Source organism: Eschrichtius robustus, chromosome 2 (assembly GCF_028021215.1).
Source record: "Eschrichtius robustus isolate mEscRob2 chromosome 2, mEscRob2.pri, whole genome shotgun sequence".
NCBI lineage: Eukaryota > Metazoa > Chordata > Mammalia > Artiodactyla > Eschrichtiidae > Eschrichtius > Eschrichtius robustus.
In genome coordinates, this window is record NC_090825.1 from 115970998 (window position 1) to 116941052 (window position 970055).

General features: G+C 44.2%; 15 protein-coding genes, 2 non-coding genes and 1 pseudogene across 41 annotated transcripts; 7 read left to right on the forward strand and 11 right to left on the reverse strand.

Moving 5' to 3' along the window:
* The first annotated feature begins 94595 nt into the window (after nucleotides 1-94595).
* Nucleotides 94596-280669, forward strand: CTNNA1 (catenin alpha 1). Its single transcript, XM_068535961.1, has 18 exons — nucleotides 94596-94712; nucleotides 122630-122736; nucleotides 124108-124303; nucleotides 156979-157145; nucleotides 157684-157803; nucleotides 166091-166360; nucleotides 168866-169069; nucleotides 231791-231871; nucleotides 233050-233202; nucleotides 246080-246172; nucleotides 260538-260694; nucleotides 268826-269026; nucleotides 269587-269738; nucleotides 274541-274651; nucleotides 276252-276433; nucleotides 276591-276696; nucleotides 278294-278428; nucleotides 279460-280669. The coding sequence occupies exons 2-18, from the start codon at nucleotides 122632-122634 to the stop codon at nucleotides 279745-279747; spliced, it is 2721 nt and encodes a 906-aa protein (XP_068392062.1). The 5' UTR covers nucleotides 94596-94712; nucleotides 122630-122631; the 3' UTR covers nucleotides 279748-280669.
* Nucleotides 108711-108772, reverse strand: LOC137760341 (U7 small nuclear RNA). The gene has a single exon (XR_011073296.1). It is a non-coding gene; the product is annotated as a U7 small nuclear RNA (small nuclear RNA).
* LRRTM2 (leucine rich repeat transmembrane neuronal 2) lies at nucleotides 217340-219758 on the reverse strand. The gene is made up of 2 exons (XM_068534488.1): nucleotides 219418-219758; nucleotides 217340-219056 (listed from the first exon to the last, which is right to left on the reverse strand). The coding sequence occupies exons 1-2, from the start codon at nucleotides 219419-219421 to the stop codon at nucleotides 217510-217512; spliced, it is 1551 nt and encodes a 516-aa protein (XP_068390589.1). The 5' UTR covers nucleotides 219422-219758; the 3' UTR covers nucleotides 217340-217509.
* Nucleotides 248419-250068, reverse strand: LOC137758479 (importin subunit alpha-1 pseudogene; annotated as a pseudogene).
* A 13783-nt stretch (nucleotides 280670-294452) lies between the features above and the next one.
* On the reverse strand, nucleotides 294453-602086 carry SIL1 (SIL1 nucleotide exchange factor). Of its 5 annotated transcripts, XM_068535964.1 has the most exons (11): nucleotides 602051-602086; nucleotides 601086-601264; nucleotides 485319-485433; nucleotides 479057-479192; nucleotides 388086-388206; nucleotides 380739-380838; nucleotides 372244-372435; nucleotides 365924-366045; nucleotides 299560-299656; nucleotides 298951-299115; nucleotides 294453-294974 (listed from the first exon to the last, which is right to left on the reverse strand). In XM_068535964.1, the coding sequence occupies exons 3-11, from the start codon at nucleotides 485421-485423 to the stop codon at nucleotides 294618-294620; spliced, it is 1395 nt and encodes a 464-aa protein (XP_068392065.1). In that variant the 5' UTR covers nucleotides 485424-485433; nucleotides 601086-601264; nucleotides 602051-602086; the 3' UTR covers nucleotides 294453-294617. The 5 variants fall into 5 exon arrangements, with proteins under 5 accessions (XP_068392065.1, XP_068392068.1, XP_068392064.1 ...); XM_068535967.1 differs by lacking the exon at nucleotides 601086-601264 and having other exon boundaries at nucleotides 602051-602071; XM_068535963.1 differs by lacking the exons at nucleotides 601086-601264; nucleotides 602051-602086 and adding an exon at nucleotides 550554-550763.
* A 106-nt stretch (nucleotides 602087-602192) lies between these two features.
* Nucleotides 602193-652149, forward strand: MATR3 (matrin 3). 6 transcript variants are annotated; one of them, XM_068535968.1, is made up of 18 exons: nucleotides 602193-602272; nucleotides 603495-603532; nucleotides 605095-605175; nucleotides 605955-606035; nucleotides 631706-632793; nucleotides 637772-637833; nucleotides 638924-638965; nucleotides 639302-639414; nucleotides 639668-639720; nucleotides 640152-640277; nucleotides 640799-640924; nucleotides 641114-641281; nucleotides 645153-645284; nucleotides 645728-645771; nucleotides 645891-646266; nucleotides 647670-648036; nucleotides 648532-648653; nucleotides 649713-652149. In XM_068535968.1, exons 5-18 carry the CDS (start codon nucleotides 631882-631884, stop codon nucleotides 649761-649763), a joined length of 2694 nt encoding a protein of 897 aa, XP_068392069.1. In that variant the 5' UTR covers nucleotides 602193-602272; nucleotides 603495-603532; nucleotides 605095-605175; nucleotides 605955-606035; nucleotides 631706-631881; the 3' UTR covers nucleotides 649764-652149. The 6 variants fall into 6 exon arrangements, with proteins under 6 accessions (XP_068392069.1, XP_068392072.1, XP_068392070.1 ...); XM_068535971.1 differs by having other exon boundaries at nucleotides 647814-648036; XM_068535969.1 differs by lacking the exons at nucleotides 602193-602272; nucleotides 603495-603532; nucleotides 605095-605175; nucleotides 605955-606035 and adding an exon at nucleotides 620810-620931.
* Nucleotides 605688-605887, forward strand: LOC137760344 (small nucleolar RNA SNORA74). The gene has a single exon (XR_011073298.1). It is a non-coding gene; the product is annotated as a small nucleolar RNA SNORA74 (small nucleolar RNA).
* A 3886-nt stretch (nucleotides 652150-656035) lies between the features above and the next one.
* On the forward strand, nucleotides 656036-676998 carry PAIP2 (poly(A) binding protein interacting protein 2). The gene is made up of 4 exons (XM_068535978.1): nucleotides 656036-656178; nucleotides 671886-672049; nucleotides 673436-673615; nucleotides 675990-676998. Exons 2-4 carry the CDS (start codon nucleotides 671912-671914, stop codon nucleotides 676044-676046), a joined length of 375 nt encoding a protein of 124 aa, XP_068392079.1. The 5' UTR covers nucleotides 656036-656178; nucleotides 671886-671911; the 3' UTR covers nucleotides 676047-676998.
* SLC23A1 (solute carrier family 23 member 1) lies at nucleotides 674961-688265 on the reverse strand. 3 transcript variants are annotated; one of them, XM_068535976.1, is made up of 15 exons: nucleotides 688145-688265; nucleotides 687389-687523; nucleotides 686792-686949; nucleotides 685966-686054; nucleotides 685726-685793; nucleotides 685376-685557; nucleotides 685124-685244; nucleotides 684707-684863; nucleotides 684238-684385; nucleotides 683362-683467; nucleotides 682979-683108; nucleotides 682742-682885; nucleotides 682139-682234; nucleotides 679017-679283; nucleotides 674961-675382 (listed from the first exon to the last, which is right to left on the reverse strand). In XM_068535976.1, exons 1-14 carry the CDS (start codon nucleotides 688178-688180, stop codon nucleotides 679036-679038), a joined length of 1818 nt encoding a protein of 605 aa, XP_068392077.1. In that variant the 5' UTR covers nucleotides 688181-688265; the 3' UTR covers nucleotides 674961-675382; nucleotides 679017-679035. The 3 variants fall into 3 exon arrangements, with proteins under 3 accessions (XP_068392077.1, XP_068392076.1, XP_068392078.1); XM_068535975.1 differs by having other exon boundaries at nucleotides 682979-683132; XM_068535977.1 differs by lacking the exon at nucleotides 682139-682234 and having other exon boundaries at nucleotides 682979-683132.
* Nucleotides 688266-690027: 1762 nt separating this feature from the next.
* MZB1 (marginal zone B and B1 cell specific protein) lies at nucleotides 690028-694465 on the reverse strand. Its single transcript, XM_068535980.1, has 5 exons — nucleotides 694413-694465; nucleotides 692644-692840; nucleotides 691635-691759; nucleotides 691171-691281; nucleotides 690028-691080 (listed from the first exon to the last, which is right to left on the reverse strand). The coding sequence occupies exons 2-5, from the start codon at nucleotides 692809-692811 to the stop codon at nucleotides 690924-690926; spliced, it is 561 nt and encodes a 186-aa protein (XP_068392081.1). The 5' UTR covers nucleotides 692812-692840; nucleotides 694413-694465; the 3' UTR covers nucleotides 690028-690923.
* Nucleotides 694466-695432: 967 nt separating this feature from the next.
* Nucleotides 695433-698604, reverse strand: PROB1 (proline rich basic protein 1). Its single transcript, XM_068535979.1, has one exon. The coding sequence runs from the start codon at nucleotides 698538-698540 to the stop codon at nucleotides 695439-695441; it is 3102 nt and encodes a 1033-aa protein (XP_068392080.1). The 5' UTR covers nucleotides 698541-698604; the 3' UTR covers nucleotides 695433-695438.
* Nucleotides 698605-700036: 1432 nt separating this feature from the next.
* On the reverse strand, nucleotides 700037-705833 carry SPATA24 (spermatogenesis associated 24). 6 transcript variants are annotated; one of them, XM_068535986.1, is made up of 6 exons: nucleotides 705691-705833; nucleotides 704389-704454; nucleotides 704028-704158; nucleotides 703872-703942; nucleotides 700670-700772; nucleotides 700037-700561 (listed from the first exon to the last, which is right to left on the reverse strand). In XM_068535986.1, the coding sequence occupies exons 1-6, from the start codon at nucleotides 705805-705807 to the stop codon at nucleotides 700432-700434; spliced, it is 618 nt and encodes a 205-aa protein (XP_068392087.1). In that variant the 5' UTR covers nucleotides 705808-705833; the 3' UTR covers nucleotides 700037-700431. The 6 variants fall into 6 exon arrangements, with proteins under 6 accessions (XP_068392087.1, XP_068392085.1, XP_068392084.1 ...); XM_068535984.1 differs by having other exon boundaries at nucleotides 700037-700576; XM_068535983.1 differs by having other exon boundaries at nucleotides 700670-700826.
* A 5166-nt stretch (nucleotides 705834-710999) lies between these two features.
* Nucleotides 711000-734621, reverse strand: DNAJC18 (DnaJ heat shock protein family (Hsp40) member C18). Its single transcript, XM_068535988.1, has 8 exons — nucleotides 734514-734621; nucleotides 732649-732835; nucleotides 726795-726940; nucleotides 723874-724059; nucleotides 722902-723011; nucleotides 721777-721886; nucleotides 718737-718909; nucleotides 711000-714352 (listed from the first exon to the last, which is right to left on the reverse strand). The coding sequence occupies exons 1-8, from the start codon at nucleotides 734551-734553 to the stop codon at nucleotides 714228-714230; spliced, it is 1077 nt and encodes a 358-aa protein (XP_068392089.1). The 5' UTR covers nucleotides 734554-734621; the 3' UTR covers nucleotides 711000-714227.
* Nucleotides 734622-739378: 4757 nt separating this feature from the next.
* Nucleotides 739379-747055, reverse strand: ECSCR (endothelial cell surface expressed chemotaxis and apoptosis regulator). Of its 4 annotated transcripts, XM_068534489.1 has the most exons (10): nucleotides 746953-747055; nucleotides 743631-743666; nucleotides 743340-743390; nucleotides 743119-743178; nucleotides 742090-742137; nucleotides 741347-741460; nucleotides 740857-740955; nucleotides 740611-740647; nucleotides 739883-739979; nucleotides 739379-739712 (listed from the first exon to the last, which is right to left on the reverse strand). In XM_068534489.1, the coding sequence occupies exons 1-10, from the start codon at nucleotides 747011-747013 to the stop codon at nucleotides 739704-739706; spliced, it is 612 nt and encodes a 203-aa protein (XP_068390590.1). In that variant the 5' UTR covers nucleotides 747014-747055; the 3' UTR covers nucleotides 739379-739703. The 4 variants fall into 4 exon arrangements, with proteins under 4 accessions (XP_068390590.1, XP_068390592.1, XP_068390591.1 ...); XM_068534491.1 differs by lacking the exon at nucleotides 742090-742137; XM_068534490.1 differs by lacking the exon at nucleotides 743631-743666 and having other exon boundaries at nucleotides 746953-747054.
* A 1616-nt stretch (nucleotides 747056-748671) lies between these two features.
* Nucleotides 748672-750555, forward strand: SMIM33 (small integral membrane protein 33). Of its 2 annotated transcripts, none has more exons than XM_068534493.1 (2): nucleotides 748672-748751; nucleotides 750076-750555. In XM_068534493.1, exons 1-2 carry the CDS (start codon nucleotides 748743-748745, stop codon nucleotides 750553-750555), a joined length of 489 nt encoding a protein of 162 aa, XP_068390594.1. In that variant the 5' UTR covers nucleotides 748672-748742. The 2 variants fall into 2 exon arrangements, with proteins under 2 accessions (XP_068390594.1, XP_068390596.1); XM_068534495.1 differs by having other exon boundaries at nucleotides 748743-748751; nucleotides 750166-750555.
* A 2864-nt stretch (nucleotides 750556-753419) lies between these two features.
* Nucleotides 753420-758544, reverse strand: STING1 (stimulator of interferon response cGAMP interactor 1). 4 transcript variants are annotated; one of them, XM_068534496.1, is made up of 8 exons: nucleotides 758455-758544; nucleotides 757978-758078; nucleotides 757222-757448; nucleotides 756908-757091; nucleotides 756553-756661; nucleotides 755433-755671; nucleotides 754514-754700; nucleotides 753420-753921 (listed from the first exon to the last, which is right to left on the reverse strand). In XM_068534496.1, exons 3-8 carry the CDS (start codon nucleotides 757446-757448, stop codon nucleotides 753731-753733), a joined length of 1137 nt encoding a protein of 378 aa, XP_068390597.1. In that variant the 5' UTR covers nucleotides 757978-758078; nucleotides 758455-758544; the 3' UTR covers nucleotides 753420-753730. The 4 variants fall into 4 exon arrangements, with proteins under 4 accessions (XP_068390597.1, XP_068390598.1, XP_068390600.1 ...); XM_068534497.1 differs by lacking the exon at nucleotides 758455-758544 and adding an exon at nucleotides 758419-758450; XM_068534499.1 differs by lacking the exon at nucleotides 757222-757448.
* A 27483-nt stretch (nucleotides 758545-786027) lies between these two features.
* UBE2D2 (ubiquitin conjugating enzyme E2 D2) lies at nucleotides 786028-845232 on the forward strand. The gene is made up of 8 exons (XM_068535989.1): nucleotides 786028-786493; nucleotides 794940-795041; nucleotides 827247-827310; nucleotides 833490-833521; nucleotides 833601-833678; nucleotides 833763-833868; nucleotides 842046-842139; nucleotides 843561-845232. The coding sequence occupies exons 1-8, from the start codon at nucleotides 786470-786472 to the stop codon at nucleotides 843604-843606; spliced, it is 546 nt and encodes a 181-aa protein (XP_068392090.1). The 5' UTR covers nucleotides 786028-786469; the 3' UTR covers nucleotides 843607-845232.
* Nucleotides 845233-865170: 19938 nt separating this feature from the next.
* Nucleotides 865171-899189, forward strand: CXXC5 (CXXC finger protein 5). 2 transcript variants are annotated; one of them, XM_068535990.1, is made up of 3 exons: nucleotides 865171-865721; nucleotides 895539-896617; nucleotides 898142-899189. In XM_068535990.1, the coding sequence occupies exons 2-3, from the start codon at nucleotides 895700-895702 to the stop codon at nucleotides 898184-898186; spliced, it is 963 nt and encodes a 320-aa protein (XP_068392091.1). In that variant the 5' UTR covers nucleotides 865171-865721; nucleotides 895539-895699; the 3' UTR covers nucleotides 898187-899189. The 2 variants fall into 2 exon arrangements, with proteins under 2 accessions (XP_068392091.1, XP_068392092.1); XM_068535991.1 differs by lacking the exon at nucleotides 865171-865721 and adding an exon at nucleotides 865818-865886.
* Nucleotides 899190-970055: the final 70866 nt, after the last annotated feature.

Consider the following 970055-nt stretch of genomic DNA (forward strand, 5'->3'; position numbering starts at 1 on the left):
CCTGGGTTGGGGGAAGACCTATTTTTATTTTTACTGTCTCATAGCATTTATTTCAAAGAAAAATGCTGCCTTGTGCGAGGCTTTCCATCAAAGCATCCTCCTAAGCGTGGGGACACATCAATCTTCCTTTTGACATAGAAGCCCTCTTTGCTCCCTATCACTCATGCTGCCAATGGCTCTTGGAGAGAGTTAGCTAGCAATTCTGGCCCTTCAGGAATGTAAAGGAGGACACATCTCTCTCTCCCACTAGGTGCTTGGCTAGGAGGCTCATTTCAGCAGAAGAGAATAAAGTATGTCAAGTGGAGGTGCCAAGAGGGAAACAAAAAGAGGATGAGTCATAATGTTTGTCCTCAGGGAGACTTCAATCTGCTGTAGAAAACAGAACCCCATCTTGGGTTTTTTTGTTTTCTTTATTTTTGTTTTTTTTAGCTGAGGTCGATATAGAACTGGAAGTGGTCCTTCCTACAGGAGGGAAGGGAAACAGTGTTTATTAAGCACCTGCTGTGTTGTTAAGCAACGACCAGGCACTTTGACTGTTGTTCTCTCATTTAGTCTTTACAACAACCCTATGAAGTAGGAATTATTTTCCCGCTTGTTTAGATGAGAAAACAACTGAGGCCCAGAGAGGTAGTGTAAGCAACACAGTCAGAATGGTATATTAGGTCTGTTTATCCACCCACTCCACATTCCCCTTGTGACTCTGTACTGGTCAAAACTTGGCTGCAGGCAATGTCATATACCACATGACACCCCTCACCCCAATGTCTTAAACTACCACTTACCCACTTCCATCCCCCTCCGCCCTTAGGTGATTGAACCAGAGGGAGGTTCTGACCCAAGGTCAGTCAGTTCATGGGCTAGGCAGTCACCTCTAATTTATGGTCCAGTGGAAAAAAGATAAGTTGAGCCAATCTGATTCCCTCTATTAGAAACCTCAACCTAAAGCAAAGAGTTCCCCAGCAGCAACCAGAGCCTGCAAGAGAAGCAAACTTGCCTGGTGCAGCTGAATCACATTAACAGTGAGTAGAGCCTGACAAGGAAGAGCCATGACCTCCAGTTGCTGAGGAGCCTTGAATCTAGACTCCTCCCCAGCTCCAGTGCCTGCCCCTGGAGGCCCTATGTGGCTCCTCATGATCTGACACTAACCTTATATGCTTGAGCTAACTTGAGGGGGGGGTCCTCTTTTCCCATAAGAGTTGGACTCACAGGGTTATACAGTGACAGAGTCAGAATCTGAACCCAAGCTCATCTGACTGCATAGCCTGTACTCGTCTCATTTTTCCACACTGCAGAGGGGGAGTCCCTGAGCAGTTCAAGGGCCCAACACCATGGGAATGAACATAGTCAACTTTGGAGAGAGGTACCAAGTTAAAAAAGGAAGTGTGAGGGACTTCCCTGGCGGTCCGTCCGGTGGTTATGATTCTGCCCTTCCACTGCTGGGGGTGCAGGTTCGATCCCTGGTGGGGGAACTAAGATTCCGCATGCCGTGCAGCACGGCCAAAAAAAGGATGTGTGAGGAACACTTTCCTGCTGGGTGCTGTGAGGTGGTCAAAAGATTGATTAATAGCGGCTGGCCTTGCTTTGGGATTCCTTCCTGAGAAGTACGCACCATGCTAGCTAGAGGCCCTTGCGCTGCCAGTTACAGTTCGGTGTGCAACATCATGTGTGAAGAGACTAGTCATCAGTGACATCACTCAGTGATGCCGCTCCCATAAAGGCCCTAGACTTTGGGCAGGTCAGAGTGAGGAACTACAGAGAGCACAGGCTTTGGAACTGGGCAGATTGGGATTCAAATCCTCTTCCTGCCTGTCTGTCCTTGGGAAGGGCAGCACTACTTTCCCAGTCTGTTCTTGTATCCTCATTGGCAGAAATGGAGAAAAGTCCTACCTCGCAATAAGGATTATGAGATAAACATGCAAGACCCTACACTGGGGGAGTTAGTGTTTGATAGGTACAGTGTTTGAGTTGGGTAAGATGAAAATGCTCTGGAGAGGGATGGTAGTGATGGTTGCACAACAATGTGAATGTACTTAATGCCACAGAACTGTACATTTAAAAATGGTTAAAATGGGGGCTCCCCTGGTGGCGCAGTGGTTGAGAGTCTGCCTGCCAGTGCAGGGGACACGGGTTCGAGCCCTGGTCTGGGAAGATCCCACATGCCGCGGAGCAACTGGGCCCGTGAGCCACAACTACTGAGCCTGCGCGTCTGGAGCCTGTGCTCCGCAACAAGAGAGGCCGCGACAGTGAGAGGCCCGTGCACCGTGATGAAGAGTGGCCCCCGCTCGCCGCAACTGGAGAAAGCCCTCGCACAGAGGCGAAGACCCAACACAGCCAAAATAAATAAATAAACAAATAGCGTTCCCTTTAAAAAAAAAAAAAAGGTTAAAATGGTAAATTTTATGTCATGTATACTTTACATTAAAAAAAAAAAGGCTTTAAATTGGTCTCCCATTAGCAAGTGCTTTGTAGATGCTGGTTTCCATTTTCATCCCCTGTGGCAGAAGCCAAGGTCCAGTAACTCCTGGTGCCCTTAACCCAAGGCAACCCTCTGGCCTCTCCTCCAAGACCATGAGGCATGGGGCCCACCACAGCCCCTGCCCTAGAGAGCTGGAGGCCCATCAGGGCAATGAATTAAAGTCCCCAGACTTGGGAAGTCAGGACACAGCTATGCACTTTCTAGGGCAAGAGGCCAAGACTTGAAGCTGCTGAGGCAGAGGAGGACTGGGTTTGAGACTTGACCAGGCCCAGCCTCAAGATGCTTGCCTCGGGGCAGTGTCCAGTGCTCTGACTGCTGAGGCTCTCTGCCCTGGAGAGGAGCACCAGAGAGAATGCTCATCAGGGAAGAGTGGGTGGTCTGCATCTCTGTTGGAAATTCCAGAGCTTTCTGGGAGGGCTCCTTTCTCTGTAGCCATCAGTTTTCTGATCACACCACTTGCGATGCTCATCGTGTGCTGTGTGGAGCTGGGCTGGTGCCCCCACCCCTTCCTCACAGTAACCTCCCTGCCTCCCCCAAAGTTGCACGTGTGTTAATATGATAATGCTGTGATAATGACCAGGAGATGACTTCAGGTAACTGATTAGGCCTTCTGGAATGGCATCTGAGGCACCTCTTTAATTTTCCCTGGTGAGGAGGCAGCCAGGGCCCAGGGCTGGAGCACAGGCGCTGGCTGGGAAATTGCATCCGGGAAAGCACTGAGGGGGAAAATTGGAAGTATCAGAATTTCCCAGGTTGCTGTTCCACAGGGGCCAAACATTGTTAGCAGCAGCACTAATTATGATCCAGGAGTGTCAGGCCTGGCTGCCTAGCCTGCCCAGGCAGTCCTTGAAAGCGGCCTTGGGAGCCAGCAGGGCAGAGGTATAGCTGCAGGGAGGCCTGGGAAGCTGGGAGAGGAGAGACTGCAGGGTCATTCAGACATGTGGGGAAGGGGAGCTGGTTAAGTTTCAATGGCTGGGTGCCCTCCTGTCCTTCAGAATGCTTGGGACTGTGATAGGAAGGGTGGAAGTCAGATTGCCGGAATGATTTCTACCTGATGGGAATTGAGAGTTGTCTCCACTTCCTCTCTTTTCATTCTCTCTTGTCCTCAATGCTCCCCTGAAAATTCTCTTGTCAATGTCACTGGTGGCTTCTCATTTCAGCGGGATCTCTTAGTCCTCCTCTTACTCATCCTAGCAGCAACATCTGACACGGATGGTTGCTCGTTTCTTCTTCTTCTTTTTTTTTTTAAAAGATTTATTTATTTACTTATTTTGGCTGCATTGGGTCTTTTTATTTATTTATTTATTTGTTTGTTTATTTATTTATTTATGGCTGTGTTGGGTCTTCGTTGCTGCGCGGGCTTTCTCTAGTTGTGTTGAGCGGGGGCTACTCTTCGTTGTGGTGCGTGGGCTACTCAACGCAGTGGCTTCTCTTGTTGCAGAGCACAGGCTCTAGGTGTGCGGGCTTCAGTAGTTGTGGCTCGCGGGCTTTAGAGCACAGGCTCAGTAGTTGTGGTGCGTGGCCTTAGTTGCTCCGCAGCATGTGAGATCTTCCCAGACCAGGGCTCGAACCCATGTCCCCTGCATTGGCGGCGGATTCTTAACCACTGAGCCACCAGGGAAGCCCCTGTGTTGGGTCTTTGTTGCTGCACATGGGCTTTCTCTAGTTGTGGCGAGCCGGGGCTACTCTGTTGCTGTGCGCGGGCTTCTCATTGTGGTGGCTTCTTTTGTTGCAGAGCACAGGCTCTAGGCGTGCGGGCTTCAGTAGTTGCAGCACACAGGCTCAGTAGTTGTGGCTCGTGGGCTCTAGACTGCAGGCTCAGTAGTTGTGGTGCAAGGGCTTAGTTGCTCTGTGGCATGTGGCTCTTCCCGGACCAGGGATCAAACCTGTGTTCCCTGCATTGGCAGGTGGATTCTTAACCACTGCTCCACCAAGGAAGTCCCGCTCGTTTCTTCTTAAAACATCCTCTTCCTTTGGCTTCCCAGACACTCCTCTCTCATTTCTCCTCCACCTCCTCAGTTTCCTGTGCTGGCTCCTCATTTCCCCCATCTCTGATGCCCTAGGACTGTCATCACACCTTTGTTGTTTCTCCACTCTCCCTAGGTAATCCCATCTATCTTAGGACATTAAAGTCAGCTACATGTTAATGACTCCCAAATGGATATCTTCAGCCCCTACATCTCCGCTGAACGGTAGACTCATATCCAGCTGCTGCTCGACATCTCCCTGTGAGTGTTGCTCATAGCCCACTCAGACTCACTGTCCCCCAGTCTTCTCCACGGCAATAAATGCAACTCTACCAGATACCAAACTTTGGTGTCATTCCTGGATCCTCTCTCTCTTTCACGCCTCCTTATCTAATTCCTCAGAAAATGTTGTCAGTTCTACCCTTTAGGTTATCTCCAGAATCTGGTCACTTATCTCCAGTTACACCATTCCCACCCTCATCAGAGCCACCATCATTACTTGCCTAGGCAGTTGCAGTCACCTCTGAATTGGTTACAATTTAGATTAGGCAGCTACATCAGAGTCTCCAAAATATAGTGTTTTATACAAGATAGATTACTTCTTTCTCAAGTATGAACCTGTGCATAAGTGGTCTGGGCTTGATACAGTCACTCCATAATGTCAGGGATCTTAGCTTCTCGTGGCTTGCTGCTCTGTCATCTTCAACATATAACTTCCATTTTGTGGCCTAAGATAGCTGCTCCAGCTGCCACTTTCATGTCCATGAGATTCCAGTCCATGGATAGGGGAAAAGGAAGAAGTGGATGGCAGGCCCCTTCCTATAAGAACATGACCTGAAAGTTGCAGATATCCCTCTGCTCACATCCCATCTGTCAGCATTTTGTCACATGGCCACACTTAGCTGCAAGGGGGCTTGGGAAATCTAGTCCTTTTTCTGAGCAGCATTGTGCCAAGCTAAAATGTGGAAGGAGAGACTGAATTTTGGGGGAAAATAAGTGGGCTCTGCCATAGCTCCTAAGTGGTTTTCCTGCTTCTGCTCTACTCCCTACAGGTTGTTCTCAACACAGAAGCCAGAGTAGTCCTGTAAAATCAGAACATGTCACTCCTCTGTGCAGAACTTTCTAATCACTTCTCTCTCACTAGGAATGAATTCTAAAATCCTTACCATAGTCTACAAGGTCCTATGTAATTTGAGCACCATTCTATCTCTGATCTTATCTCCTACGATCTCCCCATTGTTTACTTCACTCCAGGAATGCTGGACTCCTTGCAAAATGCCTCCACTGCAGGGCTTTTGCATTGCTATTCCCTCTGCCTGGGACGCTGTCCCCTCAGATAGCTGCAAGTCTAGCTCCTTCACTTCCTTCAGGTATCTGCTCAAATGCTACCTCCTCAGAATAGCTTTTCTTAACCCCTATTCCCACCATCCCTAGCCCCCTTACCTATTTTGGTTTTTTTCCAAGACAATTAACACCACCTGAAATATATGTTTCTCCCCACTAGGCCATAAGATCTATGGTCCACATATAGCAGGTGTGCTATAAATTCTTGTTGAATGATTGAATGAATGGATGAAGATGGCAGAGCCTGGGGTCAAAGGTGGCAGGATGGGGCTTCTTTCCTAATCCTTTCAGGGAGGACCCATTTCTTGATCTCTGTGGTGGTTCCATTTTGGAAACAGAGACTAGTTAGTTTCTTGCTTCTGGGCACTCCCTTCAGTTCAGTTTATCAAATATTCATTAGGCAGCTAGTGCGTTAGGTATTTACTATGGTGGATATAAAAGGAGAATAAGTACTATAGATTAGTACTGGCCCTCAGGAAACTTACAGGTTAGTTAAGAGCCTAAATTTTGTCCTTTTTTTTTTTTTTTTGTGCAAGTCTGGCCATTCAGGTGCAGTATAAAAGATCAGGAAAAGAGTGATTCCTCTCTTTCTTTATGGCAGCACTGTGAACTGGTGTGGCCTAGGTAGGGGGAGAGGGGTGGGTAGGAAGAAAGGCTGCCTTAGTATAGATTATAGTTTTAGGTTATGATGGGCTTCTGTCTCTTACTCTTTATGGAGTAGGGCCTTACTCGCTGCTGGTCTGCTTAAGAAATAGTTTGAAATAGTTCTCATTCAATGGATGAGGGGAAAAGACATAAGACACAGCAGGTAGCCAAAGGGCTAGGGAGATGGAGTGGAGGGATGGGAGTTTTAGGGGGGCCCAGCTGAAGGGAAAGGTAGCTCAGAAAAGCTGAGCAGGAGATAAATTACTATTATCCTTTCCTGCTCTGGGCAAAATGCAAAAGGTCAGGGTTGGTTATTTTCCCCAGACTCCTCTGTGCAGGGCCACTTAGACACTGTTCTGACATTTATAGTCCAAGAAGATCAGAGGACTCCTCTGAGGCCTAGCTTTGGATTTCCACACTGGGAAAGTTCCTTTTTTTTTCCCCTCTTTGGATGAGGCTGCTTGTTGCATCCCCCCCTAATTCTCCCTTCTCTTGACATTTCCCTTCCATCTGAGAGGTAGAGCCAAGAGCAGTGGCTCTTAAACTTAAACAAGCATTGGAACTACCTGGAGGGCTTGTTAAAATAACATTGCAGGTTGTCACAGCCAGAATTTACTAATTCAGTAGGTCTGGGGTAGGGCCTGAGAATTTACGTTCATAGCAAGTTCCCAGCTGCTGGTCCCAACCACACTGGGAAAACTGCTGGCTTAGAGCAACTAATTTGGATCTAAAGGTGTCCCATCCCTGACCTTCCACTCCAGTCCTTTCCCCTAATTCCTCAGCTACCAGGAAGTGGGCCTTGAGTTATCACAAGATTAAATTAGATGTCAAGGATTTCCTGATTATCAGGGTTATTGGCCAAGGCAGTCCCAGTCCCAGGAATCACCCTCCCTGTGAATCCTTGACAATCTCCTCTACTCCCATATGTCTGGGTGCATGCAGATCTGGTTCCCCCCCACCTCCACCCCCTGCCATGCATGGAGGTGGGGGGAGGCCCTCCTCAGGCAGGGAATCCCTGGATCTCAGAGTTGCAGAAACTGTTGCAGGTGGAGGATTGGAGAACAATAGATGCAGAGTAAGCAGAGGGAACCCCCTCCCCCCCTAGATTTCTGTTTCTTTGAGATTAAAATATTTGTTTCTTCCTGGGCTTTGCTCATGCCCATGACTGGGAAACCATTTATGCTTAATGTCCCCAACCCATTAGCAGCCCAGCATGGGGCTCGGCTAATCAGGCTCCTTAATGGCTGCGCTGTGAAGAGTAAGGTCGTGAGTGTCTGCACCAGCTTCCCAGCCTCAGCTAGAGAGAATCATCTAGACAAAGATCAGGGCCTAGATAGGCTCAGAGGTGTCCTGAGAATGATTCACGCCAGTGTAGCAGGCCCATCCAGTTCATGGTAACCTGTCTTCCTACCTCCATTTTGGTAGAGATGCCAGATTAGGCCCCTTGGTCACCTTGGCTGAAATAAGAAGACACCCGCCCCCCCCCCCCCCGCCCCCACTCCAGCCTTCTCTCTCCTGCATTAGAATACAGTGAGCTTCTCTGGAAGCATATTCCTGTACCAGTGACCCTCATCCAAAATTTGTTGAGCGCCTCTGTGCATGAAAGTCTCTCTCCTGCATCACCTGCTTCCGCCTTCAAAATCCAAAAGCCTATTTGTTCTGTCACCAGATAGGTGATGAGGGCCTTTGGCCTGGAATCTGGGGAATCCCTGAGGACCATTTAACTCTAAAAGACCCTGCAGTTCTGTGCTGGCTACTATTTCTGCAGCTGCTCTTTTTTTTTCTTTTTTAAATATTTATTTGGCTGTGCCGGGTCTGAGTTGTAGCACGTGGGATCTTCTTTGCGGCATGAGGGATCTTTAGTTGTGGCATGTGATCTCTTAGTTGCAGCATGTGGGATCCAGTTCCCTGACCAGGGATCGACCTGGGTCCCCTGCATTGGGAGCGTGGGGTCTTAGCCACTGGACCACCAGGGAAGTCCCTCTGCAGCTGCTCTTAAAGAATTTGTGTTCTGTGGCTTTGATCTACAGAGTGTATATTTGTAGTGCCCTCATTTAAGGGTAACCAGATAATCGCAGAGAGGAGGCCATGCCTTGAAGCCCATCTCAAAGTATTTGTCTCTTGCTCTCTTGACATCTCATGATGCATTTGATCCGACTAGATAACTCAAACTACTGGCAGTTCCATAAGGCCCTGAGACGGAAAGATATTCTCTCTCCCACCCCAACTACCCCCTTCAATGAAATACTTGAGAGAAGAGATGAGTTTCTACTATTAAGAGGCATGGAGGGAGCCAGCAAGTGCCAGTGACTGGTTCCTGCTTGCCCTCCCCTCATTTCTGGGAACTCCAGGGCCTGGGAGAGGTTGAGCACCTCTAAGGGGGACCCCAACACTGAGCCTCAACAGCCATCAGAATCACAGGGCTGGATAATGCTGACTTTTCTCCCTCCAGGCAGGGAGAGCCCATATGGGCACCTGTATTTTAAGCCACCAATAAGCAGGCTGGTTGGCCAAGAGCTTGCAGGCCTCCTCTTTCCCGCTTTTTCAGCCTCAGGTCTAAGCCATGGGGAACCCTCTCCAATCTGCTGGAACAGACCATCACAAGCTGCTCCTGTTGTGGTCTGGGCTGCCAGCTCCCCAGCCTGCTGCTGCTGGAAGAAGGCTGCAATGTCAGTAATCAGTCCACAACATCCCTCCACATGCCAGCCCTTTGTGGGGGAGGGGAGCCCGTTTGGAAAGAATCACATCTGAAGCAGGCAGTTTGGAGAGGCTTGGGGAGAATGGAGGAAGGGAGAAACGCTCAGGTCGCCAATTGGGCAAAGCCATGTTTTAGCCAGGCCACGTTGTGTCCATACTTATCCCGTAGCCCAGCCTTCCCACATGGCCTGTTCAGGTCCATCTGCCCAGTTCTCATACCCTCTACTGCTCCTGGGCCCTGGAGAAATGTCAGCATTTCCCTTCTTTGTCCCTTCTGCCTCCTGGGCCCCACCTGGCCCATCCCCAAGATGTACAAACATCCAGCTGGAGACTGGCTTGGAGGCAGGCAGTGTAAGCAGGGCAGGGGCTAGAACTGTAGTTTTGAGCTGATGATGCTGTGTTCCAGAGCCAAGGGTAGGTGGACATACTTAGCAACTGAAATGTTACCTGTTTCCTGGCCTCCTACCCTACCAGGACATGATCTTCCTGAAGCAGACTTTATTTTATTTTATTTTTTTTGGCCGCACTGCGTGGCACGTGAGATCTTAGTTCCCCAACCAGGGATCGAACCTGCACCCCCTGCAGTGGAAGCACAGAGTCTTAACCGCTGGACCGCCAGGGAAGTCCCCTGAAGCAGACTCTAGAGGTAGAAGACCAGTGCTTGATTCAGATCTGTCCCTTTTCTAGCTGGTAGCTTTGGGCACGTCAACTCCTATGAGTCTTTACTTCCTCAACTGTAAAATGAGGGCATTAAGTAGGGTAATTTGAGAAGGAATGAGTAAACTGGGAACTGCAGTACAGATCTTAGTTATCATTCTCATGCCCTGCCCTTTTGGGTGCCCCTGGATGCTGATCACACAGGGGACGCTCTCTTGTCTGCCTGAGGGGTCAGGATGCTCTGAGGAGCGGCCCCACCCTGTCCGGGAGCAGCCAGAGCCCTGAAACCTCCAGGAAGGGGTGCTTAAACCCATATCTGTGTTGTTTTTCCAAGGACCCAAGGGAGTGGGCTGGCTTGAAGATAACTGAGGTCACAGGAGGCGCTGTGGGGTGCCGTGGTGGGGGTGGGTCTCATTTCCTTCACTTTGCCCCAGAAGTCCCCAGAGTATGTGTGTGCAGAGTTTTTCTCCTGCCTGGCCCTGGCCAGGTTTGGAGGAGGAATCCCCACTGAAGATTGATGTCACAGACTTGCCTTCCCCTCCCCCAGCCTCACCTTTGGTGATTTAAAGAAATTATTTGGACACAGTAGTTAACGGAAGTAGGTTGCTAGTGTGTGGGCGAATTCATCACTGTCTCCCTGCATTCCAAGAGCAGATCTGTCTTTCAGGGTGAGATATCCCTGCGTGACTTTCTAAGGTCTGAGAAATACAGGCTACCTTTGGAAGGCAGAGTTGGGGGCAGGCTGGACAGGGATTTGGGGACGGTGGGGTGACTGCAAAGTGGTTGTAAGGGTTGGCTGGGAGGTCTTTCCCTTTTGTTTCTTTAATTATGGGAGAAGGGAGGCAGAGGGCACTGCTGTGTAGGCACTGCTGGGAATGTTGCTGCCCCAGACCCACCCCCACCCCGAGCTGGGAGGTAGGCATATCCTCTGCAGTCCACTCCTCAGGGTGAGGAGGGCTGTTTTCACAGCTGTCAGGTGGCAGTGATGAAAGAGGTAGAGGGGAGGGGAGGTAAAGGGAGGTTGTCTGATGGGGTCATGCTCTGGAGGGAAGAGGACTGGCTCTCCTCCCTTCCATCCCCCCATTCGACCAGCTCAGCACTTCCTGGAGGTAGCACTCAGACAGGGAGCTGTTTTGAAAGCACAGAGACCTAGTGCTAGAAGGCTTGGAGGCTGGGAGGGGGGCTGTGAAAAGGGGAAGATAATTATGCAGGTAGGGCAGAAGTCTCTGACCAGGAAAGGACTGCTGCCCTGCTACAGCCCCACAGCCAGCCAGGCCTTCCCCACAATCTAAGCACACATGTGTGTACGTGTGCATGCACACTCACGCCTACATTTAGTGGGAGCGCAGAGATGCCGCTATGAAATGCTTACAGGGAAAATGACTAGAGACAGTGCTGAGGCTCGTTCCCTACCTCTCTAGCCAGTCAGATGGCTTCTCAGATATTTACTTGGGTCTTAGCTGGTCATCTCTCTACCCCTTATTTTACTCCTTTCTCTTCTCTAGGTTTCTCGGTGTTCTGTCTCTTTTCCCCCCTCCCTCACTGTCTCTGATGTTGAAAACGGGAAGTGTTGGAAGAAGACCCTCCCTTCTAGCTGCCACTATTTAGGATGCAGCAAGATGGATTTAAATCAGGTTAAAGAAAGAACTAGGAGTGGGGAGTAGTGGGTGGTCAGGACAGAAGGCAGCCACTAGGGGTGGAGGTGGGGGGCTGTGGAACCCTATAGACTCATAGAATGGTGGAGCTAAAGAGACCTGAAGAATCTTCTAGTCTCTCCTGAGCTTACAGATGTGGAGCTGAAGGTGCTTTTGGAAACAGCTATTATTATCTGTATTATCAATGGTAAATTTGGTCATGTCTCCCTGGCACCTAAGGGAGTTGCTGGGGAGAAGCGGGGTCTCTCCTGTGCTCCCCGAGGTTGGCAGATCTTCCACCACTCACTCACTGAGGTGATTCACTGAATGTGGCACAACCTCTTCTCTCCGAGGCTCAGAGGAGGCGGCTGATTTTGCTATGTGATATGTGACTTTCCTCCTAAAGCCAGGGACATCTACAGACTGGACAGCCCTCCTCTGAGCTCTGGGCATGTGCCCAGAGGCCAGGCTACAGGGTCCCGGTGTGTTGTCCTTCTCCCAGGTCGACTGCTCTCTGGACGTTCCCCTCCTCAGTGACCCCTGGGGAAATCCAGCTCTGATTCACGCTCTGGCAGTGAGTAAAGGGGGCAGCATAAAGCGTGGCCCCTTCTGTTGGAGCAACTAGAATTGGCTTTCACTCCTTCCTTCCTCCACTCCCGACTGGCTTCAGACAAGCCAGACAGCAGGGGGCACTCCTGGGTCATCCTAGGAGAGGATTCTGTGGGGCCACCTTCAGCCTGGACTCTGAGAACATTAGAAATTTTGTCTGTCCACCTGTCATTCTGAGGGTGAGCAGGGGAGACCCTTTGAGAGTTGGAAGCAATCTTTTTCTAGCAGGCAGAGACAGAGACTTGAGAGAAAAATCGCTTTTCTTAACTGTGCCTGAGACTCCTTGGGCTGAAAGAAACCTGACTTCTGCCTCTGGGAGATCAGTTAGTAGGGTAGGTCTCTATCTGGGAGCCACGGCCAAGACCAGGTGGGCCCAGTTTGGAGACAGTGTAACTCCTGGCCCCTTGCTATTCCCTAACAGCTAACGCTGGTTTAGCTGTCTTTGGGGAGCTAAATTTTCTTCAGAATGCCTTCCAGATTAATCTGTGTTGCCCTGTGTTACCCATGCCCTGCCCACTAGGTTCTTCATCATGGCAGGGGGTAGGGAGAGGCTTTTTCTCTTTTTCCCAGACCTAACACAGTCCTCTGTGACTATTCCTGGACCTGTCTGGGAGTCTGATGGGGATGGGGTGCAGCAGGGAGTGCTGAGCAGGTCGGTGGGTTGTGGCTCATTCCTGACCTGTAGCTGACCCAGCTGGGGCTTTCTGGGCAGCAGCTGCCCTGAGGGAAAGCCCCTAAGAGAAGACTTCCCAAGGCCCCCCACTCCTGCTTTCTCTCCAGTTGTCTCCCTCAGACTTCCTCATCCCCTACCCAGTCATCCCAAAGCCACCAACCCTCAGGAATCCCTCCTCTCCAGTAACAGAGCCTGTGTGAGTATTGACTTATGGGCACAGGGATGGTAAAACGCCTGTATCAGGAGTTCTCTCTGTCCAAAGAATCGGGAGGAGGCCAGTGTATAGTGACTGGTGCGCAGGACGGGATCTCTGAGCTGGAGACAAAGGTATTGTTGCTAGCAGAGCTGAGGGCACAGGTTCAAATCTGTGAACTTATTCTGGTGGAGTACATGTTCGAGTCATCCTCAGAACTGATCTCTCACTTCAGAACCCAAAATTATTGGTTCTCCCTAGAGTCTGGCTCTGCAGAAACCACCTCATCCCACAGGGCCTCAGGTTTGCTGTAAACATTAAGGCAGCAGTCCTCCAAGCTATGGAGGAGAGAAGGGTTAGCGGAATGGAAAGAAACCCAGGGTTGGAGGTCTTGGCTCCAATGTCTTGAGCTTCCTGACAGCCCTAGCCCCACCTGCCCCCCACTGAGGTATCAACTCTCAAGCTCTCTAGGGCAGTAGAGGTTAGGGACTGGGCCTTCTCCAGCTGAAAATCTGCAGAGGTGAATTCCATAGCTGACCTGTAGCCTTTTCCCTGTGTCTCCCAGCTCCTTTAACCAAGACATTTTTCTGAGGTTTCACCTAAGTTCTTCCAGCTGCAGTTGTAGCCTAGGTTTTAGCTTGTGGCATACCCTGGAGACCCTGGGACACCCTCCCATGTAGTTCGTGTGCGATTGGACCAGTGAGGTACAGATGTGTGGAAAGGGCTGAGTATGAGGAAGACTGCATCACAAACCAGCCTATTCATGGATCTCAAAGGTCAGAAGTGTGACTAGGCCCTGGAGGAGTGTTGGTGTTTCCAGAGAGGAAGATGGTGAGGGATGGGGAGCAGTCTGCAGTTGCTTGCCATATCTGAGATCTCCTTATGGAAATGAGGCCTCAGATGGACCAAAAAAAGACAGGAACGAGAGGCACTTTAGCTCCACCCATGTGGTCTCTCATCCATTCTCTTGTGTCCCCTCCTCCAGCTTGGCACCTGACCCTCTGTGTAGGGACAAAACATTTTTCCATTCTAAATGACCATTTACCCCTTTCCTCCAGGATGCTGATCTAGCTGGACATCAACCTAAGGCTCCTGAGACGGAAGTGAGGGAGTACAGAAGTCAAAGGCTTATTTTTGGTCCAGAAGTGAGTTAGAAGTTCACCACAATTCCAGAAGCCTCATTTTCACAGCCAATACTATTTAGGGAACTAGGAGTTTCAGCCAGCTCAGGGATAGCTTCCAGGTACATAATCTGAAGGCCCGGGGTCGGGGGAAGGGGAAAGGAGATGTAGAAATCCTAATAAGAACAGCTCCAATTCATTAGGCATTTTCTATGGGGAAGATATTGTTCTAAGCATTTCACATGCTTTATCTTGTTTAATCTTCAACCCACTGAATCATGATTCCTATTTTACAGATGAGTATATGAAGGCACACATTTATAATAAAAATTAAAATACTAATAATAAGGATAAAATTTTAACAGCTAAAATTTTTTTAAAAACTGACCCAGTACCAGTCCTTGCACAAGCACATTATATGTATGATATTATTAAGTCCTGGGAATTTATCATGTTCTCCCCATTTTCAGCCAAGGAAACTGAGACTGAGAGAGAAATGACTTGCCCAAGGTCACAGAGTCTTAGAAAGTGACCAAGCCAAGAGTCAACCCACGACTGTCTGATTCCAAAGCAGCCCATGCTCATGATCCCTTAACAGCACTGCCTCCCTCATGCAGAGAGCAGGTGGTTATGAAAGAGAGTCCCGCTGGATTTTTTTTTTTTATTTTAATTTTTTATTTATTATTTATTTATTATTTTTATTTTTGGCTGTGTTGGGTCTTCGTTTCTGTGTGAGGGCTTTCTCCAGTTGCGGCGAGTGGGGGCCACTCTTCAACGCGGTGCGCGGGCCTCTCACTATCGCGGCCTCTCGTTGCGGAGCAGAGGCTCCAGACGCGCCGGCTCAGTAGTTGTGGCTCACGGGCCCAGTTGCTCCGCTGCATGTGGGATCTTCCCAGACCAGGGCTCGAACCCGTGTCCCCTGCATTGGCAGGCAGACTCTCAACCACTGCGCCACCAGGGAAGCCCCCGCTGGATCTTAAAAGCAGAGACTGGGGCCAGGAGCCGCAACATCTGCCATTTTGGGAAGCTGTGGAGGAGCCGCCGCCGCCCCCCGCCCCAACAGTGAGGGAAGCTTTGATCCTGTCTTCTCACCCACCTGGGACTGGGCTGTGTAAACCCACAAACTGCAGGAAAACAAGTCCTGGAACAGACTGGACAGGGAGGCAGGGGATGCTTCTCTGGCCTGAAGCCTCTGCCTCTTTGCTCACTCTGAGATGTGTGCTCCCACCCTGGCAACCTGTTGTGGGGCTGCTGTCAGTCTCTGCTCTCTCTCTCTCTCTTCATCATCACTGTGAATCTTGCTGGGCTGTTGTTGCCTTGGTAACTTGATGGGAAGCTCTTGAGGTTTTCTGGAACCAGAGAGGGCTATGGAAGGAGGAACCAGGCTCCGTTAGGCTGCTGGTCACAAAAGGAAGAAACCATTCCAGTGCTCGTGGCCCCTGCCAGCCAGTCAGCCAGTTTTTCTTTGGGTCTGACCTCAGCCTCTTCTGTTGCATCTGCAGGAGCTTAACAGCCTTTAGGGCTGGGGCTGGGGCTGAGAGGAGGGAGCTGTCAGGTACTGCTCTGCCCTTGGAGTTGGCCCACACAGTCGCCAGTGCTGCCTGGACTCCTGCTTGCTCCTGTTCCCTGGCCCTGAAGTCTTAATTGGTTTTATGAAGTTCAATGCCTATTTTTTATGAGACAGATAATTACGGTGAGGGGAGGTCAGGCCCTCCTCTGCTAGGCTTGGCGAGGCATCCAGAATTGCTGACTCACCAATCATCACCAGGCAGATTGATGGGAGCAGGGTGGGCAGGGGCAGACCTGGGGGGAACAGGGGATACTCACTGCAGGAGGAGGCGCTGAGTCTCCAGGCTTGCAGTCCCTGTGATGTGATCAGGGAGGAGAATGCACACCACCTGCCTCTTGAAGGAGCCCACACATCTGAGGTGGGCACCTGTGGATGCTGTACTTCCCGGTTGTTGGTGGGTGGGAGGTGTGGCTCTTCTTCCAGGGATTCCTGGCAGCTCTGTCAGGCCTCCTGGGAGGATTTCTACATGGGGCTGTCTCTGGCTGTGCCAAGAAACCCTCAATCTCGACACAGTTACTACCTGAGGAGCTGTTTCTTCCTCCCTCTCTCTTTCCAGTCTTCTTCCTTTTCCTCTCCCGCAGCCTCAGTCTGAAATATGGCCTATGTCTTTCTTAGGTCAGTCTCTATAACAGGTCTCTGTTTCTGTCTTGGTCTTTCCCCTAGTTCTAGTCCATGATAATTTCTTTCTCTCTCTCTCTCCCCCCCACCACCCCAATCTCTCATTCTTTCTCTCCTCCCCAGGTGGGAATTGACTTGTTGCCCATTGGAGGACAGTTGCACTCTGTGATTCACTGCTGGCACAGGCAGGGTATGAGGATAGTGGGGAGTAGGTGGGGGGCAGTGGAACAAGAAATTCTGCTAATGCTAGGATGGCTCCCCTCCAACACTCACGGCCAGGTGGGGCAGAGGTTTATGTGCGTCTCTTCAGGCTAGGAGCTACTGTCCAGGTTTGTGACTCCCAGGTAGGCTGAGAGGTCGGCCCTGTCCCTAGACCAGGAACAGGAACCCCTAGCTTTCTGGGAAGGACCTTTGACAACCTGCTCTGGCTCTAGTTACTGTCTGTGTGTCCTCATGTCCTCCTCCAAAGGGAGAGAAGGTGATTGACCCATTCATGGCAGACACATAATTGCACTTTTAGATTGAGCCAGTTGCTAGATATGGCTGGCAGTGGTACACAATGACCTCAGGAAGACCCTTACCTACTCAACATATTGTTAAACTCCCTCCTCCCTTTGCTTTCTGGCTCAGTCGCCAACTCCCCAGAAGTCGCTTCTTCTTTAAAGTGAGTCCAATCTTGCAGAAAAAGAAGAAAGGAAGAATAGGACTGGAGTTGCCCAGGTCAGGTGGGCCGGAGTCCCTGACTGCAGAGGCCAGGCCCTCTTCCGTCTCATCCTCCTCCATTTAATTAGCTAATGTCTGTAAAGGCCTGGGCAGCAGAAAAGCCCTGTACAAATGTTGAGCACAATTTTATTTCCAAGATTCGCCAAGAGTATATTTGCAGACTTGAGGGAAAGGTCACTGGGCCTTCCTGGGACAGAAGGAGGACTCCCTGCAGGGCCCAGAGAGAGGACACTCCTGGGAAGCCAGGATTGGGCAAGGAGAGGCCACAGTGGAGGCCAGGGCCCCTGCCTCTTTGGTGCTCCAGCTGAGCATCTTGGCACCATGCCTGCTTCACACTGCTCCCTGCCCCTCCTGACTCCCAGGGTCCTAAAGGCTCAGCCCTCTCTGCAGAGACCACCATCAGAGACTTTCCTCCAGGAGATTATGCTAATATTCACACCAACTAGTATTTATTGAACACTTACTATGTTCCGGGCTTTGCTAAGGGGGCTGGAGCTCTTCAGCTTGGGGAAAAGTGGCTGCCTCTTGGTAAAGTGGGGTGGGGAGCTTTCCAGTGAAGCAAGCCCCTGTGTGCTGTAACCAGGTCTGTTTGAAGTCTCTCTGAAACCTTTAGGAGGGGGGTATCACTTATCTTCTCTGACCAATGAGAGAAGTTCCTGTTCTGTAATCCAGGTCCCTCTAGTGTGGATGTTCTGCAAGCTTCTGGACTCTCCTGTCCTTTCCCCAATGACAAGTCACCTGGTCCTAAATCCATTATGAAATGGATTGGCCCTACCATCATTGAGGCCAATTAGCCTTGATAGGCTGTGTGTCCAAGGAGCAGCTTTCCAGTTTTTGCTCCAAGGCCTGATTTTGTGTCCCTGCCTCTCTCAGAATTCTATGTTATCCCATACCTAGGAGCAGTCCCCTCATTCCGTCTCTGGGCAGGACTTGGTTTTGGTTGAGGGCCAGAGGGCAGAGGCTGGGAGAATAGAATAGCCAGCCTTACCCCTCACAGCTCACAACTGTGGTCAAGGTGAGCACTTTGGGAGGGCAAGAGAGACAGCAAAGCAGGGATTGGAGGCTCCCAGAAAAGGCAGGCAGGCCAGGCCAGGAATATTGATAACGTATTTCCAAAATCCTCTGGGCTTCCTTTGTCCATCCACTTACCCTCTAAAATCTGAACAGAGCTAGTATGGGCTGAGAGACAAGGTCCTTGAGCCCCCAAGTCCCACCAGCCTCCATTCTGTTCCCAGTTGTTCTCTGGCTTCTTTCCAGAGCCTGGGAGCTTCCATGTGTCATCAGTTCATTGTCATTCTGATAAAAGTCATTAGTCCTTGAAAAAGCATGACTCCTCAGCTGAGGCCAGGCCCCCACAACCTGAGAAGGAGTACGAATGGATGGAGACGTAGGGGGAGGGTGCAGACACAAACACAGGCGCACAGGCACACAGTGGCGCCTGTTCCCAGGGGTGTGTGTAAATGGGCACAAACCCTCCAGCGGACACAGTTCACATACCTTTACACACAGGCACAGGAATGTTTCACGTGCCCAGGTGTAGAGCTGTATCAGAGAGCCCCCAGCGCCATATCACCACAGCCACACTCGGTTGCTTACAGCCCCTGAGATTCAGTCAACACCTAGATCCGCTGTGCAGCATACAGCAGCCTCAGCCTCCCGCAAACCCAGCAGGCAATCTCCCTAGGCTGGGGTGGGGGAGGAGAGTGGAATGTGGAAGCCGAGGTTAGAGATCTGCCAGTTCCATTAGCCTCAAGAAGCATGTCTGGAATCTAAAAGCGCAGGGACAAGGGCGCTGCGGAGCAATTCCTGACAGCGGGTTTATATTTCCCACCCCCTCCCCCACCAGGAAGCTCCGTGTGGTCAATAAAGCCATTTACGGATTAGAGCAGCTCCCTCAATAAAAGCTGCTTATTCAAAAGGTGCTTTCAGTTAATTTGCATTTACTTCATGGATATTATAATGTGTGGAAGAGCTGCCTCCTCGGTCTCCCTTCCTGTTCCCATTTTGAGTCCCTGGCCCACACCCCCCCTTTTCCTTCCACGCTCCTGTCCTCTGCCCCAAGCAGTGGGCACAGGTATCAGTTTGGGATGGGCCATGATTTGCAACAACCCAGGGACCTTGAGGGGGAGTAGGAGGTGGTGAACACTGGCCACTGACCCATGGTAGGGGGGCAGCTCCAAGGACAGCCAGAAAGGGCCAGAGCTAAGAGAGTTTTCCCAAAAGAGAGGGAGGAGGGTCGAGGCCCTGGGGGAGCCCCTGCTGGTTCCCCCAGGTTGGGTACAAGCCTGATCTCCTAGGGAAGGGGGAATCTGTTTGCTGTTTGAAAATGGGGATGCGATGGGTATTGGTAGAGTCAGCTTCAATTTCCAGGACTTCCTCTGGCAGCCACCTCCCGTGCATTCAGTTCATTCAGAGAATATTTAATTAATACCTACTGTGTGCTAGGCTTTATGCTAAGCATCTGGAATAGAGTGGTGAACAATACAGTATGGCCCCTGCCCTTACAGAGATTCCAGTATCATGGGGGAAACCCACAAAAAAAAAAAAAAAAAAAAAAAAAGAGGAAGCCAGCTGAGGAATACAGAATTACAAATTACATAATATATAATAAGTACTATAAAGTGAACAAACAGGGTGCTGACATAGAAAGGGGGACCTAGTTCAGATGAAGTAATCAGCGAAGGATGGTGACATAGGAAGAGACCTAGAAGAGGAGGAGCCAGAGGAAGAATATTTCAGGTTTCAGTAACTGCTGGTGCAAAGGCCCTGTGGCAGGAGTGTTGGAGAAATGGAAAGCAGTGTGGCTAGAGTGAGGCAATAAAAGGAGGAGTGGTACCCGATGAGGTTGGTATGGTTAAGATGGGCAAGGTCAGGTCTTGTGAGCCATGGGAAGGAATTTGATGTTATCCTAAGGGAAGAAGGAGGCTCACAAAGAGGTTTAATCAGGGAAGCAAGAGGCATGATCTCACCTCCATTCAGCAGGAAGATGTGTTAGGAGGGTACTAGTGGATGCAGGTAGAGGGGTGAGGAGGCCATTGCAGTCATCCTTGCAAAGAGAAGCATGAAGGTGAAAAGGAAAGCATCTACCTTTTTTTAAAAGTAGGAGAATCAAAGTCCTCAAAGAATCAAGAAGTCCTCTCTTTTTAAAAAATTTTATTTATTTATTTATTTTTGGCTGAGTTGCATCTTTGTTGCTGGGCGCTGTGCGGAGAGCGGGGGCTGCTCTTCATTGTGGTGTGTGGGCTTCTCATTGCAGTGGCTTCTCTTGTTGCGGAGCATGGGCTCTAGGCGCATGGGCTTCAGTAGTTGTGGCACGCGGGCTCAGTAGTTGTGGCACACGGGCTCTAGAGTGCAGGCTCAGTAGTTGTGGCACATGGGCTTAGTTGCTCCGCAACATGTGGGATCTTCCTGGACCAGGGCTCGAACCCGTGTCCCCTGCATTGGCAGGCAGATTGTTAACCACTGCGCCACCAGGGAAGCCCAAGAAGTCCTCTCTTGATTTGTCCTTTTATCACCCTCAAGGTACACCATGGGGTTTCCCATCCCAGCTCAGGGCAGAGCCATGGTTTGTGCCTCCTCATCCCTACGTCAGTACATAAGGAGGGTGCTATCTTCTGGAGACTCTCCAGGGAAGTCCCCCACCTGCTTCCTTCTGGCACATCCTGCAGGACTGGGAGGAGAGTGCCTTTCTGCGAGGAGGGGTTAGTTTCATTGCCTTCTTGCCCAAGTGATCCGGAGCATGCACACTGGGCAGCGTCCAGCTCAGACCTGGCCAACTCAGGTAGACACAGAGCCACCCACCCCCACTCCCCAAGCCAGGGTCCCAGAGACCCTAGAACCAATTCCAGCTCCCCCGCTGCCCCTCCTACCATCAATCAGGGGACAGGAAGGATGTCAGAATCAGGACTAGGGGAAGGGGGGGCCACTCAGAGCCTGAACCACCCCCCAGGGATGTGGGAATATGAGGCGAGGATCCTGAGCTTGAACATTTACTGGTAGCACTCAGGATTGAAAACTGATTTATAGTCTGAACACAGGCAGAAGGGAGCAGGAGGAAGGTGGGGAGCTTTGTGTACAGTGCAGCCTTGTTGGGCAGCGGTAATTATATATTACATTGAACTGTCCTTGCAGCACAGTGAAGGGCAGTGGGAATGAGACTCTAAATCACGCTTTCCTGATGCTCCCCATAGCTCACCTCCCTGTGATGTGGCCCTAGAGCCCAGGGCTGACACTTCTGTGGGCGCGCACACACATACACACAGCACGTGGGGGGGAACCAACCTGACTGGGGACCCAGAGAGCAGGAAGATAGAATGTTATCACCTCTGGCAGCTTCTAGGGGCTGCTCATCCTGCAGGCCTCATTGTTTATTGCCCCTACACATCCCCCATTCTCTATCCCTCTTCTTCCACCAGTGCCTGAATGTAGGCTGTATCATTGGAAGACATCCCTGTTCACCCTTCATTTGTTCACTCCTGCAGCATCTTTCTTCTCCACATCACAGTCACTAGCTTCATTTAGGACCTCATCACTTCTCTCCTGGATTTTTGTAACCATTTCCTAACTCACCCTCACCCCTAATCCACCATCCTTTATTTTTTGCCATGGTGATCTTCCTAAACACACCTCTGACCATAATCTTGATCTCATTTATCAGGGAATTATAGGAGTGGGGAGAAATGGTCAAAGATTTGGGGGTCTTGAGGGCCCAGGAGGGAGGACGCCTCCTCAGGCTTATCTCAGGTTGGTGATTGTTGGCTCACTGTCCGCCCTGAGCAATCAGCACAGGAGGAAACCTGGTACTCATCCTTCCGTCCCTGGCAAGACCCTGAACCTTAGACCAATCACCTTGTGCCTCCCTCTGGGCCCCTGGCCACAAGTGGCTGGCACTTCCTAGTTCATTAGGGAGGTTGTCATGCTTAGTAGAGATGAAAAAGGGCTCTGGGGTCAGAAAGATCTGGATTTAGATTGTGGCCCATGAACACACACAAGTTGTTTTGGTAGTGAACTGATTAAAATCAAGAACTCTGCAGCCAGACTCCCTGAGTTTGCATCTTCGCTCTGCTACTCTTTAGTCTAGCTAGGGCAAATTCCTTAACCTCTCTGTGCAGTTTCTCCATTTCTAAAAATAAGGGTAATAATGGTACCTACTTCATAGAGTTGTCGTGCAGATTAAAAGAACACAATAATAATACATGTAATCATCCCTGCTGTTACAACAAGGTTGTGAGTGTGAGCTGTTATTATTTTAATATCACCTCTCTTAGCCTCAGTTTCCTTGTCTATAACAAATCTCCATAATATATCTCCTCCCTACCTCAAGGTTGTTGTGAAGATCAAATGACGCGTTCCCTTTGGAAACTCTCAAAGGCTTTACAAATGTAAGATATAATTATTATTCAATATCAGGTACTTGCTCCCTGAAGTTCAGAGTTTGGGCAGGAGGGCCACATTCCCTTTAACAACAAAGCAGTTACCTTCATCCTCCTCCAACACCAGCCTCAAGGCAGGAAACTGTGGAGTCCTGGAGCCAGGAGCAGCCTTGGAGCTCATCTGGGTCTTCGACCCAGAGGTAGGGGCTTATAAGGCCATGTAGACAGACGGGCATCTCTGAGAGACAGATGATCTCAAAGGAGGCTGCTAATTAAATAGAGAGTTTATTCTCTTCACTGCAGACATCGACCCAGGTTTTGTGGGTCCCAAAGATCATACAATTTGGGGAAGTTCTCTTTAAGAAAAAGAATACAAAATTATAGACATAAAAATTAAAGGCAGCCTTTGGAAGGGGCCTGTGGAAATGTGTAGCCCCAAAGCTTAAGCTTCATTAGCTTTACGGAAAATCCACCTCTGCCACCATGTCAAATGGGCAATGAACAAGTACTTGTGAGTTTGTTGCTTATGGCCAAAACAAACCATTTCCACCACAGGCCAGAGTCTCCAGAGGACTGCAGTGGGCTCATCCTCCACCCAGACTCTGGAAGTTACCCCATTTCTTGGGCTGTGGGTTCTCCACTGCCTTCACCCCAGGCTAATTGTTTTTTTTTCCCAAGACCCGCTAGCTATTTATTTTTGCTTTCAATGTATTTGCATGTGATTTACATAGCATTAATATTCCCATTCATATTTGGAACCCTTCCTCTGCCCCAGCTTAAGCTGGATTCCTGGGACTTAGTTAACAAGGGAGATCCAACTCTCTCTCCTCCCAGGATGCAGAGGGAAAGATATAGTCAATTTGGGGGTGGGTAGGAGAGGGGGATATTATGAAATTTGTCTTGGAGTCAGTTTCTAAAGTCTCTGGCTCTACTCAAATTGTCCTCTTCCACATACCCCCATCCCCTGCCAACAATATCCCTTCCCAATTTCCCCGTGATTATGAATTTGGAAATGAACATATTTAAGGACACGCACCTATTCAAATGCTGGGCTTACTTTGGCTCAAGTGTGCGGCCCCTGAAGTTAAGAGGCACAAGGCATCAAGGTACCAGTAGATGAGCACACAGGAGCTCTTCCTCAGATCACTCCCAGGGAGAATCGCCCCCTAGAGTCCCCTAGCATTGTTTGATGCCCAGTTTATTCCCCTCACTGATGGGAACAGATGGCAGGTGGGAGTATATTTGAGTGTGTGTTGTGTGTGGTGTGTGTGTGTGCATGCACACGCTCTTGCAGGTAAGCTGTACACACATGTCAAAAGTGTGCACACATGTGTGAGACAGTGAATGCCCATGTGCACATTAGTACATCTAATAAGACAGGCAGATGAATTGGAGGTGAGGATGTGGGAAGGAAGGTCTCAGTCTAAGAAAACCACATTGTGGTTCTAAATGACACCAAAGGTGAGGTCTGCTTCCCCAGCCTTGCCCTGTAATGGGGAGGCAAAAAGAAGCTAGAAAGGGAAGAAAACGTCTCAGGGCAGGAATGAGGTGCAGCTGGCAGTGTCACCATCAACTCCAGCAATGACATCACCCTCCTAGATCCCTCCTCTGAGGTGGTGAGTCACCCAGAGCCCAATCAATACTGCATTCCATTTGTCTATGCCTTCCTTACGCTCTCATGAGCCAATTCATGCTTTCCTCTTCCACACAGCCCAGCGCCAGCCCCCCCCACCCACGTGCCCCTGAGGAGTCTGAGGCTCAATCCTGGGGCTTAGCTCTCCCATGCCTCTATCAGAGAACGCGGGAATTCCTGCTTCTGGGTGAGGCAATCGGAGAGAAGAGAGGGAACAAGAGAAACAAAAAGAGAGACACTGCTGCATGTTTAGGGGGTCTAGGAACAGAAGTTGAAAACTTGCAAAGCCAGCTTGTGGATAAGGAGAAGAGAAAGAGGAAGAGGCAGAGAGAAGAGAATGGAAAGGAGAGAGTCAAAAGAGAAAGAAGAAACAAAGACCCGGGATTGGGGAAGAGAGATGGGGTGAGGTGATGCTGACTTCTGTGGACTCTCCCTTCTCAGGATCTTAGGATTGCTACCCCATTTTCCTGGATCTTCAATCATATTAGGGTCTCCGGAGCTAGTGATGTAGGGGGAAGCCCAGTGCTCTAAACTCCCTCCCCGGGAGAGGAGCCCCAATTTTTACCCTGCAAGGTCTCACCTTGGTCCCACTCTCCTTGTCAGAAATGGGGTTGGGTGGGGCTAGAAACAGGGCAGTGAGGAGGAGCAAAGAGTGAGAGGCATAAAGAGAAGGCAGTGCCCACTGGGGCAGCTCTGGTTTCTCTCTTGGGACCTCAGTTTTTTTTCAAGGCCTTGGCACCTGCCCAACCATTGTTCCAGCTGGCCAGGCCCTTGTGCTCAGTGGCAGCCTGAGCAACATCCCTCACCACCGATGGGAATCAGAACAGGAGCCCCTTTATCTGACGTTGAGAGGAACTTGACTGCCCAGTCTCTGTGACTCTAATTTCCCAAGGTGCTGTTTTTTCCTGGTGTAAAGTTAGCTGCCGCAAGGAAAGAGAATAGGCTTTTTGGGTCTATGTCTGGGTCAACAAGACAGCACTGGAGAGGTGAGGCTGGGCTTTCACAAGATCACACAGAACTTCTGGTGGAGACCCTTTGTCTGGAGATTTCCTCCCCCCCTAACTCACTGTGGCCGAGTGTCCTGCAAACAAGAAAGTCTGTCTCCAATCCCCACTTCCTAAATCTCCATCATAATACTGATACTGATACTAATACTTAATAATAGCAACCATTTACTGACTGCCTAATATATGCTGGAGGCCTTGGTAAGTGTCTTATGTACATTATTTCATTCAATCCTGCAACAACAATATGGAATAATCACCATTGTGGAAAGTGAAGGAGGAAACAGGTTTCCAGAGGTTGTCTAAGATTTCACAGCTTGAGGTAGAACTGAAATTTGATCCCAGATCTGTCTGATTTTTTCTGCCTCAACAATCCAAAGGTTTTTTTGTTTGTTTGTTTTGTTTTTTTAAATTTATTTATTTATTTTTGGCTGAGTTGGGTCTTCGTTGCTGTGCGCAGGCTTTCTCTAGTTGTGGTGAGCGGGGGCTACTCTTTGTTATGGTGTACCGGCTTCTCACTGCGGTGGCTTCTCTTGTTGCAGAGCGCAGGCTCTAGGGTGTGTGGGCTTCAGTAGCTGTGGCACACGGGCTTAGTAGTTGTGGCTCGCAGGTTCTAGAGTGCAGGCTCAATAGTTGTGGCGCACGGGCTTAGTTGCTCCACGGCATGTGGGATCTTCCCGGAGCAGGGCTTGAACCTGTGTGGCCTGCATTGGCAGGTGGATTCTTAACCACTGCGCCACCAGGGAAGCCCAATCCAAAGGCTTTGAGTTGCTATTCAAAGACTTCATCTCCAGAAAGTTCTCATTCCCTCCTCTCTCCCTCAGCTCTCCCTCCTGCACCAGCCCCAGGAAGCCCCTGGTTGCCCAGACTGTCCCTCTTGCTGGCTCAGGTTAGGTTTGGAGTTCCCTCTGTGGTCCTGGGGTTGAGGTGGTGATGAAGAGAGCAGTCTGCCCTAAGCTCCCACTCCCCAGGGAGGAAGAGAGGCAGGTGAGAGTGGCTGTCATTTCACACCAGGAGCAAAAACATGAGGTTGTTGAAGAGGTTTAGGGTCACATGGTACCTGGGGCTCTTGGTTCTCTGGAGTTCCACAGAAGGGAATAGAAGACTGTGGAAACTACCAGGTCCTTGAGGGAGCTGCGAATGGGGCAAAGGAGGAACAAGAAACTTCTTTTCCCACCAGAGCATGTGCCCCTAGAAGGCTGGTGCTGCCATTTGCCGACGGGGCAGTCACAACTCCTAAGGCTGCTTGAGATGTAGTCCAGCCTGCATTCCTAGACCCTGTGTTCCCCAGTGAAAGGAACCTCTTCCAGACCTTGGAAGACCCCAGACACCTCCCAATATGCTCAGTAAAAACAGTGTGCTGCTAGGGCTTTGAGGCAATCATGGAGCCACCTCCCACCAGACTTTCTCCAGGCCCGTCTCAGAGGGAATGTTCTGGGGCTCTAATGGGAGACACATGTGGATCAAATATCCCTCTGAGAGTCTGTGGGCAAATCATTGAGAGATCTGCAGAGAGAACAGAGCAAGGCAAAGACAGCTGAGTGTTCTCACATAGGAAGGAGCAGTCACCACCCAAGGACTGAGATGGAGCAAAGCAGCAGAGAACAACTGTCCTTTTCCCTGGAGTCTGGGCACACGCGCTGCAAGGTGGCTCTAGGCATAATTTAGGGCAAACTCTTTTTTAAATATAAGGAAGTTGAAGGTCAGGGAGGAGCCAGGAACTGCCCTAGGTCACATGGCTCCTGAGTGGGTTTCCCCTTCAGTGTTCTGGGGGCAATGAGAAGAGGCAGCGCTGCCCCAGCTGTCTTTTCAGAAACAAGGGGACCTGAAGGTAAAGGGTCACAACTTCAACTACCCCCACCCTGTTGCCCCCTTCCCAAGGATTTCAGAGGCTTGTCTTTCAAATGCCCTGGACCCTCAGTTCCCTCATTAATAAAAACAAGGACAAGAACACCTGCTTTCCTTGCAGGGCTGTTGTGAGAATCAGCTGGAAAGAATGCATGGGGAAGAGCTTTACAAGCCAGGGTGTTATTAAGTTTGTGATTAGGCCAGGTCAGTGAGGGCTACAGGAAAAATGAGAGGATTAATGCCAATGCTGTGGGAAGGAGGGAGGCTAAAGTCTGCCCTGTCCTCTTCTCTCTGTCACCTGCCCTGAGAGAAAACAGTCGGTGTTTCCAAATTGACTTAAATAAGAAATGTGCGGGGGCAACAGCCATCCCTCACTCAGCCTTCACTTGCCCAAGGCAGAGAGATTTTAATTTTCCAGCCGTAATGAGAAAAAGAAACTCAGAATTAAAGAATATTCCAGTGAAGCAGTCAAAATAGCTGCCCAGACTCTGAATCAAGGGGAGAAATGTAAATTAAAAATTCCCTCTCCCTCCCTAGCACCAACTGGACTTGAAGAAGCAGGTCTGGGCTAGGACACAGCTGGGCAAAGTCCCCACGACCTTGGCCCTGAGGTCAGATGGGCAGGCAGGCCCCGCCCCCACCCCAGGGTACTGACAGGACAACAGGAACAGAGACCTTCCACCCACTCACTTCTGGACACATGCACTGCAGGGTGGCTCTAGGCGTAATCAGGGCAACCTCTCTTTTAAATATAAGGAAGTTGAAGGTCAGGGAGTAGATAGGAGCTGCCCTGGGTCGCATGGCTCCTGACTGGCTCTCTCCTACAGTGTTTTGGGGGCAATGAGAAGAGGCAGTCCTCTCCCCACCAAAGGAAGATTCACCTCCATCAAGGTTGAATACGACCCTGCTGAGTGAGATCAGGCCTTGAATGTTGAGTTCAGAGGTGGCAGAGAGTGGGTGGTATGCGGGGGTGACTCCCTAGTCCCCACATTCTAGTCTTCTGAGGCACAGAGATGCTGCAGCCTGCTTTTATTTCCTCTTCTTGCAAATGCTAGCTCACTCATGTACCACACACCTCTCTCTGTCCCCTACAACTCAGGCCAGTGGTCCTGGACATGGGAAGGGGCTGCCTAGGAAGGAGGGAGTACCTGAGTCCTCCGCTCGCCTTCTTCTGAGCTTCAGTTTGTTCCCAAAGGGGACACCCTTTCAAACACAGTTGGAAGTTGGGTTGGTGGGAATGGCACAGGCCCCAGAAAAGGTGCGCAAACCTTAAGGCCAAGACACAGCCCTCTCCCTGGCCCTCTTCTGGCCTCATCTGTCCTTGACCTTCTCCTTTCTTCCTCTCCTTTTCTCATCTACTTATCCAAGAAACATTAACTGGGGAAGCTACTTTATGCCAAGATCTGTGCAGGGATCGGGGGCTGCATAACTAAACCAGACCCAGGCCCTGGTGTCAGGCGGACTGAGGATTGTGATATAGTGTAGAGCATGCCCAGCAGTCAAGTATGGAGTTGTTCAAAAACCCTGGAGTCAGGCTGACCTGGTTCAAAAACTGCCTCCATCCCTCACTCCTGACAGTGTGGCCTCAGGCAAATTGTCTAACCTCGATAAGTTTCACTTTACTCACCTGTGAAATGGGGATGACAACACTTATCTTATAGGATTGTTGCGAAGATTAAGTGAGATGATCCTGCTAAATTGCTTGGAACAGTGCCTGGCACATGGTAAACACTCACTAAAGGTTAGTATTAGTTTAAGTATGCTAATGATAATGCTGATATTTATTACCCTTTATTGGGTGCTCACTCTGAGCCAGCCAGGGTGCTATGGGTACAGCCATGACTCAACTGTGGCTCTGTCCTTAAGGAGTCCACAATCTATTAGGGGTGACATGTGTAAACAGACCACTGAAAAAGTGTGATCACTGCCATCATCACTCCAAGAACTGTCATTTTCTGAGCCCTGACCATGCGCCAGGCACAATTCTAAGTTCTGAGAATACAGTATCTCTGATTCCCCCCTAACCCTGCAAAGGCTACATTACCCTCATTTTATAGAGGTTCCATAATAATTAGTTACTTGCTCAAGATCAGTCTGTTGGCGGAGTGAACTATTGAGTCAAAAGAGAGTGATGGGCTCTGCCTGAAAAGGGATCAGGGAAGGCTTCAGAGAAAAGGTGATCTTTGATCAGGATTTTGAAGAATGAGTAGGAGTTTTCCAGGAGCCAAGATGGGGAAGGAATGAAATGGCATAGCACTTCTGTGGGCCTCCTGGAGGACTGAAGCCACAAGCAGCATCAGGACCCCCAGGCCTGGAAGTCCTTGTGTTTCACATCAGGAAATGCTCAACAGGGCCCTGGTTCCCTGCACCCACCCTGACAGCTATTCCGTATGTCACTCAAGATCATATCATAACCTAGATGAAGCGTGATTATTTTAGAGAAAAAATAGTCAACAAGCCTATAACTCCAGAGGATTTCAGCTGAGGCACAGAGCTGAAATAATTGCATGGAAGTGGAGCCCCTCCGCCAATTGTTCATTGACCTAGCCATGGGCCCGGCAAGTCAGGGGTGTGGGATGGGATCCCTGGGGAGGCTGGGAGGCACTGACTAGGTTGGAGTCGGGGAGATAGTCTCAATGACCTTGAGAGGACCCCACCAGATTTGGGGCAGATAAATGAAACCTCTTCCTTCGTTATGGTCATTTCCCCTCCACTCTCTCTCTGCCAGTTCACTCCCCTCATACCCAGCAACAGCTGCAGAGGAGGCAGCCATCTTGGTACAATCACAGATCTGGTGGACTGAGGCAGGATGTGACATTAGGATCCATTGGCTGGTTCCGCACCCAGGAAAATCTGGACTCATCATCATTAACATTCTGTTTCCCTACTCAGAGCAAGGAGAAGCAGGCATCTTGAGCTAAGGACAGCAGCAAGGGGGAGGCTCTTACAGCAAAGCAGTCTTCAGAGCTCAGACCAAGTCTCAGGGCCACCACCCTCAGCAGCACAGCGAGGGGCTTCCAAGGCACTGTGGGAGTTGGGGCAGACCTTGGGGGAAATTGTCTGACCACAAGGTGTTGAGGCTTTGGTGCATGTGACAGGATTGCAGGTGTTCTCCAGACTCCAGCTCGAATTACGAATTACGTGGCCTTGGAGGAAGGGAGAGGATAGACAAGGTACAGCCCTGAGGCCGACCTACCCTCCACCCTCACCTTGAAGCAGCCCACAGGCCTAATTCATTCCTTACATTAAGAAGCGTCCCTGGGAGGGAATGGTCCCCACAAGAAGCAGGAAGCACGTGCACATTCCAATAAAACACTCAAAGAGGCAATTATTTCTGGGCTGCCTATCCCAGCCCAGAGTACTAGCAGCCAGATTTCCAGAGCTGCTCTCATTGCCTCTGGCTGTTGGCAAAATTAAACTTCTTGAGAAATGAGAATGAGCTGGCCCCCAGCCTAAGGGGGTTGGAATCATTTGCCTGCCTGGGGCCTTCATTGTGAGGCTGGGGGAAGCAGGAGGTAGGTGTGGGGACAGAGGGAGATTATGGAGGAAGCAGAGTAGCATCGTAGGCCCCCACCAGGCAGCACACACCTGTACCACATACACATTGAAATGTGCATGGAGCATGTACCAAGTCTGCATATCCCCCACTGGGACGTGAGCTCGGTGAGGGCAGGGGCCTTGGCACTCTTGATCACCTCTGCATCCCCTGTGCCTGGGACAGTGTCTGGCACATAGGAGATGCTCAGTACACAGATAGTGATTCCTGAATGAATGTGCATACGTAGACACCAGACCACAGTCTTGTGATAAACACTGTGGGAATCCTTCCCAGTCTTTCAACCAACACAGGTCACATGTGGGTACCTTGAGGAGCACATAAATGCCCTGCCTTTTCACCCTTTCCATGGGAGGATGCTGCAATATACTTAATAAATTCCCCAAAAGTGAGAAATGGCCTCCTCAGCACACAAAGGGCAGACAGTGTCCTGGTTAGGCAGCCTACAAAGAGGAGGTCCTCTCTGGGGCCTCAGACCACCATGGTTCACCCTTCCACCCGTGTCAGGCGCATTTGCCTGCCCAGAGCAACCTCCAGCCCCCTCTTCTGACATGCATAGCTCATCCCTCATATCTTCAGCCTCCCCCATCAGCCTCACATTGTGTCTCTCTTACTCTATTGGGACACCTCTTGTGCCCCACTTCAAATTCTCTCAGCCTCACCTTTTATTCCAGCCATTGCTGTGACAAACAGCTTTACCCTGGCTTCAACCAGTTCATGGGTGTAACCTGACAGCACCTTCCCCTCAGGCCCCTGACCTTTCCCTCTGGCTTTCTGCTCTAGGGCTTCTTTGTGGCCAGGGAACTGTTTGGCTTTCCTGAAAGCCAAGGGCAGGGTAGATAATACCATGAAGGCAACTCTTGACAAGGAGGGTGAGAAGCACTGGATAAATGTTTCCCTCTTACTTGCCCCAGGTTATGTTTCTGAGACCCTTCCATAAGTCTTTTCAGAATGCTGCCCGATTGCCTGAAGCTGTGACCAACTCAATACATACAATTCTCATATGGGCTCTCCTTGGTCTCCCTCCTCTGATCCTCATCCCTGCTCCCTGGATTACAGCCTTCGGGTTGGCTTTCAGGGGAACTCAGACTAAACCATTTCCCCTTTCCCTTTGCCCTCTCTGCCCCAGCTACACTGGTTTTCTTTCAGCTCTTCAAATCTTTCCCATCTTAGGATTGTCAAACAAGCTTTCTCTGCTACCTGGAGTGCTTTTCTCTCTGCTAGGAAAGTCCCTTGGCTGAGACCTGAATGACTGGAAGGAGGCAGTCATGGAAAGGAAGATCTTTTTTAAAAATTTTATTTATTTTTTTATCAAATTTTTAAAAATGAAAGTATAGTGGATTTACAATGTTGTGTTAATTTCTGCTGTACAGCAAAGTGATTGTCATACATACATATATATATATATATATATATATATATATATATATATATATATATATGTATATTCTTTTCCATTATGGTTTACATAGGATATTGAATATAGTTCTCTGTGCTATACAGTAGGACCTTGCTTATCCATTCTATACATAATAGCTTACATCTGCTAACCCCAACCTCCCACTCAATCCCTCCCCCAACCTCCTCCCTCTTGGCAACCACCAGTCTGTCCTCTATGTCCATGATTCTGTTTCTGTTTCATAGATAGGTTCATTTGTGTCATATTTTAGATTCCACAAATAAGTGATATCATATAGTATTTGTCTTTCACTTTCTGACTTACTGCATTTAGTATGATAATCTCTAGTTGCAACCATGTTGCTGCAAATGGCATTATTTTGTTCTTTTTTATGGCTGAGTAGTATTCCATTGTATATATGTACCACATCTTCTTTATCCATTCATCTGTTGATGGACACTTAGGTTGTTTCCACATCATGGCTATTGTGAATAGTGCTGCTATGAACAGAGGGGTGCATGTATCTTTTTGAATTATAGTTTTGTCTGGATATATGCCCAGGAGTGGGATTGCTGGATCATATGGTAATTCTATTTTTAGTTTTCTGAGGACCCTCCATACTGTTTTCCACAGTGGCTGCACCAACTTACATTCCCGCCAACAGTGTAGGAAGGTTTCCTTTTCTCCACACATCCTCTCCAGGATTTGTTATTTGTAGACTTTTTGATGCTGGACATTCTGACTGGTGTGAAGTGGTACCTCATTGTACTTTTGATTTGCATTTCTCTAATAATTAGCGATGTTAAGCATCTTTTCATGTGCCTATTTGGCCATCTGTATGTCTTCTTTGGAGAAATGTCTAGTTAGGTCAAATGCCCATTTTTTGATTGAGTTGTTTGGTTTTATGTTGTTGAGTTGTATGAGCTGTTTGTATATTTTGGAAATTAAGCCCTTGCTGGTCGCATTGTTTACAAATATTTTCTCCCATTCTGTAGCTTGTTCATTTTGTTTATGTTTTCCTTTGCTGTGCTTGTAAGTTTGATTAGGTCCCATTTGTTTATTTTTGTTTTTATTGGAAAGGAAGATCTGGGAGAAGAATGTTCCAGGCAGAAGGAACAGCCAATGCAAGAACTCTGAGGCAGGAATGTACTTGGCATGCTCAGGCTACAGCATGAGGGCCTTTGTGGCTGGAGAGAGTGAGACAGGGAAGAGGGGCATAAAATGCAGTTGGAGAGGAGGATAGAGACCAGACCAAGTGCAGCCTTGTGGACCACAGTAGGGTGTTTGCATTTTATTTTTATTTATTTTTAATTAATTAATTTATTTTTGACTGCATTAGGTCTTTGTTGCTGTGCGGGGGCTGTCCCTAGTTGTGGCGAGCGGGGCTACTCTTTGTTGCGGTGCGTGGGCTTCTCTCGTTGTGGCGCACGAGCTCTACGCACGCGGGCTTCATAGTTGTGGCTCACGGGCTCTAGAGCGCAGGCTCAGTAGTTGTGGCACACGGGCTTAGTTGCTCTGTGGCATGTGGGATCTTCCCGGACCAGGGCTCGAACCTGTGTCCCCTGCGTTGGCAAGTGGATTCTTAACCAGTGCGCCACCAGGGAAGTCTGGGAGTTTGCATTTTAAATGCATCAGGAAGCAAGCTCCAGATGTTTATCTGGTTCACTGCTGGCCCCCAGTGTGAAGTAGGCACTCAATAAATGTTTGTGAAATAAATGAATAAACATCCCTGTCTGTATCCATGTTCCAACAACCCCTCACCCCTCACAAGGTGACAGAGTAGTCCTCTTTCCTAAGATGACAGCTCCCAGGAGGGAGAGGTCAGGCTGGTTTTGTTTTATCCTGAGAATCCTCTAGAATCTGCTTGTTCTGTGCACTGACTCTCCTACCCTCTCTTTTTTCTCCCACAGTCAATTCTTATGTCGTTGCTCACTTCTCTGCTCATGTTGGGCTCCGCTCCTGACACCATTAGTCACCTCCCTCGGTTCTCAGCTTCCCTAATGAGCAGCTGTCTTGTCTTCAGTCTGAGACAGGCCTCCCCCTGCCTGCTGCTTCCTGGGGAAACCAAGGTCTGGGGTGGGAGTGTAAGGCTCAGAGAAGGGTCCCAATCTTCCTCCGTGCTCCCCACGTGCTGTGAAGGGCATGGGGGGACAGAAAAAAGGATTATCTCTAGGCAAAGGAGGAGGCAAGTGGAAAACAGCTGATGTTTAAGGGTAGATTATAAAGGCGGGACCCGGTTTCCCTGCTGGAAAGAGTCCATGGAAGGGTCAAGGAACAGGATGAGATAGTGGCAGGAGGATCTGAGTCAGGCCTGAAGAGGAGAGAACCCATTCTTGTGGGCAACTGAGGCCAGAGGACCTCTGCTTGCTTGACGGCCTTTCCTGGGCTGGCCAGTCTCTGCCTTGTTACTGATCTCCATGTGTGGAGGCAGGGAGGTGACAGAATAATCTCTTAAGGGTCCTGCCAAATATCAGAGAACACTTGATTGAGATTCCTTGATTTTTGTGGGTTGGTCTGGGGCAGCCCCAGGCAGGGATGCCCATCAAGGGGCCAAGGTGACTGGAGGTTTCCACGCTGCTGTGACACAGTGAGAGGCTGTACTTAGCAGGGGCCCTACAGAAAAGAGATGGCACACTCAGAGAGTAAGTTGAAGAGGGGCAATGAAGGGAATATTTCCTGGGTGGGGTTATAGTAAACAACATAGGACCTAGAGGCACCCAAGGCCTAACCACAGAAGAAAGTTGTTACCAATTCTAGTCTGGAAGGAGAAGGGGTAAAGGAGGGAGTGGTGTTGCCAGAGCCTGGTGAGAGCTGTATGTGGGAAAGCCCTTGCCCCAGGAGCAGTAGCCTTCTGTAAAGGACACAGCTGCTGCCAACACCAAAGCCCAGCAGTGGGGCTGAGGGTGGAGAATAAATACCCCTACCTCTCTCTCCTCCCATTGGCTTGTCTCCTGTCAGTGCCTCCCATCGGCCAAACCCAACAAGGAGCTGAGAGCAAGGAGCCAGGGTGATACTATCCATAGAGGCCAGCTTCCTGGGCCACTGAGCAGAGCAGAGAAGAATGGAGAGTGAATCGAGACCCTTCTTATCTCTTCATCCTGATGTCACCCACCTGTAAGCCTACCTCGTCCCTACCTAGTTCCTGAAAAGCTTATAAGTCCCTGTGCCACCTATGCTCAGAACTCATTCCGTCTCTCAGGCTGAGGTGGACCAGGTCGGGGCCAGGCTCAGGGGAGGCTCCAACCATGTGGGTTAGATTTCAGTTGCCCTGAGACTGCCTCCTCCCTGGCTATTCAACATCAGGATTCTCAGATGGCCTCATTCTCCTTGCATCAGGCTTTAGGAACAGGGAGGCTGGGTAATCATACTTTCCTATCAAACCTTTGCCTCCATTTGACTCTCTTTCAACTAGATGAAGCAGGAAGTTTCTCCCTGCCTTCCCCTGCGTGGGTACTGACCACTGCCCTTTATCCTCCAAAATTCCATTTTGATTTGGGGAAGCTGGGAGAGCACCATGACCCTCTTAGCATCTCAGAGACTGAGAAAGGGCCTGCTCCTGCTTGGCTTATCCTGGAAATGACAAGTCCCTCTCTCCTCCCCCTTAGAACTATTAAATTATTAAATTCCATGGGTTCATTTCTCAATACTGACCTGGGTTATCACCTTGAACCTTAATTAGTCCCTTCTTCCCACTAGCTCATTTCTCACCCTGGTCACTCTGAAGGCCCCTAAGAGAGGAACTTGAGGTGGACTCTAAGCTCTGAAGCCTAGGGGTCCAGTCATAAATATACACTGCATTATTCAGGGTTCTTCAGAGAAACAGAACCAATAGGAGCTATAGATACAGGTATAGATGTAGATATAAAATGGGAAGTGAGACTTATTATAGGGAATTGGCTCACACAGTTATGGAGGCTGAAAAGTCCCATGATCTGCCATCTGTAAACCAGAGACCCAGGGAAGTCCGTGGTCTACTTTGAAGGTCTGAGAGCTTGAGAGCTGATGGTGTAGATTTTTGTCTGGTTCTGAAGGCCTGAGAACTAGGAGTGCTGAGGAGAGGAGAAGACTGATGTCCAAGCTCATGCAGTCAGGCAGAGAGAGGATTCAACCTTCCTCCACCTTTTTGTTCTATTTGGGCCTTTAGCAGGCTGGTTAATTTTATGTGTCATCTTGACTGGGATATAGGATGCCCAGATTTCTGGTTAAGCATTATTACCTGCCCACACTGGGGAGGGCATTCTGCTCACTCAGTCTTCCAATTCAAGTGCTAATCTCCTCCGGAAACACCCTCACAGACATACCCGGGAATAATGTTTAACCAAATATCTGGACTCCTGTGTCCCAGTCAAGTTGACGCAAAATATTAACCATTACATGTACCTACCAGTTTAGGTAACTGCGCCATCCTTCCTCTCTCCACAACCTCCAAGACCAACTGGGCCCTAGGTTTTCCCAGTGCACACGTCTTGTAGTAGAAAACTACTGTTTTGGCCTATCCAGTATCCATTTCCCCTGGCACCAGCTTTGGGGATTTGACTTGGGGCACTGCTATAGCAGTTATAATCTTGTGTACTGTTTAATGAAGATTCCCTCCTTCGCTTGGACAAGGAGTTGGCATATGACCCTAGCTAGGCCAATCAGATGGTTTTTCTCCCTTCAGTCTTTTTTTTTTTGAGCCGCGCCACGCGGCATGTGGGATCTTAGGTCCCCGACCAGGGATTGAACCCACGCCCCCTGCATTGGAAGCATGGAGTCTTAACCACTGGACCTCTAGGGAAGTCCCCCTCCCTTCAGTCTTGAGTGGAAAGACATGAAAATGGAATTCATTTATCGCCAAGACAGCAACATGAAGAGATTATTACTTAGTCCCATCTCCCTTGATTTCAGTGTTCTGGTTCTTCATCTTCCTGGGATAGCCTCTTCAGTATTTTCTTTGATTATATAAGCCACCCCCATTTCTTTCTAATATCATCATTGTTTGCTTAAGTTACCTAGAGTTTTCCTGTTGCTTGCAACCAGACATTTTCACCAATACAAATTCCTCTTTCTCAGAGGAGCTGTGGGCTCTGCCCCTCTAGTGGGCTCATATTTGCAATCTCTGGCTTGAATTCAGATCTCATTTAGTCCTGGAATGAGAGGGAAGAGAGCTCCTGCTGCTAATGGATGCTTGTCACACCTCATCTCAGGAACAGGTTCTTTGTTGCCTGACTCATCAGGACCCACTCCCAACCTGACTTGCATGTCTACACACTCAGGTCACAGCCTGAAATAGCCAAGCTTATTTCCCATGACTCGCTGTCACAAGTCCTACAGCCAGGTCAGCCTGGTCTCCTTGTTAATTTCCACTCATTCCTGTGCTGTGTCTTTGCTCGTGATGTTCTTGGACATCTGACAAGCTGGTGGCCCTCTGCTGACTGCCTGAACCCCTCTCAGACCTTCAAACCATGGGCCACATCCTACCTCTTCCTTCCCTAAGCCTCCTGTGCACTATCAAGCCCACAGCAGCTTCCAAACCAAGCACCTCTGTGGGCTCTCTTTGATGTGGAACAGAGAAAATGATTTGTTTGGTTGAGCTTTGTTTCCTTTGTAGACTTAAATCTTTGAGGACTTGAGTTGAGGCTCAAGTACTTTCACCTTATGGGCCTCAGCGTTGGACATGAGGCTGAGCACACAGTGGGTGCTGATGTTTATTTCTCCATCCCTAGTTTGGAAATTTTCTTGGTCCTATAACACATATTCTTCATTCATTCATTTACCCAACATTTATCAAGCACCTACTAAGTGTGGGTTCTGTGCTAAGCTCTGGAGGTACACAGTAAATAAAACATAGACAAGGAAATCACAGTCTAGAACTGAAGATTTATTGAGAATTAGATGTAGCAGAATGACCCATTAGGAAAATAACCCTGTTTAGTTTTTCTCAGCTGCAGGCTCACCTCAAAGGAATGAAAAGCATTTCACCCATTCTGGGAGGAGAGCCAACCTTTGTGTCTTTGAGGTTTGGACTTTTTTGACCCCCATGAAGATTTGTGTGTTTCTGGGTAGAAAGGAGAAGCTGCAAGAATCAGGCTACATGGAAGACAACTTCCATAAAGCCTTTCCTAACAGAGCTTAGGACTGGAGGCTTAATGCTTCCCACATTGAAGAGGGCTGGTCCCAATTCAGGAGGGTTGGATGGAATGAAGGGGATGAAGGTATTGGTTCCATCAGAGCAGAAACTTGAGCTCATGTGAATGCAAGTCCTCTGAGATAGGAGGACCTAGGAAGAAGATTATTTAGGTGAACAAATACATGATAACAGTAACAGCTGGCATTTATTGCACACTTAATGTATGCCAGGCACTCTGTTAAGCACTTTATATGCATTCACTTATTTCTCACAAGACCTCTATGAAGTAAGCAATATTATGGTTTCCATTTTACAGATGAGGTAAAGAAAGATTAAATGAATTGCTCAAAGTTATGGATCTGAGAATCAAACCCAGGCAGTCACTGAGGGCCATGAATGCCTATGAGGTCTGAGCACAAAGGGCCACAGTTTGGGGAGCCTTGGCAAGGTTGCTGTGGCTGAACTTGTCACAGAGGGCATGGAGCTGCCTGAGAACTCTCACTTTCAGATGTACTTCACAGCCCAGGCAGGGGGTACAGCAACTGGCATGATCTGAGGACCTGGTAGTCTTGGTAAGAAGGGGCTTATATCAGTCAACTATGACCACAGTAATGCTGTATAACAACCACCAAATTTCAGCGCACACAACAGTAAGCATTTATTTAACTTGTGTTTGGAGATCAGCTGTGGGCTGGTTTTGGCTAGGGTGGTTTGGCTCTGCTCCATTTGTCTCTCATCCTCCTTCCAGGACCAGCAGGCTAGTCAGGGAATGTTCATCTCATGGAGACAAAGGAATACAAGAGTAACAGCCCCAATGCATAGCCCATTTTAAGCCTCTGCTTGTGTCAAGTCTCATAAAATGCCACTGGTCAAAACAAGTCATATGAATCATATGGCCAAGCCCAGAGTCAAGGGATGGAGAAATACACTCCACCCACAGGACGAATCTGCAAAGTTACCTGGCAAAGAATGTGGATTTATAATCCTATTACCTAGGAGGAAGCAAAGAGATGTTATCTAGTGTTCCACAGAATTTAAACTGAATTTAATTTGAATTTAGAGAGAGAATGAAATCTTAACAATGTATCATGGAACAGTTCATGCCTATTACAGAGGTAAAAATCTATCTTCAGAGACTACAATGTTTGCTATGTGAATATTTAAATTTTTAGTTTTTATTTTAGTGAAAATTTTAAAAATACCTTTTAACAAGAACATACTCTGGATGGTCTAGATGACTATGATAGCTGCCTTACAATTTTCAAAGCCCCAGTGATCACCTAGAGTGCCAATATTTAACTTTATATGCAGGCTTCTCAAATTAGAGTCTGTATTCTTAGGAAGACGTGTTTTCAAGGTAGGAAAACATTAGTGAGAGTGGTATACAGCAGACAATGTATGGGAGAGGCCCAGATACAGTGCAGTGGGCATCAAAGGGTGCTGGAGGCAGGGACAGCTATGGGGCTTAGGGCAGGGCTTATGGTGCCTTGCAGGACAGCAGTGGTAGCATTTGAATAGATCTTGAAAGATGGTGGGGTGCTGTCCTGGGAATAATCCTCAGGTTCCTTCTCCGTGTGGGCATAACTAGATTCTTGTTTCTAGGGCTTCCCCGTAAAGAAAGAGCTTTACATTCCATCTCTGTAAATCTAGAATCTCTTTCACATTTTTGCATCAGGGCTTTGTCTTCATGTTCACATATATATGCTGTTAGTTATAGCATTTGAAGAGTAGGCTGGGGAGTTTAATGGCTAAACTTCCTGGCTTTGGAGCCAGGCCAACCAGGGTTCAAATCTTGGCTTTGACATTTACTAGCTCTGGCCTTTAAGCAAGTTGCTTGAACTCTCGGAATTCCAGTTTCCTTATCTGAAGAAGGGAATACTAATTCTTCCATGGGGTATTTAAAGAATTAGAACTTGCCAGTGAAGTGTAGGTTTTCTTTATGGGAAGATTTTTAACTTCTGATTCAATTTCTTTAATGGTTATAGGATTTTTCAGATTTCCTATTTCAAGTTGAGTTGGTATTAGTAAGTTATATATTTTGAGAAATTTGTCTGTTTCACATATATCCTCAGTTTTTAAATAATTAATTAATTAATTTTTGGCTGCACTGGGTCTTCGTTGCTGTGCGCAGGCTTTCTCTAGTTGTGGAGAGAGGGGGCTACTCTTCGTTGCCGTGCGAGGGCTTCTCATTGTGGTGGCTTCTCTTGTTGCAGAGCACGGGCTCTAGACGCGCGGGCTTCAGTAGTTGTGGCACGTGGGCTCAGTAGTTGTGGCTCGCAGGCTCTAGAGCGCAGGCTCAGTAGTTGTGGCGCACGGGCTTAGTTGCTCTGCAGCATGTGGGATCTTCCCGGACCAGGGCTTGAACCTGTGTCCCCTGCATTAGCAGGCGGATTCTTAACCACTGTGCCACCAGGAAAGTCCCTATCTTCAGTTTTATTGGTACAAAATTATTCATAATATCCTTTCATTTTCTTTTTAATGCCTGAAGCATCTATAGCAATATCCCTCTTTTCATTCCTGACATTGTTTATTTTTGTCTTCTTTCAACTTTTCCTTGATCAGTATCATCAGAGATTTTTCAGTTTTCACAGAATTGGCTTTTGGCTTGGCTTATACTCTCTGCTGCATATTTGGTTTCTATTTCTTCAATTTCTATTCCTCATCTTGTTATTTCCTTCTTTTGACATTCTTTGAGTTTATTTTGCTCTGTTTTTTATAACTTATTAAGAAAGATCCTTAGCTCATTGATTTTCAATCTTTTTTCTTTTCTAAGATGCACATTTAAGGCTCTATATTTCCTTTTGGAGGCTTAAATAAAAAAGACATACGTAAGTGCCTGGTCCTAAATAGGCACTCATTAAATATCTTATCGTCACTATCATCATCATTATCCAGTCTCAGATGAGATGCCCTAGCATAGTTTCCAACTCTCTTGCTCTCTAATATGACCTGTGTCCCCTGAGTTTTACCAGTGGACTCTCTGAGGACTTCTGAGGAATTGTTTTGGGCCACATCACCTCCTTTTGGGGGTTTTGGGAGGCTTCCTCTGAAGATTAAGGCAGGGCACAGACAACGGGCATGTGCCTTTGACCCCATCTTCCTCAGGAGCTCAGACCTTATTTTCCTAGAATGGCTGACAATGTCCCAGGCCCATGGGAAGTGTGAGTTCTAACCTGCAGGCCTGTGGCAGATTATATTTTCAAAAAATGGCCACAGTAATATTTCCCATCCCATAAGCTCTTCTAGAACTTGTCATTCCCCCATCAAGAGGTAGAATATAGTTCCCCTCCCCTTGAGTCCGGGGTTTATATTCCTTACAGATTATAGACCAATAGGTTGCAGCAGAAGTGGTGCTGAAAAATTTCTGAGGCTTGGTCATAAAGGAAATGCAGCTTCCACCTTATTAGCTGAAAAACTCATGATTCAGAGCCCAAAGTCACCATATAGGAAGTCTGACTAGCCTGCAGGCACCATGTTATAAGGAAGCCATACCACCTAGAAAGGCCATATACAGACACTCTGGCCTCCAGTTAAGGCACCAGACATGACGGAATGACCATTTGGTGATTCCAGACCCCAGCTGTTGAGGGACCTACGTCCTTCTAATCATACCAGCTGAGGCTCCAGACATTGTGGAACAGAGACAATCTATCCCCCACTGTAGCCATCCAAATTCTTGATCTACAGGCTCATGAGCATAAAAAAATGATTGTTTTTAGCTCTTAGGCTTTCAAGTATTTTGCTACACAGCAGTAGATAACTGGAACAATACTTATTATCCTTTCTGGTAGCCAACTCCTCCATCAGACTCCTTATACTCTGTATTTCCCACTGAGGCCCAAGTAGAGACTGCAGAAGCAGAGCACAGCAAAGGTCTTTTGTGTGAGCCCTGTAGGAGCAAACTGGAAATGGAGATTCTCTGATCCTATCAATCTGTCTAGACTGAGCTCTCCTAAGACCGTTGGTTCCCAACCTTCCCAAGTACTAAAAGAGACCTTTATCTCATCTAAAAGGCTGAGTGTCTCCCAAGTGATATGGTTGTACTTTCACTATAGCTTCATGCATAGCTAACATTCATTGAGACCTTACTAAGTGCCAGGCACTGTGCGAAGTATTTTATATACATTATATCCCTGAATCCTCATAACAAACCCAAGACTATTGTCATTCCCATTTTACAGATGTGAAGTGAGGTGATCAAATTGCCCATGCAGCCTGTTCTGCATATCAGATGCAGAGCTCATGAAGGAGGGCCTATAGAATAATATCCATACCCTTACCCTGGTGTGATGGTGAGTGTCGTTGTCTAGCTCCACATTTGCCCTCTATGCTGTCCCCCAAGACCTAGGAGCCTGCAACCCACATTTCCTATACTCCTTTGACAGCTGGCTTCCTGTTTTGTTCTTCCAGTTGAAATCACTGGCTGGTGACTAGAAGGCAGGAGTAAGGGAGAAGCCATGTTCTTTTCTGCATCTTGATGGCACCTCTAGCAATGGCCACATTGCTTGCTCTTGTGTTGCTTCTCAGGCAGTTGTGGCACATGGGCTTAGTTGCTGTGCGGCATGTGGGATCTTCCCAGGCCAGGGCTCGAACCCGTGTCCCCTGCATCGGCAGGCAGATTCTCAACCACTGCGCCACCACGGAAGCCCCTGCGTTGGGTCTTTGTTGCTGCACATGGGCTTTCTCTAGTTGTGGCGAGCGGGGACTACTCTGTTGCTGTGCGCGGGCTTCTCATTGTGGTGGCTTCTTTTGTTGCAGAGCACAGGCTCTAGGCGTGCGGGCTTCAGTAGTTGCAGCACACAGGCTCAGTAGTTGTGGCTCGTGGGCTCTAGACTGCAGGCTCAGTAGTTGTGGTGCAAGGGCTTAGTTGCTCTGTGGCATGTGGATCTTCCCAGACCAGGGATCGAACCTGTGTCCCCTGCATTGGCAGGCAGATTCTTAACCAGTGCACCACCAGGGAAGTCCCCTAGAGTGATTTCTGATTTCTCCTGATTGTCTACTGACTAACACACTTATCTTTACAAAACTTCGTGTAACCTGACCTTTATTTAACTCTCCAACATCAACTCCAATCATTCTCCCTCTTGCTCACTATGCTTCCGTCACACTTGTCTCCTTTCTGTTCCTCAAATAATTGCAGTCTTTTCCTGCCTTGGGACCTTTGCTCCTGTTGTCCTCAATGCTTAGAATGCTTTCTGCCAGCAAGTTGCAAAGCAGGTTCCTTCCCATGCCTCTGGTCTCAGCAGATACGTCAGCTTTGCAGAGCAGCCTTCCCCAGCTAGAAGTCTAGAGTAAACCTACCCCATACCCAAGCACTCTTATCACCTCGCCCTTTTATTGTCTTCACAGAACTTATTACTAACTAACCTTATCTTACTGATCTATTCCTTAACTTGTTTATTGTCTGCTTCCCTCTCTAAAATGAAATCCTGAAAATGCAGAGAGCTTGTCTCTTTTGTTTATTATTGTATCCCGTGCTTGGCACAGAGTTGGTGCTTAATACATATTTTTTAGTGAATGAATGATGGAATGAGTGGTATGCAAGCCTCTCCTTAGGCCTGAAATGTGCTCTGGCACCTACTGAGATGTTTGACATTGGAGGCTACCCAAGGGAGAAATCTCCCTGCCTCTCTTGAGGCAGGACCACCAAGGTTTGTACCTAGTAATAGGGCCCTGAGCTCCACTTACGTCTCCAGGCAGGCCCCTCCTGGGCTGTGGGAGGCCTCCCTGTGGCCCTGCCTCTGTCTAATGGCATGTTCTAGTCAGTCTGTTTCTTTCCATGCTTCTAGCAGGCTTCAGGGCATTAATGATTAAAAGTGCAAACTTGTCCAGGGCCAGTATCAGTTAGACCACACGCCCACCATGTGGGCAGCTCATTAATTCTAATAAGCCAGGACCCACTCTCACAAAGCTTTTCCATCTGTGTACTGCATTTGATAACTACAAAGAAAACAAACAAGATTGTTATAAAATTAATTTTACTGAGCATCACGTTCTTATCACACAATAAGAAGCAGAAAGTTTCGTTATATAACATTTAACCCAAATCATTGCTGTAATAATAAGCTGAATCCAAAAACAATGAAATTCATACTGTAATGCATGCAATTATAAAGAGCCATTATACTTTTCTTTTATGACATTATGAACAAAATAAATTATGGGATCTTATTCTAAACAAAACAAAACAAAACAAAACAAAACCCATTTTACTGCTGCAATAGAAAAGAGAAGCCAGCAGGATGAAGCCTGAGGCTTTCTTTGCCAGGTTGGGTGCTCCACCAGGTCATCTTTTCCATCTTACTGCTTCTGGAGAGACCTCTTTTTAATGTCTCCCAGTTTGGGAGTATCCTCTGGATAGCAGGCTGGCTGACACAGGCAGAGGAAGCCAACAGAAAACCCAGAGAAATGTTTATAAGAACATTAGGAATCCAATTTCTAACAAAACTTTGAAAGAGATTGTTGAGGGCTTCCCTGGTGGCGCAGTGGTTGAGAATCTGCCTGCTAATGCAGGGGACACGGGTTCGAGCCCTGGTCTGGGAAGATCCCACATGCCGCGGAGCGACTAGGCCCGTGAGCCACAATTGCTGAGCCTGCGCGTCTGGAGCCTGTGCTCCGCATCAAGAGAGGCCACGATAGTGAGAGGCCCGCGCACCGCGATGAAGAGTGGCCCCCGCTTGCCGCAACTAGAGAAAGCCCTCGCACAGAAACGAAGACCCAACACAGCCAAAAATAAATAAATAAATAAATAAATTAATTAATTAAAAAAAAAAAAAAAGAAAGAGATTGTTGAGAGAGGGAGAAGCTGACTCTGGGCTAGGACCTGGACTAGCCAACAAGGGCAGAAGAGTCTAGTCAAAGGCCCATCTACTCTGGACTCATTTACCAGCAACTGCAGGCACTCTCCTGGTCCAGGAACCCTTGGCTGGGCAGTTGGATGGGGTGGGGATGAGACCCTATGTATGCTCTTGGAGGCCTGCAGACATACTCATTTTGCTATCTTTCCATTATTTCCTCCCAATTTCTCTGCTTTAGGCTAACTAAACCATTCACTATTCCCTGTCTAAGTATCTTACTTTCTATTTTCTATAGCTTTCTCATGCTGTTCTTCCTCTACTGGAATGCCCTGCCTTCTTCTATACCCACCTAGATCCTCTGGTATTGTTCAAAACCCAGCCCAAAAGCCATTTCCTTCAAGAATTCTTCTCTGGTCTCCCCAGCTGGAGAGTATTGCTCTTCATTTTGAGTTCCTAATGCCCTGGATCATAGGGCTCTGATCATTTTCTATTGTATAATGAGTATTCATGTACTTCTATCCCTTTATGATGATTATATTATTTTTCCCAATTATTCACTTCTCCTCTCTGTAAAAGTAATATAAATTGCCAGATATCGGCATGTGACTTTCAGTACCTCCCTGTAGAGTGAGGATATTTCCTTACCCCATTGTCATAGGTTTGGTCATGAGACTTGCTTTGGCCAATCAATTGAGAATAGAAGTGATCAGAGCCATCACAGTATCCTCTGCCCTCTGCCACAAGAATGACATGTACTAGACTCTTGAAGCAGAGCCAAAGCTAACCTGAAGCTGATGAGCAAGAAATAAACCTTTGCTGTTATAAACCACAAAGTTTGGGGGGTTGTTTGTTATCACATCATAACCTGGAAGAAGCTGACTAATACATCTTTACTAAAGTACAAGCATATTTATGGGGAGGATCATATCTGATTCATGATTTGTTTCTTCTCATTCATAAACCTAGCACAAAGCCTTTTTTAGAGGCTCAGTAACTGTTCACTGAGTGAACAAGTTAAAAAATCTATCATTTACTAAGTGCTACTCTAATAATCCCTCACCTTGTGTAGTGCTATGCAACCCACAATGCAGTTTCACAGACACTGTCTCACTGGACCTCAAGACAACCCTGTGAGAGCAGTAAGGGAGAGTGGACATCTGTTGCTTTCTGTCTGTCTAACATCTCTGATTTCTTTGCAGAATCACCCCTCTCCCACTGTATGTGGTTCTGGTGGGGCTGCCAGTCATAACACCAGCCCCACTAGTCACAAGGCTAAGTATGTGACCCAGGTCTGCTTGATTACAGTATCTCATCCTCTGGGCACAGTGACTGGACCAGAGATAAGCATAAGACCTAAATAGGGCCAATGGAGGTATAGACCCAGAAGAAAGATGTCTAGAAAGAGTCCCAACTCTGAATGGGAACTCTAAAGAGGCCACTTAACTGTTCTGTAATCCTCCTATACTCCTCTAATATATTCACTTTCTCACTCTTTAAAACTTCTGCTTCATAACTTCTCCTGTCTTTGAACATTTTTCAATCTCTTCACCACTCACTTTCAGCTGATGACCTCACCTCATGACTCATGGAGAAAATAGAAGCAATTAGAGAAGTGCTCCCTCATTTTCCTAGCAGCAATTCTACTTACCTACCTGTATGTGTCCTCACATGATCTACCTTCCCTCTTCATACAGTGGCTTGAGTGTCCCTGCTTCCATCAACGGCCAACTGCTATACAAGAACATTTTCAGTATCACATATTCTCTAATGTATTCCAGATTTAAAACATAAATAAACAACCCTCCCATTACCCCATGTTCTCCTGTATCACCACCCAATTTTTCTACTGTGCTTCATGGCAAAACCTCTGGAAAGAGTTGTATATAGTTCCTATCTCCACTTTCTCCCTCACATTCTCTCTTCAGCCCCTCCAGGTGGGCTTCCATCCCCACCATTCCACTGAAATTAAAATGTTAGGGTTATCAATGGTCAGCATGCTGCCAGGTCTGAGAGCTACTTCTCAAAGTGGTTGAGAGCTTGCTTTGGCCAATCAATTGAGAATAGAAGTGATCAGAGCCATCACAGTATCCTCTGCCCTCTGCCACAAGAGAGCTACTTCTCAATGAGTCAGCATTCTCAGGTCTGAGAGCTACTTCTCAACGTGGTTGACTTCACTTCCAACTTGAAACATGATCTCCCACATATGTACACTACTATATATAAAATAGATAACTACAGAGAACCTACAGGGAACTCTACTCAATGCTCTGTGGTGACCTATATGGGAAGGAAATCTAAAAAAGAGTGGATATATGCATATGTATAACTGATTCACTTTGCTGCACAGCAGAAATTAACAACATTGTAAAGCAACTATACTCCAATAAAAATTAATTAAAAATAAAAAATAAAATAAATAAAAAATGAAAAAACCCCCACTAAGGTTAAAAAAATAAATAAAGAAAGAAGCATGATATCCCCTTCACTTCTAGGACACCATACTCTCCTGGTTTTCTACCTCACTGACGTCTTCTCAGTCTCCTATGCTGGCTCATTCTCTTCCACAAACCACTAAGTATTAGACAGTCCCAGAGCTCAGCCTAACACCTCTTCTGTTCTCTATCTACATCTAGTCCCATGGCTGTTTTTTTATGACTGGCAAACTAGTATCTCCAAAATAGACCTCACCTTTGAATTTCAGCCTACTATACCTATCAGCCTGCTTGATGTCTGCTATGGATTGAATTGTGTCTCCCAGAAAGATATGTTGAGGGACTTCCCTGGTGGTCCAGTGGTTAAGACTCTGCTCCCAATGCAGGGGGCCTGGGTTCGATCCCTAGTCAGGGAACTAGATCCCACATGCATGCTACAACAAAGATCCCACGTGCTGCAACTAAGCCCTGGCACAGCCAAATAAATAAATAAATAAATAAATAAATAAATATTTTTTAAAAACATAAAATAAGAACATAAGTTAGATTAACTGCCTCTGTTGTTTAAAACCCTCCAAAGTCTTCCCACAATCCTTTTAATGCAATAAAAATTCCATATCTTGACCTACAAGATCCTTCATGCTCTGGCCCCTGCCTCCTTCTTTGTTGTCATTTCTTAAGTTCTCTTCCTGCTCACTGCTCTCCACTCACACTGGCTTCCTTCTGTTCCTTGCACAAACTTATTCCTGACTTTGGGCTTTTATACCAGCTATAATACTACTTCTACCTGGAGCTGCCCTATCCACAGATCTGTCCATAATCCACCTTTCCTGACCTCCCAATAAAGAGTGGGCCCAGACTCTACCACACCACCAGGTTTGATTTTCTTCATGGGAGAGCACGTCCTTTCATGCCAAGTCCCTGGTTCCAGTCCCTTGGTCCCGGATTTCCTTCGATCCTTTGATTAGAATCCTCCTCAAGTCTGGGAGTCAAAGCACTCAATTTTTACTTAAGAATTTGAGGGAGGTTTCTGACACTTCCAGTAGAAAGAGTCCTGCCTAATCAAAGGCTAATAAGCCCTGTCTCTACAAAGGACCACACCCCAAGGAAGACTGATCAAAAGTCCATGCTCTTCCAGTGCAAGAAGCCTGCTGGCTTTCGATTAGCATCCTCAAACTTTCCGTCCTGTGATGAGAAAAGGTCATATCCAGCTTCCACCAAGGGTAGAGGGAGGCAGAGGTCACAGTTTATCTCTCAAATGCCATCATGCCACCAACCAGCTATCATAGTTTCCCTGACTCTGGCCTCCTCACAGACTGAGGGGGAAGCAGAGCAAGACAGAAGAATTCAAGGAGAGAGGGACTTCAGGGAGATGTCTGTGTGATCTGTAGTTTGCCATCATCCCCCCAAAACTGAAAGGAGGTCTGTAACTCTGCGTGTCCTCTGGTGATGCCAGGCACTGTGCTAGGACTTTAATAATAATAAAGCAGCAATTGCTGCCATTTGGGGAGTGTAATCTGGACCAGGCACAGGGCTAGGCACTCTAGAACCATTATAGCATCTAGTTCTCACAACAGTTCTCTGAGGTAGGTATTATCATCCCCACCTAACAGATGAAGAAACAGACTCAGTGAGCAGAAGGAACTTGCCAGATGGTTTCTACTGCAAAGCTGTGGTCTTCCTTCTGTGTGGCATTGCCTCTTTGCTAAACCTTCTGGCACCTGATTCCCAGCATGAGACGAACCTGTGACTAAATGTAGGTACTGGGACCTGCAACCCTTGATTCCAGCCAATGAGTCACCAGAGTGGGGATCTGCCACCTCAGGAACTTAACCCTCAAGGAAGCTGCCCCCAGCCCTTCTACAGCTGTGCTTCAAAGAGAGATACCAAGGCCTGAGTCACTTCCCTGGAAACTCCCTTTCGTAGAGACTGTCCTTGAAATAAGATAATGCAAAAATCTGAGCTGGACTGCCCAGGGGGCCAACTCCCACCAGCCTCCACTGATGAGTTGCCTCTGCCTGTTCAGGGCGCCGCAGCAAGGGTGAGCTTAAAGCAACATTCCAGCAGGAGCTTCTTCAGATATGGAGAGGCCAAGCAAATAGAAGCTGCTGCGGTGGGACAAATAGCATGCACAGAAGGTTCCTGGGGATGGAGGTCTGGGAAAGGGATGGAGTGAGCATCTCTCATCAAGAGAATGATTCCTAAGGCCTCCTCCTTGCCGGAATTGCAACCTGAGATTCTGTCAGTCAGGGATGAGGCTATGTTAGTGAAACGTCTATAGCCTGAGCCCCTGTAGGAGACAGTGAGGCCATTGGTGTGAGCATCTGCCATGGCAGAGACTCAGCAGAGATTTGGTGGGCAAGAGTCAGGAGTCTCAGTTTAGACGTTGACACAGGCCTGAGGGTCCTCGGAGTGTCATACATGGCATGTTGTGATGGAAGCCTTTAGGGATGTGGATTCCAACCTCCTTGTTGCACAGATGGAGAATCCAAGGCCAGGTAGGGGAAGTTACCTGCTCAAGGTCCCCAGCCATGAGTGAAAGAGCTGGCACCTCTCATACTTCCGTACCTTCAGGTGAGAAACCCCCATCTCATCCCTACTCTAACAATAGAAAATAAAACATTGAAAATTCAAAAAGAGAACATTGAAACCAGGACGGGAGCCATGTTTAACCTGGCTGCTTTGGGAGGGCCCATGTGTCTAAGCCCATGTCATGCCCCCTGAGTATCCCTGGAAAGCCAAGTTGACATCCTGCATTGTGTGGATGGGATTCACGCTTGTGCCAATCACGCACCAGCCCACCTCCAAACGCAGAATGGTGTTTGCGTTTGGGCCCGGCATCTTCGCCTGTGATTTTCCTCTGATGATATCTTGTTTTGCCAACTAAATTAAGACTATGACAGAGAACAGAGACTACCTCTAGCAGTTTAGTTCAATTAAGATTTCACATCAACAAATTAAAATGCATCCTCACCGTCTGCAAAGTAAATCTGCCTGCATTTAGGAGGAGGCTCTGACATTTGCTGTTCAGACACCTAGCCGTTATGAGCCGAGTATCAATGAGGACCCACCCTTTCTGGGACTGGCTCTGGGGGTTCAGGGCCAGGGTTTGTCTCCAGGGACTTACAGCTTCTGGGCCAGGGCTTCCCAAGCATGAGTGTGAGGACCAGGCTGAGCCTTTGATGAAGTTTTCACTGGTCCTCTGTAAAATCACAAAAATGAGAAGTAGGAAGTCATGTTTTCCATAAAACTAAGTCAATTCAAACTAGAGGACTGTTAACAAACAGTTTTAAATTTGTCAGCCACTCTTCAAGGGACTGAGGATTCACCAATGAACAAAACAGACAAAAATCCCTGTTCTCTAGGAGCTTTTATTCTATGTGGAAGAGACAGACAATAAATAAGACAAATGAGTGAAATATGCAATAAGTTAGAGAGTGATAAGAGCTGTGGAGAAAAATAAAGCCGAGAAAGAGGATAGGAAGTGTGGAGGGCAGAGGGATTTGTGATTTTTAAATAGGGCAGCTTGGAAGGCCTCCATGAGAAGGTGACAACTGAGTCAAGACCTGAAAAGGTGAGGGACTGAGCCATGAGGATATGGGAAGTGCGGGGTAGGGGGGGCACTCGGGCAGAGGAGTGCCGAATGCAAAGGCTGATATGTGGTTGTAGGTGGTGTGCAGCTGGAACAGAGTGAGCAGGAGGAAGAAGAGGAGGAGAGGGGGTCAGAAGAGAGGGATCATAGGCCATAATAGGGACTTCAGATCATCCTCTGAGCGAACAGGAAGTAAGAACAGGGATGGAGCAGAGAAGAGACAAGGTCTCCCTTAGATTTTAGTAGGATGGTTGTGGCTGCTGTGTGGAGCATAGGCAGAAAGAGGGCAAGGTTGGGAGCAGGGAGACAAGAGACTTATTGTGGTTACTAAGTGAGATATGGTGGTGGCCAGAGTGATGGCTGAAGAGCAGGTGATGTGGGAAATTGGCTCAAAAAGTTTAAAGTCAGTAATATCTTAGAAAGTTCAGCATGTAAGGTCAGCACCTCCTTGACATCTTTGACAAAAGGCAATTCCATTGGTGGTCCTGGGACAGGGACCTCAAATCCTTAATGGCAGCACAAGGACCACCCACAGTGTGGTGCTCCAAGAAATGGACCTTTTCCTCTGTAAAATGAGATGAATAATCTTTTCTTTCTAGAGAAGGCAAGTAAAGCTATTTCCTCCATTGAAAATTAGAGAACTGAGAGAGTGCAAGCCCCATGAGGGCAGGTGCTATGTCCACATCCTGTTTTCAGATGTTCCCCAGCATCTACTTCTACATCCAGGACATGCGTACTCCAAAAATAGTTGTTGAAAAAATGAATGCATGAGTACCCTTCCCCCATACTTTAGATAGGGATTTAAACAGTGTCTTAATAACAAACTTTGAAATTGTATATATATATATGTGTGTGTGTGTGTGTGTGTGTGTGTGTGTGTATATACATATATATATATATGTATATATATATACTTTTTTTTTTTTTTTTAAACCAGAGGGCTGTTTGTGTCTGGTGATGGTGGTGACTTTGTTTTCTGTTGGTTTGTTTGTTTTCTGTGAACATAAAAAATTATGGATTATTATATAGATTAGGTTCTTGCTGCTGGAGGATTTGGGTAGCTTCAGAGTTATTTCTCATTCTCTCTTTTCCCCTTATTTGCTTCATTTCCTTTCTCCTTCCTCTGTAATCTTAGTTGGCCATCATGTAAAACTGGACAGAGTTTTATGCTTCCTATTTCTACTCTTTAAAGTAGATATGTGAAATGTTTTTTATTTTTATCTTTTAGAAAAACCCAACAACTAAATTAAGTTCTTTTTTACTTGTGTAACTCTCAGTTGATTTTTCTCTCACTGTATGTCAGCATCCCCACTTTCTGCATCTAAGGAGTTGATACTACTTCCTGGTGCGAAGGAAAACACACCCAACATGGGACTCTGGACTTCACCACTTCAAACTTCTCTGCTATTTAACTTGCATGGTAATTTGCATAGATCTACATATGTTATGCAATCAGCCTGCTCTCCTTTTACATTTAAGCCTAAAATAATTTTGCTTTTATGATGTTCTTCTCTGCTGCCTTCTTTATTTCTTACTGGTCCTGCGATTTAGATTTTTGTAAAAGGAATTGATGAAAGGCCAAAGGTATAGACACATTACCCAAACAGCTATTGGGGAGAGGGAGACGGGGAAGCAGCATGGTGAGATTGTCTTTGGGATTCATTTATTCATTCAGCAAATGTTTATTGAGCACCTACTATGTGTTAGGCTCTGTGCAGGTGCTAGGAATACAGTGGTGAGGAAGCCAGGCACAGTTCTTACTCACATAGAGCTTATACTCTCCTGAGGAAAATAGACAATAAACAAGTAAACACATAAATACAAGCATGATTTCTGATACTAATAAGTGCTAAAATGAAAATATAGTTATTGGAAAACTGGTTTAGATTGGGTAGTTCATAGAAAGTCTCTCTGGAAAAGTGAAATTTGAGCTGAGGCCTGAATGATTGGAAGGAGACAACCAGGTGAACATCTGGTGGAAAAGTGTCCCAGACAGCGGGAACAGCCCTGAAATGAGAAGGAGCTTGAAAGGTTCGAGGAACAGAAAGGAGGTGTAGCATTTTGAATGCTTTCGGTGGAAAGAAGAAGTTGCCTCAATTCAAAGTAGTGCAAAAAAAAAAAAAAGGAAAGGAATTGTACTACCTCATATAAAGAAGCCTGAGGGCAGAGGGGGTAGGGTTGTAAGGCTGGTCAACATCATCCAGGGCCAGACTATTCCCTTCTTTCTGCACAGTCACCCTTTTGTGCTGAGGTCCTTCTGGATGCCAAGATGGCTGCCAAAGCTCCAACTTCATACAACTCCCTTGTAGTGGTACAATGTCCAGGAAGAGAGGAAAAGGGCAAACCCTTCCCTTTTCATAACAAGGAAACCCTTCCCTGGACACTGTGCAGATTTCCCTTCATATCTCAGAACATAACAAAAATTTCATCACATATGCATTCCTAAACTGGTCATTAGAAAGGAGAATGAATGACTCAGATTGGTGTAGAGCTGGGCAGAGGAGCAGTCTAGCTTCTACTGAACTTCATGGAAGAACCAGTGCTACCAATTTCTGACAAAAACCAGGCTTCTGAGAGTAAAATTAGGCTTCTGTGAGCAAGGAAGAAGTGGGGAATGGCTGACTGTAATTTGGTGCTCAAGAATATTGCCGCAGCGGACTTCCCTGGTGGCCCAGGGGTTGGGATTCCGCCTGCCAATGCAGGGGACACGGGTTTGAGCCCTAGTCCGGGAAGATCCCACATGCCGCAGAGCAGCTAAGCCCGTGTGCCACAACTACTGAGCTTGTGCTCTAGAGCCCGTGAGCCACAACTACTGAGGCTGCGTGCCACAACTACTGAAGCCTACGCACCTAGAGCCTGTGCTCTGCCACAAGAGAAGCCACCGCAATGAGAAGCCCGTGTACCACAACGAAGACCCAACACAGCCAAAAATAAGTAAATAAAATAAATTAAAAAAAAAAACAAAAAAAAGAATATTGCCGCAGGAGGACAGTGTGGCTGGAGTACTGGTATAAGAGAAGGTTATGGAGATGGAATGAGGGAATGCAGAGCTTGTTTTAGGTTCTTCAAGTGTAATCTTTCAGATCCATGTAAGTCCCTAAGGCCTTACCCCATTTTGCACTAGTTACTCTCTCCAGTGCTGTCCCTCTTCCTGTCACTCCCCCAAGGAGCCACCTCACCTCTGGGTGTGGAGTTCTAGAAAGGCTGCCCAACTCAAGTATTAGACACTGAGTCTAACACTAGCTGATGACACTGGGTAAGTCCCTTCCCTTCCTTAAGCCTTAGTTTCATTATCTACAGCAATGACACAATAACATTTGTCCAACTAGCTCTTCAGCAAAGTTGTAAGGATCAAATCAAAGAGTTTCTGCATGTCCTTTGAATACTATAAAGTGCCATAGTTATTATTATTGCTGTTACTGTCATTTATCTTCAATGAGAGACAAAGGTTTTTTTTAAAAATTTATTTTATTGAAATGTAGTTGATTTACAATGTTGTGTAAATTTCTACTGTACAGCAAAGTGATTCAGTTATACATATATAAACATTCTTTTTCATATTCTTTTCCATTATGGTTTATCACAGGATATTGAATATAGTTCCCTGTGCCATACAGTAGGACCTTGTTGTTTATCCATTCTACGTATAATAGTTTGCCATCTGCTAACCCCAAACTCCCAATCCATCCCTTCCCCATCACCCTTCCCCTTGGCAACCACAAGTCTGTTCTCTAGAGACAAAGCAGTTTTAAATTTTGAGTAGTCACCTCCTCCAGCTCCTTGGGAAGGGACAGCTGTCATTTTGGAAAGTGCTCTGAGGGGGTAAGGAGGGTGGCCTTGGGCTCCCTTTTGCCCTTCATTCCCCCAGACCTTTCCTCAATGTCCCCCATTCCCCCCTCCCCCAACAGTCTTCTGTGCTTCGCCTCAGAGATGTCCTTAGAAACAAGCTGGGCTGATGTTCAATAAAATGTGAGCTAAAGCTGGCTGAGTTATTATCCTTTTTTCTTGATAAAAAGAGTGGATGTATTTTCATTACTGGCAGAGTGCTTTTAGCTGGTGCGGACAATTAAGCCCTGGAAATGCAGCAATCCATTTCACACTGAGAGAAGATTTGAGGGATGACTCAACCAAACACCCAGGCCCTGGAGGAGCCAAAAACATGGCAACTGTACCCAATAATAAAAACCATAGCATTTTTGTGGTAATAAGGTAAAGCAGCCCCTAGATGACTCCAAGTAATTTGCCCCACAGTGGAATGCTGCTGCTGCTGCTGCTGGCATGAGAGCTGTGAGCCTGACACTTCTCCACATACCTCAAGACCCTTCTTAGCCATCCTCTTCCTTATTCTTATCATCTCTTGGGAAGGCAGGCTGGGAGGAGCTCCATGTTATGGGTAGCAGCTTCTGCCAAATGTTACCTTTTAGGTTCAGACACTCTTCTTGGTTTTGCTTCATAATCTTTTGATCACCTCCCTCACCCCTCAAGCCAGACCCTATGTCCAAAGAATCAGATCTCTGAGACCAACAGAGTTGTCCATTCCAAAGCTACAAGATCAGTGGAAAAACCCTCCTCTATGAGATCAGTGACAACCCTCCTCTCTCTTCTCTCCTTCCCTCCCGTCTTTTTTTTCTCTTTTTCAAAGATGAATTAGCAGTTCTAATTTCCAGCCCCCAGAGGCAAAGGTGAGATGACCACTCCCCACCTTCCCTGCCCCACCAACCCAAGCTGAGAGGAAGAGTCTTAAGCTGCAGATTCTTGGAAGCAAGAAATTTGCTGGTATTGTGGCTTATTTGGCTACACATCTACCTCCCGCCTTAAGAACAACGAGGGGCAGGGACGGTGTTGCCACCTCCTTCACCTCTGCATCTCCTGCAGCCCGCACAGTGCCTGGAATAGTCAGCTCTTAGATGTTTGATGAATGAATGAATGAACAAACAAAGCCACCTCTGTGTTGGTTTATTTCTCATGGCTTTGTCTTTTTGTTCTGTTCAACACACAGCTGCCCCATCATAACTTAGAAAGTGGAAATTACTTCAGAGATGCAGGGACTGAGTATCAGCGGAGTGAAAGCGATCTGGTACATTATTACAATTTTTTCTTAAATCACTTAAGCTCTAGTTTCCCTCCTGTTTACTATTAGAAGGGATCCCAAATCAGTCGTGAACTTTCGTCTGCCTTGAGGGAGTAAGAGGAGAGGGCTGGGGTGGTTGTCCAAGCTTATTATCCTCTCCATTACTCAGGCGTGTTCCCCTGAGCTTTCGCATGATTTTTTTTAATGCTGTTATTTGTATTAGGCGAGTCTCCAGCTCAGCCAGGCCAAAAAGGGAGGTGGGGGAACCAGAGAGGAGCTGATGGAAAAATAAATATCCTGTAGGTTCATGATGATCTGACCATGGCTTTAATATGAATCATATTTGCTCTAACCTGCTTTCCCACAGTCAGCATTTGTGCTAGAAATAATTTATAATTATCAAACTCCAGTTAAGCTAGAAGATTCCTTGCAAAGGACTTTGATATGATTAGAGAAAGGCTTGGAAATGTAATTTGCATGGTCCTTGTCCTCTCTGCCAATGACATTCCTGGAGAAGGCATCTTGTCCTTCCTGGCAGGAGAAATTCCAAGGGCAGATAGGAGCTGGGGACCAGACTTCAGGGTCACTGGGGCTGCTGCTCCAAGGCTGGCCCAAGAAGAAGATGCTTTCCTGGAATAATGAGCCTGAAAGATTTCCCATCTCAGCATTTCAAGAACTGAGAGTCAGTGAGTGGCCCAGGGTGGGACAGTGCCAAGTGCATGCTGACCAACAGCTGTGCCCAACACTTCAGTGTGAAGGCCCTTTGGTAACTGCCCAACACCCAGCGTGGGTCATCCCAAGAGAGTGCTGGTCTTGCTCCTGGCTGAGAACTAGTGACAATCCCCTCTACCTCCTCCCTCATCTTAACCCTTCAACTCTGCAGCAGCTGAGCCAGAGAAGGACAAAAGTTAAGCAAAGGTACGCTGAAAAATACAAATATTATTGAAAGAAATTAAAGAAAACCTAAATAAATGAAAATACATCCCATGTTTGTTACCAAACCAGGTTCATTTGCCTGACACACAGCAAGCAAAACGCTGAGACACTGAGGTCTGCAGCAGAGAAAGGGTTTATTTACAAGGCAGACAAGCGAGAGATATGAGGACAAGTCTCAAATCCACCTTCCTGAAGGTGAGGGGCTTGGGATATTTATGGGATAAAGAAGCAGGGTGGTCTGAGATGTGGGGAAAGATAATTGGAGGCAAGAAAAAGGTAAAGTAATTGGTGTTCTGCATAGGCATATCTGAGTTACAGGCTCCTTCATGGGATACATGTTCAGAAAATGGCTGCATTAGCATGAGGGTGGAGTTTTTGGCTCGCTGATATCCAATGTTGTCCTTCAGACACTCAAGCAGACCTAGTTGAATGGTTGGTGGTCTTGACTGGTTTTAACTGGGCAAGGCTAGCTCCATGTTTCTGAAAAACAATTTAAACAACAGTTGCTATAGCAGAATGTACATCAGAGGTGTTATCTGTAGAGGGGTGGTTAAAGGAGTCTTGTGATATGTTGTCTAAGCTATGTGAAGCTTAGAGGGTATGCAATTTGCAAAAACAATTAAAGCAAGTTTAGTTAGTAAAGGCAGGTTACAGGATATTATTTATTAAGCAAGTTATAGTTTAAGGGATCTAACTGATGACTGCCCTCAGTTTCATGTTCATGGAAGACTCAATATTGTTAAGGTGGCATTACTCCCTAAATTAATTTACACATTCAATTCAATTCCTATTAAAATCCCAGCTGCCTTACAACAAGGAAAAAGCTAAACAAACTGAAAAGCAACAACTTTTCTTAGATTCATCAGAAACTGAGGTCACAGGACAAGTGACCACCCTAAAAACTAGAGAGATAGGTGAATGCGGAGAATGCAGACCACTTTACCTAAAGAAGAAGCTGCTGGAGCCAGGAACCAATAGCACTGAAATACTGATACATGCTACAGTATAGATGAACCTTGAAAATATTATGCTAAGTGAAAGAAGCCAGTCACGAAAAACCATACATTATATGATTCCCTTGATATGAGTATCCAGAATAGGCAAATCCACAGAGACAGAAAGTAAATTTGTGGTGGCCAGGTTGGGGTGAGTTGGAAATGAGGAGTGACTGCTAATGGACACAGGGTTTCTTTCTGGGATGATGAAAATATTCAGATTGTGGTGATGGTTGCACAACTTTGTGAATATATTAAAAACCACTGAGTTGTATGTTTTAAAATAGTGAGTATTAAGCTCTGTGAATCATATCTCAATTAAAAAATAAAAGTTAACCAACGATGATTTGGGATGAGAAATCCAAATTTCCCTTTAGATTCGGTCTGCAGACCGTTTTTGGGAACCAGAGCCTCTGTAGATCATTTTCCTACTGACTGACCAACCCAGCCTTTGACCATTCCAAGAGGAATTCTGGGATATGGAAGGAAAGAGAGTGAAGAAGGGACTTGAAGGAAGGGGGCTAGGGCTGGGAAATGCTTGAAATGAGACTCCAGAGCCTTGTGATTGTAGCTACTGTTCTGCAGGAGGCTACCTCCTTCATTAAGTCTCCCTGGTTTCTTCTTTCCCTAAAGCATTTCATCCAAAATACATCATTTTGACCCAAAGACCTCTCACTGGATCCTTGTTAGCTTGTAGGCTCTCTGTTTATTCCACAGTAAGCTATTTTACTTGTCCCAGATATGTGGCCCCTCCACAATGACACCACAACCTCTTCCAGGGCAGGACCCCTGTCTTGGTCTCACAGATCCTTAATGTAGGAAAGAACTTTGGGCATCACTTGGCCCTCCCTTCCTAATTTAAATGTAATCCAACTATCAGCTTCTTGGGTTTATCCAAGTCTCCCAGCCTCCTGGGGTCATGTTTCCCCTCATGTTCAGCTAGGAGGAATCACCTTATGCTGCTCCCCACCCTCAACTACAATAGGAAACCCCATGTCCTGAACTCTTTGTCTTTGGGAATTCTTGTGCGGTGTTTGAGAGAATGGCTTTGGAGCCTGGGTTCACATCCTATCTCTGCCACTTATTGATGGTATGACCTTGGAAAAGTTATTTAACTTCTCTGTGCCTCAGTTTCCTTGTATATAAAATGGGAATAGTCAAAGCTCCTCCTTCATAGCATTAAATGAGTTACCAGTAATATATGAATACACAGTATGTAGAACTGTATCTACCACTCCATAAGGGCTATAAAAATATTTGCTCTTGGGGCTTCCCTGATGGCACAGTGGCTAAGAGTCTGCCTGCCAATGCAGAGGACACGGGTTCGAGCCCCGGTCCGGGAAGATCCCTCATGCCGCGGAGCAACTAAGCCCGTGTGCCACAACTACTGAGGTTGCACTCTAGAGCCTGCGTGCCACAACTACTGAACCTTGCGTGCCTAGAGTCCGTGCTCCATAACAAGAGAAGCCACCGCAATGAGAAGCCCGCGCACCACAACGAAGAGTAGCCCTCGCTCGCTGCGACTAGAGAAAAGCCAGCGTGCAGCAACAAAGACCCAACGCAGCCAAAAGTAAATAAATAAAATAAAACAAAAAAAATTTGCTCTTATTACCTGTTTCAGCTGAATTCTTGACCTACTGTGCCCCTCATCCCTTTCTCCTCTCATGCTGCCAAAACTCTTCACTCTCCAAAGCATCCCTAATTCAAAGCGATGTGTGGCAGACTTTTGCTAAAAGCTTGAGGGAAACATGCCACACAGCTCAGCCAACAACTTAAAATTGTATCTTGAGCATCGTTGTTCTTCAAAGTCCCCTGATCATTCTTGCCACCAGGCATCTCTCAGTTACCATCCAACTTTTCTTCTCTAACGCCAGCTTGCTGCCTTGCTCTGTACACCCAGTTTCCATCAACACTTTCTCACATCTCCTCTCGCCTTTCCCCGGCCTCTCATCCTGGAAACTCAAAATTCACGGTGGAATTCTCTTCTCGTTAAGCCTCACAGTAGCCATCTAAGCCGTGCATGAGGGGGGCAGGGGAGCATGGGGAGAGGCAGGGAGAATAGCTTTTGCATCCAGAGAGGCCTTGAAACTGGTTTCCTATTAAAGAGAGCTCTCACTACCAGGACTCAAGGAGGCCCAGCAGGGGCCAGGGACACCCCCAAAGTTCCCTGGATGGAGAGAAGTTACCATCTTCCCAAGGAATGCATTGCACACCCAGCAAAAGCTACATAAAGCACCCACTGCACAAAGGACTAGCCAGAGAGCAGCAGAGTAAAACTAGCTTCTTTGTGCCATTTGCCTTACATAATTTGTTACTAGGCCCAGATGATCAGGGAGTTATTGTTTCTGAGGGAGGGCTGGAGGTGATATTTTAGCCCATTAAAGCCTCCGCTTCCCCAGGCCTGATTTTCCTCTGGCACCGAGTTGAACTTTTTCTCTAGCTGCCAAGGAAGGCAGGATTTCAGGCTAAGGTAATTTATGTTAATTTTTTTCCCTTTCTGGTCCATTAACTTTTGTGATGTTAATATATCTTACAGGATCTCCTCACCGCACGAGTTGCTGCATCTGCTGGGTGCTGCAGGGCCTGCTCAGGGGGCTGCCTGCTGGCATGACCTCCCGGGCCCCGTGTGTACTCTTTCTCCACTGCCTGGGGATGTTGGTAGGGGGTGGGTTGGCTTCCGCCTGCTCAGATGAAAGTTAATGATTCCCTGAAGTGGGATTCCCGGAAGCTCTGGGAGGGAAATGTTGCCAACAAAGACCTTCCCTGGGCAGTTTCTTTGGAGTTCCTTCTGGCCACGCCCATTCCAAGGCCAATTTGAAAGGAGGCTAGGGTGGAATAAACTGAGCAATGCACATTTCCTTACATTACAGTGTGCTGTCTTGCAGGGAGGGGGAGCTTCGGGGATTAGAAAAGGAATAAAAATCTCTTCGTGCCCTTCAGGTGCTTTCTGTATAGTTGGGGGTGGGTTGGGGTGGGAGGGTAGATGTAACCTAATAGGGTCAGTTCTGTTAGAAGGTGATGTTGAGGAGGGGGAAATGTCCCCCTCTACTTCTCTGGAGTTCTTGTGGCTGGATAAATATGACATAAAACAGACTAACAGGAGAAAAAGAAAAAATTTTTAATTCATGCGCATGGAGGTCTTATAGAAATGGGACCTAAGAAGTGGCCAAAGCAGGCAGCTTTTATACTTTTTAGACAAAGAAACAATAAATTTGTGAGGAATTGACAGGACAAAGAAACTTAGGTTTGGGGCGCCCAATTAGTGAAGAATCTAAACAGCGTTTTAAAGAAGTAACATGGTTTATATACACTTCTTGGCCTGAATTCCCTATCTTGGGCGATAAAGGGTGTCCTTTTACTTCCAGATGCAGGGAGAGCATCTGTCACGTGAGAGACTGATTTCCTGCTTTCAGGAGACAGAAAGGAGAGTCACAGTGTCCCTCTTGTGTTGGCCATTTTTTAAGTAACTTTAATTCAAAATAAGCAATATGCCACTGAGGCACATTTTGGAATGGCCTAACCTGGGCCCCAACAGTGACATATATGCTCCTAAATATCACCGAGCTTTGCAAAATCCCTCAGGGCTTATAAGAAAACATGGGATTTCACAACAGTGAAAACTTCACCAGTGACACATTTAAAAAAGACAGAAACCTGATAAAAATGGTAGCATAGCTTTACAAATGTTAAATGGTTAAGCAAAACATAAATACTATAGTAAATATAGTACTCTGATTTGGAAAAAACCTGCAGTTTGCTTGTGGAAGTGGGTGTCGGCAAAGTCACAGCTCATGAGCTATTGTGAAGTGGAGGAAGGAGGGTTATCTGAAATTTTGTTTGAATAAATTTATTTATTTATTTATTTACTTATTTATTTTTGGCTGCGTTGGGTCTTTGTTGCTGCGCACGAGCTTTTCTCTAGTTGCTGCGACCGGGGGCTACTCTTCGTTGCGGTGCGCAGGCTTCTCATTGCAGTGGCTTCTCTTTTTGCAGAGCACGGGCTCTAGGCGCGTGGGCTTCAGCAGTTGTGGCTCGCGGGCTCTAGAGCACAGGCTCAGTAGTGGTGGCACACGGGCTTAGTTGCTCCGCCGCATGTGGGATCTTCCCAGACCAGGGCTTGAACCCACGTCTCCTGCATTGGCAGGCGGATTCTTAACCACTGCGCCACCAGGGAAGCCCGGGTTATCTGAAATTTGATGGAAAGTTGTAACACCAGATGTGGATGGGTATGGATCATAACACATGTGTGGTGTTTGTGTGTGTTGTGTTTTGTGTATTTCTACATGGGTTGATTCAGGTGGGTGTATTTTTCTGCACTCACCTAGTGTTTCTTGTGGATGAAGTTGTACAGAAGCAAATGTGAAATTTTCATTTTTGTCCAAATTGTTTCCTAATATATCAATCAGTTTGGAACAAATTGATGTTTTCAAAACAAGCCTTATAGAAACATAAGACTCTCTATACATACACCAAATTCCATAATATCGGTTTGTAACCAGATAACTTATTAAGAAACTAATTCATTTGTTTTCTCTACATTTTTTTTCCTCTTCTCCATTCCAAGAAGGTGGCCAAGTTCTTTGTAATTCTTTGCCTCTGTGACATTTGCAGAACAGAAAACATGCAGTCATTCAATCAATAAATAAACATTCATGAGTCTCTCCTATGCACCAGGCAGGGTTCTACACACAAGGGGATAGAGCAGTGAACAACCCACACAGTCTTTGTTTTCATGGAGTAAGGGTTCTAGTGGGAGAGGCAGACAAAAAACAAATAAATATATAATAGAGTGTCAGGAAGTGAGAAGTGCTGTAAAGAAATATAGAGCAGAATAAGTGGTTAGGGAGTGACTAGGGGTGGAGGGAGAGGACATGACTCCTTTAAAATCGATGAAATAGTGGTGGGAAAGGGGAGATTTGAGCAGAGATCTAAATGAAGTGAGGGAGTGGGCCATATGATTATTTAAGGGAAAAGTGTTCAAGACAGAGGGAACAGCAAGTGCAAAGGCTCTGAGGAAGAATCATGCTTGGTACATTCGAGGGATATCAAAGAGGCTGAGGGCCGGAAGGATTGAGAGATGGAGAGAGCAATAGGAAACTAGATGAGAGGCATAGCAGGAACCTGGTCACATAATGTCTGTAGGTCATGGTCAGGTCTATGGATTTTTTTTTTTTTTTGGTAAGTGTGATAGGAAGTCATTGGAGTGTTTTGAGCAGATGAGAGACATCTGACTGAAGTGTTAAAAGACCACTGTAGATCAGTGCTGTCCAAAAGAACTTCAATGATGAAAATGTTCTGTCTACTCTGCCCAGTGTGGTAGCCATTGGCCATATGTGGCTATTGAGCATTTGAAATGTGGTAAGTATGATTGAGGAAGTAAAATTTTAATTTATTTAATTCGAATTAATTTGAATTTATATTTGAATAGCCACATGTGGCTAGTGGCTAGTATATTAGTGCAGTTCTAGATGTTGAGCATAAAATAGACTAAAAGGGAGTGAGAATTGAAGCAGGAGGACTGATAGGAGTGCAATAGTCCAAATAAGAGGTGATGGTCACTTGGACTGAGGTGGTAGCATTGGAGGTGATAAAGAAGTGGTTATATTTTTATTCTGGATATATTTTGAAGGTAGAGGCAACAGGCTGATGGATTAAATATTATAGAGTATAAGAGAAAGAAAGGAATTGAAAATGATTCTTAAGTTTTTGGCTTGCAACTGAATGAACAGTGGTTTCATTTCCTGCCATGGGAAATAATTGGGAATGAACAGAAGGTTTCCATTTTGTGTCGTTTTGTTTTTTCCCCCAAACCTAAGCTCACTGATGAGGTTGTTCCAGGGTCCTAGAGTGCGTGGAAGAGAGGAAGGTGCCCTGGAATGCAGCCAGGTTGGGAAGAAATCTAAAGTCAGGAATATTTCAAATTGTGTAAACCTAAACCCTACTCCTTGCAGAACCTCTGAGCGAGTGCACTAGAGAAGCCGGCCCCCAAGGAACACTCTGTCCCAAGTCTGGGCCCAAAGCAGCAGAGCTTCCTGATCCGAAGGGACCAGTGGGCTGGGATGATGGATGTGTCAGTGGTGGCCTGGATGGCTGACATGTGGAAGAATCTCCCCGACCCTGCCTGAGACACTGAGCTTCACGAAGGTGGGCAAAATGGCTGGATATCAGTGTTCTGCCAGTCTCAAGAGATGGGTATTTGGAGTCATCTTTACATGCATTTAAAGTAGAGAAAGAAGTGTAGGTACATGAGAAGCATTGTGGATGGGCTGAGGCATTGTGGATGGCTGTGAGGGAGATTGGGAGTATTAGGAGGTGGAGTTAGGAATGGTGGGTGCTTCTACCCCATAGACTCTAGATTCTAAGTCCAACAGTCAACTTTCAGTGCCTTCTGTAAACTTCTCAAGGGGTGTAAAAGATCCTTTCATTCAAGTCATTCTATAAACATGTTAGGAATAACCTTTAATCTTTCCATATTACATTTTGAGGAGGGTGGGAGTCACACGCTGGGATATCTGTGCCAAGGCAAGGATACACCTCTCACACGCAGTAGGTAAAATAAAGAATGCAGAGTAAACAAATCTGGGTTTGAATCCCAGGTCCCTCCCACACTAGCTGTGTGATTTGGGGCAATTAACCTCAGTTAATTAATTACTTTTTTCTGAGCCTCAGTTTACTCATTCATAAAACAGGACCACCCAGGTCTGAAATGAGGAATAAATAATGTATGTACAATATCTTGCATGGCACCTGACAAATAGTAAGAGTTCAGTAAATGCTAATTTCCCCTTCCTATAGAATTGCCCGGAGTTGCTCATTGTAGCTTCAGCCCCAGAACCTTCTTGTGGTGTGCTGCCCAGCGTCTCCTGTTTGACCTGGGTTCTCCATGGCTTGCTCAGATCACATCACAGCTTTTTCTCCCCTGCATTAATGCTAAGCACTTCTTATTTTAAAAAAAAATTCTCTGTTTGCCTCATACCTTGTGATCTGAAAAAGCAGCTGTAAATAGAAGGTGTGCTCCCTATGATGCAGCACTATTGGGATTTTGCTCTTTAAAGGTTAATGGCCGGGGCTCTACCTTTGGAAAACTCAGCCTACAGCACTCACCAGAAATTGCTATGAAGGAAAGTGAGCTTGAGAGGATGTGGGGAGGGTGTTGAGGAAGGTCTGTGGAGTGGGTTGGTGAACCTGTACAGGGAGAGTGGTACATTCTAGGAAAAAAAGATAGGCCATGGGAGCCCCCAGTCATGAGAGGTAGCAGGACTATGGCTTCCATCTGGCCCCCTTTCTGGACCAGACTGAGGTCTTATTGCCTATCCTTTGCTAGAGAATTCCTGAGAGGACTTGCAGTGATAATTCGGTGCTCAATCATGCTTCAGTTGCAATTTATTTAAAGTCGACAATAGGGTTCCTGCCTTTTACAACCAGATTCCTAGTACTTGAATCTCTGAGGCTGGATTTTTTTTATCTTGATAAAAAAGCTATATTTCACACTTATTACAACGCCTGGCACCTGACACCCTCCAGAGACTTTATAAAACGAATGAAATGAAACCCCCAGCACCATTGTAAACAGGAAAGAGAGTTGAAAAACTAGATTCCATACCCCCTCACCGTAGCAGACAAAGGACCAAACCTGCCTCACCTCCACCTTACCGGTAGATCCAGATTTTTTTAGGCCAGCCTTCAAAGAGCTTTTGATTGGTCCTCAAAGAGGTCCTAGCTCACAACATCTCCTGGAGGTCAGGATATACCTGAAAAATCGGTCAGTCAGGCGCCAGCATACAGCTCTGACCTGTATGCAGATGAGTCCTCCAGACCGAGGAACCCCGCTCCAGCTTTTCATGCTCAGCATCAGACAATAGCCAGTCAGAGAAGCTGGATTCATCTTTGCCAAATGTCCCCAGGGGTTGAAGTATGTGGGCATGTCTGCCCTGAGATGGAAAGGTAAATGCAGGATTTGGGGTGTGGTTCAATTGAGGAAAAGTACAATCATATGATTCTCCCTGACCCTACAACCCAGCTGTCCTGATATCTCATCCCTGATTGGGTCCCTACTGGAAAAACAGTGGGGCTTATAGTCAGAGACCTGAGTTCAAATCATCCTTCTGCCACTTAACTAGACTTAAAACTTAATTTCTCCAAGTCTCAGTTTTCACATCTGTACAGCAGGAATAATAATACCATCATGGTTATCTATTATGGTGTAACAAACAACCCCAAACTTAGTGGCATTAAAAAACAACCAATCTGTCATGCTCACAGATTCTGTAAGTTAGTAATTTGGACAAGGCAGAGTGGAGATGGGTTGTTTCTGCTTCATGATGTCTGGGGCTTCAGCTGGGATGATTTGAAACTGGGCTCAGTTGGGACCGTTGACCATGGCCTCTCCACATGGCTTGGGCTTCCTCATAGCATGGTGGCCTCTGGGACTTCTTACATGATGATTCCATGTTCCAAGAATGAGTGTCCCAGCCAACAAGGCAGGAAATTCATGGCCTTTTATGATCTAGCCATGGGATTCACATAGCATCATTTGTACCATACTGCACAGTCATAGAAGTCACCAGCCTGCCCAGATTCAAGGGGAGAGAACATAGAATAGATATCACCTCTTGCTGAGAGGAGGATTAAGAATTTGAAGTCTTGCTTTCAAACTGCCATCAGTTCCTCCCTCACTCGGTTCCTGTGAGGAATGAAATAACAATCTTGTGCATAGTAGGGGCTCAATAAATAGTATTCTGTATTCTCTTTATCTCCTTTAGGCCTTTCAGAACAATTTGCACTCACTCCAGAGGAGAAGAACACAACGAAAATTGCCAAAATAACCAAAACTGCTTCTCTTTTTTTCTGGTTTATGTCCATCTCTGGAATATCACAAAACCTAGAGAAATGGTCCCTCAATGCTGACTCTTAGGGTGGTGACCTGGGGCAGGTAGGTGATTTAATGTCCCTTGGGAATTTTCAGAGCTACTTCTCAGGATAGAAAATTAAAACCAAAAAAAACCAAAAAACAACCAAAAGGAGATGGACTTCCCTAGTGGTGCAGTGGTTAAGAATCCGCCTGCCAATGCAGGGGACGTGGGTTCGAGCCCTTGTCCAGGAAGATCCCACGTGCCGCGGAGCAACTAAGCCCGTGTGCCACAACTACTGACCCCGCGTGCCTAGAGCCCATGCTCTGCAACAAGAGAAGCCACCACAATGAGAAGCCCGCGTACTGCAACGAAGAGTAGCCCCCTCTCGCAGCAACTAGAGGAAAGCCCGTGTGCGGCAACAAAGACCCAACGCAGCCAAAAATAAAAAAATAAAAAAATAAATTTGGGGGGGGGAAAAAAAGAACAATTATAAAACCAAAAGGGGAAAACCAAGTTCAGAGCTTGACTCCTCTGCTGATAGGAAATCCAGCCCTGCAATTCAATTCTAAGCATGTCCAAATTCTGCACTATAGCTTTAAGATAAGTCTGTATTTGACTGTGTATTTCCTCCATGCTCTGTGAGGAAATCACCCTGGGAGTGTTTGCATATCTCTGACTGAAAGACCTGTCCAATGAGGCAGAGGGACTGAATCAGAGGAGGGCAAGGAAACTGCCAGGTTTGGAGTCCACTCAGAGAACACAAATTCCAGATTCAAAATCCAACTCCAACGTTTTGAGGTCCAAGTTTTGTTTACTCTTGGCAAGCTCACTTCTTTTGTTCACAGAAAGAGTAGAAGTTTTAAGGCGCTCAAAGAGAGACCTCTCTCACACCAAAAGCCCATTCATAAGGCCATGGGGATGAAGTGAGTATAAATGAATCAGGAACTTATGGCTTCTTTTTTCCCTTGAATTGTATATAAGGGAACATAAATTAAGAGAAAAAAACTGGTAAGGGAAAGAAAAGTGTGTAGGGTTTTAGCCAACTTTGAAGCTTTGAAAGCACCTTGGGAATCATGTTGGGATGCCTTCCACCAGGCCCACCAAGAGATGCTGGTGAGCAGGTGGACAATGAGAACCATATGGGACAAGCAGAAAGGCCCTGGATATCAAGGGGAAGGTGGTATATTAAGGCAGTATATTATTCTATTGCTGTGTAACAAATTACCCCTCAAATGTAGCAGCTTTTTTTTTTAAATTTTTATTTATTTATTTATTTATGGCCATGTTGGGTCTTCGTTTCTGTGCGAGGGCTTTCTCTAGTTGCGGCAAGTGGGGGCCACTCTTCATCACGGTGCGCGGGCCTCTCATTACCGCGGCCTCTATTGTTGCGGAGCACAGGCTCCAGACGCGCAGGCGCAGTAATTGTGGCTCACGGGCCTAGTTGCTCCGCGGCATGTAGGATCTTCCCAGACCAGGGCTCGAACCCGTGTCCCCTGCATTGGCAGGCAGATTCTCAACCACTGTGCCACCAGGGAAGCCCTGTAGCAGCTTTAAACATTTATTATCTCCCATAGTTTCTGAGGGATGGAAATCAGGGAACAGCTTAGCAAGGTGGTTCTGGCTCAGGGTCTCTCAGGAGGTTTCATCGCCTAGGACTGGAGTCACCTGAAGGCTTGACTGAGGCTGGAGGATCTATTTCTAAGATGTCACTGATATGGCTGTTTTCTGGAAGTCTCATTTTCTCCACAGAGATGCTTATGATATGGCAGCGGAATCTCAAAGCAAATGATGTGAGAGAGAGAGGAAAAAAATGAGCCCAAGATAAAAGCTGCAGTGTCTTTTATAACCTAATCTCATTAGTGATATACAATTACTTCTGCCATATTCTTTTTTTTTTTTTTTTGCTGCATTGGGTCTTCATTGCTGCGCACAGGGATACTCTTCATTGCGATTTGCAGGTTTCTCATTGCAGTGGCTTCTCTTGTTGCAGAGCATGGGCTCTAGGCATGTGGGCTTCAGTAGTTGCGGTGCATGGGCTCAGTAGTTGTGGCTCGTGGGCTCAGTAGTTGTGGTGCAAGGGGCTTAGTTGCTCCGCAGCATGTGGGATCTTCCTGGACCATGGCTCGAACCCGTGTCCCTTGCATTGGCAGGTGGATTCTTAACCACTGCACCACCAGGGAAGTCCCTGCCATATTCTGTTGGTCACATAGACTGACTCTGGCACAGTGTGGGAAGAGCCACACCAGGTGTGAATACCAGAAAACAGGAATAATTGGAGGCTGGATACAGATGGGAGAGGCACAGAGACAAGGAAGGCAGTTGGATCTGGGCTCCTTTCAGAATGCTTTTTTTTTAAAAAAATACATCATTTTTGGAGTATAATTGCTTCACAATGCTGTGGTAGTTTCTATTGTGCAACAAAGTGAATCAGCCATATGCATACATATATCCCCAAATCCCCTCCCTCTTGAGCCTCCCTCCCCCGCTCCATATCCCACCCCCCTAGGTTGTCGCAAAGCACCGAGCTGATCTCCCTGTGCTATCCCACTAGCTATCTATTTTAATTTGGTAGTGTATATGTGTCAATGCTACTCTCACTTCACCCCAGCTTCCCCCTCCCTGGCTCCATGTCCTCAAGTCCATTCTCCATGTCTGTGTCTTTATTCCTGCCCTGCCACTAGGTTCATCAGTACCAATTTTTTTAGATTCCATATATATGCGTTAGCATATGGTATTTGTTTTTCTCTTCCTGACTTATTACTTCACTCTGTGTGACAGTCTCTAGGTCCATCCACCTCACTACAAATAACTCAATTTCATTTCTTTTTATGGCTGAGTAATATTCCATTGTATATATGTGCCACATCTTCTTTATCCATTCATCTGTCGATGGACATTTAGGTTGCTTCCATGTCCTGGCTATTGTAAATAGTGCTGCAGTGAACATTGTGGTGCATGTCTCTTTTTGAATTATGGTTTTCTCAGGGTATATGCCCAGTAGTGGGATTGCTGGGTCGTATGGTAGTTCTATTTTTAGTTTTTGAAGGAACCTCCATACTGTTCTCCATAGTGGTTGTATCAATTTACATTCCCACGAACAGTGCAGGAGGGTTCCCTTTTCACCACACCCTCTCCAGCATTTACTGTTTCTAGATTTTTTACTAATGGCCATTCTGACCAGTGTGAGGTGATACCTCATTGTAGTTTTGATTTGCATTTCTCTAATAATTAGTGATTTTCAGCATCTTTTCATGTGCCTATTGGCCATCTGTATGTCTTCCTTGGTGAAATGTCTGTTTAGGTTTTCCACCCATTTTTTAATTGGGTTGTTTGTTTTTTTGATATAGAGCTCCATGAGCTATTTGTGTATTTTGGAGATTAATCCTTTGTCCGTTGCTTCATTTGCAAATATTTTCTCTGATTCTGAGTGTTGTCTTTTCATCTTGTTTATGGTTTCCTTTGCTGTGCAAAAGCTTTTAAGTTTCATTAGGTCCCATTTGTTTATTTTTGTTTTTATTTTCATTACTCTAGGAGGTGGGTCAAAAAACATCTTGTTGTGGTTTATGTCAAAGAGTGTTTTTTCTATGTTTTCCTCTAAGAGTTTTATAGTGTCTGGTCTTACATTTAGGTCTTTAGTCCATTTGGAGTTTATTTTTGTGTATGGTGTTAGGTGGTGTTCTAATTTCATTCTTCTACATGTAGCTGTCCAGTTTTCTTAGCACCACTTATTGAAGAGGCTGTCTTTTCTCCCTTGTATGTTCTTGCCTCCTTTGTCATAAATTAGGTGACCATATGTGTGTTGCTTTATCTCTGGGCTTTCTATCCTGTACCATTGATCTATATTTCTGTTTTTGTGCCAGTACCATACTGTCTTGAGTACTGTAGCTTTGTAGTGTAGTTTGAAGTCAGGGAGCCTGATTCCTCTAGCTCCGTTTTTCTTTTTCAAGATTGCTTTGGCTATTCAGGGTCTTTTGTGTTTCCATACAAATTGTAAAATTTTTTGTTCTAGTTCTGTGAAAAATGCCATTGGTAGTTTGATAGGGACTGCATTGAATCTGTAGATTGCTTTGGGTAGTATAGTCATTTTCACAATATTGATTCTTCCAGTTCAAGAACATGGTATATTTCTCTATCTGTTTATGTTATCTTTGATTTCTTTCATCAGTGTTTTATAGTTTTCTGAGCACAGGTCTTTCGCCTCCTTAGGTAGGTTTATTCCGAGATATTTTATTCTTTTTATTGTGATGGTAAATGGGATTATGTCCTTAATTTCTCTTTCTGATTTTTTGTTGTTAGTGTACAGGAATGCCAGAGATTTCTGTGCATTAATTCTGTATCCTGAAACCTTACTAAATTCATTGATTAGTTCTAGTAGTTTTCTGGTGGCATCTTTAGGATTTTCTATGTAGAGTAGAAAATCATGTCATGTCATCTGCAAACAGTGACAGTTTTACTTCTTCTTTTCCAATTTCTATTCCTTTTATTTCTTTTTCTTCTCTGATTTCCGTGGCTAGGACTTCCAAAACTATGTTGAATAATAGTGGTGAGAATGGACATCCTTGTCTTGCTCCTGATCTTAGTGGAAATGCTTTCAGTTTTTCACCATTGAGTATGATGTTTGCTGTGGGTTTGTCATATATGGCCTTTATTATGTTGAGGTAGCTTCCCTCTATGGCCGTTTCCTGGAGAGTTTTTATCATAAATGGTGTTGAATGTTGTCAAAAGCTTTTTCTGCCTCTATTGATATGATCACATGGTTTTTATTCCTTAATTTGTTAATATGGTGTATCACATTGATTGATTTGAGTATATTGAAGAATCCTTGCATTCCTGGGATAATCACACTTGATCATGGTGTATGATCCTTTTAATGTGTTGTTGGATTCTGTTTGCTAGTATTTTGTTCAGGATTTTTGCATCTATGTTCATCAGTGATCCTGGTCTGTAATTTTCTTTTTTTGTGATATCTTTGTCTGGTTTTGATATCAGGGTGATGGTGGCTTCATAGAACGAATTGGGGAGTGTTCCTCCCTCTGCAATTTTTTGGAAGAGTCTGAGAAAGGTTGGAGTTAGCGCATCTCTAAATGTTTGATAGAATTCACCTGTGAAGGCATCTGGTCCTGGACTTTTGTTTGTTGGAAGATTTTAAATCACAGTTTCAATTTCATTACTTGTGATTGGTCTGTTCATATATTCTGTTTCTTCCTGGTTCAGTCTTGGGAGGTTATACCTTTCTAAGAATTTGTCCATTTCTTCCAGGTTGTCCATTTTATTGGCATAGAGTTGCTTGTAGTAGTCTCTTAGGATGCTTTGTATTTCTGTGGTGTCTGTTGTAACTTCTCCTTTTTCATTTCTAATTTTATTGATTTGAGTCCTCTCCCTCTTTTTCTTGATGAGTCTGGCTAATGGCTTATCAATTTTGTTTATCTTCTCAAAGGACCAACTTTTAGTTTTATTGACCTATGCTATTGTTTTCTTCATTTCTATTTCGTTTATTTCTGCTCTGATCTTTATGATTTCTTTCCTTCTACTGACTTTGGGTTTTCTTTGTTCTTCTTTCTCTAGTTGCTTTAGGTGTAGGGTTAGATTGTTTATTTGAGATCTTTCTTGTTTCTTGAGGTAAGATTGAATTGCTATAAACTTCCCTCTTAGAACTGTTTTTGCTGTGTCCCATAGGTTTTGGGTCATCATGTTTTCATTGTCATTTGTTTCTATGTATATTTTTATTTCTTTTTTGATTTCTTCAGTGACCTCTTGGTTATTTAGTAGCACACTGTTTAGCCTCCATGTATTTGTGTTTTTTAGTTTTTTTCCTGTAATTGACTTCCAATCTCATAGCGTTGTGGTCAGAAAAGATGCTTGATATGATTGCAATTTTCTTAAATTTTCTGAGGCTTGATTTGTGACCCAAGTTGTGATCTATCCTGGAGGATGTTCCATGTGCACTTGAGAAGAAAGTGAATGCTTTTTGGATCAAAGAAGGGCAATCTTCCTATGATATCCACTCCATCTTTTTCTTCTGCACCCCTAATGGGCTGTAAACTCTATGAGGACCGAGACTGTGTAACTGTGTCTGTCTTATTCACTGCTCTTCCCTGGTGCCTGGCCCATGCTTGTTACATAGTAAAACCCTTGATGTTTGTTGAATAATGAGATGCATAGGAAAAGACAGAAGTAGGTTAGGTAAAGAATGGTAAATTGGATTAAAGCATTGAATTCCAGGCTCAGGAATTTTGTATCCTGGGTGATGTGAAGCCACTGGGAGGGCACCCTTAGACCTAGTTTATGAGCAGTCTCTTATGGCTTCTGCTGCCTGGAATACTCTCTCTTCAGGATTCCTGCTCCTCAGTCAAGGGGCGCAACTGATAACAGAACAAAGTCTTGAAAGAAGCAAGAGGGGTGTGTGTGTGCATGTGTGTGTCTGTGTGTCAGTATGCACACGTGCATGGGCACATATGTGCATGCATACAGAAACTCAGGTGGAAGGAAAATATTAAAGCCCAAAGCAAAGGAAAAAACATGGGTGGAGATTCAAAGACATTTTGAGGTGGATAAGAGGGATCTTTTAAGTCCACAGGGACAAGAGAAAGGAGGGAGAGTGAGGAAGCTCCCAAATAAACTATGTGCACCTGAATCCCTCTTTCAGCGTTTGTTTTGTGGGAACCCAAAACAAGATGTCTCACAAAATTCAAGCATAGATATTTAGGTCTTGCTTGGAGGAGATGCAAGACAAGGGCTGCTTTTCCAAAGCCCAGAGTCAGGGTGAAGTGTCTACAAGATGCTTTTCCCTCTTATGGTATAGCTCTGGTAGTTATTATGCTAACAATAATATCTCTTTTCTCCAACAATGTCTCTTTCTCCATCTTTTCGAAACCTGCCTTCTAACTCCCTAGTTTGGTGTATGCCACAGTCCCTGTTCTGTCACATATGCCACTGAGCTCATCATGTCTGAAAGAGCTTCATAAACTGTACTGTTAAGCAAATGGAACAAGTGAGGAAGAGGGGGAGAAGGAGAAGGAGGGGGAAGGAGAAGACAAACAGAGGAAGGAAGATGGAAGGTCTATAACGTAGAACAAGTAATGCAGAGTCAGGCACAAAAGGCAACGGCAGGGTGATGGGAGGCATGTTACAGAAAGTAGCCAGAAGTTGGGCACTGAACTTTTGTAGGAAGCCAGTGTTGAAACAGCCTGTGAATAGCAGACACAGGCCTTCGCTTGAAGCTGGTTCTTCAACTCTTCTTGACTTCATTTTAAGTAACCCTTCCACCAGGCGGGCATGTGGCAGACTGGAGCTGCAGTGAAGATGCTGGGTTGCTCACAGCTGTGCTGTGTGATGCTGTGCGGCATTTCTTCAGTTTCCTCTTTTGCTTTTGTATCTGCTGGCAACTAGCAGGGGTGGCTCAGAGGACCTGCAGAGCTGAGGAATATGCTCTTCTGGGGTGTGGCCCTCAGAACCCTCCCTGGAGCTGACTGCAGATCCCTAGACACACAGTATTGGCTTTCTTCAAGGCTAATATTCTGGGGGTGGAGCAGAGGCAAGAGTGGGGCTAGGGCAGTGGGGCGGGCCAGGGTGGGGGGGAATTTAGGTCAAATGTCAAGAAGGCCAACCTAGCCCTCTGGGTTTTCTGGGGAGAGAATGCAAGGACTGCAAAACTGACAAAGAATGCAGGGTGGCTGGGGATGAAAGCTCCCTTTGCCCTTTCCCCAAGAGGAGACTTTGTGCTTCAAGCCTTCCTGGAATTCTGCTGGCAGGGGCCTGGACCCAAGTAAAAAGGCTGGGTTTGTTGTTTCTCGAGGTTGAGAGGCAGAGAATCATCAAGACACAGAGGAAACAACCCTGGGGAGGGAGAGGTAAAGGGCTTAAGCCACGGAATGACACCGTTTTGGGGTGGGGAAAGAGTCTTTGTTGTGTTCATTCATTCATTCTTGCATGCTTCCATTCATACATTCATCTACTTGCAGGCATTTATTACCAGAGGTGCTGAGCTCAGACGCGGCCCAGATACACAAAACTTCCTGACTTACGTGTCACGTTGCTACCCTTAAGGATAGCTCTCCTGCTGTGGTGAAACCAATCTTTTCTGTTCTCTGAGGAGCAAATTATAATAGTTCAGGCACAGGGGGTAGATGTGAATTCCAGACTGCTGCCTGTAGAGAGGATGAACTTTCAGAGGGAGGAGGCCTGGCAGGATCAGTGTGCCTCACTTTCCCGCCTGTCCCTCACATTCCCCTGAACCCCAAGAGAGGGCACACTCATGCCTGTTGAAGCCTGTCCCTTTTACTTGGGCAATCTGCCTTCTTGCTTCCTCATTCTTCACTCCAGCACCACTTTAGTCCACGGAATGGGACGGACTTGCAGGATATATTCTTCCTTCCTTCCATGCTTTCTCTTTCTTTTCCTTCTTCTAGTATTTACTGAACATCTACCAAGCACCAGGCACTCTACTAGGTGGCTTCCTTAAAGCTGTTGAAGTGAAATGGTGCTTTCCGAACAAGAAGTATTCTGTTGTCATTCCTCTTTCTTTGGCCACGTGGAGCTAGGCAGAGATGTTTTTTCTCCCTCTCTCTTTTCTCTGCCTCAGCTGGTTCTCTGAAGTGACAAAAGCTGGCCTTTGGCTCCCTCCTTGAGGACAGCCCATTGCAGCCCTCCCTTCCTTTCCCCACTTTCTCTGGCACCTACAGACCAGATGAGACTGGGGCACCGTGAGTCCTGCCGCCTATGCCTGTGTCCATTCCATTAGCACTTTGGTCACTTTAGGGCCTCTGGGAGCCAGGACGCTTTCATAACCCCCAGAGAAGACCAAAGCCACCCCAGCCTTCTGGATGCCAAAAGTTCCCTCCTATGTGGCTTCTGCATCAATAACCTACCCCTGATTTTGTGTGTGTGTGTGTGTGTGTGGTGGTTTTTTTGGTTTGTTTCTGCCTCAGGCACATTTTCTCTGTAATTTTTGGAACCCAAATATAAGGGAAATCTCATTTGCTCCGTTCTGACTCATTTACAATTAAATACACTTGTTCCCATCTGTGTCTGTATACATCTGCATACATTTGCTATAGCATTGCCCTTAATTTTGGAAAATGATGCGGCTGGTGTTATTTTTACCCTGACTGACAAATTGTCTGAGACCAGTGGGTGTTCACCCACCCAGTGACAGCCCCCACCCAGTCCTGTCCCTGAGGGAGGTGGTGACATTTCTCGCGTGGGAAAGACATCAGACCCCTGGTCAGTACTGGTCTTTGTGGTTGCCTGTTTAGGGGGTCCAGCTGCCAGGACTGGGTGTGTTCCTGTCCATCTCAGTGCCAAGGCCTCACTGACCACAGAGATGGGCCTTGACTCCCTAGGCTACCTGCTGGCAGCTGCTTTGCTAAGCATCAAATTGGGAGGTGGAGTCGGGGGGGCTTGCTGACACTCAAGGAAGGTGACACTGAGGAAGCACTGCCAGGTCACCTCAGCCCATCCCCTCCCAGCCCAAGAGAACTGAAGAGCTGTCTTTACTGTTCAGAGGGATATGGTGGCATGTGTGGGCGCCTGCCTCACCTACGTACCTAAAAATACCACACCATGGTTGTCTACCACTTTTTTCTTCAAAAACCCAAGTTATATTCACATTTAATGAGATGATGGTGCCTGTCAGTACACTTCAAGACCTTTTTATATTATCTCATTGAATAATTTTATTTATACCCATATGCTAAAATAGAACTTGGCCAACAATAATATAGGATGCTGCCTATCAAAAAAAAGTTTATATCAAAACAATTCTTGAAACAATATTCACGTTCTGCTGATCTGTAACCTCTCTTGGAAATTCTGTGATGGGTAGTGTTGCTACTGCTGTTGATAAATAATTCAGATCTTCTCAGAGAAAGGCTAGGCTTTAGTATTTTTTCTGCATTACTTCCAAGACCCTGGACTCCATACTTCATGTCGATGCCAGAATTGCCCAGAGTGTCATTCTGTAGCCTGAGACCTCTTTAGGCTGAGAAACAACGATCCATGGGCACCAGTTACAACCAAGGATACTCTTTGTACTCTTTGTACTTGACTTTGTCTTGGGCCTAAAGACTCCACAGAGGTGGAGTAGCTGCCATCCCTGGCCTTGGAGAGCTTAGTGATTGGCCAATATTTCCAATCTAAGGTTGGGGATCAGTTAGCTACTCTCCTCCAGTGGGTTCCTGGGTCTCTGCCATCTCCACTGAGAACCTCTGCCCAAGATTCCTTGACTGGTTAAGGCCTTATCCCTTGCTCAGTCTGAGTGGCTGCTAAGCACACACACACACACACACACACACACACACACACACACACACAGAGTCAGTTGTGGGCAGAGTCAGCTGCTCCTTAAGCAACCAAATCTACTATACATAACCCCCTTTGCCTCGGTTCTAGACCTACAATGCCTCTTAAAATTTCCTCTCTTTTGGCGCTTAACTCCTTGCCATCCCTCAGGTCTTGACTGAGACACCACCTTCTCCAAGAAACCAGGTTGGGCTGGGTGTCCCTGCTCTGTGTCTATATAGCAGTATATTGTAATTGCCTGGAGATGTGTCTTTGGTTTCACTAGACTGTATGCTTTCTGCAGACAAAAGCTGTGTCTGTCTTACATCCCTTGTGCCTAGAGCAGGGCCTGATATTTTGTAGCTGTTCAATAAATATGTATTAAATGAGTGAGTGCATGAGTGAATAAATGAATGCATTCCTAAACTGAGTCATTTTATAGAATCCAAGCTCCATGGTCATTTCACTCAATTCATCCTGTGGAAGAAACCAGTTTTCTTAAAAAGAAACTGATATTGCATATGTTGAGATAAACATTCAGAGAGATCTACCCCAAAATGAAACAGTAATGACAGTAATAGTTGAAAACAATATGGGATAGTACAATAATAGGTGAATTGAATTTTCTTTTTACTTGTGTGTGTTTTCTAACTTTTCTACAATGAGATATATATACCAAAAGAAGTTACCATGCACAATTATGCTATATAACTGTCCTAAATTCCTTTTATAAATTTGCTTTAAATGCATCTTCCCCTTCCCAAGAAATAATGATAATGATAAATAATGTTTATTAAGAAGCTGTTGTGTCAGTATGGTCCTCTGAGAAATAGACACCAGGATGAGATCAGGCATGCAAGAGATTAATGGGGGAGCATCTGTGAAGGATAAAGGGAGAGGGAGCTGGGGAAGATGGTGAGAGTCTTTTGACTACAATGCAGATTTGACAATCTGGAAAAGGAGATGGGCAATGAGGGAGGACTGGGTAGGAAGAGCTTCAGACTGAAGTGCAGTTCTGAAAAAGTCTCAGCCAGGCTCGCTGAGAGTCCTGAGCAAATGTTGGCCATCAGATCAAAGAATAAACAAAATGTCATATATACAAAACACGGAATATTATTCAATCTTCTTTTTTTTTTAATTTATTTTTGTCTGCATTTGGTCTTCGTTGCTGCTTTCTCTAGTCGCGGTGAGTGGGGGCTACTCTTCGTTGTGGTGCACGGCCTTCTCATTGTGGTTGCTTCTCTTGTTGTGGAGCATGGGCTCTAGGTGCGCAAGCTTCAGTAGTTGCAGCATGTGGGCTCAGTAGTTGTGGCATGTGGGCTCAGTAGTTGCGGCGTGCGGGCTCTAGGGCACCCAGGGTTCAGTAGTTGTGGCACACGGGCTCAGCTGCTCTGCGCCATGTGGGATCTTCCCGGACCAGGGATTGAACCCATGTCCCCTGCATTGGCAGGCAGATTCTTAAACACTGCACCACCGGGGAAGTCTGTTATTCAATCTTAAAGGAAAGGAATTCTGACACATGATAACATGCGTGAACCCTGAGGCATTATGCTAAGCAAAATAAGCTAGTCACAAAAGGACAAACAGTGTAGGATTCCACTTATATGAGGTACCTAGAGTAGTCAAATTCATACAGATAGAAAGTAGAATGGTGGTTGCCAGGAGCTTCAGTTGGGGGGCACGGGAGTGGGGAGTTAATGTTTAATCAGTATGGAATTTCAGTCTGGGAAGATGAAAAAGTTCTGAAGATGAATGGTGGTAATGGTTGCACAATAATGTGAATGAACTTAGTGCCACTGAACTGTATACTTAAAAATGGTTAAAATGATGAACTTTATGTTATGTATATTTTACCACACACACAAAAAAGTTGTCCATCAGAGCAGTCCCATGTTGGGCAGGAAAGGCCCAACTCTAGTACCCCTGCTAGGTTCAGTCTCATAGGCTGAGAGCGGCCCAGAGGGTGCATGGCCCTGATGTGGATGCTGTGATAGATCTTGAGGTCAGTCAACTCTACTCACTACAGCAGTTTTCTCAAAGGGAAATCTGAGCAGCACATCACCATGGCCACCATAGTCACCATAGCTGTGTAATGCCTCTGGACTTTGACTGCCTGTGTTCAACACCCAGCTCTGGCATTTTCTGGCTCTGTGACTGTGGGGAAATTATTCAACTTCCCTATGTGTGCCTTAATTTACTTATCTATAAAAAAGGGGTAATGATGTTAGTTCCTACCTTATAGGGTATTACATAAATGAGCTAATATAGGTAAAGTGCTTAGAACATTGCCAGTCGTAAAGTATGCTGTTTGTAAGAATTTGCTAATATCATCATGAAGCATTTACTGTGATATAGGCTCCGTGATAATGAGCTTATTTGATTACTTCAAAAGAGCCTCCCAACAACTTAAGAGGTATAATCTCTCCATTTAGAGATGGGGAAACTGAGGCTTGGTGAGGCTACACAGCCAATTAGAAGTGAAGCCCTGAGGAGGTCACTGGTGGCCCAGCTCAAGAGTCCAGACAATTACTAGGTAATGCTGTATCCTGATCAGCCCTTTGCCTGTGACACTGGCTCTTGCTCCATTCCAAGATAAGGGTTCCATCTTGGCCCTTGTCCTCAAGTATAGCATCTTCATCATCATCAGTATCAAAATTGCCATCATCTTCAGCAGCAGCAGCAGCAGCAGCATCCAAAAGGCCTTTATTAAAAGCATCTAATTACACATTCTTCTGTTGTTCTGTATTTTAGACAATAATTATACAGACTTCTAGGAGCTTAGCAACTAATGCTTTGATGAGCATGTTAAGGGCTCCCAAATAGCAGGATAAAGGCACAGCTATAGAGTAACTTACTCCTGGTGATGTCTCCTTGGGCAGGCTGTGAACTTCTTTGAGCCTTTTTGATAGGATAAAATGTACTTTCCTTCCCCCCAGACCTTAGTGAGATAAGGTTTGAGGACATGCTTGGAGGAGTGGGAGGCTCTGTGCAAACTGAACTAGCACTTCTCCCGGGCCTCTTTGATTGATCCTGCCAGAGTTGATAGTGAGAATGCTCCTGTACTTCTCACCTGTGAATTCACTGCTCTTGCCCACTTGGGAGTACATGGATGATGAGAAGTAAGATCTTTGTGGCCACACCCTCTGCCTTTTGCTCTTAGTTATCAGAATTTAATATGGTGTTATTTTCCTAGTTTGGCCCATGGGAAGGGGCTGCCTCTCTGCTTTAGGTCTAGATTTACGACAACCCCTCCTACTACTGCCATAAAAATGACCATTTCCTAATCCATATTTCTCTGAACCACATTTTTCTATCTAGCCAGTCAACACACATTAGTGAAGTACCTATTGTGTGCTGGTTATTGTGTTGTGTGCTAGGGGTAAGGAGGTGAATGGATGCCTTCCTTGAGCAGCTCACTGATATGGGCTAGTGGGGTAGATGACAGGTAAATGTGTCATTGCAATACAGTGAGATAAGCCTTGACAGATGTGTGTACCAGGCTTGAATATCTGGGAGGATTTCAGAATCTGGAAGAAAAGAGAGAATAACTGTGGGGGTAGGAAGGTGGGTGGTGAGGAGAGGAGGAAAGTTGTTCCAAGCTGAAGGAATTAGAGGTTTTGATTAGTGAAGCAGGTCTAAAGACATTCATAAACCCCCATCCTTCCAAAGCTCAGGGAATGAATACAGGAATTGAGTGGGATGAGGTTGGAAAGATAGACCAGCACCATTCATCCATTCAGCACCTACTATGTGCCAGACATTGTTCTAGGTACTGGGAATAAAATAGTGAACAAGACAGACAAGGTCCAAGATGTCAGGCTACATCCTAGAGGGAGAAGACCAATAATAAGTAAGTAGACAAACAAATGAATAATTTTGGATGGTGACATGTGCTATGAAGAAAATACAATGGGATGATGGGATAGAGAGTGACTATCCAGCTACCTTAGAGTGGGTGATCAGGGAGGCTGAACTGAGGCGGTGACATTTGAGTTGAGACCTGAACAATAAGAAGGCACTGCCATAGGGAGATTTGGGAGAAGAACCCACCTGGCAGGGGGACAGCTTGTAGAAAGGAGCAGATCCCCAAAGGCCCTGTAGGCAGGCTAAATTGTTTAGGTTTTGTCCTGTAACAATGGTAAGCCACCTGAGGCAGGCAGCACCTGCCTAGGCCACATTTTGGAAATCTCACCCTAGTCTCCTGGGCCTCAGCCTCAGTGAAGACACAGGACACCTTCTCCCTACCCCCTAAACCTGAATACCCTTTGATGGGCAGGGCAGTCAGAAGACATTGCTCACCACCAGGTAAAAAGGGCTTTGGTCCAGAGAACCAGATGTTTGGCTGAAAGCGCAAGGTGAGAGCAAAATGCTGAGGGCAAATGATAGCAGTCAGGGGGTCACAACCTCACCTTAAGCAAATTAATGAAAGGAATAAGGCATTGCGATCTAAGGGGACCTTGCTCTGTGCACTGCATTACGGCCCAGGAGGCAGAGGAAACTGGTGTGCCCAGTATTGGAGGCACCGATGTGTTGTTGCTCAGCACAACAGGCGGATGTCTTCCGAATTCATGACTCTTGCTGGTCCTGGGCTGGGCTGTGGAGTGTTGGAAAAGCAGTAATGGGGTAGCCAATTTCATTTGCTAAACTGGACCTCGCTCAGCCCAGAAAACCCCAAGAAGGGTTTCACTGAGGGCATAATGCCCACTTTCAGTAGGAACTGCTGCTCTAGATAAAGTGCGGCATGTTGTGTGGGGCTCAGCCCAGTCTCCTTTCTGTGTCCAGAGACGTTTCTAATACTCCATCTGGCATGGTCATTCCCCTGCTTAAAATCCTTTACCAGTCAAAAGAATTTATTAGCATGGCATGATTCTAACCTGCTCGCTTCTCTATTCTCTCTGACCTTGCTGTGCCCAGTCATTTAAAAAAAAATTTATTTATTTATGTATTTTTGGCTGTGTCGGGTCTTTGTTGCAGCACTTGGACCTCTCTCTAGTTGTGGCACATGGGCTCCAGAGCGCATGGGCTCTGTAGTTGCGGCACGCGGGCTTAGTTGCCCTGTGGCATGTGGGATCTTAATTCCCCGACCAGAGATCGAACCCACGTCCCCTGCATTGGAAGGTGGATTCTTAACCACTGGACCACCAGGGAAGTCCCCCAGCCCAGTCATATCGAACATCTTGCTTTCCCTCAGAATCCATTATATTCTGTTGCCTCTGTGCCTTTGCACAGGCTGTTCCCTTGCTCTTGCTCTTGAATGCCTTCCCTTCACCTCCAACAACGCTTCACCGGGCTAACTCCCACTTATCTTTCAGGACTCAGTTTAGATGTCAGAAAGTCTTTCCTGCCCTGCAGAGCTGGGGTTAGAGTTCAGTGGGCCACAGCACTCTTCCCCTCCTTTTTTTTTTTTCTTCCCAGTTTTATTGAGACATAATTGACAATCTTCCTTTCCTTTTTTACCTACCTAACTCTTTACTTGCAGCTCATCCTTCTGGCCTCCTGAGTCCTCCCAGACTGATCCAAGCTTCCCTCTTATACATTCTCACATTATTTTTCTTTCATAGTTCGTATCACAACGGGTAATGACATGTCCGTGAGAGTGTTTAATTAATGTCTGCCTCCTCTGCTAATCTGTAAACACCATGGGGGTATGTATGTTGTCTGTTTAGTTCATCACTGTATTCCAAGAGCTTGGCACGTAAATACTTACTAAATGAATGAATGAATGGTACCCTTAACAAATGGAGATTACTCCCAGCACAGGACTTAGCTCATTATAAGAGCCTATGTACTTCTCTGTCCCTCCAGCTATCCTGTAAACTCCTTGAGGGGAGGAATGATGTTTGGCTCACCATGATTTCCCAGTGCTTGGCATACTGTCTGGCAATTAGCCACTCAAAAAGTATTTTTGAATAGGTGAATAAATTAATGTATGATGACAAGCATTCACTCACGTTCTCTCACCCTTCATTCATTTTTTTTTTTTTTTTTGGGCCGCACCACACAGCATGGCACGCAGGATCTTAGTTCCCCCACCAGAGTCCTAATCACTGGACCGCCAGGGAAGTCCCGCACTTCATTCTTTTTGTTTTGTTTTGGTTTTTCTTCATAATGTTACTTTTTTTTTATTATTAATTTTTATTGGAGTATAGTTGCTTTACAATGTTGTGTTAGTTTCTGCTGTACTACAAAGTGAATCAGTTATACGTATACGTATATCCACTCCTTTTTTAAAATAAAATTTATTTATTTAGGCTGCGTTGGGTCTTCGTTGCTGTGCGTGGGCTTTCTCTAGTTGCGGCGAGCAGGGGCTACTCTTCGTCGTGGTGCAAGGGCTTCTCTTTGTTGTGGAGCATGGGCTCTAGGCGCACGGGCTTCAGTAGTTGTGGCTCACGGGCTATAGAGTGCAGGCTCAGTAATTGTGGCACATGGGCTTAGTTGCACCATGGCATGTGGGATCTTCCCGGACCAGGGCTCAAACCCGTGTCCCCTGCACTGGCAGGCAAATTCTTAACCACTGTGTCACCAGGGAAGCCCTATCCACTCTTTTTTTTTAGATTTCCTTCCCATTTAGGTCACCACAGATTAATGAGTAGGGTTCCCTGTGCTAAACAGTAGGTTCTCATTAGTTATCTATTTTATACATAGTAGTGTATATATGTCAATCCCAATCTCCCAGCTCGTCCCACCCTCCCCTTCCCCCCTTGGTAACCATAGCTTGTTCTCTACACCTGTGACTCTATTTCTGCTTTGCCAATAAGTTAATCTGTACCATTTTTCTAGATTCCACATATAAGCGATATTACATGATATTTGTTTTTCTCTTTCTGACTTCATTCTGTATGACAATTGCTAGGTCCATCCATGTCTCTGCAAATGGCACTATTTCATGCCTTTTTATGGCTGAGTAATATTCCATTGTATATATGTACCACATCTTCTTTATCCATTCCTCTGTCGATGGACATTTTGGTTGCTTCCATGTCCTGGCTATTGTAAATAGCGCTGCAGTGAACATCGTGGTGCATGCATCCTTCTGAATTATGGTTTTCTCCAGATATATGCCTAGGAGTGGGATTGCTGGGTCATATGGTAGCTTTATTTTTAGTTTTTTAAGGAACCTCCATACTGTTCTCCTTAGTGGCTGTACCAATATACATTCCCACCAACAGTGTAGGAGGGTTCCCTTTTCTCCACACCTTCTCCAGCATTTACTGTTTGTAGATTTTTTGATGGTGGCCATTCTGACCCATGTGAGGTGATACCTCACTGTAGTTTTGATTTGCATTTCTCTAATAATTAGTGATGCTGAGCATCTTTTCATGTGTTTGTTGTCCATCTCTATGTCTTCTTTGGAGAAATGTCTACTTGGGCCTTCTGCCCATTTTTTCATTGGGTTATTTGGTTTTTGTGATATTGAGCTGCATGAGCTGTTGGTATATTTAGGAGATTAATCCCTTGTCAGTTGCTTCGTTTGCAAATATTTTCTCCATTCTGAGGGTTGTCTTTTTGTTTTGCTTATGGTTTCCTTTGCTGTGCAACCACACTAATATAGAAGTCAAGTGACCTTTTAAAAATGCAAATCAGATCACGGTCACTTCATTTCTTAATATTACTAGGGGTTTTGCATTGCTCTTAAAGGACAACCCAAAGTCCTTACCATCACCTACAAGGTCCTACATGATTTGGCCCCTGCCTACTCCTCTGACCTTAGTTAGTACTATCTTTTCCTCATTTACTACCCCTCACACACTTGTCTTTCTTGTGTTCCTTGAATATGCCAGGCTTATTCCCACCCTCAGGCCTTTACACTTGCTATTTCCTCCTGTGGGATATTGTGCCCATCACAGGGCTCATTTTGGTCATTCAGGTCTCAGCTCAAAGCTCACCTTTTCAGTGAGGCCTCTCCTGACCTTTCTATCCAAATAAGCACGCCTCCTCCCAGTCACTCTTAGCACTTACCCCTACATGAAATCACATTGTTCATTTAACTGTTACCTACTTATTGTCTTTCTCCCTCTCTAGAATGTAAATTTCATGAGGGCTGCCGACTACGGTATCTCCAGGGTCTAGTACAATGCATGTCACATAGTAGGTGCTCCAAAATATTTGTTGATTGAGCAAAAAAATGGATGAATGAATGAATATGGTAATAGCCTTCTGTGATGGAGGGGCAGGACCTGCCAAACTTACAGGCAGGTAGAAGAGTGAGTTACTGTGACTAAAGAAATAAAGAAGCTGGACTAGTAAGAACTGATGGAGGGAGACAGACAGGATGGAATGTAGGTTTGCCAGACTCCACTGTGAACTCATAGAGTCTGGGAATCCCAAGGCCTACTAGACTGCCTGACTCTAGTCAACTCAGAATCAAATTCACTCTGGGCAAACCAGAGACAAAGGCTGCCCCGGGTTCCACTTTAAGTTTTCCTGTATTCAGAATGCCCATATGGGGATACACGGGGGCACGTAAAGATTCTTGGCAGATGTATCTCTCTGCTCTGTTCAAACAGGTTTTTTTTTCTCAAAGTTTCTTGGAATTTAGAAAAATTGTTAAGCAACGAAAGCAATGAATGGAGACAAATGACTCATTCACTATTACATCTGAAATCTAAAGTGTATTAATTTAATTGAGCTTACCTTACAATGCAACAGTTCTTATTTTGATAGCACTTTTCATACTTTTATAAAAATCTAAAAATGCCAGACATAAAAAGAATTTTTAGAATGGTGAATACAAAGAACCTGGTTTCCATAACAAAGCCTACTGATACTTTAAAGAGAAAAATAAAGCACAAACCACCCTCTTCTATCTCCCTCCCTTTTTTTCTTTCTTTTTTAAAAAAAATATTTATTTAGGCTGCGTTGGGTCTCTGTTGCTGAGCGCAGGCTTTCCCTAGTTGCAGTGAGCGGGGGCTACCCTTTGTTGCGGTGCGCGGGCTTCTCATTGCGGTGGCTTCTCTTGTTGCAGAGCACGGGCTCTAGGTGCGTGGGCTTCAGTAGTTGTGGCATGTGGGCTCAGTAACTGTGGCTCACAGGCTCTAGAGCACAGGCTCAGTAGTTGTGGTGCACGGGGCCTAGTTGCTCCGTGGCATATGGGATCCTCCTGGACCAGGGCTCGAACCCATGTTCCCTGCATTGGCAGGCAGATTCTTAACCACTGCGCCACTAGGGAAGTCCCTCCCTCCCTTTTTAAGGGACTTCTTTTTAGATATGATTGTGCTTGGTTGTCACAGTCTTTAATTTTTTTCTTTTCAGGTTCTCTTTCTCCATTGTGATCAACAAAAATACGAGCATGAAAGGGGGGGAGTGTTTTTGTGTACTCATCTTTGATCATATCAGAAAGAATCGTGAACACCCACTGCTGACTGATTTTAAAAACTAAATCTTGATTTCAGTTTCTGCAGGGAAGATGAATAACATGAATAAAGAGAACCTTACACAGGTTTCTTAGGCGTCAAGGGCCTAAGTTTGGTTCTTTTATTTAAAACTTAACTTACCAAATAAAGCCAACAGCATCCTATATTAGAAGAGGCCTGGAAGGGATACGAGTGAGCCCCTGTCCTGGTACCCCCCACCCCCCAAAAAAGCTCCCAACTAGCCTCACTTATCACACTGTTAGAAGCTGTGTGAAAAGACAAAATGTAACAGTATAACAACCAGGGATTTAAATTACCTCCATCATAAGCCGTAAAATGAAAACTATTCTGACTGTGGCTTGTCAACAAAGAATTTTTAAAAGCCATTGACATGGGACTTCCCTGGTGGCGCAGTGGTTAAGAATCCACTTGCCAATGCAGGAGACACGGGTTCAAGCCCTAGGTCCGGGAAGATCCCACATGGCGTGGAGCAACTAAGCCTGTGAGCCACAACTACTGAGCCTGTGCTCTAGAGGCCGCAGGCCACAACTACTGAGCCTGTGCTCCTTAGCCCATGCTCCGCAACGTACAACAAAGAGTAGCCCTCACTCGCCACAACCAGAGAAGGCCCGCACGCAGCAACGAAGACCCAATGCAGCCAAGATAAATAAATAAATAAATAAATATATCAAAAAAAAAGTTAAAAAGAAAAAAAAGCCATTGACATTTCAGAGGCTAAGTGGGGCAAGGTTAAGAGCCTGGTTCTGGATTCTGGTAGATCTGGGTCCCAGCACTGCCATATTCCCAGTGTGACCCAAGCTTCTGTTTCTCATTTATAGAATGAGGAATACAATAGTAACTTCCTTAGGATTATGGAGAGGTTTGGATGATATGTGAAGCTCTTACCATGGAAATTGGCATGTACTACAGACTTAGTAAATACAAGCTATTATTATCTTCGGTCACTGAGTATTATTGTGTGAACAAATGAACTAATGAATGAGTTTTAAGTATACTTGACTTCACTTTGTTTTCTGTCCAGCCTTAGACAAGTTATCAGTGATTCTCAACTCTGGCTGCACAGTAGAATCACCCAGGGAGATTTTTTAAAATGCTTAGTCCCTGACTAAGAACAACTGAATCTGAGCCCCCGGGGTGGTGCCTGGGTATCATATTTTTAAAAAGCTCTTCAGGTGATTCTAAGGTGCAGACAGAGTTGTGAATTACTGTGCTACATAGAAATAAGGAAAATACCCTGGTGTTAGTTAAGCTGACAGACAAAACTGCCAGGATGGCAGGGCTTTATTGCTTTCCCCCAGCCATCTGAAAGGGAACGGAAAGGCAAACCAGTGCCACTAGGCATCCAATTGCCTTTGACCGTGATGTGGTCCCACACTTAGGGTTTTATTTATTTATTTTTGGCTGCATTGGGTCTTCGTTGCTGTGCACGGGCTTTCTCTAGTCGTGGCGAGTGGGGGCTACTCTTTGTTGCGGTGCGTGGGCTTCTCTTCCTTGCTCTAGGCGCGCAGGCTTCAGTAGTTGCAGCACGTGTGCTCAGTAGTTGTGGCTCATGGGCTCTAGAGCGCAGGCTCAGTAGTTGTGGCGCACGGGCTTAGTTGCTCCGCGGCATGTGGGATCTTCCCCAACCCGTGTCCCCTGCATTGGCAGGCGGATTCTTAACTCACTGCACCACCAGGGAAGCCCGCCACACCTAGGTTTTACCTTTAGTTTTTTCTGACTCCTGTCCCAATCTGATCCCCTTTGTTGGCTTTCCCAAGCTAATCCAAGAGTCCCTTTGGTCTCTTCTATGGGTCTTATTGGGGGAGGGTGGCTCATCATTTCATGGCAACAAGAGGTAAAGGTTTTCCGAACTTTCATTTCAAAGCTGCCAAGTCTGTTCTCATCTTCATTATTTTCGGATCTTTACTCATTTTGGTTCTTCCTTCCTCAAATGAGATAATATACAGGAACGTGCTTTGTAAACTGTAAAGCTATTTACCAGCACATGAAGATAAATAATAATGAAGTCCTCATAATGTAGAGAATCTCTAAAATGATCTCTGATGGTTCATCTTTATTGACATTTTGACATTATTTTATGTTACTTTTCAGAATACTCCGGGAAGTCTTGCTGATTGAATTTTTGGACTGTTTTTTCCTTAACATTCTTGATGCACCTTAATCCTCATGATTATGTACACTATGTTCAGCAACCTGAAGTTGAAACCTGAAGTTTCAATCCAAATATCATCAATTGACATTAGTGACCAAGTCCTTGGCTTCAGTGACACTTAGATTTCCTCCTATATCTATGACCACTCATTCTTTCTCCAAATATTTTTAAGTGCTTTTTTTTTTTTTTTTTTTTTTTTTGCCGAGCCATGCGTCATTTGGGATCTTAGTTCCCCGACCACGGATCGAACCTGTACCCCCTGCATTGGGAGCATGGAGTCTTAACCACTGGACCATCAGGGAAGTCCCTTAAAGTGCATTTTATCTTCCAGGCACTGTGCTAAATTTTTTTTTTCTTTATTTTTGGCTGTGTTGGGTTTTCGTTGCTGCACGCGGGCTTTCTCTAGTTGCGGCGAGTAGGGGCTACTCTTGGTTGCGGTGCGTGGGCTTCTCATTGCAATGGCTTCTCTTGTTGCGGAGCACGGGCTCTAGGCACGTGGGCTTCAGTAGTTGTGGCACGCAGGCTCAGTAGTTGTGGCTCGTGGGCTCTAGAACGCAGGCTCAGTAGTTGTGGCGCACGGGCTTAGTTGCTCTGCAGCATGTGGGATCTTCCCAGGCTAGGGCTCGAACCCATGTCTCCTGCTTTGGCAGGCAGATTCTTAACCACTGCGCCACCAGGGAAGTTCAGCACTGTGCTACATTATCGGAGCAGAGAAGTAAAAAAGTCAGACACAATTCCTGTCCTCATGGAGTATATAGTCTAATAGAGGAGACAGAAAATAAACCATTAGACAAGACAATTCTAGAGAGGCATGAGTGCTATAAAGAAGAGAAATGCAGTAACGTGGGTGGAGAGTGACTGGGGTGTGGGAGATGTGGTCAGGAAGGGTCCCTCTGACCAGGTGATGATGAAACACCAAATGTGTTAGGTGGTGACAAGTGCTAAGAAGTACAGCAGGGTAAAGAAATAAAATGGAGAGGGGCGGGAAGGGAAGTGGGTGCTAGTGTTATTTTACAAAGGGTAATTAGGGAAAGACTCTTGGATAAGGTGATATTTGAGCAGAGGTCTGAACGAAGCCATGGAGTGAGCTAAGGAGTATGGGGAAGAAGACCATTCCAAGTAGAGGAAACTGGAAACGCAAAGGCTCTGAGGAAGGAAAGTGCTTCCTTGTGTTATGGGAATGTCTAGGACTCCAGTGTGAGTTGGAGTGTAAGGATGGAGGGGAAAAGCCAAAGATGGGTCTGAGGTTACTGGGCAAGACTACCACTCTTTTATTTAGAGTAAGATGGGAAGAACTGGAGGGTTTTGAACAGATAATAGGTTTTAAATGGCTCAGATGCTATGAGAAAAGAGCTTTAAAACGAATATGTATTCATTGTTAAAACATAAATGGGATATTATATGCATTGCTTTACAATCTGCTTTTTTCCAAAGTGAATTTTATTTATTTTTTAATTTTTTAAAAGTCTTTATTGAATTTGTTACAATATTGCTTCTGTTTTATGTTTTAGTTTTTTGGCCCCGAGACATGTGGGATATTAGCTCCCCAACCAGGGATCGAACCCGCACCCCCTGAATTGGAAGGCGAAGTCTTAACCACTGGACTGCCAGGGAAGTCCCCCAAAGTGAATTTAAAAAACCCCGAAATAGTATCATCTTTATCTCTTTATGTCTGAAATCCTTTGTGGTGCCCATTCCCTCACAGTCAAATCTGAAGCCTTACAAAGCCTTCTCCAGTCTGGCCTCTCCCTACTTTACAGCTCTTAAATCACGGGACTTCTTTTCCTGTAGTGGGACTTGGGGCTTTCAAACTTGCTTGTCCCCTTGTCTAGAAATACTCTTTCCTTCCCTCCCTATCCACCTTGTCAATGGCTTTTCTATAGATTCCATGTATTCTTTCTTTCATTCATTTAACAAATATTTATTGAGGGATCTATGTCCCTCAGGTCCTCTTCTAGAAATATATTCTAGGTACCAAGGACATAGCACTGAAAAAAACAGACAAAAATTCTAGCCCTCATGGGGCTTAAATTCTAGTGAGAGGAAGACAGGAGAAAACAATAATTTAAAAAATATATGTGTAGATATATACTGTATGACTTTATATGTCAGATGGCGATCCACCCTAAGGAGAAAAATAAAGCAAAGAAGGAGGGATGGGATGCTGAGGGAAGGGAATGCAATTTTAGATAGGGTGGCCAAGAGGAAGCCTCACCAAGCAAGTGACAGCTGAGCAGGAGACCTGGGGGAGGTGAGGGAGTGAGTCAGGCAGCTACTTGGAGGAGAACATTCCAGGCAGAAAGCAAAGGCCCTAAGCCGAGAGCCTGTCTCTAAGTGTTTCAGAAATTGTAGAGGCCAGTGTGTCAGGTTTGTTGTGGGGCAGGTGAGCTCTGGAGGCTCTTATATGGACCTTGCCTTTTACTCTGAGTGAGATAGGAGCCACTGGAGGGTTTTGGGCAAAGTAGGAGTGACATGTTTGGACTTATTAAAAATTTTAACAGGATCACTCCAGCTGCTGAATTGAGACTAGACTGAGGGAGGCAAGGGCAGAAGTAGGAAGACCAGTTAGGAGGCTCCTGTTAAATTCAAGCTAAGTGATGATAATAGCTTGACATAGGATGGTAACAATGGACATGGTAAAAAGTTAGTGGATTCTGAATATACATTGAAGAGAGAGGCACAGGATTTGCCGAGGAATCAAGTATGAAATGTGTGAGAGAAATAAAATAGTCAAGGATGACTCCAAAGTTTGGCCTAAACAACTACAAGAATGGAATTGCCATTTACGAAATGAAGAAAACTGTGGGATCAATAGGTTTGGCCAAAGTATCAGGAAATCAATTTTGGACATATAGACATAAAGTGTGAGATGCCTAGATGCCTACTGGATATCCATACCGAGGTATCAAGTAGGGAGCTGAAAGTGGGAGTTTAGAATTCAGAGGGAAAGGTTCAGGCTGAGATATAAACCTACAGCTGACAGCATAGTTAAAGGCAAAAGACTGGATGAGATCACCGATGAGTTGTTGGTAGACAGAAAAAGAGGTCCAAGGGTGGAGTCCTGGGACACTCTAACAGTAGTTCTTAAACTTTTTAATCTCAAGATCCTTTTACACTATTAAAATTTTTTGAGGATCTTGAAGAGCTTTTGTTTAGGTGAATTTTATCTACCAATATTGACTGTACTATTACATTATCATAAATAGCTTTTTTTTAAAAACATAGAAAGTCAAAGTTTATTTTGGTAGACTTGCTTTTATAGGCGTTGGTTTAAAGTATAAAATAGCATTTTTTAAAAGAAAAATAACAATGTTTTCTGAAACAAAAGAAAATTCAGGGGGAGAAGTGTCCTTGTTTTGCATTTTTGCAAATTTCTTTAATGTCTGGCTTAATACAAGGTAGCTGTATTCTTGTATCTGCTTCTGCATTCTGTGTGATGCCATATTATATATCATGTAACCTGTAAAACACTCTATTGTACACCACGAGAGATTGGGAGTGAAAAAGGCAAATGATATTTTAGTATTATTATGAAAATAGTCTTTATCTTACAATCCCTTGGAAAGGTCTCAGGAGTCCTCAGATTGCACTTTGAGAACTTTGAGAACTATTTAGAGGTTGGGAAGATTTAGAAGGAATCATTAAAGAAGACTAAGAAGTTGCATCCAGGGAGGCTGAAGGAAAATCGGAAGAGCCTGGTGCCCTGGAGATCCAATGAAGACAGTATTTTAAGGGGGAGAGTGATCAAACACTGCTGATGGTACAAGTCAACTGTGGGCAGAGACTGATCACTGGATTTGGCATCATGGAGGTCATTAGGGACCTTGATAAAAGCAGTTTTGGTGGAGAGGTGAGTGTGAAACTCTGGCAGGAGTGGGTCACAGCATAAAGGTGACTTACTTAGGTCACTGAACCCCAGACTAGGTTAACTTCCCCCTAAATCTACTTGTATCTCTTCCCTATCTTCACATTTGACCTTCTTTTTTTATAGTTTACCTGTTTTAATACCTGTCTCTTCCATTACATTTTAAATTTTGTGAGAACAGGGATCTCAGTTTTATTATCTCAGTTTTAAAGTCAGTTTTATTCACTACTGCTTCTCCAGCACATAGCAAGTACTTAGGACATAGTGAATGCTCAAGTTGCCCCTAGTAAGTTTTTCATGCTTTCTCAGGGGTCAGGAACTGACTCCCCATAACTTACAGGGCACACTGCAAATCTCTCATCATATTCTTTTTCTGTCACCTGATCCTTCTTTTCCTCAAACAAATCCACTCTTTCATCTTTAGGGCCTCAGTCTGTTCGGGCTGCTATAACAAAATACCACAGAATGAGTAGCTTATAAATGTCAGAAATTTATTTCTCACAGTTCTAGAGGCTGGAAAGTCCAAGATCAAGGCACCAGCATCATCATGTTCTAGTGAGAGCTCTCTTCCTGGTTCATAGAGCCTTCTTGCTCTGTCCTCACATGGCAGAGGGGCAAGGGATACCTCTGGGGCCTCCTCTTTAAGGGCACAAATCCCATTCATGGGGGCTCTGCCCTCATGACCTAATCACCTCCCAAAGGCCCCATCTCCTAATACCATCACCTAGGGCATTAGGTTTTCAACATATAAATTTGGGGGGACACAAACATTCAGTCTATAGCAGGGCCCCATGCTTAGAAAGGTCCCATGCTCGGTTTAATGCTCCAATGTTGCTGTCTTGAAATTGTTAGTAATTTTTGAACACGGGGCCTTGCAAACTAAGTAAATGGTACTTGAGTGAAGTGATGAATATACTAAGTTATGGAGCATAATCCTTTAACTCTGTCTCTTGTTAGTTCAAATATTTATTGACTGAATATTATGTTCTAAGGTAGCTAAGTGTAGTGGGGGGAAGCCATAGCCACTACAGGCAGGGGAGACCATAGGAGCAAAGACTCTGAAGCTAGAAACAGAATGGGGTGTGGCTGGAAGAGAATGGCCTCATTAAGGTATGTCTCTTGAAGGTTGTTCTCTCCCTTCATGGTCCTATTTCCTTTTGTCAGCAACTCTTAACTAGGACAAATCCATAGTGCTCTGAATTACAGTGGGCACATTCACCCACAGACATTAACTGGGCACTGCCTAGGGGATGAGCCTTGTGCTGGGTGCTGTAGGGGATATAGCTCCTGTCTTGCAGGAGTTTGCATTTCCTGGGAAAGGGAGATATAAGTAGTAAAGGGTAAACATGTTGAAGGCAAGTCTCCCTAGCACCCTGTTCAGTGCTCAGCACCAAACAAGCAGTGGATACTGTCTTGCATTGTTTTGGATTTATAGACCAATACTGAAATCAACCTCGTTCATCATCCCATGATGAAGATAAAACATCATTAGGGTTTTCTATACCAGGATGATAGTGAGTATGTATTTGGTTTGTTTTTTGTTTTGTAGTTTTTTTGGGGAACACTCACCAGAAGAGTGGGAATAAAATTCCGTAAATGGCCAGAAGGATAGGAGTAGACGCCAGGTCCTTCAAATTTGTGTGTATGTATGTGTGTGTGTGTGTGTGTGTGTGTGTGTGTGTGTGTGTGTGTGTGTGTGTGTGGCGGGGTGGGGGGGCAATCTCAGGAGGGGACACTGATGTGAGAAGCCTCTTGTCCTCCATCAGGAGAGCTCTCGGTTTCCCCATCTGTCAAGTGACAGATGAGTTAGGTGACTTCTAGAAGGGCTTCCATCGCACATTATGAGGTCCCTAGAGTCGGATTCTACTTCCACTTCGCCTCAAGCTGTGAGGCCTCAGTTTCTCCTTCTGTAAAACCAGTGGGTGGACCTAGAGCACTTTTCCGGAAGCCTGTTACTCTGAACACCTGTGGCACTCCTCAGAGGAGAGCGCCCAGGACTCTGCGTCGCCTCACCCGGTCCCTGGGGCACCAGCGGGGGGTGGGGCTTGAGCAGGCCGCGCCTGGAGACTCACCTGTGCGCGGAGCAGTGACTCACCTGCCCTCCCCCGCTCAAGGGCTGTTCCAGGAGTCAGCGCTCCTCCTTCCTCTCGGGGAGGGGGGGGGGTCACTCCCATCCCTAGATCACTAGGGGCCTGGGATTAAGTAACTCAGGGGTGAGGGGCGGAGAGCAAGAGGTCCTGTTGGGGGGTCCAGGCCTGGCACCGCCAGGCTCTTTGGTCGAGGGCTCTCCCCAAATCGAGTACCGGGAAAGCTGGGCTGCAGCGGGAGGCGCCGGGAAGAGCGCGCCGGAGGGAGGTGCTGGGAAGGGCGGGCGGAGCCGGGGCCGCGGGGCGGCCGCGGGCAGGGGGCGGGGGCGCCGGGCGGCCCATTTCCTCCTCGGAGCCGGACAGGCGGAGACAAAGCGGCAGCAGTCGGCTTCGGGCTTCGGGAATCTTCCTGCACTTGCCGAGCTCGCCGCAGGTAATTGTCTTCGTGCGGGTGCGGGCTCCCCAGCCGGGCCGAGGGGCTCCTCGGGTGGGCGGGCCGGGCGCGGTCACCCCCACGACCCCGCCCGGAATCGGGCTCCGGGCGGGCGCTGGTGCGGCCTCCGGCCCGCTTCCCCGGCGGCGCCCCGGGCCTGGGCCCTGGCCGGGCGGGGCCGGCGTTTCCTGACGCTCGGGAAGTTGAGGGGCCGCGGCGGCTGGAGCAGAGCGAGCCGCCGGCCCCGCGCCGCCGCGGCGCTTCCTCGCTTGAAAGTTTCTCCCGGTTTCTAAACTTTGTTCAAGTGGGCTTGGTGCGCGCGCCAGGCCCGCGCTGGGCCCCCTCGGCTGCCTTCCTTGTGGGGAAGAGTCGGCGCGTTGTTCCAGGTGCAGGCGGGTCCGGGAGTTGAGTTTTCCATTGAAGTACGTGTGGTTTGTGGTTTCTGTGGTCGCACCCCCGCCACCGAAACTTCCTGGTCAGGTGGACAGGACGTTTGCTGGGCCCGCAGCCCCGCATTCCCGGCCCGAGCGTTTGTGAAAGTTTGAGTGGCCCTTTTCTCTGACACAGTCTGGCTGGGAAGGGCAGCCACGCCCGTGTGGACTTCTGGCGTGCACCGTGTTAACCTTTGTTGTGAAATTACTCAGACTTCTTGTGCTGGTTAATTGGACGCACTTAACACTGATTAGTACTAGTTTTCACGAATGTCCTTGGAACCTTTTTGTTGTTGTTGACTTTTAAAGGAGTGTGCGTGTGCGAAGCACTTGTTGGAAAAAATGTTGACTGAATGCCTAACCTTGGCTTGGCAGGAATGGCTTCCCAATAATGCAGGCGGCAGTTGGCTCAGATCCAGGACTGACAACCTCTCATGTACTCCCGCGTCTTTGTAACATTTTTTTGGTGTGTTTGTTTTGTACAAAACTTAGAATAATTTACAAAAGAGTAAGATATGTTAAGTCTCCAACTAAATTACGGGCATTTCATGTTTATGATGAAGGAAATGATTACATCACTGTATTGTTGCAACAGGATAGGCATTTCGATGAGAAAATATTTTGTTTAGTAGTGATTCTTAAAGACTGTACAGGTGTATGTTACTTTGGGAAAGTATGAATTTATAAATCAAATTAAGATGTGTTATTTTATTTTACAAGAGGGAGGGGTTGAGAAATAATCCATAGCCTCTGCGCAATTATTTACCCTTTTTGACTTTTACCAAGTTAAAAAATAATTTGTTATCCACTTTCTTAAGGGACCACAGTTGATTAAGAAATGGTCTCTGCCCCCAAGAGCTCACAGTTGTAATAAGGAGGAGACACACACACCCCAGGTGTAGTACAAGGCTGATGGCGTTTAGTACCATAACACTACTGTTGAGAAACTTGTGCATGGATCAGTCTTACATAGTAATAGTGATAAAAACTGATGGAGATGTGGAGTGGGGGCTAATGCTTCCAGGAGGGGACGGCATTTGAACTGGATGAAACAGGAGTAGGGTTTGGTTGGGAGGAAGCGTAAAAGGGCGAAGGAGCTTGTGGAATTGTGATGTACACTCATACCCAGGATTCTGTCCAGCATATCTCAGTCTTTCACACCGTTAATGTGGTATCACCCTCCTTCCATCAGTAACATCTCATTCCTGTGGTGAGTTAAGAGATCAGGGGTGCCCTCTCCCTCCAAGTTGAGAATCAGTTCTCTGTGCAGTCTCCCTGCCATCAAACTTATGCTAAAGTCCGATACTTGTGCTAAAGTGGAAGCTTCTGTTTTGAGTGCAGATGTTTCACCTCATCCACATGGTCACCTGTGCACTGGAGAGCTGCTTGGGTGTCCCCAGAGGCGTCTCAAACTCAAGAGGACCGGGCTTCCCTGGTGGGGCAGTGGTTAAGAATCCACCTGCCAGTGCAGGGGACACGGGTTTCGAGCCCTGGTCCGGGAAGATCCCACATACTGTGGAGCTGCTAAGCCCGTGCGCCACAAATACTGAGCCCACGTGCCACAACTACTGAAGCCTGTGCGCCTAGAGCCCGTGCTCCGCAACAAGAGAAGCCACCGCAATGAGAAGCCGGCACACCGCAATGAGCCGCAACTAGAGAAAGCCCACACGCAGCAAGGAAGACCCAATGCAGACAAAAAGAAAACAAAAACAAAACCAAAAAAACTCAAGAGGACCAAAATGAGACACCTTTTTCTTCTTTAGACCTAAACCAGATGTAGAGATAGGCAGTAACTGGCAGAGTCCTGGGATTTCTTTGAGAAAGTAGCAGTAGTGTGAGACGTGACAGACAGACCTGGTTGTTGGGGGTAGTGGTTTGTGTGCTGATGAAGATCTAGACAGAGGGAACAGGATATTCTGCTTGTGTAAATAAGGGTCCTGAGACGGGAGAGAACTCCATGTGTTTAGAGACCTAAGAGAGGACTTGTGTAGCTTGAATACTTTTAGGATGGGGAGAAGGCCTTAACATGAGATGGCCAGGAAACTCCAGGTCACATGTTTGGATTTTCTTCTAAGAGCTGTAAGAAGCCATTGTAGGAAGTTTCATGATCTGATTTCCTTTTTAAGAAGATTGCTCCTGCTAGTGCTTGCAAGGCTTGTATATGTGTACAAGTGGCAGTAGGGAGTTGAGCTAGGAAGATGGTGGGAGTGAAGGTGGTGGGATAAAGGGAGCTGTATTTTGGAGAAATGAGATAAGCCTTACATATAAATTGGATGTAGGGGCCTAGGATTATCTGTTACTGTTGTTTTGTTGTTTGCTCAGTGACGCACCTTGTTCTCCCCCACTCCCCCAACTTGTATTCCATCACTTTTATAATGAGCTCTTAGTCCTATCACAAGACTCAAGCTAGCACTTTCCTTTCTGGTAGCAAACTTCTTCCCACTAGCTGGTATACTCCACTGTACTGTACCTTGTTATTGATATCCCTGTTTGCCTTTCCCGCTAGAAAGTGAGCCTTAGCCTTCGGCATGGTACCTGGCCTGGAGATTAAAGAAAAAATTAGATGCACGTTGAATGAAGGAGGAAGGAGTCTTTTCTGTCTGGAGTCTGGCTTGTGGTTGGAACTATGACAGATGAGGCAACAGTCAGGTTATGGAGGGCCTTGATGACCAAGTTGCTGTTATGGACAAATTGAGAACCATCCTCATTCCATTCTTATTCCTTTCCACCCAGATCTAATCAGATGAAATCCTTTACATCTGGTCTTCCTCTTACATAAATTCCTGTTTTCCCTTCTCTCTACTTCCACTCTAGTTTAGATTATCTTCTTATCTTTGAACTATCAAAACTACTTGTAGTTCTCTGGATAAATTGTTCTATTGTTTGCTTTGGTGCCTTTTTCATATTTTTTCCTTTGCCTGGAGCATTGTTTTTCTCATCCATCTGACAAACTTGTTTATTCTTTAAAACTCACCTTAGACGTTAGTGCCTCTGGGTTTTCTCTTGGATCTCAGTGCTTCTTGGGTACCTTGTACATACTCTGTGGTTGCATCTTTCATGTCATTTGGTAAATATTTTTATGGATTACTTCCTCTCAGCTGGGGGTTTCTTAGAAGTTGGGTCTTAGCCTTTATTTATTTTTTAAAATTTATTTATTTATTTGTTTGTTTTTGGCTGCGTTGGGTCTTTGTTGCTGCTCGCGGGCTTTCTCTAGTTGCGGCGCGTGGGTTTCTCATTGCGGTGGCTTCTCTTGTTGCGGAGCATGGGCTCTAGGTGCGCGGGCTTCAGTAGCTGTGGCTCCTGGGCTCTAGAGCGCAGGCTCAGTAGTTGTGGCACACGGGCTTAGTTGCTCCGCGGCATGTGGGATCTTCCAGGACCAGGGCTCGAACCCATGTCTCCTGCATTGGCAGGCGGATTCTTAACCACTGTGCCACCAGGGAAGCCCCTAGCCTTTATTTTTAATAAAACTTTAAAAAATTAAAGTATAACATACATGTAGAAAAGTATTCAAATTATAGCAGTACCTGTCTAATGAATTATTTGAGTGAACACCACCCATAGACACCATCCAGATCAAGAAACAGAAAATTACCAGTACTCTAGAAATCTCTTTGCAGTCACTACCCACCCCTCCTCTCCCTTCAGTTTTTATAATCTGAGAATTTGGAACACTGTTGTTGCTCTGTAAGTGTTTGCTGAAGTTAGTTGAATTTCTTACTATCTTCCCCTCCACCATTCAGTCTTTTACACATAAGCAGTACTCATTCTTCTTTTGGGAAATGTACTGCTATCTTGCTGTTGCACTAGCCAGAATCTTAGATAGGTATTCAGCACCTTCTAAGTCCTGGCCCTAACTTATTTTTCAGCCTTATTTTCTATTGTGAATTGTTGCTACATGTCTCTGCATCTGCCAGGCATTTGTTCTGGCATACTCCATCCTTCTCTGACACAAATGCTGTCCATCCGAAGGCTGATTGATATGCTTTTTCTATTGAGACATTGATCATCGTTGCTGAAAGTGATCTTTAACTTATCTGAAATTCTAATATTTGCACCTGATTATGACATTCTCACTAGTTTTTAAAATAAAATATACATAACAAAACTTACCATTTAAATTATCTTTATGTGTACACTTCAGTGGCATTAAGTACATTCACATTGTTGTGTAACCACTACCGTGCTATCCATATCCAGAAAAATTTTTCATTGTCCTAAACTGAAACTCCGTATCCATTAAACAATAACTCTCCATTTCCTCTCCCCCCAGCCCGAGGGCAACCACCATTGTACTTTCTGTCACTTTGAATTTCACTATGTTAAGTACCTGGCTTATTTTACTTAGCATAATGCCTTCAGGGTTCAGCCATGTTGTAGCATGTGTCAGAATTTCCTTCCTTTTTAAGGTTGAGTAACATTCCATTATCCATTCATCTATTGATGAACACTTGGGTTGCCTCCATATTTTGGCCATTGTGGATAATGCTGCTGTGAACATCGGTGTGCAACTATGTGTTTGTGTTGCTGCTTTCAGCTCTTTTGGGTATGTACCCAGAAGTGGAATTTCTAGGTCATTTGGTATGGTAATTCTATGCTTAAATTTTTGAGGAACTGCCATACTGTTTTCCACAGTAGCTATGTTACTTTACATTCCTAACAGCAATGTGTAAGTGTTCCATGTTCTTCACATTTTCACCAACTCTTGTTATTTTCTGTTTTTTTATTTTAAAAAAAAATTATTTACTTTTTAATAATAGTCATTCTAATGGATGTGAGTTGATGTTTCATTGTGGTTTTGATTTGCATTTCTCTAATGTTTAGTGTTGTTGAGCATTTTTCATGTGATTATTGGCCATTTGTATATTTTCTTTGAAGAAATCTTTAATTCACGTCCTTTGGCCATTTTAATTGTTTGGGGTTTTTTGTTGTTGAGTTATAGGAGTTCTTTGTATATTCTGGCTGTTAATCACTTATTAGATAGAGGACTTGCAATATTTTCTCTCAGTTTTACCCTGTTGATATGTCCTTTGATGTTAAAAAACTTTAAATTTTGATCAAGTCCCGTTTATTTGTTTTTTCTTTTGTTGCTCATGCTTTTGGTATCTTCTAAGAAGTCATTGCCAAATCCAGTGTCATAGAGCTTTTCCCTATGTGTCTCTCCCCATCCCCCCCCCCCAGCTGAGCTATGTCTACTTTGAGGGCAGGAACTAAAGTTTTTATTGTAGCCAACTTTTTTTTTTTTAAAAATAAATTTATTTATTTTTGGGTGTGTTGGGTCTTTGTTGCTGCACGCGGGCTTTCTCTAGTTGAGGCGAGCTGGGGCTGCTCTTCGTTGCGGTGCACGGGCTTCTCATTGTGGTGGCTTCTCTTATTGCAGAGCACGGGCTGTAGGCGTGTGGGCTTCAGTAGTTGTGGCTCGCGGGCTCTAGAGCGCAGGCTCAGTAGTTGTGGCGCACGGGCTTAGTTGCTCCGCAGCATGTGGGATCTTCCCGGACCAGGGATCGAACCCATGTCCCCTGCATTGGCAGGCAGATTCTTAACCACTGCCCCACCAGGGAAGCCCTGTAGCCAACTTCTGGAAAGAATTTTTTTAAATGTAGTTTTTAAAATGTCATAGCAAAACAATAATTGTATGGTAGGGGGTTTCCTGCTATTGCTAATTTGTCATTGATTATGTGTCATTATCTGTTGATTTATGTTAACCTGCTTTTAGGGGTTTTTAATCTTATGAGTCTCAGTTGGAGAGTTTGAACTGTCATCTATGTAATGACTAAGGTGACTTATAAAGGATATTAATTTTAATGTCTAACATGATAGAATGCTAATTTATTCTTTTAGTTATGGACTGCTGGATAGGACATGTTTTGGTTCATATTAAGTTGTCTTATCAGTAAAACCAGTGCACTAGTTCAGTTATTTACATAGCACTGAGTTGCTGATTTACCTTCGTAAAGATTCTTGTGGACCATAAATTCTTTTGTTACATGCTGAGCTCCTTCAAGGCAATTACATTCTTTTGTATATTTTAGTCTTTTGTGATACCTGACTCATATCTAATATGAGTAGATATACTTATGCTATATATAGGATTGTGCCTGATTGATATGGGGGTGGAGGCAGCATGGCTTTACATCTAGTTTATTTAATTTTTTTTTTTTTTTGATTTATTTATGGCTATGTTGCGTCTTCGTTTCTGTGCGAGGGCGTTCTTTAGTTGTGGCAAGTGGGGGCCACTCTATCGCGGTGCGCGGGCCTCTTACTATCACGGCCTCTCTTGTTGCGGAGCACAGGCTCCAGATGCGCAGGCTCAGTAATTGTGGCTTACGGGCCTAGTAGCTCCGCGGCATGTGCGATCTTCCGAGACCAGGGCTCGAACCCGTGTCCCCTGCATTGGCAGGCAGATTCTCAACCACTGCGCCACCAGGGAAGCCCTGCCTGTCCTTACTTCTTAAGGGAAACTTCTTAGAAGTGGAATTCCTGGGGGAAAAGATTTGCTACTCTTAAAATAATGTTTTTAAATTGGGGTTAAATATACATAACATAAAATTTACCATTTTCACTATTTTTAAGCATTAAGTGCATTTACAATGTTGTGCAACCATCATCACCATCCATTTTAGAACTTTTCCATCATTCTAAACAGGAACTCTACTCATTTAACAGTAACTCCCCATCCTGCCGTCTCCCCAGCCCCTGGTAACCTCTTATCTACTTTCTTTCTTTATGAATTTGCCTATTCTAGGTACCTCATATAAGTGGAATCATATATTTGTCCTATTGTGTCTGGCTTATTTCACTTAACCTTTGAGGTTCATCTATGTTGTAGCATGTGTCAGAATTTTCTTCCCTTCCTTTTTTTTTTTTAATTAAAAAATTGTAAAATACACATAAAATTTACCAACATAACCATTTTTAAATGTATAGTTCAGTGGTATTAAGTACATTCATATTGTGCAGTCATCACCACCATTTATCTCCAGAAGTCTTTTAATGTTGTAAAATTAAAACTATACCTATTAAACTTCAAGTCCCCATTACCCCCTTACCCCAGCTCCTGGCAACCACCTTTCTTTCTGTCTCTTTGACTACTCTAGGTAACTCATATAAGTGGAATCTTAATCTTTTTGTGACTAGCTTATGTTACTTAGCATAATGTTCTCAGGGTCCATCCTTGTTGTAGCATATATCAGAATTTCCTTCCCTTTTTAAGGCTGAATAATATTTTATATATATCCCAGTTTGCTTATCCTTTCATTTGCTAATAAGCATTTGGATAGTTCTGCTGTGAATAGTACTGCTATGAACATGGGTATACAAATATCTCTTCGAGACACTGTTTTCAGTTCTTTTGGATATATACCCAGAAGTGGAATTGCTGGATTATATGGTAAGTTTATTTTTAACTTTTTGAGAAACTGCCATACTGTTTTGCACAGTGGCTGTACCATTTTGCATTCCAACCAGCAGGGCACAAGGGTTCCTGATTTCTCCACATCCTTACCAACACTTGTTATTTTCTTTTTCTTTTTCTTTTTTTTTTTTTTTAAGGCAGGACCTTTTATGACTGACCCTCAGAGGTCAGAGTATCATTTCCGCCCTTACTGTAGAGTCACAAGTCCACCCTTAATCAAGGTGGCCATAGGGGACACAGACCCTGCCCTTTTTTTTTTTTTTTTTAATTTTATTTATTTATTTATTTATTTTTGGCTGTGTTGGGTCTTCGTTTCTGTGCGAGGGCCTTCTCTAGTTGTGGCAAGCGGGGGCCACTCTTCATCGCGATGCGCGGGCCTCCCATTATCGCGGCCTCTCCTGCTGCGGAGCACAGGCTCCAGACGCGCAGGCTCAGTAATTGTGGCTCACGGGCCCAGTTGCTCCATGGCATGTGGGATCCCCCCAGACCAAGGCTCGAACCCTTGTGCCCTGCATTGGCAGACAGATTCTCAACCGCTGCGCCACCAGGGAAGCCCTCTTTTTCTTTTTGATAGTAGCCATCTTAATGAATGTGAGATGGTATCTCATTATAGTTTTGATGTGCATTCCCCAGATGATTAGTGATATTGAGTATCTTTTCGTGGGTTTATTGGCCATTTGTATATCTCTGGAGAAATGTCTATTCAAGTGTTTTGCACATCATTGAGTTGTTTGTTTTTTTTTTTGGTTGTTGAGTTTTAGTTTTCTATATATTCTGGATACTAATCTCTTTTCACATATATGTTTTGCAGTTATTTTCTTCTGTTGTCTGGATTGCCTTTTCACTCTGTTCATAATGTCCTTTGGTACACACAGGTTTTTATTTTGGTGAAGTTTATCTATTTTTTTCTTTTGTTACCTGTGCCTTTGGTGTCATATCCAAGAAGTCATTACTAAGTCCAATGTCATGAAACTTTTGCCCTGTGATTTTTTTAAAATTTATTTATTTATTTGGCGGCGTTGGGTCTTCGTTGCTGCACGTGGGCTTTCTCTAGTTGTGGCGAGTGGGGACTACTCTTCGTTGTGGTGCATGGGCTTCGCATTGCGGTGGCTTCTCTTGTCACGGAGCACCGGCTCTAGGCGCGTGGGCTTAAGTAGTTGTGACACGCGGGCTCAGTAGTTGTGGCTTGCGGGCTCTAGAGCGCAGGCTCAGTAGTTGTGGCACATGGATTTAGTTGCTCCACAGCATGTGGGATCTCCCTGGACCAGGGATCAAACCCTGTCCCCTGCATTAGCAGGTGGATTCTTAACCACTGTGCCACCAGGGAAGTCCCCCTGTGATTTGTTTTTTCTAAGAGTTTTATAGTTTTAGCTCTTACATTTAGATGTTTGATCCATTTTGAGTTAATTACTATATATGATATTAGGTAAGAGTCCATGTTCATTGTTTTACATGTGGCTATCTAGTTTTCTCAGCCCCACTTATTGAAAAGACTGTCCTTTCCTCATGAATAGTTTTGACACCTTGTCGAAAATCATTTGACTATGAGAGGGTTTGTTTCTGGGTTCTCTATTTTGTTCTATTGATCTCTGTGTCTGTCTTTATGCCAGTTCCACAGTTTTTTGATTATTGTAGCTTTGCAGTAATTTGATGCCAAATTTGCTCTTGAAGTGAATAATCTTTTGTACAATTAGGGTCTATGGTTTAGTTGTATGTGTGTGCTGTTGTGAAAATAAAATAAATTCTTTAAACTGTTCTATCTCTTTATTATGGAGGTGATTATACAACTGAGTTTGTCAAAAGTCGTAGAATAGTATACTAGAGTGAATTTTACTGCATATAAAAAGTGAAAAAATAAACAGGTAAAAATAAATTCATTCAAAAAATATGTATTTTGCAAGTTTGACCTTCTATATAGAGATAAACAAATAGTGAAAAACATGAAATCAATTATCCTTTCTGCTTTCCCAGCCCAAATCATTTTTTCCTCTTGAGTGACTGTGAAGCCACACACTTAGAAGTCTTAAAGGAATTTTGGTTATACCTTATGTGTTGGATGATTTGTCTTACTAGTACCTTCTGTTTTCTCTTAAGAAAAAAGTTAAACACATCAGGCATTGCGGAGAGTCTCACAGAGCAACAGTTCCTAAAATTTGCCTAGGTGCCACTGTGCTTGCTTCCAGACATTGAGGGTGGTATTTGTTGCTTGTGCAGTGTAGTGGTTGGCTCAGCCCCCCATGTTGTGGGCCTGGGCTGAATGAGCCGAACCGTCTAGGGAGGTGAACAGTCTGGCTTCACTTGCCCTGTCTCGTGCTGTTTTGTTCACTTGCAAGAGCACTATACTAGATTTATCCATTATTGGAAGTTCAGAGTGTGCAGAAATAACCGTGCTTCAAAATAAAGCTTCAGCATTGCCCTTTCTCTGTTGGAGCCTCTAAATGTTCATTATTTTCCCCTTTAGTTTTTTTTTTTAGTTTTTATCAAACAAGCCTTACACTTATTCTTTGATGTTTATTAATATGCTCCCTTTTTAAAAAAATTTTTAAAATTTATTTATTTATTTTTATTTATGGCTGTGTTGGGTCTTCGTCTCTGTGCGAGGGCTCCCCCCAGTTGCGGCGAGCGGGGGCCACTCCTCATCGCGGTGCGCGGGCCTCTCACCATCGCGGCCTCTCCCGCCGCGGGGCACAGGGTCCAGACGCGCAGGCTCAGCAATTGTGGCTCACGGGCCTAGCTGTTCCGCGGCATGTGGGATCTTCCCAGACCAGGGCTCAAACCCGTGTCCCCTGCATTGGCAGGCAGACCCTCAACCACTGCGCCACCAGGGAAGCCCTAGTTTTTTTTTTTATAACTATCAAACTTACTCTGTGTGCAAGCATATCGCCAACTCCATTTCTAATGGAGCTTGAAATTACCATGCATTTCTATTTACTTGTTGATGGGCTGTCATCTATCAAACCCCCTTTTGATTGGGATTTAATTTGTGCTTTTTCACTGGCTGCAAGTTTGGAGCAATGCATATAAGGTAAATACAGTTTGAAAGGCAACTTTGAGTGTTATTCTAAATATTTGTAACAAAGATTTGATCATTTGGAACAAGTATTGTATGAGTAGTGTGATTAGATTTTAAAAATTTCTTGTCATCTGTTCAATGGTCCCATTGTAGTAAAAGAAGAGAGGGAATTTTATTGTGGTAGTTGTAATTTTCATCTGTAAGAATTTTTTTTTGCATTTTTTTAATATTGTTTTCCAATATGGTTTATCACAGGATATTGAATGTATTTCCCTGTGCTATACCTTAGGACCTTGTTGTTTATCCATTCTAAATGTAATAGTTTGCATCTACGAACCCCAAACTCCCAGTCCATCCCTCTCCCTCCTCACCTTCCCCTGGGCAACCACAAGTTTGTTCTCTATGTCTGTGATTCTGTTTCTCTTTTGTAGGTAGGTTCATTTGTGCCATATTTTAGATCCCCATATAAGTGATATCATATGGTATTTGTCTTTCTCTTTCTGACTTACTTCACTTAGAATGATAATCTCTGGTTGCATCCATGTTGCTGCAAATGGCATTATTTCATTCTTTTTTATGGCTGAGTAGTATGCCATTGTATATGTGTACCACATTTTTTTTTGGGGGGACAAAACTGCGAAACTTAACTGAGAATTTTAACAGTCACATTTCCAACACAAGAACGGCCTGCATGGTTACAGTTTGTCTTCATTTAAACCTGTGGTTGCCCTTCACCTGTAAGATAACATAACATTTGGGAATATTAGTTAGAACTTTATTTAGATGACGCTAAAGGAATACAGTCTTAGGAAAGGAAAGGAAAACTACAGTCTTAGTTTTATAAGATGGACTAAAACCAGAACCCTAAGGGTGACCCTTGGCTTATATACAGTTAAACCTCTGTAGAGACTTTGAAGGTAGACTTTCAGGCACATTAACAATATTTGCTAAACACACCACTCTTTCTAGTGGTACAGAGAAACAAAGAGATTGTTCAAGTTCAGAACTGATTAAACCCAATGCTTCCATTCAGAGGTAGTTTTTTTTAACATTGTCATTGGAGTATAATTGCTTTACAGTGGTGTGTTAGTTTCTGCTTTATAACAAAGTGAATCAGTTATACATATACATATATCCCCATATCCCCTCCCTCTTGCGTCTCCCTCCCTTCCACCCTCCCTATCCTACCCCTCTAGGTGGTCACAAAGCACCGAGCTGATCTCCCTGTGCTATGCGAGCTGATCTCCCTGTGCTATGCGGTTGCTTCCCCCTAGCTATCTATTTTACATTTGGTAGTGTATATATGTCGATGCCACTCTCTCACCCTGTCACATCTCACCCCTCCCCCTCCCCATGTCCTCAAGTCCATTCTCTAGTAGGTCTGTGTCTTTATTCCCATCTTGCCCCTAGGTTCTTCATGAACTTTTTTTTTTTTTTATTAGATTCCATATGTATGTGTTAGCATATGGTGTTTGTTTTTCTCTTTCTGACTTACTTCACTCTGTATGACAGACTCTAGGTCCATCCATCTCACTACAGATAACTCAATTTCGTTTCTTTTTATGGCTGAGTATGTACCACATCTTTATCCATTCATCTGTTGATGGACATTTAGGTTGTTGCCATGTTTTGGCTATTGTAAACAGTGCTGCTATGAATATAGGGATGCATGTATCTTTTTTTTTTTTTTTTTTAATTTTTTAAAATCTTTTTGGCCACTCCACGTGGCATGTGGGAATCTTAGTTCCTGGACCAGGGATGGAACCTGCACCACCTGCATTGGCAGCGCGGAGTCTTAACTACTGAACCGCCAGGGAAGTCCCTATCTTTATGAATTATAGTTTTATCTGGGTATATTCCCAGGAGTGGGATTGCTGGATCATATGGTAATTTTATTTTTAGTTTTCTGAGGAACCTCCATACTGTTTTCCATAGTGGCTGTACCAACTTACATTCCCACCATCATCTGTAAGAATTTTTTAAAAAAAAGACTTTGAGGGCTTTACAGAAGAAAAAATTTATCATTTGCATTTAATTTTTGTGATGAAGTAATTTAATTCAATTTAATCTTAGTGTTAGATAACTGATGTAATTCCTTAATTGCTAATTTAAAGGGTAGTTCTTTTCTGGATTACTTCATTTTGGCTATTCCATTTCATTATATTGAGCTGTGGATTTCCTTCTTTTTCTTGTTCTGAGATTTCATTATTAAATACTGTCATAAGTAAGTGGCTCATCAGTTGTATTTTGAAAATGTTTTATTGCTATGTTTTATTTTATTTTGTTAGTATTAGACATTATGATTTGAAGAGTGTGTTGAAAGCCTGGTTAATTATCAGATTACATGTACTGGTTTATTAGGTTAGACTGCAGACTGTTCTTGAAATGGAAAGTGCTATCATAACTCAGGAAACGCATTCACTGTGGCCCATTTCAAGTTACATGAAGGGTAGGAGCCTTTGCTAATAGTCCATTTGCCCTGTGCAAATCCGATACATGCTTTGTTTCCAAGCAAAGAAACATTGTTACTGTTCTCTCATGGTGTGCTGAATATTTCATTATGTTAAATATTTCAGTATTAATCTAGAGTCTTAATCATGGTTTGTGAAAAATGATAGTGCACTGAATAAAGCAGAGCTGAAAGGGTAGGTTATTATTACTGACGAGTCAGTGTTCTTGGGTGTTTTCTGTTCCTGGGGATCTCTAAATTGGCAAAGGTTTCTTATAATCATCTGTTATCATTTTCTTGCTTCCTTGGACCTGGGGTCATCATGTTCTCAGAAAAGCTCTGGACTGACTTTGAAGTGTATCTTTAGAAACCTGTCATTTTGCACAGAAGTGGATAAGTGAAATGTGAGCTTGATCCCTTGGGAGGAGGGGAAAAAAACTCAAGGAAATGGAAGATGGCAACCCTTGAGAGAAATTTAAGCTTCTTTGGTGTCATTAAGACCTGTGAAAGAGGTAATGTTTTCTAGGTATCTTTACTGAGTTAGGGTCTAAGGTAGTGTTTAGTTTGCTGTATCTCAGTTGCAGGGGGAAGGGTTCAGTTAAATACAATGCATTTATTAAGCCTGCCTGTTTTTTTTTTTTGCTAATCTATAACGGGAGAGAGATTTCTTTTTTTTTTTTTTTTTTTGTATGGTGGGGGTTTTCCGGTGAAAACCAGAAAACCTACTAGACAAATTCTAAAAGAGCTGTAACACTCGGGAGAGAGATTTCTTAGTCCTTTGCACACACATCGGTGTTGCTAGATGAAATCTAAAAACAGTCGAGCCAGTTCAGTTAATCATTTATAGAATGTTGTTAGATGAAAGTTACCATGCTCAAAAAAGGCATGATCTCTCTTCTCAAAGGAGCTCTCAGCTTTATGGGAGATGGACACACTGATATCATGCTATGTGGCAAGTGCTGAAATAGAGATGCTTGTAAAGTGATGGGGGAACCCAGAAAAGAGGGAACAGCTCTTTCTATGAAAGCAGAGGACATTTGTGTGAGCCTTGAAGGAAGATGGAAGAGTCTGGAGGGGTGCTCTGGGCAGCGGATAGGGGTTATATAAAGGTCTGGAGACATATACTATCTGGAGAAGAGTTTGGAGTGGAGGCAGGTGATGAGGTTGGCAGGCCATTGTGAGTAAGGTTTGTTTGTAGGAGTTTCCACTTCATCCTGCCTGTGGTGGGGAAGCAATGCCAAGTTCTTTTCAGAGGAGAGTTGATTCCATGACAGTAATAACTGGGGCTGTCTGGAGGGTAATTGGAAATGAGAAGACTCCTGAGAATGGGAAGGGTTAGAGTGAGATATTTACTAAGGTGCAGAGGAGGGGAGGGAAGAGGAGGAAAGGGGCCTAGAGTCTCCTTCTAGGGGACCTGGTTTGGTGGAGCTTTGGTAGGTGGAGATGAGGAAGGCCAAGGGGGAATAGATGGGGAGGAAAATGCTTGGCTCGGGCCTTGTGGGGTTTAAGGAACTGAGCTCTGCGGTCATGTGCGTGAAGTCCTTTAGATCCGGAAAGTGCTGCTCTGGCCAGGAAGGCGCTTGCTGTTGGCTTTTGGTCTTTACTATGGTTACTGTAAGAGGTGGGGTTTTCTCCTTTGTCTTTGAGGGTTTTTTCTGGGGCGGGGGGTGCATTTCAGGATTTCTCAAGTATTATAGAATGATATTTTCAAGTTAAGAAAGATAACCTCCAGTGCCTTCTTAATTTCTTTGCTTATCTTTTAGCCTTATCTTCTGCCATTTCACTGTCTTATATTTTTCATTCACACTTGTGGTTCTTGGAAGGTGCCAAAGTTCTCTGGTCCCTTTGCACAAACTGAAACAACCACCCTCCCTCCCTCCCAGTACATCAGATCCTCAGTGAGGACTCTCTGGCCATTGGGGATTCCCTCCTGGGTGCTCCTCTTTGCACTGGTGGTTCACTGTACAACTCTATACTTTCTGTTTTATTGTAACTATTTTCTGTTCTAGACTGTGAGCATTTCCCCCAACTGTTTTTGAAATTCTTCAAACGTACAGAAAAGTTGAAAGCGTAATACAACGAGCACTTGATTCTTCAGTTCACCTAGTTTCATAAATTGTTAACGTTTTTCAGATTTGCTCCATTACTCTACATAAACTTTTTTTCTGAGTAATTTGAAAGTAGACTGCAGACACCAAGTATTTCACCCTTAGGTTTTTTGGCATGTAACTCCTAAGAGTAAGGACATTGCCTTACTTAACTACACTATATAAGAAATTTTACATTGATATAGTAACATGATTTCTTTTAAAGAGTGGTCCAAGAACCAGTGTCTGCTCTCCCTAGGAACTTGTGAGAAATTCAGACTCTTACGTACTACCCTAGACCTACTGATTCAGAATTTGCCTTTTAACAAGATTCCCAGAAGTACTGATCTCATGTACAGTCCATATTCATATTAAATTCCACCAGTTGTCTCAGTGATGTCCTTCATAGTTTTTTTTTTAATCCAGGAATCGGTAAAAGATCCCATACCTCCTTTAGTTGTTGCATTTCTTGATTTTTTTTTTTCAAATTATATTCTTTTTTAAAATATATTTATTTATTTGGCTGCGCAGGGTCTTAGTTGCGGCATGCGGGATCTTTGCTGCAGCACGCAGGGTCTTTTTAGTTGTGGCATACGGGATCTAGTTCCCTGACCAGGGATCGAACCCGGGCCCCCTGCATTGGGAGCGTGAAGTCTTAACCATTGGGCCACCAGGGAAGCCCCCTGTATCTCTTTAGTTTTGATTTTCAGTCTTTTTTTCCCCCATGACATTGACACTTTTGAAGAGTTTAAGCCAGTTTTATAGAATGTCCACAGTTTGGATTTGTCTTATTGTTGCCACTTTTGGCAGGAACAGTACATGTGTGATGATGTACCTTTCTCAGGGCATTGAAATGATTGTCAGATTGTTCTACTGGTGGTGATGCTAAGTTTAAACACTTGTGATTAAGTGGCATCTGCCAGATTGTTCCATTTAAAGGCAGCTTTTTCCTTTTGTACTTAATAATTAATTGCTGTGATGATCTGGTAGGGATTTCTAATTACTCTTTGTTCCTGGCACCTAGCAGGATCCCCAGGATGTGGTAATTGGTCAGTCATTGACAAGTGAATGACAAACTAGGTAATCAAAGGTATATACTACAAGTTTTAGAGACAGTTCGTTCTTGCTTTCTCACTCAGTCTGGGTAACTTCCTAGACTCTAGTTAAGTTCGGGCATCTTTTCTCCTGGCTCTCCAAGGAAAGTACAGTTGTCTTCTTCCTGCGTACTTCTCAGCTGTGTGAGAAGTTTCTCTGCCTTTTAGTCCCATTTTTGTAAAACAAAACCCTCTTTTCCCCTTTGTCTCTTTTCTCTTGTGCTTCCAGTCCATATGCTGGTTTCATCTTTGTTTTTCAGACCAGAGTCATCCAGTTTCTTATGGAAACAGGGACTTCCTGTGTATCCATAATCAGTTGCCTGTTGGAGGGCTTAGTGCAATTTTCTCTTAAACACTTCCTTTGTTGATGGTCTCAACCATGTGGAGTGGAAGCTAAGTAAACGAACATAGATATCCAGACCACACTGCAGTTACTTCAGCAGCTCTGGAGCTTGTTTTTGTTTTTTCCTTCACTTGATCTCTCTCACCTCTTCTTGCTCTGTGCTCCAGCCACATTGGCCACCTCTTTCTCTAAGCCCTGGGAAATGCTGCCTTGTCTCTGTTACCTCTGCCTGCAGCGCTCTTCCCCCAAATAATTCACTTGATTGGCTCTTCCTTGACTTTCAGATTTCAGCTCAAGTGTTACCCAGACAGAAAGGCCCTGGAAGGACCCTACCTAATTTCATTACCATTACCCTGCTTAATTTTCTTTCTAGCACAGATATTGTCTTATTTGTTTACTTATTTATACTGTTACTACAGCGTAGTTTCATGAAGGCAGAATTTTTGGTCGCAAATAGTGTCTATACAGAGAAGGCACTAAAATATTTGCTGATTGAATGGCTAAATGGTGGACTGAACATTGTTTTTTTAGGTTTACCTTTTGTCCCTTGCTTAGTGCTCTTGGTAATCATTGTGTCTCCTAATGCTTGTGGCATGGAAGTTTTTTAATTCAGTTGTTCCCTGTGTTTCCCCATTGCCTTTTTTTTTTTTTTTAAATATTTATTTGGCTGCGTCGGGTCTTAGTTGCAGCTTGTGGGATCTTTTTTGGGGCGCGCGGGCTTCTCTCTAGTTGTGGCACACGGGCTCTGGAGCTCGCCGGCTTAGTTGCCCCGCGGTATGTGGGATCTTAGTTCCCCGACCAGGGATGGAACCCGAGTCCCCTGCATTGGAAGGCAGATTCTTAACCACTGGACTGCCAGGGAAGTCCCTCCACATTGCCTTTGGTACTCTAGAAAAGGTAAGAAACAAAATGAGAGTGATGGTATGTTTTATTATGATTAAAAATAATTATAATTAAAAAAAAATTCTAATAATAAAAGTAATCATAATAATTATAATCTTAAAAAAATAATAAAGATCTAGCCGAGTGTCTTTTTCCTTATAGATCTGTATATACCTGGAAGAGGAGTGACAGCTTGTACTATGTGCCATATAAGTGCCTGATATAAAATGTATTTGTATATGAGTTGATCACTGGTTTATGTAATCCAGTATTCTGCCGTATATGGAAACTTTTTACTCTGATTATGTTTTGGCTCTCAGGTTTGACCAAGGCTAAGCATTTTGTTTTTGGACAGTGATATTGTACTTGTGATTAGAAAGAGACTGCTTTTTTTTGTGGTGGAGGGAGGGGAACAGGTTTTCTTTTTGTTTACATGAACCTGTGCTTTTTTTACTATATAAATTTATTTATTTTATTTTTGGCTGCATTGGGTCTTCATTGCTGTGCATGGGCTTTCTCTAGTTGTGGTGAGCGGGGGCTACTCTTCGTTGCGGTGCGCAGGCTTCTCATTGCAGTGGCTTCTCTTATTGCAGAGCACGGGCTCTAGGCACGTGGGCTTGTGTAGTTGTGGCACGTGGGCTCAGTAGTTGTGGCTCGCGGGCTTAGTTGCTCTGCGGCATATGGGATCTTCCCGCACCAGGGCTCGAACCCGTGTCCCCTGCATTGGCAGGCGGATTCTTAACCACTGCGCCACCAGGGAAGTCTGAACCTGTGCTTTTATACTTCTTATTTTCTTATCTCTCCTTGGCCCTCTTCCCCCAATTCCCAACTCGTTTACATTTTAGGAGAAAGTGACAGGCTTGGGGGTGGATTTCGTAAAATAGGTGTTGGAGTGAGTCTATTATTATTTTAACTTTTTGGCTGCATTGGGTCTTTGTTGCTGTGCACAGGCTGTCTCTAGTTGCAGCGAGTGGGGGCTACTCTTCCTTGCGGTGTGCAGGCTTCTCATTGCGGTGGCTTCTCTTATTGCGGAACACCGGCTCTAGGCGCGAGGGCTTCAGTAATTGCAGCACGCGGGCTCAGTTGTGGCTTGTGGGCTCTAGAGTGCAGGCTCGGTAGTTGTGGTGCATGGGCTTAGTTGCTCTGCAGTATGTGGGATCTTCCTGGACCAGGGCTCAAACCCATGTCCCCTGCATTGGCAGGCAGATTCTTAACCACTGTGCTACCAGGGAAGTCCCTGGAGTGAATCTTAATTATAAAGGTTACCTTTTTTTTTGACAGTAACCGGGAGATTTGAGAGTTGAGATTCCAACAGCTGTGTTAACTCTGTTTAATGCAGATGCAACCTGGCATCCCTACGACTGCCCTGAGTAATCCACAGCCCTATATCTTGTGCACTGTGACAGTTAACGTTACTGTGGGTACTTTAATTTCTAAATTTCCTGATTTGCATTTAAATGAACCATTCTAACATTGCATTAACTTAACCTTGTTGTTTAAAAAAAAAATTGGCATTTAGTAGCTAGGTGCGGATATTCTAAAGCTTTGGAGCAGACACATTTTAAGAATAATGTGCCCATTCTGTTGTAAATGAACATTTAATATTTCTGGAGAAGGTATATAGCTCTTTGCACGAATGAGGCAGTTTGCCAACAATCAGCCTCCTTGGTTCTGATGGAACTATGCTTTTATTTTCTGCTTGTTGCTTCTCCATTTCTCTTTCTGTCATGAAGATTGCTAGTCAAATGCCTACCATCTCTGCCCCTTTCTGAATTTATAGTGAACTTTTGCGTTATAGCCAGGATTGCTATTTATAAGGTAATGAAGACTGAGTAACTACAGTTTTTTTTATTTCGTTCCACTAAGCATGATCCCTTCTGGAAAAACCTAAGGTTGCTGTAATTCATTAAGGTTGGCTAGCTCTAGTAGGTTTTGTAATAGATCTTGTGAAGGAGTGCTCTGTAAGTTAATTGGAAAACTAGAAATTGCCAAGATTTTAAAAGTTATTTGTTTAGTTACTCTAAACAATGCCATTAATTGTAGAGAAGCAGAAGCTATGACTAAGATTGAGGCAGGAGCTTTGTCTTGGTAGGCTTGTAAATATTTTAAAATCAGATTGCATAAATTTAATTCAGCTAATACTGTGTCTGCTCTGCATAAAGCATCTTTGCATAAAGTACCTTGCCAGCAACTTAAAGAAGCATAAGCATAGTTATCACGTTAAAACTTAAAATACAGGTAGGAATACCACAGGCTAAACCTGGAAAAATCAATTACGTTTAATGAAACAGTTTAGAGACTACTGAGAGACCATTTAAATGAAAGGAATACTAGAATTTCAGAGCTGGAAGGACATGGAGCTTAGAATTCAACCCCTTTCATTTTATAGATGAGAAAACTGAGGATCCAGAAAGGTGAGGTCACTTGTCCAAGGTCAGAGAATAAGTAAGTGACAAAGCTGGTTCCAGGAGCCATGTTCTTTCCAGAGAATGTATTTTCATTAGATTTTATTTTTTATTTTTATTTTTTTTTAAACTTTGAAAAGGTCAGTATTCTTTTTTTTTAAATTTATTTATTTAATTTATTTATTTTTGGCTGCGTTGGGTCTTCGTTGCTGCACGTGGGCTTTCTCTGGTTGTGGTTAACCGGGGCTACTCTTCGTTGCGGTGCGCAGGCTTCTCATTGCAGTGGCTTCTCTTGTTGCAGATCATGGGCTCCAGGCACATGGGCTTCAGCATTTGTGGCTCGTGGGCTCTAGAGCACAGGCTCAGTAGTTGTGGTGCACGGGCTTAGTTGCTCCACAGCCATGTGGGATCTTCCCGGACCAGGGCTCGAACCCGTGTCCCCTGCATTGGCAGGCGGATTCTTAACCACTGCGCCACGAGGGAAGCCCTTCATTAGATTTTTAAATGTTCTACCTCTGCTTTTTGAAATCCTTTTAGGGTTGGGGTCACCAAAAGCATAACTTGATTCTGTAGTATAGTTTAATAACATTTGGTGTCACTCTTGGAGGGGCCTTTGATTAAAGATGCCTCCTCACAAGGCAGTCTGCTTCCATCATGGTTATTGAAAGACTTGAAAACACACTGAATGGGTTCTCAGTTTTCAAGTGTCAGTATATTTCAAGTTTCTCAATGGAAGTGAGTGATTGAGTCCTTTGCCTTAACACCTACCTCCTCAGAGACAGTACTTAAGAGGATGTGGAGTTCTGGGATGTGGAATCAGAAAGGACTTCAGGGGAGAATCTTGTTTAGTGATTGCAAAGTGTTGACCAACAGGGCAAACATAGTACTCAGATATGAGTGTTTGTCCCATACAGTGGTAAAATCTTTTGGAACAAGTTTCTAACATTAAAGTTGGGAGATTTAATGTAAAAATCTGCAAGTTTGGATGTCTTAAAAAATTGAATGATCTGCTAACTAAAGGTGTGCATGATAAAGATTACCTGGAGCTCACGGGAAGCTGGGCACACGCTTTTCCCATTTACCACTCCCTAGCGGGTCTCCCCAGAACCAGAGAGGTCAGGGTCGTTTGCAGTTCATTATTGTGCTTACACTCTGCCTTTTTTTCCAGTTAATAAGAAAGTGAAATTATTTTGTAATTGGGAAAACAAAAGACCAAAAAGACTTTTTTTGAGAATTTAGAAATTTTTATTATCAACATGTGTACAGATCATCAGGGGACTCTTGGTCTTTCTCTAAGGCAGTCCTAATTTTTCTCCAAGTGTCTGAAGCCTTTTTCCCCGTTACTGGACTGATGCAGTCTTCCCAGGCTCACCTTGGGCAGCTTGCTCCCTCTTTGAGTTACCTCCAAACAGCTTTCCTTCTCCTTGGCAGCTTCCCTGTGGCCTGAGACCTTGTCTCTCTCTCAGCTCAGGACTCTCATCCTGGTCTCCAGTTTTGCTCATTGGGCCCGAGCAATGGATTCTAAAACCGTAAGAATGCATGTGTATGGTGTTTGGACCTTGATTTGCTGGTTTTCAAAAGTAATCAAGTCCTCAGGCCAGGTACCTTTCCTCAGGCAGGGGTTAGGCTAAGTGCTTTTCCCTGGGCTCCTTTCAAGAAGGCTTTTTATTTCAAGAAAAAAATGAAAGGGTGTATTTCTTTGGGAAAGTGAATTGTTGTATGTTGTACTTGTTTAATAATTAAAATCCAAATGTGACTACATGTCTTCTTGCAGCTAGCTTCGCTTAAGTTGTCTTTTGACTCCTTCCCTCTGCAACCTTTGAAAGATTTTCTGTTTTGTGTTGATACAGTGGCTGGAATGCTAGGATACAGAAATGTGGGATCCATGGGGAAAAATCATTCCAAATGTCTTATCTTTGACATTTGATGACATTTGCTTGAGCTGTTGTCAGTCCTGTAGCAATCTAAAGGACTCCCATCTCCTAGGGTTTACTGACTTGGGCTGATGTTTAGTGGGCAAATAACCTTTAAAAACCAAAGTATAGGCTTGACATAATATGAGTGTAGAGAGCAAATTTGCCCACTTGAAATGAAACAAATTCCCTGGAAATGGGCATTCTGTGTTACCAGATTAAGCAAATCCACATTCCTTTTGGCATTCCATCTTCAGCGATTCTAGAATTTTTAGATGATGCCTCCAGTAATATTTTCAGCTATATCTAAAGGAGTCTACCTATTTGTGCCTCAAGCATGCATTTATGGGAGAGGATACAAACAGATATTTTTTATACTAAAGTTGTTAGGAGTGTACTGGTCACAGACACGCGCAGTTCTACCTTGTCCTGGTCATTATTCAGATATAGGATTTAGATGTCTGATGTTGCTTTCTGTAGAGGGTTTAGAACTGTGCTGTCCGATAAGGTAGTCACTGGTGGCTATTTAACATTAAAATGAAATAAAATAAAGATAGTCAATTCTCAGCTACACTAGCCACATTTCAAGACGTCTCTCTCCCTCTCCTCTCCTCTCCCCTCCCCCCTCCCCCCTCCTTGTTCTCTCCCTGTCCTCTCCCTCTCCTCCTACCTTCTCCTTCCCCTCTGCTCCTCCTCCCTTCTCTTCTCTCCTGCTACCCCTCCCTCTCTCCATCCTATCTCTCATTTTTCCCTTCAATTTCCCTCTGTTTCTTATCTTTCTCCTCTCTCCCTCCTTTTCTTCTCCTTCCCACTCTCCCTCCTATTTTCCATTCTTCTGTGTATATATGCATATATTTAATACATTAGTTTTTTTCTAAACCATATGAGAGTAAGTTGCAGACATCATTCCCATTACATGTCACAAGGACATAGCTACAATATAATGATGGGAATTTGAAAATTTAACATTGATACATTACTATTTATTATCTATTTCAGAGTCCCTGATCAAATTTTATCAGTTGTCTCAATTTTTTTTTCCTCCTAATACAATTTTCAGTCCAGAATGACTGCATTTAGTTTTCATGTCTTTTTTAGCCTCTTTTAATTTGGAAGAATTTCTCAGCCTATCTTTGTTTTTTCCTACCTTGACATTTTTGAAGACTGTATAGCTAGTTATTCTGTAGAATATCCATCACTTTGAGTTTGTCTGATGTTTCCTCATGACAAGATTGAGGTTATGTAATATTGGTAGGAAATACCACAGAAGGTGATGCTGTATCCTTCTCAGTGCATTGTACCAGGGGGTACATGATGTCCATTTGTCCCATTATTAGGGATGTTAATTTTTGTCACTTGGCTAAGGTGGTGTTTGCCAGGTTTCTGCACTGCAGTGTTATATTTCCCCTCTTGGTAATCAGTAATCTGTTGGGAGTTACTATGAGACTATGTAAGTACTCAGTTTCTTAGTAGACTTTTCATCTGTTTGCTTTAGCATTCTTTGATAATTCTTGCCTGAATATTATTGTGATATTTCCTAAATGGTGATTTTTGTAAATATGTTATTCCTTCTCTATTCGTTAATTTCCTATTACGGAGGAACTTCTCTTTTGTTCATATTATCGTGGACTCATTCAGTGGATCACAGTCTGTTTTATTTAATTTAATGTTCACAAAAGCCATCTAAAGATAATGATAGTCTTTTTTTTTTCTTTATTATTACTATTATTTTTCTTTTCTTTATTTTTTTGGCTGCATCGGGTATTATTATTATTTTTCTTTATTTTTTTGGCTGCGTCGGGTCTTAGTTGCAGCACACTGGATCTTTGTTGAGGCATGCGGGATCTTTCGTTGTGGCTTGCAGGCTTCTCTCTAGCTGTGGTGCACGGGCTCCAGAGGGTGTGGGCTCTGTAGTTTGTGGCATTCAGGCTCTCTAGTTGAGACGCGAGAGCTCAGTAGTTGTGGCGCGCAGGCTTAGTTGCCCCGTGGCATGTGGGATCTTAGTTCCCCGACAGGGGTCGAACCTGTGTGCCCTGCATACAGGTAAAGAAGGTGGATTCTTTACCACTGGACCACCAGGGAAGTCTCTGATAGTCTTTTTCTAAAAAGTAAATGATAGTTTTATTTTATAAATGAGGAAACAAGTTCAAAGTGATTAAGTGATGATCAAGCCTGCCTTTTGATTATATTGTCCTTACAATTTGTACAATAAAGATTCTGCTTTTTTTCATTACAAAAACAACTTTCTAAATACCTGTAATTTTATAAAATGAGAAAATACAATTATAAAAAAGAATGTTAAAACCACTCATAATCCCCAAATCTTAGAGGTAACATCATTGTTAATATTTTGGTTTATATATCCCCCTGCAGTTATACTTCATATTGTTTTCAAAATCCCCTTTCCGTCTTCAGTAGTATGTATTTTGAACATTTTCTCATAAACCTCTACATTTTCCCCATTTTTAAAATGAGAAATTTCAGGTATACACACCCAGCCACACATACATGTCTTCCATCTAATTTAACATTTATGAATATTTTTTCATAATTCCTTGGTCTCTCTGTGTATGTATTTTTACTTTCGCTGAATTTGAAAGTTGCAGTCATCTTGACATTTCACCCCTAGATATTTCAACATGCATCTCCTAAAAATAGTACTTTTTCTATATAGCCACAATTCATTATCACATCTATGAAATTGAGCATTAATGCCATAACATAATCTAACATTTAATATTAAAAATTTACCAATTTTCCTGCAAATGTCTTCTTAATAGCTTTTTGTTTCAAACTGGGATCCAAACAATATACATGTATTGCATTAGATTATGTCTCCTGAGCCTTTTAGTCTAAAATACTCCCCACACCCCCCATATTGACTTTTTGACGAGTTAAGGTCCTGTTGTCTTGTAGGATGCCTTACATTCTGGATTTGTCTGTTACCTCATGGTGTTGTTTAACATGCATCTGTATCCCCTATAAATTTCTATACTTCATACAAACTTGCAATACAGTCTAGGTTAGGGTTTCTTAACCTGCACTGAATTTGAATTGGAAAAATTTTGTCTTTGTTGTTATTATTAATAGGAATTTAGCATTTCCTTCTATTATTAACAATAGAAAACCAACTCCAGTTTTCAGCTGAACCTCTAACTTTGTCCCACTAGTAGGAATCTCAGTGCTTTTCATATATGCAGCAATTGTAATGTATTTTGAAAAAGTGCGTGTTCATTATTACTTTGAAGTAAGTTATCAGACTTCTTGACATTTTTTTAAAAAAATTATTTATTTTTTTGGCTGCGTTGGGTCTTCCTTGGTGTGCGCGGGCTTTCTCTAGTTGCGGCGAGCGGGGGCTACTCTTTGTTGCAGTGTACGGGCTTCTCATTGCGGTGGCTTCTCTTGTTGCGGAGCAGGGGCTCTAGGCGCGCAGGCTTCAGTAGTTGTGGCACACGGGCTCAGTAGTTGTGGCTTGCAGGTTCTAGAGTGCGGGCTCAGTAGTTGTGGTGCACGGGCTTAGTTGCTCCATGGCATGTGGGATCTTCCTGGACCAGGGCTCGAACCCGTGTCCCCTGCATTGGCAGGCAGATTCTTAACCACTGCACCGCCAGGGAAGTCCCTTGACATCTTATTTAATATGTTAATTAAGAGCATATATATTACTGCATCACACATTTGTGAAGTATTTTTATAGCTAAATTTCAGTATATGTGTTTCCTTGGTAATCCTTTGAATTGTATTTCATGCATTTAAAAAAAGTTCTGAGAAAGGGTCTATAGCTACCCTGTGCAGTACTGAAGCCACTAGCCACATATGGCTATTGAGCCCTTGAAGTGTGGCTTGTCTGAATTTAAATGTGCCTTAAGTGTAAAACACATCCCAGATTTCCAACACTTAGTGCTTATGTAAACATCTCTAATTAAAAAAAACTGATTACATAACTAAACGATAATATTTTAGATATACTGTTTTAAATAAAATATATTATTGAAATTAATTTCATCAGTTTCTTTTTACTTTATTAACACGGCTACTAGAAAAATTTAAATTACATAGGTGACTTGTATCATATTTCTATTGGACAACATTAGTCTATAGGCTTTACTAGACTGCTAAAGGGATCCATACATTGAAAAAAGTTTAGAATCCCTGTGCAGAGGCTTCATTAGACTCAGGTTAAACATTTAGTTTTAATTTTGCTGTTGCACAGCTAACTTTGCTCAGTTTATAGTAATACAGAGGCTCTTGAAAAACATTTAAAACTTATTTTTCATTAAGAATACTTTTTAGGAAACGTAGGGCACTTCATATTTCATTATGTTAGGCATATACTATCAGAGTTGCATTATTAGCAATACTAAGTTTAGTTATTTAAGGGGATGATTATTAGATCTCAACATTGTAAAGGTATATCTTGCCCCCTTTGTAATTAGTAAGTAACCTGTTCAGGTGATGCTTTGGCACCTTACAAATACCCTATTCCCCAATAGCCTATCACCTAATGGTGTTAACATTCATTGATAATCCGTGTTTGAATCAGTTATCACACTGGGGTTTACAAAATGGTCATTTTCTAATTCTATTCTACATTTATGGTACAGAAATTCTCTTCCCACCCTCTTTCTTTTGAGGATCCCTGTGGTCATAGGATAGCTATCTAATAGGCAGTTACAGTCATCATTTATTCTTCTTGATACTCAACTTGTGAATTTAGCCAATGGAGCCCTTGGTTCTTGTATCTTTTTGATATGATCTTGTTAGTCTTTGTGTCTTTCCTTGCTTTCTGCACAATAGGATATATCAGACCTGTAATAAGCCTTTTTTTTTTTTTTTTTTTTTTAAAGGAAATAGTATTTAATAGAAATAAAGACCTGGGCAGTGAGAACACTAATTTTTGTTTTTTCTAAATTTTGTCAGTATAGTTTTTTAAGAGTAACACAGTATCCCCTTGTGTGGTTGGTTGTGTGATTTATTCAGTGATCTGTTGTTTGAAATTTAGGTAGCTTCCAGTTTTTAATGATTGTATACAGTGCTGATGTGAACATCATTGTATCCAAGTTTTTACATGTACCTTAATTTTTCCTTTAGAATAAAAATTGAGAGGTAGAATTTCTTGTTCACAAAAATACAGCCTTTTAAGGTTTTATATTTCTATGAACAGTTTGTTGTCTGGAAAGTTTTAGTGTTTACCTCAACTACATGTCTCACCTGGTTTTCTGGTTTTTCTTTAATCTTTGAGGCACTACTTTTAGAAACAAACACCAACTGCTTGGTATTTTGGCTGAAGTCTTTTCCCTTAGTCTTAAAGCCTCTGTCTAATGGAGGTTTACCTTGACACTGATACAGTGATATTTGACTAAGTGTGACTTGAAATTTCTTCTGGCTACAAGTGATAATAGCTGTAGGTGCAGAGGGCAGTAGGCTTAAGCATTATGTTTTAATACAGTAAGACAAGATATTCTCTAAGAATCCATCAAACATTGAAGTGAGGTTTACCTTTTAGATAATAGTGTATTATAAATATTTTGGAATAAGAAAAACCAGAATCTTCTGTATTAGTCTTCTGTCACTTTAGCTTTTCATCCTAATTCTAAGTCAGTGTGGAAAAACTGGAGGTAGAAGTGTTTTGGTGCCAGAGAAGCCGAAAGGGAAAAGCTCTGTGTGTTTGGGAATGCCCTCTTACAGTAGCCCTAATGTTTGTAAACTCGAAATCTTAAGTGTAAGAGGTTGTAAGAATTATGGGCCCTCACGTGCAGGCTGGTAAGATTTTTTTTCATCTTGTGGTGATTGTAGCTTTCCTGGTATAAAAGTCCTTAAGTAGGAGAAGATTTGTTGTATGTTTCATGTTTGTGTTTGATACTTGCCTGACTTTGTCTTTTTCTCTTTCAGAAATGACTGCTGTCCACGCAGGCAACATAAACTTCAAATGGGACCCCAAAAGTCTAGAGATCAGGACTCTGGCAGTTGAAAGACTGTTGGAGCCTCTTGTTACCCAGGTAAGAATCTGCAAACAAATACATAGTTGTTGTAACATGGTTCCATAGCAGTAGGCCCGGGTAATAAACACAAGGCAAGGTTATTTAGTTCAAAGCCTTAATTTCAGTGGTTGAGTTTAGACTGATAGTAATGAGACAGTTTGGCTCCACTAATAGTTAAATATTGATGTGTGGCTTCATTTAGCCCTTTAGAAACACATTTGCTGCCATTTTTTCAGTCTTATTGGCAGTAATAGGGGCTAGTGGTATGTAGTGTGACTAATACTTAAAAGTATTTCCAAAAAAGATAGGATTCGGATCCTTGACTGTTAAGCCTCTTCACCCTGCTTAACACACCTTTTGTTGTCTAGGATTGATTAACAGGTCATTTAACTTGAGGGTGTAGGTTTGGTATGTTTTGTTACAAGTACGGATATCACAGTGTGATGACATTTCATTAACTGTTAGCAACTAGCTATGCACTTTTAGTGTTTTGGCACATTTTACTCCTGGGTGTGTGTGTGTGAGAGAGAGAGAGAGAGACAGACAGACAGATACCGTGCGAGCACGAAAATGAGATGTAATGGCATGTGCTGTCTTTTTAAAAAACTCCATTCTAGCTCATAAATATAAACTAGTATTATAAATAAGTAAGTAAGTAAGTAGAGTGTGTGGTAATACTTGAGAATATTTACCTTCTTGGAGCCCGTCTACTGCAGCTCTCAGTTAGGTCTTCTGTGGACCGCGTTACACTAATTAATGTTTAGTCATCTTCAACCTATACAGATCGTCATTATTATATGTGTTAATGATGGTTAATGTCTGGGACTTAAAACACCATCACAGTAGGCAGCTTTGGGCAATTGTTCCTATCTTTATTAAGGGCCTTTCCTAATTAATTGCGATTTATGTGAATAAACTGAAAAGATTTCAGAAGCAAGTTATCTTAAAACATTTTGCACAGGTTGAAAACATGGAAAAATGTGACCTCCAGGCAGATCTAATAAATTCATTGTTAACCTCTTTCTCACCTTCTTGATGACGTGCAGTAGAGACATGTAACTTGTTTGTTACCAGTTTTTAATTTGTAAAATGAAGCTTAAAAACCTAATGATCATGTTTGAGGAATTAAAATATTCATTATATTTCTTAGCTTACACATTGAGATAGCTAAATTATTTTGGAAACTAAATAGAGTATCATTCCTGAATATCTTAAATATGGAGAGAGTTGTATGTTATTTGTTAATGCTTAATGGAATCTCATAAGTGTGATGTTTCATTTTATTATGAATAATTTATTCTTGCTACCTTTAAAGATGTTAGTCTTTCTGTTTTCTTTTTTTAAAATTTTAATTGACTACAATTTAATTTTCAAAAATGAAACTTTTAGGTTACAACCCTGGTAAACACCAATAGCAAGGGGCCCTCTAATAAGAAGAGAGGTCGTTCTAAGAAGGCCCATGTTTTGGCTGCATCTGTTGAACAGGCAACTGAGAATTTCTTGGAGAAGGGGGATAAAATTGCAAAGGAGAGTCAGTTTCTCAAGGAGGAGCTTGTGGCTGCTGTAGAAGATGTTCGAAAACAAGGTAGGTCAATATTGCTTTTTATATAGAGAGGGGCAGGCCTTTCTAGAAAAATAATCCTTGAAGGTGACTTTTTGTGGTCAGTATTTTCATTCTTATATGCTTGCCAGTTGCTCAAGTAACTATGAATGTTCACTTAGTGGAGATGTATTAAATTGTACTGGCTTAAGCTTTAATCAGGAGAGATTAACAAAGGAACGTCTTTTTTGGAGAATCTGAATCCAGTTCCCTTGGGTGTTCCAAATAATAGTTGAGTCTTAGAAATGTTATAGCACAATTTGATAGGAAATAAATGGGGCAGAAGTTTATCTTTTATCCCATGTAATAGCTCTTAGTTTGTGCTGAAGATGTAAGGGTGATAAAATGGAAAAATGTCCAGCCATTCTGAAAATACACTAGAAACTGCTTCATTCTGTCAGACTGGTATGTTAAATCAGCCATGCATATTTGCACTGGCTTGAGTTTAAAATAATTTAAATGTGAGCTTAAGGGAAACATTTTTTTGGGAAACTCAGAAGTAGTAAAAAGTGAAATTGTAACCCACAGCTTATCAGTAGTTACTATTAGAAAAACTGTCACCACTATGATGTAATAAGCACGATATAAGAGGACTTTATTTAAAAAATTTTTTTATTTTATATTGGAATATAGTTGATTAACAATGTTGTATTAGTTTCAGGTGTACAGTAAAGTGATTCAGTTATACATATACATGTATTGGTTATCTAGATAAGAGGACTTTAAATCTGGACGATTAACTTCTTGAAACCTGCAGTTTTGTGTTAAACTTCTGGTCCAGCAGGAGGACTTCAACAAAGACATAGGTTTTTTTTATGGCTGTTGGATATCATCTAAGGTGAACTGACCTCCTGCTCTGTGCATGTGCTTTACTGGCTTTTGGGAGAACCTCAGTGGCTCTCTGATGGCTGACAGCAATGTACATAGTCCCTTGGAATCTTAAGTCAAATTCATCCCTGTGACAGTACCCAAAAAGGGCAGTGCATTAAATGGAGATGCTATCTCCCATTGTTCTGAGTTTGCGAATAAATATTTCTAATACTGCAAATGATGAGATTACTTAAGTTCCATAATACTAGCTATGGATGTGGATAGTGTTAGTTTTCTCTGGCTGCCATAATAAATTACTACAAACTTGGTAGCTTAGAACAACAGAAATTTTTTTTTGAAGTTCTGGAGGCCCGATATCTGAAATCAAGGCGTCAGCAGGGTTGATTTTTTCTTGGGGCCTCAGATGAAGAATCTGTTCCATGTTCTTTCCTGGCTTCTGTTTGTTGCTGGCAGTCCTTGGCATTCCTTGGCTTATAGACGCATCACTCCAATATCTGGCTCTTTTTGTCATATGGTATTTATTCTCCCATGTATCTCTGTGTTGCAAAGTTACCTCTTATAAGGACATTAGTGACTGATTTAGGATCCACCCAGTATGACCTCATCTTAATTTGGTTATATCTGCAAAGACCCTATATCTAAATAAGGCCACATTCACAGGTTCTGGGTGGACTTGAATTTTGGCGGGACACTATCAACTTGGTAGAGTGGGTTTTTAATGAATTTATTTTAAAGTGGTTTAATTTTCCAATTCCGGACAATTTTTGAGCTTCCTGTTGAGGAAATCAGGATGCTGTTGCTTCATAGACCTCAGAAAGTTTTGTTTCCTAGGCCTTCTTGCCTCCTCTAATGAAACTCACAGTCTTAACAGGTGAATTTGGTCAAGTGTTCATTGTCTAGTGACTAAGACATTTATTTTCAAAATAAAGCTTAATTATTGCAAGAAACTTTTTTTTCCACTGTATATGTTCTTTGTTTCAGAAGTTACTCTGATACAAATCTGTAGCAATCATGGTATAATACACTCTCCCCAAGCACCCCCCCATTATGAATGCATATCTAAATTTCTGTTTCTTTGTTTTTTTTGTTTATATCTGAGAAAATCTCTTATGTGGCTCTGAATCATAAATACTTGTTCGTCCCAGTCCAGCTTTGCAATTATTTTTGATCTATTCATGATTTAGTCACCATAATTTTCCTTCTCCTTGCAGGAAGACAAAACAAAACAAAAGTAAAACTAAAGCAAATATATAACTGCCTGTCATGATCGTTACTGTATCAGATGTGAAAAGCTGAAGTGCCTTGCCTTTTTTCTGTTGGCTTACTTTTTTCTCTGGTGATTGTTAACAAATGGTGATGCAGCCTCTCTCCTATCATAAGTAGAAAATACGTGGTATGAAAATGGTTAAGCACAGATTCTTTAGTCAACCAAACCTTGTTGGTTATGTTGTTGAAGCTGTTTACTCATCATTTGAAACACTGAAGTGATGTTAATATATCTGCAGATTCTTTGACACCTCTCTGTTTAGAAAGTGGTGTCTAACTTTGATTCTCTTGAATGTGTGTTGTACTTAGAGACTCTTGGTTCTATAAAGAATAGAATGTGATGAGGAAGTTACACTATTTACTTTCGAAGCAAAGTCATAAAAAGAGTGTTGTATCCTCTTATCTCTTTCTCATGGGTTATTCACTCTGGGGGAAGCTGGCTGCTATGTTACACAGGGACACTCAGGAGGTCTTGTGGAGAGGAACTGATGTCTCCTGTACCAATTTGCCAAGCATGTAAGTAAGCTGCCTTGGAAGCACATCCCCCAGCTACAGTCAAGTTTCAGGTGATGGCAGCCCCAACCAACCCTGAATTCCTGACCCACAGAAAACTTGGGGAGATAATAAATATTTATTTCAAGCAACCAAATTTTGGGGTAATTTATTGGGTAGGGAAAGATAATTAATGCAAAAACCTTTCCCAGGCCCGCTTTCAGTGGTCCTGAGCACTTAGGCAAAACTCTGACCTAACTGCTCTGAATTTTACTGGCATATAAAATGTAGAGTAATTATGATTTATCTAGCACTCCATAGCAGATTGACTAATGAAGCAGAGTTAGAATCCTTTGCATTTCAAGTCTGTTGCTTACCCACTGAAACACTTATAAAGGATGTATATTTATTTATTTTTATTTATTTATTTTTGGCTGCGTTGGGTCTTTGTTGCTGGGCATGGGCTTTCTCTAGTTGCAGCGAGCAGGGCTACTCTTTTTTTTTTTTTTTATATCTACTGTACATGATCTGAAAATTAAGGGAAATGATAAGAACCTATCTTTACCATGTAGGGCTACTCTTCATTGCGGCGAGCAGGGCTACTCTTCATTGTGGCGCTCGGGCTTCTCATTGCAGTGACTTCTCTTGTTGCAGAGTGTGGGCTCTAGGTGCGTGCACTTCATTAGTTGTGGCACGCGGGCTCAGTAGTTGTGGCTCATGGTCTCTAGAGCGCAGACTCAGTAGTTGTGGCGCACAGGCTTAGTTGATCTGCGGCATGTGGGATCCTCCTGGACCAGGGCTCGAACCCGTGTCCCCTGCACTGGCAGGCGGATTCCTAACTACTGCACCACCAGGGAAGTCCCTAAAGGATGTATAAAAAGATTATTTTGTTCCAAATTAATGTGGGCTACTTTTGCCTAGTACAAGTTGGCTTTTTTTTTTTTTTTTTTGGGTAAAGTTCAAGTAGTTAGTATTTTAGACCTTATTGGCGATAAGGTCTTTCTTGACACTATTGAGTTCTGCAGTTGTGTTGGGAAAGCAGCTATTCAGTACATAAACAAATGGGCATGGCTGTATTCCAAGGAAAACTTGTTTATAAAAACAGGGAGTTGGCCAGATTTGACCCACAGGCTGTAGTTAGCTGACCTCTGATCTAGGGTTAAAGATATGAGCTTACTGTTTTCAAATAAATAATTGATTTAGGTACTTATAATGCTTTTGAGCCAAAAATTGGACCTTCTATATCTTTGAGTTTGTACAAGCCCTGTGCTTTCTGTGCAGTCATAATTAATAACCAGAGACTTGAATGCATGCAGTTTTTCAGCATAACTTAATTTTCTTTTTGTATTTGCCCCTGATTACATGAATAATAAACACAAACATTTGTGAGTACACTAAAACGTTATCATAACACTGTCAGTTGGTAAAACATTCACATACATAAATGCAGGGTCACTTTACCTCAAGACCAGGTGAGTCTCCTGTCGTGGATGGGAGCCAATTATCAATTGCATGGCCTCCAAACCCCTGTGATCTAGGGATTTCATTGTACTGCTAGTCAGCCCAAACTAGTTGTTAACTACCTTATATGGGCTGAGGCATACATGTGCCTCATAGAGATGTGGTTTTTTGGGACCCTGCCCACCCCCCATGTTCCCCTCCCTGATTAGGTCATTCTTACTTTATACTTTTTCTTCCTAGCTCTTAGCATAATGATAATTAAATAATTGGTTTTCTTCCCCTCTCTAGGCTCCAGCAGGGTAGGTTCTGTGCTGGTCTGGTGACTGTTCTCTGGGCAGCTATCATGGTGCCTGTTCTATGATAGGCACTTAAATGTTTGAGGAAGGTAATTGACTATGTTCTCCAAGAATTATGTGAGCAATGGCTCTTTCCAAAAATTAAGGTGAGTTTCCTCCCCACTGCCAAGTGTAAATGCAGGGACACTGGTGGAGAATCTTACCTTAAAAAAAAAGAAATTGAGATATAATTCACTTAACATAAAATTCACCCTTTTAAAATGTATATGATTCAGTGGTTTTTAGTATATTCACAGAATTGTGCAGCTGTCACCATTATTTAATTCCAGAACATTTTCATTGCCCCCAAAAGAAATCTCATACCCATTAGCATTCATTCCTTATACATATATTGATTTTTTAAAAAAATTTATTTAATTTATTTATTTTTGGTCACGTTGGGTCTTCGTTGCTGCATGCGGCTTTCTCTAGTTGTGGTGAGCGGGGGCTACTCTTCGTTGCGGTGTGTGTGCTTCTCATTTCAGTAGCTTCTGTTGTCGCGGAGCATGGGCTCTAGGCGCGCGGGTTCCAGTAGTTGTGGTACGTGGGCTCAGTAGTTGTGGCTCGCGGGCTTAGTTGCTCTGCAGCATGTGGGATCTTCCTGGACCAGGGCTCGAACCCACGTCCCCTGCATTGGCAGGCGGATTCTTAACCACTACGCCACCAGGGAAGCCCATATATTGATGTATTTTAATGATACCTGGAAAAGAGTATTCATGAGTCCTTGAATAGGGCTCTGATGAGCAAAAGAGGGCCCTTAACTGATTAGGAGACATCCAAGGGACAGAGATGGGAAAGCCTAAATGAAACTTGTTTGAAAAGGGGGAGACATTAAAAAAGGAGGACCAGTGATGGTAAATTGGAAGTTGACTGATGAGGAATAGTTTCTACTAGAACAGGGTGTTTTAATCCATTAGTTACAATTCACAGTTAGATCTCAAAGGCCAAGAACAGAGACTTGCTGCTGCATCAGTGACTTCTTCCCTACAGCTCTTGGGCATTTCTGGGTGGAGGAGGGAGGAGAAGGCCCCAGAATCTGAGGTGCACCTTTATGTATTCCCGCACGGCTTCTAATGATACTCTGTTTGGTAAAGGGGCCAATGATTGGTGTACTGCGCAACAGTGGATTTCCTGGGAAGAAGCTTGTGTTTAGAGAGACCAGAGTGGGGAAGGGGCTGGGTGACCATGTGTGGTCTCTGATGCAGAGATACTGTCCTCAGGAATTCCCTGGCAGTCCAGTGGTTAGGACTCAGTGCTTCCACTGCAGCGGTCCCCAACCTTTTTGGCACCAGGGGCCCATTTTGTGGAGGACAGTTTTTCCACAGATGGGGGCGGGGATGGTTCAGGTGGTAATGCGAGCGATGGAGAGCAGGCAGATGAAGCTTCGCTCCCTTGCCCGCACCTCCTTTGCACCTCCTGCTGTGCAGCCCGGTTCCTAACAGTCCGCCGCACCGGTCCGTGGCCTGGGGTTTGGGGACCGCTGCTGTAGGGGGCCTAGTTTCAATCCCTGGTCAGGGAACTAAGATCCTGCATGCAGAGCGGCGTGGCCAAAAAAAAAAGGCAGACAGACAGGAGGCTTTTTTTCCTGTTTCATCTTGGAGCTTATAATCAGGACATATGGAAATGTAAATTAATAATAGCATGAGTGTCATGCAAAGAATGGAGTGGACTAGGAGGTAAGCATGGGATTAGAAAAGCTTCCTGAAGGTGCAGTAGTGGATCTTGAAAGGTGAAAGAAGGGAGGGGAAAAAGTCATTCAGGTAAGAAAACCAGCAGACAGAGCAAGATGTGGGTGAGGAACAGTGAGGGTTCTGACTGGAGAGGAGTGCTGGGAGGAGAGGTTGGATAAGAAAGCTTGGAAGCTAGATTTTAGAGGGTGGCTTGGAATGCCAGGTGAAGAAGGGAGCACTGTCCGGGAAATGATACAGGATTAGAGGGTTCTGTGGCTGGAACAGGTCTCCCAGGTTCAGGTTCCCATATATTTAAATATATGTAGTGACTCAGGACTTGCTACCTCTGGAAGCAGCTTTTTCCAGCCTTGTGTTTATTTTTAAAGCTTTTTTCTTCTTAAATTAAACTGAAATATGTCTCCTTAACTTTGTTCCTGTTTTAAGAATTTCTGCCATCTGGGCAACACAGAATAGGAAAAAAAGTGGTGTTTGGGGGAGATTAGTTTCTCAGGTGTGTGCAGGAAGCTTTAAAGTGGTTGGGGGAGAGCCTGGAGGCCAGACCAACAGTCAGGAAACCATCAAGGTGGTGGGAGGTGAGATGGTGCTATTAAGGACAGGACTGCTGCAAGAGACCGTGGAAAGAGAGAGTTGGCCAGTTGTCAAGCAGGTTTACTGCCAGCTTGGCCTCTGGTAAATGGCTAATTTTCTTTATAGATAAAACTAAGGGACCTGGTATGTGAAAAATTACAATATTTTCCTCAGACTTGAATCACTTAGGGTATATATTGAGGCAGTGTGTGCTACTAAAAACTCCAGGTGAATTACCTAAAATTAGCATACTCTCCTCAGTTTAGAGCCATTCTAAGATTCTGGTGTGCAGTTTTCCATCAAGTTAAAAAAAATTCCATTACATTATTTGCTTCAGTGTTTATTTACACTACTAAAAAGTCAACTAACAGATTATTTTTTTTTTACTTTTTATTTTGATTCACAGGGATTTGCAAAGATAGTACAGAGCAGTGCAGTATACCTTTACCCAGTTTCCCCCAATGGTTACATTTTATGGAACTATAGTACAGTATCAACTCCAGGAAACTGACATTGGCACAGTAATTCTCTGGTTTTATCACCTGTGAAGATTTGTGTAACCATCTCTGCAATCAAGATACAGAACTATTCCATCACCACAAAGCTCTCCCTCATGCTACCCCTTATAGTCATACCCATGTTGCTTATATTCCCCACCATCCCTAGCCCTTGGCAACTAATCTGTCTCCATCTCTAATTCTGTCATTCCCAGAATATTGTATAAGTGGAATCATACAGTATAATATACTGTATATGAGTATATGACCTTTTGAAATTGGCTTTTTTTTTTTTTTTTCCCACTCAACATGTTGCCCTTGAGAGCCATCCAAGTAGGTGTGTCTATCAGTAGTTTGTCTGTGAGTACTCCATGGTGTGGATGTAGCTTGTCTTTTCATCCTCTTAACAGGTCTTTTGCATAGTAAGTTTTTAATTGTGATGAAGTCCAATTTATTGATATCCCCCCCCATTTATGGATTGTGCTTTTTTTTTTTAATTTATTTTTGGCTGCGTTGGGTCTTTGTTGCTGCACGTGGGCTTTCTGTAGTTGTGGTGGGCGGGGGCTACTCTTTGTTGCAGTGCTTGGGCTTCACCTTGCGGTGGCTTCTCTTGTTGTGGAGCACAGGCTCTAGGCGCGTGGGCTTCAGTACTTGTGGCACGTGGGCTCAGTAGTTGTGGCGCACAGGCTTAGTTGCTCCACGGCATGTGGGATCTTCCTGGGCCAGGGCTCGAACCCGTGTCCCCTGCATTGGCAGGCGGATTCTTTACCACTGCGCCACCAGGGAAGCCCTTGGATCGTGCTTTTGGTGTCCTGTCTAAGAATTCTTTAACAAGCTTTATGTTAGCTCATGAAGTTGTATGTTTTACGTTTAACTCTCAGACTCATTTTGGGTTAGTTTTTGTATAAAATGTGAGGTTTAGGTTGAGTTCTTTTTTCCCTTGTGAACATCCAGTTGTTCCTGTATCGTTTGTTGAAAAGACTGTCTTTCCTTCATTGAATTGCTTTTGCACCCTGTTAAAAATCAGTCACCTGTACTTGTGTGGGATTATTTCTGGGTTCTCTGTTCTGTTGTATTATCTATGTGTCTGTCCCTCTACCAATGTTCACACAGTCTTTATTGCTGTAGCTATGAGTCTTAGAATTGGGTAGAGTGATTCCTCCCCCTTTATTCTTTTTCTAAATTGTTTTAGCTATTCTAGTTTTTATTGCTTTTCCATATAAATTTTAGATAATCTTGTCTATGTCTACAAAAAAGCTGCGATTTTGGTAGGAATTACATTAAACTTGTAATCAATTTGGGGAGAGTTGATATTTTTACTATATTGAGTCTTCTATGAACAAAATATGTTTCCATCAATTTAGATCTTTTTTTTCTTTCATTAGTGCTTAGCACCATGTGTATATATATATATAATATATATATCCTCTATATGTTTTATTAGTTTACATTATTTTATTTTTTGAATTATTATAAATAGTATTTTATATTTATTTACTTTTGTGTTTCTTTTCAAGTCCTTGGCTACACACATATGCATTTTACCCTAGTTTTATTCCTAGCTTTGATATCATTTTACTATTTTCTTTAAAAAAATTTAACACTAATTACAGGCATTTTTTTATGATTTAGTATAACCTTGGAATTTATTATCTTTAAAACTACGTACTTTCTGGGACTTCCTGGTGGCGCAGTGGTTAAGAATCTGCCTGCCAATGAAGGGGACATGGGTTTGATCCCTGGCCCAGGAAGATCCCCCATGCTGTGGAGCAGCTAAGCCCGTGAGCCACTACTGCTGAGCCCGCATGCCATAACTACTGAAGCCCGCGCACCTAGAGCCCATGCTCCGCAACAAGAGAAGCCACCGTAATGAGAAGCCTGTGCACTGCAACGAAGAGTAGCCCCTGCTCACCACAACTAGAGAAAGCCCGGGCGCAGCAACAAAGACCCAATGCAGCCAAAAATAAATAAATAAATAAATTTAAGAAAAACTAAACTATGTATTTTCTATTGCATCATTTCCCTATTATTAGACTTAGAGGTTATTTTTACGTTTTTGATATAAATAATGCTGTAGTGAGTGAATACCATGTATATATAATGTTTTCCCTTTTAAAAAAATTATATCTTTAAGATGTAGTTCCTGGAGTAGGAATATAGGGGCACAGATCTTTTTTTAAAAAATTAGAGTATAATTTATATTATATACCGCAAAGTACACAAATTGGTGTACAGATTGAAGAAGTTTTACATATATGTATACTCATGTAACTACCATTCAGAAAGTTTCCTCAGGGACATAGATTTTAGGACTTCAAAAATGTAGTCCTAAATAGTTCTCCAGTAGGGTTATATCTATCTATCTATCTATCTATCTATCTATCTATCTATCTATCTATCTGTCTGTCTGTCTGTCTATCTAGTTTGCTTAGTGTTCATATAACCTCACCTATTACAAGTTACAAAAATTCAACTCAAACTTGTTTAAGCAAAAAGGGAGTTAATCGGTCTTAGTAATTGGGAATTCCAGGAGTAGATCCTGAGTTCAGGCATGGCCAGTGTGACTTGACTGAAAGGATGTGAAGCTTCCTTCATCACTTGCCTCCATGTATTTGTTTACCTCTGTTTTCATATATACATATTGGACAAGATGCCCACCTCTAGTTTGAGGTGGTCATCCTAGTTTTGTCATCCCAGCAGATAAAACTTTTCTTTCTTAGTGTTTATATCTTAGTCATGGAGGGGACTGATTAGCTTTGCTTTGGTCACGCTCGGCTCTAAACCAGTTTCTATCTCCAGAGGAGATTGATTAGCCAGTGTGGATCACATATTCACCCCAGGACACAAAGAATGGTGGAGAGTTCTCCTAGGGAACAAGGGATATAATAATATGATGTTTAATGGAAGGAAATTATCCTTCTTGACAAGTAATGGGATAGTCCATTAAAATTTTTTACTATCTTTAGAGGTGTAAAATGCTTTCTTTTTTAAAAATTTGCATTATTTGGAGTAATTGATGTTGACCATTTTTTCGTGTTTGTTTATGACTGTATCTGAAACATGTTGGTGCTTGTGAGAGCCCCTAGGGCAGTGATAAGTATCTATAAACATTAGTGCTCCTTTGTTGATTTGTTGAATCCCTTTTATTTTTCTTATTGATTGGAATTATGTCAGGTTTTCAAAAATTGTGACCTGGCTTATTGGACCAGAGGTGCTAATCTTTTAGGTTTCTCATCACTAATCTGTTGGTATGCAGAGGTAGTATTAACTTGGAGTTGGAGAATCAAGACATGATTGTGTGTGTCTGTAATGATTTTAATGGTGGGACCTGATTTATGGTAGTCCTGGAAAAGGTGGTTGAGTTCAGTTGAAAAGAGCAAAGATTGCAGCTAAATCCAGTGACTTTTACTGCCTCCCAGACCATGTGGTTTGATTTTTGTTCCATGACTGCCATACTACTAACCACACCCAGTCATCTCTCATGTATGTGCTGTTATTCACATGGTGGACAACATGAAAACATCTGGATAATTCACTGCGGCCTCCTCTCCAATATTGGAAAAACAGTTAATAGTAATACCTACATACCCCATCTCCCCAAATGGATAGAAGGTAAAAATAGAGTAAATCCTTCTACTAAGTATCCTTGACAAGTAAATAGAAAGCAGGCATTTTAATGTTTGGCTTATAGTTTCCCACCTTTCATGTCTGTTTATGTCAGGCAGTATTTGTCTTAAGATTTCTTTGGAGGCTTTTCTTTTCAAGTTCTGGCTTTGGGATCATTACAGTATTCCATTTCAGGTAAACTTTGATTATAATGCAAGCCCATTGTTCTTGAGTAGAAGTAGGACTTCAGCTTATTGAGAGCAATCAATGTTGTTCAGTACTAAGTTTCAGTTGTTATAAGAACCATCTTTTCTGTAGAAAGTGTCTTGTAACTTTTAGAGCAAGAAAGCAGTATATATTGGTGTTCTAAAACAATAGAGTTAAAACTATTGAGTTTGCTGAGATCTGTCTGATCTTAGCAGTTACAGTTCGTTGGTGAGCATACTCATTAATGGACTTGTTGCACAAATATCTTAGCTTTTTTTAAATCTTGAAAGTACAGAATTACATAGTCAGATAAAACTGATGGTCTTTTAAGGACATTGTTATAAAGAAGGAATAGGCAGTGAGGGTTTTAAATTGCTATTAAGAGACAGTCTTTTATTTATCTCAGTAATTGTGCAGTGAAATTGAGGACGTAGAGGCCTTCTTCCTTGTTATAGTTTGAATGATTTGTATACAGGGAGAAAATAGTATATACATATGGAGAGATGTGTGTGCATGCATATATATGTGTGTGTGTGTACATGTTTTTGTGGTGTGTATATATGTGTGTATGTATGTGTGTGTGTATATATATATATATATATATATTTTTTTTTTTTTTTCCATTGTAAATCTTGGCAAGGCAGTTTTAAGGAAAATAATGATGTATTTTATCCCTGACAAAAGAATATTGAGCACAAGCTATCAGGCTCTTGAGGCATAATTTTCTCCGTGCAACTAACTAGAGTCAGATTGAAGGAGGTGAAAATTGGTCTCCTGTCCAGTGCAGATGTTGACAGCTTCAGACTGGTATACCCACATCTAATATAGTGAGCCTGCAAGATAGATGTTAGAAGACAGATGTGATCAGGACAAAGCAGCTGTCAGTGAGTGTTTCGAGTAGGATTTGAGAGGTAGACAGGAGACAGCGAAATCTGGGTTTGCTAAGTTCATGATGTGAAGACTTGAAACATAGCTTTGAGGAGCTTTGTGTGGGTGTGTGAGACTGCATTTTAATTTGTCTGGTCTTGTTAGTGTGGTTTTATTCATGTTGGAATCATGAGCTTGATCTTATATATGGGCTCTTTAATTTTTCACAGGAAAAAAAATGACAAGTATTCCTACCCTGGAATATTGAGTATGGGTTTCAAAAAGTGTTAATTATGCTATGGAAGAGCAATAGCAGAGAAACATTTAACGTTTTGAAAACGATTAAGTTTAAGTTAATTAGGTTTTCAGATTAGTGTAATCACTTTCTTCATTAAATCTAACAAGAAATCAGCTGATTTTTCTCATACTCTTGCTTTAAGTTCTGGCTTCTCATTTGTTATCCTGCCTTTTCCCCTTGCTATTTTGGTAGATTTTTCCTCCTGTTTTCGCTGCTTATTTTTGTGGATGTCTCTTTTCGTGTGATCCCGTGATGGCTGTATCTGTTGTTAGAAGTGCTCCCACTCCAATTCCTACCCTTCATATGTTCCTGAGGACTGTGATTAATTTAAAACTTGTTCATTATTGACTCCTCTTCCTCCACTCTCACTATTTAATCCGTTTTCTGTTGTTCTTCATTTAACTTGAGCAGGAAAAGCAAAATATAAATTCCAAAAAGTCATTAACTGGCTGTCATCTGGGTGTTTTATGTCTTAAAGTTGTCTGTCTGACTTAAACTGTAAGTCTCTAGGCTGGAGGCTACATTTTCTTTGACTTGGGATGTGTCAGGGGTGCTGTCTGCTTCTGGATCACTACCCTTGTGTGAGCATATGCTACTTTGCAAATACTTGGGTTCTGGTGTAGCCAGCTTGGAAGTGAGGAAAGGAGAATGAAGTTATTAAATTCTAATGTTTCCTGTCATTTTGAAATTGCTTCCTTTTTTTTTTAAAGTCTATCTTGTTAAACTCATAAAAATAATATCACTGACCAGGATAATACTACTTTTAAGATACAGTGGGTAATATTGCTGCCTTAATATATTTGTACAGTGTAGCTAAGGAAGTTATCTTAGGTATTGAATTTTTGACTTTGGCATGACTTCAACCATGATGTAGAAACGTGGTTGCTACTAGTTAATTTCTTAAGAAAGTGATTCCAAGTTGAAATGCATGTTATGCATTTATTTGAATGTGTAATCAGGAAGTAAGTGCCTCTCTTTGGAGTGTTTTTGAATAGCAGCAGGGCACACTTGAATTAGTAAGGAAGATGAGAACATGAATATGTGTGGTACTCTATTTTAATTTTTTAAAAAGATCCATTCTGTCTACTAGAAAAAGTAGAAATTTCAAAACTCCTTTTCTTACCCAGAGTGGATGGGGAAGGGTGTAGATTGAGAGTTTTTCTAGGTGCTCCCTGAACTGATTCAGATGGGCTGACAGTATTTAAATAACCTATTAAATGTTTTTTTTTTGGGTTGATTTTCAAAAAATAAACAGTTTTGTGGATTAAAAATGGCACCCCAGGAAAGTTCTCTTAAAGCATCTGTCAGGAATTCTTTGAATCATTGTCAGTTTTTCTACAGTTATGGAGGTGTCATCTAGGGGTCTGTGGTTTTTGCCAAATATCACCCATTGATGAATGGAAAGGTGAAGGTGGAGAGCATTAAGTGTTTTGTTCATGTTCATCTGTATGTCACAGGGTGGGTGAGTTATACCAGATATATTCCACCATTTGGTTCCTTCCCATAAGGACTATGCTATAAAATCTGTTATTCTTTGCAGCTATATTGCCAGTTTGTCTTCATCGACAAGTGTGGAAGATGTCTTATTTTGTTACTAGATCATGGAAAATGAATTAAAAATTTTTGGGTGTTGGAGGGAAGGGATTGGGACAGGTTGGGAAATGCATGTTAATCCTTGATTATCTTGAAGTTGGCAAATAATTTTGTGAAGACTTGGTCCTGTCAATATATTATTTTGTAAAAAGAAAGTTGGTGGAATGATAACAAAGAAGTAAGAACAGGTATATCACTTTTTGGTGAGATCTTTTAATCAGGTATGTTTAAGAGAATTTGGTATAAAGTAGGTTTATCAGTGGAGCTAAAGCAATAAAAAAGTAACTTTCAAGAATTAGGAATCCTGTATTCAAATTCAGGGCTGGATTTTTTTTTTTTTTTGGCTTTCTACTGTGTAAAAAGATGCCCAGCTGTTAAGTACAGGGAGGTTTATAACAGACTTACCTGTGATGTTGGTTGCTTGCTCTTTTTTTTTTTTTTCCTCTTCTTCGTCTGGCTACTCTGGGTAGAACTGAAAACATTCCTTTAACAAAAGTTAATTTTCTGCAGTGAACATGTTTTTGATAGTAAGAGCAAAAGAGAACTAAAAATCAGCTATAATTTTGTTACCCAGAGATGAAATCAATGGTTAACATTTTGGTCTTGACCCCTCCAGTTGGTTTTTTATGAATATACTCACATGGGTAGAATTATGTTTTGCTCATTTATTTTTTTCACTTAATAGGTTCTGAACATCTTTCAGTATCATTAAGTACTTTCCTACAACATAATTTTTAATGGCTGAATAATATCCTCTGTAGAGTAATATGATTTAAGAAGGTTATTTTGAACCAGAAAACTAAAGACTTCTCTTTAATATATTTATGACCAGAGTTTTATTCACTTTTCAAAAACTTAAAAGGAGTGTGGTAAATAGGACAGTTTTTATTTTAAAGACTGAAGCCTGCCATTGTTAACAAGGATAGTATGAGATGTCTGAGAGAATGAAAAATTTTAGACAGTTAAAGTCATTTTGAGATAAAGAGATCAAAGCGACTTGACCAAGGTCATCCAGGAAATTAGTGGGAGAGGGGGAATCAGAATTACACATATGGCCATGAAATTGATCATGAAATGAATAAATAATTGGAACATGTTTAAGATGATGAATGGCTTTTAACTCTTCTCCTGGAAGCTTGTGTCATTTTAACACAGGGCTGTGTTTGCTGGTCCTCAAAAGCATATTCAGGTGGATGTCTTAAAATATCTTTTCTTTTGCATCTGGCAGTTGATAACAAACAATATGGTCTTATAAAATGTTCTATTTAAGAAATGTCTAGTTAAGGTCTGTGTAATAGTTGAGCTTCTGCTGCAGCAACTAAACAAAAAAATAATGACAATAAGATTGGGTCTGCAGATGGGCCCCTTATTTTACCAGCTGGCTTTCCCATATTTTGGATAAGCTTCTCAAGATAGCTGATTTTACAAAGCTTTTATTTCATAATGTATGCTAATTTTCCTTTTTCCTTTTTGCAGTGACACTAGTAGCCATGGGATTTTTTATACCTTTGAAAAAAGAAAATTTGCATATAGACTTTTTTGGAGTGCTTTAAGTTATTCGTTTCTAGGAAAACCTCAGTTTTATGTATCACAGACATGAATTAAGGATATTTTACATTTTAAAATTATTTGAAGACTTTTTTCTTTAAAAAGATATTCATTATAGAAAGTTAAAAAAGAAAACCCACACAAAGAGCAGAAAATAATCACCCATCGGGCTATACAACCTTATGCTATACCACCTCTGTTAATATTTTCGTGTATGTTGGTGTAGTCTCCCCCATGACATAAATACTTTGTGATTTCCATTCTCATTGTGCAGTACAGATTATTGTATATCTGCTATTTAAGGTGGAAATTAAAAAAAAGGTTTTTATTTCATTAGTAAAGACACCTGGAGCTGGTAGATTATATAACTTACAGAAGATAAACCATGTTCCTCTGCTGTGCTGGCAGAGTTCTTGTCTTTTTCTGGACCTAGAGATAGAAAAAGTTCTGGCCAAGGAGCATATTAGAAGTATCCTTAGTATTGTTTTTAGGGAAAATAGAACTTTGCTCTATATTTTGAGTCTCCTTGGAGGACTTTTGAAGGTTTATAGAGATGTTTCCATAGCTGAATTTCTGAGGACTTGGCGCCCTCTGCTATGGCATTGTGATTAGGAGCCATTTTTATAGTATGGCATGGGCTTTTTGGGATGGGAAGTTGTAAATAGGATATACGAGGGAGATGACCAGTTTTTAAAAACTTGAAGGAACCTCAGATTGGCTTAATTTCTGTCTCTCTCTCTTTTAATTTTAAAAACCAACTGGAAAAACTAAAGCCCAGCAAGGGGAACTAAGTCAAGCTTTGTTTGTAGCTATTATCACAAAAGGACTGGTTTTTACCACTTACTGCACTATGGAGATGGGAGTGAAGGAGGTGCCTCCTTTACTACTTCATCACTACAAATTAAAAGCCAATTTTTCCTTCATCCTTTGAGAAACTTGCTAGCATGACCTTATTTCTGAAAATATAAGAAATGATTGGTGTGTGAGCAATGACAATGTTCTGAATAGGTTTAAGAATTGGAGAAAGTAGATGAGAAAGTGGAAGGGGCACAGAAGTATTTGTGAGCTTTGTATTTATTACCTCATTTAATTTTCAAAACAGCCCAGTGGGGTGGGAGATGGTATTCTCATTTTACAGAAGAGAAAACAGACTTAGAGCTGAAGCATCCCAAAGTCACGCAGCCACCAAATAGCAAAATTGGGATTCAGACCCAGTTCTAATACCTTGTTTGATCTACTCCAGACATTGTTCTGGGAGAAGAGTATATATTCATTAATATTACTTAGCAACATCCTTTGTTTTAAAGGAGTGGCATAATAGAATATCTCATGTTTCCTAGGCTCAAGTTAAAAAAGAAAAAACAATCCTCTCTCTTTTTTTTACTTTGTGTGTGTGTGTCTCTCATACATACACACCCACACACACTTTTCAAACCTGTCCTTTACCCATAACTTTATAAAAAGTTGGATTGCTTTGAAGGGAATTTACTCAAGGTATTTGATGCTTCAGAAAGGCCTTTATCTTGTCCTGTTCTAATGTAGAACGGTGTTTTTTTGGTTTACTTTACTTACAGTTGCCGTTTGTCCTTGTTTTGAACTCCAGAGGAGCTTAACTTTTATCCCCAGCTTAGTTAGGGGAAAATGCCAGGGGATGGGCATGTTGACAGATCTGATTTCATGGGTGATGGAACAGTAGTAGTGGGTTCTCTTAGGTTCCATCTCCATTATATCTTGGTTAATATGAGATGTCATGTAGTAGACTCTAGACAATTGGGACAAGGCCAGAAGACCCAGTTATATTCTCAACCTTTACTGCTGATCATGTGACCTTGGACAGACTGCCTGTCTGCCTCAGTTTTCCTAGTTTGCCTTTTTTGTGTACAGAAAGAGTACTTTTGATAACTCTTATAAGTATGCACTGTAAACTAATTGACAGTTACATTTATCGTTTTTAAAGGTTGATTGATTATCTTATTAAACATCTCAAGTCAATCTTATAATATCATGTTCCTTTTATAGAGATGACCATTTAGCAGAAATTTGAGGTCCACCCCCCCTTTTATTTTAAAGTTAATGGATTGGGGCTTCCCTGGTGGTGCAATGGTTAAGAATCCGCCTGCCAGTGCAGGAGACACGGGTTTGAGCCCTGGTCCGGGAAGATCGCACATGCCGTGGAGCAGCTAAGCCCGTGCGCCACAACTACTGAGCCTGCACTCTAGAGCCCGCAAGCCACAACTACTGAGCCCGTGTGCCACAACTACTGAAGCCCGCGCGCCTAGAGCCTGTGCTCCCAACAAGAGAAGCCACCACAATGAGAAGCCTGCGCACCACAACGAAGAGTAGCCCCCGCTCGCTGCAGCCCGAGAAAAGCCCGTGTGCAGCAACGAAGACCCAACGCAGCCAAAAATAAAATAAATAAAATAAAATAAATAAATTTATTTTTAAAAAAGCTAATGGCTTATTTACTATTCATAGTTGAGTGCAAAAAATTGTATGTTTTACTCCATCACACAGTATGTTTTCTGATGTATTTTTCATTACTAATACTTTATGTTAGCCATGAAGTTAAGGGTTTGCCATTATGGTTGTGAGCTAAAAGAGATGAGGGTGGATGTAAATATATTTAATTTACTGTGCTTCTTCCTTCCAGTTCCACTTATCGTTTGACCTGATACTAATTTGGAATGATATCATGCTAGCTGTAGAGGCATGAAACTGTTTAAGAGGAACTTGGGAGGGAGTGAGAATTTGGAAGGAGGGGGTTATGGTATAAAGAGAGATTAGAGTTGGGGATAAATTGGGGGATTATTACAGTGAGGTTAAGTAATTAAATTTAAAATTATAAGACTTTATGCTTGTCCATTTGAATGTAAGCTAATTATTGAAGAGTTTTGATTCATTTAGATGGGCTATAGCTTTAAGAATGTACTGTAAGTTCATCCTGTTTGGCTTACTCTGGGCCTTTAGTTCTTCCCACAGTTCTTTCATTTACCTCAGGTTAATTCACTTTTCCACTTCCTGTAGCAGCTGCTTCAGAGTTTCTTGCACCCTCAAACCTTCATTTCCATTACCATCCTGTTCAGTTTTTAGGAGAGCTTCATTTACTGCCTCTGAGAAAATAGATTCTCTAGCTATGCTAAACTTCATACTGCCTGGAAGCCTCTTGCTACCTCTGCTTTCACTTCTCATCTGAGGGTACAAGAACTCCATGGCTCTCACTTCCTCCTGTGGTCCTGATTATGTGTGTTCTTGTCTGTGATCTAGAATCTTCATTTTAGTTATGTGTCTTTGGTGTCTTTTTGCCTCCTTTACCCCCTCAATCTGTCTGTAACTAATTCCCATAGTGATAAAAGATAGTATGGGAGTGCAGGCACTATTCTAACCTCTCTCCTAAACATTGGGTTTCATATCCACAGTAAGCCTGGGAGGTACATAGAGGCAGTCCTCACTTTGCACTGTTCCAGTATGCACAAATTTGTTACCACAGTTTCATAATACCAGTTCCCCAACAACATGGTTCAAATTTTAGTATATTAACTGAGTGATTGTATACAGTACAGACTTTGCTGCTAGCTCTGAAGTGTACAAATCACTACATAAATAACAGGTCTGCATCACGATCACTGACCAATCATGGCTCTTCTTTCAAGGTCTGTTAGTGATTGATTGGTCACTGCAACTATTCAGTTCATGCAAAGTGTGTAGTTGTGTTGCCTCCTTGTCTCTCAGTGATAAACCCACGTGAGCCATTTTATAAGGAGATCATTGAAAGAGGGAATTTGCTAACAAAGATGAAAGTACAGCAAAGAAAGAGAAAGTGGTAAATCCAAGTTACAGAAGAATTAGCTGACTGGAAATGTTGACACTGCTGCTGTTTAAGAGACTTTAGATATGCAATCAGAGGAACTTAGTGGAGGCAAACTTATTGACATAAATGAGAAAAGTAGTTGTGATGGAAAGGAAAATGATGTCCAAGAGAAAGTGATGTCATCAAAACCTTCACATTAAAGGAACTCTTGGAGATAGTTCATAACATTGAAAGTGCAAAAGGAAATGTTGGAAACTGATCCAAACTTAGAAAGAAATAGGATAATTGTGAAGGGATAAAAAAGGTACTTACTCTGTATCATGTTGAAAGAGGTAAGCATTGTTCAGAAACTACTTTTGAGTAGTTTTCTTAAAAGGAAATAAAACATTTTCATTCTCAGTGTTATCATAATGTTTTAAGTTATGTATTAAATATTAGTTGTACTATTTTTATTTAATTTCCCTGTATATTTATAATCAATAGTAAGGAGCTTTTAACCTATTCACAAAAAATTTTAAAGGTCACAAGACAATTGTAATTTTTCCCATTGATGATTAAGATCACATTGCATTGTTTCAGTTTGTGTGATCATTTTTACAGACCAGCACTACTGTGCAAAGTAAGGATTACCTGTATTATTTGTTGTACAGCTGTGGAAACTGACCTGTGTAGTGGTGAAGCTACAGTTTCTGTCTGATTGTAAGTTCATGATCATACTCTCTTCCATTATACTGCTAATCCTACAAAAAATAAAAACAAAAAACAAAAGAAGAAAAGACTTTTCTTCCTGGTAGCAGACCAAATTCTTGAAAGAGCATTTTTATTTCTAACTTGTTCTGTTATCCTTGAAATCCGGCTTTTGCACCTACCACAGACTCGCTCTTCCTCATTACCTCCATGCCAGCCACACTGGCTTTCTTGGTCTTCCAAGATCATTTTAGTGTGCATCTGCCCTAGGGTCTTTGACTTGGTGTTCCCTCTGCTTGGAATGTTGCCTTGAGTTAGCCACATTGCTCCTGTGCTGCCTTTTTCAAGACTTTCCTCAAGTGGTACCTTTTCAATGAGGCCTGCCTTGATCCCCCTATTTTAAATTGTATCTTATATCCCCACTCTCCCTGTCCTTCTTTCTGTCACTACCCCTCCATAATTGATTTATTTATTATGTTTATTATCTTTCCCTCTCATTAAAATATAAGCTCCCTGGAGCCAGGAATTTTTGTCTGGTTAATTTCTATCCCAAGTGTTTAGAATAGCGCCTGGCTCATTGCAGGCACTCAGTAAACACTTGCTGAAAGAAGGCATGGATGCCCTTGAGGGTCATTGGTGAACAAATTTGAATACTCAGGAAACGCAATGAAGATCTTTTCTCTGTCTTCTCATCTTGTTTTACCTGATAGTAATAATTTCTACCAACCCCGTATTGTCTCCTAATGCAAGGTAATAAAGTAGGCCTTTTATATGTCTTATTAGTTGACCCTCACAGCAAGTTATTCTCTACATATTACAGAAGAGGAAACAGGCTATGGAGTCCAGTCACATAGTTAGTAAGTGGCAAAGTCAAAACTCAAGCTTACCTCCAACTCCAAGGTGTGTGCATTTTCGGGTCACTGCATTTGATACTCTTGTTTATCTTTTTATTTTCTGAGTCATAATAATTCACATACCATAATATTTACCCTTTTAAGGCATACAATTCAGTGGTTTTTAGTAGATTTACAAGGTTGTACAGCCATCACCACTGTGTAATTCCAGAACATTTTCATTACCCTAGAAAGAAACCTCATACCTATTAGCAGTTAGTAGTCCTCACTCTTCCCTTCTGCCCCAGCCCCTGGCAACTGCTGATCTAGTTTCTATCTCTGGATTTACCTATTGTGAACATTTCATATAAGTGGAGTAATACAGTATATGGCTTTTTGTGGCTGGCTGCTTTCACTTAGCATAATGCTTTGAGGGTTCATCCATGTTGTAGATGTACTTTATTCCTTTTTATGGCTAAATATTTCATTGTATGGATATACCACATTTTATTTATCCATTCATTAATTGATGGATGTTTGGATTGTTTCCATATTTCAACTATTATGAATAGTGCTTCCGTGAACATTCATGTATACGTTTTTGTGTAGACACTTCTTTTCAGTTCTCTTGGGTATACACCTAGGAGTAGAATTGATGGGTCATATGGTAACTCTACATTTAATCTTTTGAGGAACTGCTAGGCTGTTTTCCAAAGTGGCTGTGCCATTTGATAATCCCACCAATTGGCTATGAGAGTTCCAGTTTCCCCATATCCTCACCAACATTTGTTATTATTTGTCTTTTTTATTATAACTATCCTAGTATAAGGATAGTTTTATTATAACATATCCTAGGTATGAAGTAATATTTAGTGATTTTCTTTTTATTGCCTTCATTTTTTTTTATTCTTATTAGTCATCCATTTTATACACATCAGTGTATACATGTCAATCCCAATCTCCCAAATCATCACACCACCACCCACACCCCCCACCACTTTCCCCTCTTGGTGTCCATACGTTTGTTCTCTACGTCTGTGTCTCAATTTCTGCCCTGCAAACTGGTTCATCTGTACCATTTTTCTAGGTTCCACATATATGCATTAATAAACGATATTTGTTTTTCTCTTTCTGACTTAACTTCACTCTGTATGACAGTCTCTAGATCCATCTGCATCTCTACAAATGACCCAGTTTTGTTCCTTTTTATGGCTGAGTAATATTCCATTGTATATGTACCACATCTTCTTTATCCATTCATCTATTGATGGGCATTTAGGGTGCTCCCATGATCTGGCTATTGTAAGTAGTGCTGCAGTGAACATTGGGGTGCATGTGACTTTTTGAATTATGGTTTTCTCTGGGTATATGCCCAGTAGTGGGATTGCTGGGTCATATGGTAATTCTATTTTTAGTTTTTTAAGGAACCTCCATACTGTTCTCCATAGTGGCTGTATCAATATACATTCCCACCAACGGTGCAAGAGGGTTCCCTTTTCTCCGCACCCTCTCCAGCATTTGTTGTTTGTAGATTTTCTGATAATGCCCATTCTAACTGGTGTGAGGTGATACCTCATTGTAGTTTTGATTTTCATTCTCTAATAATTAGTGATGTTGAGCAGCTTTTCATGTGCTTCTTGGCCATCTGTATGTCTTCTTTAGAGAAATGTCTATTTAGGTCTTCTGCCCATTTTTTGATTGGGTTGTTTGTTTTTTTAATATTGAGCTGCATGAGCTGTTTATATATTTTGGAGATTAATCCTTTGTTGATTTGTTTGCAAATATTTTTCCCATTCTGAGGGGTGTCTTTTCGTCTTGTTTATGGTTTCCTTTGCTGTGCAGAAGCTTTGAAGTTTCATTAGGTCCCATTTGTTTATTTTTGTTTTTATTTCCATTACTCTAGGAGGTGGATCAAAAAAGATCTTGCTGTGATTTATGTCAAAGAGTGTTCTTCCTGTGTTTTCCTCTAAGAGTTTTATAGTGTCTGGTCTTACATTTAGGTCTCTAATCCATTTTGAGTTTATTTTTGTGTATGGTGTTAGGGAGCATTCTAATTTCATCCTTTTACATGTAGCTGTCCAGTTTTCCCAGCACCACTTATTGAAGAGACTGTCTTTTCTCCATTGTATAACCTTGCCTCCTTTGTCATAGATTAGTTGGCCATAGGTGCGTGGGTTTATCTCTGGGCTTTCTATCTTGTTCCATTGATCTATGTTTCTGTTTTTGTGCCAGTGCCATATTGTCTTGATTACTGTAGCTTTGTAGTATAGTCTGAAGTCAGGGAGTCTGATTCCTCCAGCTCTGCTTTTTTCCCTCAAGACTGCTTTGGGTGTTCGGGGTCTTTTGTGTCTACATACAAATTTTAAGATTTTTTGTTCTAGTTCCCATAAAAAATGCCATTGGTAATTTGATAGGGATTGCATTGAATCTGTAGATTGCTTTGGGTAGTATAGTCATTTTCACAATATTGATTCTTCCAATCCAAGAACATGGTATATGTCTCCATCTGTTTGTATCATCTTCAATTTCTTTCATCAGTGTCTTATAGTTTTCTGCATACAGGTCTTTTGTCTCCCTAGGTAGGTTTATTCCTAGGTATTTTATTCTTTTTGTTGCAGTGGTAGATGGGAGTGTTTCCTTAATTTCTCTTTCAGATTTTTCATCATTAGTATATAAGAATGCAAGAGATTTCTGTGCATTAATTTTGTACCCTGCAACTTCACCAAATTCATTGATTAGCTCTAGTAGCTTTCTGGTGGCATCTTTAGGATTCTCTATGTATAGTATCATGTCATCTGCAAACAGTGACAGTTTTACTTCTTCTTTTCCAATTTGTGTTCCTTTTATTTCTTTTTCTTCTCTGATTGCCATGGCTAGGACTTCCAAAACTATATTGAATAATAGTCGCGAGAGTGGGCATCCTTGTCTTGTTCCTGATCTTAGAGGAAACGCTTTCAGTTTTTCACCATTGAGAATGATGTTTGCTGTGGGTTTGTCATATATGGCCTTTATTATGTTGAAGTAGGTTCCCTCTTATGCCCACTCTCTGGAGAGTTTTTATCATAAATGGGTGTTGAATTTTGTCAAAAGCGTTTTCTGCAGCTATTGAGAAGATCATATGATTTTTATTCTTCAGTTTGTTAATATGGTGTATCTCATTGATTGATTTGCATATATTGAAGAAGCCTTGCATCCCTGGGATAAATCCCACTTGATCATGGTGTATGATCCTTTTAATATATTGTTGGATTCTGTTTGCTAGTATTTTGTTGAGGATTTTTGCGTCTATATTCATCAGTGATACTGGTCTGTAATTTTCTTTTTTTGTAGTATCTTTGCCTGGTTTTGGTATCAGGGTGATGGTGGCCTCATAGAATGAGTTTGGGAGTGTTCCTTCCTCTACAATTTTTTTGAGGAGTTTGAGAAGGATGGGTGTTAGCTCTTCTCTAAATGTTTGATAGAATTCACCTGTGAAGCCATCTGGTCCTGGACTTTTGTTTGTTGGAAGATTTTTAATCACAGTTTCAATTTCATTACATGTGATTGGTCTGTTCATATTTTCTGTTTCTTCCTGGTTCAGTCTTGGAAGGTTATACCTTTCTAAGAATTTGTCCATTTCTTCCAGGTTGTCCATTTTATTGGCATATAGTTGCTTGTAGTAGTCTCTTAGGATGCTTTGTATTTCTGTGGTGTCTGTTGTAACTTCTCCTTTTTCATTTCTAATTTTACTGATTTGAGTCCTCTCCCTCTTTTTCTTGATGAGTCTGGCTAATGGTTTATCAATTTTGTTTATCTTCTCAAAGAACCAGCTTTTGGTTTTATTGATCTTTGCTATTGTTTTCTTTGTTTCTATTTCATTTATTTCTGCTCTGATCTTTATGATTTCTTTCTTTCTAATAACCTTGGGTTTTGTTTGTTCTTCTTTCTCTAGTTCCTTTAGGTGTAGGGTTAGATTGTTTATTTGAGATGTTTGATGTTTCTTTAGGTAGGCTTGTATAGCTATAAACTTCCCTCTTAGAACTGCTTTTGCTGCATCCCATAAGTTTTGGATCATCGTGTGTTTGTTGTAATTTGTCTCTAGGTAATTTTTTATTTCCTCTTTGATTTCTTCAGTGATCTCTTGGCTATTTAGTAACGTATTGTTTAGCCTCCATGTGTTTGTGTTTTTAACGTTTTTTTCCCTATAATTGATTTCTAACATGACAGCGTTGTGGTCAGAAAAGATGCTTGATATGATTTCAGTTTTCTTAAATTTACTGAGGCTTGATTTGTGACCCAAGATGTGATCTATCCTGGAGAATGTTCTGTGTGCACTTGAGAAGAAAGTGTAATCTGCTGTTTTTGGATGGAATGTCCTATAAATATCAGTTAAATCTATCTGGTCTATTGTGTCATTTAAAGCTTGTGCTTCCTTATTAATTTTCTGTTTGGATGATCTGTCCACTGGTGTAAGTGAGGTGTTAAAGTCCCCCACTATTATTGTGTTACTGTCGATTTCCTCTTGTATAGCTGTTAGCAGTTGCCTTATGTATTGAGGTGCTCCTGTGTTGGGTGCATATGTTTATAATTGTTATATCTTCTTCTTGGATTGGTCCCTTGATCGTTATGTAGTGTCCTTCCTTGTCTCTTGTACCATTCTTTATTTTAAAGTCTATTTTATCTGATACGAGTATTGTTACTCCAGCTTTCTTTTGATTTCCATTTGCATGGAATATCTTTTTCCATCCCCTCACTTTCATTCTGTATATGTCCCTAGGTCTGAAGTGGGTCTCTTGTAGACGGCATATATATGGGTCTTGTTTTTGTATCTATTCAGCCAGTCTATGTCTTTTGGTTGGAGCACTTAATCCATTCACGTTTAAGGTAATTATAGATATGTATATTCCTATGACCATTTTCTTAATTGTTTTGGGTTTTTTTTTTTAAAGAAATTCACTTTCTTTCTTCCTTTCTTTCTTTCTTTCTTTCTTTCTTTCTTTCTTTCTTTCTTTCTTTCTTTCTTTCTTTCTTTCTTTCTTTCTTTCTTTCTTTCTCTTTCTTTCTTTCTTTCTTTCTTTCTTTCTTACTGTGTTGAGTCTTCATTTCTGTGCGAGGGCTTTCCCCAGTTGCGGCAAGTGGGGAGCACTCTTCATGGCAGTGCGCGGGCCTCTCACCATCACGGCCTCTCTTGTTGCGGAGCACAGGCTCCAGACGCGCAGGCTCAGTAATTGTGGCTCACGGGCCCAGTTGCTCCGTGGCATGTGGGATCTTCCCAGACCAGGCCTCGAACCCGTGTCCCCTGCATTGGCAGGCAGATTCTCAACCACTGCGCCACCAGGGAAGCCCTTGGGTTTGTTTTTGTAGGTCCTTTTCCTCTCTTGTGTTTCCCACTTAGAGAAGTTCCTTTAGCATTTGTTGTAGAGCTGGTTGGTGGTGCTGAGTTCTCTTAGCTTTTGCTTGTCTGTAAAGCTTTTGATTTCTCCATCGAATCTGAATGAGATCCTTGCCGGGTAGAGTAATCTTTGTTGTAGGTTCTTCCCTTTCATCACTTTAAGTATATTGTGCCACTCCCTTCTGGCTTGTAGAGTTTCTGCTGTTAACCTTATGGGAGTTCCCTTGTAAGTTATTTGTCGTTTTTCCCTTGCTGCTTTCTATAATTTTTCTTTGTCTTTAATTTTTGCCAATTTGATTACTGTGTGTCTCGGCATGTTTCTCCTTGGGTTTATCCTGTATGGGACTCTCTGCGGTTCCTGGACTTTGGTGGCTATTTCCTTTCCCGTATTAGGGAATTTTTCAACTATAATCTCTTCAAATATTTTCTCAGGTCCTTTCTCTCTCTCTTCTCCTTCTGGGACCCTTATCATGTGAATGTTGTTGTGTTTAATGTTGTCCCAGAGGTCTCTTAGGCTGTCTTCATTTCTTTTCATTCTTCTTTCTTCTGTTCTGCAGCAGTGAATTCCACCATTCTGTCTTCCAGGTCACTTATCCATACTTCTGCCTCAGTTATTCTACTATTGATTCCTTCTAGTGTAGTTTTCATTTCAGTTATTGTATTGTTCATCTCTGTTTGTTCTTTAATTCTTGTAGGTCTTTGTTAAACATTTCTTGCATCTTCTCGATCTTTGCCTCCATTCTTTTTCCAAGGTCCTGGATCATCTTCCCTATCATTATTCTGAATTCTTTTTCTGCAAGGTTGCCTATCTCCACTTCATTTAGTTGTTTTTTGGGGGTTTTATCTTGTTCCTTCATCTGGTACATAGCCCTCTGCCTTTTCATCTTGTCTGTCTTTCTGTGAATGTGGTTTTTGTTCCACATGCTGCAAGATTGTAGTTCTTCTTGCTTCTGCTCTCTGACCTCTGGTGGATGAGGCTGTCTAAGAGGTGTGCAAGTTTCCTGATGGGAGGGACTGGTGGTGGGTAGAGCTGGGTGTTGCTCTGCTGGGCAGAGCTCAGTAAAACTTTAATCCACTTGACTGCTGATGGGTGAGGCTGGGTTCCCTCTCTGTTGGTTGTTTGGCTTGAGGCAACCCAACACTGGAGCCTACCTGGGCTCTTTCTTGGGGCTAATGGCGGACTCTGGGAGGGATCATGCCAAGGAGTAGTCCACAGAAGTTCTGCTGCCAGTGTCCTTGTCCTCACGGTGAGATGTAGCCACCCCCCCACCTCTGCAGGAGAACGTCCCACACTAGCAGGTAGGTCTGGTTCAGTCTCCCCTGGGGTCACTGCTCCTTCCCCTGGGTCCTGATGCGCACATTACTTTGTGTGTGCCCTCCAAGAGTGGAGTCTCTGTTTTCCGCAGTCCTGTCGAAGTCCTGCATTAAATCCTGGTAGCCTTCAAAGTCTGATTCTCTAGGAATTCCTCCTCCCGTGGCCGGACTCCCAGGTTGGGAAGCCTGACATGGGGCTCAGAACCTTCACTCCAGTGGATGGACTTCTGTGGTATAAGTGTTCTCCAGTGTGTGAGTTACCCACCCAGCAGTTATGGGATTTGATTTTATTGTGATTGTGCCCCTCCTACTGTCTCATTGTGGCTTCTCCTTTGTCTTTGAATGTGGGGTATCTTTTTTAGTGAGTTCCAGTGTCTTCCTGTCAATGATTGTTCAGCAGTTAGTTGTGATTCTGGTGTTCTCACAAGAGGGAGTGAGTGCACGTCCTTCTATTCCGCCATCTTGAACCAATCTCCTTGCCTTCATTCTTGAATGATTATATTTAGTGATTTTGATATGCATTGCCCTTACAGCAAAGGAGGTTGAGCATCTTTTCATGTGCTTATTAGCCATTTATATATCTTCTTTGGAGAGGTGTGGTATAATTCCTTTGCCTATTTTAAATTGGATTATTTGTCTTTTTGTTGGTTTTAAGACTTCTTTATATAATGTGGATAGTCGATCCTTATCAGATGTATGGTTTTCAAAAATTTTCTCCCATTCTGTGGGTCTTTTCATTTTCTTGATAGTGTCCTTAGAAGCACAAAAATTTAAAAATTTGATGATGTCCAGTTTTTATCTCTTTTTCTTTATATATGACACTTTAGGTGTCATAGCTAAGAAACCATTGCCTAATCAGAGTTCTTGAAGACTTTATCAATGTTTTCTTCTAAGTGTTTTATAATTGTAGCTCTTACATTTGGTTTTGATCTATTTTGAAAGTATATGGCATGAGGTAGTGGTCCAACTTCATTGTTTTTCGTGTGGATATTCAGTTGTCCCAGCACTATTTGTTAAAAACACTGTTTTCCCCCTATTGAATGGTCTTGGCAGCCTTTTTGAAAATTAATTCACTGTATTTCTGGATTCTCAATTCTATTCCAGTGATTTATATGTATATATTTGATTTTGTTGACCACTTTCCTTTGCAAATGCTTATCTTTTTGTTTTAGACAGTTTGTCAACTTGGGTCTCTTTGTTTCTCTTGTCACAGAGTCTTCTTTCCCTTACTCCTAAAGCCACAGTCTCAAGGGCTGCAGCTTTTTTTTTTTTTTTTTTTTGAAATCTTCCCCAGTTCATGTGCACACATATAGTATGCTCTGGCCCTCCTCTCCATCTCAGGACAGCTGTACCTTGAATCCTTTAAGTAATCTTCCACCATGCTTTCTTTTCCCTTATTATTATTATTTTTTTAGCCGTGCCACCCAGCTTATGGGATCTTAGTTCCCCAACCAGGGATTGAACCCGGGCCCTTGGCAGTGAAAGCGTGGAGTCCTTAACCACTGGACTGCCAGGGAATTCCCTCCCTCCCTCTTAATAATCAAAGGTTATCATATCATTTGACCCCTGCATTTATAATTTACTACTGTTCTTTCCTGGGCTCTTACTGTGGCTTTCTGACCCATATCATTGGCCTGGTTTATTATATATGTTTTTGTTAGGTTGACCTTGATTTCCCTCTTTGGCTCAGGGATTCTTCTTTGTACTCTGTTTGTCCATGGCCTTTCTACCCATCATCATATCCACCCCCCCATCATCTGATGCTTCTACATCCTTTACTTCCAAGTTAGACTAGAGAACTCAGCCCTCAAACACGCCTTTTTATTGTATACCCAGCTTGTTAAGTGGTTCTAAGAACATAGGCATTAAGCATTACAAACCCACGGGCTTCCCTGGTGGCGCAGTGGTTGAGAATCTGCCTGCCAATGCAGGGGACACGGGTTCGAGCCCTGGTCTGGGAGGATCCCACATGCCGCGGAGCAATTAGGCCCGTGAGCCACAATTACTGAGCCTGCGCGTCTGGAGCCTGTGCTCCGCAACAAGAGAGGCCGCGATGGTGACAGGCCCGCACACTGCGATGAGGAGTGACCCCCGCTTGCCACAGCTGGAGAGAGCCCTCACACAGAAACGAAGACCCAACACAGCCAAAAATAAATAAATAAATAAATAAACTACATTCCTTTAAAAAAAAAAAAAGTAGGCAAACTGTTTAAAAAAAAAAGCATTACAAATCCTGTCTCTCTCATTTACTATTAGGTGAAATAGTAACTAACTTAATCAAGTTAAGTTAGTTACTGTTAAGTTAGTTAACTTGTCTAAGCTTTAGTTATCTCTTTTGTAAAGAAGGGCTAATACCACCTACTTTCTAGTTGGTTCATAGGATTAAATAAAATATGCGTAGTGCCATGGAGTGGGCATTTAATAAATGTTAGATATTACTATGTTGCTGTTCCTTTTGCTTGAGGTGCCAGCTCCCTTAACTCTACCGCCCCAAGTTCTTCCTATCCTTTGAGGGTAGAGTCCATTTCAGAGCACCATGCCTTCAATAAAACTGTTGCTGGCATTTCACTTATACCCCTAACTGGTCGTTAGCGCTTCCTTTTTTGACCCTATGCTACTTTGTGCCTTTCTTAAAGCTCGTATGTTAAAAATGCCACATAATTTCTGTATGATCACTTTCTTCTTTTCTGGTTTATAAACCATTTGAAAGCAGAGGTAGGTCTTGCTCAGCTTCATATCCCTGGCACTGGATTTATTTGTTTTAGTGTGTAATAAGCTCTCAGTGAATAGGTGGAATTCTTTTTATTGTATGAGGCCAATATTTCTTATTTAATATCCCTTGCGTAAAATTAATATTAAGCAAATATCTTTTTTTGCAAGGCTTTAGAGACAACTTCTTACATGAGCAAATAACTTTTCCTGATATATTCCCATAGCACCTTGTCCACAGTGCTATTGTAATTTTGACTGCATTGTAATATTCCCTAATTTGTGGGCCCTTTGAGTACAGGCGCCTTGTCTTAATCAGCTTTTAATTGTTTGCTTGTCTGTCTTCCCACCTCCATAGAGCTCCATGAGGACCTGGGCTGTTTCTTGAGCACTATATCGCTGGCCTTTAATGTATAGTGGGTGCTCAAATATTTGTTGAATAAATAAATGAATGGCTGAGCTCTGTCTTTTTAAGTACCATAAAATAACATTTTTGTTAAGTATCCACATAATTGTCATATGTCTGTATCTTAGATCCAGGAAAACTTTTAACTATGAAATTCTTCATTGTGAGTTACTTCTGACCTGACAAATACGCAGAGCTTGTCTTTGCTCTTAATACTATATTGTGCTTCTTAGCCTAATTAATATATGAATCTGAGGGTGAATTTAACTTTTTCCCCCTGATCTCACATTCTGCAACTAAATTTGATAGCTAGGAGAAATTTGGTAGGTCTCTTCAGGAGTAGCTAGGCTTCTGGGACTTCCCTGGTGGCACAGTGGTTAAGAATCTGCCTGCCAATGCAGGGGACACGGGTTCGATCCCTGGTCCGGGAAGATCCCACATGCCGTGGAGCAACTAAGCCTGTGCACCACAACTACTGAGGCTGCACTCTAGAGCCCGCGAACCACAACTACTGAAGCCTGTGTGCCTAGAACCAGTGCTTTGCAACAAGAGAAGCCACTGCAGTGAGAAGCCCGCGCACCGCAACGAAGAGTAGCCCCCTGCTTACCACAACTAAAGAAAGCCTGCACACAGCAACGAAGATCCAACATAGCCCAAAATAAACAAATTAAAAAAAGAAAGAAGTAGCTAGGCTTCTTGATAGTGCACTTTTTTTACATTTGTGGAAGAGATGAGAGAGTGAATAGCCTTTAGGCTTTAATATGAAGTGGACATGTTCAGCCAAGGGAGGGAATAATTTTCCAGGAATCCAAAGATAGTCACCATAGAGGCACTGTCAGTATAACTGGTGGAACAGACATAGCCCTGGCCCAACAGTTGCTTTCAGCTATAAGAAAAGAGAAACGATAGGCACCTTAAATGATTATTATTAGAAACACATAACAAAAAAGTATAAGTTATTTTACAAGTTTCTAGGAAATGTTATAAGTAACTTCTTAGCATTGTTGAAGCTGGGATTGTATAAATTGGATATTCCTAATAACTATAGTAAAATGTATGTTTTTAGCCTAATTTTAAAAATTATGGATATAATACCTGTTATAGAAAATGTTTTCATAAGTACAGAATAATGTAAAGAGTCAGATTGTAACCTAGTATAACTATTATTTGTCTTTTTAAAAAAAAATTATTTATTTTATTTATTTATTTTTTTTTTTTTTTGGCTGCATCGGGTCTTAGTTGCTGCACGCTGGTTCTTCGTTGAGGCATGCGGATCTTTCGTTGTGGCCCATGGGCTTCTCTCAAGTTGTGGTGTGCGGGTTTTCTCTCTCTAGTTGTGGCGTGTGGGCTCCAGGGCACTTGGGCTCTGTGGTTTGTGGCACTTGGGCTCTCTTGTTGAGGCGCTTGAACTCAATAGTTGTGGCGCATGGGCTCAGTTGCCCCACGGCATGTGGGATCTCAGTTCCCCGACCAGGGATCAAACCCACGTCCCCTGCATTGGAAGGCAGATTCTTTACCCCTGGACCACCAGGGAAGTCCCGATTTGTCTTTTGACTCCAGTCTTTTCTGTGTTTTTTTAAACACAGATTACATACATTTATCATTTCATCTTTTTTTTTCTGCTTAAGGTTTCATCATAAGCTTTAACATTTTTTTCCATATATGTGTTAATATTTGCATAATAGTCAATTGTAGGCTTTACCATAATTTACTTAACTAGATGCTTGGTTGAGCATTTGAGCTGTTGGAAGTGTTTTGCTATGAGGAAAATGAGTGAGTCAGTGACTGAACATACCAGTGAGTTTCTGTTTGAGCTGTATGCATTAGGTAGTTGTGATGGTTAATGAAGTATGATGGTCCTACATAATGGTTGCTGTGTTTCTGTATCATTCTGTGGATGTGAGGGTAGATTGCATTAGATCCACTTTTTTCTTCCATTCAAATCTTGAATTTTTTTTTTTCCATTAGGATACATATAATGGTCCTTCTTGGAAAGGAGTATTATTAGATCAATGGAAAGAAGTATTTTTAAGGCTCTTGATACATAGTGCTAAATCACTTTCTAGATATTGTGCTTTTACCAGGAATGTATGAAGGTGCTTTTCTTAGGGACAGCTAGAAAACAAAAAAAAGAAAAAACAACAAAAATAAAAATCCTTAAACTAAATTCTGCACATGAAATATACAAAGTTTGAATTATTTTCATTTTTTTAAAATGTAGACCAGTTATTTGGTTCATTCTGCTGAGTTTGTTTTTCTATTCTGTAAAACAGGTGATTTGATGAAGAGTGCTGCTGGAGAGTTTGCGGATGATCCCTGCTCTTCTGTGAAGCGTGGCAACATGGTTCGGGCAGCTCGAGCTTTGCTCTCTGCTGTTACCCGGCTGCTTATTTTGGCTGACATGGCAGATGTCTACAAATTACTTGTTCAGCTGAAAGTTGTAAGTATAGGCCTACGTCTGTAATTTGTTCTGTCACAGCGAGGCTGCTGCTGGCCATACTTAGTTCAACATTTCTTAGGGTTTGGTTTGGTTTTGAACTTGGTTTACCTAAATGGACCAGGAATGTTTTTAATTTCCACTCACTCCTCTGTTCCAAGTGAACATCATACTGGCTCTGCTGTGAACCTGTGTTGTCTTTGTTCTAATAAAGAATTTGCAGAAAAGGTTTTGTTTTGACTCCTTCCCTTTTTGTGGTAGTGATTAAACATTTCCTTGTACCGGTAGAGTTCCAGAGTTGAGAAATCAAGATATGTTAAATTGTATCCTTTTAGATGGAAGTCACAATAATGCTGTCCTTCCCCACCTCCCATAAAACTCCCATGTAGTAGCTGCTTAAATGTTTGAGGGCCACATAAATTGAAGAGGAAGTTTGGATTGCTATGTGAGTAGCTGTCGAAAGGAATAAAAAATTCTAGATCTTCTTTATGTACAGACTTGTATTGTTGAGAATTTTTCTTTTGGGGGGTGTGTTTTATAGGTAGAAGACGGTATCTTGAAACTGAGGAATGCTGGCACTGAGCAGGACTTGGGAATACAATATAAGGCCCTGAAACCTGAAGTGGATAAGCTGAACATTATGGCAGCCAAAAGACAACAGGTACAACCATGATTTGGGGATACATTTAAGTTGTTTGTATTATTACCTAGTGGGAAAAATAGATTTTACTTAAGTTTTCAAAAGGTACCATTATCTTCCTCTGCTAATATAGTTCCATTAAAATATTAAGTTTATGATGTGTCCTTTCAGTATTGTTAATAAAGTTAGAATTAAGTTGTATTCATGTTTTGCTCCTATTTTGATTCCTGTGAAAATTTTCCTTTAGGTAGGTTAGCAGTTTGTGATAGTGTCTGGAGAAGTGATAGGCTTTTGTTCTGTGTGTTTAAGGATGAACTTGAGTTGGTGGTGGAGTTGAATTCAAACTTTTAAAAACCTTAAACCAGTCAAAACATATTGGAATTACTTCTATACCAGAAAGTACCTCCCCCTCCATATTTTGTAACTTTTAAAGTGTTTCTTACCATTCATTATTAGTAGTTTTCATAGTGTTAGGAATTTGTGTTGTGTGGTATGTGGATCAGTGTTCTTATTTTTACAGCCTTTGCTAGCCCTTTGACATTTTGCTGTTGGGGTGCTTGAAGTCTTCCCTGTGCCGTTCCTGGATGCTGTGTGTTAGATGTGTGTTCCTTAGGGGGGATGCATGTGTCACCATCCAGCTCTTATAATTTCCATAGTCCTGGTCAAGCTTGTGCTATTCTTATTTTTAAAGAGCGCTGAGAAGATGAATTTTTTTTTTTTAAATTAATTAATTAATTTTTGGCTGCGTTGGGTCTTCGTTGCTGTGCGTGGGCTTTCTCTAGTTGCGGCGAGCAGGGGCTACCCTCCGTTGTGGTGCACGGGCTTCTTTTGTTGCGGAGCACGGGCTCTAGGCACACGGGCTTCGGTAGTTGTGCCGCGCAGGCTCAGTAGTTGTGGCTCACGGGCTTAGTTGCTCCGCAGCATGTAGGATCTTCCTGGACCAGGGCTCGAACCCATGTCCCCTGCATTGGCAGGAGGATTCTTAACCACTGCGCCACCAGGGAAGTCCCGAATTCTTATTATTGTTAGCCAATACCTGTATTGGTTAAAATATTTTATGCTGCAGTTTACAGAAAACCCAGCTCCAAAACTGCTTGAACATTGAGGGGTTTATATTCTCACTAATTAGAAGCCCCAAGTTAGGTTAAGTGACTTCAGGGTTGTTAAATTTAAAGGCTTTGCAGTATCATCAAGGATTCAGTTTCTTGACATTTTCCAGCACTGCCATCTTCAGTGTGCCTGGCACTGGATGGCTGTAGAAGCTCTAGGTATGACATTTGCACGCATCAATATGTCCAGTGAGGGAAAAAAAGGACTGTTTCTTCCATATGTCTCTTGTTATAAGCAAATGATCTAGAAGCCTCTAACAGATTTGCCCTGAATATGGATTGTATGACATACCCATTCCTTACTAATCATTGGTAAGGGGAAAGCAGTTAACTCTATCTGACTCAGAGTAATGAAGATCTGCCTTCTTGTCTGTGACAGGGGTAGCCTTCCTGAGAATAGGAACATGCAGCAAGAACTCTGACAGGCATGAGGAACATGGGGTCAATACTGTAAATGTCCAATATATGACGGCCTCAGCTTTGGAGACTTCAGCTTTCATTTGGTTACATTTACATTAGTATAAAATTCTACCCCACAGGGTTGAGAGAATTAAATTAAAGAATGTGTGTGAAGTATTTAATATAGTGCCAGACACTCAATAGGCCCTCAGCAGTGGGCAGTTGGTGAATAGTAGTTGTTGCTCATATTTTAAGCTGTAAGATGTGATCAGACTGAATCTGTACATATGAGATCCTGGTTTTACATTTCCAGTACTTAATATTACACATGATAATATAGCTAGATTTGTTGTATTGCCTGAGTAATTTAGTTAGTGTAGGCTCAGTGTGCTTTTATCATTTGTCCTTGTGTTGGCTTATGTTCCATCACATAAATCACAAGTAGTTTTTTCTTTTTGAATTTTTGAATTTTATTTATTTTTTTATACAGCAGGTTCTTATTAGGTATCCATTTTATACATATTAGTGTATATATGTCAATCCCAATCTCCCAATTCATCACACCCCCCCCCCCCCCCCCCGCCACTTCTCCCCCTTGGTGTCCACACGTTTGATCTCTACATCTGTGTCTCTATTTCTGCCCTGCAAACTGGTTCATCTGTACCATTTTTCTAGGTTCCACATACATGTGTTAATATATGATATTTGTTTTTCTCTTTCTGACTTACTTCACTCTGTATGACAGTCTCTAGATCCACCCACGTATCTACAAATGACCCAATTTCATTCCTTTTTACGGCTGAGTAATAGTCCATTGTATATATGTACCACATCTTCTTTATTCATTCGTTTGTCGATGGGCATTTAGGTTGCTTCCATGACCTGGCTATTGTAAATAGTGCTGCAATGAACATTGTGGTGCATGTCTCTTTTTGAATTATGGTTTTCTCTGGGTATATGCCCAGTAGTGGGATTGCTGGGTCATATGGTAATTCCGTTTTTAGTTTTTTAAGGAACATCCATACTGTTCTCCATAGTGGCTGTATCAATTTACATTCCCACCAATAGTGCAAGAGAGTTTTTTTCTTTTTGCTGGGGCTGATTGATCCTAAGAAGAACTTGTTGTATGATAGTATGGTAATTTTATAAATATGGCAAGCTGGCCAAATTATGTTCACAATTTATTTTACTTAACATTCTTGATATAAGTTCTCTTTTGGATATGTGAAATGAATGTTAGTTATATTTAAAAAATAAAGTTTGGTGAATAGTCTTACTGTCTTAAAACCTAGTCTGATTTTGACTTATGAAGACTTACTATTATTTGAGGAAAGTGAGAACATTTAGACTGACACTATTGCATATCTTTGCAAAATGGTGGAATAAGTAAATTGATGATGTTCTTGAGATAAACACAATAATAGTCCAGAATTTTGTATGCTACTGGAGAAACTTACTGGAAAGTAATGCTGCCTCAGTTTTAATTCTGTGTGCCATGAATCCATGAAGAGTTCCTTCATAATCCCTGATGTATTTAAAAAAAAAAAAAAAAAGTAGTGAATTTCAAACATTTCTCCAAAATAAGATGTCATAAAAATCTTGAAATTATTAGTTAACATGTCAGATGATCTTCTGTAGCACCTCCATGTCTGTTTTCTGCCCTTGGTCACCCTGCTCTCTGCCCCAGGGACCTGACCTGTCTGGACTGCACCCAGGGGCTTCTTTGCCCTCTGGCTTCTGGTTGGGTTGGCCACTGGGAGCGCCATTAGGAGATCAGAGGACAGTGAGGATAGGGTTTTACCCCTCCCTGCTGGTTGCCCTGGGTTGCTAAAAGTCATAGCCTCTCTTGGGTGGTATTCTCCCCACACCTCACTTCCTGGGTTCTGGTAACTGCTGCCTCGTTTTGTCTCTTTGGGCCTAAGTGCCCTAATAGCCTGTGGTTTTCTTGTACTTTGCCCATACCTTTTGTAGCATAGTCCCTAAACCATCTTTGAATTGCCCAGTTTGTTTGATTTTACCATCTGTTTTCTGCTGGTATCTTTTTTTTTTTTTTTAATTTATTTATTTATTTATTTGTTTGTTTGCCTGTGTTGGGTCTTCGTTGCGGCACTCAGGCTCTCTAGTTGTGGTGCATAGGCTTAGTTGCCCCGCGACATGTGGGATCTTCGTTCCCAGACCAGGGATTGAACCCGCGTCCCCTGCATTGGAAGGTGGATTCTTAACCATTGGACCACCAGGGAAGTCCCTCTGCTATCTTGAATGATACATTTTAAAGTTTGTTTTGGGTTTGTAGTGTGTCATGGTCATTTATAGTTTTCCTTGGACCTAATTCTTTAACCTTCAGCCTTTAGCCTTAGCCTCCTACAGTAGAATTTGTTGAATAGGCTGGCTGTGGGTGCCTGTGTGCCTTCTGATTGTAAAATGACTTTTTATAGGGCCTGGACCTTGGTGTATATTTCTATAAACTAGTGGTTTTTTTGGGAATTAAACTCAACTCATTTTATCCTAAAGTACCAGCCTGGTGGAAACTTCATTCTCCCTTTTAGATACTGCCCATTGGCCTCCTTCAGTTACTGGTCACAATTTTCCACATGTGTTTTCTGGCAGAATTCCTCTACTGCTGTATGCTTAGTACCCTGGACTGTTTTCACCTTTGACCTTTCCTTCTCTTTCCAGGTGTGGTATGTAATAATTTACCTCCTCATCAAGCCTTTTATATTTGCAGGCAGCCCTAGTCCAGAAAAAGGGTGTTTCCTCAAGAGCAGTATTTGAATGTGATGTGTGTACTTGGATGCTTTAGCCTCCCTTGTACCATTTAAGCAGCAGCCACCCAGTGAGGAAATGTTGAACCTTATGAGATCTACAGGCACTCTGGGATTTACCTATTTGTCTCTAAGGTTTTTCTGGAACGTGGCGTGGGGGTGAGGATGTTGCTGAAAATAATAATGAATAACTTTAAAAAGGTGTTTACTATGTGCTAAACACTGTTACAGTTCCTTGATAAATACGAATTTGTTTAATTTTTACAAAAACAGTATAAGGTAGATCCTATAATTGATCAGATATTAGTTTTTGTAGGTGAAGGAACTGTATGTAGCATAGAGAGGTAAGTAATTTGGCATGGACATTCATCTAGTAAGTGGTGGAGCCAGGTTTTGAACCTAGGCTTGTCTGGCTCCAGAGGACAGGGATTTTGTTTAAACTGCTACTATAATCCCTAATGCCTAGAACATGGCCTAGATACAGTAGTGTTCAATAAATATTTGTTTAACTAAAGAGAGAATAACCCATTTTGCTGTACTGCAGATCCATCCTGGAATGGGATTCTGTGTGTGGCCATAATCTCTTACTTTCTTGGGCTAGAATATTATTTGCTGACTAGAAGTTTTGAATTTCTATTAGGCTGCAGGCTCTTATTTGACTGTAAGGGTGAAATAGATGGCAGAGGTAAGGATCTGCCAGCATCCACCCTGGTTCCTGTGAAGAGGACTACCTCTGCCTTACATTGTCAACTCTGCCTCCCTAATATGCTAAAGATGGAATACTTTGATGTTTACATTCTACCCACCCAGGTACATGAGCTTGTTGAAATAGGTTTGGTAAAAATGTCGTGCTTCTTTCCTCGTCTGTGAAGTCTTTCATGATTATTTTTCTGAAAGCCTGAACAGACAAATTGGTAATGGATAGTACTGCCACTGTTTTATGTGTAAATCACCTATACTGGATGGGTTTGACCATGGACCATTTCTTTAAGTATAGTCATTTGAATCCAAGAGAAGACATCTGATCAAAAGTATCTGTGGGGGCTTCCCTAGCAGTCCAGTGGTTAAGACTCTGGGGGGGTCACGGAGTTCGATCCCTGGTTGGGGAACTAAGATTCTGTATCCTGTGCGGTGTGGCCAAAAAAAAAAGTATCTATGGCTACAGTTTTATATTGTTAAGAGGGACATGAGAGGAAACTTTCACTTGAATTTCCAGGTCTTGGTTAGAAAGTGTTATGGATTGCTTAGAATTTAGCTTCTGTTTCTTGGTCACTGCATGTGATAGTTGGTTCAAATTATGTTGAAAGGGGTCATTTCCACTTTATGTTTTCTGTTTGTTCCTGAGTCTGTTTGAAATATAACTGGATTGGTCAAATTGGTGTATCATGAAGGCTAAAGTAGACCAAGGAACTCTATAATTTTCTAAGTAATCTATTACACTGCTTAATAGCTCACTTTTTTTCACTAATCTGGGTTACTTATCAGGACTATATATCTTGAAAAGAATTCTTATGATTGATCATTATTATAGTAAGTTGTGCTGCCTTGTGATAGTGTCTATTTTCCTATTTTAACAAAACCTAGTTTCTTTGTCCTATGGCAAAAGCAATTCTAAAGAGAGAAAATAGAACACCTTAGCAGTTAGGACAAACGATGGTGGCCGTCATTCTCATCATAGATTAAAATATATCCCCCATACTTGTAAAAAGAAGTCTATCAAAGATACATTGTGATGAGGGCAAGACATTTAGAAAATGCCACACAGAACATGTACACTAGCTGCTTACGCATAATGGTGAGCCCTAGACCTTTGTCATAGTTTGAGTCTTGAAATGATCATCGACTCTCTAAATCCATGGGGTCCTATTTCTGAGTATTGAACCTGATGTAGTCTTTGGAAAAGTAGGAGTTTATCATACCAGGCCAGGCAGTGGCTTTAGGAAACTCAGATGTTGAATAGTAATTTTGACACCTATTATAACTTTAGGTGACCACAAGTGTCTTTGCTAACCTTTACAAGAGGTTGTACTGATATCTAGGTTATAGATACTTAGGAAGAATGCCAAAGTTGATTGCAAAACATTTTATAAAACAAAGGACAGGGCTTCCCTGGTGGCGCAGTGGTTGAGAATCTGCCTGCTAATGCAGGGGACACGGTTCGAGCCCTGGTCTGGGAAGATCCCACATGCCGCGGAGCAACTAGGCCCGTGAGCCACAACTACTAAGCCTGCGCGTCTGGAGCCTGTGCTCTGCAACAAGAGAGGCCACGATAGTGAGAGGCCTGCGCACCGCGATGAAGAGTGGCCCCCGCTTGCCGCAACTAGAGAAAGCCCTCGCACAGAAACGAAGACCCAACACAGCCATAAATAATAAATAAGTAAATAAAATTTTTAAAAAAACCCCAAAAAAACAAAGGACATTATTAAGTGCTTAAAGGCAAATGCCTCCTTAGAAAACTTAAAAGTCCCTGAGGTTGTGGTGAGGGCAAGACATTTAGAAAATGCCATACAGAACACGTGCACCAGCTGTTTAAGCATAATGGTGAGCCTCAACCCCCTGTCATAGCTTGAGTCTTGAAATGATCACTGATTTTCAAAATCCACAGGGTCCTGTTTATGAATATTTAGCCTAATGTACGGTGCTACAGGGCATTTGGAGTGCTGTGCGCTATTGCTTGCAAATTCAGATTCCAAATGAGAAAAGAATTCTAGGAGGGAAAGTAAGCTGTCATATTATACAAGGTTTGAATAAAGATGCAAACCTAAAACATACAGTGAGATGAAGTTTCAGGAAAAGGGAGGAGGTTTGGTGTTCTAATGCTTAATTAGGAACTCATTTAGAAAGATGAGCCATTAAACAGCTGTCAGACTTTAAGTTGAGTAATTGACTTTGGCCTTTCTAAGTCAGTTTTCTCTTACTGTTTGCACATGTAATACTCATTTTAAAAACATTTAAATTTGTACTCTAGGATTCAGTTGGTGACATTAACATTGAAATTCTAGGATCACACGTAAAGTAGAGTTGGAACAGTTGGTGGTCAGTTATGGTTATCACTTATATTTCTCTTCTGTGGTGGCAATCCACATTTACCGAAGACTTAGTTTTCTCTGAGTAATTGCAGTAACATAGGGGAACCAGAAATACCCCCTTTCCATCTTGCTTATTATTGGTATCACTTAATTGTCACTTAGCATATTCACCCAGTTTAGCAAGTAGATGCTGGTAGTTGAAACCATGTTAGGAACCTCAAATCCTTTTAACTCTGAATTATAATTATGGGGTAGAGGAAATTGAAAAAGGACAGTTTCACCTAAGACTACATGTCTATAGAGTATTACAGTGAAATACAAACCTTTTGGATTAAAGTCATGGAGTCCATGAGCCTCAGCTTTATGCCTTAATAATCCAGGTCCTAAGGTGGTCTTTGGGATGGTGGAGGGGAGATGTTCTGTACTTGGGAGAACAGCCTGCCACATCCTCACCTGACTGGTTTGCGTAGTTTGTGTACACTTGTGGTATCCCATCCCAAATTTCACAAAAATCTTTCAGTGAACTTTTATAAGTTAATAAAAAAGAAATCCTCTTAATAAGTTTTAGTGTGTTTAAATGTGTCTCTGATTTTTCTATTTTGGTTGGAATAGGTACATCCATCTTTATAAAGTTGTAATCAAGATGCTAGTCAGTTTTATGTTTTGTTTTTTATATAGTGCTGTTCTAGATGCTTTACATGCATTGTTCCATTTAATCCTCAATTGTAAGAGAGGTAATATTATTGCTCCTATTTTACAGAAGGTGAAACTGAGCGTGGAGAGTTTAAATAGGATCATAATAGTAAAAATTAGAGCTGGAGATTCAAATTCATGTCTGTGTTTTGGAAAAGTTTGAACTCTTACCTACTAAGCCATACTGCTTCCTTTGTGATGAACTTTCAAGCCAGACTGTTAATGAAAATATTGTCTAATTAGTAGAAATTCTAACTTTTCAGAATTCACTGACAAATTTTTGAGTAGAACCCATATTCTTGTTTTACTCTTGTAGGAACTGAAAGATATGGGCCATCGTGATCAGATGGCTGCAGCCAGAGGAATCCTGCAGAAAAACATTCCAATCCTCTATACTGCATCCCAGGCATGCCTACAGCACCCTGATGTCGCAGCCTATAAGGCCAACAGAGACCTGATATATAAGCAGCTGCAGCAGGCGGTCACAGGCATTTCTAATGCAGCCCAGGCTACTGCATCAGATGATGCCTCGCAGCACCAGGGTGGAGGAGGAGGAGAGCTGGCATACGCCCTCAATAACTTTGATGTAAGTTATACTTGGGAGGAGACTACAGGCTCTTGACCATCCCTCAAAGTTAACAGATTTCTGGGGAAATGTGATCAAGGTTTCTCATGAAAGCTCAATTTCTACTTAGATTTGTAGTCTAAGTTGAAAGAAATTTTATAAACCATCAGTCTACTTGATCTTGACTTGGCCTAAAACATTTATCTTTTCTTCCCTCTCCCCTTCCCTCTCCCCTTCCTCTTCCTCTTCCCCTTCCCCTTCCCTTCTCTTTTCTTTTTTAGTTTTAAGCTTCTGAATTCTTTTATGCAACTTGTGTTTCCTATGAGGTCATTCTTTAGTGAAGCTATGAATTTGGTTCATTTCAATCAAGACTTTAACCTTCTGGTAGATATGAAGCTATGGGAGATACAGAGGCAAAGTGTGCTTAGGTTCTGCCCTCCAGGGGCTCACAGTCAGTGAGAGATACAGACACATCATAAGTGACTACAGCAGAAGTGCTGTCATCTTAATCTGACTTGTCTGACTAGATAACACTTCTCTTCTCAATGACTAAATAATAGACAAAATTTAATCAAGTGGAAGCAAATTTAGGATTAAAATACTTCCTTAGCATAATGCCATATAATTACCTTTTATAGATGATGCCCCAGACCTGTTCTGTGTATATATTCTGTGTACACACTATCCTATGTATCAACTTTAATCTTAATTTTTTGGGGTGTGTTTTATGGTTTTAAATTCCTACCCACAATGCCTCATGGCTTCCAGTAGATGGCAGCAGTTTAAGATTTTTTTAAGTGGTTTTTTTTTTTGTTGTTGTTGTTGTTTTAAACCAATTGTTATGTTATTTTTTTTTTTTTAATTAACATAAGGGAAAATTGCCTTCCAGGTGACCAGCATCCTTTCATTAGCAGGAGCGCTTTGAGGTATAGAATCAATATAATGGAGTGCATTTTAACAGTTTTTTCTGGTCTTTACTTTTCCTTCCTTTGTCTCACCCCTTTACTTTGTCTTGGGTAAAGACAGTGTTAAGCCTAAAGACCATGATGTTAGAACTGAATTTTTACCCTGGAGCCTTAAACATTAAATGACTTTATGGCAAACTCTTAAGATATATCTTACAATTAACTGGCACTATTGTTTTTCCCCTTCAAATTTGGCGGTATTAGGTACTGGCCTCATTCAAGGCAGTACAGATTACATTTTGCCCTAAGTTGAGTAATATCTATCAGAGGTCCCTTAACCTGTTAAGGCTACAGTGAAACTTCATTCATAAAATGACAGGGTTGGACTAAATGCTTACAGGTCTGTTGAAGTTCTGTGACTCTGTGTTAAAATTCTATGACCATTCATTCTTCATACCTGTTGGTCATTGTGAAGAAGATGTTGTGTATTCAGTTTTGACCAGAGAAATACTGCAGTAACTTAATCTGGTAAAAAAAATAATCAGCTAAAATGTAGGTTAATAATAAACTGAAGGAATTGTATGTTTAGTTTTGAAACTGACAGTTCTTTGGAAGGGAAAGAAGACGTGTACTTATTGGAAAAGGGCAAGCTTTTTTTAGAGAAAAAACTTGGCATTTAAACTGAGATCAATAAGAACATAGTTCGTATAAAGAAAAATTAAAGGCAAAATATTTGTACAGACATTTATTGGTGTAAGGATAAATTGTATCAAGTGGAGAAGTTTGAGGAAGGCCAGTAGATCTTGTCCTGAGGGTGTTGATGTTTGACCTAGAACCTGTAGCTTACTTGTGACCTGACCTCACTCATCAGTGGTAAAGCTGGATTTAAGTGGAGTCAGGGGAGTGAAGGGAAGACAGAGGAAGGATTTATTCTTTTGCGGGCAGTCGTATCTCAGAGAGTGGCTTTGTTGGGACAGATTGCTGTCATCTCTTACAGAATACCTGGAGGTCTTTCAGCAAAGAAAGTCTCTAGTTTGGAATTAACAGGATAAATTTGAGACTGAATTTTTATAAGCTTTAATGAAATGTATAAGATGAAGAAAATTGAAATTGATTATAAACTCATTCCTTTCTGAAACTTTGAAGACAGAAGTCAATGTTTTGTTTTTATTTATTTTTTGTGGTCAAACAGTTCTGCTAATGTCGTGTAGCAGTTTTATTCTCTGTACATAGAAAAGAACAAGAGTGCTAATGTTTATTTTCCTTGTAATTCTCATTTGGTAACTTACTATTACTGCATAGGCTGGCCTTTAGATGTTCAGATTAAGTAATGTGAACATGATTTTTATGCCAACATATTTCTGTTTGCATTTGTGGTTATCATACCTTATTCAGGCCCCATTCCGCTGGATAGTATTGCTTCCAGTGTCTTCTTTGAGAAGTAATCCACCATAAACCAACTTGTGTGGGATGCCCCTCAACTGCCAAGAAGTATAACTTTGTTTCAGGCATTGAAATTTTTATGTTATATATTGGTGTTCCTAATCACCACTTTCCTCACCTTCTTGACTATTGGAGGGAATAGAGATTACACTAGCATTCAATAATGCTTCCTTTGCAGAAACAAATCATTGTGGACCCCTTGAGCTTCAGCGAGGAGCGCTTTAGGCCTTCCCTGGAGGAGCGCCTGGAAAGCATCATTAGTGGGGCTGCCCTGATGGCTGATTCATCGTGCACACGTGATGACCGGCGTGAGAGAATCGTGGCAGAGTGTAATGCTGTCCGCCAGGCCTTGCAGGACCTGCTCTCGGAGTACATGGGCAACGTGAGTAAGAGGAATTTTCTATAGCAGATGTTGGATCTGAGGTGTTTTTCAGAACTTTTCTTTGAAGTAACAGGAGTTTTCCATAATTGTTGCGTCTTAACTATACATGTTAAGAGGTGTTTTAACTATACATGTTTTAACTATACATGTCAAATATGTTTTAACTACATATATCAAGTATGTTTTTAGCTTCTTGACTCTTGGGTGGAGTAAAATTTTTCAAGGAATGGATAAATGGCTTTCTGTAGTGCCCCCTTTCTGCCCAACTTGTTGGTGTGAAAAATTTTAAACTTATAGAAATTATATAATGAACACCCATCTACCCTTTATCTAGATTCACCAATTAACATGTAAATACATGTGCATGTTTGTGTGTATAAATATATGCGTGTATATGTATATATACACATATACAACCTTTTTTATTTTTATGAAACATTTGAAACTAAGTTGCAGACATTGTATTGCTTCGCCTCTAAATATTTCAGCATGTGTCTACTAGGGATAGTAACCTTCAATACCCCTAAAATTCCATTATCACATGTAGGTGGCCATCTAATTTTGGGTAAAAGGGAATGCTGAAAATATTCATAGTTGATGAAGTTATTTGAATGAGCCATGTGCAGTGCTATATGAGTAAGTAATTGCCAAGTAGAGCTGTATTAGGTGAACTGAGTAGAGTTTTTGAATTTTTAAGGTTTATGTTTAAAAACCAGTGCTGTGAAATTGGATACCTGACAATTTTTTTGCCGTAGAAAATACTGTATCTGTTGATTTATTTTCTGTATTGTTAATGTCTTCTTTTTTCCTTCCCTAATACTTCTTTCATTCCAGTTATTTAATGCTGCTTTAGGGTTAGTGTAGTTTAGACCTTATACCCAGTATTTTACTGTGGCAAAGAAGGAATAAATTAAATAAAAATTATATAAAATCATTTTAAAGGGAAGAAGGACAGTGCAAATTAGTCCTCACTAGTGATTTTTCCCTATTTAATAGTTTTCACGAAAAGATCTTTGGTACTTTCTCATTTGTTCATTTGCCATACATCTTGTTTGTTCACTTGTATTCTCATATAAGTGAACATATAATGGTGAGTCATGATGGAATTCCTAGGGTGAAGATGAATGCTTTCCTGTGTTTATCTTGTTTCTACCATATTGTGAAATTAGTGAAGCATATTGAATTTTTTTAAGCCATTGCCATGTTTTGATCGTATGCAGTCTACCTCAGAAAAATGAGATTAGAGGCTTAGTTAAATCAAATGGAAAAAGCGGTTGATAAGTCACAGTGAAAATGTGGGACACATTTAAAAACCCATATATAAGCCTGAAAATCAGAAAATATAAAAAAATGAATAATTTGAAGACTGGCTCAGGGAAACAAAGACTCATGGCATGTATGTGAATCAGTTATCTACTATCGTGTGCTGAAGTGGTACGAAAGTGTCCAATGCAGTTATGATTGGGAAACCACTTTAAAAACAGCCTTTGTGGGGAAGAGTATGTGATAAATCTGTTCTCATTCCTCCATACTAGAGTTTCCTAACCAGTCTAAAAGATATTCCTTGAGTCTTGGGGTTGGTCAGATCTTGGACTAGTCATCTCTGATCATGAGGTACCTCCTGGATTCTCCCCAGAATGCCAGACAAATAGTACTTTCTATTTTGTGCCATGGATGTAAGTAATGGTGGGAGATACTCATTTATACGGAAGATATGGAGACCATAACAGCACTCTTACATAACATTTTCTTATGTAAGTGAAAACAAGAACAGTGATTGATGTCAGGCTGAAATTTAAGGATTATGGTAGGGGTTTTGAAAGAAATTCTCTCGATATTCAGAAATATATTTTAGAAGATGATTTCTGAACACATTTCTCCTAAAGATAAAAATATTTAGTTTCCTTGAATTGACTCACATAACAGTGATCAGGCTGTGTCCTGTCACAAAGTGATGGAGTGAGGATAAAGGAGGAGGGCAGTGAAGCACATGTGAAGAAAACTTAGAATGGTAAAAGGGTCTGCAAGAAGCAGAATCAATTAGGGATAGATTTTGCTTATTTATGAAGCATTCAAGAACATTTAGAACCTCCAGTGACAGTCAGAACTTAACCGGCAGTATCTTCCTGTCCCTCAGTTCATATTGAGTATGGGTCATCTGCAGAGTAGTGTGCTGGGCACTGTGTAAGAGGAGGAATGAAGCACTGATCCCTCCCTTCTGAAACATACAGCATCTCTACAGAACATTTATTGGGAGTGCCATCATAGGTACTATGAAAATACCATGGGGATTGCCAGGAGGATGAGATTATTTCTAGCTGGAGAACCTGAGGCGATTTGTGGAGTATTTATTTTATAATCTTTGCATTGAGCTTTACCTTGATTTTAGAAAAATGATTCAGTTTAAGTTTTGATTATTTCTTTTGAAAAATATTAGATAAATAATTATGGTATGTGGAGAATTGAGACAGTCTGGATTAATTAAAACCGGTTCAGTACTTAGAACTTTGTCGACAGAGTGGTAAAATCCAGAAAGGTTCACGTATTTTTACTTTTTTTCATTTCCTGGATTCTCTCAGTCATGTCATGATTTTTATAGATACATACTTAAAAAAAAATCTTGTTGTAATTTCTTGAGCCTTCCTTCTTCATCCTGTGTTGCCACTTATCAAGTTACATTGGTGTTTCCTCTAAGGCAATGATTCTTTTTTTTTTTAATTTAATAAAGTTTTATTTTCCAGAATGTACAGTTGGTGGGATAAGGCAATGATTCTTGCTTAACTTTGGATGCACGTTAGAATCCCTGGGGGGGCTTCCCTGGTGGCACAGTGGTTAAGAATCCGCCTGCCAATGCAGGGCACGTGGGTTCAAGCCCTGGTCCGGGAAGATCCCACATGCCGCGGAGCAACTAAGCCCGTGCGCCCCAACTACTGAGCCTGTGCTCTAGAGCCCACGTGCTGCAGCTACCAAAGCCCGCGCGCCTAGAGTCAGTGCTCCGCAACAAGAGAAGCCACTGCAATGAGAAGCCCGCACACTGCAATGAAAAGCCTGCTCACCACAACTAGAGAAAGCCCACGTGCAGCAACGAAGACCCAACGCAGCCAAAAAAAAAAGCTTTTTCTGAAAAAGAAACTTTTAGAAATCCTGATGTCTAGGTTGTACCGAAATTAAGTCAGAATTACCAAATTGAGTTCCAGGCATCAGTATTTTTAAAAGTTCCACAGGAGATTCCAATGTGCAGTTAAGGTGGAGAAAGTGCTATGATGGTTTATTGCTTTTGTCCTTTTCTGTCTCCACTGCTGTTGTCTTATTCCAGGCCGTATTCACTTTCTCCACTTCCAGTTTGTTCTACCTGCTCAGGCCAGTCTGAGCTCATGCCTTCAGTAGGACATTGTTCATTGTGTTATTGAAATTCCCTTCCTACTTGTTTAAACCTAACCTGCCCTTCCTTCAAGGCCCACATTTCCCCCCCATCTCTTTGCTGAAGGCCATTTCAGACTACACCATTCTACATTATTTCTTTGTAGCTTGAAGTTTTGCACTCAATTGTTTACTTCCTTGAATTGTTGGTCAATTGTATTTCCTATATCCATGTAATTTCTGCAACTAGGTTTTAAGCTTTTGAAAGATGGGAACTATTTAAAAAATATTCTTTCAGGGTCTAGTATAATTGTAGTAGAGATACTCAATAGGTGCTTGCTTAATGAACTCACGCTGACTTGGGAGAATGGATAAAGTGAACAGTTTGGGATATTCATGGTACTAGGGATATATTAGTGGAAAAAACAAAGATCCTTGCCCTTATTGACCTTACATTCTAGAGGGTTATGGGGGAGGAGGCCATGGGTGATTTACCCTTACTTCCTGTAGCTCTTTTGGTATACAGATGACATTTTTTGAAAAAATTAATACTCTGAAATAAGCAATGAGTGGAAGTGATATGTTAGATCATAGGATGAGGGCCAAACTCCCTTTTAAAGGCTCCAAGGGCCAGGAGGCCAGCAGCCTTAATGCTTCTACTTGCATTGTAGTTTGAAGAGTTAGAGATAGATAGTCTTAGATCTATCACTAACTTACCTGTATGATGCTGTAAGAGATACTGATGTTAAGGGTAATGCATTTGACCCCTACTTACTTAAACATTATGGAAATGCTTCAGATGCCTGACAGCAGAGGGTTTTTGACCGTTCAGTGGATCTTTGTTTCACAAATGACTTCCAGGTTTCCTTGAAATGAAATGTAGTTATTGTGGTTATGTTTAATTTGTTCTTGCTCTATCAGCCTGAGGTTACTCTGCCTATGAGGATTCTAGAGAAAGAAAAATATCTTGGATGGGTTTAAAAACGAATGGATTGGACTTCCCTGGTGGTCCAGTGGTTAAGACCCCACGCTTCTACTTCAGGGGGTGCAGGTTCAATCCCTGGTTGGGGAAGTTCTGCATGTTGCGGGGTGCGGCCAAAAAAAAAAAAAAGTGAATGGATTGAAATTAAAGTGAAATGTAATTGAATTTGAAAAAAGTTATTGCCACTTTGTTTATTTTCTTGTAGTTGAAAATCATACATGTGCATTAAATTATTGACCCACCATTACTATTAACATTTAGGTATATGTATTTCCAGTTTGTCCCCGTTCTTGTATGCAGAGTGTTTTTAAATTTTAAAATAGTTTTAACCCTCTTAATGTTCTCCACATAGACACAAAATATTCGTATAACATTCAAACTATTAGGTTAATGGTGCAACAACATGGGTGGACCTGGAGGACATTATGCTGAGTGAAATAAGCCAGACACAGAGGACAAATCCTGTATGATCCACTTTCATGAGGTTCCTAGAGTTGTCAAATTCATAGAGACAGAAAGGAGAATGGGGGTGCCAGGCACTGGGGGAGATGGGAATGTGGAGTTACTGTTTAATGGGGACAGAATTTCAGTTTGAGAAAATGAAAAGTTCTGGAGACGGATGTGCTGATGGTTGCACAATAATGTGAATGTTCTTGAGACCTATGAGCTATATGCTTAATATTGGTTAAGATGGTAAATGTTATGTTATACGATAAACATAGTAAAAAAAAAAATAACAAACAAAATTTAAAAACAAACAATTAGGTTTAATGGGTTCAACTTTCTGTTTCTTAAATGTGTAGTTGACTTTGGAGCCCAGTTCTGTGTTATAATGTTTTTTAAAGATAGTATTTCAATGCCAGTGAAAAGTCTCCTTCTGAAGAGGCCTGTACTTGGTACAGCCGAATTCTTTATTTCACACTCTTCATTCTGCTAAGGGATATGCTGATCCTTAATGTGGTCCTTTCTCCCTTTGTTAGGGCATGTGCTTTGAGTTTTTCCCAGTACTGCAGTAGAATTTATTGGGACCAAACTTATTTGTCTCTTTTATCACACTCACATTCCCCTCAAAAAACAAATGAACAAAACTCTCCACTCTAACCCCCCTCCCCCTGACCCCAATCTGAAAACTCTTAACACAGTGTCTGAAACATAAATGACCCTCAGTCTTTGAAATGAATTCCATTTGGTTTTGACCTGAGCAATCTTGTCCAGCAGTTCATGGTCATATGCTGACTGACTAGAATTAGAATTTATAATTGGTGAGAAGAAATACATGCCTTGGGCTTGAGTAGCTTTAGCTCTGTTCCATCCAGTGTGGTAGCCAGTAGGCATATGTGGCTATTGAGCACTTAATAGGTGACAGGTCCAATTTGAGATGTGCTGTGAGTGTAAACTATATACCAGATTTCCAAGACTTACTGCACTGAAAAAGCTGTAAATATCTCAGTAATATCTCATTGATAATATTTTGGATATATTGGGTTAAATAAAATCTGTTCTTAATTTTTACGTGTTTCTTTTTACTTATGGCTACTAGAAAATTTTAAATTATATATGTAGTTTTTGTTTCTTGCTTGTATTATATTTCTCTTGGATAATTCTGACTACTGGGTAACCAACCAGCTAAGGTGAGTAGATAAGAGTTAAGCATCAACTTTTTCCTTTTTTTAAAAAAATTAATTAATTAATTTATTGAGCTAGCTGTGCTGGGTCTTAGTTGTGGCACGCAGGATCTCCATTGCCGCATGTGGGATCTTTAGTTGCGGTATGTGGGATGTAGTTCCCTGACCAGGGATCGAACCCCGGCCCCCTGCATTGGGAGCACGGAGTCTTAGCCACTGGACCACCAGGAAGTCCCAGCTTCTTCCTTCAGTGTCCAGAATGGTAACGTACATAGTAGCTATTGTAGCTTGTTATTTTTTATACCTTAAACTAGTTTTAGGCAGAAGAAAATTGGTACAGCTTAGGACCAGGTGAGGATGATGTTGCTTAAGGTTAAATTTTATCTTTGTTCTTGCCCAGAAACGGTGGAGGTTGTAGGATCCTAAAAGAGTAATGAAGTAAGTGGACATTTTTTGTATTGGACTGGGCCTATATTTGAGGGGTTTGATTATGTTAGCATATCAGGTATAAAATTTTTATCTGATTTGGATAATAGTTAGATATGGAATATATGAGTAAGGTGCGGTTAATGTTCACTCTCAAAGATATATTGTTATTGCAGTGAGGGGAAGCACTTAATCTAGATGCTAATCTCTTCTCAGTTTTGCAAATGCTTTCCTGGAACCACTTTAGCGGAGCCAAAGCTTCCAAGCCTTTGAAGGACTCCTTCGAAGAGCTTGTTACTGCATTATTTTGTGGCTGCATTTTCTTATTTTCAAAATTAGAATAGGTTAATTTTTTTCTGATTATAAAGTTCTCTGTTCATTATATATCACCATTTTCGGTATATAGCATTCCAGAGTTCATTCTGTCTATGTGTGTATGTACACATTTATCTGTTCTTTTCTTACTGTTTCTTCTTTTTTTGACAACAGAAATAAGGATTGTCTTTACAGTTATACTGCTTACCATATACTAGCCATTGTGCTGAGAGACATACATTATTACCTGTTTGACTTCCATAATAATCCTATTGAATTGTTACTCGCTCAAAAATACTCAGTCATATAGCTGAGATTTGAACTCAGATCCCTGTGACCTGAAAATCTGAATGCTTACTACTTTTATCATAGTGTATCTTTGTAAGTCAGCAAATACGATTTTATATCATCATCTTTAATAATCATGGGTTTTTTTCACTATGTAGCTTTATAAATGAAATTTATTACTGAAGTTTATTAATGAAGTTAAATATTTCACACTAAATAAGGTAAACCCAGGTCTGGTATAGCTGCTTGAAGTGAGCTGAAGAAGAAAAGAAAGCTTTTTTAGAGTATTCTCCCAAGCTAGACTCTCTGGAGTTACTTGAGTGTCATAGATGTTTCAGTTGGCTCTGTGATGTGCAGCTACAGGGCCTGAGTTTTGTTATATGATATGCTATGATTTTCATCTTTGTGTGAACCCTTGGGTTTCCTGCAGTAGACTCTTGCCTGTATTGCTAGTCCATAGTTTTGTACTATATGATTTTATTGATTTGTTAGTGTAAGCTTTTCGGTGAGCTGCCTAGCATATTTGGAGAATTTAGGTATAAATAGATGTTTCATTGAATGCAGAATTCGAGCATGTGTAGGACTTAGTCCTCTTGACATTAGTATTTATTTAATTTGGAAAGCTTCTTTGTCAAAAATTGTGTGATTTTCTTGTGGTGTGAGATGAGAGGTTTAAGAGAACTTCTTTAGTCTGAAGAGGACATCTCACCCTAGTTATATTTTATGTTGCTTTTTAGAGGCCTGAGGTACTTCCTATATATGCCACTCTGGCATTATGGATTGCAGTATTTAACAGGCAAGTTCCTAACCTTTTATATGCAGAAAGATGCATGTTTGTATATTAGATAAAATGGCTCTGGCTTAATGGAACAATAGTAGAGCAGTCTCTTGAAATCAGGATGATGGGGCAGACCCGGAAGCCTGCCCAGTGTCCGGCTGCAGATGCATCAGGTTTTAGCCTACAGGAGACTGCTGTTAGACTGTCCTTGGTATTAATTTATGCTTTTTAGATGTCAGGCGGGCTTGAAGAGCTTTTATATCTAAAAAATGTGTCTAAATTAAACGGTAGTAATAACCTCTAAATATATCAGAATATTAGCAATTATCACTGAGTGGTGGGATAATAGGCAATATAAATTTTCTTCTGTAGTTCCTCCCACGTTTTTGACAGTGTTTCTTATGGTCATTATGACACAAAGTTTAGAAATAAACTTAGACCCTTAGTTTTATGTGTCATGGATTTTTAGGTTTTGTTCATAATCATATACTGTGCTTATTTCCAAAGTACTATTAATATGGGAACACTGAAGATTTTTCACGTTAATAAGGTGATTCGTCTTTTTGAGGTAATGATTCATTCAGGACTAGTTTGAAGTAGTGAGTTGTCTGGGAGGGCTTTTTGTTTACTACAGTATGTACTTCTAGAAAGTCTTGTTCAAAACAGAGTCAGTTATCTCTGTGTGATAGTATTTGCATTATCCTTTTCTTGAAATATTTGTCAGTGATTTTTGACCATGGAAATATAGAATTATAAATTTTAGAATTTGGAAGTGACATTAGTTATCATAGTGTAGGGTTGACAAATTAAACTTCTCCGGTAAAGTCTTGCCTGCCATCTATTTTTGTAAATTTAATTGGAACATAGCCATGCCCATTTGTTTACTTAACAATCTATGACTGCTTTTCCACTGCAGTCGTGTAGTTGAGTAGTTGTGACAGAGATGGAATGGCCCCCAAAGCCCCAAATATTTGATATCTGGCCCTTTACAGAAGTTTGCCAAGCCTTAATCTAGTCCAGCCAACTAATTTTTTTTTTTCAACTAATTTTTTGAAGGTTTTAAAATACAAACTCAATTTCTCTTAACAGATGTGAGATTATTTAGGTTATATATTTCTTCTTAGATAAATTTTGGAAGTTTGTGGCTTTTAAGGAATTGGTCCATTTTATCCAGTTAGTCAAGTTTCATATGCAAAAGTTGTTTGTAGCATTCTCTTATTATCCTTTTAGTGTTTGTGGGGAGTCTGTAGCCATATTGTCTAATTCATTTCTGGTGTTGGTAATTTGTATCTGACCCCTTTATTTTCTTTGCCAGTCTGGCTATAGGTTTATCAATTCTGTTGATCCTTTGAAAGAGCCAGGTTTTTTTGGTTTCATTGATTTTTCTGTTATTTTCAATTTCACTGATTTCTGTTCTTCATTGTTTCTTCTGTTTCCTTTAGGTTTATTTTGTTCTTCTTTTTCTAGTTTCTTGAGGTGGGAAATTAGGTTATTGGCTTGAGATCTTTCCTCTTTTTAAATGTAAAGATTTAGGGCAGATTTCCATATAAGCCCTGCTTTGTCTCCATCCCATAAATTTCAATATTTTGTATTTTCATTTTTGTTTAGTTCAAAATATTTAAAAATTTTCCTTGAGTCTTCCTCTTTGACCAGTGGATTATTTGGAAGTACAGTATGTTGTTTAATTTCCAAGTATTATGGAGATTTTCTTGTTAAATTTCTGTTATTGATTTCTAGTTTAATTCAAATTCAATATGGTCAGAGAACATACTTTGCATGATTTCAGTTTTTTAAATTGTTTATTGAGATTTGTTTTATGACCCAGTGGTGCTATCTTTGTGATGTTCTGTCTGCACTTGGCTATGTTTTTTGGCTGTTGTTGGATGGAGTGTTCTATAAATGTCAATTAGATCCAGATGGTTGATGGCATTGGTTGATTGAATTGGTTCAGTACTTCTATACCTTGATTGCTTATTTATTTGTTTGTTTATTTAGGGTCTGCTTGTTCTAATAGTTACTGAGACAGTTATAACCCTGTCTGCCAACTATAATTGTGGATTTGGCTCTTTTTCATTTCAGTTCTCAGATTGCTACTTTATGTATTCTCTCCAGAGTTTTTAGTTGCATTCAGTGGCATAGACAGGGTGGAAAATGTTTACCCCATCTTAACCAGACCTAAAACCAACCACCTATTTTCAAAACAGCCTGAAACTAGAGGTAACTTGGCTATGATCATACCCAGGTAAGAACAGTTAAGATTAGAATTAAGCCTTCTGATTATCAGTCCAGAGCTACTTCTGATGGTCCTCATCACATGTGATGCCATGGATGGTGGACAGTAATGCTTAACATCGAATAGGCATCGTTAAAGCTTGATCAAGTAGCCTCCCCCTGAGCTGCTTTCTCAGCTGTGAAACAAGGTCATTAATAGCTGCCCTTCTACCTGACTTTGTTAGAGGGCACAGAGAACCACTCAAGACCAAGCAAAATGAAGAAAATGGGATAATGGGTGGTGGTAATGCAAAAAATGCCTTGAGACAAAAGAGCATTAAATGATGTGTAGCCAAGAACAAGGTGAACAGGGATCTGGATAGGCAGTGACCGAGGCTGCTCTCCTGTCTCTTGTAGCAGATTCTTCTCAGTTCTGTGTGATAGCTCCATTCCTTGCTCTGTCTATAGCAAAGAGCCAAAGCAGCAGTCTCCACCCACAAGTCTGCATGATCTTGTAGTTCAAGCATCTCATCACAGCTGACAGAGGATCTCCCCCGCCACCCCTCATTTGAGTGTGGAAAGGGAAGGGGATACCATGTTTGACTTGAACATAAAACTAGAAAATGCTATAAATACATGCAAATTGGTATTGTTTTAGGAAATTAATAATATACTTCTTTCTTTCTCATTTATTTTTACTTTTGGCAAAGTTGTCATATGTTGATAATAAATTGATTCTTTTAAAATAGTGTCATTGTTTAAATGTAGCAAAGTAGGCATTTTATTGTTTATAAAATAAACCTGTTTATCTAGAATGCCCATATGTGACAAACATGTAAAATTAGAAGCTTATCAATCATAACTTTCTACCCTAATATTTTCTGTCCATTGATCTTAAAAAAATTTTTTTTTTTTAAATTGGGTGTTCTAGAGGACTTAAGATAGTTAATAAAACTCCTTGAGTTTCCAAACTATCCTTGCCAGAGATAGGTATAGCCCTGGCTGCCAGGAAATTTTCTGTTCTGTGATTTCAGGCCTGCTCTCTTGAAAATTACTATGGTTTTCATATTTCTTAGTCATAAAATTAGAAGGGTTAAAGTCTGTGGAATGCGATATTTTTCTTCTCTGAGCGAATGCCCTTATTTTTTCTGTTTATTTTGTGTTCAGTCTGTGTTCACATCTGATGACTGCTAAATAAGTACTTGACAGTCACTCAATAACTTATTTATTTTAAAGTGGAATATTCAATATTTAGAACCAAAGACTGCTGAGAACTGATTTTGTTTGGTCATTCTCTGAAAATGGCATAGGACCTTTTCATAATGGTATGATTTGGAGATACACTATAAGGAAGACATTTCATTTGAGTTGCTTTATGCTAAAATAATATCTAGTCAATAAATTGTCTTATAAGGATTATTTTCAGATGTGTTGGAATGATTGGCCTCCTGGTTTTACTCCAGTTACAGATATTCTAACTTTGGGTTTTGTAATTTGCAGTTTGTAATAGTCTACTGTATAGAATGCAGTGTGGCATCTGATTTCAAGGCTTCCCTGCTAATTGTCCTTTAAATTTAACTCCGGAGCGTACTTGTCCTGAATTAATTCTCCCTGCTTTGAGGGAGAATTATTGGTTTTGCAGACTCAAATAAGAAACTCATCTTCTAGGAATAAAAAGATTTATGTTTTGACTTGGCCTTGTTCTTGTGTCTATATGAACATTGCTTATTATTCCCTGGTGTAAAATAACCTGAAATATTTTATAAGAAAAATTGTAAGTATTTGACCAGTGATACCCAACTGTAATCTTTAAAGCTCATAACAATAAATTCACTTGTTGCTGGGAAGTAGACCTATTTGTTTATGTTGCTTTTTTTTTTTTGGCTGCATTGGGTCTTCGTTGCTGCACGTGGGCTTTCTCTAGTTGCAGCAAGTGGGGACTACTCTTTGTTGCAGTGCGTGGGCTTCTCATTGAAGTGGCTTCTCTTGTTGCAGAGCACGGGCTCTAGGTGCTCGGGCTCAGTAGTTGTGACACACAGGCTTCAGTAGTTGTGGCGTGCAGGCTCAGTAGTTGTGGTGCACGGGCTTAGTTGCTCCGTGGCATGTGGGATCCTCCTGGACCAGGGATCGATCCCGTGTTCCTGCATTGGCAGGGGATTCTTAACCACTGCACCACCAGGGAAGTCCCTATGTTGTTTTTAAGATTCTGTGTTGGTGAAAAAAAGATAAAGCCATTATATACTGGAAAATTGTTTGGTTTTTAAAAGTTGGTTGTTTATATATACCCTTATTTAGTGATTTCTTTTGTGATAAAGGAACCCCCTGTCCCCTTGACCTTTTCAAAGCTGGTTTTTCTTAGGCTATCAAAATTTCTTGACTCAGGAAATGGACTTCAAAACATTAGGAAGATGTTTGTTGGATTTTTTTTTCAAAGCAATATCAAACTTTGTAGCATTCAGGAAAAAATTCCATTTAAAAAGTGGAATTCTAATCACAGTGTTTGTTAAAACTGACTCCATTGACTAGCTCTTACTTGTTGTTTACAGATCTGTCATTTTGGCAAGCTCTAGAGCTAGAATCAAACTATTTTTTTTGAGTGGGTTTTCCCAGCTAGTGCAAAATTAGCTATTTTCTTAAAACCATTCCGAATCAAGAATTACATTAGTTTGGGAATTCTCTGTTGGCTGAGTGGTTAGGACTCCACCCTTCCATTGCTGGGGCCCAGGTTCGATCCCTGGTCAGGGAGCTAAGATCCTGCAAGCCAAGCAGTGCGGCAAAAAAAAAAAAAAAAAAAAAAGTCACATAAGTTTTAGGGTTATGATGATAAACATCAGTAACTATGTTTGCAATTTGAGGTTTTGGACAAGTGATAGTTCTTTTAACCCTCAACATTTGACAAGATTTGAACATCCAGAGATGAACATAGGTTCAAAGGGAATCCCTTGTGAAATGACATGATGTTGTAGATTTGTTTTAAAATACTCCACCCAAAAACTAACAGAAGTGTTATAAATGACACAAGGAAGCAGAAAGTTGATAGCTGTGAAAACTTGGTGATGTTGCATAAGGAAGTTCATTTTAGTATTCTTAATCCTTTTGAATGTTTGGAAAATCCCATAATAAAAAGTTTAAAAAAGACATCTCTTATCATTATGGTTATTTGAGTAGATGTCAGCATATTAGATGTTTAAGGGCATAGTCTTTGCAATGTTTACAGCCCTTTTGAAGGCATTTGTGTGTCTTGCAACCTCTCGAACAGCTTGCTTTATTCTGTCCAGCCCCCTTCTCAGTCCCCAGTTCTTAGGCAAATTAGATTCTCTTGGGAATTTGTATGGGAAAATAATGAGAAAACGATGCAGTTAGTAAATGGAAACTGAAGTAGGAAATTATGCCATTAAGTAGAGTCAGGGTCGTGAGGGGTCATGGCAAAGTGAATTTGTCGGTGGGCGGCAGCTATGAATTAGTTAGGCAGCATAGAGGGTAACATTGGATCAGGTATTTGAGGTTGGAGAAGGGTGCAAGCAGCTAAGAGGAGGATCCTATTCTTCCTGTATGGCCTTCCTGAGGCCAGTTGCCCAGCTGTGCTTGGGTTTTTGTGCGTGTGTCCTTGAAGTAAACGCTTTGACACTGTATTTGATTTGAGTTCCTTGATTCTCCAAAAAGGAGTGTACCTAGTATAGTCATTGGACGATGCAGAGTTTTCTTGGTTAAATTGTTAGTAAGCACTTTTTTAGAAGGTCAGAATTGGTCATTGCCTAATCATCTAGGCATTCCATAGTCTACTACCTGAAGCATTATCAGAGCTATTGCCCTCCCCTGAATCATATTTTTAAAGCTCCATCATGTATAGTAAGAAGTTTTCTGTTTCTTACCTGCTTGACTGTTGTATAATTTAGTAGTGATGTTTCCTTGTTGTTCACTAAACTTTGATTGAATGGAATTTAATAAATGGCAGTAATTAGGGCTTTCTTTTTTTCAGGAGGGTGGTGGTACGACTTCTGTAGATTTCATATTAATTAAGAAGTTGCCTCAGCACAATTTTAGGTGGCTTAAACAGTATTTTCTTGGCCAGGATGATTTCAGATTCCTTGCTTCTGCTGTTGATTATGAAAATACATTGTCTCTAGCTAGAGAAAACCTTATTTGAATATAAACATTCTATGTACTGTTTCTATTATTTTTCCTTTTTTAGTGCTCTTTTTGTCAGCAGAAATCAGAATGCGGAGTTCTGGTTTATACGAGATAATGCTGGTGCAATGAAGTTTTTTAAAGAAAAGCACAAATAAAATTATTTATTATTATAGAGCACTGGAGCAAGTATAAAACTTATATTAAATAGGATATACAAAGACAGACAAGGTTGGCATTGATTGGCATTGAAGAGTGGGCGAAGGGAGAAACAATAATAGATTTAGAATCAGGAATTAGTTAGTGTGCAGGGAATGGCAAACCTCTTGGCTTGGTGGGAACGAAGAGCCTTTTTTTTTTTTTGCTGCACCGAGCATGGCACGAGGCACTTCCCTGACCAGGGATTGAACCTATGCCGCCTACAGTGGAAGCATGGAGTCTTAACCACTGGACCACCGGAGAAGTCCTGAAGAGCCATTAAGGAACCATTTTACAAGCAAGACTAGCTAGAAGCAGTCCTCTTTTTCCCTGTTAGTGGGTAGCTCACTGACAGTCAGAGGTGTTGGGAAGTGTTTGCTTTTTCCCCTTTAATTTGCTCCTATGGAGAAAGGTATTGTTTAGATTCTAGTGATAAGGGGCTTGTGGAGAGAGGAGTTTTAATCATTATTATTTTTATATTGCAACATCTTCAATTGACAGCATTCTTGTAGGGTGGTTTTAGCCTTTGATACATTTCCTCAGGCCCAAGAAAGTGATCTGCTCAAGCAGAAAGGAATGAAACTATTCCATTTAGCCTCTAGACAGCTACACATTAAGGACTAATGACTGCCAAAAGGAAATGTCAAACACTAAGCTAGTCTACTTTTTTTGGCAGCCGAAAATCCGGTGAATCAACAGTTTTTGGGGGTGTATATTTAACGTGGGTGGAAGAAAAGAGTGTCTAACATTCTTTAAGGCCCTGTTAAGTTTGGCACGGTTGGACTTGGAGCCCACTTCTACTTTTCTAAACCCAAGAAAGGCATGTGCCACAGAATAAGGATAATTACTTGTTATGTAGGTAGTATTGGATAGACACATTTTAAAATGTGTTTGTGGGCTTTGTTTTTATGTATTTTTGTTTGTTATAGGTGCTAAAAAGTGGTGCATTCATGTGTGTGAGGGAATGTACTTAAGAGTTGATTGCCTTGGTACCCTTTTTCACAAACAGGAATTATCTGAAGAGTCTTTTGGAAAAGAATGGATAAATTTGTGATTCTGGAGGTTTAAGGAGCAAATTTAGACTGAATACTAAAAATTACTTTTAAGAAAAGGACAACAAATTTAGAGCTTTAAAACTTAAAGCCAAGTATGGTCACCATGTCCCAGATATTTAAAATTTAGTACTTAAATATTCACATCCAAGGATTGGAGGAGTGATAGCTAAAGGGTATACAGAGCTGCTTTTTAGGTGATGAAAATGTTCTAATGGTAGTGGTTGCATATATCTGTGAATATACTTAAAAAATATTAAATTGTATAATTTACCTGGGTGAATTGTGTATGCATTATGTCTTAATATACATCATAATAAATATACATATCTTAATAAAGCTGTTTAAAAATATTCACATGCTTTTTCATGTATGTATCCTAATGATGTGATGATCATTTTAAATTGTATTTTATATAGATTCATGCAATTTGTTTATCTTATATGAAGTAAAGAATGTTTTCCCCATTTTGAAACAGGGCCTGTGTCAGTTTTTGCCATCAGAATGACATTGGCCAAATTAAAAAGCCTACATAAAAGTGCATAAAAGTTGGCCTCTTTTATCTCCTGGCTTTGTATTAAATAGACTAATGGCCTGCAATTTTCTGTGGCTGTTTCATTTAAATTATGACTATGTCAAGTTAAGGGTTGTTGAATCAAAAATAATTAAAAAACCCAGAAATCAGATTGAACATGTATCATTTCAAAGCGACTATTTTTTATTTTTGTCTTTGTGAAAAAGTGGCGGATCTGTACAATATGCATGTCGTTAGCCCTTAAATTATCACATTTTAAATACTTTGGACTTTTTATTCGAAGATTCTGCATATAATCACTAGAAATTTGATTCTTAGAACTCTAAGAACTATAAAAAGGAATCAGCTTTTATATTAATTACATAGTCTTTTTTTTTTTTTTTTAAATTGGGGTATGGTTGCTTTACAATGTTGTGTTAGTTCCTGCTGTACATCGAAGTGAATCAGCTGTATGTATACATAAATCCCCTCTTTTTTGGATTTCCTTCCCATTTAGGTCACCACAGAGCATTGAGTAGAGTTCCCTGTGCTATACAGCAGGTTCTCATTAGTTATCTATTTTATACATAGTAGTGTATATATGTCAGTCCCAATCTCCCAATTCATCCCAGCCCCTCTTTACCCCCTTGGTGTCCATACGTTTGTTCTGTACGTCTATGTCTCTATTTCTGTTTTGCAAATAGGTTCATCTGTACCATTTTTCTAGATTCTGTAGTCTTTTTAGATTAAAAACTTCTTTTTGTCAGAGGAATATCATGGCTTCCAAAGAGGGATTTTGATAGAAATAATGGTGCTCATAAATATATACTAGTATCTCATAGCTATATTCTAGGCCCACTTGAACTTGAAGAAATTGCAAAAAAGATGTAGCAGAGGTTGTAGGTGAAGTGGCTTGTTTAAAGCAACATTAATTACTTTGTTAGCCTGTAATAGATTTTTGCTTTTTTTTTGTCTCTCTGAGTTATTATTTGTAGCTCAACAGCATGGCTCTTCAGTTTGTGTTATGCTGGCCGTTTCTGGTCTTTGTGGTGCACCTACCAGAATAGAATGGCTGATCCTGTAGGGTTTGCTGCTGCCCTGCAGAGCTAAACTGCAAATCTGTCAACTTTGGTGGACCCAAGGGCCTGGCCTTACCTACTGTGAAGTGTAGGCAAAAGTTGGCAACCTCCTTCCAGCTTTCAGTGATCCTAAGGCTTTATCACAGAAGTATGTTCAATTACATCATAGAAACCAGCAACAAATATACAATCATAAAATAAGTCTCACTCCACTCTGTGTATATAATATAAAACTACAATTACTAACAAAGGTTCAGATTAACCATAATGACCTCATTTCAGGGTTTTCCATTTATGTTAACCTGCTAGGTAGTTAGTACCTTTTATCTACTGATGTTTGCTACCAGACCAAACTGTAACAGGCTCCAAAAACATTCATATGAGAGAAGGGATTTTTAAAAATACTTAAGCTTTTTCTGAAATTAGGAGGAAAACTGTGAACATTCATTTTTAGCTGTCATAATTCCTTAGTTAAAATGTCAGTTGAAATAGTCAAATATAATCTCTTTCCCCCACTTTTCATTGTTGCTTTGTTTGGGGATATTTGCACCCGCACCCCCCCCCCCTTTTTTTTTTTTTTATCTTAAAGAAGATTCTCAAAGAGGAGGCTGATGGTGGAATTTCAGGCACAGTGATAGGAAGTAAGAAAGATGTGTTTTGGTAGAGACAGTCACCCTCAGATCAGTGTGGGCAGGTGCTTGTGAAGCCTATTTTGGGGAGGGAATCTCTCTCTAAATTGATGTCCTGGGAGACAGAGCATATTTTTGCTGCCCCAAGTAAATTTTCAGTGAATTACAGAAAGGAACTGTTGGGGCAGCTCTCAGTTCTGTTGCTGCTTGGTGGAGCTTGGTACTAATGAAGTTGGTATTTCTTTATCTGGGACTGAAAGTAGAAGCTGAAGATGACAAACATTGTATAAACTAGTGTATCTCTCATTAGTTGTGAAGTTGTCAGGGATGCTTAATGTTACCTATGTTTCTGGAGAGAAATCAGGTGGCTCCTCTGTATCTTTAAAATTCTCTTTTCTTAGTTGGGATTTAGTGGCCTTCTTCTGGGGTGGTGAAATCTACCTAATTTGAAGCTTTGTTTTCCCTCCAGAGATGTTTGAACTCTGTGTTTACTAATATGTATAGGTTGTTGGCATTAAGATAAATTTCTTATTGAAGGGATTTTCAGTGGAGTGCTGTTGCTCTATTTCTTGACAGCTGTACTGAACAGGAAGAGTCACCCAGAATCCCCCAGTCTCAGTCGCCTCAACACTGAGTTGGGGATGATGATTGTACCTACACACATAGCATGGTTGAGAGCATGTAAAACAGCCCCTGCTGTTCATACTACTGCTACTATTACCACTACTATTACTAATAAAGTTTAGAGGTTTGAATGGTTTAAAATTTTAACTCCTCTGTTTTTTATTTTTACCCGTCCTGCTTTCCAGTGATTTCTTAGAGTAGTTGCATTTCTCCTTCTGCTGAGTGAAAGAGTTTAATTCCTACCCTCCCTCTTCTTCCCTCCTCTCTTTTAGCAATGGTCAAATACATTTGGAGAATTTTCCCTTTTTTATATGCATTCTGGTAATAATGTCTAAAGATTGTATTAATTTTTAGCAAGTGTGTCCCTGCTGACTGTCACAGAGGTTATTTTATTGCTTTCTGTTTGTTTTAACTGTCTTGCCTGAAGTTGGTGGCCTTATTCCCAGATTCCTAATATGTTCTGTTTACTATTAAAACGTACATTTTGCTTGGGTCTGGCATACTTCTTTATAGTTAATTCTGAGTTATCTGACATGGGGAAGCGAGGCTCTGATTGTCAGTGTTCATTCTCTGAATTGAGTTTTGTATAGGCATCTCTGTTTAAAATCTCTCCATTATTCTTTCCCAACCATTTTGCATTTATTTGATGATTGCATTTGAAATCGATTTTTTAAAATTTCAATACTATATCCATAAACTTTCTTTTCTCGTTCATTTTCTACAAGTCATGTTTATTTGTCCTCTTTGGCTTATTAAAACATCTTTCTAGCACCAGAGGAAAATAGTGTTATGAATAAAACTTTTTCTGATCTTATTAATAAGATCTTTTCTGATCTCAATTCACTGTTTAAGAGAATTTACACACCCTAGAGCTGGTTAAATAATTAACCCAAAACAATAAGTTTAGGCATTGCATAGGTAGTATTTATTTTTATTTATTTATTTATTTATGGCTGTGTTGGGCCTTTGTTTCCGTGCAAGGGCTTTTTCTAGTTGCGGCGAGCGGGGGCCACTCTTCATCGCGGTGCGCGGGCCTCTCACTGTCGCGGCCTCTCTTCTTGCGGAGCACAAGCTCCAGACGCGCAGGCTCAGTAGTTGTGGCTCACGGGCCTAGTTGCTCCGCGGCATGTGGGATCTTCCCAGACCAGGGCTCGAACCCGTGTCCCCTGCCTTGGCAGGCAGATTCTCAGCCACTGCGCCACCAGGGAAGCCCCCATGGGTAGTATTTAAAAGACACTGGAACAGGTAGTGTGAGGTCTAGAAGGTTTCTTTTCCCTTTGATGTTTATAATCTTTATTTCTTTTTAGAGCTCTAAAATGGCTGAAGAGAAAAATCTTATTAGGAAAAATCTTTGTAGTTAAGCTGGGCTGACTTAGAAGTGAGGCACGTGGGCTGGCTGGAATCATCAGTCTTCACTTAGGAGATATGAACAGTTGCCTTCAGAGGTTACCTGTGAACTTGATCATTGGATTAATGGTTAGTTGCTTCAGAAGTGATAGTAAAGCTAAGAGTAATGGGGAGCGCTTCATTTGCTGCCTCTCATAGGCTTGTTTTGAAAAAGGTAGGTCTCTCTTGTTGAGCTGAGATCCTATGACTGCATTATTGCTTTATACCTAATAAAAAGTTGTTTTTTTAATTCTCTTTTTTTAAAATTAATTAATTTTTTGACTGCTTTGCGTCTTCGTTGCTGCGTGTGGGCTTTCTCTGGTTGCGGTGAGTGGGGACTACTCTTTTTTTTTTTATCATTTAAGAAATATTTTATTTCACTTACTATGTAGGTGCTATGGAAGCTATATCTAAGTGAGATATAAATGTGAACTAGGTGAACTTTTTTTTTTTTCCACACACACACACACACACACACACTGTATTTTATTTTTACAAGAGATAAATAGACTGACACCAAGCATTGTACATGGATGACCACAACAGAAGCAACAATGATTGCAATTATCAAACATGAAACACACTCATACTGTGAAGTGGGGGCTACCCTTCGTTGCGGTGCGTGGGCTTCTCACTGCGGTGGCTTCTCTTGTTGTGGAGCACGGGCTCTAGGCTCGCGGGTTTCAGTAGTTGCAGCACGTGGGCTCAGTAGTTGTGGCGCATGGGCTTAGTTGCTCCACGGCATGTGGGATCTTCCCAGACCAGGGCTTGAACCCGTGTCCCCTGCATTGGCAGGCGGATTCTTAACCACTGCGCCACCACGGAAGTCCCTGTTTTTTTAATTCTTAAAATAGGTAATATATTTACATGGTTCAAAATTAAAAGGGTGTAAAAGAGTATATAGTGAGTATATACTTTCATTCCCTTTCATTCCTGAGTCCCCTTTCATTCCTGTTCTCTAGCCATCCATTTTCTTTCCTTACATTTTGTTATATTTCCTTCCAGAAATGTTTTATGTAGATACAGTAAAGTACACACACATGTAATTAAAGGTGTCTGTATTGAGAGTTATATTACTTAACTGTAAAAGAGACTTTACTCTGATAATTTCTTGATTTCTGCTTATTTTTTTCCTTTTAAAAGTGTTATGCTAAGTATTACGTACTTTGCTCTTATGGCCACCAAACTGCATTCCACAGCTCCCTTTTTTGGCCAAAACTTTCTGCGGTCTCTTTTTTCACTAAGCTGTTTCCAGTTTGTCTTTGCTTTCCTGCCTCTTTCTTAGATATTTAATCTCAGAGGACTCTGTTCTGTTCTTTCTACTGTGGCATCAGCTTATAGTCCCTTATTGTAATGAAGTCTATAAACCTCACATGTCTGGAATGCAATCATTGTGTTGTATTTCCTGTCTGAATTGCTTTTCAGCTAAGTCAGATTGAGTAGCCCTAGGCTAAGTTTTCTATTATTGACTGTTCTCTATAATATTGAGGTTACTTGTCTTTAACAAATAATTACTATTAATGACAGCACATCTTAGTGTATTATCTGTATAGCCAATAGGCATTTACTGTCCTCTTTGAAATGTTTATTTCAGAGTGTCAGATCTCTTTACACTTCATAATTTATTACCTTCTCTCATCACAGATGGTTTATAGTAGTCTTCATTCACTATAATAACTTTCAAAGTTTTATCATTTCACTATAGTCTCTTTCAGTTTTGCATATCTGACAATTCCGTAAGTCCAATTTTAACTCTTGACCCTGGCTCTTGTCCTGGAAAACATTGATGCTTTCTGGTTTTAGAGCCCAAAAGATGATACCTCTATAACTTTTTTGCCTATTACCATTGTACTGAGGTGGGGGGGAAACCCTGTATAATAAGTCTTTTTTTGTGTGATTGATAGTAGTTTCTCCTTTCTAATATTGGACCTTTAACTTCAACCAAGCACAAGGAGTTTTTACATTCAGTTTAGGGGATATTGTGCATTACCTATAGCCATGGTAAACACTGCCGTGCTGTGCTCTAGGAAGAAAGACTAACTGTTAATAAATAAACAAACAAAAAGTACTCTTTGCCTTGTGCCATTAGGAAACATGCAATGCAATGTAACCAGTGATATATGCCTGGGAAGTTCAGTTTTAGGATAATTCCAGAAAATATTCTGTGTAGAGCGTATCACGGGTAATCAAGAGAGGGGAAACCCATGTTGCCTTTAATGGGCTCCTATCTCACTGAGCCTCTCTTCTTATCCTGCTGGGCACTGTTGTGCTTGATCTCTGACCCCAGGGCTTCTGGGGCCCTAAGCTTCACATCCTCAGGGGATTTTCCAGTTGATTAAGGCAACTGGTCATCTTGGGAAGTGAGGCTACATTGCCTGTGGGTAAAGGTGGACTATGATGGGGATGGATGGTTTCTGCCTCTAAGTAAGGGAGATATTCATTATAGGTACAACTGGTTAATGTGAGTGCTACCCAATCAGTATTGCTCTTGTGCTGGAGCAGGATTCTAGAAGCCTCCATCAGGCCTGGCATTAACCTTTTAAGTAATAGGATGTGTGTGTGTGTAAGTGTAATATTTCAATACCTTTAACAATGCCTCAGTGTATTCCCACGAATATGGGCCTTGTCTATGAAGCTGTGGGCCAATAGCCGCCACCCCCCCCCTCCGCCCCCATCAACATTTCCTACTTCCAGGCTCAGTTCAAGGAGCTACTTTCACCTCTTTCTTGGCAGTGTTCCAGGACAGTGATTCCAGCCTCTTCTCCACTGTACATTCTCTTTTCACTGCCTTCCTTCTCTTCTTCCGTTTTCTGCTTTTTTTTTTTTTTTTTTACATGGTTGTCATTTCCTTTCCAGGATCCAGTGAATCTGATGACTAGTATAGTTTAATTATAGTTGCTTCGTAGACTCTATATTGACTTTTAAAATATTATAATTATAAGAAATTAGGCATCACTTTTAACAAGTGCAACTAACAATACAAAAATTATAAAGGCAAAGATAATTCATCCTCTTTTAAAATTTATACTTACTCGCTCACACATACACATACACATGCACATAGCTTTTCCATAAATGAGATCTATATATCCATACTCTTATTTTTCACTTTCCCCTCCTTCCACTCAGATCTCTCCTCATCCCACATCTTCCTCGGCCAAAGAAACAGTGTTAGCAGTCTGGTATGAATATCTCCATATTTTTCTCTGCTTATATCTCTACTCTCCACACCCCCAACCCCCATATCGATTTTTTGGCATAGGTGTTTCCGTGATCTGTTTCCGTAATCAAAGTAGGATCATTGTTTACAAACCTGCGTCTTATTGTTCAACAGTGGAAATCCTTTCAAGTCTCCTGATTTACCTCTAATTCATTCTTTTAATTGCCGAGTAAGATTTCTTAGTGTGGATATACCATAAATTATTTGACAATTCCCTTCTTATGAGCATTTGCTTTAAAAATTTTTTTAAGCATCATGAACAATGTTGCATTACCTTGCATTTGATACTTTATTTCTATGAGATAGATTCTATATTTTATTTTTATGGAATTGCTGGGTTGAATAGTACATACACATTTTTATTTGAATGGCTGTTGGCAGATTATTTTCTAAAAAAGGCTAAACTAGTTGCAGTTCTACCACCAATGTAAGAAAATAGCCTTTTCTTCACTTCCTCTGTATAGTAGGTGTTATTTAATTTTTCTAATCTGATGGGTAGGAAGTAATAACTCATTATTACTTTAATTTGCATTTTCTGACCACTTTTGAATTCAAATAATCTTTTTATATATTTGTAGGTCACTGGATTTGCTCTTCTGTGAATTGCCTATTTATATCCTGTGTCCATCTTTCTAATGGCTTGTGTGTCTTTTTCTTTGCTGGAGCTCTTTGTATAGTATAGCTATTAACCTATTATCTGCCATCTGCATTGCGTATATTTTTTTCTAAATCTGTCATTTATCTTTTGACATTGCATATGGCTTTTTTTCCTCACCATATCAGATTTTCTTTTTATTTTCATGTATGTATGTTTATCTTTTGTTTTTTGGCTAGGGGATTTCCTGTTTTAGATTACTTACATACACAAACGCACACACCCCTTTGTGTCACTAAGGTTTTAATCACAGAAGCAGAGCAACTATGAAAGATGTATAAGGGATTTATTATAGGGATTTGACTTTATGTATTGGGTTGGCCAAAAAATGCCTTCGGTTTTAAAGTAAAAATAAAAGACACATTTTTCATTTTCACCAAGAACTTTATTGAACAACGTATTCACCCTTTTGTTCCACAACCTTCTGCCATTTTTCAGGCAACTTCATAATTCCATCTTCCCAAAACTTTTTATCTTTTTGAGCAAAGAACTGTTCCAGGTGCCTTTTACAGTCTTCCAGGGAATTGAAATTTTTTCCGTTAGGAGAATTTTGTAAAGATCGAAATAAATGGAAATCCGAAGGTACGATGTCTGGTGAATACAACGGATGAACCATAACTTCCCAGCCAAGCTGTAACAGTTTTTGCCTGATCATCAAAGGAACATGCAGTCTTGCGTTATCCTGATGGAAGATTATGTGTTTTCTGTTGACTCATTCCGGACACTTTTTGTCGAGTGCTGCTTTCAGTTGGTCTAGTTGGGAGTAGTACTTGTTGGAATTCATCGTTTGGTTTTCTTGAAGGAGCTCATAATAGAGGACTCCCTTCCAATCCCACCATATACACAACATCACCTTCTTTGGATGAAGACCAGCCTTTGGTGTGGTTGGTGGTGGTTCATTTTGCTTGTCCCACGATCTCTTCTGTTCCACATTATTGTACAGTATCCACTTTTCATCACCCATCACAATTTGTTTTAAAAATGGAACGTTTTCATTACGTTTAAGTAGAGAATCGCATGTGGAAAAGCAGTCAAGAAGTGTTTTTTTTGCTTAACTTATCTGGAACCCAAACATCAAAGCAATTAACATGACCAAGTTGGTGCAAATGTTTTTCAATGCTTGATTTGGGTATTTTGAGTATGTCATCTATCTCCCACATGTTATAACGTTGCTTGTTCTCAATTAATGTCTCGATTTGATTGCTATCAACTTCACCTGGTCTACCCGACCGTGGAGCATTGTCCAGCAAGAAATCTCCAGCATGAAACTTCTCAAACCACTTTTGACACGTTCGATCAGACACAGCACCTTCTGCATACACTGCACAAATCTTTTTTTGAGTTTCGGTTGCGTTTTTACCTTTCTTGAAATAATAAAGCATAATATGCCGAAAATATTGCTTTTTTTCTTCCATCTTCAATATTAAAATAGCTACACAAAAATTCACCAATTTTGATAAGTCTTTTTTTAAACGCACGCTGATATGACAGCTGTCACATACAGTCTAACAAAATTGTTTTGAATGAAGTTAAAGAGAGCTGAATGCTACTAGAGACATCTTACGGAAAAAAACGAACAAATCTTTTGGTCAACCCAATAATTATGGGAGCAGATTAAACAGTTCATATGAGGCTGTTGCTTTTGTTTCTGGTGCTGGAGCTAGAAATTAGCAGGGCATGCAGTCAGTAAGAGAACATGGTACATATGAAGGAAGATCATTCTGGAATATGAGTTGGACCGCATGAGGACAGCCTGCAACTCATGTTAGCCTCTCACTACATCCAGACCTCCAACTCTGATGATAGAGGTTTCTTGAAGGAGAAGATGAGTACCTTTATCACAGATTTAAATATGCACCTGGCCCAGAAGCCAGAAAAGCTGAAGGAGAAAATCCTGTAGGAGTTGTGGTCATGGTTGTTGCCCCATGCTAAGCAAAAGAGCCAGCAGAAAAGCAACAATGTGTGTGACCTGCAGTAGCACCTTGTACCTGCACTGACCTTCCCAGTATAAAAAGGTGGTGCTGCTTCATTTCCACCTTTCAAATCTCATGCCAGGATGTCTCTTGTGGTCCAGGCTAACCTGGAACTACGCAGGGAAGAGAATTCTGGGAAGTGTAGTTCTGGATTGGCTAAATCGACACAATACAAATTCATCACAATCTTTCATTTGCCTGGTGTGAGGTAAATGCTCCAACTTAATGTTTCTTCTAGTTGGATAGTGACTTACGTTTATACTATTCATTAAATAAGCTATGGCTGTGAGTGTGCATGGAACACATGCAGAAGTAGTACCCAACAAAGAGAAAAGACTGTTTAACTCTGGTTCTAGGAAAGAATTTTCAAATGAGAGTGTCATATAAATAGATATATTCCAATTACAAATTCCTTTGCAAAAATTTCATGGTTGAATACAAGGTAGTAATTAATTGCCTAACTTTGAGCTTTTCGGTTTCATAAATTTATAAATTTTTTTTTTTTTTTTTCCACACAGGCTGTTTCAGTTGTTTAGGATCAGAAGTCATTTGACCTGGCTGGATAGGGGAAGTAGCCCAGTCATAGATCTGATTTAGTGGAGGTTTTCAGAGCCTTCTATGGTAAACTTTCTTTTCACAATTCTCATTGACATCGCATCTGCAGGATTTCTATACTCATAAATAGTTTTAAGAATATTTGTTTTTATTTGTACCTACGTCTGCAGAATTTGTGTGGATTTCTGCAGTTTATTTATGGATGTACAAGTTCTTGAATGCAAGCATTTAATGTAACTACACATATTCAAGTGAGAGGTTCTTTAATCAAGTAAAAATGACTGGTACAAGACTTGAAATCAGAGGGAGGTGCCAAAGTTTAAAAAAAAAAGAAATCTTCGACAGGAAATGAGCTAAATAATGGCTTTCTCATTGAGACAAATAGAAGCTATTTTATTTTGTCTTGATCCCAGGTCTTTTTGCTTCCATTTTCCCTCAGCTGAACACAGGTACTTGTGCCTATTGAAATAGTCTCTTACATAGACTTAAGTGAAAAGTATAAATGCTTGAAAGCTCTCAAGTAAGGAAAGACAGAACGAAAGGCTGAATGAGTAGGCTGCCAAGCATCACTGGAGAGAAACTTAAGTGAGAGAAGAGGCGAAGAAAGAACAGTTCGACAAACTTCTCTGGCTGCAGTAGTGTAAAATATAGACATTTTGTGGTACAGTGAAAATAGAGTAAGGGATTTTAAGGGCAGAATTCATTAGACCTACTACGTCCCTCTACAGTAAGTCCCCTACATACGAACGAGTTCTGTTCTAAGAGCACGTTCGTAAGTCCAATTTGTTCGTAAGTCCAACAAAGTTAGCCTAGGTACGCAACTAACACAATTGGCTGTACAGTACTGTAATAAGTTTATAATACTTTCCACACAAATAATATGTAAAAAACAAACGAACACAAAAAATAAACATTTTAAATCTTACAGTAAAGTACCTTGAAAAGTACAGTAGTACAGTACAACAGCTGGCATACAGGGGCTGGCATCGAGTGAACAGGCAAGAAGAGTTACTGACTGGAGGAGGGAGAGGAGGTGGGAGACGGTAGAGCTGAAGGATTGTCAGCAATAGGAGACGGAGGGCAAGCTGCAATTTCACTCATGCCTTATGTCGATGGCACAGGTTCTGGTTCTTTGCTGGATTCAATTCTATCTACCCTCTTGAAAAAATGATCCAGTGTTATCTGGGTAGTAGCTCTTTTTTTCTCGTCATAGATGACATGGTAGCACTGGATTGCATACTGAACGGCTACTGCAACTTTTTTGTGTGCCGTTCTACCTTCGGGTCCTGTGCCTCAAAAACTAGCAGTGCCTCCTCAGATAAAGAAAATCCCCTTGCCATTTCCTGCATCGTGAATCTCTTTGATTTTTCAGTTACTTCCTCCTCTTGTCTCTTTGTCCTTTCTCTGGGCCTCCAATTCCGTCAGGTCCTCATTAGTAAGCTCCTTGTGTTGCACAACAACAGAACTGTACAGTAAAGAACACAAAAGCACAACCACTTGTAGAGGATGCACACACGTGACAATGTACGCCAGACACATGAACTAACTTACGTGACTGGATATACAAATGCACTTTCGCATCTTTGAAAGTTGGCAACTTGAAGGTTCGTATGTAGGGGACTTACTGTATTAGAAAAGAATTCCCTCTAAGCCTTTCTGGAGACATTTTTCCCAGTTCCCTTTTTTTGGGGGGACTAATTTATTATGATATCATCTTATTCTTCCTTATCCTATGAGGATACTATTCATTAAAAGGGATAATGATGGCTTATATAATATGTCATCTTGTATGTAGAGGTATTTCTTATTTCGTGGGACGTACACTCTTGAGTGATTTCTCCCTAGCACTGGCAAAACATTTTCACTGATCTCCTCACAGTTTTGAGTACCAGTTATAACCATTGACAGATACTTTCAGTTTCACAGACAAAATTATTGGAGTTTAGAATGTGAAGAGCAAAACCGATCTCTTCAAGAGACCAAACCCATGACTGGCCTTTTAACCAAGCAAGCTGACCAGCCAGTTCTATATATCAATGTTATTGTGGATGCAGGAAATTGTAGATTTACCATTAGAAACCCTTTAATATCAATACAGAAAATGTAATACATACTGGGTACATTTTTCCCTACCTGCCTCCTGAAAATGTGCACCTTGTTGAATTTTAATATTCTTTTTAAAAGCTTAGAACACTGTATTTTACCGGTGGTTCTGGTTGCAGACCCTAGCCTGGAGGTGTTCTGGGAGCTTCTAGTGTTTGGTGGGTGAGACAGAGTCTCCATTTTGTCCCTCTCTTAGCACAGGGGAAAGCATGTCCCTTTTTTTTTTTGTCAGAAGAGCTGCAAAAAGCAGCAAGAGTTGACACCTGGTTGGGTCTTGCCATTTAATTTTCCCCTACTCTGGTTAAATTAAAAAATATTTTATTTATATACATATTTTTGGCCATGAGGCATGTGGGATCTTAGTTCCCCGACTGGGGATCAAACCCGTGTTCCCTGCAGTGGGAGTGCGGAGTCTTAACCACTGGATTGCCAGGGAAGTCCCTTAAATCAAAAATTAATGTAGAATTCTTAACTCTGTGGAAAAATCTAGATATCTGATAATTCTCATGGTTTGCCTAAGTAGAGAAATTTATCAGCTAGTCTTTTTTGGGGGGGGGGAGTAAAATTGCTTTACAATGTTGTGTTAGTTTCTGCTGTACAGTGAAGTGAATCAGCTATATCTGTACCTATATTCCCTCCCTCCTGGACCTTCCTCCCACCTCCCCCATCCCACCCATCTAGGTCATCACAGAGCACTGAGCTGAGCTCCCTGTGTTATATAGCAGGTTCCCACTAGCTATCTATTTTATACGTGGTAGTGTATTTATGTCGAGCCTAATCTCCCAATTCGTTCCACCCTTCCCTTCCCCCCCCCCCCCCACCGTGTCCACATATCCGTTCTCTACGTCTACGTCTCTATTCCTGCCCTACAAATAGGTTCATCTGTACCATTTTCCTAGATTCCACATACATGCGTTAATATACGGTGTCTGTTTTTCTCTTTCTGACTTACTTCACTCAGTATGACAGACTCCAGGTCCATCCACCTCACTACAGATAATTCAGTTTCGTTTCTTCTTATGGCTGAGTAATATTCCATTGGCTATATGTGCCACATCTTCTTTATCCATTCGTCTGTTGATGGACATTTAGGTTGGTTCCATGTCCTGGCTATTGTAAATAGTCCTGCAATGAACATTGGGGTACATGTCTCTTTTTAAATTATGGTTTTCTCAGGGTATATGCCCAGTAGTGGGATTGCTGGGTCATATAGTAGTTCTATTTTTAGTTTTTTAAGGACCCTCCATACTGTTCTCCATAGTGGTTGTATCAGTTTACATTCCCACCAACAGTGCAGGAGGGTTCCCTTTTCACCACACCCTTTCCAGCATTTATTGTTTCTAGATTTTTTTTTTTTTTAAATACCAGCATGCTTAGGTTTTTTTTTTTTTTTAATTTTATTTATTTATTTATTTATGGCTGTGTTGGGTCTTCGTCTCTGTGCGAGGGCTCTCTCCAGCTGCGGCAAGTGGGGGCCGCTCTTCATCGCGGTGCGCGGGCCTCTCACTCTCGCGGGCTCTCTTTGTTGCAGAGCACAGGCTTCAGACGCACAGGCTCAGTAATTGTGGCTCACGGGCCCAGCCGCTCCGCGGCATGTGGGATCTTCCCAGACCAGGGCTCGAACCCGTGTCCCCTGCATTGGCAGGCAGACTCTCAACCACTGCGCCACCAGGGAAGCCCCTAGGTTTTTTTTTTTAACATCTTTATTGGGGTATAACTGCTTTTACAGTGTTGTGTTAGTTTCTACTGTATAACAAAGTGAATCAGCTGTATGCATACGTATATCCCCATATCCCCTCCCTCTTGCATCTCCCTCCCACCCTCCTTTTCCCACCCCTCTAGGTGGTCGCAAAGCACTGAGCTGACCTCCCTGTGCCATGCAGCTGCTTCCCACTAGCTATCTATCTTACATTTGGTAGTGTATATATGTCAATGCTACTCTCTCACTTCGTCCCAGCTTACCCTTCCCCCTCCCTGTGTCCTCAAGTCCATTCTCTACGTCTGTGTCTTTATTCCTGTCCTGCCCCTAGGTGCTTCACAACCATTTTTTTTTTAGATTCCACATATATGTGTGTTAGCATACAGTATTTGTTTTTCTCTTTCTGACTTACTTCACTCTGTATGACAGACTCTGGGTCCATCCACCTCACTACAAATAACTCAGTTTCGTTTCTTTTTATGGCTAAGTAATATTCCATTGTATATATGTGCCACATCTTCTTTATCCATTCATCTGTCAATGGACATTTAGGTTGCTTCCATCTCCTGGCTATTGTAAATAGTGCGGCAATGAACATTGTGGTACATGACTCTTTTTGAATTATGGTTTTCTCAGGGTATGCCCAGTAGTGGGATTGCTGGGTCTTATGGTAGTTCTATTTTTAGTTTTTAAGGACCCTCCATACTGTTCTCCATAGTGGCTGTATCAATTTACATTCCCACCAACAGTGCAAGAAGGTTCCCTTTTCTCCACACCCTCTCCAGCATTTATTGTTTGTATATTGTTTGATGATGACCATTTTGACCGGTGTGAGGTGATACCTCATTGTAGTTTTGATTTGCATTTCTCTGATAATTAGTGATGTTGAGCATCTTTTCATGTGCCTCTTGGACATCTGCATGTCTTCTTTGGTGAAATGTCTATTTAGGACTTCCACCTGTTTTTTAATTGGGTTGTTTGTTTTTTTGGTATTGAGCTCCGTGGGCTGTTTGTATATTTTTGAGATTAATCCTTTGTCCGTTGCTTCATTTGCAAATATTTTCTCCCATTCTGAGGGCTGTCTTTTCATCTTGTTTATGGTTTCCTTTGCTGTGCAAAAGCTTTTAAGTTTCATTAGGTCCCATTGTTTGTTTTTGTTTTTATTTTCATTACTCTAGGAGGTGGGTCAAAAAAGATCTTGCTGTGGTTTATGTCAAAGAGTGTTTCTCCTATGTTTTCTTTTTTCTCTTTTTTTTTTTTTTTCACACACACACACACACTGTATTTTATTTTTACAAGAGATAAATAGACTGACACCAAGCATTGTACATGGATGACCACAACAAAAGCAACAATGATTGCAATTACCAAACATGAAACACACTCATACTATGTCATAATATTGACATTCAGTCCAGTAATCCTCCACTGTAACAGCTCCTTTACTTTGCAGTGAAAATTGATTTGTATATTCTTTGCCTCTGAGTCCTTGTGGGATTTTTTTTTTTTTTTTAATTCAGACAGAAAGTCACAAAAATTATACTCATCCTCATCAGTTCTCTCCTATGTTTTCCTCTAAGAGTTTTATAGTGTCCAGTCTTACATTTAGGTCTTTAATCTATTTGAAGTTTATTTTTGTGTATGGTGTTAGGTACCATTCTAATTTCATTCTTTTACATGTAGCTGTTCAGTTTTCCCAGAACCCCTTATTGAAGAGGCTGTCTTTTCTCCATTGTATGTTCTTGCCTTCTTTGTCATAAATTAGGTGACCATATGTGCTTGAGTTTATCTCTGGGCTTTCTATCCTGTACCGTTGATCTATATTTCTGTTTTTGTGCCAGTACCATACTGTCTTGAGTACTGTAGCTTTGTAGTATAGTTTGAAGTCAGGGAGCCTGATTCCTCCAGCTCCGTTTTTCTTTCTCATGATTGCTTTGGCTATTTGAGGTCTTTTGTGTTTCCATACAAATTGTAAAAGTTTTTGTTCTAATTCTGTGAAGAATGCCATTGGTAGTTCGATAGGGATTGCATTGAATGTGTAGATTGCTTTGGGTAGTATAGTCATTTTCACAATATTGTTTCTTCCAATCCAAGAACATGGTGTGTTTCTCCATCTGTTTATGTAATCTTTGATTTCTTTCATCACTGTTTCATAGTTTTCTGAATACAGGTCTTTCGCCGCCTTAGGTAGGTTTATTCCTAGGTATTTTATTCTTTTTGTTGCGATGGTAAATGGTATTGTTTCCTTAATTTCTCTTTCTGATTTTTTGCTGTTAATGCCAGAGATTTCTGTGCATTAATTTTGTATCCTGCAACCTTACCACATTCATTGATAAGTTCTAGTAGTTTTCTGGTGGCATCTTTAGGATTCTCTATGTATAGTATCATGTTATCTGCAAACAGTGACAGTTTTATTTCTTCTTTTCCAATTTGTACTCCTTTTACTTCCTTTTCTTCTCTGATTGCCGTGGCTAGGACTTCCAAAACTATGTTGAATAATAGTGGCGAGAGTGGACATCCTTGTCTTGTTCCTAATCTTAGTGGAAATGCTTTCAGTTTTTCACCATTGGGCGTGATGTTTGGTGTGGGTTTGTCATATATGTCATATTATGTTGAGGTAGGTTCCCTCTGTGCCCATTTCCTGGAGAGTTTTTATACTAATGGGTGTTGAATTTTGTCAAAAGCTGTTTCTGCATCTGTTGAGATGATCATATGGTTTTTATTCCTCAATTTGTTAATATGATATATCACATTGATTGATTTGCATATATTGAAGAATCCTTGCATTCCTGGGATAAATCCCACTTGATCATAGCGTATGATCCTTTTAATGTGTTGTTGGATTCTGTTTGCTAGTATTTTGTTCAGGATTTTTGCTTCTATGTTCATCAGTGATATTGGTCTGTAATTTTTTTGTGTGTATGATATCTTTGTCTAGTTTTGGTATCAGGGTGATGGTGGCATCATAGAACGAATTTGGGAGTAGTCCTCCCTCTGCAATTTTTTGGAAGAGTTTGAGAAGGATCGGTGTTAGCTCTTCTCTAAATGTTTGGTAGAATTCGCCTGTGAAGCCATCTGGTCCTGGACTTTTGTTTGTTGGAAGATTTTTTTTTTTAATTTATTTTATTTTTATTTATTTTTGCCTGCGTTGGGTCTTTGTTGCTGCACGCGGGCTCTCTCCAGTTGCAGCGAGCGGGCTCTAGGCGCGTGGGCTTCAGTAGTTGTGGCTCACAGGCTCTAGAGTGCAGGCTCAGTAGTTGTGGCGCACGGGCTTAGTTGCTCCATGGCATGTGGGATCTTCCCAGACCAGGGCTCGAACCCGTGTCCCCTGCGTTGGCAGGCGGATTCTGAACCTCTGCGCTACCAGGGAAGCCCTGTTGGAAGATTTTTAATTACAGTTTTCACTTTCATTACTTGTGATAGGACTGTTTGTATTTTCTAATTCTTTCTGGCTCTGTCTTGGCAAATTGTACCTTTCCAAGAATTTGTCCATTTCTTCGTGGTTGTCCATTTTATTGGCATATAGTTGTTTGTAGTAGTCTCTTATAATCCTTTGTATTTCTGTGGTGTCAGCTGTGATTTCTCCTTTTTCATTTCTAATTTTATTGATTTGCATCCTCTCCCTTTTTTTCTTGATGAGTCTGGCTAAGGGTTTATCAATTTTGTTTATCTTCTCAAATAACCAACTTTTAGTTTTATTGATCTTTGCTATTGTTTTCTTCATTTCTGTTTCATTTATTTCTGCTCTGATATTTATGATTTTTTTCCTTCTACTGACTTTGGGTTTTCTTTGTTCATCTTTCTCTAGTTGCTTTAGGTGTAAGGTTAGATTGTTTATTTGAGATTTTTCTTGTTTTCTTGAGGTGAGGTCGAATTGCTATAAACTTCCCTATTAGAACTGGTTTTGCTGCGTCCATAGGTTTTGGGTCATCGTGTTTTTGTTGTCGTTTGTTTCTAAGTATTTTTTTATTTGATTTCTTCAGTGATCTCTTGGTTATTTAGTAGCGCACTGTTTAGCCTCCATGTATTTGTTTTTTTTACAGTTTTTTTCCTGTAATTGATTTCCAGTCTCGTAGTGTTGTGGTCCGAAGAGATGCTTGTTATGATTTCAATTTTCTTAAATTTTCTGAGGCTTGATTTGTGACCCAAGATGTGATCTATCCTGGAGAATGTTCCATGTGCACTTGAGAAGAAAGTGTATTCTGCCAGTTTCAGGTGGAATGTCCTATAAAAACCAATTAATTCCATCTGGTCTTTGTGTCATTTAAAGCTTGTGTTTCCTTATCTATTTTCTGTTTGAATGATCTGTCCATTGGTGTAAGCAGGGGTGCTCCTATGTTGGGTGCATAAATATTTATAATTGTTAATTGTTTAAGGAGGGAAAACCTAACTTATTCTTTTTTCTACTTTCTTCCATGCACCCTAAAAAATACATAGCTTTCTTACTCAGTTTTCCCATTTCTTTCGTACAGGTATTTAAAAGATTGCTCAAATTACCCTATATGTTTTAAATTTTCCCTTTTTTTCTTTTCTTTTTTCTTTTTTTTCAGCTAGTCTTGATTGTAATGAAAATCTGAAAAAGAAAAGAAATGTGTTTTCTTATTTGACACACTGAAGAACTCTTATAAGTATGATGGTTTCTGAGTCTTTCTCAAGAAAGAAAAAGTATTTGATTACAGACAGGAAACCAAAAACATGATAGTGTTAAATTCGAGTAGGGAATGAAAGGATTCTGAAATTTTGAAACTTGTTGCTGTTATGAAATGTAACCCTTAAGATGTCATTTTTCACCTTCAATTTCTGTTATTAAGATAGGACTTAGGTAACGTTTGGGGCTTTTATTAAAATTGTATTGGCAGCCATGCCACATAGTTTTTAACAAAAACAGTAGTTACACTGAGGTTTCTAACAGTGAAGCCATTAGTCAGCCTCTTATATATGAAAGTAACACATTAAACCTTGTAATAAGATTCTTTTGTAGTATGTGAGAGACTTAAATTAGCAGGTTGTCACTACACTGTGCTCCTGCATTTCTGTTTAATTTGGCACCATATAAGGGAATCAGAAATTATTGTTCTAAAAGTTTAAAACTTTAGCTTCCAGAAAATTTAAGAGTACATGAATAAGATGGGGGAAAAGGGTAGATTTCACTAGAGTGAATGGGACCCAAGCCAGAGCTTTGCCCCATACTTTAAAAAGTAGAAACTGGTTCTGCCTTTTCCATGTCTAATTCATGAGAGCAAGTCCTTATTGATACTTGATAAAAAAGTTGTAAATATGGAAGCATGGAGAAACTATGTATCTTCTCAGAAAACAGTTTCAGATTGGAGGTTAATAGTGAAAACTTGAAATTTAACATGAGAACTTGGAGGCTCTGTTTAGTACATCCTAGTGAATGAATGATTTCTTACATCTCTGCCCCTCACACTACCCATTTCTCTTGAGCAAAGCTCTCAGAAAGAGTCATTTGTTTTTTTTTTCAACTGACCATTGGTTCTTACCCTTTGTCTGTCCTTCAATAAATTTTTCTTTTATCCATCTTCCTTAGCAGCCCTTTTCTGTTAGTTAAAATTATAGGTTTTGTGTTTCTCAGCAAAACAAAAATTGCTAAAATACATTTTTCTAAATCACCACTTTGACCATCATATCCCAGCCATCTCCACAAATCCGGAGTGGCTGTTCTTGCTGACCATGTTAAATCTGAGCACCTTTCCTGGTTCCAGAGGCCCCTTGGCATTTGGCCCTGCCTTCGCTGCACTTACTGGTATATCTGTCAGATTAGTGGCTCCGACCACTCCTGCACCCAGCCATATTGAAATCCTGATGGCGCTTTTGTACCTAGCTTTAGTCTGTTTTCTCCACTGCATTCTTCAGTGCCCTCCCTGTTTTCTAAATATCAGCAATCTAGGTGGTAACATCCAATTCACCTCTTTTGGGCTTATCTTCTTTTATTAGTTATTTATTGAATATTTTAAGTTTTACCTCTGACTAAACTATAAACTCCTGAGGGCAAGGGCCTATATCACCTTAGCACCTTGTATAGTGGAAATTGAAGTACTTGTTGAATTACATATTTTAAAATATTGTGAAGAAGAAGAAGAAGTAGTAGTAGTAGTAGTAGTAGTAATACAGGTCACACTTCAGCGCTGTGTGCCAGGAATTGTTCTAAGTACTTCACACACATTCCCATTTAATCTTCAGAGCACAAGTTTGATACTGTTAAGACATAGAGATTAAATGACTTGTTTAAGATCTCATGGGTAGTAAGTGGAGGTACTACACTTTGAACCTAGGCTGGCTCCAGAGTTCAAGCTCTTAACCACCATGCAATGCTGTAGGTCTAGTTGAGAGGAATACTATGTTAGATTGCCAATACCGTAAATTATAATTGTAATTATATTTTTTTCCTTTCCTCCCAACATTTTATTATGAGAATTTTCATACATACACAGAAGCTGAAAGACTGTTCAGTGAACACCATATATACACGCACCTATTTCCTAGATTCTGTGATTGACTTTTTGATATATTTGCTTTATCACATATTTATCCATTCCTGTATCCATCTTATTATTGTTTTGATGCATTTCAAAGTCAGTTGCAGGTACTTGTGTATTTCACCTCTAAACATTGCAGTATGCATGTCATTTAACTAGAGTTCAGTTTTATTATCGTAAATTTTATATAGTGAAATGTACAAATTTTAAGTGTATTATGTGATAGGTGTTTTTTTTTTTAAACTTTGGGTTTTTATTTATTTATTTATTTATTTTTGGCTGCGTTGGGTCTTCGTTTCTGTGCTAGGGCTTTCTCCAGCTGTGGCAAGCGGGGGCCACTCCTCATCGCGGTGCGCGGGCCTCTCACTATCGTGGCCTCTCTCGTTGCGGAGCACAGGCTCCAGACGCGCCGGCTCAGTAGTTGTGGCTCACGGGCCTAGCTGCTCTGCGGCATGTGGGATCCTCCCAAACCAGGGCTCGAACCTGTGTCCCCTGCAGTGGCAGGCAGACTCTCAACCACTGCGCCACCAGGGAAGCCCTGTGATAGGTTTTGATGAATGCACACACTTTGTACCCCAATCCTTTATCAAGATAGAGAACATTATATGGTTATCATTTTATTAAATATTTGGCTACCTTGTAGTTCAAGTACATGAGCTGTACATTTCCCCCCACATTAAAACCTGCTTTTCTGGGACTTCCCTGGCAGTCCAGTGGTTAAGACTCCGTGCTCCCAATGCAGGGGGCATGGGTTTGATCCCTGGTCAGGGAACTAAGATCCTGCATGCTGCATGGTGCGGCCAAAAAAAAAAAGAAAGAAAGAAAAAACAACAGACCTGCTTTTTTGATTGCCCCATGTTCTCTTATTGGATCTTTAGTTTATTACACTGACCTCATTGAGGGCAGGGCCATCTCCATCACCTAGTCGGCATGGAGAACATACTTAGAGGTGTGGTGAATGGGGGACTTACTGTGGTAGTAATCATTCTCAATTCCTAAAGCAGTGCATATGCAGATCCTTAACTAGTAACGATTCCTTTGATATGTAATGTTTCAGATCATTTTCATGAATTAAGTTGACCTTATTCCCATTAGTTTTCCGATAGAATGTGATTTGCTCAAGTGGCTTTGATGTTGAGGGAGTGCTGCCCTTGATAGCCATCCTTTTTTTTTTTTTTAATATCCATCACCTCTATATAGTTACCATTTCCTTTTTTTTTTTTAACATCTTTATTGGAGTATAATTGCTTTACAACGGTGTGTTAGTTTCTGCTGTATAACAGAGTGAATCAGCTATACATATACGTATATCCCCATTTCTCCTCCCTCTTGCGTCTCCCTCCCACCCTCCCTATCCCACCTCTCTAGGTGGACACAAAGCACCGAGCTGATCTTCCTGTGCTATGCAGCTGCTTCCCACTAGCCATCTATTTTACATTTGGTAGTGTATATATGTCCATGGCAGTCTCTCACTTCGTCCCAGCTTACCCTTCCCCCTCCCCGTGTCCTCAAGTCCATTCTCTACATCTGCATCTTTATTCCTGTCCTGCCCTTAGGTGCTTCACAACCATTTTTTTTTAGGTTCCATATATATGTGTTAGCATACGGTATTTTTCTCTTTCTGACTTACTTCACTCTGTATGACAGACTCTGAGTCCATCCACCTCACTACAAATAACTCAATTTCATTTCTTTTTATGGCTGAGTAATATTCCATTGTATATGTGTGCCACATCTTCTTTATCCATTCATCTGTCGATGGACACTTAAGTTGCTTCCATGTCCTGGCTATTGTAAATAGAGCTGCAATGAACATTGTGGTACATGACTCTTTTTGAATTATGGTTTTCTGAGGGTATATGCCTAGTAGTGGGATTGCTGGGTACCCATCCTGTTTTGGTTGACTGCCATTTGATAGATATTGTTTATAGATTCCTCAGGTTGGTGTAGGAGAAAAGTGTGGTTTTATGATTCTCTTCTTCATCTCTCAATCCCTTGGTGAAATCATTCAGTTTTATGACTTTAAATTACCTCTATTCACTGATGATGACTTCAAAATTTATATTTCCAGCCTAGATCTTTACCCTGGATTTGTCATCTCTACTTAAATTTCAGCTTTAACATGTGCAAAGCTGAATCTTAATCTTTCTTACTCCTCCCCTTCCCAATCTATGCCATCCATAGTGTTCTGAATCCCAGTTGATATTAGGTCTTGGAATTCACTTAGTTTAAATGCTAATTAATAAATCAGAATAAAGAACATAGCCTTTCATAGGTTTTATCTAATCCCTGAATGCCCCACCTCCCGTCCCGTCCTGTCCCCTCTTCAGTTTAAACTGAGGACTGTGTGTGTGTGTTTGAAAATTGACATAAAATATTTAGAAGGCACGATCTTCAAAATACTGATTATTATTTTGGAGAGCCAGAAGATTTGTGTTTTTAACAGAATTATATTTGTTTAATAATTTTTGTAATAATTTATGGTGATGTATCTTGGGGGAAGGTCAAGCAGACTTCAGATAAACTCTTTTACAGTTTGGCCGTTTCTTCACATTCTGTCTGTAATTCATCTCACGTGTAATTCTGAGAGAGCACAAATTGGGTGTCTAGATGATGATATCGCTTATGCACTATAATGTCTTTTGACACTTTAGGAATGCTGCATCAAAAAGAAGAAAATTCTTGACCACCTGCTATTAGGTTTTCATGTAGAGTAGTAGATAAATCTTAGCCTGGCAGTTTTACCACAATAATAAAATGGGCTCTAGTTGTTGGAAGTTGATGGCAAGTGTCAGAGAGCAGTTTTGCACCCACTGGCCTGAAGGGATTGTCAGGAGATGAGGGAGATGCAGTGACCTGGCACTGTCCCAAGACGCCTACAGGAGTGTGCTGAGGGTAGTAGATTCTTTTCTCTTCTTTCTCACTGCCATTATTTTCCCTTGTGAATTTCAAGGGAGAGTTAGGGAGGTTGATCAGAGAGAAGGTAGCATTGTCAGGGTCACTTCTGAACCCAGTTCCTAGTGTGTGCCATGGGCGACAGTCGTAGCATGGGGTGCCTGATGCTCTCGTCTTTTTCTCTATTTGGAGCAAAAACTATGGCAGAACGTACTTTCAAGTGAAAGGTCAGTGTTTTTGTGGCCAGTTCATTGGAATCCTGACAAAACTGGTATGAAATTTTAGAGCACAGATGAGGGAAGTAAGGATTACTACCTATTATCTCGAGAATTCTGTATTTCTGAAACTTTTACAACCATGGCCTGTGTACCTGTGTCCTTTATGATGCAAGGCATTTTCCCCACCCTCCACATGAAACCAGCAAAATAGCTATTAATATTAAAGATGTGAAGAGTGTTAGGGATTTTATTTAGTCAGAGAGCTGGAGTTAGTGCTAATTATTAAGAGCAAAAAGGGCACTATCCTTCAATGACTGGTATTTCTTGTCTTTTGAAAGTAAAAGCAAAGTGAATAAACATTATTTGTTACTTGAATCTATACAAAGGGAAGGGTATACTGAGAAGACAACTCAGATGCGTAATTGTGTTTCTAACAGTATTTCCCAAGTTGTATGGATTAGTTTGCAGCTGACAGACACTTGGTTTTGTGGAGTTGAGGAGTATTTTTGAAATTATGGCTATTTCTTAAAAAGGGGCTGCTTAGCACTGGATATACTACAACTGAACAGTTTCCCCCCAATGAGGCTGTTTATCCTTGGAGTTTTGGAAACCATGAAGAGAAGGAGAAATGTGAAAAGCTTGTTTATGTGGTGGTAAAAGAGGAAGGAGAACAAGCCTAGGGTCAAGAGATGGGGAAAGTGCAGAAAAGTTGCGGGTGAAGGAGCAGATAAAGTAATTTGCCTTGTTGGATAAACTGGATCATGATCTTGGGGAAGACAATGTCAAGAAAGAAGTTCTTGAGTTGAAAAATCTGGGCCATAAGATCTGTAGGTTCTGATATGACCAAATGTGTGTCTTCATTCAGACAGGTTAATTCTGCACAAGCTTTATATTTAATAGAGATTTTGGTAATATGGAGGATCACTGTACAACAATCATGAAACATATCCTCCTGGATTGACGGGTTATCTTTGTCTTTTAAAATTCTCATACTTCCCTTGCTCAGACCCCTCAATAATTCTGACAAATCTGCCTAGGAACCAAATCTGCGACAGTTGGATGGGCTGCTTCCTAAATTAGATGTGGTAGGCTTGAAGTACATTTTTTCCTAAGCAAAAAAATCCAAACATAATAGTGATCCTTAATTCTCAGTTATGTATTTTGTCCTAAAATAAAATTGTCAGAGGCCGAGATATCAATGAGATTATTTTATATTTATTTTGAAAAACAGAATCTGTTTGTGATAATGGATAGTATGTGTTGTCCTATATAATTTTATTGAACAAGGAAAGACATTACTTGATTTTTAAGTGACTGTGTTACCCAGAAGGAATTTTGGAATTATGGATTCTAAATCTTTTGAAGTTTAGCCTTGATTCATAAAGCCAAACCAAAGTAATGTCATGACTAATATAATAGTACATTTATATAAAGCAGATTACTTGACTATGAGATAATATGGTCAGTTCTATATCAATATTAGATACAAAAAGTGTATCCAGGCTATTGGCTTATTAAAAGCTCTCACTAATTGTCAATCTTCATTTTAGATACTATACATTAACTTAGTGAGAGAAGTAATACTAGAAAGTAGAGAGTTTCAGGGAGCAACTCAGGGGCCTAACATGTCTTTAATGTGGTTATATTCTCTACTTGATGGATCTCTCTCATCTAGTTCTCCACATATTGTTATTAAAAATAGCAAACATTTGTTAAATATTTACTGTGTTCAGGACTTTACATGTATTAAATTCCCTTTTGGTTGTTACTGCTATTAATTCCAACTTAAGGGTGAGAGACCCAAGGCACAGTGAGGCTGATGGACTTGTCCAGGGTGACAGGCCCAAGTGTGGGGCAGGTCTCTGAACACAGGTCTCTATTTGCTCCTGTTGAAACCTAGGAGGTTTTGCTAACGGCATACAGAATGGGTTTTAAATTTTAAAGGGACTGTTAAATTTCTGACAGCTATTCAGACCATTGAACGCTTTATCTTTTTAAATGTGTTCTTTCTTTGGAAATTAGTTATCATCTTATAGATTCTTACCCAAGGAGAACATTTATGATTATCATCAGCATAACTAGAGATGATGCATGAAATGTGCTTCTCTTCATTCGTAATGTAGTGGAAGAGTTTTAAATTTTAAATTGTACTCCTAGCCTAGAAGATTTATAATGTAATGGATTAGGAATTTACTGGGTGTCCCTTATGTGATGGAACACTCTAGTTTGGGTCCCAGGGATGTGATAAGGAGGAAACATGAACTGTTCTTCCAAGTAGGTGCATATTCATTCTTGCTGACTTTATAGGCTCTTGCCTTGGGTCACAACAAAGGTTAGATCATACCACAAAGCATGCATCATGCTTGTGTAGCCTCCTTTCCCATTGTTTTTTCAAGGGTTGACATGAAAAACATGTCTGCCTGTTCTCTAAAAGCTCCTTGGGGATATTGTCTGACATGTTTCCTTATTGTTCCTAAAGCTGGCTCTATTTTAAAGATAATTCACAGACTTTTGCATTTGTGTCATTCCCCCCAAATAAACCAATGTGCTTCCTTTATCAGACGAAAGCTGTTGATTTTCTTCTTTGCCTTGGCCAGGAAGATCAAGGCCCAATTAGTGTATACTAGTGTATGCTAGAATTGTTTCATTGCTCTGTTAGGGCTTTTTTGTGAGTTAACCAAAATGGTTTAGGATCTGGTGAAATTGCTAGACTCAACACAGTATTTGCAATATAATTTCAAGAGATTCTTGCATCCTATGAAACATATCCTGGACCCTTAGAATTAAGAATCCCTGCTTTTGATCTTTTTACATCCTTATTTCAATCATTCCGTACATCTGAATGTATTTTGCTAAGTTTCCTTGACTTTTAGGCTATATGTAAATGATAAATACATTGTTTTCAGAGATCTTTAGGTGCTGAGCACTTACCCTCTATGTATTTGGCAGTGAGGCCATAGGAAATGTTTTTGTTTATCACAGGAGGAACTTTTTTGGTTCTCATGATAATGAAGCAGATAAATGGCTGTAGAGTTTTTATCTTACGATTTTCCAGAAAAAGCAACCTGGAGATTGTGTGTGTGTGTGTGTGTGCGTATGTGTGCGTGTGTGTGCGTGCGCACTTGGTAGAAATACCAGGGCCTAAAGATGGAGGTTTTGTGCACTGAGCACAATTGTGAATGGATATTCAGTAAAGTTATGACATTTTTACATCTCTTCGCAGTGGTTCTTGGTGAAGTCTCTTCATGGAAGTTGTGAAAAGGCTTTGGGAATTGTCTCTGGGGCTGCAGTTTTAAAATCTGGTTCCCAAATGAGGGAAGAGCCTTCTCTCTTTGGGTGGTGGTAGAGCCATTGGCCCCTGCCTTCAGGATTGTTGTTCACAGGTGCTCCTTCATGTTGGAGGTCCTAAGATGGAGGATGGGCTAGCTTTGCTCTTGGCCTCCGTGTTTAAAGGGAGGGTATATTCACTTGGTGGGCTTTGCAGGAAAGCCTGTTTCATTGTACTTGCCTTTGGAGATGTCTTGCTCTTTAACGTCTCCTTCAGATTGAGTTTCAGGGAGGCTCAGCATCTGTCCCTTAGAAGTGTTCCCAAAACATTGGCTAGTGAGGAGGAACTCATGCTAAGGGGAGATGTGGGAATAGCTGTGATTTTCACCTCTTTTTCCCTTCTTTCTTTGTGAAAGACAATTTGTAGTACATTTTGTCTCTCTAAGGGAGACTCGAGTACCCAGCTGGTTAGATATATTTAAAGAAAGAAAAAAAAAATCTCTTCACACAGACCTTGAAGAATTCTATTATAAATCTGAGTGGGAACCTGAGAATGCTGTGGCATACAGGCAAAACTAATTAAAATAACTGATAAAGAAATCAGATGTAGCTTTACACGGGATTTTCAAGATTAAAATGTACGAGAATTATGTTAATGAGCTCTGCTTTTAACTCTGTAAAGGATAGGAACTCATTCCTTTGTGCAACTTGAAACTACTGTCACCTGTGCCCTCTAGTGCATACTGGATGAGTTAGTTTGACAGTAAAATTCTGTATTGTGCTTCCTGCCTCTGCCCTAATTCTGCTGAGGTTCCTGGTATAAGAATTCCCTTAGCCTCTCTGATCCTCTCATCCCTAGGTGTTTATTCCTACCTGTCTGGTCCTGTTGTACTGCTCCTGGCCTGGAAAAGTAGTAGGGTCATCCTGGCAAGTACAGCGACCTGTGGCAGTCAATTCTCAAGGCCAGGGCAGTTTCTGCCCCCAGTGCTGCCGAGGCAAAGCATCCTGTCCTGAGGATGTTTATGCCAAACAAGGGAGACTAGTTAAAAATCTTCCCTCCCTTTCCCCTATCCATACTTACTGAGCTGGTGTCTGGGATAGAGTGGGTCATGTAGGGATCCTAGAGACCCCAGCATGGTCAGCACCTGTGGACCTCCGTCCCAGGAGTGGTGTGCAAGGTACTGCTAGGATCTACCCCAATAGATCCCTGAGGTAGAGGCCAAGTTACTGTTTGCTGGATATAGGCAATTGAGTACCTTTTTGAAGTTCCCCAGGCTGTGGTGGAACACAGGGGAGGGTGGGGGATGGCGGCCAGCCTTAGGCCCTGTGAGCCCCACAGACAGCTGTTTGTCCACTTGCTAAGGCTTGTGACAGAGCAGCTTCTTACTGCATGACTGCTGTTTACTGGCGTGGTGGCTTTTTAGGCAGCCCTCCTCTCCCCGCCTTACTTCCTAGCCTAGTTTTGCCTGTCTCCGAATGAAGACAGGTGATGATTAGCTGCCCTTTTTCCAACTGGCACATTTGGCATTATAGAGAACATGGTACAAAACAACTGTTCATTTAAGGTTTCTATATCTGTCATAAATGAGTTTTCAAGTTTCACATGTCAAAATTGATAGGTTACCAAGGAAAAGCTTTGGAAAAAAAAGAAAGACATTGGCTGTTTACAGTATACACAATTTTAATAACAAAACTTCCCTGTACACTGCACTTGGTTACCGCCCCCCCCCCCCCCCCCCCCCCGCCCCAGTATAATCGTATTTTCTTCCCACCCTCCCAACCCACTTGACCACCTCCCACCCCCACCCCACCCACCCAGATGGCTTAGGGTGATTGAACACAATAGGTTTGGACTGTACTTTCAGTTTCCAGTTTCAGTGTTGATAGGAATGTTCATCAAACATTCCATAGATCAGGCTTTTTAAAAATTACCAAGGAAGAATAGATTAATTGAAGGAGTAGCAGACATTTCCAAATGTCTGCAATAGCAGTATGAAAGCTTAAACAGTCATTTACTATTCGTTTTTTGCCTTAAATTATTTAAGTACTACGAGTTTGCTCTAGGTTAGGAACAGAAATATTTAATTATCTGTGGATGGCCTTATCACTTTTATCTTCTGTCTTATTCTGGTTGAAGCAGTTTAACCAATAAGATATGAAAAGCATGTCCCAAAACAGATTTTTGAGACCAGTCTGTCACTGTATTGCTTTATTAGGAAAATGATCATATAAGTCATCTTCTAAAAATAATATTTCAAAATTTCATACTGATATCCACACTTTGGAGAGAACAGGACATTTATAGCTCCCCCCTCATAGTTGCGTAGGAAGTATGCCTTAAGAAAATATGCCTGTTTTGAATTTTAGGATTAAGACCTAGTGCTACATAGGGTTCATTTTTATTGGAAAGAGTCTAGCTCTTGGTGACTAGCATTAGAATAAGCAGATGGATTTTAATAATTAGTGGAGTGGGAAAGTTCAATCAATTCCATTCAATGAATTGGTACAGAAATTAACTTAGGCACATTAAGAAATTACATATGTTAGTGCAGATTTTTGGCTTAAAAAATTAGTATCTTTGCTATTTGATGTTGGCAGTGGGTATTCTCTGAGTTGTGTATGGATTTGCAAATTTATCCGCTCACTCGCATTTCAGAAAGGTGATTGAAATCCCTGGCAAGCTACAGAAATGAATATAAATGATTCCAAACTAGCTCTTGGTTACTAGGTGGGTACAGTATCATAGCCTTTGTTAGCTTGCTTTTTCCAGAGAGATTTAATTATTTTTCTGTTTTTTAAGTGGTTATTTTCCTCTAATCTTGAAAGTGAAGAAAGGGAGAGGGGGCGTTGAAGAGGATAAAACGACAGCAAAAAACAAAAGGCCTAAGATGATATTACCAGGGTCTGCAGTGTAGCTGTGATGCTCTTCTACCCGAGCCGGTTGGTAAAGAGAGCACATGTGACTAACAGCCTCATCTTCAAACCTGTGCTGATACCAAAACACAAATAGACCAAAATTAAAAGAAATTCTGCCTTCTATAGGCAATTGAAAAGGGACGTTTGCGCTTTAAATGGAAAAGGAAAATGCTGTTTGGCACTGTTATTTACTTTTCTCAGAGAGCATTGCCCAAAAAATGAAGGGCCAAAAAAAATCTGTTAATTTTCAACTGAAAAGTATGCCTTGGTGGCCTTGGCTATGCTGTTCCCCTGAATTACTAAATGGCTTGCTTTTCCAATTTTCTTTCCTACATACATTAAGGATTTTGCCAATTGACGGTCCATTTCACTAACTGTAATCTTTAGGATTAATGTGGGGACTCCCAGCCGCTATTTCTCACCCTTCTGCTCACAGTTTCAATGAATTTTGGGTTGTGGTTGAAATGATGGAAACTACTTGTCTGCTATCCTCCAGGGCTAGTGGAATCTTGTGTGTCTAGGACACAGTTGTATTGTGATAAAGTTGTTCTCTGACAAATGGCCATGGTTACCCTGATAAATGGGTTGGTAAATTTTAGCTTGTGGAGCTCTCATTTGTAATGGGCCTTCTGATCCAGCCCTTCTGTAAGGAAGCTGTGAGACGTGCTCTATGCCGTAAAATCAGCTTCTGTCCTTGCCCAGGCAGGCCTAGTGTGTGGTTTAACAAGAGGTGAAATGCTCACTGCTCAGGATCAGCTGAGATGGGCTGAGACTTTGCCAAACTAATCTACCCACCTTAAAAATTGTAGAGAGCACATTCTTACCATAATTTGTGATCTTGTCTGCTTTTTACTGAGACACATTTTCTTTGAAACGTAGGTAGACATCCCTCTCTTAGTATTAAATGTCACGGATTAAACTGTAATCTTAACATGTTTCAATTCAATCCTGGGAAGAAATATGCCTTGAATGAAGGATATCATTTTAAGTAAAAGATAACTTTTTTTATGGTAGTGGTTTTCTCTAAGGATTTATGCCTTTTTTCTCATCAGCAAATGTCAGTTGTAAAAATGCGCATTCTTCTAAAATCAAGTCAGTAGTCTAATTTCATGGTTTTTGCTACTACATACATGGAACCTCATTTATGGAAAAATTCTGTGTCAATTGGTAACTTGCATCTAAATCCTAAATATGTCATAGTTTCTCCATAGAAATCATAATGGAAGAAACAAAGTACTTGTGGCTCTTTTCTACACGAAAAGTGTGTCATCGTTATCATTTTTTAATTACTGAACATTTATATTAATACCAGAGAACCTCCCCCCCTCCCCTTTCCAGCTGCAGGTCCCCGGGCCTTGCCCTGTTTGATGCAGATCAGGTATAGTTGCCCATTTGCTTGGCTGCCTTTTAACTTTGCTAACCTGTTTCAGCAAGAGTCATATTTCAAAATGCTGCCTTTCTCTTTCATCCCCTCACCTCCTTCGAGTTACCACTGTGTGGCTGCATAGGCATACATTGTGTTCTGCCATGAGAAGGTTTGCCTCAGATATGTGTTGTTCCCTTCACTTAGAAGGACCTGCTCTTACAGTAAGAATAGGTATCCATTAAAAGGTCAAAATTTAGCATATAATATTTATAAAGTGATTTTTTTCAAGGTTCCTTTAAAATATGTGCTAACAAGAATCAGTATTATGCCTGTTGCTAACCAGTTATTTTAAATTTGGCTCTTTGAGGCTTGAAGATCAGGAAAAGGCAGAAGAAAGAGGTTTAAACCCCTTTGTCAAGGCATCTTTGATCATGGCAGTTGAGGGAGAGATGGAGGTGGGGGGTGGAGGACAGGGGGAGAAAGAGAGAGACTGGGAGAGAGAGTGTATTTGTGTATGTGCTTTCAAACTAGAGTGAGCAGCTGGTCATAGGATTGCTAAATTGACTCAGTTTATCTCTTTTCTCTCCAAAATAATTTCTAAATCTTTTTTCACATATAAATGTATATATAGGATTTAGTAAACTAATTAGTAAAGTGATAATTTAACACTAGTTTAAAGTAAGTATCTAAATGCCACAAAAATCAACGTGTCTATTATAAGTCAAACTAGAGATATGAAACGAAGTCAGTGTAATTATTTAGTATTGATTTCATTGTAATGAGACCTTTTCACAATCACTTGGATTCATTGTTTAAATATATTAAAGAGTCCCTCAGCTTATTAGAATTACATAAAGGGTTCTGATTTCATGATATGGACTTTGATAATATCTATTAACCCAGGCAAAAACTCTAGAAGAAGAGTGTTTAATATTGACCAGTCTTCAGCATATGTGAAATTCTACTCCCCACGCTGGCAGTAAATAGTAGGTTTGAGTAAATGCCAAATTATCATACAAGAGAACTTTGCTAAGTCTCCTTTTAAGCAGCAAGCCAGTTGTGGTACTTGGGGTAGAGAGCAATGAGCAAACAAGTATTGATCCATATCTCTTTCTGCTCAGTAGCTTCTTTCCAAACTGTTTTCAGTAGAAAAAAATAGCATATGGAGACCTTAGTGTAAATGTTTACCCACGATAGTGTATAATTACATACATGAGATGTCTTATTTTGAAGTAAGCATTTTTAGACTTTCCAACAAGAGTGCACATTAATGTGAGCATCGCTTCATTTAACACTTAAAATATGGTTTCATTAAAAAAAAAATTAAAAATACTTCAACACGTCAGAAACCTAAGTCTCCACTTGGTTTGGAAAAATTAGCCTTAATGTCACCCACCATTGGTAAAAATTAGATATGTATTTAGCCCCTACTATGTAAAATAGGTTACTTATCTGATGTGATTTTTGATGATGGGTAGATATTATACTTCACATTCTTTGTATGGCAGCTGCTGACACTTGCACTGTCCATAACCATTAATGATGATGAAGGGTCCTTCATGGGTGGGTTCATATTCATTATATGGTCCTTGGTCTGACATGTTTGACATATGGAGTCGTGTTTGGGATCGGAGCTGCCTGTGGTTCTGAATCATTGAGCACTGCCTAATTCTTCTTAAAGTGGGAGGGCAGCACTTCCTGGAGATGAACACTATAAAAATAATAAAAAAGAAAGAAAACAATAAAGCCATTGTTCCTGTAATTACCCGCTGAGTGAAGATGGCATTGTCTGGTTCGGGAAAGTGTTCCTCAGTAGTAACTGCTATGCCCGCAGTAGTTGGGATTTCTTTGTCTCCCACATGGTAACTTGATGAGCTTATTCTTTTTGTATATTCAGTGGTTGGATCTTTATAAGTTGTAGCCATGGCGGTGACAGTGGTTGATAAATTCCAGCAGAGCTGAAATCCGTGGACTGCATCAAGTATATCCTCTCCTTGGGTGTGGTCGGGGCTGTGGCATAGGATGGAATGCTCCCACCGACCTTGGAAACTGCCCAGCCAGGAGGCCAAAGCACATATTCGAGGGCTGCATTCCCACAGATTGCCAGAGAGGCCAACGGTTGTGAGGGATCTCAGGGAGTTTAAGATCTTGGAATCAAGGCTGTTTAACTTGTTGTTATCCATGAGGAGTATTTTAAGATTAGGCATCGTTTCAAACACTGTCAGGTCGATGGCTTTTATTTCATTTCCAGTCAGGTCTAGCTTTTCTAAAGTGCCCCAGGTCCACTCCATCCCACATGTCAAGTTGCTAATTTTGTTCCATTGTAAGAAGAGCGTGTGCAGACTGCTTAGCCGTAGGAAATGAGCAAAATTGATCTTCGTCAGCTGGTTGTGCTCTAGGTGAAGCTCTCTCAGTTTGATTAATCCTGCAAATCCATTGCGAGCCAAACTTCGCAAACGGTTTGTGCTCAAATCCAGAAACTCCAGACTACGACAGTCCCAGAACAGGCGTACTGGGATAGTCCGCAGGGAGTTGGACCGTAAATGCAAGGTCTGTAGCTTCCGGAGGCCATAGAAGAGCTCTGGGTGCAGAGATGACAGCTGATTAAAAGACAGGTCCAAATTTTGCAGGTTAATCAGTTGGGTAAAAGTTGTGTTTGGTAAATAAAATATTTTGTTGGAACTTAAGATTAATTCCTTAAGTTTATATAGTCCTTGAAAAGCATCTTCTTTTACTGTTGATATTTGATTATGGTCTAAGTGGAGCCAGGTAAGTTGACTGAAGCTGGCAAATTGATCCCTTTCGAGCTCTGTGATGTGATTGTGCCTCAGGGACAGGCCCAGAGAGCCCTTGTCTGTGGTGTTTGGCACTGAGTGGAAGCCCTGAGAGTCACAGTAGAAGAGCAGCTTCTCACAGCGGCATTTGGGTGGACATGCCATACCCAGGGCAGGCAGCATTTTTAAAACCATACTCATTGCATATATTGCTGCCAGCATAGGGGCCCCTAATGGCCACTTGAAATGTAAGCCTGCAGAATATAATTTAAGGAAGACAAGAAGATAGGATATTTTTCAGCAGAGCGTATGGGCTGTTAAAACAACAACAACAACAACAACATAACATTATGGCAAAAGATTTCACTACATATAGCTTATTTTTCATTTGCTGCAGAAACACTAACCTTGTTAGTATGACTAGAACAAAACTTAAACCATTAAGAAAGAAGATAAAACACATCCTGTCATCAGCAATATATGTTTTTACCTAAACCTCAAAATCCAAAAATGTGACAGTGATCTCCCTCATAAAAATGTGAATTCAGTGGCTTATTATTTTAAAAGCGTTGATTCCTTGCTGACTGTACAAGGCACATAAATACATGGACTTACCCATTCTTCTGAGCACATTGGAGGCTGCATTCAGTCTTGGTTGTCAGACTCAACGCAGTGAGTCTGTAAAAGGCTCTAACATGCGGGAGCCTTTGACCAGTTTCCTGTTTTCTGTGTCCCAGGCTTTCCGAGTAAAATTGAATCCACCAGGGTGAGTTGTTTTTTCCTTAGGATATTCCTCTCGAAAGCATTGGTTTCATTTTCTGTAACCACTCTGATCCCCTAAATCAGTTTTGAATATAAGTTATTAATTTCGTCCTCCTCTAACTGCTCAGCTGGTTAATCAAAGCTTCAGCCTCTCCTTTTTGCAGCCATTAGTTCTCTCGGTCTTAACTTGTTGATGGCAGATGGGCGGCTTGTTGCAGAGAAGAGCTCCTGGAGCAGCATGAGTGCATTTACTGAAAAGCTTTTCCGAGAAACGGCACAAGAATGGATTTGCTTATGTGCTGCGACCACACAGAACTGTATATAGGCTGACGTCACCGGGTGACGTGTCTTTTGTTTGGGTTTTCCAGAAGCTTTACTGTTATAAAGCAGTGTGCTTTGTAACAGTATCGGGGTCGTTGTAAGACCCCTGATTATAATGAAGCGAGAAAGAAGAACTCCTGACTTAAAAACATGGTATTGCTTCAGTGTAGGAAGCAGCAGTGAGGCTGTAATAAAGGCTGCATTCAAGAAGACCCGTCTGAACAGTGAGTTGGGTTAGCAGAGTGATGATTTTTTAATGCTTGGGAGAGCCAGTGTTAGACTGCCGATTCTGCACAGAGAGATCATCTAAATGGGCAGGAGCCTGCACGATTTATGAAGTGCTGATTTAACAGCAGCCTCTGCCAGTGCCTGCTGCTCTGGTAGTTTGGAAAGCTACTCAATCACCTTGCTGTCATGATTGGTTAAAATAGAAGTATGACTATGATTTGCTTCAAATGTGTTGGTAAACTAGCTAAGTGGGCTTTGCTTCTTTGTCATTAAGAGTTTAACATCATAAACCAAGAATAAAGGGCAAAAAAAAAAGGTTGGAAAACAAAGCATTTGGTTATTTTGCTCTTTGAGAATTTCAGGAGAAAGCTAATTAAAAAGATTCTCCTCTGTCTTATTTTATATAATAGTGTTTTATCACAGTGCTAATTGAAAAATAATGCTGAGTTGATCTTTGGATGTCTTAGTAGGAGAAAAGGGTAGGTTGATACAGTCATTTAATATTGCATGCCCTAAGTGTTAACAGTGGAATAGAAATGATTTAGGACAAGTGGTATAGCATGGCTGGATTCTGACATGGTCCCTTGTATTTACCTCAGAATTTCACCTACTTCTTCGGCTAAAAGCCTCTACTGATCTGGGATTGGGGCTTTGTGACCCTCAAACAATAGAGCATTTGCACACTCAATAGTGCCTACTGGCACACTTAAGAACTGACTTTGAGTCTCATACTAACTGTTGTTGAAATCTCTCTAGGGAATACAAAAGGTCACTCATACCCTGGAATAGGATTTTTGCTTTGGCTGTTTTTACTTGACCTAACACCATCTTCTCCCTGTCGAATAGTATCACTTTTCAGAATTTGGTTATGACTGTACAGCTCCATGTTTACTACTGTATAAATGTAAAAGATATTTCTACTGTGAATCAGGGTCATATTTTCAGGCCTGACAAAGGTAAGGCCTTTTATACATCTGACATTATTGATTTGGCCTTCCAGGCCATTTCTCCCATATCATTGGCACTTATCCTTAGTAGGTCTTGTCTCAGACCTGAAGGCAGAAATCTGAAAACTACCCATTGTGTCTGTGAAACCAGAACATCATCAGTCTGTTGGCTTCCAGGGGCTTTATCACACTGGGCATGTGTAAGAAGTTATTGTCTCAAGGGGTATAGTTTCTGTGTTGGAGTGTGGTGCTAGAGTGAGGACTGGAAGACTCCAGGGTGCCTTCCTCAGGGCTCTGTGGAGACAGCAGCAGCTGCAGGTGTGTAGTTTGGCTCCTCCTAGAAGCAGACCCCAAGGTAGGATTAGAAGTATAAGAATTTTATTGAGGAAAATGCCTGGGATGTGTAAAGGGAGAGAGAAGACAGCAGGAATACACTTAGGTCTGGTAGAGTCTTAACAACCATGGGGCATGTCTGATACCTCTGAAAGGAGAAGACTGAAGGAAAGACTCTGTGGGCAGTGCAGTTCTAAGATAGCGTGCCCAAGCCAAAGTTAGCCATGAGTGGAATCCCTTTTTCTCAGGAACTAGTACTCCTACTGTATTCCTGCTTGCTGGTTAAGGAAGGGAAGGAGAGGTCCTGTTTTAGACTAAAAGGATGCCACTCCCCCAACTGACCTTGATCCTTTCCATAGTCTTTCTCTCTTATAGGCTAGAAGTTCTTAACCTGGGTCCATAGTTGGCTTATAGAATTTTGTTGCTTGTGCATTTTTCTGTGGATAAGGTTTAATCAAATTCTTACAGGGTCTGTGACCATAGGTTTCAGAGTGACCGTTCTGTAGGAACTTGCTCCCAAAACTTCCAACGAGGGGAGTCTGACAAGGGTGTTAATTTTTTTTTTTTTTTTTTTAAGGAAAAGAAGCCCTTGGGATACTGTAAATGCTCTTATTGAAGTCAGCCACTCTCTGATTAAAAAGAAACCTTTGCAAGGCAGGAGGAGCTGGATTAAATTCTCCCCTGAAGTAACAACTTTAGTTCCATGTGGAGAAAAGCATTATAACCAATTGGATTAGAGCAACCATGATTAGGAATGAGTTGTATGTGAAAATTTAGAGGGAAGAGCATTTCCTTCCCCTTAAACTCTTGGTTCCTTTCTGCTCTGTAGTCTGCTTAGCCTACTTCTTATATACCAACAAATGGAAAACCCTTAAATTACACTATCCCAATACTGCTGTAACAGATTTGTGGGCAAGGAAAATTGCGCAGAAAAGCACCAGTGCAATCAAGAGTAATTATTTTTTGATGCATCTGGAGAAGTGGGCAGTAATGCCTGCCGTATCACAGTACCCAGAGAGCACAATCCGTCTAGGTCACCAGCCGTCTTGACCACTTGCCCTGTCTTTGGGTTCAAAAGGTTTAGACTGTGGAATCAGAGAAGATGTGGTGTTTGTCTTAAAATTGGTTGAAGTACCATAGTTCCTATTGATGGAATTTTTTTTATCATTTTTTGATCTTTATCTTTCTTTAGCTAAAAGGACTAAAAAGAAACCCATGTTCTTTCTGAATTAAACTTTTTCTTGGTTTCATTTCACAACAGCTTTATTCTGCGTACATATGCCTTTGACTTAAAGTGGCAGTACAAACTCTGGAAGGTACTCTCCATATCATCTGTTTCAATGTTCACTGTTTTAGTTGTTCGTGACAAGGCAAAGGACAAGTAAAATCTAGCCCGCCTGTCCTCTCTGTAAATGGTTTTAAGCAAATTAAATGAGTCATGTGGCAGGGCTTAGGTGTTGTAGTTACCTGCATTACTCTACTTGATAGTTTGCTTTGAATATATATTGCTAATTAGGGACAAATATTTCCCCAGTTGGAGAAGCAGATGTATGGGTATATACATGAAATCTTCTAATTTGTGGTAGAGAGGGAGCTGGATTTTGCTTTATGCTAAAGAGTCAAATGTTTCTTAACTAATCATGCCCGACTCCAAAAATTTTAATACCCCAGCACCCAGAGGTGTGGTGGGGAAGCACAGAGGTGCTCTGGAGAAGTATGTTAAAATAAACCTTTTTGCTTCCAGTCTTCGTCATCGTTCCTTGGAGATCTCCTTATGATCATCAAAAAGCGATAGACATTTTTGGGGTGGAGACCCAAGATTTGTGGGTCTGAATATATCCCCTCCTAAGAACCTTTTAGGGTTCTTAGTTGGCAGCCACATACTTGGGCCTGTATTGTATCAATACCTGTATTAGAGTGAGTGGGTTTTACTAGCCTGTTTTTGGAGGCGGGAAAGAAAGAGGATGGGAGAAGATTCTGATAACTCCTAGAGTTGTTCACTGCTTTCAAACGTGTGTATTTGGAGACAAAGATTGACTGTTCTTTTAAACTATTTATTTATTTATTTGCTGTGTTGTGTCTTCATTGCTGTGTGCGGGCTTTCTCTAGTTGTGGCGAGCGGGAGCTACTCTTCGTTGCAGTGCGCGGGCTTCTCCTTGCGGTGGCTTCTCTTGTTGCGGAGCACAGGCTCTAGGCGCGTGGGCTTCAGTAGTTGTGGCGTGTGGACTCAGTAGTTGTGGCACACGGGCTTAGTTGCTCTGCGGCATGTGGGATCTTCCCGGACCAGAGCTTGAACCTGTGTCCCCTGCATTGGCAGGCGGATTCTTAACCACTGCGCCTCCAGGGAAGTCTGACTATTCTTTTAAATTTTTGATTTGCTCTTTAAAAACTACTGGGGTTTGGCACTAAACCGTTTGTTATCTTCCCAAGAACCAGAACTTATCTGACAGAGGCAGATAGAATATGTAAGGATTGATGGACTTACCAATCTGTCATGTTAGAGATGGGCTAAAGAGTAGTTGATTATCCCAGGTAGAGCCAGAGGATCTGAGAACATTTAAAATTCTAGGCTGTTAGAGTTTTGGAGAAATCACAGGGGACCACTGTTGAGTGTAAATAAGTATCTCTGTTGCTGGGATCTTTCCTTTCAAAAACCCTTTAAGAAGTAGACTGTCCACGTTAAGCCTACAGAATCCCTATTTTTGACCTCGTCCTTGCCCTCCATTAATTGTGATTTTTAAGTTCTTTTGTTATCTTTATTAAACATGACCGAGAAAGCAGTAGGAAGGAGTGATGGTTACACCAATGATGATGAGCTGTGTCCCTTTTGATGCTGTTACTTACAAAGTTTGGTTTTGGAGGCATGTGCTTTTTGGCAGTTGGTGGTATTGGTGGGGTGGCAGAACTAGGATCATGTGACAGCCTAATTCTGTTGTGCTAGCATTGTGTTCTGTGCCCAGGGCTAGAAAATTCAGCAGTAAATCTTGGGGTGATGCACCTTAGGTAAGGGAAGATTTTCCATAGAAGTTTGGGCAGAGGTACATTTAGACCACAAAGATCTTTTATTTCACCTATTGTAGATATGAAACCAACCCAAACCAAACAGAACTATCCTGAGGTCTTGATAAATGCGTAGACTGAAATTTATATTGCCAAGCCCTTTTCTTATTCTTGCTTGCCAGTGGCTTCATCGTGTTCATGTTTCCCCCATCCTCTGTGCATGGCAGGCTTCGTTTTTTATTCTGAAGTAGAGCCGAGTTTGCTTTTTTTCGTTTTGTTTTTAAAGATTTAAGTTTTTAAAATTTATTTTTGACTGTGTTGGGTCTTCGTTGCTGTGCACAGGCTTTCTCTAATCGTGGCGAGCAGGGGCTACTCTTCGTTGTGGTGCGTGGGCTTCTCCTTGCAGTGGCTTCTCTTGTTGCAGAGCACAGGTTCTAGGTGCGTGGGCTTCAGTAGTTGTGGTGTGCAGGCTCAGTAGTTGTAGCATGCAGGCTCAGTAGTTGTGGCTCACGGGCTTAGTTGCTCTGTGGCATGTGGGATCTTCCCGGACCAGGGCTTGAACCCATGTCCCCAGCACTGGCAGGCAGATTCTTAACCACTGCGCCACCAGGGAAGTCCCTACAGCCAAGTTTTGATTTGTTCTTCCTGTTTCTCCCTTTCTACATTTGAGTAACTCTCTATTTAGAGAGAGTTTCTATGTTTCCTCCTGCCTACATATATGGCCACAGGCTATAGAAAGCCATTTGCATAGGATAGGATTAAGAGTTAAGATACCCAATTATATTTACTTGAAGAATCTCTTAATTTTAGTGGTCTCTTTGACCCAATTGGCTAGATTTAAAAGGATGAATTTGCATGTATATTGGCTAGATGCTAGTAATCTTGGTTGCTGAAGCTTGGAAATGTCATTACTTTAGAACCCTCTTAGTGTGCTCTGGGATAGAGGGATGGCAACATGTGCTTAAGGCAAGCAAAATATTTGAACATGTGATATCATCAATGCAGAGAAAATCAATAACAAAAATTCAGCCCAAAGAGAACAAGATCACTTCTTATTAGGAATGGCTTATAGCAGCCTATCAGTATTAGAGCTACTGTTGAGGTATTGATCCCGTGTTCCTGGAAAGGGGCTTGCCAAGGCTTGAGCTCCCATGGGAGCTGATTCTGTTCCACTGTTTTTTGCATGTGGGTGGGTAGGGGGGTGGGGGTCTGTCTGTTCAATGGCTTCATAGTTTTTTTCCTGTGTGTGTTTGTGAGTGTGCATATGTACCTAATGGCTTCACAGCTTTACCCTTGCATGGCTATGCTGTAATTTATGGACATGTAGTTTCTTTTGAGGCTTTTGGCTTTTGCAGACAGTGTAAAATGAATATTCTTTTAATATCTTTGCATCCTTATGCAAGTTTATATAAAAGGTAAGTTCCTAACAGTAAATTGCTGGGTTATAGGAGTTGTTTTATTTAAAATTGATAGACATTGCCACATTGCCTTCCAAAGAATTTTAAACCATTTTATACTTCCCCCAGTAGTCAGTAAGTATGCACTAACCTCCTCCCCCCACCTTAACACCATATTAGAAGCTAGCAAACTTTAAAAATATCTGTGAATCTGATGGGTGAAAAATGTTCTCTTTGATGTGTTGTGAGTGAGATTTAGCATCATTTTGGATGTAGGTATATTTGCTCATTCCCACTTCCCACTCCTAAAATTGGTCATTTCCAATTACAAATCTTTCCTAAGGATTTGTAAGGCTTTTTTGCTTATTAAAGAAATTAATTTTGTTTGTGAAGTATTTTACAAAGATTTCTTCCAATTAGTCATTTGTTTTTTAAAGGTTTTATGGTCTTTGCTATATATACTTAATTTTAATGAATGGCAAAACTGATGAGAATCTTTCTTAGTATTAAAACACACACTTGCCATATTATGCTAAAGATCCAGTACCATTTGGTGAACATGAAATTTGTAGTATCTTTAGTAAACAGAGATTCCCTGTTAACCCGTTATCTTTAGCAGGGAAAAGAGGATCAGAGCCTTCAGAAAGTTATTATTATTATTTTTAAATCAGTGCAAAACCCAAAAACATTTCCTTGTTTATCACAAATCTTAGCCGGATTTTACCAGTTAACTGAGCATTTAAAAATCCTTCTTGGCGGGGGGCGGGTGGGGGAAATCCTTTGGGGACTTCCCTGGTGGCGCAGTGATGAAGAATCCGCCTGCCAGTGCAGGGGACACAGGTTCGAGCCCTGGTCCGGGAAGATCCCATGTGCCACGGAGCAGCTAAGCCCGTGCGCCACAACTACTGAGCCTGCGGTCTAGAGCCCACAAGTCACAACTACTGAGCCCATGTGCCGCAACTACTGAAGCCTGTGTGCCACAACTACTGGAGCCCGCTGCCTAGAGCCCGTGCTCCGCAACAAGAGAAGCCACCGCAATGAGAAGCCCGCGCACCGCAGTGAAGAGTAGCCCCTCTCGTCGCAACTAGAGAAAGCCCACGTGCAACAATGAAGACCCAATGCAGCCAAAAAATAAATTAAAAAAAATAAATTTATTTTTAAAAATCAACAGATTTTTAAAAATAAATAAATAAATAAATAGTCCTTAAATTGGATTTTACCCTCCTCTGCTACTCTCTCCAGCCTTACTCTAGATTACAAATAAAGTATTTGATAGACAGTATTTGAGATTATTTGAAAAGCCTTATATTTTCACTAATAAGAAAGCAGGAGACTGATAACTTGCCACGTAGATGACACACTGAGTCCTATGACTTTTAAACACGTCTCTAATTAGTCACTGGTTTCTCATTTTGTTCATGTCAACAGGTATCCCAGGGTGTGATTTGAGAATGGCTGTGAGAGGAAGCATGAGGTGCTGTGGAAGCAGCCCAGAGGGACACCTAACTGGAACTTAGGGTTGAGGGTGGCCACAGGAAACTTCTACAAGGAAGTGTGATATCTCATCCAAAGGGTGGGTAGGAGTTAGAAGAAGGGCAGGTAGAGTATTCCAGGTAGGTGAGAGAGAGCTTGGCATGTCTGAAGAATTTAAATGTGTGTGGATGGATCATAGCATGGAAGATAGCAGAGTGACCATGGTCAGTGAAGTAATGGCAATGGCTGGGCTCTAGCAGGGAGAGTGTGCAAAATTAGAAGAGAAGGAAGCCTCTGGCAGAAGAGTCCTGAAGAGACCATGTAGAACCTTCAAATTAGAGCACTTTTTCCCCTGGAAGTATTGTGGAAGTTTTCACTTTGTGTTTTTCCCTGGAAGCATTGTGTTTATTTTGTGCTGTTACTTTTTCAGGTTGAGTAGTCTTTTGTAGGAACCTTTGTCACATCATGTCTAGGGACTAAAATGTGCCTTGAGATGCCACCAGCAATGTGAGAGACATATTTCATCCCTTCCCAGCTGGGAAGAGTTGGAATGGAGTTAGAGAATGGAGAGGTGGTAGGGTATGGGCAAGGAATTGGTGGACGTATGTACCAACCACAGAACTGAGACCTAGTGTCATCTGTGGCAAAGGTATCGGTGGTTGAGAGCTGTGGATTTGTTTTAGGAGAATGCTTACTCTTTCTGAGGCAGGAGATAGTTCGTTGGAAGGAAAAAAAAAGTTTGTTCTTCCAGAGGTCACCACCAAAATGGGTAAAATCCTCCAGGAAATTCTAGTTCTTAATACTTAAAAAAAAAAATCTATTACAAACTTAAATGTAATTTCCTGTATGACTTTTACTTAACTGCTCTGACCCACTGTTATGTCATTCCGAACTCCTGTCAAGCCTGGCACAATACAGGGTCTTGCTGAATTAGGGGTTGCTCTGAATTATTTTATCTCAGATTAGAAACCCTCTGAGAGAAGGATTATGGCTAATCCTGCCTACTCCAGTGGATGCAGAGTGCTCAGTAAAGATTGTCTAAATAGATAGAAGTCTGTCCACACAGGAGGAAGGTGGAATGGCTTCTTCATGCTTCTCTTAAAGATTGGTTTTAAAAGCCCTTTCATTGTCTCAGCCAAAACTGTGTTGCTTAGAGGCAGTCCCAGCTAATAACCTTTGCCTCTCCTCAATTCAGCTGATATTTACTAGTTGAGGAGAAGCTTTATGTTGAAACCCCAAACATGCCATATCTTTTTCTTAGAAAGCCCTTTTGTCGCTGTGTAGCAGGGGCATACATATCAACATTGAGTGAGTCTGGGTGGTCTCTCTGCGTAGTGGAATAGAGTCTCTCAATTAGGTGGGAACCGAGAGTCACTTATTTTAAAGATTCATTGGGCAAATTTACTTTGGCCTAGCCAAAACTAGAAATACAAAATCATAACAGCCTTAATATCAAAGAGAAGTAAGATCTTGTTTTATAGATCAGCAAGCCTTCTACTTTCATCAAGCTCATTATTACGTTTGTAAGTGTGTGTACTCACCCCTATTATATTTTAAATTATTGAACCGTAAACTTGCTATTTGGACTGGTTTGTTTTTTTTTTTTTCTGTTTTTTTAAGGGATGCTTTGATTTAGAAGGTGGTCTGTCTAGTATAACCTGAAAACTTCAGTAAGTAACTGCTTCTGAACTGCTCCCTACTGATTAATGAGGCATAAGCCTCTATTTCCTACAGTAACAAGAAAGACAAATTGATTTTTAAGGTAGTTTGACAAAGAATTAACAGATTCATGTTGTGTGAATTTTGCTGTGTGAATGTAATTCCCTCAAAAGTCAAGTTTAAGGATTTGCTTTTATATAACTTTCTAAGTATTATAAATCCTTCTACCCAAATTGAGGACATTGCAGGGAATTAGGCTCTCATGAGGTTATTGAGCCCAACCTTTGGATTTCAGATAACAGATGTTTTCTGGAGTAAATGATCTATTAGAAACACCCCCAAAAATGTAGCTAGGTACAATGACAAATTTTACTAGGTTTACTTCAAAGTGAGTGCTTGAGTATCTAAGAAATGTACTGAGACCTTCCTGATTTAAGCATTAATTATGAGGTCAGTTTGATTTTTTTTTTAAATTCAGTTTTAGCCACCTTTACCTTAGATCCTGGTATTTTGATCTTTGAGATTGTCAGTAACTAATTATACTTGTCAAGTTCTCTTATGACTGATGGCCATGAATAAATCACAGTTTATTCCTACAGGTAGAAATGCTCATATTTTCTCAGTTTTTGTTGAGATTCTTTTTTTTTCCCCCTTAAACCCATTAATATTAGTGGATTACTTAACTTTATTGACAGTACAGTTGGAAGAAAAGGTAAGGGGTGTGACCCTGACCAGATTTGATAGGGACCATATCAATGTGTCAGTTATATTTCAACTTTTAATTTTAAGTCCTTTTTTGTCTCCTTTCTGTCTTCTGCTAAATAACCTGTATCCATCAATATTCCTTCTCTTTTCTTCTAATAGCCCAGAGTTGGAGGCAGAGGGACAAGTGTCATTGTCTCCATTTAACAGATGGGGGATAAGAGAGAGATTGAGTAACAAATGTACATTAAAAGGCACTCAGAAAGCATGTAACCACATCTCCCCATCCCCGGCTATTTATCTACTATGCTGACTTATGTACTGATGGCATATCCATACCAGAATGTCTTGAGGGCGACCATGGGTAGAGGAACAGTGGGTAAATTCCTTTGCCCATTTGTATCTCTTCTGTAATTACTATATGTTTTACAGAAAGAGCCACATTTGTTGACTGGGCATTTTGTAAGGAAAAACTTTTAATATATTTCGTAGTTTAACCTAGCTGATGTCTTACTAGGTATTTCTAAGCACATGGCTAGCTATCTCTACCTGGGATAACTACCTTTGTCCCTTTTCTTTCAAATACCATCCATTTTGATTCTGCTTAGAATGTTCCCCAATGCAAATGTCCACTCAGCCCCCTGACCTCTGAACAAATGCTGATTTACATACCTCTCTCAGAGTGGCTGATAGGTTCTTTTCTGTGCAATACAATTGCGTTAAGCTTAGCCTAGAATTTTAAGTAATCTTACAAAGCATACTTATTTGGCCTGTATAATATAATATATACTGTATATATATACTGTTAACAGTATATATTATAATATATACTGTTAACTGAAGTAATCTGACAAAGCATTCTTATTTGAGCTGTATAAAAATACGTTATTAACTCCTATCCATCATGGTACATCTTAGTTCTAAAACTTGTTGTTTCACATTGTTTCAGTGCCAGGTACCATCTTTCACATTTTGACATTCTTCATATCTCAGAGTTCTTCAAAATCAGGTATAACCTGTTCTTGCTTGCAGTTCTTGGAGAGCTGGTTCATTAATGAAATTGTTGTATGCTGAACCTTTTTTTTTTTTTAACATCTTTATTGGAGTATTATAATTGCTTTACAATGGTGTGTTAGTTTCTGCTTTATAACAAAGTGAGTCAGCTATACATACACATATATCCCTGTATCTCCTCCCTCTTGCGTCTCCCTCCCACCCTCCCTATCCCACCCCTCTAGGTGGTCACAAAGCCACCAAGCTGGTCTTCCTGTGCTATGCAGCTGCTTCCCACTAGCTATCTATTTTACATTTGGTAGTATATAATTAGTCCATGCCACTCTCTCACTTCGTCCCAGCTTACCCTTCCCCCCACGCTGTGTCCTCAAGTCCATTCTCTACATCTGCTTCTTTATTCCTGTACTGCCCATAGGTTCTTCATAACCATTTTTTTTTCCTTTAGATTCCATGTGTATGTGTTAGCATACGGTATTTGTTTTTCTCTTTCTGACTTACTTCACTCTGTAGGACAGACTCTAGGTCCATCCACCTCACTACAAATAACTCAATTTCGTTTCTTTTTATGGCTGAGTAATATTCCATTGTATATATGTGCCACATCGTCTTTATCTGTTCATCTGTCGATGGACACTTAGGTTGCTTCCATGTCCTGGCTATTGTAAATAGAGCTGCAATGAACATTGTGGTACATGACTCTTTTTGAATTATGGTTTTCTCAGGGTATATACCCAGTAGTGGGGTTGCTGGGTCATATGGTAGTTCTATTTGTAGTTTTTTAAGGAACCTCCATACTGTTCTCCATAGTGGCTGTATCAGTTTACATTCCCACCAACAGTTGTATGCTGAACCTTGAATTAAAGTATAAATTTAATTTTTCAAGCAGAACTTTAAGCAAAAGTCTCACCTCTTGGCTTCTCTTATTTTGGCAGAACTCCCTCAATTTCCATCATGAAATAATATGGAACCCCTAAGAGTTGTAAAATTAGGTTTTTATGAACAAAGCCACATGGTGCTCTCCCCAACCACCTGTATGTCCCAACTTGGGGCTAAAAAAATTGATTTTTCCATGTTGATCTGAGCTTAGTTATTGACTATCATTACATTTCCTTGTAAATTACTGCAATGTGCATCTCTTTCCTTGTTTTCCAGGCTGGACGTAAAGAAAGAAGTGATGCACTCAATTCTGCAATAGATAAAATGACCAAGAAGACCAGGGACTTGCGTAGGCAGGTAAGCTGGAAGAAGTGTTGATTGCTTTCCCAAGTTCTCAATTTTGTTGTTTTGGTTAAAATCCCAACAAATACTGGGCACATATTCTTTCTTGAGTTAACGGATGAATTTTCATAGAAAACTGACTTTGTTTTTTGCTAATAAGCTTCTAAATGGCTAATAAAATCTCTTGGGGACCTGGAATAATACAGTCCCACTGGAATGGACTGAATAAATTAGCTCTAGTGTGAAAAGGATGTTTAGGTAAGAAAATCAATTTAAAATGACTTGGGGATCTGTGAAAATACCCTGAAGGATCTTGTGATGTTAACTTACAAACAATAGAGACAGAAATTGAAGTTATTTATTTGACTTGCCCCATTCTGATTTTGATCCTTGATGGAAATGTGTTTCTAGTACAAATATGGTGGATATAGAGGTATTTGGGGCCGTCAGTTTTCTGAGTTAGTAAGTACAGAGGGTCTTTCTCTTCATTTAATGTTAAATAATCCTATTAACATTTTAGAATTAAATTGAGATTTAGTCTTTAAGAAAAAGTTGGATTGAATTTGTAAAACAGTGTATTAAGACTTAAAAAGAAGTTGTAGTAGTAATACAAACAATCTCCTGACTTAGTGGAGAAACATTTTATTGTTCATGTCTGATATAAAGCAGAATTAAAGATGGACTGTATCTATACATCTTCCTTTTGGTAAAGTAGTATCACAAATGGTTATAAAGATAACCTTTCAATTTTAAGGTTCATAGTGTGCTCACCCTGTTCAGATAAACCAGAAAGTGCTTTTTTTCTCCCTTCTCAGTTTTATTTAGCCAATCAGGCTGATTATATATATATTTCAAGGCTATGTGCCAATTCAATCTAGAGCTGTTTTCTGTTCAGTTTTTTATTATTCCTTTAAGATACAAGCTTTAGTTTTGTAATTCCCAAGAAAAAAAGGATTTTATTTTGAAAACTGAGATTCTGTTGCTGAAATGCTATAACTGTAGTATAAGCTGTTATCTCCACAATTGTGTTTCCTGTGTTGCAGATTATATAACTGCATGGCTTACATGAGGGGTCCTCATATAAGTGCAGCCAAACTGTCATGAGCTTCCATTAGATTTAAAAGTGCCAGAGAAAAAAAGCAATCTAGCTTCTTGGTAGAAATAAAATCAAATTTTTACAATTTAATTATTAGCTCCGCAAAGCTGTCATGGACCATGTTTCAGATTCATTTCTGGAAACCAACGTTCCACTTTTAGTATTGATTGAAGCTGCAAAGAATGGAAATGAGAAAGAAGTTAAAGAATATGCCCAAGTTTTCCGTGAACATGCCAACAAATTAATTGAGGTAAGTGTATTAGCAGTTTTATTAATTATGTGTAACTTGGTGGACTGTGGTGATTTTTAACCACAGTATTTAATCAGCAGAAAAATTTAGGGGCTCATCTAATGTACAATATGTGTAAGATGAAAGTCTTTCATTATTAACGTCTATCCAAAACTACCATTTTGGTCAGTTTACATTAATTACATACATAATTAAATATAGGTAGTCTTTATCCTGGAAACTTAACATCTCCACTTAGTGTTAATGCAAATAAAGATAGATCATGACATGCTTAAACTCAGAAGACCCTGTAGAAAGTAGTGGCTAGAAGCTGGAGCTTAGGAGTCATACTGCCTGGGCTTGCATCCTGGCAAATTACTGAACCCCTCTGAATTCCCATTTCTTACTGTAAAATGAAGATACTAATCATGCCTATCTAGGGATTATTTTGAGATCTCAAAGAGATGATGTATGTCAAGTGCTTAACCCTTTGCCTGAGACACAGACTTAGCTCCATCATCTTGTTTTAAAATTGTAGAAATTGGGAATTCCCAGGTGGTCCAGTGGTTAAGACTCTGCCCTTTCACTGCCGAGGGCGCAGGTTCAATCCCTGGTTGGGGAACTAAGGTCCCACAAGCCAGGTCACATGGCACAGCCAAAAAAAAAAAATTGAAGAAACTGAGCCCTAATGTGCTGCTAATTAGATATGTTTGAACAGTAGACATCTGTATGTTAGTGGTTGGTTTTTTTGGCGACAAGAAGAAAGAGTGAGTTGCTATTTAATTTCCAGATAAGTTAGGCTTGCCTCCTACCTTTTGATTACTGAAATTATGTTACTGTTTAATTGATTTCATTATTACTTTATTTCAAAAATTTGACACACTGTAAGCATATACCCAACTTATTTAATTTTGTAACCCTAATGTAAAACATCTAATATTTGGAAGAGATATTCCGTAGACCATTTGGTAAGTTGGTCATTATGTAAGAACAGAAAATGGGCCTTTTATGTATAATGTGTTTCTTGTACATTTGGATTTATAGTGACATTAGGCCAGGTTAGTACCATAAAAATATTCTAAGGAAAACATCAGATATCACATTAAATGTGTTACTAATTTTAAATCTAATTTTCTTTGAACATTAATCGTTACTGTCATCTCAATTAATTATGTGCAAAATACGTAGGTCAGTCTGCTATTCAAGTCACTGATTCTGGCATTTGGTTAGAAGACTTGCATTTTGTGTCTCCGTTAAGCATAATCTTTTCACAGTAGTCATATGACTGCATGAGGTGTAACCTCCAAATGTACAAAGATTGTCTTCACAAAGATTGTCTTCAGGAAGCCAACCTCCTGTAGGTAACCTACATCTTAGAAAGCGTGCCTGTGAGGCAGGAAGCAAGAACACTGCCAGCCCATGGCCTTGGGTAACAGGTAGCAGTAATGGCATGGGAAAGGGCATCTGAAAGAGTATGGCAGGCTGAACCTCACAGGGCAGCCCTTTTCTGTTCTACAGCTGGAGGGCTCTTTATAAGGACCTGCCGTACAGTCCTCAGCCTCTCCATCCAACAGAACTGACACTTGTTGAGCACCTGCTGTGTACCATGTATATGCAAATACAATGTACTTTCCACATTCTCAGGTAAGGAAACAGGCTTAGAGAGGTTAAGTAACTTGCATTCCTCCCACAATGAGGGCTGTGCCACTCAAGCCTACTGGCGTGGTGGACAGCCTTATGCCCAGTAAGAAGCACTAGATGGACCTGGTGGGTTTGGAGACCTTGCTCCAGGAACTTTGTCCATGCTTATACTTTTTATTTCATTCTGAGCTAACCAAGGGCCCCTTAATGTTTAGATTTTGATAGTCCCTGTCACAACTCACTTCTGACTCCTTTCTCACCTCTCTCCCCTCTCCATGCCCTCCACCCCCATCATCCCACACACATAATATATGTGTATTAAATAACACATGGCTTTTCATTGCTTGAGGCATAACCAAAGGCCTTGTAGTATCATTCTGCAAACATTTAAATTACATTTATGGTAATAGAGATCCTAGGGTATATAATTGCATGTGTGCATGGAAAGGAAATGAATTTTTAAAGTGTTTGTTATAGAAGCCTCAAATTCCTGATTCAAGGCAGAACTTCATTCTTCAATGACAAGCCTTCTCCTCCCCACACTAGTACTTTTGTATTATAATGAAACACTGAATTAGTGAGAGACTTGTTTTAAGCAAAGGTAAAATACTTTATTGTGATTATTTTGTTAATCTCCTGACATCTTCCTTTCTTTTTATTAGTTCCCCCTCTTAAGTGGAGTAAATTTCTGCAGGCCAACTTCGGTTTTAGGGGCCATTTGCCATTTTTCCTGGGGTTTAGGGGGAGTAAGGGTGCTATGTGAAAGATGGGAAGGGCTGGTGGTGATAGGCCTCTGGCAGGAAAGGAAGGGCTCAGATTCTGCAGCCACTGAGAATTCTGCCAGATATGTTTGTCCTCCTAAAATATTGAAATACAATTCTATCACTAACCACCTGGAATTAGCACAGACTCCACAGGTAAAGGGCATAATTTCCAGTAAGATTGCCCTCACTATAGATGCCAACTGCAAGTTAGGGGAGTCCCCAGCCCACCTGTACTTCTGACCCAACTGTCTACAAATTCAAGGGTTCCCATGACCTCTCATCCCTTCTTCACAAGACTGCCCTCATTTCAAATGCCAGCTGCAAGTTTGAGGGTCCCCGGTCCACCTGCTCTTCTGATCAACTAGCTACAAATTTGGAGGGTTTCCATGGCCCACTTCAGGTTCAGTAATTTGACAGGACAACTCATAGAATTCAGGAGAGTGCTATCCTTATGACTGCATTTTATTGTAAAGGATACAAATCAGGTCCATCCAAATGAAGAGACACATAGGGTAAAGTGTGGGAAGGTCTCAAAGACAGAGTTTCCTGTCCTCTCCCCATGGATGAGGGTATGTCACTCTCCTGGCACATTGATGGTTCAGCCAGGAAGCTCCACTGAGTTTCAGCATCCAGAGTTTTTACTGAGATTTCATTACGTAGGTATGACTGATAGAATCCCTTCCTTCCGTGGACCTTGGTTTTTCCTGAAAGCCCCCATCCTCTAATCACATGGTTGGCATGGTGGCCTCCCCATCCTCAGTCATCTCATTAGTCTAACATATATAGGGGCTCACCTGGAGTTACCTCGTTAGCATAAATGATGAATAAGAAAGACACTCCTGTCACTCCTGAAATCTCTCAAGGATTTAGAAGTTTCCTCCCAGGAATCCAGTGCAAAGACCAGACATTTTTTTATTATACAACACCTCCCCATCTTGCAGGAATGTGGAGGGCATGGTTTTCGGGTAGCTTGCTACCCAGCCATGAACACCACATGGAAGAGGTAAGACAGGGCAGGTTTGTTTCCTACAGCTTTATGTAGATCCTGTTTGTGGCCATTTACCCAGTGATTTACCACTTGTTTTATCTGGTGTTCCTTGCATTGTTTGGTTTTACTTTTCCCTGGAGGTTCACCCGTTAGGAGCCCAGTTTTCTGATTGAGTCCATCTCTTCTCTCCGAAGTGAATGGTTCTTTCTCATAGAATCATTGGTTCTCCCTCTGGTGTATAAACCCGCTTCTGTTTAATATCCGTGTATTGACACTTACCTTTCTTAGACTCATTCTGTAGTGGGAAACTCCCTCCTTCCAGAGGCAGCACCTTCCACTGGTGGATTCTCTGGTTGTTAGGAAAGGGGAGCCACAGTCTCCTTCTCTGGAACACTCCCTGTCCATCTTTTTACTGCTGCACACAAATGAATTGAGAGGAGCTATAGGTGAAAATAGACACCTGATTTCAAAGATGTGGCATGGAAAAAGAATGTAAAAGATTTCATTATCTTTTTTATTGATTACATGTTGAAATATATTATCTTGAGATTAAATATTATTTTTTCTAATCTCACCTCTTAATGTGGCTCACATTGTATTCCTGTTGGACAGCACTAGTCTAGCTGATTTCCTCAGGCCTTTGAGAGGCTCTCTTCATTTTGCCTCTTCTCTGAATGCTCGCCACTTAAGTGCCAGTCCTTATTGAACACCTGCTGCAAGAACGGGCGGATGGAGATAGAGCAGCCAAAGCTTCCATTGGCTTTTGGGCAGTGACCTCACAGTCAGTCAGCTCCAGGATTTTGCTTCCAGAGGTGCTGCTGCTCAATTCCATCTTCTCCATCCTGGTCTGTGTGGGTGCAGTTGGTTGTTTGGCTCTCTCTGTTTTGACACTCATCCAGTATAAACTTCTTAGAGTCAGTCTAGTGTTCTGTCCTGTCAGGACTATTGCTGGCATTGCTCTTCATATTATTGACAGCCCCTTCCAAACTTGTATCATTTCTTTCTTTTTTAAAAAATAAGCATGTCTTTTCTCCTTTTATCTAATATGTTTATAAAATACTGTCTAAGACAACCCATAGGATAGAACCTTTCTTTCAGCTTGCCACTAGAAATCATTGTGTTGATTGTACAGTTCTTTGTATATAGTTAGCCGTTCAGCCAGTTACAAATTCCTTAATTTTTGTCTTGATCTCTGTCCCTGCCCACCCCGGCCAAATAAAATAGTGTAAAAAGGTTATGCTCTAATTTGGGTTGTCATGTAAAGTTGCTTCAAATGTATTAATAGTTTCTGAGTAGTATTAGGGATAGCATCCGCAGAGAAATGGGAATCTTATGGTACCTTCTCTGTATACCACATTATGGAAATACAAGATTAGCTTGAAGAATAAAAACCACATACTGACTCGTGAGGTTTTATGAGCAGAAGTGAATTTCTCCAGCCCCTCTGTGTTGGCATAGTGCTTGGAAGGCTGTGTGGTGCCTGCTGCCTGTTGGATCCTTATTAAATGACTGTGATTTTACTTGGGAAAGCAAATAACAGAGTGTTTGCTGTGTGGCTGCTCTTATTTTCTCAGGGTCTGACTAGGACCTCTGACTGCCTCACACTACAGTTGTCAGTGGGATCTATTACCTCCCCACATGGTATTGAATCCCCTTTTCTTATGTGAAGGGTACATAGAGGTTGTGCGTCTCAAGGCCAGTGAGTAGGGGAGCAGGAGCTGAGGGTCAGTATTGATGAGCTGGTGGCCCTTCTGTTCACCATTTTCTTCTGTTCTGGAATATAGCACTGAGGGCTTTTCTTTCATGTTTATGAAAGGGCATGGCCATGCTTCAAGGTAACGATAACACCTTTTATACTTGACTGTTTCTCCCATATCAAGTTAATGATTTCTTTATGTTGCTTGTCAGTTTAGTGTATTGAGGTGAAAAATTTATTTTCTGTCAGAAATATTAACCTTTTTGTCAATAATGCAACACCCATGTGTCCTTTTTAATTGCTTCATTCTTTGCCTACCTCCTTTGCTGTGAGTAGCTTAATAGCTAAAGAGCAATCAGTTTTCCCTTTTTAATTTTGCTGTCTTCTGGTTCCTTTTTCAATTTCATGAATTGAAAGTGAAATAGGAAAAATACAATTCATGAAATCTTGCCTGTAAAAACTGTCTATCATTTAGTATCCCTTTCCCCTCAGCCCGAGACACTGTACAATAAGATAGTATTTTGTTCATTGCCTTGTGAATTAAGAACCAAAAAGTAAATGTAACTGGTATGATTTTGAGCTGGATTATCATTACTTGCTATGCCCCCACCACCACCACCCCAGGACCAAGTATTTCCCATTATCCAGGACTTCATAGGGTGTGGCTTTATTGGCTTGAAATGCGTATTTTAACTGCAAATTGAATGATCTGCATTATAACTTTTATTCTGTGTTGTGCTTATAATATGCAGTAAAGTGACCTTGAAGAAACCTCTGTAAGGGGCATTTGAATTAAACACTGACCTTATACGATCTGCCTGTGACATCTTGGATATTTTCTCAGTACCTCTGTACAATACTATAGGTTGAAGTTCTTGCAAATGGCACATCAAATGAAGCTTCAGTTTTCCAGGACTGTAGGATGTTTGCATGAAAGCAGTTGGGTATTCTTAGGGAAGAATGCTGACCTTGGAATCAAGAAGAATTTCCTGAGCATATTGAGCTTGGTTTTCTCACATTTTCAAGGGTGTGTAATTTCCCATGCATGGGGTTGTGTAAGACCAAAGTGTCTTCCCTGTACTATTTTAACATCTTAACACCAAGCTTTTTTGGCTGAACTTAACCACCTAGTCAAATTTTGGGATGGTCAGGTGAAGGCGATGGATGTATCTTGTTCTCAAGGAGCATTGAGATTCTTTTCTCTTGGAGTGTTGGCAGGAACAATTAAGGAAGCACTCTGCCCAACTCTGGCCCTGCTTCAGAAAAGAGTGTAGGCCCTCCTATTGCCTCACCAGTAGAGCTAATGGACTAGTGTTTAGACAGGCACCCTTCCTAGCTTTATTGACAGATTATTCAGGAGACTAGACAGAAATAGGGAACTTTTTAAGTGATCAGTATAATATGTAAATGGAAGTGATGACAATATCACCTGGGTGGTTATCTACACATGAAAGCCTTTTTAAAAATATCAAATAGCCAAGCTGTTTAAAATAGTTTATGATGTTTTAGTAAATTCACAATTTCTAATCCTGTTACTAGAGATACTTATATCCTGCCTCTTCCTAAAATTAGATTTGGCATGGCTTATTTTGAACAAAAACATGTAAGATAAAATAAGGTAGATGTAGAAAATCAGGATGTAGGAGAGAAATAATACACAATTACGAGCTATAATTGCCATGCTTGAGTTTGGTTGTGGCACTGCACTTCCTGGTAGCATGGAGGAAAGGAAGACACACAATCAGTTGTGTATTGTCTTTAGAATGGAAGAAGTATGCCCATTTTTTCATGGGAAATAAGCCTATCGTAAAATGTTAAAAAAATTCCTTACTTGGGACTTTTACATAAGGGGCAGTGAATGATTTAATACATAGGGTCCTCAACATTTTAATAATAAATGTAGTGACAGAGTCCACATGATTTTTTTTTTCTTGTAAATTCCCTCTAAAATGGCAAGGTCATTAACATTCAGTTGACGCTGAGTTGAGTTCCAAAGAGCTGTGATGAGGAGCTAACCCAGCATGTGGCCTTCAGCCTCCCAGTAACAATATTAGGAGAACTGAGGGCTGTGAGTCTGTGAGTCCAGTGCTTCCTCCTGATCATCCCAGTGTAGCTTTCTTTCTTTTTTAAAATAATGTTCAACCTTCCTGTTTCTTTGTGTTTTAAATGTATCCTGTAAAGAGCATATGTTTAGTTATTGTTATTCAGGTTAGCAGGGGTTTTTTTCCTGTTAATTAGGGAGTTTTGTACACACACATTTATTATCATTATAACATGTGGATTCATTCTTACCATTGCATTTTTGTTCTCTCTTTCCCCTTCTTAACCCACTGCTTCCATTCCTCCTCCTCTATTTCTAACTCTCCTTCCCTCTTTTGGATTGATTGAGTCCTCCCACTTCCTTCTATTCCCCACCCCCCGCTTCTCATTTGGAAATCATACACTCCATTTTATTTGTAGCAACTCTGGATATTTTAAGCATGCATGTTTAATTCAGAGGTTGAGGTTAAGTAGTATCTTTTCCTCCTTCTGAAACAATATGAGACTCTTAGAATGCCTTGACTTTAGTTATTCTCTAACTTAGATATTATTGTTGTACAGTATTTTGGTTCTCTTAATTTTTAGCCCCATGAGTTAGACACTGTTGGTATTGCTTTATTCACTTATTTCAACTTTTACATAAAATTTACCTGATACCATATTTTCATTGCTTCCATTTCTTCTTGCATATTAAACCTTCCTTCTGGGATTGCTTCCTTTTTTCCTGAAGCATCTTTATTAAACACCTTTAGTTGAGGCAGGAAAGATCTGTCTGGAGTAAATGCTCTGAGATTGGTTTTGGCTTTGTTTTGTCTTAGTGTCTTTATTTTGGCTTAATTCTTGAAAAAATAATTTTATTGGATGTGTAGTCCTAGGATGATTTCCCCCCCCCCACTCCTCTCTTCAGGGATTTGAAAATATTGTTACCCTATCTCTGGCTTCCATTGTTGCTGCTGAGAAATCAGCAGTCAGTCTCACTGAGCTTTCTTTGTAGATAATTTGTATTTACTTTCTGGCTGTTTTTAAAATCACCTTTGTTCTAAAGCTTCACTTCAGTGTTTCAGGGTGTAGATTTCCTTTTATTTACTCTGCTTAGAATTTATCTTCCCAGATCTGAAAGTTGTTTCATCCATGCTGAAAATTTTCAGCTGTTACCTCTTTCAGTATTGCCTCTTTTGCATTCTCCCTGTCTTCCCTTCTGAAATCCTCATAGTTGAATAATAGACCTCAATTTATCTTTCATGTCTCTTAATTCATTTTATGGTTTCCATGTCATGAAAATGTCTTGGTTTTCCTGAATAATTTCTTCAGTTTGACTTTCCAGGTTAGTAATTCTCTTTTCAGCAGTGTCTAGTCGATATTATTTTAAATTTCTAGAAATGGTAGACATTATTACTTTTCTCTTAAAGTTCTATTTTGATCCTTCTCAAATCTGCCTAGTTATTTTTGAGTGTGTTTTTCCTTTTCTATACTTTGTATACTTTCTGTTATCTCTGTTAATGTAAAAAATATTTCTTAATACTCCACTTTTGATCATTTAAGTATCTGCAAGTCATGGATCTGATTACACAGTTCTTTTGCTTCCTTTTGCTCAAGATGCCTTATTTCCTTATGTACTTCCTGTATTTTTTATTGTGGGTTCACATTCCTGGTATTTCGTATTTGGGAATTCTTTGAGGCCTGGGTTTAGATTACCTTCCATCAGAGAAAATTTCCATTTATATTTACTTCTGCCAGTTGCTTACGGAGACTACTAATACATGACCTCCTAAACCTAAAAGTTTTGGGGGCCAGATAAATAATATAATTTCTATACCTAAACCCCTGAGGAGGGCCAGCCTTTGGTTAGAATTTACAGGAGAGACCTTTTTTTTTTCTCCTCCTTGAGGGAGTGATTAGGGCTTACACTGGCAAGTATCCTACTGTTTTGCTCTTCATGTTGACTTTTCTCTTAATTCACTCTTTCACTTAGGATGTTGCCTTTTGGCTGTCCCAGCTCTGTGCAGATTCTCTCATCTAAGGCATCTACCTTATGAGACACATTAAAAACCCAAGTTCTGACCACAGAATGGCACACATACTCCCCTTCATAAACAGTTTTCAGTGCTTGCTTACCTCTCTGAATTTCTGCTTTCTCATTTCTAGCCTCTGCTAATTTCCCTTAATTACTCACCTGCTTACCCTACATTTTTTTTTTTAACGGCATGATTGAGGTATAATTTATATACCATAAAACTCACCCATTTTAAGTGTACAATTCAATGGTTTTTACTAAGTTTACAGAACTATGCAGTCATCATCACAGTCCAGTTTGGAAGTTTTCTATCACCCATGTGTGCTTCACTTTTTGGTTAGCTATCTTGTTCCTCCTAATAAGATAGCCAACACCTGTCCCTGGAAATTGGAAGTTGGAAGCTTGACCTCTGTTCCATCATCATTTCTTCTGTGGGTTTGGAAGTAATTGTTAGAAATTTCTTGAGTGGTTCTGAAATTTATATGATGTGCATTTGGGACTTCTCTCTTCATATATGACAAGTTTGGAAAAGTTGATTTATTATTTGGATTTTTTGAGAGTACAGAGAGCTTAACCATTGTAAAGAAGAAAACTCAGGTGGTAGCTTGACCCAAGATCACATGGCAAGTGATGTAGATTTTGAGCTTCAACTTTACAGCATGCTACTCAGGTCGTGGTGTCACTACTTAGACTTAAAAGCTCCCTGTTCCACAATTCTTGTCACTTGTTTCACCTCCACAACAGGTATAGGCTACTATGAGAGTAGGTCATTAATTTATTACCAAGAAGAAAAACAAATCTCTTCTTGTCTTCCTGCAAAGGTTCCAGGGTAAGGGGCAGTGGGAAACAACTTAAAGTGTTTGACTTAAACAAATTTTAAATTTATTTAAAGTCATCAGCACATGTATAACAGAGGAAAATTTGTCATAATGGTATATTTTTCCCCCTTATAACCTTGTTTCATACATTTTATTTAAGTAAAGAAATTCTAGAGCTTTCCTAAATGTCTGAAAAGTTGTCTTTCCTGTCATGTACAGATGTCATATTTGTTGATTTGACACAGCCTGGCTGTGACAATTTTTTCCTGCACAGCACAGATTATTACTGGGCTACTCCTAAAACCAGCTAAAGCCCAGTGCTGTTTTTTGGTTTTTTTAAATCAGGGAGTTGAAAGTTTTCTGAAATGTTGTGTTCTTCTACAGGATCCAAACTTAAATGGGATAGGCAGAAGTAGTGCAAAAGAGGGCTCATGATTCCAAAGCTGGTAGTCGTAGTGTCAATCTTAGCCCACCTCTTAGATTAGCGGGAATCTAAGATGTTTAAATTGTTAATACACAAATTACTGTGGTAGCAAAGATATAAAAATTTATTCCCAGAGCAAATTAGAGATGTTGCTCATCACTCTTCAAAGTCTCAGCTCTGCTAGGTTCTCTGGAAGTTAGCTGCTCTGAGTATTTTTGATTCAAACTTCAGAAACTTCTTCAGTCTACTTAGCTGCTATCTCAGATTTCTCGAGCCCCACAAAGAGGTATTTAGGAAGCCCCTTCCCTCATTCCCAGCTTTCACGGCAGTCAAGCCTGGCACTAGTATATGAGGTTAGCTTCTCAGAGAGCTGTGGTCGAGATGTTGCATTTGCACATTTGTCATTGTTAGAAGTGAGTGGCGCTTTCCCTGGAGGGTGAATTGAAGCTCATTCATCTGGAGAAGACTGTCAGTGACAGGCGCCCGCTTCCTCCTCCCAGGGCAGGCGGGGTGGCCTCCTGAAACAGGCAGTGTACTCTTATAGAACATTAAAGTAATGTTTTTAAAATAAAGAAGAAGTCTTCCTAAGTCTTGTTAGGATTTGTATCAGGAAACAGGAAAGATGGTGTACAGAAGTCAGCCATTTCAGCCTTTCGCCACACACCATCTCGTGTGTCTGATCTGTAGTAGATAATACTTATTGTAATCCTTTGCTTCTTAATTTAATTATTTTTTTCTGAGTTTTACAGATTCATAAAATTGGGAGAATATAAAATTGTACTAGTAGTGGCTAGAGAGTGGAAGGCAGAAACAGTGACAGACCTTCCTGAATCTAACATTTGACTGGCCTCCGAAAATGGTGGGCATAGGGTGGGACTAGGGATCTTTGTTAGTCCCAAGTTGCTAATTCAGTCATCAACCTCAAATTTTATATTTGGTTTCAAAATGCCTTGTTAAAAGACAGTGAAGCAATAGAAGCTGTGGCTTCATAAACACATCTAATTTAAGCTTACTTCTTCAGTAGAGCACCATAAAATGTACATTTGAGGGATAATGTTTGTAAAAGTTTTATGTTCTACAGAATTTAGCTTAGGTCATATTTTGTAGCACTTTTAAAGGAAACAAATAGAAATCAACAATCATCTCTATAGACTGTCATCATGAATAGAAGTGCCTCTTTGCTCAGGTCCAGTTGACACTGGAAAGTGGAATTGTAACGTTCAGAGAGTATAAATCTTACTTCTTTTATGTGATTTTGAAGGCCCCTACCCATTAAAGATCTGACTTAATTTTCTTTTTCCGTACATTTTTATGTTTAAGTTGCATGTTAGTTCTTTTGTTTCTCCTTGTGATTAGGCATTGCAGGATTGTGATAGTTCGCAGTCTTACAGAAAGCTGATAATCCCTAACTGTAACACTGCGAACAACAGTAATGGTATATAATTTTTCTTGTGCCTTTATGTGCTTAACTTGGGTGGAGGAGTGAAAATCAAAGGTTATTGCCATTGCCCTTGTTTACTCTGGCATTTTAAATTCTCAGAAAGTGCCTCTGATATTCAACTGCCTATGCCTCTATCATTCATAACTCAGTTTGCACCTGTGGTAAGATATGTCTCAGCACTGTGTATTCAGTTGGTCCTTGGTGTTGCTAACGGAATTGGCAAGCCTGTTTATTTAGAAACATTGGTAAGTGATCACAGCCCTAGCAGCCGCTACAGAACAACATTCTCAGCACAGCCAGAGCTTCAGCAGAAGTATGATACAACTTGGAAGGACTGTTTCTGGCTACATGAGTAGTGTCATTGAGGCAGTTGGATGGCAAGGTAAAGATTTTAGTTCAAATGAAATAGCGTCATTCAGGAAACAGTCCAGCTGTCAGTGCTTTTGAGAAACCAGTTAAAAGACAGTTTTGCTCTTAACTATGGGATATCATCTCTGTTTCTTCTTCCATTTCTGATGAGGATGGCCTTGGGTCCATCTTGATGTGTTAATGCTGTTTTTTAAATTTGAAAAATAGCCTTGCGTTCAAATAAAACTCATCTTGGCTTAAAGTAAGCGTCCATTCACCTGTCAAATGAGAACAGCAGCTTAGAATTTCGATTTCCTTCCTTCAAGAACAGCTGCAAAGTACATTTTTATTTGAGGGTACCAATGATTCTTTGGTGCCCTTGGTTCCTTAGTTTTTCTCACGTCTCACACCAGGAGACCCTCTTTCTAAAGTTACTGTTCAGGCAGGTTAGAGCCCATGTAAAGCCGGTGAGTTACAAGCCCTAGGTTCTTTCAGGGTTCTGCCACCAGCTTACAGTGTGACCTGTGTTATGAGTTTAATTTCCTTAGCACAGAGCTAAAAAATTTGTCCTCATAAGCAGGTAATCAATCTGTGAGAAGTAAAACACCTTTGGTGCTTTTGTCATTTGTTCTGTAAAGGTCAGGGATGGGGTAGGTGTACATTTGTTTTTCTTTGCAGTTAAAAGAGAAAAATCTTCAAAGGTCTTTTTTATCTTTTCTTCTAGGTTGCCAACTTGGCCTGTTCCATCTCAAACAATGAAGAAGGTGTAAAGCTTGTTCGAATGTCTGCAAGCCAGCTAGAAGCCCTCTGTCCTCAGGTAAAGTACAACCAGCAATGTTTAAGGTTTCACCAAATTGGATTTGGGTTATTAGAGTGGGGATGAGGTTTATTTTGTTAGTTTCGTTTTTAGGATTTTAGATAGAAGTCTTGAGGACAGAATGCTGATCCACAGTCCATATAGCTTGAGAAATTTATGTTTGACTTTAAGTGATATTTCCTTAAGGCATCATGTGTTACTGTCTCCTTGCCCTTCATTAAAAATGTATAGTGTCGGGACTTCCCTGGTGGCACAGTGGTTAAGAATCTGCCTGCCAATGCAGGGGGCACGGGTTCGATCCCTGGTCCAGGAAGATCCCACGTGCCGCGGAGCTACTGAGCCTGTACTCTAGAGCCCGCGAGCCACAACTGAGCCTGCGTGCCACAACTACTGAAGTCCGTGCGCCTAGAGCCTGTGCTCCACAACAAGAGAAGCCACCACAATGAGAAGCCCGTGCACCGCAACGAAGAGTAGCCCCTGCTCACCGCAACTAGAGAAAAGCCCACACGCAGCAGTGAAGACCCAGTGAAGCCAAAAAAAAAAGGTACAGTGTCCTCCACTGCTGGCAAATGGAGGGTAGGCAGTGGCCATTCTACACCCTCCCTAAGGGAGGGCCATCTGCAACATGTGGTAGTCCTGGAATCAGATGGTTACCCACAAGCGTGAAAGAATAACTGCTACCCACCCACACTCCATTGTGATGCCCAGTATTTGGATCTTGTTAGAGGGAACGAGATTCAAGAGCTAGAAGCCTTACTCAGCTATGTCCTGAAGTAGCCTTATGATACAGATATTAATAATGTAACTCAGCCAGCTACTGAAGTAAAAGCTTAAGAACTTTTCTCCATTTATAATGGCATATTGGAAGACTGGTGATCAGGCTAGGTTAAGCATCTGGGGCTCTAGAAAGACTCTGAAGCACACAGAAAAATGGTTGCTTTGTTAAATGTTAGATGAGTTGCCTGCCTCCTGTGAGGGGAACTGATCCTGTTTGTGTGCCTGACACTCCTTGCCCCTCACAGGGATTTCTAAGCAGTGTCAGTGCTGTTTTGGTGGAAGAGGTTGCCTCTCCAGTTTCCCAGGTAGAGAATGGTCATGGGCATACTCTGAAGATTTACATTAAACTCTTTCTAAATGTCCTGTCAGATGGCATTGACCACAAATAAAGGGGAATAAAGCAAGGGAACTGGAGTAATAGAATAGAGGTCGCAGGAATGAAATTTCTATGTTATGTCTGCAACCAACTTTAAAATATACCATGACTAATACTTTGGTTCTTTCATATGTATAATTCCTGACACTCAAGGTAGGTGACCAAAATAAGTAAAGCCTGGTTATTAACCTGGGATCCTAACTGGTACACAGGTTAGCTAGGGCATTTATTCTCATTCTCAACCATGTGGGTTAGTTTGCCCGTGAGAGCTGCTTCATCTGAGTACGAGTGTGATGAGCCAGTGTGGATCCACATTATCTAATCAGCATTTCCCCAGCATTAATCCAGTCATGACGTCTGCTACTGGTCAGTAGCTGTACAGATAATAAGCACAATGAATTTAATCACCTACAGAAAGTTCATGGATGACCAAGTTGTATGAAATAAATTTAGAGTAGATTTTAAAGATTTGGCATTCTTTTCTCAAGCTTGCCATTTTACCCTATCAGCACTTTTTTTTTTTTTTATTTTTTAAAGAAAAGGGTGGAATTTAATCTTTATTTACAGGACACTGCAAGATACGAAATTGCACATAGAAATAAGAAACCCATTGACAGGAGAAGCTTCATACAGTATGTACAGTTTGGAACTGTTCAAGAATAGTTTCTTGGGCTTCCCTGGTGGCGCAGTGGTTGAGAATCTGCCTGCCAATGCTGGGGACACGGGTTCGAGCCCTGGTCTGGGAAGATCCCACATGCCGTGGAGCAACTGGGCCCGTGAACCACAATTGCTGAGCCTGCGCTCCGCAACAAGAGAGGCGGCGATAATGAGAGGCCCGCGCACCGCGATGAAGAGTGGCCCCCACTTGCCGCAACTAGAGAAAGCCCTCGCACAGAAACGAAGACCAACACAGCCATAAATAAATAAATACATAATAAATTTTAAAAAAATTTAAAAAAAAAGAATAGTTTCTTTGTAAAAAGTGCTACAATAACAAACCACGTGTAAAAAGAGTTCTTAGTAGAGAAACAGTAAGACAAACTTCTACCAAACATAGTACACAACAAACAACTTTATGCCTCAGGTGTACAATCTAAAAGTTGAAGGTCCCAGCAGTGCCATCCTGAACTTGGAATGTAAACCCTTCAGAGGTAGTTTCTGGCACAACATTTTGATCTTCCTCTTCCTCCACAGAGAAATACGTCTCAATCAAGTTTAATGAAGCTTTGCACACAGGCTCATTTTCATAGTTTTGTAGAGCTTCAATTTTGTCCAAACCTCCACATTCTTCAATCATTATACTAAGTTTCTCAGTTTCACCTAGTTTCTCAGCAGCGTGAAAGATATTTGAAATGGCATCCAGAATAACTAGAGTAATTTTGGTGTCTTTCGCAGTTCATCAACGGTTCTGTTACGCCACAATGAACAAGGTATACCATCTGCTCAACTGTTCTGCCACGTGTATAGTTGGTCACAGCCCATATAGCTTCCTTTTGTGTCTTAAAGTCTGCCTTAGAGAGAACGCCAACAAGGAATGGGACTAATCCATGATTTACAGCTTGTTGTATCTGGTCCTGGCGGCCAGCCCTGATGTTTGACATTGTCCACGTAGCTTCCTTCTGAATATTGGTTTTGGAGTTCGTTAGCAGGCTGGGAAAGATGGCAAGTGCTCCTGCATCTATTACAACCTGAGTCTGTTCATCTGTCCCAGTGACAATATGCCCTATGGCTCTTTGCGCAGGAATCACGATTGGCAATTCAGTAGCTCCTAAAAGCTTCACAAGTTGGGGTACAACCCCAGTTTTCACAACCATTTCAATCCGTTCATTTGGACCATTGGTAAGGTAGGAAATAGCCCAGCAGGTATCAGCTAAAACTTCTGGATCATCGTGATGCAGGAGATGAACTAAAGTAGGAAGAATTTGCTCAACAGAGTCTAAGCGGGGTGCACGATTCTTGTTGCGACAAAGATTTGAAAGTGTCCAGGTAAGATTATATAAGTAACCACATGCTAAAGATGACACATCAGGAACCGCCAAAAGTGCCAACAGCGGGTCAACTGCACCATACTTGATAACCAAGTCTCGGAAAACCGAGCTATCACCTGCAATGTTTCCTAGAGCCCATACAGCTTGTTCACTGATGTGAGCGTGGGGAGATGCCAACAGAGAAATGAATGCTGGGATAGCACCTCCGTCTACCACAGCCTTGGTCTGTTCTGATGTCCCGGAAGCAATGTTAGTGAGGGCCCAAGCAGATTCAGACTGAATGGGACTACAATCCATTCTGCTCAAGAAGGACACAAATTTTGGAATCAAACCAGCCCGTATTATGCTGTCTATGGGGGGCTATTTTTCCCTAGAAAGCAGTTTCCTAGCAGCTTGAGTAGCTTGGAGCTGGCTTTCCAAGTTGTTGCTATTTATGCCTTTGACAGTATCATCAACAGACCGATTTACAGTGCCCTGGTTGTTGCGGTTTTCCTGCAGTGGAGAAGCAGTAGCATCTGGAAAAGAGCTGACATTTCTCCTTTTCAGCGTCTGGTCATCCTTCTTAGCTTTCCTGAGCTCCACATTAACTTCTGTTCGGCGCCGCCTCATTTCTGTACTGTCTTTCCCCTTGTTCTTGAATCTGTTAAGGCGGGCAGCTGGTGAATTAGCATTCTCATTGGTGGACATGGTTATGAGACAAAGGAAGAAAGCTACACAGCCGGCTCAAGCTTCCACAGGAGGTGGTGCGGGGCGCACAGGCTGTGGATCGGCTGCCCTCAAAACGTCCACCACGGTCAGCCCGAGGATGGTGTGCCAGCGCTTTATTTTTAATGCCTTTGGTTCTCCATTTGATTTTGAAATGCTTGAAAAGCGACAATGCTTTCACATATTGGCTGAAACAGATGGTTAACATACGCTGATCACACCTACTAAGAGTATTTATATAAATGATCTTAAAGCCTAGAAAAAAAAATCACATGGAGAGTCTGGTAGATCCTAATGAGAGTGATGGTGTGCATAAGTCATGTTTGGCTGGGACATGTTGCCCAGGTTTTAGGTTGCCCTCAGAAAGCACCTTTTTTCCCTCTCCTTTGTAGTTTCATTTCTCCTGCTAGAACAGACCTCAAGACAGTGTCCAGACCATGCTTGGAATTGGGTATATGTCCTAGATAAAAAGGTGTTTTCTCTAGGTGTGATTATTCACGCAGATTCTCTCCTAGGCCCCTTCCTACCCTTGCTCACAAACAAGGCTGGGCAGGTTCAGTGATGGCAAATACAGTAGACATTTGCAGGCATGGTAATGACAAACTATGTAGCATGTGCCATTTCTAAATGAGGTAACTGTGACTCCACTCCAACCCATTATTGCTAGATTCTTTCATTATTTTTAAAGAGAAGTCAGCAATTCAGATTTTTTTGACAACTCTCAATTTTAAAGGATTGGGAACAAATTTAAAGTTTTGAAATTCTTTGAGGAGCGTAAACCAGATTTCTGGGAGCTGCATCTCACCTACCCTGGCCATGTGTTTCATGCTCAAAGGACCTCTCCTTTAAGGTAGCTGATGGCTGTCCCTCTCAGGAGGAGTGGAGCCCTCTCCTTATTCTTCAGCCTGATGTGGGCAGTGATGTCAGGCACCGGGGGTCCTAGTCCTGAGGTGTTTCCTTCCAGGGTCACTGGCTTGTTTGATAAATAAACCCTAGGCACGTTAATCAACTTGACTAGGCTAGTTAGTTAATTCACCAGTTTAAGATGGTGTTTAATATGCTGTAGCATGTAGACAAAAAGTTATTATATTAAAGTGTATGTTTCTTCATTTGAGGCTACTGTCAGCATCCGTCCACAGTATGGAATATGTATTGGGTTTTTCCGGTTTGTTTTTCAGGTCTCACACTCACACTGCTGCATTCTGGCAGCCCTGGCCCCTCTGCTGGGGGCTGCTTTTCTGTGGCTCCACCTACAGTCTGGAGTTGGTTCCTAGACCTTATTGTTCCTCTCTGGAGAGGAGAGGTGACAGATGGAACCTGTAGAGGAGTTTTCTTCTCCATCTTTCAGTTCACCCAATAGCAAATTAATTTTTGGAAATGGGAAATTCTGTTCTAAAGTACTGACTTTTTAGCAGTTAAGTGACTTTAACTCCGATATTTGCAGTGTTAAAGTTGAGTTCAGGCAAAGTAACCTGAGAGTGGATTTATTTTGTTGCTTGGGGGAGAAAAAAGCATCCACATTTTTTGGTGATTTACTGTTATCATGAGTAGGAAAGAAAGTAGGTCAGCTCTTTCCCTGCATTGCCTTCTGTTTTGTGTCTGCAGTATCGCACTGTTCATCAGAAAGGGGACCTCTCTCCATCTGAGGAGAGAGTCCAGCCTCACATGCTTTTATCAGGAAAAAAATCTAACTGTTTTGGGAAAGAACCTGATTCTCTACCCCCATGTCCCCCACATCATCTTGCTCATGGATGTGCTCAAGTCTTAGTCCATGGTAGCTGCTTAAAAGACTAGTTTTTCAACTCATCTGATGCTGGTCAAAAGGAAATAGAAAAACCCTGCCAACAGCAGGTTTCTGACAGTTGATAATTCATATGGCCTGGTATAATGCGTGGCCTTTCTTGGAAATTTAAGCAAGGGTGAATTAAGTATTTGAAGCTGCTGCTTATCTACATTTCTTTGTCTTTTTTTTTTGGTATTTCTCACTAACTAAATTGAGAAAGAACTTATAAAATTCTTGGTTCTTCTGCCTCCTTAGATTTATCTTCCATATTGCTGTTTCTCCCATTGTTCTATGGGAATGCTGATCATTTTGGGGCTAACAGGCTTGACAAGCATCAAATAAGCATAAACCCAGACAGGCCTGGTCTATATAGGTCGTGAGAAAATATATAGCTCTTAAATGAGCATCCAAGGCATACGGGCCAGGGAAGCCTGTGGCCTCAAGTTCTCATTCATGTATTATTTCACAATCATAGGACCATCTACCTTTGAATCACCTCACTTTTCCACTTCTGATATTCTCTAATCTTCTTACACAGCAATTGCACAGAAGAGCTGAAAGGAGATGCTTCTGACTAAAAGTTTCTCTCAGCATTTTCTGTACCTCTTTCCTCCCTTACCCCCTCCCATGGAGGTCTGCGGGTAACAGGCCTCCAGAGACCCTCCGGTTTCCTTGTAAGCCTTGCATATTGATGTTGGTCTGTTGTTTTGTTTTCTTGTAAAGTCTGATTTCCATATCATAAAAGTTGGAAAGTGTTTCCCTCTCTTCCATTTTCTTGAGAAGTCTATATAACTAGTATTCTTCTTTAAATGTTTGGGGGGAATTTATCAATGAAACCATCTGGCCTGGACTTTTCTTTTTTTCTTTTTTTAAATAAATTTATTTATTTATTTTTGGCTGCATTGGGTCTTCGTTGCTGCGTGTGAGCTTTCTCTAGTTGCAATGCGCAGGCTTCTCATTGCGGTGGCCTCTCTTGTTGCGGAGCACGGGCTCTAGGTGTGTGGGCTTCAGTAGTTGTGGCTCATGGGCTCTAGAGCACAGGCTCAGTAGTTGTGGTGCACAGGCCTAGTTGCTCCACGGCATGTGGGATCTTCCCGGACCAGGGCTTGAACCTGTGTCCCCTGCATTGGCAGGCGGATTCTTAACCACTGCGCCACCATGGAAGTCCCTGGAGTTTTCTTTGTGTGAAGATTTTCAACAATTAATTTAGTTTCTTTATTAGGTATAATGATATTCAGATCATTTATTTAAACATTTAGCTGTTTATTCTTGAGTGAGCTTTGGTAATTTGTATTTTATTAATTGCTACTCTATTATTTTTTTCCTTCTCCTTGCTTTGGGTTTAATTTGCCCTTCTTTTTCTAGTTTCTGAAGTTAGAAGCTTTTAAATCATTGATTCGAGACCTTCTCTTCTAATGTAACATGTAATGTTGGTGTGTGTGTTAAATAGCGTGGTTGGGATGGTCAAGAAAGACCTCACTGAGAAAGTGATGTAGAAGCAAAGACCAGAAAGGAGATGACAGAACAAGCCAGAGAGGGTGTCTGAGGGGAGAGCACTCCAGGAAGAGGGAACAGCAAATATAGAGGCTTTGAAGAAGGAGGGTCAAGTATCTAACAGGAGTGTGAATGGTATAGAGCCTTTTAGGGGCATGGTAAAGCATTTGGCTTTTTACTCTGAGTCACATGGGAAGCCATTGATGGGTTTTGAGTAGAGGATTGACATGATCTAACTTTGGTTTTAACAGGGTCTCTCTGACTTCTCTGAGGAAGGATAGAAGCAGAGGGACCCCTTAGGAAGCTGTGGTTAGCAGAATAATGTGCTGCCTCCACCCCCAATTTTCTAATTCCTGAAACCTGTGAATATGTTACCTTATATATAGCAGAAGGGACTTGGTAGAGGTAAATAAACTAAGGATCTTTAAATGGTTAAATTATCCTAGATTATCCGGGTGGGTCCCCAATATAATCACAAGGGTCCTTATATGAGGGAAACAGTGGTGTTGGCATCAGAGAAGGAGATGTGATCATGGAAGCCGGAGTTGGAGTGATGTGGCCACATGCCAAGGCATGTGGGCAGCCTCTAGAGGTTGGAAAAGACAAGGACTGGATTCTCCCCTAGAGCCTCTGGAATGAACAGTTCTGCTGACACTTTGATTTTAGCTCTCTAAGACCCATTTTAGACTTCTGACCTCCAGAACTGTAAGATAACACATATGTGTTGTTTTAAGCACAGCTAGTTTTGTGGTTATATATTACAGCAGCATAGGAGACCAAAACAGAGGCAAGAGTACAGTGGAAGTGGTGAGCACTGGTTATAGAGTCTGGATATATTTTGAAGGTAGAATTTACTGAAGGATTAGTTGTGAAGTGGAGGGGAAAGAGAAGAGTCAGGAAGAATTCCAGGTTTTGATCCTAAGTAGCTAGAAGGATGCAGCTGTCATTTATGTTAATTTTATGGTGCCTGTTAGACATGCAAGAAGCAAAGTCAAGTTCAGGAAAGAGGTCTGGACGAAATGTATAAATGTGAGATTCATACATGGTGCTTAAAGTCATGAGACTTAATAAGCTCACCAATGGAATGTGTAAACCAGGAGTAAAAAGGTCTGGGAAATAAAACTGGGGTTCCCTAACATTTAGAGTTTGAGGAGATGAGCAGTATCCAGCAAAGGAGATTGAGGAAGTGTTATTGACCAGAAGAGCACCAGAAGCTGGCTCTATCTTGGAAGACAAGTGGGATAAGTGTTTCTAGGAAGAGTGATTATTCATGTAAAATGGTTGTAGAATGTGACCTGAGAACTGCTCCTTGGATTGAGCAACATATAGAGATCACAAGGGATCTTGGACAAAGAAGTTTAGGTAGAAATTTAGGAGAGATAAGCTTGACTGGAGTGGGTTCAAGAGAGAAGAGACAAATTGAGTACAGCAAGTTGACAGCTCTTTCTAATTAAATGTAAGGATTATGGAGACATGGGGTGATAGCATGAGGTAGATATGGGGTTGAGAATGTTTTTTGCTTTTGATCTTTAGTCGGGAGCATTTTTCTATGTTTAGCTGATGGAAATAATCCAGTAGAGGGGAAAAACTGGTAATAAAGAATAGAGCAGAGAGAATTGCTAGGACATTGTCCTGGAGTAGAGGAGAAGAAATGAGATCCAGTGGACAAGTGGCAAGGTTGGTAGGAGCATAGATAGGAACATTCATAAGTAAAAAGAGGTAAGATAGAGCATGTGGCATGGATGCAGGTAAATGGATAGCTGCGGTGATAAGATTCTATAGACATTCTCTCTCTTTTTTTTTTTTAAATAAATTTATTTATTTATTTGTTGGTTTGCTTTTGGCTGCATTGGGTCTATGTTGCTGCACGCGGGCTTTCTCTAGTGGCGAGCGAGGGCTACTCTTCATTGCGGTGCGTGGGCTTCTCATTGCGGTGGCTTCTCTTGTGGAGCACGGGCTCTAGGCACGTGGGCTTCAGTAGTTGTGGCACGTGGGCTCAGTAGTTGTGGCTCACGGGCTCAGTAGTTGTGGCTCACGGGCTCTAGAGCGCAGGCTCAGTAATTGTGGCACACGGGCTGAGTTGCTCCGCAGCATGTGGGATCTTCCTGGACCAGGGCTCGAACCCGTGTCCCCTGCACTGGCAGGTGGATACTTAACCGCTGCGCCACCAGGGAAGTCCCGACATTCTCTTTTGATTGCATTCATCTTCTTATTTAAATAGGAAGCAGAACTATAAGCTGAGAGTGATGATGCTGGCAGAAGTGTTACAGGTTTGAAGAGAAGGTATGGAACAATTACTCTTTTAGAGTTTAGACTTGAGGAAGAGACTGATCGGACTAAGGAAATGTAGTTCTCTTGCTATCCCCAACACTATGAGTCCACTTGAAGTTGATCAAGATTTTAAAGGAGATCCATTCAACATAGTTGGGAGCAGGAAATCATGAGTTTTATTTTAGACATGTTTATTTTGAAATGTCTGAGACATCTGAGTAGAGCTGTTGGGTATGTAGCTAGGAAATGACTTAGGGGCTAAAACGAATGGTCTGGGTTGGAGATGTGGGAGTAGTTGGCAGACGGGTGGTATGTAAAATCATATGATGAAATTGCTCACAGGTGGGAGAAGTGTAGAATGAGGAGAGAAGGCAGCATAGGATCAAGCCTTGAAGAACTTCAGCATTAGTGGAAGAAGACAAGACAGCAAAAGAGACACAGAAGAAGTAGCCAGAATGGTGGAAATGAAACAGAAAAAGTATTTGACAGAATCTAACATCCAGACCTGATAAAAACACTTTGTAAACTAGGAATAGAAGAAAATTTCCTCAGCCTGATAACATCGTACTTAATGATGAAAGGCTGAATACTTCCTCCTAGGATCAGAAACCAGACAAGAATGTCCTGTTCAATGTTGTACTGGAGGTCTTAGCCAACAGTAGCATTTAAAAAGTTGCCATGGGGCTTCCCTGGTGGCGCAGTGGTTGAGAATCTGCCTGCCAATGCAGGGGGCACGGGTTCGAGCCCTGGTCCGGGAAGATCCCACATGCCGCGGAGCAACTAGGCCCGTGAGCCACAACTACTGAGCCTGTGCATCTGGAGCCTGTGCTCCGCAACAAAAGAGGCCACGATAGTGAGAGGCCCGCGCACTGTGATGAAGAGTGGCCCCCGCTTGCCACAACTAGAGAAAGCCCTCGCACAGAAATGAAGACCCAACACAGCCATAAATAAATAAATTTAAAAAAATAAAAAAATAAAAAGTTGCCATGGTATATATGGTGGTAGTGCATAGTTTGGGGCTCTTTGCAAATTTAATGAGCAAGAATAGTGACTCATTAATTTATAAGTGAGAGTAAACTTTTCCCTCTAGTTGTTTCCTAGCCATTTTTAGGTCACCTTAGGTAGGCTGTTGATGTCTTACCCCATTTTCTACTGGTATTTTAGTGTTCTCCTTACTGATTTACCTAAGACTATATGTACTTCATCTGTCATGTATACTTAAATACAGATGTAAATAGAGAATTTTCTAAGACATGAGGAATGTTTGTTCAGTAAATGCATAAATAAACGCGTTCTTTTAGGCTTATCATTTTTAATTTAACTCATTATCTATCTGGAAATGATCTTATTTAGCACATAAATATAAGTATGAAGTGAAGCTATAACTTTATTTTCTCCAAATAGCCCATATCAAATGTAGAAATATGCTATTCCTCACTGATTTGTGATGTCACTTTTATCATACACTGAATTCTGCTCTATGATAGGGTCTGTTTTTAGACTATTCTTTTCAGTTACTTTAGCTTTGTATTACATTTTAACTCTTTTCATTAACTCTTTTTTAAAAAAATATTTACTTATTTATTTGGCTGCGCTGGGTTTTTGTTGCGGCACACTGGATCTTCATTGCCGCGTGCAGTATCTCTTTTGGTTGCGGCATGTGAGACCTTTAGTTGCAGCATGCGGGCTCTGAGTTGCGGCATGTGAGATCTAGTTCTCTGACCAGGGATCGAACCTAGGCTGCCTGCGTTGGGAGTACGGAGTCTTAACCACTGGACCACCAGGGAAGTCCCTCTTCATTACTCTTGCTCTCTATCCCTAATATCTTTTTGCTGTTCTCAGCTATTTACTGTTCCAGATTAATTTGTGAATAAATAAGTCAGTCTTCCTACTCCTAAACATGGACTGTGTTTCTGTGTATTCACATTTCTTTAATGTACCTCAGAAAAATTTAGTCATTTTTGTTACTTCAGTCCTCTGGGTTTCTTTACAGATTTAATCCCACATATTTTCTATTAATTGCTTTCATGAAGAGCTAATACTCCCCTCATTTTATGTCCTGTTTTCTGGTATATAGAAACGTTACTCATTTTTGTATATTTATATTGTCTCTAGCTACCTTAATGAACTCTTATTAATGCTAAGAGTTTTTTCAGTTAACTCACTTCAGTTTCCTAGATAAAGATGATCTACATTGAAAAGTAATTTTGTCTCCTTTCTAACAGCTTTTTCTTATTATTTCCATTTCCCACTTTATTTCATTAGCTAGAAAGACCATTATTATTTAACTAATGGTGACAGTAGGTATTCTGATCAATAACATCTTAATTTTTAAGGTAAATGATTCTAGAGTTTCACCACTCAGTATCATGTTGGATGATTATTTAAAGTAGTATGTTAAGTATCTTTCTATTCCTAATTCATCAGAAATTAGTATGTAATTTATCATGTCCTTTGTAAACAGTTTTGTAATCAGAATGAGAAAATTCACCTTAGACGAGGTGCTTTTCCTGCATTATATATAAGGTATTACAGAACAAAGAGAGCAATTTTCTCTTTGTAAGGGAAAATTATCTTAATATTTAAGACATAATTAATTCCCTGACCTGTGTTTACTTGGCTCTCTTAAGAAACATTTTCTTCACCCAGATTTTCTTACAAAGTCTAGCTCCACACTGATTCACTGATACATTAGTGAATTAATGAGTTAATTAATGAAGAGTAGTCCACAATGTTGAATCACCCAGTGGGAAACGAAGGGAAGAGGGAAAAGAGTCAAAGAACAAGCCTGGAAATGATGAAAATAGGAGAGACCACAGTATAACACATGGGAAAGATAGGATACCTCTTCTTCCAAATAATTTATTGTCCAAACCCATTCACTTTTGAAAGTAGTGGGCTATTAATAATAACTGGGATAGCCTAGTCCCCAAAGTCTATGAATCTATAATTGATAGTCTTGATATCATCTATCCCTTCCAGTTATCTAGGAGGGAAGAGGAATAGTTGCACCAGTCTAATGGGTCTGATTCTTCTGTAGTTTGTTGATTACAGTCTTTGGGGGGTTGGGGGGGCTAAGTTGATAACCTCACTCTTGAATACCTCTCCAGTATATTAGGAATTATACATATGACCTGAAGGCATGTGGTTTCTGTAGCACCGAGAAAACATCATCCCAAACTCCAGCCCTCAGGTAACATGCCCAGATGACTCTGTGATAGCTGTTGTCCTGCCTCTTCCAGATGTCCACTCCATCACCACCAGTTTCCTCTTGTCTTTGCTTACCTTCAGAGTTGCATTATTATGAACACATTTATTTCCAATAACCCATAAGCACCTTGTACATAGAAATCTTACTAATTATTCTCTCAGCTCCTTTTCATACTTACTTTCATTATTCACTCATTCACTGAATACATCAAAGGATCTGAAAGGCATTTCTCCAAAGAATATACACTAGTGGTCAACAAGTACATTAAAAGATAAGCAACATCATGAGCCATCAGGGAAATGGAAATCAAAACCTCAGTGAGATATCACTTCACATCCACTAGGATGGCTAAAATTTTTTAAAAAAAGGAAAAAAGAAAAGCAGGTGTTGAAGATGTGGGGAAATGGGAACCCTCATACATGCTGGTAGGAATGAAAAATGGTTCAACTGCTTTGGAAGACAGTAAGGCAGTTCCTCAGAAAGTTAACCATATGATCCAGCAATTCCATTCCTAGTTATATATTCAAGAATAATGATAACAAACAAAACACATATCTGAATGTTCATAGTAGCATTATTCATAATGACCAAAAAGTAGAAAGAATTCAGATGTTTGTCAGCTGATGAATGAAGAAAATGTGGTAAATTCGTATAATGACATATTATTTGTCAATAAAAAGGATGAAGTACTGATACATTCTATAGCATGTATGAACCTTGGAAACATGTTAAGTGAAAGGAGCTAGTTCCAAAAATGCACATATTAATATGATTCCATTTTAAGGAAAAGTCCAGAATAGGTAAATCCATAAAGACAGAAGTTAAGTTAGTGGTTGCCAGGAGACAGGGTTCAGGGAGATAGGGAGTGACTGCTAGTGGGTGTGGGGTTTCTTTTTGGAGTGATGGACATGTTCTAAAATGATTGTGGTGATGGTTACAAAACTGAATATACCAAAAATTTTTGAATCTTACAATTTAAATGGGTGACTTGTTTGGTATATAAAATTATATTTCAGTAAAGCTGTTTTTTTTTTTTCTAAAGAAGTTACTTTTTATTATTCTAGAAGAAATTACTTTCTAAACTTAATAAACGTTACACTTTCTGTGAAGTTATTATATGTCAAATACAGTATATCTCAGAAAAAAATATTTTTCACATATGTACTTTGAGAATGTACCAAGAACCTAAAATGCCAAATGTTCATCACAAGACTAAGAATGGTGGGTGACTGGAACAAACCTAGGTATCATATAATTAGAATAGTGATGTGCATCTGTAAGATGGAATAATGAACAGTTAATGTTTTTTAACATACATTTAATGATATGGAGAAGTATTTAAAAGAAGAAACAGGAATAGTCAGTTTTATGTAGCATATAATTCTAATTATGTATTTTTTGATTTGGCACACATAACGTGTGTATGTGAGGAGAAAAAAAGCCTGCAATATAATGTCAAAAACTGTGAAGAGTTGTTATCACAGGGTGGAGAGATTAGAGATACTTTTGTTTGTTATCATCCATAGTTCCAGTGTATTACTGTATTTCAGATGTATTACTTCTCCATTCACATATAAAGCCTGTTGTTTAATACTTCTCTACTTCATTTTTGTAACTGTTACAGTGGAGCACGTGGTATCATGCATCCTCATGAAATGCACAGGAGACAAAGCCATAGCCACTCTGCTGACCAAATTGTCTCACTTGTTTTGTTTTCATGACTCTGAAAGAGTAAACAATGAACTTTAATGTCTTTGCAGGTTATCAATGCTGCATTGGCTTTAGCAGCAAAACCACAGAGTAAACTGGCCCAAGAGAACATGGATCTTTTTAAAGAACAGTGGGAAAAACAAGTCCGAGTTCTCACAGATGCTGTCGATGACATTACTTCCATTGATGACTTCTTGGCTGTCTCAGGTAATGAGCTGATTCCCCAGAGAAGTATGTGAGGATGTGCATAATTACTTTCACCTAAGTTACAATAATGGGCAATCAAAAGGCCCCCAAGTATGGGCAGGTAAATTATTCTAGCAATAATATAGTGCTGGTTTTCATTTTAATTAAAAACAACAACAACAACAAAAAAAGCTACCACTGACTCCTGAACAGTGGGACGTGGGGTTGGAGTTATTTCCCTTGTTATGGGGCTGGTCTCGATCTTAGAAGTGTGAATTAGTAATCTGCCTGGCAGAGGTTTTTCTGTTTATATAGTGTAAGATCTTGCAGCTGTGACCTGTACAACGCCATAGCCATCCACCCCTCTTGCTGCTGGTGTGTTTAGAAAAAACATTGACCTGTGTCCTGGCTGTGGTTATTTGTTATGAGCCTGTGAGACTTAGGAGGAGGGATTCCCAACATCATTAGCTTTAGTTTCTTTTGTAAAAATTGTTCCCCTTGGAAAGCTTCTCTTTCTCTCTCCCTCAGAAAAGATCGTAGTTTAACTGCCTACTTTTCGAAAGACGCTGTCTGCATGATGCACAGATAGAAAACAGAGAGGAAATATTTAAGTACCATTTAATTATGAACTTGCAAAAAATAAATCTGGGTAATCCACCTCACAAAAACAGTTGATTTCATTATATAAACATAAACTGGTAATGACATAGTAAATTGCATTCATATAGAAAATGTCTGTCAACTGCAATTCCCTGTTTATCACACACAGATAAATTTCAATCCATCTTCTTAGAGTTGAGCAAGTATAAATGCATTCTCCATTTAACAGGCCTCTGCTGCCCTCGACTGCACTGCTTGCTCTCTGGAGGTGCCAGGCTTCCTGAGGCCAGTGGCTGTGGGCAGAGTCAACGGCTGGTACTTGTAGGGCTGAAACTACCTGTCACCCCAGGGAACCACAGTTTGGAATGTGGGAGATGTGAGTGGCCATGGGGCTTGAAACAGAAACGGGGCTTAAGGACATGCACAGCACAGTCCTCCAGCAGTGACTTATATAAGGTGACAGTGTGTTCTGCATACCAATGTTCCCCTGTGTCTGCTCGCTCTCCTTGGGATTGGAGCTTTGGCTCTACTTGAGATAGTGGGGAGCAGGCAATCCATAAACTGCAAAACAAGGGGGTAAACCATGCTGCTGCAGGACTGCCAAATTGCAGGTGCTGGTAGTTTAAAACAGAAAACCCATTTGTAAGCACATCTTTGCAGGTGCCAAAAATGCAGGAATTGCTTTTTTGGGAAATCTTGGCCTTCTGTTGTTTTTCCCAGTGAAGTACTGAATTATTCTTTTTCATAGGTTTAGAGAAAAACATTCCACCTTTACAGCACACTTTGAAGCAAACAACAAATTCTGAAATCTAAATGCAAAGCCCCCCTCCAGAGATAGATACTACATTCTTAAACTTACTTAGCAAGTAAGGCTTGGTCTCAAGGGGTTTTCGGTCCTTCTTATAGCAAAATAAAATGTAATAGAATCAAATGTCCCTCATGCAACATTCTTCAAATCAGAGAACAAAAGGGATTTTGCAGTAGCATTTAGTGGGATCCAGGCAGTATCTTTAGGGTATATGACGTAAAACAGAAGAACGGTAAAGAGAAATCCGATTCTTTAACAGATACACTTTCATCTGGTGAGTATGTTCAACTTTTATGCACATGTGGGAAAGTAGAAGGGTTGACTTGATGGAAAGGAATTTAGACAGTTTCTATTTAGCAAATAAAAACACAGAACAGTCCTCTCAGTCAGAAAGTGGTGGTGCTTTCAGAGCATCTGAATTTTAAAGATCCACCTTAGTGTGTTTCTCTAATGTTTTGTCACAGACTTGCTTAGCAGTGTCAAGTAATTAAATAATTAACAGGACAAGACTGTTATTCACAATTCCTTTGATTTTTATGGTGTGCTTTTTCGGGGCATGGGATGAAGGGAAGAGACAAGCAGATGCCTGTGCAGAGTTCTACTGGATTGACCAGTTAATTTTTAGCATTCAGACTCCTTTATACCCTTATGCACTTACCTCACCCATGGCAGCTTTAGCACTTTTTATGTGGCAGACTAGAGATGTCTCTCCATCTCACCTGATAACACTGGCTCTCGTTGAGAGGAATCCCATTTTCAACCGGGCAGGCCCCCACTGGTCCCCAGTCCTTGGCCCTTGTACAACTCACAGCCTCTCTAGAGGTGCCCCGCGGATTGGAGAGCAGGCGTCATCTGCAACCACTGTGTGCAGTCTTTATTACCAGAACTGAGATCTGCCCACTCCTATTACCCAGAGGCTCAGTAGTCTGTCAGCAAGGTGGGCATGTTTCTGAGTAGGGGGCTGCTAGACAAGTGCCCAGCACAGGGTCTGGCTTAACGTTGGTGGACTTCATAAAATTTTACCTAATGAAAAGTAAGAATGCTGCTTGACTTCTTGGAGTGGTGGTGTTTTACTGTGTCCTGGGATATTGTGGCCCTATGGCAGTGTGATAGGTTTTGAGGAATATTTCTAGTAATGATTTTTCACCATCAATCCCCCTTGGAATCCCTGGGGCCTGTGTGTTTGCTGTAGCCCTGCCCACTCATGAGAATCCATCCAAGGGGAAGTTACTTAGGGAATAGGAGTGAAAGGACCCTCTGCTGCTTTATCTCCATTGTTCCTGGATATTCTGTCCCATTGGTTCCAGAAGTTCCCTCGTGCTTATTACAAGTTATATCCTAAATTTGTGGCTCAAAAATTAATGGTCATCTTGTGTATAACCTGGTAAAGCCACTAAGACCCTGATGCCAGTGTTTCATGAGGCTGCAGGGCAGGGGGAACTTGAGTCACTGTGTATCAAATATGCCAGTGGCACTTGAAAATAGAGAGGGACATGCAAGCCACCTCCGGGGGAGAGGGAGCGGGACCCCTGTTCCCCAAGCTGTTCTATTTAGAAGGTTGCCTTGTAAATATTGGAGGTGGTTTAGGATGCTACAGAGCGTTCAGCAAACCGTGAATATATTTATATGGACCGATCCCTTAAGGACAGTGGTTTGAAATTTATCAAAGCGATAAAGACTGTTTGAATTTCATTTGAATTGTATTTGATAAACATTTTCCATGGAAATGAAATTTACTTTCTCATTCGTTTACTCTGCTTTCATGTGGAAGTTCTGATCCTCCCCACACACACACACCTTTTTTTTAAAGTTGCAAGTGGTTGGTTAGAGTGGTTCTAGTTGGGTTTATTACTTTTCTTTACCAAGTGCTCTTGGAAACAAATAACATAATGCATTAGATACTTTGGGGCAACACATAAGAGTAGTAATTTGTACTCTTTCTTCTTCAGTGTCAGTGTGCCCAAATTATTTGGTCTGATTGGTCTAAATAAAAGGGTTTTTGTACCTAATTTTTGTTTTTGTGTTTAATCGCAAAAATCCAAAACTGAAAGTAAGGTAAGGAAGTGGTGAAGTTAGTTTGATTTCTGACTCCCATGCCCCCTAGCTTGAGCAAGTCACTCAATACTTCTGTGCCTGGTTTCCACATTAATTAATAGTGATTTTTTAAAAATGGTTACTGTAGAGTGAGTTGAATGTCAAGCACTCAGAATCTTTCCATAATATTAGAGTAGGTTCTCTATATAACGTATTAATATTATCATCTCCTGTGTATGCATAAGGCTACACTGATAAAGATATCCAGAGCAAGGGGAGGGCAGAACGGGCCCTGTTAGACATTGTGGACTGAAGTATAAGTTCATGCAGGCTTTCTGGAGAATGCCAGTTGGCTTGGTTCCGGTGGGCAGTTAGGCATCATACATCTACTTTATACGTATATGCCTTTTGACTTAGTATTCCCATTGCTAGAAATTTTCCCCAGGGATGTGTACATAGATGTTTGCCAAAATACCTGTACAAGGATGTTCACTTCAGCCAAAATGCCTAAGAGAAGACTGGATAAGTGAATGATGGCCCCTCCATCTATTCAGTAGGGTACGGTACAGCCATTAACATGGATGAGGAAGATCTGTGGAGGCAGTTCTAGAAAGATTTTCAAATGAAAATCAGATATGTTAACGTCCATAATGTGACCCCTTGGAGATAGACTGTTGTATGTGTGTGTGTAGGTTTTTTTTCCTTTTAGAAGCATCTACAGATAAAGACTGTATTAAACGATCAGTTTTTAATGGGGTACAGATTGGTGTGTCTGCTCAAAATGGAGCCATGCTGAGTTTACTTGGAAATTCAATTAAGGTAACTTATGGTTTAAGTTAGTGTGGGTACCTCCAACCCTCCCATATTTGCACATGTCCAGTGGGAACTCACTTCTCCCTTAGGGCTCAAGTGTAGAGAGCAGGTTGTTGTGTCCTGGGTATATAGTGGCCTCAGCTGGCTGGGGCTTTCCCAATGAAGGTGGAAAATGTTACCTTAGTCAGCTTCCTGAAATAGAAGCCTTCCTTGGTGGCTAAAGAATGGCAAGCTCTTCCCTGGTTTGGGTTCAGCTGGAAGAAAACCTGTATAAATTCAAGAAAATCTAAATTGATTTTTAAAAACACACTTGCCTAGATGAAGGTTAACAAATCCTTGGTGGAAGTTTGGGCTACTTTGTTTAATGAATGACAAAGAATGCTATACTTCATTGATTCTAAGATGTGCTTTCCCTCCCCTGGTATTAACAATCCTGATACCAGGATGAGTCTTAAAAATCAGTGATATGAGAAAACATTGGTTCATAGTTTCATTAGTAACATCTTTTCTTTCCTTTTTATTCCTTTCCTTCCCCTTCCCCAAATGTTAGATTCAGTAAAAGCAGCAGTTTTTAACCTAAGGCCTAGTATGGTAGGCAGGCTCAGTACCAGTCTGCTTAGTTTAATATGTAGAGAGTTTGTATATAAAAGATGTTTCTGATCTAAACATGGGCTCTAAATCCATTTATTCTTATAATTGGTTCACATATTCCTCCTAAAATTGGTTTATGTGAAAAGTTTAATACGTTATCTCTTTCAGTAGTGCAATGGTGTAAATTCTAGCAAGTCTCCTAATTTTTGAATTAGCACATGCTAAATTATGGTCTTCTTAGCTATCTTGTGGTAATTCACTTTTCCCTTCTGCAGTAGAAATTTTTACTATATTTTGGCTTTCCCTGGAAAGATATTTATTTTAATTGATGAATTTTTATTTTTTAAAAAGACTTTTAGAGCAGTTTTAGGTTCACAGCCAAATTAAGAGGAGGGTACAGAGACTTTCCATCTACTTCTGGCCGCCACACACGCACAGCCTCTCCCATTATCAACATCTCCCACGACAGTAGCACATTTGTTACAATTGATGAACCTACGTTGACACCTCATTATCACCCAAAGTCCATAATATACATTCCTGTTCACTCTTGGTGGTATATACTTCATAGGTTTGGACAAATGTATCCATCATTGAGTGTTTTCACTGCCTTAAAAATCCTCTGTGCTCCACCTATTCATTCCTCCCTGCTCCAACCCCTGGCAACCCCCAAGGTTCCTGCATGTCTCTTCGTAGCTTAATAGCACTTTTTTTTTTAAGTGCTGAATAATATTCCACTGTCTGGATGTACCACAGTTTTTCAGTTCACCTACTGAAGCATGCCTCGGTTGCTTCCCAGTTTTGGCAATTATGAATAAAGCTGCTATAAACATCTGTGTGCAGGTTTTTATGAGGACTTAAGTTTTTAGCTCCACTGCATAAATACCAAGGGGTGCAATTGCTGGGTCATAGGTAAGAGTATGTTTAGTTTTGTGGGTGCAAGTCCCTGCCTGCAGTCTCTAGGGAACTACAAAATGAAGGGCCTTGTTCCCAGAGCCTACAGGGGATCTTGAAGCCCAAAGGCAGGGCATTGTGGTGGCTCTATTCTTTGCTGAATCCACTAAGTATCACTTGCCTCTGGCTCCCCTTGAGATAAGAGGAAATAGCATCGTGACCACTAGACATTGTCATATATAACTTGACTGAGTATGTTAGCAGAGGCTGTGAGGGAAGGGTAATGACTTTTGGAAGGGAATTAAATCGGGAACCAGTCTACATAATGACAGGTCAAAGCATAAGGTAACCAGGGATGGCAAAGAAATGACCAGGTGTCTGTCTGTCTCTCTCTTTCTTTCTTTCTTTCTTTCTTTCTTTCTTTCTTTCTTTCTCTCTCTCTCTTTCTTTCTTTTTCTTTCTTTCTTTCTTTCTTTTCTTTCTTTCTTTCTTTCTTTCTTTCTTTCTTTCTTTCTTTCTTTCTTTCTTTCTTTCTTTCTTTCTTTCTTTCTTTCTTTCCTTTCTTTCTTTCTTTCTTTCTTTCTTTCTTTCTTTCTTTCTTTCTTTCTTTCTTTCTTTTTCTTCCTTCCTTCCTTCCTTCCTTCCTTCCTTCCTTCCTTCCTTCCTTCCTTCCTTCCTTCCTTTCTTGCTGAGTTGGATCTTCGTTGCTGCATGTGGGCTTTCTCTAGTTGCGGCAAGCGGGGGCTACTCTTTGTTGCGGTGCACGGGCTTCTCACTGCAGTGGCTTCTCTTGTTGCAGAGCACGGACTCTAGGCTTGCGGGCTTCAGTAGTTGTGGCCCGTGGGGTCAGTAGTTGTGGCTCGTGGGCTCTAGAGCGCAGGCTCAGTAGTTGTGGTGCACGGGCTTAGTTGCTCTGCAGCATGTGGGATCTTCCCGGACCAGGGATGGAACCCGTGTCCCCTGCATTGGCAGGCGGATTCTTAACCACGGCGCCACCAGGGAAGCCCCAGATGTGTTTCTTAAACAGATTATTATAGTAAACAGTGTTACTGTTTTATACAATAATATATTTCCTGTGGATTCAAATTATATGAAGAGTGTAAAATCATGTGTTAGAATGAGGTGTGAAAGCCACATGCGCTGCCTTCCCAGAGCAGGAGTTGCTGATGGAATCACGGAGGGTACATGGAGGCTTCAGTTGTGTTTTATTTCTTTTAAGAAGTTGATGTAGATGGGTCAGCATGTTGATTTAATGGGATAAGTGGTGGGTTCTTTTTAAACTGTTTGCCCTAATTGTCCTGTCTCTTCCTGAAAAACCAGAACCATTAGTCTTTCACCTATTGTGCCAGGTACTTTCTTGGTTTAAGGAAGTGAGCATGTCTTTAACAGACACTGCTTCTAAGAGTTCTTACGTGTCTTGAAAGCTCCTTTCCAAGCTGGAAGGAAATGGCCAGGCAATGACCTGGAGGCTTTGTGTTGCTCACCCACCCACCCCCCCCCGTGGACTGTGGGCGTCCCTGTCACTTGGGCTGTCTGCTGGTGGACTCTGCAGTTCCTGGTGGTGAGAACATTCCCTTTCCCATTCTGGGTCGATCCCTACATATCAACCTCATCCATTTTAATGGCTGCACAGTGCCCATGATCTATTACCCACTCTGCTCTTGGACACTTGGCTATTATAGATGAGGTTGAAGCGGACTCCTCACTCTGTTTTTTCCAATACCCACTGCCAAGCTTTTTGCTTTGAGGAAAAAAATAGTTTTGGTGGGTCCTCCAAATCCAGCTCTATGACTAGACAGCTTAACAGGAGTCAAGGGTTTCCTCAAATATCACAGCAGGCCCACCTGCATCCCATGAGTGGTTTACTGAATGTTTGGCTTCAGGGGCGGTCCCTCAGTGCCCTCCAGATGGGGCTTTAACCTGCCTTCCAGGACCTTTTCCTGTTCCAGAGCTGTCCTGGCATCTTGGTAGCTTGTCTGAATACCATCAGCATCTACTGGAGGGAGGGGCAAGGAACTGGGAGAATAAGACCTTATAGTGACCCTTTTCTTCTAATTTAGACTTTGTTTGAGATGTAAAACCAGTGAAATTATTCAAGGGAAGGAGAAGTTATTAAGGATTCTGTGATCTTGAATTTTCTGCCTGGCTTAAAACAACTGTGCCTTAAAGATGGGCATCTCTGTCTCTCTCTTTTAAACCTGGAATAAAGATTGTTATTTTTGGAGGTGATTGCAGGTTGAGTTTCTGTGGGACAGTTAATCCGGTCTCTTGAGTGAAATGATACGTGTAAAGCTTTTGGCACCGTAGCTGGCACAGAGTGAGCTGTCGATGAATGATAGATGCCAACTTACAGTTGTCCCCTTCTAGTGGAAGGCCTCCTCCCTCATTCAGCTTTTTTTGTTTGTTCCTCAGAGAATCACATTTTGGAAGACGTGAACAAATGTGTCATTGCTCTCCAAGAGAAAGATGTGGATGGGCTGGACCGCACAGCTGGTGCAATTCGAGGCCGAGCTGCTCGGGTCATTCACGTGGTCACCTCAGAGATGGACAACTATGAGCCAGGGGTCTACACAGAGAAGGTGCTGGAAGCCACCAAGCTCCTCTCCAACACAGGTGCGGGGGCTGCCTCCCTTCCCTGTGCTCCCCACACACAGATGGCCTGGTGGCCAGGCCATCCAGTTAGTGCAGGCCCTGTGGTTAGGAAGTAGGACGCTGGGACTCAGTTTGGTCTTAGGACAAGAATTCTGGAAGGTATGTCAGATTTGTGAGAAGTTGGTCAGCCACATTAAGGCCTCACAAACACATTTCCTTCATGTGTGTCCCACGATTACTAATGGGAGTTATTTTAAGATGAACATCTGAGTTATATCTCCTGTCAGTGAACACAGTAAATTAAGGAGGGTCCCATTCTAGCAAGGCCTCAAGTTAATCCCAGTTCTCAACCATGTAAATCCTATGTTGCAGAATCTGCCCAGAGACAAAGAAGATGATTTGAGGCTGTAAAATACAGCATTTGATTTATTTCAACCATAAATACTTCTCACATAGGTAGAAGCAGAGGCTCTTCATCATGCACCCTGCCTCTTTGTGTCTAACTGAGGGATTTAGGGAGGGCTGGTAGAGCAATGATGTTTGCAGGGCCAGCAGGATCTGCCATGCTCTCTTCTCCGCAGTCATGCCACGTTTTACCGAGCAAGTGGAAGCGGCCGTGGAAGCCCTCAGCTCGGACCCCGCCCAGCCCATGGATGAGAACGAGTTTATCGATGCCTCACGCCTGGTGTACGATGGCATCCGGGACATCAGGAAAGCGGTGTTGATGATAAGGGTGAGTAACTGCATTTCAGATGTTTTAACAGCTTCTTTCTTATCATTTGCTAAACTTGAGCAATGCATCATTTTGGAACTCAGCAGATGAGTGGCAGTATATTAAAACCATGAATCTAAAAGCTGTTAGAATGAGATATATTTAATTACGTTGTCTAAAATGACTTAGTTGCAAGTTAGAGCCCAAACTTGGGCTGAGAAGGGGAGCTAGTATGAGTTGGCCTTGACGATTTACTTTAAGTTAAACAATTGCCACAAATATGAGGCTTCCGTTTGAGTTAGAGGGAAACTACAGAAAATAAAGGCTCATCAGTTAATTTCAGAGAAGGGAGTATTTCCTGAATGCAGGTTGAAGCTCTTCTTTACATGGAGCACCCCTCGCCTCAAAGGTGGCAGGCAGGCAGGATGCTAGAACCCCAGGGTTTTGAGGGTGAGAATGAGGGGCTGTGGCAACTCCGGGCTTGGGGCCAAGCTTTGAGCCCTCTCACCGTAGCTGAATGGAAGTGCCACCTGCTCTGGGCCCCATGTGACCCATCCTCTCTGAGGCAGCAGCAGTTCTCACCATCTGAGACAATGTCTAGGGCCCCCTGTGGATTAGCATGCACAGAGGGGTTTTGAGAAACTACTGACTCCTCTGTGATCATCCCCAGTGTGCTGCGCTGGGACTCACAGCTGCCCTTTCCATAGCAGTTGATCCCTCACATGCTGTTCTGAGCATGAACAGCTCTGGAAGCTGGGAGCAGAGCCTGTGTCAAGCTCCCCCAGCCTCACCTGGACCACCCCCAGGCTCGGGCCATCCCTGCCGGCAGTTGGAATGCTGCTGAGTAGACAGCTGCTTTCCGATGCTGACGATCTAGTCGGGTCAGGGGAGTTTCAGTTACACCTTCATGGGTTGCTAGTCAAACCTCCCAAGGTAGGCAGGGGTTCTGTCCCACTTTTTACCCCCTCAGCTGGAAACAGAGGCCATTTCTGAGGCAGGTGCATTAGGCTGGACCCATTCTGTATGCAGTGTAGAAATGCTTGGGCAAGACTGCGTTTCTCTCTGGGGTGAGGAGGAAAGAGAACTATTCAAGGGTGGCCTGGTTGGCTGATGGCTGTCCCTGCAGGCCCAGGTCACCTGGACATGCTGGGGTGTGGCGGGGAGAGCTGGGGGAACCTTTTTGCTTTCTTCACGCCTGCTGCTGTACTAGAGAGCAACCCATGCTCAGCAGGGCCTGGCCCAGTTGAATGCAAGGTTAAACCCAGCAGCCAGATCTCAGTGGTGTGAAGGGATCCCTGGGTCAGGTGTACCGGTGGTGGTAAAACACAGCCCTATTTTTCCAAAGTTCTTTGCATACTGACAGACACTTAGAGAATAGAAGAAACGTTAATGATAACGAGGAGTTGCTGGGTGTTTGAGGTTAATGCCTTTACGTGAGCTGGTACTGCGCACACTCCAGGATGCCTGCACATTCCAGGGCCTGTTCTGTGGAAGCAGATCGGGTTGTGGGAAACCACACCCTGGGAACAGGCAGGCAGCTTGGATTCCTCTTCACGTCTGTGACTCTAAGCAAGTTTCCTCATCTTTCTGAGACTCAAATGATGGTGTTGAAGGTTTTAATGGGATGAAATGGAGGTAACGTGTTCAGCTCAGGGCCTGGCATGTAATAGCTGTTTCTTGCGCACTTACTGCTGTGTTGGAGCGTAAGTATGACAGAGGCCCTGGCAGGCTCGGTGAGATAGAACCCGGGGTGTGGTCAGCTGGGAGGGCCCAGAGCAAGGGCAAAGTAGGTCTTCGGCAGCAGTGGTTTAACTCCTCCTGTATTGTCTTGATTTTAATTCAGGAATCATCCTTCCAACCCCCGGGCCTCTCAGTTTCTTGATGTCTTATCCTCCCCCAACCTCAACCTCACTTGCCTAGTCTTACCCAGTCCTTGTCATTACCAGTATCTACATCATCCCAGTGTCAAGTTTCCCCCTTCCGTCCGCTCACTGTCTCTGGTGCTGTGACTCCCAACAGTCCTTTGAGTCCATCAGGATCTTCAGCCCGTTGGCCCTCCCCACTTGCAACCCTCACTCAGCCCTTCAGGTCCTTGCCTCACTCCTTTTCTAGCTTTGAGTCTGGTCCATCAGTATAATCTCCTTTGCCCCCTTTTATGTCCTCTTATTTGCCTTGCAAAATACAATCCTAGTGAAATTCCTTCTCCTGCTGAGCATGGTGTAGAAAAGTGCAGCCACCCTGACTGGGGTCACCGAACCCAGGACCGTCAGGGGGCCCTTGATGCCATGCAGCCTCGCCCACACAGCCGTAGAGTCTGGGAGCATTTCATACCTTCCTGCTTGCCTCCCCATCTGTGCCCCATCCTGCGTGTCTGGCCTCAGTGTCCGTTGCACTGAGGATCCTGAAGCAGTTAGAACATCTTCTCCTGGCTGAGCCCGTCCCCTGCACTGGGTCCCATTCTCTCTTCCTCCAGCACCTTCCCCCCAGCATACAAACATGCCATTATTTCTCCTGTTATAAGAAAATCTCCTGGCCCCCCTCCTCCTCAGTCTCCTTTGCTGGTTTATCCTCATCCCTCATCTTCTCAGCCCCTTAACCACTGGTACACCTTGTAACACAGTTTTTCACCTCTCTCTTTTCTGACTGTACTCATTCCCCTGGTGCATAAAGACGTGAGAAAACCAGCAAGAGGTTGACTCTCTTGCGGTCCACACTCATCTAGCCACCTTGCCTACTGCCTCTCACTTGTCTAATAGGCACCTCAAGCTTATTATTCCCCAAAGTGAGCTCCTCATCTCTCTCCACCCTGTTTTCTCATATCAGTTGATGGCAAATCTGTCTTCCACTTGCTCAGGCCCGAACCTTGGATTCACCTTTGATTCCACTTTTTGCCTCAAACCCTGAATCTGATTTATCAGCAAATCCTGTTGGATCTACCTTCACAATAAATAGAAACTCAGAACACTGTTCCTACCCTGGTCCAGGCCACCAGCATCTCTCACCTGGATTCATGCAATTGCTTGCTTCTCAGCCACTCTCCCTATTTGCATCCCTGCCTGCAGTCTCATCCACAGAGCACCCAGGGTGATCCTTTTAAGCTTCAATTAGATCACGTTATCTACTGCTTAGTACTCTCCAAAGGCTGCCATGTCACTCAGTCCTTACACTGGCCCACAAGGCCTTCGAGGAGCCGAACCTGTCACCTCTCTGACCTCATCTCCTACTGCTCCCCCGCCTTTGCTCCCAGGGCTTCAGCTGACACTGTGCCGTAAGGGCAGTGAGCTGAGCCCCTACTGTGGCCTTGCTATTCATCCAGTTCCCCAGGCCTTTCTGTTGGTGACTCCGTCCTGCCGGAACACTCCTCCCCCAGGTACCTCCTGTGCTCCCACCTTCATTGCCTTTCAGGTCTGTGCTCCAATCTCACCTTCTCATGAGACCTTTCCTGACCACCGATATAAAATTACAATCCTCCTCTACTGCTTCCTTATAGCACTTATAGCACTGATCACTTTCTAATAGGTCATGTGATTCACTTTTGTCATTTTTCCCATCAGAATATATGTGAGAGCAGGGATTTTTGTCTGTGTCATTTTGTACCTTCAGGGCCTAGAACAGTGCTTGGCACACACATATTCAGTGAATGAATGAACGAATAGGAGATATTTGGTTTTCTTGGCAAGAACAGTTCTTGGGTCTGTGATGGGCTATCGAGGAAGGTGGGGAAGTGGAGATCCTGTTAGGAGGGCACCCCTTTGACAAAGCTCCTCCACAGACTGAGGCTCAAGTGTCTGTGACCTCAGGATTAAAATGGCGAATGGCAGCAAGACTCCAGGATCTTGCATTGCCGTGTGACTCACTGGTTCCTCGAGTGACCCTGGCTGTCTTCACCTCCTCATGGAGGGGCAGGCCTGGCCTTTTCACCTGTACAAACCCAACATACTCTAGGCAGTTTTGGATGCTTCCTCACAGGAAGCCCTTGGGCTGGGCTTGGATTAGGTCCTGGTGCAGATGAGGGACTCGCCTCACTGCCCTCCTGTCACAGGCCAGCCGGCTGGGCTAAGAGCCAACCCCAGCTGTTCTGCCTGCTGCCCTGTTGCTGATAACTTCCAGAAGATGACATTATGTTTCAAGTCAGCAGCTAATCATGAGAGGCTGGAGAGTGTACAAAATAAGAATTTTATTTTATAATTAAAGCAAAGAGGTAGGACCAGTAATCGGTCCCTTCGGTATTTATTCAGACCTTATCTGCCATATTCTCTCTTTAATAAAAGTAAGTACATAAAAATACATTGCCTATTTTTACCTCTCAAATCAGCCTTTGGTACCCTAAGAGAAGTCCCAGTATTAGTTAATTCATTTAATTTTCTTTTTGTCATAAAATAGGAAAGTTATAAGAATCTGCTTAATGTTGTATGAAACTGCTGTTTTTAATACAGTACCTTTTCCACCCAGGACAACTCTCACCTTTGTCTTAAGATGCAGGTGTTGGAGAAGTACGTTAAGAAGTGAAAACCTTTGTCAAGCAAAGAGTGTCGACTCATTGGTAGAAACTGAAACCCTTATACCCATAAAGGACCTGTGTCCTTTGGGAAGTGCTGGTGTGGTGCCTTTGCTTGCTGTTTGTTGAACGGGCTGCCTGGCACATGCATGAGCTAAAGCAGGGTCTCAGACAAATATTGAGCGATTTTAACTTTATTCCTCACGACTGTTTGAAATACTGCAGAAAATTCTGGATGTCTATACATCAGGCTGTGGGCCCAGAGGCCTGGGGCAGCTGGAGGCCTAGGGTTGTGTTTGACTTGTGACTTCTGTCTCGGTGGCAGACCCCTGAGGAGCTGGATGACTCGGACTTCGAGACGGAAGACTTCGATGTCAGAAGCAGGACAAGCGTCCAGACAGAAGACGATCAGCTGATAGCTGGCCAGAGTGCCCGGGTAAGGACCAAGTTTAACTTGTCCTGCAGACCCTCCCTGTCCCTCTGTGTTCTTGGCTTTTTCTTTTCCAGGAAAACACTCTCATTATTAAGAACACCATTTTTCCTCTTGTTTTCTCTGGCAGTAGGACCTAAGTTGTGGCACCTGCTAGTCAATTGTAGGTTCATCCAAAACGTCTTCTCAGCTGTGCCCTGAAGCTTTGGTTTGTGAAGAGCCCTGAGTCAGGAAAGCCCTAGGATCTAGTCAATGCAATGTTTGTTAATAGGACAGTGAAATTCAAAAAAGATTGCTGTCTTTGCCTATCTCAATGATACCATAGGCATGAACTATTTAATTATTCATGGGTTAAAAAAAATAACAGTGGTACATTCAAGAAAATCAGAGCCATTGCATTCATTTAAGTCATTAAATCTTCAATCAACTACATTTATGTTTTTGGGAGGATGCCAGGAAATATTACTAAGGAGTCTTTTTTCACCCCTTAGAAGAAATTTTGAACAGTGGGTACATCCCTGCTTTAAGCCCCACTCGGTCCTAAGCATTTTGGGAAGCTGAGTGGAGAGGAGCCCAAGGCCCTGAGTCTGTGACTTGAGGTGGGCAACAGGCCTCCAGGTGCTGCGGTGATAAGGTTTAAAATGCCGTCTCAAGTACCTAAAAAGTATACTCTGCAGCAGGTTCTCTTCTGCCTGCCTGCCTGCCTTCTTTAAAACACACATTCTAAAACTACTTCTGGGTCACCTTGAAAAGTTGGAGACGTATTACAGCCACCGGGCCTGCCACGGACTCTGTGTATTAGCCCCTTCCTCATCTCCTCTCCCCATGGCAGGAGGCAGAGGATGAAACTTTTTTTTTTTTTTAAGGTTCAAATGAAGTTTATTTTTTTTTAATATTTTAATTTTATTGGAGTATAGTTGATTTACAATGTTCTGTTAGTTTCAGGTATCAGCAAAGTGATTCAGTTATACATTCTTTTTTAGATTCTTTTCTCATATAGGTTATCACAGAATATTGAGTTCCCTGTGCTATACAGTAGTTCCTTGTTGGTTATCTCTCATAAGAGATATATATGTGGTAGTGTGTGTATGTTCATCCCAAGCTCCTGATTTATCCCCCTGCCCCCCACACGTTTCCCCTTTGGTAACCATAAGTTTGTTTTCGATATCTGTAAGTCTGTTTCTCTTTTGTAAATAAGTTCATTTGTATCTTTTCTTTTAAATTATCAATAGATTCCACATATGAGTGATAGCGTATGATATTTGTCTTTCTCTGCCTGACTTAATTCTTTAAAAGTTTCATCCTCCGAAATGAAGTAAGTTAAGCAGATTCTGTCCCTGTGCAGGCGTGATCGTGAAGCTTCTGTACTGGCCTTCAACCCGTCGTACCCTGTTTTTCTCCACACTAAAACTTGTTCTTGAAAGTGGGTCGGGAATTCAGGCTGCTGTAAACTTCGGTGCAAAATGGCTCTTCAGGCAAAATGAAACCTATTAAAGCATTAGCCTACCTGTGTCAATAGATTGCTTGGTGGAAATATTCTTGGCTAATGCACTGTGAGAATTTCATATTCTCTTTATGTAAGAGCTTCCTGGGCTTCTGATTTTAGGCGATCATGGCTCAGCTTCCCCAGGAGCAAAAAGCAAAGATTGCGGAACAGGTGGCCAGCTTCCAGGAAGAAAAGAGCAAGCTGGATGCCGAAGTGTCCAAGTGGGACGACAGTGGTAATGACATCATCGTGCTGGCCAAGCAGATGTGCATGATCATGATGGAGATGACGGACTTTACCCGGTGAGCAGTGCCCGGTCCCAACCTGCTACACGGAGGGCTGCCCCCCTCCCTGCAGGTCACCTCACACAGGCAGGACGTGCTGCTCTGTACACACTTTTCTGTTCATCTCCACCTACGAGGGCTTCAGTTACGATCATTCTTGTTCCCTTTTTTTCAGAGGTAAAGGACCGCTCAAAAACACATCAGATGTGATCAGTGCCGCCAAGAAAATTGCTGAGGCGGGATCCCGGATGGATAAGCTTGGCCGTACCATCGCAGACCATGTAAGTGACAGACTTGCCACATGGGCCTCGAAGTTCATCCTGGGACTCTGGCAGCCCAGCGGTGATAACTGTTTTTCATGAGACACAGCACTTTTCCCATCTCAAAAATTCTTAACTCGTCAACCCGCTTGACTAGTATCAGCATAGAGTTTTAAGGATTTCTGTATTCCTGTTTCTTCTTTGACAAGTTTTATAAGGCAGGCCCAGTTTGCATTACAGCACATCTCTGGAGCAGGTGTGTATGTCCTGAAATCTTCCCTTGGTTGACAGCTAAAACCAGCCTTTACTGTTGTTTATTATCTCCCAGATCTCTTCAGGATGTCAGCTCTGGGCAGGAGCTAATTCTGCAAGCCCTAATAATACACTGAAACTAGGTGTATAAGAGCCTCTTCTTGTGGAAGTACTGCAGTATTTCATGTGAGAATCAGGAGCCTTTTTGGCTAGTGCTTTGGAAGGCTGACGTGCCCAACTGGGGACAGACATCTATGTCCTCAATCACCCAGCCTTCATCCCTTCATTCTCTGTATTGATATGTCCAAAAAAATGTGGTTCCTACCTCCTGGAAAGTTTACAATATATTCCCCTTGATGCTCCAAGATATTATCAGCTGTAGTTACAAACCCTTCCCACTCCTTTCCCTTAAGTATCCACACGCTCAGCCTGCATTGGGGTTGCGGGACAAGTGACAGTGGTTTCTCATTGCTCAAGCCAAAGATTGGGAAGTCATCCTCAACTCCCCTCTTTCATGTAATAACCGATACTCGGCCCTCGTGCTTCTACTGGCCACATGAATCTCAACACCATCTATCTGGTCCTTCCCTCTTAGCAGCTCCCAGCTGAGTCCTGACATGCATGGCCCACGCCTGCACGACTGTGGTCTCTCCTCACTGATTTCCTGCTCTCTCCTCTGCACTCCAGCCTCCACACAGTTGCCAACACAGTCGTCTTCTATGATCATCTTAAAATGCAAATGAGGTATGGCTCTGCCATGCTTCAGTAGCTTCTTAGAATAAAATTCTAAATCTCCAGCATGGTCTGCACCCCAGCCTCACAGGAGGGAGGTTTTTGCATAAACAAACACTTGAGAGAGGTGCTCTGTCCCTTCTTTGGGTGAAGTCTCCGAAGCTGGCCCTGAGCTTTGACAGCAAGACAGGCATTTCCCTGTGACTGGTCGTGACCCCACGGTTCCCACGTGCTCTTCTTGCTTTGGTTGACTCACCCGTTCTCCGTCTGCCTAAAACGACTCTCCTTTCATCAGGTGTTTACAGAATGCATCATAACTGAGCAGATAAAGTCCCTCTGAGCACAAGAGCTATTTGGATGGTTATCACCTAGCTCACAGCACTCTCACTTTTCTCCAGAACCAGACTCTCGCTTGCTGAAGCTTTTTTTTCACCTTTAGGGGCAGGGGCTGCAGCAGAGAGTAGCCTAGGGCTATGATGGCCCCAGGTAATTGGGTAACTCCTCTCTCTTGCCCTTTGCTCCAGCAAGGAGTAAAGAAGCTGGTGGCACACTGAGCCTTTCAGAAATATCTGTGGGGGTGGGTGTGTTTGGGCCGGGCTCAGAGTGCTTGGTGCTAATTCTGCTCTCCTGTCAGTGCCCAGACTCAGCCTGCAAGCAGGACCTGCTGGCCTACCTGCAGCGCATCGCCCTCTACTGCCACCAGCTCAACATCTGCAGCAAAGTCAAGGCTGAGGTGCAGAACCTCGGTGGGGAGCTGGTCGTCTCCGGGGTAAGTTCCATCTGTGAAGAGAGCTGGTCAGTGGGAACGTGCTAGGAAGTGTGCTGTGGGAAAACTGGAAGTCTCCTCTTGGTCCTCAGAGGCCAAGGGCTGCACATTGGCTACTTCCTGCAGAACTGCAGCTCTGCTTAGCATGCTTGGTGACAGCTAGGAGCTCTTACAGTGCTTGCCTCTTCCCCTTTGCTGACCACTCCACAGGTAAAAGTATTTTTATCTTCATCGCTTTTCTTCCCCCAGAGAGAACTGAGCCTGTTCAGAAATTGCAGAGATGACATATAGGCTTTCTCAAACCCCCTCCATGCTCAGAGTTCCCAAGTAGTATCTCTTCCCTTGTCACCTTGGGCAGGGGAAAGAGGACATCTCGCTCCACTGAAGCCCTGTGGCTTCTGCTAAACCCCACAGAATATCCTTTCAAAGAAGACTTGGTATGTTGGACATACTCATACCATTTGCTTACCTGCTACAACATAAATGCCCCTGTCTCTGGGGAGCAATTATCTATATTCTCTAAATGAGAGAGGAGACTCCCTGGGTCATTACTGAAAGCACTGGGGGGCGGGGGGTCTCTGTCTAGGAGGCTAACTTATTGCCACCTCCCCCTGCACCATGGCCGTCCGTGGCTGTTCTCGGTGCTTATGGTTATAGCTCTGCCATCACGCAAAAGATTTCGGCAGATCCTCCCCCAACTTGAGTGAGTGAATGAAAACTTGTTGAGGGGTGGGGGCAGGTAAGGTAATGGTACCTTAGGTTTTTATCACTCCTCCCTTCTTCAAAAGACCTGAAACACAGGCATTTTCAGGGTATTTGGATAAGAGCACCCAGTCATTGGGAGAGCCAGTCAGGAGCAGGGCTGCTGCCCCACCCTGTCCTGGTCCAGGAGGAGAGGGGACTCCGCTGCCAGGGACTGACAGCCTCCAGCTGGACTGGAGAGTTCAGGCCCTCCGGTACCTAGATGCAGGCCCCTGGGTACATGTGGGGTTGGAGGTCAGGCCTGTGCTCACCTCCCTGTCTGTGCCTCTTAGGTGGACAGCGCCATGTCCCTGATCCAAGCTGCCAAGAACTTGATGAACGCTGTGGTGCAGACAGTGAAGGCGTCCTATGTGGCCTCCACCAAATACCAGAAGTCTCAGGGGATGGCTTCCCTTAACCTCCCTGCTGTGTCGTGGAAGATGAAGGCGCCTGAGAAAAAGCCCTTGGTGAAGAGAGAGAAACAGGATGAGACACAGACCAAGATTAAGAGGGCATCTCAGAAGAAGCATGTGAACCCTGTGCAGGCCCTCAGCGAGTTCAAAGCCATGGACAGCATCTAAGGCTGCCCCCAGCCCTCAGGGCTCCTAAAGATCTGTCAGTCACTGTTCTTCACTCGTGTATTTGCTAAATAGAACACTGATGTTAGATTCCATAGGAAAATAGATTTCAGACCTGGCCAAGCTGGTGAATTTTGCAAAGACATACTTGTGTTTAAGTCAGTCAAAAGTACTTTTAGAATTCAGGAGCATATATCTAGCTATATTTTTTTATAAGCGTAAAAATTCCATAACCAAAGAGAATCCCACATTAACTTCTTAGTAACACTGTTGACCAAGTTGAGATGCCTGTCCTCCTAGTGGTGGCAGGCAGCTGTAGGGTTTGAGAGAAGGGGGTCTGACTCCACCCTGGTTCAGGGAGAGGGCTTCCACTGGTTCTGGCAGTTTGACTGGTATTAAATGACCAGATGACCCAGAGTAAGCAACCTGGGCATCTTAGGAGGCCCTGGAAAAAGGAACATTCCCAGAAAGGTCTTCAGAGGGACAAACCACACGAAACTGAGTCAAACATAAATGTATCATGAGGAAAACTGATTACTCTCTTTATGACATCAGAATTTTAATGCATGGTTACAATAACTAATGTACTCTGCTGCAGGACATTAATAAATAAAGTTGCTTTTTTCAGGCTAGAATGTTGTGATGCTGTAATCAGAACATGCTTTTTTCCCTTTCTTCAGCTTCAAATGCAAATTCATCATTGGGCTCACTTCTAATAATTGCAGTGTTTCCTGCCTTGGGCTTATGAGAGAAGCCTGACAAAATAAATAGTGTTTGCTTAGGCAGTAATTTAGACTTACCTTATTTGTGATTACTATAGCGATTACTATAGCTACAAGGTATAATTTTACTTTCTTATTTAAATTTTATGAATTTGAATGTTTTTTACACTAACTTTTCCCAATAAAGTCCAAAATGAAACCAAGTCTAAGGAGCCAAAGTCCTTTTCTTTGCCTTCCAGTAGAGTCGAGTTTTACATTAAACATCTCCTGGATTTGCCTGCAGCATCTGCAGTGCTCTGGGCCCTCCCGCTGTCCCTCGTTCCCTGGATGGTACTGCCCAGTGAGGAGCTCAGCCCCTGGGCCTCTTCTCTTCTCTGGTTCTGCTCACTCCTGATCTTAGCCAGACCCCTGACTTTAAATACCATCCAAATGCCAACTTCTCCCAGAACTAGACTTTTATAACTGCGTGCTTCCTAAACTCTCCACTTGGCTGTCTTCGTAAGTATCTCAAACTGGACCATCCAGATTCTTCCCTTTGAAATATATGCTGGGTCCAACTATTTCTCACCAGTTCCGCTTGCCATCACCTGGTCTAAGCCCTCATCACTGCATTAATTTCTATTCGTGTGTAACAAACTGCCCTAAAACTTAGCAGCTAAGACAACAAATATCACCTCACAGTTGCTGAAGGTCAGGAATCCAGGGGCAGCTTAGTGGGAGGTTCTGACTCAGGGTCTCTTATGAGGCTGCAGTCTCTGTTGGCTTGTGAGCTGGAGGGTCCACTTCCAGGCTCTTTCACGGGGCAGGTGAGCAGAAGGCTTCGGTTCATGCCAGGTGGGCCTTCCCATGGCAGTTGCCTCCCCCCAGAGTGAATGATCTGAGAGAACGGCAACCAGATGGAAGCTACAGTGTTTTTATAAAAACCTGATCTCAAAAGCAATACGTCATCCCTTCAGTATTCTATTGGTGACACAGACCACCCCTGGTCCACGGTTGGAGGGCACATGCCAGGAGGTGGCTCCCACGTCTGTATGGGGACCATTGCAGTAGCCTACCCTCCACCAGGCTTCCCTGATGGTCCCGCTCCCACGGCAGTCACGGTAACCCCTATATACAAGTCAGAGCATGTCATTCTCTTAGCTCAAACCTTTCAGTGGCTTCCACATTCTAAAAGAGTCCTAAATGACGGGTTTGGCCTCTTGTTGTCTCTGGCCTTTCCTCTCACCAATCTTTGTCATTTGCCCTTTACACTTGTGGTCCCACTTTCCCCAGAGACCACTATTTCTTCTCAGGATCGCCTTCAGGTGTCTTGTCAAAAGTCCCCTTATCAGAAAGACCTCCTCTGATAAATCCTTACCCTGCCCTCCTTGTTCATAGCTTTGAACTATTTACGCATCCATTTGTTTCTATTGTAAGCTTCATAGGGACAGGAATCCTTATTTTGTTATCACTGACTCTCCAAGGCTCAGGACACAGTAAATGGCCACCCTGGGGATCCCTCGCGGGGCCAGGCCCACAGGCACTGGCCTCCCTTTACTCAGCCGTTCCTCCTGGCTGACTCAGAATCCATGCTGACGCTTGGAACATTTGCATGGCTTTTGTTGCCATCAGTTTCTCACATTCCGAAACTGTCTTCCGGGCTTCAGATACACGTCTGTCCCCAGCTGCTTCACCCCATCCGCTGATGTCCTACAGCCCTGCACCCCAGTGCCAGGTTACCATCCAGTCTACCTCCCCACTCAGCCCATCTACTTCTCAGAGGCCGAGCCCCAGCCCTCGTCTGGACAGCCACCTCCCTCAGCCCCCAGCATCCATTATCCATTCTCCACCTGGTGGCAAAGGAAGCTTCCAAAAACTTCTCAAGAGTCGAGCCTCTGCATACAACCCTCTGGGGCCCCCCATGCCTGCCTCAAGAATGCCTGGCACTGTGACCCTGCCCTCTGCACCCACACTGCCCCCTGGAAGTGATTCCTGGGACACACCCGTGCTCTCCCTGTGAGCCCATCACTTGCATGTCCCAGTCATCACCTTTGCCATCCCAACCTTAATACCATTATTTACCTAAAAAGACTGACTTTTGTTGAGCTTCGCCTCCTCCTAAGCAATATCTATGAAATCATGTTTGATGTGCTACATTTTTTTCTAATACGTTAAAATAATTTTAGTAACTGCTCATTCATGCATCACCTAAAATCATCCCTTGTATCAATATCACAATGGGAAACAGTGGCCCAAAACCATTCCCTGCTCATCAGGCCTTGGCTTGGCCCTCTCGGCCATGGCACGTGGTGTCATGGCGCCAGCCCTCACAGGACTGTCCTGCATTCCTTGGGGAAACGGCATTGGTCTTGGTCACCCCACTGCCCAGCAGAGGGCCTGGCATGTGCTTGACAAATAGCTGTTGAACCATTCGAGTGATTCATTGCTTTAAACCAATCTATCAGAAGATACTAGAAGGCAGAAAGCAGGTCACTGAGGAGGCACCAGAGGCCTTGCCCAGAAATCCTGAGATCTTCCTCTGCCCTCCTCAGAGACCATGATCAGAAGCGGCGTGGCCTGGGCTGAGCTCAGGAGAGACTCACCTCACCATGTCCTTGGGGGGATTTGCTCCTGCCCCTTGGCTACCGCCAAGAGAACTGTCTCCCCTCAGCATCCTGAGGCTTCTTGCTTCTCAGCCAGGGCAGCGGTGACCCTCAGTGTCACCTCCCTCCGTGACACCTCCTCCAGTGAGGCCTGGCCAGCTCCCTGCCGGATGGCGCCTCGCCAGCCTGGCATTCTGGGCCTGGCCGCCCCACACACCCGCTCTGGCCACGACCTGTGCACAGGGTGGGCAGAGCCCAGCTGCCCTCCCCCCTGCCCTGCAGCGCCTCCCACAGCGCCTAGGCGGACACTTCAAAGGCCCCACCTCCCCTCTGCAGGCTTAATCCTCACAGCTTCCGCTCTCCACCCAGGCCAGGGACGCCACTCCACTGAAAGAAGAAAGGAGGCGCGGCCACATGCTGGGGACGCCCAGGGCCCCCGTCAGGCCTTTACCCACATCCCCACATTGCTTGTTTACAGCCTGGGAGGTGTTGCTGCTATTATTGCCCCCTCAAACTTCACAGGTGTGGGAACTGACTCAGGCACGGAGCCCTCACCCAAGTTACACAGCTCACAAGCCGCCCAGCCCCTCCTCCCAGCCGCAAGATCCAGTCCCTCTAAAGCCCAGGTTCTGACCATCCCTCTGGAGCCCTAGATGGCAGCAAAGGGGCTGGCGCCCCCAGTCTTCCTCCCAGGAGGCTGACTCGAGGAGGCCGGCAGCTGGGAACGCCCTCACGCTCCCACCACACCTGCCCCATCCCTGCACGGGTCCTCAGGACTCTGCCTGTCAGGAAGCAGGAATTCTCCAGGCTCCTGGGTAAAGCCACCCCCTGACTAGTCACTGGATCCCGGCCCACTCAAGGATTTTACCCCTCAATTCTCCCCTCCATTTCCTGCCTCGCCAAGTTTTCCTTCCCCCTGGATCGTTCTCATCAGCACACAAAACATGTTCTGATAGCTCCCAGAGTTTTAAGAAAAAAAGACAAAAAGCTTTTCTGAGTCCATGTCTCCCCTCCCCTTATACAGAGCTCCTCAGGTGAGTGTTCAGACCCCATCTCCACTGCCCGCCACCATTATCCCCACACGGTCCAGCCTCCTCTCAGCAGCACGTGCAGCCTGCAGCCACTCCCTCCTTCCCTGTCACACTTTCGCTAGATTTCCACCTCCACACCCTTCACTTACCCTGCTCCTGATATCCTTTACCAGCTCCTTCTCTTGATCTCTAATGTTGAGCTGGTCCAGCCCTCTGACCTTGATCCTCTTCTCTTCCTTGTTTCCGGTGATTCCTAAGCAGTGGTTTGCTGGATAATGTGCAACAACCAGCTTTTCAGGGTGGGGTTGGGAGAGACTGCATATATAACCATACATTTTGTTATACATTTTACTCCTATAAAGGAATTACAGCACACAATTCATAAATAACAAAATATGCAATATTCTTTACTCTAAATTCCACTGAGGCTTTCTTTGATTTTTGCTGAACTCTTGCATCCATAGCCAACCTATGGGTGCAACCAACAGAGTCTAGTTCTGACATGAATATTGGTTGATATTTTTGTTTACCTTAAGGAGTAAGGAAGTAAAACAACAAAAATATATGTGTGAGAATTTTACTTGTCAGTGAGTGACCTCTTTGCTGAATCAGAGAATAGTTGTCAAATACTGTAAGACAATTTCCTCAATTTTTTGTCCTATGTATAGATGACACACTTTAAGTTTAATTGGCATTAACGTTTTCGTCATCACTTTCTCAAGTCTAGACAATCAACAAAACAATAAATTAAGCCTTGGTCTGTAGCATTTCCCAACTTCTATGGTGTAAATACTCTCACCACATCAGATTTCCAGCCACCCACGCGGTGTCCTGATAGTGGAACTGGGAAGAGAAGCACAGAAGCGCAGGAAGAGAAGCGTTTCCACCACTAGATGCAATAGACGGAAGTAATCTCAGGAGCAGAGATAACAGTCAAATGTTAGGAAAGGGTATGTTCTGAGTATTTATGACCTTAAAATTTTTTAGCTATAAATTTACACGGATTAAGATTCACTCTTTTTGGTTCACAATTCTGAGTTTTGACACATGCGTAGAGTTGTGTAACCACCACAACCAAGATACAGAACAGTTCCAACGCCCTCCCCAAGATTCCCCCGTGCTACCCCAAGGTCGTGGAAATGTCCCCTAAGTCCTGACAAAATGCTTTCCCTATAGTTCTGCATTTTCCAGAATGTCACATAAATAAAGCAAAAGGTTTGCAGCCTTTTGAGTCTGGCTTCTTTCAACCAGCAGCATGCACCTGAGACACATGCGTTTGCTGTGGCATCAGCAGTCCACTCCTTCCCACTGTGGAGCAGAAGCAGTGCGTGGATAACCACATTGGTCCATCCAGCCCCAGATGAGGAACATTTTAATTGTTTCTCGTTTTGTTTTGTTACAAATAAAGTTGATATAAATATTCATGTACAAGTTTTTGTATAAACAAAGATTTTTATTTATCTTGGGTAAATACCTAGGAGTGAGACTGGGATGCTGTATGATAAGAACATGTTGAACTTTATAAGAAACTACCAAACTGTTTTCCATAGTGGCCGGCATTCTTGCTTTGTTCCCAATCTTAGAAAAAAAAAGCAGTCAGTCTTTGACTATTGAGTTTGAGGTTTGCTGTAGGTTTTTATGTGGTTTCCCTTCATCAGGTTAAGGAAGTTCCCTTCTGTTCTTAATTTGCTGAGAGTTTTTATTAGGAATGGATATTGAATTTTGTCAAATATTCTTTCTGCATCTACTGGGATGATCATGTGGCTTTTTCTTCTTTAGAAACACATCATCTGTGTTCCCACCATAACATATGAGCATTCCAGTTGCTCTGCATTCTCACCAGCATGTGGTATTGTCAGGTTGTGTTTGTTCAGGTTTTTTTTTTTTTAAGCCACTTTAATAGGTGTCTATTCATGTCTCGTTGTGGTTTTAATGTGCATTTCCCTAACAACTAATGACACTGAGCATCTTTTCATTTGCTTATCTGTCATTTGTGTATCTACTTTGGTGAAATGTCTTCTCAAATCTTTATTTTTTAAAACTGGGTTGACTATTTTCTTGTTTTGAGGATTCTTTATATATTCTGGATACAAGACCTTTGTCAGATATATAATTTGCAAGTACTTTCTCCCTGTTTTTGGCTTGTCTTTTTATTTTCTTAATTCCACAGATCTAGTTTCTAATTTTGATGTTGTTCAATTTATCAATTTTTAACTTTATGAATTGTGCTTCTGGTGTTGTAGCTAAGAACTCTGCCTACCACAAGGTCACAAAGATTTATTTCCTGTTTTCTTCTAAAAGTTTTATAATTTTTCATTTAGGTCTACGTTTGGTTTTGAGTTAAATTTTGTATAAGATGACAGGTATAGGTCAAGGTTCATTTTCTAAAACATGGCTGTCCAGTTGTTGCTACACCATTTATTGAAGACGAATCTTTCTCCACTGAAGTGTCTCTGCACTTCTGTCAACTCAATTAACTATATTTGTGTGGGTCTATTTCTGAACTCTGTTGTGATTCATTGATTTATGTGTCTATTCTTTGACCAATGCCACACTGTCTTGATTACTATAGCTTTGTAGTTAAGTCCTAAGACCAGCTAGTATGAGTGAGTCCTCCGAATGTATTCCTCTTTTTTTTTTAAAAGATTGAATTTAAAATTTTATTTTTGGCTGCATTGGGTCTTCACTGCTGTGCACAGGCTTTCTCTAGTCATGGTGAGTGGGGGCTATTCTCTGTTGCGGTGTGTAGGCTTCTCCTTGCAGTGGCTTCTCTTGTTGTGGAGCACAGGCTCTAGGCATGCGGGCTTCAGTAGTTGTGGCACGTCGGCGCAGTAGTTGTGGCTTGCAGGCTCTAGAGCGCAGGCTCAGTAGTTGTGGCACATGGGCTTAGCTGCTCCGCGGCATGTGGGATCTTCCCAGACCAGGGCTTGAACCCACGTCCCCTGCATTGGCAGGCATATTCTTATCCACTCTGCCAACAGGGAAGTCCTGTATTCCTCTTTTTCAAGGTTGTTTTAGCGATTCCAATCCTTTGCATTTCCATATATTCAAATCAGACTCTTGATATCTAAGAAATTCCTACTTGGGACTGCAATGAATCTATAGGTCAATTTAGGGGGCAGACTTAACAATATTGAGTCTTCCAACCCATGAACACAGTGTGTCTCTCTATTTAGATTTTTTAACTTTCTTTCATCAGTGTTTTGTAGTTTTCAGCATAAAAACCCTGCATATTACTTTGCTAGGTTTATACATATTTCATTTGTTTCATTGCTATTGTAAATGTTTGTTTTTTAAATTTAATTCCCAGTTGTATATAGAATACAGTTGATTTTTATATGTTGGCCTCATGAGCATGTTAAACGTACTGCTATTTCTAGGAGATTTTTTTGTACATTCCATGGGATTTTTTTACATTGACAATTGTGTCACCTATGAATAGAGACAGTTTTATTTCTTCTTTTTCATTCAGTATGCCTTTATTTCATTTTCTTGCCTTACCGCACTGCCCAGGATTTCCTGTACAATATTGAAAAGGAGAGGTGAGAGCCGGCATTCTTGCTTTGTTCCCAATCTTAGAAAAAAAGAAGTCAGTCTTTGACTATTAAGTTTGAGGTTTGCTGTAGGTTTTTATGTGGTTTCCCTTCATCAGGTTAAGGAAGTTCCCTTCTGTTCCTGATTTGCTGAGAGTTTTTATTAGGAATGGATATTGAATTTTGTCAAATGTTCTTTCTGCATCTACTGGGATGATCATGTGGCTTTTTCTTCTTTAGTCTATTTATGTGGTGATTTGAGTCGAACTAGTCTTGCATTCCCAGGATAAACGCCACTTGGTGATGATGTATCTTTTTATACACTGCTACATTCAATTTGCTAATATTCTGTCGAGGAGCTCGCATTGAGGATTTTACTAGGGACTGCGGAAAAATCTGAAGTACTTACCACAGCCTCCAAGATCTCCCCTCCCCAAGCCACCCAACCTCATCATTTATGAGGGATGCTGATCTGTAATTCTTTATTTTTTTTTTGTCTTTGCAATTTATTTAACACAGATTCACTGTGGGAATTATAATAATTTCACTAGCCAAGAGAACACAGGATGTCTCTTAATAAACCAATAAAGAAATTAAACATACTCAAAACAAATGATAAATTACCCTATTGTACCAGGCAAGGTGAGATAAAAGGAATAAAGTCCAAGTACACCTTAGTTAAGGTGTACCTTTTCTATGAGTTTTAGTTTCTCTGGAGAGAAGGCTTTGCCAACCAAGATCTGACTTCCATCTGCCAGCATAAAAGTCCATCGCAGCTAGAGCACGTTGCTAGGGAACAGTGGTGCAGGTGCCCACGGGCAGGCTGATCTCCTCTGGCTGCTGTTCCAACCACCGCCTAATAAAGGTGTCGCCTTTACCAAGGCAAGAGGTATTAGCAAAGGGTAGCTTTTACCCGGACTGATAGTTGCTTCTCCTCATGTTCTTACCAATAAGCCCCCAGAAAGCCCCCTCAGCGGCTGGGCTAATAAGTGCTTTTCTTTTTTCTTCTCTTTTACTTTTTACTTTATATTGGAGTATAGTTGATTAACAATGTTGTTAGTGTCAGGTGTACAGCAAAGTGATTCAGTTACACATATACATGTATCTATTCTTTTTCAAATTCTTTTCCCATTTAAGTTGTTAAATAATATTGAGCAGAGTAGCCTGTGCTATACAGTAGGTCCTTGTTGGTTATCCATTTTAAATATAGCAGTGTGTACAAGTCAATCCCAAACTCCCCAACTATCCCTCCCCACCCAACCCTTCCCCCCCGTAACCATAAGTTCATTCTCTAAGTCTGTTAGTCTGTTTGGGTTTTGTAAATAAGTCCATTTGCATCATTTTTTTTTAGATTCTGCATATAAGCGATATCATACAATATTCTTTGTCTGTCTGACTTACGTCACTCAGTAGGACAATCTCTAGGTCCATCGGTCCATCCATGTTGCTGCAAATGGCATTATTTCGTTCTTTTTTTAATGGCTGAGTAATATTCCATTGTATATATGTACCACATCTTCTTTATCCATTCCTCTGTCAATGGACATTTAGGTTGCTTCCATGTCTTGGCTACTGTAAACAGTGCTGCAATGAACACTGGAGTGCATGTATCCTTCTGGACCATGTTTTTCTCCAGATATACACCCAGGAGTGGGATTGCTGGATCATATGGTAGTTCTATGTTTAGTTTCTTAAGGAACCTCCATACTATTCTCCACAGTGGTTGTATCAATTTACATTCCCACCAACAGTGTAGGAGGGTTCCCTTTCACCACACCCTCTCCAGCAAAATCCAGTTTGTGGATTTTCAAAAAATATATATTTATTTATTTGGCTGTGCCGGGTCTTAGTTGTGGCATGCGGGATCTTCATTGCAGCATGCAGGCTCTTAGTTGCGGCATGTGGGATCTAGTTCCCTTACCGGGGATCGAACCCGGGCCCCCTGCATTGGGAGTGCGGAGTCTTAACCACTGGACCACCAGGAAAGTCCCTGTTTGTGGGTTTTTTGATGATAGACATTCAGACAGGTGTGAGGTGATATCTCATTGTAGTTTTGATTTATATTTCTCTAATAATTAGCAACGCTGAACATCTTTTCATGTGCCTCTTGGCCATCTGTATGTCTTCTTTGGAGAAATGTCTATTTAGGTCCTCTGCCCATTTTTTGATTGGATTCTTTTTCAAAGAACCATCTTTTCATTTCACTGATTTTCTTTAGTTTTTCTGTCTTCAATTTTATTGGTTTCTGCTTTTATCTTTATTATTTTCTTCTGCTTTCTTTGGGTTTAATTTGCTCTTTTACTCGTTTTTAAAAATTACCTTTGTTCTTTTAATATTCAATTTTAAGTATATACAATTTGATTTTTTTTTTAAAGATTTTTTTGATGTGGACCATTTTTAAAGTCTTTATTGAATTTGTTACAGTATTGCCTCTGTTTTATGTTTTGGTTTTTTGGCCGCGAGGCATGTGGGATTTTAGCTCCCCAACCAGGGATCGAACCCACACCCCCTGCACTGGAAGGCAAAGTCTCAACCACTGGACTGCCAGGGAAGTCCCCAATTTGATTTTTAATAATGGCTGTATTCCACAACCAGCTCACAATGTTTCTGATATCCACACGCCTCACACACTGCTATGAGCTGGCTCCATCACACACTGCTTCCGAGTTTCTCTCTTCACAGGTGGCCTCTTCACTCAGCTCCAGACTCTCTCCAGCTGCCTAGTCAGCAACCCCACTGGAATGTCCAATCGACATCTCAATACAAACATGTCAAAACAACATCCACCACAAGGCCCCAATCTTTTTTCCCCTACTCTTCTATCCTCCCACTTTGTAAACAGCATCTCCACACACCAGTTTGCTCAAGTCCCCGGGTAGGGCTTCATCCTTGACTCTTTTTTCCTCACACACCACATGTAGTCAGTCAGCAAGTCCTCTCAGCTTGACCTTTAAAACACATCTGGAGTCTGACCACTTCACACCACCTTCTCCATCATCACCCTGGTCACACCATATCAGCTCTCACCTAGATTCTGCATCTGACCCCGTACGGGCCCCCTGCTTGGTCCTTGCCCATGTCATCTATTCTCACCACAGCAACATGAGTGATCCTGTTAAAATGTCAGTCACGTTGGGACTCTCCTCTGCTCACAACTTTCCAATGGCTCCCATCGCAAAGAAGAAGCTCAAGTCCTTACCAGAGCGGCCAGGATCTGCCCTCCCCATTTTGCTTCCTATTCTCCCTTCCACCGACTCTTGCTTTTCTTCCAACACCCAGCCATGTTCCTGCCTCTGCTATTCCCTTGGTCTACAAAGCACTTCCCCAGATCCCCACAGGGCTCACTGCCCCGCTTCCTTCTGTTCACACAGCACCTCCTCAGAGAGGCCTTCCCTGACACTCTTTAACCCCATTTCAGGCTTTATTTTTCTTCACAGCTTTTAGCACTCACTGCCAGACATCATATTACATACTTATTTGTCAGGGTCTACCCCCACACACACCTCCACTGTTCCACTTACCACTTCATGCCCTAGAACAGCACCTGGGTCCTAGTAGTACTAAATCAGATTTGTTTGCGAATGAAGGACTGAATAAATGAATGGGTGAGCAGCAGCCAGGAGAATGCTTAAAACCCACCCCTTGCTCCCTGCTGTATCGGGACGAGGGCGTGCTCCCTGGCAAGGCTGGTAGGGTGCTGGAGAATGTGGTCCCCTTGACTCCTGTAGCTCCACCTTGGCCACCTGGCCCTTCACCCCTGGCACTTCCTCCACCTATGGTGAACTGGGTTCCTCAAATGGACCACTCTCTCTCAACCTCAGGCCTTCTTCTATCTTCAGGCTGGAAACCCTTTCCCCACTCCACTTGGCTTGTTCTTCAAATGTCCTTCAGGCTACAGCTTGGCTACCACCGGCTCTGGGAGGCCTTCCTTGACCTCCTCAACTAGGTGAGGGGTCTCCTCAGCTCCAACTGACCAAGGCTTCCCCCACCACAGTACATGTCATGCTCAACTGCTTCCCCACCAGACTGTGAGCTCCCTGGTGGCAGGGCCTGTGATTTACTAATCTCAGGCCAGGGGGGCCCAACACAGAGTAAGTGCTCAACAAATACAATTTGAATGAAAGAATGAATGAACAAGTGGATTAATAAAGACCAAGCCTGCTAAGGGATGGGGAGAGGACTTAGGGCCCCCACCCTACTCCCCACCCCTGTCAGCCTCCCACACAGAGGGCCTGGTTCAGCCCAGCTGAGGAGCAGGGAACCAGCAATCATCCAGGGACTACAGGGTGTCAGCCAGTCACAGCTCTCAGTCCAGTCCTTGCCAGAAGGCCAAGAGCCTTGGGGCCCCACCACATGACAGGGGGTGGAGAACAAATAAACGGCCTCCAGGCCCTGGCAGGAAGAAGCTGAATCACCCCAAGTCTGGTCACTATGCCCCCCCAACCATTACCACTTTCTGCCTAATTTCAAGCCCAGGTCACACTCCCTGGGCACAGTCCCCAGGATGGCACCCAAAGGGAAGGCAGAAAAGGGCTCCTCCTAGACCTGCAGACAACAATCACTGATGAACTGGGTGGCAGAACCAGAATCCACACCCATGCAGCCTGAGCCTGAGCCCTGGGTCACACTGCTGCCTGTGTCCCCTGGAGGGTCTGCTTCAGGGCCCAGGACCAAGAAGTCAGAGGCCCATGATGAACCCAGATGAGGCCACTGAGAAGACAGACTGCAGACCAAGCTGCACCCTCCCTGATGCCTTGTCTGTGTGTATGTGAAGTGGAGAAGAAGGGAGAAACAGTCCCATCACCCGGCTGTGGCAGCCTGGCACTGGTCTGGCTCCCCTCTCTCACCTCCCATATGCTCTTTTCTCGGCCCCAGGGTCCCCTCTCCCCAAGAGTTCGTGGCCCAAAATCTCCTTTCCACTTTACAGGTATGCTATTTTATGCAGCATACCTGAGGGCAGAAGAGATACTGGGGTCCTCAATTAGGCCTCTACTAGTGTCACTCCTTCTGTGGGAACCCCTTCCCATATCCCAGATCAGACCCTGGTGGTTACAGAAGCTTCAGTGGCTCTGGGGATCCTCAGTCCTAGCCTGATACTACCACAGGGGCCTGACAAGCCCTCCTTCCACAGCTCCCCACATTTCTGTCAGCCCTCGTCCAAATAGTGCACCTGCTCCTACAGCCTCAGTGCTCACCTCTGCCAGGACCGAGACTCAGACCAGACTTGTTCCCAAGTCCAAGCTCCCCTCTCTCCATGTGCCAGGGCAGCCCCATTTCCCTATGTCTCACCTTCCCCCTTTCTCAAACCCACCTGAGAGTCTCCTGACACCCTCTTTAAAGTGACTCTTGACCTTGGCCTTAGCCAGGTCCCAGCACCTCCTTTCTGCACTCTGCCCTGCTCTGCCATCTCTCCTGGCCCTCCCACCACTGCCTGTCAAATTAAAATGATCCTTTTCTGAGCCAAACATTCAAGCTTTCCACAGCATGGTCAGCCCAGCAAACTCCAGCTCTGTCACTCACAACCTGTGTGACCTCAGGCAGATCATTTAGCCTCTCTGGCCATGATTTCCTCATATGTAAAATGTACTTCGAAGGCTACTGAGAGGTTTTAAAGGCAGTGAGTCAGTAGGTATCCAACACTTGATAGACTTTGGGTCTGATCCCCACAACGGCCGAGCCCTGAGGCATCCTACCCTGGCTCAACAGACTCCTGCTTTCCTCCTGCCCTCCTGGGAGAGCTCTCTGCAGCCAGCAGCACTCCCAGGCTTCCTGTGTGTTGTGGCATGAGGTGGGCAGGGGAGGGTCTGAGGCCGAGCAAAGGGACTGCAGGGAAGGAAGCCACCAACTTGCCCCAGGTTTCTCTGGGCCTCAGTTTCCCCTCAGCTCAGTGAAGCTGAGATTTCTACACGCAAGGCCAGGATGGGGAGATTTCTACATGGAGGCTGGGAGGGGCTGCCTGAGCAGCAGGAGTGAGCCTCTGGTGCATTGGGAAAGGCAGAAAAACAAACGCACCAGAATCCAAATCAGGAAAGCCCAGAGCAGGGGTTGCCGTGGCAACCTGCGGCAGGCTCCCAGCTTCTCTGGGGTGGGAGCCGCGACTTGTCAGGCTCGGCTGCCCCTGCCTCCAAGGCCGCCTCCTCCAGCTCAGCGCAGATCACCACAGACACAGGAGAGGGGCAAGGGCACAGAGAAGCACCTCTGCCCCGTCAGGTGGGCCCAGCAGGCCTGGGCTCCCACTACCAGCTTTATCGAGATTACTCCTCTCCCAGAGTTAGGCCTACACCCAAAGGCCTCCCGAGTGCACGAAGCCACCGCAGTCCCACCACCCAGACCCCAGTGCCAAAAGCTCCAGCCTCGCCCATCAGCTGCCTGGGCTGACACAGCATCCCTGCGTGTGGAGATGCCCTCAGGCTTCTGCCAGTGCCAGTGGCCTCGAAACTAATATGTAGGCACAGGATGAAGGGGGCAGTGAGATGATTACCCAGATCTCCCTGCATAGCTGGGTGAGGAGGGGACAAGCACAAGTGCCAGGCACTGGTGTAGTGCTTTATGTATGTTTTCTCTCATTTAATAGCATTCCCCTTTTACAGATGAGGAAACAGCCTCAGGGAAGTTAAATGACTTCCCAAAGTCACAGAGCCACTGGCTGGTAAACAGCTGGGTCCCAACTGGGGTTTTCCAACTGCTGGGCCCAGACCCTCCCCACGGGGCCTGTTACTGGATGCCCTGGACTGACCACCCAGCACGTCACCAGGGGACCTCAGGGCCCTATCACCCAAAGACCACCAAAGCACTGTGCCCAGTCTGCACAGACACATAGTAAACAGACAGACAATGGCCTTCATGCTACCATTTAATGGCCAGGCCAGCACTGCCCAGATGATGCCCAGGCCCCAGTGGGGAAGTCCTCCCTCCTAGCTGGTATCCCCTGAAGAGCCCACCCCAGCTGGTGCCCCTCAGCCTCACGAGCAGCGTCCCAGTCCAGTCCCAGTGTCAGGGGCAGCCTCATCTTAGCTCCTTCAGCAAGCTGTTGATAGAGCCCAGGAGTTCCCAGAAGTAGCCCTCATCCTCGCCATCCTGGAGCTCCAGGGCAGCCAGTGCCTGGTACTCAGCCTGGAGGGTGACCAGCGTCCTGTTGAGCTGTGGGTCCTGACGGTAGCGGTCCCGACAGGTGGCCAGGAGGGCACCCAGCGTCTGTAGGACCTTTTCGCGGGCATCGTGCTCTGGCAGTGCCAGGAGGTGGGCAGTGATCTCGCACCAGCCCTGTTCCTGAAGGCCTGGCAGGAGGTGCACCTGGCGGTACTGCTGCAGCTTCTCTGGGGACGTCTCCCGCATCAGCTCGGCCTCCTCCTCAGCAAACATCTGCCATCCGCATGGCCAGGGGCCGGGGTGTGGGAAGGGGAGAGAACACACAGAGAGCAGTTAGCCCTGCCTTTCAGACTCGAAGGCACATGGCTAACCCATGAGTCTGCACCCTCTTCCTCCTTCCCCTTGGGCCTCAAAGGCCCTTCATGGGAGAAGGCCAACTGGACTCATAGCTTCACACATGCTCTCCAGCCCATCCATATGTCCACCCATCTCTCCATCCATCCACTCATCAAAAACAACTGTGTAATGTGCCAGGTGCTGGAGAAACCAAGATGGAGACATGGTCCCTGCCCTCAAGGAGCTCAGGATCTAGCAGGAGATTAAACATTAACTGAATAAGTCCTAAATACCATGATACATTTCATCCAGCAGGGTGGTGTGAAGGCAGACAGTCTGGATTCAAATTCCTGCTCCACCACTGACAGCTGAATGACGGAATGACCTTGGGCTAGCATTTGCCTCCCTAAGACCCAATGCCATCATCTCTCATGTGGAGGAGAGGACGTAACCCCTTCAGGACTGTTGGGAGGACTCAGTGGGACAGTGACCATGCAGCCAGTGCCCAGCACACAGTGCACACCCACAACGTGAGCTTCGCCATCAACAAACGTTAGCTGTACCAGCAGCAGCATCACATCGCCATCACCACAACTACAGATCCACTCCCTCAGAGGAGTTAGGGCATGGGCGACAGAGGAGGCTGGCATTTCCCTGAGTCTTGAGGGGCTTGTGGGAGTTGCCCAAGGGGACAAGGGTGGAGGGTCCACACACACAGGAGGGTTGTGACAATAGGCCTGGGCCCACCTCATGTTTGAAGACCAGCAGGCTGTTATGGTCGATGGGGCACGAGGGCCAGGCTGGGGCCCAGAATGCTCAGAGCCCTGGGCGTCCCTGGCCATTATGCTGAGGGCCTGGGAAGTTGAGGAAAGTTTGGGCAGGAAGTCACATGCATGGCCTGTGTCTGGTAAGTGCAGAAACCCAGCCCCATCAGAATATGGTGGGAACCGATCCCGCCAGGCTGCCAGAGGCAGGAAAGGAAACACCTGAAACCTGACAAGTTACCAACTTATTTCACAATGCAGAGTACTAACCACTATACCATCACAGCAAGCCACCAGGAGTCTACCAACTTACTTCAAATGTCAGAGGAAGGCTATGCAGAGATGGAGGGTCGGCAGTGGGTAGAGATGTCCCGTACTGGTTGTACTAAATGTGTTTGCAAGGAGAAAGAAGAAATCACTGCCCTAACTCCAGGGGAGGATGAGGCATGCAGATGACAGGGAAGGCAAGAGGGAAGCCCAGAAAAAGATCAGGGGCCCCAGTGGACCACCTGATGACTTTGGCGATTGTTGGAGCTGGCAGAGGAAGCAGGGGAGGAGGGGGGGTCAGCATCCTGGGACAGAAAAAGCTGAGAGGGATGTAGTAGTCCTTTCCTAACCTACTCCCAAGTCCTGCCAGCTCCACCTCCAAACACATCCCAGTCCTCCCAGCTCTCTGCCCCATGGGCCCTGCTCCTCACTGCACTTTTGCAGTCCCCTGCCTCCCGCTCCCAGCCTGCATCCTCCAGTCCTCTGACAGCAGACAATGTGGCACAGCCCCAAACCCTTCACAACTTGGCATTTCTGATGATAAAGACTGACTCCCTTCCCTGGGACTTGGAGGCTCTTCAGGATCTGCCCCTGCCTGCACGTGGGCGCCTCCCCACACATGCCCTCACTCTGGCACCTGTCACACTAACTCTCCCCCAGGACCTATGTATGTGCAGCTCCCACTTCCAGGCACCCTCTCACCCAACACTGACTCCACAGTCAACTTGACTCACCCCTCATTTCTCACTCAGCACCTCCTTTGACTCCTCAGAAGAGGTTAGGGCCCTGATCATAAGCCTCCAGGGCCTACATGCTCTAGGAGATTCTCTGATAAATGTCTGCCTGAAAGCACCAGGAGGGCAGGGACCATGGGGCTGGCACAGCACTGGCAGGGCAGACGACCAGTCAACACTTGTGGAAGGAACCAGCGGGCAGGTCACCTCTGCGGCCCTTTGGCTCCAAGAAGGCACGAGAGGACGTGGGCTCATGGCCACAGGAGGGCATCCCAGCTCTGCAGGAGCCCAGACGTCAGGGCACAGTTTCTTAGTGGAGGGCCCACCAAGAGCCAAGGGACAGAAGAAGAAATGCCTGGGGTCTGGCAGACCACAGAAGGGGTAAGCCGGTGAGCCAAGGACCCTAACAATCTGAGAGGTGGTCCCACACTCTCATGGGAATTCTGCCTTCAGCTGCTACCTCCCAACATCAATGATGCCCTCAAGGTGCATGGCACCCCCCGGTTGGCAACCTGTCACACCTCTACCTTCAGGCAGCTCTGGACCCATCCCCAGATGGGTTTGGCTAGTTTGACTAGTTCTTTATTCTCTCTGAGAAACCAAAAGAACAAGAAGCCCTGACTGCCTCAAGTGTAAAGTATGGCTGTCATCTGTTCTAACACTCTCTGGCTGAAACTCCTCCACGGTCCTCCTCCTGCAGGAGGATGGCTGTCTCCATACTGTTTGCAGAGAGACGCCACTCCCTCCCTGATCTTCACAGCACCCCAAAGCCTCAAAGGCCGGCTCCAGGGCCAGCTGACTCAGGGGCCTGCCTCTCACCAGGGCAGCCTTGGTGAGACTGCCAGTGGTAGCTCTCCGGGGATGAGGCAAAGTCACAGGGCCCGCTACGCCAGGGCTGAGGGCAGCAAAGAGACACCCAAGTCACGAGGGGAAAGTGATAGGTTCCTCCTGGGAAATGCCAAGCCTATGTACATGTCCTTCCCCTGGCTTGCTGGCCCACTCCCAGGATGTCAGCTGTGCCCCGGCCTTATTAATTGGACGTGAGGACCACATGGCTGCCTGCTGTTCTGAGAAACTGGGTTTCTGCAGCTTAGAGGGGTGGAGGAAGAGAAAGGGGGAGAGAGGGAGAGAGAGAGGGAGAGACTGAGAGACAAGACAGGACAAGAGAGACAGACAGAGTGAGTGAGTGCACACACACAAAAGCCAACAGGTGGAGAGAAAAGCAGCAACAGACAACCCTGATCCTTGGCCTGAGGCCTGGGGGGAGGGGTGCACAGGGGAGGGGCAGGGAGGAAGGGCTGGGCCCCTCTGCCTCCAGCATTCAGAAGTGGTTTCCAGCGGCTGCCCAGCCCTGCTCCACTAATCCGCAGTTGGCTGTAGGGAGAGTGTGGCCCCAGAGAGGCAGCTGAGAAAACCCTGCCAATGCTCTCTGCAGCAGCTGAATTAAGAATCAGCCCTGGCTGGTTTTACCCTCTCCTTAATTAAGACACTTCTCAGGCTCACAAACACCAAAGTGGTCTGGGCACCAAGTCTCCTCCCAGATGGCAAGCACGTGGGTCCCTGGGTCCCTCAGTGGCAGCCAGTCTGAGTCCCTGCCCAGAGCCAAAGCTCCCAGAGAAGGCACCTCCAGGTTTCTAGAATCTTAAGATTCAGCATCATTCCAGCCCCTGGCTCCTCAGTCTCCTGGCTGCTGTGATGGCTCCCAGACACAGCTGCTCCATCCCACCTGCTCCTGGTCACCCGCACCCTATGTTTCAGCCAAATGACCTTTTATTCCATGAAGGGCTGATCCTGGCTGTTTCTGGCTTCTGGTCACACTGACCCTTCATCATGCTGACCCCTGTGCTTGCACACTTGGCCCTGACCACTGCCAGCGCCCCCTCCTCCCCTCCCACTCCTCACCAGCCCTCAGGTTTTAGCTCAGCAGTCACTTCCCACAGGACATCCGCCCTGACATCTCAGAAATCCTGGGCTCCACAGCATCCCTGTCTGCCCAGCTCAGGGCTGGCATGTTTGCTCAGGATACTCACCTATGAGGATGGAGGGAATGGATGGAAGATATGGGGAGGGGGGAGGGGGGAGGGTCAAATGGCCAGAAACAAACACAAAGCAAAGTGCACGGGAGGCAGGACAGGCCTGGGCACTCACCTTCTCAGTGACCAGGTCGTAGAGCAGAGTGACCACGCGCACGGCCAGCACCTCCATGCCCTTCTCCTGGACCAGACTCCTCAGCACCTGCAGCCCCCCCAGCTTCAGGAACTGCTGCTGGGCATAGGGGAAGTGTCGCAATAAGGAGCACAGGGCAAATAGAACCTGGGGAGGCACAGATCCAGATGGGTGAGGAGCCACAGAAACTAGGCCTTGGGGCAGGCACCCAGAGGTGCCCCAGCTACCCCAGCCCAGCTCCCATTCTTCCTGGCCCCACCCACCACCCTTGGGTACAGCTCACCCCAGCACCCAGGGCTGTGAGGGCCAGGAGAGACATCAGACACCTTCAACACCACCCAGTGGACAAACGGAGGCCCAGGGCAGGAAGCCACGGTGTTGAACCTGAGACTGCACCATGGGAGCAGGCCTCCAGACGCCTCACATGCTGCTGTGCTGCTTTAGGTGAAGGGGACCTCTCCCCCTACGCCACCCAGCGGATGGCCACTCAGGCCCCCAAGAGTGATGTGTACAACCTGGAAAGGGACCCTCGCCTTTTAGGCTCCACAGGTGTGCTGGGGTCTGGGCGGGAAAAAGGCAGCAGAAACATACCTTCTTCTTTGCAGTGAGAGACTGCTCCGTGGCCAGAACGACCAGCAACTTCTGCAAGGCTCCTCCCTCAATGGCTTCCACCTGGACCTTTGGGTTGCTGGAGGGGGAAGCACAGGAAAGCAGGACTTTGCACCTACTCACCAACTTGGGGGTACGCCCCTGGGCCCAACCCAGGTAAGAGGGCTACCACCACAGCAGCCATCCCTGGGGAGGAACAAGGTGCACAGGGGGTGTTCCCACTCCGGACAACCTAGAACTTATCTGGGGAAACAGAAACAAACTGGTGTAGGTCCACCTGGGTACAATGGCCTATGGCACAGACAACAGGGCCAAGGGCCCCAGGCCAGTGTCCACTCCCTATCAGCCAATGGGCTGGGGTGATCTGGGAATGGAAATCACCTCTACCATTTTAAGATCCCTCTGATGCTAAAGGTGCTACTTCAGTGTCCCTCCTATGGAAAGCCTTCCTCCACGCTCCTCAAGCCAGCCTTACGTGCTTCCCCCTTCCATGATCCCAGGTGCATCTCACTCCGGGGAATCACTAACGATCTGTTCCCTTCAGGGTGTGGAGCTCCAGGGCCAGGGACCCCTTCCTCTCTCTCCCCTCCTGGGTGGAGCACACAGACAGTATGGAGTAAACACTTATGGGAGGGAGGCAGGCAGAAAGAACAATATCCAGGGAGCCTTTGCATCCCTGAGTAGATCCCCAAATAGGACCAACCCAGCTGCCTCCCTGCTGGACTCTCCACTATGTGACAGCGGCTACTATGATTGTCCCTGTATCTCAGCACTCAGCACAGGGTCTGCCATGGCGTAGGGCCCTGGACAGTAAGGAGTGAATGAAGCAACATATGTGTACAACCATGACTGCATCAGCCAACAAACGGGCAACACTGAAACACAAAGAACCCAGAGCTGCCTCTGGAACTCCAGTCCCCATTCTGGGCTAGAGAAAGAGTGATGAGCTTCAAACAAATATTTCAGGCAAAGCGCTCATGGATGAAAGGATGGGGGTCCTGGAGGGTGAGACCTCCTCTAGGGCAGGGTGCCAGACAGGGACATGGCTGGGAACCCCTTACTTTCTAAGATCAAACTGATGATGAATTAAGGAGCAAGTGCCAAGTGCAGGGATCTGTGTAGTTAGGCCTTCGAGGAAGGTCAAGACTCCCTCATCAGCAGCTTATGAGGCCTCAGAAAAGAAAGGTGGCAGGCATGTAAAAAGCCTGAGACCAGCAGCAAGGGGAGAGGCTGGACCAGAGGTGAGACAGTGGCTGTCACCCTCACCCAGACAGCAAGCACACAGAGGGCACCCAGTCTCTTCTGGGCTCTGGCTGCCTTATCTTAGCATGGCCACCACAAAGTACCCTGGAGACCCAAAAAGCACCTGTTTCTCCTAACCCCCAATCTTAGCAGGGGGCCCTCAGAACATCTTGGAGAGTAAGGCAGAGTACAGACAAATCAGAGAGTCGATTCCTGGTCCAAAACCCAGAGAAAAGGGGAGGCAGGTAACAAGAGAGAGAGCACACTGCTTGCTGCTCACAGGAGACGGCCTGGCACACAGCAGGCACCCCATACAAGCGGGCCGGATGGTACGGTAATGGGGCCCAAGTGAGTCCTTGATGGTCCACCCACTACTCCTACCAGGCACCAGCTTCAAGGTTCGAAGCAGACTTAGCACATGGAGCCAGTTTTCCTGCTGTATAATGGGAGGCGCCTGCATCCCTCTGCATCTTCTCTGCAAAAGGATGCGCAGGGTGGGTGCTGGCCTTTCCCACTGCAACTTCACTTGTGTCTGAGGAGCAGCCTGGAGATGCACTGGGGTCCCTGGGGAAGAAGGCTGACAGCTCCTCTCCAGACAGGCAGGTGGGCGCCAATGCACAGAGTATGGAGCTGAGCCTCTCCCCTGCCCCCTGCTCCCCCAACTTGAGAAAGTCAGCTGCTTCATCAAAGCGTGAGTTAATTAGGGCTGTCTCTGCCGTCATGCGTCTGAGGAACGCTCACCCACAACAGGCAGGGTCTGGGAAAAGAAGTCGACCACGCTGAGAAATTCACACAAATGTCAAACGCAGCCTCCCAAGGAAGGGGGGCTGTGAGGCCCAACATCTCATCAGCCTCAGGGAATAGCACCTAGGAGCCCCATCCCCAGTGGGCCTGCAGAGCGGCACAGACAAGGCCCTCCAAAGACGTCATGTGAAGCTTCATCCTTGTCTACAGATCTGCTGAGAACAAGACCCAGAAACAATCACCTGGCTAACCCCGAAAGACAAACTCAGAGCTCAGGAGCAGAGGGGCCTCCAAGGAGACCCAGCCTAAGCAGCTCCCAGAGTAGCAGCCCTGTCACCAACTGGGGCAGTACTGGGAGAGGGGAGAGACATGAAGAATACTGGGACTCTGCCCACCCAGGTTTCACCTGGTAGAAGGGGAGAGAAGACTCAAACCCCAAAGGGAACCACAGCACAAACAATAAAACAAACTACCAGGGGCAAAAGGGGAGGGCACATACTGTGTAGGCAAGTTCCTAGGATCCTCCAGAGAAAGAATAAGCCAATGGGAGTAAACAAAAGATGCCAAAAGCCAAGAAGAGATATGGCTTCCCCAGCATTTTTGTCCATCAGAGCCCAGATGTGAGTTAGAAAGGGCCAGAAAGCACTGTCCTAGGAAAGATCTAGAGGCAAGGCACTGGCCAGGCAGTTGCTCAGAGAAGCCCCATGTGCAGAACAGATCCTTGGGGACACTCAGCCTGTTCTCTGCCACTCAACACTCAACAAGCCAGGCTCCACACATAGGAGAGACACCACACCACCATATCCTACTTACAGGTTTCAGAGTGAGTAAATGAACGGCTATGTAACTTTAGGCCGTACCAGGTGGCTCTGAACCTAAGGTCTGTGGGGGTTCAGAGAAAGAATAAGAAAGTCTGGTCTGGAAGAGCCAGGAGGGCTGCCTGGAAGAAGAGAGACTGCAGAAGACTGGAGTACAAGTGAGGAAGACAGCCTGTGCACCAGACGACAGGCATGTGCTCAGGGAACAGCATGAGCATGTACAGAGAGGCAAGAAGACCATTCAGTGGAAGGCTGCCCTGAAGAATCATAGAAAACGGGGCTGAGGAGTGCAGCTGACTCCTGACACAAGGGCAGGTCAGGCTGCGACTGAGGATGGGGAGACACAGGACCCATATCCTGCCCAGCAAGTGGAACCTGCTCCTGCTTCTCCTTCCTCAACACACGCAAGGCAAAACGGGGAATTGGAAATAAGCACTTCTAGGGCATACAGACACAAGAGAGGGCCCAGGAGAAGGGCCTGCCTCAGGACAGTGACCCCGGGGTGGGAGATGAGCTGGAGGGACACTCTGAGCCAGGCATAGCCCACCATTCCCAGGTCAGGCCGACTCTTGTTACACGGTGTGTGTCGGTTTCTGCCCAGCATCCTTTCTTCCTCACCAGGCACTGACACCCCTTTCTTCCCTTCCACTGATGGCTGCCTCTTCCACTCCTTGTGGTCCTGAGGGGGCAGGTCCCAACCCAAACCATCCCCATGGAGGGAAGCCATTTAGAGTAGGAAAGAATAGAACTCAAACACAGGAGAAGTAAACCAGAGAGAAAAAGGGAAAGCCTGGTGCCTTTTGCCACTTGCAAAAATCACTTTCATAAGGCAATGAATCTACTTTTTCACCTGCAGCAGAGTCCTGAAAACTTGGGTAAGTAGAGCAGGACCATGGGCCAAATGTGGGCCTGTGGCTGAGTGTGGCCAAGTGCGGCCTTAGCAGCCCTGGGCCCACACCCTGACTAGCTTAAATGAGGGAACCCACGTAACTCTGAGCTCTACCCCAGGCTTCAGGGCTTCAGTGGCTCCACAGACACATCAGGGGTTCCATATAATACCCTTCCGAAAAAAGCCTTTCAGTGCCACCCAGTCAAAGAGGCTGAGGAAACACAGCAGGAGGGTAGGAAAAACCAGGCTAGCATTTCCAGATGGCACTCAGTCCATCCAGGCAGGGACAGCAGAGAAGGGCTTTTCTTGAGCAATCTGCCCTAGAGGGGCAGACACCAACATGCTCTCAGAACCCCTCTCTCTCCAGTCAGCTCAGCCTTGGGCTCTCAATGCTCACTGCTATGTTTTGGGGGAAGAAATGCCCAAAATAGCTCAGAGTGAGGTCTACAGAATGTGCCAGGGCAAAAGCCTGGAGAACTCTTGGTGAGAATCCTGTAAACAATGGCTGATGACCTTGGGCAAGTCCCTTCACTTCAGTTTCTTCACCTGTGAGGCAGAGCTAAAACTACCTTGAGTTAAAGATAGAATAGCTAACGAGTGCCAAAATGCTAGACAATACATTGTGACCGGAAGATTATAATTATAGTGGGGTTGCTACACAAAGAGGCCAGACCATATCCTTGAGAACACTGCTTTTATTCAGCCCAGATACCCCAGGCACATGTATGCTGGCCTCATCCCCCTCCTAGCCTACAGACTCAGGACCTGAGATGTGGCCCATGCCTGAGGGTGGGGGTGGGGGTGGGGATGTCTTGCTGGCTGGAAGATGGGTGTCCTGACAGCTGGGGATCTGAGTGAGTTGGAAGGGCAGGGGCCTGGCACGCCTCTCAGCAACATCAGTGGCGCTGGTGTGCTCAAAGTCAACAGAAGGATATTAAGGACGTAGCTCGTCTCCAATGAGATAAATGAGAATAAACCTTGTTCAGGGCTGAGCTGGCTGGACTGAATAAATACCATTAGCACTTGGATTACTGGGATGTTCACAATCAGCAGGCGAGTCAGCTGTCTGTGTGCAGAGGGATGGCAGCAGCTGCTACTCTGTTAATCTTGGAGGCGGGGGGCGGGCGGGGTGCACGCAGAAATGGAAGTGATTGCATTCGCAGAAACCAAACGCTCTGGGTCAGGGTGACTGATGTGGGCAATATGCCAAGGGTCAGAGGTCATATTTCAGCTAACAAAGCTGAGCAAGTGTCTAGGGGTCATTGAGGAGGTGGTGGAGCTGATCTCAGGGTGGCCAGGGGGCTCATGAGAATGTTGCCCACTTCAGATTCAGAAGCTGCCCTCCTCCTTCCCTGTCACTCAGGACTCACTACATAACGTTCATGAAAATGTGAACATTTAGTTGTTCTAAAACTATTAGGAATTTCAAGATGGTGAGGGCAGAGCATTAAATCAAACACAGGCCCTTTTCAGTGTGGGGTCCTCTGCGATGCACAGGGCCATGAAGCAGGCACTGCTGGCACCAGGATGTGTGCACAGAAACAGGAAATGCACAGAAATCCTGCGCACAGGTGAATCAGAACAACAAGGGCTAAAAAGGGAGTTTGAATCAGTGGAAAAGGAGAAAAACAAAAAGGCAGAGCTTCAGGACGGGAAATAAGGATTAGGTTGACTGGTTCGATGGGGGCTGAGGAAATACTAAGGTGAAACCCTTGGCGCAGAGCCTGTGTCATCCGGAGTTTCAGTCCAAACCTAGATATCAGGCTTGTCCATGGCACACTGGGGACATGGGACACATGGGGTATGTGCCCTCTCATGAATCCTTGCAATATTTCTAAGTAGCACAATTATTATTTCTTCTGTCTTAATAACAGAAGAAAAAGCTGCCATTGTTCTGAAATGCTCTCTGCGAAGATGCTGTGCAGTAGGGAAAGGGGGCACGCCGCAGGCTTAATCATTTGTGATCCTGACTGATGACACTGTGCATGCTCATCTTCTTGCCCAGAGAGAAAGATTCCTTCTCCGATGGCCTCACCTTGTTTGTGCCCTAGCGTGTGGCCTTGATCACCTGTGAAACACAAGGACTTGCAGGATGTGTACTCCTGAAATAGGTTCATTAGGGATCTATAGTAGCCTGCCATCTAGGGATTAATAGGGTTAAGCATCTGTTAATCAAGATGTGGACAGTTACCAACTTAAATAAAAACAGAATAGGTTCACCAAAAAAATAAATGCCACGTACAACTCTTCCACATGGAAGTGAAGCCCCCAGGAGAAACAAAACATCCAGCCTGTTACGAGCTTCATACCACCTGACTATGGTGGGAACCACATTAGGCCCCTCAGAAGTTCTATCTGGACACCGGAGAAAAGAAGGAGAATCACTGGACCCATTCAAATACAGTCCCCAACCAGATGCCAGTCATGTAAGCAAATGTGGGACACCCACAGTTCACCACAATGATAAAGCTCACAACAGTATCTCTAGAACCTCTTTCCAGACACAAACACACAGAATGATAATCTTCCTACCTCTGGAGAGACAAAGGGGCCTCAGAGGAAGGGGCACTGAAGAATCTTCTTGACATCTGGTAGCTCTCAAACATAGCTCTGCATCACAATCACCTTGGGCATTTTCCCCCTCCCTTAAATCATTTCAGACTGGGCACTTAAAAACTACTACAGAAAATTATACAGAAAAATAACCTACAGAAAAGTTGCAAAATAAAAAAGACTTCTATCAAGAGTCACCTGTTAACATTTTACTACATTTGCTTTCTCATTTTCTCTATGTTTATACATTTTTTCTGAAACATTTGCAAGTAAGTTGCAGATTTGATGTAACTTTACCTGTAAATGTATCAAGTGTGTATTTCCTAAGAACATAACCACAGTACAGTTATCAAAATCAGGAAATTAACATTGACACATGATCTACAGATATTCAGATTTTGCCGACTGTCCCAATAACATCCTTTTTAGAAAAATAATTTTGGTCCAAGGTCCAATCCAGGACTTACATGATGAATTGAGAAGCATGTCTTTGAATCTCCTTTAACCTTGACACACCCTTCCTTAGCCTGTCTTTGTCTTTCACTACATTGACAGTTTTTTTTGTTTTTTGTTTTTTTTTTACATTGACAGTTTTGAAGAGTACAGGCCAGTTGTAGAATGTCCCTCAGCCTGAACTTGATGTTTTTTCCTGATTAGATTGAGGTAGTGTCGGTTGGCAAGAATGCCACAAAAGCAATGTCTTGTCTTTCTCGGTGCATCATATCAGGAGGCACATGATGTCATTCAGGCTCACAAGTGGCTGTGTTCACTTTGATTACTTGATCATGGTGGTGTCTGCCAGATTTCTCCACTATAAAGATACTATTTGTCCCTTTGGAATTGATAAATATTTTGTGAGGAGACTCTTTAAGATATGAAGACAGCCTGTTCCTCATCAAACTTTCACCCATTAGTTCTGGCATTCACCAGTAATTCTTTTTTTTTTTTTTTTTTTAAATTATGTTTTAGCTCCACAGAGTTTGTTTGGGTTTTTTAATTAATTAATTTATTCATTTATTTTTGGCTGCGTTGGGTCTTCGTTGCTGCATGCAGGCTTTCTCTAGTTGTGGCAAGCGGGGGCTACTCTTCGTTGCGGTGCGCGGGCTTCTCATTGCAGTGGCTTCTCTTGTTGCGGAGCACGGGCTCTAGGCCCATGCTTCAGTAGTTGTGGAGCGCGGGCTCAGTAGCTCCGCGGCATGTGGGATCTTGCCGGACCAGGGCTTGAACCCGTGTCCCCTGCATTGGCAGGCGGATTCTCAACCACTGCGCCACCAGGGAAGTCCCCAGTAATTCTTATTTAAAATAATTAATACCATGATGTTTGTCAAAGGATGATATTCAAACTCCATCATTGCTTCTATCTGTATTTGTTGGCACTCTACCTAAAAGAAGTTTTCCTTCTTCCTCACTTATTCATTCATTTATATCAGTATGGATTCTTATTTAATCTATGGGTTATAATCCAGTTCTACGATTATGTAAAATATACCTGAATAAATCTGAAAAAAAGAAATAGAGCCTTTTCATGTTGGTTTCGGTGTCTTTTTGACACATTTCCATCATTCTTTGAGCACCTCCATACTTTCTGGCACAAGATGTTCTTGTACAAGATATAGTACTTTTCCTACACCTGCTGTGGAATAAGCCATTTCTCCAAGGAGCACTTTGGGCACTTTCTGAAAATTCTAACAGATTCTAACCCTTACCCTACACATACTGAATCACAGTCTCAGAAGATAGGGCTTAAACACCTGATTTTTCACAAATGCTTCACATAAGCCTTACCAGGAGGCCTGGCACTGATCTGAGGACCAGCATTTGGGATAACTAGATCCAATGCCCAACCTTTTATCCAGTAAAGCATGTCTGATAACTGGCTGCCAGGTTGAAGATTACAGCAGTAGGGAGGGCTCACCTTTACGTTAGCTTTAAACTCTTCCAATTGCTAGAAAAATGTCTTCTGTTCCCGAGCTAAAATCTGCTTTCATGAAGCTTATATCCACTGGTCCCAATCTGCCCTCTCAAAGTAGAGAGAGTCACCTGAACCTGCCCTGACAGGTCAGCCCTTCTGAACCTCAGAAGCCAAATTCCCAGAGAAAGATCCCCTCTCACAAATCTAGCCTCATGGGATCCAGCAGTCATTCTTCGTGTGACTCCTGAAATCCTTTGCCTTCTTGACAATGCTCTATGGGACACTGCCCCATGTACTGACGAATCCCTGCAGAGGTGGTATTCACATCTACCCACAGGGCTCCCCCTGGGCCAACCCCTCCAGAGTTCAGTGGTCCCAGCCACTCTGCCCCAAGGTCATCTGTCCCTAATACCTGAGGCACATCTAGGTTTTTGGCAGTAGTGTCACAAAACTGACTCAACACTGGGCCTGCCTAGGTCAAATCCCTGCAGGCTGTTCATATCACCCTCTGATGAGTCAAGTGTTCTCCAACATGGCCCTGAATACAAGTAGAGAAGGTAAAAAACAAGTTACAGATGATTCGGTGGACTGACACCATACTTTTGTTCCTGTGTGGGAAGACTTTAAAAAAAAACAAAAGAACAAATATGGGTTATTTATAAAATTAAAAATTGAATAATAAAATTTTAAATGTTGCTTTGCTACCTGGGCCCTTCATCCTAGCCTGTCACTATTCTTCTGGATCTTCATTCTGTCTAACATGTTGGTTATCCCTTCCGAATCTGTGTCATCTGCCCCCATGCCCTCACATGGGAACCTGAATGCAGGTTGGACAGGCAGAGTCTGACATGAGCTCTTTGGCACATCACTACAGTGAAGGCTCTGTTGACACTTAACCACCTATAAACAAACCTTTATTAGGTCTGATTGTTAAAGACATGCGGATTTGTAGCTACTTGATCATCAATTTCTCTATCTGACCTATTAGATTATCATGAGATTCTGACAAATTCTTCTGAAATGCAGATTCCCTCTTTGTCTATAACATTGGTCTAATCTTCTAGGTTGGCAAATCTTCCTGAAAAAAGAAATTAGAATTAGGAGGGAGCACGAGAGTCTTCTGGGGTGCTGATAAAACCCTATTTCTTGACTCGGGTGGTAGTTACATGGGTATGTTCACTTCAAAAAAGTCATCAGTGGTATGCGTAAGATGGATGTACTATTCTGGAAGGAAGGGCAGGAGGAAGGAAGGGATATTAAGCTTTAAATCAGTCTGTTTTCATGGAACACACATTAGCTCCAAGAGATCACCTCTCTTTAGAAATGCCCATAAATGAAGTCTCAAAAACTTGCCTTGTTATTTTGAAAAGCAAAACAGTTACCATCCTGTCTCCTTACTCCTCTCTCAATGATGCTTAAACATTCACACATGCACAGGTCTCATGATGATATCATTAAGTTTTCATTTGATGTTTCAGACCCTAACTAATTTTAAGAAGCAAGTGGCTCTTCTCCTTCCTCACACTTTTGGGCTGAAGTTCTTCTTAGCCATGTTTGTTTTACTCTTTCTGGAGGGAAGGCCATTCTTCTTAAAAGAGAAGTTAGAGGCAAAATAGAAGAGAGGATGGTGATGCCCTGTCATCTGCTACACTGAATCACCTGACTGAAGCAGCTGGCCCAACGCCTTCCCTGCCATTCCTCTCACTCTGAACAGTAACTGCTCAGGCAGGTCCTTTACTCTAAGCATCCCAGGTTCCACCCACCTAGTATTCCTGACAGTGTTCTCAGAGATCTACACCTTTGTCCTCAGTTATAGGTCCCTTTATCATCTCTCAGACAAAAGCTCAACTCTAAGAGCTCCCCATGCAGCCTTGTTGGCCTGTTTTGGTGTCTCCTCTCTGTTCCTTGCAGTAATCACTTGTGACTATATTAAGCACATTTCATTGTTCAGACTATGAGTCATCCTTCCCTTCAAAGTTCTAGCCCAAACAACATATCTACTTTTTCCTGGACCTTCTAAAATCTGCTTTCCCCAAAACTCAGAGTTCTGCATTTCCCTTGGCTTCTCCAAACACAGCCGCTTTCTGCTAAAGTTTCCAACACCTTCACTTCACCAAACAAATCCTTCGTGATGCTCAGAATACAATTTCAGTGAAGCCCTTTTCCTTAATGTTCTGAGAGCTAAAACTGTTAGAAAAGTGAGTTAAGAATTAAAGCAATTCAAGAATTGATGAGAGTCTTGTTTTCTGCAGAAGGTTTCCCGCAAGACCTATAGCGCCACACCAACTTGCTTCTGCACCAAGTTTTATAATCTCAATTCAAAAAGCCTCTTCTGACTGTCATACAGAGTGAAGTAAGTCAGAAAGAGAAAAACAAATACCGTATGCTAACACATATATATGGAATCTTAAAAAAAAAAAATGGTTCTGAAGAACCTAGGGGCAGGACAGGAATAAAGACGCAGACGTAGAGAATGGACTTGAGGACACGGGGAGGGGGAAGGGTAAGCTGGGACAAAGTGAGAGAGTGGCATGGACATATATACACTACCAAATGTAAAATAGATAGCTAGTGGGAAGCAGCTGCATCACACGGGGAGATCAGCTCAGTGCTTTGTGACCACCTAGAGGGGTGGGATAGGGAGGGTGGGAGGGAGACACAAGAGGGAGGATATATGGGGATATATGTTTATGTATAGCTGATTCACTTTGTTATACACCAGAAACTAACACAACATTGTAAAGCAATTATACTCCAATAAAGATATTAAAAAAAAAAAAGCCTATTCTACACTGAGGGTAAATAGCTGACATCTTATCCCAGGGTGTGTCTGTTTTTTGGTGGGCTAAGAGCCAGTGATCCGGACTTTTGTTTTACCGCAAAGCCCGAACTCAGTAAGCAAACTACTGAATAAGAGCTGCTCTGGAGTCAGAGAGACCTGAGTTCAAGTCCTGGTTCCAGCATTTTCAAGCTGTATGACTGCAATATGTTACTCAACCTCTTTGGACCTCAGTTTCTTCATCTATAAAATAGGGATTAATAATATTTATCTCATGAGATTGTTGTGGGGATGAAGTGTGATAATATATAGAGATTAGCACACTTCCTGACAAACACCAAGCATTCAAATAATAGTTGTTTTTATCATAACATATTATAGTCTTTAATGAAAATTACTATTTTTACCTTTCTGCTAAGAAAGGCAGAGTGCCTGGGTTTTCAGGCTTCTCAGAAGTGGGAGGGGTTACCTGTGGTAGGGGACAAAGAAGAATGTACCACCTCCCACTGAGTGGCCCTACATTCTCATTCTCAGCTCCTCTGGCTAGATAGGCAAAGCCAGTACAGGAAGAATTCATGGGGGAGAAATGTAATTAACAAGCTAGAGGGAGAGACAGGGAGGAAGGATCAAAGAAGCTAATTAGAACTGGCTAAAGGGAGGCCACAGAGTGGGGAACATGGAAGACAGAGAGCTAAAGAGAAATTATCTGTGGCCTATAATTATTCAACAAACATCTCCCAGTAATTGTCTCAGACAGTTTGAGGGAAGCAAGGTGGGGTCAACAAGGTTAAGCAGAAGAAAATTCAGGCTAAAACATATGGGAGATTTTTCACAGTGAGATTTATCAAATTTATTAGAGAACACAGAGAGGGTGTTAGTTTGGGTCCTCTATACTAGCTGGAGGTAAAACTATCCCCCTAGGTGCGAAAGGCTGAGGGAGAGCAGAGCAGGCTGGTCCAGCAGGGTATGAGGGCCCCAGGGAAATCACCTGGCCAATCCTTGTTCCAAGCTGCAGGCAATACACCTTCTCAATAGGCCTTTAGTGGCTCAGGAAGGAACTTCCTTACTCACTCAAATCTTGCTCTCAGGAGTTCTGAGACGTGTGCTGGGAAATCACTCAGTTTTCCTTCCAACCTCCTCATCTCCTCAATCAGAGCCAATGGAATCAAGCAAGGCCTATTTTGCTTTTGCCACACAACTGTAGAAATGTTTACGAATGAGCCATCTCTCAAGAGCAAAAGGAAAGGCAACGACCGTGGGATGGTCTATAGCAGAAAATGACAACATTGAAATGCTTCATTTCCAGGATTTGGAAGTAGTATAGACTACAAGTCTCTCTGCTGTGCAACATACATAACAAGTCCCCAAAATATCCTTTGTTTGCTAAGGTTCTGCTTAGATATTTAAGGTTTCTGACAGTTTAAATATGGTGAACAATATGGTGAACCATCCAAATACTTTGCATCATTTGTATTTGGAAAGATCTTTGCGAACAATTAGTTCTAGTTCTGAGAGACAAGAACAGCACCCAGGCTCCTGGTTTTCCATGGGGGTGGATCAACATGGCCTCCTTGGCCAGCGCCATTTCATGTGGCCGATCTCATGGCTTGACTGAGCATGGGTTTCCTGCTCCTAGCCACTTCTGGTCACATTGTAACAGAGGAGAAAATCGAACAGAGTGGGTCTGCTGACTCCCCAGCCAGGCTCAGGGCTCACCAGGTCTCCTCCAGGTTAAGAAGGATACAGAGCTTCCCCAATGCAGAAACAAACCTGGGAGGCCTGGTCTTGCCCAAAGCCTTTACACCTGACTCATCAGACACTGGAATGGGGGCCTAAAAGGAAAGTGAAGACTTCCCATTCTGTGGCGATCTTCAAACACTGGAGAAAACCCCCAATTACTCACAGCTTCTGGAGACAGAATGATGGATGGTTTCGTTTGTGAGCATGCTATTTGTCTGAGGCTCTTTGTCCAGTCAGCTGGTCGACAAATGCTGACTGGGCCCAGAGTGCACAGGGTCCTCAGCTAAGCATCTTAAGGCCAGAGCAAAGAATGAAAATAGTTCCTGTCCCTATTAGACAAAATTAACAGCTGACAGAAACATGCAGAGAGGCACTCTATTAGACAAGTAACTGTGCAAGAGGGTGGCTTCAATATTAGGTGTAATCTGAAAAATGGAGGGCTTGACCAGGAGGGTGTCCAGGAAGAATGACCTCAACAAGATCAAAAGTCACTCAGCTAGGAGGAGAAAGGCTAAAAGTCTGCATGTATTACCCAAGTGAATTCAGATAAAAATCTACTTTTTTTTTCTTCAAAGAAAATGTTAAGAATCACCTTCCACAGACCCTTTTAACTCTTTTACTAATAAGTCATTAAAAGGCCTTCTGTTGCGATCATTCTAATGCCAACGAAAAAGTTACACCCATAAAATAGTTAATGTCAAAATGTAAGTGGTTTGTTTAAGAATCAGCAATTGTTGCTGAATCAAACACAAAATCTCTATGGCTTGAATAGCAAGGGAAACAAAAGGCTTGACGATTTAGTGCTCATTAAAGCCTGTCTGGCTGAATTTTAGATTGCAACTTAAAAGAAAAAAACATTAAACCAGTTCAAGTGTGAACTGACATATGCACAGCAGTTTTCAGCTGCCTGCAAATGGGGCAAAGGCACAGTCTGGAATGTGACTTGCACATACCAAGGCTGTGGTTGGGCATGGCCCCATGTCCAGGGTATAGGGGTAGAGCCAGAGATGAGCAGAACCCGAGACAAAAAAGCACTGGGACACAGAGCCCAGGCTCCCACCAGGGCTTGAGTTCAGCACAGTGGAATAGACCAACCCCAGTTAGCTCTTTCCTGCAGGAAGGCTAAGGGGTTTGTGGACAGCCAAATGCTAGGCTGGGGCTGTTTTGTCTGGGAGAAGTGGGAAAGTGTAAGCTTTTTGCACTTCCTCCCCTTTTCTGGCCTGGCTTGTCAGACACTTCTATGAAGCCACAGTGGGACTCTTGTCTTGACAGATCTGATTGGCTTTGTGACCCTCACAGACCTCAAGTCTGGTCTTAGAAATAGTCCTTTGTGGTAGGTTTGTGGGGTGCTGAGCAGAAACTCTGTCTAAATCCTCGTGCCCATTGGGCTATAAAAGTGCTTAAAATTTTACCACCTGGGGTTTGTTTCTTTGAGTCTTAAATATAATTCTGTCTTTCAGGGTCCCCTATTAAAATGCCACTGTCCCTGGGTTGGGAGAACCAGTCATGTGTAAGTAGGGTGACCACATAATTTACTGTCCAAACTGGGACACTTTTAAGAGTGAAAAAAAGCACTATTAATTACTGCACTGGGACAAGAGGCACAAACAGAACATATGGTCACCCTCTGTATAAGATTTTGTGTTAAGTTCTATGAAGATACAAAGGTGAATAAAAAACTTGCACAGTCCTGGACCCTGGACACTAAGCTAAGGAGCAAAGGATACTGGGAACAGGCCAAGGTTAGGCACCCATGGGAGGGGAAAAATGACACCCCAGAGGGAAACATCACGGTAGAATACAAGGAGGCAGCTTCACAAAGGTAAAGACCACGGGCTCTGGAGCCAGACAGACCTGAGTTTGAATCTTGGACCTCCTTTCTGCATAACCGTAATTAAACTATCTTTGCCCAAACTTCTTCATCTGTAAAATGAGAATTATTTCATTGGGAGGATTAAATAAGGTATCCAATGTAACTGTGCCTGGCACATAATGTTCAATAGGTTGCATACTATTAGCATTATCAGGACCAGCCCTCTACTTAAAACCCCAGCTAGTTCTATACACGCCCCTGTCAGAAGGTGGAGGAGAGACAGGAAGACAGAAAAATACTGAAAGGGCAGACTGAGCTTCTCCTCCTTGCAAACTAACCCCTGAAGGGCCACTCCAGGGCTGAGTTCTCAAGGGCCTCAACTGCAGCAGCTCCTGAGGAGTGACCTGATGACCTGGCTGCCTTGCCCTCCTGGTCTTAGACTTCACACACTGACCCAGCCCAGCAGCTACAGCTCTACCTTGAACTCCTAGATGCACAGGCCATCCACAGTTCCCTCAGTGAAGACCATAGAGAGAAGGACCTTTCCAAAGTGAGTGAGCCCTGTCCTGATGGTCCAAGATAATGCTGTCTGTTGAGTAGTGGTACATTCTCCTGGGTCTCCTGTGACAATAGAAATGCAAAACTAAGGGCAGCCCCTCACAGTCATTAGGAGAATGGATTCTGGGGTTCCACCATTTAATAGTTCTTAAGTGCTTTCCAAATGTTAAGTCACATAATCCTTACAACAACTCTATGGGGCAAATACTATTATTACCCCCATTTTACAAACCAATAAACTGAGTCATGGAGAGTTAAGTAGTTTTTTCCCAAGGTCACATAGCTAGTAAGTGGCAGAGGCCTGAAAGCTCAATAGGAGCTAAGAGACCTGGATTCTACTGGGGCTATACCACAAACTACCAGCTGAATGGCTATGAAAGAGTCCTTAACTTATTTGAACTTTACTTCTATTATCTGTCAAGAAGCTGTCCTACTTAACCAAGGGAAATGCTTGGAGTATCAAATGATACAGGGCAAGTGAAAGCACTGTAAAAGTGTTTAAATATTATGATGCCACTGCCAACATCTGCCATCATTTAGTTTTGGAGAGCTGGACCCAGTATGAAGAAGAAGGAACCTGGTCCCGCACTATTCTCCCGTCCCTAGGACCCTGGACACTGGCTCAAGGTAAAGAAGGAATTATGCTAATACAGTGGTTTTCAAAGTGTGGTCTCTGGACCAGCAGTACCAGCATCACCTGGGAACTAGTGTGAAGTAAAAATTCTTAGGCCTCAACCCAGACTTAGTGAATCAGAAACTTGAGGGAAGGGTCCTGGCAACCTGTATTTTAAGAAGCCTTCCAGGTGCTCTGACGCGTGCTTAAATTTGAGAACTACTGGGCTAGAGTGTCCATGGACAGATGACAGGCTGGGCTCTCTCTAGCCCTGGCCAGGAAAGGCCTGCTTCAGGGGCCTAAGGCAGAGCCCAGCTTTTGCAAGAAGACCCAGGCCCCGAGGGCCACTGCCAAGAAGACGAAAAGCTCCCAATAACACCCAGACCTACATGGCCACACTGATCAAAATACAATAAAGAAGAAAGTGAGAAATCTGACAAAAGAAAAACGCAGCTTCAGTGGGGACAAAATACAACAATCTTCTGTAGGAGATGAGAAGCATAAGAGGGATGTTAGATGTTCAAAGAACCAAATGTCGAAACGACAAAAAATACAAGAATAAAGACAAAGTGTGGCTATCAATGCCACATGGGCCTCCATCTAATGATGGCAGTAGCAGGAAACATCAGTCCCCCCAAGCCTAAGCCTGCTCTCCCCCACCCCCAACATGACAGTCTATATAGATAGTCTTGAGGAAAAAAATACCAGCAATTAGTCACTGAATCCTGCTTGTTGGAATGAGGAAAAGCTTGTGAAAAGTCACCAGAGGCTCTGGTGAGAAAAGCTTGGCTAAGGAGGCCATGCAGACTGAGGGCGGGAGCAAGATCATTAAGGCAGAAGGCCTGTGGGGTGTTCCTAGCAGTCTTTGATGCCTGCCAGGTCTTACCTGGAAGGAAAAATGGAGGGCCCAGCCATGAGGCCATAATGAGCTCCAACCTGGGCCCATATCCAAGTCAGAAGGCCATTTATGTGGGCTTGGGCCAGAGGCGGGTGGGTGGGCGGGGGAAGGAGTCCTCAACCCAGTGTAGCAGACCCAGCCCTGGGCTGTGGTACCTTGGAGGATGAGGCAGTAGAACACAGAGCCTCTGACCAAAGTGCCTCCACACAGAAGCCTATCTAGCTACATACAGGTCGTCCCCCAGGCACCGAGGAATCAGTAAAGTAGCCTCAGTGCTTCCATTCAGGAATCTGCTAAAAATGACCCCATGTTAGGACCAAAAAATGGACCTCCTCCTGCAACGAATTTCTCAACTCAAACGTTCAATGCTCACTACTGCCTCTTGCCTGGAGTGTCCTCCCCCCACCACTCCCCATCCCTGGCCCCAACTTCATCAGGCTAGTTCCTATTCCTCCAGGTCTCTCTCCAACCATCTCCTCAGAGAAAACTTCACTGACCACCTGACCCACACAGGGCCCCGGCTATGCATTTCTGGGACCCCTTTCTCCTTCATAACACTCAACAGACTTGATCAAAGTCTGTTTCCCTTACTAAACCGTCACCACCCTCAAGGACATGGACTATGCCTTGCTGCCTGTTCACCTGTAACCTCACCCTCTAGAAGGTCTAGCCCAGTGCCCAGTACTCAATTAGTAGGAGCTGCCTAAAAGGATGAGGCTGGCTTGGTGTCACTTCACTGCTGGGACACCGAGGCCTAGATGGTCCAGCCCCATAACCAGGTGTGTGGATGGGTTGGACACATGACCTCCCTCCCTTTCTGAGCAGCTTACCCACTCCAAGAGCTCACACAGGGAAGAGCCCAGTTAATGTTCTAAATTTTGCCTTCTTTTCCCTTTCTCCTCTAGTTCGACTCCTTAACCAACTCCCTGTGTGTCCCCATCGCCACGCATTCCCAACTGCTTGAGAAAAAGGATACAGTAGAGGTGTTCGATGACCCCTGGGGTATCCCTTCTGGGAGTATCTGTATTTGCTCACAAAGAGAGGTAAGAGATGTATTTAAAAACCAAGAAATTAATTCCCAACAGTATTAACAGAATTTTAGGCAGCAGGAGAAAAAAAAAAAAAAAAAGATTTGGGGGCCAGGATCCTCCACATGCTTCCTGAAATCAATCTCCAATAGGTAACTTCCATTTGTGCTGTGTCTGAGATCAGCCCTGACTCAATCCTAATGTTAGGCACTGCTTGCCAGCCATGGCAGGGCAGTCACAGACATGTCTGCAGGTGGCCACTGTCATCTCCTTTCAGCCCAACCTCACTTGGCTGACCTTGAAAACAGCCCTCTGGCTAAAGACCAGAAACCTAGGCTACAACTTCTGCTTTCATTTCTGGAACCCTAATAACAATCCAACTTTCCAAACCGATGTCAGGTCAGCATGGCATCAGAGGTGGCTCCTTGGCCACTCTCCTCCTTCTGCAATACTCCAAGCTCCACCAACCTCTGCTCCACCTAAGAGCTACCCACAGTCAGCTCTGCCAGGGGCCCTAATAGACTGACATGCTAGGGATCCATTGAGAAGGTGGCATAGAGCCACACAGAGGAGCACGAACACTGTAAGAGGGCAAGGTCAAGTTAACAAATAACATACAATAAGAAAGAATTGCATGAACTGCAGTGGCACAATGTAGCATAACAGATGGATAATTTGATTTATTCTAAGATCTGTAAAAGTAAGTAATTAAAAATATGGAACAACGTATCTGCCACAGAGAGACACCTAACAGCCTCACAAGGGCCCTGCAGCTGGCACAAGCAGCCTGGGAAAGAAGCAGTGGGCAAGGAACCTCTAACACTGCCCTGATGTTTTAGGGACAATAAATTCAGCACCAGCTCGAGCTGGGCACCAGGGGACAGCCTGATTTCAGAGGGAAATAGACTCACAGCCGCAAACAGCATTGTGCCACAGGAGTATGGTTCCCTGTCTACATATGGAAGATGGGAGCTTAAGGTAGACTGATAAACTCCCCATCACTGACATGTTTGGCAAGTCCCCTGCAAAGCGAGACTGACAGATTGTATTTATCTCTGCAGAAGCAGAGGAAGGAGATGAAAAATGCATGCACGGATGACAAGATTAACTGACACCAAGAGGCAGGCTGGGAGACCCAGGCTCAGGTCTCTACCCTCCTCCCATAGGTTGGCAGTAGATGGTGAGGGTGCCGTTACCCACATAAGAAACATGAAGTGAGCACCCAGTGTGTGTGAAGCACAGTGTTCCACACAGGGTCCCAGCCATGAAGCATCTTCCCTGGACATGATGTTAGCTATTTGGAAGCAAAGAGTTAGATCAGTTGGAAGCTGTTTTCTATTAGTCAGGACTCTTTTTTTTTTGAGGGACCAAAACTGAATTCAGACTCATCTAAGGAAAAAACTAAGTTTGTTGGGCCCCATCATGAAAAATGATGACAAAAATAAAAGGACAACTGAGTCCAGAGGCTCAAGCAACATGCCAGACCCTCTCTCAGGCTGCAGCTCTAGGCTCTGCTTTCCTCTCTAGATGAAGATGCATTCTCCAGGGAAGGATAAGTCTGATGGCCACTGGTAGCCCCTAAACACATCAACCCCAGCATAAAGAATTCTTCCTCTCAAATGGTATGGAATTCCAGGGCAGGACTTTGATCGGTCCTCCCTGTGTCACATGCCAATCCCCGGAACAGTCACTGTGCAGACAGAGGAGGCACTATGAATAGCTAGTCCAGGTCATATGACCAGCCCTAATTGGGAAGGGAAGAGGTGGGTCACAAAGATTAACAGCCTTACCTGACCACATGGTTCTGATAAAGAGATTCCCAAAGGAAAGAAGATGTTTTCCAAAGGAGGAAGATAGAAGAATCTTTCGAGAAACCAAAAACAACATAAATCAAGAGCCTTCACAGCTCACCACACTGTTTCATACCAGCTCAAGCCATAATACTAGATAATAATTGGCTGTTTGGGGCTAGATTGGGAGTCAGCCCAGGTATGTAACAGTCTGGCTGGGGCCCTCCTTGCAGAGATCCAGTTTGACCCTACCAACTTTGAATGCTCCAAAGGGCCTGCTGCTTGTCCCTTTAACAGCAGCCCGTCCTTGCAGATGTGTCCCCATGGCCCAGGCACAAGACTGTGTGGACACCAAGCAGCTTCATACTTAGGAAACTCACACAGTACTAAAGCATAAAGCCTCCAGGCAGCCAACTCCTTGGATGTTTTCTTTACCCACTAACTTGAATCTCCTTCCCACAGCACCAACCACGTAGAATAACGCCCACCCCCCTGCCCCCCGCAACCTGGAAACCTCAGCTCAGCATCTTTGATAAGGAGCCAAGAATAGGGATGAGGCTCGCTTCAAAATCCCTACATATTCAGGAGGCCCCTTTGTTCTAAGGCCAGCTGGGGACACGAGATCACAGGGACCTCTGGGAGCCAGATCCAGCAGAGGCATCTTTAGGCCATCAGCTCCCAAGTTCTGCACATTCTTGAGTCATCCCAACAACTTCATCACTGACCTGAGGCCTGCCTAAGCAGTGATGCTGGCCAACACGGAGCTACGAAGTTCTTTCTGCCACTGAGGCCTTCTCCAGAAATGCAGGAAAATGAAGCTTGGCTCCCACATGGAGCAGCTAAATGCTCTGGCTATGTGTGGTACTTCGGAGCCACGTTTGAAGGTCTGGCCCAATGCAGCTATGCTGGGCTCAGATGTAAAAACCTCCAGCCGGGCTGAAAAGCAGCTTGCCCACAGATGGGCCCTCTGGCCCAGAGCTCTTTGAGCTGGCTCTGCTCCTGCTCCACACACACCACAGTTTATTGCTGCTGTTAAGAGACCCAGAGACAAAAAAGTTCCTGCCTCCACTTTGTCCCTGCCCCTCCTAAGCACACGCTGGAACCAATCACCAATGAAGACCTGGAGTGAACCTCAGTAACTATGAACCCCAAACTGAGCTCAAACAACTTTCCTTGAGCCACAATCTAAATGAAAGTTGTTTGTTTTTTTTAACTCAGAGAAACAGTTCAAACACCAACTAACCTTTCTCACCCCCTTCGAAATTACTGATCTTGGACAAACCACATACATCAAAATAGTATCTGGATCAAGAGTTTAATCCTCTCCCCCAGAAGCAAAGAGGGGTCTAGGTGGGTAACTTCAGGGTAACCCTGGGTCTAGCAGATGCAGGGGAAATGGTTCCTGGGTCCTCAGGGAAGGAAAAGAGAGAGGGGTAATAATAAGAGCAGGAGGGAGGACAGTAATCACGGGGCTAAGGCACTGGTGACTGGGGATAGATCTGTTCTTGTTTAGCTCCAATAAGGAGAACAAGATTCTAAGAGAGCCTGGGCCGTGGTATTCACGAATAATGTCTCGCTGGCCACGTGGCTGAAGGGATCTGAACAAATGGTTGAGTCCACCCCAAAACTCAAGCCAGTTAAAGGTTACATACCATAACGATTCAAAGGGCCGATTCCAGCAACTTCTCTTACATGTTTTAAGTTCACTGTATCTTTTAATTAGAAAATGATATAAGCTCATGGTAAAAAAAATTCATACAGTATAAAAGGTATAAAACAGAAAAGTTCCTCTATCTCATAACCTCATTCCTCATACCCTCAGAGATAAAAGCTGATTTTTATATTATGTATTTATATGCACTATAAATTTATAAATCAATCTTCACTCATTTACTTTTTATATGAATGGATCATTACTGTACATGCTATTTTCAATGTTGAGACCCTACTTTACAGAAAGGAGAGGCTCCTCGAGTCTCCTAATAGAGTCCCCTGATGCCAAACAGAGCAGCAAATAGAAGGAAAGAGGGTGGTCAATCATATTTTAAAAGACTCCAGGAAGATCTAACATTTCAGAGTTGGGAATTCCCTGGTGGTTCAGAGGTTAGGACTCCACGCTTTTACTGCAGGGGGCCTGGGTTCGATCCCTGGTAGGGGAACTAAGATCCTGCAAGCCACATGGCGCGGCCAAAAACAAAAACAAACAAAAAACACTCCAGAGTTAAATTTAAATCCAAAGAGTTCCTCAGGGAAGCATGACCCTTGACTCCAATAGGGCCTCTCCCTCTGGCCCAGGTGAGAGAAAAGGTGCCTTGTAAACCATTCCTCCCTGGCTCTCCCGCTCTGCCGTTAGCAGCTTTGCCTCCCCCAACGTGTCAATCCAGGGCTCTCATCCTTCACCCTGAATCCTGTCACCACCTTTGTCCTCTCCCCTTGGGCTCGCTCTACAGCCTCCATGCTCCTCTGAAACATCACCACTGGCAGGGCTGAGCTAACTGAGAACAATAGGAGATGACCTCATGGCCTTCACATTCTAATGCCAGCTCTCAATTACTTGTACTGTTGAATAACTGAAAGAGGAGAATAATCCACTCAGCTGATTTGAGAAGCTAGCCAGGCACACAGATTACCTCAGAGTGAATTATTCACACTAGATAATTGGGAGTTGCCCAAACTTCTATTCGTGGTTCAGGCATCACATGGAAGAACATTCAAGCTGGAAAGTATGAATGCTGGAGGAGGGATGGAGACCTCCCTCCTAGGCCCAGAGTCCCTCTGTGTTGCTGGGTAAGTCACTGCCTCTCTCTTGGTCTAACTTAGGTTAATGATGATGATGATGATGAGATTGATGTTAATAATATTATTAGTGACATGTCTTACTGTATTTGTTTACCGGGCCCTGGATGCTTCGGATCCCCCAGTGCCTTTTTAGGAAAGCGTTCTTGGTGCTCTAGGTGTGGTAGCCAGTCTCCGAAACGGCCACCAACAATCCTTGCCGTCTGGTATTTATACCTTTGTATAGTTTCCTCTCCCACTGAATCACGGCTGATCTGTGTGACCAAAAGAATACAGAGGAGGTGGTGGTGATGACTTCTGAGGCTACATCATAAAAGGCACTGACACTTCTGCTTTGCTCTCTTATGTTGTTCACTCTGAAAGGAGCCATGGGGATATATGAACAGCCCTATGAAGAGGCTCACATGGAGAGGAACTGAGGCCTCTAACCAACAGCCAGCATCAACTTGTCAGGCATAAGAGTTGGAAGTAGATCATGCAGCCCCAGTCCCAGCCAACATCTTGACTACACTTCAAAATTTGTGACCCACAGAAACTGTGAGAAATAATAAATGAATACTGTTGCTTGCTTTAACTCACTACGTTTGGAAGTAATTTGTTATACAGCAATAAAAAAAAAAGCTAACAATCAACAAGAAGGAAAGGAGAGAGACATTTCACAGCGTTCTGTTTCCTGCAAGTGACACATCGTTGGAAGAACTCGGTCCGGTGTCAGGGCCACAGGCCAGCAAAAGCCCTAAGCCCGTAACGTCCAGAACACTATACAAGAGAGGACAATCACCTTTATGGCCCATATATCCCAGCTCTCCAGCTAAAAAAAAGCTTGCAGAAAATACAATGCCCATACCTCTGCCTCCAGTCAGGATAACAGTAACAACAATAATAAAGCTACCATTACTGAGGGCTTACTGGCTGCCTAGCATGTGCTAGGCACTCTTTTTACATTATCTCCCTTACTCTTCATAATAACTCTTCATTATCTCCCTTACTCTTTTCTATTATGTCCTTTTGATGTCATTTCAACTTTCTATATCATATATTACTTTAATGTTTGGAAAGCTTATAATGAGCATGCATTTCTTTGAGTCACACAAAACAATACATATGAAATTTAAAAAAAATATTTGCAGAGCAAGCAAAGCGCTAATGACTATGTGCCATCCACTGCCTTCCCCAGAGAAGTGTCCTGAGCTGACTCTCTGAGTTAATGTTTGGGTGAACAAAGAAAATATAATAGCAGTTAACACTCTGATCACTACCTGCCAGGCATTCTTCTAAATGCTTTACAAGTATTACCCCATTTAATTCTCTGTAATAACCAACCTTAGGTAGGTTGGTTATCCCCATTTTACAGATAAGGAAACTGCTTGAGAGATTACATAACTTGCCCAACGTTTTTCAGCTAACAGATAGCGGAGTCCAGATTCAAATCCAGGCCATATTGCTCCTGTCTTATGTTCTAACTCACCACATCACTGGCCTCTCAAGAGATAACCTGGAACTGTAAAAAGTTCATTCCAACCCTGCCCACTGCATCGTGGGACTTCAACACGGCACTCTATGTTGCTTACCATCCAGCCTGTCCTCAACCGCAGGGGAAGAAAGTAGGTATGCTGCTAGCTGGTAGAGGCAGAAGGATCGCCCTACTCATCTTGGGGCCAAGGAACTAGGGCCAGAGCCAGCCCCAGCACTGGAAAACCAAGGAGACACCATGGTCCTGAATATGGAAAGTGACAACCACATGATGAAAGTAGCCACATCCACGGAGAAACATAGAAACTTTCTTATTCCATTTTCTAATCTGGAGAGCAATAATCTTCCAGGTTATGAAGGGCTATCATGGCCATGAGATCTACCACCCAGAATCCTGATAAGAAGGGATGACTTGAACAAGACACCAAGAAGAACCTCCTACCATGAGAGGTGTAAGATTACAAGACAGGAGGCTCTACATTCTGAAAACATGAAGAATTCCTTCCCACAAGGCAATCAGAAGGATCACTCAAAAAATGTAAATCAGATCTTGTTACTCCCCTGATTAAAAGCTACCAGAGGCTTCCTATTACCCTTAGAATAAAACCCAAATATATCTTACCTTGGTCTCTAATGCACTGTTAACTTCCCCAACCTCAATTCTTAGTCTCCCACTCCACTCAGGCAACAATGGCCTTCCGGCTGCTTCACCAACTGGCCAAGCTTGTTCCTGCTTCAGGGTCCTTGCACTGGCTATTTCTCTGCCCACAAAACTCTCAGCCTAATGTGTGTATGGCTGACTCCATCTCGACATTTGAGTTGAGGCCAGAAGGACATCTCCTGAGAAAGGCCTCCCTAACTAACCCTTCTAAAAAAACATAATCCTATTTTATTTTCTTCATAACACTTACCACTGACTTTTTATTTTTCTTCTTTTTGGCCGTGCCTCGCAGCATGCGAGATTTTAGTTCCTCAACCATGGATTGAACCCATGCCCCCTGTAGTGGAAGCGAGGAGTCTTAACCACTGGACCGCCAGGGAAGTCCCATCACTGACTTTTTAAAATAGCTTAATTGAGATATAATTCATATACCATACAATTTACCCATTGAAAGTATACAATCCAATAGCTTTCAATATATTCACAGAGTTGTGGAACCATCACTACAATCAATTTTAAAACATTTTCATCAGCCACCCTCCCCCCAAAACCCATATCTATTAGCAGTCACTTATCATTTTTCCCAAACCCCCACCCTCCCAGGATCAGGCAGCCTCTAAATTCGTTTCTGGCTCTATAATTTGCCTAGTCTGGGCATTTCATATAAAGGGACTCATACAGTATATGGTCCTCTGTGACTGGCTTCTTTTATTTAGCATGTTTCAAAGTTTCATCCATGTGTTTCATGTAGCAGCACTTCATTTCCTTTTATTCTCAAATAATATTCCACTGTATGGATAAACCACATTGTATTAATCCATTAACAGTCAATGAACATTTGAACTGTTTCCACTTTTTGGCTACTATAAATAATGCTGTTGTGAACATTTATGTATCAGTTTTTGTGTGGACATATATTTTCAGTTGTCTTGGGTATACATCCCTAGGAGTGGACTTGCTAGGTCATATGGTAACTTCATGTTTAACTATTTGAAAAACTGATAGACCATTTTCAAAGTGGCTGGATCATTTTACACCCCCACTACCAGTATGTAAGGGTACCAATTTCTCCACATTCTCACCACGACTTCTGATCATCTGTTTTTTTGATAACCATTCTAGTGAGTGTAAAGTGTTATCTCATTAAGGTTTTGATTTGCATTTCCCTGGTGGCTAATGATGTTGAACAGCTTTTCATGTGCTTATTGGCCATTGTATATCTTCTGTGGACAGCTGTCTATTCAGATCCTTTGCCTATTTTTCAATTGGATTATTTATCCTTTTTATTACTGAATTGTAAGAGTTCTTTACGTATTCTAGATATAAGTCCCTTATCAGATACATGATTTGCAAAATTTTTCTCCCATTCTGTGGGTTGTCTTTTCACTTTCTTGATGGTATCCTTTGAGGCACAGAAGTTTTTAGTTGTGATGATGTACCGTTGACCCTTGAACAACTAGGGGGTTAGGGGCGCTGCCCTCTGTGTAGTCGAAAATCCATACGTAACTTTACAGTCAGCCCTACTTATCCATGGTTCTACATCCGCAGGCTCAACCAGCCTTGGATTCAACCAACCTTGGATCATGTGGTACTGCAGTGCATATTTATTGAAAAAAATCTGCACATAAGTGGACCTGAGCAGTTCAAACCCATGTTGTATTAACTGATTTTTTAAAAATTAATTTCTGACTAAAAGGTAAGCTATTTAAGAAGCGAGACCTATCTGTCTTGTTCACCACTGTACACCCCCAGTACAGCAGCCTAGCACATGGTAAATATTCAATACAAATATTTTTAATGAATGAATGAATTTTAAGACCAGAAGAGGTTAAGTATGAAATGGGCTATGAGAAATGGCTTCCTTGCTAGGAGACAGGGGTGAAAAGATGACATCTGAAATCATTTCTGGTCTAGAGAAGATATTAAGATGGAGAGCACACAGACTTCCATTGGAGCACAGGGAAAGAGCATTGAGGGGTGCTAGATGCAACATACCTGAGAAGTGTACATCACCAATAATAAACTCCCTCATTTAACTGCTCAGGCAGTCATCCTTTCTTTTCAGCCACTCTGGAGAGCCAAAAGACAGAACAATGGCTCAGGAATGGGGCCATCCCAGGCAGAGAGGCCCAGCCACAGGGGGAGGTTCTCTCCAGAGTCCTCAGCTCAGCACAAAATCCCAGAGGCAGGCTCCAGGCTCCTCTGCTGTTCAGAACTGCTAGGGCTTGTATGTCACTGTGACTGACAAGCAGAGGTTTTACTAAGGAAAAAAAGGAGGTGAAAGCTGGTTCCCTAGACCCTTCATCTAGCCTTTGCCAAGAACAACATCAACAAATCTGAAGAGCCTAAGGTCCAAGCCAGGGTACCTCATCAAAGCATCTTGGGGATCCTGGATTTCACTGCCGAGGGGGAGCACTTCACCAGCCAGGCAAAGAGGGTAGAGGTATGGTATGGGAGCTCAAGGTTGCCCGAGTTGTGGAAAAGGTCTGGACAACCAGGGCAGGGGAGAGATAACTTCGCAGACAAGCAGGAATGTGAAACACAGGTGTGGGAACTCATCAGCATCAAAGAAAGGGATTCAAAAACAAGAGCCCCTGCCTTCCACTATGTCATTTTCATGATAGGAGAGGAAAGGGGCAGAATGAGTTTGTGAGGCGCATGCACGCATGCGTGTGCACATGCGCACACACACACATAGACACTCACACATATGGAGTTGCCCCTGGGAGGGTAAATATTCATGAACAGTTCAGTGTGTGAAAAGCAAGGACAGAGGATGACAAATGGTGCCAATTAGAAGGAAAGGGTGGTATCTATTTTTAAAGTGGCTGAATAAACAATAAAGGCTTGCTTGCTAAAAATACTGTGCTTGACCCTCTCCCCAATGACAGGGTACCTCTCCTGTGCTTGGTGACAACAGGCAAATTCTCTTCCCAGTGTTGTGGGTCCAACACTGCCATGACAGCCTCATATTTGCATTAGAGGTTCACCCTGGGTGCCTGTCTCCAGCAATAAGAAGATGATTTCTTCTGAGAAGCATTCTGAGCTCAGGACCACAAGCTGAGATGGGCACTCACACTCTCAAAGATTCCAAAAGGAGCCCTTGGTGAGGAGGGGGCAAGTGAATGAAGGACTCCAATGAAGAATTCAACTACAGAGGCAACATAACCCAATGTATCCAAAAGGAGGGAGGAAACCCCAAACTACCTTCCCTAGGGAGCAGAGTGCCCTATGACAGGAGTGTTTGACAAGGGTCATTTCATGGGAATGGTGAGTTACCAAAATCAAGTTTCTTATCTACTGCCCACTCCTGATACACATCTTGATTTTCCTCCTAGGGTTGGATCTGACCTATGGCACAAGGAAATAAAGGCAAAGAATAAGGCTGATTATCACTCACAGGCAGAGAAAACAATAGAAACCCAGATATCTAGCTGGCCCTCTCTCAACCTCTTTCTCATCCCCCTCATCTTCTCGTCCATCTCCCCTCCACTCTTTCCCTTCCCCCCGTCTTTTTCTCTGTCTCTCTCTGTCCCTTAATGTATCTGTCTTTCTCAGTGTCTCTGTCTCTGTCTCTCCTTCAGTATTTGTCATCACTCCGGCATCGCACAGTGGTGAAAAACTTGGCTTTTGGGTTACACTACCTGGGTTCATGTCTTAGCTCTAACACAGTCTAGCTATGTGATCCTAGGGAAATATTTGCCCTCCCTAGGTCTCATTTCCTCATGTGTAAAAATGTACATGATAGTTGTATTCATTCATAATAATACTTACTTGGATATATTCAATGAACAAATGTACGAAAGCCTCTTAGCTCAGTGTCTGGAATACTCTAGGTACACTGGTTATTTCTAAACATTCTTCATGCCTTGATCTAGACTCTAAACATTGAGGGCAGTAAACATGCCAAATCTATCTATCTCTTTGGAAAGCAACAAGAATTGAAATTCAGTAAACATCTGTCAGATAAGTTGGCCTCTCTTAGCCTGTTTGCCCTGGGCAGTAAGCATGGCTGCCAAGTACTTTTGCCCAGTTCACAGTTCTGCTGTGCTTATTACCTCGCGGTTAATCCTCCCAACCATCAGTGAGGTGCACAGGGCGGGCAGCATCTGCCCTTCCCTTCATTAGGAAAAGGTGAGAATAAACTGGAAAACTCTTCCAGGCAAGAGCACAGAGGCCAAGGGCTTTGGCTAAGGTCCCTGTGCAAGTCAGTGGGACCTTGGTGTTCCTGGCTTGTGGGTTCCTCTGCATCCCTGGATGGCATCTCTGCTTCCTGTAGGACTTCCCCAGCATGCTTCTTCTGGGACATTTAGCAAATAAAGTCACCTCTTAACAACTCACCCATGGTGGGAGGTGGCATCTGGCACTATTCCAAAAAACATCTCTCTTGGTGGGAAGCCCTTAGCCATGACTGCTACCTGGCTTAGCCCTCCCCTTCCAGCTTGTCATCAAGAATCACATTTGTACAGCAGTCCAGAGGCTGGGGTGCCACACAGAGAGGGGAGCAGGGCAAGGACAGGGCCCTCATACTGCATGAGACATACAGGAGATATGTGTTCAAGTAGATGTCTGTCCTACCACCACCTATCCCACACTAATGGGTCTCCCACGTTCCAGCCCTCCACAATAGAGCTTGTCCACCTACCCAGTCATAATAGAGAACACTGCTCCCAAGAGAAGAGGGACAGTGAGGCCTGGCACAAACTGTGAATGTGTGTGACACTGATGTCCAAGCAGAAAGAGACAGTCTCTGTGAGACACAAGCCTAGGAAGCATCTCTCCTCCTAGAGCAGATCCTAACCACTGCCAGACAAAGGCTTCCTCTGCTGGGAATAGCTCTTTCAGCCATCTCTCTGACACATACTCTGCCCACAGCACTGGGCATTGGACAGATAGGTGGTCATGATAACCGCAAGTAGTGTGTGTTATCCTAGAGACTAAAGTAAGAGCTTCTTGTCACAGTGGGCTTCTTGGGGGATTAGCAAAGGTGGCTAGAACTGCCCCTTGCCCCAGAGGACAGGTTCCAACCAAAGTCTGGAGAATTAAAGACTAAAGAATGCACTGCTAAGTTCCTCTTCCACCTTTTATAACAAGTAGGGTTAAGTGTCTAGCCTATCCTCTTGTCACTGAATAGAGCAGCTGCATCTCCAGGACTCCAGGAAAAGTGGATGAGAGGTAATATCCAGGCTCAAGCACAAGAAGAGGAATGAGTACTGACACCCTGGATGCCAAGGATTACTCAGTCCCAGGCAAGACTGGCATTGTCCTGCTAATTCCTCCCTTTCCCATACATGCTTGAGTCCTTTCAGGTCCAGGAAACCAGGCAAGGTCCCCTAAGCATTGCCATCCCCTTCCTATCCCCACATACCCACACAAAAGCAAGGAGCAAAGTCTGCTGAGCACTGCTGGCTCTTGGGGTCCAGGCTAGTAAGAGGCAAAAGGTCCAGCTGAGGCTGAGCTGGAAAGGGAGATGTCTCTGACAGGAACAAAGGCTGTATCGGACACAGGGGATTAGATACTTCTCAGCTCAGGGGATTAGACAGCACTCTTCACAAAGGGGACTCCAACGAAATAGGCAAATTAAACTCCTTTGTGCCTGACACAATGGTAGCAGTGGAAAGTACAGCCAGAGCAGCTAGCAGGGCCAAGGTAACACCAGGGCATGGCAGTGGGAAAATGGGGAGAAGAGAAGCAGGGCTCAGTTCTTAGCTCTACAGCAGCCTGAGCGTGTGGTATGGACTTTGGTTTCACCTTCTCTGATGTGGCACCAAGAAACCTCACCTTGCTCCCTTGAGGATAGTGCTCTCTAGGCTTGTTCAATTTAGAGAATGCCCGAGAAATGTCATCAAGGAAGATTTTTTTTCACCCCCTTCTGAGGTGCTTTGCTGTACTCCTTTCCATCTAGGGATGAGTGAGATCCCTTGTGATTCCCTCTGACCTGCCTGGTTAGCAATTCTCCCACGGCAAAATGAAAGTAGACTTCAAGCCGCTTTCCTTCTGGCTGTCTCCCATGTAAATGAGTTGCCTGCAGCCTGACTCACAAGAGCTCAAAACGGTAAAATGAAAAAAACAAAAAACAAAAAAAACCCAACAACAAAAACTCAGTTCGAAGGTAAGGGTAAGGCTAGCCTATCAGATGAGGCTTCTATGGGCCTAAACCCAGCACAACGCCAGGAACCTGACATGAGCACCAGCGCCCGGAAGACAACTCACGAAAGGGATGATGGCACACTTCTCTGGCTGGAAAGAACCTCAGATATCTATTCCTCTTGTTTTTATAAGTAAAATGATTACTCAAATGTCAGTTAGCTGGCTATAGACCTGAGACTATGACCCACGTGAGTACAGGACTAGATCAGAGTCACCCTCAGGATCAGGATCCCCTGCCTCACATCCCACCCCATGCCCATAGCTAGAGTTAGTGGTGGCAGAGGGTGATGAGGGAACTTGGGCTTCCTCCCTTAGCCCCTGGTCCAGGAAGTGTAGCCCATCCATGAAAGCAAACCCAAGCTCTCTAGTTCCACAGATGATGTACTGTACTAACAGGTCCCCTGGCAAGGTGCCAGGATACCCAATTATCCTAATGGACTCAGTGATTAATGTGACTGCAGTCCCCCATAGCACCAGGCCTTCTCCCTCTCGCTCCCTGTATGACAGGGTCTCCACAGGCAGAAGCTGCCCTAGGTGACTGTTTGGTCCAAACATCAAAAAAGAACACATCCATTTATTCGCTGTGGAAAGGAGGCAGTCATTTCAAACCTATACATCATGCATCTCTGCTGCAAGAAAAAAGAGCAAATTAAATTAAAATTCTCTCTGGAAGACTTCTGCCCCAAAAGACAGAAAAGCACTCTACAGTTGTACCTAGTTCCCACCCCCAAGCAGCTTTCTGCTCCCCTCCTCCCTCTTTCCCTTCTGGCTGGCCAGCTCCAGATGTGTCGCTGAGTTTCAATGATTCACTCTAATGGTAACACACCCTCAGAACAAATCATGGACTCTGACTGATTTAGGAGGCAACTTGCACAAATACCTGTAATCTAGTCCTAATCTTGTTTGTTTCCATCCCAATTATCCTGCATCAATGGTTTAAAAATGGGAACCGTCTGGTGCATACATCCAACCCATTTTAATGGAGGATAAATCTGGGTTATTGTGACCCTTTCCTCTCTCAGGCTCAGGACAGCACCAGCCGTCTCAAGGCGCTGATTGGGCCGAATCAGCTCTAACTCTATTCAACTCTTTGAGGATTCAATTAATCATAAAGCCAATTCCATTCTGGGCTCCATCTGTCTTGCCTCCTTCAGGGACTAATAATCACTCACTGCGTGTTTTTACACACTAGTTGAACTAAAATTAAGACTGATTTCATCATGGAGCACTCAAGAAGAAACAGCATTTCTTGGAGGATAATTTCAGAGCTACTCTAATATTCAGTCTCGGTAAAGATAATATTAAACAAAAGAACATTTATTAAAAGCTTCAAAATTCTTGACATTGTAAAATAATTCTTGCCATCCAAATCCTGGGAAGAAGGCAGCTCCTCAGGAGAACTAGAAACTCTCAATGTTAGATCATGCAACAGAGAGACTCAATTTGTCCTTGGGCATCAGCAAAGCATGGGTACCCAAAAAATGTGAGGGAAAAAATGAAGTCAATTTGATATTTGATACATTTTTGTAAAAAATCTAACTAGTCATCCTTCCTGGGGGTGGTAGACTTAATTTAAAATTTGGAATTCTTTTTGAGTTACCTATCTGTGGGGAGAAGGAGATTGGGGGGTGAGGGCAATGGGCACCATATTCTTTTCAGTGTTCAGGACCTCTGGATGTCTTAAGCTGGACCTGCAGATTCTAAGCCCGTGCACTCCTCTAAAGGGCAAAAAATGTGGCTTTTGTGTTCTGTAAATAGCCTGGCTCCCCCAGAAGCATTAAGGTTGCTGCCCTGGCAAACACTCAAGATGGAGCCGTCCTACTCACCCCAGAAAGATTCCCTGATCTTTCTGGGATCATCTCTTTACCAAGAACATGACCACAAAAGGGTCAGAGTCCAACCAGTCAGCCACCTGGGTCTGGAAGTATTCCCAACTTGTCAGCAGGGAAAATGCAAATAGCTAAGCTTTTTATTTTTACTTTTCACAGTTGCACAGAAAGTATCTGGGCATCTCCAGAGTCCCAAGTGCCTAGTGGCCATGGTATACCTAGTGCAGCCCCCTACATCTGACTGTTACAAAATGGTCCCAACACAGCATAGGGAAGGCACTGCAGCCAAGGAGACCCAGCATGTGGCTGCTTTACTCCCTTAACAGGTTTTAAACTAAAATTCTGAATTGCACAAACTCCCAATCATAACTAATGACACAGTCATTCTAAACTTATCATCAAAGATGCTTTGTGAGTCATACTGGCTCTAAAAAGCACCAGTAATCACTCCTTAGATAAAACAATCAAATACATCCTTAATTTAAACCATAAACTGCGCCTAGTAATAAATCTAATTAATTGGAGCACTGTCATTTTTAAACATGGGTCAACACACACACTTTCCCAAAGGTTTCCACCTGAGTCATTCTACATTTATTTAAAACAAAAGCCACCTCCTAAGAAGCTGTTTATGTACTGATAAAGAATGATATCTAAGATATATTGTTAAGTGGAAACAAGTAAATTGTATAATCATGTACACATAGTAAACTACCTTTTGTGTAAAAATGGGAAAAAACACTATATGGGTGTATTTGCTTGAATATACATAAATGTCTCTAGAAGAAACTGGCAACACTGGTTGCTCTGAGGAAGGGAAGCTGGATGGCACAGGAATGGGGTGTAGGAAGTATTTTCACCATTGCCTTTAGTGCCCTTTGAATTTTGAACCATGTGAATAGATTACCAAATCAGAGTTGAAGACATAAAATTTAAATTTAAGTAAGTCACCTCATAGACACTAATCTGGACATTTGCCAAAACTCTACAGAGAAGTCTAACCACATTTCATGGAGAAAACAAGAGTCTTACACATCTCTCAGCTATGCAGTTTTCGTAAGGCTTTGGGTGCAGACTTCAAGAACACAGGACCAAAATTAGCTATAGCTAGAAAGATGTAGGGACCCAAGTGGTCACTATGAACATCTGAAGACAAAGCTGTAGCAACAAAGGAGGGAGGGGAAAGGAAAGCAGGGAGAAGGAGGTCAGGCTAGACACTTTGTGTAAGACACCCACTGCCCCATAAGGTACCATCTAGCTTGATAAGCCCCCAGTAGGGCTTTGTGAAACGGGAAACTGCAGCTCATCTAAGACACAGTTCCTTATGAGTTACAGGGCTGGAGAGAGGGGCTTTATCTGAATATTGCAGGAAGACGTTGTTCCGGATCCCAGGAGTTTCTGTGCAGGAAATGCTACCTGAAGGCCGTATCTTAGCCTGAAAAATCAGAGCTTCTGACTCATCTTCTCATTTTGGCTGCCAGCTGGCTCTGTGGTCTTGAACAAATCATTTCAACAGAGACACTGAGGGGGATTTGAGGCTCCTCCATTCAGCCATTCTCCACAGCTCTTTGGCAAGAACATCTGTGCAACAGGGATTTCATGTTAAATGGCAAAGGTATGTACCAGGGCTTGCTGATTCCTGTCCTCTCTTCCTGCCTGAAAACAACTCAGCAAGCTTACTCCTGGGCCCACTTTCTTTTTAAAAAAAATTTATTTAGTTTATTTATTTTTGCCTGCATTGGGTCTTCGTTGCTGTGCGTGGGCTTTCTCTAGTTGTGGCGAGCGGGGGCTACTCTTCGTTGCGGTGTGCGAGCTTCTCATTGCGGTGGCTTCTCGCTGCGGAGCACGGGCTCTAGGCACGTGGGCTTCAGTAGTTGTGGCCCGCGGGCTCAGCAGTTGTGGCTTGCGGGCTCTAGAGCACAGGCTCAGTAGTTGTGGCACACGGGCTTAGTTGCTCCGTGGCATGTGGGATCTTCCCGGACCAGGGCTCGAACCTGTGTTTCCTGCATTGGCAGGCGGATTCTTAACCACTGCGCCACCAGGGACGTCCCTGGGCCCACTTTCTGCTTAGCCTTTGCTTCTCTTTGAATCTTAATGCCCACCCCAATGTGGACATACTTATCCAAAAGAGTTTTCCACCAAGACAATGAGGATTGTGAAAAGACACCGCCTCAGAGCGAAGGTACCAGAGTGACCATCATGAAGGAAAATCCCTCAGGATGCCCCCAGAACTCCCACCCAACCAGAAACCCTACTGGGACAGCCTTTACCCTCAAGTCCTTGCTGTGAGAATCTAAATGGCCCAACCACAGAACATAACATGGGGAGTACTCCTGGGAATTGGGCAGGTAGACTGCATTTTATTTTTCATGCACTTTCTAGCTGGTTTTTAAGAAGAGCCTTCAGCTCCCCCTTTATCCTTCTCATATTCTGGATGTTTTGCAAAAGGAAGGCTCCATGACAGCTTAAACTACCCTGCACTTGCCAGTCAAAGAGCGAAGGAAGCCTCTGAGACATTCTGTATTCTGGCATGTTGACCAGATGCTCTAGATGAGGCCGGGACATGAGGGCCCAGCTATAATCCTTTCCCGGCAAGCCTCACTGAAGTGGCTGTGAGACTAAAGCAACTGATTAAACGCAGTATAAAAGCTGAGAGAAAATGAGGTAGAAATAAATTAGCTTTAAACCTCAAGGCTGTGTACGCAAATGAAGCGCAGTATGGCTTCGGAGGGAGCCTGGGAAGTCAGTCTTAGAGATTTCCCTGAAACAAAGGGATTATGGATTGTCCAATATGAGAAAATCCTTCTGTTCCACAGCCACATGACAGCCTTTTACCCGGTGCTGTTCATTAAACACTTCGCACACATTCTGAGATAATGGGATGCAGCCAACTTCCTGAAAAAGCCCTGAGACTCCTCCCTTCCCAAGTCTTCTACTCAGGCAGCGCAAGCTGCAAGGCATGGCTGTCATCAGCGGGGACAGGGTCGAAATTTCCTGCCATCTTTCAATTATTGCCCTCCCCCTTCTCTTTATGGATTCTCCTCTCTAAGTGATGGACTACTGTTACCCGCAGATGAAAGGGTGGGAGAGAAAACTTCTAACTGATCAGAATTCAATACATAACTCAGAAATGCTTGAATGGAGGCAGAGAAGAAAGGAATTATGACAAGAGAAGGTTCCTCATCTCTGACCTTGTGACTTAAATCCCATAGAGAAACCACGCAGAAGGGGCTCGACCGTTCTGAAAAATGAACCAGAGCAGCAAAATTCGAAACATGCTTGCCCAGTCTGAGCAGCCCCACTTCTGGAAAGGCTGGTCAGAGCTGTTTTCAGGGTTCATTTGCAATGGGCAAAAAGCCTGTGGCCATGAAATTCCTAATGAGGCTCAATCTAGTCAGTGTCCATTGGACCCTCATACTAATGTATAAGCAGATCATGGAAAGAAAGGAAGGTACAGAACACTTATCAAGTCACATCCTGTGTTGGCTATAGCTGCTAGCCTTAATAGAGACCTTTCCATAAGCCCCACCTGTTACTTCCCCATCTCATTCCCTGCAACCTCAAAATATCAAAGTCAAGAGCTTGCATGACTGATGAATAAAAAGACTAGGGTCTCACTCAAGACCCTTAGAGGCATAGCCCTTTCTGTGGGAGTCTTAACTCTTCAAACTAAAGAAAGAACACGGGCTTTGACATCAAAGACCTGGTTTTAAAGGGTTGCCCTCCCATAAGTCATCTGAGAGCCCTTGGGCAAGTACCCTCTTCTGTAAAGCCAGAATACTATTACCCACAGCAAGAGTTGTTGCAAGGACTAAATGAAACAAAATATGTAAAGCCCCTGTCCCTAGCAGGCTCCTTTTCCACAACCAGCCTTCCTCATATCCACATTGTACCTGGTCCAGGTTAGTTCAGTTCTCTCTGGCATACTGTGCTCTTCAAGTCCTCCCCATTCTACAGAAAAGAAACTGAGTCTTTGGTAATTTCTCAAATCTCCAAAAAAAGAAAAAAGATAATTTTATGCTTAACTATCCCAGAGCAAAGAGTTTTTTAGTTTTTTGTTTGTTTATTTGTTTAGCTTACAGCTAGTTGTGGTAGAAATTGCTAGTTGTTCCTCATGATCTGTTCTCCCATTCTTCCACCGCAGCCAAATTTTTGCTGGGCAAATGAAGTATAAGTAAAAAGTCTACATTTTGGCCAACAGGGTATAAACAGAAGCATCATTTGCCAGCTTTTAAGATCCTCCTTAAAAGACTTAAGTGTCATTGGCTTCCTCTTCTATGTCCCTTCTTCTGCTCTGCAACCTGGAATGCAGATCGGATCATTTAAAATGATGAAGAAAGGGTTACTCCTTAGGGATGGCATCAAAGTGTGACTAGAAGGAACTCAAGACCCCTGTGTCTACCTGGAGGGGGGCTGCCACACCAGCTCTGCAGACCTGACGATCATCTTTAGGTGAAAGAGAAATAAATGTCTATCTTATATATACCATTTCCTGTTACTTGCAGATAATTTTTAATGTCTAGACCAAAACCAGAAACATCTCCTTAAGTAAGAGATATGACTTACTTCTAACTAACACAATACAGAAAAGGTGACAGGATGTATGTGAATATGTGTAGGTCACTAACACTACCTGACACTGTAATGTCTGTTTTGCTGAGAACTCTCTCTCTCTTGCTGGCTTTGAAGAAGCAAGCTGCTGTGTTGTGAGCTATTTATGGAGATGGCCATTGGCAAGAAACTGAGGGCAGGCTCCAGCCAGCAAGAAACTGAGGCCCCTAATCTGACAACCTGCAAAAAAACTGAATTCTGCCAACAACCACATGAGTTTAGAAAGATATCCTTCCCCAGTCAAGCCTCAGATTAGACCTCAGCTATTGCAGTGATACAGAGGACACACTAAGTTATGCCTAGACTCCTGAACCACAGAAACTGATATAAAAAAAGTGCATTGCTATAAGCAGCTAAGTTTATGGTAACTTGTCACATAGGAATAGATAACTAATACAAAGACCAAGAAAATAATTACAGATATGTAAAAATGATTCACTATTGGGTAATATATAAATAAAATTCACCAAACAAGTGGTCACAGTAGAAGGATTATCATATAATCATCTTGGTAGACGGCAAAAGTCATACAATTCACCATAAATTCCTCATAGAAGCCTTTGGTGGAAATGAAATTTATGTATACATACTTAACACTACTGTAACATACTTAACATAAACATATGTAACAAACAAATACATATAAAAATAGATACAACACACATAAACACATACACATCAAATGCCAGCATCATGTATAATCCTGAAATACCAAAAGGATTCCTGTCAAAAACAAATAAAGTACCTACTATCACCACTAAAAAAGAAAATGTGTATCTTTCTTTGCAGGTATTTTGACTGTAAAAACTAAAGAATAAACTTAAAAGCTTTTATAAACAATAAAATGGTTTAGTAAGGTACCCTGCAATATTTTTTTAAAAAATCAGTGGCCAGGATGTCCCTGGTGGTCCAGTGGTTAAGAGTCTGCCTTCCTAAGCAGAGGACATGGGTTCGATCCCTGGTCGGGGAACTGGGATCCCACATGCTGCAGGGCAGCTGGACCCATGCACCACGACTAAAGAGCCTGCATGCCACAACTAGAGAGCCTGCGCACCACAACTGCTGAGCCCATGCGCTCTGGAGCCCGCGCACCGCAACTAGAGAAGCCTGCATGCCGCCAACTAGAGAAGACTGCACACCGCAATGAAAGAGCCCACATGCCGCAACTGAGACCCAACACAGCCAAATAAATAAATATTAAAAAAAAAAAGTCCACAAATTCTTTAAAAAAAAAATCAATGGCCAACTCTCATCTCCAATAATGGTGAATTAGATTATTCAGATCAAACCACTCTTTGAAAACAAAAAAACTGAATATAAAAAAATATCTCCCTAAAAGCCATCAAAAAAGCAACAAAATGTTTAGGAACTACAAAACCAAAAGCTAAGGAACAGATGAAATCCAGAAAAGTAACCAGACTATTGAAGCCACTCAGGCCTGCAGCATTCACTGATTCAGTCAAACTTGGGTTTTGGTTTTGGCAGCCTTGTGGGGAAAGGAGAACATAGTCAAGGTCTAGAGCCACCCAAAGTAGAAACCCTCCCCACATTTTCCTGAGAGTTTAGTCTTTTGAAGTTCTAGCTTAAAGGTGAATCAAAAAGACTGCCCTGGGAATAAGCAGTACAAAGGCAGGGCAGGGTCGGGGGGTGGAGAGGAAGGAAAAAGGAAAAAGAAAAAACTGACCCCAAAAAACTGAAGCCACGATCTGCCTTCATATGGTTTACAATCTAGGTTCACATCTCTTGGGCAGACTAGAAAACCTCAAGTTGTGAACTTGATTTGAGATGATTCCAGATCATTGATTATTCCAGGCACCCTGGCAGAAGAAAACCCAAATCTTCTCTGGCCCCAAAACATTTTTAACAATCAATGAGTAGTACAGTAAAAATAACCAAGCATATAAGGAAACAAGGCACCAATGATGCAAACTAGAAGAAAAAGACCTGGAATTGTAAAAATATATATTATAAAATATCTATACCATGTTTAAATAAATAAAAGACATCCTTTAAAATACCTGCAGTGAATAGGAAACTTTAAAAAGGTATAAATCAGACTTTGACAAAGATGCAAATAAAACTTCTAAAAATTAGAACTATAAATCCATAATTGAGTACTTAATGGACAGATTCAATAGTAGGTTAGACATGGTAGAAGGGAAAATAAGTAAACCAGAAGATAGCTCATACAAAATTATCAGGATTTCAGCAGAAATGTGGCATACAGATGAGGAATACAGAAAACAGGGAAAGCAACATAAAAGACTATTGATTAAGACGGTCTAACATATGTTTATTTGGAACCTCGAAAAGATAGGAAACAGAAAGAGGCAGAGATAATATTTGAAGCTATAATGGCTAAAAATATTCTAGAACAGATGAAAGACACAAATCCAGATTGAATAAATTCAACAAACTCCAAGAGGAAATTAAAAAAAAAAAAATCCACACGTAAACACATCATCATGAAAAAGTACAAAAAATAATAGAAAATCTTAAAAGTAGACAGTGGGAGGGTGGGGTAGAGATTATTTTCAAAAGAGTGATCAATTGATAGCAAGCTTCTCAACAGCAACACTAGAAGGCAGAATGGAATGATATATTTAATTTACTGGGATAAAACAAATGTCATCATAGAATTCTATATCCAGAGGAAAGAGATGGGTAGAAGGGAGGAGGAAAGGGAAAGGCAGACAGGCTATCTCATGATCAAAGTGTAGAATACACATCCTTTTCAGGCACATGTGAACATTTATAAAAACTGATCATATACTAATGGAAGGTCTCAACTATTTTAAAATGACTGAAATAATAAAAGTATTTATCTGACCACAAGCTAGACGTTACTAACAAAAACATAAGTAGAAACTTCCCATTACATTTCGAAATTAAGGAATACACTTAAATATAAATCATGAATCAAGTCATAATTAAAATTTTAAAATATTTTGAATGAACAATACTTAAAATAATACAAATCAAAACTTTTGGATGTCACTGAAGCAATAATTAGAAGGACACCCCTAGAAATGAAAAACATAGCCATTTAAATTGCAACTTTATGGACGTAATAAACACATCAGACACTACTGAAGAAAAAATCAGTTAATTTGAAAATAAAGTAGAAGAAGTCATCCAGAAAGAAGCAGAAGAGATAGAGATGAAAAATATGCAATAACAGTTAAGAGATGTTAGAAAACACATGGTCCAATATTATCCTGATAAAAGTTTAGGGAGACGAGAATAGTGAATATGGGGGAGAGCCAATGAACCAGGTAATGGCAATGAATCAGGAAACTTCCACAACTGAAATCTAAAGATTGAAGTAGCACACTGAGAGCCAAACAGGATAAATGAAAATAAATTTCTTGGACATATAATGGTAAAACTTGCTGATAATTAAATACAACTGAAAAACCTTAAAACAACTGGGAAAACTGATTGCCTACAGAAGGAAAAACTATTAGATTGGCAATAGATTTTCCATGAATAACAACAGATACCAGAAGGATAACTAGATACAGTATTATTCAAGGAGGGCAAAATGATGACAGTTTCAGGAAAATCTAAGAAAGATTACCAGCCCAACATTTGATGAAAGAATAACTAGAGAAAATTGAACTCCAGAAGGAAAAAGTAGGCAAAGAAATCAATAAACATATAGGTAAATATGAACAAGTATGAACTGTAAAATGTTAGCACTGATTATGGTAATAATGACTACTTTATAAAGTTGGTTAAAAACAAGGTGGAAATAAAATATCAGCCAGCAAAATCACGGAGAATGGAGAAATTGGAGTTAAAGCATCCTTACAGTTCTTGTACTGAGAGGAGGTAAAAAAAACTTTACGCTTCAGCAGCCCAATCAAGCATGTTAAAAACTTAAAGGTAATCACCAAAACAAATAGCAGAAATTAATCCAACTATGTCAATCAATCATAATAAAAGGGACTGTATTAAATTCACCCACTAAAAAGCAAATATACTTAATTGGATTAATAAAACAAAATCTAGCTATAAGCTAAATGAAGAAAAGATATATCCAAAATACTATGGGAGAAATATTGAAAGAAAAGGGATGGAAAAAGCTATACCAAGAAAATACTAGCAGAAAGAAAGCTGGTAGATATATTGAGCAATTACAGGAAGAAAGAAAAATATGTAATCATAGAAAGATTTCACTACTAATTTATCAGAAAAGAAAGCAAGGCTGGCCACATATTAGTAAGAAAACAGGAAACACAAACACCTTATATACAAAGTTAAATTCACATACGCAAGTATATAAAGCAAAAAAATATTATATATGTCCATGTATCCAACAAATAAAACTCATTCTTCAGAAGCACTGACAGGACATTCACAAAAACTAACTACTTGGCAAGCAAAAAGGAAGTCTCAGCAAATACTGAAGAATCATTATCATACAGACCATACTCTTTGCTCACAAGGCAAACCACATACATACACACATATATACATAAATACAGAGAAGGAAACGCTGTACAGCTGGCCCTCGAACAACGCCAGGGTTAGGGATGCTGACCCTCTGTGCAGTGGAAAATCCACGTATAACTTACAGTCGGCCCACTGCATATGTGGTTCCTCCATATACATGGTTCCCCCACATCTGTGGTCAACATCTGCAGATTCAGCCAACCCCGGATCTTGCAGTACTATGTTATTTACTACTGAAAAAAATCTGTGTATAAGTGGACCCGCGCAGCTCAAACCTGTGTTGTTCAAGGGTCAACTGCATTTGGGAAACCAAAACCACATTACTAAATAATTCATGGATTCAAAACCAACCAACCAACAAACGAAACAACCATAATATAAATTATAAACTATTTAACTAAAATGGTATTACAGGGAAAACTAAAGCCTTGTATTATTTTCAAATTGAAAAGTTACAAAAAGAACAAAAGAATGAACCCAAAGAAAGTATATAAACAAAAATAATAGTTAATTGCAGAAATAAATTAAATAAAAAATGAAGGCCAAAAAAAAAAAGGATTAACAAAGCCAAAAGACTATCAGAAGATATACTTCTAGAAAGATTGGCCTAACTAAAAAGGAGATAAGCACAGGTAAATAATATTAGGAATGAAAAGGGAGACCTAACTATAGATGCAGTACAGATGAAAATAAAAAATCCTAAGGTAATACTTTAAACAACTTTATGTCAAAAATTAAATGTAATATAAAGGAAAAATGACCAAAGTTGACTCAAGAAGAGAGAGAAAATCTAAAGAGATTTAAATACTAATGAAATTGAATATGAAATTTAAAAAAAACTACCTACACAAAAAAGTGCCAAGCCTAGGTGGTTCTACAGGTAAGTTTCATCAAGCCTTTATGGAACTGACAGCCCCATCTTGTACAAAATGTTCCAGACATTAGAAAGGGAAGGAAACCATTCCAAACCCTTTTATGACATCACTATAACCTTTATACAAAACCATGTAAGAACAGTATGACAAACATTAAATCTGAGCTTAGCTGGCCTGTTACTTATGTCTAGTTAAATTTTATAGTAAGTTCTGATAACTCTTTTCAATTTCATAGCTTTCTCTGGATTTATATTTGCACAACATATCTGAGTTCATATAAATCTGATCGGTTTTGATGGTATTCTCCCATGAGAATGAGATACTTAGGGGAAAAAAAGCATTTTTTTAGAGCTCTTTGTCTGTGGAGTCCTTATATCTATCTCAATAAAAATAATTAGGGACTTCCCTGGCGGTCCAGTGGTTAAGACTCTGGGCCTCCACTGCAAGGGGCACGGTCCGATCCCTAGTCGGGCACGCCGTGCAGCGCGGCCAATAAAATAAAATAAAATAGTAATAGTGAAGTTTGTATTTTGTAATCCACAAAAGCATAAATGAAGTCCTTAAAATGTTAAGGTCACGTTAAGATTATTATTAAGCATTAAGGGTTCTATAAGAATGAACTAAATGCTTTCTCATTAAAAAAAAAGACTAGTATAACCAAAAAAAAATCACATGACCAACATCATTTATAATCACAGATTTAAAAATTCTTAATTAAGGATTAGCAAACTAAATCAAACAAAATATTAAAGATAACACATCACAGCCAAGTAGAACAGTAGAAAAACCTCCTAATGCAATTCATCACTTCAGCAAATTAACAGAAACAAAATCATATAATCACTTCTATAGATATAAGAAATTATCAATAAAATCTAATACAAATTCATGATTTAAAAAAACAGCAAACTGGGCTTCCCTGGTGGTGCAGTGGTTAAGAATCTGCCTGCCAATTCAGGGGACACGGGTTCAAGCCCTGGTCCGGGAAGATCCCACATGCCGTGAAGCAACTAAGCCCGTGCGCCACAACTACTGAGCCTGTGCTCTAGAGCCCGTGAGCCACAACTACTGAGCCCACGTGCCACAACAACTGAAGCCCACGCACCTAGAGCCTGTGCTCTGCAACAAGAGAAGCCAGCACAATGAGAAGCCCGCACACCACAGTGAAGAGTAGCCCCCGCTCGCCGCAACTAGAGAAAACCTGTACACAGCAACGAAGACTCAACACAGCCAAAAATAAAAAAATAAATAATAAAAATAAATTAATCATAAAAAAAATTTTTTTAAATCATACATCAGCAACAACAAATTAGAAAATGAAAACTTGAAAACAATCCTATTTACAGTAACAAATCCTGTAAGGTTATATCCTTTGGGATAACAAAAGATATTTAATGCCTAAGTAGAAAAATTATTAAAAGATTATTATTAAAAGCTTTAAAAACATCTAAGTGGAAAGATAAGCCATGTTCATAGATGGGAACACAACTGTGTAAATATGCTGATTCTCACGAAATAATCTGTAAATTTACTTTAACTCTAATGGAAATATCCAGAGTTTTTGTTGACCCTGACAGAGTGTGCCCAAAATCCATATGGAAGAGTAAAGGGGCAAAAATATTCAAGGCAATTTTAAAGAAGAATAAGAAAAAAGGATTTGTTTCACCTGATATAGAAACATATAAAGCTACAGTAATGGAAATAATATGAGATTGGTACAAGGATAGGAAAAGAGACCAACGGATCAGAATACAAACCCATACAAACAGGGGAACTTGGTATACAGTAGAGGAACCATTATAATTCGCTGGAGAAAAGACAGATTACTCATTACATGGTGCCAGGACAACTAGTTGACCACATGGTAAGAACTAAAATAAATCTATGTATCACAGCACAGAGCAAATAAGTTTTAGAATAAAAATCTAAGGGTCAAAACTTTACACTCAGGACCTCCCTGGTGGCGCAGTGGTTAAGAATCCGCCTGCCAATGCAGGGGACACAGGTTCGAGCCCTGGTCCGGGAAGATCCCACATGTCACAGAGCAACTAAGCCCGTGCACCACAACTACTGAGCCTTCACTCTAGAGCCCATGAGCCACAACTACTGAGCCTGAGTGCCACAACCACTGGAACCCACGCACCTAGGGCCTGTGCTCCACAACAAAGAGAAGCCACCGCAGTAAGAAGCCCGCACACTGCAACGAAAAGTAGCCCCTGCTCGCTGCAACTAGAGAAAGCCCGTGCACAGCAATGAAGACCCAAAGCAGCCAAAAATAAATAGATAAATTTATAAAAAACAAACTTTATACTCTTAGAAGGTAACATAAGAGAATATCTTTATACATTCAAGGCAATAAAGAGTTTCTTAAAATATAAAGAAAAGAAACTATAAACAAAAAGTGGTAATTTTGACTTTCTAAAAATACATTAGAATGTCTATAACAAAAGGCAACATAAACAATGCTAAAAGGCTTCCCTGGTGGCACAGTGGTTGAGAATCTGCCTGCTAATGCAGAGGACACGGGTTCGAGCCCTGGTCTGGGAAGATCCCACATGCTGCGGAGCAACTAGACCCGTGAGCCACAACTACTGAGCCTGCGCATCTGGAGCCTGTGCTCCGCAACAAGAGAGGTCGCGACAGTGAGAGGCCCGCGCACCGTGATGAAGAGTGGCCCCCGCTTGCCACAACTAGAGAAAGCCCTCGCACAGAAACGAAGACCCAACACAGCCAAAAATAAATAAATAAATAAATAAATTAATTAATTTTAAAAAAAAGCAAAAAACAATGCTAAACAACAAGTCATATACTAGAAGACATTTGCTATGCATATAACTGACAAAATATTAGTATACAGATTATATATAATAGACATGAAGATATACACACTATATGTAAGTATACAGATTGTATATATTTTAAAAACACTAAGCAATAAACAGAAGACTCAATGGAAGATCAGGCAAAAGATGTGAAGAAGTAATTCAAAAAAGTGCAGCCCTGATGGCACAAACAAAAAATTTACTCATCAAAAAAAGGAAGCGGACCTCCCTGGTGGCGCAGTGGTTAAGAATCCGTCTGCCAATGCAGGGGACATGGGTTCAAGCCCTGGTCCGGGAAGATCCCACATGCCGCGGAGCAACAAAGCCCGTGTGCCACAACTACTGAGCCTGCGCTCTAGAGCCCACGAGCCACAACTACTGAGCCTGCGTGCCACAACTACTGAGCCCATGCGCCTAGAGCCCGTGCTCCGCAACAAGAGAAGCCACCACAGTGAGAAGCCCGTGCACCACAATGAAGAGCAGCCCCCACTCGCCGCAACTAGAGAAAGCCAATGCACAGCAACAAAGACCCAATGCAGGCAAAAATAAAATAAATAAAAAAATAAACAAATTTAAAAAACAAACAAAAAAACCCCCAATCAATATAATTCACCATTTAAAAAAAAAAAAGGAAGGGAGGGAGGGAGGAAGGAAATTTCTGAACAGTATATACAGTATGATTCCAATTATGGGGGGGAAAATGTACTCAATCTCTATAGAAGTCAGGGAAGAATGAAATAAAAAGAAGGATGGGATACAATTTCACATCCATCAGATTGGCAAAAACTTAAATACAAACATACATCCATACAGACACACACAGATATGAAAACAGATATATATGATAAACTATAAAAAACAGATATGATACACACAAAATTGAGAAAATTGGTTACCTTGGGAAGAAGAAAGGGAAATAGAAAGGATTACGAAAGGGTCTTCAACTATATCTAATATTTTATGCCTTTAAGAAATCTTAACCAAATATAGCAAACTTTAGTTTATTAAATCTGGGTAGTGAGTATAAGATTTTCTAAACTCTTTATGTTTGAAATATCTCATATTTTTAAAATAATATGAAGAAAAAATATTTATATACTCCTGGTGTATAAACAGCTTTATATGTGCCATAAGAAACAGAAACTATATAGATTAACAATTTTGTCAAAATAAACATTTTTAACTTCCATATAGAAAAGTACAATGGTGGGGAGGGATGGACTGGGAATTTGGGGTTAGTAGATGCAAACTATCACATTTAGAATGGATAAACAACAAGGTCCTGCTGTATAGCACAGGGAACTATAGCCAATCTCCTGGGATAAAACATAAAGGAGAAGAATGTAAAAAAGAATGTATATATGAGTATAACTGAGTCATTATGCTGTACAGCATAAATTAACACAACATTGTAAATCAATACAATTTATACTTCAATAAAATTTTTGTACAAGTACCATAAGTAAGGTTGAAAGAGAAGTGACAAACTTGGAAAAAATATTTGTAACACAAAAGGTTAATCCCTAAAATATAAAGAGCTCTATTGTTTCAACAATGTCTGGGGCACAAATTGTTCAACAAACTAATCCTATCAATGTATGACTCCTTTGAAGGAATAGTTTCTGAGGTCCCTGTTTGATGTTTGTTCTCACCCTGGAGGGTTCCTCCCAACTATCTTACTCCCTGGTTCCTTCCTGCAAAGTAGCTGGTGTACAATCTAGCTGGTGCCTCTTTGTAAAATCCATCAATCTCCTCCCAGCTGCCTTTTAACACAACCTCCACTGTTCTTTTTTTTTTTTTTTTTATCTTTATTGGAGTATTTACAATAAATACTTTGCTTTACAATGTTGCATTAGTTCTTGCTGTACAATGAAGTGAATCAGCTATACGTATACATATATCCCCATATCCCCTCCCTATCCCATCCCTCTAGGTCGTCACAAAGCATCGAGCTGATCTCCCTGTGCTATGCAGCACCTTCCCACTAGCCATTCATTTTACATTTGGTAGTGTATACATGTCAATGCTACTCTCTCACTGCGTCCCAGCTTCCCCTTCCCCCCGTGTCCTCAAGTCCATTCTCTAAGTCTGTGTCTTTATTCCTGCCCTGACGCTAGGTTTATCAGTACCGTTTTTTTAGGTTCCATATATATGTGTTAGCATATGGTATTCGTTTTTCTCTTTCTGACTTACTTCACTCTGTATGACAGACTCAAGGTCCATCCACCTCATTACAAATAACTCAATTTCGTTCCTTTTTATGGCTGAGTATTATTCCATTGCATATATGTGCCACATCTTCTTTATCCATTCATCTGTCGATGGACATTTAGGTTGTTTCCATGTCTTGGCTATTGTAAATAGTGCTGCAGTATCCTTAGGTTTGAACTTCTGCACACTCTGTTGCAAATGAAGTCAGTTCCATTGGGAGGAGATGAGGAGAGATCTGTTTTATGGCCTCACTTCCCCCCAGGCAAAATTTGAGCCAGGGCTCTGGAGCTGGAAGTCAGAACAATGACAAGCTTCTGAGTGACACTCCTAATCCAGGAGTTGAGTGCTCAGTGCATTGGAGTACAGAAGCCAGCAGTGGAGGTTCTGTCAACTTGCCTCTCCCAGCATAGAACAACCACCTCATGAGCCAGGGAAAAGATGAATGGGGTCCCAGGATTCTCAGTGCTCCACACCAAAGGCAGCGCCTTCATTGCACAAGTGCAGATTGGACAGAAAAAGGGAACACCCACTCTGGAATGTGCTCAATCACAACTTAGCTTTAGCTACAGGTAGCTCAGGGGAGGATGAGAAATGATACATTTCTGCTCTTCCCAGGAAAGAAGCCCTCCAACTGGGAGCTGGGGGTAGAGGAAGTCCCACATTCCTGGCTGCAGCAGTTTGGAGTAGAGTCTCTACCTCACTGAGCTGGAAGTGGGGAGGGAAAAAGCTGTCTTCGTTCAAATGACAAAGACTCTTGCCTTTCTTACCAAAATTTTGTAGATTTCAGTGAGTAGAGGTTTCTTTATTTGCTGTTTACCCTTAGGACCATTTCCAGAGGTTTTATTTTTTATTATTTTTAAAAATAATTTTCACCAGTCTCACTGGTGGGAGTGGGTCAGCAAAGCTCCTACTGTCGAGCCGAAATCAGTCTCTCCTATACCTTTTAAATGTTTCATGACAATCAAGTATATGCTCTATAAAACCAGTAACACTTAAAAAGATAAAAACAGAGAAAGAGAAACTGAGGTTGGTAGGAGTTAGGAAGAAAGTAGGAATGCGATATTTAGAAAAGCCCAAGCTGACTGCCTCCTCATCAGACTCTGTAGTTCCACTCTTCTTTTTCCTCAAAGAGAGAAATTACTTTCTTTCCAGTAACCTCGGGCCATGAACAGGCACTTAATGAGAAATCTGGCAGACTTGAAATACCTTCAACTTTAGGGAGCATGGCGGATTCTTCCTTAAATCCAGATGTCTAATGGGACCAAGAAAGAAATGTCACAGACAATGGAACTGTGATGGCAATTACTGTCTAGAATTGATGAAAATGGCATCAGAGCATAGTTCTCAGGCCAAGCAACTAGGCTAAGAGTACTCAGGGCACAACTGTTTTCCCTCTTTTTGCCAAGCACCACTCCTACTACTTTGTAGCTCATCTGTCATTTCTCTAGCTGTTTTCATAACTCCAGTTTTCTATAGTTTTGCTATGTTGTTAGAAATGTATATTTTCTTAATCATTCTGCTTGGGATGCAGTCAGATATTCCTGAATCAGAATACATGCCCTTCATCAATTTCGGAAAAGTATTAGCCAAACCTCTTAAGATATAGCTTCTCCGACATTCTGTTTATCCTTCTGGAACTAACATTAGGCCTTTTCATTCTATTCCCCATGTCTCTTTACCACTTTTTAATTTTTAATTTTTTCATTTCTGTCTCTTCATGCTGCACTTTGGGTAATTCAAGTCTATACTCCAGTTCACTTAATTACTCTTCAGCTGTGTCTGACTAGTTATTTACCTTATCTACTGAATTCCTAACTGCAATTATCTTTTTTTTCCTTTTGTCTCCCTCCCTCTTCCGCTTTCAAACACTCTTGAGCTTACATTGAGCCCACCTGAATAATCCAAGATAACCTCCCTATTTTTTAATTTATTTTTTATACAGCAAGTTCTTATTAGTTATCTATTTTATACATATTAGTGTATATATGTCAATCCCAATCTCCCAATTCATCCCACCACCATCACCCCCCACCACTTTCCCCCTTTGGTGTCCATACAGTTGTTCTCTACATCTGTGTCTCTATTTCTGCCTTGTAAACTGGTTCGTCTGTACCATTTTTCTGGTTCCACATATATGCGTTAATATCCAATATTTGTTTTTCTCTTTCTGACTTACTTCTCTCTGTATGACAGTCTCTAGGTCCATCCACATCTCTACAAATGACCCAATTTCATTCCTTTTTATGGCTGAGTAATATTCCATTGTATATATGTACCACATCTTCTTTATCCGTTCATGTGTCAATGGGCATTTAGGTTGCTTCCATGACCTGGCTATTGTAAATAGTGCTGCAATAAATATTGGGATGCATGTGTCTTTTTGAATTATGGTTTTCTCTGGGTATACGCCCAGTAGTGGGATTGCTGGGTCATATATTAATCCTATTTTTAGTTTTTTAAGGAACCTCCATATTGTTCTCCACAGTGGCTGTATCAATTTACATTCCCACCAACAGTGCAAGAGGGTTCCCTTTTCTCCACATCCTCTCCAGCATTTGTTGTTTGTAGATTTTCTGATGATGCCCATTCTAACTGGTGTGAGGTGATAGATACCTCATTGTAGTTTTGATTTGCATTTCTCTAATTATTAGTGAGGTTGAGCATCTTTTCATGTGCTTCTTGGCCATCTGTATGTCTTCTTTGGAGAAATGTCTATTTAGGTCTTCTGCCCATTTTTTAATTGGGTTGTTTGTTTTTTTTAATATTGAGCTGTATGAGCTGTTTATATATTTTGGAGATTAATCCTTTGTCTGTTGATTCATTTGCAAATATTTCTCCCATTCCGAGGGTTGTCTTTTCACCTTGTTTATAGTTCCCTTTGCTGTGCAAAAGCTTTTAACTTTCATTAGGTCTCATTTGTTTACTTTTCTTTAATTTCCATTACGCTAAGAGGTGGGTCAAAAAAGCTCTTGCTGTGATTTATGTCAAAGAGTGTTCTTCCTACGTTTTCCTCTAAGAGTTTTATAGTGTCTTACATTTAGGTCTTTAATCCATTTAGAGTTTATTTTTGTGTATGGTGTTAGGGAGTGTTCTAATTTCATTCTTTTACATGTAGCTGTCCAGCTTTCCTAGCACCACTTATTGAAGAGACTGTCTTTTCTCCATTGTATAACCTTGCCTCCTTTGTCATAGATTAGTTGACCATAGATGCGTGGGCTTATCTCTGGCTTTCTATCCTGTTTCGTTGATCTATATTTCTGTTTTTTGTGCCAGTACCATATTGTCTTGATTACTGTAGCTTTGTAGTATAGTCTGAAGTCAGGGAGTCTGATTCCTCCAGCTCCGTATTTTTCCCTCAAGATTGCTTTGGCTATTCGGGGTCTTTTGTGTCTCCATACAAATTTTAAGACTTTTTGTTCTAGTTCTGTAAAAAATGCCATCAGTAATTTGATAGGGATTGCACTGAATCTGTAGATTGCTTTGGGTAGTATAGTCATTTTCACAATATTGATTCTTCCAATCCAAGAACATGGTATATCTCTCCATCTGTTTGTGTCATCTTTGATTTCCTTCATCAGTGTCTTATAGTTTTCTGAGTACAGGTCTTTTACCTCCTTAGGTAGGTTCATTTCTAGGTATTTTATTCTTTTTGTTGCAATGGTGAATGGGATTGTTTTCTTAATTTCTCTTTCTGATCTTTTGTTGTTAGTGTATAGGAATGCCAGAGATTTCTGTGCATTAATTTTGTATACTGCAACCTTACCAAATTCATTGATTAGTTCTGGTAGTTTTTTGGTGGAATCTTTAAGATTTTCTATGTAGAGTAGAAAATCATATATCCTGCAACTTTACCAAACTCACTGATTAGCTCTAGTAGTTTTCTGGGGGCATCTTTAGGATTCTCTATGTATAGTATCATGTCATCTGCAAACAGTGACAGTTTTACTTCTTCTTTTCCAATCTGGATTCCTTTTATTTTTCTTCTTTGATTGCCAATGGCTAGGACTTCCAAAACTATGTTGAACAATAGTGGCGAGTGGGGACATCTTTGTCCTGTTCCTGATCTTAGAGGAAATGCTTTCAGTTTTTCACCATTGAGAATGATGTTTGCTGTGGGTTTGTCATATATGGCCTTTATTATGTTGAGGTAATTTCCCTCTGTGCCCACTTTCTGGAGAGTTTTTATCATAAATGGGTGTTGAATTTTGTCAAAAGCTTTTTCTGCATCTATTGAGATGATCATATGGTTTTTATTCTTCAATTTGTTAACATGGTGTATCATGTTGATTGATTTGCATATACTGAAGAATCCTTGCATCCCTGGGATAAATCCCACTTGATCATGGTGTATGATCCTTTTAATGTGTTGTTGGATTCTGTTTGCTAGTATTTTGTTGAGGATTTTTGCATCTATATTCATCAGTTATATTGGTCTGTAATTTTCTTTTTTTGTAGTATCTTTGTCTGGTTTTGGTATCAGGGTGATGGTGGCCTCATAGAATGAGTTTGGGAGTGTTCCTTCCTCTGCAATTTTTTGGAAGAGTTTGAGAAGGATGGGTGTTAGCTCTTCTCTAAATGTCTGATAGAATTCACCTGTGAAGCCATCTGGTCCTGGACTTTTGTTTGTTGGAAGATTTTTAATCACAGTTTCAATCTCAGTGCTTGTGATTGGTCTGTTCATATTTTCTATTTCTTCCTGGTTCAGTCTTGGAAGGATATACCTTTCTAAGAATTTGTCCATTTTATTGGCACAGAGTTGCTTGTAGTAGTCTCTTAAGATGCTCTGTATTTCTGCGGTGTCTGTTGTAACTTCTCCTTTTTCATTTCTAATTTTATTGATTTGAGTCCTCTCCCTCTTTTTCTTGATGAGTCTGGCTAGTGGTTTATCAATTTTGTTTATCTTCTCAAAGAACCAGCTTTTAAAAAAAAAAAAAAAAGAACCAGCTTTTAGTTTTATCGATCTTTGCTATTGTTTTCTTTGTTTCTATTTCATTTATTTCTGCTCTGATCTTTATGATTTCTTTCCTTCTACTAAATTTGGGTTTTGTTTGTCCTTCTTTCTCTAGTTCCTTTAGGTGTAAAGTTAGATTGTTTATTTGAGATTTTTCTTGTTTCTTGAGGTAGGATTGTATTGTTATAAACTTCCCTCATAGAACTGCTTTTGCTGCATCGAATAGGTTTTGGATCATCGTGTTTTTGTTGTAATTTGTCTCTAGGTATTTTTTGATTTCCTCTTTGATTTCTTCAGTGATCTCTTGGTTATTTAGTAACGTATTGCTTGGCCTCCATGTGTTTGTGTTTTTTATGTTTTTTTCCCTGTAATTTATTTCTAACCTTCTAGCATTGTGGTCCAAAAAGATGCTTGATATGATTTCAGTTTTCTTAAATTTACCAAGGCTTGATTTGTGACCCCAGATGTGATCTCTCCCTGGAGAATGTTCCGTATGCACTTGAGAAGAAAGTGTAATCTGCTGTTTTTGGATGGAATGTCCTATAAATATCAATTAAATCTACGTGATCTACTGTGTCATTTAAAGCTTGTGTTTCCTTATTAATTTTCTGTCTGGATGACATGTCCATTGGTGTAAGTGAGGTGTTAAAGTCCCCCACTATTACTGTGTTACTGCTGATTTCCTCTTTTACAGCTGTTAGCAGTTGCCTTATGTATTGAGGTGCTCCTATGTTGGGTGCATATATATTTATAATTGTTATATCTTCTTCTTGGATTGATCCCTTGATCATTATGTAGTGTCCTTCTTTGTCTCTTGTAACATTCTTTATTTTAAAGTCTATTTTATCTGATATGAGTATTGCTACTCCAGCTTTCTTTTGATTTCCATTTGCATGGAATATCTTTTTCCATCCCCTACTTTCAGTCTGTATGTGTCCCTAGGTCTGAAGTGGGTCTCTTGTAGACAGCATATATATGGGTCTTGTTTTTGTATACATTCAGCCTGTCTGTGTCTTTTGGTGGGAGCATTTAACCCATTTACATTTAAGGTAATTATCGATATGTATGTTCCTATTCCCATTTTCTTAAATATTTTGGGTTTGTTTTTGTAGGTGGTTTCCTTCTCTTGTGTTTCTTGCCTAGAGAAGTTCCTTTAGCATTTGTTGTAAAGCTGGTTTGGTGGTGCTGAACTCTCTCAGCTTTTGCTTGTCTGTAAAGGTTTTAATTTCACCATCAAATCTGAATGAGATCCTTGCTGGGTAGAGTAATCTTGGTTGTAGGTTTTTCTCCTTCATCACTTTAAGTATATCCTGCCACTCCCTTCTGGCTTGTAGAGTTTCTGCTGAGAAATCAGCTGTTAACCTTATGGGAGTTCCCTTGTATGTTATCTGTTGTTTTTCCCTTGTTGCTTTTAATGACTTTTCTTTAATTTTTGTCCATTTGATTACTACGTGTCTCGGTGTGTTTCTCCTTGGATTTATCCTGCCTGGGACTCTCTGTGCTTCCTGGACTTGGGTGGCTATTTCCTTTCCCATGTTAGGGAAGTTTTTGACTATAATCTCTTCAAATATTTTCTCAGGTCCTTTCTCTCTCTCTTCTCCTTCTGGGACCCCTATAATGCGAATGTTGGTGCATTTAATGTTGTCCCAGAGGTCTCTTAGTCTGTCTTCTTTTCTTTTTATTCTTTTTTCTTTATTCTGTTCTGCGGTAGTGAATTCTACCCTTCTGTCTTCCAGGTCACTTATCCGTTCTTCTGCCCTAGTTATTCTGCTATTGATTCCTTCTGGTGTATTTTTCATTTCAGTTATTGTATTGTTCATCTCTATTTGTTTGTTCTTTAATTCTTCTAGTGTTTGTTCTTTAATTCTTCTAGGTCTTTGTTAAACATTTCTTGCATCTTCTCAATCTTTGCCTCCATTCTTTTTCTGAGGTCCTGGATCATCTTCACTATCATTATTCTGAATTCTTTTTCTGGAAGGTTGCCTATCTCCACTTCATTTACTTGTTTTTCTGGGGTTTTATCTTGTTCCTTCATCTGTTACATAGTCCTCTGCCTTTTCATTTTGTCTATCTTTCTGTGAATGTGGTTTTCGTTCCACAGGCTGCATGATTGTAGTTCTTGCTTCTGCTGTCTGCCCTCTGGTGGATGAGGCTATCTAAGAGGCTTGTGCAAGCTTCCTGATGGGAGGGAGGGACTGGTGGTGGGTAGAGCTGGCTTTTGCTCTGGCAGGCAGAGCTCAGTAAAACTTTAATCTGCTTGTCTGCTGATGGGTGGGTGCCTCCAAAAAGGGTTTATATTTGTTTCTACCAGTAACCTGGAAATTCTGCCAATTTGGAACTACCTTAAAAAAAAAAAAAACAACTTTTTCTTACAGAAATTTTCATCTCTAGACTAAAGTACAGAGAATGGTATAATAATCCTTCATGGATCTGTCACTCAGCTTTAAAAATTATGAAGTCATGACCAGTCTTGTTTCATCTATATCCCCACCCACCCACTTCCCCACTTCCTCCAGATAAGCATAAAGCAAAACTCAAACATACTATCATCTTACCCATAAATGATTATGTTTCTCTAAAATGACTCTCTTTTTAAAAAACACAACCACAATACCATTTCACATTAGAAATGTCTAACAGAAACTCCTTAATATTATCAAATACCAAGTAATTATTTAAATGGCCCCAATTATCTCACAATTTTTTTTAACATCGTTGATTTGGTCAGGCTCTAAATACAGTGTAACTGGTTGATATTTATCTTAGGTATCTTTTAATTTACTGGTTTCATTCCCTCCATCTTTTTCTTATAATTTATTGTTGAAAAATCCAGTAGTTCTACAGTTTCCAACATTCTGAACTTTGCTGATTACATATCCATTATATCATTTAACATATCTGCTGTCCCCAGAATTTCCTTTAAATTGGAAGTTGGATCTCAATCAGATTCAGATTTGATTTCCTATCAAGACAACTTCATGGGCAGTGGTGTCTACTTCTATCAGGAGGCATGTCAGAGTCAGGTTCCCTAATAAACCAACTCATAAGATTTGTGGGCAAGAGGTTTACTAGGGACTATTCTTGGGTACAATACCTCTGAGGGATGAGGGAGGCAGGATTAGGCCATGGGAGAAGCTGAGCTGTGATGGCAATTGCAACAGAAAGCTCAACTGATCCCACAGGGAGCTCTGGAGCTAGGATGGTCTTTCAGAGTTGTTTCCTTTGAGGTAAGGGTGGAAGCACTTTGAACCCCTACTCTGTGTCATTTGGAAGCAGGCTACCCCCAGGAAGGGGACATAACCTTGAGCAAGGCAGCTCCCTTCTGGATTAATTCTTGGAGGAACTGAATCATGAGCCTTGAGTAGCCAACACTCCCAGACCTGGGGGAATAAATGCTTTGGTCCTTAAGGGATAACTGGATATACACCACATCACATCATCCACAACAATGCAGATAATGTTTGATTGCCTTTCTTTTGCAGCCATTGATGATCATTGATCATTGCCAAGGTCCATTAATTCATTAAAGGTTACAGAAAGGTAATATTCTAACTGCATCACTCTTCCTTTTTTAGCTAGAGTTTCTCTATAAAGATAAACTTGCCCTCAACTAGTTGAGTACACGGAGATTCAGTTCATATTGGAAAGGCAAGATAAACAGAAAATGCTTTATTGTTTCTATTTATTTGCTATTTTTGAGTATGAATTGGTTGCTACCCAGCACTCTTCAAAAACGACCAATGAAGTTTAATTTGTTCTTTTAAGTATCATGATGGGGACATAAACTTGGGGATTTAAACATATTTGATTTGCTTCAATTCACTGCAGTTATTATCCTTCTTGAAACTCCAAGAGCCCCATCTATGGTCAATGGGAACCTTTTCACATTGAACCCTGAGTCCTTTACACAAGACCCAAGTAGTCTTTGAGAATGTCCTTGCTTTTGATTATGACAAGATATCCAGGGTCATTTTGCAAATGTTTTACTCCAGATTTGAAATGAGCTATTTCTTTAAGAAATCACAGTTCCTTTTAGAGGAAAATGCTATTTTAGAGGGAAATGTTATTTAGAAAATACAATCTAGGAGTCACAGTTGATCACTGTTATCAGGTTCATCTTTTTCTCTAGATCCTTTCAGTGGACAGAGCTAAAAAAATACATTTTTTAAGAAAAAAATTCATCATGAAATCATACTAATACTTTCAAGCCAAAATCAGGACTAAGAGGGATTTTACCCAATATTCAATTTTACATCAGTATCTCCCTTCCGTCACATTGAAAATCCTGGTTCTCAGAGAAACCAGCATAATTATTCATCTGCTTTATCCCACAATACACATAATAGTCTGAGAATAACAACACCAACATTTCCATCAACAATAAGATTTCTGAAAAGTTTTACAGATTTTTTGTCTTTAAAATACATCCAAATTGGGATGTATAGTCAAATTACTGGATTGTAAAATCACATAAAAGAGTTCCTCCCTGTGTGATTATCCCACCAATTCTATAGACAGCTAGATTCAATTGTTTCATCTTGTTCTCAATTTTTATGAAAAATATTTTTTGTAATTATTTTGAGTTTTTAAATTACATAAAATATCTGCATGATCACAAAGTCTATATCCCTATAGCATTTATCCTTCATTTTTTAAAAATATAAGCACATGCACATGCTTAATAGCAGTTTTTCATAATTTTCTCTACCTTTTTTTTTTCCGTTTAACAAAATAACCTGGAAAATCACAAGAGAAATATTCTGTATTATACAAAAACATTCTTAAATCTTTTCTATAACTCTATAGCACTCCATGGAATAAATTATGTAATTTATTCAATCAATTCCCTGCTGATGGACGTTTGGGCTGATTCCCATCTTTGCTATTACAAATAGTGCGATAATGAATAACCTTGAGCTTACATATGTTTTTTCATATCTTTACCAGTGTATTATAGAGGTAGAATTCTAGAAGTAGGAATAATATTTCAAATGGTAAATATATGTGGGCAATTTTGTTAGATATTGCCAAATTTCCTTCTGTAAGGGTTGTACCATTTTAAAGTTCTCCCACCAGTGTATAAGAGCCTATTTCCCCACAGCTTCATAAACAGAATATGCTATCGACTTTTGGACTTCTACTATCCTGATAGGTGAAAGACAGTATCTCAGTGTAGTTTTAATTGGTCTTTCTCTTCTTATGAGTGAGGTTGAGCATTTTTTCATATGGTTAAGCCATCTACATTTCTTTTATTCCGCAAACTGTGTGTGTCTATCCCATTTTTTCTATAGGGTTATTAATGTGCTTACTCTCTATTTTTAGGTGCTCTTTATATATATCGGAATATTAATGTTATATCTGTAATATAAGTTGCAAACATTTTTTCCAGTTTATTATTTACGGAGACTATTTCAGACTAAATTCTCAGCTTAGAGATTTTTAGGCCACAAAAAGAGTATGATTTCCAGCCCAAATGCACTCAAGGGTGAAGAATTTTCTTGGAAATTTTTCTACCTTCCGTTCAAAGCCAAAATGCCTTAATACCTCCTTTCGAGTAGAAGATTTTCATTTTTCTAATTCTCCCTTTCATGGGCTGAAATTTTCGTCTTCTGTCCCCCAGCTTAACGCCTGTTGGTATCAAGAGATTTTGGCCACTAGGGAACGACAAGTGTCCTGAGAACAGATATAACTTTCAGCATTCTGTATCTCTAAGAATTTGTGCTTTCCATTATATTTGTCTTTGGAACTTCTCTCAATTTCTTGCAGGACTACCACATAAAGAATACGTTGAGACTTCCCTGGTGGGGCAGTGATTAAGAATCCACCTGCCAATGCAGGGGACACGGGTTAGTGCCCTGGTCTGGGAAGATCCCACATGCCGCAGAGCAACTAAGCCCATGCACCACAACTACTGAAGCCCGCATGCCTAGAGCCTGTGCTCCGCAACAAGAGAAGCCACTGCAATAAGAAGCCCGCGCACTGCAACAAAGAGTAGCCTCAGCTCACCGCAACTAGAGAAAGCCCGCACGCAGGAATGAAGACCCAATGCAGCCAAAAATAAATAAATAAATTTATTTATTTAAAAAAAAAAAGAATATGTTATTTATTTCCCCTTTAGTTATGCAAAGCAGTGGCCCTACAGTTTCTTATCAGCTGAACTGAGCATTTAAGGAAATGTTTATATGTTACAGATCCAGCATCTTCAGGTATTCTGAACCAAAAATGCTTTTTGGGAAATGTAAACCACCATTTGCTAGATACAGAAGTCTTCCAATTCTGTTTTGCTTTGTTACCTATTGTTTAAATTTTAATTACAAATGTAATACACACTCACTGGAGGACAAATAAAACAAAACAAAAAATTAAGAGCTTCCCTGCTCTTCCTGGCTTCATTCCTCCCACTGATTTTTGGTGATTTCAGCTTTTGTGCTGGACCATTTAGTTTGTACCATGAAATGCTCTAAGCAGCTACATGAAACTTACCCTCTATAATGTGTTCTGGGTACCACAGACCCGGGTACTAGCTTCCACTCTCAAGCAACTATTTTATTGGGAAAACAGAGGAAAGAACTGGCATACATAGAGAATTAGATATATAAAAGAGATAGTTTAGGAGTCCAGACAACAAATGCTAATAAAGTTGAAAGGAAAGAACTTTGTGGGCTGGAGTTATGCAGGGAAGAAATTAAAGAGGAGGTAGTAAATAATGAAAAAATCTGAAAGCAGCCACACAGAGGATCTGGAGGAGGCAGGGGAACATTACAGAGATAGATTCAAAAGAAATGCAGAAGGGACAAGTTCATTAAGTAAAGTGGTGCTTCCCTCCTCAGAATGAAGCCTTGGTTTCTTCAATACTCAGGGTAGCTGGTCAGGCTTAGATCTCATTTTCCATTTGTCATTAATTGCCATTTGAAAAAAGAAACCAGACTTTGAATGCAGCTTTAAAAGCTATAAGGCTATCCAACTGCCCAGGCCAACCTGGTTAATATGCTAATTAATTTATGAGATACAAAATGGTTTGAGCACCTCCCTGTCACTGGAGGAGTGTGAAAAATTAGGTCATGGAGTCAAGAGGTCAGAACTAGTCCTAGGAGTCGCACATGATCTTTTATTCAAATTCTGGCATTTAAAACATCTGACCTCATCCCAATCTCTAACCTTCTATTTTCTGGGCCTTCAGCTGTGGGGCAGGGTGGGGGGTAGGAGTGGGGAGCGCTGCTTCCATGGCCTTAGATTTTTAAAGGGTCAAGATAAGGTATCTGAACCATCCACTATTACATCATTAATAAAGACAGCATTCTCCACTCAGCCCTCATATGCTATCTGAAAAACATTTCATTTCCTAGGTATCACTTTATTCTTTCGTTGTTTCATTATCATTTCCTAGCACTCAATGCTAGGTCCTGTGCTATACACTGGGGAGACAGCAAGATTAAGATAGAAAATGAATCCTATCCTCCTTGTACTGTCTAACAGGGGTTATCAACAGGTAACAGGTAATCAAACAAATATTTAATTGCAAATTGAGATAAGTGCTATGAAGAAGCAAGGGTATTTAGGTGTGTGTGTTTTTTTTTAACATCTTTATTGGAGTATAATTGCTTTACAATGGTGTGTTAGTTTCTGCTTTATAACAAAGTGAATCAGCTATACATATACATATATCCCCATATCTCCTCCCTCTTGTGTCTCCCTCCCATCCTCCTTAGAAGCAAGGGTATTTAAAAGGAATTTTAAAGATGTGAGAGAAATTTTTGAAATTTATTAATATGAATATGTTCAGAAACAAGTAATAGAATAATGACTAACATTGTTTTGTTTTCTGTTTTTTTAAAAAAGACTATCTCTCACAACAAAAGTTTGGAAGTAGATGGTTCCAAAACCGGTATAGTAGCTAAACTATTCATAAAGGAGCTAGTCTCCTGTCCTTCCCCTCTTTTATCCTCCTCAACATGTTGCCTTGTGCATCTCATCTCACTGGTCTAAGCCAGCTGTAGCTCCAACAACTGTAATCAAGGCAGAAAGAAGTGGACAAGGTCTCTTTACTATCTTTCTTTTTATAAGAGAACAAAATCTTTCCCAGAAGCTTTCCCAGCAAACATCTCTTCGTGTCTCATTGGTCAGAACTGAGTCACATCCTAATCTCTAAATCAATCTACATCCACAGAAAATGGGATTACCATGCTTGGTTTAGACTATTCAGGGCTCATTTCTTAGCATTGGGAGAGGGAGTCCCCTCCCTAAATATGTTGCTGCCCTCACAATATCAAGGTTCCTTAAAATGGATTTATAAAAGGGAAATCTTTGTTTAGTAGACAACAATCATGAAAATAAAAATCCATAGGACTCGGTGACCAAGTAAACAACTAAATAGAGAGAAAGAAGACTCAAATATCACTCCAAAGTTTCAAGTTTTGGTAACAAAGACAATCATATGGCCAAGAATAGATAAAAAGAGAAAGTGGAAGAAAAACCTAGTTTATGAGACAGGCAAAATGGATCCCACTTTCTTCCTCTTGAGTTTGAGGTGCAATGACACAGTCTGGTAGAAATGGAGGAAAGAACCTGAGGAGAAAGACTGGACTTAGACATTGGAGTCATCCACAATGAGGTAGAATTTGAAACCATGGGAATAGGTAGGACCACTGGTGAAGAAAATGAGGAGACAATAAGGACAAGGCCATAATAATCTTGGTGAATTAGGAGACAGAAGATGATGATTAGGAGATAGAAGATGATGTTGTCATAAAAAGAAAAGGAGAGGGAGCAACTAATTACAGACATCCAAGACCAAGGGACTACAATCACATGGCAGCCAAGAAGTAAAGTTTCCAAAGGAAAGCAGTGGTCGACATTGTTAAACGTTATGGAGATGTCAGTAATGCAAAAATACTATTGAAAAATTTCAGGGATGGTATCTCATGTGCACTTATTTGGATCCCTTTTTGTCTACTCTTCCAAGAAGTTTGGAAAGGAAGGCTGGCAGGGGTCAGTGGATAAGTAAATGAGAACATCTGTGGGCTAAGAGGAAGGAGCCTAGAGGGCGGCAAGAGAGTGAGGAACACTGACGGCGAAGGGAAGAACAGGAGGGTGTGCAGAGGTTGGAGATCACGACAAGGATAAAAACCACATTTAAAAGGAGAGATGAAAATGTGAAGACATGATGGAGGTGGGCAGAGAACATGAAATGTTGGGGAAAAAAAGGAAACAAGTTTCGAGATATCTAGTGGATGACAGCAGTAAAGGTAAAGGTCAATGGAATTAAGAATGCTCCCCAGCAAACTCACAAAAGCCATCAGGAAAGACAGAGAAGATACAGATGAGCCCTGAAATTCACTGGGATGGCAGGAAAGAAATCTGGAAATTGGAGGCCAACCGATGGAAACAGGACACAATGATTTGACACTGGCCAAATGGTTAAAATTAATTAGTAAAATATCAGTGGGAAGAGTACAACGGAGAAAACGAGAGAACCAACGAAGCATGGGGTGACAGGGTGAAGGTCAGCAGTGGGGTAAACATTCATTTTATAAAGAGATGTATGTAACTCAATATTTCCTAAGGAGGTTCCAATGAAGATGTCGAAGACAGCGTAGAACGTAATCCTGTTCCAGGGATCCATCATAAGAGGTCATAATCACACTATGACTGACAGCACATGTACCTCCCTTTCCGTACTAGGCATAGGTTCATGACACACTGCAAACTACAGACAGTTCAAACAAAAGGACTGCATACAGTGAGAATTTACAAGCCTATGGAATTGCATAATAATTCATACATATGCATGTAAGAATGTGAGTTACTAAAGATGGATAGAGAACACCAAAAGTGACTGAGGGAGGGTCATGAGAACAGCAAAAGCCAGTGATCCCTGGGATAAGTATACCAGTTTCTTGATAATTTAACTCCTGACAGTTAAAAGGTAAAGGCTACAGATAGGGAGATAGAGGAAAACAAAAGGAAGCAGCCAGTTAGCTGAGAAGTGAAACCAAAACCAGTTTACAGAAGGCTGCATGACTTCTGAAATTCACAAGGCCTTTCTGAGTCTTCCCAAACACAGAAACACAAATAACTTGCCCGGGATTCCAGAGACTTCTCATAGGCCAGACTGTAGACAGACACACACAGGTGCCATCATGAGATGAAATCAGGTCACAGAAAGATCACTGAAAATATCTGACTTGAAGAAAGGAGAAAGGGAAGGAGGGAAGGAGGGAAGGAGGGAAGGAGGGAGGGAGAGGGAAGGAGGGAGGGACAGGGAAGGAGGGAGGGAGAGAGAAGGAGGGAGAGAGAAGGAGGGAGGGAGAGGGAAGGAGGGAGGGAGAGGGAAGGAGAGAGGGAGAGGGAAGGAGGGAGGGACAGGGAAGGAGAAAGGAAAGATGAAGATGCCAAAGGCATCAGACTCCTCCCTATCTTTACATATCTTCTTATGCAAGAGCCTGACCTGCCTTGCACATGGGCAACAAAAACATGGGCAGCAGAAAATGAATGTGTGTGTGACCCATAATGAGTGTGAATAATATTTAAAAAAGGGAACAAACTATTTCAGTGGCCATGTAACACTGAGTGGCCACGTCAATTACATTTATGTCAACTCTTTCTTCTTGATCTTGGATTAATTGCTTCACATTTAACACCACGGAAGAGATCTCTCCGTCCACAGAATGTATGTGGAGGCCTGATGAAGCAATTAACCCAGGTAGGCAAATAAATACCCTCATGAAGCAGCAAAGTTAACACCAAGAGATATATGTGGTAGAATGCAAGCTCCTAATAGAAGAGAAAATGAGGAAGACAAAGGTCTGCACTGTAAAAACAAAAGAAAAAGAACTGCCTTACAGTGAAAACTCAGAGTAAAAAGGACACACGATGAACATGATGATATACCCCACATCACTGACAGGTACTTTATAAGCATTTTCACAGGACTTATTGTATATTATGTTCTTTCATATTCATTCAGTCTTATGAAATGCAGAGGAAACCTATTATTGCTTCTAGCTAACAAATGAAAAAGGTGAGGCTTAGAAAGGTGAAATCCCTTGCCCATAGGCAAACAACCAGGAAATGACAGAGACTGGACTTGAACCTAGATTTTCTGACTCTAGGTACAGTGGTCTACCTAGTCCTCCCAAACAAACATCTGGACTGACTGAGCAATATTCTTCCTCATCAGCAGAAAACTGGAAGGAATGATTTCTAAACAAGATCCCCAAACCATGAGACTCCATGATTCCAATGTGCTCACTACCCCTTGAATGCCTTCTTGACAAAGAACAAACTCACACAATCACTTTGTATGTGCACATATGCATACATGCATGCCATGTGTATGCACACCTGCATGCTGAGGGCAGGTAGGGAGCTGCGGAACAAATACTTAGGACATCAAGAATAAATAATGAATAGCAGACTAGACCACTGAAACCTGCCTCTCTGCATAGAAATACTTTTACCTTGCATCAAGTTCCTCTTTGCATAAAACACTGACATTTTCATGATGTTCAGGAGCCTGCTGTTGGCTTCCAAAAGCTCTGGCACTATAACATGCTGTCACTGTAACTGCCCTCCAGTGAGCCATCAAAATCCTGACTAGAACATTTTTGAATACAGCAGTTTTCTTGCCACCAAAACACTAAATTGCAATATTTTATATTTATCTCTATTTAAATTTTAGTGATGCCACATAAATGTTAACACGGTCTTACACTAATACAATCATGAAAAAGTCTTAATAACACTACATATTGGCACAGACCCCAGATGAGTTATGGCTTGCTAAGCAGGCCCAAAGCATGCTTCTCAAGTCACTTAGCCCCCCTTAACTAAGATGTGACATCAAGATGTTCCCCCATGAAATGTGTTTCCGGAAGCAATGGCAAAGTATACATAGAATAATTTGTTCACATTCAAAGTAGAAAGAAAGTACTTGGGATTACAGAAAAGCTTACCCAAAAGGGTCTGGGGGAAAGAGGTTAATAACGTTTGAATCAATTATTTTATGGCGTGAGAAACAAAAAGTGAGCCTCAGTAAGTTCTCAAGCCTCTAAAGCCTTATGAGGATAAGGACCTTAACTTTTCCAGGGCTGAAATCACAGCTACCAATGACAAATTCACAGATTCTTCACCTTTCCAGTAGGCGCACAGGCAGTGATATCCCTGCCTGGCTCTGGTAAATCAGAGCAAGGGAGATATACCCTGGAGTCCACAGGACAGCCAGGGGTTGAAGATGAGGCAGGTAAGCAATAAGGGAAACAAAGGCTTGCAGTGCCCTCAACCTCTCCCCACAGAACAATTCTTCCAGCCTTCCTAGCTTTGCCCCTCAATTTACTAAGAAAAGATGCTTAAGTCTTGAGAGGGCATCAGACCGATACTCTGATTAAATAAAGATAAGCAGAGATGAAAGGCAAAGGAAATCTTTTCAAAACAAAGATTCCTGTCCATCAACAGAGGAATGGATAAAGTAGATGTGGTACATATATACAATGGAATATTACTCAGCCATAAAAAGGAACAAAATTGGGTCATCTGCAGATGTGGATGGACCTAGAGACTGTCATACAGAGTGAAGTAAGTCAGAAAGAGAAAAACAAATATTGTATATTAACGTATATATGTGGAATCTAGAAAAATGGTACAGATGATCTTATTTGCAAAGCAGAAACAGAGACACAGTCGTAGAGAACAAATATATGGATAACAAAGGGGAAGGGGGTGGTGAGAGGAATTGGGAGATTGAGATTGACATATATACACTACTGATACTATGTATAAAATAGATAACTAATGAGAACCTACTGTATAGCACAGGGAACTCTACTCAATGCTCTGTGGTGACCTAAATAGGAAGGAAATCCAAAAAAGAGGGGATATATATATGTATAGCTGATTCATGTTGCTGTACAGTAGAAACTAATACATTGTAAAGTAACTATATTCCAATAAAAATTAATTTAAAAAAAAAGATTCTAATGGTAAAAATGTTCAGAATAGCCTTTTTCCTACATCACCACAATCCCTGCATGCAAGTGAGGCAACACTTAATAGGAACCACACGTGCCCTTAAAGCAAGAATCAGAATACTGGTTCCTGCTGTAGAGGAACAAATGGTCCTAGGAACAGATTTTCAAAAACAGAAGGAACTATAGCTCCAATGGACCAACTACAGCTTGAAGACATCTTGACTTTTTTAGGATGAGTATAATGATGAGGTACTCAAATCTCTTTCTGCATCCACTCTTTAGAGATGCTCATTTCTCTTGCCTGATCAGTCTTCTAGCATAAGCCAGGCTAACTGAAATTTAAACAACTCCCAATCCAGAGAGTGTGATAATCTGACTGCATGTTGATTGGTTCCAGGCAACTAGGGGAAGACACATTTCCCCACAAAAGGCCCTCCTTGGTCAGGTTCATCATTTATTCATCACCAGAGTAGCTTTACTGCCAAAAGGATCAGCTCTTGGAGTTCATTCCCCTTCCTCTCAACTACCTATGGTTGGTCTAACTTCTAACTAGCTTTGAATAAAACAGAGAATGTGACCTAAAATATGTTATTAAATGTCCATACAGGGCTTCCCTGGTGGCGCAGGGGTTGAGAATCCACCTGCCAATGCAGGGGACACGGGTTCGATCCCTGGTTCGGGAAGATCCCACATGCCACGGAGCAACTAAGCCTGTGCGCCGCAGCTACTGAGCCTGCGCTCTAGAGCCCGTGAGCCACAACTACTGAGCTTGCATGCCGCAACTACTGAAGCCCACGCACCTAGAGCCTGTGCTCCACAACCAGAGAAGCCACCACAATGAGAAGCCCGCGCACTGCAACGAAGACCCAACACAGCCAAAAATAAATAAATAAATAAATAAATTTTAGAAGTCCATACATATAGGATGAGGGGGAACCAAGAGTCACAGATGGTGACAACATGGGTGAAAATTCTTATCTACTTGGAATAAGGGCAGAATCAAATTCTTACTCTAGTTTCAATGGGATTACACTAAACTGTGGATAGAGATGTGCATGAGTTCAAATGTAACCTTCTTCCAGGCCAGTCAGGCCAAGAGTAAAGCTAGACTTCACCTGAAGGGTCCAAAGGATCCTGGCCAGTGGGATGTCCATCCATGCTGCTCACCTGGAAAAGGCAGCCCCCAGCACAAACGCAGCATACTCCTTCAGCAGGGGTTCTGTGCTGTTCAGCCCGTTGATCACCACTTGAAGGCCACCGAAGGAAAGCAGGTCCTGTGCATTATCCATCTGCAACAGAGGCACTGCTTAGTACAGTACAGACATCAAGGAAAGAAGAGCCTTTCTTTTGGTGACTACTGAAGAACAAACCAAAAAATCAAGTAAAAAGTGTCGGTGGCCTTTCTAACTAGGAAAGGGTTTGTAAAAACAAACTAAATTTTTAAATAATCTTAAATTTGAGAATTCCTAATTCACCTAACGTGATTTATGAGCACGTGCATGGGAACTGGCAGAAATGGTACCTAGCAATTGCTTATGCCAAACATGTCCTGGAAAATTCTAATACCGTAATGAGTCACAAGCTTACTCGTAATGTACAAGCTGTTAACACAAAGATCTGGCGTCATCAGCACTAGTAAATGGCACTATGCTTCCTGTTGGTGTCCAGCCTCAACGGGGGCAGTGGAAGCAGCAGACACTTTTTAAAAAGCTGATTTTTAATTAGAAATCAGGGACTGTAATAGGAGCTCTGTTGTAGGGAAAGGGCTGGAAAAGTGCTAGGAGAAGAATAACAATAGTACGCTTCTCTTCCCTCTTCCTCACTTTATAGTCTAAGGTTGACTGAATCTGAGGACACTTGTGATAAATCTGCACAAAAGTCTCTCTCTCAAAAGCTTTAGCCTAGGTCTGTGCTACTCACTAGTGGCTATTATTGGACAGTGTAAAACATTTCTACCATCCCATAAAGTTCCTTTGGACAACACTGGTCTAGGCTATATTTAAGGTCCAAAGCCCCAAATCCAGACTCTGTCTCTTTTATTCTACAGGGAATCTCATTCCCCAAGCTTCATTGGTATCCTGGAACAAGAAAACTCAACTTCCTCAGAAAGGTCACTGGATCCTGTTTTCCCCATGCAGTAGCTACAGTCTCCCTTGAAAATATCTCTTTTGCTATAAAAGCTGTCTCTTGTCTACATGCTGATCCCACTCTACAAATCATCAGGAGAACTCAGGAAACTAGAGCCCAACAACAATGTGACTACTACCCACTTTTTTCCTCCAGATGCCACTGAGCCCTTTCCTACCTGACTGTATCCTTCCAAACTGGAAGATGGCTCTAACGGAGAAATCCAGTTTGAAGGGCTGTATTTGACTCTGCCTATGTTTTTGGAGAGGCCTAGCCTGTTTTTACCACTTAGAAGATCATTCTTAAACTCAACCACAAGAGCAGGGGTTTTTGTCTTTCTGTCCACTGGTATAGGTCCAGTGATTACAACAGTGTGAGCATATAGTTAAGTGTTCAATAAATCATCATTAAACCAATGAATAAATTTGATCAGAAAAAGATGTTACTGAAATAAACTCCACTGTGAGTAAAAAAGGCAATCTGGTATATGTATGTCAACAAAATGAGTGGGTCGCTTGTACCACAAACCTAAAGAGATGGCCAATCCATGGCCATGAAGTAAGCATGGAGTCTGCTCTGTCATAAGGTCCCCAAGCCAGGGTTGGCATTTGTCTGCTCTAATATGTCCTTATGAAGAGGAATGATTTACTGGGCCATAGCGCGGCTAACTAGGAAGACTCAGAGCTGGGTGCTTTGCTGACATAAGCACAAATAATATGGGACTTCCCTGGTGGTCCAGTGGTTAAGAATCCGCCTTCCAATGCAGGGGACACAGGTTTGATTCCTGGTTGGGGAACTAAGATCCCACACGCCACGGGGCAACTAAGCCCGCGTGCACCGCAACTACTGAGCCCATGCACCACAACTAGAGAGAAGCCCACGCACCGCAACAAAAGATCCCGCATGCTGCAACTAAGACCCTACGCAGCCAAAAAAATAAATAATAAATAAATAATACTTACTGAGTCTTCCTTCCTCACATACTCTGATTTTAAAATCTAAGAATTCACTACCTCTCCTTTGATCTTCCTTCCTCCAAATTTTCTAGATATAAAACTCTGGCTCAGAGTCCTATAATTCCATGCCTGAGATGGCTACTTATCAAGGCTGGTATGAGTCCCAGCAGAGCAAAGCAACACAGCCCAGAGTCACAGAGGTTCTATTCTAGATTCAGTTTATATTCATTACTACAAAGATAATCCAGGGTATTATAAATGCTGACATTTATATAAGCACTTCAGCCTTTTCAAGATGTTTTCTCATTTGTTATTTCACTGGAGATGAGGAAGAAAAGAGTCACTCTGCCTACTGCACACCCAAGCTCCAAAATCTGGACCCTGCCCAGTATCACACAGGAGAAGGCATGACCAGAGCCTGGGTCTGGGGCCAGAACTTTTCCCAGGCTTCCCTCAGGATTGGGTGGGACAGGTGGAAAGGAGCTCAAGGTAGAAGCAGGGAGCACATAAGGAAGGAGACAGTAGGGAACTGTGCCAACACTCAGGAGGGAAAAAGGGAACCAGAAAACTGACAAGACAATGAGAGAACCAGGAGAATAAAGAAAGGGAGAAACGATGGTAAATAACTGAGGAGTCACATGAGGGAAGGCAAATACACCACCCCAGGGTGGATGGGGCAGACAGTGGCTGTTCCTCATAAATAACTCACACACTGTTTCCACACACATGGTTTTGCTTTTCACAAATCTTGTTTAATAATTCAAACATGGCTGTGAGGAATCCCTGGCAGATCCACTTTGGGTCCTTGAAGCCCATGGCTCCTCAAAACCGCCAATCAGTAAGTCTAGAATAGAAGTGGACTAAGTAAGTTCCTGGCAAGAAGAGTCCTATCTTCCTCAAAGCTAGTACTACATCACCCTAATTCCCCATCGCAATTGGAACTTGAGGCCGAGCTATGTCTTCTTTAATCCCCTGGTGAAATCACAACTTAACACTATTGCAGGAAGCCCGACATACCAGCCCAGACCACCTTATCCGTATTTCTACTCAAAAGACCAATCACCCAAAACACTTATGACTCTTCTGCCAACAGATCAAGTTTGGTCTCCACGCGGGGACTGGTTCCTGGACTGACCACAGGCTAAATTTGGTTATGTCCAAGAAACTGTTAATCCCACCCAGTGACCCATGAAAGCAGAATGGGTCATCAACCTAGAGATGACACTGCAGGGTGACCAAAGAACCTGCAAGGGAAATAAAATTTGTTAGGGCCCTGCTAGCCTCCTGTGTACTCACTCCCCCTAGGTAAGATAAGCTCTCATAAAAGGTCATTTTGGCCTTTTATGCTGAAACTAAAGAGCCTGAAGCCTGATACCTAAGGATCCATCCAAGTGTTAAGAAGAGAAAAAATAAAAGCTGTCAACATCAGAGCAGGACTGAGTTGGCCAATAACCCCTAGGATCCTTAATCCTTTAAATATCTATAACAGAAAAGCTGTTGGAATTTTTGTTTTTTACCCTGGAGAGAAAGACTGGAAAGAGGAAAGAGAACCCAGGTCCATTTTCTTCTCTAAAAGGATCACAGACCTGCTATTTGAGGCCTGAGAAAGAGTTATGAGCAGAGAGAGATGAAGAGGCCACCCCATAATTCCTGCAGATACAGTACACACTCATCCTCTCTCAACACAAAGGCTGGCAAAATCCTAAAGAATGTCTTTTAGCCTAGTTCATAGAGAACAAGGACGCTGTCGTGCGTGGGAGGACGCTGAAGATCTATGTCTTGATGAAGATCTCAAACAAGCCTTTGATTATGATTACACAGCCTTCCCAGGCCACCATCGCCCCTAGTCTGGATTACTGCAATAGCCTCCTATCTGGTTTTCCTGCTTCTACCCATGCCCTCGGCCTACAGACTAATTCTCAACACACAGCCAGAGGGATCCTTTAAAAGTAAGTCAGATCAAATGCTTCTTCTGCTCAACATCCTCCAAACAGTGTCTGTCTAATTTCATTCTTTTCCACAGTCTACAAGGTGCTCCATGATCTCCCTTCCCTTATCTCTCCAAGTTTTACCTACTTCCCTCCCCATTCTCTCAGCTCCCGCCACATTATTGTTTCCCAAACACACTAGACATGCTCCCACCTTAAGGATTCCATACTTGCTGTTGCTCCTGTCTGAAATCTTCCTTCCCAACACTGCCAATCCTTATCCTGCTCTACTTTTTATTTTTCAATAGTATCTATCACCTTCAAACATATTATATATAATTTACTTGTTAGTTATGTTTGTTGTCTATCTGCCTCTTCTAGAAGGTAAGCTCCAATTTTGTTCACAAATGTATCTTAAGTGACTGGAACAGTGCCTGGAACTTAACAGGCCTGCAATAAATTAACTTATTCAATAAGTGCATGACCTCTCTTGGCTCCTTCCACTTAGATCCACCTATTCTCTTCTGAGCTTCATTCAGATGGCACCAGTATCCTGTGAGTAGCCAAAAGGTTTAGAGCACAGAGTTTAGGGTCAGACAGATCTTGTTGCAAATCCCAGCTCTACACTAACTGGCTGACCTTGGGCAATCACAAATGTGACCTGTGCTTTATTTGCCTCAGTTATAAAATGGGATTAACAGTAGTACTCCAAAGGCAGGTATGGAAGTCAATGAATTAATGTGTACAAGGCACTTGAATATGTGCCTAGTATATGATAATGCTCAATAAACATTAACTATTACAATTATGGCACAAGTCTGATCAGTCATTTCCCTGATTCAAACTCCCCAATGGTTCTTAGGATCAAGGATAAAATCATGAAGAGCATGATTTTCCAAACCTCACCTCTCTGACTCCCTAACCTTTCCACTTTATCTATGCCACCCCACCCACTTGTCTCTGTGCTCCAGTCACTCCAGTCTTTTCCAGGTCCTCAATCTCACCAAGTTCTTCTCTGGCTCAGAATTTTTGCACATGCTGTTTCCTCTGCCTCTAATGCTCTAATACAATGGGGCAAACTTTTCCTGAAGGGCCTGATAGTAAACATTTTTGGTTTTGTGAGCCATGTGGTTTCTGTCACAACCACTTGACTCTGCCACTGTAGCATTAAAACAGTCAAAAGCAATAAAACATCACATAAACAAATAGATGTGACTGTGTTCCAATAAAACTTTGTTCACAAAAGTGGGCCATAGTTTGCCACCCCCAGCTCCAATCTCCCCTCTTTGCCTAGTCAACCCCTAATCATCCTTTAATGCTCAGCCTAAATGTCACAACTTCAGAGAAGCCTTCCCCAGTGTCCCTGACTAGGCTAAGTTCCCCTGTTATATATTCACACATTACCCTTGGAGCCCTTATTGCAATCTTAAATTATCTCATTATTAAATTGTTAATTTTTTTATTGTTCAATTGTTCATTATTTAATCATTCCCACTTCCAGACTATAAGCTACATGGAACAAGTACCACATCTATTTTACCTCTAGTGTATCCTCAGTGTTGAAAAATTAAATGAAGTAACACTCCAAATGAAAAAGAGCTTGGCTCTGGTCTGTAAGAAGATATCTTACTACAACAGATATTGGCCTAGATTAAAAATGCTATATACTGGGCTTCCCTGGTGGCGCAGTGGTTAAGAATCTGCCTGCTGGGCTTCCCTGGTGGCGCAGTGGTTGGGAATCTGCCTGCTAATGCGGGGGACACGGGTTCGCGCCCTGGTCTGGGAAGATCCCGCGTGCTGCGGAGCGGCTAGGCCCGTGAGCCACAACTGCTGAGCCTGCGCGCCTGGAGCCTGTGCTCCGCAACGGGAGAGGCCGCGATGGTGAGAGGCCCGCGCACTGCGATGAAGAGTGGCCCGCACTCGCCGCAACTAGAGAAAGCCCTTGCACAGAAACGAAGACCCAACATAGCAATCAATCAATCAATCAATCAATCAATCAATAAATCTTTAAAAAAAAAAAAAAAAAAAAGAATCTGCCTGCTAATGCAGGGAACATGGGTTTGAGCCCTGGTCCAAGAAGATCCCACATGCTGCAGAGTAACTAGGCCCGGGCACCACAACTACTGAGCCTGCGCTCTAGAGCCCGCGCTCTAGAGCCCGCAAGCCACAACTGCTGAAGCCTGTGCACCTAGAGCCCGTGCTCCGCAACAAGAGAAGCCACTGCAATGAGAAGCCCGCACACTGTAACGAAGAGTAGCCTCCGCTTGCCACAACTAGACAAAGCCCACGCACAGCAACGAAGACCCCACGCAGCCAAAAATAAATAAATAAATAAATTTATTTTAAAAAAAAAATGCTGTACACCTTGACAGAGAAGTAAAGATGGTGACAATATTTTCGTAGGGCCTTGGGCAGGGGGTGTTATTTTTGGAGCTGTTAGTTAAAAGTCAGACTGACAGACAATGAAATATAATACCTGATGGACATAATATTCAAGATCAAAGAGTGCCGCAATCTTCTCTTCCAGGCTGGAGTTGGAACTATTGAACTTGTTGATCAGTCGTACCATGATCTGCATGTCAGTCTCAATGACAACGTTCAGCTCCTCAAAGTCCTTCTTCAGCTCCTCAATGGAACGGAAGAGCCGTTTAACTTTGGCCTGCCTTGCCTAAGGAGAGTAGCAAAGAGATGGTTAATCCTCGATTGAAGACATCTCCCCAAGACTCCTGTGGTCTACCATGGATGCCCATCCTCAAAGAACTGCTGCTCTAGGAGGCAATCTTCTTTAATCTGTACTATCAAAAGTCCTGATACTTTCCAAGATGCCCAGAGAAGAGAGAGCCCTCAGAGTCTACCCATGTAGCCCTCTGCCCCAAGAACACACTCAAGATTTTCCAAGGTTCACCTATCTCAGTCTGCCTTCCAATGTTTGGAAGAATGTCAAGTCTTCTTGTTGTAATCACTGAGGTCAGGGGAAGCAATGCAAGCTCACCCTCCAACCCCTAACCTCACACGGGAAAGCTGAGGTCTAAGGTGGAATAATCCACACCTCGGTTCTCTTTCTTCTACAATCATAGAATATCTTTGCTTTGTCCCTGCCCAATCCAGCAACATTTTAGGGAAACCCGGATGGAGGAAACTGTGGGTAAAGAGCTGTCAGAGTGGGAGCAATTTGCTGATGAAAATTAAATCTCTGTCATTACTGTCAATCTAACTACAGGTGTACAATTTGTTCAACTTTTGAAGTAGCCAAATTACTGTATGTACTATACTCAAGTCTCAAACAATTTTCGCTCAGTCCCTCCCCACCCCACACACATATAAAGATTTTAAAAATGAAGTTATGTTGGAGGTGAATAAGAGGCTTTAATTAGATATTTTATACATGTGACACTTTCTGTTTTCTTCCCAATTTTAGAGGATAGTGCTTATAAAGAGAGTCTGAAAGGTCACAGTGGCTTACATCTCTATCTTCCAAGAATAATTAAAAGGCCCGAATATTTATAAAAAGCAGGATGATGAGCAGCTGTCAGCTCCAAATTGCTCACCTATTACCTATGGGTTTTCTCTCCAGTTACAAGGACTCCACAGAAACACCAACCAAAGAAATGAATCAGCCTCTCTTAAAAAAAACCAAGTTCCTAGCAGAGCAATCATATCTATGCGATGCCATATTCTTCTCCTTTAGGCTACACAGTGAAATGCTCTCCTTACACCCAGCTAGAGGACTCTGGGTGGCTGCCAAAGGCCAAGCAAAGAGGTCTAGGAAAGCTGAGTCACTGCCTAGAGCTGTGGGATGACAGACAAGTGAGCAGGATAAGAAACTAGTCACCTCTGCCTCACAAAAATGATGCATGCCTGGCCCTCGGGAAGGCCTTTAACAAAACAAAACTTTTAATTTTGCAGTAATTATGAACTCAAAGGAAATTACAAAAATAATACACAGAGTACTATATAACCTTCATTCAGCTTCCTCCGATGGTAACACCTTATGCAATAACAGCACAATGTCAAAACCAAGAAAGTGACATAGGTACAATACTATTAACTAGACCACAAGCCTTATTCAGATTTCACCAGCTTTTACATGTACACATTTGCATGTATGTGTGTGCATCATTCTCTACAATTTTATCTAATATACAGATTCATAACAGAACAATCAAGTTACAGAACTGTTCCATCACCATCAAACAACTCCACCGTAGTCCTCTATAGTTGCACCTCATCCTCTCATCCCTTGCCTCCTGTCCCTATGCCCTGGCAACCACTAATTTGTTCTCCATATCTATAATTCTAGCATTTGGAGAAGGCTATACAGACAGTTACACAGTCTAATTTTTTGAGATTGGCCCTTTTATTAAACTTAATGCACTTGAGATCTATCCAAGTTACTGTAAATATCAATGGTTTGTTTCTTTTTAATGCTGAGTAGTATTCCATTGTATAGATGTACAGTTTGTTTAACCATTCACCTGTTGAAGAATGTTTGTTTCCAGGTTTGGATTATTATGAATAAGACCACATGAACATTTGTATAAAGGTTTTTTAAAATATAAACTTGGGCTTCCCTGGTGGCACAGTGGTTAAGAATCTGCCTGCCAATGCAGGGGACATGGGTTCGATCCCTGGCCCAGGAAGACCCTACATGCCGCAGAGCAACTAAGCCCGTGCACCACAACTACTGAGCCCGCGTGCCACAACTACTGAATCCCGCGCGCCTAGAGCCCGTGCTCTGCAACGAGAAGCCACGACAGAGAAGCCCGCGCACCGCAACGAAGAGTAGCCCCCGCTCACCGCAACTAGAGAAAGCCCTCACGCAGCAATGAAGATCCAACACAGCCAAAAATAAAATAAAATTTAAAAAATAAACTTAAGTTCTTATTACTCTGGGATAAGTGCCCAAGAGTGCAATTGCTGGGTCATAATGATAAGCATATGTTTGGTTTTATAAGAAAGATCCCAACTATTTTCCAGAGTAGCTGAACCATTTTATATTCCCACCAACAATGTATGAAAGATCCAGTTTCTCCACATCCTCACTAGTATTTACTATTATCATTTAATAGTAATAGATACTGCTATCTATTACTATCTAATAGATAGTATTATCATTAAATAGCAATAGATGTATAGTGATATCTCATGGTGAATTTAATTTGCATATCTCTAACATCTAATGACATTAAACATTTTTTCATGTGCTTATTTGCCATCTATATATCCTCTTTGGTGAAATGTTTGTTCATGTCCTCTTCCCATTTTCAAATTGTTTGTTGGTTTTTACTGTTGAGTTTTGAGGGTTCTTTATATGTTCTAGATAGATACAAGTCTTTTATCAGATAGACAGTCCTTGCTTTGTACAGATCTGATATGCACCAATTTCAACCACAGTTTAAATAATACTAGTCTCCCAACATGACTCAAACTTCAGTTGCCATCATATATTTAACTTTAATTGCATTAAGTACCAACTTTGCTGCTAGCTCTTCAGTCCATAAATCACTATGTAAATAACATAAATGCCAATCATGAACAGTGGCTGATCACATTATTTATTTCAAAATCTGACAGTGGCAGCTTACCTGGTGGCGCAGTGGTTAAGAATCTGCCTGCCAATGCAGGGGACGTGGGTTCGAGCCCTGGTCCGGGAAGATCCCACATGCCGTGGAGCAACTAAGCCCATGCACCACAACTACTGAGCCCGCATGTGGCAACTACTGAAGCCCACGCACCTGGAGCCCATGCTCCACAACAAGAGAAGCCACCACAATGAGAAGCCGGCGCACCGCAACGAAGAGTAGCCCCCGCTCACCGCAACTAGAGAAAGTCCATGCACAGCAACAAAGACCCAACACAGCCAAAAACAAAAACAAAAAAACAAATAAATAAATTTATTTAAAAAAAAAAAAATCTGACAGTGAACTGTCACTGTGCATCCATTATGCAGTTCACACACAGATGTCAAGTGTGTGGTTATATGGCTTCCTCATCCCCCAAGGATAAACCCATGTAACATTTCATAAAAATGGATAATCAAAAGAGACAACTGATCAACAAAGTTGAAAGCGCAGCAAAGAAACAAAAAGTGGTAACTCTGGCAGTTGAACATATATTATTAAACATACATGGAATTACAGATGATGTCATAATTTTTGCTACAACTATCAAACATAATTTTAAAACTTCAGGAGAAGGATAATCTATTATAGTTTCCCTTACTTTTATTCATTTCACTGTTCTTTCTTCCCAATGGTCCATGTTTTCTTCTGTTATTATTTCCTTTCTCTTTGAAAAATATTCTTTAGTCATTCTTTTAGGTAGGTCTGCTGGTGATAAATTCTTTTAATTTTCTTTTGTGTGAGAGGGTCTTGATTTTCTCCCTGACACTCCTGAAGGAGATTTTCATTGGCTATAGAATTCTGAATGAACAATTTGGTTTTTTCAGCACTTGAAAAATATGCCACATATTTTTGGCCTCTGTGATCTCAGATGAAAAAGATGCTGTCATTCAATCATTATTCCCTATTGATAGTATGTGGTTTCTGTCTTGCTGCTTTCCAGATTTTTTTTCTGTCTTTAGTTTTCAGAAGGTTGACTGTGATGTGTCATGGTATTGATTTCTTTGAATTTATAAACTATTTAGAATTCACTCAGCTTCATGAATCTGTGGGTTTATGTCTTTCACCAAATGGGGGAGTTTTCCATCTTTATTTCTTTGATTATTTTCTCAGCCCCATATTCTTTCTCCTCTCCTTCTGAGATGACTCTGTGACACAAATCTTAGATTTTCCGTTATAGTCCTATAGGTCCTTAAGTCTCTGTTCATTTTTTTTTTCAATCTATTTTCTGTTACTTAGATGACTTTTTATCGGTCTTTAAGTTCACTGATTATTTTCTTTCTCATCTCTATTCTACTATTAAGCCTATCCAGTGATTATTTTTCTAATTTTCAGTTGTATTTTTCAGTTCTAAAATTCTATGCTGTTCTTTCTTATGTCTTCTATTTCTCTGCTGAGGTTATCATTTGTCTCAAGAGTGTACATAATTGCTTGAAGCATTTTTATGATAACTGCTTTAAAATTCTTGTTTGATAATACCAACTCCTGGGTCATCTCACTGTTGGCATTGGTTAATTGTCTTTCCTAATTCCAGTTTTGATTTTCCTGGTTCTTGGTATGATGAGTGATTTTTGGTATACTAGGCATTTTGAGTATTATAAGACTCTGAATTCTACTGAATCTTCCTTTTCAGTAGGCAGTCACACTGTTTAGGTTTAATATGTTGGTTCTGGTCTTCTGGTACAGTTGTGACCCCAAAACAATTTAGTTTTCACAGAATTTGCAGTGTTATTTTGGTCTGCTTCCTGTGTGTGCTACCTAGAGCTAATCTAAAAACCTGGGCAGTATTCTACACCGTAGTTCCATTCTCAAATCTGCTGTGTTAATTCTGGTCGGTTTCTCTTGTGGGTTACTAGGGAGCATTCCCAGAACTTCATATGCAAAATTCCTTTCTCCATCTCCCTTCCCTCCAAAATCCTACCACCACCTCTAGTTAGGAGAAGGAAGAGCATCACCTGCCACCACTGGACACTCAGCATTGGGAATGGAAGTCCTTCCTTGGCCTCTACTGACATCACCCTGGCAGGGTAACTGAGGCACTGCCTCATCACTGCTGATCTGAGGGTAGAAGTTCGGGCTCCTCACTTATCCCCATTAACACTGCCCTGGAGCAGAAAGCAGAATGCTGACTTACGCTGCCTTGTTCCCACCAGATGGAGGGTAGAAGTATAGACTCTCCATTCACCAACCCTCTGGCATCGCTGAAGCTAAGAGAAGTGAAAAACTACCTTGGTGCTGCCAGGGAGGGGACAGACATTCAGGTTCCCTTCTTGGCCTCTGCTGACACCACCCCAACTGAAAAAGCAGCCTGTTACACGCATGTGAAGGGCGAAAACCAGGCTCCACACTTGGTCTCTGCTGGTACCATAGCAGTGGGAGAAGCAGAGAATAGTCTTCTACCACTGGGCAGAGAGTAGAAATTCAGGCTCTCTGCTCAACTCTCCACCTTGATTGAGGTAGAAGAGCACTGCCTCACACCATCTATTGCTACCAGAGGGGGTGCAAGTTCAGGCTCCCCACTCAGCTTCTGCTGACGCCACTCTGGTGGAGGAAAGAGAGTACAGCTTTGCTATACTACACCAAATGGGAGGTGGAAATACAAGTTCCCCATTCAACTCCCACTGGCACTAAGGGAGGTCTTTGGCTAAAGCAGAATAAGTATTGTCAAAAAGTTTTTTGTTCTATTAGGCTGCCCTTTTCCTAGTGCTATCTTATGAAGAGCAGGCCTTTCTTAGGGCCTTTTCTCTATCTGTACCTGTTGATATTTCCATGATATGGGCTTCTCCAGTGCCCACTCTGGGATATATAGAGGGCAAAAAGAAAGCCAAGGAACTCACTGCCATGTCATCCCTCAAATTCCGAGGTCCCTATCTAATCCACCTTCTTCTTCTCACCTTTAGTCTTCTTATATTTGCTTTTAGTATTATGTCCAGGATTTTTAGTTGTCCTGAGCAGGAAGAATAGGGAGAAATGAGTCTCTTTTATCTTGTCCAGAATCAAAAGTTTAAGAAGGCCATATTTGGGGGACTTCCTGGTGTTCCAGTGGTAAAGAATCTGCCTTCCAATGCAGGGGATGCGGGTTCGATCCCTGGTCGGGGAACTAAGATCCAACATGCCGTGGGGCAACTAAGCCCACGCGCCTCAACTAGAGAGAGAAAACCCGCACGCCACAACTAGAAAGAGAGAAACCCGCGTACCACAACGAAGAGCCCGTGCGCCACAACGAAAGATCCCACATGCCACAGTGAAGATCCCGCGTGCCACAACTAAGACCCAACGCAGCCAAAAATAAATTAAATAAATAAATAAATATTTTTTAAAAAGAAGACCATATTTTTAAATGGAGTAATTTATAGGATATGGGTAAACAACAGCTGACATGATAAAACATAAAGCATCAAGCAATTTGTATGATAATAGGGGGATAAAGAGATCAGGTTCAACAACAATGGCCCAAATGTGCTGGGTAAGACAGAGATTTTCCACAAAGCAAGGGACTCTGGGAAGGACTGATTCACTTAAATCTAATAAGTTACCAATGGATATAATGGAATTGATGCCCTTCCCCAAAAAAAATCAGGTAAAAAAAATTCACTCAATTGGTTAAGATATGACACAATATCTCACAGTATTGTCTTTATAAATAGTAAAAGCACATCCTGTACTTGCAAGTCACCATGCAAAGATTTTGTTTAAAGATTGATAAACAAAAAGTATTATGGTATCTGCAGCCAGGAGCTTGAGACATATAAGAAACTCCCCAGTCCACTTCAAGTGAATTTATTTGCCAGTCCCAATGCACTGGCAGGGAGCTGAGTCAGTCCAGGAAGGATACAAATGAAAATGAGAAAAAGACCCTAGGACCCAGCACCTCAGCGAAGGAGCTAACAACCTAAGTGCCACAGAAGTAAAGAAACAGTGTGGCAGCCATAGGTCAGAAGTGGCAGCTGACTCAAATCAGCTGGTACAGGGGTGTCATATTTGGCTACCATTATTGGGATCTCCCCTTGCATAGGGAAAGAATTACTTTTAATTGCAAAAAAACAGCAACTTAAAACTTAAATAATCTCTTGCTTTTACATTTAAAAAATATTTTCATAATATTCATACTTTTCTACACTAATTGAATTAGGGGATAAGAATGCCATTAAAGAGAGCAAAGAGAAGAGACAGAGGTGCAGTGGGTCTTCCATCCACAGAGAAAACATGGAACAGGGGCTAACTTTTATGTTCCCGTCTGCTCCATGTGGAGCTCATGGTGAGAGAATGAGTGGGAATGAGCCCAACCCCTGGTCACAGGAATACCAATCTCTGCTCCAGGCACCTAGGCATGCACTGCTCTCCTCTGCTGGCCTCACCTTCAGCAGGTAGGGGATTTGCTTTTCCTCACACCCCTCCACCCCCACAGTTAATACACCTGCAATGTGATATAATATTACGCATCACCTTCCTTTACCACAATTGCTGCCATCCTGCTACTCACCTTCTCATACCACATACACTCTCCATGTTGGGAGATGAGACTTTGGTAAGATGAGTAAAGACATGGAGACTTGGCCTGCATATTAACACCTCCTCCTGAGGTCCTCTCCAATACACACATGCACGCACACACACACACACAAGTCCATCTGTCTCAGAAATACTTGGCTCTGAAGGATTTGAGGGACCTAAAGCTTCCTCCACTAACACACAGGCTGTCAAGAACCTGGTGTTGCCTTTCCAAGATACTGCCAGAATTCTGGGGTGAGGGCAGAGAAATATAATACAAAGCAAAGGGGATTGTGAAGAGGAGAAGCGGGAGGGAGAACTCAGAAAGGTCTGCAAGGCAGCCATTGGAGGAGGTTCTTTCAAGGACAGGACTCAAGTGGAAATGTAAAAACTGATTTGCAACACTGTCTGGTTATCACATGAGCTCATGATCCATCTAAGAATAAGACTTCGTTCTGATAGGTCGGGATCCACGAGCCATCCCAGACATTAGAGGCATAACCAAGGGGCTGCAATTCTGCCTCTTTCTCCTTCTCATTCCCTTAGCTTATAAACATCCTCACTGATGTCTGTGGTAATGCAGAGTATAGCTCTCTCTGCTTTGTGCTTCAGTTTTCCCAAATATGTAATGGGAAGTTGGATCCTAACGTAAACGATGACAGAAAAGCTCCCAGCATTTTTTTTTAAGAGTCTGTAAAGGGTTACTTATTTGGCATTAACTTACTTGGCTCTTTAAATTATTTTATAATATTATTGTTATTATTATCCCATGTTCACTGCTAAAGCTTCAGGAGACAGTGATTCCCTTCAAGGCCATTCTGCAGGATGGTATGAACTCACTATAAACAACATCACAAACCTTGTCTTCCTTTGAACTCTCCATATCTGCCCCCTCCTTGAATTTTGCCAGTGCGCTCTTGAGGTCCTGAGATGTATAGGTATTGGTGTTGATGTCCAGCCTGTCCAAAGAGAAGTTGAGAGTCACAAGGGGGACACCATCTTTCCCAAGAAAGAAAACCCCTCTGGGTGGCTGGCACTCCAAGGCCAGCTAATCCAGGCCAGCTCTAACTCAGAGCACACTATCCTAACTTTGCCGTGGGTCAGCCAGAAGTCTAACAGGGTGATCTCACCTTGAAGCTAGAGGAGGAAAGAGCTGAAGATGGAGTCACTTCATGGAAGAGGAGAAAATGGCATGAGGCAGACAGAAGCCCACCATGGACAGAGAGCTCTCAGCCAGCTACTCGGGCAGAACAAGTCTAGAATGTCTGTGCAATGCTGCTCCCTCAGTACGTGCCAGAGTAAGACCTCCTGGAGGACAGTGGGCACAGACAGAGGAAATAACGTATACCCTATTTATATTCTTCTAGGAAAGAGACCAACAGGGACCTGAGCCCCGCAAGTGTGTGCCTGACCTGATTTGACAACTCAGTCTATCTTTACAAAAACAGGTTGGATAAATTCATACCCTTAAGACCAACCCCTGAGCACAGAGTACATGCAGGAGGTATGAGTCAACCTGACAAAGGAATGAGTTTGAGATACTGAGAACTAAAATCGAGGCCAGCCACCTTCCATAGCCAGCCTCCAAGGACAGGGGAGAAAGGAACCAATGTGGACATAATGTCAGGAACCTGGCAGAGACTAGAGTGGTATCCTCACAAAGAGCCCTGGAGCTGATCCAAGCCACAACAATTCATCTTGACTGGAGAGAAGGTATTCATGGGGTGAGGGGGTGGAAGGCAGGTTTTGCCACCAGCACTCACTTCAGTTCAGTGAACAGAGGTAAGAAAAAGAATGGTACATACAGACTAAGGGAAGTATAGAAAGTGGGCTGTGCATGACAAGACTGTCCAGCTGGCAGGGGAGGGGGTGGGAGGGGGAGGGAGGAATCCAGATATCCCTGGAGATATATCAGAGGCTGGGGAGGAAGGGGCTACTGGACCACTCTCTGTTCCAGGCGAGATGAGTGCATCAGTCTCATGGTCCAACATCCTAGCCAGCCTCAGGTCTCATGAGAGGTACTCACTCAGTCCTTGATTCATCCTAGAGACCCCTTAGGGCCCTCAGAAAAACACTTGACTTCTTTAAACCCCAGTCCTCCTAAACTAAATAGCTAATCACTCCCATTTACAGACCACTTAGCCATGTGTCAGGCACTGTGTTAACCCTTTAGAAGTAATATTTCATTCAAATCATTACCACAACCCTACAAGGTAGGAAAGAGAACCACTTTCCTGCCAGAGAATCACCCACTTCCAGCTGCATGAGGATGCCACTGCCCTGACCATTACCCCTAAGAGGGAGTTACGTATTTAGGGCTATAACTTGAGCAGATTATCTCCTCCTTCCTCCAATTCTTGGTCAGGATTAATCCCGTCATGTCTGTATATCTGTTTACTGCCTAAAGTCCCAGTCTCCAGGCTATCCATCATCACCCACTCTCAGCCCCAACTGCACACACACAAGTGTGCACATGTGTGGGTGCACACGTGTGTGTGCACATGCACAGGCACACATACAACTATCCTCAGCTGGTATTCTCACTTTATTCTTCACTGAGAAAAACAGATGTTATCAAGAACTCCCTCACCTTTCCATCATCCACTCTATACACCAACCTGCACCTAAATCTGTATTTTCTGCTTTCCCTACTATTGGAATGGATGACAGTGTCCCTGCCCCTGCTGAACTTAGGCTAGAGATCCCACTTGCCTTTTCAAAAGCTTTAACTCCCATAATCATACCACTCCCACCTGCCTGCATCATCAATTTTTCCTTTGACTGGATTATTCCCATCAGCATACCAACACTCCTTTGACTCCACAGTCTCTAATTATCATGCCATTTCCCTGCTCCTGTTCAGATTAAGTAACACTTTATGAACACATTGTCTTCATTCACCATCCACACCTCCTTGAATGCTATTTACATTGCCATATGCATTAACCTGGATTTTATTCCCACAACCCCACTAAAACTGCTCATCAAAATTCCCAGTAACTGATGGCCAAATCCAATGGACTCTTCACTAGTGCCATGTTCCTCAACCACTCAGCAGCATTTACACAGTTCACCCCTCCCTCCTTGAAACACTCTCCCTTCCTGGCTTCTTGTTTCCACGCTCTCCGGGTTCTTCCTCTTCCTTACTCCTTCTCTGTCTCTTCTTGCTGGTTCCTTATCGCCTACCTAAATCCTATGTGCTGGAACACCTCAGAGTTCAATCCTGGACAATCTTTTCTTCTCTATCTCTACCCTCTCACCTAGATATTTTAAAATATCTATCAGGCAGTGATGCCCAAATTTACATCTTTGACCCAAACCTCTTCTCTGAGTACCAGCCAGACTCCTGTACAACTACTGATATATCTTGGATCTCGGATGTTTAATGGCCACCCCAGACTTATTACATCTAAAACATAGGTCTTGATAGTTCTCCCCATAAAACTGTCCCTCTCTCAATCTTTTCTATTTCAATAAATAGTACCTTCAAGTACCTAGTTGTGCAAATCCCAAATGAGGCTTTACCCTGAGCCCCTAACCCCATCCTTTTTCCAACCCCTACGTCTAAATCGTAAGCAAGTCCTATTGCTGCTACCTCCAAATTAAATCTCCAATTCATCCACTCTCCTTCACACACTATAGACTAAGCCACCATTATGTTTTGCCTGATCCACTTAAATGACATTCTAATTGTCTCTGTGCATCTTTTTTTGTCCACCTTCAATCTATCCTCCATATACATAGCAACTAGAATGATCTTGCTAAACTACATTACATTAAATGACTCTCCCACCCCAAATCCTCCAATGGTTTTCCATTACAATTCTACTCAAATGAAGAACATTCAACATGCTCCTCAAAATTCCACATGATCTGGCCCCTCATACCTTCCCAATCTCATCTCATATTAGTCTTCTTCCTTCTCCTACCCTCTAGTCAACCTGATCATTTTCCTGTTTCTTGAACTTGACAAAGCCCTTTCCTTAACAAAGCCAGAAACTCTTCTTGTTTCTTCTGCCTGAAATGCTCTAACCATAAACCTATAAAACCAACCCCCTGCATGACTAAATGCCCCTCATTCTTCAGGTCTCAGTTCGAACATCTCTTTGAGAAGGCCTTCTCAAACCATCCTATCTACAGTTACCTCCCTCAGGGACTTATCACCTTATTTCTTCCCTAGTATTTATTATAATCTGTAATTACCTTACTTGCATACTTATTTCTCTCTTTTCCTATCTGCTAGCCTCAATAAAGCTAGCATCTTGTCTGTTTTGTTTACTACTGTATCTCCAGTGCCTGGCACATAGGCACTCAATAGGTCTTTTGTGAAATGAATGAATGGAGTAAGTAAATGGTCCTGTCCTTGGCCCACTCCCTTAACTACCATACCATATTATACCGTGGTAAATGCTCAACCCAAAATGAAACAACTTGGATGAAGTTTGTCCCTTATCCCTCTAAACATAAGAGGACGACTCAAATATCTGGTTGTTCCAAGGCAAAAAGAGAGATGTACTATGGAGAGATTGACAGGGATGCAGACTAAAACCAGTGGAGATGGCAATACCTAACACACAAAGAGGAAGAGGAAAACCTGCTGAGAGCCAACTATACACTGAACTCAGGTAGTGCCAAGAGAATCCTCTGGGACAAGTCAGAGTCAGGAGACCTCTCCCAGGCTTTAGAGCCCACAAGAACTGTAGCTCTAGGTAGCAGTGTGGCCAGTCACACAGCCAGCAGCTCTAATGGAGAAGCTGCCATGGATTAGGCTGAATGGACTATCCCCATCTCTCTCTAGCCAGTGGTTCCTTTCTTTTTTTTTAAATTTATTTCTTTTTATTTTTGGCTGCCTTAGGTCTTTGTTGCTGCGCGCGGGCTTTCTCTAGTTGCGGCAAGCGGGGGCTACTCTTCGTTGCGGCTCGCGGGCTTCTCATTGGATGGCTTCTCTTGTTGCGGAGCACGGGCTTTAGGCGGGTGGGCTTCAGTAGTTGTGGCACACGGGCTCAGTAGTTGTGGCTTGCGGGCTCTAGAGCACAGGCTCCAGAGTTGTGGCGCATGGGCTTAGTTGCTCCACGGCATGTGGGATCTTCCCAGACCAGGGTTCGAATCTGTGTCCCCTGCACTGGCAGGCAGATTCTTTTTTTTTTTTTTTTTTAATTTATTTATTTATTTATTTATTTATGGCTGTGTTGGGTCTTCGTTTCTGTGCGAGGGCTTTCTCTAGTTGCGGCAAGTGGGGGCCACTCTTCATCGCAGTGCGTGGGCCCCTCACTATTGCGGCCTCTCTTGTTGTGGAGCACAGGTTCCAGACGCGCAGGCTGAGTAATTGTGGCTCACGGGCCTAGTTGCTCCGTGGCATGTGGGATCTTCCCAGACCAGGGCTCGAACCCGTGTCCCCTGCATTGGCAGGCAGACTCTCGACCACTGAGCCACCAGGGAAGCCCTGGCAGGTGGATTCTTAACCACTGCGCCACCAGGGAAGTCCTAGCCAGTGGTTCTTAACTTTGTGGGATCACCAACTTCTTTGACAATCTGATGGAAAGCTGTGGATCTTGTTCCCCAAAACAGAATGAAGTCAATAAGCAAAATATTATAACAATTTTGAAAATTAGCCCTGCCCTTTGGCCTCTGTTCCCATTCCAGAACTAGAGAGGCAGGAAGACACTGTGAAGTGGAATTAAAGGAGCACAGGATGAGGTCCACTCCTTGAGAAGGAAGTCACCACCAAAGGCAACCAGAGACTCACTGAGCTCACAGCACTGAACACCCACACCACTTTGTCAACGTCTTTGGGCTTCTGTTCAGACAGGTTTGCTGCTGGCTATAAATGCTGAGAAGGAAGAAGACATGTCCAGCATATCCTGGAGGCCATTCCAGGGCAGAGCCCTCAGAAACATTCCAAAGGAGAAAAGCAAAGAGGCAGGAGTGGGGACGAATATTCTTCTCTTACGGTGTCTCTACTACAGACCACATGGATGGCTCTGCTTTCTAGTATAAAAAGACAGGAGCAACAGACAAAGCAATAAGTGCTCCTGCTAATGATCTATGGTCAGGTATTGGAGAAATCACTTCCCATAGTATTAAAACCAACAAATAAAAAGCTCCAAATTCATCAAGTTCCTAACTCAATATTCTTAAACCAGGAAAAAAATAGTCTTCTTATTCAGAAAATAAGACTTGGCTTAGATGTGAGAAAAGACTTCCTAAGTACTTTGAGACACTGAAAAATGTATGTATATGCATGCTAGGGATGGAGGGAGGTTGACAGGGGTTACGACAATGAGATTTGATTCTTTCTTCGACGGTTCTGAGAAAATAATCATCATATAACCTGGGTTAATCCAGGTTCAGGCCTATCTGGAGAATGGGGGAAAGTAAAGATCCTTCCCAGTTTGGGGTGACTATAAGGACGACAAATAGCTCCTTATCTATCATAATATAAAGTTGAATTTTCCAACAGTGAAAAATGCCCAAATCTGAATAAGCTACTTTGTGGGCTTGTGAGTGCCACATGGACAGGATGGATGACCTTTTGCCAGGTATATAAAAGAAAAGACTCAGGTAAAAATGGGGCTTCTAAGGTAACTTTCTGCCTCATATCTAACTGCAAAATATTGTTAAAATAATAAAAATCCAAGGACTGAGTAACACTAACACCACTCAATAATCCATGATTGATTCCCAATACTTACGTGAATAGGCATATCTCAGAGATATTGAGGTCACTGTTCCAGACCATCGCAATAAAGTGAATATTGCAATAAAGCAAGTCACATGAATTTTTTGGCTTCCCAGTGCACATAAGTTATGTTTACACTATACTGTAGTCTATTAAGTGTGCGCATTACGTCTAAAAAAAAAGTAGGTACCTTAATTAAAAGATACATGACAAAAAAACAATACAAACCAAAAAACCAATTACAATAGTAACTTCAAAGATCTATTCATCAAAGAACTAATCGCAGGATCACCATAACAAATATTAATGAAAAAGTTTGAAATATTGTGAAAATTACCAAAATGTGACACAGAGACATGAAGTGAGCAAATGCTGTTGGAAAAATGGTAGCAATAGACTTGCTCGACACAGGGTTACCACAAATCTTCAATTTGTAAAAAACGCAGTATCTGCAAACCGCAACAAAGTGAAGCACAATAAAACAAGATATGCTCGTATTAGAACAGGGACAGCAAACTATTTGTAATAATCAGATAATATTTTAGGCTTTGTAGGCCTTATGGGGTCATTTTCCCAACTACTCAACTCTGTCAGTGTAGCAAGAAATCAGCCATAGACAATACCTAAATGAGTGAGCATGGCTATGTTCCAATAAAACTTTATTTATGGACACCGGAATCTGAATTTCAAATAATTTTCAGTCATGAAATATTCTTCTTCTTCATTTTTTTTCAACCATTAAAAAATGTTAACAACAACCTAGCTTCTGGGTCATACAAAAAAAGGCAGTAGTCCCAATATTTTGCTGCAGGCCATAATTTGCTGGTCCTTGTGTTAGATACTTCATGGCTGGTATTTATACTGACCTATCAAGCTGCACAAGTCCAGCAGCCCCTGCAACCCCATGCCTCAACCTCCTTCTCCCTTACACAGGAAACAGCAAGCAAAAAAACTTGGTAATTCAAGGCAAAAAACAGAAAAATAGAGACTACGAATTGCCCAAAAGCAAATAATCTAAACTGATTATTAAAAAATAAGGCAACTCTTACCATTGGAGAACTTTTGAAAGCCTGTTTTAATATAGACTAACAAGAGGAAAAGTTGGTCTGAATTAAAGACTTCAAAATGCAATTTTATTGCTCACCAAGGAAGTATTACTGCAAAGCAGAAGGCTTAACAGGCTGTTTTAATGAATAGATGACTCATCTGTAATCAGTGCATTAACTGTTGGGATTCAAATGGGTACTCTTAAAGTACTGGGAAAAATGGCTTCATTTTTAAAGCAGGTTAAGCATTCCCCTACAGCCTTTTTTAAAGTATCAATTTGCTTTGCAAACTATTTCTTTCCAAAGACCGTAGAAGTAAACATCCATAAAACCCTGACAGATTTATCACAAATTCTAAGCTATTAAATTTCAAAAAATTTAAAGCCATGTGTATTTGGGTAAGAAACAACACATTGTCATTACTCTCAGTATTACAGGGTCAACGCTGTCAGTCTCCCAGTCCCTAGGGTTGACACTATACCTTTTGCCTTTTTTCAACACTTTCAAATTATTTCGAAGCTTGTCCTCATCTTGGAGTTTCACTTCTCTTGCCCCAGTCTGGAGATTCAGCCGCACATGGGATCCTGCAGGAACAGCATGACCTAAGAGCCAAGAAAAGAGGAGGCTTATGACATATACAGTACCTGGAGGGACACTGCATGTGAAAAATTCCTTCAAGCGAAGTGCATAGCACAAGTTATCTTGGAAAGATGAGGTAAACCCCGAGCATAAAAGAGTAATGATGTAGCAAGAATTCAAGTTTTCTCAATTCTGGCAGGATCATAGCAAACTCCAAGTTACACCAACCACTGTGCCTCCATCAGAGAACCAAGGAGCCGGGGAAACACCACTCCAAGACAAGCTGTTCTGTTCCTGCCATCCCACTTCAGCAGGGAGTTTCTATATCTTTGCCTAAGAATTCAAAGGGAACTTGAGTACCTGAGTGTATGTGTATAATGATCCACTTCTAACCTCAAACCCATCCAAAATGCCTCAAGGATTTTTAAAAAAGGTTATGTTCAGAGTAGAATGGGGAAACTTATCTCTGGGGAGGCTCCCTGAATTGGGGGTTAAATGATGCAAAAAGTGAGACCCAGACTGGGAATAAAGGGAATCCCAAATAGATGGTGCCCTTCGTGCAAAGACTCAGACACAGAAACTGACAGGCCGCATTCAGGAGGCAGGGAGCAGAAGACCTTGGGAAAAGTGGAAGGGCTGTGGAGGCTGCTGTCTTGATGTGCCACTGGAACCCCAGTTTGGGTAGGAGAATAAAGGTAATGGCTGAGGAAGTTGGTTCTGGGAAGAGATGAGGCCAAATACTGGCAAGAACAACAAGAAACTGGTAACTTCTATCCTATTCCTATGATCATGGGGCAAGAGGTAACTTCTTTTAGCATTAATTCCATCTCTAAGGGAGTTCCCTGGTGGTCCAGTGGTTAGGATTTGGTGATTTCCCTGCCGTGGCCCAGGTTCAATCCCCAGTCTGGGAACTGAGATTCCACAAGCCGCGTGGCAGAGCCAAGGGAAAAAAAAAAAAAATCCCATCTCCAAATGTATGAAAGGGAGAGATTATCTCACCTGGAGAGATCCAAAACCAACATAACAACAAGAGTATCTTCCCGGCTGAAGGCTAAGCAGGTCATCCTTGATTTTCCCTCTACTTTACACCCCATATACCCAATCTCCCAAATCTGGTGTTTCTCCTTCCATATGTCTTCTTTCTTCTTGAATGCATATCTTTCTCTCTGCCCTCCCCACCACTGCCCTTCTCTGAACCATAACCATCTCTCTTCTGGATACTGCCAAAGCCTTCTAACTGGCCTCTACTATCTCCTCTTACCTCCTAATCAAACTGTTCTTTACAATGAGTGATTTTTTTTTTTTTTTCAAAACACAAATCTGACTATGTTATTCCCCTGCCTTGAACCTTTTGATGGCTTCCTACTGTTCTTAAAGATGAAAATCTTCATGCTGGTCAATGAGGCCCTTTTTAGTATCTAGCTCCTTGCCTGCCTCTTCAAACTTGTCCACTCCTCATTCCCCATGTTCTAGGCCACACTGGCCTTCTTCCATTCCATGAAAGGAACCATGCTCCCTCCTACAACAGGGTCATTCCACCTGCTGTTCCCTTCGCCCAGAATGCTCCTTCCAACCCCAGCCTCCATCTCTTCATCCTTCCAATCCCAGCTAAGAGTCGCTTCCTCTCTGAGAGGCATCCTCTATTTCCCCAGACCAGATCTGGCTTCCCCCTAAAGGCTTTCACAAAACACCATGACCCTTTTTCTTTCTCTTTCTTTCTTTCTTTTTTTTTTTTTTGACCACCCCATGCAGCTTGCAGGATCTTAGTTCCCCAACCAGGGATTGAACCCGGGTCCACGGCAGTGAAAGCACCTAGTCCTAACCACTGGACCGCCAGGGAACTCCCTGCCATGACCCTTTTTCTTAATAATACTTACCACAATCAATAGTTATATGTTAGTTTTTTATTTATCTGGCTAATATAAATGCTCAGGGTCTATCACATATCTTCAGGGTCTATCACATATGCAAGCATATAGTAAACCCTCAATAATTATATATTAAGTGAAAAATCAAAAATGGAAGAGAGAAAATCCTGGCTTATCTAGAGGTGTGTGGAAATGCCAACAAGGATTTTCACTAGGACAAGTAGATTCATAATAATTCATAATAATTAGTAGTCATAGTTATTTTTAGTAGTAATTGTACTAATAACAGTAATAATAATAATAATAATATCTTGAATTTTCAGACTTTTGAAATTAGAAATAAAAAAGAGAAAAAGTACATGACTTTAAAAGTTTCAGAACACAACAGGTTAGACTGTGCTAAGCTGGCCAAGGAAAAGACTAGGATCTTATGTGAATCCATTTATTTTATTTGGGGAAAATTCCAAAATTACTCCCTTCACATAAACCACCACAGGGGGCAAGAGCAACCACAATAACATTAACTTAAAATACAGGTTACGCTCATTTAAAATACATGAAACCAGCCACGGCAGCAGTGGCAGAGGCAACAGAAAACACAGTATTTCAAATATTTCCACTCCACTGGGAAAAAGGCCAAGTTAGAGAGTGTGATCTGACCTGCTTCCTTCTAGGGCCTCTCTGAAGGGACCAGAACACTGGAGAAGAACAGAACAGAGGCAAAAAGTCACCAGATACATGCAGGGATTGGGAGGTAGAGGGGAAGGGGACAAGCAGAAAATAAGACAGGAATCCAGAAAGGCAAATAGGCCTGCAAAGCCTGCAGTGTCTATCTCCCTAACCCTGGCTCCCTGAGGCGGAAAAAAATAGGTGGTAGACTGCATCATTGTCACCAGTTCTGTTCCATCCACCCCCTTTACCATGTGACCTCACAGTCCCTCCTACTAGTAGTAGAGTGTACTTTCCCAACCTTTGACTTTGGACTTGGCCTGTGACGTGCTTTAGCCAGCAAGATGTTAGCAAATGTGCCACAGAGGTTTGAAATGTGCTTGTGTGTTTGGCTTGTCTCTTGGAATTGTGTATCACTGTGAGAAGAACATGCTCTACTAGCATTCTGATCCAAGAAGGATGAGAGACCCATGGAGCAGATCTGGACCCAAAGTGCAGATTGGAGATGAACCCAGCTGAGCCCAACCACGGTCAGCCAAGTCTAGCCTATCTGCAGACATGTGAACAAGAATAAATGACTGGATACCTTTTTTAACTTTTTACTTTGAACTACCTTTAAACGTACACTTGCAAAAATAGTATAGAGAGTTTCCATATATCACTTACACAGCTTTTCCCAATGTTAATATCTTATATAGCCATAGACAGTTACTGGGAAATTAATACCAGTAACCAAACTAAAGATCCTTTTCAAACCTTACCAGTGTTTCCACTAAGGTCGTTTTTTGTTCCAGGATCCCATATGGCCTTCGGTTGTTATTTCTCCCTAGTTTCCTGCACTCTACAACCGTTCCTCAGTCTTCCCTTGTCTTTCATGACCCTGATACCCTCAAGAAATAAATACATATCAGTTATTCAGGAATGTCTGGTTCTTGTCATGATTAAACTCAAATCATGCCACCTTGACAGAATAACAACAGAAATTATGTCATGCTCTTCTCAGTGCATCATATCAAAAGGTTCGTGATGTCAACATGTCTTATACTGGTGATATTGGTCTTGATCAACTAACAAAAGTAATCTATACTGAGCTTTTCCACTGTGGTAAACAAAAATCATGGCAAACTACCAAACTGTAGAAAACAGTCTGGCAGTTTCTCAAAATGTTAAGACAAAGAGCTACCATATGAACCCAGCAATTCTTCACCTAGGTGTATTCACGAGAGAACTAAAAACATATGTTCACACAAAAACTTGTACATGAATGTTCACTGTAGCATTATTTATAATAGCCAAAATGTGGCAACAACCCAAATGTCCATCAACTCTGAGAAATGAACAAACAAAATGTGGTCTATCCATTCAGCAGAATACTATTCAGCCACTAAAAGGAATGAAATACTTCAAATCATTAAACTGTATCTCAATAAAACTGGAATAAATAAATAAATAAAATACACAGTAACTTAAAAAAAAGGAATGAAACACTGATATATACTATAACACGGACGAACTTTGAATGCATTAAACTAACTGAAAGAAGACAGATACAAAAAGTCACATATTATATGATTCCTTTCATATGAAATGTCCTGAATAGGCAAATCAACAGACATAGTAAATTAATGGTTGTCAGGGGCTAGGGGAAGGGAGGAATGGGGAATGACCACTAATAAGCATTGTTTCTTTTTGGGGTGATGAAAATATGGTGATGGTTACACAATACTGTGTGTATACTAAAAATCCCTGAATTGTTTAAAAAAAAAATCATGGGGGAAATATTCTGAGATTATACAAATCCTCTTTTTCCTCAAACCTTTGCACACCATTAGAGGGATCCGTTTGCGACAATTACCACTGTGGAGATGGTCTAATAGCAATTTTCTACTCCCCTCCTTCCTTACACATTTATTAATTGAAATTTCACTACAAGGAAAAACTGTTGCTCCTCCATCTACTTATTTACTTTTCTTATCTCATTTTTTTAATCAGTCATCAATTTTATACACATCAGTGTATACATGTCAATCCCAATCGCCCAATTCAGCAAATTATTTACTTTATCAATATGTTCTCATGGATATTTTATTCTATGAGTTATAATCCAATATTATCATTATTTTGTTGCTCAAATTATTTCAGCTTTGGCAACTAGGAGCTCCTTCAGGTTAGCTCTTGTGTTCCTTTGGTGAGTCCCTTTCCCCCATCATTTTCTTTTTTCAAGTACTTCCTTACTTTCTGGATCCATAAGATGCTCCAAGTTTATCTTGCATTTTCCTTTTCCCAGCCCTGGAATCAACCATTTTTCAAGGAGTCCTAGTTTTTTATTGAAGAACAGTGTTTAGAAACCATGATCTGCATGATAGGTGTGCTCATTACTACTAGGTTGTCATTGCTTCTGGGCTCTCTCTGGGTCAGAGATAAGAAATTTATATGTGTGTATACATATACATATATACATCTGTATTTCTACATCTATTTGTCTGTGGACATCTTAAAAACTACAAGTTTATACTGATACCTCAGATTCCAATCAGCCCCACAGGGTTCATCTCCCCCATTTCCTTATATGCAACTTCTTTCTCCAATAGTGAGAAAACTGGTTCTTTTTACCTGCAATATTATATTTATTGTTCAATACTAGTACACATAAAAAGTAGTTTCAAAATTGCTAACCCATACCCCTGTGAGAAACACATTTGACAAACTACATTACAACATTTATATACAGCTCCTTTGTCTTTAATTTTACAGTATCTAGTCAAAGTATCATTTCACAAGGTCACTTAGGTTAGTTCCATTCTTCCCTACCCCCATCAGTATGATTATGTTATCAATTTGGTTCATTTGTTAGCGTCTGTGTTCCACTTTGTTGTTTCCATTCCTCCACATCCTGGTTGGTTCAATTTTTTATTTGGGGGCATCTGAAGGGTACGTGAACTATTGCTACGGTTCTAAGAGTCAAAGCTATACAAAGAGAAATTACTGTTGTTTTAAAGCTGAGTTTTGAGTGGTTTGTTTATTGTGGCAATTCATTCCAGTGGTCCCGGAACAAGGAATTTAAAAGTGTCCAATATAAAAAAGAGTTCTTTTTTTCTGAAATTACATCATTTCTATCTTTTTAGTGTTAAAATGTCCTTTTATAAAATGAGATAATGATGATGGTGGATGACAGTGGGTTGTTTCTATGTTAAGGCCCTTAACTCAGCAAAGTAAAGAAATTGGCCTTTGGTTCCCCGAACTTTCTTTTAAAGTTTTCTGGTCCATGAAACACCATAGTCTAGAAACCACCCATCTATTCTACCAACTTCCCTAGGACGTTTGAGAATTATTCCCATGGTACACTTTAAATGACTGAATTTTATGGTATATAAATTTTATCTCAATAAAGTTGTTTTAAAAATTCATTTCTTTGGATAAAGCAGTACTTCTCCTTTTGAATCCTGGGACAGCAATTAGGCTATCAGATATAGTACAAGGTGACAGCAAGTATTCCTAGGGGCCAAGAAAAACCTAAGTTCAGAGCCTAAACACAAACCCAGAAGGACAGTTCTGGGTAGGGTAGAAAGAAGAAAATGAGCCTAGAAAGCCTGAGGCCATCAAACACCTAGGCAAGAGGAATACTGGTAGAAGGGCAGGTAAGAAATATTGATCCAAGATGCAGAAGCCAATTCAAATGCCCATGGGAGGCAGGCAAATAAGAGAGATGAGGAAGGCCATCTGTAAGACAACAGGGAGTGGTGAGGGCTGAGAAAAAAATGCCCCCTCTGAAAGCATTCAAATTTTAAAATACAAAAGCTAAACAAAACATATCTATATATGGAATTCAGCCCACAGCCAATTTGTGACTACTGGAAAAGATGTTTCACCTACTGACAAATCTTGCCTGACCCAGTATTTGTCCCAACTCACCCAAGTGCCCAGTGATTAGAAACTTAACCCTCCTGGGCTCAGAGTGGCAGCGTCCTCCTTGGGTAGTGCCCACAATGAGCCTGCTGTGCAGTCTGACTGCCCTGCTTCAGTGGAGACAGGGCCAATTGAGATGGATGCCACAGTGCCCTGGTTTCTGCGTTGGCATCAGATGCCTCGGGAGTTATATGTCTTTGGGAGGTGTCTCTGTAGGCTTCTGCCTGGAAACCTCCCCCTCCAGGGACTTCTAGGCTCTTTCAAGTCAAACCTGGACACAATGGCAGAAAATCAAGGGCTGCCGCGGCACAGCCTGCTCAGATGAGAGCTGGCCATGCGATCATGAGCACTGGAACTCTGCTACCCACTCAGCTCTTTCTTTGAGGGCCAGGTAAATTCCTTTTTATTTTTTAATCTTCATGCCCTTATGTGTCCAACGACAAGAATCTATCGTGTCTGCTTTCACTAATGTGTTAGATTGTCGTGAAGAATAAATGAGAAAACGCTGTGTCAGTGCTCAGAAGAAGTTCAAAGTGCTTCAGGAAACACAGCCCCAAAAAGGTTAAATGTCAACCAGAATGAAACAAAGACATTTTATTTATCAAGTCCTGTAGGTATGTGTTAACAAGAGTAAAAATTCCCAATTATGCCGAGTTTCTAAAGGGCAGGGGCCAATTACTTGTGCCCACAGCTCAGGCTCAACTCCAGGCACACAGTAGGCCACCAGAAAGGTCAGCTTGAATGCCAGCCCCCTGGCCCCCACTTCCAAGACCAGAAAGAATAGGAGGAATATGGGACAGGAAGCAATGCCACTCACCTCCAAGCTCCTAACCAGGGCTGGTCAGAGCTGAGACTTTAGTCTCAGCCAAGCGCAGTTGCCATGGCTACCACAGCCCTATCCTCCTGCTTTTTTATTCAAAAACCCCAAACAAGTCCTGGCAAGATCCCTGCCTCACACAAATGAGCATCTATCTTGTCTCCAAGGCAGGACTTGAACTGAACCAGTAACAAAAAAATGTGCACAAACCTCTCTAGGGTGCTGAACCCTGAACCAATGTTTAATGTTTTTTGAAGGGAAACACAAATGGAGATCTTTTTTGTAAGCAGCAAAACACAGATTGAACCAGTCTGTATTGTCATTATATTTATGCATTTTCTAAAAGGACTAAACAATGGCAAAATGAGAAAAAATAAAAATATTCTCCAAACTGATTTTTTACTCTGCTGCATAATCTACAGTCTGGGCAGGGCCTTAGAAGAGTTCTCTGGCATGGCTTCTAAGCAAGGGTAGAAATCCATCACCTGCATTAAAGCCCTTCAGATCAAGAGACTCCACAGTCTTCCTCTGGGAACAGCTATCCTGATAGCTCCCACCACATTCCAGAACTACCCTCCAAAATTTTATCTGCTGTGACCTAACCAATGTCTCCTTTCCAGTTCTCAAGGAGGACAGACGACAGCTGGGCACCAACCTCTGTACACAGAATTCACAACAGCAGTGCTCTTCAAGTGCAAGGACTAGCAATGCTACTTGGAAGATTTCCTCTGTTACAGTTGGAGAGGTACTCTGAACAGCCATCAGGACAAAGGCTCAAAGTAACCATATCCAGGACACGGTGAGCCTCTTTCCACAACTGGCTAGTCAACAAGCATTTACTGAGGATTAGGTAAGAGCCTGCCTGCTGTATTCTAGGCATTCCTTCTACCACACCTTACTGTGTACCCACTGAAGAAAGCCACCTGCTGTGTTGGGCACTGGGAAAGATACCACATTAACAAAACCAATAGCTGTCACTGAGGAATATGAAGTAAACGAGGAAGAGGGGTAACAACATTTAGAGTCCCAAGTCCAGAGAACAGCTTTCAGGCAAGCAAAGAAGTGGGCATAATCAGGGGACAATGAGTAACTCCATTTGAAACTCAGCATATAACAGAAAGAGAAGGAGCAAAGAGGCTAGTTAGAAAGCTATTATACTTGACCTAATCAGATATAATCAAGCCTGAATGAGGGGAATGGGTAGGGAATGGGAAGAGTGAGACGGAGTAAGGGACGACAGTATTTTGACCAGAAAAACTTAGGAATTCTATCTGACAGGGGTCAGTCCTCCTTCCCTCAAAAGCACCAGACCTTTAAGCATGTGCAGTGACTCCTCGCACCAGCCCAGGAGACCTGTCAGAGCCCCACAATTTAGTGAATCCACGGGTAAAGGAGAACAGGGGAGAAGGGACAGAGGGGGTACTTTCACCCAGAGACTCAGGATGGGTATCCCACACCTGTTTCCTAGCCCACTGATTGCCTCTGTTCCCCTTTTATCTCTACCCTCAATGTGTTCCATGTTCCTCTTTAGCTCAGAAGAAGACCCAGTGAGACTAACAGATATAGCACAGCCCCTTAATCAGAGCACTTGAGCTTTTACATCCATGCTGGGAACTGGTTTTCAATAACCCTATTGATTGCTATAGGCTACTAGTTCCTGCCATTTCTTTTTTTAGAGATATAGTCCCCACCCACACCCTACTCTCTCAACCCTACAAAATGTTGACTATATTCAGATTTCAATCCATTTTCAATTGTGCATACATGTATCTGCTGGGGATGAGGAGACGGGGGAAAGACGTGAGAAAACTAGAGGGATTTCCCTGGTGGTCCAGTAGTTAAGAATCCATCTTCCAATGCAGGGGACGTGGGTTCGATCCCTGCTCAGGGAACTAAGATCCCACATGTCACGGGGCAACTAAGCCCGTGCGCCACAACGAGAGATCCTGTGTGCCGCAACCACAGAGCCCACACGCCACAACTACAGAACCCACACGCTCTGGAGCCTGCGTGCCACAACTAGAGAGAAGCCCGTGCACCACAACTACTGAGCCCGTGCACCGCAACAAAGAGCCTGCGTGCCACAACAAAGACCTGACGCAGCCATAAGTAAATAAACGAATGAATGAATGAATGAAAAGAAAATTAGAAGAGGAAAGGAATCATTAAGAGACCAAAGGCCAGGCAGTTCTTCCAGCTCTCTAATCCCACTTAGGAATTATTGAGTCAAATAAAACCACATTTTGAAAAGTCTCACTACAATTGAAGTTAACCATAAGATACTGGCAATGAGTTTCACTTAATAATGAGGAGGGGAAAAACAGCAATTGGGAGTGAAGGAGTTAAATGTGCCCCTTTCCCAGGGGTCAGGGACCTTAGTTCCACTACAGCTCATTTTCTGGAGAAGACTCGGGGATTCCAGAGTGCCTGCATTTCCCACCCAGGCACAATTTCATTAGCAGCTCATTAGCAAGAGTGGCAACCATTTCTGACTCTTGTTTTTCATAATATTTATTGGTTAATTGACACTTTGAACACAAGTTGACTGAGAACCAAATGAAAGTGCTAAAACCATTCATTAGTCAAATTTAAAACACAAAGATTGTATTCTAAACAAACCCTTTGTTCTCATTTATTTTCCTCAAACAGAAGTCATAATTTAATAAGAGGGCTAAGAAAGCAAAGTGCCAAGATATTGTGCCGTAATTTTTTAATAAATTTATTTATTTTATTATTTTTTTTTATTTTTGGCTGTGTTGGGTCTTCGTTTCTGTGCGAGGGCTTTCTCTAGTTGCGGCGAGCGGGGGCCACTCTTCATTGTGGTGTGCGGGCCTCTCACTGTCGTGGCCTCTCTTGTTGCAGAGCACAGGCTCCAGACGCGCAGGCTAAGTAGCTGTGGCTCACAGGCCCAGTTGCTCCGCGGCATGTGGGATCTTCCCAGACCAGGGCTCGAACCCGTGTCCCCTGCATTGGCAGGCAGATTCTCAACCACTGCACCACCAGGGAAGCCCGTGCCGTAATTTTTAATCCTTTTTTTCCTACCACATCAGTCCCCAGGGTTCCTGACATCATAATTGGCTGTTTGTTCTCTTTTACAGCACCTGTTACCTCCACAGCCAAACGTAGTTCTGTGAATTATTTCAAAACAGTACCAGCTACTCCTGACCTCTGCAATTTCCCCAGTACCTGATTCAAAAGCCCCTCAGTTTGGATGCTCCCTGCAGTGGAAAGAGAGGAAATCCATAAGTATGAGGGGAGCAAAATTCCTAGGGCCAAATTTCTCTCTAGATAAGTTCTAAAGGATGGGACTCAACTCCCTTCCTTTTTGAGGGAGAGGGGCAGAATACAAACCAGAAGGGGAAAAGATGCAAATGGAGCAATAGATACAGTGTAGAGAAGGCAGTCAAGGAAACAACTGGTCCCAAGTCCTTGCCCCTGCATTGTGAGAGGGCCTCCCTTAAATGTAGGCAACATGGACAACAAAATGAGGTTAGTTACCTGAGCCTTCTTTCAGCTATCAAAATGTAATGACAATCCCAACTTGTTGTCTCTTAAAGTTTTGGATCATGAGTATTAAGAGACCTACTAAGCAGTGCTGTGCTTTGCTTTCTTCACCTGCACTGCTAGTCTCACCAGAAGGAGCTACAGCCTCTAGCACTTGGGTGACCTGGGCAGTTATCCAGTCCAGTGGTAGAGGGCACAGGCTAAGGAAGACCCAGGTTCCAGGTCCAGTTCTACCACTTAATAGCTTTGAGACCTTGGGAAAATAAGCTCTGTGGCCCATGTACAGAACGGGGCTTAGAGTACTCACTTCATAGAGTTCACAGAGTTCCCCGTGAGGAATAAGAGATAATGCAAGTGGGATGCTTAGGGTTCATCCAGAGTACTCTCAACAATGGTGTTTGCTGGACTCTTGTCTCTCTCTGACTTGTTCAGTCTTCCCAGCTATGGGACGGGGACCATTACAGATGGTTAGACTGAGTGTTAACAAGCTCTCAGTACGTACTTAATTGAGTTCTGTAGAGGATAAGTGAGTACATGATTTTTGTAGAATTTTCATGTCAGACTGCCTCATTAAGGCTGCATGAAGTTCAATACAATGAAGCCTACAGGGCATCCAAATTGAGAGGGCAGCCAGTTAAACCAGGCTTCTACCACACTGAAAAGATGCACTACAGCCTTCCTTGGCTGGGGCCAGCAGTAGGCCAACCAAACCCATTTAAGATGGAGCGGTCCTACCTATCCTATTCCCCAAGTCAGAACAGAAATCAGAGGCCATAACCAGCAGCATGACTTAAGCAAACGTGGGGAGGATTTAAATGAGAACAACTGCCAAGCCAGCAACAAGGGAAAAGTTTCAGGTTTCCCGATAAACTTAATTCAAACACAGGCTCAAGCCAATTTTGTAACAATGCACCATAAGGCTTATAAAAGCAGATGCCCTGCTCTGGCTTCATGTTCCTAGGGGGACAGTGCTTGCAGGTGCCCACCCAAGCATGGGTGAGAGCCCTGGATGTTCCAGGCCACTGGGCACAAGGTTGGCGCTTCAGCAAACCTGCTACTATGTACACTTCTGACAAGCAGCCTGCTTCATACTTCCAACCCGTCGTCACAACAGCTGATGCTGCCCCCAGCTGTGCCTCCCCACAATGCTCCCAATCCTAAGCACTTAATGTTAACTCTGCAACTGTCACTTGATTATATACACTCTACCTGCTATACACTCTGAAGTCCCCTACAAGTACACAGGCAGTGCCTGCAAGTTCTGGCCTTGGTGCTTACTACCATTCATGAGTGGATTCACTCCCTACTGAGTGCTTCTGGTCTGGATCCCTTTTGATAGAAATCACCTCACAAAAAGCCATTGCCAAGACACCCTCTTTCCACCTGCCATTTCAAATTTATGAGAGAAGGCAAACCCTTCAGAATTCCATGGACACCAGCATCGTGAGCTAGAAGGAACCTTAGGAGATCGTGAGACCTAATCTCCACTGGAAAGATACATGATCCCTCCTTGTGCCATGCCTCCTGCCATTGCAGCCTGGCGAAGCATCCCCAAGGACAATTCTGTTGGCACTCTCCTTAAAACCTTCAGTGGTTTCTTTGCTACCCTCCCAAGTACCAATACTCCTGCTGGTGTTCAGATCCACCTAATACAGCAAAGTCCCTGCCTAATAGTCTCTGCCTTATCTCCCCTCATTCACAAATACCCCATCCTCTGGCCAAACTCACCCACACTTTCTTTGGTCCTTGATACTGCCTCTTTACTTGCTTTTACTCTGTCAAATTAAAATCCATTTTTTAACGGCCTAACTCAAACAATTCTATGCAGCTTTATACATTGTCTTCCCTTCCTTTCAACCTTGAGTGTCTTGCTTATTCCTCTCAAATGGCACTTCCTCTATTCATTTTTTCTTACTCAATTGGGTTCTTTGATACTCATTCAACAGATATTTACTAATCACCTACAGTATGCCAGGTTTTAGGGAAATCAAGGATGAGACATGGCCTCTCTACACTTAAGGAAATCTCTGGTCTGGTGAGGGAAGCAAATCCATAGAAATATGATACTTGTCAAATTTTCCCCAGTAGGTTAAATTCTCCTTGAAGTCAGGACATCTTTATATTCCTACAGTGCTAAACAGAGTGTCTGGTAGTAAATGTCCACTGTGTGTATGTTCCAAAACAAAGGTAAGTTAGCTTTATGGGAAGAAAAGCAAATAATTTCCTCTTTCTGAAATGTGGGGCAAAGGGATGTATTGCTGCAAAGACAGTCTTTAACATGGGATCATGGGAAAATAAAACCTAATTTAATAAATACAATACATATTTTAAAATGTGTTTTAATTCCACAGTATCATTCCTCAACCCACAAGTTAAACGAGATAGAGGTACAAAAACTAAGAATTGCACAAAGAGGGACTTCCCTGGCATTCCAGTGGTTAAGACTCCACGCTTCCACTGCAGGGGCACAGGTTCCATCCCTGGTCGGGGAACCAAGATCCCGCATGCCGCGCAGTGCGGCCAAAAAAAAAAAAAGAATTACAGAAACAGAGAGCAAGAGATCAAAACAGAATGAGAGACCTACACTGTTGGTGGGACTATAAGCTGGTACAGCCACTATGTAAAACAGTATGGAGGTTCCTCAAAAAACTAAAAATATAGTTGCCATATGATCCAGCAGTCCCACTCCTGGGCATATACCCAGACAAAACTATAATTCAAAAAGATACATGCACCCTTATGTTCATAGCAGCACTATTCACAGCAGCCAAGATATGGAAGCAACCTATATGTCCATCAACAGATGAATGGATAAAGAAGATTTGGTATACACACACACACACACACACACACACACACACACACACACACTGGAATACTACTCAGCCATAAAAAAGAATGAAATAATGCCATGTGCAACAACATGGATGAAACTAGAGATCATCATACTAAGTGAAGTAAGTCAAAAAGAGAATGACAAATACCATATGATATCACTTATATGTGGAATCTAAAATATGATACAAATGAACTTATGTACAAAACAGAAACAGACTCACAGACATAGAGAACAGACTTGTAGTTGCCAAGGGAGAGGGAGTTTGGGGTTAGCAGATGCAAACTATTGTATATAAAATGAATAAACAGCAAGATCCTACTGTATGGCACAGGGAACTATATTCAATATCCTGTGATAAACCATAATGGAAAAGAATATGAAAAAGAATGTACACATATGTATAACTGAATCACTTTGCTGTACAGCAGAAATTAACACAACATTGTAAAGCAACTATACTTCAATTAAAAAAATTTTTTAAAGAAAAAAAATGAATGAGTAACCAACAACAATTAAAAAAAAACAGAATGAGAGAGAAGCATGGTTGAGCTCTTAACGGTTAGTAAACCACACACATCAGACTTCACTGTGGACTTCAGAGTATTATCACCTCTGATTACAGGCTTTGGTGGACGAACTATTGGTCGTAGCTCTACAACTGCTCTTTATCCTTAAACTTTCAAGTATTCCCAAGTCCACCAAACAGAAGCAAAAGAGATCTGGTGGCTAGGAAGGCAACAAGAACTGTGTCACCTGAGGACAGTTGGTGAAGACTCTAAAATTGTATGTGAAATATTTAAGTATACAATTACATTTTTCTGAGAAGGTTTATAGCTTTTACCAGTTTCTTAAAGAGGTCTGTAAATCACTCTCCCAACACACATATAAACATGCATACCTTGGAGAGCCTGTAGGCCAATACTGGGAAGGCTACACAGCAACAGGCATTCTAATACACTGTAGGTAAAGATACAAATCAGTGCAATGTTTTTGGTCATCTGGTAATACCTATTAAAACTGTAAATGTTCATTTCATTTGACCCAGCAGATTCCACTTGTAGGAATGTATCCAATAGAGACATTCACCTAAGTACACAACTGATATATTGATAGAACGTTCATAACAGCATTTTAATAATTGCAAATGAGAAACAATACAAAATGTCCATCAGTAAGGGATTTACTACACAATGCACTTTATGCCTTCAATGGAACACAATAGTCTCCAATAAGGAGGAGGGAGAATTATACTGACATAAAAAGATGACTAAAACTAAACAAAAAGAACAAGCTACAAATACATGATTTCATCTTTCTTTTTAAAGAACATATATGTTAATGTGGCAGCAATACAGTTTTTAATCTATCCAAATCCTCACATTAAAACAGTGACTAGATAGCAAAACCAACCCTATAAGCAACATTTGTATCAAAACAAAGTGAAAAGACGCCTACAAATCCCCAAACAGAAGCGAAGCAGGTGAAGACAAATCACCAAATCTGCATGGTATCAGTCTCTGTATGGGAGGACACAGGAAGCAATGGCGTGTCTGACAAACTTGAAAAAGGAAAACCCCAAAGCAGTCAATAGGTATTCACACACACACACACACACGCACACACACACACACAAAATAGGCCAGTGGGAGAAGAGCAGTTGAACCTAGGAGGGATTTTTCCCAGTCTAATAGTAGGCAAGTACAAGAAACCTGGTGGTAAATTCTCAAGGGGCTAGAGCAATCAAGCCCCACTGAACTCTCAAATTTAATCAACCAGTGCTCCCTATTAGGACAGGGAGACACTGAGAAGACACTTCTAGAAGAGAAATCAAAAGCAGAACTGGAACAATAGCAATACAGGAAAGAGAAGATCCAGATAAAAGTGCTGGAAGAAAACAGAGCCAGGAATCCTCATAGAGCAAGCTGCCATGTTGAAAACAACAGAAAGGGGAGCACTGCGAATTTTTTTTTAAAAGATAATTAAAGCCATGCTTCTTTTCTAATTTTCTAAGAAATCTAATTTCACATAAAAATGACCTGAAAAAAGTAATGAGCTCAAATCCTATACAATAACATTATTATAAGAAAGAAAAACAGAATAAGGAGAGGAATAACATCCCTATGGATAATGAAAGCAAGCCAGAAAAACATGCCATGAACAGATCAGAACTGCAACTTCCTATTTCAAAATGAGCTAAACACATGTTTTTGATGATACAAGATATTCAAGAATAAAAATAAGATGAGGTACCAGAACTCAATGAAAGTTAGAAATAAAAGAATAATCACAACAAAAAATGCCTTAAAATAAGTAGAAGGTGAAAGGAGAAAAATTTGAAAAACCAAAATTGAAGGAAAAAAAGTAAAATTTATCAGAAACCGACAAATAAAGACAGACAAAAAAGATCCAACATTAAAGAAGAAAACCAAAAAAAGGAAAGAGAATACCAAAAACTGTAATTCAAGAAAAATTTCCCCTAGGGCATTCCCTGGTGGTCCACCAGTTACGACTCCACGCTCCCAGTGCAGGGGACCCAGTTTGAGCCCTGGTCAGGGACCTAGATCCTACATGCTGCAACTAAGAGCCCGCATGCCACAACTAAAAGAAAAAAAAGATACCACATGCCGCAACTAAAAAGATTCCGTATGCCACAACTGAAGATCCCACATGCCGCAACAAAGATTCTGCACATGGCAACTAAGACCCGGCACAGCCAAATAAATAAATAAGTAAATAAATACTTTCTATAAAAATACCCCTAAAATAAAAAAAGCAGTTTTAAAAAATTATGTATTGGGACTTCCCTGGTGGTGCAGTGGTTAAGAATCCACCTGCCAACACAGGCGACACGGGTTCAGGCCCTGGTCCGGGAAGATCCCACATGCCGTGAAGCAACTAAGCCCATGCGCCACAACTACTGAGCCTGCACTCTAGAGCCCTCGAGCCACAACTACTGAGCCCGTGTGCCACAACTACTGAAGCCCGCACACCTAGAGCCCATGCTCTGCAACAAGAGAAGCCACTGCAATGGGAAGCCTGTGCATTGCAACAAAGAGTAGCCCCCACTCACCACAACTAGAGAAAGCCCGCATGCAACAACGAAGACCCAATGCAGCCAAAAAACAAAACAAAAAATTATGTATTGAAAGAACACACTGTGTACCTCAGAGAATATTGACCAGGAACGTCTAACAGAAAGATATATTTTAGCAAAATTATTGGATTTTAAAAGGGAAAAAAAAGATCATTTGGGCATCTAAGCCCAAATTAAGAAAATTAGAGTCTTATCAGTGTTTCTGACAGCAAAGCCTATTGCCAAAATAAGATAAATTAACATATTTAAGATACTCAGAGAAAAAAAACGTGAACCAAGAAGTTTATATCTACCAAAGTGACATTTGGGTATAAAGACCACAAACTTATCAACACCCAAGAACTCAGAGAATATTGTTTCAATGAACCCTGCCTGAAGAATCTACTAGAAAGCCCATTTCAGACAACCAAAATAACTATAAAGAGACACTGTCATTAAGACTGATGTTAAGTATCAAATATATATAATTATTCGGAGAAATAAGACTAAATGAGTGTTAAAATGAAGAAGTATATAATGGCTATATGCTCTGACAATACAGACACAGTACAGCTGTTTACAAATAATGAGCAAACACACGCAAAAGAATGTTTTTAACTTTTTTCAGAAATCATATCAGGGTAGTAGTATTGCCATTCTGAAACTGTTATATGTATAATATGACACAGGACAAATGAGTAATTATTAGATATTCTAACTGTACACTCTACTATATCCCAGAACCAGAATTCTTAGTGTGAAAGAAAAGAGATATAGATGTAATATCAAAGAGGCTAAATAAAAATCCTGTACTCCTGAATATGAATATCTGCTTGAATACATGAAGTATATTATCATATATATTAGCTCTTGTCAACTGAAAGACCTAGAAACAATGACCAACGCAGTAGCAATGAGCTACCCTAATGGCCAGATTACAGTCTTAAAACATCATTTCCAATTAAAAGAAACCAGAGCTTCTTAGAGCAATGGCTGATTCCAGTCCTAAGCAGGAAATAAACAACATTAGCCTAGACTATCCTGTCACACCAGATCGCAAAAATGCTACCAATAACTACAATGGTAACATCAAAAGCGCTTTGGTTCAAATGACCAAAGACAAGACGATTTCAGTTTCGGTAAAAATAGTAATTGCAATGGGTTGAAACTTACTAAACGTTCTTAAAGGAAAAAAACTTAACACCCTTCAGAGGAAGCCTGGGAAACAACTCATTATCTTGAAAACTGAGAAACCAGGAAAAAAATCAAGCATTTATCCTGTCTTTCCTTTATGAACTATACCATTGGATAACCAAATCGTGTATGAGGGGAAGTGTCTCTTTGTAAAAGTTTTACGGCTAAAAGTAAAAAGGAAATGATAGGTTTGAATATCGCCATCTTGTAACCCCACAAAAGGAGAGGCACTCCCCAATACAAGAACTCAAACCTATTTATAGTATTGTGAAAAGGATGGACCTGAGTCTGATTGAGCCTCTGGATCCAGCTGACAATTTGTAAGAAATATTGAGGTCTGAGGATCATGATGAACTGCATTATGAGTATGAAAGCAGCAAAATTCAATCCGGGAAACAGCCTGAGTTCTTCAACAGACAAATTGTAAAGATAAGGAATGGAAAAAGGAATAACCTGTGGATTCAAGGAAACTTAAAGGATATAACAATTTTTTTAATGGGAAACACTTTAGAGTCTAGGGTGTACACCTGGGTAATATATTATTTTAAAATGCAAAGAAGCAATTACTGTAAAAGCCAGGATAACAGCTACATTTGTTGGGAAGGAGATGTTGCAGCTGGGATAGGACACAGGAGGGGCTTCTGAGGTGCTTGGTAAAGTTCTATTTCTTGACTTGGGTAGGATTTCACGAGTGTTCCCCTTGTAATTCATTAAGCTTTACATTTTTATTTAATTTTCTGTATCTAATTTTATAATACAAATTGTTTAAAAAGAATATATTATGTTTTCTCTGATGAAAAAATTGGACTTAGAAGGACTTCTACTTCCTATGATATACTACATCTTATGACTTTCTAATGGTGAGCATGTATTACTTTTAGTACTAGAAAATTAAATAAAGATTTATTTTAAAAAGAAAAAAGGAAGGGAACTGGAAAAAAACAAACCAACCATTTGACATCTCTTACTATAGGTTGGCTTCATTTGGGCTCCCTTGAAATACACCGTTATAACTGGGATCTATCTATAAATTACATACCAGCAACACACACACACATTCTAAATTGAGAAATAATGACTCAAGAGTACCATATAATGGCCCTGAACCAAGATGGCGGAGTAGAAGGATGTGCTCTCACTCCCTCTTGCGAGACACCAGAATCACAACTAGCTGCTGGGCAATCATCAACAGGAAGACACTGGAACTCACCAAAAAGGATACCCCACATCCAAAGACAAAGGAGAAGCCACAATGAGATGGTAGGAGGGGCGCAATCACAGTAATACCAAATCCCATAACTGCTGGGTGGGTGACTCACACACTGGAGAACACTTATACCACAGAAGTCCACCGACTGGAGTGAAGGTGCTGAGCCCCACATCAGGCTTCCCAACCTGGGGGTCCAGCAATGGGAGGAGGAATTCCTAGCGAATCAGACTTTGAAGCATAGTGGGATTTGATTGCAGGAATTCGACAGGACTGGGGGAAACAGAGACTCCACTCTTGGAGGGCACACACAAAGTAGTGTGCGCATTGGGACCCAGGGGAAGGAGCAGTGACCCCAAGGGAGACTGAACCAGACCTACCTGCTAGTGTTGGAGGGTCTCCTGAAGAGAGGCAGGGGTGGCTACGGCTCACCGTGGGGACAAGGACACTGGCAGTAGAAGTTCTGGGGAGTACTCCTTGGCATGAGTCCTCCCAGAGTCTGCCATTAGCCCCACCAAAGAGCCCAGGTAGACTCCAGTGTTGGGTTGCCTCCGGCCAAACAACCAACAGAGAGGGAACCCAGCCCCACCCAGCAGCAGTCAAGTGCATTAAAGTTTTACTGAGCTCGGCCCACCAGAGAAACAGCCAGCTCTACCCACCACCAGTCCCTCCCACCAGGAAACTTGCACAAGCCTCTTAGATAGCCTCATCCACCAGAGGGCAGACAGCAGAAGCAAGAAGAACTACAATCCTGTTCCTGTGGAACAAAAACCACATTCACAGAAAGATAGACAAGATGAAAAGGCAGAGGGCTATATACCAGATGAAGGAACAAGATAAAACCCCAGAAAAACAACTAAATGAAGTGGAGACAGGCAACCTTCCAGAAAAAAAATTCAGAATAATGATAGTGAAGATGATCCAGGACTTCGGGAAAAGAATGGAGGCAAAGATCGAGAAGATGCAAGAAATGTTTAACAAACACCTAGAAGAATTAAAGAACAAACAAACAGAGATGAATAATAAAATAACTGAAATGAAAACTGCACTAGAAGGAATCAATAGCAGAATAACTGAGGCAGAAGAACGGAGAAGTGACCTGGAAGACAGAATGGTGGAATTCACTGCTGCAGGACAGAATAAAGAAAAAAGAATGAAAAGAAATGAAGACAGCCTGAGACCTCTGGGACAACATTAAACGCAACAACATTCGCATTATAGGGGTCCCAGAAGGAGAAGAGAGAGAGAAAGGACCAGAGGAAATATCTGAAGAGATTATCATCGAAAACTTCCCTAACATGGGAAGGGAAATAGCCACCCAAGTCCAGGAAGCGCAGAGAGTCCCATACAGGATAAAACCAAGGAGAAACACGTCAAGACACACAGTAATCAAACTGGCAAAAATTAAAGACAAAGAAAAATTATTGAAAGCAGCAAGGGAAAAATGACAAATAACATACAAGGGAACTCCCATAAGGTTAACAGCTGATTTCTCAGCAGAAACTCTACAAGCCAGAAGGGAGTGGCATGATATACTTAAAGTGATGAAAGGGAAGAACCTACAACCAAGAATACTCTACCTGGCAAGGATCTCATTCACATTCGATGGAGAAATCAAAAGCTTTACAGACAAGCAAAAGCTAAGAGAATTCAGCACCACCAAACCAGCTCTACAACAAATGCCAAAGGAACTTCTCTAAGTGGGAAACACAAGAGAAGAAAAGGACCTACAAAAACAAACCCAAAACAATTAAGAAAATGGTCATAGGAACATACATATCGATAACTACCTTAAACGTGAATGGATTAAATGCTCCAACCAAAAGACACAGACAGGCTGAATGGATACAAAAACAAGACCCATATATATGCTGTCTACAAGAGACCCACTTCAGACCTAAGGACACATACAGACTGAAAGTGAGGGGATGGAAAAAGATATTCCATGCAAATGGAAATCAAAAGAAAGCTGGAGTAGCAATACTCATATCAGATAAAATAGACTTTAAAATAAAGAATGTTACAAGAGACAAGGAAGGACACTACATAATGACCAAGGGATCAATCCAAGAAGAAGATATAACAATTATAAATATATATGCACCCAACATAGGAGCACCTCAATACATAAGGCAACTGCTCACAGCGATAACACGGGAAATCAACAGTAACGCAATAATAGTGAGGGACTTTAACACCTCACTTACACCAATGGACAGATCATCCGAAATGAAAATAAATAAGGAAACAGAAGCTTTAAATGACACAATAGACCAGAGAGATTTAATTGATATTTATAGGACATTCCATCCAAAAACAGCAGATTACACTTTCTTCTCAAGTGCACACGGAACATTCTCCAGGATAGATCACATCTTGGGTCACAAATTAAGCCTCAGTAAATTTAAGAAAATTGAAATCATATCAAGCATCTTTTCTGACCACAACGCTATGAGATTAGAAATGAATTACGGGAAAAAAACGTAAAAAACCCCAGAAACACATGGAGGCTAAACAATACGTTACTAAATAACCAAGAGATCACTGAAGAAATCAAAGAGGAAATCAAAAAATACCTAGAGACAAATGACAATGAAAACACAACAATCCAAAACCTATGGGATGCAGCAAAAGCAGTTCTAAGAGGGAAGTTTATAGCTATACAAGCCTACCTCAAGAAACAAGAAAAATCTCAAATAAACAATCTAACCTTACACCTAAAGGAACTAGAGAAAGAAGAACAAACAAAACCCAAAGTTAGCAGAAGGAAAGAAATCATAAAGATCAGAGAAGAAATAAATGAAATAGAAACAAAGCAAGAGCAAAGAGCAATAAAACTAAAAGCTGGTTCTTTGAGAAGATAAACAAAATTGATAAACCATTAGCCAGGCTCATCAAGAGGGAGAGGACTTAAATCAATAAAATTAGAAATGAAAAAGGAGAAGTTACAACAGACACCGCAGAAATACAAACCATCCTAAGAGACTGCTAAGACTACTACAAGCAACTCTATGCCAATAAAATGGACAACCTGGAAGAAATGGACAAACTCTTAGAAAGGTATAACCTTCCAAGACTGAACTAGGAAGAAATAGAAAATATGAACAGACCAATCACAAGTAATGAAATTGAAACTGTGATTAAAAATCTTCCAAGAGAGGAGCTTCAAGACGGAGGAAGAGTAAGACACGGAGATCACCTTCCTCCCCACAAATACATCAGAAATACATCTACATGTGGAACATCTCCTAAAGAACACCTGCTGAACGCTGGCAGAAGACCTCAGACCTGCAAAAGGCAAGAAACTCCCAGGTACCTGGGTAGGGCAAAAGAGAAAAGAAAAAACAGAGACAAAAGAATAGGGACGGGACCTGCACCAATGGGAGGGAGCTGTGAAGGACGAAAGGTTTCCACACACTATCCAGGCTCTTCCTGGATGGACACTGCGGGTGGCGGAGGGGGGAATATTCAGAGCCACGGAGGAGAGCACAGCAAGGGGTGCACCGGGCAAAGCAGAGAGATTCCTGCACAGAGGATCGGTGCCGACCAGCACTCACCAGCCCGAGAGGCTTGTCTGCTCATCCACCGGGACAGGTGGGAGCTGGTAGCTGAGGCTCGGGCTTCGGAGGTCGGATCCCAGGGAGTGGACTGGGGTTGGCTGAGTGAACATAGCCTGAAGGGGACTAGTGCGCCGCAGCTAGCCAGGAGGGAGTCCGGGAAAAACTCAGGACCTGCCTAAGAGACAAGAGAGTTCTTCTTGCCTCTTCGTTTCCTGGTGCGCGAAGAGAGGGGAAAAGAGCGCCGCTTAAAGGAGCTCCAGAGACCGGCGTGAACTGTGGCTATCAGCGCATAACCAGAGACAGGCATGAGACGCTAAGGCTGCTGCTGCAGCCACCAAGAAGCCTGTGTTCAAGCACAGGTCACTATCCACACCTCCCTTCCCGGGAGCCTGTGCAGCCCGCCACCACCAGGGTCCCGTGATCCAGGGACAACTTCCCTGGGAGAATGCATGGCGCACCTCAGGCTGGTACAACTTCACGCAGGCCTCTGCCACTGCAGGCTCACCCCGCATTCCTTACCCCGCCCTCCCCCACGGCCTGAGTGAGCCAGAGCCCCCGAACCAGCTGCTCCTTTAACCCCCTCCTGTCTGAGCAAAGAACAGATGCCCTCAGGTGACCTACACGCAGAGGCAGGTCCAAATCCAAAGCTGAACCCCGGGAGCTGTGCAAACAGAGAAGAGAAAGGGAAATCTCTCCCAGCAGCCTCAGGAGCAGCGGATTAAATCTCCACAATCAACTTGATGTACCCTGCATCTGTGGAGTATCTGAATAGACAACGAATCAACCCAAATTGAGGAGCTGGACTTTGGGAGCCACGATATATATATATTTTTTCCCTTTTTCTCTTTTTGTGAGTGTGTATGTGTATGCTTCTGTGTGTGACTTTGTCTGTATAGCTTTGCTTTTACCACTTGTCCTAGGGTGCTGTCTCTCTGGGTTTTTTTTTAACTTAAAAATTTTTTTTCTTAATAATTATTTGTTATTTTAATTATTTTATTTTACTTTATTTTATTTTATTTTATCTTCTTCTTTCTTTTTTTTCTCCCTTTTATTCTGAGCCATGTGGAGGACAGGGTCTTGGTACCCCAGCCAGGTGTCAGGGCTGTGCCACTGAGGTGGGAGAGCCAAGTTCAGGACACTGGTCCACAAGAGACCTCCGAGCTCCACGTAATCTCAAACGGCGAAAATCTCCCAGAGATCTCCATCTTAACACCAAGACACAGCTCCACTCAATGACCAGCAAGCTACAGTGCTGGACACCCTATGCCAAACAACAAGCAAGACAGGAACACAGCCCCATCCATTAGCAGAGAGGCTGCCTAAAATCATAATAAGGCCACAGACACCCCGAAAAACACCACCAGACGTGGACCTGCCCACCAGAAAGACAAGATCCAGCATCATCCACCAGAACACAGGCACTAGTCCCCTCCACCAGGAAGCCTACACAACCCACTGAACCAACCTTAGCCACTGGAGACAGACACCAAAAACAACAGAAACCACGAACCTGCAGCCTGCGAAAAGGAGACCCCAAACACAGTAAGTTAAGCAAAATGAGAAGACAGAGAAACACACAGCAGATGAAGGAGCAAGGCAAAAACCCACCAGACCTAACAAATGAAGAGGAAATAGGCAGTCTACCTGAAAAAGAATTCAGAATAATGATAGTAAAGATGATCCAAAATCTTGGAAATAGAATGCAGAAAATACAAGAAACGTTTAACAAGGACGTAAAGGAACTAAAGAGCAAACAAACAGTGGTGAACAACACAATAAATGAAATTTAAAATTCTCTAGAAGGGATCAATAACAGAATAACTGACGCAGAAGAACAGATAAGTGACCTGGAAGATACAAGAGTGGCAATAACTACTGCAGAGCAGAATAAAGAAAAAAAAATGAAAAGAATTGAGGACAGTCTCAGAGACCTCTGGGACAACATTAAACGCACCAACATTCAAATTAAAGGGGTCCCAGAAGAAGAAGAGAAAAAGAAAGGGACTGAGAAAATATTTGAGGAGATTATAGTTGAAAACTTCCCTAATATGGGAAAGGAAATAGTTAATGAAGTCCAGGAAGCACAGAGTCCCATACAGGATAAATCCAAGGAGACACACGCCAAGGCACATATTAATCAAACTATCAAAAATTAAATACAATGAAAAAATATTAAAAGAAGGAAAAAACAACAAATAACACATAAGGGAATCCCCATATGGTTAACAGCTGATCTTTCAACAAAAACTCTGCAAGCCAGAAGGGAGTGGCAGGACATATTAAGAGTGATGAAGGAGAAAAACCTACAACCAAGATTACACTACCCAGCAAGGAACTCATTCAGATTTGACGGAGAAATTAAAACCTTTACAGACAAGCAAAAGCTAAGAGAATTCAGCACCACCAAACCAGCTTTACAACAAATGCCAAAGGAACGTCTCTAGGCAGGAAACACAAGAGAAGGAAAAGACCTACAAAAATAAAACCAAAAACAATTAAGAAAATGGTAATAGGAACATACATATCAATAATTACCTTAAATGTAAATGGATTAAGTGCTCCAACCAAAAGACATAGATTGGCTGAATGGATACAAAACTAAGACCTGTATATATGCTGTCTACAGTAGACCCACTTCAGACCTAGGGACACATACAGACTGAAAGTGAGGGGATAGAAAAAGATATCCCATGCAAATGGAAATCAAAAGAAAGCTGGAGTAGCAATTCTCATATTAGACAAAATAGACTTTAAAACAAAGACTATTACAAGAGACAAAGAAGGACACTACATAATGATCAAGGGATCAATCCAAGAAGAAGATATAACAATTGTAAATATTTATGCACCCAACATAGGAGCACCTCAATACATAAGGCAAATACTAAGAGCCATAAAAGGGGAAGTCGACAGTAACACAATCATAGTACGGGATTTTAACACCCCACTTTCACCAATGGACAGATCATCCAAAATGAAAATGAATAAGGAAACACAAGCTTTAAATGATACATTAAACAAGATGGACTTAATTGATATTTATAGGACATTCCATCCAAAAACAACAGAATGCACTTTCTTCTCAAGTGCTCATGGAACATTCTCCAGGATAGATCATATCTTGGGTCACAAATCAAGCCTTGGTAAATTTAAGAAAATTGAAATCGTATCAAGTATCTTTTCTGACCAAAACGCTATGAGCCTAGATATCGATTACAGGAAAAAATCTGTAAGAAATACAAACACATGGAGGCTAAGCAACACACTACTTAATAACCAAGACATCACTGAAGAAATCAAAGAGGAAATCAAAAAATACCTAGAAACAAATGACAATGAAAACAAAAGGACCCAAAACCTATGGGATGCAGCAAAAGCAGTTCTAAGAGGGAAGTTTATAGCAATAGAATCCGACCTTAAGAAACAAGACACATCTCAAATAAACAACCTAACCTTACACCTAAAGCCATTAGAGAAAGAAGAACAAAAAAACCCGAAAGTTAGCGAAGGAAAGAAATCATGAAGATCAGACCAGAAATAAATGAAAAAGAAATGAAGGAAACGATAGCAAAGATCAATAAAACTAAAAGCTGGTTGTTTGAGAAGATAAACAAAATGGATAAACCATTAGCCACACTTATCAAGAAAAAGGGAGAAGACTCAAATCAATAGAATTAGAAATGAAAAAGGAGAAGTAACAACTGACACTACAGAAATACAAAGGATCATGAGAGATTACTACAAGCAACTATATGCCAATAAAATGGACAACCTGGAAGAAATGGACAAATTCTTAGAAATGCACAACCTTCCAAGACTGAACAGGGAAGAAACAGAAAATATGAACAGACCAATCACAAGCACTGAAATTGAAACTGTGATTAAAAATCTTCCAACAAACAAAAGCCCAGGACCAGATGGCTTCACAGGCGAATTCTATCAAACATTTAGAGAAGAGCTAACACCTATCCTCCTCAAACTCTTCCAAAATATAGCAAAGGGAGGAACATTCCCAAACTCATTATACAAGGCCACCATCACTCTGATACCAAAACCAGACAAAGATGTCACAAAGAAAAAAAACTACAGGCCAATATCACTGATGAACATTGATGCAAAAATCCTCAACAAAATACTAGCAAACAGAAACCAACAGCACATTAAAAGGATCATACACTATGATCAAGTGGGGTTTATCCCAGGAATGCGAGGATTCTTCAATACACACAAATCAATCAACGTGATACACCATATTAACAAATTTAAGGAGAAAAACCATATGATCATCTCAATAGGTGCAGAAAAAGCTTTCGACAAAATCAACACCCAGTTATGACAAAACCCCTCCAGAAAGTAGGCATAGAGGGAACTTTCCTCAACATAATAAAGGCCATATACGACAAACCCACAGCAAACATCATTTTCAACGGTGAAAATCTGAAAGCATTTCCTCTAAGATCAGGAACAAGACAATGTTGTCCACTCTCACCACTATTGTTCAACTTAGTTTCGGAAGTCCTAGCCACGGCAATCAGAGAAGGAAAAGAAATAAAAGGAATACAAATTGGAAAAGAAGAAGTAAAACTGTCACTGTTTGCAGATGACACGATACTATACATAGAGAATCCTAAAGATGCCACCAAAAAACTACTAGAGCTAATCAATGAATCTGGTAAAGTTGCAGGGTACAAAATTAATGCACAGAAATCTCTTGCATTCCTATACACTAATGATGAAAAATCTGAAAGAGAAATTAAGGAAACACTCCCATTTACCACTGCAACAAAACGAATAAAATACCTAGGAATAAACCTACCTAGGGAGACAAAAGACCTGTATGCAGAAAACTGTAAGACACTGATGAAAGAAATTAAAGATGATACCAACAGATGGAGAGATATACCATGTTCTTGGACTGGAAGAATCAATATTGTGAAAATGACTATACTACCCAAAGCAATCTACAGATTCAATGCAATCCCTATCAAATTACCAATGGCATTTTTTACGGAACTAGAACAAATAATCTTAAAATCTGTATGGAGACACAAAAGACCCCGAATAGCCAAAGCAGCCTTGAGGGGAAAAAACGGAGCTGGAGGAATCAGACTCCCTGACTTCAGACTATACTACAAAGCTACAGTAATCAAGACAATATGGTACTGGCACAAAAACAGAAACACAGATCAATGGAACAAGATAGAAAGCCCAGGGATAAATCCATGCACCTATGGTCAACTAATCTATGACAAAGGAGGCAAGGATATACAATGGAGAAAAGACAGTCTCTTCAATAAGTGGTGCTGGGAAGACTGGACAGTTACATGTAAAAGAATGAAATTAAAACACTCCCTAACACCATACACAAAAATAAACTCAAAATGGATTAAAGACCTAAATGTAAGACCGGACACTATAAAACTCTTAGAGGAAACCATAGGAAGAACACTCTTTGACATAAATCACAGCAAGATCTTTTTTGATCCACTTCCTAGAGTAATGGAAATAAAAACAAAAATAAACAAATGGGACCTAATGAAACTTCAAAGCTTTTGCACAGCAAAGGAAACCATAAACAAGACGAAAAGACAACCCTCAGAATGGGAGAAAATATTTACAAACGAATCAACGGACAAAGGATTAATCTCCAAAATATATAAACAGCTCATTCAGCTCAATATTAAAAAAACAAACAACCCAATCCAAAAATGGGCAGAAGACCTAAATAGACATTTCTCCAAAGAAGACATACAGAGGGCCAAGAAGCACATGAAAAGCTGCTCAATATCACTAATTATTAGAGAAAGGAAAATCAAAACTACAATGAGGTATCACCTGACACCAATTAGAATGGGCATCATCAGAAAATCTACAAACAACAAATGCTGGAGAGGATGTGGAGAAAAGGGAACCCTCTTGCACTGTTGGTGGGAATGTAAATTGATAACAGCCACTATGGAGAACAGTATGGAGGTTCCTTAAAAAACTAAAAATAGAATTACCATATGATCCAGCAATGCCACTACTGGGCATACACCCAGAGAAAACCATAATTCAAAAAAAGACATATGCACCCCAATGTTCACTGCAGCACTATTTACAATAGCCAGGTCATGGAAGCAGCCTAAATGCCCATCGACAGACGATTGGATAAAGAAGATGTGGTACATATATACAATGGAATATTACTCAGCCATAAAAAGGAACGAAATTGGGCCATTTGTTGAGACGTGGATGGATCTAGAGACTGTCATACAGAGTGAAGTAAGTCAGAAAGAGAAAAACAAATGTCGTATATTAACGCATATTGTGGAACCTAGAAAAATGGTACAGATGAACCGGTTTGCAGGGCAGAAATTGAGACACAGATGTAGAGAACAAACGTACAGACAGCAAGGGGGGAAAGTGGTGGGGGGGGGGGGCGGTGTGATGAATTGGGCAATTGGGATTGACATGTATACACTGATGTGTTTAAAATTGATGACTAATAAGAACCTGCTGTATAAAAAAATAAATAAAATAAAATTCAAAAATTAAAAAAAAAAAAAAAGAAATAGAGAAGACAAGAATGACTCTAATGTCTTGGCCGTAGCAACTGAAAGAATGGTGTTGTTGCTCAGACTGAGAAAATGGGAGGAATAACTCTTTGGGGAGGGAAAATTACGAGTCCAGTTTTACACCTGCTAAATTAGAGATGTTTATTAGGCATCCAAGCTGAGATGTTAAGTAGTCAATTGGTTAAAGAGTTCAGGAGGGAAAGCTGGGCAGGATTCTTAAATGTAGCAATAAGTAGCATTACATGTGGCATGTAAAGTCATAGAAGTAGATGAGATTACTTAGGGGGTGAAGGGGAGATAACCAAAAAAAAAGAGTACCATATAGTCATAATCAACATGTACTACTCAGACACATTCTAACACATCCTGCTAAGCAGACAGGAGTCCAACAGATCAAATGTAAATTGCATATTTGCAATAAAGTACCTGACAGGTATTTCGCTAGGGTATGGCTTTACAAAAAGGTGGTCCAGAAGGCTGAGAACACAGGCCTTGCTCAAACACAAACCAACAAGATGCTGGGTTCAAACTTAGTGCCTTTATTCCCAAATGGCCTTGAACAGAGCCCTCACCCAACTAGCCAATCTGCCCCTCAAGGCTTAAGCAGGGAAGCCAAAGAGTGGAAGAGAATGGGCACTTCAGGAGAATTGGTACCGACACTGGTAGTGGTGGGCGAGGTGGGAGTGGAGAGGATTAAAGAGCTTTTTTAATGGGATTCGTGTCCCTTCAACGCCTCTTGCCTCCAGAGCTAAGCATCTGAGTTATGTTTAATGCTTGCTATGGACTGAATGTGTCCCCCACAAAATTCATATGTTGAAAACTAATCCCCAATATGATGATATTTGGAGGTGGGGCCTTTGGGAGGTGATTAGGTCATGAGGGTGGAGCGTCATGAATGGGGTTTGTGCCCTCATATAAGAGACCTCAGAGAGCTCCCTTGCCCCTTCCACTAAGTGAGGCCAGAGTGAGAAGACAGCCATCTATGAACTGGAAGTGAGCTCTCGCCAGACACTGAGTCTATTGGTGCCCTGATCTTGGACTTCCCAACCTCCAGAACTGAGATATAAATTTCTGTTGTTTATATACCACCCAAGACATGATATTTTGTTACAAAATTCCAAACTAAGATGATGTTTTGGTTACCAAAGGGAAAACAGGGTAGAGGGATAAATTAGGAGTTTGGAATTAGTAGATACAAAATGCTATATATAAAATAGGTAAACAAAAAGGTCCTACTGCATAGCACAGGGAACTATATTCGATATCTTATAATAAACTATAATGGAAAAGAATATGAAAAAAATATATATGTATGCATAACTGAATCACTTTGCTGTACACCAGAAGCACAACACTGCAAATTAACTATATCTCAATTTAAAAAAAAGGATGATGCCAAATGCCCATAATGACGGAAATGCACAAATCAGCAACCAGAGTTTGATAGCATTATCCACAGAAACCGCTGAAAGAGGGGTGTGCAGACCAACCTAGACAGGATTCTGCCTTGAGGCAGATGGATGGAAGCACTACTTCCTAAAAATTTCCATCGCTTGGAACTTTATTTTTCCTCCGCAGCACGAGCTATCTCAAAACAAGGACATCAGTCCAAACTGCTCTATGGAGTAAAAGCTATACTCCAAGGACTTTTCTGAGTTTGTGGCAGCCACTGAGAGGTAGGAAACGATAATGTGTGCTTAAGTTTATGTCCAGTCCTACTAACTCTACAAAATGGAAACGAGTCCCTAAAAACCAAGTACTCCTAGATGCCCTAAGCAGTCCCCACCACTTCCCTGGCTCTGCAGACATCAATAACAGAGCTCGTCACAGGGAATAAAACATGATTATAAGATAATGCTACATAAACGCTGGTGCATTTATGGGGAATAAATGTCAAGGTAAAGCAGGAATATTTATTTTCCATGAGGGAGATGGTGATCTCGTGTGTCAATGCCTATTATGCTGAATTGATTTCAGTTTTTACAGTTCAGTAAAATATTTCACATCATTTTGCATGGTTATGGCAGTCATAGTGACAGAACCTACAATGACCTTCCACAAGGTCTAGCTTTCAGACATCTGGACTTCACAACCTCCTCTATTCTAAGGTTCCATTTTCCCAGGACAGACATAGTGAGGCATGCAGAACTGGCAAGTTTTGATTCCCAGTAGGACTTGCCACAAGCAGGCCCATCCATTCTCTTGGCATTCCAGAGGAGCTGGACCCCAGGTCTTTCCAAGGACCCTAATGTCCTGTTATTTAGTCCCTTCTGAAAGTTGCTTCAAAGTAACAAAAAGGAAGCAGCTAATTTACAGCCCTATTCTTTTAATCTTGGTCAGCCAGATTTTCACAGACATCAGTTTATTTTGCTTTATAATAATATTAGACAAAACAACAGTACCAGAGTCAGCCCCAAGGCAGCAACTCACTCTCAGGGGTTCTGCTGACATTATAAACTGATCCTATTTCTCTCTTGTGTTTTATGTTATCAGCTAAACCTGTCAACTTAAATTATTGCCTTGTAACCAAATCAGAGTTACCTATTACTCCGGTATGTGTACATTTCTGAAGCTGTGTACCTATATCAAGTTTTGCAAGGGTAGAAAACAAGACTATAAATAAACAAATGGATAACAGAATATGTTACCATTACTTTAGCAACGGATGCTAAAAGTCAAATTCATCACATGGAAAGCCACTAAAATGGCTGAATATACAGACATTGGAAACAGCAAAAGCTTGATACTGATACAGTCATTTGCATGTTGCTCCATCCTGCAATCAATCTCTGGGCTCTGGTAGCTCAGAGCATCTCCATTTAGAAGAGTCAATAAGTATCCCTAGGGCCTGTGACAGGTGGGTGGACATTTGAAAAACTGAGGGCATGATGTCAAAAAGGTCAGATTTATAGCCACTCCATTATTTCACCAGCATAGTAACAAAGAAACCAATTTTCCTTCAACTGGTATGGCTAATGGTCACTCTTATTCAAAGACCACTGTGACCCAAATTGAGCAATAAAAGAGCCTCCAATAAGACATTAAAAATCTATTCCCTTCTCAGGACTAATTCTGGTTCTTTAACCATACCCTCCTCCACAATCTAAAAACAAATCTTCCCCCAATCTTTCTGGGATTTCATGGTGCTAAATATATGATACCTTTATGAACAAAATGCATAATTCCTTCTTCATTTCCAAAATAAATAACTTCAAAACTACAAAAAGTATAAAACTTGACATACATTTCAATTTCCCCCAAATTTCTATTATCCAATACCCAAGACTTCCTCATTTCACATTTTTTATACTTTACACATCTTGTCATAAGCATCAGTTAAATGTTCTCCATGACTTTCAATGAAAAGCTCACAGTGTCCAGGGACAGTATTTTAACTTGAATTTCTGTATAGTTCACAGCATGGCAGCATATCCTTAGAAAGGACAGCAGCTGACTGCAGGCTCAGTGGAATGGAGGAGGCATTCTATGATCTACAGCAGGGGTCCCCAACCCCCAGGCCACGGACCGGTACCAGTCCACGGCCTGTTAGTAACCGGGCCGCACAGCAGGAGGTGAGTGGCAGGCAAGCAAAGCTTCATCTGCTGCTCCCGATCGCTGGCATTACCGCCTAAACCATCTCCCCCACCCACCCCCACCAACCACCATCTGTGGAAAAACTGTCTTCCATGAAACCAGTCCCTGGTGCCAAAAAGGTTGGGGACCGCTGATCTACAGAGAGGTCCTGAGGCTCAGAAGACAAATGACCACCTGAGAGACCACCCATTAAGTGGAGCGGTGTTTCACTGAGTTCTCATCAGTTTTCATAATGAAATTCTAACAGGCCCAAATCCAGGAAAAGGAGGCCAGAGTCGCACCCTACAACAAAACTCCATCTCCCCAAACTCTCCTTGTCTAGAATATAATTCCAATCTAACAATCATTTTCATTCTCTCTGGGAATTTATTGTTTAATCTCCCTTAGCTTTTCCTAACAGCAACCACCATACCTCCTGAGCCTAGAAACTGAGGCCTTGCCACACATCATGGGTAAGTTTCCCCAAAGTCAACTCTCTGAATAAACCTGAAAGGGTAGAGCAGGGGGCACAGTTCTATGCAGAGGCACCAAAACAGTCACTGATGAGCTGGGATTTGAGGGCTATCAGAAAGACACTAAAATCCCAATACTCCCCAAAATCCTACTAATTAAATCCCATTGTTAGAGAGTCTTCTTTTGGATCAAATCTTTAGCTCATCCTAGGACAAATCATACAATTAAGTGCACGTTAGGAGGAGGGCATGGCAGGGTAGGAGTGGTGTATATGAGTGTGCCTTCCACTGTCCTCATTCCCTCTAACGCTGCCCAGACAAACTAAAGCACAGATCAAGGACGCACATATCTAGATACGAGATTTGGAAAGATTTTGTATGAGCCCAGGGCAGCAAAGATGTCCCTCCAGGGTCACTTACGCAATGTGGCTATATTTTTCCATGAAAAAATCTCACATTCACCTTTCTAGGTACACAACAAACAATATTTGGCTACTATACACTCCTGTGTCTCTAATATTTGCCTAACCTCACCTTGCCTGAAAAAAATTACTAAGAATTATAGTAGACAAAATTGTAATTGACAAAAATGCTTCCCAATCTCTCATTTAGGCATCTGGGAAATTAAAAAAAAAAATTCCTCATTTCTGGAATCATCTTAACTCTTGTGGAACCCTTTGGACTTGATTTTCACTCTATAGGTCCTGAAAGCCAAGCATCTTCCCACCTGAGCCTCCCAATTTCACTAGACCTACTTTCTTCATGCCTCCCTGCTGGGGAGAGTCAGAGCAGCAGGAGAAGGCAGGTCCCAACATGCAGAAGCCACCCACATGATCAGGTACAGCTTCTCTGCTGAGAAGCTCGGCCTCACAACCTGCATGTCAACTCCTCACCATTCCCAGTGGATGGAGAACCACCACCACATGGCACACATATAAAATGCCAGGCAACAAGAGGCAGAGAACACAGCGTTGCTGCCAATGGCTTTAGCTAGTACTATCTAGCACTTTCCACTTGAGAATTTTAAAATAATAAAGCAGCAAAATAACAACAACCGTGAAGCAGCTATATAAGAGATAATACAGAAAAGGAGGTTATGTTTCCACATCAGCAGTCAATTAAGGCAGACTAGCATCAGCCATTTACTTTCTAAACTAGCACTGTTCAATAGAACTTCCTGTGATGATAGAAATGTTCTAAATCCATGCTGCCCATTGCAGCAGCCCCTGGTCACACATGGCTATTGAGCAATTGAAATGTCAGTAATGAAACCAAGGAACTGAACTTTAAATTTTATTTAATTCTGATTAATTTAAATTTAAATAGTCACAAATGGTTAGCAACTACCATATTAAACAGCACAAAAGTAGATCCACATTTCACAAATGACACAGCCCTGAAGTACTGTGAGGGCCCAGTCAAACATCGGATGGAAAAGGGCTTTGAGAGGCATGATGGCCCAAACATAAGCTGAAATCCTGGGGCCTTACAGCAGAGGCCCCTCTAGGGGATTCAAATCTGGTTTACAATACTGAGTATCTCTTGCCAGTTCCACTTCAGGGGATCCTAAGCCAAGGAGTAAACAAAAGCAGTGGCTCTCCAGAGTCAGAGAGGAAGGAGGCCAGGGATCCATTAGTACTACATCTCTTCTGAGGACAAGAATTATGGGTAATTCCCCTCTCTCCAAGCTAACTGTTATAACAGATACCTATTCCCTGAAATAAAAATGCTCAAGGTCATCTCCACAATTGAAAGGAAGGCTGAGTATAATTGAATGCAAACGTAAATAATAGATGAAAGCAGGTACAGAATACCCTGCCCTCCCAAACAATTCAGATAACCCTTTCAGAGATGAAGGGAGATGAGATGGAAAATAACTTACTAAGGAGGGGCAAAGGGATAATGAACTGCACTGGATTTCTTTAGTTCAGATGGTGGCAAAAAAGAACTAAATGGAAAATTAAACTCTACTGAATAGCATCTTATGTTAACTGAAACCAAAAGGTTCAACGAAGTAAGAAAATAACTTCATAATCACTTTATTCATATACAGCCTGTGGTTTTCCTCCATTTCTGAGGTCTGACCCATTAGCAAATGTGCACTGGCTATACCAACATTTTCCAATTTCCACTTGTTTCTTCTCCATGCCAACTTCAAAGTCCCAAGAAGAGAAAAACCAAAGGGAACAGATAGGAAAACCTGGGATTTCTACTTTCTCTCATAGAGCCACAACTAACATCTTTCGGCAAATCTCCTAGGCCCATATTTACTTCTGATCTTAAACAGAAGAATTTCTTATGTAACTGAAGGCTACCATCTTCAGTGGGGGTAGGGGGTTGGGGGGTGGATGCATGTTATTGCACTTGGCAATAGATTGTGAGTTGATGTTCTTTTCTCCAAATAAAGCTATACATAAACACAAAACTTGCTGGATACAGATTTTACCACCCATTGGACACCCTAATGAAAACAGTTAAACAATTCATTAGGATTTTTATTAAAAAGTCAACATGTGTCCAATCATTTTTACATTGCCACAATGCACAAAGTATGAACACAAATGGATCATTCCAGATAAAGCACTGTCTTGAAAGATGAAACACTGACCAGTTAGATTGTACCAAGTCCTGGCCAAAGTTTTCAGTCTTAATCTGACCACTATTCAAGTCCCTGCCAAAAACCAACCTGACAGAGCAGATATCTGAGGAAGGCAACCTAAAGTACAGGCTCTCTCCATTCTGCTAAGGGGACTCTATATTGTATCCCAGTTAAAACAGAAGAATGCTCACTGGATTTGCCCCTACAAAACAAATTCACTGAAACCTGCTTTCTTGTATGCTGTCAGGTTTTGTTCAGGTTCTACATAAGGAACAGATAGAAAAAAAAAAATTCTGCATTTTCTGAAAAAATCTTGCTAAAGACATTGTCCAGTACATGATTTAATGTCTATTATAAAAATGCTTTTAGATCAGTTCTTACTAGTACCAGGAAAAAGCTCTCAGCAGACAACCTATTTTATAATTTTTGACTATTTTATTAGATGATAATTATGTGATTCATCATATTTCCCTTTTTCTCTTGCCTGCCAGGACATTCAGAATTACATTTAATGTTTAGATCCTGTAACCAACGTAGCCAAGGTAGTTATTATATTTGTTTTCCCCAATCCCACACCCACAAAGAGTTTAAATTAATTCTAATTTATATTTAAGCAATCATACATCTTTTACTAAAAGTTACTAAAAGTCCTTTTCATTAGCAGGCAGCCTCATAAAAGAGTTGTACTACCACACTATGAGCACAGCATTAATCCCTGTTATCACAATGTGATGTCAATGGTAATTCACTTGATAAATTCCTATCCTAAGACAGACATTCAAGAGAAGTAAAGTGAGTACAGTCAAGGCACCAGGTAGGGAGGCATGAAACAGGATACAGCATCCTTCAGGAACAATGGGGGTAGGGGAATTCCCTCTCAGGAAATAGATTTGAACTGCAATATAAATTCTCGATAGGGCAAATATTACTTTTTTGCAGATAAGAAAACAGATGGGGCTTCCCTGGTGGCGCAGTGGTTGAGAATCTGCCTGCCAATGCAGGGGACACGGGTTCGAGCCCTGGTCTGGGAAGATCCCACATGCCACGGAGCAACTAGGCCCGTGAGCCACAACTACTGAGCCTGCGCGTCTGGAGCCTGTGCTCCGCAACAAGAGAAGCCGCGATAGTGAGAGGCCCGCGCACCGCGATGAAGAGCGGCCCCCGCTTGCCACAACTAGAGAAAGCCCTCGCACAGAAACGAAGACCCAACACAGCCAAAAATAAATAAAGTCAGAAAACATCTTAAAAAAAACCCAAAAAACTAGCTTTAAAAAAAAAAAGAAAACAGATGACGAGGAGCTCAAGTATCTTGCCCTAGTCCTTGGCTCTCTCCACTACACCATACTGCTGTGCCATGAGCCACTGATGTGAATAAAGCCTTCACAGACCATGTGGATGGCTACAAGGACCACAGAAGACAACCCAGATGGGGAGAAAGGCCATACCTGCTAAAAATGAGATATGCTCAAGCCATTCTCACTGTAGCCTATTAAGTGTGTACATAGTAAGTCATAAGATTTCTAACCTTTAAGGGTATAAGAGGGAAGGGGGGCAGAAAAGAGGAAATTAGCAGTTACCAATTAGTTACCAATTACCTCTTGATGCTAGGCATTAGAATAGCTTCTATACATATCTTATTTCATTTTCACAACAATTCTATGGGGTAGGTATTCCCATTTTAGAGACAAGAATACTTTGGTTATACAACTAGCCCAACTCAACAAATATTTACCAAACATCAAATTACCAGGCATTTTGATTCTGCAAACCACAGTGGTTCCTGTCTACAGTAGGCTTCAGGCTGGTGGTAGAACCAGGTCTCCAACCCAGATCTGTCTGAAGAAGGACTTCAAAAGCACTTCTTCTGGGCTTCCCTGGTGGCACAGTGGTTGAGAATCTGCCTGCTAATGCAGGAGACACGGGTTCGAGCCCTGGTCTGGGAAGATCCCACATGCCGCGGAGCAACTAGGCCCGTGAGCCACAACTACTGAGCCTGCGCATCTGGAGCCTGTGCTCCGCAACGAGAGGCCACGACAGTGAAAGGCCCGCGCACCGTGATGAAGAGTGGCCCCCACTTGCCACAACTAGAGAAAGCCCTCGCACAGAAATGAAGACCCAATACAGCCATAAATAAATAAATTTTAAAATAAAAAATAAAAAAATAAAGGCAGGAAAAAAAAATTTAAAAAAAAAAAAAGCACTTCTTCCACCACCGACACTGCCTCCCTCTGTCTCTGAGCCAGGCTGAGGACACATTGAGCCTGATAGTATTTCAGGAACAACCAAATCCTAACTGTCAACAACCTCTGCTGCCTACCCCCAAGAAAGCTAACTGAGGCCAAACAGAAAAGTCTCTCACTATGTGGTATAAGTCCGTTGATGCAAAGACCAGAATCTATGCTGATCTGGGGCCTGGCTCGCCTGCAAAGCAGATATCATTAAAGCTCAAGAGAGAGACTGGTGAGCTGGTAGAATAATAGATTCCCTAGAGGCTGGACAGCTCAGCCCCTTTAACCTAAAATTCTTCCATCGTTTCCTCCTGCCATTCGTGGCAGGCACTAATCCACACTTCAATTACTTTGTGTCTTGATGGATTGCTGAGTTGAATTTATCTAATGCTAGGTTAGAGTCTAGGTTGCTACGTGGAAATGGATTCCTCTAGGGATCAGTAAGAACACAGATGAAATTTCCAATCACATCCTTATCAATCATAATCATTGGGATTCTAGTCAGGAAGCTGGTAATAAATTAACGGCCAATCGATCAGCCCCATCAGGCATATAGCTCCTGCTGTTGAAAAAGCAGGGCCTTTAGTCCCTCCCAAGGCATAGGAGCACTAAAGCCCCAGGATACCCAGATATGTGTGGGGCATGGCAGTCCAGCTCAACAAAGATGGAGCAGCCACTGAGCATGAGCACCCAGCCAGACCCTACAGGTGTTCAAGGATTCAAATGATACCAACTCCTGATTCAGGAGCAATAAGTGGGGAGTAAGGCAAATCCAAAAATTACTATAATATGAGGCTCGATGTGAGTTTCATGGGAGAGGTTGTGGGGTGGGGTGGGGGTGGGAGTTGGAGCAGTGGAAAGTATAAGCACCTGCCACTGGGAAAAACTAGGGAGGAGAAAATCTGGATGAACCCTGAAGGCTGGGGACAACTTGTTTCTCATTTTTTGCTTGCTTTATGTTTTCTGATTACTATAGAAAAATACAACCATTTTATTTTAAAAATCAAATATTACATGAATATATAATCATCCTACAATCCCTATAATCATTACTTTTCTTCAAGAATTATCATTAAGAGGGCATAGTTTTCCAATTTTTTCTCTATACATTCATATACATTTACTATCAACAATTTTTTTAAGAATGGAATCATAAATATATATTGTTATACAACATGCTTTTTAATCATCTAGCAGTATACCTTCCATATCATTCCATGTCAGCACATATACACCTACTTCATTTCTCAACAGTGTCACAGTATTCCATTGTAATATATATAAATCAACATGATTTTAACAGATAGAAATTATGTAGGCTGGGGGACAAGGGAGTGGAGAAATTGGGAAGTGGAAAAGCAGCTTCAGGACGAAAAGTAACATGAACAAAGAAGGAAAGTCCAGGACACACTCAGGGAAACAGAAGCAGTTCCATGGCTAGAAAATGAGGTATGTATAGGATCGTAATAGGAGGTAAGGAAGAAAGAGAGAGGTTATGGGGCCTCACAACCCAGGCTGAGAAGTCGGACCTTAACTCTGTAGGCAGTGGGGAAGCATTTCAGTTTCTTCAGGGAAAATTGATGTTACAATGGCTTAGACAGAAGAACAGTGGCTTACACAGACTGAAGCAGTAGGATATACCTGGAGGCAGATGCACCTAGAGTTGGGGAAACTGGGCAAGGAGCCACAGCTCAGTAAGAAGTCATGGGGTGGGAACAAGAGGGAGCAGTGGGAAGGGAAACAAGTGATGGGACACAGCAAAGCGAAGTGACTGATGAGAATGGGCTGGGGGGAAGGGAAGAAGAGAGATGCCAAAGTTTCAAGGTAAGGTAACTGGGAGAATAATGATGCCATAATTAAATAGGAAGAAGAATGGGTTTTGGAGGAAATTATGAGCTTGGTTTTAAAGAATGTGTAGCACCAATGGGACAGGTGGATATACATCAGGCAGCTGAAAATATGGGATGGGGGTTCAGGAGGTAAGGCTGAGGCTGGAAATACAGGCTTGGGAGTCATCGGCATGGCAATGAGAGCTGAAGCCAGAAATCCCTGAGGCAGAAAGTGAAGAGACAAGAAATAATACTTTTCTTTCGACAGCCTTGATAAAAGGCTACATCTGAAAAGTAGGAAGGAGAAAAGGAGTCAGAAAACAGGTAAGAATGGACCCCAGTGCAGTAATAGATGTAAAAGCAATTTGCCAAATTTAACTTCAATATAAATGAGAGTTATTAAAATAATAATAAACTACATTTATAGGCTATCTTCCTTCCCCCCTCTTCCAGCTCCAACTCCACTCCTAGAGCTAGCAATTAGACATCAATTCCAGCCCAGACCCCAGGACTCTAACTTCCACCCTATAGCAATTCTTCATTCTTAATCCAACATCCTGCAATGGTCCCACCTTTTCCCCTATATGAAAACAAGGTGAGGGAATCAAGGGGGCTGACAACAAATATTAGTGTCTTGGAAATGAGAGGTGCCATGAGGTCCATGTTACATCAAGAAGAGAGAGGCCACAAGGACACTGAGAGACTCTAAGAACCAAGATGGGGCTGATGGGTCACAGGCCTGGCTCCCTGAGGTAAAACAACAGCTTATGGGAACTGGGGCAATCAATGACCAGAGTGGGGGTCAGTCATATTGTTATAAGTTCTGGAGGGAGGAGGTGATAGACTGGGTGGGGCTATGAGGCTATGGGAGGGAGCTACTAGAAGCAGAAGAAAGCCACGTAATTCTCAAACAATGGGGAGTGGGTAAAGCCTCCTCAGAGAAAAGATAACAAGACCACTCCCTTCATTTCCCAAATGACTACGTGTGGCAAGTATCCAGCCACCTGTCCACTTCCAGGTACACACCCTCTCTTCCTACAAGCCAGCTGAGGCAGTTCGCCTCTGTCTACCATCACCTGGGAATCTCCCTACCCCTCCCTGAACCACTGTGCCTCTGTTCCAAACTCTATCCCTCACCCTCTCTTTCCATGTTGAGCTATTACTAAGCCTGTCAAGCTGCTACCTCTGGAGCACAGATTCCTCTAAAAAGATGACACAGAATTCTGACCCCCTGCTTCCTGCCGCTGCTCGGCCCACAATGGTTCTTTCATTCACTCGTTTAGCAAACATTTGCTGACTGCTGACTAGGTGCCCTTTCCATTTTGTGATTTTTCTGACAAAGAATAGTGAAGTCAAAAACATCATGAAACATTTTCAAAATCCAAACCACTCCTGGTTCGTTGATTGGCTGAGAATAAAGTCCTTCTAATAAGCGAGATTTTGCTCCCCATGGGAACTTGTGCCCAAGTCCTCAAATGGCACGGCTCAACTCATTCTACCTGCTTCTCTACACTCTGAGAAGCAGAGTGTAATTTCTGGTGCCAACTCTACCTGCCCACCCAGCTCCTGTCCATCAACTTAGTTTCTAAGAACACTTCCTGGGGCAATGATGGGAAGAGTCGTCCTAAAGAAGTCTGCTTCCCATATGCCTCAACTCCAAGCTGTTCCAGCATGGTTCCCAGCTATACTGTGGCAGATATGCTCAGGTCCCCCTTTCAAGGAAAGACTTGCATAGGTCAGCAGGCAACCTATAGTGTCAGCTCTTCAGGGTTTGCCTCACCTGCAGAGAGCTACTTTGGTCAAGGTCATGATGTTCAGGGGCAGCCTATAATTGGGGACTGAGCCAGGAATGGGTATAAAAACCTAACCATTGTGGCCTAATGTAAGGCAGTCTGAAAAACAATACTCACTCCAGAACGCCTTGCTGGGATAGCCATGGCTTCATTGAGTTTGCATCACAGTTTGACTTCATTCTCTGTCCAATCCTACCTTCCTTCCCCTTCCTTTCACAGATGTTGGTCCCTTATAAATAGACTGCAGCCCATCATCAATCTCAGTGTCTGCTTCAGGACAACCCAACCAAAAACTTTTTATACTAGTGAAGCTGTAAAACCTTGTGGGTCCTATTTATGGCAGGACCCCAAGCTCTGGTATGGCTATAGCACTGTCTTGGAAGAAAGAAGCAGAAACAAGTAAACAGTCGCTCTGTGATGATGCAACATTTGGGGAACTTCCCCAAAAGACCTTTTGTGAACTGAAATAAATAGTGGACAAAGTGTCTAGTACCACCCACCAATCATAACCACGTTTCTCTAGTTAGCACACTATACCCCTCTACTCAATCATTTATTCAGATCATCTACCCTCCCTGCAACCTCTGACTCCCCATTCTTAGTGGAGGCCTGGCCTTCTACATCATGGAGCATACAGAAGTTATCAGATGGGGTCTCCCCAACTTCCCCCTTACAAATGGATGGAGTATATCTTTCCAAGAACCTTCCTCTTATCCACCCTCTCTCCTGAATCTTCCGCCTGTCCCTGTGTACTACAGTCTTTCCATCAGCATGTATACAGTCTCCAATTTCTCCAACACTGATGAACTTTGAAAACATCATGCTAAGTGAAAGAAGCCAGACACAAAAAGTCACATATTGTATGATTCCATTTATATAAAATATCCAGAATGGGTTAATCCATAAAAACAGAAAGGAATTTGGTGGTTGCCAAAGGCTGGGGGGTGGGGTGTGGGTAATGGGGAGCAACTCCTTTCCCTTTGGAGTGATGAAAACGTTTTGGAACTGGATAGAGGTGGTGACTGTGAATGTATTAAAGGCCACTGAATTGCTCAGCTTAAAATGGTTAACTTTAAGCAAAGGAAACCATAAACAAGACGAAAAGACAACCCTCAGAATGGGAGAGAATATTTGCAAACGAATCAACGGACAAAGGATTAATCTCCAAAATATATAAACAGCTCATGCAGCTCAATATTAAAGAAACAAACAACCCAATCCAAAGATGGGCAGAAGACCTAAATAGACATTTCTCCAAAGAAGACATACAGATGGCCAAGAAGCACATGAAAAGATGCTCAACATCACTAATTATTAGAGAAATGCAAATCAAAACTACAGTGAGGTATCACCTCACACCAGTTAGAATGGGCGTCATCAGAAAATCTACAAACAACAAATCCTGGAGAGGGTGTGGAGAAAAGGGAACCCTCTTGCACTGTTGGTGGGAATGTAAATTGATACAGCCACTATGGAGAACAATATGGAGGTTCCTTAAAAAATTAAAAATAGAATTACCATATGACCCAGCAATCCCACTACTGGGCATATACCCAGAGAAAACCATAATTCAAAAAGACACATGCACCCCAATGTTCACTGCAGCACTATTTACAATAGCCAGGTCATGGAAGGAACCTAAATGCCCATAGACAGACGAATGGATAAAGAAGATGTGGTACATATATACAATGGAATATTACTCAGCCATAAAAAGGAACGAAATTGAGTCATTTGTTGAGACGTGTATGGATCTAGAGACTGTCATACAGAGTGAAGTAAGTCAGAAAGAGAAAAACAAATATCGTATATTAACGCATATTGTGGAACCTAGAAAAATGGTACAGATGAACCGGTTTGCAGGGCAGAAGTTGAGACACAGATGTAGAGAACAAACGTATGGACACCAAGAGGGGAAAACCGCGGTGGGGTGGGGATGGTGGTGTGCTGAATTGGGCGATTGGGATTGACATGTATACAATGATATGTATAAAATTGATGACTGATTAAAAAAAAACAACAACAAAAAAAATGGTTAACTTTAAATTATGTGAATTTCACCTCAATTTGTTAAAAAGACAAAAGAAAAATTTCCGTGTACCCGTTTGGGGTACGACCTTTTCTCATTTCCTTTCCTTTCTCTTATACTGAGAAACTTTTCAAGGGTTGTCTACACTTAAGTGTATCTCCTAATCCTCCGGTTCACTCCATAGCTCACTCACTCTACTCCCACCCAGTGACAACCACCAATGCTTCTTACTCCTCATCTTATGAGATTTTGTGGCAGCACCTGACACAAGAGATCAGTATCTCAGTCCTAAAGTACTCGCCCTGACTTCCTTGAGACTGCACATCTCTGGTTACCTCCTCCTCTAGAGCCTCTCCTTCCCCAGATTCCTTTGCCAGCTTACCCTCTTCTATCTACGTTTAGGAGTTGAAATTTCTCAGAAGTCAGTGTTTGGCTCTCTTCTGGGGTTCATCACACACACACACACACACACACACAAAGGAAAGCACAGAAATAAAACTAGAATGATCTATTAGATAACAAAATAAAATATACTGTGAAGTCTATATAATTAAAATGGTTTGGTAACTGGCACACGAATAGCCAAAATTAGCTATGGAACAGGAAAGAAAATTCAAAGATAGACCCAACTGCATACGGATATTTAGTACACAATAAGGTAGCATCTCAAATCTGTGGGGAAAGAAAAGACTTTTTAATCAGTGTTGTTGGGATAACTTGACATATGGAAAAAAATAAAATTAATTCCATTCCTTATGCCTATATATCAGGACACATTTCAAACAAATCATATTTAAACATTAAAAATGAAACCATACAAGCATCAGGAGAAAACATAAGTGAATTCCTGTATAACCTGGGAGCAGTGAATAACTTTCCTAAATATGATTAAAAAATCCAGATGCAATAACAAAAATACTAATAAATCTGATTATGCAAAAATAAAAATAAGTTTATAAAGTTTTAAATGCATGGAAAATAGCATAAGCAAAGTAGAAAGACAAATGACAAACTGGGAAAAAATCTGCAACTTAATATAGTCAGCTCTCTGTAACCATGGGTTCCACAACCAACCATGGATTGAAAATATTCAGGAAAAAAAATTCCAAAAAGTTCTCAAAAGCAAACTTTAATTTGCCACACACCAGCAACTATTTACGTAGCATTTACAATGTATTTACAGCTATTTACATAGCACCTATATTGTATTAGGTGTTTTAAGTAATCTACAAATGACAAAACATAAAGGAGGTTGTGTGTAGGGTATATGAAAATACTACGCCATTTTCTACAAGGGACTTCTGCATCATAGATTTTGGTATCTACTTGCATACACTGCTGATGGAAATGTAAAATGGTACAATCTCTATGGAAGGGAATTCAATAACATCTAATAAAATTACAACAGAATTTAACTGTTGACCCAGAAATCTGACTTCTAGGAACTGATTCTGAAGACATATTATCAACAACCTGAATGATCTTGGAAGCAGATTCTTCCCCAGGGCCTCCAGAAAAAATACAACTGGCTGACACCCTGATTTCAGCCTGAGACCCTCAGCAAATCCAGTTAACCAGTACCTGGACTTCTGATCTACATACACTGTGAGATAAGCCACTATGCCACTCAGTTTGTGGTCATTTATTACAAGGCTATAATCTGTAATACAGACCTGCAGATGGGAGAAAGGGTTTACACCAAGACCAAGAGATGGGACTAAGTCAGCTTTGTGAGACCTTAGGCCATCTAGTTCAGCTGGATGGCAGGTAGGCAGAGCTAGGGACTTAGAATAGCTAAGGTTCTTGAGGCCCACTTTCCTTGCCTGACCATCCTCTGAGGGTGGGGGAGTAGAAGGTGAGGAAGAAGGTCGAGGATGGGAAGCCCCTGGCAGGCTGCACTGCTGGTAAAGAGCGTATGATCACTCACACTTTGATTCACATTCAAGAATCTTTAAGTACTTTGGTGTCTTTTTATTCTTTCCTTCTTTTCTTTTTTTTTTTTTTTTTTTCTCTCTCTCCTGGACACTCAGACTTTAAACCAGATAGCCTTGAAAAAAAATTTTTTTTAACAAAAACGTAGCCTGTTATTTGGTACAAATTTCCCCTTTGTAAGCTTTCCCTTTATATGAGTCTATTTCTGCAGATAATTGAACCCAACTGTGATATTTTAATAGTTTTAAGAAAGTACATTCTGCTCTACTTGCAAAGGGAGGGGACCGCTTGGCCTCTTCCTTAAGACAGGCAAAATGGAAGGGGATGCAAGATGCCCTGTTTATTTGTTTCCAAGACGAATCTACTCCAGGCCCAGGCCCAATCCATGTACCCAGCAGCGAGTAGGCCTTTGTTCAGAGAGCATCACATGTGTGACGGGCACAGCACCAAAAACATAAAGCAAAATTGCTGCATATTCGGGCTCAAGACAAGGGAAACATGAAAACAACAAGAGATGGAGAATGCAAAGCACAAAGGAAATATCTTTTATCTTACAGTTTGGTTGTTCCTGATGACTTTTGTCCAGACCTGAAATCAGTGTGACTCCATTCTTTGGGAAGTATGTGCTATGGAGGCTTTAAAACATATTATGAAGGGAGACCTTCAAGATGGCAGAAGAGTAAGACGTGGAGATCACCTTTCTCCTGACAAATACATCAGAAATACATCTACCTGTGGAACAACCCCTACAGAACACCAACTGAACATTGGCAGAAGACCTCAGACTTCCCAAAAGGCAAGAAGCTCCCCACGTACCTGGGTAGGGCAAAAGAAAAAAGAAAAAACAGAGACAAAAGAATAGGGACGGGACCTGCACCAGTGGGAGGGAGCTGTGAAGGAGGAAAAGTTTCCACACACTAGGAACCCCCTTCACAGGCAGAGACTGCGGGTGGCGGAGGGCGGAAGCTTCGGAGCCACGGAGGAGAGCGCAGCGCAAAGTGGAGAGATTCCCGCACGGAGGATCGGTGCTGACTAGCACTCACCAGGCCGAGAGGCTTGTGTGCTCACCCGCCGGGGTGGGCGGGGGCTGGGAGCTCAGGCTCTGGCTTTGGAGGTCAGATCCCAGGGAGAGGACTGGGGTTGGCTGCGTGAACACAGAATGAAGGGGGCTAGTGCGACACAGCTAGCCAGGAGCGAGTCCGGGAAAAACTCTGGACCTGCCTAAGAGGCAAGAGACCATTGTTTCGGGGTGCGCGAGGAGAGGGGATTAAGAGCGCCGCCTAAACGAGCTCCAGAGACGGGCGAAGCCGCGGCTATCAGCACGGACTCCAGAGACGGGCATGAGACGCTATGGCTGCTGCTGCAGCCACCAAGAAGCCTGTGTGCAAGAAGAGGTCACTATCCACATCTCCCCTCCCGGGAGCCTGTGCAGCCCGCCACTGCCAGAGTCCTGTGATCCAGGGACAGCTTCCCCGGGAGAACACATGGCGCGCCTCAGGCAGTTGCAACGTCACGCTAGCCTCTGCCGCCGCAGGCTTGCCCCGCATTCCGTGCCCCTCCCTCAACACCGCCTCCCCCCAGCCTGAGTGAGCCAGACCCCCTAATCAGCTGCTCCTTTAACCCCATCCTGTCTGAGCGAAGAAAAGACGCCAGAGGGCGACCTACATGCAGAGGCGGGGCCAAATCCAAAGCTGAACCCCAGGAGCTGTGCAAACAAAGAAGAGAAAGGGAAATTTCACCCAGCAGCCTCAGGAGCAGCGGATTAAATCTCCACAATCAACGTGATGTACCCCGCATCTCTGGAATACCTGAATAGACAACAAATGATCCCAAAATTGAGGCAGTGGACTTTGGGAACAAAGATATATATATTTTTCCCCTTTCTCTCTTTTTCCAGGTGTCTGAAAGAGTCTTGCTTCTCCAGCCGAGTGTCAGGCCTGAGCCTCTGAGGTGGGAGAGCCAAGTTCAAGACACTGGTCCACGAGAGATCTCCCGGCCCCACGTAATATCAAATGGCGAAAGGTCTTACAGAGATCTCCATCTTAACGCTAAGACCCAGCTCCACTCAATGACGAGCAAGCTACAGTGCTGGACACCCTATGCCAAACAACTAGCAAGACAGGAACACAACCCCACCCATTAGCAGAGAGGCTGCTTAAAATCATAATAAGGTCACAGACACCCCCAAAACACACCACTGGACACGGTCCTGCCCACCAGAAAGACAAGATGCAGCCTCATCAACCAGAACACAGGCACCAGTACCCTCTACCAGGAAGCCTACACAACCCACTGAACCAACCTTAGCCACCGGGGGCAGACACAAAAAACAACAGGAACTACGAACCTGCAGCCTGCAAAAAGGGGACCCCAAACACAGTAAGTTAAGCAAAAGGAGAAGACAGAGAAACGCACAGATGAAAGAGCAAGGTAACAACCCACCAGAACAAACAAATGAAAAGGAAATAGGCAGTCTAACTGAAAAAGAATTCAGAGTATTTATAGTAAAGATGATCCAAAATCTTGGAAATAGAATGGAGAAAATACAAGAAACATTTAACATGGACCTAGAAGAACTAAAGAGCAAACAAACAATGATGAACAACACAATAAATGAAATTTAAAATTCTCTAGAAGGGATCAATAGCAGAATAACTGAGGCAGAAGAACGGATAAGTGACCTGGAAGATAAAATAGTGGCAATAACTACTGCAGAGCAGAATAAAGAAAAAAGAATGAAAAGAATTGAGGACAGTCTCAGAGACCTCTGGGACATTAAACGCACCAACATTCGAATTATAAGGGTCCCAGAAGAAGAAGAGAAAAAGAAGGGGACTCAGAAAATATTTGAAGAGATTATAGTTGAAAACTTCCCTAATATGGGAAAGGAAATAGTTAATGAAGTCCAGGAAGCACAGAGAGTCCCATACAGGATAAATCCAAGGAGAAACATGCCAAGACACATAATTAATCAAACTATCAAAAATTAAATACAATGAAAAAATATGAAAAGCAGCAAGGGGAAAACAACAAATAACATACAAGGGAATCCCCATAAGGTTAAGAGCTGATCTTTCAGCAGAAACTCTGCAAGCCAGAAGGGAGTGGCAGGACATATTTAAAGTGATGAAAGGGAAAAACCTACAACCAAGATTACTCTACCCAGCAAGGATCTCATTCAGATTCAACAGAGAAATTAAAACCTTTACAGATAAGCAAGAGCTAAGAGAATTCAGCACCACCAAACCAGCTCTACAACAAATATTAAAGGAACTTCTCGAGGCAGGAAACACAAGAGTAGGGAAATATCTACAATAACAAACCCAAAACAATTAAGAAAACGGTAATAGGAACACAGATATTGATAATTACCTTAAATGTAAATAGAGTAAATGCTCCCACCAAAAGACACAGACTGGCTGAACGGATACAAAACTAAGACCTGTATATATGCTGTCTACAGTAGACCCACTTCAGACCTAGGGACACATACAGACTGAAAGTGAGGGGATAGAAAAAGATATTCCATGCAAATGGAAATCAAAAGAAAGCTGGAGTAGCAATTCTCATATCAAAAAAAATAGACTTTAAAATAAAGACTATTACAAGAGACAAAGAAGGACACTCCATAATGATGAAGGGATCAATCCAAGGAGAAGATATAACAATTGTAAATATTTATGCACCCAACATAGGAGCACCTCAGTACATAAGGCAAATGCTAACAGCCATAAAAGGGGAAATGGACAGTAACACAATCATAGTAGGGGACTTTAACACCCCACTTTCACCAATGAACAGATCATCCAAAATGAAAATAAATAAGGAAACACAAGCTTTAAATGACACATTAAACAGGATGGACTTAATTGATATTTATAGGACATTCCATCAAAAACAACAGAATACACTATCTTCTCAAGTGCTCATGGAACATTCTCCAGGATAGATCATATCTTGGGTCATAAATCACAGCTTGGTAAATTTAAGAAAATTGAACTCGTACCAAGTATCTTTTCCGACCACAATGCTATGAGACTGGATATCAATCACAGGAAAAAATCTGTAAAAAAAAAAAAAAAAAAAAACACATGGAGGCTAAACAATACACTACTTAATAACCAAGACATCACTGAAGAAATCAAAGAGGAAATCAAAAAATACCTGGAAACAAATGACAATGAAAACATGACGACCCAAAATCTATGGGATGCAGCAAAAGCAGTTCTAAGAGGGAAGTTTATAGCAATACAATCCTACCTCAAGAAACAAGAAACATCTCAAATAAACAACTTAACCTTACACCTAAAGCAATTAGAGAAAGAAGAACAAAAAAACCCCAAAGTTAGCAGAAGGAAAGAAATCATAAAGATGAGATCAGAAATAAATGAAAAAGAAATGAAGGAAATGATAGCAAAGATCAATAAAACTAAAAGCCAGTTCTTTCAGAAGATAAACAAAATGGATAAATCATTAGCCAGACTCATTAAGAAAAAAAGGGAGAAGACTTAAATCAACAGAATTAGAAATGAAAAAGGAGAAGTAACAACTGACACTGCAGAAATACAAAGGATCATGAGAGATTACTACAAGCAACTCTATGCCAATAAAATGGACAACCTGGAAGAAATGGACAAATTCTTGGAAAGGTACAACCTTCCGAGACTGAATCGGGAAGAAATAGAAAATATAAACAGACCAATCACAAGCACTGAAATTGAAACTGTGATTTAAAATCTTCCAACAAACAAAAGTCCAGGACCAGATGGCTTTACAGGCGAATTCTATCAAACATTTAGAGAAGAGCTAACACCTATCCTTCTCAAACTCTTCCAAAATATAGCAGAGGGAGGAACACTCCCAAACTCATTCGACAAGGTCACCATCACCCTGATACCAAAACCAGACAAAGATGTCACAAAAAAAGAAAACAACAAGCCAATATCACTGATGAACATAGATGCAAAAATCCTCAACAAAAACTAGCAGACAGAATCCAACAGCAGATTAAAAGGATCACACAACATGATAAAGTGGGGTTTATCCCAGGAATGCAAGGATTCTTCAATACACACAAATCAATCAGTGTGATACACCGTATTAACAAATTGAAAAATAAAAACCATATGATCAACTCAATAGATGCAGAAAAAGCTTTCAACAAAATTCAGCACCCATTTATGATAAAAACCCTCCAGAAAGTAGGCATAAAGGGAACTTACCTCAACATAGTAAAGGCCATATATGACAAACCCACATTGTTCTCAATGGTGAAAAACTGAAACCATTTCCTCTAAGATCAGGAACAAGACAATGTTGTCCACTCTCGCCAGTATTATTCAACTTAGTTTTGCAACTTTTAGCCACAGCAATCAGAGAAGAAAAAGAAATAAAAAGAATCCACATCAAAAAAGAAGAAAAGCTGTCACTGTTTGCAGGTGACATGATACTATACATAGAGAATCCTAAACATGCTACCAGAAAACTACTAGAGCTAATCAATGAATCTGGTAAAGTAGCAGGACACAAAATTAATGCACAGAAATCTCTTGCATTCCTATACACTAATGATGAAAAATCTGAAAGAGAAATTAAGGAAACACTCCCATTTACCACTGCAACAAAACGAATAAAATACCTAGGAATAAACCTACCTAGGGAGACAAAAGACCTGTATGCAGAAAACTATAAGACACTGATGAAAGAAATTAAAGATGATACCAACAGATGGAGAGATATACCATGTTCTTGGACTAGAAGAATCAATATTGTGAAAATGACTATACTACCCAAAGCAATCTACAGATTCAAAGCAATCCCTATCAAATTACCAATGGCATTTTTTACGGAACTAGAACAAATAATCTTAAAATCTGTATGGAGACACAAAAGACCCCGAATAGCCAAAGCAGCCTTGAGGGGAAAAAACGGAGCTGGAGCAATCAGACTCCCTGACTTCAGACCATACTACAAAGCTACAGTAATCAAGACAATATGGTACTGGCACAAAAACAGAAACACAGATCAATGGAACAAGATAGAAAGCCCAGGGATAAATCCACGCACCTATGGACTTTATTTTTGATAAAGGAGGCAAGAATATACAATGGAAAAAAGACAGCCTCTTGAATAAGTGGTGCTGGGAAAACTGGACAGCTATGTGTAAAAGAATGAAATTAGAACACTCCCTAACACCATACCCAAAAATAAACTCAAAATGGATTAAAGACCTAAATGTAAGGCCAGACACTATAAAACTCTTAGAGGAAAACAGGCAGAACACTCTATGACATAAATCACAGCAAGATCCTTTTTGACCCACCTCCTAGAGGAATGGAAATAAAAACAAAAATAAACAAATGGGACCTAATGAAACTTCAAAGCTTTTGCACAGCAAAGGAAACCATAAACAGGACGAAAAGACAACCCTCAGAATGGGAGAAAATATTTGCAAACGAATCAACGGACAAAGGATTAATCTCCAAAATATATAAACAGCTCATGCAGCTCAGTATTAAAGAAACAAACAACCCAATCCAAAAATGGGCAGAAGACCTAAATAGACATTTCTCCAAAGAAGACATACAGACAGCCAAGAAGCACATGAAAAGATGCTCAACATCACTAATTATTAGAGAAATGCAAATCAAAACTACAATGAGGGGGCTTCCTTGGTGGCGCAGTGGTTGAGAATCTGCCTGCCAATGCAGGGGATGCGGGTTCGAGCCCTGGTCTGGGAGGATCCCACATGCCACGGAGCAACTCGGCCCGTGAGCCACAATTACTGAGCCTGCGCGTCTGGAGCCTGTGCTTGGCAAAGAGAGGCCGCGATAGTGAGAGGCCCGCGCACCGCGATGAAGAGTGGCCCCCGCTTGCCGCAACTAGAGAAAGCCCTCGCACAGAAACGAAGACCCAACACAGCCATACATACATACATACATACATACATAAAAAAAAAAAAGAATGTAAGCAGACAAGAATAGCATTAAAAAAAAAAAAAAAAACTACAATGAGGTATCACCTCACACCAGTTAGAATGGGCATCATCAGAAAATCTACAAACAACAAATGCTGGAGAGGGTGTGGAGAAAAGGGAACCCTCTTGCACTGTTGGTGGGAATGTAAATTGATACAGCCACTATGGAGAACAATATGGAGGTTCCTTAAAAAATTAAAAATAGAATTACCATATGACCCAGCAATCCCACTACTGGGCATATACCCAGAGAAAACCATAATTCAAAAAGACACATGCACCCCAATGTTCACTGCAGCACTATTTACAATAGCCAGGTCATGGAAGCAACCTAAATGCCCATCGACAGACAAATGGATAAAAAATGTGGTACATATATACAATGGAATATTACTCAGCCATAAAAAGGAACAAAATTGAGTCATTTGTTGAGATGTGGATGGATCTAGAGACTGTCATACAGAGTGAAGTAAGTCAGAAAGAGAAAAACAAATATCGTATATTAACGCATGTATGTGGAACCTAGAAAAATCGTACAGATGAACCAGGTTGCAGGGCAGAAGTTGAGACACAGATGTAGAGAACAAACATATGGACACCAAGGGGGGAAAACTGCGGTGGGGTGGGGATGGTGATGTGCTGAACTGGGTGATTGGGATTGACATGCATACAGTGATGTGTATAAAATTGATGACTGATTAAAAAAAAAACCTACAAACAATAAATGCTGGAGAGGGTGTGGAGAAAAGGGAACCCTCTTGCACTGTTGGTGGGAATGTAAATTGATACAGCCACTATGGAGAACAGTATGGAGGTTCATTAAAAAACTAAAAATAGAACTACCATACAACCCAGCAATCCCACTACTGGGCATATACCCTGAGAAAACCATAATTCAAAAAGAGTCAGGTACCACAATGTTCATTGCAGCTCTATTCACAATAGCCAGGACATGGAAGCAACCTAAGTGTCCATCATCGGATGAATGGATAAAGAAGATGTGGCACATATATACAGCGGAATGTTACTCAGCCATAAAAAGAAACGAAATTGAGTTATTTGTAGTGAGGTGGATGGACCTAGAGTCTGTCATACAGAGTGAAGTAAGTCAGAAAGAGAAAAACAAATACTGTATGCTAACCCATATATATGGAATCTAAGAAAAAAAGAAAGAAAAAAGGTTATGAAAAACCTAGGGGCAGAACAGGAATAAAGACGCAGACGTAGAGAATGGACTTGAGGACATGGGGATGGGGAAGGGTAAGCTGGGACGAAGTGAGAGAGTGGCATGGACTTATATACACTACCAAATGTAAAACAGATAGCTAGTGGGAAGCAGCCGCATAGCACAGGGAGATCAGCTCGGTGCTTTGTGACCACCTAGAGGGGTGGGATAGGGAGGGTGGGAGGGAGGAGATATGGGGATATACGTATATGTATAGCTGATTCACTTCGTTATAAAGCAGAAACTAACACACCATTGTAAAGCAATTATACTCCAATAAAGATGTTAAAAAAGAAAAAACAAAAACATATTATGACATATATCAAGTTCCAACACAGGAAAAACTTGCCATTGAACAAGCACTGCCTGAAATCCTCCAGAGCTCAGTCAGGTCCATCTGTCAACCAACAGTTCCCCACTTCTTGCACCTGAAAAGGTGCCGACAGTACAATTCTCCACCCAACACCACCTCCATTAAAGCATCAGAGGAATGCAGAGGACCTCCTGGCATGGGCACCGAGTATGGAAGAGACTGGTCCTTCTCCACTCTGTTCAGTGGAGGTCCTCAAAACTCTCTTTCCATCCCTTGCCCATTACACTTCTATCATCCACATATTTTTCTTAGACAGTGTGAATCTATACTTTTAACCATGCATTTACTATACATTGTGTGAGGCAGGTTTGCTTTAGTTCATCCTAAATTTAGTCCCCTTGAGGTCAAGTAGTGTTGTCAGGTTCTACTGACCAGGATTTGCTAAACCAGTCCACATTTCCGCCATCTTTATCCTCCAAGTTTTCAGTGCTTGTCACAGAGAAGTTCCATACATATTCGTGATTAAATGAATTTTCTTTCACTGGCTTTACTTTCCTAGATCAGAAAGTCCTATGCTTCCCTCACTGTCCTCACTATCTATACACATTCCACGTCTGTCATGCCAAACCAGCCAGTCCTGGAACACAGGTTTAACCATGGGGGGAGGTGGGTGTAGGGAAGAGGGTGTCTCTCATAAACCAATCCTCACCTTCAAGAGGAACAATTTCTGCCAGGAAAGTAGTAAATTGCATCATTTACTTGTTCTTCCTGCTGATGGGTGAATGCATTGGAAGCACACAACCCACTTCTGCCATGATTCTCATTTCCATGTGAACTCAAGTAGAATAGAAACAACAGATGTCATTTCCTCCATTAAAATGGGACACCATTAGAAATCTCAAAAGAGAAAAGAAAACTCAAACACAAAATCCTCATGTTGTTTAAGGACGAAAGGGTGATACAGAGGAATTCATTCTTTCATTCATTAACAAATATTTCTTAAACACCTGCTATGAGCTAAGCACAGTTCTGAGCCTTGAAGATCCAGATATGAGCAAGACAGGCCAAAATCCCTATTCTCTCAGAATTTTGTAGTGTGGAAATAGATGATGAACAACATTAGTAAAATATATAGTATTAGATAGCTAAGTACTAAGGAGCAAAATAATGTAGGGAAAGGATATGAAATGACAAGGAAGGAAGAAACTTGTTTCAGATGGTGGCCAGGGAAGGCCTTGTTTGAGATGGTTACTTTTTTATTTTGGGGATAATTTTAGATTTATGGAAAACTTAAAATGATAATACAAAGATTTCAAAATATTCCTGTACATCTCTCACTCAGTTTCAGTGCCTCTAATGTTACGATCTTCATTACTGTAATACATTTGTTAACATTAAGAAATCAACACTGGGGTGTGGTCAACACAGAAGAGCAGGAAGACCTTGACTGAGCCCACCTCCTCCCATTAGCCCACGAAAACTTTAACTATTTACAGAACAACTATCAATGAGAATGACCTGAAGACTAGCAAAAAGATTTTCAGGGACTTCCCTGGTGGCATGGTGGTTAAGAATCCACCTGCCAATGCAGGGGACACAGGTTCGATCCCTGGTCTGGGAAGACCCCACATGCCGTGGAGCAACTAAACCCATGCACCACAACTACTGAGCCTGTGCTCTAGAGCCCACGAGCCACAACTACTGAGCCTGTGCACCACAACTACTGAAGCCTGCGTGCTCTAGGACCCGCATGCCACAACTACGAGGCTACGTGCTGCAACTACTGAAGCCCGCGCACCTAGAGCACGTGCTCCACAACAAGAGAAGCCACCACAATGAGAAGCCTGCTCACCACAACAAAGAGCAGACCCCGCTCATCGCAAGTAGAGAAAGCCCGTGTGCAGCAACAGAGACCCAATGCAGCCAAAAAAAAAAAAAGATTTTCAATGACTTAAAGATATAAAGAAGGAACCACAACAAGACTCGTAGGAGGGGCAGTGACATGGGAGTCAAGACATACATCCTTGGGTAGGTAACCCACAAATGGGAGGATAATCACAATTGCAGAGGTTCTACCCAAGGAGTTAGGGATCCAAGCGCCACACCAGACTCCCCAGCCTGGGGGTCCTACACTGGGAAGACAAGTCCCCAGAATGCCTGCTTTAAAGGCCAGTGGGCTTGCATATGGCAGACATGGAGGGCTGTAGGAAACAGAGACTCCACTCTTAAAGGGCACACAAAAATATCTCACACGCTCCAAGACCCAGTGCAGAGGCAGTAATTTGAAAGCAGCCTGGGTCAGACCCACTTGCTAATCTTGGAGAGCTTCCCACAGAGGCAGGAGGATGCCCCCTAGGGACAATGACACTTGTGGCAGCCATTGTGGGGCGCTCATTCTACCACAAGGACACTGGTGCTGGTAAGCACCATTTTGGAGTCTTCTCTCTAGCCTACTAGCACCAAGGGCTTATCTGCCCACCAGCAGGTGAATACCAATCCTGGGACACCCTGGGCCCTGTTGCCAGTGACACTGGAACCTGGCCCTGCCCAGCACCAAGCTAGTGACAGCCCCAAGATCCCCTGGATTGCAAGCCAGCCATTCCATGACCCAGCCCCACCCACCCGTGGCCAGCAGCCTCCATATGAGGTAGGGCCTAGTAGCCAACTAGGCTGGGGGCTAGTCCCACCCACCAACACATCCACAGTAATTGGTGCTACCACAAGAGAAGGGCTTATGCAGCTCACATAGGGGGCACCCCTAGAGCATACAGCTCTGACGATGAGGGTAGAGTGTGCTGCTGGGCCCCATAGGATGTCTCCTACATAATGCCACTTCTCCAAGATCAGTAAACATAAATGATCTCCTAATACACAGAAACAAGATAAAATCTCAGAAGAAGAACTAAGCAAAGTGGAGATAAGTGATCTACCCAATAAAGAGTAAAAGGTAATGATCATAATGATGTTCAACGAACTCAGGAGAAGAATGGGTGAACACAGTGTGAAGTTTAACAAAGAGTCACAAAGTATAAAGAGGAACCAGAGATGAAGAACACAGTAACTGAAATTAAAAATATATTGGAAGGAATCAACAGTAGATTAGATGATACAAAGGAACAGATCAGTGAACTGGAAGAAAGAGTAGTGGAAATCACCCACGTGAATAGAAAAAAGTATTTTTTCAAATGAGGTCTCTTAAATAGTTTAAGAGACCTCTGTGACAACAGCAAGCACACTAAAACTTGCATGATAGGGGTCTCAGAAGAAGAAGAAGAGAGATAAAGGGGCAGAGAACTTATCTGAAGAAATAATAGCTGAAAATGTCCCTAACCTGAGAAAGGAAACAGATATTCAGGTCCAGGAATCACAAGAAGTCCAAACAAGATGAACTCAAAGAGATCCACACCAAGGCACATTGTAATTAAAATGGCAAAAAGAGAGAGAGAGAGAAAGAGAAAATCTTAAAGCAGCAAGAGAAAATCAACTAGTTACATGCAAGGAAACTCCCATAAGACTGTTGGCTGACTTTTCAACAGAAATTTTGTAGGCCAGAAAGGAGTGTCACCATATATTTAAAGTGATGAAAGCAAAAAACCCACGACCAAGAATATTCTACCTGGTGTGACTATTAGTCAGATTTGAAGGAGAGATAAAGAGTTTCAGAGACAAGCACAAGCTAAAAGAGTTCAGCACCACTAAACCGACTTCACAAGAAATGTTAATGGGACTTCTCTAAGCAGAAAAGTAAAAACAACTAGAAATATGAAAATTACAAAAGGAGAAATCTCATTGATAAAGGCAAATATACAGTAAAGGTATCAGAAAAACACTTATAAAGTTAGTAGGACGGTTAAAAGACAAAAGTAGCAAAATCATCTATATCCACAATAAGTAGTTAAGGGATACACAAAACAAAAAGATGTAAAATATGATGCCAAAAACATTCAATATGGGGAGGAATTAAAATCCAGGGTTGTTAGAATGTGTTCAAACTTAAAAGTTCCCCAACTTTAAATAGTCGTGTGTGTGTGTGTGTGTGTGTGTGTGTGTGTGTGTGTGAGTATCTGTATATAAACCTCATGGTAACCACAAGCCAAAAATCTGTAACAGATACATACACAAAAAAGAGAAAGGAATCCAAACATAACATTAAAGATAGTCATCAAATCACAAGGAAAGAGTGGGGGGGAAAGAATAAAGGAACAAAAAAGAACTACAAAAGCAACCAGAGAACAATTAACAAAACAGCAGTAAGTACATACCTAACAATAATTACTTTAAATGTAATTGGATTATATGTTCTAATCAAAAGACAGAGTGGCTGAATAAAAAAAAAGAGACCCCTATATATGCTGACTACAAGAGACTCACTTCAGATCTAAAGATACACACAGACTGAAAGTGAAGGAATCGAAAAAGGTATTCCATGCAAATGGAAATCAAAGGAAAGCTGGGGTAGCAATATCAGACAAAATAGACTTAAATGTATATGAATAACTAAATCACTTTGCTGTACACTTGAAACTAACACAACATTGTAAATCAACTATACTCCAATATAAAATAAAAGTTAAAAAAAATAAACTTTAAAACTGTAAAACTTTAAACTAAAAAGACTGTAACAAGGGATGCAGACGGGCATTACATATAATGATAAAGGGATCAATCCAACAAGATGATATAACACTTATAAATATATGTGCAGCCAACATAGGAGCACCTAAATACATAAAGCAAATATTAACAAACATAAAGGGAGAAATTGACAGTAACACAGTAATAGTAGGGGACCTTAGCACCCCACTTACATCCATGGACAGATCATTCAGATGGAAAATCAATAAAGAAACACAGGAATGACATGTTAGATCAGATGGACTTAATACATATACACAGAACATTCCATCCAAAAGCAGAATACACATTCTTTTCAAGTGCACATGGAACATTATCCAGGTTAGGCCACACACTAGACCACAAAACAAGTCTCAATAAATTTTAAAAGACTGAAATCATATCAAGTATCTTTTCTGATGACAACAGTATGAGACTAGAAATTTTTACAAGGTAAAAAACTGCAAAAAACACAAATACTTGGAGTCTAAACAATATGCTACTAAACAACCAATTTTCAGTAATTTCTTCACTGAAGAAACCAAAGATGAAAACAAAAAATACCTGGAGACAAATGAAAATGGAAACAATGACCCAAAATCTATGGGACACAGCAAAAGCAGTTCTAAAAGGGAAGTTTATAGTGATATAAACCTACTTCAGGAAACAAGAAAATCTAATAAATAACCGAACCTTACATCTAAAGGAAAAGAAAAAGAAGAACAAGAAAAACCAAAAAGTAGTAGAAGGAAAGAAATCATAAAAATCACAGCAGAAAGAAATGAAATAGAAAGTACAAAACATTAGAAAAGATCAATGAAACTACGAGCTGGTTCTTGAAAAGATAAGCAAAATTGATAAACCTTTAGCCAGACTCATCAAGAAGAGAGAGAGAGGGCCCAAATCAATAAATTCAGAAATGAAAATGGAGAAATTACAACAAACACCACAGAAATGCAAAGAATAGTAAGAGATTACTACAAACAGTTATACACAAATAAAATGACAGTTTAGAAGAAATTGATAAATTCCTAGGAACATACAATCTCTCAAGACTGAATCAAAAAGAAATAGAACAGACCAATTACTAGTAATGAAACTGAATTCAGTAATTTTTTTTTTTAACTCCCAACAAACAAAAGGCCAGGGCTAGATGGCTTCACAGGTGAATTCTACCAGACACTAAAAGAAGAGTTAACACCTATTCTTCTCAAATTATTCCAAAAAAATTGAAGAGGAAGGAATGCTTCCAAACTCATTCTACAAAACCAGCATCATCCTCATACCAAAACCAGACAAAAACACCACAGAGAAAATTACAGGCCAATATCACTGATGAACATAGAAGCAAAAAAGCTCAACAAAATATCAGCAAACCAAATTAAACAACACATTAAAAGGACCATGCACCATGATCAAGTGGGATTTATCACAGGGATGCAAGGATGGTATGATGTCCACAAATCAATGTAATATACCACACTAACAAACTGAAGAATAAAAATCATATGATCATCTCAATAGAAAGAGAAAAGGTTTTTCACAAAATTCAACATCCATTTATGATAAAAACTCTGCACAAAGTGGAGAACATACACCAAGAGGGAACATACCTCAACATAATAAGGGCCATATATGACAAGCCCACGGCCAATATCACACTCAACAGTGAAAAGCTGAAAGCATTTCCTCTAAGATCAGGAACAAAACAAGGATGCCAACTATCACCACTTTTATTCAACATAGTATTAGAAATCCTAGCCACAACAATCAGACAAGACAAAGAAACAAAAGGTATACAAATTGGAAAAGAAGAAGTTAAACTGTCACTATTTGCAGATGACATGATACTATATATAGAAAATCCTAAAGACACCACCAAAAAACTGTTAGAATAAAAGAATACATTAAAGTTGCAGGATATAAAATTAATATACAGAAATCTGTTGCATTTCTATACACTAACAAACTATAAGAAAAAGAAACTAAAAAAACAATCCCATTTACAATTGCATCAAAAAGATTAAAATACCTAGCAATAAATCTAACTAAGGAGGTGAAAAAACTGTACTCGGAAACCTGTAAGATATTGATGGAAGGCACTGAAGATGACACAAACAAATGAAAAGATATACGGTGCTCATGTATTGGTAGAATTAATACTGTTAAAATGACCATACTCTCCAAGGCAATAACAGATTCAATGCAATCCCTATCAAAACACCAATGACGGGCTTCCCTGGTGGCGCAGTGGTTGAGAGTCTGCCTGCCAATGCAGGGGACACGGGTTCGAGCCCTGGTCTGGGAGGATCCTGCATGCCGCGGAGCGACTAGGCCCGTGAGCCACAACTGCTGAGCCTGCGCATCTGGAGCCTGTGCTCCGCAACGAGAGGGGCCGCAACAGTGAGAGGCCCGCACACCGCGATGAGGAGTGGCCCCCGCTTGCCGCAACTGGAGGGGGCCCTCGCACGGAAACAAAGACCCAACACAGCCAAAAATAAATAAATAAATAAAGGAGTTCCTCTAAAAAAAAAAAAAACCAATGACATTTTTCACAGAATTAGAATAATTCTAAAATTTATATGGAAATTAGGAGATTGGGATTAACATATTCACACTACTATATATAAAATAGATAACTAATAAGGACCCATTGTATAGCACAGGGAACTCTACTCAATATTCTGTAATAACCTAAATGGAAAAAGAATCTGAAAAAGAATGGAGATATATGTTATGTGTATAACTGATTCACTTTGCTGTACGCCTGAAACTAAGACAACATTGTTAAGTCAACTATACGCTAATAAAATTTTTTAATTAATTAATTATTTATTTATTTATTTTGTCTGCACTGGGTCTTAGTTGCAGCATGCAGGCTTCTTAGCTGCGGCATGCATGCCGGATCTAGTTCCCCGACCAGGGATCAAACCCAGGCCCCCTGCGTTGGGAGCATGGAGTCTGACTCACTAGACCACCAAGGAAATCCCCCAATAGAAAAAAATTTTTAATTATATTGAAGCATGTAAAGTAAAACAGGAATAAACACTGAAAAAAATAAAACTTCTAAGGAAACATGAAAGATCCCAAATAGCCAAAATAATCTTAAGCAAGAAGAACAAAGTTGGAGGTATCATGCTCCCTGATTTCAAGCTATACTACAAAGCTACTATAATCAAAACAATATGGTACTGGCACAAAAATAAACACATAGATCAATGGAACAGAACAGAGAGCCCAGGAACAAACCCATACTTATATGGTCAATTAATCTATGACAAAGGAGGTAGGAATATACAATGAGGAAAAGACAGCCTCTTCAACAAATGATGTGGGGAAAACTGGTTACATGCAAAAGAATCAAACTGGACTACTTTCTAACACCATATACAAAAATAAACTCAAAATGGATTAAAGACTTAAATGTAAGACCTGAAACCATAAAACTCCTAAAAGAAAACATAGGCAGTACACTCTTTGACATTGGTCTTAGCAGTATTTTTTGGCGGGTTTTTTTTTTTTTTGGTTTTGTTTTGTTTTCTATTTTTTGTCCTTGCCACACAGCATGCAGGTTCTTAGTTCCCTAACCAGGGATCAAATCCACACCCCCTGCAGTGGAAGCACAGCATCTTAACCACTGGACCACCAGGGAAGTCCCTCAGCAGTATTTTTTTGGATCTGTCTCCTCAGGCAAGGGAAACAAAATAAAAAATAAACAAATGGAACTACATCAAACTAAAAAGCTTATACACAGCACAGGAAACCATCAACAACAACAACAAAAAAAGGCAGCCTACTGAATGGGAGAAGCTATTTGCAAATGATATATCTGATAAGGGGTTAATATCCAAAATATACAAGGAACTCATAAAACTCAACATCAAAAATAAACAACCTGATTTAAAAATGGGCAGAGGACTTTTTCCAAAGAAGACATACAAACGGCCAATACACACATGAAAAGATGCTCACTAATCATCAGGGAAATGCAATCAAAACCACAATGAGACATCACCCCACACCTATCAGAATGGCTATTATCAGAAAGACAACAAATAACAAATAACAAGTGTTAGCAAAAATGTGGAGAAAAGGGAATCCTTGTGCACTGTTGGTGGGAATGTAAATTGGTACAGCCACTATAAAAAACAGTATGGAGGTTCCTTAAAAAATTAAAAATAGAACCACTTACCATACAATCCAGCAATTCCACTTCTATTTCCAAAGAAAACAAAAACACTAATTTAAAAAGATATATGCACACCTATGTTACTGCAGCATTACTTACAAAGCCAAGATATGGAAGCAACCTAAATGTCAATAGATGAATGGATAAAGAAGATGTGGTATGTGTGTGTGTATATATATATACATATATATATATATACATATATATGTATATATATATATATACACACACACAATGGAATATTAGCGATAGAAAAGAATGAAATCTTGCCATTTTCAACAACACGGATGGATCTAGAGTATATTATGCTAAGCAAAATAAGTCAGAAAGAAAAAGACAAATACCATACGATTTCACTCATATGTGGAATCTAAAAAACAAAACAAATGAACAAACAACAAAACAGATTCAGAGAACAAACAGGTGGTTGGAGGGGAGAGGTGTAGGAGGATGAGTGAAATAGGTGAGGGAGATTAAGAAGTACAAACTTCCAGTTACAAAATAAATTAGTTAAAGGGATGAAGTGTACAGCATGGGAAATATAGTCAATAAAATTGTAGTAACTTTGTATGGTGACAGATGGTAACTAGACTTACCATGGTGATCATTTTGTAATGTATAGAAATATTAAATCACTATGTTGTATACCTGGAACAACAGTGCTGTAAGTCAATTATACTTGAATTAAAAAAAATAAATAAAGAAACCAACATTGTTACATTACTAGTAACTAAACTCCAGACTCTTTGTGTTTCACCAGTTTGTCCATTAATGTCTTTTTTCTGTTCCAGCATACCATTCAGAATACCACGTTGCATTTAGATGTCATGTCTTCTCTGGTCTATGAGAGTTTCTTGGTCGTTCCTTGTTTATCACAACCATAACAGTATGAGGAGTACTGGTCAGGTATTTTGTAGAATGTCCCTTAGTTTGAATTTGTCTGATTTTTTTCTCATGATTAGAATGGAGTTATTGGTTTTGAGGAAAAATACCATAGAGGTGAAGAGCTCTTGTTTTCACATCGCATCAGGAGACTTATCCATATAACAGCACTGGTGATGTTACCCTGAATCGCAGGTAATGCTTACCAGGTTTCTCCACTGTAAGGGTACTGTTTTTCCCTTTCCATAAACTACTCTTTAGAACTGAGTCACTAAGTCCAGATCACACTTTAAGTTCTACCTCCTGGAAGGAGGAAGTATCTATGTATATTACTGGAATTCTTCTGTAAGAGATTTATCTTCTCTCTCCCATTTATTTAGTTATCTGTTCATTCATTCATTCAATCATTTGTTTATATTAAAGTTTATATTCATTCAATCATTTGTTTATATAAGTTCAGACTCATGTATATTTATTTTATACTTTGGGTTATAATCGAATACATTACTTATTTTGCTGCTTAAATCATCGCAGCTTTGGCCATTCAAAGAGAAGGTCACTTCTGAGTAAAGATCTAAGAGAAGTGAGGGAGCAAGCCACAAACTTATCTAGGAGAGGAGCATTCTAGGTCCCAAGGTGTGATGGGCCTGGTGCATTCAGGAAACATGAGGGAGGCCAAGGTGTCTAAAGGAGAGGGAATGTGAGGGAGAGTAGTACAAGATGAAATGACGGAGATAAGGGTAATAATACACATCACAGAGCTGTGTAGACCATGGAAGGGACTTTGACTCTTTATAAGAGAAGGAAAGCCAAAGGATATTTTTGAGCACAGGAAGACATAACAAAAGGATCATTCTGGCTGCTGTGTTGAGAACTGACTGGAAGCGTTAAGGGCAGAAGGAGGAAAGCCAGTTAGCAGCCTATTACAATAACCCAGGGGAGAGATAATGGTGGTTATAGGGGTAATGAGAAGTGGTCAGATTCTGGATATATGTGAAGATAGAGCTGTTAGGACTTGCTGTCGGATAGAATGTGGGTGTGAGAGAAAGAAAGGAGTCAAGAATGGCTCTGAGGATTTTGGCCTGAGTAACTGAAAGGACAGAGTTGCCACTAACTGAGATTGGGGAAGGTTACAGGAGCTCAGTTTCAGACATGTTAAGTTTGAGATGCCTATTAAACATCCACGTAGAGGCAGCAGATGGACAGATGGGTCTGGAGTTCAGAAAAGTACAGGCTGGAGATTAAAAAAATCTGGGCGTCTTCAGCATACAAATAAAAAGTAAAGCCATTAGGCTAGAGGAGATCACCAAAGGCATAAAAGTAGATGAGAAGAGTAGAGGTCCAAAGACTGAGCCTCGGACACTCTGGTACTGAGAGAAAGCAAGGCCTTCTTACCTGCCCTTCAATTAGAAACAAATTTAGCAAAAATTTTCCCATCCATTGTGTACATAGTACTGTTCTGGAGCCCATAACTCTCAGGTCTCTCAGTATGCAACCTCAGCTCTCACATTTCTGCAATTCCCTACTCCCAATCTGCTCCTTTGCTGCTGTGCAACTGGTCTCCATCATGAGACAATCATTACTGCCACCATCCCTTTGCAAGCTGTTCCTCCCACCTGGAAAACCCTTCCCACTCCACCTCATCAAACTCCAACTCTTTATCAAGCCCTAGGTGTCCCATCTTCTCTCTGAGCTTTATCTAACTATTCTGGCTTATAATAAATGACATTCCACCCCAAAGCAGCCCATCTCTGAATCTCTGTAACACCTGCTATCGGTACAATTAGATATTTATCACTTATTGACTTATATGGCTAGTTAACTTTACCTATAAATAGCTCTTATTTATATGTACTGCAGCTTCCTTTAAGGAGAAGGGTATCTCAGCCTTTCCTACTCTCCCAACAGTAGCCTGCCAAATACCTACTACATAGCAAGTGCTCGATAAACGTGTATGGATTATTTCATGTCAATTCTGTTATCCAGTCCAGTTCAGTAAGCTTCTTGAAAGTAGGGGCCTATTTTATATCCCTCCTTCATCTGGCATTGGGCTGGACACAGGTGGGCAAGCCCTCAATATCTGTTTACCATCAAAGAGACTGATGACAATGTCCCTGTCCTGGGGATCCTACAGTCTTGGTACAAAACAATGAGAACGTGTGTTCTGTGCTTGCTGCCCTGTCTTTCCTGAAGCTAGCTACTTCCTAGTCAAGGGAGAAGTACCTAGAGATCACAGAGAGAAGAAATCCCAGGGCATCTGATGTGTGATGCACAACAGGAATGAGAGATACTCAAAACATGGTGTTATCTTAACAGCCCAGACAAGGTTACCCCCAGCTGAGATGCTGGGCAAAAGAATCAGAAAAGATGAGCACTTCTACTTTAGTGAATCTCTTCTAAGAACATAGAGAGCACATAAAAATATATGCAAGAATGTTTACTGTAGAATTACTTATAATAATGAAAAACTGGAAGCCACCTAAATGTGTAACAATAATAATCAATTAAGCATAATTTGGTATATTCATACAAAGACTAGCATCTGGAAAAAGTTCACTGTGTGCCTAATTATGTGCTGGAGGCTCTAGCTTTTAAAACTCCACAACATTTAGCTCCCAATTTCTAAATGGAAAATATTAGCCTCTAAGTATTATATACAGAATGAAAGCACTTTTGTAAAAACAACTGGAAGAACATAAACCATGTTATCTTTATATCTGGATAGTGGAGTAGGGATGGTTTTGTTGTTGTTTCCCTTTGTGTTTTTCTGTGTTTTCCAAGTTTTCTGCTTTGAAAACATAAATATTACTTTGTCAGCAGGCAAAAAAAAAAAAAGCATTTTAAAAACAAACACATAAAAGCTAAATTCTCAAACATCTAAGCATCAACTGCTAGAATGTTCCTACTTCTGATGTAAAATGCAAGAATCATAAGCTTGAGCCCTCCCCTGATCCCCCCTCCCCGCTCAAAACAGAGAAAAACCCATGAAACTATGAGACTAAGAGCTTCTTGAAGGTAAGATACTGTTTTGCTGATCTTTGGTTTCCCGCCCCAGAGTTTTCAGCACCCCATAAGGCACATATTTACGTGCTCAGTAAACACAAAAGGGAAGGAGGAAGTGTGGTGAACTTATAAGGCACAGATGTCACTAACACAATGACATTACCCTACCTCCATCCACCCCATCCCAGGTCTGATCCCTTCCTCTCCTATCTCTAGGCATTGCACAAGCTGGCCAAGTAGCTCTTAGAACAGACAAACTGCTGACTTTTTGCACCACAGCATTCATCTTTTGCTTTTTTTCCCCTTTCCTTTCTCCCTCTTCTTAAAAGGTGATCTTGCCTTTCAGCTAGTATAATGCACCGCACTGAACCAGCATGCCAGTCAGTCTGCCGAGAATCATTGAGAGAATGAATCTAAATAATAAAAGCCAGAACAAGGAGATACCTTGGAGAGAGACTTGGTGTAGTACCTTCAATTTAGAACCTCATTTCAGTGGCTAATGCAATCGTTGGAGACATTAGCCTCATTTTTGCCAGGAGAGTCCAGCAACACAGCAGTACTAAACATGGGCACAGAGGACCCTGCTCATCTCAGAGACAGAGTGCAGAGAATGAAATTAGCAGCACTGCACTTCTGGTGGAGAGGAAATTAAATCCCCACACCCTTCCACCAATTCATCACCAACCATGTTTAAAATAAAAACACACAAGAATGAGTATGGGAGTCAGCAGGAGAATGAAGTTCGAGAGAGGCCGAGACCCCTGAAGAGGTCCCCACGGGGCACTTACAGACTACATGAAAGTTAATTTCAAAGGACATCCAATAAAGGCAGCCCTACAATAGATTTTGTCATTGCTAAGCCCCATATTCTGGAATGGCTCCAAAACTTGCCAGCAGATCAGTTTGCTGAAGCCAGAAATAGGGAGGCAAGCCCCAAAAGGTCAGACTGGAAGGGAAAGGCTTAGCTCCAGACATATCTACACAGACTTAGGGGATAGGGAGGTTGTTCCTAAGACAAGAGCTTCCCATTGGCTAGGCTAAAAGAAGTCGCATCTGGTCTGGTCCAGACTTGTCCTAGGTCTCTCTCTCAAGTGGTCAGTCTCCTTGCTGCAAGAGCCAAGCAGCTCAGGACCATGCGCTTTCCTGTGGCTACATGAAGAGGGAAGCAGGAGCCTCAGAGGCAGCAACAATATCCCTAGGGAGCAGTCTCTGAGGGGTTCCCCACTCCCTCGTAGTCTGGGCCCACAGTGGGTCTCCCTGAATGGCCAGGTAGAGGAAGGCACTCCTTTCTCTTGCTCTAACAGGTTGTTGGGCCAGTAGCTCTCTCTGACCTTAGAGATTTCTCATTGTCTCTGGTCCCCCAAAGTTCCATTCTGCCCTCCATTCTGTTATTTGAGGTTCTTTTGACTTATCTAGGGGTGGGTGAGAAGAAAAAAAGTTTAACCAAGTCTTCATAGCGAACGATTTTCTAGAACACAATGTTCCTTTTTCCTCTCCCCTCCCCCACCATAAGGCAAAGGAGAGCCCAAAGTCACCAACAACTCATTCCTTTTTTTCAATTGAAGTATAGCTGATGCATAATATTCTATAAATTACAGGTATACAATATAGTGATTCACATTTATAAAGGTATATTCCATTTATGGTTATAACAAAATATTGTCTATATTCCTTGTGTTGTACAATATATCATTGTAGCTTATTTTATACCTAATAGATTGTACCTCTTAATCTCCTACCCCTACATTGCCCCTCCCCCTTCCCTATCCCCACTGGTAACTACTAGTTTGTTCTCTGTATCTGTGACTCTGCTTCTTTTTGTTATGTTCACCAGTTCGTTTTATTTTTCAGATTCCACATATAAATGATATCATACAGTATATGTCTTTCCCTGTCCGACTTATTTCACTTAGCATTATGCCATCCAAGTCCATTCTTGTTGCTGCAAAGGGCAAAATTTCATTCTTTTTTATGGCTTAGTAGTATTCCTATATACACACACACACACACACACACACACACACACACATCACATCTCCTTTATCCATTCATCTGTTGATTGACACTCAGGTTGCTTTCATATCCTGGCAACTGTAAATAATGCTGCTATGAACACTGGGGTGCATGTATCTTTTCCAATTAGGGTTTTTGCATATATATTTTAATATATACACAAGAGTGGAATTGCTGGACCAGTAACTCATTCTTAACAGCCTCATGGTCTTACCAGCACTAACCTGGACACCTTAATGACTTTAAGAGGTCAACACTGTAATGACAGACACAAAGACACCTATACATCAAGACCTATGAGTGGAGGGGTGGGACCGCCAACGTTCTTGATCGAATGGATTCCCTGTGATGCTTAAAGCCAAGATACTCTGCTATGCTCCCACTGTACTTAACACAATGGTAGGCACATAGTAAGTACTCAAACACCTCAGGACCTGAACTCTTCCCATAGCTCTCTCCATAAAGTTCTGGGTATATGAAAAACTGTGCCCTCTACCTCACAGATACTAAAAGACAGCCCTACAGGAGACACAGGGGTTGCTTGGGAGGAAAAGCAACAGAGATGAAAAGCTAGACACCCCAGACTCCACCCAGGAGGCATACGCAATGAGAGGAGCAGTACAGGCATAGGGAGACAAGAATTACTCTCCACATACACTGCCTGCCTGCCAAAATTTACTGGATGGCAGGAATCCTAGATCTGTGGGCTAGGAGTGAGTCATGTTATGAATCCCTTTTTTCTAAGCAGCATGTGCAAAAACTCCTCCATCTCAAGAAGGGAAGACGGTGGTCTACAACTGAAAGCACTGATTTCATTCTAATGCTGGAGCAGCCTCCTCAAATTACAGAGTCCATTCTGGAAGAAGCCAGGTGAGCTAGACTGTGGCTTTGGATAGAGTCAAAAATACCACTGCCATGAAACTGTATCATCACAGTGTTGATAATTTCCCTTTAAGAAGCAAATCTTCCTTTAACTGTAAATCAATCCCTCAATGCAGTTTTAGAAATCTATCAAAAAAAAAAATCAGCTATTACCAGAAATTCTAAATGCTAGACACTAGAAGCTGAGCTCCAGTATAATTAGGGGAGATTCTGAATGTTGCCCTGAGGCAGACTATACAAGACCAGGGTAGGAAGGAATTATATACACTTAGAAAGCTCATTTAGGGACTAGGCTGTGCATAATGCATGTAGGCCTGGGAGTGCAGACATTCAAAGGCAGGCTTCGAGCCGTGACACTGGCAGATGGTTGCCTCGGTGGCAATTGTGCATGCTTCAATGGCCGCCTCCTCCCGTCCACCCTTAAGCACAGGCTTATGCTCCCATGAGGCATGGGGAGCACCGGCAAACATTACCCCCAAAGAATGGTGCCTTTCCCTAGGGATGGTAAACATTTCCATCAGAAGGCAGAAGCTGACACAAGGCAATATCTCTCTGTGCAGGGAAAAGAAGCCACAAATATAAAGTTGCTCATTCAAAAGAGACAGATGACCGCTGCAAGCCAAGCAGTGCCAAACCATTTGTAAAGGGTTTGCACACATCCATCAGCACAAGTAGCTGCATGGGGGAGGGGGAGCAGGAGCGTGGAAGGCCACTCAGGGTACAAGACTCTCTGGCCTCAGGCCACTTGTTATCTGGCTGAAGAGAAGCCCCAGGAGAAAGGAAGCTGGTCATCTTTCCACTGGGGCTCTAGCCTGAGCAAAGGGGCAGCAAAGGTTTGATTTGTAGCCTTGTCTCACTCCTCTAGCCCAGGTGCTCCCAATCCTCTCAATCCACACCCAAGGTCTGTGCACTTCAAGCCTCTGCATTCACAAGCCTTCAGGGGTAGTATACTGTTCAATCTTGAACTGGACACTTCTCCCTCCCACCACCATCTCCCATCTTTTTTTTTAGTCACATGTGTCACATACTAGTCTTATGCCTAAAATATCCTACAGAGAAATGTGGTTTATGAACTCTCCCATAATACAATACATAATTCAGAGACCAGCCATTTGTCACACTATTGAGTAATCCACACGCATCCCCAGGGTGTGACAATAAAATTTGTAAATCAACAGCAAAAAGCAGTACACCTTAGCCACTGAGTTAAAATACAAAGAACATTTTTTAGCACTGATTTTTTTTAACTTAGAAAATATATGGGCTTTTGGAAGGTAAATACTGGCGAGGGAGCTGTGGGCTAGAATGGAAGACTTTACACTTTCCAGACCCCGCCCCCCACAGTTTACTTCAATGCAAAAATAAAAACTCCAAGACTCATATTCTCCCAATGATAATAATGGCTTTCTTCTACAAAGCCTGTTATTAGCATGACAGAGATGGCCACATCAGTCATAAGAAAAGCACATGTACCTTCTGCACCCAAGAAGAGCAAGCAAAGTACCTGCTTTATGTGAGAGAAAGGCACTTAAAACAGGAAAGAAAATAATAAATTATTGCAAAGCTTGGTTTGAACTTATTTTTCTTTCTTCTGGATGATCAAACAGTGAGCGTGAGCGTAGGAGTAGGCATTGAGATCTGCAAACATATTGCCATAGTGATTGGTGCTTAGATAATAGGATAAAATAGGCAGTATTTCATTTATATTCCAAGGAACAGAGACAAATGCCCTGATCACTCAGCCTAATGCCAAATGAGTGGCCTCCACCCTAGTCGCTATGGCACCATTACAGAATCAGAACTGGGGCGTGTGTCTGACTTGTCACCCAACGAATTATCCGCCTAACCTCTGCTCAGGATGCAGCAGGTGTTCAGGAGCTAAAGGCCAAGCATTGGGGCCCCTTAGTAAGAGCCCTTCCTGTGACATAGGAGGTGAGACTGAGTCAAGTATGACCTGCTATGCATGGCTCCACCTGGTCAGTTTCTCTTTTTGCCTAAGAGGTCACTTGGACTTCATTTATTTTAACTTTTTAATTCGAAATAATTTTAGACTTGGAGAAAAGTTGCAAAAACAGTACAAAGTCCCCATACCCTTCACTCAGTTTCCCCTAATATTAACATCTTACATAACCACAGAACAATTATCAAAACTAAGAAATCAACATTGGTACAATAGTAGTTAACTAAACTACAGAATATTTGCATTTCACCTGTTTTTTCCTCTAATATCCTTTTTTTCTGTTCCAGAATCTCATCTAGGATATGACACCGCATTTAGTTGTCATGTCTCCTTAGTCTCCTCCAACCTGTGACAGTTCCTTGGTCTTTGTCTTTCTCGATCTAGACGTACTTGAATACTGGTCAGTTAATTTTTAGATCATACCTCAGTCTGGGTTTGTCTGGTGTCCACTCATTTTTACTACAACAGAAACAATAGTAGCTAATATTTATTAAGCTATTCCTATATACCTGGCACTATAGTAAACACTTCTATGCCTACCTTATTTACCCCACTTAAAATTATCCTCTGAAGCAGGTATTATTACTATCCCTATTTTACAAATGATATTTCATTACAGGATATTTCATTAAGCCTTAGTGGAATTAAATAACTTGCCCAAGGCTACCCAGCTGTAAAAGGCAGAGCTGAACCTGGGTAGATTGATTCCGCAACACTCTACTGTCTGCTATATTCAAGGCACTGCGACAACAACCAGATGCCAAAATACAGGCTAGACTCTGCCCTCTGGCAACTCCTTCCCCAAAGGACATGTCTCTTTGAAGAGAGGGCATTCTAGGCTTTTGTCTTTTTTACAAGGGAGACAAACTATCCACTTTAATTTCTAAGTTATGCCCATACAACCAGAAATTTCTTTCTCTTGACAAGAAGCACCTTCCTGGCCTGAGGACAAAGAAGAGGGCAGTGTTCTCCTGAGCCCTCACCCTCAACCAGTACCAGGAAAAGGGGAAACATACAAGCATGTAGGTGTGCTCAACTCAAGAGCACTCTCTTCCAAAGGCTTCTGCAAGTGTATGAAGACGTTACGGTCAAAGGATAAAAAAGAAATCTTCTGGGATTGTTTCTTTTCCATGTCATGCCCAGAGATGTCCAGTGATGGGCAACACAAGCTGACACCTTCTCTTTAGCATTAGGTATTTGGGAAAGTTGAGGCACAACCCATTCATGTAGCACAGGGCAGAGTGTCAAGGGACACGGCTGTGGGAGTCAGGCTGGGAAGAACTCTGGCTACACTCCAGGACTTGCTGTTAATGACTTTAGATCACTCAGTTCCACAGACTTGATTTTTCCCAAATCCCCTCTCTGGCAACGCTAAAGTGTTTTTTTCTCTTGTTCTGATTAATCAGTGAAATACATGGCTGAAAGGACTGGCTTGGAAGTCATTTCTTGATGCTGGTAGAATTGAGAAAATACTCCCCTAACTACACACTCCACATCTATCCACCCCTGCCACCTGACACTCAGCAGCAGGTAGAGGCCATTACAGCAAGGGAGAAAAGAATGCAAAGAGGGCAGGCAGTGAGGGAGGAAGAGAGAAGGGCTGAGAGCATAAAAAGGGAGGAAAAAAACAGAGAAAAAGTATTTTGTTCAAATTCAGTCACTATAGAACCAAGACTTTCACTGACATGCATAAGTAGGGTTAAATGATGTCAGCAAATAGGTGAAAAGACTCAGGCTTCCCTTGATTTGTCCTTCTCTTAACTTCTCCCCACTTTCCTTCATTCCCTGAAAGGGCACCTCCCAACCCCATCATTTAGATAGGCTCCTGTAAATCAAACATTTCACTTGGCTGCCAGCTTTGGGCAAGAAAGAGCCCCCCTCCTTTGAAATCTACCATTTTGTATCTAACTCCAAGGTATCCTCAGCTAGCTATTTTGATCAAATACTGGAGGTTGAAAAGCTAATGGTCTTTAGGGAACAATTCCTCCAGCCTCTCCATCTGCAATCTAACCCAGTGGGAATCTAAAGCCAGCTAATAGCCCTCCAATCACACTGCACACAGGGCTACTTAATCCACTGTGTTTAAGGAACATCTGGATCTACCCCTAAGATCTAACCTAGGAAACAAAGATGGGGCAGCTTGAATAATTCTTCATCCTCTTAAATAATTTCCCCTCTCAATGTCAACAGCCTCCAAAATTCACATTATTTTGTTCCCACAGAAACCTGAAATAGCACTACTTTCAAGCAATGATCCTACACTTTCTATCTTCAGAAGAAAGAAGAAAATCCTGGGAAGAGCAATGGGAACTGAGGCCCCCTCACTGGCCAAATACAGGCTCCAAAAGAGACCAAGAGAAGAGATAAACACTTCTTTACAGGGCAACTTCAAGCCTCCCTTAAATAATGTACATAAAGCACTAAGGACAAGGGGGGTTCCCCCAAAATGTTAGTTTTCTTCCCTTCCCCAACAGCTAGACTAGAGTTCCTGGGTCCTATTCCACCTCAGTCATTCTTGGCAATGAGATACTAGACAACCTCCTCACCCTCTGTCCAAAAGCCTGACTTGGCAAAACCAGGATTACAGAATGGAGATTAACAAATGATGTTTATGCAACATGTAGAGGACTGCCTGGGGTGGGGGTAGTTTCCTTTAGGCTAGGCAAAAAAAAAACTTGACGAAAGTACCACATTACTACTCCATAAAAACTCACCTCGGAGAGGAGCTTCAAGATGGCGGAAGAGTAAGACGTGAAGAGCACCTTCCTCCCCACAAATACATCAGAAATACATCTACCTGTGGAACAATCCCTACAGAACACCTACTGAATGCTGGCAGAAGACCTCAGACCTCCCAAAAGGTAAGAAGCTCCCCATGTCCATGGGTAGGGCAAAAGAAAAAAGAAAAAAACAAGAGACAAAAGAATAGGGACGGGATCTGCACCAGTGGGAGGGAGCTGTGAAGGAGGAAAGGTTTCCACACACTAGGAAACCCTTTGTGGGTGGAGACTGCGGGTGGTGGAGGGGGGAAGCTTTGGAGCCACGGAGGAGAGCGCGGCAACAGGGGTGCGGAGGGCAAAGCGGAGAGATTCCCGCACGGAGGATCGGTGCCGACCAGCACTCACCAGCCCGAGAGGTTTGTGTGCTCACCTGTCGGGGCGGGCGGGGGCTGGGAGCTGAGGCTCTGGCTTTGGAGGTCAGATCCCAGGGAGAGGACTGGGGTTGGCGGCGTGAACACAGAATGAAGGGGGCTAGTGCGCCACAGCTAGCCGGGAGGGAGTCCGGGAAAAGGTCTGGAGCTGCCAAAGAGACAAGAGACTTTTTCTTGCCTCTTTGTTTCACGTTGCGTGAGGAGAGGGGATTAAGAGCGCGGCCTAAACGAGCTCCAGAGATGGGCGCGAGCCGTGGCTATCAGCGCCGACACCAGAGAAGGGCATGAGACGCTAAGGCTGCTGCTACAGCCACCAAGAAGCCTGTGTGCAAGCACAGGTCACTATCCACACCTCCCCTCCCGGGAGCCTGTGCAGCCTGCCACTGCCAGGGTCCCGTGATCCAGGGACAACTTCCCCGGGAGAACGCACGGCATGCCTCACGCTGGTGCAACATCACACCGGCCTCTGCCGCTGCAAGCTCGCCCCGCATTCTGTACCCCTCCCTCCCCCCGGCCTGAGTGAGCCAGAGCCCCCGAATCAGCTGCTCCTTTAACCCCGTACTGTCTGAGCAGGGAACAGACACCCTCAGTCAACCTACACGCAGAGGCGAGGCCAAACCCAAAGCTGAACCCCAGAAGGTGTGTGAATAAAGAAGAGAAAGGGAAATCTCTCCCAGCAGCCTCAGGAGCAGCGGATTAAATCTCCACAATCAACTTGATGTACCCTGCAACTGTGGAATACCTGAATAGACAAAGAATCATCCCAAATTGAGGCGGTGGACTTTGGGAGCAACGATATATATATTTTTTTCCCTTTTCCTCTTTTTGTGAGTGTGTATGTGTATGCTTCTGTGTGTGATTTTGTCTGTATAGCTGTGCTTCTACCATTTGTCCTAGGATTCTGTCTATCCTTTTTTTTTTTAGTATAGTTTTTAACGCCTGTTATCATTGGCGGATTTGTTTTTTGGTTTGGTTGCTCTTTTCTCATTTCTTTTTTTTATTACTTTTTAAATTATTTTTTTTAATTTTTAATAATTTTTTTTACTTTTAATCACTTTATCTTTCTTCCTTCCTTCCTTCCTCCCTCCCTCCCTTTCTTTCTTTCTCTCTTTTATTCTGAGCTGTGTGGATGACAGGGTCTTGGTGCTCCGGCCAGCCGGCAGGCCTGTGCCTCTGAGATGGGAGAGCCGAGTTCAGGACACTGGTCCACCAGAGAGCTCCCAGCTCCACGTAATATCAAATGGTGAAAATCTCCCAGAGATATCCATCTCAACGCCAAGACCCAGCTCCACTTAACAACCAGCAAGTTACAGTGCTGGACACCCTATGCCAAACAACTAGCGAGACAGGAACACAACTGCATCTGTTAGCAGAGAGGCTGCCTAAAACCATAATAAGTCCACAGACACCCCAAAACACACCACCAGACGTGGACCTGCCCACCAGAAAGACAAGATCCAGCATCATCCACCAGAACACAGGCACTACTCCCCTCCACCAGGAAGCCTACACAACCCACTGAACCAACCTTAGCCACTGGAGACAGACACCAAAAACAACGGGAACCACAAACCTGCAGCCTGCGAAAAGGAGACCCCAAACACAGTAAGTTAGGCAAAATGAGAAGACAGAGAAACACACAGCAGATGAAGGAGCAAGGTAAAAACCCACCAGACCTAACAAATGAAGAGGAAATAGGCAGTCTACCTGAAAAAGAATTCAGAATAATGATAGTAAAGATGATCCAAAATCTTGGAAATAGAATGCAGAAAATACAAGAAACGTTTAACAAGGACCTAGAGGAACTAAAGAGCAAACAAACAGTGATGAACAACACAATAAATGAAATTTAAAATTCTCTAGAAGGGATCAATAACAGAATAACTGACGCAGAAGAACAGATAAGTGACCTGGAAGATACAAGAGTGGCAATAACTACTGCAGAGCAGAATAAAGAAAAAAAAATGAAAATAATTGAGGACAGTCTCAGAGACCGCTGGGACAACATTAAACGCACCAACATTCAAATTAAAGGGGTCCCAGAAGAAGAAGAGAAAAAGAAAGGGACTGAGAAAATATTTGAGGAGATTATAGTTGAAAAATTCCCTAATATGGGAAAGGAAATAGTTAATGAAGTCCAGGAAGCACAGAGTCCCATACAGGATAAATCCAAGGAGACACACGCCAAGACACATGTTAATCAAACTATCAAAAATTAAATACAAAGAAAAAATATTAAAAGAAGCAAGGGAAAAACAACAAATAACACATAAGGGAATCCCCATATGGTTAACAGCTGATCTTTCAACAAAAACTCTGCAAGCCAGAAGGGAGTGGCAGGACATATTAAGAGTGATGAAGGAGAAAAACCTACAACCAAGATTACACTACCCAGCAAGGAACTCATTCAGATTTGACGGAGAAATTAAAACCTTTACAGACAAGCAAAAGCTAAGAGAATTCAGCACCACCAAACCAGCTTTACAACAAATGCCAAAGGAACGTCTCTAGGCAGGAAACACAAGAGAAGGAAAAGACCTACAAAAATAAAACCAAAAACAATTAAGAAAATGGTAATAGGAACATACATATCAATAATTACCTTAAATGTAAATGGATTAAATGCTCCAACCAAAAAACATAGATTGGCTGAATGGATACAAAACTAAGACCCGTATACATGCTGTCTACAGTAGACCCACTTCAGACCTAGGGACACATACAGACTGAAAGTGAGGGGATAGAAAAAGATATTCCATGCAAATGGAAATCAAAAGAAAGCTGGAGTAGCAATTCTCATATCAGACAAAATAGACTTTAAAACAAAGACTATTACAAGAGACAAAGAAGGACACTACATAATGATCAAGGGATCAATCCAAGAAGATATAACAATTGTAAATATTTATGCACCCAACATAGGAGCACCTCAATACATAAGGCAAATACTAACAGCCATAAAAGGGGAAGTCGACAGTAACACAATCATAGTAGGGGATTTTTTTTTTTTTTTTTTTTAGTAGGCGATTTTAACACCCCACTTTCACCAATGGACAGATCATCCAAAATGAAAATAAATAAGGAAACACAAGCTTTAAATGATACATTAAACAAGATGGACTTAATTGATATTTATAGGACATTCCATCCAAAAACAACAGAATACACTTTCTTCCCAAGTGCTCATGGAACATTCTCCAGGATAGATCATATCTTGGGTCACAAATCACAGCTTGGTAAATTTAAGAAAATTGAACTCGTATCAATTCTTTTTTCCGACCACAACGCTATGAGACTAGATTATCAATTACAGGAAAAAATCTGTAAAAAATAAAAACACATGGAGGATAAACAACACACTACTTAATAACCAAGACATCACTGAAGAAATCAAAGAGGAAATCAAAAAATACCTAGAAACAAATGACAATGAAAACATGATGACCCAAAACCTATGGGATGCAGCAAAAGCAGGTCTAAGAGGGAAGTTTATAGCAATAGAATCCTACCTTAAGAAAGAAGAAATATCTCAAATAAACAACCTAACCTTACACCTATAGCAATTAGAGAAAGAAGAACAAAAAAACCCGAAAGTTAGCAGAAGGAAAGAAATCATAAAGATGAGATCAGAAATAAATGAAAAAGAAATGAAGGAAACGATAGCAAAGATCAATAATACTAAAAGCTGGTTCTTTGAGAAGATAAATGAAATGGATAAACCATTAGCCAGACTCATCAAGAAAAAAAGGGAGAAGACTCAAATCAACAGAATTAGAAATGAAAAAGGAGAAGTAACAACTGACACTGCAGAAATACAAAGGATCATGAGAGATTACTACAAGCAACTCTATGCCAATAAAATGGACAACCTGGAAGAAATCGACAAATTCTTGGAAAGGTACAACCTTCCGAGACTGAACCGGGAAGAAATAGAAAATATAAACAGACCAATCACAAGCACTGAAATTGAAACTGTGATTTAAAATCTTCCAACAAACAAAAGCCCAGGACCAGATGGCTTTACAGGCGAATTCTATCAAACATTTAGAGAAGAGCTAACACCTATCCTTCTCAAACTCTTCCAAAATATAGCAGAGGGAGGAACACTCCCAAACTCATTCTACGAGGCCACCATCACTCTGATACCAAAACCAGACAAAGATGTCACAAAGAAAGAAAACTACAGGCCAGTATCACTGATGAACACAGATGCAAAAATCCTCAACAAAATACTAGCAAACAGAATCCAAGAGCACATTAAAAGGATCATACACCATGATCAAGCGGGGTTTATCCCAGGAATGCAAGGATTCTTCAATACACACAAATCAATCAATGTGATACATCATATTAACAAACTGAAGAATAAAAACCATATGATCATCTCAATAGATGCAGAAAAAGCTTTCAACAAAATCAACACCCTTTTATGATAAAAACCCTCCAGAAAGTAGGCATAGAGGGAAGTTACCTCAACATAATAAAGGCCATATATGACAAACCCACAGCAAACACTGTTCTCAATGGTGGAAAACTAAACCATTTCCTCTAAGATCAGGAACAAAACAAGGTTGCCCACTCTCACCACTATTATTCTACATTGTTTTGGAAGTTATAGCCACAGCAGTCAGAGAAGAAAGAAAAATAAAAGGAATCCAAATCGGAAAAGAAGAAGTAAAGTTGTCACTGTTTGCAGATGACATGATACTACACATAGAGAATCCTAAAGATGCTACCAGAAAACTACTAGAGCTAATCAATGAATTTGGTAAAGCAGCAGGATACAAAATTAATGCACAGAAATCTCTTGCATTCCTATACACTAATGATGAAAAATCTGAAAGTGAAATTAAGGAACGCTCCCATTTACCATTGCAACAAAAAGAATAAAATACCTAGGAATAAACCTACTTAAGGAGACAAAAGACCTGTATGCAGAAAACTATAAGACACTGATGAAAGAAATTAAAGATGATACAAACAGATGGAGACATATACCATGTTCTTGGATTGGAAGAATCAACATTGTGAAAATGACTATACTACCCAAAGCAATCTACAGATTCAATGCAATCCCTATCAAACTACCACTGGCATTTTTCACAGAACTAGAACAAAAAATTTCACAATTTGTATGGAAACACAAAAGACCCCGAATAGCCAAAGCAATCTTGAGAAAGAAAAATGGAGCTGGAGGAATCAGGCTCCCTGACTTCAGACTATACTACAAAGCTACAGTAATCAAGACAGTATTGTACTGGCACAAAAACAGAAATATAGATCAATGGAACAGGATAGAAAGCCCAGAGATAAACCCACGCACATATGGTCACCTTATCTTTGATAAAGGAGGCAAGAATATACAGTGGAGAAAAGACAGCCTCTTCAATAAATGGTGCTGGGAAACTGGACAGCTACATGTAAAAGAATGAAATTAGAACACTCCCTAACACCATACACAAAAATAAACTCAAAATGGATTAAAGACCTAAATATAAGGCCAGACACTATCAAACTCTTACAGGAAAACATAGGCAGAACACTCTATGACATAAATCACAGCAAGATCCTTTTTGACCCACCTCCTAGAGAAATGGAAATAAAAGCAAAATAAATAAATGAGACCTAATGAAACTTAACAGCTTTTGCACAGCAAAGGAAACCATAAACAAGACCAAAAGACAACCCTCAGAATGGGAGAAAATATTTGCAAATGAAGCAACTGACAAAGGATTAATCTCTAAAATTTACAAGCAGCTCATGCAGCTCAATATCAAAAAAACAAACAACCCAATCCAAAAATGGGCAGAAGACCTAAATAGACATTTCTCCAAAGAAGACATACAGATTGCCAACAAACACATGAAAGAATGCTCAACATCATTAATTATTAGAGAAATGCAAATCAAAACTACAATGAGATATCATCTCACACCAGTCAGAATGGCCACCATCAAAAAATCTACAAACAATCAATGCTGGAGAGGGTGTGGAGAAAAGGGAACCCTCTTGCACTGCTGGTGGGAATGTAAATTGATACAGCCACTATGGAGAACAGTACGGAGGTCCCTTAAGAAAGTAAAATAGAACTACCATACGACCCAGCAATCCCACTACTGGGCATATACCCTGAGAAAACCATAATTCAAAAAGAGTCATGTACCACAATGTTCACTGCAGCTCTATTTACAATAGCCAGGACATGGAAGCAACTTAAGTGTTCATTGACAGATGAATGGATAAAGAAGATGTGGCACATGTATACAATGGAATATTACTCAGCCATAAAAAGAAATGAAATTGAGTTATTTGTAGTGAGGTGGATGGACCTAGAGTCTGTCATATAGAGTGAAGTAAGTCAGAAAGAGAAAAACAAATACCGTATGCTAACATATATGTATGGAATCAAAAAAAAAAAAAAAAAGGTCATGAAGAACCTCGGGGCAGGACAGGAATAAAGACACAGACGTACTAGAGAATGGACTTGAGGACACAGGGAGGGGGAAGGGTAAGCTGGGACAAAGTGAGAGAGTGGCATGGACATATATAAACTACCAAATGTAAAACCGATAGCTAGTGGGAAGCAGCCGCATAGCACAGGGAGATCAGCTCAGTGCTTTGTGACCACCTAGAGGGGTGGGATAGGGAGGGTGGGAGGATGGGAGGGAGGGAGCACAGAGGGAAGAGATATGGGGATATATGTATATGTATAGCTGATTCACTCTGTTATAAAGCAGAAACTAACACACCATTGTAAAGCAATTATACTCCAATAAAGACATTAAAAAAAAAAAAACCTCACCTCTGCTCAGATAAACTAATTATGGCCACAGGTAATCAAATCTGAAAACTTTTTAATCCAAAGAAATGATTCTCTCCTTTCAAACAACTGCATTATACAAACCATAAACAGACTATTCTGAGAACTAAAGAAATTAAAATACAAATCAATCTGTTTGTCTCAAATCAACATATTACGGGAAATAAGGCAAGACCAACAACCTACTAGTCTATGAAAAGTAACAAAGCAAAACCCCAACATGAACAGAAATAAAATCAGCCTGATCAGAGCACAAGGAACAAAAAGCTTACAGAGCCCACTGCACACAAGCTCTGCTTCATTCAGGTTCTTTTCAGGCCTGCCTAGAAGATCAGTGGCTAGTGGGGTACCACCCAAACTCTGACCTTGAGCACTGCCAAGAGCCTCGAAGAGTCTTGATAATCCCTGTTTCAGAAGAGGGGAGGTTAGAGTAGATTCAGAGAAGCTTCCACTAAAGCTCTCCAGCTTGCCCCATAGGCCAAAGGTCTCCCTCATCAATCCCAAAGACAATCCAACAATCTCCTTAATGATCTACCCATCTTTCCTCACACTTCAGCTATCCACTGTCCAGGGCTCACAGTGCTCTAGAAAGTCACCAAGCCCACTGGTCCTGGCCCAGAACAAAGTCAGGCTGTCAGACGTCAACTGGGCCCTGACGCTGGGCAATGCTTAGTTCTGACCTCTTGACTGTCTAAGCAACTTCTTCACCGTGGTTATTCCTTAACCTCGCCATTCCTTAAGCACCCAATCAAGGCCTTCTCTTTCATCATCCAAGGTAAAAGCCCCACCCTTGGCTTGACTCAGAAAATCGAAGACATCTAATGGAAGCTTCCTCAATTTCCCTCTACATCTCTCGTACTTTTCCTTGTTTTTGTCTAGGCTGTGCTTCAAATTTCCAAGGCTCATCACATTCATGAGGCCAAGACTTTCCATCTGCCACCTAAACAACTCTGCCTCATCAATGATCTTCTCTCTGGGATTTTAAATCTGTCAACAGTGCCTCCTTCCCCCTCTGCCTTCCAACGTACACAAAAGCTCTCTCCATTCAGCTTCAATGCTTCAGTGTCTCTCTGAAATGAAGAGCTGCCTCTGGGAAGATGTTCCTTCAGGGCCACACCTCTGTCTTCTCACAGCATTATATTCCTGCCTGGGGTCTTCCTACACCATAGGCCCAGGCAGGCAAGCCCCTCTGTCAATGCCCACCATGGTATCTCCGACATCAAGCACTATACCTGGAACATTATAGGAGTTCAACAAACGTAACAAGAAATGAATTTTTTGGTGTGGCTATCTGTGAAGTTACCGTTTTCATTCTCTTCTTCCGCTTATTTTCAAACTCCTCAGACTCAGGAGTTTATATCGTCCTTCTTCATTTCCTCATCTCCCATTCACGGCACAGCCCTGAATGGACTAAACTACACACTTATTTTCACATAGTTAGATCTACTACTTTTCAATTCTCTTTCCTCCTACCACCCCCTATCCTGACATAGGGGATGCTGCGCACCACCACCATCCCATTATGTGAGTGAGAGTTCATGTCATCCTCCCCTTCATTCTTGCTTACTACCTGTCCTCTTCTCTACCTAGTCAAATATTATCTCCTCTTAAGTTACCAATCAAGTCCTACCTCCAGTACTGTGACAAACCTAGGAATGGAACAAGCTCTGGAAAAGGGCCTCTCATTCCAGCTCCAGGTCAGTCCTTGAGAGCTATTCCCAGCCCTGGTTAATCCCAACCTTGGAGATGGCCTAGACAGTCTTAGCCAGTAGGGCGAGGGCAATATTAGAGAAAGAAGGGAAGTCGAGGCTCCACAGATTCTCTGAATTAAAGCCAAGCCCTGGGTATGAGGGCTGGAACTGGTTTTGGCAGCTAGTCTTCCATTATCCCTAATCCAGTCTAAGTTTTTTTATTTCAGTCAGTTTGCGGGTCCCGATCCTTGAAAGCTGAGGCTGTGCAACTCTAAGTGCTCTTTATTAAACCTCAGAGAGAACCGGTAGGTGGAGGAAGGAGAGGAAGGGGAGAATAAGGGCCTAGGGTGAGCATTAAGCATATAAACGCTTGTTAGAAAGCAGATGTCCAACCATCCAAGTCCATAGACTGCAAACTGGACCCTGGCCTGCCCCATCCAGGTACTTAAGGCCAAAGCCCAGGCAGAGATGCTCTGGTGCCAGTACAGTGCTCAGCCAGCTAGTCTCAAAGTGGCCTCAACCTTGACAGTGGACATGCTGCCCTGGCCTCCACCTGCTCCCCCCAGGGGGGTGTGGAATTTGGCTGCTATGGGGCAGTGGTCAGCCATCCTGAGAGAAGTCCAAATATGGGAAATGGTGTCACTCTGAAATGAAGAGCTCTAAACTGTCCTTATGGAGCCATGTGGGGCCTTCATGTATTCCAGCCCACCATTATTTTCTCTCCCAGTACAGGGTAATTTGGAGCCTCTGACATTGCTCCTACAGGTCTCAAGAGACCTGGCATCCTGCTATGCCCCCAGCAGTTCCCTAACAAAGTCATACTGATAAAGAGTAAAGGAGATGCTCAGAGTAGAGACGCTTAACAAAGGCTAGGGAGGTGGCAGTAATGGGGGAGATGGACTAGAAGTATAGGCAGGAGAGAAACAAATGAAGTTCTCGGGGAATCCCCAGAAGACTTGAAAGGTTTCAAAGTAGGGGAGGAAGGCACTATGCAGAAGGAGGCAGCACCAAAGATAAGCTCTGCTGAACACCTCATCCTGAAAAGTTGTTGGAGATAGCAACTTGTGTTCAAGCGAGGACACAGATTACCACACCACACAAAAACCATGCAGTTTCCTCTATCCCGCCCCTGCTCCACCTTTCCAGCACTGCTCTGAGCCAGGGTGAGAGATCATCCAACAGAGGCCCCTTGCTATAGCCCTCCCTCAGGCCATTACCTCCCGGTGGCAGCCAAGTAGTCCCAACCTCCCCACTCTCATGAGCAAGAGGAGCTTAGGTATGAACTGCCCTTAACTAATACTCCTACTCTCACCCACTGCTCATAGGCCTCGAGGTGTGTGTGTGCCTGCGTGTGAACGATGGGACACAAGCAGGTCATACTCTTGTGGACCATCCTGGGGAATGAGATAACCTGTAAGGAAGATCCCTCCTGACTAGGGGAGGAAGGGAGCGTCACCTGCCTCCCAATCACAGAGCTGGGTAGGTGGCAGAAGGCACTGGGAGCTTTGCTCCTTAGTCCCACCTCAATTGTAGCCTGTGGTATTAAAAAAAAAAAAAAAAAAAAAAAGTATCTGGTCTTTATCCCTGGTTCCTGAAATGACTCTTGCGGGGGATGGGGGGATGGGTGTGTGTGTGTGTGTGTGTAATTAGGTAACTTCAAGATGGGGGCAGGTCACCAGAAAGACCAAGCCTTGATTAGACAGTTGGAACTTTTAGCCCCACCTCCAGGGAGGAAAGGGGGGCTGGAGAATGAGTTCAATCTGCAATGGCCAATGACTTAATCAATCACGCCTAAATAATGAAACCTCCATAAAAGCCCCTAGGGGGCTTCCAAGAGCTTCTGATTGGTGAACACCTAGAAGTAATGGGAGGGCAGTGTGCCCAGAGAGGGCATGAAAGCTCTGCACCCCACCCCCCATACCTTCTATGCATCTCTTCCACTTGGCTATTCTGAGTTGTAGCCTTTATAAAAAACCAGTAAACATAAGTAAAGTGTTTTCCTGAGTTCTGTGAGCTGTTCTAGCAAATTATCAAACCTGAGGAGGGAACTGTGGGAATCCCTAATTTATAGCTGGTCAGTCACAAGTCCAGTGGCCTGGGACTTGTGACTAGCATCTGAATTAGAGGCAGTGGGACTGAGCCCTTTAACTGTGGGATCTGACACTAATTCCGGGTAGATAGTGTCAGAATTGAATTGAATTATTGGATACCCAGTTGGTGTCTGAGCATTGGAAGATCACACAGCCTCTTCTAAGCTGCAAGGGGCCAAAGGCCTCACAAAGACAATCCTGCAGAGTCACCCAGACCAGAGTCAGGTGTTCCTTCAGGCAGATGTCCAGGGCCTGCAGGAAATCAGACTCCTCCCTTAAATGCCTGAAACAGAGTAGTTGGTCTACCATAAATGAGGTTTTTAAAATTCAATTCCCTCCTATTGCTCGTGCAGATCTGAAATGATCTGACCAGATGGCTGGTGCTCTATAATTCTTGGATTGCTCTCATCAGTTGTTGATGATTTAGACTTCTTTTTTTTAACCCCCTCACATGAACGTGTTCCTGCACAGGCTTCCTGCATGCTCCCATCAAGTGGCTCTTTGTGCTAATGCCAATATTCCAGAGGCTCTCACAAAGTATTTCAGAGCCTGGAAGTCACCTCAGGTCAATAAGAAGCCCCAGGTCTAAGCTTCCCTGAACCCATATGAGGCCAACATATAGCACTGGTTAAGGGGCAGAACAAGAGAGGCCTTTGCTCAGATAGCCTCATTGCCTCCACTTTTCCTTCAGGTCCCCAAGGAAAGGGAGGCAGCAGCAAAGGTATATTTTAAAAATGACAACTATAGCCATTTATTGAATATTTCCTATGTGCCAGGCCCAGAGTGAAACATTTTACACGTTAATCTTGTTTCAATCTCACACCATCTCTGTGAAGTAGGTATTTTCATCCCTATTTTCATATGAGGAAACTAAGGTTCAGAGATTCTGATCAAACTGACCAAGGCCTGTACACAGCTCAAAAAGAGAACTGAAGGTGGGTTTGGAGGTTTAGCATCATAAAATTTGACTCAAAGCTCTACCAAGATCTCAGGGATAGAGAGAAGGCCCTGGCCTGGCCTCCCCATACCCTCCTCTGTGCCCTCATTGAGCACAGGACACTTCCACCAGGACATCCAAAACACTTTTTCTCTCTGTATCCTCTGTGAGACCATAAGCTGCTGGAAGGCAGGGGTCATGTCCCATTTGCTACCCAGAAAGACATTATGGTACAGTGGTTAGGAGCTCAAGCTTAGGGCCAAACAAAGCTAGATCTGAATTCTGTCTCTACCACCTACTGGTCATTTGGCTAAGTCACTTCTCTCTGAGACTCATTTTTGTCTATGAAAATGAGGGTAGTTATAGCACCTGCCCTCAAAACATGCCTGGCACAGTCGATGCTAAGTAAATGTGAGCTATTATCTGTCTCTGGCTACCAGTACAGTGCCTGGCACAAAGTAGGATCTCAGGAAATGCCCAGGGAGCAAAAGGCCCACAATATCTGGCTGTGACCAGTTTTCTCTAATAATAAGTGCACAGGCACAAAGCCTGGGGTACAGGGGTCCTCAGCCCTAGGGCAAATTCCTGAGTTCCCTGCCCAGAACCCACAGGACCTGCCAGCAAACAGCTTTCCTCTGCCTGCTTGTGAACAGCTGATGCTGAATCCACACTCAAATGCTTGCTGTGCCTCCGTAAGGTATGACAGATCCCAAAATAAACCAGGAGAGAGAGAGAGAGACAGGAAAATCACTTCCAGGAACAAGCAACTCACAGTGAGGATGCTGACAGTGATAACAGAGGCAGGGAGACTTCAGGAGAGTGACCTACAGCTGCTCCAGGGCTAAGTGACTGGGGCCCAACTCCTATCTGGCCTGGTAGGAAGGTCCATGAAGTTACGGGTTAGTCCCCTGGTATTCCAGGCCACAGCAGGCAGTCAGGAAATCTGCCTTCAAATGAGCCCAGACCACGTAGCCCAGTATCCCCTCCTTGGAGACCTCAGGACAACAGAGATGAGGTCCTCCCTTCAGAGACCTAAAGAGACAGAAGGTACTGAACTGAAATCAATAACTGTCAACACAAACTAGCCATTTTGCCGTTCTCTTAAAAGTCCCCAAAAGATATTCCACCATATTCCTATGCCACGCACCTAGCTCTCAAGCAGGAAATGCTGTACTAACCCCATCTGCTCCCTTATCAAAAATCTCCCTGGAAGGAAAGAGGGAGAACATCCCATGACCATGGAAGTCTCTCCTTGTCACCATAAGTTCCTTCCCTACCTAAAGCCAGAGAGGACAGGAAGGCTACATACTCATGTACCCTCACTGGCATCCAATTCCACAATCAAGTTTAAGGAGTGGCACAAATGGCAAATTTACCGTTAAAAATCAGAACTGCTGTGTACCGAGTAATGTCTTCATGTTGGGAATCCTCAAAACAGCCTCTGCAGCAGGCAGGGCAGGACATTTCCCCGACGTCACCAATGGGGGAACTGAAGGGCAGAAGGATTCAGTGACTTGCCCAAGATCCCCTAAGTAGCAAAGCTAGGATTTGAACCCAGGACTGGCTCAGTCTAAAGTCTGTGCTTGGGACTTCCCTGGTGGTCCAGTGCTAAAGAATCTGCCTTACAATGCAGGGGATGTGGGTTCAATCCCTGGTCAGGGAACTAAGATCCCACACGCCACGGGGCAACTAAGCCTGCACACCACCACTACTGAGCTCACGCACCTCAACTAGAGCCCGCGTGCTGCAAACCATGGAGCCCATGCGCTCTGGAACCCGCACACCACAGCTACAGAGCCCACGCACCCTGGAGCCTGCGTGCCACAACTAGAGGAGAGAAAACCCGCACGCCACAACTAGAGTAAAGCCTGCGCACCACAACCAAGAGCCTGCGTGCCGCAACAAAAGATCCCACATGCCTCAACAAAGATCCTGCATGCTGCAACTAAGACCCGACACAGCCAAAAATAAATAAGATAAATAAATAAATAATAAATAAATCTTTAAAAAATAAAATAAAGTCTGTGCTCTTTACCACTAAATTATACTACCTCCTCATTTATCTACTCTCCCTGGGACTGGCTACATTCCTTTTAACCTTTCAGTAGCTGTGATGGAAGCTCCCAGGCAGCATTCGTTATGTGGTGAATTAAATATACTCTGATTAAAGGCAAGTGCCAGTTATCCACACAGACCACTGAGATGTCAATTTCCTACCAACAGACATAACATATAAAACCTTAATATACACACAGAAGGGCTTCCCTGGTGGTGCAGTGGTTGAGAGTCCGCCTGCCGATGCAGGGGACACGGGTTCGAGCCCTGGTCTGGGAAGATCCCACGTGCCGCGGAGCGGCTGGGCCCGTGAGCCACGACTGCTGAGCCTGCGCGTCTGGAGCCTGTGCTCCGCAACGGGAGAGGCCAAGATGGTGAGAGGCACGCGCACCGCGATGAGGAGTGGTCCCCGCTTGCCGCAGCTGGGGAAAGCCCTCGCACAGAGGCGGAGACCCAACACAGCCAAAGACAAATAAATAAATAAATAAAAATAAAAATAAAAAAAATACACACAGAACACCTTGATCCTGTCCTGGGACCTAAGAGAGTCTTGTCTGCCTCGACAGTACCAGACTCTGAATCACCACACATCAAACCCTGAGACCATAACAAGCCTCTCACCTTCCCTCCCCTCACTGGTCCTGCTTTGGGGGTGAGTGTAGGTGAAATGAAAAACACTCTTGGGATATGGGGCAAGCATGTCTGGACCTAGACTTGCTTTGCCCCCAGACCTGAGTGTCTGTGCTCAAGCACAACACCCCAGCCTTTGGGGCAGCTTCAAGGGAATTTGGGGCAGAACAACTTATAAGGGGCTCTTGAGAAACTAGAAGGCAGAAGATGATGTCAATGGGGTAACAAGTTAAATATAAAAATCAGTACTCCACTCTAATTCTCCAGGAGGTGCTCAGAGCCCTCAGCCTGCCCTCGTTACACAGGCTCTGGCCCTCCCTCCCCAAAGATACAAAAAGGGCTCTTTTGCTTAACCATGGACAGGAGCCCCACTGCCCAGAGGCTGGGCAAGGGCCCTGGGTCAGAACTTTCAGGCTTGTTCTGCAATGTGGACTGGGGTCTTGAAGGGTGCCACAGGAAAAGAGACGGTAGGAGTAAGGATGACAGGACGTTGACCTCCATCGGCTCCAGGCACTTGCCTGGTTAAAAGTGGTACAAGCACTTTTAATCACATAAGATCAGTGGATACAGCACACATCCTCCACTTCCCACACCCTGAGAGCCCCTCTAGTTTTAGTCCCCAAAGACCAGGGGGGCTCAGTTCTCAGGGAAGGTGGAGGAGAGCAGCCAGAGGTTGGATCTGCTGAACCCAGTACCTCTGTCCCTAAAATCTCCCTCTACCCAACTCCATTAGCACCTACTTGGTTTCCTTGGTGATGCATCACTCTTCTGTGGCAGCAACTACCCGCATGCAAGCCCAGCAGGAGTGATATTGCTACCAGATAGTTGGCTGGCACAGCAAACGCTGCCCCTGCCAGCACAGCAGCAATGGGGGCAGTGAGGACATGGTGATGAATATCAGCAAGGAGTTGATGAAACTATACTCTGGCAGCTGCCAGGGCTTGCCATCCACCCGCCACAGTGCAGAACGCAAATAGCCTACTCCTGAGAATGGGCTCAAGTGTCATCACAGTCGGGCTCCAGCCAAGGACAGCTGGGACTCTAGAAGGACAAGTGGGAGGAAGGTGGGTCCAGGCTGGGGTCAATGACATAGGACAAGTTGGCTGAATGACATAGGTCAAGTCACCTAACCTCTCTGAGCCTCAATGTTTTCATCTGAATATAAAGACAATAATAGCTCCTATTATTGTGAAGACTGAACAAGATTATGCACATGAAGCACGTAGCACAGTATCTGAACGTGGTAAACACCACAACTGCTGGCTTTTTTCATTATTATTTTAAGCCCTGGGCCCAGGGCCATAAAAGGGTTAGAAAGTTGTTCCTTCTGAGGATGCTCCATTCAAAAACCAGGCCAGGAACAGCCCCTGTTTCTTGGCACAGGTTCCTTTAATAACAGAAAACTCCTGCCCCGCACCAGTGCTCCGGACTCTCCCATGAACAATATTTCAGCAGCACTGAGCCGAGCAACAGAGCCCAAAATAGCATTTGCAGAGTGAGGCACATGTCACTGCCTCTCCTGTGCTTCAGAAGTGCAAGGAAAGAAAGTTTTCTATCACTTGCTCCAAAAGCTCGGCCACCCACCACCCGCCTTCCTTCCAGGGCACTCAGATGCCACAATCTCTGTTCTGCAGGAAAACAAAGGTCCCTGAATCCTGCAGCAGCAGCCACCCCCACTCCCCTCCAGGAGGCCAAAGAGGGGCTTTTCCTTCAAAACAGCCCTGGGGGGAGAAAGGACATACACATTTTGAATTTCAAGTATGTTTCCTGGGGACAGCGCTGGGCTTGGTACCTGGCCGAAGTGCCTGCCACTCATGGGTCGGGTGAAACACCTCCAGGACCTTGGGATCCAGCTCCTCCTCTGCTGTGGTTTCCTTTCTCTCTGTTTCTTTGGTGCTCCTCTCCTCTGGGTTGGTCAGTGCAAACTCCTTCAGAGAAAGGAAAACACAGGGCATGAACCACCACAGCTGGGTACCAGGCAAGCAGAAAGAAAATGGCCTGGGGCAGTACACTCTTCTCCTCCTTGCCCTTCCTGCCCTCCCTAGCCCTGTATGGACCTTTCACAAAGTTAGTGTCAGAACCAGTACAAGTGAGGTGATATGGTTAAATTAACACAGTATGTGTTGTATGTATATGGCACTTCTGTGTATGCATTAAAAAAAAAAATCCAGAAGGTTCCACACTATCTTGAGGGAGTTAAGGGAACATACTGGGGAGAGGGGTTGACAAAACGAGACAATAAGAGCCTTTTACTTTTTACTTGATAAGCTCCTATCCTGTTTGATGTTTAAAATTCATACCTATTATTCTTACAATTAAAAACTAAAGATATTTATAAAAGAAAAAACATACATATGAATAGGAAAGTAAGGCCTCAAATGGTCAACACAGATGTACAAAAGCTGGCAGCTAAGGCCCAATTAATTCCTAAGCAGCCCAGCAGGGCAGAGTAAGGGCGTGGGCACCTTCATTACCCAGGGTACCTATAGAGCATAAATGACCTCTTAGGGCATTCCAATCCATGGAAGAAGGGGTACAAGTGGGAAGGTGCAAGTCCAGCTGGGCTGAGGGAGGAAGATGCCCGGGTTGGAAACCTCTTCCTAAAACCTGTTTCCTTCCACCCCATGGAGAGCATGGAGGATTAATGAGATGGTGTAGAGCACTTTGAGCTCAGGAGACAGACATGTAACATAAATACAAAGTATTATTCATCTTGCTCCTTCCCAGCCTCCAATCCTTCCTGTCCCATTTTTAAACCTGTTCTTGCATAAAAGCAGTAAGACCTCAGGAAATTGGAACCAGAGGTTCCAGAGCTCCGGGAAATTACATTTGGGAGGGCAAAGAGGAACCCACACTAGAACACTGGGAGATTATTTCAGCCCTTCCACCTCCCCCGCCATCACTTTTCCTCCACCTCCCAATTTTTCCCCTAGGAAGTATTTTTCATGGATTCTTCCTATGAACCCAAACCTGTGCTAGGTACTTTACGTAGATCTCATTTTGGTCTCCTGAACAATTCTAATCCTACATGGGAGGTAACAATGTATCCCTTTCAATGTGCCCCAGCACAAATCTGAGCTCGAAAGAAAACAAGGAACAGAAGAGTAGATGTGTGTGAGACTAAAGAGAAGACAGACTGGCAGGAGGCTCCGTGCATTCTAAGGGCATGGACATCAAACTTCCAACAACTGAGTTTCCTGAGGGCAAGCACTGTGTCAGTCTCTTTCACCACTGTATACCCCTTGCCTAGCCCAGGGCTTAGTTCGTAATCACACAACAAAGGAACAAAAGAAGGCCTTCCTCCTACAGGCAGGTATGTCTTTTGGATGTCTTTTGGAGGCAAGTCCAAAGAGTTTGCTGGAAGCCAGGAACTAGCCCCACACTCCAGAACAAAGACCACTTTGTCCACTAAGTACCTGCAGCCTATGTACTCCAGGGCCCAGCCATGCTGGTCAGTCTCTGCCAAAAGCACCATACACGAGACCATGGGACTAGAAGACCGTCAATAAGATTTACCTCAGGGCTTCCCTGGTGGCATAGTGGTTGAGAATCTGCCTGCCAATGCAGGGGACACGGGTTCGAGCCCTGGTCCGGGAAGATCCCACATGCCGCGGAGCAACTAGGCCCGTGAGCCACAACTACTGAGCCTGCACGTCTGGAGCCTGTGCTCCCAATGAGAGAGGCCGCGATAGTGAGAGGCCCGCGCACCACGATGAAGAGTGGCCCCCGCTTGCCACAACTAGAGAAAGCCCTCGCACAGAAATGAAGACCCAACACAGCCAAAAAAAAAAAAAATTAATTAATTAATTAAAACTCTTAAAAAAAAAAGATTTACCTCAGAAGTATGTGGACTAAATGTGGATGTAAATGAGTGCTGTGTGCCAGGTGTAAAAACAACCAGGAGTGGTGGGACTGTGAAAACTGGAGTCCTCCTGCCTTGACTAAGAAACACAGCTGCTACTCAGCTGCTCCACCACTGCCACGAAGGCATTCAACTTGATGAGAAACAAAAATCCAGATTTTTATGTGACATTTTCTTACTTTTAGAACACTAAGAGGGCCAAACTAAACATCTCTAAGCTTTACATTACAACTCTTGCTTTAGTGTATCTATTAGCCAGTTAACTCCTGGCAGGTACAGCTGTAATCAAGTAACCAAATGCTCAACATCAAGAGAAGCAGAAAGAGGCAAGGGTAATGGTGATGATGACAATATGGCAGAAAGCCCAATCCAGGCAAGGCTAGTGTTCATTCTGATGAGTAGGGGCTCAGAAAGCCTCTTTTTCTAGATCTTTAATGAGATTAATAGAGTAGGTTCAAGAAGAAGGATTACAACAAGATATGAACCACTGAGACACATGCTTCAAGCCCTAGGAAAGCCAAACGCTTTCTGCAACAATCCCATCACTGCTCAAAATGTTTTTTAAGCTTCCTCTTGGTATCATCTTTGAACCATTTTTTTTAAAATTATTTATTTATTTATTTTTGGCTGTGTTGGGTCTTCGTTTCTGTGCGAGGGCTTTCTCTAGTTGCGGCAAGCGGGGGCCACTCTTCATCGCGGTGCGCGGGCCTCACTATCGCAGCCTCTCGTTGCGGAGAACAGGCTCCAGACGCGCAGGCTCAGCAATTGTGGCTCACGGGCCTAGTTTGCTCCACGGCATGTGGGATCTTCCCGGACCAGGGCTCGAACCCGTGTCCCCTGCATTGGCAGGCAGATTCTCAACCACTGCGCCACCAGTGAAGCCCTGAACCACATTTTAAGCTACACACACACACACACACACACACACTCACACTCACACTCACAATCTGCCATTATTTTACAGATCACCTGTTTTTAGTAGAGGTGATATAAATTTGGTGTTCCCCTGTCTGGTCAGCTCACCCTGTTCACCAAATCTGGCTCTGAGTGACTTTGGCAAGCACTGAGGGAGGTTCAGTCACACAAACATACTACAAGCTGGACAATCACTTCAAAGGTGGAACTGCAGAAAAGGTTTTCAGGAAAAGCAGCATCATGGAGATGAGGTTGTAATGATAACAGTAGCTACCATTTATTAAGCCCTTACCCATATTCCCGGAACTGGTCTGAAGTGCCTTCCATGCCTCACAACTCATCCAAGTTTCATCTATGAAGCACATACTTTTATTCCCATTTTACACATACAGGGCCTGTGCAAAACCACACTGCTGAGAAAAGAAGAGCAGAGATTTAAGTCCAGGACTGCCTGGCTCCAAAGTGCATGCATGAATTCTGACTCACTTCTGTGTTTCTGTTCTTAGTCATGTGTTCTAACGGTTGTGCCCTGGGATACTGAGGGAAGGAAGCAGGGTCAATGAGATCACCCCAGCACATTTATCAGCACATCCTCCTTCCCTTTAATGACTGTGTTTAAAGAAACACCGTCCCAGAGAAAGGGACGACCCTCTCTCTGCTCCAGCAGTGTCCTGAACAGGAGACAAAGACCAAGAGGTTAGGGAGGCCAGCCAGCCCTTGGTCAGCTCTGAAGTAAATCTCGTGCTCTGGTGACCTCTCAGTTGGCTTCTCCGAGCTCCCTTCCATGCTGAATCCTCTCGTCTCTCTGCCATCATTACTCTAAATACCAATTTCCTCTTAAGTGGCAAGAAATCCCAGCTAAGGTGTTAGCTGACAACAGCTTACCATGTCACACTTCCTTATAATTGTAACTGAGTAAGAGATTCTTAAAGACCAAAGCCTTCAAGATCCAAGGGAATGAATGAATCTCTCAAGGTAGGTGGATAGATGCTGTGACAGAGACAGACTGAGAAGGCAACATTTTGGGATAGAAGCCTGACTGACACAGCCCTAAATTAAACAATGGAAGCAGCCAACCCTTACTAAAAAATAACAGCTGACATTTATTGACCATCCATTAGCCATATTGTGCCAGTGCCAATGCTAGGTGCTTTATATATACAATCACATTTAATCTACAATAAAATTTCAGAGGGAGGTACCAACCCTGTTTTACACATGAGGAAACAAAGCTCAGAAATGGTCAAATTAAAAAAAAAAAGAAATGGTCAAATTGCCAAAGTAGAAGGCAAAAGGGAGTTTACCAAGGCTCTGTGCTCCTTCCACTGGGTTCCACTACCTCCCTCATCATCCACCACCTTTTGAAGGCCAGTATACCACACAACCACATCCCTTTAGCATTCGCACTGCTCCTAAGATGTGGCATCCCAGGGAGATGCCATAGCAGGAGCCAGGAAGGGAGGCTGGCTCCAGATCATACCCTGATACACACAGCCAGCCTTTGCTGGGTGGCCATTAACCTGTACAAATCCCTTTGGGGAGGACAATTCCAGGTCACTAGGAGCATTTGCCTGGACTCCAGGCTCTGAACAAAGGATCATGACCACTCCCACTTCCCCCACCACCCATTTTCACTGTTGTGAAGGTGGCTGGCTGCATAATTTGGATTTTAAATGCCACCGGGGCAGCAATTTTTATGGTATGAGAGAAAAGATGCTTCAACTCCTACTTGTACTTAGCACATGATGAAAGATTATGACAAATGGATACAGCTTAGGAACAGACATAAGGATAAAAGCAGCTTTTGCTGATGAAAGTCAGTATTAACATTTTTCTGAGATTAGACTCAAAAGAGCTAATATAAATGGGCCAGAATAATTATGGCTCTGAAAGCTCATCTATTTGGTTGGACTATTATCCAAAAGAGACTTACTAACACACAGTCCTTAAGTAAATTCATCAGCACGCTTTTGTTAATTGTGCATCTGCTAAAGCTCATGATGGGGAGCACCCAGATCCTCATGAGCTGCAGGTTGGAGGGGACACAGCCCTGAGCCCTTGAGACACTTGGGTGCTTTTCTGGGCCAGGCTATGCCAGAGACAGCCCCAACTTCATGCCATGGCCAGTCCCACCCTCAGGGGCCAATGGGATCCCAGTCTCATTCTCCTTGAAGAGGAGGCCAAAAAACGGCAGCAACAAGATCTTAATCAAAGAACATTAAAAGCTCAAAAGGATTCGTGACTCCTAACTGTACATTCTCTCCTGCTCTACAAAGTGGGGAGAAAAGCAGAGAGAAAACAAATGACTTCAGAGAGAAGGTGGAAGCTTGCCATGAGCCAGAGGTGAACCTCAGCTGAGCTGGATTAAATTCATCACAATTGTCATTTGCACTTCAAGGCCCTCCGTCTCCAAAGCCTCCAGCACTTTACCCAACATTTAAGTGGGACCCCTGGGGTTGGAGAAGGTGGCCAGGGGAGGGTGAAACTGTGAGAGAGCTGACAGTCAGGGCATCTCAAGGGAGAGGAAAGAGAGGGCACTGGGAGTTGATCGAGGGCAGGCTGTTGGTGGGGCAGGCCAGGGAAATGGGGCCAGGACACCCTGCAGCCAGGCCAAGCTCAGGGCCTTCTCGGGCATTCTGCCCCTGCCTTTGGCAATGACAGAAACCCTCAGCAATGAGGTCTGGGTTAATGAAAAGGAGGCTGTAAAGAACATGGAGAAAAGGACAGAGGGAAAGAGGATACAGAGCTACAGACAGACTGAGCATGCACATGGATGAGCAGAGTAGACAAAGAAGCAGTCTTACTTGGTGCTCACCACACAGGCACCCAGCCCCTTGGGGAGAATCATGACCTTCCCAGCTCTGCCACAAACTAGCTTTATAATGTTGGCCAAGTTACTTAATATCTCTGAGACTTAATCTCCTCCTTGTCAAATGAGGATAATAACTGTAGTTGTCTACTTCATAGGGTTGTTGAGGGGATTAAATAAGAATACATATAAAGCACATAATACAATGCTTGGTACATAGTAAGCTTATCATATTACCATCATTGTTATTATATCATTATCATCATCATCATCTTTTCCCCAAAGAGAAACTGTGTCGTAAGCTTTAAACAGAGGCCAGAGGACTAAGGGATGGGGGAAGAAGTACACATACTCCATGACCCAGCACTGGTCACATTCCTATAAGAAACTCCCACAGCAGCCCTGGTGGCATGGAGGCTTTCCTGGACCCACCAAAAAAGATCCCTCTATTTGCGGTAAGACACTTACCGAGTTCTTATGACTGAGGCAGAAGGTGAAGCAGGAGGTCATCAGCATGCCGAGCAGCATGCCCAGAGGAGCCATCCTAAATAGAAGCAGGCCCTGGTGAGGCATAGTTAGGGGCCTGAGGAATGTAAACACAGAAAATAGAAGGTCAACAGGAAGCTGGTGCTTGACACCCCTCCCCCTGCCCCAGCATAGTGATTCCCATGATGTCACCTTTTTTGACAGATGTCAAACATTTCAGATGATGTCAGACATTTCCTGAATAGAGGTATCACAGGTCTTCTACCCCAAAGGTAGATCAACCTGAAGTAAGCCTCCATTCTCCCATATGGGGAGATATGCCTTGGTTAAAACTGTACAGTAAACCAGGATGCTTGCATGTGCTATAATAGCCCTGGTCCCTTCCTTCTTCATTATCCAGGTTGTTATCAGGTTGCACAGGGTAGTATTGGCTATGGTGAAGAGAGAAGGAAACTAACCAAATGATTTGTGTGTGAACAGACGTGGGCCCAAATTCATATGAGCCTTTATAACCATTCACTTCTAAACCATATCCACTGTTATACCTGAAGACAGATACCATCAGCACCCTCTAAAACAGCAAAGTTCAATATTCCCAAGCCATAAAGCCTTTTACATCACTTTTCAGACAGTCAAACACACCAAAGTGCAGGCCCTCCTAGCTGTTAAAATTTAAATAACACAAGGATATTCCATGTTCACAGACTGGAGGCTTAATAATGTTAAGACAACAATACTACCTAGAGCAATATGCAGATTCAATACAATCCCTATCAAAATCCCAGTGGTGGGGAATTGGGGGAATTCCCTGGCAGTCCAGTGGTTAGGACTTGGCACTTTCACTGAAGTGGCCCAGATTCAATCCCTGGTCGGGGAATTAAGATCCTGCAAGTCACAGCATGGCCAGAAAAAAAAAAAAAAAACCAATGGTGATTTTTTACAGAAATGGAGAAACCTATCCTAAAATACATATGGAATTTCAAGGGACCCAGAACATAAAAATACTGAAAAAGAAGAACAAAGTTGGAGGACTCACACTTCCTGATTTCAAAACTTACTACAAAGCTACAGTAATCAAAACACTGTGGTATTGGCATAAGGACAGACATATAGACCAATGGAATAGAATTGAGAGCCCAGAAAAAATTACATATATGATCAATTGATTTTCAGCAATGGTACCAAGACAATTCAATGGGGAAAGGACAGTCTCTCCAACAAACTGTTCTGGAACAACTGGATTTCCACATGCAAAAGAATGAAGTGGACCTTTCCCTTACATAATATATAAAAATTAACTCAAAATGGATCAAAGATATAAATTGAAGAGTGAAAATTCTTAGAAGAAACATAGGGAAAATCTTCATAACCTTAGATTTGGCAATACTTTCTTAAATATGATACCCAAAGTACAGACGATAAAAGAAAAAATAAATAAATGGAACTCCTTCAAAATTAAAAAACTTTTGTGCCTCAAAGGACATTATTAAGAGAGTGAAAAAACAACTCAAAAAATTAGAAAAATATTTCTAAATCATCTATCTTAAGGGTTTAGTATCCAGAATATATAAACAACACCTACAACTCAACAACAAAAAAAAACAAGCAAGCTAAATTAAAACAGGCCAAAGACTTGAATAGACATTTCTCCAAAGAAGATATACATATGCCAATAGGGACATTAAAGGATTCTCAACATCATTAATCACTAAGGAAATGCAAACCAAAGCCACAGTGAGATACTGTACCATTTTACATCCACTACTATGGCTATAATTTAAAAAAAAAAAACAAAAAAAAACAGAAAGTAACAAATGTTAACAAGGATGTAGAGAAACTAAAACCCTAGTACATTGCTGGTGGGACTGTAAAATGGTGCAGCTGCTGTGCGACAGCTTGGCAGTTCCTCAAAAAGTTAAACATAGAACTACTATATATATATAATCCAGCAATTCCACCCCTAGGTATATATTCCACCCAAAAGTTCTGAAAACATTGACTCAAACAGATAGTTCCATGTGAATGTTCACAGCATCATTATTGACAACAGCCAAAAAACTGAAACAACTTAAGGATTCATCAACAGATGATTTTTTTTCAAATGTGGTACATACAATGGAATATTATTCAGCCATAAAAAGAATGAAATTCTGGTACATGCTTCAACATGAATGAACCTTAAAAAACATTATGCCAAGTGAAATAAGCTAGACACCAAAGAATAGATACTGTATGATTCTACTTAAGTGAAATATCTAGAATAGGCAAATTGGAATAGTAAAAACATTTTGGTCAGTAAACTAGAGTGGAAGTCAAAAGAACTTAATCCAGACTGGCAAATGACCTCAGAAAGAAAGGCAGAAAGAAAAAAAATAACAAATTAAAAAAAAAAAAAAAAAAAAAACACCTTAGAAAAATTCAGAACCTGTATCAGCCCAGACCCTTATAAAAGGTTTTAGCGTTGGTCACTCAGCCCCAATACACCCCATTAGTTTACTAATGAGGTTTACTCAAAGAGTCTTAAATCAATTAATTATAAGGGAAACACCTCTGGAGAGTATGGGGTTTTACCTTTTCTCTTTCCTATTCCTGCCACACTCCTCCATGTTCCACCTCAATAAATTGGTCCTGTGACAAGATTGCAGTGGAACCCAAAGCCCTGCCTGAACCCACTATAAGAAGTTATTACCCAGTGACCAGCCCACACCTTCTCGGGGGCAGACAGAAACTTTCCCTAAGGAAATCTGGAGCCGTGAAGGAAAACAGCCCTGCTGGACCAGCACTGTGCTAAAAAAGCACAGCCAAATGGAAAAGCAAAGGCTTGGGAGCTAAAAATAGATGCTATACTCACCCAGCAGCAAAAGCCTTTGCTTTCTGCCAGTTTCTCCCCTCTTTTTTTGTAGACAAAATGGAACGGCTGAGTGCCACATGAGCTTTCCCCAGCAACCTGGCTCCCTGGGGCGCCAATCACACTGAAAGACACGGACTCAGTTCATAGCACAGCACTAGGTTCTGGACAGGTGCCTGGCCATGTCTGGGTGTGCAGAGGAGTGGGAGTGCAAGGCTCGGTGAGGATGAACAAGGGACAGAAGCTGCCACATCAAGAATGAGAAGTCAAGAAAGGCCCAGGGAGATGGGTCCCAAGAGGACAGAGCCCTAGAGCTTCCTATAATGTCCCATACCTTTTTTATTCTTGCATCCTTGGCTGTGGGGAAAAGGAGAACAAACCATGGAAGTAGGGGACTCACAGCATTATCAGGACAACATACATTAAGAGAGAAAAGGATTATCCAAAAGCCACAGAATTCCCTTCCCCTACATGAGACCGTTCATGTGTATATGCATATACACACACACAGAGAGTTAGATGCCTCCTTCTTACAGCCAGGGATAAACACCTGGAACTGATGCTGGGGGGGAAAAATGAGAAGGAACAGATAAATGAGAATGAAATCAAGGGCAAAGACGACAAATGAGCAGGAGGAGAAGGCCTAGAAGGGACGGAGGAAGAAGAGCTTGGGGGCAGCTGATGCACTAACAGCATACCCACCTCCTGGAGTGGGATGGCAGGCCAGGTGAGAGAAATGGCAGCTCCCACAGGGCTCCTTGCCGCCTCCATCACCTGCACACACACTAACGCCCTCAGAAGCATTTTCTGACAATACTAAGGATGACAGGTCGATTAGTAAATGGATCCTTCATCTCCCCCACCCCCAATAATTCCATGTGGACTGCACACCCGACCTATTCATTGGTTCCATATATTTTGCCATGAATCAGAGATAAAGAGAGAGAGAACATGGTGGTGGGGGCAGTGCCTGGGGAGAGGCCTAGGAGCAGTGAGGCTGGGAGAAAGGTGTGAGACAGTTTCCCAGGCATTGCAAGGGTACCCAGAGAACAAGTGCAAACTCTGCAGCACGCAGGCATGGGTAATGCTGTCCTCTGTCCTCATAAGGCCTGGCCTGTAACTATGTCACCTGGGCTTTGTCCTTATTCAAGAAGTGGCGATGGAGAGCAAGCAGGCACGTTTTCCCTGGGCTTTACACTGAAGCTTGGGGGAAGGGGAAAAGAGGGAAAGGAGAAGTGGCCCACAGTTTGGTTCTGCCAGGATGGTCCACCATCACAAGCAGGGACATAGGCAGCAGCAGCAGCAAAAGAAAACCTCAGACCCTGACATAAGTAAAGCCAAAGTCATGGAATCCCACAGAGGCATAGTTTGGCACTTGGCCTGAGGTTAGCGCCCTCCCCAAATCACTTGCCACCCACTAACCCTGAGTTCACCTGATCACCTGCTCCTGTACACCCTGGATAACAAACGTTCCCATCATCCTTGGCTCTCAAAAGAAGACAAAACTACATCTTTTCATTTATGGCCTTCTTCTGACTTACAATACCATCACTCAGTCCAGGAAAGGGGAATGCATTTCAGTGTTCCACCAGTAACTCTTTCCTTAAGTATCCTTGGGCTTTGAGACAAAAGAGATAATAAGGTACTTGAGATGCCCATTTTTCTATCAAAACTGGCCACATGCAGTCTGTACTTCTACTTAAATAGAGGTTGGATGCTCTCAGCAATCTGTATTGCCAGCCTGGAGCAGATGCTTGGGGCACAGGTGGGAGGAGGCCCTTGGACTCACTAGCCCTTGCCTCCCTGTTGCCTTATGTTCTCCTCTCAATTCAGACAGGACTCTAGGAGGGGACTGGGCCGTATATAAACAAGACACCTTCCCGTAACTTTTATCTTCTCTTAAGGCAGGAACACAAAAGAATGGCATGAGGATGGCAGGAAGCCAACAGAGGAAGGAGGAGTGGAACTGCTGGACCTCCTAAAGCTTCTGACATGCTGGGAGGTCCCATGGACAGTGGCTGCTCTCCAGTCTCAGGGCCAGAGCACAGGGGGAACAGGTAAACATCACAAGTGTTCTGGGCAGAGAGACCCACCTCAGCAGCCTGCCTGGGAACGCTTGGAACTCCCATCTTATAAAATGCTCATGTTCTTAACCTACAGTGTATGCCCATGTATTTGTTTCCCCAAATCTTTTGGAAAAAGTGAAAGGGCAAGAATTTCTACTTCCATCTTATAAGAAGGAAATTAAAGCAAAGAGATTTAAAACATTGGGTTGAAAGTATAGTACATGAATTTAGAGTCAGACACATCTAAGGCCAAGTCTTGGCTCTGCCAATTTCTAGCTATGTGATCTTGGACACACACTTCACTAGGCCTCAGTTTCTTCATCTATAAAATGGGCATAATAAGAGCTCCTACTTCAAAGAGTATTAGGGAGGATTAAATAAAACAATGCGTGGAAGGTACACAGTACAGCACCTGGCACCTAGTTATCACACCATCATTAGACCGGGGATGAGGACTTGCCCCTGGACCCACAGGCAGTCAGAGCCAGGCCAGGCACCCTAGAAACACTCTCCAGAGCTCCCTGACTCCTGCAGGATTTGCATACCCTCTAGCTGACCCCACATCTCAAATTTTAGGACCAAAGCCTTTTGCTGGGTATCTGCTTTCAGGAGGTGAAGGAAACAGATGTTAGAGGAGGAGCCCCACAGCTAAAAATGGAGAGACCCCAGCCAGTTTTCTGCTGAGCACCGAGGCAGACCCAGCCCATTCAGTGCTTTTCCTAGCATATTAGTGTCCAGAGAGCCAGGCCACCATCATGTAGAACTTCCACTTGCATGAACAGCTATAAAACAGCCTTCTGCTTTACAAACTGACAGAGGATGAGCTCTTCCCACAAACACATTCATTACTATTTATGTGCTACACAAACTCATACACACACACACACACAGAGTCACTCACCTCTACACAAATAGAAGCTCACTGCCTAATTTGGGCAGAAAAATATGAATCTGAAAAAACAATGCAAAGAGAACATTGAAAGGATAGTCCTGACAAGGAAGAACAATGTGCAAAGGCTTAGGAAAAGAAATGAATTTTTAAAGAATAATTTGAAGGACAAGAGAAGTAAGTTTGAAGAGGTCAGGCAAACAGGCTTTTTCCCCCATAAGACATAAATTAAAGTCAGGAGATAGACAGCAATTAAATAAAAAGAGACTTTGAACTGCAAAAGAAATGTGGCTTCTAACCCCAGTCTAGCCCTAACTGGCTGGGAGGCTGGACCTGGAACATCCTTAAGCCACTGACCATTTCTGTAATGGCAACAGTGTGTGCCCCAAATACTGAAGTCATGCCTAAGGCCATGCAAATGGGGACTGCTCTCAACAAACCCAAGGCACCCTAAAAGGAAAGTGATCAGGTGAGGCTACTGGAGGGTAAAAAGTTCACAATGGATCCAAGCCTCTGCCTGACCAGAGAGTTACAAGGCCAAAATCCGCTTGTACAGCCTGCAAGGGAGAGCCCAAGTGAGGCCTTTCCAGTGGCAACACAGAGACAGGTGCTGGCCCTGCCAGAGCGCACATGGAGCCAAGAAGGGCTCCACAGGCCCAGCTGGGACTGGAGCTCTGGAAGGAAGGCAACACAGGATGGGATGAAATAGGAAGGAGGCATTCCTGACCCCTCCTTAATACTCTGTACTCCAAAATGTGGGGGACATGGCCAATCCCATCCCTACCCCAGTAGAGAAGAGAACAGATCTTCAAGAAGGTAGCTAAGTCGCTACTAAATATAAAATAGATAACCAACAAGGACCTACTGTATAGCACAGGGAAATACACTCAATATCTTGTACTAACCTATAATGGAAAGGAATCTGAAGAAGAATAGATAGATATGTATAACTGAATCACTTTGCTGTACATTTGAAACTAATACAACATTGTAAATCAACTGTATTTCAATAAAAAAATTTTTTTTAAAAAGGTAGCTAAGCATGTTAACAAAAAACTGCAATCTCGGAGACAAAAGACAGTGCTCCCTCTAAAAGAAATCAGGTGACAAGTAGAGTGATTGAATAAAAGGGAGCCCAGCCTGGCCCTCTCCAGACCCATCCTATTCAGCCCCAGCCTTCAAAGAATCTGAATGCTAGAAGGGAGCTTAAGACTTAGTCTTCATTTGGACTGCTAACAATCCAAAAGACACAGCAGGCACTTGATACCTACACACAGAAAAACCAGAGTTCAATGCCTTCTGGTATGGGCTTGTCACTGCATCCAGGAAGGCTCTGGCAACTTCATGCCTGTTGAAGACAAAGAGGTAGAGAGGACTAGGGCAGAAGAAGAATTTTGGTGCCATCACCCAGAGGTGACAACCAAAGCAATAAGAATAGAGTTCCTGTATTACGGAGAAAACTTAAAGAGAAAGGAACAATGGGCCAAGAAGAGTTTTCAAGCCATGACTGTACGTTAGGAAAAGAAAGAGGATGGGACTTCCCTGGTGGTCCAGTGGTTGAGAATCCATCTTGCAATGCAGGGGATGCCGGTTCGATCCCTGGTGGGGGAACTAAAATGCCATATGCCGCGGGGCAACTGAGCCCGCACACCACAACTACAGAGCCCAGGTGCTCTGGAGCCCACATGCCACAACTAGAGAACCTGCGCACTGCAACTAATGAGCCCGCGTGCCACAACTAAGACCCAACGCAACCAATAAATAAATAAATAATTTTTTAAAAAAAGAAAGAAAGAGGAGCAATCCAGGGACCAAGATGAAGAACATTAAGAATAGTGCAGAATTACACAGGTCAAGAGAGGAGGAAATCCTGAGAAGTTGTGGGTTCAACAAAGTCAAGAGGTCAGTCAGAACGAGGATGAGAAAAGCCACTGGATTTGGCAACAAGGCAGCTGGAGGACCCTTCAAAAGAGGGCACACTTGTGAAGAAATAGAGGCACAAGGGTAGAACACCTAGAAAAGTTGAGTAGGTCCACTGAAGTTTGGAGATTTGGGGCAACTTCTCTAAATCCAATTTTTTCAACCTTTGCCCTAGAGTCATAATGATAACAGAGAAAATACTGACCCCGGTGGTCATATAGAGAGATTCTCCGATGCCATATGGTAGGTTCCCTTGATGGAGTAGAGCTACCCCTCAACACACACATCCTCAGGATAGTGACGGGCACACTCACATCAGTAGAGAAAGGAGGCAAGGAGACAAAGTCTCCAAGAACAAACTCCCATCAGACACACAACTCCACCTTCTCTGAGCTCTCAGCCATGCCTCAGACCGCTCTGAAGCTTTAGTCCTTACACTCTGTAGAGCTGTAATAATCATAATTATAGCACTTGGACCGAGGGATAAAGAGAAATACCCCCATGACACCCTATTCCCTAGTATCAAAATGCAGTATTTGGGCAGCCCAGAAGAAAATAAATTCTGTGTAATAATAATTATAGTTAACATTTATAGAGTACTTTCTATGTTCCAAGCAAAGTTCTAACCTCATTTACTCTTCACCACAACCCTGTGATGGGGTTCTAATATGCTGCTTATTTTGTCCATGAGGGGACTAAAATTCAGAGAGGTTAAGTAATTTGCCCAAGTTCACACAGTCAGAGAGTGGTAGAGTCAGGAATCAAAGCCAGTTTGGCCCCAGAACCCATGCTCTTTCTACAGACCATGCTGCCTTTCCAGTGGTCTATGAAATCAGCCATTCATTTTATTTGTTTTGCAACAATGTGAATAAAAAGGCACACATTTTGTGTCAGGAGAGAAATTTTTTAATGAGCCTACTGGAGCCCTCTTGCGGAGAGAGCCACTTCTGCCACATCTATATTTCTGCACATCATACACACACATGCATGCACACACATTTTGATTACTGAATGTCCTTGGCACAGCCAAGCCCACAGTAGAGACACAGACATTCAAGAAGAAGAAGGCCCTTGACTCAGATTGCAACCAGTTCGCTGGCACCCTGTGTGACTTGACCTCTTAACCTCCCATAACTCAGGCTCCCCAGCTGTACAAGAAGCAAAAGCATCCTTGCTCTCCCTCACAGAGTCCAGCACAAAGCACTCCCCTCATACATACCCAACTGTCTGGAAAGAACTTAGCAGAGGGGAGGAGAGAACTATATTGGGTAAAAGTTGGCCAGGATGATATCCAAGCTCATTTACAACTAGTCTATGATCCTATTCCCCACGCATGAAATATATAGGACAGGATTATTTCCACATGGCAGATGAAGAAAATAGAGCCCAAAAGGGTGAATGGGGCTTGCCTAAGCACACCAGCAAGCAACCAGGCAAAGTAGAGAAATATACCAGCCGTGGTCAGTGTATTTTCCACTAGGCTCCAGACTGCACGTTTCTAGCAGGGAGTTGGCAAGGAAATCTACTCCTTATACTTGCTCCCCGACACTGCATGAGGTCCTTAGAGTGATCAGCCTGTGTCTCATGACAGCAGCCAAGGTTACCAAAAACTCTCCTCAACTCCATCTCCACTCCAGACCTGGATTTCCACCCAGGTCTCCCCAATTAGTTGTGGGACTTTGGGCTAGCCACTTAACCTCTCTCCAAATTTCAATTCCTTCATCTAAAAAGGGACTTAATAGTAACTATTTTGTAGGATGGGTGTTAGCATTAAATGAGATGATATGAAGCATATAGCACAATGCTTGACACAAACCAAGGGCTCAAGAAGCTTGTAGCTCTCACTAACAACTACTGTTAGAGAAAATTCTGAGCAAAGGACAGGATAAACAAAAGCAGTGAGGCTTCACCCCCATATAGAAATGTCTTCTGTTCTGATAATCAAGTCTCTCCTTGGAACCCAGCTTCCCTGAGCTGCAAATCTGCCCACACACCTGCACTAAACTCTAGGTGGCTACAGATGCATTTCCATTGAAACCTTTAAGCGATATTGGCTGGCTCTGCATCAGTGCCCACTGGAGAGTTGACTAAGAAAAGCCACTTCAGAGCCCAGCTTCCCAGTGACTCAGCCCTGTCTTCATATTCCTGCTGCTGCTCTCATACCTCTAAGAGAGAATAGGGAAGGCAGGAGCAGCAGGGGCAAATTCAGCAGACTTAGACTGCTTGGACCGCCCTAGACAGGGTCAGTTGCTATCCAGGGAGTAAGAGCTCCAGGGCCACCTCCTTCCCTCTCCTTTTAAACTAATAACTATATCTCCTAACAGTAAGCATGATGGGCTTTCTTTATAGCCTGCTCCCCAAGAATACCAGGACCTTCATACACTCATCTACAAACCACAGTCTGGGGCTGGGGAGGGATCAGAGTTCATCTTTCCTTTCCCCTGCTGCGTCCAAACTTCCAGCAAAGGTCAGGGCCTCACAGTGGGACTATGGTAGGATAGGGAGGAAGGTATGACTTCTAGTCCATAGCTCCAAATGGACTATCTGCAAATCAGTAAGCACACCAACCCTTATTCTGTGCCAGCCACTCTGGCACTTCGGATTACAAGCACTCAGCATTCACACTCTAGAAGCAGGTACCTCAGGTCCCCCGAGCACACTGGGAACCATACTGTATAACAGAACATACAAAAGAAAACATCACTGTCCGCAGGTGTTTTATGTCCTATTGACCATCAGTGAGTAGCATGGTTTTCCATATCTGAGTCTCAGACAGTACAATTAAGAAGAAAGCCCTCTTAAGGAATATGCCGTGAGAAAATAGATACTGTTCTGGGCAACTTGAGACACAAATTACAACTTTGAAATGATGAGATGGGCAACAATTAGGGTGATCCTTAAACTAATTGAGGAACCCCAAGAAAACAGCATTTACTTACAGAAAACCTTAGTGGCAGCACAAGTACGGATCACCAATCACTGAACTCGCGACTACCATGTTGGCATTGACTATGTCCTCCAGGTAAGTCAGCAACTGAAACAACATATTTTATTTTTAACACACCTGAGAGTCCAAGACTATTCATAATTCCAGATCCTTAAAAACTTGAAAGGAGGATAAATTTTAAAGTGTACACATTTACATACGTGGGCAGAAACACAAAAATCAGATGCTTCTCAACACAGCTCAGGGAGCCATAACTCACGGTTTTCAGAATCCCACCTAACACCCAGAGAAAATCTGGGTGCCTTCTCTGAGAGATGGTGGGAGGCTGGGGAGGTAGCCAAGAAACAAAGAAACCTAAACTCAGCACTTGGCAAGACAGTTAAGGAGCAGAGGATTTTAAATGCATTGTTTCTGACTCTAAATATGTCTACATTTATTACCAATTTGGGATCAGAAACCACATTTAGTTCTACCGTGACCACGCACTAAAAATATTAAGCAGAGTATTGCCTAGGAAACAGCAGTCCTCCCTGCTGCAGCAGCCCCATTTCAGAGCTGACTCTGCCATGGTCCCAGGGCTCCCCATCCTGGGCTTTGCTAAGAGCCCAGTCACAAGCAGAACTGCCACTGTCCTGACAAAGCCTCGCTTGCTTTTTAGAAAGCAGCAGTAGGAGCTTCCTTGGTGGCGCAGTGGTTAAGAATCCGCCTGCCAATGCAGGGGACATGGGTTCGAGCCCTGGTCCGGGAAGATCCCACATGCCGCAGAGCAACTAAGCCCATGTGCCACAACTACTGAGCCTGTGCTCTAGAGCCCACGAGCCACAACTACTGAGCCTGCATGCCACAACTACTGAAGTCCGTGAGCCTACAGCCTGTGCTCTGCACACAACAAGAGAAGCCACTGCAATGAGAAGCCCACGCACCGCAACAAAGAGTAGCCCCTGCTCACCCCAACTAGAGAAAGCCCGCACACAGCAACGAAGACCCAGTGCAACCAAAAATAAATAAATTAAATTTTTTTAAAAAAGAAAGCAGCAATAGGAGCCAGGGCTAGAGATTACACAACGTCCTCATCCTCTCCAAGGCTGTGTTACGTGGTCAGTGAAATTCCATTTCATGGGCCTATAACAACTACAACCCATCTGACTGGGAGCTCTGCAAGAGCAGGGACAACGTCCACCTAAACCACTGCTGTATCCTCATTGCCTAGCACTGTGGCAGACGCTCAAAAAATATCTGTTAGTTGAATAAAATTAATAATCTAAAAGGGGGTCACGTGGAATACACAATGGAAAATAATGTCCGTGAAAATATGAACTATAGTGAAACATGAAAACAGATACATAAAATACTGTTGAATGAAGAACATAATGGCACATGTATATGAAATATTAGTACTTTGAAAAAAACTGTGTGTAGCCAACTCTGTCATCAGACATGAAGTTAGAATTATGGAAAGCTATGCTCAATGAAGTCTTTCTTCCTAAAATATTAGACATATGAGAAAATACTTAAAATAAATATTATTTTCAACACAGAACCTGTTCCCTTATCTACTTTTTTTTAAATAAATTTATTTATTTTATTTGCTTATTTTTGGCTGTGTTGGGTCTTTGTTGCTGTGCATGGGCTTTCTCTAGTTGCGGTGAGCAGGGGCTACTCTTCGTTGCTGTGTGCAGGCTTCTCATTGCGGTGGCTTCTCTTGTTGCTGAGCACGGGCTCCAGGCACTTGGGTTTCAGTAGTTGTGGCACACGGGCTCAGCAGCTGTGGCTCACAGGCTCTAGAGCGCAGGCTCAGTAGTTGTGGCACACGGGCCCAGTTGCCAGTGGGATCTTCCCGGACCAGGGCTCAGAGCCGTGTCCTCCGCAATGGCAGGCGGATTCCCAACCACTGCGCCACCAGGAAAGCCCTCCCTTATCTACTAATTCGTTCTGGTGCCTGGGATCACAGAGACCTTGTTCAGCAAGACCATCCATCTATCACAGAAAGAGAGAGCACAAGGAAATAGCTGCAGTCTTAAAATCCAACTTATCAAGTTGACCTTTTTTACCAGACGACTTCCAGTCTGCATCACCAGTATGACTGGCTCCCTAGACAGGTGGCCAAGACGGAGGTGCAGAGACCAAAAAAAAAAAAAAAAAAAGGATGCCAGAGCTCCAAATAGGTACCCCCACACCACACGGCCCATGGCCTACTACCCAGCAACGTGCCTATTAAGAAAGGTAGCAGATACCAATCCTTCTAAAATTTCCAAAAAATAGAAGAAAAGGGAACACTTCTTAATTCATTCTGTGAGACCAGAATTACCCTGACACCAAAGCAAGACAAGGACACTACAAGAAATCTACAGACCAGTACCCTTACGAATATACATGCAAAAATCCTCAACAAAATACTAGCAAGGCAAATTCAGCGGCATATCAAAAGGATTATACAACATGATCAAATGGGATTTATCCTAGGAATACAAGGGTGGTTCATCACATGAAAATTAATCCATTTAATACATTACATTGGTAGAGTGAAGGAAAAAAAAACACATGATCATCTCAATTGACATAGAAAAGGCATTTGACAAAATCCAACATCGTTTCATGATAAAAACACTCAATAAACCAGGGACAGAAAAGAACTTTCTTAACATAATTAAGGTCACGTATGAAGAACCAACAGCTATCATCACACTCAATGATGAAAGACTAAAAGTTTTTCCTCTAAGATCAGGAGTAACACAAGGATGCTTGCTTTAGTCACTTAGACTCAACATAATACTGGAAGTTCTAGCCAAAGCAATTAGGCAAGAAAAAGAAATAAAAGGCATCCACATTCGAAAGGAAGAAGCAAAACTATCTGTTTGCAGGTGACTTTATCTTATACAAAGAAAACCCTGAAGAATCCACAAACAAAAATTATTAGAGCTAATAAATTCAGCAGGTACAAGAGTTGCAGGTACAAAATCAAAACTCAAATCAGTTGTATTTCTATACACTAACAACTAACAATCCAGAAAGAAAATTAAGAAAATAATTGCATTTAAAATAGTATCAGGCTTCCCTCATGGTGCAGTGGTTAAGAATCCACCTGCCAATGCAGGGAACACAGATTCTATCCCTGGCCTGGGAAGAGCCCACATGCCACGGAGCAGCTAAGCCCATGCAGCACAACTACTGAGCCTGCACTCTAGAGCCCGCGAGCCACAACTACTGAGCCCACGCACCACAACTACTGAAGCCACGTGCTATAGAGCCTGCATGCCACAACTACTGAGCCCACACGCCGCAACTACTGAAATCCATGTGCTCTAGGGCCTGCGTGCCACAACTACTGAGCCCGCATGCTGCAACTACTGAAGCCTGCGTGCCTAGAACCTGTGCTCTGCAACAAGAGAAGCCACTGCAGTGAGAAGCCCGCGCACCGCAACAAAGAGTAGCCCCAGCTCACTGCAACTAGAGAAAGCCCGCACACAGCAACAAAGACCCAACATGGCCAAAATAAATTTTTATTTTATTTTTTTTTTTATTTATTTATTTATTTATTTATTTATGGCTGTGTTGGGTCTTCGTTTCTGTGCGAGGGCTTTCTCCAGTTGCAGCAAGTGGAGGCCACTCTTCATCGCGGTGCGCGGGCCTCTTACTTTCGCGGCCTCTCTTGTTGCGGAGCACAGGCTCCAGACGCGCAGGCTCAGTAATTGTGGCTCACGGGCCCAGTCGCTCCGCGGCATGTGGGATCTTCCCAGACCAGGGCTTGAACCCGTGTCCCCTGCATTGGCAGGCAGATTCTCAACCACTGCGCCACCAGGGAAGCCCGCAAAATAAATTTTAATAAATAAATAAATAAATAAATAAATAAATAAATAAAACAGCATCAAAAAGAATAAAATACTTAGGAATAAATTTAATCAAAGAAGAAAGCCTTTAACCAAGACAAAAGACTTATACACTGAAAACTGCAACACATTACTAAAAGAAATTAAAGAAGACCTAAATAAATAGAAAGATGTTCTGGGTTCCTGAACTGGAAGACTTAATTTTGTTAAGATGACAATACTACCCAAAGCAATATACAGATTCAACATATTCTCTGTCAAAATCGCAAAAGCATTTTTTGCAGAAATGAAAAAACTAATCCTAAAATTCATATGGAATTTCAAGGTACCCTACCCAAAATAATCCTGAAGAACAACAAAGTTGGAAGATTCACACATCCTGATTTCAAAACCTTACCACAAAGCTACAAAAATCAAAGTTTTGTGTGCACAAAACTCACATAAAGATAAATATATACTCATATCGACATAACGATAAACATACCCTCTTATATCATTACATCAATTGATTTTTAACAAGGGTGCCATTGACTAAAAATGGAGCAAAGATCTAAATTTAACAGCTAAAACTATAACATTCTTGGAAGAAAACGTAGGGGCCAAACTTCATGACCTTGGAAAGGGCAACAGTTTCTTAAATATGACACGAAACCACAAGTGATAAAAGAAAAAAATAGATAAATTGGACTTCATCAAAATTTAAAAACTTTTGTAAACAACAAGGTGCTACTGTATAGCACAGGAAACTATATTCAATATCCTGTAATGAGCCATAATGGAAAAGAATATAAAAACAAATGTGTGTATATATATATATGTATAACTGAATCACTTTGCTATACAGCAGAAATTAACACATTATAAATCAACTATACTTCAATAAAAAAAATAAATTTTTAAAACTTTTTAAAAACTTTTCTGCCTCTCATTATCAAGAGAATGAAAAGACAACCCACATAATGGGAGAAAATATTTGCAAATCACATATCTAATAAGGGCTTACCATCCAGAATACATAACAACAACTACAACTCAACAACAAGACATGCAACCCAATTTAAAAATGGGCAAAGAACTTGAATAGGTATTTCTCCAAAGAAGATATGCAAATGGCCAATAAGCACATAAAATGATGCTCAGTATCATTGATAATTGTGGAAATGCAAATCAAAGCCACAGTGCGATACCACTTGACACCTATTAGGATGACTATAATTTTTTTTTTTTTAATGAAAATAACAAGTGTTGGCAAAGATGTGGAAAATTAGTACATTGCCACTGGAAATGTAAGTGATACAGCCACTGTGGAAAAGTCTGACAATTCTTCAAAAGCTAAACATAAAATTGTCATATGACCCAACAATTCCACCCCTAGGTATATATCCAAATATCTGAAAACAGTGACTCAAACAGATACCAGCATGTGAATGTTCACAGCAGGCAAAACAGGAAATAACCTAAGTATCAATAGATGAATAAATTTGCTTAAATAGATTTTTTTAATGTGGTATACACATACAATGAAATATTATTCAGTCATAAAAATGAATGAAGTTCTGATGCATGCTGTAGCATAGATGAACCTTGAAAACATTATGAAATAATGTAAATTTTCTGGCTAAGTAAAATAAGCCAGACACAAAAGGACAAATATTATATAATTCCACTTACATGAAATATCTAAAATAGGCAAATTCATAGAGACAAAAGTAGATTAGAGGTCACCTGCAGGGAGGGGGTAGGTAATGGGAAGTTATTCCTTAATAGGTTCATGGTTTCTATTTGAGGTGACGAAAAAGTTTTAGAAGTAGATAGTGGTAATGGTTGCAAAGCATTGTGAATGTAATTAATGCCACTGAACTGTACATTTAAAATGGTTAAAATGGCAAATTTTATGCTATCTATATTTTACCATGCTAAAAAAATATAAGATTGCCCACGAGTTGGTAATTGCTGAAACCGGATAATGGGCACATGGGTACATTAATTATATTGTTCTCTTTTCTAAAAATTTAAGAAAAAAAATGATGTCTTCTGTAGTTTCTCTGGTAGATAGTCTGTCAAGGTAAAGAAGTGCCTTTCTATTTCTAAACAGCTAAGAGGTTTTATCATGAGTGGGTGTTAAATTTTATCACATGTTTTCTCTACTCTAAGATGATCATATAGTTTTTCCTTTAACCTACTAAAGTAGCAAATTGTATGTGCAGATTTTCTAATGTGAAACCACCCTTGCATTCCCAGGATAAGTCCAACTTGGTCAGATGATCATTTTTATATCCTGCTGGGTTTGATTTGCCATATTTTATTGGTCCTTCATGTACTCCCATAACTCTCTGTGCAGCTATCAGAAAACCCACCAAATTGTACTATAAATATGAACTCCCTGAGGGGAAAGACTCCTTCCTCATCCACTGCGCCATCCCTAGCTAGTGCAGGGTCTAGGACACAGTAGGCCCTCAATAAAAGTATGGCAGATAAATAAGTAAATGAATGGGTAGGTGGAGAGATTACCAGGTGAGCAGATGAACACCTTAAACCATAATAGTGACACCCTGGCAGGTGTGCAGAGAAGATTTTTCAGGCAGGAAGACCTTCTGAAGGCTCACCAACCACTCCATAGAGGCGTCTTCTCTGTCTAAGAGCAGCTCAGTTTGTCTGCAGCCCTGTAAGCTGAACCCTAGCCCTAGACTCTCATCTCCCCACTTTCCCTCATTACCTAATCAATAATGTCCACAGTTCAGTGCCTGCTTTCACACAACAAGATGCAGCCCTCATACCAAAGCATACCCCAAAGCTCAGATCCTGTGCTGGGATTAAAGGGGAATGTGGCATTAGTTTCAAATTTAAAGCGTTCCTGCCAACCTTAGAGTTTATTCCCAACAATCAAAAAGGCCTCATCCCAACCCTGACTGGCACAGCAAGAGCCCATCCCATTAAAAATTCACTGCATCAGCAGTACAGAGAAGGAGAGCAGTCAGCAAGGGAAACAGCTGAATTATTTCAGCAGCTGTAAATTATGTGTTCTCTCTTCCTCTCCTCCGAGTCCATGTTCAACTGTGCCCCATGCCTCCACAAGGAACTTGGGTTTGTCAAGTATCTACGTCAACTGCAGTAACCAAACTTGAGTTCAAGAAGCAATATTAAAAAGCACTAATTAGCTGATATTTAAGTAACTATGTTTAATGTCAACAAAATCACACTTTAACATTAAACATCCCGTACTCTATTAGTTGCTTAATTAAATTCCTTAAGATCCTTGGACACTGGCACAGAGCACACTGCTCTGGGGAGCATTCCCAGGCCCTGACCTTGGCAGGCTGTGGAAGGGAAAGGGCCCAAATCCCTGAGGAAGTGCCAGGAGAGCCCAGTTTTCTTCTAGAGTCTCCTAATGAGGTGGTTTCTCTTCACAGCTCTGCTGGTCTCCATAGGGCAACAAGAACATGACAAACACATCCTGAGCCTGGAAAACTGCCAAACCAGGCTACAATTTTTTTAATGTTTTTTTTTTTTTTAAAGCACACATAAACCCAAGAGAGATATTTTTCCCATCTGGCATCTGTTCTTCTTAAGAGTAGTATATCATGAGACACCGAAGCATGCGTACAAGGGGGATACAACAGGATTCATGACAGCAGGTAGTGTCAGAGGGCTCTGCAAGATGCCACCAACCAAATCCCAGCCTGCCAGGAGTCATCAGCCTGCAACTGACAGGCGTACAGCTCAGCCAACAGCAGTATCCTAGACTGGAGCCTGCAAAGGGACTCTCAGTTCCAGTGAGTGACCTTGTGATGGGGATGCCAGTGGGATCCCAGGAAGTCTCTCCTGCCACAGTAGGCTCCATGAGGATGACTTACCAGCTAGTCTCCTCACAGCACCAGATTTGCTGAAAGGGGATAACATGCCAGCTACCTGCCCTGGTAAACATTCCCTAGAAACAATCAGTCTTACAATCAGCCTCTAAGTAGAGCACATTCAGCCGAGGATCAAAAAGCATTTGGAACCCACATTTTGGGCAGCAGATGCTCTGAACCCAACCCCACTGGGTCATGAGTAAGATAGTATCATTTTAAGGGCACCAAGGGTGTAACAGATGCCAAGTGGCCCTCCCTTGCCTCACCCTTATAGCAGGGGTCCCAGTTCTTTCCGGTTTCCTTACAAAGCTACCCCTTTACCTCTCAGGTGGTATCGCATTTTTATTTCTGTCACTCAGCACCTTCCCTACACCTTCTATTTTGCCAAAGGGCCTGGCCTGACACAAAATAGGAGGTAATTCTTTCCAATTATTCTATCCTGTCTCTCACTGTTCAGGGATTCCTCTTGTGGCAGCTCTCCTTAAAACAGCCACCGCAGCCCCTGCTAATGCCAACAGAAAACATTGTAGAAGAAGCTTGGTTAATATTACAGCCTCTCACAGTGAAAGGCAACCACTCCCATGAACAACCAGGCATAAGCCCTGGCTTCAGAGAAGCTGGATGTTTGAGTTGCAACTTATGAAAATGTGGAAAGCAACCAGAAAACACAAGAGCACTATGCCCATGCAGCCCAGACACACTGCTCACTTACTACCTGCAGTTTCATACCCATGCCAAAATCATTTTCAACCCCAGATGAGCACTCAACAGCCACGCCAATTCAGAAAAATATTTTTGCAAAGACCTTGTTCACTTTCCCATACAGGAAAGCTACAAAAAAGTAAAAACTTGTTCACTATGAAAAGATGAATAAGCCCTTACCACCTACTAGGGAACATATATCCAGTTGCCACCACCTCCAACACATCCAAGTAGCAGATTATTCACCCTTCAGCACATGTTTATTGAGACCTGCTACATCCCAGACATGTGCCAGGTGCTGGGGATACAAAGACTAAGAGGGGTCCTGTTGTCCAGGAGCTTCTAGACGGGCAATGTAAATTGATAAGTAAATCAGTAGTTACAGTAAGCACTGGGTTGAAAGAGCCCTGACAGAGATGGCTAGAAGGCTCCACAGCAGGAAAGCACAGATATCTCCATCAGGAGATAGGGGTCAGAGAGGACTTCTTTGGAAGAGGAAGAGGAATTAACCAAAGACAATGAGAAAAGCATCCCAAGCAGAGGCAAGACTGCTTTTTGAAGACCTGGAGGCATGAAACTTGAAACATGTATTTATTTCAACAATGCTGGAGCAAAGGGTTTACGGGGGAGTGGCATCATGATACACAAGAACCCACTTTGCCAGATGGGTCAGATGGGTTCCAAACACATAGCTCATTGCACTTTCTTAACAAACCTTTGCAATCTCTCTCCTTTTCAGAACTGCCCCATGTGAAAGGGAGACTGGAGAGAGGAAAAAGAAGCCTGCTAAGATAAGAGGGTCACCATTGTTTGTGAATTTTGCTTATGAATTCACTCCTTTGCCTTGCAGTTCAATGGTTTGTTAGTTCTTGCAAATTCTCAATATCTATTAATAGAAGGAGTTAGTTTGTAAATAGAATCTGGATTTCTACTGTATTATCCCTCACAGTGGCCTAAAACCCAAGTGGGTAATTTGAACAGGAAAACAGCCTGAGATTCTAGGCACAATCTCCCCCAAGGATATGCCGTGCTCTACTCTCCTCTGTATGTTTCACACTCAACAAGTCCAAAGCTACTCTACTGATCCTCCTCTAGAGTTGCCTAGCTTTCCTGCACGAGCCAGAAACCCAGGAGCTCTCCTCAACACTCCCTCTCCTTTCCCCCACTTTCCTTCTGCCCCCTGCCCATCACCAACTACTGTCAATTTTATCTATTTTCCTCCATGTTCACCTGCCCAAATTGCTCGCCCCCACCCCCAACCACCACCTCTCAGGTGAGGGCAACCCAAGCTGATCAGCACAATGAGGAAGCAGAGGGCACAGCTTTAATGAATCTGTTATTTTCTCAGCCCAGGGTTTCTGGAATAACCCAAACCCAGTCTTCTGAGACCCTCTGAAAGGCTCTCAATAGAAGCCACTTTCTTGCTCAGATGAAGAGCATCACTCAGGGAACCCATTTGATAACAACAGCAAGCTGGAAATGTGGGCTGCAGAGAAGGTTTGGTGCCTTGAGTGAGTCCTCTAGAGGTCCCAATGCCCTGCGACCCCAGAGGCCAAAGCCAAATCTATGATTATGGGAATCAAATCCCAGGCAAAGCAAACTTGGCCCCCCCTACAGCCCCCACCCCTCACAGCCCATGGAGACATCTTCTGGATAGCCACTGGGCTGAAGAGTCTTCATCCCTACTCCCTCTGCCCTAAGAGAAGCCATTTCCTTCCACCAAAGCAGGTGGAAGAAAGCAATTTTCAGGAGGATGATGTTGGTGAAACCGATGTCCCAAAATAAGGGATAAAATGTGTTGAAGAGGAAGGAGAGCACTGGCCATGGCTCTCAGCCTCAATTCACTGGAAACTTCCCTTCATCCCATTCCTTACCTGTGGCCCTCACAGCAGCCCAGGAGGAATAAATGTATGTTGAATGAATGAAGAAATGAACAAATAAGCAGACTGAGAGGCTGGAGGGAGGGGGCAACAAGAGAGAAAGAAGGCCCTGCTCAGAACCATCCCTCCATTCGTTCAGGTATCTCTGGGCACCTACTATCCTACTATGTACTGTGTACCTGTGCAAGGTGCTAGGAACACACAGGCTGCACAAACTATGAAAGAAGGGTAGAGAGAAAAGCACTCTTCTTCATCTCCCTGGGATGGCATATTTCCAAATACTACTTTAACAGCACCTCCCATTTGCCTGACCTTAAAGCCATGCCTAACGGCACACATGCAAATAAAAACTTTACTTTTTATTGTATCCAGTACTTTGGGGCCTTGTGGTTTCTTTTCTAAAGAAAAACCTGTCATTCATCTCCTTGATTAAAAATGGATTTAATTTGGCTTTCATTAGGTAGATACAAGGGGAAAACATACAGATTCACAGAGTTAACTCACCCGGCAACAGGACTGTGATGAGCTTTAGCGACTGCACAGTTGGGTCCCAACCCACCACTAAAGAAAGAAAATTAAAAAGCTCACAACGTGGAGCTTAATCTCCAGCCAAAAGGAATTATCTTCCCATAAGCATCTCTGTCGGATTTTTGGTTAATATAAAAAATTTTCAAAAGAAAGGAAACCCCAAGGGTTTCATAACATATAACTTAGAATTTCTATATTTTTCTAATTCCCTTGCAGGGAGAAAAGGCAAAGAGGTCTTTATTTCTCAATCCTACTTTTCAGAACTTTTCCCATTGATTTGACATTGTCATAAAAATTTTCAATTTGTAGAGAGCACAAAGCAGAGGAAGGTACAGTGGCTGAGGAATTTTAAGCTGCTGTGAAGGGGGCAGTGAGGTGAGGGCGGGAAGAGCTGCAGAGGAGGTAGGAGTTACAGTCCTGAACACCCCACGCTCAGCAACACAGCCCCGGCTCTGGGTCTAACTTCAAACATAAGGAACTCAGGCCTGGGGCAGCCCACACTCTCTACCACACTTCAGGCTCTTGCACTCAGTGATTTAGAGCAAATGGACAGACTCCGCTGCAGTGTCAGAGGGTTTTAGGGTAAAAGATCAACAAATTACAAGTATACACCTTGATTAAATGTTAGAGGGATTATTCTACAGCTAGAGCATGAATTCGATCCTACCTTCCCCTGCTTGAAACCATTCAATGGCTTTCCAGGGCTCTCAGGGAAAAGGTCAAATTCCATACCCAGGCCTTCCACCATCAAGCCCCAATCAATGTCTCCAGCTTTCTCTATTTCCTCACCATGTCTATAGTTGGGCTTATGGAACTTTCTTCTCAATGCTCTAAGACATCTTGTCTCCCACCTCCAAGCCTTTGCACATGTCTCCTTGGAACTTTGTTTCCCCTCCTCTTTATCTGGCAAATTCCTACTCATCTTAAAGGTTTGCTACTCATCCTAAGACACTTCATGTAGGAGGCCTTCGATGATCCTCCTCACTAGATTCAATTAGGCACTGACACAGCACCCATACTTCCCTTTTCATTGCATTTACTACACTTTCTTATACAGTTATCTTCCTCCACTGCTAGGCCTTAAGCATCGTAAGGATAGGGACCACGTCCACATGCCCAGCTAACTCGACACTTGACACAGAAGAAACGTTTGGTAAATTCTTGAAAGATTTAGATTCTGTCTCACTTCTCAGTTCTATCCTGTTCAACACCCCCCAAGCCAGTTACGTGCTCATCTCCCCTCTGCCCCGCCTCAACCCCTCACATTTCAGTTCTCAATGAATGGCTCACCCAGACCTTAACCTCAAGAATGTTCATTAGTTACCAGTGCAGCGCCTGCTGTGTGATGGACACAGAGTTAGGTAATTAAAATATAGAGATGACTGAGCCCCTTCTACCTTCTCGCAGAAGAAAAAGCATATGAACAAATAATTGCCACATAGTATGACAAGTGTCATAAAGGAGAGATACATGGTGTGTGGGAGGGGCAGAAAAGAATTAAGCCATTCTTCCCAGTGTCCCCTTTCCCTCAGTATCGCAAGCTAACTACTCTCTGTCTTTCCTCATTCTTACAGATAGAAACCCCTCCAGTGCTCTTTCCCTGAGTATTTAGCCCAGATCAGACTTCTCTAAACTGGGCTCCCACTCAGTTCCAGATTAATTCAAATCCTTTCTTGGCTTCTGCTTTCTTACCTTCTTCAGTTCTTTTCCCAAGCATCTAACTCACATATATCTCTGCCTCTGCCCTATCCTTGGCCAACTTGTCTAAGCTACTATTTTTCCAACTCCTCCCTCAACTGTCTTGGGTGATCACTTGACATTTATGAAGCATCTGCACTTACAAGGAACATACATAACAGTCCCTGTCTACAATGAAAAAAGGGGACTCATGAGGCCAAAACACCAGAAAAAATTAAATGCAAAATAAACCATCCTCACAACACAGCTTTTCTCCTCTACTGCTTTCTCTTATAGATCCAAGTGCCAGGGCATCATGGCCCCCAACAGGATGCTCCGAATTATGTTCCCAATTTCCAGGGAGGTTACAGCACCCTTCATCCACTAGCCCCCAGCCAATGAAGCCCTGGCCTACCCCGTCAGTCTTTCTGAAGGCAAAGATCACTCTGTCTAGCCACACATTCACGTAATCAACATGTACTGAGTACCCATATGAGCAAAGAACCATGTTCCCCACAGTGCTGTACACAATGTCCTGTACATAACACATGCTTGGTTAATGTCTATGACTGAATCTCTGATAAGAAGAAAACCAGCTAAGCCTCTCCTGTCCTTTGCCCAGGAATATCCCAGTGCAAAAAAACACTCTGCAATGAAGCCTGAGGTCAGAGGTCTCACAAACCTCTTACTCATCTGCGCCCAGACCAGGGAGACCTTCACCTCAGGTAAGAAGATGATGACACAGCCCTCCCATCAGTGTACCAAGGAAGTTAGAGAAACCACTGTTGTAAAATACCCTTTAATCAAGTGACCCGTCTCCACTTAGTGTAGATTTAGGGGAAAATTTTCTCAAAAAACCAGTAATAAATGGAGGGGAGAAAAGAACAGAAATTAATGAATATAGTAAGTATCCCCCAAAGTTGCAAATCAGAACAATTCCTCTCTTGAAGACAAGTATGAAAAACAAGATTAAAATGCTTCGGGGATGTGTTCGTGAAACAGCAAGTAACAGAACAGATAAAATGCATTTACCGTACCTCGCTGGGGTACCGTACCTCGCTGGGGTACCGTACCTGTTGGCTAATAGCTATCAGATACTAAATACCACTGTAAAAATATTCTTCTATGCTTCATTATAGTTACTATTATCCCTGGGAAAACAGCAACACAGCAAACTGTCTTGAATGGTAATTGCGAATAATTTCAGAGCCCAAGCTTCTCCCCAGGTATCTGAGCAGAAGTGGGTATGAACCAGGTTATAACCCCCCATATTAGTCTGCTAGGACTACCATAACAAAATACCATACACTGGATGGCTTAAACAAGAGAAACTTATTTTCTCATAGTTCTGGAGGTTAGAAGTCCAAGATCAATGTTCTGGCTGGTTTTGTTGCTAGTGAGAGCTCTCTTCCAGGCTTGTATACAGCCACCTTCTCCCTGGCCTCAAGTGGCATCCTCAGTGTACGAATGCTGTGGAAAAAAAGAGCTCTCTGGTATTTCTTCTTATAAAGATCTTAATCCTACCATATCAGGGCCCCACACTTATGACTGCATTTAACTTTAAACTGCTTCCAAATTACTCCCTTGTTCCAAATACTGCCATTTTAGAAGTTAGTACAGAACCAAGAAGAACTACAATCCTGCAGCCTGTGGAACAAAAAACACATTCACAGAAAGACATACAAGATGAAAAGGCAGAGGGCTATGTACCAGATGAAGGAACAAGATAAAACCCCAGAAAAACAACTAAATGAAGTGGAGATAGGCACCCTTCCAGAAAAAGAATTCAGAATAATGAGAGTGAAGATGATCTAGGACCTCGGAAAAAGAATGGAGGCAAAGATCAAGAAGATGCAAGAAATGTTAAACAAACATCTAGAAGAATTAAAGAACAAAAAAACAGAGATGAACAATACAATAACTGAAATGAAAACTACACTAGAAGGAATCAATAGCAGAAAACCTAGGGCAGAAGAACGGATAAGTGACCTGGAAGACAGAATGGTGGAATTCACTGCTGCAGGACAGAATAAAGAAAAAAGAATGAAAAGAAATGAAGACAGCCTAAGAGACCTCTGGGACAACAGTAAACACAACAACATTCACATTATAGGGGTCCCAGAAGCAGAAGAGAGAGAGAAAGGACCAGAGAAAATATTTGAAGAGATTACAGTTGAAACCTTCCCTAACATGGGAAGGGAAATAGCCACCCAAATCCAGGAAGCGCAGAGAGTCCCATACAGGATAAACCCAAGGAGAAACACACCGAAACACACAGTAATCAAATTGGCAAAAATTAAAGACAAAGAAAAATTATTGAAAGCAGCAAGGGAAAAACGACAAATAACATACAAGGGAACTCCCATAAGGTTAACAGCTGATTTCTCAGCAGAAACTCTACAAGCCAGAAGGGAGTGGCAGGATATACTTAAAGTGATGAAAGGGAAGAACCTACAACCAAGATTACTCTACCCAGCAAGGATCTCATTCACATTCGATGGAGAAATCAAAAGCTTTACAGACAAGCAAAAGCTAAGAGAATTCAGCACCACCAAACCAGTTCTACAAAAAAGGAACTTCTCTAAGTGGGAAACACAAGAGAAGAAAAGGACCTACAAAAACAAACCCAAAACAATTAAGGAAATGGTCAAAGGAACATACATATCGATAATTACCTTAAACGTGAATGGATTAAATGCTCCAACCAAAAGACACAGGCTTGCTGAATGGATACAAAAACAAGACCTATATATAAGCTGTCTACAAGAGACCCACTTCAGACCTAGGGACACATACAGACTGATAGTGAGGGGATGGAAAAAGATATTCCATGCAAATGGAAATCAAAAGAAAGCTGGAGCAGCTATGCTCATATCAGATAAAATAGACTTTAAAATAAAGAATGCTACAAGAGGAAAGGAAGGACACTACATAATGATCAAGGGATCAATCCAAGAAGAAGATATAACAATTATAAATATATATGCACCCAACATAGGAGCACTCAATACATAAGACAACTGCTCACAGCTATAAAAGAGGAAATCGACGGTAACACAATAATAGTGGGGGACTTTAACACCTCACTTACACCAATGGACAGATCATCCAAACAGAAAATTAATAAGGAAACAAAAGCTTTAAACAACACAATAGACCAGATAGATTTAATTGATATTTATAGGACATTCCATCCAAAAACAGCAGATTACACTTTCTTCTCAAGTGCACACGGAACATTCTCCAGGATAGAGCACATCTTGGGTCACAAATCAAGCCTCAGTAAATTTAAGAAAACTGAAATCATATCAAGCATCTTTTCTGACCACAACGCTATGAGATTAGAAATGAATTACAGGGAAAAAAACGTAAAAAACACAAACACATGGAGGCTAAACAATACGTTACTAAATAACCAAGAGATCACTGAAGAAATCAAAGAGGAAATCAAAAAATACCTAGAGACAAATGACAATGAAAACACGACGATCCAAAACCTATGGGATGCAGCAAAAGCGGTTCTAAGAGGGAAGTTTACAGCTATACAAGCCTACCTCAAGAAACAAGAAATATCTCAAATAAAAAATCTAACCTTGCCCCTAAAGGAACTAGAGAAAGAAGAACAAACAAAACCCAAAATTAGCAGAAGGAAAGAAATCATAAAGATCAGAGTGGAAATAAATGATATAGAAACAAAGAAAACAATAGCAAAGATCAATAAAACTAAAAGCTGGTTCTTTGAGAAGATAAACAAAACTGATAAACCATTAGCCAGACTCATCAAGAAAAAGAGGGAGAGGACTCAAATCAATAAAATTAGAAATGAAAAAGGAGAAGTTACAACAGACACCACAGAAATACAAAGCATCCTAAGAGACTACTACAAGCAACTCTATGCCAATAAAATGGACAACCTGGAAGAAATGGACAAATTCTTAGAGAGGTATAACCTTCCAAGACTGAACCAAGAAGAAATAGAAAATATGAACAGACCAATCACAAGCACTGAAATTGAAACTGTGATTAAAAATCTTCCAACAAACAGAAGTCCAGGACCAGATGGCTTCACAGGTGAATTCTATGAAACATTTAGAGAAGAGCTAACACCCATCCTTCTCAAACTCTTCCAAAAAATTGCAGAGGAAGGAACACTCCCAAACTCATTTTATGAGGCCACCATCACCCTGATACCAAAACCAGATAAAGATACTACAAAAAAAGAAAATTACAGACCAATATCACTGATGAATATAGATGCAAAAATCCTCAACAAAATACTAGGAAACAGAATCCAACAACACATTAAAAGGATCATACACCATGATCAAGTGGGATTTATCCCAGGGATGCAAGGATTCTTCAATACATGCAAATCAAACAATGTGATACACCATATTAACAAATTGAAGAATAAAAACCATATGATCATCTCAATAGATGCAGAAAAAGCTTTGGACAAAATTCAACACCCATTTATGATAAAAACTCTCCAGAAAGTGGGCACAGAGGGAAATTACCTCAACATAATAAAGGCCATATATGACAAACCCACAGCAAACATCATTCTCAATGGTGAAAAACTGAAAGCATTTCCTCTAAGATCAGGAACCAGACAAGGATGTCCACTCTCACCACTATTATTCAACATAGTCTTGGAAGTCCTAGCCACTGCAATCAGAGAAGAAAAAGAAATAAAAGGAATACAAATTGGAAAAGAAGAAGTAAAACTGTCACTGTTTGCAGATGACATGATACTATACATAGAGCATCCTAAAGATGCCACCAGAAAACTACTAGAGCTTATCAATGAATTTGGTAAAGTTTCAGGATACAAAATTAACGCACAGAAATCTCTTGCATTCCTATACACTAATGATGAAAAATCTGAAAGAGAAATTAAACAAAACACTCCCATTTACCATTGCAACAAAAAGAATAAAATACCTAGGAATAAACCTACCTAGGGAGACAAAAGACCTGTATGTAGAAAACTGTAAGACACTGATGAAAGAAATTAAAGATGATACCAACAGATGGAGAGATATACCATATTCTTGGATTGGAAGAATCAATATTGTGAAAATGACTATACTACCCAAAGCAATCTACAGATTCAATGTAATCCCTATCAAATTACCAATGGCATTTTTTACAGAACTAGAACAAATAATCTTAAAATTTGTACGGAGACACAAAAGACCCCGAATAGCCAAAGCAGTCTTGAGGGAAAAAAACGGAGCTGGAGGAATCAGACTCCCTGACTTCAGACTATACTACAAAGCTACAGTAATCAAGACAATATGGTACTGGCACAAAAACAGAAACACAGATCAATGGAACAAGACAGAAAGCCCAGAGATAAACCCACGCACCTATGGTCAACTAATCTATGACAAAGGAGGCAAAGATATACAATGGAGAAAAGACAGTCTCTTCAATAAGTGGTGCTGGGAAAACTGGACAGCTACATGTAAAAGAATGAAATTAGAACACTCCCTAACACCATACCCAAAAATAAACTCAAAATGGATTAAAGACCTAAATGTAAGACCAGACACTATAAAACTCTTAGAGGAAACCATAGGAAGAACACTCTTTGACATAAATCACAGCAAGATCTTTTTTGATCCACCTCCTAGAGTAATGGAAATAAAAACAAAAATAAACAAATGGGACCTAATGAAACTTCAAAGCTTTTGCACAGCAAAGGAAACCATAAAACAGGACGAAAAGACAACCCTCAGAATGGGAGAAAATATTTACAAATGAATCAACGGACAAAGGATTAATCTCCAAAATATATAAACAGCTCATGCAGCTCAATATTAAAGACACAAACAACCCAGTCAAAAAATGGGCAGAAGCCCTAAATAGACATTTCTCCAAAGAAGACATACAGATGGCCAAGAAGCACATGAAAAGCTGCTCAACATCACTAATTATTAGAGAAATGCAAATCAAAACTACAATGAGGTATCACCTCACACCAATTAGAATGGGCATCATCAGAAAATCTACAAACAACAAATGCTGGAGAGGGTGTGGAGAAAAGGGAACCCTCTTGCACTGTTGGTGGGAATGTAAATTGATACAGCCACTATGGAGAACAGTATGGTGGTTCCTTAAAAAACTAAAAATAGAATTACCATATGATCCAGCAATCCCACTACTGTGCATATACCCAGAGAAAACCATAATTCAAAAAGACACATGCACCCCAATGTTCACTGCAGCACTATTTACAATAGCCAGGTCATGGAAGCAACCTAAATGCCCATCGACAGACAAATGGATAAAAAATGTGGTACATATATACAATGGAATATTACTCAGCCATTAAAAGGAACGAAATTGAGTCATTTGTTGAGACGTGGATAGATCTAGAGACTGTCATACAGAGTGAAGTAAGTCAGAAAGAGAAAAACAAATATCATATATTAACGCATATATGTGGAACCTAGAAAAATGGTACAGATGAACCGGTTTGCAGGGCAGAAATTGAGACACAGATGTAGAGAACAAACGTATGGACACCAAGGGGGGAAAACTGTGGGGCAGTGGCGGGGGGGTGTGCTGAATTGGTCGATTGGGATTGACATGTATACACTGATGTGTATAAAATTGATGACTAGTAAGAACCTGCTGTATAAAAAATAATAATAATTTTTTTAAAAAAAGTAGTGCTTCAACATATGAATTTTGAGGGGACATAAACAGAAGGGTGAGGCCTGTTTCTAAAGATTAGCTCATGCACTGAGAAAGGAAAATGAAGGACTGGGTAATAAAGTGGCCTTGAGGACACAGCTGCTGACTGTGGGGGATGATGGCCAAAGACCCTAGGGATATGGGGACAATGATGGGGGTGAGGGGGAGGCAGGAGGGAATGTCCAAAGTCAAATAAAGTCTTGAGGAAGTGTTAAGGAACTATTCCTTTCCCTTTCATAGAAGATAGCTAAATAATAATAATAGTAAGATTTATGTACACAAATAAGAATATTTACTGGGAATTTGGGGTTGGTAGACTGGGAATTTGGGGTTGGTAGATGCAAACTATTACATTTATAATGGATAAACAAAAAGGTCCTACTGTATAGCACAGCGAACTATATCCAATCTCCTGGTTAAACAGAAGGGAAGGGGTCAGGGCACAACCTTTAAAAGAATGACATAGCTATAAGACGTAACAAACTGATTACCAACTAGCTCCAGATAGCAGAAGATTCGACTTCCAGTAGACCTTGAGCCTCAGTATATGCTCACTGTAATACATTATTATAAAACACACGCAGCAGTGCCATGACAGTTCCAAGGCCAACCATCAAAGATCAAAAAGTGGGCAGTGGCCCAATTCCTGGAAATTTCTGCCCCTTCCCCAAAATAGCTGGAATAATCCTCCCACTCATTAGCCTATGAAATTACCCAGCCCATAAAAACTAACCACCCCATATTTCAGGGCCTCTCGCCTTCTGAGATGGCCCATACTCTGTCTGTGGAGTGTGTTTCTCTCCAAACAAATCCACTTCTTACCTATCACTTTGTCTCTCACTAAATTCTTTCTGTGATGAGACATATAGACCCTGAGTTTCATTAAGTCCTGAGACCAGGTGTGTGATCTCAATTAAAAGACCGTGAGTTCAAGTCCCAGTTTGGCTGGGTTCAAGTCCCAAATCTGAGTTGTGTGGTTTCACTGGGATAAACCATAATGGAAAAGAATATTAAAAAAAGAATGTATAAATGAGTGTATAACTGAGTCACTTTGCTGTATAGCAGAGGTTGGCACAAGATTGTAAATCAACTATACTTCAATAAAAATAAATAAAATTTAAAAATACCTCCCCCCCAAAAAAAGAATATTTACTAGGTACTAGGCACCAACTGTATATCTGACACTGTGCCAAGTGTTTGGCATGCAAGGTTCCATTTAAGCCTCATGGAATTATTCCAGAAGATACAATCACCATTTTTATTTTACAGATAAGAAAGCAAACTTATATTGGTGAAAGTCTAGCAGCCCTCCAAAGATATCAGGTCCTAATGCCTGGAACCTGCCAATTTACCTTACAAGAAAAAAAGGTCTTCACAGATGTGATTAAGGATCTTAAAACGATTATCCTGGATTATAGGCCCTAAATACAATCACAACGTTCCTGTAAGAAAGAGGCAAAGGGAGATTTGACACAGGCACAGAAGAGAAGGTGATGTGAAAACAGAGCAGAGAGATTTGAAGATGCTGAACTTAAAGAATGGAGCGATGAGGCCACAAGCCAAAGAATGCCAGCAGCCACCAGAAGCTGGAAGAAACAAGGAACAGATTTGCCCTAGAGCCTCGAGAGAGAGTGTGGCCCTGCCAACACCTTGATTTCAGCCCAGTGATACTGACTTCAGACTTCTGTCCTCCAGAACGAGAACTAGAATCTCTACTTGTTTTAAGTCTTCAGGCTTGTTTTAACCTTTTACAGCAGCCACAGGAAATTAATACCCCCAGCTAGTAGTGGCAAAGTCAGCCTTTGAACCTGGGTCCTTGTGACTCCAGGCCTGCACTCTTGAGCCCTATGCCTTGCTCCTTGTCTGCACACAGCCTCCCCAAGCCAGACCTGTGCACTGATGGGTGGCCCTGCCGAGACTTGAAGTAATCGGCACCGGCACCTCCTCTATGGCAATGCCCCCAGACAAGCCTCTCTCCCTCCTTCTCCCATATCAGAGCAAATGCTTATCAGAGGCAAAAAGAACGTCTTAGTGTTCTAATTATCAGGTATGGAGAGAAACAGCCCACAGTCCAACATCTTGATGAGAAGGCAAACCAAAGTGTCTAACAAAGGTTTTCATCTAATTTATTTGTTTGCACTTGACTGTTTTCCAGAACATCAAGAAGCTCCTAATCTCTGTTGCTTGCTCCATTTGGCCCGTGATTTATTCTTTCCCACACAAACACGTTTGGGGAAGAGTATCAGCTCCAAGAACTGTTTCCCCCGCTTTCCTGTTCCCCACTTGATGACTTCTCAGGGAAACAGCGAAGGAGAGTGCCACACTGAGTCCCTCTGTTGAAGCCTTTGAGATGAGCAGTGGTGTGAGCAGGCTGGCACAGAGGTGCCTCAAGTTAACCAATTCTGAATTAACAAGCAAGATAATAAACACATTGTCAGGGCAAAGGTACTGCATCTCAAAATGCACTTTTTGAACCTATTCTGACAAGTATGGTGAGCTTTATTTATAACACTTCAAAGCGCAGGTGGCAAAACACAGCTGTATGTTTTATAAAAATAATGATGTCCTGGTATTGTAGGATATTGTGGCTGCTGTGGCTATTAAATCTTTGCAGAGGAGCCAGTAACAAGCTGGGGGCTTCTGGGAGAACAATCATCTTGCTGGATTAGCAAAGGGGAAGACTTGGGATTTACTAACGTAGTAAAACAATAGGTAACTCATTACAGTACCCAGAGTTCTCCTCCTTTTCTTTTTGCTACATGCTTTTTTCTCTCCCTCAACCTCCTATCTTCCTTCATGGTTTTTCTAGCAACTTCCTACCTTATTGCCTCTTGCCAAGAAGGTTCAATCTGATATTCCATCAGTATCTCAAAATAACAATTACAGCTAACATTTAGAAAGTATTTATTCACCAGACATTGAGCTCACAACAGCCCTATGTCATAGGTACCACTGTTATCCTCCATTACATATGAGAAAGCTAGACTCAGAGGGGTAAAGTCACTTTTCCAAGGTCACAGAGCTAATCAGTGGCAAAGTCAGAATTCAAAAGCAGATCTGACTCCCAAGTCCAAGCTCTTACCTATATCATACTGCCTGCCTCCCAAATGAACTGGGGGCCTTACTACTGTGACCTAGAGAAGATCTTAAGGAGACAAACCCACGTATCTTTGGCTTGAGGTTCCAACTGCTCAGAAAGCCTGGCAAAAACTGTCCAGAAAATTTCTTTCCTTCCCCATTTCTCAGAGACAATCATCTGGAAAATACAGTTAGTCCCAAAGAATCCTTGGGGGAATGCAAATGAACCTAAAAATGAAAGCAAGTTTACCCCTTCCCCAAACGAACCAAAACTCCTGGATTTAGCAGTACCTGAAGGGAGCCCACCTCTGCTCCCTCCACCTGCCTGAATCTCACTCAGCAGGCTGTCACCAACAAGACCCTCATTCCACCACCAAGGGAATAACGGAGAGTCCCCAAGTCTTGGGAAGAAAACCAAAAACAAAGGCAAAAAGGGAAGGAATAAATAAGAAGAGAACAAAGCTCAAACTTCTATTTATTATGTATCAGCAGGTTCTGGTTTTTTAACCTTCTTATTAAAATATTCTGGCTCCAAATTCATTTTCTTTGCTTAGTCCTAATTATTGCTTCAGCTCTCTTCAAATGGGCCCCCAAAGATGTTGAAAAATGTATCTGAAAGGTCACCTCCTTCCATGGGAACTGCAGGCAAACGCCCTGACATCTTGCTCCAAAATGCTATTTTGTAACTTCTTAGGATAATACCCTAGAATTAATCAGGGTAAAGAGTTCTCCATTTTCCCCGGCAACAGGGCTCACCAGGGCTAGGCAGGCAAGGGGAAAGAAAGATGGTACAGCAAGAGAAAAGCTCCCATTTCCTCATCTAGCAGCACAGGCATAAAACAGGCTCCCAAATGCTACCCAAATCACTAGGCTAGTACTGACATCAAATTCCAAAGCTACATGTCACATGAGGTGACACTGTCCATTCTAATGGGGGAGGGGTCAGTAGGATGCTGGGAGATGAGGAACTGGAGTGGCAAAGAAAGAGAATGGAGAAGAAATGTAAACCATAAATTAGGGCCGGAAGCCCTGCTGCTTCTCCTGCTAAGAGCTGGCAATGAAGGACTGAATCAACTTCCTAGGTGAGACCATGAAAGGGAATGTTAAAATAAATTGAGAGAGAAAGAGGAAAAAGATCAGAGGAGAGAAGGAGAGTCTTACTGCACCAGGTTTGCAATTTGTCAGCTCTCAGAGCTGCAGCTCTGAGTGGCAGGTTTTTTAAGGTTTATTTTAAGAGCTTTGAGGCCTTTGGGGGCAAAAAAAAAAAAACTCACTAATTCTACCTTTTTCAAAGTCTCCTGAATTTTGCTGTAATGGAGGGCATTTGCATGAAACAAGATGGATTCCTCTTAGAGAAGGGTCCATTCCTCAGAAAATGAATGTGTTCATTCATGTGCATGTGTGTGCATGCATGTGTAAGAGAAGAGAGATATTTGAGAGCTGTTTCCACAGTAGTCTATTATTCCATCAGATACACAGGTGAAGAACATGGGGGGGGGCAGGGCTGGGGGGCCTGACCCTCCAAATCCTTGTGAACACAATAATTGGCAACTGGTTTTGAAGAAGTTCTTAGGATTTAAGGAAAGAAGAGAAAATCAATGCAAATCAAAATAAAAAGAGATACAAGTTGGTTTACTTTTTAAACAAAAAACAAAAAAAAAAACTCAATGCAAGAAAAGAGAGAAAGAGAGGAAGGAAAGGAAAGGAAAGGAAGGAAGGAAGAAAAAGAGAAAGAAAGAAGAAGGAAGGAAGAAAGAAAGAAAGAAAAGGAAGGAAGGAAGAAAGAAAGGAAGAGGTAGCCTGATAAGCTACCTGAAACGTAGGCCTGATATCACCACCCCTAGAGTTTGGGGACTCACTGGCTGATGCACCTTTAAATGACTCAGAATTATGGATGACAGTCAAAATGGGGTGGGAGAGTATAACAGTGCATTTTACCCATCCCAACCACATTTCTACAATCGCACACACACACAAAAACACATGTTGTATAGCCTGGGGGAAAAGGAGATGGAGCCTAACATTTTACCTACAATCCTGGCTAGAAGAAAGCTGTGAAAATTCTGAAAGAAAATACTCTTTTGAACAAGAATTGCAGAAACAACAGAAGGACCAGGAAATAGAGAAGTGAGAGAAGATTAAAGGAATAGAGATCATCATTTAGCTCAGAAAAGACTGAAGAGGGGAGGTGAAAGAAGTGAGAATCATGATTTTTGAGCCCAGAGAAAGTTGCTTGAGAGAGCTACTTGCTGTTCTACCAAAAAGCCACCTTCTGGTATCAGAATCTTCAAATACTTGTCTTGCTGGCTTATAGCTGAAATTCTTGCATTAAAAAAAGTCACTAAAAAGTGGACTTCTAGATAAATTTAAACACAGATTAAAGATTACCCCAGATGGATAGAGGATGGTCAGTAATGGTAGCAAGTTAAGACACTGACTTAGTAGTAACAAGAGTGACCAAATACCCCGAATTAACCACAAGTCTAAGCCCTTCACAGGAGGAAAATAAGGAGAGAGCTGACAAGGAACTATCCAATGTCTTCCTTTTCTGAGCTTATAAATAGTGAAGAGTCAACAATATCTAAAGCAGGTTAAGATAACCGTGTATAAGAGACAAGGAAAAGGAAAAGGCAGCTTTTGGTGGGAGAAAGGGAGCCTTGGAAATGAGTAAAGACCCAGTACTTGCAGGGCTATAGTTCTCAATAAACACAGACCCTTTTTAGGAATTTAAGCCCATGTCTGCTGGCCTACTCTGCTCCCAACACACTCTCCTGCTCATATCCATGTCTGGGATTTCATTCTCTAAATCCAGGCCCAGGTCTTTGAGCACTAGTAACATTTAGGACCCAAACATTTACAAAGATGGCTGGACTCCTGCTTCTTCCTTATTCTAGGAGCTTGGAGTGCTTCCGTAGCAAGGCAAAGCAGATTGCCTAGGGCTTACCAGGTGGGCATAGCAGTACTGAGCCTACAGCCCCTGCAGCTCCCTAGGTTACAGGCCCTCTGCAAGGGGAACAGTTAACTGGTCCAGGTCTCACTCATGCCACTAACATTTGCCATGAAAAAACAGGGCACTGCCAGAAAGAGAAGCGCTATCCCCTCTGACTGCTCCATGTCTCACCCTGCTACTCACTCACATTCTGTGAATTTGTATCTATCTGGCCATCGTCAATTTGTCAATTCTTGTCTAATGCCCTTATCTAAGTACTTAGGTAGTATTGCAAAAACTGTCAGAGTGAGAAAAATCAGAGTGAGATAAATTTGCCATCATGGTCAGCTTCTGTGTTTGTTTTATTCCAAGCAAATGCACTAAAGCTTGCTTCCTTATAACAGAAAACCTAAAAATCAATGCCCAAAGCCCAATAACTACAAACTCCCCTTTCCAGTAACAAAATGCCTGGAAGAAAGAAAGCCACATAAAAGGAAGTTAGAGAAATATAGCCTCTCCCTAGAAGATTCCAATTAATGGTTGAGAGGAACGGGGGGAGGACAATTAATAAGTAATGAGCAAGCAAGAAAATCGTCTTGATTACATTTATTTAGGAAACAAAGCATTATGAATGTGAGCACCTGTGTACCCAGTCTGAGTAATAACAAAATCCATTCTCATTTACAAGCTCATTCTTTCAATAAATGTTGTCTGATCATCTACCATATGCCAGGCACTGTTTCTACCACTGGAAATACAGCTGTGAACATGACAGCTGTTCTCACGTAACTTACATTCTGGTGGAGGGAGAACAGACAGTCAACAAGAAGCAAACAAGAAAAATATCAAACACTTATGTTACCATGACATAAGTAGTCACTTTAAACCAGAGAAAAGGAAGGGCCTTTCTCTTAAGTAACAGCAGAACTGAGATCTGAATGACAAGGAGTCAGTCAAGTGAACGTGAGGGAAGAGTATCCCTGCCAAAGGGTACCGTTGAAGCAAAGGTCCTCTATGTGAGGAACAGAAAGGAGGTCACTGTGGCAAGAACACAGAGATCGAGGGAGAGAGTGCAGGAAATGTGGCTGCCAAGGCAGGCAGGTGGGGATCTGCTCAGTAAAGGCCTATAACCAGGGTAGGGAGTTTGGATCTTATTCTAAGTATGATGGTAAGCCAGCAGAGAGTGAAAGGCAGGGGAGCTACATGGTCCTTAAGAACTTATTGTGGAAGTTGGTAGCTTATTCCAGGATGTAGACTGACTTTTGAAAAAATTTATCTGTCCCCAGAAGTTCCGAAGGGTTTCATTTCCCAAGAGACATGCTCAACTGTTTCTTAATCTATAAGTCATTGAAGATGTACTATGTCAAGGGCACTGTGCTGTTTTACATACATTATTTTATTCAAACCTCAACCAACACTACGAGTAGATATTATCATTTCCATTTTACAGATGAGGACGCCAAAGTTCATAGAGGAGGGGAAATGACTTGCCCAAGACCACACAGCATGTACAAGGCACAGCCAGGGCTGGAACCCAGGTCAGTCTGACTTGAAAGAGCCGGGGCCTCCATCCACTTTGCTCTAATGATTCCCAACCCCTTTGCATTTGGGGGGTGGGGGGAGAGACAGTAGTTCTTTCGGGTGACCACTCAAACCTTCTGCTTATTTCTTTTCTTCTAACTGAAGCAGTCTCTCATATTCCCCAGAGGGGAACAAAGATTGGGGCCTGACTCCAAATACCTTCTCCAGGAACCTTCCCTAACAAACCAAATCCATTCTCACCATTCCATGCCCTTGGCCAGCCTTTCTTGGCACCTGCGGTCCCATCCATGGCTTCTCTACTTGATGGGGTATGAAGTCTTTGAAGGTACTATAATCCTCACCATTCACTGAGCACCTACCACATGCCAGGCGCATGATGTACATTATCTCATTTCATCCTAACTGCCCCAGCAGGTGGGTATCAGCATACCTTATTCAGATGAGGAAACTGAGTCACAGAAGTACTAGGACAGGGTCAAAAACTAGCAATTAGCAGAAGTGGAATTCTCTTTCATCCTACAGAATGCAGTGCACACGGCTTACTAAATGGTGAGTGAATAGAGGTACATATAAACTCATCATGGCAACCCCTACCCCCATGAATGAGGAAGAAAGCATGGACACAGGTCAGGGCCTGCACACTCTAGACCAACACATTTCATCTTCTCAGCCAGTGAAGGCTCCAATTCAGAGAATGTGAAAGACTCTGTCCTTCCTCCACCCTCACTTCCACCCCTGGAGGAATCAAATAAATCAAATTAACTTTCTTCAATACCTCCACTAAATACAATCCCATTACAAAGATCATTCCCCTCCCCACACCCAAGACCACTGGGGGGTATTTTATTTCACCAATTTGGTACTAAACAAACCTTTACAGAAAATACAACCCAGCTTATTTTTCATGGTCTCTTTTATGTCAACCACCTTACACAGTATTTTACAAAGGAAAAGTAGCAGCAACAATAGAGTGTTTCAAGAAACAAATAAAAGGGGACAAGGATGTTCACTACCAGAAATGGAAACTCAGAAGGCAACAAAAAGACAAGGCTGCTCGAAATGGTGCAGTCCTAGCAAGAAGCAGGGCTACCTAACCAAGAGCTGAGCACCCCCACCCCCAAGCCAGGAGCAAACAGGAATCAAGGCATGCTGGAGGCTAGGGGCCGCAGGAGGAGGAAGAAGCCCACAGGAAGACAAAGCGTCACCAAGTGGACATCTGATCGGGATCCTCCCTAGGGGACTCCTTGTTTTACTGAAGCATGACCACACAGAAGAGCAGAAAAAGTGACCACAGGGACTTCCCTGGTGGCATAGTGGTTAAGAATCCGCCTGCCAATGCAGGGGACACGGGTTCAAGCCCTGGTCCAGGAAGATCCCACACGCCGCGGAGCAACTAAGCCCGTGCGCCACAACTACTGAGCCTGCGCTCTAGAGCCTGCAAGCCACAACTACTGAGCTCATGTGCCACAACTACTGAAGCCCGCGCGCCTAGAGCCCGTGCTCCACAACAAGAGAAGTCACCGCAATGAGAAGCCCGTGCACCACAATGAAGGGTAGCTCCCGCTCGCCGCAACCAGAGAAAGCCCGCGCGCCACAACAAAGACCCAATGCAGCCAAAAAAAAAAAAAAAAAGTGACCACAAAACTGAGCACCTCAAAGCCACGACATCTTTATGCCATGCCCAGCATGGAAAACAAACAAAATTAGCCAAATAAACCATAACAACAATTGTTACCACTTTTTATTCATCATTTACGTTGTGAAGGAAGCTAAGCACCTTTCATATAGTCTCACCAATACTTCACAACAACTATCCTGTGAGGTGGAAACTTATTATTATTTCCCAGTTAGAGCTAAGAAAACTATGGGTCAGAGAAGTCAAGTAACTTGTCCAAGATCACACAGCTTATAAGTAGTGAAGCAGAGATTCTAAGGTCTGCTCAATTGCAAGGGTCATGCTCCTAACCACTATATGCAGCATGGCCTTCCAGCTGAGTAAGTGAAAGGAACAGTGGCCAAGGCTACAGTACTGCTGAGGAAGGGCTCTGATCGAGGGTCTGGAACCACCTACCATGCACCTAACTCTTGGTCTGACAGCGTGTGACTCTGACCCAGGCTTCTTTATACCACAGGTTCCTCCTGCATCTCAGTCTTCCTGGCTACACAGTGGGAAGAATGACTACAGCACATTTCCGGCCCTCCAGACACTGGCTGCTGCCAAGAGAGAACATGTGCACACCTGCATCAACCAGAACTGAGTGGTACACAAACTGCAGGTGCTGGCTTTCCTAACTTGGCACATCACATCTCAGGGAGGTGCCCGTGTCAGTGGCTTAAGCGGTACAAGGTGAAAGGGGTAGCCCTTGCTCAGTAGTGACAGCCAACACAGGGATGGCAAGACAGCAGGTTACAAAGTGCTTTGTTGCTGTCACATGTTAACAAGCGACAGGCATGAAACCTCCAGGCCTTTTTCTGGGAAGATGGAAAAATGCCAAATGCCAGTACTGTGAGCCACCACGTCTGCTGAGTGGCCAGGTGGCCCCAACAACACACTGACGGTGGGCACTGAGAGAGGACTTGACTCAGGAGGAACAAGGCAACACGGCATGGGGTCGATCTCAAGATTACCATTTAGCTGACTGAAGGAAAACAAGTAACCTATTACAGTAATGTTCCTTTTCTGGTCTTCATTCTCACTCTCTCAAAACCCATCCAATGTTCCATCTAACAGAGTGATCTGTTCATAGTGCAAATTCAATCATCTCACCACCACAACCACGACTAACAACCCTCCAAAGGACTCTTCTAGTAAATACAAAATGCCTTGCCACGGCTGAACAGGCCTGCCCTTGCCAACCCCTCCAACCTGACCCTGTATCCATCTCCTCTCACTCTCTGTGCTCTGGCCACGTTTTATTTCAGTTCCCCATAAAAGTCATGCTTCTTTGCTCCCCACCCCCACCCCCCCAGGAGGCTCTGTAAACGTTGGGCCCTCAACCTGAAATGCTCTTCAACCTCATGTCACTTTGCTTAGTAAACATCTGTTTGTTCTTCACAATTTAACTCAAACATCATTTCCTCAAGGAAGCTTTCCCTGATACCCTCTTAACCCCAGGATCAAGTCAAATCCCCTGTCAAATATTCTCATGGTACCACATTCCTTTCTTTCCACACATTTATTACAATCATAATTTTACATTTATGTATATGGTTATAATCTGACTTGATGTCTATATTCCTCAATACTCTAAGCAGGAACTGTATATGACTTGGTCACAAGTGTATCTCAGGGCTTACTATAGTGTCTGGAATGTAACAGACACTATATATATGTTTATTGACTGAAAGAAAAATTCAGAGAGAAGGAAAATGAAGCTCTGTCCAAATCAAAATGGTTCTGCTTAGAGAAGCTGTTCTCCTCTTGTGACCTTAAGACAAACTATTCTTCCCCTTCCTCCTTCCTCTTTCCCAAATTTCTTCCAGAAGTTACTTTCTATATCCTGCCATGGTAGCCATAGTGATAAGCTGGCCTACAGCCAAAAATAGTCTAAAAAGATATCACCTTGTCTGAGTACTCCAGGCTTCCAAAATAAAAGTCCACAGCAAAAGCCCAGGCATATAGAAATATAATAACCTTTACCCAGTAAAGAGACTGAGCCAAACAACTAGCAGCCTCTGCAAGAAACAAGTACTTCCCAAGGCAGGCAGTGCCCCCACGTGACCCACCCAAAGGAAAAAGGGGAAAGGAGCAAGGCTGCAGGTGACTGAGGCAGAAGCAGGGATACTATTCCCTGAAGGGATTTTAAACCCTATCTTTTACTCCCTGGATAAAGCAGAGATGTGCCCAAACATCAAATATCAAAAGTCTCCCTGAGAGGCAGCTTCAAAGTAGGTCTACAGATTGTGGCTCAGAGAAGCAACACCAGGGCCTGAAGAAACTCAAATAAAGCTCTAATTGAGGCCAAAATTCCTTTTAGAAGCAGGAGGGTCTTGTCCTTGCCCTTCTACTCTTTAGGATAGGCAGGTGGGGGTGGGGTGAAGGAAGCAGAAGCATTTACTGAGCTCTACTTAGTGGCAGGCATAGTGATAGGCACTTCAGAGACAGGGCTGTTAGTGAAAAACAAATGAGACATAGATGAGCACATACAAAGTCAGGCAGGTGAGGCTCAGCGAGGTTAAACTTGTCCAACAGCTAACGAGTGGCAAGGTCAGGAGCAAACCCAGGTCTGCCTGAATCCAAACACTCTTTTCTCCTACCCCAGTGCTGTCTTTGTGGGTCATCTATGAGCCCAGCTCTGCTCCTCACCCCTTCACCACCACCTTCCTATCCAGAGTGGGAATGCAGCTCCAGCAAGCTCTCTGGGTAAGGAGAGGCTGTCTTCTGCAAGCACAGCCCACCACAATTAGTATGTACGCATAAATGAGGTACACCCTCCCACCCCAGGTATGGAATACATTTCACTGTAGGGATTAGAGCTCATCACCTGTAGCTAAGAAGATGAGGCTGGGTTTTCTGAAAATCCCAAATGGGCCCACAGGGATGAAATCTCTCTCTGCCTTTCCTAGAACCCACTGCTGCTGGATGCTAGGATGGTAAAATTTAAACCAAAAGATGGTGTATGCTCCATCACACCATGAGAAAGACAGTACCTTTAAGGCAGACAACCCTAGCTGAAGTTTCCATAGCCCCTCTAGCTATGCAGAGAGGGTAGCAACTCAATACCTGAATCATTCACATCCACACAGCATCTCTTACAAGATTAAGCACCCATTCCCTATGCTATAGTTCAAGGTTAACCCTTCCCTTGCACTCATTACAGGATCTGCCTCTTATCAGATGCTATGCCAGCTGATTATTATGATAACTTTTATGCCATTATAACAACATTATTGCACTTTTTTCCTGCACTTAACATCTGTTGGCTGATAGGTTTAACTGGTACATAAGCAATAATTACTCAGTGCTCTCTCCTTTCCAACCTCTAGTGTGACTCTTAAAGCTAAATCCAACTGCAGCAAATGCCCAGCCCCAGCAGCAGTGGGAAACATGGCTCATGTGGGCTCAACTACCACATTTCCAGCGGTCACAGTGCCAGAAACAGAGGCTCTGCTAGGTCCCTAATTGTTGACACACTCCCCCATTCCTGAGAAGGTGATGGAATTTGGGGGAAACACCAAGCAGCAAGCGATTTATTGTTGAAAACCCCTACAGGGTCAGAAGAGTCATGTACAGGTCCCAGTACTGCCGAGGGACAAGCAGTACCAAATCACAATGTTACACACCACAGCAAGAGAAGGAGGAAAGGAAAATGCATTTCTCCACTGGGAGCTCTCAAATAAATGGTTCCCACAGAGCCATTCTGCCTGCTTCCCTATATACACTTCTTGGCAACTGCTGGTAAATTGGCAACAGAAAGAGGAAGAGGGAACAGAGGGCTATCTTCAGGCCCCATTTTGAAGCTAAGAAATCCGTCAACCTGGCTGCTGGGCCTTCTTCATGCAGAGCCCACTAGGGGCCAGGATGCAGCCTGGAGTCCAAAATGGAGAAGCAAGTCCCACTTCCGGTCAGCCAAAGCCCCTGACACAGTATATACATGTGACTATATATGTGTCACGCTATATATGACAAAGTAGAGAAAGATGTGAGATTCTATGACTACAGAATATCAATATGCCTGAATTACACATTAGCCTTATTAAAGAAAAGGCAACCCATAGCGAGGCTGCATAAAAAACACATGATAAAACAAACCCCACCAGGAGACCAGGGCTGCCCCTCTTTGTTCTCTACCCTGTAATACACAGGGCTCTTTTTTTTTTTTTTTTAAAAGGCGGAGAGGGGGCGGAAGGTTATTTGAATTTAAATTACCCATGAACACTATAATCTGTGTGCAAGGAGAAAAGGAACATTCAAGAGTGCCAAGCGCAGGCCTTTGGGACATGTGTGGCCAAGGCAGTAGTGGCCCACAGGGCTTTCTCCTTCAGCCTCAGCTTGCTACTCTCATCACTTGGGAGCAAGCAAGCCAGCAGGCATGGCCCAGGCAGCACAAAGAGGCACTGTCTCCTAGGTCTAGGGAGAAGATTGTCCCCTCAGAAGGAAATTAGTATGAAGCAACAAAAAATGCACAAGACCAGTCATCCGCAGAAGTAACCCATCTGAGAAGGGAGTTTGGAAAGGTGTTTCTGTCTCTCACCACTCTATTCTCATGGCCAAGCAGTACCTGACATATAGTGGGTGCTCAGCAAAAAACTAGATTTGGGGCTTCCCTGGTGGCGCAGTGGTTAAGAATCCGCCTGCCAATGCAGGGGACACGGGTATGAGCCCTGGTCCGGGAAGATCCCACATGCTGCAGAACAACTAAGCCCATGCATCTACTGAGCCCGCGTGCTGCAACTACTGAAGCCTGCACACCTAGAGCCCGTGTTCCGCAACAAGAGAAGCCACTGCAATGAGAAGCCCGCACACCGCAACGAAGAGTAGCCCCCACTCGCCACAACTAGAGAAAGCCCATGCGCAGCAATGAAGACCCAACGCAGACAAAAATAAATACATAAATTTATTAAAAAAAAAAAAAAACCTGTAGATTCAGTGGTAGCCAGAAAGCCTCCTTAGGTTGGAACAGATTGAGAAGAGCTAGAATCTAGTTGTTCCTACTGTAACCTGTGGTAAAAGAATGACTGTGGTCTGCAAAAGATACATAAAAGGGAATCTAGAGAATAAAAATGAATCTCTCTCCAATACATTCCTGGTGCCCGAACAGACTGACAAATGTATTTTGGTCAGAATACAGATATAGCCCTAGAAGGACAATGCTGCGAGGAAAGAAGAGGAGAGAGAAGGAGACAGGGGAATAAATAGGACAAAATATTTACTGAGTGCTTACTATGTACATATCTGAAAACCCCAGGGGGGTTTTACAAATGAAGAAATAGGAGCAGAGAGGTTAAATAACTCATCTCAAGTCTCACAGCTAGTATACGGTTTGAATCCAGGTATATCTTATCTACAGCCAAGAGCTTTCCACCATGCTTCACCCTGACTTCCTCCAGAGCTGAGTTGGCTCCCAGCTCACCTTTCCTATAGTGGAGACAATGCTCCTACCTGCGTATACAAATCAACTTGGTAGTCATGTTTCTCAGAGTTAATTAGTTAACTGAAACTGTAGCTTGATGGTCTCATGAATTTCATATGCTTAAGAGAGCCCACTGGAACTTAAACCTGGGTGAACAAGCTGAGTTTCCAGACCTACAAAGCTGCCAACCAGTGAGGCCTTGACTAAGCCATCAGCTGGTACATATCTCTATAACAACTCTCTTCAGCATAGCACAGGTTAGGGCTAGGTGCATAAAGATAACCTGAGCATGATCTCTGCATGCCCCCAATAAGTTCTCTTCAGAGATTGCAAAGGAGGTACCAGGAGCCTCTTCCACTCTGAGCTGTGTCAGTAATGCACAGAATTCTCTTTGAAGGCAACCTTATTCTGATTTAAGTAAGAACAGAAAAGGTAAAAAGTCAAAGATTTCTGCTTAGTTCTTAGAAGCAGTTGAGCCTTCCCTCCATGGTGCTCACTGCCTTTCTGGAGCTTCCAGAGACCTTCCACACCCATGACACCAGGGGCAGCAGACTGGAAAGGGTAAGATGATTTTCTTTTCTTACTTACTTACTTATTTATTTATTTATTTATTTATAGCTGCATTGGGTCTTCGTTGCTGTGTGCGGGCTTTCTCTGGTTGCGGCGAGTGGGGTAGCACTACTCTTTGTTGCGGTGCGCGCGGGGGCTTCTCATTGCGGTGGCTTCTCTTGTTGTGGAGCACGGGCTCTAGGCGCGCGGGCTTCAGTAGCTGTGGCACACGGGCTCAGTAGCTGTGGCTCGCGGGCTCTAGAGCGCAGGCTCAGTAGTTGTGGCGCACGGGCTTAGTTGCTCCAAGGCATGCGGGACCTTCCCGGACCAGGGATGGAACCCGTGTCCCCTGCACTGGCAGGAGGATTCTTAACCACTGCACCACCAGGGAAGTCCCAGGGTAAGATGATTTCCAATGTTGTATTCTGAGGAGACCAGTGGTGAGGATCAGCCACTGTTTCTAATGGAAGTGAATACCCTGGACAAACTCAGGGGAAACTAAGAAGTACTAAAACACACTGTCTCTCATGGTTGTCTGTTTATTTTGCCTCCTGTATGAGGGCTTTCATCAGTTAAAATTGTTTTTTTCAATGCTTAGGGAAGCTGACAATTCACCCAGGTGCACAACAGCTGCTGGGAAGACCTGTGGGAAGGGACCACCCGGCAAAGGCAGGCTGTGTATGGTGAGGAGGGTCTCCCAGGGCACTCCCAGGGAGTGCCCTACATGCCAAACCATATGTTGTCAGGATATTAATCCAAACCCATCTTGCGCACTTTACAATGTTTACTCTCTCTGGGATGTGGAGCATTAAATTATATCCAAGGACTACATGAGTCCTTCCAATTCTATTCCATACTTACTTCTTTGCTCAAAAGATTTGTAACCTGGAAACAAAGCCCTCTGCCTAACAGCAGCAATAATACTCAGCAAAGAATAGAAAACCAGACTGTCAATTCAAGCTTCCCTAAAAGGTATCGCCCCAATGGAGCCTTAATTTACCCTATCTAGAAAATGGAGAAACCTACTATTGACCCCTTTTTTCCAGAGAAGACAGGCCTATGTAACTGAGATTCCTAAAGAGGGAAAAGCTAGAGCCGAAAGAGGAAAAAGAAAACACCACAGCTCCACCCCCTGCCCCTACTGCAACAGTTCTGAAAACCTGTAAGAGAATTCCAAAAAGAGAAGACTACCTCACTGCCATAAGAACTTAGAGCAAGGGGCATGAATGTAAACTAAGGCTACCCGGAACAGTCACAGCTCTACCCTGACTAGCTATATGGCCCCAAGTAAGTCATTCAGACTCCCCAAACCTCAATTTTTCACCTCTATAAAATGGGGATGTTGTAAGGATCAGATAAAACAATGTATCCAAAAGCCCTTTAAAAACAGTAAAATGTTGGGCTTCCCTGGTGGCGCAGTGGTTGAGAATCTGCCTGCTAATGCAGGGGACACGGGTTCGAGCCCTGGTCCAGGAAGATTCCACATGCCGCGGAGCAACTAAGCCCGTGCGCCACAACTACTGAGCCTGCGCGTCTGGAGCCTGTGCTCCGCAACAAGAGAGGCCGCGACAGTGAGAGGCCCGCGCACCGTGATGAAGAGTGGCCCCCGCTTGCCGCAACTAGAGAAAGCCCTCGCACAGAAACGAAGACCCAACACAGCCATAAATAAATAAATAAATAATAAAAATAAAGGAATTCCTTAAAAAAGAAGAAAAAAAAAAAAACAGTAAAATGTTGAACGTACTTTAGGCCTGATTGTCATTCTAAGACCCCTAAGTGAGAAACCCTAAAACACTTCTGGGGACCAGAGAAGCAAGGCTGCCACCTCTGAGAGGCAATCTACAGTGACTGGGTCTAGGTGTTTACAAAGAGACCCATGCTTCAGGACTAAAGAGAGAACAGAGAATTTGAAGAGGAGATCAAACTTAGGCTTGCTCAGGTACATTAAAAAAATAACAATATATGTACATGGTTCAACTTAAAGAAAGCACACAAAGGTATACAATGAAAAGTCAGTCTCCCTCCTCTCCTGTTCTCCAGCCACACAGGGGGTCTCACCAGAGACAACCACTCTTTTCAGTTTCTCATGTATTCTTCCAGATATTCCAATCAGCTAGTTTCTACCACAAATGAGGATACCACTGGAGGCAACACTTTCAGACCCTCAAGTAATACCAAGCAGTAAGCACTGCCATGGGCCCTTAGAGACTATGAAAAGAACAGGACAGCCAAAGGAAAGATAATGCCCTGCAAGAGGCTCCATAGAGGTACAGATTTCCTTCTGGCTATTATACTGCTTTGCCCCTTGGCTGACCACATTTAGGCAATGATTTTGTACAATATATTTCCCTTTCGGTTGTGCTTGCTCATCCAGAACCCCTTCTCAGAGAAGCCATTAACAGGAATGGTCTCTGGGACTTCGCACTGTATCAGCCTGACCACCAGGCCCTTAGAAGTTGACAGAAGCAAGAACAACCATCAAACCTGCCTCAGCCGAGGCTGGGCAAAAAGAGCAAAAATCACATATGTCCCCAGGACACCATCTTTCTGGGGACAGAATACAAGGGAGGATGAAGCCCAGACCGTGCATGGTCTCTGCAGGACTCAGCTCAAGAAACTAAGTCACTACCCACAGAAAGTCACAGGATGCTCTCAACCAAAGCTAGGCTTTCACCAAAACTCCCTCAAAAGCTTTCAGATTATGCCTTCCCCTCCCTTTCTTCTTCCACAAGGAACTTAAATGTGTGAAATTTCAGCCTCTACCCAAAGGTCACAAATGGATAGTGTATAGGTCAAATCTATACCATAGATGTGCTTTGGTAGTCCTTGGGGATTTCACATTAAAATCTGGATTTCTAGCTTCTCTTGTAATATGAGATGAGGAGGCCACTAAAGCCACACTCACCCATGGCAATAATGGGCTGAGTAGCAGCTGTCCCCCATGGAGCTCATAAGCACTCCGGTTTGACACAGCCCAACATTCCCTGCTGCCTCACACTGTTTCTGACCCAGCCCTGGAACATCTTTGAGTTGGAGACCCCTGGCCAGTGAGTGACAGAGAAGGCTGATGAACTGGTAGGCAGAGGAATTAACCAAATGGCTGGATTCCTGGATCCAAAAGCATGTATTAAACACCCTCTATGTGCCAGGAATTGTGCTGGGGGCTGGGTACACAAAGAAGAAGAATGAGGGATGCAGTTTCTGCCCTCCGAGAATTTCTAATCAAGTTGGGAAGATAAGACTTACTCTAAAGAATCAGACTGTTTCACACAAAGGGCTCTGGGAGTTGAGTGTGCCAGACTCACTGTGATTAGGGATCAAGGAATATTTCAGGGAAGAACTGAGATTCGAACAGAACTGTTAATCATTTCTCAGGCATTCATGTATTCATTCATTCAACAAGCATTTATGGTGTCCATGTTACACCCAGCATTATGCTGGAGACAAAATAAAGCACGCCCATGTCCATGAGGTGTTCATACAATAAGAGACAAAGCAATAAACCAGGATAAAGTATGCTGAATTCTATAATCAAAGTGTTGCTATGGGGATACAGATGAGTAGGTATAAGGCAAGGCTGACTGAAGAAGGTGGATCTGCAGCATAAAGTAGGAAACTAAGCAGAGAGTACTCTGGACAAAAGAACTGGCAGAGACGCAAACATGCAGAATGATTACAGGACCACGTGGATCAGTTTACCAGGAGCAAAGGGTACTTGTGTGTAATGGTACAGGATATAATTAAAGTGGTAGGACAGGGATACACCGTGATAAGCATGAACACCAGGACAACTGATACATATGGAATTTATTTAGCAGCCAGTAAGTGCCACTGAAAGCTTCTAAACATGAGTGTTCTCCAATCAGCACTGTATTTAGGAAGACCCTAACGGGCAGTGGTACACAATGTCCTGGAGGAAGCCTAAGTAAAAGATAGGAGGAGGCTCCTATAAAAACTCAGGTACAGTTCCAGGAAACAGAGGAAGCATAGACGAGAAAGATACTGCAGAGGCTTGTCCCAAATTTTAAGACAATGGCATTTCTTTGAAAACACTCTTTAATTTCTGGGGTTTTTTACCTATTCAGACTGGTCTTGCCCCCAGATAATGAGGTTTTACCCTATTTGCTTCATTCAGAGAAGTAAAGCACAGGCTATAGTTATGATGCTCAGGATTTTTAAAACCCCAGCTTGAAATCAATATAATGGGGGGCAGTAACTTCAGGGGCTTCTTTCCCCCTCCCACCTCCACTGCTACACTGAACCAGTTGCAAATCTCACAGGAAAAGAGAGCCAACTTGAGCACAAAATCCGGGTCAGTGTATTTGACTATGCCTCTCTGACCTTGCACAAGGCCAGAAATGGGCATACAAATCAGAAGAAAGCTGTGACAGAAGTCAAAGTCCCCTTAATGAGCTAATGGCTTCATGTCTGGCTGAAAAGCAGAAGGCAAGAGACAAGGATAACACATTGCCTCAGAGGGCTGCAGGCAGACTCTGGACCAGCCAGCCCTGCTCCATTAAAATCACCATGTCAGACACTGCACAGGAAACAGAGCCCACTGACTGGGGCAGCCAGTTAGAGAGAGCCTCAAAAAGGTGAGAACTAAGCCGAGTAAGGATAGAGATGGCAGAGAAGCTGCAAACTTCCTTGCTGTTCACAACTTTTAGTTATTTAGCATGAGCATGATCAGTGTGATTGATAGGAATAATAAGCCAACCAACAAACACAATGATGCGATGGTTAAGATCACACTTGCCCAGTCAGCATAACTTACCCTCTAACCAGGTCAGGAACTGGAAACTGCTGTTGCTGTCATTATTGATAATAATATATAGAGCACTTACACTGTGCCAGAGGATGCACTTTCTGCAATTCTCAATTCAGTTACAAAAGTAGCTATTACTATTCCCATTCTACAGATCATGAAATCAAGGCTTGGAGAAAATAAGTAACTTGTTCACAATCTGTAATCTAATAAGTAAATAGCAGAGTAAGAAACCAAGTGAGCTGACCCATGAGTGGGTTTTTTTTTTTAATTGAAGCATAGTTCATCTATAATGTTGTGTTAGTTTCAGTATGTATATATTTATTCTTTTTCAGATTTTTTTCCATTATAGGTTGTTTGTTTGTTTTGACCTCGCCACACTGCATGCAGGATCTTAGTTCCCCAACCAGGGATCGAACCCATGCCCCCTGCAGTGGAAGCACGGAGTCTTAACCACTGGACCGCCAGGGAAGTCTCTCCATTATAGGTTATTACGAGATACTGAATATAGTTCCCTGTGCTATACAGTAGGTCCTTGTTGTTCATCTGTTTTATATATAGTATGTGTACCTGTTAATCCCAAACTCCTAATTTATCCCTTCCCGCCCCTTTCCCCTCTGGTAACCATACATTTGTTTTCTATGCCTGTGAGTCTGTCTCTGTTTTGTAAATAGGTTCATTTGTATCATTTTTTTTAGATTCCACATATAGGTGATATCATATGATATTTGTCTTTCTCTGTCTGACTTACTTCACTTAGTATGATCATCTCTAGGTCCATCCATGTTGCTGCAAATGACATTATTTCATTCTTTTTTATGGCTGAGTAATATTCCATTGTGTGTATATATATATATATATATATATATATATATATATTATATACAAAAACACATCTACTTTATCCATTTATCTGTGTTGGGACACTTCGGATGCTTCCATGTCTTGGCTATTGTAAACAGTGCTGCTATAAACATTGGACCCCTGAGTGGTTTTAAACCACCTGAGATACCATTTACTCCTTCACTTTCTTTTTCTTTTAGAAATGTTTCAAAGGTTTGCTTGGATCACAAAATAAGGTCCACTGGTTCACTGGCTCCATTCTTTACAGAACACACAGCAGTCTGGCCTGGGAACTACTTCACTGTTTCTAAAACAAGTGGAAACTTCAAATCTATTTCCTTTGGGATAAGAGCAAAAGGAAACACACTTCAACATAAATAGGAGAAAAATCAGGGCTTCCTTGGTGGCGCAGTGGTTGGGAATCCGCCTGCCAATGCAGGGGACATGGGTTCAAGCCCTGGACCAGGAGGATCCCACATGCTGCGGACCAGTGAAGCCCATGCGCCACAAGTACTGAAGCCCACGCGCCTGGGTCCTGTGCTCCACAACGAGAGAAGCCACCGCAATGAGGGGCATGCGTACCACAGCAGGGGGTGACCCCTGCTCGCCAAAGCTGTAGGGAGCCCATACGTAGCAACAAAGACCCAACGCAGCCAAAAATAAATAAATTAAATAAATAAATTTTTTTTAAAAATCAGCATGACAGCCAAAAACCTCACTGCTGAGAGTTGTAAGATGATAAACAAGGCAGTCAGTGGAGGCAGGGCCTTCTCCCTCCCTAGAGATTTTTAACTGCAATAACATCTTGCATCTTTACAAGGCTCTAAATAATTTTAGCAACATCTATAGCCATCTTCTGTGAGCTCTCTGGCTTGAGTCTTGGCTCTGCCACTAATACACTGGTGGCCCTAAAAGAAGTATATGGCCCATTTCACTTCTCTGGGGCTCCTTTTATCAGTAAAGTAGGAACCAATGGAAAGCAAAACTGAAGCACTCGGTGGTGACAGAACTAGAAGGGTACCTCCTCTTTACTCACCCAAGGAACCACAAACAGCCATCCCTTGGATCTGAACAAGACTCAGTTCTGATGTTTGCAATGAAATTGATATAAAGACCCCCTAGGATGATCTCTTCCAGCACAGAAATACTGTGAATTTAGACTTTAGCAGCTGGGCCCAAGGGTGGAGACTTTGCTTCATGAATATAATCAAATTCAACCCTCATGAGTACGAGATGCAGAGGGTCACAAAACCAACCTTAAAATCCTTCCTAAGGAGCTGGCCTTTTATGCTTCCAATGTCTACTACTCACTGGATTCAAAACATGACCAATCAATGTTTTCTGTATTGACTGTCCTACTTTATGTTTCTTCCACTGAACTAAAGCCTGCTAGTTTTCTACAGTTTGGTCAGACAGATGCTACCTCCTTGGGAGGCTCACAGAAATGAGAGGCATAAGCATGAAACTATTCACAAATATAAAGAGATGTCCATTTAAAAGTCCACTGGCATCAGCATTCCTCACCAGACCTTTGAGATGCATCTCTCATTCTTCTTCCCATTTCTAGAACCCCTCTCACTCACAAGACAGAAAGGGCAGGCAACTTGCAGAAAGGGAAGTGGCGAGACATGGATCAATTCATTGACTGCTGTATGTTTCTCTACCTGTGATGATAATAAGTGGTAAATAAAAGGCATAATCAAGAATACTTTCAGTCAAGCACTCCCTCTGGCGAGAGCACCAGAATCACAACTAACTGCTGAATAGTCATCGACAGGAAGACACCAGAACTCACCAAAAAAGATACCCCACATCCAAAGACAAAGGAGAAGACACAATGAGATGGAAGGAGAGGCACAATCACAATAAAATCAAATCCCATAACTGCTGGGTGGGTGACTCACAAACTGGAGAACACTTATACTACAGAAGTCCACCCACTGGAGTGAAGGTTCTGAGCCCCATGTCAGGCTTCCCAACCTGTGGGTCCAGCAATGGAAGGAGGAATTCCTAGAGAATCAGACTTTGAAGGCTAGCGGGATTTGACTGCAGGACTTCGACAGGACTGAGGGAAACAGAGATTCCACTCTTAGAGGGCGCACACAAAGTAGTGTGCGCAGCAGGACCCAAGGGAAGAAGCAGTGACCCCATAGGAGACTGAACCAGACCTATCTGCTAGTGTTAGAGGGTCTCCGGCAGAGGCGGGGGGTGGCTGCGGCTCACCGTGAGGACAAGGACACTGGCAGCAGAAGTTCTGGGAAGTACTCCTTGGTGTGAGCCCTCCCAGAGTCCGCCATTAGCCCAACCAAAGAGCCGGGTAGTCTTCAGTGTTCGGGTGCCTCAGGCCAAACAACCAACAGGGAGGGAACCCAGCCCCACCCATCAGCAGACAAGCGGATTAAAGTTTTACTGAGCTCTGCTCACCAGAGCAACAGCCAGCTCTACCCACCACCAGTCCCTCCCATCAGGAAACTTGCCCAAGCCTCTTAGATAGCTTCATCCACCAGAGGGCAGACAGCAGAAGCAAGAAGAACTACAATCATGCAGCCTGTGGAACAAAACCCACATTCACAGAAAGACAGACAAATGAAAAGGCAGAGGGCTATGTATCAGATGAAGGAACAAGATAAAACCCCAGAAAAACAACTAAATGAAGTGGAGATAGGCAACCTTCCAGAAAAAGAATTCAGAATAATGATAGTGAAGATGATCCAGGACCTTGGAAAAAGAATGGAGGCAAAGACTGAAAAGATGCAAGAAACGTTTAACAAAGACCTAGAAGAATTAAAGAACAAACAAACAGAGATGAACAATACAATAACTGAAAAGAAAAATACACTAGAAGGAATCAATAGCAGAATAACTGAGGCAGAAGAACAGATAAGTAACCTGGAAGACAGAATGGTGCAATTCACTGCCGCAGAACAGGATAAAAAAAAAAGAATGAAAAGAAATGAAGACAGCCTAAGAGACCTCTGGGACAACATTAAACGCAACAACATTCGCATTATAGGGGTCCCAGAAGGAGAAGAGAGAGAGAAAGGACCAGAGAAAATATCTGAAGAGATTATAGTCGAAAACTTCCCTAACATGGGAAAGGAAATAGCCACCCAAGTCCAGGAAGCGCAGAGAGTCCCAGGCAGGGTAAACCCAAGGAGGAACACGCCAAGACACACGGTAATCAAACTGACAAAAATTAAAGACAAAGAAAAATCACTGAAAGCAACAAGGGAAAAATGACAAATAACATACAAGGGAACTCCCATAAGGTTAACAGCTGATTTCTCAGCAGAAACTCTACAAGCCAGAGGGATTGGCATAATATATTTAAAGCGATGAAAGGGAAGAACCTACAACCAAGTTTACTCTACCCGGCAAGGATCTCATTCAGATTCGCCAGAGAAATCAAAAGCTTTACAGACAAGCAAAAGGTAAGAGAATTCAGCACCACCAAACCAGCTCTACAACAAATGCTAAAGGAACTTCTCTAGGCGGGAAACACAAGAGTACAAAAGGACCTCCAAAACCAACCTGTAACAATTAAGAAAATGGTCAAAGGAACATACATATCAATAATTACCTTAAACGTGAATGGATTAAACGCTCCAACCAAAAGACACAGGCTCACTAAATGGATACAAAAGGAAGACCCATATATATGCTGTCTACAAGAGACCCAATTCAGACCTAGGGACACATACAAACTGAAAGTGAGGGGATGGAAAAAGATATTTCATGCAAATGGAAATCAAAGGAGAGCAATACTCATATCAGATAAAATAGACTTTAAAATAAAAAATGTTACAAGAGACAAGGAAGGACACTACATAATGACCAAGGGATCAATACAAGAAAATACAACAATTACAAATATAATTGGGTGCATACACCCAACGTAGGAGCACCTCAATACATAAGACAACTACTAACAGCTATAAAAGGGGAAATCGACAGTAACACAATAATAGTGGGGGACTTTAACACCTCACTTACACCAATGGACAGATCATCCAAACAGAAAATTAATAAGGAAACACAAGCTTTAAAGGACACAATAGACCAGATAGGTTTTTTTTTAAATTCCTGATTAGCTATTTTTTCCTTATTTATTTATTTATTTATTTATTTATTTATTTATTTATTTATTTATGGCTGCATTGGGTCTTCGTTGCTGCGCAGGCTTTCTCTAGTTGCGGCAAGCAAGGGCTACTCTTTGTTGCAGTGCATGGGCTTCTCACTGAGGTGGCTTCCTTGTTGCGGAGCACGGGCTCTAGGCATGCGGGCTTCAGTAGTTGTGGCACGTGGGCTCAGGAGTTCTGGCACATGGGCTTAGTTGCTCCGCAGCATGTGGGATCTTCCCGGACCAAGGCTTGAACCTGTGCCCCCGCCACTGGCAGGTGGATTTTTAACCACTGCGCCACCAGGGAAGCCCCAACCAGATACATTTAATTGATATTTATAGGACATTCCATCCAAAAACAGATTAGGGCTTCCTTGGTGGCGCAGTGGTTAAGAATACGTCTGCCAATGCAGGGGACATGGGTTCGAGCCCCGGCCCGGGAAGATCCCACATGCTGCGGAGCAACTAAGCCCGTTGTGACAACTTCGAGCCTGTGCTCTGGAGCCCATGAGCCACAACTACTGAGCCCACATGCCAAAACTACTGAAGCCTGTGCACCTAGAGCCCATGCTCCACAACAAGAGAAGACACCACAACGAGAAGCCCACGCACCGCAACGAAGAGTAGCCCCTGCTCGCCACAACTAGAGAAAGCTCTCGTGCAGCAACGAAGACCCAGCACAGCCAAAAATAAATAAATGAATAAATTTATTTTAAAAAACAGCAGATTACACTTTCTTCTCAAGTGCACATGGAACATTCTCCAGGATAGATCACATCTTAGGGCACAAATCAAGCCTCAGTAAATTTAAGAAAACTGAAATCATATCAAGCATCGTTTCTGACCACAACATTATGAGACTAGAAATCAATTACAGGGAAAAAAACATAAAAAACACAAACACATGGAGGATAAACAATACATTACTAAATAACCAAGACATCACTGAAGAAATCAAAGAGGAAATCAAAAAATACCTAGAGACAAATTACAACAAAAACACGATGATCCAAAAACTATTCGATGCAGCAAAAGCAGTTCTAAGAGGGAAGTTTATAGCAATACAAGCCTACCTCAAGAAACAAGAAAAATCTCAAATAAACAATCTAAACTTACACCTAAAGGAACTAGAGAAAGAAGAACAAACAAAACCCAAAGTTAGCAGAAGGAAAGAAATCATAAAGATCAAAGCAGAAATAAATGAAATAGAAACAAAGAAAACAATAGCAAAGATCAATAAAATTAAAAGCTGGGTCTTTGAGAAGATAAACAAAATGGATAAACCATTAGCCAGACTCATCAAGAAAAAGAGGGAGAGGACTCAAATCAATAAAATTAGAAATGAAAAAGGAGAAGTTACAACAGACACCGCAGAAATACAAACCATCCTAAGAGACTACTACAAGCACCTCTATGCCAATAAAATGGACAATCTGGAAGAAATGGACAAATTCTTAGAGAGGTATAGCCTTCCAAGACTGAACCAGGAAGAAATAGAAAATATGAACAGGGCTTCCCTGGTGGCGCAGTGGTTAACAATCTGCCTGCCAATGCAGGGGACACAGGTTCGAGCCCTGGTCTGGGAAGATCCCACATGCCACAGAGCGGCTGGGCCCGTGAGCCACAACTACTGAGCCTGCGTGTCTGGAGCCTGTGCTCCGCAACAGGAGAGGCCGCGACAGTGAGAGGCCCGCGCACCGTGATGAAGAGTGGCCCCCACTTGCCGCAACTGGAGAAAGCCCTCGCACAGAAACGAAGACACAACACAGCCAAAAATAAATAAATAAATAAATTTATTAAAAAAAAAAAAAAAAGAAAGAAAATATGAACAGACCAATCACAAGTAATGAAATTGAAACTGTGATTTAAAATCATCCAACAAACACAAGTCCAGGACCAGATGGCTTCACAGGTGAATTGTATCAAACATTTAGAAAAGAGCTAACACCTATCCTTCTCAAACTCTTCCAAAATATATGAGAGGGAGGAACACTCCCAAACTCATTCTATGAGGCCACCATCACCCTGGTACCAAAACCAGACAAAGATACTACCAAAAAAAAAATTACAGACCAATATCACTGGTGAATATAGATGCAAAAATCCTCAACAAAATACTAGCAAACAGAATCCAACAATACATTAAAAGGATCATACACCACGATCAAGTGGGATTTATCCCAGGGATGCAAGGATTCTTCAGTATATGCAAATCAATCAATGTGATACACCATATTAACAAATTGAAGAATAAAAATCATATGATTATCTCAATAGATGCAGAAAAAGCTTTTGACAAAATTCAACACCCATTTATGATAAAAACTCTCCAGAAAGTGGGCATAGAGGGAACCTACCTCAACATAATAAAGGCCATATATGACAAAACCACAGCAAACATCATTCTCAATGGTGAAAAACTGAAAGCCTTTCCTCTAAGATCAGGAACAAGACAAGGATGTCCACTCTCGCCACTATTATTCAACATAGTTTTGAAGTCCTAGCCACGGCAATCAGAGAAGAAAAAGAAATAAAAGGAATACAATTGGAAAAGAAGAAGTAAAACTGTCACTGTTTGCAGATGACATGATACTATACATAGAGAATCCTAAAGATGCCACCAGAAAACTACTAGAGCTAATCAATGAATTTGGTAAAGTTGCAGGATACAAAATTAATGCACAGAAATTATTGCATTCCTATACACTAATGATGAAAAATCTGAAAGAGAAATTAAGAAAACACTCCCATTTACCACTGCAACAAAAAGAATAAAATACCTAGGAATAAACCTACCTAGGGAGACAAAAGACCTGTATGCAGAAAACTATAAGACACTGATGAATGAAATTAAAGATGATACAACAGATGGAGAGATATACCATGTTCTTGGATTAGAAGAATCAATATTGTGAAAATGACTCTACTACCCAAAGCAATCTACAGATTCAATGTAATCCCTATCAAATTACCAATGGCATTTTTTACAGAACTAGAACAAAAAATCTTAAAAATTTGTATGGAGACACAAAAGACCCCGACTAGCCAAAGCCGTCTTGAGGGGAAAAAAATGGAGCTGGAGGAATCAGACTCCCTGACTTCATACTATACTAGAGAGCTACAGTAATCAAGGCAGTATGGTACTGGCACAGTAACAGAAATATAGATCAATGGAACAGGATAGAAAGCCCAGAGATAAACCCACGCATATATGGTCAACTAATCTATGACAAAGGAGACAAAGATATACAATGGAGAAAAGACAGTCTCTTCAATAAGTGGTGCTGGGAAAACTGGACAGCTACATGTAAAAGAATGAAATTAGAATACTCCCTAACACCATACACAAAAATAAACTCAAAATGGATTAAAGACCTAAATGTAAGACCAGACACTATAAAACTCTTAGAGGAAACCATAGGAAGAACACTCTGACATAAATCACAGCAAGATCTTTTTGATCCACCTCCTAGAGTAATGGAAATAAAAACAAAAATAAACAAATGAGACCTAATGAAACTTAAAAGCTTTTGCAAAGCAAAGGAAACTACAAACAAGATGAAAAGACAACCCTCAGAATGGGAGAAAATATTTGCAAACGAAATCAGTGGACAAAGGATTAATCTCCAAAATATATAAACAGCTCATGCAGCTCAATACTAAAAAAGCAAACAACCTAATCAAAAAATGGGCAGAAGACCTAAATAGACATTTCTCCAAAGAAGACATACAGATGGCCAAGAAGCACATGAAAAGCTGCTCAACATCACTAATTATTAGAGAAATGAAAATCAAAACTACAATGAGGTATCACCTCACACCAGTTAGAATGGGCATCATCAGAAAATCTACAAACAACAAATGCTGGAGAGGGTGTGGAAAAAAGGGAACCCTCCTGCACTGCTGGTGGGAATGTAAATTGATACAGCCACTATGGAGAACAGTATGGAGGTTCCTTAAAAAACTAAAAATAAAATTACCATATGACCCAACAATCCCACTACTGGGCATATACCCAGAGAAAACCATAATTCAAAAAGACACATGCAGGGGCTTCCCTGGTGGCACAGTGGTTGAGAGTCTGCCTGCTAATGCAGGGGACACGGGTTCGAGCCCTGGTCTGGGAGGATCCCACATGCCGCGGAGCAACTGGGCCCGTGAGCCACAACTACTGAGCCTGCGCGTCTGGAGCCTGTGCTCCGCAACAAGAGAGGCCGCGATAGTGAGAGGCCCGCACACCACAATGAAGAGTGGCCCCCGCTTGCCACAACTAGAGAAAGCCCTCGCACAGAAACGAAGACCCAACACAGCCAAAAATAAAAAATATAAAAATAAATAAACAAACAAATAAGTAAAAAGACACATGCATCCCAATGTTCATTGCAGCACTATTTACAATAGCCAGGTCATGGAAGCAACCTAAATACCCACCGACAGACAAATGGATTAAGAAGATGTGGTACACATATACAATGGAATATTACTCATGTTAATGCATATGTGTGGAACCTAGAAAAATGGTACAGATGAACTGGTTTGCAGGGCAGAAATAGAGACATAGATGTAGAGAAATAGAGACACAGATGTAGAGAACAAACATATGGACACCAAGGGGGGAAACTCGCGTGGGGGGTGGTGGTGGTGGGATGAATTGGGAGATTGGGATTGACATATATACATTAATATACATTAATATGTATAAAATGGATAACCAATAAGAACCTGCTGTATAAAAAAATAAATAAAATTCAAAAATTCAAAAAAAAAAATGCTTTCAGTCACAACAGCCAGCAATCGGACCCCATAAACATACCCCTTCCCCTTTCTGTGTAGATATGACATGTGACATGGGCTAAACATCAGACACTACCCAAAGGCTCCAATTTCTAGACCAGGAACACCTGGGCTCAGCTGTGAGCAAGGCCAAGGAGCCACCAGAGAAGCTAATGTAAAGAATAAATTCAATTCCTGCCTCTTTGGAGAAGTCCAAGTAAAAATATCCCTCCTACCTCCACCCATATTCCATTTCTTTCCGAATCTCTTAACATCATTAGGCTTTGAGGCAGACAGTATAGAATAACTTCAGAAAGGGACAAACAACTTCTGCTCTGAATTATTAAGAACATCAATAAGCAAAAAATAAACATCATTCTTACTAATCCTCATGCTTACAAACATCTAATGGCCAAGGAGTTTACTGGACCTGCTACACCCATTTGTTTATACCCTCTACATATCATGCTCAGTGATTAGAAACAGCTCTGCTGGTTGGAAAATGGAACAAATAAAGACAAATCCACAGCTGTGACCCTCCTAAAAGCCAGCTAGCTCCAATCTTTCCATGACAGCCATTAGCTAGAGCCAGCCATCCCATAAGAGGCCCAAACAGGAGACGGTAACAAAGGCACTATCCCTAAGGCATCTCCAACATGTAAGAGGTCACTCAGTGACCTCTTCAACAGCAGGAACTCTCTTTTCATAACATTTTTCATTGGGCTTGGCACCTAGCAGGGCCTTGAGAAAATAAGTTGAATGGTTGATTATCCTGCTGATGATCGCACTCTTGAGGAGTGGGGATGGGCAGCAGAGTCAACAAAAATAGCTTTAGAATCAGAACTGGATTTAAAGACTGACTACACCAAACTTTTTGACCTTGACCAAATCACTTAACCTCACTAAGCTTCAGTTACTTCATCTGTAAAATGGGGATGATACCAACTATCTTACAAGGTTGATGTGAGGACTGAATAAGATAATATTCTCCTGCTTTCACTAGTTTGGTGTTTGAGGTGTTGAAAAAGCTCATGGTAACAGCTGCAATTTCTAGATAGAAAACAAGCCTTGATGACTGTATTAGTGAGACAATATAGGATAAGACCATGCATTCTCAATAAGGGCAAAATCACCCCCAAAGGGGTGAAAATTGATTCTTGGGGAAGAAAAAATCTTAGATATTACAACAGTTTGTGGCCCTCCAAAGAGCCACAGTACATAAACAGATACACAGTACATCTATGGTATTAAAATTCCACTGACTGGAGGCAGGGGGGCAATTAGGGAAAAAAATGTCTCAAAAGGTGCTAATGAAAAAAGGTTGAGAAACACTTGATTAGATGTCCAAAGGGACAACCCAGTTTCCTCAAGAACCTGGTCATACTGGCACCCTAATCTTGCACTTCCGGCCTCCAGAACTGTGGGAAATAAGTGTTTGTTACTTAAACCACCCAATCTATGGTATTCTGTTATAGCAGCCCATAACTGACTAAGTCACTTCTCAATGCCTCAAATAGTGCCTAGGACACTATTAGAAGAATGAGGGCAGACATGGCCAGCCAACATAACCACACCCTTGTCTATCAGTCTGGGCTAAACATAGTTCAGTTGCTCCTGGACTCTATCTCCAAAGCAGAAAATTGCACAAGTGAGGATGTTTACAGGTTTACACAACTTTACAGGTGTAAACTCTTCACAAATCAGGAAAATTCTGACAGGTTCTTCACATGTGTCCTGAGCAGCTTTTATGAGGTTTTTATCCCAAAGACAAACTCAATTACTGTTGAAGCTAGTAATCAGGGGTTACCGACAGCCCCACCTGAATGACAACAGGCTATCCTCCTCCCCTACTCAGCAGTAAAACCCTTGGTGAAAGTAAAGAAAGAAAAGAAAAGGGCAGGATATTCCTTCCTTATAATTAAAATGAGAAGCTCTATGTTATGGAAGACTAAGGCTTGCAGCTTAAAGCCGACTCAGAGAAGGATAAAGCATTCATCCTTGCTCAGAAAGAGAAAAGATTAGCTCCACAAGGACAGGTCTCCAAATTGACACCAAATCCAGGCATTAGAGATTCCTGTGCTACAGAGCGTGATCTAAGCACCAGCTGAGGCCCCAGAGAAAAATCCCCAGGAATCCACAACCAAGGGGCTGGCCCTGTAAGAATGTTCAGATTAGCTCTCCTGAAAAGAGGCTTACTCCAAGAAACTGGCAGATGGCCTCCGCAGCACAGCTTCACTCAGGAAAGGATAGAAAATGAATGAAAAATAGAACTACCATACGACCCAGCAATCCCACTACTGGGCATACACCCTGAGAAAACCATAATTCAAAAAGAGTCATGTACCACAATGTTCATTGCAGCTCTATTTACAATAGCCAGGACATGGAAGCAACCTAAGTGTCCATCAACAGATGAATGGATAAAGAAGATGTGGCACATATATACAATGGAATGTTACTCAGCCATAAAAAGAAACGAAATTGAGTTATTTGTAGTGAGGTGGATGGACCTAGAGTCTGTCATACAGATTGAAGTAAGTCAGAAAGAGAAAAACAAATACCAAATTGGGAGATTGGGATCGACATGTATACACTGATGTGTATAAAATGGATGACTAATAAGAAGCTGCTGTATAAAAAAATAAATTAAATAAAATTCAAAAAAAAAAAAACCCTATCATGAGTACCATTAACTGAGACCACTCCCTGGCTCTACATTTCCTAAACTATAAAATGGGTGTAAGAATATCTACACCCCATAAAAAAAAGAAAAAAAGAAAAAAAAATACCGTATGCTAACAAATATATAGGAATCCAAAAAAAAAAAAATGGTTCTGAAGAACCTAGGGGCAGGACAAGAAGAAAGATGGAGACATACAGAATGGACTTGAGGACATGGGGAGGGGGAAGGGTAAGCTGGGACGAAGTGAGAGAGTGGCATGGACATATATACACTACCAAATGTAAAACAGCTAGTGGGAAGCAGCTGCATAGCACAGGGAGATCAACTCTATGCTTTGTAACCACCTAGAGGGGTGGGATGGGGGGGTGGGATAGGGAGGGTGGGAGGGAGTGGATATGGGGATATACGTATACGTATAACTGATTCACTTTGTTATACAGCAGAAACTAACACACCATTGTAAAGCAATCATACTCCAATAAAGATGTTAAACAAAAAAAAAAAGAAAATGAATCAAGAAAAAGACAGGAGGCAGGATGAGAAGGTCAGAGCATGAATCCACAAACATAAATGAAATGACAATTAGAAGGCATCCACCTATTTGGAAAAAGGCACAACTTGCCTTTACAAACGCCCCTGTCTTTTAGAATATTCTCATTTACAGCAAATCTTCATTCTTTGAGGGTGAAAACAGTTACTGCATTCCTATGTCCCAAGAGCTTTCATATGTACTACCTCATTTAACCACTCTTTAAAATATTATTCCCATTTTTATCCCATTTTTGTCCAAGGTCATATGGCTAATAAGAAATAGATTCAGAATCAAAACTCATGTTCAGGGAATTCCCTGGCAGTCCAGTGGTTAGGACTCTGCCCTTTCACTGCCGAGGGCCTGGGTGCAATCCCTGGTAGGGGAACTAAGACCCCACAAGCCTCGTCGCGTGGCCAAAAAAAAAAAAAAAAAAACTTATGTTCACCACTAGGTCCACTTCAAATGAACTGTTAATTCACCTGAAGTCAAGGGACAAGATTGCTTACCCATGCCATTTGGGGTTTAAAAAAAAAAAAAAAAAGTATGGTATCATGTACTAATGAAACTGATCTCTCATATGGTTCAAAAATGTCTCTGTCAGAGTTGGATTTTCAAAACTACTTTGTAAAAAGGCCATATCAAAAAAAAATTTTTTTTTTATATGGGAATTCCCTGGCAGTCCAGTGTTTAAGACTCCACGCTTCCAATGCAGGGGACACAGGTTTGATCCCTGGTCGGGAAACTAAAATCCCATATGCCGTGTGGTGCGGCCAAAAAAAACAAAAACAAAAAACAAAGGCCTTATCACTTAAGTGATGCCACCCTCAACCCCCTCCACTTGCACCTACACATACCATTCTAAAGGAGAACAAAACTCAGTGAGAATTAAGTTCTGGCATGTTTATTTCAAACCCTTTTTTTTAACTTTCAGTTTCACTTCATTATCCTTTTCTCCTGTCAATGAAACACACCAGGGCTCAAAATTGGTCTCTGCAGAGAAGTAACAGCTGGTATTCAAAGACAGCAGGAAAGGTGAAGAAAGCAGGAATCAGAGGACAAGGCAATTTCTCATTCCTGAGCTACCACATCCCTACTAACATACTCCCCATTCCCATCGTCTGTAAAATGGGGGCAGTAAGTCTTTTCTGTTGCCAATTTCATCAGAACAGCACATGTATTAATTAGCTGGTAAAATTCACCAAACACCCAAAAGAAAGGTAAAAATAAATCTGGTGTGGCAACACCTTTAAAACCCAAGGGCCACGTTCTCAACTGAAGCCACAGACCAAGTCCTGATCCATTTTAAACAAACATCAATCCTAATATCCTCACGTCCTGACTCCCATCAAAATCCTATCCAATCTCCAAATCTGGCTATAGTTTTATCATAAAAGAAAAGAGCTTGGATGGGTTGGGAGCTAAAAAGACACATAGATACAAAACACATCTTTCACACTGTCAAACACTGTGTTTATAAAAATCAATTTCTTCTCTTAGCAAACATGGAGGATTCATTCTTTGCCTACCTACCTAGTCTGGGTTTAATCTAACCCCCTCAATCCCCCAAAGCAGTTTGCCTTTTTGTTTTGTTTTATTTAGGCCGGAAAGCCAGCTGGACTTGAATCGAGGCCAAGCATTTAAAAATATTAGAAAATTGATCGTACATATGAATCATATTTTTTAAATTATTATTATTTTTTAAGGCATCAAACAGCCCTCTAGCTCCTCTAGTGCAAAGGAAGCCTCCACTGGCCTCTTAGGTGTTGGGCATTTCCTGACTCCTTGTTTTTCCCACATGGGGCTCATATTTCAAATGATTTTCTCCTGCCTCCTGTAGCAGAGAATTTCAAAGCGAGGATTTCCAGACCACCTAAATCAGAACCACCTGGGAAGGATTGCAGGTGCCCATGCCCCACTTTACCCAAAATTCCTGTAAGTAAAACCCAGGGATATGCACAACCTTCTGGGTGATTTGAAACACACCAAAGTCTCTAACCCCTACTTTAAAGGCAAGTATTTCATCTACCAGGGCAAAGGATAACACAAGACAGGAGTGGAAATACGACGCGGGTAAGGCTCAATTCCACATGGTGAAGAGACACCAGAATGTCAACACTGGAGCAGCTGGACAAATGCAGAAATTGAGGCCGGGAAAAGGGAACAGGGAAGGGAACTAAAACAGATGCGAAGCCAAAAGCCCGTCTCGGACCCCCATTGCCTCATCTCCTGGACTTTAAGCAGGGTTACGGGAGACGTTTTGAGTGGGAAAAGTAGAGAAGGCAGCCTTGGGCTGAGAAGCCAGGTCTGCGGAAACTAGTGAGGAGCCCAGAGCCCCCTTGTACGTCCCGCTTCGCAGACACCAGGGGGGCGATATGTAGGGGCCCCACAACACTGCTGGGAAGGCGCCGGGGCCTCTGGCGGGAGGAGACCCGGGCAGCGCCCTGAGCCCCCAGCCCAGGCCCAGGGCCGGGCGGCCCTCACCGCCCCTACCTTCGGCTTCCCGCCCGGCAGCCGAGGGGCAGACACAACCCCCACAATTCCAGGCGGCCGCAGCGGCAACCAGCTCCCCGTACGCAGACGCAGCGGCCACCGTCAGAAGCCGTGAGCGCGCGGCTATTATGTCACTCGCCTCCTCGCCCAACTGTCGTCTTCCAGACAGCGTACAGCCGCCTCACTCCCTTTTCCGCACTCGGAGTTGTCAGCCCCACCCATCCCGGCTTCTGTTAAGCCCCGCCCCCTAGCGTCTATCTCAGCAAACCTCCTGGAACTTATTTACCCCAGTATCCCTCCGCCAGCGTGAGGTACTCGCGGGCCTGGTTTTGCTCCTAAACCAGAGCTTAACTTCTTTCTAGCGGAAGGATTATCAGAAAGAAGTCAGAGGAGGACTTCCCTGGTGGTCCAAGGGTTAAGACTCCGGGCTTCCACTGCAGGGTTCAAGGGTGCGATTCCTGGTTGGGGAACTAAGATTCCCACAAGACGCATAGCGCGGCCAAAAAGAAACCAGAGGTGGTGGGGAGTAAAAAATCAAACTCGTGTGACTCAGCTGGGATAAAGCAGTAAGGAGTCTGAAGCAATAAACAGTCCTACTTTATATACTTATGTAATGTGTGAATTGACAACGACCAATTATTTTAAAAATAAAAGCCACCAGCAGCTCTAATTCCGTTTTACCACTGAATATCTTATTTATATACGCCAGGTGTTGTGTATACATTATATTTACTTCTTATAACTTTTTTTTTTTTTTTTGCGTTGTATCTGTGGCTGAACGCGAGCTTTCTCTAGTTGCGGCGAGCGGGGGCTACTCTTCGTTGCAGTGCACGGGCTTTTCGTTGCGGTGGCTTCTCTCGTTGTGGAGCATGGGCTCTAGGCGTGCGGGCTTCAGTAGTTGTGGCTCGCAGGCTCTAGGGCGCAGGCTCAGTTGTTGTGGCGCACGGGCTTAGTTGCTCCGCGGCATGTGGGATCTTCCCGGACCAGGGCTCGAACCCGTGTCCCCTGCCTTGGCAGGCGGATTCTTAACCACTGCGCCACCAGGGAAGCCCCTCATAACTTCTTAAGATCCGAACTGTCACCCCCTTTTTATAGATGGGGAAGCTGTGGCTCAAAGAGGTTGAAAGACTTACACAAGTTCATACAGTCCGAAAGTGCTATAACTGGGAATTTAAGTCAGAGAAAGGATAATCTAAACAATAATAGCAAACAATCAACCTATCTGTGGAGTTCCTTTCCCTTTTCCATGTATTATGTGAGCTTCTAGCAGTTAATCTACTTTCTTGATTATGTTTACTTCAAGCAGATGGAAGATTGACTTCACAACCATGAACAAACTTTGGTTAGTAGCCTGGGAAGAGAGAACAAGCCCCTAGGCTTCAGTGAGTAGTGCCACTTTATTAGAAAAACCTACATAAGATAACTTCCCGGGGACTGGGTGGGAAAGGACAGGGAACAGCTCACTTTTCCCATGGAACACCCAGGAGGCTGGTGAGAATAGCTGGGCCCAGGAATAATTCTAGTTTGTGTCACTGCCTAGTACCATGAGGACAGATAATAAATGTTCAACAAGTATTTACTGCATCAGTGATAACATTGCAGAGTGAACATATAAATTACAATTGAGCCTGACACAAGTTATAAAAAAGATATTAGTAAAGTACTACAAGAGTAAGATGCTTAAAAATAGAATAACTCAAATCTCAGAATTCATACATAAATGCATGAGCCAAGAGAAGAGTCCAGCTGGACACAGAGCTGCCAACACTCACAGGAGCCTGCCTTCCTTCTTGGGACAGATCTAACCAGCTCAAATATGTGCAGAAGGAAAATTCTGTGTCCCCCCAATCCCCAAACCTCTAAAAGCCCTGATTGAGAACCCCTTCCCAGGGGTTCTCAACTAGCTCCAAGCTCAAGCCTACTGAGCTGCTAAAATCAGAGTGCAGGGCTGGGCCTAAGCAGATTGCCTCTACTCTCGTGGCCCCCAAACAAGGAGGACCACTGTAAAGGTGGAAAGTTTGAAATCCAGGGATCAGATTGGGTGGTGGGATCACGTTGATCTCTTCTCTGTTTCCCTATATTACTCTTGGAATTGAGCGGAAATAAGTTTTAAATTTTCTTTTCAATAAGTAAACAACAACTAAAAAGCCTTCTGTCCCTTACAGCTCTGTTGGAGAGCTTCCAAGTTCCCTCTTCCACTCCCCAGAAGAGCAAAACCTTGGAAAGGTAAAGAGCCAGGGGAACCACCTTCAACCTTGCCACCATCAATTAAAGGAAACCACAGCACCCACCCCCAGAGCCCTGGCTAAGCAGAGATTTATATGATCAATCTGGCCTACCTCAACAAGCAAAATGTGTGAATAGATCATTTCTCCTCTGATCAAACTTTCTCAATTAATCTCCGACAAGCCTGATACCCAGTTGTGTGAAAGCATTCCTGGCATCAGGAATTGGCTCCCTGCTCTCTCTGGATGGCCCTAAAATGTTGAATGTGGGGAGCCGGAGCCCTAGCTCTCTGTCTCACCACCCTATTGTCCTGCCCCCTCCTCTCTGTGTACCCCCCAATCCCAGCTCTCACCATACACTTTATTTTTTTTTTATTTATTTAATTTATTTATTTATTTGGTTGCACCAGGTCTTAGTTGTAGCAGGTGGGCTCCTTTAGTTGTGGCTTGAGGGCTCCTTAGTTGCAGCTCACTAGCTCCTTAGTTGCAGCACCTGGGCTCCTTAGTTGCAGCAGTGGGCTCCTTAGCTGTGGCATACAAACTCTTAGTTGCGACATGCATGTGGGATCTAGTTCCCTGGCCAGGGATCGAACCCCGGCCCCCTGCATTGGGAGCACAGAGTCTTAACCACTGCGCCACCAGGGAAGTCCCTCACCATACACTTTAAATCCTGCTGCCAGGAATCACTTCTGAACTCCAGACATTTTATTTACTTGAACATGAGTACCAAGCTACATGCAGTAAGGATACATCTCTGATACTATCCCACCTGTTCTTACCCTCAAAGAGCTCAGAGTCAGATGAGAGACACAGAAATGTAAACAGATCAAATCAACACAGTCCAGCAAGGGCCATAAAACAGAAATATTAACAAAGAGCTATAAGTTCACACTGCTGTCTATCTTTCCAGATCCCTTACGTGAATAAAACTTTTTCACATTCATCATCTTGTTTGCTTCAGACAGCCCTATGAGGCAGATGGGGCCAATTTTTATCCCCATTTTACAAATAAAAGAAAAACTCTTCTCTCTGAACTCTTCAGAGCTGTGCTGTCCAACACAGTAGCCAATAGCCACATGCAGTATTTAGATTTAAATCACTTAAAGTTAAATAAAATTTTAAGTTCAGTTCCTTAGTCACACCAGTCACATTTCAAGTGCTCAAGAGCCACATGTGGCTAATGTCTACCATATTGGACAGTGCAGATTATGAAACATTTCCATCATCGCTAAAAGCTCTGTTGGAAAACAGTGCTTTAGAGGTCCTGAGAGGCTGAGAGTCAGTGCAAGGGCAGGAGTGTGAAGCTAGAGAGAGCTCTCTGCATTCCCAGAAAAGCTAAATCGAGCTGCCAACATGGAAGAAGCAAGAAGCTGAGAGTGAGAAGCTGAGGGGCACTGCCGAGGAGACCAAGAGGAACTGGCCATCTAAACCAGGGTCCTCTACTACCTGTGCTGCACTCAGATGCAGTAGGTGGCAGCAGCTAAGGCAGGGCAAAGACGAGATGACCTCTGCCCTGGGACCAGGCACACTTGAGCCCATCAGCAGCTTCCTTGGTGCCAGTCAGGAATTCTAGGTCGCTCTATCCCAGGAGACATCAACGACCCCAGTGTCTGTGCTTTGCTCAGGTGCATTTCTGAAGGCCTCAGTAGCAGAAAAGGAAAATTTAAAAAACAGTGTTTTCAGCCCCTGTGAAAGGGATGCGAGGCCTCTGGATGGCAGCCTCCCACCTGCTAGAAGGCTTTGGCATCTCCAGGGGGTTTTGGCCAGAAAAAGGTAAGTAAATTTAAGCTGCACTTGCTTTCAGCTAAACAGGCCTCTCTGGTTCAAAGGGAAAGCACGCAAAAGAAGAGACTCAGAAGACAGACAAGATTCAAAGGGTTCTCACCAAACAGCTCCCACTGAGGCCAAAGCTAAACCCCAAGAACCATGATTCTGTCTCCAGAAACACCTTCAACCACACACCTACTCATGTACACAGCCATTTGACACAAATGTACTGCCTATGGGCACCCACAAAGGCACTGAATCACAGGAACACACACACAGAGCAGACACAGCTACAGCCGCGTAACAAAGCATCCACAGTCATTTATTTAGCAATTTGGGCAGGGCTTGGCAGGGAAGAATAGACTCTGCTCTGTGCACTGTCCACTGGCGTGGCTCAACTAAGGCGTGGTTCTCACTCACATGGCTGGCAGTTGACGCTGGCTGTCAGGTGGGACCTCAGCTGGGGCTGTCAGCCAAGACACTGACAAGTGGCCTCTCCCAGTATCTGCTTGGCATCCTCACAACTTAGTGGCTGGTTTCCAAGAATGAGCATCCCAAGAGAACCAAGCATTAAGGTGCATGGTATTTTCATGATCTAGCCTCAGAAGTCACGTAGCATTATTTCTGCCATACTCTATTGGTTGAACCCTTCTCTCCTCTGACATTGTCCCTAATAAAGGTCCCCAAGCACCAAAGCTTTGGGAGATCACATGTGGAGAATAAGGCTTGCCACGTGGCATGTCACAGGACGTTGGGTCATCAAATCCAATATCGTTGTCAGCAGAGAGCCTAGAATTGGGGTTGTAGAGCAGTGTAAGAACAGGCTTTGAAATTGGACAGACGTTTTAAGTCCTGACTGCCCCTCACTAGCTAAGCAAGTTGCTTTAACCTTAACCAACGTTAGAGGTGTGTTTCCTTATTTGTAAAACGGAGATAACATTAGTACTCACCTCAGTAATTGTTATGGAGATTAAATGGGATAATATATATAAGGCATTCAGCCCGGTGCCTGGCACAGTAAGTGCTGAATAGTTCTTAGCTATTACTATTCTTTTCCATGCCTGTTGGCTACACAGATGTTGTGCTAGAAGCTGAGCAAAGTTAAATCACACACATATACACGTGTGGGTACTTATAGACTCACACAGGGGATCTGGCTTTATATCCCTACTTATATTCTAAGTAATTATCCCACTCTCAGACGTACACATATTACACACATATTATACATCATGCCCAGACTCTATAGGAGCTTTTGCGGAAAGGTTGGAAGAAGAGGTATTACTAAGGCAGACAAATCCTCCTTCCAGTCAAAAATGAGACACAAAAAAATGAAAGGTATGGCAGTGTCTCTGGGACAGAGGATTTCAAGGAGGTTCTTCTGGGGAAAAGAATACTGCATTTTCTGAGCTGGGTTAGAGTGACAAGTTGAATGTGGTTTTTCTCAGCAGTGTCTTTATTAGTCCATATGTTGGAGCACACAACAGGCCAGCTCAGGTGTCAAGGGGCTGGTCACATGCAACTAATCATTCTTATTTGTTTACCTAGTGTGGCTTCCCATTTCCCCATAGCCTCTGCAGAGATACCCAGGGTGGGAGGCATTGGCACCAAGATCATTATGGAATTATGAGACCCATCGAACCATCATTAGAGCCACTGTGGGGAAATAAATCCTCCCTGGCTAGAACTGGACTGCACAGCCATGGGAACCCTCCTAATGTGTGTTCCTCAGGAACTGGCAGGGGTAAGAGCTGAAGAGTGGGGTAAGGTCAAGGGGTCCTTCTCCAGGGCTGGGGATCTAGGGGCTCTGGCCTTGTCCACTCCTCATCCTGGGGAACAATGATAATAATGACAACCTAATGTTAAACAGAACTTTACAGTTTATATCACTTTCTTGCATTCATTATACCATTTAATTCTCATAGGAATCCTGTGAGATGCAGGATACATTGTCCCTCATTAACCAAAAAGGAAACTGAAGTTCAAATACTCTGAGAGATGCGGCATGGTAGAGATGACCCATGGTAGCCCCAAAATGGAACATTTGGAATGGAGTGCTTCTAAGAGTCCAGTTAGACCTCAGCTTTGATCTATCTGCAAATCTAATATTTTCATATTACAAATAGGTCAGATTTTATCTACCAGAGTATATCCATGAGTTAACAAATTTATTGAGTTCATAAGCCAGGTGGTATGCTAAGAGCTGGCAATATATGGTGAGTGAGCTGACTTAGTCCTCAAGTAAATTAAAGAAAGCCTCAACTTTTCTGCACTCCTGTCATTGAGAGGTGGGTTATATTTTCCCTCCCTTTGAATCTGGGTTGGCCTGTGACTGCTTTGACCAATGGAGTACAGAAGAAGTGACACTCTTCAATTATAAACCCCATCTTTCAGAGTTTCCATTTTGGTTTTTTGGATACCTGAGCCACTCACTTATTAATAAGTCCAATCACTCTGAGGGAGGGACAGTATGGCAAGGGGCCCAGCTGAGCCCAGGCTTCCAGCTGACTTGCCAAGGTACCAGACATGTGAGTGAAGCCTTCTTGGACCCTCTAGACCAGACCAATTTCTAGCTGAGTGCCAATGAGCGGTGCCAGTCAATATCACATAGAGCAGAAGAATCATCCAACTAAACCCTTCCTGAAGTCCTGTTGCACAAAATCATGAGATGTAACAAAATGGTTGTTTTGGCAAACCTCTTCTATAAAGGGCCAGATAGTAAATACTTTAGGCTTTGCGGGCCATGTACCATCTCTGTCACATATTGTTCTTGTTTAGGGGGTTTCTTTTACAACCCCTTAAAAATGTGAAAAAAAAATTCTTAGTTTTTCAGTTATATAAAAACAGGTGAGGGACTTCCCTGGTGGTGCAGTGGTTAAGAATCCACCTGCCAATGCAGAGGACACGGGTTCGAGCCCTGGTCCTGGAAGATCCCACATGCCGTGGAGCAACTAAGCCCACAACTCAGTAGTTGTGCACCGCAACTACTGAGCCTGCACTCTAGAGCCTGTGAGCCGCAACTACTGAAGTCCGTGTGCCACAACTACTGAAGCCCATGTGCCTAGAACCCGTGCTCCGCAACAAGAGAAGCCACCTCAATGAGAAGCCTGTGCACTGCAACAAAGAGTAGCCCCCACTCGCCACAACTAGAGAAAGCCCATGCAGCAACGAAGACCCAATGCAGCCAAAAATTAATTAATTAATTAATTAATTAATTTAAAAACAACAGCAACAACCAAAAAAACAGGTGGTAGGCTGGATCTGGCACATGGGTCCTACTATGCCAACCTCTGCTTTAGGCCACTAAGGTTTGGGGTAGTTTGTTACCTAGAAATAGCTAACCAGAACAGTCCCTTCCTTCATGAAGCTAGAAGACTGAGGAAGACAACATAAAACAAAAAAACAATTACTAGTTAATCAAATTGCTACATATGCTCCAAATGCCATGGGACTTTAACAGCACTGATGGCTCCAGGAAAGAACTCCCCCAAAAGGTAACATTTAGACTGAGACTTGAAGGATGACTATAAGTTTGCAGGTGAAAAGAAACAAAGAAGAGTATAGTGGGCCCACCATTTTGGTTCAGTGTGGGACTCTCTGAAGGGCAATACTAGTTCCAGAGCTCTCTCTTGGATTGGTGAAGGACTTCTTCCTCCACCCAATCTTCTTCTGCCTCCTTCCTTTAATAGGTATTGTTCCCTATGAACATCTGGAACCCTGAACTCAGTCTCAGTTCCTGCCTCTGGAAAACCCAACCCATGACACTTGCTAAAACAAAAAGGGAATTTATTGACTCACGTACGTGGAGAGTCTACAGGCAGAGTCCTGAGTGTCAAGCAGAGGTAGATTTAGAGCTCCAACGAGGGTGACCAACATGGGACACAGGACTTTCAGTTCTAAAACCAGGAAGGTCACAGACAAACTCCAATGTATAACCAGGTCTTGATATCTCTCCATGGCTTGGCTCTACTATCACCTGGGTGGGATAATTCAGTCTCAGGCTCTACACAAAGCAAGACAGGTCAGCAGGTTCAGACCCTGTATTCTCTCAAGTTGGAGACCTGCAAGAAGGAAACTAATTTGCTACCCTTATAGCTCTAAATAATTGGATTGAGTCATAATGGCTCTCATTGGCCTGCTTGAGTCATGTACCCTTATTTTATTTTTTTTTTAATAAGGTTTATTTATTTATTTATTTATTTATTTTTGGCTGTGTTGGGTCTTCGTTTCTGTGCGAGGGCTTTCTCTAGTTGTGGCAAGCGGGGGCCACTCTTCATCGCGGTGCGCAGGCCTCTCACTATCGCGGCCTCTCTTGTTGCGGAGCACAGGCTCCAGACGCGCAGGCTCAGTAGTTGTGGCTCACGGGCCTAGTTGCTCTGTGGCATGTGGGATCTTCCCAGACCAGGGCTCGAACCCGTGTCCCCTGCATTGGCAGGCAGATTCTCAACCACTGCGCCACCAGGGAAGCCCCCCTTATTTTTTAAGTTTAGTGTTTTTTGTTTTTGGGGGGTTTTTTTTGGCTGCACCACGTGGCATGAGGAACTTCCCCAACCAGGGATGGAACCTGCACCCCCAGCAGTGGAAGGGCGTAGTCTTAACCACTGGACCACCAGGGAAGTCCCAAGTTTAGTTTTTTTTAATTGACATAATTCACTTACTAAAAATTCATCCTTTTAAAGTATGAAATTCAGTAGTTTTTAGCGTACTCACAATGTTGTACAATTATCACCACTATCTAATTCCAAAACATTTTCAGCACCTCAAAGAGAAACCCCAAACCCATTAGCAATCATCCCCATTCTCCCTTCCTCCAATCCCTGGCAGTCACTAGTGTACTTTCCATCCCTGTAGATTTGCCTATTCTGCATATTTCATATAAATGGAATCATATAACATATGGCCTATCTTCTTTCACTTAGCACAATGTTTTCAAGTTTCATCCATGTTGTAGCATGAATTAGTACTTCATTCCTTTTTATGGCTGAATAATATTACCCTTGTATGAATATACCAACATTTTGTTTATCCACTCATCACATTATGGACATTTGGGTTGTTTCCATTTTTCATTGTTATGAATAATGCTGCTATGAACATTCCTATACAAGTTTTTATTTGAAGACCTGTTTTAAATTCCCTTGGGTATACACCTAGGAGTAGAATTGCTGGGTCATATGGTAACTCCATGTATGGCCCCATTTTTTAATCAATCACTGTGGCCTGGAGGATGGAATCGTCTGATTGGTTTAAACCTAAGTCACGGGCTCTACTCCTGGTGCTGAGGGTGGAGTCAGTTTCACTAGAACAACACGGACTGAGGAGAGAATGATGTTTCACCAGAAGGAAATGTGGAACAGCTAGCAGATGCAGGGTGAATGGACTCTAGGCAGCAAATCCACAGATGACCACTGCAAATAACTACTTTTACTGAATGCTTACTATGACCCAGGCACTATGCTAAGTACATGCATTATCTCATTTAACCCTGCTAGCAACTTAATGAGGTTTCTACTCTTATTCCTATTTTACAGATGAGGAAACTGAGCCTCAGAAAAGTTGAGTAAGTTGCCCAAGTTTGTGTATCCGGGAGGTGGGAATTTGAACCCAGGTCTGATTGCAAAGCAAAGTGTCAGAGAAAAAACAGATTTTGAGTTATTTCAAAGTGTATCTACTAGAGGCTCTTTTATTTCACTTGTCCAACATTGTTATAATCATTGTAGAAGAGTCTGTGTAACCAAAAATTTCCTTTTACATCAGGAACAGGGAAGAACAGGTTTTATAATGAAAAAAATCACAGTTGACATTTTTTTCCTTTAGATTTCCAAGTAAGCTTCCAACTTAGTGAGATACTGCATCATTGGCATTGAAATTAAGCAGCTATATTTCTCAGAAAGCCCCCATGCTTCTTGTAACCAACCATCTTTTTCAAATAGGTCTAGCAGAAATTCAGCTAAATTTTTCTTGTCATGAGATTAGGAAATGCAGAACACCACATCATGCTCTTAACCTCCCTCAGACATGATTTACAAGAGCTCTTATCACAGGCTCTTCTGCAGTCCTCATGGTGAGGACCTGAGGCCAGGGATTTCTGACTCTCTGCTCCAGTAGACCAGAGCTTGGGCAGTGTGAGATGGGTGGGACAGAAGATGTGAGGTTGCCAAAGAGTTGAAAGGGTATAAGGAGTTGCATTTCATTGCCCCCACACCCTCTGCCGAATCCAAAAGGCTAGTCTTTGGAATATCATGGAAGAATAACTTCATATTAAGCTGCATACTGTATTAAGCTTCATACTAAGCTTCAGGCTTACAGCACCACACTGACATTTAAGAGACTTCTTCCCACCACCTCCTCCTCCCCAGTATACACACATCCCCACCAAAGCAACTTGCATCCTAAGCCCTTAAAAGATTTACTGCCAGTATCACAGACAAATTAGTGAATGCCCCAGCAGTTGTTTCCAAAGACAGGACAATCATTTGCATGAGGAGTTGCATGCCATCTGCATTATATTTGCAAGTAATTTGCATATCATGTCTGCCCTGTCAGAATGTACATAAATCCTTTATACTTTTGCTTTTTTATTTTCTAAAAAGGACTACGCCTCCACATCCTGCCCAGACTGTCTGGTAAAATTACCAGTTGAGTATTCCTAGCTTGCTTGTGAAGAGCCTCACATGCCATGCTAAGGAGATCTCAAACTGTAGCGAATCCCCAAGGATATCAGAAACCAGTTTGAGATGCTTCCTTCATTCATTTATTCAACAAATCTTTACTGAACACCTACAATGTGCCAGACACTGTTCTGGGTGCTGAGGATATATCTTTGAACAATGAGATAAAAATAATTACAGCATTAAAAATTAAATGCTGGGGACTTCCCTGGTGGCATAGTGGTTAAGAATCCGCCTGCCAGTGCAGGGGACATGGATTCGAGCCCTGCTCTGGGAAGATCCCACATGCCCAGAGCAACTAAGCCCGTGCGCCACAACTACTGAGCCTGCGCTCTAGAGACCATGAGCCACAACTACTGAGCCTGTGTGCCACACACACGGAAGCCCACACACCTAGAGCCCGTGCTCCACAACAAGAGAAGCCACTGCAATGAGAAGCCCATGCACTGCAATGAAGAGTAGCCCCCACTCACCACAACTAGAGAAAGCCTGCACACAGCAACGAAGACCCAACGCAAATTAATTAATTAATTAAATTTTTAAAAAATTAAATGCTGGCATTTCAGAAGATCACTTCTCACCAACCCAATCAATAAATACAAGTGCAAACCAACACTAAAATCTCAAAGTGTTTGGCTATAAGGTAGTCATCTGGGTATTACAGACTACGCTTACATTTTTAAAAATTAATCCTGAAATTAAATAATACATTTCTTGTTTTAATATTTATTTATTTATTCATTTATTTGGCAGCATTGGGTCTCAGTTGTGGCATGCGGGATCTTCATTGCGGCATGCGGGATCTTTCATTGCAGCACCGGGCTCAGTAATTGTGGCATGCTGGCTCTCTAGTTGTGGCGCGCAAGCTTTAGAGCACGCGGGCTTAGTTGCCCGTGGCACGTGGGATCTTAGTTCCCTGACCAGGGATCAAACCCGCGTCCCCTGCATTGGAAGGCGGATTCTCAATCACTGGACCACCAGGGAAGTCCCAAATAATACATTTCTTAAAGGGTACTGAAGACCTCTGAGTTTGAAAAACACTAACTAGAGAGTCATTAAAAGATTTAAGCAGGGGACTTCCCTGGTAGTACAGTGGCTAAGACTCCACGCTCCCAATGCAGGGGTCCCAGTTCAATCCCTGGTCTGGGAACTAGATCCCACATGCCGCAACTAAGAGTTCGCATGCTGCAACTAAAGATTCCACGTGCCAGAACTAAAAGATCCCACATGCCGCAACTAAAAATTCCACACGCCACTAAAGATCCCACAAGCAGCAACGAAGATCCCTCGAGCCGCAATTAAGACCCGGTGCAGCCAAATAATTAAAGAAAAATAAATTTAAAAAAAGATTTAAGCGGACTTCCCTGGCGGTCCAGTGGTTAAGACTGTGCTCCCACTGCACAGGGCACAGGGTTCAATCCCTGGTTAGGGTAAGATCCCACAAGGAAATGACCTAGGTTTGTGTCTTAGATCTTTCTGGCAGCTACATGGAGGGTGGGCTGGAAGCAGTTTCAGGTCAGAGGCTAAGAGATCAGAGAGAGACTTCAATAGTCTGGGTGTGACTCAGATGTGGCGCTGTCCACACTGCCAGCCTCATAAACCTTGGCCCCCTCACTGATGCCTGTCTGAAATCAAGTCACAACACTTACATGGTAGCTTCAGAAGTCTTACATAAAAATTTGTGCAGTCACAGAGAGGGGTCACAACCTACATCGTTTCACTTGAAAAGTCAGGTCTAGACATGTCTATCCAAATTCTCTCGTGCAGCCATAAGTGGACGGTCCTTCTCAACTCTTCCATCACCCAGCTCTCAACTGACTCTAGTGTCTCTCTTCTTGATCTTTTAAACTCTGGGACTCCAAATACATCATGTCTTAATTTTGTGGAGCAATTCAACTTCTATTCGAAAATCCCAGGAGTGTTTGAAAACAATGGGCCGTTCAGTTCCAGGACCTACCCTGTGGGAAGTTATAAATAACTTTAAAAAAAAATTCTGTCCTTAAGTAAAATCTAGTAAGAACCTTATCAAGAGCAATAGCTCTGTAATGGAGAGAAGAGACAGAGATAGATAGCAGAGGGAGAATCATGATTATAGGGGGGAAAGGAAGCCTATGGCCAAATACAAAGATTCAAGGGGTAGGCCACAAACAGCTCTCATTAGGTCTTACTCACATGGTTAGGGTGGATTGCTTGGTTTAGAAGCTCAGAAGTATCCAGACAGGGTCTGGTTAAAAACCCAGGGTAATGCCAACCAAAAAGAGGAGAAAGGTAATGGACAGGAGTCCAAGGAGAAGTGAGATGTAGAGAGATGTAGCAGAAAACAAAAGAAGAGTTTCAAGAAAGAGGGAGCCGGCAATGGAGAACATTACAGAGAGGTCAAGTACAAGGAAAACTGAAGAGAAGTCATTGGATCTAGCAATTAAGGTGACCAAAAGAGCAGTTGTAGTGAGGTCTTGTGGGAGATACTGTTAATTATTTACCCCAAAGCTATTTTCCCACCCTTCTTCCCTACTTACAAGGACTACCTCCCACTACAGGGGAGGCTGGATAATTTCTCAGTACACCTTCCCCCACTCCTTTAAACCCAAGGATAGACAAGTGACCTAGTTCTGGGCAAAGGGACTTGGAAATAAGCCTGGAAGCTTATGGAAAAGATTTTCCTTTTCAATACAATAGATATCTTCAACCCCTTCCTTTCCCACCTTGAAAGTTGTATATGAGCTCATGCTATTCAGAGCTGTGGCAGCCGTCGTAGGACTATGGGGGGGACAAGCTCAAGAATGGAACAAACACCCTGGCAAATGAGAAGGCAAATGAGAAAAGCCCGGATCTTTGTGTGTGTGTGTCTTTCTGTCTGTGTGTATGTGTGTGTGATCTTAGTTCCCCAACCAGGGATTGAACCCGGGGCCACAGCAGTGAAAGCACCGAGTCCTAACCACTGGACCACCAGGGAACTCTCCAAAGCCTCAACCCTTGATGGTATTACTGAGTGGTGAAATTACCCAAACCTGAAGCTACTTACCTCTGGATTTCTTGTTATATGAGATAAATAAATGTTCTTACTTCTTAAATCACTGTTAGTCAACTATTTCATTATTTACAAGCATGATACATGGTGAACATGGAAGCCAGAATTACACTTACTGAGGAGGGAATGGAAAACAAGAAAGTAAAGATTCTTAGTGTTGTCCAGTGGTTTCCAAACGCCAATTAATGAACTAGCTGCATTAAAATTACAGAAGGAGCTTTCTAAAAATACAGCTGTCTCTCCTTTATTCCTGGAATATTCTGATTCAGTAAGTCCAGCACAGAGCCCAGGGATCTTGCTTTTTAATAAGGGCCCCACTGGTACACCATTTTGGAAAGTTGTTGGCACTTTCTTATAAAGTTAAACATACACGTATACACCTACCCTATAACCTACAATTCCACTCCTAGATATTTACCCAGGAAAAAGAAAAATATATGTCCACAAAAAGAAGTATATGAGAATATCCATAGCAACCTTATTCATAACAGCTGAAACTGGAAACAAGCCCAAATACCCATAGCAGAAGAATGAAAGAGATCAAGGGCTGGGGATGATTACAAAGATAACCAAGGGGGCTTCCCTGGTGGTGCAGTGGTTAAGAATCTGCCTGCCAATTCGAGGGACACGGGTTCGTGCCCTGGCCCGGGAAGATCCCACACGCCGCGGAGCAACTAAGCCCATGTGCCACAACTACTGAGCCTGCGCTCTAGAGCCCGTAAGCCACAACTACTGAGCCCACGTGCCACAACTACTGAAGCCTGAGAGCCTAGAGCCGGTGCTCCACAACAAGAGAAGCCACGACAATGAGAAGCCCGCGCACCGCAACAAAGAGTAGCCCCTGCTCACTGCAAATAGAGAAAGCCTGTGCACAGCAACAAAGACCCAATGCAGCCAATAAATAAATAAATAAATAGATAGATTTAAAAAAAAACAAAAAAGATAACCAGGGGACATTGGAGGCCTGACCACAACTGGATATCAGACCCTGGAGCCAATGAGCACAGTTCTGTGGTTTTCTCTGGTAGCCTCGAGGCAGAAGCAGAGTAAATGAATGTTGTCCGAGCTATGTGTGGGAATTAGAATGGGAGGGATGAAATGACAGGATGACAGGAGGCAAAGGAACTAAAGGCAGTGGCGAGAATGGAGGCAAAGTGACTATCTCTGTCTGAGGTTTCTTTTTTTTTTTTTTGGCCGCGCGGTCTCAGTTCCCCAACCAGGGATTGAACCCGTGCCCTGAGCAGTGAAAGCACAGAGTCCCAACCACTGGACTGCTAGGGAATTCTCTGTCTGAGACTGTTTTTGAAACACCCCTGTCCAGGCTTCCCTTATTCTGCCCCCTTTAGCTCTGCCCTCCATGTGTTTCGTGCCTCCTCTTCCTTGGATTCAAAAGTAGGAAAACCAAAAAAAAAAAAAAAGTAGGAAAACCAACCAACCCATTTTGCACACTGGGACTGAGGCTTAAAGGAGAGAAAGTAGGAAAGGTCAAAGTCGGTGTTGAGCGAAGCGAAGCAAAAGCTGAGGGCAAGACAGAGATGTCCCTGAGATATTCAGCCTACCTGGGGACCCTAGAAAGGGCAAAGGCAAATCCCAAGTTTGTGTAGCAGCCAAGGAGGTTGACCCTGCTCTCACTGAGGGTCTGAGGAGCTGTCATCTATGGGATAACTGGTAGCCTGAAAAATTAATTGGCCCGCTCCAGATAGGAGATAAAAGGAAAATTCTATCCAAGCAGGTGTCACACTAATTTGGCAGGAGGCTGGGTGCTGATTTGCATATGTCAACATCCTCTTCCCTTATTCTTCCCTCTCCCTCAGTCAGGCTGGTTTCAAGCTGCTCCCTGGGGAGGAGCATCAGAGAAGTGCAGCCTTGCATGGATGAAAATTAGGCTTTCTAAGGAAAGAAGTCCTGGAAAGGAGAGTGGAGACAGCTGTAACCTTACAGCTCTAACTTCCCTTCCTCTCTCTCCTTGCAGGCTCAGTAGAAGGAAAGGAAAAGAAACCAACACTATCAAAGGTCTACTTTTTATCCAGCCCTATGCTGAAAGCATTTAACCTAATCTTCCAAACAACCCTGCAAGTCCAAGATCATACCCAAGTAAGGAAAGAGGAGTTTGGGGGAGGGGAAGTGTCACACAGCTAGGGAGGGGCCACGCCAGGACCCCAGTGCCTGTCAGTCTGACTCAAACTCTGAACTGTTTCTACTATAATGAGCTGAGTGGTGTTTTCTGTGTGTGTCAAAAATTAATCGACCCTATAGCCAGTGCAGATACTTAACTGTAGAGCACTGACTTGCAGGAGAGGGCTCAATTTCCCTAATTCCCAGGGCACCTAGTGACACACAGAGCAACAGCTAAGACTGTCACCCACCAACAATAACAACAAAACAACAATGGGGAACTTCCCTGGTGGCGCAGTGGTTAAGAATCCGCCTGCCAATGCAGGGGTCACGGGTTCAAGCCCTGGTCCGGGAAGATCCCACATGCCGTGGAGCAATTAAGCCCATGCACCACAACTACTGAGCCTGCGCTCTAGAGCCTGCAAGCCACAACTACTGAGCCCACGAGCCACAACTACTGAGCCCCCACGCCACAACTACTGAAGCCTGTGTGCCTAGAGCCTGTGCTCCACAACAAAAGAAGCCACCACAATGAGAAGCCTGTGCACCGCAATGAAGAGTAGCCCCCACTTGCTGCAACTAGAGAAAGCCCGTGCACAGCAATGAAGACCCAACACAGCCAAAAAATAAATAAGTTTATTTTTTTTTTATTAAAAAAAAAAAAACAATGGGAGCCACTACTTCTCGAGATCTAAGTGCTAAGTATTGTTTTAAGGGCTTTACAGGTATTATCTAATATTTATCTTCACAATACCCTATGAGGCAGCCAAAGATTATCCTTTCAAGCACCTATGGAACACCTAAAAAACTGATCACATACTAGACAGAAGAGTACATCTCATCAGATACTTTTAAAAATCAATAAACCACTTTCTTTAATCAAAATAGAACTTAACAACAAAAAGATAACAAGGGTCCCATGCATTTGGAAATGCTTCTAGACTCATGGGACAAAAATTAAATCAAAATGAAGATATTTAGAAATTAAAATTAGCTGTGGGAAGCAGATAAAGTGATACTTAAAGGGAAATGTGTGGATGTAAATGCTTATATAAAAAAAGCAAAAGCTGGAAAAAAGCATCCAACTCAAGAAATTAAAAAAGAACAGACTAATCCAAAAGAGAGTAGGAAGAAGAAATCACAAGACAAAGCCAAATGTTAACAAATTAGGAAATAGAGATACTATAGAAGATCAATAAAAACTTTTGATAAGCTCAATCAAGAAAAAGAGAAGGCATAAATAAACAATATCAAAAAAATTTAAAGGGGACATACCGGCAGATATAGTAGAAAATTTAAAATCATAACAGAATAGTGTAAAGAACTTTAGGTCAATCAATTTTAAATTTTGATGAAATGGATAATTTCCCTTAACATGGAAAAACAATCCTATAGTGGAGATATTATTATTATTTCTTTTCAACAGATAAGGAAACTGAGGAACACAGAGGAACTTGTTCAAATTCCCATACTAGTGAGAGACAGAGTCTGGATTTGAAGGCCCAGGCAGTGGACCTCTAACTCATCCTTCCTCCTTCCCACATTTACTGAGCACCTGCCACTGTGCTAGGGATTATAGGAATAAAAGACAAAGTTCTTACCCTCAGGGAGCTCCCAATCTAGGAGAAGAGATGAGGACAGGGAACAGGGTGAGTCGAGTGAGCTACCTAGAGCACAAAATTTAAAGATCAGTTTACTCTCACTTGCACAACTTTCCTTAAATTTTGCTCTCTAGTCTTGGGCCTGCTAATAAGCATAATCACAACTACAAAGTTACATGCTTTCCACATTGAAACAGGTAAGAATTTTGAGCTATGGATTGTGAGGAAAGGGCATTCCAGGCAGGGGGGACTAGTATGAGCAAAGGACAGAACAGGGAAGCAGCATGATCCCTGGTGGGAACTACCAGCAGTTTGATATTTCAGAGGCATACATATCAGTGCAAGGTAAAGAACGGCAGAGGAGAGGCTAGAGAGATGGCCAATGTTCATGTCATTGTAGGTGCTAAGGATTTTTGACTTTACTCTGAAGGTTTAAGCAGAGGAGTGACACGGGCAAAGTCGTATTTTATATGAGCCCTCTGGCTGGAAAGTGGATGGTGTTGGGGGCAGGAACAGGCTGAAGGCAGATGACTTAGGAGGCCATAGCAGCATCCAGGCAAGAGATGAAGAGAGCCTGCTCTAGGGCAATAGCGGTTGGACTAAAAAACAGGAAAAGGATTTAAGAAGTATTTGAGATGTAAAATTGGCAGGACTTAGTGGTTGACTGAATGTGGGAGAAGAAAGTGTGAAAGGAATCAAGAATGAGGCCCCCACCACCCAGTTTCTATCATGAAAAACTGGAGTGCATAGTAGTAACATCAACTTCCATCTCTTTCTTTTTTTTTTTTTTTAAATTAATTTATTTACTTATTTTTGGCTGTGTTGGGTCTTCGTTTCTGTGCGAGGGCTTTCTCTAGTTTTTGGCAAGCGGGGGCCACTCTTCATCGCGGCGTGCGGGCCTCTCACTCTCGCGGCCTCTCTTGTTGCGGAGCACAGGCTCCAGACGCCCAGGCTCAGTAGTTGTGGCTCACGGGCCCAGTTGCTCCACGGCATGTGGGATCTTCCCAGACCAGGCGAACCCGTGTCCTCTGCATTGGCAGGCAGATTCTCAACCGCTGCGCCACCAGGGAAGCCCCCATCTCTTTCTTGATTCATACATACATCCAATAATCTATCCATCTTTTTAGTCATTCATTCATTCATTTTTTGATTCATACATCTATATATCCATCCATTTATACATCTATCCTTTAATCAAATTCTTATGTGTCAAAGCGCCATGAAGAATACATGTATAGGGCTTCCCTGGTGGCGCAGTGGTTAAGAGTCCACCTGCCAATGCAGGGGACGTGGGTTCGAGCCCTGGTGCGGGAAGATCCCACATGCTGCGGAGCAACTAAGCCCGTGTGCCACAACTACCGAGCCTGCGCTCTAGAGCCCGCAAGCCACAACTACTGAGCCCACGTGCCACAGCTACTGAAGCCCGCGTGCCTAGAGCCCATGCTCTGCAACAAGAGAAGCCACTGAAATGAGAAGCCCGCGCACCGAAACGAAGAGTAGCCCCCGCTCACTGACACTAGAGAAAGCCCGCACGCAGCAATGAAGACCCAATGCAGCCAAAAATAAATAAATAAAATAAATATATTTATTTTTTAAAAAGTTTAAAAAAAAAAAGAATACATGTATAAAAAGGTATACTACTTGGCCTTACTCATTTATTCATTCACTCACTAAACATTTATTGACATCCTGCTATGTGCCAGATACTATTCCAGGTAATACAGATATAGCAGTGAAGAAGCAAAAAAGGTCCTGCTTAAGGACCTAATATTTTAGTGGAAGATACAAATAGAAAGCTAAGAAATAATATAATTTCAGGTAGTGAAACTTCTTTGTAATAAAAGAAACCAGAGTTCCTCGGAGAAATGGCTGATTCTAGGGATGGGGCAGGAAATATACAATATGAGCCTGGAGCATCTTGCAGTACCAGAAAGAAAGGAAGGACTCAAATAGAAACACAATGATGGAAGTATATCAAAGGGACATAAGAGCCAACTTGAAAGGGCTCCCAGTAACCAAAATTGGAACAATCTGAGGAACAAAATAAAGTGTTACTGGATTATAACCCCAAGTAAAAAATAAGTATTCATGAGTACTGATTTAAAAGAATTGAATGAATAAACAAATAAACATGGGAGAAGAGACAAATCTCTCTTGCAGAATTCCCAATAATTTATGTAGATACCCCACCTTCAAGGAGGTGGAACACAACTCCCCACTTATTAAGTATGGGCTGTACATAGTGACTTCATTCTAAAGAGTACAGTAGGGAAAGGGAGGAGGAGTAACTTTACAGTGAAGAAACCTAGCAAACTTAAACTCAGCCAGATGATCAATAATAACATCAACAGTAATAAGTCATTCTGATTGATATGATGTAATGAGAATTGTACTTTACTTTTGCAGTTTCCTCCCCAAACCCATAACCCTAATCTAATCACAAGAAATCTCAGGCAAATCCCTACTGAGGGAGGGACATTCTACAAAACACCTGACAAATACTTCGAAAGTGTCAAGTTCATCAAAAACAAGGAAAGTCTGAGAAACTGTGTCATAGTCAAGAGGAGTCTAAGGAGACATGATGACTAAATAGACTGCAGTATCCTGGAAAAGAAAAAGGACATTAGGCAAAAATTAAGAAAATCTGAATAAAATATGGACTTTCGTTAATAATTAATATATCAATATTGGCTCAATAGTTGTGACAAATGTACCATACTAAAGTAAGACGTTGTTAACAGGGAGGGAAACTGGGTGTGCAGTATATAGAAACTCTGTACTGTCTTTGCAACTTTTCTGTAAATCTAAAACTATTATAAGGTTAAAATTTTATTTTTTGTAATGTTTTTAAAATAAATTTATTTATTTTTGGCTGCACTGTGTCTTCGTTGCTGCACACAGGCTTTTCTCTAGTTGCGGCGAGTGGGGGCTACTCTTCGTTGTGGTGCGTGGGCTTATCACTGTGGCTTCTCTTGTTGCAAAGCATGGGCTCTAGGCGCTCAGGCTTCAGTAGTTGTGGCATGCGGGCTCAGTAGTTGTGGCACACGGGCTCTTGAGCGCAGGCTCAGTAGTTGTGGCACACGGGCTTAGTTGCTCTGCAGCATGTGGGATCTTCCCAGGCCAGGGCTCGAACCCATGTCTCCTGCATTGGCAGGCGGATTCTTAACCACTGAGCCACCAGGGAAGCCCTAAAAATTTATTTTTTAGAAGTGCTTTGAAGAAAAATAGAACAAGGTACAGAATAACCAGTAATAGAATGGTGCATATTTTAGATGTGGTGGCCCAGGAAGTCTTCCTTAAGGTGATATTAAAACAGAGTCTGGGGAATTCCCTGGAGGTCCAGTGGTTAGGACGCTGCACTTCCACTGCTGGGGGCCCAGGTTCGATCCCTGCTTGGGGTACTAAGATCCTGCAAGCCGTGCAGAGCAACAGAAAAAAACCAAAAAACAAAAAACAGAGCCTGAATGAAGTGAGGGGAGAGCCACGCAGAAATATTAGAGAAAAGAGTTTATCAGGCAGTGGGATCAGCAACTGCAAAGATCTTGACATGAGGGCACATTTGATATGCTCAAGGTCAGTGACCCTGGAACAACGTAAATGACAAAGCTACTTGGAGAGGTAGGCAGAGATGAGATTATGTGGAGCCTTTTTTCTTTATTTATTTTTATTTTGTATTTTATCTTACCTTATGATTTTTTTAATTGTGGTAAAATACACATAACATAAAATTTACCACCTTAACCATTTTTAAATGTACATTTCAGCATTGTTAAGTGCATTCACATTGTTTTTGAGCAATCAATCTCCAGAACTCTTCATCTTGTAAAACTGAAACTCTATACCCATCATAAGGAGTGAAACCATAATAAGTATATTAGTTTCCTATGACTGCCATAACAAACTTCTATACCTTGGTGACTTAAAACCACAGAAATTTATTTTTTCTGTCAAAAGCTCAACATCAGTTTACATGTATTCGTAGTTCATTCTTTTTTACTGCTGTGTAGTATTCCATTGAATGAATATACCACAATTTATTTGGCCATTCTCCTGTTGATGCACAGTTGGGTTGTTTCCAGTTTGGGGCTATTATGAATAAGGTTGATACGAACATTCTTGTACATGTCTTTTTGTCCACACATGCACTCATTTATCTTGGGTATATACCTAGGAGTGGAATTATTGGACAATAGTATATGTTTAACTTTAGTAGAGAGTGACAGTTTACCTAAGGGCATTTCCCAGTTTACATTCCCACCAGCAGTGAATGAGAGTTCCAGTTGTTCCACATCCTTGCCTACACTTAGTGTTGTCAGAATTTTAGCATTCTGGTGGGTATATAATGGTACCTCAGTGTGGTTTTAATTTGCATTTTTCCTGATGAATAATAAGGCTGAGCATCTTTTCACTGGACAACTTTGAGCAGAAGGGAGACGTAATTTAATATTCTTAAAAGATTACTCTGACTCTTGAGTTTAAAATAGAAGAGGTAAGGAGTAGGGGTGGAAGTAGGGAGACCAGTTAGGAAGTAATTACACTAATCTAGGTGAAAGAGGATGATGGCTTGAACCAGGATGGTAATGATAAAGTTAATTTGAGGTGGTCATATGCAGAACATAGTTTGAAAACATAGCTTACAGAGCTAACTGATAGATTGAATGTGGGGACTGAGGGAAAGAGAGGAGTCAGGAATGGCCCCTAGGTATCTGACTTGAGCAACCAGGTAAAGGGAGATGCCACTAGGATTGTGCAGGGAATGGCGAGCTAGAAGGGTCAAAGAATCAAGAAATTTTTTTGGACATACCAAGCTTGAGATTGCTATTAGATATACAAGTGGAAATGTCAGGTAGGCATTAGACATCTGAGTCTGTAGTTCAAAAGAGAGGTCCAAACTAGAGATATAGCCATCAGTATAGAAAGTATTTAAAGCTTGATGCTAGAGAAAATTACTTAGAAATGAGTATGGGTAAAAGATATATCCCTGGGACTTGAACTTGTAGAAGGCATAAAGATAGGGAAAGGATCTGCCAGGAAAGCAGGAGGAAAACCATGAGCGTGTTAGTGCCCAGGAAGCCAGGTGAAGAAAGTGTTCCAAAAGAAGGATGCCATGAACTAAGTCAAATGATGGTGAGACATAGACTAAATGATAACTGAAAATTGACAAATGGATTTGGCAAGTAGCTTTAAGTTGCTTCTTATCCAAGGGAGGAGCTAGGAAAGGTGAGGAAGAAAAGGAACCACCTGTGTGGCTCTGGAAAAAAACATCCTTAACCAGCATGTCTGGGGGTGGGGGTAAGGATAGTTTACAGAGAAAGATGAAACCCACCAGACTGTCAACGTCAAATGCTTGCATCTCAGACTACCAGCCCACATGGGGCAATTACTAAATCTTCAGCCTAGAAAGATCACCACTAAATACAAAAATCTCTCCTTGTCTTCCAGGGAACTATACCTAAACTTGCAAACTGAAGGACTTGCTGGCTGAAGGGACCATCCTGGGATTCTAGTCCTTCATTCATAAAGTATTTATGGAGCCATTACTATGTGCCGGGTAGTCTATAGGCTCTATGGAAACAGCAAAGAACAAAACAGACTAAACTCCCTGCCCTCAGGAGCTGATAGTCTCCTATGTCCCTGTACTTTCCTGTAGTCTCACCCTCTTACATGCCCAGAGACCCTAAGGCTATAGGGCAGAGCAAGGCAGATCTAGTCATCACTGTCTGAGCCCTGGTAAAACATATAAAACTCTCCTTTTCAGAACAAAGTACAGTGATCAGCCCCTTGGCAGAGGGTGAATTTTCCCCGGGGCCAAACCCAAGCTGGGAGCAAAGGCCCCACATCTGGAGTGCCATTAGTTTGGATGTCACTGCAATTATCATGTTGGCTCCAGACAAAGCCGAATCACAACTGAAGACAGGATTTTAAATCACGACCTTCCAGAGTCTCATTAGGTAACTGATGCTGATCACATTGCTTAATGGGGACCCATAAAATGCTTGCTGTTTATATTACAATGGGCAAAGAACAGGCTCAGCTAACCAGATAATTGACTGATGATGTAAGGGACTAGGGTGAAGGGGTGGGAAGAGGCATGGAAACCTGGTGAAGTTTCCCTGCCTCTGGCTTTTAATGTCTTATTGGTGATGATTGTTTGACCGGATTCAGAAGAGACTGTGCACTATGGTCTTCACAAAGCCCAAAGCTGCTCTTCCCAGGAGCCAGGGACTAAGATAAGAATTGTCATTTAATAGGATTTTCTATAGCAGGCTAAATCGTTTGCTAAATGAGCAATTTCAATCATCCTTTCCCACCCACTAGGAGGGAATTAAGCTCACTTCTCCTCCAGCCTATACCCCCACCTCTCACATCCTCATTCCCTCACCAGCTCTTAGCAAGAAAGATGGTCTGGTTGAAGTACAGAAGGTACAGATTATAGCAAGATGCTTTGGGTCCAACTGAGTTCACCAGATCAGGAGACTATAAGAGAGTTGCAGCCATATTCCCTACCCCTGCACACCCCAGACCACCCTTGGAAAGCCATGCACACCCTCCAAATGTGGGTCTCCTTAGAACAGAGACCCCAGGGTAGGCAAACTTCTCCAAAACTTGCCAAGAAGGAGCTGTAACACTTCCTACTGCAGAAAGAGGGGTGGGGATGAGATTAATTTCTTTCTATTATTGAGACCTGGGTCTTTTCAGCAGGGAGTTTTGATTAAATCCCACCAATCAAGGCATATAAGGCATTCTCATAACCTCTGGGTATTTGGAAGAGAACTTAGGGAAAAGGAAGGAATGATCTTGGGAAGGAAGAAGCCATAGCGTCTTCAGTCTATGGACTGAAATCAGATTAATGGAAGATGTATCTGATAAGGAAGAATTCAGTGTTTCCAAATTCTGCCTCTTGTTTGGCCTAGGACCTCACCACATCTGGATTCATTTCTACTGGCTCCATATGCATGACCACTTTCTCTCCCTCCTCTGGTATGCTCCTTTTGTCTCCTTTTGCACTGGGATTGATAGATGGCATGATGTCTTGATTAAGAATGAGGGTTTTCTCCACAAATTGATCTACAACACAAACCTTATCAAAATCCCAGCTGGCTTCTCTGCAGAAACTGACAAGCTGATCCTAAAAATCATATGGAAATGCAAGGGACCCAGAGGAGCACAACAGTGTCCAAAAAAAAAAGAACAAAGTTGGAGTATAATAATCAAGACAGTGTGGTACTAGCATAAAAAGAGACATATAGATCAATGGAATGGACTTAAGACTCCAGAATAAACCCTCACATTTATAGTCAGTTGATTTGCAAAAAAGATGTCAAGACAATTCAATAACGAAAGAATAGCCTTTTAACAAATGATGCTGGATATCCACATGTGAAAAAATGAACTTAGACCCCTTCCTCATACTATATATAAAAGCCAACTCAAAATGGGTAATAGACTTAAATGTAAGAGCAAAAACTATAAAACTCCGAAAAGAAAATATAAGAGTAAATCTTCATGACTTTGGGTTAGGGAAAGCCTTCTTAGGTATGACAGTAAAAGCACGAGCAATGGAAAAAAAAAAAAATCTAAGTGGACTTCATCAAAATTAAAACTTTTTTTGTGCTTCGAAGGATACCATCAAGAATGTAAAAAGACAACCCACAGAATGGGCGAGAATGTGTGCAAATCATAAATCTGATAAGGGACTTGAATCTAGAATATATAAAGTACACTTACAACTCAATAATAAAAAGACAAATAACCCAATTTAAAAATGGGCAAAGGATCTGAACAGATATTTCACTGAAGAAGATATGCAAATCGCCAATAAGCACATAAAAAGATGTTTAACATCATTAGTCACCAGAGAAATGAAAAGTAAAACCACCAGGATGGCTATAATAAAAAAAGATAGATAGGGCTTCCCTGGTGGCGCAGTGGTTGAGAACCTGCCTGCTAATGCAGGGGACACGGGTTCGAGCCCTGGTCTGGGATGATCCCACATGCCGCGGAGCAACTAAGCCCGTGAGCCACAACTACTAAGCCTGCGCGTCTGGAACCTGTGCTCCGCAACAAGAGAGGCCGCGAGAGTGAGAGGCCCGCTCACCATGATGAAGAGTGGCCCCCACTTGCCACAACTAGAGAAAGCCCTCGCACAGAAACTAAGACCCAACACAGCCAAAAATAAATAAATTAATTAAAAAAAAAACCTTTAAAATAAATAAACACATTATTTTAAAAAAAGATAGATAATAACAAGTACTGAACTTTTTGGAGGATGGGAAATGGGAAATTATTGTTTAATGGGAACAGAGTTTCAGTTTGGGAAGATGAAAATGTTCTAGAGGTGGATGGTGGTGATACTTGCACAACAATGTGAGTGTACTTAATGCCACTGAACTGTACACTTAAACGATTAAAATGGTAAATTAAAAAAAAAATGGAGGATGTGGAGAAATTGGAACCCCCACACACTGCTGGTGAGATTGTAAAGTGGTGCAAGGACTTCCCTGGTGGCACAGTGGTTAAGAATCTGCCTGACAATGCAGGGGTCACGGGTTGAATCCCCGGTCGGGGAAGATCCCACATGCCTCAGAGCAACTATGCCCATGTGCCACAACTACTGAGCCTGCGCTCTAGAGCCCACGAGCCACAACTGCTGAGCCTGCGTGCGGCAACTATGGAAGCCCGTGCGCCTAGAGCCCGTGTTCCGCAACAAGAGAAGCCACCGCAATAAGAAGCCCGCGCACCACAACAAAGAGTAGCTCCCACTCGCCGCAACTAGAGAAAGCCCGCGTGCAGCAACAAAGACCCAACACGGCCAAAAATTTAAAAAAAAATAAAGTGGTGCAGCTGCTTTGGAAAACAGTCTGGCATTTCTCAAAAGGTTGAACACAGAGTTACCATATGGCCCAGCAATTCCACTCCTAGATATACATATACCCAAGGGAGTTGAAAACACGTGTTCATACAAAAATTTGTACACAACTGTTCATAGTAATGTTATTCATAATAGCCTCAAAGTGGAAGCAATCCAAATTTTTATCAACTGATAAATGGATAAATACAATGTGGTATTTTATGGTATAGCCATACAATATCCATACAATGGAATATTATTATTCCATTCCATTAATATTAATGGAATATTATTCAGCAATGAAAAGAAATGAAGTACCAATAAATGCTACACCATGGATGAACCTTGAGAACATTCTGCTAAGTAAAAGAAGCCAGTCACAAAAGACCACATAATGTATGATTCCATTCACATCAAATGTCCAGACTAGGCAAATCTAAGGAGACACAAAGTACACTAGTGGTTGATTAGGGCTGGGAGTGTTGGGGGGAAATGGGAAATGACTCCAAATGGTATTGAAAATGTTCTAGGGTTGACTGTGGCGATGGTTGCACAATTCTGTAAATATACTAAAACTATTGAATTGTGCACTTTAAATGAATCGCTTAGTACATAAATTATACCTCAATAAAGACTATATTATATATATATACATACATACATATATGAAGAAAAGCAGCAGGTAAGTCAAAAGCTAACTAAAAATTCTATGTGAAATAGTTACAACTAAGAGGTCTGATAATCGCATTTAAAAATAATAATAAAAAGATTCTTAAAATAAACAAACCAAATTCTGAGGGCTTTGCTGGCCAATCTCAGTTCTGGCACCTGCTGACTTTGTGACCTTGGACGGGTTACTTAACCTCACTGAGCTCAGTTATCTCATCTGTAAAATGAGCATTAGGTCATTATGAGGATTAAATAAATTAATGTGTAAAGATACCGGGCACATAGGAGGTGCTCAGTTAATGGAAACTATAAAGAAGAGTCAGAGAATAGTAGTAACTAGAGAAGGAGAGAAGAAAAAAATAGTATTTATGGGCCAAGGCCACATCCATATATTTTTGCCTAACCTCTGGATGGGCTCTAGGGACATAAAGAAGTCCCTGACCGAGGAGCTGGAAGGCTAAGAGATCGGACATTCCCGAAAAAAACAAATCCCAACAAAATGAAACAAGTGCTGCAATAGAGTTATAGACAGGTTGCTCAGGGACACGGAAAAGGCTTTTAAAGTGGAGGAGACTTCCTACAAACTATAAATACTGGAGAGGGTGTGGAGAAAAGGGAACCCTGCTATACTGTTGGTGGGAATGTAAATTGATACAGCCACTATGGAGAACAGTATGGAAGTTCCTTAAAAAACTAAAAATAGAACTACCATACGACCCAGCAATCCCACTACTGGGCATATACCCTGAGAAAACCATAATTCAAAAAGAGTCATGTACCAAAATATTCATTGCAGCTCTATTCACAATAGCCAGGACATGGAAGCAACCTAAGTGTCCATCATCGGATGAATGGATAAAGAAGATGTGGCACATATATACAATGGAATATTACTCAGCCATAAAAAGAAACGAAATGGACGTATTTGTAGTGAGGTGGATGGAGTTAGAGTCTGTCATACAGAGTGAAGTAAGTCAGAAAGAGAAAAACAAATACAGTATGCTAACACATATATATGGAATCTAAGGAAAAAAAAAAAAAAGGTCATGAAGAACCTAGTGGCAAGACGGGAATAAAGACACAGACCTACTAGAGAATGGACTTGAGGATATGGGGAGGGGGAGGGGTAAGATGTGACAGGGTGAGAGAGTGGCATGGACATATACACACTACCAAATGTAAACTAGATAGCTAGTGGGAAGCAGCCGCATAGCACAGGGAGATCAGCTTGGTGCTTTGTAACCACCTAGAGGGGTGGGGTAGGGAGGGTGGGAGGGAGGGAGACGCAAGAGGCAAGAGATATGGGAACATATGTATATGTATAACTGATTCACTTTGTTATAAAGCAGAAACTAACACACCATTGTAAAGCAATTATACTCCAATAAAGATGTTAAAAAAAAAAAAAAAAAAAAAGAACTACCGGGGCTTCCCTGGTGGCGCAGTGGTTAAGAATCTGCCTGCCAATGCAAGGGACACGGATTCGAGCCCTGGTCTGGGAAGATCCCACATGCCGCAGGGCAACTAAGCCCGTGCGCCACAACTACTGAGCCTGCAAGCCACAACTACTGAAGCCTGTGCATCTAGAGCCTGTGCTCCGCAACAAGAGAAGCCACCACAATGAGAAGCCCTTGCACTCCAACGAAGAGTAGCCCCCGATCGCCACAACTAGAGAAAAGCCCGCGCACAGCAAAGAAGACCCAACACAGCCAAAAAATTAATTAATTAATTAAATCTATTAAAAAAAAAAAAAAAAGAATAGAGCTACCCTATGAGCCAGCAATCCCACTCCTGGGCATATATCCAGAGAAAACCATGATTTGAAAGGATGCATGCACCTGAATGTTCATTGCAGTGCTGTTCGCAATAGCCAAGACATGGAAGCAACCTTAAATGTCCATTGACAGATGAATGGATAAAGGTGTGGTACATATATACAATGGAATATTACTCAGCCATTAAAAAGAGTTAAATAATGCCATTTGCAGTAACATGGATGGACCTGGAGATTATCATACTAAGTAAAATAAGTCAGACAAAGAAAGACAAATATCATATGATATCTCTTATATGCAGAATTTTTAAAAAATCATAGGGACTTCCCTGGCAGTTCAGCAGTTAAGACTTTGTCTTCCAATGCAGGGGGTGTGAGTTCAGTCTCTGGTTGGGGAGCTAAGATCCCACATGCCTCCTGGCCAAAAAAACCAAAACATAAAACAGAAGCAATATTGTAACAAATTCAATAAAGACTTTAAAATGGTCCACATTAAAAACATGATACAAGTTTTTATTTCCATTACTCTAGGAGGTGGGTCAAAAAAGTTCTTGCTGTGGTTTATGTCAAAAAGTGTTTTCCCTATGTTTTCCTCTAAGAGTTTTATAGTGTCTGGTCTTAATTTAGGTCTTTAATCCGTTTGGAATTTATTTTTGTGTATGGTGTTAGGTAGTGTTCTAATTTCATTCTTTTACATGTAGCTGTCCAACAAAAATAAACAAATGGGACCTAATTAAACTTAAAAGCTTTTGCACAGCAAAGGAAACCATAAACAAGATGAAAAGACAACCCTCAGAAAGGGAGAAAATATTTGCAAATGAAACAGTGGACAGAGGATTAATCTCCAAAATATACAAACAGCTCAATATCAAAAAAAAATTCAATTACAGATGGCCAAGAGGCACATGAAAAGATGCTCAACATCACTAATTATTAGAGAAATGCAAATCAAAACTACCATGAGGTATCACCTCACGCTGGTCAGAATGGCCATTATTTAAAAATCTAGAAACAATAAATGATGGAAAGGGTGTGGTGAAAAGGGAACCCTCTTGCACTGTTGCTGGGAATGTAAATTGATACAACCACTATGGAGAACAGTATGGAGGTTCCTTAAAAAACTAAAAATAGAACTACCATATGACCTAGCAGTCCCACTACTGGGCATATACCCTAAGAAAACCATAATTCAAACAAAGACATGTAGCACAATGTTCATTGCAGCACTATTTACAATAGCCAGGACATGGAACCAACCTAAATGTCCATCGACAGATGAATGGATAAAGAAGATGTGGCACATATATACAATGGAATATTACTCAGCCATAAAAAGAAACGAAATTGAGTTATTTGTAGTGAGGTGGATGCACGTAGAGTTTGTCATACAGAGTGAAGTAAGTCAGAAAGAGAAAAATACCATATGCTAACACATATATATGGAATCTAAAAAAAAAAAGGAACTGATGAACCTAGTGGCAGGGCAGGAATAAAGACATGGACATAGAGAATGGACTTGAGGACGTGGAGGGGAAAGGGAGGAGAGGGGGAAGCTGGGGCAAAGTGAGAGTAGCATCGACATATATACACTACCGAATGTAAAACAGTTAGCTAGTGGGAAGCAGCAGCATAGCACAGGGAGATCAGCTCGGTGCTTTGCAGTGACCTAGAGAGGTGGGATAGGGAAGGTGGGAGGGAGTCTCAAGAGGGAGGGGATATGGGGATATATGTATGTATATGGCTGATTCACTTTGTTGTACAACAGAAACTAACAAAGTATTGTGAAGCAATTATACTCCAATAAAAATCTATTTTAAAAAATGATACAAATGAATTTATTTACAAAACAGAAACACTCACAGAGAACAGATTTATGGTTACCAGGGGGAAGGGCAGGGGTAGAGATAGATTGGGAGTTTGGGATTGACGTGTACACACTACTATATTTAAAATAGGTAACCAACAAGGACAGCACAGGGAACTCAGATCAATATTCTGTAATAACCTAAACGGGAAAAGAATTTGAAAAAGAATGGTTACTTGTATGGGTATAACTGAATCAGTTTGCTGTACACCTGTAACTAACACATCACTGTTAATCAACTACACTTCAACATATAATAAAAAATTTTTTTAATGTTTTAATAAAATAAATAAATAAATAAGTGAAGGAGACTTTAAGATTTGGCCAGGTGGAAAAGTGATGAGTGGTCCCTTGTCCCCTCCCGCATTGTGGATGCCCAAAAGGAGGTGAAGCACACCCTCCCACACCCCACCCAACCCCCTGTAGAGAAGGAAAACTGGATAGAGCCAAACTAACACAGGCAGAGACAGAAGTCAAAAGGGCAATTGTGGATTGACTATTTGTGGCCAGGATGGGCAGTGAAGCTGGCACATGAGATGGAAGGTGGCGCCTGCCTCCCTGGACTTGCAAGAGGTAAGCTGAGCCTTGAGAGCTCCTCCTCTCTCCCCTTCTTCCCAGCTCCTCTCGGCCACTAAGCCTCTGGATCTCCTTCTCCCTCCCACCAGCCCTCTTTTGGGGAACAGCCCGCTGCTCTGTGGGCAGAGCGTGATGCCTCCATCACTCCTCCCTCTAGTGACTCATCCTCAAGACTGGGGGTGGCAGGAAGTGTCAGGGCCCTAGAGTTGCAGCCCCATCCGGATTCTGGCAGCTTAGAGACATCCTATCTTCTTCCCTCCTCCCCCGACCCCCGCCACCTCCTCTACTTCCAGCTCTGACTCTTGACATTTCTATGTAAGAGACATCCACCTCCCTGAAAACTCTTGTTGCCTTTCCATTGCCTTCTCCGGTCCCTCAGCTCTGGCCCCCAGGGGTTGCTGGGGTGAAACAGCTTGATCTCTAGGGCAGCAGGCACAACCCAGATTTAGGGGCCCTTTCTTGGGGAAGGTGGCCAAGTAAGAGCTACATCCCCACAGCCAGGCCTTTGAGGGGTATTGCCCATGATGTAGAAAACATTCTGAGCAACACTTAAAACAACAACAAAATTATTTTACTACCTACTAAGAACTTCATAAGTTTTCTCATTTATTCCTCACAACAACCCTGTGAGGCAGATAACTATTATCACTGTCATTTTGCAAGTGAGAAGAGTGAGGGGAATTAATTTGGAAAGAAGAAGACTGGGACTCAAATCCAGGACTCTTTACCACCAGGCTTTTCTGCCTGTTTGGGAACAGAGGGCAGTGTAGTCCTCCTCGAGCACAGCCTCTGAGTAATGTAGGGCAGCACATGCAATCCTGAGGCCCTCGGTACAGCTGCCCTGAAGTCTGACTGGGGCTAAGGGCTTTGACCCTAGCCTCCCTTCCTATTCTCATTGCCTCTGTGGACCTGCCCCACTCTCCACTCCTGAGGGGTGGGAATGTGGAGGGCTACTCCTAGGATTCTCATCCCCCTCAGGAGCTTATCTTCCTATTAAACTTCTCGGACAAACAAACATCAACGTGCTTCTTGAGTGCCCAAGGGCTACTTAGAAAGAGAGAAAAGAAGGAGCATTGTTTATAGGTGCAGGCCAACAGAAGGAGGTGACAGACACCCAAGCATGGGGTTAGCCCAGGCTTGCAGACAGAGCAGACACCTGTCACATCGAAGAGGCACAGAGATGGCCCACGTGACAATAGAAATAATAATACCCTTGAATTATGCAGCACTTTATAATTCCTCAGGCACTTTACAAACATCTGATTCTCCCGATGACCTCCAGGGAGCCAAGGAGGCAGAAAGCATTTTTTATAAGCTGTCGCCACCTGTCAAGTTTTCCCCCCAGAGGAGGAAAGGCAGGAGGCAGGCAAGGCAGTGAGTGAGTTAACCAAATCCAAGCCCCAGTGGGTAATTGATAGTTTTAATGGTGACTTTATCCTCAGACTCCTCAGATATCATATTTCCACTGGATTACCACATTTACATAACAGTGCGGGGTGAGAGACCCTGATAAATCTTCTCTGCATGGGGATGAATACAGTGGAAATGTACTCTGTTAACATCCATTTGTTTTACTACACTCCTGCCCTTCAGTTTAGGGAGGAAAGAGCAAGGCTATTGCTTTATGAAGCGAGGGAGGAAAGGAGGGAAAAATGGACAAGGGAGGGAGGAAGATCAGAGATCTGGAAAGAGAGGAGTGAATGAGAGGGTTAGAGATGGAGAGAAAGGGAGAGCTTTGGGCAAGCTGGAAAGAGGAAGCAAGGAAGGAAAGAAGGAAAGCCATCTCAGCAGTCAAGGGTCTAGTGGTGAAAGGGATGGAATGATTCTGCGCCATGTGGCTAGCTGCTGGGGAGCAGCCCACAGTAGTGGGGGTGAAAAAGATTCAGAGGTTTTTTGGGTGGCTCTCACCTTTGTAGCTGGTCAGAGAGGGTGGGAGAGTAAGGAGAGCCACAGGGCACAGGACTCCTTTTAAGTCTACTTAAGGTGTTATCAGAAACCTCTCTGAACCTCTTCCCATCACATCCCACCACTTTCCATCCCCCTATATCCAGAGAACAGGTGGGCTTCTAGAGGTATCAGGACTGACCTCTAAGAATCCCTGGGCCTGAAGTCTTTCTGATCCAGAGGACTGGATTTCAGTCCCTGCTCTGCCACTAATTTAGCTGGATGATTTTACTCCCCTAAACTCTCAGCTTCGGTTTCTCTATTGGTAAAATGGGAATTTATTTTTCCATCCAACAAGTATTGACTGACTGTACACCAGGCATTTTCTATAGAGCAGAAAACAAGATAGATAATAGCCCTTTCCTTCAGAGAAAGACAATCCAACGAAGGGAACAAAACTTTGTCCGAGAAACACGCCCTGCCCACATTAGGATACGAGAGATGAGAGCTCACTCTGTGCCAGGCACTGTGCTAAGAGCTTTATGTATTAACTCCCATAATCCTCACAGCAACCCAGTGAGAACGGTCCTGTTACTAACCCCATTGCACAGATGACAACACCCTAGTCAGGGCAGCCTCCCCAACACACCCCTTCCTGCTACTTCATTTTCTTCACAGAATTTACCACTATCTACAATGAACTTGTTAACTCACTTGTGTGCTTACTGCCTTATTCACATCTATATCCCAAACATCTTGAGCAGTTTCTAACCCAAAGGAGGTTCTCATTAACTGTATGTTGAAGGAAAGAAGGAACAAAGGGATGAGGAGCTCCTGGGGAGTGAATGCCACCCTGCCCTCCACGCAGGGTGATGACGAGGGGGATCTGAGGGCTGGTGCTGGAGGTGTTCTATCACTGCAGACATGGAGGGGGCTGTTATCAGCTGACCGTTCTTTAGTGAGGAAGAAGCGCCTGTTCTTCTTCCTATTCTCAGCTGTCTTCTTTTTTGTAACTTCCCTCAGATGTTCTGCCTCTTCTGGTCCCATGATTAATTCTACTTCCTCTAATTGTATCCTCCTCAATTTCTTTTTTTTTTTAAACTGAAGAGTGGGATTTTAGTTCGTCCCAAATCTTGGCCATTTTCTACTTTGGAGTGAAGGAACTTTTTTTTTTTTTTTAATTTTTATTTTTGGCTGTGTTGGGTCTTCGTTTCTGTGCAAGGGCTTTCTCTAGTTGTGGCAAGCGGGGGCCACTCTTCATCGCGGTGCGCGGGCCTCTCACTATCGCGGCCTCTCTTGTTGCGGAGCACAGGCTACAGACGCGCAGGCTCAGTAATTGTGGCTCAGGGGCCTAGTTGCTCCGCGGCATGTGGGATCCTCCCGGACCAGGGCTCGAACCCATGTCCCCTGCATCGGGAGGCAGACTCTCAACCACTGCGCCACCAGGGAAGACCCCCTCCTCAATTTCTTTGTCTCACTCTCATTCTTGTTCTTTTTGCTTCCCTGCTTCTTTGTTTCTCTTTGAGAGAAAGCTCATCCAAAGAATTGCAATTGGTGATTTCAGAGGCCAAGTGGAAGTGCCCTGCAGAGGGCACTTTTCTCCATCTGTAAAATGGGCACTTTTAAAAAAAGAAAAAGGGCAGTTTTTTTGCAGTTTTTTGAACCAGTGCTGGTGGGTCTGTGGGAGAGGGGTCTCAGGACCACAGCACTGACCTTCCCACATCCTCATCCAGAGAAGCCTCACCAAAGCCTTAACCACAGGAGTCCCATAACCAACAGATAGCTACTTCCTCTCCCACTATGTGTGTTATTTACATGTTACTTGCAGAAAATACCAATCAGAGGATAATAAGCCTGGTTTTCCCTCTCTCTTTGGGTTTTGAAAACTCCTCAATCCATTGCATAGCAGCTTCTGCCGAGGCTGTAACCAGCAAGTCCATGGGTTAAGTGTAGAGAACCATGTCACCACATGGTTGGCCGTATTGTTACCAAAAGTGGGATCTGGCTGCTCACAGCTCTAAAGCCAATAAAGAGGCAAGGGTGGTGGAAAGGAAAGTTTGCTTTATTTCAGAGGCTGCCAACTGGGGGTGGGGGGGGAGGGGGAGGGGTGGGAGGGGGCAGACTCCTGTTGTCCAAGGGCCAACCCCCCCCACCACTGACAATCAGGGGGCAAGAGCTTTTATAGGCAGAGGGAGGGGGCTACGTGCAGAAACAGTACAGTCAGCTCTGACAGTCATCTTGAAATTGGTCATGCAGTGGTCTGATCAGTGTCACCTTGATTGTTTTAAGTACAGTTAATCTTCAGTTCCAGGGTCCATTTGTCCCCATTTCTTTGAGGGAAAGTTCTCGGAATTTTGGCAACTTATGTCATGGCTACAGTCTGGTCATGATGGAGTTAACTTCTTCCACCTGGTGGGGGTTTCAGTATCTGCAAGACAGCTCCCAGGGTATGGCTCAGAATATTATCCATAGCCCTTGAAGAGGAACTAAAGGTCCTTGACTTTGTTTAATGACTAAGCTATGATTATTTGGTCTTATTTGACTTATTTTCCTTTGCTTCAGCATTTTCTCACTTCTCTGATTAAACGTATTCTTTGGCTAAAGTTTTTCTACAGACAAAAGGCAGGCAGAAGACATGGGTGGGGGAAGGACCATAGGGTCCTACTCCATTTCAGTATATCAGAGTGGTTGGGAATGTGGGCCTGAAGATTCAGACAGCCCTGAGTTTGAAGCCTGGCTTCTAAGTGAGTAGACTATAGATGGAAAGGGCAGAAGTTGTGTGTGAGATGAATCCGTTTGTACTTTCCCCAAATCAGGCATTCCTCACAGGACCACCAGAGCCCCCCCTGTGTCAAGTCATTTTGGCCAGTCGAATTGGGATTATCTCTGCAGAAATGTCCAACCCACAGGATTCTGAGCTCCTCAAAAACTCAGTTTTTTTTTCTTTGTATCCCTAGAGCCATAAAAGTAGCAGGTTGTCCAGACCCAAAGATACTCATTTACTCCCTCTAGACATTGCTGTTCCTCGAGATTTTGTTATACTTAGCACCTACTGTGTGCCAAGCACCCAAAATATGTTATCTTATTTAATCCTCATAATAGCCCTTGAGTTAGGGATTAAATGAGACAATAAGCATTATCTCTCAATTGGACTATGGAAGAGCCTCCTTCTAGAAGAACACTGAGTTCTTCCTCATTTGACACCCATAGTCTATTCACACAGCAGCCACAGATCCTTTTAAAATCATGTCACTCCTCTGCTTAAAACCCTTCAATGGCTCCCCATTTCACTCTGCATAAAGTCCAAAATCCTTACTACAGGATTCTGTAGTTCTGTAGTTCTACAGGGCCCTATATTACCTCCCTAACCCCAGGCCACAAATTTTATGACCTCATGCCCTACCATTCTCCCCCTTGCTCTCTCTGGTAAGCCACACTGGCTTCCTGACAGTCCTCAAACATTGCTGCACACACTCCTGCCTCAGGCCCTTTGCACTGGCTATCCCCTGTGCCTACAAAGCTTTATCCTGAATATGTCCATGGCTTTCTCCCTTGTTTATTTCAAGTCTTTACTCAAGTGTCACTTTATCATGGAAACCTTCCCTGACTCCCCTGTAGTAATTTTAAAATATGCCTACAAATTATCCGATACTATTCCCTTCAAGAAGTAGAACTCAATTCTCCTCGCCTTGAATGTTGGTCCAACTTAGTGACTGCTTTCTAAAGAATAGAATATGGCATAACAGTGTGTGACTGCTAAGACAAAGTCACAAAAGGCATTATGATTACCCTAGTCTGATCAGGAGAAAACACCAGACAAGCCCAAATTGAAGGACATTCTACAAAACACTTCATCAGTACTTTTCAAAATTCTCAAGGTCATGAAAAACAAAGAAAGACTGAGAAACTGTCACTGATCAAAGGAGACTAAGGGAACATGATGACTAAACGCAACGTGTCATCCTGGATTGGATCCTAGAACAGAAAAAGGACATTGATGGAAAAACTGGTGAAATCTGAATAAAGTCTATAGTTTAGTTAATAGTAGTGTACCAATGTTAATTTCTTAGTTTTGACAAATGCACCATGGTTATGTAAGATATTAATGTTAGAGGAAGCTGGGTAAAGTGTATATAGGAACTCTCTGTACTATCCTTGCAACTTTTCTGTAAATCTAAAATTATTGCATAATAAAAAGTGGCTTCCTCATTGCTCTCTTTCTTGGATCACACACTGCCATGCCATGGGGATACTCAGATAGTGAGGACCACGTGGTGAGCAACTGAGGCCTCCAGCCAAAGCCCTGTGAGCCAACCATCTTGGAAGATCCTTCAGCCCTAGTCAAGGCTTCAGACACTGCGGTTTTGACTGACACCTTGACTGCACCTTCAAAAGAGACCCTGAGCCAGAAACACCCAGCTAAGCCACTCCTGACCCTCAGAAACCGTGAAAGATAATACATGTTTGTTGTTGTTTTAAAGCTCTAAGTTTTAGAGCAATTCATTATGCAACAATAGATAACTAATATATGCCCCTATCTAAAATAGTCTCCTTATGGTCACATTCGACCCCCTTTCTGGCCTTAATTTTCTTTATAGCACTTACCACCTGACACAGAACAAGTTTGTCTATTTAACTTGGTCTCTACACCAGAATGTGAGCTACATGGGAGTGGAAACTTTGTTTTATTGATGTCCCCAGCACCTAGAACTGTGCCTGACACACAGCAAATGTTCAATAAAGGATAGTTGTTGTAGTTATTATTATTGGATAATAGAAGGTTCCCTGTCCTCACCTGGGAAAAAAAAACCCTGCCCCTGGGATTTGGGGTGGAAGATGGGGGGCAATGTGGCACTGGGAAATGTGAGCAGAGATGAGTATGAAATCCTGACTTCTGAGTCCAAGTTCCTCATCCACCGAGATCCCTTAGACAAGCTCTTCCTCTCTCTGGGTCTCTGTTTCCTCACCTATTAAATTCAAAAGAGGACGTCCCTGGTGGTTCAGTAGTTAAGACTCCGCATTTCCACTGCAGGGGGCACGGGTTCAATCCCTGGTTGAGGTACTAACATCCTGCATGCCTCGCGGTGCAGCCAAAAAATATAAAATAAAATTCAAAAGACTGGGATGACCTACAAGTCACCAAGATTTCTTTTAGCTCTAATAGCCAATGATTCTAAGGGCGGGCTGGGAGAAAGAGGCACAAGAGTTCAGTTCTGGAGATGGAGGAAAGGAGAGGGATGAAGAATATGTTTATCTTCCACAGGGACCAGGCAGAACCTGCCTCCCTTTGAGCTGTGCCAGCTGCCTGAAAACCTTTTTGCATTTGATCATCTACTCCTTTGCCCTGAGGCCCTACTGCTCCTCTTCCCTCCTCTGCAAATCCTTCCCAGGGGCTGGGTTACCTACCTGTGTCTCCAGGCTCCCATTGCCCTTTGCATAAGCCTTCATAAGGCACTTTCCACAGAGTATAGTAATGGGACCTTTGTGTCCTGGAACCTTATCTCCTAACAGAAACAAGTAAGTCCTGGGGAACACTCCCAGGCTTGCAATTCCCTCCCAGGGAACACGGACCCTAAAGGGAGAAAGGAAAGAGAAAATGGGGGAGGGGCTGGAAGACCAGGTATGTGCTGGGACTCCCCTAAACCCTTCCCCTTCCCTCTTCTCCAGTCTTAGCCTCACTACCAAGAGAAGCATGCCTACCAGCCTGCCTGCCCCTCACCTAAGTACTCTGTCAAATGCCACTTATTTGGGCCATATTATCTTTCCCTGCTCCTCCCTCCCTCAGTCCCCCATGCCCCTCCCACAACAGACTTACCCTAGTTCCCCTCCTAACATGTGCTCCAAGTCTCTGAAAGCTTCCTGGTATATTGGTATGAAGTCATTTTCTCTCCAGAAGAATAGCTCATGTAAACACCTGAAGAACCTGGTATGTTCTGGGAATCAGAGGTAGTAGCGTGTGTTATGTTTAGTCTGTTAAATGAGGTTGGGAGTAATGGAGATGAGGCAGGACAGGTAGGCAGGAACCAGCATTGGTGGAGGATTTTGTCTCATAGACCATGGAAGCCAATGAAGAATCTGCACAGGTTGGAACTCACTTCCCTTCTACTCGGCCCACCTCACTTACATCCCTTCTTATCTCTTTCTATACCCCCTTGGCCCCCCACATCCCATTTGGCTCATATCATAATCTTAATAACACCAAAACTTTATTGAGAACCTTCACTGTGTAAGTTTTCTGTTCACATTACCTCATTTCAACCTTTCAGCACCGATGAGGTAGACGTTATTATTGTCCCCACTTCATAGGTGAGGAAAATGGCTCCTGTAAGTGATTTTTTGCCCAAAGTTGCAAATCAAGGAAGAAGCAGAGCCCAATTTCTTAAGCATTACACTAATTGGTCCATGCTCTCTGGCCTTTTCCAAATCTCTTCGTTGGGGGAAAAATTAGAGATGTCCATAGGAGGTTTTGAGGTCTGGAGACAGAACAGGAAAAGAATCCAGAGACTAGGTAATGCTGGAAGAGAGAGTTCCAGGCTCTGATGGGGCCTATCTCACCCAGCTTTGCTACCTGGCTGTGCTTGGCAGGCAGTCTTCTTCTATTTTCCCCACTCCTTGTCTTGGTCCACTTGGTTCCTCCAGTTCCCACATCCTCCTTCACCTCCTTGGATACTGTTTGCCCTTGTCCTTCAGCTTCTGGGTAATACATTTGTTCTGAAGATGCCTGGATGGACCAGGACCCTCTGGAAGCCTCCAGATAATTCAGGTATCTGGAGAGGATGGCCATACCTCCCCCCTCTTCCCCCAACTCTAACAAAAGGGGTCTGGCCTCACCCTGGGCTTCCAAGGCTCTTCAGCAAAGGTTAGTTCCTCTCTATCTCATCTCCTACCACCCACCCCATGCCCTCTCACAAGCTAAAAATACATAACCACACAAGCTTCTCAGCACATGACAAGTTCTTGAAATCTTTGCACAGGCATTTTCTCTCTCAGGAATGCCAGCATCCCCTCCACCCCAAGTTTGTTACCAGGAAAACTCCTAATTATCCCCAGTCTTGACTCAAACATGACCTTTATCCCCACTGATATCATCACCATTCAGGCTGTTATTCCTTGCCTGGACTACTCCCTCACTGGTTTCTAGGATGCCACTCTGGCCCTACACTATCCATTTCCCATACTGTAGCCAGAGTGATCTTTCTAGAATGTAAACTTAATCTTATCACCTCCTTTCTTAAAACTTTTAAATGGTTTCCCATGCCCTCAAGGTAAAGCCATAATCCTTAACCTGGTGTGGCGGCTCTTTCACCCCACTCCCACCCGCTTCTCTAGATGTGTGTCTTTCAGCTGAGCCTACCACCATACTAGTACTCCAGCCAGATTTCCTGACACTTTTTCTCAGTTCCTTGAAACTTGCCTGTTCTCTCTTGACCCTACACGATGTTCCCTTGGCCTGGAATTCTCTTTTCCTGCTCCTTCCCTAGCTGACTTCCACTAACCCTTCAAGCAGGTCTCGGCCTGAACTCACTTCACCACTGAGCCTTCCAGAACCCCCCAGACTAGGTGAGCTGCCTCTGCTTTCTGCCCCCAGTGTCCATTATTTCCCCTAGGACAGCATTTATCCTGTTTGTTACTACCCATTTATTTATTCATATCTCCCACACCCAACTGCGGGCCTACTTTATCCCCTGCTATAATCCAGAGTCTAGTACTAATGGGTTCTCCATGAACAACTGTTGAAGTGGTGAGTGAACAAAGCCTTCTCTGTCTTAACAGTGCAGACTCAGACACCCACTGCAGCTTCTACCACCACCATCCACATAGTTACTATTATGGATTACTGCTTCTCTGGGTGTTCCTCTCTCTTTATGGACTGGGATGGCATCTTTCACGTTAGTACTCCAACACCTAATACAGAGCATAGCATTCATCCTTCCATCCATCCTCTCATTATTGTTTTTAAAAAAATATGTATTATCTACTAGATAATGTAATATGTACTAGATAGATAGATAATATGTACTAGATAGATAATAGATAATATGTACTAGACACTATGGATGCAGCAGTGAACAAGATAGACAGTCCCTGCTGTCAAGTTCACATTCTAGTGACATAAATGGGTAACTAGTGAACAGGAGGTTGAGTGGATCTCAGTCTTATTGGGAAGCCCCTGAGGGCTTTCCTCTCCATAGCTACAAAGCACGTAGCACAGGCTCTGAGGGAGGAGATATATTCTCTTGGTGATCTCTGGACCTCCCTTTTTACAGGTTTTCTTGGGACCAGCCATCAAGCAGCAGCAGCAGCAGCAGCAGGGAGGAAGGGAATGAGGGAGGGTGGACCGAGTGGAGAGGGTCCAAGCCTCTAAAGACGGGCAATGGTGTTGCAGCCCAGTGCCCACAGGCACTCTGCCAGGGCAGTTTGGTAACTGGCTTTCCTTGCTATCCTGGAGCAGAGAAAGAAAGAGATCCACAAAGGGAAAGACATCAATGGACAGAGGTGACAGAGGAAAAAGGAAGGAGAGAAAAAGTGGAACAGAGAGGTGGAGGAGGAGGAGGAGTCAGAAATACAGAGAGAAAGAAGGAGACTGAGGCACAAAAAGAAGGCCTGTGGGACTGAACCCTCCCTGTGTTGCTAGGAGAAAGCTCTGGGGCTTGGCTCCTCATTCAGGTGACTAGGGAGAAAAAAGATTCAATATTGAGTCCTTAGGATTCCTCAGATGCTTTCCAGAGCCCTGATCCCTCAAATTGTCTTTGGCCCCATCTGGTCATCCCAGGAGGCTTCTGCCAGGGACCTGTCAGCCCCCCAACCAGGATATACTCCATGCAGACCCTCACAAGCAAGGGATAGGCGATGATGGAAAAACACAGTAGCTCTGGGCACAGCAACCTCTGATTTTCATCTTTTTCAGAAAGGATTGTAGAAAAGACCCTATGTTCATCTCCTGTTTCCTAACTGGGGGCTCCAAGCTCTACTCTCTGAGATACCAGCCTGACCATATCCCAATCTGCAGGCACAGAGCAGAAACTTCCTGAGCTGGGAGCTGGGGAGGCAGGGGCCCCCACCCCAGGAACTCCCAGATGCCAAGCAGGAGTCTGAGTTCTTAATTGTGCTGCTGCTCTCGCCAGCAGTCTGGGATGCTCGCTCCTGAGGCTGCGATGCCATCTGCTGCTCAACTTAGGAAACTGGCTGACTCCGGCTGCATAGCCAAAGCTGAACCTGGCAGGAGTCGGCAGGAGACCTGCCTGGGTCTCAGGAGGCCATGTCTTTGTCTCTGAACAGACCCAATGCTGGGCCTCAGGGACAGAGCAAATACTCTCTTCCCTGTCATCATTCCTTTTAGACCAGGGAGGAAGGCTTCACAAGAAGATTCATGAGAGTGTGGAGGGGTAGGTGTGTTGTCTCTGCCCTTCATAAAAGTCCAGTGTCATCTCAAGGTTAAGTTGCCCAGAGAGGTCCTAGCTTGCCTTTGAAGTTTTACTGCTTTCCTCAAAGCATTTTTTTTTCTTTGCAGGTTTAACTAAGATTATTCTACGTTGCATTAACTGGGTGAATGAAATAATGAGCCCAGGCCTAGAGGAAGTGGGGCTTTGAAGAAAGAAACATGCTCCTGCAGAATTGAAATAAGACCTTCAGGCCCACAGTGGGTTTCTGAAGCTCCCGCTCTCTGTGTGTCCCTGTTCAGGCCTCAACCCACATGGGGCTGTGAGCTCCAGTGTTTTGGGAGACACATGCTAATATCTGGCACACATTTGTTGAGGTATTGGTTATTTTGAGGACGTTTTCTTCCTTAAACCAGTTATAGTAGCCAGCCTCCATCTCCTGATATTCATATACTTGTAGTCCCCTCCCACATAGTACCAGGGTTTATCTGTGAGACTAGCACAATATAACAGAAGTAAAGGTATGTAACTTCCAAGATTAGATTATAAAAGATACTGTGGCTCCCCCTTGGTTACTTTCTCCCTGGGGGAAGCCAGTTGCTATGTAGTGAACAGCCCTATGGAGAGGCTCATGTGAGGGAACTTAGGCCTTCTGTCAGCAGCCATGTGAGTGAGCTTGGATGCAGATCCTCCAGCCTCAGGCAAGCCTTCAGAGGACTGAGGCCCTAGTGGACAGCCTGACTGCAGCCTCATGAGTGACCCTGAGCCAGCTCAGCTGAGCTGCTCCCAGTTCCCAACCCCCAGAAGCTATGTGAGATAAGCTTTTGCTGTTTTAAACTCTTAAAGTTTGGGGGTAATTTGTTATGTAGCAACATAATAGACCTGTCATATGGTATTATTAATATTGTATCATGGCATATCATCTGCATTATATCACTTCATTTCCTTGTAAGAGGTGGCATCTGGACCCCAACCCCTCAATCTCTCTAACCTCATCTCCTACCACCCCACCCTCTCAATAGCTCACCCTCACCCTAGGCTCACTCCTGCCTGAGGCCCTTTGAACTTGCTTTTATCTGCTGGAGCCCCCTCCTAGGCACCCTAAACCTCTGCATGGTCACTCCCTTATCTCCTTCAGGTCTTTATTCAAATGTAGCCTTTTCAGTATAGCCTTCCTTGACCCCCTGCACCCCTTATCTGCAACTCCCACATCTGCCTATCCTTTTCTCTATTTTTATTCTTAGCCCTTATGATTATAAGGCATATATATATATATATATATATATATATATATATATATATATAATGTAACATATATAATGGAATATATTTTACATATTTATCTCATAACTTCTATCTCCCCCACTAGAATGTAAGTTCCGTGAAGGCAAGAATTTGTGTTTTTGTCTATTTTGGTCACTGCTCTGTCCCCAGCACCTGGAATAGTGATAAACACATCATAATAGATGTGCAATACATATTTAGTTGAATGGGAAAAAAATGAATGTCATAATTCACCACTTATAGTATGTATGTCTTTTAGATCCTATATCGTATATCACATGCCATATTATGATGTCACATATGTATTATATTTAAACACAGTACAAGGCAGTGCAGATAGAGTAAGGCCATAAACAAGAAGACCTAGCTTTCCTTGCTGGTTAGCTATGTTACTATGAGCCAGGCATGCAATCTCTCTGAGCCTCAGCTTTACTCATCTATAAAGTGAGGCTATTATAACTTCCCTGTCCTATCATAGGGTAGTTGTAAAAATCAAATGATGATGAATGTTACAGCACTTTATAAAAACCTAGCACATGATATGATTGTTTCTGAAATGTGTTCCAAAGACCATCTGTCCCAGGATATGCTCTGTGGAGAAAAAAAAAGATCAAGAGGTTTGGGAAAATGGGTTCCAATATTCTAAGCACCCCCTCCCCCATGGACACTCACGATTCATTAGCGTATGAAAGGCTCTGAAAATCCTGCCTGAAAGGTCTTCCCCCAACGTACCTGACTACACTTGCGGAAACCTTGCTCTCTAAATATACAGAGCAGCGTCTTTGTTAGCAGCATAATACTGTTACTTTAGAAGAAGGAATTCTAAAGTTTTTGGAACCGAAATCCCAGTGGGGTAGGCGACGAGATCCCATAGCTGATATAGATTGGGACGAGAGGGTAGTGGAGAAAATGAAATGGAGGCGGCACGAGAGAGGAGGGAAGGAAAGCGAGAATAAGGAAAAGAAGGAAGAAGAAAGAAAAATGGTGGTAAAGGAGGAGAGGACAACTAAAATAATGCCCTTTGAAAAGAACTCAGCAGAACAAAGGCAACTTGAAATTTCCTGTGGGCGGGGGCGGGGGAGTGAATCCAGGAACCCTGGTGTCGCCTGCTGAGCCGGGCTTATCCCTTTGAGTGCTGCTTCTGCCAATTTCCGCAGTTGGACCTCAGGCTTCCTTTTCAGTTTCAAAGAACGTCTGATTGAAGAGATCTCTTCTTTATCAGGGGGGAGGAATCAGGTAAACCAAATCAGTAGCTTCTCAATTTAGTGTACTTATTAAGTGCCTGAAATGGCAGCTGCCATTTTTCCTTTCCTTGTGAGCAGTAAGCCTTCTTGGCAGCATTCATCTCCCCAGAGGACGCCTGGCTTGGAAAAGGAAGAACAGCAATTCCTCCTGAAAAGATTCCCTAGGCTAAATGGGACATGAAGAGGTTGGCAGGTTTACCTCCAGGTCGACCTTCCCTAGCCCAGTCTAAACAGGTACTCTTAGAAAAAAAAGATTCTGTAGCTCTCCGAGGCATCCACTCATATTTCCAGCCCTCATGGTGAGGAAGTCCTTTGTTATACCTTATTTCAGTCTTTTTGTATAATTTCATTTTTTTACTGCCTTTTCTTTACCCCAGAATAAGGGAGTAATCTGTCATAAATTGCATGTATAGTGCAATTTGTAGTAACCAATTTCTCTGGGCATATGATTGGTTAATACCAACTGAAGAACCTCATTTCCCATCAAATGAGAGGCTGGATTTTTTTTTTTTTTTTTTTTTTTTTATAATTGTGAGATTCAAAGGTGGGATAAGGAGGTAATGGGAACGGAAGCAACATATGTTGGGCACCTGCCCCATCCCTTATATGTGCTATCTCGTTTAATCATCACAACAACCTAAAATGTAGTGATTACAATTCTCATTTTATAGGTGAGGAAACTGAGGTTCAGCGGTCAAACCACTAATATTTAAGTGGTGGAGTCAGAATCAGATCCACATCTGACTGTCAAATCCATGTTCTCTCTACCCCAGGGGCTTGTACATAACACAGAAACCTGGGTCTTTGATTTCCTTGCATTCCTTCTGATATATTTAGTTTCTTCTTTAACCCCACAAACATGCCGGGATTTTGGCTGTTTTCACATGCACATTTACTGCAGGTTAAACAGCATCAGAAAGGTGCCAGTAACTCCCTCAAGGCTTTCCTGTGACCAAAACCGAACTCAATCTACCTGATGTCCACCTGCCTCATCAGACTGTAATCTCCATAATGGTAAGGACCATGTCTATCTTATTCACCACTGTATTCTCCTAGTGCCCAGCACAGGACCTGGTAGATATTCAATATTTGTTGAATGAATGAATAAATGAATGACAAAGGCAGACAAAAGACTCCATAAAGCAAGAGAAGAGAACCTAAGATGAAGATTAAAAAGGCCAACATTTATTTTAAAGAAGAAGCAAAGAAGAGGAGAGATAGCCAGGAAGAGAATGAGAGACAGCAAGATAAGAAAATTCAGCACAAACAAGCAAGATAAAAATAGCCTCTTGCCACTGTCCTTTTAAAATTACTTTCTATATTTGAGCCCAAGTGACAAGTGAAATCTCCTCTGTAATTTCCCATGTGTTCAGCTTAATGAATTTCCGGCACATGGTTTCAGTACTGGAGGGCCAATTTGGACACTGTGGGGGACGGGGTGGTATGGAAATAGACTAACTAATTGAGTCTAGAAACCAAATGAAGGGGTGATTGGAAGCATGTGAGGAGGGAGCCAAGTCTTGGAACTTGCTCAACATCAAGAAGGACTGGGAATCAGTCTTGCTCTAGCTGATGTCACCATGATGTTTCCCTACATGCCATAGAGGGAGCCCAGAATCCCAGGATGCTTTGCAACTATTCTTTGTATCACATTGCCTATCTTCTATTTACTTATTTATTTACGCTGCGTTGGGTCTTTGTTGCTGCGGGCAGGCTTTCTCTAGTTGTGGCGAGCGGGGGCTACTCTTCGTTGTGGTGCGTGGGCTTCTCATTGCAGTGGCTTCCCTTGTTGCAGAGCATGGGCTCTAGGCATGCAGGCTTCAGTAGTTGTGGCACATGGGCTCAGTAGTTGTGGCTCGCGGGCTCTAGAGCGCAGGCTTCAGTTGTTGTGGCACACGGGCGTAGCTGCCCCATGGCATGTGGGATCTTCCCAGACCAAGGTTCGAACCCACGTCCCCTGCATTGGCAGGTGGATTGTTAACCACGCACCACCAGGGAAGTCCCCACATTGCCTATCTTCTAAAGAGCTTTATCTGTTTATATAGAGGGTAGCCTATTAGTAACTTAATTTCAACCATTGGAAAAATAAAGAGACTAGCTCTTTCCATATACCTTCTACACAGTAGGTACACCGTCATAAATCTTAAACCAAAACATTATGAGAGAGTCAAGTTAGGGAGGGGAAGTATGAGAATGCACAGTCTACCCCTCTGCATCTGTTTGTGCTGGCCACCCAAATGCATTAATTTTCTCTGTGTACTGAGGAAGGAACTCTGAAAGGCCACAAGACCCAAAATAAAAAGTCCTTTCTAGACCTTAAAATTGACAATGACCATGAGGCCCACAATTTTAATCAGAATTGCAGATCTTTTAGGTCCCCAGGTATGCTTCTTATTGTTGTTTTAACACCTTTATTGAGATATAATTCACACACCATACAATTCACCCATTTAAAGTACACGATTCAACGGTTTTTATTATACTCACAGATATGTGCAACCATCACCACAATTTTAGAACTTTTTCATCCCCTCAAAAAGAAACCCCATGGGATGCTGGGCCCCACGCCTTTACGCAAACACAGCAGCTCCTCCCCCTGCATCTCTGCCTCACCGGCCTTGGGGGGATGGTTCCATCATGGCGTCAATGCAGAAATGACTACAGAAAGAACTGTTGGCTTTGCAAAATGACCCACCTCCTGGAATGACTTTAAATGAAAAGAGTGTTCAAAATTCAGTTACACAATGGATTGTAGACATAGAATGTGCGCCAGGTACCTTATATGAATGGGAAAAATTTCAACTTCTATTTAAGTTTAGTAGTCGATATCCTTTTGACTCTCCTCAGTTATAATTAATTCCCCATGGGACTTCTCTGGTGGTCCAGTGGTTAAGAATCCACCTTCTAATGCAGGGGACGCAGGTTTGATCCCTGGTCCGGGAACTAAGATCCCGCATGCCAGGGGCAACTAAGCCTGTGCGCTCTAGAGCCCGTACACCACAACTAGAGAGAAGCCCGCGTGCCGCAACAAAGATCCCACATGCCGCAACTAAGACACAATGCAGCCAAATAAATAAATAAATATTAAAAAAAAAAAGAAACCCCATAACCTTTAGCTATCTCACCACCCCCCCTCAACCTAAGCAACCCCTAATTTACTTCCTGTCTTTATAGATTTTCCTGTCCTAGACTTTCATATGAATGGAATTAAGCACTGTGTGGTCTGGCTTCTTTAATTTAACACAATGTTTTCAAGGTTCATTTAGGTTGTAGCATGAATCAGTACTTCATTTCTTTTTATGGCCAAATAATATTCCACTGTATAGATATACCACATTTTGTTTATCCATTTGTCAGTTAAAGGACATGTGGGTTGTTTCAAATTTTTGGCTCTAATGAATAATGCTACTACAAACATGTTTGTACAAGTTTTTATGTAGACATACATTTTCATTTTCTTGGGTATATACCTAGGAGTGGAATTGTTGAGCCATAAAGTAACTCTATGTTTAATAATATGAAGAACTGCCAGACTGTTTTCCAAAGCAGTTGCACCATTTTACATCCCCACCAGCAGTGTATGAGGGTTCCAATTTCTCTATATCCTTGACAATCTAACTATGCGTTTGAGAAGTAAGGACTTCCCTGGTGGTCCAGTGGCTGAGACTCTGTGCTCCCAATGCAGGCGGCCCAGGTTCGATCCCTGGTCAGGGAACTAGATCCCACTTGCCGCAACTAAGAGTTCACATGCTGCAACTAAAGATCCCACACGCCACAATGAAGATCCCGTGTGCCGCAACTAAGACCCAGCGCAGCCAAATAAATAAATAAATAAAATTTAAAAAAAAGAAATAAGGACTACTGCAGGGCCCCACTCTAAGTTTGCTAGCTCTTACAGAGCAGCAGCAAGGAGTACAGGGATGCAGGAGAGATCCCTCTTCTACTCTAAGCCTTTAAGATCAGCCAGAGGGAATACTGCCATCTCTAGTACTCTTCCTGACTCCCCAGGCTAGGTTAGCTGCCCCTGACATACGCCCAAGGATACCTATACTACTTATCTTTCTTTCCCACTAGACTGTAAGCTCTAGGCAGGCAGGAATCTCTATTCCTCTGACTTTATTTTTTAATTTAATTTTATTTTTTATAAATTTATTTATTTATTTTGGCTGCATTGGGTCTTCGTTGCTGTGTGTGGGCTTTCTCTAGTTGCGGCGAGCGGGGGCTACTCTTCGTTGTGGTGTGCGAGCTTCTCACTGCAGTGCCTTCTTTTGTTGCAGAGTACAGGCTCTAGGCGCGTGGGCTTCTGTAGTTGTGGCTCGCGGGCTCTAGAGCACAGGCTCTGTAGTTGTGGCGCACGGGCTTAGTTGCTCCGCAGCATGTGGGCTCTTCCTGGACCACGGATCAAACCCGTGTCCCCTGCATTGGCAGGCAGATTCTTAACCACTGTGCCACCAGGGAAGTACTATTCCTCTGACTTTATATGCAGCGCCTGAACAGGGTCTGGTAAATGGTAGATGGTCAGTAAATGTTGATGGGCAGATTAATTGAAGAAATGATTAAATATTTCTCTACTGGTGATTCCTGTCCAGGGAGGAGAGGAAAAGAGCAGTCTCGGGGACGAAAGACATCAAGTAAGGAAGCAAGAAGGAGAGGATAAATGAAGGAGAAAGGGAAAGGCAGGCAAAAAGTTTGGAAACCTAGTGTCCCTTGGAGCCAGGCTTTCGATTATGAAGTCAAACTCAGAGCTCATGGACCTTCCCTAATCCTTTGCCTTTCATCTCGCTGCATTTTTTTTTCTAGAAATTCTCCCTTTTCTTTTTTGTTATTCCTAACAATTTTGTCTTTGCAAGAATAAGAAACAAAAAGGGAAAAAAGTAGTTGATATTATAAATAAAAGACCATATAAGTCAACTCACCAAAATGAATTCAGAATTTAAAAGGATGGAGATTAAGAAGGTTGACTATAAAGGATTTTTTAACTGAGAAATGAAGAAATCATAATCTAGGTTTTCCTCCAAAGGACACTGAATGGCCTATAGCTAAAAAAGGTGACCACATTTTCAATATCACATGAGAACATGGCACATCTCTCAGCCTTACTTATAATGTCTGGCCTTCCCGCCATCCTGCCTTCTCCCTGGACTGATCTGTGAAACCAGTTGTCTCCAGGTCATTTGGTCCCTCTCTCCTTAAAGGCCCTGGTATCTCCCTATTCTCAATTACTTCCTGTCTTTGCTCTGAAAGCACACATGCACACATTCACACAAACCTCATCCTTCCTTTTCATGAATCCTCAGGGTAGCTCTGCCTTCTCCATTTTGTGTGTTTGGAACGAAAGAAAGCAAAATATATGAGATGCCAGTGCAATTTCTCCTTTAGCAGAGCTCTGCAGGACAATTACCCACCCCATCTGTCCGGTTTTATAGCTCTCATAACCCTCCTTTATGAACACACTGTGGCAGCTGGATGCAGGCATTGATTATGGCAGCAGTCTTCAGCCACTTTCCTATTTAACTGCAAAGCAGAGCTCCTGCCTACCAGCCCAGCACTGATCATGTGACGTTTTTAATTACTGTATTTATGTAAGGCTTTTTCCTACCAGAGCCTGTGTCCAACTCCATCAAAACTGGGGAGGATTTGTGCTTGCCACTTCAGTGGCTCTCTGTCCTTAGGGCCGAAAGTCTTTTCCTGGAATCAATGTAGGACTCTGGGCTTTCTCAGCAGAGGTCTGGAAGGGTGGGGGTGTACAGGAAGCACATTTTTTTTGTTATGAAATACCTGAGGAAATAGATAATAAAACATGTTGGCAGATAACGGCATTGGCTGACTCCCAGGGGTTCACCTGACAAAGGTGCCAGGTGTAATAGATCAGCAGAGCCAGTAGGATGCTGGAGGTGGGGGAGCAATAGGAACGAAGTGGCTTTAGAATTTTGAGAATTATGGAATGGATTTCGGAATTACTGCTGCTGGGCCTTGCCCTTCTAGTCCTCAGCTTCACCAAATGTTCAGCAGGAGAGAATCATATTGACTCCAGGTAGTGGGGGAAGGTTTAGTGTTCAAAAGAAATGCTGGCAACCTGGTGGGCAAAATGTGGCCTCTTTGGCTATTGTGCCACGGTGAAAGGCAAGTCTGGCAGAGAAAGACAGTACTCTTTAGTTGCTGCAGCTCAGCTAAGGATCCCACTGCAGGGCCGCAGGGATGGTCCCGCAGGTTAGGCTGGAGTGACTAGCATAATCCAGCCGAAAACCTCCTGGAGAGATCCCAAAGACCAAGGTGACCTGTGTGGGCGGGCGATCCGTTAGCCGAGTGACAGAACTGCTGAAGAAAGCCAGAAAGAGGATCTGCGTGGGAGGTGGAAAAAGCGTGGGCTGAGCTTGCGGCAACCGAAAGGCGCCACACGTGTGAGAGGAACCCGCGGCGCTCGGTGTGGGCAGGCGGGAAGCACCGCCCCGCTAGGATACACCAAGTTTTCTCTTAAGCAGTCCCACATCCAGCGCCCTTTCCAAGCGTAAGTAACAAATGGGATGGGTGTCAGATAATTGTAACGCTTGTTCGGATTCCTACCTTTTCTCTTCCGGGGTCTAGCTCCTGTAAAGAGTATGCTCACCTCTGCCACAGCTCTCCCATTTTTCTAACTCTTTCCTGGGCGGGGTTTCTGGGTCCCGCCCGCTGAGGGCCCGCCCAGTAGCCGCCCCGGGGCGGGGCTCCCCTCGTCTCCCGGCTGCCCTTTCCCCTGCGGACTCTACCCGGGCTGCAGTGTCCCAGCCGAGCTCCGGACACGTGCTGGTGAGTAAGGGCAAAGAGGGGAGAGGCCTTGGAGGTTTACCAGCCAGGGGCGAGAGGCAGTTGTGGGGAGGCTTCTTCCGAGGCACGGGACGAAATTGGGGTTCGTTCCCTCGTGACCCCAGATTCGGAGGGCATCTTGAAGAGATGCTGGGGGATCGTACCCCCAGAGTCGCCTCCTGTTTCCTACCATCCCTACTGTCCCTGGAGAGTTCCCCAGAGCCGGTCTCGGAGAGTCTCGGTCCCCAGGCACCAGGGCCAGGGACTTGGGAAGGTTTCTGAGGAACACGTGTTCGGGTGGAGCTCGGTCAGTCCCTTCAACCCGAGCCCCTGAAAGGGACAGGCTATTTTTGGATTAGTTTTTAGACCTGGACAATAAGCCCCCTCTATTTTCCTTTTCCTCTAAATTGTTTGGAGGCGTTTAGGAGTGAAATTAGAGAATGGCTGGAAAAAAGTATGGTCTTAGATACTCTCACTTTATATATATAAGATTATAAGGGTGAGTGGGTAGGAATGTTTATTAACATTTTTGCAAATATTTCGGTTATTGTTTTCAACCAGTAGTTGGGGTCGTTGGCAGGAATGGCAACCTAACTGCCTCCAGTTCCTTTCACACCGATTACTGCATCCAATCATTTTTTAAGATGCTGTTTTATGGTTCTTCAAGAGGTCACATAATTGAGGCCCTTCTCAATCTAGTTTTAACCAGCCTCTCCAATTTTCACTGCCCATTGCTCTCCCAGGATAACTTTCCCTCCTACTCACCAGTATTCATCTCCTTGCCTGGAATGTAGCTCCTGATAATAGCAAGTGTCACTGAGTTATCAGTCTATAGCAGATATTATCCTATGGGCTTAATTTGTATTCCATTTAAATCTCCCAACCACCATGGGTACTATTATCAACACCCCCATTCAGATGAGGAGACTGAGGTACAGAGGTTAAGTTACTTGCCCACTGCCACTTGGCTGTTAAGTGACAGAGCCATTAATTTGATACTTGATGAGACCATTAATTTGCTACTGTTGAACTGCTGTGGTATGCAGGTACAAATGACATATGACAATAAAGCTAACCAAGGGAAAGCTATTTGTTTTATTTCTTGTTATTGTTTCTGTGGCTCAGGCCTCACCAAGTTACAGAGTTTTGAGGGTAGGGGTCTTGAACTCCACACAAGTGTTCACTAACTGTTGGCTGACTCTAACCTGGAGTGCTTTGATTGCAGAGGGGCCAGCTGTGGACTTTGGGAAGATGCAGCTCCAGGTGAGTGCAACTCCATTAGCCTACCTTTGGCCCCAGCTGTAGGCAGCTGCCTAGGTTTCCGTGTACCTAGGCAAGTGTTACACTGCTGGGAGAACAGCAGCCAATAGCTGGTTGGCATTCTGGGCCTGGTTCATGCCAACTATGTTGTTAACTATACCAGGATGCCTGCATAGTTGCTTTTCCATTAAGGTTAAATCTGCAAGAGCATGCCTTTGCAAGGAGAAACCTAACATGGAGAATGGTTCTGGTCCGACAGGTTTGGCTAGTATGAAGTTCCTTGAATCCTTGAGTCGTGCCTTGGAAACAGAACAAAGGCAATGGAGGGGTATATAAGTAGAGAGGAAAAGTTGGGCTTTTATTTTTTGAGTCTACCAAGTGCTCAAAAGGGGCCTTATAGGACTTCCCTGGTGGTCCAGTGGTTAAGACTCCAAGCTTCCACTGCATGGGTTAGATCCTTGGTCAGGGAAGTTCCACATGCCCCGCGCTGCAGCCCCCCCCCCACCCCCGCTGCAAAACAAAAGAAAACAAAACTGTGCGCAGACACACAAAAAAGAGGGGGCCTTATAGAGGGCGAAAGTCAATGGGATTTTTGCAGATTTCATAGCTCCCACTCCCCCACAGTACAGAGCTAGTCAGGATAAACCCTTTGTAGAAGGATAGCTGTAGTTACCTGTGAGAATGCCATGCCTTACAAAGAAACGTAGATGTGAATTTGCTTTAAAATTATGGGCTTTTTTGGTTTGTTTTTTTTGTTTTGGCCGCGCTGCACAGCTTGTGGGATCTTAGTTCCCCAACCAGGGTTCGAACCCGGGCCCTCAGCACTGAAAGCGCAGAGTCTTAACCACTGGACCACCAGGGGATTCCCTGGGCATTCTTTAGCTCATTAATGGAATATAAAAATAGCAATTCATTGAGGGGGCTCTAGATACTAGGCCTAGCTACAATGATAATAATTTCTGCTTTAGGTTGACGGTATATTTTTGTTGATATCTACTGATTTTCAGGAGTAAGCGGAGTTGTTGCCTCTTTGGAGCAGTAGATATTGAGTCCCCTTTGTAGTGATATTGTTTTAGAATGGTAATTTTCTAAAAAGAGATGCTTCTCAGTTCTAGGCAATCACTTATCACTCAGGGTGATGCTGGAGGTTGTCCAATAGGGCTGACTTAGTTGCTGCTTTCTGTGAAAAGTGACATCTTAGTTCTACAGAAGGAACTGGTGAGGATGTTGGGAAGCAGAGGAGTTATTTATCAAAGCTAGTTTTGTTCTATCAATTGGCTTTGCCTTAAAAGGATTCTCTTAGCTAAATGTTGGGTGCTTTGGGTGAATACCTCAAATGTTCATTGTGAATAGCCTTTAATATATTGGTTCTTAATACAATTGATATCTAGAGGTCTTTAGTAGTAACAGGCAAGAAAAAAGGTAAGTAATGGGAAATAAAATAATTGCTGAGGATATAAAAATTATGGTAAATCATAAACGACAGACAGCATTTTGTTTCTGTCTCTACAAAAAAGCAGCCTTAGGAGCTGGGATGTTGGACTCTGAAATCTTTTTCTTTTTAGGATGACTTGAAAGTAGGGCATCCTTGGCCCTCCTGAAGAGAGGAATTAGTGGCAGATGGACAGTCTGTATGGAGTTATCAGGTAAATGTCCTTATTCATTCCAACATTGACTATGTGCCAGGCCTGTTTGTTAGTTGGAGCCCATCAGGAAACAATTGGGAGGCAGAATCAACTGTATTTGCCCCTAACAAATCCTACTCAGGGAAAGGCTGAGTAGGATTTTGGTGATTATGGTCTGAAGGCATGTGGGATCTTTGAGATTATCTGTGTCATTCCATCTGAGGAAACTGGGGGGCGATTGTAAATTCCGTGAGGGAAAGGATAGTGTATCTTACCTTGTTCACAGCTAGATCCCAAGCACAGTGCCCAGCACATGGCAAGAACTCTCTCAATGTTGGATAAAATGACTGAAGCCATGGGAAAGGGTTTCCTGTTTCCAATTTTTTAAAGGATTTGACAGCAAGGTCTGCAATCAATGTTCCCAGGCCTCTGTTTTGCAGTCAATGTTCAATTCATGGGGATACCTATATCCATGTCTTCTACCTGGGGTACTTGGGTATCTGAAACAAATAAGAAAACTGTTTCAGGAATCATCCAGCAGTTGTCAGCTGTCCAGGCTAATGTGATGCCTCGGATGGTGTTACACTGTTGGAAGAGCAAGTGCTGCCTTTATTGAGGTCTGGTTCCAGTACTGTTTTGGCGCTGTGGCTGAGTACCTTTGGGCAACGTTTTGCACCTCTGAGAGTGGAGTAATTCCTCCTGTGGAGTTGGTCCTAGTCTGGGTGCAAACAGTTTTTTTCTGTTAGAAAAGGACCCTGCCTTAAGGATAGCCTGTCATTCCTTTCCTCTTTGAATCCTAGATGCCTTTACCTGAGTGAGAAACCTTCCTCCACTGGGACCTCAGATGTCTGACAGCCCTTTGTGACACCAAGATAAGTAATGTATGCAGTGCTTTTGTCATGTAGTTTCTAGTTAACTCACTTCAGCTCAGATGGGTGGTGTGAAATAATAGAAAAAATAAATATACATACATTTTTTTATGCACACACACGCTTGATATACATATATCTGCCCCTGGTTTTTGGTACAGCTCCTAAAACCCTTGTGATTTCCTAAGTGATCAGAGCACTAGGAGCATCTTTTGTTCTAATATTTGGTCTTTGAATGTGGCTCCTGACAATGAGCTCCTAAATCCCTTGGAACTTCCTGGGTGATGTATGTCTTTTGTTCTGGTGGGGCTGGTCACCAGAAAGACCAGGCAATGATTAGAGCTTAGAATTGTCACACACTCACACACACACTCACACACCCCTCTCAGACACACACTTATTCTCCAGAGTGGGGAGAGGGGTTGGAAATGGAGTTAATGATCATGATGAAGCCTCCATAAAACTTCCAGCAGTATGGGGTTCAGAGAACTTAACAGGTGGTGAACAACACGTTGAGCTGCTGGGAGAGTGGCATCCCTTCCCACATACCTTGTCCTACGCATCTCTTCCATCTGGATGTTCGTTTGTATCCTTTATCGTATCCTTTTATAATAAACAGGTATACAGTAAGCTGTTTTCCTGAGCTCTTTGAGCCACTCTAGCAAAAATTAGTCAAACCCAAGGAGGAGGCTGTGGCAATCTCTGACTTATAGCCTTTCTGTCAGAAGTACAGGTTAACAACCTGGACTTGTGTCTGGCATCTGAAGTGGAGAAGGGGCAGTCTTGTGGGACTGTGCCCTTGGCCTCTGGGATCTGAAGTTATCTCTAGGTGTAGATATTGTCAGAATTGAGTTAAATTGCAGGACACCCAGCTGGTGACAAGATTTGCTTGGTGTGGGAAAAACACCCACACATCTGGTGTCAGAAGTACTGAGAGTGTGGTCAGAGTGTGAGACTAAAGGAAAAACAGAAGTGAGGTTTTCTTTATAGGTGGGAATACTTAAAATTCTAAAAAAATTATGGCAGGACTTCCCTAGCGGCACAGTGGATAAGAATCCGCCTGTCAATGCAGGGACGGCTTTGAGCCTGGTCTGGGAAGATCCCACATGCTGCGGAGCAACTAAGCCCGTGCACCACAACTAATAAGCCTGCGCTCTAGAGCCCGCGAGCCACAACTATTGAGCCCACGTGCCACAACTACTGAAGCCCTCGCACCTAGAGCCCATGCTCCGCAACAAGAGAAGCCACCGCGATGAGAAGCCTGTGCACCGCAACGAAAAGTAGCCCCTGCTCACCGCAACTAGAGAAAGCCCGCACGCAGCAACGAAGACCCAACACAGCGAAAAAAAATAAATTTATTTAAAAGAAAATTGTGGCGAGAACTAGAATTTTAGAGAAGAATGATTAATCTAAAGTCCAAGGCCTGGGACTTTCCTGGCGGTCCAGTGGTTAGGACTTCGGGCTTCCACTGCAAGGGGCCTGGGTTCAATCCCTGGTCGTGGAACTAAGATCTTACAAGCCGTGCAGTACAGCCAAAAAAAAAAAAAAAGTCCAAGACTTAAACTAAGCCCTCATATTCTAGAGCTCTGCTGTACACTACATGTGTATTTAAATTGACAAATAAAATTCATTTCTCCATATCAGTATCTAGTGACTACCTACTGGCCAGTTTAGAAGACATTTCCAGCAATGCAGGAAGTTTACACTACTGTTCTAGAGCAGGAGTTGGCAAACTTGCTGTAAAGGGCCCGATAATAATTTAGGTTTGTGCACCATATAGTATCTGTTGCAACTACTCAAGTCTGCAATTGCAGTGTGCAAGCAAGCAGCCATAGATAATATGTTAACAAATGAGCATTACTGTGTTTAAATAAGACTTTATTTAGGGGGCTTCCCTTGTGGCACAGTGGTTAAGAATCCGCCTGCCAATGCAGGAGACACAGGTTCGAGCCCTGGTCCGGGAAGATCCCACATGCCGTGGAGCAACTAAGCCCGTGTGCCTAGAGCCTGTGCTCCGCAACAAGAGAAGCCACTGTAGTGAGAAGCCTGGGCACCATAACGAAGAATAGCCCCCACTCACCACAACTAGAGAAAGCCAGCATGCAGCAACAAAGACCCAACACAGCCAAAAATAATAAATGAATAAAATAAATAAATTTATTTTTAAAAAAAACTTTATCTAGGGACACTGAAAGTGAAATTTCACAAAATTTTCAGTGTTGAAAGAAAAAATTCCCCTCAACCATGCTAAGCTTGAGAACCTTTCAAAAACAGGTGGCAGGGCAGAATTACCAAACTCTGTTTTAAGGAATGAAATTCAGGCCTTGGGAGTTTACATCTCATTTGTGACAGATTTAGGGCCAGTACTAACATGTGTCCCTGAAAAATTATGTTATCAATACCTTTGCCTTAGAGCAAGCTTTTACCATATGGTATTAAACTCCTTTTAGAGGACTGAGGTGACTTTAGTAAATTATCCAGTAGTAGGATAGTCCTTATTTCTTGTGTTTGGTGTTTGTTATATATACTTTTTGAATGGGTTACTTATAATTGTTCTCTTTTAACGTACACTAATGTACATCTAAAGAAGAGGCCCTAAGAAAGAATAGCAATCTGGTTTCCAGCAGAAGCTGATCACAAACTCAACCCTAGGTAGTGAAATAGAAATGGTCCCTAAGGAAAGAGGAAAATTTTATATATCATGAATAGCCAGGGTTTAAAATCTGAGATCTCAAGTTTCTCTGAGCATACAGATTGCTTTCCTGAGCATGGTAAAGCTACCCAGGTGCAGGGAGGGGCCCCTATGTTGCTACTTGAAAAGGGAAAATTCATTTGGTGTTTGTGCCTGTATTCAGTACCCCAGGAGGTTTCAGTGGCTTAATCATGCACATTAAAATAATTTAATGGGATTTCCTACTTGATAAGTGAAGTTAATTGGTCACCTACTACTCCCTGTCGGCTTGATTTCTTTTTTTTAAGATTTCCTATTGAGTCTAAGATGAAGTTACACATTTCAGAGTAGCTTTTTGTCCATTCCTTCTCTTTCGCCATCACCCTTTTCCCATGCTGCAATGAAAACTGAAATTGGACTGGCAGATATTGGTCTGTAAATATCCAAGCTGCCACCTCCTGCCATAGATAGCAGTTTGTAAACACAAGTGCCCCTTTTCATTGCTCTGCTCAAGTTTCAGGCCCTGTACTATATTAAGAGGGAAAATTAAAACAGGATGAGTAGGGGGCCCCAAGTATTGAGTGCTATCCCTGGCACCTGTCAATTTATTTTCCTTCTTTCAGGGTTGAAAGAAACTTGTCAATGAACTTTTACATTGAAATTTTGGGTTATATCTCAAATTTTAATCAGGAAAACAAAACCCCAGAGGATAAATTCTGCAGGCCCCAAAGGGACATAAAAAGGTGCCTCAGTGCCTAGGAATTCACACAAAGGAAAACAACCTGGTAAGAGCAACTAATTAAGAACCTAAAACAGTGACAATGGCTATTGTGAGTCTTGTTGCTTAATTAGGGCTTTATGAACAGCTCCAGTTAATGGACCTGTCAATATTCTCTTGGAAAACAATTTAACTGAATTAACAAATCAACTGTAATACTTAGAATGTCTGCTTAGCAACACCTTTCTCTTTATTGTTATTTAGGAACACTTTTAATGACCCAACATGCTAGGTGATATATTTGTCAATTTAGGATCCTAAGGCCTGGTTCAAAGGAGCCCCTGTTACTTTAGCTCTCCCTAATCTCCATTATAAGCCCTTTGGGGTGTGAGAACATTTTATACTGCTTTTTAAGGGTGACTTAACTGTTACCTGGGAAAGGGGTGATAAAATGGACCTTGAAATTTATTTCATTTTAGAATAGTTGTAGATTTACAACTATTTACAACCGTAGAAAAGTTGTGAAGCTGGTACAAAGAATTCACATGTAGCCTGCACCCAGTTTCTCCTAATGTTAACATCTTATATTAGTATAGTACATTTGTCACAATTAATAGGCTAATATTGGTACATTATTATTGACTAAAGTTCATGCTTTATTCACATTTCCTTAGTTTTCACCTAATGTCCTTTGTCTGTTCCAGGATCCCATTGAAGATATTACATTTAGTTATCATGTCTCCTTAGGCTTCTCTTGGCTGTGACGGCTTCTTAGACTTTCCTTGTTTTTGATGACCTCAAGTTTTGAGTAAGGCATTTTGTAGAAAGTTTCTCAATTAGTTTGAGTTATTCTCATAAGTAGGATTTTCTCATAATTAGGATTTAAAAATCTTAAGTGATTTTGAAAGGAAGACCACAGTACCATTCTCCCATATCAAGGGTACATACTATCAACATGACTTATTACTATTGATGTTAACCTTGATCACATGGCTGAGGTCATATTTTCAGGTATTTCCACTGTAAAGTTACCCCCTCTCCCCAGTGCTGTGCTCCTTGGAATGAAGTCACTGTGTGCAGCCCACACTTAAGAAGAGTGGAGTTGTGGTGTTCTTTCTTTATAAATATATATATATTTATTGGAGTATAGTTGATTTACAATGTTTCTGCTGTACAGCAAAGTGAATCAGTTATACATATGTCCACAGAGTATTAAGTAGAGTTCCTCGTGCTATACAGTAGGTTCTTAGTTATCTATTTTATATATAGTAGTATGGAGTTGTGGTATTCTTAAGGGTGAAATGTTTACATCAGTTAATTGAAATTCTATAGAAAGTAATTGGTCTCTTCCCTCATTTATTAAATTTATTTCTACCACTATGGACTCATGGATATTCGTTTTATGCTTTAGGAAATAATCCAGTAATAAACTTAATTTTGTTCAAAGTGCTGCATCTTTGGCCACTGGCAGCTCTTATAGTTGGCTCCTGTGTCCCTTCAATATGCCGCCATCATTGTGCTGTTGTTTTTAAACACTTCTCACTTTATGGCATCATAAGATGCTCCAGGTTCATCTTATATCTTTCTTGTCCCAGAGTTAGCCATTTATCTAAGGAGTCATGGTTCATTTATTGGAGAATGGTATTAAGGAACCAAGGTCTGGGCGCTACATGTGCTCTAGATACTGAGGTATTATTGCTTCTAGGTCCTGTCAGCTACATAGTGCTGCTATGAACATTGGGGTTCTTGTATCTTTTCGTTTTATTTATTTATTTATTTTTTGGCTGCGTTGGGTCTTTGTTGCTACACACAGTCTTTCTCTAGTTGCTGCGAGTGGGGGCTACTCTTCGTTGCGGTGTGCGGGCTTCAGTAGTTGTGGCGCGCGGGCTCAGTAGTTGTGGTGCACGGGCTTAGTTGCTCTGCGGCATGTGGGATCTTCGCAGACCAGGAATTGAACCCATGTCCCCTGCATTGACAGGCGGACTCTTAACCACTGCGCCACCAGGGAAGTCCCGCTTGTATCTTTTCAAATTAGAGTTTTCTCCGGATATGTGCCCAGGATTCCTGGATCATATGGCAACTCTAGTTTTTTAAGGAACCTCCATACTGTTTTCCATAGTGGCTGCACTGATTTACATTCCCACCAACAGTGTAGGAGGGTTCCCTTTTCTCCACACACTCTCCAGCATTTGTTATCTGTAGGCTTTTTAATGATGGCCATTCTGACTGGTGGGAAGTGATACCTCATTGTAGTTTTGATTTGCATTTCTCTAATAATTAGTTATGTCAAGCATCTTCATGTTCTTATTGGCCATCTGTATGTCTTCTTTAGAGAAATGTCTTATCTAGGTCTTCTACCCAGTTTTTGATTGGGTTGTTTGTTTTTTTGATACTGAGTTTTACAAGCTGTTTGTATATTTTAGAAATTAAGCCCTTGTCCATAGCATCATTTGCAAATATTTTTTCCTATTCTATAGGTTGCCTTTTCGTTTTGTTTATGGTTTCCTTTGTTGTGCAAAAGCTTAAAAGTTTGATTAGGTCCCATTTTTAAATTTTTGCTTTTATTTCTATTGCCTTGGGAGACTGACCTAAGAAAACACTGCTATGATTTATGAACATTCCATTTTTAATACTCAACATGTCTTAGTCTATGGTCTTTGTTCTCTTTCATTTAGAATACTGGTTGAGGCTGTTGTCTTTTATAGTAGATGCTGTATTCCCCAAATTACTGATTATTTTTACCCTATGAGCTCACAGTAGAGGATGGGAATTTTGAATCAGCTGGTGGTAGAAGGGAGGAGCCAAGCCCAGGCCCTAGTGTACTAATGAAATGAAGGAAAGTAGAGATGTCCTCAAGGCACAGAGCCTGTGAGTTAGAATCTGGACTTCACCAGAATGGCAGATGGTAGAACTTCCTCTTCTTCCCCTCAGTTGTAATTCTCTAGAGGAGAACTCCAGGAGCTAATGGTTACAGTATGTTGACCACCCCAGGAGAGTTCTGTGCCAGCCTATGGCACAACCCCTACTCCCATGGCACTCTACCCTTTTCTACACTGGGCTTCCATTTCTTGCCCCTGTATAGTAGGGCCCAATCATGATCTGTTCATCCAGGGGACTCTTCATATTTAGTTTCTCACATCCCTAACCTCCCTCTTATTTGTGTGTATAATATCTCCCGGGCTGAGTTAGAGGAAGATGAGTAAATAACCTATGCTATTTACTCATCTTGTCAGAAGACTAGTCATTTAACTCATACCCTTTTTATGGCTTTACAGCTTTTATGAACTGAACTCTGCTAGACATTGGGGATACGTGATGAACAAGATACAGTCTAGCCCTCTCATGTTTACCACTCTCAGATTTCTTTCTGGACATGCTGGTTTCTTTCGGTCCTTTTGCGTCTAGGTCTCTGCACATGCTGTTTCCCTTTCCCATTCCATCTTCCTTTTCCACTTTGTCATTTCGGCTCAGGCAGCACTTCAGCAGAGAAGCCACCCTCCCTGACTGAGCACCCATTTTATGTGTCGCACCATGTTTTACCGCGGAGCTAGATAGCCCCATGCCGTGTAAGTCCTTTGAAAGATATTATTCACCAGTTTTTAGAGGTTTACCTCACTCCCATATAGCCAAGCAGCCTCAGTTCTACTGACAGCTGACTAAAGAACCTCAACTGGTAAATATTAGTATCAGTGTGTCATAAGGTACCCAATATAGAGTAAGGCCATAGGCATATCCTACTTTTTAACAATACCCCAGTAAGTAAGGATAATAACAGTGCTGGTTTGGTTTTGTTTAATTTTGAAAAGAAAAATCATGGAAACAAAGATGTTGGGTTTCCAAATCATTTGCTGGTGGACTCTAAAGATATAACAGTGCCTAACTATTTGAAACTAAATTTAGCTTCAAAGTGTTATATGAAAATAATGGAATTGCAGAGGATTTGTTGTTCAAATTTGAGACATCTTTTAACTAAAACGTGTGTGGCCTTTTAAACTTTCTTTGATAATCTGTAAGTCTTTACGTTGAAGAAAATTTTTGAAACATCTTTCTAAATTATAACTTATAGAACCTCTCTTACTAGCAGTCATTGCACTGACAAGTAGGTGCCAGGATAAAGCTTATAACCAGATTTAAATGGATAATTCTAACATGTTTACTCTGGAGCTCTATAAAAGTGAATAATCTTTGATTCTATGGTTTTGTCATTTTAGAATATTTATGTAAATACACTTCAGGACATAGAATATGGAGAATATTTACTGCATGTTGACCATGGGCCAAAACTGCTAAAATCATTCTATACATCTCTTAATCCTCTCAGCAGCCCTACAAGGTACATGCTGTTATTTGCCCAAGGTCACACAGCTGGTCCAGGAACTATGGTGGTGGTCACTGAATCTGACTGCAAAGCTAGTGATTGGTTTGGGGCTTTCGTGTATAGTTCCCTTCCAACTAATTCTCATAAATACCTTCAATCATCAACTTCATTCAGCCTAACAGAGACTCCTGGGTGCTATGAGAGGAAGTATGAAGTACATGGAGACTCCTTTTATTTTATTTATTTATTTATTTATTTATTTATTTATTGGCCGCACTGCGTGGCGTGTGGGATCTTAGTTCCCCGACCAGGGATCAAACCTGTGCCCCCTGCATAACCATTGGACTGCCAGGGAAGTCCCTAATGGAGACTCCTTTTAAAAGCAAGGGTAAAGGCTATGTCTGTATATGTTCTATGTATGTTATCAGCAAAAGAAAGCTTCCTCAAGCTACAGCAATAGTGGCCAAGATGCCGATGGCCTGAAACAAGGTATGTGGCATTTGTTATGTGTAAGAGACTAGAAGCAAGAAGAGAAGCATTTCAGTAGTCCCTGAAAGGTGTCACACATCCCCACCCCTAGCTTTGCTCTTTGGTAGGGTTTATCATATTTTATTAAAATTCTCCAGTGCCTGTGCTACTAAACTATGGGCTCAATGAGAGGGTCAGAATAAGAATTTCAAGACATTTAAAAATTCCTCAAGAATTTATGTCTTTAGAAGACGGGAGTTGGATTCTCTTTTCTGTTTCACATATATAGTGGAATATACCTGCTAAATTAGGGACATAAAGACCTTAATAGATAAACCATTATATAAAAATATAACATTATTCCTAGATTATTTTAAGAATACATCAAAAATATTTGCAATTAATTTATCTCAATAAAAGTTACATATTATCCCAACATGCTAAAATGGCATTTACTAAAATTGCTGAGAGTCAGGATTACAAGCCTGGTAAAATGTATCTTATTCTGAAAGCCTGTGTGATGCTTAATAGAGGAACCCTAGAACTGTTCCGATTAAAACAGAAAGCTTTGTTCAAGGGTACTATCAAAGGCAATTAGGTATGAGAAGAAAATGTATAAATCGGGAAAAAGGTAAAAATCAGTTGTAGATAATAAGTTTTCTTAAATGCTGTGAGTGTCAACTGAAAATGGTCCATTGAAGTAGCAAGTAATCAGTTTGAAGATAAACTGGAAGGAAGACAAAGCTAGGAATCATTAAGAAGACATGTGTAAGTTATATATGAAGAAAATATTAAAATGACAAAAATGAGACCTTAAATGGAAGTCATACCATGTCCAATAAATCTCAACATAATAACTCTAAAGAAAAGTATAAGTTTATTAAAATCTCACTAAAAGTAACAGGATAATTTTTGGAAGTAGACAAGTTGATTCTAATATTCATATGGTAAAACCATAATATTAAGAATTATTATGAATAATATAATATTAGAACTAGACTCATAAAGGAAAACTAGCTCTACCAGATGTTAAAATAATAAGACAGGGTGGGGACTTACTTGGCGGTCCAAGGGTTTGATCCCTGGTCGAGGAACTAAGATCCTGCATGCTGCATGGTGCAGCCAAATAAAAAAGGGTGGTACTGGCACCTGAGTGGACTACTCTATGAATGGAACAATTTAAGGGAATACAAAAATAGATCCTGGGCTTCCCTGGTGGCGCAGTGGTTAAGAATCTGCCTGCCAATGCAGGGGACACGGGTTCGAGCCCTGGTCTGGGAAGGTCTCATATGCAGCTGGGCCCATGAGCCACAATTACTGAGCCTGCGCGGCTGGAGCCTGTGCTCCGCAACAAGAGAGGCCGCGATAGTGAGAGGCCCGCGCACTGCAATGAAGAGTGGCCCCCACTTGCCACAACTAGAGAAAGCCCTCGCACAGAAACGAAGACCCAACACAGCCATAAAAAAATTAATTAATTAATTAAATTTAAAAAAAAAGATCCTGGGCTTCCCTGGTGGCGCAGTGGCTGAGAATCTGCCTGCAGATGCAGGGGACATGGATTCGAGCCCTGGTCTGGGAAGATCCCACATGCAGTGGAGCACCTAGGCCCATGAGCCACAACTACTGAGCCTGCGCGTCTCGAGCCTGTGCTCCACAACAAGAGAGGCCACAATAGTGAGAGGCCCACGCACCGCGATGAAGAGCGGCCCCTGCTTGCCGCAACTGGAGAAAGCCCTCGCATAGAAATGAAGACCCAACACAGCCAAAAATAAATAAATTAATTAATAATAATTAAAAATGAATATCTGCTTATAAAAAAATAGCTGAAACAAATTAAAAAGTTCAAGAAGAAAACAAGGTATAATTGTGTAGTAGCTTTGCCTTCTAAGTGAAAAAAACAAAATGAATACTTAAAAAGACTGGAAGATGTCTAGATTTTTAAAAATTTTGTATGGAAAAACAAACAACCAATAAAATGTTTGCCAAGAGTTAATTTTTCTTTAATACAGTCCCTATAAATTAAGAGGTAAAAGCTCAACAACCCGATAGGTAATGGCAAAAGATATAAACAGTTAAGTGATGCTTAACCCTAGTTAATGCAAGTAAAATCCATAGCTTAAATTCCATTTTCCAGCAATCAGATTTACAAATAGAATTTGATAAGTTATCAAAGGAATAATTAGTTCCAATTAAAATTCCAATATTTATGTTTATTAGAACATAGTTATGCTCGTTTATTGACCAATCGTGTCTGCTTTTGCACAAGTGAAGAGTACTTCTGACAGACTATGGGCCTTGAAGCCTAAAATGCCATTTGACACTACAGAAATTTTGCCTGACCACTGCTCTAGAACAGCACTGTATAATTAAAAGTTCTGCAATGACAGAAATTTTCTCCAAGCTGTCCACTAGTTAACTATAGATACTAAGATTGAGAAAGTGAGTGTAGATTATGGCTGTTGTACAGTGACAGCGTAGGTTTAGAAAATGAGGGGTTTATTTTAAACTGCACATAGACGTTGACATGTATAGGGTAATATGTACATAAACTTTTGATTTTTGGCCACACCATGGGGTGTGCAGGATCTTAGTTCCCCCACCAGGGATCGAACCCATGCTCACTGCAGTGGAGGTGCCGCGTCCTAACCACTGGGCCGCCAGGGAGTTCCTGTACCTAAACTTTTTAATACTAATGCTTTGAATAGCAGAAAATAGGAAAATAAGACTTTAGTGTGTCACCACCTTATAAACCACCTTAAAACTTAGTAGTTCGGGGCTTCCCCGGTGGTGCAGTGGTTAAGAATCCACCTGCCTATGCAGGGGACACAGGTTCGATCCCTGGTCTGGGAAGATAGATCACACCGCAACTAGGGAAAGCCTGCCCGCAGTAACAAAGTAACGCAGCCAAAAATTAAAAAAAAAAAAAAAAATCTACTAAAAAAAATCCTTAGTAGTTCAAACAAGTATTAAAATTCTGTGGGTTAATTGGGCTCTGCTGGGTGGTTGTGTTGTTCCACATGGATTTGGCTGGGGCTACTTGCCATCTGGAGGCTTCACTTTGGTGGGCAGATGCCACTGGCTGTCACCTGGGAGCTCAGCTGGGGCTGTTGACTAAAGCACCTTGATTCTTTTGATGTGGTCTCACAGCATGGCACTTGACTTCCAAGTGGATGAAAGTAGATCTTAAAATCACTTCTGTGTTCTATTGTTAAAAGCCAATTACAGGGACTTCCCTGGTGGTGCAGTGGTTGGGAGTCCGCCTGCCAATGCAGGGGACACGGGTTCAATCCCTGGTCCAGGAGGATCCCACATGCCGTGGAGCAACTGGGCCCGTGTGCCACAACTACTGAGCCTGCGCTCTAGAGCCTGCAAGCCACAACTACTGAGCCCACGTGCTGCAACTACTGAAGTCCCGCGCCTAGAGCCTGTGCTCCGCAACAAGAGAAGCCACTGCAATGAGAAGCCCCTGCTCGCCGCAACTAGAGAAAGCCCGCACACAGCAAAAAAGACCCAACACAGCTAAAAATAATGAATAAATAAATAAATTTTTTTTAAAAAGCCAATTACAGGGCCCTTAGAGGGCAGGTAAGGGGGAAATTGATACTACTGTTTCATAAGTGCGGAAAAGGATTATTTGTGGCAATCTTTAATTCACCACAAGCATATATGTGTGTGTGTGTATATATATATAAATGTTTATGTTTATAGGAAATCCTTAAAATATACAAATGGTTGATAGTGGTTGCCTTTATGTAAGGGAGTAGTGGTTGGGGAAAACTCTTTGTTGTGTGCTTTGAATTTTATTATATGTATTCCTTATTCCAAAACTTTTTTTTTAATTTATTCATTTATTTTTGCCCTCGCCGCTACATGGCTTGTGGGATCTCCCTGACCAGGGATCGAATCCAGGACCCCTGCAGTGGAAGTGTGGAGTCCTAACCACTGGACCACCAGGGAATTCCCCCAAAACCCTTTTTTAAGCCCACTTCCCCTCCCTTGCCACTGCTGAAAAAGAACCACTGGTTAACAGTTTTCTGTTTTTAAATAGCCTAAAGTATTGAAATGGCCTGGTTCCAGGGCATTAAATCTATTTAAAAAGTAGATGGTGGACTGCCAGGAGATTCTGAGATTCTGCTTTGCTGAAGGCAATCCAGTATAATGCTTTAAAGCTCTGGGTTTGGATTTATTTAGAACTGGAGTTCAAATCCTGGCTTTGTCACTCTTTAGCTATATGACCTTAGGCAGGCTTTCTTAATCTCTTACATAAAACAAGAGTAATGGTACTTTACTCTCAGAATTATAATGCATTATCAGCTACTTTGTGGTGTCAAAATATATGTCCTCAATCAATATGACTCTTCTGCTTAAAACTTTTAAAGGTATTCATTATTAGCTCAAATGTAGACTGTATCCTGGTGTTTAAAGCCTTATTCCAAACTTGTCACTTAGACATTTCAAAGTCTCAGCAGAAATACTTGCTTCGTAGCCTCTTTATCATCCCTGGTGTACCACACCCACTGCCAAGAAACCCAAATGTGAATAGAGCTCTTGATCCATCTCTTCTCATAGCCAGGCCCACCTTGAGGCCAGACTCCTTGTCCAATCTTGATCAGACTGGGATCCTCAAGAGCTGGTAATTTGTCTTATCCATCATTATATACCCACCCTTGTACACTGTCTTTCATGAAATTGGCATTTGATGACTGAAATCTTGTATCAATTTGGTTTCCAATGTGTCTTTTTGCTGTTGACCCACTAAGCAGATCCTCAATAAATAATTACTCAATTGAAAAAGTCTGCCTTTCCTTCTTTGTACGACCACCAGATTGCATTAACAGCCTGTACAAAAGCATGGTAAGTGCATATCTGAACTAAGCATGCATTCATGTTTCTGTCTCCAGAGAAGCAGAGACTCTTTTTTTCATCTAAGATCTGGGGAGAACATAAAGTGAAGTCTTATCCAAAATCAGTTGGAATCAAAGACTCACAGAGTAGAAAGCAGATCTGGTTTCAAGTGAAGGAGGACCCAAGATTCACTGAACATTTAGGATACTCCCAAATTTCATTCCAAAGTTAACTATTTAGTGGGCTTAAGCCTTACTTATTCAGGGGAACCCCAGTTCTTGATGTATTCTACCAAATGCCCTCTCAAAGCCTGTAGAAAATCATGCAACATAATGGAGATGTGGGATTACAGTTGCACGCTTCACAACGGCTATTTAAAAATTTTCCTTCATGCAACTCTAGCCCTTTCCACAGATGGCTTAGTCACAGAAAATTGAAGTCACCTGACTATAATTCCTAATGAAAACTCGGCACCATCCTCTCCATACCGCCTGTTACAGTAAAGACATGTCTCCTTTCTTCAGATCCCATCCTTTGAGTAGTGTCCAATATGAATTATCCCTTCTCATCCTGTTTTTTTTTTCAACCAATCCTTTCCTAAGATAACTCTTCTGCAAACATTTTAATTGTTCCCAAAATTCTCCCATAGTAAAACAAAAATCTTCCCCAACCCTGCTTTCTCCTCTCTTCATAGCCACTTTTTCTGCATTTGGTAGTTTCCCTCTTACAGCTTTCCATACACTCAGCAGCTCCCGACTGAACTTCCTCTCCCACTTTACTGGAAGTCCACATTGCTACATCTTTTGTAGGTTTTTAGTCCTAGTCTTGACCTCTTGGTAGCATTTGACCCTGTTGATCATTTTGGCCTTTAAGTACTTTGGCTGGGCTGTCAAGGCAGTACAATTTCTCTGCCTCCCCCCTCTTCGCTTTTTTCCCCTACCTCTACTCACTTGGTCTCTTTTGCCATTCAGCTCTACCTGATTGCTTTTTGTCCCAAACGATCTCTTCAACATTCTACAGGTCTCTGCTCTTCTCCATCTTTGCCCCCTCCACTATCTTCACAGCGGACCTAGAATGATTTTTCAAAGACACGACTCTGAGTTAGCATACTCAAGATTTTAAAATTTTCAGGGCTATTAATCTGACTTGTATTCACTAATTTACCTCAGGTGTCAGTTGACTGCCTGTCCCTCTGCGTTTAAACTTGAAACCCCAGGGAAATGGCCCTTTCCTCCGGCCTTATCTATACAATTTCTCAGGATTTCCACATGTGCTATATACTCCTTTGCTCATGGGGTACTTGAAGGGTGTTCTACGTTCAAATTCACCAAATGGCTGCGGCGGTCTTTTCAATAGCTGTCTTCCTCCTCAATGACCCTCTGCATGAAATAACTGAAATCAAAAACCACTTAAAATGGTATCTGGCCCCACTTCCTGGCCCTAACTACGACCCCTCAGCAAATTATCAGAGAATACCAGAGAGGACAGAAATTGGGTCTAGGCCAGGGATTCCTGCGACTCGCTTCTAACGCATACTCTTTTTAAGTTTTGCACCAAGCAATATGGGGGGAGTCGAGAAAAATCCTTTGTGGGGAATGGGACTCGAACACGTAAACTACGGCTCTCCATTTCCCGCCATAAGCGGGCTACAGGATTAGAGAACAACGACCGCCGCTGAGGGCGCGAGCGACGTGCGCGCGCTGAGTAGGGGGAGGGGCAGAAAGGGACCGAGGTGGGTGGGGGCGAGCTCTCGCGAGAGTGGGTTTGTTCTTGGGCTGCAGCCGCTGCTGCCACCTCTTACAGCGCCGTTGCTGCGGGGGATTGTGGGAGCTTCAGCGTCCCGCTCGCTTGGAGAGAGGTACCTCTCTTCCCTCTCCCTCTCCTTAAGGTAGGCGAGAAGCGGGTAAGAATCGGGGTGGGGTGGCCGGGGGCTCTCTGCGTCCGCCGGGAGGAGGCAGCGACGGCGACAGGGACCGCGGGGAGCCGGCGGCGCGCCTTTCTTGCTCGCTCCCGCTCGCCCGCTCTGCCTCCCTCCGCGCTGCGTATGTGAGCCGCCTGATCGGCGGCCGCCATGTTAGGAGCGCAGTGGCGGCGCAACCAGCCTTCTCGTGCGGCGGAGGTGAGCGGCCCCGAAGGGAGACACGCGGCCAGGCAAGGGCCCAGGGTGCGGCGGGAGAGTCGGGGGCGCACAGGGCAGCCGATCGGCCGAGCTTCCTGCGTCCTGGGCTTGCTGTGGGCGGGGGCGGGACGACGAGCCCGTTACACGCGGACTGCAGCGCTGAGGGGAAGGGAGGAGCGCTCGAGGCCTGAGGGACCGGCTTATCACAGGGGGCCTGCCGTTTGGGGAGGATAGTTAAGATAGGGCCAGCCCCAGATATATTCGCGCTTTTTTCCCTTTTGCGCCTGAAAATGTGACCCAAAATGGAGGATTTCGTAGACTCTGAAAAGCCTAGCCGTTTGAGCGGCGTTTTTTTTTCTGGTGTCGCGGCCTTCGCTCCTTTCGCCCATCGTTTCATAGCGCCCCCTAAGACTCCCCTGTCCCCTGCCCACACACAGGCGCGCGCGATTTTAGCCGGACCTCAGAAACAATTCCCCCCCACCCGCCATCGGGTAAAAATGGCCGAAAAATGAAACGTTAACGCTTGTTTCTCGTATTGCGTCGTGGATAAAGCCTTCTTCAGTGCGCTGCGAGGCAGGAGATTTGTTGTTTAGAGAGACACCTCACATTCCTTTTCCTCTTTATTAAAATACTATCAGTCTAGGGTTCTCTAGAGAGGATGGCGTGGTGTGGGGACCTTCCGGTTTCCAGACAAAGGGTTTAGAGTACCCTGGTGTAGTCGGGGCATCGTTGTTCTTTTCGTTGCCGGCGCTGTGCCATGTTCTGTGTTCTACAGGGACTTTTCCCATTTACGGCGGAGCAATATCTCCAGGTGTTTATCCTGCTCTGTGGCCCCATTCTGTGGCATAGGCTTATTGGATCAGTTACAGTTTTCCAGCGAGATATTTCTAGAACAGTTATGGCGATTCCGAAATTCTAGTCTTTCAGGAGCGCTGGAATAGTGTGCGAGTCGATTTCCCAGGTCGTAGTCATGAGATTTTGCATTGATGCTGCGTTCTGCGTGTTGAACAGAGTTTGGTTTAATATTTTTAGATAGTCGACAAAACAGTTTTCTCCCAGGTAAATTTAAACAGCTGTACTCTGCGGGCAAAAATTATATTTTAGGCTATTTTCATACATGTTCAAAATAAAATTTCCTTTTAAAAAACTAAATGGTTCAGTCACCTACGGAGTCTCGACATAATCGTTTCACGTTAGTATTGTTGTGGAAATCAAGAAGGCGGGGAGGACAGATTTTTGTTGCAAAAAACGCTGTGTGACTTTTATACTTAACTAAACTTAAAATTAAACACGATTGAAGTACTACACGAAGGTTCTTCTGGTTGGTTATGTAAATAAGACTTGGAAAAGAGATTGTTAGCCAGAAGCGTTTGTGTTGAAAGTGCCTTAAATTGGCATTTCTTCCTTTTACGTTATATGTTGATAACGTTAGCGTATACTTTACCCAGAGAGGAAGTTTTCACATTATCATCTTTACACATCTCCCTTCTCAGCTTTGTGTAAGTGGAGTTGCGTTTACGTAGCATTTTGAGCTAATTAATTCAGAAGGATTTAACCACCCTTGACCTTAAAACATTGTGTATGTTAAAGGAGTCTTCAAACATACTAATTCTACTAATGCTTTTAGGGAAGTGTAAACGCCAAGTATTATTACAAGTCAATGATATTTAAACAAATTTTAACAACTGAAGAATGCAAAGAAAATGTCTTACATAATTTAAGAAATAACAGGTAGTTCAAATTCCTAATTTTATAGACGAGAGAATTAAACCCCAAGGAAGTCGTTGTTATGTAGTTAACCAATGGCAGTGATGCCACTGTGTTCTAGAACGCTTGCATTTTGATTGGATACTTGATTCACGCTCTGCATGTTATAATAAATAGGCTTAAAAATGTAAGAACTATACAGGAAGTTATCCTGTAAATAAGGGAATAATGTGTCAAAGATTGGTGTACATAAATGTTAATGTTGGTTATTAAGCATATTAAAAATCCAGAAGATAAAACATTTGGAGATCTACTAATTGTAGTGTGGCCATCAAGTGGTAATCTACACAGCTATTTAGAAGTGTTTTAAGAGGAGAGTAGTGATGGGGAAATTATAGTGGAATATAGTACTCATTGGGAAGAAAGTGTAATAAAACTCCACTAATACCGAATTTGATGATTTTTTGTTGTTGTTGTTTCAAGGAACATATAAATAAGCATAAAAATAGAGATATACCCAAAATTTTGGCTCTGGATGTTGGCATTGTGGGTCATTTGTATTTCCTTCTTTTTTTTTCTGAAATATCCAGAAGACGTTATACTTACTTTTGTAATGAGGAAAAATGAAACATTTTTTGTAAATGCTAGAACTGCTGAAAAGACTATCTCATGTTTTGTTTTTTTAGGATCTCATGTATTTTTGAGGGGAATTGAGATAGAAATGAGCCAGCTTCTTGAAATCAAGTGCAGAGTGTTCAAAAGTGACAGAAAGAAGTGCTTGTGTAAGATACTCTTGTTATGTATGTACAAACAGAAATCTGAAGACATTCTTATGTAAAATTACTATTAGGACTAATAATTAGATTATGTTATGAACTGCAGCCATTAGCTGTTTTTAAATGATCAAAACTAGAGAATTGGGTAATGGTCTGTTAGGTGGTGTTCTTAGCAGATCTTCTAATTAAAAGCCTGTGCTTTGTTTTTATATACCTCTCTTAGTTAGAATCGCATTAAAATTGTACCACACTGTGGCAACAGGTTCTAAGTATACTTGCCTGACTTAAGGTTTGGGATGGACTATACTAAATTCATTGTGGGTGAGGTGGAAGGGTTGTAGACAGTGTAGTTTTGCAATTTTTTATATATGTGGTTATTCCATGGTTAACACTGTCCAGGAAATTGCTTTAATTTAAAATTCCTAGGTATGTAGTGGGTCTTCTCATTGGACCATTAGGATCAAGGGTTGTGACATGCTTGTTAAAAGGTTTATAGGTAGAAAAGCTGTTTAGTGGATAAAGGCAGAGTAGAGAGAAGCCAGTGGATTAAGAGGACTTTGGATATGTAGCCTTTAAAGTACTTTAGCTTTTGACTTACCGCAGATGATACTGACTGTAAGCTTAAATATAAACTGTAATACAGTAGAAGTTATATGATAAATGCTGTGCTATCTTTCCTCACCTGAATATAATTTATTGCTGTGGCAGGTCTGAATAGATGCAGTACCTTTGATGTGTTGCAGCCTTCGTGTGATTTTCCAGTTGTAGGTCAAGCCTTAATGTCCGTATAAAGGTTCAGGAGTTGCTGAAATTAAAATTTACATGAAGTAGCAATGAAAGCTTATGTACAATTCTTTTTAATTAAAATTTTTTTAACTTAAAATCTTTTAACTTAAAATTTTTAATTATTAAAGATTTTAAAACTGTTCCAAAGCTTAAGGCTAATTGATATAAAATACTTGGTTTTTTTCTGGAAACTGTTTTAAATAGCAAATCTCTGCCTTCCTTTTGTAGAATACCAATAGCCTGTGGTTGTTGGTACCTGTCAGAACAGGTTAGTAGGAAAACAAAGAGGGTTCCCGTGGTGGGGGGGGGTGGGATGATAGGTCTTCCCAGCTCTTGCTGTTGGATATGCTGCTGGATAAGAAGAGCTAAGAGGGGGGAAATGCCTGTAGTTGATGTCATAGTTAGCAGTAAATGCAAATATGGAAAGTAATCTGTTGATACTAGAGTCTCAGTAGGATCTTTGATTTGTAGTATCATAGATTGTTAAATAGACAACTTTCTGGTCTTTAAAGGTGATGTGTATGGTGTTTTTTTTTCTCTGTGGGAATTTCTAGGATAGTAAACATTTCCCTTTGGTATAGTCACTGATAGAAGAGCTTATACCATATGTGAAAGTTTAAAGTCAAGTGTTTGAACACCTGAATCACACAGTAGGTGGGATAGGAACAGTAATAGCAAAGAAATACAAACCTTTGTACTTAAAATATTCTTGGGACTTCCCTGGCGGTCCAGTGGTTAAGACTTCGCCTTCCAATGCAGGGGGTGCGGCTTCAATCCCTGGTGGGGGAGCTAAGATCCCACATGCCCCCCCCCCCAGGGGCCAAAAAACCAAAACAGAAGCAATATTGTAACAAATTCAATAAAGACTTTAAAAATGGTTCACATCAAAAAGTAAAAAAATCTTTTCTAGCTGTGGAAAGATGTGGAACAACAACAATTTTAATGCTTAGTTATGTTTCCTTGTGTGGGCTGTGATATTCTGGGAAAGCAGAATGGACGAGGGAACTTTACACTTAAGCATCAGGAGACCGAGAAATATCCATAACAGCGTTCTTGGTAATGACAGGAAGTTGGAAACAGTCTAAATGTTCATCATCTGCAAAACAGATAAGTGTATGTGCCATAATGGTATCTATATTGCAGTGAAAATGTAGATGTAATTCATGTGTAAATCAGTTTTAAAAAGTAAGCAATACATACATTTTAAGCCAATTTGTATAAAATTCAGAAATGCAAAGTTAACACTTTTTAAAAAGATAATATGTCTATTAAGTGGTAAGACTTAAGAGACTGCAGAAGGGGAGGAGGAATCACTGGAAATTGGTAGGTAGACGGTATCTAAGGTTTTGTTAACGTTGTTTCTGAACCTTGGTGTTTATATACACTGGTTTGTATAATGTGTGATATAAAGGGGGTGGTGCTGGGCCTTAAGAGAATTACTAGTATTAAATGGAGAACGGAGAGACACATTCCAGCTAATAATTGTATTTGAGTGTAGACTTCATGTGGTAAGTAGTAGAGAATTGTGTGTGTGTGTTTATTTATTATTTATTTATTGGCTGCTTTGGGTCTTCGTTGCTGTGCGTGGGCTTTCGGGGGCTACTCTTTGTTGCAGTGCCTGGGCTTCTCTCGCCGTGGCTTCTCTTGTTGAGGAGCACGGGCTCTAGGCGCACAGGCTCAGTAGTTGTCGCCTGCGGGCTTAGTTGCTCCGCGGCGCGAGTAGTATATTTTTGAAGAGAGTAAAATAATGAGTGATATTTTAGGAGGCTTATATTGAAACCTGTGAACCTGGATCCAATACATGGATGCCATCTGGAAGGCAAGAGGACAGAGTATCTCCAGTAAGGTTATGGCAGAGGAGATAGAGAGTTACGGACTGCATTTCTGAAGGATGAGAAGGTAATTTAAAGGTAGATTGGAAATGGAATGAAGAAGGAAGAGGTTTAATTTGTTTACTTTCATTAGAATCCACTTCTCTTCTTCAGTCTTACTTGTCTAGGTTACTGCCAGTCTTTAAATCTGGTCTTTTAAAGCAGACTTCTGGTTCAGGAACAAAGTTCAGATTTTAAATCTGACTTCAAATAGAAAGGGATGAGACATGGTAGTATAGTTGATATATGAAATAGTGCAGTGAAAGTGAAAGGTGTTTATGTCTCTGGGCCAGTCCTTTTACTTCTAGTTTCTCATTGGTTGTGAGGATCAGATTGCATAAAGTAGATGATCACTATGGTGCTTACCATGTACCAAGTCTTATGAAATGGGTGTTATTTTTATTCCCATTTTACATACCAGGGAACAAACACAGAGATGTTAAGTAATTTGCCCAAGGTCACACAGCTATTTTGTAGTAGAACTGGGATTCAAATCCAGGCATTTGGGCTCTAAAAATCGCAGTTTATATCAAATCAGAGAGTTGTACAAATGTTTGTGGAAACCAAGAGCAGTAGATCATAAAGTTGTGAGTGGAGGGGGAACATCTTAAGAGTGCAGAATGGTGCCTTGAGAAAAACCACAAATTTTGCTTTGAAGTAGAGAGGAGAGTTAGCCAAGTTAGTGTCTTAGGTCAAATCAAGAGTCAAAATTGCCTGTTAAATGGAATAATTTTCTTTCCTGTACTATGAATTTACTTCATTAGTTTTCCCTATTGCTTAATCTGAAAATGTTTAATGTCTAGTTGATAAAGTCACTAGGAAAAAAATTTAAACCTAGGAAGAAGAAAAATGTTCCAAGTCTGAATAATAGGAATCCTTTCTGTGGATTACCGTGAAGATTTCTATTTTAGCAGATGAAGGTACTGTGTTAGCCTAAGGATCAAGAAGTGGGCTAGAAGTTGAATCCAGGTCTGTGATTGGATTAACACCAACAGTCTTAAAGCATTTAAAAATAATACTTGTTTTTCAGTCTTCCTGGGCACGACACTTTATATGGTTTTATCTTTATTGTGTGCTGAGGTGCATATTGCTTTATACAAAACTGAAATTAATAGAGCTGGATAAGCAACAAGGATATACGGTATAGCACAAGGAATAATAGCTGTTATCTTGTAATAACTTACAGTGGAGTATAATATGCAAAAATACTGAATCACTATGCTGTACACCTGAAACTAATATAGTATTGTAAATCAACTATACTTCAATTAAAAAAAGAATCTGGGACAGTATTTCCTAGGGGGTTTACTATTTAAATTAATTAGTTTTTTTAAAAACTTAAGTCACTTAAAGGCATGCCATACTGAAATGAGATTATGGCACTGAAGAACACAGACTAAAATATAAGTTTTTAAAGTGGCTCAAGCTCAATATATAAAATTGAATAGTTCCTCAGATAACAATCTTTTTAAAAAATCAAACCGTTAAATGAAATACAAGTTGTAAACATATATTGGGAAAACATATAGTGACATAAGCTAATGTGAAAATGAAAATTTACTTAACACTCTAAAATGGAAACTATGTTGATAAGTTATTTATAAAGCCATTATAAATTTAATAAATGAGAAACTTTAAGGAATAATTAACCTAACCCTGTATTTTAATTGGAAATGAGTCAGTTGCTTGCTTTAAAAGTTCTGAGCAGAGTAGTCAATGCTTTAAATTACTAATAGTGAACTATCCCTGCCATCTGTTGGTGAAATGGTTAGGACATTCTTACTGTATTGGTATTGTTGGTTGCTACGTGTATTTGGCATATTTTCGCATGAATAAGTTAAATCACAAGGGTGTTTGACCTTGATAGAACTTGGAAAATCTGAAAATTTCTTAACAGCCTTTTGTGTTTTTAATTCAGATGGGGAAAATACTGTAAGAAACTATTGTTTTTTAGCTGTTTGTTAAATTTTTATGTGAGATTAAAGGGTTATTACGAATTTTTATATGAGATTAAAGGGTTATTATAAGTGGTTATTTCTTTCCTGAGCATCTCTACAAGCCTTTATGATTATACCATCTTAAAATTAGTTGTTTTTAAGAAGTGATTATTTCACACAATTGTAAACATAGTCAAAGATCCATATGATGGTATTAGATATCTTTAAAACATAGCATTTTTAAATTTAGAAGCTGAAGATTTTTTTCTATAATGTCTTTTAAAGAAGTAGTCTGCTTATGGTCATTTCACTTCCTGCTAAATAATCCTCTGAAAGAATGAATATGTAATAGGACTAATAGGTAATCTTTATTTTACATAGGAAATCGAAATATGGAACAACTATTTGTTTTCTCCATGAACTTTCTGGATGTGTTAAGCTTTCATTTGTTTTCTGAAATATTTTAGTTTTCCATTTTTTTTAATTGTTGAAGAAAATAAATCCAATAAAGAGTATCAGATAGTATTCATGGAATGTGGAGGTTGAATATGATTAACTGAAGCTTATTTCTTAACCATACATACAGATACTTGTTCAGCTGTTGAAGGTGAAGCTAACATCTTTAGTAGCACTTATATCATGAACTAGGTTTAAGTTCCAGGTTAATAATTCAAATTGTGTATTAAAATGAGCTTTCAATCTGTTCATTGAGAATTTGAATATCAGACTGTAGTTAAATGGCATTTGTAAAGCAAGCCTAATTAGTCATTCTTTTTCTGATGTTTTCTGGTTGGGGGTGGTGTGGAGGTACTTTCTCTTTTGGAAGTGAAAGATTCTGCATTAATGGGCATTTAGAATTTATAAAGAATTTAAGTGGGTAAATTAGATTTTGATATTACATTCTAGGTTAGTTATCTCGAAGTATTTTCAAGCTTTATTAAGCTCTATGAAAAGGCAATTGTATATAATGATGGGAAAAAAATACAGTAAAAGAAGCTAATCTTTTTAAAACATCTTGGTAACTTAGTAAACCTCTCAGTATTGTGCTAACTTTCATAGGCAGTAGGTCTTGCTTAAAGGAGCCTTTTAAAGTGACTTGTTCGTCTTACGTTCACCATTGACCAAAGATCTAAATGAACTTTTTATAAATGTTCTTGCACCAGTGCCGTCTTGTCTGATTTCTCTTAATTTCTTTGTTCTAATAAAAGATTTTAAAAACTTTGTTTCAATCAGAAGTCTGACTTAAGTTCTTTTTCAGTAATGCTACTCTCATTGTGTGGGACTGCATTTTAAGTTGAAACTCTGAGTCACAAAAATATTGTTATTCTTAAGAATTACAAGTTGTCATGGGATTTACATGGTTTGTCTTGCCCTTTTTCTTAGTTTTTCTGACATCCATTTTCTGTTTGTCTTAAGGTTATCACCTTTTACCTTTACTTCTCTTAACCTTTCCTTTTTGCAGATCCACCATTTTCATATATGCTACAAAGAAAAATAATTCTGTAATGCAACGATCATTTATTTCCCTTAAAATATCAATTTTTAAAAATTACATATGATCATAATGCCGCAGTATAATTTCCCTAAGGGAAAGAATAGTTCTTTCAAAAGACTGGCTTTTCAAAGTACAAAGCTTTGGCTCTCAAATGAAGGGCAAAGCTGCAATTAATAGTAACTTCAATACTTTAAATTTTTGATTTCGAAAAACCCTCTTAATGGTATTGATTTTTTTCTTTTTTTTTAACAAAGTATACATGAAAACTTAGAGGGTCCTACCAATGTTTACACAATATTTCAACCGGCATTTTGTATGGCATTTAAAAGTCATATCAAAGAAACCTTCATCCAATGATGTACACTTAACTCTTGTCTTTATTAATCTTAAGGCCTAAGTAGTTTACATAATGGATCTCATCTAGAACTAGTTTCTTTAGTGTCTTTTCTCAAATTCGTCTTTCTTGGTGTGCAAAAACATCTTCTGTACTTCCAGTCACCTCTGATAGCATTTCTATGTCTTTTTAACTTTGTTACATCTTTTTGTAAAATCTAACTTAAGTCTTGCCTGCAACTTTTTTTTATACTTCTTCTACCACTGTTTTCATCCAGTGTTTCCTTACTTTAATCTGTCATTGGTGGAATTGGTCCCATAATAGACTTGTAACGATTGAATATTGCCTGGTTTTTGCATTAATAAAGTTTAATATTTTAAACTAACAGTACTTAGGGGTATGGGTGATGAAATGTATTAAAGTTAACTGAGCAATGCCTTCTAGTAGAATTATGTAGCAAACAATTTAAGACTTATCAACCTCTGTATGTAATTGTGATTATAAAATTGTTTCATCAAGGACATTTATTGTGTATATCATTTAACTGATACTTTATGAGCTCACACAAGTGCTTTCCAAATTCTTATGTAACAATTTCTGAGGTAAAATAACAATTTAAGAAAGAAAATGAAAATAATTTCATTATTTTCACGTCTTGGAGGAAACACATCTTGGAGGATCGCATTCAGAATTTAAATTTTCCAGGTGATTGGGCTATTCTTGTGAAAGAATCTGTGTTTATAGAAATCTGTGTAAGCAAGATCTCATTTTCATTTTCACCTGTTTTGAGCTCTAGGGGTGCTGTGGCCTTGAGCATTAAGTGAATGTTGATGGCTGCTACCTTGAGGAGTTTCACTTCTTTAAATCACCTATACTTCCTGTACCTGGGTTTTTTCTTGGGAGGTCTCCTATTTCTGTACTGCGCATATTTAGTTCTCCTTACCTTTTAAGATTAGAGATGAAATAAGCAACTGCCTGATATAGGATGGACAGTAAGAAGGCAGTTAATTATTTGGCTTAAATTTGTGCAGAAATCCTTAAACTGTAGGAAGTCCCTTATTTTTCTTCACATCTGTCTTTACCTCAATTTGATTTTGCTGCATAAAGGTCTCAGCTATTGTGTTTGATCTTAGATCTTATACTAGGTACTTGACACCTAAGCTTCGTTTACTTGTGGTTTTACTTGGTTCTTTCTGATAGTGTTAATAGGTCTCATTTTCTAAAACAGAATACAACTGATTCATCTTTGACTTGCTGACCTTGATTTTTTGTTTTTAGTCTTCTGGAACTTAAGCATCATACTATAGGGTGTATTTTTATTCTTCTAAAAGAAGAGACCCATCTATATTTTTATTGAAATTTTGATGTATCCAGACATCTAACCCTTCAATTGAAATGTTTTTAAATTCAGTATGAAATTCCCTTTAATAGTTAAACTTTATCATGAAAGACTACTTTTTAAATATCTATATGCAGGCTCTGCATACATCTGAAATCTGTTTAAGTTATGTAATTCTTTGTAAGTTTGAGATCTTAAATGTTTTTTTTTTTAATCAACATGATGCATAAGTTTTTTTTCTAAAAAAACGGCATCTACTTAAAGGGATTTATGACTAAAATTGCTTATTTTTCTACAGAGTTGTCTGCTGGTTCTCAGCTTGAAGAAGATTCTACAGTCCTTATTGATCCTTTTTCTTGGCGTTACCATTTTTTGAAGCAAAGTTAACCTAGTTTTCTAGTTTGAGCTTTCTTTTTGGCCATCTTCTAAAAAATTTTTTTTTAATCTATAAACTAGACAAGAGATAGTTCTACAATGTCCAAGTCATTCCAGCAGTCATCTCTCGGTAGGGACTCGCAGGGTCATGGGCGTGACCTGTCTGCAGCAGGAATAGGCCTTCTTGCTGCTGCTACCCAGTCTTTAAGTATGCCAGCATCTCTTGGAAGGATGAACCAGGGTACTGCACGCCTTGCTAGTTTAATGAATCTTGGAATGAGTTCTTCATTGAATCAACAAGGAGCTCATAGTGCACTGTCTTCTGCTAGTACTTCTTCCCATAATTTGCAGTCTATATTTAACATTGGAAGTAGAGGTCCACTCCCTTTGTCTTCTCAACACCGTGGAGATGCAGACCAGGCCAGTAACATTTTGGCCAGCTTTGGTCTGTCTGCTAGAGACTTAGATGAACTGAGTCGTTATCCAGAGGACAAGATTACTCCTGAGAACTTGCCCCAAATCCTTCTACAGCTTAAAAGAAGGAGAACTGAAGAAGGCCCTACATTGAGTTATGGTAGAGATGGCAGATCTGCTACACGGGAGCCACCATACAGAGTACCTAGGGACGATTGGGAAGAAAAGAGGCACTTTAGAAGAGATAGTTTTGATGATCGTGGTCCTAGTCTCAACCCAGTGCTTGATTATGACCATGGAAGTCGTTCTCAAGAATCTGGTTATTATGACAGAATGGATTATGAAGATGACAGATTAAGAGATGGAGAAAGGTGTAGGGATGATTCTTTTTTTGGTGAGACCTCGCATAACTATCATAAATTTGACAGTGAGTATGAGAGAATGGGACGTGGTCCTGGCCCCTTACAAGAGAGATCTCTCTTTGAGAAAAAGAGGGGCGCTCCTCCAAGTAGCAATATTGAAGACTTCCATGGACTCTTACCGAAGGGTTATCCCCATCTGTGCTCTATATGTGATTTGCCAGTTCATTCTAATAAGGTGAGTTAATGCAACAGATACTTCTAATTTCTTTTACGTTGTAGTGCCTATTCTGTATTTACCTATATCTTTTACTCTAATTCTGTAGTCTGGTGACATTGAGTTGATCAAGAATTTTTATACTTTTGAGAACACTTACTTTATTTCGAAGGTAATTGTTTTTGAGCATTTTAAACCAGGGCTTTACATTAATACAATCTGCCTAGATTACTTCTGGCCACAAAGCTGTCATCCACTGGGATTATCTTGTTGGTTTTTGGCATCAATATGTTCTTCTTAATCGTATATTTAAGCAGGTTTTTTTGTCTGCTTTGTTGAATTGTTTTAAGTATTTTTTTTTTTTTTTTTTTGCAGTCAATGTGCTCTGCCATTCAGGATGCTAGATAATCAGCTCTCCATCTGTCTTAATTACTGATTCGTATGTAGTAAAGATGTATTCTTGAACAATTCTCTTTTTTTCCTTATCTGTGGCTACAGGGAAAGAGTTAATGTAGAGCCCTGGTGTTTGTTTCAGTATATTTCATATTTTAGATTAGTTCATTCTTCCTTTTTTAATTTCCCTTTAACACAAACTCTCATGCTATAACTGAAATTTTTTCATCATTTTTTTTCTCCTTTTCCACAACTTTCTTAAACATACTTCAAAACTCACTTTTTATTATCCCATATTGCATCTATCCCTTTAGAGACTTGGGAAAATCAACTACTGCAGTATCCTGCTCTGTGTTCCTCATAAGCATGTTCTTTTTCTGACTTAGGCTTAGACTTCTGGTATAGTCATTTGAGGAAAAAAAAAAATCTAATTCTCCTTTGCTTTAATTATCACATCTGGCAAAATGGGAACTTTTTCAAAATGTCCTTTTAAATATATTGTCCTTTCTCTTTCAACGTTTTCAATGCTAATCATTCGCACTGGTTTTTTTCCCCCCCAAAATACAGTGCAGTTGACTTAAAGTCAACATTATAGCACTCCACTAGCTTGATCTGTAATCTGACCATCCATTTTTCCTGATGTGCTGTACTTAACTGGAACATGTTGCTGCCATGAAACTGATTTGATGGTTACTGTCACAGGGTTTTTTCTTCACAGTAACATTTGGAAGGGTCATTTTCTTTTCATATCTATCCCTTTTAAATGCATTTTTAATTGAGTTGATTTTTGAGCAAAGTATATCATATAGGTCATTAGAGATTTTGTTTTTAATCTTTTTAAAAGTATTACCAATCAATCCCTTTTCTGTGTTTGGATCTCAATATTTTTGTCTCAGATAACTAAAAGAAGAGACTTCTTATATTATTTGAATTTACAGAGTATTTTGAAAAATATCTTTAAGAATAATTCCTAGCTAAATATATGTATGTATTCCTATAATACAAAAATCTTTTGAATTAATGCATCAATAATTTAAGTATACAAGGAATATTTTAATCTTTAATCCATGTCAAAATAAATTCAAATGCTAAATTTACGTTCATAGATTAATTTTCATTTAAGACAGAACCACAGACTCATAGAAGTTAGGGAATTATATTTAGTAGGTGTTTTCCTTTTTCAAATTTGTTGGATACACTAAGTATATCATGGAATTTAGTTTTTGTTCAGTACCAAACTTCAAGTTTTAGGTCTGGTATGAATTGATTCAAAGAAAAGGTCCATTAAGCTTTGGTGACTCAAAATATTTTCTGTTACTTCTTGCCTGTTCGCAGAAATGGCAATATGAGAAATATTCTCAGATAGGTTCTCTAAACTCCAAGGAAGATAGCTAGTTACAGTGTCTCAAATGAAAGTGATTGTAAGGGACTTAAAATCTTTGCTACTGGAGTCATCATAAATCAAAAGCTGTTGTTGGAAGTCTCCTTTTCCTGACTTTGAGCGGTAATTTAACCTTGCTGCTTACACATGGGAAAACAATTCAGTAAAGGAACACAAAAGAAAACCAAGAAGGACTTTAATCAGAAAAAAGTTTCTATTTTTATATATGATTATACTTTTCTCTCCAAATGTTGCTACCTTCTAGTTCCTTAACAGTTATATTACTAAATATTGATAGTAACGGACCTAAATTGACAAAAGAATAATTTTGAATATTTGAAACTTTGAATTCAAGAGTAAGAAGACACCTTACCTAGTGCAAGAGGTACTTTTAACCTGTAAAAATGCATGTACCCTAGCTAGTTTGGGTATTTTATCACCAATTTAGAAACAGTTAAGAATTACTTTAGAGGCCCTTTGATTGTTTGATTTACAAAATTTATGGTATTTGTAAATTGTACCAATTTTAAGAAGTTTTAGCACCTGGATTCTCTTAATGTATTTTAGTTTCCTTAACATGGCTAATGTTTTCTGGATATCTTCTTTATGGAAAAAATAAATACTCACTTTTAGTAGGGATCTTTTTAATTTATAGCTGATGTAGAATCAATGAGTTTAGAGAAAGTAGATAATGAAAATTTTTTTAACATTTAATCCTGCTCTCTGGTATTGCTGCATAACTTGGAAAATCTGTTCTTTTCACTTAGTGGTAACGTTAAATAGCCTACATGATCAAAACTTCTTCTTACTATGAAATAAGAAACTTTTAGGTGCAAAACATCTAATTTGTCATCATTATTTTTGATATTTTAAGTAACTTTCAGTGATGGTGTTGCTTTTATTTCTTTCTAGGTCATTGTAGAACATCAAGTTGCTCTTCTACACAGCCTCAAACTTGCCTCAAAATTCCTTTCATTTAAAGAAAACTGGCCACTACAGCCCTTTCACTGTCTTGTCACTTGAGTTCATATTTTCCTTTCAGTATTCTAGAAGCCCTTAAGTTATTCTTTATTCTGCCATTCCACATGTGCTTCTCCAAATTATCTTTTCTTTATATAATTTAGGTATCTCAGTGACATCAAGGTGAATGTAGTTTTTCCTGCAGAACTTCTGAATTCAAAAAGTGAATCCTTTTTCTTTATTAATCTGATGTGAGAGTTACCTCCATGTAGAATCCAAGGATATAGGTTTTTTAAAAAACGCTTTTGGCTTTTAATCCTCACCTTAGACCAAACAGTAAAAGATCAGGTATGGTAGTGTAGATTAGTAATGGGTGGGTTTGGGAGGTATATAACTGATTCTTTGATCTTGGCTTTCCTTCTAGTACTTTGTAAGACCAGCCATACTTTCACAAGTTTGAACCTTTAAAGATCATGGGGGATTGGATATAAATAACTTCTGGTCAACTAGATATCCTTTCCATCTCCTATTAATTAGAAGCATGCCTAATAGGGTAACTTTTGCTCCTCTCCCAACACACTACTTCTCAAGGGTATTTTAAATCTGAATATTTTTCGTTAAGAAAATTCTAAGTTAATGTATTTGTTTAATCCCGCTTCTGAATTTTGTGAACTTTACCTATGGCGCCTCTTGGTTACAGCCATTTTTAAAGTGGCCTCCAACAAGTCAGTGGTCTGTTGCTTTGCAAGTAGAAATGTTTTATATCCCAAATATCTGGTTGTAGAGCCAGCTGGAGCGATCTCTTCCAGTTCCTTACTTATTAGCCATTATTTTAAAAAGACAATCCAGCTTTGAGAGATAGTTCCCTAAGTTCTTAGAAGTACCATTCTGTTTGAATGTGTTCCATTTTACCTCTTTCACAGTTTTAGTTAATTTTTAGTAGGGCATAGAAATGTGTGTAAACTCTCAAAATGGAAGTTAGTTTTTAAAAATTAGATCCCATTTATAAAATAACTTTTTCTAAAGTTTCAGAATGGTGTCTCTTGTAATTTGGTTCCTTATTTTAGTTCAGCTCTAAGTGAGACTCCCTTTTTAAAACATTGCCTGACCATGTTTTATATTCCAAATATAATGTATTAGGTAGTGTGGGTGTTGGAAAAGTTGCCTTATTTTGTGGGGATTTGTGAAACAATAATACTTGTAAAGCGGGAAGTGTAAAACAAGATAGCTTTCTTTATAAGCAATGTAATAATAGTTGCTTTTTTTTCTTTTTAATGAAAAATTTTTTTATTATTAGCACTTCCTATGTGCGTGGCAATGTTCCGATAAACAGGTTACCTTTATTAATTCATTACTTTTCACAAAATTCTAGGAGAATATTGAATCACAGTGAATTTAAATAACTTATACGAAGGATTCACATCTAGTAAGTGGCACCTTGGGAATTGAATGTAGGCAGTCTGGCTGCAAAGCCTACTTTTCCTAACTCTTATGTTAATCATTTACATGTGGATTTTTAACTAAAGAAAGGAAAGTTTATTTGCATAAAATAGGAAAAAAAATAATCCCTTCAAATTTAAAATAATCACACAGGAGCAAATACTGAAGAAATAAAATGTTTTCATCCCTAAAATTTAGAAAAGGACACTCCTAAAATTTGCTTCTCTGTTTTTGGGAAATATAATGGGAGCTTAGTTTTTTGATAAATGGGAGCATTTTCTAGAAAAGTCACTCCTGTTGAATCAACTTAGCTTTTTATGGCTTTAGTACACTTGCAACATACCTCAAAGGCTGGATGAAATTAAAGATACTGTTTTTAACTAATTATTCACATTTATAGTATATATTTTCTAAAGTGATACAAGCATGGATATTTTATCATATTTAGAGTTCTATAAAAGCAATTCTAATGATACGTAAATAAAAATTCAGTTTCGTCCACAGAAATTAATATGCCTACTGATCTCAAGGTCAGTTACTACTCTTGATCTTTATTAACTCTATATCTTTTCCCTGTCAGGTCTGTTAGTATATTAACCAAATTATCCAGTTTTTCCAAGAATGTGCATGGCGTATTTGAGGGCAGGATCAAGCTACAAGGATTCAGAGAAATGGTTTTAAATTAATTCAGTGTGATTAGTGAATGGGCAGGTGTTTGTTCTGCTTATGATACTACATATAGATTAACATTCTAGAGTTTGAATGGTTCAAATGAAAATACCTTAGTTTTATTTTTGTTAATTCTACTAATTTACTTTGCTACAGGAGTGGAGTCAACATATCAATGGAGCAAGTCACAGTCGTCGATGCCAGCTTCTTCTTGAAATGTAGGAGTTTGAAATACCTTTAAAGCATCCTTATCATGAATCAGAAACACCCATTGATTGCTTTGGGGAGTTCACCGTTTACTTGTAATATCCACATTGTTTTTACTGCATAGTTGATACTGTCCAGGCAATGCCAATTACAAACAAAATGTTTAGATCTGGAATTGTATATGGGATGTTAGATGCAGTGGTAGTGGTACTTTGTTATTTAATATTTGTAGGGTTAATGTTGGTTCTTTTTATACAAATTGAAAGAATTAATAGACTTAAAGATAGCCTTTGATACATAGAACAGGTTCATGAGAGCATTTGCAGTAACAGTAATACATGCTCTAAGAATACAGAAGATGTGGAAAGGGGGGAAATTACTAGAAGTTAAAAGTTAGTTTTCAAGCAAAACCCTTCAGGATGTATTTCTTGCTTTTGAGATACTTTTGATTCTGAGTTTAAGTTGCTAGAATGAATTTGAATTCCTAAAGAATCTCCCTGCCTAAATAGCACATGATACCCATTGTTCACTGGAGTGGCCATTTTCACGTATGCTATGCTCTGTTGGGGCTGTCCTTTCTGTCTAGTGACACAACTCAGCTCTGCTCTTGGTATTTAATATTGGAGAAAGAAAATCTGTGGTCAGTCTTTGTTTCCCTATATAACCCAACATTTCCAGTCCCTCATGGAGCACTTTTCTTCTTTGTGAATTAACAAATATAGGGCATTCTCTAGCGGCCCAGTGGTTAGGACTACACACACTTTCACTGCCAAGGGCCTGGGTTTAGTCCCTGATTGGGGATACAAGCCATGTGGCATGGCCAAAAAAAAACCAAATATAGGAGTATTTTAATTGCAACATACATTGCCTACATTTTCAGGCAATACAGAACAAGTATATTCTCCTTCATTTGGATTAATTTGAAATTCTGAAATTTTCCTTTGGAAATATCAACATGTCATGTTTTTAAACTGTAATATTTCTAACACTTAGACTCTGTATAACTTTACTAATGAATAATCTCTATTTTAAAGGCCAAGCGAGGCTACTTTGTGAATAGGACAGTTTTATTTTAAAGTTAATTTTCTGGTCTTTTTAAAGCTACCCAGAATGGAATCCTGACAATGATACAGGACACACAATGTAAGTTAAATTTTTTAAGCTATTGTTTGTAAAGGAGATCAATGTAAGGAATTCAGGTTAAATTTTTCAACATTTCATAAACAGTATTTTCATAATTTCTTTATTGAATATGAGAGTTCGGTAAAAGTAGAAGTCACTGTGGGTGAAAGAATTTCTAGAAACTATCTCTTATATAGTAATTTTTATTTTATTGTTATAGATTTTTCCCTAGTTACTTCATACATAAATGCCCCCGAAGATTGGAATCATAGTCATACAAATGTTTTAACAGTAAATTTTAGTTATTTCTGATGGACTTTATCATGCTTTGTATTTTATGTTTTCACATTATACTAGGGGTGATCCATTCATGTTGCAGCAATCTACAAACCCAGCACCAGGAATTCTGGGACCTCCGCCTCCCTCATTTCATCTTGGGGGACCAGCAGTTGGACCAAGAGGAAATTTGGGTGATTATAAAATTCATGTTACCTTTCCCTAAGAGCTTTTATCATAAAAATTAAATGCAGTGATGTTAGGCAAAAGAAGTGTCATTGAACTGTAACTCAGAAATAACATTGCATGAGAAGACATGTGGTACTCATATGATATTTGTAATATCCTTCATTTGTGTTTGAAAGATGTCTGTTTTTCAATTAAAATAGCCTGGTAGCGCAAGTATATTTATTACAAGACTGAAAAATACACTTTTTCCCTATAAAGGTGCTGGAAATGGAAACCTGCAAGGACCAAGACACATGCAAAAGGGCAGAGTGGTCAGTAATAAAGCTCTTGCTTTTGCTGTTTTAGCTGTTCGGGGGAATGTGATTTGACTTGAATCCTTGCTAATTGAATTTGTGTCATAGTCTTTATTATAGGAAGATTGCTTTAGTTTGAAAATCATCAGGCTTTTATATATGGCTTTGATAAGAGTTAAAACTTTGTTTTCATATGTCCATAGTCTACAGATCTCACCTTGATTCAAAGTTAAGAACTTTGCTATCTAATTATGTACACAGTAGTCAATTTAAATATCAGTGCAGGTACTGTTTTCTGAAACTTTTGAGATTTGCCCCAGTGACATATTTTAAATATTTAGTTTTTTCCAGTTGACTGTAGATTATAAAGTTTTAATATAATACATAACCTGTTTCGTATTGCTTCTAAAGAGACTTGTTTACTAACTTGATTTTTTCCTAATGGATAGGAAACTAGCCGAGTTGTTCACATCATGGATTTCCAGCGAGGGAAAAACTTGAGATATCAACTATTACAGCTGGTGGAACCATTTGGAGTTATTTCAAATCATCTGATTCTAAATAAAATTAATGAGGTATGAGTTAAGTGTAGTATTTATTCATCACTAAAATATTTCCAAAAGGGATTACATAATTTTGTATTAGAAAAAGAATGTAAGCTTAAATCATCAATATGGAATGTAATACAGAGCAAAGGGCCAATAGTTGAACTAATCAGTAGTAAATTCTAGTACTAACGGATTATTAGTAACTTTATAAATTGTGATTCTTAAGCAGTAACATTGTCATTATTATACTGCTGCTACTATAAGGGCTATATAAGAATAATTATTTGAAAAACCATTTCAAACTTTTACCCAAGTGGCACCAAATTATTTCAGGTTCAGTAGGCATAATAAATGATAGTTTTAGTATCATGATGGTAATAAAATCTGAGGTGACCGTTAATACATAGCAAATTAGCAATGCTGGGTTTCTTGTTTTGCTTTTAGATTCTTGAAAATGCTTTCTAATTAATGATTAAATATTTTTGGAAAGACTTTGGGCATTGTGGAATTTGGTTGGTTTTGGGAAATAATTTTTTTTGCCATTTTAGGCATTTATTGAAATGGCAACCACAGAAGATGCTCAGGCTGCAGTGGATTATTATACAACCACACCAGCATTAGTATTTGGCAAGCCAGTGAGAGTTCATTTATCCCAGAAGTATAAAAGAATAAAGGTAATATCTGTTTTTCCAGATTTGTATTACCAACCATTTGATACATCATTTTAATATTTACAAACTTACAGCTATTTTAAATTGTTGCTAATATCTAGGATAATCATAACTATTAACTAATAATTACGGCATACCTACCAACGTTTGACTCCCCCTCCCTCCTTTTATTTCCCATTTATTAAATTAAAGAAACCTGAAGGGAAACCAGACCAGAAGTTTGATCAAAAACAAGAGCTTGGACGTGTGATACATCTCAGCAATTTACCTCATTCTGGCTATTCTGACAGTGCTGTCCTCAAGCTTGCTGAGCCATATGGGAAAATTAAGAATTATATACTGATGAGGATGAAAAGTCAGGTAATATACATGTAGAAGTTTTGAAAAAGATTATTTCTCAGAATGCTTTAAGTTTTTTGTTTCATTTTTTTTTTAATATCCTCGTAGTGAAGAAAGGGCAGGGGTGGTAATTTGGCATCCAAGGTGGAGTGGTTTTTTTATCTTATAGATAAATTTTCTAGCCAAATGGTAGTTTTTTAAAAGTCATAGTAGGCGAATTCTATCAAACATTTAGAGAAGAGCTAACGCCGATCCTTCTCAAACTCTTCAAAAAATTGCAGAGGGAGGAACACTCCCAAATTCACCATCACCCTGATACCAAAACCAGACAAAGATATCACAAAAGAAGAAAATTACAGACCAGTATCACTGATGAACATAGATGCAAAAATCTTGAACAAAATACTAACAAACAGAATCCAACAACATATTAAAAGGATCATACACCATGATCAAATGGCATTTATCCCAGGGATGCAAGGATTCTTAAGTATATGCAAATCAATCGATGTGTGATACACTATAATAACAAATTAAGGAATAAAAACCATATGATCATCTCAATAGCTGCAGAAAAAGCTTTTGACAAAATTCAACACCCATTTATGATAAAAACTCTCCAGAAAAATGGGCATAGAGGGAACCTTCTTCAACATAGTAAAGGCCATATATGACAAACCCACAGCAAACATCATACTCAATGGTGAAAAACTGAAAGCATTTCCACTAAGATCAGGAACAAGACAAGGATGTCCACTTTTGCCACTCAACATAGTTTTGGAAGTCCTAGCCACGGCAGTCAGAGAAGAAAAAGAAATAAAAGGAATCCAAATTGGAAAAGAAGAAGTAAAACTGTCACTGTTTGCAGATGGCGTGACATAATTTTCTACTCTACATAGAAAATCCTAAAGATGCCACCAGAAAACTACTAGAACTAATCAGTGAATTTGGTAAGGTTGCAGGATACAAAATTAATGCACAGAAATCTCTGGCATTCCTATACACTAACAACAGAAGATCAGAGAGAGAAATTAAGGAAACAATCCCATTTAACATCGCAACAAAAAGAATAAAATACCTTGGAATAAACCTACCTAAGGAGGCGAAAGACTTGTACTCAGAAAACTATAGAACACTAATGAAAGAAATCAGAGACATAAACAGATGGAGAAATATATCATGTTCTTGGATTGGAAGAATCTATAGTGTGAAAATGACTCTACTACCCAAAGCAATCTACAGATTCAGTGCAATCCCTGTCAGAGTACCAATGACATTCTTCACAGAATTAGAACAAAAAATTTTGCAATTTGTAAGGAAGCATGGAAGACCCCGAATAACCAAAGCAATCTTGAGAAAGAAAAACGGAGCCGGAGGAAAGAGGCTCCCTGACTTCAGACTATACTACAAAGCTACAGTAATCAAGACATTATGGTACTCACACAAAAACAGAAATACAGATCAATGGAAAAGGATAGATAGCCCAGAGATAAACCCACGTACATATGATCACCTAATCTTTGATAAAGGAGGCAAGAATATAAAATGGAGAAAAGACAGCCTCTTCAATAAGTGGTGCTGGGAAAACTGGACAGCTACATGTAAAAGAATGAAATTAGAACACTCCCTAACACCATACACAAAAATAAACTCAAAATGGATTAAAGACCTAAGTGTAAGGCCAGACACTATCAAACTCTTAGAGGAAAACATAGGCAGAACACTCTATGACATAAATCACAGCAAGATCCTTTTTGACCCACCTCCTAGAGAAATGGAAATAAAAACAAAAATAAACAAATGGGACCTAAGTAAACAAAAGCTTTTGCACAGCAAAGGAAACCGTAAACAAGATGAAAAGACAGCCCTCAGAATGGGAGAAAATATTTGCAAATGAAACAATGGACAAAGGATTAATCTCCAAAATATACAAACAGCTCATGGAGCTCAATATCAAAAAAACAAACAATTCAATTAAAAAAATGGGCAGAAGACGTAAATAGACATTTCACCAAAGAAGACATACAGATGGCCAAGAGGCACATGAAGAGATGCTCAACATCACTAATTATTAGAGAAATGCGAATCAAAACTACAATGAGGTATCACCTCACGCCGGTCAGAATGGCCGTTACCAAAAAATCTAGAAACAATAAATGCTGGAAAGGGTGTGGTGAAAAGGGAACTCTCCTGCACTGTTGGTGGGAATGTAAATTGATACATCCACTTTGGAGAACAGTATGAAAGTTCCTTAAAAAACTAAAATTAGAACTACCATTTGACCCAGCAGTCCCACTACTGGGCATATACCCTAAGAAAACCATGATTCAAAGAGAGTCATGTACCACAATATTCATTGCAGCACTATTTACAATAGCCAGGACATGGAACCAATCTAAATGTCCATCGACAGATGAATGGATAAAAAGAAGATGTGGCACATATATACAGTGGAGTGTAACTCAACCATAAGAAGAAACGAAATTGAGTTATTTGTAGTGAGTTGGATGAACCTAGAGTCTGTCATACAGAGTGAAGTGAGACAGAAAGAGAAAAACGAATACCGTATGCTAACACATACATATATGGAATCTTAAAAAAAAAAAAGGAACCGATGAACCTAGTGGCAGGGCAGGAATAAAGACATAGACATAGAGAATGGACTTGACATGGAGTGGGGAGAGGGGGAAGCTGGGGTGAAGTGAGAGTAGCATCGACATATATACACTACCGAACGTAAAATAGTTAGTTTAGCTAGTGGGAAGCAGCAGCATAGCACAGGGTGATCAGCTCGGTGCCTTGAGATGACCTGGAGAGGTGGGATTGGGAGGGAGGCTCGAGAGGGAGGGGATATGGGGGTATACGTATGCATATGGCTGATTCACTTTGTTGTACAACAGAAACTAACAGAGTATTGTGAAGCAGTTACACTCCAGTAAAGCTCTATTTAAAAAAGATTATTTCTCAAAGTGCTTTAAGTTTTGTTTGTTTTTTGTGTTTTTTTTTAATATCCTCATTTGTAGTGAATAAATAAAAGTGGAAAGTAAAGACCTTTTCTCTTGCTTGGTTAACAACACTATTTGTTTCCAGAGTTTGCTTCCAAAGATCTTCCTTTGTGTATATAGGTATACTTTTTCCCCTTACTTCAAATGGGATTATATCATACTGTTGTTTTCCACATTATACGATTCCATTGAGTAAACTGTAATGAATTTAATTTCTTTAGTTGATGGATATTAGAGTTGCTAGTATTTTGGCTGTGCCATTAATGCTGCTGTGGACTTTGTGGCATGTGAATTTATGCATTTGATTGGAGGATACAATTTCAGAATTGGAATTTTGGATCCTGATATTTGCTTTCTTTACTTTGATGGTGTCAAATTCCTCTTCAAAAAATAGTACTCATTTATAGTCACACCAGCATTGTCTGAGAGTGAGAGCTTTGCAAACACTGGATATTAAAGACTTTTCAAATTATGTGAATTTAATGGATGGATGAAGTTATGGCATACTTGTATTTCATTTTTAAAATTCATAGTAAGGAGAGCATCTTTTCTTTCTTTTTTTTAACCCTTTTGTAACAACATGAGTTTGTATCCTTCCAAACTTTTACTTTTTAATTTTTTTTTCTTTTCCTGAATGTATTTTGAGTGATATTTTCTAAGCTTAGTACTTTAATTACTTTTGCAAAAGGACTGCGTATAGGTGGTTTAATATTTGGACAAGATACTTTGTAAATCTGACAAATTGCCCTTATTTCACTGGGTGATGTTTAACTCTTACTGCTATCTCTATACTAAAGATTAAATTCTCCTAACAGGTAGAAAAAATAAGCTCTAAAATTCTATACAATTCTCTGAAAAATAATGTCTTTGCTAATTTTTTTTTTCAGGCCTTTATTGAGATGGAGACCAGAGAAGATGCAATGGCAATGGTTGACCACTGTTTGAAAAAGGCCCTTTGGTTTCAAGGGAGATGTGTAAAAGTTGACCTGTCTGAAAAATACAAAAAATTGGTACTCAGGGTATGTAGTATTTGATTCTACTTCATTATAAAGCTTGTTTTCATGCTTTTCAAGCCATGACATTCTTATAAACATTTTTATATGCCAAGAATATAGGGTTTGGTTATTGAAAGAGAATAACCTTTTCTCTTTCTCTGGTCTTCGTTAGTACAGAAGTTTTTAAACTGATGTCTGTATAAAGCACCTTTTTACTTTTATCTATTTAAGATTTTTTTTGAACAGAGTTCTGTTAACAAAATGTTTATTATTTACTGCTCTATTGAAATGTTGATTGTAATGAACTGGTAACTGTATGCAGCTTAAATTCTTAGGTATGGTTACAGAGATTGAATAAGCTTAGTTGATATATAAAGGATGGTCATCAGTTATTAGTTAATTGGATAATTATATATTCTACAAATTCTAATACATTTATTTAACTTCTGTAAAATTTTGTCTTTTAGATTCCCAACAGAGGCATTGACTTACTGAAAAAAGATAAGTCCCGGTAATTTCCGTGTGTGTGTGTGTGTGTGTGTGTGTCGGTGTCTTTGTGTACACTAGTATATTAAAAACCTTTGTTTTCCAGCTCAGGTGAATTAATTCAGAGGTATCTTTTGGTTTCAGGAAAAGATCTTACTCTCCAGATGGCAAAGAATCTCCAAGTGATAAGAAATCCAAAACTGATGGTTCCCAGAAGACTGAAAGTACAACCGAAGGTAAAGAACAAGAAGAGAAATCAGGAGAAGATGGTGAAAAAGATACAAAGGATGACCAGGCAGAACAAGAACCTAACATGCTTCTTGAATCTGAAGATGAGCTACTTGTAGATGAAGAAGAAGCAGCAGCACTGCTAGAAAGTGGCAGTTCAGTGGGAGATGAGACAGATCTTGCTAATTTAGGGGATGTGGCATCTGATGGGAAAAAGGAACCTTCAGACAAAGTTGTGAAAAAAGATGCAAATGCGAGTGCTTCAGCAACTGCGAAGAAAAAGCTTAAAAAGGTAAAGGAAGATTATATGTTGACCTGTTCTAGTAGAAAACGAGATCAGATAAACGTTTCAAATTATATATGTTAGGGTCACAATAAAGAGAAGTCACTTATATTAGGAAAAAATAGATATGAATAATAAAAACATTGAAACCTAAACTCTGCAATAAATAGATTAAATAGGACTAATTTTCAAAAGAAAAATGTCAGTTCACAAAGGGAACTTTTTAGTAATGAAGGAGAAAGACTTAAAACTACATATGATTCTGTTTTGTAGTGGTAGTGTGTAAGTAGTAGTAGGCAGCCTTTATGGTCCAGCTTGTTTTTTAAAAGATGGGGTATGAATTTTACAGTAACTTAACTGACCCAGGCCACTAAAAACCTTTTGTCAAAAATGGTTGAATCTGAAGAATTTTCCTATTAGAGAAATGTAACCTTGATTAGATACTTTAATAGGTTTTAAAACATTTTTTCTTAGAACACATGTCACATATAAGAGCATATAAGGCGAATATCAATACAAAAATACATACATGGTAAAAGAACAGTAACTCAAAAGACCCATGGTGTATTGACTACCGATGTTAAGGAGCCCCTTTGGAGCTCCTTAAGATAAATGGGTCTTGAAATGAGATTTTTATAATTCTATTTCATTGGTTCCTTCTAAGCAGTACTCAGCTACTAGGAAACTAATACTTACTCCAGTTTTTGATGGCTTGGTCAAAAAAGTTAGTCTTGAGATTCTTTTTCTGGCTGAAGTGGATAGTGCTATGTTTGCACTCTTAAGAGCTGATAATTATTGAGTGCTTATTACATGCTATAATTTTTCCTAAGCTCTTTGTGTGTGCTGATTAACTGATTCTTATAATGACCCTATGCCATAGATACTTTTTTATCCCCATTTCTTGAATGAGCAGATTGAGATATGTTAAAATTGAGTGGATTGTGGTTATACTGCCTATAAATGGCATAGCCAAAATCTAAACCTAAGCAGTCATACTCCAGAGCTTGATTTTTAAACCACAGTGCTATTTTTAGACTGAATGTCCTCTAAGCAAGATTTATACCATAAGATACCTTCTTTGAAGGACATCTTTCAACTATCAAATCAGTTCTTCGATACATTCCCTAGCAGCAGAATAGTCTCAAAGTATAGAATATGAATGTCCTAATATTTATTTTCTGCTCTTTGTATGAGGCAAGCCTTCGATTATTTAGTTTTAAAACAAGCTGAGCTGTTTTTGAAAAGGTTAGTAATTTAGGGGGGAAAAAGGAAGAAGTCAGCTTTTTTTTTTTTTTTTTTTTTTTTGAGAAAATGAATGAAGGCAAAGACGCTATCCCTTTCCCTTCAAGTAAAGCAAATGGAAGGGATGCTGCAGGATAATTGTTGCAGAGTAAATTTGTCTTTCTTAACAGCGTCGTTTCCCAGGGAGTATGGAAGGTTTTGTCACTCTAGATGAGGTTGGTGATGAGGAAGATTCGGAACTTCAGAAACTTCGTAAATCGGGCATGGCATTTAAATCTGGTGACAAAAATGATGATGGTTTGGTTGAAATTAAGGTGGACAAGATCGAGGAACTTGACCAAGAAAATGAAGCAGCGTTGGAAAATGGAATTAAAAATGAGGAAAATACAGAACCAGGTGCTGAATCTGCTGAGAATGCTGATGATCCCAACAAAGATACAAGTGAAAACGCAGATGGCCAAAGTGATGAAAACAAGGAGGACTATACAATCCCAGATGAGTATAGAATTGGACCATATCAGCCCAATGTTCCTGTTGGTGAGATTTAAGGCTTTGTTCTTTCCCCTCTCACCCTCCCCAAACTCTTATTAAATAAGATTTTTAAAATTGGTCTTACATAAGCTCTGATAACATTCTTAATTTACTTCTATGCAAAACAGTTTGTAAATCTTAATTGGAACATTCTTTTTTCCTCTTACCCATGTCTCCTGATTTTGTATTATCTTTTGTTACCATTCCATAATATGTTCTCTTTTCTCATAAAGTTTTCTGAGAATTTCAGATTGCTTTTTGTTTTGTTTACCTTTTCTATTTCAAGATTTTTAAGAGAACAATTAGGTGTGGGACCTTAAACATCAAATAAGTACAAACTATTAACAATGTCATGGTTTTTGTTTTGTTTTAGCTTAGGCTATATTAGACTTGTCACTAATGTTACCTCATTCAAATTATATTGACAGGAAAAAAAGATTTGAGAACACTATTAAAATCTTCAGTTTACTGAATTTGTAAGAATGTATGTTTGTGTTCTAGGTATAGACTATGTGATACCTAAAACAGGGTTTTACTGTAAGCTGTGTTCACTCTTTTATACAAATGAAGAAGTTGCAAAGAATACTCATTGCAGCAGCCTTCCTCATTATCAGAAATTAAAGGTAAGGCTATATCTAAAAGAGGAGAGTTCTTTTGTGAAAACTAGCAAATCATGTAAGTTTATGGAAAGTACTGCCTGTGGACCCAGCATGCTTTATCCTGGAGATAACATTCTTTATTGATGGGCCTTGAGCAGTTTAATGAATTCTAGAAACATCTGTTAAGCCTCTTTCTAGAAAACACTCTTAACTAAATGTTGTTAATTGAGTAATTTCTAAATTTATAGTTCTAAATGTTATAAATTCTTTGGTATAAAGTTATTTGAGTATTCTCAAATGGTTGTTAGACTGTAATTTCTCTAATTTGGATATTGGAGGCCTGAAAGCCAGCTTTATAAAGTGCCATATCCCTTCATACTTAATGATTTTTACATTGACTTTAAATTATTATATATTAATAATGACACTTCAGTAAGTTTCATGATCAACAGGATATAAAGATAAAAGGATAAATTAAAAAAGCACAACATGGTAAAGCATAACAAATTTCTGTTTGGATATTTTGAAGTTTGGTGTTTTAGTTAGTGGCTTAAGGACTAAGTATTGAAATAAATAATGGGAAAAACTTGAAAGTAAGAGTTAAAGAATTCATAATTGTAGATAACACTGATTTATAATATAAAGCTACTAGAGCATTAAGAACAGTGGTTATTTTCAATGGTAGCAGCAATTTAATATAAATATTTTGTCTGCTTGGCTTAGTGGAAGGGTCAGTGAATAAATACGTGTCATTTTAACTAAGTTCTTGGGGTAACAGTAGTTCTTCTGTGTGGCTGTTATGGTCTTTGTTTGATGATCTCTGTAAGTTAGTCTTAATTGCACATTAAATAACTTTTCCATATTTTACCGTTTTTCTCCCATGCCTTACTGTGGTGTCCAGTTTAGTTTCATACTTGCCTAATAAGAATAACTGGATCTTAAAAATATTGATAAGGTTATAGTTAAATTAGACTCAAGTCCCTAAACGTGGATAGAATATTTTGTTTTGGAATTAATCCATTTGTTATGTTTCACTGTGGTGACTTAATCCTTGTAAAAAAAAATTTTCTATTTTCTTTTCAGAAATTTCTGAATAAATTGGCAGAAGAACGCAGGCAGAAGAAGGAAGCTTAAGATGTGCAAGAAGCTTAATGATTTCAAAGAAAATAATGGTTCTTTGTTTTTAAATGTTAACCTTTTTTAAATACAATACAGATAGTTAGAAGAAAACTATTGTACTCTTTTGTTATAGTGGAAAAATAATAGCTGTCTGTTCATGTGTTAAGTGTTATAGCAAAAATACATATACGGTTAAGTTAATGAAGAATTGTTTTTGTTTTATCAAAATGGTAACAGACAGAAATACTTGGTAGAGACTGACTTCATATGCTACTTAAGACACTTGCATCACTAAGAAAGATACGTAGAAACATTCAGAGAAATGAAATTTAGTAGTTCCAAGCTTCAAAGAAATGTCAAAACTTTTGATTCCATTCAATAAAGAACAAAACCAATTGTATTTTTATTACTTTCATCTGAAACATTCCACATTTTAATCTGAGCCTTTCAGACTTTTCATTTGCAGTTCGAAGCATTTTTGGTTTTGTTTCATTTTTTGAGAACGTCATTAATGTGAGATTGGTAATTAAAATGCAGGTGCAGTTTTCTTTTAATGTCATGCTGTTTAGGTAATAAGAAATATTAAGTAATTGGCTTTAGATTTTGTAATTTTTTCCCTAAGTTCCTGCTAGATTTCGTATTCTAGTAGTCAATGTATTTTTCAGTGAAATGTAAAAATATTCCCATTCTCTTTGACCAGTATTAATTTCTTGAGATATTGCTTGTCACTTGAATCCTGTAGCTGTCATACATCTGGTATAAGCACATTTAATTTTTGAAGTGTGTAGACCATCTCTTCATATTTTCAAGATGTAATTTTACATTTCTGCATTTTAAAAACAGTTTGGCCATAATCTTAGATGCACGCTTCTAATTCATATACTGCATATGTGACCTTTGTGAACAGAAATTTGCATGTATAATCTGTGTTTACTTGTAACTTTCTGGTTATATACTGCTTATATCTGTGGATTCAAGTTTCTGAAGTGAGTACCAATAAAAAAAAAAAACCTAGGCCATGTTCATTGGTTATACATGTTTGAAATGTTAACCAATATATTTGTCAGTTGTAGTTTTTATTCACTGTTACGCTTTTTTGCATGCTTTAACAAATTATTACATTTTTAATTTAGAGTGTTCTAAAGACTGCTACTAAAGATCTGAGTTTTAAAGCTTTTGGTGCTGGTGGATTTCTTGTTGCTGTTACATAACTGAAAATGGGACTCTTCATAGTTTTTTAAAACCTTGGAGTTTTAAGATGTTAAGGGTGAGGAAATGGTAAAAGCTCATGTTTAGACATGTGTAAGTATTTAACGATAAAATTGGAAGTAACATGGAATAACAAGAATTGGTTTTACCATTACCAGCCTTTCAAAGTTGTTGGGATTATAGGTATAAGAGATTATTGTCAAACAAATTTTTAATTTAAAAAAAAATAAGAATTTAAGGGATTCTCTTTGAAACTCTTAGGTCCAAGTGTATTAAAGGATATATCAAATAGTTGAAAGAAATATCATGATCTACCACTGAGGGGCAGATGACACTTTTTTAAATGTAACATGCACAAAAAATCCTTGCCAGTTTACTTCTGTAGTTTAATTTTGGCCTTTACTAATTACCTGCTTTTGTTTAACTCCAACTTTTAACAGCAGCTACACAAAGCATTTTGTGTACATGGAATCCCTTGATTGTTTTCTGTCAATGATAACTTTTCATAGATCCTACTTTGTTAGATATACCAAGTTGTAGAAAAGAATGTTTAATATCTTCATTTGATAGCATTTGAAAGCAGAAATTCTCATAAATAAATTGCTAGTGATGGATAAATCTGTAACAGCTATTTCCCAGATTATGGCAAACCTTTATTTAAGAGGAGTGTTTGCACTTTAACCAGCTATAAAGTTGAAAATTTTCCTACCACCATTTTAGTTTTTAGTTTAAGCTGCTGTTAATCCTGGGTAAAGGAAACTTTTATAAACACTTCATGTTTGTTTTACAGTTTTCTTTTAACCGATTGTTGATAAATTCGGCATATGAGAGTGACCCTGGTAAGGCTTGAGTTCGCTAGCTGTAGTACTGTGTATCCTAAAAATAATTTTATTTAAGATTTTATTAATGAGGAAGGTGAATTTCTGGCTATAGAGTACACCAGGAAGTACCTCCTCTAGAAAACGGTATGATTGCAAGGAACTTTCAAAGGTTATATCCTTTCTCTGAATTCTTTAACCCCTTAGGGTGATGGGGACAAGTAAAGGATGTATATACCCTATTAAGTATTACGGTGGCATTAAGTTTATAAAAGGGGAAGGGTACACATTTTATGCCTCGCTTTGTTCACAGTGCATTTTTGGTGGCTTTGACGTGTAAAACAACATCATGAATAAAAATTGTGACAAAAGAGGCTCATGGTATGTAGTGGAAATCTGTAGGAACACTGCAGATTATATTTTTAAATCAAATTAGTAACAAAATTGGTATAGACAGTTTGGTTAGGATAACATGCACTAGGGCTAGGAGTGAGTAGCTCTGTACTCTCTGTATTGGCCTCCATCATAGAAAATGGCCTAGGATAGCTGAAAGCTCAAGCATTGAATGGTTATGCATTTGAGGTTATAGTCCCTGACAAGGACCTTGAGCTGTTTGTTGAGCTGGAGTGCCTCTCCAGTCTGATGCAGGTCCTTTGGCTGTCATGGGTAAGACCAAGATTCTTATACAGCATGGTATATAAACAAAATGGTTCTGTGAATTCTTTTTCTTTAGTCGTTCTCAAATGTTAGCATGCATCAGAATTACCCAGAAGCTTCATTTAAACATTGCTGGGCCCTGTTCTTAGAATTTCAGATTTGCTAGGTGTAGGGTGGGTGTTAAGTTACCAGGTGATGGTGATGTCAAGGATAGAGGCCACACTTTGGTTTACCTGTAGCTGAAGTGTTACTGCTAGGCAGTTGTAATCAAACACTTGGTTTAGATGCTGTTGCTTGAAGTACTGGTTTTGCTATTGTTAAAAACTAAATATAAGGGGAATGTTGGAAAATAATCATTATTTGGGGGTGCTCACAAAGCATTTTTTAAAGAGTTGTTAATGGGAGACACCCATTTCAGAGCCCTAGGATAACTGCTTTCCCAAGTCAACCCTTTATCTTTTGCTTGGAACATTAATAAAATCTTGAACAGCTAATTTACTGAAGTTTCAAGTGAATGGCAAAATGGAAGTAGGTACCGCCCATCACTCCAGGTATATCTAATTTGCTGAATTATAAACATAGTTGACACAAGTTAGAGCTCAATTAAGGTACTAAAGTAATTTGGAAAAGTTCTGAGGGAGAGGACTGTCAGGTAATACATGATTAAAAGGCTATGTTAATCCTTTTAAAAGGCTTTAAGATTTTTAACCCTGGCCTTTCCTTGAAATTATAGTTCTTAGATTTATAATTTCCATACAGTTTTAAGAATTCTGCAAAGCCAAATGTACAGTAGAGAATGGGAAAATTGAAAAGCAGTATGTTACATGTAGTAGAGAAAAAAACGTATCCATGCCAATAGCATTTGTAAACTTCGGGCGAAAATTGCTGCCATTAGATACAAGTTTAATGATCTTTGAACCATCTTGTCATTGTGCTTCATACATGGCAGCATTGATGTATTGGTTGTGAGGACCTGATCCAAATGGATATACCAAGAGCAGCAGGAATGTCCTACCTTTGACAAGGACAAAATACTGAAGTTTCAGTCATTGCACCTGACTATCAAAAGTAGGACCAATTTCTATTTGCTCAACCTTGCCAGGGTTGTTAAATCACAGCTACTTCCTTGGCAACTACCAACTATGTTCTTGATATATGTCCCCCCCCCCTTTTTTCCTACACTTAGTATCAAGATAAGCCCTAGTTCATGCTCTGTGTGCACTCTATTTTGTGGTATGAAGACCTGTGGAAAGGAATTGGAGTTTAAATGATTCTTGGTGTAATGGATGGTGAAACTTTAGTGAAAACCGAACTTATGTTCCTGATGGTGGCTGCTTCTGCTCGCAAGTACAAGGTGTGTTTCTGACCCATCTCATTGTAAGTAGCTGAGCCTGTGCAAAACCAGCAAGGAAGGGCTTGGCTCAGACTGGAAAAGGAATTTCTTCCTCATATCACCCTTCTTATTCAAAGCATAATCACCTTTGCTTATTTTACATTTACAACTTACTTTCTACAAATTTGACCCTCCTTTTAGGACAGTTTTTTTTAATGCACAAAATTTACCATCTTAGCCATTTTTTAATAACTTGCTTTATTCTGTTAGTACCGTAATTCACTTAACCAATTCCCTATTGATAGGCTTTTCAGTTTCTTGATTGTTTATAACATAGCTGTGAAATCCTTACGTATCTATATATATGTCTGATTTCTTCCCCATACGTGGAGTGTTTGAGTCAAGAGGATTTACACATTCTACGTTTTGATAATTCGGGGAGAGTGGGAAGCTGTTCATAGCCATCCTAGGCCTTCATAACCATCCTCTCCTGATTCCTGATTCCTACTTCACCTTCCACCTCAAGTTAGAATTGTTAGTGCCTGAGACAAACGAATGTCTGCAGCATTTTAAAACTGCACCTCTGATGGTTCCATTGCAGTGTCTTTCCTCATCATTGGCAAACTTCTTAGCCTTCATTATTGTAGTAGTGTTTTCCATTCATAGACCATCATCACCACCATCCAGGCATAGCATAAAAACATGAAAGTACCCTGGGCCCATCAGGCTTTCTCAGCCACAATGGTGAACTCTGTGAGCTGGGAATTGAGATCTATAACCCCTTTGTGTGAGAAAAACAACATAAGCCTTTGAATGGTTCAGATTAAAATAAGCCAGGATTTAGCAAAGATTATTTTTCAACATAAATTACATGGGTTGTGTTAAGTAATAAGTTCCATTTATCTCCATGATTAGCTTTTAAGATTGCCAGTCATCTACAGATTAAACTACCTATTTTGATTTTGTTCTCCCTCCTGTCCATGCCTCTTCTAGCCTCGAGTTGATAGTTCCAGGTTCCTTGAATGAATCATGCTCCACAGACCAGCAAAACAGCACCATCTTCTTCCCCAGAGCTGTTGGCTCAGCAAGCAAGAAAGCCAAGCCCTTCCAGTTTAGGATACAGATCTGCAAATGTAGCCAAAGTGGTTGACCAAGGCACAACTGTCAAACTTTATTTGGAGCTTTGGGCTGACTCAAAGCAGATTTTTAATGAGTGAAATGGCCCTAGAGAGAAGCCCTCTCTTGGATTCAAGAGTTTCATGGAGGGAACTTTTTTTTTCCTTTAGTTTTAGCAGTTATAAAAGCTTGTGGTTTTTTAAAGATTCAAGTTTTACAAGAGAGTAAAAAGATAAATCTCAGTCCCTCATTTTACTTCCCCAAGGGGAAGAAATTAGAAGTTTTTGTGTGTCCCCTCTCAAATATAATGTATATTCGGAATTTTCTTACACATACTATACACTGTAGCTTGATTAGCATCACAAAATATATCGGGACTTGCCAGTGATGAAGCAAGGAAGCATGGATTAGAGTAACGTGTGCAGGGCAGCCCATCCAAGATCATGGTCGAGGAAATTCTTGGACCCTTAGGTCTCACCCTTCCATCTTACCTCTGGACGGAGTATTTCCTCCCTTAGCCTGGGCACCATATATATATATCGGTAATTTGCGCCTGTGTGTTAAGATCTAGCTCCAAAAAGTGTGTTCCTGAACGTGTATGAGTGCAGGTGCTCGTAGATCAGTTAACACGCCTCTGTGAATCTGTCTTAGTTTATTATTTCTGTGTTATGTTTCTGTGTCAGGAGCTCTGGATATGATTTGGTACATGTCACTCGTAGTGTGACGCTGTGTATCACGTTTGGTGTGTGTTCCTGGGTGTGTGAGTGCGCTGTCGTTATCTAGATGTTCCTATTTGATGTCAGTGTGTTTGAAGTAACCGTTGCGGTGTGTAGTAGTCCACGTCTGTGTATCTTTTCTGGGTCTCCTTCCCAGCTCCCCCACTCACTGCATCCCATCATTCTTGAAGGATGGGCGGTTGTGGGGACACTGGCCCAGCTCTACTCCGGTTTTCCTGAGAGAACACGACAGGACTCCCAGTGTTCCCCGCGGCCGCCAGGGTACGCCGGAAAGGCTGTTGCGCATGCACATGTGTGCAGCTTGGACGAAGAGAACTTTGAGGTCGCCCTTTCTCTCGCGCGCGCTCTCTGGTGGCCTCGGAGGGCAACGATGACAAAACGAGAGGCGGGGCCGGTGGCGGCGGCGGAAGTGAAGTCACTTCCGGGCTGGGGTGTTTGTTTGGACTGGAGAAGGGAGGCGGCGGGTGAAGCGCGAGTCGAGCGGGGTAGCGGCGCTGCCTGTGGAGATCCGCGGAGGCCGACCGGATTCGTTGGCTGCCGTCCCCGCTGCCGTGCACTGGGTGAGGGGTTCTCTCGGGCGGAGCGGCGAGAAGGGTGCGGCGGCCCGGCGGTCGAGAGGCAGCACCTCGGCGACGGCTGAGGGGCCTAGAGGGTCCCCTGGGTTGTTGGCCACCAAGCCTGTATGGCCCCCATTGTTCCTTGCCTCTTCCAGCCGAGTCTGAGGGATGATCTTGGACCGACTTAGTCTCTTTCTTCTCGGAGAAATGGCCGTCGCTTTTTTCTCATTGTCATTATTATGGTTTGGATCTCGCAGCTCTCTATCCGGGTCCTCGGTGGCGCGCGAGGGTTGCCGGGATAGCACTTTCTCGCGTGCCGCCCCTCCCTCCAATCGCTTCACCCACCCTCCGATACCCTTTTCCCCTGCCCCCCACTGCCGCCTCGGCAACAAAGCTCATTGTTTCTCCTCACTTTACGCCTGCGCGTCGCCACGCGCAGCCCGTACTTGCTGCGCTTGCGCGCTCCTCCAGAAGCCTGGGTGGGGGAAGAGAAAGGGGCGGAGGGACTGGCGGGCTGGCGAGCGTCCTAGGGGAGCATTCTGTAACCGTCCACGAGCCTGTACCTTTGTGATGATCCCCTTTCTCCGGTTTCTTCGCCTTCCCCTGCCCCTTATTTTTAGTTACATTGTATTCCGTGCTCGGGATAGGAGGGCCTTTGGAGTACTGGCAGCTCCTACCCCAGGACTGTTTTGAACCAGATGAACCCATCCAATTCACATTCTTTTGATTTTGGTTACCTCACTTTTTAATTTCTACTACTGTGCTTATTCTCTCCCACCATCAAAAATATATGGCTTGTGGTAAAGTTGTTTGTTTCAAAACATTTGTTGAAGCAGTCAGCAATGGTATTCTCTAGTAACTGCAAAAGGTGGCCTTTTCTGCTTCCTTTTGTTGTCTTATTTTCCTTGATTTTGCAACCCCATCATCTCAGAAACCGCAAACTCTAGAAAGAATTTGGCTTCCAGTATGCCGTGGGATGAGGTCTAACAGCTGACAGCTTTTGACATTTCAACAGAAGACAAATTCCCATTTTGCATGTGCTGGCTAATCTTGTTAACCTGATAGCATAATTTGTCACAATTTGCCTTTGAGCAGTTGGTCGGGTGTTGGTCTGCCTTTGAAATTTCGTGGGCTGCAGGTTATGTTTGCAAATAAGGGTCTCTCAGGGTTTTTAATGAGATTCCCAGTGTTTGCTGTTTTGTGCTTCTGTTTCCGGTTTGTGAGAGGATATTTGGGGCAAATTAGTCTGTTTATATTACTTGTTAATTGTGAACTTGAACAGAACTTAATTTTTTCTCACAAATAAGTGTCTATGATAAAAAGATAACTCTCCCAAAAGTATAGCCTCCTTATCTGTTTCTTTCAGGGATGGGAGCTAAGTGAGTTTCATATTTATTATTAACCTGTGAAATAGGCAGGGTGAGTTTTTTTTAATACAAATTTTTTAATATTTATTTATTTATTTTTGGCTGTGTTGGGTCTACATTGCTGTGCGCGGGCTTTCTCTAGTTGCCACGAGTGGAGGCTACTCTTTGTTGCGCTCTGCAGGCTTCAGTAGTTGTGGCTCACGGGCTTAGTTGCTTCGCAGCATGTGGGATCTTCCCGGACCAGGGCTTGAATCCCTGTCCCCTGCATTGGCAGGCGGATTCTTAACCACTGTGCCACCAGGGAAGCCCTGGGCAGAGTAAGTTTTATCCTGCCCATTTTGAAATCGGGAAAATAGAAACTTGAGAGATTATTAGGCACATATTTCCATAGCACTTAGTAATGCCAGGCATTATTCGAAGTGCTTTTAGAAGTGTTTAATCTTTAATGTCTGTAGGCAGTAAGTACCACTGTAAAATGAAGATTATAAATGAGAAATGTGAAGTAACTTGCCCAATGTTACATAGCTAATAAAAGCTGGAATTCAAATCCAAATACTCCAGAGATTATGTGCTCTTAACCACTATAGTGTGTTGCCTGGGATTTAGTAGCATATCCAAGGTCCTCTAGGTGGTTAGTGGCATATCTGGGACTTGAATCCAGTGCAAGGTTAAAGTTATCCAAGGTTGTTGTCTTTGTGATCTGGATCACCCTGTTGCACAGATACATTAATAGTTTGTATATGTTACAGCCTGAGGTTCAGTTCCAATAACTCAATCTTTTTTCTTAATGTCCTCATCGTTTAGAGTGGTGCTGTCCAGTAAGATAGCTACTAAGCACATGTCTATTGAGCACCTGAAATGTAGCAAGTGCAACTGAAGAACTAAAATTTTAATTGTATTGAATTAAAATTAAATTTAAATAGCCACATGAACCTGGTGGCTACCACATTGGATAGTGTGGGTTTATTTGAATTGCCTTTGCTTTTTATTTTTTGTATCAGTTTTTATAAATAAGGGTGGTATTTCTGATGTGCTTTGAGCTTTTATATATCGGCAGTGTTGAGCCATCCTTACTCTGACCTGATCACCCTGGTTACACTACCGTTGAGATTAGGGTTATACTCTTTGGGACTTTTCTGTGACATTGTTTCACTCCTACAGATGTTTGGACCTATTATTTTTATTTATACAAATTTATATTTGCTCTAAGTGTTTAATAATACTATTATGTGCCAGGCTGTCTGCCTAGGTACAGATGGGGAACCTGAAACACAGAGAGGTTAAATAACTTGCCCATCGTCACATAGCTAGAAAGGTAGCCTGGTTCCAGAGCCCCTTTTTTGTTTTTTTAATTTTTAATTTTATTTTTATTTGTTTATTTTTGGTTGCGTTGGGTCTTCGTTGCTGCGCGCGGGCTTTCTCTAGTTGCGGCGAGAGGGGACTACTCTTCCGTTGTGGTGCGCAGGCTTCTCATTGCAGTGGCTTCTTTTGTTGCAGAGCACAGGCTCTAGGTACGCGGGCGCAGTAGTTGTGGCACGCAGGCTCTAGACCGCAGGCTCAGTAGTTGTGGCGCACGGGCTTAGTTGCTGTGAGGCATGTGGGATCTTCCTGGACCAGTGATTGAACCCCGTGTCCCCTGCATTGGCAGGTGGATTGTTAACTACTGCACCAGCAGGGAAATCCCAGAGCCCATGCTTTTAATCATTCCTTTATACTGCCAAACATTAAAACAAAATATTCAGCGCTGCTCACAGACTTCTGAATTAAATACAGAGGCTGATGCAGAAATTTCTTTATCTTCTCTAACTAAAATACATACGTATACAATATATATGTGTACAAATAAGGTTAAGGAGTCTACTGTAGTTCAAAGTAGAGTCCAGTGGAATAAGAAAAGGTGTTACGTCTGTGGGGTCAGTTTTTTGATTTTTTTGGGTTTTGGGTTTTTTTGGCCATGCCACGGGATCTTAGTTCCCTGACCAGGGATCAAACCCAGGCCCCCAGCAGTGGAACCCCGGAATCCTAACCACTGGATCACCAGGGAATTCCCTGTGGAGTCAGTTTAATGAAAGAAGCGGAAAGAGAATCCTGTTTGAATTTTAATGAGAATTTTTTTTTTGAAGAGTTAATGTTTTTATTTTTTTATTCCAGTTTTATTGAGATATAATTGAAATATAGCACTGTATAAGTTTAAGGTATACAGTATAATGATTTGATTTGCATATATCATGAAGTGTTCAATGAGAATTCTTAAGTAGGGAGAGACTTTCTAAAATTTAAAAGATTTCCATATTTTAAAATTTTGTAGGGACTATGAAAGGATGGACACTGCTGGAAACCAGTATGTGTAAGAGGCATTTCAGAAGGGAACAAACAGCTGAAGTAAAGAGTTTGTAGATTTAAAGTGCCAGGCATCAGAAAAAACAGCTCTCACCTAACCAGAATCTGGCAAAATCTCTGAATTTAGGTGTTAGGCTCTCATATTAGGCGTGATGTAAACAGCATGTTTACAAAAGAAAGAAAATTCATTTTCTACAATAGTGAAAGTTGGAATATTCGTAGGTTATTGATAGAAAGGACAAGTCTAAATCTGTCCCACTTAATATTACTGTTCAAATATGAAAGCAAGACAGTTTCAGACATGAAGTAGCTTAGAAATTTATATCCCCAGGTAACCTTTTGAAGAAATATTAAGGCAAAACAAAGATGTCAAGTTAGGGGAAGGTGATTCTTTATATATATAATCTAAGGGAAAACCTAATAGCGTAGATCTAACAGTGCTAAATTATTTCTACAAAACTCAGGATATGGGGCGGGGAGAGGAAGTGGGTAAGTAAAATCATTCTAAAGGTCTTGCTTTGTCTGGGAGCAGGGATTGGGTTGGATATATTGAAGAAGGTAAAGCATTCTAAATGTCTTGAGTTGGTTTGAGGGTGTATAGAGTATTTTTTTAATTGATAGGAAACTGTTCAAACTAATTTCACAATGGATATAAGTCAAATCATTGTGCTGTACACCTTAAACTTATACAGTGCTGTATGTCAGTTATATCGCAAAACTGGGGGAAAAAAACCAACTGAAATTCCACAGTAGTTTGTAAGTTACAGAAAATAAATCAAGTATTTTTTTAAAAATCTGCTTAAAATAGGAAAGTAAACATTACAGGAATAGAATGTAAAAAGAAACTATAAGAAAGCTAAATATGAAGTTACGATGAAAGACAATACGAAGCATCAGTTACCAAAAATGTTAATTCCCTGTGAGACAGATCCTCAGACTGGGTCAAGTAATCTAGCTGTTATAGTAGAGGACTTGAATATATCACTTTCAGAATTTAACAGGTAAAGTTTTTAAAAAAATAAAAAAAGATCAGCCTAATATATACGCATCATTTTTTATGTAAGAAATAGAAATCACAACAACAAGGTCCTAATGTATAGCACAGGGAACTGTATTCAATATCTGTGATAAACCATAATGGAAAAGAATGTAAAAAAAAGAATGTGTATATGTGAACTGAGTCACTTTGCTGTACAGCAGAGATTGGTACAACGTTGTAAATCAACTATACTTCAATTTTAAAAATTGAAAAAAAAAAAAGACATGGAAGTCACACATTTTTCTCTTTAGGCCCAAGAACATTTTACAAAAATCATTAGTTGTCTACAAACAAAACTGTAATAAATTCCCAAAAGTGAAGGTTTTCTGGCTGCATTTTACAACATAATAAAACTAGAAATCAGGCATCAAAAGGTAACCAAAAGAACCTTAACCACTTGGAGATTAAGAACATTCTTCTGAATAATCTCTGGCTTATTATAAATTAAATAAGTTGTAGTTACCTAAAGTTGGTAACTGTATTCTATATTAAAATTTCTAGGGAAAATTCATAGATATAAAATTTTTATTTGTGAAAGGTTGAAAATAAACATTTGTCAACTTGAAAAACAAAGAGCAACAAATTGAAGTTATGTAAAAAGGAAGGGAAAAATAATGTGAGAAAAGTAAAATTAATAAAATAAAAAATAAGTAGAAAAGATCAATAAAACCAAAAGCAGGAGTTTTGTTTATTAAAGTTGAATTTTTTTTTAAATTAATTAATTTATTTATTTATGGCTGTGTTAGGTCTTCATTTCTGTGCGAGGGCTTTCTCTAGTTGTGGCAAGCGGGGGCCACTCTTCATCGCGGTGCGCGGGCCTCACTATCTCGGCCTCTCTTGTTGCGGAGCACAGGCTCCAGACGCGCAGGCTCAGCAATTGCGGCTCACGGGCCCAGCTGCTCCGTGGCATGTGGGATCTTCCCAGACCAGGGCTCGAACCCGTGTCCCCTGCATTGGCAGGCAGACTCTCAACCACTGCGCCACCAGGGAAGCCCTAAAGTTGAATTTTTAAATAGGTAATCCATTCCCAAAAATAGATACAAAAAATATCCTTAGCCGTCTAGTTCTCCTCCCTGTAGGTAACCAGTATTTTCAGTTTTGTTTTTAGCAGCTCTTACTGAGCTATAGTTCACATACCGTGCAATTCATCCGTTTGAAGTGTATAGTAGAGTAGTTTTTAGTATATTGCCAGAGTTGTGCATCGATCACCCCAGTCAATTTTAGAACATTTTCATTACCCCAAAAAGAAACCTTGTACCCATCATCTGTCATACAATATGTGTTCCTTGGTGACTAGCTTCTTTCATTTAGCATATTTTCAGTATTCATCCATTTATCAACTGGTGGACCTTCGGGTTGTGTTGTATCCACTTTTTGGCTATTAAGAATTACTTAATAAGAATTAAGAAATTACTGCTATGAACATTTGTGTGTATAAGTTTTTATGTAGACATATTTTTATTTCTCTTGGGTATATACCTAGGAGTGGAATTGCTGAGTTATAAGGTAATTCCGTGTTTAATCTTTTGGGGAACTGCCAGACTGTTTTCCAGAGCAGCTGCACCATTTTAACATTCCCACTGGCAGTGAATGAGCATTCCATTTCTCCACATTTTCACTAATATAAAGTGGTATCTCGTGGTTTTGATTTGCATTTTCCCTGATGGTTAAGGATGTTGAGCATCTTTTCATGTGTTTATTGGCCTTTGGAGAACTGTCTATTCAGATCCTTTGCGCATTTTTAAATTGGTTGTTCAGGGACTTCCTTGGCGGTCCAGTGCTTAGGACTTCGCCATCCGTGGGCGGGGGCGGGGGCGGGGGCGGGGGGGGGGGGCGGGGGGCGAGTTCGATCCCTGGTTAGGGAGCTAAGATCCCACATGCCTCTCGGCCAAAAAACCAAAACATAGAACAGAAGCGATGTTGTAACAAATTCAATAAAGACTTTTAAAAATGGTCCATGTCAAAAAAAATCTTAGATTGGTTGGTTGTCCTTTTATTACTGAGTTGTAGTAGTTCTTTATATATTCTAAGTACAGTTCCCTTATCAGATACAATTTGCTTCTCAGTTTGTTTTCTGTCTTTCTAGAGATTCTATGCATTTGCAAATTGTGAACACACACACCCTTCTTTTATATATATGAAGAGTTTATTACACTTGCTGTTCTGCAGATTGCAAAGTTGGAATTTTTTTTTCCTACGATAAATCCCTGGTAGGCCTAATCGAGGAAAAGAGGAACATAGTCAAATTAGCTATGAAATAGGAGAAATTAGATAGTTTCTATTATAACAAAATTGAAATTATGGAGAAATAAAATTTTAGTGAAATAAAAATTACCATAGTTAACCAGAGAGGTAGAAAACCTGAATAGACAAAACAAGAAAAACAAAATTAAAAGTTGTTAATAATATACTAGTTTAAAAAGTACCAAGCCCTTATAATTTTAGATTCATTTGTCTTCAGGGATCCCATAATTCTTGTTATTCAAATGATTCCTTAATATAAGGATGGGAAGTTTCTAGTTCATTTGTTTGAAAACTATTTTCTGTACAGTTCTAGTAGTCTGGGTTTGCAGTTATTTTCTTTCAGTGTGGTCTTTTGCTTTTCATTATTGTTGAAAAGCAGCTGGTTTTTCTCATTCTTTTTTGAAAATAATGTCTTTTGGGGTTTTAGAATTCTCTTTGATACTCTGCAGTTTGACTATAATGTATAATATATCTTGCTTTTTATTTATCTTACTTTGAGATTCTTGGGCTCCTTAAACATGTTGGTTGATTGCTTTCATCAAATATGCAATATTCATATCCTGCCTCTTTGAACACTCTTTTGTATGTTCTATCTTTTTATCTTTTTGCTGTTTTCTGGATACTTTCTTTTGTTTTCCAATTCTATTGTATCAAATCTGCTGCCAGACTTATTACATGTTTGTTTATGTTGTGATTTCTGTATATCTAGAAGTTTAATTTGGCTCTTTTCCAAATCTACTATGCACTTTTTATATTTTGCTGTTTTCTGAAGATATTTTCAAGCTTGATATGTAATGATCATTTTTGTCATCTGCCACATGGGTCTGGTTATGCTTTCTATAAATTGCACTGATTCTTGCGTGTTGTATCTTGCTTTTTCCTTCTGGATTTAGTTATCTTTCATTTTGAACTCTTCATTGGCCTTGAGAAATCATTTTTGGAGGTCCTTAAGGCCTAGCATGAAAATGCCTTCCTCCCAAGGAGTTTTACATTTGCTTTTGCCAGGCACTGGCACTAGGGACACTACCAAGTCAGGACCACTTCATACTAATTTCATGACTTGGGATGTTCTGGACCTCCCAGGTGATGAATTTATTCCTCTTATCCACAGGAGGACCAACCACAGTCACAGTGTCTGTGTTCCTTTCCACCTTTTCCTTTTGATTTGCTTGGTGGGGAGTGGGAGTTGCTTTTGGTTCACCCTCACCCTGAGCCTATAGCCCTTTAGGGTCCCAGCTTAGAGTGGGGAGGATCTTTTCTTCAGTTTTCCACCTTGACCTTTATGCCTTTTGCCCCATGAAGCATCCAAGGTCAACCCAAAGAAGGCTAATGGGCAAAAGTCCTCAGTGCGAAGGCAGCTTCAGTGTTTAAAAGTTCCACTTTGCTCTCTGAATTCCCACTTTACTTACTCTTCAACACTTTAGTGCTTTTAAGTGTTTCTTTAAGACTATGGCATCCAACACTTTCAGTTTTCAATGGAAAGACTGGTCCAAATAATCTAGCCCACAATTATTGGTAAAATGAAGTCCTGATTCATTTATGTTCTAAGGAATTAAAACAGTTCCAAGTAAACGGATGTACCATCTCCCTGGCCAGAAGGCTTAATATAAAAACATGATCCTGATTAAGCTGCAAATTTTTAATAAAATTCCAGTCAGACTCTTATGGAAAAATTATTCTAAAGTTCGTATGAAGAATAAAAGGGCAAGATTTCCCCCCCAAAGAAAGTTGAGAAGGGAGTTGTGCTACTACGTATTTAAACTTAATGAAAGGCTCCTGTAATCAAAAGAGTAAAATACTGTGCTGAAGTATTTGAGGATGAAAGGTCATAATGTCTGCAACTTATCCGATGGTTAAGCAAAAAACTTGTATAGAGAAAACAACTGTGGCAAAATGTTAACAGTTGATGAATCTAGATGAAAGGTACAAATGTTCACTGTACTATTATTATGACTTTTTTGTAAGTCTAAAATTCTTCAAAATAAAAGTTGGGGATAAAACAGTATACATACAATACACCATCATGGAACAAAGAATCTAGAAACCGTGTAAGTGGGAATTTGATTATGATAAACATCAGGAACAAGCTTTCATTAAATAATGATGAATGATGTGTTCATATGGAAAAATATAGATCTTTCACATCATACTCAAAGAAATGCTCACATGAGTTAAAGATTTAAATGTAAAAAATAGAAACTATAAAAATACTGAGAGAAAATAAAGGAAATATAACCTCAACGTAGGAAAAGACTTACTAAGCAAGATAAGCATATACCAGGAGCTGTAGAGGAAAACATTCTTTTTAAGCCCATCTGTTTGCAAAAGTAAAATGCTGTGTTGCTTATATAGAGAACTGTTGAGGATGCAGAGAAATGGGAGCACTCAGTGTATTATAGGAATGTACATTACCATAATATTTTTGGCAAATAATCTGTCTTCTCTTAAAGCTACATGTGCACACGGCCTTTGACCCAGTTATTCCCACTTACCAGAATGTATCCCACAGAAAGCTCAAATAGAAAAGGATATGTGTACAAGGGTGATCAAAGCACGATTGTTTGTAATGAGAAAACTGGAAATGTAAATGCACCAAAGGGGGAATTGTTGAGTAATTGGTGCTGTATCAATTAAAAAGTAAAGTGTACTTCTACATGTTGACTAGTAAGGATATTTCATGTAATATATTTAGCATGATTCTGTAAAATATATAAATCTTTTATGTGTGTTTCTATAAGCAAAGAGATATGAAAGGATACATACTAAGCTGTTAACATTGATTACCTCTGAGTAGGATTGGAGATCAAAAGGAAAAAACTTACATACACATAGGACCTGTTTTGTACATTTAACTTCTTTTTTTTTTTTTTTGGCTGTGTTGGGTCTTCGTTGCTGTGCGCGGGCTTTCTCTAGTTGTGGCGAGTGGGGGCTCCTCTTCGTTGCGGTGCACGGCTTATTGTCATGGCTTCTCTTGTTGCAGAGCATGGGCTCTAGGTGCGCAGGCTCAGTAGTTGTGGCATATGGGCTTAGTTGCTCCGTGGCATGTGGGATCCTCCTGGGCCAGGGCTCAAACCCGTGTCCCCTGCATTGGCAGGCAGATTCTTAACCACTGCGCCACCAGGAAAGCCCTAACTTAAGTAGGGTGTACTTTGTATATGTACATTCCTTTCACTTTAATGCTTCCTTTTCCAACAAAATTTCCTAACTATGTACAAAATTTTTTAAATGATTATTGAAAACACTGTAAGATGATACATTGCTGTTTTACTATTTTGTAATTTTTGTTTAGGAAAATCTTAACTATATGTACTCTAACAACTACTAGATATTTAATAGTAGTAATTTAATATAGTTTGTTCGGAGTTAGTATTACTGTGTTATTTTAAAAATCCTTTTATGAGAGTAAGGCTAAAAAATTATTTGAATTACATTTTCTGATAATTTTAGGATTTTAAAGCATAATAAACATTATTTGAAGTAAATATGAACATTAAAAAATTGGGGGGAAATTATTGGCTTTCTCACTTCATTTCTGCCAGTTTTGTTTTTTTTTTAATTTTATTGATTTATTTATTTTTGGCTGTGTTGGGTCTTCGTTTCTGTGCGAGGGCTTTTCTCTAGTTGCGGTGAGCGGGGGCCACTCCTGATCGCGGTGCGCGGGCCTCTCACCATCGCGGCCCCTCTTGTTGCGGAGCACAGGCTCCAGACGCGCAGGCTCAGCAATTGTGGCTCGCAGGCCCAGCCGCTCCGCGGCATGTGGAATCCTCCCAGACCAGGGCTCGAACCCGTGTCCCCTGCACCGGCAGGCAGACTCTCAACCACTGCGCCACCAGGGAAGCTCCTCTGCCAGTTTTAAAGTGGTTTGGATTGAAGCATGAACAAAGATAAGATAGCAACAGATTGGTATGGTTTAATTACCAGATTTTTTTTTTTTTAATGTATTTGTCGAGTTATTATCTACATTGTGCCCTCAGACATCACTCAAGCAAATTAGGTGCTTCTGTTGTATTTCCAGTAGTTCCTCTTTTAGTTTTGGTTTGTTTTGTTCTAGAGAAAAACTTTTTCTCAGCCACAAGAGACTAATATATATAGATTTGAGCTCATTGACTCTTGGAGTCTTGAAGCTGCTTCTTTTGGGCTGCCTCTGAATGGGATGATGATACACCCCAGCAATACACCTTTCACTATATATTTTTTTGGTGGTTTTCCTAGTGGTTACCCTGGGAATTACAACTAACATCTTAGTTTGTAACAAGTATGAACTAAAAACAATTTAGTTTCATATAGAGAAAAAGAGTTATAAAGCAAAAAATACATTATTAGTGACTTTTGTATTTACCTATGTAGTTACCATGGTTATTTCTTTGGATGAATTCAAGCTAATGCTAGTATTCTTTTGTTTCAACGTGAAGGACTCACTTTAGCTTTTCCTATAGGACAGGTCTATTGGTGATGAATAAGCTCTCACTTTTTTACTTATCTGGGAATGTCTTAGTTTTTTTTTTAAGTCACTTTGTATATGTTTTCCTACTGCCTTCTGGCCTCTGGTTTCTGATGTGAAATCAGCTATTAATCTTATTTTGAAGATGCTCTCTTTGACTTTCAATAACTTGATTACAGTGTGTCTTGGTGTGGATTGCTTTGAGTTTATCCTGCTTGGAGTTTGTTGAGCTTCTTGGATGTGTAGACTAACATAGATTTCATCAAGTTGGAGGAGTTTGGGGCCATTATTTCTTCAAATACTCTTTCTCTTCTCCTTCTGGGACTCCCATTATGCATATGTTGGTACATGTAGTGGTGTCCTACTGGTCTCTGAGGTTCTGTTCATTTTTCTTCATTATTTTCTCTTTCTGTTTCTCAGACTGAATAATCTCAGTTGACTTACCAAACTTGGTAAGTCAACTGAGATTATTTCCCTGCTCAAATCTGCTATAAACCCTCAAGTAGAATTTTCACTTATTGTACTTTTCATCTCCAGAATTTCTACTTGGCTTCTTTTTTTAATTTATCTCTATTGATATTTGCTATTTGTTGATGATATTTGCTATTTTTATGGTTTCCTTTAGTTCTTTGTACATGGTTTCCTTTGGCTCTCTGGACATTTAAAACACCTGATTTAAAAGTCTTTGCCTAATAAGCCTAATGTCTGGGCTTCCTCAGGGACACTTCCTATTAATTTCTTTTTTTCCTGTTTATAGGCCATACTATCTTATTTTTTTGCATGCCTCATACTTTTTGTTGAAAACTGAACATTGTGACTATTATATGGCAACTCTGGAAATCATATTCTCCCCTCTCCCCAGGGTGGTTGTTCTGCTTGTTCTGTTGTTTTAGTGACCTTCCTGAAATAATTTTGTAAAAGCTTGTATTATTTTTTGTGTGGCCATTGAAGTCTGTCCCATTAGCTTAGTTGTCAGCTAGTTCTTTTCTTTTCTTTTTTAAATTTATTTATTTTTAATTAATTTAGTTTTGGCTGCGTTGGGTCTTCGTTGCTGCACGCAGGCTTTCTCTAGTTGCAGTGAGCGGGGGCTACTCTTCATTGCGGTGCGCGGAATTCTCATTGCGGTGGCTTCTCTTGTTGTGGAGCACAGGCTCTAGGTGTGTGGGCTTCAGTAGTTGTGGCTTGCAGGCTCTAGAGCACAGGCTCAGTAGTTGTGGTGGACGGCTTAGTTGCTCCGCGGCATGTGGGATCTTCCCGGACCAGGGATCAAACCCGTGTCCCCTGCATTGGCAGGCAGATTCTTAACCACTGCGCCACCAGGGAAGTCCCAGCTAGTTATTTTCAAGAGATGTCCTTTAATACCCCTAAGCAAAAAATAAAACTCTCCCAGTCTTGGCAGATGGGCTTTTGTGTATGTTGAGGTACACCTTTAACACTCGGGCAGTTTACAGCTCTTTCTTATGTGCAGCGCCTGAAGCCCGAAAAGTGTAGGGCCTTGTTAGGTCTTTTCTGAGCGTGCTGCCAGCACTGGGCATGCCCATGGCCTTTTAGGTTTCCCAGAATATGCAGGAGCTTTTCAAAGCCTTTATTCCCAAAGCATCTCCTTCACCAGCCTTTCCTCCCAAGCTTTTTGCCCCAACTGTTATTCTTTGCAGGCATTGGCTACTACATTTGCCTTTAACTGCTTTTGACAAATGCCAATTTAAAATTGTAAATTTTATGGTATTTGAACTATATACTCATTTTTTAAAATAGCAAAACACACGACACAATCTAAAGAGTGTGGTCTAAGAAGGATCAAGAACAGGTCATAGAAGAAAATTTAAAATCTGATACAATACCTTATATTAGAACACCTTGTACTCAATAATTGTAGGTCTGTCAACGTTCTGAAAGTAAATGATCCTTACCCCTCTGGCTTTTCACTTGGCTAGCTGTATCAGAAATCTGGTCAGCAGTTGTTCCTTCCTCATCTATCTTAAGGTGTAAGATTAGTGCCCAGGCTCCAGTTGATTTTTACTGGTTCCAATTATGATTTGTTTCCCAAATATTACTTGACAGCGAAATTTCATTTACTGTCCTTCATAGACTCTTTCACTGGGATCTATACCAAAGCCACGGGTTGTTTGATGAGGTGATAATTGGCATAAAGCTGACCTAGAGACATGTCAAATGCAGGGATTGGGCCCTTTAGGCTAAGCACTATTTATATTTTATTTGTTACTGGTTGGCATCAAACAAGGAGGGAGGGAGTCCCTTGAGATTCTCAGACTATAGAATTTGCTGATGCAGATTTTTCATTGTTTCATTGTTATGCTCGTGAAATGTATGGAGAACACTTTTTTCTTTAAAAAAAATTGCATTTATATATAGATAACACTTCAGTCACCTGAAGCACATTCAAACACAAGTTAGTATTTCTAGTACATGTCTCACACGTATAATTGCTACTTAACTATTCAATTCTACTTGAATATCCTGTACTCTGTGCTAAACATGATTTTTATTTGCTGTTTTTAACTAAAGATATAAGTCACTTATTAATATTGTGGTCTTCTGAAATGTAGGATTTAATGGGTACAAGTTGGGATAGGACACAGGTTGGGAAAATAATAATGTTAAGCTGTTATAAATTGGGGTGTCTTTGAACATAGTTTAATGATCAGTTCATATGCAGAGTAAACAAAGTTCCATCCAGTTGCAAAGCAGAATTGACCCCCTGCTTTTCATAATATTTGAGTCTAATCTAAAACGTAATTTGTTTAAAGATGAGCATATAAATGTTTGGTAGCCTTGACATATAAGAATGAGTAATTTTCTTTAGAGGAACTGATTGCTCTCTAGTCGAAACTTGTTATCAAAATAAGGGGGTTTATTTAATCCAAGATTAATGATAAATAAAAATATCAAAGATATCCATCATCTGTTTTCTGTCATGTCTGCTTTCACAGTGCTTTCACAGCGCTTCACTTCTTTTTTTTTTTTTTTTTGTGCTTCACTTTCTTAACCCACATCATGTGGGTTTTCTTTCTACCCACAGCCTAGCACATAAATCTCTGTCTCTGCCTTTCTTTCATATACATACAACAGTGAATAAGTAAGGCAGAAGTTCTCAGTAATTTTTAATTCAGGACTTACTAACAATTGAAAATGCTACCACCATGATGACTGTTGTCATTAGTATTCAGTCTTGGGGGAAATGCATATGTGTGCCAGGATAGGACCCCCTACCACAGCTTAGAGACTAAATTCATGTTATATGAACAGCTATAAGTTTTATTATACTTAGGTCTTCCTAAGGATAAGTCCATAAAATGAATGTAAAGGGCCAGGCAACATACATAGAGCAAGTCTTTCCCTGAACCTTACCCAAAGAAAAAAACTATTTCTAGTAGGAGATTTTAGTTTTAGTATTTTATTTGATTATAAGTTTGAGTAAGAAGGCCTGAAGAAGTTTTTTTTTTTTTTAATAACTCTATTAGGTATGCTATTTCCTTCCTTTGGCACAAGCCACACTAATGTTTGGATTTATGTACAAGTGACTCTTGCTTTATGTAAACCCATTTTTTAGCAATTTCAGAGTCAGTGAATTGGTAGACTATTGTAGAATCTGAAACTTTATGCTTCGAACTTTTAGCCTGCAACATATCAGCTAGGTTAGATCATGTTATCACCTATTAAGTAGAGTATAAGAAACCAGATCTACTGTATGAGATTAGATGCCTGATACTTACTGTACAGTGGGAATATCCAGACATGGAGGAACTCAACATGGACCCAAAGATAAAGCAAATAGAGAATGGGCTATGAAGTCGAGAGAGCCAGAGCTATACCTCGCGACTAAGGAACTAGGAGTTATTAAAAGTTTGTTAGTTTTCACTTCCAGTCTCTGGGCTTTTTAATAACAATTTTAAAAAGTAGAATTTGCTTTTCATAAAGTCTCTTGATGACTTAAGTCTTCCAAACCATGCTTGTTTTATAAAGCACAGAATATCCAATTAAAACAAAAATTGGATGGTTTGGGGATTCCATTTAAGCAATTGATTGCCTTTGTTTACTGTTATTAGCAAACATTAGATGAATCTAGGCTATTCTCAGCTATTTCGTAAACATTAAAATCATTTAGGAGAAAAACAAAGTTTTCCAATTACTGTGTTTATCATGTGCATTAATATATCATGTACATCTAATACCTAATCATGATGGCTGGTAATAATAGATGCTCACTAAGAACTGAAAGAATGACTGACTAGATTAACTGTATTGTTCTTCTTTTAAGGTTAAAAACTATATCTAACACCAACCATGAAAGATCCAAGTCGCAGCAGTACTAGCCCAAGCATCATCAATGAAGATGTGATTATTAACGGTCATTCTCATGAAGATGACAATCCATTTGCAGAGTACATGTGGATGGAAAATGAAGAGGAATTCAACAGACAAGTTAGTTTTGTGTATAAACATGCTCTTTTATTGTAGCCTATGACAGCCGTCAAATAATATAAATGTACTTTTCCCTGAAATGCGTTTTTCACCTGGTCCCTTATATATGAAATACATGGATTTATGTGCCACCACTCCTATTTTAGTTGGATGCTGATTACTACCAGGTTTAACTGCTCATTGAAATAACCTAAGTAGCTTTTTTCGGGGTCCCACCCAGAGATTCTGATTCAGAAGGATTTAGGGTGGAGCCTGGGAAACGTGTTTTTTAAAAGCTCCCAGGTGGTTCCAGTGAGCAATTAGGTTTGGAAACCACTACCTTACACCAGTCAGATTGTTCTATTGCAGTGAAAGTCAAGAGAGCCGGAATCAGGAGCAGATAGGCACAGGTACTGGGGTACAGATTGTACTGTTTTTCATGTAAGGTTCTCATTCTGATCAGCCTCAAAATCTGACACCACTGTTCTTTTTAGAGAACTCTCATACATTGATAGATGTCTTTTATTCCCTTATTTCTGGTACCTGTTTCTACCTTTCATCTAGTTTCTCTCTGATCCTGGCTTTGATAATTAGTAGCCAGCTTGATTTCACCATATCCAGTTATATATATTCAAGAGTAAAGCAATGTAGTCTTATTTCAGTGAGAATGTTTAGTTGCTGACCCTACCCTCCAAAGATTTTTTTTTTTTTTTTTTTTTTTAAATTTTGGCTGCGTTGGGTCTTCGTTGCTGCATGAGGGCTTTTCCTAGTTGCGGTGAGCAGGGGCTACTCTTCGTTGTGGTGCGCAGGCTTCTCATTGAGGTGGCTTCTCCTGTTGCGGAGCATGGGCTCTAGGTGTGCGGACTTCAGTAGTTGTGGTGCGAGGGCTCAGTAGTTGTGGCTCTCAGGCTCTAGAGTGCGGGCTTAGTAGTTGTGGCGCACAGGCTTAGTTGCTCCGCGGCACGTGGGATCTTCCCGGACCAGGGCTCGAACCCGTGTCCCCTGCATTGGCAGGTGGATTCTTAACCACTGTGCCACCAGGGAAGTCCTACCCAAAGATTTTTTCTTCCAGTCATTTTTGAGTGGGTTTAGGGTTTGTATAGTTTTAGAAGTATCATAGGTAATTCTGATACACATTCCTCCATGAGAACACTTGTTACTTCTTCCCCGCCACCCTCAGTGGAAAAAAAAGAATATTCTGCTGTGACAAGTAAAGACATAGCAAAACCCTAAACAGATCTTACCAGGTCTTATGGAAAAGATTTTTTTTTCCTTAGCACAGAAGCAAAGGAGGAAGGTATGACGTTATGTTTTTAAATGGTTTAGTTCAAGATTCTTTAAGCCTTTTCTAGTGATGTCATCTTACCAAGTATGCTATAAATTACCCTTTATTTACTATAAATCCAGATAGAAGAGGAGTTATGGGAAGAAGAATTTATTGAACGCTGTTTCCAAGAAATGCTGGAAGAAGAAGAGGAACATGAGTGGTTTATTCCAGCTCGAGATCTCCCACAAACTATGGACCAAATCCAAGACCAATTTAATGACCTTGTTATCAGTGATGGCTCTTCCCTGGAAGATCTTGTGGTAAAGAGTTTTTTTTCATCTTTTTAAAACCTAGCTCATCTTTCCCATAAGTGGAAAAGCTAGCAACCATCTGTTTAAGAAGAGTTCTACATCTCTTCCCCTTCAGAAATTCTGCTGCTTCTTACTAAGGAAGCAGAGACCTCCTGGTCTCACTTATGATAAGGAGTGACTTCTGGCAACACTCTGGAGCTAGTCTGAAACTACTAACAGACTTCTTGCCACTGCTTTTAGTTATGATAACTATGTTGCCCTAGGAAATGTCTTAAAGCATTAATTCAAAAGGGAGTACACAGGATGTTCATGTGACTTGCCTATGCAAAAGTAGCTTGATGGAGAGGTTTTGCTCTTTAATTGTCTTAAATATTTGGTGAAATTACAAATTTTTTCTGAAAGATAAAATTTGAGATTTTTTTTCCTGACCCAGGATTTTCATTGAATTACCCTAACTCCATTTGGAACTGTGATAAGGACTTTTACAAGCTCTTGGCAGAAAAGGAACACAAATCTTTTTATATTTTTAGTTATTCTCAGTGTCTCATTGCTGATGGTTTATTTGTAGTGAAAAGTTTTTTCAGGAATTTTGATAACTAAGCATCAGTACTAGAGTAAAACCTAATGATTCCTGTGCTAAAATTAAGATAAAATAATTTAAAGTCAGAATGTTAAACTTTCTTTCCATATGGACAGTCTGTCTAGTTGATTCTACAAGATGGTTCTCTGGAATTTACCCCTAGACTCTGAAGTAATTTTTGCAGTTGTCTTCTGTTCACTGTGCAGTGATTTCCTAACCTGGCTGTACGTCATAATTACCTATGAAGCATTACAAAAATTTTCTCAGCAACATCCCAGACCTGCAGAATCAATCATCTAGGCATGTTAATTTTTTAAAAGCACTCCCAGAGGATACCGCCAGCCTCCCCTATCAGGCATTTTTCTAAAGGGCTGTATAGAGAAAACTGAAATTTACTTGTGGTATAGCTTTTGTTGCAGTAAATGACAGTAACCCAATTAAGCACATACATGATCTGAATAGTCTGTTGGGATATGCTTGCTTATGGCTACATTAGGCACTCCACAAATAATCCTGGGTGCTCTGAGGAGGGAAGCTCTTTGCTGGGCATAATCTATAACTTTAACTGGACCCAGTATCATTCCATTGTCTAGAAACTGGTTTGTTTGACTCAGTCTATTTGAGGTTAATTCCTTCTCATTCTTTTGTAGCTGCCAAAAGATTGGACATTCAAGAACACTGCTTTTTAAATTTAAACCTCAGACTCTTAAAGTTTAGATATATTTATTTCCCTTGAGAGAAGGGAATGGTTGTGTATAAATTATGAAACTTAAATTATTGCTCCAACATGTTGTTTAATATGCTTTGGTCTTGAAGTAAGTGATATCGGGGGCTCAGATTCAATCTAAAATCCTGCCAGCATGCCTACATTTCAGGCCCTGGAATCCGTCCTGGTTTCTTTTTGTCTTGATCAACTTGCATTCAAAGATGTGGTAGAGGAAAATTTCCAGCTATTCCCTATATGTTGACACATCTGCTTAGGAAAGTAAAGATTTAGAAATACAAAATAATGGTGGTACAAGTCTCTCAGGCTCTTAGAGGCTTTGGCCCAGTCTTCCCCTAACTGATGCAAAAATGAAGTCCCAGAGAGTGACTTATCCAGGCCTATATAAGAAGTTAGTTAGCAGAGCTGGGATTCCAACTTAGGTCTTCTGACTCCCCATGCAGTTTTCTTCTCCTCTTATATACCATGCTACCTGTGGGAATTAGAATACAGCAGTTGTAGAAAGACAACTCCATATTTTGTGGGAATTAGAATACAGCAGTTGTAGAAAGACAACTCCATATTTTGTGGGAATTAGAATACAGCAGTTGTAGAAAGACAACTCCATATTTTCAAGGAGCATCATAAAGTAAAATTAATCCATAAACCATTCCCCAATCACTTTTATCATCATTTCAACACTTGTTTAGTATTTTTGCATAGTATGAAACTGTTTAAATAGCAAGTCAAGTATCATAGTTAAATGAACAGAATTCCATGTTCTGAGACACTCCTTTAGTTGATGTGAAGTTAGTGAGTTTCTGATTACACTTAAGCAAATTTAATTTCAATTTCTGCTTTCTCTTTAGAAAGTTGATAAAATTTGGTATAATATACGTAGCTTACATCTGGTTCCTCCTTTCCCTGCTGTGGATTTTTTTTTTTTTTTTTTTGACTTAAGTTTGACCTTACAATCTGAATTCTTGCCTTTTTCTTATATTTTTGGAAGATGTTTTTGCATGTGGATCTGGGTTGAATGCTTCTGAGTATCTGAAGCTTATCTGTTAATGAACTTGCTTTTTTATGTACTTATCTTCCAGGTCAAGAGCAATCTGAATCCAAATGCAAAGGAGTTTGTTCCTGGGGTGAAGTACTAAAATATTTGAGTAGACGGGGCCCTCTTTTGGTGGATGTAGCACAATTTCCACACTGTGAAGGCAGTATTAGAAGACTTAATTGTAAAAGCTCTCTCTTGTCACTGTGTTACACTTATGCATTGCCAAAGTTTTGTTAGTCTTGCATGCTTAATAAAAGTGCTGAGACTGTTATTAAGTAAAAAGCTGTCAAACCTTTACTGAAAATAGAATTGGCCCCATGGCTTGATGTGAAGACAGCGAGGAAAGAAGCACCAGTCACGTTGTGTCAAAGCACCAAATTAAATGACCTCTAAATCTTAGTGAATTGTCCTTTTTGAGACTAAACTGGTCCCTTAGGGTTAACTAATACTTGTTAATGTCTAAACTTTTTTTAAATGAGTAAATTTAAGTTCTAGTAGTTAATTTCTCAGTTCAGACTTAAATTTGCATCTGTCCCCATCAAAAAGAATCCTTTTTCTGATGAAGGCTTGTTAGTTAATTTGAAATAATTTTTTATAAACAAGTATGTCTTAGGTTCACTACCTTGTAACCTTTGTAACCAAAGTCCTAGCTTTTACGGTATGTTATCATGTAAGAAATATTGAATTCTCCTAATGTTACATCTGAGTAAGTATGTGATTTGAGAATTGCATCCTCTTCTAAGGAGTCATTGCATCAAAGCTATACCTGTGTAACGTCTAACATTTGACCAACCCATAATCCAATTGAACAAAGAAATTGTAACCTATGATTTGAGTGGTGCTTTTCCTTGCTTTGTTAACCATCACTACAATAGTCTGCAGCACAACTTTTCTTTTAACAAAGCTAGAACAGTTTTGGCTTCTTAAACTTCTTATTTGGGTAGGTTAAGCTGCCATACGTGTTCAGTGTGAATAGTGTTTAAGTTGAAAATATTGTAAAAAAATTATATTTTTTCAAAAATATTTAAAAAAATAAATAATAGTAGAACTGAGCAGATGGTTGTGTTTATTGGTGCTGGAATACAGACTCTCCGGTGGTGATACTTCCTTCAGCGTGGGCTCAGTCCCTCAGGACAGCCCTGCTAGCAAGATTTCTAGGTTTTTTAAGATTTCCTGAGAGAGCAGGCTTTATTATTAGATTCCATAGTGTCGAGTATGTTGTTATATAAGTGTCTGTCCAAAATACAGCAGTAAAATAAATTCCATAGCTCCTTCCGTAGCCCACCTTGATCACCTCAGGCTGCAGTGTCAAGGCAATTATATATATCCATGTTAAGAAACTTTCTGGCTGGCCAGTATAATGGTAACCTTACTGTAGTATAACCTTCATTGAGTTTTGCCCTTCACAAACCATTGCTGCTCTGATTGGACTGGTTTGCTGTTTTGATTCACCTGGACCTTCCCCTTTTTCACCCTCGCAAGCTAATTAATAATAGGTTTGTGGCTAATATTTATTTGGGGTAGGCTCTCAACCAACTAGCAATTTCCTGGTTCCACATACAATTTCTGCCCCACGGCCCTACTCAGTCGTTGATAATGTCCTCTGTGTTTTTCTTGAGCTTGGAGGGCTCAATATTAAGAAGGCCATCTAGTCAGTTCTGGGTCACATTCTTCCTAGGGTCCTTTGGTGTGAGTACCTGTGCCTGGTGTTTTTTAATAGCTACCTTACTAAGCTAATAAACAGGTAGGTTTTTTAAGATGCTGAAGCAGACGATCCTGCTTGGCTCTCATTCTTTTTGGAGCCATAATACCACCAGTCCCCTCTGTTCTCTAACAGCTCAGTACCACAAGTGGCACAGCAGGCTGCCAAGTATATGAGGGTTACAGATCATTTCTCTGAGCCTAGACGGGGGCAAATGAGTTCATTTCCACATACTGCCAAATTATCATCATGCAGTATAATTAGAGGTTATAAACTTGAGTTAGAGAGACATTGTAACCTACTGATTAAGAGCAAAGACTACGGGGCTTCCCTGGTGGCGCAGTGGTTGAGAATCTGCCTGCCAGTGCAGGGGACACAGGTTCGAGCCCTGGTCTGGGAAGATCCCACATGCCGCGGAGCAACTAGGCCCGTGAGCCACAACTACTGAGCCTGCGTGTCTGGAGCCTGTGCTCCGCAACAAGAGAGGCCGCGATAGTGAGAGGTCCGCGCACTGCGATGAAGAGTGGCCCCCGCTCGCCGCAACTAGAGAAAGCCCTCGCACAGAAACGAAGACCCAACACAGCCAAAAATAAATAAATAAATAAATAAATTTAAAAAAGAGCAAAGACTAGCCTATCTCAGGATTTTGTGATTAGTTAATACACATCAAGTACTTAACACAATCCCTGGTACATAGAAAGTTCTATTTAAGTGACTTATTACAATTAAGGAGTCATCTAAGCTAAGCTCTCACTTTGTTGGAACTTGTCTGTCTGAGGCAATGTGTACATTAAAACTACTTTGATTTTTTTTTAAGGGCTTGAAACACATTATTACCCCATCTGGGCCTATGTGGCATAATTTTAGGGTAACTGAAGTCATTCTGTTCCGTAGGGGTTTTATTTTATTACAACTATTTAAACAAGGCACCTTATGTGAGAGGATTTTTCCTATTCTTGTGCTATGTCAGTTACTTCTCAACCTTTTCTATGTTGTAAAGTGTAATTTATCATACTGGAGTGCAAGGATGAGGCTGCCTGTAGCTAGAGTTTATGGCTCATGGGCTCCAGTTGACCCAGTATCAGCCCAGATAACCAAAGGCCAAAGGGATCAATATTTCAGTATACTTGTAACCTCCTACAAGGTTACTGGCCCACACCTGTTGGGAATTTCCACTGTCACTATAAAATGGCTAAGGAGTTCCACATATGTATACTGACTTTTTACGCAGTGTGCCTTCTGATTGAAAACATTCAAATAGGTCACAGAAATGGAAACTGAGTACTTTGTTTTCTCTTTGGTTAAAGCATAAGAATGTTGTAATTTTTCAACCCTCCCACAAAAGCCATAGACTAACAGACATCCTACCTTTCCTGGGTGCAGTTTTTCAGACCTTGGTGCACACTGACCCAGCTTCTGTATTTTGTGGGGTATCTTCTGGAACTGGAAGCTGGTCTTTTGACCTTGAAGAAAATCCTTTGAAGACTGGGCAGATAGGAATGTATTTCAGAAAGGCAATTCTTTTTACCATGCTCATCCCAAAGGGAAAGTCATAGCTCTTCAGGCTGGTAGACATCTCACTGTTGGCATGGGCCCCAGCTTTCCACTGTATCAGACCTCGTTCCTCTGGGCTTCCTGGAAGAGGACAGTGGGGTCACTTACAGAGCCAGCAATCCTCTGCTACCTCCCCTTCCCATAACCTAGTCATAAGGTAGACTTCCAGAGTTGTCTTGATTCTCAATTCTCTGGTCCTGAAAAGTTGAATCTGTGATTTCTCAGCTCCTAACTTGGCTAGAGCTTTAGGGAACCCTAAGGGATACTGGTTATATGTAATTAGTATTTATTGTGTATCTACAGTGTGCCATGGTCTGTGCTAAGTGCTTTTATTTCATTATCTAATTTCTTTGAAACATTGGTGGGAGGTGTATAGGCACTATTACACAAAATTTTATGATGAAGAAGGCAGGCAGACGGTTAAGTAATTGTCGGCCCACATCTCGAGTAAGGGACTGGTGTCTGCTGGGCCAGTGGGGACCAAATAATGCTCAGACTGCTGTGAGGGCAGGAAGTTATATTTTGAAACACTGTAATCAGTATTAATATTCAATACTATGATTCCATATTTGGAAAATAAACTCTTGTTTTTATAATACAAACTTCAGAAAGTCAAGCTAAGTAAAATCTTTGTTGGTGGTAGGGATACGCAAGAGAGATTTTTTACAACTAGGGGAAATCTCCTTTAGGAGGTATGGGAGGGATGTGTGAATTCTCTGAGGTTTTCACAAGAGGGCTGGGGTTGACCAAAGACTGTGAGACAGTGTAAATCTAGTGCAAAGATTTCCACACGTTGGCAGCCCAGGCTGAAAAGCCCCATGAGTAGAGAAACCAAATGTGTCCCAAAGTCTCAGAGGAGAGGGCACTGAGGGAGGGCTGGGGTCCTTAGAGAAGACCACTTGAAGGAGGTACTGTTTGAGCTGGGCCTGACTGCACAAAGAGCACAGGTGGGCAGAGTGGAGGGAGAAGAGCTGCAGCTGTGGCACAGGACTGAGGTGACTGATGGCCCCACTCCTCACCACTGCTGGGACACGAGCCAGCCCGGCGCTCCCTCGCCTCCCCTCCACATCCCTACCTGTGTGCTTTCTCCAGTGCTTCTCCAAGTCCTAATCTCCTTGGCCCCATCCAGAATCATCCAGGAAGCCCTCCAGATGACTCCAGCCCAGGCTCATTCACCTTATTGCTCTAGATTGCTTTAAACCCAGTTTTACTTTCTGTCTTGTTGACAACGGTTTTTTACCCTTAAGTGTCTAACTCAGGGCCATGCTTGCTCCAGTAGCACTTGCTGAACTAAACTTAACTGCCCCTCTAAGGTTGGTCTGTGGGTAGGTAAAGAGTAAGAGCAAATGCAAAGTGGTCTATCAGCAAAAATCCTACAGAATAAAGCTCTGCAATTCCATTGTTGAGGACAAGGTTCTGAGCCAGCCAGACCTGGGCTTGAAACCAGGTTGTGTGACCTTAGGCAAGTGATTTAACCACTCTGAGCTTCAGATTCCTCATCATGCACATTGAAGGACTGTTGAAGATTATGTAGCATAATACATACATTGATCATTGGCAGGGATGGTTGCTGATGGGCAGTTGGGTTGAAGGATAGAGATGTGAGGAACTCAGGCACTCTGAGGCTGTTAACATCTGGGTAGCTTAATCCAGCTGCCCAAATCACAAACCCCTCTGTACAGCTGCCCACCCAGATGCCCTCCATCTCCCTGGATTCCCTATGCATTGAGGTTGCCACTTCCCTGTCTCATGTCCACAGGATGGGCTTCTCCAGGTCCCACCTCAGCTTCCTCTGGTGGGCGAGGGGTGTACCATGGTCAGGTATCACCCATCCATCCAAGTGATAGCTGCTACCAAAAGCTCCCTCATCTGATGCTATCTAAAATCCCTGAAAGTGCCAAGGAGTCCTGGCCCTTCTCTGCCCAAACTCTCACCCACCAGCTGTGCATAGCCAGCCTCTGATTCCTGTGCTCTGAATAGACACTTGTGTCTTCAGAGAGGGGAAAGCAAGTGGGGTCAGCTATGTTTAGGCTGTTAAGTCGCAGAAGATGGAGAGCTGTCACCCTCCATCTGTCACCTCTGTGGACTGATGCAATCTAGCCCCTGTCTCTACGGAGCTTTCCTTGATCTTACAGTTCCCCTGAAACTCTCTAGCAGAGGCAATGTGGTGGAGTGGCTGGGACACAGGCCTTGGACTAACTGCATCAGATGGCCTTGTTTAAATCTCAAATTTGCAGCGTTTTAAATCAGCAAGTGTTGTGACCTTCGGTGAGTCACCTAACCTCTGATTCTTTTTTCTCATATAAAATGGTGTTGATAGTCTCTGCCTCACAGGATAGTTTTTGAGGATGAAATGAGACATTTAGCTCCATGCCTGACCCATAAATGTTTGGTAAATGCTAACTATTCTTATTACTAGTGAGAGCACCTGGTGACATTTAGTTTTTATATATTTACTGGGCACATAAACATGGGTCAGGAGGATTCTCAGGGACCCCACAAAGTATCCTCCATGATCCCTGTAAAAAGCCCTGATACCAAAGAGAAATGTTAGGGGCTCTTCTAGTAGCCAGCATGACAAGTCACTGGCATATTTGGAGTGAGTTTTGCCAACATACTGATGCTACATTTCCATCTGTCCTACTCTAAGAAAGCAAAGGCAACCCTCAACACAGTGGCAACAAAGAAATGGAAAAGAAACACTTTACAGGGCCCCGGAATGACTCTCCTAGCCACACCCTCTTCAAGACTAAGAGGGAAGCCTGTGCCTCTATCAGGCTGGTGGTCTCTCCCTCCGGCCCATCTGTTCCTGCTTCTCCCTGCAGGGCCTGAGGCGTTGCATCTGACCTGGCCACAGCTCCGGCTCAGGAGACATCTGCTGGACTGCCTCTGAGTCCAACCTAGTTCTCTGTTCCCCTCCCAGGGCTGACCCATACCTGGCACTGTGTTGTCCAGTATGAAAGCGAGGCACCCACCCACAAACATCTCCGTAGTCAGCAGCACAGTCAGAATCTGGTCCACTTCAGGAATGCCTGTGGAACAGGCCAAAGGCTAATGGGTGTCACGGCCCCATCTGGAGAACAGAGCTCAGAGACTTTCTCCACACTGGTGCAGCCTGCTGACTTCCTCGAGCAGGCACAGAGATGGAACAGTACAAAGCCTTGACTTTCAAGATTATACACCTCTGCCTCTCCCATCCTTGGATTCAAATCCCAGTTTTGCTGGTTGCTACTTGTCTTGCAACAAATCATTTAACCCCTCTGAACCTCACTTTTCTCACCTGTAACATGAAGATGGTAATAGTATCTGTCTCATGGAGCTGTTGTGAAAATTAAATGAGCATATGTAAAGCTCATACCTGTCCACAGAAAGTGTCTTAGTAAAGGACAGCTGTTAATTAGCCTCTCAGCTGCTAACATCCAGAGATGGGCAGGATTTGTGGCTCTGGCTGTGTGGAGCCTTTGAGGGAAGAGGCTATGCTCAGAGTCGAGCCCACCACACCTCCCCCACCCTGAGACAGGTAAGACAGGTGGAGGCACCTGTGTTGATGGCATCCGGGTTGGAGTCCAGGTAATTGGGCAGCGTGAGCCCGAAGAACATGGAAAATCCAAGCACGAAGAGGTTGCGGGAGGAGTTCATGTCCACGAACTGCAGGTTAGACAGCCCCACAGCTGTAATCATGCCTGAGAGCACAAGAGAACCGCTGGAGGCTCTGCGCAGGCTGGGTGGGCTCCACCACACGGTGACCACGCCCCAGAAGCACGCACAACACTCACCAAAAAGGGTGCAGAACATCCCCCCTAGGATGGGGTCAGGGAGCGAGGCGAAGAGGGCCGTGAATTTGCCAATGGTGCCCAGGACCAGCATGATACCCGCACCATACTGCACCACGCGCCGGCTACCCACCTGCCAGTGAGCCAAGGGGTGGGGCTAGACCCAGGGGGTGAAGTTGGGCGGGGTTAGTTGCAGGAGGGGAAGGGCGCGGTGGGTGGGTGGGGCCTGTTATAAGAGCAAGGTACATATGGGTCAGAGCATGATGCAGGGCGAGGCCTGTCAAAGGCAGGGTGGGGCTAGGCCAAAGTAGGGACAGGTTTGGGGTGGGGCCTGCGGCACATGGAATGGGGGCGCAGCTTTGTGCTGCTCTGGCTAGTTGTGGCACCTTGGTAATCCCCAGGACACCAATGTTGGGGCTGGATGAGGTGGACCCGTTGCCTGTGCCCAGCAGCCCTGCGATAATGCAACAGATGCCTTCGGTGAAGATACCCCTGTAAGAAAAGGGCAAGTGGGGTGGGGGCCTTGGTCCATGCTCTAGCCTGGCTTGTGTCCTCCCATTGCCCTGGCCAGCCTGGCCAGAGTCTCTAGGGCTGTGTGAGCTGCAACTATCTGTCCATAGTACTCCCCACTCCAGGCCAGAGGTGGGTCTGGGAGCCAGGAGCCCAGGTCTGAATGCTAGTCCCACTGCCCTGGCACTTAATCCTTAGGTGATTCTGGGCTTCAATTTCCTCGTCTGTAAGATGGGGATATTAAGAGTACCTGTCTTACAGAGCCATTAGTGGATTGCATAAGAGAACGCACATCAAGAGCGAGACACATGGGGACTTCCCTGGTAGTCCAGCAGTGAAGACTCTGTGCTCCCAATGCAGGGGGCCCCGGTTCCATCCCTGGTCAGGGAACTAGCTCTCACATGCTTCAACTAAGAGCCCGCATGCCGCAACTAAAAAGATCCCATGTGCTGCAACTAAGACCCGGTACAGCCAAATAAATAAATAAATAAAGAGAGAAAGAAAGAGCTAGACACATGGAAGGCTGTCAGTGACTGTAGTTTCCCTCAGACTTCGTTGTCTCCTCAGCTGTTCACAACACAGAGTGAGTGATGAGAGCATCTCCATTTCATAAGTAAGGAGAACCTGTCCTGGAGAGTTAGTGACTTGCCCAACTCCTTGTCCCCCACCTCTGGGATTCAGTTCTGTCCGTACATTTGCTTCCTGAGTGACCCTTGAGGGGATGAGATACCGGGGAGGGCAGGTGGGCATACCTGTTGATAGCGTGCACTGGAGGGGGTGGTGCGCCAGCCAGGCGGGCACAAGCATAGTAATCTCCGATGGACTCAATGATGCCTGCTAATGTGGCACTAAACATTCCCAGGACAGCAGCCGCAGTCACTGTGGGAAGCCCCCACTGACCTGTATCAACAGGGAGATGGGAGGATGGATGCAATGAGTGTTCCTAGGTGGGTCAGGGAGTGGACTAGGCAGTACTTGGGTGGAGCAGGGGAAGGGGTAAAGAGATCTCAAGCTGGGGTGGGAGCTATACAGTTGTGGGAGCTTATTTGGGGTCACTTAGAGTCATAAAGCTGGAGTGAGACTTTGAGTACACCACCACTCTGCCTGGCACACTATAAATGTGCAGCTAATACTTGTTATGTCATCAGCTGGACTGGGGTCACCAGGGGCCTCACTGATGGTCTCAGTTGGAGGCAGAGGGGCCCAGATGGGGTTGCTCACAGGGGTAGGGGATGCGGATCCAGGGAGCAATAGCCACGATGTCGCCTCGGGCATCTGTTCGTGCCTGGAAGCCATAGGCTGTGGGGTCTGAGGGCAGCACGTCCGTCAGGGTCAGTATATAGCAGAGCAGCCACACGGTCATGATGGCTAGCACGATCTGAAGTGGGGGGGGGGGGTGAGGGTTGCACTGAGGGCCCAGGAGGTCTTGGCCCAGGCTAACCAGCTCCTACCTTAGCCCTAGCCCCAGCCCGAGCCTGTGCCCCAGCCCCAGCTCAGACCCCGGCCCCCATCCCTGGCTAGGACCTCATCTCTGCCTCTAGCTCCCCTGCTGCCCCCGCCCTTTCCCCTGCCCTTGGCCCTGGACATAGGTCCAGCCCCTGCCCTAGCCCCAGCCCGAACCGCCTGTCAGCTCCTCACGGGAAACATCTTGAAGATCTGGATGCGGAAGAGAGTGAGGCCCTTTCCCCAGCAGTAGACAGGCAGCAAGAAGGTGAGATTTCGCAGGTACTGGGAGAAGAGGACAATCAGGAGAATGGAGCTGGGGACAGAAGCACAAAGAGAAAATGGCTGGTAGGCCGGGCAGGGGGCAAGAGCCAAGGCTAAGGGGGCAGGACACGAAGGGGTTGAGGGACTGGGGCTGGGCAAGGATCAGACCTGGTGCCCACTCACCAAGCTGAGATACCCCAGTGGGAGCCAGCTCGGTCACCAGCAGCTTGGAAGACAGAGAGACCAATGAGGGAGACAGTGGGGGTGACTGTAAGAGGCCCGATGTAACTGAGCAGGGCCCCAGGCAGCCCCATCAGCCCAATCACCACCTCCACCATACTGGACACCATGATTGCACCCTGGACCTGGAAAAGCAAAGATCAGCTATAAGTCACTATGTAGAAGCCATGACCTCTATGTTAAAAAAAAGGTCCTGGACCACGTCCTCATATCCCCCAATTCAGCAGTGGCCTTCCCTCCCAGCTAGTCCCACCCTCAAGTCCAGCTCTCTTCTAGCCCACGTGCACACCCACCTCTCGTATCCGTGGGTGCCAAATATGAGAGGTATCCAGGGGCAGACTCCAGTTACCGTAGATCTCCTCTGGGGGTGTAGACAGGAACACACACACACACGCACGCACAGGGAACAGAGACAGAGAGAAAGTAAAGATGCTGCCCTGAAGGCACCTTGGGGTATGGACATGGAGCAGTCGCCCAGACCTCTGGGCTCCTGGGGCTCCCCTCTCCAGTGCAGTCCCCAGAAATGTGCCCACCTTCTGGAGGGCATTTCCATCTATCCAGGGCCAGGATGGCTTTGGCTGGGACCAGAAATGCAAAGGCGCTGGCCTGGAACAGCGGCAGCCTGGAAAGAGAGGCACAGAGCAGCAGGGACAGGGTAGGAGGTGGGGAGGCAGGATCACAGAGACAGGGGAGATGGGGAGGGAGGGGCACAGAGCGAGGCACAGGGAGAATCACACACAGGGACAGAGACACAGAGGAACAAAGTCAAGGGCAGAACAGAGGGAAGTCACTGAGGCCCCAGGCAGGACTCTGTAATATTTTGGGGGCCTAAGAAAGAAAACAAATGGAGCCCCTGGCTCACAACCTGATCCCTTTCCTTCTCAGCACCAGCTCCTGCACTGTGAGGGGACACGTGCACGGAAGTGGACTGCTCAGCTCCTGCATGCAAGCTCCACTCACAACCTTCCTTCATCTTCCCACCATACAAATGACCATCCTTAGGCCACCCAGACCTAGGACTGTGCACGCGGGGGCAGGGGGCCCCCAGGAGGACGGACCACTGAAGAGGCCCACACAAGCCCTGGCAGCAGGGGAGTGAGAGGTCCCAATTACCCAGAGTAAGGCTTAACGGAGGAGAGCCCAGCTAGGGCACGTTCCCTTTCCTTGAGGAACACCAGGGGTCCAGGGTGGGACCCCAGCTGCCTGGCTCTAAGGCTGGTCTGGAAGCAGAAGCAGCAGGTAGGGACAGACAGCAGCTTTTCTTGTCCCACAAGAGTCCTCTGAGACTGCTCCTGCTGTGTGGATCACTGCGTGTGTGTCTACGTGGGGTGGGGTAGGGGTGGGAGTGGGGCAGCTCACCGGATGCCCAGTGTGGTCTGGATGAGGGTGGTGATGCCCACACAGGTGAAGATGGTGCCAATGAGCTGGCTGACCATGTACTGGTCACGGCCCACACACAGCGCCTCAGCCAGGAGGAAGGGCACAGCGATGGTGCCACTGAAGCAGGTCAGGTAATGCTAGGGGTGTGGGGAGAGTGCATGAGGCAGGGCCCACGGAGCTCACAGGGAGGCAGGGGAACCCTCACAGTCCTCATGCCTGCCTCAGTGGGCCTGAGCCCGTGCCGCCCCTGCCAGTGTGCCCACCCAGGACTGATACTCCCATAAGGCATTCCCACAGAGCGACTGCTCACCTCTCTGGGGGTTACTAATCTGCCCCCATGTTATTCCTGCAGCTTCTGTGGAGTGGGTCCCCTTCCCTGTCACCGGCACTCCGCCTGGCAGGTGATACCTCATCCCTTTCAGGCCCCATCAAGCCTCTTCCCCACCCCTGCTTGGTGACAGTCACTGCCTCTGACCTTAGGTTTCTCTTCCTGTTACCCAAGATGACCTCTTTGGCCAGGGAGGGGGCTGGGGAGCAGGCAGGGCGGGGGTGGGAAGGCCCTGGGGAGATGCCCACCTGGAAGCCCAGCAGGACGCACAGGTACCAGGGCGGCACATCCTCGATCTTGTACAACATGTCAGACTTGGGCTCTTTGCACAGGGCCGTCGGGGGGTCCTTCGTGGAGGTCCCTGCTGAGCCCAGGGACTCATGCTGGGGGCAGCAGAGAGAAGTAACTCAGCGTGGAGTGATGGGAACCAGAAAAGTCCATTCTGCTTCAGAATCAATTAGGTAGCCCGAGTGGCCTGTCAGCTCCTCAGAATGGGGTCCCCACCCTCCCTCAATGCTCATCCACCCAGCTACCCCTTGGCCTGGCTACACCTGGCTCCCACCTCACGCTGCTTTGTGCAGGGATGAGTCCGCTGTACTGGCTCCTGGAGCCCTCAGAACCTGGCCTTCTAGCCAAGGGAACGGGCCCACACGTCACAAGGCCGGGGGCACCAGGAGAGGAGGCCAAGAGGGCTGGAGACTGTGACAGGCCCTCTTGGATGTACTCTGGTCCCCCCTCTGTCCCTTAGAGGTCCTTGGAGTGTCACTAATGGGGCGGTAGGCTGGGCCCCTGCCGGCCCCCAAGCTGGAGTGAGCCAGTCCCAAAGAAGAAGTCTCCTTCACCCCACTGCCACCCCACCCCCTCCCCCAACTACCACATTCCACCTGGGACAGTCACTCTTGATCCAGTTCATCAGAACCTTTGTCTCTGCCCTCCCAGGGAGCAGGACTGCTCAGGCCCCCAGCCCCACCCTGCCCCCACCCGCTCCCCTCATCCCCCAGCACCTGTGTCTGGCCCTCAGGGTCCTCCTGGGCCCTCATCTTTGGGGCACAGGTGTGAGCAGTTCCTGAGGAGAAGAAGGGATGGCTTTACGAAAGCCAAGGAGGACTTTAATCCGCATAGCCGACATTGTTCAAAGTAAATCTGTAACCAGATCTCCAGCACTGATTGCGAAAGGAGGGCCCAGGCCCCGGTAACGTATTAACTCCGGCCATAGCGGAAAAGGCCGCCCAAGCCTCTGCCACATTTACCTCCCGAGCACACCCTCCCTTGCCCGCACCTGAGCCTGGGCACGGGACAGGTATTTTCTGAGAGAGGGCTGGAGTGGGGGTGAGGAGCGGACGGCCTTGGAAGTTTACCAGGCCCTGGGTGAGGTGAGAGGAAAGGGAGTGAAAGTGGGCACATATTATGGTACACTCTGAATGAGGCTTTTCCCCGCTTATTAATCAAAAGTTAATCATTATCATCATCATAACCCATCTCGTTATTTAGGAACAACTGCGTGCCAAGCAACATCTGTGTATTGTCATGTTTAACCCCAGGTGCTGGGTGCCATTAACCTCTTTTACAGCTGAGGAAACAGATTTAGGAGATGTGATCTGACCAAGGCCACACAGGTAGCAAGGTTTTAGAAAAACATTCCAAAAATTCAGGTTGGCCTGAACTACTGAGCCCACACTGTTAATTATACATTAAATGTCAGAAAGGGCTACCCTCCCCACCACTTCCGCTCGCCCCTCAGGGTCCCGGAGGCACAGAACAGATGGGCCTCCGGAGAAGGAGATGCCGAGGCTAGCCCGGTCTTGTCTGTCCTCTGTGTCAGGACAAGTATTCCTTCCCTTCCCCTCCCAGTCAGGACCGGCTACGTAATCTGTAGGACCCAGTGCAAAATGAAAATCTGGGGGCCCTGTTGCAAAAGTATTATAAATTTAAAAACAGCAACAGCAGAGCATTAAACTGATTTGTGGGGCCTTTCTAAGCACTGGTTCCTGCGTGACTGCCACGCAGCCGCTGAAGCCGGCCTGGGCCCGGCCTGTCTTCCCCTCCTGGGGGCTGGGGAGAGCCCAGGGGCTGAGGGTCCTCAGCCGGTGGGGCCTGGGCCTGAGGTCCCTGGCTCTGCTCCCTTCTGTGCTGCCCCAACCCCATTAGGGTCCACCTACTTGTGGGTCGCTGTGCCCATGGCCAGGCCCTGCCCCAAGGCTTCCCCCGCAGCACCGCTGTCCAGCTGGGTAGCAGCTTCATGTCACAGCCCCGAATCCGACGGCCTGTCCAGCCTCCAGCCCGTTCCTCTGTCCACTTGTCCTCTCCTCTCAATTCCTGGCTCCTGCTCCCAGGTTCCCAAAGTCATCTGACCAGTTCGAAGCCTCTACTCCTCGGCACTCTCCTCCCCACCCTCTCCTCCCTGGTACTTCCCAGGGGCTGGGGAGACAGCCCTACCCCTTCCACACATTGTCCATTGGACCCTCGAATCAACCCAAACCACATACCACACACATGGAGACAAAGCCGGGAAGTTGCACATGGTCTGATACGCAATCACACAAATGGACCCGGAGCACCTAGCCTCTGATGCAAAGTGTCTCTAAGTCACTCCACAAAAACACAGGGCCACGCAGGTGCACGTCACGGGCTCCCGGCTCCACACCTGATACTACTGACTGCTCAGCCAATTCCTTGGGCCCTGGCTCTCCTGGTGCTTAAGAGTTCTCTCCTGAGGGCCAGGAGGAGGGGCCTCAGGCAGATGGGGAACAGGTGATGGAACGTAGGGGGCTGGGGTGCAGAGTGGTAAGGGCCTGCCTGGGACACCCCCATTCCTCCAGCCCTAACCTTCCCCCACTCCCCAAATTTGAATCCCCTCCCAGCCCTGCCACTGCTCAGCCTGGGACTCTGCCTGAGCCTCTTTTGTTGTCTGGGCCCCAGTTTCTGCACCTGTCAACAGGGTATTAGAGTGTCTGTTCTGTCCACTTTCCAGGGCTTCGGAGGATCAGAGACACAAATGAAACTGTAAGCTGTAGCACCACTGACCCCAGATACCCAGACTCAGGTGCGAACCAGGTGGAGCTCTTTTCTCCGTTTCTAAGAAAAGGGCCCCAGGTGAGAATTTCTGGGGAGAGCAGGACGTAGAGCCAAGATACTGAATCCAGCCTGTTCCTGGACCCCTGCCCTGCCCTGCCCTGTCCCAGTTGAGCACCGAGGGCTCAACCATGCTAGCTGGGGTCAGAAGCAGAGTCTAGAAAGTGAGCAGCTGCTGGGTGTAGACCCAGGAAGACTAGTGTTCTGGGAGGGGCACAGTAGCACGCAGTGGTTGCAGTGGGTATGTCCACAGGCAGCCTGCTTATGGAGTTTTCCTTGGCTTTTTCTTTTCTCTCATGAGGGATCTGGGGTTTCAACCGTTCAGATAGCTGGTTCCATATGCCTTTGACAGCTCACTCACATTTCCAGCCATGACAGATCTCACTTACCTCTGGGAAATTGTGGGGACGTGTATCTGGCCCTCTCTAGGAGGGACATCAGCAGAAACACCAATGTCTATCCTCCCAGCCCCCCAAGCACCTTTTGCAGAGAGAAGGATTCGAGGTCACTGGTTTTATTTGAGTCCAGAGGGGAAGGTCTTGGCCGCCCCCCAGGCCCCAGGGCCCAGAAGCTGGAGGAGGGAGGGAGAGTGGCAGCACAGAAGAACAAGGCCGCCCCGCCCTCCAGGCAGCCTGCTGAAAGGAGGGGACAGATCCAGAGGAAGCCCAGCTCCCTTTAGGGGCTGACCAGGAAGGGGAAGGAGGAGTTGGACTAGAGCTCTGCCCTTGTGACTGGTGCCTCCTCTGAGCAGGCCCCCCGGGGGCCTCCACACAGCAATGCCTCCAGGGCCCCTTGACCTTGTTGATGGGATTCATAGATCTGGTCTTCTCCAAACTCCCCCAGGTAGTGAAAGCATGTCTTGGAGAGCCTAGGGGAGCCCAGGAGGAGCCTCAGACTCTGCCCGGCCCACAGTGGGGCAGACCAAGGCTCCATCCCACCCCAACCCTCCAGTCATCACCTGGTGGGCCACGGCGCCCCCATGATGATCACACTGATGCTTGGCTCCGGCCCCTTGTTAAGTCCTGGGCCCATGAGACGTTTCACCTGGTCCACTTCTCCAACTCCGTAGCTGGAGGCAGTGGGAGGAGAGGGAGACAGCATTAGTGGAGCCCGTCACCACGTGAAGCTGGGCACACTGGGCATCTGCCAAGTTTAGTGCCCAGATTCTGATCCTCCTTGCTGAAAAACTGAGGACCAGAAAGGGGAAACTCCTGGCCCAAAGTCACACAGCAACCTTGTCTCCTGGCCACCTCACCCTTCTACTTGCTCCCAGCTCCAGAGCTCAGACTCTGTCCCAGCCAGTCCCCTCCCTTGGGCCAGAGCCCTAGTGGAGTGTGTGTGGTGTGTGAGTGGGAGAATGAGAAGCCCCACTCATCAGCCTGCCCCTGGAGGAGGGGGGCAGGGGCCAGATTTTCAACTCACCCCTGCCAGGTCTGGGAGCAGCTCCGGTCCAGGACGTCTGTGTATACCGACTCGCTCAGCTTGCCACGGCCCCCGGAGTCCAGGGTGTGAAGCTTGGTCTCTGCCTTTGTCAGGTGCTGCCACATCTGGAACAAGGAGGGGTTGAGAACCAGGGCTTCAGAACTGCTCAGCGTGAAAGGAGGGGTGATGGGGGGGAGAACAGAAGCCTGGGTCTCTGAGAAAGAACGAGGCAATGGAGCCTTTTGAGCAGGAAGCACCTGTGAGGCAGGCTTCACGGCCCTCGCCCAGGTCCAGAAAGCTGGGACCACGCCAGCTGAGGCAGGATCCGCTGCCTTGGGATGGGGGGTGGGTGGGTGGGTGGGAAACACTGAGGTGGAGAATTAGGCCTGGGCATTGAGGCCCCTCCCCCAGGGCACACCTGCCCATCAGCACACACCATTTGAAACCACAAGAACAAGGAAAGAAAAAAAAAACCTCCCAGTCTTCAGTGACACGTGTACTCATAGCCCCCGTGTGTGTGCACGTGCACGTGCACACAGTCACACAGACACACACAAGATGTACTCAGGCATGCGTGACAGATTTGTATGTGAACTCAAGACACACACATGCTCATGGACTCATGGGATCGACAAACATGCACACGTGTACACATACACCAATGCTCCCCAGTCATGCTTTGGGAAGGAGTCCAGACTTAAGGGTGGTCCTAGTAAGGGAGGAGTCCGAGAGGACAAGCTAGTGACTCCCTGGTGTCCCAGAGGTCGCCTGCTCTTTGTTGGGCAGACAGATAGGTAAACTGAAGCAGGCTGGTGCCGGTGAGGTGAAGATGGCAATATCATGGAAGCCTGAGTCTAGCTCGATGCCTGGGGGCGGGGGGGTGGGTGGTGTTTGGGGATCCAAGGCCAGCGGTGGAATCTAAGGTAGATGGAGGGGTCTGGCTTGGGTGGGGGCCTGGGTAGGGGCAAGAGAACTGCTGGCGGGGGTGGCGAGGGGGTGGGGGGCTCACCTGGTAGGCCACCGCCCTGCAGGCGTCACAGCGCAGGTGAGCAGGCATGTGAGCTGAGAACTTCTCTTCATCGTCCAGCTCGGGGGCGGTGGCTGTGAGCGGGGCCCTGTCCCCAAGGCCCCCTGGGATGGTCCAGGCCCCCAGCAGCAGCAGCAGCAACAGCCTCATGGTCTGTGGAGCTGGTTCAGCGAGCAGGGCTGTGGTTGGGGTGCAGGGGTGCACGTGTGTCCGCGCAGTGGGGGTTGCTGCAGAGAGCCTGCCCCAGACCAATGGGGAACCGACACCTCACCCTGCCGTTCTCTCCCTTCCCCCAGGGCCCTGGAGACACCACTCGCGCACCTCCTCTCGTGGGACCCCGCCTCCAGCCAATGAGGCAAGGAGAGGGGCTGGGCCTGGGCGAGGACACATGGTAGCTGATAGCTCTCATGTCCTGGGACCTGAGCATGTGGCAGGCACTGTGCTGAGCCCCTCGGGGAAGGAGGTGGCTGGTTACTGTCATCTTAAATCTACCCCTGAGGACACAAAGGTTCAGAGAAAAGTGACAAATCCAAGGCCACACAGCTAGAAGGGGTATGCTGAGATTGGAACCCAAGCCTGGTTGACCCCAAGGCCCACTGGCCACTCAGCCACTAGGAGAAATGAGGCCCCAGGCGTGGTTGCCAGCCAAGGCTCCCTCCCTGAGAGGCAAGTTCACTGAGGCAGGGACGCCACAGTGTATGAAAGACACACATGGTCCCCTCCCCCAGGCCACACCCAGGCATGGAAGGGCAGCCTGGGGGTGTTAAGGGACCGCAGCAGGAAATCAGACAACTTACACCAGTTGTTCCAGCCATAGTGGCCATTGGGTCAGCAATTTATTGCACACCACAATGCGGTGAGGGGCCCAGGAGTGGCCCAGGGCCCTCCTTGCCATCAGGACCAGCATCTCCAGCCACAGAAAGATGTCCAGGTTATTCTGACTCATAGTTCTCTCAGTCAGCTTCCAGTTCAAGGCAAGGGGGCAGTGACTCCAAGGGATCCAGGCCCCCCAGAGGCCTGGAACTTAAGGAAGGCATTGATCTCCATCCCTGACACTGCTTCTAATGGTAACTGTTCTTCCCCAAACTCATCACATCACATACCAGTCCCGCAAGGCCCAGCCACTTCACTCAGAACTCTACACAGACCCCCACGCAGAGCACCTCCCACACCATGCATCTCCTTCTGCTCTCCTCAGAAGCTCCTGGAATCTCAAGGCAATTGGAACACAGGCCCTGGGTCCTGTCCCTTCCTATGCTGTGGCCAGCCTGCAGAGCCAGCCCCTCCCTAGGTATGGTTGCCACACCTGTTACCAGGGCAGTGGAACCAGATGAGGGCTCCTCACAGGGGCATCCCTTCTTTTGCCAGCCCTAACCCACCCTCCACCCCACCCAGAGAAGTCAAGAGTCTCCTCTGGGACAACAGCTCAACCATCCTCCTTGCTTTTAAGTCTTTCCTGACGACGCACTCATCTGTCCCCCACCCTCGGTGGGAATGGCTGGAACCTCCACTCCTAACCCCAGGACCAGCCAGTTCAGCTCTGAGGGCTTAAGACAAGCCAAGTCAGAGGCTGGGCCTGAGGGGAGAATGAGGGGCAGTACTCCCAGCTGGAGACTACAGTCACCTCCCCACCTTCCCCGCAGTCCCCCCACCCCAAGTCCCGGGCTGACCCTCCAGGGCCCCTCCCGTATTACTTCCCTCTCCACCTCCACCACCTGTCCCCGCAGCTCCCTCTCTCAGATGAGACTCACCTAGGGCCTGCACTAGCCACTCTCCCCCGCAGCCTCCCAGGCCAAGGCTCAGATCCTCTTGCAAAGAGTAAGAGATTTGATAGCCAGTGTCTTTCTCTCTTCATCCCATCAGTGCTCACTAGCCTGCTCCACCTCTGCTGGGCCCACCTTCAGGGAGACACAGACAGCTCACTACCTCTGGGGGCAGCCCTGTCCCCTGCAGCTCCCATTTCCTGCTGCCCCTGAGGAACCCCATCACCCCCTCAGGTCGGCTTCTGGGGCCATGTCCTAGGATTTCTCACACTACCAACTAAAAATTGTCACTTGCCATCTGCCTCTACAAGGATGAAATCACTAGCCAGTGCAATCGCTGACCTTCAATACACCCTGAAAGGAGTTCTGGGCAGAGATCAGGAATGAGGCCCTCTGTGCTCTGGGAAAAACTGGCAGAAAAGGCCTTTAGTCAGATATTTTCAGGAGAAGATTTTATGAGCCCAATTTCTTGCATCTTCTCATAACTAGAAAAGCACTAAAATCATTAATGGACATCTGCTCCTTGTGACTAGCAGCAACCTTCTGACAAAATGTGTGCTTGATTGCCTGTATGCCCCTTCACCAAACCCACATATATACTGACTTCCCCCACTTACCTCTTCAGAGCAGTTCCTCAGTGCTGAGAGGCTGTCTCCCAAGCTTATAGTTTTCATTTTGCCCCAAATAAAACTTAACTCACAACTCTCACGTTCTGCATTTTTTTCATCCCACAACACACACACACAGCCCTCCAACACACCACACTCTGGGAATGCTTGGGAAAGGGGTATACGATTTTGTGGGGGGGAGGAAACAGGCAGCCATTTCCTGAGCTCCAGCTCCATCAGCGCTGGGGTCTCAGATAAGCACTCTGAAGGTAACTTCTGGTCTGAAGACTGCATGAGATGGGTAAAAGAAAGAGGTGATAGAAGGAAAAGAGGGCACAGGACTGGATGCCAGAACCTCCAAGGCCATTAATGGGCCCCAACACCATGGGGATCAGGCCCTGGGGCCTCACACGGGGAACAAGGAGCCCTTGCTCGGCTGGGCGGGACCCAAGCTGGAGGGTGGAGCACAGAGGAGCAGAGGAGGCGCGGGGCTGGGGGTCCCGCTCACTGGCAGGTAGTACATCCCGTCCAGGGGCCCCGCCTCGGAGGCCCAGGGTAGCTGGGGGCCGCTGAAGGCCGGCGGACCCGGGGATGGTGGCAGTGAGAGGCCAGGGATAGGCCCATAGCCAGGCGGGTAGAGGCCGGGGCCCAGGGCCAGCGGGGTGTAGACGCGGCGGGGTGGCACCGAGGGCGAGGGTGGCAGCAGCACCTCCACGTACTGTCCGCTCTCGGGGTCGAAGAGCAGCCGCAGCCGAGGCTGCCTCGGCGCCTCCACAAAGTAGTAGCGGCCGCTCTCTGGGTCCACCAGGACCTTCCCCGGGTGCGCGGCCCCGGGCGGCCTACGCGCCCCCTGGGAGGGGCCTTCCGGGGACCGGTCCATGGGAGGCGCCGAGGCGGCGCGGGCCTGGGGCGGGGCCGCTCTGCCAGCGGACGCCTGGGGCTCCCGCGGGAGGGGCGACTGGACCGCAATCGCGGGCTCAGGGGCCATAGGCGGCGTCTCCTGCTTCGGTGCTATTCCAGGGCTCGAGCTAGGGTGCGCCTGCGGGGAGCTGGGGCGGGGCGGTCCGGGAGGTTGGGTCCCTGCCGGCCCTATCGGCGACTTCTGGGGTGATGTGCGAGCGCCGCCTAGAGGGCTGGTACGACCCTTGTCGTCGGGGACCAGGCGCTGGGGCTCTGCATCCCTGTTCTTTCCGCCAGGACCGCGCACCACAACTCCCTGGGTTCCCTCCGGCCGGCGGCCTAAGGCCAAGGCACCAGGCAGGCGGATCTCAGTGCGCGCGAAGGGTTTCGCCGTGCTGTTCTCTGCCCTCCGCCGCAGGACCCCGTTGGGCTGCGTAACGTCCCGGGGGACTGTGTCTGGGGTTGGCTCTGGGGTCTCGTAGGGGTGTGACACGACCGGCAGAAAGTCCTTGAGAAAAACGGAAGTGTAGTGAGCCGGGGCGGGGGCCCCCGGTGCCTGCAGCTCTTGTGTCTTGGATGCGCCGCCTTCCTCCCCGCGGGGTTCCGCAGGAGGCGCAGGCAGCCCTGAGCCTGGGGTGCTTGCCGGGAAGCTTGGCGCGTATGTGGTCTTCACCATCTTGCGCACGTCGCGGGGCCGCGGAATGGCCACGCGCGGGCGTCCCGAGGCCGCTTCTCCAGAGCCCAAGGCTTCCGGGCGCGCATCGGCATCCAGGGTGCCCACGAGGCGACTGAGGGGCAGCTGGGGTGCAGCCACCGCTGGCGACAGCTGGCTGCCTCGGAAGGCAAGATTCGGCATCTCCCGCGTGGACGGACTCTGCGCCTCTGTTAGCTCTGGAGTCTCGGGTGCAGATGGCGTGGGTGGCACCAGTTCCTCCTGGGCTACGCCATTCATAGCTTCCCGCGTAGACACTACCGCTGAGCTCTGCACTGTGGAGTCCCATGTCTCTTGGGGCGATGGGCTCCACGTCCCAGTAGGACAATCTGGAGTCTCCCATGAGGACAAGGTTGGCGGAGACGGGCTCCTACTCCCCTCAACTGTATCCCCACCTGCCGGATGCGGAACCTCCCACGAGGAAGGAGCTTCGGGGGATGGGCTTCTTGCACTGGCAACACCCTGATTCCACTGGGAAAGGGTCGGAGGGGAAGGGCTCTTTCTGCTGACAGTTTCAGTGACAGCAGCATCCTGATTTCCCCATGCGGAGGATGCCTCGGGGAGCGACGGGCTACTCACCTTCCGGATAGCCCTATTCCACGGGGACAGGTTCTGGGGCGAGGGGCAGCGAGGACCCCGCACGGTCCCATTTGGAGCTTGCCACAGCGGGGATGGGCTCCTCGGTCTCACAGCCTTACTCGAAACCTCCCGGGGGGCCCTAGACTGGGAAGAAGGACTCTGTGCCCTCAGGACGGTTCGATCCGGAGTCTCTCGCGGGAACTGAGTCTTGGGTTCCTGGTAGTGCGCCTCCTGGATCTTCTCCCCAGACTGCAGGAAGATGCTGGAACTAACTGGACCCAGCGGCTCGGTCCCGGGCGCGGGCTTGTCGCGCCGAATTGCGCGCTCACGGAGGCTAGGCCACGGTCGTGGGGCCCTGGCGGGGGCTGAACTATAATGCACACGAGGTGGCCGAGACCTGGCCTCCTCCAGGGCCACTCGAGTACTGCGGGGCGTTTCCGGGGTCGCAGGCTCTGGCGGTACCGTGGGTCCGAAGGTGGCGCTGCTTGGGGCAGGGGTCGCGGGACTCAGTTTTCTGGCCAGCGCCGTCTGCACGAGGTCCGCGGCAGCCTGCAGGCGGCCCAGAGACTCGTCCAGGGAGCCGGTGCGCAGGAACAGTCGCGGGGGCGGCGCGCTGGCCTCCCGCGGGGGACTCCGGGGCCGGGGGCGCAGCTCGATCTGACGTTTGGGCACCGTCCGGGGCCTGGCAGGCGCGGCACGCTCCTCCAACGCCACCTCCACACACTCGAACTGCGCTGGGGTGGCAGGACTCGGCCCGCGGGGTCGCAGTTGCAGGTAGGTGGCCCAGCGGGAGCCACCGTCGGGACCCTGGGGCTGCGGTTCGGCAGGGATGGGAGACGCGGAGCCGGGCGGAGAGAGGCTGCGGAAGGTCCGCGTCGTGAGCTGTTGCACCTCGCTATCCTCCGCGTCGGAACGGCTGAACAGGGGCCCGGCGCCGAAGATGACTTCCATCTCCCCCGACGGCAGCATGCGCAGCTGGGGCTGGGGTGGCCGCGGGCCCGAGGCCGGGCCTCGCGGGAAACCCGAGCCGGGCCCGAGCTGCTGGCGGCTATTCTGGGCGCTGACGGACAGGCGAGGCTGCGCGCCCTCCCCCAGCACAGGGGCCACCGTGGGCCTATTCGCCCTGCCCTCCGCGTCCGGCCCAACGTCCGGGGGCTCTGGAGAACCCGGAGCCGTGTGGTAGGAGCCTGACGAACTGGAGGAGTCCTGGCGCCGCGCGGGGGCGGCGGGCAGCCGCCCTGGGAGCCCGGGCAGGGTTGGCGGGGCGAACGCGGTCAGCATGCTGGGGCCGGACGCCGCGCACTCTCTCCCTCGCATTCGCCTCCGCTGGTGCCGCGGAAGCCCGTACTGTCCCCGCCCCGCCCGCGGGTGCCGTGGGGTCACCGCGCCTTAAAGCGGCCGCGTCCGCTCCCGAGACAGCGGCGTAGGCAGCCAGAGAGAGCTGGGCCCTGGGTCCTACCCTCCCAGACCCCTTCTCCCGCACGGCCGGAGAGCCTGGGGTAGCATTCCAGGCTTTGGTTGACGGGAAGGTGAGGGGAGGGCAGGCATCCAACTTGTACCCAGGAGCTAGGCCCAACTCCACTCATCCATCACAGGTGACGGAACGGAGGCTAAGCAGGGACCTGCCTGAGATCAAGCACTATGACATGTGGATCAGAGTGTGAGCCAGGAGACCAGACAACTCAGGTCTTGCTAACAATTTCATCTTTATGTCAGCCCCCCGCGTCTTATCATCACTGCAGTGCACCCCTCCTCCCTGGCCCTCCCATAGTCTGTCGCTAGAGCTCATAAGGGTGCATCCCCCCCTCACCTTTGATAGAGGAGCATGGCTTGGAGGGCTCCCCCCACTCCAAAAGTTGTACTGGGGCCTCAAAAAACTGCTGTCCCTGGCTGGACCCACTGCCCTTAGTGGAAACCTAGGCTGGAGGGGACGAGGGGACAGTTCTAGCTTTTCAGGCTGCCAGAACAAGTCCCAGATGCTGATGTGGCATCTCTTAGGAACCTCTGGGGTAGCTCTGGTCCCTTCTCTAAAGCCCCTCTGAGGCAAGAATAGCTCTGTGCTCCCCCATGCACTCACAAGGCCCTCATTCCAGCCCCTGCCACCTCAGGACTTGCCCTGGGGACAAGTGCTGATGGGGAAGCAGCCACCACCTGTCATTCTCCTGGGACAATGACAATGGGCACCACTTGCCCTTAAACTTCTGGCTTCAAGGTCCTGCTATGACTCAGGCCCCAGCTGGCCCTGGAGCAAGAGCACTGGCCCCTCCTACGCATTCATTCTCACACTGACCCAGGAAAGGCTAGACTTGACAAATCTGACTCAGCCTCCCTTGAGTGGGACCCCTGCCTGGTGTGTCCCCTTGATCACCTAGGGCACATTAGTGATGGCTTCTGAGAGGATCAAGCCTGTCCATCACATCCAGCCCTGCATATGCAACTTGAGCACGTCATAGCCCCTTCACACACTGTTACCCCACCTTAAAAATAGACACAGCAGAAGAAAAACACACACACACACACACAAACACACACACACACACACACACAGAACACAGCATTGTCCTTTCCCCTTCCTCCATTTGTGCAGACTAATAAGCTGTTTGGGAGAAGTGTAAAAAGGTGCAAATGTGATTCACAGGTACAACGTTCTTGTTATGTGATGGAAACTGATTTCCCAAATTCACTGTGGTCCTGGAACCCACCATCTTTGAACTCTCCAGTCAGGGCTTCTCACAGACACATACACAACACATACACACATAGCCCTTCAAGTTGAGAGAGTTAAATTTACCAGGGCACTGGGGTAACCAGGGTTGTTTATGTAGGAAGGAATTTAATACCAAGAGTAAGAAGGGACAGTGCCTACTAGACAACCAAGTAGTCCTTCCCTAGGCTACAACCCCACACCCCCATGGGCCCCCACTACTACCCAAAGGAGGGAGGGAGGGGAGTAGCAGGGGCTGGAGACTCGAGGAGCATCCATTCTGAACACAGCAGTGGCCTGGCAGGTGGTGGTCCAAAAGGCAGGCAGGGAAGAAGGAAGGAGAGTGTCTTTTGCCTTTCACCCTACCTCTTCCCTGGGGTCCAGGCCACTGTGAGGCCTGAGGGAGGTACCCACAGGGATTGGAAGGGTCAGGATGGGGACCACCACAGCAGAGAAGGCAGAGGTTGGGCATTACAGCCAGATGACAGGAAGGAGACGACCATTTTATTTTTCCCTGGGACGCTGGCGGCTGCAGGTCTGACGCGTCCCTGAGGCTTTCTTATGCTTCTGGTCCAGCACCTGCGCCATGTAGTTCTCCTGCTGCTTCTGGATCCGGAAGTCAGACACATGATTCCTGCAATGGAGCCGGCTGGGCATGGGCTGGGGACAGCCCAAGGGTAGGGACCAGAGGTCTGGCTCCCCACTTCCATCAACAACCCCCAGCCTGGCCCAGACCCCTCACCTGAAGATCTCTTTCTGCTGGCTGATAACTTGCTGCAACTCCTTAATCTCATTCTCTTTGCCATTAAGTATATCTTCTTGCTTTATAATGTGAGACTCAATTTCTGTGGGGGAGAGAGGCAGGGAGGAGCAGTGGTTCCCATCCCATGAGCTCCTTCCTGAAATAAGGCATTCCCTCAGGGGTCTTTTCAGAACTTGGCTCCCCCCACCCAGGGGTTGTCCAAGAGGAGTTGCTAATACCTTTGTAAGAATGAGTTTATTATGGAGTCATGATGGGGTGGGAGTGGAGGGCACAACATCTTGATGAATGTGTCAGTGACTTTACGGCTCTATTCTGGACCAGGTAGCTCACATGAGGGCAGGCAAGGGCCCTTGGAGATAGATGGTCAGCCCTGCCCAAAAGCAGGAGGATGAATGGCTCCTGCCCTCAACTCCTGCAGCTCTTTACAGATATCACCTCCTTGGCAAGACCCTTCTTAGTCTAAAATCACAACCCTTCCCAATACTTCCTATCCCCTTTTCCTGCTTTATTTTCCTTCTTAGCACTTATATCTCACAGACCATACATTTTGCTCATTAGTCTTTTCCTCTACTAGGATATAAGGTCCACAAGGACAAGGATTTTTTGTTTTATTCACGGCTTTAACCTTAAGGCCTAAAATAGTACCTGGCACGTACTAGATGTACAATACTTTTATTTGTGGAATGAACAGGATGTCCCCTGGGCCTTTAGGTCTTAGAAACATCACCTAGTTCAGTCATTTCAATCCAACCAGACCTACTGAGGACCAGCTGGATGCCCAGCCCTGTGTTAGGGCTTCAGGGGAGAAGACAGGATCCCTATTCCACAGGGCAGGTGGGGAGGACCCAGGGAGATAGTGGTGGCAAAGCTTACCCCCAGATTAAGTGCTCATTAGAAGCAAGCGTAAGTTTTGTGTCTTGGGTTAAAATCCAGTGAGGCTGTAGGGATCTGGGGTTGCTTCATTTACATAATGTCCCTCAGGGAGTCCTGGAAAATTCTGATCCTCAAAGGAAGAAAATCCTACTGCTTTTAAAGGCTGGACGAAGATTAACTAGAACATAAGCTCTGAAAATGCAGAAATACTGAAGCAGTGAAGGTTTCAAAAGAGAAGATCTGATAAAAAGTTAAGGCACACGTTACAGAGAGACATGGGTGAAGGAAAAGAATGAAAACATGGGCTCACTGGGTCACAGGACCAGGACTATTGAACCTCCTTCCCCGGGTCATCCAGTGAATCCAAACTGATTGCTTGTGAAGTTCTTATGGGAAAAAAGTATCATAAATGTGTTTGAATTTTTTAAAATAAATGCGAGCTAAATTTAGAATAAACGGCACCCAATGAGAGAATGGTTAGAAAAGCCTTTTGAGAAGAATAGGGAACTATGTAAGTGTAAAACTGGAACCATGCAAAGGGAGGTAGGGGGGGTGGGAGACAGGCCAGGGGGTAGCTCAGGTCACCAGGTCTCCTCAGGTGAGGGCTTATGCCCTACTGGAGGAGTTCAGGACATTCTTGGGGGAGGCAGCCAGGCTCCTCCCCGTGACTCACACACCCTCCACAAGCAGACGCAGAGCCCTGAGGCCCTGGCTGCTCTCTAGGAAATGTCCTAGAGGAAGGGCCTCTAGCAGCACCAGGAAAGAACCCTAGGTTCCTTTTAGGGAAGTTGGGGGATGTCCAGGGAAAGGGGAAGGACTAGGAGACCAACATCCTTGGGTATGGAGGCACTGACTGCCTGTTGGGCTCCAGGAGGTCCTAACAGGAGCTCTTTTTTTTTTTTTTTTTTTTAATTTATTTATTTAATTTATTTTATTTTTGGCTGCGTTGGGTCTTCGTTGCTGCGCGCGGGCTTTTCTCTAGTTGCGGTGAGCAGGGGCTACTCTTTGTTGCGGTGCGTGGGCTTCTCATTGCGGTGGCCTCTCCTGTTGCGAAGCGTGGGCTCTAGGCACGCGGGCTCAGTAGTTGTGGCTCACGGGCTCTAGAGCGCAGGCTCAGTAGTTGTGGCGCACGGGCTTAGTTGCTCCGCGGCATGTGGGATCTTCCCGGACCAGGACTCAAACCTGTGTCCCCTGCACTGGCAGGCGGATTCTTAACCACTGCACCACCAGGGAAGCCCTAACAGGAGTTCTTGATCAAACAACCATGAGGCTTGTTAGTCCACTTGGCCAGATCAAGATGGCAGCCTGCTGGCATCTTTCCAGTGACAGTACTCACCAGGGGAGAGAGAAGGCTGCATTGGTGGGTAGGGGGTGCCCAAGGCTCCAGGTGGGGGCCCATCAGGAGAGACATTGAACCTCTTTTGGGCTTGAATTCTGGCCTACTCAAAATGAATGCTGCAGTGAATGAAGGAAATGTTGTATATGGAATTCACATCTACTTCTTAAACTAGGTAAGGGGAGTTTAAACTTAAACTAGGTAAGGGGAGTTTAGCATTCTGGGAAAATGAAAGGGGGTCCTAAGGTCTCAGGACACTGGGTAGCTCACTGAAAGTGCCCTACAACTCAGAGCACCAACTGAGCCAACAAGTGGCCACAGGCATCTGCATAGAGCAGAGTTGAAACCTAATGGCCCACAGACATATTTTCCTTGGCCCATACAATACTTAAAAAATTTCTAAATCAGTTGCCAACACTAAAAAGTCAGAAAAGCTTCCATTAAAATGTGGTTTCCAGTTTCTTTTTTGAAGATCTGACAGTACTGGGCCCCTATTCCCACGGCAGAGGTGCTAGGCCCTTGCGAGGGGGCATGGTTCTCCACATTACCACAGTCCCCACTCCTCCTATTGGGTCCCCAACACTGAAACTAAGGGTCAACTCCCACACAGCACTGTGCTTGCCCCGTTGTTCCTCTGGTAACAGAGTTATAAGTAAAGTACACTATTTCTAATAGTCACCAAAAGTGGGAAAACAAAAAGGTGGACTAAGAAGGTCATATGTTTCCAGAAAAATGGGAGCGAGCCCATTCCTTTATGGCCATGAAGAATACTGTACACCAACTACTTCCCTCATTTCCGTGGCCTGCCTGGTCCCTGAAGGCCTTTGCGAAGGTGTGGCCCGCCTGGGCTTGCCTGTATCCTCAGCCAGGGACAGAAGTTGGGGTGAAACCCTGCTCTGGACACAGGCACTGGGCTGTTAGGGAAGAGCCCACGTATGTAAGCATGGGAGGGAGCGCGGGCCTCCCGCCTACCATTGCACTTGGTGATGAGCTGGTCCTTCTTGCTGGACTCCTGCAGGGCTCTGCTCTTGACACTGGAGAGCCTGAGTGGAGAAGATAAGAAACGGTGGGAAGGCTGATGGGCAGATGGGACCCCCAACCGTTCCCCCACTACCAAGGCCCACTCACGCCTTTTCAAAGGCCAGCTTCTCTTTCTCCAGCTGTTTAGACAGCACCTCTACCTCTCCGAGGGCAAACTGCAACTTCTCCTCTTCCTTGGCCAGGAGAACCTTGGTCTTGGCATGGGCAGCTTTCTCTTCCTGCAGGGGCAGCAGCAGTGACCTCATTACCCCAAGCCACGTTGGGTCTCCTAGGCTCCCTTAACCAGCCCCCTTTCTCAGAAAGGCACATAGAAGCTAGGGTACAGGAAGATCCTGTCCTTACTCTTGGGACTGGAGGCTCTCAGAGGCTAATACTCAATGACTCTACCCAACTACAGGGATCCTGGGAAATGGGGGAAGCTTAGAAGCTGACAGAGGCCATCACTTACCACCAGCTTTTTCTCTACTGCCTGGAACTCTTCTTTACTGACAAAATTTTCGTCCTGGAGAACCATCTGCAACAGAGCCTGGCTCAGGGAAGGGCTGAGGTGGTAGGGGTTTCTCTAGGGACCAGGACTGAGGATAGATAATGGGATGCCCAGGGCACCTAGGATGACACTGGGGCCCAGAGAAGGGAAAGTTCATTCCACAAGATTCACTGATGCTCAGCTCTACGTCCTGCCCTCAAGGAGCAAGAAGTCTCATGGAGAAGAAAGCCCATGGCCACCACTTCTAACATGGTGTGTGCTATGATGGAGGTTCCCAGAGGAGGCCCCTGACCCGGCCTGGGGAAGGGTCAGAACAGCTTCAAGGGAAGGGGATGTCAACCTGATATCTGACTGCTAAATAGGGGTGGGCCAGAAGAAGAGGATGGAAAAGAAAAGTGTTCCAGATGGTGAGAACACACATGCAAAGGCCAGCTGCCAACAGAAAGACGTGGGCACCTAAAGGTATGCAGGTAATTCAGTGTCCAGAGCTGCATACTACCGTTAAAGAAATAGATGTGAAGTCAGTTTTATATGTCCCCACCTTCTTACCCAGATAAAAAACAAAACAGAAAAACCATGAACTCCAGTTGGCCAGGATTTTACCATGCCTGTCCATGTAATCTGTGGCTCCAATGCTTTGCACCCATGAACGGGGGTTTGATCAAAAAAGCAAAAGCAAAGGGACATAAAGGGGTTGGAAGCCCTTAAGTCAACATGTGAAGAGCCAATTCTGTGCTTACTGCACTCAGCATGGGGAGGGGATTCCATAAGAGTAAGGATGTTATAGTTACTCTGCACACAAGGGCCCTGGGAAGTCAGTGAAGTCATCTTCAATTAGGAATGAGGAAATTGGGAATTCCCTGGCGGTCCAGTGGTTAGGACTCCAGCTTTCACTGCGAGAGGCCGGGGTTGGATCCCTGGTCAGGGAACTAAGATCCCGCAAGCCATGTGGCGAGGCCAAAAAAAAAAAAAAAGAAATGGGGAAACTAAAGCTCAGTGAATAGATGGGCATATCTATCAGGCTCTGCACAACCAGTAGGAAACAACTTGGCTTTGACTAAAATTCCCTGGTAAATATTCACGAGACACTACCCCCTTTTGGCTCCACCTCTACCAGCCGGAACACATCTGGGCCCCGCCTCCTCGTGATGACGCTATTGGCAATGTGCTCTCGGCCCGCCCCTGGCATCGGGACAGGGTCTGGCCCCGCCCCCACCACTTAGGCGTCCAGTCCGGCATCCCCCAGCTCTTCTGGCTGCGTACCACGTTCCTCAGCTGGTGGATCAGTTCCTCCTGAGACTCAATCACGTCTCGCAGTTGATCGAAGGCGAGACACACTGATCCTGACCCTCCCGGCGACCACCCGACGGGCGTCGCCATCTTTCGCCCCCGCCAGCTCGTTGGAAATGGCTGCCGCGGGTTGCCTCCCCGCTGACGCCCACCAATGAGAATGAGACGCCACAAAGCACCCTGGCAACCAGGGGCGGGGACTTCCTTTGTTAGCAGTGATGGGGCCCGCCTCTTAAAGGAGCCGCTCTCTTAGAGGAGCCGCCTGGGGAAGAGAACCTCCAACACCGTTAGTAATTTAAGTTTATAGGGAATTTGCACATCTATTATATGATATGTTTCTCACGCAGTCCTGAGGAGCGGGCAGGGCCCGGCTTATACTTACTGTAAGGGCTGAGGAGCAGGCAACACTCAGACACCAGCCCTCAGCCTTCTCCCAGGGCCCATTAAACTGCAAGACCCTGAAGCAAGGGTCAGCTGAGACAACCCCTGTATATTTAGCTTCACATGTCTCTTTATTCCACTCTAATCTCTAAATTTCCCCCATAGTATGAGACTCCAGCCTCCTGTGATCTTTATTCCTCCTAGGAACACACTTAGTACTTAGGGGGCCTGAGCCTAAGCAATGAAGGGAAGCTCAAGAATAGAAAAGGAGAGTGGCTTCACCCAAGATAAGAGTCCTCACATTCTGGTACCAGGCTCTGGGCAGCCTGAAGAGCCTGAAGAGATTAGAACTGAAGTCAGGCATGAAGGAGACTTGTAAAATGGAGGCAGGGAAGAATAAGGTGATCACACATCCCCACCAATCCTCACTGAGGGCTTGTTTTGAAACCCAAATAAGATTACGCTCAGGCTATTAGATATTAGCTATTACCAGAGCTAATATTTATCGAGTATACACTATTTCATGACACCATTATGCCTTATTAGTATTATTTCATGTGATCCTCATAATAACCTTGTGAAGTAGGTTCTAATGTCTACATTTTACAGATGAGAAAATGCAGGTTCTATGAGAATGAATAACCCAATAAGCCAAGGTCACCCAAGCTAGTGAGCCTTGGAACAGGGTTTTGACAGAGGCAGTCTGAATCCAGAGTCCATGTTCTTAACCATGATGCTGTGCTGCATTTTGGTTGAACATAATGGATTCTGAAGTTATAGAATTTGAAACCCCCAAGTAGGAAATGACTATATTAAGAAGGAGTTTGGAAAAAATGTTGTCGATGACCACAAAGGGAAGTTGAAATTAAATGATTGGAGGTAAGCCACTTAGGCTGCTCTCCTTAGCTGCTTAGGTGCCTCTTTCTGGCTGGATGTTGTGACCTGACAAACATGGCCATTCCTGTGGCTCTCCCAGTGGTAGCCCTTGTTTTATCTTTCCTTTTTTATTGTGTCTGTTCTCATGTCCTTGAGGGCAAGGCCACCTCTGTTGATCAGTTTTTAAGGGCCTAGAGCTGTAGAGTCTAACAGAATTTCTCTGATGGAAATGTTCTGCACCGTCCAGTACCAGCAGCCAGTAGCCTCACGTGGCTCAGCAGTACTTGAAATGTAGCTCAGGTGACTGAGGAATTGCTTTTTAAATTTTTTAAAATTCCAATTAAAATTTAAATTTAAATAGCCAGGGACTTCCCTGCTGGCGCAGAGGTTAAGAATCCACCTGCCAATGCAGGGGACACGGGTTCGAACCCTGGTCCGGGAAGATCCCACATGCACGGAGCAACTAAGCCCGTGCGCCACAACTACTGAGCCTGGGCTCTAGAGCCCGTGAGCCATAATGGCTTACGTGCTGCAACTACTGAAGCCCGTGTGCCTAGAGCCCATGCTCCGCAAGGAAGAGTACCCCCGCTCACTGCAACTAGAGAAAGCCCAGGCACACCAACAAAGAACAAACGCAGTCATAAATAAATAAATAAATACATACATACATACATACATACATACATACATACATACATAAATAAATGTAAATAGCCATATTTGGCTAGTGGCTACTGTATCGGATATCATGGGCCTATAGGGTGCTCTGTGGTTTATGTGCCTCAGGACAGAGACCTCTAGGAACTTTGTCTTTCAAATGCGAATGCTCCTTTGAATTACCCTGAACAAAGCTGCACATTGCTCTGGGGCAGCGATCACTGAATCTCCCCATGAACTCTGTCCCCTCTCTAGGGTCTTTTAGGAGGTGCTGCTTGATGTTCCCTTGCCACTCAACATTCACCTCCGCCAGCTGCCCTTCACATTTAGGACAAAACCCTAAAAGGCTCCAGCAGCCAGTTCCTGAGGATGGGAAGTTATGAGCAAGAGAGAACCCTGGATCCAGGTCCGCACCCTGCATACTAGCACGGACATGAGGGACGGTCAGCCTGGTTGAGGACTGCCACGGACTCCCACTCTATGTCAACAAAAACTACAGGTTCTTAGCTAGCTGGGGCTCAGCAAAGCTCAGGATAACATGACATCACAGATAGCTTTGTGATCCTGCCCTGGGAAGTGCTGCCTTTCTGCACAGGCTTGTCATACTGGTTGATGTTCTGGTTATCTACTGCTGTATTAACAAACCACCCAAAATTTACAGCTTAAGAAAATCACTTTGCTCAGAAATCTTCACTTTGGGCAGGGTTCAATAGTGAAAGCTTATTTCTGCTCTATGTCGTATTGCCTGGGATGGTTAGTGGGGTGGGGGGTGAGGGTATGAGAAGCTCCACTCCTAGGATGGCTCACTCGCATAACTGGCAAGTTGGTGCTGTCAGCTGGGAGCTCATCTGAGACTGAGGACCAAGGTTCTTGGTTCCTCACCATGCGCCACTTGGGCTTTCTCATAGCATGGTGATTGGGTTTAAAAGAAAGCATCCAAAGTGACGAAATGGAGGGAATACCCTGGTGGTCCAGTGGTTAGGACTCTGTGCTTCCACTGCCGGGGGCCCGGGTTCCAAAACAAAAAAAACAACAACAAAAAAACAAAGTGACGTAATGAGAGATGCCAGTTTTCTTAAGGCCTGGCCCTAAAAACTGGCATAGTGTCATTTCTGCCCAACCCTATTGGTCAAGGAACCACAGAGTCCGTATTCAAGCAGTGGGGACACATCCTACCTTTTGATGGGAGTAATTTCAAAGAATTTGAGCTGTACTTCCAGAGGAAGTCCTGACAGGTGACATGTCATTTCCTTCAAGGTTCAGTTCAGATAAAACCAGACTGGAACTTAGTCTAATGGGGGAGACAGATAATAATCAAATAAACACCCAAATAAATCCCAATTTAAGTCACTATTCAAGTAAATAGCATTATAGCTATGAGAGGTACAAGAAAGAGAGGAATGAGAGTAATTTAAAAGGAGATTTAGCCCAGCCTGGGGTGTCAGGTGTGAGGAAGAGATGTTTGAGCTGAATGAAACCTATTAAGGTAACCAGGAGGCACTTTGCAAAGGGGGCAGGGGCAAGTGAATGGGAAAGGCTTCCAGAAAGAGGGAACAGTATATACAAAGTCCCTTGGGCAAAAGTGTTGGCATAGTGTAGTAACTAAAAGGCTAGTATGGCAGAAAAGAAAAAGATGTACAGGACAAGCAGGGGTAGAGGCCAGAAACTTGTTAGAGCCTTGTTAAGTATTAGGCCATACTGAAGACTTTGCTGATTTTTATTATGGGGGCAAAAGAAAGGTACTGAAGTATTTTAAGCAAGAGGGTGACATGCTATAATTTATGCTTTGAAAAGATCTCTCTGGTTGCAGCAAGGTGTACGGATTGTAGATGGCCCTAAGTAAATGCACAGAGACTACTTAGGCAGCTACTGCAGTGGTTTCTGTCAGAGAAAGTGGATGGTATTTGGGAGTCAGATGGTATCAGAGGAGATGAAGAGAGAAGATGGATTTAGGATGTTCTGGAGGTAGAATTTATAGGACTTAATGATGGAGGGGATATGGGAAAAAGGGAGTCGAGCTGTTTGGTTGTCTACTACTGCAGACTACCACAAAATGTAATGGCTTAAAACAGTAGCCAGGGGACTTCCCTGTCGGTCCAGTGGTTAAGACCCTGCGCTTCCAATGCAGGGGGCGCGGGTTCAATCCCTGGTTGGGGAACTAAGATCCCACATGCCGCTGGGCGCGGCCAAAAAAAAAAACCAAACAAACATTAGCCAGTGTATTATTTGCTCACGGTTCTGCAGTTTGAACCGGGCTTGGCAGGGCAGCTCATTTCTGCTGTGATCATCAGCGTGGGTGGCAACCAGCTTGGCTCAGATTGTGTCTGCGTTCAGTTCTTGCTGCCAGCTCAGTTGTTTGGTTCTCCTCTGCATGGCTTCTCCATGTGGTTAGCTTGGTGGTCTCAGGGTGGTGGGACTTAAATGGAAGCTGGTTTCCCCTAAGTGCAAAAATGCAAGCTGCTGGTTTTGCCACATTCTATTGATTAAAGATCAAGGCCAGCCCGGGTCAGAAAGGGGACTACACAAGGTCATGAATATTAGGTGTGGTCCACTGGAGGACACCAAATTAAGTCTACCACACAAAGTCTCCTGGGTTTCTGACTTCATATTTGGATGGATGGTGGTGCTATTTGTGGAAATGGGAGCACTCCAGTGGTGTTGCTTCTATCCCCATTTAAAAAAAAATCACTGCACTCTGTATGAAGGATGATTACATTTCAAATCTCTTTTCCTCAGAATTGCTTTCACTGATCCTTCATCCTGGATTAAATCCCATTGTTATAGATTCCCCAGCTTCCTTTGGTCTCCCCTTTGACATTCTTCCCACTGGGGAGCATTGTCTAATTGGCTTCCCCATTAGATGTGAACTCCAGGAGCCACGGTACTGGGTCTCACTTGTTTCCTGACCCCCATCCCAAAAGTTCAGCCCACCTGGTACATAGTAAGTTCTCCATCTTTGCTGAATTGAATATCACCTTAATCTTTCTTCACATGAAAGGTATTATTATTACATTAACAATGTCCTGTATTTCTAAACCAACACTACCCTAACTGAGGACCATTAGGAACAAAGCCAGTAAGGAACTGCGATAACACCTGATGTTTAGATGCCAAGTAGATTTGATGTGTACATTGGCTGTATTATGCTGCAGCTGCTGACATCTGATGGAAAACAAATATTGAATTGGTGATGCCACCAATGCTATCTATTATGCTAAACACCAATAATTCCATTGATGTATGCGGGAACACTGGAGCAGAGGTCAACAGCCTGTCTAGTCCTAAGTGGCTCCAAGGAGTCAGGCAATATGCAGTACCTACGGGTGCCATGGGCAAAGGTAAAAGAACAAAGGAAAAATATAAAGCCATTCTTTTTATATAAAATCATTTAATTTCTTTCTGTTAAAATACACTCAATCCAGATGCAATGGATCAGGTGACCAGATTTTTCAGGATTCTTACTCCACCAGGAGCTGATGCCGTCTATGTCAAACCTGGCTCTGGTCACAGAACATTCACATCTTTAATTCCAAATACTGAATGTGATGCAAAAGATGTAATCAATATCTAACATACAGGTATATAGTTACTTGGTGGTCACTGCATGAGGTTATCAACAATGCAGGCTCAAAAAATAAGATGTATAATAAGTTGGTCCTTTCCAAAAATAAATACATTAGGACACTAAGCCTATACCTTAAATGAATCCAAAATAAATACTAATTAAGCGCTAGCTCCTGTGAGGAACAGTGCATGCAGACAATGAACTCACGCGTGTGGCTATTCGTAACAGAAAGCTCTGGAATCCCAACAGTGCCTCCTCACAAAGCCAGTCCTGAGTGTGAGGATGTAAATGAGAGTAACACACAGCTTGACTAGGCTGCTGGATTCCACGTTCCAGTGGGGTATGGAGTTTCGCGTAATTTCTAATAGTTTCCAACAGAAAGAACAGCAATGGCATTTTCTTGCTGGTCACTTCTCCCAAGCTGTGAGGCCTGGAGCTGATGAAGGAAGTTCAGAAGTCCTCTAGTTTGAGCAGATGAACCCCAGGGTTGCTAATCTGGGGACACGGATTCCTTTAAGCTGCAGTGCCCCTTGTGATGAGAAGGGTTTTCATCCCACCTTCCTCACTGCTGATCATGCAGTGTAGAGGGCACTTCCATTCTTACGAGAGCTTCGCTTTCTGCTCGAGCCTCAAGCCCTATTTCTTAGCCCCACTCCCATCACGCGTCTCCACTCTGCATTTGTGCTCGCAGAAATAGTCTAGAGTTGCATGCCAAGTTCTGAGAGCAAGAATACGCCATGCCTAGAGAGTTTATATATGATAAAAACTTTCCAAATGATGTAGGCAAGAGGAAAACGCTTATTTTACCACCATGCAGACAACCCATCTAAAATGCAACCCAGGAAATTATAGTTTAACAATATTCTGGACAGTACCAAATAGATTAAACTATCCTTCAATCCAAAGCAAATACCATTCCCTTGAGGAAAACCAGATGTGAGTGTTGCAGTCTATTAGGTAATAAATAAAACAGTACCATCAGTGCTATAAAAACAGACAACAGACCTGACATTTAATGAAGTGAGTTAGTATTGCCTCTATTTAGTATCATCACAGATAACTCATCTCTGCCATGAAATCCAGGTGTGACTACACTATTCATGGGCATCTAGAGCAGAGTCTTTTACCTTGTCAAGTCAGTTTAATTATGGCCCATTTTCTAGCAGAGACTGGGGCTGGGGACAGGGGAGCTTTGATTTTTGCGTGTACAGGAAAACAACTTTCTATAGCTCATTTGGCTCACAGGCACATTTTATCATGTAAATCCCTTCAGTCACTCAGAGGGGATCAAGGAAGCCTCCCAAAACCCAGGAGGATAGACTTCGTTGGGTGACAAAATCTGACTATCTCTGGAGCTGCTCTCCCTCCCTACAGCTGAGCAGGTGCCCCTACCAGCCACCAAAGCCCCACTCTTTACCTCTGGACACATCTCCTGACCCTGTGGGATGCCCACACGTGGGACAATACTAGATACATCTGCCTAAATCATGGCTATGCATCTGAAAGGAGAAAACTCTACTTTGGAAACAAGTTTTAATGTAGACTCTCCTTCCAACAGGAACTTTTCTTCCATTCTGAAGAAAACATGGAGTGTAGACTACATTTACCTACTGATCCTTCCAGGTTCAGATTCATGATATAATCTGGGCAGCTCGGTCCTGGTAGCTCACCTCCACGGGAAGGCCCAGAACCACACAGTCCAGGCAACAACTTCCCTCCTCCTTGTCACCAGTGGGAAGAGCTGCCTGCTTTTGTTTTGTATACAGAAGTGGTGTAGAGAGGTGTCCTGAGTGGATGTAGGACTGCCATAGAAAGGATACAGGATCCCAGGGTGGGGGGAGGAGCATCCTTGGGAAAGATTCTGCTTTAGCCAATATGGCTAGAATTACCTGAGCAATGGGGATGATCACACACTTCCTACTTGATAGTCGGCCTACCATCTAGCTCTGTCACAACAAGTTGTGTGACCCAGTTCAACCATGCATCCTCTCTGAGCCAATGTTCTCATTCCACACCAGGCACTCAACAAATGTTGACTACGTGAAAAAGCATCTCCTATCACAAACTACAGGGCACTGGGTTAAACAAAGTGACTGCTGGGGCCAACGCCATACCCCCATAGCCACAGACTGAGGGTCCTTCCCCTCTATCTCTAGGCTTGAGCAAACAGTCCAGCTGGCTGGCAGTGCCTCCTCTTAGGTATGACCACTGTAACTCTGTGGGGTGTAGGGACTCAGCTTAAGTGAGTCAAGGGGAAATGACAACAAGAACATTCTCTGGGTTCTGTGATGGACTAGGGAACCTGCACTGAGCAGCTGAGACTTAGTCTTGCATTTTACCTTCACCCCTGGCCCCTGCTTCCATGTGTCCATTGAACTGTTTCACTCAATAACTTAATTTCTGGGCTCTCTACAAGAGAGAGGGTTAAGGAAGTAAAAGAAACCCAAATTAGGCAGTTTGCTAATGCTAGTGACTCTGAACAGAGATTAGACAAATAGAAACTGTGGACTACAACAGTTTACATTTCTCCACATTTCCCTTAGAAAATGGAAAGTTGAGTTGTTCCAACAGCTGAATCTGGTGGGGAGACGATGACTCTAATGAAGGGAGAGGTATAATTCTCAGTGCACACTGTAAACAACCAATATTAAGCTGCTTTGGCTAAGCCTAGGAATGACTGGCTATTGAGACTTCACTGAAGGGAAGAAGGAAGAAAATATGAATCTGCTCTGGGGTGCCCTGAACTACATTTCTAGAGGCAGGGTAGGCGCAGAGCACGGGGCTGAATCTAATGCTTTGCCATTAATTCAATTTAGATAACCTGCTCCTGGCCCCCGGAGCCAATCCCCAGGAAGGATTCTGTGATGACAAGTCTGGCTCCATGCTGAAGCACCTCCAACTCTGCCCACCAAACAAAGTTAGCAAATTGTAAAATGTTCATCATTTCCTAATTTTGTATTATACAATGGAATTAGGAACATAAACAGTAACATGTAGCAAAACCCCGAGCCTGCATAGGACTACCATCCTCTCAGCCACCTCTGCGTAGGCCAATCAGTTTGGAAAGTTTTTCACAGTTTTCAAGTTTCAGCGACTCTGCCTTCTGTTTCAATCGTTCATCTCTGTATAATCCTGCCAAATTGGTCAACTCTGACTCTGAAAGATAAAAGAGGTAACAATTCATCAAGAAAGTTGAGCTCCTCTGTTTCACTTCAATACTTCTGGAAGCAAAGCTCCTTTTACTTTAATGCTTTTTCTTTCAATTAAACTTAAGAAACACTCATTTACTCAAGAAACATGTATCAGGCAGCTACACTACACCAGGTGCTGAGGATTAAGGGACACCTGTGATCCTGGAGTCCAACAGTATCTGTGCTCTATTACAAAAGCACTGGACTTAGTTCTTATCAATAGAACATTTGGCACCAGACTTAGGAAACCTGCACGTGTGCAGTAAGAGGAGACCCTGTTTCAGGGCTTTCCTACGAATGGTATTCAGATGGCAGTTGGGAGAGAATGGAGTCCAATCGCCTGTTCCTGTCATCTGAAACAAAGACAGCTGCTTCATCCTTCCCTCTGCGTTGCCGGATCATAACTCATACATGCGGACTGACACAGAGCCCTCCACCGGCAGGCATGCCTTCTATAGAAGGGCAGGTTGCCGGCTGCGTTCCTCATTCCCTCACCACATGTGGGGCCCCTAACTCAAAGGCCAAAGGCAGCTGGGCTCTTTTAAAAGTGAAATCATCTGGATCCGGTGACCTCTGTCTCCTTGACGAAATGTATTTCATTTTCTCTTCATGGTGGAGAAAGTCATTCTATTTTTAACCAGAATATAATCTCTGCTGTCCTCCCGGACTCAACAGTGGTTTGGCTGCCTCTCTTTTTTATTCTTTTGTATAGTTTCAGAGACATTTGTAGGAAGGAATGCCTGAAAAGCACCTCCAGAGACGTGTTGTGTATTAACAGGATGGCATGCTTCAAGGGGCTGCGTGGCTTCTGAAAGCCTCAGATAGCAGGCAGCTACTCAATGTTTAAAAGACCAAACTTGTGAAAATGCTATTTTAATCATTCTGAAATATGTCTATCCATTCTTAGTCATCTTGCTGACAGATTTTGTTTTTCTTGGTGGAACGAGAGGCACCTGTCTGATTAATCAGCAAACTGCCTGGAAACAGGACCTAATACCTAGCCAGAGGGAACAATGCGTCGTGGTTTCTGAATAAGTCTGTATCAACACAAAGTACAGGCATTTCTGCTCACAATGGTTCCGTTTACACCAAGTAAGGCCCGAAGTGCAGCTTAAGTGCAGGACTCCAGGGTGAGGGGTGGGTATGCATGAAAACCCACCCTCTGCGATGTGGGTTCAGAGGCTGGGCCCTGGCCCAGCAGTTGCTTGCCAAACAGGGGGTCTCCTAGGCTCTAGAACAATGTGCTCTCACCCCGTGGCGTGGGGCCTGCAGTGCGTGCCAGCCAGAGCTTGCCCCCTGCACAGGCATCCTTGCAAGTGATGCGGCTTCAGGGCGGATCATGCGCCGCACCCAAATGAAAGCCCTCTGCTCCTTCGTTCCGCCCAGAGCTAGGCACTGACTCCATCTGTCTGGCTTCTTTGGCATGTGGGAAACCTGTTCAAGAGGGCTCTGTGAAATCAGGCTGTGCCTTTGGTCCTCTGAGTCACAGTTACACCAGTATATAGAGCAGATCCTGTGGCTTTGCTTTTCCTGGAAACGATTTCCTTAGGTTTTTTGTTACTGACCTTATCCAAATGTCTCATTGCCTGAAATCTCATTCCAGAAAACATTAAGGGCTACTGATTCTTACTATTTTATACACTGACAACCACTGTAATGAGCTGATGAAAGAGAACTGCACATATGTGAATGCTTTTCTCAAAACATGACGTTGCTTTTTTAAAGTTCATTGAAACCAGTTTTCAATGCTCCAGAGATTGAGAGCAATGACCTTGCTCTAGAGCAATGACCTTGCACAAGGGCAGTGTTTCAAGGAACTATGTCCCACACCCCCATGACCATGCTTGGAGAAACTTCTCTCCAAACTGCCAGTGAATACTTTTGCACTTCAATGAACAAAAGGTCAACTCAATGAATATGTTACTTTTCACAAGTTCTGTTAATATTCAATAACTTCTAAGAAAAAACAAAATCTTTGGCAGGGGCAGGATCAAGAGAACATCTTTTCTTCTCTGCAAAATATTTCCCCTGCCCTGAATGCCAGTGTAATAGATGGACAGAGCATTGCACCTTCAGGGTAAGCTGACTCAAGCAAATTGCCAAGAGAGGCAAGTCCCAAAGCCTCTCTCAAAAACACTCTGCATGACAGCCCAGATCAGAGTCCTGACAGCTGGAAGACCCCGACAGATCCCAACGACCATCATGATCCAGCCTCATAAGACAGTGCTGCATCCAGTCGAGCAAGGCCAAGCAAGGTCTGGATTCAGTCAGGATCCAAACACTTACTATATGCCAGACACCATGCTAAGCGTTATACTCATACCATCTTCTATAATCCATACAACCTCCTTGGGAGGAAGAAAGCAGAGAAAAGAAATTAACAAAAGATTTTAAAAGACAATGGCTAACTTTGCTAAAAACAGTTTCCATTCGGTATTTTGCCAAGAGTGAACTTTGTTCTCAAGCGGGTTTATTTTTACAACCTCCATGTGCTAAATTTAACCATGCTGGCTGCACTTGCTGCTGGATCCGGAGGGCAGATGCTGCTTGTTCTCAAATGGCACTTGGGCTGTGTGGAGGCTCCGGACAGCCACCATCCTTAAATGCCAGAAATAGATTTTTAAGGGGTGTGTGCTGATAACCCCCGGTTTGGAACTTGTGGGTACACGCATCATGCTCACCCACTGGATCTGTTTATACCTGGAGAGTGCCAAAGCCCTGAAAGTAGGCCTCATGAGGATGGGGACAAAAGCCTAGAAGCCACCTTAGGTGTAATCCTTACCATGAGCTCTCTGCATAATTTCAAAACCCTCTCAGAGTCTAAAATAATGGAGACTCTTAGGACATACGCTGTGGCCTTCACCTGATTTGGATCCACGTTTATAATGCCTTTAAGTCTAAGGCCTCTATCTTGCTCCAAAATTCTTTCCTGATTTTTGAAACTTGCAAAACCTAGTTTAACAGTGGGGTAGGGGTACTTCCTGACCCCTCAGTTTTTTCAATAAAAAAGCAACTTCCTCCTCCTGCTGAATTCCCCCTTACATCCAAGTCATTGCCCACCAAGCTCCTAATGCACCTGAGAGGTCAGGTGGGCTCTGCCCTACAGGAGTAGACAGCAGAGACAAGGTCCCTCAGGGGCAGGGTTAGGACACTAGCCCTGCTCAGTGATTCCTAGTCCTCAGCAGTTTCACTGTTTTCCAGTCCTGAGAACCCTCTCTTCAAAAGACATTTGTGGAGCATCTGCTCTGAAGCAAAGACTGTGCCAAGGGCCTGGGACACAAAATTAGTAAGACATGGTTTTTGCCCTCAGAGAGCCCAGAGTCCAGCAGGGAGACTGTCATGTACCTACAGAACACGTTAACATGGCGAGGGTGGCACTGTCTTAGCAGGATGAGCAAAGTGCTTTAAAAACACAGAGGAAGGAGAGACTAACTTGGGGTGGGGTTGGGATGCATGACGGGTCATCGAGGGCTTAGCAGCACTGTGACTGAGGATCTAAATTTATCAGACACTGTTAGATGTATAACAATACCCAGTGACAGACAAGGTTTTAAAAAATGAGTTAGTTTGCTTTTTAAAAATTAACCAAAGCCAAGTTTTATAAGATACAATTACTAATGGATATATGTGTGTGTGTGTGTGTGTGTGCGTGTGTGTGTGCACTCCCCATGAACACTCACTGGGGTTGGAAGTCAACACTGTCACCCCCATTGTCTCCAGGGAAACAGTGTGGAAGGCCTGCTCCTGGGAGAGTCGCTTTTGTTCTGTGTGGCCACAGCTGATTGGAGGGGAAGAGAAGGGGCACCGAACTCAATAACAACAACCTATAAAACTTTGGTTAGGTTGGATCAATCAGATTTCCCTCTGGGAAATGTGAAATCAGGAAACCATGGACCAAACCAGCGAGCTACTTAAACAGGAAGCTTGTGATGTAGAAAGGGGCCAATGACTTGTGGGGTTGGGGAAGTTGGGAGAGTGAATAGGAGGGTAGCAACCAAAATAAACCATGGCAAATTAAGGCTGTGAAGGAGGAGAGCTTGAAAAAGCAAAGAAAAGAAGTTGGTAGAGAGAGGAGAGAGGGCAGATAGGCAGAGAGATGTAGAGACTCAGAGACAGACAGACAGATAGGCAACTAGTACTGCCCAAGTTCCTAAGATTTCCCAGTCCTGGCCACATGTATCCTGTCAATAAACTTCCCTTTTTTTGTAATATCCTGAATGGGCCTCTGTCCTATGCCTGTTCACGTAAACATCAGTAGCTCAAACGAGGAGAGAGAAGGGATCAGGAAGCTGTGGATGCCTCAGGCTGGAAGCATGGCACCAGCTAAAGCCCCTTTTAGAGCATCTTACTTTGTTGTTTCTCCTTCCAACAACTTGTCTGGATGTAATCAATGTAATCCTTTTCTATCGTCTTCTCCAGGTCACGCAGAGATGCTCCTCTGTAGGCCTTGTCAAAGTTTTTATCCACAAAGTAAGGCACCTGTAGGTTCTGGGTTTCTCTAGAAATGGTGTAGCCCAAGGTCCTGAAACAAGGAGAGAGAGGCTCAGGTATGCCTGTCATACTTGGCAATATCACTTTTAGCACTGGCCTCACAGAGATCATTCACACAATCACCTCTTCAGAGGGCAGATGCAGATATCATTTTCTAATACATCTAACATTTATTATTCCCCAAGCAAAGCAGTAAGTGTAATGTCATCATTGTTGCTATTATGTGAGCATGTTCAAATGGATTCAGTCTCAACATATTTATTTCCTTAAAGGATTCACCTCCCTCTCTTCTCTCTCTCTCTTTTTAAATTTAAAACATACATCATGAAGGTTTGTCTTACATAATTATGAAATGATTACCACAATAGGTTCAGCTAACATCCATCTTCTCATATAGATACAATAAAAAGAAAAGAAAGAAGAATAAAGGCAAAAAAAACTTTCTCCTTGTGATGAGAACCCTTAGGATTTACTTTCTTAACTTTCCTATCATACAGCAGTGCTACTACTGTAACACTGTGTTGTATGTGACATACCTCGTACTTATTTAACTTATAACTGTTAGTTTGTACCTTTGACCATCTTCCTTCAATTCCCCTTCCCTCTCTCCTCCACCTTCGGTAACCAGAAGTCTGATCTCTTTTTCTGAGTTTGGCTTTTTTTTTTTTTTTTTTAAGATGCCACATATAAGTGAGATCATACAGTATTTGTCTTTCTCTGACTTATTTCACTTAGCATAATGCCTTCAAAGTCCCTCAATATTGTCACAAATGGTAGGATTTCTTCATTTTTTATGGCTGAATTATATTCCATAGTGTGTGTGTGTGTGTGTGTGTGTGTGTGTGTGTACAGGTTGTTTCCATGTCTTGGCTACTGTAAATAATGCTGCTGTGAATATGGGGGTGCAGCTATCTGGATTGACCTCTCTTAGACTGCTTTCTATGTTAAAAGTAGAATGCTGAATGCTTAAAAAACAATTTCTATATTGTATAGGACCTAGCATGGCACCTGGCGCAGAGTTGCTATTGGTAAATGTTGGCTGAATGAAATGATTGTTACTATAAACTATTTAAAAATAACCAGACAGCTTATACCAACTTAGTTCTAATTTTTAGGACATGATAAAAAGTACTTTACACATAGCCATTAGGTGAGAACTGCAAAAAACTAAGACAAAAGATTTCAGTGATACCTCCAGGCTAACTCTCAGTGGGTCTAAGATATCCAAAGGTGTCTGGTGCTCAGAAACTTTAACAGGTCTGGGTTAACTGAAGTCTAACCATAAGAAAGTACAGAAGGGAGTTCAAATTCAAGTTAAAACAATGTGATGGCAATGTGCAAAATCCAAGCTGATTTTGTTCAAACTGGACAAAGTCCATCTTAAAGGAGTTATATTTGACCTTTTCCTAGCCTTTTCCTTTGATCTCTCAACTTATGGATCTTGCTGGATGTCTAAGAGCCATGACTGCTCTTGCCTCCCTCTGGGAAGCTGTTATCAGGGCAGGTTCCTGTCTGCTCCACTGGCCTGACAAGAAAGGAGGTAGCAGTAGCATATGGAGAAATATGGGAAGTCAGGAAATAAGAGGGAATCAGGCCATTGTGTCCCGACAGCAATAACCTCTCTCTGAGTCTCAGCTTTCCTCTCTGTAAAATGAAGATATTGATCTAGAATGATAGTCTTTAGTCTATAGTGATCACCAACAAGAGCTCTTCCTGTTAGGTACGGTTCCATGGAGTCCACATTTTGAAAGGTTTTTGTCTGCTAAACTATAATAGTAATGACTCATTTCCCATTATTGATTAAAAAAAATAATCCAGTGATTCTCAGACTTTAGTATGACCAGAATTATCTGGAGGGCTTGTTAAAACTCATATTGCTGGGTCTCACCCCTAGAGTTTCTGAGTCAGTAGATATGGAGTAAGGCCTAAGAGTCTGCATTTCTTTTTTTTTTTTTTTTAATTTTTTATTATTAGCACCTTTAATTATTATTTATTTATTTATTTGGCTGTGTTGGGTCTTCGTTTCTGTGCGAGGGCTTCCTCTAGTTGCGGCAAGCGGGGGCCACTCTTCATCGCGGTGCGTGGGCCTCTCAGTATCGCGGCCTCTCTTGTTGCGGAGCACAGGCTCCAGACGCGCAGGCTCAGTAGTTGTGGCTCACGGGCCCAGTTGCTCCGCGGCATGTGGGATCTTCCCAGACCAGGGCTCGAACCCGTGTCCCCTGCATTAGCAGGCAGATTCTCAACCACTGCGCCACCAGGGAAGCCCCCGAGTCTGCATTTCTAACATGCTGGCAGTTAATGCTGATGATGCTGGTCTAGGGATCAAATTGAGAACTGATTTAACTAAAATAATTAATTGAAGAAATTTAAAAATTCCTATCAGAGCTCAAATTTTCCATGCAATACAAACTTTATAATGATTTCTATATTTTTAGCAAAAGCAAAGAAATGAGATACTATGGTTTGACTGTATAGCCTTATGAATAAATGTACTATTCTTCCAATTTCTTAAATTGGAAATAATCACTAGACCTTAGTTACTATGTTCTCAGACTCACAGGGGTCCAGCGATACTATCACAAGCTCAGTAAGGTCCTTTTTAACTCTAAAGTGGAATGTTAAAGATTTAACCTGAACCTGGAGTTCATCTATTAATCCTTCAGAAACCAGCCATTGCTATTCTGCAGCTGACCAGATGATGTCGCTGTAGAACAAAACAATCCAGGTCCTGAGTGCCTGGGAAACTGCCTAAAGAACAGTATTTTTGAGTCTCTGTATTATTACTATCCAGCTGTTCCTTTAAACACAAAATCAGTGTTTTCTACAACAAAAGGTGAAATGGAATGTTAGTAATGTACCAGCTTGTTGTTAAGAAATATTTATATATATTTGACTTACGATTTATAGAATAGACTATATGGGGGATTAGCAGCTAGCAGCTGAGTAATCACAGATATAATCACAATCACCAGAACTGGAAGTAACTGAATAAATGCAGAATATGTAGTCTGAAAAAGAAAAAGCATTTGGTGTAAGTGCTCTTCATCAATATAAAGCTTATTGAAAAGAGAACAGTTTTCCCAAAGAAAATATGAATTACTGATGTACTGCACATAGCCCAAGGCTTTTCTGGGAAGGTTGTACTTTCTGCTGAGAAGTACCAAACAGCCCCATTCTGTCTGCTGAAAAGGCTGAACGAGGCCCACCTACAATCTGGATTGACACTCAGTAATCCTTCTGCAGCCCCCTTTTCTAAGACCAATGAAGCAGACACCTGTGCGGGAGCTTGCCCAGACTGTGACTCTCATGAGGTCATGTTATTATGCAACTTTGTTGCCTTGGCCTCAGCTGAATGGACTGTGGGACATCTGGGGGACATCAAACCGTAGCAGGGATGATCACATTCTCCCTCCTAAGCATCTGGGATTGAGATCCATCATCACTCACTGCTAGGCAGTCACTTGAAGAAAGGACACATACTCTGAGGCACTGTAGACTGGACATTTGCAAGGGGAAGTAGAAAAGCCAGGCTGCTTAGAGAGAACAAAACAGATGCAGGGAGGCAGGAAAACTGGAGACAGTCTGGCCCCAAGAGTCATGGAGAGCACAGCTGCATGGGGGCCTGACAGCACCCCAGTTCCTGGTTCCCGTCTGACATAAGGCCCAGCAAGCTTCCTGCCCTTAAGCTTCATGAGACTCCCTTGATCCCTTACCTTAAACCCCCTTTAGTATTGAATATTTTGAAGGGGGTTCCTATTCTCTGCAGTCAAGAAAACGTTTTTCAAGACAGCCCCATAGGTGAACAGGTTTCCCAGGACAGTCACCAAAGAATGGATGGGGGAGGGGGTACCATTCTGGCTTATTTGGGCCAATTATCCAGCTCCTCTTGCCAGGCTTCTGCTTTCCTAAAGCACATTTTAGCAACATATCTCAAGTTGAACTTCGAAAACCTGATCATACTACATAAAGGTCAGCTCAGTACAAGTGTTTATGGGCAGCTGTTGTCCTGTCCTCCCCAGGTACCTGAGGCTTATCTTCTTCCTCTTCCTTCCGTGTCTGCATCCTCTCATGTCGGTGCCGCCGGCGGTAATAGCGGGGGTCATCTGTCACATTTGAAAACATATGAATGTTTCCTGGAAAAGAAAGAAAAATACTTAGCATGCAATATGGCAAACACCCTTTCCTTGCCTTTTCCAAGGTCCTTGTTTCCAACTAGGTTCTCTGAGGGTAGAGTATTCTCCCATTTTACTCAGTAGAAAAATACAACAGTAGGTATGTCAAGTGAACCAGCTGGAAATGGGACATGCTTAGCTCTCTCGCCCTTATTTAAATAATCCTTTGTAACTAGTGAGTGAGAGAACCCCAAGAGGCTAAGAAAGAAAGCACTTGGGCCATGAATCCTGTCTGACATGCTCATGTCTGCCTCCTTGCCCAATATCAGATTATGTCACTAGTATCTTTAATAGCACCTAACAAAATTCAATTTACTTCCCAGGCATGTAATTAACCCAACTTCCAACTCTCTGGGGGTACTTTTCTAACCTTTACCTTTATATAAATGCTATTTTGCAATAATGATAATACAGGTATTTTGCTTCTAATTTATAAAACACTTAAAAAAATATCCAATCCTCAGAGCAGCCTTGTGAGGTTGGTATTATCAACCCCATTTTTAGGTAAGGAAACAAGATCAGACGGACTAAGTCAAAATCATGCATAGTTGGAGGGTGGAGACATGCCTTCAACCCCAGATTATCTGATTCCAAAGTTTGCTGTTGCCACCATACCATGGTCCCTCTATTCAGATCCTCAAACAGATCCTCAAAATATGTATGAATTTTTTTTTTTTTTGGCCGCGCCGAGCGGCATGTGGGATCTTAGTTCCCCAGCCAGGGACTGAACCCGCACCCCCTGCAGTGGAAGCGTGGAGTCTTAACCACTGGACTGCCAGGGAAGTCCCTATGATTTCTTAAACGATAATTTTGGGATACTAACCTGTAGGAAAATGTCCTCCAAAGAAGACGTTGAACAGCTCTTCTGGAGTGATGTCGGCTTCAAAGTCCCTGTAATAATTATAAGGTCTGGCTCGAGGGGTAGTGAAAGTCACCTGTTCATCTCCATATTCATCATAGCGGAGTCTCTTCTCAGGATTGCTCAGGACTGCAAAGGCATTTCCTATTGCTGCAACAAAAACAAAAAGCACCTGAGTACATAGTCTTTGCTGTAGCTGAGGGTGATTATAGTAGTAGCAATGAAGAGCCCAGAGTTGATTGGTGCTGGACAACTTCACAGTGACCCAAGGAGAGGTGCTTGGGCCTAGAAAGTTCACCAAAGTGTTTGCCCTTGAAATCTTCCATGATCTAGTCTGATAAGCCTGAAACAACACTGGACTCAAGATGAACTAAGAAGTACTGTTCTCCGTCATCAAAAATGTGTTATTTCCTTGAGAGCAGTAGTTTATGGTTGGAAACAGTTCCTACATAAGTAGTGGTATTCTAACATGAAGTCACATACAATCTCCTGAATAAAATAATCAGTAAAAATCCTCCTGCTTGGCTAAAAGCAAAGTCCTCACTCATCAGTCTTATTTCAGCTTACTTTTTTTTTTTTTGGCTGTGTTGGGTCTTCGTTGCTGCGAGCGGGGGCTATTCTTCGTTGGGGTGCGCGGGCTTCTCATTGCAGTGGCTTCTCTTGTTGTGGAGCACAGGTTCTAGGCACGTGGGCTTCAGTAGTTGTGGCACGCGGGCTCAGTAGTTGTGGCACGCAGGCTCAGTAGTTGTGGCACACGGGCTTACTTGCTCCGCAGCATGTGGGGTCTTCCCAGACCAGGGATGGAACCCCTGTCCCCTGCATTGGCAGGCGGATTCTTAACCACTGTGCCTCCAGGGAAATCCCTCAGCCTACTTTTAAAAATGGTCTTTAGAAATTAACAAATGTATCTCCAGGGAATTCCCTGGTGGTCCAGTGGTTAGGACTCTGTGCTTTCACTGTCAAGGGCCTGGGTTCAATCCCTGGTTAGGGAACTAAGATCCCACAAGCCGAGCAGTGCGGCCAAAAAAAGAAAAAAAGTATCTCCAATGTCTCAAAGAGGGACCAAAGACTGAATAGATTACATATGCATACCATCACTTCTCCCTATGCACAAATGTGCAAACTTTGTCCAATTTCATTTAAAAATACAATCAGTGCCAACAATCAAAGAAATCTTGAAAAAAAATCTTTTAAGACATTCCTACCCGCCTACCTTTAATTCAGTCAACACTATCAGAAACATAGTCAGAAAGAGCATTTCCTTATGATTCTTCTAGCTAGGGAATTGTATTAAATATTTATAGCAATAAAACTGCTAAGCAGAAAAAACAAACAGAAAAACCTAAACAGAGTTGCTTAAACATTCACATCCCTTGAAATCTGGCAGATTTCTCAGAGAAATGGCATTAGTCTGTGAGGTACCTTACATGAAGGTGTGAGGAAATTGTGGGTTATCTGTTTCCCTGTAGAAACTGTGGGGAGAACTAGATTCACAATGGCACATCAGCAAGGGTAGCTTGCCCTCTGAGGTAAATGCTGACTTTAAAAAATGTCTCAGATCTATCATTTTTTACTTTTTCTTTTGAAAAATTTCAAATCTCCAGAAAAGACGAAAAAATAGTACAATAAAAACCTTTACATTTATTCATCAGTTATTAGCATTTTACCACATTGCTTTCCTCAACTCTCTACACATACACATATAATATGTATACATTTTTTTGCTGAACCATTTGAAAGTAGGCCGCAGATATTATGACACTTCACCCCTAAATATTTTAGCTATGTCTCCGGAGAAGAAAGATATTCTCCTACATGATCACAACATCATATCATAGCTAAGAAAATTAACATCAATTCATTATCACCCAGTGAATCCATGCAAGGTTCATGAATTACATTTGGTTTCACGTCTCTTTAGTTACTTTTAATCCAGAACAGTCTCCCCACCTTTTTTGTTTTTCATTATATTGAATTTTTTGAAGAGTAGTTCAGTGTTCTTTATAGAATGTCCCATATTTTGATTGTTTCTTTATTAGATTCAGGTCAAACATTTTGGCAAGAATACCACATGGTATTACAACATGTAATGTTAGGTTGTTCTAGTACTGGTGATGATAAGTTGGATCACTTGGTTAAAGTGGTGACAGCTAGCTATCTCGGTTATAAAGGAAAATTTCCCCTGTGTAATCAATAAGTATTCTGTGGGTGATAATTTGACATTATGTGAATATCGTATGCAACAACAACCTACCACCCAATGGTTTCGGCATCCATTGATAATCCTTGCCTTAATCAATGACATTCCTGAGGGTGAAGCTCTTAAGTAAGATTTTTATTTATGTGTTGGATCCAAAATATTTTTTAAGAATATATCACTGAAAGTATCATGGAAATCAATGGAAAAAAAAGATTCGATCTATAACCATGTTTTTGCTCTTTACAAAGCTGTATAAAGCTTTTTCATACATGTTAATAACAGAGGTTTCATGAACAAAGATTTTCATGGTCAAAGAAGTTTGGAAATGCTGTCTAGGCCCTACTTGCAAGTGGCCACCGACCTATAAGTTCCACAAGAGGAATCATATCTGTTTTCCTCACCATGGCACCTGGCACATAGATCTTCAATAAAGATTTGCTGAATCAAGGAATGAAAGGTTCCAAAAGGTGTCACAGAGAAACCAAATATTTTTTCCAAAAGAAATTAAGGTAAGTGAATGAGGACAGGAGAGAGCTATGCTAATAATCACTATCTAAGAGGTGTGGCAGGAAAAAACAAAACCCTGCTTGTGGCCTTATAAAACAATTACAAGGGAGGCTGAAAACAACTTGCTGTGACCAAACAACATAGAAGGGCAGAATTAAGCATTAGTTTAGGATCAGACCTTTGAAAGCATCTGTTGCTCCAGGAGCACAGTTCTTGTCAGGATGAAATTTCAGGGCGAGTTTTCGGTAAGCTTTCTTAAGCTCTTCATCACTGGCATTTCGTGAAACCCCCAGAATTTCATAGTAATTTCTGCATTTCTTGATCCTAAAAACACAAATCAGAAATATTTTTTGGTATGTCTACAAAGGCCCCTTTTGTATAATTAACTGCAAAATAGTAAATCAATCCTCTCTCCAATCTGTGAGCCCCAAAACAAACCTAAAAGAAAACTGGTGAACACATTAATGAAACATACAATTCACTAACAATGTCCTCCTCCCAGTGAGAGCTTAATTCCTTTCAAAGTATTTTTACATCTAATATTTTTTTCTTTCTATATCCCTGCAAGTGGATAGAACAAGTATACTAACCCTTATAATATTAAGACCCAAGCTAAGGTCCTCAGAGTTGAACCATTGGACAGCAAAGTCAGAAGAAATACCCCAACCATCCTTTTTTTTTTTTTTTTTAAATCTACCTTTTGTTCCCCTTATGGCTATCTGTTTAAACTTTGTTTTAAAAAGTTAACATATTCACATAGTAGAAGAAAAATATCCAATAGTACTAAACTATATACAGTGAAAAATCTTCCTGCTTCCCCATTCCCTGTCCTCCAATCTCCTACCCTAAGAATAACCACAGTTAGAAGTTTTCTGTGGGGAGTTCCCTGGTGGCCTAATGGTTAGGGTTCTGGGCTTTCACTGCCATGGCCCAGGTTCAATCACTGGTCAAGGAACTGAGATCCTACAAGCTGTGTGGCACGGGAAAAAAAAAAAAAGTTTTCTCTGATTCCTATGTACAGAGAGAGTACATGTATAGAGACTTCCCCATTTTTTTTTTTACATAAATGGAAGCATATTATAATCACCCTTCTGTATCTCATTTTTTTTTTAAACTAACAATTTATCTTGGGAATTGATCCATAACTTATAGAGATAAAAAGTACAGGGATAACAGTTTAGACCACCAGAGTGTCAGTTCTGAACTTTTTGATCTAAGAAGTCTTTTACACTCTTATAAAATGATATAATGGCATGTTATATAGCCTCTCAAAAATTCCACTGTATAATTATGAAGGAATGAGAGTGAAAAAGGCAAATAATACGTTTGCATTATCATGAAGATAGTTTTAAACTTGCAGACCCCTCCCCAAAAGGGTCTTGGGGTTCCCAAACCACACCTTGAGAGCGGGTGGACTACAGCATGAACTCTGGAGTCAAAATGCCTTGGTTGGCATCTGATCTTGCTGTGGACTTAACTCTGTGCCTTTGTTATCTTCTGAAATGGGCTGATAATTATACCTATATTTCACAGTTGTTATAATTAAATGAAGTATTCATTAAAATGCTTGATAGCATCTGACATGACGTAAATATTGGCTGTTATTACAAATCCACCACATTCTACAGATGGTCAACAGGCACATGAAAAGATGCTCAACATTGCTAATTATTAGAGAAATGCAAATCAAAACTACAATTAGGTATCACCTCACACTGGTCAGAATGGCCATGATCAAAAAGTCTACAAATAGTAAATGCTGGCGAGGGCGTGGAGAAAAGAAACCCTCCTACACTTTTGGTGGGAATGTAAATTGGTGCAGCCACTATGGAGAACAGTATGGAGGTTCCTTAAAAAATTAAAAATAGAACTACCATATGATCCTGCAATCCCACTCCTGGGCATACATCTGGAAAAGATGAAAACTCTAATTTGAAAAGACACATGCACCCCAATGTTCATAGCAGCACTATTTACAATAGCCAAGACATGGAAGCAACCTAAGTGTTCATCGATAGATGAATGGATAGAGAAGATGTAGTATATATATATACAATGGAATATTACTCAGCCATTAAAAAGGAATAAAATGCCATTTGCAGCAACATGGATGGACACACAGATTATCATACTAAGTGAAGTCAGATAAAGACAAATATGATATGATATCACTTATATGTGGAATCTAAAAAATAACACAGATGAACTTATTTACCAAACAGATACAGACTCACAGACATAGAAAACAAATTTATGGTGACCAAAGGGGAAAGCGGGGATGGGGGTGGAGAGGAGGGGGATAAATTAAATCAGGAGTTTATAATTAACAGATACACACTACTTTATATAAAATAGATAAACAACAAGGTCCTACTGTATAGCACAGGGAACTATACTAATATCTTGTAATAACCTATAATGGAAAAGAATCTGGAAAAGAATATATATATATTCAGTTACATATAACACAACACTGCTGCACACCAGAAACTAACACAACATTGTAAATCAACTATATACTTTAAAATAAAAACCTACCACATTCTTTTAAAAAGCTGCATATTCTTGCATTTTATGGATGTATGTACATTCCCTACTGATGGGCATTTAAAGTATCTCCATTTTTTTGCTACCACACAATTCAGTTAGGCAGGCAGAGACCCAGAGGCTTGTTCAAGAGTTCATAGTAAGTCAGTAACACAGTTGGGACTATAATGCAGGGTCTGGAATGTCGGTCAAGGCCCTTCCCCAAGAGCTGCCCATGAGGATCCTATGGATTCCCCACCCTAGTTTCTGATCCCTCCTTCCATGGCAGACCCTCCCCTGCCTTTCTCTTTCCCTCTTTCCCTCATCAGATACATAATTTGAAAATATTTTTTCCTGTTTTGCGGGTTGATTTTTCACCTTCTTGATGGTATCTTTTGAAGTACAAAAGTTTTTAATTTTGATGAAGTCCAATTTGCCTACTTTTTCTTTTATCCCTTGGGCTTTGGGTGTCAACAAGAAATCATTGCCTAATCCATATATCACAAAGCTTTACATTTGTTTCCTTCTAAGAGTTTTATGGTTTTAGCTCTTACATTTAGGTCTTCGAATTAATTTTTGTATTTGTGTGAGGAAGGGGTCCAAGTTCATTTTTGTGCATGTGGATATCCAGTTGTCCCAACAACATTTGTTGAAGACTAGTCTTTCCCCCATTAAATTGTCTTGGCACTCTTGTCAAAAACCAATTAACCATAAATATAAGGGTTTATCTCTGGAGTCTCAATTCTATTCCATTGATCTACATGCCTATCCTATGCTGGTGCACACTGTCTTCATTACTGAAGCTTTGTAGTAGGTTTTGAAATTGGGAAGTGTGAGTCTTCCAACTTTGTACTTCTTTTTCAAGACTGTTTTGGCTACTCTGGGTCCTTTGCATTTTCATATGAATTTTAGGATCAGGTTGTCAATTTCTGCAAAAAAGGTAGCAGGGAATTTGATAGGGATTGTGTTAAATCTGTGGATCAATTTGAGGACTATTACCATATTACCAATATTAAGCCTTCCAATTCATGAATACAGGCAGTCTTCCCATTTATTTAGGTCTTCTTTAATTTCCTTTAATGAAGTTTGTAGTTTACAATGTAAAACCTTACATTTCTCTCATTAAATTTATTCCTAAGCATTTTATTCTTTTTGATGCTGTTATAAATGAAATTGTTTTCATTTTCAGATTGTTCATTGCTAGCATATAGAAAAATAATAATTTTTGTATATTGATCTTATACTGAACTTTGCCGAAGTAATTTATTAGTTCTAATAGTTTGTGTGTGGGGGGGTATTCCTTAAAATTTTCTATACTAGATCATATAATTTGTGAATATACTTTTACTTCTTCTTTCCAATTTGAATGGCTTCTACTTCTTTTTCTTGCTTAACTGCGCTGGCTTGAACTTCTAGCACAATGTTGAATAGAAATGGCTAGAATCTTGTTCCTGTCCTGTTCTTGATCTTGGAAAGCATCAAATTATTCACCATTAAGTATGATGTTAGCTGTGGATTTTTTTTTTTTAATTTAAGGAGGTTTTTTTAAAAAATAATTATTTATTTGGCTGTGCCAGGTCTTAGTTGAGGCATGCAGGATCTTCGTTGTGGTATGCAGGATCTTTAGTTGCAGCACGCAGGATCGAGTTCCCTGACCAGGGATCAAACTTGGCTCCCTGCATTGGGAGTGCGGAGTCTTAACCACTGGACCACCAGGGAAGTCCCAGCTGTGGATTTTTGGAAGATGACCTTTATCAGGTTGAGGAAGTTCCCTTCTATTCTTGGTGTGTTGAATACTGTTATCATGAAAGAGTGCAGGGTTTTGTCAAAAGCTTTTTCTACACCTATTGAAACAATCACGTGACTTTTGTCTTTTATTCTATTAATACGGTGTATTACATTATTTGATTTTCATGTGTTAAACAACCTTGCATTCCTAGGATAAATCTCACTTGGTCAAGATATATAATCCTTTTTATATGTTTTATATGTTGCAGAAATCTGTATCCATCTTGTGATGACTTTGTCTGTTTTTGGTTACAGGGTAATAATACTGGTCTCATAGAATGACTTGGGAAGAATTCCCTTCTTTGGTATTTTCTAAAATAGTGAATGAAGGATTAGTTAATTTGTCTTCAGACATTTGGTAGAATTCACCAGTGAAGTCACCTGGGCCTGGGCTTTTCTTTTGGGAAATCGAATTTATCCATTTCATTCAAGTTATCTAATTTGTTGACATATAATTGTTCACAGTATTCTCTTATATAATCATTATTTTGTAAGATTGGTAGTGATATCCCCTATTTCACTCCTGATTTTATTTATTTGAGTCTTCTCCCTTTTTTTGCTTGGTCAGTCTAGCTAAAAGTTTGTCAATTTTGTTGATATTTTCAAAAAACCAACTTTTGGTTTTGTAGATCTCTATTGTTTTGTTATCCTCTATTTCATTTAATTCCACTCTATATTATTTCCTTCATTCTGCTTGTTTGAATTTAGTTTGTTCTTCTTTTTTTAGAAGATTAGGTTATTGATTTGAGATTAAAAAAAAAAAAAATTTATAGCCATGAATTTCCTTCTAAGTATTGCCTTAGCTGCATCCTATATGTTTTGGTATGTTGTATTTTCATCTTTTTAATTAATTTTTATTGGAGTGTAGTTGCTTTATAAGTGTTTTCATTTTCATTCATCTCAAAGTATTTTCTAATTTTCCTTGTGATTTCTTCTGTGACCTATTTGTTATTTAGGAATATGTTGTTTAATTTTCACATATTTGTGAATTACCCAAATTTTCTTCTGTTGTCAATTTCAAAGAACATACAGTGTTTGATTTTAATCCTTTTAAATTTATCAAGGCTTGTTTTATGGCCTAACATATGGTCTATCCCGGATAATGTTCCATGTATACTTGAGAAGAATATGCGTTCTGCTGTTGTTGGGTAGAATGTTGTACAGGTGTCTGTTATGTCAAGCTCGTTTCCCCTGTCTCTCTTACAGTAGAAACAGGGCAGTTACTTCAGATTATACCCTAACACTCCACTTCCACCTAGCCTTGCCTCTGAGGCCAAGAAGCTATTGTGCTTCAATAACAGTAATAAAAATAATAATAGCAGTCAATACTTACATAACACATCATCTGCTCCAGGCACTGTACATAAAATCACTCATTTAATCCTACCACAGGCTCACCTTTTTTTTTTAATGATTATTCTATGTTTATTTTATTTATTTTATTTATGGCTGTGTTGGGTCTTCGTTTCTGTGCGAGGGCTTTCCCTGGTTGTGGCAAGTGGGGGCCACTCCTCATCACGGTGCGCGGGCCTCTCACTATCGCGGCCTCTCTTGTAGCGGAGCACAGGCTCCAGGCGCGCAGGCTCAGTAATTGTGGCTCACGGGCCCAGCCGCCCTGCGGCATGTGGGATCTTCCCAGACCAGGGCTCGAACCCGCGTCCCCTGCATTGGCAGGCAGATTCTCAACCACTGCGCCACCAGGGAAGCCCCAGGCTCACCTTTGTACTCCAAGCAGCTGCTCCTCAGTATAAGTGGCATTCCCCTCACCCTGTCGGGTTTGATTCCACTCATGCTCAGACTTCTTTTCCTTTTGTGCCTTCCTGCAGTTGCAGCAACCACAGGGGTCATGACTTTCAGGAGGTCTGTCTTCTGGGTATTTGTTTCTTCTAACTGCATCAATGTAAGCTGCAAAGCAACAGCACCTCCATGAGGCTTCAGTCTGACCTGCAAATCAACTTTGCTACTGGCCTTAGCTATCTGGGCGGCTGCCTGTAGGCAAATGAGTGTGAGGCCCAGGTTACTGACATCATGCTAACTTCTAAACACCCATACAAAGCTGAAGAAACATCTTCCTTGAGAAAACAATACAGAAAATACAGAGGCAATCATGAAAAACTTTTAATGCCAGAAACATGAAGCATAATAATGTCCACCATACCTACAGTCATCAGTCAGCAAATAATCTTCACTCAGAGCCAGTAAAGGGGCTCAAGAGGCATCTGCCCAATACCTTGGCTTTAGGGCAGCACAGGGGAAGCCTATTTCTCTGTGGTCCATGGTCAGAAGTGAATTGATCATAACACATTATTTTGTGTCGCAATGCCTCCCACCACTAAGATTTAAAGTAGAAATGAGTTCAATTTTTTACCTGACAGTTATAAAACTAATATGTACAAGATATTTGGCTAGATAAATCAAGGAGATGTATGCATAAGATCTACTCCTGACCACAAGGAGGAAATAATTTAAAGGAGAGGATTTACTTAATCATAATGCCTGCAGAGTACCATAGAGGGCCATAGAAATATAGTCAAAGAAGGCAGAGTACTCGTGTCCTGTATGGAGGATCTGGGTAAGATTTTAAAAAACCCTTTCTCCAGCTTAACATCTCTTACTGACTAGCCACTGCTCGGTGTCCCAATTTCTTATAATGGGCCCAGCCTGTCTCTCCAGCCTCAAATCTCACCACAAGCTCCTTTGTAGTCTATGCTCTAGCCACACCAAGCTCCCTTCAGATCATCAATGCTTTCTCTTTTCTCTGTGCCTTTGCACATGCTGTTCCCTCTGCCTGCAAAACTCTTCTCTAAGTAGGTCTGGCTAACTCCAACGCATCCTTCATGTCATCATATGTAACACTTTCTTCATGAGGTTTCTGACACCCAGGCCACGCTGAGTGCCTAGTCAGCATGCCCCCCAAACCTACGACCTTGCTGTGTAGCCCAGGACATTCTGGCCCTGTTTTGTAACTGACTGTTTACCTGTCAAACTCCCTCAGTAGACTTAGAGTTCTGTGGGCTCCGGGGCTCATGTCTGTCAAATCCCGCTGCAGGATCAGCATTATGCAGAGTACATAATAGGCACTGGCTCAGTACTCTTTGCCTGACTGTAGGATGGAAAAAGCTGGCCCATCCGTCCTGATGCTGGCTGCAGGGACAAGACCAAACCCAGGCCGAGGGTCAGGCAGCCCAGTTTGGAGGCGAAGATAAGGACCGGGTAAGCAAGCTGCGGGAAACCGCGTCACCCCGCTGACCCCGGCGCAGGCGGGCCTGACAGCTGCAGGCCCTGGGCGGGGCACGGGCCGGGGCGGGGCTGGGGGCCGGAGGCAACAAGTCGTCACGGATGACTCTAGGTACCCGGCCGGGTCCTCAGCTTGAGCCAGCGCTCCTGGTTTCCGGATCCCGGCCCCCTGCCCTGGGCGGTCTCCCTCCTCACCAGGAACCCTACTCAGGCCCAGCATCTTCTCATAGCCCTCCATCCTTCATCTCAGGCCCAGGATCTCAGCCCCTTCAGGCACCGTCAGGAGCCCCATTCCTGATTTCTCCCTGACCCTGCCCTGTCCCACCCTCCGGCCAGGACCTGATACCTTCCGTCCAGCGCTCCCCGCTGCCCAGTGTCGCTGCCATACCGCTTCCCAGTCAGCAGGTCTGCCGAACCTCCCCCGCGCCCGAGGCTGAAAGGGAAGGGGGCGCAAAAAAGCGCGGGGCATGCTGGTCATTGTAGTCCAATCCATAGGAGCTGAGGTTCATTGGACTACAATTCCCGGCAGGGATCGCGCCAGGGGTCGCAGAGGCAGTGGTGTAAAGGGGCGCGACCTTTGCTGCCAGTTGACTGCTTTATAGCTAGCGGCTCTCAGCCTGAAAGTGTGGCCATGGCGGGTCGCGCTTTTCCTCATTTGTAGAGTGGGGATAGTGGCTTTGGCCCCGCCTAACACTTCGGACGTTCAAAGAGACGCGATGAGATCTATCCTGGGAAAGGCTTTGCAAACTATGGGCTAGAGGGTGACATTATGACTATTTTTATCCTCAGGATGTCCTTTTTAAATATAGCTGATGCCTGTTCTGTGCAAAGTGTATGTTCGGTCCTGGACAGGTTTTGGTGATGTCGAACCTAACCCTGGGGAGAACCAAGAAAATAAGAAAGTGAGAGATATATGGGGTTAGAGGGCGGCTCCTCTGGCATAGCTTCATTAGAGGGACGGGTAGGAGTCAGGGGTAGAGAAAGAAGAAAAAGGCAGGTATTGGAGCTGGTATATAGATCCCCTATCTTTGCTGTTCCTTATCCTTCATTCATCCCATCCTACTCCAGGGCCCCTTCGAGACTTTTCTCCTCTCCTCCACCCCATTTGTTTCCTTGGCCCATTCCCTTCTTTTCTGAAGGACCGGGCCCTAGGAGATTAGTAAAAAGGAAATGAAGAAATATTCCTGCTTTTCCCCACCCAGGTTTGTATGGGGCCTAGCGAAGAATAAAAGCAATTCTTCATAGGTGGGTAGGTCCGGTGTCACTGACTCATCCCTGCAGGTGAATTGGGATGGCCAAAAATCAGGTCTGCAAAAGTGAAAAATGATCATGTACACCCCCAAATAAAAAATTACCTGGAATTCATTGAGATCTTACTCAGGAAGACCAAATCAGTATGTCAATTATGATATCAACCAGCAGTTACTTAGGTAGTTGGAGTGGGGAGATGTACAGCCCTAGACACAAACTGAAAGGGTAAATGCCTTCAGTGGTATGCAGTTCCATCCCTTCTCTGCAGTCATGGCCCTGGGATATATGAGCATCAGTGTGTTCACAGAAGGCTGGGTCCTGAAGAAGCCACTTGTGCTCTTCAGACAAGGGGTCTGATCAGGGACATCCTTTAGGTGGTTGAATATAAGAAGGAAGTGTATTTGGTTTAGGGAGGCTAGACAGACTGATCTAGAAGATGGACAGGGGAAGGTGGAATATGTCTTGAAGTCCAGGGGCACAGGGCTAAGGTCTGGAGGTACTCAAAGATGTCAGAGTACCATGAAGTGAGAGGTATCTGGTTGAGAGTGGGGGTACTAGAGCATTTTAGGGGGAATTGGATTGAGAAGGGGTGCTACAAATTATGGGGCTACTTAGGAGTAGAGTCCAAGTTCAAGAATGCTGGACAAGATTTGGGAAGCTGGGGCCTCTTGAAAATGTCTGGTACCTCAACAACCTTTCCCATTATCCTCTGAAACCTCACTTCCTCCTCTTCTAGATGGCTCATTTACTCCTCGATCAGTAAACAATGGTTTAGCTTGCAACCTTCTCAGGTGTTGCCATGCACATATATCCTAGAGCTCAGTTACACCTCAATTAACACCTCTGGATGAATTTTGCTATGACTATATCACCAGGACTAACTTAGAACTCCAAACCTCAACACTTAGAACACTTCTGTGCCAGTTTTTGCTTAAGCATGCCAACCACGCAACAAAAATAATTCCCACTGTCAAATTCAATCTCTGTGTTTGGTAAAAGAGGAAGCTGTGGGCTCAACAGCCTCCAGATGGAGGTGCCAGGGGAAACCAATCAGCAGGAAGAGTGAGAGCACCTGGGAAGGAAATAAAGGACAAGAACTTGGCAGTTCTCAAAGAGAGGAAGGTAGGCGCAGAAAGAAGTTCAAAGAGGTAAGAAAGGACATCCACAGGTCCAGGGGAAACTGCTGAGCAGAGGCACACAATGTTTTCCAGAAGATTCAAATAGAATTGAGTAGTACTAGCCTGGCTTTGGGAAACTGTGTTCTAGACCTAGGCTGGGGACCCTGCAGTGACTCTTCACCTGCTAAACCATTTTACCTAGAGCCAGCCTTGAATTTCTATCAGTTTTCTCTTACTTTTAGAAAAACTTGTTGAACTGTAGTGAATTTTTGCTGGTGATACTGAGGTTTGCCATGTGCCCTATATGATTGAGGTGCTGCCCCATCCAGCCCTGGAAGAAAGATACTGAGTAAATGATCCCTCTATTCAACTGGGCCTGTGCTCCTGAGCTGGCTTGTTGGTTGTCCCCCCATAGGATGAGGGGAGAAGCAAGGGAAGAACACACAGCAACCACCCCACCCCTGCCACCCGTTCCTGCTTTGGGGCCCTTTAGTCCTGTGTTAGAATAGGGAGGAAGCCGTCTTCTAAATGGCCACCATCCTGTTGTCTAGACATAAAGGAAGAGATATGGTCTCAGGGAAGCTGCAGGGAAAGGCTATATATACTTGGATTTCCTGTCAGAGGTGGGGTCTTGTTTTACATAAGTAGTAGGATCCTCCAGCAGAACCCCGTCTAATATAATTTGCTAGAGAGCGGAATTCAGCATTAAGTGAATTCATCCTCAACCCCTTCGCAAAGGGTAGTTATTTGGCAACAGGAAAATCAACATGGCTAATGTGGTATTGCAATGTCAGTTTCAGGGTAAAAGCCTTTCAATCTCATATTAATACAAGTTCACCCCATCTCTCCCATATATAAATACCTTAGGACTAACAGCTCATATTTGCAGGACATTGTCCAGAGTCAGGGGGAAGTTTGTGGCCTTATACTGAAGACGTCAACTTACCTAGAACGAAGCCCATGTCCTTGACCTAATTAGTCCAGCATGATAAGCATCTGAACTAAGTACCCATGGCAGTCAGAATAACAACAATTCAAACAGAATCCAGTACTTCTAGACATTGTTAGGTCACCTGCAGAGTTCTGTCCCAGTGATGGATTTTTGTACTGGAACTGGCTTGGAAGTCATATGCTTTTTGCATTGTGGCTTAAATAAAATATATCTGAATTATTTTTTAAAATGCTATAGTCTTGCTGTCATAGGTTGGGTACTCCTAGAAATAGAGTCTCTGAGATTTGCATGCTGAAGGTTTATTGGTGAGTGCTCCTGGAACTACAGTTGTGAGGAATAAGGGAAGCAGGATTAAGCAGAGGGAGAAATTGAGGCAAGGGGTCCAGGTCTTCATCTCCACCTCCCCACCCCATCAACTGGTCATCAGTCAGCTATGAGCCCTCAGCAGCCAACACTCCCAGCAATTCAAGATCAAGGGTCTTGATCCTGAAGTGGAACCTGGGTGGTGGTACTCCATGTTGTCTGCTGCAATTGCCAGCTAGTGCTTTTACTTCCCAAGTGTCTCCACATTTACTATTCCATTTTACCTACCAAGTAGCCTGTGAGAGAGACAGGGCCAGGTCGGGATCATTCTTCCACATTAATACACATGAACGCGCAGGAAAATCTAAGTCCAGAGAATCTAAGTCCCAGAGTCACCCAAGACTTGTCTCTGGCTCCCACCCAGAGCGATCTCTACTTAAAAGATTGTGTTTATTTTTTCTTACATCTAGAGTTTATAGAACTGTAAAATATAAGAACCCAAAAAGATAGTGAAGGCCAGGTAGTCTACCCACCTCATTTTAAAAGTAAGAAAGTAGGCTCAGAGATTGGGATGATTTCGCCAAAATCAAGCTACAAGTCTGTGGCAGAGCCCAGCCTTTTGACTAGATTTCCTGCACTCAAGATCCAGTTTTCATGATCTGTGATGTGCTGAGCACAGTGTACCACATAGGAGCTACAGACATGAGCAGGTTATAAAATCCTCTGCCCTAGAGTATTTTAGAATCCAGTAGGTTTCTTCAGGCCACTTTACTAGTTTCACTGAGACAAGTAGAGTGAAACTTTCTGTTCTAAGTGTTCTCTCTCCTTGCAGAGTCTAAATCCAGAAAAAAATAGCATATGGTTCCTTCAGAATGGGTAATCTATGCTCTAAACTGCCATCAACCAGATGCCTGTTGCACTCCATGCATACATACCCAGATGACTCTTCCATTGACTCTCCCCAACCAAGATTCATTTCCAAACCAGTGTCATGGTAGAGATGACTAAGATAACTGCATTCTTATTCTCTTGAAACAACTTTACAGTGTTTGTGAGCCATCATTCTGTGTCTTGGACACAAAAATCATAGTTGTGTGGGGCAAAGGGAGTGGATTTGGGTTTACGAAGTCACAGATCTATCCTCGCTCCAAACCTTCCCAGTGCTATTCCCACAGCTAGGACCAAAATGAGGCAAGTCTACCAGGGCAGGCAGAGGACATTTGCCCTTATATTATTCAGCTCTCATCACCGGAGTTTTCTAATCAGAATGCGTTGTGTGTCCCATGTTCTCACTCTCCAGACTTAAAACTTCTTTACTGGTGACAGTGATCACTGTTTACAGCTCCTTTTCTCTCCCTTCTATTGGAGTGGTTAGTCCTCGTCACTACTTAATAAACCAGGTGAAACAAGGCAGACTTGACAAAGAGTTCTCTCCACCTCCCAGGTTTCTCAGAGAGCTCCCCACAGGGGTAGAAACTTGCACACGTGCCTTACCTACAAAAGGAGGCCCCAGAGCTGCTAGAACACTCTGTTAAGAAATACCCATGGGAACATAGACCTTAAAAGAAATTAGACTGCAGGCTAGAAAATGATTTTAATGCAAAATAGAAAGGACCAATTCACTGTCATTTTCCTTGCTCTGGCCCTATAGACTCCTCCTCCCTGTGACTTTGAGATGGTGAGAGGAGCATGCTGTGTTTCTAGGGTGACTGCCCACGTGGGAAAGAGTCTCTCAGGCTGGCAGCTTGCTCCCAGATCTGGAGGAATGCTAATGTCCTTTAGATCTGGGAGTAGATGTGAAACAATAAAATAACATATCTAGTTTATTGCCTCTACCCATCCCATCGCCTTCCTTCTTACAGTCACAGGGAAGCTGCATCATTGTCAGATCCACAGGGACCCAAGGTCGCTTTTAAAGAACCTGCAAAATAAATACATAATGAGGATGGATGAAGTTAACCAGGAGTGGTAGGGTAGGGAATAGGAGAGAAGAGCCTGGATCTTTGAAAGTATCTCCTTTCTGGTTAAGGAAGTGGAGCCTGAAAGGAGGAGGAGGAGGGAGAAGGGAGGAAGGAACCAGGAAAAATGCACCTTCTCTGCTGAGGGGCATCCTTTGCTGTTATTCATGTTGATGTTCTTCATGGAGATGAGGGTGATGCTGTCTTTCTCTCCATTGGCTGTGGAGCAGCTGGGGAAGGAAGGGAACTTGGGTTAGAGACAGAAGGAGCCATAGGGCAATGGGGATCAACGAATTGGGGGGTTGTGAAACTTAACCTTTGTTTTGAGAAACCTTTATTTTGGTGGTGGACTATAATGAAATGAGTGTGTGCTTTGAAGCCCCAAAGACTTGTGTTTAAATCTTAGTTTTGCTACCTACTACTTGTGTGATCTTGACCAAGTTACAACCTCTCCTAAGTCTTAATTTTTTAAATGTGTAAAATGCAGTCATATCTGCCTTGAAGAACTCCTCTAAGAATCTGATATACAAAAATTTCTACCATAGTGCTTGGCACATATAAGGTGTTCAACAAGTGGTTCCTTAAATAAGTACCTTCTTGTTTAAGGAGTATATTAGAATCTGAATTCCTGCACTTTTCACGAAGGGGTTATAGAGACTTAGCCTTGGGGCTGAAGCGTTCCAGTCCCATCACCTGCCCGAGCCCTGGTCTCGGTGAGGCTGTCAGGATTCTGTGTGTGTGTGTGTGTGTGTGTGTGTGTGTGTGTGTGTGTGTGTGAAGGCAGGAAGTGTTGGTCCCTCTTGGAATGGGGGAGTAAGAGGTCAGTAGATGATTCTTCCCTTACACCTCTGACAGTCTTACCTTTCCGAGAGCCCCAAACTCCCAGGTTTCTGGGGATCTGTAAAAATCCAAAGGCACGGATTGGAGGTCACAGGCTGTAACTGAGAAGCCCAATCTTCCCCTCAAAGCCCACCCAGTGGACCCTCCCATTTCCCCTAGTGGTGCCATTCCTTCCCTCAACTCCAGGCTGGGTGTCAGTTCCAGAATCTAGCTCTGGGCCCCTCATCAAAGAGAGGCAAAGGGGACCCTGAGGGTCAAGGCATGTACCTTCAGACTCCTTGTTCTTCCGACACTTAAACCTTAGACTGACCACACTGACCAGGATGATCACCACAACCACTAGGATGGCAATGAAGCTGATAACACCTGAATAGGGAGAAGGATGGGGTGAAGGAGAAGCAGAGGACAGGATGGAAGAGGGCAACAGGAGTCCAAATTCCCTTCCCAGCTAAGTGCTGTGTAGACAGGCTCTGGGAGTAAAGTGAATTCCCCTTCTCTGTTGAATGAATGAGCTCTCAGCCTGCTATTCCTGGCTCCACAGCCCTGCCCCATCCTCCCTTAAGAACATGGAGCCCATCAGAGTCCAGAAGAGCTGAGTGGAGGGCCAGCGGAGGCTCCATCCCACCAGCGTCTTCCTCATCAGCCAAACCCTCCTAAACCAAATGGACAAGATTTGAACTTGTGTTCCCAGACCTAGAGTCCAAGTCAGCTCAGGCGTGAGGTCCCCTGCCACTCCCCACCTTCTCCTCCCTCTCACCGAATGCAGCCACAGTGAGCACCGTCTCTGACGTGGGGCTGGGCAGGATGGTCGAGTCTTCTCTCGTCCTCAAACTCATGGTGGGTAATTTGGATGTAACATTGTGAGAGGTGTCTAAAAGGGAGTAGGGATGGGGGTATCAGCGAAGGGACTGACACAGTCTATGTGAGAAAGCTGGCCCCCTCCCACTTCCCCCAGTTAGAGGACTGCAGAGAGAACTCATGCCCTACCAAAAAGACTTCCTCCCACCCTTCAGAACTGGGTGATGTGAGATCACGTGAAGAGCATTGCTGGTTGCTCATGTTCCTAGTTCCAGAGGACTTCAGAAAATTCAGGATGCTTCTCTCATTATGCTCTTCCCACCACACCCGTGGGGTCCAGAGGAAAGGGATTTATGCTGCAGAGATAGGGAGCCAGACCGGGCAAGGGGGAGCCATCTGTGTTTTGCCAAATGTTGAGGCGGAAGGAAGGAAGGGCATCAGATGTTTGTCCCCAGGCACTGACCTAACAAGCCAGGCTGCCAGTTAATGGGCACAAATTTCTGGTGTTCTTAAAAAATGGTATGGTCGCCCATCTCTGCCCCACTTCAACACATTTACTGCAGGCCTGATTGCTATTCCACTTCCTTATCCTCACCCAACTCCTAAGTTTAAGTCTGGAAGTGTAAAAATGCCCCAGAGCCGAGGGCTAGGATGAGAGAAAGGGTCAGGGTGCTCTTCACTGTGAACACAGACAGGACATACCTCTGCTTGTACTGCCACTGCTCTTGCCGCTGCTTGGGACACCTGTGCCTGCACCATGAAACAGGAGGGCCCAGATGGAGGGTATCCACCCCCTCCTAGTTTTCTCCCATGCTGCTGGGTGAAGGCCAACCTGCCCTGAGAAGCGTGTAGCCCTTTCCCGCCTTTTGTGTCTCCCTTTCCAACATTTTGGGTTCCCCTACCCCCAGCTTACCCCTTCTATGCCTTTATCAGTCCTGAGTCCAGGCTCCTTTTACCTTCACTGAGACCAGTTCCTGTCTCCACTTCCCCCCCACCTCAAGCCTCTCTACCTCTCTCCCAAAGCAGGGTACCACTGGTGTGGATCCTAGCCTTGAGAACCCTCACTGTGGGGCAGGACCTGGGCTTCCCGAGGCGGGAAGAAGGAACCCAGCCAGACATGACCCAGGGTTTTTCACCCCAAGTCCCAGGTACTCATGGAGTCCTGACGTGTGCTTCTGTGGCTGGGACCAAGTCAGTCCCAGCAAGGACAGGGGTGACCAGCCACGGCGCTTGAACTCAGAGTCATGGGTTTACTGGCTTCCATGGAGACCCGTGAGGGCTTCTGTGGAGCTGCTGCAGATTAGGAAGCATGCGTGGCCTGCTTAGGGCCTCAACCAGCATGTGTGCCGGGAAGCTCTTTAGCCCCAAATCTGCCTTCAGTTCCTCTGGGCCTTTACCTTTGCAGTTCCCTCTCCCTGGGATATGCCCTACCACCCTCCACCCCACAGTCTTCATCGGATTAACTCCTTCTTGGGCCTCAGCTTCAGAGATCACTCACTCTGGGATGTCTGGCCCCCAAGTCTGAAGTGGCTAATGTTGCCCGGGTTCCCATAGCACCTTCGGCTTATGCTCACCGTGGCCCTTCTCACCCTGCTTTGTAACTGTCAATATGAGGTCCTATTTGCTTGTCTGGTCCTCCACTTATCTGTATCGTCCTTTAGAGCAGAGACTGTGTCTGCCTCCTCGCTGGACCCTCCCTGAATGGCATCTGTAATCTGAGTGGCAGAGTACCTGGGATGCCGGTGCTGGACAGAGGGCTCGAGTAGTTGGGCTCTGCGGAAGGACCGTCTCCTGCAAGTACAAGTGGAGGGCAGCTGGAGGTGGGGCAGGTTTGGTGACACCACATTCCCTAGCCCACCCGAGAACCCTTGGGCTCCAAGCAGATCTAAAGGGCTGGGGAGAGGGCTGGGCAAGGGGCAGGGCTTGGCCCCTAGGCACCCACACTCACTCACCTGTCTGGGGGGAAGTTGGCTCTGTGGTTGGACTATGACTGCTGAAGTTTCCTGAAACAGATCATCTGAGACTGAGGGTCCACTGCCTCCTATTGCTCCATCTGCCTCTTTCCTTCGCTAAGCTGGTGTTTTCTAGTCTTTCTTCCTCCCCCTCCCCACGCCCCAACCTGTCATCTCTCTCCTCTCTCAAGGCATGTGAAAGATTAGTGCCAAACAGGCCTGGAGCTCTTTCCACTTTTCCTCAGCTCCCAGGCCAGAATGCTGGAGTAGGCCCTGTGCCTTTGGTCTTACCCTGAGGGCTAGTTGTCACGGGCTGGGAGTTGTGGCCTGCAAGAGAAAGCAGAACACGTAGACTAGCTTGGTGAGCCTTCTGCCCAGCCTTCACCCCCGCCCCGGAGAAGAACCCAGGCCTTTTGGCTTCCAGCCTCCCACGCTAGAAGGCAGACACCCTTGGCAGTAGGCTAGAGGATGTGACTCCAGCTCATGGCGCTGGCTTCCTCTGAGACAGTGACTCAATCACACCATCGCCACCACCTCATGGTTCAGTGTCCTAGAGTCCTTTCCTGTCTCTTCAGTCCCACATGGGTTATATACCGACCTGACACAAGGGCAGGGGAAGGTTATTCCAAAGTAGTGATATGTCCAAGGACAGAGGGCCAGTGACCTGCCACGTCTAGACAAAGACCCAGAACTCCAGGTCTCTAGCTAATGTTCTCACTACACTACCATGGAGCCATCCCTTTTCTGTGAATACTGTCATCCTGGTCTTGTCCCAAGGGAAGGGGATGGAAAGATGTGGTGAATAAGATGAGGTGAGGGATTGGGGTTGGTACCTGGGCTGTCTCTCTACCCCTCCAGCTGGAGGTAAGGGCCTACACAGGAAGCAAGTTCTGAGGTACATACAGGAGGCAAGGAAATTCTAGAACGAGCCACCAGTTTACTCTAACAGGTAGAGGCTACTTCAGAAATGGTCACTGTTAGCCAAACCCAGGGAAGAGGCAATTATCAGGAGGCCCCAGTCACAAGGCCTCGTTCTCCTTTGTGTGTGTGCATGAGTGTGCCTGAGGACCTCCACGCAGATGTGCATGTGTGCTGTGTGTCCATATATGTGTCCCCTGTGTGCATGGGACCTGAAAGGTCAGGTTGTGTTTGCTCATTTTCCACAATGAAATCATTCTTGAAACCTGTGAACAATGTGAAAGGAAAACAACATAGGGAAGTGGAGCCGCCCAGCTGGGTTCCCGTCCTCCACTAGCTGGGCTGGGACTGCAGCCGCTGGCCTGGCCTCCTGCTCCCTCAGCCCCTCATCATCAGGGAAGTACCAAGCCTGGGAGCCCAGGCCCCGGTGAACAGAGGCTGCTGAGGGCCAGGGACCTGCCCAGCCTGGGGCAGCCCACTAGTTTATTTTCTTCAGCCACTGCCTTCCTCCATGGGGCTATCACTTGGATAGTGTGGAAATAATTGCTTCCAAGCCCAAGCTTGCCCAAAGCCAGGGCTGTGTTTTTCCAGGTCACCATCTCTCATAGCCACATTCCCTCCTTGGGTGGGTCAGTCAAGAGGGGAGTTAAAACTTCTAGGTGCCCCAGCCTAGAGAGAACTCTTCCCAGCTGGGGAATCACCCTGGGTGATTTCAATCTGAGGCAATCTGAGGCATGTCTTAAAAAAAAAAATCTATCAGTTATTGATCAAGCATATCTAAGGTACCATCTTTGCTCTATAAGGTGATAACTAGTTTTTAGTGGGAAGGCACAGTTCACTGCCTTCCTGCATTTATCTAGAAGCAAAACTAGTGTCTTAGAAGGAGTTCCAAAGTCACAAGCTCTGAGTCCCAGTGGCCTGCTCTCTCTTTGTCTCCTGTCTCCCCTCCCCCTACCGGAACAGTCTGTCAACAGTGGATTCCTCTGTGAGGAGGGACTTGGGGAGCATCTGTTTCTATAGGCCGGGCTGCCTCTGACCACTAAGCACAGGGATATCTTACTTTCCTGTCTCCCCTCCCTAATCCCTACCTGCTTCACTCCCTGCCAGCCTCTCTCTTCCCCCTCTTCACCACCACCACACTGTTCTCCTCAGCAGCATAGTTTAGTAGTTAAACTCATGGATTTTGCAGTCTGAAGGTCTTGAGTTCAAGCCCTGACTCTGTCACTTACTGTCTGACCTGGGCCTCGGTTTTCTCTTCTTTAAAATGCAAGTGATTTTAGTAGCCCAAAAGTCATTGTGAGGATAAGAAAAGGCACATAAAGCACTTAACACAGGGCCTGACAGTTCATGCTCAAGAAATTCTGAACATTTAAATTTTTGCCCCCTTCTCTCCAATCCTCCAAGTTTCAAGTCTGCCCTGAATCTGTGTCTCCACAGTCACGTCTCTTTGTGGGCCTGAATATCCTCAAAAAGATTCCCCAGTCCACCAAAGGAAGGAAACAGCGAGGGCTGTGAGATCCTGGGATGAGCGGCTAGGATACTCAAGGGTGATTGTAGCTCAGGAAGAATCACTCAGGACATTCCTAACCCTGGAGCTTGGCTGGGACAGAACGGCAGGTAGGGAAGCTGGGAGAAGCCTAGGTTTGTGAAAATGTGCCCTCGTGGGTCTCACCTTTTAATCTCCTCCTCTGCCATTTCTGAGGTTTCTACGGCAGTCTAGTCCCCCAGCCCCAGATCAGATGTGTGACTCTATCCTCCCGGGAGGGGGTGGGGGGAATAGGAATGGGATGATCAGAGTTTTATCCCCAGTCCTTGGGCTTTTAGAAAAACGTCTGACCTCTCCAGGAGACAGAGCGTTGGGGAACTCGGGCCCTCTCACCCACCGCCAAGAAACCGCCATCCTCCCTCCCCATCCAGATACTCTTGAACCCCCTTCTGCCGCTTTGAGCACATGCTCATAAATCCTCCACAGAGGACCTGTGGAGGGTGAGGTGGGGGTGGGGAAGGGATGACCGAAGGGAAGTTTCTGCCCTGTGAGTCAGAATCTCCTGGATTTCTCATGGTTCCCAGAAACCGCTCCCTAATTAGAGGACCCCTTATGAGCTGCTTCACACTCATCCGCTAGCAGAGCTCTGTCTGAGAGGTGTTGTTCCCAGGTCATTTCCTCTGGGGGTCATTTCATCTGGCCTCCTAGATGAAATGCGTACATCTTCTTTGGCAAATGGTTCTTTGTATCTAACCTGAGTCCCTCTTCCTGTGATTTGAGCATAAAGTCAATATTTGGAAATCCCGGGTTGTTACTCCTCATACGAAAGAAGAAAAAAGATCACCTGTAAAGCCAAGGTACAGACAGTTTTGTGCTAGGACACCCTGGAAGGAGTTTTCCAGCCTCAACCTCACACCAAGACAGTCACCTCCCACATTTCAGGGGGCCAGCCTCTCCGGGGGCCCCAGTTCACCCTGGAAAATGTCCCACAAAAGAGTCTAACCATACCTCTATTTTACCGCTGCCTGGGAATGACCAGCTCCCAAGCCAAGTGATCCCCTTCACAAAAAGGCTCTGGAATTTCCCTCCTGGTGAGCGAAGCCCTGGATGCAGAGCCTGTGTGGTGTGTGTCCTGAAGGAGAGACAGGCGCCCAGGACTGCCGGCCGCAGGAGAGGAGCTGCTGAAGGACAGTGGCAGGTGCCTCTTACCTTGGAGCAGGAGGAAGCCCAGGATGGCCCAGCACAGCTGCGTTTCTCCGACGCTCCCCATGTCAGCTGGGTCTGCGGCAGGCAGGCAGCCTCTGTGCGGAGGCTCTGTCCATAGTGGAAAAGAGAGAGGGAGTGCTGGGGCGGGATGGGGGTGGGGGCTGACTCTCCAGAGCTTCCTGTCAAAGAATAGAAGGAAACAGATTGGGACTGGCTCCAGGGGCCCTGCTCAGCCCGGCAGCCCAGTTGAGGATGTAAGGCTGAAACAGCCGCACCTGTGCCCGGGCTCCTCGTGGCCTGGGCTAGGGCCACCGTGGTCTCCTCCAGGACCTGTGCCCAAAAGCCAGCAAGGGCAACCTGGCCCCGTGCCCCCTCTCTTCCCCTCCGTGGGGGTCCATCGGTCCCTCCGTACACCACCTGGAGGCTTTCTTGGAGTGTAACTCTGTTTCACTGAGCCCTATAGCTCGGCCCACCGGCCGCCCACCCTCTGTAGACTGAACCTCTACATGCCTCTCCCTCCTCAGGGCTCCGGATGCAGATGGGACTCCCTACATCTTTCAGGGAGACCTTACAAACATTACTGTTATTCTGAATAGAAAAACAAGAGGACCACGTTCTAAGCATCCCTCCCTCAGCCCTCCCCTCACGTTGGGGTCAGGTGTTCCCTGTGCTCCAGCAGCACCCTGTCCTTAGCATCCAGCCAGCCAGTTGCACTCGCTCTGCCGGTCAAGTCAGCAGCCCAATGACCAACAGCTTAAGCGAGCTCGGAGGTCTGAGTGGGGTCCCTAAACATTAGGGTGTGTAGCAGCTGGGCTGAGAGACAAGGAATCAGGAGGCCACATCTTACTTCCTGGGATCAAATCACTGGGTGAGGGGAGTTCCTGGGGCGTCTCCTGGTCTCCAGACTGGAATAGAGGGTGGTGCATGCACAGCGAGGGACAGATTGAGGGATGGCTGGTCCCATGGAGTTAGTTGGGAACCAAAAATTATCCTTTATAAACTGTCTCCGGGGAGAGGAGAGACTGGTGGGCACTTTTTGTGACTTGGATGCATTAAAGCACACACATTCACAAATGAAGTTATAGACAAGTGCAAAGAGACATACCAGAATTCATATTTGTGAAAGTCAAAGAAGAAAAAACCCAAAAAGAAAAGAATGCCTTGCATGGGAATGATAAATGTCAAATTCAACAAGATGTTTATCCCTAAGGTGAGAAGGAGGGGAGAGGTCAGGGAGTGGGGCTTCTATTTTATTTGTAATGTTTTAGTCCTTAAAATTTTTTGAAATCAATGTGACAGACTATTGAGATGAACAGAACTAGTGGTTGGGCCAGAGAGATTTAGTATATTATAGTCTGCACTTTCCAGTGTGTTTGAGAAATCGCTTTTTTAAAAAAAATCAAAGATAATGACTTCAAGGAATCAGTTGGGATAGAGAGCAGGCAAGTCCTGGTGGGGGGTGGGGCGGGATTAAGGCGCTGGCCAAGTGCCTGGGATCTTGTGGAGGAGGGACAGGCAGGCAGACCTAGGCTCCTGAAGCTGGTAGGGGGCATGAAAGGAGGTGCCAAGGAGTAAGATCAAAGCACTCTCAGAGATGAGGGCTGGGCTCAGGGTAGTCCAGATGTTTGAGGAAGTAAAAGCGCAGGAGAGAGCGTTGAGGCTGCGTGTGCAGAGGGTGTGTGCCCCGTAAGCCCCATAGACGTGGCAGCTCCGGGTAGGGACCGAGCTGGGGAGGCAGGCTCTCCTTTGCCCGGCTGGCCGCCAGTCCCGAGGGAGCCTTGCACAGCGGGACAATGCATCAGGTAGATTCTCAGCTCACCCCCTCCCGCCAGGCTGGTGAGACTCCCCCCAGGGGCCCCAAGCCTTTCACCAGCCTGTGCTTCCCTTTTCCCCCCCCCGTACATCCGGAGCTGCTTCCCCACCCCCTGACCTGGGAGCTCTGTGGCCTGGGCCCCAGAGAGCTCTGACTTTCAAGCAGGGTGGGGAGGTAGGTATTGAGCTTTCCAGATGCCAAGGGACAGGTATTGGGGAGGGATGGGGTGGACAGTGTGACTCAGGAACTAAAGGGAGTGGGTTTGTCCTGGCCAGCCCTTCCTGGACCCCAGGTGCCTAGCCATGGGGATAGCCAGGCTGAGGGTTCAGGGTTAGGGGAGGGGCTCCACCTCAAGAGTCTGCTCCTCAAGGTCCAGCTGGGGAAGAGAAGACTAAGGAGATAGTTTCTTGAGCCTGTGATAACTTCACCAGCTCTGGGGCTTACAATTTGGAGGTTTGCTACCTTGATGGTAATCCCCCCAACCCCCTCTCAATACTTAGCAGGATAGAGACAGACAGAGGTAGGGATCATGACCCCCAGCTTTTGGTAGAAGACCCTGAAAGAGAACAGAGGTTGGCGTGGGGTCTCCTCAGTCCATCTTGGACAAAGCCAAGAATCCACACTGGGCATTCCCTCCCCTCCAGGACCCTGAACCTGATTCTGAGCGGGGTGTTTTGGGGTATAGCTCTTGCCTCACTCCAAGCCTCTGGGGTTCATGCCTCCTCTTCCTCTCTCCCTCTCCCCGGGGTACACCCCTCTTCCTACTGTGTGTGTGGAAAGTAGTGGGAACGTAAGATGCTGGACACAATGACTCCTTTTTCCTGGGACTTTAAGGAATAGCTGTTCACTGCCCCCCTGGCCAGGGCATGGGACAGCAGCCCATAGTGTGCTAAGATTCCTGACCCAGGACATAGGATCTATTTAGGAATTTTGCTGAAGACCTGGGAAGAGAGAGCAGTGGGAGGGGACTTGGCAGGGGGTTGTGGGTGGGGGGGGGGGGAGGCCAACTTTATATGCCAGGCTGTAATAAAGCCCCTCTCTTTGTCCCTTTCCGAATGACCTTGTTGCCTTATCTCTGTTTTTTTTCCCCCTCTGTCTCTGTCTCTCTGCATCTATCTTCACTTCTGTCTCTTTATCTCTCTCTTTTTCTTTCTGTCTCTCTCTTTGTATCTTTCTCATTCTCTCTGTATCCCCCTCTGTCTTTTTCTTTCATTTTCTCTATTGTTATGTGTGTTTATCTCTGTGATTCTCTGTCTCTCTCTTCTCTCTCTGTCTTTACTGTCTGTCTTTCTTTGTCTCTCTCTCTCTCTCAGTTCCCTTTGGGTGTCTATCTCTCTCTATTTTGGTCTTTTTCTGTGTGTATGTGCCCATGTCACCCTCTCCATCTGCTGCTTCCCTCCCAGGCTGGCCACCATCCCTGGCTTTCTGCAGCTGTGAACGGCTCAGCGGGGCAGGTGCCCCAGAGGCAGCTTCCGAAGGTGCTGGGCGGGACCTGGGAACCACCTCAAGGGGTCGGGCTGCCCCTGCTAACTGTCATTGTCACTGCCTTTGTCTTGCTGGCAGTCTGTATCGTGGTGGCAGTCCACTTTGGGCCAAGGCTACACAAGGGCCATGCCACTCTCGCCACAGAGTCACCATCCCCAAAGCCAGAGGGAGGCATCTCTCTCACCCGCTGGCGAGTGCTGGGCCGTCAGGACAGTCATGAAGATGCCCAGCAGGAACCTCCTGGCTCTGACTCCTGCCCTGTGCCAGATGGGCCCAGGTTCAGCATTGATGAAGTCACATTTCTGTAGGAGGGAGACTTTGGAAAGTTGGCCTGACCTGGCTCAGAACAAGAAACTGGACAGAGAATTAGGGCAAAAGCAAATTGGGGCCTGGGCATCAGAGCTTCGGAAGGGCACACATGGACTTAGCTGGAGCTGCCCTCTCAGCAGAGTATTTATACAGAAAGCCCTGTTGTGGACCAAAAAATAAAAGAAGCTTGAATGCTGCTGTGAGCATTCCCAGGGTCCAAGTTGCCCTTACAAACTTACCCCCTCCTCTTCAGGGACCACCAGACCACTGAACCTCCCTCTCTGAGTTCCTACTCCCTCCACCACTTCTCATCTCCTCCCCTTTTGGTGTCAAAGTGAGTCTAGCTTGGAAGATTCCACCACCCACCCCACCCCTGTGCAGGGATGTCAGAGGCTCCTGGTAGAGGACCCGTTCCCCACAGCCTGTGAGGGCTAGCCAGGGAGAGCCAAGGCAAAGAACCCAGGGGTCTGCCTTCTCTGAGACTCAGGAAAGAAAGGAAAATCTGTTACCCTTTACCTTTGGCTGTCAGGGCCCAGGTCTTGCCAACAACTACCAAGGCCCTTAAAAGCCCCAAGCACCAATCATAGCTCCCCAAATTGTCTTTGAATTGCCCCCACTATCTTGGAGCAAGACTCTATCTTGCCTTCCCAGGATGGGATAGAGGAAACTGGGGGGGCTCTCAATACCTCCCACTTTCTGTGCGCATTGGCCTGTTAGAACTAGCCTAGCATTTACCCCAGGACATTTCCCAGATCCAGAATCTTCCAGCTGGTGGGAAAACAGGAAAGGAAAAGGAGCTCCATGGAGGTTGTCTGGGGAGAGGAAGGGGTGGGGATCCCTGCAGGGGGCGGGACATGGAGGCTGGGAAGATGCAGGAGGCCAGGAAGGCAGAACAGAACCTCCCAGTGGCTCTCTGGAAAGGTACCCCTTTCCCTGACACCTTTGAGTCTCACTTATGTGCAGTCAAGAACATGCAGACAGACATTTATGGAGGAACTTCTGGGTGCTTTACTCTGGGGGACACCTCAGGGCAACAAGTCAACCCTGGGCACTGTCCTCGGTGAGACCCCAGTACAGTCAAGGACTCTGAGAAATAACAGAAGATGAAGAGGAACAGAGACGGGGATTGTAATGTGTGCAGAGGACTGGCTTGCCTCCACTGAGACTGGTAAGAGGCAGCTCTAATGTTAATAGCTGCTCCTTCCTGTGGGCCCACTATGTGCTGGGCTCCAGGCTCATCCATGGACCTACAGATATTATATTGTTTACTCCTCATAACAGCCCTGGGAGGAGGAGCCACTGTTATCCCCATTTACAGTTGGGGATATCAAGACACCCAGGAGGACACAAGTACCAAGTGGTGGAATCAGGATTTGAACCTGGGGCCGTCAGACTCCATAGTCTGAGCACCATGTTGGGGGCCGGATGCATAGGGAAAGGTTATGTTGGGGATACCCTTAATTCTGGGCTGGTTTTTAGGTGTTGGAATGACTGCTGTGAAGTTGGGGGATCCTCAGGGGCAGAATGGCTGGTACAGTGGGGGAGGAGAGGAGACTGTCTTCCCCTTCACTCCCTTGGCTCTCTCTTTACTCTCTGTCATCCTTGGGAGCAGTGGGTTGCTTCTGGCCGATGTGTGTCTGTGTGTGGAGTTTTTCTCCACAGTAATACTGTACTCAGAAATTCGTATTGAGCATTTGTGATAAAAACAAAGGTGGGAGGGAGGGAATAAGTCTCGGACGGAATGGATGGAAGTGGCAGAAATGGGCTGTCCGGCCTCCCAGATGGGGGCAATTTTGCCACCACGGTGTCGTTGCAATGGCTCAGGTCTAACAGTGACGGCACAAAGTATGGCAGGTGGCCAGCTGCCAGTGGCAAGGTCCCCAGCGTATATCCCATCACCTCACACAAACCCTCTTCCCCCCGTTATCCAGGGGATTCTCATCCGGAGACATTTATTCAGTGACCCCTGCTTCTTTGAGCAGCCCCTTGCCCAGGACACATGTGTGTAACCCTCATGGCATCTGTGTGCTGGCTCAGGCCCCTCCCTGTCTCCCAAGCCTCCCACTGGAGACAAGGGCACTGAAAGGACAGGTGGAGCGGGGGTGCTGCCCAGCTCTATGCCCTCAGCCCAACTGGTGGGCTCTGTCTACACTGAAATGATAGCTACCACCCCATGGCCCTGTACTAGGATGAGGGGGGTTGTAAGGAAATGTGTCTGTGCAAGCAGATTTGGACATTGCAGATAATAATGGCCAACCGCCTGTGTCAGTCAGAGTCTGGCCAGAAAAAGATGGCATACTCAAATAATCTGAGGAAGGTTTAAAAAGGGGACTACTTAGGGACTTCCCTGGTGGTTCAGTGGTTAAGACTCCAAGCTTCCACTGCAGGGGGTGCGGGTTCAATCCCTGGTCAGGGAACTAAGATCCCAAATGCTGCATGGTGTGGCCAAAAAAATTAAAAAATAAAAAATAAAAAGGGGACTATTTAGAAAGGGCAGGTGTAAGGAAACTACAAGTGAGAGTGAGCGCTCCAGACTGAGCATCAGTGAGGCTCCAATACCACTGCCAGGACTGAAGGGGCATGAGGAGGAGGAAGTTAATGAGACCTAGAGATAGACAGGGTTACTGAAAGGGTCCTTTAGGTCTAGAGAGAGCCCACAGTGACCTTGGTACTGCAGGGAGGGACCTGGGGGAATAGATACCCCAGGCTCACCCTTCCCTTCCCCTCCTTCTCCCACTGGGGCTTCCCATTGACTGAATGTGACCAGAAGCCAGAGGGCAAGGGAGCCTGTTGAAGCCATCCCAGGACAGAGGAGAGGTAGAGAGTAGGTCTGAGGGTCCAATGGAAGACACCCGGAAGATCCTTTAAGTTTACCTGGCATTTAGAGTTTATAAAAACCCATACAGCCATAGTCCTCACAAAAACTACCCTGTGAGGTAGGTAGGGCAATGATTATAATCCCATTTCATAGATGAGGACACTGAGGCTCAGAGAGGTGAAACAACTTGCCCAAGGTCATAGGATTCATCTTGAGATGTCAAGTCCAAGGACCTTCTCTGAGAGGCCCCCTATGGGAGGAAATGGCTCTGCTAGGCCTCTAGCTGCTGAAGAAAGAAATCCTCCAATCCAGAGTCTTGAGGATGGCCAGGGGCTCATGGAAGGTGACCCTGGGCCTCAGAAGACATCCGAGCGGAGCGGGAGAGGCTGTTCCATGCCACTGATGAGGAGCTCAGGCTCTTGGGACAGTGTGGAGGAAACGGGCATCACCGAGGTCCCCATGGTGCCCATGGTAACCTCCCTTTCCTCCTGCCGAAGGTGCTGGAGAATCTCTTGTGACAAGGAGAAGCTGCTTCCCTCTGCGGGTTCTGGAACAAGGGTGGGGGTGGGGAGTGGGGTGAGGGCCTCACACATTCCCACTCTAGCACACCCAGAGGACTTGCTGGGTGGATCCTCCAACCCTCCCTCTCCCCCACCTCCCTGCATCTCCTCCCCACTCCTAGCCACTGGAGCTAGGGTTTCATGAAATCCTAGAGCTAGCAGTGGTTTTAGAGACAAGAGAATTCCACCCTCTTTCTTTTAGAGATGATACTCAGAGAGGGGCAGATACCTGCCTAAGGTCACAGAGCAAGGGAGTGGCATGGCTGAGGCTGCAGCCCTGGACTCTTGGCTCCTGGCCTGCGGCTATCTGCTTCTTCTAGCAACCCTAGATGAAGTGAGAGGCCCCTAGAGCCCACCTCTTCACACTCCACCCGGGACCCATAGCCAAAGGCCTCAGAAAGCAATCACGTATCCCACGGTGGGGAGATGGGACCTCTCCCAGGGGAGGAAGGGGCAGGGCTTGAATGCCCTGACCACTTGGGAAGACCCGGGCACGGTGCTGCCATATCTCCTGCTGACCCCCTGGGAGACCCCTGGGGCCCCCAGCTTTTCCTGCCCTTAAGCCTATCAACCCCTCACCCTGGTAGACAATGAGGTGGCAGTTGTTCTGAGACTCAGGGGCAGCTGCCAGAATGTCTTCAAGTGTCCGGCAGAAGAGTTTGGCCTGCTCAAGCCGATCCTCCCGGCTAAAGCCAGCTCGGCCATCCTGTGACATGGCAAACAGGGTCTGCAAGGGGGTGGCATATTCCAGGATACAGATGCCTGCCTGGAGGCGGTAAAAGGAAGCCCAGACTCAACCAGAGGCCAGGCAGACAGACGCTGGACCCCAGTGCCACTGCTTAATCTGTAGGGATGGAGTCAGGGGAGGTGGCCACCTGATGGGGTCTACTGTCTGGTTGGCCTTTGCCTCTGACACTCCACTCCTAAATCAGGGCCAGGGCTGCATTAAATTTACCCTTCCCAGATCCTCCTCCTAAGATTCTCAGGGCAAGGCCCACTGAGCTAGGCTGTCAACTGCTCCAGCTGGAAGTCAAGTCTGGGGATGGGGCTCTGGGGTTCAGCCTTGGCTGGGTTCCCCATAGCCCACGTGAAATCCTTCAGACATTCTCACGGCCTTCATCTAGGGCAGCTTTATGGTCCAGAGCATGGTATACTCAGGGTGAAATTGTCCACTTTCTCCCTGGTTCTCTGAGTCTCAGTTTCCTCTTCTGTAAAGTAGGGGCTATAACAGTCCCTACCCCACAGGGTGGTAGTGAGGGTGCAGTGAGGTAGTCAGATGAAGCACCTGGAATAGCATCTGGCATGCAGTAAGTGCTCAATTAATGTTACTTGTCAGTATCGTCATTCAGAGCTCAATTTTGCCCAGCCCTGGGACCAATTGGAGAAACTGAGGCTCAGAGAAGGGCAATGAATTTTTATCAGGGCTTGGCCAGGGCCCAGAGTTCTGGGTCCCTAGGCCTGACCCCTCCCCAGCATTCCCACTTCCCTGCACACTCACCGGCTGCCCATTCTCCAGAAGCTCATAGATGCTGTTGGTGTAAACCCGGCCCTTGATGCCAGCACGGTCAGCACTTTGCTCGGGCAGCTTGTGTAGGAAGCGAATGTTAGGGTCAGCCATGCTCAGGTCGTCAGGCACCCCACAGTCCAACGGGAAGAGGATGTGCAGCCGGTGGCTTCCTGCGCCCCGTAGCACATTATTGTGGAACTGATTGTAAATTTGGATCCTGGCCTGGAGCCCTGGGGTGGAGAGGCCCAAGAAGTCATTTCCACCAACTGTATCTCCCACCCAACTCAGGACAGAGACCCACATCATTGTTCCCCTCAATGTGTGGGTGCAAGAGAACCGAGGGGCCAATCCACTCACATTGCCTGGGAGGCCAGGAGGGGAAGAGCATGTGAGCATCCTCCCCGCCCCTCCACCTACTCCCACCACCCCTTTCTCTCCCGCACTTGACCTTTGTCCAGATTTCTGTCAGCCCCACTCCTTCCCACCACAGCTTTCAGGGCTCTGAGAGGCAGGCAGAGTCCTGGGAGGTGACATGCCAGCAGCCCCACATGCACTGAGCCAGGCCTCTAGAGGAAGCCCTGGTGTCAAGGGAAGGCAGTCACGAGACAGGGGAGAACCATGGCCTTGACCAGCAAGTCAGAGGAATGAGACACGACCCATGGGCTCCCAGTGGGGTAGTCAAGGGTCCAGGCTCTGGACAGACCTGGGTTCCAATCCTGTCTCCTCCTCTAACTAAGCTGTGTGACTTTGGACAAGTCACTTTATCTCTCAGAATAGCTGTGAAAACAGGGGTGATGATTATCCCTTCCTCACAGGGTGTGAATTAAAGGAGAAAGTGCGCATGAAGGGCATACAGCATGCGGCAAAAATTTATTGAAAGAATTCATGGGTGACTTGGGACAAGTCGCTTAATGGATCTAAGCTCCAAATTTCTTCCTGTCAACCAGGCATAATAATAACAGCCTTCATGCCTACAAGATTGCTTTGGGAATCAAATGGTTTGTTAGACATGAAAATGCTTTGAAAATATATTGAGTTCTGGAAACACAAGGTTGTGTGTCTTACTGTCTGTCCTGTAGATCTGGAAATGGGGGCAGAGAGGATGGCCCACCTGGCAGGATCAGCCGCAGGTACCCAATATAATATGACCAGGCCAGCCCATGAGCCACATTGAAGTTCCTTTTTTCACAGATGGCAGAGACCTCTGCTGGGGCCAGGCCCTGTGGATAGCAGGGTGGGGCTGTGGGGCCTCCAAGAAGAACAACCAGAGCCCTCCTCCTCCCCCCAGGATTACCCAACCTGCTGCCATTTGGCTCCGTTCTCTGCCACTGCTGAACCCAGACCATTATAGGCTCCATCCAAGGACCAGCCTCTAAACTAGTCCCACTCCCAGTACTAAGCTCAGAGCAGGTCACATTTGCCACACCTCCTCTTGAGCAGACCCTCCACCTCTCTTTGTGTCGTACCTGGAGGCCCAGGAGGATGTTAAGTGCCTGTGAGAGGCCCAGGAGAGCAAGCATCCAAGTGAAGGGCAGGCCAGCCACGTTTGGGAGGGAGCAGTAGAAATAGCAGGACAGCAGCAGCAGGGCCCCACGGCGCATGGGGCAGCCCAGGCAGGCCCGCACAGCCTTCCAGTAGTTGCCCTGGTACCTGCAAGTGACAGCCAAGCTCCAGACCCCAGCCCAGCTCAGCCAGAGAGATTCAAGGAGGGGCAGGGCTGGGGGTCAAGGGAGTGAGACATGTTGGGTGCCTAATCGCCATGGGTACTGCAGGGAGTCACCTGGAGTGGACGTGGCACAGCTCCTCGGCCAGACTGCAGACCCCCTTGATCAGCAGTCCCATCTGCTGGGAGGCCAGGTGGAGCACCAGCCACTGGAGAGTGTAGTCTGGCAGCTCCCCCAGCCCCCAAAGGGCCGCCAGGCAGGTACCTAGCAGGACAAAGGCTGCCTTCTGGGCCCTGTGACCCCTGGGCCGTGGGATGGATGGATGCAGGCTGGAGTGGGGCATCTGTGGATATCAAGAAATCCATGGTTGTGTTCCCCTCACTCTTCTATTGTTCCGGGACTGAGGCTCTGGCTGGGCACTTGCCCCAGCTCTACGTTTCCCTGGTGCCTAGCCATACCCAGAGGCTGCTCTTGGAGACACCTCGAGGGGACAGGCTGGGCATACAGCATCCCAGAGCTCCGATCCAAGAGAGGTTTGTTGAAAACAGAGCAGGTGGAGAAAGAAATGCATGCGCCCCACATACACACCCCACCCAAGCCCAGTGAGACCACAGGTGTGGCAAAGAAAGAAGACAGCGACTACCCCAGACCTAGACCTGAAAGTGTCCCGTGAGGTACCACCCACCTGGGGACCCTTGGGGACCGGGGCTTCCCTCTCCCCACAATCTACCCCAAGGAGGACCTTAGTCAGCAAAGCTGAAAACCACAGTTCAGAGGGTAGGGGCAGGGCAGCCAGAAGGTTGCCACCCACCTCTGCAGCTTCTGCAGGGGCCTCAGCCTTGGAACTCTGGCCGGGCTGCTCCTGATCTTACCTTCTGCCTCCCAGATGGCAGCTTGTTTCTGGAAGGCAACAGGGAGAGAAGGCCCGGCACAAGGGCTCCCAGCAACCAAGGACGGCCTCTCAGGGTGTAGCCTGAAAATGAAAGGTTAAAAACAATGGAAGCTTCCTCCACAGCACTTGAGCCCTGGCATCTCACCAAACCACAGCTGCACTGGGCTGCGCTGGGGAGGTTATTTCCTGCCACCCAAGGAGGGAGGAAAAGCCTTCCCACCAAGGCCCCGGTGAGCCGCGTCCCAGTATTGGGGTGAGGGAGAAAGCTTGAGAAGGCCCCCATTCCACTGCCCATCCCCGAGACCGAGGGCATTCAGAAACTCCCTCAAACTCCCTGCAGTCACAGCCCTGAACGCCGGCTGCCCCTCAAGCACCCACAGTCAAGCCCACTCTACCAACACCCACGAGGCACTTCACACACCCAGCCAAGCACACACACTACACCATGCTGCCCTGCCTGCTTGTTTTATTCTGATTTCCAGATGCAGATCCTCTTTTTCTGAAGATTGTGATATCAGGCCGGAGGCGGGGGAAATGAAGAGTTATTTCCTGTAACAACAGCCTTCTAGTAAAAAGCTTAGTGGGAGCAGAAGCCCTGCAGAAGAGCGGGGTTTCGGCTCTCCACAGGAAGTGGCAACGCCTGTGACTTCTCAGAGAGAACTGGGTGCTTCCAGCCAAAAAGGCAGTCGCGTGAATAATAATAATAGTAACAATAATAAAGTGCTCACCGTGCTCCAGACATTATGCCAAGCGTTACATAAATTGTTTCACTTAATCCCCTCAGCCACCCTGTCAGGAAGGTATAGTACTAACCTCATGGACAATCTGAGGCTCAGTGAGGTGAATTAACTTGCCCTCGTCCCCTGGCTAGTAAAGGAGGGAGTGGGGACGTGAACCAGGTAGGTGGCTCCAAAACCCAGCTGGTTCTGTGCCTTGATTTCCCAGAAAGGGGTGGAAGGTGTCGCTGTACTTTCTCTCCCCTACAATGGCTCACAAAGGGGCCCCCTGCAGTGGGCAAGGGCTCCAGTGCTTCAGAACCAAAGAAAGTCAAGGTTGCCAAAGGAAAGGCCTGAGCAGAGTCCTCCCAGAGTGGGCAGTCCACAGCTGTCCCAAAGTCTCCCTGTGCCAAGCAACCTTGGGCCTCCAGTATCCTGCCCAGCGGCCAGCACCACCTCCCCTGGGTGTTACCACTGCTGTCAGCTCCACTGTTCCACCCCTGAACCTGTGCTTCATCTCTGCCCCCTTCTCCTGGAGGATGGTTCTCTATTTTATAGGCCAGATTTGCACTATGCATCAGAAGCCTTAAAATACACATAGAATCGTAGACCTTGCAATTCACTTCTGGGAATCCTTCATCAAGAAATAATCAGACAAGGGCACAAAGATGCCAGTTTTTCAGATGTTTGTGCCAGTGTTGTTTATACCAGAGAAAAACTAAAAACTATCTAAATGTCCAACAATAGAGGACTGATTAACAAAATTGTGGTTCATCTTATAATAGAATGTTAGGTAGCCACTAAAATGATGATGTAATTTTGTATGTTGACTCTTAAATACGTTTAGTATATTGTTTCTTATTGGAAAAAAGCAGAGTACAAAACAGTATAATTGCATTTTAAGAAATACACATTGCACGAGAAAAGGTCTGGAAGGCTACATGATATACGAAAAATGCTAACAATGATTACTCTGTGTGGCGGGAATGTGAGTGATTTTTAGTATAATTTTCCCTTTTTGCTCATTATGTTTTTTAAGGTTTCTTTTCCTGACATTGAACATGTATTAGTTGTTTGATGCTTGGAGTATGCTGTAAAGAGAAAAAAATCCCAACATTGTCCTGGGGCCTCCTTCCACCCCCCTCTGTCCTCACTGCCCTTTGCTGCCTGCCGCTGCTCTGGGCTCTTTTTCCTGAGTTTGAACCTGCTCTGAGGAAAGCCTTGCAGGAGGCATGAGGGCCAGGTCATTCAGGAAGAGTAAGATGTGGCCTGGCTGAGGGGGAGTGAGGAATGATGGGGACCAGGGAGGCAGGGAGGCCATCCGGAGTGTGGAGGGCTGGGGGCCAAGTCTAACTGGAGAGAACGCTGCTGAGGCAGCCAAGGCCCCAACGTCTGGGCCCTCAAATACCAGCCCAGGAGTTTCCACATACCATGCAGTCCACATGGGTGTGTCCTGACTTCCTGCTGTGTGTGTCAGGGAATGTGCTAGGCATGGGACATGCTTGTGAACGTGTCAGGCCAGAACCCTGTCTTCACAACACCTATAGCTGGGCAGGGGCGATGGGCCTTGCATAACTGTGCAAGTCAGAACGAGTCACTGCAGATATGGTGAGGGCTTTGAAGAATGCATTCCTGTTGCTTCTCTGAGGGGAACTTGGAAAATCCCAAGTCCAGATTTCCCTGAAGGAGTGCCATTTATGCTGAGTTTGGAGGACCAAGAGAGAGATGTGGGGGAGGAGTGAGAGTCTAGAACATTCAGAAAAAACAGCACACATAAAGGCCCTGGGGTGGGAAGGAGTTTGGCCTGAGGAGAAACAGAAATGGCTGGTGTGGCGGGAGCATGTAAGCATGTTGGGGGTCTGCGTTATTTTCTTAGGGCTGCTATAACAAAGTACCACAAACTTGGTGGTGTAATACAACAGAAATTTATTCTCACACAGTTCTGGAGGCTAGAAGTCTGAAATCATGGTGTTAGTAGGGCCATGCTTCCTCTGATGCCTCTAGAGGAGGACCTCTCCTTGCCTCTTTCACTTTCTGGCAGCCCGAGGTGTTCCTTGGTTTGCAGCTGTAGCACTTCAGCCTCTGCCTCCATCATCACGGGGTGATCTTCTCCCTGTGCGTCTCTGTCTTCACATGGCATTTCCTCTTCTTATAAGGATACCAGCCATTGTCCCATTGGATTAGGGCCCACCCTAATGACCTCATCTTAACTCAATTGCACCTGCAAAGACACTGTCTCCAAATAAGGTCACATTCCCAGGTACTAGGGAGTTAGGACTTCAGCATATCTTTTTGGGGGGACACAATTCAACCCATAACAAGGTCAGTGATGTAAGAAAGGGTACTGGAGAGTTGGTTGGAGCCCTGTGGGCTGTGGCCAGGGCCTCAGGGCATGGGGAGTGTCACGACGACTGCACGGATGAGATTGTCCTCATCAGCTGTGCTGATGGCCAGGGACCTTGAAGCCCTTCCAGACTGGCCATCTGGCACCCAAGGAGGAAGCCGAGGACCACAGAGGGAAGTTAGGTCTAAGTTCCAGACTGCCCAGCTCACAGGCTGCTGCCCTCGGGTCAGTGTTGCTGAGTGCCATCACTCTGCTCCACAGCCTGCTCACTCCTGGGGCCTCCCTGCCTCACTTCCTGGTAGTTGCGTCTTCCCTCCAGACACCCCAGAAGTGCTGGTCTGGGATGGCTTTCATTTCCATTTCCAGCCTAGTTACAGCTCCCACGTGTCTTCCCTGAAACTTGTCATCAGTGTTCCTGGGAGAGAAGAAAACACTAAGCACTCATTCAGTGGACACTGGTTCTGGGACAGAGCACGAGTGGGATAAGGAGGCCTCTGGCTTCTAAGGAGCCACTCTTTTGCCCATGCAATGCCTTTCATGGTTAAAAGTCCCTGATATTTGTGTGTAAATGTTCCTGAATCCTGCTAGCGCAGGGACATTGGGGGGATTTTATTATCAGCTGACCATGGTATACCTGGGATCTTGCCTCTGCCTCTTCTTGCTGTGTGACCTTGGCCCAGTTATTTAACTTCTTTGAGAGTTAGTTTCTTCATACGTAAAGTGAGGATGGTAATACCTTTTTTCTCATAAAATTGTCATGAGAATGAAAAGAAATAATGTGTTTGTAAGCCTGACTTGTAAGTGCTCAGTAATTGCTAACTCTAATCACCACCACCACCATCATCATCATCATCATTGACAATCACACTCTTGGAGTTGCCAGCCCCTGTCATCTTGGCCTCTACCCTGGGCTCAAGTCACCTCTCCGGCGGACACAGAGACTTGATGTCTCATCCATGGGTGGCTCTGAGTCTGACCTCAGCCACCTCCTTGTTGTAATTTTATTGCCCCATCATGGAGCTGCCTAGTGTGTCATGGGCTTTCCAGGACAAGACAATATCCTGGTAGATGTGATAGAGAAAGAGGGACTGGATGATGCATGATTGGGGTTGGGGAAGCACAGCTGGTTGAGCTTCTGTATCTTCAGGGAGTAAATAATGGACCTACATCCTCCTGGAAGGGGGTATTCCTCAGGGTGGAGAGATCTACCGTTGTTTTTTGTTAGTTTTTGGTAACAGCCTAATTGAGATATAATTCACATACCATACAACTCACTTATTTAATGTACAATTCAGTAGTTTTTAGCGGGCTTCCCTGGCAGCACAGTGGTTAAGAATCCGCCTGCCAATGCAGGGGACACAGGTTCAAGCCCTGTTCCGGGAAGATCCCACATGCCGCAGAGCAACTAAACCCCTGTGCCACAACTACTGAGACTGCGCGTCTGGAGCTTGTGCTCCACAGCAAGACAGGCCGCAACAGTGAGAGGCCCACACACTGTGATGAAGAGTGGCCCCCACTCGCCGCAACTAGAGAAAGCCCTCGCACAGAAACAAAGACCCAACACAGCCAAAAATAAATAAGTGAATAAATGAATAAATTAAAAACAAACAAACAAACAAAAAAACATAAGATGGTGCATCTTTGTGCACTTCTCTGATTATTAGGAGAGATTCTTAGAAGTGGGATTGCTGGATCAAAGATTATGCCTATTTTTCAGGCTTCTGATGGACAGTACCAAAAGGCTCACTAGATGTATGCTGTTTGTTTTGGAAGCCACCATGAGAAAATAGGAAACAACTCAAATTTTCAGCCCCAGGGAATCAGTTAAAATAATGACAGTACATGGTGAGCAGCCACAACACACTATAATGTAGCACTAGATTTACTGACGCTGAAAGACATTTATAGTACATTTTAAAATCACAGAACTAGTTACAAAATAGTCCATATTAAATAAACTTGGCTGCCTCCATTCAGTAAACTACTCTGCAGCTCTTTTAAAAATGAGGCAATTCTCTATGTACCGATATGGAAATATCTGAGAGCTATATAGTGAGGTCAAAAAGTAAATTGCAGAACAGTGAGTGTGGAAACAAAAGGGTAGATATGTATATGTTTGTGGTATGCTAGAAACAGGTGAAGGCATATTCCAGGGAGAGGAGCTAAGTGGCTGAAAGCAAGTGGCAAGTGAGAGAGGGAGACTCATTTTTAACTGCATATGCTTTTGTGCTATCGTACCTTTAAATTTTTATACTGTGAGTTATCACCTGTTCAAACATTATATAAAATAGTAATTAACCACAGTATGTACATTATGATACCATTTTTATTTCTTAAGGTTGATGTATATAGTTGAGTGAGAAAAGTTCCGGTAAAATGTTCATAGTAGTTATTTGGGAAGGGTGGGGTATCTGGAGGTTTAAAAAGATATCCACAAATTCTTTCTTACTCCTTCCTTCAAGAGGTGGAGCCTAATTCCCCTCCCAAGTATAGGATTAACTAGATCATAAAAGGCATTGTGGTTTCTTCCTTGTTCTCTTTCTTGGATCATTCACTCTGGGGACAGTCAGCAGTTGGGTCAAAAGATACTCAAGCAACCATGGAGAGGTCCACGTGGTGAGCTACAAGGCCTCCTACCAACAACCAGCAACATCTTGCTGGGTGTACAAATCAGCAACCTTAGAAATAAAACCCCCAACCCTGGTCAAACCTTCAGATGACTGCAGCTCTGGCAGACATCCTGATTGCAGTCTTGTGAGAAATCCTGAGCCAAATCCTAAAGCTACTCCAAAGCACCTGAATCTGAGAAACTGGGAGATAATAAATGTTTGTGGTCTGAAGCTACCAAATTTGTTACACAGAAATAAAGACAATAATACAAGGTAATTTTAGATTCTTATTTTGTTTATCGTATTTGTAAATTTTATTAAAATGAACACATGTTGTTCATGAAACTAAGAAAAAAGGAAATAAGCAAGAGAACAGAGGAAATACAGTTCAGCCTGAGGTTCGTTAACTCAGCTGTGAGATCCCTAGATGGGACCTCTCTGGCCTCTTAGCAGCTTGAGTGAAGAACCCTTGAGGGCTTTAGAGGACCACAATTACACTGCGAGTCCCCATTAAAAGTCTGCTGCTTTCCTGGGCTGTGTTCATGGGAATGTAGTGTTTCTGCATCAGGGAAGGTGACCTCATGGTTTCCCCAGACCCCACATCACACCAGATCTGGGCATTGGATACTGGTGTCCAGAAACCATTGAAGGGCCTAAAGGTGTCTCTCCCTTCTTTTGGGGACTCTTGCCTCACAGCTCCTTCCTCAGTTGTGTACTCCAGCAAGACTGGGCCTTGTCAGCCCCCCAGATACTCCATGCTCTCTCTCACTGCCTAGATGGCTTTTCTGTCCCCACCTCTGTCCCCCAAACACCCCACCAACCACTCCCCCCACCATGATGCTGCATTTTCTAAGCTCGGGGTACCAGCAAAGTTCTCCCAGTTTTTCTTAAAAAGTTTGATATTGAATGGCATTGAAGTTGCTCACCCTTTGTCTGACCACAGAGAGATCTCAGGAAGTCTTCCTAGGCACCAGGCTGGCTGAGGGCCTTGCCTCCTGCTCCATGTCAGACCAGATCTCTCCTATTTGGCCTTGTGCAAACTTTATCATTACTGCTGGTATGGTTGTTGGCTTCTTGGACAGACTACAAGCCATGGGAGGACAGGCCTCAACTTTGCTTGTTCTCTGCTGTGGCCCCGAGGCCTGTCACATAGTAAACGCTCTGTATACAGACATGAATAATGAACAAACAAACTCAGGAGACCTGAACAATCTCTTCAAATGCCTGAAGTGCTGTATGGGGCAGAAGAGCCCTCCTCTTTTTGCCTATAGAAGGTGATCGAAGTGATTGTCAAATCAAAGTGATTGTCAAATTTTGGTTCTAAGTCAGGAAGGGTCTTCTAATAATATAGGTTGCCTGTGTTACTGACCCAGGTTCCTGGACTCTTTAATCAATAGGAATTGATAAGAAGCCAGACGAGAAATTCAAGCAAGGCTTTATTGGGACTGGTGCTGCAGCAAGAGGGAAGAAAACAAGCAACAGGTTCCCTTGCTTGCTCCCCAAGGTGGGGGTGGGGTGGGGGGCGAGTGGGGAGGGTGGGAGGTGGGGAGGCAGCTGGTCCCTTAATTGGGGTGCGGGTATGGGCGAATTGGTGGGTCGGGCCAGAGTGGTGGCTTGGGTGGTCTGCCTACCCCCTGGTGGTGCTGTGTGCAGGGATCATGTGCAGTACCCTGCTTTTGCTCCCTGTACCTCAGAAATGGCAGTTGGGTTTTGGTCTTTTTGTATCTTGTTCGTAATTTGCCACAGCTGGGCATGCATGCAGTTATTTTTAGTCCCTTATAGTTTCTTTGTGTTCTGTTGCTTGAGGAAACATTTGTCCAGGGGCAAGCACTGCAGTAAAGGTCCCAGGTCTCTGCCTCTCTCACCTGTGAGGTAGTGAGCTGCAGTCACCAAAGGGGTTTACAAGAAACTGGTGGGCTCTCTGTGAGGGATGGGCTGTAGAGAGAATTCCAGACTGAAGAGGGGTATGAGTTCCCAAGATCCCAAGTGAGCTGGGCTGTTGAGGAAGTCATGAGGGTGTCTTTCTGGTGGGGGAGGGGCAAGGAGATAGATTATTTTTTCCACTAGAGGAACTTGCGTCTGATTCAGGCTGGCTGAGCAGAGCTGGTTGGGTTCACCCATTCACACTTCCCCATCCCAGCCCCACTTTCCTTCTCAGACCTGAGAGAGGCTGTGTGGCTGGCACTGGTGACACCTGGTGGCCAGTTGGACTAGGACAGAGGCAACCCCACCATCTGCCTGTCCTGTGCATCTGGTTCATAGCTGTATTCCAGGGCCTAGTACAATGCTTGGCACAGAGGAGGCCCTGCCCTTTGAGGAAGAAATGGATGAATGGGTGAATGAACGCATACAGACAGTAAAGAGGAAGAGGAAGAAGAGATGCTGTCTCTGTGGGCCTGGAGATCTAACTAGGTGGACCAACCTGGACTCCAGGAAGGAGCCAGACAATTCACCTGCTCAGGGATGTACAGAGAGAAGAATCTCTGCTCTCTCTTTTGCCTTCCTCCTCTGTGCCTGTCCTGTGTCCTAGGGGCACCTGTGAGGTGGGGGAAGGGTCTATTGTAGGAAAAGGCTAAAGTTAATTAAAAGCTGCTCCTGCATCTAAGCTTAATTGGGCTCTGGAGCTATGAAGCTATGAATAGAGACCCATGGGCTGGGTTGGAAGTTCCTGAATAAGGCTCCTTTCAGGGTGAGGACACCGAGGCCCAGAGAGGGCAGGAACCTACTTAAGGTCCCACAGCCAGACTGTAGCAGGGCCAGGACTCTCAGCTCCAGTTCCTTAGGTAAAATCATAGCATTTGACCACCTAAGATAAAAACACAGAGGAAAGGAGCAGTTGACATGGAGCCTAGAGGAGCAATTACAAGCACCTTAGCCTGGCAACCAGGGCTTTCCCATCACCTTGTGATACTCCCCAGCACATGCCTTTCCTTCCAACTGAAGAAATGTGGCCCAAACTGAGTGTGCATCACCTTCCAACTCACCCAGAGCCCTCCTCTCAACCACTCTGCTTTATACACATCCCTTCAACTGCATGGATAGGTTTAACTTCCCTGAGCCTCAGTTTCCTAATCTGCAAAGGGATTATTTGAGGTGTGAGAGAGGCTGCTTGTCAAGTGCTTAGAACAATGTTTGGCACATGGTAAGCATTCAATAAGAATCACAGCTGCTATCTATTACAGTTGCTGTTGTAATTAAGACCCAATTCAAGTCCTTCCCACAACTTCCAACTAGATAGAGACATCCTTGAGGGCAGAGGGCAGAGGGCAGAATACCTTGACTGTGTATGCAAAGAAGACCCAGGACACAGTGGTGGTCTGTGTTGGCTCTAGAGGGCATCTGCTGACTGGTTTCCCTTAGTGCCTTCTCTTTGGGCCGGGCAGGGACTGGCCCTGCTGTTTGAGTCTGGTTTTCCAGCTTTCATTCCTTGAGGCTGTACTGAGTCACTTGTCTGGACTGGGCTTGAGATTTTTCTGATGGGTCAATAAACAAAGACAAAGTGCTGCTGGAGTACCAAGATGCCATCCCCAGCTGCCCTGGATGGCACGGTGTTGGCGGGGAGCATTCAAAACCTCCAGCAGAGGAGCAGGAATGGGTCCTTGAGGCGACAGAGAAGAAAGCTGATCTATTGGCACAGGTTCTCCTTAGCATCCCTGGGAGGTGGGTGTGCCCCTAAACCAGACCCCTGTGGGTGGTAGCTTGAGGGGAACTGAAAAGACTCACCACCCCCCACCCCCCAGTCATGTCCTCTCCTCCATCCTCAGGGCTGGCTTATTCTTGGTTGTTCTTCTCTCTCCCCAGCCACCATGCCAGGTCCTTGAGCTTGGAGTATGCCCAGATATTCATTCATTCTGGACTCAGAAAGTATTTATTGAGTCCCCTCTCTGTGCCAGGCACCTTGCCATAGGAGCTTACATTCTGGCTGGGGGGACAGACAAAGAAGCAGACAGGCAAATTGCCACTTAATAAGTGCTGTTTTAGGAGTAAGCCCAGGGTAGGAAGGAGGTAATCTTTAAACTCAGTCTGAAGGAAGTGGAGGAGGTATAGCCACTAGACAAGAGGAACCTGTGTACAGCCCAGGAGGAAAGAGAGCCCCTTCTGAGGAGCTGCAAGAAGTAGGTTTCAATCATGGGAGGCTTGTTAAGCATGGGTGCCAGTCCCAGGGATTCTGATTTGGTGGACCTGGGGTGGGGACCCAGAATCTGCACATTTAACAAGCTCCACCAGTGATTTTGTTGCAGGTGGGACTGTGGCTCAACATGTGAGGGAGGCATTGTGAAAGATGGGCTGGAGATCGCAGAGGCCAGGCTGTGAAAGGCTGGTGGGTCAGACTGAGGAGTTTGGTCTTTATACCAAAGGAATCAGAAAGCCCCTGAAGAGCTTTCATCCAGGGAACAACCAGAATCTTTGCAAAGATCCCCCCTCTAGCTGCAGTGTAGGAAGTGGGTTGAAGAAGACAGGACTGCTGGCCGATGTGGCCTTCCAGCCTGGAGTGAATATTGGCCTGGATTAAGAAAGAGGCAGTGGGGCCAGAAAAGTGGCTGAATTTGGGAGAAGAGGGGGGACAGGAGCATTCACAGGACCTGGTAATGTGCTGGCTGTGAGATAAGGGAAAGGAGGCAGCCAGAGGGCAAGGGAATGGGTGGTGAGGAGCCAAAACCTGGTAAGGGAAGTCGGAGGAGTGTGAGGAGCCCCTCAAACCCAGTTCCCATGCTGAGTTTCTGATTAACCTCTCTGTCCAAAACCTTATTCCCTTTCTTGTCCCATCGCTGTTCCCCTCAGGATTGAGGACTATCGAAGAAAAGGGGGGACTGAAACTGAGCAGGACCCTGCGAGGCCTTCCCAGGTACAAGCCCCTCTGTGTCCCCCCTTCTTGTTTGGCCTTCCCTGAGTTCCAAAGAGCAGACTCAAGCAGTTAATGATTAGAATAATAGAGTCACGGTTCCTCCTGAAGGGATATAGATAACAATGTGAGTTGTTCTGCAGAAACTCAGACCCTCCACCAGGTGGAGGATGGTGACTACATGCTGACCACAAGCATGTAGACGCCAGACTGGCTGGAACCAGAAGGTTGATGATTGAGATTCCTGAAGCATCACCCTGTTATCTCACCACCAACCAGTCCAAAAAATGTCCAGGAGCTGATCATACTGCCTGTGACCCTCACCCCTCATGTCGCCTTTTAAAACCCTTGCCTGAAAGCCATCTGGGAGTTCGAGCCTTTTGATTACTAGCTGCCCAGTTCTCCTTACTTGGTGCCCCGCAGTAAACACTGTAATTTCCGTCACCACAATCCAGTATCGGTAGATTGGCTTGGCTGCATTTCAAGCAAACAGACCCAAACTGGGTAACAAAGGGATTCAATGTGGAATCTGAGGGGTCTGAGAGGTTGGACCATAGTGTCCATGCCTGTTGCCTGTGGACACAGGCTGGCTGGGGGTAGGGAAGGCACTGCACCTCAGGGACCCCAGAGTCGGGAGACCCCACAAACTGGTGTATCCTGTGTCCACAGTAGGACAGAGACCACCAGAGAGGCCTAGCCCGCAGCTGGGTCCGTACCCGTCCTCTGTCCCTCTGGTGACACGCACCAGCAGCTGCCATTCCCGGCTTGCTTCTGGGCGGTCACCTCATGGGGCTCGGTTGCCAAGGGTCCGGCCTCCGCTACATGGCACTGCTCCGGGCATCCCCCTCGGCCCCTCCTGCCGCTTGGCTGCCGCCAGGAAAGGACCGGGAAGGCACTCCGGGCCGCCTTCTCCTGCTATAGTGCCGCTTGTCTGGCAGATTCGGGCCTGCAGCGCGGGTACGGTCAGCCCATCGCAGCTGGAGCCACTGGCTGGCTGGCGCTGGCTCCCGTCTCCGCGCTTTGGCCCAGAGAGTCTGTGTTTTGCATGCTTCTCCCAGGTGCACAGATCAGAGAACTGGACATCATTCTTGAGAAGGCTTTCAGCCTCACACCCACATCCAGGTGGTCATGGAGTCTGGTGGCCCATTCTGTCCCCTAACCATCTCCAGGACCCTTCCCTGACCCCAGCCCTTTCTCAGACCTGCTAGCATGACAATTAAAGGAATAGATTACAGGATCAGCTCCTAGCTGTGACTTGAGGAAACAGTCTTCCCATGCTCTAGTTTCCCTTAAAATTAGATGGAAATAATACTAGCTCGTAAGATTGTTGGTAGGACTAAATGAAATAATCTTTTTCATTACAAAGCAAGTGGTCAATAAATATCAGCTATTTAACACTTCTCTTTGTGTTGCTGGAATATACTCACTGGCCCAAACTCTTCAATGGCTTCTGACTGCACTCAGGATACAGTGCAAACCTTTAGCTTGGCCTGCAATGCCCTTTCAGTGTCACTTCCTGACACTTCCCATCTCTTCCTTCCTCACATCCTTTGGCTTTATCATAGACTCCTCTGTGCCTTGGCCTATACGCCCTTTTCCCATTTTCCCTACCTTCTAAGACTCTCCTCACCGCTTAGGACCCATCTCAAAAGCCTTCCTGTCACATACCCTACAATGATCCCAAAGTTTTAACTTGCCTAGAACTGACGTTATTAGAAACAAAATGGAAAAACTAAGGAACAATATGTCATGATTATAAATATGTTTGAACACTCTGTGCTTAGTTTTAGGGACAAAAATGGCTGGGGAGGTGACTGAGCTGGGAAATTGGAAGAGAAGAAGATGAGGAGCAGAAAAGATAAAGAGCGTCCCTCATCCCTTACCCCACCAGGTGCCCAGGCCCTGAGGAGGCTACCTCACCCCCCAGGAGCCAGTTCAGGTCTTTGAACAGAACTGATTTATAGATTCTTGGAGGCAGGTACTGCACACTCCTTTGAGCAGCTTTTCCAGCTGTAGGAATGGGTGCCACTGAATCACCTGCCCACTGGCATCTGGTACTCTGAAAACTAGAGGCAAGCGCATGTGAGGAGGCCAGCCAGATCTGGGGCAATGCAAGCTGATGGAGGGCCTGAGCTGGTAGCCTTCATGGGGAATCTAGACCCCAGCAGATAAATAACCTGGTATGCCCATGCCTATGCCCAATGTGCTTCAGTCCCCCAACCAGGTCATCCAATCCAAAGCCTCCACTCAACTGGGCAACCCACAGAGTCAAGCACAGAATGTAAAACCCCATCCCACCATATCATTCCTTCCCCAGAACTTACCAATTTGTGTGCCAGACCTTGCGCTGGGCAATGCTGGATAGATGGGACAGATAGAACAATGTCATTCTTGTTCTCTTGGGACTCACGGTCTAGTGGGGGAGATGAGTAAATCATGAGGACAAGATGTGACAAGAGCTGTGAGAGGATTAAGTGAACTAGGGGCAGGCAATGTCGTGCAGTGGTTAGAGACCTAGACTGGCATCAGATGATGCTGTAAAAGTGCTTAGTGCCATACATGGCATGTATGAAGTGATCAAAAAATATTTACCTGATGCTATTCACCCAAGAGGCTATTGCAGATGCAAAGGTCTAGCATCCAGCTCATCCTCTAAGACTTCTGTGGTCTCCCTAACAAATGCGAGCTACCCCTGTTAAATCTCTGTAGCTATTGTTCACAGAGCACCCTCCTCAGCTCACAGATCAACTGAGTCCGTCTCCTGAACAAAGGACAGTGAAGGGGGAGGGCAGGGGAAATTGCAGGAGGATAATGGGAGAAAGACTGGGGGAGGGGCTGGAACCTCGGGAGGAGGTACCTCAGGCCCTTGGGGTACCAGGGAACGCCAAGGGATGCATTTTGTGGAAGAGGGCTTCTGGGAAACTTGTCTTGGAGGTCTATCTGCATAAGAATTAAAAGGCATCTATTTTTTTAAAAGGCATCAATTATCCATATCAAAGAAAGAGAGGGGACTCCCAGCCCCCCTTGGCACTGCCAGGATCATGTCCCTGACTCTCCAGATCATCAAAGACACAACTGTTATTACCACGGGGTATCAGAAAAAAGACCGAAGAAGTTCTTGGGTCTTCTTTCTTTCTACTGCTTTTTTTTTGACCCAAGTGGTTAGATCTGCTGGGGCTTCTTTCTCTGGAGTTTATTGGGCCACGGGGAGACAGGAATCTATCCAGAGGCTAAATATAAAGCCAAAGGCCATCAATTCCCATCTGTACCCAAGTTTTTCCAAATAGGGACTTTTCTCCCTTCATTACAGAATTAATACATGATCACTTGCAAATAAATTAGAAACCACAGATAAGCAACAAGAAGAAATATTTGATATAATGTTTTATCATTTTCCTCAAAAATATGAAAAGGTAAATAAAATACATTCTAAATATTTGCTTCTGTCACTAAAACCTGCTGCTGCACAATTTGTAATGGTTGTAGACTGTTTTGTTGGAGATGGGGGTGGGTGTGTGTGTGTGCGTGCACGCACCCCAGAAAGGATGGAGGGGTGGCTGGACTGGGAGGGATTGGGGAGCTAATCCTTTTGTGACCCCAGGAGATTCTTAAATAATTGGAGGGACAATGATTGATGATGGAGGGTATTGAAAATACCAGTGAATGACCTGGAGGTGAGAAAGGGACCTGGAAAAAACTCCTGGTAAGGGGAGGTCAGGGGAAGCTGAAGCACCAGCAGGAGGAAGAGGACGGACAGGTTTGGAAGTGCAGCCGGCCTGGAGGTAGAGCATACTGGTTTCAGAGTCCTAGCAGGACTTTAGGTGCCAACCTGGCCCTTTTGTTGCTATAACTTTGAGCAGTTAAGGACCTTCCTCCTTCTTTTCCTTGACTGTAACAGTATCTTCTTCCCAGAAGAGTTGTGAGGGGTTTGGTATCTATTAAGCACTCAATAAATGCTAGCTATTATTATTACCAAGTGCTAAAGATATGGTCCTTTGTGTGCTACTGTGCTCAGTAACAAGAGGCCATTGTTACGTATTACTAGGCCACCACTGGAGGGTGAGGGATCAAAGGAGGCCTGAGGATCCTAAATGTGAAAGCCCCTCAGGAGGCTCCAAGGCTCCCTAGCCAGGAAGGCGTTTATGATGATTATTAAACAATAGGCAGGGGCCCAATCCCAAACTTGGCCCAATCACCCACCCCTTCCTTCTCTGCAAGGGGTCAATAGTCAAATAGGGCTCAAAAGCCTCTCAGCAGAAGTCCCTAGTGTGCTCCCTTCAGGGCCAGGGGCTTTATTCAAAAAGGGTGCCATCTTGTGTGGGGTGCTCATCTGCAGGGAGGGGGTAAGGAGGTAGGAACTGCACAAGCATCGCCCTTCATTCTTTTTTCTTTAATTGACAGTGTTTCAGGTATATTTTAATTGACAGTGTTTCAGGTATATAGCAAAGTGATTCAGTTACGTATATTTTATATATGTATATATATATACTCTTTTTCAGATTCTTTTCCATTATAGGTTATTACAAGATATAGTTCCCTGTGCTGTACAGTAGGTACTTGTTGTTTATCTATTTTACACATAGTAGTGTGTATCTGTTAATCCCAAATTCCTAGTTTATCCCTCCCCCCCTTTCCCCTTTGGTAACCATAAGTTTGTTTTCTATGTCTGTGAGTCTATTTCTGTTTTGTAATCTGTTTTGTAAATAAGTTCACTTGTATCATTTTTTGATTCCACATGTGATATTCTATGATGTTTGTTTTTCTCTGTCTGACTTACTTCACTTAGTATGATAATCTCTGGTCCATCCATGTTGCTGCAAATGGCATTATTTCATTCTTTTTTATGGCTGAGTAATATTCCATTGCATATATAGCACATATCCTTTATCCATTCATCTATTGATGGGCATTTAGGTTGCTTCTGTGTCTTGGCTATTGTAAATAGTGCTGCTATGAACATTGGGGTGCGTGTATCTTTTCAAATTAGAGTTTTTGTCTTTTCTGGATATATGCCCAGGAGTGGGATTGTTGGGTCATATGGTAACTCTATTTTTAGCTTTTTAAGGAACCTCTACACTGGTTTCCATAGTGGTTGTACCAATTTACATTCCCACCAACAGTGTAGGAGGGACCATTCATTCTTTTTTTTTTTTTTTTTCTGGCCACACCTTGCAGCATGAGGGATCTTTGTTGCCTGATCAGAAATTGAACCCGTGGCCCCTGCAGTGGAAGCACAGAGTCTTAACCACTGGACCGCCAGGGAAGTCCCTCATTCTTGACTTTGTAATTCTCATGCTTGGGATTCCCAGCAGTCTACATCCCCATTTTTAAAAATGAAGACACAAAGCTTGAAAGATATAGGCATGCAGGTCTCTGAGCAAGAAACACAAGTGGCCAAAAAGCATATGAAAAGGTATCCCTAACCTCATTTGTGATGAGGGATGTCTTTGGGTGTGGGGAAACAGGTGGTCTTGTATACTATTGATAGGGGGTATAAATCTTATGACCTCCTTAGCAAATAATCTGGCAATATCTACTGAAAATTTAAATTTGCATATCCTTTCATCCAGCAATAATACATCTAGGGATTTTTTTTTAATGTTACCTTTATTAGAAATGCTTATATATATATATATATATATATATTTTTTAATCAGTCATCAATTTTATACACAACAGTGTATACATGTCAATCCCAATCGCCCAATTCAGCACACCACCATCCCCACCCCACCGCGGTTTTCCCCCATTGGTGTCCATACGGGATTTTTTTTTTTTTAACAAGGATTTTCTTTTCTTTTTAAAAAATATTTATTTATTTATTTATTTATTTTTGGCTGGGTTGGGTCTTCGTTGCTGTGCGTGGGCTCTCTCTAGTTGTGGCGAGCGGGGGCCACTCTTCGTTGCCGTGCGCAGGCTTCTCATTGCGGTGGCTTCTCTTGTTGCGGAGCACGGGTTCTAGACGCGCGGGCTACAGTAGTCGTGGCCCACGGGCTCAGTGTTTGTGGCTCATGGGCTCTAGAGCGCAGGCTCAGTAGTTGTGATGCACGGGCTTAGTTGCTCTGCAGCATGTGGGATCTTCCCGGACCAGGGCTCGAACCTGTGTCCCCTGCATTGGCAGACAGATTCTTAACCACTGCGCCACCAGGGAAGCCCAAGTTTAATTTTTTAAACACATTTGTAGGGTAAATCCCTAGATGTAGGACTTCCCTGGTAGCACAGTGGTTAAGAATCCGCCTGCCAATTCAGGGAACACGGGTTCGAGCCCTGGTCCGGGAAGATCCCACATGCCGCAGAGCAACGAAGCCCGTGCATCACAACTACTGAGCCTGCGCTCTACAGCCCGCGACCCACAACTACTGAAGCCCTTGCGCCTAGAGCCCGTGCTCCTCAACAGGAGAAGCCCCTGCTCACCACAACTAGAAAAGCCCACGTGTAGCAACCAAGACCCAACACAGCCATAAATAAATAAATAAATAATTTTTTAAAAAAAAGAAGTTTTAAGGTACATTGCAGAATGGAATACTACACAGCAATAAAAAAGAACAAATGTTGATACACGTAAATGGATCTCAAGGGTATTTTGCTGAGCGAAAAAAGCCAGTCTCAAATGACTCATGCGTACTGTATTAGTCCATTTATATATTATTCTCAAAATGACAAAATTACAGAAATGAAAAGTAAGTTAGTAATTGCCAGGAGTTAGAGATGCTGCAGTCGGTGGTTGGTGGATGTGGCTGTAAATAGGTACTATGAAGGAGATTTCTACAGTATTGGAATAGTTCTGCATCTCAATTCCAGTGGTAGTTACAGAAATCTGCACATGTGATAAAATGACATTAAACTATATACACACATTGTACCAACATGAGTTTCCTGGTTTTGATATTGTACTATAAATAAGTAATTTGTAACTACTGGGGGAAACTGAATGAAGGGCACACTGGAACTTTCTGTACTATCTTTGCTACTTCCTGTGAACCTATAAGTATTTCAAAAATAAATTTGAAACTACATTTATAGAGCCTCATATGTAGTATGAGTCCACTTCTGTAAAAAAATTTAAAAGCAGCTATTATTTGAGAAATAATATTTGAGAAAATATTATATATTTGAGAAAACTGATGTCCAGGATAAGGCTCGATTGTCAAAGTCAGCCTGTATTCTTGACCACTACATCATACCATATGTATATTTATATATACAATATTTATATTAAAAAGTTTGGACAGACACGCAGCATTAGTTATGGTAGTTATTTCTGGGAAGGTAGAATTAGGGAAGGGGGCTTTAATTTTCAGCTCTATAGGTTTCTGTATTGTTTGACAATAAACATGACTTTTTTAATCAGACAAAAATATTAAAAGGTAAAAAGGTAAATCTACTGTGGTACCCCCTCTTCCATGTCCTAATGATGGATCTGGGTTACTCTACAATAGTCACAAAATTATTCTGAAAGACAAAGCTTGGCAAGTGGGCCCCCAGCCTCTGTTAGGACGTCCCCCTTTCCTCGCCCTATTTGGTGTTCATCTCTTTGATCGTTCTGCCTCCTTTGGGCTCAACCATCCCTCTAAATCTGTGTGGATCCTGGATTGTACGTGGGGCTGGATGCAGAGGAAGGTCACCGTTCCGGTTGGTCCCCGGGCCCACCTGGCGGGAGGGCTGCAGCCGCCCCCAAGGCGGCACTGGGCACAGGACGGAGCCGCAGGCTGTAGGGAGGGGCCTGGCTATAGGTGCCGCTTTCTACTCGCGGCGGAGGATTCTCAAAACCAGTCCCTCCTCTCAGGTCCCGCATGCCTGTTTCCCATTGGCTAACTTTTACTGGAACAAGAAGGTTTCCAAAAGAATGCTTCTAGGGCATAGGTAAAAATAGATATTTTAAAAGTGATAATGTTCACGCAGAGCTTCGCCGCCAAATCCCAATTCTTTCCTGAGAGCAGTGTTAATGTTAAAAGGTCGTGAGACCGTACGTAGCATTAAAGTTCGTCTGCTTTCTCCTTGAAACACGAGCGACTTCAACCAGAAGTTCAATTTCTCTAATGTAAATTACAGGGAAATCAGTAATACCGTGATGTGGACTGGACACAATTTGCCTGAAGCCTTTGGACTGTTCTTAACTGCATTTTCTTTACCCACTGAGAGGGAGGGAAGGCAGCAAAAATGTCCTTGAGGTAACCACCCTGGTGGTGCAGTGGTTAAGACTCCGTGCTCCCAATGCAGCGGGCCAGGGTTCAATCCCTGGTGCGGGAACTAGATCCCACATGCCGCAACTAAGACCCGGTGCAAGCAAATAAGTATTTTTTTTTTATTAATGTTCTTGAAATCGATGGAGTGATTTAAGGGACCCCATAGAAAACAAATAATTTTTTTCTATTTGCTTTTGTTTTTAACAACAAAAGAAAATCATGTTGTTGTTGTTATTATTATTTTGGCCAGGCCACGAGGATTGCAGGATCTTAGTTCCCCTGACCAGGGGTGGAACCCAGTGCCCTCTGCCGTGGAAGCTGAGGAGTCCTAACCACTGGACTGCCAGAGAATTCCCATGTTTACTATTTTATTTTAAAATGTAAATAATATAGAGGAGTATGTAAAACAAAAAGTGCAAGTGTCTTCTCTCACTTTCCTCACGTAATTCCCCAGGGGTAATTAAGTAACAATCACTGTTAAAAATTTGGTTTTCATCTGTTCAGATCTTTTTCCATGCACATTCCAACACATACACATGCAACCAGAATTTCATGAAGATGGAAAAAAAACTTTTATTGAGATATTACTTAGAATAAATTGTGCAAATCTCAAGTGTAAACAGCTCCATGAGTTTTTATTAGACATTTTTTTAACCCACAAAAATGGAATTATATCAACCGCATTTTGCTGCAGTTTTTGTTTTTTGTTTTTTACCTCAACAATATTGTGATAGTTCTTCCACAGTGGGACATATGGATTTAACTCATTCTTTTCATGGTGGCATATTTTTCTGTAGTATGAATTACAGCACTCTAACCTTTTCCAATTGATGAATAATTAGACTGTGTCCAATTTTTTGCTATAACATGTTATTAGATTTTAAAACTTTTTTAAAAATTTATTTATTTTTTATTTTATTTATTTATTTTTGGCTGCGTTGGGTCTTCGTTGCTGCGTGCGGGCTTTCTCTAGTTGTGGTGAGCTGGGGCTACTCTGCGTTGCAGTGCATGGGCTTCTCACTGCAGTGGCTTCTCTTATTGCGGAGCATGGGCCCTAGAGCACAGGCTCAGTAGTTGTGGCGCACAGGCTTAGTTGCTCCTCAGCATGTGGGATCTTCCTGGACCAGGGCTCGAACCCATGTCCCCTGCATTGGCAGGCAGATTCTTAACCCCTGCACCACTAGGGAAACCCAGATTTTAAAACTTTAAAAACTTTTTTTTTCTTTTTTTTAAGAAATTCACGTTCTTTTATTTATGTATTTATTTATTTATGACTGTGTTGAGTCTTCGTTTCTGTGCGAGGGCTTTCTCCAGTTGCGGCAAGTGGGGACCACTCCTCATCGCGGTGCGCGGGCCTCTCACCATCGCGGCCTCTCTTGTTGCGGAGCACAGGCTCCAGACGCGCAGGCTCAGCAATTGTGGCTCACGGGCCCAGTTGCTCCGTGGCGTGTGGGATCTTCCCAGACCAGGGCTCGAACCCGTGTCCCCTGCATTGGCAGGCAGACTCTCAACCACTGCGCCACCAGGGAAGCCCCTTTTTTTTTTCTTTATATAAGAATAATACATGCTCAGTATGAAACATTCAACATTTCAGAAATGTTTGTCTTAGAAAGCAAAAGTCCTTCATAATCCCCTCTCAGAAACCACCAAATACAGATGTTATTCTCTGCATATAGCATGTACATCATCTATATTGTGCAGTCTCTATACACTATTGGAAAAACAAATAAGGCTGAACTATATATCTTGTTTGCTGCTGAAGCCATTGGCATTTGAATACGGGGTCCTTATCTCATTCCCAGCAGTGAAGCAGCTGGGTCCTTTTAAGCTATAGACTACGAGAACCACCAAGTCCTCAGAAATTGGGGCTTTACTTAGCTGTCTAGGGGCTCTGCCACCTCTTCTGTCTCTTAGTCCTTAGACCCTCCCCTACCTTTCCAGGGCAATGGTATGGGTTGAGCCTGCAGGAAGCCATCCACCCTTTGCTGCTATACTCTCATCCCCACCACAAGGTTCACAGAAAGAGCAGTGGTTGAGGGCTCTGGAAACCAATCTCAGCTTCACAGGGGCTGAGTTTGTAGACTTCTTTCAAGGGAAAAAGGCTGCCTAGGACCAGACTTTTATAATACTGCTTTTCTCAGAAAAAGGATCATTATCATCATAGCTAATATTTATAAGCACTTCCTTCAGGCCAGGAACTTTATACATACTTAAAAAAATTTTTTTTGTCTGTTTTGGGTCTTTGTTGCTGCACACGGGCTTTCTCTAGCTGCGGAGAGCAGGGGCTGCTCTTTGTTGCTGTGCGCAGGCTTCTCATTGTGGTGGCTTCTCTTGTTGCGGAGCACGTGCTCTGGGCATGCGGGCTTCAGTAGTTGTGGAGCAAGGGGTCTAGAGCACAGGCTCAGTAGTTGTGGCACATGGGCTTAGTTGCTCTGCGGCCTGTGAGATCTTCCTGGACCAAGGATCGAACCCATGTCCCCTGCACTGGCAGGCGGATTCTTAACCACTGTGCCACCAGGGAAGTCCCTATACATACCTTTTGTTATTTAATCTCATAATTCTATGAAGATGCTACCATTATCTCCATTTTACTGATGAGAAAAACCAAGTTTCAAGAGGTCAAGTAAACTTGCATAAACTTCACACTAGGAGCAAATAGCAGAGTAAGGCTCAAACCCACTGACTGCAAAGCCCTGGTTCTAAACCACTGTGTCACTGGATCACACTACCTCTCAACACCCCTGACCTCAGTAAGGGAAGCAGCACAAGGGCCCATAACCATCTCCTCCTTTCAGACTATTTCACCAGGAGGAAGTCCACATGTGCACAATGATATCTTCTCCAAAGAGAGAGTAGGGACGGTATTTTTCCTTCCTACTAGATTTTGAACCCTTTACACTGGGTTTAGACTGTGTTCTGTGCATAAATTCTTGGAATACTACAGAGTGTTTTTGTTTGGTTGGTTTTTTAAGGGATCTGCTATCTTACCCAACAACTTGTGAGTATAAAGAAAGTTTTCTTGAGCTGCTCCTAAATTCATTCAACATCTGACTTTGATATGCCAGGCACTGGGGATTAAAAGTGGAACAAAAGAGACAAGATCTCTGCTCTCCAGAAACTGACAATCTATTGAATGAGACTGTTGTCCAACGATTAAAATAAAGTGTGATCAATCTCTGGGCAGGACTCTAAGAGCACCTAAACTAGTCTGGGTGACTGGTCAGGAAAGCTTCCTGAAAGATGACTTTTAGGCTAAAACAAGTCTGCCAAAAAACATAAGAAAGTGTTATAGGAGGCAGGTGGCAAAGTTAGTGTCATTTCTTCAGTTAGCAATTCTTACGAAGTAGGGCATGGGTATAGCACCAGACCCCAACAATATAATTAATGCTGGTAGGCAGAACACACTCCAAATCATATATAACAAGAGACAGAGACTGTTCAAAAAGAATATAAAATTGAATACAATTCTTTTGGTAAGCCACTGTTCTGATTTTTGACCATGAAAAAATGAGCTACTTCAAACTCACAAAGCCTAATTTTCCTAGGAAATAGTTTACCTCTGATAGCCTCTAATGGTGGTACTATCTTAAAGAGTCTGGGATGTTTGGGGACATTCTTGTGTTTTAAATCTACACCTTAGAAAGTATCACAGGGAATTCCCTGGCCATCCAGTGGTTAGGACTCAGCACTTTCATTGCCATAGACTGGGTTCAATCCCTGGCTGGGGAACTAAGATCCCACAAGCGGGGCCCAGCCAAAAAAAAAAAAAAAATCACAAAAAGGGATTATACTGATGCAGCTAGAAAATCAATTCCTGGTTTACCTAATACTTCTTATTCAGTTATTCTAATAAGACACAATGAACTCTCCTATAGGGTTGCTGAGATCCAAAAATAGGGAGTTCCCAAATTATTTGCACTGTACTCTTTACTCAGCCCACAGCAATCATCTATTTATATTAATGAGTATACTCCTTATCATTTATTTTATTTTATTTCTTTATAAATTTATTTATTTATTTTTGGCTGCGTTGGGTCTTCATTGCTGCATGCGGGCTTTCTCTAGTTGTGGTGAGCGGGGGCTATTCTTTGTTGTGGTGTGCAGGCTTCTCATTGGGGTGACTTCTCTTGTTGCGGAGCACAGGCTCTAGGCGTGCGGGCTTCAGTAGTTGTGGCACGTGGGCTCAGCAGTTGTGGTTCGTGGGCTCTAGAGTGCAGGCTCAGTAGTTATGGCACACGGGCTTAGTTGCTCCATGGCATGTGGGATCTTCCCGGACCAGGGCTTGAACCCATGTCCCCTGGATTGGCAGGTGGATTCTTAACCACTGTGCCACCAGGGAAGCCCCTCCTTATCATTTAATCACAGCTGTCAGCTCTGGAAACACCTTTGCTAAGGGAAAGCCTTTAAATACTGTAAAACTTGTAGTATTGGGTTGACAGCCAAGAATGTGCAGTGTGCTCACAGTTTCAGTAGGACAATGGAAGGTAAACTGTGGGCTCTAAGATCCATGTAGGGCAAGTGGGAGGACAAATCACCCCAAGGAGAAATCTATTATATAAGAAGATCTAAAAATTCTGCATACTCTTTAAATTTTTTAATATTGTTTTATTTTATGTATACATTTGCATATAATAAAATGCTCAGATCTTTAATGTTCTTTTATGTTCAGTTCCATGAGTTTTGACAATTGAATATATGTACCTCTGTAACCGCCACCCAAAACAATATATAGAACATTTCCATTACCCCAGAAAATTTCCTCGATCCATTTCTTGGCAAATCACCTCCTCAACAAGAGCACTTTTTTGACTTCAAACACCAAAAATCAGTTTGTCTGTTTCTGGACTTCATATAAATGGAATTGTACGGTTCATATTCTTTTGCATCTTTCTTCTTTTGCTTAACATAATCGTTTTGAGATTCATCCATGTTGTTAACTGTGTCAGTAGTTCATCCTTTTTTTGTTATTGTAGAACTCCATTGTATGACTTGTCATAATTTGTTATCCCAGTCGCCTGTTGATGGACATTTGGGCTGTCTCCACTTTTGGGCTATATACAAATAAGGCTGTTATGAACATTTGTGTACAAGTCTTTTTGTGGACATATCTTTTCATTTTTCTTGAGTAAATACTTAAGAGTAGAATTGCTGGGTCATATGGTAGATGTACGTTTAATTTTATAACAAATTACCAAACAGTTCTCCAATCTGGTTGTATCATTTTACACTCTCACCTGCAATGAGAGTGACAATTGCTGTACTTCCTTGTCATCACTTATGGTTGTCAATGTTTTTGATTTTAGCCATTCCAGTGGGTGTGAAATGGTATCTTGTTATGATTTTAACTTGCATCTCCCTGATGACCTATAAATTCCAAAGTATTTGAAAATAACCCTTGGTCAAAGAATGTATCACAGGGGAAATTAGAAACTATTTTAAACTGAAGGAAAATGAAAAACAAAACATAACTAAGTTGTAAGATACAGCAAAAACAGTGTGTTTTAAATGCTTTATTACAAAGTGCTTATATTGGGAAAAAAAGGAAAAGTGTAAAATTGGTGATCTAAGCTCTTACTTTAAGAAGCTAGAAAAGAACAAATTATATCCAAAATAAATAGAAAAAAATAATGAATATAAATCAATAAAATAGAAAATGGACAAATGATAGAGAAAATGTAAGGTCAAAAGTTGGTTCTAAAAAAAAAAAAAAAAAAAAAAAGTTGGTTCTTTGGAAGGATTAATAAAACGGATAAATCCCTGGGACTTCCCTGATGGTCCAGTGGTTAAGACTCCATGTTTCCACTGCAGGGGGCAGGGGTTCGATCCCTGGCAGGGGAATTAAGATCCCCACATGCCACGCCACCAAAAAAAAAAAGATTAAATGCCTCAAATAGCATTTAAACAGAATAAAAATGTAAGACTAAGACAGGCATATATTTTTTAAAAATTGATAAATCCCTAGCAAGATTTAGCAAGAAAAAAATAGAGAAAACACAAATAACCAACATCAGGCATACAAAAAGGAACACCATTATGTATATATATATTTTTTTAAATTAAATTAATTAATTAATTTGGCTGCATCGGGTCTTAGTTGCAGCACGCGGGATCTTCATTATGGCATGCGGGATCTTTTGTTGTGGCACGCGGTCTTCTCTCTCATTGTGGCCCCAGGGCATGTGGGATCTTAGTTCTGCAACCAGGGATGGAACCTGCGTCCCCTACATTGGAAGGGAGATTCTTAACCACTGGACCACCAGGGAAGTCCCTGGGGACCCCATTATAGATGCTACATATAGTAGAGGAAAAATAAGATATTATGAGTAACTTTATTCTAATAAATTGGACGACCTAAATGAAATGTACAAATTCCTTGAAAAACACAACTTATCATAATGGACACATACATATGAAAGAAATTAAATTTATTATCAAACTCTTTCTGCAAAAAAAACTCCAGGGTCAGATGGCTTCACTGATGAATTCTATCAAATATTTATGTAATGAAGAAAAAAAACAATCCTACACAAACTCATTCAGAACATAGAGGAGGAACACTTTCCGATTTATTTTATGAGGCCAGAATAACGTTGATATGAAAAGTTGACAAAGATATTACAAGAAAAGAAAATTATAAACCCTTATCCCTCATGAACATCGATGCAAAAATCTGATCAGTCTTTGATATAGCAATTTCATTCCTAGGAATTTATACCAAAAAGCCCTCTTAGAGTTGTACAAAGATCAACTACAGAATATCCACTATAGCAGTATATTTTTTTCACTATAGCAATATTTTTTTTTAATTTATTAATTTTATTTATTTATTTATGGCTGCATTGGATCTTCATTGCTGCGCCCGGGCTTTCTCTAGTTGCGGCGAGCGGGGGCTGCTCTTCATTGTGGTGCACGGGCTTCTCATTGCAGTGGCTTCTCTTGTTGTGGAGCACAGGCTCTAGGCGTGCGGGCTTCCGTAGTTGTGGCACGTGGGCTCAGTAGTTGTGGCTCGTGGGATCTGGAGCGCAGGCTCAGTAGTTGTGGCACACGGGCTTAGTTGCTCTGCGGCACGTGTGATGTTCCCGGCCCAGGGCTCAAACCCGTGTTCCCTGTATTGGCAGGCGGATTCTTCACCACCAGGGAAGCCCTGTAGCAATATTTTTAATGGTAAAAATTGGAAACAACTTACATATCCCCCAAAATGTGACAAGTTAATTAAATATGGTACATTTATATGATTGAATATGTAGCGATTAAAATATAGTAGAAATATGTCTTGACACAGGAAAATTCACCATATGTTGTTTACCTTAAAAGTAAATTACCAAAACTTTCAGGTGCTTTCACCACACACACAAAAAATGAGGCGATAGAGATGTAGTAATCATATCACTATGTTTATGTATATCAAATCAACATGCTGTACACCTTAAGTATATAAATTTTTTTTAAAAAAGGTAGATTACCAAATAGTATAATGGCATGACCCTACATTTTCAAAGAAAAATATGTATATATATATAATGGAAAAACACTGAAAGGACATAAGCCAAATGCCAAAAATGGTTAGTCATTGGATGATGGGAGTATGGTTGACTTTTATTTCCTTCCTTTTGCTTATCTGTATTTCTTGCAACAAATATATATTACTTTTTAATACAAAAAAGTTATTGCTGAAGAAAAATTGTTAAAAATCTGACCAATGGGGCTTCCCTGGTGGCGCAGTGGTTGAGAATCTGCCTGCCAATGCAGGGGACACGGGTTCGAGCCCTGGTCTGGGAAGATCCCACATGCCACGGAGCAACTGGGCCCGTGAGCCACAATTACTGAGCCTGCGCGTCTGGAGCCTGTGCTCCGCAACAAGAGAGGCCGCGATGGTGAGAGGCCCGCGCACCGCGATGAAGAGTGGTCCCCACTTGCCGCAACTAGAGAAAGCCCTCGCACAGAAACGAAGACTCAACACAGTCATAAATAAATAAATAAATAAATAAAAGAACGTGAATTTCTTTAAAAAAAAAAAAATCTGACCAATGGGCATTTTTGTACCTCTCCCATCACAGTTCTCAGGAAGAAAAGATTTAGGACTTTGGACACTTCCTCTTCACCTTCAACCTAAAACCTTATGCATCTTGGGCGACTGGACACAGCTTTTCCCTCCTTTGACTCACTGGGTCCATGGTGGCCCTGCCCTATGGGTCCAGCCTCTACTCAGTAGATGAGGCAGTACAAGTTTTGCTGATGATCTATTGTGTGACTTTTGGCAAGATCCTTTTCCTTAGGGGCTCCAGTTTCTCCTCTGTTAATCGATGATCTTCAAGGTCCCTTCCAGACAGAGGAAAGAACAGATTTAGAATCAGAAAACCTTGGGGGAGACTTGAGAATGTGGGCATCACCTCCCAGGAAAATATTCCTTACTATTCTTCCGTGTTTCCAGTGTCTCCAGACAGGTAAAAAGCACCTCCCAGCCCAGGCCTTATAAAACCAGTGAGCCTTATATTTCACTGGTCCTGGTGCAGGGCTCGACACAGAGTAGTTGCTCACTGAACTAGCTTTTTGCCTCCATCTTCTAAAAACAACCCCAGAATAGGTTTTCTAAGCTTGCTTTTGATGGTGATTTGAACGCAAGGTTGGTTTTAATTACTGGAGCACACGTTTTGCAAGTTTTTTTTTTTTTCCCTGAGGTAACAGCTACAGTGCTTATTTGTAACAATTTACCAAGCAGAGCACTTCTCCTGACATGCCAGTGGCTGAGACATTCAAACTGTCTCTCAGCTGGGACCTTCGTCGGAAACACCATCTCAGGGCTGCCTGCGGCGTGCTTGTACAACCACATTGCCGCAGGTGCCCAGGCTGTTGCCACGCGGCTTCCAGAGAGGGATTTGACGAACCTCTCGACTTAAGGGAAGTCCCAGCTTTGCCACTGTGGAGCCGTGTGACCTTGGACAAGTCCCTTCCTCCTTCAGGAACATTGCAATGGACCTAAGTGCTCTTCTCGGGTCCGTCTATGCTCTGGGGATGGTCGAGTGATCCGAAAAACATTCGCTTTTAACTTTTATTGATCTCAGATGTCACGCGAATGAGGGACCACAGGTAAAGGACTCAAGGGTCGTAGCAAGGGAGCTTCTGCGACCCTCACCACAGGTCTCGCGAGATCTCCTCCTTGCGCTTCGCGGCGTCATCGTCTCGGCGGCCGTGGCGGCGACGGCGACAGCACGTAAGGTACTCACAGGGGCGGCCCGTATCCCTCCGCCGCCGGCGCGGCCCAGCCCTCCCTCCCCGGCCCGCCAATCCCCGCTCTCCCGACCTGCCCCTCGGCCTGGGCCCACCCCGCGCTCCGCCTGCCCCACCCCGGCGGCGCCGCCCGCCCGCGCGTCCATCGGTCCACCTGCAGCAAGCAGTCCCTTCGACCGTCCGACCCAGAGGCGCCGGCCGAGCCCGAGGCCTGGGCTCTTGCTCCCTGGCGGAGGGATCCGCGGCGGCTGAGGAGGCGGCGCTGAGCCTAGAAGGAAGAGGCAGCTACCGCGGTGGCGGCGGCGGCGGCTCGGGCGGCAGCGCATAAAGGGGCCGCCGCCGGGTGATGCGGTGACCCCTGCGGCAGGCTCAGGAGCCGAGTGGGCCACGGCCCCAAGTCCGTCCCGCCGGACCCGCGCTCCGGAACTCCCCATCTTCTCCGGCCGACCCGCGATCACCGAGGCGGCCTCGCGCCCCCTCGCCCCTTCCCCGTCCCTCCCCTGCCCCTGTTCCCGCCCCGGGGGCCGCCTCCACCCGCCTCCCACGATGGCTCTGAAGAGAATCCACAAGGTAAGCGGCCAGAGGTCGGCTGTGGCGGGTCGGGCTGCCGGGCGGGTCGGCTGAGCAGGCTGCGGCCTGCACTTCCCGCCGTCGCCTCCGCCGGGCTCGCAGCTTCTTTGGACCCGGCTGCCGGCGATGCCCCGGCCGGGCTGCCTTCACACCCCACTCCCAGTGATGGCGCCCACGGAGGCCCGGGCGCGCTGCCCGCGCTTAGGCCGGAGGTATGTTCTCCGGCTCAGCGTTCCTTCCCGGTCTCCTCTCTAGGCCCCGCGTGGTATGGAGTCCCAGGGCCTCTCCCCGGCCTGGGACTGCTGTGCCAGAGGGCCATTGTCCGGCCGTGCCGGGAGGGGGTGCTGGGACTGGGGCGTTGGGCGGCCGCATCGACGGAGGTCGAAAAGGCTCTATGCAAAGGCTCTATGAGAGCTCTATGCTCTCTACCCATAAACCCCCTACCCCCACCTGCCTAGGCTCCCTCCACAGAACCGCTTGAGCTTGGGGCCCTTACCTCAGGCCGACTGAGGAAGCCTTTTTGTCCGATCCACAAATATTTCTGGAGTTCACTTGCCTCTTAGCGGCCGCACGCTTCGGTCCACTTAACTCGTCCTGAAACTGTTAAGAGTAAGAAGTTCAGGAGGAAATAAACATGACTTTTATGAGGCAGGAGGGAAGTAGAGGGAGAAGCGCTTTATTCCTTGAGGTTGCCAAATGTAGTCAGAAACTGACATTTCAGTTTGCAAGAATGGATTTAATAGAAAAGCTGTTAAATTGTCAAGGGTAGAGGTAGAAACCTGAACATTGAAAACCACTGGAGAGAATTTCATAAAGTTTCCTTTTACATTCTCTTCGCAAAATGGATTTTAACGCTTAAATTAGGTGATATGTTCAGGGATATCCTTTTAATGTAGAAGGTATTTTGCTAGCTTTTTTCATTAGAAAGGATTTTTTTGCCCTTTAAGATGAAGGGTTATTTATTTGTAGTTGCCTCTACGGAGGTTTTTCTAATATTGCTTCTGGAGTATGGGCTTAGCTTAAAGTTTAGGGTTTTTTTCCTTCCCTCTAATATTGTAACCTCCTATTACCTCTCACTATCTTTTTTTTCTTCTTCTCAGAAGTGGGGAAGCGGCACTGGTGATCTTTGTTTGGTGTTTCACTTGGCTACTTGGAGAGGCTGTATTAAACCTCTAGCCAGTAAGAAGTAGATCCTGGGATTATCCATCCTAAAGGATGGGATAGAGATGCAAGGGGAAGAGAACCAATTTTCACCTTGCCTTAAACTCAGTGAAAATGCAGGTTTGGTCAGTTTAAACACCTCAGCTCAGCAGCTTGTCTTCGTTGCATTCTTGATCAAAGACCTTTAATGTGGAATTAATCCCAGTGGTTACTGTAAATTAGGTTAGATCCTCACCAACTTCTTTTGACTTTGATTTCTATCAAATGAAAAAGGGCAGATTTTAGACAGAGTAAGTCTACTAAAATGAAGCAGGTTATTTGTTAAAAGAAGCTTGAACTTTAAGCAAAGATCTCTTAACCATTTAAGGGGCAGGAGCACACTGAGGACAGGTCTTCCAAGTAAATAATACATATGCATTTTTAAGGCTTTAAGGAGTTATGAGATTTTAAAGACTAATTGAGAAGTTATCAATTTGAGGTTATACGTGTAGAAGATTGTGGCCTTAATTTTAAAACCTGAAGAAGAGTGAGTATAATGTGTTACCACTTACAGATCAAGAAGTGTAGCCTTTAATCTCTACTCTGATATGTATGTTATGGACGTTTTTTCAGAGAAGGAAATAGCACTCAAAACATGCATTTTAATCTTCTAATATCCTTGCCTCCAATAATGTGATTTCTTTTGGATACTACATGTTCTCTAGATTTTCTCTAAAAGATGCCCTTATTAAAATTTTAATAAGGAAAATCAAGTGTAGACAATGATAATTTGAACTTTTAAAACTCAGTATTAACCTTTTTTCACCTGGTTTATAACCTAGAGCCATCCTCAAAGTATGGCTCAACTTCTGAGACTGCCAGGGATTAGAAATATAAAATTTATTTTTGGTGTACATACTAGTCATAGTCAATAAGATTGTGAAAACAAAATGGAGATTTTTTTCCCCTAACTTTTTGTATGACACCAATTTTAAATTGAATGCAGACTTGGATAAGACCAGTCCTATCTCACCCTCAGCCCTAGTAATGTATCTGCGATGGAATCCCCTAATTGGCTTACATAATTCATCTTGGTCTTGAACCTTCCCAGTTACTATTCTCTGAGAAGATAGTTCTGCTTAGATACCTCTCAACTTCAGATATCATGAACTACTGCATCTGGGTTCTAATAAAATTTTGTTAAGAACAAATACTTTTGACATGTGGCATCTTTAGGAATTCAGTATCTTGTGTTTCATTGACAGAGGGAAATAGTGTTCGGTGAATCTGACAGTCCTTTAAATGCCATGACGTTTTTGGAAAAAGCTTTTGATGGACTTTATTTTGATATATACTTTAAGGTCAACTGACCTATGCTTTAACAGAGTTTACCAAAGAGGTTTCATTTTGAACATCCATTGTAGTTCTGTGCAGGGATTGGGACTCTTTGGGATTGTTCGTATCTACACCAAATGGCCCCAGCCTGCTACGTTTAGAGGTTTTCTGCTGACATTATCGGTCTTCAGCTTTGATTTTGATGCTTTGAGTGTCTGCCTCTAGCAGCACCACCCCCAGCCCTTTTCCAGTTGGCTGCGTCTCATCTGTTGTGGGCTGGGAAACCAGATCACTGAGCTTATTAAAATTATGTCTAAAATAAGATCCAGTAGGCTCTGAGTGAAGAGGGCTTCATGTGTTTTGTGAACTGTGTGGTCTGACTGATCAGAGACCTTTTTTTACTTGCTTCCTGTTTTTCTTCTTTACCTTTGTTATACAGATGCAGGAAGCTTTTTGTTGCTCTTAGCGTGCCATAATATTGAAATACAAGGTTAATTTCTTTATTTTGAGGAAGAGTAAAAGGCTGAATATCATGATTCTGTGAAGAATTGAAGACAGACCAAAGTTAAGATACTAAAAAGCTGTTAACAATGATAGTGCCTTGTTCATTTTAATGGTGTCGTGCTAGTTATAGTTAACATTTGGAATACATAGCTTTAATGCCAGGACTATCACTTGATTTACTGTATTTCTATGATTAAAGGTCTTAAGGCCCCTGAAAAGCCCAGTCAGTCAGTTAATTTTCCAATAAAATAAAGATTTCAAACTCTGATGGCTAGGCAGGTAACCAAAGTGAGCAAAGAGAATTGGAGGGAGCTAGAAATTGCATGTGCTATTAGAAGAGGGCAGCTGCTATTCAGCTCCCTCCAAATGTTGCTATTGCCAGGATCTTTGCCCAAAGTTGCCAGATTTTTTTTTTTTTAAGGGAGGCCACAAATCCAGATTTTTGGCAGCCAGTTCAAATTAAAAACAACAACAAAACGAAAAGACACCACCACACTTTTTTGTAGATTGGTAGGCACCAGTTTAATATATGAATTAAAAATAACCAAAGATTGAGGTTCAGCAAGTAACCAGGAGTGTAAGGATTAAATCTTTTAAACCATACTTTATCTTTTTAAAAGTGTCAAAGTATTGTTTTATGTAAATGGGTACAATTAAGTATCAGTAGTTTTTTGTAAACTTCTAATTAACTTCTTTGGTGAAGTTTTGTATGGTTATAGTCATAGGAAAAGCCAATTGAGTAGATGCATTGATCCCATGGTAGAAGTTTACATCTTAACTCTTAACTTCATTGTGATCCTGTTTCATGTTATGAATCATCTTTCTGTAGACTACATACTTTCAAAATGTCTAAGATTGCCAGTTACCAAAGGGTGATTTTTAAGGATATGGGAAAGGAGTTGTAACATTGTAACAGTACTAATTTTAATTTAAGATTATTTTAAAATACTGTACTAGAAGTGTGATATCATACATTGCATTAATCTTATCAGAGGTAAGGATTCAGTGAATTCCAGTCAAAATGATGAAACAAATTAGCAAACAGTCTTGAGTATTTGGAACTTCAGTATAATAAATGGTTGACAGAAGATGACTGTTTGAATTAGTTTTATCTTGGAAAGCGGACATCCATTCTTTTATTTATTTATTTATTTACTTACTTATTTACTTATTTGGCTGTGTTGGGTCTTCGTTGCTGTGCACGGGCTTTTCTCTAGTTGCGGCGAGTGGGGGCTGCTCTTCGTTGTGGTGTGTGGGCTTCTCATTGCGGTGGCTTCTCTTGTTGCAGAGCACGGGCTCTAGGCGTGCGGGCTTCAGTAGTTGTGGCACATGGGCTTAGTTGCTCCACGACATGTGGGATCTTCCCAGACCAGGGGTCGAACCCGTGTCCCCTGCATTGGCAGGCGGATTCTCAACCACTGCGCCACCAGGGAAGCCCCAGACATACTTTCTTACTCCAAAAGATAAGCTTCTTGAAATCTCAGGGAAGATTTTTTTTTTTCCTTTAGAAAAGGATTCTTTGTTTCACAAAGGTTCATTGAATTGAGAAGCTTTCTTTGGCTCTTCTGGGTTGCTATTTAAATGTAATTTAAACAGCTGTCATTAACTTAATAAATCTAGGGTTTTTTTAAAGTCTCCCAGTGTGTATTACTGTACTGCTGACTGACAAGGAGGAAGTTTTGACAAAGTCCAATTCTGGATATTTTAGTCCAGAGAGAGAGGGCTGCTAAAATATCCTAGGCAGTTCCCAGGATAGGAATACCTGACTCATGCCTGATGCTGCCAGCAACCTCTGCAGCCTCATCCCAGAAATGAAGGCGCACACTTGTTTTTTTCTGTAGAAATAAAATTTTGGTGGTTAGGTTCCCAGACTAACCTTCAAAATCATGTTAAACTATGACATAGGAAATAAAGTACCATTTGCTCTTTTGTCTGCACAGTCAAGTGAGATTTTAAGTAATAGAACCATAAAATTTTAGCACTGCATCACCTCTCAGAGCTACTGTCTGAAAAGGCCATGTGACTTAGTAGGGCTGGATAAAGAACCTGGGTTTTTTGACTGTGCCCAGTGTCTTTTCTGGCAGGCCCTATACTTGTACCTAGTCGTTAGGTATGTAAATCCAGAGGATGCAATCTTTTTCTTTTGTTTGAACAATTGGATATTTAAACTATGCCCTGGAACCAGAAGATCTTTTTCCTCAACATCTCTTCTTATTGTTGGAGAGGTGTCTATGAATTCCCTTAAAACTATGTAGATTTTTTGGGGGGAGGGGGCGGGTTTCAATGTTTTAATTCCAAAACGCAGAAAAATAAGAAACTATGCAAATTTTGGATGTTCTGTCCTCCATATATCTTTCATCACAGTCAAATGGGTTTTTTAATCTCTCCAAAAGACTAAGAATCACTGTCCCGTCTCCTTAAACATTCTGTTTTAATCTCAGTAGGTGACCCAATTACCTATTCTGTAGAGGAAATAGAAATCTGTGTGAATTCTTTCAAATTTCCTTTGAGGCCTTTAAAAAGAAAAAGAAAAACCAAACCCCACAGCTACCATCTTTAGAGTACTCACTCTTTATCAGAATGACTGAATCTTCTGAACAACCCTATGAAAATTCTGTTCTCCCCAGGTTAGAAGAGAAAATGGAGATTTGGAGAAGTAAACAAACTTGCCTATGATTATATGGCTATGATAGGAAAAGCCAGGATTCAAGCGCATTCGATCTTGACCTCGGAGCCAGCCATTGCTCCAAGTATACCTTAGTCATTGCTCTTCTTCCCTTTTGTCTCTGAAGAAGCTATACTTTACCCATTGCAAGCTAACTTTTACTTTTCAGCCTATTCTTTTTGCCAGGTCCTTGCTCTCTAGTAATTGTCCCTGCTCTCCTAGTTCTAATCTCTTCTCTGACTCTCCTAAGCATCCAAACTTATCTAAGACTTTCCTCATCCTAAAAAAAAAAAACAAACAAAAAACAAAAAAACTTTTAAACTCCCCTTTCCCCTAGAGCTGATTCCTTTCCTTCCTCCTCTATCCCTTCCATCTCTGGCATTTCAGTGCCAAAATTCTTGACAGAATAGTGTCTATTCACTGTTCTGGGACTGTTCAGTAAGGTCACTGATGATTACTTAATTGCCAAATTCAATGGATACCTCAGTTTTGTAACATTTTGTGTGATTATTACTCACATTATTACTCATTTCCCTTAACTTTTGATAAACTTTCTCCTCCTTTCTCGTATCTAGTGTTCTAATAAAGTTAGTATTTCCTAATGTTATTAGAACACTTTTCAAACTAATATTATTTATGGATACAAACAAAAGTTCATGAACTAATGCATACTTGGATTAAAATTGACAGCACAAATGGCTGTCAATTAGGTAAGCTAATTAACATAATCAATATATAATATCACAAGCACAAAAATAGGTAAATTACTTAAAAACAAAATATATTAAGATGAAACATTATTCATTGTCATTTTGCTATAAAGTAACAAACACCTAAAGAATAGTATTTTAAGAAAATGAAAGGGATCCTCATCAGGTGCTGCATTAAATGTGTTACTCTTGGGAATTCCCTGGCGGTCCAGTGGTTAGGACTCCACACTTTACTGCTGAGGGCCTGGGTTTGATCTCTGGTTAGGGAACTAAGATCCCACAAGCCATGCGGCATGGCCAAAAGAAAAAAACAATGTGTTGCTCTGTATTGTTTTCATTATAGTATAATGTGAAAATTTGTTTCAGGCAGGTGCACTGCAACAAAAGAAAGAATTAAAACTGCATGTTTTGCAATATTCATGCAATTAGGCTGCTACCAACATTATTAATTGTCTCATGGACAGACAGATCACCTAATTAAAAAAAAAAAGTATATGCTTTGCTCATGTTTATTTTAAAATAATCTGGTTTCTCGGGCTTAAGAATCAAAGGACTCTGCTTTTCGTTTAAAACTTCCATATTCTAGCTATAAGTCCATGGGGAATGTAGAAATATTTAGTATTCAATAAGCTTTGATTAAATAACTTCTCAAATATATATTGAATTATGATAATAAACAGGATAGATCACTGAAGTCAGGTAATACCCATGGTTAAATGCTGTTTATGCATCGGAACACAGATATAATTTGCTCTGTGGTGTGCAAGTTTCTTGAGGCAAATTACTACTTTAAATTCGTGGAAATATGTAGTATTTCTTAAAGACGTATTAAAAGTAGATAAAATTTAGGACAAAAATATTGCCATCTTTATTCCTATAATACATGTTAGTGTCTCATGAGAAATATTAGTATCATTGAAACAGTTCTAATTGACCTTTCTCAGAATTATTTTCCTTTAGTCTTTGTGCTTTTCCTTATGCCTTCTCAACCCACCCCCTCCTCCTGAATTCTTTCTTCATCCTTGGAAATCCAACAGACCGCTTCTCTGTGAAACATGCCCCAGGCATGCAGGCAGTAGGGTTCTGCTGTAGAACTGTTTCTTAGTATGTAGACATGATTGATTATTACCCCCTCTAGACTGAGCTCTTCTGGGCAAAGTCCCTGTCTTACTCATTATATTCCCAGTACCTGATGCATAGTAGGCATTCAGTTTTTGCCAACAACATTTAATGAATGTCAACAGCAAGTGGTATGGTGGAAAAAAATAGTAGGATTTTGGAGCAACATGCCTACTGAGTCATGTTCTAACCCTGTGGCCTTAGGCAAGTTACTTCACTGATTTTTTTTTGGCCTCAGCTTCCTTGCCTATAGAATGAGGATAGTGTCACATACCCTGCAAGCCTGTGGGGGATGAATAGAAAGAAAATATGGACCACATAAAAGATAGTTTTTAATACTAATTACCACTGGCTTAACTGCCCAGTAATGTTGACCCATGAAATTGGTAGAATCTTGAAATCTTAGGTGTCAGTGTTAAGTGTTTAGCATTTCACTTCATTGGTACCCCAACCAAAAAAGAAAAGGGAAAAAAATATACCCTGATGTTGTAAAGTGATGTTTTATATTTCTAAATGGAAAAAGGGACTGAGTTCCAAATATTTTCTTCAACAAAGTTCTAACTATTGTTATCTTAATACGTTTCCAATAAATGTGATATTTTTGTAAGCCTAGACGTGAAAACAATTCTCTTAGCATAATCTTGTAATAGAAGTATCTGCCGCTGTCCTTTGAGCATGTCCCCGCACCACTTGTAGAACATCAGTGCCTCTATAAGTGATAGCACTCCTTTGCCAACTCTTTAAGGGCGTATAGCAGATAAAACATTTGAAATCAAAGCTGAATTTTACAGAAGCTGCAGTGGTAACAGTTTAGAAATAGGTTTCTTAAAATAATAGTATGCTAATGGGAGTGAGTGATTTTCTTTAGATTAAATGTCCTCATTTATACCATCTGTATTAGTTTCGTAAGGCTGCTGTAATAAATTACAAAAAACTGAGTGGCTTAAAACAACAGAAATCTATTCTCTCACAGTTTTGGAGGCCAAATGTCCAAAATCAGCATACCTGCAGGGCGCACTCCCTCTGGAAGCTCTGTGGGAGGATCCTTCCTTGCCTCTTCCAGCTTCTGGTGACTGTAAGCATTCCTTGGTTTGTGGCCGCATCACTTCAGTCTCTGCCTTCATCTTCACACTACCTTCTCTGTGTGTGGTCTTCTCTTTTATCTCTTATAAGTACACTTGATCTTACACTTAGGGCCCACCCATGTAATCCAAGATGATCTTATCTCAAGATCCTTAATTTAATTATGTTTACAAAGACCCTTTTTCCAAATAAGGTAACATTTATAGGTCCAAGGAATTAAGATGTGCCACATACCATTTTAGGGACCATCCAATGCAGTATACCATCTAATCTACAAATTCTAATAAAGTGACTGCTGTAATTACGTTTGGGCTTTTCTGATTTTGTTTTTATCTTTCTGAAATTTTGAAACAATCTCAAACCTACAGGGAAGTTGCAAATACAATACCTAGAACCTCATTTTCTTTAACCATTTCAGAATAAGGTGCCAACATGATGACTCATCAACCCCAAATACTTTAATGTGTATTTCTTACAAAATGGACCTTCTGCTACATAATCACAGTATACCATCAAAATTAGGAAATTTCCATTGAGATACTACTGCTATCTAATCGTCAGACCCCATTTAAGTTTTGCCAGTTGTTCCAATAATGTCCTTTATAGGAAAGAATCCAGTCCATAGTTACTTGTTGCATTTAGTTATCTGTCTCTAGTTTTCTTTAATTCCTTAGTCTTTCCTTTGCTTCATGACCTCAGCACTTTTTTTAAATTAAAGTATAGTTGCTTTATGACCTTGACACTTTTAAAGATAAGGGTCCAGTTATTTTGCAGAATGTCTCTCAGTTTGTGTTTTTCTGATATTTCCTTGTGATTAGATTTAGGTCATGCATCTTTGGTAGGAATGTCACAGAAGCAATGCTGTGTCTCTCTCTACATCCTATCAAGTGGTACATGATTTTGGTTGGATTCTTTTCATTCCATCCTGTCAGGTGGTATACAATTTCAGTTTGACCCATTACTGAGAATTTTCACTTCCATCACTTGATTAAAGTGATGTCTACCAGGTTTCATACTGTAAAGTTACTCTTTTTCCTTTTATAATGAGTAAATAATTTGTCTGGAGATGCTTTGAATATATGTACTTCTTCTGTTTTTACTCTTTATCTATTGCTGCATAAGAAAATACCCTAAAACTTAGCTGCTTAGAACAATAAACATTTATTATCACATAGATTCTGAAGATTGGGAATCTAAGAATGTCTTAAAGCTGGGTGGTTCTGGCTCAGGGTCTTTTTTGAGGTTGCAGCCAAGCCGTTGCCGAGGGTTGCAGTACTCTGAAGGCTAGAGGATCTCCTTCCAAGCTCACTCCGTGGTTGTTGGCAGATCTCAGTTCCTTGTGGGTTGCTGGACTTACAGACTCATTTCCTCCCCACGTGGGTTTCTCCCACTCAGAGCTGCCTGAGTGTGCTTAAGACATAGCAGCTGGGTTCCCTCAGAGTGATCTAAGAGAGATAGAGCATCCAAGTGAAAGCCTGTAGTATCTTTTATAACCTAATCTCAGAATCGACAGGCGTACCATCACTTCTGCCATGTTCTGTTGGCCTCACAGATTACCCCTGGTACAGTGTGGGAGGGAAGACTGCACAAGGGTGTGAATACTAGGAGTTCAGGATCGTTGGGAGCCAACCTGGAGTCTGGGTGCCACACTGTTACTCAAAAATTTTAACTTATTCATTTTAAAGTTTATTTGTATGGACTCATGATTTCCTATTTTATTCTTGTGGGTTATAATAATTTATTATCATTTACTTTAATCCTCAAATTGTCCTCAATTTGCTTTTTTCCCCATCATTTGAAAACTTCTTTAAGTTCTGGCACAAAAAGATGTTTCCTGCATTTTCTTCTACTTTCCCTGCTCTAGCTCTGTAATCATCTATTTTTCCAAGGATCCCTTGGTCTTTTTAGTGGTGAATGGTATTTAGAAACCAAGATCTGGATGCTAGGTATGCTCATTGCTTTTGGAATCTCACTGTTTCCAGACTTTCTCAGTGTAATCAGTGGATGTAGCTAGGGGAATATGTGTTATGTATAGATTTACTTTTCTCTCTATATATCAAAAACCATGAGTTCACACCAGTCCCTCTAATTCCAGTCCAGTACCATAGGGTTCACCCCGTATTTTTTCCTTTCAATATTGGTATTCCTTTTCTTACAGTGAAAAACCTGGCTTCTGTTAATGTATTTACTCATTTGATCAATTCCCCTGTGTATAATCAACTTCCCATTGCTGTGGCCCACCTGCATAGATACGATTCTTTGTCCCCCTCTCTCCTAGGGGTGCCCTTCTTAACTCTGTCCTATCTTGGACATCCTGCACTGGGTCATGCCCATTCCCCTGTGGATAGCCTCACTATTTTTAAAAAACAAATTAAAATATAGGACTTGTTTGACATAAGTATTTAGATTAAAAACTGTTTAAAATAATAATGCTAGTTGTTACTTAAAACACATATGGAAAAATCAATCTAGTGATTGTGACCACATAGCACTTTTCCCAGTTAGGGAATATGGCGTTTTCTATAGCCCATTTTTGGAAAAAACTAAAACCATAATTTTAGTTTAGTGTTATTATTATGAGACAATTTTGATAATTCTAGTAACCTGTATAAACTAGTCTCCATTCTTAGAAATAGTTGGAAAGAACCATAATTTAAAGTCCCAAAACTTAATCTTTTATTATGAAGTATTTTTATGTCTACAGAAAGTTTTAGATACTGATGTGACCAACACCTAGGTACTTACTATCCAGTTTAAGATTCAGACCTACCTAATTTAGCTTCAGTGTTAAAGTTTAGTCAGGAGCCATGGCTTCTCTTGGTAATTTATGAGCTTGGGATCTTTGCATATATTTAGAAATATTCATGTTTTGATAAGGGTACATTTTTATAAGTAATGGGGAATTACTTGTGAAATCTCCCCTACTTTACCTATTGCATCAAGGCAATACTATATCATCACTGAGTTTAGTAGTAGGCTAGATTCCTGTCCATTGAAAGGTTATTTATACTTTAAGCATTGTGTTTCACTTTTATTGACTAGAAATAATAAAATCCACTTTGAAGTAATTGAGCTTACCAGGAGTATATCATACATGCTTGTGAGCTCTTTTTAAAATTGTGGATTGCCATGATATTTATATCCATTTCAAGGTTGACTTGAAATCATTTCCCACATATTTAAAACACTGATTAAATTGGTTTAAAACAGAAATTTGAATTCCTTTCAAAGAGAAATAGTTATACCATTTATTTTTATCACTACAGGGCAAATCTCTAATGAATAAAAATTTGTTTAACTTACAGTGACAATCGCAAAACATGCTTATGCAGTGTTTTTTTTCAGTATATGTAAGTCTTATTTCAGTTCCTCTATTGTTGAACCTATAACTTGATATGAAAATTAAATTGTATGAGGTCACATGCAACATTAATACAAGGTTAAGAAGATTGTTCAGACTTTGAGGAACAACTTGAAGGTAACAATGTATTGTCATTTGGATCATGAACATGACTTGATCTAATCTGGGAGTGTGAGGTAGGACCACCAGTGTGGCACTCCTGTTACTTTTATAGTCAGTATTTTCATTGTCTTCTGGCTTCCAGTATTGCTGTTAAGTCCAAAACTATTCTGATTCCTGATCCTATATATGTGACCACCTTCCTTTCTGGAAGCTTATAGATTTTCTTTGTCCCCAATGTTGTGAAATTTCATGATGTTTGGTGGTGTAGGTCAGTTTTCACTTATTTTGCTCAACATTCAGTTGGTCTTTTTGAGTCTTTTTTTTTAAAATATTTATTTATTTATTTATTGGCTGCGTTGGGTCTTAGTTGCAGCACGCGGGATCTTTCATTGCGGCACACGGGTTCTTTGTTGCAGCGCGTGGGCTTCTCTCTAGTAGTGGCATGCAGGCTCATTAGTTGTGGCATGTGGGCTCTCTAGTTGCAGCACGCAGACTCCAGAGCGTGCAGGCTTTGTAGTTGCAGCACATGGGCTCTCTAGTTGTGGCGTGCCAGCTCCAGAGCGCGTCGGCTCTGTAGTTGTGGAATGTGGGCTCTCTAGTTGTGGCGTGCAGGCTCAGTAGTTGCGGTGCACAGGCTTAGTTGCCCCTCGGCATGTGGGATCTTAGTTCCCTGACCAGGAATTGAACTGGCGTCCCCTGCATTGCAAGACCGATTCTTAACCACTGGACCACCAGGGAAGTCCCTGAGTCTATCTATATGGATTTGCTTATTCTGGACATTTCATGTAAATAGAATCATACAATATGTGACCTTTTGTGTCTGGCTTCTTTCATTTAAGCATAGAGTTTTCAAGGTTTAGCCAAGTTGTATGTATCAGTAGTTAATTCCTTTTTATGGCTGAATAATATTCCATTGTATGAATTTACCACACTTTCTTTTTCCATTCATCAGTTGATGGACATTTGGGTTGTTTTCATTTTTTAACTATTAAGAATGATACTGCTATGAACATTTATTTTAAAATTTTTGTGTGAACATATGTTTTCATTCCTCTTGGATATATACCCCAGAGTGGAATTGCTGGATCATATGGTAAATTTATTTTTAATATTTTTAATTGTTTCCTTCTAAGAATTTTATAGTTTTAACTCTTACATTTAGGCCTTTGATCTATTTTTTCCAATTTTTTAATTGTTGTGAGATACATATAAGATTTACCATTTTCACCATTTTTAAATATACAGTTCATTGGTATTAAGTATGTTTGTATTGTTGTACAACCGTTACTACTCCATCTCCAGAACTCTTTGTTTTTCAAAACTGAAAGTCTGTACCCATTAAACAGTGACTCCTCATTTCTCCCTAGCCTTTAAGCACCCACCATTGTACTTTCTCTCTCTCTGATTTTGACTGGGTTCCTCATAGAAGTGGAATCATACAGTATTTCTCTTTTTGTGACTGATTTATTTCACTTGGCACAGTGTCCTCAGGGTTCATCTATGTTGTCAGAGTTTCCTTCCTTTTTGAAGGCTATTTACTATTCCATTGTATATATATACCGTATTTGCCTATCCATTCATCTGCTGTTGGACACTTGGGTTGTTTACACATTTTAGCTATTCTGAATAATTCTGCAGTCAGCATTGGTGTATCTTTTCAAGACCCTGATTTCAGTTATTTTGGGTATATACCTAGAAGTGGAATTGCTGGATCATATGGTAATTTTATTTATTTATTTATTTTTATTTATTTAATTAATTTATTGGCTGCGTTGGGTCTTTATTGCTGCCTGTGGGCTTCTTCTCTCTAGTTGCCATGAGTGGGGGCTACTCTTCATTGCAGTGCACGGGCTTCTCATTGCGGTGGCTTCTCTTGTTGCAGAGCACCAGCTCTAGGCACGTGGGCTTCAGTAGTTTCAGCACGTGGGCTCAGTAGTTGTGGCACGTGGGCTCTAGAGTGCGCGGGCTTCAGTGGTTGTGGCTCACGGGCTCTAGAACGCAGGCTCAGTAGTTGTGGCGCACGGGCTTAGTTGCTCTGCGGCATGTGGGATCTTCCCAGACCAGGGCTCGAACCCATGTCCCCTGCATTGGCAGGTGGATTCTTAACCGCTGCGCAACCAGGGAAGTCCCCGGTAGTTTTATTTTTAGTTTTTGAGCAGCTACCATATTGTTTTCCACAGTGGCTACACCATTTTACATTCCCCCTCCCCCACCACCGTGACGCATAAGGGTTCCAACTTCTCCACATCCTCACCAACATTTACTATTTTCTGTTTTTGTTTTTGGTTTGTTTGTTGGTTGGTTGGTTGTTTTTTTTAATAGTAACCATCCTGATGGAATGAGATAGTGGCCTTTGATCCATTTTTAAGTTAATTTTTGTATATAGTGTAAGGTAGGAGTCTAAGTTCATCTTTTTCATGTGAGTATCCAGTTGTCCTCGCACCATTTGTTGAAAAGACTGTTCTTTCCCACACTGAATTGTTTTGGCAGCTGTGTCAAAAACCAATTGGCCATAGATGTATGGGTTTATTTCTGGACTCTCAATTCTGTTCCATTGACCTATGTCTGTTCTTACGCCAGTACCATACTGTCTTGAATACTGTCGCTTTGTGTTGTTTTGAAATCAGAAAGTGTGAATCCTCCAACTTTGTTCTTTTCCAGGATTGTTTTGGTTTTTTGGATCCCTTGCATTCCCATATGAATTTTAGGTTCTGCTTGTTGTTTCTTTTTTTAAGAAAAAGGCATTTGGAATTTTGATGGAGATTTCGTGGGATCTGTAGATAAATTTGGGGAGTGTCTGGACTAGTCTTCCTATATTTTCTTTTCTTTTATCCACTTTTTGAAAGACTTTCTCATTCTCAGAATGTTTGCTTACTTGTTTGTTTTAAGGATTCTGCTCTTGTTTCATAGAGGTAGTAGCTTTTCTTAGCTTTAAGCATATCCATGATAGTTTTTCTTTTGTTTTGACTTTTTCTTCTTCCTTCATGGTCTTTGTCTTCTCCTGCTTCTTTTTTTCTTCACATTATTTTGGTCTTTATCTTTCATGTTGAAGATGAATCATGTTGAAGATGGCCAGTATCCTTCATTGTCAGTTGTTTATCCTTATTTTAGAGTAAAACACTGATTAAAGGGTCTGAGCATGTAGGGGTGAGGTTTGGCAACTCTGGGACTTAATTTATGGTTTGCTGGCAGGGCTGTTTCTCCAGATGAACCACTGGTGTCCGTGAATTGTATAGATCTTTATCTTGTGCTGGTCAGTTTTTCTCAAGAAGAATCTTTTAATCTCCTGCCTGGAAGGTACAGGCAAAGCTTCCAGTGTTCTCAGGACCGTTTGGAACAAAGTGTGTGTGTAAACATTCGCTTAACCTTCCTGATTTCCATACGTCATCCATGCCATTGACTGTGCTTAATGTCCCTCAGTCCTGAGAACTTATGTTGTATCCTTTCTGGAGAACAGACCTCTGGTTTGCGTGGATGCGAAGGACATTCACTGGTGGAATCAAGGAAGTGATCTAGATATCACTTTTAGTTTTAAGTTTTAAAGTTTTATTTTTATTAGTTTTAAGATTTGTACCCATAAACAACATATAATACTGTTTTGGATGTTGTCAAAATTTACATAGACGTCTTAGAAATGTATACATTTTAAATAACATGCATTTTCAATGAATACAAATATGCCAACAATATATTTTAAAATTGATTCCCCATATAATAGACATTTGTTTCCAAGTTTTTGCTACTACAGATACCAAAGCATCAATATCCCCATACAAATCTCTTGGTGCACATAGGTGAGAGATTCTCTTAATAGTCAGTAGAATTGTTTGGTTATAGAGTCTGAGGCTTTTTATTTTTGTAAGGTAATGCCAAATTGTGTGGCAAAGTTTTTAGACACCCAACTATAGGATATGAGAGTTTTTAATTACCTTTTTTTCTTTAAAATTTTTCATTGTTATAAATATAACACACTATATAAAAGTACACAAAACAGATGTCTGATAAACTTCGTGAAATTTTCAAACATATCCAAACATTGAGTATTCTATAACATATCACCATGTGACCCATCACCCATCATTTTGTGTTTATTCTTGATTACCTCTTCCACCCTTACTGGATTATTTTAAACCCAATCCCAAATGTCATATCATTTTATCTGTAAATAATTCAGAATGTATTACTGAGAGATAATGCAGTGGTTCTCAATGGGGGTGGTTTTGCCCACCAGGTGATGTTTGGCATTGTAAACATTGTTAATTGTCACAGCTGGGAGGCTACTGGCTGCTACTGGCATCTAATAGATAGAGGCCAGGGAGCTACTGAACATCCTACGATGCAAAGGACAGCCCCCCACAGCAAAGAATTATCCTGCCCCAAATGTCAGTCGTTTCCCAGATTGAGAAACCCTGAGATAAGGAAGTCTGAGGTACTTTCAATGGTTCTTCTGGAACACATGCTATTGTATTACACCAAAATTTATATTTCTAGGAATTGTAACTCTGAAAGAACAAGCACTTGAAAAGTCATAAAATACAAAACCCCTGTGGATCTTACTATCTTTATGTAGCTGATAAAAGTATCAGACATTTACATATGTTTTATTTTTATTATTTTTTAAATTTTATTTTATTTATTTATTTTTGGCTGTGTTGGGTCTTTGTAGCTGTGCGTGGGCTTCCTCTAGTTGTGGTGAGTGGGGGCTACTCTTCGTTGCTGTGCGCAGGCTTCTCATTGCAGTGGCCTCTCTTGTTGCGGAGCACGGGCTCTAGGCGCATGGGCTTCAGTAGTTGTGGCACATGGGCTCAGTAGTTGTGGCTCGCAGGCTCTAGAGCACAGACTCAGTAGTTGTGGCGCATGGGCTTCATTGCTCCGCGGCTTGTGGGATCTTTCTGGACCAGGGCTTGAACCCGTGTCCCCTGCATTGGCAGGCGGATTCTTAACCACTGCGCCACCAGGGAAGTCCCTACGTGTTTTTTAAATAGTTCGTGATTTTCTCCTAGATCAATATGTAACGTTTAAAAATGGCTGCTCTCTTTAAATTTAGCTAAGGTGGGTAGCTGATTATTTACCTTATTATTGAGGTTTTAGGTAAATATTTATACCTGCTAAGATTAAATATTATTTGGTGTTATAAAGGACCTTGGGCAAAATGCTGGGATGGCAAATCTGAAGGGATATGGATCACTTGAAATAAACTACTTTTATCATGACTTTACCCCTTGACAGTATTTTAAAATATTAAAAATATTTCTCTTGGGCCAGTAGCTTTCAGTAGCAGGGTAGTTTGGGGGGGAGGTTGTGTGTGTGTGTGTTTGTTTGTTTGTTTTAGTATTTAGCAAAATTAGAAATTTGGTATTGTTTTGCTGAGAAACTGGTATGGTGATAATTGTTGGAAGGATCTATTATTGAGCCTATTATCTTTAGAGACTACATAGGGGTATTTATCAGTCAGCTTTGCTGTATAACAAATTACTCCAAAACTTAAAACAACAGTGATTTATTATTTCTCAGGATTCTGGATTGACTTGGCGGTTTTGTTTCATGTGTTATCAGCCAGGGTTATCCCTGTGGCTGTGTTCAGCTGGCATCAGCGTTAGAAGATCCAAGAAGACCTCTCTCACGTGTCTGGGGCCTTGTTGCTGACTATTGGCTGGAATGTGCTCCACTGCCCCCCAAATGGCCTTTCCAGCAAGATAGCCTGGACCTCCTATGTGGTGGCTTAGAGCTATGAAAGAGCAGGAAGAAAAGCTGTCAAGCCTCTTAAACACTAGACTTGTAACTGACATGGTGTCATGTTTATTTAATTTTTTTTGGTCAAGCAAGATCCAGGCCAGCTGGGATTCAAGGGGAAGGGAAGTAGACTACTTCTTGATAAGAGGAGTGGTATGTTCTTACAGGGAGGGGAGAAATTGTTGGCATCCATCTTTGGAGATTACTTACTGCAGGGGAAGTTGTAGTAAGTTTTGTCTTAGTACTAACATACTTCTTGGATAAGGTCACCTGTTAAAAATTTAATTCTGTAGTAGAATTTTGCTTCTTTGGATTCATTAAAAACAGTTCCAAATGGTTGGGTAATATTAAGTTAACATTTTTTCCAAATGTTAATTCAAAGAAATTTTTTATGAAGATTTGTTTGGCCAGTCAACAGGAGGAGGGAAGAAGGGAAGAGTAGAGGGTAAGGGAAAGGCTTGTTGGATGTGAAATCTAAAAATGTGATTGTTTTGAGGAAAAGTATAACCATTTACTTGGATCCTTGCCTTTTCCTGTCAAAATAAACTTCATAAGCTGCTTTGTTTATTTTTTTCTTTTTTTCCCCCAAGTTTATTGAGATATAATTGACACATAACATTGTGTAAGTTTGTTACACAGTGTGGATTTGACACTTATATATTGCAAAATGATTACCACCATAGTGTCAGGTAACACCTCCATCATGTCCCATAATTATTTTATTTTATTTTATTTTTTATTTATTTTTTGGCTGCATCAGGTCTTAGTTGTGGCATGTGAGATCTTCATTGAGGCACACAGGATCTTTCATTGTGGCGTGTGGGCTTCTCTCTAGTTATGGCGTGTGGGTTTTTTTTCTCTCTCTAGTTGTGGCACACAGGGTCCAGAGCGTGTGGGCTCTAATTTGCAGCACGCAGGCTCGCTAGTTGAGGCACATGAGCTCAGTAGTTGTGGCAAGCCGGCTTAGTTGCCCCGCGGCATGTGGGATCTTAGTTCCTTAACCAGGGATCGAACCCGCATCCCCTGCATTGTAAGGCGGATTCTTTACCACTGGACCACCAGGGAAGTCCCTATGTCCCATAATTATTATTTCTTTTTTTGTGGTGGCAACATTTTAAGATCTCTCTTAGCAAGTTTTAAGTATATAATACAGTATTATTATTATTATTATTATTATTATTATTATTTTATAAATTTATTTATTTTATTTATATATTTTTGGCTGTATTGGGTCTCTGTTGCTGCGCGCGGGCTTTTTCTAGTTGTGGCGAGAGGGGGCTACTCTTCGTTGCGGTGCACGGGCTTCTCATTGCGGTGGCTTCTCTCGTTGTGGAGCACGGGCTCTAGGCACACGAGCTTCAGTAGTTGTGGCACGCGGGCTCAGTAGTTGTGGCTCGTGGGCTCTAGAGCGCAGTCTCAGGAGTTGTGGCACACGGGCTTAGTTGCTCCGCGGCATGTGGGATCTTCCCGGACCAGGGCTTGAACCCGTGTCCCCTGCATTGGCAGGCGGATTCTTAACCACTGCGCCACCAGGGAAGCCCAAGTATATAATACAGTATTATTAACTATAATTACCATGTTGTACATTAGATCCCCAGAACTTCTTTGTCAAATAACTGGAAGTTCATACTCTTTGGCCAACATCTCCCCATTTCCACCATCTCCCCCCCACCCACAAGCTGCTTTGTTTAGCTTAGTGCTGGAGACTAAGGAAAAGGAATTAAAAAGATAGGATGTAAGTGTTCTAAAAATCCATATATGTCCTGGGCTTAAACTATTTCTTTCTCATAGCATTAAAATGTAATCACTAGGCTCTTTTGAGTTTTTACTTGGTATTCTTTAAGTTTTTCCTATAATATAAGATTTAAAAGTATAAAGAGGGGCTTCCCTGGTGGCACAGTGGTTGAGAGTCTGCCTGCTAATGCAGGGGACACGGGTTCGAGCTCTGGTCTGGGAGGATCCCACATGCCGCGGAGCAACTAGGCCCATGAGCCACAACTACTGAGCCTGCGCGTCTGGAGCCTGTGCTCCGCAACAAGAGAGGACATGATAGTGAGAGGCCCGCACACCGCGATGAAGAGTGGCCCCCGCTTGCCACAACTAGAGAAAGCCCTCGCACAGAAATGAAGACCCAACACAGCCAAAAATAAATAAATTAATTAATTAATTTAAAAAAAAAAGAAAACTTAAAAAAAAAAAAAGTCTAAAGACCTTGGAGGTGGCTGCCTTCTTGGTTGCCTGTCTATTCTGGAAAGTGTTGGATAAAATTGAGTCATGGGAAGGAATAATTTTATATTACCAGCCTTGTTCTTCCCGAGACACATAACTCATGATCTTGATAACTAACACACATGAGGCTGACTAGGCTGGGGATTTTTTTTTTTTACTTGATTCATAATGTTTTCATACTTTTCCTATTGCCATACCAAAGAACAGCTTCTGCCTGCCATCTCTTCTTTGTTAATCTCAAAAGTGCTCTCAGAATCCTCAAGTAGCACCACTGTAATGATTATATGGGTTAAACATTCCCTGTAGGTTCATTGATCAGATCTGCCATATCAAAAACTGCTTACGAGAACTATGCTTTGTTCTTAATATCAGGAATATAAAATGTTTTTGAAACAGGTAACAGTACCAAACCTTTCTCTAGCCTGACTACAGACTTGAAATTTCTGTTTGGCCCTTCCCCAACCTTTGCTGCAGACAAAATGGAAATCCTTTTAGGCTGTGAACTTCATCATAGCAAAACAGAAACTGTTCATTTGTCTTATTGTCATGGTGCTGTAATATATTCCCCCAAGACAGTAGTAAATGTTTCTATTACTGTGTAGAAGATACTTGATTAAATGGCATCTCAAGTGATTTTAGTGTGGACAGAGAGCTCCTATCTCTAGGCTTACCTAAAATGTAACTTTGAAAAGACATTTCTTCAGATGTACCTATTCACACTTTTGTTAATACTGTTTAGTGTCTTGTTTTGGAGGTTGGACTGTTCCAGGGAGATGCAAAAATCTGTTGGTGTTTGAATAGTTGTTCTAAGATGTAATCCCAGGCTTAAGAATTGGTTCTGTGTGTGTGGTTTTTTTTTTAAACTTGAATTGTGTTTTCTATGCTTTGATTCATCACATGAGACAGTTTTGCAAGTATGTAGCAAGTCTTTTAGCATAATAAAATTTAACAGCTTGCTTGACGATTGGTCACCTGTCTTATAGAGATTGTCAGTGTATAGGAAGACTGATTTAACTGTGGGTAGATTCATCATCTTGAGCTCCTTAGGTTAGTGTTGGAGAACTTGTGAAACAGAAACTGACTGTGCTTTAGAAGAGTGAAGAGTAAAGTCTGTGAGAAGTGTTATTTTTAAATTTCAAGGATTTACAGTTCTAGGTGAATAGTTTTTATATATTTCAAAACATCAGAGTATTAGAACTTAACCATTTGCTACTCACTAAAAATAGTGCATGTGAGTTATTTGGGAGGGGGGGAGCACATAGTTTACAGGGTATAATGAGAAAAGGGATGTCTTTTTTACCTCTTTTTAAGGTCTTCATTGTCCTGCCACTTTAAGTAGCCCAGAAGCACACCAAGATAATGATATCACCGTTTGTTTATATCCCCATTTTCTCAAGCTTGGGACTATGGTACATGGTGATTAGGCCTGTAGAAGAGTTCTTTAGGTTTCTAGTTTGGTATGTAGTTGTTAACTGAGGTGGAATTGGCTGGTGTAGATCCTGGTTATTCAAATGCCAGGAAGGGAGCTCTTTTCTTAGCATTCCAGTATTTTCTTTGGAGCTTAGTGAGTGCTGGAATCTTTTGGGATAGACGCTCCACCATCTATCTATTAGCACATAGACTCTTCCCATCTACCTGGCTATGTGCCACACTTGTTTTGGAAACAGTATTGAAGAGCACTGACCACTGGTTCAGTAACTAAAAGGAGAGGTAATTTCAGATCCTGACAGAGACCCTGCATGGAGTCTAACCTGTCCTGACAACTTAGCTACCAGTGATCATCAGTTCCAGAAGCAAGAAACAGCTATTTGCCTGTTTTGCTTTTGGTACCATGTGTACCATGCTAATATTTTTGTCCCCTTACTGTCTACAGAAGTAGTCTTCTGGAAGAATTGTGATTTTCCTATCTTAACTCTGTCATTTACTCAACTATCTTCTACTTTGGCCTGACTGCTAAAATTTTAAACTTGTTCCTTGTTAGGTATATGATCCCGTGGCTGCAATATCAGTATATTACTGCCTTTTCCAAGTGCCTTACTTCATTGAATCTAAGACGCTATTGGTTGAAAGACATACTACTAAGAAAGAAAAGGTATTGCCAGTTAAGCTGACATACCATTGATTGTAGTATGCAGTTTGATTTCAAGTATATTAAAAAAAAAAATCTTACAATTAATGAAAGATGGTATTATCTTTCTCTACGTACTTAAAATTACTGTGTGTAATTGTAACAGTCTGTTCTTCGACAGATGTTTACTGGGACTCCCCCTGGACCAGGGACTGTGCTGGAGGTCAGGTCCCTATTTGTCATTGGGTCGAGAGACATTAATAATCACACATATAATATAAACCATCCTGAGTTGCTAAGGCAACTTGCACTTTTCCATCGTAGTATTTAACAGGAAATGGAATGGAAATAGGGGAGAAGGGCTTCTAGGAGACCTGTCTCTAAGCACAACATTTATGTGAAGACTAAAGGTGCATGGAGTTGGGGTGGGGCGTGCAGAGTATTCTGGGCAAACTGTTCCTAGAGTCTTGGACTAGTTAAATTAAAAATTTAACTTTTAAAAATTAAAATTAAAAGCTAATTGATTAAGAAAAAAAGTTTTGAAATGAGTAAATGGTAGTTCATATAGGTAAAATGAGGTGTAGGAAAGGTTCTTGATCTTCAATAATGAACAAAGAATATTGTCTTTAATTATAACAGAACGTTTCCACCTAAGTGGTTGCTGCTGAAGTGCTCAAAAAAACGAACTCCTTGTTATCTGGTGTTATCCAGTCTCACTCAAAAACACCTATTCCATTCATGTTCAGTAATTAAATCTTAATATACTGTTTGTCACTATAGACTTTCTCTTTCCTGACACTATAGGTGATTAGGCTGAATTGGACTGGACTTCCCCTTGCAAGTTGTTTATGTGCTTTTGTTTATCATCTCATTTGCAAGTGTTTGAGCACCAATTCTGCTTGATATGTACTGTGCTACGCATGCTAGGCATTCATTCATCCACCCATTTAGACATTAGAGTGTCTCTTGTGTTCCAATCTAGGAAATGCAGTAAAGAATATGATATACCTTGTCTCTAACTGAAGGGATTTAGAATTAAGCATTCAAGGGGTAAGATGCAAGGGTACACAGAAGTTTGGTAGTTGTGGATAAAATATTGATTGCAAGATATTACTATACCATACCATATATGATACTAGATTTGTATAGTATACTTAATAAACAATAAGCTGCTTGGAGAAAGAAGGAAGTCCCTGGGGAATAAAAAAGATTTTTTTTTCCATCCTAAAACTGTGTGAACAGTAATCTTTTTTTTTTTTTTTTTTACATCTTTATTGGAGTATAATTGCTTTACAATGGTGTGTTAGCAGTAATCTTTTTAATTGGAAGTGTTTAGTGTTGATGTGGTTTATTTTATTTTATTTTTAATATACAGTTTTGCCATTTATCTAAGGACTAAGATACTATTCTCTCCATTTTGTACGTAAACACCTTTCTTTTTTTTAAAGCCTTTTAAATTTTGATTGATTGATTGCTGTGTTGGGTCTTCGTTGCTGCAAGCGAGGGCCACGCCTCATCGCAGCGTGCGGGCCTCCCACCGCCACGGCCCCTCCCGCTGTGAAGCACAAGCTCCAGACGGGCAGGCTCAGTAGTTGTGGCCCACGGGCCCAGCCGCTGTGCGGCATGTGGGATCCCCCCAGACCAGGGCCCGAACCCGTGTCCCCCGCATCGGCAGGTGGACCCCTCAACCACTGCGCCACCAGGGAAGCCCCTGTTGATGTGTTTTAAAACCATAACTGTGCTATTGTGAAGATAGATAGCAGTGAACTGGGGTCTAGCCTTTTTAAGACATTTTTTTTAATAGATCTTTATTGGAGTATAATTGCTTCACAATACTGTGTTATTTTCTGTTGCACAACAAAGCGAATCAGCCATATGGATACACATGTCCCCATATCCCCTCCCTCTTGAGCCTCCCTCCCATCCTCCCTATCCTACCCCTCTAGGTCATCGCAAAGCCCCGAAATGATCTCCCTGTGCCATGCTGCTGCTTCCCACCAGCCAACATTTTATATTCGGTAGTGTATATATGTTGATGCTACTCTCACTTCGCCCCAGCTTTGCCCTCCCACCCCATGTCATCAAGTCCATTCTCTATGTCTGCGTCTTTATTCCTGCCATGCAACTAGGTTCATCAGTACCTTTTTTTTTTTTTTTTTTAAGATTCCATATATATATGCATTAGCATGCAGTATTTGTTTTTCTCTTTCTGACTTACTTCACTCTGTATTACAGACTCTAGGTCCATCCACCTCACTACAAATAACTCAGTTTCGTTTCTTTTTATGGCTGAGTAATACTCCATTGTATATATGTGCCACATCTTCTTTATCCATTCATCTGTCGATGGACACCTAGGTTGCTTCCATGTCCTGGCTATTGTAAATAGAGCTGCAGTGAACATTGTGGTACATGACTCTTTTTGAATTATGGTTTTCTCAGGGTGTATACCCAGCAGTGGGATTGCTGGGTCATATGGTAGTTCTATTTTTAGTTTTTTAAGGAACCTCCATACTGTTTTCCATAGTGGTTGTATCAATTTACATTCCCACCAACAGTGTAGGAGGGTTCCCATTTCACCACACCCTTTCCAGCATTTATTGTTTCTAGCTTTTTTGATAATGGCCATTCTGACCAGCATGAGGTGATACCTCATTGTAGTTTTGATTTGCATTTCTCTAATAATTAGTGATGTTGAGCATCTTTTCATGTGCCTCTTGGCCATCTGTATGTCTTCCATAGTGAAATGTCTATTTAGGTCTTCTGCCCATTTTTTAACTGGGTTGTTTGTTTTTTTGATATTGAGTTCCATGAGCTGTTTGTATATTTTGGAGATTAATCCTTTGTCTCTTTCATTTGCAAATATTTTCTCCCATTCTGAGGGTTGTCTTTTTGTCTTATTTATGGTTTCCTTTGTTGTGCAAAAGCTTTTAAGTTTAATTAAGTTCCATTTATTTTTGTTTTTATTTGTTACTCTAGGAGATGGGTCAAAAAAGACCTTGCTGTGGTTTATGTCAGAGTGTTTTTCCTATGTTTTCCTCTAAAGGTTTTATAGTGTCTGGTCTTACATTTAAGCGTTTAATCCATTTGGAGTTTATTTTTGTATATGGTGTTAGGTAGTGTCCTAATTTCATTCTTTTACATGTAGCTGTCTAGTTTTCCCAACACCACTTATTGAAGAGGCTGTCTTTCTCCATTGTATGTTCTTGCCTCCTTTGTCGTAAATTAGGTGCCCATATGTGCATGGGTTTATCTCTGGGCATTCTATCCTGTACCATTGATCTATATTTCTGTTTTTGTGCCAGTACCACACTGTAGCTGATTACTGTAGCTTTGTGGTATAGTTTGAAGTTGGGGAGCCTGATTCCTCCAACTCTGTTTTTCTTTCTCAGTATTGCTTTGGCTGTTCGGGGTCTTTTGTGTTTCTATACAAATTGTAAGATTTTGTTCTAATTCTGTGAAGAATGCCATTGGTAGTTTGCTAGGGATTGCACTGAATCCGTAGGTTGCTTTAGGTAGTATAGTCATTTGCACAATATTGATTCTTCCATTCCAAGAACATGGTATATTTCTCCATCTGTTTATGTCATCTTTCATTTTTTTCATCAGTGTTTTATAGTTTTCTGAGTACAAGTCTTTTGAGGCAGGTTTATTCCTAGGTATTTTATTCTTTTTGTTGCAGTGGTAAATGGGAGTGTTTCCTTAATTTCTCTTTCTGATTTTTCGTTGTTGGTGTATAGGAATGCCAGAGATTTCTGTGCATTAATTTTGTATCCTGCAACCTTACCAAATTCATTGATTAGTTCTAGTAGTTTTCTGGTGGCATCTTTAGGATTTTCTATGTATAGTATCATGTCAGTGGCAAATAGTGACAGTTTTACTTCTTCTTTTCCAATTTGTATCCCTTTTATTTCTTTTTCTTCTCTGATTGCCGTGGCTAGGACTTCCAAAACTGTGTTGAATAAGAGTGGTGAGAGTGGACATCCTTGTCTTGTTCCTGATCCTAGTGGAAATGCTTTTAGTTTTTCACCATTGAGTATGATGCTCACTGTGGGTTTGTCATATATGGCCTTTATTATGTTAAGGTAGGTTCCTGCTATGCCCATTTTCTGGAGAGTTTTTATCATAAATGGGTTTTGAATTTTGTCAAAAGCTTTTTCTGCATCTATTGAGATGATCATATGATTTTTATTCTTCAATTTGTTAATATGGTGTATCACATTGATTGATTTGCATATACTGAAGAATCCTTGCATCCCTGGGATAAATCCCACTTGATCGTGGTGTATGATCCTTTTAATGTGTTGTTGGATTCTGTTTGCTAGTATTTTGTCGAGGATTTTTGCATCTATATTCATCAGTGATATTGGTCTATAATTTTCTTTTTTTGTGGTATCTTTGTCTGGTTTTGGTATCAGTGTGATGGTGGCTTCGTAGAATGAATTTGGGAGTGTTTCTCCCTCTGCAGTTTTTTGGAAGAGTTTGAGAAGAATAGGTGTTAAGCTCTTCTCTAAATGTTTGATAGAATTTGCCTGGGAAGCCATCTGGTCCTGGACTTTGGTTTGTTTTAAGATTTTTAATTACGGTTTTAATTTCATTACTTGTGATAGGTCTGTTTATATTTTCTAATTCTTCCTGGTTCAGTCTTGGAAAATTGTACCTTTCCAAGAATTTGTCCATTTCTTTGTGGTTGTCCATTTTATTGGCATATAGTTGTTTGTAGTAGTCTCTTATAATCCTTTGTATTTCTGTAGTGTCAGTTGTGATTTCTCCTTTTTCATTTCTAATTTTATTGATTTGTATCCTCTCCCTTTTTTTCTTGATGAGTCTGGGTAAGGGTTTATCAATTTTGTTTATCTTCTCAAAGAACCAGCTTTTAGTTTTATTGATCTTTGCTATTAGTTTTATTGATCTTTGCTATTGTTTTCTTTGTTTCTATTTCATTTATTTCTTCTCTGATGTTGATTTCTTTCCTTCTACTGACTTTGGGTTTTCTTTGTTCTTCTTTCTCTGGTTGTTTTAAGTGTAGGGTTAGATTGTTTATTTGAGATTTTTCTTGTTTCTTTTTTTATTTTATTTTAATTTTATTTATTTATTTTTGGCTGTGTTGGGTCTTCGTTTCTCTGTGAGGGCTTTCTCTAGTTGTGGCAAGCGGGGCCACTCTTCATCGCGGTGCATGGGCCTCTCACTATCGCGGCCTCTCTTGTTGCGGAGCACAGGCTCCAGACGCGCAGGCTCAGTAGTTGTGGCTCACGGGCCTAGTTGCTCTGCGGCATGTGGGATCTTCCCAGACCAGGGCTCGAACCCGTGTCCCCTGCATTGGCAGGCAGATTCTCAACCACTGCGCCACCAGGGAAGCCTGAGATTTTTCTTGTTTCTTGAGGTGAGATTGAATTGCTATAAACTTCCCTCTTAAACTGCTTTTGCTGTGTCCCATAGGTTTTGGGTCATCATGTTTTTGTTGTCATTTGTTTCTATGTATTTTTTTATTTCTTCTTTGATTTCTTCAGTAATCTCTTGGTTATTTTGTAGCACACTGTTTAACCTCCATGTATTTGTGTTTTTTACAGTTTTTTTCCTGTAATTGATTTCCAGTCTCATAGCGTTGTGGTCAGAAAAGATGCTTGATATGATTTCAATTTTCTTAAAGTTTCTGAGGCTTGATTTGTGACCCAAAATGTGATCTATCTTGGAGAATGTTGCATGTGCACTTGAGAAGAAAGTGTATTCTTCCACTTTTGGGTGGAATGTTCTATAAATATCTATTAGATCTATCTGGTCTATTGTGTCATTTAAAGCTTGTGTTTCCTTATTTATTTTCTGTTTGGATGATCTGTCCATTGGTGTAAGTGGAGTGTTACAGTCCCCTACTATTATTGTGTTACTGTCGATTTTTCCTTTCATGGTTGTTAGCGTTTGCCTTATGTATTGCGGTGCTCCTATGTTGGGTGCATAAACATTTATAATTGTTATATCTTCTTCTTGCATTGATCCTTTGATCATTATGTAGTGTCCCTCCCTATCCCTTGTAGCAGTCTTTATTTTAAAGTCTATTTTATTTGATACGAGTATTGCTACTCCAGCTTTCTTTTGATTTCCATTTGCGTGGAATATCTTTTTCCATCCCTTCACTTTCAGTCTGTATGTGTCCCTAGGTCTGAAGTGGGTCTCTGTAGACAGCATATATATGCGTGTTGTTTTTGTATCCTTTCAGCCAGTCTGTGTCTTTTGGTTGGGGCATTTAATCCATTTACATTCAAGGTGATTATTGATATGTATGTTACTATTACCATTTTCTAATTGTTTTGGGTTTGTTTTTGTGGGTCTTTTTCTTCTCTTTTGTTTCCCGCTTAGAGAAGTTTCTTTAGCATTTGTTGTAAAGCTGGTTTGGTGATGCTGAATTCTCTTAGCTTTTGTTTGTCTGAAAAGCTTTTGACTTCTCCATCAAATCTGCATGAGATCCTTGTTGGGTAGAGTAATCTTGGTTGTAGATTTTTCTGTTTCATCACTTTAAGTATATCCTGCCACTCCCTTCTGGCCTGCAGAGTTTCCACTGAAAAATCAGCCGATAACCTTATGGGGATTCCTTTGTATGTTATTTTTTTGTTTTTCCCTTGCTGCTTTTAATATTTTTTCTTTGAATTTAATTTTTGTTAGTTTGATTAATATGTGTCTTGGTGTGGTTTTCCTGTATGGGACTCTCAGTGCTTCCTGGACTTGGGTGACTATTTCCTTTCCCATGGTAGGGAAGTTTTCCACTATAATCTCTTCAAATATCTTCTCAGACCCTTTCTTTTTCTCTTCTTCTTCTGGGACCCCTATAATTGGAATGTTGGTGAGTTTAGTGTTGTCCCAGAGGTCTCTGAGATTGTCTTCAATTCTTCTCATTCTTTTTTTTTTATTTTGCTCCTTGGAAGTTATTTCCACCATTTTGTCTTCCAGCTCACTTATTCGTTTTTCTGCCTCGGTTATTCTGTTATTGATTCCTTCTAGTGTGTTTTTCATTTGTTATTGTGTTGTTCATCTCTGTTTGTTTGTTCTTTAGTTCTTCTAGATCTTTGTTAAACATTTCTTGTATTTTGTCAATCTGTGCTTCCATTCTATTTCCGAGATTCTGGATCATCTTTACTATCATTACTCTGAATTCTTTTTCAGGTAGATTTCCTATTTCCTTTTCATTTATTTGGTCTTGAAGGTTTTTGCCTTGCTCTTTCATCTGTGACATATTTTTTTTGCCGTCTCATTTTTTTTTTTTTAAATGAGTGGGATTGTGTTCCTGTTTTACTGGTTGTTTGACCTGAGGCTTCCAGCACTGGAGTTTGTAGGCTATTGGGTAGGGCTGGGTCTTGGTGCTGAGATGAGGAACTCTGTGAGACCTCACTCCAGTGAATATTCCCTGGGGTCTGAGGTTCTCTGTTAGTCCAGTGGTTCGGACTCGGAGCTCCCACTGCAGGAGCTTTCCCCCGAACCCAGGGTCGCGAATCAAGATCCCACAAGGCAGGTGGGGTGGCAAAAAAAGAGAGGGAGAGAGAGACACTTCCCTAGTGGTGCAGTGGTTAAGAATCCACTTGCCAAAGCAGGGGACATGGGTTTGAGCCCTGGTCTGGGAAGATCCCACATGCCGCGGAGCCACAAAGCCCGTGCACCACAGCTACTGAGCCTGCGCTCTAGAGCCCATGAGCCACAAATAGTGAAACCCGCGGGCCTAGAGCCCATGCTCTGCAACAAGAGAAGCCACGACAGTGAGAAGCCCGCGCACCACAATGAAGAGCAGCCCCCGCTCCCGCAGCTAGAGAAAGCCTGCATGCAGCAACAAAGACCCAATGCAGCCAAAAATAAATTTAAAAAAGAGAAAGAGATAGAAAAATAACAAAGTAAAAAATAAAATTAGACTAGGAAACTAACAGATATGTTAGAAAGAATGTGAAAATAAAAATATAGATGAATCAACAACCGGAAGGTACATCAGTACCACAATAGTAAGAAAGAGGAGGAAGGAAAGGAAAAAAAGGCGGGGGGGGGGGCCTTAGCTGTGGAGAGTGGGGCTTAAGCAAGGGCAAGGTTTGTGTGGTGGGCGGGGCCAATGCTCAGGACCCACAGGGCTGGAAAAGGTGCTGGGGGCTGTGGGGGATGGGGCTTAGGCTCAAGGAACAGAAGGGGCCCAGGCCTGCCCCCCAGCCCAGTCTCAGAGGGCAGGGGACCTCACCTGGGAGCTAGCAGGCTTCCTGGGCTCGAGAGGGCAGGGCAAACGCCTTCCTCTCCTCTTCTGCTCCTCCAGTCTGGGTTCTGGGAGGGCCCCTCCCACCTGCCTCCACTGATCTCCCCAGCCTCCCTCCTATGCCCTCAAGGACCCATGTGGCCTGGAGGGCAGGGGATCGGCCTGGGAGCTCAGCAGGCTCCCCTGGCCCGAGTGGGTGGGGCAGTTGCCCTCCGTTCCTCTCCCGCTCCTCCTGGATGGCCCCTCCCGCCTGCCACTCCTGATCTCCCCGGCCTCCTTCCTATGCCCCCAGGACCCACGTGGCCTAGGTGGGGCTTTAGATAGGGAAGGAAGCAGCTTGGGAGCTCAGTAGGCTTCCCTGCCCGAGTGGGCCAGGTGATCGCCCTCTGCTCCTCTCCTGCTCTTCCCAGAGAGTCCCTCCCACCTGCCTCTCCTGATCTCCCTGGCCTCAGGGGCGCTGATCTTGTCTGACCTCCACTTCTCCTCCCCGCTGGGTCCCCCTAGTCCTACCCGTTCACTTCGGGGTTCCTCCCATCTCCTTGGGGGTCAGAGTCCCCCACCAGCGGCCAGTAGATGCCCTAGTTGTGGGGAGACGCTAACTCCACATCTTTCCACACTGCCATCTTCACTTCTTCCTTGACAATTTTTAACTTCAGGTTCATAATTAGGTTGATTATATCCATTGTCAGAATTTCATATTGGTTTCTGCTTTGTGAAACTTTAAATGTGCCAAAACAAATATGAATCCCTTATAACTCAGATGTAATTTATTTTATAGAAATATCAGGGAATTCGCTGGCGGTACAGTGGTTAGGATGCAGTGCTTTCACTGCCGGGCTGGGGTTCATCCCCTGGTCGGGGAACTAAGATCCCGCAAGCCGGCCCGGCCAAAAAAAAGAAAGAAAGAAATACCATATAAGTCTGAACTCACAGCTTCTTTCCTATAGTTGAGTTTTCCCACTTGCAGAATAGTGATAGACCTCATTATACTCTGACTTCCTGACTCCAGCCTCCTTTCCTCCCCTACCCCTGCCCCTTTCCCTTTATTCAAGTGTAGCCCTGGTTGCGTAATTAAAGTCAATAATGAGTCTAAAGAAAGAATTTTCTTTAAAATTTTGTAATTCTTTTAATTCCTTGTTTTACCTTAGGGTAATCAGGATCTCCTTTGTTACATAGAATTTTAGATCATATTGACTTTATATGTATAAGTACAATAAGGTTACCTTGCTTAGCTTTCCTTTCTAGGTTGTGATATGAGTAGTATAAGCTTTCAGTATTTGAACATTTTGTAGTGCAACAGATAGGATTATATAAATGACAAATATTGCTAATATCTTTATGTAGCATATCATTTCCCTTTTAAAAGATATGTTCTTTGTGAGAAAAGTGCTTTTCCCCCTTTTTATCTAGAAAAAATGTTTTAAGCCAGAGACACATCAGCTATCTATTTGATCACTACGAAGCTATCAAGCTGTCGACATTGTCACACAAATAGCACTTGTAAGGATTTCCTGGAACTTGGCAAAAGTAACTTAAAAAAACAACAGAAAAAACCCTTCTCCAGAAATTAATAGAATCATGTAATCGCCTTAGAAAGGGCATTTATGTTGTATTAATCATATCTGAAAAGCTACTCATAATGAGCTTTCTCTTGCTATAAGCATTCTCTTAAAACATTTTGAACAGGGCTTCCCTGGTGGCGCAGTGGTTGAGAACCTGCCTGCTAATGCAGGGGACACGGGTTCGAGCCCTGGTCTGGGAAAGATCCCACATGCCGTGGAGCAACTAGGCCTGTGAGCCATAACTACTGAGCCTGCACGTCTGGAGCCTGTGCTCTGCAACAAGAGAGGCCGCGATGGTGAAGAGGCCCGCGCACCGCGATGAAGAGTGGCCCCCACTTGCTGCAACTAGAGAAAGCCCTCGCACAGAAACGAAGACCCAACACTGCCAAAAATAAATAAATAAATATAAATAAATAAATAAATAAATAAAAGATTACTATTAAAAAAAACATTTTGAACAGAATATTATGAATGTATTTAAAACTACTGAACTATATGCTTTAAAATGGGTAAGATGGTAAATTTTATGTTTGTGTATTTTACCACACACAAAAAAAACCACACTGAACTAATTTATAGTCCAGATGTGAGAGACAAGGTGTAGATAACTTTAGGACAGTATTAGCCATGTTGTGTAGATTTCTCTATGTCATGCTTAAAATTCTTTTATTCTACAACAATAATATTTCTTTGGGATAAAAAGTGTTCTTGATTCCTTCAGACTTATGTCGGACTTTCCCACGGGCGTTAGGCATTTTGTGAGAATAAAATCTTGGGCAGGGAACGGGGCATTGGAAGAATGGGCCAAGGAAGGAAGCAAAGCCTGCTTCTGTGTCCAAACAATAGTGTTTTCTTTATGCAGGACTTCTTTAGAACCTTGAATATTCTTATAAGTATGTGGATTATAACATTTCCCAAACTTATTTGACCCCTAAATCTATAACCAAACCATGCTATTTTAGTTTAACTTCCTTGTTTTATAGATGTGAAAGTTCTGATCTGGAGAAGTTGAATGACTTGCTTAAAGTTACCTAAGAGCAGAATAATGAGAAAACGTCAAAGGATATATATATATATATATATATATATATATATATATATATATATATATATATATATATATTCTAAACATAAATACAAGATTTCTTTTTGTTGTTGTTTTGTTTTGTTTAATATTTATTTATTTATTTGGCTGCACCGGATCTTAATTGCAGCATGTGGGATCTTTAGTTGTGGAGTGTGAACTCTTAATGCGGCACATGGGATCTATTTCCCTGACCGGGAATAGAACCCAGGCCGCCCCCCCACCCTGCATTGGGAGCATGGAGTCTTAGCCACTGGACTACCAGGGAAGTCCCATCAAAGGATATTAAGACTTGGAAAAACTGAATTCTGCCTGTTGCCCCTGCTAATATCAGCAAGAACATAAACAGGTTGTAGAATAACCATTATAATCCTTATGGAAACTTATTTTCATTAACATAATTACACATGAAATGGTTAGTTTCCAATATTTATAGAAAGGTTGTCAAATGGTGGTGAATGAAGGTTTAGATGGAAGATAGTGTCTATCACGTTCATTTCTATGTTCTTGGATGTTGGGAGATGAATTGGCCTCCTGGTTAAGCATGTTCTAGGGATAATTTTCCCTTCTCTAGGCAATGATCAGGTTTGCCTGTGTGTATGGATTGAGGAAATAATTTTTTAAAACCCATACATAATAAAAGGCATCGGTGCATGGTTAAAAAGGGGGAGGGGTACTTGTTATTTAAGTCAAAGAAGTGTTTAGCTTGAAAAACTCATGTGTATACAAGAATGTGTGTACAAATATTTACCAAAACATTGTAATAGTGAAAAATAGGAAACAAATGTCCATCACCTAAAGAAAGGAAACATTATGGTTTAGACACCCACTAGCAAAATGAACAGGAGTAAAAAGGAATAAACTATAAACTAGATCCTCATGGAAAAATATCTTACTATGTTGAGGGAAAAGCAAAGTATAGAAGAATACATGCCATGTAACACGTTTTAAATAAAAGTTTAAAAACATGATAACAAAGCTACGTTGTTTATGGACACATAGAAAAGTATAGAAGTATGCAAGAGAATGGTAAACACTAAATTCAGGGTAATCATTACTTTGGAGAGGAAAACAAAGGGGACTTCTTAAAGATCCAGAGTTGATACAACAGTGTTTAGATTGGGCAAAGCTGGGTCATAGGTTTGTGCTGGGTATTTTCTATACTTTTAGTTGACTTGAATTTTTTAAAAAGAGTACAGACTTTAATCTCAAATAAGGTTACCACTTCTGCTTATACTGAGTTCAGGGAAAGATTGGTATTAATACATGTTTCCATCAATTTGTCTGTCTTTAAAATAGAAGGCAACATTATTAAGAGGGAAATAGAAAATATTAGAGTGCCAGATTCTATAATTTGATATTTTCAGAAATTAATTATAATGATTTTCTTTCAAACTCATCTAGGATAACTGAGTTACTACTAATATTTCCTAAGTTTTAAAATTTTGTAATTTTAAATACTCGAGCAGTTAATTTTTAAATACTAGCTTCAAGTATTATGCTGGACACATAAGTTAACATTTCTGTTGCAACCCTGGTAAGATAGGAGTGCGGCAGGGAGAATGCAGTACTATCGTAATGACAGACTGCTTCCCTTCAGTGTGTCTTGAAAACGTGGAACACACCTTATCTTTCTAAGTCTCACCCCCCCCCCTTTTTTTTTAATTAATTAATTTTTGAATTTTTGGCTGTGTTGGGTCTTCGTTGCTGTGCGCCGGCTTTCTCTAGTTGCAGTGAGCAGGGGCTACTCTTCGTTGCGGTGCGCGGGCTTCTCATTGTTGTGGCTTCTCTTGTTGTGGAGCACGGGCTCTAGGCGCGCAGGCTTCAGTAGTTGTGGCATGTGTCTCACCCCTTTCTTGATTTCTTCATTTTGTGCTATTTTGTTGTCCTTCACCTTCCCTTCACTTTCAGTTTTGCTGGTAGTGAGTTTTCTAGCGTTGTCTTCTGTCTCTGATGCTTAATTTGTCAAACATAAAGGCAGTCAAGATTTAGTGTATATCATAATTTCCTGGGGGACTTGTTAAAATGCACATTGTTAGGCTACACTGCAGAGTTTCTGATTCAGTAGTTCTGGTTGGAGCCTGAGAATTTGCATTTCTAATAAGTTTTCTTGTGATAATGGTGCTGCTGTGCCAGGACCTCATTTTTGAGAACTACTGCTTATCTAGCTGTTCTTTCTTTGCAGTTCATTCATCTTAAAGGAGGTTCAGCTTGATTTCCTGGGCAACATAGTTTCTCAGACATTCTAACTTGTACATTTCTAGTATTTTTAGATTCAGACTAAAAAGGCATGATATGGTAGAACATGTACAGTAGAACACCATGTCCTTACTCTAATTACTAATTACATGTTTTCCTTGGGTTGGATACTTTGTATCTTTTTTAAAAAATAAAATTGGGGATTGGTCTAGATGATCTCTTCTGGTGTTGAGTCATAATTTCTGCTTAAATCTTCTCATATCCTGATTATCACCACCAAAGATCCTTGATTTGTACAGCAAAATTTAGAACTATTAAAAATTGACTTTGAAGCCAATTTTCTGTGAAAGTAACTATAACCTCTCATTTTCCCATCTTGTTTCTCTCACCATATGCCATAGGGTAAAGACCAAAATGGTGAAACAAATCTGTATTCCATGCAATCTGTATTTTGCTTCATAATTGTTAAGACTGAGGAAAGAGGTTTTTTAAAAATAGCTAATAATAGCATTAATTTTTACCAACTAATGACCTATTTGAGTACTTAAGGATACAGTGAAAGGAAACTCTACATATCCCTTGCAGGACCCCCTCCCCACAGAGCTAGGAAGTTTCCTTTCTTTCTTTCTTCTTCCCCCCCAACCCGCACCCTGCATTCCCTGCAGTGGAAGCGTGGAGTCTTAACCACTGGAGCACCAGGGAAGTCCCAGGAAGTTTCCTTTCTTTTTGCTATAGTGCTATGATACAGAAATATCTGAGGCTCAGAGGCTTTAGCGTTCTGTTTTCTTTAATAGTGGTCCCTTTTAAAGAAGGGGTAATCCTTTGGAAAGTAGGTATTCTTAAGGAGTCATATAAGGCATTATAATCATTCCTGTGTATCTCTTCATTGGATTTCATATTCCTGAGCCAAAAAAGGTAGTAGTAGGAAATGTATTTAAAAGTTTGGCTAGAGAATGGACTTGAGGATACGGGGAGGGGGAAGGGTAAGCTGGGACAAAATGAGACAGTGGCATGGACATACATACACTACCAAACGTAAAATAGATAGCTAGTGGGAAGCAGCCGCATAGCACAGGGAGATCAGCTCGGTGCTTTGTGACCACCTAGAGGGGTGGGAAAGGGAGGGTGGGAAGGAGGGAGATGCAAGAGGGAAGAGATATGGGGACATATGTGTATGTATAACTGATTCACTTTGTTATAAAGCAGAAACTAACACACCATTGTAAAGCAATTATACTCCAATAAAGATGTTAAAAAAAAAGTTAAAAAAATAATAAATAAAATATAAAAGTTTGGGGACTTCCCTAGTGGTCCAGTGGTTAAGACTCCACACTTCCACTGCAGGGGGCATGGGTTCATTTGATCTCTGGTCAGGGAACTAATCCCGCATGCCGTGGGGCACAGCCAAAAAAAAAAAGTTTGTAGTGAATTAAACCTTACTTGAAAATAATTAAATTAATTGGTATAAGGTTTTGGGGCTGTTTGAAGTAAGATAAGAAACACTTGGGAAAGTTGCAGAGAATCAAAATTGTTTATAACCCTTAATCTTTAAAAATAACAGTTCTGCTGTATACCTATAAACAAGGGGAGTGTACACTGTCAAAGAAAAAAATTTTAATTGAGAACTATTTAGTAATATCCAGTTTATTCCCAAAATAAGACCTTTATTTTAATTTTTTTTAGATTTCAAAGAAAGATTATAAAATCTTTTTAGAAATTTAGGATTCTGTCAAAGTTCCCTCCCTGTTTTTTTCTAAATTTAATTATATATACTTTATTCCTCTATTGTTCTTTCTATAGAAAAGTTTTTCAATAAACAGGAAAATTCCTTGGTTTTGGGTTTTGTCTTAGCCCTACTCTCAATCCCAGTAATGTATAATTTGCTATATGATATACAAGACAAATCTGAATACTATTTCTTTTGGAATAAGTCAAGGAAATTAATGTATAGGTATAAAGGCATATGATAAAGCCAGCTGTTAAACAAAAAATAGCGTGATGTGTTAGGGTATTTCTTTCTGCCCAAGTGATCTGTCTAGATCAGTGCCTTTATTTAATTTCAGGATTCATCTTTGTTTTGTTTTTGGCCACGCCGCTCGGCTTGCAGGATCTCAGTTCCTTGGGCCACGGCAGTGAAAGTCTGGAATCCTAATCACTAGGCCACCAGGGAACTCCCTTCAGTTTTCATCTTAATGCAGGCACATCAAATTTTGTAGCTTCTGTGTTTATTCAGTCTAACTGGCTTTTCACTATTTTGAAATGAGATGGTCACAGCTTTTAATAGCTATTTTATTTTAATCCAAATTTATAGTCAGAACTGGTAAGTTATTTTATTTATTTTTATAGATTTTTTTAATTTTTTAATTTTTTGGCTGCATTGGGTCTTCCGTTGCTGTGCACGGGCTTTCTCTGGTTGCAGCGAGTGGGGGCTACTCTGTTGCGGTGCGAGGGCTTCTCATTGCAGTGCCTTCTCTTGTGGAGGAGCACAGACTCCAGGCACACAGTCTTCAGTAGCTGTGACGCACAGGCTTAGTTGCTCCGCAGCATGTGGGATCTTCCTGGACCAGGGCTCGACCCGTATCCCCTGCATTGGAAGGTGGATTCTTAACCACTGCGCCACCAGGGAAGCCCCTGGTAATTTATTTTTCAAATAGGCAATAAATACACTTGTTAAAAGGTATAAAGGAATACATATAGTTCCTATTCTCACCCCCAAAACAGGCTTTACTTCTGAAGGCAAATACTGTGAACTAATTTCTTATGTATTCTTCAGAGATATTTTATGCATATACAAAGATGAATGGATATATGCTTTTTTAGTAAACAACTTTGATATATATTATATACAATAAAATTTGACAATTTTAAGTGTACAGTTTGAGTTTTATACACAGTTTTGTGGTCCCTATGAAAATCATGATATAGAATATTTCCATAACCCCCCAAATTTTCCTCATGTCCCTTTGCAGTTCAGTCCCCTCCAGCTCTCTCTAGCCCCTGAAACTATTGGTCTGCTTTCTGTCACTATAAATTTACCTTTTCTAGAATGCATATCAATCGAATCATACAGAATATAGTCTTTTTATGTCTGACTGATTTCACTTAACATTATGCCTTTGAGATTCATCCATATGAGTGCCTTGAACCAAGGAAGTGTTGAATGAGTATGTTAATTGTTTATTAGCTTAAGTTTGGGTTAAGGTTTTTTAAATTAATTATATCATACTGGCTCATGAAGTGGACTGATGGATTTTTAATGGCTCAAATTTTTTTCCTTTCAGTTTTGTTGAGATGTAATTGACATACTATGTAAGTTTAAGATGTTCAGCATAATGATTTGACTTACATATATCATGAAATGATCACCATGGTAAGTTTAGTGAATATCCATCATCTCACAGATACAAAATGAAAGGTAAAGAAGAAAATTTTTTTCCTTGTAATGAGAACTCTTAGGATTTATTCTCTTAAGAACTTTCATGTATAACATACAGCAGTGTTGGGACTTCCCTGGTGGTCCAGTGGTAAAGAATCTGCCTTCCAATGCAGGGGATGCTGGTTCGATCCCTGGTTGGGGAACTAAGATCCCACATGCCGAGGGACAACTAAGCCTGTGTGCTGCAACTGCTGAGCCCACATGTTCTGGAACCCACGCGCCACAACTAGAGAGAAAAAAAACCTGCATGTTACAACTAGAGAGAAGCCCATGCACCACAACGAAGAGCCCGAGCGCTGCAACTAAGACCCGACGCAGCCAAAAATATAAATAAGATAAATAAAACATTTTTTTTAAATACAGCAGTGTTAATTATATTTATCATGATGTACATTTACATACCTAGTACTTATTTATTTAACTGGAAATTTGTACCTTTTGACTAACTCACCACCTCCCCATACCTCTGATAAACAAATCTTATCTCTTTTTCTATGAGTTTGTTTGTTTGTTTTTGAAGTATAGTTGACCCACAACACTATGTTAGTTTCTGGTGCACAACATAGTGGTTTGATATTTCTGTACATTACAAAGTGATCACCATCTGATGAATCTTATATTCAGCTTAGATAAATGTTAGTCAGAAGTAGATTAACTTTTTATTTCAAATCAAGCAAGCATTCTTAGTTACAGTGACTTTTATTACAAACATTTGGGAATAGGAACTGTACAGTAGGTTGTTTTTTGTTTGTTTGTTTTCCTCCTTGAGATGGGCAAGGAATCTCTGTTGTAGAGAAATACAAAATCACCAAATTGAGATACGGAAGAAAGTAAATATTGTTAAATCTTTATTTCAACCCCAGCCCTTTAAAAAACAAAACAGAACTTTATTTCTATAGTTTATGCTTTGTCCTCCGAGCTTACAGGTAGGATAAAACAGGATAACTGATGTACCCAAATGGCTGGCTGAATAAGTTAACTCAGAAGAAGGGACTTACAGAAATATCTATGTGTTGCAAGTTAAAAAGTTTACTTATGTAACTCATTAATAAGATTTGAGATAGTTTTTATTGTACTTTTAATAGATTTTACTGTTTTTACTGTTCTAGTTTTAACATATAATTAAAACTAGTCCTCCCTCAGAGCTTGTTTTTATCTCAAATACCAAGTCAAGGGGAAAGGGAATATAGTATGATTTCCTGCTTTGTGGTTTTTCAGGCATCCCCACCCAGTAACAAATCTCAAGTTTGTGGGTTCTTATGTTAAAATAGCTAAGAAGCTGGCATCTGGTTGTGGAGCATTACTACAAGTAGTTCCATCTCTGATTACAAAACTTTATGATGGGTTATATTCAGCCAGCCTTTGTAATATATCCTTTTTTAAGTTTTTCTACTATCTTTGAAACCTTGGTAGTGGATATGAGCTGAAAAAATATCAGCATCTTGTCAGATGGTTACGTGTAATTTGGAACATTTATGACTTTAAAGAGTTTGTCTCAAGTATAACCTAATGGTTTTGAGGTACAAAAACCAGCCTACGGGGACTTCCCCTGGTGGCGCAGTGGGTAAGACTCTGCCTGCCAATGCAGGGGACACGGGTTCCATCCCTGGTCCGGGAAGATCCCACATGCCGTGGAGCAGCTAAGCCTGTGCGCCACAAGTACTGAGCCTGCGCTCCAGAGCCTGCATGCCACAACTATTGAAGCCTGCATGCCTAGAGCCCATGCTCCGCAGCAAGAGAAGCCACCGCAGTGAGAAGCCCATGCACTGCAACGAAGAGTAGCCCCCACTCGCCGCAACTAGAGAAAGCCCGCGCACAGCAACGAAGACCCACCGCAGCCAAAAAAATAAAATCTTTTTTAAAAAAAAAAAGCCGTTGATCTTTTTTGAAAACTAATAAGTTTTTACTTAAAAACAGTTTTTGTGGTTCTTTAGTACGATACATGTTTACCTTCCTTATATTTAATACCTACTAAACTCCAAACAAAGCAAAAATGATTATTTTATAAACATATATTTGCATTTAAGAATCCCAAATAATGAAATCCCAAAGATTTCATTAATCTACCCTTCTCTGACTTTAGAAGGAGTGCTCCTAAAAGAGCTTTACTGGTGGGACAGAGAATGTTGGTAACAGTGACAATTTTATTAATGGATAAAAGTTATATTTATGTTGAATACATTTCTTTTTTCTCTCCTTCTTAAGGAATTGAACGACCTGGCGCGGGACCCCCCAGCACAGTGTTCAGCAGGTCCCGTTGGAGATGATAGTAAGTATGTAAAAGGAATGATAGAGTGAAACATAAAACAGCGTAACAATCTGCCTCTGGGGAACTCTGGGACTGATAAATATACATCTCTTAAGGTTATTTTGTGTGAAGAGATAATTATGCAGTAGGGAAGAGGCAGTATTTACCTTTACTTGCCCATGAAAGGTGCAGTTTTATGTGTATCCCATCATCTTCTGTACTGTTTATTACATTTTGAACCTCTTCTGCCAGACATTGTCTGTGTAGTTGTCCTGGCTCCTCCTTGTCTGTCCTTTGTCCCTTCTGGGTATTTACTTGAGTCAAAATATTTGAGCTTTTACCTACAGCAAGCTACTGTTCTTTCAGTAAGATAATACTAAAGATGATGGGGGGGTAATGTGTGTGTATATGTATATGTGTATGTATGTATGTGGGTCTGTGTCTGTCTTTCTATTGACTCATACTCATGAAGACAGCTACAATTTATTTTTAATGTCCAGTTTATCTCCTTAATCCTGTCTAAAATAATCTATACTTATCATCCATGTTGGATAATAATTTTGCTTTTGTTCCACTTGGTCTCAACACAGCTTTTTCCCCTTATACCATCTTTCATCCTTTTTAAAATGGAGGATATTTGAAGAGGCTGTGCCTTGTAACACAAAACTAATTCACACACAAAAAATGCAACATTTAGCAAATAGGGGGAAAAATGGAATATACTTGGAGTATACTTGGAAACATTTGTGTAAGAGAAGTATATAGATTAAGACAAAAAAATAAATGAGGTTATATTAGCTTGTGTGTAAATTAATTTTTTCCTTGTTTTTCTTAGATTGCTGTTTTGGTCTCCTAAATCCTTAAGAACCAAAGCAAAGCCCTTGTACAAGGACTGCTTTATAGATAAAACAGATGTTATAAGACTAAGTACTTGTGATGAAAAATCCCATTTATGGTATGTTTAGACCTGTCCAGTATGAGTAACTATAGTATTTGATACCAAACAGGACAGGACAAGTACTTAAACACACATTATCTCATTTACGCCTCACAATTCTTTTAGGTCATTGGGATAGAAATTGTAAACTATTTTAGAGAAGAATCTGGTGAGAGGCTTGTGGAGGTTCCGGAAGTGGACTCATTCTCAGGTTTTCTGATTCTACTTTTGTCACTCCACGGTTATCATATAATCCATCTGCATCAGTGTGGTCATTCAATTGAAAGAGTGTTTTTATTTCAGGTAAATTCCTCAAAGTTGAGAGTGGCTGATTTTTAATTAAAAGCATTAGAAGTCTGGGGATTAGATTTCATTTTTGAAGTTCTGTGGTGTGCTAAAGTAATTTGCCTTTGCTTCTACCATAGTTAGTACTATTACATTCCTTTCTCAGATTGAAAAAAATGGTTACCCTGGAGAGTTAAACTCCCCCAAAGCATAAGCAATAAAAGAAAAAGATAAATTAGACTTCATCAAAATTTAAAAATTAGGTGCAACAAATGATACTATTAAGAAAGTGAAAAGACACACAGAATGGGAGAAAAATTTTGTAGGTCATATATATCTAATAAGGCATATTTATCCAAAATATTAAAAAAAAAGTCTTTATATCTCAGCAATATAAAGATAGATAACCCAATTTTAAAATGAACAGAGGATCTGAATAGCTGTTTCTCCAAATAAGATATACAAATGGCCAATAAACACATGGAAAGACGTTCAGCATCATTAATCATCAGGGAAATACATGTCAGAACCATAATGAGATGTCACTTTACACCCACTAGGATGGCTAGAATCAAAAAGTCAAATAATAACAAATGTTGGTGAGGATGTGGAGAAATTTGAACCTTCATACATTGCTGGTAGAATGCAAAATGGTATAGCCAGCTTGGAAGACAGCCTGTCAGTTCCTCAAAAAGTTAAACATAGAGTTACCATATAACCCAGTGAGTTCATTCCTAGGTATGTGTCCAAGAGAAATGAAAACGTATTTCTGTACAAAAACTCATACATGATTGTTCATAGAAGCTTTATTTATAATAGCCAAAAAGTGAAAACAACCCAAATGTCCACCAGCTGATGAAGGGGTAAATAAAATGTGGTGTATCCATACAATGGAATATTATTTGACGATTAACAGGAAAGAAATGATATATACTACAACATGGATGAGCATTACAAACATTATGCTGGGGCTTCCCTGGTGGCACAGTGGTTGAGAATCTGCCTGCCAATGCAGGGGACACGGGTTCGAGCCCTGGTCTGGGAAGATCCCACATGCCGCAGAGCAGCTAGGCCCATGAGCCAGAACTACTGAGCCTGCACGTCTGGAGCTTGTGCTCCACAAGAAGAGAGCCTGCCACAGTGAGAGGCCCGCGCACCGTGATGAAGAGTGGCCCCCGCTCGCCGCAACTAGAGAAAGGCCTTGCACAGAAACAAAGACCCAACACAGCCAAAAAAATAAATAAAATAAATAAATAAACATTAAAAAAAAACCCATTATGCTGAAAAGACCTATACTCTGAAAACTATAAGTTGCTTGTGCAAGAAATTGAAGACGACACAGACAGATATTGTTAAAATGGCCATACTGCCCAAGGCAATCTACAGATTCAGTGCTATCCCTATCAAATTACCAATGGCATTTTTCACAGAACTAGAACAAAAAATTTTTAAATTTGTATGGAAACACAGAAGACCTCGAATAGCCAAAACAATCTTGAGAAAGAAGACTGGAGCTAGAGGAATCATGCTTCCTGACTTCAGAATGTACTACAAAGCTACAGTAATCAAAGGGGTATGGTGCGGAAAACAAGCATATAGATCAGTGGAACAGGATAGAAAGCCCAGAAATAAACCTACGCACTTAACGGTCAATTAATCTACAACAAAAGAATCAAGAATATTCAATGGAGAAGAAGATAGTCTCTTCAGTAAGTGGTCCTGGGAAAACTGGACAGCTACATGTAAAAGAATGAAATCAGAACATTTTCTCACACCATATACAAAAATAAACTCAAAATAAACACCTAAGTGTAAGACCAGATACTCTGAAACTCCTAGAGGAAAACATAAGGAGAATACTTTTTGACATAAATTGCAGCAGTATTTTTTTGGCTCCATCTCCTAGAGTAATGGAAATAAAAACAATAAACAAATGGGACATAATTAAACTTAAAAGCATTTGCACAGCAAAGGAAACTGTAAACAAAAAAAGACAACCTATGGAATAGGAGAAAATATTTGCAAACAATGCAACCAACAAGGAATTAATTTCCAAAATATACAAACAGCTCATACAGCTTAATAAAGGCTTTTTGATAAAAAACAAACAACCCAATCAAATAATGGGCAGAAGACCTTAAATAGACATTTCTCCAAAGAAGACATACAGGTGGCCAATAGGCACATGAAAAGATGCTCAATATTGCTAGTTATTAGAGAAAAGCAGATCAGAACTACAATGAGGTATCACCTCACACTAGTCAGAATGGCCATCGTCAAAAAATCTACAAACAGTGAACGCTGGAGGTGTAGAGGAAAGGGAACCCTCCTACACTGTTGGTGGGAATGTAATTGGTGCAGCCACTATGGAGAACCGTATGGAGGTTCCTTAAAAAACTAAAAGTAGAGTTACCATATGAGCCAGCAATCCCACTCCTGGGCATTTATCTGCAGAGAACTAATTGGAAAAGATATATGCACCCCAGTGTTCATGGTGGCACTGTTTACAATAGCCAAGACATGGAAACAAATGTGCTCCAGAGGGAGACCTAAGTCAATGATTCCAGTAGGTATTCTTATATTTAACCAGTGTGGCAGAATACTCAATTAAGATTTAAATAGTAGGTCTTCAAATGCTTTTGTTAATTAAATTAATGTGTTTTTATTTTGTTTTTCTCTGCCTTTTGTTGGTATTGTAGATTCTAGGTCATTTTAACAAGAGACATAATTATCATTGATCTCAGTTGCTACATTAGCAATTTCCTTATTCCTTTCCCCTCTCACTCTTAAAGACAGCCCTGTGTATGTGCTTTTGCTCATTTTTCTGGTGACAGTGTTTGACCCTTTCTTTATAAAGACGGAAACAAATAAGTTAATAAAGGTTAGCATTTGAGTGTTAATGGGTTTTTATTTAGAACTAATGGTTTATATAAGTTTAGTTCTGTTGGGGAATGTTAAACAAACATGATTTACTAGCTAAATGGATATGAATTACATATGAAATAGCCTGTTGATGCTGCTTATAAGAGTTCTCAGTAATATAAGATTCTTGCTTAAATATACTAGAATATTTTCAGTTTTCCAGAGTGCCAGATATGAAAGAGATTGCATTATTACTTGAAAATATTGATCTTTTCACATCTTCTTCTAGGAGGGGTATCCTTTATGTAATTGTAAATGTTCTAGTTGCCAGCTTGTCTTGTCAGAATTTCTGCTCCAAGCCTTTTGGGTTTCTATGTTGTCTAATTTTTAGTCGATTTTAATCATAAAGCATAAAATGGGCTTTGTTTTCTGTAGAGGAAGAATAGGAAATCACCAAAAATAAATATTTTACCTTGAGCCAAGAGTTTGTTCTGGTTTAAATTTTCCTAATAACTTCTTAAGTCTGGCAGTATTTTTAGCAAGAGAAAGATTGATCTTGAAAAGACTCAGAAGAAAAAGTTAGGACTTAGGTAGTTTAAAAAAAATTTAACTAAATTTTTTAGCATGTCTCGATATTTGTATATTTTATCATCTAAGTGCTTTAGTCCTCTCTTTTTATTCCTTATCTGATTCTTACAACCTTTAACAAGAATGCAGGTATAGATATATCTTCCCATTTACAGCCACAAATTTTAAAAATAGAAGGATTAAATGGAAGAATAAGATCTGCTTTAAAACAATTCCCTTGACCTGTAGCTTGGTCATTTTTAGTAGTGTTTTCAGCTTTGTCATTGGGATCGTTTGCTCCAATTATCAGTCTGTTTTGTTTACTCGAATTGTATATTTATGATTAGAAACAGAATGAGACTTGTTTCTTTAAACAGGACCTTAGGGCTCTTTTAATAGGACCTTTGTTAAAGATATTGGGACTAATCTTAGTGACTCAAAGTGACTTTCTCCTTAGCTGCTTAATCCATAAAAAATTGGTTGGCAGAAGTTATGAGGAATTTTTCTCAGTACTAATGATGGGTAACCTAAAAAGGAGAGCCTCAGCAGTACCTATCCTTTTTTTTAAATTCCTAATAAACAGGCTGCTCTTTGTAGATTCAGGCCCCAGTGAGGGGCAGGCCAACCATATAGGGTCAGTTCTCATGCAGGTGGTCAGAAGGAATTTAAGGATTTGGCCTGATACCCCAGTGGATTTTCGTGCGGTTTTTTAGTCTTCACATTTCCTCTTTGTGTCGAGGGTTAGGTGGTTTGGGTTGCTCATGTATAATCCCAGTGACAGCTTCCCTTAGTTTGCTCAAATCCTAGTGTGAATGTTAAGTGCTAAGTAGCTTGCTTAGAAGTGAAAACTGGCTTTTTGATCTTGTGTTGTCCTTAGTGGCATCACCTTGGAAATGGAACAAGCACCATTTTTTGCAGTTTGAAGAGAAAATTTCCTTATTAAACAAGTATATAATTTATTGGGATTATCCCGAGTTTGTAATCAAGCTTGGGGCTTTCAGCTGATGTTTTCTTTATTTACTGAGGTACCAGCAATTCTAAAGACCTACATGTGAGAACTCTTGGAAATTTTTTTCTCGCTGGAAAAAAACCAGCATTTCCTAATTTGAGTATTGTCTACTTTAAGTTTACTGTTCTGCTCTATGCCAGTATTATAAAAGGAGTATATTATATATATTTGTGTTGGGGAAATGATACAACACATGAAAGAATTGAATATCGTGGTTCTTCTTTACCCTTTGAGGTAAGGAAATGCCTGTTTAAAAGTGAAATTTTGGACCTTGTCAAGAATTTTGTCTCCCTGACATGAATTTTCAAGATGTTTTAGCCCAAATACTTATTTGTTGAGCACCTTATCAGTGTTCTATACCATGCTAGTCATTTTTGTTTTCTCTGTTCAGACTCCAACTTAATTTAGATTCCTCATCCTGCTCAGGACTCATCATATTGCTAATAAATGAACTGAGATTACATGGGGAATGATATGTTATTATGGTGTAGGTATACTGTGGATATTGCTTCATGGTGATTTTTTGTTGTTCTTTTTCAGTGTTCCATTGGCAAGCTACAATAATGGGGCCAGTAAGTATTCAGATTAATTTCAGAATAAATAGTTTATGTAATTCACTCATTTTAATCCACCTTTTCTTGTTATCAACAGAATGACAGTCCCTATCAGGGTGGAGTATTTTTCTTGACAATTCATTTCCCAACAGATTACCCCTTCAAACCACCTAAGGTAATTGGGATATGACAATTGTTTTGTATCTACTTTCGACAATACTATTGAAACAGTTTACAAAAAATTCTCCTTTTTTGATAGGTTGCGTTTACAACAAGAATTTATCATCCAAATATTAACAGTAATGGCAGCATTTGTCTTGATATTCTACGGTCACAGTGGTCTCCAGCACTAACTATTTCAAAAGGTAATAGAATGAGTATTTGATATCAATATAAAAAGCCTACTGTGTTTTTTGTCTTTTTAAGATTACTTATTCTTGGAAAGATTGCTCAGATTCCTTTTTTAAGAGGAGGTAGCAATCCCCCTTATTCTTTTTATTTATTTATTTATTTATTTGTTTGTTTATTTATTTATTTATTTATTTATTTATTTATTTATTTATTTATGGCTGTGTTGGGTCTTCGTTTCTGTGCGAGGGCTTTCTCTAGTTGCGGCAAGCGGGGGCCACTCCTCATCGCGGTGCGCGGGCCTTACACTATCGCGGCCTCTCTTGTTGCGGAGAACAGGCTCCAGACGAACAGGCTCCAGACGCGCAGGCTCGGTAATTGTGGCTCACAGGCCCAGTTGCTCCATGGCATGTGGGATCTTCCCAGACCAGGGCTCGAACCCGCGTCCCCTGCATTAGCAGGCAGATTCTCAACCACTGCGCCACCAGGGAAGCCCCCCCTTATTCTTAAAAAGACCTTTAGACCCACTGGAGAGAGCTGGATTTTCAAGCATAGGTATTTCTTGGTGTCGTGACTGCTCTCTGTCCATTGCTCTTGCTATTCAAGCATAGGTTGGAATATGGCTACTTGGTATGAATTTTTTTTAGAGCATAGTAAAAGTAGAAGACAAACAGTGTCTCTTCCAACCTTGAGATCCATGAATGGAAAGGATAGATATTGTTCCAGAATAAGAAAAAAAGAGCCATTGTAGAGGAATGCTTGTATACTATAAGCATAGACAGTAGTTTCTTGAAGAGCAAAGTATAGGTGAATTCATATTCACATTCTTTAAGGTTTTACCAGCTCTTTTTTTTTTTTTTTTTTTAATTTTATTTATTGTATTTTTTGCTGTGTTGGGTCTTTGTTGCTGCACGTGCGCTTTTCTCTGGTTGTGGCGAGCGGGGGCTACTCTTCATTGCGGTGCGCGGGCTTCTCATTGCGGTGGCTTCCCTTGTTGCAGAGCATGGGGTCTAGGTGCGCGGGCTTCAGTAGTTGTGGCAGGCGGGCTCAGTAGTTGTGGCGCACGGGCTTAGTTGCTCCGCGGCATGTGGGATCTTCCCGGACCAGGGCACGAACCTGTGTCCCCTGCATTGGCAGGCGGATCCTTAATCACTGCGCCGCCAGGGAAGCCCCTACCAGCTCTTATCTTTAGGTTTCTGTCAGGAACAGAATCACCCTCTAAGATAATCAATTTAATAAAAATTTTTATTTGAGCATCTTAATCTTTGGTATATTGTGTGTGTGTGTGTGTGTGTGAAAATGTGTAGAGAAAGTTAGTTACCAACTTTGTGATGGAAGATCCAGTAGTTCTTTCTTTCTTTATTTACTTACTTACTTATTTGGCTGCGTTGGGTCTTCGTTGCTGCATGCGGGCTTTCTCTAGTTGTAGTGAGCAGGGATTACTCTTCCTTGCAGTGCACTGGCCTCTCATTGTGGCGGCTTCTCTTGTTGCGGATCACAGGCTTTAGGTGCGCAGGCTTCAGTAGCTGTGGCACACAGGCTCAGTAGTTGTGGCTTGCGTGCTCTAGAGCGCAGGCTCAGTAGTTGTGGCACACGAGCTTAGTTGCTCCACAGCATGTGGGATCTTCCCGGACCAGAGATTGAACCCGTGTCCCCTGCATTGGCAGGCGGATTCTTAACCACTGCACCACCAGGGAAGTCACAGGGTCCTTAGTTGTGGTACTCGAACTCTTAGTGGTGGCATGCATGTGGGATCTAGTTCCCAGACCAGGGAGCGAACCCGGGCCCCCTGCATTGGGAGCGCAGAGTCTTAACCACTGTGCCATCAGGGAAGTCCCCCTCCAATAGTTCTTTAAAATAAGACCCAGTTATATGAATAGGTTGGGGATTTTTTTATATCCCTGAACTGAATATTATCTTATTTGTTGATTTAAGATTGTTCAACCCCTCGACATCATACCCAAATGAAATCACAAGTGGATTAAATGTTGTCAGAATACAGATACGAGAAATAGGCTGCAAGTATGATAATGGGCCAATATGTTTAACAGATATGAAGAACATATATAAATCAGTAAGGAAAAACCTAGATCCCAGTGGACAGAAAGGAACAGAATAATCAAAGAAATAAAAATTAAAATAAGTTCCCATTTTTCACATTTTTAATTAACAAAGATCTTTACAAAAGAAAACTAAATGTTGGTGAACTACATTGAAATGAGTGCTTATATATGCTACAGATAGAAGTATAGATTTGTATAGTCCAGTCTGCCAGTATGTATTAAGAAATAAGAGATTTAATCATTAATACCCTTTGACCCAGTAAGTCTAGGTTCATTCATTTGTACTAAAAAAATAAGCCCAACTGTTAAAGAAAGTTCTCTGTGCAAGTGCATTTGCAACAGTGTTATTTCTGAAAAATAGAAATTACATATAGACTCAACAGTAGAGGAGAAAATATATTGGTTCTGGCAAATGCATTCAAAAGAGTATTGATCCTTGAAAATATTGTGGGAAATAGGAAAATAGAATGTTTGAAAAAAGCAGAAAAGAGATAAAGTGTTACACACTGTAACTTGTGTTGTACAGAAAGTATATTAAATAGCTAGAAAGAAATAGTTTGGGTATTTGGGGATGAAATTTGGTACATGAAAATATTTTTCTTTTCTGTCTACTTAAATTTTATCATTTCTTTAATGCATACATTTAGACAAGAGGCAACATAGTTTCATGGTAAAGAACATAGATTCTGGATGCAACTGCCTGTATTAGGATCTCAGCTCTACCTCTTATTGGATGAGACTTGAGACAGATTGGCTTCTGTATTCCACAGAGTTTTCATCTTTAGAATAGGGATGATAAAAACTATTTCACTGTTATTATGAAGATTAAAAAAGCAAAAATGCATAGTTAACTGGTTCCTTGTAAGCACCCATATAACTGGGATAAAGGCACTATTGTAAAAAGTATTGGAGGGGACTTCCCTGGTGGCGCAGTGGTTACGAATCTGCCTGCCAATGCAGGGGACACAGGTTTGATCCCTGGTTGGGGAAGATCCCACATGCTGCGGAGCAACTAAGCCCGTGCGCCACAGCTACTGAGCCCACGTGCCTCAACTACTGAAGCCCAAGTGCCTAGAATCCGTGCTCCGCAACAAGAGAAGCCACCTCAATGAGAAGCCCGCACACTGCAATGAAGAGTAGCCCCTGCTCGCCGCAACTAGAGAAAGCCCGCGCACCGCAACGAAGACCCAACGCAGCCAAAATAAATAAATTTATTTTTTTTTAAAAAAAGCAAAAAATGCATAGTTGACTGGTACCTTGTAAGCACCTAAGGATAAAGGCACTATTGTAAAAAGTATTGGAGGGGACTTCCCTGGTGGCGCAGTGGTTAAGAATCTGCCTGCCAATGCAGGGGACACGGTTTCGATCCCTGGTCCGGGAAGATCCAACATGCCATGGAGCAACTAAGCCCGTGCACCACAACTACTGAGCCTGCGCTCTAGAGCCCACACGCCGCAACTACTGAAGCCCATGCGCCTAGAGCCTGTACTCCACCACAAGAGAAGCCACCGCAATGAGAAGCCCGTGCACCACAATGAAGAATAGCCCCCCACTTGCCGCAACTAGAGAAGGCCCACATGCAGCAACGAAGACCCAGAAAAAGAAAAAAAAAAAAAGTACTAGATAGGACTTCCCTGGTGGCGCGGTGGTTAAGAATCCACCTGCCAATGCAGGGGACTTGGTTTGAGCCCTGGTCCAGGAAGATCCCACATGCTGCGGAGCAGCTAAGCCTGTGCGCCACAACTACTGAGCCTGCAGCCTAGAGCCCGTGCTCCACAACAAGAGAAGCCACCGCAGTGAGAAGCCCGCACACTGCAACGAAGCATGGCCCCCACTCGCCACAACTAGAGAAAGCTCACGCACAGCAACAAAGACCCAGAGCAGCCAAAAATAAAGTAAATAATTAATTTAAAAAAAATTATTGGATATTTGTTATGTTATAATTACGGTAAGACTTGCGTACTCTTTTTTTTTAAATTTTATTTAGTTATTTATTTTTGGCTGTGTTGGGTCTTCGTTTCTGTGCAAGGGCTTTCTCTAGTTGTGGCAAGCGGGGGCCACTCTTCATCGCGGTGCACAGGCCTCTCATTATTGTGGCCTCTCTTGTTGCGGAGCACAGGCTCCAGTCACGCAGGCTCAGTAGTTGTGGCTCAGGGGCCTAGTTGCTCCACGGCATGTGGGATCTTCCCAGACCAGGGCTCGAACCCGTGTCCCCTGCATTGGCAGGCAGATTCTCAACCACTGCGCCACCAGGGAAGCCCCTTGCGTACTCTTAAAAGTTAATTTTTTGAAGGAAACAGAAACTCTGGGGCATTAAATTAAGATTTCTGGGGTCCTAGGCAAAAATACAAACAAAAAATCAGAGGACCACATTTTTCAAAATTGTGACTAAAATAGTTTTCCAGATAAGTGGCCCCTTTTCTTTTTGTAGGCCTCCTTGCAATTCAAGGGCTGCTTGTGAAAGTGTTCATATGCCTATTGTTCTTGTGATTTCCTGGCCTGGTTGCTCTTCTTTTACCAAGTAGCTGTAGAGATGGAAATCTAGATATAAATGGGGCCAAGAGAGGTGGGACTGTGTGTGTGTGTGTGTGTGTGTGTCTTTGTGTCTGGGAGGAGGCCGGGGTGGGGGGCGGTCTAGATACCTGAAATTGTTACCATAGCTTTTGTTTTTTTTCTTTCCCTTCTGTGCCTGGTGTTGATTTTTGCAGTTGTAATAAATCATAAGGGATGTTAGTTTATTTGACTTGATATGTTCTGTCTAGATAGCTATCTTTTAAAATAACTGCAGTGCCAGTTTGTTGAATTTGGTTATATCAACATACCTAGGTTTAGTGTTTTAAAGAAGGCCTGAATCCTATGTGTGATATAATTATCCCTTTAACATAGTCCGTTTTTTCCTCTTTTTTAAAATTAATTAATTAATTTTTGGCTGCATTGGGTCTTCGTTGCTGCACGCGGGCTTTTCTCTAGTTGCGGCAAGTGGGGGCTACTCTTCATTGCGGTGCGCGGGCTTCTCATTGAGGTGGCTTCTCTTGTTGCTGAGCACGGGCTCTAGGCACGCGGGCTTCAGTAGTTGCGGCACGCAGGCTCAGTAGTTGTGGCGCACGGGCTTAGTTGCTCCGCGGCATGTGGGGTCTTCCCAGACCAGGGCTCGAACCCATGTCCCCTGCATTGGCAGGCAGATTCTTAACCACTGTACCACCAGGGAAGTCCCCATAGTCTGTTTTTGAGGGCAGTAATCTTGACCCGAAATGCCCTCCACTTTGAGTATATAGGTAAGGGACCTAAATATACAGAAAACTTAAAGGAAGCAGATTAAGTGCATCATAAAGCCACTTGATTATATGTTTTTAGAATTGGAACTGACTGTGGGTTATGACACTAATGAAAATGGGTATGTACTGATGAGGAATATATATATTGGTGAAAATTTAGTTACTTCAGTGAAGAGTCTCTACACACTGTAGAAATAGAAGTTATTCTCTTTATAGAGAAAGAAGGTGTAGTATATTATAAGCCAAAATCAATTTTCTACAAATTAAAGGATCTAAGTAGTGTACTAAGAACCCTTTCACCAGGTCCAGATAACCACCATCCTACCTTCCTTTCCTGGAAAGAAAGAGAGAAAAGTTACTTACTTAAATCTTATATTTTTAAAATGATACAAATGAACTTATTTATAAAACAGCAACAGGGGCTTCCCTGGTGGTGCAGTGGTTGGGAATCTGCCTGCCAATGCAGGGGACACGGGTTCGAGCCCTGGTCTGGGAAGATCCCACATGCCATGGAGCAGCTGGGCCCGTGTGCCACAGCTGCTGAGCCTGCGCGTCTGGAGCCTGTGCTCCGCAACAAGAGAGGCCACGATAGTGAGAGGCCCGCGCACCGCGATGAAGAGTGGCCCCTGCTTGCCGCAACTGGAGAAAGCCCTCGCACAGAAACAAAGACCCAACACAACCATAAATAAATAAATACATAAATAAAAAAAAATTAAAAAAAAAAGAACAGCAACAGACTCACAGACATAGAAGACAAATTTATGGTTGACAAAGGGGAAATGGGGCGGGGAGGAATAAATTAGGAGTTTGGAACTAATAGTTACACACTACTTTATATAAAATAGGTAAACAAGGACCTACTGTATAGCACAGGAAACTATATTTAGTATCTTGTAATAACCTATAATGCACAAGAATCTGAAAAAGAGTATATATGTATATGTATATGTATAACTGAATCACTTTGCTGTATACCTGAAACTAACACAACATTGCAAATCAACTATACTTCAATTTTTTAAAAAATTTGTCTTTTTAAAGTTGCCTTATTGAAATAGTTGGAGAGTAAATAAAGGGAATTTATAACAAATACTAATTTGGTCGTTATATCTAATTTTAGGTGAAGAATCAGTTGTATTCTTGCCAGCTTGATAGGCCAGATAAGTTTCTTCTTCTATAGTCAGTAATTTCATGAACATTCAAAGATCTATAACTCCCTGTTGTCATTTCCAGGAAATACATGAAATCTTTCCTAATTGCTGTTAGAATGTTCTGTGCTTGAAAAGGGCATCAGGTGATACACCTGACAATGGGAAAAGAAGATATTTTGGGAATGCCATCTGCCATTTGTGGGCAGCAGGAATGAAGGGTCAGAAAACATCTTGCCTGATGTTTTTTGTTTTCCATATACTCTTAAGGCAAGGAAATAGCTTTTTTTTTTTTTTTTTAAATCTAGACAGTGGCCTATTTTTGTATGGCCGTCGAGCTGAGTTTTTCTATTTTTTTTTAAATTGTATTTTTTTAATATATATACTTATTTATTTATTTATTATTTATTTTTGGTTGCATTGGGTCTTCATTTCTGTGCGAGGGCTTTCTCTAGTTGTGGCAAGCGGGGGCCACTCTTCATCGCTGTGCGCGGGCCTCTCACTATCGCGGCCTCTCTTGTTGCGGAGCACAGGCTCCAGACGCGCAGGCTCAGTAGTTGTGGCTCACGGGCCTAGTTGCTCCGCGGCATGTGGGATCTTCCCAGACCAGGGCTCAAACCCGTGTCCCCTGCATTGGCAGGCAGATTCTCAACCACTGCGCCACCAGGGAAGCCCCGGAAATAGCTTTTTTTGTTAACAACTGAATGATAAAGGGCGTGTAAACTTTCTCATCTCTCAGAAGCCCTTGATCTCCATAGAACAGATTTGATAGGAAAAGGAATATTCCTTTTCCTGATGAATTTGATGTTTGGGGAGTAACGTGGACTCTGAATCATTGTCTCTTGCTACAGAACATTAGAGAGAAATAAGGTAGCTGAGTTCTGGTAGCATCAGAATAGAAGGATTGGAATTTATTTCAGTATGTCAGAGACCACTGGATTTAATGTAATTAGTGGCCTTAGCCTCCTCTTTGCTTTCAATAAGGAATACATAAGTTAATGAATTTGAACAGAGGAAGTTGTACTGTTGAGATCTGTCTGCTACATTCCAGGTTGTCACTGAGGAAATGGCTTAGATGAGATTCTAAATCATTACTGAAAATAATTTGAGACTTTAGTTTGAGATATGTTGTATCCTCTATAATATGTGTGGCCAGCCCCATTTGGGAGCAAGTACTGGCCTTTATGTTCTTAGACTAAATCGTTTTCAACTAAAAATGAAACAAATCCATTGCATCTGAATATATAGTACCTGCCATGGAGAAAGCAGTGATTGTTGGATTTCATAGTTGTCATTTCTTACTAAGAGCATTCAGTAGTGTGGTTGTCTTTAGAATTTTGAAAGCCATTTATCCCTGAACATGGGCTTCTAAAAATTGAACTTCATAAGCTGGGAAAAGTGTTATTGGTCTAGGATTTGGAAGATCTGGATTCTAATTCCACTCTAATTTTACTCACTAACCAGGGACATGAGGCAAGCAAGACACTTCACCAGCCTGGGCCAGCTTCCTCAGGGGTTCAAGCATAGAGAAATCTTCTTAGAATCTTTGTTGATTACTGTTACTGTAAACTTAGGTAGCGCTTACAAAGCTGTTAGGCACTACAATATAAATAGGGTCTTAGAATTTTCTCTTGTGTTGGCATCTCATGTTTCTTTCAACCTTTTTGCTTTTGTTCCTCTACTAATTTGTATGTTTTTTTCATTCTAGTACTTTTGTCCATCTGTTCTCTGTTGTGTGATCCCAATCCAGATGATCCTTTAGTGCCTGAGATTGCTCGGATCTACAAAACAGATAGAGAAAAGTAAGTATGGTCTCCAGACAGCAGAGTATCTGTGGTAGGGTGGAGATGTTTTTGTCTTAAGGGCTGAGTATGGGTCAGATACTTAAAATGAAGTCCTAATATACTCACCTGGGGACAGGAAAGAGGAGTATTTGCATCGAGTATCATTATAAGTAAATGATTTTATATCTGATTGTTTCATGACTCCTACTGCCTAGAAAAACTTTTCTATAGTATATTTTCCAACAGCTTTAGGTCTTCTGCTTGGCTTTTGACGTGTAAAGATTTTGCATCAAGAGCCCATTTGTCTTAGGTAGGTATTTATAAATTAATGGGAAAGAGAATTGATTTTCTACCATTTGGAATAGTGTAAAAAGAAAGTGAATAAATGTTACAAGACATGAAAGCCTCAAGTTTCCTTTAAAACAAAACTTGTAGAATTTACATATTTTAGAATTGTATTGTGAATTATTGAAGACTGGTCAGGATATCAAAAGAGATAGTAACTGAAAGTGTTGTAATCTTTTTTTGTCTGTTTGTTTTGTGTATTATTCAATAAGATTATGAAGGAAATAGATGGGAGGTAGTGGATAATTTTCTAAAGTTAAAATATAAAAGATTAAACGATTAATTGAAGTATTGGTTAGAGAGGCATATAGATAGGATATTTTAAATGGAGCTGCATTGAGAGTGGGGAATTCTAACAGCAATTGGTTCTTAGTTTAGTTTTTTTCTGTATTTAGGTCTGAATAGTATCTATAACTGTATTCTTGGCTGCATTCAGAATAAAATTAGATCATGCTTTTTTCAATTTGGGAATTTACTTAGAAATACATTTTTTGATTAGAGACCCATTTTGTCCAATATTTAGAATTATGGGCATTTTTCCCAAGTCATTGTGGCGGTAATGGTCAGCAGAACTTTTTTAATCAAAGAATTAAAGATCCTTTTGCCCTGCTTATTTTACTACTAGAATGTTCTTCTGGAGCAATAAACCCATTCATTTTAGCAACCAAATTGTTAAAATAAGTCCTGCCAGAACTGGTTGTTTTATTGATGCAGGGGAAAGTATTATGCCAATTTAATCATTATTATATGATTTCAAGAACCATATAATGTAGAATTATATTGTTCCAAGAACTCCAAATAAGTCAAACAGGGGTTGAAGATTGTCTGTTAGAAATATGTCGATCAAGTATAGACTGAGGGTATGCCAGCAAGTGCTAAAATTCAATTAGAATCCTGTATTAGTAGCATTTATAGGATATTTCCCACTATCATTGAATAAATGCTTATTAGAAATTTGGGGTAGGAAGGTGGCTTAGCTTGAATATACTGTAAGTTATTCCCTTCAAGTTACTGGATAGGATAATGAATGAACTCTGTTGCTTTCTAACTGACTACTCACCTGTGTTAAGCTAAGCTTCTCTTTGTGTGTACAGGTACAACAGAATAGCTCGGGAATGGACTCAGAAGTATGCGATGTAATTAAAGAAATTATTGGATAACCTCTACAAATAAAGATAGGGGAACTCTGAAAGAGAAAGTCCTTTTGATTTCCATTTGACTGCTTTCTATGAGCCCACGCCTCATCTTCCCCTGTGCACATGTTTACCTGATACAGCAGTGCTGCGTGTTGTACATACTTGGAACAACAAACTAGAAATACTGTACTTCTGTACCAACATTGCCTCCTAGCAGAGAAGTGTGTGTGTGACAAGCCAGTTCTCCAGGCATAACCTAGGTGTGAGACTAAAAGCTTTCCTTATTGACTTAAATTTGGATAACGGCAGAGTGAGGGGTGGTGGGTATGGTGTGTGCTTGGATGGGGAAGAAAAGCTCCACTGACCTGTAGGAGATTGTTTTTTAAGTGAAATCCCATTAAACTCAAAACAGTTATGAAAAGCAAGGTGAAGAACATGAAGCTGTTTCTGTATTCATTTTATTCCGAAGGACTTAACGTCTTAGGTGAAAGTTATGACCAATCAGATTAAACTCTACCTACATCCTGTATTTTAAGGTCTAAGTTTAACTGGTCAACATTTAAATGGATTGGAGCTATTAGTAAAGTGTGATGGGCTTTGTTTCCAACTCTTTTACATCTCCCCACCCGTCAACCTTCGTCCTTCAGCCCCTCTTTCTCTCTTCCATATTCTTTGGTTTGTATGTGGTTTCTCAGTTAATACATAGCTAATAGCTCTTATTTTTCTTATGTTTTTAACTGCTTAGGTCTATCTGGATGTAAGGGTGAAAATTCATTCGATGGAAATACTTGTGTATATTTAAAGACCCAATTGCTCCTCTGGAGCCTGTACGTTCAAGAATGATTAATCTGTGTAATAAACTGATTACTACAGTCATTACATATAATTTTGTGTGAATAGGCTTTCTGATTTTAAGAATTTTGTCTAGCTGAGATTAGTGTTGGATTTTTTCCCACCCCTGAAATGTTTTCATTTATACTGGTTGCATTTCAAAATCATGAAACAATTCAGTTTACATAGTAAAAAGGATATCTTGAAAGTAATTTTACTGAACAAGATAAACGCATAAGCTTAAAAGAATTTTCATGAAACTTATATGTGCAATATTCCAGGAACATGACTGTTAAACTAAATAAGAAATTTGCTTTATTATTGAAACTAAGCTGCATTTCACCGAAACCTTGTGACATTCCTTTGGTACATAGGACATAAAACAAAGGCATTGCTATTTGGTAAGTTAAGCTTCTGTGATTGTGATTGTAAAAGCAACATTGACCAAACCTGGGAAACATGAGCACAATCTTGTATTGGAGAGTCTACATAATTACTTTGCACTAACATTGCAGGATGTTCATCCAATTTTAAATTGTACTGTATGTGGCTTTTTGGTCTTCCCTTGACGCTAGTAAAATGTAGTTTGAAACTTGTAAACAGCTGTATTTGCCAGAAACATCGTTCCTGTGAACTAGGCAAGTTACTTTTTTTCCCCCTACTTCTCCTAATCTAATTGTAAACCAGGCCAGCCTGAAAGCAATGGCTGATGCTCTCTAGCTGTCAGGTTCTTTCAAATGCATCTTTACACTCTTGCACAAAAATTGAGGAATAAATGTCCACTGCTTTTGGTTTTAAACTTGTTTAACTTGTCTTATCTCTCAGTGTCACTATTCCATCTCAGAACTAAGGTGTGATACCTGAAACCTTTAAAGTGCTGCATTTTAGCTGCTGGCTACTTATTATTAGCATTTCTAGCATCCTTGACCTTGCAAAGAAGTTTGACTATTAATAGTTGTGGGTAAAGGAGTTAGAATTGAGCTCTAACCTAAAATTACCCTCATTCTCAGTATCATGGGTAAGTGGGAATTCAGTTTTTGACTGTTGACCATGGGTTAGTTGCACAGATCCTGAAAGCCCCATTCTTCGTCATCTTAGACAGCAGCCAGCTTATTACCATTTATTAGGTCATAATGTAGATATTTTCACAAGAGTACTTTAAAGTGCTGAAGTAAAAGTCATCCTGGTGTTCATGAAACATTTGGCTTTTGAATGCAGTTTGGTCTTGCTCATTTGAGTTTGGAACGTATTTGGTCCAGTCTGGTTATATATGCCTTGGCCAGAATGAAGGCTCAGTGAGGGAGACCACCTTCCCCACTCACAAAAAAAGTGTGTAACTCAGGATAGGTCTCATCTGGGATCACATTGCTTTTTACAGAAGTGTCTCTAGTTTTATCACATGTGAAAGCTTGTTTGCAGTAGATTTGATTATCTTGGTGAGGCAGTGGTTACAAAGGAATGTCAAGTGTATGGGTTCCCGTTGCTTCTTTTTTGTTTTTGTTTAATTAATTAATTAATTTATTTATTTATTTATGGCTGTGTTGGGTCTTCGTTTCTGTGCGAGGGCTTTCTCTAGTGGCAGGCGGGGGCCACTCTTCATCGTGGTGCACGGGCCTCTCACTATCGCGGCCTCTCTTGTTGCGGAGCACAGGCTCCAGACACGCAGGCTCAGTAATTGTGGCTCACGGGCCCAGCTGTTCTGCGGCATGTGGGATCTTCCCAGACCAGGGCTCGAACCCGTGTCCCCTGCATTGGCAGGCAGATTCTCAACCACTGCGCCACCAGGGAAGCCCTTCTTTTTTGTTTTTAATTGAAGTATAGTTGGTTTACAGTGTTGTGTTAGTTTCAGGTGTACAGCAAAGTGATTCAGTTACATATATACATATATATATATATATATATATGTATATATGTGTGTGTGTGTGTGTGTGTATATATATAGATTCTTTTCCCTTATAGGTTATTACAAAATATTGAGTATAGTTCCCCATGCTATACAATAGGTCCTTGTTGGTTATCTATTTTATATATAGTAGTGTGTATATGTTAATTGCTTTGCTTCTTTTTTTTTTTTTTTTAGTTTATTTATTTTATTTATTTATTTTTGGCTGTGTTGGGTCTTTGTTGCTGCGCGTGGGCTTTCTCTAGTTGTGGCGAGCAGGGGCTACTCTTCATTGAGGTGCACAGGCTTCTCATGGCAGTAGCTTCTCTTGTTGCGGAGCACGGGCTCTAGGCACGCACAGGCTCTAGGCACGCGCGGGCTTCAGTAGTTGTGGCTTGCGGGCTCTAGAGTGCAGGCTCAGTAGTTGTGGCGCACGGGCTTAGTTACTCCGCGGCATGTGGGATCTTCCCAGACCAGGGCTCGAACCTGTGTCCCCTGCATTGGCAGGCAGATTCTTAACCACCGCGCCACCAGGGAAGCCCCTGCTTTGCTTCTTAACAACGTGGAGTGCTTGATCAAGTTATAGTTGAAACAGTCTCTTTTGGTAAAGCTACATGATTTTGGATACTTGCATGCTCTGTTACTGGCCAGTGGTCAAAGGTAGCGTTGTCCTGCTAGTTTCTACACTTTGGGTAATATAAAGATTTGGAAAGAGGACTCTTGGGGTGGGGAGCAGCAGGGAGGTCTATAGAGAGAAGGATGTTGTGGTCAGAGAGAGGGGCCCATGTTCTCTGCACTGACCTAGCAATTGAGGCATTCCTTTTCTACTTCCAACAGCTACAGTATTCCACTTTTCCAGTCATTCCTCTTTGCCTCAACAAGTAATTTGGAGCCCTAGGTAGGTTGTCAGGAGAAATGAATTATTTCTAAACTACAGTTGGAATGCCTGTAAACCGCCCCTTGTCTGCAATTAGAGTGAAACTGTGGCTTTGTCTCAGTCTGCTGTACCATACCCATTAACACCCAGTGGCTAGGTTTTAATAGAAGAACTTTCTTCAGTTCCTAGATCTTCTGAATTATGAGCACATCTTTCCTTCCTTCCTACTCAGGAATAGCATCTTTATTACACCTGCAGAAAATTGTCACTCATGTTAGGAACCCATCTTCATTTCATTCCCTTTGTGAAACAGCCTTTATTTCACGTGATGGGTTATTCTGGTGATTGTGATGGTAGAGAAAGCAGATTTTTTTTTTCCCATTTAAGCAAAGCACAAATGCTGACTCTACGTAATATCATGTAAAACTTTTTCTCTTATGTTTATAACTCAACAGATTGGTAAATCCAGAGGAACTGTTATAATCACTATATGAGACATACTGTATTAGTATTTCAAAAGTTTATTCCAACCCATTTCTTAGTTTATATTCTAAAACATCTTCATTATGTTTGATGAGATAGATCCACAAGAAGATGGAGGTACCCAAGGCCAGTCCAGCTTTCAGCCAGTCAGGTTTGTCATCTGGTAGCTCCCAAATGTAGAACTTGGAGCGTGCTAAAAAGCCATTCAGGATCCTGGCCGGGGCCAGCAGCCTGGAGAGGGTGGAGAAAGCAGACTTTTAATATGAGAATAACTATGAAGGTAGCAAACTATCAGAATATACATTCATATCCATCCAGGAAGAGAAAATAGACTTCCTTTGGGACACTCCTGGAGCCTGTTTCCTGTTTCATCATTCCTTTGTTGTGCATGCGCTTAGATGAAAAGTGGCTCTGAGTTCTCTGTACCAAACAAAAGCCTTCCTTAAAAGCCTTTTCCTAACCTTAGCCCCAGCTGGTATAAGTGGTTGGTATTCAGGCACCTCTGAATATTTCCAGGGATATTCAGAGGTACCTGAATACAATTCCTGGGATGGGCTTAGAAATAATGAAAACCGGCCATGGGATCACTTTCTCAGGGTGATCCCGAAACACATACATTCCCCCATTGTTGCCATATTTTACCCTAGTCAATATAAGTGGCAAAGCTCAAAGCTTGGGACTGACTGTAAAGCCTTTCAGGCCTTTGGTCTCAGTGGCTGAATGTGTGACACAGTCACCAGCCAGCTTTGCCCTTTCTCAGTGCCTGCTCCTGGGCTGATTGAAGAAGAGGCAGAGTCAGACATTTTTGTGACAATTGATTACTTTTCATCTTTGAATTTTTTGTGGAGCTGCACCTTAACTGGAGGCAAACTGTAGCCTGCCTCTTATCGGATGAAGAACTATATGAATGTCTTAGCACCAGGATAGCACTTAATAGTTTTCAGTTGAGTGGGGGTTTTGTTTGCTTTTAACCTCCTGTGTGAGTTGTTATTAATAGAATGGCCTTTTCCAGGGCTGGGGTTCCTGATAACCCTACAGTGTATACACTGAAAGCAAATGGTTGATCACTTCTGGAAAGGCCAAGAAGAAGTTACTGAGTGCCCAGGCCTCTGGTGACTGATGTCCAGAGAAGAGCAGCACCAGCCTCAGTCAGTGTGCCATGTTCCTTTTCAGACTTCTCCTAAGGATATGAGGGGCGACAGCAGCCATTTTCCCAGGAACCTCGCTCCTTGCCCTGAGCCACTTGTTCTCTTGTTTGAATTTCTTCCTAAGTACTTAAAAAATCTTGACTCTTAAAGGGTACACTCCCCTACCCTAAATTGTAGGGCCTCTAGAGAACGAGAGTGAGTAGGGAGGGTTTGGCCAGCTTTCTCACCTTTGAAGTTTTCCATAGGAAGTGAGTAGCTTTGAAAGCTCTAAAACTGCTACTTAGGTTTTCTGACTTGGAGGTTTCTAGAAACAGTACACAAATACAACCTGACATTTGGGCTCCAGAGCCAGCTCAGGGGTGAGAAATGTTCCATGCTTGAGGTAGTTGGCAAATCTAGGCTACCTACCTGACAGGGGCATCTGGAGCTTCCCCCAGCTAATTAAGGGGCAATACTGGTTAGGTCCTTCTGGGCAGTCTCCCCCCACCTCCATTCCACATCTCTGCCGTCTTTGAAAGGTGTGGCTGGTTGCAGGGTGTTGCAGTAAAAGTTGAGGGGAGCTGGCCTTGTTTCAGAGGAACCCAGGACTTCCAGTCACCTGCTGCAGTGTAACAGAAGGAACCAGGGGAACAAAGGCTTTCTCAGACCTGCCAGAGAAGTTGAGCTTTTTCAGAGGATGGTTCCAGATCATCTAAGCCTGGCCCTCCTTTGGGGGGGACAAAGAGAAGGCATAAGACAAGGGGTAAAGGGGAGGTTCTGGTGCATTGCAACAGGTTATGGGGCAGGCACTGTTTCCATGAGTGTGGGGTTTTAACCTCTAAGCTGGAGAGAAAGGACACTTGAAGTTTGGGACGTAAATTTTGGGAAGAGGGGCAGAATTCCTTTGTGATTTCTCCTCTGACACACTGTCCCTGGGTTCCTCCCTGCTAATCCTGCCCCCTGCCACCTTCTGACTTAAGTAACAGTTGGGTAGGCTTAAGTTTCTATGCCCACAGATGGAGGAGGTGACTGAAGTGCATTTGCTTGGGTAGGGAGCGAGCTGGTATCTGAGTGGATGCTAGTGCCTGAGTTGCCAGCAGAGGGCAGTGGTGACCTATAGCTGTAACAACCATGAGGTAGGTGGTCAGTAAATCGGCTTGGACAGAACCTGGGAGGGGCTTTGGTTGGGGTGGGGAGGCCTGTTTGGGTTTGGCTTTGTTTACTGTTTATCCAGAACTGGATGGCCCAGTGTCTAGCTCATTATGCTCCATCATAGCCTTAATCACAATGAGGGAACAGATTAGCATTCTAGCCCAAGGCCTGCCAGAAGTGTCAAGCCACCAGCTCCCCATTCCCCTCACCATTGGTATAGTAGCCATATGCCTGTGTGTGGACAGGTTCGTAGGGACCAGGCCAGGGCCTTTGCCCACCTAGCTGCAGGTTGCATGGGGACAAAGGCCTATTTGTTGCTTCATATGAACAAGGGGATCTCATATTTCTGGCACTTCTCTGTCTGGTGCCCACTGTTACCTTTCCCCAAAGGCAGGCAATCTCTGCGACTCTAGCCAACTAGCCCTGTCTCCTTTGCCTGCCTACCTACTCTGGGCAACCAGGACGTGACGTTTCATACCTGAGCGGTGGAGGGCTGGGGACAGGAGGAACAGAGCTGGGGGCTGGTGATAGGGCCTGGGAGATGTTCTTCCCTTGTCCTTTTCAATCTTATCTTGTGTGTTGGGGCCCCAGACTCCCCAGTCTTCCAGCCCAACAGCTGTGAGCCTCCAGGGCCACTACCCGGAAGCCAGCTGCCTCTTCTTGGGGAATTCTTTGAAATTCCAGGCCCGGCCATCTGGGTATGCAAATATCTTCAGATTTGCTGAGCCCCGCCAAGTGGCTGCACCCCAGGCAGAGCTGTGAGAATTAACTGCCACTACCCCCAGATGGGGAAAACCGCTAGGGGCTGTTGGTGCATGGAACCTGCGTTTTCACCTGCTGAGAGACTCTTTAAGAGTGGGAGAGAGAGGAGTCCTGGGGGCTCCCCAGGTCCTGCTCTAGTTACTAACTGTATAAGGGATTTTGCATATAAGGTGTATACTCACTGTATAAGGGTGAGTTGGGAGACCCTTGGGGGCCCTTCCTGGAGTGTGAATCTCTGAGCATAAGAAAGTCCCTGGAATATGGAGGGAAGCCTTGGGTCTAGCGTGGCTACAAGGGTGGGGGCTATCTGGAGGGAAAGCTCCTGGCTTCCTACCATGCCAGATCCAGGCAGTAGAGCTGGCTTAGGCAGCCCAGAGTAGGCCCAGCAGTCTGGCCCCCAGAATGCCTTGCTTTCTCCCAGGCCTCCCCCTGGGGCTGGTTATCTGGCTGTAGCAGGAGGAATGTGTGCTTTGAGTGGGGAAGGGTGGGGGGGCAGGGTCAGGGCGGAAACCTGGGAATGTGGACTCCCTGCCTGTCCCTGTCCCTGTTGGAGGGAGGGAGCCACTGAGAATGTGGCTGACAGGCCCCAGGCGTGGGAGAGTGTAGGCCTGCTTGTATGTGTGAGTATGTGCGGGAGGGGGCTGCCCATGTGTGTAGGAACGTGTGAGAGAATTGTGAGCATGGACATTCCTTAGTGTTTATGCATATGGGTGTGAGCCTAAACTGTGTAGCCTTTGAGGAACAGAAGTCGAATCTGTATTTGAATCACAGGCCCATGACTTTTCAGTTGTATATTCTTGAGCAACTAATTTCTCTCTCCTTTGCTTGGTTTTCTCATCTGGAAAATGGGCACTTGGCCCAGGCTGGCCCATAGGCAATGCTTGGTGGAAAATGGCCTAATCAAATTAAAGGGTTGCGGCTGTGGGTGCTTATGGATTCAGGGAAGTAGGCGTGGGTAGTTGGACATTTTTGCTGGACTCTTATACAAGCCAGCTGATTTTGAGCAGGACCAGCTCCTGGGACACCCAGGGACTTGGGGCAGGCTGTCTGGGCCCCTTTGGGGCCTATGCCTTTCATACCCACTTAGCAAGGCCTGCAAGAATGTGCCTAAAAACAGAATGGGTAGGCATTTAGATGGACATGCCTGGCCAGCCTGTGTGCCCCTGCACAGAGTTTGTGTCCCTCTGTTTCTCTTGGGGGACAAAAGGAGAGCTCAGCTACCCTTTCTGGTGAATAAAAGCCTGGAAGGGGATGCTGGGAAGAGCTGCCTCCAGCCATCTGGGAGTGGCGATGCTGTGGAAGGAGGCCAGACCTCCCCCAGCTGTTTCCCTGCCCTACCTGAAGGATGAGAGTAAGGGATGAGACATGGGTGATTGTAGCACTGCCCACAGCCCAGAATCCTTGCTTTCCCCCATTCTAGGGCACAGGCCACCAAGTGGTTCTACGCTCTCTTAAAGAGTGCCTCTGTGTGCCTGTGTGTGCGTGCATGAGGTCTTGAAGGGGGGCAGCCATTGGAATCTTGGATCAACAGGCAGGATTTGGGATCCAGGCACAGAGAGGCTGGGGAATTAGGCAGTGTTACACAGCCAGGCAAAACTAGGGAATGTTTGAAGTCTTTCCGGGTGGAACCTTTAGGGGGAGCTCCCTGGCTGCAAGGGATTCCTGGAAGCCCCTGGGAGGTCCCAGGCCTTAACTGGAGGAAGTGAGGGCTAGAGCCCAGCTGGCCCTACAACTGTAAGCACAGGAGTGGCCTGTAAGGGTGTGTTGAAGGAATGAGGGATCTTGGCCTTGTTCCTACACACATGTACCACTGGGAAATGATGGTGGTGAGGGGTGGGGTGGATTTCTGAGATCAGGGGCCAGCCCTCTTTCCTTCTTTAGATTTGGAATAGGGAGCGCTCTGGAACTGATGCCTCGGTTTCTGTACGAAAAATGGCGGAATGGAGAGAGAGACTGATTAGGGATGGTCCTTAAGGAGCTTGCGTGGGAGGTTCTGGACCTTGTTTTAACTGAGAGATCAGATCACTGCTGGGTGGGCGGTGCTTTGTGTTCTACAGCCTTGTGAGAGTGGCAGGAAATGGGGCCAGTAGCAATGTACTAGTTGAGTTGCACCTGATGAGAGATTGGGGGTGGTTTCCCCACGGAAGTCCCACAGTGTGTGTGGCCAGTGTGGCAGTGTACTAGGGGAATTGATATATGTGGCCACTGTGTGAGTGAGTGCAGCAGTGTGAGTGGTTTGTGACACTTGAATTGTGTTTCCCAGGTGTGTGTAATGGCTGAACTAATTTTGTTGTTGGGATGAATCAGGTTCCTGGAGAGGAATGGACCTATCTGGAGAGAGTGATGCTATTAAGTAGTTACAATCATTATATTGATATGACTTAACTAGTATACAGACATTAAAAATGATCCCACTACCCTCTGTGTTTTGAGTGCTTACCATGTGCTTGGCCCTGTGCTAAGTGCCTAACCTGCAGTAGCTCATTTGGTTCTGTCAGAACCCTGAGAGTTAATGCTGGTTTGCCTGTGCCACAATGTTTATTATGCCATGTTATATTCTCGTTGGCGGATGTGATACAGCCGCATCTCTGTCTTACTTGCTGAAGTGCAACTTGTGGCAGTGTGGGGTCCTGTTGTATACTTGGGCTCTCTGTCCTGTTTTGTGTTGCCAATATGGGGCTCCACTGTGTTGTTCCATAGTTTAAGACCCAATTTGACAATGTTTTTTGAGGTGATGGTGATGGTGTATAATTTGGCTGTGTGACTTTTTTGCTTTGTTGTGCATCCAGAGTATGTAACTCCCTACTGTCCTGTAGTTGAGACCAGCTAGTAGAATGTATGACACATTTTGTGTCTTGGTGATGTGGGTGTCTAGTGTAGGGTCATCGGTTGTGGTGGTGTGAACTGGTTGTGTGATAGCGTGACTGGCTGTACTGTTATGTGTCTGTGACCCTATTGTGTGTGTCCGGGGGAACCATTTGTTTGACCCCTTGACCTCCTGTCCTAACTTGTGTCAGAGACTGTTGTAGTGTGCTGTAACTCCGTGAGGGTGAGTGGGGGCAGTGGCCCATAGTGGCCCATCCCTGTACACATTATGTGTCCGTGTGAGCCCATGTGCCGCTGTGCCCCTTTTCGGGTCTGTGTGTTGTCTGACCTCAGCCGCGTATGCCCCCACCCCTGCCAGCACCGCTGCCCCTCCCCCGCGCCGCCCGCCCGCCACCGCGCAGCGATCGATCGCCATTGATTGTCCCTGACGAGCTGCTCCACTTTCCAGCCAATGTCAGGAGGGGGGATCTCCGCCGCCCTGGCGGTGTCATTTCCACACACTCCCTGGGCTGCCGCCAGCGAGGGCGCCACTAAGAGCCGGCCTGGATCGCCCAGAGCGCGGACCGGACCGCCCACGCCGCGCCAGGACGCCCGAAGGAGAGGCCAGACCCCCACCTGCCCGGCCTGCGGCCCTGCACCCAGACCTTCCTCCCTGGGTGGGTGGATGCTGTCGCTCCACCAGTTTGAGCTGGCCCCGAGGAGGGTGGGGGCACAGTCGGTGCGCCAGTGCACTCGGGTGGGGGCGTGGGGGGCCGTTTCCGGCGGGCGGAGGCGCCTGCGGGCCAGCTTTGCCGTGGCCCAAACAGATGCTAATGATTTTCCGGGAGGCGCCGGTTATCTCTGGCCCCAGCCAGCCAGTGCTCGGGCTTGGGCCGGGCATAGACACCTCCCCACCCTCCCCCTCACCCCTATGAGCCTCGCCAAATGACCACCTGGCCCCGAGTGGACAGTGGGGGTCGCAGGCTCCCTGGGGTGCCCCCAGAACTCTGGCTGCAAGGGAATGTTTGCTCCTGTCCACCCAAGATGCTGCTGCATCCTCCTCTGAACCCTTCCCAAAGCACCCCCCCTCCCATCTGAACAGGGGAAACTGAGGCTTAGAAAAGCCCAACCCAAGGTCATGCTGACCCACCACCTGCTGGGCTGAGTGGATCACACTCTCTCAAGGCCACCCTGTCGGGGACTCAGCCTTCCTGGTCCCTCTTTGCCCAGGGGCCAGAGCCAGTTTCCAGGCTCCCCGGTGGAAGTGCTGACGTGGCTTTGGGCAGCTGTCTGGGGCCGGGAAGCGGGGCAGATGTCACAGAGCCCAGGGGAGGAGGCGGCTCCATGGGGAGGGCGGGCAGGGCCTCTTGCCTGGCGAGACACGCCTCCTCCCCCTAGGCCTGGCGGTGTCTGGGACTGGGGCATAGCTGCTGCCCAGGCTGACCCGCCTCCAATTCTAGCCCCAGCTCCTCTGTGTGCCTGCTGACAAGTGCTGTAACCTCTCTGGTTCTCTTCCTCCCCTGTGGAGGAATATAACAGCACCTGCTTTGGATGAGTGTGAGCCTCAGATGAAAGCAGAGGTGTGCAAAGCCCCCAATCCAGTGCTGGCCATACTGTTCCTGCTCAACATGTGTTAGCAATTATTATTATTGTCTTTGCAAGTGGGAATTTGGTGTGTCCAGGAGCAAAACTGAGTCCTGAGAGTGCCAGCTGGCTTCAGAGGTCATTCCAGCCAGCCTCCTGCCTTGGTGCCCCTGGCCCTCTGCATTTCTCATGCCTGTCTAGCTTTGTTTCCTCTCACTGAAGTGTCAGCTCCCCTCAGCTCTGCCTGCTGCCAAGCTGCCCCCACCCCCTCTTATCGTTGTAGTTCCCTCCTATCTGGCCGCCACATTGGGTCCCTCGAGCAGCACAGCCCCCTGGGAACAGCAATCGATGGGGCGGAACAGCCTCCCTGACAGATGGACCCATGGAGGCTGGGCTGCTTCAGCAGAGCTCCCTAGGAAACCAGAGACAAGAGCCGAGCCACCATGGCTGTCTCCTAAATAGAAATGGGAGGAGGCAGAGAGATGAGGAGGAGGCCAGAGCTTCCAGCCAGCCCCATGCTGGGCCAACCCTCTGGGGATGGGTCTGGTGGGGCAGGGCAACCCCTATACTTTTCCACAGACCCAGATCCTCTTGAGGGGAGGGCTCTGTAGAGCTCGCTTGGTAGGTAGGATGTGTCTGAATTCCCATCATGGGCAGGTGAAGTTTTGCCGTCCCCATCCCCCCATGGGCACTTTTTCTAACAAGCCCAGAGGCTGGTGGGTGGGTGGGCAGGCAGGCGGCTTACCACATTCCTCAGGCTATAAGGGGCCTTTGAAGCCAGAATGGCCGGAGGACCTTCTCTGCCTGCTGGGGGTGGGAAATGATGAGCCTCGGCCCCCGTGAGTGTGTGTGGAGAATACCTCCTATCTCCTACCAGGCTCCCAGGTTAGTCAGGGACTTCTTCCCAGGGTTTCTCAACCTCAGCACTATTGACATTTTGGGCCATTTAATTCTTTGTCCTGTGCATTGTAAGATGCGTAGCAGCAGTTGTGACAACGAAAAATGTCTCCAGATGTTGCCCAGTGCCCCCTGGGAGGCAAAATCAGCTCTAGTTGAGAATCACTGGTCTAACCTCAGGACCAGCCCCCTGGGTTGGAAGGGGTGGCTGACCCCATGGGGATGCCACATATCCTCTTCAGTAGTGGAAAGGGAGGTTTCCAAAAAGGCTCTGTCCCCAGCTGTCTCAGGCCCAGGAGGGTGGGAGACACTCTCCCCCCTCCCCATGGCCCCTGCTAGGTTGGAGGGAACCATGCTTGCCTGAGATGGCAGAGCATTTGGCGTCACTGCTCAGCTGCACCAGGCTTGGTGCCAACACCTTACTGCTGAGACTACAGAGCATGGGGGCGGGGGAGCGGGGGCGTTCATGGGGGTACTCAGGCTGCCTGTGCGACCTTCTGTCCAGCCAGCTTGAGATGAGGGGAGCCAACATGGATGATCAGCCTCCTGCCTTCCCTTGGTGCCCTGGCAATGTCTCTGCTGCCTCCCTCTAGGCCAGTGTTGGGTTGGGAGTAGGTCTGGCAGGACTGAGAGCCAGTGGGGGCTACTGCCTGGAGCAGGAGGATTGTGGACACAAGTCCAGCGGGCCCAGCCAGCTGACAGCTGGGCCACCTGAATGCCGAGCTCTCCCCTCGAGGAAGGGGAGGAAAGAAGACACTGTGGGTTGGCTAAATGCTACCTGAGTCCCCCCCAACCCACAAGCCCTTGAGCCTGAGGACTGGGGAGGGAGCTCCCTCTGGAGTCATCTCCCTCTTCCTGCTCAAGCAGGCAGGCAGGCATTGAGGTAAGGGAAAGTTTTCTAGAGCATAGTGTCACTGCTGGGAAGTCCCTACTTATGTCTAACCTACTTCCTTTCTTCCTGTAGCATCTGCCCTATCCTGGGCTGTGTGGTTCTCTGGCCAGGGTGTGCCCTTATTCCTGGGGAAGAGAACCCCATGGGGGAATTTTCAGTCAAAATAAAGGTCAACGGGTCCTTGTGTGGGTAGAGGGATGAGGGTGCCTAACTGGGCTCAGCTAGGGGATGGAGAAGAGCACTGGTGCCAGTTGACAGACCAGGGCCTACAGAGAGCAGGGTTTCCCCAAGACACACTGAACCCAGCACCAGCCTAGGGGGTCCTAGGGTGGGGAGGAGGAAGTGGCTGGGAGGTGGGCAGTGGCTTTGTAACCAGAGATGGGCCAAGCGGTATGAGGCAGCAGCTTGGAGCTGGAGTTTAAAATAGCGCCTCGGCCTGGCCAGGATCGGGTTCGGGTCACCCACAAGGCAGTGTGGCCATGACCATCCGGCTCGGGTTTCTTGCCACCCTTGATGATTTAATGGAGGAGGGGGCTACCCAGGCAGATAAGATAAGACCCCCTAAGAAAGGGGGTCCAGGCACTGCCACTTACAGTCCCCTGAGCAGGCTCTTGCCTGTTTCCTTTCTCCTCCACACCCACCCCCACGGGACAGGTTGCCCCAGCTGCATCCTGATGCCCTCCCTCCTCTTCAGTAAATATTTGGCACCAACTGAGGACCAGGTACTTGACAGAGCATGGAGATGAGTAAGGCCTTGACCTTGTCTAAAGCCCAGGAGTTTTGGTCCCCAGGAGCACACAGAAGGGGGAAGGTGATAAGTATTCAGCAGAGACCCTCCACTGATGTCCTAGCCTCAATCCTGAAAGTCCTAGGCATTGGGAAAGGAAGAGGCAGAAAGACCCCCACAGGCTGCAAGAGAGGAGGGTTAGACCTCAAATAAGCCTTCCAGTGAAGAAATGGATTATGGCTACAATGGAGAGGGGAGAATGTCTTCTCAAAAGCTAGTGATCATCCTTGAAAATTCCCCGGGGTGGTCCACTCCCCCAGTGTTCCCTGGCCTGCCCCTCCCCCAAGGCAAAGCCCTCAGACATAGATCTGAGAGCACGTTCTGGTCCTTCTCTGTCCAAGTAGAGTGATCACTTCCTCAGGCTGACCCAAGCAATAGGGCAAGGGGCCAGGGGATATGGGGGTGGGGGTTCCCCTCTTTAGTTTTTTGAGGGAAGTAGCTCTAGCTCTGCCACATCCCATTTTGCTGTTAGAAAGTGGGAAAAAGCTACTTCAATCAATAAAAAGTTCTAACCATAATCCCTTCTGCTCCACTCTCCCTTGCCAGAGAGTCTCTGGGCCCCTAGGGGCAGTAACAACCTCTGGGCAGTGGCCCTTGAGGCCTGGCAGGTAGGGTTTCTCCCCACTTTGCCCTCCTTCCCCAGCCATGAGTCCGAGGAGGTGACCCAGCAGGCCAAGTCAGCTCAGGGCCAGATCTCTCTCTAACTGGAGCAATGGCCATCTCTCCTGACGGAGCCCACATATATCTAAAAAAGTGTCTTGTATATCTTAATGATTTCTCAACAGCCCCTGATTGAAGCATGCTCAATTTAGCTGTGCCGTAAGTAACTTTTTATATTTCCTTGGGGAATCATTTCATTTATGAATCTTTTCTGAATCTGCAATCTCCATTAAAAGTTGATTTTTTTTTTTTTTTGGTCTCTGTCTCCTCGGCTTCTGAGACGCCTCCCTAGCGAAAAGGGTGGTAGCACCATCAGTCCTCCCTCCTTAGCCTGTCTGGGTCAGGAGAGTTCTTCCCGAGGTGTGGGGGGAGCAGCAGCCAAGCCTCCCCTGTGGTAGCACCTGGGGCTACGTGACCTGAGGGGGAGCCGCCCTGGAGGAGGGGCTTACAGAGAGGTTGGGGGCATTGCCAGTCTCCTGCCCACATACCCTCCCCTACCTGCCTCATATCAGCCCCGCTACAACCAGTGTTACACTGGGGGGATTGTCCTGCCCATTCTGGCTTTAGGGTGTCTCCTCACCTGTAGTTTAAGAATTTAAGAAGGAGACAGAGAACGCTTCAAGGGTTCAGCTTGAGAGCACACAACGGGTTCAAATCCTGGCCCTGCTCCTGTACAGCTGCCATAGCCTAGGTAAGTCACCTCTCCTCTCAGAGCCTCAGTTTCCTTATTTGCAAAATGAGAATGTGATTGTTAAACAGATTACCAAGGAGGTAAAGGGTTTAGCACAATATCTTCAGAAAGGCAGCCTTTATTATTTCCCTTGGGGGACCTCAGCACCAGGAAGCAGGGTTGGAACAATGCTGAGGGTCCTATCCCAATTCTGAACAGTATCTAATTCTTTTCCTCAACCCATTCATTATCTAGTCCTGGTGATACCCCTTGAGGTGAAGTGGGTGGGACTGGCATAGTTATCTCCCTGAGGATAAGGGTCTGGTGGGGTTGGGACTTGCCCAGGGGCTGCCCCAGGAGGCCCACCCAGAGCTCCTGACTCTCTCCTAAGAGGCAAAGGTCAGGGCTACAGTAGGAAGGCTGGAGGGCAAACTAGGGTGAGAAGCTCTGAACTCAGAGAGAAGGGCTTTCCCCATAGACACCGTCCCCATCTGCCCACCCCCCCCCCACTCCCTCCAGATAGTCGGGGGAGGGATTTGTCCAGGTGCTGCGACCTCTGGCTCTGACCTCTAACCTCTGACTCTGGCCTCCGGGGGGCTGGTGGGCTCTCTAAGCGTCAGAGTCACAACTGGGGGTGGGGCTGAGGGGACCCGGCAGCAGAGGCTGCTCTGGGAGTTAACGATTTACGAGGGGCCCCTTCCTGAGGCCTCCCTCCTCACAGGCCCAGCAAGGCAAGCAACCCGTGACTGCCCAGGTGGCTAGACACAGAACCAGTCCCGCCAGTTCAAAGAGCAGTTCATCCTGGGCCTACCCCCAGGCAACTGCCTGAGTACCCCATTCTCTGGAAGAGGAAGGCAAAGTAGGGGTTGGTAGGTAGGGTCTGGTCTGAGGAGGGAGGCTGGGTCCTGTTTTCCAAAGTCTCAGTGTGAGGGGCATTTAAGACCCTGCTTTGCCTTCTGGAGTCACATCTGTGAGGGGAGGCCTAGCCCCACCTCTCCACCTCCAGCAACTTTTCTCCATATCACCCCACCCTAGCCTGCAGGTCTTGGGTAGAGCACTTTCTGGCCAGGCTTCTGGATGCCCAGGGCACACCACCACCGGCCCCCCCTCTTTGGGCCTGGTCTGTGGCCTCCAGTTTTGGGATGCTGCGTCCTCCCCTCCCCCAAGGCCCCTTTCTGTTACCTTGCGGCCCCTCCCTCTTCTTGACCCTGAGGCCATGGAGCCACAGCTTTGGCCTCTGGGAGCACAGAGTCCCACTTCCTGTTGGAGAGACAGTTGAACCATGATTGTGCCTAGTGAAGTCAAGAGTTACTGTCAGGGGACTTCCTGGTGGCGCAGTGGTTAAGAATTCGCCTGCCAATGCAGGGGACATGGGTTTGATACCAGGTCCTGGAAGATCCCACATGCCACGGAGCAACTAAGCCCACGCGTCACAACTACTGAGCCTGCGTGCCTAGAGCCCGTGCTCTGCAACAAGAGAAGCCACTGCAATGAGAAGCCCGCGCACCGCAACCAAGAGTAACCCCTGCTCCCTGCAACAGAAAGCCCAAAGCCTGAGGTGCAGCAACGAAGACCCAACACAGCCAGGGAGAGAGGGAGGGAGGGAGGGAGGGAGGAAGGAAGGAAGGAAGGAAGGAAGGAAGGAAGGAAGGAAGGAAGGAAGGAAGGAAGATCTTAAGAAAAAAAGAGTTACTGTCAGGGGCATGACGGACGCCCCCCAACTGTCCCTACTCCCCTTCCCTTACCACATAAGGGCTGAGTTCCCTGGGCCTGGCAGAGCATGGGGCTACTGCTGGTTGTCTGGCACATGTGTAGCTGTGCCTGGGTGCAAGCAGAAATACAAAGTGTGAGTGTATGTGTTGGCCTGGTCTCTGCTCCCTCCCAGCCTCACCCCAGAGTCATTTTATTCTGGGACTGGAGTACCCCTTCTGCCCGCCTCCCTTCCCCACTGTTTATACAGCTCAGGGCCAGGCTGGGCCACCAAACTGACTTCTTAGGGATGGCTGGACCTTGGCCTCCTAAGAAACAGACCTAGCTTTTCTGAAATTTCCTTCTAGTTTCACGGTTCTCTTGTCCCTTCGGAGGTCATGGGGGCAGGGGTGGGGCCGAAGGGCCAGTGGTCAGTATGTGAGGGCTGAGACCCCAGAAGCGTGGGCCCATGTCTAGGCAGTCAAGCTTCTCTCTTCCCCTGCCCATGTTTGCACCCCCAGCTCTGCTCTGGAATTTTGGCCAAGGTCACAGTCCAGTGTGACCCCACTGAGCATTATCCTGCACCCTGCCCTGAGGCAGGGCTCCAAATGCCCTGGCTCTCATTTTCTGTGATACAGATGCGGGAACTGGGGCCTCAGGAGAGGCGTAGGCCAAGCTCTGGGTTGGCCGTCTTTATTGGAGACTAACTCCCACACTCCTCTCCATGCAGCCATTCCCAGTCACTGGATGTTTAATCGATGACTGACATTAGCTGATAGATGGTAGTCATGGAAAAGGTAGATCCCCACACAAGGCATGGGTTTAAATCTTGGTTTTGCTACTTTGTAACATCAAGCAGTTGTCTTGAGTCCCGGGATTAAATAAGCATATTCACAGAAAGCAATTAGTGTGGTGCGAGACACATAGTAAGTGCTCAGAAAACTGTTGACTACAATCCTTACTACTGGTACCTACTTAGTGCCAGGCTTCAGGCCCAAAGCAGGTAGGAGACTCTCCCTTACCCTCAACAAATTTTTGTGGATGGTAGTAGTGAGGGGACAGGGAGACCATGAACAAATAAAAGCTATTTCTGTGCAGTGTGGTCACTGTGGCCACAAGAGGGGACAGATGAGGGCCCCCAAAGCCAGGCCGCAGAGTACAATTGTTCAGTGCATGCACTGCAAAAAAGGCACCTGGCCAAGTGGTCTAGGAAGACTGGAAGACAGTTTATGACCTGCTGCCAAATGGGGGTACCTATGTCTGCCAAAAAGTGGTAGCTTTTTCTAATTTGCACAAAGGCTAGTGCTGGCTCTGTAGATATAAGCCAAACTGAGGCGGGGAGTAGAAGTCAAAGAAGGTTCCCAGTAGAGTGATACATGCTCTTGGGCTTCAGTGAGGACTTCAGGAGGTGAGCTTGATTAAGGCCCTTCTGGGCAGAGGGAACAGTGCATGCAAAGCCACAGATACTTGAAGGGAAGTTTTGGGGTGTCTGAGGGAACCACCAGTGTTGAGTGGTGTTGGTCAGCAGGGCTCAGGAATTGCAGGGAAGAATAGGACCAGTTAGGGAAGCCAGGCCAAGTTGGGGAAGGGGCTTGAGCTGAGCCCTATGGGCTCTGAGGAGTCACTACAGGATGAGGAACAGGTGAACCCCAGGCAGATCTGTATGTGAGAAGCCTCACGAGGATAGCAAATCTCTGAGGTTAGGAAAACAACTTTGGTGCCAGTCTCATGTCAGTTTCCTCATCTGAAAAATGGGGACAATACTACTACTGGGGCTGATGTAAAGATTAAATGAGATAAGTTACCTTAACTATTTAGCTTAATGCCCTGCTCAGGGTAAGGGCTTTGTAAATGCCAGCTATGGATATTATAACCAGGACCAGGAGAGCAGGATCCAGGGTATTGGACTGACACATTCCTACCCAGAAGACAGGGCAGGTGGGTGCAGGGCCCTTCTCTCCCCGACAGGTACTGGAGACTTATGGAATTTGCTTCCTGACTCTAAGCTGATTGATTGAATAGCAATATGAAACTCCAATACTCCTTTTTGGAGGGATTGTGAACCAGGATCCCTTTACTTCTTCCTGTGGAAGGGGCCTGGGGTGGGGATAGTCTCTCCCAAGGCCAGAGACCTCCCGCCCAGTCCTTCCTGGGTGTCTCCCCCTTGTCTTACTTGTTATGGTAGAGAGTTCTATGTGGATGGTTTGCACATGGCATTTCCTGTTCATGTTGCATTTTCCATGTGGACAGTTCTGCCACTCTCCTCTCTGGTTCCTACCTGGGGTGGATAAGTGAGGATCTGGGTCTCCCTCCACTTCTTAATTTCCAGGAGAAGGGGAAGACTCCAAGATCCACTATCGAGACTAGGCCAGGCATATGCCAACACCCCTTCCCTGAGAAAGTCACCATTGGTATCACCTGACTCATCTTCATTGCAGCCTGCAGCCCCTTGGGCTTTGCCCTCCTGCGATGGGGAGGGGACAGAGGTCTTGGGGAAAAAAGTGGATAATAGTAATTCCCTAAGGTGGAGCTACTATCCTCCCCCCCGCCCCGCCACCATGGATTTCAGCATGAAGCTTTTTTCACGTATGCAGGGCCTGATTCTGCACTCACCCTAGGCTTCAGAAGCCCTGAGGACTGAGTTTCATTTCTTGGGTCCTAATCCTCTGAGGCCTGCTGCTGACTCCTGGGCAACAGGTCCCACCTCACAGTTTGGGCCTCAGCTTCCCCAGAAAAGGTAGATAGTGGTGGGCTAAGTGTTTGCAGATCCTTGAGCATCTAGGCCTGTGACCCTGCTTCCTTTCGCCTTGTATGGTCAGTGCCTAACACCGTACCGTACCTGACACTCAGGGTGGGGCCCAGAATGTCTATCTTTAAGCAGTTTAGGGGTGATAATCTGGAGGTGTTCGTTTGTCTTAAAACTGTGTTCTCAGAGCAAGTACCTTGCTTTACTCACGTGGTACGTTTGGTGTGGCTTTGAGGAAGCTTGCTGGACAGGAGAGGAGAGGCTAAAGGCCTCCCCTAGGGAGCCATTCGTTGACACACAGTTAAAGGAGGACACTTCTCAGCTTTTGTGGAAGGGAGGGGGTGTCCAAGAGAGGGTCATTCCCTGTGGCCTGGGAGGTCAGGGCAGGTAGAGAGACAACACATTCCAGATGAACTCTGCCCTCTGACACCTCCCTCACACCCCTATCCGCTGGCAGGGTCAAAGTCCCAAAGCCAAATTTAGAAGGCTTAGAGGGTGGGCACCAGCGGCTGCTCCCATGAGACCCAGGCCCCAGGCCCTCCAACACCGAGGCAGGTGGCACAGAGGAGGAAACAGCGAGGTGGGAGCTAGTTTTGCTTCTTCCACTGAGACTGCTCCAGTGACCGGAGGCACCGGGTCGCCGCAGTTAACTCCCTGTTATCTGGGTCCCAATCATTCTCAGGCTGAGAACTATTAACCCTAGGCAGACTTCGCAAACCGTCCTGCCCCTTTCCTGTTAGGGTCTCTGGTCTGGGGGCTGTGTTTTCTCTGTCTTGTGGAGGCAGCACAAATCCACCCCCACGAATTCCACAGAATTGAAGAAACTTTCCACTTTGGGATTATACGAGTGAGCCTGGGGCTCGTTCTGTGGGTCCCTGAAGTGGCGAGAAGACGACATCTGCAGCTTTAGGATTAGCCCAAGCTGGGCAGATGGAGGGGGCACCGAATGACGGCGAGGATACGCGGGCCCAAATATGTACCCGCTGGGCTTTTGTTCTCTCTTTCAACCAGTGTCTATTGAGCGTTTCTCTGTGCTAGGCACTGTTTCGGGCTCAGAGTTCACAGGCCACGGTCTCAGGGCACCACAATGTAGTCGCTTTAGCTCCAGGACTCAGGGTTTCGGTTGGGGCCAGCGTAGGTAACAAAATATCCGTTCTCGGATCAGTTTCCTCATCTGTGTAATGGGGACAGGAACCTCCACCCCCTTTCTCCCGGGTAACTAGAGCCCACTGAGTACGGGAATGCGCTCTGGTAAGGGTGCAATCTTTGAACACGCGTCTAGCTCCAAGAGTGCTCGGCTATGAGTTCTCGGCCCTACGCGCACCTGAGCTGAGGGGCGCGGCCAAACCCTTCCTGCTGGTCCTTGTAGCTTCGCCGCCGGCTGGAGAGAGGGGGCAGAGGGATGACGGATTTCCCCATAAGGTGCGTCTCCAAGCCCAGGCACTCCTCACAGAACGGGAGAGGTCCTCTCATTTTTTGTAAAGTTACAGAAAAAGAGATGAAGACGGGGCGCGCTGGGGAGCTCAGCCTGGGCCGACCTCGTCAGAGCGCGGGGAGCTTGAGGCGCAGTGGCTGCGGCTCCGGCCTCAGAGCCTGCGGCGTCCAAGTGGCCAGAGCTGCATCGGGAGGGAGGCGGAGGGAGGAGGGAGGGGAGCCGAGGTGGGGGGGGGGAGGAAGGAGGAGGGAGCTTTGAGTCCGGTCCGGGTTTTGCCGGCAGCCCCCGGGCAGCGTTCAGAGCTCCTGCCCGGGCGGGCGCGCGGCGGCGGCGGCGGCAGAGGCGGTGGAGCCTGAGCGGGGATGTAGAGGCGGCAGCAGAGGCGGCGGCGGCGGCGAGAGCAGGCGCCCGAGCCGAGAGAGAAGAGCGGCCGAACCTTGTTCCCCGAAGCCGGGCCCCGCGTCCCTGCCCTGCCCTGCCCTGCCCAGCCCAGCGCCCAGCCATGCGCGTTGCCTGCTGAGTCCAGGCGCCTCACGCTGCGCCCTCCGCCAGCCGCTCAGCGCTACGCTTGGGGGTGATTAGTTGCTTTTTGTTGTTTTTTAATTTGGGCCGCGGGGAGGGGGAGGAGGGGCAGGTGCTGCAGGCTCCCCCCCCTCCCCGCCTCAGACCAGCCGCGGCGGCGTGACTCCGGCTCCGGACCCGGGCACGGCGGCCGGCGCGGCTGGAGCGGAGCGCACCGCGGCGGCGGTGCCCAGAGCGGAGCGCAGCTCCCCGCCCCTCCCCTCCCCCTCGGCCTCGCGGCGGCGGCGGCAGTGGCGGCTTGGACGACTCTGAGAGCCGGTAGGTGTCGGGCCACGGCCCTCCCCCGACCCCCCCCCGGAGGCCGGCCCCCTCCCCTTCCCCGCCTACCTCCCTCTCCTCCCCCGGGGCCCGGTGCGCGGCCGGGGCCGGAGTTCGCTGCAAGTCTGCGGAAAGTTTGGCGGCGCGGGCTCCCCCGAAGTTCAGGTGCGGAGAGCCAGGGACGGGAAAAGAGGGGTCCGTGTTTGGGTGTGGCGGGGGGCGCCCGTAGTCTGAGCCTCGGAGCCCCGGACGCTGGGAGCCCTAGCTCCGGTGATCGCTCGATGGCCTCTTCTATACTCAAGCCTCCCCAAGCCGCAGTCAGCTCGGTCGCAGATCACTGAGTTCAGACAAAAAGAGGGGTTTTAGGGTCGGGGACGGCGGCTTGGGCGCCATGGATTGGGGTCGGGGCTCTCCCTGAGGGGTACGGACCCCTCCCCAAGTACTCGCGCTTGAGGGCACAGGGGCGGCGGGAGCCCGTGTCCTCACCTCTCGGTGTTGGGCGGGCGCTCCGCCTGCGGGGGCGGCTGATTGGAGATCTCCAGCGCGCACTCCCCCCAACAGACCCCATTCGCAGCCCTGTGTTTTGGGGGCATTACTGCTCTAATGCCCAGGACGACGCGTGGCTGAGTCTCCCCCTCCACTTGGAGGGGGCGGTGGCCACTTCTACATTTCCCCTGCGGCTCCTCGCCCCCGCTGTCCGCGGGGTGCCTGGCGGGCTGACCAAGTTTGACCTTTTTTTTTTTTTTCCGTCAAAGTATCACCCCCGACCACCACTGCTCCCCGCGGCCTCTTTCTCCCTTCCTCCCTAGCCTTAGGGAGTCTTTCAGGATGTCTCCTGAGCCCCGCGTGGCCAAGCAGCATGCAAAGCCAGGGAGGGAGAATGGGGGTGTTCCTCTAGCTGCGGAGCTGTGGGAGGCGGGTGTCCCAGGCGCCTGCTTCGCTGCTCTGGCCCCAAATTTACCCGTGAAGTTTGGCCCTGAGCCCCCTCCTCTCTTCTTTCCCAGAGCGAGGGGCCGAACCGCCGCGAGAAGAATGTGTTAATTTTCTTGCTGGGGGAAGTTGTCCTCGCCCGTAATGGGCTGCTTTCCGGCGGGGAGTGCGGGGTGCGCCTGGCTTTGTTTATTTGTAGGATCAACAGAAAGTGAGTGACCCCAGTTTTTAAATGGGGGGGCCGCCTCCGGGACCTGTCAGAAGAGCTGAAGCGCCCAATGAGGGAGCAAGATCGCTTTTTGGTCTCCCACCGCCCCCCCCTTCAGGAATCGGAAGGGGTGCGCGGAGTTGGGCTGGTGCCACGGGCTGCAAGGAGGAACCTTGCAGATTTGGGGGGTTCTGTAGCGACTCATTCGGGAAGACTTGCTCCCTCCTCTTGTCTCCTGCGACGGGGGTCTGAAGGGTTGGCAGCCGCGCCCTACTTTGCCCCCTGGACCCTGGGTGGTCTGAGAGTCGCGTCTTCGGATAGAAGGGGCTGAAGGGGGGGGGTTCTGGCGAGCCAGCCTCTTGACCTCCGCCTTTGCCTGCGCCGCGGGCGCTGTTCGGAGTCCTAGGTTTTGTGGTGGGCCCGGCCCCCCCGCCTCTCCGCGTTTGCGCAGGAAGCGCTGGGGAGGGGGCGTGTACGTTGGTTCGGCCCTCGCCCCCGCCGGAGCCGCCCCAGGGCGGCCGGCAAACAGAGTCCCTTTCAAGTTTTCCGCTGAGGCCGCCTGGCGGGGGCTGCGTGCGCGGTCGCTGCGGACTTGTTTGGAGCGCTATTTGAACGCCCGGCGCCACCTCAGCTGCCCTGGCCCGCGGGGGCGGGAGGCGGGGGGGCCGGGGGATGGCTGTCCATGTAACTGAGAGCATTTAAATTAGATGTTTTTAGGGGGCGTGCTGGCCTAAGCTTGCCCTGAACCCCCTCCCGAAAGATCCTCGTACCGTAGGTGCCAACCGTCTTAGGAAACCCGGGAACTGAGACCCGAAGCCTCCTCCCAAACCCCTTTTTGAGAGCGATGCGGGGAGACTGAGGCCAGCGCTACCTACTACTGCGTAGTGTTGATTTAGCAGTTTCTCTGGATGAGACTCAAGCAAGAGCTTGGGGGGGGGGGAGTGGGTAGTGGCCCGCTCTGCAGCTGTCACCCCCTTCCCAGAACGGAAATTGTCCTCTCTCCTTGGGGAGGAGGGAGAGGGGGTGATTTTTGCCCTGGGAAGGGGTGGGAACAGCTGAGGGAGGTTGGCCTCTGAGTTTTCAGTCAGCCCTGGGGGTCTCGGTAGAAGCCCACCGCCCCCACATACCCACCTCCAATCCTGGCAGGACCTGGGGCTCTCCCAGGGAAGCAGGAGCTAGCCTTGCACCTCCCTCTCCCACGCCACCTCCCTTTCCAAGGTGGGGGCAGAGGTTCCTCTGCAGAAGACAGACCCTTGGCTGACTGGCTGTCCGTTGGCGCCTTATTTATGTGTGTATTTGGGCCCGGCTGTTTTCCCGGCTCAGCAGGTGACCCTGGCCAGGGCCTCCTATCTCTCCCCCGACAGAGCCTGTTGACTTACCCGTGGGCCAGCGGCCTCGTCTTTATCACGTGAGGCCTGGAATGTCCACCCGGCAGGGCTAGGCTGGGTGGGGGAAGGGAAGGGGAGGGGAGGATTCTGCATCCAGGGCCCAGGCCAGCTCAAACCTGTGTTCTATGGGTTCCTACTGTGGCCCCTGACTCTTGCTGCCTCTTTCCAGCTTCTTGCCTACCTTCTACCCATTTGGCAGATGTGAAGCTGAGGCTTATGGGAGTGTGGGGGGCAGCGTTGCATCTGGATAAAGGATCAAGTCTCTGGGAATTAAATACCCCAACTTCTTTAGGACCTCATCTAGTTATTCATGGGAGAGTGGAATGGAGATGGGGGTCTCTCTGGGAGGGAGGGGTGTAGGCTGGGCTGAGGTCAGCTGACTTTCCAGGGTGCAGGATAGGGTGGAGGAATGGTGGGATACTGATGAGCCAGACCCAGGCCTACTTTCTTAGAGCCTTTGGTGGGGTGATCATGAAGTCAGAACTAGCTCCCCAAGCACGGTGTTCTGAAGCATGCCTTAACTGACCAAGGATGGGGTGGGGCTCACTTATTATTACTGTTGTTATTATTATTGTCCACTCTTTATATATAATTTACTTATTCATTCATTGTGTAGTGTGTATTTATTGAGCACCTACTGTGTGTCAAGCCCCACCCTTCTGGGAGTGCAGAAGTGAATCACTGACTCTGCCTCTGCTCTGGAGGCAGGCCCAGGGTAGAAACTCCGCCCTCTTTCCCTACCCCCTGGGGCCCTGAATGGGGCTTTCCCATTTTTTTTCCTGGGGCTCTACCTCTCTTACCCCCCACCACCTGGTCCCATCCTAGCCTGTGTGTGTGGTTGTATGGGTGTGCGTGTGTGTGTGTGTGTGTGTGTGAAGTGCCCTTGATTAAGTGTATTAATAGTTAAACTCTCGCTCATAGCTGGAACTCACCAGACCACAAAAAGCCTCCCCAGTTACTCACGCGCTACTGCCCAACAAGAATATCCCACTCAAGTTTTTTTTGCTTTCTCTTACTTCCCCCTTTATTCCCCCCAACTCTGAGCCCACCTCCCAGGCTGCGGGCAATAAGAAAGGACTGCCCCGTCAAAGACCCAGGAATCTCCAACCATTCCACCTGTCCCCTAAAGTCAGAGGCAGTGTCAGCTGCTGGATGAGGCTATGTGGGTCTAGTCTGTTGGTATGAGATGTGGGAATCTGGGTGGTTTGTGTGCTAATGACTCAAGACGTGTTTATCTGTGACTCTGTGTGTTGAATGTGTGTCTGTCTATCTTGGGGTGTGGGGGTCTGAGCATATGTATATTTGTGAATCAGGACATGTGTCTGTGGATCTAGGAGTTTGTGTATGCATCGCATATATACCTGTGTGTTTGTGAACCTGAGAGCCTATATCTGAAAGTTGGATTTGTCCCTGTAAATCTAGGAATGTGTATATTGTGAGTTCTGTGTGCTTAGAATTTTGGAGAGGGTGTGTTCATGATTTGTGTATATCTGTGTGTTTTATATATGCTTGTAAATATCGGAGTGTCTCGCTCCCTGAGTGGTGTATCTGAATTGAGAAAGTGTGTGTGACTCTGGGAGTGGCATATCTGAGCTGTGCTGACAATGGTCTATGTCTGTCTTTGGTGGCTGGTGTCTATGTTCCTTTTTCTTTCTGAGTCTCTCCCTCCCTGATTGAGGCCCTGAGTGTGTGAGTGTGTGTAATGTTGAACCTCTCCCACCCAGTCTTTCCCCTCCCCTGCCCTCCCTGGCAGTAACTGGGCAGCCTCCCCATCTGCCTGCCTGCTGGGAGTTTTGGAAGCCATGGAGGGAGACAGGCTGGGGCCGGGGTGACAGCACGTATCCACGGCGATGGCAGCCTGTGATTATGGGAATAAAAGGATTTTAAGGTCATGGGTTTATTTTTCTGTTTTGTGTTTTTCCCCCCTTTGCTGGAGCCATTGGCAGCAAAGGGCCATTGCTGTGTGTCTGCAGGTTGGGAGTCTGTCCCCCTGCAAGTGAACATGGATCTGCAGGGCTTTCCTGGGAGCATGAACACATGTGTGTACATGCATGAGTGGAGCCTGTGAGAGCGTGTGTTCCTATCTTCCTGCTCCCCATGGGAGAGTCCACAGGACTGTTCCCTGGGGGAGAATTCTCAGGAAAACTTCTTGTTTCTGGGTGTTTCATGGAGCTGGAACCCTGTAGTCCTGTGTGTGCTGAAGAGCTGTCTGGCCTCAATCTTTGCCCACCTGTCTCCCCCTCCCCGCCCACTCCCCCCATAGGGTGTCTCTGGCCAGAGACTGGCTAGGCCCAGTCACCTGGGCCAGGCCACATCTCGGGGTGTCAGTGCCCCTGGCCCTGCTCCAGCCCCTGTAATTGCATTCTGCCGCCTAATCCCCCGCCAGCTCAATTAGATCGCAAATTCTTCTTCATTTCCTGCCTCTGATGCTGGCCTCCCTCTGGGCTCACAGGGCCTGGGAGGGAGGGAGGGGATCTTGCCCCCTCTTCTGCCAGCACTGAGGGCTCTGGAGGTGGGGGTGATTAGTTCCTGGCACACTGGCCCTGGGGTGCTGGTTGCAGCCCTGGGGACCAACAGGACAGGGCTTTTGGGACCAGCCTCAGTATCCCCATGCTGGGGGAAGGGGCTTGTGTAATCTGGTACGTGAGCTCTGGGTAGACCAGGCAGATCACTCTGGCCAGGCCCCTAGGCAGTGCCCTCACTCTGGGTCCCCACAGGCTCTGCCCATCTCCTGCTCCCAGAGCAGTTGCTGACGACCCCTGGCATAGCAGTTGTGACCTTGTTTTTGACCTTTTCTTGTTGGCTGTTCCAGGCACCAGTAGGATCACTGAGCTCCCCCCTACTGGGTCCTCCTAACCCCCTGCCTTGACCTTGCCTGGGCAAGTGTATTTGACCACTGGCTCAGGAGTCAGAGCTGGCTCCAAATCCTGGCCATGTCACTGCCTAGCTGGATATATGACCTTTGGTCCGTATGTGTTCTTTCTATGATCCTCAGTTTCCTTATCCCTGAAATGGGATAATAAGAGTGCCTGCTTCACAAGGCTATTTTCAGATTAACACAGGGATGGCTGTGCAGTGCCCAGCACCAGTGGCTAACCCACAGTCAGCATTCAATAAAAGTTGGCTTTTATGGTGATGAGGACTTCATATCCCCCAGTGAAAAGGAAAAAAGAACACGTGGCTCATGGTTAGCATTTCTGTCTCCATTCTGCTGATTACCAGGTGTATGACCTTGGGTACATCACTTTGCCTCTCTGGATTTCTCTTCCCCATCTGTAAAATGGGACCGATAATGGGTCTGACCTCACAGGATTATCTGCATGCAGTTGCTTGGCCCCAGCTGCCCCTGCAGGTTTTCAAAGTATTACTTGTCCTCTTATTTCTTTCCTCACACCAAGCCTGGGTGGGGTGCAGCTGGTGAAGGCACAGGCTCAGGGACAAGGGGACTGGCCAAGGTCATGAGGCTGATAATGGGACCTGGGTGGGTAGGAGGGCTAGGGGATGACCTGCTGGCTTGCTTGCCCGTTTACTCGCTGGCTCAGCTGAGCTGTGAGGCATGGCCTTCCCTCCCGCTTGTCTCTGTGGAAAGTGGTGGCTTGGCTGATTTTTTTTCTGTAAAGGGGAAGCTGGATGTCTACCCCCTTCTTCCCCAGGAGGCGCCTGTGGCAGCGGCTGTGCTGACAGGCCTCCTGGCCCTCTTACTAGGGTGGCTGGCAGCTCTGGAAGGCCGGCTGCGTGCAGATCAGCCAGAGGGAAGAGGGAACCGCAAAGGTCCCCTGCCATCACTAATCCCTACGGTCCCTCCCACCCTCAGCCTGTCCTCCGTCTGGATGGAAAGACAGAAAGCAGCCACAGCAGGAGGAGAGCTGGGGGAGACTGGCTCTGCTCAGGAGGTGATGGAGGGCGACAGGCACGGGTTTGGGAGGGCGTCTGCTTCAGGGTCCCTCTATCTCCCTGGCTAGTCTCCTTATTTCTATGACCTCTGTCACTCATTGGCCTAGGGTCTTTAATATTTCATGGCCTTTGGAGCCGGCCCCCTGCCCCAGCGCACAGGCCCCCTTTGTCTGCCTGCTGCCCACCCCCCGCCCGGGGCATCCGTGTCGCTGAATTGCTGAATTACTGACCCCAAGGCTGCCTCTGCCTTCACCCAACCAGCCCTGACACCATCCCTGTCCCTCCTGACCTGCCTCCCCTGCACCTCTGCCTGTCACGCCCTCCATCTCTCCTGCGCATTCTCTCCCCTCCTCTCCCGTCTCTGACTATCTCCCTGCCCTTTCCCTCCATTTTCCTCTTTTGTTGGCCTCCTCCTTCCCAGCAGAACAGAAACCGCAGCAACTGGTGCGCCTGTCTGCCCCCCCTCCTGGGTCCACCCCTTCCTGCCCCCTCCCCCCAGCTGTGCTGGCCATGAGAGCTGGTTTTATTTATTTTTCTGTTTGTTTGGGAAGAGGGCAGTGGCAGTTCTGGGCCCTGGCTGCTGCACTCTGCCTAGAGCAGCGGGCAGGCGGGCTGTACTGGCCTCCCAGGAATGTGGCCGGGACGCCCCGCGCTATATTTACTTCCCTCCAGCTGCTGGCCCCAGCAGGGCAGAGCCAGGCCTGCCCGGTGGCCCCGGGGGAGCCCTGTACCCACCCTCCCCTGTCCAGCAGACCCCACATGGCCCTTGGGCCCACTGTTCTCTCTCTTCCCCATGACCTCCCTTGACCTCCTTGGACTTGCCCCGTCTGCCAGCAGGAACCCTCACGTGCCGTGCCAGGACAGGCATGAAGTGCAGGCGCTGGGGCCTGATTCGTGTGGGACAGCACCTGGCAGCCTCCACACCTCCACCTAGGGGCCTAGCCTAGGCCTGTAATCTGGTGGTCAGAACTATGCAAAGCATCTTCCCGGGCCTCTCCCTACCGGGCCTGGTCCTTGCTTTTGCCATGATCCCCTCGGCTCTGCTATGATCACTGCCAGGGGCTGGGTAGGGTAGGGTGGGGGGCCTGAGCTGGCGTCAGCAGCTGCGTTCTGTTCACTGCTACCCCGCTTCCCACGTAACCTGCTGGACCTCCCAGGTTTCCCATGTAGACGCATTCATATGCATAACTAAGTTCTTGCACATACATGTGCAGCACACATGAACACATGATGGAGTGTACCTTCCTTGGAGGCAGGGCCATGCCTCTTGTCATTGAGTCTCTCATTCATCAGATGCTTATGGGATTTACTGAGCCCGCTCCTTGCCAGCCTTGCAATGGGATGTGGCAGTGATTCCTTCCTGTACCCCCAGTGCCTGGCACCAGCTAAGTGTTTGAAGAGCTTTAGCTGCTGCTCTAATCAACTGCTGTCCCCCAATTATTACTGTAATGATCATAATAGGTCGTAACAATGGTGATGACAATGGCTAACCCATCCTAAGCCCTTCCTGTGGGCAGGCACTGTGTGAACAGCTTTCTAGCCTTCACTTCCTTGAATCCTCACAGTAGGCCAGTGATTTGGGTGCTGTTAGCATTCCCATATACAAATGAGGAAACTGAGGCTGGAGAGTTTATGACTTGCCTCAGGACTTGCCGCTGACGAGTGGGATTGGGTCCTGGCTGAGCCCTTGACTGGCTATAAACACCAAGATGACAGCCAGGGTTGGTCTCTGTGTGGTGGTCCACACTGCCTGGCACACAGCAGGCACTCCGTAAATGCCTACTGAATACAGGCCGTGCTCTCTTTCCTTCTTGAGGCCCCCAGACTCCTGGCAAGGGGCCTGGCATCTGGTGGGAAGATGGGCTGATTGGCTAGTTGGGTGAATGAAAGAATGAATTAATGAATGACCAGGTGATTGGCTGTGGAATTGAGTGTTCTCAAGGGACACCAGAATGGGAGATGTGCTTATGCTGGTGATCAGAATGGTCTGTGGAAACCCACTGGCCCTGTAGAGGATTCTGGAAAGTGAGCTTGGGGGGCAGGGCTGAGAGATGCAGCCAGAGACCCGTAGGCTGCTGAGGCTGAGCCCTTGGGGCAGGTCATGTCTTCTCCCTGGACCTCAGTTATTCCATCCATCAAATGGGCTTGGGAACCTTGCCCTGGCTGGCTGCCAGCTGGCCTGGGAGCCTGAGAGGTGAAGGGACTGTGGTGGGAAGGAGGAAGCAGTGGGTGGTGAAGACAGGAAGATGAAGCGTGGAGCTTGGCTTGGAACCTGAGAAGCAGGGAGACCAGCCCTGACCTGACGCCCGTCCTCCCTCTGAGCTACAGGGTGAGGGTGCAGGCTCACAAACCCCTACCCACCCACTTTTGCTCTGGCAAGGGCTGGGCTTCCTGACAGCTGCAGCGTCAGTGGCTGTGTGTGCCACGAGGTGGTGGCCTGTCCTCCAGGACTAGACCAGCTGTATCCCCAGGCTTATGACCCCCACGCCCGCCCCACAGCCTCACGTCCATTTCCTGTTGACCCTGATGGGAGAGCCCAGCCCCTCTCCTGCCTGACCCACCTCCCCCAAAGCTAGATAGGAAATTGGTTAGCTGGGCGCATAGCAGCAGGTAGGAGCGGGCTTGGCCCCCTTTCTTCCAGGCAGCGTCCGTTCTTGGTGGCCTAGAATTTTAAGTCACAGGAGTCTAAAATCATAGAATGCTTGGAGCTGAGGGATTCTTGTCAGGATTCTTGTCGTGTTGGGATTCCAGAATCACAGAACCACGGGCTTTACTGCTGGAAGGATGCATGAATGGTCATGTTTCAATCTTGTTTGATGCTAGGAACATTGAGGATCTGAGGGGAGGGGCTTCCCTGTGGTGCCCTCAAGTGACATGAGTACATACCTTAGACAGAAACCCAGTTCTGCCTCTGGTCTACCCCTCTTTGTAGATGAAGCCGGCTCGGGGAGTGGGCTGTGTGGGCCCAGTCAGGCAGCACGGGGATGCGGCTGGCCTGCAGGCACAGGAGGGGTCCTCACGGCAGTGCCTGCCCGCCCGCTGCCCACGCTTCCCCAAGGCACCAGTGTGAGGAGGAAATGCAGGCTGTTGCTTCCAGCGACAGCCGGCAGGGCCGGGCGGCTTCCCAGCTCCCCCTCTGATTCACGGCTGCCTGCAGCTCCCCCCTCCCCTGGGGGCCTCAGCAGCCCCATCTGTGCAATGGGGAGAGGAGGCTTTACCCCACAGTCTAGCGTCACAAGGACAATACGGTTGGGATTCTTTTTAAGACCACCCTTATGCTGTGGGAGAGTTGGGCGAGGAGTACTGAATAGCCAGCTGGGCATTTGGACCCAGAGCACTGAGAAGTTCTGCTTGGAGTCGTCCTAATGCCTCCAGTAGCCTGGGAGGCTGAATGGGTTCCTGGGGCAGAAAGTGTGGCAGGTGGGAAATGATAGAGAAGGGCCCTGCAGACAGAGTCTCCTTCAGGAAGAACCCTGGATGGGAGACCTAGCTCACTGGGCTCTCTCCTGGCCTCGGTATACCCATCTGCAAAATGGAGCGTGTCATTCCATGAGGTCATTCATTCATTGTCTGCTCTGTGCCTGGATATGTGCTGGGTACTGGGGATGCTGAGGCAAGTAGTGGGGAGAGGAGGGGTGTCCTTGGCTGCGGGGTGGGCGTATGATTTGGCTAAAGGGGTGACTCTGGGAGAAGGAATGAGTGTGGTGCCGGTGGGGGGAGATAAGGGGCTGGCCAGCGAGGCGCAATGTCCAGCGGAAAATCCCAGCTGTTCTCAGGAAGTGTTTCCTCCACTGGTCCCCCGGGAGGGAGGCGAGGCAAGCAGGAAGGAGGATAGTTGGGGCAAACAAGGCCCCCAGCCAGTCGGATGGAGACGTCCCAGGCCTGGCAGCTGGGCAGGTGTGCCCCTCACACTGCAGGAGGGCTGGAACACAGCCCCCCCACGCTCTGGGGCTGGGCCTGTGGTGGCGGGCCGGGCTGCGAGGAGGGGCCGGGCCATAGTCCAGATTTCAAAGCCTTCCCCGGGGGCCTCACGGTGCCCTCCGCCCTGTCCTGAGCTGCCACTGCAGGAGCGGCAGATGCTGTTTCATCGGCTGAGGCGAGTGGGAGGCCTCCGGAAGGTCCTCCTGGGAGGTTCCGGGGGGCAGCGGGGGCGTCAGCAGCTGCCGCCCAGCCAGGGCTGGCTCATGGTGGCCTCCCAAGTCCCTCAGTTCCCCCAGGCCTGGGGGCCGGGGCTGGTGCTTCGGAATTGAGACTGGTTCCTCCCGCCTTCACTCCCCCTACTGCCCACCAAGCTTCTTGGCTCTGGCCCCCCTCCCATTCCTGGCTGCGTCTGCAGAGCCCCCGGGGGAAGGCAGGGGAGGAGGCGCAGCGGGCTCAGAACAGCGGGTGCTCGTGCAGCCAAGTATTTGCGCGAGCTGTCAGAGACAGACAGGCATGTGGGGAATTTGGTGCGTGTGGGGCTGGGGGAAGCAGCCGGGTGGGCAGGCAGGCAGGAGGAGGGAAGCTGGGGCTGCCTCCCCCGCCTGTTGAACCCTGCAGAGACCACCATTCTCCCCAGCCCAGGCCAGAAGGTGCATCCGGCACCTTCTTCCTGCCTGAATCAGTAGAGTGGGAGGAGTGGGACCGGGACCCCGGCTGATGACGGTGCTGACACTGGGGAAGGGGTGCCCTGTTGAGGGCCGGAGCCTGGGAGAGGCTGTCTGGTGGAGTGTGGAGCCAGGCAGGAATCCGGGTTGTGCCCAACTGTGGCCTGCAGGAAATAGCAGCTGTCATGCTCCCCCCACCCAAAGCCTGGCACGACTTGTTTCCTGGCCAGGGTCCGGCTGAGGCAGGTCGGAGGAGCCTGGTATTGCCCAGCCTGGGCAAGGAATAGGCAGGGTGAAGGGGGCCATGTTTATAAGCCTAAAGGTACTTGGGGTGCTGGGGAGGGCTCCCCCAGGCTTTCTTTTGCTGAAGCAGGCTGGAGTCATTTTGAAGGAGGGGACCTCAGCCCCTGCCTCCCTGGACAAAGACCCCAATTTAGTCACCTTTGTCTTCTCTCCGATAGTTCCTGTTAGGCAGGTCAGGGCCTAGAGCTGAGTAATACTTGATGTTTCCTAGCTGAGAGCCCAGAGAGGGACATACACTGGCCCAGGGTCACACCGTGGGCTCCCCGGCCTTCTCCCTACCCTCGTGAGGGTGGGGTCATTGGGAAGAGGTGAACATTGGGGGTTGCTAGGGTGGGGGGTATATTTAGTCAGTCCTGCAGAGCCAGGGGGCCCCTGGGAGCAGCTGTTGGTGGGGGGGCAGACAGAGGCCTAGAGCTGCATTTAGTCTGGACAGAAATATCCTCCCCCCACCCACCCACCCACCGGCTGGGCGGCCAGGCTGCGGGCTTGTCCCCTGAGGGGCAGCTTGCCTGGGCCTGGCGGCCGGCAGGACAGCAAGATGACCCGATAGGCTTTTCCCAGCTCAGGTTTCGATGAAACAGGAACCGGAGCCGTAGCCTGGGCTGTGGGGGCCAGGGCTGCCTCCACCCCCCCCCCCCCCCCCCCGCTTCTCCCCTTCTCCCCATGATGCAGCCTCCCCTTCTCAGAGGCCTGGGGAAGCAGCAGGTTATTTATCAAGCTGGCCTCCCTGCCGCGTCTGCCTGAGCCTCCCCCCCCACCCCCTCCCTTGTGCTGGCGGCATGAGCCCAGCAGAGCAGGGTGAGCTAGGCGGGCTGGCGGCGGGATGAGCTCAGGAGACGTGAGTCACCCCGTCCCCAGCAGCCCCACGAGGCCCTGCGGCCTGGCAGGCAGCGCGTACTCACGCACGCCCCGCACGGCACCCCTGGGGGTGCACGCTTGGGACAGACGGTCACTCAGCACACATCGTTTCACATGACCCAGCACACACGGCTGACCCCCACGGGCACGGCCCAGTCATATTCACTGTGCACACTCCAGAAGCACGCTCTCTGTCACACTCATGGCCCCAGCCTCTGGCGCACCCGCACACTGGCATGCGCAGAGGCGAATGGATAAACAGAGTCACACGTGGGCGTGCTGGGCCCCTGGGACACGGCTCCATTAAGGCAATTGTATGTCTGCTCCATCCTGTCACGGCCTCAGGCCATCGTCCTCCGGCCACAGCTCACCCAGATGGTGCGGAGAGTTGGACCAGGGCCGCTGACCGCACCAAGCCTGGCACACACACGCGCACTCGCAGCACGGTTGAGGCTCCATTCACTCAAAGGCCCCTGTGTAGGCTCACACAAAAGAGGCCCAGCCCTCGGCCATGTAGAGTCAGCTGAATTCTACAAGGTGGGCACGGGAAGGGAGGTGTTTTCCCACCCCTCAGGCTGGCCCTCTGGGGGAGGAGGCCCAAGTCTCGGGCATGGAAGTGTTAAACCCACTTGCCCTCCAGTATGGGGATCTCTGGTCCAGGCAGAGCCGGTTGGGGGTCGATGGGGGAGGGATGCAGAGGAGCTAGGAAGAGGAGAGGCTGGAGAAGGAAAGCCGTGGAGAATCGATTTTCCTGGGAGCGCCAAGTGGCCAGCTGCTCCCCCCACTCAGGGAGCTGGGTCCTTGGGAGATCGGGGGTGCCAGAGACTGGGGAGGAACGAGACTCCCTTGACCTAGGGGGCTGCGCCTCAGGAGTCTGTCAGCTCACACTCCCTGCTCACCCTGGCACCCACTTTCCTCTGTCCTCTTGGTTCCCAAGCTCCTCATCATCCCCTCCTGCCCTGCAGCCAGCACCCTGAGACTTAGAATTCGGACTTAGCCCGTGGTTCTTAGTCCCTGGCCTGCAAAATGGATACAGATCTGGCCTGAGTACAAGGAAGGGCTGGGCTGCTGCGTTAGAGGGATGCCCTCAGGGAGTCTCTATGTTTCTGCTGCCTGTTGGGGCTGGTGCCTGCCTTCCCTGGAGTGAGCAGGACTGGGGACATACCCATTTTTCATACACTGAAAAGTACATCATTTTTCAGATGAGAGAACTGAGTCTGATGGGGATGGCTTCATGGTCATGAAGGGCTTTGGACACAGTCACCTAACACTCAGACTGCAGATCATTCTGGGCCCACAGGATTGAGACAGCCTAGCAGAGGTCAAGGGGCAGGTCGGGCCCATGTTGGCTCCCATCTCCTGGCCACATAGGTCTCCCCCATAAAGGCCTGGTCAGTGGTCGAGGAGAAGAGAGGGGCCTAGGCATCCTGAAGAAAACAAACAACAGTGGCCAGTAAGGAGGACTGGATGTCTCCTGAGCCATTGACTCTGGAGTTGGACAGGCCTGGGCTCCACACCTGGCTTGGTTACTTGGAGCTTGATTACTGCCTGCTGTGTAAATCATGGCCCAGTGTGCCAACCTCTGTGACCTCACTTTTGCCACCTATAAAATGGGTATGACCCTTATAGCTGAAGTAGGTGGTGGGGTGTGGTTCTCACCACGTCACAGTTGGATCTCCAGGTGAGTCCAGCCCTCCCCTCCACCTGTCTGCTCCACCAAAGCTGGCATTTTTCTGGGAGTAGTACCCCACAGCAAGGACTCCTTAATTAGAATGTCTTGGATTTACCCTTCTCTAGGACTGTTCTTAGATGACAATGCTGGGGTGTGGGAGTGGAGAGGCTGGGCTTGGGGCCACAGAGAAGGGGAGGGTTGGGAATAGATTGGACCCAGGGCAGAGGAACCCGGGGTCCTTGGGTGGACATTCCTGGGGGCTTCACAGTATGGGTGGAAACAGAGAGCCAACCATGGTTCCAAGACTTTTTCTGTACCCTAACCCCCAATAGGTAGCAAGGCCACAAGTTAGACTCAAGCAGGGACTTCCAGGTGGCAAATGTGGCCTTTGCAGGGCGGTGAGGGGCTTAGTATACACCTGTGGAAGGGCTGTTGGGACTGTGGGAGCTTGAAGAAGTGCTGACATAGAGCAGGCAGGGCTGGGGGGCCAGGGAGGTAGGAGGAAAGGTTGTCAGGAAGTAGAGGTGGGTTATTCCTGTGACCAGAAAAGGACAGCTGAGTGCTGCCCTCTTTGTAGCCTTCAGACCTCCCCGTGTTCCTGCAGGTAAGAGGACAGGGCAGGGAATGTTCTGTTTCAGGCTGGGAAAACTGAGGCATAAGGGATTGGCTCAGACTCAAAGGCAAACAGTGGCAGAACTGGGGCTGCAACCTGGATTACCCAGCACTCCTGGCTTGAGCTGTCCTTGACACTCACTCTCGTGTTGGCTGATGATGACAGTAAAAATAACAACACAGCTCTCACTTATTGAGCGCCTGTGCATGCTGGCCCCGCACTGAGAACCTCACATACATCCTCTCTAAGACCCTGGTGGGGGTGGGGCTGTCATGGTGGGCATTTCACAGATCAGGGAATGGGCTCAGCAAGATCAAGCCCCTTGTCTGAGGTCGCCTAGCTGGAGGCTGCAGAGTGGGAGAGGAACCCTGACTCCAAACCCCACTTGGACCCTTTCATGGCCTGAACCTGTGCCTCTGGGGGACTCCTACCCATCTCCCATAATCCACATGATGAGTAATGTTCTTAGTTGGGCCATCCCCTTCCCCACCTATGCCCAGCCCCATGACTCTCCTAGGGTCCTCTGTTATCTTGGACCCAAGAACCTTGGGACTGCTGACCCCTTAAGCCTGGGGAGGGTGAGCCCTGTTGCCCTTGTTTGCTGCAGACATGATTCACTGGGAGTGGGGTAGGAGTCAGGGCATGCCCCGGGGAGCAGATTGATGCTCCTTAGGGTTACAGGGATCTCCTTGCAGACAAGTTCTGGGAAGGTCAATTGCTAGTCTTGTGAGAGCTGCTTAGGGGTCTGGTCAGCGTCACACACCTCTCCCGTCCCCACCCCCCACCTTCCTGGGGACTCTTTTCCTCTCTCTGGAGAGCCCTGCAGGGAGTAGTTAAGAAAGTGCCCTTGAGCTGGAGCTATCTTCCTCTTCTGTACACAGGGGCCACAGTGACACCCCCCACCGCCCCAATCAGTGTGTGCTGGTTAGCTAAAGAGAGCACCAGGCACAGCGTGGCCCTGGGTCAGGGCTCACTAAAGGTCACTGAGTCGGGTTTATATTGCTGGAAGTTGGTGCTGGCCTTAAACGGAGGGGCAGAAAGTCTGGGTTTGGGGCCCTGTGCTGTGTGGCAAGTTACTTCCCCTTTCTGGTCTCAGTTTCTGCATCTGTAAAATGACTGAGAGTCTGCCCTGCACATTCTCTGAGATGGAGGTAAGTCACAGTCAAGACAGATGCACTCACAGGCCCTGCAACTGCAACTGGTCACCAGGTCACCTAAGCCCTAGGCTTAGGGCTCCTGCAGACCTCATGTCAGCATGGGATCCAGGGGGAGCAAGGTGGGCTCTAGAGATGGGCCAACTTGGATTTTAGTCTCACCATCAACAACTTGGGTGACTTTAACTCAGCTCTGAGCCTCAGTGTTCTCATCTGTGAAATGGGAAGACCATGGTGCCTACCTCTTTTGGCTGCTGGGAGAATAAAACAAGATGGTGTGGACAGAGCACCTGGCACAGACTCGATCCCTGGTGACCTACCACACCCACCAGCTGTCCTCTTGGTTGCTGCACCACCACCGCCCCACCCCCCACCCCCCGTCTTGGTCTCAGGGCTTCTGGGAAGGAGACAGTGCCAGTCTGCTGGCTCAGCCGGCTTGGCCACTGACCTTCAGAGCACCCAGGCTGTCAAGGCCACCTGACTGCCTGTCGGGCGGGTGGGGGGAGCGCCAGCCAGCTCCTCGCCTGACGCTACCCGCCCCAGCTCCCACTCTCCTCTCCTCTCTGCGCCTGTGTGTGAGCTAATTAATCTCAACCCCTTTGGGAAATTAGAACGCTGCAGTCGCAGCCTCCTCAGCCTTGCAGTGCCGGTGCTGCTACTGGGCCCTGCTAAGACCCACTGTAGTTTGGGGCACCGGGTGGGGGGTGGGGGCAGCAGGATGAGCTGGGAAGGCATGGGTGTCCCTGAACCCTCCACCTCCTGGCTGGGGGGCTCTGGCTTCTCGGCCCCCTCCCCTCTCATTCAGCATCCATAAGGAGGCCAGACAATCACCCTGCCAGGATGAAACCCAACCCCCAGTGCCTCTCTGACCTCTTCCTGGGGCTAGGATGGTCACCCCCTAGTATGGTCGTGTTCCATCTCATTGCGGGGTCTTCTTGCCTGCCCAGCTCAGGCTGATGGAGACAGATGTAATTATGGAATTTTGCTTGGGAAATTAATTTGAAAAAGTTAATTAATTGGTGGTTCCGGAGGTGGCAGGCTCCACGCCCACCTGGTCCTACTGACGTCAGTGCTGACCCACCTGAGACGTGCAGCTTCTTGGGCAGGCTGGGGAGGGAGACCCCGGTGACCTGGCTGGGCAGACCAGTGTCCTGGCCCAGAGGGGACACCTGGGAAGGGTGTGTCACCTGGACTGGCTAAGCTGAACTCTGAACTCTGAACTCAGCCACTTGTTTGTGTGTTCACCAGGCCATTGTCAAGCTTCTACTATACACTGACCACAGTGTCTCAAGTGCCCCCAGCCAACGTAGACTACTGAGCGTTTTGTCCAGTTCTTCCGAATCCCTTTTCTCAAGGGAAACCTCTAAACCTATTCCCAAAGTCTTTTCCATAGAGCTCAAGGGACATTATTGGGCCCATTGTACAGATGAAGCAACTGAGGCTCAGAGGGTGTGACAAGGCATTCAGCTATATTCTCCAGCAGGATGGAGTAGTGGGTGTATAAAAGTTAGGCTTCTTCGCAAGGGATGAACACTTCCACAGGCAGCCCCCTCCCAAGTGTGTGTGATAGGAGCCTTAAAGTTGACTGTACCCCAAAGAGAGGGCCAGAGAACATGGCCAACCCCTTCCTCCCTGGCATCATTGTGCCGCCTCCTTCCCCTTCCTCAGACATTTGTGTTATCCTGTATGTGCATATGGGGACTTCTCCCACCACCCCACCCTCAGGATGACCCAGCTGGGCTGAGGCAGGAGGCCCCATACCCTAGGGCTCCCTGGGTTATGTAGGGAACCCTACTGCCTCCTGGGTCCCCTGCAGGGCCCCGGACCACAACAGCCTGACCAGGTTCTAGTGTCTGGAGGAGTGTGGACTCGGTACACAGTACCTCAGTACCTAGTCTTTGTCTAGACGGAGGATAGGTTGGGGCTGGGGCAAGAGGTGGCCAGACGTGGGACAGGTCAGGGATATGACCTGTAGGAGGCCAGCAAGGTGAGGCACATGGGCTTTTAAGAGGTTTGGGTCTGGGTTCCCCTAAGCTGTGTGGCCTTGAGTAAGTCCCTTAGCTTCTCAGAGCCTCATTTTCTTCATCTGGGAAACAGGTGTGATCATATATGCCACGCAGAGGGCTGTGGTGAGGCACAGGGAGGTATAACCACTTGAAGCGTCTGACTTTGGCACCAGACTATTTCACTGCCTGGTGAGGCCGGATGGGTGGGAGAGCAGGGAGCCAATGGAACTGTGCAGGTGCCAGAGCCTGAGAAGGCCAAGATTTTGGAGGGGAATCTGGTGCATGTGGTTGGGACTGGAGCTGGAGGACACACGAGGAGGTGATACTTGTGAAGCACCCAAGAGCCAACAGCTAGCGGCCCAGAGCCCTGGGGCCTCTAGGGGGAGTCCATACAGCATCTAGTCTTGGATTTGTTTAGCGCGTTTCCTTACCTCCAGGATGTCCGCAGGGACCAAGTGGGCCCTGCAGTTAATTGTGTAGGCCTCACCTCTCATAGTTGTTCAGAATAAAAGTGACTGTCATGGGCAGGCTGAGCTAGGCATTTTGCATCCCATAGCCCTCTGATGTAGTCTGTAGTTCTGGGTTTCTTCAAGGTCTGATCTCTAGCCTAAGGTTTAAATGGACCACACCCATTCCCTGAGCATCCTGTGTGGGCTGGGTATGGGCTTAAAGGGGAGAAACTTCCTCTGCCCACCTTACCTCCAAGAAGCTCCCAGCAGGCGACTGGCTAAGTGCTCGGAGTTCTCTGCACAGACTCTTATTAAACCCTTCTCTGTGTGTGTCCATCCATGTTCCCCTAGACTGGGAGCTTCCTGAGGGTGGGGTCCATGACATCTCTCTAATCCCATGCCCAGCACAGAGTTAGCACTGGGTGGGGGTCATAGGGCTCCTGCTTGCCTATTTGACAGCTGGGCCAATTGACGCCCTGTGAGGACATTGCTCAGCCTTGTGAGGGGCAGAGCTAACCTGGCCCAGATGGGTGTGGGGTCTTCTGCAGGCTTCCTTGGGACCTGCAACTCCTAACTCACCTGGCAGGCAGTGTTCCCAGTGTCCAGCCTTGAGCCCCAGGCTCCTGAGACCTTGAGGAGCGAGGAGTTCTGGCATCGGAGGGTCAGAGGAGAGACCTTAATCTCGCCAAGCCTCAGTTTCTTTATCTGTAAAACGGGGATACTGGTACCGCTTCCTGGTAGTGCTTGGGAGGTGTAGGGTGGGTGGTTAAAAGAGATGTTCTTAGCTTCATGTCTGAAACTTTGTGAGAACTCCTTCTTAAGTGTTCACCATCTTTATTATTACTATTGACACTGTTATTTTGTTATCATTACATTATTATTCACCCTCCCAGGGCCCCAGCAGCTGCGGTGGCTCTGGGCCTGGATGCAGAGCTCTGGTCTACAGAGAAGTTGCAGTTCCTAATTAGTCAGTGCCCCAAGGAGAGGGCCTGGGTTTTTATTTTTGCTGGAGGATCCCACCTGCCCAAGGCTTCCCCAGGCCCTGTCATCAACTGGGCTAAGGCTGCAGCCCCCTCTCCAGCCTCAGGTAGGGGGCCTGGCTCCCAGCGAAAGCCTCCCCAAATTTCCCCTGCCACTCTCTCTGCCTCCCAGTCCTCCAGGGCCATGAATCATTTATGAGGCAAAAATGAAACCAATTAAGAACAAACTTTGAAAGCCTCTAATTGCTGCGCCTGGTGGCACCGAGGAATGAGGGAAGCCAGGCCTGTTCGGTGCGGAATCTCCTCCGCCCGGGCCTTCCCAGGCCGCCTGTCCCACCGCGTCCCAGGGCGCCACGGCCTCCCTGCTCCCCGCCGCCTCCTGGCCGCGGACGTGCCTGCGCGGCTCCGGCTTCTGCGTCTGCTGCCCCGGCGCCCGCCCGGGTCCCTGGCCGACTAATTAGGGCCGACTCCCCTCCCCGCGCCACCCGCCGCCTGCTCCAGGCCGGAGGTGATGGCTGCTGTTCCTGCCGTCCTGGGGCCTGTGCCCCAGACCTGGCTGCCTTGCCCGTGGCGGGAGCCAGCCCTGCTGGCCTAGCTTAACCCAGACAAGCCCAGGGCACCCTGTCCCTGAACTGGGAGGCTGGGGGTCCCGGCGTGGGTAAGCGCTGGGAGGGGCTGGGTCACCTGGCTTGAACAGTCCCGTTCAGTCTTGGGGAGAGATCTGCTCCTCCCAGCGGGAGTGGAAGGGGCTGGGGGATGACTGATGAGATAGGGAAGCTGGAGGGATACAGGGGAAGGGATGGGGATGGGGTTGAGTTCCTGAGCTGTTGCATTGGTGAAGCGAGACCGACTCTTCCTCTCAGCGTTGCCACAAACACAATAAGCGTATACAGATTCCTTAGCCTCAATTTCCCCATTTGTCCACTGTCAGGACAGGCCAGTTTTCTCTTGGATTTGTAATTTGAGGAGCTGGGCTTTACATGTCCCCCGCCCGCCCTCTTGGGGGCTGCTGACGGGGTGGAGGTGGGGGTCTGGAGTATGGACCCAGCAGGGCCTGCCTCACTGCCAGGAGCCTTGGGCACTGGTGACCAGCCTGCTCGCTGTGCTGAGGGCCAGGCAGGCCCTGGGCACTCAACGCACGTTGTTTGCTGAAACCGAATTTCTGTGCTTGTGTTTTTCCATAATTATATTAGCAGGTGGGATTTTTCCTCGGGGAAGCGGTGGGAGGGGGAGCGCCATGGCAGTGTCCCCACCCGCTCTGAGCGCGAGCTCACACTCGGCTCTGCCCGCCCGCCTGCCGTAATGATTTTTTAATTATGCAGCCAGTGCTCAGAATTGTTAATCCGCCTCCAGCCCAGCATCCCCTCCAGCAGCTCATACCCCAGCCCCTCACTGGTGTCCCCAGAGTGGTGGTGTCCAAGCCCGAGCCCATCACTGTGCCCGGGAGCACCACCATGGTGTGAGAAAGGGGAGGCCCGGGCAGGCCACAGGGCCACCTCTCCTCCATCTGCAAGTGACAGAACCTGGTGGTGAGGGGCGCCCGTGGCTTTCTTCGCACCCCGCCACCCCTGGCCCCAGCATGGCTCGCTCCCACCAGCATAGCTGTGGCTCTGCAAGGGGGCAGGGGAGTGATCAGTGACCCCAAGGACACGTGCACCCAAGTACAAGCTTCATCTCTGTCACACCCGCACTCACACTTGGCTTCTCTTGCACACACACCCTCAGCCTCATAGCTACACAAGCACAGTAGCATGCTCTGTGCGTCTCTCACACACATAGCCGCACCTGAGGGCCAGGGTGTCCTCAGGAGACCCCGGTTGCCGCCTCCGTGCCCTGCAGCGGCCCTGACCCCACTCTCTTGCCTCCATACCCCCCCCACCCCCCTGCCTGACTGGGTTGCACCCTGAGGTCTCCCTGCTCCCACCTGGTGGGGTGGCTGCCTGTGGCTGGGGCCTGCCTGGACCTCCGTCGGCCCAGCCTGGGGGAGGTGGCGGGTTGGGGGGGGCTGTTCGGCAGCACTGTGGCGGCGGCTCCTCTCCAGGCGCCCAGCTGTGGCATCTGTCAAGGTCAGATAGCGACTCCGGAACCAGCCAGCTCGGCCCCATGGCCCCTCTCGCCTCATTATTTTTGTGTTCCGGGGCTGCAGCGCCACCTCCCTCCCTCCTCCTCAGCCTCCCTCCTCTTGCCTGACTCCCCCACGCCTCTGCAGGGAGGGCCTGCGGTCTGGGGGCTTTTGTTTTCCAGTTTTTTCCACGCTCAGGCCAGGCAGATGCTGGCCAGAGCCATCAGGTCTTGAACGGCAGACAAGGCAGGTGCCTCCCTCGGGGCTGGGACAGGTTCTTGGCCATTGGAACCCTGGGTTGGTTTCTCAGGGGGACAAACTGAACCTGGGCGGAGCCCAGCCTCCACCACAGCCCAGGCGTACCTGTGGGCAACTTCCTGTTTCCACAGGGGCCCCAGCACCTGGCGTCAGTTCCTGTCTGCACCATCCCCACGCCAGGTGGGCCCCAGACTCACATCCCAGAACCCTTCAGAGGCCCTGAGACAACTCACAGTGAGCGCATGCACGCCTGCACGCGCGCGCACACCCTCACAGGCCAGAAGAACCCACAAACGTCCAGCCACCACGTAAACCACTCTACTTGGACACACGCACACTCGGTCATACGCATACATCCACAGATGCAGATAGCCACATTCCACTCGTACACACAGGGGAGTCACACGAGACCTCCACCTCCACTGATATCTAAGCCCCATGTGTTCATCAGTGCTCAAACCCACAGAGTGACAGCTGAGACTGTACACACACACACCCACACTCTCGTGCATGCAGTGTGCACAGGTTTCTGACACACCTCCCAGGTGGACACACACAGATATACTTGTCCCTAGTGCTGCTTTCACCATACACGCTCCAATCCTTGGGGCATGGTGTTCCTTGAGCAGTTACAACACCCAAGGAACTTTTGTCCCCCGAGATGCTGAAGTGAGCTTGAGGCTTCCCCTCTGATGCACCCTGTGTGTCCAGGGAGCCCCTGAAAAGTAGGAAATGGTGGTTGACAGATGGGCCACCCTACCCACCTGGCCGGCCTCCATGGATGTCCACCACCTTGGGCACAAGAGCACTGAGATGGAGTGGAATGGGAGGGTTCTGTGTGGGTCAGGATGGGCTTGATGGCGCTGGCTGGGAGGTCAGGCTCAGGGGAGTCTCTCAGGCTCTGTCTCTGGGTCCCTCTGCCCACCTCCAGCCCCTGATTAGGGTGTGTAAGTGTTGGGGGAGTGAGATGTGGACAGACTTCAGGCCCACCGGGGTCTCTGGGGTAGCCCTGGCCGTCACTCACACTTCCTCCTCCAGCTGCGGACCGCTGTGACCGCCCCTGAGAGGGGGAGGTAGCTGGAGGTTTAGCAGTGGTGGGGGCCCCCACCCCCCAGGAAACTCAAAACCCTGGGCCAGCCGCGGGTGGCGGGTTGGGGCCGGCACAAAGAGGGCCTCTGTGCAGGCCGGCTGGGCTGCCCACAGGATTCTGGGGGAGGAGCAGGAGCCGGTTTCCGTCCCATTCTGCTTCCTGCGGAGGCCGCCGGAATGCCCGGAGCTCTGGCCCAGCCTGGCCCGTCCGGCCCTCCGGCAGCCCCTTCCCCTGTCTTCCTGGGCCCTAAGGTACAGCTGCAGACTTCTCTGCAACAGCATCCCGACGTGTTTTGCCCAGAGCCTGAGAACCACCCCCCCAGGACCCTTGAGAAACCTAGAGGGTTCCCCTAGGCTGAGAGCTGAACTGGACCTCACCCTCCAGCCAAAACGTGCCTCAGAGCCCTTGGCCAGTGTTGGAGAGCCAGGCCCTGGAGTCATGGAGACCTGGTTTCAAATCCTGACTCTGCCGTTTATTGACCTTGTGACCTTAGGCAGGTGAGCCTCATCTGTAAATGGGGCTAATACTAGTTAGCAAGTTACAGAGAGAATTCAGTGGGAAAATGCATGTGAGATGCTTAGCACAATACGTGGCAGAGAGTGAGTGCTCATCATTAGGGTCTGCTATTATCGTGTCCTCTGGGAAGATAGGAAAGGGAGGGGTCTGAATGCTCACCCCAATAAGCCTCACATCATCTGGGGCTTGGTCCCAACCCTATGGCCTGCTCAAAACCCTTCTCTCCAGGCCTCAGTTTCCCCATCTGAAAATCACATCAAGAGCCAGTTCTGGCCTCTCTGATGGGGGCGGGTGGGGGGTGTTCACTATCCGGAGTCTTTTTTCTGTATCTCTCCACCTCCTTCCGCATGGGGCCCTCTGGGCTCATGGCTCCTGCAGTTTGGGGTGAGGAGCAAGAACCATTCTTCTCCATTTTACAGATGGAAACTGAGGCTCAGTGTGGGGCAGGGTGTCAAAGTCAACAGGAAGGGACAGGATGGAGCCACAGACCTGGGCCTGCAGACTCAGTCCCCTGGCCAGTCCTATGGATATGTGCCCTGTCCCCACCAATTCCTTGGCCCACATATCTCTGAGCTGGCTTTCCCTGGCTTGTCCTGTGGTGAGGCCCACCGGGAGGGAGGTCCTAAGTAAGTGTGTGGGCTCTGATCCCAGGCTAGTGTCAGCTCAGACATCTCCACTTTAGGAAACCTTAGTCTAAGATCCAGGAGCTCCCAAACAGGGAGGCCATCATTTTCTCCAGATCACAGTTGCTTATCAAACTGCCTGTTCTAAATGGGGCAATCATAGTACTTCCTTCAGAAAGTGGGTATGAGGGTTCGATGAGACAAGCCATGTCCATTGTCTGGCACATAGGAAGGTCTCCATACATGTTAGCTATTATCCTCGTGGTGCCATGTTACAGATGGGGAAACTGGCTCAGAGGCCATATGCCACGGTCACACAGCAAGGAGGGCCCTCCGGGTCCTTTGACTCTTCCAGAGAAGGAACCTGGCCCAAAGGAGGTACCTGTTGAGGCAGGCCTTGTCTTTATCAGAGGTGTCCCAGGACCCCTGTCTTGTTCCCCAGAGCCCCAGGTCAGGAAATACCTCCTGCCCGGGACCTCAGTGTTTTTTGTCCATGAAATGGGTTTATCCCCTCCTCCAGCTCCTTTTGGGAGCTCTGTAAGGGCAAACAGAGCCCCCTATACTCCTGGGTTTTCTCAGCAGCATGTTTCAGTTCTCAGGCAAGGGGGTTGAGCCTGCCTTGAGAAGAGGGGCATAAAAGGCCAGGGGGTATGGAGTCAGGGAAATAGGATTGCAGCCCTCACCCCCATTCTGTCCTTGGCAGTTGGTCTTGGGGTGTTAGTCTTAGGGAGGCCCTAGTGGTATTGAGGGCGTGTCCCACCCCAGGCCATCTCCTGGGTGCTAACAGTGGTCAATGTGTCCTTGTATGTGTGTGTCCATCCGTAGCTGGATATGTGCCCTGTGCTCTCCAGTGGGGCCTGCATTTCTCCTGGCCTCCAAGACCAGTGTCCCTATGTGTGTCTCCCTGGGCCTGAGTAGGGCTTTTTTTTCCCTCTGGAAACTCCCCAGGCTGAATCATGGAAATCAGAGATGGAAACCCCCCCACACACACACCCAATTGCTCAGCTCAGTTCAACCACCATAGCCTGTGGTCTGCCCTCCCCACCACCACTGGCCTGCCCACCATCAGTCAGTCTGTCCATCTTGCCTCCGTTGGAGACCAAGGACACCACCAGCCCATCAAGGTGGCTGGAGGGGCGTGAAGGGGTGTAGCAGGGATGTCAGGAGTGGGCACGGAAGTGTGGGGAAGGGTGCGATGAGCCAGGGTGTGTGAGTCTGCAACCCGGGCCTACATAGACGATGGTGGGCTCTGCTGGGCCAGTGCCTGGCGTCCTGAAGGCCCTGATGAAATGCCACCTCTTCCAGGAAGCCTTCCTTCAGCAGGCAGGACAGCTGGGAGGCTATTCCAGCCAGCAGAGGAGTAGGGGAGGGATGGTGCCTTGTGCAAACTCTGCCGTTGGTATTGGTGATAGTTGCACAACTCTGTAAATTTACTAAAAACCATTGAATGGGTGAATTTTATAGTAAGTAAAAATTGTACCTCAGCAAATCTGTTAAAAAAAATCCTGCCCTTGACCTCAAACCCCACCCCGTTGGGACCCTGCCAACCTCATAGCCACACCTCACACCCACTTCCCCATTTCTTAGGAACGCTTTCAGATTCATGTCTCCTTTGATAACCTCTCCGTATCCTTAACTCACAGGCTAAGCAGCCCCTTCCTCCAGAAAGGTCCCCTTGCCCCACTCAGTCCCCTTCCCGCTCTCTCTTTTCACATCAGTTCATGTGACCATCAGCCCAGCTCCTGCATACCCCTCCAGAGCTGTGCGTCTGTATCCTGCACTGTCCCCCCAGGAGCGCAGAGCATGGGGCCGCTCTCGGGTAGGTAGTGCAGGCTGTGTGCAACTGAACATCTAGAACATCTCACTGTGGCCACCTGTGTGCATGTCTCCATGCAGACAGCACTATCCCACCCCACAGTGCCTGCCTGTCCTGCCTCCCTCCCCCATTGCTGTGTGGCCTGAAGGGCTCAGGACAGAGCCCTGCTGGGGATGAATCCTGGCTCCCCTGGCACTGAGGGTGGAGTGAGAGCTCTGCCACCACCTCTGGTGACCTCATTGCCAGCTGGCATTATGATGTCACTGGCCCAGCATTCCGGGTTCCTGCTTGGGTATCTCCAAGCCCCGCAGGTGGGGACACTCCCCTGGGGTCTGTGACAGCTCATCCCCCCGACCATGTAAAGGTGACGGGCATGGTAACAACCTGTGGGGGTGGGGGCAGCCTCCGGGTAGCTGGGTCACCTTTCCCTGGCAGAACAAAGGCAGTCACAGAGCAGGGTGACTAACACTTGGGCTCTGGGTTCAAGTTCTAGCCCTACTGGGCACCGGCTGTTTGACCTTGGCCTGACAGCTTGAACCTCCCTGAGCCTCAGTTTCCTCATCTCTGAAATTGGTTAATAGTTCCTTTTTCCCTGAGTACTGGGGAGGAGTCAAGGAGGGATAGAAGACAGGTAAAGCATAAGAGTACAGGGCCTGGGACACAGTAGGTGCTCAATAAATGCTAGCGGATAGGGTCGGTTAGTTAAGGGAGCCTGAGAGTCGCTTGGTGAGAGCTGGTTAGGGAGGGACGGTGTCCCGTGTCTTCTGGGGCTGACCAGGGCCTGGGGGTAGAGGCAGAGGTGGCTCCACTGTCAGGAGAGGGGCCCCAGCTTTGACTGTTCCTCACTTCCCAGCTCAGCCAAGTGAGCTCCAGCCCATAGGAGGTAGGGCCCACAGCCTGGCCCTGAGACCAGGAACCCACTGATCCCCAGCCCTCCTTCCTTTCTCCTCCCAGGCTTTGGGCCAGAGTGGGCTGGGGCTCGAGACAAGCTGGGTCTCATCTGGCCTCCCCCGACCTCTGCCTCTGCCTGCCTCTCCTGTAGGCATGTCCACCTGCCTTCTCTTGGTCCCCAGGTCCTTGCATCTGGGACTGTCTCCTCAGGGCTCTGTTTCCATGTCTCTCAGATCCTCTAGTCTCTGAGCTGGGCCAGGTACCCTGCGTCTCTCAGCCCAGTTGCCTCAGTCTGTGTTCCCTATGATGCTCTGTCCTCTAACCTTGACCCTTTGCCCTGTCCTCTCTCAGTCCCTTTCTCTGACCCCACCCCTCGAGTCCTCTTGTCTCGTGATCCTCTGTCCCCACCACCTGTCTCTATTCTTCTGGCCCCATGTCCCCCTCTGCCCCCCAGCTCTCTATGCCTGGGTTCCCCCCCTCACCCCCGCCCCCTGGGCTCTGTCCCCGCCCGTCAGCCCCTGGTCCCAGCTCCCGGCCGGCCCGGCTCCTGCATGGACAAAGGGGTCCTTTGTGGGCTGACCGCGGCTGGCGGGGCGGCGGGGCGCTGGCTCCGCATTACTGATGAAACGGAGCCCTTTGTTGTCCCTCCTCAGGCGCAGTATTTCTTTTTGGGGGCTGGATGCGTTCCTGGCAGGGCCGATGATGGATGCGCCCGCCGCCGCCCGCCTGCCCGCCAGCTTTCCCTCCCGCTCATTCCCGCTCCGCTTCAACGCAGCCCCAGCTCCTCCCCTGCCGCCTGGGCACTGCCAGGCCCTTCCTGGCCTGGGAGGGGGTTGCTGTGTGCCCTGCAGTAGAGGCCGGGGCCTGGGAGAAGGTCTTCTCTTATGTCCTCCCCTTCCATGAGTAGGGCACGTGAGCCCTGTGGTCAGTGGTCCACTGGGACCAGGGCATCAGCTTTTCCCAGGGTCTGAAGGAGATGAGCCAGGTACAGGGACAGATCTGGAACAGGCTTGGTTGGGGACCAGGCTTTGGGGACTAGACGTTGGTATCTGTCCACTCTGGGGTTTGAGTTGCCCTGTGTGCCAGTCCCCCTCGTGTACCCCCCCACCTGCACTTTCTGAGGCTGACAAACCAGTGTTCTGCCTGCAGCACCTGTTCAATGACATATCACGTCCTCTGGGCCCAAAGTCAGCATGTCCCAGGACGTGGGGTTGGGGGGAGTGGGGTGTGGCTGGGGGGAGTTGTCCCTGAGGAAGGACAGAAAAATGAAAGATCAGAGAGATTCGAAAAGGAGGCCAGAGATGAACAGAACATGAGATTAGGTCCCCACCAAGAGAGACTCGGGATGGAGACAGAAGCAGAGAGACTTAGCCAGAGTGCCAGCCCTGAAAGCAGGCCCGGCTGTGTCTGTGTCAGAGGGAGCTGACTTCTAATTGACCTGCCCGCCCCACACGCAGAGCCAGATCCTGGAGCTGGGAGGAGGGAGGGAGTAGAGCAAGAGCAGCGTTAATGCAGCTATCGATTTCTGCCACCAGCCAGCAGGCCGCAGAGGCGGGGGACACACAGAGGGGCTAGGGCGCAGACGGCTTCCCTCCCCACATCTCCAGCCCGTGGGCGTCTGCCTTCTTCTGTCTTCTCCCCTCAGCCTGTGTCTGGGGCTCCTGGGGCTGTGGTCCAGGGCAGAGCAGCTGAGCTCGGATGGGCAAGGGCTAGGTGACTTGGCATGACAGTCTCTGGCCCTGATCTCACTGGCCCTCGTCCCCAACACCTAGCCAGGGTCACTGATGCCTGGAGGGGTACTGATCTCTGAGGACAGGGGCCCAACAGCCAGCCTGGGCTTGGCCCTTAGGAGGTAGAACGGAGCACAGCAATCCTGGGGTATGTGTGACCCCCTTCCTCTTACTACGATCTGACCTCTGTGACACCCCCAGCCCAGTCTGGACACTGCCTGACCCTCCTGGGTTTGTCCTGGTGGAATCTGCCAGCTGGCCCAGCTCTTCCTCACCACCCATCCACCTTCACTAGGAAGGAGCTTAGGTGGGCCAGTGCCTGCTGGGGAGAGGCAGGGAGTGGCTGGCTGGCTGCTGATGCCTGCCGTTCACCTAACCCTGGAGACAGAGCTTTTCCCTCGCCTGCACTCACTCCTCCTCGTGGCCACTCCTTAGCAGTCCTGGGCCAGGGACCCTGCCTGCTTGGGGCCTCGATTTCCCCTTCTGTAAGTGTACAGGGTTGGACTAGATGACCTCCCGGGCCAGGCTGAGTCCTGTGACTGGGGGATGGTGGGGTTGCCTGGGGACAAAGATGCAGTGTGTGCCGCCCCTAAGCCCAGGGCCGGACAGGCCCAGCCAGATGTGCGCCTCCCCCTTGAGTCGCCAGCTGCTCGGGGCTGGGCCCCGTCCTCCCACCCCTCTCCTGGGGGTTGCTGGGCCGTGGCAGGCAGACGCTAGAGAGCCAGGGCTGATGAGGAAACTACCACTCGGCTCCATCTGGAACAGTTCCTTCTAGAGCTCCTGGCCAAGGAGCCTGGCTGCTCACATGCCTTAGTCTTGGGGCCTGAGCAGAACAGGCTCTGTCCTGGGAAGGGGCACCTCAGACACGTGGGCGTGGCTGAAGAACAGGCTCCATTCCCTAGAGGGTTGCACCTACTCTCGGTCCCAGCTTGCAGCAGCCAGAGGTCCCTCGGGCCCACAGTCCTCTCTGCTCTCACTGGGACCTCCATCCAGACCCATCTGGGAGCCAGGCCGGCACATAGCAGTGAGGCCTGAGTAGAGACAAGAGTGGGTCCCGAGATTAGAGAGAGAGAGGGAAGTGTGTGCACAAGCCCCCCACCCCACCCCACCGCCCTGCTCTTGCGGGAGAAGGCTTGTCCTCTGGCACACTGCTGCCTGCCCTCTAGCAGGAGGGTACGTGCTCCTTGAAATAAGGGTTCTGTGCTCTATTTGGCAAACTCTGTTAAACAAAGTCAGTTTCCTTTACCTGCAGAACTTGCCAGGGCCTTGAGATAATTAATGTGTATTAGCAATCTCTAATGAGCATCCATGGGCAGCTTCCCATACTTTTTGGTCTGCATCTCCAAGCTGTTCAGAGACTGTGCCCGCCCCTCTTCTCCATAGTAGCGTCAGTGAAAGATGAGGAAGCAGAGGGTAACCTCTGAGGTTAATAAAGTTCTCCCGCTCTCTCCTACCCCCAGCACAGGAAGGACTGCCTGCCTCCATCGGGTCTTCCCAGACCCTGGCAGGGCAGAGGGAGACCCAGCTGAGCCTCCACCGTGCCACTTGGTGGCTGTGTATCCATGGGCTAGTCAGTTCTTCTCCCAAACCTTGTCTTCCTCACCTATGAAATAGGATATTACGAGCCACTACTTGTGGGTTTCTTGTGAGTCTTAACTGAGATAGTACAAATTAGAAATTCCTAACTGTGGCTGGCACTGAATGAATGCCTAGCCAGGCTGTGGTGGTTACAGTGGCGATACAGCTGGTGTTGGAGGAGGCCCTGACCCTGTATCCTCTTGTCCCGACAGAGTGAAGACGCTTCCACGTGGACGCCTGACCATGTGCCTGCGCTGAGCAGCAAAGCCCGCCAGGCATCTCTGTCGTGGGCGGCAGGACCCCGGTGCTCATCTGTGGACTCCCCGCAGTTGGCAGGTTCCCCCACCAGCGGGGTCTGGGCCTCGGCCCCACCATGTCGAGCCTCGGCAGTGGCCCCCAGGACACCGGCGGTAGCAGCAGCGGCAGCAACGCCAGTGGCAGCAGTGGCAGCGGCCCAAAGGTGGGAGTGGCAGACAAGAGTGCAGCGGTGGCGGCTGCCGCGCCAGCCTCGGTGGCGGATGACGCACCACCCCCTGAGCGCCGGAACAAGAGCGGCATCATCAGCGAACCCCTCAACAAGAGCCTGCGCCGCTCCCGCCCTCTCTCCCACTACTCTTCCTTTGGGGGCAGCGGTGGCAGTGGCGGTGGCAGCATGATGGGCGGGGAGTCTGCCGAAAAGGCTGCCGCGGCCGCAGCCGCTGCCTCCCTGTTGGCCAATGGGCACGACCTGGCGGCGGCCATGGCTGTGGACAAAAGCAACCCTACCTCAAAGCACAAAAGTGGTGCTGTGGCCAGCCTGCTGAGCAAGGCAGAGCGGGCCACGGAGCTGGCAGCCGAGGGACAGCTGACACTGCAGCAGTTCGCGCAGTCCACGGAGATGCTGAAGCGCGTGGTGCAGGAGCACCTACCGCTGATGAGCGAGGCGGGCGCTGGCCTGCCCGACATGGAGGCCGTGGCGGGCGCCGAAGCCCTCAACGGCCAGTCCGACTTCCCCTACCTGGGCGCCTTTCCCATCAACCCGGGCCTCTTCATCATGACCCCGGCGGGCGTGTTCCTGGCTGAGAGCGCGCTGCACATGGCCGGCCTGGCCGAGTACCCCATGCAGGGAGAGCTGGCCTCCGCCATCAGCTCGGGCAAGAAGAAAAGGAAACGCTGCGGCATGTGTGCGCCCTGCCGGCGGCGCATCAACTGCGAGCAGTGCAGCAGTTGTAGGAACCGAAAGACTGGCCATCAGATTTGCAAATTCAGAAAATGTGAGGAACTCAAAAAGAAGCCTTCCGCTGCTCTGGAGGTAACGGCACCTTAGAGGGAGGTGTGTGGGCTCTTGGGTCTGTCTGGCAGTCCAAACCCACCCCCACCCCCATCCCCACCTTTCCTGCCTGGGCAAGTGTCTGGGGGATACCCGGCCTGTCCCTGGGCTCTGGGGTCCTAGGCCAGGCTCCGAGACACCAGTTCACTGCCCCAAGAGTCAGAGCCACATCCCGAGATGCCCGTAGGTTGTAGTCTGCAACCTAGGCAAGCATGTAATTCCAGGCAGGGACCTAGCAGAATCCCGCCAGGCCCCGGGATTCTGAACCCCTCCTGGGTATTGAGATTCCCACACAGGTCTTAAGTCTCTGACTTTCAAATGTGTCCTAAAGCTTCCAGTCTGTGACCTAAGATTCTGGGACTCTCCCCTGCTCCATATGAGGGGTTCTGTCCTGTAGACCCTCTGGCTTTGAGGGATAAGTCCCTCATTTGCCCCTTCAGAGCCCAGCCTTTCCCCCAAGGCCACCCAAGGATAGAGCAGCTCCAGTGCTGACTGCTGTGCTCCGAGGCCTGGAAGACCCTAGCGCTAGGTACCTAGCTGACCGATTTGGGGTGCCTGGAGGCCCCAAGTTGAGTCTGGCTGCATAGTTGATGGCCAGGGTTCCTATGGGCCTGGGGTTAGAGGGTGGCTTGAGCCTGGGATGTGGGTAAAGCCTGTCTGCTATGGTATTGGCTTTGAGAAGGCAGAAGGGTTCCCATGCTGCTTTCTCTCCACCCCCATGGCAGGGCCTGTCCCCATGCCCCCAGCCATGAGAGCCTAGCTGTGGTGCTAGGCCTGGGTACAAAAGCATCTTTTCAGCCTGCTGTCCCTGCCCTGTCCCTGCCCCTCCACGAGTGGGCTTGACGCAAATGTCCAGAATGGTTGGAAAACAATAATGGCATCCCAGTAATGGCTATCCCCCCCAACTCACCCCACCCCAAACCTCATATCTGTTCTCCTGCCCAGAAAACACACCTGTATACACACGAAGGCACCCGCTCTCCTCTCATGTAGAGACAGACAGATACACACACACACACACACCCTGCCCTGTACACAGTCTTATTATAGATGCAGCCTTTTAATAAACACAGCAAGCATCCTTCCTTCTCACCACAGCTCCAAACACACTACACACTGTAGCATAGCTCAAGGCACACATCCTTGTATGCGTCCAGTGCACACGCATACACGCTCATTCAACAGAAACGTGAACACAACTCCCAGATGCATCATGGCCACCTGCCGCTTGTAGCCTTTGGACCAGGGAAAGGGGTCTTGCTGTCTGGAAGGAGGGTTCCTGGGCACAGTGGCTCAGGAGGCCTCACGGTGCTCCAGGCTCTCCGGTGGCCCAGTGGGTCAGGCTTCTCTGGCCTGGCCAGGATGGCAGGAACTCCAAGGGGTGGCTGCTTTTACTCCATGCCCATTCCTCCGCCATGAGGCCATCCACGGGGGAACGTCTTTGCACCAGGCCCAGCCGGACCCTGACTGAACTCTCTCCTTGTTTTTGTCTCCCGCCCCCGCCAGAAGGTGATGCTTCCGACGGGAGCCGCCTTCCGGTGGTTTCAGTGACGGCGGCGGGAACCCAAAGCTGCCCTCTCCGTGCAATGTCACTGCTCGTGTGGTCTCCGGCAAGGGATTCGGGCGGAAGACAAACGGATGCACCCGTCTTTAGAACCAAAAATATTCTCTCACAGATTTCATTCCTGTTTTTATATATATATTTTTTGTTGTCGTTTTAACATCTCCACGTCCCTAGTATAAAAAGAAAAAGAAAAGAAAAAAATTTAACTGCTTTTTCGGAAGAAAAACAACAACAACAAAAAGAGGTAAAGATGAATCTGTAAAGTACCGAGACTTCCTGGGCAAAGAATGGACAATCAGTTTCCTTCCTGTGTCAATGTCGATGTTGTCTGTGCAGGAGATGCAGTTTTTGTGTAGAGAATGTAAATTTTCTGTAACCTTTTGAAATCTAGTTACTAATAAGCACTACTGTAATTTAGCACAGTTTAACTCCACCCTCATTTAAACTTCCTTTGATTCTTTCCAACCATGAAATAGTGCATAGTTTGCCTGGAGAATCCACTCACGTTTATAAAGAGAATGTTGATGGCGCCGTGTCGAAGCCCCTCTGTATCCATCCACGCGTGCGGAGCTGCCGCAAGGAGCTCACAGAGCGGGAGGGAGCAGCCCACCCACCCCCCGGGCCCAGGCCAGCCTCGCTGTACCCGCGGTCCCCAGAATGGGACCCCCCCAATCCTAACAGTGATGATTTTGCAAAAACGAAAGTTCTGTTCGTTTATCCATTGAGATCTGGGAAGCTCATGTCTCGATATTTCCGATCCTGGCTACTTCCCTTAGAGAAAATAAGCCCTTTTTTTCTGGCCTCACTGATGGCAACAGAAGAAAGGGCCTCTGCGTGGCCCCCTGCTGGTGGGGGTGGGTGCCCAGGGGCCCCCGGTGGCCTGGGCCCCCTTGCCCATGGCCAGCTTCCTGCTGATGAACATGCTGTTTGTATTGTTTTAGGAAACCAGGCTGTTTTGTGAATAAAACGAATGCATGTTTGTGTCACGAAGCACCACTGGCTTCTTGCTCTCCGGTTTTGGGGCCTGGCTTGGGGGCTGTTGCTGGACAGGGGTTGTCTGGGACTACCTTGGGAAGGAGGAAGGATGGCCCAGGGACATTTAGAGTAGGGATCTCCTGGGAAGTGAGGCCGTCTGGATCCAGAAGGGGGCAAGTAGGAGCAGCCCTGGCTGACGAGATGGAAATGCTCTTCATCCGGAAGTGGCCGGTACTGGAGCACCTCACCTGCCTGATTGTACCCCCTACCTCAGGATCTGGACCTCCAGGGACCTTCACTTACCTGGGGCCACCTTCTCTGTTCACCTGAAGTCATCAGGTCCGATCAGTGCAAAGGAGCCAGCAGTACTGGCTGGGGGTGGGGACTGAGCTACCTGTTCAGGTTCTTATTTGTTCTTTCTTGCAGGGATCTAGTAAGGTGAATCCCCAGGGATCAGTTTTAGCCCAGGTTCATGGGGACCTGGCTGTGCCTGGCACACACACACACACAGTCACCCCCACGTACCCCCCTTCAGGCCTGGACGTGTCCCTGGCTTTGGCTCTTGGCATCCACCCCATACACACACACCCCCGCCCCCACCGAAAGATTGTTGGCACAAGGTCATCTGGGACCTCCAAGACCACATGTCTGGGGAAGTCACCACACAGCCGCGTGGTCTAGGCCAGGGCAACCTGAACAGGAAGGGGTGGCAGCTGCACGCCCCAGCCCTGGACATCACAGAGGCTGGACGTATGCAGGATGCGGCCTCTCATCCACTTGACCAGGAGGCGTTCTCCTCACCCAGCTGCTCTGAGCCTGGCTGAGATGAAGCTCGACTTGAGGAAGGACTTCCTGACCATGTTGGGGCCTGGCTTCAGGTGGGTGAGGGCTTTCGGGATGACGAAGGGGCAACTTCTAAAGCTGAGTAGGCGGTCAGGTGGGGGAAATGTCTCTGCCATTGTTCCTGGGAGGAAAGAAAGCAGCCATGTTGGGTGAGGGTTCTGACCCCAACCCCTTCCCAGGTGTCACAAGCTCCCTTCGAGCACCAGGAGCTCAGCAGCCTGGCCTGGCACAGCAGGGGCAGGCGGGGGTGGTGGGAGGCAGCTTTCAACTTCATCTCTGCCTGGGAAAAATTCCCTTTCATGTGGCTGCCTGTGATCTCTCCAGGCGGCTCTGCCGAAGGCGGGGGCGGTCCAGCGGGGAGTAGGGGGAGGTGTTGCAGCCTGGGGCACCCTCGCCCCCGCCAGCACAAGGCAAACTCCAGAACCTCTTAGGGGCGGGGAGGGTCTTCCTTGGAGGAGTGGGGGTGGGAACCCTGGCCAGCAGGGGGCACCTGGGCAGGAGGCCCCTGCCTGCCCCCGCCTGGCTGCTGGCAGCACACAGGCCGCAGATGGCCTGGGCCAGCCCTCATTGGCATGCCTACAGGTGTGGGGTGGACGGCTCCAGTGCCAGCCCCGAGGGGGGGATGCTGTGACTCAGTCAGCCTGTACCCTTCAGTGTGCCAACCCACAGCCCGGCCATGGCTCCTGGGCTCACCCCCCAACACAGAGAAGCCCTGAGCTTGAGGCCCCTCACCTCTTCCAGTTTTGGCCTCTTGTGCTGTGCTTTGTGGAAAGGGTAGGCCAGCCCCTCTGTCTGGAGGAGGCCCAGGTAGGAGTGGGGATAACTGTGAGGTTGAACCCTGATGAGACCTCAGTTACCTCATCTGGGAAATGGGGACAGTGATATTCTCTCCTCTATAAAGTTGCCTGATGATGAAATGAGATCACTCTAGGGAAGGGCCTGGCTCATTGTAAGCACTCAGTCAATGGCAGCTGGCGCTGCTATTTTAAAACTATTATTCACCAAAATCTCACCAAGATATCTCCCACCTTCCGCCCAGGGTGTGCATCCTCCCTGAAGCCCCAGCCACCCCATCTCTCCACAGAGTGGCCTAGCTGCTGCCCTAGCCCTGGGCTGGGCCCTGCTCTGGCATGTCTGTCTCTTACTGCTTCTTTCTTCTTCTTCTTCTTTTTTTTTTTTTTTAATTAATTAATTTATTTTTGGCTGCACTGCGCAGCTTGTGGGGATCTTAGTTCCCCAACCAGGGATCGATCCAAGGGCCCAGCAGTGAAAGGGCTGAGTCCTAACCACTGGAGCGCCAGGGAATTCCCTGTCTCTGCCTGTTTCTATCTGTCGCTCTGTCTTGACCGTCCCTGCTGGTCTCCGACTCTCTCTTCTGTTTCGTCACCTTTCCGTGTATCTCAGTTTCTGTGTGCCTCTTGTGTCTCTACATCACTATCTCCCTGTATCTCTCACCTCTGTGTCTTTCTGTTTCGGGCTCACCCCTGCTGCTCTCCCATCTGACAGAGAAGTACTTAGAGGCGGGCTCCCCTGTGGAGCTGAATGTCCAATTCCCCTCCCTGGGGGTGCCCTCAGCTCCCCTATGCTACAGTTGGGAGCCTGACCTCCTGGTGACCTGGGAGTCTTCACCTCAAGCACCCCATACCCCGGCTTGGGTGGCAGTGGGTGGTTGGAGAGGCTGGGAGTGAGTGCACCTGGGGCTGTGGAGCTGGAGACAAACCCAGCATCCATGTAGCTTTGTGTGCCTCTGTGTGTGTGTGTGTGTGTGTGTGTGTGTGTGTGTGTGTGTGTGTGTGTGTGTGTGTGAGAGAGAGAGAGAGAGAGAGAGATGCTTCAAGGCCCTGACAACCACGTGAGGCCTTGTGCAGCAGCGTGGCTATGTGTGACACTGACTGTGACATTTTGAAAATGGGTCGGTGGCAGTGTGTGGTAGACTGATGTGAGACCTTGTGTAGCCATGGGTGATGTGATGTCAGCAGCCCCACACTTTGGGGTGTTCTGTGACATTGCATGTATAATCCTGTGACATTGTTCAATCCTGTAACAGACCCAGTATGATACGAGGTTGTACAGCTGAATGTGTGACACTGGATGTGTAACACTGATGCTGTATGGCATGCATGACCCTGTGACAAGACACTGGTGGTCCTCTGTGGTTTGTGATGTTGTGTCTGTGTGACCATCGTGGGTGTGGCTCTGGGACTGATATCAGGGGTTCTATGTGAGTGTGTGACGCTGGCTTGTGATCATGCTGTGACCTTGTGACACTGCCTGGGTGTGTGCTTATGACATTGTGTGTCACTGTGCACCTGTGATCCCCTCAGTGATGCTGACATTATGCACCGTGGTCTTTGTCTACAGCATTTCCTGGGTCTCTGCCCCGACAGCCATGCAACTCTGGGGACAGAATGAGGGCCCTGGCAGCCCCTCTTACCCCCAGCCTGGCCCTGAGGCCCAGTCTGGGTGGGGGAGCTGGCATGGGGGCAGCAGGAACGGTTCCCACGGCCACCACGGCCTCTCTCCCAGCCCCACCACCGCCGGCTTCAGCTCCGCAGAATATCCTGGCAACCCCAGCTTCTTTGTTCTCTGTGGCCGCCAAAGGCCTCTCCCCACCCCGGCCTGCCCAGCGCCTGCCAGGCGCCCCCTCCCCCCCAAAGCAGCAGGGTTTGGCCTGACCTAGTCCCTTGCTGCCCTTATCCTCCACTCGAACTGGGGCCCCTGTTTCATGCCCTGACCCTGACTCAGCACACCAGACTGGGCCTCTGACCCTCTGCTATGAGCTTACTGTCATCGTGTTGTGCAGGAAGAAGGAAGCAGGACAGCTCCTGTAGTGTACTGGGTGATTGTGGGCCAGGTACTAGGCTCTCTGTATTGGTACTTCTCCTTGGCCCAAGGCTAGTTGGAGGCTGTCTTCAGTCTGGGATGGTTTCAATTTGTTGAATAAATTTGCTTCTTTGATTCCAGGAAGTCATCAGTTTAGGGATTATTATCTATTTTACAGATGAGAAACTGAAGCCCAGAGAGAGTAGGGGACATGCCAAGTCACAGAGCAAGATGGTAAGGGGAACTGATTAGAACTCGGGCTCCTGGCTGTCAGACCCCTGCACCAGGCTGCTTTGGGAGGACCAGTTGCCTCCATGGACAGGAAAGAGGGCAGAGCCTGGGAGTCTGAGTCTAGACACATTAGTCCTCCCCTCTTCTTGGTCACCATGTGTCAAAGCCACGTTCTGCATGTGTGTGTGTGTGTGTGTGTGTGTGTGCCCTTGTGGATGACCTTGGCCAAATGCCCTTGCCTCTGTTCCCAGGAAAAAAGGGCAACATAACCAGGGACCGTAGGGTGGGGCACTTGGCATGGTGCTTTGCAGAGCAACAAGGTCACCTCACAGTGCCAAAACCCACGGCACCTCCAATAAGGACATGGGGCTGCTGGCCCAGGGGGCAGAGTCTGGCTTGGGGCCCCAGCCTCTATTCCCAGATTCAGCCCAGCTCTGTGCTGTCACAAAGAAGGAGGTGGTGATGGCCACATGGCTCTGCTGCATTCAAGGCCGCTTAGGCTTGACCTGATTGCAGCGCCAGCTCCCACTCCCTCCCAGGTACTGGAGATGGATGGATGGAGGTCACTGTCCACCCGGCCCTGGCTCCCCACTGCCCACCTGCGACCCTGTGCTGACAGGCACTGCTGACGACAGCCAAGGTGGAGGAAGGACAGGCAGCCACCAGCATGTTAACAATACAGACCTTGGCCTAGGCACCCTGCAGGCAGGTAATTGGCACAGAGAGGCCCAGCTGCCCCCCAAGCTCACACAGCCCCGCAGGGAGTCCTGTCCCGAGAGGTCCACATTTCTCCTGAGGGCCCCTTGAGGGCTCTTCCTGCCACACCGAGTGGAGAATGGCTGGGGAAGATAGAGGGGGTATGGGAGGGTCCCCCGAGGCCACCGACCCGGCTGCCAGAGTGGACACTTTCATCTCTCTTCGCCTGTCGACCTGCCATCCCTCAGCGGCATTAAATTCCCCTCCTGCCAGAGAACAAGGGCTGCCTCAGATTCCAGGCAGCAGGGCGTGAAGATGGGGTGGGCCCAGGGGAGGAGAGCCAGGTCCTCCAGGGCTTCAGGCCTGGGCTGGGGGTAGGGCTTGGGCTGGGGGCTCTGGTGGCCAGCTACCCCAGCCGCTGTCCAGATGCAGGTCTGTTTCCTGCAGCCTTCTCCCTCCTGACTGATACCTTCCTCCCCTTTCAGGTGCTACCTCCTCAGGAGCTTTCTTAACCCCTGCAGAACAGGTCTAGCGTCCCCGTGCCACCCCCATCACTGCTGATCACTCTGGCTGACATCGCCTGACTTCAGGGCTGTGGTCTGCAGCTCAGTGAGGACAGCACTGGCACCAGAAAACCTCTGTGGGCTGAATAAACACATTATCTCCTCTTTCTGGGCAATTTTTTCCTCTCGTGTGTTTCCAACTCTAATTGGAGTGCTGTCCACAGGTGAGGGTAAACTTACTAGAAAGAGCCCCCTTTCCCCAGCCCCCTGGAAGCTGCATATTCTGCATCTCTGCCCTTGGTTAGAGGTGCTGATGATATCACCGCCCCACAAGTGGTAGAGCTTGTTGCCTGTGTGCCAGGCATTGGGCTAGTCCATTGCGCTTACTAGCTCACTTAATCCTCACCACAACCCCGTGAGGAGGGCGATGATCAGTGATCCCATTTTCCAGATCAGAAAGTTGAGGTTCAGAGAGGTAGAGGTAGAGAAACATATATAAGGTCACAAAGCCAAGTTCCTCTGGTTTCAGAAGCTGGCCCTTAAACACCTGGTCATGCTTCAGGCTTTGGCTGGAAGAAACCAAACCCCCCACCCCACATGCTGCCCGTGATCCTGCCCAGATGCAGGATTAGGGTCAAGCATTACTTACTTAAACTTTTCTGCACTTTTTGACTACTGTTTTTCTTTACTTTTATTTTTGCAGTAAATACATATTGCTTTTCAAATCAGAAAACCCAGGAAAGTTCTTTAACCAAATGTTCTTAAGCCCAAGAAGGTTTGGAACCAAAGAGCATAGTGTGGAGTGAGGGTGGGGGATGAGAAGGTAGCCCAGGATCACTGCCCCCTCCCCTGAAATGACAGGATTTGGGTATTTGGGGGGCCCAAAGTGGGTGCAGCCTGAATCTACAAAGGCCTCCGCCCCTCCACCTCCCTGGCACCTCCCTGGCATCTTCCCACCACCCTCCCAGCTGCTCACCCAGCTCTGAGGCCAGCCCAGGAAGGGGCACCACCTGTGGCTGAGTTGGCTCTGCCCCAGTGGGATCCACAGGCAGCTGCTGGGGTCCGGGGGGAGTGGCTGCGAGGGTGAGGGCAAGGGCAGTGCCCGCCGCCGTTGATAAGGCGACGGAGCCCTCGGGAGTCAGGACGCAGCGAAGCCATGGAAACGAGTCCGAGGTGTGAGGCTGGCTCAGCCGCTTCCCCCAGGTGGCCGCCTCCCAGGCCTGGCGGGGGCCCAGCAAGGCGGGTCCACCCACTCCCTGACCTGGGGGCCAGGCTTGGGTGGGCAGCTGGGTAGGCTTGATGTCACCCCAGCCAACTTTCCCCAGGGCCTGGCTGGGGTCAAGCCTTGGGCCTGAGCTGGGAGGGCTGGGGACAGGGGCGAGGGTGCTTCAAACCCTCCTGACCCCTTCAGTCCCTCCTACCTTCTACCGCTCCCCTCCTTTCCTATAAATATGTGTGCATTATTTACCTTAAGCATTTTGATAAATCATAATAGGAGAGACATCTGCTGTCAAAACTGCAAACTGCATTTGGGGTGCAGCTGGCGGCTGAGGGCTAGAGGCTGGGGGGTGCAAGGGCTCTGATGGCCTGAGAGGGGATAATATAGACGCCCCCCACCTCTCAACTAGGGCTGGGCCTTGAGGGGGACCCAGGCCCCATCATTTGGAGCCCCTCCTCACCAGCTGCTGACCACAAAACCTTCCCAAGGAGTCTATGCACTGCCCCCCAGTCCTTGCCTGCCTCCCTCTGCTTCAGAATTAATGCAGCCATGACAGCGGCTGAGAAGTCCCCCGAGCAGCGGAGATTAACTCCCGGGGCAGCGCGGGCGGGGTTGACCATGGGCGGCTGAGGAGCGGGGGGGCTGACGCACAGGCCTCACAAGATTAATCGCCCTGCAGCCGGCCTCATCACGAGGGTGCCCGGTGCTCTAACCCCCACCCCCAGGAGGGGCGTTGGGTCCTGTGTCAGGAGCCTGCCCTGCCTCCTGCAGCCCCCATGGCTCCGATGAGTGGGAGGATTTTGGAAGCCAAGGCTGAGTTCCTTTCTCATTTTCTCTTCCCTTCCTGGTGGCCTTCGGGGACCCTGAGGACCAAGCAGCAATCCTGGGGCCTCTTTCCCTCCCCTGTTCCCAGTGTGGCTCAGCCACCCAGGGAGGGATAGGTTCTGACCCTTGCCTGTCTACCTACCACCTGCCAGCCCCACAGACCCCACTGGCCTGCTAGTCCCCCAAAACAGAGCTGGGGCGGTGGGGGCTGGAAGAGGGGTGCAGTGGATTTATGGGCTCGAGGCCGGATGCTCCTGCTGTCCAGCCAGCCCCTCTAACCATCTCGGTGGGTCTGTGGAGACAGCGGAGGGAGGGGATCCCGGGCAGAAACAGAGTTGGATTGCTGATTGATATAGCACTGGGGCCAGGGACCTGGGTTTTGGCCTTTCTCAGCCAGTTGTTCTTTAGGGGTTGCAGCTAGTGGGACTGAGGTTAGATATGGGAGTAAAGTTCCCTAGGCAGGCAGGACCTAAGGGAGGCTGAGCTGTGGTTGGAGTCTACCTTGATTCTGTAAGTCTGGCTGGAGAACTCTCTTCTGTGTACCCACTGCCCCCGGTGCACCCATCACAGCCATGCTGGCATCAGACGGGGTGAACTCTCTGTTCACTTGCTGGTCTCCCCAGCTAGAAAGTGAGCTCCAAGGGGGAGGGGCTTGTCTACTGGCACATGTTAGGTACTCAATAATGTTGGATAAATGGATGAATTGGAGGTAGAGGACATGGGGTGGCCCTCTGTATATAAGGAGCTGGAGAAAGAAACTTGGATCTGAGCTCGAGGATCCCAACTGCAGGGTCACAGGCCGGTGACTGCCAAGAGGGGGCCCCAAGAGAAAAGGGGACTTGCAGCTGGGTGCCAGGGTGACACTCACAGGCCGCATGACCTTCTACTAGAAGCTTTCCTCTCTGGGCTTTGCTTCTCAGAGGTACTATGAGGGTGGAATGAGAAGTCCTGTGTGAAAGGTCCTTGTCAACTCTCAAGCCTTGTACCCCTTGGTGAACAAGAGATCTATGTGGATGGGAAGAGCCAAGAAGCCTTCTTGGAGGAGGTGTGAGTAGAGCTGAGCCTCGAAGGACCGTGCTGCTTACCTAGGAGGCTTAGAGATTGGAGCAGTGAGGACGCCATACTGGAGGGAGCCCAGGAGACTGTGGTGTCAACCTCAAGCTCCAGGATGAGTGAATGTATTTTGTCTTGGGCACAGTGGGAGCCAATGATGGTTCTGGAAACTGGGCAGCCTTTGGCAGGACTTAAGTCTGGAGTGAAGCCTTCAGTCAACTGGGGTTTGTGGGCCAAATTCCCAACTCCACTCTGGGCCCCTGGGGCTGGGCTGGGGAGTCAGCAGGAGACCATGATCATGCTCCCTTCCATGTCCCCTTCCAAGCGAAACAAAACATACCCTTTATTAGGAAGGAGGTGGCTAGCCTTGGCCAGAAGTGACCTATCAGTTCTGGGGCCTTGACCACTCATTACAGGGTGGGGAACCCAAGTTACAGAATGGCCAGGCTGGAGAGCTTCAGGACCTGTTCACCTCCTGGAGATGGGGATAAGGGGACATCTGGGTCCCACCTCTTATCCCCTAAGACCTTAGCCTAGAGGCAGCAGAGTCCTGGGCTAAGAGGCAAGAGACTAGGATTTGCATCCAAGCTGTAACCTGGTAGCTGGCTTTGTGATCACATGACCAAAGGTATAGCCAGCCCTTCCTGTCTAGCCTTCCCAATCTAGAGTGCAAAGGAGTCCCTTCCAGCATCAGTCAGCCAAAGTTCTAGGCCTTCCCTAGGGGTTCAGACCTCAAGAAGGAGCTGTAATTTGGGGGTCCTTCACTCCAGCCCCCTCCCCCACCTCTGTGCTGGGCTTCCTCCCTTCTCCTGCTCCGACACCCACACCCCCCTCACCCCTGACCCTGTGGCCAGCAGCCTCTGCTGCTGTCATCCGTTGTCATGGGAACCTCACAGTTCTGACCTGGCCGCACAGGCAAGAGCTTGCCCAGAGCTCCTAGCAGGGGAAGCCGAGGGTAGCAGCGGGTGAGATGGGGGTGCCTATTTCTGCCAGCTTGGCTGAGTGCTGATGCACCCCACAGGAAGGGGGCACTGGAAAAATCACCCAGATGGGGGTGGGCTGGGGTGCAGGGTTCCAGGACCTGACTGCTCCCAGTCCCTGGGGTCTGTGCCCTTTCCCAGGCTGGCCCCCCTACCCAAACCCAGCTCCACTCTGGCGGTGGTAGGGAGGGGTGGCCAGGACCTTCCCATTTCCCTCACTGCCGATGGCTGCTCAGAGCCCTGAGCTCAGCTCATTCTCGAGGCTAAAAATACCAGGGAGGCGGCAGCGGCAGCTCCCCTGACACCCTGTCCGCCGCACCCCCCCACCAGCAACACACACACTCACACACACACACACACACACACACACACACACCCAGCCTGGACCAGGCACCAAGGTGCAGCTTAACTCACTATGATCCTTGGAGTTTCCTAAAGTCCCACCCCTGTGTGAGACTCAAATCTGGGTTCCACTTCCCAGCTTGCTGTGTGATCTTGGGGTAGACCTTTGGCTTCTCTGGGCCTTGCTTTCCCTTTTCATGTAATGAAGGAGCTATAAGAGGAGAGACTTGGGAATGGAGTAGATGGTCAAGCCCTGGCTGCCCCAACTCATTTAATTACCATGGAGGTCCTGGCAGCACCCCCAACTGCGCACTGGGTCATAATCTCCGTTTTCTGGATGAGCACACTGAGGCTGGAAGGTAAGTGTGGCTCAAGGGTGCTAATCAGGGCTTTGGGTTCCAGGGTGGCCCCCTCTTGTCCTGCAGTGGTAAGGGGAGCTTCTGGGACCCCAGGCATTTGTTGAAAAATAGGTCTGCACCTGTATAGTAGGGGAGGGGTTAGCTCCCTCAAATCTCAGAGGAATTCCTGGTTCTGTGAGCATGACTGGGACTGAGGAGGAGTCCACACTGCTCTCCACCCACCCAGGGTCTGGCTAAGGCTTGAGGCGAAGGTCCATGCTCCCCACCCAAGGTGTGGCTGAAGTTCAGGTGAGGGTCCATGCTACCCGTTTGCCCAAGGCCTGTCCAAGACATGGGCTCACTGTCCCCCCTGCTCACCCACTTAGGCCAGTCCAAGGATGGAGTGAGCATCCACGCTGCCTGTCTGCAGTCCTGGCTGAGCCAAGTCGAGGGTCCACACTGCCCACAACGAGCTGAAGTCAAAGTGAGTATCCATGGGACTTCCCTGGTGGCGCAGTGGTTAAGAATCCACCTGCCAATGCAAGGGACCATGGGTTTGAGCCCTGGTCTGGGAAGATCCCACATGCCGCGGAGCAACTAAGCCTGTGCGCCACAACTACTGAGCATGCGCTCTAGAGCCCTCGAGCCACAACTACTGAGCCCATGTGCCACAACTACTGAAGCCCAGGCACCTAGAGCCCGTGCTCCGCAACAAGAGAAGTCACCACAATGAGAAGCCCGAGCACCGCAATTAAGGGTAGCCCCCGCTTGCCGCAACTAGAGAAAGCCTGCGCGCAGCAACGAAGACCCAACACAGCCTAAATAAATAAATAAATAAATAAATAAATAAATAAATAAAAAAGTGAGTATCCACCTTGCCCTTTTGCCCTGGGCCTATGTCTTCTTTCCACCAGCCTTGGACTCAGGTTTCATTTTGAGTTTCATACTCTCTCTTCTCTCCTGGAAACCAAAATTTTTGCTCATCCACTGTGCTTTAGAGGAGGCCCAGTTTCATATGGAGCAAAGGGGAAAAGAAAGATGGGCGCCCCTGCTATTTCCAGGACCCTCCGTGGAAGTCACAGCCATTGGGCACTGAGAGGTCTGGAAAACCATCCCCAGATCTCAGGGACCCCTGGGGGTCCACTGCTGTGAGACCTATGTCATTGAGTCCCACTCCTCCCCACTCATCCTGTCACCCAATTCCACTGACATCCTGAGAACCACAGGGCACACTTCACCATGGATCTAAGGTCTCAAAGGTTGGAGCTGGTGTCTGTAGGACCAGGGCATGGATTTTCTGAGTGGGCCACCCAATCCTGCAGTGCAGAGAGTAGGCTTCAAGTCATAGACCCTAAGTTTGCAATGCTGGCTCTTCCTGTGTGACCTGGGGTAGGAAACTTCATCTTCCTGGGTTTGTCCATCTGTAGAACAGGTGTTTAATAGCACCAGTCTGCAAGGGTTGGTGCAAGGGTTAGATGAGATATTCCCATAAAGTGCCTGGCAGAGTAAGCACTCAATAATCATTTTTTCTGGAGGCTGGAAGGGAAGGGGCACGCTCTGAAAGGCTTCTGGGACATCCGTTTATTAATTATTCCAGTGTCAAGAACTATGTTGGTTACTGGGTAATAGGACCTAAGGCCCTAGCTGGGGTCCCTGACTCTGAACTAGGGGCCTCCAAAAGGGAAGCGTTGCCCATTAGTTTTGTGAACGTATTTTTAGCCCATAAATAGATGCTCTTAGGTAAAACATTATAAACTGCATCACGTTGGTGGGGAAAATTAAATGTAAATTAGATAATTAAAAGTGAAGCTGATGGGACTTCCCTGGTGGCGCCGTGGTTAAGAATCCGCCTGCCAATGCAGGGGACACGGGTTTGAGCCTTGGTCCGGGAAGATCCCACGTGCTGTGAAGCAACTAAGGCCAAGAGCCACAACTACTAAGCCTGTGCTCTAGAGCCCGTGTGCCACAACTACTGAGCCCATGCACCGCAACTACTGAAGCCAGTGCACCTAGAGCCTGTGCTCTGCAACAAGAGAAGCTACTGCTTGCCACAACTAGAGAAAGCCCGCGTGCAGCAACGAAGACCCAACGCAGCCAAAAAAAAAAAAAACTTAAAAAAAAAATTAATTAATTAAAAAGAAATGAAGCTGATGCCTGCTGCTTGGTGCTATTACTTCTTATTAAAAGTTATGCGAGGTGGACCTGGGGGAGGTGGGAGGCTGGTTATCGGGTTCCAACGGGGGTGGGTGCTGCAAGGGATTACCTACTGGAGCTCAGTTTGGTGTTCAGAAGAGTCGGACCTAGGGGATGCTCCTGCATGGGCTCTCGAGAGCTCTGAGGGTGCTGGAACCAGAGCCCTGGGTGTGGGATTCCTGAGTCAGTGCCTTCCCCTCACCAAACCTCGATGTTTCCTTATTTGTAAAAGAAGAATAACAGGACCTACCCTCAGGACTGAGGCAGGGGTGATGTGAGATAATTTCTAGAAAGTACCTAGCCTAGGTCTGGCACATAGTAGGTGTTCATTAAATAACTGTGATTACTAGTAATGTCGTAACTACCATCATCGTTATTGGGTCCCTCCCAGCGGCAGACCCTGAGCTGAGGACATTACAGACAAAAGCTTCTGTACAGGCCACCCCTGCTAGCAAGCAGGATGGGTATTATTATCCTTATTGTATTAGATGGAGGAAAGCAAGGCTCAGACAAGAGGAATAAGGGGTCCAGGGTCACATATCCTATGAGGTAGGTGGTACTGTTTACTATTCCAAGGTCACAGAGGGGAAGCTGGAGGAACACCACTCCCCTCTCAGTGCTCTGCTTCCCAAACTTAACAGGTTACATTGACTCCTTTCTTTTTTCTGCACCTGCTGTGTGCTTCAGGCTCTGTGATGGGTGTAGAGGCCCAGAGGTGAGTCATTCTGGAGCGAGGGAGACAGCCTGAGGGGCTAAGTCCCCAAAAATTGTTTAACCAGAGCAAGACTCTAGAGAACAGACAGGCCTGAGGAGGGGGTCTGAGGTCTCCCCAGGAGGTGCGATCTGGTTCAGTGTTATGAGATTGGTAGAGACTGGAGCACACGCTAGGCAGGTAGCGGGACCAGTTGGAGGAAAGGCAGGGAGGCTGGAAAGCCCGCGGCCAGGCCTGCGGTGGGCTGTGGAGGGCTGTGGAGGGTGCGCGATGAGGGGGTGGGAACACGAACACGGAGCGGGTGAGTCACCATTTCTGGGCCAGGCAGGCGGCGGCTGCAGAGCGGGGGGCGCATTCCTGGCTGGCAGGGCGGCCGGCACTAATGTCTTTCCCACATGGCCCCGAATTCCCGGCTCGGCACGATCACACGGGCAAGACGCTCCAGCGGCCACCCCCGCCCCAGCTGCCTCCTTCCCACGGAGAGGGGAAGAGGGGGAGGGAGTGTGGTGGAGGCACGCGGAACGGCCCCTCCCGGGGCGGGGTGGGGGTCTTAGGCATGGCTTCCCGGAGGCCCACGCCCACGGCGCCCAGTGCACCTTGACGGAGTAACGCAGCAGTGTTAAAGAGCAAGGTCCAGCCTGTGAAGCGGAGGAAGGAAGGAAGGAGGCCCTAAAGGGCCATGGGTCCTTGGCCGCGTCCCTCTGCTTCTCCGGCCCCATTCATCCACCCCCGCCCTGTGTAAGGCCCTGGCAGAGGGGGAGCTTTGTTTTTTTTGTTTTGTTTTTGTTTTTGTTTTTTGGAGCGCCTGGGCCGGATTGGCGGCAGGATCGTCGCAACTTCTGTGGCCTCAGATCCAGAGCCATCTGCCCCCTCCCCTCCTTCCTGCTCCTTCCTGACCCTTGGGCCCTGGTTGGGGTGGGGCTTGGGCAGGGGACTGGGGCTGGGGTTCCTGGAAGAGGCCACACCCAGTCCCCCATTCCGTGGGGTGGAGGACAGGCCCAGCTCAGACTAAGGTGACTATGAGCCACGGCTCTCCCACGCAGCCCCTGTCGCTGGGCCAGACCCCTGGGGGGAAACTGAGGCTGCGAGGGCGGCCCACCCGGAGCTCCCTGTCTGCTGGGGGAAGCTGGCGGTTGTCCCTCCCAGCTGGGCTCAGAGGCGCTAATGAGAGTTAAATGTGGGGCGTGAGTCACTTCAGAGGGGGGGGCTGGAACCACCTCCAGATGTGGATCCTGGGTGGAACGGAGGTTTGTACAGGCAGCTCAGCCTTTCCCCCAGTCCTCTGTGCTTCATCCCCTACCCCTTGGCAAGGTGGCGATGGATTTCTGCCCTAGCAGATCAGGCCCTGTCACCTGGGCCAACCTCCCCCAAATGGCTGGCTGCCTCAAGGGGAGGGGGGCTATGGAATCACAGGAGGATTCCAAATCCCAGGATGGGGCTCAGGTCCTCAGGACTTGTGGATAGACCAACACCTGGGGTTGTCTAGTGGTTATGAGTCCTGGGGTATGGTGATGTGTTTTGGGATAGGGGGTGGGCAAAGGGCCCAGGCCACCGGGAAGGATTCCCTCACCCCGTACAGCCCATCTGGTCTCATTCAGACCACCAGGCTCTGACCACACAGGGTGCCTGTCCCCCCACTCCCAGCCCTGACCTCAGGCCAGCACAGGGACTTCAGTCTGCAGTATTCATGGCAAGGCAGACTGTGTGTGTGTGTGTGTGTGTGTGTGTGTGTGTGTGTGTGTGTGTGTGTGTGTGTGTGTGTGTGTGTGTGTGTGTGTGTGTGTGTGCGCGCGCGCGCGCGCGCGCGTGCGCCCCTATGACCGGGTCTGTTTGTGTCACTGTGTGTATTTGTGACTGAACGTGCAATTGTGTATATTTATGTGTGATTGACTGTCTGTGTGGGTCTCAGTGTTGCAGGGAACTTGGGAGGGAAAGGTGGGTTCCTGCATGTCTATATCTGTGTGTCCCATCTATGTCTTCATGGATCTTTCTGTGTGACTGTGTCTGTGTCAGCCTAGCCCCATCCACAGGTTCCCTGGCTCCTCCTTGAACACCCTATCACCACCACCAGGAGCCACAGGGTTAGGGAAGTAGATCTGGAAGGGGGCTCTGGGGGGAATGCAGTGCCCACTGTTCCCAGAATGTAATGGCCTGGTTGGGTGGGCGGCACCAGGGGGTGGGCAGGGGCGTGGGTAGCCACGGAGAGGGAGAAAGGGGGACAGGGGAGGGCCCCTGCTCAGCAGTCCCCTCCCTGCTCCCTCCGCTCCCAGCCCAGCGCCTCCTGGCAAGAGCTTATTTGCATGGTATTTACATTTCATTTGCATCGCGTTCAATTAAAAACCTGACCAGCTCCCGCCTGCCTGGCGCTGCCTGCCCAGCCTGGTGAAATCGTTGGTTGGGCATTGCCTGCCGCCTTCCCTCCTCCACCCCCCCACCCTAACACACAGGGATTGACTGATGTGGGAGGGGTCCTCTCCTCAGTGAGATCATCCAAGTCACCCACCCTAGCAGTGAGAGGGCTGGAAGTACAAATGGAGAAACTGAGGTCCAGAAAGAGTTGCCAGTGGCTCTAGGCTAAGGGCCAGTCTTGGACAGAGCTAGACTATTAGTAGTAACAGCTGCCCCTTTATGGAAGAGTCTCTGTGCGAGGAGTGGTGGCAGCACCTGGATGCAATCTCATTTGAACTTAGCTACCTCTTGAGGGTAGGCCTTGCATTATCCCCATTTTACAGATGAGAAAACCAAGACTGGAGAGCGCAAGCTCAAAGTCACTCAGCTGACCCAGAATTCAAATCTCTGTCAGAATGACTTCCAAGTCCATGCTCCAAACACCAAGCATGACTGCCAAAAGTACAGTGCCTCCCCCACTCCTCCTGGTGAAAGGAGCTCATTACCTCCAGAGTCATTAGCTCTAGGATGAGCTATTACAGCTATCACTCTAACCTGGGGGGCTGGCCCAGCTGTTGCCTGTTCTCTTCCTTCCTAACTCTGACAGTCATGCCCATCCCTTGCTACAGGGTGGAACACTCTCTCCCTAGAAGTCCTTCCTGGAACTTGGCCATAGCCTTTCCTGTTGCAAGGCTGCTCTTCTTGGCAGTCAGAGCTGGTGACTTTGTAAAAGGCAATTGAAGACCCTGATAATGAAACAAACTCTAGGGGAAACAGCCGGACTAAGGGTGAAGGATGGCTGGAGAGATCAGGCAGGCCCATGGAGACATCCAAGCCATCGGAACAAGCTTGGGCAGGGGGAACCCTCAAGGCCCCTCCAGTCCTACATTAAGAGGCTTCCTGGAGCCCACTCTCACCTGGCCAGAGCTGGGCTGGTAGATGTCATCTATACAGGTAGGAACTCTTGGAACTGGGGAGAGTGGAGGTCCTCAGGCTGCCCATGGAGGAGTCATCCAGGGCCCAGAATCTAGCCCTGGAAATGGGGAGCCCTGGTGTTGACTGGCCCCAGGTGCCTCCCCACTCCAGGGACCACCTTTATCCTCCCCCCACCACCCTTAGGGCTCTAGAGGGACTCCACCCACCCCTGGTGCTGGAGGACCTGGCCAATCAGCAGACTCCTCTTCCCTGACCACAGTGATTAGTTCAGGGATGAGCCTGGCCAATCAGGTTGAATCCCAGGGCTTTGGTTAGAATTATGGGGTGGCGGTTGTCTAATATGTTGTGGGAATTTGAGGCTGCTACCACTTGGGGACAGCTATCCGTGAATGAAGCTCAGAAAGGGAAACTGATCCTTGCTCTTGAAGCCACATGCTCTTCTACTCGAGCCTCAGAATGAACCAATAGGTTCTAATTTTGCTTCAGCCAGTGTGTGTTGGGTTTCTGTCACTTGCAACCTTAAGTCCTGACCAGTTAATGCCTGCCTTGCCCAGTTCTGCCTTCAAGACTTTGCCTGTGCAATGCTCTGCCTGGAATACCTTCCTCTTGTCCTTTTCTGACTAGTCATACCTGTGTTAGAGGTCCAGCTCACCTTTTCTCCTCTAGGAAATTCACTTCCATTCTGCACCCATGTCTCCTGGCTCCACTCCCCTGGGAATGTTACCTGGAACTTCTGACCCCCAGCCTGGCACTCAGCATCTATGCCCAGAACTGCTGTGTTAATTCCCTTTTCCAGGGCTTGTGTCTCATTGCCCCATAGTGGATTGTAAATTCCTAAGTGGTAAGAGCTGTCTTTTCCTAGGGAGAGGAGTGATATTCTCCAGTGGTTAGACACTAGCTTTGGCATCAGGCAGCCTCAGTTCAAATTTTAGGCCATCTGTGTGACCCAGTCCCTCCACCTCTGAGCCTTAGTTTCTTGTTCTTTAAAATGGGGATGTTGTGAGGATTGAATGAGTCTGCATGAAAAAAATGTACAGTCAGTCCGTAAATGTTTACTGGGCACCCACTCTGTGCCCAGAACTGAGGGTTCAGCTGTGAAGCCCCACAGGCATGGCAAGGTCCCTGCCCTCAGAGCAGCTGAGGCTGGCGGTTGGGGCAGTGGCCCCAGCTGGAGCAGCCAATCAGCAGAGTGGGGCGGTCCTCCACAGCCTGCTAGCGCTCTTCTCTGAGAGCAGGGGCCCCCTCTAGCCCCCCTTCCTTCCAAGGCACTGGGGACTCTTGGTGGGGGTAGGCTTGGTCATCCCCTCCCCCTTCCTCTCCCCTCCCTGTCGTCGTCGTCGTCCCTTAGAGCCGGTGCCGCTCAGAGTTAATCTCCTCGCCCGTCAGGGGGTGACAGGAGGTGTCTGTCATTCGGAGCCGAGGCCGTCAGCCTCGCTGGCTAATTGGGGCGCAGGCGCCGGGAGCACGGGAAATGGCCGGAGGGAAGGAGCGGGAATGAGGGGAGGGAGGCTGCCCTCACCTCCTTCCCACCAGGCTTGGGGCTGATCCACAGGGCTCCTTAGGGGAGGGTGAAGGCCAATCAAAGGAGGAAGGGGCTGTGGGATGGGGACTCTGTGACCTTAGGCATATTGCTATTCCTCTCTGGGCTTTATATTATTATTATTATTCATAATGACAACAGCCAGCCTTTATTGAGCAATTACTGTGTAAATCACTTCCTAGCACATGCCTGCTGAAAACCTCCAGTGATTTTCTAAGGCCCTTGGAATTCAAGCCAGACTCCTTCCAAGGTCCTCGAGGGCCCCCAGTACCCACACCTCTGCCCTACCTGCTCCCCTTGCTCTCACCACACCAGCCTCCCCATAGGGCAAGCTCTTCCTGCCTCAGGGCCTTTGCACTTGCTGTTTCTGCTCCTTGGAACACCCTTCCTCTGCCTTTTAGCATGACTGACTCCTCATTATTCAGGTCTCAGCTCAAATGACACCTCAGAGATAAAAGTCCTTGACCACCTTATCGAAAACCACCCACTGCTACCTGCTGTGGTGCTGTTATGTCACCCTATTACATTATCCTATTTATACTTTCACAGCATTTGTCACAATGTGAAATACATATTTGTGGTTTATATTCATTCTCCCTCTCTAGAATGGAAACCCCTGAGAACTGGGGACCTCGTCTCTGTGATTTACTTCTGAAACCCCAGTATCTAAAACAATGCCTGACACATGGAAGGCACTCAAATAGAGAATGATTAAATAAATGAAATTCAGGTATTCTGTTAGGGACTTCACCCAACTTAATTCTTACAAGAATCTTTGAAAGTTGGTATTATCTCCATTTGAGATGAGGAAACTGAGGCTCAAGGAGATTGTGTGACTAAGTTATGATAGCTGGAATTACACCCAGGACTGTGTGACATCAGAAGTGTAAGGGATGTGGGGATGAACGTGAAGGTCTCAGCAGAGCATAGGCCAGTGACAGGGGCACGCACAAGAAGAGGCCAGGGGTTGGGAGAGGCCACACCAGGTGGAAGCTTCCTCTGGGAGCTCAGCTGAGAGCACCCTATGGAGCCTCTCCTGGGTATGGGGGCTGACTCCATTTGGGCTGCTGTAACAAAAATCCCATAGGCTGGGTGGCTTAAACCACAAACATCTATTTCTCACAGTTCTGGAGACTGGGAAGTCCAAGATCAAGGCACTGGCAAATTCAGTGTCCAGTGAAGACCGGCTTCCTAGTTCATAGACACCATCTTCTCACTGTGTCATCACATGGTGGACAGGGCAAGGGATCTCTCTGGGCTCCCTTTCATAAGGGCACAAATCCCATTGACGAAGGCTCCACCCTCAGGACTTAATCACCTCCCAAAGCCCCCACCTCCTTATACTATCATATTGGGGGTTAGGATTTCAACATATGAATTTTGGGGGGACACAAACATTCAGTCTATCACAGAGGCAGAACCCAACATACTGTGCAGGGAGGTGGGTGCATGGAATTGATGCTGCACTGGGGGCCTTCACACAGGCCTGGCACTTTGCATACCCCAGGGCAGGGCTAAGATGTGAGCTATAAGCCAGGGTGGCAACCTCTTCCTCCAGTGTGCATCCACCTTTCATGTCCTCTCCTGCCTGTCAAGGTGCTGGCTACCCAGCCTGGCATTTTAGGCCTGACACTATCCAGCCCTCGTCTGCCTCCCTCTTCTCCTCTCCCCTTGCTGTACCTGACACCCTGAAGTGGTCCCTGCCCACGGTGCCTTCAGTCACATGTCTTATCATTTTCTCTACCCAACCTTTGAAGACCAGCCCCTGCCCTGACCCAGAATTCCCCCAGGAAGGGATGGAGGGGAGGGTGGGGGGTGAGGGTAGACAGGAATCTTCCCATCTCTGTCCCTATAATGTTGGAAATAGATAAGGTTAGGTGGACCCTAAGTGAGTACTACCCAAAACCCTCATCCCCTGTTCTGGGTCAGCAGGTTGCAGGGGCTTGGGGCGGAATGCCAAGAGGAGGAATAGGGTACCAGGACCAGACCTTCGTGTATTTTGATGTTATGTGAACAGCATGCAAAGCAGATGCAAATATTATGCAAACTAGAACTTTTCTTTTTCTAGTCAACAGCACGGACAGGCTCTGAAATGGGATATAGGGGCCCGAGAACCCAAGGGGAGGTGTGGAGGTGAGGGCAGGCATCAACACTACTTTGTCAAGAGGAAGCTACATCCAAGCAGTACTCGAGTATCTATTGTATACCTAGCACCAGGCTGGGCTCCTGAGAGTTTAGATAAAGACTCAGGCATAGGGAAGTTGAGTGAAGTAAGGGCAAGATCCATCACCACAGGGATTTGGCTGAAGGCCTTTCAGAGACATCCTTGCATTTAATAGAATATGAGACCAGATAGTAGAATGTTTAAATTCTCCTGTTCTGGCCTCAGCCAGACCTGGGTTTTATTCTCAGTTCCACCACTTAATTGCCATGTGATCTTGGGAAAGGCACTTCACCTCTGGAAGTTTCTGTTTATTTGCTCATAAATTAAGGATAGTAATAGTATGGACCTCATTGGGTGGTTGTAAGGACTCAATGACATGTATGTACCAGGGCATGGTGACCGGCCCTGGGTAAAGGCTCCATAGATGGGAGTTGTGACTGTAGTAACTGCTGCCCCAAAGGGGCCCCTCCAGCCTCTCTGGCCCTGCTCTAAGCTCCTAGAGCACAACATTCCCTAACTAACCACAATGGACTCTTCCAAGCATCTGCCTGAGGGCAGGGCCTGGGTGTGCTTTTCTCTGTCCCCACCTCAGCCTTGCCTGGAGGGTCACTCAACCGATTGAATGAATGATAACTGAATGCTCTCAACTCCTCTGGCAGGCACGGAGGGCAGGCCCCTATGGAGACCACTGAGGGGCTCAGAGGGTTACCCCAGGATGGTGAGCTGGGGTCCTGGATGAGGAGTGATCCCAGCAGTCAGTTTAGTGAACAAGGACTGGGTTAGTCCCTTCCCTATGATCCCCACCCAACTCCCCTCCAAACAAAGGTGTGGGGCAGGGGGGAGAGGAGGAAGAGTTTCTACCCTCAGCAAATGAAAACAAGGCCAGAGGTGGGGTAGGAAGGCCAGGGGATGGTCCTGATACAAAGAGGCAGGTGGTGGTGATGGGGGCCGGGGGGGGGGGGGGGTAGTAACCACAGTGCCCATAATAATAGCCCAAATTTATTGAGCACCTACTCTTTACCAGGCTCTGTGATAAACACTTTTCAGATGCCATATTCAAACCTTACAATGGCAATCTCCTTTTCCTTTTAAAATACTTGACAATATTGATAGAGATGCCTGTCCAAGGTCACTCAGCTGGAAAATATCTGTACTGGCATTTGAACCCTGGCATTCCTGCTCCACAACTTTACCCTTCACCTCTAAGCAGCCCCTCCATGCTCCCAAAGGCTGACCTAGGTTCAAGTCCTGCCTCTCTCACCAAGCTTCTGTTGCTTCACCTCACCTCCACATCCACTTCATCAGCCCAAATATATCACTACTGCAGGAAACCCCCCCCCCTCCTCTCCACCCCCATCCTCTCCCCTCCTCCCTGGTCTCTCTCTTGTACCTTTGCCTTTCTCTGATCTATATAATAGCCAGAGGGATCTTTAAAAATTTAAGTCAGACCATGTCACTCCCAGTTTAGAACCCACCAAAGGCTCCCACTGCACTTTTCATAAACCCTGACCCCTCACCTGGTCTGCAAAGCCCTGTTCTATCTGCTTCGTCTTTGGGCCTAAGGTCATGTCCACAGTGGCATGCTCCACACCCTCTCCTTTACTTGACTGGTTCCTCCTGGTCTTTCAGGCTTCAGTTCAGATGTTACCTCCTCAGAGAGGCCCTCCCTGACTACCATAGCTAACATGGTCCCCTCCCTGAAATCGGTCTCACATGACCTATTTTAATATCTTCATGGCTCTTCAGACTCTCTGAAATGATCTTGTTCACCTATTTGTTTACTTGATTATGGTCTGTCTCCCTGAATTAGAATGTAAGCTCTATGAGGCTGATGTCCCCATAGTCTAAACAGCGCCTGGTACTTAGTAGGCACTCGATAAACATCTGAAAGAATGTTGTGGTTGGTGTGACCTGAATCAAGAAGTCCAGTCCGTCTCTACCTCAGTTTCCTTTCTCTGTTGGGCTCTGTCTCCTTCTCTCAGCCTCCCAGGGAGTGCTCTGGATGAGATCAGCGATGGCAAAAGACTCCCTCCAGGGGAGGGAGGGCACGATGCCCGCCTGGAGATGAGGTCAGCGTGGCAGGCACCTCTCCGCTGTGCAGGAGGCAAGGCGAGTTGCAAAGATCGTATTGACTAGACCACTGCCCCGGAATGAGATCCTAGACGGGCAGGCGAGTGTGCACAACCCCTTCCTCCGGTGGCAAGCTCCTCCCGGCGGGGCCTCCAGTTCCCCCCTCCCCGGGGAGGCAGGTGGAGCTGCGTCCTCATCTTTGTTCCCATCTGGAGCGCGTTTGGCGCGGCGTGGCGGGGGCGGGGCTGCGCCCCCGCGGTGCCCGGAGAGGCTGGCCCGCCCGCTTATCTGATCTGCGGCTAATTGAAACTCCCTGCTCGCGAAGGTCAGCTCGGTCCCCTGACAGCTGCCGAGCCGAGCCGGGCCGGATGGAAAACCCGGGCTGTGCAGGGCCCGGCGGGGCGCGTGGGGGAGGGGTTGTGGGGGGCTGCCTCTGCGGCAAAGTAGACAAAGGCTGCCCCTCCCTCCTAGTGCGCGCTGCTGGGGGTCGGCAGAGGTAGCGGCCTTCGCCCTCACCCAGCAGGGCGCTCCGGCCGGGGTCACGTGGCCTAAGGCTAAAAGGGGGGCGTGTGGGGGGAGCCCTTAATCCCTACGCGCCCGCCCACCCCGCTCCCACGCCGGGGCCCTGTCTGGGGTCTCTGGGAGAGTCACCCCCAACTTCCTGCCCCTACTCCGCCTCCACGCCCCGGCTCTGAGACTTCCTGCCTCCCCGGCTCCGGGCTGCTCAGGCTGTGGGAAGCTGGCGGGGCCGGGGCGGCCGGGTCCCCTCCCCCTGCGCGCTCGACGGGGCGCTGGGGGTCAGGGAGGAAGTGTGCGCGGTGGGGGGCACGGCCTGGCCCCGGGGCGGCCATCCGGTGGGGCAGGTGCGGCCTCAGCCCTGGGAGGGAGGACAGGCAGGCCCGTTGCTAATGGTGCTGGGGCAGGAGGGGGGTGGGGCGCACACCGCGGGGAGTCCCGTTTCCAGGGTTCCGGGTGCGGATGTGGCTAGCTCAGGAGGTCCCGCCCGTCGCGCCCGAGGCAGGCCCAGGCCCAGCAAAGCCGGCACGTGTCCCCTCAACCTCCTGCCTGAGTCTAGGCTGAGGTGCTGGGAAGCTCTCAAGGTGCAACTCTCAGCCTTCAGGCTGACCGCGCCCTTGAGCAATGCCTTTTGGGCCTTGGCTTTCCCAGTCCGTAAAAAATAACCCCAATGACAGCTACCATTTTTCAGAACCACGTGCCAGACATAGTGTTAAACGTTTTACGTACTTTGTCTCAAGCCACACGACAATTCCATTTTGCTGATGAGCAAGCCGAGACGCAGAGAGGTTGTGACTTGCCCGAAGTCACATAGCTAGTAAGATACCCAGGCGGGACTCCAGGGTTCTTAACTATGGGTGGTCTTGCTTTAGCAGAGAGCTCTGGAGTTGTGCGCCTATATAGGTCGATCCTGCAGGGCATTCACTAGTGCAGTGAGCCCCTTGGCGGCGTCTCGCCGCACGTGTTCTCGTCTTGGAGCTGGGCACGTGTATCTTGGAGCATTCCCGCGTGCCAGAGCCCGGGGACAGAGGTATAGCCTAGCGCACTGGTGCCCAGGTTCGCCCTTCCAGGTTGGGACCCGGCAGTCATATGGCTTGAGCCGCGGGCGGAGTGGAGCGGGGGCGGGGAACTCGGAGTAGAGTCCACGCGGGCCGCGGCGCCTGGGAGGCAGCAATCCCGGCGCCTGCAGCCGGCAAGGCGCGGGGTGACGCGCGGGGGCCCAGCTACCGTGACCTCCTCCGCGGTTTCCATGGAGACGGTGCACTATAAATAAAAAAAAAAAAAAAAAAAGGAGAGAGAGGAGGAATTTCAAACCCGTTTTCTACCGCGCTAGGCGGGAGCGGGGGGGTGGGGGGGGAGGAAAGCTCTCTTTGAATCGAGTTTCCCATTTCACCTTCCCAGGCGGTGGGAGTGCTTCCCCCGCAGCCCAGCCGGGAAATTGCCGCCCCTCACGCCGCGTGGCGCCCCCGGAGGAAGCTAATTAGCGCAGCCCGGGGAGCTGGGGACTGGGGACCCGGCCCCGGGGGACAGGGACCCGCCTCTTGAGGGGGGAGCGCCTACAAATTGCCGCTCCCCCCCATCTCTCCAGGCGCGCACGCAGCCCGGCGCGGGCCGGGGCACAGGGCGCAGGCGGGAGGTCGCATCTGCAGCTTTGGCGCAATGAATCAGGCGCGGCCGCCGCCGCCGCTGCTGCGGAGCGCGTCTGGCATCCGGAGTCTCCCGGGATCGAAAATAATTTGGGCAAAGCGGTGGGAGGTGTGTGTGCGCGCGCGCTCCGAGGGGAGGGCGGGGGAGCCGGCGGGGCGGGGTGCGCGGGGCGGGGGGAGGTGCCATCCGACAGCCCCGCTGTGGTGAGAACAGAGTTGACACTTCTTTCCTTTCCACTTACTGCGGCAAGTACCGCGAGGAAGCTTAACCCTCTCACTGCTTGGACGATTAGAGATGCCGCGAGCGCCCTCCTGAGGGCGCGCCAGTGTTGGGGGGCCAGGTGTGTAGGCTCCTTTGAGACTGGTCATTGCGGCCCGCTGGGTTCAGCTCTCTGGCTCCTCAGACTGGCGCTCCCACCTGAGCATTCCTTAAGGCACCCTCCTCGGGGCTTCTCTCCATCCCTCCTTTTACCTTCTCCAGATCTGGCTAGTGTCAGCGTTATGGCCTCAGTTTCCCCACCTGTGCAAGAGGGTGAGAGTTCTGCAGCAGCTTCCTTGTCTGTCTGGTGACCCTAGTTTTGTGACCTTTTGGCTGGAGCACTAGGCAGAGGCAGGAGTGGGTGGTTAGGGCGGTGGATGCAGGAGTTGAAACCCCCCCCTCCTTCATCTCCCGCCCCGCACTCTGGGCGCCCTTCAACAAAATGGCCGAGTTCCTGTTTTTGCCTCTGACGGCAGAAATGTCACCGCCGCTGCATTAAGCACGCTTGGTGGGAACTCGGTTTGGATTGAGAAGCTGGTGCTCAGCTCTGCCAAGCTGCCTGCCGCAGTGGGGTGGGGATGAGCTGGCTGGCCAGTAGGCCTGGCTGGGGTCAGCCTTTGTCTGTGCGGTTCCCACCTTAACTGCCTGCCTCTCCAGCACCCCCAGGCTCCCCCTCCCTCAGCTATGCTGGTTGTTCCCACCCCACTCAAGTTTTTTACGGGGGCATCTATTCAGACCCTTGTGCCTGTCTGGCTCAAGGATGGCAAGGAGAGATGATTAGGGGGCAGAATCCACCTCTTCCTTCTCCCCACCCCCATGACGGGTAGCACCTCTAGAATTTACTAATCTTCTCCCCATTAGATGAGGAGTTGCCCTTTGGATGAGAAAGGAATGGTAGCCAGACCTCAGAGCATCCCCAGCCCCTGAAGTTCCCCTAGCAGGGCTTGAGTTGGGGGAGCTTTCCACTTTCCCCTACCTTCCTTCCTGCCAAGGGATCCCACCACCCCAGGAGTTCTCAAACCTTGGTGCACTGCAGACCATTTGGCCCTGTGAGCTTGCAGATGTGGGGAAGGAGGGGGTGCGGTATCTGGAGAGTCTGATTCAGTGGGTCTAGGGTGGTCCTGTCATCTGCATGCTTCACAAGACCCTAGGGGTCGACGCCCTGGCTCCCACCCAGGAGTCAGAACTGGGAGTTCCACAGAGCTCGGTGGTCATGGCAATTAGCACCCGCACTGCACAGACTGGGAGATGGAGAGAGGAGAAGGGACTGTCTAGGGTCACTCTCTAAGGTAGGGGTTTCGTGGTTAAGAGTGTGGGCTCTCTTGGCTCTGCTACGAATCAGCTGCATGCTGAGCTAAACCATGCCTTGGCATAGGGCAGGTGAGCTAAACTATACCTTGCTTTCCTCAATTGTAAAACGGGGTAACACTGATAGTCCCTAACCTCACTGAAACAATGTGTGGCCTCAATGGGACAGTGTGTGGAAAGTGAGAGTGCAGGTCCAGGTACTTAGTGCGTGATAAATGTGAACCTTTATTATTGCTGTTATCACTATTAGAACCAGAACTGGAACTCAGGTCTGGGGTTCAGACACTAGTTTTGGGGGCAGAGAGTCTGCCCCAGCTGTTGTTGGTTCCCCAAGTTTGGTCCTTCAGGGCCTCACCAAGTCTTGGGCAGGGAAGAGTGGGTATGGGGTAGGAGTCAGTCCCCTGGGGGTGGTCTCATCTGTGGGTCTCCCCATCACAGGCCCTGGCGCTTTGGCCCTTTTTCAACCTTGGGAAATATCGCCCCTCTCACAGCTCCAACAGTTCCAGATGCCCATTGGGCACTGGCCTGGTTAGTGTTTGAGGGCTATCCCCGCCCTAGACCCATGTCCACCCATGCTTCTTTGTCAAGCATCAGATCTTGTGATGGTGGGAAAGAGGCCAGGTAACTTAGCACCTCTTCCCTGCCAGGGGATGGTGGTGGGACAGGTGGTATTGACCTTGGGCATTCTGGGGGCAGAAATAGGATTGGAATAGGATACCCAAATTGGAGAGATCTTTGAGGATGGGGGAGCCCACCTCCCTCTTTGGAAAGGCAGGTTGGAGCTGAATGAGGACATACGACCAACATGTGCCTGGAATACACGGCTGATGTCTGTTTCATTCCGTGGCTTTGGGACTACTGGTTTCAGAAGTGTCACTCAGGGATTGTGGTTAGTATGCTGAAAGGACTTCCTGAAAACCAGGGCTAAGCACGGGGGAGGCTTCTGGGGTGGTCCCTTGGCACAAGAGCATTCAAGTCTGACGTGGGGTAGGGGTATGTGTCTACTTGAGGCTGGCTGGCAGATGGCTGAGAGGACCTCTCAGAGCTCCTTCTTGGCCTGTAGGCATTAGAGGGCATCAGCTTTGGGCCCTACTGTTCTCACACACACTTGTCTACACATCTACCCTTGCTCAGCCACACTTATCCGGACTCACACTGACCCATATGTTCTCATGCTCCCACATGTACATTCATGTACCCATGAACATTTGTGTACACACATGCTAAAACACATGTGCAACACACATATGTACACTTCTGCATGAATTCACACTAGTATGTGCTTGTGCTCCCAGATGCACATGCATGTGCACACAATATCCTGATGCACTCGCGCACACATTAACACCTGTGTACACACATATGTACACATTAACACTCATGTACGCACACCTGGGCAAACCCCTAAGCATTTGCTCTCCCATCACCTAATTTGTGTGTATGTGGATTTTCTGTTTTCCCTGAGGATAAGTCTATCTTTGGTCATTGCCAAGTACCCGGAGAACAGAGATTTGTTCGACTTCAGGGCCCACATGCCTGGTATTTGGAAGGTGTACAATACAGTATTATGTGGAATAGATGAGTAAATGTGTAAGCGTATACAGGAATGTATGAGTGAGCAATAACTATAATAGTAAAGCAACTACCATTTATTGAGTACATGCTGAGTGTCTAATCCGGTGCTAAGTGCTGTCTTTAGAAGTAGCATCTCATCTAAGCCTCGTAGCAACCTATGACACAAGTACTATTATAACACCTGTTTAGGACTGTGAGAACGGAGACTCTGAGAAACAGTCACTACTTGTATTAGTTTCCTAGGGCTGCCCTAACAAAGTGCCACAGACTGGGTGGATTAAACAAAAGTTTAGTGTCTCACAGTTCTGGAGACGAGAAGTCTAAAATCAAGGTACCGGCAGCCTCCTTTTGAGGGCTGTGAGGGAAGGAACTGTTCTAGCCCTCTCTCCTTGACTTGTAGGTGACAGTCTTCTCTGTGTCTCTTTACATCATCTTCCTTCTATGTGTGTCTGTATCCATATTCCCCCTTCTTGTAAGGACACCAGTCATATTGGATTAGGGCCCACCCTAATGACCTCATTTTAACTTGATTATCTCTGTAAAGCCCCTATCTCCAAATAAGGTTGCATTCTCAGATACTGGGGGTTAAGGAGTCAACATATGAATTTTGGGTGGAACATAATTCAACCCATAGTGCTACCCAAGTTTACACATCTAGGAAATAGGGGAAGCAGGATTTGATCCCGGATCTGGAATGTCAGAGGCCACAGTATCATCCTACTATGTGGTACAGAGTGTGTGTACGTGTGTGTGTCCTAGTGGTCACTCCCCATGGCTCCCTCTCTCCCATCAGCACCTGGGTGTCCAGTGCCTGCTTGCATGAAGGAGTTGGCCTTTTACAGCCCTGGCTTACTGGCATGTTGGTAGCTTTAATGCTCCTTCGGCCATGATATGAGCACCCAAAGCCATCCCCCAGGACCCTCGTGGCCAACGCTGCCCGACAAGTCACCATTGACAGGAGTGCCTGGAGATACACACAGGGGACCGGGGGGGCTGCCTGACTCCCCCCCCACCAGCTGCCATCTAAGATGCTGCAGCCTCATTTCAGAGGCTGCTGGCTTTGAAGCGCTCAGCCCAGTCAGGCGGGAAGCTGGAGCCGGCATGGGGGAAGGGGGGGCAGTCACGAGGCTTCCCTGCATCAGCTGGGGCAGCTAGGACCAGGCAGGCCCCGTGCCGACCTTTGTCCACAGCCTGAACCTCTCCTTGCTGCAAGGAGGCAGGGGGGCTGGACCTCACCCCTTCCTGCTCCTCTGAGCTTGGCTAGGGTGGGGGCTAAAAAAGAGACCTGGCCCCCGGGGCCAATGAGAGAGACAAAGTCTGAAGGGAGAGGCACAACCTCAATTCTATACGGAGCCCAGACTTTGGAGACATGGCCTCTGCCTTCAGGGAGTTTTCAGTCTGAAAAGTCCTAGCTTTTCTGAGCCTCACTTCGTCCATCCAGGAAGTGGGGATGGCAGTTTAGTTTGTTGTGAAGGTTCTGGAAGTTACTGTGGTGGAGGAGGACCAGGATTAACATGGGCATCATACCCCATGGGTAGCTATAGCATTTATGGGGATGATGATGATGATGGTGATGGTGATGGTGACAGGCAACAGTTACCGAGCACTTACTAGCCCTCAAGTGCATTCTTTACCCAGTTATCCCATTTAATCCTTCTGAGACGTCTGGAGGCAGCTACCATCATCATTGCCATTTTTTTTTTAACAGTTTATTCATTTACTTATTTATTTGGCCATGCCATGGGGCATGTAGGATCTTAGTTCCCCAACCAGGGATCGAACATGTGCCCCCTGCAGTGGAAGCTCAGAGTCAACCACTGGACTGCCAGGGAAGTCCCATCATTGCCTTTTTTGTTTTTTTAATAAATTTATTTATTTATTTTTGGCTGCATTGGGTCTTCCTTGCTGCGTGTGGGCTTTCTCTAGTTGCGGCGAGCAGGGGCTACTCTTCGTTGCAGTGCGCGGGCTTCTCATTGTGGTGGCTTCTCTTGTTGCGGAGCACGGGCTCTAGGCCTGCAGGCTTCAGTGGTTATGGCTCGTGGGCTCTAGGGCACAGGCTCAGTAGTTGCAGCGCAGGGGCTTAGTTGCACCATGACATGTGGGATCTTCCCGAACCAGGGCTCGAACCCGTGTCCCCTGCATTGGCAGGCGGATTCTTAACCACTGCACCACCAGGGAAGTTTCCCATCATTGCCATTTTTAAATGAAGAAACCGAGGTTCAGTGAGGTCGACTTGCCCGAGGTCACACAGCTAGAGAGTGAGGGCATGGAGGTTTGATGCTGCTCTTAAGGTTTCCCAGCAGGCCCTGAAGTTATATGAGGTTGGGGTCTCAGGGTGGAGGCCTAGGGGTAAGACTCTACCATGGCTGGTAATGGCACTGATTCTGGGGTCCCCACACTCTGACCCTACGCTGGCCTTGGTGACAGTGGCTGAGGCGTGTCCATGATGAGGATGATGAAGTGTATCCTTTGTCAAGGTGAACCAAGCACCTGTCTCCACACTTTTGAATTTGGTCCTCACAGCAGTCCTGTGAGGTCAGCAGGGTGGGAATTATTCTCATTTTACAGATGAGGATACTGAGACTCAAGAGTGTTGGAGTCAGTATCCTAAGCAAGCCAGTAGGTAGTGAGGTCTCGCTCAGGTGAGAATACCCATGGGCATATTCTTTCTGCTAGAGGCAGGTAAGTGTCTTCAGGTCACTTCAGAAGAACAAAAGCCCTCCCTGGTTACCTTCCCCACCCCTGGGTTGCTGGCACTGTGACTGAGGGCAGGGGCAGGTAAGGAGAGGGTGCAGATTCCCAAGAACCAACTCCCAATAGCAACAGCAGTGTTAACAGTTGACATGTACTGGACCCTCACTTTGTGATAGGCGTGGTGCTTATGTGTGTTTGTGTAGCCAGTGCTTCAGGCAGCCACTGCCAGCCAGCACGAATAGGCACAGGAATTCAGTTCACATAAGCCTGTATTAGTGAGCACCTGCCATGCGCCAGGCACTGGGCTAGGACAGAGCGATGCAGGTGAGAACAAGGGCAATAACTGAGAGGCAGGTGTGAGATAATGGCGATAACTGATAACGTACAGGAATGGCTAGACTGTGGGGACACAGGCACGGGGCCCCTAGTGTCTAACTGAGGCGCTAGGAAAGATTTCTCCGAGTAAGTAATGTCTAAGCCAAGGACTTAGAGTTCAGTAGGATTTAGCCAGACAAAGAAGAAAAGGTGTCAGGGAAGAGTTCTAGGCTTTGAGTACAGCCTAGAACCACAGAGGCCTGAAGGTAGAAGGAGAACAGCCTATCTGAGGAACTGAAGGATGCTAAAGGTGGCAGAGGGTGGAGGGGGAGAGGGGGCAGAGGGAGGGCAGATCATTGCTTAAGGACACTTCAGGCCAGGATAAGAGGTCTGGTCTTGACCCTGTGGCATAGGGGCCCACTTATCCTGCTTCCTGTCCCCTCTGCCACGTGGTACTCTCCTATCTTTAAGACCCTTTTGCATCAGTTGGATTCGTCCAATACCTCTGAGCAGTAGGTGGAGCAAGGGTCACCATACCCATCTTACAGATGAAGAAACTGAATCTCAGAGATTATTGCGTTGGCCCATTTTACCTGGCTGGTGAGAGGGGGATTGGGCCTGGGCCCCAGACCTCTTCAGCCCAGCACTCAGCCAACGACCTGGACTATTTGCAGGATGTCAGTGTGGATTGGGATGGTGGTGTGGTGTGGGGTAGGGGCACAGTCCGGTTTGGGGAAGCCCTGGGGATGGAGGGAGGGTGAGGATTCCCCCTCCCCAAAGCTCCAAGCTGGAGAGGACTGCTGCCGCCTCCCTTTTGCAGTCCCCAGTGGCTGGCTGGGGCTGAGTCAGCCTGGATGAAGTCACCTACTTCCGTGCAGCCTGTGCCCCCTGACCTGGGAGGCGCCTGCCAGGGGCACCAGCCGAGCAGGAGGACGGTCTGGGCAGCTCTCCAGGTCTTTGCGTCGCAGCTGATTTAGGGGGGCTGGAGGTGTCCGGAGCCATCAGAAGCAGCTGGGTGTCTGGGGCTGCGAGGCCCATAACTCATGCCACCACCCGCTGTTCCCTGCAGTGCTCCCCGAGAGGTCTGTGATGAATCGCCAGGGACTGGGCTCATCAAAATCAGTTTATGCCAAAGGGAAATTAATTTCTGTCTCTCTGAGTTGGGGTGTGGGGACGGGAAGGGCAGCTCCAGAGGCAGGCCAGTGACAACACTGCAGGAGGGGAGGGATCCTACAGTGTGGCCATGGTGGTCCTTGGCTAGGGACCCTGCCCACTTCCACAGAGGGGATGACTGAGGCTTCAAAGGAGTCTCCTAATCTTGGGGAGAAGAACCCAGGTTTTGTTCTTTATTAATTTTTTCTCCCCCCCTCCCTATTTCTGTATGTATTTATTGAGCACCTGCTATGTGCCAGGCACTGTTCCAAGGTGGGGACACAATAGTGCACAAGACAAAAATCCTGCTTTCACAGAACAGACATTCTGGTCGGGTAAGACAGACAGACTGGTAATAGGTAAATAAGAAATTACTAGACGGCAAGAATACTAGGTGCCTATTAAGATAGGGTGATATGGCCAACTTACCCAGCATGGTCAGGGAAGACCTCTCTGAAGAGGAGACAGTTAAGCTGACACTTGAGTTTCAGAAGAGGATAACCCATCAGTTGTGAAGCAAATTTTCTGAAAATCTAGTGCTGTTGGGGGCTGGGGTAGGAAGAGTGCATTTAAGGGGAAGGAACCAGCAGATGTAAAGGCAGGCAACCCCCAGCCAAGCACTCCCCTCATGAGGCTGGGCTGCTGACTGCTGCCACCTGAGCAGCTCAGCCTGGGCCTGGCTATGTGGGTGGCTGGGGGGACAGGCTCAGTAAATGGCTCTGTTGCCTGGACTGTCTCTCTTACTAGGGGGAGAGTTTAGAGAGTTTAGTAATTTAATATTACAATTTAATACATTAGAAACAAGCCAGGATTGCTTATAGGGGAATTCACAAGACTCTTTTTATTTTTAATTTTATTTATTTTTGGCTGCGTTGGGTCTTGGTTGCTGTGCGCGGACTTTCTCTAGTTGTCGCGAGCAGGGGCTACTCTTCGTTGTGGTGCACGGGCTTCTCCTTGCAGTGGCTTCTCTTGTTGCGGAGCACGGGCTCTAGGCGCGTGGGCTTCAGTAGTTGTGGCGCAGGTTCAGTAGTTGTGGCATGTGGGCTCTAGAGCACAGGCTCAGTAGTTGTGGCATGTGGGATCATCCTGGACCAGGGCTCGAACCCGTGTCCCCTGCATTGGCAGGCGGATTCTTATCCACTGCGCCACCAGGGAAGTCCCCCACAAGACTCTTCTTTAAAAATAAAACAGGAGATGTCAAAGAAACCTTGGGTGGGGCAGCTGGCCCTGAGTCAAGGATCTGCTTTCTCTCTTTTTGAACCCTAGGGCTCCTTTGTGGTTAGGCAGGGGTGGCTGGGGGTCAGTCTTTTCCCAGCCCAGCTTGAATTTCTCTGCCAGGAGTTCCTCTGTGGCTCCCCATTGCCCAGTCACAAGAACCTCAGGCTGGGCATAGTGCCTGTCTGAATCCTCAGAACAACACTGTTAAACAACTATTGTTATTTACATGTTACAGATAAGGAAACTGAGACTTGGAGAGGGGAAGAGAATTTTCCAAGGTCTTACACCTGATCAGTGGCAAAGCCAGTATTCAAACTCACAGCCTGAGCCATTAATCTTCACTGCCTTCCCTATGGCCACATCGTCACACTTACCTGCTCTTGACCCACTTTCCATAATCCTGTGTTCCACAGACTGCATGCCGCACAGGTTCCTACCTCAGAACCTTTGCATGTGTGGTTCCCTCCACCTGGAGTCCCCTGCCTCCCCGTCTCTGTTGAAACCCTAACCATTTTTCATGGTTTTGTTCAGCTTCTTCCTCTTCTGTGAAGTCATGTGCTTTTTCCCACAAGCAAGGGGGCTGCCCTTTATCTCTTATGCATCATAGTTCTATTTGCCCTACTCTCTGAGCCCTTATCACACATATTTTGTGTGCCCAGAGATTGGAGTGTCACAGACCAGGATTTAGGTTCACGTCTCATTTCTTCTTTTTATTTTTGTTGTGCCATGTGGCATGCAGCATCTTAGTTCCCCGACCAGGGATCGAACCCAGGTCCACAGCAGTGAAAGCACTGAGTCTTAACCACTGGACTGCCAGGGAAGTCCCCATGTCTCATTTCTGTCGCATATTGGCTCTGTGATCTTGGGAGGGCAACAACTTTGTCTCAGTTTCTTCATTAGTAAAGTGGGCCTACACCAGGGAGTCAATAGATGATGAATTAGAAACACTTGGTATAGGGTCTAGGTAGCACTGAAAAAATGGCAACAGTTGTTACAGAGCCTCTTCTAGCCTCAGTTTCTTCATCTGAGTAAAACGGGGGAAATACAGTAATTCAATGTTCCCTTGTAGGTGGTCATAAAAGATGGAAAGGGTGTCCGATGTGTCTGGCACACAGTGAGTTGGTGTTCAGCCAGAGAGGGCAGATCTAGGGATTCACCACATCTGTCTTCCTCACGGGTCCAGCCCAGGGCTTTGTGGCTCGGAGCATATTTTTTTCAGTTGAAGTTGAGGTGGATTTACATTTCCAAATGATGTGGGCTCATTCAGTCCAGGCAGCCCTCACACCCAGCCAAGAGGTTGAAATGGCTCCCACAAAGTCTCCATCATGATCATCACAGCAATTAATTTTTTGATATGGGCAGTTGGCATTTTCATTTTATGTAAAGCACTTTTGGAAAACTTTGCTGTTTTTACTGATCTGTAACGTATTATTTAAGTACAAACAGCGGCTGCACAGGCAGCTTTAAGCAAAGCACTCAGCTCCCTTGCAAACAGACTGCTGCCTGAAGTCCTTCCTGAGGAGAAATTTGGAAGCTCCCTCTATTCAGCCACCCCCCCACTCCCACCCTCCCTTGGTTATGAAGCAAATTCTCTGGAAACTCTGCCCTTTAGTGGCTGGGGGTGGGGTGGGGGTAGGTGAAGACCCCCAGCTCCTTTTACAGAGGGAGGCATTGTCTTCAGTTACCTTCACAGGGGGTAAGAGATCTGAACAGCATTAACAGAAAGATGGGCTGGGGACTTCCCTGTTGGTCCAGTGGTAAAGAATCCGCCTTCCAATGCAGGGGAAGTGGGTACGATCCCTGGTCGGGGAACTAAGATCCCATATGCCACGGGGCAACTGAGCCCGTGAACCACAACTACAGAGCCCATGTGCCCTGAAGCCTGCGTGCCACAACTAGAGAGAGAAAACCCCGCACACCACAACTAGAGAGAAGCCTTCGAAGCCCGCATGCCAAGCCTACACACGCAACGAAGACCTGACACAGCCAAGAAAATAAAGAAAATAAATAAATATTAAAAAAAAAAAAAAAGCATATGACACAATAAAATCATTTTAAAAAAAAAAAGAAAGATGAGCTGACCCAGGGGCAGGCAGGAAATCTGCTTTCAGGTGGGGGAGGGGCTGTGCCCAGAAACCAATGGGGTCTCTGTCCCTAAAGACCTGTAACCTTTCCCACCCACTCTTCAGGCCGATTTCAGAGCTGGGAAGACTGAGACTGACATTCCAGTGGCACCCATCTTGGGGCTATTTCTCTGGGGAGTTGATCCCACTTTCAAAGTACAGAGACAGCCAACGGGAGGTGGGGGCTTGGTTGTGTGTCCTTTTGGGGCCACAGCTGATGGAAATGGAGCTTCTCAGAGGAAGAGGCTCTTTCCAGAGGGCAACCCTGAAGTGTGACGTGCCTGCAGTCTGGCTTGTCTACTGGGTACCCAGGTATCCCTCTCCACTGGTTGGGGTCTGAGCATCAGTTTGGCAACATTGAATGAGAGCTGGAGAAATTATCCAATAGTTTGGAAAATTGGATATAAGAAGAGAGAAATGGGGCAGCAGACCGTGAGAAGGCTGTATCTTTTTAGTTCATGGTACCTGAGGATTTCAAGAGACCTTTGCCTGGAGAGACAAAGAGACCTGGGAGCAGCTGGGCCTCTGGGTGTTCCTGTGGGGCCTGGTGGCCCCTCTATCCTCCTCAGTTTTCCACAGTGCCATATACTCAGGGACAGCAGAGGCCTTGCTGTGAGTGACAAAGTAGATGGTGTGTGGCCTTGGGAGGGGAGAGAGCTCCTAGGGCCTGTCTGGGCAGCCCCTACCTCCTCTCCCCTTGGGTATTGGGAGTCTAGCCATCTTTATTGAGCTTGAGGTTATTCAGTCAAGTGTTTCTTGAGAGTCCCCATGGCCCGGGTTTGTGTTAGGAGCTGGGCCCCTGAGTGCCCCAAAAGTGTGTCCCCTCAAGGGACTCACCATCAAGAGAGGGGGGCCAAACCAGTGGACAGCTCATTCCATCCCAGACATCTGAGCTTGGGGATGCTCATAGCAAAGGCCCTTAATCTGGTCTGAGAGGCCAGGGAGGGCTGCGTGGAAGTAACTTGTTGGATTCCAATTATAGCTCCACCTCTTGCTAGCTGTGTGACCTTGGAAGAGTTTTTTTTTTTACCTTGCTCTGCTTTACTTTCCTCATCTTTAAAATGGGAATAATAACACCTACTTCAAAAGACTGTTGTGAGGATTCAGTGAATTAATACATGTAAATATCCCTGAAAACAGTGCCTGCCACACAGTAAGTATTCTGTAAATTTTTTTTAAAAATTTAATTAATTAATTAATTTTTGGCTGTGTTGGGTCTTCGTTTCTGTGCGAGGGCTTTCTCTAGTTGCGGCGAGTGGGGGTCACTCTTCATCGCGGCGCGCGGGCCTCTCACTGTCGCGGCCTCTTTTGCTGCGGAGCACAGGCTCCAGACGCCCAGGCTCAGTAGTTGTGGCTCACGGGCCCAGTTGCTCTGCAGCATGTGGGATCTTCCCAGACCAGGGCTCGAACCCGTGTCCCCTGCATTGGCAGGCAGATTCTCAACCACTGCGCCACCAGGGAAGCCCCTAAATTTTTTTTTAAAAATAAATTTATTTATTTATTTGTGGCGTGTTGGGTCTTTGTTGCTGTGCGTGGGCTTTTCTCTAGTTGAGGCGAGCGGGGGCTACTCTTCATTTCGGTGCACAGACTTCTCATTGTGGTGGCTTCTCTTGTTGTGGAGCACAGGCTCTAGGCGTGTGGGCTCTAGAGCTCAGGCTCAGTAGTTGTGGCGCACGGGCTTAGTTGCTCCACGACATGTGGGATCATCCTGGACCAGGGCTCGAACCCGTGTCCCCTGCATTGGCAGACGGATTCTCAACCACTGTGCCACCAGGGAAGCCCTCTGTAAATTTTAAATAAAGAATAAAAACAGGGAATTCCCTGGCGGTCCAGTGGTTAGGACTCTGCGCTTTCACTGCCGAGGGCTCGGGTTCGATCCCTGGTCAGAGAACTAAGATCCCACAAGCCATGTGGCCAAAGAAATAAAAAAAAACACTACCGCTTGGATGAGTAGGACTTGGCAAGCATATGGATAGGAAAGAGTGTCCTCGGCAAATAGAACAAGGGCTTGGATGTGGGGAAGCAGGTTCCTCCAAGGGTCTCCCTTCTGTGTCACCTGGTGGGGGTGACAGTGGCTGTCCTGGTCTATGATTTGGGCTGGTAACTTCACCCCCCTCCCCTCCACCACCACAGTATGATCTTGGGGCCTGAGATGCGACTGAGTCCGTGGGCTGTGATGTACCCACTCACCCAGTCCTCTGCTGGTCCTGCCAGTGTTTGTGAGCCCAGCCCTGGCTGGGCAGTGCTGGGCATTCTCATGTGGGCAACTGGAGCTCCCCGTTTGGTGGGAAGCCCAGGGGTCAGGAGGGCTTCTTGAAAGAGGTGCTCTCTGAACAGTGTCCTAAAGGAAAATGAACACTTTCCCAGACAAGGGGAGCAGGGAGTTCCAGGTAGAGGGCACAACCTGTGCAAAGGTTGGAGAGATCCCAACTCAGGAGAAACAAAAAGACCTTGGGTGGAGTTTAAGTGTGGGGCCTGGGGAGCCCCACTTTGGGTCGGTTTTATCAGGAGGTTTGGATTGTCCTCCCTTTGCCCTCTAGCCCCGGCAGGGTGGTGGCCTAAGAGGTTAAAGTCCCATCCTGCTCCAGGGCCAGCCCAGGAGCTGGGGGTAGGGGCGCCACTTGCCCTGTGCCTCCCTCCCACTCCAGAGCCGGGAGGGTTTGGCAAAGCAACAAGGCAGCCTTTGTGTGTCTCTGTGGGTCTAGGCACGTCTGGCCCAGCCTAGGCGGCTGCTGGTTTCAGTGCCCTGTGATCCCAGCCACGCGGGGTGGGGCAAGGCATCCTCAGGGTCCACACAATGTGGCTTCCTGGCGTCCCCAGCACCTCCACCAGGGCTCCCCAGGTGAGGATGCCTGTGCCACGGAGTACATGGCCACGTGTGGGGCTGGCAGTGAGGATATAGAGCAGGTAGAGGGCGGGTGGAGGTGTGCGGGGCGGTGGGGGATGGGAGCCGGGCACATCCCAAGCCTCCTGTGTGCCGCAGCATGTGCCTGAGGGGTACTCCTGGGTGAGTCTGTGAGTGTGCATTGGGGTGAGGACATGCTTCGGGGTGTGAGGGTTTGGGGTGGAGCACATGAGCAGCCCCCAGCCTGCTCAGAACAGAGCACTGCTGTCTCTCCCCTTAGCGCCAACAACGAGGCCTCTCTCTTGGCACATAATGTCCCCACTGTATTGTCTGCTGCTCAGTGGTGACGATAATTTTAAGGCTCAAATCCTTTTCGCGGGTGCTGGGGGGAAGGATGGAGGCCGTCTGGGGAGGGCCAGTGCTCCCGGGCTGGGTTTCCGCCTGTTTTCAGGGGAGGTCTGTTGTGTGCTTGGGGTCTCCCCCTACACACTTACCACCCTCCCAGGGAGAGCAGAGGGAAGTCAGGTACTCCCAGAAGCCTCTGCAGGACCCCTCCCCTACCCCCCTCCCAAGTCACGTGGCCCCGCCCAGCTCCAAGCCCTCCCCCACTTAGACTTCAAGGCCTGGGGGCTGAGACCTCTTCAAAGGAACCAGCTCTCTTAACCCCTTTTAGTCAGTGCCTATCTCTGCTGATCTAGATGTTTCTTCATGTTTACCCCTAGTCTTTCCTGCTGTGGAAGCACTAGACCAGCAGTTGTGAACCTTTTTGCTCTCAGGACTCCTTTACAGGCTTGATAATTATTGAGGACCTTGAAGAGCTTTTGTTTATGTGGGTTATATCCATCAAGACTTACCATATTAGAAATTGAAACAAAATTTAAAAACGTGTATTTGTTTTTTGAATTTGAATATTCATTTAAAAAATAACAGGGGCTTCCCTGGTGGCGCAGTGGTTGAGAATCTGCCTGCTAATGAAGGGGACACGGGTTCGAGCCCTGGTCTGGGAGGATCCCACATGCCGCGGAGCAACTAGGCCCATGAGCCACAACTACTGAGTCTGCGCGTCTGGAGCCTGTGCTCCGCAACAAGAGGGGCCGCGATGGTGAGAGGCCCGCGCACCGCAATGAGGAGTGGCCCCCGCTTGCCGCAGCTAGAGAAAGCCCTCACACAGAAACGAAGACCAAACACAGCCAAAAAAAAAAAAAAAAAAAAAAATAACAGTAATGGGGACTTCTCTGGTGACACAGTGGTTAAGAATCCGCCTGCCAATGCAGGGGACACGGGTTAGAGCCCTGGTCCAGGAAGATCCCACATGCCGTGGAGCAACTAAGCCCGTGCGCCACAACTACTGAGCCCATGTGCCACAACTACTGAAGCCCGTGTGCCTAGAGCCTGTGCTCTGCAACGAGAGAAGCCACCACAATGAGAAGCCCACGCACCATAACGAAGAGTAGCCCCCGCACGGTAACAAAGAGTAACCCAGGTGCACAGCAACAAAGACCTGACGCAGCCAAAAAAAAAAAAAAAAACCAGTAATAATTCCATTACAAGTTAACATAGATAATATACTTTTATGAAAAATAACTTTATTTTCCGGAACAAAGTAAAATTAGCAAGAGGAGTGGTATTGTCTGTACATTTTTGCAAATCTCATTAATATCTGGCTTAATAGAGCAGAAGGCCCCCTTGGGATTGGATTCTTACATCTGCTTTTGCTTTCAGTCTGTTGTGGTATGTTTTTGTTGTTGTTGTTGCAGTATATGAGGAAAACTTGGCCTCACACAGATTTCTGTTTGGAAAGTGAGTAGTGTTTTCATAGCCTTTCCAGATAATTTGATACTACACCAAAACTTGACAAGTGGTAATTTCTTAAAGGTTAGTTGCCATGAAGAATCTGAAATCCTATCAGTGAGCCTTTTATATTCTGTTACATTAAAGTCCATTTGTCTATCTTGCCCTTTGAATAGATCTTTTGCCCATGCATAATTTTATAACATTATGCATTGATAATATAGAAAACATTAGTTCACTGAGTTATGCAGATCTCTCAAATGTTAACACGTTTCATTATATAATATTAAATAATCACACTGATATCACCATCAGTTTCATCAGAAATGTACCAGGGAGGGAGTTCCCTGATGGCGCAGTGGCTAAGAATCTGCCTGCCGATTCAGAGGACATGGGTTCGATCCCTGGTCTGGGAAGATCCCACATGCCGCGGAGCAACTAAGCCCATGCGCCACAACTACTGAAGCCCGCGCACCTAGAGCTAGTGCTCCACAAGAGAAGCCACTGGAATGAGAAGCCCACGCACCGCAACGAAGAGTAGTCCCTGCTCGCCACCACTAGAGAAAGCCTGTGCACAGCAGCGAAGAACCAATGCAGCCAAAAATAAATAAATAAATAATCAAAATAAGATGATTTGTAAACATTAAAAAAAAAAAGAAATGTACCAGGGAGCTTTCAAGCTTATGGTGACCTATACAAGTATTCCCAAATTCAAATTTTCACTTAAAAAATAGAATTTTATCATTGGCGATAAATACTGTAGTTGTTTTCCTTGAAGTGACAGGCTCACTTGATTGTTTCTGAGAGCATAGCTGCCAAATATCCAAGTCTAAAATTTGTCTGTCTTTCTTGTCGAGTAAAAATGGTGCTCCATAAAAAAGCAGCTAGTTCAGCTTGTAACTCAAACAACTGCAGAAGTGCTTTCCCTTGAGGCAGAAATCATAATTTGGTATGTTACAGACTGTTTCGTGTGAATTTCCCATATCATCACACACAATGTTAAGTAGATGTGTATGCAAGGTTGAGATTTTTTTAAAAATTTATTTTATTATTTTATTAATTTTATTTTTGGCTGCATTGGGTCTTCGATGCTGCACGTGGGCTTCCTCTAGTTGCGGGGAGCAGGGGCTACTCTTCATTGCGGTGCGTGGGCTTCTCATTGCGGTGGCTTCTCTTGTTGCGGAGCATGAGCTCTAGGCTCATGGGCTTCAGTAGTTGTGGTACGCAGTCTCAGTAGTTGTGGCTCATGGGCTTAGTTGCTCCACGGCATGTGGGATCTTCCTGGACCAGGGCTCGAACACGTGTCCCCTGCATTGGCATGTGGATTCTTAACCACTGTGCCACCAGGGAAGTCCCCAAGGTTGAGATTTAATAAAATTACTAATTTTACTGCTTCACTTCAACAAGGACATTCTTAAGTGAAACTAGCTTTTTTTTTTTTTTTTTTTTTAATGGACTCTCCTGACAGTGATGTATACAATGACTTCTAGTACAGTTTGGTGTCACTGCCTTGATTTGTGCTAAGGCACAAACAATTTTAACCACTATTGCTTTTGTACCGTCATTGCAAATCTCAACACAGTAAGAAGTTTTAGTATTATTAGTAAAATAATTTTGACTTCACCTAGCCCTGAGAAAGTCTTGGATACTCCCAGGGTTCTATGGACCCTGCTTTGAGAACCACTGCACTAAGCTATTCTGCCTCTCATTCTGTTCTCATTCTGTGGTGATGGGCTGTGTTTTACATATTTCACTGATTAGGACACTGAGGTGCGGTGGAGCCTCACATGGGTCCTCATCTCTCATTCCAGCACTGAAATGAGAATTTTTTTCCTGCAAGGATTGGGGAGGCTTCTTAGGGGAGGTGGCATTGATTTGATGGATGGGCAGAATGCCAAAGGCGGGGACCTGGGAGTACATTCTTAGTGGAAGGAACAGCATTAGCAAAGACCTAGGGAAAAGAACACATGATAAGGCCAGATAACTAAGGGTCTCAAATGCCAGCCCCACGGCAATGGGCAACAGAGAGTGGTGTTGACAGGGGAAGCGATGGATGAGATGAACCCAGAGACAGAGAGAGCCAGAGATGGGGCCCTGGTCCTTCACCAGGAGGCCTTCCCATGCTGGCTGGCCTCAGGGCTGTGTCCTTAGGGTGGGGTGACATGTGGCTACTTACATGGACTCATCCTTCATGACCATGATTGGCAGTGTGTGGTCTGTTGCCCAGAATCCCCTAGTGAAAAGTGTCTCCACAGGTTTCTGCACTGACAGTCAGCTTCTCTTTTCCTTTGTATCGACTTTTGTGGTGACAGCGACTAGCCTCACCCAGCTTCTTGTGTCATGCATGCACGTGAGGGGACCTGGGCAGAGGCGGCAGCCTGAAGGGAGAGGTTGGTCGTGGTGCCATATCAGCGTGTGATAAGGGCCTGGGCCTGAGTGCTGTGAAAGTAGGGGCTGCAGCACTGACCCTGAGCAGGGACTGCCTCCCATCTCCACCCCGGGCCTGGCCTGGCCTGCCCTCCCCTCCTCCAGTGGCTCTGTGTTCCTGCTCCAGCTTGTCCCTCTGAGCTACTGGGGCTCGGCTCCTGGCCAGGTCTGATATGGGGAGACAGACCTCAGTTTCTGTGCAAGACAGGCCTCTAGATCCTGCTGTGCTCCCGGTCTGGGTACTGGGCCTATATGGGTGTTCGTGGCTGTGCCGTGTGACTGTGTGGGTACGTCCTATGCTACGTGTGATCATGACTGTGGCACATGATGTGCTCTGCAGCACAGATGTTTGTGAGCTTGTGTACCCTGCCATGTACATTGAGTTGTGTGTATGTTTTTGTACCTTTAGTTGGTTGGTGTATATTTTAGTATATAGTTTTGTATATCTTTTGGGGGTGTGAGTGTCACTGCGGTGGGTGTGTGTTTTTGTGTGATGGTTTGTCAGTGTATATCTTGGCCCAGGCCCAGAAGAAGACCTGCTGAGGTGTTGCTGGTGGGGCCCATGCTGGGCTAGGGAGCCCACAGCCAGGCGGTCCGACTGGGAACAGACATGTCCTCACTGGCCCAGAGAGCATCGCAAACCCTCAAAGGGCCCCTGTCCAGCTTCGCCACCCCTGGCCAGTCAGGGTGGCTGGCTGGAAAGGAGGCATGAGGGAACCAAAACAACCTCGGCCCACCTCCCACACCTTGCTGGCGCTTGAGCCTAGTGGTAGTAGGCCAGGGTCCTGGGCCCATCCTCCTAAGGCTCCAAGCACTTTTTGTTGTGGGGTTGGGCAGGGACCACAGGCACAGCTCAGTGTGGCTCTTGTGGTCAACTTCAGCTCGTAGTGGATCACGGAGGCAGAGCTGGGCCCACACCTTGTTGGGTCAGGGCTGCAGGTAGGACCAGCCCTGCTGAGTCAGGACTGATGCTGAGTTCATTACATGTGTCACTCATTCAACAAATATTTATTGAGCATGTGCTGTGTTCCAGGCCCTGCTTTAGGTGTGAGGAATATAGCAGTTAACCTCACTGAATTGGGGGAAGGGGAGAGGGGCCTGCTGCTGTGCATTTTACAGATGAAGAGCCAGATCCTGAGGGGTTAAGTGATTTGCCCAAAGTCACGGCAAAGCTGAGATTGGAAACCAGGCCTGTCTCGTACCAGAGCTGCCCTCCGCCTGCTCTTGCTGCTCACAATTGCAGCCTACATGCTCACTGAGCTAGGACCGGCAGGGTGAGGGGATGGGCAGACAACGCTTGGCTAGCCTTGTGCCCTGGGCTATTGTCTGATGCTGGAGAGTGGGTACAGCAGCTAAATAGTGAGCTCCTAGTTGCTCTGCAGGGAAGGTGGGGGTCCCTGGGGTGGTCCCCAAAGGCTGTGCATAGAAGTGGTCAGGTGGAGATTCAGGTGTGGGAAGGGTGTGGAGGGTGTACCTTGTGTCTCCAGGGTGCAGTGGGACCCAAGGGAACACTTCCTTCCTGGTTATGTGACCTGGGATGGGGCCCTGCTTCACTCTGAGCCTCAGCTTCCTCATCTGTAAAGTGGGCACAATAATTGTCCCTCCCACCCTCAGTGGTACAATGCTCAGGGCATAGTGCCTGGTGCACAGTAGGGCGGCTGGGGGGATGGGGCAGAAGTGGAAGTAGGCAGGGCCTCCCCAGGGCTCTCTGTTCAGCCCCAGGAAATGGGTAGAGGGTAGGGAGGAGGAGGAGCAGATGTGCCCGCGTCTCACAAGAGCAGCCGCATTTAGCCACCGAGTCGGGATTGAAATATTCCTGAGGGAGAAGAACCCTGAGGCTTCAGGGCGGCAACAGCTCGTCAGTGGGGAGTGGGGAAGGGATGTTGTCACCATCTGCCTCGTGTCTGTCTGCGACTAAAATAATACTGGGGTGAGACTCGCCGCAGGCACGGGCCCAGCCGCAAGGTTCCCCGGAAGAGGGAGGGGCCAGGGGGTTCGGCAAGGCTCGTGGGGGGATCAGTCTCATGAGTGCAGGGCAAGGGGACCCTCCAGACCTGCCTGGGGTCTGCCCCAGAGGGGAGACCAAGCATGTGCTGAGATCCCAGTAAAGCAGAGGCTACAACAGAAACAAAATAAGGGGGACAGACAAATTGCCTGATTCAGCTTCCATGAGCTGATCCAGAATATTGAAACCAGAAAACGTAGCAAGAAGCTATTTTAATTTCAGCCAACGTATAAGTTTTGGGTGTATGGTTTACTGTGGTTTTTATTTTGAATCAAATATGGAGGATAATGCATAATCTCACAGCTCAGGGCTCTGGGGATGGAGTGCCCACCTTTCTCATTGGGTACAGTAGTCACATCCCAGCTGCCTCCAAGTGTTGGTACCCCTGGGCCTGGGCAGGTACCCCTTCAGATGGGGACCTGGCTGGGAGCCTGATGCTTGGCCTCTGGGCGGTGAAGCAGTCACGTCTGGTCTTTTGCTGTGGGTCTCACCAGACATGAGCAGTTGGGTATTTTTGTTTTTGCAGAGAGAACAGACCCATGACCTCAGCGGTTTATTTTAACTGCAGAAGCACCCTAACTGTTGATTGCTATGTGCTGCCATGGTACAGTGCTGTCGGTTCAGCAGGCAACACATGAGCGCCTACTGTGTGCAGGCCCTGAGCTGGGCAGGCTGGGCCCACTCTCAGCATACAAGGCCAGCCACCTGGGTGCCAGGGAGGGTGCTGGATATGGCAGGAGACCACAGCTGTTGTCCTGAAGGAGGTGGCAGATGCACTCAGCCTTGAAGAGGAGACACGGAGACATGTGGCATCAGCAAGGGAGAGTGGGGAGGATGCTCCAGGCAGAGGGAACCGCGTGTACACAGACCACGACTCTGTGGCTGCCTCTTTGTGGCAAAGGTATACGCATCACAATCTTAGCGGCACTGTGGAGCCCTTCTAGTAGGCCGGACCTCATGCTTACTGCTTACATGTGTTTTTCTGGTCGCTCCTTACCAACCCCCCAAGAGATTGGTACACTTAGCGTCCATCTTACAGATGAGGAAACTGAGGCTCAGAGATGTCTAGTAACTTGTCCTGTGTGCTACCCCTGCACAATGCCCTCATTTGGCAGGCAGCAGCTGAGGTCCTGCTATGCGCAAGCCCTGAGTCAGGGTGCTTCCTGAAATCAGACCCAGCAGCACACTCCAGAGTGTTGTATGGCTGAGGTCTCTCATTTCCATCTGGGCACAGAAACCAGAGGAACCTCTCTCCAGGGTGTGTGAGTGTGTGTATATGGGGGAGAGAGATGCAGGAGCCTGCATGCAGCAGCCTGGGGAACCCCACTTTACAAACTTGAGTAAATTTCTCTTCTGAGCCTCAGTTTCCCCGTCTATAAAATGGGGCTACAGTACCTGGGTGAAGTCTCCTTGTAAGGATTAAGAGTGAAAGCAGGTGTGAGAAGCCCTCTGTGAATTCAATGAGTCTCCGATCAGGGCTGATTCTCCTCGAAACATGAGTGATCTTCCCAGAACAATCCAGCCAGCAAGCTTTCCCTGCAGCTGACAGCCCCCGCCCACCCCCCCCACCAGCAGCCACCACCCTGAGTTATTCAGGACGCTCCAGGCCTCTGTGGCCACCCTTCCGCTCCCCTGCACGCCAGGCTGTCAGCACCCACCTCCGAGCCTCTGCCAGGGTTTTGCCGACCTCAGGGCCCCCGCACTTCAGCCTGTTCAGGTGGGCCGTGAGCGTGATGGGGTGACTGTGTGTGAGTTTGAGAGAGTGACAGGGAGTGTATGAGAGCATGAGAGTGTGTGTGACAGTGTGTGCAAGCATGTGCATGTGCGAGGGTAACTGAGTGTGCAAAGTGTGAGAGTGAGTGTGAGTGTGTGTGGACGTGTGAGGGTGAGGAGAGCTTGTGTGTGAATGTGTGTGAGTTAGTATGAGGATGAGTGTGTGAGTGTGAGCGTATGTGTGAGTGTGCTATACTGTGTGTGAGTGAGGATGGAGGCTGGGTCCTCCTTAGGTGCAGGGAAGCCAGGCTCAGACAGGGGTGTCCTTCTGGCTCAAGAGTTCACAGTGATCTGGGAGTCAGATTCCAGCCTGGAGAAGGAGGGGTCAGCTCACCTCTGTTTCCATAGTCCCTTCTTAATTGCGAGCAGCAGGGAGAGGCGGGAAGAGGCAGAGGTTTGGGAAGAAGGGCATGTAGTGGTTAGATCATGGACAGGACCTGGAGTCCATGCCCCTGTGGTGGCTTAGACCGCTGCCAGACTATTCCTGGTATGTCTCATTTCCTGACAAACTGAGACCCTCAGAGGAGAGGCAGTTCCTTCCCACTGGTCCCCTTCTTTTCCCTGAGCCTGGGAGAGCTGAAAGCCCCAGTGGGTGAGAGGTGGGGGACTGTTCCCTTGCATCTGTACTGTAGCCAGGTGGCAGCCCCCCCAAGGTCTTAAGGTGGTGCTGAGGAAGGGAGCAGGAATCCACCGGTAGGCTTGCTGGAGGGCCCCCACCCACAGGCAGGAAGGGCAGAGCAGACCTCCCTCTTCTTGACCCACTCCTACCTACACCCTGGTCCTGCCTGGAGGCTTACCGTCCAGTGTGTGGGAATTTGGAGTGCCGGCGTGGGGTGGGGTGGGCTTTAGGAACTGGGAGCCTGCCGTGTGTGGAGGTTGGGGGTGGGCTGTGTGACAGAGGTCTTTAGCATGAGAGAGGTCTATGTATTGGTGTGAGGATATGGGTGACTGAGTTTGCATTTGTATCTGTTAGTTTGTATGTGTGCAAGCAATGTACGTGTGACTGTGCTTGTGTTTATCTGCAAGTTGTGTGTGAGTACCTGTTGGTGTGACCAGATGAGTGTGTGCGATCTATATTGGAGAGTGTGTGTTTGTGGAAACGTCTGTTTGTGTGAGCGGGTGAGAGATGATTGACAGGGAGGGGGTAGGGGGGCCACCCTCAGCTCTATGGCTTCAGCCTTCCTCAGGCCTCGCTTGGCATGGCCTGATATCCTGTCTGACTGTGCTGGGACCATGCTGCTGGGAGTGTGATTGCCTGGCTTTGGCTGACAGAACCTCATAGCCCCATGGGAGGGGAGCTACAGGTAGGAGAGGCGAGGCAGGGTGAGAGACTTGATTTTTGTGTGTGTGTATGAGAGACTTGATTTTTGTGGGAGACAGATAGAACTGGGTACAGAGCCAGAGCTGCTGGAGTCTGATGCCTGGGTCCAAGTCCCAGTTCCTCCATTCACTGGAGTGAGCTGGGTGAGTCGTTTCCCTCTCTGAGCCTCAGTTTCCTCACCAGAACAGTGGGGATTATGATGGTCAGGGGACCCTGGGGTATAGGGCCTGCACACTAAGTGTTACCCACCAAATATCCTATGAGACTGTTTTCCTCCAGACTCTGGGAAGTTGGCCAGTTGGAGGCCTGGGCACTGGCCTCCAGAGGCAGGGGAGATGGCACCTCCTCCCCTTCCCTGGGCCCAGAAGGCCTGATTTGTCCCTACTGTACCTCTCCCATCAGAGGGATATGTGTGGAGGGCTCAGAGGAGTATAAGTCAGCAGGTCATTCTGTCCATCCCCCTCCATTCTGGGAGGGTCAGCTCCCAGCCCCCAGACCAGCGAGCATTTTCCAGTCCTCTACTCCTTCCCATGGTCAGAAGCAGGAATGGAGCAAGTCCTGCCCATTCCCTCTCTGGCCTCACTTTCTCCCTCTGTAGAGCCAGGCAGGTGGGGTGTACTGGGGTGGGAGGCTTGAGTGTCCCTGCTGCTAGGTCCTCAGAGCTGGCTAGCTCCCTCAGTGCCCCGCACCCGCTAGCCTGCAGAGCTGTGGCCCAGGCAGCTGTCCGGCTGAGCGGGTTAGCAACACAAGACAGATGGTGAGGGATTATCTCAGCTTCTCAGAGTGCAATGGCGGCAGCGGTTGGAGGGAGGCGGAGGGGGCTCTCACACCCTCCCCATGTGTGTATCCATACACACACACAAATGTACATGCAGCTCCCCACTCCTGCCCCAGACGCAACCCAGGCTCATGATATTTATGAGGCGGGCAGGAAGGCAGGAGGAGAGAGGAGATTCTGAGAATTGTTGAGAACCGTGGGACTTGGCAATCTTGTCCCTGTCCCACTGGACTCCTGGACCACAGGCTGAACCAGCTGGGCTTCTGAGAAGGCCCTCCCTCTGCCTCCGCTTCCAGGGTTTCTCGGCAGCTGCCTCCACTGGGAATGGTGTGTTCAGGAGAGCATGGACTTACAGAGAAGCCTGAGGCTCAGAGATGTGTGAGCTGTGCCCAAAGCAAGTTTGGCACACGAGCCGGCTGAGCTCTGGGGCTTGGCAGGTGGTGGAGGGCACCGATGTTGGGGCTCCTGAATCTTCTGCAAACAAGGTGTGTTTGCCCCAGCACTTGATGCTGCTGCCCAAGATCCCACAGGGGTGTGTGTATAACCTGTTACAGGAGCAGCTGCATGCACACAAGGACTCAGGCACAGCCTCCCTTTCACATATACTTTGGGTTCTGCATGCAGGCTGTCTGGAGTTGAATGACAGAGCTCTGTCTCCAGGCTCTGTCACTGGGAAAGAATTGGGGTGGGGTTAGAGCCCCACTGAGTGAATTCTCCCAACTGTCCCCTAATGTGCCATAGGCAGACAGTGGAGGGGCTTTCTCTTCAGCTTCAGCTAGAGACTCAGCACTTGTCCCCCATCCTCTCTTAGACACCCTTCCCTCTCCCCAGGCCTGAGTCATCAGTGCTGGGCCCCAGGGAGGGGTGTGGGCTAGGAAGCTGGGCCAGATTTGCAAATGGCCACCCCAGGGGACCCTTTTCCCAGCAGGGGGTGGGAGTCAGGAAGGGGAGGGCAGGGTGGAAGCCTCAAGACAGAAACTGTTTCTCTACTCACAGCTACCAATGTCCAGACCTCTCCTCCCTCCCCAAGAGTGACTTGGCCTGCTGGGCCCAGGAGTGTGGACTAGGGGCAGTGCTAGGCTGCTCGGGTAGCCTGGTGCCAGTCTCTGCCCAGAGCAAACCCACTCCTCTAGGCCCCTGAGGCTTCAGCCTGCCAGTATGCTCCTAAGGGTTCATGTGTGGGCTGTCTAGGACTCAAGGTCAGGTTAGCCTGAGGGTCAGCCGGGGAGCCAATTGGGCCTACCTTTGAAGCTGCATTATTTGTGGGCTTGCAGAACTTGGTGACACCACCCCACTGCTTCTGTCACGGACAAGACTCTCTGCACCACAAGCTCCTCATTTGTAAGCCAGGCTAGACCCTCTCTCTCCTCTCGGCCTCCAGTCTGAAATGATCTGGCTCTCTGAAGGTTGGCACCTGGCAGGGTGCTGGGCGGAACCTAGAACCTGAGTCCTGGTCAATCTCTATCTCTCTGACCCTCTGGCCTCAAGCTGGTGGTCTGTATCCTGCATCGTGAGGGTTGGGCGAGACCATGTATAAGCTCCCCACCTCCCCTCAGAGCTTGACCTGGGGAGGTCCTACATGAACTTGAGGGGTCTGAGCTCCCCGCTCTCGCTCATCAGCGAGACTTTTCTGGTCGTTTTCTTAAGGTTTCAAAGTAACATTCTAAAGAGGCACAGTGAGAGCCAATCAGAGAGCCCATGTAAATGAGGAGTCGCTGATTGGCTGTCTCTTTCACGCCCTTTACGAAACTTCAACTTCATCAACTCAGCAAAGATTTTTCGCTCTGGCCTCTCGCGCCCTGCAGGAGGCGGGGCTGGGGGTCACCCGGGCCATCCCCCTGCCGATTGGTGCCTGGCCCGCCGAGTCGGGCCACTTAGGGACATGCGGGGGCGAGTGCGCCGGACTCTGGGGGTTTATTCTGGCTCAGAATCCCGGCGGGGGCAGCCCGAGGAGTGAGCCCCCTCCTCTTCTTTGCAGGACCGCTGCAGAGCGGGCTGCAGACCGCGGGTATCGAGCTCGGCTGGGCCGGATCGATATCTGCCCACTGGACTGATGCGCCAGGGAGTCGGCTCGACAGGGGCTCAGCGGCAGAGTGATGGCCGTGCAGCTCCCCGCCCCACCCCCTTCAGCGGCACTCCCCGGGAAACCGAGACGGGGGAGTGGTGTCGGGATCGAGGGCGCGGCGTGGGGCAGGCGACACTCTCTCGTTCTGGGCCAAGGCCCTCACGGTGGGGGCGGGGGTAGCCCGAGGCCGCTCCCTGCTCCCCAACCTACGCTCATCCCCACCCCCAACGACTGCCCGAAGCTCGAGGTCTTCCCCGCCTGTATCTCGTCCCCTCGTCCTAACCGTCGCCTTCCTCCCACTCTCTTTGTGTGTCTCCTCCCTGGCTCTGAGGTCCCTCCCTTACTTCTCCTCTGTCTGTGGGTGTCTATCTCTACATCTCCGTCTCCATTTCTTTCTCTGCCTGACTCTGTCTCTAGCTGTCCCTCGGTCTCTGCTTAGGTCTCTCCTCGCCTCTTGCTCATTTTCACTTCCTCTCTTTGTCTGGCTCTCTCTTCTCTCCCTCCCTTCAGCCGTTCCCCCCCCCCCCCCCCCCCCCGCCACACACACCTCACAGCCCTGTTTACGATGTCCCCAGGGCTGGCAGGTGGGCGGGGCTGCAGCAGAGACGGGGTAGGGAGGGAGACGCAGCCTCCCCCCCCCAGCTGTTAACCTTCACGCTTCAGGCCTCTGCGGATGGCAGAGGAGGGGGAAAGCCCAGCTGCCAGCTTGGCGGAGGTGACCAGGCGGGGACTGGGGCTGCCCCTCCCTCTGGGCTTGTCTCTGGGGAGATCTGGGGCCGGAAGGAATGTGATGGAGGGCGCCTCCGGCGGAGAGAGGCTATTGGCCCCCCGAAGGCTTTGGCTGGCCGGGCGGGTGCCCAAAGGGGGCTCTGAGCGGCGCCGGCTCTGCCCGCGGCCGGGCCGGACGTGGGGGCCGGCGTGAGAATCCCGCCCATCTGTGAGCCGGCCTCACGCCGTCAGACCCAATTTATCTCGCCGCCAAAGTTTCACAGCCATCTGCTCGAGTGGAACGGCTTCCAGCGCTGGCCCCACCGGGCCCCCCAGCCAGCGCGGGGATGTTTTCCAATACGGCAGTATTGCAGCCCCCCCACCTCAAAGCAAGGAGGAGGGGGAGGCGGCAGAGCGCGGTGCGTGGGGCTGGCAGGCAGCCCTCTCCCGCGAGCGAGCCGACCCTGAATTTTAAGCGATTGATCAGGAAGCGCAGGCCGTTCCCATCACTTAGAGCAGCCAAATGCGACGGCGCAGGGATTTCAAGGGGCCTTTGCGGAGGCGGTAAAGAGGTCACCGTCACCGCGCCAGCCGGCGGGCAAGAGGGGGCGAAGGCCTGCGGGTACACGTGTGTACACACGTATACAGCCACACCTGTATCCACGTGACCCCCGGGGCCCCAGCACTGACCAGAACTCGGCATTTGGATGTGAGCCCATCACTGTTCCCCAACCCCCATCCCCCAACCCCTAGCGCTGTCTGAGAGACCTAGCTAGAATTCCGCCCCTGTCCCAACAATGATCACCTTAGACAGCTTCAGCACAGGAAGCCCAACCTTCCTCCCCTCCCCCTATGTGCCTAAAATGCAAACGTTTGGGCACCTGCCCCTTGCACTTCTGAACAAGCTTGCAGAGGCAGATGTACCCTGGGCCCCGGGTAATCACACAGGTGTGCACAACTTGATTACACACTTGACCTCAATGCTCATGCATGGGTATACTCCCAGTCACCACCAACACACCCCCACAAACATGCACACAGTAGCTCCACCATTCTCAGCCCAGCACCGAGGAACAGAGAGCCTCCACACCCCCTTCTCCAGGACGCACACACATGTGCACACTGCCTCCCAAGACTCTGAGCTGCTGCTGTGTCCGCGGGGTGGGCGCCTCCACTGCCCTCCAGGCAGCGCGGGTGCAGACCTCAAAGAGAACAAAGGCCGAGCGGATGGAGGGAGGGGGGCTGAGCCCCCGGCCTCATCCTCCTTGGCGATGCTCGTCTGTCTCGGCTCCACGGCCACCGCATCGAGCGGCTCTGATTGCCGAGTAAATCACAGCGATGATCTGAATAATTATCGTCTCCTGAAAAGAGAAAAAAACGGGAATAAATAAACAGAGGAGAGAGCAGCCACCCGATTTCTCGCAGCCCTGGGTGGGGAGAATACTTTGGGGTGGGTGTCAGTGGTCTCCTGCAGATCCTAAGGCCTTCTTTGGGATGCAGTGCAGGTGGGGGTGGGGTGGGCCTCAGGGCTGAGAGTCCTTCCAGAGAGGTGTAATTATGATCTGGTCCTCTCTCTTCATTCATCTCCCCAGGTTAAGTCAGGCCAGCTCCCATACCCATTCCACCCCAGCTGGCCTGTCACTGCTTCTCACACAGTCAGGCCCACCTGTCCTGTAGAGCTCCCTCCTGTCTCCAGTCCTTGGTTCAAGCCCATCTGCCCCCTGGGATGCCCTCTCCCTTCCTCTCCAGCTTGCCTGACTCTCCCATCTCTGAAGGACGAACCCCAGGCTACTTCCTTTGGGAGGTTCTTCCTGACTGTCCAGCCTTCCAGGATCCTCCCCTCCCAATAGTCCAGTGTCTGATTCCACATAGCCTGACTGATTTGGGGATGCTCACCTGGTCTCCTCAGCTGGATGGAGAGCTTTGGTGGGAAACAGCTTTGTTCTAAGGAAAATAATGATTATAACAACAATAACAGCTCTTACCCCATCCTGAGCATTACTGATGCGCTGGCCCCATGCTAAGATATCCTCTCACGTGGATCCTCCCCAGAATCCTGCTTGGGAAGTAATATTCTCATTTTACTAATGGGGAAACTGAGGCTTAGCAAGAGTGAAGTTTGGCTCTGGCCATCCCTCCAGGATTAAAATGCTGGTCATCTTCTGGAGTCCCCCCCCCCCCCCCCGCATCCTACAGGTTGGAGGAGCTGTTCCTCCCCCAGGTCTCAGCCCATTCCTGCTCTTCCCACCTCCCCCACCTCCGTTTTCCTATCCTCAGGAGGTGTGCCATCCATGCATGGTGACCCTCAACCCCCTAAAGGGCACGACCCTTCCCCACAGCCCCGGCATCAAAGGAGGGGCAGCTCAGTCCTATGCTTCTCCTGCCTGAAATGGTTCCAGATGTGGGACCTGCAGGGGCCTGCGGAAAACATAGGGTGATGTTTGGCACATGGATAGGTTTCCTCCTGGAGGCTGCCCTGAGGGAGACCCATCCACCTCCCACCCCTGGCACCTGGTCAGTAAATGGGAGCAGAACATGGTTCAGGGAGGGGGTCTCCCCAGAGGCTGAGGGAGGAGGACCCTTTGTGGAGCCTGGGTATCTGGGGCAGGAGAGAAGCTGAACCCAGTGTGGGTTTGCCTCCTACCCTCCATGGGGGGCAGGCTGTGGGATCTGGGGCCTGAGGGCTATACCCATGGCTGGGTTCTCTGGGCTGTGCAAGGAGGCCCAGGACTTAGTGGTTTAGATCCCCCCACACCGCCACAGAAAAATGCCATTGTAGATGGGGGAAACTGAGTCACAGGTCGCAAACTGACTCCTGGCTAATGGTACCTGTGCAGACCTCTCCCATGGGGATCCTGATTCAGGGCCTCATGTGTTTCTGGGGACATGGGTGGATCTGAAAGCTTTTGTCTGTGGCTTGGGTAGAAAAGGGACAGGTGAGACATTGTATTGGTCTAGAGACACATCGAGGTAGTCCCACCTCTGGATGTGGGTGAAGATGAGGCAGGGCCCAGCCTGGCTCTGGTAAACCCTCAACCCCTACTCGTCAGGCCCCTGCATGTAACAGTCACAAACATAAGCACTCACACCTGGGTACACACGGGCAAGAAGACATTCACACACACACAGGGGTACACACAGCACAAATACGTACAAACAGGTACATACAGACACGCTCTGTGACAAACACACAGGATATGCAAGCAGATTGCACACACAAGAATCCACAGGCCTACGTGCTCACCCCCATACACATGCTTATGGAGAACAGACAGGCACAAACAGGTACATACAGACACATGCACAAAGACACGCAAGCACATTTGCACAGTGAGGCAGACGCACACATGTGCACACACGTAGGCACACACCAGATCGCTCGCCCCCACCCCCCTTCAGGGAGCTGGCTGCCCGCCAAGCGCGGTGCTTTCTGCTGGGTGTGCACAACCTTTCACAGGCTCTAATTGAGTCGAGGGTGATTTATAACTCGGCGGCGCCCCTGCCTGAGTGGGCTGCCCCCTCCTACTGCAGCCCTGGCCAGAGCCTTCGACCACCTCTGCCCCATCCTCCTCACACCGGGTCACACACACAGGCCCTTAAGAGGGAGAAGGGGACCTTTCCCTCCTTGCCACCAGCTCCTTTCTTTATTCTTGCCTTTCTCCAGGGCCAGAGGCTGGGTGCTGAGAGTTTTTGCCTCAACCCACTCACTACCATCAAACCCAACACTACACAGCTCAGCCTCCCGGAGACCAGTCACAGCCTTTCTAACCTGCCTGTCTAGGGACAGCCAAGACTTTGACTGCAAACCTCGTGTGCTTCCCGACCTGCAGCAGGAGAAATGAATTTAGACATGAGAAGGGACTTTCTCAGTGTGTTGGGGCTGAGGGGTGCGTTCTGGTCAGCAGGGACTAGGAGAGCCTGGGTTCAGCGTGATGGGAGAGGGGGAGGCCACTGGGAATCTCGTTTCCTCCGCCTTCACTCTTTTGGGTAACTGAGCTGACTGTGACCCTCCCTCCCAGCTGTCCCCATGGCCTGTGTGCCTGGGCCTGTGATTAATCACATTCATTAGGCCTGGAGGTTTGGCTCATAAAGTCCTCTTGTCCACCTAAGAAGGAGCTGCAGTGAGGGCCTTTGTCCTGGTGTGTGTGTGTGGGGGGTATGCACCCTGACCCCTCACCTCTGACCCTGACGTGGACTAGCAGCTTCAGCCATGGTCCATGAGCTCAGCCTGAGAGCTATTTCGTCCTCCCAGTGTCAGATACGGATGCTGTTAACCCATTTCACAGTGAAGGCAACCCAGGCCCAGAGAGGCCAAGTCATTGCCCAAGTTATACACTTGGTTCATGGTGGAGCTGGGATTTGAAATCAGATAGCAGAGCAAAGCACGCCTAACCCAGAGCCTGACCCCATCATGGAGTCCCATCTGGTCCCCAGAACTCCTGGTGCTCAGGGTGCTGTGTTTTGGAGCAGGAGAGGTTCCTTGGAGGGGCTAGCCCTCTCTATTCCCAGAATGGGCTTAGTTTACAGCATGAGGGACTCAGATTAGATTTAAGAGGGACCTTCCTGGCAGTAAAAAGATCGAGAGCCAAGAGAAGTGTGTATGTGTGTGTGTGTGTGTGCACGCACGCGCGTTGGAGAGAGGTGCAGTGGAGAGTCTGGGCTGCCCCTAAGGGAGTCCACATGGTAATGGCAGCCAACATTTAGTACCTGCTTATTGCCTATTGACTCACATAATCCCATGGCAGAGGAGATGAACCCTATTTTAGAGATAAATACAACTGATATTCTGACAATTTAAAACCATCTGCCCCAGCCTCATGGATTCAATGCAGCTGCACCCCCATTCCTTCCCCCCTGCCATGTTCTCTGGCCTCTGTGGCTCAGTGACCCCACTTCATCTTTGCTTGGGTCAACCTGGCTCTTGGCCCTCTCTAATTTTCTTGAACACACTTGAGCACATGTGAGTGAGGGTGTGAAGTGGGTGGCCTCGAGGGCATGGGGTGTGTCCCAGACTCCGTTGGGGTAGGGATTTGTGTGTGGATGCATGTGTCAGTGTGTGTGCTTTTGTGACCCAGGTCTGTTTGTGTGTGGAGGTATCTTTGGGAGTCTGTGTGGGTTTGTGTTTGTCCATAGATCTCAGTATGTATCAATCTACCTGTCTCTCTCTGCATGGCCTGTGTGATGTGTTTGTTCGTCTCTGAGTTTCCTCCTCATTTGTCTCAGTGTGTGCGTATTTTTGTATGTCTGTCTCTTTCCCAGCTTCTGGGTGTGTCTCTGTGTGAGCATCTCTGCATGCCCTGCTGGGTGTGTGTACCCCTGTAGCTCTGTTTCTGCAAGTGACTTTAGGTGTGACAGCATGCGTGATGGTGTGTCGGTCCGTCCGTGTGTCAGTATCTGTGTGTGTGACTGCGGGTGAAGCTGTCTTAACTGTGTCTGTGGGCATGTGAGACATCATGTGTGCGTGTCACTGAATGGTGCTGTCTGTGACAGTGTTTCAGGGCTGGGACTACTGTGGGCACAACATTTCTCAGTAATCAGGAAAATTCTTTTAGTGTAATATTTTTTCAAAAATCGCAATTAATGCAAAAACGGCATGATGGAAAAATATAAAAATAGTAAAGACAGGATGAGTATGTGTGCACGTCTGCGTGACTGTGTATGTCGCGGTGCCCGTGCGTCCTCCCTCCCGCGCCCGCCAGGTGAGCCCACCCCACTCCAGTCACGCTGCGCTGGGCTGAGCCGCGGTAATTTCCGAGTCGGCGGCGGCTTTGTGTGCACCGGCCGCTGTCTTGGGGGCGGGGATGGAAGGGAGGGTTATTTCTCCCCCCTCTTCCTTTTTATTGGGTCATTAACAACGGCCCGGACTGCCGCTGCGCCCCCGCCCCCCCCTTTCATGTCTGCCGCGCCTCCCGCCATTATCTCCCTCTGCCGCGCAGCGTAATTCGATGCCAATCAGGTTTGGGGCGCTGAGGCAGCCGGATCAAAGACCGGGCCGCGGCGCTGGAGGGAGTTGGGTGGGGGAGAGGCTGTGTCCGCCCCCCATCCCCGACGTCGGGGCACCCACCGTATGTCCCTACCAAACGCCCAGGGTCAGACTGGGAGGCCCCGCCCGACTTGGGAAGGGGTTCAGAAAACCACTTGGGGGGACGAGGTGGTCAGCGGAACCGGCGCCCCTCGTGGGCTGGAGCTCGCGGGTGGTTTCCTGGGAGGGCCTGGCCTTTAGGCGGAGCCTTGAAAGGTTTTGGTAACAAAAGTGGAGCTAGCTGAGAAATGGCATTATAGGTAGAGGGACCAGCTTGGGCAAAGGCTGGGAGGCACGGACCAGCAGTGTTTTAGGAATAGAGAAGAAGCTGGCAGATTGTTCTGGCTGGGTGGTTGTGCTGTGTTCCACGGACACGGAGCAGTGGAGGGTTCTTAGGAGGGGAGGGACAGTATCTCAGCCTGCCTTTAGGACCGTTTATCTGATGGTGTCCTCTGCCTGCTGGAAACCCTGCTGACTCAGTTTCCGTCTCTGGGAAATGGGGACCTTATCAGCTCTCTCCACCTTCTCCAGGAGACATCAGTAAGATGGTGAACATGATACAGCAAGCAAAGACAAGCACAACTCACATTTATTGAGCCCTTACTGTTTGCCAGGCTAGGCCCCAGTCTTGTTTCATCCTCACAACAAGCCCTACACGGTTGAAACTCATTTTACAGATGAGCAAATAGAGGCACAGAGAGGTAAAGTGACCTGCCCAAGGATCCGCAGCTGGTGAGGGCCATGGTTGGGATTTAAACGAGGCTTACAGATCCAGAGCTCACAGGAAGAGGGTCCTCCCCTGGGAGAGCCCCTGCCCCAGTTCTCTATCCTCTCCCACCCCACCTGGGCCTTGGGGAGGGATGGGGGTAAAGGTTTTGAAGCTGCCTGTTTGGGGAGGTGATGACTCCACAGAGTAGGCTGGGTGGGGAGTGGGACCAGCATCATCCTCCCCAGACTCACAGCCACCTCCATTGCTTACAACCCTCGGCCTTGGATATGTCACCTGCTACCTCCACCCAGTCTGCTTCTTCCTCTGTAAAATGGGGTTAACAAGTTTCTTTGGCTTGTCCCTGAAGAGTCAGTGAGTGAATGCAGCAAAGGGTATTTTAAAAGTAAGGTGTAATAGAAATGGTAGTTTTTATTACCGCCATCAGCCAAAGACTGGTGTGTGTGTGGGGGGGAGCAGGGTTGTCTGCCAGACAGTCCCAGCAGAGGATAGAAAGTCCCTTTCTCCCCAAAGAAAATATCAGTGTTTAGTCCCAGTGATTTTGGGGAGAGCTGTTTCCCTACCCCCAACTCCTGAGAAGGAGAGAAATAGATGTTCTCTCCCAAATAGTGCTGGGTCTTCACAACTCTAAATATCTCAGACCAGAGAATGTTCTGAGCAAACCACGGTATACATAATACATGTTTCTGTTCTCAGCTAAAAACAGGCCTCTGGACCTCGAGGGCGCCAGCCAGCAAGGGGCCCTGCCTTTGTCCTCTACCCTCAACCCTCAGATCTGGGCTCTAGTAAGCAGGGGTTGGGGACTGGGGGGAGTGGGGAGTAGAGGCCCCTGAGTGCTTGGCATCTTCCACATGGTTTCCTGAGTACCTACTTGGGCTGGGTCTGTGCTGGCACTGGGGAGATAGATGTAGGAGGCCCACAGAGAGTGCGCATTCTGGTGCGGGTGGCCAGTGAGAGAGCACAGTTCCTGCACAAGGGGATTTGTGCTCACATGGGCCGGGCTTCTAGTGGGCTGGGGGTGCCCTCTCTTCCTGGAGGGACAAATGGGTTGGATTGAGAAGAATGAAGAGAAGTTTACCAGATGAGGGCTGGGGACAGGAAGCACATTTCAGGAACATGCAAAGCCTGGAGGCCTGAAAGAATAGTGCACAGTGAATGTTTCTGGAGATGGGGTGAGCAGGGGGGCTCTGAAAGGGCAGAGCCTGAAGGAGCTTGGAGGTGAGGGTGCTGGGGACCCAGGGTGGCTTCACAGCAGAAAGTCATCGTACCTCAGCCTTCTCATCTGTACCATGGGCACAAGACACCACCCCACCCCTCCCAAGCCAGACAGGCCTCGGTGGAAGGGAAGGGAAGGCACTTGTGCTTTCACACCGCCGCCACCGCCCCCCCACCCCACTCAGGGAACTAAGTCATGGGCAGAGGCTGGGGTGAGGAGTCAGGGATGCAGGGCTCTGTCCCCACTGTTCTCCATGCACATGGAAACAGATCCGGAGCCCCCTCCCAGACCTGGTCTGGGGTGCCAGATGGAGGTGGCCATGATTTGCAGCCCCAGGTGATGTGAGCCTGTGGCTTTGGCAGTGTCTCCTGCTGGGGAAATGGGATCTTGGTTCTAGCTCTCTGGTCAGGAAGGCTGCTCTCCACTGGGTGGCTCTGCAGGGCCTGGCCTCAGGCCTGACCAGCTTCTTTTTTGCTGTCTGTTGGTTCTATACCTCCTACCTTCCCGAAGGAGGTCTGTTGTCCCCCATGCTCCATCCCTCCTGGGGAGTCCCTGCCTGGCTGGAGCTGGGTGCCTGTGTGCATTGGGGAAGGGGATGGCAGCGCTGCACACCGCAGATCCCAGCTGCCTCTGGACGCTGAAAAATCCAATTTTCTTCCTAATTGCCACCGCCCGCGTGCGCTCTCTCCCCTCTCAGTCTACTTCTGCTTGGCGGTGCCTCGTTCCCCCCACGCTCCCCCTACTCCTGCCTCCTCCTGCCCACTCCACGGCGGACGCTGCCGACCCCCCCCGCCCCGTGGTCACCTGTGTCGGGACGCACCATATATCATGTCTGCAGCCGGGAGGGGCTCAGGGAGTGGACGGCCCCCACCTTGGGCTCCCTGACGAAATCGTCCTTTTCTGCGGCGGATGACAGGTTGTGGGAACAACAGCTTGAATTACGGAAAGAAGTTTCCCCACTGAGTTAATCTGCAGTGGCTGGAGGTGACCTTCTGGAGACGGCGATTAATCACGGGCCGTGGCGGGCGCCATGCCACGCCGGGCCCTTTGGGGGAATACTAATTCCACTACAAGATAAATCATAATTTGACAATAATCATCTGCCCTAATCACTCCAGTTCTTCCGTTTAATTGTTTGTATACACCGTGTTTCTTCATCGAGGACCCTGTGTGCCCATGGGTGGGGAAGAGATGGCCACCTGGGCACAGACCCCTCTCTGGCCCCCTCAGCCTCTTGGCGCTGTGGGTGAGCCTGGGAAGACCTGACTCAGAACTGCTTGGGGGTACGTTGGCGCTCAGAGTTGCGATAGCATGACTGGGGAAACTGAGACGCAGAGAAAGGCCAGACTTTGCCCAAGGTCCCACGTCAAGCTTGGGGTGAGCCAGGCTGAAGACTAAAGCCTATGATGTTCATTCCTAGGCGGCACCCGCTGCACCGCCCTGCTGAAGAATTGGTCCAGAGCGCCTCACTTCCACTGCCCAGCTCCCTGACCTCTAGCCCCAATCACCTGGGATGCCTGGTCCCACTCTCTATCTGCCAGCATGGACGGGGTTGCTGGCTGCTTCCCCTCTCCTTACCTAAGCCCTGGGCCTGGCTGTCCACTCAGGAAATGAGGATCAGGGGTTGTGGGCATCTGAGTAGGCATGGCCTACTCCTGCCTACCAGGTGCTGTGTGATTGCTGGCAGTTGACAGGACCTCTCTGAGTCTGTAGCCTTTATCTGTAAATTGGGTGAGGCTCCCTCTCTTCCAGGGTGGTGGAGACCTGGCCTGGTGCCAGATCTACAAGGGTGCTCACAGATACCTCCCATTGCTACTTCTTGTTCTGTCAGGGCCCAACTACTAGGGCCCTGCATTTCCTACTTCCACCCCCCCAACCACAACTCTGGCTTCTGGTGCCGCCATACTCAGCCCTGGGTTGGTCATTTGGTCTTTCTGAGCCTCAATTTCCTTATCTGCAAACCAGAGGTAATAATAATAAGCACTTAATAATTCTTACCTATTGTTAGTATAATTATCAAACCGCATGGTGAGATCACAGATCACCCGCCCCTGGCCTGACCCTTAAGTTGCCTATTTGGGGTGTTCAAGAGGGGATGGGCATCCCCCCCTGCAGACAGCACTCCAGTCAGAAAGGCCAGGCTGCTGGGTCAGGCCCCTCCCACCTGAGCTGCCTCTCTTCCTGCGAGGGGAATGGCAGGGTGGGGGGAAGCTGGCAGGGAGGTGGTGGAGCGGTGGCAGAAGAGAAGGGAGGCAAAGGCTGGCCGAGTGGGGGAGAGATGGCCTGGGGGGAGAGCAGCTGAGTCGCTGGGGAGGGAGGGAGGCTGTCGCTATAAATACCTCCCAGGTAACAGGACCTGTAAATGAAGGGAGGGAATTAGTCACATTCCGCGGCGCCTCGGAGAGAGGACAGGGAGCAATGACCTGAATCCACGGAAGGGAAAAAATTAGGCTAACCTTGGTGGGGGCTGGTTAGGGCTGGATACTGTGCCTCCTCAGGGAGGTGCCCTGGACGCGATCTGCTGGACAGGCCAGGGAGGAGCAACTGTGGCAGGAAGGGTCTGGGAGGGATGGCTTGTCTGCTCCATGCCCATATATGTGAGGGTCTCTTTTCTGCTCAGGGATTCCCTCGCCTCTCTCAGAAACTCAGACCAGTTCCTCGTGGAAGTCTTTCCAGAGGTCTAGCCCTGGTCTTTCCTCATGTCACTCTGAAGCACGTTCCCATTTGCTGCCCTCCTGAAGCTCTCGCTCTTCCTGAAGCCCCCATGTTATCATGCATTCAGCTCTGCGGTCATTCCCTGGGTTCCTGGTTCAGGCAAAGAATCTGCTTGGGAAGTCAAGAAGGAGGTGTCCTGCTCCCTCTCTGGACCCCACTGCCAGGGGGTTGGATCCATTTGTCCCTCACCAGGATGATGACCATGGCCTGCCCCCCAGTCTCCCAGCTTCACCCCGCTCTGGGCCCACCCCCGTCCCCATGGTTGCCAGAGCAACAGTCAGTGCACCCCTCCCTTACTTGTACCTTCCTACTCCTCTAGGGATGGAGTCAGGCCCCTTGGCCTGGCATACGGAGCCTCCCAGATCTGTCTCCAAGCAGCTTTCTAACCACATATTCTGCCCTTGCTCTCCCCCACACTCTAAATTCTCCAGGTCTTTGCTCTGGTTGTCATTTTAGCCAAGGATGCTTCCTCTTGCTCTGGCTGGCAGATTTTCATTTTCTCCCAGGCCTCCAAGTCTGAGATTCTCCCGGCCACCTCCCCAGCTGAGTTGGGTCCTCCCTCATCTATGCTCTGGAAACCCTTCTAGCAGGGGTAGTGTGGGGAAGTGGTTAAGATCCATGCGATATGCCCTCTGGTGAATAAATAAGCTCTCCATGCCTCGGTTTCCTCAACCCCTCATAAAAAGGGGTTCTCACAGTGCTTCCCAAGGGTGGTACAGTTTGGGTGAGACGCTGCCTGAGGAGGGCTTAGCACAGTCGGCGGGTGGCAGTTCTTGGGGTCACAGTATCGATCGCACTGTTTCTGCTTCCTCTGTGGGCTGTGAGATGGGGGGTGGGGGTGGCGGCGGCGGCGCTGCGTCCCCGTGTGACTCGTCGCCGCAGCCGCAGTGGCCATCTCGCGCCTGGCACTGAGACGGTCGGCAAATGTTTGCTGAATTAATGAGTAGGGGCTGCAGGGCGGGTTTGGGCTGCAGTTCCACCTGGGCTGCTGCAGCTGGGCCGCCTGTGTACTTGTGTGAGCCGTGGGAGTATGACTGAGGGGTATCCGTGGGTGGGGGATTCGTATCCGTGTCCCGGGGGTCTGGCGACGCCGTGGGCAGCCTGGCGCGCCCGCTCCCTGGGGTCCCCGCCGAGCGCCTGCCTGGCTGCGGGACCCCGTTGCCAGGAGCAGTCAGGATGCGGCAGCGTCTCCATGGCAACGCGGCATCTCGAGCCGCGCGCCGCCCTCCCCCGGCGCCCCGCAGTGGGCAGGAGGCCGAGCCTGGCAGCCCCTCCCGGCCCAGCAGCCAGCAAGCTGGGCCTGGAGGCCGAAGCCTGGTGGGAGGGACTGAGGAGGGGGCTCCTTATTTTTCTAGAGATGAGGGGCTGACCTGTCTTTACTTCCCTCTCCATCTGGGGGAGGTGGACAATATGAGGGCTCTGTCCTCTGTCCATGTGCAGCACTCCCCCCCTCCAACTTCTGTCCAGGAAATCAGGAACAGGTTCTGGTCAGGGCAGGAGACCCTCACTGGCCAAGGGACATCTCTAGTCTAAGTCCACGCTGTGAAAATGGCACAATGATCCAGCCTCGAGGGGCTGTTGGGAGGGGGCACTGAGGTACTGCTGGGGAAGTGCCATCCTGTCCAGGGTATGAGTGCAAGCCCAGTGACTTCCAGTACTCACCCAATGTCCACCAGTATCCCCACTTCTCACCACTATTGCCCATGTCCCCAGTACCCTGAAACAAACTCAGTGCTTCCCAGTGTGGGCTCAGTTCCCACCTAGTGCCTCTGGTACTCGCCCAGTATCTTCCCAGGGCCTGCCAGTACTTCCAAGTACCCACTTGGCACCTCCAGTTGTTATCCACTAGCCCCCTATGCTTACTCAGTATTTTCAAATATCCACTCAGCACCCCACCCCGCAGTTCATACCCAGTAACTATCTGGTGCCCTCCTTTCAGTTTAGGCTTGGTGTCCCTTAATATCCCCCAGGGACGACCCACTTTGCCGGGTACCTGCCTGGTGGCCCCTAGTGCCCTCCTCTTATCCACCCAGTACCCTACAATCAGTACCTACCCAGTACTCCTGTTCACCCAGTGCTAATCACTACAACCCAGTATACTCCCACTATGCACCCCCTGCCCCACTCTCTACTTTCTGGTAAATCTCCCTTATCCTCCTGATCTGCGCCCCTCCCCACTTCATCCCCCCAGCCCGAGCTCCGCCAGACCGCAGTGCTCCAGATGGCCAGGAGGGGGCGCGCGAGCGGCCAACCGAAGACCGAAGCGCGGGGCGCGGCCCGGGAGGAGGTCGAGGGGCTGCGTCCGAGGCCTTTGTCTTACGAGTATGAGTCCGCGCCCAGGATGGGGCTGCATTTCGGGGAATTCTGCCGGGAGTGACCGCACCCCCACCCTTATCCTCTGTTAGCCCCGCCGGGCCCGCCGCCGCCGCCGCGGCTTCGGCTCTGGGAGGGGGCGCGCGCCCTCTGGTGGCCATGGAGCTGCACAGCTCCCTGGGCTGCAGCACGGGGACAAGGTGGTGCGTTCCTTCCCTTCCTCTTCCAGCGTCCTAGTTTGTCGGGCCTGTCCTAGTGCTGGCTCGCGGAGGGTTGGGGCTGGGGGTGGGAGTGGGGTGCGGTGGAGTTGTTGGCAATCCAGGCCCCTCTCTGGTGGCAAGGCAGAGGGACTGGAGCCTGGGCTGAGGGAGAACATTGGTTAGGGAGCTTGGGACTGGTGGTGGGGGGAGTGCTGAATCCGCTAAGAAATGGATCTCTACTCAAGGATTCAGTGGTGGGATGAATTGGGAGATTGGGATTGACATACATACACTAATATGTATAAAATGGGTAACTAGTAAGAACCTGCTGTATAAAAAAAATAAATAAAATAAATTCCAAAAAAAAAAAAGGATTCAGCAATTAGGGTTTTTATCCGGGGTGTGCTGCCTGAAGAAGGGCTGGGGCATGGGTGGATGGGGCCGGAGTGGGGTGGTAGGGTGAGGCAGCTCTATTCCAGGCCTGGTAGCTCCTGCCTGGCCCCAAGCCCTTAGCAATGGGATCCCCATCGATCGGCCTACTCCTGAATGATGCCATTACTGCCTCTGCCCACCTGCCAGCCCTCAGTCCTCTGCCCGCCAGCCTGGACCAGTTCCCCAATCTTCAGCAGTCCTGCGGTGCCCTTTCTCTCTCCCACAGTGTGTATTCTCTCTTCTGTGTATTGGGGGAAATAGATGGAGCTACAGCAGGAAGGATCCAGGTTAGATTCCTGCAGTCTGTCCTTGATTTGGGTGACCTTGGCCTGTAGGACCAGCCAGGGTCAGATCTGTTATCTTGTGCTCACCTCTGGTCTGGCATCAGGACAGCACTCAGCTAGCCTCTGCTCAATGGAGTAGTGAGTGAGTTCCCTTAGACTTATAGGTCCTTAGAGATGCCTCCTCCATCTTCCTCCTCATTGTGTGGGTGGGGAAACTGAGGCACCCAGCAGGTAAAGAATTATTCCAGAATCACCAAGAATGGACGGGTGGGCCGCAGAGCAGTGAAGTGATGACCACTGGTCTGGTCTGGGTTTGGGCTCAGTTCTTATACTTACTGAGGGAGCTTGGGCAAGTCATTTCCTTCTTTCTAAGCCTCAGTTTCCTCATTTATAAAATGAGGATTAAAAACTCTGTCTACTTCCCAGGATAGCTGTGAGGATTAAATCGGACGGTGATGGTGTTGGGGAGAATAATAACGATTAGAGGCATTGTCAGCCGAGCGCTCACTTTGTGCCAGGTGCTGTGTCAAGTGACTCAGCACATGAGATCCTAGAAGTGATTATACTAGGTTGACAAAGGCTCTGGGCCTTCCTGAAGAGGCCTTGGTAACGAGAGCAGCTCACAGGCAGAGTGACGAAGCCCCTACCAGGCCTGGTGCCCGACTCCAGGCCTCCAGGATGAGCTCCAGCGCTCCTCTGCCGGTGCTCTGGCTGGAGGCAGAGGGAGGGACGAGATGACCTTAAGCTGTCCCCTGTGCAGCGGCTCCACGTTCCCGAGGCCTGGATCCGATTTCCGGCCCCAGGGGAGGGCAGAGGGGGCTGGTGGATGGAGGAAGTATGTGTCCTGGCCCCGGCAGCTGGACCTGGGAGCCTTGCCCCGGATCCTGGGGCCTTTCCTGCAAAGGGAATGTCCAAGAGCAGGAAGGAAGGAAGTGGGGAGGGGGAGGAAGAGGGGGAGAGAGAAAGGATGGGACAGGCCCCAGCTGGGAGTGAGTTTTCTCTGGGACTGGCCCAGAAAAGAGGACATCTGGATTAGCCTGGCTGAGAGGCCGTGGGTCTGGTGGCCCTGGCTGGGGCCTGGATGTGGGTGAGGTGGTGGGGGGCAAGAAAAGAGGATGAGTCCCACCCACCGTCTCCTCATCTGTGTAGCACGTACAAGAACACCCCCTTCCTGGGCAGGATGGGAGTAAAGAATGAGGTCAAAAATGCAAAGCGCCACAGGGGCCTGGTAGGTGCGTCATGCTTGAGTTAGTCCCTCCTCCCCCCCCCCCCCACCCCCCGAGGCCTGACCTGTGAGACAATACACAGCTCAGACCTCCGCAAGGGCCTATGAACTGAGGCATTCATTCAACAAGCCTTATTGAGCACCTACTGTGTGTTGGGGCCTGGGGCTATTGGCGTGCACAGGAGCCAGTCCTGCTCTCACAGAGCCGGTCTGTAGTGAGAGAGGAGGATGAGTCGCTAGGCAGTGACGGAAGAGCACAGGGCCTGTGACAGTCCAAGCGAGATGCCTGACCCAGCCTGGGAGGTGAGGGAAGGTTTCTTGGAGGAGGTGATATTCATGTCAGGACTCAAAGGATGAGTATGCATTAGCCAGAAGAAGGGGCGTGGTGGGGAAGAGCATTCTAGGTGGAGGGAAAGAAAAGCAGGTCCCAAGCCCAGGGTTCAGGGAGAGCATGACTATGGCCGCAGCAGAATGTGTGGCAATGAGCCGTGGCAGGAGGGGAGGCAGGGCCTTGGGGCTCAGGGATAGGGTTGTGGATTTTATCCTGAGGGCACTGGGGAGCCACAGACAGTTATAGGCAGGGGTGGCATGATCAGAGCAGAATAAGGCCCAGTGGAGGGCACTCAGGGCCTCCACCTCCGTGCCCTCATCTCTCACCGGTCCTCGGTGAGAAGCAGCCCGGCCAGAGCCTCATAGCCCCCTAGTAACTTCTCAGGTTTTCCCACCCCATTTCTTTGTCAAGTCTTCTTCCCTATCTGGATATTATTTCCTTGGAGAAGCCAACATCTTCCCCTGACCATGAAAACACAACACAAGGAAGGATGGAGCAGCCCTCAGTCCCTTTTCCTTTCTGTCCTTCCTTACTCATCAGTAAGCCAAAGGGAGAGAGTATTGGTAGAATGTGTGCGAACCAAGTGAAATAAAAACAGTTGACTTAATTTGTGCAGTCTTTCCACCACTCAGGTAAGAATGAAATACATGTGCATGCACAAGCTACAAAATACAAACTGTATAATTTTGATGATTCTGCATATGAGTGAAATGTCCTTATATTTGCATTTAAAACTGGCATTGCATAATGTAAAGATGAACAGTAGAAGTCATGCTAGTCATTAAAATTTTTAATTTTTCTTTACTTAGAATGATATTAAATAGCAAATACAAAAACATCATGACAAGTTGAGAGACCACCTAGGAAAGGAAAAAGCTTCATATATATTACTATTAGGCATTTTCTCCTTGCTTTTTGGACGAGGAAGGGGCCCTGCCTTTCCATTTTCTGATGGGTCCTGCTCTGGGTGGAAGACCCCTCCATGTCTGTTTTAGGGTGGGAGCTGTGAGGGGGAGGACCCAGGGCTGCCCCTACCCTGGGCATTCCTTCTGTGGTGCAGCCAGTGTGGTGAGTGAGGCTTACAGTTCCCTGAGCCCAGGGGTGCCGGCAGAAGATGGAACCGCCTCCTTTTCTATTGTATCCCTCCCAGCTGGGGGAAGACCTAGCCCTCCCTGGGGGTCCTGCTCTCTCCCCATGTGCCACAGTCCAGGGTTTAGGGCAGGGCATCTGGGGGAAGCCAGCCCCTTCAGGCCTGAAGATGATGCTGTCCCTGGCCTTGGAGGACCTCTTCACTGACTACCAGGCTGCCATCCAGCCTTTGAGCTCCAGGGGCTTCCTGGTTCCCTCCCCTTAAGACGGGGCTCCCCAAGGGAGGCACCTGCAGAGAGGCCTCAGAAGCAGGCTGTTGTGAAGCTGGAGAGGGCTTCTGTCTCCCCTCTCTCAGCACTGCCCCCAGCTGGGTGAAGGAGAGGGGTGGGTTCTCTCTCCTTGGCTTGCTTTTGGGGGACAGTGAAGGGAGGGACCGAAACCCTTTGGCAGTGATCAGCCAGCAACCTGGCGGGCTGCCGGTAGGAGGCCCTCGCTGTTGAGGCAGAGGGAGGGTGAGTGGGAGTGCAGTTAGGTGAGAGGAAAGAGCCTCCTGAGACTGGGTCTCTGCGGGGCTGGGGGAAGGGCAGGCTGCCTGGGGTGGTTAAGACTCCCTCCCCACTGTTTGCCTCTGGCTCTAGTCCCACCAACTCATCCAAGCTCTCTGACCCTATTTCCTCCTTGAAATCTCAGGATAATGACTGCACCTGCCCCAAGGACCGCTGTGAACATTCTCTGAGCTAATGCACAAACAGCATTTAGTGTGGAGCTTGGCACTTAGGAGCCACCATTCACAGAAGCTCATTTGTTGTGGAAGAGGAGGTTGGTGACTTGGTGGGGCCTCCCTCCTCTGCCACCAGAAATGTCCTCCATCCCCTTTCCCTCTCCCGGGTCCTCCTCCTTTCCTCTACCCTGCTTCCCCACTTCCTCTCTCTGCTGTTCCTCTAGCATACTAGGCTTGTGCTCACCTCAGGGCCTTTGCACTTGCTGTTCCCTCTCTCTGCAGCTCCGGTCTCCCAGATGCTTGATGATTGACTCTCTCATTTCTTGGGTCATAGCATAAATGCCACCTCCTCCGGGATGGTGTGCCTGATTGCTCCAGTTGATGTCTTCCTGGTGAAGCCACTCTTACATTTCACTTGATAGGTGATAATTTTGTTTACTTGTTTGTTCAGCATCTTTCTCCCTTGCCCCCCAGGCTGTGAACCTCACGTAGGTGGGCACCTTGTCGTCTTGTTTCCCATGTCCTCAGTGACTGGCAGTGCATAATAGGTGCACCACACAGACAGAGCCCTGCTTTTCTGAAGTTCATAGTTTAATGAGTGAGGCAGGATTGAACAAGCAAACAAATGTTTTGATACATGTTTATTATTATTATTTTAAAAATACGCCTTTATTTTATTTTTTGGCCATGCCGTGCAGCATGTGGGATCTTAGTTCCCCCAGCAGGGATCAAACCCGTGCCCCCTGAAGTGGAAGTGTGGAGTCTTAACCACTGGACTGCCAGGGAAGTCCCTATTTATTATTTTCATTGTGGTAAGATATATATAACATAAAAATCAGGATCTTAACCATTTTAAAGTATACAGTTCAGTGGCATTGAGTCCATTCACATTGTTGTGCAACTGTCACCACCATCCATCTCCAGAACTCTTTTCGTCTTGCAAAACTGAAACTCTGTACCCATTAAACAATAACTCCCCATTTCCTGCACTCCTTCCAGCCCCTGGCAACCACCATTTTACTTTTTGTCTCTATGAATTTGACTACTCTACATAGCTCAAATAAGTGGAATCATGCAGTATTTGTCTTCTTGTGACTGGCTTATTTTGCTTAGCATAATGTCCTCAGGTTTCATCCGTGTTGTAGCATGTGTCAGAATTCACTTCCTTTTTAAAAAATATTCCATTGTATGTATATACCACATTTCATTTATCCATTCTTCTGTTGATGGACACTTGGGTTGCTTCCACCTCTTGGCCATTGTAAATAATGCTGCTGTGAACATGGGTGTACAAATATCTCTTCAAGACCCTGCTTTCAATTCTTTAGTGTATATACCCAGAAGTGGAATTGTTGGATCTTATGTTAATTCTATTTTTAATTGAACTTAAAAAAAATTTTTTTTAATTAAAAAAATTTTTTTTTGGCTGCACCGCCGCACGGCATATGGGATCTTAGTTCCCAGACCAGGGATCGAACCCATGTCCCCTGCATTGGAAGTGTGGAGCCTTAACCTGCCAGGGAAGTCTCTATTTTTAATTTTTTGAGGAACCATCATATTGTTTACTTCAGTGGCTGCACCCTTTTACATTCCCACTAATAGTGCAAAAGAGTTCCAATTTCTGCATATCCTCACAGGATATGCTTTTTTTTTTTTTTTAGTAGTCATCCTAATGGATGTGAGGTGGTATCTCATTGTAGTTTTTTTTTTTAATTAATTAATTTATTATTTATTTTTGGCTGTGTTGGGTCTTCGTTGCTGCACGCGGGCTTTCTCTAGTTGCGCGAGCTGGGGCTACTCTGTTGTGTGCAGGCTTCTCATCGCAGTGGCTTCTCTTGTTGCAGAGCACGGGCTCTAGGCGCACGGGCTTCAGTAGTTGTGGCACTCAGGCTCAGTAGTTGTGGTGCACGGGCTTAGTGGCTCCATGGCATGTGGGATCTTCCCCGACCAGGGCTCGATCCCGTGTCCCTTGCGTTGGCAGGTGGATTCTTCACCACTGCACCACCAGGGAAGTCCCTCCTATTGTGGTTTTGATTCGCATTTCTCTAATGATTAGGATGCACATTTTGAAAGAAATGTTTGGAGAGAATGGAGGGTAGGGAGCCTTTTAGCTCTGGTGGTCTGGAAGGAGGTGGTGTTTAAATTGAGGCAGAAGGGAAGGAGGCAGCCAGTGGAGGATCTGGGGGAAGAACATTTAGAGGAGAGAAAACAGTAAGTGAACAGGACCTGAAGTGTGAGTGAGCGCTGCATGTTTTTGCTGGAGAAATAGTGAGTAATGGGCAAGGGGGTGGACGTGGAAGATGTGGTCTGACGGGTGGGTTAGGTGATCCAGGACTTTAGGCCATGGAAAGGAGTTTGTATTTGCAGTTTACGGTAAGCACTGGTTTCCTCAGGTCATAGGCAGAAGGGGGGCCGAGGGGGAACACGGGGACAGAGGGATGGATGGATGGAAAAGGGGGCTGATTGGGCAGTGATGTCGCTGTTGTGAGCGCGACAGTGTGCGTGCACAGGACACGTGGTGCTTGCTGGTGTGTGCCTGTGTGCGTGTGTGCACCTGGAGGCCTGGGACGTGTGGGTGCTTATGTGTGTGTGTACACCTCCAGAGGCCCCAGATCATCATGTGATCGTCTCTCTCAGGAGCGCGCTGTGCCCACCTACCTCATGCCCACAGTAGCCGCCCCAGCCAGCAGGGCGTGGTGTTGCTTCCTGGGCTCCTACCACCGGCCTGGAACCAGAAAGAAGGATCCGGTTGAGGCTGGTCTCCGAGTATGACGACCAGTCTTTGAAGGTTTGGAGACAAGGGCTTGCCCGCCTGAGACCAGGAGATGACTCCAAGCCTCACCTTTGCAAGGCAGCAAGGGACGCGGGGGCCACAGACTGGGTGAGCAGGGCCGGCTGCTGCAGTACCGAGAAGGACCACATGGGGGCAGCCGAGGACGCGGAGAGGAGGCGGGGCGGGGCGGGGCGGAGGCGGGGCGGGGCGGGGCGGGGCGGGGCGGGGAGGGGGAGGGGAGGAGGGGAGGGAGAGGGGGAGGGGGTAAGGGGTGGGAGGGGAATGTTGTGTGCTAGGGGTACAGAGGGGCGGACAAGTCTGGGGAGAACCTCTGTGGGGCTCTGAGGTTTGCTTCCGCCTCCAAGTGGCTGTGTGTGTGAGAATAAAAGGAAGCCATGAGCTCCTTGCCACCCCAGTGGTGTCTCATTTCATCCTCAGCAACAGACTCACAGGCCCAG

Coding starts and splice junctions, on each gene's coding strand:
- PROB1 (XM_068535979.1), bottom strand. CDS start 698,540: ATGCGAGGGAGAGAGTGCGCGGCGTCCGGCCCCAGCATGCTGACCGCG.
- PAIP2 (XM_068535978.1), top strand. CDS start 671,912: ATGAAAGATCCAAGTCGCAGCAGTACTAGCCCAAGCATCATCAATGAA. Junction 672,050..673,435: donor AAGAGGAATTCAACAGACAA/GTTAGTTTTGTG, acceptor CTATAAATCCAG/ATAGAAGAGGAGTTATGGGA. Junction 673,616..675,989: donor CTTCCCTGGAAGATCTTGTG/GTAAAGAGTTTT, acceptor CTTATCTTCCAG/GTCAAGAGCAATCTGAATCC.
- MATR3 (XM_068535968.1), top strand. CDS start 631,882: ATGTCCAAGTCATTCCAGCAGTCATCTCTCGGTAGGGACTCGCAGGGT. Junction 639,415..639,667: donor TGGACCAAGAGGAAATTTGG/GTGATTATAAAA, acceptor TTCCCTATAAAG/GTGCTGGAAATGGAAACCTG. Junction 648,654..649,712: donor CTCATTATCAGAAATTAAAG/GTAAGGCTATAT, acceptor TTTTCTTTTCAG/AAATTTCTGAATAAATTGGC.
- STING1 (XM_068534496.1), bottom strand. CDS start 757,448: ATGCCCCACTCCAGCCTGCATCCATCCATCCCACGGCCCAGGGGTCAC. Junction 756,662..756,907: donor ACATCCTCCTGGGCCTCCAG/GTACGACACAAA, acceptor TGCTATCCACAG/GGCCTGGCCCCAGCAGAGGT. Junction 754,701..755,432: donor TTCTGGAGAATGGGCAGCCG/GTGAGTGTGCAG, acceptor TACCGCCTCCAG/GCAGGCATCTGTATCCTGGA.
- CXXC5 (XM_068535990.1), top strand. CDS start 895,700: ATGTCGAGCCTCGGCAGTGGCCCCCAGGACACCGGCGGTAGCAGCAGC. Junction 896,618..898,141: donor AGCCTTCCGCTGCTCTGGAG/GTAACGGCACCT, acceptor CGCCCCCGCCAG/AAGGTGATGCTTCCGACGGG.
- UBE2D2 (XM_068535989.1), top strand. CDS start 786,470: ATGGCTCTGAAGAGAATCCACAAG. Junction 786,494..794,939: donor CTCTGAAGAGAATCCACAAG/GTAAGCGGCCAG, acceptor ATTCTCTCACAG/TTTTGGAGGCCAAATGTCCA. Junction 833,522..833,600: donor AAGCTACAATAATGGGGCCA/GTAAGTATTCAG, acceptor TGTTATCAACAG/AATGACAGTCCCTATCAGGG.
- CTNNA1 (XM_068535961.1), top strand. CDS start 122,632: ATGACTGCTGTCCACGCAGGCAACATAAACTTCAAATGGGACCCCAAA. Junction 169,070..231,790: donor TCTCGGAGTACATGGGCAAC/GTGAGTAAGAGG, acceptor CTTGTTTTCCAG/GCTGGACGTAAAGAAAGAAG. Junction 274,652..276,251: donor TAGCTGGCCAGAGTGCCCGG/GTAAGGACCAAG, acceptor TTCTGATTTTAG/GCGATCATGGCTCAGCTTCC.
- DNAJC18 (XM_068535988.1), bottom strand. CDS start 734,553: ATGGCAGCGACACTGGGCAGCGGGGAGCGCTGGACGGAAG. Junction 724,060..726,794: donor AGCAACAGATGCTTTCAAAG/GTCTGATCCTAA, acceptor TTTTTGTTGCAG/CAATAGGAAATGCCTTTGCA. Junction 714,353..718,736: donor TTGGAAGGAGAAACAACAAA/GTAAGATGCTCT, acceptor TTTATCTTTCAG/AGTCAGAGTTGACCAATTTG.
- SLC23A1 (XM_068535975.1), bottom strand. CDS start 688,180: ATGAGGGCCCAGGAGGACCCTGAGGGCCAGACACAG. Junction 684,386..684,706: donor GATCCGCATCCCCTACCCCT/GTGAGCAACCCC, acceptor CTGTTGATACAG/GTCAGTGGGGGCTTCCCACA. Junction 682,235..682,741: donor CCCGGATGCCATCAACACAG/GTGCCTCCACCT, acceptor CCTGTTCCACAG/GCATTCCTGAAGTGGACCAG.
- ECSCR (XM_068534489.1), bottom strand. CDS start 747,013: ATGGGGAGCGTCGGAGAAACGCAGCTGTGCTGGGCCATCCTGGGCTTC. Junction 743,179..743,339: donor GCCAACTTCCCCCCAGACAG/GTGAGTGAGTGT, acceptor TTGTACTTGCAG/GAGACGGTCCTTCCGCAGAG. Junction 740,956..741,346: donor GCTCACTGTGGCTGCATTCG/GTGAGAGGGAGG, acceptor CTCCCTATTCAG/GTGTTATCAGCTTCATTGCC.
- SPATA24 (XM_068535982.1), bottom strand. CDS start 705,807: ATGGCGACGCCCGTCGGGTGGTCGCCGGGAGGGTCAGGATCAGTGTGT. Junction 704,455..705,690: donor TCCACCAGCTGAGGAACGTG/GTACGCAGCCAG, acceptor GCTCTGTTGCAG/ATGGTTCTCCAGGACGAAAA. Junction 704,159..704,388: donor CAGTAGAGAAAAAGCTGGTG/GTAAGTGATGGC, acceptor CTGCCCCTGCAG/GAAGAGAAAGCTGCCCATGC.
- MZB1 (XM_068535980.1), bottom strand. CDS start 692,811: ATGAGGCTGTTGCTGCTGCTGCTGCTGGGGGCCTGGACCATCCCAGGG. Junction 691,282..691,634: donor TGCTCCCAGACCTGGCAGGG/GTGAGTTGAAAA, acceptor CACTGCCTCCAG/CTACGGAGTTGGAGAAGTGG. Junction 691,081..691,170: donor GGGGCGCCGTGGCCCACCAG/GTGATGACTGGA, acceptor GGGCTCCCCTAG/GCTCTCCAAGACATGCTTTC.
- SIL1 (XM_068535964.1), bottom strand. CDS start 485,423: ATGCCTCACCAGGGCCTGCTTCTATTTAGGATGGCTCCTCTGGGCATG. Junction 479,193..485,318: donor GCCTCAGTCATAAGAACTCG/GTAAGTGTCTTA, acceptor CTTTCTCTGAAG/GAGTTTGCACTGACCAACCC. Junction 380,839..388,085: donor GTGTTGAAAAAAGGCAAAAG/GTATAGTGTCAA, acceptor CTCTTTGGACAG/GCTGGACATCAACACCAATA.